The sequence below is a fragment of the Anastrepha ludens genome, chromosome X (assembly GCF_028408465.1).
Source record: "Anastrepha ludens isolate Willacy chromosome X, idAnaLude1.1, whole genome shotgun sequence".
Lineage (NCBI taxonomy): Eukaryota > Metazoa > Arthropoda > Insecta > Diptera > Tephritidae > Anastrepha > Anastrepha ludens.
In genome coordinates, this window is record NC_071503.1 from 81,738,584 (window position 1) to 82,892,016 (window position 1,153,433).

At 38.7% G+C, this 1,153,433-nt stretch overlaps 13 protein-coding genes and 1 long non-coding RNA gene across 14 annotated transcripts; 6 read left to right on the top strand and 8 right to left on the bottom strand.

Annotated features, from left to right (window-relative positions):
- Positions 1 to 18,428: 18,428 nt before the first annotated feature.
- On the bottom strand, positions 18,429 to 75,069 carry LOC128870278 (uncharacterized). Its single transcript, XM_054112879.1, has 3 exons — positions 65,778 to 75,069; positions 62,965 to 63,096; positions 18,429 to 18,644 (listed from the first exon to the last, which is right to left on the bottom strand). Exons 1-3 carry the CDS (start codon positions 74,541 to 74,543, stop codon positions 18,597 to 18,599), a joined length of 8,946 nt encoding a protein of 2,981 aa, XP_053968854.1. The 5' UTR covers positions 74,544 to 75,069; the 3' UTR covers positions 18,429 to 18,596.
- Positions 75,070 to 146,926: 71,857 nt separating this feature from the next.
- LOC128869324 (uncharacterized) lies at positions 146,927 to 147,454 on the top strand. The gene is made up of 3 exons (XR_008455264.1): positions 146,927 to 147,103; positions 147,165 to 147,318; positions 147,379 to 147,454. It is a non-coding gene; the product is annotated as an uncharacterized LOC128869324 (long non-coding RNA).
- An 11,140-nt stretch (positions 147,455 to 158,594) lies between these two features.
- LOC128870279 (uncharacterized) lies at positions 158,595 to 162,209 on the top strand. Its single transcript, XM_054112880.1, has 2 exons — positions 158,595 to 159,021; positions 161,797 to 162,209. Exons 1-2 carry the CDS (start codon positions 158,595 to 158,597, stop codon positions 162,207 to 162,209), a joined length of 840 nt encoding a protein of 279 aa, XP_053968855.1.
- A 25,235-nt stretch (positions 162,210 to 187,444) lies between these two features.
- Positions 187,445 to 189,757, top strand: LOC128869245 (E3 SUMO-protein ligase ZBED1-like). The gene is made up of 3 exons (XM_054111779.1): positions 187,445 to 187,628; positions 187,702 to 189,314; positions 189,379 to 189,757. Exons 1-3 carry the CDS (start codon positions 187,595 to 187,597, stop codon positions 189,568 to 189,570), a joined length of 1,839 nt encoding a protein of 612 aa, XP_053967754.1. The 5' UTR covers positions 187,445 to 187,594; the 3' UTR covers positions 189,571 to 189,757.
- A 105,413-nt stretch (positions 189,758 to 295,170) lies between these two features.
- Positions 295,171 to 310,931, top strand: LOC128870280 (mucin-2-like). Its single transcript, XM_054112882.1, has 2 exons — positions 295,171 to 295,968; positions 303,435 to 310,931. Exons 1-2 carry the CDS (start codon positions 295,963 to 295,965, stop codon positions 310,929 to 310,931), a joined length of 7,503 nt encoding a protein of 2,500 aa, XP_053968857.1. The 5' UTR covers positions 295,171 to 295,962.
- Positions 310,932 to 351,619: 40,688 nt separating this feature from the next.
- On the top strand, positions 351,620 to 938,218 carry LOC128869190 (uncharacterized). Its single transcript, XM_054111701.1, has 22 exons — positions 351,620 to 352,246; positions 446,398 to 455,237; positions 457,919 to 458,050; positions 550,560 to 550,634; positions 554,099 to 554,318; positions 572,836 to 572,956; positions 659,372 to 659,478; positions 716,705 to 716,846; positions 780,011 to 780,335; positions 788,951 to 789,223; positions 836,748 to 836,906; positions 836,986 to 837,111; positions 837,174 to 837,341; positions 857,099 to 857,380; positions 857,445 to 857,666; positions 857,745 to 857,911; positions 860,289 to 860,574; positions 860,672 to 861,029; positions 921,742 to 921,840; positions 922,910 to 923,072; positions 923,146 to 923,272; positions 937,502 to 938,218. Exons 2-22 carry the CDS (start codon positions 446,472 to 446,474, stop codon positions 937,661 to 937,663), a joined length of 12,480 nt encoding a protein of 4,159 aa, XP_053967676.1. The 5' UTR covers positions 351,620 to 352,246; positions 446,398 to 446,471; the 3' UTR covers positions 937,664 to 938,218.
- Positions 363,216 to 368,325, bottom strand: LOC128870281 (uncharacterized). The gene is made up of 4 exons (XM_054112883.1): positions 367,395 to 368,325; positions 367,268 to 367,337; positions 364,919 to 367,201; positions 363,216 to 363,774 (listed from the first exon to the last, which is right to left on the bottom strand). The coding sequence occupies exons 1-4, from the start codon at positions 368,323 to 368,325 to the stop codon at positions 363,216 to 363,218; spliced, it is 3,843 nt and encodes a 1,280-aa protein (XP_053968858.1).
- Positions 390,929 to 396,040, bottom strand: LOC128870282 (uncharacterized). Its single transcript, XM_054112884.1, has 3 exons — positions 392,449 to 396,040; positions 391,572 to 392,007; positions 390,929 to 391,487 (listed from the first exon to the last, which is right to left on the bottom strand). The coding sequence occupies exons 1-3, from the start codon at positions 396,038 to 396,040 to the stop codon at positions 390,929 to 390,931; spliced, it is 4,587 nt and encodes a 1,528-aa protein (XP_053968859.1).
- LOC128870283 (uncharacterized) lies at positions 397,848 to 402,959 on the bottom strand. Its single transcript, XM_054112885.1, has 3 exons — positions 399,368 to 402,959; positions 398,491 to 398,926; positions 397,848 to 398,406 (listed from the first exon to the last, which is right to left on the bottom strand). The coding sequence occupies exons 1-3, from the start codon at positions 402,957 to 402,959 to the stop codon at positions 397,848 to 397,850; spliced, it is 4,587 nt and encodes a 1,528-aa protein (XP_053968860.1).
- LOC128870284 (uncharacterized) lies at positions 407,520 to 409,850 on the bottom strand. The gene is made up of 3 exons (XM_054112886.1): positions 408,920 to 409,850; positions 408,793 to 408,862; positions 407,520 to 408,726 (listed from the first exon to the last, which is right to left on the bottom strand). The coding sequence occupies exons 1-3, from the start codon at positions 409,848 to 409,850 to the stop codon at positions 407,520 to 407,522; spliced, it is 2,208 nt and encodes a 735-aa protein (XP_053968861.1).
- Positions 938,219 to 955,658: 17,440 nt separating the features above from the next.
- On the bottom strand, positions 955,659 to 956,315 carry LOC128870285 (uncharacterized). Its single transcript, XM_054112887.1, has one exon. The coding sequence runs from the start codon at positions 956,313 to 956,315 to the stop codon at positions 955,659 to 955,661; it is 657 nt and encodes a 218-aa protein (XP_053968862.1).
- Positions 956,316 to 1,094,422: 138,107 nt separating this feature from the next.
- On the bottom strand, positions 1,094,423 to 1,095,255 carry LOC128870286 (ATP-dependent DNA helicase PIF4-like). The gene is made up of 2 exons (XM_054112889.1): positions 1,095,185 to 1,095,255; positions 1,094,423 to 1,095,113 (listed from the first exon to the last, which is right to left on the bottom strand). Exons 1-2 carry the CDS (start codon positions 1,095,253 to 1,095,255, stop codon positions 1,094,423 to 1,094,425), a joined length of 762 nt encoding a protein of 253 aa, XP_053968864.1.
- Positions 1,095,256 to 1,114,222: 18,967 nt separating this feature from the next.
- On the top strand, positions 1,114,223 to 1,115,399 carry LOC128870287 (uncharacterized). The gene is made up of 6 exons (XM_054112890.1): positions 1,114,223 to 1,114,230; positions 1,114,333 to 1,114,540; positions 1,114,601 to 1,114,789; positions 1,114,847 to 1,115,071; positions 1,115,141 to 1,115,203; positions 1,115,265 to 1,115,399. Exons 1-6 carry the CDS (start codon positions 1,114,223 to 1,114,225, stop codon positions 1,115,397 to 1,115,399), a joined length of 828 nt encoding a protein of 275 aa, XP_053968865.1.
- Positions 1,115,400 to 1,115,470: 71 nt separating this feature from the next.
- Positions 1,115,471 to 1,117,315, bottom strand: LOC128869341 (putative nuclease HARBI1). Its single transcript, XM_054111877.1, has 4 exons — positions 1,116,852 to 1,117,315; positions 1,116,648 to 1,116,794; positions 1,116,259 to 1,116,403; positions 1,115,471 to 1,116,185 (listed from the first exon to the last, which is right to left on the bottom strand). Exons 1-4 carry the CDS (start codon positions 1,117,077 to 1,117,079, stop codon positions 1,115,815 to 1,115,817), a joined length of 891 nt encoding a protein of 296 aa, XP_053967852.1. The 5' UTR covers positions 1,117,080 to 1,117,315; the 3' UTR covers positions 1,115,471 to 1,115,814.
- Between the last annotated feature and the right edge of the window lie 36,118 nt (positions 1,117,316 to 1,153,433).

Below are 1,153,433 nucleotides of genomic sequence, written 5' to 3' on the forward strand. Positions count from 1 at the left end.
AGGGCTGCCATGAGTCCTCCAGGTTTAGACGAGTACTCACGAAGAGTTCCGCTCCCTTGGGGTACCTAAGAGACGAATCGGGGCGTTGGGCGATGAGCGGCGAGGAGTCACTGAAGTTACTTCTCGACGCCCATTTTCCGACGAGCCCAGCACCTAGCAGCACCGGCCTGGATAGCATTTCAACTTGCATTCCGGACCGGGGCTGGTTGCTGGATAAGCGTCGCCTGGCTTGGGCCATTGACTCCTTTAGGCCCTTCAAGTCTCCTGGTCCTGACGGCATCATTCCTGCCCAACTACAGAAATCTGTGGAGGTATCATGACGTTGGTTGAGCCCCATCTATGCGAGCTGCGTAGCCAGGGGCTACATACCAAGATCATGGAGGGTTGTGAGGGTTGTCTTTATATCCAAGGCAGGTAAGAGCTCGCACGTCTCCCCTAAGGACTTCAGACCAATTAGTCTCTCATCTTTCTTACTGAAAACCCTTGAGAGACTGATTGACCTGCACATAAGAAGCGAAATTCCTCGGGGTCGACTGTTGCATACTCAACATGCTTATTGCAAGGGTAGATCGGTGGAATCTGCCCTACATACAATCGCGGAAGAAATCGAAGAGTCTCTTCTTCAAAAGGAGTTTGCGGTAGGCGCCTTCCTCGACATTGAGGGGGCTTTTAACAACGTCCTTCCGGAGGCAATTACCAGGTCTCTAGGTAAACTAGGGGTCGAAACCGACGTTATAAGACTTATCCACAAAATGCTTAGCGACAGAACTGTCACGGCAGAGTGGGGCGGTATCTCCATCCACCGGCAGGTGAGTAGAGGCACTCCGCAAGGTGGGGTTCTCTCACCATTCCTCTGGGTTGTTGTTCTAAATGATCTGTTGGAGGAGCTGGTGAAGGGAGGCTGCAGGGTAATTGCCTACGCGGATGACGTGGCACTAATTGTTAGAGGAAAATTTTTGGATACTCTGTACAACTTGATGTAGGGATATCTGAATGCAGTTGTTAGATGGGCAACGGATTGTGGCCTGTCGGTGAATCCTCTTAAGACGGAGCTCGTCCTATTTACGAGGAAATATAAAATACCCAGAGCTCAACTTCCCTCACTAGGGGGCGCTCCTCTGATGCTTTCTGACAAGGTGAAGTACCTTGGTATTATTCTTGACAGCAAGCTTACATGGAAGCCCAATATTGAGGAAAGGGTGAGGAAGGCAACAATCGCCTTGTATGGGTGCAAGGGCGCAATTGGCAAAAGATGGGGCCTCTCGCCTCGAGTTGTTTTCTGGCTGTATAATACCATTGTAAAGCCTATCTTGTTATATGGAGTCATAGTCTGGTGGAACTCACTAGAGAAGACGACATTGGTGAAGAAGCTGGAAAGAGTTCAGAGGTCGGCACTCATTGGAATCAGTGGGGCGCTTCGAACGACTCCTACTCTGGCGCTCAACGCAATGTTAAATGAGGTACCCGTAGATATCGCAGGCAGAACTGCCGCTGCACGTACCGCAATCAGACTGAGGGGCTGGAGCTATAAGCTCAATCTCCCTTATGGGCACTCAAGCATCCTTAGAAACTTTGAGTTCATCCCTCTGTCAACAGACCAGTGTATACCCTCATTTAGTTCAACCGGAACATTCACCACTCACATCCCGTCAAGGGAAGAGTGGACGGGGGGCTACACTTGGGGGCAGGGCCTGGTGAACTTGTTCACGGATGGATCGAAGTTGGAAGGAAAGGTTGGCGGAGGAGTCTTTTGCGAAGGGCTCCCCATCAGACTAAAATTCAGGTTACCGGACCACTGCAGTGTGTTCCAGGCAGAGGTAGCCGCAATCAAGGAGGCAGCTGATTGGCTGTTCAAATGCGTACTAACAGTCAAGAAGGTAAATATTTACTCCGATAGCCAAGCGGCAATAAGGGCCCGCAGGCCTATGACGGTGCATTCGGAATTGGTCAAGGAATGCTTGACCTCACTTTCGACTGCGTCCGAATTCTTTGACATCAGCCTCATCTGGGTTCCCGGTCACAGCGACATTGCGGGAAACTGTGAGGCGGATGAGCTGGCTAGACAAGGGACATGTGAGGTGATTTCCCCGCGGAGGGAGAAAATTGGAATCCCCCTGACTACCTGCGGTCTGCTCCTGGAAAGATGGGCATCGCGCAAACTCAGCGAGCGCTGGGAAAATGCACAAACGTGCAAAGTCGCGAAATCCTTCTGGCCACGTGTGGACCGAAGGCGCTCGGGTGAGCTTCTGAGGCTGACAAAATATCAGCTCTCCAATCTAGTGGGTTCTCTCACAGGACACAATGCGCGAGGAATGCATGCTGTGGGACTTGGAATCATCTCGAGTCCTTTCTGTGCTGGATGTATGGAGGATGAGGTGGAATCATCTCAGCACCTTCTCCTTAGCTGCCCTGCCCTGGCGGGGCTAAGATTCAGGCATCTTGGCTCTTACTTCTTTGCCACGCCTGCTGAGATAGCTGGCGCTGACATTAAAAATCTGATGAGTTTCATCAGCAGCATTAAGCGGTTGACGCAAACATAGTCATCGTTCATAATCCGCACGCTCCCATCACCACCTCTCCCCGCCCTCTCCCTGCACCTCATCGGTCCTTCCCCTCTCCTCACTTCCTTGACAATGGTATCACAAAGGACGAATCTCTCTTCGTCCAAGTGTGCCCACTCCCTGGGCAACCATACTAACCTAACCTAACCTAACCTAACCTAGTGTAGGCAAGACATGGAGCTGAGGCTGTTCCATATGTGACCGTGTTTAGCTGATATGTGCGCAGTTCTAAATCTGGAGAAGCTTGCCAAAGAATGTAGTTATATTTACGATCATTATTATTCAACAATACTTGGCTGTACAGCTTTGTGATGTCTGCAGTTATAGCGTATCGAAATAAACGAAATCGTAACAACAGTATGTGGCGGCCGCTGTAGCCGAATGGGTTGGTGCGTAACGACCATTCGGAATTCACAGAGAGAACGTAGGTTCCAATCTCGGTGAAACACCAAAATTAAGAAAAACATTTTTCTAATAGCGGTCGCCCCTCGGCAGGCAATGGTAAGCCTCCAAGTGTATTTCTGCCATGAAAAAGCTCCTCATAAAAATATCTGCCGTTCGGAGTTGGCTTGAAATTGTAGGTACCTCTATTTGTGGAACAACATCAAGACGCACACCACAAATAGGAGGAGGAGCTCGGCCAAACACCCAAAAAGGGTGTACGCGCCAATTATATATATATATATATATATATATAACAACAGTATGTAAAGTTCTTGTTGAATTGTTGATCCAACTAATAACAAATCATTTAATGATTTTTGCGAAGTCGTCTTACATGAAGCATCGAACACGACGCGAAGATTTGTTGATTCGCTGCTTGGTTTCAGAACATAATGATGTGGTATAAAAATAAAAATATGAGGTTCGTCCATATTGGGGTTTGTCACAACAGACATGTGACCGAGACTTTCGTATTCGGCCATAAACAAATTATATTGCGAAGGAATATCTGGTGATTTCATAAGACGTCTCTCGATTGACATGAATCGGCGGCGTGCAGATTCAAAGGAGTTTCCTAAACACGTAGGACTATCTTTAAAGGTCTACTCACTATTAAACGTCCTGCAACATCCTAATGAGTGGTGGTTAAGAAATGGTCTTCGCAAATAATATATTCAGGCTGAATCAGTTTAGCTGGTGTGTCGACAGCTTCAAGCTTCAAAAGATGCTGTATGTTTTCGTCAATTAAGTCCTCACGCTGTTGCTGATATCAACCAGAAATGATCCAACCGAGGAATGTCTGTAGCAATGTTGGTAAACTGGATCCTAACCGAATTCGACCAACTGCAAGAGTTTTGAAAAATACTTCTGTTGCAAGTAAGAGATCAATACACTGTGGTTTGAAAAATTCTTCGTCTGCCAAAATTGTGTTGCGTGGAAATTTCCATGTTGAAATGTCGATTTGAGCATCTGGTTGGTAGGCGATGTGCGTTGTTATGCCGAATTGTAGTGACAGTTTGAAGTTCGATTTCCGTGACTTAACGGTTCTAGTTGTGCATGCCTTAATATTCGTCAATGAATTTTCAATGCTACGTAAGCCAACATGATACCTTTCGCGACCGAGACGAAGTTTTTGGGTGAAATCGTCCGTGATAAAATTCACTTGTTAGCATGAGTCAAACAAAACCCTGCCGAGTTTGTAGGAGCCTGTTGCGTCTTTGACCAATACTATTACCGTTGCGAGTATTACTTGCCCATTTTCCAACGTTCCCATATACGAATGCACTACTTGTGAAGAATGAGCTTCGGTATACGTCTTAAGTCTACCAAAGGGTTTTTTCCAATAACAGGTGTTATTTTGAATAGCCCACTATTTCGGTAAATGTCACTGTTGAAGCTGTCATTTTTTTATTTGTTTTTTTGACAAGTAGAAACTACGCCATTATTAAAAATGGAACGATACACTTTTAAACAACGCATTGAAATTATTAAAATTCAGAAACGGTTCGTAAAACTCGTAACGCACCTTTTTGGACCACAATACACAAATTGGTAAAAAATTTCGAGCTGTTGGGACAAGTTAGTGATGTGAAGAATAAAACCCGTCCACGTCGCTAAAGAACAGTCGAAAATATTGCTGTTGTAGCCGAAAGTGTTGAAAAAAACCCTCGACGTTCTTTGGAATTAGGCATTCCACAAACGTCATTACACCGTATTTTGCATAAAGATTTGGGCCTTGAGGCTAATGAAGTCCAGTTAACACAAGAACTCAAACCGGCCGTTCATCAACAACGTTGTGTGTTTGCTGATTGGGTCGTTGAAATGCATGAAAATGATCCGGAATTCCATCGAAAAATCATCTTGAGTGATGAGGCCCATTTCCACCTCAGTGGGTTCGTCAATAAGCAAAATTGTCGAGTATGGGGCTCAGAAAACCCAAGAGTTATTGTTGAAAAGCCTCTCTATCCTGAATATGTGACTGTTTGGTGCGGTTTGTAATCCGGCGGAGTCATTGGACATTACTTTTTCGAAAATGAAGCTGGAGCAACAGTTACGCTAAATGGATTGCGTCATCGAGAGATGATTCACGATTTTTTATGGCCGGAATGGGATGGTATTGATCTGTACAACGTTGATTTTCAACAAGACGGCGCTACGTGCCATACAAGCAACGAAACCATTGATATTTTACGGGAATAACACCTATTATTGGAAAACCCTTATTAGCATTCGGTGGTTGCCAAACGGGTAGAGCAGAACACGAAGTTTGCGTTATGGATGTTGGTTGCTGTGTCGACGAAATGGCTTGAGATGAATTGCCATGATGTAACATCGTGTGATGGAATTTGTTGCAAGTGCGCCAGCGATGTTTTTGATGGACATTGAACCAACCTATGACCAGGTAGGTCAGTTGATACCCAGGCCATACCTTTTTGTTGTGTCGAAGTGCTGATTTGAGGTCATCTCCTTAAATTGTGGACGACCTATAAGTTAAGTTTGGAGCTGGAGCAGAGAACACAACTCGAATTCGTTACAGCAAATGATGATTGTTTATTATGATTCCCCCCATGATTGTGCTTGTCAGATTCTGACTTACGTTTCATTGACGAATCAGATGAATGTAAAAATTTCCAATGTCGTTCTAAAACCTGAGCACATTTGGACCAAATTGGAAGCGATTTGTAGTCGAGTGACTCATTCCATTTATTGCGAGTCTGGTAGTCACATCTGCCTACGACGATGGCTTGCGCAATTTCAGAACTTGAACCCAGTGATTCCAACGAACTAAAGATGGCGGATGCCTTACCTACTACGCTTCTCAACTGCTGAGCGTTCAATTTGTCATCGAAACGATTCCTTCTAAAAATATCAAAATGGGATTATCACATCGTTCCTTGAGTCTATCCAATGCCGTTGGGTAGTTATCCCTAGTTACTTGAAAGGCTTTAATACTTTCTAGAGCTGAGCCTTTCTGCAGATAAAAGGTAATTAAAACGTTCTATATTCGATAATCCAGATTCACGTGAGATTATTTGAGTAAAGGACGTTATACAATTTTTATACTCAGCATAGTCTCCGTTGAAGGCAAGCAGCGACCACTTCGGGAGATGCGACGTCTTGCCGACTGCTGATGATGAAGCCGCTCAGTGTAATTCACCGTAACATTTCCATCCTCCCCAAGTTGTTCTTGTATTTTAAGTTTTACAGCTACCTAGCTGTGTTCTAATTCGGCTCGACCATTGTCGGAAGGATCCAAATCCTCGACGTCGGCTTGCTCGGAAAGTGCTTGTTGAAATGGGACTCCAAAATTCCTAAACGACATTGAAGTTGAGCGTGCGATGATTTGTCTTCTGTATCTCTAATTGCCTCCGCTATAGTATTGATACGGGATATGTTTCGCTTAATGTTGGATCGCTTGTGCTTATATTCCTCTAATGACATGGTGCATTGCAACGTGGCTTACGATTTAATTGATTGTTCAAGTATCTGCTGGGTATGCTTATGTTAGCAATGACGTAGGCAGCACAACAACGAAGATAGTGAAATGAGAGCAGAGCAAAGTTAGCTTGGACGTAGGCGGTTTTGAGTAACAGGATCCAAGAGATATTAACAGCACGGTGGATGAACTACACCCTTTCGAAATGTGCTGGCTAAATCCAAACTTGAGCAATGAAGTTGTACACGTACCCCACGTTGGGCGCCAAAATGTTGAAGCAAGGATTATTTTCCAAGGTTGTGCGGCCTTGGAGTGAGGGTGCACAAATGTTGACCAGAGGAGCGACAATTCTGTGGTAAGGAAGCTACAATCCTGCTGTTGAACCAAAATCCTGTGGTTCCCATTGAAATGACGACAAAATCCTGTAGCCTGAAACGAAATGAGTACAAAGCCAAAATTCTTAAGGAAACCAAAATCCTTCAGCTTCAGACGAAACGACGACAAAAAATATCAGTTATTTTTTTCAGCACTCCCAATTACGATTTACAATTTATAATATGTTTTCAAAAATGTTCCCCTTTATATACAAAAAATATTTTAATCAAAGCCTACTTCTTTTTACAGAAAATCAGAACCTACTTATTTTCACAAATAACAAATGCTGATAAGCCTTAAATTGCATAACTCACAAGTGTCATATATTGTTTCTGTTTACAATATGAGTGAATATTTGAGTATTTTAACATTCGTTGCGAATGCCATTAGGGTGATCCAATAGGTTAATAAATATATGTGCCCTTTATTTATTATTTGTTCAATGAAATTTGCCGTCCCCCAGTCGCGATATTCCAAATATTGTACTTATATATATATAATTGGCGCGTACACCCTTTTTGGGTATTTGGCCGAGCTGCTCCTCCTATTTGTGGTGTGCGTATTGATGTTGTTCCACAAATGGAGGGACCTACAGTTTCAAGCCGACTCCGAACTGCAGATATTTTTATGAGGAGCTTTTTCATTGTACTTACAAAAACAAAATACCTCCATAGGCGCAGAAGCAGCAGCATGCGCAGCGTGATGACTACTTTGCCGCGAAGCATTCTAAAATGTTCTTTAATACAACAAAAAATCTTTCATTCATAAACGTAAGCGCATATTTCTCAAGGTAAGGCTTACTCAATCATAAAACAAGCCTAAAAAAACCGCTAATATCAAGGATTCAGCCCAATAAGGAACAAATTTGTTTGCAAAATCTATCCATTTGCCGATTTGTGACCACTGTTCATATTGAGCCGCAGCAGTCTGCGCTGTTTATTCTTTGTGTACACGAGCAAACCCTTTATAACTCAACACGATTATTTGTTTATCGTGTTCTTTTCTTTATAAAAGGTAGGCCGACAATATATACCTGTACGAAATAATAAAAATAATTTTTGTTCGAGATAGTGACTCTAAATCTAAATAAATGGAGTATCATAAGTAAGTTATCGTTTAACATATAATAAATGTTTTGAAATGACCCTGTCGAAAGCTTAAAATCGTATAGATACAAATTACTCGATCCTAAACTTTAAGCTTTCTACTATGGAAGAATACTTGGATCTACTGGTGCTTTTTGTTTTATTCCCAAGGCTTACTCCAATTTAAATTTTTTAAGGCATCATGCGAGAGATTTCCAGATTTTATTCTAGAAAATCGCTTTTTAATTCTCTAGTCCGATCCAAGGTGGAATATGCTGCCATTATTCGGAATCTACTTTACGCTTTACACCCTGATAGAATTGAGAATGGACAACGACACAGTTTCGCCCACCCAATCACTTCATTTTGGTGATCCCTATCCCTGCTTGCTGATAAATCAGAAATGCCTTGCAAGTAGACGAAGCATTCAGTCTGTAATGTTTATTTTTGATGTTATTAGTGGTTCAATTGGCTGTTCATCATTACTTGAGTCGATACGTTTCAAGATACCAAATATAATATTTCGTTTACATTACCCCTGTCATGTTTTAGCAGTTAAATCTAATTATTTTTATTTTGACCAATTAATGAAATTAAATAGAAACCTGGATCTTGATTTTGCTATGTCAAGTTATTAAAAACATTAAGAACTTTCTGTAACACCTAGTCCGTAAAATTTTTGTAATCATAGACTTAATAAAGAAATGAAGTGAAATCAATGAATCAGCCGATGACATCTCAAGGCGAATCCTTTGAGTAGCCTGCTGCAATATTAAAGCATAGAACGTGATACTTGAAAGATTTCGAAAGAATGGAAGTTTTGTCAAACATATTTACTTAATTCATATCAGATCAATCGAAAGATCCCGACCATGTGCATTCGTTGACTGTGGACGCTATACTACGGAGTGGGCTCAAGCTGTAAGAGCCATATATTCTTATTCAAGTTGCAGTCCCGTCATAATGGGTCCGTTACGTCCGTTGTCTCTTAGTCGAAAGCGCCACATACACCATGCCGGAAGACACAAAGCCTGGCAACTTTCTGCTTTTGCCTTACGGCAAGTCCGGTGAAAATCTGTTTGACTTTCATTTCATCGGTAGTCTTTTTTATGTTTTCAAATTAAATACTTAAAATAAATGAACTATAATACCATAAATTCTTTCAATTCCTCTTCCGCTTCAAGAAGCATTAATTTTAGGATGTATATAAAGGGTGATCAGACTGGAGGTATTTTTTCCAATAGGGGTCTTTTGACAGATCACACGTTAGTACTACCAACTAAAAATATAATTTTTTTCAGTATTCATGGACATTTCATCACGGAAAGACTAACGCCTCAATAACGTTTACAAATCGTACAATTGCATTACGAAAATCTATGCTCTGTAAAAAGTGCCAAACATTTTGTTCAGCGATGAGGCCAAGTTTTAGCTCTGTTAATAAGCAATATTGCAGTATACGGGCTGAAATTCAACACGAAACCATTCAGGAACAGCCATTACATCCATTGTGGCGCTACTTGCCACAAAGCCCGTGAAATAATGTATTTACTGTGTCGTCCTTTCGGTGAGCAATTTATCTCTCGTCTCGGACCAGTGGATCGGGCACCAAGATCGGGTGATATCACACCTTTGGGCTTGTATTTGTTGAGGTATGTAAAGTCTAAATGCTTTGTGGATAATCCAGCTATTGCAGCATTGGAAGCCAACGATACTGAAGTTATTTACGAGATACCGACCGAAGTCTTCCAGCGAGTTATTCAAAATTGTTGTTTACGAATGGCCGAATTACGGCGCAGTGGCGGTCAACTTTTGAAAGGCATTATCTTTAAAAAATAAATGTCATTAATGGTCAAAAATAATAAAGACAGGAACATCTGTTTTTTGTTTTGTTTCTATGCGGCAATATTTTCATTGTGGCACCACGCTATGTTTTAGACTTCACGTCAGTGACGGCAATTTGACGCTGAATTTCCAGGTATATCGCGTAATTAAATTTTCGTGAGTTTGGCGTTTTCACGAGTCTCACTTTGGATTTTCAGAACTTTTTAGCGTAAAATTATATACTTATACGCGACAGATCTAGAGCCTGGATACCAGACTTCCATTCCGATCCAGAGGAAGTCCTGGATCTAATAAAGCTAGGCAACCCCGAACTACCTACCAGCAACTGGAAGGTAGCAAAGATTGGCGAAGTGGACGGCAAGAGGAGACTGGCCGTGATAATCCTCAATGATGAGGAATCTTTGGACCCACTTGCCAACAGGAAATGGAAGATCAATTACGGCTTCCAAACGCTGACTCTCCATGTCTACAGACAGGATGTAGCTAGCAAGAGCACCTCCGCAGAAAATATAACTTCATCTGCGGAAGCGAACGAGGTTGTCACAGACAACGATGAGGTGGCTTCCAACTCCCGCATGGTAGGCGAACTCTTCGAAAGGGTTACCTTAGAGGACATGGAGGGGGAATACTCCGATCTCTCTGCTATGGAGGATGAGGAGTCTCCCCCCTATGTCCGATGAAGAGAACGCAGACCAAACCGTGGTTGGCTGCCCTTCAATAACCTACAATAGCGATGGTGAAAATTGTACAAATCAATCTCCAGCACTGTAAGGCGGCCTCAGCCGCACTCATCCTCCGTCTCGCAGAAAGAGAAGAGGATATCGTGCTCATCCAAGAACTATGGGTCGTAAAAGATCGGGTTTGCGGTTTGAGCAGCAGACAGTACAAATTGGTTTATGTCACTGACAAAGGTAAACCCAGGTCGTGCATACTAGCAAAGAAATGTATTAATGTATATTTACTAGTACAATTTAGCGATGCGGATAACGTAATCAGGGCAGTGGAGTCCTGTGGAAGGACGATATGGCTTGCCTCATCTTATATGGCACACGACGCGGAGTAACCACCTCCATCACAACTTATAAGAAACGCAGTTCATGAAGCATCGAGATGTGGCACCCCATTCATATTGGGAGCAGATGCTAATGTACATCATCATGTCTGGGGCAGTTCAGACACAAACGCACGTGGTGAGTACATCTTTGAATTCATTATGTGTAACAATCTTTATATCAGTAACATAGGTGATACCCCTACTTTTTTAACAACTACGAGAAGTTAAGTTCTAGACATCACGTGTGTCAATGAACGAGGGTCCCAAATTTTAAAGGACTGGAGAGTGTCTACAGACAACTCCTTCTCAGATCATAGGTACTTAACGTACACCATTTCATTGCCAACTAAACAGTTCAAGCCGGTTATAAACCGCAGACGCACAAACTGGCGGATGTTTGAAACCACGTTATCCAGCAATCTCCCAGCAGCGACATACACAATTAACTCCGAGCCACAGCTCGACTCAGTGGTTGATGAGCTGACTTCAGCACTTCAACAAGCTGCGAAAGCAGCATGTCCTCAGAGAACAAGAATAGGAAAACCGAAACCTCCATGGTGGTCCACTGATACAGCAAACCTCAGAAGGGAATGCAGAACTATGTATAACGAAGCGAGGCGAACCAACTCGTGGGACAGATACAAAGAAGCCAGCGTAGATTTAAGTATGCTATAAGGGCAGCAAAAACGGCGTCTTGGAGAGACTTCTGTCAAAAGATAGAAAGCGTTTCGGAGACCAGTAGACTCCGGAAAGTAGTATAAACAAGCCCCAGTAACCCTAGCTACCTCATAAAAGAGAATGGCAACTGGACAACCAGCAGTGAAGAAACACTAGAATTACTAATGCAGACACACTTTCCAGGTTGTCTCTGCAAGGAAGACAGTAGAACCCACCCTATAGTTCACTACGAGAATCCCCCAATAGATTTCATAACGGAGGACAACATAAAATTTGCCATTGGCAGCTTCAAACCTTACAAATCACCGGGACCAGATGGAATTATTCCCGCTGATTTGCACACACAAAAGATATGATTGCACCTACACTCGCCTTAATTTTTGAGGCAGCGATACGTCTTAACTATATCCCCAAGAAATGGGCAGAAATAAAAGTGGTATTCATTCCCAAAGGAGGGAGAACCACACATACGAAACCGAAGGACTTCAGGCCAATAAGCCTATCATCCTTTTTGTTAAAATCTTTCGAGCGGTTGCTAGATGTGCATATCAAAGGAAGGATTAGCGACAAACTATCACCTTCCCAACATGCATACAGCAAAGGCAAATCAGTGGAAACTGCGCTCCATGAGCTAGTTCACACAGTCGAGAAATCACTTCACTACAAAGAATTTACCCTCGCTGCCTTTCTAGACATCGAGGGCGCTTTCAATAACATATATCCGGAAGCAATTACCACTTCGCTAACGGAAATGGGAGTAAGCAATACAATAGTCTCGTTTATAGAACGAATGCTAACTGGGCAAACGATAAACGCAAATTTGGGTGACACATTTGTTAAAAAATTTCCGATCAGGGGTACACTCTAAGGTGGGGTAATTTCTCCACTTCTGTGGAACCTAACTGTCAACAATCTTCTACAAGAACTGGAAAAAATTGGAGGTAAAATAATATCATATGCCGATGATATTGTAATAGCAATCTCGGGGAAACACCTTCCAACATTATGTGACCTCCAACAAAGATCTCTCAACAGACTATCACTTTGGTGTAAAAGTCGAGGACTAGAGGTAAATCCGGAAAAAACGGATCTGATACTTTTTAGTAGGAAACATAAAACACCTACTCTTCAACAAATATTCCTAGGAGGGAAACCACTTAGAGTAATAGAAAGGGCAAAATATTTAGGACTTATTCTAGATAGGAAGCTAAATTGGGGGTTCACAGTCGCAGACAGAGCACAAAAAGCTATGACCGCAATGTACTCCTGCGGAAGGCTTATTGGGAAGAAATGGGGACTGGAACCCAGAATGATACATTGGCTCTACACAGCAGTGGTTAGGCCAATTCTTTACTACGGTATAGTAATATGGTGGGATGCCCTTCAGAAGGGTGTGAACATCCAGAAACTTGACAAGGTGCAAAGACTGGCATCTGTTCTGATAACCGGCGCCATGTCAACCACACCATCGAAAGCATTATATGCGACACTAAACCTCCTTCCGGTAGATCTGCAGGCAATATATAACGCACGCAGTGCGGCAGTAAGGCTGAACACTCAAAACAAGTTGGTCAAACACGGATTATGGCCACGGTAAAATCCTGGCTGGCACTTTGGGTCTTCCCGGACTGGTGGACTACGCACTCCCGCCTATACTTACAATTACATCGTTTACGACCCTCCTACCTTCAAGGGAAGAGTGAACTGATGGCAATAATAAAAGCCGCGACCCTAATACAGTGTGATGCGATATCCGGAAATGATATCTACATTTTCACTGATAGCCAAGCGGCGATAAAATCCCTCACAAAACAGTCGACAACCTCCAAGGTAGCCATGAAATGGCACACATCTCTTAGCGAGATGGCTGAGTCATTTCACCTAAAGGTACCATGGGTTCCTGGCCATCGCGACATTGAGGGCAACTGTAGAGCCGATGAACTAGCAAGACTCGGCACTAAATTGTCTGACGTAAAGAAAGCAAACGAAAGATGGCGAAATGAAGCAAAGTGCCAAATCGCCTGTCAACTATGACCGACTCTAAGTGTTAAACGCACAGAATCTCTGCTAAGCCAAAATAAACACAGTCTTAGCACATTGATCTCAGTCATAACGGGGCACTGCCTAATAGGTAGACACGCCCAAAGGATGGGTGTGCAAACACATGACTTCTGTAGAAGTTGTCTAGATGAGGACGAGGAAGAGATAATCTCGCACCTACTGTGCCACTGCCCTGCTCTATCCAGACGCAGGTTTACTATTCTGGGTAGACAATTTTTTAATGAGCTAGAAGACCTCAGTACTATAGAAATCAGAGATATTTAAAAATTTTTGAAAAACGCATACCGGTTTTAGGAGAGATAGGGACAAGCTCCCCACGCGGCATCACAATGGGCTATGAGCCTGAGTGTGTCCCACAGGACAACCGCTTCCACTTAACCTAACCTAATACGCGACAATATTGCGTGTGGTCGTTGGGTGCGAATGTGCTGAGTTGGTCTTCTGCCAGGTCCCTCCATTTGTGGAACAACGTATATATATATATATTGTATGTATATAATTGGCGCATACACCCTGTTTGGTGTTCGGCCGAGCTCCTCCCCCTATTTGTGGTGTGCGTCTTGACGTTGTTCCACAAATGGAGGGACCTACAGTTTCAAGCCGACTCCGAACGGCAGATTTTTTTATGAGGAGCTTTTTCATGGCAGAAATACAATCGAAGGTTTACCATTGCCTGCCGAGGGGCGACCGCTATTGGAAAAATGTTTTTCTTAATTTTGGTGTTACACCGAGATTCGAACCTACGATCTCTCTGTATATATATAATCATATTTCGATCGGTCATATGCGCTGTTGCAATTGTGTTTCTAGCACCGTGTGCGGTATTTATTTATTTTGAGTATTGATATGGATCAACTTGGTGCAGATAATTTACGAGTTTAATAGGTTTCGGGTGCCATGTGTGCGTTATGATATATTTCCCACGCCTGTGGTATTGGGTTTTCGGGAATTGCTTCTTGGGTGTTGAGAAGTTATGAATTTTTTATGAAACTTCTGCACGTTGCATTTTTCATACCATTTGTTTATGATAAAATATTATTAAAATACAAAATTTTGAAAAAATCTCTTCGGATCTGTTTAGTTAAAGCTTAGAAGATACCTCATGCATTTTTTCTATCATAATTTTCTGTTGGCGTTGTATAGTAGAAATAAGCGAAATAAAAATGGGATTAGGGTTAATTGCAGAATGGGACCCATTATTGCTCTTGCAGTATTTTGCGGTGACTGCAGTTTTATTTATTGATTTATTTATATTAATAGTACAAAGTAAGACTAAGGCCTTTTAATAGTACTTCAACATTAGTATATTCTCGTACTACTAGAATGATTTTAACATGAACGTTTCTTAGTTTGAATTTATCCACCAGTTCATTAATAAATCAATCCAATATATGTAACTTAACTATAATAATAATAATACTACATAATAATAAGAAGAAGAAGATAAGGCGTTGGTAATAGGAAAAGAAAAGAGGAATTTAGAAAACAAAAAAAGTAGTAATTAGAAAATATAGCGAGAAAAGTAAGAAGAAAGTAATAATAGACTTGTGCCCTGTAGTTAATTATAGACTGTGCCCTGAGTTCCACACTTTAACAGCGTTAATGAAGAATAATCTAGATGATGCTAGGTTAGCCAATGTTGGAACGATGAATTTGTTGTGTCTGTGGGATCTTACTGGTATCAACTTCTCTGTCAGGTAGGGAGGGGACTTGAATAATGTAAGTTTGCACATAAATATGCAGTTTCTAGCAGACAAATAACTGTTAAGTCAACAGCGCAGTAGTCTTGTTCGCCAGGCAGATATATGATCATATCTACCAATCCCATATACATACATACCGCGTGGCATTATTAAATGCCACATTAAGTTTATGGCAGGATGTGGAATCAAGTTTCTGTATACTACCTCAGAGTAGGTAATGAGAGGCATAATTAGCTGGAAAACTAATTGGCGCCTCGTTTTCTCTGGCGTGAATGTTGCAGAGACTCTCAGCTTACGCAATCTAGCATAAATATTCCCCACAACCCTATTTATGTGGTCAGCACAGGTAAGTTTTGTGTTAAGAATAAACTCCAAATTGTTTACCATATCCGTAAAGGGAAGGGAACTAGTACCTATCTACAATTTTGGGATATTGTCAACATACACCACACTATTTCATATAGGTAAGACATATGACTTTGACGGGTTCAAACATAAAGAGTTATCATTAGCCCAAACAGAAATAGTAGACAAATCACTGTTTTTTTTTAAACATAGATCTTCAACGGGCCCAATACGATTGGACAAGTACAATTGTAAAGGGTGGCTAAGTTTCAAGAGCCGGTCTAGATTTCGAATAAAATACAATTTTTTTAAGAAATTATTGTCATTTCTCTTTATTATGATAATATTAGTATGGCTCAATTACGTATAAAAGAAAATATCAGCCAAAGGACCACCGCGGCCTCGGCGGCACACCTCCATCCGATGGTCCAAATTTTCGATGGCTTGAGGTTCTATGCCGTTAATGTGCCGAATTATCTCATCCTTTAGCTCTTGAATTGTTGCTGGCTTATCGACGTACACCTTTTCTTTCAAATAACCCCAAAGAAAGAAGTTCAACGGTGTCGTTGACGTTTAGGTGTGGTTCACACTCAACATCGGCCCTTGAAATTTAACCACCCTTTATATCATCAGCATACGCATGGGCATTCACATACTGAAAACGATAAGAACATCATTGACAAAAAGACCGAATAAAAGTGGACCAAGGATTGACCCTTGCGGAACACCAGTGTGTACATATCTAGACTGAGATGTTAATTTACTGGTCTTTACCTTCTGCGTTTTGCCTCCAAGGTAGCCGGCCATGAGCTTCACCTCACTGTCTTTGAAGCCGAAATAGTATTTAAGCTTCAAACATAACAATTTGTGATTCACTGAGTCAAATGCTTTAGAAAAATCAAGTAAACAAAGTAGAGTCAAGTCTCCGTTATCAAAGATAATTCCAGTATTTTAACCATTGCTGTCGAGCAACTGTGATTTTGTTTGAAGCCAGATTGTAGTGTAGAGAGTAGACAATTGTCCTGTACAAATGATGAAATTTGCGTGGCCATCAAGCTTTCGCAAACTTTGGAAATTGTGGGCAGTATGCTGATAGGTCTATAATCACCAGCATAAATAGCATCTGTCTGTTTTGCGACTGGGAAAACTATAGCCTTTTTCCATACTGCTGGGAAACATGAATTAGTCAAGCAATGGTTTCTTATATGGGTAAGGGGTCCTATTATATAATGGATGACTATACAGACAAATTTTAGCGAGATGCCATCATCGCCTAAAGCATTAGACTATATTTTGGATAAAGGTTTCAGGACATCTACCTCACTAACTGTCGTAAATTGAAACTGTTCCTTTAGAGTAGCACAAGATGAGGAATCTTTTAAAATAGGAGCACAATTTGTTTTCCTACCAACACTAATAAAGTAGTCATTAAGTTCATCCAAGGTCAATCTCACATTCGGCAGTTTCCTTGCCATGAATTTAAATTTTTTGTAGTTTGCAGCACAGCTCTCTTGTAGGAAGTGACGGACCAAGTTTTGAGTAACTGTACCAACGTTTTGTTTCTCGTATTATTGCAGTGGTTTCATTTTGGATTTCCTTGTACCGGCGCCAAAAAGCATCCGTCAAGTTTTTTCTCTACTTAGCATAAATAACATGAAACATTTACAGAACGAAGCGGAACATGCATGTTAAATAACGATGATAAGTTACGGTTGAGGAAGTCAAGTTTATTATCAACAGGACTACGAAACCAACATTCATTCCAAATTATAAAACCCACGTCTGAATACAGAGAATTAATATTCAACGATTTAAAATCTCGATACCGTAGGTCGCACCTAAATTTGTACGATTCATCACAACATCTAAAGTACAAAATATTAATTCATGGTCAGAGCTAAAATCAGCTTGGTCGAATTTAAGAATATGTGACAAGTCACATGTTATAAAATAATCAAGAAGACTAGGTTGGGAGTTATTTGCATATTCGTTGGTGTAATTCCGTTAACAACCAAAGTCCTGTTGTTGCCAACTAGCCGAATAATTTACTACTACTAGGCTCATTTTTTAAAAGGTTTACATTAAAATCACCACACAACAGGATACGCTCGTAATTTAAGACAAAGTCAGACAGGTCAACAAATAGTGTATCCAGAGGAATACTTTTGTTAGGATTGTAAACACATGCAATTAAAATTTTATTCATTCCATCAGATACTTCAGTAAATAAGTATTCATTTCCACAGTTATTCAACTTTGCTATCAGTTTAAATTTCAAACTTTCCCCACACACTCGTTCTTCCAATGTTTTCCGCAGATTCGCCACCTCAGCCGCTATTTCGCCAAACCGCTGCATTACTTTCTCTTCGGAAGTTTTCACCCGTTCGGAAGTCTCTTCGATGATACTCTTTCTCTGCAACTCGAGTTGGTCCTCTATCCGCTCAAACCAGGAGGTGGCGAGCTCCCCTTTTTTCTCCGCTTTGGTTAGAGTGCTCGCGCTGCTTTGCGGAGTGGATACCGTTTGGCGCGTAATTTTTCCTCTTGTCGTCATTTTTGCTTCTATAATTCGCAAAACTTTCTACTTTAATTTGTTTCAACTCACACAAAATTATTTTCACAGTCACAGAATTAGAATACTAAATAAGTGTTTAAAGAACCACGTATTCGCTAAAAATAAGCTGGTCACAAACGCAAGTAAATAGGAAATAACTGTAGCGCACAAAAGAACACGTCTAGTCAGTTTGCATGTATAATTATCAACTCAGTTCAGGCGATATACATAATTTTATTTTATATTTATTATTAAAAATTACAATCAAGATTATGTAATTATAGGGGGTTACTATTGACTCTCCTCCCAAAAAAGGTTTCGACTGACTTTTCTCTCGTAGTGGCATCGCATTTATTCTTGCAAGGTGGAATGAAAGCGTTCCACTTACCTGTTACAGCAACTTGTATAAGGCGTTGTTCGGTGAATTTCTATACCAAACTCCTTTTCCATCATAAAGCTTATCGTTTCTGATTTAACCAATTTTTCGTTGCCCATAACCACGGTTTCTGGAATGAGAGAGAAAAGAATGACTCAGCTGCTTTGGATTGAGTCTGCGTATTTAGAAAATTTGCCTAATGCGGTTAAAATAATTTTTTTACTCATATGAAGTACATCAATGTGCGCTATTCGACCTGGGAAGGTGGGAATAGACTTTGCCTGAATTTTTGGTTTTGCCGGTCGGTTACTTTTTAACACTCTTTTATTAGCTCGGGTTGTATGTATGTATGTATGTATGTAACGGAATCTTTGAGCTTAATTTTCACTGACTTCTAAAAAACTGATCGACTTGGAATTTTGCACACCTATCAAGGACCGATGACAATTCAATAATTTTATAAAAGTTTTCCATTATCCTTATTAGGATTGATTAGGCTAACAAAAATTATAAATGCATGCCTTAAGCTAAAATATGTGCCAACGTACTGGAAAATTTCAGAGGTAATAATGATACCAAAACCTGGCAAAAGTCCTCACGAAGTGTCATCATACCGTCCAATCTCCTTGCTACCTATAATGTCCAAACTACTCGGACCTATTTACTTCGTATCTAAATAACAGATATTTCAGGATCAAGTGCGATAGCTCTTATTCAAGCCTAAAGCGAATTAAAGCCGGGGTTCTACAAGGCTGTATCCTTGGGCTTATACTTTACGTGCTTTTCACATCTGACCTACCGGTCTCTGAGACTAGCACTATAGCTACCTTTGCTGACGATACGTGCATTTTAGCAATTGGAGATGATGAGACGCAGTCCTCTCGCAAACTTCAGGAAGATGTTAACAAAATCACCGAATGGACTACAAAGTGGCGTATAAAACTTAATGAAGCCAAGTCACTTCATGTGGATTTTACAAACAAAAAAATTCAATATAATCCTTTATATATTTCTGGCACGAAAATTCCTTACTCCATAACGGCGAAGTACTTAGGGATGGCCCTTGATGCCAAACTATGCTGGAAAGAGCACGTTAAAATAAAACACGTGGAATTAAACCTCAAAATGCAAAAATTAAACTGGCTTACTGGAAGGAGGTCTCCTCTTTTCATACAAAATAAACTTTTAATTTATAAACAAGTATTTAAACCTGTGTGGACTTATGGTATACAGCTATGGGGCTGTGCCAAACAAACTCATATCGAAAAAATACAACGATTTCAAAACAAGTTCCTAAAGAACGCAGTAAACGCGCCATGGTATGTGAGGGACACTGATTTACATCATGACCTAAAGTGTCATTAGTATCAGAAGTTGTCAAACATTACGCTGTAGCTCATGCCGAAAGACTCGAAAAACATACTAACCCGGAGGCTCGGCGACTTGCCAATTTAGATGACCACTGCCGGAAACGAAAAAAACCAAATGATCTTGTTCCAGAAATTTTGATGACTGACAAATATATGTAAATTTCTGTCAGCTGTCTTCCAGTTATATACGTATTTCCTGTAAATACTTAATAAAATATTATTACTTGATAGTTGTGAGCTAGGTGTAATAGAATAAATAAATATTTATAACGTTTCAAAAAAAAAAATCCTTATTAGGATTGCCAGGGTTAATATTTTCTTTTTTTACCTGTGGGCAAAAAGTAAGGTGAATTTGGTTGTAAAATGAAAAATCTTTTTTTATTCTTGTAAATCAATTTCATCCCCTTCAAAATAATCCTCTCTCGATGAAATACACTTATGCCAACGATTTTTCCAATCCCCGAAACATGCCAAATAGTCCATTTCCGGTATAGCCATCAGCACCTTCATCGATTCAGCTTTTATCTCCTCAATCGACTCGAAACGCGTTCCCCGGAGTGGTCTCTTGAGTTTTGGGAATAGCCAGAAGTCACACGGGCCCAAATCAGGCGAATACGGTGGTTGCGGAACGATATGCGTGAAATTTTTGGCGAAATGGTCATGAAGAACGAGTGCATTGTGAGACGGTGCATTATCGTGATGCAAAAACCAAGAGTTGTTGGCCCATAATTCTGGTCTTTTTAGACGAATTGCTTCACGTAAATGAAGCATAATGCTCAAATAATATTCCTTATTAACAGTTTGGCCAGGTGGAAGGAATTCATAGTGCACCACACCACGAAAATCGAAAAAAAACTGGCCAATGGAGTGGGGTAGCCGTTTCTCAGGCTCCCTCCATGAAATAAGTTCTTCATCCCGATTACTTCTTTATCACGGCCGATAACTGCATAGCTTTAGACTCACAGTCGATAAGAAAGGAATTAATATAAATATAACACGAATATATCGAATCATTAATTCACTGACTGCAATGATAACAATAATTTTCATTCATAATAAAAAATAGTTTAAAAAAAAAACTAAAAAACACACTTTTTTGCTAATCGAACTAAAAAGTAGAAAATAAAATATAGTTTAAAAAAACTAAAAAAACACGCTTATATTGCCTATCGAACTAAAAAGAAGAAAATAAATTTTAATGACAAAGAGACCTATAATGAAGTAATAGCAAATCGAACGATCAGTCATAGTCAACTACCTCAGAACAGAACTATAACAAAAATTAAGATACAAATAGAATAATTCAAGTTAGAGTTAAAAGCGTGGGATGCATTTTGCTTCACTTTCATAACCTTCTGTACATAGGTAGTTGCCAATAGAATGATTGTAATATTTACTATATCAAGCATCCGAGAGAATCTTATTTTGTATCTATTTACTAAAATGCATCTTGTATTATTCCCATTGTGTCTTCTTCGGTAAGGCATGCCTGTCGTAAGAGGCGACTAAAATCCGGCAGGAGAGGAATGGCCTCGGCTCGAATGGCCTCATATACCCCAAGTACCTCCAGCGGCATGGCTGAAAAGCTCATCATGATCGAGACCAGTAAGATCCTGATTACGGTATACTGGAGAATATTCTTAGATTAGGAAGTCTATGGGTTGGTAAAAGTAGTATTCTATCACCTCAGTACAGGAGGGTGACACCTTATCGAAATGGCTGATAGGATCATGCTACAATCTCCTCTGTCCCGTTAAAACTCTGGCAAGCCTTCGGGTACGTTCCGTACACGTCACCATTAAGTTGGTGGTGGAGGCTCAGTTGACAAATCCTGACTAATTCCTGTCTTGGCTCTGAACTCTATTGCCCATACAGCGTAGATTCAACCCATGCATGGCCTCCCTGCTCGCATAGATAACCATGGGGACACTTAGGGAAACTGCACTTTCGTGTAAGGATAGCGGCCTGAAGTCGGGACTCAAAAGAATTGAAAATGAACACTCAAAACAGAAAACAAACCACCGAGGAAAGAACAGATGAAGGAATCAGAGATGGCCGAAATGACAATGCGGATCCAAGAGCAGTCTTCACTAAAAGTAATTTACTGCTTAGATCTCCGCCGGCAAAAAACGCCCCAATCCTCAATGCAGTTGGAAGCGGATCAACTCGCACTGCGTTCAAAAATGTAAAAGCTGATAGCCCCGCAAACGGCAACGGGCACAGTAACACCAGCCTTCAGAGGCAGGATACCTCTAATACCACCATTGAAGCGGACACAATCAACGCAGTACACGCCCACCAGCACTCTTGCAGTGGCAGAACGGATCGTCACTCCCATTCCAGCGCATGGTAATGCAGAAACGATCTTCACAAAAGAGAGCGCGTCAATCGCGATGCGATCTCTCAATGTAAGTTGGAGATAAGGTCTATGAAGCAGGCGTTCAGATGTGGAAAGAACACTAGCAATGAAGTCAAAGCTGGAGTATCAGAAATGGCTGAGCTGCTTGATGTAACGCTGAGCTACAGACGTTCGTGGAAGGCAGCAGAAGACGCAAGGTCGCTCTTGAACTACCGTAAGAACACTGCCATTCAACAAATAACAGATACTCCCACCTCTACGATGATGAATCCGAAGCGAATGGCAACCAGCCCGGCTGCCCCTGAGAGCTGCAAGAAAGCCAGGGCAAATGGATGAAAGCTAGCATACAGTTAGTAAGAGGGGAAACCATAACAAGCCGAAGAATAAACTAGCCGAGCCAAGAAAAAGGAGCAGGCCGCGAACACAACATGCAAAACCAGAAACTGTTGTGATAAAACCCGCAGAAGGCCATAGCTATGCAGATGTGCTGAGGGACTTGCGCGCGAAGATTACGACTGATGATTCAGTCAAAGTATGGTCCGTCAGGAAAACGAAGGCTGGGGCCATACTTTTGGAGTTTGGTAGGGGAGAGAAAGTCACGCCACAGTTCATGCATCAGCTGAAAAGCATCGCTGTCTTGGGATGGGGCACACGCAAGCAAACTGCAGTGGCCCTGATTAAAGGGATACAGATGCAGAAAACCAGGGCACAAAATAAAAGACTGCAAAGCAGCCCCCAATTGCATTCACTGCGTAGACGCGAAACGCGACCACACTGACCACCTGCCAGGGTCAAGAAGATGCCCTCTAGCTAAAAAGTGATGAGAGTACTCCAGGCAAATGTGCATAAAAGTTGCACAGCAGACACCCTGCTCGAACAAAAAGCTATCGAAAGGGAGCTAGTCGCGGTCATCCTCAGCGAGCAGTACAGACGGATTGCCAAGGGAACCTGGTCCGAGAACGAAACAGGAACGGCCGCACTCTGGCTACCATGCGGTAGCGCAGTCGCTGTCACACAGCACGGAGCCGGTCGCTGCTACATATACGTTCAAAATAAATTCTTCACAATGCTAAGCTGCTATCTTACCCCCAGCGATAATGTTGAACAGTTGACAACGGAACTGGACCTTATTGAGGATAAGGTTCGGGAAATAGGTGGCCCCTTCATCGTAGCCGGAGACTTCAACGCGAAGGCTGTCGAGTGGGGTGCCCCTACTAGGAACACACGGGGCAGACATATACTAGACACGGCTGATAGACTGGGGCTTGTAGTGGCAAAAACAGGAAACGCCGCTTTTAGGAGGCCGGATAACACCCTAGTGACTGATAGCTTGGCTGGGGCAATCAACGGGTGGGAAGTTCTGGAAGAATATACTGGAAGTGACCATCAGTATTTCACATTCCGGATCAGTGCGAGAACTGACCCTACCCCAACACCTACAATAATGGGCACTCGCAAATGGAACATGGCCAGAGTGAACACTGAAGCGTTTCTAGCCCATTTTGATGCAATTCCATGCCGCAGATAAGTGGTGGAGGCATCGGCACCCCGCGCGGCGTTACGCTCAAGAAGACGACCTCTGTACTGGCGGACATAAGAAATCGCAGAGCTCAAAAGAACTTGCTTCCGTAATAGAAGATGGTACACCAAAGCGAGACGAAACAGAGAAGCAGAGGCGGAAGCTGCTGATTTCAGATATCCCCGTAAAGCACTGAAGCCAGCAATCATCGCCAGTAAGGATGCAAAATGGGAAGAACTTCCAAGGTATCTAAATAGCAACCCTTGGGGTCTGGGCTATAAAATTGTAACGGGAAGCTAAACGCCAACTTCACAGCCGTACATCTAGACAGTAATGCTATCAGCAAAAGAGAGGACAGACTGTTCCCCACGCAGCATATGCTGTGTGAGGACCGAGACCCCCAAGGAGAAGAGATGATCCCACCCATCACCGAGGAAGAGCTTTAAACCGCGGCAACAAGCCTCAAAAGAAACAAAGCTTCAGGCCTAGGTGGCATCCCAGCTGAGGCTCTCAAACTTGTGGCTGAAAGCCGACCAGATGTGATGGTCGATGCTTACAATGCATGCATTTCTCAAGGCATCTTCCCTAAGCTTTGGAAAATACAGAAACTGATGCTGATCAGTAAGGGTAAGGGTGACGCAGAGCAACCGTCCGCTTGGCGTCCGCTTTACATGCTGGACAGCGCCGGCAAATTGCTGGACAAACTCATACAGCGCAGGCTTGCAGACCTGTTCAGGCCTTAAGACTCATACGGAGTGGTCCACAAGATATGTGGCCACGTGTTGCTCCCGCCATTAGGCGGCCCCTGCCTCAACGGCCTTAGCGTCCTCAGTGCCGGCACTTCAAACTTCAAACTTCCAACGACCCATAACCCTCCTGCTCCTTTCCCAGTGCGGGGACAAACCAGCAGCTCTTGGTCCCCCGCACAGTCTGCTCCGTGTGTAAGACCAGGGTCCCTTGGAACCTGACAACAATCCAATGCAGTTCTTGCAATGGCTGCTGCCACTTTCGGAGGTGCTCTGGCCTGCGCAACACCCGTGAGTGAACACGCGACTCCGTCGCCCCCTGCTGCAGAGCTCTGCACCCGCAAGCGCCCTCTGTGACGCAGCCGTCCGTCAACGTCAGGGCACAACAATCCTTGCGAAACGCACAGAAGGCCCAACGCAGACAACACCACGCGTCCCTCACCCCCCGAGTTATACTCACACTACCGAGGAGTTTTAAACTCTTAATCTCTTGAGGGGATAGTCGACTTTATGAGCCGACATGGTATCAAGACAGGTGCGGACCAAGAGACAAAACTGCACGCTAGCTTCCCACTGATCATCAGGGACGGCTACAACGTGCACTGAAAGGATCGCGAGCGAGACCACGGTGGAGGCTTAGCGTTCATAGTCCACCATAGAGTGCAGTATCGTCTTATCGATGAAGGCATCGACCGCAGGGACAGCACCTTAGAATGTCAAGAGATAGCTGCCCGGAGCTGCCGAGCTCGAAATCTATAATATTTACATACCCCCCGTCATCTGTGCTCGGCAGGATATCACCCTGATATTGGTGTGCTCATCAAGGGTGAAACCCGATTGGTGGTATGTGAATTTAATGCGGATCACGATCTTTGGCATTCAAGCCTGCCAAATGATCGTAGGGGACAGCTATTGGCAGAGCAGATAAACGATTCGACATTCAGCACTGTAAACGACGACGCCCCCACCAGGGTAGTGGGCAATGGCTGCATCTCCCCCGACATCACAATTGCTAGCGCAGGTCTCATAAATAGCATAACCTGGCGGCCTATGCTATCGCTTGCATCAGACCACTTGCCCGTTATCATCTCGATCGAAAAACCTGCCGACTTTGTTTCCGTGGATCACCGGTCATACATCAACTTCAACAAAGCTGATTGGACCAGATTCGCGGAATTTACTGAAGACATCTTCGCCGCTCTCCCCATTCCCACCGATGTGCCCGCAGGCGAACGCGCATTCCACAATGCGATCACAGCTGCCGTGGCTCGCTTCATACCCGCTGGAAGGATCCGGCACATACGTCCCAGTTTCCCAGCTGAAGCAGCTGTTCTGGCCAACGAGCGTGATCGCCTACGCCAGGCCGATCCAGGGGATCCTCGAATAAAGGATCTCAATTCCGAGATACGGTAACTGGTAACCCAACACAAGCGGAACCAATGAGAAGAGCATTTGAAGTCCTGTAACTTCACTTCCGGTGTGCGCAAGCTCTGGTCCACCATAATGTCCCTATCGAACCCGACGAAGCAATATGACAAGGTGGATATCACCTTCAAGTCGTCAGATCCGAAGAGATGCGCGTGCTATTTTAGCAGCAATTTATTCCGCATCCTCCGGCCAACAGATCCAAACGTAGGGCCACCAGACGGCTGCACAAACTGACATACAACAGTGCGCCACTTGCCTTCTCCAGCGATAAGGTTCAGGGGGCTATCAAACACACGAAACCATCCAAAGCCATTGACCCTAAATATGCTGATGTTGCTGGGTCCATTGGGAGTAGAATATCTCTCCAAGGCTTTCAACTTGTCTATGGCCACTCTCATCATTCCTGATAAGTGGAAATTAGGGAGAGTGGTCCCACTACTGAAGCCTGGGAAACCCACCAACCAAGGGGAGTCTTATCGCCCGATAACTGTCCTTTCCCCAGTAGTGAAGACCCTTGGGGCCCTTCTACTTCCACTCTTTACGAAATACCTGACCCCAGCCTCACACTAGCATGGCTTCCGAAGAGTGCATAGCCCCACCACGGCACTCACCATCATTAACACCCAGGTAAATCGCGGCCTCAACCGAAATCAGCGTTGGATCTAAAAAAGGCTTTCGGCACTGTCAGCCACGCCACGTTACTAGTTGACATTTTACAGTCGACACTCCCGCCAGGGCTGAAGAGGTAGCCCGCGAAATACCTGAGTGGTCGTCATTCGTCGGTGATATTTCGAGACCAAACATCTAAACAAAGGAAAATAAAGGAAGGCGTACCGCAGGGTGTTGTCCTTTCACCCTTGCTTTTCAACTTCTACTATATATCTCGAAACTCCCCCAGCCACCAGAGGGAGTCTCCCTGATCTCATACGCCGACGACTGCACGATAATGGCGTCGGGCAATGACATTGATGGCCTATGCTCCAAGGTAAACGATAACCTCGTCAGCCTTTCTCGCTTCTTCACTGCGAGGAATTTACAACTCTCCCCCACTAAATCCACGGCGAGCCTTTTCCCCACCTGGATAAAGGAGGTCAAGCTACAACTCAAGGTGAAAGTTGGTGATACAGAAATTTCGACGGTTAGCAACCCCAAAATATTGAGACTCACCTTTGACAGCTTGCTCTCCTTCTCAGCGCATACAAGCGCTATTGCAACTAAAGTACAGAATCGCACAAAGGTTCTCAAGTCGCTCGCCGGCAGCACTTGGGGCAAAGACAAGGAAATGTTTCGGTCGACTTTTAAAGCAATAGGCCGACCGGTTCTAAACTATGCTGCGCCTGTCTGGTCACCTGGAACCAGTGATTCGCAGTGGACGAAGGTTCAGACCTGCCAAAACACGGCACTAAAGACCGCGACAGGATGTCTTGTGATGTCACCTATACAAAATCTACAAGATGAGGCCCTAATGCTGCCTATTAAGGAGCACAACAAATTGCTGAGTAAGCAGTTTCTGCTAGGGTGTTACCGCAGGCCTCACCCATGCAGACACCTTTTCGAGCCTGAGCCAGCTACCAGGCACATCAGGAGGCATCTCCTCAACTGCGCGGATGAGATCTCAGACAAAACCAACAGACAGCTACTGGATCGGACAGTGTACAGACAGGTCATAAACGACAATAATCGGGAGACTTTCCACCTTTTTAAGCCCCCGACTCCCGAATGCCGTTATCCGAGTCCAACCACAACCAATCGCAGACGAAGAGCTCCAACTTCCCCGAGAGTCCCGCGTAACCTTGGCACAACTACGTTCTGGATATTGTAGCAGGTTAAACTAGTACTTATCCAGAATTGACCCCGACGTACTAAACATATGTCCAGCATGTGAAGGCACCCCGCGAAATATGTGTGTCCTTAGGGAGCACATTAAAAAAATACACCCCACTCTTTATTTGGTAAAATCCAAAAGAACAATAGCATACATTATTTTAAAGTACTTATATTTATAGTTCCTTATTGCTGATGCATAATTATTTTCTACTACGGCGTCGCCAACGTTCTCACATATCAGAATACTTATTGCCAAAGTGTTATCGCAATACTTGCTAAGTGTGCCAAAGTGTTATCGGCTAAGTGTCGTTGCACTCATATTGAGTTACTTCGACAATGCATTGCGATGATACTTTGATGACCAATTAACTTCGTCTTTGTCGATTGAATGGTCAGGTGATATGTTTTCGGCGGAATGGTGGAGTGACGTAACTCGCCCTTCCCTTGATCGAAAACTCTCCTGGGTTTTTGTTATGATATTTAGTTCAATTGATTTTTGCTTTTTTAAGAAATATATGGAAAATGCAAATAACGCAATTATAATAGCTAGAATGAATGAAATTATTATCCAAGTGTTAGTTTGGGGGATTTTTTTTTTGAAATGTGAGTTCTTCTATTCTTTCCGTGTTTTTTATTTGTTTTATAATTAATTCTTGAAACGTTGGTTCTGCCTGTGTAGTGTTTATATTTGATTCTAAGTAATGTATTACATAGTGTTGCGTAAAAGATTTATTCCAATTTTTGTATGTTACGTTTGCTATACATATTTCAGAATCGTTAAATATAATGCGTTTATTTCCTTCTAAGTACAAGTGCTTCGCATCTCAATTCCTTTTATATTCTTTGCCAGTATAAGGCCTTTCTTAATTTCTATAAATTCTTCTTTATTATTGCGTATTTCCTTGCAGTTTCTTTTTATAACACATGTATTCAAAATTTTTAAGTTTCCAATATACAAGTTTTTTGAATATACATATTTGGTATTATTAATATCTAATATGTGCTCGTTTTTGAATTGTAATTCTTCGACATTTTTATTAGGGCATGGAGTTACAAATTAGTGTTTTGCTATGGTTGTATTTGTAGGAATTTTAATAGAAAATATTACATTACCTGCAGAGACCGCAACTCCTAGCTCGATATTTTCTAATTTAAAGGCGTCGATGTTGTACTTGTCTATTTCCTCGTTAGTTAGGATGTTGCTGGACATTAGGTTGAGTCTGGCAGAGGCTAAATTATTTTGAATATGCTCTATACCAGTGGTCGCCAACCTTTTCAATGTGTTGAGCTACTTTCAAGATTTTGAAATAAACAGCGAGCTACTTGCACAAGCCAACATAAATTAAATAATACACAGTTATATTCGACATACAATACATGTATTTATTTTACTAATATACGTTCTATATATAATAAACTTATGACTTATAGTGCTTACACTTATGCATAACTACATCCATGTTCACACCTATCAATCGTAACAAAATTTTTTGCAGTCATAATGGCAGATCACAAGCGACTTAACATTCTGACTCATCGATAATTTTTTTAATATTTGCAGTATAATTTGATACAGTCATTCGAATACAGTTATCCAAATGTATATCTGTAAGCCGATTGCGGTATTTATTTTTAATAAATTTCATATTGGAAAAAGAAGATTCACACAAATAAGTTGAACTGAATAACGCTTTCACTTTCAACGCAACACGACATAAAACTGAATACTTATCTTTACTTACTAAAGTCCATATACATTTTGTATTTGAACCTAAAGATTTTAAAGTCAAGTCACTTTGAAAAGCAATCAGTTCCATTTCTGTCACAGCAATGTCTTCGCCAAAGTTGTTCATAACACAAGTTGCAAACTGTTGTATATCAATGTCCATGAAGGGTGAAACAACAAATTTCGTCACTAAAGCAATTTTGCTGAAATCCTTGAAACAGTTTTTGAAGTTTTCCTTAAAGTTAGAAACTATTTCCATATGATATTTACTGTCATAGGGCTCTAATAGATTTTTGGATATCTTTTCGGAAAGAATAGGAAAATGCTTAGTATAGGTTTTGTTCCCAAAATTCAAGTTTTCAGAAATCATTTCCGCTAATTTTTTATCCCTGCCTTGAAGCTGCAAGTTAAGCTCATTTAATTTCTCTGTAATGTCCACAAGAAAACCAAAATCTCTGAGCCAAGTCGAACTTTCCAGTTCAGGAATCGGTTCATCGCGTTCTTTGAAAAATTGGAGTATAGCAGGCAGGACATCAATGAAACGTTTGAGCATTCGTCCTCTGCTTAACCATCGCACTTCAGAGTGAAGAAGTAGCTCTCCGTATTGACAGTCAATTTCATCAGCCAAGGTTTTAAATAATCTTCTTTGTAACGCTTGAGCTCTAATCTTGTTCACAATTTTCACCACCAGTTTCATAACGTTGTTCAAGTTTAGAAAATTTCCACATAATGCTTGCTGATGTATAATACAGTGGTAACTAAGAAATTGTGGAAAACTTTCATCCTTATGACATAGCGCCACAAGCCCCTTATCACAACCCACCATAGCTGGAGTACCGTCAGTTGTCAGGCCTACCATTTTTGATATTGGAATTTTCTCAGAAGAGATGAGATTTTTTAAATGAGAAAACAGCTCTAGCCCACTAGTATGTCCTTTGAGTGGAATAAACTTCAAAAGATCTTGTAAAATCACTAAAAGCCATACTGACAAATATGGCCATCTGTGAGGTGTCAACTACATCTGTTGATTCATCCAGTTGCAGTGAAAAATAAATACAGTTATCTAAGTTACTTCTTAACTGTAAAAAAATATCATTGCTCATTACTTCTACTCGCCTCATCACTGTATTAGCAGAAAGTTGCATAGATTTTATAGTAGTAATGTGTAGAGTTTAGTTCTGAGGGTAGTAAATTCTTGCTCTAAAACTTGCTTTCCTTCAATGAATCTAAATTCTTTGGCCAGATTTTCCAGAGTGTCGATTATGTCTTTAATTTCTTGTGGTTTAATTACGTGGAGGATGATGTCGGCGTCCGTAATCACTTCCACATTCCCGAGATTTATTTCTGCGAGTCCTTCATCATTCTTTATGTCTTCAACTATCATAGTCGTTAATGTTCCTCTCACCAGTGTTATTAGTAAGATTACTAATGTCAACAGCACCTGAAAATTTTGCTCGTCTTTTTATATTGCTTGGGTGAACGTTTTGGATTTGTAGATTTCTGTACTTAGTTTCGTGTTTGTGCCTAACTGTCCTGCAGTTTTTCACATATCCTTCGTTTCTGTTTTCTACGTAATCCTCCCGTCCGGCATTAATTTTCGTAATGATTTTATCTTTCTTTACTTTTGCCCTCTTGTAGATTACTTGTTTGTCGATTTTTCCTAACATTACGTCCGATGGTCTTTCTTTTATTGTTGAATGAATATTGTTGTTGTATATTTGTATACATTTATACATTTTTTCTTTTGTCGATAAGTCTGGGAATTCTAATTCCATAATTCTAAATTTCTCGCCTAATGTATTATGAAACCTTTCAATATCGGAATTACCTGTGTGGCTATTTGGCTTGGTGAAGTGAATTTCGACTTCTTCTTCTCTTAGGAATTCTTTTACGTTGATTGAATTAAATTCATTATCGGCGACCAACAGTTTTGGTTTTCCTTTTATTGTGAAAAACATACGTAATGCTTCAACTAATGTGATGCTGTTTCTGTCTTCTAGAAAAAGTGCTAGCGCGAATTTCGAAAATTTATCGATGACAGTTAAAAAAATCATGTTTTTTTATTACGTATGTGTCTATGTGTACTATTGCGTTTACATCTTTTGGTGTTTCTGTTGCTTTGAATTTTAGTTTTATTGGCTTCCTATCATATTTGGTCTGGTTACATATGTTACAATTATTAATAAATTTTTGAATAAAATGTTTCAAATTTTTGAAATATATTAATTTTTTAAGCCCTTCGTAATTTTCATTTATGCCTGAGTGGCCATTTTCGTTAAAGTGATATTTTGTTATGTATCTGAATGTTTCATCTTCGTTCCTCATGTCTTTGGCATGGTAAGAACATTTGAAAAATTTGATACTTCTATTAAATAGCTCTATAAGTTTTTGTTGCACTATGTTGAATTCTCTATCAGGTAGTTCGGAGAAGATTCCTACTTTTCCTGGCTTGATTAACCTTCGGAAGATATCTGACATAAACCCACTATATATATCATCTAAGCTAATGAATATCTTCCGTTTGCTGCCGATTATTTCTATTTCTTTGCATTTATTTTTTGTTAGAATGATTTGGGTGTAAAAGCGATTGGCTACTGTGTCTAGAATTGGAAAATGGTCATTACTTTCTTCTTCCTGCGAATGTATTGTCGCACTAGTGCTCATATTATCTACTTCGTCATCTGTATTTGTTAAATATATGTCACCTGTTTCGCTATTTATTCGACTGAGAAAATCTGCCAAGGTATTTTCTTTACCTTTTATGTATCCTATATTTATGTTATATTCCCCAAGGTTCAATATCCCCCTTTGTAAACTGGGGTTGATATCCGTTCCTTTATACTTTATTTGTAGCCACTTAAGTGGTTGGTGATCAGTCAACAAGTCGAATGATCTGCCGTAGATATATGGCCTGAAATAATTTACTGACCATACAATAGCTAAAAGTTCCTTTTCTGTTGTTGAATACTTCCTCTCATGATCGTTCAGCGTTCGACTGGCGTAGCTTATTGGGTGTCCTTCTTGCGTTAATGCTGCTCCTATAGCATGGTCGCTGGCATCAGTTGCGATTTGGAATTTTTTCTTGAAGTCCGGATACTTAAGCACCGCAATCTCTTTAATTTATAGAAGGCGTCTAAATCGTGGGTGTCGTGAACATTAATTTTTGTATCCTTTTTGAGGTACTTTGTCATAGCTTGAGCTATTTTAGCGTAATCCTTAATGAATTTACGATAATACCCCGTCGCTCCCAAAAATGATTTTATTTGCTTTGCTGTTTGCGGCAACTTAAGCTTTTGTATTGCTTCTACTTTATTAGGATTTGGTTTGACTCCATCAGTAGTCAGTATATGTCCTAAGTATTCCGTGTTGGTGGCAAAAAAAATTACATTTGTCTATTTGGATAAGTAGGTTATGTTGTCTGAGTCTATCGAAAATCTTCTTTATACTATCCATGTGTTCTTGTGCTGTTGTGCTGAATATTAATATGTCGTCTAAGTAAACAACGCAGATTTTGTTGATATAGTCTCTCAACACCGAGTTCATGAGCCTTTGGAAGGTAGCCGGAGCGTACTCGTAGTGCCCTAGAGGCGTAGAAAATGCTGTTTTTGCCCTATCTTCTTCTTTTATAAGGATCTGATGAAAGCCCTTAGTAAGATCTAGTGTTGTAAAAAACTGTGCCCTTCCTAATTTTTCCAGGATATTCTCGATATTTGGTATAGGAAATTTGTCGCTTATTGTAATATCATTTAGAGCCCGGTAGTCAATTACTATACGCCACTTTTTTTTTTGCCAGATTTGTCTATTTTTTTCGGGACGATCCACAGTGGAGAGTTATACCGTGAACAGCTTTCCCTAATGATGCCATGTTCTAACATTTCTTTCATTTGGTGATTTATCTCCTCCTCGTGGGCTTAAGGATACCGATATATTTTCGAATATACGGCTTATTTGTTGTCGTGACTATTTCAGGTCTTACTTCGTGAGTGTGTGACAATTTTTGTCCTTCTTGGAAAAAGAGGTCGGAATTTTGTTTTATGACTTTTTCTAATAGTCCCTTTACTTCGTTGTTCATGTCTTCACGTAGCAACTTTTGTATTACTGTGATGTCCATTTGAGTAAGTTCCAAGGTATGTATGTCTTCATAGTTATAAGTACGAATAAAACTAATTTTTTTGTCATGTATTTCGACGTAATCTTTTTTAAAATTGATGATTGTTTCCATTGGTTTGAGCATGTTACGTCCTAATATAGTGTCAAAATCTCTGCCTTTTAGGTTAGTCAGTTTCCAACTCATAAATTTATTTTCATTAAACTCGTTTGGCAGGGGGGTGATAATTTCGGTATTTACCTTTACACGTCCGTCTAATGTCTTGAAAATTATTGGCTTAACTAGAGTTACACGCTTAAATTTTCAAAGTTTAGATTCATCCAAGAGGGATGTACTTGAGCCGGTGTCTACTAAGCATATAATTTCGTCATTGTCAATGGTTAGTTTTATCAACGGTAAGTTGTGTTGTGGCGAAGAGAATGAAAATTTTCTTCTTCGTCGTATGTATGTTGTAGGTGGTCTATCTCCATTGGATCGGATCGATTTTGTCTATACTGTCCTGACTCTTTATTGTTACAATGGTTTTGCCTAAGCTGTCCTGATTCTCTGTTGTGAAAATGATTTTGTCAGTAAGCGTTTTGATGATAGTTACGATTAAATTGACCAGATCTGCTTTGGTTCCTTTTAACTTGTCCTGAATTAAGGTTATTGTTATCATTAAATACGGGATTTGTCGAATTAGTGTTGTGTAGTAAGTGTAACGATGACAGTCTATTCTCGTGGTATCTGTGGTTTTGTGTGAATCTATTTTCCCTGTTAGTTCTATGATCGTATTTCCTAATCATTCCTGTTTCTTCTAGTAGGTGATATGCGTCTCTGAGGCAAGTAATGTTCCTACTGTATACGATACTACTTAAATGTGGTTCAATGCCGTTTAGAAAAGTTTTTAGAATTAATTATTCATTAATTTTTGGAGAAAATTCTGTAGGTTTATTTCTGTCTTGCTCATATTCGGAATTAAACTTATCTAAAATATATTTAAGGCAATGGAAATAATCGCTTACATTTCTATACTTGGTGTTGATGGCCTGGTGATAGAGGTTGTGATATGTCTCCTTGATGCCAAAGTTTCTGATTAATTCTTCCTTTATTTGGGTCGAGTTGGGTGCTGGTCCTAGAATCCTTGTTGCATGTAAAGCTGGCCCTTGAATTTTGGTTAGGATGTGGCGATGGAATATAAATTCTTGGAGTGTTGGATTTTCGCCGAATAGTGGAAGAATAATTTCCACCTCTTTTATGAACGTCATGAGGTCATATGTATTATCGCCTCTGAATGCGGGATGCTTCTTTTATCAACTCAGATGCGGCTATCGTCAGTGTTTGTGGTTGCTGCATGGTTGCATTATTTTTGTTCTCGATTTATATAATTTATTTTTCTATACTAGTTTTGATCACAGTAGTATATATTTTTCACGTTATAAATATTGTCTTATACTGTTATATTTCATTATTTTATGCACTTTCTTTAGCAACGTTATAAATATTGTCTTATACTGTTGTATTTCACTATTTTATGCACTTTCTTTAGAAAACGTGCCTGAGGTTCCTTATAGTTCTTGGGAACCTATAAGCCGTTCGACTGCGCCAAATATGTGTGTCCTTAGGGAGCACATTAAAAAAATACGCCCCACTCTTTATTTGGTAAAATCCAAAAGAACAATCGCATACATTATTGTAAAGTACTTACATTTATAGTTCCTTATTGCTGATGCATAATTATTTTCTACTACGGCGTCGCCAACGTTCTCACATATCAGAATACTTATTGCTAAAGTGTTATCGCAATACTTGCTAAGTGTCATTGCACTCATATTGAGTTACTTCGACAATGCATTGCGATGATACTTTGATGAGTAGGGTAAATTTATGCTGACCAATTAACTTCGACTTTGTCGATTGAATGGTCAGGTGATATGTTTTCGGCGGAATGGTTGAGTGACGTAACTCGCGCGACTCTAACCACCTTTTCACATGCCCAATTAAACCCACTCAGAAGAAGGATTATCAGCAAGGCAATACGGTTTCCGGCGGGGGAAATCAACCCTTGGCGCAATAGAGGAGGTGGTAATCAGCGCTCAAGACAGACGACACTACCCGAACCGCATCACCGCTTTTGCAACGCTTGATGTACGAAACGCCCTTAACAGTATACGATGGCTAGACAGAACTACCTGAGTGAGCGTGAACTGCTGTACACCAGATGGCCAGAAAACAAAAGCGATAACGTCTGGCGCAGCTCAAGGATCTATTCTCGACCCCGATCTCTGGAATCTGAGCTACGATGAGATATTGAGCATAAAATTGCCAGAAGATACGTATCTAGTAGGATACGCGGACAATATAGCGGCGGTCATACCAGCTCGGGACACTGAGGACGCTTGAAGGAAGCTGAACCAAATCATGATATGGACGCAAATATGGTTTGAGAGCCACGGCCTGGAACTCGCCAAACATAAAACCGAAGTCATCCTTATGACAAGAGGTCACATGCCACTCGAGGCCGGCATGCAAATAAGAGACACGTCCTTAGTGACCCACAAAGTAGTGAAATACTTAGGTATTCAACTTGTCCATTGTGATCCCTATTGGACCCTCTGTAAGCGACGGCTAAGTCCTTCACTATTCGTTCGCCTTGATTCGTCTCACGATCCTCTGCTGATTTCCCCGTATAAATCTGTCCCTGAAGTGGATATGAAGTATCGGACTCGCAAATCCAACGAGCCTTTATTCCATATTTGGCGGGTTTCGATGGAAGGTATTGCGTAAATCTGTGTCCTTCCTCGGTATGGATATAATTGCACGTCGATAGTCAAACACTCAGATGGTCTGTAGAGTTGTGATAAATTTGTGTTTAGTATCGTCCAAATATCACGTATTGGTGCAACTTTGTCAACTTTGTTCTCTAGTGTTAGCGTCATCAAAACGAATGAATCGTGAAATATTCCAAAACCGATTGATTTCAATTGTTGCTCTATATAGTGGATAAGCACTTACTTTCACCATGTCCTTGGTATGGTCTACGTTTGAATTATTTGCTCCACTCGTGAGGAGAATTCCGAAGAATGCGTCCACCTCTGTAGGGGTCAAATCTTTCCACAGGTACTGTTTTTTCAGGATTTGCTTCATTATACTTCTGGTATTCCATGTTTGCTTTCCTGTTAGTGTGTCGTATAATGATATCAACCATTTCATTCGTGGCAATCAATTCGAAAGTGTCCAAGATTGACAATGTCTCCGTGCTTCGATGAGGACCACATCTCTGGCGATTTATATTTCGATCTGCAGTTTGACGTTGAATGGAAGTTGGTGTTTTATTCCATCTTGTACCGTCCTTGGCCACAAGAAAATCAAGCTCCGATTCATGTGATGTGTCCACTTCAGTAGGCTCGTCGTCATCTTCCTCTTGCTCGACTTCGCTATCACGGTCACCTGGTATCTCTTCACTGTCAGAAATTTCAGTCTGACGTTGTGACTGTTATCTCGCTAACGGAAAGCACTCTTCATCCTCACTATCTGACGTGGAACTTTCAGGGCCTGAATCATCTCCCAGTAACGCGGCCAAATACGCTGACCTCTCTACAACAGTCAACCTAATAATGAAATACTTAAAAAGATCATTCTTTTTACTTTCAGCAAGGTTGTAAATTTATACTGATTTTCTTCTCAATTAGGTTTTTGTTTGAATCATACTGATATCGTCGACTCTTCTCAACTCCTCAGCGAATACTAAATGAAATAGACTCCAAAGACGCGGTCACATTACAACCCAGGTACCTTATGACGTCCGTTCTTGACGTCATAGGGTTCGGGTAGTCGCACATCTGCCTACAATTTGTAGGGGAGCGTGGGACTACCTGAAAAGCCGGTACGTTATAAGAATAGACCTGGGAAAGTACAAAGAAAAAATATCTGAAAAATACTGTACTTGTTCAAACAGCTACAGATCTTTTATTTATACATATATTAACAAAGAAATCCGTGGGTACCACTAAATACGCATATACATACGCATTTTATATAAGGTGGGTACCCGGGTACCCCGGTTATAGAACAATGTCGAAAAAGTTGGTTATAGACAAGGGGGTTAAGCTTTACTCAATGTTCCCGATATAAATGCTATCGGTCTATCACTTTGTGATAACACTGCGCCTATGGCGAAGTGTGAAGTAACCGTTGCCAATTCAATTTTTTTGTTAAAATCTGAATAAACGAGGATGGTGGTTTCGGAAATTAATGAATTCTTAATTTTCCTAGATGAATCTTTTGCTTCATTATTTTAAAAAATCTTTTTAGTGCCAGATTTGCGCTTTGAGATTCTCCCGTCTTCCTCTTTGTTTATTCGTTCTTATGCCAATCGGAGTAATAATGTACCCTAAAAATTCTGTTTCTTTTTTAAAGAAATCGCATTTATCCAAATGAACCTTCATGTTGGCATCTTCTAATGTTGTAAATATTTTTTCTATATATTTACAATGCTCTTTTTCAGCTTTGCTAAAAATTATTATATCATCGATATAAGTACATATAGCAACGTTTGTCGATGTATCGTCTTAATCCACATATCGTCTAATGCTCGCTGAAATATGATATTTGTGGCGCATTTTTTAGCCAAAAGGTAAGCGTATATATTCGTATTTACCATTATTAATAAAAAGTGCGGTTTTCCCTTAGGAGAATCTGATGGAAACCACTTTTCAAATTTAAAACCGAGGAGTAGTTGCTATCACCTAATTGTGAAATGGTAATGTCTGAAATTTTAACTGCGTTCGATTTCCTAGGTATAATCAATTACCATACGGAATGGTTTATTTCCTGCTGAGTCTGCTTTTTTTGGCACGATCCCTTCAGGAGAGTTATATGGTGATCTGGATGGTCTTATTATGCCATCGTCCATGAGCTGTTTTACCTGGCATTGTACGTCAGTTTTCAAGGCTGCCGGATAAAGGTAAAATTTTGTATACACAGGAGTATTCGTTGTTGTTCTTATTTGGCCAACAACTTAAGTTGTGTACCTATGTAAGTTTTCCATCGGGTTCTGAGAAAACTTTGAGATGCATTGCTGCTATTTCCTCCACGTTATTCCTCTGTTTAGATGACAGTATTTTTTCGTTAATTACATTAGCCCATTGAGTGGGGAGCTGTTTAAGGTGAATTTTTCGACCATTACTTAATATCATACAATTTTCGGCTGTATGTATTATCGCTTTAAAACTTCTAAGTGTATTATTTCCCAGTATGCCATCAAATAATTTCTATTGGGACATTAACTAAAGTTTAACTTTATCTTCAATATTATTAGGTTGGCAACTAAGTAATTGCGAATTTCACTCATAGATGGCTTCAGTTGAATTTTTAGGTTTGCAGACGTAGTATCATACAAATGTACGAGGTTTGTTCAAAAAGTATAGCGAATTTTGTGTTTTTTTCAAAATTATTTATTCATTCATTAATATCTATTTTTTCCCCTTCAAAGTAATACCCATGAGATATTATGTACTTGTTACAACGTTTTCTCCAATCTTCGAAGCACTTCAAAAAATCAGTTTTTTTTTATCTTGTTCTGCTCCTCCGACATCGAACCGTCTTTATCTCGTCAATCGCAGCGTGCGGCAGCTTCCATTGAGATGATTGAGCTTTGGTTTCCACGTCATAACTATAAACCCACGATTTGTCACTACTTATGACCCTCTGGAGCAAATTCCAACATCTCATTAGCAATGTTAATGCGATGCTGCTTTTGGTCGAAATTGAGCAGTTTGGTACGAATTCTGCGGCGACTCGTCTCAGGCCCAAATCATTGAAAAAAATCGAATGGCACGAGCCAATGGACATGTCTAGGTCCTCAGCAACTTCTACAACGGTGATTCGACGATTGGCCAATACCATTTTCTTCACTTCATCCATTTTTTCGTCTGTTGTTGAAGTGCTCGGGCGTCCGGCTGGATTTTCGTCGTTCACATCTTCTCGGCCTTCTGAGAACATTTTTTGCCACCGATAAACGTTGATTTGGTCCAAAGTAGCTTCTCCGTCAACAATGCATCCGCTCACTTAATTTCGTTTTTCACACAAAACTTGATACAGGTTCTTTGATCCATCTTTTTGAATAGGTAAAAATCGAAGACGAGCCAAACACGTGCAAGCAACGCAGCTTTCAATAATTAATTGAACATTCCAAATGGCCCAACTTGTCGGCATGAGTGAGAGACATGAGTATCAACATATCGCCAAAAAAAAATCGAAATTCGAATATACGTGACCTTCGAAAATTCAAAATTCCGATACTTTTTGAACCCACCTAGTAAAACACATTTTGTTATTTGATAGTTGGCAATTCAGCTTTCAATGAGTAAAAAAAGTTTTTTAATCGGTTGCGTGGTTTTTCGTTTGGCGTTCGTTGAAAAATGGAAAATTAAAAGGAACATTTTCGTCACATTTTGCTTTTTTATTTCCGCAAAGGGAAAACCGCATAGCAAGCTTATAAAAAATTATGTGCTGTTTATGGTGACGAAGCCTTAAAAGAACGGCAGTGTCAAAATTGGTTTGCCAAATTTCATTCTGGTGATTTTTTACTCCAAGAACGAAATCAAACACCATCAAGCGCTCATATTCATCAAAATATGTTGTTGTTTACAACCATATCAAGCGGATCAAAATATGTTGTTGTTTACAACAATATCAAGTGGAAAAGATCGTGGGGTAGGCCAGTTGATCCAAATCAAACAACATCAACAGCGCATATTCATCAAAGCAAGGTTTTGTTATCAGTTTGCTGGTATTACAAAGGAATTGTCTATTTTGAGCTCTTTCCACCCAACCGAATGATCAATTCTGATGTCTGCATTGAACAACTAACGAAATTAAACAATACAGTTGAAGAAAAGTATTGTATTCCATCAAGCAAGGCCGCACACATCTTTGGCCACTCGGCAAATATTATTGGAGCTTGGTTGGGATGTTTTGCCACACCCACAATAGAGTTCTGACCTTGCACCATCTGATTACTTGTTGTTTCGATCTTTTTAAAACTCCTTGAATTGTAATTTCAATAACGATGATGATGTCAAATCGTACCTGATTCAGGAGTTTTATGAACGTGGGATTATGATGCTGCCTGAGAGATGGCAAAAGGTCACAGAATAAAGTTATTTAATTCCATGAAAAAATTGTTTTTGAATTAAAAAAAAATCCCCAATTACTTAGTTGCCAACCATAAAAAAAGTTCATAAGTATGCTCGATAATTTTTATATCTCCTGCGATTGATTTCGCGTAAAATGGAGTCTCGTTTGCCACACACTTTTTTACTAAATCAGGCTTAACATAATTCTTACTAGCACCCGTGTCTATAAGAAATTTTAAGGTTTTAATGCGGTACCAACCCTTTGTTCAAAATTAAATAAAGAATTGCAAAAGATTTTACAATTTTCACCATTTTTATACTAATAGTACGTGTGGTCGTTGGGTGCGAATGTGCTGAGTTGGTCTTCTGCCAGTAGGTGGCCTAGTTTCAAGTGGCTGTTGAGTTTACGGAATTTTAATGTGGACGTCGGGTGTGATTGTGCTGAGCTGGTCTTCTGCTAGTTGGTGGTATATACATATAATTGCGTAGCACTTTGCGGAAGCGTTTTGTTGTGAGTTGTCGAATTATGATGAGTAATCATATTTCGATCGATCATATGCGCTGGTGAAATCGTATTTCTAGCACCGTGTTGGGTATTGATTTATTTTGAGTACTGATATGGGTAAACTTGCTTCCTGAGTGCTCCAGTGCAGATCTAAAAGAAGCCGCTAATTTATTACGGCAGTCATATTACAGGCTACTAGGGTGGTGTTAGCTTATTCTAAGTTAACGTATATGTATGATATTGGTGTATGTATGTAATAGGATGCATGCAAGTATATAGTATGTAGAAATGTGAATTTTGAAGGCAATGAAATATAAAAAGTAATAAGATTATAAGTTAAAAAGGAGAACATAGAAGAGAAATACTTATTAGATAATAATTTTTCTGGCTACCTTAAATTTCTAAATCATATCTAACTAACTGTCATCTGTTTTGCGAAGAAACTCCGAAGGTTTGTGGTTTTGAAATATGTCGGTTCTGATTCGTGGCATTCAACGTGTTAAGGAAAAGGTGTTGGGTGAGTATGGTGGATAATTAACTAAGGGTGTGTGCATGTCAGAGATGCGATAAGCGATAAGATCGTCGATAAGAGCAGCGACAAAAGCATAGCGTCGGGCTTTAGTTTAGTGTAGTGTATAAAACAGAGCTGCGATAAGAGCGTTAGTTGCATTTGCAATTTAAGTTTTGAAAAGTGAAGAGCTATAATATTTATAATAATGAGTGATTCAGAGGAAGAAAATATGTTGTTGTTGACGCCTACTGCTGCATATTATCATCTGTATAATACTGTAAGGGGAAAACGTCAGTTTTCGGCGCATCCTATAAACCAAGCAAGACTAGAACTCGGAGAATTTCACCATCTCTATAATAGTTTGAGACAGGATCCAAAAAAGTTTTTCGAATATATGAGAATGACAAGCGAGACATTCGATTATATTCTGTCTCAAATTTCGGATCGACTGCAGCATAATTGGCAAAACTGCCACAACAGACCAATCTTGCAAGAGGGGCGATTTATGCTTACAATAAGGTATATACATACGAATAATTTCATTGGAGAAAAATTAACATATTCATTGGTAAATAACAAAAAAAATGAAATATTTTAACATTTAGAATATTGTGAATCTAAATCGGGTATTCATTGTTTTGTGCATTGTCATCACATCTAGCCGTGGTGTTTTCAGTGTTACATTCAATATAAATAGGTATTGATTTATTAACCAGTTCATGTGTCAGCTCTAATACTTTCATCCTGTATTCTAGTTTATGCAATGAAGTAATATTTTTCAGATGATTCAATAAACTTTTAAAAAAAGAAAGATCTTCATCATTCTCATCTTTTTTTGCTCTCTTTTCTTGCAAAAATCGAAGTTTTTCCTTTTCCATTTCAAGCAATGCATTTCCAATACCTTCTTGTGAACGCTTGACCTTTCCTGGTTTTGGGGAAGAATTTAAAGGTTGGCGTGAAAATGATGGAGCTTCAATAGAAATAGAATTTTGCATTTCACTTTCATCATCATTTAAAATTTCATCCATCAAAGAATTCTTAGATTCAACTTCAACTATCGCTGGCTAGTTGCTGGTGGATTTCCTGGCAGTAAACTGATCTTTTAAAAAGGACAGATTATGAAAATACTGCCACGAACCATTGTAATCCGCCAATTGAGCAGAACCAGATTTTGGTTTGGAAATGCTTGTCAACGTATTTCTATATTTGTCACGGAGTCCTTTCGATTTATTGCGAACTACTGGCACTACAATAATAAATAAACAATAATGCAAATTTTAAAATTTATTTTGTTAACATTTTTTTTTTAAATTTTTTTTTAAGATATTTATCAACTGGCTATTAATTAGGAGTTTATCATTTTCGTTTCGAATGGGTGCTTCAACAGTTGGACAAATTGTAAAAGAAGTTGTTAACGTTATATGGGAAGTGCTTCATCCCATCCACATGAAAGTTCCAAACGAAAGTGATTTTTTAAAAATTGCGGAGGAATACAAAAAGTTATGGGATTTCCCTAATTGCATTGGGAGTATAGACGGGAAACACATTCGTGTACAAAGCCCTGCACATTCTGGAACAATGTACTACAATTATAAAATTTTTTTTCTATTGTTTTACAAGCATTAGTGGACGCTAATTACAAGTTTATATGCATTGATGTTGGTGGTTAAGGTAAACAGAGTGATGGTGGAACATTTAGGGCTTCGAACTTATTTGTATATTTAATCGACGGAAGACTCAAAATTCCTGATGCCTGTGCGTTACCAAATTCTGACATCATTGCACCTTTTGTAATTATAGGCGATGAAGCTTATTAACTTTTACCTTATTTATTAAAACCTTATGGGAGAAACCAATTAGATGCGGACAAGGAATATTATAATGCTAGGCTGTCAAGGGCGAGAAGAACGGTTGAATGTGCTTTTGGTATAATTTATTCCAAATGGAGAATTTTAGCTACAGCCATTCAAACCAACCCAACCTTAGCTGACGTTATAATTAAGTGCATTTGCTTACTGCATTATATAATTATTGATAGAGAAGGAATTGAGCACCATTCGACTCAAAACTGGACTTCAGTACCTAGAAATATTGCATTAAACCAAACTGTTGTAGGGCGACAGAATCAAAATGCAGAAAATATTCGCAATATATTCAAACTGTACTTTTGTCAAAATCCAATTTAATAAATATGAAATAATGACACAATAACAAAAAAATAACTGTTTTAATGCGACAAACAAAAGGAAATATGTACTTGTACATGCTCAAACGAAAGTAAACGGTAAATTTTTGTTGTTACCATTATTACTAATTACTATGTATTAGAAACAGTTTTACAATAAAAAAACATGAAAACATATTATTGCACTTACTTGTTGTATTGAATTGTTTGGATATCTCTTGCCACAATTTATCCAAAATGAACCTGTTGTGGTGATTTGGATCTTTTTGATCCCAAATTGCAGGTTTTAAAAATACTGCACTTATAAAATCTTGTGTGTCCATCATCGATAATCCAGAGATTTGCAGTGGACGAAGGTTCAGACCTGCCAAAAGACTGCATTAAGTACCGCGACAGGATGTCTTCTGATGTCACCGATACAACACCTACACGATGAGGCCCTTATGCTGCATATTAAGGAGCATAACAAACTGCTCAGTAAGCAGTTTCTTCTAGGGTGTCACTTTCAACTACGCGGACGAGATCCAAGACAAAACAGAAAGACAGCTACTGGATCGGACAAACAGCCATAAACAACATTCATCGGGAGACCCTCACCCTTCTTAAGCTTCCGACCCCTGAATGCCGTTATCGGAGTCCAACCTCCACCACTCGCAGACGAAGAGCTGCAACTTCCCCGAGAGTCCCGCGTAACCTTGGCACAATTACGTTCTGAATACTGTAGCAGGTTAAACTCCTACTTATCCAGAATCGACCTCGACATACTAAACATATGTCCAGCATGTGGAGGCACTCCGCGCGACACTAACCAACTTTTCACATGCCCCATCAAATCCACTGATCTAACACCCCTCTCCCTCTGGACCAAACCCGTCGAAACAATTAGTTTCCTGGGCCTACCATTAGATGAGCTAGGCGAAGACGACCGGTAATTACACTACACTGACAGGGAATGTTACCGCAACAACGACAACAACAACAAGCAGACGGACAAACGGACTGTCGTAAAGACAAAACGAACGGGCAGTCGGACGGACCAAATGACAAAACGGACGGACACACACGAGCTGAGGAAGTTTGGAACTCGCTCGAAGACAAGCTCTTGGCCTCTAGTCAAGAACAGATAGTGGGAAAGCTGTGGGCTACAGCACGCCATCAACTCTGCATCCGCTGATACCAAGGGGTGAAAGCGTCTATACGTAAAACAGGGCCGTCCAGGTATAAGCTTTACCAGAGGTCTCTCGGTATTCTTGGCAGGATAAGCAAAAATGAGACCCAAGGTAAAGTCTTCCCAAATACGCGGCCAATATAGCAAGGTGTGAAAGGTGGTTGACGAGAACCTGGCGTTCCAAGCGACCCAGTAGGCAAAAGCCGTAAAGCGCTATCTCTCGCAGGACGAAGGTGGTTAAACTGCGAAAAAGCACAAGATGTCACCCTTGGACGCCTAAACCAGCCAAATTCGCGTTGAATAAGGTGGCACGGGATCACCTGCAAACTGCTTTGGTGAACGAACTAATAACCCGCGGTATACCTGCGTTGAAAATGTGGTGCGAAATCGAGGTACGGCTCTCTCGCATTGTCGTTGATCACGTCATGGCAAGTTCGGAGGGCCAAGTGCCAGGATTTGATTCAAGGGAGGAGGTTCGTGGATACAGGGTGATCAAATGTGACGATCAGTTCTCTTTCCACTTCCCGCAAACTGCGGTTGGTAAGATCCAGAGCGAGTGGGTAGGTAATATCAGCGTGCGAGATTCCACGGCAGTTCGTATCTGGATACCGAACATGGAGTTCAAAGCTAAGTAGCTAGTCCCATACTTGCAAGCACACAACCATTGATGGATGGCTTGAGCATCATTAAAGCCGAGGCTCCGTATGAAAATAGTTTCGGTCCTTCTCCAAATCTCTGAGGAGAGTATTGAGCCACTGGAACAAGTGGACGACTCCAGTTCGGCGTGAGGAAAGCGCTTTTGAAGTTATTTTATTCTGCGAGTCCAGAGGATGAGCAGGAGGGCGTACACATCTCACTGAAACAGGAACCCAGAATGCGGAGCACAGAGGTAAGCTGCTTCAGCGGACCCAGGGTAACCCCAGGGCATGTATTTTAGCAAAATGGTTGAGGTGAGTTCTTATATAAATATATAATTGGCGCATACCCCCTTTTTGGGTATCTGGCCGAGCTTCCTCCTATTTGTGGTGTGCGTCTTGATGTTGTTCCACAAATGAAGGGACCTACAGTTTCAAGCCGACTTTGAACGGCAGATATTTTTTATGAAGAGCTTTTTCATGGCAGAAATACACCCCAAGGTTTGCTATTGCCTGCCGAGGGGCGACCGCTACTAGAAAAAAATGTTTCTTTACTTTGGTTATTCACCGAGATTTGAACTCACGTTCTCTCTGAATTCCGAATGGTAGTCACACAACAACCCATTCGGCTACGGCTACTAACCTAGCAGTATGTAACAGGAGTAATACACCGATTTTCACCTTTCCAAGCACGAAATGCTTTAGGATTTAATAGATATAACATTATTATCTGAAAATACTTCAGTGAGAGTAACAAATTAGAGGCTTGCAAGCAAAAAGTAGTTTTCGGACCATATCTGGATCCTCTACCACGTGGATCTGGAGGTAGATCCACCCTTGCCATATCGTCATCCTTCTTCTCTTTTTAATTGGCGCAATAACCGCTTACGCGATTTTGGCCAAGTTTAACAAAGCGCGCCAGTCGTTTCTTTCTCGAGCTAACCGGCACCAATTGGACACACCAAGTGAAGCCAAATCCTTCTCCACCTGATCTTTCCAACGCAGAGGAGGCCTTCCTCTTCCTCTGCTACCACCAGCTGGTACCACATTGAATACTTTGAAAGCAGGAGCGTTTGTCTCCATTCGGACGACATGACCCAGCCAACGTAGCCGCTGGATCTTTATTCGCTGAGCTATGTCTATGTCGTCGTAAAGCTCATACAGCCCATCCTTCCATCGTCTGCGACATTCGCCGTTGCCAACGTGCAAAGGTCCAAAAATCTTTCGCAGAATCTTTCTTTCAAACACTCCAAGCGTCGCTTCATCGGATGTTGTCATCGTCCAAGCTTCTGCGCCATACGTTAGGACGGGCAATTCTAATTGGCAATTGTACAGAAAAATACGAAGACAATACAAGAAGCCAACCAGGGTCGCCAAGAAAGAGCTGGAGGGATTTCTGTTCTTTATTTTATTCCCCTAGAGGTTCTGCAAGGTTTAGCCGTATTTTGTCCAAAGATCATTCAATGGCTGCATCTACGGCAGAAGACTCTCAAGAACTTCTTTTAAATACTCATTTTCCAGGATGTTGCGCTCATGATAGCGATGTTGGGAGCGGAGCCGATATGACCCAAAGCATCTTGCCGATGCAATAGTCACAAATGAGAAGGTTGCATGAGCAATTTGATTATTTTCACCTTACAAATCTCTAGGCGCTGACGGGATCTTTCCTAAGATGTTACAGAAAACTCTCGATGGTATTCTACCATGGCTAATAGAAATTTTAAAAGCTTGGTTTATAAGGTTATATTCCAAATAGCTGGAAACATGTTAGAGTCGTCTTCATACCAAAGATAGTTAGAACGGGTCAAGAATCATTCATTTTAAATATTTTTGAATGGATTTTAGACACACACATTAGAAGCTTGGTGGAGAGTTTTAGTATATTATGTAAACTGCACAACACGCTTACCTCAAAGGCTAAACTTCGGGGCAGCACTTTACGAGGTAATCCGAACAATAGAGGGGTTCCTAGTGAGCAAACAGTATGGCAGCTTTTCTAGACATGAAGGCGCATTTAATAACGTTAGCACTGATGCTATCCAAAGAGCGTTAATAGACTTAGGGGTGGAAAATTGGATCAGCAATTGGATCATAGCTTTGCTAGCAACCAGGATCATCAAAGCTAATATGGGTAATGTCAGCATAACTAAGAGGGCCCATAGGGGCTCTCTACAGGGGGGATTATTATCTCCACTTCTTTGGTTATAAGTGATTAGCAAAACCTTAATAAAACTTAATAGAGGTATAGTAAACACGATCAGTGGGATCATTCAAAGGGTGCCAGGTGAGCTTAACTCTTAGGTCACAGGCTATGGCCGAAGTTAAAATGCTCGTGAAACAGAACCTATACTATCTATCACCAGAAATAAGGTTCCGATTTTAACCTATCAAATATTAATAGAGAATATCTTTCAATTTCAACCAGTGCAAAGTATGATACTTAGGATCAGCTGATCACCACCCGTCAACCTGTTATCCCCTGTCCCGCTACAATTCTGTTTCACAACAAGAACATCTGTTGTTGGTTTATATGCGGCAATATCCAAACAAATAGCTCCTAACAGGAGCTTTGTTTCAATTTTGTTTGGATTAGCACGTATATATGCATATGTACGATTACTTATAATAGGTGGCGCTAAAGAAATACTCCTATCAGAAAATGCTATAAATTTTGCGATTGGCCCCTAATGTCAGTTCTGTTTTGACATTTGTGTAGTAAGCACATGCGAAATACATGTTAATAAACAATGTTACGCTACACTACTCCAGAACGCGGAATATTGCTGACTATTTATTTGACCAATAATCGGTGGGTGACTTTGGCACAACGTGAATTTCGTCGCAGATTTCCTCGCCGTCCAACACCTACTGGTGAAATACTGCGACGTTTAGCCGCTCGGCTCGAAGAGACTGGCACAACACGAGATGCTGCCAGGCGTGGCAGACCCCGGAGTAGCCGTTCTGCAGAGAATATTGCTGCTGTAGCCGAGGATGTCATGGAAGCGCCGTCGACATCGACCAGACTACGTGCCACGCAAATGGGTATCAGTCGACGGTCTTTACAGCAAATTTTGGTACAGGATTTGAAGATGTTTCCGTACAAAGTCCAGACGGTGCATCAGCTGTTAGCTGTTGACCGCCAATCGCGTCTAACATACGCTCAAGCCATCCTTAATCACCACCAAGAGGAAGATGATTTTTCATCAAAAATAATCATGAGTGATGAGGCCCATTTCCATCTTAGCGGGTACGTAAATAAGCAAAATTTACGCTTCTGGGGCACTGAAAATCCGCGTGTAACCCACGAAGAGCCATCACACCCACTCAAAGTCACTGTATGGTGTGCTGTTTTCGCTGGAGGAGTCATCGGACCTTTTTTCTTCGAAGACGTCGCGGGCCAAACGGTTACTGTGAATGGTGAGCGCTACAGAGCAATGATCAACGAGTTCTTTTTGCCGCAACTTGATGAATTGGGATTGGAAAACATGTGGTTCCAACAAGACGGGGCAACGGCACACACTGCACGTGCCACAACCGATATGCTGATGCATTTTCCGGGCGCCTAATCTCCCGTTTTGGCGATTTGCACTGGCCAGCAAGATCGCCTGATTTGAACGCTCCAGACTTCTTTTTGTGGGGCTTTTTGAAGTCGCGGGTTTATGTGAACAAGCCTCAGACTCTTGCAGCTCTTAAAGACAATATCCGTCAAGAACGTGAGGACCTATCGCCGGAAGTTTTGACCAAAGTGGTAGAAAATGCCATAAAAAGGGCTCAAATGGCAATCAACTGTGGCGGCGGCCATTTATCTGACATCATATTCTCGACTTGATGTAAAAAAAATTAAAAGACCACAAGAAGAATCAAAGTTTTTCATTTTTTTTTAAATTACAGCCAAAAAACATCGCAAGGTTACTTTTGCGCCACCTTGTATGTTAACAACTTATAAGCATTACACTTAGTTAGATTAATGGACCTGCAAAGTTTAATGAAAAATTAAAAATTATTAAAAACACACACATTTGTATGTGAAAAGGTGAGAATAAGGCAAGATGTCCACCAAATCTATATGGTAAAAGACTCGATCTGAACCTGAACGCATTGCAGTAGAATGCTGATTGCCTCTAGCGAAATGTGCCAGTGACAAAAATTTTAGTTGCATTTTAGTTGTTTAAAAAGTTTAAGTGCATAATTATAATTACATGTATTTGTAATTTAGATACAATTGGCAATGGCGCGGGAACTAATAATAATCTACTGCAAAAAACACTACAGCTCCTAAAAAAAAATGAGTGTGAAAGAATTAGGATATTGAATAGTAATAAGAGTGATAACATGGGTAAAGATAAAGAAAATGATGTTGATACTTAATAAATAAAATAATCTTAACAAACCAATTTAATAATATGTTATAATAAATGTACATATACATAAAAACATATGTGTATATGTACATACATATGTATGTTATGTGTATATTGATGTCAAATGGATTCAGTAAGTAGCCAATACACTACCTACTGTTAATGCCGGGTAAGTAGCGAATACGTTGTCTACTACGATGTTGTGGCGATAATCTACAGCCGAAGTCGTCGTTAATAAAAGAGAAGTCATTACCCACTGTCTACTGAAATCCGACTACTTACTCGTACTAGAGAGTTTAAATATGTTTTTAGTCTATTACGTAAATACATATATATACATATCTGTGTTCGTGGCGAAATTTGAGAAAAGGAAATATTGTATGAATTTATTTTTTGAATGTTGAAGGCGGATACAAAACTTTTAAAAATTTAAATGTCTTGCTAAAAAAAAACAAAAACAAGTCAAGCAAGTGTGCACAAATTCTGATTACCTCTAACAATGCTTATTGAACTAGCATAAAAAATTGAAGTAAGTAATCACTAAATAGTTACTTTCTTTTCAAAATATCATTCATTCATACATTATACATTTGTATGTATGTGCTAGCACGTAAAGAAATTATTTATTTAACAGAAGTGTAATGTATAAATTAAATATGAATTACCGATATAGTTTACATTTTTTTTTCTATGAATAACAAAAAAAAAAATAAATAATTTTTCTGATTTACGGCATGTGTTATGTTAATTGAATAGTTTCGTATACCTTGAGCACCTTTTGATCCACATTTGAAAATACAGCATATTGGTATGTTTTTGGTTGAGTGGTTTTGAATTTTTATTGAACATTTTTTTTTTTTAATTCGAGATATTTAAAATCGATTCGAAAATAGAAGATCCAAGGGAGAAACATTTGTGAGTTAATATAAAAATTAAAACGAATATTGGTTTATACATATTTACATATACATATTTTTGTGTTGTTCAATTGTACACATGAGAATGAAACTTATTTATAAAAGTGCAACAACGAAGTTGCTTTTAATTGAAAATAATAATATTATAATTGTAAATATGTAAAGTTATTTAATATTTTAAAGCAGTAGGAAGATCTATGTATAAACATTATATGAACACCACACGCTTTTTACAATAAATAAACGGACCTATAATATATGACTGTGTAAGGGTATGTGGATATGTAAATAATAAATTCGTACAAATACATATGTATATACAGAAATTTATATATAAGCATATGTACATACATAAAGACAACCTACCTATATGCACAAGTGAAGAAGAAACTGGCGCAGTGAATTATATGCATGGACCTTTGAAATCCTACCTGATCGTCATTCGGTTGCCAAAGCACTAAGTCACTTACGACATAGCCTCTAAACCATTAGGATTAAAGAGAACCAAAATGCAACCACTTGAAATATTATATGGTAGAGCGTATTTCTGCCACGAAAATTACATGAAACTCATGTGTGGTGTGTAAGATCATATTAAAATGCGAATACATTATATATACATATTATATTTATTTATACATGCCAATTTCTACAGATATCCCTGTTAGCACGAGAAGGGAACGCAATTTAAACTGAAAACGTTATTCTCTTCGCTGGCAGTGGATGGAAAGGCTATACATATGGGGAAAATTGACAAATATACCATAAAGTCCTCAAGGTCTATATGGTCAAGACCAAGGCGTATCTATACAAGGTGGTGTGATGAGAAGAGTTTATTTCTTCTTCTTCATTTCGCCTTTAATTTAGAAATGCCAGTAAAACGAAATTACGTAAAGTTGCTGTGTTGTGAATGTGCGACAAACTATTTGTCATTAGTTCCATTCTTCTATTCGCTTTCCCTTGACATTTCTATTTTAAAAAATGTTGTTGACCGAATGCCATCACCTTGAACAGATTCGCCTTTGCCAAGACTGAATTAGACCACAATTCGGGTTATTCAGTCATCACTAAGCACTCGGCTGTAGACAATGTACGAATCAATCTGTCAGCTGAGATTACCTGATTCTAATTCAACATTCGATATTCGACAGAGCACTTTCGGATGCAACCCCTTAAATAAACAAACACATCGGAATTAAGCGTGTTCAAAGCGAAATGCATAATAATGATTATTGAATAAAATATTTTAGATATCTTTCCGATATTCATTTTCTTCGTACGCCTTCCTGCAGCCAATAATTTTATGGAGGAGATATCTTGCAAATAGGATTATGCAGTGGTTGTAGAAGAAGTACCTCAAATCCTTCGGATCACCCTTTTTTACTGGTATTTAGGTAGCAGATGTAGAATTTTCGTCCTTCTTCGAGGTAGAAGCATCGCTACCTCAACTGCATCATATAAGCACTATTAGGTGTGTGCGATTGTGTAACGCTTTGACAGCATAACCGGCATTGTCTCAATAATAAAATAACAATGCGTTGCACGTTGGCTTCCAAATCATCAATCTTAGGTTGCAAACACAGTGCACGCTGAGGCGAAGACGAAGATGAAGACGAAGCTGAAGACGAAAAACAGTGCAGACCAAATCGTATGAATTCGCTCGCTCGTACGCATAGTGCGCACTGTGACGACGAAACGCAAGCAATCAGCTTCAAACGCTGCTGTACTGAATTTGAAGACGAATCGCTTGCTAGTTACCGTGGTTTTTGTTTGTTTGTTCTGTCTATGCTTTGGCACGTTAATTAAGTTAAGACAGTCGATAAACAAGTAACTAAATGAGAAGTAATAACACTGTGTGACAAAAAAAAAAAAATTAAATAAACTTTTATGGAGACCTAGCACAACTTATGGCTATAGAAAAACTAAACAAAACGGTATAGGAGAAATTTCCAATACACCCCCAAAATCTCATTTTATGGCCATAAAACCGTTTTTCAGTAGGTTGATGTGAAGAATCACTTCTAACTTCGCGAATTTCCATCCGATTTCGAATTTGTTTTTTTAATTCGAAAGAACAAAAACAAGCCCTTTTGACAGTGTGTTGATAATTTTTCTGAAATGACAGCTGACGAGACTCTAGACGGAAGTATTTGGAATTTTTTTATTTTTTCTCTATTTTTTCAACTTTGACATAATTTTTACGATATTATCCGATATTGAGTATTTTTTTTAGTACACTACTGTTATAGTAAATTTAATTTTGCGTCGAATGAGCAACATTTGACTGTAATTGAATTAAAATTAATAGAGTTGTGTGAGTTTTAAGATTTAATTTTTTTTTTACTAATTTGGTATGTAGGCATCGAAGCATGAAAATGATAACAAGTGTCATTATAAACACATAATATTTATTGGAGTATTGTGCAGTGCAGCACTGTACGGTGTGGTACGGTGCAGTACACAACGGAACTGGTTCCAAACTTAAAAATGCATTGGAAACGGCCCTTTGGAGTTTAGTATGGTACGGTACATTTGTCATTCTCTTCATCAGTTTTGAATACTTCTCTGTAAGAAATTCGATCATCATCATTCATCTGACGTCGTCATCAACTAAATTCCATCGTTTAAATCGAGAAGCGAGCGTTTCTTTGTCTTCCCGATAGAAGTAAATCACGAGAAAGATCCTGAAAATCTGAATTTGATACAATGTCGTTCTGAAGACTTAGAACCAGACGGAAAGTACTCTTCATCATCGGGTTTATTGTTATCAGTTTGATCATCATCAGCAATGAGTTGAACTTCCTTCAGTTCCTGCAGTTGAGTCAATCATATCGTCCAAGACTACGGGGTTCTTAACAGTTGCAACATCAGCATACTTTATGTGCTTTCGAGTTTTATAATGATGACCGTTTACGTCCGTTTTATAAAAATAACAATCATCTGGTTTATGATAAGGCTGATGATGCCACATCATCCGAGAATATTGAGAAATTCGACTTTTCTGGCAACGTTTTGATTTATGTCTCTTGAATTTCAATGAAACAAACAATACAACTTTGACGTTTTAATAAGGTTAAATTATAATAACAAACTTCTTTTGTTAATCAATTTACAGTGTGAACTTTGGTACACTTGGGAGATTTTCCATATTTCTATTGAAAAAAAAATGTGCTATAATATGTCAGATATTTTCGTAAGTTCTAACCAGTTCTGTTGTATGCAGTACAATGTACTCTTATGTATACATATATACTCCAATAAATATTACGTATCTATAATCACGCATCAAAACACGTCCTTATTCCCATTTAGCGTAAGTTATACCTACATACCAAATTAGTAAAAAAAAAAAAAAAATCTTAAAACTCACACAACTCAATTTTTTTTTTTTTTTTTTTTTTTTTTTTTTTTTTTTTTTTTTTTTATTACAAACATAGATACAATATAAAATACATAACAATGTTTGTTGGCACTGCAACTAGTTACAGATAAACTAACGAGCAGTACAATTTTGGTAACATAAATAAAATTTTGTGAAGAGATTTTCATAGTCCCTTCCTTAAGTTAACAGCCATCATGCCAGATCATGTGGTTTAATTCGATGCAGTCGTCGAGTTAGGCCTGAGGTGTTGAGCAGATTGCTAGCTTCCTCGTTCACGTGCCTTTGAAGCCTATGGGAGTGGGCTTCTGCTTGTTTTTTAATTTCTTCAGCGACCGTAGGGATATTAAGGTCACGATGAATATCCTTATTGCGAACGAACCAAGGTGCGTTGAGAATATCTCGAAGGATTTTATTCTGGAGTCGTTGAAGTATATTTATATTACTTTGACTGGCGCAACCCCATAATTGCGCGCCATAGGACCACACTGGTTTTATAATTTGTTTATATATCGCTATTTTGTTTATATGGATAGCTTTGATCTTCGTCCAATTAGCCATTTAATTTGTATTACCTTCAGATGGATTTCATGCCGTTTAAGTTTTATATGCTCCTTCCATCGAAGCTTAGCATCAAGCGTCATGCCAAGGTATTTTGCAGTGTTTGCATGTGGTATTGCGGCACCTAGCAGCATTATTGGATAATGATTCACTTTTTTGTTGATGAAGTTTACATGTATTGACTTGGTATTGTTCAATTTTATGCGCCAAGTTTTCGTCCATTCTTCAATAGCGTTTGTTGCAATTTGAAGTTTGGTTGCAGCTTCTTCAGCACTTTTTCCAATTGCTAGGATGGCAGTGTCGTCGGCGAAAGTGGCGATCAAGCTATTCGAGGGTATCGGCAAGTCTCTGGTGTATAAAAGGTATAAGAGCGGACCAAGAATGCTTCCTTGCGGCACACCAGCATTTATTTCTTCAAGGTCAGAGTATTCATTTCCTTGTTTAACGCGAAAGTAGCGTTCACTCAGATACGACTTTAGGAGGGCGCAAAAACCGCTTGGAAGGCAGGTATTTAGTTTGTTATTTAAACCGTCATGCCAAACCTTGTCGAAAGCTTGTGCGACGTCCAAGAATACTGCTGAACACACGTTATTCTGTTCAAAAGAGTTTTCAATTTCGGCTGTGATTCTATGCACCTGATCGATGGTTGAGTGCTTACACCGAAAGCCAAATTGATGCGAAGGTAACAAATCTTTAGAGTCGATAATTGGCGTCAACCGATTGAGGATGAGCTTTTCAAATAGCTTACCAATTTGAGGCAGCAACGAGATTGGTCTGTACGAGGAAACAAGATGTAGATCTTTTCCCGGTTTCGGAATCATTATCATTTCCGCAACTTTCCACAGGGTTGGAACATAGTGAAGCTGAATTGAATGATTAAATAACTTTACTAATTTAACCAAACTTATGTAGGGTAACTTTTTTAAAACCTCAGCTGTAATTAAATCGAATCCGGGCGCTTTTTTATCTTTTAGTTGTTTTATTTCCCTTTTGAGTTCTTTTATAGTAATGAATGAAATAGGAGTGTTTTCATCTACAGTATGAGTATACAAATTGTCAGATTGATTTTCGTTGGGTTGGAAAGTTTCTGTTAAGTGTTTTGCAAAAGCTACTGCCTTGTCTTTGTCACTTTTTGCCCATGTATTATTATCTCTTTTGATTGGAGGAACATGACAATTTGGTCTTTTCAAATATTTAGTACACTTCCAAAGTGAGTAGTCACCTTTTTTATCAGATCTCAAGCTTGAAAGGTATTGATTTATTGATTCATTTTTAATACAATTTATTTCATTATTTAATTCTTGTGATGCTTTGTTGAGCTTGGTTTTGTCACTAGGGGAACGAGTATGTTGCCATTTTCGCCGTAATTTTCTTTTGTTTGTGATGAGCTGCTTAATTTCTTTGAGGTAGTTAGCTCCATTTGTTACCCTTTTGAAATTGGGTGTACTCATCCAGGCAGCTTTCTGGATTTCTTGGACAAACCTTTGAACTTCTTCTTCTAGTTGATCTTTGGTGGTTACTAAGAAGTCATTTTGTTGAATGTTTTGAAGAATTTTTGCAAAGGATTTCCAGTCAGTATTTTTATTATTGAGCGTCGGTTTACTTTCTTTCTCGATTATTGCTTCACTGATAGTTAAGAATATTGGTGAATGATCAGAATTGAGATCAGAACCTTCGGCTATTTGAATAAAATTCGTTGACAGTTTTTTTACAATGAAAAAGTCGATCAGGTCCGGAGTTTTATTGACATCAGTTGGCCAATATGTTGGTTTCGCCGTAGAAATGAAGTCACATCCAGTTTCTCGCGCTGCTTTGTACAACTCACGTCCTTTCACTGTGGTTAAACGTGATCCCCAATAAACATTTTTTGCGTTAAAATCTCCACCAATTACGAACTTAAATTTGTGCATGTTGATGAGTTTCTTGTATTCTTCTGAAGATATATTGTATCTTGGTGGACAATATATGGCAGTGATTGAAAGTGGTTGGTTTTTTGTTTGGATTGTTACAGTTGTGGCTTGGAATATTTCTGTACTTAAATTGAAATCTTCGTACTGCTCAATATTTTTCTTAATAATTACGGCACTACCACCCCTTGGACAGTTGCTTGGGTGTGTAGTGTGGTAGATATTATAATGCTTGAATTCAATGTGCGATTGTTTGGTAAAGTGCGTTTCAGAAATAAGACAGACGTCAATATGTTCTAATTCTAATAAAATTTGTAATTCATTTTTGTGATTTTTTAAGCCGTTCGCATTCCATGCCATAATTCTCAGCATATCAGTCATTGTGTTTGTTACCTTTGGACAGTATTTGTTTTTCAAGATCATTTAACCGTTTATGGAGGCTTTTGTTGAAATCTTCTTGATTATTCAATTTGAGAAGTATTTGGGCAAGAATCTGGTCATTGTTTGTTATTTTGTTTGATATCGCAATCTTCTTATCTTCTTTGAGAATTTCAGCAAAAGATGGTTTTTTTGTTTTCACAGCATTTATTTTAGTAACTTTATTTATAGTATCGATAACTTTATTACTATGATTTGGCATTTGTTGTTTATTCCTGTTCTTATCACGGATTTTTTGCAATTCTTTCGCGACTATACATCCCCTGTAATTAGCGGGATGGTTTTCCCCGCAGTTGCAACACTTTGGGTTTTGGTCTGACGGTTTTTTACATTCAAATGTACTATGTTTTCCACTGCACTTTACACATCTTGGAGTTTTGTTACAGTAGTTCTTGGTATGACCAAATGCTTGACAACTTTTGCATTGGGGAATCAGATTTGATGCTTTGACAGGTTCAATAACAACGATTGAGTGGAGGACATGGTTTATTTTGTAAATCTTGTTGATATCTTCACTGGGATCAAAAGTAACCATAAACATATTTAAAGGTTCTTTACTTTTCCATTTTAGCTTGTTCACAGCATTTAAAACGTTAAAGCCTTGATCATTTAGGTCAGCTATAATTGCTTCAGGTTCACAAGTGTGATGCAGGTTTTTTATCATCACTTTAATTGGTCGCGTTTGCTTATTTTGGTACGAAAACCAGGATATTTCTGATTCTGTTAGCATTTTAGTTACTGACCTATAGTCGTCACTGTGTGTAACATTTATTTTGTATATATCATTGTTTAATAATTTTAGAGTGAATGGGTTTTTAATCAAATTTTCTATTGCGATACTTAGTTTTTGATAGTTAGTGATATTTGATACCATGATAGGCGGATTACTCTATTAATTTTAATTCAATTACAGTCAAATGTTGTTCATTCGACGCAAAATTAAATTTACTATAACAATAGTGTACTAAAAAAAATCCTCAATATCGGATAATATCGTAAAAATTATGTCAAAGTTGAAAAAATAGAGAAAAAATAAAAAAATTCCAAATACTTCCGTCTAGAGTCTCGTCAGCTGTCATTTCAGAAAAATTATCAACACACTGTCAAAAGGGCTTGTTTTTGTTCTTTCGAATTAAAAAAACAAATTCGAAATCGGATGGAAATTCGCGAAGTTAGAAGTGATTCTTCACATCAACCTACTGAAAAACGGTTTTATGGCCATAAAATGAGATTTTGGGGGTGTATTGGAAATTTCTCCTATACCATTTTGTTTAGTTTTTCTATAACCATAAGTTGTGCTAGGTCTCCATAAAAGTTTATTTAATTTTTTTTTTTTTGTCACACAGTGTAATCAATAAAAGGCATATATGTAACTAAATATATTTCAAAATTATTTTTTACCTTAACGTCACAATTAGCCTTTCAGCACATATAATTGGCGTTTTATTAAAATTAGTCCAATTTTTAATACTAACTGGCTCAATTTTAATTAGAATATAATCAAATGTGCTAATTGTCATTCTGGTATATTCCACAAATTTCTTTTCATCGTGGCGCAGCTCATCATACAAATGATGAAACTCACCAAATGCTTCTCTTCCCAAATTTATAGGGTGTACTTTTTTATTTACTTTTATACGTTTTAATTAAAAATATAAGCTTTGCTCAATCAGCAGGTCATCATCTGATGAGGAATCCATTGCGACTAACATAACAAATGCGCAACCAATTCGTCTTTCACTGTGCAACCTATTCGCTTACTCGCAACGCAAGCAATTTCTCTTCAGCTTCGTCTTCATCTTCGTCTTCGTCTCAGCGTGCACTATGTTTGCAGCCTTAGCTGGTTTATCTGCTTAGACTAGTGATCTGATATGTTTATACACAACGTAATCAAATAGAGGAAAATTGTTATACAAGGCCCAGGCGGCCAAATTACTCGTATATACCTACATATAATCCTATTTCCACATTTCTGAGGATTTTTTGGTCGCAAAAAGTTCGTTTCATGCGCTGTGTGGAATTTTGGACCTTTGGTATTCGCATATGTATAAATAAATTACAATTGATGGCAACGTGAGCTTCACTTTAAGTGAATGAACAAGTTTGGCTTCGGTTTCTACCTGTAGTGAAAGAATATTTTTGTTTATTTGTTTTTAGTTATTTGTACGAAACCGCCCTAATGTCCTGAATCAGAAGTCTAATGGGTTTAAACCGTACCTCTGCGCGATTATTTGATGGATTGTGTAATATTGCGCCTTTTATTCGTAGTGTGCGTCTTGATGTTGTTCCACAAATGAAGGGACCTACAGTTTTAACCCAACTCCGAACGGCAAATGGTTTTTCTGTGAAGATCTTTTTCATGGCAGAAACAGAGCTTTGCCACTGACTGTCGAGGGACAACTGCTATTAGAAAGAACTTTTTCTATCATTTGGTGTTTCATGCAGGGAGATTCGATCCTGTGCACTTGCGAATGTTGGTTGTGCACCAGTCTATTTAGCTACAGCGGTATAGGGACTCGACAAATGGATTGTTGTTGTTGTAGCAGTATACTTATACCTTTCAGTGTAGTGTAGATCACCGGTCGTCTTCGTCTAGCTCATCTTACTGTTTCGACAGGTTGGATCCAGAGGGAAAGGAGTGTTAGATGAGTGGGTGTGATATGGCATGTGAAAAGGTGATTAGTGCGGAGCTCCTTCACATGCTGGGCATAAGTTTAATACGTCGGGGTCAATACTGGATAAGTAGGAGTTTAACCTGTTACAGTATCCAGAACGTAATTGTGCGTGTTGTGCGTGTTGTCCTACTTCGCAGGCAGCATCTGTGCCTTATCGTGTAGATGTTGTAGTGGGGACATCAGGAGGCAACCCGTCATCCACTGCGTATTACTAGTTCCAGGCGACCAGAGAGGCGCAGCGTAGTTTAGAACCGGCCGACCAATTACCTTAAATGTAGATAGCAACATTTTTTTGTCTTTGCCCGAAGAGCTGCTGTCAAGCAATTTGAGGACCTTGTTGCCATTTTAGACTTTAGAGGCAATAGCTATTGGGTGCGAAGAAAAGGAGAGCAAACTTTCGAAGATAACTCCCAATATTTTGGGGTTGGTAATAGTCGGTATTGGTGTGTCGTCGGCTGTTACCTTAAGTTGCCGCTTGACTTCCTTTGTCCAGGAGCTGAAAAGGGTCGCCGTAAACTTCGTGGGGAAAAGCTGTAGGTTCCTCGTTGTGAAGAAGCGAGAAAGACGGGGGAGATATACGCTCACTTTGGCGGGCAGGCCATCAATGTCAATACCCGATTATCGTGCAGTCGTCGGCGTAAGAGACCAGGGAGATTCCCTCTGGTAACTGGGGGAGCTTCGAGATATAGAAGTTGAAAAGAGGAAAGGACAATACACTGCGGAACTCCTTGCTTTATCTTCCTCTGATTAGAGATTATATTACCGACGAATGTCGACCACGCACGTGTTATTAAGAAGGGATTGCGCTATCGAGAGATGAATAACAATTTTTTATGCCACACAAGCAACGAAACCATTGATTTTTTACGCGAAAAGTTTCCTGACCGTGTTATCTCTCGAAGAGGTGATCATAATTGGCCACCGAGATCTTGTGATTTAACACCTTGTGAATTTTTTCTTTGGGGCCACGTGAAAGATAAGGTCTACGCCAACAGCCCCGGGTCGATTCAAGACCTTAAAGAAGGAATTCGTGAGGCTATCGAGGTCATAGGGCAGCCAGCGCTCTAGGACAGTCCTCTCGCAGGGGCGATTTTGGTTAAGCCCACGGTTGATCTGCGTGAGTGCTGTGGTGGTACTGTGGACTCTTCGGAAGTCATGCTTATGTGTGGCTGGGGTCAGATGTTCCGTATAGAGTGGGAGTAGGGGGGCTTCAAGAGTCTTCACTACAGTTGAAAGGAGAGTTATCGGCCGATAAGGATCCCTTTAGTTGACCGGTTTCCCAGATTTCAGTAGAGTGACCATTCTCCCTACTTGTCAGGAATTACGAGAGTGGCCATGGACGTATTGAAAACTCTTGTGAGGTACTCTACTTCCAATGGACCCAGCTTTTTCAACATCAGCATGTTTTGTCCGACAAGGCCAATGACTTTAGAAGATTTCATATGGTTGATGGCCCGCTAAACTTTATCGCTGGTAATTAAGGGGGAGCTAGCATGCAGTTTTGTCTCTTGGATCGCAACTATCTCATCTATCTTGCTCATGAGTCCGTTGAAGCTCCATGGGAGTATAGTCGTAAGGCGGGGTGTGAGGGACGCGTGTGTTTGTCTGCGCTGGTTCTGCTGTGCATTCCGCAGTTGTTGTTGCAGTTTGATGTTTACGGGCGGCCGCGTCACAGGGGGCGGTTGCGGGTGCAGAGCTCTGCAGCAGGAGGCAACGTAGTCGCGTGTCCAATCACGTGTGGTGCGCAGGCCAGAGCACTTCCGAAAGCGGCACCAGTCATTGCAAGAATTGCACTTGACTGATGTCAGGCTCCGTGGAACCCTGGTCTGACACACGGAACAGACTATGCGAGGGGCCAAGAGCTGCTTGTTTGTCCCCGCACGAGGATTGGAACAGGATGGTTGTGGGTCAGAGAGGGTGTCGCGTTGCACCGATGGGCTCCGAACCATTAGGGTTTGATTTGTGGCGGCCGTTTGCAGTGCCGGAACATTTAACGTGTGGACCACTCCCTGTGTATCTTAAGGCCTGAGCAGGTCTTAAGATGGCACCCATCGGTGCACTAATTACCCCTAACTGAGTTGGAGTTCGGGTGGAACCGTATGTGGCAGACCCAGCAGTAGAATACCTCTCGTCCAGGATTGGGTTCGATACCATCCCTGAACAGAAGTATTTGAAGCAAACTTGCTGCAAGGGATTGCTCCTGTGACGAAAAATCCGAGTCATTCCGGTAACGTAGCGTCTTCCATGGGAATGTCGACGAATGGCGATGATGCCGCTACAAATTTATACCAGACAATACATTGGCTCTCCGCGGGTACATTGGCTTTTCGACAACAATTATTAATAAAAAAAGAATAGAATTCAATAAAATTGTTCTACAGCGCCAGGGTAGAGGTAATAAAAAATAAAACCTCAGAAATTAACTTCTTGTTCCATAAAATCGTATAACGAGCATTTCAGAAACTTAACCTTGTGAATCACTAAGTAATGTGATATTGTGCCAGGGTTCAATTAAGAATATCTTCCTTATTTCAACTTGACTAAGAAATGTCCATTAATATATACATAGTATTATTGACACCTAAAAGAAGTTTCACTAAATGTCGAGGCAACAAATTTTATTTTGTCGCATAGTGCAATGTTCGGTAATTTCGATCTCTAGGTGCACCAAAGCCGTGCAGATGAAATAACTCCTAGCTGATATATCCCACACTTGTTTAAGTGTAAAGCAACTGAAACGGAGATACTGTGAATATTTTTAACGGAAAAAGGCTGCTAGTATCTATGCACATATGCATGTATACCATCATTTTATACATAATTAAAAGTATGCCTTAAATACTGTATGCGTATTTTGGTAAAAAGAAAATATTTGCATTTATGTATGTACATAAGTATTTGTTACAATAAGGTACATGATTAAATTGATATTTTCAACAGGTTCATATGTATGTATGTATAATTACTTTTACATATACATATAAGTGCGCATACTCTAACTACTTACAAGTTCAGATACAAGCGGTATTGATTTTCGGCGTGGTCGAATATCCGGCATGCTGTCGATATTACTGTAGAACGGGTTATCTCCAGGATGCCCACTGCCCCGTATACCAATATCTCCAGAGCCATTGCCATTCTGCATGGAAAGACATAAATGTGTGAATTGGGTTTGAGCCCGTTGGTCTTTATTTAAAGCTTATGTTATATGAATAATTTGAAATAAATTTTATATAAGTATTCTATAAAAACTTTTTCTAGGCTAATAATAATAATTAGAATATATAAAACGAAAAGCTTTTCATACTTCAATAATGATTAAACCTTTTACTTGGGCTACTATATTATTAAAAAACAAGAGGCGTGGACACTTCTGTTATGTGTTGTAACATGTTAAATGGAGTGATCTACAGTTTTAAGCCGACCCCGAACGGCAAATGGTTTTTATGATGAGCTTTTTTATGGTAGAAATACACTCGGAGGTCTGCCAGTGCCTGCCGAGGGGCGACCACTATTAGAAAAAACTTTTTCTATCATTTAGCTGTTTCATGCACGGAGATTCGAATCTATGGACCATTCTGACCATTATTCCACCAACCATTATTCTTAAATAATAACTTAAAATTCAACTTTCTTAGGCTTTAATTTACTTCCAGCTTAACGAACGCTAATATGTGTCGTACGTTTTATTGTTACCCTACGGTTTTATGTTGCTTCCAAAAAGCCTGGAAGAATTAGTACCGCTTACCGGTACCAACCAGTTTTTAAATCTCTGAAGTATTCGTAGCTGCATTCTCCATCTGTATAACTTACACCCCCACAGAGAAAGTAAAGAGTGGGTTACCAGAGACTAGGATAACTCTCAGCTAGAAGAATATCTTCATATCGACAAGCAGAGCTCCAAATGAAATCGGAACTTTTCAATCAGTCAATTGAAGCCGAATTTGAAACCGTTTTTTAAGTGAATTGTGTTATTTGCTTATTATTTCGTCCGACATATTAGTATTCAATTCTGAACTGGCCAATGACATAATTTATTGAAAGTGTATGCCGCTTATATTACACTCAGACTCTTATCGTCAGCTGCCACTAGAGTTACATCCTCCGAGCTAATTAGCATTACTTATCGTTCATTCGCCGTGTCAATTCTATAATATTATATAAACCCCTTGGATACGAGTTTATTTGAAAAATTATTTGCATTAGGAACGGATTTAATTTTTGGTAGCTTGGAGTAGTATGTACAAGCAATACATTTTACGTAAGAATTCATGTATTTCTAAATTATGTAAAAGGTGCGCCATCTTTTATGTCGGTAATGTAAACGCGGAATAACATTGTTATTTACCAACCGATCGACTTCAGCACACATGTTTTTGATACATCAGTTCAGTACAATTTCAACCATGGATCACTTTATACCAAAACAAGCGAAATCGACGCTATAAAACCCAAAATGCTTGACAAGGTGATGACAAATGCAGAAAAAAGATCGCAGTTTGTGATTGCTAATAAAGGTGGCCATTTGATTGATATTCTTTTCAAAGAATAGTTTTACTAAATTGTAAGTAACCAAACCAAATAAAAATACCTTACTTATACAAATCAGTTTTTTTTTTTAAGTTATTCAATGTTTTCATGCCGACATAAAAGATGGCGCCCCCTGTTTGTGACATATGTAGGATTTAGATGACTTCAGGTAATTAGAATTGTAAATCAGAAATAAATTGATAAAAACAAAACACGTCACCCGCGGCAAACAAGTGCGTGACGTGTCTCAAACGACAAATGAACCCAAGAGGCTAATAACGGGGACCGTGGCTTACGCTTAGAACTTTCCAAACCCTTAGACCACCGAGTGCTCACTACATACGATTTCCCTTAGTTAGGATTAGGGAAAAGGGTTTTCCAATAACAGGTGTTATTGGTGAATGGACTGCGCTATCGAGAGATGATTAACGATTTTTATGTCCGGAACTGGATGGTATTGAGCTGGATAACGTTTATTTTCAACAAGACGGCGCTATGTGCGACACAACTAACGAAACCATTGATCTTTTACGGGAAACGTTTCCGGATCGTGTTATCTCTCGAAGAGGTGATCACAATTGGCCACCGAGATCTTGTGATTTAACACCTTGTGACTTTTTCCTTTGGGGCCACGTGAAAGAGAAGGTCTACGCCAACAGCCCAGGGTCGATTCAAGACTTCAAAGATGGAATTCGTGAGGCTATCGAGGACATAGGGCAGCTACTTGGCAATTCGGTTATGGAAACTTTCATGAAAAGGATATTGTCCTGTAAGCGTGGTCGTGCTGGTCATTTGCCTGATGTTACCTTCCACTATTAACGACATACCTTCCTCTTTATAATGAAATAAACATTCGATCATTTATATCAAAAAATACCATTTTTCTTTGCCTATCCCTTTAGTACAAAATACATAAAATTAGAAGCGTACAATATTTCAGCAGCTTGCAGCTATGTTTTGCACACCCGGAATGCAGAAATTTCCTGCGAAAGTTAAGTAAGAAGGAAAGTTAAATTGACTTCTTTGTTGGGCTCTGCGATGCCCGTGAATGGCGTGGAATTAAAAAACAAAGCGCAAAGAACCCTATTTTTGTACTTTTGCTCCGAAACAGGATGCTGATGTTACTTTTTTCTACCATTCTATTGTAATTAATGCCTGATGCATGTGAAATAATGAGATAATAACCGAATTAGGCCATAAATATTGCTTTGGGTTATAGTTATAAATGTGAAATTCGCTTAGGAGTTTTGGGTAAAGATTTTATTTAGGTGCTATAGAATTAATTCTTACCTTTTCCCGATCTTTTGTGAGCTCATCGTCTTTAATTTTTTCCTGATTATTTTGCTCTTCTATTTTACGTTCTTTAAGAGTTTTCAAAAGCTTCCATTTGCTACTTCCAAGTACAGCTGCGTTAGTTACTTGAGAACCTTCAACACTAGAATCATGACTTAGGAATCGTATGGAAAGTTTCGCTTGTTGTTTTTGTACTTCTCTTTCTTTTTCTGCTTGGATCAAATCGAGTTCGGTATTGTTATTTGCTGGGGCCGAGATATTTTTAAAGTCAATCTGAGCAGAGATAGGAATATTGGTTTCTCTAGCTTTCAATTGCGTGTTTTCGGTAACTATTTCTGTTCTTTCCTGATTATCTCTAAATGCTTGGTAGCTTGGTGCAGTCTTAAATATTCGCTGGTCGCCTTCCAATTCCTCACTTAATTCAGCTGGTGTATCTGGACCAAGTGTGGCACCGGATGACATACTCAGATTTTTCGACTCTTCATCATCGAGATTTTCATCAGCTGCAACAACACCGTTATCAATTGATGATTGCATAGTTTGAATTAATTGTAATTCCCTTTTTATGGGTTCACTATGGAACTCGGGTTCATGTGGCATAACCTGTGTCACATACACACGTTTTTGCTTATCACTGCTACTGCTACCACGTCTTGGAGCAGATTTTGTTTTCTCTTTATAACGCTTCGTAGCGCTGGCAGCATCCTCTTCCGATGAATACGAGGAGCTTGTGGAATGATGCAGTTCTTGGCTAGCTTCATTGTCAAAACAACTGTCGTTCGTACGACGGCGGTCTCGTCGTTTTCGAAAACGTTTATGGGGCCCTATACGTTCACTCCCTATTAGATTATGTGTCTGCTGTGTAAACTGACGCTGCTGATGCTGCTGGCATTTCTCAAAATCCTGCGGAACAGGGTCTTCGATGCTCTTTATGGCATGAAATGTTGTAGTCTCTTCCAAAGCATCGCTGCTGGCAGCATCCACACAGGCATATTCCTCCGCATCAGCATCAGAAGAATTGAGTTGCAACTCGTCTCCTTTGGTATCCTGCCAAGCACTATGTATATCCGCCACTTTAGTTATTCTTTCGGAAGTACTTATGCTTGATTTTGTCGAGCTGCGTCCATGTGAATGTTGGGGTTTCGTTGTAGCTTTTATCGCTGTCTCCAGCTTAGCGTCATCTATTGCTGGTAGCTGTTTGACAACATATTTCAATTCTTTCAAAACTTCGGACATTACTTGTTTCACGTTCTCGTCTGCTGCATATTCATCAGATAAGAAATCGCGTTCTCTATCATCATGATATCCAGTTGTACTGCTTATCGCCAATTGATCGATTTGAGAGAACAGTTGGGCGTTGTCAACTGAGTGATTTGCTTCAAACGTTACGGGTTCGATTTCAGCTTTGCGTTGCTGTTCCAATTCTTCCAACTGCCGCAATTCATAACAAAAGTATTCATCATCGGTGTCGATGCTATCTTCGGTACTTTGACGACGCGATGACGACAAAGTGCGATACGAATGTTGACTACGGTTGTCGTCTTCTTCATGTAGTGCTGCTTCTGGTACATCTAGTGATTGTTGTGTTGAAAGGCTGCGCTGACCATGTCCATTCAACTTATATTCCATGTCAGGCATTGTGTTCATATTGGTGTCTTCGAAGTCATTATTAATTTTTGTTATAAATAAATATGGTGCTTTATTGCATTCTGAAGAGATTATGGATACTGGCTGCATTTGTGGTTGCACGGTCATACCTCTGCCGCTGTAATCACATTCTTCATTATCTACACAAATGGAAGCACTTTTATATAACATCATAGGTTTTGGTAGAAGGCGAGAATCCGGCACTGGTTCTTTAGTAGTAGCAGGTGTGAATGTTGTATCGCTTGTTTCTTTCAGCACTTTGCCTTGATCTTGCTGCTGACGTCTAATGTCGCTCATAACAGGAAAGATATTACTTCTATCATTGGTCATAGTTTGATCCAAATGTAATGCTAGCGGCGACTGCGAAGCAGTAACTTCTTTTTCTATATTACTTGTTGCTGATTCTTTAGGATTTAATTGGCATATTTGAGGGAACATACTCATAGCTATTGCATCAATGTCCCCATCAATTTCGTTCTCTTGGTGGCGACCTTGCTCTTCGCCATTAGCACTAATACCAATAAATTCACCAATTTCTCCAAAAGAAGGGACGTCTTCTTCGTAGTCTTGTTCTCGGTCATCTTTTCCGGAGTGGATTTTTTTCCTGAGCAATTTCACATTCAGTTCTTCTTGTTGTAGCTGTTTCTGTTGCAGTAGTTTTATGTGTTGTTTATGGCGTTTTGGTAACAGCGTTTTATATTCATCGAACGCTTGTACCCTATGCTCACCAAAAGTACGTTCTTCGGTTGCAACCGCACTTAATTCTTCAAGTTCATTCGCTATCGAGTCTTCGTTGTCCGATGATGTGAAACTAGGTAAATCTGCCTCGGTGTCTGATACATTGGCCACCGCCACCGCCATCTCAACACCACTCCTACCATGGGTCACAAACTTGCGCCGCCGGTAAGTTCTTGCTTTCTGCATGAAATTGTTCACAGTTACGGAAAATTTTGAGCGTGTCTTGTGGCCTTTGCCGACCATTGCCTTCTTAATGCTGGTACCACCAGCTAAACCAGTGTCAGCAGTTGCGGATGATGTAGATGTGCTAACAACCGCGCGTGCGCCCGGATGTGTAGCACGCTGCATCAGCTGCAAAGGCAACTTGTGAAAGCGTTTCGAAAAGTCAAAGCTGCCTCCCAAATGCTTAATTCCACGCTGCTGGCCGCCAGTTGACATCGTTGAAGCCGTCATCTTATATACCATGAACTCTGACACATCTCGTCCATTAGATTTGATGTGTGAATTTGGCATTTTGGGAGTGATGTGACCGGCAACAGAAGGATAAGAGCCAGCTTGGCCACGAACTTTAATTTTATTACCGTGCATTTCATTATCATATCCAGTGGGTAAAGACCGCGAGCGGCTGTATGTCGGTGACCGTTTCAGTTTAAAGCTTTCCGGGAGAAAATTGGTGAGTCTATTCCAAACTTTAGGAGGCTTATGGAAAATAGATTGCCTAGCAACAGCACTGCTGTTCACAGAGGTACTCAAAGTGGATATACCACCATCCAACCCAATTGCGGCAGCAGATGCCGAGGATACCATTATACCATGTGCTGTCGCACCATCTCGCGGTGTAACACTAAAATAAGCGGTATTTGGATCTATAAACATAGGCAATTCTGTATCGATGCTTTGATTTGAATTGGACGGCATTCGTTGCAATGCATATGCGAGAGTACCAGTTAAATTATTTCTTTCTTGCATTTGATGATTGTATAGTTCATGAGTGGCAACTGATGCTGGACGATGTGTTTGCAACCAGTGCTGTTGCTGGTGCTGTGGTGCCTTTCGTGGTGGTTCAATTGGCGATGACAACGTATCTGCATAACCAAGGACATTTACACATCTAGAAGCGAGATAGTGCTGCCGCTGCTGCAATTGTTGATGCTGGAATTGCCGACGATATTCAAAGTTATTTTTGCCCAAATAATCCAAATTTTTACTGCTGTTATAATCAGTAATCCCATTAAATGTTGGATAATATACCAGACGGTCTGTAAGATGTTGTTTACGTGTTTGCGACTCACGCAATGCGATCCTATCAATTTCAGTTTCTTCGTACGAACTTGTAGAAGAATTTCTACTACCTGTAGACGTCGGTTCATAGACGGGTGTGCGCAAGAGGTCAGGAATACGGCGGTTTGAGTCCACAGATCTACTGGTAGTTGATGATATATTTGGCTGTTGTTTTTGTGTTTGTTGCTGATTATCCCATTCAAGCATTTCATCCACAGTTCGAATGTTGTCATCCAAGGTATCTTCTTTCAATATATTAAAAATAGATTTGTTTTCGTATACCGAACATATGGGCATGTTCTTTGATAATTCACGAATATAATTCAGATTCTCTTCGCTAAGCATATAATCTTTTTCGGTTTGTTGAGGTGGGCGCTTCTGTTGTTGTTTGTGTAGTTCAGGTTGTTGCTTTTGCTGGTAACTTTGATGTTGGAACTGTGACGTTAGCAGCTGTTGCAAATGACTTTGCTGTTTGATTTTATCGAGAGTGTTGGAGAACGTGGCAATAGTTGAGTTGATTATGGTCGGTATGATGGAACAAGTAGTTTGTATGGTAATGGCATGTGTAGTGGTCACCAATTTTTTGTCAGAATTTTCAACATTTAAATGTACATCAGTGATATTTATACCTAAATCAAGGCTACCATCAAGATCCGTAATTAAGCCAGAATTGTCTAAGTTTAAGTTTTTGCTGTTATTCATTGAAATGGTTTTAGACATTAAGAGCTGCATATCCATATTAATACCTTGATAACTGTTAAGGAATGGATTGCATATATCAGAAATACTAACAACGGCGCTACTCCCGCAATACAGAGGCGAATTCGGTGATTTTTCCCAACTGGATAGACCGCTCATAGATGAAAGTCCGGAGTCAGATTTGGTCTGTTTTGGTGAGCCCCCAGCATGATGAATCTGCAGATGTGCACTGCCATATCCCGCCATTTGTGTCTGTTGATGAAATGGATTCAGGGCTGGCATCGATGATATTGAAATGTCAACAGCAGCGACTTCATCCTCACTTAGCTTATGCGGCACGTCAGATTGGGCATCATTCGGTGCTGGCGGTGGGGGACTTTGCTTACCTCCAACTCCAGCTAATAGAATACCATCAATATCCATAGCCAAAACATCTTGATATGCATTAGTTTTATGTTGATGGTCGGGATTCTGCAAATGTAGTAGGAAGAGCATACTGTTGTGCCGTTCCAAGCTACGCTTCAGTGACTTAATGTACTCGTCATTGCTGTAAAGATTTGTGGCAGAAGTAGCTCGACCAACTGGTTGGGAAATACGGTTTTCTCGGGCTTTGTTATTCATATTACTAGATGATGTTCTCAAAATCATCCGTTCAAACTCTGCATCCATGTCAACCAAATAATTATCTGTATTTAAATAACTGGTATATGGCTGATGTAAGTCTGTACTAGAATTACCGTCCACACCTTTGTTACCGCTACCCGCATTTTTGGTGGGGTCATGAAATTTTTTAAGGTGCATTTCATGTTCCTGTGTTTCCAATATTTTAAGTTGTTCGTCTAAATTGGAATTGTTGCGTAATAACTGCGCACTATAATCGAAATGTGCATTATTATTGGTCCTACTTTTAACACTCATATGATTTTCCAATGGGATTCTACTTTCCAAAAGCTTATCTTTTTTATCCGTTATGTGAGTAAAGTCTGTGTCCTCAGCATTGTAATCTAGTGGTATTTTAGATTGTTTCATTGCTCCTCTTTTTGTTTTTAAATATTTTTTCGGAGTTTTATTTGCAGTTTCAATTTTATCGCAGGTGAGTTCGCCAGCTGCTTGCATCAATGTCAACTCTGCGTCGGTCAGGTACTTTCGCTTGTAATCATCAAATGAATTTCCGACCAATTTTTTCAGCGTGTCAATGTTTCTTTCTAATTTTTTCATTACTACTTCGAATTTGCGGTGCTTGTCATTACCGAAAGCACGCATTTCTTCGGCAATTGTGACGGGATTTAATAGCAGAAGTAAAAGATTATTATTGACTTGGTAGATATTTTCGAAAAAAGCAATATCATTTTTAACCAATTGTCTTAGTTTAAGAATTTGCGCAGCACTCAATACTTGCAAATCTTGAATTTTATTTATCTCCATAAGCAATATCTCGCCAGTACTATCGAGAACCACAGTTTTATCCTCATTTAATTGGGAAAAGAAATAATCTTGTCCGTCAAATTGGGTGCCGATAACGTTATACTCTTCTTCAGATGAAGAACCAGTTGAGCGTCGATCACCTATATTGGGAGGACCAGTTGCATTGGCGCTGCTAAAGAAACCGTTAGAATATTTTGGCGTTTTTTTATTTATATTTTCATCCACAGCAGTTTGCGCTAATGCACTTTTCAAATTGTTCAGCATTTCCATTTCATCCTTGTAATGTTTTTTCTTTTTTTGCTTCTTGGTCTCTTTAATCTTGTTCGTTACTGATTTTGTTGTTGCTGGTTCTGCAGCTGTAGTAGTTAAATTTGTGGTTATTGTTGTTGGTATTAGTTGTGAAGAGGCTGAAGCGGCAATATCCATCATACCACCAATTCCACATACGATCCCCTCAGGTGCCTCTTCATTATCCTCGCGGATCATATCCAGCGTGGAATTCGTATGCGCACCCAATACGCCTAATATATGTTCGTGTGTCGCTTCCGATTGCTGCAACAACCGCTCAACATTTGAAATTTCCGTAGTCAGACTATTATCGCGATACGCTTCATTAAGTTTTTTGTAAAATTCTTCGTTCATTTCACTGTTGTTCCCAATATTGAGGAGAGTTCTGTTGCATGTCCCACCCGTATCCTCTATGGGCACGACCAGTTGCCCGCCCTCGCCATGTTTAGAGGCCGCTTGCCGAAAAAACTTAACTTGTTCAACAAAATCACTCAATGGCATATCAATGTCATTTATATTGTCGACAGACACACTACCTTCGTTGTTTTCATATAAATTTGACGCCATTTCATCAGATACATCGCTAAATATTTGCGGTCTGATATGTGCCAATGAGTGTGCCTTTTGTAGTGTCGCATCTGCCACTTTACGAGTCGTGCCAAAAATCCCCCCGTACACAAATGGTAAACTCAGCACACTGCCTGATGCTGTTTGTTGTAAGGCTGCATTAATTCCAGTTGTATAATGTTGTAGGCGGTCACTACACGCATTATTGTCACAGGGTACGAGCTTCTCCAGAATTTGCCGGCTATTCCGAAATTGTTGCAGTAATTCGCTTTTAGCATCATTTGCCTGCATTTGTTGCTGCTCATAAAGCAGTACTTCTGAATCCGAGTAAAGTTTGTTCTTGGCTAGTTTAGCTGCAGTTATTGCAGCAGCCACTTGATGGCATTTTCTTTGCTGAACATTACTTAACGGTGAAAGTGATCCACTGAGTTCGTCATGCTTAACAAGTTTTGACAGTACATGATTAACGCCATCGCCCACATCAAAACAATCGGATAACTGTAAATTTTCTTGCCTACCAAGTGAATACATCATATTGGCGGGTTTTGTTTCTTTAAAATGAACGCTATCAGCGACAATAGCGCCTTCGTCGTACGTTAAGCTCGTCTGCTGTTGCAGTACCTTACCGAGTGCATCCAGTTCGCTGTCCATGCGTACAGCATCCAATGCGTCTAAGGTGTCGTTTTTTAACTCCTGCAATAGATTATTATAATGTTTCGATGTACCTTCCATGGTAATATCATGCAATAGAGCAGCGGCTGAATTATTCAATAAAATGGCTTGCTGTTCGGCTTCAACTAAATTTGACATCAACAAATGCTCATCACGCAGAAGATAGTCAAAAAGGGGCCGCTGTTGATCGACCGCATCGTTGTCAATAAAGTCTAAATGTGTCTCATACTCAGCACCATGTTGGTGGTTTTGATTGAGTTGTTGTTGCTGCTGATGTTCTTTCTTCAATGCTATCAAACCCATTAAATTGCTGACAACTGATTGCTGCTCAGTCGATATTTTCTCCAGTTTCTCCAAACGGGCCCAAATCTTACCATACTCTCCGGACAGTAAGTCCAAAGCACGCCAAGCAAACTTCAACTCTGTTTCCAATAAACTAATGCGCGTAGCTATTTTTTCCATGTAGTCGGATATTATGTAATCGGAGTGTTGTTGCGAGTTATATAATTGACAGAGCCGTTGCTCGCTGGTGATTGAAGCCATGCTACCTGCATATGGATTAGCAGCAGTCGTTGTCAAAGAGTTGCTGGCGTTCATTTCGTTCAAAGAATTGGCATCAACATTATAAGCACTAACCCCGCCAGCGCCAATGATACCAACACTACCAACGTCACTTTCGCTTTCAAAGCTATCGGGTTCACCAATGCTGTTGATATTGTGATTTTTGTTTTCATGTAAAGCGTCACCATCACAGCTGATGTTTTTGTTATTGATATTATTGAAATGACCGATTACTTTTATTTCATGATTATAACTATAGTTATGGTTGGTATTAATTACACTAACATCATTACGTTGTTGTTGCTGCGGCTTATTTGCTAATAATACCTTTTGTAATGGCTGCCGTCTTTGTTGTTGCTTACGTAGCCTTGACTGCAAGTTAGCAGAGACTTCTAAAATCTGTTGATTTGTATACTTTTGTTTTAATACATTTTTAGAGTCCACATTTCCATATTGTATTGACTGTTCTAATTGTTCTTTCTCTTGTTGAGACACAGAGTTTGAATCCTGGTCATTCGATGATATCGTACCAATCATATCCGCTGCCATATGATCTGTCAGAGCATTGTTAAACGTCTTATGGTTATGACGCTCCCGTTGGTATTGCTGTTGCTGGCTCTGCTGCTCCTGCTCCTGTTCCAGATATTGTTTATTCGTTGGAAGCTGTTGAAAGTGTTGTATTTGCTGTTTTTTGAGTAAACTTATTGATGTGGTTTCATACTGTTGCAGCTTCTTATCCTGTTTTTTTTTTTCATGTGACTGTTTATTTTGTTCGTGGCGCTGAAACTTTAACTGATTTTTGTAATGACCGTCATTACCATCGATGCTCATAACATCGAGCGTATATTTATGTTGCGGTTTTAGTGATGAAGCCGTAAGCGGCATAATGGTAACGTTTTTTAAATAATTTCAATTAAAAAATAATTGTTGATTTTCAATAATGTTTGAAGGCAGCGGACCTTAGGGACATAAGTATGTACAAGTCAGTACAAGTAGATTTCGTAAATGTTCTGTTCAAAATCATAATACATGTAAACATATACCTATGCATATACCTTACATCGGGTGTTTTTTAAGCGCTATAACAGCAATATTGTTGGAATACATTTTTTTGTTATAATCTGGTAGATAATTTCATGGCATACATTTTTTTAGTCCATTCGATCAATCTTTGAGTGCTTTTTACAATAAATTTGGCCGTATGGCATCAAGAGTAGCTTCAATATTGTAATAAATTGAGAAAAATATGGACCGATGATGCCGCCAATGTTCAAAGAACTTCGCGAACAGATTTATCTTTTTTTCGAAAAAAAAATCGAAGAAGTTTTTTTACATTATCAATTATTTTTTTTGATTTTGCCTTACCGCGATGCCCAAACATACACTGCCATGCCTTACCAAAGAAGCTGAATATGTACGTAAGCGCGTATGCTTAGAAATAAAAATTAGATGCTGTAATAATAATAATAAGTTATAATAATAAATAAATAAAATGAATTGAGCTTATTTCAACCGTATTTGATCTAGTCTGATAATTCAAATGAAGACTGGAATTTGCTCGAAAACTAAACATGCATCAAAATATTATTTCATTTAACTGTATTTCGCAGAAATAAAACTTCAGCAGTTGTAAAATGTATTGTGGTTGATTTATTGGTTTACTTGAATAGAGGTTTACTAGAATAGAGTTAGCCTACATTATACATCAGGCTAATATATATATTTATATATATAATATAGAGTTATGATCGAACAATATGTGATATATATTACTACAGCTTATCATTGTTTTTTTTTGTTGTTCAGAGTTTAAGTTTTTTAAGGCTATATGAGACATATCAATACCAATAGGACACAAAGAAGAACCTCGGTTCTTTCTGTTTTAGAAAGGTTGGCTGACCATGGAAGTAAAATGCGCCCATTAGCAGAGGACTTTGATGTGTCGCATGAAAGGGAAATGAAAAATTAGCTTTGAATAAGTACCGGCTCAATATTTGATGTATTAAATTCTGTGGCCATAGAGTCATTTTGCTTACTGATTTTGAAACCGTTAATCGAACAAGTTTCGTTTGTTAATATAGCTTTGGAAGATCTGGGCTAGTGGTCCCATGTGTATTATTATTAATATTCCGTTATAGATATAAAATTGTAATACTCCTTTTAATGAAGTTAGTTTTATTTAATCATGTAAATATAAAAGAATTTTAATTTTCATTGGAAATGGTGACCATTTGCTTTTACACACACAAGCTTTCAAATTAGGTCATTCAGCTATTGCAGCACGCACGGTTTCCTTGGATATTGGCTTCGCTGCTTGAACCAAAGATTGTTTGAGATTCTCCAAATTTCTTTGAAGTCTTCGACAGGCCACGTTCTCAAATACCTGACCATAAAATGTAGTCCTATGGATTCATATCTGGGCTTCCAGATGGACAATCTTCTGCGGAATTCTGCCTAAAGAACTGGAGCAGAATCTTGCTGGAAGATCCAACGCTCTCCGCTAAAGAGAGTACTGCTCAACTGCTTCACCACGCCTTCTAAGACATCCTCCTGGTACACTTTTGCCCCGGTCTTAACCCCTTTTTCGTAGAAATGAAGAGATGAAACGCCTTTACAAGACACTCCCAACAAATCATTATGGAGACGGGATGGTGCCCATGCTGAACCCTGTATCTTTAGAAGTTTAAGCATAGATTTTGTCGTTTTGCATATTACAAACTTCTTCAACAGTGAACATTTTCTCATCTGTGAAAATAATATTTTCTATGGCCGTTCACCGCGTGCCACCTGCTTGTATCTGTCGAGTTTAGCTTTCTTTAACTGCGTTGTCAAAAGATGACCCGGGGAGGGACGGAAGGCTTTCTGCGAATTCTTTCTCGAACGGCTTCTTAGGGCTGTACTGGACGACCACTTCTTTTTCTGTCTGTCACTTCAGACGCTTGAGAAAAACGATTGATGGTGCGGTAAACAAACATTCTCGAAATATTAAGTTTTTTCAGCAATTTGTAAATTCCACTTGCACTTTTACCCCACCTATGTAATGCAATCACTGCAATACGATTTTCCTTAGCTCCCCACACCATTGTTAACAAACGAAGTCTCCCACGAAACTGAGTATAATTGATGAGTAGACAATGCATACGAACAAAGGCAAAATGAACGGAACCGAACAGAATTTATGGCAAGACTAATATATATTATGGATATGGACTTCTTTTCCTCAAACTAATATACATTGGGTTGGGAAACAAGTTCATAGCACTTTTATATTTTCTTTTATTTTGCAACGATTTGTTTGCTGTTTGGCCAAGGGTATTTATTCGATATAACTCTTTCTACTCTACAAAACTATGTTAATTGTATGTTTGATCTATTTTATTTTTGATTAGCTGTGAGACTTAGAAATTGAATACCCAGGAGGTAAAAATCTAAATTTACCGAAACCTGCCCTTCTTTACTTTTCATCGAAGTCAAAAAGCTGCCGTAGCAGCCCGGGTCATTGCCTGGAGTATGAAGAAGATATCATAGGCGAGTATACAGCACGGAAATGGTTTTCAAAGTTCAAAACTGGCAACTTTGACGTCAATTACACCTACCGCAGCGGAAGGCCCTCTGAATTCGATGAAGAACGTCTCAAATCCCTTTTGAAGGAGGACGGTCGCCAAGCCAGTCGTGAATTGGCGGAAAAAATGAACTGCGATCATAATACGATTTTCAATCTCCTTCATTCCTCACTAGCTCAACAAAAAAAAATTAAGTCGCCTTCAAATTGCTTCTCAGCATCTCGGCCGCCATCGAGCAACACGCGGTCCTAAACAGCGCTTTTTGCACCGAATCGTCACGGGAGATGAGAAATGGTGCCTATCGGTCAATATGAAGCAAAGAAAAGACGGGGAGGCTCCAGCAGATACGGCAAAGTCGAGAGTCAAGCCAGATCTCCATTCAAAGAAGATCATGATATGTGTTTGTTGGAACTGGGAGGGCATGGTGCACCGGGAAATGCTCGAAAAGAATGTCACGGTCAACAAGGAGCATGCATTGCCCAGATACACCGCGTGAATGAGGGCATTCGACGTCAAAAATCTGATCGACATGGCCAAACCATACTCCTTCACGACAACGTCAGGCCTCCTGTTGCACAAGCCGTCAAAACCGCCCTCCAAGAGGTCGAGTGGGAGGTACTTCAGCACCCGCCATATTCTTTGAGTTTTGAAAAACCGTAATCATTAGTGACAAAAGCTTGCTAGCCATTATTTTGAATCGGATGGTCGTCATATGGTATGGCGGATATCAAAAGTCTTCGGTAAGCACGGTGGAGGTTCTGTCATAGTTCATGTGAGCTCAGGTAATCAGAATACTAGTTTTTATAGAATGCACGATTGACAAGTATCTTTATTCCTCCATTCTGAAGGAAAATTTACATTGAGGTGCAGAAATAAGTGAATATACCAAGGAGGGTGTTTTTATTTCAACACGATAACGGTCTCAAACATACTATATTAAAATGTGGATACTTTTCAACAAAAAACATTTGCCAACACCTTCCTAAAGTCATGACATAAAACCTTTCGAGAATTTTTGGACCTCTCTCGGTGATAAAGTGACGGAACATAAAATTTCTTCTAAAAGTGGCGCTTACATCCCTTTGAGTGTTTGGCCGAGCTCCTCCTCACATTTTTGTTGTGCGTCTTAATGTTGTTCTACAAATGGAGGGACCTATAGTTTTAAGCCGACTCCGAGCGGCAAATGGTTTTTTTGTGAGGATCTTTTTCATGGCAGAAATACACTCGGAGGCTTGCCACTGACTGACTGATAACTGCTATTAGAGACAATTTTTCTATCATTTGGTGTTTCATGCAGGGAGGTTCGAACCTACTTACTCCGTATGGTAGTTACGCACCAACCCATTCTGCTACGGCGGCCACCGTAGTTATCATACTAAATATTAAATAACTTGCACATATAATTTATTACAAATAGCATATTAATAATTAATTAATTCCAATTAATGAATAATATTCAAATCAGCGTATATAATACCAACAATCGAAAACCTTGTTGGGTATACCATTGAATATAAACTAGATAATAGGCATACTGAGCATTACAGAGTTCATTAATGCAAAATATTGTCCATTGTTATCCGTTACTTGCGTCCATTTATCAGAAAATATGAGATAATCCATGATGTCAGTAAGTTTAAAATTAAAAAGAAAACGAACTCGGCGGGCAGCCAACTAAATTAGAATGTGCAATGTCTGATAAGCCCGACCGGGTGGGGTAGCACCTTAAATATGACACGCTACACGCTTTTTTAAGACGTTTGCTATGTAAATGAATCCATAAATATAAATGTTTGATTTTATCTATATCCGCCTCTTCTATCCTAAGTTCAAATCAAGTTCATTTGAGTAATAAAAAAAAATTACAGTAAATTGAAATACATATTTAGTTAGTAATAAACAACAACAAATAAGACTACCTGCGCTACTGGGTGAATTTGTTCACGGGTTATTTATTTTATCTTGATAGTTCGCAAGGTATGTCAGTGCTTACCAGTGTGGTGCGGCTTCTTAATGCAACGCATTAGTGCATGTATGTAAATAGCATGCATCCAGTGGAAGCTATCAATTTACCATTTCGAAAGTTCTTCGAGGTCCCCTATCAGGTTGGGTTATTACAATTTTCCCGCGGTAACAGATGCCTATTGTAAGAGGCGACCATTGAGTAAGAATATTAAAAGAAGACTCACAATCTTGAACAAAAATTATTTTGTATGGGGGTGCCAGTACTGGCACTTCATTTCCACTCAAATATGTTGTGTGTCTTTTTTGTGAGGTAAGAAGGATGAAATGAAAAAGACAGGCAAATTATCGTTTCGAGTTATTGAGACGTGCAATGATGGTTTTGCTCATATACTCGTACAGAGCAAAAATAAAGAGCAAAACTCATTAATTCATAAAACGAGAGTACCACATCTACCCTCACGTATCTAAATCGTCTATATTTTCGAAGGAGACAAAAATATTTGGTGAACCGTGAATTTTTGTTATGGCGAGTGCCCGGAGCTCCGCATACATGATTGTTTCAACTGCCGTGTGTCAAGTGCGTGCAGAAGCTTACAACAATATATAAAAAAAAACTCCGGTAGCTTACAAAAAGCTTGCGTCTTCGTCATTTTGTCAATAGTACAAATTTCGAAGTCATTCCTTTTTGTTCTATCATAGTAGAAAAATATTTAATTAATATATACCTTTACTTATGCGATTCTCCAACAAATAAAAAATGGTCAAAATAATTAAAATAGCCATGAAGTTGTTATTATGATATTTTCCTGTGCACCAGGCCTGGCATTTGTTCTAAGCGATCAAAAATCCAAAATTTTTCCTACTTCACAAAAGTTAGACGCACAGCATGTTTTAATGGGAATAGGATTACAGATTTGGCATGGGGTGGTAGTACTGACACCGGCCGAACAAAATAATTTTTGTTCGAGATTGTGACTTTATGTTATTATCATACTTGCTCAATTCTAAGAAAAACACAATGCAAAGGTTGCATTTTATGTATTAAGCCATTTGCTTAACAAGTTTCTTTAGGCTCATTAAGGAATTTAAAGGCTCCAAAATTCACGCTATGCTACGTTTTTATCTAAATAAAATGTCTCACTATAATTCCTCTGACTTCGATCACTGTATTACTAAATAGATTTCACAAATTAGTAATCTTTGTTTCATCTTTCTCAATTATTTTAAAAAAATAGTAATCTTTTATTTTTAATGAGCAATTATTAAACTGAATTATATAATTTCCATTCACTATGGTTTGCTTTTCATTACAGGTATGTTGGACTGTTACATATATTGTATTCTTAATAACTATTGTTTTTATGACTATTGATATTATTTAAAATTTTATGTTTTTTATTAGTTTACAATTTTCTCCTATTACACAGTGTGTGCTACCCGTGTGGAGCGCATCCTGGAGGAGACGGGGGTTGCTATCGCAATCTCCTCTCCTTCAGAGTCTGAGAAACGTTTCCCTTCTTCGGAGGACCTGAGTTGTGAGGTCTTTTCGTGGCTGCACGACCTCCCAAAGAAGCCGGGAAATCGAAGAGCGTGGCAAGGAGGAAGAGAAGAAAGCGGCGGGCAAGGCTCATGCGGGAGAAATCCTCATGTGGCTCTGCCGGCCCTTCTGCGTCTGTGTCCTCCAAAAGACCTCAGTCAGCGGAAGTGACACCCACGGAAGCTACCGAATCCTCGGTGGGCACGGGCACTCCCAAGTTGTCTCGCTCTCGAGGTAACTGGAGAAAGACAGTGGTTGAAAGCAGCACACCTCCCTGCCCTGCCGTTGCCGCCAATGGCCGAGCCACGACCCCCCAAGGTACGAGCGCGGTCTTGGCGCCAGTCAATGTGGCGGGAAAAGGTTCTGCTGAGCCACGTCCCTATCGGCGCCTCCACAAAAAGTCCAGCACAGCTGTCTGCCCGGCGAAATCTTCGTCAGTGGAGGATCGGGAGCTGGACCTTCGCCCAAGCACATCTAAGGGTGCGGCCAAGCCATCCTATAGCGAGAAGGCTGCTGGCCCACTGTGGCTGGGATTGGAAACTGGGGCCTGACCATCAGCTGACGGATGCAGAAATCAAATACTGCAAAATTCAACTGATGCGTCAGGTTATTGCCTCCGGTCCTGAAGACAACGCGAAGGGCTATGAGACAAAGGACGGCACGATAAAGGTGACGTGCGCGTCTCTGGCCAACTTCGAGTGGATCAGGACCGTGGTCAATAACGTGCTCCAATGGGGACCACTCGCTTCGCAGTCTACAGCGAGGAGAGTGTACCCCTCAGGAAGGCCATTTGCTGGATTCCGGATCCAGACCTGTCTACGGCGGATGTCCTATCCTGTCTACGTGCCCAGAATCCGGGCATCAACACGAGGCTTTGGCGAGTCCTCTCGTACACCAAGAGCAAAAACCGGGAAGGAAAGGAAGGGGCTGCTCTTGTGGTGCGAGTGGATGAGGCCAGTGTTGATGTCATGGGCTCAGGGTACGGGAACCGTCTGAGTCTCTTCTTTGGGACGGTCAGCTTCCATGTCTTTCCCAAATGATTGGATCGGACGGTTCCTGTAGCTACCGTCCCTTGACGGTGTCACAAATTAACTTGCATTTCCAAAGCCGCTACTGCACTACTAAGTAGAAGGCTTTCCCAGCTGCACACATTACCCCACATAACAGCAATGCAAGAGCCCTGGGTCTTTAGGGGCCGTCTCTGTGGCTTAAGAGCGCTGAAAGGGGCCACGTTATTATATGACAGGAGTTCCAGTACACATAGGACCGGTCTTATAGTATCATCCCATCTCACTGTGACGGGACTTAAGCAATTCTGTTGCCAAGACCTGGTAGCGGCTGAGGTGTGTTACAGAGTTAGACGCGGATGGTCGAAGTTTGAGATTGCATCTGCTTATTTTCCTTACGATGCTCTGGAAAGGCCATCACCCGCGAAGGCCACTAGTCTCGTGAGGTTGTGTGAGCGGCGCAGTCTGGGCCCCATCCTATGTTGCGATGCTAATGCCCAGCATACAATCTGGGGCAGCAGCAAGTGCAATGGACGGGGCTCTCGACTATTCGAATATATCGCGTCCTCTTGCCTAGACATACATACCAAGGGCTCACAGCCAACGTTTGTAACAGCTAGAAAGCAGGAGGTGATTGATCTAACCCTATCAAACTCAAAACTTGGGTGGTCAATCAAGAACTGGAGAGTCCTTGCCGAAGACGCGTGCTCGGATCACAGGTACATTGAGTTTCAGTGTGGCGAGGAAGCACAAATGCCATTGCCTTCTAGAAACCCCAGAAGAACAGACTGGCAGAAGTTTAGGGAGGCGTTGCGGGACCTTGACGTTGCGCCCCCAACACTTCGAAAAGAACAGGTCATTGAGGCGGCTGTTGAGAAACTCAACGCTGCCCTAACTGAATGTTTTGAGTCAGCCTGTCCAATTCGACCTCTCCCTAGCCGGACTCCCGTTCCTAGGTGGGATCGAGAGCTCCAGATGTTGAGGCGTGAGTCGAGAAAACTTCTAAACCGGGCCCTCAAGACTAACCTTGCTGAGGACTGAGAGCGATACCGTGATGCTCAGAAGAACGACAAGAGGCTTATTCGAGAGTCGAAAAGAGCCTCATTTAGGGAATTCTGCAGCGGTATTGAAACTGTGAGTGACACGGCAAAATTTGTTAGGATCCTGAAAAGGGACCCAACTGCAAAGCTGGGGTCACTTAGGAAATCTGATGGCTCCTTCACGGAGCGGCAAAGTGAGACACTCAGCTTGCTGATAGAATCTCACTTTCCTGGTAATCAGATAAGCGGCAGCCGGCAACAGCCCTTATTGATAGAGGCAGTTGTCAGAGCTGTTACACCTTTTGGCGGCTCCAAGTCGCCTGGACCAGATGGCATATATCCTGTCATGCTGAAGGAAGGTGCAGATTTCGGCTTACATACCACGCTCTTGGAGGATGGTGAGGGTCGCTTTCATCCCAAGGGTTGGAAAAGACGACTACACCAGCCCCAAAAGCTTTAGGTTGCAAACACAGTGCACGCTGAGACGAAGATGAAGACGAAAAACAGTGCAGAACAAATCGTATGAATTCGCTCGCTCGTACGCATAAAGCGCGCTGTGACGAAGACGAAGATGAAGACGAAACGCAAGCAATCAGCTTCAAACGCTGCTGTACTGAATTTGAAGCCGAATCGCTTGCTAGTTACCGTGGTTTTTGTTTGTTTGTTCTGTCTATGCTTTGGCACTTTAATTAAGTAAAGACAGTCGATAAACAAGTATTTAAATGAGAAGTAATAATCAATAAAAGGCATATAACTAAATATATTTTAAATTATTTTTTACCTTAACGTCACAATTAGCCTTTCAGCACATATAATTGGCGTTTTATTAAAATTAGTTCAATTTTTAATAATAAGGGGCTCAATTTTAATTAGAATATAATCAAATGTGCTAATTGTCATTCTGGTATATTCCACAAATTTCTTTTCATCGTGGCGCAGCTCATCATACAAATGATGAAATTCACCAAATGCTTCTCTTCCCAAATTTATAGGGTGTACTTTTTTATTTACTTTTATACGTTTTAATTTAAAATATAAGCTTTTCTCAATCAGCAGGTCATCATCTGATGAGGAATCCATTGCGACTAACATAACAAAAGCGCAACCAATTCGTCTTGCACTGTGCAACCTATTCGCTTACTCGCAACGCAAGCAATTTCTCTTCAGCTTCGTCTTCGTCTCAGCGTGCACTATGTTTGCAGCCTTAGACCCATCCGCATGACCTCTTTCATGCTGAAAAATCTCGAACGAATGGTGGAACTGCACATACGTCAGAAGTCTCTGAAGGCTCACCCTCTGTCTCTATTTCAGCATGCCTATCAGAGTGGAAAATCCTGCGAGTCGGCACTGCAAAACCTTGTTGCTAAGGTAGAGCTGGCCATCGACAGGAGGGACTACGCTATGGGCATCTTTTTAGACATAGAGGGGGCGTTTGATAATGCCACTTTTGACAGTATGTGTAACTCTGCTAGTAGGCACGGCGTAGACCGGGTGCTAGTAAATTGGATTCGTTCGATGGTGGCCCAAGGAATCGTTTCGGTGCGAGCAGAGGAAGATCTGCTGGAGTCATCTGGGGTTTATAGAGGTTGCCCCAAGGCGGTGTGCTGTCTCCATTGCTCTGGTGCATGGTAATCGATCCTCTACTCACCACCTTAAACGATTCGGGAGTCTACGCCCAAGCATATGCGGACGATGTTGCTTGTTTGGTAACAGGCCCTTCGCTTATGAACATCTGCAGGAAAGTGCAGAAAACTCTGGATCGGATTGACACTTGGTGCTGTGCGAATGGGCTATCGGCAAATCCCGCCAAGACTAGTATTGTCCTCTTTACCAGAAGGAGGAGGCTTGATGGACTCGTTCTGCCAAAGCTAAAAGGGGTCACAATCCAGCTATCCAAGGAAATTAAATATCTTGGAGTAATCCTCGATAGTAAGCTCCTATGGAAATCACACGTTGAAACAAAGGCATCCAAAGCACTGACAGCTTTCTGGCAGTGCAAAGGTGTCTTTGGGAAAACGTGGGGTCTCTCTCCTAGCAAGATCCTATGGATCTACACCGCTATGGTAAGACCTATTATCACCTATGCATCAGTGGTCTGTATGAGTAGACTCTCTCTAGTGGGAGTCAGGAGGACCTTATCGAGACTACAACGCACTGGGACCATCTATTGCATCGGATCTTTTCCGACTACTTCAGGCCCGGCACTAGATGCTCTGATTGGTTTACCACCACTTGATGCTTTCATCCAAGGAGAGGCCTTGAAGGCCATCTGCAGACTGAAACACAGCGGAAACTGGTACGGCCCTTGTACGGCATTGGAACACAGAAAAGGCATGGGCATCGATCCAACGATTCTCTCCATGCCCATTGACTCCATGACATCAAGAGTCGCCCTTGAAAAGAGATACAGTGTAGTGCTACCAGAGGCTCAGTCCTGGGAAGGCTCAGAAAATGAGCCCGACAAACACTGTTTTCGCATTTTTACGGATGGCTCCACGACCGAGCATGGCTCCGGCTCTGGAGTCTACGTGGAATCCACCGGGACAAAACTGCACTTTGCTCTTGGAATGCATGCATCTGTGTTTCAAGCGGAGATGTATGCAGTTCAAGAAGCGATGAACTTTGTTGTGGAAAAACGATGGAGAGGCAGATCTATATGTGTCTGCAGCGACAGCGAAGCTGGGCTTATGGCCTTAAACAACCCTCCAACCACATCAGGGGTAGTCAAGTCATATAAATTCAGGCTGAACTATGTCGGTAGACATAATATCCTGATGCTAACATTGGTCCCGGGACACGTGGGTATCGCGGGTAACGAGACCTCTGACTCCTTAAGCCAAAGAAGTTGGCCTCAGAGCCCGTTTTACCACTCCCCTCTGCGGCCATCACAGCCACGGTTAGCAAATGGGTAACTACCACCCACAAGCGAGCTTGGCAGGCTGAGAGAGGCTGCAGATGGACAAAACTGATGTTACCTGTCATGTCCGATCGACTGTCGCAAACCCTTCTGTCATTAAGCAGAGGGGAGTGCAGATGGCTGATTGGACTGATGACGGGCCACTTTCTATGGGCAAAGCACAAAGAAAGGTTGGCCTTCTCAGACAGTGTACTCTGCCCAGCTTGTGAAGCGGACGATGGGACGGTGGACCACTTCCTGTGCGTCTGCCCCGCCTTCGCTCGAGTCAGGTTTGAGGTTTTTGGTACTGATGTGTTAAGAAGCGGCCATCTTGGCTCCTTGGCACCACAAGATCTACTCAGATTTCTTCGGAGATCAGGTAGATTTAAAGAAAATTAAAAGGGAATCCAAGTGTAGTAGTAGTACAATGGACTCAATTAATGTCTGAGTGCTGCACTTGCTAGTTATCCCGACAAAAAAAAAAAAAAACAGTGTGTGCTAAGCTTTAATTGTCCAAATGATTTGGCTTCTTCAAATCTATAGTTAATACTTTCATAGCTAAATATTTTTTCTATTTTGGAATCAATTTCATTACGTTTATTATTGGGTATTGGTATTATATTTCTTATATTTACGGGTATAAATGATTTAGGCATTTTTATACCAAATATTAAGTATGTATTATTGAAAATTGCTGTGCCTAGTTTAATATGTTTTAAATGTTTTAACTTATTGTAGTCTATTTCATATATTAAGATTTCTTTACTCGTTAAAATATTTGGATGAATTAATCCATATTTAGCTGAAACAATATTATGTTGAATATTTTCAATTTTACTTTTTAACAATTGTATTTTCATTAGTTGCTGTAAATACATATTTTCTTCGTGTTCTTTATCAATATATTTATTTATGGAGTTCAGGCCTTTCTCTATTTCGTGCCTATTACTCCTTACAATTAGTCTCAGTTGATTGATAGCTGAATCAAAATAATCATTAACTTGAATTTGTTGGTGAACTGACTCGTTCGTTCGTAAAAGGTGGTTATGAATGTCCTGTCTGTCATACTCGTCCATTGTACCGAATAACCATTTAGTCATGCTTCCTACGGCATTCATTAATCCTCGTTTTTGTCTATTACTTTTTGGTATCATAGTTAATACTTTATTTCTAACTTCTAATAGTTCTTGTTGAAGTATGTCTTTATGTATAGTTCTCATTAACATTATGTTGTCTGTCATTTCGTTTACTATATTCTCTAAGTTTTCTACATCTCCTTGACTTTTTCCTGAAGTCCTAACTGAATGTATGTGAATCCTGTTTGGTCTTTTAACTCATTTGTGGTCAGTTCTCCTTTAATTATCGGTGTCGAGGTCATTATCAGTATGAGTATGGTCATTATCGTATTGACTCTTAAATTGGCAACTCGCTTGTAAATTTCATGAGGCTCTGTGTCTGGTTTGTACCTCAATTTTAGAGTGTCCTTAATGAGTTTCCAATTGTCCGGTTCGGGGATGTTAATAATTGCATTTTTAGCTTCGCCTTGGATGGTTTTGTAATATTGTATATTGTTCTCACTGCTTCTTTTTTTTTGTCCTTCATCTTCGAGCGTTGATATTAAGTATTCTACGCTACTAAAAAATGAGTTTATGGTTATATCTCCTTGTCCTGTGAATGCTGGAAGGTGGTTGTTGTTTTTCAATATTCTTTCTAGTCTGTTTTGATGCTGTTGCTGTCTTTGTTGTAAATCTATGTAGGCCAATCTTAATTGCCCAAGTTGCTGGTCCCTTCTTGCAAGCTGCTCTACCAGATCTACAGGGGCCATTTCTTGCTGGGCCTGCTGCATTCTTCTCTTGTCAAATTCTCTCTGCCTGGCTTGCCGAATTTTAGTGTTTTTCTTGTGGCTGTTTACAAGAAACTTTTCACTTTCCTTTGTGGCTTTCACTCAGATTTTCACTTGAGTGTTTGCTGCACCTTTTCAATTGCTTATCGCTTAGTGGTTAGTACACGGATTTTCTTTCCTGTGTGTTCACTGCACTTTATCTTTTGTGGTGTTCAATTTTCTTTGTACTGAATAAGTGTTCACTTCACTTTATCTTTTGTGGTGTTCAATTTTCTTTGTACTGAATAAATGTTCACTGCACTTTTCTGTTCAGTTATACGTTACGTATGTTAAGTTATACCCTGGAGGGTCCGGTCAACTCCTGAGTTGGCTACGGATTCGCAGGATTACTTTTGGGTGTTATAAAATTTTTTAGTTTTTTCACTGCCCGTATTTTGGTATCACTGGATCCTTTTATTTCTTAAAGGATCCTACCGACTGCTCCAATTTTATAATTTTCTCAAGCGGGAAATTTAAAAAAAAAGAATAACTTTTGCCTTGAAGGGCTTCTCAACAACTGATTTATTACTTGTTCAATCATTACATTCAGACTTAAACTAATGTACATATGTAATTGCTTATTTGGTATTTAATATTTATTTTAATTTTACAAAATTATTGGTAATGTCTTGTTCAGCATTTCCTTTCTTATATTTTGTTAAGTAAGTTAAATTGTTGCAAAACAGGAAATGCGTTTCAAATTACTTTTATTTATTGTTTATTATTTTAGTTACAAATTCATCAATTTCGTCTGTCTTAAAATATGAGCTTGTCTTTGGAATTGAATATGTAACTCGCGCGTACATCTCTGCTTACATACATAATAATTATCGTAATTTCTAGATTTGGCAACTCAAATTTTCCAACTACTTCTGTCTCGCCCAGTATGCATTTCCGTAGATGGTGTTGTTATAGCCAAGTACATTAGTGAGCCAACTAGATTCTGGAATGGCAGTTTGCTTGCAGAATGACGTTCTTCTTCGATTTTCAGAGACATTGCTTTAGACAGATTTATGCTTGCGTTTAGAGGTGTGGCGACTTGCTTACATTCTTCCATGTTAAATCTTTTCAGTAATTGAGGTACATATTTCGATTGACACATTGTAATAGTTTTGGTTTTTATACATTGATTAAATTCAGGTCCGAGGCAAAACTTTACCGGGGCTATATACTTCATTTCGAAAGCAGATGCAAGTTCATTTTTTATTTGTTCTAACTTTTGCTTGCTGTTCGACGCTAACATATATGGCAATAAGTGCAATAGTGCCTGTGTTTTTGTACGTATATGTATAGACACAGATTACATTTCCATGCTGTCATGTTCATATTTCGTAGTTTCTGTCAAGCATTTGGTACCACAATCTACCCAACTGATTTAGGCAATATATTGCTTTTTTTTAATAAACAGGCGTTGTCTTTCGTGTATTGAGATGCTTCAGTTTCGTTCAATATCTCAGGCAAATCGTTGGCAAAGTCATGTATATTTCGATTTTTATAGTTTCGTTTAAATATGCACTTGCAAAATCGCGTTGGTAGACCTCTAAACCCATTTCTGCTGAAAAAGCCATTCGTGTTTAGCCTAGCGACAGGTGCAAAGGTTTCATTGTAGTCAATTCCAGCCCTTTGAATGAATCCTTTTGCTACCAGTCTAGCTTTTCTGGAGTCAACGCTGCCATCTGTTTTGTATTTATTTCAAAAAGCGCATTTAGATTTGATCTTTTTCCCAGCCGGTCGATCCACGACTTCCCAAGTATTATTTTACATGAGCGTTCGGTATTCTTTTATCATGGCTCTCTTCCATTCGGTTGCTTCAGGACTTGAGAAGGCTTATGTTCTCCTTTCTGGGGCGATGCTGTGGGTTAATGCTGTACTGTGAAGTTCATCTTCGAGCACCGCTTCCGGATCGCTGGTGGAATTTTCTCCACTTGTTGACATTTCAAAAATTGGTACCATATTGTATTCTAACCATAGTGTACCGCGCGACGTGACCTTAAGTTTCTTTCGGCGACCTCTACCTCGTTTAAGAGCTCGTGGCGCTTGGACGCCCAAATCTCGAGGTTGTGGTTGTTGGTTTTCGGAAAAATTTGCCGGTGCCTTTCCTTTCGTTTGTTCCAACTGCGAATGTATTTCGGTGTCTTTCGTTAAAAATTCTTCGTGTGCGTCTTTATTCTGCTGCGGGAGAAACACAACGTTTCTACTTCGATGTATTTTTCTGGCTATGGAATCCCACAGGCGGTAACCCTTCTGTCGCAATAACTTACAAATAAGCATTTTATGAACTTCGATTTGAATTTAAACTTGCAGTTTTGTCTAACATGTGTGCTGTAAATAGCCGACATGTGGAGTCCTCCCTATCCATCTTTTGTAGGGAACTTTACCATTTAAACTTCGCGATAGACAGCGATTGCGTAAATAGTTTACAGTATTGATTGCTTTTAGCCAATACGCTGGACGAAGTCCCGATTTTATGAGCCTGCATCTGGCCATTTCTACCATGGTTCGGTTTATCCGTTCGGATACTCCATTCTGCTGTGGAATATATTCGATGGTAAACTCTTGTCGTATACCTTCAGCTTTGAGGAAATTTCTCATAGCACTGCTAGTTTTTCAGTGCCATTATCACTCCACAGACATTTTATTTTCTAATCAGATTGATTTTTCATTAAACGTTTATACATATTCTTTGAATTTTTCTAAAATTTCGCTTTTTTATTTTAGAAATTAAATTTCCCGCCATCGAGTCTTGTCATCAATGAATGTGAGAAAGTAACGTCAGCCAGCAAAAGGCTGTACTAACTCTAAAACATCCATGGCTTTGCAAGTCGACTTCTGAAATGGTTTCTGTGTCCGCTTTCCTGAATGCAAGGACTGCATGCAGTAAAGATTGTTTTCGTGTTTGCATTTATTCCTATAACTTTTTTCTTTTTAATAATTGCCGTTAAATCTTTTTTGTTTAAGTGGCCAAAAGCTTCGTAATACAGATTCTCTTTTCGCTCTGCAACGAAGATTCTTGCGCCTGTTGAAGCATTTTTTATAATAGCTTTGCAGAGCACGTTAATGTATAGAGAAGTCTTACTGGCTACGAATAGTGTGAATTGTCAAAAATGAAGTGTGGTGAGGTGAAACTTTTAACAGAGCTGATTACAGCGAGTTCTCTCTTCAGTATATTGGTTCTGCACAATTTTTGGCTTCTGTAGGAAATCAAATTGACAAATGGCCGACGACATTTTGCAAGGCATTAGAATATGTATTTCTATGTTCCCTTAATAAACGAAATTGTATTAAATTTATATTTTCAAACAATCTTAAATCTACAATCAAAGATACATATATTTGAATTATAAGCGCTAACATTTAAAATCGAAGTAACTTTAATGCTCGTTGCCTTAATTCAAAAAGAAGAATTTACGCAATACATTGTAAAACGGCCTCACATTTCTGTGAATTTAAAACTTTATACAAATTTGATAAAATTGTTGCTAGTTTTTGTGTTGAAACTAATTTTGGACAAGAATGTATACAGCGTACGAGTGCTTTGGTATACTGCTACGCATATACAGGGTGCGCCATCTTTTATGTCGGTATGAAAACATTGAATAACTTAAAAAAAAAATGATTTGTATAAGTGAGGTATTTTTATTTGGTTTGGTTATTTACAATTTAGTAAAACTATTTTTTGAAAAGAATATCAATCAAATGGCCACCTTTATTAGCAATCACAAACTGCGATCTTCTTTCTGCGTTTGTCATCACCTTGTCAAGCATTTTGGGTTTTATAGCGTCGATTTTAGCACGAATGTTTGCCCTGAGCTGAGAGTTAGAACAATAGAACGACTATTTTCGATGCATAGCATCATTATTTCAGCGCGTTGTTTTGGTGTAAAACGGTCCATGGTTGAAATTGTACTGAATTGAAGTATCGAAAACGTGTATTTTGAAGTCTATCTGTTTGTAAATGACTAAGTCATTCAGCGTTTACATAACGACATAACAGATTGCGCACCCTGTATAAATGTTTATATTATGTTACTTACTACTGCGGGCAAAAAGTAAGGTGAATTTATTTGACAAAGTTCGCGGGATTAAAATTTCGCTCTAGTTATTTTCTTTCATGAGTTGACAGCACTGTTAATAACATCTGGGCCAACTTTCATGTGAATGTCATTATCAGTAATATATTTACGCTTGTGTTTACCTAACGACCAAGAGTGCATATTTCGATTTTTACAATGTCTGATTTGATTGAGCAGAGAAGTGTCATCAAATTTTGTTTGCAGAATGAAATTTCGGCTGCGGAAACGTTTAGCATGCAGAAGACATTTGGTGATTCGACCATGTCGCAGAAAAATGTTTATAAGTGGTACAAAGACTTTAAAGAGGGTCGAGAACGTGTTGATGACTTGGAGCGCTCCGGACAACCATCGACGTCAACAGATGACCAACACGTCAATAAAGTGAAGGAGTTAGTGCTCAAAAATCGTCGGTTGACTGTTAAAGACCTTACTGATATGATCGGAATATCAGAAGGATCTGTGAAAACTATTTAGAAAGACCATTTGGGCCTACGAAAAGTCAAATCTCGTTTGGTACCGAAAACTCTCAATTTCTTGGAAAAAAGTCGTCTCGTTGATGTGTGTGAAACAATGCTTTCAGACTATCAGGACAAGCTCAAATGCATCATTACGGGAGATGAGACTTGGATTTATGCTTACGACCTGAAACAATCGACCAATCAAGCGAATATCGTGCTAAAGGCGAGGCCAGACCGAAAAGAGCACGTCAAAGTCGTTCAAAAATAAAGGTCATGATGACAGTTTTTTTCGATTTTCGTGGTGTGGTGCACTATGAATTCCTTCCACCTGGCCAAACTGTTAATAAGGAATATTATTTGAGCGTTATGCTTCATTTATGTGAAGCAATTCGTCTAAAAAGACCAGAATTGTGGGCCAACAACTCTTGGTTTTTGCATCACGATAATTCACCGTCTCACACTGCACTCGTTCTTCGTGACCAATTCCACGCATATCGTTCCGCAACCACCGTATTCGCCTGAATTGGCTCCGTGTGACATCTGGTTATTGCCAAGACTCAAGAGACCACTCCGGGGAACGCGTTTCGAGTCGATTGAGGAGATAAAAGCTGAATCGAAGAAGGTGCTGATGGCTATACAAGAAATGGACTATTTGGCATGTTTCGGGGATTGGAAAAATCGTTGGCATAAGTGTATTTCATCGAGAGGGGATTATTTTGAAGGGGATGAAATTGGTTTACAAGAATAAATAAAGATTTTTTATTTTACAACCAAATTCACCTTCCTTTTTGCCCACAGTAATATATGTGTGCAAAAGTTCAATTGCATATTGAACTCTTATAGTGTTACATATCTATGTATGTACAAACATAATATATGTACTGCAGCAACTATGACTTATCTCACGACTCTTCGCCTTATCATATCTACATGCAATCATTAGGGAGTAAACACCCAAATGATCGAATTCCATATAACATATGCTGAAATAATTCGCTTTTGCATATGCATAAACATATTTGTATGTATGTGCGTATGCAAACTTGATACCCTAGCCTATTTACGTACATATTTTTATTCTGAACTCCCAGCAAAATAATGCTTATTAATATACACATATGCATGTGCATACAACCGTACACACGGGCCACTCACCTTATTACTCTAAATGCGTATGTCGTCCAAAGCTAAAATTCTACGCCTAGCATCTACAAGAGCAAAAGGCATTAATATGCGCAGTCGTAGCGGCTATGATTCTAGTTGCCATGGCGCTGAACAGTCTAAAATACTCACGGCGGCGCTGAATAGTTTCAACTATTGTACAGCGCAACAAAAAAATGCATGGATAAGTTCGAACTCATATTTCTATGACCAAAGTACTTTGATTCATAAAACGAGCCGCCCATATGCCAATTTTTCTCAATGAAGGCAAAAATTTACATCTAAGGTGAACATATCAAATCAAAATAGTCAATACTGAATATTTCCTAAAGAAATATTTCCCAATATTTGGTGAATCTTGAATTTTTGTCTTGTCGAGTGGCAGCGGCTCCGTAGATACATATGTATGCATCAATATATGTATGTAAATATGTCTTCTAAATGCTCGACAACCGCAGCTGCTTGTTCGTTAAGTGCCCGTATGAGCGTTCAGTGAAATGCAGAAGGCAGCAACAAGTAGCTTATACAAAAGTTCTGTCCCGGACAACGATATCTGAATGATAGCTTTACGAAAATAGAATAGTGGAAATCAAATCGAATACCGGCTGTAATGTTACACTTAATGAAACGTTGTATGTACCGGACCTCCGAACAAATTGGTTGTTCGTGCCAAAAATGACTCAGCATGGTCTTGAAGTGACGGAGATAAAGCTCAGAGAACATTAATGTATAAGGAAGTATCAATGACGGGAACGCATGGAATTTTGAGGCGTACTCGTTTTACTATTTTTCACCAAAAGTTAACAGAAATATACGCAACTGATCAAATTAACCAGCAGTTGAGCAAAATTCGTTTGTAAGTAAGAAGAAAGAATGTTAACGCTATAGGCTAGCTACAGGCACTTATCATAAAAAAGAAATATGCTAAGTTCAATAGTGACTTAGAAAGAAAAAATCATCCAAAAACATATGCATATATACATGTATTATGTCTGTCTAAGGCATCTTCTGTTAAAATTTTGTTGAATTCCTTAAACCAAATCATATGATGGCATATGTAAATTTAAATGCGTGAATTTATATACATAGACTTCTAGACCTTAGGACTTCTCAAGAAATCCAGCGCACATTCATAAGCACAGCATTGCACCAAAAATTATGAATTATGAAGTGCCAACAAAATTGCTTGAAAATCTGCGGATTTCAGAGTAAGTGTGGTGCACTTTTCATCAATTAGAGAACTACATATGTAAAGTAATATACTAATTAACTAAAGGGTGTTTTTTTTAGAGGTTAGGTTTTCAAGTTGGCAGTACTTTTTTCGTAGATGGTCTTTTTGACAGCTGTCACTTAATTTATGCTCAGTTTGGTTTGCCATTTCATAATGAATAGACTTACACCTGAACAACGTTTGCAAATCGTGCAAATTTATTACGAAAATAATGGTTCGGTTCGCGCGACGCATCGCGCGCTGCGTCCAATATTCGGTCGACATAATCGTCCATCAGAGTCACTAATTCGATTAACCATGGATCGGTTTCGCACCACGTTTGCTCTAGTGGATAATACGCATCCTCAGAGACGTCGTACAGTGCACACCGAAGACGCTATTGCTGCTGTGGAGCAGAGTGTCGAAGAAGACCCGAAGGAAGGATCTTGGTTTGCGGGCTTACAAAATCCAACTCGTGCAAGAATTGAAGCCGAACGACCATCAAGCGCGTCGCACGTTCGGTGAATGGGCCCAAAACGAGATGGCCACCGATCCCGATTTCCACAAGAAAATTTTGTTCAGCGATGAAGCTCACTTTTGGTTGAATGGGTATGTCAATAAGCAAAATTGTCGCACTTGGAGTGAACATAATCCACAAGCCATTGCTGAGACGCCGTTACATCCTCAAAAAGTCACTGTTTGGTGTGCTCTATGGGCAGAGGGAATCATTGGTCCATATTTCTTTAAAAATGAAGCCGGCCATAATGTTACAGTCAATGGAGAGCGCTATAGAGCCATGATTAATGACTTTTTCGTACCTGAATTGGACGATGTTGATGTGGACGACCTTTGGTTCCAACAAGACGGCGTTACATGCCATACAGCCAACGCAACAATCGATTTATTAAAGGAAACTTTTGGTGAGCACATTATCTCGCGCCGTGGACCTGTGGCGTGGCCTCCAAGATCGTGCGATATAACACCGCTGGAGTATTTCTTGTGGTGCTATGTGAAGTCGCTTGTCTACGCAGATAAGCCCGAGACGATTGACGTCTTGGAAGAGAATATTCGGCGCGTTATTGCTGACATACGGCCCCAATTGCTGCAAAAAGTGGTCGAAAATTGGGCATCTCGGCTGGGATTTATTCGAGCCAGCCGCGGCGGCCACTTGCCCGAAATCATTTTTAAAACATAATGGCAAACCCTTATCTTTATAATAAAGCTAAATTCTTGGCCATAACATTAAATTATATACGTTTTATTTCATCTTGAAAACCTAACCTCTAAAAAAAACACCCTTTATTTACCTACTATCAAATAAAATAATTGTTTCGAAATTTTCTCCTGGTACCGAAATGTCTGGGACAAAACTTTTTTATAAGCTACTTGTTGCTGTCGTCTGCATTTTACTGTACGCTCATACGGGCACTTGACGAAGAAGCAGCTGCGGTTTTTGAACATTTAGAAGACATATTTACATACATATATTAATTGAAATAGAAACAAAAAGCCGAAACAAAGCTTCAAAGAAATTTATTATAAATACAGAAATTTAACCGAAAAATAAATTGGTGAATATTGAAAAGCAAATTTTGTAAATTTTAAAACGAAGAAAGGGTGAAAGTAAGAATCGCAGACTTTAATTTATTATTAAAAAGGAAAAAACATTTATTGTCAAAACTAAAGCTGAAATACGGCTTCACGGGAATTTATTACTCGAAAAATGTCAAACCCAAGCAATCTGGTACGACCAGCTAGGCTAAGCACAAATAACACAGCCAATCCAAATCCTCAGGACCCATCCGACTCCAACAACCCTCCAACCCAAAGGCAAATAAATTTTTCAGAACTAAGAGAACTAGTTTCACAGATAACCTTAGAAGTCCTTAGCAGTCAAGCACCAACAATTGTGCAGGCCGCACTCAATCCCAACGCGAATTTTGTTAACATGGTAAACCAAACAATAGAAACACATCATCTACATAGTTTAGGCGACCTCGACAGAATTCCCGATGTTGTTAAATGCTTAAGGGAATTTTCAGGCAGACCAAGGGAGTTTAACTCTTGGAGGAAGAGCGTGGAAAGAATACTCAGCAAAGTACTATGGAATCCTAAACATAATTAGGAACAAAATCGTAGGAAACGCTGATATCGCGTTAGAGTCCTACAATACGCCGTTAGACTGGACAGCCATCGCCAAATGCCTTACACTGCATTACGCAGATAAGAGGGATGTGTCAACATTGGAATATCAGATGACAGGACTCGTTCAAGGCAACTCTACAGTACAACAATTCTATCAGGCAGTGTACTCTCATTTATCCCTTATCCTCAACAAATTAGGTAGTCTGGACACAGGAAAAGAAGCCTTAAGCTTACTTAGCGAGACTTATCGAGGAAAGGCCCTTGATACGTTTATCAGAGGTCTCAACGGAGATTTACCGAGACTGCTAGGTATGAGAGAGCCTGCGGACCTTCCGCAAGCTCTACATTTGTGTCTCAAACTAGAGAATCAGAAATTTCGAACTCATTATGCTCAAAATCAAAACGACTTACCACTAAGGAAGCAGTCTTACTATTCACCACCACCTTTGCCACAGAGAGGCCCCAATAATCAAAGACAAAGACAGACTTTTTACCCCCAATTAGCTCACGTACCTAGATTCCAAAATAACCCAAGATTTTTTAATTACGAGCAAGTACCAACAAATAGCAACCAGCCAAGACAACCCCCACCTAGACACATAGGTCAAACCACTACCACCGCCAGAGCCGATGGATATCGACCGAAGCATCCGCTCCCAATAAATAAATTATGCGAACAGACCTCAGGCAAATCAATTCCTGGGAAAAAGACCAACCCAACCATCCTCTCAAAGGAATATCCAGCCTAACAAAACCCAACGCGTATTTCACATTGACGCAGGCAGCGAAGACACTTACGAAGGAAATGACGATTACGACCAGACATTTACAGAATACGTCGATTCCATAGAATCGGAAAACAGGGAAGAAGAATTGGTATTAAGCGACGTACATTTTTTAGGATAACCAGCTCTTCGCTACCATACTTCGAATGTAGAACGAAGAGCGGAGAAGTGTTAAAATTTTTGGTGGACACAGGCTCCAGTAAAAACTATGTCCAAACGAGGTTAGTAAAAAAAGAAATACCTAACGACACCCCATTCTTCGTAAAATCAGTTGCAGGAGACATAAAAATTCAATCGCATAGTTATGTTAACTTATTCAATTTAGACGACAAGCTCAAATTTTACGTCATGCCTACCCTAAAATCTTTCCATGCAATACTGGGAAACGACAGCTTGAGAGACCTGAATGCAGTCATTTTTACTGACAAAAACCTCATGGTTATCCGCGACAAAATCAAAAGTCAACTTAAGCAACTTAGTAGCCAAAGTATAAACTCTATCGGACTACAAGACAAGCACTTGACTGATTACCAAATGGAAACTGTAGACACTTTAGTAAAGCAATTTCCGGATCTCTTTTCGGAACCCGACGAAAAACTAACTTACACGACAAAAGTCACTGGAGAAATACGAACTACTACGGACACTCCTGTTTACAGTAAATTTTACCCATATCCAGCTTCGCTTAAAAGTGAGGTAGAAAAACAAATCAGTAAACTTCTAAGTGATGGAATAATACGACCTTCACGATCGCCGTATAATTCCCCAATTTGGATTGTGAATAAGAAACCAGATTCACAGGGGAATAAGCAGTATAGAATGGTGATCGACTATAGAAAGCTAAATTCACTGACAATACCAGACAGATATCCTATCCCAGAGATAGCAGACGTCCTGTCTCAGCTAGGCATTAGCAAGGTATTCTCAGTGCTCGATCTCAAAAGTGGATTCCATCAAATTCCACTTAGAGCCTCGGACGTAGAGAAAACCTCATTTTCCATAAACAATGGAAAATACGAGTTTACCCGTCTGCCATTTGGCTTGAAGAACGCACCCGCGGTATTCCAGCGTGCGTTAGACGACATCCTTCATGATTTTATTGGAAAGATATGTTACGTCTATATAGACGACATCATCAGTGTTTTCAAAACTTTGGAAAACGCCAATATGAAGGTACAACTCGACAAGTGCCATTTCTTCAAAAAAGAAGTGGAATTTTTGGGGTTCGTAATATCACAAACCGGCATAAAAACTAATCCAAAGAAAGTCGAGGCGATAGTTAATTTTCCTGTACCAAAAACTTTGAAAAACTTAAAATCGTTCCTTGGCCTCTCCGGCTACTATCGTCGGTTCATAAGAGACTACGCTAAATTGGCCAAACCTTTAACAACAATGCTAAGAGGCGAAGAAGGCCATGTGTCAAAACGTCAATCCTCTAAAATTGCGATAAACCTCGATAGCGCAGCAAACGAGGCTTTTAACAAAATAAAAAACTCCCTAGTCTCAAAAGACATTTTACTATCCTACCCTGACTACGACAAAGAATTCGAACTCACCACGGACGCATCGGATTTCGCGCTTGGAGCTGTCCTTTCCCAAAAGGATAAGCCCATAACCTTTATTTCTCGGACATTGAGTAAAGCAGAGGAGCATTACGCGGCAAATGAGAAGGAGATGCTCGTCATCATCTGGGCCCTAAACTCTCTTCGAAATTACTTGTATGGCTCCGCCAAAGTAAAGATCTATACAGACCATCAACCGCTTACTTATGCGCTCAGCCATAAGAACAATAACAGCAAAATGAAGCGCTGGAAGGCTATACTCGAGGAGTATAACTATGAGCTTCATTACAAGCCAGGAAAAAGTAATGTTGTGGCTGACGCCCTGTCAAGAATTCCATTAGAATCGGGAGTCCATACTATGTCAGAAATGACTAAAAGTGACAGCAGTTCAGGACAAAACCTTATCTGCAGCGTCGAAACCCCATTGAACGTCTTCAAGAACCAAATAATTCTAAACATAGATCCAACATCGGCATATGAATTCCAAATCGTTTTTCCTACAATTCACCGGCATACTATTACAGAAAATGAGTTCACCTCCAAGAAACTCGTTTCACTTTTAAAAAAAATTTAAATCCGTCGGTGATAAACGGCATCAAAGCTCCAGAGTCCCTGATGGGAAAGATTCAAAAGATTTTCCCAGATAATTTCGCAGAGTATAAAGTTAGGTTTACACAAATATTAGTAGAAGATATTAAAAATGAAAAGCAGCAGGAGGGAATTATTATAGAAACACACATAAGAGCACATCGCAACGCTAAGGAAAACAAAGTACAAATTCTGGAAAAGTATTATTTTCCCAGCATGAATAAAAAAATTAATAGAATCGTAAAACAATGCTCAATCTGCAAACTTAACAAGTACGACCAGCAACCAATAAGACCAGAACTGAGAAAAACCCCCATACCTACCTTTCCGGGTCAAATACTTCACATAGATATCTATAGAACTGAAAACAAACTGGTATTAACGGCAATCGATAAGTTCTCGAAATATGCCTAAGGACGAATTATAAACTCTAGAGCCATAGAAGACATTAAAGAACCCCTTCGAGAAATCCTCTTCCTATTCGGAGTACCGGAAATGATAATATTCGATAATGAAAAATCCTTTAATTCCGCAGCAATCAAATTCATGCTAAAAGATCAATTAGGTATACAAATATTCACATCGCCGCCATATACGAGCTCTGTGAATGGCCAGGTGGAACGGTTCCATTCCAGTCTTACAGAGATCATGCGCTGTCTCAAAGCTGAAGGCACTTACAAAATATTTTCTGAACTCTTAGAAAGAGCGTTATATGAATACAATTTTACAATTCATAGCACAACAAGAAAGAAGCCTTTAGACTTATTTTTCGGACGAAAAATTAATACTGATCCGAAAATACTCGAGAAAGTACGACAGACTAACGTACAGAGACTCATAGACAAACAAAATAATGACGTAGATAACCACAATAAAAATCGCCAACCATCTCGAAAATATAACCAGGGAGATATCATATATGTTAGAATAAATAAACGTTTAGGAACGGGGCTTACCCCGAAATTTAAAAAAGAAATTGTGAAAGAGGACAAGTCAACAACTGTCCTCACAGAAACAGGAAAAATTGTTCACAAGAGCAATATCAGAAGCTAAATATCCATTAATCTTTTATAGATCACTCTTCATCACCAGCATATTGGCAAACGAACTGCAAATAACAAACTATACTCTATCGCACCTGGTCACAATTAACAATGGACAAGCAAAAATACAAGACGGGACATTTAAAATAATTCATGTTATAAGACTTGACCAATACGCATCATTCCTGAACAACATACGAACTTTCATGGAGGAAAACATCCCAAAAAGCAATTCCTTTTTCCCACTATTAAACCTTGAATTATCCCAAATTACCAATATCCTCAACTCAATAGAACCAATCCATAAATTCCGGAACAAAAGATCCATTAATATGCTTGGTACGGCCTGGAAGTATATTGCTGGGACACCGGACCATGACGATTTCGAGATGGTCAAAGACATTATAGATAAAAATAACATAAATAACAATAAGCAAGTTTTGATAAATCAAGCATTTAGCGACAGAATAAACAACTTGACAACAATAACGAATATGTTAAGTAACGCTATTAGAAAAGATGAAATTGCATTCCATTTACAAACAAAAATTAGATTAGTTAAAGATGAACTGAAAGACGTTAAAAACGCAATACAGTGGGCAAAAAACAATGTAATAAATTCAAGCCTACTAGATAAAAAAGAAATCGATGTAACTCTTTGCAAGCTTAGAGAAGAAAACATTTTATTTACTTCAACAGAAGAAGCCCTTAGCTTTGCCGATATTGATATTTTGTATAACGGTACTACTCTACTGTATGTTGTTAAAATCCCGCTCACAAGCAGGGAGAATTATGTTAATATTATTTTGAAACCCGTAAAGAAGGGAAATAAAATAATTAAATTGAAATACGATGAAATTTTAAGAAACGAGGAAAAAATATTTGGATAACTTGAGAATTGTAATCAAATTAATAGAATTAAATTATGTACAATAAGAAAAGTCAATTGACTGACATTTCCAATGAACTTTGCATCCCCGCGCTCCTTAATGGTTTAAGCTCATCATGTTCAATTTCTGATGGGTACCATATTTCAACAATAGACAAAATTTCAACTGGCATATTACTTTTAAACGACTTTGACGGCACGGTCAATAATAACCCGCTTAATGGCACATTCCTACTAAAATTTTCGAATTCAACTGTAAAGATAAATAACCAATTGTACAGAAATTGGGAAACACCCCCTATGGAGGTTGCTCCACCAATAGTCCAACCATCGCCTATAGAAAAAGAATTCGTGAAAATACTTTCATTGGAGATGCTAAGTCAATTACACGTTAATAACACGGAGAAAATTAAATTGCTCAAGTCGGACTCCACGTTTAATAAATACATAAATATTTTCTTATTTGCTATCATAACAATTTGCCTAATTTTTCTGAGGTTTTCCTTTAAAAAAAAGAGGGAAGTTATTTATTTTTCAAACAACTATTCCGAGTCTAGAACAACCGCGACCCCCGGTAAAGCCTCCATTAAGTCGAAACTCACAAGTCAAAATTAACGACCTTCCGTACTTTTAACGATGAGGACAATCGTTCTTAAGGGAGAAGAGTTATATTTTGTGTTATATTTTGCCTAACGTACAATCATACAATCACCTTTTCCCAATTAATTCACTCAGAAGTAGCGCAAACCCTCAAGCGGAAGCGTTTACTGTTTCACAATATCGTTGTCAATTCTTTTTGCAATAAAATTCTTACTAATTCAAACTTGGGAAAATAAATAATGCTTACGTAGCAAACTCACTCAGCAGTAGCGCAAACCCTCAAAGCGGAAGCGTTTACTGTTTCAGAATTTCGTTGTCAATTCTTTTGCAATAAAATTCTTACTAATTCAAACTTGGGAAAGTAAATAATGCTTACGAAGCGTCTGGCTTGAGCAACGCCTTCCTGTAGAATTAAGTTATTCGTAGGTGTAGAGTTAAGTAATTTTTGTAAAGTTTCAGAGTTTAATTCGGACAGCTAATAAAGGCGCACGCACCGCACCTAGTAAATTACCGTGTTTTTATTTTTTTAAGGTTTTCCGCATTGTTAAGCAGGTTAAGCATTGTTTTGCTTAAAATAGAAACATCTACGTACATACATACATTGTCCCAACGTATGTATTCATATATACATACATACACATGTACATATATGTAAACGCTTACCCTACAAGACTGTGCTGAGTACTTTCGGCAAAAATTCCAACACATTTACAAATATTTTATTAGTCTCTAATACATGCGCATTGACAAATTGAAAAATATTGTCGAATGAGCAGAAGAGATCACTAAATGTGAAACTCTTTTTCTCGTGAGAGCGCTGTTGAAATGCTCATTTCTTATACCATTCGTCAGTAATGCCACAACGGGAGAAATGTTGATTGGGTATTTTCAAAACTAAAATTTGTAATTTTCAGTTTCCTCATTTTCATTGATGTAGATACATATAAGTATGAAAAAATAAGCACACTCAGTATAAAATACATAAATAAGCAAAACATACAAAAAATCAGACTTAAATGAAATATTCAAAATTGAAACACAAAAGCTATGAATACGAAAAACCTTTGTTGAGCTTCCAATATTTTTTGGTAGCTATATGGTCACTATTGCGAAAGAAAAACTAGGTTTTTTAACACTTTATATTTTACAATTTAATTTAATGCGTGGCCGTGTTAACAAAAAGTTGAACTGCTAATGTCAATTCGCGAATATATGCACATATGTAACTGCATTAGACTAGCGAAAAAAGAGGCAATGTTATGTAGACATATGTTATGCTAAGAAAATGCCTGCGTATACTTTGTATGTTTGTGTGTCGTTAAGCAAAAGAGAATATAGTAAGGAATGTATAAAAATAATAAATAATACAACATAACATTTTAAGGTGACCAGCTTATGGCAGAAATTATAAATACACTGTGGAACAAATTCAGGCTAGCAAAAATTAGGTCCATTCTGAGAGTGGCGGGTGAAAATAGAGGCGAAATTAGAAGACCCGTATCGCGCCGTTTGTTTATGTTAGTTCGAATTTTTTTTTAATCGGCCTTCGAAGTTTGCAGTCAAATGCCGATTTTCAGTATATTGTTTATATGGTTTTTTGGCTATAACTCGTCGACTAATTGATATTTTTTCAATCTGTAAAAGCCAAATTATTGCTAGAGACCTGTGCAACAATTACAATTTTTGAAAAAATTGATTTCGAAAATTTTTGTGGTACTTATGAAGCAAAATGTTGGAAAAATTATTTTTTTTTTATGTTTTTTGAAAATATTTTCAACAAAACTAAGTCTTTTTTGCATTTTGTGTGGTCTATAATATGCTTCTCAGTTTCTTAAATAAATGTAATTTGAAAAGAAAATTACGGCATTAAATACTTTGGCAGCTACTTAGACGAAAGTCACAAAATGTTCGAAAAATTAACGTTTTCCTTATTATTTCTTAATATCTGGCAAGCAACTCATTGTTTTTCGCTTTTTTTTTTATCTAAAATATAGTTTTCAATCCATCACATAAATATCATGGAAAAAAATATAGTATCAGTCGAAAATTTGTGCGATATACACGCATTCATTACATAAAACTAATGTAAAAAAACCCAAAATAAAACTTATGTAGCAGTGTCAAGTGTCCAATTACCATTACCGCACTCAAAATTCGTTCCAGTACCAACATACCGAAGTACTGATCTTCAAACAGGTATCAGTACTACAACCACCGCTGCTACACCCATGGATTTCTCCTCAGAATTCAACCCTGGTGAAGGTACATCCTATAAAACATCAAAGGACCCAATCCTAATAACACAAAACCAATTAGATGGAATTGTTGCAAATTTGTGTTTGACTCAGAAAAAATCAGAACGACTGGCTTCATTTTTGAAAGGAAATAATTTTCTGACGAAAGGTACAAAAGTAACAGCATATCGAAAACGCCAAAAAGAGTTACAAAAGTTCTTCAATGTCAATGATGCAAAAAATTTCGCTTATAGCAACGATATTGAAAAGTTAATGGAGGCGATAGGGTTAACCTATAAAAAAGATGATTGGCGTCTCTTTATCGATAGTTCACTAATCAGCTTAAAAGTTGTGCTTTTGCACAAGACAAATAGAATGCCTTCTGTTCCGATTGCGTATAGCACTGACACTAGTGAAACTTTCGACAAATTGAAAGACATTCTGGAAGTAGTCAAATATAACGAACACCAATGGCGCATTTGCTGCGACCTCAAAGTAGTTTCCTTGATTACAGGCTTAACAGCATCTGGCCGTCCAAAATATCCGTGTTTTTTGTGCGATTGGGATTCACGATACGGAGAAGGTATTAAAGGAAGAAACCAGTACAAATAACATAACTGGAGTAGTCGAATTGGGCGAAAATGGCCTAATGACAATAGGCTACACGAAAGTCTTGTTCCTGAAATGAAAATTTTGTTGCCGTTGCTCCACATTAAACTTGGCATTGCTAAAAATTTTTTGAAATGTATCGCAAAAAGACCAGCAGTATTTAACCGCTTGAAAGACATTTTCCCAAGACTAAGTAAGGTCAAAATTCAGGAAGGGGTTGTTAATGGTCCCGACATACGGAAACTAATGAGTCGTCAAGATTTTGAGCAAGTTCTGACAGACCGAGAATTAAATGCATGGCTCGCATTGAAAGCAGTCATCAAAGGACTTTTGGGTAAAGAACGCGAAGAAAACTACAGGCAATCTGTTGCAAACATGTTGGCAGCTTTCGCTGAAATTGGGGTTAATATGTCATACAAAATTCATCTCTTGCATCAGCATCTTGAAAAACTCGCTCAACAGTTGCCAACTGAATCTGATGAGCAAGGCGAACGTCATCACCAAACTGCGCTTCCATTTGAAATAAGGTAACTATAGAGTGTGCATATTTTGAATTCCTAGATTTTTCTAATATCTTGGTCAGAGTGCACAATTTAAACATGTTAACGATTGAAAACTATTTTCGTTTCAGGTACAGAGGAAAGAAATCTCCAGATGCGATACTCGCTGAAATTTGTAGGTGGTATAAAAACACCTTTGAAGAAGAGGAAGACGAGGAAACAGAGGAAGAAGGGGAAGACACAGATGAAAATCCAGAATATCTGTTGGACGAAATAATCGATCTCTCTGATGATGATGACGATGACCAAGACATTAGAGAGAGCAGTGATGTTGATCCACAGCCGCCTGCTAAACGGCAGCTGGCCAAATTATTAATTTAATTTATTTTATTTTTCTACTTAAAACTTTTCATTATTAACATTTCAAAATTATATTTTTTTCCATATTTTTATATTTTCTTTTTCTATGTTTGTTCAAAACCAACACTGAACAAAATTGGTAAATAAAAAATGAGAAATAAATTAATATTAAGCTCAAAAAACGCTAGTTTTGTATTATGACTGTATGCCTAAAGCGCAAATTATCGACTAAGACAATTTTTTTTTACATGAAATTCAATAAAGAAACTGAGAAGCATATTATAGACCACAAAAAAAGTAAAAAACACTTAGTTTTGTGGAAAATATTTTCAAAAAACATGAAAAAAAAATAATTTTTCCAACATTTTGCCTCATAAGTACCATAAAAATTTTCGAAATCAATTTTTTCAAAAATTGTAATTGTTGCACAGGTCTCTAGCAATAATTTGGCTTTTACAGATTGAAAAAATATCAATTAGTCGACGAGTTATAGCCGAAAAACCATATAAACAATATACTGAAAATCGGCATTTGACTGCAAACTTCGAAGGCCGATTAAAAAAAAATTCGAACTAACATAAACAAACGGCGCGATACGGGTCTTCTAATTTCGCCTCTATTTTCACCCGCCACTCTCAGAATGGACCTAATTTTTGCTAGCCTGAATTTGTTCCACAGTGATATTGGCTATAATTAAGAAATTAGTTTGTAGATTGTGGATCGAGATTAGCTGCTGCTCCGAACATCCTCCCCCCCGTTGAAAGGTCAGGGCTTTCAACAGAACCATTTACAGGAAGGACGCACAGCTTATTGATAGCTCTACGTATAATGCCAGTAGGTGTGCGCAAGACGGCTACTCGTGAAACATCGTCAGTTCCAGTGATGAGTTCGACTACCCGTGCCAAAGGCCACTTTAGTGGAGCCGTGTTTTCCTCTTTGATGCACACAATGTCGTTGACCTGGATGCTAGGCTGAGGCATTCGCCATTTAACCCGCTGCTGGAGAATAGTCAGATATTCTTGACTCCAACGCTTCGATAAAATTTGTCGAATGTAGGATACGCGTTGCCATTGATTGAGCCGGTTATAATTCAGTGACGTAAGATTAGGCTCAGGGAAAGCGGTTGGTGGGCCACCAATCAAAAAGTGACCTGGCGTAAGCACATAAATATCTTCTGGATTCTCTGAAAGTAGAACAAGAGGTCGCGAATTTATTATAGCTGTTATTTGACATACCAAAGTACGCAATTCGTCAAATCCTAAAATTGAGGACAAAACTGAACGATATAGATGCTGCTTGGCTGTTTTAACCGCTGCCTCCCATAGGCCTCCAAAATGCGGCGAACGAGGCGGTATGAAGCGCCGAGCGTAGCGACGAAGCATTTGAGAGCGCCTAAAAAGGCGTCAGTAGAAAGATCTTTTACTAGTTCTATCCAAATTGTCTTTGTTGAAAAGCAGTTGAAGACACTCAAGTAACATTTTTGTGGAGATTTGTTGCGTATTTCAGACTTATAATAAAATGGGCCACAATAATCTACCCCAGGTATCATAAAAGCGCGTGTAGCCTGAATGCGCTCTTTAGGTAGGTTAGCCATGATGTGCTCGAGAAGACGCGGTCTTGATCTACACTACATATGATACACATTCGTATGGCTCGGGCAGTAGTTTTCCTTCCTCCTATGGGCCAAAACTGCATGCGAAGAGAAACAAGAAAAGACTGCGATGGGGCTTGAGGCGTGAACAAACTTATTGTTTTTCAAAACCACATACTCGGACCACAACTGCGCCCTTTGAACGATGCGAATCAACAATTGAGTACCGTGGTGAATATCCTCAAACGTGAGTTGCGAAGTTCTTGGGGAGATTCTGCTTGTTATAAACTTGTTTACATATCCAAAAATACATTGTATCTTGCCAAACGAATTTATGTACTTAAAGGATAGTGTTAAGTCGGTTCGATCATTTGCCAAGAGCAACACCCTTTGTCGAAGTTCTATAATTTGAGTTTTAGGTGCGCAAAATTGGGGCCCATTGTTGTCAACCTCTCGCAAAATCGAAAGCCCGTGCATCCAAAGTGGTGATTGTGAAAGTGCCGTTGGTGAGGCTCCCTTCGACAAAATGTCAGCAGGGTTTAATTCTGTAGGAATGTAATGCCATTGCATACCCTCTTTAAGTTGCTGTATCGCGCTTACCCGGTTAGCAACAAACACATTAAATTTAGATGGCTCTTCACGCAGCCATGAAAGCAAAATCGATGAATCCGACTAACAGTGAAAGCGGCCGGCGAAAAGTTCCATTTTGAATATCCCATTTACTAATTCCGCAAGCAAGGCAGCAGCGCAGAGTTCCAGTTTGGTTACCGTAAGTATCTTCAATGGAGCGACGCGAGCTTTGGAGCACAGTAGATGCACTTGCGCGCGTTCATCCATTATCGAACGAATGTAGATACAAGCACCGTACGCTTCGATGCTTGCATCACAAAATGCATGCATTTCGACGGTGGCTCCAGGCTGCAGTACATACCGAGGGAATGATAAATGCTGCTCGACGAACTCGTTGCGAAATGCAGATCAAGCAGTGTTCAGTGAGTGCGGTAAGCTCTCATCCCACTCCAGCTTATCCCTCCACATGCGCTGTAAAAGAATTTTTCCTCTGGTCCAAGTGGGACCAATGAGTCCAAGCGGATCATAACAACGAGCTAACGTAGATAACGCCGATCGCTTGGAGTTCTTGCAAAATTCAGGTTGCGACGTAAACGAAAATAGCAGATTGTCATCAAACGGCTTCCAGATCAAACCCAATGCCTTGGTGATGTCGCTGCCGTCATTAAACTTAAGCAAGTCTTGTTTATGAGTATCAGGAATATTACGAAGAACATCTGGACTATTGGAACACCATTTCCTTAGCTGGAATTTTCTTAGAGCGAGAATATTCGTTGTTTGTCGTTTAATTTCTTCTACTTCTTCCAAAGTATCGCCCCCACTTATCAAGTCGTCCACGTAAAAGTCTCAAATGATGGTTTGCGAACCAAGTGGGTAAACTGTGGATTCATCCGACGCAAGTTGGTGCATTGAACGAATCGCTAGGAACGCTGCAGATTTAGTTCCATATGTTACGGTGTCTAGAATATTGAAAAGTTTGGGCTGAATTGTTGGTCCAGTCATGAGTAAATCATTAAGTGATAAACCTGAGGTTGTAGCTGCAGAACCGTCAAAAACAACTCTTAATTTTGTTTTAGTACTTTCGTTTTTAATGACGCAATGATGCGGCAGAAAGTATTTGCACTCATGGATAACAGAATTTGGAACTAACGACATGTGACTGAGGTCACGATACTCTTTCATGAATGCACAATATTTTGCCTTGAGGATTACGTACGAGTTTTCTTTCTAGGTTTAGAAATCGGCGTCGAGCTTGTGAGTATGACTCACCTAACGAATCGAATCTAGACTTAGCTTTGTTGACAGGCGAACCGAATATGCGCCTGAGGCTCAACGAATGAAATTTTGCTTGAAATGCAACTCACAGTCAAGCTCCTCTTCAGAATTTTTAGAAATCGGTTCAACGACATGATCGATCTCCCAAAACTGCCGGACTAAATCATCCAGCCGATCATCAATACTGATATATGTAGTTTTCATCAATAATAGCATTCGATTCAGAAGTAGTGCAAGGTGCTCGACACTGAGTAGTTGGTGAAATGGATAACCGATCAAAATGTAACAGTGTATGATGCTTCGCTTGACAGCTGCGACAGGGTCCCGATTTGCAGTCACCCATCTGATGACCTTTTTTCAAACAGTTAAGACATAGGTTGAGCTTTTTAGCTTCTTTCTGGCGTAGATTTGGCGACAAATTGGCTTAGCGTTGACAACGGTAAATTAGATGTTCGGGGGATTCGCAAAATACGCAACTACCTACTGAACTATTCGAAGCAACAAAAGATTTTCTTGGATTCGTACTCACGCTTTTGATGACTTTTACTGGAATGCTAGCTTGTGTCTGCAATGCATATTCGACGTTTTCGAGTGTACGACAGCGTTTTTCTAGAAATCCAGCTAGTTGGTTCCAAGAGGGTAGGTCTTTGCTTGTCGAATTCTCCTCCCATTTAGCTCGAGTCACCATGTCTAACTTTTTCACTATCAACTGAACGAGGATGCTATCGGATATTTGTTCTTTTGAGCCGATAGATTGTAGAGCGCGCATGTGCGCGATTGCCTTGTCTGTCAATGTCCGCAGCGTATATACGGACGCATCCACCTTGTCCAACTGAAAGTTAAGACGTTTATTACCAAATCGTTTTTGCAAAAGTTCTAATGCGATTTTGTAGTTAGTGTCGTTTATCTCGAGTGATCCCACGGTGTCCAGCGCAGCACCACTAAGGCAAGACCGCAAATGTTGAAGCTTGTCCACTTGGGTCAGTTCACTGTCTTTGTCGATTGCGGATGTGAACATTGCGTAAAAATTTGTTCACTCCGTGTAAGCCCCACTAAATTTGGGCAACGTTAGTAGTGGCACACGCGAACGATTTGCGTTTACAATAATAGACTGTGTTTCGGCGGTGTTCATCCGAAAAGTTGAGCAATGTTGTGAAGTACTGCGCTTCCCAATCTCTCGTTGCAGAGTGGCTCTGAGATTGACTAGCGTGGTATCGAATTTGTTCCTCCAAACTTGTGTGGGTGACCGAGAAACTGGATTTCAGCTCCACCAATAATTCCAGTATTGCGTTGAGAGCATATTCATCCTTACTGTGCAGCTTATCAGGATCCAAGTCGGTTGCTATACTTTCAAGGCGATTAAGTATAGCTTTCGATTTCATCTTCAGAAACGTCACTTGGCCCATAGGCGGACCCATAGTCGGCCCATTGGTTGGCCAACATCACACATATCTTCTCTTGCTGGGGTACCAGTAGCCGGGCTGAATGGCATGGTGAACAAATTAGTTAACTATAACGCTGCGCGACACGTATAAGAATAAAAAATAGTTTAAAAAAACTAAAAAACACGCTTTTATTGCTAATCGAACTAAAAAGTAGAAAATAAATTTTAATGACAAAGAGACCTATAATGAAGTAATAGCAAATCGAACGATCAGTCATAGTCAACTACCTCAGAACAGAATTATAACAAAAATTAAGATACAAATAGAATAATTCAAATTAGAGTTAAAAGCGTGGGATGCTTGATATAGTAAATTTTACAATCATTCTATTGGCAACTACCTATGTACAGAGGGTTATGAAAGTGAAGCAAAATGCATCCCACGCTTTTAACTCTAATTTGAATTATTCTATTTGTATCTTAATTTTTGTTATAATTCTGTTCTGAGGTAGTTGACTATGACTGATCGTTCGATTTGCTATTACTTCATTATAGGTCTCTTTGTCATTAAAATTTATTTTCTACTTTTTAGTTCGATTAGCAATAAAAGCGTGTTTTTTAGTTTTTTTAAACTATTTTTTATTTTCTACTTTTTAGTTCGATTAGCAAAAAAGCGTGTTTTTTAGTTTCTTTAAACTATTTTTTGTTTATTATGAATGGAAATTATTGTTATCATTGCAGTCAGTGAATAAATGATTCGATATATTCGTGTTATATTTAATTCCTTTCTTATCGACTGTGAATCTAAAGCTATGCAGTTATCGGCCGTGATAAAGAAGTAATCGGGATGAAGAACTTATTTCGTGGAGGGAGCCTGAGAAACTGATTTACAAGAATAAAAAAAGATTTTTTCATTTTACAACCAAATTCACCTTACTTTTTGCCCACAGGTAAAAAAAGAAAATATTAATCCTGGCAATCCTAATAAGGATAATGGAAAACTTTTATCAAATTATTGCATTGTCATCGGTCCTTGATAGGTGTGCAAAATTTCAAGTCGATCAGATGTTTAGAAGCCAGTGAAAATTAAGCTCAAAGATTCCGTTACATACATACATACATACATACATACATACAACCCGACCTAATAAAAGTGTGTTAAAAAAAAGATTCAAAGATTCAAATTCACCTTACTTTTTGCCCACAGGTAAAAACAGAAAATATTAATCCTGGCAATCCCAATAAGGATAATGGAAAACTTTTATCAAATTATTGCATTGTCATCGGTCCTTGATAGGTGTGCAAAATTTCAAGTCGATCAGATGTTTAGAAGCCAGTGAAAATTAAGCTCAAAGATTCCGTTACATACATACATACATACATACATACATACATACATACATACAACCCGACCTAATAAAAGTGTGTTAAAAAAAGACAATGTTATACAGTAAAAATAAATGCACCGTATCTAACTGGCAGGATCAACCGTTTTACAAAATCTCGCCCACGGTTGATAAGTTCATTGCACTATTTTACAGGTTCTATTTACTGTCTTATGTACTCCGCACTAAGTACACAAAAAAAAATGCTCAAAAGCGCAACGGGAATATATGCAACTTTAAATTATTTAATTTAAATTATTATATTAACACAAAAAAAGACACGGCTATCACTTCGGGGTCACCAAATGTTGAGCTTCCAATATTTTTTATGTTCACTATTGCGAAAGAAAAACTAGGTTTTTTTAACACTTTATATTTTACAATTTAATTTAATGCGTGGCCGTGTTTACAAAAAGTTGAACTGCTAATGTCAATTCGCGAATATATGCACATATATATACCTATATGTGCATATGTAACTGCATTAGACTAGCGAAAAGAGAAGTAATGTTATGTAAGTTAAACTTTTTAATAGTGTTAAGATTAAAAAAAATTAATTTTAGGGGAGCTATGCTCCTTTATTGAGTTGCATTAAAAACTTAATACTTATTTCTACCCAACTTATATCTAAATGTAGCCGCTGCCGCTCGATGACTTTCTTTGCTGCTCTCGTTGTTCCCACGGGCGGAGTTGTTTACTTCAACGTGACCACCTTCTTCGTTGTCCGTTCTCACAGGTGATATTCAACGTGACCAAATATTTCCGAATGTGGGAATTGCACTTGTAGGTGCAATACGTTGGCTTTGCGTAAGGGTGTCCTATGGCCAGACGTATCGTCAGCAGTTTTTGAAAATGCGCGATCGATAGAATTTGGTGCTTGGCTCTGCACGCGCTGCAACGTCAGCGGTTTTGTTTGTAGATTTATGTATTGTGTTATGCTAACAAGCCCCCCTTTTAAGTTCGAACGTCCGCGTTTGAGGTTTTGTTGAAAATTTGATTGAGGCCTTCCACCGCTGTCTCTGTCAACTCAATGGATCGATTCTGCTTGGCCTTCTCGAGTGTTAATCTTGACTTTGTCAGGAGTATGATGATGACTATTAGTACTGTCACTAGGCTGATATTCGTGGCGTAATTAAAGTAGTTGATTGATTTTGTGGAGATTATTTGTTTTGTGTTATTGAGGTTTAGCTGCTTTAGCATTTGTAATGATAAGGTTTCTTCGCTTTTATTTGTTTCTGAAGATGTCTGAAGTATAGCGGGTAAGGGCTTGTGTGACGATCTTTCTGCAGTAGAAAAATGTTTCTTGTTGATTGTAATTGTAGCGTTGCTGTAGTGAATTATGAATGTACCGTTAACGGATGTGGGCTCTTCATTAATTAAGATTTCTCCTCTAAAATCGTTTAAAAATATGATGCCTGGTGATAGTTCCTCGAATTCTGGAATGTGTTCGCTGTTGGCCACTGTGCAATTTGGCAACCGGCTACTTGATAGATTTCTTATACAATATTCATTACTTAAGTCTAATACATTGTTTTTTGAACATATTTGGAGTGCGTTGTACTGTTTACAATTTCCTAATATTCCGTAAAGAGTGTTTTCGCAATTAAGGATTGATTTGAAATTAATTTTATTTAATTTATTATTTTTCTTGGCGGCTCTAATGTCTATTGTTTTACAAATTTCGGATTCTACTGTGGGTAAACTTATAATGTAGATTATTGTTTTGCCATTGGTTGCTATTTTAATCTCTGAAAATTCGAGAGCTTCCTCTAAGCTTATAAATGGGATATTGTCTTTATCAAATATTTGTTTAGCAATATCTATTTCTTCACTTGACATAATATAAGAGTTGACTATATTAGCTTTTGCCCAGTGTATTGCGTATGCAATATTTACAATTTCTTCCTTCAAAATTTCCAGTTTATATTTTAGTTCTAAAAATGATTAAATTTCTTTGCTTTTATCATTTTGCAAGGCTTTTATGACATGATTTGTAATGTTTGTAATTTCGTTAACTTTTTCTATGGTGAGTTTGTTAATTTGGTTGTTATTATTTTCTAAGACGTTGTTTAATTTATTTAAAACTATTTCGTGATCTTCGTGGTCTGGATTTCCTGCGATCCATTTCCACGCACTGCCTATAAAGTTAATAGATCTTTTTGACCTGCCTTCTATGTTAAGATTTCTGAGATGAGCCTTTATTTGGGATATAAGGAGGGTTATGAAAGGATAGTTTGGGTTCTTGTAGAGTTCTTCTGATTGTATTGTCAGTTCAATGTGTTCCAAAATTTCATTATATTTGTCAGTATCGATTTGGTGTATTATTCTGAATGTTCCAGTCTGCAGTTTGGCTGTCCCTCTTTCTATCGTAACTAGTTGAGAATTAGAGTAATCAAGAATCTGCACCTCTGGGAGGCACAGTGGTAGAAGTCTGAAAAAAAAATACTTTAGTTAATTCCTTATTCTACTTTTGTGTATGATTTGTCCTTTTTCGGTTATAACTGTGCTAGTCCTGTCTTCCTTAACTACTTCCTTACTATATAACTTACTTAACTTAGTTCCTAATCTTCTATTCTTTTTCACGCAAATTACTTGTCCTGGTAGGTAAGATTTTGCGGTTTGTTTCCTCTTATTGTGATACTCAATGTCTTTGCTTTGTTTTTGTGCTAGCTTGAGTAAGTTTTCGTGTCTCGTCTTTTCCATATCCTCTGGTTTAAATGCGACATTTCTTCCAAAAAACAAGTCGACTGGTCTTTTTCGTGTCACTGAATGGATTGTATGGTTATATTCGGACACTGCTCTTTCCAACAGTTCTTCGAAATTTCGATGACTTCCGTTTTCTTTAATGCAGCGCATTATTTCACTTACGGTGGAATGGAATCTTTCAACTTGACCGTTGGCCTGGCTTTTATATGGTGGAGTAGTATAGACTTCTATTTCCAGCTCGTCTTTCAACATGAATTGGATTGACGTGGAATTCAGAGATGGTTCATTGTCCATCACTATTATTTTGGGAACTCCGAAGCAAAACACTATGTCCCTTAAGGGTCTCCTAACGTCTTCGGTAGCTCTACCGTTCAAAATTTTTGTTACTGCAAATTTAATAAATTTATCTAAAGCAGTCATAACCTTTTTTCCTTCAGTTAGAAAAATATCTACGTGAATAGTGTGCCCCGGAAAGGTAGGTAATGGGGTTGCAGCCAATTTTGGCTGATTGGGGTGTCTTTCATATTTATTTTCCTTACAGACCGGGAAATAGTTATTTTCTAAAATTTGCGTTTTGTTTTCCATTGCGTTTCTATGGGCTCTTAAATGTTCTTTCAGGATAACTTCTTCTTGCTCTTGTTCGTTTACGATGTCTTGGACAAGCTTTTGTGTGTACCGACACTTAAAGTTGCTGAAATGATCTGGATAAATTTTTTGGATTATTCCCATTGTTCCTTCGTCCGTATATATTCCGTTAATCACTGATGGATTCAAATATCTTTTGAAGTACGCTATGATAATTTGCTCGTTAAACTGTGGTTCCTCGATTATATGACGGTGAATAGTTGGAAAAACAATTTTGAATTGGTAGGACGCTGTGTCGGCCTGTTTGAAAAAAAATTGGTTTTTAAAGACATTTATAGGCACTTCCGCACAGGGTATCAAATTATGACTTGAGCTTTCATCACTGTGAATGGTCGGTGTAAGTGTGTTGACTTGGTTTGATATTCTTGAAAGTGCATCGGCCACTACGTTTGATTTTCCGGGTCTATAAGCCATTTCATGGTTATATTCCTCTAGTATTGCCTTTTATGACTAAGGGCGTACGTCAAAGGTTGGTGATCAGTAATTATTTTTACTTTTTTTGAACCGTAAAGGTTACTCCTCAAGGTATTTAGTCACCAAATTATGGCCAGCATTTCCTTCTCATTGGTGGCATAATTCTCTTCGGTCTTATTGAGTGTCCTTGAGATGAATGTTATCGGACGATTGTCTTGTGACAGGACTGCACCGATGGCGAAATGAGATGCGTCCGTTGTGAGTTCGAAGTCCCTATCAAAATTTGGATGAACCAGAGTAATATCTCTTGATACCAAAGTGGATTTTATCTTGTTGAATGCTTCGATAGCGTCTTTGTCAAGTTCTATATCTATTTTCCTAGATTGTCGTTTTAAGACATTGCCGGCTTCGCCTCGGAGTGCGGTCAGGGGCTTAGCTATATGGGAATAATTCCTTATGAATCTCCTGTAGTATCCGGACATTCCTAAAAAGGACCTTAGTTCTTTTAAGTTACGGGGAATCGGAAATTGTGCTACAGCTTCTACCTTTTTGGGGTTTGTTTTTATTCCTGCGGGAGTAATGACGTATCCTAGGAATTCAACGTCTTCTTTTGCAAATTCGCACTTATCCAACTGTACTTTCATGTTAGCTTGTTCCAATGTTCTAAATACTAACTCGATATTGTTGAGATGCTCTTCTTCGGTTTTCCCGAATATAATCACGTCGTCGATGTAAACATAGCACCTGATGCCAATGTGTTGTCGGAGGATATCGTCCAAAGCTCTTTGGAATGTCGACGGAGCATTCTTTAGTCCGAATGGCAGTCGCAGAAATTCATATTTCACGTTATTCACGGAAAATGCTGTCTTTTCTATGTCGGACTCTCGAAGTGGTATCTGATGAAACCCGCTTTTAAGGTCGATAACCGTAAATAGTTTATGATTTCCGAGGTTAGCTAGGACCTCGTTAATTTCTGGTATAGGGTATTTGTCGGGAATGGTGATTGCATTGAGTTTCCGATAATCGATCACCATTCAGTATTTCTTTTTTCCGGATGCATCTGTCTTTTTGTCAACGATCCAAACGGGTGAGTTGTAAGGGGATTTTGATCTTCTAATTATACCATCATCAAGAAGTTCTTCTATTTGCCGTTCGATCTCTTCCTTAAACGCCATTGGGTAAGGATAAGGTTTGGAATAGACGGGTGTGTCACTTGTGGTGCGAATTTCACCTTTTACGATTGTGGTGTAAGTGAGTTTCTGGTCAGGATCGGAGAAAAGGATGGGACATCTGTTAATTTTGTTGCTTATTTTGGCCTGCATTTCAGCAGGAAGATATGGGATATTTATTCCCACATTATTAACCTCTTGCGAAAGTCTTTGTTGTAGTGGAACGACTATGTCTGTAAAGATTGTCATCATATTTTTATCCGTGTGTATGGTTGCTTTCATTTGCTTGAGAGTATCGTTCCCTATTATCCCGTGAAAGGAATTTAATGTTGGTAAAATATAAAATTTAGTTTTGCCTACGTTGTGGCCGAAAATGTCCACGTATGTGTGGTGTGTAATTTCTATATTTCCTGCGACCGACTTAACCTTGAAGGGTTGTTCGTTAGGAATCGGGTTCCTTATTCTAGAAGATTGGATATAGTTTTTATTGGAACCGGTGTCTATTAGGAAGTCTAGAGCATCTCCACTCCTAGCGGTGAATTCATAATATGGGAGTGAAGATGGCGTTAATCTAAAAAATGAATTGTATCGCATTCGATATATTCGTTTTCGTCATATTCCTGTCTATCCTCTGCCATAAAGTTAATGTTTTTCTCCACTGGTCTTTCTTGTTGTCCTTCGTAAGTGTTTCTAAATATTTGATTTGGATCTGCCTATATTTGGTAATTGTTTGCATCTGGAGCTACCGTATCGGTGTGGTAGGTTCTTTGCAATTTTTTAGGTGGGGTACTTGTTGGGTCGAGAGGGTACGCTTTGGTGCGAAGTTATTTTGGTTATTAACAGATCTGTTCTGGTAGTTTACTTGTCTTGAGTGTAAAGATCTATCCACGTCCATAGGGACAGGTGGTTTTGGTGGTAAATTGGGCCTATTAGCTTGGCTTGCTTGATAATTATATCCTATTCCATTTGTTCGGAATCCTTGATCGTACTGGGAATAGTTATATCTGTTCGGTTGAGTATATGATCGGTGAGGGCGAAAAGTTTGTGGTGCGAACGAGTTCTGTGGATATTTACTTGGTTGCCGATTGGTTGTTTGTTGCATTGGTGCCAAATTCATCCTGGGCGTTGAGAAATAGGTTAATTCGGGATAGAAAGGTCGGTTGTTATAGTGGTTCGTAGTATGCCGAGGAGGACGTGGTGGCGTGTTATTGAATGATCTATTCACAGTATGCGCGTGGTTCATGCGGAAGGACATGTTGTCCAATTTCTGACACAAGTGCAGTGCCTGTGGTAAAGTGTTTGGTTCGCGAATACTGAGGAGCCTAGGTAAATCTCAGTTAAGTCCGCGGATGAAAGTGTCAAGAGCTTTATCTCTGTATGAGTTTGTCATGGCTCTAATGGACTCGTCGCTCAAGTCTAGACAAGATATTTTGTCCAGGATCAAGGATAGGTGTTGGTACACTTTTTGATAGAATGTTGGTATGTCGTCATGTCGTTGCGCTAAAGTGGTCATTTGGTATTCCCGGGTACCAATGTCTCTTCTGTCTGAGTAGTGCATCATCAGACATTTGCGTATCTGTGTCCAGTCCAGTGGAGTGCTGTAAGATTCTAAGGCGGTATCGGCATCGCCAATAATTTTGTGCCATATGGTATGTAAGATGGCAAAGTACCTAGGTGTGTCTTTCAACTCCTCGTAGGCTTTAAAAATCCTATCTACGCTTTTTCGCCAGGAGCTGAATTCTCCTGGTCGTCCGGAGAATTCCCTAAGACATTTTACCATGTCCGGGATTCTGTCTAATTCGTTCACATTTCGCGCGTTCAGCGATATATTATAGTTTGGCTCACTAAAATCCCTAATATTTGGAGTACTCATATTTTTGAGTACTTCTCTCACAATTCTTTCGATACCAGGATAGTTAGAGGTTGACGGGTTGTCTGGGTTAGAAAATTCATACTCTATCCTGAGCTGATTTAATTGCTCTACTAATTCGTCTGCGGTCCCTGGCATTTTCTATTCTGTTTGTTTTTTAACTCCAAGTAAAATTGATCACTCAAGTATTATTTAGTGCAAATCCTACGAAATATTTTATCAAACTTTTTAACTTCACTAATTAAGAATCTATTTTTTTCTTTTCTCAGAATTTTACAAAATATTCTTTTCACTCTTTAATTCTTTAAAAATATCAATTTTCTTATTTTCCTCAAATTTTACAAAATATATATTTTTTCCCCACTCTTTAATTCTGTAAAAATATCGATTTTTTCCTTTTTCTCAAATTTTACAAAATATTTTTTGTGTCACTCTTTGATTCCTTAAAAATATCAATTTTCTTCTTTTCCTCAGATTTTATAAAATATATATATATTTTTTTTTCACTTTTTTAAAATATCAATTTTTTTCTCAAATTTTACGAAAATATTTTTCTTTTTTCACTCTTTAATTCTTTAAAAATATTAATTTTTTATTTTCCTCAAAGTTTACAAAATATTTTTTTTTTCACTCTTTAACCTTCCTACGGCCTTCAAATTAACTGACGCGGACGGACTTCGGGTCAAATTTGACCCAATACTATATTTTCAAGGTTTATACTTGGTTTTTGATTATTTTTACTGTTAGGTGTTTTTCCATTAAATGGGTATCTTAAATAAAAATGAAAATCCAAATATATTTATTCCATTACCATATTTTTTTATTAATATATTTATGAAAATTTTTATTTTATTTTTATGTGAATAATACAAACTTTAACAAAAACGTTTATTCAATAACAAAAAGATATTCATGAATAACGAAAACTTTAAACAAAAAGTGTATTTAATAATGAAAGAAAAAAGAAATAAATTATTTCAGACAGTTTGTACACAAAGTAATAGTTTTAGAATGTTGTTCACATATATATTTATTACAAATGTCGCAAACTAATCCTGTTTTGTTATCAGTTTTTGGGCATAGTTGACATCGACTTCTTTCAGTTATTTTCTTTTTCGACGTGTTTCCAAATTGACCTGATGATGATGGTTGTGCATCCAGTTGAGAATCCTTTCGTATTTTTTTGGCAATTTCAAGTGACAAATGTGCTCGTGGTATAGTTTGTCGCGTTTTTATATAGGGTGTTACGAGCTGCATACCAAGGTTTTCCAAGTAAAAACGGCGCTTTGTAAGACAGCCCTCTTTCCAGGTGTGGTTGGCGGATTTGAATAAAACGAAAGCGTTATAAGCTGAAATGTCGATTATGTTACTAAAAACTACTTGAGGCCACCGTTTTGTGATTTGTTTGCAAGTGTAACCGCTTACAGCTTTGTCCAATGTGTCTACACCACCTTTACATTTATTGTAGTCCAGTATTATTTCTGGCTTTTTATCCCGACGATTACTAATTTTTGAATCATGGTTTAGAGTGCTAAGTAGAATCACAGCTCTATTCTTCTTAGGTATGTACGAAACGAGAGTTGTTTGTTCGGTAAAAGAGAAGATTGATGAATTTAGTGGTCTTCTTTTTATGTTCACTAAGTCTGGTGGTAGTTCGGGCTTGTTTTTGCGTATTGTTCCTACTATCGTAATACGTTTTGATTTGATAAACGCCTTGATTTTTTTCGGGGGTTTTCCCGATTGTCTTGCCGGTGTAAGGTTGGATGTTCCAAACATAGCTCGTTGGTGAATCACAAAGTACCCAAAATTTGATTCCATACTTTGCAGGCTTTGCTGGCATGTACTGGCGGAATGGACATCTTCCTCTGAAAGCTACTAATTGTTCATCGATGGTCACGTTTTCCGTTGGATTGTAAAGCTTAGGTAATATCTCAACCCATTGATTCCCCAAATCACGTATAGGAGCAAATTTATCCAACGATCTTCGTTCACTTCAAGTTTCCCTGTTGTTGAACCTAATCACTCTCGATGTTTTTTTGAAAGTCTTCAAAGGCATAGTTGTAGCGAATATTGGTCTTCCGGTTTCAGGGTTCCAAAGACTTTCACAGCTTTCGTTATTTGATCGAAAAACGCCAGCTAATATTAGCAATCCAATAAATGCAAATAGTTCGATGTTTTCAATATCCAGCCATTCTTCACCGTATATTCGTTTTCCCTCAATGTTTGTGTAGGCCAATATCGTACGTATCAAAGGAGGTGGAAAAAATAGTTCAAAGTTCAAAGTTTGACCATTTTTTGACATCTTTCAGAAGGCACAAGAGAATTTTCGCCATCACTAAAATCATTGCATTGAGTTTGCGATAATCGATCATCATTCAGTATTTCTTTTTTCCGGATGCATCTGTCTTTTTGTCAACGATCCAAACGGGTGAGTTGTAAGGGGATTTTGATCTTCTAATAATACCATCATCAAGAAGTTCTTCTATTTGCCGTTCGATCTCTTCCTTAAACGCCATTGGGTAAGGATAAGGTTTGGAATAGACGGGTGTGTCACTTGTGGTGCGAATTTCACCTTTTACGATTGTGGTGTAAGTGAGTTTCTGGTCAGGATCGGAGAAAAGGATGGGACATCTGTTAATTTTGTTGCTTATTTTGGCCTGCATTTCAGCAGGAAGATATGGGATATTTATTCCCACATTATTAACCTCTTGCGAAAGTCTTTGTTGTAGTGGAACGACTATGTCTGTAAAGATTGTCATCATATTTTTATCCGTGTGTATGGTTGCTTTCATTTGCTTGAGAGTATCGTTCCCTATTATCCCGTGAAAGGAATTTAATGTTGGTAAAATATAAAATTTAGTTTTGCCTACGTTGTGGCCGAAAATGTCCACGTATGTGTGGTGTGTAATTTCTATATTTCCTGCGACCGACTTAACCTTGAAGGGTTGTTCGTTAGGAATCGGGTTCCTTATTCTAGAGGATTGGATATAGTTTTTATTGGAACCGGTGTCTATTAGGAAGTCTAGAGCATCTCCACTCCTAGCGGTGAATTCATAATATGGGAGTGAAGATGGCGTTAATCTAAAAAATGAATTGTATCGCATTCGATATATTCGTTTTCGTCATATTCCTGTCTATCCTCTGCCATAAAGTTAATGTTTTTCTCCACTGGTCTTTCTTGTTGTCCTTCGTAAGTGTTTCTAAATATTTGATTTGGATCTGCCTATATTTGGTAATTGTTTGCATCTGGAGCTACCGTATCGGTGTGGTAGGTTCTTTGCAATTTTTTAGGTGGGGTACTTGTTGGGTCGAGAGGGTACGCTTTGGTGCGAAGTTATTTTGGTTATTAACAGATCTGTTCTGGTAGTTTACTTGTCTTGAGTGTAAAGATCTATCCACGTCCATAGGGACAGGTGGTTTTGGTGGTAAATTGGGCCTATTAGCTTGGCTTGCTTGATAATTATATCCTATTCCATTTGTTCGGAATCCTTGATCGTACTGGGAATAGTTATATCTGTTCGGTTGAGTATATGATCGGTGAGGGCGAAAAGTTTGTGGTGCGAACGAGTTCTGTGGATATTTACTTGGTTGCCGATTGGTTGTTTGTTGCATTGGTGCCAAATTCATCCTGGGCGTTGAGAAATAGGTTAATTCGGGATAGAAAGGTCGGTTGTTATAGTGGTTCGTAGTATGCCGAGGAGGACGTGGTGGCGTGTTATTGAATGATCTATTCACAGTATGCGCGTGGTTCATGCGGAAGGACATGTTGTCCAATTTCTGACACAAGTGCAGTGCCTGTGGTAAAGTGTTTGGTTCGCGAATACTGAGGAGCCTAGGTAAATCTCAGTTAAGTCCGCGGATGAAAGTGTCAAGAGCTTTATCTCTGTATGAGTTTGTCATGGCTCTAATGGACTCGTCGCTCAAGTCTAGACAAGATATTTTGTCCAGGATCAAGGATAGGTGTTGGTACACTTTTTGATAGAATGTTGGTATGTCGTCATGTCGTTGCGCTAAAGTGGTCATTTGGTATTCCCGGGTACCAATGTCTCTTTTGTCTGAGTAGTGCATCATCAGACATTTGCGTATCTGTGTCCAGTCCAGTGGAGTGCTGTAAGATTCTAAGGCGGTATCGGCATCGCCAATAATTTTGTGCCATATGGTATGTAAGATGGCAAAGTACCTAGGTGTGTCTTTCAACTCCTCGTAGGCTTTAAAAATCCTATCTACGCTTTTTCGCCAGGAGCTGAATTCTCCTGGTCGTCCGGAGAATTCCCTAAGACATTTTACCATGTCCGGGATTCTGTCTAATTCGTTCACATTTCGCGCGTTCAGCGATATATTATAGTTTGGCTCACTAAAATCCCTAATATTTGGAGTACTCATATTTTTGAGTACTTCTCTCACAATTCTTTCGATACCAGGATAGTTAGAGGTTGACGGGTTGTCTGGGTTAGAAAATCCATACTCTATCCTGAGCTGATTTAATTGCTCTACTAATTCGTCTGCGGTCCCTGGCATTTTCTATTCTGTTTGTTTTTTAACTCCAAGTAAAATTGATCACTCAAGTATTATTTAGTGCAAATCCTACGAAATATTTTATCAAACTTTTTAACTTCACTAATTAAGAATCAATTTTTTTCTTTTCTCAGAGTTTTACAAAATATTCTTTTCACTCTTTAATTCTTTAAAAATATCAATTTTCTTATTTTCCTCAAATTTTACAAAATATATATTTTTTCCCCACTCTTTAATTCTGTAAAAATATCGATTTTTTCCTTTTTCTCAAATTTTACAAAATATTTTTTGTGTCACTCTTTGATTCCTTAAAAATATCAATTTTCTTCTTTTCCTCAGATTTTATAAAATATATATATATTTTTTTTTCACTTTTTAAAAATATCAATTTTTTTCTCAAATTTTACGAAAATATTTTTCTTTTTTCACTCTTTAATTCTTTAAAAATATTAATTTTTTATTTTCCTCAAAGTTTACAAAATATTTTTTTTTTCACTCTTTAACCTTCCTACGGCCTTCAAATTAACTGACGCGGACGGACTTCGGGTCAAATTTGACCCAATACTATATTTTCAAGGTTTATACTTGGTTTTTGATTATTTTTACTGTTAGGTGTTTTTCCATTAAATGGGTATCTTAAATAAAAATGAAAATCCAAATATATTTATTCCATTACCATATTTTTTTATTAATATATTTATGAAAATTTTTATTTTATTTTTATGTGAATAATACAAACTTTAACAAAAACGTTTATTCAATAACAAAAAGATATTCATGAATAACGAAAACTTTAAACAAAAAGTGTATTTAATAATGAAAGAAAAAAGAAATAAATTATTTCAGACAGTTTGTACACAAAGTAATAGTTTTAGAATGTTGTTCACATATATATTTATTACAAATGTCGCAAACTAATCCTGTTTTGTTATCAGTTTTTGGGCATAGTTGACATCGACTTCTTTCAGTTATTTTCTTTTTCGACGTGTTTCCAAATTGACCTGATGATGATGGTTGTGCATCCAGTTGAGAATCCTTTCGTATTTTTTTGGCAATTTCAAGTGACAAATGTGATCGTGGTATAGTTTGTCGCGTTTTTATATAGGGTGTTACGAGCTGCATACCAAGGTTTTCCAAGTAAAAACGGCGCTTTGTAAGACAGCCCTCTTTCCAGGTGTGGTTGGCGGATTTGAATAAAACGAAAGCGTTATAAGCTGAAATGTCGATTATGTTACTAAAAACTACTTGAGGCCACCGTTTTGTGATTTGTTTGCAAGTGTAACCGCTTACAGCTTTGTCCAATGTGTCTACACCACCTTTACATTTATTGTAGTCCAGTATTATTTCTGGCTTTTTATCCCGACGATTACTAATTTTTGAATCATGGTTTAGAGTGCTAAGTAGAATCACAGCTCTATTCTTCTTAGGTATGTACGAAACGAGAGTTGTTTGTTCGGTAAAAGAGAAGATTGATGAATTTAGTGGTCTTCTTTTTATGTTCACTAAGTCTGGTGGTAGTTCGGGCTTGTTTTTGCGTATTGTTCCTACTATCGTAATACGTTTTGATTTGATAAACGCCTTGATTTTTTTCGGGGGTTTTCCCGATTGTCTTGCCGGTGTAAGGTTGGATGTTCCAAACATAGCTCGTTGGTGAATCACAAAGTACCCAAAATTTGATTCCATACTTTGCAGGCTTTGCTGGCATGTACTGGCGGAATGGACATCTTCCTCTGAAAGCTACTAATTGTTCATCGATGGTCACGTTTTCCGTTGGATTGTAAAGCTTAGGTAATATCTCAACCCATTGATTCCCCAAATCACGTATAGGAGCAAATTTATCCAACGATCTTCGTTCACTTCAAGTTTCCCTGTTGTTGAACCTAATCACTCTCGATGTTTTTTTGAAAGTCTTCAAAGGCATAGTTGTAGCGAATATTGGTCTTCCGGTTTCAGGGTTCCAAAGACTTTCACAGCTTTCGTTATTTGATCGAAAAACGCCAGCTAATATTAGCAATCCAATAAATGCAAATAGTTCGATGTTTTCAATATCCAGCCATTCTTCACCGTATATTCGTTTTCCCCCAATGTTTGTGTAGGCCAATATCGTACGTATCAAAGGAGGTGGAAAAAATAGTTCAAAGTTCAAAGTTTGACCATTTTTTGACATCTTTCAGAAGGCACAAGAGAATTTTCGCCATCACTAAAATCATTGCATTGAGTTTGCGATAATCGATCATCATTCAGTATTTCTTTTTTCCGGATGCATCTGTCTTTTTGTCAACGATCCAAACGGGTGAGTTGTAAGGGGATTTTGATCTTCTAATAATACCATCATCAAGAAGTTCTTCTATTTGCCGTTCGATCTCTTCCTTAAACGCCATTGGGTAAGGATAAGGTTTGGAATAGACGGGTGTGTCACTTGTGGTGCGAATTTCACCTTTTACGATTGTGGTGTAAGTGAGTTTCTGGTCAGGATCGGAGAAAAGGATGGGACATCTGTTAATTTTGTTGCTTATTTTGGCCTGCATTTCAGCAGGAAGATATGGGATATTTATTCCCACATTATTAACCTCTTGCGAAAGTCTTTGTTGTAGTGGAACGACTATGTCTGTAAAGATTGTCATCATATTTTTATCCGTGTGTATGGTTGCTTTCATTTGCTTGAGAGTATCGTTCCCTATTATCCCGTGAAAGGAATTTAATGTTGGTAAAATATAAAATTTAGTTTTGCCTACGTTGTGGCCGAAAATGTCCACGTATGTGTGGTGTGTAATTTCTATATTTCCTGCGACCGACTTAACCTTGAAGGGTTGTTCGTTAGGAATCGGGTTCCTTATTCTAGAAGATTGGATATAGTTTTTATTGGAACCGGTGTCTATTAGGAAGTCTAGAGCATCTCCACTCCTAGCGGTGAATTCATAATATGGGAGTGAAGATGGCGTTAATCTAAAAAATGAATTGTATCGCATTCGATATATTCGTTTTCGTCATATTCCTGTCTATCCTCTGCCATAAAGTTAATGTTTTTCTCCACTGGTCTTTCTTGTTGTCCTTCGTAAGTGTTTCTAAATATTTGATTTGGATCTGCCTATATTTGGTAATTGTTTGCATCTGGAGCTACCGTATCGGTGTGGTAGGTTCTTTGCAATTTTTTAGGTGGGGTACTTGTTGGGTCGAGAGGGTACGCTTTGGTGCGAAGTTATTTTGGTTATTAACAGATCTGTTCTGGTAGTTTACTTGTCTTGAGTGTAAAGATCTATCCACGTCCATAGGGACAGGTGGTTTTGGTGGTAAATTGGGCCTATTAGCTTGGCTTGCTTGATAATTATATCCTATTCCATTTGTTCGGAATCCTTGATCGTACTGGGAATAGTTATATCTGTTCGGTTGAGTATATGATCGGTGAGGGCGAAAAGTTTGTGGTGCGAACGAGTTCTGTGGATATTTACTTGGTTGCCGATTGGTTGTTTGTTGCATTGGTGCCAAATTCATCCTGGGCGTTGAGAAATAGGTTAATTCGGGATAGAAAGGTCGGTTGTTATAGTGGTTCGTAGTATGCCGAGGAGGACGTGGTGGCGTGTTATTGAATGATCTATTCACAGTATGCGCGTGGTTCATGCGGAAGGACATGTTGTCCAATTTCTGACACAAGTGCAGTGCCTGTGGTAAAGTGTTTGGTTCGCGAATACTGAGGAGCCTAGGTAAATCTCTGTTAAGTCCGCGGATGAAAGTGTCAAGAGCTTTATCTCTGTATGAGTTTGTCATGGCTCTAATGGACTCGTCGCTCAAGTCTAGACAAGATATTTTGTCCAGGATCAAGGATAGGTGTTGGTACACTTTTTGATAGAATGTTGGTATGTCGTCATGTCGTTGCGCTAAAGTGGTCATTTGGTATTCCCGGGTACCAATGTCTCTTTTGTCTGAGTAGTGCATCATCAGACATTTGCGTATCTGTGTCCAGTCCAGTGGAGTGCTGTAAGATTCTAAGGCGGTATCGGCATCGCCAATAATTTTGTGCCATATGGTATGTAAGATGGCAAAGTACCTAGGTGTGTCTTTCAACTCCTCGTAGGCTTTAAAAATCCTATCTACGCTTTTTCGCCAGGAGCTGAATTCTCCTGGTCGTCCGGAGAATTCCCTAAGACATTTTACCATGTCCGGGATTCTGTCTAATTCGTTCACATTTCGCGCGTTCAGCGATATATTATAGTTTGGCTCACTAAAATCCCTAATATTTGGAGTACTCATATTTTTGAGTACTTCTCTCACAATTCTTTCGATACCAGGATAGTTAGAGGTTGACGGGTTGTCTGGGTTAGAAAATCCATACTCTATCCTGAGCTGATTTAATTGCTCTACTAATTCGTCTGCGGTCCCTGGCATTTTCTATTCTGTTTGTTTTTTAACTCCAAGTAAAATTGATCACTCAAGTATTATTTAGTGCAAATCCTACGAAATATTTTATCAAACTTTTTAACTTCACTAATTAAGAATCAACTTTTTTCTTTTCTCAGAGTTTTACAAAATATTCTTTTCACTCTTTAATTCTTTAAAAATATCAATTTTCTTATTTTCCTCAAATTTTACAAAATATATATTTTTTCCCCACTCTTTAATTCTGTAAAAATATCGATTTTTTCCTTTTTCTCAAATTTTACAAAATATTTTTTGTGTCACTCTTTGATTCCTTAAAAATATCAATTTTCTTCTTTTCCTCAGATTTTATAATATAAAATATATATATATTTTTTTTTCACTTTTTAAAAATATCAATTTTTTTCTCAAATTTTACGAAAATATTTTTCTTTTTTCACTCTTTAATTCTTTAAAAATATTAATTTTTTATTTTCCTCAAAGTTTACAAAATATTTTTTTTTTCACTCTTTAACCTTCCTACGGCCTTCAAATTAACTGACGCGGACGGACTTCGGGTCAAATTTGACCCAATACTATATTTTCAAGGTTTATACTTGGTTTTTGATTATTTTTACTGTTAGGTGTTTTTCCATTAAATGGGTATCTTAAATAAAAATGAAAATCCAAATATATTTATTCCATTACCATATTTTTTTATTAATATATTTATGAAAATTTTTATTTTATTTTTATGTGAATAATACAAACTTTAACAAAAACGTTTATTCAATAACAAAAAGATATTCATGAATAACGAAAACTTTAAACAAAAAGTGTATTTAATAATGAAAGAAAAAAGAAATAAATTATTTCAGACAGTTTGTACACAAAGTAATAGTTTTAGAATGTTGTTCACATATATATTTATTACAAATGTCGCAAACTAATCCTGTTTTGTTATCAGTTTTTGGGCATAGTTGACATCGACTTCTTTCAGTTATTTTCTTTTTCGACGTGTTTCCAAATTGACCTGATGATGATGGTTGTGCATCCAGTTGAGAATCCTTTCGTATTTTTTTGGCAATTTCAAGTGACAAATGTGCTCGTGGTATAGTTTGTCGCGTTTTTATATAGGGTGTTACGAGCTGCATACCAAGGTTTTCCAAGTAAAAACGGCGCTTTGTAAGACAGCCCTCTTTCCAGGTGTGGTTGGCGGATTTGAATAAAACGAAAGCGTTATAAGCTGAAATGTCGATTATGTTACTAAAAACTACTTGGGCCACCGTTTTGTGATTTGTTTGCAAGTGTAACCGCTTACAGCTTTGTCCAATGTGTCTACACCACCTTTACATTTATTGTAGTCCAGTATTATTTCTGGCTTTTTATCCCGACGATTACTAATTTTTGAATCATGGTTTAGAGTGCTAAGTAGAATCACAGCTCTATTCTTCTTAGGTATGTACGAAACGAGAGTTGTTTGTTCGGTAAAAGAGAAGATTGATGAATTTAGTGGTCTTCTTTTTATGTTCACTAAGTCTGGTGGTAGTTCGGGCTTGTTTTTGCGTATTGTTCCTACTATCGTAATACGTTTTGATTTGATAAACGCCTTGATTTTTTTCGGGGGGTTTTCCGATTGTCTTGCCAGTGTAAGGTTGGATGTTCCAAACATAGCTCGTTGGTGAATCACAAAGTACCCAAAATTTGATTCCATACTTTGCAGGCTTTGCTGGCATGTACTGGCGGAATGGACATCTTCCTCTGAAAGCTACTAATTGTTCATCGATGGTCACGTTTTCCGTTGGATTGTAAAGCTTAGGTAATATCTCAACCCATTGATTCCCCAAATCACGTATAGGAGCAAATTTATCCAACGATCTTCGTTCACTTCAAGTTTCCCTGTTGTTGAACCTAATCACTCTCGATGTTTTTTTGAAAGTCTTCAAAGGCATAGTTGTAGCTAATATTGGTCTTCCGGTTTCAGGGTTCCAAAGACTTTCACAGCTTTCGTTATTTGATCGAAAAACGCCAGCTAATATTAGCAATCCAATAAATGCAAATAGTTCGATGTTTTCAATATCCAGCCATTCTTCACCGTATATTCGTTTTCCCCCAATGTTTGTGTAGGCCAATATCGTACGTATCAAAGGAGGTGGAAAAAATAGTTCAAAGTTCAAAGTTTGACCATTTTTTGACATCTTTCAGAAGGCACAAGAGAATTTTCGCCATCACTAAAATCATTGCATTGAGTTTGCGATAATCGATCATCATTCAGTATTTCTTTTTTCCGGATGCATCTGTCTTTTTGTCAACGATCCAAACGGGTGAGTTGTAAGGGGATTTTGATCTTCTAATAATACCATCATCAAGAAGTTCTTCTATTTGCCGTTCGATCTCTTCCTTAAACGCCATTGGGTAAGGATAAGGTTTGGAATAGACGGGTGTGTCACTTGTGGTGCGAATTTCACCTTTTACGATTGTGGTGTAAGTGAGTTTCTGGTCAGGATCGGAGAAAAGGATGGGACATCTGTTAATTTTGTTGCTTATTTTGGCCTGCATTTCAGCAGGAAGATATGGGATATTTATTCCCACATTATTAACCTCTTGCGAAAGTCTTTGTTGTAGTGGAACGACTATGTCTGTAAAGATTGTCATCATATTTTTATCCGTGTGTATGGTTGCTTTCATTTGCTTGAGAGTATCGTTCCCTATTATCCCGTGAAAGGAATTTAATGTTGGTAAAATATAAAATTTAGTTTTGCCTACGTTGTGGCCGAAAATGTCCACGTATGTGTGGTGTGTAATTTCTATATTTCCTGCGACCGACTTAACCTTGAAGGGTTGTTCGTTAGGAATCGGGTTCCTTATTCTAGAGGATTGGATATAGTTTTTATTGGAACCGGTGTCTATTAGGAAGTCTAGAGCATCTCCACTCCTAGCGGTGAATTCATAATATGGGAGTGAAGATGGCGTTAATCTAAAAAATGAATTGTATCGCATTCGATATATTCGTTTTCGTCATATTCCTGTCTATCCTCTGCCATAAAGTTAATGTTTTTCTCCACTGGTCTTTCTTGTTGTCCTTCGTAAGTGTTTCTAAATATTTGATTTGGATCTGCCTATATTTGGTAATTGTTTGCATCTGGAGCTACCGTATCGGTGTGGTAGGTTCTTTGCAATTTTTTAGGTGGGGTACTTGTTGGGTCGAGAGGGTACGCTTTGGTGCGAAGTTATTTTGGTTATTAACAGATCTGTTCTGGTAGTTTACTTGTCTTGAGTGTAAAGATCTATCCACGTCCATAGGGACAGGTGGTTTTGGTGGTAAATTGGGCCTATTAGCTTGGCTTGCTTGATAATTATATCCTATTCCATTTGTTCGGAATCCTTGATCGTACTGGGAATAGTTATATCTGTTCGGTTGAGTATATGATCGGTGAGGGCGAAAAGTTTGTGGTGCGAACGAGTTCTGTGGATATTTACTTGGTTGCCGATTGGTTGTTTGTTGCATTGGTGCCAAATTCATCCTGGGCGTTGAGAAATAGGTTAATTCGGGATAGAAAGGTCGGTTGTTATAGTGGTTCGTAGTATGCCGAGGAGGACGTGGTGGCGTGTTATTGAATGATCTATTCACAGTATGCGCGTGGTTCATGCGGAAGGACATGTTGTCCAATTTCTGACACAAGTGCAGTGCCTGTGGTAAAGTGTTTGGTTCGCGAATACTGAGGAGCCTAGGTAAATCTCTGTTAAGTCCGCGGATGAAAGTGTCAAGAGCTTTATCTCTGTATGAGTTTGTCATGGCTCTAATGGACTCGTCGCTCAAGTCTAGACAAGATATTTTGTCCAGGATCAAGGATAGGTGTTGGTACACTTTTTGATAGAATGTTGGTATGTCGTCATGTCGTTGCGCTAAAGTGGTCATTTGGTATTCCCGGGTACCAATGTCTCTTTTGTCTGAGTAGTGCATCATCAGACATTTGCGTATCTGTGTCCAGTCCAGTGGAGTGCTGTAAGATTCTAAGGCGGTATCGGCATCGCCAATAATTTTGTGCCATATGGTATGTAAGATGGCAAAGTACCTAGGTGTGTCTTTCAACTCCTCGTAGGCTTTAAAAATCCTATCTACGCTTTTTCGCCAGGAGCTGAATTCTCCTGGTCGTCCGGAGAATTCCCTAAGACATTTTACCATGTCCGGGATTCTGTCTAATTCGTTCACATTTCGCGCGTTCAGCGATATATTATAGTTTGGCTCACTAAAATCCCTAATATTTGGAGTACTCATATTTTTGAGTACTTCTCTCACAATTCTTTCGATACCAGGATAGTTAGAGGTTGACGGGTTGTCTGGGTTAGAAAATCCATACTCTATCCTGAGCTGATTTAATTGCTCTACTAATTCGTCTGCGGTCCCTGGCATTTTCTATTCTGTTTGTTTTTTAACTCCAAGTAAAATTGATCACTCAAGTATTATTTAGTGCAAATCCTACGAAATATTTTATCAAACTTTTTAACTTCACTAATTAAGAATCAACTTTTTTCTTTTCTCAGAGTTTTACAAAATATTCTTTTCACTCTTTAATTCTTTAAAAATATCAATTTTCTTATTTTCCTCAAATTTTACAAAATATATATTTTTTCCCCACTCTTTAATTCTGTAAAAATATCGATTTTTTCCTTTTTCTCAAATTTTACAAAATATTTTTTGTGTCACTCTTTGATTCCTTAAAAATATCAATTTTCTTCTTTTCCTCAGATTTTATAATATAAAATATATATATATTTTTTTTTTCACTTTTTAAAAATATCAATTTTTTTCTCAAATTTTACGAAAATATTTTTCTTTTTTCACTCTTTAATTCTTTAAAAATATTAATTTTTTATTTTCCTCAAAGTTTACAAAATATTTTTTTTTTCACTCTTTAACCTTCCTACGGCCTTCAAATTAACTGACGCGGACGGACTTCGGGTCAAATTTGACCCAATACTATATTTTCAAGGTTTATACTTGGTTTTTGATTATTTTTACTGTTAGGTGTTTTTCCATTAAATGGGTATCTTAAATAAAAATGAAAATCCAAATATATTTATTCCATTACCATATTTTTTTATTAATATATTTATGAAAATTTTTATTTTATTTTTATGTGAATAATACAAACTTTAACAAAAACGTTTATTCAATAACAAAAAGATATTCATGAATAACGAAAACTTTAAACAAAAAGTGTATTTAATAATGAAAGAAAAAAGAAATAAATTATTTCAGACAGTTTGTACACAAAGTAATAGTTTTAGAATGTTGTTCACATATATATTTATTACAAATGTCGCAAACTAATCCTGTTTTGTTATCAGTTTTTGGGCATAGTTGACATCGACTTCTTTCAGTTATTTTCTTTTTCGACGTGTTTCCAAATTGACCTGATGATGATGGTTGTGCATCCAGTTGAGAATCCTTTCGTATTTTTTTGGCAATTTCAAGTGACAAATGTGATCGTGGTATAGTTTGTCGCGTTTTTATATAGGGTGTTACGAGCTGCATACCAAGGTTTTCCAAGTAAAAACGGCGCTTTGTAAGACAGCCCTCTTTCCAGGTGTGGTTGGCGGATTTGAATAAAACGAAAGCGTTATAAGCTGAAATGTCGATTATGTTACTAAAAACTACTTGAGGCCACCGTTTTGTGATTTGTTTGCAAGTGTAACCGCTTACAGCTTTGTCCAATGTGTCTACACCACCTTTACATTTATTGTAGTCCAGTATTATTTCTGGCTTTTTATCCCGACGATTACTAATTTTTGAATCATGGTTTAGAGTGCTAAGTAGAATCACAGCTCTATTCTTCTTAGGTATGTACGAAACGAGAGTTGTTTGTTCGGTAAAAGAGAAGATTGATGAATTTAGTGGTCTTCTTTTTATGTTCACTAAGTCTGGTGGTAGTTCGGGCTTGTTTTTGCGTATTGTTCCTACTATCGTAATACGTTTTGATTTGATAAACGCCTTGATTTTTTTCGGGGGTTTTCCCGATTGTCTTGCCGGTGTAAGGTTGGATGTTCCAAACATAGCTCGTTGGTGAATCACAAAGTACCCAAAATTTGATTCCATACTTTGCAGGCTTTGCTGGCATGTACTGGCGGAATGGACATCTTCCTCTGAAAGCTACTAATTGTTCATCGATGGTCACGTTTTCCGTTGGATTGTAAAGCTTAGGTAATATCTCAACCCATTGATTCCCCAAATCACGTATAGGAGCAAATTTATCCAACGATCTTCGTTCACTTCGAGTTTCCCTGTTGTTGAACCTAATCACTCTCGATGTTTTTTTGAAAGTCTTCAAAGGCATAGTTGTAGCGAATATTGGTCTTCCGGTTTCAGGGTTCCAAAGACTTTCACAACTTTCGTTATTTGATCGAAAAACGCCAGCTAATATTAGCAATCCAATAAATGCAAATAGTTCGATGTTTTCAATATCCAGCCATTCTTCACCGTATATTCGTTTTCCCTCAATGTTTGTGTAGGCCAATATCGTACGTATCAAAGGAGGTGGAAAAAATAGTTCAAAGCTAGAAATTTTCGGTAATTCGTGAGCACGAGTAACGCGTTAGTCCAGGAATCAAGCTGATAACATTTTCTCTTGAAGCTCTTCCGGCACTTGTTACAAGAGGGGTTTTTGAAAAGTTTATTTGACCATTTTTTGACATCTTTCAGAAGGCACAAGAGAATTTTCGTCATCACTAAAATCACTGTCGGAAGAATCTGCAACCTTAACATGATCTTCGAATTCAGTACATGATTCCTCATCATCCGAAAACGCAGCCAAAGAGAATTCACTTTCACTATCACTCATCGTTACGAAATAAATAGTCGAATAACCAAACAAAGTACGTGCTTTTAAATTTATGTTTACTGTGAACTCAATAAAAGCAGATTAAATAATACAATGCAACCGCTGAGCCGACAATTTGCAATTAGCAATTAAATTTAATTCAAATAACGTCTGATTTATATTGTACGTTGGGTCAAATTTGACCCGAGGGTCGTAGATGTATAAAAATTTCTACGCGACAGAGCCTAAATTTTTCTTTTTAATAAATTAGAAAAAGTCACGAAACATCAAGTCCTGAAAAAATTTGGTTCTTGAAAAAACTTAATTTTTTTCCTGAAATGGGTCAAAAATGACCCGAAGACAGTAGGAAGGTTAATTCTTTAAGAAATTCAAATTTTCACTAATTTTTACTTTTTTTCACAATATTTTTTATAATTAAGAAATATCTTAAAAGTAGTCTTACATTAAAGTCCAGTGCTGCATGTGGATGTTGTTGGGCGCTTTGGTATTTTCCTTTTCCTTTTGTACTGGGGTCCTTCGGCGTCACTGTTGTTCCACTTCGTGTCACGCTATTTGTCGTTTTTTCTTCACTTTGTTTTTTTCTAGTTTATCACTCACGACGTTTCGCGTAGCCGTACTTTTTGACTTTCGGGCTTTGAGTACTTTGCGCGACTAATGTGTTTTAAGTCTTTAGACTTAAATTAAAACACTAAATTTAATTTTTATTTTTCACGGTTTTATTCTTTAAACAAATTCAACCTTCTTGGTTGCTGTGAATCTACAGACTGACTTTTTACAATTTCCTTAATTCTAATAACACCTGTTTTGCGCTCACTTTATGCAGTACCTTATGCTTATTGAGAGCATAACTGCATTGAGCGAAAAACGTGTCGGTGTAATATTGCATACTAAGCAAATCTTTTGGTGGGAACCTTTATTTGTGAAATCTTAGTATCTTAGCATTTAAATAGTTTGGTGTATGATTCCAATTTCATTAAATGTAAGACAATACTGTCACAACTCAAAAAAGAGAAATAAATAGATAGGGTGGTGGAGTGATGGTACGTAACTCCTCCCCCCTTTGTCAAAAGATTCTCCTGGATCTTATAGTTTGTTATTTTTTAAGCCGTATTTCTCTTTAATGGCTTCCAGTTCCACATCCTCAGATTTGTTTTCAATTTTATTGATAATCTTAATTTTATTATTATTTTTTCTTAAATACAATATCACAATAATTATAACAATGCTTACAAAAAAGAAAGTGCTTATTGCATAAGAAACATTTCTGTGATATTTTAATTCTTTTATTTCTTTAATATTTTCAAAATTTTCCAATACAATTTTTTTGAAGTTAATTTCTTTTTCAAACGTGTTATTTTCGTTGTTTACTGGAATGTAATATTTCTCTTTTACAATTTCTATTTTATTTTGAAGAACGTACTCTTTTATTGTTATTTTACAGTTGTATACAGATATTAAATAATTTTTGTTAAGTGTGATTTTTCGGTCGTCACAATTTTGTAAAACAGTTTCATTTATTGCATTCTTAACAATTATAGTTTCATCGTCTATAGCTAGGATCTCGAATTCGATGTTATACTTCAACATACAGTTTTGATAATATACACAGTTTTGAGTTTTTTTCAAATTTTTCAAATCTGTCTCTTCTTCATAAGAATATACGTTATTTGCTATTTCGACAACATGTTCAATATCAGTATTTATTTCCATGAACTCTTTGTTTGGTATTGGCACTATAGCTTTTACATAGATTTTAATAAAATTTGTTGGTATTTTAATGGCAATAATTAACTTAGATTTTTCGTATTTCATTATACCTAATTTTAGTAATTTTAGCTTATAAAAATCAATATTGTAACGTTCTATTTCATTGGCCGTCAATATACTAGGGTGTAAAATCTTATGCCTAGCAGCTGATATGTTATCTTGAATTTGATTAAGCCTATTTTCCAAGTATCTGATTTTTTGCATTTGGTCTAAGTATAGCAAATATCTTACAATTTCGCTGTTCCTGGTTTTAATTTCGTTAAAAGCTGCCTGGATTCTTTTTCTGTCTTCTTCTATATTATTTTTTAGTAGGTTTAAAGTGTCATTAAAGTGTAGGTTTATCTGAATTTGTTTATTAACTGTTTCAATAACGTTGAGATTATTTTCGTCCGTAACTTTTAAATGCTGTAAAATTTCTTGACGGTCATCGTCGTCCATTGTGCCAAATAGCCATTTATGAGTTGTCCCGACAATATTTAAAAGTCCTCTTTTTTGTTTAAAATTCACTGGCGAAGGTGTAATTGATTTAACTTTGTCTTTAAGTATTTCTATTTCTTTGAGTAATAAATCCTTATGGAGAATATCTAAATTTTTAATATTGGATTCTATTTGTGAAATTATTATATTTATTTCGGTTAAATCTATTAAATGTATTGCGGTAATTGTTTCATTTATTACTTCCACTTCTCTTAATTTAATTTGAGTGTAACCTGTTTCTTCCAATATTTTGTTGACTTGTAATGTCCCTTGAGTCCCTGTTACCAATATCGCTATCACCAGTACGAATGTTGCCACCTGAAAATTTGTTTGGCCTTTTAATATTGGATGTATGAATATTTTGCAATTTCCTTTTTATAAATTTGGGTTCTTCTTTATGCCTCAAACTTTTGTAATTTTTTATAAATCCTTCCAGTCGATTCTCTGAATAGTTTTCCCGTTTTTGGTTTTGTTTAAAAATTGTGGTTAACTTTGATCTTTCAATTCGATTTTTTATTAATTTGTGATCAACTTTGTAATTTTGAACTTCTTGTGGAGTAGTTTTTATTGTACTATGGAAAGAATTGTTACAAAATTTTATGGCCTTCTGCATTTGAGTTATAACTGGGAGTTTTTCCTCTAGGTTTAATATTCGAATGCGTTCTGTTAGAGTGTTATTAAGTCTCTCAATATCAGCATTTCCTGTATGACTGTTTGGTTTAGTTACGTGAAACTCAATTCCTTCCCTAGTTAAAAAATCTCTAACATTTTTGGAATTAAACTCATTGTCAAACACAAACTTTTCAATGGAACCCTTAATTGATAAAAATTCGTTTATTTTGCCAATAATAGTTTGATTATTCCTATCGGGTAGGTAAAAAGCCACAGCATGTTTTGAAAATTTGTCAAGAAAAATTATAAAAGAGTGTTTACTATTAACATAAGTATCGACATGTACAATTTTATTAGTAGAAGTAGGAGTCTCGGTTAAATGGAATTTATTTTTAATTGGATTTCAATCATATTTTCCTCCAGAGCATATGTCACAGTTATTTATAATTTCATGTATTTTTATTTTTAATTGAGGATGATAAACCTTGTGCTTCATGCCCTCGTAAGTTACTAATATTCCAGAATGCCCAGTTTCGTACTTATGAAACAGAGATATTTGCTTTCTTAACTCGCTTTCATCCTGGATGTCCTGTGCTAAAAAGCTACATCTTACAAATGATAACCGTTCACTACTTAAGAAATTGTTAATTAAAATTTGCTGTAATTTGTTGTATTCATGGTCATTAATTTGGGAAAATATCGCCACTTTTCCTTTATCAAAATTTCTTTGGACTATATTAATGCGGCTAGTCTGCTAATTTATTCTCTTTGCCAGCAATGTAATCAATTTTTGCGTCGTATTCCCCTAATTGAACTAGCCATCTCTGTAATCTCGGGCTTATATCTTTACCCGAGTTTTTGACTTGCAACCACTTTAGTGGTTGATGATCGGTTTGGAGATCAAATTCTCTTCCAAAAAGATAAGGTCTATAGTATTTGACTCCCCACACTATTGCCAATAACTCTTTTTCAATGGTGGAATAATTTTTTTCGTGATTATTTAGTGTTCGCGATGCGAATGAAACAGGATGACCATCTTGGGTCAAAACCGCACCAATAGCAAAATTGCTGGCATCAGTGATAAGCTTAAAGCGCTTATTAAAATTTGGATATTTTAAAATAGCCGGATTTGTTATTATATCCTTTAGTTTTTCAAAAGCTATAATATAATTTGGGTCTCTTATGTTGATTTTAGCATTTTTCTTTAAATATGCGACTACTTTAGAATAGTCTTTTATAAATTTTCGGTAGAAACCTGTTATTCCTAAAAATGATTTAATCTGCTTTTTGTGTTGTCGGAAGCTTCAATTTTTGAATTACTTCGACCTTAGCTGGATTTAGCTTAACACCTTTAGGTGTAAGTATATGACCTAAAAATTCGGTTTCCTTCTTTAAGAAGCTACATTTATCAATTTGAATTTTAAGTCCTGCTGTTTTCAAAGTTTGAAATATTTTTGTAATATTTTGTATATGTTCTGATAAAGAAGTACTGAATATTAAGATGTCGTCTAAATAGACAACACAAATTTTATTTATATACTGACGAAGGACTGAATTCATAAGTCGCTGGAAAGTCGAAGTGGCATTTTTAAGCCCAAATGGCATTCTTATGAATTCGTAATGGCCAAAAGGTGTAGAAAAGGCAGTTTTTTTTCTGTCATTTTCATCTACAACAATTTGATGAAAACCTTTGGCAAGATCAATAGAAGAGAAGTATTGAGCTTTGCCCAATTTATCAAGAATTCCTTCCATATTGGGAATTGGAAATTTATCATTAACAGTAATTTCATTTAGCTTCCGATAATCTACAACAATTCGCCATTTTTGGATGCCAGAATTGTCGATCTTCTTTGGCACTACCCATAAAGGACTATTATAAGGTGAATTGCTTTCCTTAATTATGTTTTGCTCTAACATTTCTTTGATTTGTTTCTTTATTTCTTCTTCGTGAATTTGGGGGTACCTATAAATTTTTGAATAAACAGCTCTATCAGTTGATGTAATTATTTCATGTTTAATTTCGTGGGTTGCAGAAAGTTTATCACCCTCTTTATAAAATAAATCCTTGAAGCTGTGCAATAACTTCGTTATCAATTGGGTTTCTTCCGAATTTAGATGTCTCAGATTCAATTTTTCTAGGTCGCTGTGTTCAAGTGAGCAAATTTCTACACTATTGTATGGATTGTAATTTCTAAACGGTATATGTTTATCTAGTATAGTAATAAATTTATTCTCTACACCAATCTTAGCTTTAAGAGCGATGAGAAAATTTTGACCTATTATTGCTGAATAAAATTTGCTATGGAAATCAATAACCTTCCAAGAGAAGGTACCTGAGATATTAAATTCTCTAGGTATTGGGGTAACTAATTTGTGTGTCACTTGATTTATTCCGTTTATGGTTCTGTAAAAAAGGGGTGAATTGAGTTGTTGAGTGGGAAAAGTATTCCCAAGGACATTAGGTTTAGTTATGCTTGTTTCTGATCCGGTGTCTATGAGATATCTAATTTTACAATTTCCAATTGTTACTAATATTATGGGTAATTTTGTGGAGAAGCCGTCATATAAAAATTTACGTCCTCCTCTTCTTTTAAATTACCAATATCCATTGGCTCTGGTTCTTGTTGATACGCATTAGTTTGGCGTTGTTGCCTACTATGATAAGATTTTCTAGTTTGAGAAGAATTTGGTTGATTGTACTGAAATAATTTACTGGAATTTAATTGCTGTGTTGAATTTCTGCTGTAATTTTCAACTGGAAAATTATTGATTAATTTGTATTGTGACCTGTGGTAAGGGTCTGAATTCTGCCAGTTGAAATTTCGGGTTTGAATGCTACTATTCGGTTTAAAGTTGCCATTTTGGAAGTTATTATTTGGCTTGGATTTTTGCCAATTTGTGTTTTGAAAACAATTATTAGTATTCCAATTATTGCTATGAAAACTATTACTTGGCTTTAATGATTGCCAATTCTTGTTTGTTTTTCGTTCACTTTGTATATTAATTCTATGGTTAAATGCAATGGCCCTTGTGTCATCTAATAGTTTCAATTTGGTATATTTTGTAATTATCTCATTCAAAGTCGCATTTTCACTTAAATGAGCCCTAATTGGTCCGTCAATTTTTTCTAATAATATGTCTACCAGGTCCCTGTCTACATTTTCTGGTCGGTAGATACCAGGTTTTAATGGGTCAGACAAGTATATATCATTAATATGAAATTTGGAATTTTCAAAAATATTAAATAGTTCTCTTAAATTTCTTACTTTTATTGTCCGGCACAAGTTGAAGACTTCTCCGTAGGTCGTCTTTGGGCTGCATTCTTGTTGAATTTTCCCCTTCATTTCCTCCCACGAAGCAAAAGAGAATATAGTAAGGAATGTATAATAAAAAATAGTTTAAAAAAACTAAAAAACACGCTTTTATTGCTAATCGAACTAAAAAGTAGAAAATAAATTTTAATGACAAAGAGACCTATAATGAAGTAATAGCAAATCGAACGATCAGTCATAGTCAACTACCTCAGAACAGAATTATAACAAAAATTAAGATACAAATAGAATAATTCAAATTAGAGTTAAAAGCGTGGGATGCTTGATATAGTAAATTTTACAATCATTCTATTGGCAACTACCTATGTACAGAGGGTTATGAAAGTGAAGCAAAATGCATCCCACGCTTTTAACTCTAATTTGAATTATTCTATTTGTATCTTAATTTTTGTTATAATTCTGTTCTGAGGTAGTTGACTATGACTGATCGTTCGATTTGCTATTACTTCATTATAGGTCTCTTTGTCATTAAAATTTATTTTCTACTTTTTAGTTCGATTAGCAATAAAAGCGTGTTTTTTAGTTTTTTTAAACTATTTTTTATTTTCTACTTTTTAGTTCGATTAGCAAAAAAGCGTGTTTTTTAGTTTCTTTAAACTATTTTTTGTTTATTATGAATGGAAATTATTGTTATCATTGCAGTCAGTGAATAAATGATTCGATATATTCGTGTTATATTTAATTCCTTTCTTATCGACTGTGAGTCTAAAGCTATGCAGTTATCGGCCGTGATAAAGAAGTAATCGGGATGAAGAACTTATTTCGTGGAGGGAGCCTGAGAAACTGATTTACAAGAATAAAAAAAGATTTTTTCATTTTACAACCAAATTCACCTTACTTTTTGCCCACAGGTAAAAACAGAAAATATTAATCCTGGCAATCCTAATAAGGACAATGGAAAACTTTTATCAAATTATTGCATTGTCATCGGTCCTTGATAGGTGTGCAAAATTTCAAGTCGATCAGATGTTTAGAAGCCAGTGAAAATTAAGCTCAAAGATTCCGTTACATACATACGTACATACATACATACATATATACATACATACATACATACATACATACAACCCGACCTAATAAAAGTGTGTTAAAAAAAAGATTCAAAGATTCAAATTCACCTTACTTTTTGCCCACAGGTAAAAACAGAAAATATTAATCCTGGCAATCCCAATAAGGATAATGGAAAACTTTTATCAAATTATTGCATTGTCATCGGTCCTTGATAGGTGTGCAAAATTTCAAGTCGATCAGATGTTTAGAAGCCAGTGAAAATTAAGCTCAAAGATTCCGTTACATACATACATACATACATACATACATACATACATACATACATACATACAACCCGACCTAATAAAAGTGTGTTAAAAATAATAAATAATATAACATAACATTTTAAGGTGACCAGCTTATGGCAGAAATTATAAATATTGGCTATAATTAAGAAATTAGTTTGTAGATTGTGGAACGAGATTAGCTGCTGCTCCGAACAACCTTATTATAAAGAAAAACATAAAATATTTCAATTTTTATTTTTGGCATAAAATGCGAATTACAAAGAAAGCAGTAAAAAATATAACGATTAACGAAGATAACCTTTAAGAAATTATAATTTAAAAATAGTTAACAAACGAATATTTCCAAAGTAGCTCAACAGCTAATTTAATTCATTTACCTATGATTTTAAACCATAAAACCATACATATTTACATACAAAAACCAGCACCCAGTTTTCAATAGAATTACATGTATTCAGGAAAGTGTGATTGAATTTGACAGTGCTCTCATAAAAAGTATATTATAACCCAAAAAACATATTATATAATATTTTAAAACAATTAATTGTATTTTTTACATTTAAATCGCGAAATTTTTCCTTTAACGTAAAACCGAACTGTTTTCGTCAATTATTTTTGGTCCGCTATTTCTGGCAGCACGCCTTTTCGACTATCAGCTGTTCCCAAGAATTGGCAGTACTAAAAAGTATTGAACGAAATTTCTAGGCGCGCTTTCAAACAAAAAGCGCGTCTAGTTATCTATGATTGTAAAAATTTTCCTTGTGAAATATTGCCGCAGTGAGATAATTGAAAGTGAATTGTGAATAAATCGTGTGTGAATCAGGTATGTATGTGTACCCAAATTCTAACCAAATGTTATTTGATCGTGGTTTCATAAGCATTTTGGTAAAAAAAGCATTTTTAACGTTCTACGTTACCGGATTTATATCCGGCCAAGGACTGTCACTTCAGCAGTATTCCACGTATATGTATGGAGAATGCTTATGCTGCTACAACAAAAACAACAATAACGTGTGAAGTTGCAGTTTTGTGCCTGCTCTGAAGGAATTGTGATATTTTGTTCAAAATAGTGAAAATTGCGATAAAATAATATTTTCATAAAAAGTAAAAAGTAATAAATATAATAATATAAAAATAATAATAATAATGATATAATAACATAGAAATAACAAAAACTTTCTTTTTTTCAGAAGAATATACATGGAATAAAAGCGGCAATTTGTCATCAATGAAAATATAAGCTGAACTCTAAATAAGGTATTGTAAATTACTAACATAAACTTTAGTATATAGTGAAGTACTAACTAACAAAAATTTTCTTTTTTCAGATCATACATGAAATAAAAGCGGCAATTTGTCTACAATCAAAATATAAGTTGAAAGTTGACGAGCGCTCTCCACCAAAAAGCCATGTGTCGTCATCTAAAGGCAGACACGCGGCAATAATAGCTGAATAAAACGCTATCCAGAAATGCCAGAACCAAATATTGCCGAAACTGGATAGCGTCGGGACCCGTCCACTGGGCGTTGCTGGCCAAGTAGCTGATATACAAAGTGCCATTTTCGATAAGGTAATAACAGACTTTCACCATATGTACTACATATATATTTCGTTTGTAACATCGAAATTTTCCATTTCAGGTGCCGGAACGTGGTGAGGTGCAAGGTAAGCTGTTGCGCGAATGCAAAGTGCTGACAGCTAGGGTTCAACAGTCTGTCAGTCGCATCACCGGGGACGGGGAAAGCGAGGAGGCCATGGAACTTGCTGCTATGATTCCCGTTTTATCGGTGGAGCAAGTGCAGGCTGGATGGGGATGGTTCCATGTGTAGAAGTCCACGCAAGTGGGGAAAGTTACTCATCGCCATTCACTTGGGAGTGGCCAGCACGACTCTTCTACATATGGTTCAAGCAGCTCACAACGGCCGGGATTAGCCCACGTATCCTCTGGGTAGCTTCCGAACACCCGTTCGGGAGTGAGCTAACGTGAGAAGGCGAAACATTCCAGGATAGCTGGTTGTGCGCTGGGTTTGGGACCCGCCACTTAAAAATCCCCCCCAATGAAAATAATTGCAAAGCCTCGGATGAGAACTGCCTTTACTGATGACGACCCCTGCAAACGAAATAAGGAATATGATTTGAGGGCATGCACCTGGAATGTCCGGTCCCTTAATGGGGAAGGTGCCTCTGCCCGGCTGGTTGATGTCTTCGTGAGAGTAAAGGCTGACATCACTGCCATCCAAGAGATGCGATGGACGGGGCAAGGTAAGAAAACCATAGGACCTTGCGACGTCTACTACAGCTGCCATGTAAAGGAGCGCAAATTCGGTGTCGGATTTGTTGTGGGAGAGAGACTTCGTCGCCAAGTACTGTCGTTCTCTCCGGTGGACGAGCGTCTCGCAATAATCCGCATCAAAGCGCGATTTTTTAACATCTCTCTAATTTGCGCCCACGCCCCGACGGAAGAGAAGGACGATGCGACCAAAGATTCCTTCTATGAGCGCTTGGAACGTTCCTATGAGCGCTGCCCCCGCCACGACATAAAAATCGTGCTTGGCGACTTCAACGCCAGGGTGGGCAAAGAGGGAATTTTTGGTCCCACAGTCGGAAAATTCAGCCTGCACAACGAAACATCCGGTAACGGACAGAGGCTGATCGACTTCGCCGGGGCCCGAAACATGGTAGTCTGCAGCACCAGATTCCAGCATAAAAAGATACACCAAGCTACCTGGCTGCCTCCTGATCGGAAAACGCGAAACCAGATCGAACATGTTGTGATAGATGGAAGACACGCTTCTAGTGTATTAGATGTACGTACGATCCGAGGAGCCAACATCGACTCGGATCATTACCTTGTTGTAGCCAAGCTGCGCACACGCCTCTGTGCAGCAAAAAACGTACATCTACCTAAGCAAAGAATGTTCGACATCGAAAAGCTGCAATCACAACAGACAGCCAGAAGATTCGCCACTCGACTCTCACTCCTGCTCTCGGAGAGCACTGCCCAACAAACCGGCATGCGCGAGCAATGGAGCAACATTTCTCGTTCCCTACGTACCGCCGCCGAAGAAGAAATCGGATTCCGGCCAGCCCGAAAAGACAATTGGTACGACGAGGAATGTCATGCTGCCGCAGAAAGAAAGGATGCCGCCTATAGAGCCACACTGCGATCGGGCGCAACGCGAGCCATGTGGGATCGCTACAGAGAGCTGAAAAAGGAAGAGAGACGTATTATCCGACAGAAGAAACGAGAGGCCGAAATACGTGAGAGCGAGGAGCTTGAGATGCTGGCCAATAGGAACAACGCCCGAAAATTTTACAGAAAGTTCGGCGGCTTACAGAAGGTTTTAAGACCGGGGCGTTGTCCTGTAAGAACAAAGACGGCGATCTGGTGACTGACGTACAGAGCAATCTTAAATTATGGAGGGAACACTTCTCGAACCTGTTAAACGGTGACAGCTGCGCATATCATAGAGAATGTGAAGATCCCTATACCCCAATCGTTGACGACGGAATTGTCGTTCCGTTACTCGACCATGACGAGGTGAGAATAGCGATAACGCGGCTAAAGAACAACAAAGCCGCGGGCGCCGACGGACTGCCGGCTGAGCTATTCAAACATGGCGGCGAGGAGCTGGTAAGGTGTATGCATCAGCTCCTATGCAGAATATGGTCGGATGAAAGCATGCCTGCCGATTGGAATTTAAGCGTGCTCTGCCCAATCCATAAGAAGGGCGATCCTGCAATTTGTGCCAATTACCGCGGGATTAGTCTTCTAAATATCGCCTATAAGGTTCTAGCGAGCGTATTGTGTGAAAGGCTGAAGCCCACCGTCAACCAACAGATTGGACCTTATCAGTGTGGCTTCAGACCTGGAAAGTCTACCATCCACCAAATATTCACAATACGCCAAATCTTGGAAAAGACCCATGAAAGGAGAATCGACACACACATCTTTTCGTCGACTTCAAAGCAGCATTCGACAGTACGGAAAGGAGTTACCTGTATGCCGCTATGTCTGAATTTGGTATTCCCGCAAAACTAATACGGCTATGTAAAATGACGTTGCTCAACACCAGCAGCGCCGTCAGAATTGGGAAGGACCTCTCCGAGCCGTTTGATACCAAACGAGGTTTCAGACAGGGTGACTCGCTGTCGTGTGACTTCTTTAACCTGATGTTGGAGAGCATCGTACGATCCGCAGAACTTAATCGCTCAGGCACAATTTTTTATAAGAGCGTACAATTGCTGGCGTATGCCGATGATATTGACATCATCGGCCTTAACAACCGCGCTGTTAGTTCTGCCTTCTCCAAACTGGATAAAGAGGCAAAGCGAATAGGTTTGGTGGTGAACGAGGACAAAACGAAGTACCTCCTGTCTTCAAACAAACAGTCGGCGCACTCGCGTATCGGCACCCACGTCACTGTTGACAGTTATAATTTTGAGGTTGTAAAAAACTTCGTGTATTTAGGAACCAGCATTAACACCGATAACAATGTCAGCCTTGAAATCCAACGTAGAATCTCTCTTGCCAACAAGTGCTACTTTGGACTAAGTAGGCAATTGAGCAGTAAAGTCCTCTCTCGACGAACAAAACTAACACTCTACAAGACTCTCATCATGCCCGTCCTAACGTATGGCGCAGAAGCTTGGACGATGACAACATCCGATGAAGCGACGCTTGGAGTGTTCGAGAGAAAGATTCTGCGTAAGATTTTTGGACCTTTGCACGTTGGCAACGGCGAATATCGTAGACGGTGGAACGATGAGCTGTATGAGCTTTACGACGACATAGACATAGCGCAGCGAATAAAGATCCAGCGGCTTCGTTGGCTGGGTCATGTCGTCCGAATGGATACAAACGCTCCGGCTTTGAAAGTATTCGATGCGGTACCAGCTGGTGGTAGCAGAGGAAGAGGAAGGCCTCCTCTGCGTTGGAAAGATCAGGTGGAGAAGGACTTGGCTTCACTTGGTGTGTCCAATTGGCGCCGGTTAGCACGAGAAAGAAACGACTGGCGCGCTTTGTTAATCTCGGCCAAAATCGCGTAAGCGGTTATCGCGCCAATTAAGAAGAAGAAGAAGTGCAGGCTGTTGAAGCCAAGCTGAAAAATAAAGCTTACACCGACGCAATGGTAACATAATAAAATGAATGCTAGTATAATTTGAAAATAACACTGTTTCTTCCATATGTAGATTGGCCTTCAGGCAGGATCAAAAGGCACGAAAGGAACGGTTGACGGGATTATGCGCTATATATTCACAGATGGCGCTATGTACAGCTTTAACTTAGAAAGAAGAGCAGACAAGATTCCACTTCATAGACTTAAGGCGGTTGAACTTATATTTGGTAAGTACATAGCAAAAAGAAGAGTACCTACGAGTTGCTAACAATTATTTCACTTATTAGACCTCTTTTCAGAAAAAGCAAAAGAAGATATCCAAGGCGCTATTAGAAAATATGTTAGTTTAAGTCACAATAGATGCAACCAAAACAAATTTGTTAGTAGAAAAACTTTAAATCTGTAATTATATAATATAAAATTGGAAAATTCTTAGTTTGTAAACAATAAATAAAAAAAATATATATATTATTAGAATAAATTTAAATATGTAAGTATATAATATAAAATTTTAAAATACTTCGTTTGTAACCAATAAATGAATATAACAATATAAATATAATTTTGTTTGTGCTGATGAGTTTGTGATGACAACAATGAGGAGTTTAGGCCATTTGTGCTGACGAGTTTGTCATGACAAAAATGAGAAGTTTAGGCCATTTGTGCTGATGAGTTTTTGATGACAACAATGAGGAGTTAAGGCCATTTGTGCTGATAAGTTTGTTATGACAAAAATGAGGAGCTCAGTTGTCAGCAGTTATTACATTGTGAGAAAAAAAATGATTAGTTTCTTTGCCTTTAGAGCAGGGGTGGGCAAATACTTTAAAGAGCGGGCCAAAATGAAATTTTCAAAATGTCTCCCGGGCCGGAGGACTATACCGCATATGCTTTGCACAAGCGGATGTTTTGGATGGAGTTTTTTCCCTGCCAATTTTTTTTTGACAAAAACACTAAGTATCATTTCAATTTGAATAAAATATGTCACGTAATTTTTAAAGAAATATTTTTATAAATAAATGCCTATTAGATAAACCAGTCAATGAAACATTTTATTTTGTTACTTATTTATGTCTTAATGATACAAATTATTTTATATTGACACATAGTTATTACAATTTAACATTTATATTGCATTTCGTAAATATAATAGTAAATAGAATTCAAAAAAGAAAAGAAAAACATCAAACGGTAAAATAAATATTTAAAGTTAATGCGAAACGTGAAATCTCGAATGTTCATCTGACATTATTTCTTCAAAATTGGGTTCCAAATCACTTGCAGCAATCCTTAATACCGAGTGTAGATTTTCGTCAGTAATTTGTGATCGATATTTATTTTTCGTGGAAACCATTAAAGAAAAAGTTCTTTCACAAATATATGTCGAACCAAATAAAACAAGGTATTTTTGAACATAGTTCAAAAAATGTTTGAAATGTTCATCATTCAAAGCGCCATAGAAAGCACTCAATTCGTTTGAGTGAAAATTTTCTTTTAGTAAAATATTTGATTGTAAGTCAATTAGTTCTAGTTGAATTTCAACAGGGGCTTCTTGCACATCGAAATTGAAAGGTTGGCTAATTAATGATAAAGGTTTTTCAATAGCTTTGAAATCTTGAAATCTTCTTTGGAATTCAGAATGCAGGTCTTGTGTTATTGTACTATATTTAAAAAAATCTGTATTTTTCAATGATTCTCGCCGTGCTTGCAATGAGGGGAAATGATTTAATAATTTATTATTAAAGTTTTCAGCAAATAAACTTAGTTTTGTCATAAATGCTTTGACGTTTGAGTGCATATTGAAAGCGAATTGTTTTTTCCCTTGTAGATTTATATTTAGTTCATTCAAATATTTTACGACATCTACTAAAAATGAGAAATCGTTTAGCCAAGCTCTATTTTGCAATTCAGGAAAATCATGTAGTTTTTCTTTTATCGACAAGAAGGATACTATTTCATCAAGCAAATATTGAAATCTGTCCAAAACTTTACCAATGCTAAGCCATCTCACTTCAGTGTAATAAGGAATTTCATAGAAGTCACTTTCAATTTCTTTCAAAAATTCAACAAACTGTCGATGGTTTACGGCACGTCCTCGAATAAAATTCACAACTTTGGTCACAACAGTAACGACGTGATTCAGTTTTAAAACCTTTCTGCATAGCACTTCTTGATGAATAATGCAGTGCAAAAATAATATATCGTGTTCTGGTTGTAACTTTTTTACTTTGTCGCGAATTCGTTTAAGTAAGCCTACATTTTTCCCTGTTAAACTAGGACAACCATCCGTAGTGACGCTTACTATTTTATTCCAAGTTAAACTTACTTTAACTAAACACTCTTCAAGAGCGAGAAAAAAGTCTTCACCAGTAGTTGTATCTTTCATTGGATGCACACTAAGAAGTTCCTCGCTAATTTCGCATTTCTTGTTAATGCCGCGAATAAATATTAATAATTGACTTTTATCAGTAATATCGCAGGACTCATCTAAAGCCAGGGAACAATAGGTAAAATCAGCAATTTTTGTTCTTAGCTGATCAAGTAAGTTTCCTGAAATATTTTCAATCCGTCGTACTATTGTTCTTCTTGAAAGGCTTACATTTTCAAAAATATGTTTATACATAACTTAGCAATTTTGTGTGCGACAACATAACTTGCTTTGTTTGGTAAATATATTTTCTTGCTTATTCAAGTTTTTTGCCAAGTTTTCTGCTACAGTTTGAAGTTCTTTTAATGAATGTGATGCATATTTTGGATGTTTTGTTGTAAAGTGCCTGTTTAAATTGTATTCTTTAAAAACAGCAATTGTTTCCTGACAAACTAAACAAATTGCTTTCTTATTTATGTTTGTAAAAAGATATTTTACCGTCCAAGCTTCATTGAAGTTTCTGCATTCCAAATCAACTTTTCTTTTTTTAGATTGACTCATTTTACAAAGGTCTACAAACCTATAATTTAATTAATACAATAAAATAAAACCAATGTTTTAAAATTTTACTTACGAAAAGTCCACTTTTTGAATTTTATATTTGCAAACTAATATTAGACTCGAACAAAAAAGAGTATGCGATCAGTACTAAATCAAAATTAACAATACACGTGGTGCGACCTGTCGTTCCTCGAAAAGTGAGAGGAGTGCAGCGTATGCCATAGATAACTAGATGTGAAACTTATTCATTTTGAGAGAGAGCGCGCCCATGAGGACGTTTCAAAACTTGGCAGCATTCACACATTATGGGATTTTGAACAGCTGATAGGCGAAATGGCAGACTGCCAGAAGAAACGCGCCAAAAATAACAGACGAAAACGGTTCGTTTTTGCTTAATGGAGAAATGACGTGTTGAAATGTTTATAATTATTGGTCTTAAAATTAATTCAATTGAAATGTAATAATTTGAATTTAAGTGAGTTTGTAGAGTCCAAAGCTCGTTATATCCTTTTCGACTTCTACTTTTAATTAGTCTTGTGTACATAATGTAATTTTATTGAAAACTGTGTGTTGGTTTATGTAAATTTATATATACGTAAATATTCTATGGTTGAAAAGCGTCCACACTAGTGTAGTTAGCCGACCGCCCATTTTATTAAGACTATTATATATACAGTACGCACACTAATAATGCTGATGTCAACAAAATCTCATAAAAGAGTTTAAAAAAATTTATGTGCGGAATTTTTCAACGGGCCGGATAAAATTAGCAAGAGGGCCGGATCCGGCCCGCGGGCCGGCTTTTGCCCACCCCTGCTTTAGAGCATAGTAGATATATTTGTCAGTTATAAGAAATTGCTATTGGTAAAAGAGAGTCGCACCAACGAGGGGAAACTATCAGAACTTTCCCATGGCTAGAATAAAAATGGGTAGTTGGATGAGGATAGTCATAATGATAATATGAGTGCTTATATGATAGTCAGCTGTCTTGTAGGGTTACGGTTTAGATGAGTTTTTTTGCATATGTTAGGAATATGTTTGCATATGTTTGTACATTTGCTCTTGAATTTTTTAAATGTAGATATGACAATGAGCTGTGTTATGAGGCAGGTCAAGATTTTTTTCTGTCCACATGAATATGGATGGTAGATGTTATACATATGTATTCAACACTTTGTAGTAAATGAATATACATAATAATTTAAAAAGTACAACAGATTGTTGAATACTAACCCTTGATGTAAATGAATGGTTTACAAAGTTAATTTTTATGTGGATATTTTGAAACAATTTTGATAATACACTTAATATCAATACAACTTAGTTCATTAGATACTTAAAATTTCACATTCATGCATGCATATACTTAGAATTAATTTATTCATCTCACAAGAAATAATCTATTTGCGCATGCAAAATGCCGTCTTCAAATAAGCATGAAAGAAAAGTGTACAGTCTTTATTTTGCCTAACACCATTTTACATTTCAATGCAAACACTTCATCTAATTCTGTTCACTACGCTCCGCTATGTTAACTCTCTTCTGTTAACTTTTCCAAGGCTGTGGTGAAATAATAAAAATGTCTTCGCCGCGTTTTGTTAGCGTTTGACATTTAACCTGCTGATTAGTTCCTGAGTCTTCTCTATGAGTTTGCGTTCTCTGCGTTGAGTACGGCTCAGTGTGGTGAGTTTCACAACGAAGTGGTTTACGAGTAATGGAGGAGGTGAATTCGCTTACGCGTTGCTGGAAAACACCGAGATCACTCGAACGCGCCACCACACAACGCGTTATCAAGTCTGCTACTGATGGCGCTCACAGTCACCAACGTACACGCAGGCCCGTGTCAGCTGATACTATAAAACTAATGGGAACCCCATGTAAATGCATTTTCACTACGTTCCGTTCCGTAGTATCCTACATTTTATCATAGAATTTTCGATAGTTCCGTAGAATCGTATCAGCTGAATACTCTCTCACCAAACAGTTCATTTCGAAATCATTTACAAACAAAACTTAGAAAAATTTAAATTTTTATCAAAGTAAAATAAAAACAATGTTGAATAATGTTAATTATAGATAAATTAACTATTTGCATTTGTTGGTTTTTGGCTTTGGTTTGTTATACAATTAAAAATTGTAACTGATAACGAGGATGTGTGAAACAGTGTGTATGGAAAAATTTCAATAAGTAAACTCAAGAAAGATTCAAGTTATGTATGCTATCATATTCTATTAAGCGAAGTAAAAAAGCCTCATTTAATCAGCTCTGCGACGAGGCAGACAAAAATATATGGGGTACTTATACAGAGAGGCGGGCGCCTTAGCCGAATGGATTGGTGCGTGACTACTATTCGGAATCCAGAGAGAACGTGGGTTCGAATCTCGGCGAAACACCTAAAAGAAGAAAAAGTTTTTTCCAATAGCTCGCGCCCCTCCGCAGGCAATGGCAAACCTCCGATCGTATTTCGGCCATGAAAAAGCTCTTTATAAAATATATCTGCCGTTCGGAACATTGTGGAACAGCGTCAAGACGCACGCCACAAATAGGAGGAGGAGTTCGCCAAACACCCAGAAAGGCTGTACATATATACATATAAACTTATATAGAGTAGTGATGTCAAAAATTGCTAAGGCACCGCAAGTAAAATCCCCAACTTGCTAATTAAATAGTTCGGGCCCTGTTTCCTTACCGCAAAGCAGACAACATGTCATACATGCAAGCATCTAGAAATGACATCGAAAATATAACAGGTGAATAAGTTGTGCAAGCAAAAATGATTGGATATTGCAAAGCTTCCTGCCTGGATGGTATTCCGAACATAGCATTAAAAACAGCCATCCCAGAAAATCAAGAGCTATGGTGCTGCAGTTGTGTTTTGAGCAAAGTGTCCCGAACATTTGGAAGAGTCGAAGACTTGTGCTGCTCCTGAAGCCAGGGAAGCCACCAGGTATACTAGGATCCTACCGTCCTTTATGCCTGCTTAACACGATGGGCAAACTTTTGGAACGGCTTATTAACAATAAAAAACAGTACCAGTATTGTTTCCGTAAACAAAGGTCTACTACAGCGGCAATACAAAAGATAGTCAAAATTACTAAAGACGCGATCGCAGGCTAGCGTTGGAAAGGTGGCGATAAACTATACTGTGCAGTCGTGCCTTCAACTCAGCAGACTGGGGACAAATTCTTATCGCACTTAAAAAGCTAGCTGTTCCAGCCTACATACATTTACAATATGATCAGAAACCATCGGAACAATCGAGTCTTGGAATTGACATAGAATATGATAAAGAAGTATGAGGTTACAGCAGGGGTGCCGCAGGGCTCAGTTCTAGGTCCCACGCTATAGAATATTATGTACGACGAAATGTATCGACTACCATTCCGTACAGATGTACATACATATCATAGGCTTTGCGAATGACATTGCTCTGGTAAGTGTAGCCAAACTGGTGAGCGATCATGAAAAGTGAGAAGGCTATACCCTTACTAAAATAGCAGGAACGTTGGGGAAAACTCCACAAAAAAATTGCTAAATCGAAGCTATGGTGAGCTTAACTTCCACCTAACGCAATTCCTGACAGGTCATGTTTGCTACCATAAGTATCTGCATCGCCTTAGAATACGTGTAGGAGGTTTAGTTTGGGTTAAAGTCTCACACTGACTGGGAGGGGCTTTCGATGCTTCCCTCTCGTAAAGGAAAATATTTTCATGCATACATTTGTATGTACGCAAAAATGTAGCATATTTGATGCTTTGGCAAATTTTTGATTTACTTTTTTATTTTTTGGAAGATTTTCATTTAAAATATTTTATAGTTATTTTACTCACATATTTATGTGTGTCACGTAAAAGTGAATAATTGTATACCTACCATACATAACCATTAGACGACCTATGCTCCAACTAAGAGTTACAGGATCTTATAACTTATGTAGGTGTTATTTTGATATTCAAAGAAAAATTCTATTTTTTTAATATAAATGAACGATTCCGGTTCAACGGCTACACCGATTTCCACGTTTGGTGGCTCAAATTAAAACTTATTCAATTTAGAGGGCCTTCAGCAAGCGTTTTTTGTTAGAAAAAAAATATTTTCCAATGTTTTTTTTTAACGGTAAAACAAACAAAAAGAGGCAAAAAACGTTTTTTTTTCAAAGGGTCCGCATTTTTTTAAAATGGGTTTCTTAAAAATCGGAAATTCATAAGGCCCTCCAAATTTCATCTACTTTAAGATTTGTTTTTGGTTTTTTCGTTTCAGATCACTTGGCAGGGCTGTAGAGTGGGACTATCCACCGCCGCGCACGACCATTGTCAGTGAGTGCTGGAGCTGTCATTTTGTATTATTTTTGCTGGAAAAATGTTTGCAAACTTTTTAAAATATGAACAAATAAATGCCACAAAAGTTTTTTGAAAAAATACGTATGAACTCTCAAAAAAAATCATTAAAATACGTACATTTTCGGACGTTTGGACTAGAACCTCACCTTAATAGTGGAAAATAACATCAGGCAAATGACCACCACAACACGCTTACAGGACAATATTCTTTTCACGATATTTTCCATACCCGAATTGCAAAGTGGCTGCCCCATGTCCTCGATAGCCTCACGAATTCCATCTTTGAGGTCTTGAATCGACCATGGGCCGTTGGCGTAGACCTTCTCTTTCACGTGGTCTCAAAGAAAAAATTCACAAGGTGTTAAATCACAAAATCTCGGTGACCAATTGTGATCACCTCTTCGAGAGATAACAGGGTCCGGAAACTTTTCTCGTAAAAGATCAATGGTTGTGCTGCTTGTGTGGCACGTAACGCCGTCTTGATGAAAATAAACGCTATCCAGATCAATACCATCCGATTCCGGCAAGAAAAAACCGTTAATCGTCTCTAGATATCGCAATCCATTCACCTGTAACACCTGTTATTGGAAAATCCTTCACTTACAGTTCGTCAATGTTAGTTTATGGTTAGAGGGGGTGGACAGGCCCAACTGGGGTGGTTTCCTTCCGATATAAACAAAACTGCGTTAGGATTAAAGTACGAGTATATGCAACTTTTAACGGATTGGCAATGAAGAGTATCTGACGTAGAGCCTAGTGTTCAAACGCCTCCCGACGATTTACTTAACGGTAGTACCGGGAGGGTATCGGTAAACTGACGGTAGGAGGTTTAGTTTAGGTTACTTGACGGGGTAAAGACTTTCGATGGTTCCTCCTACCAAAAAAAAAACAAATAAAATCGTTGTAGCAATGATAACCTCTACCTATTGTAACCTACCCAAAAAAAAAAAAAAACAAATAAAATCGTTATAGCAATGATAACCTCTACCTATTGTAACACAAAATAGCAAGGTCCGCCATTGTAGATCCCTCAATAATCAAACGGTTTAGCAGGACTGCAGCGATGCGAGGGAATATTGCCTATTAGTTGGATGAGTGTTGTGTGGTTCTGCCTGAAGTATCATCTGTGAATATATTGCTTAACAGCTGATCGAGCTCCTGTTATTCAATAACGCTATCATAAAAATTTAAGAGTTGTTCGGGTGTATCCATGTGAAGTGGATTCATGAACGTGTGGAATTAACAGCTCACTCAGTGCTCCTTCTTGCAGGCAAGTAATTAGAGATCGCTCACGCGCAGAAAGAAATCGTGCACTCTGTAGTCGCCCATTTAGTCGAATGATAACATCTTCGTCAATAATTGGATTCAACTGGAGTTGTTGAGTCGGAGAGTGTCATGCGAAGACAAGACAAATGAAAATTAAAAAGGTTTATGTTGAATATGCCAGTACACTTGCTGCAATGCTTCGCCTACAGCATGGGGCTGTTTCATGAGTTTTTTCATCGCCAACGTTATGAACCATTGCATAAATGCGTTAGCTGACAACAATTTCTTAAGGTTTGAATACTTAAAGAGTAGTGTGGCGAAAAGTGATGGAGGTTGATTTGATAGCATTGTAGCCAACGAGATAACAGTTTTTTCAGATTGGCCCAATGAGAGGCTGTGGGGCCATTGACCCGATTGACAATGCAGCCATAGTGGTCCGTTTCATCAAATAGAAAGATCCATCAGTTTCGACAGCATACATCTCCGAAATGGGGGTCTGCAGGGTTGCTTGTCATTGGCACATACATATGTCTAAGAATCAACTGATGTAAGTGCCTGAATTTTACATATACGATTACTTATATTAGTATTGTTTGAATTTTTCAGGATGTGTTCGGATTCAGTTGAGCACTGTTTTTGAATCACACCAACAATATGTTTGAAGAGATGGTAGGTGGAGTGTGGCCGAAAGCTTGTTCACAAACTGAGCCGCCAGAACCGCACCGTTTAGTTCCAACCATGAAATGGTTATTTTCTTTGAGGTGGCGATTTTTGTCTCTGTCGATTCGGACGTCTGAAAATACGTGCGATTGGTAATATTTGTACTTGGGTTCTATACCGAGCCACCTTGGTATTATTAAACGTTCAATTTCATTTAACTTCCCTTTAAGACTTATGTCTGATTGTTTTGTTAATGGACACAAGCTAACCCTATATGTTAAAGAAGAAGAATCACACAGCCAAAAAATATAAAGAGGGAAATTCATGCGAAAATAAAACTCCCAAGGACATGTCACATAACGAAAAGATACTAAGTTTGTTTAAGGATCCAAATAATGACATTTTCAAGTTTATTTCCAGATTCTCCTTAATTAGGCGAGACATCTTGCAACGTAGTTTGGTGCCGAAAAAGATAGAGACGCTTCAGGCCTGTTAAGCCAGATTCTGGCAAACTATTCTAATAGAATAGTGTAATAATATTAGAATAGAATAAATTAGTATAATATTGAATTTAAATAATGAAAATGTATTCAAGCTTAATATTAAGTTATTTTATATTTTTGATTTATAAGCATATACAATAGTATACTTTACTGTTTCTCGCTGTCGCTATTTCTTTACCTGTTTCTATTTACTTCCGAGCATTGACTCTATTTCTACAGCTATACATTCCGTTCTTCCTATTTCTATTTACTTAACTGCATACTCTCTCTAACTCTCCACATACTGTTCTTCCATTTCCGCTATCTCTTTTATCTTAGTTTTAGGCCTAATGTAAGGACAGAACATGGAAAATAAAGCCACTTTTTGCATTGTAATCGGACGTGTACGGTGTTATCCTTTGAATTCGAATCCACAGGCAATTAATTTCGCGCTTCCCTAAGTAAAGTGTTTTAAAAAATTAATATCATTATTATTATATTAATTAATATTTTCACAAAACAGTGAAGAATTTTCATGGCGCCCGAGCAGGGACAGTAGTGCGAAAGTGGTACAAAACAAAGTGATAGTCTCAAAAGAACACAAGTTGGCAATTTGTGCACGCAAAATATTTAATAACTAATAACTAAATTAAATAACCAACCAAATAACTAAAAAAAATATTGCCTGCGCGGTCCGTTTACAAGAAAAAACAAAAGTCGTATCGCAAACAAAAAAAAATAACAAAACAGACAAACAGACAACTAAACTAATATACACATGTATATATGCATATATAAAAACTAGCAGTAACTGAAAAAGTGCAGTGACAGTGAGCCCCCAAAAAACAAAACAAAAAAAAATTGTTTGAAAGTGCAATAAAATAATTATACACATAAATATAAATAAAATAAAATATTTATATTCAAAAAAGTTAAAAAAAAACATATAGAACATCGTTACGAAGGGGAGTGAAACTGTGGAGCTATACGTCATATTCACCTGTTCACCAACTGTTCACCACCAATATCCACCGTTACATAGGACATCGAGGGAGGAATGACCTGCAACTGCGTGGACTGCCAAAGGGAAGTTGAAGCTGGAAACAAACCAGTCCACGATAAACAGGTATTGAGTGCGAAAAATTGAAGCTAGAAATCGGCTTTGTGATTGACCGAGATTATTACAGTTGCTTATAATCGTCTCACAGTACAAGGGCTTCAATTATTGGCATCTCGTGTATCCACTTCTTATATGCAAATAAACTTATATACTTATATATATACATATCTATATACATATCTATATTCATATACATATGCTGCCTATGAAGTGAAGGATACAGTGGGACCCGAGGTAGAGGAACTTGTTTGTCACCAAATAATTTGCGAGTACTATTTTTTGGTTTATTTTCGGGATTTTTTCAAAAACTCAAACGAAATTGCGGTTTCTTAATCAGCCGCAATTTTTTCAAAAAAAAAAAATTTGTTTTCGACAATACAAATTTGGTTTGAGCAAAGACTCAATTGTTCGCTGCTTATTTTCGTCTCGTTTTCGTCGGTTCTGGTCAAGTTTCAGCTATTATATATTTCAGTATTTATCGCTTTCGTTTTCGTTTTCGTGCTGAAAAACTTCCAGAACCGTTTTCATTTTGCAAAAGCCACAGGCTAAAGCAGCGAACCTTAATCTCAAAACATGAGTAAACCAAAGTCGGCTATTTCAAGTCTCCCTCCAAGTAAGGAGATGATGGACTTAAAGTCTTTAAAGCGCCAGAGAACTGTTGCAAAAACCAGCATAGGGCACGTATATACGGGTCTCCTTGAAAAGACCATGTCGCTAGATCCAATCGAATTGGAGTGCCGACTCGACATATTGAACTGCGAACACAGCGAAAAACTCATGAAATGTCAGTCGAAAATTGAGGAAATCGACGAAGAAGACATTGCCCGTGGAGAGTTAGAGGACTTAATTGTAGAAACAAAGCCCATTCTGGCGAGAAATAAATCGTCAATTGCCGAAACATCTTTTATTGCACCTCACTGCTCGCGACTACCAAAAATGTCGTTACCTAAGTTCAAAGGAGAATACTCCGAGTTTAAAAGCTTTATGAGTCTATTTGAGAGTTTCGTGCACAATGATCTCACAACCCCGGATATTGAAAAATTTAATCATTTAGTATCATGTCTATCCGGTGAAGCCTTAGGCACAGTGAAGTCCTTCCAAATGTCGGAAGAAAATTATCCAAAGGCGTTGGAAAGTTTGAGAAAGGTTTATGACCATAAATGCCTGATATTTTTTAATACAGTGTCTAAACTTTTTGAATTGTCAAAAACCCAAAGGTCTTCTGCGTCGTCTTTGCGATCAATGATTGATACAGTGTCTGCAGTATATGACTCCCTTTTATCGCTGGGTGACGATAAGCTTATTTCAAATGCGATGTTGATTCACATAGTCATGTCGAAGGTTGATCCCACTACTCGGTCAAAGGCCAAATAATGAAGATACGCGGCAGAAAACAAAAAATCAACAACTGCGACACTCAAAGACAACATTTATCGCGACAAATTCCAAACTGCCGACTTGCCTTCACTGTGGCTCCAAGGACCATTATTTGACAGCTTGTCCAAAATTTCAAGCGCTTACTGCACTTAAAAGATTTGAATTTGCAAAATCTATTTCCCTGTGCATAAATTGCTTGCGCAAGGGACATACACTCTCAAAGTGCAAAGCAGATCGCTGTGGTGTATGCAACCGTTCGCATCACACCATGTTGCATCAATATCCGATCTCCTTTGAGACCGAGCCGCAACCTTCGACGTCACAGGCGTGCATATTAGCAGCCTGCCTGACCGAGTCATGTTAGCTACAGCCGTAGTTAATGTAAAGGCCAGCTCCGGTGTTTACGTGCAAGCGCGAGCTCTACTTGACTCCGGTTCTCAAGTCAACTTTATGACCGAAGAGCTTATGCAGAAATTGCGAATCCGAAAAGAAAAATTCGCTCTAAATATAGTTGGAATTGGCAATTCAAAATGAAAGGGTCCAAGGTAAAATTAAAACCTATATAAAATCGAGGATCAACAATTTTGAGTTTTCGGCGGACTTTTGGGTAATGCGTTCGATATCAGTCAATCATCCAGATCGGACTGTAAACACAAATGGCTGGAAAATCCCACAAAATATTGAACTAGCTGACCCAAGTTTCTACAAATGTCAGAAAATAGACATACTTTTAGGAGCTGAAACATTCTTTGATCTGTTATCGGTGGGTCAGATCAGAACCAGCCCAGGGCAGCCAACGCTGCAAAAAACTGTGTTAGGCTGGATAATTTCAGGCAAGTTTGCCACAAATAATAGCTCCAGTGTCCAAGTAAGTAACACATTATGTCAATTTGAAGAAAGCGTTGCTAGCATTGATACTACAATCCGAAAATTCAGGGAATTGGAAGAAATACCTGCACAAGTAAATTCCACACGACTGACTCCAGAGCAGGCAAAATGTGAGGAATTTTTTTTTAAAACCACACAGGTTTTACCATGCGGAAGGCTTCAAGTCAGACTGCCTTTCAAAACCGACCGTAAATTACTCGGTCATTCGTATGAAACCGCAGCTCGGCGGTTTCAGGCGCTGGAGAGATGGACGCTGAAAGATCCAGTACTTCGTAAAATGTACCTGGACTTCATGCAAGAGTATCTCGAATTGGGGCATATGAGTCCAACAAATAATCGACTCCCGAGTGAGCCACACTATTTCATTCCGCACCAGTGTGTGTTAAGATCGCAGAGCACAACTACCAAGTTGCGCGTAGTTTTTGATGCTTCGAGTCGCACATCAACACAAGTTGCGTTGAATGAAACCTTGATGGTCGGACAGATCGTTCAAGAGGAGCTTTTTTCGACCCTCCTCCACTTCCGATTGCACAAATATGCCATGACTGCCGACATCACGAAGATGTATCGTCAAATATTGGTGCACATAGATGACAGGAACTTCCAGCTCATAGTGTGGAGACAGGATCCATCGGAGCATTTGCAAATTTTTCGATTAAACACCATTTCTCGCCACACGGTGTCTGCAAATGCTAAGCGACAAAAATAAAGCCAAATATCCACTCGGTTCCAAAGTCATTCGGAGTGACTTTTACGTCGACGACCTATTAACAGGATCCGACAGTATAGAAAGCATCACCCAGATACAACAGGAAGTAAATACAATTTTAGAATCGGCAGGCCTGAAATAGACAAGGGGGTTTCCTATCTCTCTCCAGAACAAGAAGCACTAGAGAAGAAGATGAACGCAATTACGTTAACCGCAATCAATGCCACAAGAAATCCACTTCTCGAAATAATTGACAGGTTCTCATATCACAGAAAAGTACTTCGGATTTTAGCTTATACACTCAGATGGCTTCGAAAAATACGAGAGCGAATGGCAGAATCTGAAATAATACCCACGGCAAAGGAATTACAATTGAGTTTCCTTAAAATTGTCGAAATAATTCAACATTTTGAATTTAGCGATGAAATTAATAAATTATCGAAAAATAACGTACTTCCCTCAAGTTTGCAGAAATTAACTCCATTTCTGCATGAACACTCGGAATCATCATTATCGTTTAAATTGATTCGAGTAGGTGGCCGTTTATTAAACGCGCCAATCCCCTATGATGCTAAGTTCCCTTTGCTATTACGCAAATACTCGCACTTTGTGAAAGCATACATCCGGTTCCTACATTTTCGTAATCACCATGCCGGTCCAAAGGCATTGGTAGCGCTTCTGCGAGAAAAAATATGGCTGACAAATGCTCGAGAAGCCTGTAGTCGAACTGTAAGAGAATGCATTCACTGTTTTCGTTATAAGCCAAAATTACAAGGTCAGATCATGGGCAATCTACCCGCCGATCGATTTCGCGCCCAACGGCCCTTCACAATATGTGGGGTAGATTACTGCGGGCCCATTCACATAACCTTAAAAATTCGCGGTCGCCCTCCCGTGAAAATGAATATTGCCATTTTCGTGTGTTTCGCTTCAAAGGCGGTTCATCTAGAACTGATTTAACTGCTGATAAATTAATTTTCGCTCTCAAAAGGTTCATTGGGCGCCGAGGGATGCCAGCCAAAATATACTGCGACAACGCGACGAACTTTGTGGGAGCAGAGAGGAAGCTGAGGGAGCTCCGGGAAGGCTTTCTGAGACAGAAAGAGGAGATTCTCCAATACGCCGCCGACGAAGGATTCATCTTCGCCTTCATACCTCCGAGGGCACCCCACTTCGGCGGCCTGTGGGAAGCAGCAGTGAAGTCGGCCAAACATCTGCTGGTGCGCGCCGTAGGCAATGCGTTGTTAACCGCCGAAGAAACCGCAACGCTTCTCGTCGAAGTAGAAGCGGTACTGAACTCCCGACCGGTCGCACCACTCAGCAACGACCCCAACGACGGCAAGCGCTAACACCGGCGCATCTACTAATCGGTTGCCCCTTGCGAGCTTTGCCACCGGAGAAGGTATGCGTCAACCTCAGCCGCTGCTTAGAGAGATGGCAGCTTGTTTGCTCTCTCAAGCAACAATTTTGGCGCGCGTGGTCGAAGAGCTACCTTCTAGAGCTTCAGCAGCGCAACAAATGGGTGCACCCGCAGCATTGGGTGCTCGGTCGAGTAACCGCAACTATTCCCGGAGCGGACGGCAAAATTCGAGTCGCAGACATTGCTACTAGGTCGGGGGAAGTACAACGCCCTATCCACAAACTCGCCGTGCTGCCGGTGGAAAACAAGAATTGAATGCTGTTGGATTCCTTCAAGGTTGCCGGTGTTAAGCCAGATTCTGGCAAACTATTCTAATAGAATAATATTAGAATAGAATAAATTAATATAATATTGCATTTAAATAATGAAAATGTATTCAAGCTTAATATTAAGTTATTTTATATTGTTTATTTATAAGTAGGTATATAGTATACTTTACTGTTTCTCGCTGTCGCTATTTCTTTACCTGTTTCTATTTACTTCCGAGCATTGACTATATTTCTACAGCTATACTTTCCGTTCTTCCTATTTCTATTTACTTAACTGCATACTTTCTCTAACTCTCCACATACTGTTCTTCCATTTCCGCTATTTCTTTTATCTTAGTTTTAGGCCTAATATAAGGACAGAACATGGAAAATAAAGTGACTTTTTGAATTGTAATCGGACGTGTACGGTGTTATCCTTTGAACTCGAATCCACAGGCAATCAATTTCGCGCTTCCCTAAGTAAAGTGTTTTTAAAAATTAATATCATTATTATTATATTAATTAATATCTTCACAAAACAGTGAAGAATTTTCAAGGCCTTAATGTCAATCTTTGACTCTCTTGGCTTTTTGGCACACTATCCCATAGGGTTTAAAATACTATTGTACTACAGGAGGTATAGGGCTCGTGCATCAACTGGGATAGTCCGCTCTCAAATCAGCTTTACAATCAGTGGAAGACGTTGACCTCTGTTACAATTCCACGAGGTTATTCTCCACTTCTTCAAATTTCTGAATGTCATCAACTTCGCAAGTTCGAGGATGCTAACAAGTACAATTACGCTCCTATTTCATATTATGAATACTGCCTGAATATTGTCTATTTACTGAATATCGTGATAGCTGCGCTATAAGAGCAAATCCATGTTCGGTTCTGGTGGACGGACTCAAAAACTGTGCTAAAGTGGCTTCATATGGACCTTATAAAGTTTAAGCAGTATGGTATGCGAGGTGAAGGGGAAGTGCTCGAGCCGACCAATTCCACCAATTCGCGTTGAGTTAACTAAAAATTGAACGCTACTGACATGACGACGAAATTCAGGCAACAAAGTTCTGACTCCTGGCTGTATGGGCCGAAATTCTTATCACTCAATCAAATTGTGAGGTCCTTGGACCAGTGGAGCACACTGAGTTGCAATACTGCACCCTGCATACAACGTATACATGTTTATACATATATAATTCATCAAGGAATAAAAACGTATATATAACGAAGAGCATTACTCCGGTAAAAACATTGAAAGTGACAGCAAAGTAATATCTTTAAATACTCAGAAAGTTTGGCAAACTTTGAGCGACCTTTTATCTACGTTGGTATAAATTTGTTAGGACCAATTTATGTTGCAATTGGAAGACGCCGAAAAAAAGGTGGGGCGTAATCTTTACCTGTTTCATTCTGCTAGCGGTGCGCTTTGAAGTCGCACATAGTTTAGCCGTTAACTCTAGCATTATTCAAAATTTCATGGCAAGGGGCGAGGTCTACACAGATAATGGTACACATTTCAAAGCAGCAGTAAAGGCTCTATGTGCAGACTCTAATAGCTTTCAAAAATGGAGAACAAGTTGCGAAGATGTCGTTTCGCGATTCAACCCACCAGGGGCTCCAAATAGGGGCGGGGTCTGGGAAAGATTGGTCCATTCGGTTAAATCCGTGGTTAATGATATCTGTCCTTCATCCAAATTCACAGATTAAATGCTCAAAACTTCCTTATGTGAAGTTGTACTTATAATCAATTCTCGACCTTTCACCGTCACATTTGTATCCTTCGACAGCGCAAATGACGATGCACTCACTTCGACCCACCCGGCGCCGCCGACGGACGTAAGCCAGTTTTCAACAAAAAACTTAATTTACAACAACAATAGTACGCAGTTTAGGAGTTCGCTAACAAGTTTTGGCAACGATGGCTGCAGGGATATACTCCAATCCTCCAATGTAGGGAAAAATGGTTTAGCAAACGTGCACCAGTTGCAGTTGGAGACGTCGCTGTTGCCAGTTGTGTCTAATACACTGATTATTGTAAATAGGCTGATACCGTCGTTCGATAATACGCGCATAATTAAGCGCAGTGTAATTGACACCCAACGAAAATACGTAACCAAAACACAATTCGTGTGAAGCACATTGTCAGCAATATACGAATAAGAAATAAGACTTTTAGTGCGATAAGAATAAGAAAATTTTGGTCTGTTTGATCGCGCACGCGATATATTTAAGGTTCCGTTCGTAAAAGTTTACGCAAATGGGGAGAGCCTTTGATCGCCATCCACCTGGGAGTGAGCGGTACAATTCTTCTACGTACGGTTCAAGCAGTTCACAACTTCCGGGCTTCCCCAAGTATCTTCTGGGAAGCTTTCGCAAACCCGGTTGAGAACAAGCTAAAGTGGGAAGGCGAAACAGATATGATATCATGTGAGGTTTCAGACAGGGTGACTCAGTGCCGTATGACTTTTGTAATTTGATGTTGGTAGCCCACCATTTCGCCTATCAGCCAAGGGACTAGCAGTGCTTCCAAGTACTCCAACGAGCACGCTTTCACATAAAATCAGGGAGCTTCATATTTTGTTATCTATGGTCTGAACAACGATTGATTGAATGAGCGTAAGGATATGTGTGAAATGAGTAAGAAAAACTCTGCTGCTGAATACCCTATGACGTGGTAGCCGTAGTTAGGTTGGGTTGGTATTGTTGCCCAGCGACTGGGCACACTTGGTCGAAGAAAGATTCTTCCTTTGTGATATCATAATTAAGGGGGTGTGGTGAGAGAGAAAGACCGATGGGATGCAGGGAGAGGGCGGGGTAAAGTGGTGCTGGGATGCTTAGGAGCGTGCGGATTACGAACGATTACTTTGCTTGCGTCAACCGCTTTACGCTGCTGATGAAATTCATCAGCTTTTTAATGTCAACGCCAGCTATATAAGCTGGCGTGGCAAAGAAGTCGGAGCCGATATGCCTGGATCTTAGCCCCGCCAGAGCAGGGCAGCTAAGGAGAAGGTGCTGAGCTGATTCCACCTCATCCTCCATACATCCAGCGCAAAAAGGACTCGAGGAGATTCCAAGTCTCACAGCATGCATTCCTCGCGCATTGTGTCCTGTGAGAGAACGACATTTTGTCAGCCTCAGGAGCTCGCCCGAGCGCCTCCAGTCCACACGGCCAGAAGGATTTCGCGACCTTACACGTTTGTGTACTTGCCCAGCGCTCGCTGAGTTGGTGCGATGCCCATCTTTCCAGGAGCAGACCGCAGGTAGTCAGGGGGATCCCAATTCTCTCCCTTCGCGGGGAAATCTCCCCACATGCCCCTTGTCTGGCCAGCTCATCCGCCTCACAGTTTCCCGCAATGTCGCTGTGACCAGGAACCCAGATGAGACTGATGTCAAAGAATTCAGACGCAGTCGAAAGCGAGGTCAAGCATTCCTTGACCAATTCCGAATGCACCGTCATAGACCTGCGGGCCCTTATTGCCGCTTGGCTGTCGGAATAAATATTTACTTTCTTGACTGTTAGTACGCATTTGAGCAGCCAATCAGCTGCCTCCTTGATTGCGGCTACCTCTGCCTGAAACACACTGCAGTGGTCCGGTAACCTGAATTTGAGTCTGATGGGGAGCTCCTCGCAAAAGGCTCCTCCGCCAACCTTTCCTTCCAACTTCCGTGAATAAGTTCACCAGGCTCTGCCCACAAGTGTAAACCTCCGTCCACTCTTCCCTTGACGGAATATAAGTGGATAAGGTTCCGGTTGGACTAAACGGGGGTATACACTGATCCGTTGACAGAGGGTTGAACTCGAAGTTTCTTAGGATACTTGAGTGCCCATAAGGGAGGTTGAGCTTATAGCTCCAGCCTCTCAGTCTGATTATTGTACGTGTAGCGGCAAATCTGCCTGCGATGTCTACGGGCACCACATTTAACATTGCGTTGAGCGCCAGAGTAGGAGTCGTTCGAAGCGCCCCACTGATTCCAATGAGTGCCGACCTCTGAACTCTCTCCAGCTTATGCAAAAATGTCGTCTTCTCTAGTGAGTTCCACCAGACTACGACTCCATATAACAAGATAGATTTTACAGTAGTATTATATAGCCAGAAAAGAACTCTAGGCGAAAGGCCCTACCTTTTGCCAATTGCGCCCTTGCACCCATACAAGGCGATTGTTGCGTTCCTCATTCTTTCCTCAATATTGGGCCTCCCTTCCATCTTTGCTGTCAAGGATAATACCTAGGTACTTCACCTTGTCAGAAAGCATCAGAGGAGGGCCCCCTAGTGAGCTCTGGGTATTTTATGTTTCCTCGTAAATAGGACGAGCTCCGTCTTAAGAAGATTCACCAACAGGCCTCAATTCGTTGCTCATCTAACAACTACGTTCAGATCCGCGTAGACAGCCACCCTGCAGCCCCCTTTCACCAGCTCCTCCAGCAAGTCATTTACGACAACAACCCAGAGGAAAGGAGAGAACACCACCTTGCGGAGTGCCCCTACTCACCGCGACAGTTCTGTCGCCAAGCATTTTATAGGTAATCTGATCAGGTCGGTTTCGACCCCCAGTTTACCCAGAGACCTGGTGATTGCCTCAGGGAGGACGTTGTGAAAAGTCCTCTCGATGTCGAGGAAGGCGCCCACCGCAAGCTCCTTCTGAGAAAGAGACTCCTCAATCTCTTTCACAACTGTGTGCAGTGCAGATTCCACCGATCGTAGTTACTTTCACAAATTCGGATGGCTAAAACTTGCAATCTATCATCCCTGCGTGTGAAACAAAATTCGCATACAACTCGCGGTTTTATGTAGTACATCTACGTTCTATCAATGTTTCTACTTTTTTATTTCTCACAGTTGAGCACATAAGCGGCATTGACTGCCGAACAGTTCTACTCATTCAACATTATAGTTTCGATAAGTTTGGCATACAATTTTTTCATTTGAAACATTGATATTGTCATAATCGGCCTTAACAACCACGCTGTTAGTTCTACCTTTTCTAACATGGATAAAAAAGTAAAAAAAGTGGGTGTGGTGGTGAACGGAGACAGAACGAAGTACCTTCAGTCATCAAACAATCGGCGCACTCGCATATCGTCACCCATGTCATTGTTAACTTTATGATTTTGTAGTAGTAAGAGAACTCGTTTGCTTAGGAACTAAAGGGTTTTCCAATAACAGGTGTTATCTATCGCCATCTAGAGATGATTAACGATTTTTTATGTCCGGAATCGGATGGTATTGATCTGGACAACGTTTATTTTTAACAAGACGGCGCGACGTGCCACACACGCAACGAAACCATTGATCTCTTACGGGGAAAGTTTCCGGACCGTGTTATCTCTCGAAGAGGTGATCACAATTGGTCACCAAGATTTTGTGATTTAACACCTTGTGACTTTTTTCTTTGAGGCCACGTGTAAGAGAATGTCTATGCCAACAGCCCATGGTCGATTCAAAACCTCAAAGATGGAATTCGTGAGGTTATCGAGGGCATGGGGCAGCCACTTTGCAATTCGGTTATGGAAAATTTCATGCAAAGGATATTGTCCTGTAAGCGTGGTGGTGGTGGTCATTTTCCTGATGTAATTTTCCACTATTAATGACATACCTTCCCCTTTATAATGAAATAAACATCCGATCATTTATATTAAAAAATAGCATTTTTCTTTGAATATCAAAATAACACCTCTTATTGGAAAACCCTTTTGCATTAACACTGATAATAATGTCAGCCTTAAAATCCAACGGTAAATCTCTCTTGCCAACAAGTGCTACTTTAGTAAAGTGATAAATTAATTTATTAAAGTCCTTCCTCCATGAACAAAACTAAGACTTTATGAGTTAGAGTAATAAGGTTAATAACGGCACGTTCGCACTAATTTCTGCTCGCACTTTTAAAATAAAAATCACAGCTGCTGTCTAAATGCTCTGCTTATATGCAGCGCACTCTCATTACCGCTCGAAATTTCACCTGAACCCAACCCCGTGGTGTCAAAAAAATCAGTTGGTAGTTTGGCTGCTACTGAGCTTATGCGACTAATGCATGTTTTATCGGACGAGAAGCTGCAGAACATTGCTACAAAAAGTGATCTTTCTGCGGTTACGACGAAGTTGCGAAACGAGTAAATGAATTAACTGAAGAAAACAAAGCGCTTAAAGAAGAAATATGCCAAATTAAAAAGGAGAAGGATATTGGTCGGGCTGAATTCCAAAGAGGAGTGGAGAAGAGTTCTTCGCCTCTAACTTCAATCACGAAACTGTTCTTTGAAAAATTTGGCATTGGAGCAGCAGCTATTTCTAATGTGAATGTGCTTTACGAGAAGGATGCGAGGCGAGCCAGCAAAGTGGAGTTCTCATCAGAAACTACAGTGAAGGAGGTTTTCAGGAACATTCGTAAGCTTTCGGATTTAAATATATCTGTCGACAACGATTTAAGCAGTGATAAAAGATTGGAGAAGCAAGTTTCCTTTCATCTTAAACACACTTTATTAGCAGCAAATCCAAAGCACAAAATTCAAATATTAGGGAAAAACTGAAAATAGGCAACAACTGGTTCAAATGGGGCAACGATGTAAAATTAATTTGTGGCAAAAAATTAAGGGTTAAAGTTCTAAATTTAGATGAAAACAATCTGGTAAGTTTAGATATCAACCTAATAAGTACTTTAGCCAAAATTAGAGCGAAAAATCCTAAATAAGAAAACTAAGTAGTTTTCATATGAGCTCAAAAGATTCTAATGAAAATATAATGTACGAGGTGTGTTCAAAAAGTATCGTGAATTTTGAGTTTTTTTCAAAAATTAAATATTTCTTCATTAATATATATTTGTCCCTTAAAAGTAGTCCCCATGAGATATTATGCACTTGTGCCAACATTTTTTCCAATCTTCGAAGCACTTAAAAAGATCAATTTTTTATCTTGTTCAGCTCCTCCTTCTATGACGTCTTTATCTCGTCTATCGTAGCGTAGCGTCGTCCTTTCATGGGCCTCTTCAGTTTCGGGAGCAATAAAAAGTCACAGGGGGCCAGATCTGGGGAATACGGTAGCGCAAAAGCAACGATGTGTGAGCAGAGGCGTTATCCTGACGCAAGAGCCAATTTTTGTTCTTCCACAAATCCGGGCGTTTCTGGCGGATCTCTTCGCGCAAACTGCACATTAATTGCAGATAATATTCCTTATTGGCCGGTTTACCCTGTGACAAGAACTCATAATGCACAACGCCGCTGCAGTCGAAGAAAACGGTAAGCAAACCTTGTACATTCGACCGAACTTGGTGCGCTTTTTTCGTTCTTGGTTCGTGCGGCAGCTTCCATTGAGATGATTGAGCTTTCGTTTCCACGTCATAACCACAAACCCACGATTCGTCACTAGTTATGACGCTCTGGAGCAAATTTGGGTCGTCGCGGGCAGAATCCAACATTGGCTCCTTAAACCATCTGAAACCATCACTGGCGATCGTTACCGACTGCAGCTAATGCTTTTGAATGGAGCTTTCAAAGGTAAGCGGCAGGAATGGGACGGTGGACATGACAAACTAATTTCTGCATGAAAACGCCAGGCCACACATTGCTAAATCGGTCCAGAAATATTTAGAGGGACTGTATTTTGAAATCTTGCTCGTCGTATTTCCTAGGCATTGCACCTTCGGATTACCATCTGTTCCGATCAACGCACTCAGCCTTTATTGGACAGCAGTTCACTTTTTACGAGAGCATCGCCAACTGGCTCAATGAATGGATTAATTTAAAAGAACTCGAATTTTTCGTCATAGGAATCCTTATGCTGGAGTAAAGTTCTAACTCCCATACTTCAAATAATATCATGTTTTGTCTAAATAATTCGTAACTTTGGCTAAGAAAGGATGGAAACTTATTCCCATACCCAATAAAAGAAAACAACTATTGGTAACAAAAGAGCATATATATATATACATATATAATTGGCGCGTACACCCTTTTTGGCTGTTTGGCCGAGCTCCTCCTCCTATTTGTGGTGTGCGTCTTAATGTTGTTCCACAAATGGTAGGACCTACAGTTTCAAGCCGACTCCGAACGGCAGATATTTTTTATGAGGAGCTTTTTCATGGCGGAGAGCTTGGCCACCTCTAATTGTTATTAATGTTTCAAATTAAAAAAAAAATTGCATGCCCAATTTGGTGCAACTATAAAAAAAGTTCTTTGTCAGATTATAAATAATGGTTCCTATAGAACAGTGGTCGCCAACCCGTCGATCGCGAGCTACCGGTAGCTCTCAAAGGCAATTATGGTAGCTCGCGCTGCTCACGTTGCAAAAAATCCAAAAGTCTGAAAATCATACCAGTATTAGCAAATTTCAGAAATTTTCATAATAAATAGATAAACAGCGGCAACTCTGCGGTAAGCGATTTCGCGCCGACAAACACGACGCGAAGTCGCGTCTCCGTTCTAGGATCGGCTGGAACCGATTAGCGTGTTCGAGAATTTTTTGGCTTTATATGTACGCAATGCACGTCGACATTGCGCTCAGTTTAATACTGAACGGCATTATCAACGTTCTGCGTGCAGCGGTTGGGTTAGAGTTCGAAACATTATGGCGAGCAGTAGTAAGAAGGCGAAGATATACCATTTCCATTCGGAATGGGAAGAACAATACTTCTTCACAGAAGTTAAAGGCAAAAGTGTTTGTTTGTTATGTAATACATCTGTGTCAGTTCCTAAAAAAGGAAATATTGAGAGGCATCATAAAACTGTACATTCGAATTTTGAGAAGGCATTCCCGTTAAATTCTGCCACCAGAAAGGAAAAACTGAAACATTTAAAAATCCAGTTAATTGGACAACAGTCAATATTTTTGAAAACAATCGACAAAAATAAGGCTGCAACTGAAGCATCTTATCGTGTTTCCCAGATAATTGCACAAAAGGGAAATCCTTATGAAGACGGGGAAATCATAAAACAAGCATTTTTGGAAGCTGCAGATTCTTTATTCGCCAACTTTAGAAATAAAGACGAAATAGTGTCTGCTATAAAATCTATGCAACTTTCTGCTAATACAGTGATGAGGCGAGTAGAAGTAATGAGCAATGATATTTTTTTACAGTTAAGAAGTAACTTAGATAACTGTATTTATTTTTCACTGCAACTGGATGAATCAACAGATGTAGTTGACACCTCACAGATGGCCATATTTGTCAGGATGGCTTTTAGTGATTTTACAATTAAAGAAGATCTTTTCAAGTTTATTCCACTCAAAGGACATACTACTGGGCTAGAGCTGTTTTCTCATTTACAAAATCTCATCTCTTCTCAGAAAATTCCAATATCAAAAATGGTAGGCCTGACAACTGACGGTGCTCCCGCTATGGTGGGTTGTGATAAGAGGCTCGTGGCGCTATGTCATAAGGATGAAAGTTTTCCACAATTTCTTAGTTACCACTGTATTATACATCAGCAAGCATTATGTGGAAATTTTCTAAACTTGAACAACGTTATGAAACTGGTGGTGAAAATTGTGAACAAGATTAGAGCTCAAGCGTTACAAAGAAGATTATTTAAAGCCTTGGCTGATGAAATTGACTGTCAATACGGAGAGCTACTTCTTCCCTCTGAAGTGCGATGGTTAAGCAGAGGACGAGTGCTCAAACGTTTCAATGATGTCCTGCCTGCTATACTCCAATTTTTCAAAGAACGCGATGAACCGATTCCTGAACTGGAAAATTCGACTTCGCTCAGAGATTTTGGTTTTCTTGTGGACATTACAGAGAAATTAAATGAGCTTAACTTGCAGCTTCAAGGCAGGGATAAAGAATTAGCGGAAATGATTTCTGATATAAATACATTTATTACAAAACTTGAATTTTGGGAACAAAACCTAAAAAACCGCGATACTAAGCATTTTCCTATTCTTTCCGAAAAGATAACCAAAAATCTATTAGAGCCCTATGACAGTAAATATCATATGGAAATAGTTTCTAACTTGAAGAAAAACTTTAAAAATCGTTTCAAGGATTTCAGCAAAATTGCTTTAGTGACGCAATTTGTTGTTTCACGCTTCATGGACATTGATATACAACAGTTTGCAACTTGTGTTATGAACAACTTTGGCGAAGACATTGCTGTGACAAAAATGGAACTGATTGCTTTTCAAAGTGACTTGACTTTAAAATCTTTAGGTTCAAATACAAAATGTAGGTATATGGACTTTAGTAAGTAAAGATAAGTATTCAGTTTTATGTCGTGTTGCGTTGAAAGTGAAACCGTTATTCAGTTCAACTTATTTGTGTGAATCTTCTTTTTCCAATATGAAATTTATTAAAAATAAATACCGCAATCGGCTTACAGATATACATTTGGATAACTGTATTCGAATGACTGTATCAAATTATACTGCAAATATTAAAAAAATTATCGATGAGTCAGAATGTCAACCTTCTCATTAAATATGCTCTTTTTATATGTCCATAATTTATTTATATAATAATATACAATACTATTACTGTTTTGTTGTTTTTTTAAGTCGCTTGTGATTTGCTATTATGACTACAAAAAATTTTGTTACGATTGATAGGTGTGAACATGGATGTAGTTATGCATAAGTATAAGCACTATAAGTCATAAGTTTATTACATAGCGTTTTTCAATAGGTGCGCTTCAACTTTTTTCCGATAGGGAGGGCGAAAGACGCAATATTTTTTTATTTTTCGCTTGTCATTTGTAAACTTCATTCGTATACATTTCATCATGGAACGCTACACACTTGAGCAACGCTTGCAAATCATTGAATTTTATTATAAAAATGCGTGTTCTGTTAAGAAAGTTTAAAGTCGAAAAATCATCTTCAGTGATGAAGATCACTTTTGGCTCAATGGCTTTGTCAACAAGCAAAATATGCGTTACTGGGCAGAAAGCAATCCACACGTGATTCATGAGGCACCGTTGCATCACGAAAAAATCACTGTTTGGTGCGGTTTACATGCCGGCGGCGTAATTGGCCCATATTTTTTCGTTGACGTGAACAATCGCCACGTTACTGTGAATGGAAATCGATACCGCGACATGATAAACGATTATTTTTGGACGCAATTGAATGGTATGGACTTAGACGACATGTGGTTTCAACAGGACGGAGCCACACAGCACACGCTATAATTGATTTGTTGAAGAGTAAGTTCGATGAGCGCATTATTTCCAGAAATGGACCGGTCGAATGGCCGCTGCGCTCGTGTGATTTGACGCCTCTAGACTATTTTCTTTGGGGTTATGTGAAGTCATTGGTCTACAGTAACAAGCCGGCGACGATTTGTGAGCTCAGAGCCAATATTGAACGCGAAATTGCTGGAATTTCGGCCGATTTATGCAAAAGAGTGGTCGAAAATTGGGTTCAACGATTGGACTTCGTAAAACGTGCACGCGGTGGTCATGCAAAAGAAATCGAATTTCATACTTAAATGTATATGTTCAAACTCGATAATAAAAAAAAAATTAGTTAAAAAAGTCAAACCGTTTGTGTTTTATTCAAAAAAAAAGTTGAAGCGCTCTTACTTAAAAACGCTTTATATAGAACGTATATTAGTAAAATAAATACATGTATTGTATGTCGAATATAACTGTGTATTATTTAATTTACGTTGGCTTGTGCAAGTAGCTCGCTGTTTATTTCAAAATCTTGAAAGTAGCTCAACACATTGAAAAGGTTAGCGACCACTGCTATAGAATAACTACCATCGAAGCTCTTAATTATCGCTCTATTATAAAATTGCTAACTGACGAAAATATTCCTTGTTTCAGTTATGAAGACAAACAAAACGTAAATGATATAAAAACTTAAAGTCTAAAAGCAGTTAGTGCAATTTTCTGTTCACATCTGATCCATCTGATCAATCATTTGACTACTGATTGCCACAACGCGCGAGAATTGTGTAAAGCTATGCAACGTGCAGGCTGTAAACCGACTTACTGACCATCCGGATTTCTTTGATTTTTTTCGTCTACAAAAACATTCAGATCGCCCATCTCTCTGCTACTGAAGGTTTTGACTTCAGCTCGGATCATTCACTGGTACACCTGATAATATATCAAGATGCAACACAAAACCAAAGAGCAACAAAGCTATTCAATGCTCTCACCGACCGGGAATATTTTCAACTTCATCTGGAGCAACTTGACAAATATAACTACATCGCTACTAGCGATGATATTATCAGAAACCAGAAACACGGTGACTAAGGAAATGCTTGCAGCAAACCAGACCTGCATAAATTAAACTTACAAAATACAGTTATACACGGCGATCGAGCTATTTAAAAATGATACATTCCATCGATTTCTGTCTGTGCTCACGGCTGATAAAAAAACAGAATATTCCTTGTGGAAAGCGACTAAATTTTTCAATAGACCAATTCAACACAACGCTTCTGTAGAAATTGACGAGAAAAACTGGGAATATCTGTTACCAGTAATGTTGAAGCTTTTTGAAAAAAAACTTTTAAAACGTCTACAACCAGTCACGTCTGATTCGCATTCACCAATTTGATTTCAGAAAAAATCATCCAACGCCCGATAAAATACACAGAGTTATAAGCACCATACAAAGCGCTATGGAAAAGAAAAGAAAAAAGTGTGTTCAACCGTTCTTCTTGATGTATCGCAAACTTTCGACAACGTATGGCATGAAGGGCTCCTCCAAAAGCTCAAGTCCATACTGCCAACACAATACAGCGAAATGCTCTCGTCATATCTTAATGATAGGTACTTTGCATAAAACACGAAAATGCATATGCGTCTTTAAAAAATAGAATCGCAGGCATTCCGCAAGGAACCTTTTTTGGTTTTCTGCTATATCTCCTCTATACCCACGATCTACCGTTGGAAAATCAGCAAATAACTGCAACATTTACGGATGACATTGCTATACTTGCAGTCGATAACACTATCGAAAACTCAACGAATAAGCTACAAGAACCTGTTAACTCTATTAATCCATGGGCTAACAAATGGAGAATAAAGCTAAAAAAGCAAGTCACTAAATATTGTCTCAATCTTCTTCATTGGTAGGCGCTCAAGCTTATCAATAAGCAACAAATTACTTATTTACAAACAAATACTAAGAGCAATTTGGACTTACGGTATACGATACCTCTATCCAAGGTTTGCAAAGCAAAATCTTGCGAGCATAGTAAACGCGCCATACTACTATACATACTTTATATCATCGTGATTTTGGCATACCAACTGTGACTGAAGTAATGAAGCAATTTGCCATAGCTGAATTCGGCTGAATTCGATTTAAACGCACAATGGTAGCATGGAGAGCGCGGAGCGATTATATTGCAAAATGTTATCTTAAAACAAGTTGAATTATCAAATGAAAATCATATTCGCAATATCTCAGCGATACAGCATTAGCAATTCCCTCAAATACATTGCCTTTTGTATGTCGTTTGACTATAGTGTCTTCTAGTGAGTGGAATATTATAGCCACTAGTCGGCCTTCGTAGCGCAAGTGAGATGTTCCGCAGTTGTTATTATTGTACCAGTATACCACATCATGCTAGGTATGGTAAAGTCACTGGTCGTCATTGTCTGCCCCTTTTTAGCATAGGCCCAAGAAATATGCAGTTTCGACGGGGTCGGTCTAAAAGGAAAGGAGTGTTGGATGAGTAGGGCGGAGCAGTCAATGCCGCTTATGTGCTCAACTGTGAGAAATAAAAAAGTAGAAACATTGATAGAACGTATATTTACTACATAAAACTGCGAGTTGTATGTGAATTTTGCTTCCCACGCAGGGATGATAGATTGCAAGTTTTGGGGATCCGAATTTGTCATGTCATAGGGTATTGAGCAGCAGAATTTTTCCATAGATCATAGACAATAAGATGCGAACCTCTTTCATTTTGAGTGTGAGCTCGTTTCAAAACTTGGTAGCATTCACACATTATGGGCTGATGAACAGCTGATAGGCGAAATGGCAGCCTGCCAGAAAAAACGCGCCGAAAATAAGCAAATAACTGCACGAAAACAGTTCGTTTTAGCTTAATGGAAAAATGCCGCGATTGAAATATTTATAATTATTTGTCTTAAAGTTAATTCAATTGAAACATAAAATCTAAATTGAAGTGAGTTTTTAAAATTTTTCAAAGCCTCTTATATCATTCTACTTCTACTTTTAATAAGTCTTGTGTACATATGCATATGAATACGTTTTACTCGAACATACATGGAATTTTATTGAAAAGTGTGTTCATGTCTGTAAATTTGTATATACGTAAATATTTTATGGGTGAAAAGCGTAGGTAAGGGAAATGATTTTCAGTTTTAGATATTTTTCAAAGATTAAAGGTTATCTGCTTTAACTTTTTTTGTTCGTTGTTTCAGCATTTTTGTTGTTACCCACTTTTTGTGTTCTATTAAAAAATCGCAATACTTTATGTAATATATTTATTTACAACTTGTGCTTTTTGTACTCATTGCTTTATTATTATTATATTAGTTTTGTATTTAAATTTTGAATAATTCATTTACATATACATTTTTCAAATGTTTGCTTATTTATGTGCATATTTCATATGCATTGTGCTTATTTTTATTATATGTAGGTGTATACGGGTGATATAAGGCTACTGGTCAACCGCACACTAAATACTAACCTCAATAGTGGTGTGGAAACTAAAAATTCCCAAGTTTTGTTTAAAAAACACATATTCAATGTTCCTTCCGGTGTGGTATTATTGACGAATGTTATAAAAAATTCACATTTTTCGGCGCTCTCACGAGAAACAGAGTTTCGCATCTAGTCATCTATGTCATAGATGGCAATATGTGAAACTCTCTCATTTTATGCGAGAGTGCTCCCTGGAACTCGTTTGAGTACTTGGCAACGCTGCTAATCCCATGGCTAATGAACAGATGATAGACAGAATGGGGAGCTGCCAAAAATAAGGCGTCAAAAATAACTCAGAAAAACAATTCGTTTTTACGTTAATGGAAAGGTATCGCGTTTTACATATTTATAAATTTTATTTAAAAAAAAATTCAATTCAAATGATATAATTTAAATAAAAATTTGTTTTTAGAATTTTCACAAAGCCTTATTCTTTTAGGCTTCTGCTTATAATTCATCTTGTGTACAGATGTGCATTATGGCATGTTTCTTATAAAAGCACCGTCAAATTCAATCAGACTTTGCAGAATACATACATTTTTTACATATGCAATACTATTGAAGACTGGGTGTTTAAATATGGATATACTGGGCTTCTTCAAATATGTACATATGTGCATATTTGATACTTTGCCTTAAAAGCGTAGATAATTGAATTGAATTTTAATTCTGACTCTTTGGTTTAAGATATTTTAGAAATATATTTTTGTTAACTATCTTTAAATTATAAAATAAAAGGTTATCCATCGTTATTTTTATTTTGCTTCAGTTTATTAATTTTGTTGTTCATCATCAAGGCGCACACCACAAATAGGAGGAGAAGCTCGGCCAAACACCCAAAAATGGTGTACGCGCTAACTATATATTGAATATATATATAGCGTTTTTCAATAGGTGCGCTTCAACTTTTTTCCGATAGGGAGGGCGAACGACGCAATATTTTTTTATTTTTCGCTTGTCATTTGTAAACTTCATTCGTATACATTTCATCATGGAACGCTACACACTTGAGCAACGCTTGCAAATCATTGAATTTTATTATAAAAATGCGTGTTCTGTTAAGAAAGTTTAAAGTCGAAAAATCATCTTCAGTGATGAAGCTCACTTTTGGCTCAATGGCTTTGTCAACAAGCAAAATATGCGTTACTGGGCAGAAAGCAATCCACACGTGATTCATGAGGCACCGATGCATCAAAATCACTGTTTGGTGCGGTTTACATGCCGGCGGCGTAATTGGCCCATATTTTTTCGTTGACGAGATCGCCACGTTACTGTGAATGGAAATCGATACCGCGACATGATAAACGATTATTTTTGGACGCAATTGAATGGTATGGACTTAGACGACATGTGGTTTCAACAGGACGGAGCCACAAGCCACACAGCACACGCTATAATTGATTTGTTGAAGAGTAAGTTCGATGAGCGCATTATTTCCAGAAATGGACCGGTCGAATGGTCGCTGCGCTCGTGTGATTTGACGCCTCTAGACTATTTTCTTTGGGGTTATGTGAAGTCATTGGTCTACAGTAACAAGCCGGCGACGATTTGTGAGCTCAGAGCCAATATTGAACGCGAAATTGCTGGAATTTCGGCCGATTTATGCAAAAGAGTGGTCGAAAATTGGGTTCAACGATTGGACTTCGTAAAACGTGCACGCGGTGGTCATGTAAAAGAAATCGAATTTCATACTTAAATGTATATGTTCAAACTCGATAATAAAAAAAAAATTAGTTAAAAAAGTCAAACCGTTTGTGTTTTATTCAAAAAAAAAGTTGAAGCGCTCTTACTTAAAAACGCTTTATATAGAACGTATATTAGTAAAATAAATACATGTATTGTATGTCGAATATAACTGTGTATTATTTAATTTACGTTGGCTTGTGCAAGTAGCTCGCTGTTTATTTCAAAATCTTGAAAGTAGCTCAACACATTGAAAAGGTTAGCGACCACTGCTATAGAATAACTACCATCGAAGCTCTTAATTATCGCTCTATTATAAAATTGCTAACTGACGAAAATATTCCTTGTTTCAGTTATGAAGACAAACAAAACGTAAATGATATAAAAACTTAAAGTCTAAAAGCAGTTAGTGCAATTTTCTGTTCACATCTGATCCATCTGATCAATCATTTGACTACTGATTGCCACAACGCGCGAGAATTGTGTAAAGCTATGCAACGTGCAGGCTGTAAACCGACTTACTGACCATCCGGATTTCTTTGATTTTTTTCGTCTACAAAAACATTCAGATCGCCCATCTCTCTGCTACTGAAGGTTTTGACTTCAGCTCGGATCATTCACTGGTACACCTGATAATATATCAAGATGCAACACAAAACCAAAGAGCAACAAAGCTATTCAATGCTCTCACCGACCGGGAATATTTTCAACTTCATCTGGAGCAACTTGACAAATATAACTACATCGCTACTAGCGATGATATTATCAGAAACCAGAAACACGGTGACTAAGGAAATGCTTGCAGCAAACCAGACCTGCATAAATTAAACTTACAAAATACAGTTATACACGGCGATCGAGCTATTTAAAAATGATACATTCCATCGATTTCTGTCTGTGCTCACGGCTGATAAAAAAACAGAATATTCCTTGTGGAAAGCGACTAAATTTTTCAATAGACCAATTCAACACAACGCTTCTGTAGAAATTGACGAGAAAAACTGGGAATATCTGTTACCAGTAATGTTGAAGCTTTTTGAAAAAAAACTTTTAAAACGTCTACAACCAGTCACGTCTGATTCGCATTCACCAATTTGATTTCAGAAAAAATCATCCAACGCCCGATAAAATACACAGAGTTATAAGCACCATACAAAGCGCTATGGAAAAGAAAAGAAAAAAGTGTGTTCAACCGTTCTTCTTGATGTATCGCAAACTTTCGACAACGTATGGCATGAAGGGCTCCTCCAAAAGCTCAAGTCCATACTGCCAACACAATACAGCGAAATGCTCTCGTCATATCTTAATGATAGGTACTTTGCATAAAACACGAAAATGCATATGCGTCTTTAAAAAATAGAATCGCAGGCATTCCGCAAGGAACCTTTTTTGGTTTTCTGCTATATCTCCTCTATACCCACGATCTACCGTTGGAAAATCAGCAAATAACTGCAACATTTACGGATGACATTGCTATACTTGCAGTCGATAACACTATCGAAAACTCAACGAATAAGCTACAAGAACCTGTTAACTCTATTAATCCATGGGCTAACAAATGGAGAATAAAGCTAAAAAAGCAAGTCACTAAATATTGTCTCAATCTTCTTCATTGGTAGGCGCTCAAGCTTATCAATAAGCAACAAATTACTTATTTACAAACAAATACTAAGAGCAATTTGGACTTACGGTATACGATACCTCTATCCAAGGTTTGCAAAGCAAAATCTTGCGAGCATAGTAAACGCGCCATACTACTATACATACTTTATATCATCGTGATTTTGGCATACCAACTGTGACTGAAGTAATGAAGCAATTTGCCATAGCTGAATTCGGCTGAATTCGATTTAAACGCACAATGGTAGCATGGAGAGCGCGGAGCGATTATATTGCAAAATGTTATCTTAAAACAAGTTGAATTATCAAATGAAAATCATATTCGCAATATCTCAGCGATACAGCATTAGCAATTCCCTCAAATACATTGCCTTTTGTATGTCGTTTGACTATAGTGTCTTCTAGTGAGTGGAATATTATAGCCACTAGTCGGCCTTCGTAGCGCAAGTGAGATGTTCCGCAGTTGTTATTATTGTACCAGTATACCACATCATGCTAGGTATGGTAAAGTCACTGGTCGTCATTGTCTGCCCCTTTTTAGCATAGGCCCAAGAAATATGCAGTTTCGACGGGGTCGGTCTAAAAGGAAAGGAGTGTTGGATGAGTAGGGCGGAGCAGTCAATGCCGCTTATGTGCTCAACTGTGAGAAATAAAAAAGTAGAAACATTGATAGAACGTATATTTACTACATAAAACTGCGAGTTGTATGTGAATTTTGCTTCCCACGCAGGGATGATAGATTGCAAGTTTTGGGGATCCGAATTTGTCATGTCATAGGGTATTGAGCAGCAGAATTTTTCCATAGATCATAGACAATAAGATGCGAACCTCTTTCATTTTGAGTGTGAGCTCGTTTCAAAACTTGGTAGCATTCACACATTATGGGCTGATGAACAGCTGATAGGCGAAATGGCAGCCTGCCAGAAAAAACGCGCCGAAAATAAGCAAATAACTGCACGAAAACAGTTCGTTTTAGCTTAATGGAAAAATGCCGCGATTGAAATATTTATAATTATTTGTCTTAAAGTTAATTCAATTGAAACATAAAATCTAAATTGAAGTGAGTTTTTAAAATTTTTCAAAGCCTCTTATATCATTCTACTGATGCTTTCCATTTCAATTCAACCGGGCTATTCGGGTCATGTTCTTCGATTTCGATGTAACTTAAATATGTTGCTCTCTGGTCGAAATAATGAGACACGTATTTTTTTGTTCGCCCGAAAAAATTTTTTTTCAAGAGTTATCGGCAATTTTGTTTTTCGCCTCAAACTCGATTTTTTTAATTATATAAGAAAAAATTTTTTTTAAATGCCCATAACTTAGTCAAAAATGAACCGATTTTAATAATTCTGGGTTCAAAATGATCGTAATTACTTGCACAAGCGACTTCATGTAGAAACAATTGCAAAAAAGTAGTTGAAAATTTTTTATTTAGCAAAAAAGAAAAAAAATTTAAATTTTTTCAAAATTCAATATTTCAAAAAGTGTATTTTTTTTTTTTTTATAACTTTTTCCAAATCAAAAAAACATCTCAAACTTTAATTGAGCTGCATGCCTAGTAGCTAAAATGAGTTGTTTTTGAGTAATGAATTTTTGAGTAAACACCTTGTTTCGCACTTTTTGTTTTTTGCAAAATAAAAAATTTTCAACTACTTTTTTGCAACTATTTCTAAATGAAGTCGCTTGTGTAAGTAATTACGATTATTTTGAACCCAGAATCATTCAAATCGGCTTATTTTTGACTAAGTTATGAGCAATTAAAAAAAATTTTCTTATATAGATTCTTTCCATTTCAATTCAAAAGGGCTATTCGGGACATGTTCTTCGATTTCGATGTAACTCAAATATGTTGCTCTCTGGTCAAAATAATGAGACACGTATTTTTTTGTTCGCCCGAAAAAAATTTTTTTCAAGAGTTATCGGCAATTTTGTTTTTCGCCTCAAACTCGATTTTTTTTAATTATATAAGAAACAATTTTTTTTAAATGCCCATAACTTAGTCAAAAATGAACCGATTTTAATAGTTTTGGGTTCAAAATGATCGTCATTACTTACACGAGTGATTTCATGTAGAAATAGTTGCAAAAAAGTAGTTGAAAATTTTTTATTTTGCAAAAAACAAAAAGTGCGAAACAGGGTGTTTACTCAAAAATTCATTACTCAAAAACAACTCATTTTAGCTACTAGGCATGCAGCTCAATTAAAGTTTGAGATGTTTTTTTGATTTGGAAAAAGTTATAAAAAAAAAAAAAATACACTTTTTGAAATACTGAATTTTGAAAAAATTTCAATTTTTTTTCTTTTTTGCTAAATAAAAAATTTTCAACTACTTTTTTGCAATTGTTTCTACATGAAGTCGCTTGTGCAAGTAATTACGATCATTTTGAACCCAGAATTATTAAAATCGGTTCATTTTTGACTAAGTTATGGGCATTTAAAAAAAATTTTTTCTTATATAATTAAAAAAATCGAGTTTGAGGCGAAAAACAAAATTGCCGATAACTCTTGAAAAAAAATTTTTTCGGGCGAACAAAAAAATACGTGTCTCATTATTTCGACCAGAGAGCAACATATTTAAGTTACATCGAAATCGAAGAACATGACCCGAATAGCCCGGTTGAATTGAAATGGAAAGCATCTACTTCTACTTTTAATAAGTCTTGTGTACATATGCATATGAATACGTTTTACTCGAACATACATGGAATTTTATTGAAAAGTGTGTTCATGTCTGTAAATTTGTATATACGTAAATATTTTATGGGTGAAAAGCGTAGGTAAGGGAAATGATTTTCAGTTTTAGATATTTTTCAAAGATTAAAGGTTATCTGCTTTAACTTTTTTTGTTCGTTGTTTCAGCATTTTTGTTGTTACCCACTTTTTGTGTTCTATTAAAAAATCGCAATACTTTATGTAATATATTTATTTACAACTTGTGCTTTTTGTACTCATTGCTTTATTATTATTATATTAGTTTTGTATTTAAATTTTGAATAATTCATTTACATATACATTTTTCAAATGTTTGCTTATTTATGTGCATATTTCATATGCATTGTGCTTATTTTTATTATATGTAGGTGTATACGGGTGATATAAGGCTACTGGTCAACCGCACACTAAATACTAACCTCAATAGTGGTGTGGAAACTAAAAATTCCCAAGTTTTGTTTAAAAAACACATATTCAATGTTCCTTCCGGTGTGGTATTATTGACGAATGTTATAAAAAATTCACATTTTTCGGCGCTCTCACGAGAAACAGAGTTTCGCATCTAGTCATCTATGTCATAGATGGCAATATGTGAAACTCTCTCATTTTATGCGAGAGTGCTCCCTGGAACTCGTTTGAGTACTTGGCAACGCTGCTAATCCCATGGCTAATGAACAGATGATAGACAGAATGGGGAGCTGCCAAAAATAAGGCGTCAAAAATAACTCAGAAAAACAATTCGTTTTTACGTTAATGGAAAGGTATCGCGTTTTACATATTTATAAATTTTATTTAAAAAAAAATTCAATTCAAATGATATAATTTAAATAAAAATTTGTTTTTAGAATTTTCACAAAGCCTTATTCTTTTAGGCTTCTGCTTATAATTCATCTTGTGTACAGATGTGCATTATGGCATGTTTCTTATAAAAGCACCGTCAAATTCAATCAGACTTTGCAGAATACATACATTTTTTACATATGCAATACTATTGAAGACTGGGTGTTTAAATATGGATATACTGGGCTTCTTCAAATATGTACATATGTGCATATTTGATACTTTGCCTTAAAAGCGTAGATAATTGAATTGAATTTTAATTCTGACTCTTTGGTTTAAGATATTTTAGAAATATATTTTTGTTAACTATCTTTAAATTATAAAATAAAAGGTTATCCATCGTTATTTTTATTTTGCTTCAGTTTATTAATTTTGTTGTTCATCATCAAGGCGCACACCACAAATAGGAGGAGAAGCTCGGCCAAACACCCAAAAATGGTGTACGCGCTAACTATATATTGAATATATATATAGCGTTTTTCAATAGGTGCGCTTCAACTTTTTTCCGATAGGGAGGGCGAACGACGCAATATTTTTTTATTTTTCGCTTGTCATTTGTAAACTTCATTCGTATACATTTCATCATGGAACGCTACACACTTGAGCAACGCTTGCAAATCATTGAATTTTATTATAAAAATGCGTGTTCTGTTAAGAAAGTTTAAAGTCGAAAAATCATCTTCAGTGATGAAGCTCACTTTTGGCTCAATGGCTTTGTCAACAAGCAAAATATGCGTTACTGGGCAGAAAGCAATCCACACGTGATTCATGAGGCACCGATGCATCAAAATCACTGTTTGGTGCGGTTTACATGCCGGCGGCGTAATTGGCCCATATTTTTTCGTTGACGAGATCGCCACGTTACTGTGAATGGAAATCGATACCGCGACATGATAAACGATTATTTTTGGACGCAATTGAATGGTATGGACTTAGACGACATGTGGTTTCAACAGGACGGAGCCACAAGCCACACAGCACACGCTATAATTGATTTGTTGAAGAGTAAGTTCGATGAGCGCATTATTTCCAGAAATGGACCGGTCGAATGGTCGCTGCGCTCGTGTGATTTGACGCCTCTAGACTATTTTCTTTGGGGTTATGTGAAGTCATTGGTCTACAGTAACAAGCCGGCGACGATTTGTGAGCTCAGAGCCAATATTGAACGCGAAATTGCTGGAATTTCGGCCGATTTATGCAAAAGAGTGGTCGAAAATTGGGTTCAACGATTGGACTTCGTAAAACGTGCACGCGGTGGTCATGTAAAAGAAATCGAATTTCATACTTAAATGTATATGTTCAAACTCGATAATAAAAAAAAAATTAGTTAAAAAAGTCAAACCGTTTGTGTTTTATTCAAAAAAAAAGTTGAAGCGCTCTTACTGAAAAACGCTTTATATGTATATATTGTTCCCCAAATGGAGGGCCCTACGGTGTCAAGCCGACTCCGAACGACAGATATTTTTTTATTAGGAGCTTTTTCTAAATATAAAATACATAAAAAAGCAAAAAATTCAAAAATTAAGATTTAAATGAAATTATCTTATATTGAAACACAAAAGTACATACATAAAATACCAATTGTTTAATCTATATGTTATATATAAAAACTCAGCCGTTTTTCGCGTTGTGATGAATTTTACGGAGAATGGCTCAACCGATTTTAACCAAACTTTGCCACATTGAAGAGACACATGTGGAAAAAGTTTGTGTTTCAAAATTTTAAGAATCGGATGCCAGGGTCTGGAGAAATAAGCCAAAACGTGGACCCGGGTAACCCTAGGATGTGTTTGTACAATATGGGTAGCAAATGGAAGCTGTTGATGATTTCTATAGTATAGAGTATTTTTCATACCGTTCCGTGACTAGGGTCTCGAGATATAGGCCAAAACGTGGACCCGGGTAACCCTAGGATGTGTTTGTACAATATGGATATCAAATGGAAACTGCTGGCGAATGCTTTAGTACAGAGTATCTTTCATGCCGCTCCGTGACTGGGGTCTCGAGATATAGGTCAAAACGTAGACCCGGGTAACCTTTGGTTGTGTATGTACAATATGGGTATCAAATGAAAGCTGTTGATAAGTGCTTTAATACGGGGTAATTTTCATACCTATTGATGACTAGGGTCTCGAAATATATGCCAAAACGTGGACCCGCCGTGTCTTTGCACAGAATTAAACCAAACTTACACACATTGTTAAGTAAGTATTGAAAATGGGTTTCGTAAATTTTGGTTGTAATTCGGAACACCGGCAACGCGTACAGCTTTCTTTTGAACCAGCCATAATGTCGTTTACTTTTTTAATGCTTGGGGCGGAGCTGAACTGTCAAATTGATAGTGTGAGTTACAATGGGTAAAAATTTCTTTCTGATTTGGACGCCATAAGGAGAAGACGTAAGTGCAGAGTGTAAACATTTTTTGTGAATTTTTTTGGAGTGGATTTTGGAACAGTGAATAATTTCTTACGAAATTTGAGAATTTTATGTGAAATCCGAGTGTTCAAATGAAATTAAGTTTTGTGGATTTATTTTTTCGATTCATATGCGATAAGCTACGATACACCATGAGTGGAAAAAATGGTAAAAAAAAAATGAAAAAACAAAAGAAATTGTTAAAGGATGCAAAAGAAGAGCACGAAAAATGCGTAACTTTGATGAAAAAATTAATAGTTTTATCATGCAAATTTTCAACAATTTGCAGAAGAAAAATTATGATTTAAGAAAATCACAACAAAATAAAATAATCCTGATCATGTGGACTTGGGCTTTTAAGCACATATGCATCGAAAATATAATCCACAAAACTGAAAAAAAACATGTTTTAAAATCTCAGAATACCATAACATAAGTCATGTTTATTACAGTACAAATGCCAAGACAATCACGTAATCATATTGGTCGTTCCTCAAATAATAATAGGCGCATGAGAAATGCCCGGAATAACGCGACATCAGAAGAACGTCAAGAACAAAATGAAGTAGTCAAACATTTGATGAATAATGTTATCCAAGCTACTATTTTAATTGGCAAATTCTAGAATGAAGTCGTTCTAATACCAAAAATTCCAATGATTCCACCTGAATTGCCATTTGAATTCAAGCGTTTGCAACTGCCCATTCGTTTAGCATTTGCAATAACTATTAATAAATCACAAGGGCAAACTTTAGAAATATGCGGGATGAATTTAGAAGAACCAGTATTCACCCATGGTCAACTATACGTTGGCTGTTCACGTGTTGGGAAGCCAACAACATTACATATTTACTCAAAAACAAATAGAAAAACAAAAAATATTGTTTATGCCAAAGCGCTTGAATAAAGAATAAAGAAATAAATAATATGAAAACCATATCTTTTCTGTTCTAAACCATATCTATTCTAGTTTAGTGTGCCCAGTAGAGCTGTGCGAAACATCGATGTAGTATCGATACATCGATGTTTCTCCTTTCGTAAAAAACATCGATGTTTTTTCTCCGATGTTCGATGTTTTTGCCAGTTTTTCCATCACTGAGAAAAAAACGCAGTAAAAGCTAGAGCGTTATTTTTGGAGTTATTGGTGTTGGCAGGCAGTGGTTATAATGCATAAATATCTTAGAGCTTCAAATGGGCAAGGTATGTACATATATATATTAACTGATGCCTTCTTTACAAGTTAACCTCTGTGTTTTGTCTCATTTGCATGTAGGTTGTAGTGCGGCAACCATTGAAGAAAAAGAGCAAGAGGAAGAGCCGCAAGCCAAAAAGGCGCGATATGGTCAGTCCAATGTGTGGAATTTTTTTAATAAGTCCTCGGATGGCAAGACTGCCAAATGTTTAAAATGTGGTAAAATTTATCAAACCAGCGGAAACACCACCAACATGGCGGGACATTTAAAGCGGGTACACCCAACGTTAACGGTGAGTGAGTTACCAAAGGCTTCAGGACATATGGCGGCTTATTTGGATAAAAAATATGAAGCCTCATCGAAACGGAAGAGAGATTTGGACAGCGCATTGTTAAATTTCATTTGCTCCGATTTACGTCCATTTTACATTGTAGAAAACGAGGGATTTAAGCAATTTGTAAGTGCTTTGGATCCCCGATACGAATTGCCTTCACGATCAACATTGCTTTCAACATGTTATAATAATTTATTCATGAACATGAGAATGCAACTGAAAAGCATTTTGCAAGAAGTGGAATATTGCGCTGTGACATCCGACTGTTGGACATCTCGAGCCAACGAGGCTTATTTGACCGTAACTTGCCATTTTATAGATCCAGAATTTAAACTTCGCACAGCAGTACTTTCGACTAGTAAGTTACAGAATGAGAAAAATCATTCTGCAGAAAACATTGCGAACTCTCTATGTGCAGTGCTAATTGAATGGGAAGTTATGGACAAAGTTGCAGCCATTGTTACCGATAGCGCAAGAACAATGATAAAAGCATGTGAGATATTGCAAAAAAGACATGTGCCATGCTTTGCGCATGTTATTAATTTAATAGTTCAACAATGCCTGAATCAAGAGAAAATAAAAGTTATTATGGGGAAATGCAAAAGTATTGTGGGATTTTTTAAGAAAAGCACAGTAGCTTACGCCAAGTTTAAAGAAGCTCAAAATACAGAGAAGCCATACAGTTTAAAGCAAGAATGTCCTACAAGATGGAATAGCGCATTTCATATGATTGAAAGAATTCTTAAAACAAATGATGCTATAAGCAGTGTTCTTCTTTCAACCCCAAAGGGACTTGCCCCGTTTTCGGCTGACGAAATTTTAATTTTAAAAGACATAAAAATTTTATTGCAACCTTTTGAATGTGCAACATTGCAAACTTCTTCGCGAACGTTGGTCACGGTATCATTAATAATTCCTATAACTTGCGGACTTCTGCATAATTTGCAATTGTTAAAAAATGACCTAAAAACAGTTGAAGGTCGCGAAAGCTGCAATTGCTTATTGGAGGGCATATCGTCCAGACTACTGCAATATGAAATTCGCAATGTTCCTCGAGTGGCAACTTTGCTAGATCCTCGGTTTAAAAAAGAAGCGTTTCACTCACCATTTAACATCACTGAGGCTCAAAAACTCTTGGAAAACGAGCTTTCTTTTTTCAACGCACAGAAGTCTCGCCCTTGCGACGAACCACGCCTGCCAACATCAACCTCCACATCGCAGACATCCCTTTTTCAATTTTTGGAAAAAAACAAAAGTTTGAAACATAAAACTAATACAGTGGATTCCATATTGTCAATTCGTCAATATTTTAATCTAGACAATTTGGAATCAAACTCCAACCCTTTAGATTATTGGAAGGTTGTATTTTACTTGTCAATTCCAGCGTTTAAATATGTGTATTAATTAAATTTTATTATTACAGATCTCATCAGATAAATCATTTCAGCATTGCTGCAAAAAATATTTCTGCGTTCCAGCAACTTCGACAGAAAGCGAACGTATCTTCAGTAAGGCTGGAATCGTTGTAAGCGAAAAAAGAAGTTCGCTTCAGTTTAAACATGTTGGCATGCTACTTTTTATCAATCGGAACAAGTGGATCTCTGAACAGCAATGATTGTTTTATAGTTTTAAGTTTGAAAAAGATTGAATAATGCTTTATAGTATTAAGTTTGAAAGATTTAATTTCTGTTTTATAGTATTAAGTTTAAAAGATTAAATTTCTGTTTTATAGTATTAAGTTGAATGATTGAACTTCTGTTTTATAGTTTTAAGTTTGGAAAAAGGATGTTATCCTTAATAAAGATATATATATTATATAGAGAATCAAAAAATGTACTATATTACTTCGATGTAGTATCGATACATCGATGTTTTTTTCTGAAAAACATCGAAACATCGATGTGGTCAAACATCGATGTTTCAACAGCTCTAGTGCCCAGCGAAGCGGGCCGGGTTTGCTAGTATAACATAAAAAGTGAACAACAAAAATAAAAAACTGAAGCAAAATAAAAATAACGATGGATAACCTTTTATTTTATAATTTAAAGATAGTTAACAAAAGTATATTTGAAAAATATCTTAAACCAAAGAGTCAGAATTAAAATATATATATATATACAATATATATGTATATATAGTTAGCGCGTACACCATTTTTGGTGTTACCAACTTTAGACCGCTCGGGGCGCGGAAGCATTTTGCCGAAAGTAAACGCGAAAAAAGAAAATCAGTAATGGATTTCAAACGTAATGGCGTCATTGGATTATATTTGGCTGGAAAATCACAACCAGCGATTGTTCGTGAGCTCGATCACCTTAAAGTAAACAAAATTTTTCTTCATCGCACCCTTACTCCTTACAATGATACTGGTAGCATCGCGAAACATCATGGAGGTGGTTATCAAAAGACTGCAACGTCACGTGAAATGGTTCCAAAAGTGTAGAAGGGACTTGAGCGAAATCCCCGACTAAGTGCCAATCAAATGGGGAAAGAACTGAAAATATCTGACCGTAGCATCCACCGCATACTGAAAAATTACCTTAAAGTCAAGCCTTATAAGATCCAAAAGGCGCTTGAACTCACCAAAGGAGCAACAAGTCAGATTTGAGACAACGAAGGAGTTGCTTCGCTTGGCCGAATGCGGTAAATTTCCGAACATTGTGTTTTCTGACGAGAAAATTTTTCAAATTGAGCAATACGTAAACTCCCAAAACGATGAGGTTTATTTAACCGACCGTTCATACGAGAATTTGAGTCATTAATTGGCCACCAGGAAGCAGCACCCGCCACAGGTAATGGTTTGGGCCGCTGTAACCGCAGATGGATGCTCTCGAATCGTTTTCATCGGAGGTTACTTTGTAGCCATGGGCAGACAAATATTTCGGTGGCAGACCATGGACGTTCCATTAGGACTCGGCACCGTCTGGCAAAGCTCGAGTGAACCAAGAATGGCTACAAACAACGTTCCGAACTTCATAAAGTCCACACATTGGCTCTGAAATTCACCAGACGCGAATCCGATGGATTATTCTCTTTGGGTCATTTTGGAGAGCAGGGTCCGAAATAATAGATTCACCAAACTCGAGGCGCTGAAAAAAGCTATTTTCCGCATTATTGACAATATTCTTATAGAAAATACATATTTTGACAGCGCTCTCACGAGAAAAACCGTTTCGCATCTAGACATCTATGGTTCAGACGGCAACGAAGCAGGACTGCGTTGATTTTTTCTGTTTTCTAAGATAAATGGAGATTAGTTTAACTAGAAACCCGAGATGCTAGTATGGTACAATTTTGTAAAATTATGTTTGTGTGTAACAATAAAAATAAAATCTAGAAACCCGAGATGCTAGTATGGTAAAATTTTGTAAAATTATGTTTGTGTGTAACAATAAAATAAAGGAGGCTAGATAATAATACCGCTTGCCGTTCGCTATACGACAGCCTCTTATTTGCACTCACTGTCCTTATATAATTATGCAATATTATCTTAAGGCGAGTGGATACTATTTATTGGAAGTAAGGTATGTGAAATTTCATAAAAATCATTAAAATTACAGAATTCTATTTTTCGCTCATTATAGAAAAAAGGAGTTTCTAAGGTCGGAACAAAGCATGGACTTTCGACTCCTTTATTCTTATCCTTGGTGTGTCTTTGTCCACCTCCCTTCGTGAGCCGTTCCAATTGTTACTTTACATAGTTTTGTAAACATAAATAAATTTTCAATCAAGCAAAATTAGTTTCTCTACTTTGTGAAAACGTATTGAAGTTAAGCCGAAAAAGCAATTGGACAAAAAAAATATATATATATTTAAGTACACCCACTTTTAAATAAAATTTTAGATCTTGGGGATAACTTCTTTGGACGACTGATAGGGCGCTAGCTCGACGTAGAGTTTAAGAAAAACAGTCAAAAAAAACAAACAAGCAATCTTTAAAAATTACATAAACACTTAAAAGTAATCTGTCGTTGCGTTTTGTATTGCTATTCGAGCTTCTAAGTTATTCTATATTCCTAGTTCGAGATTACTCCTTTGTTTTTTGCAATGCCGAAAAAAATTTTAATTTAACAATTTTCATACTATTTAATAGGTAAAATGCCTTGCTCCTGTAGGAAAAAGGTTGAAAGGTCTCAGCCAAGAGTGCAGTGCGCGAAATGCAACTAATTTTTTCATACGCAATGTGTTGGTATTCTACCGGCTGATTTGGAATTTCTAATGAACTCAGACAAGAGTTTTTTCTGTAATGTTTGTGCTGCCGCTCGGCGTAAATCCATCCATTCACAACTAGTTCTTGTGTCGTAAAATCTAACTCTTTGAATCTAAAGTGTGTTGGTTTTCTTAACCAACGTGATAATGCTAGTGAAAGCACCAATAAGCAAAAAGTTATTTTGGGATCTTTGTACAGTTTAATTGTTTCCTAACAGTAAACTATTGATTAAAACTGAAAATATGCACTCAAATCTTCTTTTTATGGAGCGTAATCTGCTTGAAAAAGATGTGATTTCCGTACTCGCTGCTGAAGTTAATAACCTACGCTCTTACATTAGTTCTGCTATTGAGAAGTTCGGTAGTGATACTGTTTCGCTAATTTCTCATGTCGCTCATTCTTCGCCCATCGCTGATAATAATTGGCCAGCCACCTGCTTCAAGTGCTTCTAATAATGACTACAGGCCTATGTATTTTAGCCCACGCAACACAAAGATTGCACTTTAAAAATTTCACGTAATCATTTTCGATGCAAACACAACGCTTTGTAAAAGAAAGTTGCTGAAACTCACGTTAAACTTCATTTAAGTTCTCTGTCTTAAAAGGTCCATTAAAATTTTAAATGTGGATTCTGAACCAGTTTTAATCAACTCCAAAAGTTTTAAAAAACATTACATACACAATACATTTACATATGTCATCAGCCAGTTAAGACAGCGCTGAAAAACTCGTCCTAACAAAGTAGGATTTTGCAAAGCTGTAATTTCTTATCCACCTTATTCAAGTAAATTTTAAAAATTGGTAGCCCTGCCAGGTATCAATGTGTAATGTATCGTATTACTATTTGTGGTAAGTTGGTAAGTATTTTGGTAATTGTGAGGATATTGACTCTATTAACAAAGCGAGTAACATAAGGGTTGGAAAAATGAATCTGAGTGGTGAATGTACATGGTTATTAAAAGAAAGAGAACAAGCAGAGGCGGTGAGTACATATTTACTCTTCTTTTGCAATTTCCACTTGCTATGGTTTAAGAGGAGAAAGGTTCAATTCCTTTTTCCTCTATTCAGGCCAAATTACACATATGTATGTAATTCTCGTGTGGGTCTATTTGCTGCAATAGCACTATACAAACCGTTGGCAACCACCTGAACGTTCATTTACGATAGGCTTTTTGAAATCATCCCAAATATCTTAAACCTAAAAAAAGTAGCGACTTCAAAGATTAATATGATAAATCGGCTACGCTTTAACAAAATGGAGTCAAAGTAAAATTAGTGAGAACTGTTTGAAAAATAAAGCACAACGTACCCAAAGAAGTGCTTATGCGTACGAGAAAAAAGGTTAGTGGCGAAGTCACTCACGAAAAAATAAAAACATTGAAATAAACAAGTATTTTATTTTATAATTTGTCTTAAGGTCAAGATATGCAAAGTGCAATTTACATGGTGAAAGATGTGAAAATAAATGATAGGGTAATATAACAATTACCGATGGAATCGATTTCCAAAATAATCTCCATAGTCTAACTAACGGGGCGATTGGTATCGGCAACCAGCCAAAAGTAAAGTGAAGAATTTTATTGTCGCCTAAAAATATGCAGTGCAAACACTAAAATTAGACACGCGAATAGTGATATATTGCCAGTAAAGCATTTGGATAAAAACTACCAAGCTTGCGACTTTGGAGCAATTCAACAACTGTCGCAGAGGCGGATGAGTGTTTTTTCCTTTGAATATGGATTGTTTTTTCGGGTCGCAAAAGTCAATAATTCAAAATACGTATCTAAAATTTTAAGAAAATTTGAGATTGAATTGCGAATATTAAATCACTGCAAACATAAATGTGTACAGAAAAATAAAACTGTGTTAGTATAGTTATTGTTGCCCTATCAAGCGATGTAAAACCGAATGTGTGCTAGTGTCAATGTCAATCCGCTAGTGCATGCATTCATGCATATTCGGTGCATACCTTGGTATTTAAGTGCCCCTGCAGGGAAAACCTGTGCTTCAATTGTTACAAACGTACGTACATTGCGATTGTACTAAACAAAACAATATATGTGTGTGGTACGTCAGGGCAAAATCGATTTATTTTATTGTAAACATTAAATATGTATCATTCAGCGACAAGCAGTTTCTAAAATCATATAGGGTGAGTTCATTTTCAGATAGTCATATCGACCAGCGTCCTTCTCGATGTTGGGGCAAGCCTTTCAAATGGTTAATACTTTCATAAACTGAAATATTATTTTTTTGGAAAAGATAGAAGTCACGCTGCCAAATCAGTTGAAACGAATAGTAATTGCAGTTTATAAGAGGACTTTAGTAAAAAAATCGATCGTGAGTGCCGATCGTTAAGTTAACGTATGTATATAGTTAACCTGCTTGGTTTGCGGTTACCCAAATATTTGATAAAAAAACCGACGAATCGATGATTTTTCTCATTAAATTTGGACTCAATAAATTGCAGAGAATGTTTCTGCTGATCTTCGGTGAAGTCAGATTCTTTGTATAGTTTTGATAAAATCTGCAAATTACAAAATTCGATTGTCCAATATGTTACGTTTAATTTGTATAATAATGTCACAGCCGTTTTTAAATCAGTGTATTTTATCAATTTAAACATTTCAGTAATAGTTTTACCAATCTACCATATACTGTAATTTTGCTTATTGACATAGCCATTAAACTAAAAATGTTAATCTTATGTTTTCATACGACATTAATATTTTCATGAAGTCAATATTTCGAACATATTCGAAATTTTTGTAAGCTTTGCAGTAATTGGTAAATCAATTTCAAAATAAAGCAGTGTTTCATATAAAATTTGTCATGTTTTTTTATACTCAAACATGCCATCATGGGAGGATTTATTAATTTTAAAGTGGCGGATCACAAAACGAATATTCTCTAGAAAAAAAGAAAAAATATTTTTCATATATTATTCAACTTATTAAATAATAACAATCATTGGCTGCTAATGCCTTCGGCTATTGATTTAGTTAACAATGCAGATAAAGATATAATTGGTTTGTATTATTAATTAGGAACTTAATAATATATCTGGGTCTATCGGGTGTACTAGAGACTAGCTTCATACTCGGCGGCCGTAGTCGAATGGGTTGCGGCATGGCTACCTTTCGAGTGCATAGGTTCAAAGCCTTGGGTGCAAAACACCAATTGATAGAAAATGGCGAACCTCCGAGTGTATTTCTGCCATGAAAAAGCTCCTCATAAAAAAATATCTGGCGGAACAGGTGCCATAAGTTGATTTAAAATGAGTGAAATCGTTTATGGTAGGGCATTTTTTTACTTTTTATCTATATGCTGGCATGAAGAAACGCATTCAAACAAAAGCTTATTTTTTTAATATAAAATCACATATCATACACACCGCCATGTTATTTGATACCTTTTCTAGAAAGTCCGGTAAACCAGGTTCCACTAAGATGGCGCTTATAAGAAAAGTGGGAAAGGTCCTAGTGCGCCTTCTAGCAGCTGCGTGATAAGGTGCCTCTAGGCGTGCCTATTGATTGGTAACACAAAGGGTTAGCAACTAAGTAATTGCGCATAGATGGCTTCAGTTGTATTTTTAGGTTTGCAGACATAGTACAAATATAAAACACATTTTGTTAATTGATAGTTGGCAATTCAGCTGTCAATGAGTAAAAAAAGTTTTTTGATCGGTTGCGTAGTTTTCGTTTGGCGTTCGTTGAAAAATAGAAAATCAAAAGGAACATTTTCGTCATATTTTGTTTTTTTTTTATTTCCGGAAAGGGAAAACCGCATCGCAAGCTCATAAAAAATTATGTGCTGTGTGTGTAAATAAATTACATTCCGAAAAAAGCATATTTGTCATTTATTTAGAGTGTACTCCATTTATTCACATAAATAAAATATATTTTTATTCAAGATTTTTATACTTCGAAATAAAAATATACAAAACCAAAAATTTCTTCTCCAAACGAATAAACGTACAAAATTGGATGCCCTTGAAATACTATTAAAAGCTGCCGTATCAGCATTTAGTGTATAATCCTTTGGCCTTTATTGCAGTACTTAAATATCTTGGCAAAATGTCTTGCTCCGAAAACTTTATTTTGTAGTTTTCTGGGCAACTTCTCTCAAACGTTCTCAATTATATTGAAATCAGGCGATTGAGCGAAGGTTGGAATAGTTTAGGGCAGTTGTAGAAGAGTCACATCTTGGCTTTCTTGGTTGCCTGATAGAAAACAAACTTGTGCAATACCTAACCGTTCGGAATTATTTGAGTAGTATGCTTTTTTTCGAACAAAATTAATTTACCTTTTCGAAAATTTGTTCTAAAGTTTTACGCTGAGTATGTGCGATGAAGCATTTCAATCACTGTACCATATATTACATTTTTGCGTACGCGAGAATGAATATATGTACATATGAATTCACCGCATTTGCTACGCTGCGTCGCATCCTCCGTACTCCGTGCTAAACGCTGGCTGAGATGGTCACTGGGTTTGCTTGAGATACCTCCCCAGAAAAAAGTCCATAAGTAAGAGAGGGCTACTTGGGTGGCCAGGATATGTCACCTACATGGCTTATCAGATGGTTAGGGAAAAAATCACGCAGTATCGCCATGGTCTCTCTGGCCGTGTGCGGTGTGGCTTCATCTTACTGATACGATGTGTGTGTACTGAAGGAAGGATGTTTTCTAATTATTGGCAGAAAATAATCTTTAAGCATGCACTGATAGGAGATGATAAGAAATTGCTTACCTTCGTACCAAGTACCATTTACTTAGGGGTTGACTAGGGACTTTTTTTTTAGTAGGAGGAAAGCATCGAGAGTCTATAGCCACTATGACCGTCAGTGTAGGACTTTAACCCAGCGTGCTATACTGCATAATACTACATAATGCTCGCCATTTTGCAGTTTATCGCATATTTGCATCGGAAGGTTTACTTCTGTGGATTGCTCGCCAAAAACCCTGCAAAGGTCTTATCTTTCGGCGTCGATACGCGAACACCGGAATAGCATATGCCTTGCACTCTCTGATCTCAGGGCAGACCGAGCAAAAGGGGTCGTTTTCCAAATTAAAGCGGTGTAGATACTCTTTAAAACATCTGTGGCGACGAGATTTCATGCCAACCAATTTTGATTATCTGCGTTCCGACTACATTTTTGGCTGATGGAAGCTGTTTGTGTGCCATTGCAGGCCGCCTTCCTGCTGTGAAAAGCTAATTCGTTCGGCTTGTTAGCTGACTAGTGACTGTTGATGTTTTAATAGAGGATTCAGTCCGTTAGGTGACCAATTTTGCTTATTTACACTTCCTCTTACTTACACTATTTTCGCGTACTTTTATATAGGGTACTATGTGTTGATTACTTATTGTCTGTATGAGCAAAGACGTCAATGTGCGCCTTTATGACTCGTCGTGGTGATCTGCCTTTGTCCTTTTCATACGTCATACTGCATTTTTGTCATATGTATTTCACAAAAATGAGTCACACAACATCTTGGAGTGGAAATGTAAGATCAGTAGAGGCAAATCATCGTGACGTATCAACTGTTACCGATATCACCTAAATTTTTAGCCGGCAGCACAACCGCATTGTCGTGGACGATGATAATAGTTTTCGTTCCCTCTGGAATCCTAACACGGAAAACACAGTCGTACATTATATTTCATTACAATGGTATTTATCTCAGGCAAGTGGCGGCCGCCGTAGCCGAATGGGTTGGTGCGTGATTACCATTCGGAATTCACAGAGGGAACGTTGGTTCGAATCTCGGTGAAACAACAAAATTAAGAAAAACTTTTTTCTAATAGCGGTCGCCCCTCGGCAGGCAATGGCAAACCTCCGAGTGTATTTCTGCCATGAAAAAGCTTCTCATAGAAATATCTGCCGTTCGGAGTCGGCTTGAAACTGTAGGTTCCTCCATTTGTGGAACAACACCAAGACGCACACCACAAATAGGAGGAGGAGCTCGGCCAAACACCCTAAAAGGGTGTACGCGCGTAAGTGGAGACACCAATTCGTTTCAGTGCGCTTAATATGTGCGCTAAAATGCAAGGTAAATACATACATTTCGCACGGGGCAAGGCAAAACAAAAACCTCGCGACTTCTGCCATGTAAAGCACCGCAAATTCGGTGTTGGATTTGTTGTAGGGAGAGACTTCGTCGCCAAGTACTGTCGTTCATATAAGGCTCAATCTATAAGGAGGGTAATTCTGCAATCTGTTTCAATTACCGCTTCTAGCGAGCATACTGTGTGAAAGGCTGAAGCCCACCATCAACCTGATTGGACCTTGTCTTTTGTATGGTTTTATACCTGGCAAGTCCACCTTCGACCAGATATTCACAATACGCCAAGTCCTGGAAAAACCCATGAAAGGAGATTCGGCACACACGATCTATTCGTCGATTTTCAAGCTGTATTCGGCAGTAAGAAAAGAAGTTGCCTGAATGCCACAAAGTCTGAATTTGGTATCCCCTTAAAACTAATTTGGCTATGCAAAATTATGTTGCTCCATACTTGCAGCCCCGTCAGAATTGGGAAGGACATCTTCATGTTTTTTGATACCGAACGAGGTTTCAGACAGGGTGACTCGCTGCCGTGTGACTTCTTTAACCTGATGCTGGAAACGATTGTGCGAGCCACAGAACTTAACTGCTCAGTCACAATTTTTATAAGAGCGCACAATTGTTGGCGTATGCCAAGGATATTGACATCATCGGCTTTAACAACCGCCCGAATGAGTCTGGTGGTGAACGGGGACAAAACGAAGTACGCCCTGCTATCAAACAAACAGTCTGCGCATTTGCGTATCGGCGAGTCACTGTTGACATCTTTGAATCAGCATTAACATCTATAACAATGTCAGCCTGGAAATCCAACGGAGAATATCTAGTAAAGTAGTAGTATTAAAGTCCTCTCTCGTCGAACAAAACTAACACTCTATAAAGCTCTCATCGTTCCCAAATAAAGCGAATAAAGATCGAGTGGCTTCGTTGGCTGGATCATGTCGTCCTTTGTCGGAATTTAGCTAACGGCTACAGCTGATTCCATTCGTTAAAAATTACCATACTGTTTAGAAGGTTGCCTCTCCCTCTAGCCCTTTGAAATTTTGTTTTTGCCTTACGAAGCATGGAAATTCTCTCATTCTACCAGTATACAGAATTGTGCGATTTAAATGAATTTTCATACTCTTCATTACGTCATCAATGACCATCTTCAAAACAGTCTCCATGAAGGTGTCAATCGAAGCGGTGGGTGGTATAGTGTCTATAGATATACTTTTTAATTTGAGGCAGATAATTTTGGTTTCCCAAACCCGTAGCACCAGATAGCTGATTTTCCGCTGATGTCCGAGGATGTAAGACTCGCTGAATATAGCTACGTCAACATAAGCTCTAAGACGGTTTGATTTAGGAGGTCTTGGAAAACTTCGCAATGCTTTAAGTTTTGTTGTAAAGTCATTGCTTCCCCGATTTCTGGAAGTGTGGCACAGGTCGAGGCGTTTAAAGTTGGGGTTGAATTTTTTCATGTAAGGGACAAACCATCCAACCTATACGTATTTTCCGATACTGATTAGTTTTATCGAACAGTCTGCAGGCTTTACGCAATGATCAAATGTTGGACGCCTCTAAGCTTTCACCTCGCTATGGCCCACAACTTCATCGCGTGTATCGTCCTCGCTAACAATAGCATGTTGAAATTCTCATAAATTTTTAGTATTCGTGTCGAACGAAGAGCTGAACTCTGAAACATTGCTGAAAATTTGCGTAGTGAGCGTATTACGTCGGCGAATTTGTCCATTTCGCTCATATAATTTTGGAGCGTTCGTCTATAGTCTGGTCGGGAAAGGTCTGGTTTGCGTTATTCAATTCTCTGTCCTTGAAGTTTTTGTTACCATATACTTGATTAAATTTGCCAATTTGCGGATGGGTTGGGTCATTAAAATTATTATTTTATGGGCTGTACAAGCCTTATTTTACTTGGCGTATCAATATTATTCCAAAATTGCCAGTTACACTAAATTTCTATTAAATACTCTTTTAGTCTTTATTTTACTTTTTTTTGTGTTTGTCAATGTTTCAAATCTTTGCCTCATCTTTGCCCTTACCCAATCTTTAAATTTGTTGTCTCACTTTCTTTTGAATTTTTAAACATTAACAATACTATTCACAATTTTAAATCTTAATTTCGTTTCTGTGAATTTTTTCACAGACTTATTTCTACTTTTCAAAATTTCAATTTCTTTTGGAAAAGTTTCACGGTTTACAAGTTTAAATTTAAATTTATTTTTTTCTTCCGTTCTCGGCAATTAAAGTTTAAAATCAAAATTTAATTTTTTTTTTTTACAAATTTTAGAATTTTAAGAACTTCTACACTTAACTAGGTTCAAAACTGTAGTAAAAAAGAGGTTAGAAGAGATTCCTATCTATCAAATCACTCTCACAAAACGTCCTGCCTCATAAAATTTAGTAAAAAAATTGAACCTTGTTTGTTTGTTAACAGTAATAGAAGCCCAGAAGCCAGTGTAGGTCTAGCTCATCTAAAGGTAGGACCAGGAAACATGCTGTTTCGACGGGTTGGGTCCCGAGGGAGAGGGGTGTTAGATGAGTCGCATACGCATACGCGTTGGTAACGCTGATGTCGAAGGACGCGTGTGCATGGCGGACGCTTTGTGTCTCTTCAAGGAGAAGGCTGTCGTAGGCAAACTGCCCGATCCACATCTCTTCACTGTTGCAACTTTGACTGGCCACGATTGTATTTCAGCTGGTGATGGTTAATCCATTGCCATCAATCGTGTGGCACATAAGGCTGGACATGCACGTTTGCTGCAAGAGACCGGTCAATCTTTCGGTGAACCGTTCGAGGTATCCGTGTTGCGTCCAGATGATTTCGACTTTAACAAAGGTAAAGTGATTGGCGAAAACGTCGTACAGGCCAATAATGCACCTTCGACACGCACGCCAAGAGGTCATCAGATTCCAGCCGCTTTTCTCATTCAAACTACTGGTTTGGACAAACATGGCGTCGATTCGAAGTTTCCGATCAAATATACACACATTGGCATCGCTGGTAGTGCTTGTGTATTTCCAGAGATGCCACTGGGGCACCGATTGTAGCATTGGCAAAAACCCATTTGGATACTTAATTGTCCGCCTGCTAGGCTCAGCCGTGTTCTTTCCAAAGACCATTCAATGGCTTCATGGGTCAAGAAACCTTATGGCACTTGGACTGCTACGGCAAAAGAATCGCTAGAACTTCTGCTAAACACCAATTTTCCGGGATGCAGCGCCCACGAAAGTGGGAGGGGAAATATTAGGTCGAGCCAATAATGCAAATGGCATCTTGCAAATGAAATAATTACCAAAGAAAAAGTTTCATGGGCAATCAAATCCTTTCCACCTTTTAAATCTCCGGGGCCAGACGGGATCATTCTAAAGATGTCACAAGAAACCCTGGACTGTATCCCGCATGACCATATTCCAGATAGTTGCAAGGCCGTCTTCATTCCAAAATAGGTAGGAGGGGCATGAATCATAGAAGGACTTCAGGCCAATCGGTCTTCAGTCTTTCTTGTCAAAAACCTTTAAAAGACTTTTGGATATACAGTTAGTAATATAAATAAGTATACAGGAGCCTGATTTATGGAATTGTTTGACGCTAACGCTTTCCTTAATATGTAATCAAAATATTTTACACATGGTAATTGTGTTCTGGGATAAGCTTTCATATGCGCCTTAATTTAGCTGTAAATATTAGGTACCGTTATCCACGCTTCGCTTTGTCTGTGATGCCAGCCAAATTTTTGTCACAAAAGTAAGTATACAACAAACGACTGTTCAGTTACCATAACATTTATTTTTACGCATTGATTAAAAAAGTTAAAACTATTAAATGGAAATAATTAAAGTGAGTATAAAAATTTATGGAAGTACGTTTTGTATTAATTTTTGCGATATTTGTAGTAATGGCACCAAGAAAGAAAGAGCTTTCTGATGATTTAAAAAAAACTGATTATAAAATATCACAAGGAACATAAATCATTGCGAGAAATCGGTCGTTTGATAGATAGGAGTTTTGCTACAGTTCAAAAGACTGTGAATAAATATAAAAGTGCGGGAAGCACCACTAATAAAGAGCGTTGTGGGCGTCCGCCGCTCTTAAGTCCCAGAGAAAAAAGCTTAGTCGTACGGAAAATCAGGACAAGCCCCAAAACAGGTGCCCCTAAATTGAAATCTGAAGTTGAAAATGAGCCTGGAAAACAATTTAACACCAAACTATTCGCAGGGTTTTGGGAGCAATGTTATTATGGGAGCAATGTTAGGAAAAACCCCTTCGTGAGTAGTGTCAATTGGAGTAAACGGATTTCATTCGCAAAAGATCATGAAAAATATGACCAAACGTTTTGGAACCAAGTCATATTTCCTGATGAGTGTTAGTTCAGTATCTGTGGATCTGATGACCGTGAAAAAGTTTGGAGAAAAGTTAACGCGGAATTGGATCCAAACAATATGACCGGCACTGTGAAGCATGTAGGGGGCTCTGTGATGGTTTGGGGGTGTATGGCTGCAAACAGGGTTGGAAACTTGGTATTTATCGAAAATATTATGGACCGATATGGTTATTTAAATATTTTGAAAAATAATTTGAAAGAAAGCGCTACGAAATTAGGCCTTGGAGGTACGTTTTTTCTTCCCCAAGCACACATCCAACATTGTACGAGAGTAGCTGTTATACAATGTGCGGAAACAGCTGAAAACACCGCCACAGTCCCCGGACACCAACCTAATCGAACATTTATGGGAACATTTAAAGCGACAAATACGTAAACATCCGATTAGAAATAAGGAACAACTAAAAAACGTCCTTCAAGAGGAATGGAATAAAATACCACCAGCTGTAACTGAAAACTTGGTGAAATCAATGCCATCACGACTTAAAGCGATTGTAAAGTCTAATAGTTAACCTACCAAATACTAGGATTTAATTTTATATTAATAATGTTTTTGATTTCATAAATTAATAATATGATGAACTGTATACTTACTTTTGAGACATGAATTTTTATAAAGTTTAATATAAAAAGCTAAAATTTTGTTCCTTTTTAAAATTTTGTCATTATTTGGATTAAATATGATTTTTGTATTTCATTCATGTAAATAAAACACAATTTTGTTATAACTTAGGTTGTTTGAAGGAATCGATTGGGGGAAAATTGAAAACGTTTCCGGTGTATACTTACTTTTGTTACTAACTGTACATCTCAGAAGCTCTTGGGAGTATAATATTATCTCCACTTCTTTGGCTATGTGTGATCAGCAAAATTTTAATACAACTTAAAAGAGGCGGGGTGAAAGCGGTGGCGTAAGTTGATTATGTGGTGCTAATGGTGTTAGGACTGTGTCCCAATACGATCAGTCGAATCATCCAAAGAGCGTTAGGCGAGCTTAACTCTTGGGCCACAGGATATGGCCTAAGTTTAAACCCGCGTAAAACAGAGCTCGTGCTTTTTACCACCAGATACAAGATACCAACTTTTACCCTACCAAATATCAACGGACAAACTCTTTCCCTTTCACCCAGTGCAAAGTACTTAGGGGTAATTCTGGACTCCAAACTTAGCTGGAACTGCAATTAGGTCAAATGAAGCAGGTCACTCGAAAGGAAAAAAAAAAACGTATGGTCACGGAAGTCTATTATTGCGACAAACTCAATTAAGCTCGGAGAGGACTGATTACATGAGGCCAACGGTAGCTTTGAACAGGAATTTTGCCATCTAAAGGGGAATGGAATAAAACTAACACTAAACAACTTCGACACAGTCTATACAGATGGCAGTAAAATGGATTGTGGTGTGGGAGCTGGTATATATTCTCATACACTAGGAATTGAAAAATCACTGCACCTCCCTAATACCAGCAGTGTCTTCCAGGTGGAAGTGCTGGCAATTGGAGAAGCTTGTAGACTTCTAATCGCAGATTTCGCTTTTAAGAGCAATATCGCTATTCTTTCGGATAGCCAAGCTGCAATCCAGGCACTGGATTCGGCTACAACAACCTCTAAAGTGATGGAACAAAGTGGGAATAGCCTTACCACCTTGAGTGAAAACCATAAAGTAACCTTAATTTGGGTCCCAAGACACCGGAACATTGAAGGCAATGAAAAAGCAGATGAACTGGAAAAAGGGGGATCTGCCATGAATAACGCTCTTGCAGAACCGGTATCCACACCATTAGGTGCAGTCGAGAATACAATTTCCCTAAAATGCCTTCGAATCGCGAATTGTAGATGGAGAGACCAGACGAAATGCAAAATTAGCACAACGTTATGGCCCATCCACAACTTCAAGCAATCGTCGACATTGATAAACATGAAACGACGGGACAAGCTGCCAAATTTGCATCCCCCCATAACACATACTGTCATAGTTGGAAGGACAGAAGCGAAGGGGACCCTGGGCAAACTGCTGTTCGAGAGTCTCGAACAACTTTCTGGCTTAGACGTCAAAAACCTAATAAGGTTCCAAAATGGCCCAGACTGGATATAATCTTGCAGCAAAATGGTGCGGCGCGCTAGTTGGATTCTGGATGTATCACCCATCTAGTCAACCAACACTTAAACTAAATACGTTATATGCAATATCTTTTCACGACTCCTGCACTGTCGTTCTCCTTCCTCAAATGAGGGTAAGATTCTTCGATTTTTGCTGCAGCTGTAGCTTGTTCTCCCTACTTACGGTGAGTTTTTATAAAGGTATCCGCTGTTGTATATTGTCTCTACTTATGGTGGTTATAACACGAAAAACAACAATTTTTTGTGTCGGAAGACCATTATTTATTAAATTGTAGCTTATAACTAACTAACAGCTACTGACTACTAAATACTATCGTATTTTTTACTAATATATGTACTTGTAGGCTTAAACTACCTGTGCCAGCAGTTTGTGGAATTTCGCAATGTTCCACTTCCGCAACTCGTGACAATATAAGTAGATTTCCTGGCTTGGTCAATATTGCTGATCTAGTATATGGCATGTTGGTTAAAACTTATTGATTCTTCTTAATATTATTGTATTTGTTTATGTCAACTAATGTTGGTAACATTATTGGCGTTAACTTATATTTTACATCTTGATAAAAAAAAGGCATGTATGCTTATATTTAAAGGTACAGCTCATTTTGATGTACACATCTCTCTGTTTACATATTTCATTGTCAATCTAATTTGAAATGTGTATGTACCTATTCACACTTATCTATCCGCCGCCGCATGGGGAAAAGATTTTTAGAGGTATACTAGCTAGCAGACCGTTATTCGGCTCTGAGCAAATTTGACAGATATGCCGACGTCATTCGTTTTGTGTTTCTATAAGCTAAAGCCACAGTTCCCTTCAACAATTTTTTTATCTTACCGCCGCCGTCGTGTGGTGAAACTTTTAACAGAGCTGATTACAACACATTTTTGTCGCCTTCACAGAATCATACCCATTCGTAGTCTCGTATAGTGTCTTGCACGGGGAACAGTGTTTCTACTACATTACGCAGTGTAGCTTGGCATGTTGTTGAAAGTGGCTTAAAGACTTTAAGTTTTTTCATGACAAGCCTGTTCCCGGAGCTGGTTTTCTTGGAAACTGTCCTTACCCCTAGATCGTTGGTAGGCTCGCCTTGCTCTTTTACATTCGCTGCGCAATTCTGCAATGTCTGCCGTTCACCATGCTTCCGTTAGGTGTTTCATGGTTTGCATAGTCTTTTCAGATGCATCCCCTGTGAGAGTTACATCTGCCAGCAAGATTTCAATAACCTCAGCCTCCATTGTTTTGACTATGTACCTCGTGTCGTAGGTATTTGGGAACATTTGTTCGCCGTGCTTCCTTATTTCACAAATTATTGCGAGGCGATCGCTTCGAGTGTAATGCTGGCTGACGAACCATTTCATGTAGCGAACAACACTAGAACTCTCGAAGGTAAGGTCAATTATAGATCCCGTTCCCGCTTTAAGATACGTCTGTTGATTTCCTGTGTTCTTGCGAATGCTTCTAGAGGAACTTGACCTCTAGCGTTTGTCCGTGAGCATCCCCAGTTAACAGCCCAAGCGTTCAAATCACCAGCTCCGATGACAGGTCTATGCTTCTTTACATCCTGGGGTAGGATGCCTGTTGCTTCCAGCAGTGTTAAGCTAGGAGGTAGATAGCAGCTGTAAATGTATGTAGGTTCAACGCGCGCACGTACAAATCCTCAGGCTGCATTCGCGCTCATCAGTTGGGATCTATTTGTTCAACAGTTCCAGATCGTACCAGCCTATTGTGTCAGAGACTCAGCCGTTGCCTTTTGTGTGCTTTAGCAACATCTATTTTATGTTCCCGTATAGTCTGTTCGAGTAGGTCCTGAGCGCTTTCACAGTGGTTAAGATTTAGTTGTAAGGCCTTCACTTCTGCCGAATTCCTTTAAGAGCTCTTAGATATTGAGGGCACTTGCTGCTGGTCATCGCATATGCTGTATCGCTTGCACTTTTCTTCTTGCACATTATACAGCTTGTTTTTTGTGTGCAGTTTTTGGCCTGGTGATCCTTATTGCCACATTGGAAGCAGGTGTTACTAAGGTCAGCTAAGCTTTCACAGCTTACTGCCACATGCCTATATTCCATGCATTTAAATCATCTTTTTGGCATAGATTTCCGGAGTTACTTTTCGCGTCGCCGTTTGTGTTCCTCCCAAAGCTTTTCGTAGACCGTAAATGGCTGAGATAGGTACCTCAAGCTCTTGGAATTGGCTTGCTACCGCCTCGTGAACTCTTTCCTTTGTCGTGATTTCATCAAAGTCACGAATTTCCTCCTGCCTCAGCTCCGTAAGTGCCCTGACATCTACAGTTTTTCCTAGGGCCGCCTTAACAGCTTCATAAACCTTCGAGGTATTTGGGTCGGATGGTTTTTCCAGCAGCAGCAGTAACTCCCCTTTGGCTGTTTTTTGACTCCTTGTATGTTATTACTAAGCTCCTTAAGACTTGGCTCTGCCTTAACGCGCTTCAAAATTTTGGCATATGAGATGCTACCAGCGCTACGATAGTGTCCTTACGTGGTGATCTTCTCCGTCTTCGATTGCTTCTGGCGTCGTTATTTTCCGCTTTCTTATCGCATCGTTTGAGAGTATTCTGTGTAGAACCCATTTTGGTTCTTCTCAGATTTAACCACTCCCCATTTTTCTGTTCTTGCTTGCTCGTTCGTTGTAACCGGAGTATTCCTCAAGACTTCAATGTATGCTTAATCAGAGGTAATGTTTGGGTACCTTTGTCTTGAATAGCAAATATCGCTGCATTCGTCCCTCTTGGGGCCTCGGGGTAAGAACAGACCTTCCTAGTTTTTTATGGAGGTCCGTTATATTCGCGATCAAGTCCCGCATAGGTTAATTGATGTTTTGCTTCGGAAGCTCCATCATTCCTGCAAACTCCTTAACTTTATCGCCGATTGTTTGATAAATTTCTTCAGTCGTCATCGCCTTCACGAAACCGAAGTGCTGCATACACGGTGACGCCGATCTGGTTCTTCCCGTATCTGGTGGCGAGTGCGCCAACCTTGAGCTCCTTTGAAATGGGTTTCTAAGGAGTTCACCGCATCTATTAGTGCCATCTGCAATAGCTGATGTGATTTTTGCTGTTATTTCAGCCTCTTCTGTAATTTGTAGTTTTGTGTTGTTCGTATTAGTATTCATGTTGTATAGGCCCCAACTTCTAAGTCGTGATCCATATTCATCATAGCTATCATAGTTACGTGAAAGTACCTGAACACCATCAATAATGTGATGAATATCACACTTAAAACGGTACACCAATGGACACCTAGGGATAAACGCGGAAAAAATGGACACAGTACTTTCTACCAGGAAGTGCAAGGTCCCGGCGTGAAACCTTCCAAAGCTAGGCAACAACGAACTACTTCTCAGAGATCATACGAGGCACCTCGGAGTTATACTATGTATACAGTAAATTGCTGTGGAAGCACAATGTTGAGGAAGGGATGAAAAAAACCAGTAATGCGTTGTACGCCTGTAAAAGAATGCTGGGAGTTACTTGGGGACTATCACCCTCTCTGGTGCATTGGTGCTACACGGCAGTAGTTAGACCGATATTGCTATATGGGGTCCTAGTATGGTGGACTGCGACAAGCAAACTGGCATGCCTAATGCCATTGGAAAGGATTCAGCGACTCGCTGCTCTGTGCATAACAGGAGCGATGAAAACCACTCCAACGGCGGCGCTGGAAATGATACTCAGCATGCCACCTATTGACCTTATGGTCGAAAACCTGGCAGCGAAATACGCAGGAGGTTAGTTACTGCTGGAGTATTCACCTGTAGAACCTTCGGACACAGCTCAATAGGAAAGTGGAGTTCATGTTGCACAGACTACATGACTCCGTATTTTAATTGGGAGAGAAGGTTTCGTACTACAATTGAAGAGGAGGGATGGCGCAATGGCATGAAGCCTGGCCAATGGACCTTTCACATCTATACAGACGGCTCTAAATTTTTAAACGGAGTGGGAGTGTGCACTTACTGCTCAAAGCTAGGGATAAGGCAGCCTATCAAGCTGCCAGATCATAGCAGCATTTTCCAAGCGGAAATTAGCTACACAAGAGCAAGAAAGAACTCAACAATTAAAATATACGTGGATAGTCAAGCAGCAACAAAAGCAATAAGCTCATATTGTATTAAGTCCAAAAATGTTCAACGGAGCAGGGAAGCCATAGAAAGGCCAGCCGCAAACAGTAGGCAGCATATCTATTGGGTTCCTGGTCACAAAGGCATTATCGGGAACGAAATAGTAGATGAGATAGCAAAAAGTGCTGTTAGACTACCATTTGAACAGGAGAGCGACAAACCAAAACCGCTAAATACTATATACAACGAAATGGACGACCACGTGAAAAATAGAGTGGAAGCTAGGTGGACTAATTTCACCACATGCAAAACAGCAAAAGTTATTTGTAGAATTAACGACAAAAAACTGACTCAATTCGAACTGGCTCTCTCGCGAAAGGACTGTAGAACTATTATAGGTATGCTAACAGGTCATAATCTATGTGCAGCCAGCACATGCGTACAATATAGGTATTGCTAACAGGAAATGCAGAGAGGAGGTTAAGGAAACTTTAGAACACATTCTGTGCGTCTGTCGAGCATTATTAAAAACGCGTTTAAAATGCCTGGAAGCCTCATTGTTTGGGGGTCTGGAGGACGTTTTAAAAGCGGATCTCCCAGCTCTGCTTTGATTCGCCAAAAGCGCTCACATCCTACATGATGTCTACTTTCAGTATTCATAGAGGTCGGTCTACATCTGGTATCGCTAGGGACCAAAAGGTCTATGCGTGGCTTATTGCGAACCAGGCTAACCTAACCTAACCATCATGCCTACACATGATGAGGGGGACACCTATATCTAAGAGGCGGTGTCTTCTTGCCTCTGTCACAAGTCATCCGATTCATGCTGGCTTGTTTAGCACATCCTGGGCTCCTTATCAGTACAACAAAAACTTATCATCAAAAAATTCATTGATAAATTCGAGCTCATAGTTCTAAGAGCAAAGTACTTTCATTCATAAAACGAGCCGCCCATATGCCAATTTTTCTCAAATATGACAAAAATTTACATCTAAGATTGAACATATCAAATCAAAATAGTCAATACTGGAAAATTTCTTACAGAAATATTAAGTGCGCAACTAAGTTCTCACTGTTTGTCAATAGACCCCGCCGGCAGTGTGTGCTAGTCGATTCTTATATAACCTAAACGTCATTTACCAAGCTTAGACATATGGTAAACAAACTGCTTCGACACATTAGCGATTTTGTTTTGGTAGCATATACTTTTGGTTTTGTGACATCGGTGGCTACGTCAATAAGCTAAATTGTCGGATTTGGGGCTCAGAAAATCCACACGTTACTGTAGAGAAGCAAGTGCATCCACAACGAGTCACTGTTTGGTGCGATTTTTGGTCTGGTGGCATCATCGGGCCATTTTTTTTTTCGAAAATAAGCGAGGAGCCGCTGTTACAGTAAAAGGCGAGCGTTACCGTGACATGCTCAACGAGTTGTTTCCAAAAATTGAAGAGGATGACATGAACGACATTTGGTTTCAACAGGACGGTGCAACTTGTCACACTGCCAAAGTTACTCTCCAACTTTCGGCTACCGTTTTTGAATTCCGATATTAATTGGCCGCCTCGGAGCTGTGATTTAAGCCCGTTGGACTATTTTTTGTGGGGAGCCGTTTAAGAAAAATGCTATGCGAATCATCCAGAGACGATTGATGCTTTAAAACACGAAATCGAAGTTACCATTCATGAAATTGGAGCCCAAACAATCAAAAATATGCTTAAAAATTGGGTTGATCGAATGGCCTACTGTAAAGCCAGTCGAGGCAGTCATTTGAACGATATTATTTTACATTCATAAATGACAATGTTTAATCTTCAAAATAAAAAAGAAGTTTGAAAAAATATTGATTCGTTTTTTTTTATAGCCGATTCAAAAAGCAAATTTTACATGGCTCACCCTATACAAAAAGTTTATGGAGATGCTGCTTTAAGTGAAACAACGTGCCGAGAGTGGTTCCGTCGCTTCAAAGACGGTAATTTTAATGTCGACGACCGTCCGCGTGAAGGAATGCCAAAAACCTTCGAAGAGGCTGAGTTGGAGGCGTTGCTCAATGAGGATCCGTGTCAAACGCAAGAAGAGCTTGCTTAAGTATTAGGAGTTACCCTCCAATCCATTTCCAAGCGATTGCATACTTTAGAAATAATTCAGAAACAGGGCACTTGGGTTCCTTACGAGTTAAAACCAAGGGATGTTGAACGTTGTTTTTTCGCCTGTGAACAACTGCTCCAGCGGCAAAAAAGGAAGGGTGTTCTTCATCGCATCGTGACGGGTGATGAAAAATGGATTCATTACAGAAATCCAAGGAAAAGATAGTCATGGGGACTGCCCGGTCATGCTTCTACGTCGTCGCCTCGGTCGAATATTCACGCTGCGAGGGTTATGCTATGTATTTGGTGGGACTAAATTGGTGTTATTTATTATGAACTGTTAAAACCATGCGAAACCATCACTGGTGATCGGTATCGACTTAAATTGATGTGATTGCAATACGCCGCAGAGGCATGAAAAAGTTATTTTACAGCATGACAACGCTCGGCCTCCCGTTGCCAAACCCGTTGAAACCTACCTGGAAATACTGAAATGGGCTATCCTACCCCACCCGCCATATTCTCTAGATATTGCGCCGTCCGATTATCACCTGTTCCGATCGACGACACATGGTCTAGCTGACCAGCAGTTCCATTCATATGAAGACATCGGAAAATGGCCGTGGATAGCCTCAAAAGATGAACAGTTTTACCGCAACGGTATACGAGATCTATCAGAAAGATGGGAAAAAGTAGTAGCCAACGATGGGCAATACTTTCAATGATTCACTTGGAAACTTTGTTTAGAATAAAGTTGTATTTTATCAAACAAATAGCGAAAACTTAGTTGCATACCTAATATTTACCAATATTTGGTAAATCGCGAATTTTTGTCATGTCGTATGGTCGCGACTCCGTATACAGTCTGTGTCAGAAGAAAAGAACTGGTTTTTTTCTTGTAACTTCAAGATATATTTCGTTCTCCTTTTGGCTGCGTAATAGTCGCACTCAAGGGCTTTGACGCTCTTGTTAACTCAGGTTAGTGTCATTCGAAACTTTCCCGAAACTTTAACGCAACCAAACAAATATGAGTGAGAAGTACGCGAAGCGTTTCGAGGCGGTATTTTTATGCACGCATTCGAAAGGGCCGAAATTATCTTACGCCGCGGCTGCAAAAGTGATTTAAAAATTAAAAAAGTTTGTTGTGATGTGGAATCAGCGGCTTGAAGCGAGTGACTACGCTAAGCAATTACAATTCTCGCTAAAAAGAGGATAGATGTGAGCATCAACACCATCGAATGACGACTTAAAGAGGCGAACATATCCTACCATCCCACATCATCAAAACCACCGTGCGTCAAGTTCGCAAAATCTTGTCCTCTTTGTCGACGAGCTACCCAGAAAAGCTGGTTGAAGGCATGCCGAGAAGATGTCAGAATATACTCGACAACGCTGGACACAACACGACTTATTGAGAAATTGCGACTCGTAGTTTTGTAAAAACGTTCATGTAAAAAAAATTTTAAATATATATCTTTTATACTTCATGAATAATCACGGTTCCTTTTTTCTGACACAGACTGTATATGTTTGCACTAGGAGTGGGACTATTTTCGAATAATATTCGAATAAACATTATTCGAATAAAACGAATAATACTATTCGTTTCAAATAATTCGAATAGTTTACTATTCGAATACCTCACTATTCGAATACCTTACTATTCGAATACCTCACTATATATTCATTTATATCAGGGAGAAAATGCTTTTAAAAATATAAAAATTACATTGGCCCTTCTCATGGTGCTAATCAGTTTTTCTCGATTTTTGAACATTGTGATTTTTTGATTTCATGTTTCAATTAGCTAATATGATAAGATTTCTTTGGTATTGTTCTTGATAAAACATCGACAGTTATACATACTTATATGTATGTGCATAACTAAATGTGCATAAAAACATCAGAGCGTTTCTAAAAAACTATTTGGTTTTCCCTCGTAACAATTCTTGTGTTTAGACGCCTTAATATTAATATTAGGGTGGCCCGCACCGCACTTTTCAATTTCACATATGTATAAATTGTATGGAGAAATATGATTTCACATTTTCTATGTCCGCATCGGTTTTAACATTCTCGGTAACGGATCGAAATAATGGTTTTCTCTCAAACGATAAATATGGAGCCTTAAAATCTTCTTTTGCTTAATCTACAGATTTAGAAGTTATTCAAGGCCAATAATAGGATAGAATTATATACTTATTTATATACACATGCAGATTGCTTTGAAATTGGATTGATGCGCAAATGCATGTGTGTATGTATCTATGTATGTATGTATGTATCTATGTATGTATGTAATTTCAAAAAATTACGCTATAGAAGAAATTAAATAAAAATATCACTTACTTTTTGTTGCTAATGTGTGTACAACAGATACATGACAACAACAACAGATACATGACATGTGTATGTATGTATATGTACATGTACCTACCCTGCTGAGTGGTCAATAGTAGGTAGATATTTCTTTGTATATTTAGTTATAAGACACTATTTGTAATAAATAATTATCATAGTAAATGGTTTTTGAAGTATTTATGTACGTATGCTTTTGCTAAAGGCAAAATACCTTAACGCTCTTCCTTTTAAAGTAAACAATTTTTTTTAATTCGATAATAAAATATACATTATTTATTTCTCTTAAAAAGAAGTCTGAAATAGATTACGTATTTCAGTGTCACATGAAGTTTATTTTCTTATTAATAAAAAAATAATAATAATAAAAATAATAATAAAAACACTCATTAACGATCTAAATCCTTCATTTTTAACAAAGGATGTCGGCAGAATACCCATTGTTAACATTTTCGTTAACGCCTGGGTAATTAGTTCTTGGCGGTCTTGGGTAATACTTGTGGAACTGCTGGTTGAAGTACTAACCCGTGACTGCCGCTTCCGGTTTGGAGGCAAAATTTCTTCTGAATCACCTGTAGCACGGCTGCTCGAAGGTTCCGGTTGATTATCAACTCCATAACTGCGTTTATGCTTAAAGTTATAATGGTTCCATAAACAAGTGGTGGATCCCATACGTTTCAGCATATCACCACAATAATTGCAGGAGGCCTCACCGGTATTTTCCACGATTGTAAAATGTTGCCAAACTTTGCTTCTGGGCATTATTATTATTTTTTTTATTTGTCTTGATTGATGATTAGATTGGCTGAACGTTCTTGCTTGAGGTTCTTGATTGTTAATGAGTGATCTAAGCGCGGGATTTAAAAAAATACAAAGGAAATATGTATACATAAGCGATCGAAATTCCCCCAACTAAACTCAACCCAAAGAAAAGTTTACCTGAAATGTCCATCTATATATTTCTCATCGCCAGTTACCTAAGCGTATGCATGGTCGTAGGACTGTCTGCACTCGTTTATCGGGCTTAGGTCAGTCAGTAGCAGGTAGAGTAAATGAATATATGTATGTGCATATAATAGTACTGCGAAAAGCAAAAAAACCTAAAAGAAAATAATTTTATGCCTCAAGCAAGAGTAGTCCGCTAATCTAAGTAAATATTTACCAAAATATGAAACAGAAACAAAGCGCCGACACAATAAAAAGTAGGTAGTATTTTCATTTAACACGTTCCCTGTCCGCTGAGCCACATATGGTTCAGTAAACGTGCGCCTGATAAGCACTAATACGTTCCTGAGCCATATGTGCGTCAGGGGGTATATGAACCACATGTGTTTCATGAACGTGCAGAAGCAAAAATGTCCCTCTACGCTCATGTACCATATAGTTATGTTTCAGGTAGAAATACCCTACATCCGTTTTTTTTTTAATTATTATTATTACTAAAGCTATCCTATGACTACAAAAAAACAAATTATTCAAAAAACCCTGTTGGACTTGTTGGTCAATTTTGCATTTTTGTATTGCGACAGGGAACGTGTTAATATAAGCCTTTGCGTGGTTTTTGAATTTGCATACATAGGTACATGCACTTGTACAGAAACCGATTAGTAGTCTAAGTAAATATTTGCCAAAAATATTCGAATAGTGAAGTATTCAAATATTAAGGCATTTGAATAGTGAGGTCGTATTCGAATAGTAAGGTATTCGAATAGTAAGGTATTCGAATAGTAAGGTATTCGAATAGTGAGGTATTCTAATAGTAAGGTATTCGAATAGTGAGGTATTCGAATAGTGAGGTATTCGAATAGCATTATTCGAATAAACGAATAAAAAATTCGAATAAATACTATTCGAATTACGAATACCTCTCGAATAAAAGATTTTATTATTCGAATAATTTTTATTCGAATAGTCCCACCCCTAGTTTGCACCCATATATGTATGTAAATATGTCTTCTAAATGCTCGACAGCCGCAGCTGTTGTGCGCCAAGTGCCCGCACGAGCGTACAGTAAAATGCAGAAGACAGCAACAAGTAGCTTATAGAAAAGTTCTGTTCCGGAAATTTTGTTACTAGAGAAAATTTCGAATAAAATATTTTTTATTCTCTGATAATAGGAAAAAAATTAATTAGTATGCTACTTTACATATGGGGGTCTCCAATTAATTAAAAGTGCACAAGCATATATGTATATAACTGGAAAGTTAGAAACTTACTCTGAAATTAGAGTGCAACTTATTTGGAGGGAGCTGTACATACATTCAACCTTCGGATGAAGCCCAAAGTGCCAAATATTTAATATTGAGGCTTCTCTGAACTGTGCAGCGAAGTTCATAACAACAGGGACGAAAGCCGCAAATTGTTGAACTAACATTTTTCAGTCAATATGAATTTTTTATTTCTAAATTTTGTGGATGCTTCATAATTCATAATTTTTGGCACAATACTGTGCCTATGAATGTGCGCTGGTTTGCTTGGACATTTTTTGCGAATCGTAATATTTTTATTGTGTCAAGGGCACGCAGCCGCATACATATGTAGTATATGTATTCGCATATTTGAATTTGCATATGTCTTCTTCCTAAATGCCTGGTAATGAAGCAATTCTCTATGAAGGATTTTATTTGGTTGAAGGGAATTCAACAAACTTTTAACAGAAGATGCCTTAGACAGACATAATATATGTATATATTTTTGGATGATTTGCTCTTTCTAAGTCACTATTGAACTTAGCATATTTTTTTTTGTATGACAAGTGCCAGTAGCTAGCCTACAGCGTTAACATTCTTTCTTCTTACCTACAACTAATTTTGCTGAACTACTGTTTAATTGTTTAACTGTATATTTCTGTTAACTTTTGGTGAAAAATATGTCTGTGGGGAACCACGCGCGCAAAACGAGTACCCCTCAAAATTCCATGCGTTCCCGTCATTGAGACTTCTCTATACACTAACGTTTTCTGCTTGATGTCCTAACATGCATATGTATATACATACATGTAACTTCTAAGCCTTGTAACTACAAAAACAAAATACATTCATAAGCGCAGTCGAAATGGCATGATAGTCGCGGTAGAACTCAAGAGTCTGAAATGTTTTATATTATGACAAATATTGGTCATTTATAAAAGCAGGCGCATATTTATCGAAGGAAAGTGCGTTCATTCATAAAATGAGAGCACCACGTTTTCCGCACGTTTCTTAGCCATCCACATATAAATTTTTCTCGAGAGAGATAAAAATTCTAAGTCTACAATTGAAATCACTGACGGCCATTTGAAAATTGATAATCTCGCAATATACAGGGTGCGGCACTCGAAGTGTAACCCAAAAAGAGGCCATATATTTTATTTATTTATTTATTTGAATTAATATGTAATACTGAAACTATTTTAGAACGAGTACTAATTGCCAGGGCCTACAACTCGATAGTTAGATAAAAGAGGCTGTGTTATTATTGGCAAATCATATTATTTAAGTTACAATCTTTCAAAAAATTATTTGCTGTAGAAATAGTAGCCAGTAGAGCAGAAGGTTTGCTGGATCCGAAGTGATTTTTCCTGAAATTTCCTAAGGTGCGACAATCGTTTAAAAGATGGTCAGCAGCGTTATTACCACAATATGGGCATTATTGTTGGGTACATCCTGTAAGGAGGTGTTGGTGTGTGAGTTTGGTATGTCCAATTCTGAGTCGGGCGAACTGGCTTGAGAAATATCTATCATTCTGCCAGTTTAATAGAGTCAATATGTGTTTTTATATGCGTATGTATGTAAATCATTTTCTGAAGAAACTGGAAACAACGGGTTTGTTGCTGGCATAAGTCGGGCTGTTTCGTCGGCTCGCTCGTTGCCTCGGATGCCTTATGGCCCGGTACCCACATATTGTTGATATTTTTTATGTTACGAATACAAAGGTCTCTTATTTTTTGCTACTACTATAAATATTGTAAGGCGGCCGTTGTAGACGAATGGGTTGGTGCGTGACTACCATTCGGAATTCAGAGAGAACGTATGTTCGAATCTTGGTGAAAGATCAAAATAACGAAGAAAAGTTTTTTCTAATAGCGGTCGCCCCTCGACAGGCTATGACAAACCTCTGAGTGTATTTCTGCCATGAAAAAACTCCTCATAAAAAATATCTGCCGTTCGGAGTCGGCTTGAAACTGTAGGTCTCTAGGAGGAGGAGCTCGGCCAAACACCCAAAAAGGGTGTACGCGACAATTATATATAAAGGTTGTCAAAAAAGTCTTGCGGTATTTTTATTGAATTTTCAATTGTTCATAAAATTGGTTATAATAATGCGATTTAAGTCAAATATGCGCCGTTTTGTTCGATGACGAGCTCCCAACGAGATGCCAACTTCATAATGCCCCTCTTATAGAAGCTCGCTTCCCTATTGTCAAAAAACTCGGAGAGCCAATTTTCACAGGACTCTCTTGTGGACAACTTCCGACTACCAAGCTCGTCCGCCATGGACAGAAATAGGTGGTAATCACTTAGTGCGAGATCCGGACTATACGGTGGATGCAAAAGAACCTCCCATCCGAGCTCCCGGAGCTTCTGGCGCGTCACCAAAGATGTGTGTGGCCTGGCGTTGTCCTGATGGAAGACAATTCGGCCTCTGTTGATCAAAGATGGCCTCTTCTGCATGAGTGCTGCATTCAAGCGGTCCAGTTGTTGGCAGTACAGGTCCGAATTGAGCGTTTAGCCATAGGGGAGCAGCTCATAGTGGATGATTCCCTGCCAATCCCACCAAACACACAGAAGAACCTTCCTGGCCGTCAATCCAGGCTTGGCCACCGTCTGGGCAACTTCACCGCTTTTCGACCACGACCGTTTGCGCTTCACGTTGTCGTAAGTGATCCACTTTTCATCGCCAGTCACCATCTGCTTCAATTCTGCGATTTTATTGCAATTTTCGACGACAGGCCTTCCGGACCGTGGCGCATATTCGATCACCTCTGCACCAGAACGAAAACGTTGAAACTATCGTTGTGCGGTGGAAATGGAAACTTATGGACCCGATATAAACTGCACAAATTTTATTGGCAGCATGAGATGCATTTTTGCCTTTATCGTAGTAGTACTGTAAAATATGCCGTATTTTCTCTTTATTTTGCTCCATGTTTGCGACGCTATAATTCACGAACGACTAAAAGCAAACAACAATTAATCAAACACGTGTTAGCACGTGAAAAGAGCTTTCCAAAAAGCTCTAACGTGAACCGATGCGACGAATACAACTAGAACTACGCGCTTGCAAAGACAAGCTTGCGGAAATACCGCCAGACTTTTTTGACAACCTTTATAATATATAATATACATGTATAAATGTTTTGTATGGCTTTAATGGACGACATGCTATGCGTACACATAAGAAATTTCCCGTTATTACACTGTGTGAAATCCCCTAATTTGTATATGGCTATTGTTTCTGGTGTGAACACCGAGCAGTGTTCAGGTAACTGGCCACCAGAAATGAACAATCCTGGTTGGTTAACTACAGCGAACGTGGTGTTAGTTTGCACTTCATTATGTACCACATAAGCTGTTTGGCCAACATTTTTTCCAAAGTCTTACTGATGCAAGAAATTAAAGAGATCGGTCGGTAACTATTGGTGTCAAGTAGAGCTTTATTAGGCTTTAGTATAGGTAGAACAACGGCTGACTTCCACACATGGGGGTAAACTCCGTTTAGCAAAAGTTAAAGTTTTTCGCATAAGTTAATGCAAATCTTAGTTCAATCAATGTTAATTCAGTTTCCAAGTGCGTTGCTTCTCGGGATTCATGACTTAGTCTATATACATATACTGGAAATAATTTCATCCGTTTTGAAGCAATATTCTGTTGAAAAATTGTTGTTTGCTAAATTTGTAGATCAGGTATTGGCAAAAGCTTCAGCTTTAATATTTGCGGATGTTAGGTTAGGTTATGGTGGTAGTTTGCACGACTAACTCACTTAGACCTTACAGGTCCGTTGTGATACCACTGTGCTACACGGGAACCTCATTTATCTTTCTCGTGGAACCATTTTGTGGCTCTTATGAAACGTAGTATTGATGCCAACCCCACACCATACAGATCTGTAAGAGAATTAAAAAAGTATTTACCTAGACAACCTGCTCTGATTTTAGCTAGGGCTGGACAATCGCAAAGGAAATGCTCGACTGTTTCTACCTCTTTCTCATCTTGCAACTTCTGCAATATTCATGGGAGAAAACTCCTAGTTTCCAGGAATGCCTGCCAAATAGCCAGAGACCGGTTAAACAAGCCACGGCCTTCGAGATATTGTCTCTTGAGAAACTAAGCAATTCCTTTGTTCTTTTCTTGTTTATTTGCGGTCATAGTAGCCTAGCTGTTAGACATTCCATGACCTATTGGCCTCTTGGATAGTGTGGTTTTTTATTATTAGCTTACTCGAGGCCATGGGTATTCCAATGGTACTTTTATCACTGAGCAGTTGGAGAGCAGTACCTTTTCTGGCTAGCTCATTAGCTTTACAGTTCCCCTCAATATTTCTATGTCCCAGAACCCAATAAGGCTGACCTTGAATTAGTAAAGCCGCATTCATTGATTTGATGATCGCCTGGCTATCCGAGAATATATTTATATTCGTTTTTGTTACGGCGTGCGTATTTAGATATGTAGCCACTTCTTTTATAGCTAGTACCTCTGCCTGATAAACGCTGCAGTAGTCTGGCAGTCGAACGGATAGTTCCAGTCCTAATTCCTTCGAGAAAACTCCACAGCCAACCTTATCGTCTAGCTTGGAACCATCTGTATAAAAGTTTAATTCCCCCCTTCTCTATGGTCTTGGTGTCTGTCACTCCCTTCTTGACGGTATACTCGTCTTGAAGAGCCTTTCAAAGGTGAGTCTAGGGATCGAGTAGTCTATTTTTCGTTTGAGACTATTCAGAGAGTGCAAAATAGAAGCGTGGCCAAACCACCGGTCTTTCCATAGCGCTATAATTTTGAGTCTGAGCGCCGAGGCGGCGGCCTCATGATTTAGGGCAGGTAAATTGATTAGCACTTCCAGCGCTTTGTTTGGGGTAGTCCTTAAAGCGCCAGAGATGCATAAAACAGCTGTTCTTTGGACCTTACTCATGATTTTAGCGTAAGTCGCCTTTTGAGCAGATGGCCATTATGATTGGCCTAACTACAGAAGTATAGAGCCAGAGCGTAATACGAGGTGTTAGTCCCCATTTGATACCAACCGCTTTTTTGCAAGTATATAATGCAACGCTGGCCTTCTTTACTCTTTCCTCAGAAAGGAATAATTGTGTTTCATGGATTTAATAGGGGTATTCGGTGTACCGGTTAATGTTTTTATATCTGCCCATATCTTGCTAAGTGTGGAGGCGAGTGTAATTTTCGACGTAAATTCTTCTAGGCTTTTTTTCTGGCTTCTTTTACGGATTTTTTTTAAATTGCGTTAGCTCTTTTATATATATATAGATATATATAATTGGCATGCACCCCCTTTTTGGGAGTTTGGCCGAGCTCCTCCTAATATTTGTGGTGTGCGTCTTGATGTTGTTCCACAAATGGAGGGACCTACAGTTTCAAGCCAACTCCGAACGGCAGATATTTTTATGAGGAGCTTTTTCATGGCAGAAATACACTCGGAGGTTTGCCATTGCCTGCCGAGGGGCGACCGGTATTAGAAAAATGCTCTTTTATATTCAACCAAATTCGCGATGGTCATACAAAGTTTGTAGCTGTGCCAAAGTCGTTGTTTCTTTTGTCTTAACCAATTTAATGTCCACTAGTGGACGAAGCGCTTGCCAGAGCTTGGCTTGCTCTCAGGTATGGCTATGTTAGCATCTATTCTAATGGCCTTGGTAGTTTTCGCAGATTCGCGGCTAGCATTGGAGGTCGGCCAACTTTGAAAGCATTTATTACATTCACTTTGATATAAATCCCAATTGGCATAAACAAGTTTGAAATTCGAAATATGTTTTTAGTTATGAAGGTGCTTTGCAGTGTTAATGTAGTTAGAACTGTGTGTGATCACTTGCGTATAGCGAGTCACTGACATTCCAGCTACAACTTGGACCGATCTGGGATGAAACAAATGTTCGATCCATGTGCATAAATGTATTGTGCGTAATGAAGTGCGTTGCAGATCCATCATTTTCTTCACAGAAAACTAGGTTTTCGATTTTAGCCCCTCTTCTATTGGTGGTACTGGAGCCCCAGAGAGGACTCCAGGCGTTGAAATCTCCTGTTATTATTAACTGAGAATTTACTTGAGATATGTATGATATTAATTCTTCACTCGAGAGGTTTTGAATCGATGGTAGATAAATATTTATTAATGTGAGCTTTGAGTTTAAGTAGATTTCTAATGCTATGAATGCAAATTAGAATATACATATGGCGATTAATTTGAGGGATGTGAGGCCTTATCAGGATGCCAATTCCTTGCTTTGACGACTGAGTACTCGGTAAATTCGAGAAGTAACAAATATATGTACATAGATTCTTGGGATAACTGTATGTGAGGTGGATGTGAGAAATGGAATATGTGATTCTTGTATGTATATATAAAACATCTGAATTTTGGGCATTCAAAAGCAAACATAGCTCATAAAAATTATTATGTTAGCCTTTCATATTCCATTGAACTATTTTAAGAGACATATAAAAGGTAAGATAAGGGAAAGAAAAATGAGCGTTAAATAGGTGTTCATGTTGTTTTTATTATTTAAGAGTGTTAGTATCATCGGATATGCTCAATTGATGCGTAATTGAATTGTTGGGTCTAACTGTTTCCGGAGCGTGTAATCGTGCAAGATTAGAGAGAGAAGTTAACGGTGCCGTATTTGATGGGCGATAGGTGGGAATTTGTTGAAGAGTTGTTTTTTGCGTGTGAAATGAGATTTAAATGAGAATTCAAAGAATAGCGCGTAGGGGCTTGAATTTCGTATAGAGTTTCTGGTTTTTGTTCTCTTTTTCATTGATTTCATTCATACTTGCTGCGACTGCTGAGTAGCTTATTGGGGGAAGTTCATTTGTTGTTGTTTGCTTTCTGTAGATATTAAATGCTCCACGCAAAGTGCATTTATTGTTTATTTTAATACGTAATATATCTCTTTGCTGCTGAAATTTGTTGCATTGTAGGGAGCATCGATGTTCTTTGGCGCAATCGCCGCATTTAACGCGCGAACATTTTGTGGTAGTGTGATGGGATACTGCAGTTTACATATGTATATCGGTGGGTTCCTGAAATGTTTTATTGTATGGCCAAACATTTAACAAGACTTGCACCTCATCGGGTTGGGAACATATTCACGTATTTTTACGTTACGCCAGGATATATTTATTTTGCTTGGTAAGTTGAACAACTCCTGTTGGTTTGGTTACCTCATCCACGGTGTTTGTAAATTCGTAAACTGACCCCACATGATTAAATTTGAGTTCTTCAACGGTTTCGTTTTCAGAAATATTATTGAGACAGAGGGCGAGAATGGCACCTTTCACATAGTTAAGCTGATGATGTAATTTGTAAGCAATTTGGCAAATACCTGCTAGATTATTGGCCTTTATAAATCTTTCTGCTATTGACTTCGTTTTTACCAATAAGAGGAAAAATTTGAGATTGATATAATTTCTATACTGATAGCATTAAGCACTTTCTGAACTGCGAAGCACGAGTATACGGAAAGAGGTTTGATGGAGTCGGTCGATGCAACAACTACAAATTTCGGTCCTTATTTGTGAATTGTAATATTATTTGTAATAGTTGGTAATTCAGGAAAATCACTTCGAAGTTTTAAAATACATTTTTTCTTTTTGGTTTTCGGGCTTTCAGATATTAGGGAGAAACGACTTTCCCCTAAATCGGGGGGCCCGGGGGCCAACACTGCGACACCTGTGATATCGTAAAATAAAGTGAATAGGTGCAGGAATGTAAGAAGCAGAAACTAAAAGGAAGAATGACAATTCGCTGTTTAACTGAGCTACTGGCGCACAGAGAACTACTACCGTCTGGACGGTGCGAGTGATTCAAAATTGAAATTCGAATAGGTCGAGCCAAGGAGCACCAAGAGATATGGTGGCTCCTAAACCACTCAGGCTAAAAAAAAGCCATTTAGCCAGTCATTGTATTTAGAGCTTTGGAAAGAGGGTAGATAGTCACGCAGGGAAGGAGAAAAGTATCAGGGAAAGAGATAGGAAAGAATAGAGACAGAGGCAAAGGTAGATAGTCCTGTGAGAATTTTCCAGATCCTTTGGCAAATCTGTAAATATCCTCCAGTTTTAGAGAACGAATATTAGTCATTCTCCCGACATCGGAACCCAAACCTCGTAGCCTTGCTCTAGCAAAGGCAGGACACTCACAGAGAAAGTGCTCAGTGCTATCCGCCTTCACCAAGCAAGACAGGCACTTGGGTCTCCCATTCGGTCCTCAATGATTCCAATCGTGGTCATATGCCGAACGGCTTTCCTTCCAAGTTTTAGTAGAAGGTTTGACAGTTTTCTGTTCGGACTTGTCACAAAACACTTTGCAGTTCTGCAGCTTTCTAGACCAGACCATCGCACTTTATGTAAATTGCCTACATAATCGCTGTTCCACGGCAAAAGTACAAGCCTGTTTTGTCTTGCGACTGAATTAAGCTTCTTCTTACATTCTTGAACAATCTTTGAGGTTTGCTTCGCGTTCTTCAGGGCCTACAGTGCAGCCTGACTGTCACTGAAAACTCCAATCTGTTTCCCGCTCCATCTTTTCTCGATTATCCATTCAGCTACTTTCAGGAGGGCAAAAGCTTCCGTTTGCAAAATAGTTGCCATTTCCCCCATAGCATAGTGATACTTATTACTATCGTTTAAGTACCATTCAGCTGCAGACAATATTTCATTCTTGAACCCACCGGTAAAGAGAATATCCGTCAAACCTCCTTGAATGCATTCCGGATTGCTCCATGGCTCACGCAGTAGAAATCTGACATCAAATTTGCTTCCAAATTAAACTATGGATGTCAGGTCGTCTTTGAGTGCCAAAAACAGTAGATACTGCTCAGATAGGAACTTACAAATTTCTCTGTGTCCCGAAGTTCCGGCTTGGTGACAGAAACAATATTTATGGATCCTACACATTGCTTTTATTGTTTCCTGTTGTATCTTCAGATCCAAGGGTAGCAAATCAAGCATTGCCTTAAGGGCATCGCCAGAGGTTGTACTCATGGCACCCGTAATGCATTAAAACACAATTCTTTGCAGCCTGTATAGTTCTCGGAGTGTGGACTTAACCATGCTAAATCGTCACCAGACCACAGAGGCTTAACTGATGATTGGTCTGAAGAGTGCTCTGTATATCCATAGGACCACAGCAGGTTTCAGACCCCAGGTTTTACCAAAGGCTCTGCGGCATTGCAGAAAAGTCCTTAATGTGAGATTCACCTTCAGTGAAACGTGTGTCTCCCAAGTCAGCTTCTTATCCAAGATTACTCCAAGATATTTAACTTCAGCGGAAAGACTAAATGTCACACCTTTCAGTGTTGGAAGACTGAGTCCATCCAATCTCCGTTTTCTCGGGAACAAGACTATGGTAGTTTTGTTCGGATTGACGGAAAGACCTTGTCTCATGCACCGGTCATCGATTTAGGGATTTATCCGATGTTAGCGCACAGACATCGTCCGCATATGCTTGCACATGAAAAACGAGTTCCTGCATATTCGTTAATAGAGATTCTACTGCCAAGCACCACAGCAGCGCAGAAAGAACACCCCTTATGGGACATCCTTGGTTGGCCCTGACGGGGATTAGTTCGTCACTGTTCTCACCAGCGGTTAACAGCCTCTCAGAGAGCATGGAATATACATCTACTTTACAATGGTTTGCCATTCGGCAGAGAAACATATTGTATCGAAGGTGGTATTGTCAAAAGCCCCTCAATGTCCACGAACACGTCCATTGTGTACTCGTCAGCTTCCAGACCAGCTTCAATCTTGCAAACAAGATCGCATAAGCCTTATTCACATGATTTTCCACTCTGGTAAGCTCTGGAATAGTCATCTTTTTCTGGTTTCGGAATAAATACTACTCTTACGCGTCGCCATTGGAATGGTATATGACCAAGTGCAAGAAAGGCTGTGAAGGAATATAAGAATAGATTCTTATCGATTCTTTTGCTACTATCCGACTAGCAATATACCAGCTATATCTAGAGGTTCGACCGTCGCTACCGTTATTGTTCATGCCACTCTCTACTTCAGAGAGTGTTCTACTACCACGAAAATGGGTTTCGAGTAGATCATTAAACGTTTCCAATTTGGAACTGGTGTATAAACCATCACATTTTCGAATGAAATCCAGCCTTACGGAGCGGTTTAGATGAAAGACCTTACAAAGCCTCGCTGTTACCTTAATACGGAAATTTTTATAGATTTCGAGTTTGGCTCTTTGTGTAAGTCGATGATTGGTCCAGTCGTCTTCCGTTTGGGTTTGTAAGGTCTCATTAAGAAGTTCCTGGGCCGTACACGAAGCTTCGGCAGTTCAGGATTCTACAAAGGCACCGCTTTCCTCTGTCTACTTTGCCTGAGTGGGCACAGTTTCTCAAAGCAATTGATTAAAGTACCTTCTAATTTCTCAGTAGCATCTTCAACTATTTCTATTAATTAGAATTTTTTCAGGTTTGGTAACCGCTCTGTTACACGATCAACATACCCAGCCACGTTTCGGGATTCCTACCGGAAGGTATTTATATTGTATCAATTCCCAGTCGGAATTCGAATTCCAAAACTCACCATCGGTTGATTTGATTTCCATCTGACCTATTGGTAAGTGTTAAATCAATCACCTCTTGTCTCCTTTTGGTCACAAAAGTTGGTTTGTTACCAGTATTTTGAATGACCAAGTCAGATGACAGGATAAAATCCAGTAACTTGAGACCTCTGGAGTTGCATTTGCTGCTTCTCCATACTATGTTCTGTGAATTTGCATCACAGCCCTCTATTAGCGCCAGATTATTGGATTCTGCATACTTCACTTCTTCTCTGTAGAGTCGTAGGCTAGGTAGGCCGAGACTATGATAGCTTCGACACTGTTTCCACTCTTCGAGTACTTTATTTTTGCAACAACGATATCTCCGGAGCATAGCTCATCGCGTGTTCGATCACCATCGGCATGATAATACATGCTCGCGGTCTTACATTCCCTTCACAATGAAATATTTGCCCCCATGACATAGCACCTAGACCACAGATACGTTTGTGACATACCCATGGTTCTTGTATTAGTATTATGTGTGGTTTGTTTGCTGATGTAGGTGAGGACGGCACTCTTACTTCGATTTCAGTACCATGAGAGACCCAAGATTGATACCCAGTACCAGATCGGAACCCGCCTCCGAAATGGCAGCGGATTTCTGCCTGGTGCACGAGTATACTTTCCAGAGAGTTGTGTCCAGATCTTTGTTTTGAAAACGGATGCGGGAGGTTGTCCGCCATCTCCACATACTCCACAACTTGTTCAGTTGCTTCGGATCGTTTCGACGACGCTGTATCTTTCACACCCACTCGGCTCCTCCGGGTGTCAGTTCCGGTCATAAGGGGATGTGGGGCTCAGGCCTGCACATCCGATGCCCGAGTCGTCGATTGCTCAACGGGAGGATTTCCGAAAAGTGGGTTACCTCGTGCAGATATGTCCTTCATTAGCCTCCACATTCAAGAAAAGAAATGCACTTTATTCCTTCTGCCAGGTTGTCGGTACGGTAATCTCCGCATAGTACTTGGGTGGCCAACAATTCCGTCACTCCGCGGATGGGTGGATACTCAATTCATAGACGGAGTTGCCCTCTTAGCTCGTGGTATGTTAGTCTCCATAACAAGGGGTTAATCACTACTAAAGCCTCATCCCCACGGCAAGGAGACCGACACGATAAAAGTTGCGAGTGATAGTCGGAGACTCGCCATGAATTTATTTTGGAAAATTACTCTTATTCAATTCAAAGTAAAAAATGTGTGAAAATAATACAAAATTAAGAATCAATTTACTTTTGCTCGATATGACTACCTTTTGCCTTGACTATGGCCTTGAGACGTTCCAGAAACGAATCGTAAGCTGCCCGATTGTGGCTTGCAGGTATTTTGGTCCACTCGCGGACAATGGCTTTTTTCGGCGCCTCGAGACTGGTGATCTTTCAGTTCGGACCTTGCTCTCCAAAATGACCTAAAGAGAATTATCCATCGGATTCGCGTCTGGGGAATTTGAGAGCCATTGTGTGGGCGTGACGAAGTTCGGAACATCGTTTTTTAGCCATTCTTGGTTCAGTCGAAGTTTGTGAGTCCCGTTGAAATGTCAATGGTCTGCCACCGAAATGTTTGTCTGCCCATGGCTTCGAAGCAACCTCCAGAATACGTTACCGATAATATTTCGCATTGACCTTGACGCCATGCGGGATGAAAACGATTGGAAAGCGTATACCTGCGACTACAGCGGCCCAAAACATTACCTGTGGCGGAAGTTGTTTCCTGGGGGCCAACCCATGACTCGAATTCGCATATGAACGGTCGGTCAAATAAACCCCATCCTTCTGGGAGTTAACGAATTGCTCAATTTGAAAAATTCTCTCGTCAGAAAACACAATGTTCGGAACTTGACCGCATTCGACCAAGCGAAGCAACTCCTTCGTTCTCTCAAGCCTGACTTGTTGTTCCTTTGGTGTGAGTTCAAGCGCCTTTTGGATCTTGTAAGGCTTGACTTTGAGATAATTTTTCAGTATGCAGTGGAAGTTACGGTCAGATATTTTCAGTTCTTTCCCCATTTGATTGGCACTTCGTCGGGTATTTGTTGTTGTTGTAGCAATAACTTTGCCCTGCCAGTTGTAATCACCGGTCGTCTTCATCTTGCTCATCTAACGGTAGGCCCAGGAAACTAACTGTTTTGACAGATTGGGGGTAGAGGGAGAGGAGTGTTAGATGAGTGGGTTTGATGGGCCATGTGAAAAGGTGGCTAGTGTCATCTCAGGTGCCTTTACATGCCGGATATATGTTTAGTATGTCGGGGCCAATTCTGGATAAGTAGGAGTTTAACCTGCTACTGTATCCAGAACGTAGTTGTTCCAAGGTAACGCGGGACTCTCGGGGAAGTTGGAGCTCCTCAAGAGACTGGACTACTGGGGAAAGGAGAGTTATCGGACGATAAGACTCCCCGTTGTCGGTGGGTTTCCCAGGCTTCTGTAGTGAGACCACTCTCCCTAATTTCCACGTATCAGGAATGATGAGAGTGACCATAGACAAATTGAAGACCTTGGTGAGATATTCTATTCCCAATGGACCCAGCGTTTTCAGCATCAGATGTTTAGTCCATCAGGGCCAATGGATTTGGATGGCGTCATGTGATTGATGGCCCCTTGAACGTCATCGCTGGAGAAAGCAAGAGGCGCACTGTTGTATGTCAGTTTGTGCAGCCATTTGGTGGCACAACGTTTGGATCTGTCGGCTGGAGGATGAAGAATAAATTGCCGGCTAGCTCGCGCATCTCTTCGGATCCGACGAAGTACAACCGTTGAAGGTGATATCCACCTTGCCGTTGTGCTCCGTCGGGTTCGACAGGGACCTTACGGTGGGCCAGAGCTTGCTCACGCCAGAGGTGAAGTTGCAGGAATACAGATACTCTTCACATTTGCTCCGCTTATGTTGGGTTAGCAGCTGCCGGATATCCGAATTGAGATCCTTTATGCGAGGATCCCCTAGATTACGTTCGTTCGCCAGAACAGCTTGTTTTGCTGGGAAATTGGGACGTGTGTCCTGAATCTTTCCAGCTGGTATGAAGCGAGCTGCGGTGGCTGTGATCACCTTGCGGAATGCGCGTTCGCCTTCGCGCACATCGGTGGGAGTGGGGAGAGCGGCGAAGATGTCTTCAGGAAATCAGGTCCAATCAGCTTTGGTGAAGTATATACATGATCGGTGACAAAGTCGGCAGGTTTCTCGATCGAGACGATAATGGGCAAGTGGTCTGTTACAAGCGATAGCATAGGTCGCCAGGTTCTGCTATTTATCAGACCTGCGCTAGCAATTGTGATGTTAGGCTAGCTGCAGCAATTGCGCACCACCCTAGTGGGGGCGTCGTCATTTACAGTGCTGAATGTCGAATCGTCTATCTGCTCTGCTAATAGCTGTCCCCTCCGATCATTCGGCAGGCTTGAGTGCCAAAGATCATGATGCGCATTAACATCAACTACTACCAATCGGTTTTCACCCCTGATGAGCGCACCAATATCAGGGTGATATCCTGCCGGACAGCAGGCGACAGGGGGTGTATATATAGTAAATATTTTGAGCTCGGCATCGCCTGACTGGACAGCTATCCCTTGACATTCTAAGGTGCTGTCCCTGCGGTCGATGCCTTCATGATGAGACGATACTGCACTGTATGGTGGACTATGAACGCTGGGCCCACACCGTTGTCTCGCTCGTAATCCTTTCTGTGCACGCTGTAGCCGCCCCTGGTAATCAAGGGGGAGTTTTGTCTCTTGGACCGCAGCTATCTTGATACCATGTCGACTCATGAAGTCGACTATCTCGTCTATCTTACTCGTAAGTCCGTTGCAGTTAAATTTTAATAGTCTGAAACTCCTCGGGAGTATGTTCGTAACTCGGGGGGTGAGGAACGCGTGGTGTTGTCGGCGTTGGCCCTGCTGTGCGTTCCGCAAAAGTTGTTGTGGCCTGATGTTGACGGGCGGCAGCACCACAGGGGGTGGTTGAATTGCAATGGACTGTTGTCAGGTTCCGAGAAACTCTGGTCTGACACACGGAACAGACTGTGCTGCGTGCCGTTAAGGTATAGTGAGTGGCGGTAGTTTGACGTACCGGCATTGAGGACGGTATAGCCGTTGAGGCAGAGGCCGCCTGATGGCGAGGGCAACATGTGGTCACATACTTTGTGGACCACTCCCTGTGAGTCTTAAGGCCTGAACAGCCAAATATAATGCCATCACACTATTACGTTTGAATTCGCGTTTACTCTCGGCAAAATTCTTTCGCGAGCTTGTAAACAATACTCTGTACTGTGATTTAGCCAACTAACAGACTGATGATGCTGTAGAATTGTCTCGAATCGGCATCAACTGCTGCAACGCTTTCTTTTGTTCTTTGTAATTTATAAGTGCACAATTCTTGTTAGTGAGATTATGGGGACATCCCGCAACATTTGTGAAACTAGGAACAAAACAACTGTAATAGGGGCACAGTCTTAGAAAGATTCGCCCCTCCTACACATACTTAAGTCGTGGCCAATCTGCAACTGACTTAATTATTTCTTCGTATGTCTTGACGCTTTCGGTTGCCACCTTATGTCTTATATACGCGACTTCTGGCTTAAACAATGCACGTTATTGCGGATTTAATCGTATTCCCGCGTAAGCAATACGCCGAAGGACTCTTCCAAATTTCTCATAATAATGAAGCCATCCAGATAGACTAAACATATTTTTTTAGGGGAGTCCCCTTACCACACGCTCCATCAGGCGTTCAAAAGTTTCTGGAGCATTGCATGATCCGAATGGCATCACAGAGAACTGCCACAACCCATCTCCTATACTGAAGGTTACCTTCTCACTATTACAATCCTCAAATTCCACTTGCCAGTAACTACTTTTTAAATTAAGCGTGAAAAACTATTTCGCTTCGGATAAAGTGTCGAGAGTTTCATCTATTCGTGCTAATGGGTAGCTGTCCTTTTTTGTCACTTCATTTAGCTTTCTATAATCTGCACAATACCGGCTGCTCCCATCTTTCTTTTTACCCAGTACACGCACTGAGTTTCACGGAAGTGCAAGTGGAAATCGTCATGGAACTTTCACCTTTCCTCTCTTTTTTTTCACCCTTACTGTGATCCGGGGGTTATTTCCCGTTGGTATCTGTGTTTTTTCCACTATTATATTTGCCCTCTCTTCAACAGCTTTTATCGCCCACACTTCGTCTGCACTACAGCCATCTTCCACATTAGCCCCTATGACTGCTTCAGGTTTTGGCGAAATGCGTTAACGTTCACTTATGAACCTCTCTGGACTGTGCACTACGTTCATGCCCGGTATGGGGAGTATCTCCATATTCTGACACGACGGCAGCAGTAGAAATTTGTAAATAACTGACAAAGCTACAAAAGCAACTTCGCAAACTACCTCTCCCGAAATGGAAACATTCCTTCCTGTTGTGTAGCTTCGCGTAAGTGAGACAACCAGAGCAGCGAATTTATCCAATAATTGCTGTATTATCAGAGAATGTTAATGCAATGAGAAGGTGCAAATGTTACTGTGAGCTTTTTTTAGTACAATTGAGATTTGAAAGATTTGTAATAAGGAAATTTAGCACACCGAGTTTATAGACACCTCACTGACTTTTCCCCCACACAAAAATTAGAAACACCACACATCTTTCACCTCAACACACAACACATTTCTCACCTCGACATTAAACCAATTAAATTTTTACTATTTTCGTATTTTTGAAATTATAAGCGAATACGTAAAATTTATTACATAATTTTTTTTTTCAATTACATTATAAAAAAAAAAAACGAATTAAAAAAAAAAAAAATTTATAAAAAAAGTTTGCGCCGGGAATTGAAATCGAGTCTAACATGTGGCGAGGAAAAATAGGCGGTGCGTTTATTTCTTCGACTGCTTATTTTTTTACCATTTTGTTATTTTTGAAATGATAAGCGGATACATAAAATTTATTACACATTTTTTTACGATTACATTAAAAAAAAAAAAATTTTAAAACGAAAAAAAACAAATGTCCGCCGAGAATTGATGGCGAGTCACGTGGGGAGGATAAATACGCAGAGCGTTTATTTCTGCGCCTGCGTTGTGAACACAAGGTTTGCGATGTCTACGTAGATATGTATGTGTGCGCGCGACGCGAATAAGTTTTAATAAATTCTGAAAGTAATTCATGAAGTTTTTCATTACATACATTCATAAATGAACGTATACTCTATATGTACATAAATGATGGTATATGACAATATACATATATTAATATGTATGTACATGTTTAAAATCAATCAACACTTATTTTATATTATATGTCAATTTATAGTTTATGTATTCGGCAGCATTTACATACATATGTATGTATGTACATTTGTATATGAAAAACAATAATGCACAAGTGTAAGAACATCATCTTCCTTTCATACATATGTACATATGCATGTATACCCAATAACCTTGACTTATGTATGTACACATGTCACAGCACATCACATTCTTACAAGAAATCAAATACACATACGCACTAGTGAACGAGTTTCTTCCTAACAAGTGCAAAAACAATTCTGCTCTATGTATGTATATACACCCACTTTATGTTCTAGCATATATACATACATATATACCTACTTGCCTTCTAAACTTCCTACAAAATAATTGCATTCATATGTTACTACATCCATGCACGTTCATACATTCATACATATATGCGCGAGCACAGCGCTCCCTTCTTGCTTCCGTGTACTTTTGTCTTTCACCAGTCGATATTCCTAATATTGTACTTACAAAAACACAATACTTTGATAGACGCAAAAGCAACAGCAAGCGCAACGCGATGGCCGCTTTGTCACCACACATTCTAAAATGTTCTAGAACACAACAAAAACACATACCTCACATGCGCATGTCGCCCGAAGCTAAAATCTAAGCCTAGCGATTACAAAAACAAAATACATTCGTAGACGCAGTCGCAGCGGCCATGATTCTATCAGCGACGGCGCTGAACAATTTAGAACAAAAGCAAAAAGTTCATTCATAAGTTCGAGCTCATATTTCAATTTCATTCATAAAACGAGCCGCCCATATGCCAATTTTCGCGACCATTCGAAAATAGTCAATATTGGAATATTTCGCATGGAATTATTTGCCAATATTTGATAAATCTTGAATTTTTGTCATGTCGAGTGGCCGCGGCTCCGTATGTATGTATGCACCCTTATATGTATGTAAATATGTCTTCTAACTGTTCGACAGTCGCGAGTTAATGCGACTTAGATTCCTTGAACAATTCCAGCGAATCACACATTTCTATCCGCAAAGCCGCATATATGTGCCCTATGATCGAAAAGTACCGGGAATGTTTAAATTAAACAAAACAGAGTTAAATTTAAAGTAAATTTATATTATCTCCTTCAAAATAGGATCCGTCTGAAGCAACACACATGTGCCAACGTTTAACCCAGTCCTCCAAACAGCTCCGGTAGGCCGACATGGCCTTCAGCTCCTTCGTCGTACTGTCTTTGATCTCTTTGGTCGGTGCGATGGCGCGTTATCATCACGCAAAATCCAAGAATTGTTTCCTCACATTTCCGGCCGTTTGCAACATACAGCATCTCTCAAAGGCTTCAAAACGGATAAATAATATTCTTTATTGACTGTCTGGCCCGATGGAAGGTACTCATGGTGGACTATGCCTTGGCAATCGAAGAAAACAGTCAACATCACCTTCCCGGTTCTTTTTGCTCATAGGGTATACATGTCCCATCTTTTCACTGACGGACAAGAAGACGGTCGCAGTTGTTGTTTTTTATATGCATACATTTTGCGTTCGTTGAAGGTTTGTATATATTTATATACATATGCGTGCATGCGCGTTTGGCTTTCTGGATGGATATTAGAATATTTTCTCATCAATATGTGTATGTAAGTAGTTCAGATTTGACTGAAGAGATTAAATAATATACATACATACATATATGAATGCATATTCATATGCATTGCCTTTATGGCTGTTTTACATACAAATCAATTCAAAAGAAGTATGAATAATGTTATATAGAAAATAAATTTCTAAATAACAGGTATTAGAAAAACCTGAATACACTATTTTAAATCAATTCTAATTAAACCAATTACAAAAAATTAAATAAAAATATCGAACAAATAAAAGTGTGTACAGGAATTGAACCTGAGTCAAATATGGGACGATGTACTGCATACAAAACACGTCTTTCACGATTGTGCTAATCTACAATTACTTATGAAATTTCTAAATCACTCATTTATTCAATTCGCAGTTTTATATGCACATATTCTGCGTTAGTTGAAAGTTTGTATGCGTAATTATATGCATATGTATCTGTGTATGCGCGTTTGGCTTTCTAGACGGATATTAGAATGATATTTTCTCATCAATATAATTTGGATTTGACGAAAGAGATTAAAGACGTATGCACATATTTTCTGTTTTGATTGATTTATATAAAAATCAGGTCATATCCAGTATGAACTATTTTATACCGAAAAGAAATTTCCATTTATGAAATACAAAAAAAACAGTATTTTAAAGAAATTTTAATTAAAATAAACTCAAAAATTTTAATAAACTTTCCTGGTTTGAATTGTAAAAAAAATGTGCAAGAAAAAAAATATGGCTTCAGGACTTGAACCTGAATTAAATACGTGCCAAAAAACAAAGCGAATAATTCCGCCGACTTTAGCTTCTGCACCACAAATTAACAGCCGCGAAGGCCGCTATCTTAATCGCAAATTTATTCGCTTCGCTGTGGGCATGAAATAAGTCGATTTCCTTAGTAGTGTGCCGAAAAATCTTATGAAATTCCTCAGTAGTTTGGTAAACGCAGAAAAATTCTGAATTCCTGTCCTAGCGTGGTAAGTAAATATAGAAACCCTCCACTCGTGTCACTCGCGTGGTAAATATCTGCAATTCCCCACTCGTGAGGAAAGTTGAATTTGAAATTACCTTATTCTGAATCTACAAATTAGAACTCGAAAAAAGCTCATTTAACATTTGCTCCTTCTCATTGCATTAACATTCTCTGGTATTATTTACTCAACCACATTTAAATACTTCGGCAACACTAAAACTCTTAATATGATGGATTGATGTCTGACGCTTTAAAGGTATTGAATATATGACCAAAAAGTTTGCAAGTAAGTTACAACTGTCTGAGGTATTTGTGGCAAAAGATCAGTTTTATTCAACTGATTTCGAGATGCCTTTCACCTTGCTCTTAGAGTTGAAATATCGAAAAAGAACAAGTATTAGCAGTAGACCACCTGATTTTATTTCTCTATTGAAAGTAAAACGAATCGAATTTGGAATTTTCGCTGCAAAAATTATACACGTTTTAACAACGTTTAAGAAAGAAACAATTTATTTGTTTGGCATATTATGTACCATTCCAGTCGACTACATTCTTAAAAACCATCTCAAAGGGTCGGTTATGTTATCCGAAAACTTTTCGAATTTCATGAAATGTATCTTTTACAGATCCACCAACTTCATGGTGAATTTTTATTACTTTAGGACATTTTACGACCCAATCTGAATTCATGGGTAAAAAAGTGTAAACAAATGCAAAAGACTGTCATGATATTAGACTTTACCCTTAATATATTGAAAGAAGTTTTTTGTCAAAAATCTACGGAACTCATTTGTCCGAAAACCCGATCACCGTACACAGACAAGGAGACTCAAGTGGATTTTTATGTGAATAGGGAACTTTTTCATTTTATTGGGAAACATTTGAAAAATCATATATTTCAAAACAAACAATTGGCTGAACTGTCTCCTTTAAAGAACCTTTATTACAACATTTATTATGAATAAAATCACATGAAATATACTTTTATTCTAAGCTATTTTCATCTATAAAGGGTTTGATTGAAAAGTAAAGAGCCTTTTTTTTAAGCAGTTTTATTAACCCTTTTGGCTTATACAACTAATATTCTTCAAAATAGGACCCTTGAGCGTCAATACGCCGCTAGTAGCGGCCCTTCCACTGCAGGAAACTCTTTTTAAACTCATCCGCCGGAATCGCGTTCAATTCGGCTGTCACAGCTTACTGGATCGCCTCGATGGAGTCGAAACGCCTCCCCTTCAGCTTTCTGTTCAGGCGCGGGAACAAGAAGAAGTCCGGAGGGGACAGGTCTGGGCTGTCGGGAGGGTGGGGAAGCACCGGAACCCCCATCTTGGCCAATGCAGGGGTGCAGAGGAAGGCGGTGTCCGCCGGTTCACATCTTCGTCTGTTTGCGTCGTCGAAGGCTTTTCAGATCGCTGTTCGTCTTCGACGTCCTCCCGGCCTTCCTTGAACGACTTGTGCCACCGTTTTACCTGGGCACTGAACAGGGATTGATCCCCGTAAGCCTTGAGTAGCCCAATGGTTTCGGTACTCGTTTTGTTTAGCTTTACGTAAAATTTGATCGAGTAACGTTGCTCCAACGATCGCTGCATTTTCGCCACTGCAAAATCCTAACACACTTTTAAAACAGCTCTCACGCGCGAAGCGATGTTGACTGCACCGCTGTTGCCAGCGAACTGGGACCGGTTTCTAGTGGAAAGGGAAGGTCCAACGATCATTTTCCCCCACCAGCCGATTCGGTTGATTGTTTGGCTGACGCTCCGCGCAGGAAGGCTCATTACTTTTCAATCAAACCCTGTATATTCATGCGTCTTGAGGTTTTCCACATATGGACGGACTTACAGTTCCACGCCACCTCCCAACGGCAGATGGTATGAAGAGCTTCTTTATGGCCGAAATATACCTGGAGGTTTGTCATTGCCCGGAGTTTCGAACCCGGGCACTTTGGAATAGTACTCACGCACCAACTTTTCGGCTAAGGCAGTCGCCATTTTCATCTAAGTATATCAAAAATTAATACACTCTCCCATTCATAGAAGAACTATCAATGTTTTTAAAAGCCATTTTCTTTCGTTTTTTTTTTTGCATTTACTCTCTAAAAAATAGCTGGTTTTATGTGCTGCATGAACTCACGATGGAAATAATAATGAGGTGGCGCCTATAGTGATACCTTTACTTTGCTCTCAGCAAATTCGACAATATCAGCTGATTTTCGTGAAGTTATCCTAGTCCAATTGGAGAGCACTGTGACCAAATTGCGATTTTTGTAACTTCATTTAGCATTTTTTGGTTGTCTCACTCGGAGTTTTAATTATTTCTTCCTGACATTTTTCTTGCCTCTTCTAATTAAATTGTGATGTTAATATTTGATTATGTAAAATATATATACTTTTTTTTAATTTGTTCAATAATTGGTTGGTTGGTTAGAGTGGTGATTCATCCAGAATCGAACTAGCGCTTGTGATAAACTATTACCCCACCTCTATTAAGTTTTATTAAGATTTTGCTAATCACACATAACCAAAGAAGTAGAGAAAATACTTCCCCCTGTGGAGTGCCCCTGTTGGTTATGTTGATATTGTGGCAACTCCTGGTAGTAATCGCAACAATCGATTTTGATTTTTAACGAACGACAGCGGTTCATATTGTGCTCCCGTTATTTTTCCAATTCCGTTAATTTTTGCATTCCGACAAGGCTTTTCTTTCAGCGTGGTAAAAAAGAAAAAGTTCTTAATTAGTTATTAAATTGTGCACTTATGTTTTGAACATTAATAAAAGTTTTGTAATAAAAAAGGTAACGTGTTACCATTTACGCACCAAAATTGGTGTCCTTGCATTAGAACATTTTATTAAAAACACGTTAGTTGGTCGGGAATGTAAACAAAATGCCTAACTACGAGGAGCTCCCACAAAGATTAAGTCGGTTAAAATTCAATTAAACTAGGCATTGGCAGTCAGTGCACAACAATCGGCAGATCAAATCAATTCATTTACATCAAGCCAAATAGCATCGATCTCGGAAATCAAATTCACGCAGTTTTACGAAACGAGCCGGAGCTTTGGTTTGTCATCGTAGAGTCACACTTTGAGGCTCGAAAAATAACCTCAAACAAGTCAAAGTACTTGCACACAGTTGCAAACTTATCAAGCAAATCTTCTAGAGCCATTTTGCGATGACGAGTATGACAAATTAAAGCAACAACTCATATCAACTTACTCCAAGTCTGCGACTATTAAATTTGAGAAGTTTATTTCAAACGAACCGCTAGGTGATATAAAGCCATCTCAGGCACTACACAAAAGAAAGTCACTCGCTCCGAAAGATGTTGGAGACGATTTCATCAAGAACTTTTGTTTAAAAAAATTGGCACAAACAACGAGAACAGTTCTGGACGCATCAAAAGACAGGCCAGATGATTAAGCTCAAATAGCGGACCGTCTGTGGGAATTCTCTGACAAAGTGTATATTTCCAGTGTGGAAAAAGCTCCTCCGTTGGAAAGGACGCTGGAAGCAATACAACAAAAATTGGACAAATGATTCACACGACTGAATGCAATCGAAACGCAAAACCGTACGACACGTCGGGAAGTAATACCACGTCGACTGCGTGGACGGTCATCCAGTACCAAACGAAAAATAAAGGAACGATGACAATGATTTGTGTTAATATCACCAAAAATTAGGGGGTCGCGCCAAAAAATGCCGCTCACCTTGCTTAGTCAACCTACAATCAAAAAACTAATTCGTGCCATTTCAACTCAGGCGCCGACCTATGCACGTCTTCAAAGCGCCTGTTCATACTTGATTTACCATCTGAACATGATTTCCTAATCGACTCAATCCTAAAACCAACTCACCATATGAAGGAACTCATACGCAGCAACTACAACAAAACCAATACTGAGGAGTACGCACATTACTACGCCGCAAACGGATCGCCGATACAAACATATGGTAAACGGTTGCTGCGCATATGCCTTGACCTGAGGCGCGAGTTTTCATGGAATTTCACTATAGCAGATTGCTGCACGTCAATAACACAGGCCTGCGGAATCTCGCTTTTTTACAGTTTCTATCTCGCTTTTTCAGTTTCGCCCTTTAGAGGGGCGTTAGAGAGTTAGAAAGGTTGAATTTGCATATCTAAAAGTCTCCAATTCCCAATAGAATAACTTTTTTTATATTAATCGTAGTAGTACTTTGCGATGCCGTTGTGGAAAATGAAAAAAAATTTTACCTTGCTCAAAAAAGAATTTAAAAAATGGCCAAAATCTGCATTTTTTGACTACTTAACCTCAAATTGCCATAAATCCTGACTTGCTGGAGCATTTTCAAGGTCATATTCGTTTTCAGCATAAAAAACCTTCAGAAAACACCCATAGCCGTTTTAGAAACTGTACCTCGCAGGACTGTGTAATCGGTGCAGACTTCTAAAACGAATATGGTTTGCTTGTAGACATCAAACGTGAACGTTTAATCGATCCATTGATTCCAAATACGAAGTAGTTATTTCGATTCCACCTGGGGTAACTACGATCGATGCGACTAACAAATTTTCATTTCTTTTATCTGAGTTTAAGGAATTACTTGTTGATAAACCCTCTTTGCGAGTTAAAGAACGAGCCAATGTAACGCAATTCATCGAAACTACTGACCACCGGTCACAGCAAAAACAAGACGATAAACTAAAGATTGCTAAAAAGGAATTCAACGAACTTCTCCGACTGGGTATCTGCAGACCTTCAAAGCCCAACTACGCCTCGCCGCTACATATGGCACCAAAAACTAATAGAGACTGGCGTCCATGCGGTGACTATCGGCAGTTGAATTCACCTACAAAAGCCGATAAATATCAAATTCCCCACTTGCAAGATTTTGCAAATATCCTGCACGGAATATTCAGCTGCATCGACTTACGCAAAACTTATCATCAAGTCCTAATCGAAGAGTCGCATATTCCAAAAACGGCCTTTTTCACCCCATTCGGCTTATTTGAATATGTTTTTATGTCATTCGGATTGCGAAATGCGTCACAAACATATTAACGATTAATTGACGAAGTACTACGGGGAATCGATTATACTTTTGCGTACATAGATGACATTTTTATCGCATTCGAATCTTATGAACTCCACGTCGAACACATTCGAAACGTGTTCAAGCGCTTGTGTGATTATGAGCTTCGGATCAACGCTGTACAGCGTACATTTGCTGCTAGCAAAATAACATTTTTAGGTCATGAAGTTACAGCTGAGGGAGTTAATCCGCTACATGAAAATGTGGAAAAAATATTGTCCTTCAAAGAACCGACTATCGCGAAAGATTTAAAACGATTCATGTTAATGATTAATTTCTACCGTCATTTTATTACAAATGCAGTTGAAACGCAATAACGGTTACGAGTTTGAATTAAGAATAATAAAGAAAACGATAAAACACCTCTCTCGTGGACTGAAGATGCAAGACATGCATTCAAACAATGCAAGGAGCAGTTAGCAAATGCTTCGTTATTGGTTCACCCAACGACAAACGCTAAGCTAATTCAATAAAATACATCGAGCACCTAATGGACAGGTGCGACTTTACTGCGATCACAAGCCTCTGTCATTTGCATTCACTAAATTTAGTGAAAAAATTATTCCACCTCGTGCAGAACAATTAAGTTATATCAGTGAATTCACAAATACCATTCGCCACGCTCCAGGAAAGAACAACGTAGTTCCGGATTTTCTCTCAAGAATCGACTCTATTGAACTAAGATACATACATTTTGAAGAAATGCCCGTCGAACAAGAATACGAAAGCTAAAGTTCCTTGCCACACACGATCCTCAATCGAACATTACGACACCATGTGATCGCTTTCAACATATCAACATCGTTTTTGTTGGGACACTACCCGAATCGAAAAGCTTTACATATTCACTTAACTGCATCGATAGGGCAACCCGCTGGCTGGAGGCGTTTCCCATTACGAACATTTCTGCCGAAACGATTGCGGACACCTTGTTATCAGGGTGGATCTGTCGCTTTGACGTACCTAAGCGCATTACAACGGACCAATGCCGTCAATTCGAGTCCATTTTATTTAAAGAACTAAACAAGTTGCTCGGAGTGAAGCATATCAGAACGACGCCTTACAATTCAAAAGCTAATGGAATAATTTAATGCTGGCATGATTCGCTGCAGGCGGCATTAAAAGTGAAGTTAACAGACTGTGATCGGATCACTGAATTACCTCTTATTTTTCTTCGCTCTGTTGTCAAAGACGATATTAATGCATCTTCAGCTGAGCTTGTTGGAAAAACACCAGGACAGTTTTTCAATGACCATATCATCAAAACGAGCGACAATGATATTATCACTTCATTAAAACAATCATAATACAAAGTGAAGCCTCTTGAAACATCATTTCATGATTCGCCGTCAATTTTCATACATCCAGAGCTGCCGAAAGCAAGATTTGTTTTCGTCCGTATTGGCGGCCACCGTAGCCGAATGGGTTGGTGCGTGATTACCATTCGGAATTCACAGAGAGAACGCTGGTTCGAATCTCGGTGAAAGCAAAGTTAATAAAAACATTTTTCTAATAGCGGTCGCCCCTCGGCAGGCAATGGCAAACCTCCGAGTGTATTTCTGCCATGAAAAAGCTTCTCATAAAAATATCTGCCGTTCGGAGTCGGCTTGAAACTGTAGGTCCCTCCATTTGTGGAACAACATCAAGACGCACACCTCAAATAGGAGGAGGAGCTCGGCCAAACACCCAAAAAGGGTGTACGCGCCAATTATATATATATATATATTGGCAGTCATAAAACACCATTCAACGGCCCATTTAAAGTTTTAGAACACGGAGCTAAACACTTTAAGGTAAACATCAACAGCCAACATAAAATTGTTTCAATTGATCGCCTTAAACCAGCGTTTGTCGAGAACTTAATCGACAACTCAGAGAATCAATTAGCAATTTTTAAACCTATTATAATCGAAACACAGCCAAACAAATCTACAAGATCGGGTCGTCAAATCAAACTCCCTGGTCGAACGACAGCGATTCATATTGTACTCCCGTTATTTTTGCCATTCAGTTAATTTTTGCATTCCGCCAAGACTTTTCATTCAGCGTGGTAAAAAAGATAAAAGTTCTTCATTAGTTATAAAATTGGGCACTTAAAAGAAATATGTTATCATTTACGCACCAAAATATTACCCATATTAGTTTTGATAATCCTGGTTTCTAGCATAGATATGACCCAGTTACTAATGCAATTGCCCACCTCTAAGTCTATCAACGCCTGTTGGATCGCATCTGTACTAACATTGTTAAAGGCACCTTCTATATCCAAGAATGCCGCAATGGTATATGTTTGTTCTCTAGAGAGCCCTCTATTGTTCGAATTACATCGTGAAGCGCTGTAGATTGCCTTTAAGGTATGCGTGTTGTGCAGTTGATATACCAGAGCACTCCAAAGAGCTTCTGAGGTGTATATGCAAAAGTCTTTCAAAAGTTTTTAACAGGAAAGACGAAAGACTGATTGGCCTGAAGTCCTTCGCTGATTCATGTCCCCTCCTACCTACTTTTGGTATGAAGACGACCTTGACAAGTTTCCAACTATATGGAGTATGGCCTAAGTTTAAACACGCCTTAAAAATTTCCTCTAGCCATGGTAGGATTCAATCCAGAGTTGCCTGTAACATATTGACATATCTGACCCCGGAGATTTAAAAGGTGAGAAAGATTTGATTGCTCATGCAACTTTCTCTGTGGTAATTATTTCAGTTGCAAGATGCTGTGGATTATATTGGCGCCGCCTAATATTTCGCATCCCACTTTCGTGGGCGCTCCATCCCGGAAAATGGGTGTTTAGCAGAAGTTCTAGTGATTCTTCGGCCGTAGCAGTCCAAGTACCATTAGGTTTCTTGACCCAAGAAGTCATTGAATGGTCTTTCGAAAGAACACAGCTGAGCCTAGCACAATCCCTGGTGGTTTCGATTGACGAACAAAATTCCCTTCAGCTCTCTTTCCTGGCGGCAATGATTGTCTTCTTGTACTGTCTCCGATTTCTCTATATAATTCCCAATTTCCAATCGAGTAGCTGAGGTTAGACGTTGATCTAGATATTTCCCTTAGTTTTAAGAGCTCACTGCTCAACCAAGGAGGGTGAGTTTTTTTACTAAATTTTATGGGGCAGGACGTTTTGTAGGCTCTACTAAATGCCTTTTCCAGTGTTATAACCCTACACTCAAGGCTTTCCGTGAAAGTGATTCGATGGATAGGAATCTCTCCTAACCTGTTTTTTACTTCATTTTTGAACCTCTTCCAGTTGGTTCTTAAGGATTTCGGTAGGGGTGGATCTACCTTAATATCCAAATCGTAGAGGATCCAACTGTGATCCGAAAAGGGCCTTTTATTGGATACCCTCCAATTAGCTACCCTTATTGAGTTGTAAAGTAATATGAACACTTCCCCCCATCCTCACTCAAGTCTATTTAGTTTTACCTTTTTTATCATCTGGTCACATTATCGGCTATTTTGTTTATTGTTGTTGTTGGTGATTACTCGTATGTTTTTGTGCGTGTGTTAGGCAGGTCACAGACGAGATGAAAATCGAAACAATCAGTTCAAACTTATTTCGCCCCACGGTGTGGATTTGTTGACGATTTTAGTTTCACGTTGCTTGTTACTGAATGAACATGGAACGCGAAAAAAAATTATTGCCATGTATGGTATTTATTTGTGCGTAAACAGAAGGGATGAAAATAAGAGAAAAAAACGTTGTACAATTAGGGTGCAGGACTGGTTTAAAAGACGAGATTAGTATTCGCATATACATTTTTTTCCACACCTTCTATATTAGCGTTTTTGTCTACTTCTTCATATTTTCCAATAAAATTTGCCACGATTTTAATTCCACATTTCTGTCCCTATATTTACCGCTAATATTTTTCCACATGATGGCTGGCTTTTGAACAAATCTTTAACCTTCGGTAGACACACCCTTTTTTTACGTAATCGACACAATGGGGTAAACTTCTCCCCAATTCATAAACTTTTTTCTACAAACCGAAGTTAAAGTTTTTATTTAGACTGTTGTTTTGTAAGTATTAAGATAAAATAAATTTAAAATGAGTTGCTTAATTTAATTTATTCAAAGATATGAGGTAATATAATAACATGCTTGGATTTTATTCACATAAAGAAAATTTTCATCAGAAATAGGTTATGCGTTTTAAGAGAAAAAAGTTATGTATCGGAAAACTAACTTGGACTTTTGAAAACTATATAAACTTAAAATGAAGTAGATCCTTTCCATTTCAATTGAACCGGGCTACTCGGAACATGTTCTTCGATTTCGATGTAACTGAAATATGTTTCTCTCTGGTCAAAATAACGAGACACGTATTTTTTGGTTTGCCCGAAAAAAAATTTTTTCAAGATTTATCGGAAATTTTGTATTTCGGCTTAAAATCGATGTTTTTAATTATATAAGAATTTTGTTTTTAATTGCTCAGAACTTATTAAAAAATGAACCGATTTTTATGATTCTGGGTTCAAAATGATCGTAATTACTTGCTCGAGCGACTTCATGTACAAACAGTACCAAAAACATAGTTGAACATTTTTTTATTTTGCGAAAAAACAAGAAGTGCGAAATTTTTTCGAAATTCAATATTTCAAAAAGTGTATTTTTTTTTTAACTTTTACCAAATCAAGAGGACACCTCAAACTTCAATTGAGCGGAATGCCCAGTAGCTAAAATGAGTTGTTTTTGAGTAATGAATTTTTAAGTAAAAAACCTGTTTCGCACGTTTTGTTTCTTGCAAAATAATAAAATTTCAACTATTTTTTTGCTTTTTTTTTTTGTTTGCCCGAAAAAATTTTTTTTCAATATTTATCGGCAATTTTGTTTTTCGGCTCGAAATCGATTTTTTTAGTTATATAAGAAATTTGTTTTTTAATTGCTCATAACTTAGTCAAAAATGAACCGATTTTAATGATTCTGGGTTCAAATGTTCGCCATTACTTGCACGAGCGGTTTCATGTACTCGTTTCCGGCAGTTTAAAGAAGACCGAAATGCTGGCTGATTTAGAGAAAACCTCCGCTCCCACTCCAGATTTCATTATGGATCCGTCAGTGAAAACAGAGGTACCTATATCCGTGCCGACTCTCCCTCAAAACACAGTTTCGGAATGGAGAGATCAGTGTGAAGAACAGAGAAGGAAGGGAACAACTGCTTCAAGATGCGACTATGTCCTACAGGAAATTGTCTCCAGAAGCCCAGCTCCTTCAACCTGATAGCGCTCTGAGCAGCAATGGATTTACCCTGCAGATCCACAGGAAGTAAGTGCAGAATAACTTTGAGCGCAGCAGTAGGGCATGTTCTACAAGCACCTGTGATGCCCTTACATGCAGTTCTCCTCACTCTCTCTAGTTTAGTGGTGTTGTAGCCCTTCTGGAGAGCTACCCACCAAACTAGGCAACCGTATGTCAAAATTGACAGAACCACTAAGTTGTACATCCAAAGTACGACACGTGGCTTCAGACCCCATTTTTTGCCGAACATTGATTTACAGGCGTAGAAGGTTATATTGGTCTTCTTAACTCGATTTTCTATGTGCAGCTTCCAGTGGAGCTTGGGGTCAAATATTACACCAAGATACTTGACTTCCGATGAAAGGGTAAGACTCTGGCTATTGTCTTGGAAGTTTAAAAGGCGGAGGCTTGTATTTCATGGTGAATAGCATTAACTCCGTTTTGTCAGAGTTGATTCTGAGATCGTAACTGGCGCCCCAACTACTGAGTGTAGCCAGTGCACCTTCCAAAATTTCAGCCATTACTAATGGAAAGGGTCCTGAGACCATTAGGACCAAGTCATCGGCATATGCTACCACCTTTATTCCTCCCCTGTTTAGGGGAGTTAAAGCTTCATCCATAGCTACTAGCCAAAGGAGAGGTGAGAGGACGCCGATCTTCGGTGTACCTCTATGTACGAACCTAGTGATTCTAGCCCCCCCTACCACATCATTTAATTGCTAACCTCCTAGCAGGGACGAGATCCAGAGGTAGATAGGTCTTTCTACACGAAACCTATTTAGAGCAGTGACAATTGGCTCAGCCGCAATATTATTAAATTCGCCCTCTATGTCTATAAAGGCCGGCAAAGTGAGTTGTTTTCCTTCCAGAGATTTTTCAACAGTCCCTACTACCTCATGTAAGGCTGTCTCGGTAGATTTCCCTTTTAGGTAAGCGTGTTGGGCTGGAGAAAGCCTGGTTTCCAAGTGCTCTCGAATGTGATAGTCGATTACCTTTTCGAACACCTTGAGAATAAAGGAGGCAAGACTTATGGGCCTGAAGTCCTTGGCCAAGACGTGATCCCTCCTTCCTACTTAGGGATGAAGTCCATCTTGGTTTTCTTCCAGCTTGCAGGGACGTGGTTTAGCGAGATACACGCCAAAAATATCTTATGAAGAGCGGAAACCACCAAGGTCTTAGTCTTTTGAAGCATTACTGGCATGATGCCATCGATACCTAGAGATTTGAAAGGGGAAAAGCTATCGAGTGCCCAGTTTATTCTGTTGACGGACAGGACAGATGTCAGGGACATCGCAGGTGACCCCTACTGCCGATTTGTGCCTTCGTTACAGACTGGAGCAATATAATTTTCCGGGAAATGGGCATCAACAAGGATTTTTAGGGATTCGCCTGCAGATTCAGCCCACTCCCCATTCTCTCGTTTGACAAGAGTATTACAGGAGTAGGACCACCCTGCTGAGTCTGGCCGAGTCTTTTACAGATTCAATGGATTCGCAGTACTCTTTCCAAGAGTTGCGCTTCGCATCTCTGATGGCTTTCTTATACTCTTTCAGAATTACTCTTTAATCTTGGAAGTTCCTTATTTGATAACATTTATTGAAGACTTTCGTAACCTTCTCTTTCAAGTCGGTCAGCGTCTTACTCCACCAGGGAGGAAAGTCTTTCTTGCTAAATGAAACTGGACAGGTGTCTGACGATCATACTGGATAGCCGCCCCTCAATAATGATATCTGGCCACTTCACTGTAAGCTGTCCTCGCAGCCGCTGCTGCCACACTGGTTGAAGGGCCCTCAGCCCCCTGGGCTGAAGAGCATTTGCTCTTTTTGGCTTCGCGTCTACTCACAACCTGTGAGCGGTTCCGCTTGGCCGAGCTCCGTGCCGATTTAGGATGCTAATGTGGTTGTTGTTGTGGCTGATTAAGCTTCGCTGCGGTCGCGGATGCACACTCTTTGATCGCGCTTTACACTTAGCACGGTCCTCGATGTCTAGCTCGTGCCCTTGACCGGCTTGTTCATACTTGGCAACCTTTGCTGGAATGAATTTCGCCCTCAGGTAACGCGCCTGAGCAAGGCCTCTAATGATTTTTTGTTTTTCCTTTTGGTGACCTTCGCAGTGGTCACCGGGGCATCATTGTCAGGGGTTACCTTGGCAGCCTTACCAGAGGCCCCATGGAAACCTTTCCAGAGGCCGCCTTGACTACCCCGCCAGGGGTCGTCTTGGAGGCGGACTGAAGTCGGCTTGGCTTGAGAAGCGGGGTGCTGTATCGCGCACCCATCATCGTACTTGGCTCGACAATCTTGTCCTGGCTGGAGGCCACTAGATCCTCCTCGGAGAGCGTGCCCAGCACACTCTCAGTTTTATTTACTCCTTCTTTTCCTTTATATGCGTTAGAATCCTTTTGCTTTTTGGTCCCACGAGTAGGCACGGAAGGGGTGGTCCGCCACGGCAGAGCCGGCATGCCGCGCTAAGGCACTTGATACAACCGACCTTGCCTGGGCATCGGAGGGGACCGTTAAAGACTGGTTATTAAGACAGTACCAGCCATGCAGCTCTCGGCACGAGTACATCGACACCTTAGCTTAAAGTGCTGGCAAGGTTATACCGCCTTGCCACCGGTCGACAGAGCCTCGTTAGCGAAAACAGGGAGTACCAAGTCCAGGACATCAAGTCTTGGACAGTGGGTAGAGGTTGCCATTTGGAGAGGAGTGGCTATATTGTACGTATCACTTTCCTATCTAACCCTCCAAAAATTGCCGATAAATCTTGAAAAAAAATTTTTTCGGTCGAAAAAAAATAGGTGTCTCATTATTTTGACCAGAGAGCAACATATTTGAGTTACATCGAAATCGAAGAACTTGTCCCGAATAGCCCGGTTGAATTGAAATGGAAAACATCAGTAGTAAGAACACAAGAAAAGAGCAAATTTATAAAGCTTAGTTAGTTAATTATTAGTTAGTTGCATTATATGGTTTTGTATTAGTACGAGTATGAACCATATTTCTGTATAAATTTAATTAAAATTAAAAAATAAATAGTCAAAAGTTGTCAAAGTTAGGTGTACATTTTCCTTTGACGCTGACAGTATGTACGTATATATAATATTATTTTATATATTTAGCTTAGTTTTGTCAAACGTGCATTTTTTTCTTTTTAATTCAATTTCTATAAAGAGCGATTATCATTTAGAGCAATAATGGCAATGTGGTCTAGAAGTCGGCCTTTTAAAAAAAGTGAGGTGGAAAACATCGTATCTGATTTGGATGATGAATCCAATTCATTTTTAACACGATTATAGTGTCCTAGGCTACTCAATATATGGTTTGCTCTTTCCTTTGACGTTGACTGAATAAGTAAAGGGTTTTCCAATAAGAGTGTTCGTAAAAGATCAATGGTTGCGTTGTTTGTGTGGCACGTAGCGCCGTCTTATTGAAAATAAACGTTGTCCAGATCAACACCATCCACTTTCGGCCATAAAAACTTGTTAATCATTTCTCGTCTCTATAGGGCAATCCATTCACCGGTACTGGGGTGAATTTCACCTCATCACCAACTACTGAGGACTTACTGCATAAATTCAAATAGTAAATTCGGCGTTGCTAAAATACAGTTAACGGTATATTTTCAGAAATTACAAATAAACAAACTTCAGACCATAAAAAATTTTGTGGGGTGACTCACAACCCAGTCTGTGGGAAAACTTTAGTATAATGTATATCGCTTTGAAAAAAAAGGTTAAAAAAGTGGGATAGTGGGGTGTATCCCCATCTTAAAACTGAAAACCGAACCTGCCGGAGGCTTATAGTTTTTAAGTTATTTAATGTTAAAGTTCTCTAATTTAGCGAAAAGTTGGTGTTGCCATACACCTGAAATAAAAACGAAGTTCGTATGCAGGGATGTTCAGTGGAAGGTTCATTATAAAACTGCAGTACTTTTTGCTGTAATATTAACTTAAGAAATAGTTTTGAAAACAAAAACATACAACTCATTCAAACTTAAAAACAATGATATTATGCGTATCACAAAAAATAATAAAGTAATTAAAATTAAATTGAATTAATTAACACAGTATTTTTGCGTAGAACTCCTTATCGCGTGGGCGGCCTTCGGCCGCGCTTCAAAAAAATAACCCTCATCAGTCCAACTCCGGCTACGCAATCCACAGTATTTTTGCGTAGAACTCCTTTCCGTGTTAAAACCATTGAACCCAAAAGTAAAACATCATATGCGTGTATGTAGTAAGGAGGCACAATAACCCCCATCCCCATCATTAACTAAACTTAAATACTTAATTTTTGTTTATATTTTTGTTTCATTTGCAGGCATCCGGCAACACCATACTATTGTCATTCCAATCTTCTTCTTGTTCGCGTTTAAAATTGGAAAGTGACTGTATGGACAAATGGATTTGCATTTAATTTTAATAAAAATAATTCGAATATAAGGATAAAAATAAGTAAAAACACGCGTGTGAGTGATGTTTGGTGAATTTTAGTGAAGTGTTAAAAAATATATAGTGAAATGGGGAAAATATAGTGAAGTTCCAAAGGGCATTTTGAAGGCAAATAATTATGAAATTATTATTTCCCGAATAATTTGGAGTTATAAAGAGTGTTCCTTAACACCTCACTAACATCTCCAACAAGTTTCATTAATAAACACATAATAGTTAGCCAAAAATTGCCCAATATACATTATTCTAAATTCCATCCCAGTCTGTTTTCCAAAGGTTAACTTTGCTATTATTATTTTTAGAATCCTATTTTAGGCGACTTTATTCATCAATTCCACTTCAGCCATCAATTGTTATGAAATTTGTATGTTTTTATACATAGTTTAGTTTCACAATAATTCCTCAGAGTTTCCTCACTGTATTGCAAAATAAAGGCACTACTAATAGCATCATAACTTGCTTTATTTAAATCCAACACTTATTCGTTTTACTTTACGTGTACACATTCACACGTTTAACTTAGGACTAAATACCCTACACGCTTGCAGCTTTGCTTATAAATAGCTTTATTGACGTAAAATGGTTACAAATTTAATATTCAAAATATTGTCCATCGCTTACTACTACTTTTTCCCATCTTTCTGGCAATTCACGGATTCCCTTTGTGAAAAATTCGGTCGGTTTTGCCGCAATCCACGAATCGATCCATTTTTTGACTTCATCGTAATTACGGAAGTGCTGGTCAGCCAGGCCATGTTGCATCGATCGGAAGAGATAGTAATCGGATGGCGCAAGGTCTGGACTATACAGCGGGTGGGGTAGGACATCCCATTTGAGCGTTTCTAAGTATGTTTTGACCACTTGTGCAACATGTGGCCGAGCATTGTCATGTTGCAAAATAACTTTGTCGTGTCTATCGGCGTATTGCGGCCGTTTTTCTCGCAGTGCTCGGCTCAAACGCATAAATTGTCGTCGGTAGACATCCCCCGTAATCGTTTCATTCGGTTTCAGTAGCTCATAATACACAACACCCAGCTGGTCCCACCAGATACACAGCATAACCTTCAGGCCATGAATATTCTGCGCCGACGTCGATGTTGAAGCATGGCCAGGGTATCCATACGTTGCCCGACGTTTTGGATTGTCGTAATGGACCCACTTTTCATCGCCAGTCACAATTCGATGCAAAAAACCCTTTCTTTTGTGCCGTTGAAGCAGTTGTTCGCATGCCATAAAACGGCGTTCAACGTCTCTTGGCTTCAATTCATACGGCACCCAATGGCCTACCTTTCGGATCATTCCCATGGCTTTTAAACGTTTGGAAATGGTTGATTGATCAACTCCCAAAGTTTTTGCAACCTCTTCTTGCGTTTGAGCCGGATCTTGATCGAGCAATTCCTCCAATTCGGTATCCATGAACTTTGGCGGCGCACCCTCGCGTTCTTCGTCTTCCAAGCCAAAATCACCACTTTTAAAGCGTGCAAACCACTTCTGGCACGTTCGCTCAGATAGAGCATGCTCACCATAAACTTCCACCAAGATACGATGACTTTCGGCTGCTTTTTTCTTCATATTAAAATAATGAAGAAGAATTCCCCGCAAAAACACATTATTTGGCACGAAATTCGACATTTTCAAGTGTGGTAAAAATATTGTTGTTTACGCTTCAAATAAAAAACTTATACTGACGTTTGTGCCTTACGACAGTAGCTCTCCAATGAATGTTTGGAAATGTGGATCGATGGAATAATAATCAAGTTACGCCATCTGTTGTAAAACCGCACGAACTTATTCATAGTCCTATATATTGAACTTTGGTGTTTTCCCACAATATTATTCTGGACTCCATTTTAATCGATTAATTTCTCTACGTTCGATCACTGGATTGGGAAAGTCACAAATTAATAGCAACACATTTGCTTGCTTTAGCGAATCCCTCGTAAAGTACTTTTGGTTTATTCGCTTACAAGTTCATCTTCCAACTGAATACCCTTTGCGCATGGACCCATGCTCATCTACATGTGCTTAATAATTAGCGTAATTTCTGGATCTAGCAGCTCGTATCTTCTGGCGCGTTATTCTAGCAGCTTACTAAACCCTGTTTCGTCTTCGTCTAACTCATCTAACGGTAGACCCAGAAAGCGTGCTCTGTCTCACTTTCTGCTGTCATCATTAAGGCTTATTCAAGTTTTTGTTTTCGCATCTCATTTCCTATTGTTGCCTGTCGGTTCGCGAAACTTCACCGTTTATAACGCTGCCCGCCGCTTAAGTCTGTTCTACTACTTTGACTTTTTCCTGTCCAGTTTTGCATTACTGTATACGATACACCACATCATTTAATCTTTAAACCACCTTGTAGGGACTTTCTCAAAGCCCTTGCAATTTTGGAGAAATTCAGCACGGTCAAATCGATCCTTCATCTTGTTACTCATAAGCTTGCATGTCATACTGCACTGTTTCCCATTCACTACTTTTGTCCTTTGCTGGAGGAGCACCTCTTCTGAACAATAAATGAAACAAATGTAATCTTCCACGACTTCCCTGCTTTGGAACTTTCACTGATATGCACTTATTATCTGCAACTTACCCAGTAAAACCGCTGCCTAATGTTCTTCAGCGTTTAGTTATACCCAGTTCACCTCCACTTGTCCTATTGGGGAATTCCTCTAGCACAGATACAATTCTGGACTTAGGAACTATAACAAGATCACGGGAATGATTTCCATCTCCACTTTTCCATACGCGATGCAGAACTCCATCAATACTTTTAAGACTAGTCCACTGTACCCAATGCGGCTTAGCCACATTTTATTTTCAGATGGTATCTCTCCAGCGTCTTTCGCTTCCATGACCTTTCCCAGGACAGCATCATTCAATTGACCTCTTCTTATGGCACTCGGTTCCCACTCATCATCGAGTTGCAACTGCATTAGTCTGATATAAACTATCCTTTGAGATCTCTTGACTTTGGAACAGTGCTTACACTCTATAGAACAACGTCGCCGAGATAAGGCATCAGTATTTCCATATTATTCCCTTTTTCGAAGCTCGATCTCGATGTCGTAATTTTGCAACCTTTCATTCCACCGTGCAATTTGTCCTTCCGGATGCTTCAACTGGAATAACGATGCTGCATGGCCTGTTCTTAACTTGAATCGTTGACAGTACAACTATTTCTGGAAATGTTTTAGATACTCAACCACAGCTAACAGTTCTCGTTTGGTCACACAGTAATTAATTTGCGGCTTTGCGAGGACTCTGCTATAGTATGCGATCACTTTTTCTTGCCCATTGATGATCTGTGGAGTACAGCAACCTATTCCGTATGCGCTAGAATTTGTATCCACAACGAACTTTTCCCCCCCGACCGGATGCGCTAACGTCGTTGCCGTACAAAGAAGCTCTTTCAGTTCCTGGAACGCTTCCTTCTGTTCTTTGTGCCACACAAACGCGCAATTCCTCTTAGTGAAGCCTGCCCGTCTTGATGCCCTCGGTTATCACCTAAATATCCAAGATGCGTGAATTTTGTTTTAAACAAGATACACTTTTTCGGATTCAATCGTAATCCCGCCGAGTCGTTGCCCTGAAAGACTTCTTCCAAATTTTTCAGATGGTTGCTAAAATGTTTACCCATGAAGACGGTGCCATCGAGATATACTTAACACGTTTTACAGTAGAATCCCCTCAGCTCATGATACATCAGGCGCTCAAGATTGCTGGTGCGTTACATAATCCGGAAGGCATCACAAAAAACTGCCACAACCCATCTGCTATTCTGAAGGCTGTCTTCTCTCGATCGCAATCCTCAATTTCCACCTGCCAATAACCACTTTTTAAATTAAGCGTGGTTTCGCGCCAGAAGAGGTGTTCGGAGTGTCATCTATTCATGTAATAGGTAGCTGTCGTTTTTCGTCAATTCATTAAACTTTCTATAAATCCAATCTTTCTTTTTAACGGGGGAAACCGGTGAGCTTCGCGGGCTTATTGATGGCTCAATAACCCCATTTTGCTGCAAATACTGGATTGTCCGATTTGCTTCTTCGCGTCTTGCTATTGGAATTCGGCTAATTGACTTTGCATCTCCTGTATCTATTTGATGTTTAACGATGCCAGTGCTTCTATACTTTCCACAATCACCGTTGAGTGGGTAGCAGCATTTCTCCAGCAATCTCTTACATTTCGTCCACTGTAGCCCTCTTACTTCCTGCCCCCAAGCACTCATGAAATCGGGGATGCTTCTTCCTGGTTCCTGGAATTTCTCCCTTTCCTGTTGTGATCCATCGCAATTTACCATGGCTTCTGTAGCCCGACATTTAGCAATAACATATCTTTTATCTAACTGGTGACCTGAAATCAATTAGGACCTTCACTGGAACCTTCGTGATCATGTTTGCCGTTTTTTCGGCACATTCTCTGACCTACACTTCGATGTGGAACATTCAGTTATGGGAACCGATTCTCGCCCTTTAGAGCTGGCTCGTTTTCATTTAAAGGCTGCTGTGTATCGGGAGCGCCATTGTCGATTTCAGCACTTCGTTTCATTCCACCTGGGTTCATCTTCGGTTGGCTATACCACTGCAACTGCGGGCCATATGTCACTTTCAATCCGTTTCCTGTGTCATCACAAAATACACTGTTCCAGCAAGCGTCCTCTTCGGTGTTAAGTATGCTGCCTGTTGCGTATCCGGATGTCGTATACCTCTTATCAATGATTGGCACTTCACCTTCTCAACGAAGACTGCTTTTCTTTCGCATACGCCAAATAAGCCAACCGCTCAATCTCTGTTACGTATTCCTCCAAGCTCTCAACTCCAAGCTGGAACATTTGTTACCTTTGGTCACTCTCTATTGCTGCCATCAGATTCTCGTAGTTATCCCGATCGACTTCTGGAACTGTCTGCAGTACTTCGGTGGCGGAACCTTTGCGCGAGACAACCAATGTAGCAACTTTGTCTGCAGTACTCCAATGATTTGTTGTTGCTATTGTTTCGAATTGCACCTACCTCAGCCTCAATCGTTTCCAGTTGCGACGTCGTATGTGCATGCGCAGCTTCTAACTTGGATATACATACGTGCATCCTACTTTTCCATTTGTGCATCTATTTTCGACGATAACTCGGAATTTGTGGCATTTGAGACGACATTTGTGATAATGCAGCCATAATCACTTTCATGTCTATACATGGTGAAGGTACTGGAAGCTCTGCCTTCTCTTCCATTTTGGTCGATGTTTCCTCAGCTTCTAACTTGAACAAATATTTATCTACATCAATGCCCTCTGCCTCCATAGCGTCGAGTAGCCGTGATTGTAACTCTGCCTTGTTTCCAGTAGTTATCAAGCCACGCTATTCCAGCTTTTTCTTAAGGTGCTTAATCTGAAGTTCGCTTAACTTTGCCATTTTCATGATCCTGTTCTTGGGACTTTATTCAACAATCACACTTCTGACACCATTTATTGCGACTTTTGTTACCTTAAAATCCAAATAAATCTCTCCCAACAGTTTCTCTGAGTTCGATCACTAGATTGTCAAATAAAACTCAGAAATTAAGTACTTGCTTTAGTGAATCACTTTATTACTTTGAGGTTATTCTCTTACGCGTGTGACTTAAGACTGAATACTCCAGGTGCATGCACCTCTGCTTATATACAGGGGCTTAGTAACTATAGTAATTCCTAGATCTGGCAGCTGGTATCTTCTAGCGAGTTGTGTCTCGAAATTGAAACTTTCTAAAATTTCAAAAGCACAGAGCACATAAATTTGAAACACAGACGGATTTGGTATCTCCTAAAAGACACAGACTAAAAAGCTCTAGAATATAAAGGGGTAGATAATTAGTTCAGGAGGAAAGGAGAGAAATAATAGAGGGAAAAAGATAGAATAGAATAAAGAGATAAAGGCAGTTAAACAAAAAAAGAAAATTAAAAAAACTTAAAAAAATTCGTAGCTTTGCTCTAGAAAAACTGGACACTCATAGAGAAAATACTCAGTGCTGTCCACCTACTGTAAGCAAGACAGACAAATCGGGACCTCAATGATTCAGTGATTCCTATAGTGATCATATGCCATGGCCCCATGGATTGTGTACTGCAATAATACAGACCATCAACCGAACGACCTTTTTTCCAAGTTTTAGGCTCTTTGAGCCTGTCTCAAAGCACCTTGCAGTTCTGTAGCGTTCTAGACCAACACCATCACTCTCTATGTAAATTGCATACATAATCGCTGATCCAATTCATGATTTTTGCGGAACTAACTCCGACGATTGGCTCTAATCCCTGTGGGGTAATCGCTGATCCGCAGTTGTCCAATTCATCGGCATATACATACGTACAAGCCTTGTTTTCCACTCTCCAGAGCCTTTAGGGCAGCTTGAATGTCACTAAAGACTCCAACCCGTTTCCCGCTCCATCTCCTCTGAATTATATATTCTGGAACTTTCAGAATGGCAAACATTTCTGTTTGGAAAACAATCGCCATTCCTCTCATAGTAACGATACTTATTACTATCGTTTAAGTTCCATCCGGCTCCCGAACCTGTTTCATTCTTGCACCCACCGGTAAAGGAAATATTTGATTAATTTGACGGTAAATTTCCTTCTGAATGAAACTATGGGTATAATGTCGTCTTTAGGTGCCAAAAACAGTGTATACTCTTCAGATAGCATCTTAAGGACTTCTTTATGTCTCGAAGATTCTGTTGTTTCCAGTTGTACCTTAAAATTCAATGGGAACAAATCAAGCATAACATTTAAGACATCGGCGGAGGATGTACTCATGGCACCCATAATGCATAAACATATACTTTTCGCAGCCCGTTTTATTTTTTCTGAGAGATTCGCCGGTGCAGAGATTCCCTTCCAGTTATTAGCTGGTTTTGACACAAAATCCACGATATTTTCTCAACTTAAAATTTTGAAGATCTCGTGGTCAATATCTTTTTCCCTCTCCGTACAGATTGGGCAATTTTGTGCTCTCATGACCAAATATATGGAAGTGTTTTCTAAATACCCCATGTCGAAATTTGGTTAGGGGGTTTGTTTCTAGCCACGTCGTAAGGATAGGTATTAGCTCATGCGTCCATCTACCCTTGGGTGACCCGTTCCACTTGTCCAACCAATGGGTGATCGAACGGCGCCTTCCCTCTGCTACAATTTCGTTACGCCTTGGTCTACCGTTTTATTTGGATAGCTTTATATATACTGACTAAATTTCTTTTGCCAGAATGTCTATCGGGAGTAATCCTGCAATGACGAAGGATGCGTCATCGGAAATATCGCAGACATTTCGCAAAGCACTTAGCCGATAGACGGTTATTAGTTGTTTGCCTACTTATTTATATTCAATGCATCAGCTCAGATCGGTGCCACGTACAAAAGGGAAGAGCTAACAACTCTACTTTGTAATATTTTTTTGTTATGGCTGGGGTCTCCGTTGTTTGGCATTATTCGTGCTAGACAAGTCTGTACCAAACCGGTCCTAGGTGCATTTTAAAGTTTAAACGACTATCAATCATAACCCCTGAGTATTCAATAGCGGGTTTTGAGTTACAGTTCCAAAATTTACTTTCATAAATTCTACTGACATCCTACTACTTATAAGAACAGCATCAGTTTTGTGTTTTGATAGTTCCAATTTCATGGACGTCAACCAAGCCTTGATCTTACCTACTGATTCGCTGGCGATCCCTTCAATATCTTGAATGAGTTTTGCCACTATAACCAATGCGATATCACTCGCGAATTTAATGACTTTGATTCTATTCAGTCTAAGAACACCGTCATGCAGAAGGCTCCATAGTATATACCTATAGTATGTATATATAGGGTGGGCCATGTAAAATTTGCTCTTTGAATCAGCTAAAAAAAAACTAATCAATATTTTTTCAAACTTTTTCTTTATTTTGAAAATTGAACATTGTCATTTATGAATGAAAACTTTGCACGAAAGAGCAGAGGATTCTGGACAATATCGATGACTTGTGCATGAGTCAAGGTCTTTCCGTCAATCCGAAGAAAACCCCCATAGTGTTTTCCACGAGAAAACGGAAATCGGATGGACTTAGTCTTCCAACACTGAAAGGTGTGACACTTGGTCTTTCCGCTGAAGTTAAATATCTAGGAGTAATCTTGGCGGCCGCCGTAGCCGAATGGGTTGGTGCGTGACTACCATTCGGAATTCAGAGAGCGTGGGTTTGAATCTCAAATTTCGCAGGCAATAACAAACCTCCGAGTGTATTTCTGCCAAGAAAAAGCTCCTCATAAAAAATATATGCCTTTCGGATTCGGCTTTAAGCTGTACCATTTGTGTACCAAGATCAAGACGCACACCCCAAATAGGAGGAGGAGCTCGGCTAAACAGCCAAAAAGGGTGTAAGCGACAATTATTTATATATATATATAAATTATTTATATATATGTATATATATATATATATATATATATATATACATATAATGGGATAAGAAGCTGACTTGGGAGACACACGGTTCACTGAAGATGAATAGCGCATTAAGGATTTTTCAGCAATGCCGCAGAGCCTTTAGTAAAACCTGGGGTCTGAAACCTGCAGTGGTCCTATGGATAAACACAGCGCTTATCAGACCAATCATTACCTACGCCTCTGTGGTCTGGTGGCGACGGACTATGGTTAAGTCCACACTCCTTGAACTATACCGGCTGCAAAGAAGTGTATGCTTATGCATTACGGATTCCATGAGTACAACCTCCGGCGATGCTCTAAATGGTATGCTTGATTTGCTCCTCTAGGATCTTAAGATATAACAGAAAGCAATAGAAGCAATGCGTAGGATCCATAAATATGGTTTCTGGCAAGCAGATGGAACTTGGGGACATAGAGAAATCCTTAAGATGCTATCTGAACAGTATCCATTGTTTTTGGCACATAAAGACGACCTGATACCCGTAGTTTCATTTGGAAGGAAATTCGATGTCAAATTTGCGTGTGCAATGGAGCAATCCAGAATGCACTCAGGGAGGTTTGACGGCACTGAAGGCCCCTAGGGAACCCGATGCAAACCTCAAAGATTGTTCAAGAATGTAATAAGAAGCTTAATTCTGTCGCAAGACAGAACAGCCTTGTACCTATATGGGTTCCAGAACACTGCCGTGGAAGGAAACGAAATTGCCGATGAACTGGCCAATCGTCGATCAGCGGTTCCCCACAGGGGCCAGAGCAAATAATTGGACTTAACTTGGTGGAAATCAGGAATTGGATCAGCAATTACGAATGCAGTTTACATAAAGTACGTTGGTCCGGTCTAGAACGCTGCAAAACTGCAAAGTGTTTTGTGACAAGTCCTAACAGAAAACTGTCATACTTTCTACAAAAACTTGGAAGGAAAGACGTTCGGTTGATGGTCGATATTATAACAGGACATAACCCATGGGGTTAGCATATTACCACCTTTGCAATCATTGAGGACCCGATTTACCTGTCTTGTTTGGAGGAGGCGGATAACACTGAGCACTTTCTCCGTGAGTGTTCTGCCTTTGCTAGAGCAAGGCTACGAGTTTTGGGTTCCGATGTCGGGAGAATGAGTAATATTCGTTCTCTAAAACTGGAGGATATTTACAGACTTGCCAAAGAATCTGGAAAATTCTCACAGGACTATCTACCTTTGTCTCTGTCTCTATTCTTTTCAACCTTTTTCTCTGATACTTTTCTCATTCCCTCCTTGACTATCTACCCTCTTTCCTGAGCTCTAAATATAATGGGCTTTTTATCCTAAGTGTTTTAGGAACCACCAACTCTCTCCTTGGTTCAAGCTTTTTAAATTTCAATTTTCAAGAGCTCCAATCTCTGATGTTTCCAGGGCCTTCCTTCAAGCATGCCTTGTGCAACCTGCGAGCACTTCAGATGTCGTCTTCATAGCTGCTTTCATCGCCATATTTGGTAAGCCATCTGGAGCGGAAGCTTTGTTATTAGAGATGCGATTTGCTGCCGAAAGACTTGCTATGTGGTTACATCTAGGACTTTGTGCCAATACACAGGTTGATCTTGGAAAAGTGTGACTTCCTTCTGTTGCGGAAAAAGTGTGGCTACCAGTGACCATAGTAGTGTGGGGCACATCGGCTGCGGTGCTCTCGAACTATTGATCTTGCTCATGACAGTTTTGTTACGTAGTCCCCAGGGGCCAACATTCACACTCTCACGAAGCTCTCTGAAACATTGGTTTTTGCTGTCCTGTATTGCTTCTTTCAGTGCTGATTTTTGGTTTTTGTATTCCGTACGTGCCATATCTGAAGTTTGGGTGCCGGACGCTCTCTTCAGCTTCCTTTGAGCATGGCTACCGTCACTTGTAGCTGCCACGATTTTCTCGATCGACCTCCCGTCCGGTCTTCTATGCAGCCTAAGCATGGTTGCATCACATGCTTTTTCGTTAACGTTGTTATTTAGCCATATGATGGTGAATACCTAGGAATCATAGGCTTGTTTTTTCCAACTTTTTTGTTTTACATAATTTATACGGCAGGCATACTTTTCCCATAAACCGGTATATTGATAATGATTGTTTTATGGTAATTGTGCGTATAAATAAAGTTGATGATCAATTCTGCGCTGCGAGCAATGTTGCTCTGTGCGAAGGTTAGGAGCACATTGGAGCCGCCTCTTTCTGTTTGAAAGGTGCAATGACCAGGAACGCTCAGCAACACGAGGTTTATCAATGACATGCTCTCAAGTAGCAATTTTCCACGTCCTAAGGTATGCGCTTTTTCTTAATTTTGGTGTTTCACCACGATTCGAACCTACGTTCCCTCTGTGAATTCCGAATGGTAGTCACCCACCAACCCGTTTGGCTACGGTGGTCGATAGACGGGGGTAGACACAGTGCAGCGAATTAAGATCCAGCGGCTTCGTCGGCTGGGTCATGCTATCCGAATGGATATAAACATTCCAGCTCTGAAAGTATTCGATGCGGTAGCAGAGAAAGAGAGAAGATCTCCTCTCCGTTGGAAAGATCACTGGCTTTTTAAAGCCTCTGTAAAAAATACCAATATGACTTACACATCAAAATGTTCTGAGTGCGTTTATAGTAAAAAACGTTAAGCTTTCCAATGGAAACGTCAGATGACGCGTGCCAACATGAGAACTGCCCAGGGCCAGAAACATAAATAGAAACCCTCGTATACATTATCACCTTCGTCTTCTACAATACCTATAGGTTGAGTGGCTTTATAAATCATATGTGTACAAAATGCAGTTGTTGATTTTCCTTGCTGTGATACCAGATAAACTTGCATTTTGAAAATAAAAGTATTTGTCAAAGCTTTTGGTTCTGGAAAATATGTATCTTGGAAACGTTTGCTTGACTGCGTTAAAATGCCTAATATTGAAATGCTTATTTGCATGACTAAACTTCGAATTGAATTTTTTGGCCCAATTGACGCACTTTCGCTCAATGCAAATGGAAAATAATATTATAATTTTAGCGAATTTTATTATTTTATTGTGAGCGGTTTCTTCAATTTCTTTGTATAGTTTTCTAATCTTGAAGAATATCTTTGTCTAGAAGAACAATTTCGTTACCTAAATATGGCAAGTATTACTGGTTTGGATTGGTCTGGATTTTTAATATATTTTTGTACTAAGTTATTTGTTATAAGTTACCCATCTCCAGGGAAGGAAGTTCAATGAAACCACGAGTGCTTTTGTTTTAACAACGCATATCCATTCAAGAGATTTACTCAGGTAACACCTAAGCCACTGCCATTCTGAATCGCAATATCTTCCACTTCATGTTGTAATTTGGGCATACACGGCCAAAAATATTTTCGCGTTCGTCATATGCCACGCCTTCTAGCTCAACCTCAGGAGTAAAAATTATTATGTATATTGAACATTAGCCTATGAAAATTGTACGAAATTAAGTATGTCTATATATATAAAATTCAAATTTTGTATGTATCTATAGATCGACTTGCGTCCTGAACGCATAAACCGATCGTAACCAAATTTGAAACACGAACTGGATACCTTACCGGGATGGTCATAGGCTAAAAAATATTTTGATATATATAGGGGGCGTGGCACCTCCCATACAAATGGAGTTTTTAACAGTCCGTATTTCTGAAAGTATTTACGTTAGACCACTGAAATTTGGTAAGGGGTTATATGACATTAATCCTTACCACATCCACAAAAACTGCGTATAACTAAAGACGAGGCGTGGCACCTCCCATGCAAATGGATTTTTTAACAGTCCGTATTTCTGGAAGTATTTACGTCAGACTACTGAAATTTGGTAAGGGGTTATATGACATTAATCCTTTCTACATCCAGAAAACTGCGTATAACGAAAAAGGGGGCGTGGCACCTCCCATACAACTGGATTTTTAAAAGTCCGTATTTCTGGAAGTATTTACGTTAGACTACTGAGATTTGGTAAGGGGTTATATGGCATTAATCCTTACCACATCCACAAAAACTGCGTACAACTAAAAAGGGGGAGTGGCACCTCCCATACAAATGGAATTTTCACCAGTCCGTATTTCTGGAAGTATTTACGTTAGACTACTGAAATTTGGTAAGGGCTTATATGACATTAATCCTTACCACATCCAGAAAAACTGGGTATAACGAAAAAGGGGGCATGGCACCTCCCATACAACTGGAATTTTTTATAGTCCATATCTCTGGAAGTATTTAGGCTAGACCAATGAAATTTGGGAAGGGGTTATATGAGGTTAATTCCTAACACCTCCAAGAAAACTGAGAAAAACGAAAAAGGGGGCTTGGCACGTCCCATATAAATGCAATTTTTCATTGTCCATATCTCCGGAAGTATTTGGGCTAGACAACTGAAATTCGGTAAGAGATTATATATGGTTAATACCTAACACCTGCATGAAAACTGGTGATAGTTAGAAATGGGGCGTGACACCTCCTGTACAAATGGGATTTTTCATACTGCATATTACTGGACGCATTTATGGTAGAATACCAAAAATTGGTAAAAAGTTTAATGATGTTAGTATTTAGTAATCCTAGAAAAAATATGAGCTTAGAGAAAAATGGGGGTTAGACCAATTGATATAGGAACGAATTTATATTATCAACGATAGAGGTATTGATGAATTGAATGCAATCTCTTATTGGGAAAGCTTACCGCCGCAGATGAAGTGAATGCCTGCTTAAAATCGTCATACCTATGGGACTACGTTCAAAAATTGACTCTTTCTACAAATATGAGAGCACATTTGGGAGGAGATGCTTCAGCAGAAGTTTTTTCTGAACAACTATTTACAATAGGCAATGGAAAAATACCAGTTTCTTTACCACCAAATTTAATTTCTTTTCCTCCAGGTTTTTGTCAACTTATGTTATCAGTCGATGCTTTGATAGAAAGGGTATTTCCAAATATTTCAGCCAATCACACAAACTATAGATGGCTTCGAGAAAGGGCAATTTTGGCACCTAAGAATGACGATGTAAATGTCATTAATTCCAAAATTGAAGAAATACTACCAGGAACTGTCACAACTTATCATTCCATTGACACAGTCGTCGAAGAATCCCAGGCTGTTCATTATCCCGTTGAGTTTCTTAACTCCTTGAACCCATCAGGAATTCCTCCTCATCGACTGATGCTTAAAAAGGGGGTCATGATAATTATGCTGCGTAATTTGGATCCTCCACGTTTATGCAATGGCACAAGGCTAATCATCACGAAACTTTTACCGAATGTTATAGAAGCTATGGTTTTATCAGGAAATTTTGAAAACCACAAAGTTTTCATACCAAGAATTCCAACGATACCGACGGATATGCCTTTCAATTTTAAACGCCTCCAATTTCCTATTAGACTGGCTTTCGCAATGTCCATAAATAAAGCTCAGGGACAATCATTAGCTGTAGCAGGAGTCAATCTAACCAACTCATGTTTTACCCATGGCCAATTATATGTAGCCTGCTCCAGAGTTGGCGCACCGAAAAGCCTTTTTATTTATACTCAAAATAATATAACAAAAAATGTCGTATATCCGATCGTTTTAAATAATACCTAAACTGGCTGAAAAAAGTTAAAGTTGTTTTATTTATATTACATTGCATACTTTTTGATAGAAATGTGGGGTGAAACCCACGGGTATAAGCTAGTAATATATATTTGTTAAAAATATAATTATTTACCTATGCTTTCCAGATCAGGGCTGTTATTGACTTCTATGTTGATATGGTTGCGTGGAAATATATATGTACTTATATACCCGTATACGATTTGTTGTAAAAAAATGAGCAACTGTTCCTGAGCTAGGTGATTTGTTAAAAAGTACTCTATGTTACATCATTTCATTAAAATTTTCTTGCAATTGTATAGAAATTCACCCGAAAGTGAAATTCAGAACTCGTCCTAATATGCATTTTACCTGTTAGAGGTAGCATTAAACCTTTCCAATAATTTCAGATTTATGTTATATTTCTAATATATTTCTTATTTTTTACCATTTCCGTCATTTAGTATGCCAGTTTCAGTCACTTAGATGACCCAAGTTTGGTGCTCTTCTTGTATGTAGCTTTTTTGGCTTTGTGCTGCAGTGACGTTCAAGTAACGGGTTACAGTTTTGTGTATAATGTAAAGTTTTTGTGGTATGTATGATAGCAGCTCCAAATTAATATTTTCTTCTTTTTTGCCAGTCGGTTTGCGAAACTTCATCGTTTCCAACACTGCCCATCGCTTAAGTCTGATCGTCTCGATTAGACACAAAATCCTTCTATCTAAATGAAGCCAATCTTTCCAGATGCACTACTTTAACTTTTCACTGCCCAGTTTTGCATTGCTGTATGCGATACACCACATCATTGATCTTTCTAAGCACCCCTTATGGACCTCCCCAGGATGCCTGCAATTTTGGAGAAATTCTTTTCTCCCTTTGTGGATTATAAAGAAGTACCAAACTACCTTCGCTAAATCCCTTCAGTTTACAGCACGCTCAAATCGATACTTCATCTTATTACTCATTAGCTGGGCATGTTACTCATTAGCTTCCATGCCATCTGGTACCGTTTCCCAGTGACTACCTTCGCCTATTGCAGAAACGGCATCATTTCCCACCGCTAAATCACCCGGAAGCCTTCCAAGGATGGTCCTTGCGGGTCATGGGCCAGTGGTTTCATGTACAACTGAGAGATAGGCCAACAGGAACATTTGGATGTGTTTGTCCCAATTTCATTGGCACTTTCCAGCTACCTTTCTCATTTTTTTATGGGCATTATGGTAGCCCGCTACCCTCAAGTGGCCCTTTGAAACCAGGACAAGCCTGTTGTTTCGTCGAACTCGCCACCCCACGGGACAACCACCAAGCATTACATCGTGGGTGGGAAAGGCGAATTAGTCTTCGGTCCTTCGTCGTAGTCTTTCTAGGGTCCTTAGGTTCTTCATAGTTTCTGCTATGAAATTGCATGCTGCCGTCCATTTTTCCCTGCTTTGTAGCATGGATTGCACGAATGAATCTGGGTCGTGGTTTCCTGCAAATATGCTGTGAAGCTTCAATCTAAAACCATAAAAACGCTTACATTCGAAGAATACGTGGTGGTCGTTTTCTGTCGCGTTTATCCCACAGTTTTCCCAAGTGGGATCCGATTCGTGTTTGAACCGATTGAGGTATGCCTTGAAGCAACCATACCCGGTTAAAAATTGCGTCAGATAGAAATCCACTTCTCCGTGTTTTCTTTCGAGCCAGCTTCGGAGGTCTGGAATGCAGCGATGTGTCCAGCGGCCCTTCGCTTTGTTATTCCATTTTTGCTGCCAAGTTTGGGTGCTAGTATCCCGTGCTAAGATGCGTTGTGTTTCACTCTCAGCTAATATTGCAGCTTCGTTTGCCAATATCTCTACTGGATGCATTCCAGCGATAACCTGCGCTGCATGAAACAGTTTTAAAGCCGGAACAGACTTGAAGCGCACATATATGATACGCTGCCTTTATACCGCGAAAGTAAGAAGAATGTTGCGTAGCCATATGGGGCACCGTATACTATTTGGTTCTTCACCACGTCTGCTAGAAGTTGGCGTCGACATTGTTTTGGCCCGCGGGCGTTTAGCATTATATACAGTTGCTGATGCTTTTTTGGTCGCATACTCCAGGTGTGTTATAAAAGATAACCTCCCGTCTATCATTACTCCCAGATATTTTTCTACTGCTACTGTCGTGATGCTGTGATTGCCACCTTGTATAGTTGCCGCTTTTACTTTTTTCCGGCTCGATATGAGAACGGACTCCGTTTTTTGTTCGGCGAGTTGAAGGCCGCTTTGCACCAGCCACAAATTAATGGACGCTATGGTTTGATTAGCTTTTTCGCAGATGTCGCTTAGCTTCTTAGCCGTATTAACTACTGCGATATCGTCCGCAAACCTGATAGTGTTAGCACCATTCTTTATATTGAGGCGCAGAACACCATCGTACATGATGTTCCAGAGCAGTGGTCCAAGCACAGAACCTTGAGGACCCCGCCTGAAACCTTGTAACTCTTTCTTCCTAATGCTGTGTCGTAATCCAGTACGCGTTCTTCGAAGTAGCTTCGTATCATTGCTCCCAGGTAAGGAAATACTCCGATCTTGTCCAGTGCGTACAAGATTTTGGCCCAGTTTGCGGGTTTGAATCCATTTCTTACATCGAAGGTTACGACTAAGCAATACTCTTTGGCACCTTCGAGTCATCCGATACCATCGCCTGTTGTGCAATTTTTTCTGGTTGTCAGATATTCCCCTGGCGGAATCGATCTCGTTCTCGAGGCGGTTGTAGATTATTCTCTCCAGTAATTTACCTTCCGAGTTGGGTAGCCAAATCGGTCTGAAGCTAGACGGTTCCATGGAGGCTTGCTGGTTTTGGGCACTACAACCAGCCTTTGTCCCTTCCATATCGATGAGAACGTTTCCTCCGGAAGGCATGTATTAAATAAGTGTACGAGATTCGATGTAGCTTGGGAAAATATTTTCGAGTAGCCAAGTTGGTAACGACGATGTGGCATCAAAATGGTGCGGAAGCGCTAGTTGGATTCTGGAAGAATCACCACTTAAACCAACCAACGATCCTATTCACAGCTTGAAGAACTTCGTCAGCTGAGATTCTTGGAAACTGATGTTCGGTTGGTCTCGAGATTAAAGAAACCAACTTCCTTTGTTAGGGGAAAAGTGTGTTTACGACTTCATTCAAGAATATCGGGCATGTTGGTATGGATTCCTTAGTGGATTCAGCTTCTGGGTCACCACCTTGTATGCTGTCCCCTAAGGATTGTTTTCAGCATCATCGCAGAGGTCATGGAAGCTTTTACGCTTGCTTTACTTTATTGCTGTCTTGAGTTGACGTCGCGCAGCTTTGTACGTTTCTCTGGCTTCTAGGAAGTTAGGTCTACCTCTTGCCCGTTGGAAGCTTTTCTAGCCCTTCCTGAAAGAGTGAATACTTGCGAGACATTGACGCATCGTAGGCTTTACGAATATCACCATTAATTTTGGTTGTCATGTCGCTTGCACATCCCGTATTTTCGCTTGATGGCAACATTTATTTATTTTCTTTTATTTCGTTTAAGTCAATGTCACATATTATTGCTGAGTGATAACTTTGAGTATAGCACTCATTAAGCTTCAACTTAGTCTCTCTGTAGATGTTAGCGCTGACGAAAAGATGTCTATTATTGAACCAAATCCCTTTCTGAAGGTATGTTCCTCGCCGCTGTTTAGTAAAACAATATCCAGACATGCCAATGCTTCAAGGAGTGCTTTGCCCTTTTGCGTAGTCCACTGTGAGCCCCACTCCATAGCTCATGCATTGAAATCGCCTGCAATAATATATTGCTGTCCTGACATTGAATCCTTGGCGATTTTTCGTTCTATCTCCTCAAACTCGTCAATAGGGCTGCTTGGAGGTATGTAGCAGCTATATATAAATATATCTGAGATCTTGCTGCAAACAAACCTTTTTTCTTTTACCGCCGGTAACATGATCAGTGCGGTTGGTACGTCTTCTTTCACATAATAAACACTTTGGAGTACTTGTACATGTTTTGGCTACATTTTCTTCCCCTCCGCATTTAAAGCACACTCCTTGGAGATTGGTTTCGCTGCACTATGGGAAATAGTAGAACAACGGCATATCAAAAATGATTTTTACAAATGTCGCTATTGTCACCTTTTTTTATTTTTTCCCCATAGTTTTAAGGATCGTAAAAAAATTATTAATAAATTATATGAAACTAATTTTGTATCATTCGGCAATCTTTGTTATTTTTTGAAACGTCCAGGTGAAGCCACTTCACCTTACTACATTTAAAGCGATTTTAAGGTCATACTTTGTAGGAGTAAATATAAAGTGTTACATATTTTCGGAAAGCTTATTTTTCGCAGATTATTAAAAATGTAATATATCTTCAAATTTGTTTTAAAATTAGTACAAAAAGCAGTTTCAAATAACATACATAAGTTAAAAAAAAGGTTTTTAAGTTTATCGAAATTTTCAACAGTTACCCACGTCTCCCCACGTTTAAAAATTAAGTGGGATTTGAAACTTTATTATTAATAAAAAATTTTATAAAAATTGGCTGCGGATTTTTGCGATTTTCAAAGTTATTGATAAAACTGTAAGAAGTCAAAACAAGAAAATCCAATTTCAATTGCGATTGCCGAGGCAATCTATTAACCGTTTTATCTTTTGAGTTGTCTTACTGCGTGACACGAAATTAGTGAAATTCTTTGGAACCTGTGACTTCCTGAAACCGAAAACTTTTTATACGCGCTCCTTGTGTCATGTAAACATAAAATTATTTGTACATTCGTAGCACGTTAAATGCAACAAATTTAATAAAATGACTTGTTTCAAGTGTGAAATAATAATAAATTATATTGAAGGAGGAAAAACTTTTAATGGTTTATCAAGTGTTCTGAAAAATCATTACAAAGTCTCTGAAGACAACATATGTCTTATCATCAGTGATATTCAAAAACATATAATTCCATCTTTTAATAAAAGATGGATGGAAGTATCCTGTAAAAAAGATATATTAAAAAAAACAGTAATGGGTTGTATTCCGAATTTTCAGTTATTTTACCGAAAGACAATACACCCGTTTCTGGAAGACATGGAAGACCGTGCTTATCCTATACAGACTCATCAGAATCCAGCAAGAAAAGAAAAAACTGACGCAAATTTGTTCATCTCTTCTATGGTGCCTATTAAATTGATTAACAAACTAACAGAGGGTGTGGTGTGGGAAAATCCTTCATCTGTTTGATTTTGTCGTCCAATATCTATTGAATTTAGCAAAGAAACCACAGGAAAAAACTAAAGCTGTTGTGGATGAGATAAAGTGTCAAATAAATTCTTTAAAACCAACATTTATTATTAAAGACGACAAGAAAGTGAAAGTAAAGCATAAACTCTTTCTAACAATGATAGATGGCAAAGTAGCTCAAGTATTGACGGACACTTCATCAGCTTCCACATGTACAATATTTGGTGCTACTCCACGTAAAATGAACGATCTAACTAAAGTGATTGCTAGGCCTGAAAATGAAGGTTCTTATCAATATGGACTATCTACATTACGTGCGAGGATTCGTTGCGTGGAAATGTTACTACATATTTCCTACAATCTTTCCTTCCAAACATGGTCTGCTCACAGTGAAGAAAATAAACTTCTAAAGCAAGAGAAAAAAATCTTGGTACAAAAACGATTTCGTGATGAGCTAGGATTGATAATCGACAAACCCCGACAAGGAAGTGGCAATACCAATGACGGTAATACTGTTGAAGATTTTTTTACAATGCTAGCTGTTCAGCTGAAATAACTGGAGTCGACATAGATTCTTTCATCTGCTCAGATCTATATGAGTAATTATAAATGGTATTATATGCCATTTTCGGTCCACAAAATTTTAATGCATGGAGAAAGTAATATAAAAAATGTTGCAGTTCTTCCTATTGCTCAACTTTCTGAAGACGCACAAGAGTCCCGTAATAAGGATTATAAAAAATTTCGTTTACATCATGCTCGGAAATGCTCTCGATTAGCTACATATGAGGACGTACTCCACACTCTTCTTTATACACCTTATCCATTTATAACAAGTTAAAAAACCCCTATAAAAGAATTGTAAAGGAACTTGGAGAGGAAACCCAGGATTTACTAAACATTAATTAATTTGTTTTTAATCCTTATTTCCCGAAAGTATTGTATATATGTAAGTAGTTAAAAGAAATGTTTGTGAACAGAAAGTGTTATAACTTTTATAATGTTTATTATTTCTATTCCTTTAATACGCATTGTAATGTATTACTTCTTCTTACTGATTTTTATACTTGCTTTACTTAGTTGTTTGACAATAATTTTAATATTTTGTTTTGTTATGAGTTATAAGTTTATTTTTACATATTTTAAGACGTTTAGCTATTTAAAATGGAATAAAATAATTTTAAATTTGATAATTTTTAAGTTTAACTTTTTTTCACACGGTATTTAAATATAAATGGCGGCCGCCGTAGCCGGATGGGTTGCTGCGTGATTACCATTCGGAATTCACAGAGAGGTCGTTGGTTCGAATCTCGGTGAAAGCAAAATTAATAAAAACATTTTTCTAATAGCGGTCGCCCCTCGGCAGGCAATGGCAAGCCTTCGAGTGTATTTCTGCCATGAAAAAGCTCCTCATAAAAATATCTGCCGTTCGGAGTCGGCTTGAAACTGTAAGTCCCTCCATTTGTGGAACAACATCAAGTTGAACACCACAAATAGGAGGAGGAGCTCGGCCAAACACCTAACAGAAGTGCACGCGCCAATTATTTATTTTTTTTTATGTAAATATAAATGATGTTAAAATATATTTTATTTAAATCTTTACACATTTTTTTGTATTTGTGCAAATTTTCGCAACTTAAATTTTAGAAATGTAGCAATTATCGATTTTTGGTCCGTAAAACTCCTCGATTTTCCATAGTGCGCTGGTGCAATTTCTTGATATGTGCCCGAATTCTAGGCATTTAAAGCAGTGTCTAGGTTGAATTTTCTAACGAATGCGGCATATTACTTAGCCAATGTGAACTTTATCCCCTTCTAATAACTTTTTGGCGGCCTCAGAAGGTAGTGAAACAACTGCCATTTGCACACCGCCAAATGCTTTTACCTCTGCGTTGGGCCTACGTTGAAGATGAGGAGCTGGGAGTTAAGTGCTACGCGAACCTCTTTAGGCGTAGTTACTTCATCAACGTCATGAATCTGAAGAAGTGATTCTTCAGTTAACAATTTAAACTCCGACTTTCCTGAGAGAGCCAGACCCCCCGCTGCTTGTAGTTTCGCCGTGTTCACGTCAGATTGCTTAGTCAACTGGAACAGTAGATCGTCATTCGTAGTTTTGCGGATTTTTTGAACCATCGTCCCTTTAAGATAATCCTAATTTTTTGTGTCTTCAAAATCTCAGCGTAAGAACATTCGGTCGTGCTTCTGACAATCACGGCTTCGGAGCAAGCAGGCTTACTCCTTGTCCGCTACCGTTTATTTACCGTTATACATGCCCCCCTTGTTGCTTTGTTCTCCTCCATATTTGCCATGGCTGTCTTTTGTGAGACACTGACAATAAATTTAGGAACTTCCTTCCCCTTTCTAGACGGTCCTTGTGTTGATAGTACCTCACATGGAGCTCGTACATTGGTTCGCTTTGTCGCTTGCTGTGCAGTTCTTCCAAGAGATGGAGTCGTCTGTGAATACTTCGGATCTTTTGTATGAGGCTTAGTTTTTCCGATTTCATCCGTTACCTGATCGAAGGAAATTGCAATCGCCTTCATTAAATCTCTGAGATGATGGTTTATGGAGCGTTTGTCACTGCCGATAATATCTCTCAGATCATTTATAAAATGACCGAGGTACAGGAAAGCATTTTCTTCATTTTCCCTTTTTACTTCAGCCGTCACTGGGTCCGTGACACCCAGAGCGGGCGCAGTATTTGAAGTTGAGCGCTCAGGAATATGTGATAAACGCGGTCGTCACTCAAACGGATTCAAAATATCATCTGCAACGTGTTCTAAACCGATTACCGATGGAGTACTTTCCATTTTGGGGAAGCTTATCCACCCATTACTGTGTTCGCAGCGGCACCTTTCGTTCAGCCAAGACACCTGATAGTTTGGACACACACCTCCAAAAGTAGATAACTGAATTGTTGAATACTAAGCTGCTTCGTGGATCACGCGTAATATTTTAAAATGCTTCAAATCGTCTTTTATGTTTTTTATTTTTTTTTTTAAGCATTACTTTCTTTATGTGTCCCAGGTAACGTGAACGTTCTTTTGCCAAAACGAATCACTACACTTTCGCACTATTCGCGGATAAAAATCTTCGCTTAAATTGACCGTTGACACACCCAATTCCATGACATTTTCTTCACTCTGTCTTTCGCAAGTGCTCTTGAATATTTGCGATTGAATCTTTCGACCATTCCATCTGATTGTGGGTGCAAGGGTGTTGTACGTATTTTCTTCTCTCTCCAACAAGCAACACATATCTTTGAATATTGTGGACTCGAAGTTCCATCCTTGGTCGGAATGCAACTCAGTAGGTATTCCAAACCGAGTAATTCTGCACAAATACATGATTTTGGTCTCTTGATTTGGTAGAGCGTACACTTCTGGTAGTAGTACATAACAACGTTCACATATTTTTTGCTGGAATCACTTGTTGGAAACGGACCCGTAACATCCATGACCACTCGCTCAAATGGTGTACCTGCGTTGTATTGCTATAATCTTCCATGGCTTTTCTCCTTTGAACCTTTTGCTGCAATTCTGGTTTTAGGAACTATAATCAGATCCGGTAATAATTTTCATCTTCACTTTCCCATATGTGATGAAGAACCCCATCAATTATTTTAAGACTATTCTACTGTAACCAATACGGCTCAGCTACAGGAGTTTCTTTCGCCATTTCATTTTAAGATGGCCTCTCTCCAACGTCTTTCGCTTCCATGATCTTTCCCAGGCCAACATCATTCAAGTGACTTCCTTTTACTGCACTTGGTTCCCAGTCATTATCGGCTCGGAACTGCATAAACTGATATAAACTATCTCTTCAGATATCTTGACTTTGGAGCAATGCCTAGATTCTATGGCACAAGGTCGCCAAGGTAGTGCATCAGCATTTCCATGTTTTCCCCTTTTCGATGTTCGATCTCGAAATTGTACTTTTGCAGCCTTTCGTTCCACCGTGCAATTTATTCTCCCGGATGCTTGATCGGGAGTGGCCAACTAATGCTACGTGATCTGTTCTTAACTGGAAGCGTTGAGTGTACAAGTGTTTGTGGAAATGTTTTACGCACTAAACCTCAGCTAGCAATTCTCGTCTAGTCACGCAATAATTAATCTGCTGCTCTCCGAGGACTGTGCATACTACAGCACGCGATCACTTTTTCTAGCCCACTAATGATCTGTGACAGTACTCCACCTATTCCGTATGCCCCTGAATCCGCAACTTTACTGCCGCGACCGGATACGCTAACGCAGGCACAAGAGCAAAGAAGCTCTTCGTGCACAGTTATTGCGCGTGGCCAATCCTTTACGGGTTTTATTTTCTCCTCGTTCGTCATGTTGCCCTCGGTTGTCACCTTATGTCCAAGATACGTGACTTCTATTCAATCGCAATCCCGTGGAGTCGTTTCGCTGAATGGCTTCTTCCAAATTTTTCATATAATGACTAAATTTTTACCCATGCTGATGATGTCATCCAGATGCACCAAATGCGTTTTCCAGTGGAATACTCTCAACTCATGTTCCTTCAGGCTCTCAAAGGTTGCTGGTGCGTTGCATTAGCTCAAAGGTATCAGAGAAAACTGCCACCACCTATCTCCTATGCTGAATGCTGTTTTACTCACGATCGCAATCCGCAATTTCCACCTGCCAATAACCACTTTTTAAATTAAGCGTGGTTTTGCGCCAGAAGAGGTGTTCGGAGTGTCATCTATTCATGTAATAGGAAGCTGTCATTTTTCGTCACTTCATTAAATTTTCTATAAATCCAATCTTTCTTTTTAAAGGGAAAAACCGGTGAGCTCCACAGGCTTACTGATGCCTCAATAACCCCATTTTGCTGCATATCCTGGATTGTCTTATTTGCTTATTCGCGCCTTGTTGGTGAAACTCGACGGTGAACTTGGCGAACTGGATTTGCATCTCCTGTATCTATTCGATGTTGAATGATGGCAGTTCTTCCAGACTTCCCACAATCGCCGTATTTCTCCAGCAGTCTCTTAGCTTTCGTCTGCTCTAGCCCGCTTACTTCCTGCAACCGTACAGTCCGACAGCAGCTCTTTTATCCCAATAACAGCTCTTTTATCTAAAATAACTGGTGACTTGAAATCAATTAGGACCGTAACTGGAACCCCCGTGATCATGTTCATAGTCTTCTTAGCATATTTTACGGCCTACACATTAGCCCATATGCCGAATCCGTTGACGGTGACTTATGATTACTTTTCTATATTATGCACTTGGCTCGCAACAGGTGCTCAGGAATATCTCCATATTCTGACACAACAGAACCCTTTTACTAAAATCCAAGGTGAATCCGTGCAGCATCATGAAATCTACTCCAATTATTACTTTATCCGTGATTTCAGCCAGTAAAAATGTGTGAGCTATCGTAGTGAAATCGTATCTCTCTCGCTTGTAGCTGTCTGGAGCTTGTAGTCAACCAATAGTTCCACATTACCGTTTACCAAATCTGCTAAGATCTTGAGTTCGTTGCACCTGTGTCCAAATAATATTCTAGTTGGATTTACAATACTTTCGAACCGCATTAAAATTGAGACTGCATTTTACATGTTCGAAGATTGTTTATGTCGCAACTAGTTCCAGGACTTTCTTTTTTGTTGAATGATACTTTCATTTCAGCTTTAAACCTTACATCAATCCGTACATTTATTTCTGTACTTTAAAGTACTTTTAAGGTAACATGAGATTTTTATTTCACCCACATTTTACAAGCCGTCTCCATCTCCAACTGGTGGTCCCAAATTAATGCATTTCTCAACAATAGTGTCACTGAAGCATCCAGTTTGGTGAGGGTTTATGGAGTCACCTGGCCAATCGCGGTTTTCCCCATTTTCTTCACCAATTTAGTTTCCTAACTTTGGTTTGTTACTATTAACTAAATCAAAGAATTTCAAACTTTAAATCGGCTATAAAAACAAAAAAAATTAATATTACTTCAAACTTTTTTTTTATTTTGAAGATTGAACATTGTCATTTATGAATTAAAAATAATATCGTTCAAATAACTGGCACGACTGGCTTTACAGTAGGCCATTCGATCAATCTAATTTTTAAGCACATTTTCGATTGTTTGGGCTCCAATTTCATGAATGGCAACTTCGATTTCGTGTTTTAAAGCATCAATCGTCTCTGGATGGTTCGCATAGCATTTGTCCTTAACGGCTCCCTACAAAAAATAGTCCAACGGGCTTAAATCACAGCTCCGAGGTGGCCAATTGATATCGGAATTTCGGCTGAAGGACCTCCCATTCAAGGTCTTGCGGTGCGGCGTTGGCGACTTGTGCAGCATGGGACCTGATGTCGTCATGAAGGAGTATGGTTTGGCCATATCAATCAGGTTCTTTCAGTCGTATAGCCTCATTCACGAGGTGTAGCTTGACAATGTTGTCATTGTTGACGTGGTATTCTTTTTAAGCATTCCCCAGTGTACCATGACCTCCCAGTCCCACCGAATACATATCATGATCTTCTTTGGATGAAGATCCGGCTTGACTCTCGGCTATAGATTATCTGCTGGAGCCACCCACTCCTATCTTTGCTTCATATTGATGTGTATGCACCATTTCTCATCTCCTGTGACGATACAAAAAGCATTGCTTATGACCGCGAGTTGCTCGATGGTGGGCGAGATCTTGAGAATCAATTTGATGGGGACTTTCTTTGTTTTTTTCGTTGAGCTCGAGAAGGACCGAGGCTCCCAATTTTTCAGTAAATCCTATTGAATGAAGATGATGGACAATCGGTTTATTATCGCAGTTCAAGTTTTCGCCAATTCACGACTGGTTTCGTGATCTAAGCCTCGAAACGAATAAAAAATTAAATAAAATGTTTCTAGCTCATCTGCTATCTCATTACCCGCATGTTCCCATGACCGGGGACCCATATCAGAGTAATTTCAAGCCAATAACTAAGCAGATTTCAATATCGTATCTTCCAATCACCTTCCCTTTGCTCCATTCGGCTCGGTGGAAAACGTACCGTAAAGTCTTTCTTGAAGTTAAGGTCGGGGACTGTCTAGTCTGATTTGTTTTTGGGCAATGAGGGTCCCTATAGGAGGATCTTGCTGTGACTGTACGATCTTCTTGTCCAGCTTCTTATGCCTCTGAGTCTCACGGCGCTGCAAGTAGCAATTGTTTTTGTATGTAAGTCTAATGGTAATAGATGGCGCTTCAGTTGGACTGGTGCTAGGCGCTCCTGTAGTTAAGATACACGCTGTTCTTTGTATGTAGTTCAGCTTAGTTTGGTTGTATTTCTTTTCTTTTGCGGGCCACCGGACTAGTGCCTGTGTATGACCAATTGGATAGTTTTGGTTGGAAACCCCATTTTTCACCCAACATTCTCTTACACGTGTAAAGTGCTATATTCGCTTTCTTTGCCTTGTACTCTACTTTAGACCTCTGGCTGAGTTTAGGCTCTAAGATACCACTTAAGTATTTCATCTGCTGGGTTAGCATAAGACTAACTCCGTTTAATTTTGGGGGATTAAAGTTAGGTATCTTGGTTCTCTTAGTGAATAGCATCAGTTCAGTTTCGCTCGGGTTTACACTTAAACCACAATCTGTGACACCATGGGTGAGTAATGCCAGAGCTACTTCCATAATCTTACTGATTATGGTTGGAAATATTCCTGAAACTATTAGCACTATGTCATTCGCCTTAGCCACTGCTTTAATTTCCGTTCGGTTGAATTCGGTAAGGATATTGTTGACAACTAATAACCCCCCTGAGAGGTTCCCCTGTTAACAGAGTTTTTTACCGTGCCGATGATTATTCTAGTTTTTAGCATGTTCTCTATCCATTCGTTGAGACCTATGTCTGCGCCTCAATTATGAATCTTGTGCTAATATTGTCAAAAGCCCCCTCTATGTTGAGAAAAGCGACTAGTGAGTATTGTTTGTATTCTATGCTCCTCTCAATCGTACCTACAACCTCATGAAGAGCTGTCTCTATAGATTTTGCCTTGGGGTAGACAAGTAAGGATGTTGAAATTTTTTTTTTGTAATCTTCTCTCTGAGATATACATCCAACAATCGCTCGAGAGTTTTGAGGATAAAGGAGTATAAACTGATGAGTGTGAAATCTTTCGCTGTATCATGATTGTCTGTATCGTCTAATTGCTTTGGGAATAAAAATCACCTTAACCCTCCTCCGGCTTTTTGGAATATGCATAGGACTTTTTTTGAAAAAGACCTCCAGCAACGGAATCGTCGCTTCTCGTGTGATCCACAGCAGGGAATATCTTATCTGAGCCGACTGCTTTGTATGGCTCAAAGTTTTTCATCGCCCATAGAATTCTATCTTGGGATACGATGTGGTTGATTGTATTGGATGACAGGTTGGACGTTTGAATACTGTTACTATTTTTCTGAATATATTCTGTGTTACCTGGGAAATGTGTAGATATTCTAATGTATCGGCCGAGGATTTTATTTATTCCCCGCTTACCTAGTCTGGCCGTATCTTTGGTTGACTTGTTGGCACTACAAAAATCTGATTTTGATAGCTTTCTTGTATTTCCTAAGGCAGTCTTTGTAGGGCTTGAAGTACTTGTGCTGGTAGCAAATGTTGAAGATATTTCTTGTCACTTTCCTTAATTGAATTAAATCTTAATTCCACCAGGTGGGATCAGTTGTTTTGCCATATGTGGCAGGACATGAAGCTTCAAGCCCTTTCGTCAACGAGTTGAAGTTTCTGGCGTTTGCGACGCAGCTCATCAACAGTTTGTCCGTGTTGTTCAATGTCTGTTTTAAATATTTTCAGTTTGTCCTTTCTCAGACCAAACCGCATTCTGTTGTCAAATTTTCTGAATACTGGTAAGAACTCATCATTAATCTGTAGAACGAATTACATGCCGCTTTTTTGCGGCTTTTCTGCCATCATGATTGCTCAGTCGCCCATCGGCATCGCAGGGTACTTAAGGTACTTTAGCACAACTGCACCGTTAAAGTCCATCACTGGTAGCCAAATGCGAGCACGAAGAGGGCAAGGTGTGAACCTAGCCGGAATGAGTTTATGCTTTAAGCCTTCCAGAGAGTTGCTGATCTCAGTAACGCACTTCTCCAAGACAATCCTTGACGAGTCGACGTCGCACTTGATTACCCTACAGTCTCAAAAAAGGGAGAGCACTGCCCGATGTCTAGCACGAGCTTGGACAGTTCGGCCTCCCCCTGCCCCACTTCTGCAGGACTACTCTGCTTCAGTTAGTGTTTTCATCGATCAGTGCATACAGGTGGATATCCTTAACCATCTAGCTAAATGGGCGTTGTTTTGTTGTTTCCTCGATGCTCTTGGACACCTTAGGTCTCTCCGGTGCCTGATCGACCACGTCCTGTGACCTATTTCGTTTCGCCGCATTGCCTTTTTTGTTGTTGTCCGTTTTAGGTTTTTTTGTATATGAAGTCCTCATACTCCTTGACCACCTGTTGGTATTTTACTTTATCAGTCGCATCGCACTTGTCAGTCACTCCACCGAGTTCATTCTACATAGCAATTTTGTTTAAAATGAACCGCGCCTTCATATAGCGAGACTTCATGAAAGCGTTCTCTGACTTGGGTTTTTTGCGGCTTGGCTCTCTCTCAGAGTGCCGTCTACCGCCTTTTGTGATGTTGTTGGTAGAATGGTTTGTTATTGGTGCTTGTTTAGTAAGGGAGTACTGTGGCTGGCACTTCCCTTACTCTTTACTGACTTAGCCGTATCTTGGCTGGAAGCCAACAGGTTATCTTCCTCGGAGGAGGGTATTGCGTCGCAGCGCGGCATGCATTTTTTTGGGGTTTTCTTTGATAGTTGACATCATCTGGTATCTACGGTTACTTCGCCTCCGTCAAACTCCATAACCTACGAGTATAAAGGGGAAGTAATGGGGTCCCCCGCGGCCCCTTACCGTGGTAAGGCCTCAGTTACTCTAGAAGGCGGCCAGTTATTCGAGAGCGAAGCTCCATTCGCGATGCGCATGTTTTAACTCCCTACACCATTCAGTGCTCGGCCCGATTCCAAGCACATATTGGCTTGCGAATATGTTTGTGCAATACTCTCCGTACAGATGATTGGACGAACGCCCCACGTCCGTTTCTCGAATGGGTGGCCAACCAATCGCTATACGGAACTTCCCTCTTAGTTCATGGAGGGTTAAATTCCTGAAGAGAAAGGGTGGTTGATGGTGGACTTCAGCCTTTCACACAATACGCTCGCTAGAACCATGTAGGCGATCTTTAGACGACTAATCCGAGCACACTCGAATTCCAATCAGCAGGCATGCTTTCATCCGACCATATTTTGCATAGAAGCTGATACAGCTCTTGGCCGCCATGTTTGAATAGCTTAGCCAGCAGTCCGTCTGCTCCCGCTGGACTTCATCAGGGTCGGTTAGTTGAACGACAGTCCCGTCGTCAACGATTGGGGTATCGGGATCTTCATATTCTCTGTGACATGCGTATCTGTCACTGTATAACAAGTTCGAGAAGTATGGCCTCCATAATTTAAGCACGCTCTGGATGTCAATCACCAGATCGCCGTCTTTGTTCTTACAAGAAAACGACCTGGTTTTAAAAGTTTCTGTAAGCCGCCGAATTTTCTGCTAGAATTTCCGGACATTTTTCCTATTGGCCAACATCTCAAGCTCCTCGTACTCACGTATTAAAACACGAAAGTCTCTTTGTACCATTGCTTTGAAAATAACAAAACTACCGCCAGGCGAAATATATTAAGTATTCGCATAAACATTTTTTTCAACACTTTCTATATTAGCGTTTATGTCAATTTCTTCATATTTTCGAATAAAATTTGCCACGATTTTATATCACATTTCTGTTCTTATATTTACCGCTCTTATTTTTCCACAATGATGGCTGGGTTTTGAATAAATCTTTAATTTATTTTATTGTTTGACGTAAACGACACTCTGGGCTAAAGTTCACCCCAATTTACAAACTTTTTTCTACAAACCGAAGTTAAAGTTTTTATTTAGACCTTTGAACCTTTAAATTTAAAATGAATTGCTTAATTTAATTTATTCAAAGATATGAGGTAATATAATAACATGCTTGGATTTTATTCACATAAAGAAACTTTTTGTCAGAAATATGATTTGCCTTTTAAGAAAACACAGAAAATTTGTCGGAAAACTAACTTGAACTTTAGAAAACTCTACAAACAAAAATAAAGTGGTAAGAACACCAGAAAACATCAATTTCATAGAAATTATTGTAGTTAGTGAATTATTAGTTAAATAGTTGCATTATATGGTTTTTGTATTGGTAAAAAATATACTTTTGTATAAAATTAATTAAAATTAAAAAATAAGTAAATAAGTGGTCAAATCAGTATGTGTTGTATTACTATTTAACGTTCGTAAATAACTAAATAAATAAAATAACAATATGTGGTGTACACTTTCCTTACGTATATATTATATATTTAGCTTAGTTTTGTCAAATGCGAATTTTTATCTTTGTTAATTCCATTTCGATGTCATGCCATGACGATGTTAGCGGTGTAGGCTTCTCAATATATGGTTTACACTTTCCTTTACAAAAAAAGTACTCGAACTACATAGTGGGGCAAATTTCGCCAAATCGGTTTGTGGATCAGCATAAATTCGATGCGTACCAACTGCTGTGCATGCATTCGAAGAGTAAAATCGGGCTTACTAAAAGCAGCTAACGGTATATTTCCAGATTTTATAAATAAGCAAACTACAACCTCAAATGGGTTACTCGCACCTCAGCGTGTCTTCCGAAGGTTAAGTTCCTCAATAGATATCTTGATTAATGTTACAATTTGTCCGCTCAGGTGCACACCTCGAAATTTCTTTTGAAATATAGAATGTGTGAAAAATACAAAAGTTTATATGCGAATACTCATCTCGCCTTTTAAACCATTCCTTCATCCAAATGGAGGGACCTTTTTTCCTCTGCCTTTCCTTTAAGGCACAAATAAATGGGATACATTGCAGTCCTTTTTTCCGCATTCCTTGTCCACTCAGCAACGAACAACGCGAAACTAAAATCGTCAAAAAAATTAAAGCGAATTAAGTACTCAAGATGGTGTCTTCTCAAAACAATTATTTTAGTTTTGCCGATTTTGACAAATTTCCTTTCCAATACAAAAAAAAAGAAAAATAAGAGCACTTGCAGTTTTGTGAAAATTTATTGAATGTTTTGGCGATTGAAAAGTTTAGACTAAACGAACTAAGCGTGTGTTAAATTGTGAAACGACAAATTAATATAAGCGGCTTTTGTTGCATTTTTATGCGGAAGTCGGCGTGACAAGGAATTGTGTGTGAGTGTATGATTGTCTTGTGCTTGATAGTTTCTATTGCTTTTCATACTCTTCCTCTTCGCAAACAAGTAATTCCACTTCCTCTTGTTTGTTTATCCATGGAGCCTGACGACACAGCGGATTCGAAAGGTGCAGCCTAGGATTCTATCACCCTTGAACAAATGCACACGTGTCTGGCGAAATGAGTTTCAATCAAGGCTCATTCATTGAAGGTAGTGGTACAAGACCAGCAACGCTTTGTACATAGGAATATCACGACAAAAGAAAGTAGAAAAGAAAAATAAAAGGACGAACTATATTCCGCAGCCGACATGAAGTTGGAGCTAGAAGCATACGACGATAGTGCGAAGGGAACGGCTTTTCGTCATTTAATTTTATGCTAAGTAGATGGACATGGCGAAAGTAAAAAATACAAATCAGCTGATTTACCAAAACCGCCATTAATAGATTCGCCTTGGTTTCAACCGATTTGTTTCCCGTCTGTGGCTGCTTTATTTGGGTGTGACATTTCTTTGTATTTTTTTCCAAGTTTGTTCTTCTTCCAGTAGTCAAATCTCTCCTTCGCAACTGCAGCGTTAATTAGTTTCTGATATAGCAAAAAACAATCAAATGCCCATTTAAAAAAAAAGAAAGTACCAATTTTTATTAAATTATTTAAAGAATTTTTTATGCGTGACAAATTGTATTTAAAATGTCCGTTTAATTTAATATATGTGTTATAGTTTTTACAATAGACTGTATCGAAAAACAGAGTTTTAAAAATCTATCCTTAATGATCGCAATCTTATTTCTGTCACTATTGGCCTTTCGCCATATATTAAGTAGTACTCTTTAAATATCTGTAGATAACAGTCTTATTTAAAAATATGTCGATATTAAAGCTTTCTGAAATACCTTTCAAAATCGGGCCAGCCAATCTCACATTATACGCTCATCTACAAACAGCATTTAATTGAGAAAAATAAGTTAATAAATAAATATTATAATTGTTAGTGTTGAAACACAGAAGCTACTACTGGGACAACGCAGCACATGAGCGGTGCAGTCACAGAACCATAGCAGTGCACTGAGTGCATTATACTTAGCGGTAGGTCAGTTTCTTGGAGGATGGTTCCATGTGTAGAAGTCCACGCAAGTGGGGAAAGTTACTGATCTCCATTCACTTGGGAATGGCCAGGACGATTCTTCTGCATATGGTTCAAGCAGCTCACAACGGCCGGGATTAGCCCACGTATCCTCTGGGTAGCTTCCGAACACCCGTTCGGGAGTGAGCTAACGTGAGAAGGCGAAACATTCCAGGATAGCTGGTTGTGCGTTGGGTTTGGGACCCGCCACTTAAAAATCCCCCCGAATGAAAAGTTTGAAAAAGCCTCGGATGAGACCTCCCTATCCTGATGACGACCCCTGCAAACGAAATAAGGAATATGATTTGAGGGCATGCACCTGGAATGTCCGGTCCCTTAATGGGGAAGGTGCCTCTGCCCGGCTGGTTGATGTCCTCGTGAGAGTAAAGGCTGACATCACTGCCATCCAAGAGATGCGATGGACGGGACAAGGTAAGAAAACCATAGGACCTTGCGACGTCTACTACAGCTGCCATGTAAAGGAGCGCAAATTCGGTGTCGGATTTGTTGTGGGAGAGAGACTTCGTCGCCAAGTACTGTCGTTCACTCCGGGAGACGAGCGTCTCGCAACAATCCGCATCAAAGCGCGATTTTTTAACATATCGCTAATTTGCGCCCACGCCCCGACGGAAGAGAAGGACGATGCGACCAAAGATTCTTTCTATGAGCGCCTGGAACGCTCCTATGAGCGCTGCCCCCGCCACGACATAAAAATCGTGCTTGGCGACTTCAACGCCAGGGTGGGCAAGGAGGGAATTTTTTGTCCCACAGTCGGAAAATTCAGCCTGCACAACGAAACATCCGGTAACGGACAGAGGCTGACGAGTTCGCCGGGGCCCGAAACATGGTAGTCTGCAGCACCAGATTCCAGCATAAAAAGATACACCAACCTACCTGGCTCTCTCCTGATCGAAAAACGCGAAACCAGATCGATCATGTTGTGATAGATGGAAGACACGCTTCTAGTGTATTAGATGTACGTACGATCCGAGGACCCAACATCGACTCGGATCATTACCTTGTTGCAGCCAAAGTGCGCACCCGCCTCTGTGCACCAGAAAACGTACATCTACCTACGCAAAGAATGTTCGACATCGAAAAGCTGCAAACACAACAGACAGCCGGAGGATTCGCCACTCGACTCTCACTCCTGCTCTCGGAGAGCACTGCCCAACAAACCGGCATGCGCGAGCAATGGAGCAACATTTCGCGGTCTCTACGTACCGCCGCCGAAGAAGAAATCGGATTCCGGCGAGCCCGAAAAAACAGTTGGTACGACGAGGAATGTCACGCTGCGGCAGAAAGAAAGGATGCCGCCTATAGAGCCACACTGCGATCGGGCGCAACGCGAGCCATGTGGGATCGCTACAAAGAGCTGAAAAAGGAAGAGAGACGTATTATCCGAAAGAAGAAACGAGAGGCCGAAATACGTGAGTGCGAAGAGCTTGAGATGCTGGCCAACAGGAACAACGCCCGAAAATTCTACCAGAAAGTTCGGCGGCTTACAGAAGGTTTTAAGACCGGGGCGTTTTCCTGTAAGAACAAAGACGGCGAACTGGTGACTGACGTACAGAGCAATCTTAAATTATGGAGGGAACACTTCTCGAACTTATTAAACAGTGACAGCTGCGCATGTCACCGAGAAAGTGAAGATCCCGATACCCCAATCGTTGACGACGGAATTGTCGTTCCGCTACCCGATCATGACGAGGTGAGAATAGCGATAACGCGGCTAAAGAACAACAAAGCCGCGGGCGCCGACGGACTGCCGGGTGCGCTATTCAAACATGGCGACGAGGAGCTGGTAAGGTGCATGCATCAGCTTCTATGCAGAATATGGTCGGATGAAAGCATGCCTGCCGATTGGAATTTAAGTGTGCTCTGCCCAATCCATAAGAAAGGCGATCCTGCAATTTGTGCCAATTACCGCGGGATTAGTTTTCTAAATATCGCCTATAAGGTTCTGGCAAGCGTATTGTGTGAAAGGCTGAAGCCCACCGTCAACCAACTGATTGGACCTTATCAGTGTGGCTTCAGACCTGGAAAGTCTACCATCGACCAAATATTCTCAATACGCCAAATCTTGGAAAAGACCCATGAAAGGAGAATCGACACACACCATCTTTTCGTCGACTTCAAAGCTGCATTCGACAGTACGGAAAGGAGTTACCTGTATGCCGCGATGTCTGAATTTGGTATTCCCGCAAAACTAATACGGCTATGTAAAATGACGTTGCTCAACACCAGCAGCGCCGTCAGAATTGGGAAGGACCTCTCCGAGCCGTTTGATACCAAACGAGGTTTCAGACAGGGTGACTCGCTGTCGTGTGACTTCTTTAACCTGATGTTGGAGAGCATCGTACGATCCGCAGAACTTAATCGCTCAGGCACAATTTTTTATAAGAGCGTACAATTGCTGGCGTATGCCGATGATATTGACATCATCGGCCTTAACAACCGCGCTGTTAGTTCTGCCTTCTCCAAACTGGACAAAGAGGCAAAGCGAATGGGTCTGGTGGTGAACAGTCGGCGCACTCGCGTATCGGCACCCACGCCACTGTAGAGAGTTATAATTTCGAGGTTGTAAAAGACTTCGTCTATTTAAGAACCAGCATTAACACCGATAACAATGTCAGCCTTGAAATCCAACGTAGAATCTCTCTTGCCAACAAGTGCTACTTTGGACTAAGTGGGCAACTGAGCAGTTAAGTCCTCTTTCGACGAACAAAACTAACACTCTACAAGACTCTCATCATGCCCGTCCTAACGTATGGCGCAGAAGCTTGGACGATGACAACATCCGATGAAGCGACGCTTGGAGTGTTCGAGAGAAAGATTCTGCGTAAGATTTTTGGACCTTTGCACGTTGGCAGTGGCGAATATCGCAGGCGATGGAACGATGAGCTGTATGAGCTTTACGACGACATAGACATAGCGCAGCGAATAAAGATCCAGCGGCTACGTTGGCTGGGTCATGTCGTCCGAATGGATACAAACGCTCCGGCTTTGAAAGTATTCGATGCGGTACCAGCTGGTGGTAGCAGAGGAAGAGGGCGGCCTCCTCTGCGTTGGAAAGATCAGGTGGAGAAGGACTTGGCTTCACTTGGTGTGTCCAACTGGCGCCGGTTAGCACGAGAAAGAAACGACTGGCGCGCTTTGCTAAACCCAGCCAAAATCGCGTAAGCGGTTATAGCGCCAACTAAGAAGAAGAAGAGGTCAGTTTCTTTGTTCGATTAGATGTCCTGTTAATCAGGAGCCAATACAAAAGTGCGTGCATAAAAAATGTAATTTCGGCACGACAAATATCATGTCACCACTCGTAGTAGCTGCAGCGAAAAAACGCATCACCATATATCTCCATTTTGCTTTTCTTTTTCGTCACTCACCATTCTTCGTCATAGCCTACCTTCTGCTAATAGTTCTTAGACATATTCATTCCTCGATTGACCGCTCGACGCACCTGTGCGTTACAATTAATTGTAAAGATTTTTATAAATTAAAACTAAATAGCAATAAATTCTTAATAAATTTTCAAATACTAAGAGCTACAAAAACGCTTCTAGCTCCAACATAAAACTGGTCCTTCTAGCCGGATGTAATTTCATAACATATAATTTTCGTATTTTTTTCGTCTCAAGTCACGGCAGAATGATAGAAACCGATCATGATAATGCAAAGATCTCTGCAACGTGAAGAAAATCTTAGCATCGTTCCCATAAAAATGGAACAACGACAATCGGTTATCACTCGGCTCAATTTGTTAAAAACTAAAACAATCCATCAGGACGACCATTCGCTCACAGATGTAGAGACAAGGCTAGCCCTGTCAGAGCGTCACTATAACGCCCTGGATGAACTGCAGTCGCAAATAGAATTTTTAGACGAGACTCAATTTGAAGTGACATTCGCTCCTGGTGGATAATACTTACTATGAAGTCAAGGCGGCATATGCAGAGAGGCTCGTCTTATTGCGGACTAACGGAATAGAAGTGCCGTTTAGCAGTACAGTTGCCCAACAGTCAGCGCCATCATCGCGGATGTAGTTCAATTTGTCCAAATTGCAGCTGCCATCCTTCAATGGATCACATCGAGAATGGCTAGATTTTCGTAGTGTGTTCTCCGTGATGGTGGACAAAAACTCAGCACTGTCAGATGGCGAAAAGTTCCAATACTTGCGCTCGAGTGTAACAGGATGTGCTGCGAGCCTGGTTCAATCACTAGAAGTTACCAGCTTGAATTACAAAAGGGCAATGGAACTATTTCAAGCTCGCTACGACCACAAAAAAAACATTTACCAGTCTCATTTGCACCATATTTTCGAGATTCAGCTGAAGTGGGAAGAGGAGATAGCAGCAAGGTGGGACCGGAAATCATCATCAACGGCAATCCAGCTTCCAACATGGGATGACTTAGCCGCCACCTCATCGGTATCATCGACGCCACCACCGAGTCCACCAAGATGACGCATCAGAAACGTGCCAACTCATCGTCATCATCAATGTCAAAGCCTCAACCACAATCAAAACAGCTATCATTCATCGCCACCAAACAGCAAAAATGCTCCTTATGGGATAAACCGGTTTTTTACAACGCCTTCAAATGTTCGCCATTTATGAAACTTTCACCTTTCCAGCGCTATGATGCCGTAAAGAAGAAAAATCGGTGTTTAAATTGCTTGGGCCAAAACCACACATCCAAGCAGTGGGTATCGGCGCATAGATGTCAAGTATGTCGGGTGAGTCATCACACGCTGTTGTACAGAAATTCTCCAAGTTCTGCCAATGAGCAATCATCGACATCGTCATTGACACCTCCACCAACTAACATGCGTTCAACGTCGGCCCCAACAGCACTTCAGGTATGTAACGGTAGCCAAGAAGTATTACCAGCTACAGCCATAGTTCAGCTCCGTAGTCCTTCGGGTGTTTTAGTACCTCCGCGAGCACTTCTCGATTCTGCCTCACAACTGCACTTCTTTACCGAACGCATGGCGCAGCTGCTTCGTTTGAAACCGGAAAAGGTTCCGTTGGAAATTAGTGGAATAGGTTTCTGCGGAGCTAGGTCTCAAGGTAGAGATGCGCTCTCAACATACAGGTTATTCGACAACAATGGATGCGGTTATTATGACCACAACAACCCCGCCCCAACCACGTACACCGTTAAACACATCATTATGGAATATCCCAAATAATATCACCTCGGCCGATAAAACATTCAACGCCCCATGCCCAGTGGATTTGCTGATGGGAGCAAACATTCTTTACAATTAATTGTTGGTTGGACAGATCAGCTTAGGCGAAAATAAGCCAGTCAAAAAACTAAAGTTGGATGGGTGGTAGCCGGAGTTACAAGCCACCCACTGTTATCGTTTGCTACGTTGGTTTCATCATACACCACATCTATTACGAGTGACTGCATGTTATCGAATTCACGGTCAGCACAACTTGCAACCAACGCAACTAATATGTCGTCACCAATATGGCACATCGAACATTATCCGGACCAAACACAATCTAGCCTAACTATTGATGAAAGAGAATGCGAAAAATATTTCGAAAATATCTCACAGAAATAAGTATATAGTATGTGCAAAGTTTTTTATATCGATATCTTTCTTGATAGTAACGGTACATTTTTGTTTGGTATGCCAAAGCCTGTATTTGCAGTCCAATTTAACTATTCGCTTTCAAAATTCTTGTTTAGTCATTATTCTTAGTACCGTTATTACAAATTTGTGTTGCGAGATTTGGTTTTCATATGAAATAAGTATATGTGCAATCAGAGGTCAGTATTGATTTGGCAACCATAGAGAGCATATTATCAAAAAATTGTGTATTATTTGCATAGGTATCATAAAGACAAATGTAATTAAAATAGATTAATTCTTTTGAACATAGAATAATTGAATTATTGATGGGTTAATCTGTAGAATGCCACGTGGAAGCTATTTATCCAGTAAAGAGCTTGGTCTGATGAAAAGGCTAAGCGAAAGTGGCAAAAGTATTCATGAAATTACTGCTAAAGTAAATCGGCATAGGAATACCATTAGCAACTTTCTTAAAAATCCAGAAACATATGGTCAACTCAAACGAAGTGGCAGGCCAGCTAACATCGATAGCAGATGAGCGAAAAATTCGTCGTATGGCTGCTCAAAAAGAAATGTCTTACAAGGAAATCAAACACCATTTAAGTCCTAAGGTCACCGATAGACGAATATATCAAATGTTGTTCGAGGACGGAACTCTTTAATATTGCGGAAGCCGGTACCAAGACTATTTGCTCGCCACATTAAGGCTTGTTTAGCATTTGCCGGAAAATATAAATTGTGGACTAACGAATTCCGAAACGATAAATTTTCGGACGAAAAAAAGTGCAACTTAGATGGTCCAGATGGTTGCCAGAAATATTGGCGAGACCTTAGGCAACCACGGCAAACGCGCCATAAGCGGAACTACAGTGGTGGGTCTTTGAGGATTTGGACCGCTTTCGGACATGGTGGAAACTCTCCAATTTGTTCAAAACCAACGCAGAATTATGTGTTGAAATATTAGAGGATGTTATCAGGAAACAACATACAGACAACGCCTCAATCTATACGGCTCGTTTAACTAGGGCCTCCCTATCGTCAAGAAAAATTTCAGTTCTGGATTGGCCAGCACTAAGTCCCGATTTAAACCCGATTGAGGACCTCTGGGGAATATTTTCGGCCAGTATTTATAAAAATGGTCGGCAGTTTGAGACAATCAAAGACCTGAAAGTAGCTTTAGTGGCAGAGTGGGATAAAATAGGTGATTTCACTCATCAAAACTTGACAGACTCTATGCCTAAACGTATAAATGATGTCCTTTCTCAAAATGGAAAACATATTAGTTATTAGAAAATCTAAAGTTATAGAAACGTTGAAGAAAAGTGTAAAGAAAGGCCAATGCATATATACTTATTTCATATAAAGTTATTTGAATTTCTTTTTTAGTTTAATAAGTTCAGTCATGTTGAATTTTTTTGTTTTATTTGTTTTAAATATATATTAAAATTATTGGTTGAACCTTTTTCCTCCTTCTTTATAGTTTTTCATATGTAAATACCCTTGCACATATACCTATTTCCGTGAGGTACTACAAAAAGATGCCCCACTACCAACAAATTCATCGTACGCCTGCCGTTTAAGGAAACACCTCAGTCTTTGGGTACTTCTTATCGGCACTACTATCTGCGAAATTTCGTGTTGCCCCTACGAAAGAAGTAGGTCTGCTTCTACTAGAGCTCAGCGCTGCAGTGCCCCTGCCAGAGTTGCTTGAGTTCGTGTGTAAGAAAATCCACCCTGGGAATGTTCAATGCTGGACCGATTCGATGATTACGTTGGCCTGGATAAAGGGAGATCCATCAAGATGGACAACTTTTGTCAGCAATGGAGTAACCAATATTACAATTGCTCATTCAGCACTATCAGTGGCACCAGGTCCCAGCGAATCAAATGCAGCTGACATACTCTCACTTAGAACGAAAGCTGACAAACGAAACATCCTTTGGTTTCATGGCCCGCATTTTTTTACCTATCAGCGACAACAATATACCTCAATATTGCTTTGCTAACAAATCCAAGAACAGATATCATCAGCGAGAATGAATTTGTCACGAGTTACAATAATCTTCCTCGAATAATGTGTTATGTGTGACGATTTGCAGATGCATCACGTGGAGTTCGCACCAACAAAAATAGTATCATCGCATCGGAAATAAAGGATGCTCTTCTCACCATTTGTCGCATAGTCCAAAGTAGCAAATTCTTCGTTGAATTATCCAAGCTTCAAACTGACCGCCTCGTTCATCGGAAGTCGCCGTTGTCCCAACTATCACCATTCCTCTGCCATGGAATCATCAGAGTTGGAGGTCGCCTAAAAAACTCTTCACCCACCTTCAATGAAAAACATCCTATCGTATTGCCAAAATCGCATCCTTTTGTTCACAGACTTATCATGCATTTCCATCAACAACATCTTCACGAGAAAGATTTTGGGTCACCAACGCCAGAAACACTATCAAGCGTGTATTACTCAAATGTATAGTTTGCTACCGGTTTCGTCTCACCAAAGCAATGTTGTTCCATCTCCGCCATTTGAGAAAACCGGAGTGGATTGTTGCGGCCCGTTGCTTATCACACAGCGAATACGAAGTAGACTTCCTATTAAGGTCTATCAGAGATCAGTATTGATTTGGCAACCATAGAGAGCATATTATCAAAAAATTGTGTATTATTTGCATAGGTATCATAAAGGCAAATGTAATTAAAATAGATTAATTCTTTTGAACATAGAATAATTGAATTATTGATGGGTTAATCTGTAGAATGCCACGTGGAAGCTATTTATCCAGTAAAGAGCTTGGTCTGATGAAAAGGCTAAGCGAAAGTGGCAAAAGTATTCATGAAATTACTGCTAAAGTAAATCGGCATAGGAATACCATTAGCAACTTTCTTAAAAATCCAGAAACATATGGTCAACTCAAACGAAGTGGCAGGCCAGCTAACATCGATAGCAGATGAGCGAAAAATTCGTCGTATGGCTGCTCAAAAAGAAATGTCTTACAAGGAAATCAAACACCATTTAAGTCCTAAGGTCACCGATAGACGAATACATCAAATGTTGTTCGAGGACGGAACTCTTTAATATTGCGGAAGCCGGTACCAAGACTATTTGCTCGCCACATTAAGGCTTGTTTAGCATTTGCCGGAAAATATAAATTGTGGACTAACGAATTCCGAAACGATAAATTTTCGGACGAAAAAAGTGCAACTTAGATGGTCCAGATGGTTGCCAGAAATATTGGCGAGACCTTAGGCAACCACGGCAAACGCGCCATAAGCGGAACTACAGTGGTGGGTCTTTGAGGATTTGGACCGCTTTCGGACATGGTGGAAACTCTCCAATTTGTTCAAAACTAACGCAGAATTATGTGTTGAAATATTAGAGGATGTTATCAGGAAACAACATACAGACAACGCCTCAATCTATACGGCTCGTTTAACTAGGGCCTCCCTATCGTCAAGAAAAATTTCAGTTCTGGATTGGCCAGCACTAAGTCCCGATTTAAACCCAATTGAGGACCTCTGGGGAATATTTTCGGCCAGTATTTATAAAAATGGTCGGCAGTTTGAGACAATCAAAGACCTGAAAGTAGCTTTAGTGGCAGAGTGGGATAAAATAGGTGATTTCACTCATCAAAACTTGACAGACTCTATGCCTAAACGTATAAATGATGTCCTTTCTCAAAATGGAAAACATATTAGTTATTAGAAAATCTAAAGTTATAGAAACGTTGAAGAAAAGTGTAAAGAAAGGCCAATGCATATATACTTATTTCATATAAAGTTATTTGAATTTCTTTTTTAGTTTAATAAGTTCAGTCATGTTGAATTTTTTTGTTTTATTTGTTTTAAATATATATTAAAATTATTGGTTGAACCTTTTTCCTCCTTCTTTATAGTTTTTCATATGTAAATACCCTTGCACATATACCTATTTCCGTGAGGTACTACAAAAAGATGCCCCACTACCAACAAATTCATCGTACGCCTGCCGTTTAAGGAAACACCTCAGTCTTTGGGTACTTCTTATCGGCACTACTATCTGCGAAATCTCGTGTTGCCCCTACGAAAGAAGTAGGTCTGCTTCTACTAGAGCTCAGCGCTGCAGTGCCCCTGCCAGAGTTGCTTGAGTTCGTGTGTAAGAAAATCCACCCTGGGAATGTTCAATGCTGGACCGATTCGATGATTACGTTGGCCTGGATAAAGGGAGATCCATCAAGATGGACAACTTTTGTCAGCAATGGAGTAACCAATATTACAATTGCTCATTCAGCACTATCAGTGGCACCAGGTCCCAGCGAATCAAATGCAGCTGACATACTCTCACTTAGAACGAAAGCTGACAAACGAAACATCCTTTGGTTTCATGGCCCGCATTTTTTTACCTATCAGCGACAACAATATACCTCAATATTGCTTTGCTAACAAATCCAAGAACAGATATCATCAGCGAGAATGAATTTGTCACGAGTTACAATAATCTTCCTCGAATAATGTGTTATGTGTGACGATTTGCAGATGCATCACGTGGAGTTCGTACCAACAAAAATAGTATCATCGCATCGGAAATAAAGGATGCTCTTCTCACCATTTGTCGCATAGTCCAAAGTAGCAAATTCTTCGTTGAATTATCCAAGCTTCAAACTGACCGCCTCGTTCATCGGAAGTCGCCGTTGTCCCAACTATCACCATTCCTCTGCCATGGAATCATCAGAGTTGGAGGTCGCCTAAAAAACTCTTCACCCACCTTCAATGAAAAACATCCTATCGTATTGCCAAAATCGCATCCTTTTGTTCACAGACTTATCATGCATTTCCATCAACAACATCTTCACGAGAAAGATTTTGGGTCACCAACGCCAGAAACACTATCAAGCGTGTATTACTCAAATGTATAGTTTGCTACCGGTTTCGTCTCATCAAAGCAATGTTGTTCCATCTCCGCCATTTGAGAAAACCGGAGTGGATTGTTGCGGCCCGTTGCTTATCACACAGCGAATACGAAGTAGACTTCCTATTAAGGTCTACATTGCTATTTCTATATGTTTCAGCACCAAAGCAGTTCACCTTGAATTAGTACCTGATCTAACGACAGATGCATTCATAGCTGCTCTGAGACGTTTAATGGCTCGGAGTGGCAAATGTCGTATCGTATATTCAGATAATGCCATATGTATATTTCCTCGGCGCGAGCCGCGAGCTAAGAGAACTCCTCCATCAAAATACGTCGCAACATCATGCAGATAGTGTTCAGGCGACATGCTGCACAGACGGCATCGAATGGAAATTTATACCTCCAAGTTCGCTACATTTCGGTACCCTCTGGGAGAGTGCAGTAAAGTAAGCCAGGAGTTATCTTCGTAGAGCCGTGGATGTCCACATTCTTACATTCGACGAGCTTCACACAATCTGTTGCCAAATTGAAGCAATGATTAATAGCAATCCACTGATGCCCATGTCGAGCTCGCCAGATGATCTTGGCCCCTTAACTCCAGCACATCTTATTATCGGTTGATCACTATCGTCCATACCTGAACAATCGCTAGCCTCAGTAACCACTGGTACACTAAAAAGGTACCAACTAATGCAATGGATCCAACAACAATTTTTGACGCGATGGAGTAAGGACTATCTCCAAGAATTACAGTGCCGAAAAAGGTGGAAGTCTCCAACGCCAAATATACAAGAGAGCGACTTAGTACTGCTACAGGAAGACAACACTCCACCATTCAAATGGCCCATGGGTCGCATCTTAGATGCCATCGAAGGCTCTGACGGAAAGGTCAGAGTAGTCATCATAAAAACCGCAGAGAGCACTCACAAGCGAGCCATGACACGGGTAGCTAAACTGCCAATATCTCAATGGAATTAGGAAGGGCTCTGAAGCATCGCTTCTCAAGGAGCGTGGATGTTGAAACACATAAATCCTTTTTAGGATAACGCAGCACAGAAATTACCACTGGGACAACGCAGCACATTAGCGGTGCAGTCACAGAACCATAGCAGTGCACTGAGTGCATTATACTTAGCGGTAGGTCAGTTTCTTTGTTCGATTAGATGTCCTGTTAATCAGGAGCCAATACAAAAGTGCGTGCATAAAAAATGTAATTTCGGCACGACAAACATTACGCCACCACTCGTAGTTGCTGCAGCGAAAAATCACATCATCATATATCACCATTTTGCTTTTCGTTTTCGTCACTCACCATTCTTCGTCATCGCCTACCTTCTGCTAATAGTTCTTAGACATATTCACTCCTCGATTAACCGCTCAACGCACCTGTGCGTTACAATTAATTGTAAAGACTTTTATAAATTAAAAATAAAATTATAAATTAAAAATAAAAATTAGTTCTTAATAAAGTTTTTAATATTCAGAGCTAAAAAACGCTTCTAGCTCCAACAGTTAGGTCTTTGAAAACTTGTATTGTGCTTAAAAAACTAAGAAACCAATTTTTATACCACCTCCGAAAGAAGAAGCTTTGATGTTTCATGCTTTTAATGAGCATTGAACCTGGGATCAACTCAATGCACAAAACTATTTTTACCTATCGCCATCGCCTATCTTTTTCTGCACCAAATTGTTTGCCCAGTAAATTTCTCACCCCCGATTATACCAAAAAAAATCTTCTTCTTCTTCTTGATTGAAGCAAAATGAAGCTAAATCCTTCTCCACCTGATTTTTCTAACCCATAGGAGGCCTTCTCCTTCCTCTGCCACCAACAGCTGGTACCGCTTCGAATACTTTCAGAGCTGGAGCGTTTGTATCCATTCATATGACATGACCCAGCCAACGAAGCCTCTGGATCTTTATTCACTGCACTATGTATGTCGCCGTAACGCTAGCCTACGATATTCGCCATCACCAACGTGCCAAGGTCCAAAAACCTTCCGCAGAATCTTTCTCTCAAAAATTTCAAGGAACGCCTCATCGGATATTATCACCGTCCTTCTGTGCCATTCGTTAGGACGATATTAAATACAATCATGACAGCCAAGACAAGAGCGTTCGTCTTTCAAACCTGTGAGTTTATCTAAATAGCTGCCTGCCGGACAGAGGTCATACCAAACTGTTGGGCCAATTGCGCCTCGCAAAGTTTATAAGTAAGCCTGTAAATTGTGTATGCGTCGCGGCACTATTACTATTTACGTTATTTGTTTACATGATTTTGGCAATATTTATGCGAATAGCAAATGTTTTTTGAAAATAAACACAAACATTTATAATGTACTTAACCACAAATTTTCGATGATAAAATTGAATTAATTTAATTGCTTTTTATTTTCAGCGCTGACTTAAAAAAAGTGGAATACAAAGTTTATATATGTTATATTGATTAAATGTTTAATAAAAACGAAGAGAATACATACATAAAGAATTTATTCAATTTCGCTCTGGAGCAGAATGTAATAAATGTAATTGGAGTCACTTGCCAAACGGAAACGAATTATAAAGAGTAACAAGTAATTAAAAACTTAAATGAATAAACGTATTCACAATGTACCAATACACTGCACTGGACGTGAAAGAGCTATTACATCCAAACTTATTACTGAACATAGCCGAGTTAAGAAAACTAAAATCAACAGTAATAACCAAGAAGAATAAAAAATTAAGAAGACGCACAACAACAATCACTACCAAAATAAAATTTAGAGCAAAATCTAAGAATCTCATTAACAGTGTTTGTCTCATCTTCAATTCAACTTCGACACAATATCTGTTATCTTCTTTAAAACGTTTCAAAACTAAAGCGGATTTAACTGGTAGCAAGCGTCATACGATAATAATAAGCAAACCATTATAACCTTGCAGTTTCTATGCAATATTTATTAATATATAACAAAATAAAAACACCAATCAGTTTCCTACGGTGACTGGGACTGAAAATTGGCGCGTTCGCATATAAAAAATATAACAAAGTAGTACGTACCTACATATATGGTACAACTATCTACATGTAAAATTAAGCATATATGTATGTAAAATGTATATTTAGTAGACAACTAATGGATTATACCTTTTAATAAGTGCATACATTTATACACATGTATTTGTTTAAATAATGTAAACGCCCTGCGAAAGGCTTAACAAAATGACGGTAAGTGAATAATTGTTATAAAGTATTGTTCGTACATATGTATACCAATATAGACTGTCTATCTACAAATTTGAAAAATACCCACCTAAAAAGTTGGCCCTTTTAACAGTGCCTGCGCAATTTACCAATGACGCATAAATATCGCCTTTAAATTCAGGGATTGTTCTTGGGTTATTGATATGTACGATTTTTTTCGACAAAATCTAAGGAAATCCTACCGTGTGATGTGATGGTCAATTCAAATCACCATGGCGCCAGATTACGACATTTTCGAACCGTTTCAGCAAAGCTCTCATAATTTCGATAGATATTCACAATTTTTTGGGTTGGTACGTCAGTATAATTCAATGTTCACATATTGTATTTCATTTCATTTGTTTAAATATCTGGTTACAGAACCTTACAGACTAGGGGTACAAAATAAAGATAATACTAAAAGATAAACTTTAAGAGTAGTAGTTATAGATTTCATTTTATTTCGATTCAATTAGTCTACGGCCGGTATATCTTATTGACTAGAGATATACAATTTTACTCCAAACAGAATCACCATCCACTACGAAGTTTAACTTGAAATTCATAGAATCAGTGATTGGAAAAATAAACGAGCAAAATTCATACAGATTGGAATTCTTTTGGGAACAAAAATAGATACATATTTCCAAAAAGCTTTGGGGATTTCTTTACGTTCAGTTTCAAATTTGCAAATAAATTGATCATATTGAAAATTAAACTAATTCATATAATAAATATATTTATCTCTTAAAATAAAATTATTGCATTGAGCTTTAATATATAAGATAACTTGGACTTTCTAACTCTTGCTATGACCTTTTAACTTTGAAAGGCTTCTACTATACTATGGTAATTTGTGCACTGGAAAGACTAAAAGATTCTTCGAAAAAACATCATGAATCTTGTAAAGAAAGGCTTCAAAACAGTCAGTTAAAATGACTGGAGTCCCTATTTAAATCCGAAAAGGCAGGCGATAATAAACATTATCAAAATTATAAGAAATTCATTTATCATTACTCTTTATGACGATCAGAACACCATCCGCCTTTAGGTGCCTAGTCTTTAAAGCATCCCTATCTTTACGATAAACCACAAAACCGATTTGAGCTATGATTCAATAAAAAACATAAGGCATCACACCTGGTGACATCAAGTGCAGCAGCTGCTTCGAGCTCTCCTCTGACCATTCTCCCGCAAAGATTGAGCTTCATAACGCCCTTACCGACACACCCGCTCAATGTTACCTCCAAAATAACAAAACTGACTGGAATCACTTTCGATATCTAGTACCATCAACGATAAATTTAAAACTCCCACTAAAAACTGAAATTGATATTGCTGAAGCTGTTGAACACTTAAACTGCTGCTTATAACAAGCTGCTTGGATTCGACCCCGCCTATCTCTTTTCCAAAAAAGGCACTATAAATTTCTCCCAGGAAAAGGAAAACTACGAGAAAAACGGATTGCAAGAAAAAGTGGCAGCAAACTAGACACCCGTCAGATAAAAAAAATTTAATACTTTCACAAGGCAACTTAAAGAAGCTCTTCTAAGCATTCCCATGGCAGCCGGTTCTACATTACCGTAATGACTCGGGTTTTTCCCGACCAAGGGCTGCCGCCCCAGTATACTAGCCCTGTCTAGTGAACCGTATATCACCCCACCCCTTACGTCACAGGAGCAAATCATCGCAGCAATCCTGCTCCAAATGCTTCTCCTCAGGGCTGGAATCGAATCCAACCCTAGGCTAGAAGTATTCTATTGCTGCGTCTGCCGCAAACGGCCTCACCCGAACTCCACCTCGGTTAGGTGTAACAAGTGCAACGGGTGGAGCCACTTTAAGACCTGTTCAGACCTTAAGTCACACAGGAAGTGGTCCACACGGTATGTGGCCACGTGTTGCTCCCGTCAACAGGCGTCTGATGCCTCCACGGCTACTACACCTCCTAATAGGCTGGCACTACCAACCGCCACCACAACCCACACCTCCACGGTGAGGAGCCTATCAGAGCAACACAACTCCCCTTCCTTCCTGCTCCAACCCCAGTGCGAGGACAAACCAACAGCTCCTGGTCCCCCGCACAGTCTGTTCCGTGTGTCAGACCGTAATACCTCGGAATCTGGTATCAGTCCATTGCAATTCTAGCAAGCTTCTCCAATTTAACTGCAACGGACTCACGAGTAAAGTCGACGAGATAGTTGACTTTATGAGCCGGCACAGTATTAAAATAGCTGCGGTCCAAGAAACCAAGCTGCACGCTAGGTTATCTCTGATCACAAGGGATGGCTATAACGTGCACAGACACGATCGCGAGCGAGACAATGGTGGTGGCCTAACGTTTATAGTCCACCACACAGTGCAGTATCGACTCATCCATGAGAGGATAGGTGCGCTCATCAGAGGTGAAAACCGATTCGTTGTAGGTGACTTCAATGCGCATCACGATCTTTGGCATTCAAGGCTGCCAAATGATCGTAGGGGACAGCAACCTGCAGAGCAGATAGACGATTCGACATTCAGCACTGTGAACGACGACGCCCCCACCAGGGTAGTGGGCAATTGCAGCAGCTCGCCTGACCTAACAATAGCTAGCGCAGGTCTGATAAATATAATAACGTGGCGACCTATGCTATCGTTTGCATCAGACCACTTGCCCATTATCGTCTCGATTGAGAGACCTGCCGACTTTGTTTCCGCGAATCACCGGTCCTATTTTAACTTTAAAAAAGCTAGTTGGGCCGGCTTCACAGAATTCACCGAGGGCACCTTCGCCGCTCTTCCCATCCCCACTGATGTGCGCGTAGACGAACGCGCATTCCGCAAGGGGTTCACAGCTGCTGCGGCTCGCTTCATTCCAGCTGGAAGTTTTAAGGACATTCGTCCCCATTTCCCAGCCGAAGCAGCCAGCTTAGCAAACGAGCGTGACCAACTACGCCAGGCCGATCCCGGGGATCCCCGCATAAGGGATCTCCATTTGGAGTTCCGGCAACTGGTAAATCAACATAAGCGGACCAAATGGGTTGAGCACCTGAAGACCTGCAACCTCACCCCTGGGGTGAGTAAGCTCTGATCCACCGTTAGGTCCCTGTTGAATCCGACGAAGCACAACGACAAGGTGGCTATCACCTTCAAAGGTTGCACTTCGTCGGACCCGAAGAGATGCGCGAGCTGTTTTAGCCGGCTCTTCATACAGCCTCCTCCGGTCGACAGAACAAAACGTCGTGCTACCAGAGGGCTGCACAAGCTGACGAACGACAGTGCGCCACTTACTTTCTCCGGTGATGAGGTTCAGGGGCCATCAACAAATCGAAATCATCAAAAGCCATTGGCCCTGACGGATTAAACGCGCTGATGCTGAAGCATCTGGGACCTCTGGGAGTAGGATTCCTTACAAGGGTCTTCAATCTGTCCCTGGCCACTCTCACCATCCCTGATAAGTGGAAAGCAGGGAGAGTGGTCCCACTACTGAAACATGGGAAACCCGCCAACCAAGGGGAATCTTATCGGCCGATAACTCTCCTTTCCCCAGTATTGAAGACACTTGAAGCCAGACGAATGCATAGCACTACCACTGCACTCACCGCCATAAATGCCCAGATTAACCGCGGGCTTAACCAAAACCGCCCCTGCGAGAGGACTGTCCTAGTAGCGTTGGACCTGAAGAAGGCTTTCGATACAGTCAGCCATTACACGCTACTAGATGATATTTATCAGTCGACACTCTCGCCAGGGCTGAAGAGGTGGTCCGCAAACTACCTGAGCGGTCGGCAATCGTCATTGATTTTTCGAGATCAAACATCAAAGCAGAGGAAGATTAAGCAAGGTGTACCGCAGGGTGCTGTCCTTTCTTCCTTGCTGTTCAACTTCTACATCTCGAAGCCCCCCAACCACCAGCGGGAGTTTCCCTGATCTCATACGCTGACGACTGCACGATAATGGCGTCGGGCAATGACATTGATGGCCTGTGTTCCAAAGTGAACAACTACCTCACCGACCTTTCTCCTTTTTCACTGCGAGGAATCTTCAACTTTCCCCCACCAATCCACGGCGACCCTCTTTACCACCTGGACAAAGGAGGTCAAGCTGTGCCTTAAGGTAAAAGTCGACGACACACCAATGCCGACGGTAAATAACCCCAAAATTTTGGGTGTAACCTTTGACAGCTTGCTCTCCTTCTCTGCGCACACAACCGCAATTGCCACTCAAATCGCTGGCCGGCAGCACTTGGGGCAAAGACAAAGAACTGTTCCTTTCGACATTTAAGGCAATTGGTCGGCCGGTTCTAAACTATGCTGCGCCTGTATGGTCGCCTGGAACTAGTGATACGCAGTGGACAAAGCTAGAGACATGTCAAAATACCGCCATTCGGACAGCGACCGGTTGCCTCCTGATGTCTCCCATTCAACACCTACATAACGAGGCACAAATGATCCCAGTAGTGGAGCACAACAAACTGCTCAGCAAGCAGTTCCTGCTTGGATGTTACCGCAGGTTTCACCCCTGCAGACACCTGCTTGAACCTGAGCCGCCTCCCAGGCACGTCAGGAGACACCTCTTAGACTACGCTGACGAAATCCAGGACAAAACCGCAAGTCAATAAACGACATCCACCGGGAGACCGTCACCACCTTCATGAACTCCCCACCTGTGAATGCCGTAATCGGAGTCCAACCACCACCTATTGCAGACGAAGAGCTCCAGCTTCCCCGTGAGACTCGTGTAACACTGGCACAACTACGTTCTGGATACTGTAGCAGGTTAAACTCCTACTTATCCAGAATCGACCCCGACATTCCAAACACATGTTCGGCATGTGAAGGTACCCCGCACGACACTAACCACCTCTTCACATGCCCCCTCAAACCGACTCATCTAACACCCCTCTCCCTCTGGACCCAACCTGTCGAAACAGCATGTTTCCTGGGCCTACCCCTAGATGAGCTAGACGAAGACGACCGGTGATATGCCTACACTGACAGGGCTACCAATGCTGTTAAAACAACAACAACAAGCTCTTTTAATGAACGAAGTACACAATTTAATCACTATCTCCGTAGTCTAAGCGCTACAGCAGATTCTGAGTATTCGCTCTGGAAGGCTGCTAGAAATATATAAAAGACCTATAATCCGGATACCCGCCGTTCGAATGGAAAATAATGAATGGGCTAAAAGCGACTCCAAAAGAGCAGCGACATTTTCCCGGCACTTAAAAAGAGCCTCCTCACTCAATAACCTCTTCACTCTTCAGGGAGCGTAATGGGACCAATATTGTACCTACTCTTCACATATGACTTACCCGAAACTGCAGAAGTAACTATAAGCACATTTGCTTATGATACTGCTTTACTAGCAAGTGACACTTTCCCGCAAGCACTTTCTCTAAACTACAAAAGGTACTCGACAAAATCAACCTATGGCTCAAAAAAAGGAGAATAAAGTCCAATGTCCAAGTCAACTTCAATCTTAAGCGAGACACTTGCCCACCCGTCAAACTCAACGATATGGAAATTCCACAAAGCAATGAAACCAAATATGTAGGGAAACATCTAGAGGGAAAATTAACGTGGAAAACACATATATTCTCAAAAAGAAAAGCCCTTGGTGTTAAAATCAGAGATCTTCACTGGCTTTTAAATCGTCATTCCCAAGTTTCTGTCGAAAGCAAATTGCTCTTATACTCAGCAGTCCTGAAACCAGTGTGGACATACGGTATTCAACTTTGGGGCCAAACCCCAATATCGAACTTTTACAACGATTTCAGTCAAAAACATTAAGAATGATCACCAACTCCCCCTTCTATATTACAAACTCGCAAATACACCGTGACCTCCAAATATCCACTGTTAGGCAAGAAATAGAGAAATATGCAAGATCCCACTATCTCAGGCTCTTAGCTCACTCTAACTCCTTAATAACCGAAATGATAGCAAATCCCATTGCTTTCACCCGACTCAAAAGAAAATCCACCACAGATCTCCTCTTTTAGTGGGAAAAAATGAAATGGGTTGTACCACTGGGTGCATCCCATAAACGACTGAAATGCTCTAGCTGCTAGTTTAAGTTATTATACAAATATTGCTTAATGTATATATGTATACAGCTTGCAAAAAAAAAGTGTTAAAAAAAACAAAATAAATAAAAAACGTAAATGTCACTTCAACACGAGAAGTTCCTAAAAATATATATTTGGCTTAGATCCGCTTTCTGGACATATTTTGAAAACATGTTCTTATAGATTTATTCCAGATTTTATTAGCTACATGTTTAGTTCTGTATTTGGTTTAACAAAACAAGAAACGAATTGACGAACGAAACTCGAAGTTTAAAATTTATACTACGCAAATTGTCTACAGAGGCATCTTTTTTAATCGATTTATAACACACAAAACGTTTACTTTGAATGCGAGAATGTCGAGAAACATATTTACAGATTACATCCTCTTCAGTTACTAACGGATTGAAAAAAATACATACCTATAACCATGACTTTACAGTGGCTGCTTCAAACTAGAAATGACAGCTGTCAAACAAAAATGCAAAGTGGCTCTAAATTATCAGATATGATAGTAAGTAAAATGTAATTTGAGCTACCTGTTAATTTTTGGAATCAAACCAACTGATAGACAATGAGAGCTATGGCTTGTGACACCAGAAGGATGGACGAAAATTTAGTCGTAACACATAAAAAGTGCACGTGGTTGTTGTCCGATCTCAATAAGGTGGGAAGCACTACGTATATTAAGTTTAGAGAAGTTGTTTTAAGTCGTTATCGAATACTAAAAATGGGCATGACTCCGTTCATGTTTAAAAATTTTACTAGCGTCTTATTTCTTTTCCTCATTTAAAACCAACCTACCTTGAGCAAGGAGTAATATGTATGTATTTCCTCGAGCTATCATTCGCATGGACGGACGACAGACTGGCTAAATTGACTCTTCTCATCGCGAGTATAAATATCAAGGGCTAACAGCTAAAGCTGCTATTCAATACTGAGATATGGTCTGGGTAGGTACTACCAAAGTTTGGAAACTCTGAAATACCACTATTTCTTAAACCCTTCCAACTCTGATCTTTTCAAATCCATATGTAAAGATAGTCACATCTAATAATCTTGACAAATTATGGTCAAAAAGTTAGAAAGTACTACTCCATTAGATAATTTGCCAAATTTTTTGTCCTCATCCAGCACAATAATGAGGACTAAATATAAATTGTAAAGGTCAAATGGGCCAGCCTACTATTAGTATAAAGAACTATAAGGATATGATTATATACCCTATTTGTGGGGTGCGTCTTGATGTTGTTCCACAAATGGAGGGACCTACAGTTTTAAGCCGACTCCGAATGCCAGTTAATTGTCTATCTATCAATGTACACATTTATTTAGAAATATTTTTTTTGTATCTTATGATTTATACTCTCAAGTAATTTTCTCTATTGTTTCATTTCAGTCTCATTCACAAATAAACTATGATTATAACAATGAAAACGATGCCTTATCCTGCAATAGCCGACCAATTAGTAGCACTTTACGTAGAGAAAATAAAAATAATCAATTTAAAAATCACGTTGATATATATGACAGCTACGGCAATACAAATATCTATGGCACCACTAACGGATCCACTGCACCCATTAACGCAGTACTGCACCAGAAATCTAACAAAACTGGCAGTGAAATGAGCGCAGATGGAAGTGATGGTAACCGGGCGTATAGAAATACCTACAACTGCGGCATCAATGCCTTAATATTAACAGAATCTGCAACAACAACCATCAAATCTTCAGAATCTACCGCAGCTGGAAGCGAGTACAGCCAGCTGCATGCCGGCAGTGGTTATGCTCATAATGATAATGTTAATTATCAGTGTCACACGTATAATAGCTATGCTACTGATACTTATAAGAACGTTGGCGGTAACAGCCGCGGTTACAGCTGTAATGTTGATCCCATCTGCAGAACCATGTACGTTAGTGCTTCAATAGCTGGTAATACAGGTGAATTTAACGAAGGCAGTAGTGGTGGCAGCACCACGTATACGGCCTGGGAGAATACTATGCGTAATGGAGAACATGTCAGTGACAGGCGATATTCAGCGTTAAGTAGTACAAAAATGTTGCCACGCTTACCGACGAAGCCAAACAAAAGCATGCTCGATGGTATGTACGAGTATACGGGTGGACTGAAGGTGCAGCAGCAACGTAATGATGTTAAGCAATCACTAGCAATGTCATCTGCGTTGCAGTCACAAACAGCAGTAGCGGCACGGACTCCGCAATGTCGCATGCACTCGCAAATGCAAGTGTTAACACAAGGCTACGGTGCATTGCGTTTGACTGAATTGGCCGAACCTGCTACTTGTACGACTGATAGCTCTCGAGGTGATGTTGGCCTTGATGAGCAACACTTAAATGGAATGTCATCATTGCGTTTACTGCCTCAGCTTCACAGTCACCAGTCACCACATGTGAATGTATTGAAAAGACAGATATTTGAAGGTGGTAACGCTACGGCAATAACAACCACACCGACAACAACAACTGAGCTCCAAGATACCGATTGCAACACATACGACAATACGACAATAAAAAAAAACTATTACGCTAATTGTGACGGAAATGGAAGTAAGCGTAGCGAACGATGTGGCGAAATGCTCTCCTATTCCGCTGGATTTGACAATTCAAAATCGGTTTACTATGCGTCAACAGTGCAACGGCGACATACATCGATGTCGCCACTTGATTTGCGGGAATTTGACGACTACAGTAATTCATATAATAACGCATATAGTAACACCGACAATTTATCGACTTGTAGTGACACGCCAGCATATACAGCAACACAAGCCCAAAAGCAGCAGTTGCAGCAACAGCGCAAATATGCGATATTGATGGCAATGACTACGGCATCGGTGATAGCGTCAGGTGAAACGCGTACACCAGTGAAGCGTATTACCGAACGCACAGCGACAACTCTCACCGATCGAACGACGCTACATAAAAAGGTCCTGCCGCCAACCACAGCGGGTAAAGTGGCCGACGAGTATCATTATATTGGCATGGAAACCGACTTGTGGGAGTGGAAGAATGAAAGAATATGTAGTAATAGAGCGCCTCCAAAATCTTTAACAGCAAATATCGCGCACGATAAAGATCAGACCGATATTATAGTCGATAAATTAACAATCACAGAAGCGAGATCAACGGCAATATCGGAGGTGGCCTCTGTTGCGATGACAAGTAATCTTACGCTGACGGAAGCCGCAACAACATCACCAACTAGCGCAATCACAACAAGTGAGGTTGTATCACCAACGGCACTCGTCCAGCCGACTACTGCTAGAAAATTGCCAAAGCGTCTACCAACGCCACAATACAATAGTGACAAAAACAACGGCAGAAGGAAAGCAAATGGCGTAAGTAAGAAGCTTCCAAAATTGCCAATAGAAATAATTGTGTCGGGCGACAGCAGCAACACGACAGCTGATATGTCAAATAAAAAAATAGAGCAAGCAGTTACGCCTATAATAGCAACAACAATAGGAACAAAAACTTCAATAAAACCGTTATCAACATCATCGGCTGTATCAAGTACATTGCCTTCATTAGCTGCAAACACCCACTCGAAATCATTAACATGCATAACATCAACATATGTATCATCATATTCACCTTCATATTTGTCATATTTATCAGATGCAACAACTACCATAGCTAGTGCAGCAGTAAAAACACCAAAAAAATATAATGAATACCTTCCATCAAGCAAGACTTATACATTGATTTTAAATGAGGAAGCATTAGGTACTACGCCAACGACAACAATAGTTACCGCATCCGTACCAACGACAATGGTATCAAGCTTTGCAAAACCATCTAATCGTTTAAACGTTACTAGCTCTGACAATGATATTACTTTATCAGTTGTACTAACAACTGGTACAGTAACGGTGACTACAACGGAAACGTCGTACAGTCCAGGTTATAGTAAAAACAGTAGTTACCTCACCACCTATAACAACAACAATATAAGCGATAGAACTTCTGTTGGATACCACATGAACAATTCGAATAATAACAATATCCTTACATCGCTAAGCATCGCGGCACCCATAATTTCCTCAGAGAAAAAAACATCAATAACAACAATAGCACCGACGTACTCAGAATCATTGATTACATCAGAACTTCCATTTTATTTGACCTCCTCAAATATCAGCAGCAGCACCAGTACTAGTATAGTTGCGGATTCGTATGCAAATATTTCACAACCGACATCTTTGCCCCCATTGTACTCGCCTTCCATATCAATGCCATGGTATACATGTACATTATTGCCAGATGTATTACCGACAGTATCAGTTATTACAACGACTTCAAGGCCACAAGCAGAAGTAACAACATCACCAATGGCATCAACAATTGCTTTCATATCATCCGAACAAAGTGGCATTCTGACAAGCTCTAAATTTAGTCATAGTTGTAGTGATAGTTGTGGTAACATCATGAGCATTAGTAATGCACATAGACTTTCATCGGCGAAAACAAATACTTCTAGTAGCGTTATTGGTAATTGCATGAGTACCATTTTTGATGAATACCTTAAGCGGAATGTCGACAGCTATCATAGTTTTATATCATCAACGACGCCAACAGCGATTGCAACGGTAGAAGGCACTGCAACTGTAATTGCAACCGCGGCTGCAACTGCTACAAATAGAACAACCACAACCATCACATCATTATTGTCATTAGCGAGCCTCATTCCTGCGACGAATACTGTAGTAACAACTGCATGTGCCTCATTAGGGTCATCAACTTTTACATCAGAAAAAAAATTAGCATCGTCTACGAGTATAGTATTGTCATCCACTGAAAGTTTAAGCCCCACATGTGTCTTACTGAAATCAGCCAAAACAACAGAAATCATGAAAGAAGCAGAAGACCATGAGAGACCCTTAGCAATAACAACAAGCATATCCACATCAAATTATTTTGGAAATGATTCTTTTAGTTCAATCACAGCCCCGACAACAATAAGTAGCAGTAATAGTAAAGGTAATAATAACAGTAATAATAGTAGTGGCCAATTGCTCACAACAAGTATTGAACCAGCAAAAAAAGTCTCAATCTCAGCCACAACATCAACTAAAACGGCTTTCACCACTACACCAACATCATATTCGGATTATTTGACACAATACCAATTACCAGTAGCAACAGTTGCAACAAAACCATTGTCAGGTATTGCCTACGACGATTATAGCATAAATAATAATACTGATATTGACAATGACATCAAAAGAGAATTGCCTGCATATATAACCGATTTTCTAAACTGTGATAGAACAAAGTCGAATATAGGTGACACCGAATATGATACATCGTTATTCAGTTATAATTATAACAATTTCAATTTATATACGACATCCACCACAGATATAACACCCATAAACATAAAGTCGACAACTGAAGACAGCTCAGCAGCAAGCACGCCCCCCACGCTGGTTACAGCAACAGAAAAAGTCCCAACGACTATCAGCTCAACCGTTGGAGTTGAAAAATTAAGCGACGCCTTGCCAGGAGCAACAGCAGGCTTTGCAATCAATAGTGATGTATTTTCCATTCCCTACACCTTAGAGAGCACAATATTTGCTGGTGATAAAAAATGTGTTGATATGACTTCGACAACGTCCATGGAACCATCAGTAACAACACTGTCACTCGCCTCTGCATTTGATGACAATTTTTACGATAGTTACAACGTAGACTGGACTGATCTGACTGTACCTGTTGCTGAGGAAAGTGTAGCAGCTACGTCGCCAGTTACAGCAGACAGTTCGTCTTATCAACACAATGATAATGCCGTGATAACATCAGCATTGCTCAGTACTTCAATCGAAACAGCAACATCGGCTATATCAACAGTAGCAACACCAGGTAGCATTGGTACCGGTGGTGGCCGTATACAAGATGGTTATTTTCGCCCAACGTTGTCAATAACAAATACAGATATATTTATGAAAAATTCAATGACGACGAAAATAACATCAACAGCAACAGAAATAGCGACAACAACGTCTGCTTCATTTGGTGTTACCGGCAAAGCCACAAGTGTGTTTGATGGCATTTCCAAAGGCCTAAAAGGCGGTCTGGATGGTGTGCTTAGCGGTGTTGTAGCCACAACCGATATTAATGCCAAAAAACAATCACAACAACCACCAAAGAAGAGTGGCTTTGGATTCGGGATTGCTTCAAAGTTTGTGCCGAGCGTCGGTGGTTTACTTGCCGGTGCTACGGCTGCGGTCCAACAGACTGGAGTTGCAAAGGCAGGAAAAAGCACAGATACTGTAAACTTAGCAGCAACATTAACGGTGGCAACAAAGTTTGTAGACACAGGGGGTATATTATCTACTGCAAAAACTCCAACAGAAACCCCCCTTGCTAAATTGTATACTGGAAATGAGGTACTCGAAGACTGTAGCAGTAGCAAAAATAGTTATGACTTCTCTACTGGCAGTGCTAATTTGAATAAATTTAGTGATCCTTCGTGTACGAATAACACCGTTCAATTAGAAACCACTTCGTACGATGTGAGCGGTAATGCCATGTACGGTCAACAATCTCACGATATGATGCCGAATACAATGCACATGATGGGTGACAGCAGCGTCGGCAGTGGTGACGACACCATCTACCTGCAGCATCAGCAACCGCAGTTATCCGCTAAAGAGGTGGCAAGTGATAGAATAGAAGTTCAATTTAAGCACCACACATATGACGATGGCTATGAAGCTGGCGATGTGGCGAACAAAAATGCAGCCGTGGATGATGAGTATGGCTACCCTGAGTATAATGAGTACGCGGCAAAGCTAGTAGCTGGTGATGATATTTATAATGTCATTTATGCTGAGCAAATAGCCAATGAAATACACATTGTTGGGGCCGATGGCAGTGTGGTAAGCACGACAGCTTTATTTAACGATAACACGATGACAACATATTACCATCCGCCACAACAAATTAACAATGAGCATGGGCGTGAGCAGCAGCAAGGCACAAAATTTCCGAGCTCTACATCCTCAGCGAAGAAGGCCACATCATCACTGTTGCCGTCACTGACGAATTTCGCTGCACATATACAGACCCAACCCCAACCTAAAAGTGGCTTTAGTAATAATGAAATGGCCCAGTTGTCACCACCAACAACAGCTACGGCTGCTAAGCCTGCTGGTGGTGGTGGAGGTGCAGCCGGTGGCATGTTTGGTTCGTTCCTGGGCAAAGCAGCTGCAGCGGTACAATCGGCTACCCAAGTTGTCAATCAAGCTACTACGGTCGTGCAACAAAAGGCGGCTACATCTTCAAGAGTAATAACAGTGACAACATCTACAGGCATATTGCCAACGACAGCAACGGTCGTGGCTGCGGTCACAGAGGGTTATACGCTCATGCACAATAACGATTACAATATGCACCAGCTACGAGAACAACAAAAATTGCTATCGCACCAAAACTCATTGTCAAGCCAATACTCCAATACCACAGCAAATGGCGATGATTATGAAAATAGAAATTTGTATCATTACAATGATAATGCAGTTACTATTGACACGGTAACAACAACTGCGGTAGATACTGTATCACAACAGTATGCCAATTACTATTTAAATGGTAATCAAAGCCAACCGCAAGAACATCAAAGTGGTAAATTGTTGCCGGCGGTGCCACCAGCTGGATCCACCGGTAAAAAGCTGCCCACCATCAATACCAGTAAGTCAGGCTTTTTGATAAAACAGCAGCCAACCGAAATCTACGACGACGATCTAATTGCTGACGATATGAACCATGTCAATGGGCACGCCCTAATCGATATTAGTGATAAACATGATGAATTGCTCGATGACGATGAAATCGTCAACGAGTTGAATGATAATAAATTGGATATTGTTGATAACGGTGAATTGGATCGGTACATCGTTGATGATCGTATTGGCGACGAAACGAGTTATAAACAGCAAAGCTTACGACAAAAACAGCCGAATTATGACATCGATAGTGAGGAGGCTAATTACTACATGGATCCCCAGCTGCAAACGACACCGTCGGATACGCAGCAAAAACTTTCGCAACATCATCAGCGACGATTGATTGCCAATAGTTATTATGAACATAACAATGGTGGTTATGATTATCGAGAGGATTATTTTAATGAGGAAGATGAGTATAAATATTTGGAGAAGGAGCAAGAGCTGCTTTACAAGCAACAGAAAAAGCAAAAATTACCGAAACAAAAACAACAGCAACACAGTTATCAGCTTGATGATACTAGTGATATTTATTTAGAGGAGAACTACCAAAGCGAAGACAGTGGCAATTATCTAGATGAAAGCTCGAGCGGAAGTGTTGTTGGTGCGGCGGCAAATGCTAAAACAAATAAGCAAACACTTGGCCCTGCTAAACAGCAGGATGTTGTAGAAAATGCTACAGTATCGAATAGTTTACATACAATACATTCCTCAACGGTTGTGATTGCTGATAACGCCAGTGGAGTCGGGGCTTCACACCCTCATCATATAAAAAAGCAGGATAGTATAATAATGGAAGAGGATGAAGATGATATAATGATCACCGAAGTTGGTGTAAGCAATAATGCGATAAGTAAGGTTCAACAGTCGTCGCTTGGTCGAACGCCGAGTCAAGATTCAATGATCGCAAATGAAGATGATATAATGTCTGAATTGCCATCCTTGTCCGTCACAGTCAATAGAAACGTGCTCATGCGTGGTGAAACCGAAGAGGTGGTGAGCGGACATATGCACATGGTACGGAAACCGGAGGTCACAGCAAAACAGCGGTGGCATTGGGCTTACAACAAAATCATAATGCAATTAAATGTAAGTAATAACAAATATTATAATATACCCCTTCTGTTGACTTCAAACATCTGACAATTTAGATATATTTCCATGAAAGATAAATATTTAAAAGAGAAATATAATAACTGCAAAACTCCAGTATAATTTATTTTTTAAGCATTCAGTAATATTTTTATTTATTAAGGATGCGGTAAAGAGGTGAAAATAACAAATGAGGATTGTATAATATTGAAATTCATACCGGTCCGTCCACCTACATTATATCAATTGAGTTTCTCGCTCTAGTAGAGCACTGGGTTATTATAACTTTGTTAACTGTGTAATACTAGTTCGTTACGGGCTCACAGAATCGAGATGCATATTCCGTAATGGTAAGAAGAATCCGACTGTGAATCGCATTATTCTGGCAAAAATGTAGATAAAATAAATAAATAAATAATTGGCGCGTACATTTAGATAACTCAACGAAAAAAAAATACCTGTCTAACGGTTAGACGCGATAGAAGTGAAATCTTCCGTAAAACAAACTGAGAGAGAATGAGCAGCATTAGGAGCGGGATAATTATAGGTTCATTATAATATTGCTATAAAGTTCATATTTTATTTTCTTCATTTTATTATTATCCATCCTCAATGTCTTCAATTTCAACAAATGATACGAGTGGCTTATGATAGCTAAAATATGATACAAATGCTTTGGTTTCGATGTTGTCAACATATCTTTGAAATACCGCGTCAATTGTTGTTTTTGATCGTGTTGTCGATTCAGTGCGATTGTTACACATTTTTAAATTGTATGTTGTATTGAGAAAGTCAATTAAAGGAACCGCTGTGTCCAATGCAAAATTTACGTTAAAATCGCCACTTAAAATCATTGGAACTTTATCGTAATCTTTTCTAAGTATCCGCGATACTTCTGGTGTATACTTTATTAAATTTTCGTGAATGAATTCCGTAATGCTATTTATTGATTTTTTTTCTGTCGATATTCACGACACTTTTCTGCACTATTTTTCGCCATAATTGCGGTAAATATTTAAAAATGAAAGTATTTACGAATATAAAAATACGGACGCAATACAGCACACGCGGTTGCTATTATGAGCGTCGGAACGCGTATATTACACAGACGTGCTAACATAGCCACAAACATTCGTAGGACGCTTGGTCTAAGCAAGTATTAGGTAGTGTAGTATAGGTATACATAATGCCTTCTCGCTCACCGTGGCTCCGTAATACGCAGGCGCGCTCACATACGTATTAGCATACATACAAACATACATACGTATGATGCTTGAACTAAACACCAAAGCAAGTAATAGGCAGTGTAGTATACATACTACAATACTCACTATACTAGCGTGGCTCGCCAGTACGCAGCCACACACATATACGTATATCAACAGATAACGCTTCGTAGCCAAGAGTGTCGCTTTTTCGTTTCATCGAGTTTCAAATCTCTCCCAACGATTCTAAAGAAGTTTTCACTTCAAAAACGTAAACAATCATTGATATAAAGTCAGGGCTGGGTCTTTCAATACAATAGTTATTACTAAGTACGATCGAGATAGTTTTGATACATTTCTGCATGTATATAAGATATATATACTAGTAGACTGGTTGTCCTGCTACACGCCACCTTCGCATTTTTTATATATCACCTTTTTATCTCGTTTCACTATTGGATATTTGAAAAATTTGAAATATGTAGGATAGATAGGCAGGTCACATTCGTCGTAGATATTGCTTCGACGTTTCAATTGATATCGAATTTATAAAATGCTGTGATTATTATTCATTATGATATAAAAAAATTGTTTGAGATTTCGGTTTGAACATCACCCATGAGGATGATAACATTGGATGGTATCAGTGAATCACATTTCCGTTGATGGCGCTTTACTGTGATCCTATTGTTCAAGGTGGAACTAGAGAAACACTTTGGTTAACAAAAACTTTTAGTTAACTCGACTTTTACGACGATTCGACTATTTACCCACGCTTGAGCATGCAACGTATTTGGCCATGAATTTTCTATGTCCAAATCATAAATTGGCATTGTTTGCAATTGTATTAAAATTGCGAATGCCAATAAATTACGAATGAATATGTGGTAACAAAGATTTCCCCCTTTGACTTTGCCGTTCAAAATGGTGTTCCCTTTAATGGCCAACCGCATATTGTTGCATAATTCAATGGTTTAGATTACGAAGCAGAAAGTTTCTGCATTAAAAAGCTCCTTATTAAAAATATCTGCCATTCGGAGTAGGCTTAAAACTGCAGGTCCCTCCATTTGTGGAACAACAACAGAACGCGCGCCACAAATAGGACGAAGAGCTCGGCCAAACACCCAAAAAAGGGTGTAAGCGCTAATTATATATATGTATATTGACTTTTGAAATGTGGGTCGACAATTCAAGTCCCGGCACTGCCATCTTCCAGTTTGGACCCATCTGTAAACCATAACTGCGCGCTCTGTTTTAAAGATATTTCATTATTTCTCCACGCTGAACGAGTACTGATGACCACTTTAGAATCCTTGTTGAATTCTAGTTTTATTTTCATCTTGTCACAGTGTCCGAGAATTACTTTCTTGGTTAGCGATAATAGCGAGATAACTATGGTTTGACAGCTGAGAATCGCAAACTGTGTTGAAATTTCTGTTCAGTAAGGTTTGAATCGTTTACCACCAAAACAATGCTTCCAAATTGTGGAAATTGAATTTGAAAATATTAATAATATTAAAAAATTAAATTAAAATTAATAAATTTATTAAATTTACTGAAATAATTGTTTTTAGGGTGCTTTTTTAAGAACTGGAGGATTTAAAATGATAATACTAACAAAGTTTAACTCTCCAGCTGTTAAAAAAGCACCCGATAGATGCGAAACTCCCGAACTGCTGCCGAAACGTGAGTTTTTTATAACTTTAGCTGAGTGCTGCCGCACCTGAAGAAATATTGATTGGATATTTTTCAATTTCCACACATCAGTTGAATTATACAAAGGGATTCTTATAGAAGTAATTTAATCGTTCGTGAGTATAACTGGCGAATTCAAATATTATTCAAAGAACGAGTGGATCTTCTAATAGATATACCGAAGCATGGTTCAAGTAGTAGTAACGATAGCTATACCGCTGAACTGACATTCATTTTGACTTCGCAACGACAAACGGACAACGAATTCATGCTCAGCAACCCCAAAAACGTTCATTTCAATTTTTTGAAATTTTTCCTGTGATTATTCTATGCTTGACTTTGAAAAAAACTAGTTTTGAAGTTTTTAGATACATACCGTGGTCCATTACCATTGATTAAAACTACAATAAAAAATGTCAAAACGGACAACGAATTCGGACTCAGCAACTCCAAAAACGTTCATATTAATTTTTTGTTTTTTTTTCGGTGCATATTCTATGTTTGACTTTGAAACCAAACTGGTTTTTAAGTTTTTAGATATGTACCGTGATGCATTACCATTGATTAAAACTACAAAAAAAATGCCAAATCAAATTTGAATACATACAATTTTTTGTTTTTAAAGTTTTTCTGAATTTTTCATAGAATCACCCCTCTTCAAGGGTGTATTTTAATATAATAAAAAACATTAAAATTTCGGTCTATGCAATCTCTTCAAAAATAATTTACGATAATTTAAATAAAAAAATTACTAAAATCGGTAAAAAAAATTTTCTAAAACAAAGTTGTTGTTTGTAAAGTTTGTAAGAATTTTTCATAAAAATACTCCTATTGATATAATACAAAAAAACATTGAAATTCGGACCTAGAAATTTCTTCGAAAATCATTTACGAGAATTAAAAAAAAATTATTAATATCGTCAAAAATTGCCGTCTCTAGAATTTTTTAACAAAATTTTTCGAAAAATCGCCATTGAGCCCTGGCTCGTTGGCGGCTTGGGCATCGTATGTGCAGACAGTGGATGGTAAGCTATCCAATATGACTCAGACTGGCATGTAGGGCCTCGAAGTAATCAAACTACTGGTGAATGACGGCACATAGATTCGATTCACTTGAGTGAAGAGGGCGTACTATCGTTAAAGAAATCTGGAAAAAGCTAGGTTGTGAAAGATGTGGTTATGCTAGATGCCCATTTTCCCCAAGAACACTAATATCCAAGTGGAACCAAAATCAGTTAAACCTGGGGCGAGCCAGGAGCGTGCCAGTACGTAGAAGCATTATATTATATTAGTGGTCCTCAAACCGACGAAGAGGTGATCACAAAGCAGTTGAAGGGGAGGAGACGAAATGAAAGGAAAACTAAGGCTATACCTGTATAGCTGTATCTAAAATGAAAGTTGGGAAGCGTGACAGGACAAGCTATGATCAGCGGTCTGTGCGGGTAGAAAGAAAAAGTAATATGGAAAAGAAGAGGAAAGTTTCAGGACCGGAATAGCACATGTCTGTACACTGTATTAACTGCCTGCATAAGATTGTTGAAGCACCCCGAGCGTCGGATGAAACTCAGTAATTTGCCTCTTTCGCAAGAATAGTTTTAGAGGCAATGATTGTTGAGATACATTCAGACAAAGGAAAAAGTTCTTTGTCTAAAGGGCAAAAATACTTGCTCGCCATCTACCTATGGAAGGCCTTTGGTGAGTGGAAAGATGAACTGTAATTCATTGTTATAATGAGTTTTTCTGAAAAACTAAAAGTTCGTCCTAACCAGAAAGTCAGATAATTAATGTGGGTTTCGATTTTTTTCTGTTTGATCGAGTTAAAAAACCACTACCAGTAACGCGTTTTAACAGCCGAAAGGAAGGAAGTAATGGAGAAATCGAAAACGGCTCTGATGACTACACCGAAAATAGAGTACCTTAAATGCTTTGAGAGCTGCTTCAAATACTGGCATAAGAAATAAACTTGTATTTTGAATTGACTTAATTTTTTTTTCTTGATATTGTACAATTGTACTTTCCAAACATACAGAACTCATTTATATCAGATAAACAATAATTTTTTTTCATTCTCCTCATTCTTCAAAAAAGATTTTCAAAGGGGAAAATAGTGAAACTGCGTACATCAAACTGGCTGTCATGTTAGTATTATAACACGATGATTTACATGAGACATTTGAAGTTAAAAACATACTTCATGTTTTTCGTTATGCTCAACTACATATGTACATATGTTCATTAGGAAAATCATTCTCGCGCAAGTCCATGAATATGATTTTCTCACTGTTTAAATTTTTGTCATGAACTTATTCCCCGTCGTATCGCTTGGGCTTTAGGAGAAACAGTAGCTGTGTTAAACGTTTATGTGTTTTTCTAAACTTCATTTTTGTTTTATTACGCAAGTTTTTTATTTTTAAATTTATTAGGACACACACTTTTGCCTACTGTTTATCAAACAAAAACAAAAAGAGCTCTGCTGGTAAACCTACAAACAAGCGCACTTGCTCTCGGGCAACGTGGGTGTCGAATGGGTTAAAGTACTAAGATGAAACGAATATATGGCAATTGTTGCAGCTTTTCGTTGTTTCTTTGAAACAAAATTATCTTCTGAACAATTTTGAGCCATTAGTAAAAGATTAAAACACTAATACATTATGATAACTCTGCCTGGATAAGGATTGTAACTCCTCCGTTCCTTAACTCCATATTTACCTATTAAAAAGAACTTAGCTGATATATGTACTATAACAAAGGTACACTTTGAGTAATCAAAGATCGCCTTTTTGCTAATTATACATTTATTTGTGATACCGTTAAGTCTTAATTTACATTTCTGTTAGAAAATACTGTAATTGATATCCATGCCACATTTCTTTAATTATACATAGGAACATATTTGTCTTTTCTTAATTATTACATATACCTCCATTTGGAAGACCATTGATGTAACAACTTAGACCATTAAGGAATTAAGGTTTTTTGCAAATTTTGACTGAAGAGAGTGTTTGTGTATTCTTCTTTGTGGAAGAATAGAGCGAAAAAACAGCCCAGACCGCTGAAATTGTGAATGGTAGTTTGGTGCGGATACTAATTCTAATTCTAATTTTGGTTTCGTCGATTCTGTTCACCGATCACCTTCGTCTAACTCATCAAACGGTTGACCCGGAAAGCGTGCTTTGTATCGCTATCTGCTGTCACCATTAAGGCTAATTCATTATTTCGTTTTGGCATCTCGTTCGCTGTTGTTGCCAGTCGGTCCGCGAATCTTCACCGTTCGCCACACAGCCCTCCGCTTAAGTCTGATCGTCTCGATTAGATACCAAATCCTTCGATCCAAATAGAGCTCATATTTCCAGATGCATTACTTCGACTTTTACCTGTTCAGTTTTGCATTACTGTATACGATACACCAAATCATTCAATCTTTTAATCAAGTTGTGTAGACCATCACAGGACGCTTGCAGTTTTGTGAGAAGTCCCTTCATTTCTTTATGGATTGTACAGAAGTACCAAACTACCTTTACTGAATCCTTCGGAGTTCACACATTTGTTGGTCGTGGCCAATTTTTTACTGCTTTTATTTTCTCCTCGTCCATCTTGACGCCTTCGGTTGTCACCTTATGTCGAAGATATGTGACTTCTGTTTTAAACAGGGAAACTTCTTCGGATTCAATCGTAGCTCCGCGGAGACGATGTGCTGAGGACTTCTTCCAAAATGTTCGGACGGTCGCTAAAATGTTGGCCCATGATGATGACGTTATCTAGATGCACCAAACACGTTTTCCAATAGAATCCTCTCAGCATATGCTCTATCAGGTGCTCAAAGGTTACTGGTGCGTTATATAATCCGAAAAGCATAACAGAAAACTGCCACAACCCACCTGCTATTCTGAAAGTTGTCTTCTCACCATCGCAGTCCTCAATTTCCACCTGCCAGTAACATATGTTTAAATCAAGCATGGAAATCATTTCGCGCCGGATAAAGGGTCGAGAGTAGCTGTCTTCTTTCGTGACTTCATTCAGCTTTCTATAATCTGCACAAAATCGGGTGCTTCCATCTTTCCTTTTAACCTATAAGCCCCCAATAACAGGTCTTTTAGCCAAAATAACTAGTTACCTAAAATTATTTAGGACCCTTGCTGGAACTTTCGTGTATTTTTCCGTCTTCACTTCTGTCCTTCCCACGATTATGTTTTCCGTCTCTTTAGCCGTTTCTATGACGTACACTTCAGTCGCCCCACAGCCTCCTTCCACATTAGCCCATATGACTGTTGACGGTGTCTTATAGTTATCTTTCGTGACTGTGCATTTGGCTCATATCCGGTGCTCAGCGGTATCTCCATATTGTGACGCGACCGAACCCTTTTACCAAAATCCAATTATTACTTCATCCGTGATTTCAGTCAGTAAAAATGTGTACACTAGTGACAAAGCTCCAATAACGACTTCACAAACTATCTTTCCGCAAATCGCAGCTCTCCTACCAACCAGTGGTTCCCCATTGCCAATTACCAAATCTTACCGGATGATCGATTTCGTTGCACCTGTGTCGGCCTGGGATCGGCCATTTACAGTTCCTCTTAGCGTCATGTGGTTCCTTTTCCGTTCAATTTGCGAGGCAGAGATTCCGGGGCTTTCAGTTGTGGGAACCAGTTCTCGACTCAGAACTGGTTCATTTTAGTTCAGCGCCTGCAGTACTTCGGCGGCGGAGCCCTGTTGATGTTATTTCGAATTGGAGCTTAAAGATTGGGAATGGTAAAGTGCCATCGAAGGATGGTGCTTTTACTTATCGACCATTGGTTAACATATTCGAACGATCTGGTTGTAGTTCACAGAGGCGAACTTTACTGCATCTACCTGAGCTTCAACGTTTTCAGTTGCGACGTTGTATGAGCATGCTTCGAATTTGGATATACGCGTATCCGGTTTCTTGGGCTTTTATTCAAAAATGCCAGTTCTGACATCAATTGTTACGTATTTTCTTTGCTTTAAAATCCAAATAAATCGCTCATAATAATTCCTCTGAGTTCGATCACAAGAATGTCAAATAAATGTCACAAATAAATAGCATTACACTTGATTTAAATTATTTTCAACACTTTACAATTTCACGTTCACCTTAAGACTGAATATTTCTATTAATTTTCGTTTATTCGCTTAAAAGTTTAATCCCAATTGAATACCCTATGCGCATGCACCTCAGCATATTTACATGTGCTTTATAACTATCGTAATTTCTAGATCTGGCAGCTCGTATCTTCTGGCGAATTCTGTTGTTGTAGCAGCTTACTAAACCCTGTCTACGCGATGCGGTCACCTGTCGTCTTCGTCTAACTCATCTAACGGTAGACCCAAAAAGCGTGCTTTGTCTCGCTCTCTGCTGCCGCCATCACGGCTAATTCATGTTTTTGTTTTCGCATCTCGTTCGCTATTGTTGCCAGTGGGTTCGCGAAACTTCAGCGTTAACAAAAATATTATTTGGAAAAAAATAAAAATATTATTAGAATGTTATTCTGGTTTCTATTGACAAACGCATACCTATGCACGCTGTCACCTTGCTCTGCCTTTTGCGTTGCCGCCAAAGTCCATCTGCCACTGGGTCACTTTTCAAAAAAACATGTCCACAAAATTTTACAATTTTCGAAATGCGGTGTTGGCAAAATTTTTTGCAATTCAAAAAAACTTTATTTAATTAAGGTTTACAAAAATGAATTAAAAAATTTGGTAGCTCTCGCTGCCCTGCTGTCTGTTCGCGTACTGCCCTTTTTCCTACATGCCTTTCGATTTCCTTTGTTTCTCCCGTTTTCTTCTTTTTTCATCGACCAATCACCGATCGACACGTATTCAATGTTGCTTTTGAGCCACAGTGGGATCTATCCTGACCGTGCTGCCAGACTGTTCTTAACACTCCCCCCTGGTATATCCTGCCGATTAGGATGTACCGAGCTTTTCAGATCTAGAACGTCTATTTTAGCAGCAGGTCTTTCATAGATTCCACAGATTGTCTGGAGAGTAGCGCTTCGAACTCTTCCGTCGGCACTCGTTCGCACGCCAATTACCTTACCCTTGGGCCAAGAGTTCTCCTAGTGATGGTGGGCAAATATTCGGTGACCCAACGTCGCCGGAACGCGTCCGCAAGGTTTTGTGATGTTCGCCAGTTACGACGCATTAGGACGCCCTCAGTAACTGGTTCTGCAATCGGCTTAACACCATTGGAGCTGCCTAATAGGAAGTGTTTGGGTGTTAGTGTCTCTTCTTCTTCGTGGTCAATAGGAATATAAGTCAACGGTCGCGAGTTAACTGTCATCTCCACCTCCATTAAAGCAGCACGAAGAATCTCGTCATTTGGACAGTTAGATGTCAATATCTGTTGTAGGACGTCCTTGACTGAGCGAACTAGCCGCTCCCATGCTCCGCCCATGTGTGGAGACGCGGGTGGTATGAAATGATAGTTGGTTGCGGCCGAAGTGAAGGTTCTCGTCAATCGATTTTGGTCTACGAGCGTAAAAACAGATTTCAGTTCCCTTTGAAATGTGTACCGTTGTCACTCCATATCTCCAATGGGCTCCCTCTACGCGCCATAAAATTACGTACGGCCAAAATGCAGGAGTCTGTAGAAAGCGAATATGCCACTTCGAGATGCACCGCTCTGGTTGTCAGACAGGTGAATAATACCCCATATCTCTTTTCGGTGCTCCTTTTAACCGTGACCAGAAGTGGGCCAAAGTAGTCAACCCCTACATAGGAAAATGGACGACAAAATTGTGCGATGCGGGCTGTAGGTAAGCAAGCCATTCTACGTGGACGTGGTTGAGTGCTTCTGTTTTTGCATACCTGACAGCTGCGTCGAATTCGATTATCTGCGATGCGAAGTTTTAAAATCCAAAAGTGTTGCCGAATTTCATTGACGACTGTCTCCGAGTTCACATGATGATATTTAACATGAAAGTGATTTATAATTAAGTGCGTAATGTGATGATTGCTCGGCAGCAAAACTTGGTCTGTGCGCCCTATTATTTTAACTCGGCCATTTATTCGCAAAACACCATTGTCATCCAGATAGGGTGATAATTTGAATATTTTGCTAGATTTGTCAACGGCCTTCCCAACCGATAAAGATATTATTGAATCATTGAAAACGTCTTGCTGGGCTTTCCTCCAAAGAAAGTTTTCTGCTTTACGAAAATCGTCGGTAGTGGCAACGCTACGTAAGACTTGATTATCTCGCACTACGCTTAACCAAATACGAGCGCAGTACAAGGTCGTGGCGGTTGCTCGGAGGAGACGGTCCCATGTAGAAAATCTCTCAGGTTTGGGCACCATAAGAAGTTGTTCTGAAATTCTACAATGAGCTCCAATAAACTGAGGACGGAGTTCTTCTGTTGAAATACTTTGCGGTCCGTTAGACACGGGCCATTCGTCACACGGAAGATATAAAAAAGATGGTCCACTAAACCATCGGCTATCGTTAGAAAAATCTGGATCACCATTCCATTTGGTGGCTTCGTCAGCAACGTTTGCTGCAGTCGGCACCCAGCGCCACTCACTGACGTCGGTAAGTTCTAGAATTTCACTAACTCGGAAAGCCACAAACTGTTTGTAGCGGCGATGATCAGCATACAGCCAGGCTAATACCGTTCGTGAATCTGACCAGTATACGGAGCTATCAAGGTGGATAGAATGCGACTCGATGATATGCTTAGCAAGGCGAGCTCCCAACAGTGCTGCATTTAGTTCCAGGCGAGGTATGGACAATCATTTAAGCGGAGTCACTCTGGTTTTACTGGCGATCATCATACAGTCGATTGAATTACCATGTGAGTATCGTAGGTAGCATACAGCTGCAGAGCTACTTTCGCTTGCATCTACAAAGGTATGTAGCTCTATTTTAGGTGTATCGTCAAATTTGATTCGCGCATAAGAGCGTGGAATCCTTAGGTTTTCTATTTTTGGAATAAGCTTAATCCACCGCGGCCATTTCGCAAATTGGTCATCTGGAATTGGGTCGTCCCAGTCGCATCCAGCTCGCCATATTTCCTGCAAGATAACTTTGGCGTATACAACGTAGAAACCTATCAGCCCAATTGGGTCGTATATAGTCATAACCAAGCTCAAAACTTCGCGCTTTGTAGGTCGCCGCTGAGAAAGTAAAAGATCAGAATTCTTATATTTGGATGATACACGAAAGGCGAAGTGGTCACTAGAGGTAACCCACCACATGCCTAGTACTTTCCCAGTTGGCTGCTCGTTCTCAAAATCAAGGTATAGTGCATCAGTGGAGCTGCCATTTAGGGCGGTTAACACACGACTTGAATTCGATAAAAAATTTCTTATGTGAAAACCTCCCATCGCATGTACGTGACGCACATCTCTCCCTAACTTAATAGCTTTTTCTTCAGTATCCACGCTAACTAACATATCGTCGACGTAGTGTTTTTCTATTATGCACTGCGAAGCACCAGGGAACTCTTCACGAAATTCGGCTGCATTTTTGTTCTTGACATATTGAGCGCAGCTGGGCGAACATGTGGCCCCAAAGGTCATAACCGTCATCACGAATGTAGTTGGCTCGTTGGCATTCTGTTTATACCAAAGAAAACGCATGAAATTTTGATCTTGTTCCCGGACTTGAACTTGGTGAAACATCTCAGCAATATCGGCCGTCATGGCAATTCGCTTTTGTCGAAATTTAAACAACACCGACAACAATGGGGTCGTTAGGTCTGGGCCTTTAAGCAACATGGTATTCAAGGATATACCTTCAACCTTCGCGGCTGCGTCCCAGACTAAGCGCACCTTGCTTGGTTTGTTGGGGTTAATTACCGCAAAAACCGGTAGATACCAGTATCTTTCAACGGCGCTGTCGACTGGTGTCATACGTCTAGCGTCCCCCTTTTGAATATAATCATCAATTTTTTACTGAAGCACCTCAGTCAAGTTAGGGTCGCGTTGCATCTTCTTCAGCAAACACTTCGCTCGAAATAAGGCCATTGGTAGGTTATTGGGTAGCTGCATTTTAGGATGCTTCCACAATAAGCTGGTTCGTTATCGATTGCCAACTCGCACAGTGTGTTGTTGTAGCTGCACTATAGCAAGTTCGTCCTCTTTAGACATTAACGCAGAAGATTTGGCTGACACGCCTAAATTATCGAGGCAAATGTACGACTTAGTAATTTTAACGAGTTCAGCCTGTATGGAGCAGTCGCAAATGTGAAAGACAGGGTGCGCCGCATCATGGTTTGTACTTGATGCTTGTCCTTTCAATGTCCATCCGAGTTTGGACTTCTCTGCTATTGGCTCATTTTCACGGCCATATAAAGATTTGATTGGAGAACCAAGCGCAGCGTTTTGTAAACCAATCAATAGTTGTGGTACCGCATTTGAATAGGACTCCAGAGGCAATCTTTTCAAATATTGAAATTTGGACTGCAGCTTAGCAGCGTTAATTGATTGAAGAGGCAGGTCAAGCTTTTTGACTGTGTGAACGCCTTTAAGCTCGAATTTCTTATAACCGTTTTTAGCTGATATGGCTAAGTCGACAACGACAGACTCGTCCTCATAACGATGTGTATCACCAGTCCAGCGCAGGCACAGTGGTTGTGGTGTGCCCTTTATATTTAGTTTATTCAGCAGCTCTTCGTCGATAAGGGTGAGCGACGAGCCATCGTCTATGAAAGCGTATGTTAATACACTCCGTTCGCTTGAGTGTAGAACTACGGGAAGGACACGGAAAATGGTACTGCCTTGGCCCACATTGTGCATGTTAACGTTGACAGCCCGCATTGTAGTTACGCCCTTGCCATTGTTTGGAGCGTCTTTAGCAACTAACTCTGCGTTGTGCAAGAGAGGATGGTGATTCCGGGTACAACTATTAACATTGCAAGGTGCAGTGGATTTGCAGCCAGCTGCAGAATGGCCCTTCAAGCATCGGTGACAAAGTTTCAACTTGCAAACAATTCCCCATTTTTGACTACGTGTCATTCCCTTAAAGGGGACACATTTAGGGACATCACTGCAATTTTCTTCACAAACGATACATCTTACCGCATTAAAATGATAATTAATTGCGCCCCGTTTGCGCACCTTTGTTGACTCCTTTGGCACGATAACAGAGTTGGCGCCTTGTGCTAGTAGGAAAAGCCAATCACTGAAATGTTGTCAATTACAGATCGGTAAACTTTGCTTATGCATTCCTCAATAAGCTGTTAGTAGCCCAGGCAATTTCGAAACCAGCTTCTGTTCGAGATCGGGATTATTCAAATGGCTGGTCAGGCCTGACGCAGACATTGTTGCGCAGATGTTCTGCACTTCTACGGCGAAGTCGACGATCGGTTCCAGCTGACTCTCTGATGGTGATGGAAGCTCATAAATTTGTCGCTGTAGAACGCTGATAATTAATTCTGGTCGTCCAAATCGCATTTGAAGGGTAGCAATAATTTGGGGCACGCAAGAGGAATGCAACAATAAATTTTTAACTGCATTCCGTGCTGGCCCTTCCAATGCCTGCCGCAGTCTTATAAGATTCTCATCGTCCGAGAAGCAATCTGGTCTCTACTCAAGCGTCGAGAAGTCGAGGCACCGAAAGATAAACTATTTACGTGCCGGTTGCGGTTGTGGCGGAGAATATCCTCGATTGAGTGTCGAATACCTGTGTACTTGCTGTTCGAGTGACTGTATTCTGTCTAATAGACCTTGAAGAACAGATGCTGTTAGACCCCCTCCTGGCTGCTGGGCATTTGATCGCTGGCATGGCGTGCGCTGTATTAGGCGCGGAGGGAGTTCCATATACAATACCAGCATTCAGATTTTCGCGATGCGCCACCGAGGCTTGTTGCGGGGCAGCTGCACTATTAGCGGCGCACGTTTCCAGCATCAGCCAATTGTTGCCCGGAGCGATCAAATTGGATGCAACGGTCGCCGCGGTGTGGTTAGCGGCGGCACTGGAACTAGGCGCAACGGCGAGATTAGCCGGCGCAGCGGTCACATCGGCTGTGTTCGAAGACAATGTAATAGCCTGCGACATCGGAATTTTTTGTACGTACTTTGTGGGCAGAACAAATTTTTTAACTTGTTGGAAAAATTTTTTGCAATTCAAAAAAACTTTATTTAATTAAGGTTTACAAAAATGAATTAAAAAATTTGGTAGCTCTCGCTGCCCTGCTGTCTGTTCGCGTACTGCCCTTTTTCCTACACGCCTTTCGATTTCTTTTGTTTCTCCCGTTTTCTTCTTTTTTCATCGACCAATCACCGATCGACACGTATTCAATGTTGCTTTTGAGCCACAGTGGGATCTATCCTGACCGTGCTGCCAGACAGTTCGTAACATGCGGTATAATATAATCTTGTTAAATCATGTGAATCGTTTTTTACGAGCTCAAATGACCGAAGTTATAAACGTTTCTTAAAATACCCTTTTCCATAATTCGAGGTACAACGAGCACTTTTATGCCCTTTAATTGCTTAAATAAAACTCTGTTTTTCAAAACATAGTCAGCGTAAGGCTTATGTTCGAGGACTGCAATTGTTGCCTTTCAGATGTTCATCATTTACGCTTTATGGATTCGTTGGAAAGCAAGTAATGTATGTATAAACGATTTTTGAGTGCTGTTGACATACTGGATTCTTGTATACAATACAATAGAAACGAGATTTGCGACGAAACTTTTCGCCTCCTTGCCGCAAACACGACAATCTATCTTCGCTGAGAGCGTGTTGGCTCCGGTTGATTGGTTGACTACAATATTCCAAGGGATAGTAATTGGTTTGTTGAAAAATGATTCCATAGCCAAAGTAGTGAATTGAGAAATAACAGCTGGATTATTCATTACCAAGGACCAATGTGTTCGATAAAATCGTCAAAAAATTTCGTCTCGCATCACTTTTTCTGAGCACATCAATTTCCTTGCAAATACAAAACGTTGCCAATGCCATGACATGTTGCAAAAGAATGCAAAGATCCATTGACTTCTTGGCCGTTTTGATGTAAAATGTGTGACCAGTTGATTTATGCAATCGATGCCAGCTTTTTGTACATTATAACAAATAATGGGTGTTTCTTTTGCTTCGCCTTTACAATCTATGCTATAATGAATGATGGAAAGTAAATTAATCCCTCTCTTCTTTTTTGGTGAATAGCTGCTGATTGTAACAAGGTGTCAACATTTTGAATCGACGATGAAACATTGCTGCTCGAAAAATGGGCAAGCACCCGAATACAACAAAACTCCCGCTTTCGGCATATTATTGTGTGTTATATTCATGATCAAAAGAATACTAATAAATGTATCTAGCTCAGTGCTAGTCAGATCAATACAAAATCTTTGTGTGGCATTGGATGTGCTTCCCTCCATTTTTGAATGGCTTCACTTGCATATCGATTTGTTTCCAAAAAGATAATGAATGAAATACTGGATGTACCTCTATAAAAACAAAATTTCGAAGTCGTATAATATTGTGTTGTCGAACGCGGATTGCTGCATATGGCTCATCTTTCTTCCTTTTTGTTCCATCGCTGCCGTGGAAAAATTAATCGTCAGTTCTGACGCAACCGTCGACTCATTTCTGCTTTATAATAGTTATCTTCATCTATACTTCCACGACTTCAGTCACCAAAGCCGAAGAAAGTTGGTTATAATAATCAACACTCCACGTGACCTTGTGTTGTAAATGAACTCCACTTCATCCATTATGATGCTTTATTTTGCGCGTAAATAACTTCTTATTTGGCACTAACGTGTTAAATGTGTAACATTTACTTGCTGACTGCTGAAATAGAAGCGACACAGGATATATGTATACGAGGTCTGTTAAAAAAATAAGGTCAATTTTCAAATTTCGCGGGCTACATGCATTCGACTTTTGATTATTATTACTTTTATGATGGCACACTCTTCTCGAAGATATGTTTACGGTTTTAGCAATATAGCATGTTGAGTTTGTTTGTGAGAGGCATAAATAAGACAAGTGTTTTGCAAATACCGGTTTATATATGTGCACGAAAATGTTGGAGAAAGCAGGCAGAATAGTCTAAATGGATCATACATATGTATAGGGTTCCAGAGGGGCCCAACATTCATTAACATTTTAAATCTTTTTTTTGTCCTGTTCGAGGATCTGAGGATAAAAGGTTATATCCATAAATCGATAGAGATTTAAACTTTACAAAGCTACCTGGAAGCTCAAGTCGTTAGCTATAATAGAAATATGTCCAAAGTCGAAAAAGGGCAGGCTAGACCCGGGTGCTCAACGGATCAATGAGCAAAGTCTTCTGATCTAGATAAACAGAAAATGTCCCAATAGTAATTGAAGACAGTTTAATGCAATAGTATGGTAGGGAGGTAGGTAGGTGAAATGGTTGAAGTGCCTGCCTGGCACTCTTCAAGTATCACTAGAGCGCCGTTTTGATACCATTATGAGACCTCCAACAGGAAGATATCTATAGGCAGCCAGAGCTGTTGATATAATTGAGAAAATGTATGGGATTAAGTTGGCCCAGGCTGTCGACGAAAAGAGTATCCAATGTCTTTAATTGTCTAGTTGCCAAACCCGGGCATTCACAGAGAAAGTGTTCAACAGTCCCTTTCACTGAAAGGCCGCTACAGCTCCTGTAATGGGGGTTAAATGGTAACCTTAGCTTTTACGCGTGTATGCCGATCGTCCAGTGACCGGTAAACGCAGCTACGTTTTTGGAAATTGAATGACGAGTCATCCGCATATTGTACCCCTTGGCCCCAGAGTTTTCGAAATAGCACATGAATAAACAGAGCTCCTTCTTTTCTGCGCTTTCCTGCGCTGAGATAAATTGGCTGATTTAGAGAAAACCCCTGCTCCGACTCCTGATTCCATCTTGGAACCGTCAGTGAAGATAGAGGTGCAAGCATCAGTGCAGATTTTCCTGCCTATTTGGAAAGATTGCCCTAACACGACCCTCAAACTCCAGTTTGCGGATAGAGAGATCTGTTTGAAGTTCGGAGAAATACGATGTTAACTGCCCAAAAAGGCTACGATTACCCTTGAGAGATTACCTCCAGATGCCAACTTCCTTTGACTTGATTGCATTTTGAGCTGCAATTCCATAACGTAAAAACCGATGGGAAGTAAGTGCAAAACGACATTCAGGGCAGTACTGGGGCAAGGTGTACATGCTCCCGTGATGCCAATGCATGCAGTTCTTTGCACCCTCCCCAGTTTAGTGATATTATAGCTCTTCCGAAGAACTTCCCACCAAACCAGGCATCCATACGTTAAAATTGGCAAAACCACTACGTTGTACATCCACAGCACGAAGAATGGCTTGAGTCCCCATTTTTTACCGAATATATATTTAGAAGGAGGCTATACTGGCCTTCTTCACCCAATTTTTAATGTGTACCTTCCAAGGGCGCCTGGAGTCAAGCGTCACTCCAAGATACTTAACTTCCCATCAAAGCGGGAGAACGTGATTGTTTAATTTGGGAAGTCGAAAGGGTGGAGGTTAATATTTTTTGGTAAATAGCACCTGCTCCGTTTTGTCCGAGTTCACTTGGATGCCGCAAGTGGTAGCTCAGCGACTGAGTACAGCCAGTCCAAAATCACAGCTATGACTGAGGCAAACGGTCCGGATATCATTAGGACCAAGTCATCGCCGTTTGCTACTACCTTAACCTCACCCTTATTTAACCTTTTCAGAACTTCATCAATAGCAACTACCCAAAGTAAAGCAACTACCTCTGTGGCGCCCCTTGTCCACAAATCTAGTGATTTTAGCCCCTCTTGCCACCGAATTGACTTCCCTGCAGCCAAGTAGGGGCGAGACCCAAAAACAGATAGGTCTTTCTACCTCTAGTCTATAAAACGCAGTGACTATTGACCCCTCCTAGAATGTATAAAGAGCATCGTCTATATTTATGAAGGCGGCCAAAATTAATTGTTTGCCCTGAAGAGATTTTTCCACAGCCCCTAGGACCTCGTGTAAGGCTGATTCCGTGGATTTCCCTTTCAGGTAAGCATGTTGGGCTGGAGACAATGTGGACTCGATGTGCTCACGGATATGATAATCAATCAATCTATCAAACACCTCTAGGATAAATGAGGTAAGACTTATAGGCCTAAATTCCTTGGCCGAGTCGATAATGTCACGTGTGGTAATAGCGATTCCGGAAAGCGATTATTTACCAGGATAGTCAAAGATACATCCCACTCACCAACCTCCCTTTTTACAAGAGTTGTGCAGGAGTCGTTCCTCGAAAGGATCTTACTTAGCCTGGGAGAATCCTTCACGGATTCAACGGATTTACAGTACTCCTTCCAGAAGTTGCGTTTCGCATATTTAATGGCTTTTTTTTATTCATTCGCAATTACACGGTAATTTTGAAAGTTTGTTAGCATTCGTTAAAAACCCTCCCAACCATCTTTTTCAAATCGGTCAGCGTCTTTCTCCACCTGATAGAATCGCTGCAAGTGTTCCACCTGCTTGTCCAGTTGATCAGTGGATGAGTAGGTAAAAATTCGCCTGTTCCATTTATTATTGTAAACCCTATTGAACAGAGACCAGTCGTACTTTAAAGGTTCCTGTGGGGAGATATGGTTTCCCGTGAGAAATTGATTTCGAAAAGGACCAACCTGTGATCCTAAAAGGAGTTTCTATGAGAAACCTTCCAATTATCAACCGTAATGGCAGACGAATTAGTCGAAAGAGTGATATGAAGAACTTCCTCCCAACCGCCTGATGTTACCGATGCAGGAAATTTAAACGTGGGGTGTTTCCCTTGTTCCAAATAAGAAGATTACGGCTAATAATGAAATAAAAAAGAGACTCACCTTGACCATTTATCTCGCTGCTTCCCCAAATGGTATGTCTCGCATCATATGTCGCAGCAGATGAGGATGGCCTCTTTATTAAATGTAGGTGAGTCCACCAAACGCCCCACTTCCTCAGAAGGTGCTGCATTTTTGTGAGCCATGTATGCAGAAACCAAATAGTAGCAACGGCCACAAGATGCTTCTACACGGACCACTGTAACACTTCCACTGATCTGAAATGAGAAGTCAGAAAGGCATTTATAGTATTCCTTACCAGGATACAAGGCAGAGGCTTACCTTCCAACTGGACATAAGAAAGATCGTAGTGTCTGCTCTGAAGGCCCATGGTCTTAGACTGCCTAACCTAGGGCTCTTGGACTAGGCCTCCCTCCTGAGGATGACACAGAGGTTATCGGTGGCTAAACATTGTTCCGTGGTGGAACAAACGCTGTTCCGTGCGGATGTGTTTTTATTTTGATCCCAAGTTTTTATTTTGATTGCCGTGTTTAAACTGTTTATTTTCTTTACATTTGTATATGCAGTTGTGAGATAATGACTCTTTATCATTTTCTAAGTAAAATCTTCACCATGCCGTGTCTATGTGGGCAAAAGGTGGAGCGTTCTCACCAAAGAATTCATTGTGTGAAGTGCAATGTTTTATTTCATATTGCCTGCTTAAATATTTTACCAGATTACACCGAATTTTTGCGAAGCCATTCTATTGCAAAGTTTGTGCTGCTGAACGTCGTCGTTCTAGATGACAGTGTCGTTATTATTTTTGCAGTTCGGAGGTGTTTTTGTGTTTTCCAAGTTTTGCTTAGCAATACTGATTCAATCATGGATCAATTATACAGGGTGGGCCAAATAAGACCTACTAATGTTAAACACAAATAACTTTTGCAATAATCATTTATTTTGGTTAATTGTTTTTATACATTGAATATATTTTATGAAAATTATGTATGAAATATTACATCAGACAAATGTCCACCATTTTTCTCGATACAAAGATTGTCTCTTTTTTACGCGTTATCCATTACACCACATAATATTTCTGGTTGAAGGCTCAGTATTTCGTCTCGAATATTTTGCTTCAGCTCTCTAATAGTCTCTGGTTTATTAAGATACAATTTGTCTTTTAAATACCTCATAAAAAGAAGTCGGGCGCAGTCAAATCTGGCGAACGATGTGGCCAAGGGAAATCTGAATTTTTGAAAATCAGACGTTCGCCAAAAATTTCACGCAGCAGGTCCATAGTTTACCTAGCAGTATGCGCAGTTGCTCCATCTTGTTGAAACCACAAATTAGGATACTGCTCCGCCATTGGCCGCAAAAAGTTTTAAATCAATGTTCTGTAAGAAGCTCCTGAAATCGATTCCCGCGTTTCATCCTCATTATCGAAGAAATATGGACCGACAACTCTAGTGGCCATAACACCGCACCAAAGAGTACCTTTAGATGGGTGCAACTGATTTTGGTGTGTTGCCCTTGGATTTGCAGAGCCCCAAAATCTACCATTTAAATGGAAATGCGCTTCAACCGACATATGCCGATATTTACGCTGCGTTAAAACAATTGATGGTTGACAAGAATAGAAAAACTCGATAATTTTAAGGCGTTGTGTTGTACTGTTCCATAATAAATCTCCAACAATTCAATTATAACCCACAAAACGAGAAAAAAAAATATGTCAAAAAATAAAAAAGTTATTTGTGCTTAACATTAGTAGGTTTTATTTGGCCCACCCTGTATTTATGTAGTAAGAGCACCTCAAGTAATTGTTCATTATATTTAGTAGCATCATATATCCCTCCAAGGAGTAGTTTTGATATTTATAGATCTCATATCGATAATATATCATCAATGGTCCGTAATCAACTAGCAAATACAGAGTGCGCCATCTTTCGTGTCGGTATGTAAACGCTAAATGACTTTGTCATTTACCAACCGATCGACTTCAACATACATGTTTTCGATACGTCAATTCAGTACAATTTCAACCATGGATCGCTTTACACCGAAATGCTTGACAAGTTGATGACAAACGCAGAAAAAAGATCGCAGCTTGTGATTGCTAATAAAGATGGTCATTTGATTGATATTGTATTCAAAAAATAGTTTTAATAAATTGTAAATTTGTAAACGGAGCCCGCCGTAGCCGAATGGGTTGGTGCGTGATTAACATTCGGAATTCACAGAGAGATCGTTGGTTCGAATCTCGGTGAAAGCAAAATTAATAAAAAACATTTTTCTAATAGCGGTCGCCCCTCGGCAGGCAATGGCGAACCTCCGAGTGTTTTTCTGCCATGAAAAAGCTCCTCATAAAAATATCTGCCGTTCGGAGTCGGCTTCAAGACGCACACCACAAATAGGAGGAGGAGCTCGGCCAAACACCTAACAGAAGTGTACGCGCCAATTATTTATTTTTTTATTTAAATAACCAAACCAAATAAAAATACCTCACTTATACAAATCAGTTTTTTTTTTCAAAGTTATTTATTGGGTTCATACCAACATAAAAGATGTCGCACCCAGTAATCATTTATGTGTATTTGGGGTTATTAATCTTCCAAATATTATCTGGTCGAATAACTTATCTAAACTGGATCTTTTACCAACGAAAGTTAATTCGAAGATCGATTCTTATGTCGTTGATAATATTTTGAAGCCTTAATTTAGTGCAAATTAATTGTTTTGAAAATAAATTAAATAGAATATTAGACCTCTTTTTTGTTAGTGACAATGTCTCAATCCATTTTCACCAACAGACAAGCCCCATATCTCTTTGGTACTTAAATTAAATTTTTATGAGTTTTATGAGTAATACTTACATAAAATCTAAGAAATCTAGTTCTGGCGTTCCATCTGCTGTTTTTCTAGATGATAAATTAACGACCACACCTTCTTTAGTGGTAAATCTGTTTGTTGATTTTCTTAAAGCTAATTTTGCAAGTGAAGAATCTGGTTCACACTGGGTCTGTCCTGTGGATGCTACCTCGTTTCTTAACTACGGCTGTTTGAACCTGTCATTGGAAGATGCTGAGAAAAGTATTTTAGAGCTAAAACCCTCCACAAAAATAAATGCTGATGGCCTCTCAGTTGCTCTTTTCAAATATTATTCAACTCTTGCTTTGCCTCTTAAGTTAGTTTTTAATAAATCGTTTGACTCTGGTGTCTCTATCGACAACTGGAAAACGAGAGTTGTGACTCCAATTTTTAAAAGTGGAAAAAAATGATGTCCGTAATTACACACCAATCTCGAAGCTCTCGTCAGTCTCTAAATTATTTGAGAATATTGTCAAAGAAAAAATGTATTTTGCCATTAAAAATATCATATCACCATGTCAACATGATTTTGTGGCAGGTAGGTCTACAGTTTCCAATTTGGAAGTTTTCACTGAATACTGTATTGCGGCTTTCTTAGCAGGGCATCAAGTCGACTGTATCTATACTGATTTTTCAAAAGCGCTCAATAAGGTATCGCATATAATTTTAATACAATAGATAAACTCCTATTTTTGGGCTTTCACTCAGTTTTCTTAGTTGCGATCTTACTTAAGTAATAGTACTCTTAAGTTGCTATTTACGGCATTTGTTCTATCCACATTAGAATATGCCGCGTTTATGTGGATACCTTACCACCAATTCTCTATTGACGGAATGAATGAGTTCAAAAAGTTTTTCTTAAGTATGCTCTTTCTTCGCTTAATTTCTCTGATCCTGTTCCATCATAAACATCTCATATATACATATATATATATATATAATTAGCGCGTACACCCTTTTTCGGTGTTTGGCCGGGCTCCTCCTCCTATTTGCGGTGTGCGCCTTGATGTTGTTCCACAAATGGTGGGACCTACAGTTTCAAGCCGACTCCGAACGGCAGATATTTTTGTGAGGAGCTTTTTCATGGCATAAATATACTCGGAGGTTTGCCATTGCCTGCCGAGGGGCGACCGCTGTTAGAAAAATGGTTTTATTAATTTTGGTGTTTTCACCGAGATTCGAACCAGCGTTCTCTCTGTGAATTCTGAATGGTAGTCACGCACCAACCCATTCTGCTACGGCGGCCGCCTCTATTACTTCTAATTAATCTCAAATGGCTAGAAACCAGAAGATCGATTTCGTCGCTGTCTTTTTTGCTTAATATTATCAGGGGGAAATTGACTGTTGCTCTCTTCTAGAAATGATTAACTTTTCGATCCGGACCAGGTCTTTAGTTAATAAATATCCGTACCATTTGTATAGGTTCTGAACAAATTATGCCTGCAATGCTCCTATTGCTCGCTCTCTTCATGAACCCACTGAGATCCCGAATTATATTGAATTCGATTTTACACTATCTAAGTTATGTTTTTCTGCTCAATTAAACTGCCTATTGTAATTTAATTTTTTAATAACGATATTTTTATAGTATTAAGTGAGTAAAAAAAATTTTAATTTAACTTAATTTTCTTTTTTGTTAAATTTATTTTTGTAGTAAGTAGTCAGTAAGAGTCCCATTCCGACCATGGAGCTCTTGGCTTCGAGCACTGCGTCAGTCGTAGACGGCCGTAGTTCTTCGAGCTGATTAGCTGCTTCCCAGCCCGGAAGGAAATGGTCCGTCACGGCAGAGCCCGCATACCGTGGTAAGCTACCGACCTTGCCTGGGCATCGGAGGGCACCGTTCGCGATTGGTTATTTAGGCACTACCAGTCATGCAGCTCTCGGAACGGGTATCTCAACACCTTAGCTTGAAGTGTTGACAAGATTATACCGCCTTAACTCGGTCGACAGTGCCTTGTTTTGGTTGGGCTCCAAAAGAATATGCATACAAGCAGATTGAGTTTCTGTTATGTTAAAACCACTTGCACGTGGGACCAAACCCCAAATGCGGAATGACACACAGCCACGACAAGCGAATGTAAAATTATCAGATCTCAGACTCATGAGCATATTCTGTTGCACTGTTAGGTACTTTCGCTCAGTCTATTTTCGTTGAGTTACCTCATAACTAACAGGCTAAGGTGTGGTATTTAGTCGCCTCTAACGACAGGCATCCGATACCTCTGGCAAATTCAAACCCCTTAACCCGCGGGGGTAAGCGAAACTTACTTTAAGTATTGAGCAATAAATGTAGTATTGTTTGGGAGGTTGAATTAGTTTTAAAGGTGACACACAGATGGCGCTATTTATCACTTTATCGCGTTGGCAATACTGAATATATATTCATGACAAAGCCCCATCCTTAGGCTTTGTTTATCAGTATCTGTCATTTCGCTGAAGTATAAACAACGCAGTGTTTTCGTGCTCCGAGTATGTCAACTTTCGTGCCGTCGAAACGCAATTTGCGGGAAGCTTTGCTTTTCTGCTTCAATTTGAAAAAAAAATACAGCCCAAGCCCGTGAATTGCTGCAGGAGGCCTACCCAGACCATACTCCGTCGATTTCAACATGTGAGTACTGGTTTCGACGATTCAAAAGTGGTGATTTTCACACCGAAGACAAGGAGCGTCTTGGCCAGCCCAAAAAGTTCGAGGACGCGGAATTGGGGGAATTGGTAAACGAGGACTCGTGCCAAACCCAAGAAGAGCTTGCTGAATCATTGGGCGTTGATAAATCAACCGTTTGCAAGCGTCTAAAAGCGATGGGAATGATCCAAAAGCAAGGACATTGGGTCCCGTACGAGTTGAAGCTGCGCGACGTCGAACGGCGATTTTTTACGTGCGAATTGCTGATCGAGCGACAAAATCGGAAGGGTTTTTTGCATCGGGTGGTGACTGGCGACGAAAAATGGATCCACTACGATAACCCAAAACGCAAAAAATCATGGGGTTTGCCCGGTCACGCATCAACGTCGACGGCCAAGCAGAATATTCACGGCAAGAAAATCATGCTCTGCATTTGGTGGGATCAGGTCGGCGTCGTATATTTTGAGCTGCTCCAACCGGGCGAAACAATCACGGGGGATCGTTACCGACTGCAATTGATGCGTTTAAGCCGGGCATTGAAAGAAAAACGGCCGGAAACGGTAAAAAGGCACGACAAGGTTATTTTGCAACATGACAACGCTCGGCCGCATGTTGCTCAACCTGTCAAAAAATACCTTGGAACGCTTGGCTGGGAAGTGTTACCCCACCCGCCGTATAGTCCAGATATAGCTCCCTCCGATTATCATTTGTTCCGGCATATGAGTCTCGATTTGGCGGACCAGCGGTTCTCCTCGTACGAGGCTACCAAAATATGGGTTGAGTCATGGATAGCCAAGCAGCGGCCAGAATTTTGGAGAAACGGCATCCGGAAATTGCCCGAAAGATGGGCGAAAGTTGTAGCTAGCGATGGCCAATACTTCGAATAAAATATTTTGTACCGTTTTTTCACAATAAAGCCCCAAATCTTCGAAAAAAACCTTTAAAACTAGTTCAACCTCCATAATACAACAATTATGTATTTATATTATATTATTGTATTATGTATTTATATGTATATTGTATTTGTATTCTAGAAAATAAACAACGGTAGCAAATATTAAATTATTGTATAAATAAGAGATAACATGATAAATGCACAATCCTGTTCAAAAGCCAAAATCTGGCTCTGTAATAAACGTGAAAGATATATTTGTTTAAAAACGCTCGAGCGCGACAACAAAATAAATATTTAAATAAGAAAACCGATCCATATAAAAATAAGTTTGCCAACTCATTGCGCCACTATACACCCCCATCCCATTACACCTCCCCTGCCATGCTTCACAGTTGGTATAAGATTTTCTTTTTCGAGCGCAGTAGCGCTCTTACGCCACACTAGTTTTCTTCCTTTAATGCCAAATATGCAATATTTGCTTTCATCCGAAAAAAGAACTCGTTTCCAAAATTCTGGAGGCTTGTTAACATATTCGATGCAAAATCCATGCGTTTCTGTTAATATTGTGCATGTACGGTTTTCTACGTGCTACACGTAAGTATTTTACGTACAGTATCGTCGTGCTCATGCTTGCCAAAGGAATTTGAAATGTTTTTACATATTTGAGAAGCCGTAATTCGAGGATTATTTTTCACTGATTGCAATATGGTTCGTTTTTCACGTACGGTCAGCTTCCTAGGTCGACCAGAACGAGGCTTTGACACAATTGAACCAGTTGTATTGTATGTTTGCACAACATACTGCACAGAAGAGTGGCTTCTTCCTATGATTTTCCCAATTTCGTGTAAAAATTTGCCTTCATATCTAAGTTTTAGTATAATTTTTTTCTCGCCAACTTTAACTTCTTTAAAATAACTTAAAAGTAATGTAGTCACAGCAAAATTAATCACAAACTAAACTAAAACCATTATTGGGTATGAATATGCCACTACATACTGCTGGGTATCCCTGTTTTCATATGTACAGTTAGTAACATAAATAAGTATACAGGAATTGTTTGACGCTAACGCTTTCCTTAATATGTAATCAAAATATTTTACACATGGTAATTGTGTACTGGGATAAGCTTTCATATGCGCCTTAATTTAGCTGTAGCTATTAAAAGGAAATAATTAAAGTGAGTATAAAAATTTAGAGAAGTACGTTTGGTATTAATTTTTGCGACATTTTTAGTAATGGCACCAAGAGACCGCCGTAACCGAATAGGTTGGTGCGTGACTACCATTCGGAATTCACAGAGAGAACGTCGGTTCGAATCCCGATGAAACACCAAAATTAAGAAAAACATTTTCCTAATAGCGGTCGCCCCTCGGGAGGCAATGGCAAACCTCTGAGTGTATTTCTGCCATGAAAAAGCTCCTCATAAAAATATCTGCCGTTCGGAGTCGGCTTAAAACTGTAGGTCCCTCCATTTGTGGAACAACAGCAAGACGCACACCACAAATAGGAGGAGAATCTCGGCCAAACACCCAAAAAGGTTGTACGCGCCAATTATATATACATAGGATACCAAGAGGAAAAAAAGAGGTGATTTAAAAAAACTAATTATAAAATATCACAAGGAAGATAAATCATTGCGAGAAATCGGTCGTTTAATAGATACGAGTTTTGCTACAGTTCCAAATATTGTGAATAAATATAAAAGTGCGGGAAGCACAACTAATAAAGAGCGTTGTGGGCGTCCGCCGCTCTTAAGTCCCAGAGAAAAAAGCTTAGTCGTACGGAAAATCAGGACAAGCCCCAAAACAGGTGCCCCTAAATTGAAATCTGAAGTTGAAAATGAGCCTGGAAAACAATTTAGCACCCAAACTATTCGCCGGGTTTTGCATGGGCGCAATGTTTGAAAAAACCCCTTCGTGAGTAGTGCCAATCGGAGTAAACTGATTTCATTCGCAAAAGATCATGAAAAATATGACCAAACGTTTTCAAACCAAGTCATATTTTCTGATGAGTGTAAGTTCAGTATCTGTGGATCTGATGGCCGTGAAAAAGTTTGGAGAAAAGTAAACGCGGAATTGGATCCAAACAATATGACCGGCACTGTGAAGCATGGAGGTATGATGGTTTGGGGATGTATGGCTGCGAACAGGGTTGGAAACTTGGTATTTATCCAAAATATTATGGACCGATATGGTTATTTAACTATTTAAAAAAATTATTTAAAATAAAGCGCTACAAAATTAGGTCTTGGAGGAACGTTTATCTTCCAGCAGGATAATGACTCTAAGCACACATCCAACATTGAACGAGAGTGGCTGTTATACAATGTGCGAAAACAGCTGAAAACACCGCCATAGTCCCCGGATTTTAAGCGGCAAATACATTAACGTCCAATTGGAAATAAGGAACAACTGAAAAACGTGTAGAACCGTAAACTGAGTCAGCGATTGTAAATGGGGCTTCAATGTATTCATATGCTTGTAAAATAGTAAAATATACTCCTAGTAATATAGTGAAGAATAACACAGGCCTGCGAAATTTAACTTTTTTCAGTTTCTAGAATGGCTGTACTTGTTTCTTGTAGTTTTTTATGCGCTGAAAACGAATCTGACCTTCAGAATGCTCCATCATGTCAGGATTTTTGGTAAATGAAGCCTGAAAGGTCAAAAAATGGCCATTTTAGCCATTTTTGATAATTTTTTTTTGGGATAGAAAATTTTTTTTTCAATTTTCGACGAAAAGGTCGCATAGTACAACTCTTTAGCTTTAAAACCCATTTTTTTAAATTATTGTACGATTTTTTAAAAAAAAGTTATGACATTTTGAAATTAACAGTTTCAGTTACGCCAATAGACGTTATACCCAACGTATACGTAACTGAAACTGTTAATTTCAAAATGTCATAACTTTTTTTTAAAAAATCGTACAATAATTTAAAAAAATGGGTTTTAAAGCTAAAGAGTTGTACTATGCAACCTTTTCGTCGAAAATTGAAAAAAAAAAAATTTCTATCCCAAAAAAAATTATCAAAAATGGCTAAAATGGCCATTTTTTGACCTTTTAGGCTTCATTTACCAAAAATCCTGACGTGATGGAGCATTTTGAAGGTCAGATTCGTTTTCAGCGCATAAAAAACTACAAGAAACAAGTACAGCCATTCTAGAAACTCACCCTCGCAGGACTGTGTAATCCTTGTGTGGCTTGAGAATGATTACCTTCATAAAGGTGAATGGAATAAAATACCACCAGCTGTAATTGAAAACTTGGTGAAATCAATGCCATCACGACTTAAAGCGATTGTAAAGACTAATGGTTATCCTTCCAAATACTAGGATTTGATTTTAATTATGTTTTTGATTTCACAAATTAATAATATGATGAACTGTATACTTACTTTTGAGACATGAATTTTTATAAAGCTTAATATAAAAAGCTATAATGTTGATCCTTTTTAAAATTTTGTATTTCATTCATGTCAATAAAATACAATTTTGTTATAACTTAGGTTGTTTGAAGGAATCGATTGGGGGAAAATTGAAAACGTGTCCAGTGTATACTTACTTCTGTTATTAACTGTATGTAGGGAAACTTTTTCTGCTTCGTTGAAGTGAAGTTTTTTATTTTTGTTTTGTAAAATTTAATTTTTAAAGATGTACTAATTAAAAAATGTATAGAAGTTGTAGAAAAATTACTGACTAAACACTTTTCATAAAAGTTTGAAATGTTTTAGTTTTTTTTACAATGAATTTTTTAATATGTTGCTTTCATTTCTTTGTGTACGGATACTTTTTCTGGCAAGTGTATGAATATTGTTGCAATAGCGAAGTTTCGCGAACCGACCGAAAACAATAGCGAACGAGAGGCTAAAGCAAAATATGAGTTATGTAGCTCTTGGGTCACACTTTCTGAGTCTACAGTTAGATGAGTTAGACGAATACGACAGGTGACTAGTAACCTGCTGCTAAAACAGAACTCGCCAGAAGATACGAGCTGTCAGAGTTAGAAATTATTAGAGATATTAAGCACATGTACGCATATAAACCGAGATGCGTTCGTACAGTATGGTATTTTCTGAGCATATTAAGTATTATTGGAATGCTTCAGCAAAAAATTTTTTGAAAATTGTTGTTCAATGCCAAATATTTTTACCCGGGCTTAGGCTAGGTTAAATGGCTGCCCTTGCTTAGGGGCCACTTGGACAAATATTCAAAAATTCGTCCGTTGTGATACCATACAGGGGAAAAGAGAAGGAAGGGAAGAAGGGACTGTGAGATTAGGGGATGATGACCATGCACTTACGACGGCGCCGACGGTGGCTAATTTACGTTCGTTATTAGCCGCATAAAGCTACTGATGTACTTGACCAATTGCTTGATATTTAAACCCGCTATATTCGCAGTTGTAGCGAAAAAGTGAGATCCCAGATGGGTAAATCTTTGCCAGACGAGAGCAGGACAGCTGAGAAGAAGGTGCTGAGATGATTCCACTTCATCCTCCAGACAGCTTCTGTAGAAGGACTTGAGGCAATCCCAAGTCTCACCTCATGGACCCCTAACGCACAATGTCCGGTAAGGATACCCCCCAAATTCGAGAGCTGCGGCTTTGTTAGCCTTCGGAGTGATCTACGCGTGGCCTGAAGGATCTCGTGACTTTGCACATTTGCGCACTAGCCCAGCGCTCGCTGAGTTGACGCGAGGCGCATCTTTCCAGGAACAGACTACAGGTTCTCAAGGGAACCCCAATCCTCTCATTCTGCGACGAAACAGTCTACAAAGTTCTCTGTCTAGCCAGCTCATCAGCCCAGCAGTTTCCCTCTATGCCGCTGTGACCGGGAACCCAAATGAGCCTGATATCGAAGTGTTGGGATGCAATCGAGTGAGAAACCAGACATTCCTCGACCAATTTCGAACACACAAACAACGATCCCAAGGCCCCAATTGCCGCATGCCTGTTGGAGTAAATATATACTTCCTTAACGATAATTACCGAAGTGAGCAACCAATCCACTGCTTCTTTAATTGCGGCTACCTCCGCTTGTAGCACACTACAATGGTCCGGAAGCCTGAATATGAGCTTGAGTGTCCGTAGCTTAAGTCTAGCTTATGGCCCGAACTCCTTAATTTGATTGCGCGGCGTGCAGCGGTAGTTTTTCGTACAATGTTCACGGGATAACGTTAAGCGCCAGAGTAGGAGTGGTACGGGCCCCTCCACTGATTCCAGGGTAGACCTTTGTACCCTCTCCAGCTTCTTAACTGATGCCATCCTTTCTAGCGAGTTCCACCAGACAAGGACTCAGTATATCAAGATTGGTTTTATAATCGTGTTATAAGTCAAAAAGTGGCATCAGACGAGAGACCCAATCTTTTGCCGATAGTGCCCCTGCAACCATACAAGGTGGCTGCTGCCTTTCTAATTTTCTCCTCAATGTTCGGCTTCTACGTTAGACCTCTGTCAAGGATAAGTCCAAGGTACTTCACCCTGTCAGAGCGCACCAACGGAGAACAACTCTAGATATCTTTTATTTCCTCGTAATAAGACGAGCTCCGTCTGCAGAGCATTTATAACCCTGCATCAATTCCGTGAGAGTATCTAAACACTTATGTGCCTCTGAAAATAAGTGCCACGTCATCCGCGTAAGCAATCACCTTGCAGCCCCTTCTCTCCAGCTCCTCCAGCAAGTTGTTAAGTTCGACAATCCAGAGTAGTGGCGAGAGAACACCGCCTAAGGGAGCGCCTCTGTTTACTTGCCGGTGGAGAGAGGTACCACTCCACTCTGCCGCGACCGTTCTATCGGAAAGCATTCTGGGGATAAGCCTAATAAGTTTGATTGAGACTCCAGTATGTATGTTGAGCATACGATAAACGCCCCCGTGGAATTTCACATCTTATGTGCAGATCAATCAGCCTCTCAAGAGCTTTCAGCAGAAGCGAGGAGAGACTGATTGGTCTAATATCCTTAGGGGCTGCATGTGAGATAATACCTGCCTTGGGTATGAAAGTAGCTCTCACAGCCCTCCAAGATCTGGGTATGTAGCTTCTATCTGTGCCGCTGGCTTTGATAGGGAGAAGCCAACAACATGATACCTCAGCGGATCTCTGCAGTTGAGCAGGTATAATGGCATCGGGTCCAGGTAACTTGAAGGACTTGAAAGATTCAATCGCCGAAACCATGCGTCGCTTATTCAGCCAGCGGCTTTGGGTGTGTGGCGTGCTACTTACACTATCCCAGCCGATATTGCCCGAGTCCGGATTTGTCGGAAAATGGGCGTGGTCCAACACCTCGAGCCGTCTCTCAGATACCCATAGGTTTGGAACTGCTCGAGAGAATACGTCTGAAACTCGCGGACTCATGACACCTTCCACGCTTTCGCAGAATCGCCTCCATGAGTCACACTTCGCATTCTTAATTTAGGACTTGTAGATTCCTAGTCCCATTTTGTACAGCTCCCATCCCGAGGGAGACATAATTATTCTGGCTCTATTAAAGAGCCGCCTACATGAAGCCATAATTTCCTTGAGTTCGGCTATCCACCAATGCGGGTTTTCTCTTTTAGGTGGCGGTCTTAGCTGGGTGGGCATTTAGCAGAATCAGCGCTTGCCGAAAAGGTACCTCGGACTTCTCGGACTTCTCCGCCTTAACCACCTTCCGGCCGCTATTCAAGACTCGAACGTATAGTCGTCTCTAAGTGATCCCACGGTTATCTGTGCCAAAGTAGGGAGGCCGTGCTAGTTTTGCGACGAGTTTGGAACATACTCCGAGGCCCGTCAGGGCTTTATCGGGACGGGGGCAGTAGCCTACCAGCCATTTCTACTGAGTTTTACCCCTACGTACTCAGGTGGCAGAATGCCGCAACCACCAGCTCAGGGATCAACGATCAAATCCGGATAATAAAAGCGTAGCCAAAGTGAATGCAGGATCATCACCATTCAGGTTTGAAGGACGTTAAGGCCGCAGATCAATTGGCATTACCCAGGGTGCACCACGGTGAGGCGATCTGCCCTACACCACTTTTACCCGGGCTTACGTGGACGTCTTATTACATACTATAAAAGTATTCCCACTGCTGTAGAAGGTTCGCATGATTTTCAAACTTAACTCTTAACTCATCTGAGTCAATAGACTACACTGTTACGAATTTTGTTACGCTAAAATCCAAATAAAATCTCTCACAATAATTCCTCTGAGTTCGAACACTTGATTGTCAAATAAAAGTCACAAACTAACACTTACAACTGAATAAATATTTATATGAATACTTTATTACTTATCGCTTACATGTTTAACTTACGACTGAATACCCCATGCGCATGCACCGCCGTTTATAAACATGTGCTTAAAAATTATTGTAATTTTTTGATTTGAAGCTCATATCATCTGGCGAGTTTTGGAAAAAATTGGGTATAAAGGTTTTGTGTAATAAACCATTGGCTGATATTATAAATGGAATTGTTCGAACACTTTTTTGTTTCCATGCGCGTTTTATTTCTTGTGTAAGTTCAATGTAAAGGGTGATTTTTTAGCTATTATCTTTTTAAACAGTTGGTTTAAACATCTGACGCACGTTTCGTGTTTTGTTTCACTGTCAAACATCTTCAGTTTGGTTTATAATTTAACCTTAAGTCTTACAAACGAACAACGCTTGCAAATCATTGAATTTTATTATAAAAATTCGTGTTCTGTGAAGAAAGTTTATCGCGCACTTCTTCCATTTTATGGTCAGTTTAATCGACCCACTGAAGCGGCTATTCGAGCAATTGTGACTAAATTTAAAACCAAATTTACATTATTGGACATCAAACCACCAACACGCTTACGTAGAGTGCGAACTGAAGAAAATATTGCAGCTGTATCGGCCATCAATTATCGATTCGTCGCCGTTCGCAACAATTGGGCCTCGGGGACCATTTGAAGCGCAGTCGCGGTCAACATTTGCATAAAATAATCTTCAAAGATTAAATTAGAAGGACTGTACTATCGATTTAAATAAAAATTTCAAGCATTTTTCTGAATTTTACGTGTGTTTTTTCGAAAAACTTTCTATAGCTCTTAAAAAACCACCCCTTTTTTCTCTATTTTGTCTGTATATTTCCTGTGTATATTTGCATCACTTGGGGTGCTAATTTCAATAATGAAGGTGGTTTTATTGGATTTGTTAATAAATGTTATATCTGGTCTATTGTTAATTGTGGTTTTGTCTGTATGTATTGCTATGTCACAGTATATTTCATTTTCTATTATATTGCATGGTGTGTATTTATAAAATGGTTCCTCGTTTTCCAGCAGTTGTAATTTGTTTGCTATCTTTTGGTGTTGAATTTTTTCGACTGTACCTATATTATGCCTTTCTGTGTAATCAGTATTGGCAAGTACAAGACATCCTGTGATTATGTGGTATATCGTTTCTGCGTGTATTTGGCATCTGCGGAATTTATCATCTGAGACGTTGGGATCTTTCAAAATGTATTTTTGGTAATTTTTTGTGAGGATAACATGATCATGAATGGCGATCGCAAATCCTCTAGTTTGAGGATAAAGTTCTCCTTTTTGTAGCCGGGTGTAGCTGTTCTTCTGGTCAATATTTTTGTCCCGCATTATGCGTAAGAGTCTACCGTGTAGCTCTTTCTGTGCCCACATTGCTTTTTTTCGTCTATTGTTGTACATGTTATTATATGGCCTGTGTGGTGAAGGTTTAGTGGGAAAAAGTCTGCTATAGCTATTGCTGTATGTAGGTTCGATTTTTGGTTTGCGAAAAATTGTTTGAGATTATTTATTTCATTGTTGTGCAGATTGTGAATGTTTATAACGCCTCTTCCTCCTTCTGTTCTTGGTATTGTAATTCATTGTATGCATGATTTTGGATGTAGCTTTCTATATCTTGTCATCTGTTCTAGGTATTGTAATTCATTGTATGCATGATTTTGGATGTAGCTTTCTATATCTTGTCATCTGTTCTAGTTGCTATTTCTACGTTGTTGAGATCTGTGTTAGACCAACATATGATCCCAAATGAGTATGATAGTATGGGTATGGCATATGTATTTATAATTATGATACGATATTTGGAATTCAAATATGTTTTAAGGATTTATTTGAGGCGTTTTTCATATTGTGTTGCGAGTTTTTTTTAATAGTTGTGTGGTCTAGTTTGATGCTTTGTTGCAAACCCTAATATTTATATGTTCCTTTTTCTTGTAAATTGTCCATGGTTTGATTACCAATTTTTTCTGTTTGTGGTTCTACCCATCTTCCTCTATCCACGTGTTGTGCTTTACATTATTTATTCCGAATTGCATTGTTGAAAATTCTTCTGTGATATTAAGAAGGTTCTTTAACTGGGCCTGTGTCGACGCATATAGTTTAACGTCATCCATATGTAGTAAATTCTTTATTCTGTGTTTTGTAGCTTTTTCGTGTTTAATATTAAATCCATATGTTGTGTTGTTAAGTGTGTTAGACAATGGAGAGCCTCCCTGGAATATGGCTTTTCGTGTTGTTCTATAATGGTTAACTTTTGGTACCCAAAAATTCTGAATATTGTCTACTCCGGGACATTTCCAGTTGTGTGTTTTATTGATTATTTCGGTTAGTTGTTCTGTTGATACTTCTAATATATGTTATTTTTATGTTGTAGATATTTCCGCCTCTTTTCTTCCTCATGCATCCAATGTGCTGTGTTGTCTGCTGAGTTGGTGTTGACCACGTTTCCTTCCAATAAAGAGTGATTTCTTCCTCCGTTGGTGGATTTATATCAGCAGCAGTTATTTTATTTATATGCTTATAGAAAATCTTTTCCTTACTTATGAACAGCTTATTGTCTATTTTTCTTTGATTTGACTCTTTGTATCTTGCAAGTCTAGCAGCATATACTTTGAGTTTTTGTTTTTGGGTGTCAAAATTTTATTCTATTGGTTTCTTGTTTTTTCCAAAATTTTTTCAATTAAATTTTTTAAAACACCTTTGGATTGGTACGTATGTATATTTCTCAAATTTGTTAAAGTATTAAACTAAGACATAACCATAGGGATTGCCGTTTTTTGTATAAGTGAAAGAATTTTCAGAATCGGTTTTGTAGTTCCGCAGATTACCCGGGAAATACAAACAATCAAATCTTCCCCTTTATCTAATAGTATTCATATATAAGGTAGGTAAGTTTAAGAAGCACGATGTTGTATATCTACTTTTCGCCCTGACGCTCAGTGCCAAATCCTGCACAAACTTCCCCTCTATAAATTCGTTTAGTTCTAGTACAGAAATGTGGATAGATATAGTGGGAAACTAGCTTTTTCAGGTACTTTCCCAACTTTTCACTGCAGGGTATGTTTACCATGATTATGGTTAAACGACGATCTATTTGAATGCTCCGCTGTTTTGGTCATACAAGTACATCGTGGCGGCGGCAAGTTCAGCTGTCGCACTTTGTTAATATGGGACCGCATACCGCGGTAACATTGATGGTAACCTTATTGTATCGAATTTAATTGAGCTTGATAAAAATAGTGCTACACACACCCGCACAATCAGAAGCATATAAACTCAAACACAATGGAGTTGATCCATTGGAACTATTTAATCGCCTTAGGGTGCCGTAATAATACTTCATTCATAGATTATATTGGCCAAAGCACATTCGCATGTTATGTATGTATGTAAATATTTGTGTACGCCCACTGATATTGCCGAATGTTGGATGACATTTAGTCGGTTTAACCAGTTAAACAAGCAGAAGTATTGCTCAAACTGTTGCTCGCCCCAACATATAATATTTGAATGTTTCACTTTCTGTATCAGTTTTATAGTAATCGCAAACCGATTGAGTCAAACTCTAAAGAATATGGCGACCAAAATGAGATGATTTGCAAAGAAGTGGCAAACTTCACAGAAGATTCTAGACCTAAAAATGCACGTGAAAATATACCAATCATGCCAGTGCTAATACTAACTTCCGCGGAACGAACACGAAAATTTAGCGTCTTATTAAAACACCAGCGGTTTAACACATTCTCAGATATATTGACTGTAAGTACAAGTGCATACATAAATCACATCACAATGAAATAGGAGTAAATCAATAGTAGCCCATGAAGAGGCTCGTGAATTTGACTGAGAACAGTATAGATTACGCGTATTTAAGTCGAAGACGCCATGCCGGATGCGCAAAAATTTGCAACTTTCTACTTTTGCCGTACGGCAAGTGCTGCGAACATGACAACTTCAACGTCACATTAAATATGTATACATATTTATACTGTACTCTAATATATAATACTAATAATATGTAAAATGTATATATATACAAAACAGATATTATATATATACATATATAATGTAAATTAAGTAGCTTAAATAAGAAAGCGTGTTAAAATCTTGTGTAGTTCAGCTTCAAATAAAGCTGAACATATTGCGGTGTGATAGTCGCTAACTTCCCGTTTTGACGAAAGTTTAACAAGTTGCGCCTAGAGAGCTAATAATTGATTTGCTTTGAAAGGCATACTATATTAGAGGAAAAACTTGAACTCACAAAAAAAATTAAGTTCCGCCTATTTGTCTCGAAAACTACTATATCACAAGAATTAAATTTAATAGTTCTACACTTTCAACTTCCGGTTACTTAATATATGTATAGAATATATTTAATCAGCGAGTACACCCTTTTTGGGTGTTTGGCCGAGCTCCTCCCTCCTATTTGTAGTGTGCATCTTGATGTTGTTCCACAAATGGAGGGACCTACAGTTTTAAGCCGACTCCGAACGGCAGATATTTTTATGAGAAGCTCTTTCATGGCAGAAATACACTCGGAGGTTTGCCATTGCCTGCCGAGGGGCGACCGCTATCAGAAAATTATTGTTCTTTAATTTTGGTGTTTCACCGATATTTTAACCTACGTTCTCTCTGTGAATTCCGAATGGTCGTCACGCACCAACCCATTCGGCTACGGCGGCCGGTTAATTTAGCTAAATTATATTTTGGCGGCCGCCGTAGCCGAATGGGTTGGTGCTTGATTACCAGTCGGAATTCAGAGAGAGAAAGTCGGATCGAATCTCGGCGAAAGATCAAAATTAAGAAAAAGTTTTTTCTAATACGAGTGTATTTCTGCCATGGAAAAGCTCTTCATAAAAAAATATCTGCCGTTCGGAGTCGGCTTAAAACTGTAGGTCCCTCCATTTGTGGAACAACATCAAAATGCACACTACAAATAGGAGGGAGGAGCTCGGCCAACCACCCAAAAAGGGTGCACTCGCCAATTGCATATGGTATATATATGTATATATTTAAGAACTTTTCGACTTATCCACAAGAAGTGAAAATTACAGCATATATAACCAATGACAGTACAAAATATCTTGGTCTGGATTGAGCAGTGAACAACGCACAGTAGGAAATTTAAGCTGGATATTATCTTAAAAAATATATAAATAATGAGATTTTGATCTAAATATGTGGATTTGAGTTTTTGGACATGATATTGAATTTGATTGTCCAACCATCGACAGGCTAAGGCTTTTTCAGACTTAACTTTTTTGATTTAACATATTTTTTAAAAGTTTCACTTTTAGCTACTCTAAAACTACCTTTATTAACTTCAGCTCAATGAAAATGTAAGTTCTTTTTACAAAGTGTTTGAATAAGGTTATGTGGACTTACATTCAAGCTCTTCTATTCTAAATGAGACGTTTCAGGATTTGCACACACTTCGAAGCATTTTTCTGTTAGCAAGCTTAATATAATACATGATGATAATAAAAGATCTGATGATAACAGTAATGCGTTCATCAGGACCTACATAGTTATTTCTCTCGACATTTTTTCAGTATAGTATTCTCTGAAATTTCTGAGGTCCTTGTTGAGTGTTCTTAGGCATTTCCAGTATTACCAAATTTTTTAAAAAGTTGAATCTTGTTGTTGTATGCATAATCTTTCCATACCAACACAGATTTGTCGCCGGTAGGTCGACAGTTTCAATTAATGAATATGGTTTCGAGTTTTTTTTCGTCTAGCTTTGAATTCGACTGAATTTACACATTCTTCTCATAGGCGTTCAACAAAGTAGCATATAAAATCTTAAGTAATAAACACCTGTTTGTTTGGGCTTCAATTCAGCCTTTCTGCTTTGGATTAGCTCCTATTTGTATTGCTAAAATGGATGGATTGACATCGACCCCTTTTGTTGCTTCCTCTGAGGTACCCCAAGGCAGAGTCCATGGCCCGCCTCTTCTCATACTTTTTACAAATGATATCAGTAATTGTTCTTCCTTTGCGTAATTCCTACTTTACGCAAATGACTTAAAGATATTTGCGACAGTTAAAAGCTACCAAGGCGTAATGCCTCTAAATTCTCTGATCTACATACCTACAAAGCTTCTCTTTGCATAATTTTTTAGACCACGTTTTGTGACAATCAATTTGTCACTAATAGGATAAAAAGTATTCAAAAATTGTTTTTGAATCCGCCCTCGCATTGGTGCATCCGTGACGTATCGTCTATTACTCATAAACCTTAAATCTATTGACCTAAGGGCTTATCATAAGCTTTTTTTTTTTTACTTATAAAACTATCATTCCCGTAATTTTTCATCCGTATTTTTTAGAACGAGTTAGATTTAGCTTACTCCCGTTCTATGGAGATAATAGGAGAATTAACTCCTCATTTAATGCTCCGATTGCTCGAACTATTTGTGAATTTGATGTTGGCATACACACTGTCTTAGTCATACATACAAGATCGGCTTTTTTAATTTCTCTAATTCCGCCTATTACTTTTTGAAATTATTTCATGCAATTAGTTTTAAGTTACTTTCGTAATCTGTACGGTTTCAAATTCTTAGACTTAATAAATAAGTTTCTCTGCAGTTTGGAATGTGTTCTGCTTAAAAGCTTCGATATTTAGTTTTTATCTCTATCTCTTAATCTCTAACTCTTAATCTACTAACAAGCTCTTATTTACTATTGTGAACCTGTCAAACAGTGTAAAGAGTACGCTTTCACGTTTGCAACAATTGGCATCAAAATTGAATGGCCTGTTAAAGCCAAGCTCTAGCTTAAAACCAGTTTTTATCTCGTTAAAACTAGATTCTAGCCAAAATGGACAGAACAGGAAAAATTTACTCTGCAATATGAAGAAATGTGAAGGCTTTAATCAGTTCCCTGCCACCAGCTGCATATTTTCAGAAGTATGTATATATAAATATGCATATGTATATGGTATATCCTTTTAGACCTTTTGGCCGAGCTCCTTCTCCTGATTGTTGTGTGCGTCTGTATGTTCTTCCACAAAAGCTTTTTCATGACAAAAATACACTCGGAGGTTTTCCATTGTCTGTGGAGGAGCGACAATAATCTAATAAACTTTTTCTATCAATTGGGGTTTCGTGCACTTGGTTTCGAACCTGAGCACTTCCGAATGGTAGTCACGCACCAACTTATTCAGCTTCGGCGGCCGCTATATGTATATATTTATATATATATGTCTATGTATGCATATAAAATTTATATATACATCGCTTTTTATATATTTTCGTTTTATTGGTCCACACTTATTCTTCTTCTTGGCTGGCGCGATAACCGTTCAAGAATTTTGGACTTTCAGTTAGACTCAACAAGTGAAGCCAATGAAAATGGAGCCTTATTCTTCCTCTTCTACCCCCATACCACTGGTACCGCGTCGAATACTTTCAGAGCCTCAGCTTTTTTGTCCATCCCGATGACATTACCTAGCCAACGAAGCCGTTACATCTTTATTCACTGCGCTATGTCACCGTAAAGCTCATACAGATCATTGTCCCATCACCTGCGAAACTCGCTCTCGCCAACGTGTAAAGATCCAAAAACGTAAAAAAGATCCAAGTGACATAAATCTGTACCTTTAAAAACAACAAGAATTGCTTTGAAATTGTTAACCTGCGCTCTAATAAACAACCAAAGAATTTTTTATAAATGTTTCTATTCAAAACAATAATAATAATAAAAAATTAAAGCAAATGTCCCAAAATTAATTATAAATGCGCCAAGGAAACAGGATAATTCGCAAATTATTTAGCCAACTACGTGAAGCGGGAACATAGCATTAGATATCGCTCACGGTCTATCATTTTTATAAAAAAATGTGTCAATATCAAAACTTTCAAAATGAGGTTAGTTCCAGCTAGATCCATAGAATCTTCCAGTGTGCAACGATGCGGTTTCAACTGATAAACGGCTCTTATTTTAAATACGTACATGCCCCGAATGTATTTTTCAATTTCAATTATTATTTTATAAATATATAGTTCAGTCCATAACAAAGACCGTAATAATCAAAGCTTCAGACTTTGTACAAGACTTATAAAAAATCTACAAATTTTAATCAAAGTTTCAGATTTTGAATCAAAATTTAAAAAAATATTGAGTACGCAGTTTTGTTGCCTATTTAATTTTAGACCAACAAAGACTGAAGCCGTTCAAAGTTTTCGTTGATTTTGAATAATTTTTCCCCTAGAGAAAAATTGCGAAAATTCAACGGCATTTTTAGCCACTTGCACTTAATTGTACTAAAATTCAATGGGCTCTAAAACTGCATACCTGGTCCAAAAATTCTCAATTTCCATAATATTTGCACAAAGTTTGAAAAAAAAAGAACGGATTGTATGGTTTTTGTTGTAATTTAAACTTTTATAAAAAATGTATAGATACCAATTAAACCAAAGAAAAATAGCCAAACCTGGACTAATGTCGTACACCTCTTTAATTGAACATGAGTGTGTATACATATGTATGGTGCACTTGGTATGGAAGCTGACCGAAATCGAATACCAACCACGTTCACTTCCCATATAAAGGTCGCGTTCAAAAAAAATTTTAAATATCTTTACAAAGTGTCACTAAATCAAAATAGGTATGGCAACTCTGTAATCTTATCACAGAAACGACAGATGAATGAACCGACGAATGAACAAATGAATATGAATCGTGTGCTCACATAATGAACAACAGCCATATGCACCCCTGCCAAATGGAATAAGCCAAGTAACCAACACTAGGCCAAGGCAGTGCAGTAAATAATAGTCTAGGTATATCCAAAGTTAGGTCGAGCTAGTCAATGACCATGCAGTAAGCAATGCATTCATGCAAAAATTTGCTACTGTGGTTGTTAACTACATTCAAAAATATCGTTGCATACTTTCGGCTGCTATAATAAACCTGTATATTGTGTTCGCTGTCTGACGTGTAGTGATTGATTTAAGACTAAAAGTGAACATTGAAAATACTGCCGAGCCTATTAATACCAAAACTTAATTCGTCGATTTGTAAGAAAACGCAGCTGGAAGGAATTTTGTTTATAATTGACGCGTGGAAGTTTCAATTGATGTCGTAAGCTCAACTATAAAGGCATAATTGTGTTTTCCAACGGATATATACACTCGGGTGTTTTTTAATAAGTTTGATAGAAAAATTTAGAAGGAAATGTATTAAAAAGTGAATGAACAAAAAATATGCAAAGGAAACCACATTCATGTATACTTAGAGCAAGCTGAAAAATGTGAGCAAATAGAGGGAGAGGGAGGAAGGAAGTGCGGCTAATGTGTGCAATGCAATTACTGCTTGAAAGCTCATAAAAATTCTCGACTCAAAACAAAAAAAACCAAATAGGATTCGCGGTATTTTGACCAAAATAAAATAAGCCATGCACGGATACACACGGCAATGTACTCGGTCGGATAAAACTACGCACGCGCTCATTTCGGGAATTGAAATACCGAAATGAATATAAAAAACATACAAAAGTGTCACGTATAAACAGAGCTGCCATGTCTTGTCTAACAAATGTTGATTTATGTTTTAAAACTTAGCTGAATTACTGCATTTTAAAATTCTTGCTATTGTCTTTGGTTATACAAAAATATAAGATTTCGTTTAAAACTCTTTTAAATGAATATTTTACTATCTGACAGATTATTGAAATCAAAATCTTTTCAATTACTTCACTATCTTCTTATAGGGTTAAAGCTAAGTCAAATACTAGTAGATGAAGAAATAAAACTTCATTAGGCGTATAAATAGATTTCTATTTTTTGAAGTTTGATGCTTTATTGTGGACAAAGGGTTACACACTTCTCTATCTCCATTTTTCTGGTAGTATGCGGACTATGCGGGAACCCAATTCTCGAACAATAGCTGGGTTATACGCCAGGCAATATCTGGGTTATATAACTTCATTTTAGTCTTGCCAGTACGTTTTAACGACCTGAATGGAATGTGGTCAAGCGTTATAGAGCTGGAAAATAATTTTATCCTGCCCTTCTTGCTATTGTAACTTTTTCCCCTCAATGACGGTTGAAATTGCCTAGACCTTCCGGTAAAGATCTTTTTTGATGGTTTGACCAGGTTCCAATGATATACCACTGCGAGTTGGTTTTACGAAATACACAGCATGAGTCGAAACATCAATCAAGTCATAAATGCTTGTTTTACTTGTCGATGGCAACTTGTGATATAATATAAGTAGTAATGGAACCTGTTTTACCACTATAACAAATTTTTGCAACTGGCGCTCGATGTTTCATTTTTGAACTTACTTTGAAACCTTGGAAATACCAAAAAAAACTCTGTTTTTGCCTAAATAAATCTGTGATTGTTTTGTCTAATACGGACTTTTATCCAGTAATTCCACTAATTCTTCGTTTTGGAGCTTACTGCTCTTGTAGCGTTGAAACTATTCGTAACACGTTGTTTCAATATCAGAAGCTTCACCCCAAGTTAACACAATCACTTTATGAACTTCTTTTGAATTGAAGGCAGAAAGTAAAACTTTCCATAAAATTACGGTTATTTTGATATGGGATGACACTGCTTACAACTCTAAAATATAATGATAACGAGTTGTTTACACACGCTTAAGCTTACGACAATCGTTGAACGCTGACGTCATCAATGGCGAAATCGATGATTTCTTTTAGTACACCCAATAATTATATGTTTGGGAAACTTTTGTTGTTTTGTGTTAAAGAGATGTCTAAATCTTTATCGCTTTACTAAAGTTCTTAAAACCCCACTTTACGTTCATTAATGACAAAAAACGTCAAACTTACCTTATGATGCTATAGGGTGACCAGATAAGAACGAAAAGAAAACAAATTTAAATAAAACAACAACGGTGTTTTGAAATTATATTTATGCCATTATGTATGGAATATCACACATTCAATTGGTCGCTTCGGCTTAGCTTGTAATGTTTCAAGCGATGAACTAATTACGTATGTATTCGTTACTCAGTAAATATTTGCTCCTGGAAGTTCAAAAAAATGTAATATTCATTTAATTAAAAAATAAAAAGAAAATGTATATTATTTAATAAGTTTTATAGATTAATATGGATGTTTCAAACGACTTGGTTTTTTTATTGAATGTGAAAATACCATACATGACAATTTTCCCAGAGTCTGCACTCACTTACTTTTTAACCGGAAAAGGCTTTATATTATTTAAATTAATTTAAAACATTAAATTACGTTTATTGGACATATTTTATTAAACTTATTGGGCATCTTCCAATAAAATGTTCCACGCCTTCTTTTTCATTTAAATTGCAAAGTGTATAATTATTACTATATACGTACATTTAATTTCAAAAGATTGTATTTTGCTTGTATCTGAGTTCGACCACTAGACTGTAAAAAAAAGTTACAAATTAATGCAACACACTTGCTTGCTTTAGTGAATCACTTTATTACTTTTCCTTTATTCACTTACACGTATATGTGCATGCACATCTGCTTATATACGTTTGCTTAATAACTATCGTGATTTCTAGATCTAGCAGTTCGTATCTTCTGTTGAGTTCTGACTCGCTATTTGCTGTCGCCATCAAGATGAATACGTGTCTGTTTTGGCACCTCACTCGCTCGCTGTTATAGCCAGTTAGTTCGCGACGTTTCACCGTTCGCAACCCTGCCCGCCGCTTAAATCTGATTGGGCACCAAGTCCTTTGACTCAAATGGAGCTCATCTTTCCAGATACACTACTTTGATTTTCTCTGTCCAGTTTTACTTTGCTGTATACGATACACCACATCATTAAATTTTTTAACCGCCTTGTATGGACTTTCTCAAGGCCCTTGCAATTTTGGAGAAATCTCTTTCATTCTTCACGGACTATAAAGGAGTACTAAACTACCTTCGCTGAATCCTTCGGAGTTCCGAGCACGGTCAAATCGATCCTTCATCTTGTTACTCATTAGCTTCCATGTGATCCTGCACTGTTTCCCACTCACTATTTTCGTCCTTTGCAGGAGGGGCATCTCTTCTGAACAATAAATCCCCCGGACTACCTTTCGCAAGTGCTCTTGAATATTTGCGGTTGAGTCTTTCCACCAATCCATCCGATTGTGGGAGCGAGTGTGTTGTACGTGTTTTTTTAATTATTTGAATTCTTTGAATACTGCGAATTCTAAGTTCCTTCCTTGTTCTGAATGCAACTTAATTTACTGAAATAGTCCATAACAACAAGCACATATTTGTGGTCGGAATCAGTTGTTGGAAACGGGCCCGCAGTATTTAAGGCCACTCGTTCAAATGGTAAATCTGCGTTGTATTGCTGTAATCTTCCACGACTTCCCTGCTTGAAACTTTCGCTGATATTCACTTATTATCTGCAACTTACCCAGGAAAACCGCTGCTTAATCTTTTCCAGCGTTTAGTTATACATGACTTTCCATGACTTTCCCAGGACAGCATCATTCAATTGACCTCTTCTTATGGCACTTGGTTCCCACTCATCATTGAGTTGGGACTGCATTAGTCTGATATAAACTATACGACGAGATATCTGAAGCTCTTGACTTTGGAACAGTGCTTACACTCCATAGCACAAGGTCGCCAAGATAGTGCATCAGTATTTCCATATTGTTTCCCTGATATAAACTATACGACGAGAGATCTGAAGCTCTTAACTTTGGAACAGTGCTTACACTCCATAGCACAAGGTCGCCGAGATAGTGCATCAGTATTTCCATATTGTTTCCCTTTTCGATGTTCTATCTCGATGTCGTATTTTTTCAACTTTTCCATCCACCGTGCAATTTGTCCTTCCGGATGATTGAACTGGTTCAATGCTTCCAGGTCTATTCTTAGTAGGAATCGTTAACCGTACAAGTATTTGAGGAAATGTTTTACATACTCAACCACAGCTAACAGTTCTCGTCTGGTCACGCAGTAATTAATCTGCGGCTTTGCGAGGCCTCTGCTATAGTATGCGATCACTTGTTCTAGCCCATTCATTATCTGTGATAGTACGCGCTAGCATCTGTACCCGCAACGAACTTTTCATCCGCGATCGGATACGCTAACATATGTGCAGTACAATGGTTGGAACGCTTCTTCCTGTTTTTTTTTTGTGCCACACAAACGCGCAATTCTTTCTTAAGCTGCTGAACCATGAGTTCGTTCAACTTTGTCATTTTCACGATCCCGTTCTTGGAACTTGGAATTTAACACTTCTACACCATATGTTACGAATATGCTTACGTTAAAATTCAAATAAATCTCTTACAATAACTCCTTTGAGTTCGATCACTAGATTGCCAAATGAAAGTCCCAAATTAATGGCAACACTCTTATTTACTTTATTAATCTATTACTTTGCGTTTATTCGCTTAGACCCGATTTACACGAGGAGACATCTGGAAGGGAGACACTGGAAATTCTCTTTTCATGTCTCATTCGCGGCCACACGGGCAAAATTGTTTTCGGCAACATTTTGACATTTAATGCTTTAGCATCGTCTGGTTCGGGTGTATTCTCGCACGCGCTTACATGTAAAGCGGAAAACGTTCGTCAACAATTTCTTAAATATATGAATGAAAAATGCAAACTGGTTAAATAATAAATAATTTGTTGTTTTTTTATTTAAATATAATTATAAATTGTTGTACTTGAATGAAAAAAATTAAATTAAAAATACTTCATACATAAATAATTAACTTAAAATTAACTTGAGTATCTAGAAATGCGGGGAAAATTAGAATTCAACATAAAAATGCCCCATAATATATTTTAAATTATACCTAATATACTTTACTAGCAAAAATAATCGTGCATTTCCCAAGCAGTGTTCGGATGTTTGTCATCTTTGTTATCTTCCGTTTGCTTGAAAACCAACACATAACTCAGAACCTTCTCCCACAAAAGAAGAAAACAAATGAAGCAACTGTCAAAAATTGCTTTAAGATTGGAAATACGAATAAGAAGAGCAAAGCGTGTCGCCAGTACAGGAGACAAATTCCCTTCTCTCTTCCGCGGCCGTCCTTCACCCCCGAACAAAATGTTTCCCTTCCAGATGTCTCCTCGTGTAAATGGGCACTTACAAGTTCAACTTCCCACTGAATATGCGCCTATGCGCATTCACTTTCGCTTATATACATGTGCTTAATAACTATCGTAATTTCTAGATCAGGCAGCTCGTATCTTCTGGCTAGTTCCGCTAGTTGTAGCAATTTACTAAATCCTGTTTGTACGATGTACTTACCTGTCGTCTTCGTCTAACTCATCTTACGGTAGACCCAGAAGAGCACACTTTCTCGAAATTTTGCTGTCGCCATCAAGACTAATTCATATTTTTGTTTTGGCATCTCGTTCGCTTTTGTTGCCAGTCGGTCCGCGAAACTTCTTTGTTCGCATCAGTTTAATGTTTTAACGAGTATTCATCATCCAGTTTAACTATGTAGTGAAGTACTTCCATCTTTGAAAAGTTCCATTTGGACTGAAAGACGATTTTAATTTCGTGGAATGGTCTAGCGAAATCTTGATGCATTCTTTTCCAGTGTGTATTTGGTATCTCCCAGGAGTGCAGCGGTGCTTTCGTATTGTTGTTTTGAATAAGGACGCGGGACTCGCATGATCGCAGAGATTTTTCAATCTCTTTATCAATTCCCTTCCGAAAGCAAAATCTTCTGGTGAAATGCTTAATTTTTGTGAAGGTTAGACAATTGCCGTGTGATTCTTTAAGTACTCTGGATTGGAAGTTTATGTATTTAGAGCATGTAAGTGCCATCCTCGTTTCCATTAATCAGTTGTGGAACTATTTAGAAAATTAGGTGTTGCTTGGAAATTTCAAATATAGACAGTAAACAGAGTTGAATTATCGTTTTGTGAATTAATATGTCTGTAGAAGGCTTTCCTTGACTTTGCGGTCCTCGATTTTAGACAATGATTTTGAAGTTTTATTGAACTATATGGCATGTCTGAGAGCTTGGAAGCTAGAAAAATTTTTTAAGCAATGAACAAATGTGAACAAAATACAAGACTTGCTCATTCATTAGTAGATTAAAGTACACTGCACCCGAAAATCAAATTTATTTTTTCCTACCTTTTATATTTTCGATGAAATTAAGACTAAAATGAAGAATGAATGCAAGTTAAGTACTTATTTATTTAACACTATTTCTAGCACAAGTTTATACCTTGTTCGACCAAAAGGTCTGCATACATAAAAATGTAATATTCATTATAAAAAATAACAATAATAAAAGAACTCGAAAAAAATATTTCCTTATTCAATACCACACTTTTTACATTTGAATGGTTGCTCAACTAAGCACCTTCCGCATGTATCATACATATATTTCTTACACTGAGACCGAATTCTAGTGGCTTTTACATGAGACTGTTGAAAATGTCGCATATTTGTTGTTCAATCATGACTAAATTTATACTCAGTTGCAAGTTCTTCTCCGAACTGGGAAAAAAATCTCTCCGTGAAATATTTTCACTTGTCGATTCCTTGTATTGAACCCAAGGCGAATTTATTACAGGTGACAGCAATCACATATAAGTAAAACCCTACATGTATTTGTTGTTGCGTTTGGTGCAAGCATCATGTCAAAATCAGCAAGCAAATGTAAACATACGAATGTAAACATACCAATACATACAAACAAAGCATAACATTTTGACGTAAGCCATACCTACGGCGAAAAATTCAGCTGGGAGAATGCTGTCACCTTATTAAATCCACCTTGTATTGAACCCAAGTGTTTATTCCGATCAATTCGGGGATATTGTAAAATACGTGCATAGACCATCTATGCGACTTACATATTACATATATGTTTGACCATTTGGTCAGTCATATCGGCCCCAAATTTTATGCTGTTGTAAAATTTAACTTGCGAAAACCCGCCCGTTCCGGTGGTCGTCTTTAAAAAAATCTAGATTAATTAATTAAATTAAGCCGAAAAATACTGTGTGTTTTTTATAAAAACTCTCGCGCATGAAAAATAATGAAAGAAGTTTTGAATAGTAGTAGCAATTAAAAAACGTTTGATGTGATTTACTTTATTACTTTTTTTATTGTAATGCTCTTTGGTATACAATATTCTTCGTTTTTCCATGCTTTGTTGAATAAATGAACAATACCGATGGCTTACCAACTCTTGAGCATGAAAAATAAAGTTGGTCATGGGAAAAACATGGGTATTCTAAATCAATACCACAAATTGATAAAGTTTGGGCTTGTGACTTATTAATAGTAATCGCGAATGCAAGGCGAACAGGAAATTGAAGACATTTGAATTCAAACGGCATATCCGATGGTATCATTGTTACTCGCGGTATTAAAATGTCTTCACCAGAGTATTTTCCATTCAAAATTGTTGCTTCAATGACGTTATTCATCAATGTCTTAACTGTTAATCGAGTGCCATTACATAGTCGTGGTTGATTTATGTTTCTCAACATAATAATCGGTGCTCCTATTTTCAAGTTTAGCATGTGCATAGATGCGCTCCCCTTTACACATAAACAACAACATAAATCGTATGATACATACACTTCGTCGTGTACGAAAAAGCGGAGAAGGAGAAGAGAACTGTTCTCTTCCCCTCCGCTTTAACCCAGCTATGTGTTCAGGTGCAAATGACTTTTTTGCGTGAAGTCTGATATAAAATAAGTTCTATTTACTCTTCTTAAATTTATATAAACTTTTAAAGGCGAAATAAAAAAACTGACATATATTTGCTTCAACCGTATATTTGTGAGTGGTCTTCCTCTTCCTCATCCTCATCCTCTTCCTCTTCCTCTTCCTGTAGCTATTCCTTTTCCTCTTCCATCTCCAGCTCCATCTCCTTTCTTTATCCCGGAAACGGGCAGTAAAAATTACTTCACTTAAAAGCTTTCATGAACAGCTTCCATCTGATACCCATATTGTACAAACACATCCAAGGGTACCTTGGTCCACCTTTTCGGCTATATCTCGAGACCCTGGTCACTCAGAGGTCTAAAAAATACCCTGTATTAAAGCACTCATCAGTAGCTTTGATTTGATACCCACAATGTAAAAACACATCCCATCCTAGGGTTACCCGGGTCCTCGTTTTGGCCTTCGGCAGCGCCACCTGGTGGCGAGTGGAATCAATAAGCATATTGTACTAACCTTCACCGTGGAAAAATATATATATATACCAAATTTCATAATAATCGGCCCAGACACACACGACCGAAATGTGTTTAATTCTAATGAATGCTATGTGCGGTACAAAAAATACGTGCGGCAAATAGCAAAAACACACTCACTTAACCGACGCACTAAACACACACGCGTTATCGGATTTCAACCAAGCTTCACAGAAACCTTTGCCAAAGCAGCACTAATAATGTGTGAAACTTTCATTGTTTTCCTTATACGCGTTGCTGAGATTACCCCGGACAAATGCACACTTTTTTTCGGCTTAATTTTTATATATATAGATTGTTTCAGGAGAGATGCATTGCTACTGTCCACTTGTACAGGTTTATGTCTCGAACTTAGTAAAAGTACTTTTTTGACATAGCTATAAATGCCTCTAATTTATCTCGAGGTAAACTTATTTCCCCAAAACTCTTCGTGCTTCCAATTCCACACATCTTATAACGTTTTCAATAATATGTTTGTCAAATAATAAATGAAATGCTGTGCTTATCTTAAGCTTCATAGTATTTCGGCATGGCCTGTTGGACTAGATACATCTTTGAAAATAGTATTTGTGAAAAGGTTGCCTCCCAGGAGACGAACCTCGTGCGATTTTTTTCTAACTGTACCATAAACAGCAATTTCAATATTCTCCTGTTCATTATTTTCTTCACTGTCGTCTTCAGAATCAGTCAGCAACCTCATTCTTTTTCGTCTTCTACTTGCACTCAAAATATCTTCCTATTTTTCTTCAGTGTTTGGCGAGTAATTGTCATATTCATTATTAACAATTCAATGGTCACATTCGAAAAATTCATCCAAGTGGTCCTCCCTTTCAGATTGTGAGCCTTCATCAATCTGAGAACATTTGTCACTTATGTTATTAATTTCTTGCAATACCTCCTTGATTGTTGTTTTTCTAGATGTCCTTAGAAGCAGATAGGAATTAGAATAAATAAAAAGTGTTACCATATTACAAACAATTTTACTATTTATATAGTATACTTGAAATAGACAATTTCAAAAAATTATGTACGATTGTATATGTACTTGAATTGATGTGACTGCGAAGTAAATACCAGAACTCCAAAACTGCGTATTTCTCTATTTTCTATTAAATCTGAAATGGGAATGCCCTAAAAAAATCGTTAAGGTGTCAAAAGACACCCCTTGGTAAGAATAGGTATACCATGTACATATATTTAGATCCAAGATGCCCTGAAGGAAAATGATACCGCCAAATAAATTTTACAACTAGTTATTATATGAAAAGTCATCACATTAATCGCAAAGAAATTATTAAACTTACAAAATAATTTCAAATTAATATTTTAAAAGGTGTTTTTTGACAAATGTGGTAGAAATAGTGTTAAATAAAAATAAATATTGATAGTCACAGTTAACATAATGGTATGGAAGCAATAAATTTTTGATACACTTTGTTCGCCATAAGTTAAATTTGACAGTTCTAGAAAGTCTCGTAATTGTCACTGCGTTAGATAGACTAGAGGTGGAAAGACCTATCTGTCTCTGGATCTCGTCCCTGTTTGGCTGCAGGGAAGTTAATACGATGGCAAGAGGGGCTAAAGCCACTAGATTCGTTCACAGGGGGACGCCGCAGGGTGGTGTCCTTTCGCTATTGACGAAGTTCTGATAATGCTAAATAAGGGTGGGGTTAAGGTAGTAGCATACGCCGATGACTTTGTCTTAATGATATCGGGACCGTTTACCTCAGTCACGGCTGTGATTTTGGACTGGCTGTACTCAGTCGCTGGGCTACCACTTGCGGCCTCCGAACCAACTCTGACAAAACGGAGCAGGTGCTATTTACCAGAAAATATAAACGTCCACCGTTTCGACTTCGCAAATTAAACAATCACGTTCTCCCGCTTTTATCGGAACTTAGGTATTTTGGAGTGATACTTGACTCCAAACACCATTGGAAGCTACACATTGAGAATCGAGTAAAGAAGGCGAGTATAACCTTCTACTCCTGTTGTTTATCATCGGAGGGCGACGCAGGTGCGAGGTTTAAAATGTGGGGCCTCCACGGTCGCTCCGATGATTTTTTTTTTTTTAAAGAAAAAGAAAAGAAGCATGTTAGTCTCTAGTTATTATCATTTTTTTATTAATATTTGGATATACATATGTGTCTACGAATGTATCGACATGTATGATGACACGATTAATGCATGTATTAATATACTAATATGTATATGTAAGTATAATATGATAATGTATGATGACCCGGAATTATCCTTACCTCTGTCGACTGGAACGTGCTGATCCTTGTTGTGCTAAAATCGCAGTGAAATTGAATTTTAAAATTAAAGCGAAAGTAACCTCACCGAACATCGTTTAACACAGTAAACGTTTTAACTGTTCGGTGGGGAAATGCCGAGGTTAACGGTCTTAACGTTGCAGACTTTAGGGTGTGGCCTAAACATGCCGGCTCCCTTGCGACAAGCAATAAGTGTGCTAGGACGGAGGTGTCAGCCAACGTTCGGTTTGTTGATTGTGAGACACCTGAGGCCGCCGGTGACGTCTGAAAGGTTGCTGTAAAGATATTGTACAGACAAACTCGTTTGTTTGTCCGGCGGCAATGCTGAGAAAAACGTTATAATTCAACGAACTCCAAAAGTGTACTGTTTTATTTTGCATATAGGCTTGCTTATATATATACACACATACTTAATTCTAAAGGTTCTAATTCTAGTTTGGTCCCCTTTAATCACCTGATGTTCAAGGTTGCGGGAAAGCAATGCAGGGGCGGATCAAATGATGCGGTCAAAGGGGCGCTCATAATATGACCAATCATGTGCAGGAGCGGATCAAAGGATGCGGGCAAAAAAGGGCGCATATAATGTGACCAAACATCCCGGGCCCGTTGAAATGTATTTCAAGCAGGTAGTACAGCTATTTTATGAACTGGTCGGCGTAAGATTCCTCTTGAAGTTTTAACATCGACGACTCTAATGCGATTATCACTGCCAGCAATGCACTTGATGATACGTCCCATAGTCCATCGCTGCGGAGGTGCGTTCTCGTCTTGGATAATCACTAGCAATCCTTCCAATACATTAGGATTACCACTCGTCCATTTGGTCCGCGCTTGCAAGCTGTTTATATATTCATGTGACCATCTTCGCCAAAACGATTGTTTGATCGCAACAGTGCGAGCCCATTTGCTAATATGATCAATGTTGGTGCCCATTTCCTCTCGCTCTGGGATTGCTTTAAGAGAGCTACCTATTAAAAAATGGCCTGGAGTCAGGGCTTCAAGGTCGTTCGGGTCTGATGACAAAGGTGAAATTGGCCGTGAATTTAGTATTGCTTCGATAGAAATCATCACTGTGTTCAGTTCCTCAAAGGTAAGGCGACCATTCGCCATACTGCGGTTCAAAAGACCCTTTGCTGACTTCACAGCGGCCTCCCATAGGCCTCCAAAATGCGGAGCCCTAGGGGGAATAAAGTGGAAATTTATATACTGATTAGTACAATAATTTATAATTGACTCTTGATGTTTTTGATGAAATAAAAACATCTTCAACTCTTGAAGTTTTCTGCTGGCACCTACAAAATTAGTCGCGTTGTCGCAGTATATATCAGTTGGTAATCCTCGCCTGCCGATCATGCGCTTCAGTGCGGCCAGAAATGCATCTGTTGACAAGTCAGATACTATTTCTATGTGCACTGCCTTCGTTGAGAAGCACACAAATATGGCTATATAAGTTTTGTATGGTCCTTTGCCTCGAATGCGCAGGTATGTTTCAATTGGTCCGCAAAAGTCTATACCACACCGTGCGAACGGTCTTGATGGCGTAAGACGTGATACAGGAAGGTTGCCCATCGTCTGCTGAAATAATTTCGGCTTATATCTTACACAATGTATGCAAGATCTCACAATGCGACGTGCCACATCTCTTGCATTTATGACCCAGAATTGAAGACGTAGTAATGCCACCAGTGCTTTAGCACCTGCATGGTAATGAGTGATGTGTAAATGTCGAATATAGAGCTCCACGAAGTGACATTTTCCTGGCAATAAGATAGGGTGTTTCTGAAAATCTGCTAGCTCAAGACGCCCACCCACTAGTAGTAGACGAAAGCCACCATGAATCTGCAGAAACGGGTTGAGAAATTTAAGTTGCCCAGAAATTGTTTTGTTTTGGTTGATCAGCCGTATTTCGTCAGCGAAGTGCTGTTGTTGCACATTCCAAACAATGCACCACAGCGCTTGCTTCAAATCTTGAGGCGACAGAGTTCCTTTGTCTAGGTGAGTTTCAAGCGGCCTGCTTGTTAATTTATGAAAACGAAATAGCCAGGCTACAACTCGTAAGCAATGATTGTATGTACTGTTTCTCTCAAGCACCTTCAAAATGTAGTTTTCTTCGATGACTGCTTTAAAAGCTGACTTACGTTTTTCTCGAGAAACTTCTTCCATATCGAGTTGGCCACATTGATTGCTGGGCCAGTTTTCGGATTCAAGTTGTAAGAATGATGGTCCTGAAAACCAAATTGAACTGCTTAGTTCAAGTGCAGTACAGCCTCGTGACACGATATCAGCCGGGTTGCACTTTGTTGGGACATCCGCCAACTTACATCTGCTGTGAGATCTTGAATCTCTGAAACTCGATTACCGACGAATGTTGATAGGGTAGCTGAGTGCAGTTCAAGCCAATGTAGCACAATTTGTGAATCAGTCCACAGAAACACAGTGGTGTTGGCGTTGAATAGAGGTTTAATTTTGGTAGTAGACGTGCTAACAGCAAGGCGCCACACAACTCGAGTTTAGGTAACGATTGCTTCTTAATTGGAGCTACACGCGACTTGGCAGTCAAAAGGGTGACAGTAGGTTTGCCTTCTGTTGATTTCGAGCGAAGATAAATAGCACAGCCATAGGCTCGAATAGACGAATCACAAAACCCATGAATTTGTAAAGAGTTGTGATTTGTTGATCCAGAATACCTTGGAACTGAGAGCGTACTCAGATGCGCTATGTCCTTGAGAAATCGTTCCCAAGCCGTTTGTAGGTTCTGCGGCACAGACTTGTCACAATTCAGCTTCAAAAGCCATATTTCTTGTAATATGATCTTTGCAGTAATAATAACCGGAGCGAGAAGTCCCAAAGGATCGAAAAGCGCTGATGCAATAGATAAGATTGATCTCTTAGTTCCACGTGCATTCACAGGTTGTTTCGACTGAAAAGAGAATAAGAAAATATCTCGTATTTGGTCCCATCGTATACCTAAAGTGCTCGTTGTAAAACTTTCGTCGATATTTAAATCTTTCATGGTGTCATCTTCTCGAAATTTATAGTGGTTTGAATGCCACTTCGCCAAGGGGAAACAACCACGCCTTAGTATCTCCGTTACTTCGTATTTGATTTGCGATAGCTCTGCCAGGGTATCGGCACCGCATAAAAGATCATCAACGTAGAATGACGTTTTAATTGTGCTGGCACCGAGAGCATAATCCGATTCGTATGCATCAGCAATGTAGTTGAGGCTCTGTACAGCGAGATAAGGCGCGGACGCCGTACCATATGTTACCGTGTTTAACTGGTAAGTGCGTATTTCATCGTGAGGCGTACTTCTCCATAAGATGTATTGGAATTTGCGATCGTTTCTATCCACCAAAATTTGTCTATACATCTTTACGATATCAGCAGTAAGTGTGTAACGATATAATCGAAACCGTAGTAGCAAGATGTATAGATCGTTCTGCAGAGTAGGCCCAACAGCAAGAATATCGTTGAGTGATCTTTGGGTTGTACTCTTGCAGGAGGCATCGAATACTACCCTGAGCTTAGTTGTTGTGCTAGTTGGCTTCAGGACATAATGATGAGGCACATAGTAATGTGGATTATCGAAATCCACCTTTTTAACGATGCTCATATGCCCAAGGCGGGAATACTCTTCCATAAATGCGATGTATCGTTGGTGAAGGTCAGGACAGCGCGTTATACGCCGCTCCTGAGCAATAAATCTTCGAAGTGCAGTTGCGTATGACTGGCCAAGACAATGAGGGGCCTCTTTAAACGGTAGCTTGACAACAACTCTCCCCTCGGCGTTTCTCTGCACGGTTTGCAAGTAACTTTGTTCACAATTCCTTTGCTCAGTGGTCCACATGTCTGCCTTTGATGGTTCATCCAGCTTCCAGAGGCGTTGCAAATTGGCATCCACTGATTCTTCAACCGAAAGTAGGCAAATTGATGATGAATTTTCTGTAGGTCGTTGATATCGGCCAGAGACGACCCAACCTAATAAAGTCTTCTGTAGTGACGGTAACCCAGGTGCTAACTTTATTTGCCCAATAGACAGAATGTCGAAAAAGATTTCTGTGCCGATGAGTAGGTCTACACGTGTTGGCTTAAAGAAATTTTCGTCGGTGAGTTCAATGTTAGCCGGCAAGTTCCAAGATGTGATATTAAATTCAGCCTCTGGTTGATAAGCGATTTGCGAGGTAACATGGAACGATAATGGTGTCTCATAGTCACACATTCGTGATTTGACAATGGCTGATGTCTTGTATTTAATATTTGTTACCGAGTCCCCAATGCTCTGGATTTCAACGTGGTGCCTTTCTCTTGGGAGGCGCAATTTTCGGGAAAACTCCTCGGTAATAAATTTTACTTGGGAGCAGGAGTCGAGTAGCGCTCTACCGAATTGAAAACAGCCAGACGCATCTCGGATGAGCACCACTGCAGTTGCTAGTATGACTTGGTCTTGTGGCGATTTTTCTTGATGTGTGTGCGTAGCTGCAGTACTTACAGGTTGCGTTGGTTGCTCAAGTGATGATGTAGAAAGCGATACTGACTGCATTTTGTTTGAAGTAGGAGCACGATGAAGTAGGCTGTGATGAGAACGAGCACAATGTTTACATCTGAATGCGGACGAGCAATGTGCTAGTTGGTGTTTATTAGACAAACAATTTAGGCACAGACCTAACCTTTTAACCTCTTTGAAGCGGTCAGCAATCTCCAGTTGCTTGAAGCGAGAGCAACTGCCAATTAAGTGGTCTGAATTAGAACATAATGCGCAAGAGTGATTTGTACATGAAAACGAATAGCCCTTACGTGGCGGCTTATTCCTGTTTTCCTGTTTATAGCTGGATATACCAGAATCACCAAACGAGAGGGAGCCCGATGCTGACTCTAAAAACTGACAGCGTCGTTCAAGAACCTTTGCGCACTGTTCCCAAGATGGTAGCGATGTGAAGTCTAACGACTCCTTCCACTTTTTTTGCGTTTCTTCATCAACCTTGTCCATTACAAGGTGAATGAGCAGTAAATGCGAAATGTTTTTATCAGAGCCGATTGACAACAGCGAACTATAAAGTGCAGACACGTTGTCGACCAAACTTTGTAACTGAGAAGCACCGCCTTTTGCAGCAGAAGGTAGCTCGAATAACGACTTGATGGTTTCCATGAAGATGAGCGTGCTATTGTCGTAACGGGATTTTAATCTGTCTAATGCCTTTGAGTAGTTCTCGCTGGTGATTTGGAACGCCTTCACAGTCTCCAAGGCCTGCCCTTGTAAACAATTGAGGAGATGGTTAAACTTCTCAATATTAGACAGCGATGACTCATTTTCGATGACGTGCATGAATGATGCGATGAAATTTTTATATTCCGAGTACCTTCCACAGAATACGGGTAGCTTTAATGCTGGTATTTTTGAATGCGAAACAGGAATTGCTGCTGATGATTCAGGGATCGTTGAATTGTGTTCATCTTCACCGAGCTGCATTTGGATGTTTGAACGGATGGTGACGTAGAGGTCTTCCAGGTCACCCCTACCATTGTCTTCTGGATCGAGCTTCTCGATTTGCGTTTGATAGCCCAACCCCTGCTTAAAATAGGAATCTAAAATTCCGAGTCGACACTTGAGTTCAATGGGCGAAAGTATTTTTCCAGTTTTACTTTCGCTTGCCTCCACTATTGTCCTTATGCGGGACATGTTTTTCCGGGTTAGTAAGCGCTGCTGCTTGACTTCTTCCAGCGACATGATTCACCAAACAAATTTTGCGAAAAGGTATAGATGTGTGATTTGCGAAATGACAAGATGATGAAAATGCTGAGCCGAAAAATATTTGGTGGTTGGTGAATCACTGCAGTAAAACTTAAGTTTTATGCGAAACAGCAGAAGTTGATAATAATCCTCGGTTGCGAAAAAATGTAATTGCTGAATTTATTCCGTTATCAGCGATTGCCACTAAAAATTAAGACACACTATATGTATGCCCCACGTTGGGCGCCAGAAAATGTACAGACAAACTCGTTTGTTTGTCCGGCGGCAATGCTGAGAAAAACGTTATAATTCAACGAACTCCAAAAGTGTACTGTTTTATTTTGCATATAGGCTTGCTTATATATATACACACATACTTAATTCTAAAGGTTCTAATTCTAGTTTGGTCCCCTTTAATCACCTGATGTTCAAGGTTGGTTCCCTTCATGATGGAAAGAATAATGAGATGGCGCCTATCGTGGTCCCGTTACTTTGCTCTCAGCGAATTTGACAACGAGTTACGTGATTTTAGCTCCAGTATGGCCAGATTACCATTTTCATAACTTGATTTTGCATTTTTTTTTTTTGTTATTTAGTCTGAGAGTTTTAGTTCTTTCTTCATGACATTTTTCTAGCCTGTTCTAATTAAAAGTGATGTTTATAATTTTGTAAAATATAAATTTTTTTTAAATTAGTTCAATAATTCACTTAGTTTTATTTAGCTTTACTTTTTTTAACATCTGGTGGCATTGCCCGCGATTGCAGGTGTTGTTGGTGTTCTTCTGCTTTCGGCAGTCAAATCTCTCTCTCGCTACTGCAGTATTGCCTACCTTTGGATATAAAAACGAACTAAAATTCCTATTCAAAGAAAATATATTAACACAACAAATTTTTATTGAATCATTTAAAGAATTTTGTATGCGTGACAAATTGTCTTTAGAATGTGCGTTTTTTTTAATAAATGTGTTATGCTTATGTACAATTTAATTTATAAGTTATTTTTGTCAAGCGAAACTCTTTTGTTAAGGGAACGACTTATTTGCTATATTTGAGGTTATGTAACTAGATAAGGTACTCTTTTTGTAAAAATGTCAGTATGGTTTCTTTAGTATTTTCTGGTAATTTGTTGCTTATTTTTATAATGAATACACCTCTTGATGCCCTATGTCCCACTAAGGATTGATGGCCGGAAGAAACGATTACACCTCTATGGTTTTAATCCGCATTCAGTAAATTCAAACGCCTTTTAAAATGTGTAAAAAGTTTTCAATCTTAAGAAGAGTTGAGAGAGGGACGTTTAATATTCTTCCATAACCTTAAAAGGAGCAAAAAATGAAATTCACATTTTCAAAATATCAAATTTTATAAAAACCAACTAATTTTCATTAGCACTAAAATCTTCTCAGAGTGGCCTTTTTTAACCTTCTTTTGTATAATAATACAGTTTTTTTTAAAGCCAAAGTTTCGGTAGCTTTAAATTAAAAAAAAGAAACAAACACGAAACTTCAAAATTTTCGCATTTTCGGTATAAAAAAGCACTAAATTTATTGTGAAGAGCAAATGGTTGGCAATACTGCACAACTCAGCAAACTTGACGTCACGTACTCTCTGATGGGCGCAATCTTCTTTCTATCATTCTTGGGTTCCCTTTAATCACCTGATGTTCAAGGTTGCGGGAAAGCAATGCAGGGGCGGATCAAATGATGCGGTCAAAGGGGCGCTCATAATATGACCAATCATGTGCAGGAGCGGATCAAAGGATGCGGGCAAAAAAGGGCGCATATAATGTGACCAAACATCCCGGGCCCGTTGAAATGTATTTCAAGCAGGTAGTACAGCTATTTTATGAACTGGTCGGCGTAAGATTCCTCTTGAAGTTTTAACATCGACGACTCTAATGCGATTATCACTGCCAGCAATGCACTTGATGATACGTCCCATAGTCCATCGCTGCGGAGGTGCGTTCTCGTCTTGGATAATCACTAGCAAACCTTCCAATACATTAGGATTACCACTCGTCCATTTGGTCCGCGCTTGCAAGCTGTTTATATATTCATGTGACCATCTTCGCCAAAACGATTGTTTGATCGCAACAGTGCGAGCCCATTTGCTAATATGATCAATGTTGGTGCCCATTTCCTCTCGCTCTGGGATTGCTTTAAGAGAGCTACCTATTAAAAAATGGCCTGGAGTCAGGGCTTCAAGGTCGTTCGGGTCTGATGACAAAGGTGAAATTGGCCGTGAATTTAGTATTGCTTCGATAGAAATCATCACTGTGTTCAGTTCCTCAAAGGTAAGGCGACCATTCGCCATACTGCGGTTCAAAAGACCCTTTGCTGACTTCACAGCGGCCTCCCATAGGCCTCCAAAATGCGGAGCCCTAGGGGGAATAAAGTGGAAATTTATATACTGATTAGTACAATAATTTATAATTGACTCTTGATGTTTTTGATGAAATAAAAACATCTTCAACTCTTGAAGTTTTCTGCTGGCACCTACAAAATTAGTCGCGTTGTCGCAGTATATATCAGTTGGTAATCCTCGCCTGCCGATCATGCGCTTCAGTGCGGCCAGAAATGCATCAGTTGACAAGTCAGATACTATTTCTATGTGCACTGCCTTCGTTGAGAAGCACACAAATATGGCTATATAAGTTTTGTATGGTCCTTTGCCTCGAATGCGCAGGTATGTTTCAATTGGTCCGCAAAAGTCTATACCACACCGTGCGAACGGTCTTGATGGCGTAAGACGTGATACAGGAAGGTTGCCCATCGTCTGCTGAAATAATTTCGGCTTATATCTTACACAATGTATGCAAGATCTCACAATCCGACGTGCCACATCTCTTGCATTTATGACCCAGAATTGAAGACGTAGTAATGCCACCAGTGCTTTAGCACCTGCATGGTAATGAGTGATGTGTAAATGTCGAATATAGAGCTCCACGAAGTGACATTTTCCTGGCAATAAGATAGGGTGTTTCTGAAAATCTGCTAGCTCAAGACGCCCACCCACTAGTAGTAGACGAAAGCCACCATGAATCTGCAGAAACGGGTTGAGAAATTTAAGTTGCCCAGAAATTGTTTTGTTTTGGTTGATCAGCCGTATTTCGTCAGCGAAGTGCTGTTGTTGCACATTCCAAACAATGCACCACAGAGCTTGCTTCAAATCTTGAGGCGACAGAGTTCCTTTGTCTAGGTGAGTTTCAAGCGGCCTGCTTGTTAATTTATGAAAACGAAATAGCCAGGCTACAACTCGTAAGCAATGATTGTATGTACTGTTTCTCTCAAGCACCTTCAAAATGTAGTTTTCTTCGATGACTGCTTTAAAAGCTGACTTACGTTTTTCTCGAGAAACTTCTTCCATATCGAGTTGGCCACATTGATTGCTGGGCCAGTTTTCGGATTCAAGTTGTAAGGATGATGGTCCTGAAAACCAAATTGAACTGCTTAGTTCAAGTGCAGTACAGCCTCGTGACACGATATCAGCCGGGTTGCACTTTGTTGGGACATGCCGCCAATTTACATCTGCTGTGAGATCTTGAATCTCGGAAACTCGATTACCGACGAATGTTGATACGGTAGCTGAGTGCAGTTCAAGCCAATGTAGCACAATTTGTGAATCAGTCCACAGAAACGTTGGTGTTGGCGTTGAATAGAGGTTTAATTTTGGTAGTAGACGTGCTAACAGCAAGGCGCCACACAACTCGAGTTTAGGTAACGATTGCTTCTTAATTGGAGCTACACGCGACTTGGCAGTCAAAAGGGTGACAGTAGGTTTGCCTTCTGTTGATTTCGAGCGAAGGTAAATAGCACAGCCATAGGCTCGAATAGACGAATCACAAAACCCATGAATTTGTAAAGAGTTGTGATTTGTTGATCCAGAATACCTTGGAACTGAGAGCGTACTCAGATGCGCTATGTCCTTGAGAAATCGTTCCCAAGCCGTTTGTAGGTTCTGCGGCACAGACTCGTCCCAATTCAGCTTCAAAAGCCATATTTCTTGTAATATGATCTTTGCAGTAATAATAACCGGAGCGAGAAGCCCCAAAGGATCGAAAAGCGCTGATGCAATAGATAAGATTGATCTCTTAGTTCCACGTGCATTCACAGGTTGTTTCGATTGAAAAGAGAATAAGAAAATATCTCGTATTTGGTCCCATTGTATACCTAAAGTGCTCGTTGTAAAACTTTCGTCGACATTTAAATCTTTCATGGTGTCATCTTCTCGAAATTTATGGTGGTTTGAATGCCACTTCGCCAAGGGGAAACAACCACGCCTTAGTATCTCCGTGACTTCGTATTTGATTTGCGATAGCTCTGCCAGGGTATCGGCACCGCATAAAAGATCATCAACGTAGAATGACGTTTTAATTGTGCTGGCACCGAGAGCATAATCCGATTCGTATGCATCAGCAATGTAGTTGAGGCTCTGTACAGCGAGATAAGGCGCGGACGCCGTACCATATGTTACCGTGTTTAACTGGTAAGTGCGTATTTCATCGTGAGGCGTACTTCTCCATAAGATGTATTGGAATTTGCGATCGTTTCTATCCACCAAAATTTGTCTATACATCTTTACGATATCAGCAGTAAGTGTGTAACGATATAATCGAAACCGTAGTAGCAAGATGTATAGATCGTTCTGCAGAGTAGGCCCAACAGCAAGAATATCGTTGAGTGATCTTTGGGTTGTACTCTTGCAGGAGGCATCGAATACTACCCTGAGCTTAGTTGTTGTGCTAGTTGGCTTCAGGACATAATGATGAGGCACATAGTAATGTGGATTATCGAAATCCACCTTTTTAACGATGCTCATATGCCCAAGGCGGGAATACTCTTCCATAAATGCGATGTATCGTTGGTGAAGGTCAGGACAGCGCGTTATACGCCGCTCCTGAGCAATAAATCTTCGAAGTGCAGTTGCGTATGACTGGCCAAGACAATGAGGGGCCTCTTTAAACGGTAGCTTGACAACAACTCTCCCCTCGGCGTTTCTCTGCACGGTTTGCAAGTAACTTTGTTCACAATTCCTTTGCTCAGTGGTCCACATGTCTGCCTTTGATGGTTCATCCAGCTTCCAGAGGCGTTGCAAATTGGCATCCACTGATTCTTCAACCGAAAGTAGGCAAATTGATGATGAATTTTCTGTAGGTCGTTGATATCGGCCAGAGACGACCCAACCTAATAAAGTCTTCTGTAGTGACGGTAACCCAGGTGCTAACTTTATTTGCCCAATAGACAGAATGTCGAAAAAGATTTCTGTGCCGATGAGTAGGTCTACACGTGTTGGCTTAAAGAAATTTTCGTCGGTGAGTTCAATGTTAGCCGGCAAGTTCCAAGATGTGATATTAAATTCAGCCTCTGGTTGATAAGCGATTTGCGAGGTAACATGGAACGATAATGGTGTCTCATAGTCACACATTCGTGATTTGACAATGGCTGATGTCTTGTATTTAATATTTGTTACCGAGTCCCCAATGCTCTGGATTTCAACGTGGTGCCTTTCACTTGGGAGGCGCAATTTTCGGGAAAACTCCTCGGTAATAAATTTTACTTGGGAGCAGGAGTCGAGTAGCGCTCTACCGAATTGAAAACAGCCAGACGCATCTCGGATGAGCACCACTGCAGTTGCTAGTATGACTTGGTCTTGTGGCGATTTTTCTTGATGTGTGTGCGTAGCTGCAGTACTTACAGGTTGCGTTGGTTGCTCAAGTGATGATGTAGAAAGCGAGACTGACTGCATTTTGTTTGAAGTAGGAGCACGATGAAGTAGGCTGTGATGAGAACGAGCACAATGTTTACATCTGAATGCGGACGAGCAATGTGCTAGTTGGTGTTTATTAAACAAACAATTTAGGCACAGACCTAACCTTTTAACCTCTTTGAAGCGGTCAGCAATCTCCAGTTGCTTGAAGCGAGAGCAACTGCCAATTAAGTGGTCTGAATTAGAGCATAATGCGCAAGAGCGATTTGTACATGAAAACGAATAGCCCTTACGTGGCGGCTTATTCCTGTTTTCCTGTTTGTAGCTGGATTTACCAGAATCACCAAACGAGAGGGAGCCCGATGCTGACTCTAAAAACTGACAGCGTCGTTCAAGAACCTTTGCGCACTGTTCCCAAGATGGTAGCGATGTGAAGTCTAACGACTCCTTCCACTTTTTTTGCGTTTCTTCATCAACCTTGTCCATTACAAGGTGAATGAGCAGTAAATGCGAAATGTTTTTATCAGAGCCGATTGACAACAGCGAACTATAAAGTGCAGACACGTTGTCGACCAAACTTTGTAACTGAGAAGCACCGCCTTTTGCAGCAGAAGGTAGCTCGAATAACGACTTGATGGTTTCCATGAAGATGAGCGTGCTATTGTCGTAACGGGATTTTAATCTGTCTAATGCCTTTGAGTAGTTCTCGCTGGTGATTTGGAACGCCTTCACAGTCTCCAAGGCCTGCCCTTGTAAACAATTGAGGAGATGGTTAAACTTCTCAATATTAGACAGCGATGACTCATTTTCGATGACGTGCATGAATGATGCGATGAAATTTTTATATTCCGAGTACCTTCCACAGAATACGGGTAGCTTTAATGCTGGTATTTTTGAATGCGAAACAGGAATTGCTGCTGATGATTCAGGGATCGTTGAATTGTGTTCATCTTCACCGAGCTGCATTTGGATGTTTGAACGGATGGTGACGTAGAGGTCTTCCAGGTCACCCCTACCATTGTCTTCTGGATCGAGCTTCTCGATTTGCGTTTGATAGCCCAACCCCTGCTTAAAATAGGAATCTAAAATTCCGAGTCGACACTTGAGTTCAATGGGCGAAAGTATTTTTCCAGTTTTACTTTCGCTTGTCTCCACTATTGTCCTTATGCGGGACATGTTTTTCCGGGTTAGTAAGCGCTGCTGCTTGACTTCTTCCAGCGACATGATTCACCAAACAAATTTTGCGAAAAGGTATAGATGTGTGATTTGCGAAATGACAAGATGATGAAAATGCTGAGCCGAAAAATATTTGGTGGTTGGTGAATCACTGCAGTAAAACTTAAGTTTTATGCGAAACAGCAGAAGTTGATAATAATCCTCGGTTGCGAAAAAATGTAATTGCTGAATTTATTCCGTTATCAGCGATTGCCACTAAAAATTAAGACACACTATATGTATGCCCCACGTTGGGCGCCAGAAAATGTACAGACAAACTCGTTTGTTTGTCCGGCGGCAATGCTGAGAAAAACGTTATAATTCAACGAACTCCAAAAGTGTACTGTTTTATTTTGCATATAGGCTTGCTTATATATATACACACATACTTAATTCTAAAGGTTCTAATTCTAGTTTGGTCCCCTTTAATCACCTGATGTTCAAGGTTGGTTCCCTTCATGATGGAAAGAATAATGAGATGGCGCCTATCGTGGTCCCGTTACTTTGCTCTCAGCGAATTTGACAACGAGTTACGTGATTTTAGCTCCAGTATGGCCAGATTACCATTTTCATAACTTGATTTTGCATTTTTTTTTTTTGTTATTTAGTCTGAGAGTTTTAGTTCTTTCTTCATGACATTTTTCTAGCCTGTTCTAATTAAAAGTGATGTTTATAATTTTGTAAAATATAAATTTTTTTTAAATTAGTTCAATAATTCACTTAGTTTTATTTAGCTTTACTTTTTTTAACATCTGGTGGCATTGCCCGCGATTGCAGGTGTTGTTGGTGTTCTTCTGCTTTCGGCAGTCAAATCTCTCTCTCGCTACTGCAGTATTGCCTACCTTTGGATATAAAAACGAACTAAAATTCCTATTCAAAGAAAATATATTAACACAACAAATTTTTATTGAATCATTTAAAGAATTTTGTATGCGTGACAAATTGTCTTTAGAATGTGCGTTTTTTTTAATAAATGTGTTATGCTTATGTACAATTTAATTTATAAGTTATTTTTGTCAAGCGAAACTCTTTTGTTAAGGGAACGACTTATTTGCTATATTTGAGGTTATGTAACTAGATAAGGTACTCTTTTTGTAAAAATGTCAGTATGGTTTCTTTAGTATTTTCTGGTAATTTGTTGCTTATTTTTATAATGAATACACCTCTTGATGCCCTATGTCCCACTAAGGATTGATGGCCGGAAGAAACGATTACACCTCTATGGTTTTAATCCGCATTCAGTAAATTCAAACGCCTTTTAAAATGTGTAAAAAGTTTTCAATCTTAAGAAGAGTTGAGAGAGGGACGTTTAATATTCTTCCATAACCTTAAAAGGAGCAAAAAATGAAATTCACATTTTCAAAATATCAAATTTTATAAAAACCAACTAATTTTCATTAGCACTAAAATCTTCTCAGAGTGGCCTTTTTTAACCTTCTTTTGTATAATAATACAGTTTTTTTTAAAGCCAAAGTTTCGGTAGCTTTAAATTAAAAAAAAGAAACAAACACGAAACTTCAAAATTTTCGCATTTTCGGTATAAAAAAGCACTAAATTTATTGTGAAGAGCAAATGGTTGGCAATACTGCACAACTCAGCAAACTTGACGTCACGTACTCTCTGATGGGCGCAATCTTCTTTCTATCATTCTTGGGTTCCCTTTAATCACCTGATGTTCAAGGTTGCGGGAAAGCAATGCAGGGGCGGATCAAATGATGCGGTCAAAGGGGCGCTCATAATATGACCAATCATGTGCAGGAGCGGATCAAAGGATGCGGGCAAAAAAGGGCGCATATAATGTGACCAAACATCCCGGGCCCGTTGAAATGTATTTCAAGCAGGTAGTACAGCTATTTTATGAACTGGTCGGCGTAAGATTCCTCTTGAAGTTTTAACATCGACGACTCTAATGCGATTATCACTGCCAGCAATGCACTCCATCGCTGCGGAGGTGCGTTCTCGTCTTGGATAATCACTAGCAATCCTTCCAATACATTAGGATTACCACTCGTCCATTTGGTCCGCGCTTGCAAGCTGTTTATATATTCATGTGACCATCTTCGCCAAAACGATTGTTTGATCGCAACAGTGCGAGCCCATTTGCTAATATGATCAATGTTGGTGCCCATTTCCTCTCGCTCTGGGATTGCTTTAAGAGAGCTACCTATTAAAAAATGGCCTGGAGTCAGGGCTTCAAGGTCGTTCGGGTCTGATGACAAAGGTGAAATTGGCCGTGAATTTAGTATTGCTTCGATAGAAATCATCACTGTGTTCAGTTCCTCAAAGGTAAGGCGACCATTCGCCATACTGCGGTTCAAAAGACCCTTTGCTGACTTCACAGCGGCCTCCCATAGGCCTCCAAAATGCGGAGCCCTAGGGGGAATAAAGTGGAAATTTATATACTGATTAGTACAATAATTTATAATTGACTCTTGATGTTTTTGATGAAATAAAAACATCTTCAACTCTTGAAGTTTTCTGCTGGCACCTACAAAATTAGTCGCGTTGTCGCAGTATATATCAGTTGGTAATCCTCGCCTGCCGATCATGCGCTTCAGTGCGGCCAGAAATGCATCTGTTGACAAGTCAGATACTATTTCTATGTGCACTGCCTTCGTTGAGAAGCACACAAATATGGCTATATAAGTTTTGTATGGTCCTTTGCCTCGAATGCGCAGGTATGTTTCAATTGGTCCGCAAAAGTCTATACCACACCGTGCGAACGGTCTTGATGGCGTAAGACGTGATACAGGAAGGTTGCCCATCGTCTGCTGAAATAATTTCGGCTTATATCTTACACAATGTATGCAAGATCTCACAATGCGACGTGCCACATCTCTTGCATTTATGACCCAGAATTGAAGACGTAGTAATGCCACCAGTGCTTTAGCACCTGCATGGTAATGAGTGATGTGTAAATGTCGAATATAGAGCTCCACGAAGTGACATTTTCCTGGCAATAAGATAGGGTGTTTCTGAAAATCTGCTAGCTCAAGACGCCCACCCTCTAGTAGTAGACGAAAGCCACCATGAATCTGCAGAAACGGGTTGAGAAATTTAAGTTGCCCAGAAATTGTTTTGTTTTGGTTGATCAGCCGTATTTCGTCAGCGAAGTGCTGTTGTTGCACATTCCAAACAATGCACCACAGAGCTTGCTTCAAATCTTGAGGCGACAGAGTTCCTTTGTCTAGGTGAGTTTCAAGCGGCCTGCTTGTTAATTTATGAAAACGAAATAGCCAGGCTACAACTCGTAAGCAATGATTGTATGTACTGTTTCTCTCAAGCACCTTCAAAATGTAGTTTTCTTCGATGACTGCTTTAAAAGCTGACTTACGTTTTTCTCGAGAAACTTCTTCCATATCGAGTTGGCCACATTGATTGCTGGGCCAGTTTTCGGATTCAAGTTGTAAGAATGATGGTCCTGAAAACCAAATTGAACTGCTTAGTTCAAGTGCAGTACAGCCTCGTGACACGATATCAGCCGGGTTGCACTTTGTTGGGACATGCCGCCAACTTACATCTGCTGTGAGATCTTGAATCTCTGAAACTCGATTACCGACGAATGTTGATAGGGTAGCTGAGTGCAGTTCAAGCCAATGTAGCACAATTTGTGAATCAGTCCACAGAAACGTTGGTGTTGGCGTTGAATAGAGGTTTAATTTTGGTAGTAGACGTGCTAACAGCAAGGCGCCACACAACTCGAGTTTAGGTAACGATTGCTTCTTAATTGGAGCTACACGCGACTTGGCAGTCAAAAGGGTGACAGTAGGTTTGCCTTCTGTTGATTTCGAGCGAAGGTAAATAGCACAGCCATAGGCTCGAATAGACGAATCACAAAACCCATGAATTTGTAAAGAGTTGTGATTTGTTGATCCAGAATACCTTGGAACTGAGAGCGTACTCAGATGCGCTATGTCCTTGAGAAATCGTTCCCAAGCCGTTTGTAGGTTCTGCGGCACAGGCTCGTCCCAATTCAGCTTCAAAAGCCATATTTCTTGTAATATGATCTTTGCAGTAATAATAACCGGAGCGAGAAGTCCCAAAGGATCGAAAAGCGCTGATGCAATAGATAAGATTGATCTCTTAGTTCCACGTGCATTCACAGGTTGTTTCGACTGAAAGGAGAATAAGAAAATATCTCGTATTTGGTCCCATTGTATACCTAAAGTGCTCGTTGTAAAACTTTCGTCGATATTTAAATCTTTCATGGTGTCATCTTCTCGAAATTTATAGTGGTTTGAATGCCACTTCGCCAAGGGGAAACAACCACGCCTTAGTATCTCCGTGACTTCGTATTTGATTTGCGATAGCTCTGCCAGGGTATCGGCACCGCATAAAAGATCATCAACGTAGAATGACGTTTTAATTGTGCTGGCACCGAGAGCATAATCCGATTCGTATGCATCAGCAATGTAGTTGAGGCTCTGTACAGCGAGATAAGGCGCGGACGCCGTACCATATGTTACCGTGTTTAACTGGTAAGTGCGTATTTCATCGTGAGGCGTACTTCTCCATAAGATGTATTGGAATTTGCGATCGTTTCTATCCACCAAAATTTGTCTATACATCTTTACGATATCAGCAGTAAGTGTGTAACGATATAATCGAAACCGTAGTAGCAAGATGTATAGATCGTTCTGCAGAGTAGGCCCAACAGCAAGAATATCGTTGAGTGATCTTTGGGTTGTACTCTTGCAGGAGGCATCGAATACTACCCTGAGCTTAGTTGTTGTGCTAGTTGGCTTCAGGACATAATGATGAGGCACATAGTAATGTGGATTATCGAAATCCACCTTTTTAACGATGCTCATATGCCCAAGGCGGGAATACTCTTCCATAAATGCGATGTATCGTTGGTGAAGGTCAGGACAGCGCGTTATACGCCGCTCCTGAGCAATAAATCTTCGAAGTGCAGTTGCGTATGACTGGCCAAGACAATGAGGGGCCTCTTTAAACGGTAGCTTGACAACAACTCTCCCCTCGGCGTTTCTCTGCACGGTTTGCAAGTAACTTTGTTCACAATTCCTTTGCTCAGTGGTCCACATGTCTGCCTTTGATGGTTCATCCAGCTTCCAGAGGCGTTGCAAATTGGCATCCACTGATTCTTCAACCGAAAGTAGGCAAATTGATGATGAATTTTCTGTAGGTCGTTGATATCGGCCAGAGACGACCCAACCTAATAAAGTCTTCTGTAGTGACGGTAACCCAGGTGCTAACTTTATTTGCCCAATAGACAGAATGTCGAAAAAGATTTCTGTGCCGATGAGTAGGTCTACACGTGTTGGCTTAAAGAAATTTTCGTCGGTGAGTTCAATGTTAGCCGGCAAGTTCCAAGATGTGATATTAAATTCAGCCTCTGGTTGATAAGCGATTTGCGAGGTAACATGGAACGATAATGGTGTCTCATAGTCACACATTCGTGATTTGACAATGGCTGATGTCTTGTATTTAATATTTGTTACCGAGTCCCCAATGCTCTGGATTTCAACGTGGTGCCTTTCACTTGGGAGGCGCAATTTTCGGGAAAACTCCTCGGTAATAAATTTTACTTGGGAGCAGGAGTCGAGTAGCGCTCTACCGAATTGAAAACAGCCAGACGCATCTCGGATGAGCACCACTGCAGTTGCTAGTATGACTTGGTCTTGTGGCGATTTTTCTTGATGTGTGTGCGTAGCTGCAGTACTTACAGGTTGCGTTGGTTGCTCAAGTGATGATGTAGAAAGCGATACTGACTGCATTTTGTTTGAAGTAGGAGCACGATGAAGTAGGCTGTGATGAGAACGAGCACAATGTTTACATCTGAATGCGGACGAGCAATGTGCTAGTTGGTGTTTATTAGACAAACAATTTAGGCACAGACCTAACCTTTTAACCTCTTTGAAGCGGTCAGCAATCTCCAGTTGCTTGAAGCGAGAGCAACTGCCAATTAAGTGGTCTGAATTAGAACATAATGCGCAAGAGCGATTTGTACATGAAAACGAATAGCCCTTACGTGGCGGCTTATTCCTGTTTTCCTGTTTGTAGCTGGATTTACCAGAATCACCAAACGAGAGGGAGCCCGATGCTGACTCTAAAAACTGACAGCGTCGTTCAAGAACCTTTGCGCACTGTTCCCAAGATGGTAGCGATGTGAAGTCTAACGACTCCTTCCACTTTTTTTGCGTTTCTTCATCAACCTTGTCCATTACAAGGTGAATGAGCAGTAAATGCGAAATGTTTTTATCAGAGCCGATTGACAACAGCGAACTATAAAGTGCAGACACGTTGTCGACCAAACTTTGTAACTGAGAAGCACCGCCTTTTGCAGCAGAAGGTAGCTCGAATAACGACTTGATGGTTTCCATGAAGATGAGCGTGCTATTGTCGTAACGGGACTTTAATCTGTCTAATGCCTTTGAGTAGTTCTCGCTGGTGATTTGGAACGCCTTCACAGTCTCCAAGGCCTGCCCTTGTAAACAATTGAGGAGATGGTTAAACTTCTCAATATTAGACAGCGATGACTCATTTTCGATGACGTGCATGAATGATGCGATGAAATTTTTATATTCCGAGTACCTTCCACAGAATACGGGTAGCTTTAATGCTGGTATTTTTGAATGCGAAACAGGAATTGCTGCTGATGATTCAGGGATCGTTGAATTGTGTTCATCTTCACCGAGCTGCATTTGGATGTTTGAACGGATGGTGACGTAGAGGTCTTCCAGGTCACCCCTACCATTGTCTTCTGGATCGAGCTTCTCGATTTGCGTTTGATAGCCCAACCCCTGCTTAAAATAGGAATCTAAAATTCCGAGTCGACACTTGAGTTCAATGGGCGAAAGTATTTTTCCAGTTTTACTTTCGCTTGTCTCCACTATTGTCCTTATGCGGGACATGTTTTTCCGGGTTAGTAAGCGCTGCTGCTTGACTTCTTCCAGCGACATGATTCACCAAACAAATTTTGCGAAAAGGTATAGATGTGTGATTTGCGAAATGACAAGATGATGAAAATGCTGAGCCGAAAAATATTTGGTGGTTGGTGAATCACTGCAGTAAAACTTAAGTTTTATGCGAAACAGCAGAAGTTGATAATAATCCTCGGTTGCGAAAAAATGTAATTGCTGAATTTATTCCGTTATCAGCGATTGCCACTAAAAATTAAGACACACTATATGTATGCCCCACGTTGGGCGCCAGAAAATGTACAGACAAACTCGTTTGTTTGTCCGGCGGCAATGCTGAGAAAAACGTTATAATTCAACGAACTCCAAAAGTGTACTGTTTTATTTTGCATATAGGCTTGCTTATATATATACACACATACTTAATTCTAAAGGTTCTAATTCTAGTTTGGTCCCCTTTAATCACCTGATGTTCAAGGTTGGTTCCCTTCATGATGGAAAGAATAATGAGATGGCGCCTATCGTGGTCCCGTTACTTTGCTCTCAGCGAATTTGACAACGAGTTACGTGATTTTAGCTCCAGTATGGCCAGATTACCATTTTCATAACTTGATTTTGCATTTTTTTTTTTTGTTATTTAGTCTGAGAGTTTTAGTTCTTTCTTCATGACATTTTTCTAGCCTGTTCTAATTAAAAGTGATGTTTATAATTTTGTAAAATATAAATTTTTTTTAAATTAGTTCAATAATTCACTTAGTTTTATTTAGCTTTACTTTTTTTAACATCTGGTGGCATTGCCCGCGATTGCAGGTGTTGTTGGTGTTCTTCTGCTTTCGGCAGTCAAATCTCTCTCTCGCTACTGCAGTATTGCCTACCTTTGGATATAAAAACGAACTAAAATTCCTATTCAAAGAAAATATATTAACACAACAAATTTTTATTGAATCATTTAAAGAATTTTGTATGCGTGACAAATTGTCTTTAGAATGTGCGTTTTTTCTAATAAATGTGTTATGCTTATGTACAATTTAATTTATAAGTTATTTTTGTCAAGCGAAACTCTTTTGTTAAGGGAACGACTTATTTGCTATATTTGAGGTTATGTAACTAGATAAGGTACTCTTTTTGTAAAAATGTCAGTATGGTTTCTTTAGTATTTTCTGGTAATTTGTTGCTTATTTTTATAATGAATACACCTCTTGATGCCCTATGTCCCACTAAGGATTGATGGCCGGAAGAAACGATTACACCTCTATGGTTTTAATCCGCATTCAGTAAATTCAAACGCCTTTTAAAATGTGTAAAAAGTTTTCAATCTTAAGAAGAGTTGAGAGAGGGACGTTTAATATTCTTCCATAACCTTAAAAGGAGCAAAAAATGAAATTCACATTTTCAAAATATCAAATTTTATAAAAACCAACTAATTTTCATTAGCACTAAAATCTTCTCAGAGTGGCCTTTTTTAACCTTCTTTTGTATAATATACAGTTTTTTTTAAAGCCAAAGTTTCGGTAGCTTTAAATTAAAAAAAAGAAACAAACACGAAACTTCAAAATTTTCGCATTTTCGGTATAAAAAAGCACTAAATTTATTGTGAAGAGCAAATGGTTGGCAATACTGCACAACTAAGCAAACTTGACGTCACGTACTCTCTGATGGGCGCAATCTTCTTTCTATCATTCTTGGGTTCCCTTTAATCACCTGATGTTCAAGGTTGCGGGAAAGCAATGCAGGGGCGGATCAAATGATGCGGTCAAAGGGGCGCTCATAATATGACCAATCATGTGCAGGAGCGGATCAAAGGATGCGGGCAAAAAAGGGCGCATATAATGTGACCAAACATCCCGGGCCCGTTGAAATGTATTTCAAGCAGGTAGTACAGCTATTTTATGAACTGGTCGGCGTAAGATTCCTCTTGAAGTTTTAACATCGACGACTCTAATGCGATTATCACTGCCAGCAATGCACTTGATGATACGTCCCATAGTCCATCGCTGCGGAGGTGCGTTCTCGTCTTGGATAATCACTAGCAATCCTTCCAATACATTAGGATTACCACTCGTCCATTTGGTCCGCGCTTGCAAGCTGTTTATATATTCATGTGACCATCTTCGCCAAAACGATTGTTTGATCGCAACAGTGCGAGCCCATTTGCTAATATGATCAATGTTGGTGCCCATTTCCTCTCGCTCTGGGATTGCTTTAAGAGAGCTACCTATTAAAAAATGGCCTGGAGTCAGGGCTTCAAGGTCGTTCGGGTCTGATGACAAAGGTGAAATTGGCCGTGAATTTAGTATTGCTTCGATAGAAATCATCACTGTGTTCAGTTCCTCAAAGGTAAGGCGACCATTCGCCATACTGCGGTTCAAAAGACCCTTTGCTGACTTCACAGCGGCCTCCCATAGGCCTCCAAAATGCGGAGCCCTAGGGGGAATAAAGTGGAAATTTATATACTGATTAGTACAATAATTTATAATTGACTCTTGATGTTTTTGATGAAATAAAAACATCTTCAACTCTTGAAGTTTTCTGCTGGCACCTACAAAATTAGTCGCGTTGTCGCAGTATATATCAGTTGGTAATCCTCGCCTGCCGATCATGCGCTTCAGTGCGGCCAGAAATGCATCTGTTGACAAGTCAGATACTATTTCTATGTGCACTGCCTTCGTTGAGAAGCACACAAATATGGCTATATAAGTTTTGTATGGTCCTTTGCCTCGAATGCGCAGGTATGTTTCAATTGGTCCGCAAAAGTCTATACCACACCGTGCGAACGGTCTTGATGGCGTAAGACGTGATACAGGAAGGTTGCCCATCGTCTGCTGAAATAATTTCGGCTTATATCTTACACAATGTATGCAAGATCTCACAATGCGACGTGCCACATCTCTTGCATTTATGACCCAGAATTGAAGACGTAGTAATGCCACCAGTGCTTTAGCACCTGCATGGTAATGAGTGATGTGTAAATGTCGAATATAGAGCTCCACGAAGTGACATTTTCCTGGCAATAAGATAGGGTGTTTCTGAAAATCTGCTAGCTCAAGACGCCCACCCTCTAGTAGTAGACGAAAGCCACCATGAATCTGCAGAAACGGGTTGAGAAATTTAAGTTGCCCAGAAATTGTTTTGTTTTGGTTGATCAGCCGTATTTCGTCAGCGAAGTGCTGTTGTTGCACATTCCAAACAATGCACCACAGAGCTTGCTTCAAATCTTGAGGCGACAGAGTTCCTTTGTCTAGGTGAGTTTCAAGCGGCCTGCTTGTTAATTTATGAAAACGAAATAGCCAGGCTACAACTCGTAAGCAATGATTGTATGTACTGTTTCTCTCAAGCACCTTCAAAATGTAGTTTTCTTCGATGACTGCTTTAAAAGCTGACTTACGTTTTTCTCGAGAAACTTCTTCCATATCGAGTTGGCCACATTGATTGCTGGGCCAGTTTTCGGATTCAAGTTGTAAGAATGATGGTCCTGAAAACCAAATTGAACTGCTTAGTTCAAGTGCAGTACAGCCTCGTGACACGATATCAGCCGGGTTGCACTTTGTTGGGACATGCCGCCAACTTACATCTGCTGTGAGATCTTGAATCTCTGAAACTCGATTACCGACGAATGTTGATAGGGTAGCTGAGTGCAGTTCAAGCCAATGTAGCACAATTTGTGAATCAGTCCACAGAAACGTTGGTGTTGGCGTTGAATAGAGGTTTAATTTTGGTAGTAGACGTGCTAACAGCAAGGCGCCACACAACTCGAGTTTAGGTAACGATTGCTTCTTAATTGGAGCTACACGCGACTTGGCAGTCAAAAGGGTGACAGTAGGTTTGCCTTCTGTTGATTTCGAGCGAAGGTAAATAGCACAGCCATAGGCTCGAATAGACGAATCACAAAACCCATGAATTTGTAAAGAGTTGTGATTTGTTGATCCAGAATACCTTGGAACTGAGAGCGTACTCAGATGCGCTATGTCCTTGAGAAATCGTTCCCAAGCCGTTTGTAGGTTCTGCGGCACAGGCTCGTCCCAATTCAGCTTCAAAAGCCATATTTCTTGTAATATGATCTTTGCAGTAATAATAACCGGAGCGAGAAGTCCCAAAGGATCGAAAAGCGCTGATGCAATAGATAAGATTGATCTCTTAGTTCCACGTGCATTCACAGGTTGTTTCGACTGAAAAGAGAATAAGAAAATATCTCGTATTTGGTCCCATTGTATACCTAAAGTGCTCGTTGTAAAACTTTCGTCGATATTTAAATCTTTCATGGTGTCATCTTCTCGAAATTTATAGTGGTTTGAATGCCACTTCGCCAAGGGGAAACAACCACGCCTTAGTATCTCCGTGACTTCGTATTTGATTTGCGATAGCTCTGCCAGGGTATCGGCACCGCATAAAAGATCATCAACGTAGAATGACGTTTTAATTGTGCTGGCACCGAGAGCATAATCCGATTCGTATGCATCAGCAATGTAGTTGAGGCTCTGTACAGCGAGATAAGGCGCGGACGCCGTACCATATGTTACCGTGTTTAACTGGTAAGTGCGTATTTCATCGTGAGGCGTACTTCTCCATAAGATGTATTGGAATTTGCGATCGTTTCTATCCACCAAAATTTGTCTATACATCTTTACGATATCAGCAGTAAGTGTGTAACGATATAATCGAAACCGTAGTAGCAAGATGTATAGATCGTTCTGCAGAGTAGGCCCAACAGCAAGAATATCGTTGAGTGATCTTTGGGTTGTACTCTTGCAGGAGGCATCGAATACTACCCTGAGCTTAGTTGTTGTGCTAGTTGGCTTCAGGACATAATGATGAGGCACATAGTAATGTGGATTATCGAAATCCACCTTTTTAACGATGCTCATATGCCCAAGGCGGGAATACTCTTCCATAAATGCGATGTATCGTTGGTGAAGGTCAGGACAGCGCGTTATACGCCGCTCCTGAGCAATAAATCTTCGAAGTGCAGTTGCGTATGACTGGCCAAGACAATGAGGGGCCTCTTTAAACGGTAGCTTGACAACAACTCTCCCCTCGGCGTTTCTCTGCACGGTTTGCAAGTAACTTTGTTCACAATTCCTTTGCTCAGTGGTCCACATGTCTGCCTTTGATGGTTCATCCAGCTTCCAGAGGCGTTGCAAATTGGCATCCACTGATTCTTCAACCGAAAGTAGGCAAATTGATGATGAATTTTCTGTAGGTCGTTGATATCGGCCAGAGACGACCCAACCTAATAAAGTCTTCTGTAGTGACGGTAACCCAGGTGCTAACTTTATTTGCCCAATAGACAGAATGTCGAAAAAGATTTCTGTGCCGATGAGTAGGTCTACACGTGTTGGCTTAAAGAAATTTTCGTCGGTGAGTTCAATGTTAGCCGGCAAGTTCCAAGATGTGATATTAAATTCAGCCTCTGGTTGATAAGCGATTTGCGAGGTAACATGGAACGATAATGGTGTCTCATAGTCACACATTCGTGATTTGACAATGGCTGATGTCTTGTATTTAATATTTGTTACCGAGTCCCCAATGCTCTGGATTTCAACGTGGTGCCTTTCACTTGGGAGGCGCAATTTTCGGGAAAACTCCTCGGTAATAAATTTTACTTGGGAGCAGGAGTCGAGTAGCGCTCTACCGAATTGAAAACAGCCAGACGCATCTCGGATGAGCACCACTGCAGTTGCTAGTATGACTTGGTCTTGTGGCGATTTTTCTTGATGTGTGTGCGTAGCTGCAGTACTTACAGGTTGCGTTGGTTGCTCAAGTGATGATGTAGAAAGCGATACTGACTGCATTTTGTTTGAAGTAGGAGCACGATGAAGTAGGCTGTGATGAGAACGAGCACAATGTTTACATCTGAATGCGGACGAGCAATGTGCTAGTTGGTGTTTATTAGACAAACAATTTAGGCACAGACCTAACCTTTTAACCTCTTTGAAGCGGTCAGCAATCTCCAGTTGCTTGAAGCGAGAGCAACTGCCAATTAAGTGGTCTGAATTAGAACATAATGCGCAAGAGCGATTTGTACATGAAAACGAATAGCCCTTACGTGGCGGCTTATTCCTGTTTTCCTGTTTGTAGCTGGATTTACCAGAATCACCAAACGAGAGGGAGCCCGATGCTGACTCTAAAAACTGACAGCGTCGTTCAAGAACCTTTGCGCACTGTTCCCAAGATGGTAGCGATGTGAAGTCTAACGACTCCTTCCACTTTTTTTGCGTTTCTTCATCAACCTTGTCCATTACAAGGTGAATGAGCAGTAAATGCGAAATGTTTTTATCAGAGCCGATTGACAACAGCGAACTATAAAGTGCAGACACGTTGTCGACCAAACTTTGTAACTGAGAAGCACCGCCTTTTGCAGCAGAAGGTAGCTCGAATAACGACTTGATGGTTTCCATGAAGATGAGCGTGCTATTGTCGTAACGGGACTTTAATCTGTCTAATGCCTTTGAGTAGTTCTCGCTGGTGATTTGGAACGCCTTCACAGTCTCCAAGGCCTGCCCTTGTAAACAATTGAGGAGATGGTTAAACTTCTCAATATTAGACAGCGATGACTCATTTTCGATGACGTACATGAATGATGCGATGAAATTTTTATATTCCGAGTACCTTCCACAGAATACGGGTAGCTTTAATGCTGGTATTTTTGAATGCGAAACAGGAATTGCTGCTGATGATTCAGGGATCGTTGAATTGTGTTCATCTTCACCGAGCTGCATTTGGATGTTTGAACGGATGGTGACGTAGAGGTCTTCCAGGTCACCCCTACCATTGTCTTCTGGATCGAGCTTCTCGATTTGCGTTTGATAGCCCAACCCCTGCTTAAAATAGGAATCTAAAATTCCGAGTCGACACTTGAGTTCAATGGGCGAAAGTATTTTTCCAGTTTTACTTTCGCTTGTCTCCACTATTGTCCTTATGCGGGACATGTTTTTCCGGGTTAGTAAGCGCTGCTGCTTGACTTCTTCCAGCGACATGATTCACCAAACAAATTTTGCGAAAAGGTATAGATGTGTGATTTGCGAAATGACAAGATGATGAAAATGCTGAGCCGAAAAATATTTGGTGGTTGGTGAATCACTGCAGTAAAACTTAAGTTTTATGCGAAACAGCAGAAGTTGATAATAATCCTCGGTTGCGAAAAAATGTAATTGCTGAATTTATTCCGTTATCAGCGATTGCCACTAAAAATTAAGACACACTATATGTATGCCCCACGTTGGGCGCCAGAAAATGTACAGACAAACTCGTTTGTTTGTCCGGCGGCAATGCTGAGAAAAACGTTATAATTCAACGAACTCCAAAAGTGTACTGTTTTATTTTGCATATAGGCTTGCTTATATATATACACACATACTTAATTCTAAAGGTTCTAATTCTAGTTTGGTCCCCTTTAATCACCTGATGTTCAAGGTTGGTTCCCTTCATGATGGAAAGAATAATGAGATGGCGCCTATCGTGGTCCCGTTACTTTGCTCTCAGCGAATTTGACAACGAGTTACGTGATTTTAGCTCCAGTATGGCCAGATTACCATTTTCATAACTTGATTTTGCATTTTTTTTTTTTGTTATTTAGTCTGAGAGTTTTAGTTCTTTCTTCATGACATTTTTCTAGCCTGTTCTAATTAAAAGTGATGTTTATAATTTTGTAAAATATAAATTTTTTTTAAATTAGTTCAATAATTCACTTAGTTTTATTTAGCTTTACTTTTTTTAACATCTGGTGGCATTGCCCGCGATTGCAGGTGTTGTTGGTGTTCTTCTGCTTTCGGCAGTCAAATCTCTCTCTCGCTACTGCAGTATTGCCTACCTTTGGATATAAAAACGAACTAAAATTCCTATTCAAAGAAAATATATTAACACAACAAATTTTTATTGAATCATTTAAAGAATTTTGTATGCGTGACAAATTGTCTTTAGAATGTGCGTTTTTTCTAATAAATGTGTTATGCTTATGTACAATTTAATTTATAAGTTATTTTTGTCAAGCGAAACTCTTTTGTTAAGGGAACGACTTATTTGCTATATTTGAGGTTATGTAACTAGATAAGGTACTCTTTTTGTAAAAATGTCAGTATGGTTTCTTTAGTATTTTCTGGTAATTTGTTGCTTATTTTTATAATGAATACACCTCTTGATGCCCTATGTCCCACTAAGGATTGATGGCCGGAAGAAACGATTACACCTCTATGGTTTTAATCCGCATTCAGTAAATTCAAACGCCTTTTAAAATGTGTAAAAAGTTTTCAATCTTAAGAAGAGTTGAGAGAGGGACGTTTAATATTCTTCCATAACCTTAAAAGGAGCAAAAAATGAAATTCACATTTTCAAAATATCAAATTTTATAAAAACCAACTAATTTTCATTAGCACTAAAATCTTCTCAGAGTGGCCTTTTTTAACCTTCTTTTGTATAATAATACAGTTTTTTTTAAAGCCAAAGTTTCGGTAGCTTTAAATTAAAAAAAAGAAACAAACACGAAACTTCAAAATTTTCGCATTTTCGGTATAAAAAAGCACTAAATTTATTGTGAAGAGCAAATGGTTGGCAATACTGCACAACTAAGCAAACTTGACGTCACGTACTCTCTGATGGGCGCAATCTTCTTTCTATCATTCTTGGGTTCCCTTTAATCACCTGATGTTCAAGGTTGCGGGAAAGCAATGCAGGGGCGGATCAAATGATGCGGTCAAAGGGGCGCTCATAATATGACCAATCATGTGCAGGAGCGGATCAAAGGATGCGGGCAAAAAAGGGCGCATATAATGTGACCAAACATCCCGGGCCCGTTGAAATGTATTTCAAGCAGGTAGTACAGCTATTTTATGAACTGGTCGGCGTAAGATTCCTCTTGAAGTTTTAACATCGACGACTCTAATGCGATTATCACTGCCAGCAATGCACTTGATGATACGTCCCATAGTCCATCGCTGCGGAGGTGCGTTCTCGTCTTGGATAATCACTAGCAATCCTTCCAATACATTAGGATTACCACTCGTCCATTTGGTCCGCGCTTGCAAGCTGTTTATATATTCATGTGACCATCTTCGCCAAAACGATTGTTTGATCGCAACAGTGCGAGCCCATTTGCTAATATGATCAATGTTGGTGCCCATTTCCTCTCGCTCTGGGATTGCTTTAAGAGAGCTACCTATTAAAAAATGGCCTGGAGTCAGGGCTTCAAGGTCGTTCGGGTCTGATGACAAAGGTGAAATTGGCCGTGAATTTAGTATTGCTTCGATAGAAATCATCACTGTGTTCAGTTCCTCAAAGGTAAGGCGACCATTCGCCATACTGCGGTTCAAAAGACCCTTTGCTGACTTCACAGCGGCCTCCCATAGGCCTCCAAAATGCGGAGCCCTAGGGGGAATAAAGTGGAAATTTATATACTGATTAGTACAATAATTTATAATTGACTCTTGATGTTTTTGATGAAATAAAAACATCTTCAACTCTTGAAGTTTTCTGCTGGCACCTACAAAATTAGTCGCGTTGTCGCAGTATATATCAGTTGGTAATCCTCGCCTGCCGATCATGCGCTTCAGTGCGGCCAGAAATGCATCTGTTGACAAGTCAGATACTATTTCTATGTGCACTGCCTTCGTTGAGAAGCACACAAATATGGCTATATAAGTTTTGTATGGTCCTTTGCCTCGAATGCGCAGGTATGTTTCAATTGGTCCGCAAAAGTCTATACCACACCGTGCGAACGGTCTTGATGGCGTAAGACGTGATACAGGAAGGTTGCCCATCGTCTGCTGAAATAATTTCGGCTTATATCTTACACAATGTATGCAAGATCTCACAATCCGACGTGCCACATCTCTTGCATTTATGACCCAGAATTGAAGACGTAGTAATGCCACCAGTGCTTTAGCACCTGCATGGTAATGAGTGATGTGTAAATGTCGAATATAGAGCTCCACGAAGTGACATTTTCCTGGCAATAAGATAGGGTGTTTCTGAAAATCTGCTAGCTCAAGACGCCCACCCACTAGTAGTAGACGAAAGCCACCATGAATCTGCAGAAACGGGTTGAGAAATTTAAGTTGCCCAGAAATTGTTTTGTTTTGGTTGATCAGCCGTATTTCGTCAGCGAAGTGCTGTTGTTGCACATTCCAAACAATGCACCACAGCGCTTGCTTCAAATCTTGAGGCGACAGAGTTCCTTTGTCTAGGTGAGTTTCAAGCGGCCTGCTTGTTAATTTATGAAAACGAAATAGCCAGGCTACAACTCGTAAGCAATGATTGTATGTACTGTTTCTCTCAAGCACCTTCAAAATGTAGTTTTCTTCGATGACTGCTTTAAAAGCTGACTTACGTTTTTCTCGAGAAACTTCTTCCATATCGAGTTGGCCACATTGATTGCTGGGCCAGTTTTCGGATTCAAGTTGTAAGAATGATGGTCCTGAAAACCAAATTGAACTGCTTAGTTCAAGTGCAGTACAGCCTCGTGACACGATATCAGCCGGGTTGCACTTTGTTGGGACATGCCGCCAACTTACATCTGCTGTGAGATCTTGAATCTCTGAAACTCGATTACCGACGAATGTTGATAGGGTAGCTGAGTGCAGTTCAAGCCAATGTAGCACAATTTGTGAATCAGTCCACAGAAACGTTGGTGTTGGCGTTGAATAGAGGTTTAATTTTGGTAGTAGACGTGCTAACAGCAAGGCGCCACACAACTCGAGTTTAGGTAACGATTGCTTCTTAATTGGAGCTACACGCGACTTGGCAGTCAAAAGGGTGACAGTAGGTTTGCCTTCTGTTGATTTCGAGCGAAGGTAAATAGCACAGCCATAGGCTCGAATAGACGAATCACAAAACCCATGAATTTGTAAAGAGTTGTGATTTGTTGATCCAGAATACCTTGGAACTGAGAGCGTACTCAGATGCGCTATGTCCTTGAGAAATCGTTCCCAAGCCGTTTGTAGGTTCTGCGGCACAGACTCGTCCCAATTCAGCTTCAAAAGCCATATTTCTTGTAATATGATCTTTGCAGTAATAATAACCGGAGCGAGAAGTCCCAAAGGATCGAAAAGCGCTGATGCAATAGATAAGATTGATCTCTTAGTTCCACGTGCATTCACAGGTTGTTTCGACTGAAAAGAGAATAAGAAAATATCTCGTATTTGGTCCCATTGTATACCTAAAGTGCTCGTTGTAAAACTTTCGTCGATATTTAAATCTTTCATGGTGTCATCTTCTCGAAATTTATAGTGGTTTGAATGCCACTTCGCCAAGGGGAAACAACCACGCCTTAGTATCTCCGTGACTTCGTATTTGATTTGCGATAGCTCTGCCAGGGTATCGGCACCGCATAAAAGATCATCAACGTAGAATGACGTTTTAATTGTGCTGGCACCGAGAGCATAATCCGATTCGTATGCATCAGCAATGTAGTTGAGGCTCTGTACAGCGAGATAAGGCGCGGACGCCGTACCATATGTTACCGTGTTTAACTGGTAAGTGCGTATTTCATCGTGAGGCGTACTTCTCCATAAGATGTATTGGAATTTGCGATCGTTTCTATCCACCAAAATTTGTCTATACATCTTTACGATATCAGCAGTAAGTGTGTAACGATATAATCGAAACCGTAGTAGCAAGATGTATAGATCGTTCTGCAAAGTAGGCCCAACAGCAAGAATATCGTTGAGTGATCTTTGGGTTGTACTCTTGCAGGAGGCATCGAATACTACCCTGCTTAGCTTAGTTGTTGTGCTAGTTGGCTTCAGGACATAATGATGAGGCACATAGTAATGTGGATTATCGAAATCCACCTTTTTAACGATGCTCATATGCCCAAGGCGGGAATACTCTTCCATAAATGCGATGTATCGTTGGTGAAGGTCAGGACAGCGCGTTATACGCCGCTCCTGAGCAATAAATCTTCGAAGTGCAGTTGCGTATGACTGGCCAAGACAATGAGGGGCCTCTTTAAACGGTAGCTTGACAACAACTCTCCCCTCGGCGTTTCTCTGCACGGTTTGCAAGTAACTTTGTTCACAATTCCTTTGCTCAGTGGTCCACATGTCTGCGTTTGATGGTTCATCCAGCTTCCAGAGGCGTTGCAAATTGGCATCCACTGATTCTTCAACCGAAAGTAGGCAAATTGATGATGAATTTTCTGTAGGTCGTTGATATCGGCCAGAGACGACCCAACCTAATAAAGTCTTCTGTAGTGACGGTAACCCAGGTGCTAACTTTATTTGCCCAATAGACAGAATGTCGAAAAAGATTTCTGTGCCGATGAGTAGGTCTACACGTGTTGGCTTAAAGAAATTTTCGTCGGTGAGTTCAATGTTAGCCGGCAAGTTCCAAGATGTGATATTAAATTCAGCCTCTGGTTGATAAGCGATTTGCGAGGTAACATGGAACGATAATGGTGTCTCATAGTCACACATTCGTGATTTGACAATGGCTGATGTCTTGTATTTAATATTTGTTACCGAGTCCCCAATGCTCTGGATTTCAACGTGGTGCCTTTCTCTTGGGAGGCGCAATTTTCGGGAAAACTCCTCGGTAATAAATTTTACTTGGGAGCAGGAGTCGAGTAGCGCTCTACCGAATTGAAAACAGCCAGACGCATCTCGGATGAGCACCACTGCAGTTGCTAGTATGACTTGGTCTTGTGGCGATTTTTCTTGATGTGTGTGCGTAGCTGCAGTACTTACAGGTTGCGTTGGTTGCTCAAGTGATGATGTAGAAAGCGATACTGACTGCATTTTGTTTGAAGTAGGAGCACGATGAAGTAGGCTGTGATGAGAACGAGCACAATGTTTACATCTGAATGCGGACGAGCAATGTGCTAGTTGGTGTTTATTAGACAAACAATTTAGGCACAGACCTAACCTTTTAACCTCTTTGAAGCGGTCAGCAATCTCCAGTTGCTTGAAGCGAGAGCAACTGCCAATTAAGTGGTCTGAATTAGAACATAATGCGCAAGAGCGATTTGTACATGAAAACGAATAGCCCTTACGTGGCGGCTTATTCCTGTTTTCCTGTTTGTAGCTGGATTTACCAGAATCACCAAACGAGAGGGAGCCCGATGCTGACTCTAAAAACTGACAGCGTCGTTCAAGAACCTTTGCGCACTGTTCCCAAGATGGTAGCGATGTGAAGTCTAACGACTCCTTCCACTTTTTTTGCGTTTCTTCATCAACCTTGTCCATTACAAGGTGAATGAGCAGTAAATGCGAAATGTTTTTATCAGAGCCGATTGACAACAGCGAACTATAAAGTGCAGACACGTTGTCGACCAAACTTTGTAACTGAGAAGCACCGCCTTTTGCAGCAGAAGGTAGCTCGAATAACGACTTGATGGTTTCCATGAAGATGAGCGTGCTATTGTCGTAACGGGATTTTAATCTGTCTAATGCCTTTGAGTAGTTCTCGCTGGTGATTTGGAACGCCTTCACAGTCTCCAAGGCCTGCCCTTTTAAACAATTGAGGAGATGGTTAAACTTCTCAATATTAGACAGCGATGACTCATTTTCGATGACGTGCATGAATGATGCAATGAAATTTTTATATTCCGAGTACCTTCCACAGAATACGGGTAGCTTTAATGCTGGTATTTTTGAATGCGAAACAGGAATTGCTGCTGATGATTCAGGGATCGTTGAATTGTGTTCATCTTCACCGAGCTGCATTTGGATGTTTGAACGGATGGTGACGTAGAGGTCTTCCAGGTCACCCCTACCATTGTCTTCTGGATCGAGCTTCTCGATTTGCGTTTGATAGCCCAACCCCTGCTTAAAATAGGAATCTAAAATTCCGAGTCGACACTTGAGTTCAATGGGTGAAAGTATTTTTCCAGTTTTACTTTCGCTTGTCTCCACTATTGTCCTTATGCGGGACATGTTTTTCCGGGTTAGTAAGCGCTGCTGCTTGACTTCTTCCAGCGACATGATTCACCAAACAAATTTTGCGAAAAGGTATAGATGTGTGATTTGCGAAATGACAAGATGATGAAAATGCTGAGCCGAAAAATATTTGGTGGTTGGTGAATCACTGCAGTAAAACTTAAGTTTTATGCGAAACAGCAGAAGTTGATAATAATCCTCGGTTGCGAAAAAATGTAATTGCTGAATTTATTCCGTTATCAGCGATTGCCACTAAAAATTAAGGCACACTATATGTATGCCCCACGTTGGGCGCCAGAAAATGTACAGACAAACTCGTTTGTTTGTCCGGCGGCAATGCTGAGAAAAACGTTATAATTCAACGAACTCCAAAAGTGTACTGTTTTATTTTGCATATAGGCTTGCTTATATATATACACACATACTTAATTCTAAAGGTTCTAATTCTAGTTTGGTCCCCTTTAATCACCTGATGTTCAAGGTTGGTTCCCTTCATGATGGAAAGAATAATGAGATGGCGCCTATCGTGGTCCCGTTACTTTGCTCTCAGCGAATTTGACAACGAGTTACGTGATTTTAGCTCCAGTATGGCCAGATTACCATTTTCATAACTTGATTTTGCATTTTTTTTTTTTGTTATTTAGTCTGAGAGTTTTAGTTCTTTCTTCATGACATTTTTCTAGCCTGTTCTAATTAAAAGTGATGTTTATAATTTTGTAAAATATAAATTTTTTTTAAATTAGTTCAATAATTCACTTAGTTTTATTTAGCTTTACTTTTTTTAACATCTGGTGGCATTGCCCGCGATTGCAGGTGTTGTTGGTGTTCTTCTGCTTTCGGCAGTCAAATCTCTCTCTCGCTACTGCAGTATTGCCTACCTTTGGATATAAAAACGAACTAAAATTCCTATTCAAAGAAAATATATTAACACAACAAATTTTTATTGAATCATTTAAAGAATTTTGTATGCGTGACAAATTGTCTTTAGAATGTGCGTTTTTTCTAATAAATGTGTTATGCTTATGTACAATTTAATTTATAAGTTATTTTTGTCAAGCGAAACTCTTTTGTTAAGGGAACGACTTATTTGCTATATTTGAGGTTATGTAACTAGATAAGGTACTCTTTTTGTAAAAATGTCAGTATGGTTTCTTTAGTATTTTCTGGTAATTTGTTGCTTATTTTTATAATGAATACACCTCTTGATGCCCTATGTCCCACTAAGGATTGATGGCCGGAAGAAACGATTACACCTCTATGGTTTTAATCCGCATTCAGTAAATTCAAACGCCTTTTAAAATGTGTAAAAAGTTTTCAATCTTAAGAAGAGTTGAGAGAGGGACGTTTAATATTCTTCCATAACCTTAAAAGGAGCAAAAAATGAAATTCACATTTTCAAAATATCAAATTTTATAAAAACCAACTAATTTTCATTAGCACTAAAATCTTCTCAGAGTGGCCTTTTTTAACCTTCTTTTGTATAATAATACAGTTTTTTTTAAAGCCAAAGTTTCGGTAGCTTTAAATTAAAAAAAAGAAACAAACACGAAACTTCAAAATTTTCGCATTTTCGGTATAAAAAAGCACTAAATTTATTGTGAAGAGCAAATGGTTGGCAATACTGCACAACTAAGCAAACTTGACGTCACGTACTCTCTGATGGGCGCAATCTTCTTTCTATCATTCTTGGGTTCCCTTTAATCACCTGATGTTCAAGGTTGCGGGAAAGCAATGCAGGGGCGGATCAAATGATGCGGTCAAAGGGGCGCTCATAATATGACCAATCATGTGCAGGAGCGGATCAAAGGCGCATATAATGTGACCAAACATCCCGGGCCCGTTGAAATGTATTTCAAGCAGGTAGTACAGCTATTTTATGAACTGGTCGGCGTAAGATTCCTCTTGAAGTTTTAACATCGACGACTCTAATGCGATTATCACTGCCAGCAATGCACTTGATGATACGTCCCATAGTCCATCGCTGCGGAGGTGCGTTCTCGTCTTGGATAATCACTAGCAATCCTTCCAATACATTAGGATTACCACTCGTCCATTTGGTCCGCGCTTGCAAGCTGTTTATATATTCATGTGACCATCTTCGCCAAAACGATTGTTTGATCGCAACAGTGCGAGCCCATTTGCTAATATGATCAATGTTGGTGCCCATTTCCTCTCGCTCTGGGATTGCTTTAAGAGAGCTACCTATTAAAAAATGGCCTGGAGTCAGGGCTTCAAGGTCGTTCGGGTCTGATGACAAAGGTGAAATTGGCCGTGAATTTAGTATTGCTTCGATAGAAATCATCACTGTGTTCAGTTCCTCAAAGGTAAGGCGACCATTCGCCATACTGCGGTTCAAAAGACCCTTTGCTGACTTCACAGCGGCCTCCCATAGGCCTCCAAAATGCGGAGCCCTAGGGGGAATAAAGTGGAAATTTATATACTGATTAGTACAATAATTTATAATTGACTCTTGATGTTTTTGATGAAATAAAAACATCTTCAACTCTTGAAGTTTTCTGCTGGCACCTACAAAATTAGTCGCGTTGTCGCAGTATATATCAGTTGGTAATCCTCGCCTGCCGATCATGCGCTTCAGTGCGGCCAGAAATGCATCTGTTGACAAGTCAGATACTATTTCTATGTGCACTGCCTTCGTTGAGAAGCACACAAATATGGCTATATAAGTTTTGTATGGTCCTTTGCCTCGAATGCGCAGGTATGTTTCAATTGGTCCGCAAAAGTCTATACCACACCGTGCGAACGGTCTTGATGGCGTAAGACGTGATACAGGAAGGTTGCCCATCGTCTGCTGAAATAATTTCGGCTTATATCTTACACAATGTATGCAAGATCTCACAATCCGACGTGCCACATCTCTTGCATTTATGACCCAGAATTGAAGACGTAGTAATGCCACCAGTGCTTTAGCACCTGCATGGTAATGAGTGATGTGTAAATGTCGAATATAGAGCTCCACGAAGTGACATTTTCCTGGCAATAAGATAGGGTGTTTCTGAAAATCTGCTAGCTCAAGACGCCCACCCACTAGTAGTAGACGAAAGCCACCATGAATCTGCAGAAACGGGTTGAGAAATTTAAGTTGCCCAGAAATTGTTTTGTTTTGGTTGATCAGCCGTATTTCGTCAGCGAAGTGCTGTTGTTGCACATTCCAAACAATGCACCACAGCGCTTGCTTCAAATCTTGAGGCGACAGAGTTCCTTTGTCTAGGTGAGTTTCAAGCGGCCTGCTTGTTAATTTATGAAAACGAAATAGCCAGGCTACAACTCGTAAGCAATGATTGTATGTACTGTTTCTCTCAAGCACCTTCAAAATGTAGTTTTCTTCGATGACTGCTTTAAAAGCTGACTTACGTTTTTCTCGAGAAACTTCTTCCATATCGAGTTGGCCACATTGATTGCTGGGCCAGTTTTCGGATTCAAGTTGTAAGAATGATGGTCCTGAAAACCAAATTGAACTGCTTAGTTCAAGTGCAGTACAGCCTCGTGACACGATATCAGCCGGGTTGCACTTTGTTGGGACATGCCGCCAACTTACATCTGCTGTGAGATCTTGAATCTCTGAAACTCGATTACCGACGAATGTTGATAGGGTAGCTGAGTGCAGTTCAAGCCAATGTAGCACAATTTGTGAATCAGTCCACAGAAACGTTGGTGTTGGCGTTGAATAGAGGTTTAATTTTGGTAGTAGACGTGCTAACAGCAAGGCGCCACACAACTCGAGTTTAGGTAACGATTGCTTCTTAATTGGAGCTACACGCGACTTGGCAGTCAAAAGGGTGACAGTAGGTTTGCCTTCTGTTGATTTCGAGCGAAGGTAAATAGCACAGCCATAGGCTCGAATAGACGAATCACAAAACCCATGAATTTGTAAAGAGTTGTGATTTGTTGATCCAGAATACCTTGGAACTGAGAGCGTACTCAGATGCGCTATGTCCTTGAGAAATCGTTCCCAAGCCGTTTGTAGGTTCTGCGGCACAGACTCGTCCCAATTCAGCTTCAAAAGCCATATTTCTTGTAATATGATCTTTGCAGTAATAATAACCGGAGCGAGAAGTCCCAAAGGATCGAAAAGCGCTGATGCAATAGATAAGATTGATCTCTTAGTTCCACGTGCATTCACAGGTTGTTTCGACTGAAAAGAGAATAAGAAAATATCTCGTATTTGGTCCCATTGTATACCTAAAGTGCTCGTTGTAAAACTTTCGTCGATATTTAAATCTTTCATGGTGTCATCTTCTCGAAATTTATAGTGGTTTGAATGCCACTTCGCCAAGGGGAAACAACCACGCCTTAGTATCTCCGTGACTTCGTATTTGATTTGCGATAGCTCTGCCAGGGTATCGGCACCGCATAAAAGATCATCAACGTAGAATGACGTTTTAATTGTGCTGGCACCGAGAGCATAATCCGATTCGTATGCATCAGCAATGTAGTTGAGGCTCTGTACAGCGAGATAAGGCGCGGACGCCGTACCATATGTTACCGTGTTTAACTGGTAAGTGCGTATTTCATCGTGAGGCGTACTTCTCCATAAGATGTATTGGAATTTGCGATCGTTTCTATCCACCAAAATTTGTCTATACATCTTTACGATATCAGCAGTAAGTGTGTAACGATATAATCGAAACCGTAGTAGCAAGATGTATAGATCGTTCTGCAAAGTAGGCCCAACAGCAAGAATATCGTTGAGTGATCTTTGGGTTGTACTCTTGCAGGAGGCATCGAATACTACCCTGCTTAGCTTAGTTGTTGTGCTAGTTGGCTTCAGGACATAATGATGAGGCACATAGTAATGTGGATTATCGAAATCCACCTTTTTAACGATGCTCATATGCCCAAGGCGGGAATACTCTTCCATAAATGCGATGTATCGTTGGTGAAGGTCAGGACAGCGCGTTATACGCCGCTCCTGAGCAATAAATCTTCGAAGTGCAGTTGCGTATGACTGGCCAAGACAATGAGGGGCCTCTTTAAACGGTAGCTTGACAACAACTCTCCCCTCGGCGTTTCTCTGCACGGTTTGCAAGTAACTTTGTTCACAATTCCTTTGCTCAGTGGTCCACATGTCTGCCTTTGATGGTTCATCCAGCTTCCAGAGGCGTTGCAAATTGGCATCCACTGATTCTTCAACCGAAAGTAGGCAAATTGATGATGAATTTTCTGTAGGTCGTTGATATCGGCCAGAGACGACCCAACCTAATAAAGTCTTCTGTAGTGACGGTAACCCAGGTGCTAACTTTATTTGCCCAATAGACAGAATGTCGAAAAAGATTTCTGTGCCGATGAGTAGGTCTACACGTGTTGGCTTAAAGAAATTTTCGTCGGTGAGTTCAATGTTAGCCGGCAAGTTCCAAGATGTGATATTAAATTCAGCCTCTGGTTGATAAGCGATTTGCGAGGTAACATGGAACGATAATGGTGTCTCATAGTCACACATTCGTGATTTGACAATGGCTGATGTCTTGTATTTAATATTTGTTACCGAGTCCCCAATGCTCTGGATTTCAACGTGGTGCCTTTCTCTTGGGAGGCGCAATTTTCGGGAAAACTCCTCGGTAATAAATTTTACTTGGGAGCAGGAGTCGAGTAGCGCTCTACCGAATTGAAAACAGCCAGACGCATCTCGGATGAGCACCACTGCAGTTGCTAGTATGACTTGGTCTTGTGGCGATTTTTCTTGATGTGTGTGCGTAGCTGCAGTACTTACAGGTTGCGTTGGTTGCTCAAGTGATGATGTAGAAAGCGATACTGACTGCATTTTGTTTGAAGTAGGAGCACGATGAAGTAGGCTGTGATGAGAACGAGCACAATGTTTACATCTGAATGCGGACGAGCAATGTGCTAGTTGGTGTTTATTAGACAAACAATTTAGGCACAGACCTAACCTTTTAACCTCTTTGAAGCGGTCAGCAATCTCCAGTTGCTTGAAGCGAGAGCAACTGCCAATTAAGTGGTCTGAATTAGAACATAATGCGCAAGAGCGATTTGTACATGAAAACGAATAGCCCTTACGTGGCGGCTTATTCCTGTTTTCCTGTTTGTAGCTGGATTTACCAGAATCACCAAACGAGAGGGAGCCCGATGCTGACTCTAAAAACTGACAGCGTCGTTCAAGAACCTTTGCGCACTGTTCCCAAGATGGTAGCGATGTGAAGTCTAACGACTCCTTCCACTTTTTTTGCGTTTCTTCATCAACCTTGTCCATTACAAGGTGAATGAGCAGTAAATGCGAAATGTTTTTATCAGAGCCGATTGACAACAGCGAACTATAAAGTGCAGACACGTTGTCGACCAAACTTTGTAACTGAGAAGCACCGCCTTTTGCAGCAGAAGGTAGCTCGAATAACGACTTGATGGTTTCCATGAAGATGAGCGTGCTATTGTCGTAACGGGATTTTAATCTGTCTAATGCCTTTGAGTAGTTCTCGCTGGTGATTTGGAACGCCTTCACAGTCTCCAAGGCCTGCCCTTTTAAACAATTGAGGAGATGGTTAAACTTCTCAATATTAGACAGCGATGACTCATTTTCGATGACGTGCATGAATGATGCAATGAAATTTTTATATTCCGAGTACCTTCCACAGAATACGGGTAGCTTTAATGCTGGTATTTTTGAATGCGAAACAGGAATTGCTGCTGATGATTCAGGGATCGTTGAATTGTGTTCATCTTCACCGAGCTGCATTTGGATGTTTGAACGGATGGTGACGTAGAGGTCTTCCAGGTCACCCCTACCATTGTCTTCTGGATCGAGCTTCTCGATTTGCGTTTGATAGCTCAACCCCTGCTTAAAATAGGAATCTAAAATTCCGAGTCGACACTTGAGTTCAATGGGCGAAAGTATTTTTCCAGTTTTACTTTCGCTTGTCTCCACTATTGTCCTTATGCGGGACATGTTTTTCCGGGTTAGTAAGCGCTGCTGCTTGACTTCTTCCAGCGACATGATTCACCAAACAAATTTTGCGAAAAGGTATAGATGTGTGATTTGCGAAATGACAAGATGATGAAAATGCTGAGCCGAAAAATATTTGGTGGTTGGTGAATCACTGCTGTAAAAGTTAAGTTTTATGCGAAACAGCAGAAGTTGATAATAATCCTCGGTTGCGAAAAAATGTAATTGCTGAATTTATTCCGTTATCAGCGATTGCCACTAAAAATTAAGGCACACTATATGTATGCCCCACGTTGGGCGCCAGAAAATGTACAGACAAACTCGTTTGTTTGTCCGGCGGCAATGCTGAGAAAAACGTTATAATTCAACGAACTCCAAAAGTGTACTGTTTTATTTTGCATATAGGCTTGCTTATATATATACACACATACTTAATTCTAAAGGTTCTAATTCTAGTTTGGTCCCCTTTAATCCCTTCATGATGGAAAGAATAATGAGATGGCGCCTATCGTGGTCCCGTTACTTTGCTCTCAGCGAATTTGACAACATGTTACGTGATTTTAGCTCCAGTATGGCCAGATTACCATTTTCATAACTTGATTTTGCATTTTTTTTTTTGTTATTTAGTCTGAGAGTTTTAGTTCTTTCTTCATGACATTTTTCTAGCCTGTTCTAATTAAAAGTGATGTTTATAATTTTGTAAAATATAAATTTTTTTTAAATTAGTTCAATAATTCACTTAGTTTTATTTAGCTTTACTTTTTTTAACATCTGGTGGCATTGCCCGCGATTGCAGGTGTTGTTGGTGTTCTTCTGCTTTCGGCAGTCAAATCTCTCTCTCGCTACTGCAGTATTGCCTACCTTTGGATATAAAAACGAACTAAAATTCCTATTCAAAGAAAATAACACAACAAATTTTTATTGAATCATTTAAAGAATTTTGTATGCGTGACAAATTGTCTTTAGAATGTGCGTTTTTTTTAATAAATGTGTTATGCTTATGTACAATTTAATTTATAAGTTATTTTTGTCAAGCGAAACTCTTTTGTTAAGGGAACGACTTATTTGCTATATTTGAGGTTATGTAACTAGATAAGGTACTCTTTTTGTAAAAATGTCAGTATGGTTTCTTTAGTATTTTCTGGTAATTTGTTGCTTATTTTTATAATGAATACACCTCTTGATGCCCTATGTCCCACTAAGGATTGATGGCCGGAAGAAACGATTACACCTCTATGGTTTTAATCCGCATTCAGTAAATTCAAACGCCTTTTAAAATGTGTAAAAAGTTTTCAATCTTAAGAAGAGTTGAGAGAGGGACGTTTAATATTCTTCCATAACCTTAAAAGGAGCAAAAAATGAAATTCACATTTTCAAAATATCAAATTTTATAAAAACCAACTAATTTTCATTAGCACTAAAATCTTCTCAGAGTGGCCTTTTTTAACCTTCTTTTGTATAATAATACAGTTTTTTTTAAAGCCAAAGTTTCGGTAGCTTTAAATTAAAAAAAAGAAACAAACACGAAACTTCAAAATTTTCGCATTTTCGGTATAAAAAAGCACTAAATTTATTGTGAAGAGCAAATGGTTGGCAATACTGCACAACTCAGCAAACTTGACGTCACGTACTCTCTGATGGGCGCAATCTTCTTTCTATCATTCTTGGGTTCCCTTTAATCACCTGATGTTCAAGGTTGCGGGAAAGCAATGCAGGGGCGGATCAAATGATGCGGTCAAAGGGGCGCTCATAATATGACCAATCATGTGCAGGAGCGGATCAAAGGATGCGGGCAAAAAAGGGCGCATATAATGTGACCAAACATCCCGGGCCCGTTGAAATGTATTTCAAGCAGGTAGTACAGCTATTTTATGAACTGGTCGGCGTAAGATTCCTCTTGAAGTTTTAACATCGACGACTCTAATGCGATTATCACTGCCAGCAATGCACTTGATGATACGTCCCATAGTCCATCGCTGCGGAGGTGCGTTCTCGTCTTGGATAATCACTAGCAATCCTTCCAATACATTAGGATTACCACTCGTCCATTTGGTCCGCGCTTGCAAGCTGTTTATATATTCATGTGACCATCTTCGCCAAAACGATTGTTTGATCGCAACAGTGCGAGCCCATTTGCTAATATGATCAATGTTGGTGCCCATTTCCTCTCGCTCTGGGATTGCTTTAAGAGAGCTACCTATTAAAAAATGGCCTGGAGTCAGGGCTTCAAGGTCGTTCGGGTCTGATGACAAAGGTGAAATTGGCCGTGAATTTAGTATTGCTTCGATAGAAATCATCACTGTGTTCAGTTCCTCAAAGGTAAGGCGACCATTCGCCATACTGCGGTTCAAAAGACCCTTTGCTGACTTCACAGCGGCCTCCCATAGGCCTCCAAAATGCGGAGCCCTAGGGGGAATAAAGTGGAAATTTATATACTGATTAGTACAATAATTTATAATTGACTCTTGATGTTTTTGATGAAATAAAAACATCTTCAACTCTTGAAGTTTTCTGCTGGCACCTACAAAATTAGTCGCGTTGTCGCAGTATATATCAGTTGGTAATCCTCGCCTGCCGATCATGCGCTTCAGTGCGGCCAGAAATGCATCTGTTGACAAGTCAGATACTATTTCTATGTGCACTGCCTTCGTTGAGAAGCACACAAATATGGCTATATAAGTTTTGTATGGTCCTTTGCCTCGAATGCGCAGGTATGTTTCAATTGGTCCGCAAAAGTCTATACCACACCGTGCGAACGGTCTTGATGGCGTAAGACGTGATACAGGAAGGTTGCCCATCGTCTGCTGAAATAATTTCGGCTTATATCTTACACAATGTATGCAAGATCTCACAATGCGACGTGCCACATCTCTTGCATTTATGACCCAGAATTGAAGACGTAGTAATGCCACCAGTGCTTTAGCACCTGCATGGTAATGAGTGATGTGTAAATGTCGAATATAGAGCTCCACGAAGTGACATTTTCCTGGCAATAAGATAGGGTGTTTCTGAAAATCTGCTAGCTCAAGACGCCCACCCACTAGTAGTAGACGAAAGCCACCATGAATCTGCAGAAACGGGTTGAGAAATTTAAGTTGCCCAGAAATTGTTTTGTTTTGGTTGATCAGCCGTATTTCGTCAGCGAAGTGCTGTTGTTGCACATTCCAAACAATGCACCACAGCGCTTGCTTCAAATCTTGAGGCGACAGAGTTCCTTTGTCTAGGTGAGTTTCAAGCGGCCTGCTTGTTAATTTATGAAAACGAAATAGCCAGGCTACAACTCGTAAGCAATGATTGTATGTACTGTTTCTCTCAAGCACCTTCAAAATGTAGTTTTCTTCGATGACTGCTTTAAAAGCTGACTTACGTTTTTCTCGAGAAACTTCTTCCATATCGAGTTGGCCACATTGATTGCTGGGCCAGTTTTCGGATTCAAGTTGTAAGAATGATGGTCCTGAAAACCAAATTGAACTGCTTAGTTCAAGTGCAGTACAGCCTCGTGACACGATATCAGCCGGGTTGCACTTTGTTGGGACATGCCGCCAACTTACATCTGCTGTGAGATCTTGAATCTCTGAAACTCGATTACCGACGAATGTTGATAGGGTAGCTGAGTGCAGTTCAAGCCAATGTAGCACAATTTGTGAATCAGTCCACAGAAACGTTGGTGTTGGCGTTGAATAGAGGTTTAATTTTGGTAGTAGACGTGCTAACAGCAAGGCGCCACACAACTCGAGTTTAGGTAACGATTGCTTCTTAATTGGAGCTACACGCGACTTGGCAGTCAAAAGGGTGACAGTAGGTTTGCCTTCTGTTGATTTCGAGCGAAGGTAAATAGCACAGCCATAGGCTCGAATAGACGAATCACAAAACCCATGAATTTGTAAAGAGTTGTGATTTGTTGATCCAGAATACCTTGGAACTGAGAGCGTACTCAGATGCGCTATGTCCTTGAGAAATCGTTCCCAAGCCGTTTGTAGGTTCTGCGGCACAGACTCGTCCCAATTCAGCTTCAAAAGCCATATTTCTTGTAATATGATCTTTGCAGTAATAATAACCGGAGCGAGAAGTCCCAAAGGATCGAAAAGCGCTGATGCAATAGATAAGATTGATCTCTTAGTTCCACGTGCATTCACAGGTTGTTTCGACTGAAAAGAGAATAAGAAAATATCTCGTATTTGGTCCCATTGTATACCTAAAGTGCTCGTTGTAAAACTTTCGTCGATATTTAAATCTTTCATGGTGTCATCTTCTCGAAATTTATAGTGGTTTGAATGCCACTTCGCCAAGGGGAAACAACCACGCCTTAGTATCTCCGTGACTTCGTATTTGATTTGCGATAGCTCTGCCAGGGTATCGGCACCGCATAAAAGATCATCAACGTAGAATGACGTTTTAATTGTGCTGGCACCGAGAGCATAATCCGATTCGTATGCATCAGCAATGTAGTTGAGGCTCTGTACAGCGAGATAAGGCGCGGACGCCGTACCATATGTTACCGTGTTTAACTGGTAAGTGCGTATTTCATCGTGAGGCGTACTTCTCCATAAGATGTATTGGAATTTGCGATCGTTTCTATCCACCAAAATTTGTCTATACATCTTTACGATATCAGCAGTAAGTGTGTAACGATATAATCGAAACCGTAGTAGCAAGATGCAGAGTAGGCCCAACAGCAAGAAAATCGTTGAGTGATCTTTGGGTTGTACTCTTGCAGGAGGCATCGAATACTACCCTGAGCTTAGTTGTTGTGCTAGTTGGCTTCAGGACATAATGATGAGGCACATAGTAATGTGGATTATCGAAATCCACCTTTTTAACGATGCTCATATGCCCAAGGCGGGAATACTCTTCCATAAATGCGATGTATCGTTGGTGAAGGTCAGGACAGCGCGTTATACGCCGCTCCTGAGCAATAAATCTTCGAAGTGCAGTTGCGTATGACTGGCCAAGACAATGAGGGGCCTCTTTAAACGGTAGCTTGACAACAACTCTCCCCTCGGCGTTTCTCTGCACGGTTTGCAAGTAACTTTGTTCACAATTCCTTTGCTCAGTGGTCCACATGTCTGCCTTTGATGGTTCATCCAGCTTCCAGAGGCGTTGCAAATTGGCATCCACTGATTCTTCAACCGAAAGTAGGCAAATTGATGATGAATTTTCTGTAGGTCGTTGATATCGGCCAGAGACGACCCAACCTAATAAAGTCTTCTGTAGTGACGGTAACCCAGGTGCTAACTTTATTTGCCCAATAGACAGAATGTCGAAAAAGATTTCTGTGCCGATGAGTAGGTCTACACGTGTTGGCTTAAAGAAATTTTCGTCGGTGAGTTCAATGTTAGCCGGCAAGTTCCAAGATGTGATATTAAATTCAGCCTCTGGTTGATAAGCGATTTGCGAGGTAACATGGAACGATAATGGTGTCTCATAGTCACACATTCGAGATTTGACAGTGGCTGATGTCTTGTATTTAATATTTGTTACCGAGTCCCCAATGCTCTGGATTTCAACGTGGTGCCTTTCTCTTGGGAGGCGCAATTTTCGGGAAAACTCCTCGGTAATAAATTTTACTTGGGAGCAGGAGTCGAGTAGCGCTCTACCGAATTGAAAACAGCCAGACGCATCTCGGATGAGCACCACTGCAGTTGCTAGTATGACTTGGTCTTGTGGCGATTTTTCTTGATGTGTGTGCGTAGCTGCAGTACTTACAGGTTGCGTTGGTTGCTCAAGTGATGATGTAGAAAGCGATACTGACTGCATTTTGTTTGAAGTAGGAGCACGATGAAGTAGGCTGTGATGAGAACGAGCACAATGTTTACATCTGAATGCGGACGAGCAATGTGCTAGTTGGTGTTTATTAGACAAACAATTTAGGCACAGACCTAACCTTTTAACCTCTTTGAAGCGGTCAGCAATCTCCAGTTGCTTGAAGCGAGAGCAACTGCCAATTAAGTGGTCTGAATTAGAACATAATGCGCAAGAGTGATTTGTACATGAAAACGAATAGCCCTTACGTGGCGGCTTATTCCTGTTTTCCTGTTTGTAGCTGGATTTACCAGAATCACCAAACGAGAGGGAGCCCGATGCTGACTCTAAAAACTGACAGCGTCGTTCAAGAACCTTTGCGCACTGTTCCCAAGATGGTAGCGATGTGAAGTCTAACGACTCCTTCCACTTTTTTTGCGTTTCTTCATCAACCTTGTCCATTACAAGGTGAATGAGCAGTAAATGCGAAATGTTTTTATCAGAGCCGATTGACAACAGCGAACTATAAAGTGCAGACACGTTGTCGACCAAACTTTGTAACTGAGAAGCACCGCCTTTTGCAGCAGAAGGCAGCTCGAATAACGACTTGATGGTTTCCATGAAGATGAGCGTGCTATTGTCGTAACGGGACTTTAATCTGTCTAATGCCTTTGAGTAGTTCTCGCTGGTGATTTGGAACGCCTTCACAGTCTCCAAGGCCTGCCCTTGTAAACAATTGAGGAGATGGTTAAACTTCTCAATATTAGACAGCGATGACTCATTTTCGATGACGTGCATGAATGATGCGATGAAATTTTTATATTCCGAGTACCTTCCACAGAATATGGGTAGCTTTAATGCTGGTATTTTTGAATGCGAAACAGGAATTGCTGCTGATGATTCAGGGAACGTTGAATTGTGTTCATCTTCACCGAGCTGCATTTGGATGTTTGAACGGATGGTGACGTAGAGGTCTTCCAGGTCACCCCTACCATTGTCTTCTGGATCGAGCTTCTCGATTTGCGTTTGATAGCCCAACCCCTGCTTAAAATAGGAATCTAAAATTCCGAGTCGACACTTGAGTTCAATGGGTGAAAGTATTTTTCCAGTTTTACTTTCGCTTGTCTCCACTATTGTCCTTATGCGGGACATGTTTTTCCGGGTTAGTAAGCGCTGCTGCTTGACTTCTTCCAGCGACATGATTCACCAAACAAATTTTGCGAAAAGGTATAGATGTGTGATTTGCGAAATGACAAGATGATGAAAATGCTGAGCCGAAAAATATTTGGTGGTTGGTGAATCACTGCAGTAAAACTTAAGTTTTATGCGAAACAGCAGAAGTTGATAATAATCCTCGGTTGCGAAAAAATGTAATTGCTGAATTTATTCCGTTATCAGCGATTGCCACTAAAAATTAAGACACACTATATGTATGCCCCACGTTGGGCGCCAGAAAATGTACAGACAAACTCGTTTGTTTGTCCGGCGGCAATGCTGAGAAAAACGTTATAATTCAACGAACTCCAAAAGTGTACTGTTTTATTTTGCATATAGGCTTGCTTATATATATACACACATACTTAATTCTAAAGGTTCTAATTCTAGTTTGGTCCCCTTTAATCACCTGATGTTCAAGGTTGGTTCCCTTTAATCACCTGATGTTCAAGGTTGCGGGAAAGCAATGCAGGGGCGGATCAAATGATGCGGTCAAAGGGGCGCTCATAATATGACCAATCATGTGCAGGAGCGGATCAAAGGATGCGGGCAAAAAAGGGTGCATATAATGTGACAAAACAGATATAGATGGACCTAATGTGGATATATTTATTGCACACAAAAAGGGAGTAAAATTTGTTATGTTTCGTAAATTTTTAAAGCAATTCATTCCCAGATAAGTTCAATACAATGTTGTGGTTAAAATGTATGTTACTTCATTCCAATGGTCAGACCCCGGACAGTTCCCAGCCAAATATGGATCTCTGTGCCATTATGGTATGCTGTAGGGTAGCGATGGGGGTGGTGATTAGCATTTTTCCTCAGCATATTGTAGTGCGCCATTATTTTTATCTGTAAAGATATTATTACGTTGTAGGTCGTAGGTGTTGATTTTGATTCTGTTTCTTCTGAGTAAGGTGGAAGTAGAACCAGCTCGACCAGTGGTCCGGCCACCTAACCCTTTTGTGATGTCCGTACTTGGTTGTCGGATCCGGGATGTAGTTTTACCATTTGTCCCATCCTCCATTCGTTTGGTGGTAGGTCGCCCTCCTTAATGATGACAAGGTCACCTACCTTGACATTAGGTTTTTGATGTTTCCACTTTGTGTGTTTTTGCATTTCGATGAGGAATTCCCTTTTCCAACGTTTGCAAAAGGTTTGATGTAGGGCCTTTAATTTCTGCCACCGATTCACTGGTGGTCTGACTGTTTCGGCTCGACCAGTTAGTATCCACCCGAATACAGTCTCTTGGGCAAGAAGTGTACTTAGGACATTTTTCTTCAAGCCGCTTCAAATCATTTGGGGATAAATGTCTCCGCCAAGGACAAGGTCCACAGGTGCATTGACGAAGAACCTCTTATCCGACAACGGGAGATCTGGAAATTCTTGTCTTGATGTTGCACTTGATAGGCAAGTAGGCAGATTTTCAGGCAATTGTGGCAAAATTAGCGCAATTGCGTCCATTTTTATGCAAGGGTCGATAGGCGACCACAGTTGGATTGAGCACGCTTGTCTTACTTTCGCAGATATTGAATTCTTGATGCCCGAGACTTGGGCATGCAAGCGTTTAGATGGCAGGTTGATTCTACGTTTGAGTCGTTCAGTGATGAACGAACACCAAGAACCAGAATTGATCAATGCTCGTGCTGCAAATTTTTTATTATTATGATATATGTTTGCAATGGCCGTTCCTAATAAAACCCCTTTGTTCGTTTTGGAATAGCACGATTTTAAGTTATGTATTCTGCTATCCTTTGGCCTATTGGAATAGTGCCGTTTTAGGGATGTTGAGGTCATCAGCGAGATCTCTGGTTTGCATAAGAGCTTTTGCTGTGGGTTGAACTGCCGGTATGTGAAGGAGCGTATTGTGTCTTGAGTGACACGTACTGCAATTATATGAGCTCGTGCATCTTGACACCGTAGGTTCTGATGATAAGCAGTTCAAGCAACAGTTGTTGCTTTTGAAGCACGCGATTCTATCTGTAACCGTTAATTTGCGGAACTTTGGACAACTTTGCAATTTGTGGTCACATAATTTGCACATAAGCTTGGCGACACTTACTTGAAAGTTGCTCAACCTTTTCGGTGTAGTTTCCGCTGACCGTTGTAATTTTGCGCCTTGGGCGCTTTATAGGCCTTAATCCCTTTTAAGCCTGACACGGAAAGATATCTGTCCATGTCCGTCCACTTTATAATTTCAGATTTATTCTCTATCGTTTGTTCCCAAAGCGATAGAGTACTTTCTGGCAATTTCGTGGAGCATAAGAACGCAATAATTGCAGCCCAGTTTGATATTTATATCAATCTGGTGATTTTGTAGGGATGAGATGCAATTTTTAATATCTCTCTGCAGCTTTTTAATCGAACTGCCACATTCAGTTTCGATTGCCTGCAGATTCAAGAGGATCTTTAGCTGCGTATTAACCAGAATCCTCTCGCAAAGGTTTCCCGTTGAAAAACCGTCGAAAGGGAGCGAGTACTTCCTCACTATGTCTCTGGCTTCACCCTGCATTTTCTGGTTGAGGTGGAATAGCTTTTCGACCGGGGTAAGGCGCTTATTTAAAATATAAACGGCCGTGAATATATCGCGGAATGTTGGCCAAGATACGTAGTCACTTTTGTATCACACGGTGGAAGGTCAAATTTGCGCGGTATTAAAGAAATTGCTCCTTCACGAAATGGAGACGAATTTAAGACGAGACCTTTATATAGTATATTTATTATTAAAACATTATATATTATGTGCATTCGCGCCTTTAGTTTATTTAGATTGAAATAACTGCCGCGCGCACTTATAATTTTATTGTCTGTTTGCGGACAGAGGGAATCGTTGACCTCTTTTGTATTATTTTTTTTTTCACCAAAAAAAAAAGTGTGTGCAATAAAGTCCACGTACCTTGGTAGTGCTGGAACAGTGCTGGTCGAGCTGGAACAGAAAATTCTTTGTCCACTACTTTTTCTTTTGGGAGTTTGGTTGGTGATTCCGTTGCCTTGGTTGAGTTGCTTTGGTGAGAGAGTGGTGGTTGGTGCTTGGTACTGGTGTAGGTGTTCTGGTTTAAAAATTGCTTGTGAATTTATTTTATCGACCATGTTTATCATCGGAAGGCATCGCAGTTGCACGGTCGCTCCGATGATATTTTTTTAAAGAAAAAAGGGGAGAAGCGTGTCAGTCTCGAGTTATTATAATTTTTTTTATTAATAGTTGGATGTACATATGTATCTATAAATGGACCTATATGCTATATGATACAATATGACACGGTTTATGTTTGTATTAATATACTTATATGTATATGTATGTATGAAATTATACAATATATGGTAATCCGGAATTATCCTTACCTCTGTCGGCTGACATGTCCTGATCCCTGATGTACTAGAATCGCAGTGAAATTAAATTAAAAAGTTGAGACGAAAGTAACCTCGCCGAACAGTGTTTAACACAGTAAAAATTTTAACTGTTCGGCGGGAAAATGCCGAGGTTAACGGTCTTAAAGTTGCAGCGACTGGAACCGGTGGTTTGCAACAGTCGAAACGGTAGGCGTAATTAACATTAGGGTGGCTAAACATTTATAAGACCTTAGGGTGTGGCAAATCTATAGTATATTCGGTAAAAAAGCCACTGGTCGTACTGTGGATGTACAACGTAGTGGTTTTGCCAATTTTAACGTATGGACGCCTTGTTTGGTAGAAAGGATGCAAAGAACTGCATTGACATCACCGGAGCATGTAAACCTGGCCCCAGTGCTGCCCTGAAGGCAGTTTTGCACTTACTTCCCATCGACTAGTGTTTTATAAGCAGAAGTCTTTGTGATCCTGCAGGCATGCAAAATACTTAGGGAACGCGGGAGCGGGGGAGATATTAACATTTTCTCTGATAAACAAGCTCTGACGACGCCATGGTGCAGAACGAAATTAGTAAACTCAGGGCAGGTAACATTTATCTGATCTGGGTTCCAGGACATAGGAACATGGAGGGATATGAAATTGCTGATGAGCTTGCCAGGAAGGGGACTGAATTGGCGTCAGGAACCTCCTACATGGTCATCGGCATCCCCCTGACAGTTGTTAAAAGGGAACTGCACAAATTATTTCTTAGGAAATCGCAGAAAAATGGAGCTCCATTTCTTCATGTGCTATTTCGAAAACTCTTTGGCCCAAGTACAATAGACGAAGTACTCAGAAAGTCCTTTGGACTCATTGCCATTTAATTTCCAAACTCGTAGCTGCGTACCGGTCACTGGACGATCGGCACACACGCGGAAATGCTAGGGTTACCATTTAACCCCCATCACAGCGTTGGACCTTTCAGTGAAAGAGACTATTGAGCACTTTCTCTGTAAATGCCTGAGTTTGGCAGCAAGACGATTAAGGTCACTGGGTGCTCCTTTCTTCGATAGCCTGGGACAGTGCGCCAACCTAAATCCCATCAATCTTCTACATTATATCAACAGTTCTGGTTGGCTGTAGATATCTGCCTGTTGGAGGCTTCACAATGGTATCAAAACGGCGCTTTAGTGCTACTTGAGTAGTGCCGGACTTACCCTTCAACCATTTCGCTTCTTACGTACCCAAAGCATCGTAAATACTTCTGAGGTTTGTGGCCGTTATTAAAAAAATTGTTTTTTTTTTATACTTCTTATGCAAGCTAACTGTGGTTGTGATTATACTAGTAAATATGATATTAAATTTATATTGCAATGTTCCCGCGCACTCTACTCATCTATTTGTGAGTAGCCTCCAGACCTTTCTCTGAAAAATGGATTGTGATAATGGATTCGTAGAAGCATAAAATGTAAAACAGTCACAAATATTAGCCAATTAGTAAATCGCAAAACTTGGTCACCTCGCTTCCATGAAGAAAAGTGGTTATTTTGAGGAAGTCTTTGAGTGCGTCGATGTGAATAAACATTCCACATGAAAGTATTCGCAATGTACTTGAAAAATTCTGAATGAAGTCTTCGTTTATGTCAGCAATTTCGGCATTTGAAAAAAAAATCGAGAATTGTTTCTGTCAATTATTGTTTTGACTTGATATAAGGCGTTTTTCAATGGTGCGCTTCAACTTTTTTCCGATAGGGAGGGCGAACGACGCAATATGTTTTATTTTTCGCTCGTCATTTGTAAACTTCATTAGTATACATTTCATCATGGAACGCTACACACTTGAGCAACGATTGCAAATCGTGCAAAGTTTTTATGAAAATAATCGTTCTGTTGCTGCTACTTTAAGAGCATTACGGCCATTTTACGGTCCATTTAACAAGCCATCCCGTTCGACAATCGACCGTCTAGTCAACAAGCAAAATATGCGTTACTGGGCAGAAAGAAATCCACACGTGATTCATGAGGCACCGTTGCATCCCGAAAAAATCACTGTTTGGTGCGGTTTACATGCCGGCGGCGTAATTGGCCCATATTTTTTCGTTGACGAGAACGATCGCCACGTTACTGTGAATGGAAATCGATACCGCGATATGATAAACGATTATTTTTGGCCGCAATTGAATGGTATGGACTTGGACGACATGTGGTTTCAACAGGACGGGGCCACAAGCCACACAGCACACGCTACAATTGATTTAATGAAGAGTAAGTTCGATGAGCGCATTATTTTCAGAAATGGACCGGTCGAATGGCCGCCGCGCTTGTGTGATTTCACGCCTCTAGACTATTTTCTTTGGGGTTATGTGAAGTCATTGGTCTACAGTAACAAGCCGGCGACGATTTGTGAGCTCAGAGCCAATATTGAACGCGAAATTGCTGGAATTTCGGTCGATTTATGCAAAAGAGTGGTCGAAAATTGGGTTCAACGATTGGACTTCGTAAAACGTGCACGCGGTGGTCATGCAAAAGAAATCGAATTTCATACTTAAATGTATATGTTCAAACTCGATAATAAAAAAAAATTAGTTAAAAAAGTCAAACCGTTTGTGTTTTATTCAAAAAAAAAGTTGAAGCGCTCTTACTGAAAAACGCTGTACTATCAAGCCTAATTTACTTTTAAAGTCGCTTCGAATCCATGTTTTGTTTTATGAAAATACATTTTTCTGTTCTTTTTGTACTTGCCAGCATCCAAAAGGTGACGGTATGCAATGTGAAGTAAAGACACAAAACATCGGATCCATGCATGCAATGCATATTTATAATTATCATCTTTTGGTAGTTTTGCAAAATTAATCATGTTCGTTTCCGTCAGTGTTGCCAATTTAGCGACTTTGTCGCTAGAATTGACGACTTTTGCTTGAGTCCTTGCGACAAAAAAAAAAGATTTGACGATAAAAATGATTTAGCGACTTATCTGGCGACTTTTGGAGAGCAAATCAAAACCGTTTTAGGCAATAGATACTTTTCTGTCAACTTGATTAACCGTGAATGCTCTTTACCTTTCAATCCGTCGCCATTTTTTTTAAATGAAAATTTTCGAAATTCCGTACATACAACGATAACTACATTTATACAAATTAACAAGCAATTTCAATTTTTAAGTCCAGATGATCCGTTTTTGAGTAATCGATGCGACCATGGAGGAGGAAATGCTCCACGAGATTGTTTATAACTTTTTTTATAAATTAATATTTGCCCATAAAATTTAGGATGACAGTCTTTAATGGAGACTTAATAAAATAAAAACATCCGATCCACAAATTCCTTAATTATTTTTCAGCAGATAAATGTCCATACTTTTTATTTATGGAATCTTTAGTATTATTTTTAATTTCAGCTCAAGGTCGCCGAGATAGTACATTAGCATTTCCATGCTGTTCCCCTTTTCGATATTTCATCTCGAAGTCGTAATTTTGCAACCTTTCGGCCCACCGTGCAATTTGTCCTTCCGGATTCTTGAACTGGAGTAACCAACCATCTCAATGCTACATGGTATGTTCTTAACTTGTACTCAACCACAGCTAACAGTTCTCGTAATTAATCTGCGGCTTTGCGAGGACTCTGCTATAGTATGCGATTACTTTTTCTAGCCCTTTGATTATCTGTGACAATGCTACTCGCTAGAATTTGTATCCACAACGAACTTTTCTCCAATTGCTGGAATGCTTCCTCCTGTTCCTTGAGTCCCACAAACGCGAAACTCTTTTTAGTGAGATTGGGGAGACTCCGGACAAAACGACGAAAATACATGTACAGTCCTAGAAAAGTTCGCACTTCGCGCACATTTCTTAGTCGTGGCCAATTTTTTAATGCTTTTATTTTCTCCTCGTTCATCTTGATACCCTCGGTTGACACCTCATGTCCAAGATATGTGTCCATGTCCACTTCTTTGGATTCAATCGTGATCACGCGGAGGCGATGCGCTGAAGAACTTCTTCCAAATTTTTCAGATGGTTCAGGCGCTCAAAGGTTGCTGGTGTTTTACATAATCTGAAAAACATCACAGCTGCCAGTCTCCTATTCTGAAGGCTGTTTTCTCACGTTCGTAATCCTCAATTTCCAAGTGCCAGTAACCAATTTTTAAATCAAGAGTGGAAAACTATTTCGCGATAGATAATGTGTCCATATTATTATTTATTCGAGGTAAAGCTACTCTTTACTACTCCTTTCTTGTGACTTCAATAAGCTTTGTATAAGCCGCACGAAATCGGGTGCTTCCACCTTTCTTCTTAATCAGCACAACCGGTGAGCTCTTCGGGCTTATAGATGGCGCAATAACTCCACTTGGCTGAATATTCTAGAATATCTGATTTGCTTCTTCGCGCGTTGATAGCGGAACTTGGTGAATTGGTTTTGCTTCTCCTGTATCTATTCGATGATTCACGGTGGCAGACTTTCGAAAATTGCCGTTGAATAGGTTGCCATTAGTCTCCAGCAATCTCGAGCCTTTTTATTTCGTGCAACCAAGTCTTTATGAAATCGGAGGTTTATCTTCCTGCTTTCCGGAATTCTTTCCTCTCCTGTTATGGTCCACCGCAGTCTATTTTGGCTTCTACATCCCGACATTTTCCAATAACATCTCTTCCATATTTGACCCACACTTTCCTCGTCCCACAGCCTCCTCTACATTAGCCCATATGACTGCTTCAGATTTTGGAGGAATCCGTTGACGAAGACTTAGGGTTTACTTTCTAGGTTCTCTAATTGGCTGATACCCGGTGTTCAGCGGTATCTCCATATTCTAAGACAACAGAACCCTTTTACCCACATCCGAGGTAAATCCGTGCAGGAGCATGAAATCTACTCCAATTATTACTTTATCCGTGATTTCAGCCAGTAAAAATGTGTGAACTACTGATAAAGCTCCAATAACAACTTCGCAAACTATCTTTCCAGAAATCCACATTATCGTGTATCAAATCTGACCGGATGATCGAGCTCGTTGCACGTCTGTCCTGTGATCGACCATTTACAGTTCCCCTTATCGCCAAGTTGTTGCTTTTCCGCCCGATACAGAGACGGTCGGGCTTTCAATTGTGGAACAAATTCTCGCTCTTTAGAGCTGCTGTATATCGGGAGCACCAATACCAGTATCGGCGATACACTTCCTTCCACCTGGGTTCGTCTTCGCAGCCCCTAGAGAGCACAAAATTGAGCAAACCTCATCCCGTAGAGCACAATTGCGTTCGTTTAGTTACATATTTATGCAATACATCGGTTCGTGTGTGTTTGTGTTGCTTGTATCGACCCAATGCTGCCATTGATATTTTTGCATACACACTTTTTCACACATCCGCGTTATCAGTTATAATTTTTCATTGTTTAATAAACCAAAGCCAAACCAACAAAAGCACGGATCTGCAGGAATTTTTAAAGATCCTGCGATAAAATCTTCGATACCAAGAAACGGAAGGGAACTAATTTTTCATTTACATGGGGTTCTCATTAGTTTGATTGTAACAGGTGACAGGGGACTGCGTTTACGTCGTGACTGTTTGCAGCATTATTCATGATTTTGTTTTGGCATCTCGTTTGCTCGCTATTGTTGCCAGTCGGTTCGCCTAACTTCTAGATTCACAACAATGATATACATACGTCAGTATGAAATAACGAAATATCCAAGACGTAGGTAATTCCGCTGAATTTTTTAAAATCCTTTGCCTAAGGCGGAAATTGGCACGGTTGATACAGACACGCGTGTTATTAATGAAGGCACAGTTAGGACCAAAAATGTCACCCTGAAGCACACCAAAGGAGGCAACAATTGATCCTTATTCATTATTTATTTAAAAAAAAAGAGATACATAAAAAGTCTTACGCAAACATTAGGTTTTCATTGAAATACAAATTACCCGAAATAATATACTACCTTAAGGGGTTATACGCAGTTATGACTTTCAAAAAAATCGATTTTTTTTTATTGCATTTTTATAATGTACATATATTCAAAAGTATACGCACGAAATTTTAAGTAGATCTAAGCAATACTTTCGGAGTTAAACCTAAATATGTAGAGATGCCTCGGCACGTTTTAAGGTAGGTATTGAAACTTTAAACGTGTTTTTTTCAAAACGGCATTTTTCAAGTCGGTGTACACGATATCTCGAAAACAGCTTGTTTGATCGGTCAACCGTTTTAACTCAATCTTTAAAGATACATTTTCTAGTAATTAATCGTTCCTTTTGTAAATCTGATACTTATTTTCCATTTTATAATCAATTTACGGCCAAATTTTAACGTAAAAATCGAAATCATTTCTTTTAAAAGCTGCCAATTTGTGAAAATTCACTATTTTGATTAGCCGAACGATTAATTACTAGATAATCTAATATACTAACAAAATTTGTTTGGTTTTTTGATTTCAGATAATCCAATCCTGAGTTACGATGTACACCGTAAATCGTCTTTTTTTAAAGAAGGTTCGAGAAATCGCCTGCAGCGCGCTCTATAATCAACATTTTCATAAATAAAAAATTTTGTTACGTTCTTGAAGGATGCTTTTATAACCGCCAAAAATTTTCAAATTAAAATATTCTGAAGTTTCTTCAGGATAAATCCTTGACAACCCGTCTTTTATTTGCTTCATAACTGCGTATAACCCCTTAAGAGGAAATTCTTATCTAATGATCAATCATTATTATGTAAACACAAAGAAGGGAATGCGCATATAAAATTTGCTTTTTGAATCCGCTATAAAAAAAAACTTATCAATAATTTTTAAAACTTTTCTTTTTATTTTGAAGATTGAACATTGCGATTTATGAATGAAAAATAATATCGTTCAAATGACTACCACGACTGGCTTTACAGTAGGCCTTTCGATCAACCCAATTTTTGAGCACATTTTCGATTGTTTGGGCACCAAATTCCAGAATGGCAACTTCGATTTCGTGTTTTAAAGCATCAATCGTCTCTGGATGGTTCGCATAGCATTTGTCCTTAACGGCTCCCCACAAAAAAATAGTCCAACGGGCTTAAATCACAGCTCCGAGGCGGCCAATTGGTATCAGAATTTCGGCTGATTATTCGGTTTTCAAAAACGGTAGCCAAAAGTTCGAGTGTAACTTTGGCAGTGTGACAAGTTGCACCATCCTGTTGAAACCAAGTGTCGTCCATGTCATCCTCTTCAATTTTTGGAAACAAGTCGTTGAGCATGTCACGGTAACGCTCGCCATTTACTGTATTTGCGGCTCCTCGCTCATTTTCGAAAAAAAATGGCCCGATGATGCCGCCAGACCAAAAATCGCACCAAACAGTGACTCGTTGTGGATGCACTTGCTTCTCTACAGTAACGTGTGGATTTTCTGAGCCTCAAATCCGACAATTTTGCTTATTGACGTAGCCACCGATGTGAAAATCAGAAAAGAAGAAGAAGACTCACCACTTTGGAAATAGGTTTTCAATATTTCTCAATTTTGTTCAAGCGTATAGCGTCCCATTTCGTAAATGTCAAACCTTTAAGTAAATTATGAACACATTTGACATGTCATTTGTGTTACCATTCTCAAAAAAATAGGTGGCTCAAAAAGCAAACGCTATATGGCCTATCCTGTACATACTAACATACAGCTAGAGTATGCATATACACAACAATGGGTGGGCAGGTTTAAAAGGCGAGATGAGTGTTCGCACATACATAAATTTTTGACGTGATAACATTATCGTTATCTTGCTCATGCGGCGTTACCTTGCTTGAACTGCAAGCGAGACCGCGGAACGAACGAAAAGAGGCACAATCGGCCCCCGCGTTCGGCAACGTTCGACATCTGGCTATCTCCTACTTGAGTGAGCATATATATGTATTTATATGCGCATATGTACAATATATAAATTCACATATTTGTATTTGCATATGCCTTCTTCCTGTGTGCATGGTAATGAACCATTTCTCTATGAGGATTATTAATTTGATTTACTTGAAGAATTTAAAATGAAACCAATTGTATCATCGTCATCCTTACTGAATTTATAATTATTGACGACTAGTTGTTAATAATACGTTGTTTTAATGTTTTTATTATTAGTTTATAGAATAGAATAGGACTATGATAGGAACAGGAGGAAATGAATGGGAGTATCTCGAGTGTAATGTGTCTTGAAAAAGTCAAATCGACGATGGTGCCTCTTAGTGTTGTTGACTTATTAACGTCTAATGCACAATCGAAATTGAACATATCTTTCATGAATTTGATAAATGTTTCGTAATTTTTCGCGTTTGTGTAAATTTAACCCGATCAATTCCATTGCGATTCCATTTACCTCCGTCTCTATATCCATACAAAGTATCTATCAAACAAATAAAATTAAAATTTTCTTTTGAAAAAATGCAACCATTCCATCAGTTTTTTCCTTCGTCGTCGTCACGTTAAACTATCGTTAGTAACCCGACTTTATAGACAACCTTTGTTTTTCACACTTCTATATTCGCGTTTTTGCCTACTTCTTTATTTTTTTCAATAAAATTTGCCACGATTTTAGTTTCATATGTATATATCGCTCTTAATTTTCCACAATGATGGCTGACTTTTGAACAAATCTATAAGTTCCTCAATAAATGTTTCGCTTAATGCTGCCATTTGTTTACTCTTGTGCACACTCCTTTTTTATATTATATAATACTCTACGGCTTGAATATGTATTCAGTAAATTCAGAGGCTTTTTAAAATTTATAAAAAGGCTAAAACTATCGACAAATGGCCAGGGACATCAGTTTGGGAAATTAATAGAAAGGGAAAAGCCCTGTATTATATAAGTAGATTATAGGACTTATCAAGAAAGATGCAAAGATAACTGAACTGCCAGAAAAGTCGGCTATCATGAAATAATTGCTAGGAAGAAGATATTTTTCCGCCTAATAAATAGGTAAAATGCACTGCTTTCGCAAATGAGCAAATACACACCCCTCAAGTATTTTGAAAAATGATTTTTTTTCGCATGAAATTAAGTTTTGCATTTTTGGTAGAATAAATAAACAATTAAAAATTGTGTGAGGAAAGCGGGTGCAGCCCACGCCTGGCGGGGTGATTTAATAATGGATAAGTTTGTTTATTTAGATATTTTAAAACAAAATATAAAGCAAGGCACTAAGATGCTGGGGTTATCAAACGATAACTGCTTTCAACAAGGCAACAGTTTTGAAATGTATAATATATCACGAATCTGGCATCACCTGTATTATACAGACTAAATGTCAATTCATTAAATCACAACTTTTTCACTTCCTGTTTAATCGAATATACGAGAACATATACTAGAAAGACTCTGCATTTCAATACGTATTTTCAATAGGTTATGGTCTCAGTACGATTACACTGCGCCTGGATAGTGCCCATTTTACCACAACTGGGAATATAAGCCTCAAAGAAAAAATTTGGCAACAGAAGAAGTAAACGGAAAATACAACACTAAAAACGAGTTTTTCGACAATTAATACTTAACGTCTGAATAAAGGAAATTTTGATACCTGGAAAATACAGGTTGAGGTCATCTTAATAAAAAATGAGAAGTGAAAATACGGGAATGGCAGCTGTGTAGAACCAAAAGCGAGATCTGAAGCAGTGAACAAATGGGTAGATAGCGATGCCAAAGCAAAGTCAGATTTCTGGTCTGTCAGTCTGTCCAAGCGAATTACCGCAAACTAAGCATTGTCGTACTTCGAAGGATATTTGGGATAAGTTTCATACGGTATATCAATCTTGCGGACCTGCACGTCAGGCGATGTTTCTCAAATCGCGAATATTGCACAAAATTTCACTCCGTGATGATACGCACGAGCATTTACGACAACTTTTTGACATTGTAGATCGGCTAGTAGAAATGGATACGGTCGTCATAGATGAACTCTTGACCATCCAGCTATTGTGCAGTACAGGGTTGCCCATATTCGACGGACCCGACGGATTTTGATGGCTCTTTGGGCAAATTCCAATCGACGAGGGCTTGTCCGCAGGCAACAATCTTTGCGTCAATTGAATCTTATACGGGAATAAATGCAAATCAATGCGGATAATTCGTTGTAAAGTGGCCCGAGCAATGCCCAACTGCTGAGAACGGCGATTTTGGGATGTCCTTGGCGACGCCTTGGTCGGTTTTGATTTGGCCTCTTTGGATTAAAAAGAGCATCACCAGTCGAAAACCTTTCGTACAAACGATTATTGGTGTTCTTAGAAGGCGCAATTTTCACATTATTTAATTTTTTATACGCACGTTGAGTTTTCATAATTGACTTCTTTTGTTGAATGTAAATTTCAACAATTTGGGAGCGCTTGCGTGGCGTATACTGTTCTATGTCATTAAGCGATCTGACGTCTCTGTCAAAAGATACAGGGTTGCCAGATGGGGCCGTCAAATATTGGCAACCTTGTAGTCCTAACGAATACGAAACGTTTAGAATTCCAATTGAGATACTACCGAAACTTGAAATGCTCCAAGTGAAGTTATTAGAGAACTTCGAAGTACGAAAATGAAATGAAGTAGCGAACCCCGACGTATTGCGCAGAAGCGTGGACGATGACAATATCCGATGAAGCGTCGCTTGAAGTATTAGAGTGAAAGACTCTGCAGAAGATTTTTGGACCTTTGTACGTTGGCGACGGCGAGTATCGCAGGCGATAGGACGATGACATGTATGAGCTTTACGACGGCATAGGAATAGCGCAACGACTAAAGATCCAGCGGCTACGTTGGCTTGGTCATGTCGTCCGAATGTATACAAAAGTATTCGATGCGGTACCAGCTAGTGGTACGGTTAGCACGAGAAAGAAACGACTGGCGCTTCGTTAAACTCGGCCAAAATCGCGTAAGCGGTTATCGCGCCAATTAAGAAGAAGAAGAAGCAAATCCCGAATGCGTATTGCAAGCGAACAAAAGTAACTTAAATAGGAGCGTAGCTCGACAACCAAATATAACAAAGGAAGATCAACAGACACAATCTTTCAAGTACGCTTGTCACACATTTTCCTCATGATAGGCCACAGAGTAAGGGATTGTAAATCCAAAAATTTCAATTCCAAAAAGCCACAACAGAGGCAAGAACAAAGCCGTCGTGCAAAGTTGAAGAGATCGTTTTAGGTGCAAACAGCGTAGATATGAGTGGCATATGATTAAAGGGCATCGTCGCACTTGTGTGCGTTGCGTGAAAATTTTCAATTTTTTGAAACCTTAGATGTCAAAACGTTAGCGTTAGCGTATGTATGTATAGAGAAGTCTCACGGGCTTCGAATAGTGTGAATTGTCAAAAATGATGTCTAAACGTCGTCGTGGTGTGAAGAAACTTTTAACAGAGCTGAATACAGTGAATTCTCTCTTTAGTATGTTGGCCCTGCACAGTTTTTGGCTTCTGTAAGAAATCAAATTCACGAATGGCCAACGTCATTTTGCAAGGCATTTGATTATGCGTTTCTATGATCCCTTGATAATTAAAAAAGAAAAATGTAAATAAAATACAAAAACGAACTCACATTTTGGTGCGTTCGTTTTATTACATTTTAAATTTTATACAAATTTGGTGAAAACTGTTGCAACTTTTTTGTGATGAAATTAGTTTTAGACGAGAACGCATGGAGCGTACAAGTTTTTTCAAAAATATATAATATTACTTGTGTTTGTACAAAAGATCAATTGCATCTTTAATTGCATAGTGTTACACACATTTATATGCCCTGCAGCAACCATGACCTACCTCACGACGCATCGCCTTATCATATCTAGTCAAATCAAAATAGTCAATACTGGAATATTTCCAACAAAAATATTTCCCAATATTTGGTGAATCTTGAATTTTTACTAGTCGAATGGCCGCCGCTCCGTACATATATATGCATCAATATAATATATGTATGTAAATATGTCTTCTAAATGTTCAAAAACCGCAGCTGCTTCTTCGTCAAGTGCCCGTATGAGCGTACAGTAAAATGCAGACGACAGCAACAAGTAGCTTATAAAAAAGTTTTGTCCCAGACATTTCGGTACCAGGAGAAATTTTCGAAACAATTATTGTATTTGATAGTAGGTAAATAAAGGGTGTTTTTTTTAGAGGTTAGGTTTTCAAGATGAAATAAAACGTATATAATTTAATGTTATGGCCAAGAATTTAGCTTTATTATAAAGATAAGGGTTTGCCATTATGTTTTAAAAATGATTTCGGGCAAGTGGCCGCCGCGGCTGGCTCGAATAAATCCCAGCCGAGATGCCCAATTTTCGACCACTTTTTGCAGCAATTGGGGCCGTATGTCAGCAATAACGCGCCGAATATTCTCTTCCAAGACGTCAATCGTCTCGGGCTTATCTGCGTAGACAAGCGACTTCACATAGCACCACAAGAAATACTCCAGCGGTGTTATATCGCACGATCTTGGAGGCCACGCCACAGGTCCACGGCGCGAGATAATGTGCTCACCAAAAGTTTCCTTTAATAAATCGATTGTTGCGTTGGCTGTATGGCATGTAACGCCGTCTTGTTGGAACCAAAGGTCGTCCACATCAACATCGTCCAATTCAGGTACGAAAAAGTCATTAATCATGGCTCTATAGCGCTCTCCATTGACTGTAACATTATGACCGGCTTCATTTTTAAAGAAATATGGACCAATGATTCCCTCTGCCCATAGAGCACACCAAACAGTGACTTTTTGAGGATGTAACGGCGTCTCAGCAATGGCTTGTGGATTATGTTCACTCCAAGTGCGACAATTTTGCTTATTGACATACCCATTCAACCAAAAGTGAGCTTCATCGCTGAACAAAATTTTCTTGTGAAAATCGGGATCGGTGGCCATCTCGTTTTGGGCCCATTCACCGAACGTGCGACGCGCTTGATGGTCGTTCGGCTTCAATTCTTGCACGAGTTGGATTTTGTAAGCCCGCAAACCAAGATCCTTCCTTCGGGTCTTCTTCGATACTCTGCTCCACAGCAGCAATAGCGTCTTCGGTGTGCACTGTACGACGTCTCTGAGGATGCGTATTATCCACTAGAGCAAACGTGGTGCGAAACCGATCCATGGTTAATCGAATTAGTGACTCTGATGGACGATTATGTCGACCGAATATTGGACGCAGCGCGCGATGCGTCGCGCGAACCGAACCATTATTTTCGTAATAAATTTGCACGATTTGCAAACGTTGTTCAGGTGTAAGTCTATTCATTATGAAATGGCAAACCAAACTGAGCATAAATTAAGTGACAGCTGTCAAAAAGACCATCTACGAAAAAAGTACTGCCAACTTGAAAACCTAAACTCTAAAAAAAACACCCTTTAGTTAATTAGTATATTACTTTACATATGTAGTTCTCTAATTGATGAAAAGTGCACCACACTTACTCTGAAATCCGCAGATTTTCAAGCAATTTTGTTGGCACTTCATAATTCATAATTTTTGGTGCAATGCTGTGCTTATGAATGTGCGCTGGATTTCTTGAGAAGTCCTAAGGTCTAGAAGTCTATGTATATAAATTCACGCATTTAAATTTACATATGCCATCATATGATTTGGTTTAAGGAATTCAACAAAATTTTAACAGAAGATGCCTTAGACAGACATAATACATGTATATATGCATATGTTTTTGGATGATTTTTTCTTTCTAAGTCACTATTGAACTTAGCATATTTCTTTTTTATGATAAGTGCCTGTAGCTAGCCTATAGCGTTAACATTCTTTCTTCTTACTTACAAACGAATTTTGCTCAACTGCTGGTTAATTTGATCAGTTGCGTATATTTCTGTTAACTTTTGGTGAAAAATAGTAAAACGAGTACGCCTCAAAATTCCATGCGTTCCCGTCATTGATACTTCCTTATACATTAATGTTCTCTGAGCTTTATCTCCGTCACTTCAAGACCATGCTGAGTCATTTTTGGCACGAACAACCAATTTGTTCGGAGGTCCGGTACATACAACGTTTCATTAAGTGTAACATTACAGCCGGTATTCGATTTGATTTCCACTATTCTATTTTCGTAAAGCTATCATTCAGATATCGTTGTCCGGGACAGAACTTTTGTATAAGCTACTTGTTGCTGCCTTCTGCATTTCACTGAACGCTCATACGGGCACTTAACGAACAAGCAGCTGCGGTTGTCGAGCATTTAGAAGACATATTTACATACATATATTGATGCATACATATGTATCTACGGAGCCGCTGCCACTCGACAAGACAAAAATTCAAGATTCACCAAATATTGGGAAATATTTCTTTAGGAAATATTCAGTATTGACTATTTTGATTTGATATGTTCACCTTAGATGTAAATTTTTGCCTTCATTGAGAAAAATTGGCATATGGGCGGCTCGTTTTATGAATCAAAGTACTTTGGTCATAGAAATATGAGTTCGAACTTATCCATGCATTTTTTTGTTGCGCTGTACAATAGTTGAAACTATTCAGCGCCGCCGTGAGTATTTTAGACTGTTCAGCGCCATGGCAACTAGAATCATAGCCGCTACGACTGCGCATATTAATGCCTTTTGCTCTTGTAGATGCTAGGCGTAGAATTTTAGCTTTGGACGACATACGCATTTAGAGTAATAAGGTGAGTGGCCCGTGTGTACGGTTGTATGCACATGCATATGTGTATATTAATAAGCATTATTTTGCTGGGAGTTCAGAATAAAAATATGTACGTAAATAGGCTAGGGTATCAAGTTTGCATACGCACATACATACAAATATGTTTATGCATATGCAAAAGCGAATTATTTCAGCATATGTTATATGGAATTCGATCATTTGGGTGTTTACTCCCTAATGATTGCATGTAGATATGATAAGGCGAAGAGTCGTGAGATAAGTCATAGTTGCTGCAGTACATATATTATGTTTGTACATACATAGATATGTAACACTATAAGAGTTCAATATGCAATTGAACTTTTGCACACATATATTACTGTGGGCAAAAAGGAAGGTGAATTTGGTTGTAAAATAAAAAATCTTTATTTATTCTTGTAAACCAATTTCATCCCCTTCAAAATAATCCCCTCTCGATGAAATACACTTATGCCAACGATTTTTCCAATCCCCGAAACATGCCAAATAGTCCATTTCTTGTATAGCCATCAGCACCTTCTTCGATTCAGCTTTTATCTCCTCAATCGACTCGAAACGCGTTCCCCGGAGTGGTCTCTTGAGTCTTGGCAATAACCAGATGTCACACGGAGCCAATTCAGGCGAATACGGTGGTTGCGGAACGATATGCGTGGAATTGGTCACGAAGAACGAGTGCAGTGTGAGACGGTGAATTATCGTGATGCAAAAACCAAGAGTTGTTGGCCCACAATTCTGGTCTTTTTAGACGAATTGCTTCACATAAATGAAGCATAACGCTCAAATAATATTCCTTATTAACAGTTTGGCCAGGTGGAAGGAATTCATAGTGCACCACACCACGAAAATCGAAAAAAACTGTCATCATGACCTTTATTTTTGAACGACTTTGACGTGCTCTTTTCGGTCTGGCCTCGCCTTTAGCACGATATTCGCTTGATTGGTCGATTGTTTCAGGTCGTAAGCATAAATCCAAGTCTCATCTCCCGTAATGATGCATTTGAGCTTGTCCTGATAGTCTGAAAGCATTGTTTCACACACATCAACGAGACGACTTTTTTCCAAGAAATTGAGAGTTTTCGGTACCAAACGAGATTTGACTTTTCGTAGGCCCAAATGGTCTTTCTAAATAGTTTTCACAGATCCTTCTGATATTCCGATCATATCAGTAAGGTCTTTAACAGTCAACCGACGATTTTTGAGCACTAACTCCTTCACTTTATTGACGTGTTGGTCATCTGTTGACGTCGATGGTTGTCCGGAGCGCTCCAAGTCATCAACACGTTCTCGACCCTCTTTAAAGTCTTTGTACCACTTATAAACATTTTTCTGCGACATGGTCGAATCACCAAATGTCTTCTGCATGCTAAACGTTTCCGCAGCCGAAATTTCATTCTGCAAACAAAATTTGATGACACTTCTCTGCTCAATCAAATCAGACATTGTAAAAATCGAAATATGCACTCTTGGTCGTTAGGTAAACACAAGCGTAAATATATTACTGATAATGACATTCACATGAAAGTTGGCCCAGATGTTATTAACAGTGCTGTCAACTCATGAAAGAAAATAACTAGAGCGAAATTTTAATCCCGCGAACTTTGTCAAATAAATTCACCTTACTTTTTGCCCGCAGTAGTAAGTAACATAATATAAACATTTATACAGGGTGCGCAATCTGTTATGTCGTTATGTAAACGCTGAATGACTTAGTCATTTACAAACAGATAGACTTCAAAATACACGTTTTCGATACTTCAATTCAGTACAATTTCAACCATGGACCGTTTTACACCAAAACAACGCGCTGAAATAATGATGCTATGCATCGAAAATAGTCGTTCTATTGTTCTAACTCTCAGCTCAGGGCAAACATTCGTGCTAAAATCGACGCTATAAAACCCAAAATGCTTGACAAGGTGATGACAAACGCAGAAAAAAGATCGCAGTTTGTGATTGCTAATAAAGGTGGCCATTTGATTGATATTCTTTTCAAAAAATAGTTTTACTAAATTGTAAATAACCAAACCAAATAAAAATACCTCACTTATACAAATCATTTTTTTTTTAAGTTATTCAATGTTTTCATACCGACATAAAAGATGGCGCACCCTGTATATGCGTAGCAGTATACCAAAGCACTCGTACGCTGTATACATTCTTGTCCAAAATTAGTTTCAACACAAAAACTAGCAACAATTTTATCAAATTTGTATAAAGTTTTAAATTCACAGAAATGTGAGGCCGTTTTACAATGTATTGCGTAAATTCTTCTTTTTGAATTAAGGCAACGAGCATTAAAGTTACTTCGATTTTAAATGTTAGCGCTTATAATTCAAATATATGTATCTTTGATTGTAGATTTAAGATTGTTTGAAAATATAAATTTAATACAATTTCGTTTATTAAGGGAACATAGAAATACATATTCTAATGCCTTGCAAAATGTCGTCGGCCATTTGTCAATTTGATTTCCTACAGAAGCCAAAAATTGTGCAGAGCCAATATACTAAAGAGAGAACTCGCTGTAATCATCTCTGTTAAAAGTTTCACCTCACCACACTTCATTTTTGACAATTCACACTATTCGTAGCCAGTAAGACTTCTCTATACATTAACGTGCTCTGCAAAGCTATATAAAAAATGCTTCAACAGGCGCAAGAATCTTCGTTGCAGAGCGAAAAGAGAATCTGTATTACGAAGCTTTTGGCCACTTAAACAAAAAAGATTTAACGGCAATTATTAAAAAGAAAAAAGTTATAGGAATAAATGCAAACACGAAAACAATCTTTACTGCATGCAGTCCTTGCATTCAGGAAAGCGGACACAGAAACCATTTCAGAAGTCGACTTGCAAAGCCATGGATGTTTTAGAGTTAGTACAGCCTTTTGCTGGCTGACGTTACTTTCTCACATTCATTGATGACAAGACTCGATGGCGGGAAATTTAATTTCTAAAATAAAAAAGCGAAATTTTAGAAAAATTCAAAGAATATGTATAAACGTTTAATGAAAAATCAATCTGATTAGAAAATAAAATGTCTGTGGAGTGATAATGGCACTGAAAAACTAGCAGTGCTATGAGAAATTTCCTCAAAGCTGAAGGTATACGACAAGAGTTTACCATCGAATATATTCCACAGCAGAATGGAGTATCCGAACGGATAAACCGAACCATGGTAGAAATGGCCAGATGCAGGCTCATAAAATCGGGACTTCGTCCAGCGTATTGGCTAAAAGCAATCAATACTGTAAACTATTTACGCAATCGCTGTCTATCGCGAAGTTTAAATGGTAAAGTTCCCTACAAAAGATGGATAGGGAGGACTCCACATGTCGGCTATTTACAGCACACATGTTAGACAAAACTGCAAGTTTAAATTCAAATCGAAGTTCATAAAATGCTTATTTGTAAGTTATTGCGACAGAAGGGTTACCGCCTGTGGGATTCCATAGCCAGAAAAATACATCGAAGTAGAAACGTTGTGTTTCTCCCGCAGCAGAATAAAGACGCACACGAAGAATTTTTAACGAAAGACACCGAAATACATTCGCAGTTGGAACAAACGAAAGGAAAGGCACCGGCAAATTTTTCCGAAAACCAACAACCACAACCTCGAGATTTGGGCGTCCAAGCGCCACGAGCTCTTAAACGAGGTAGAGGTCGCCGAAAGAAACTTAAGGTCACGTCGCGCGGTACACTATGGTTAGAATACAATATGGTACCAATTTTTGAAATGTCAACAAGTGGAGAAAATTCCACCAGCGATCCGGAAGCGGTGCTCGAAGATGAACTTCACAGTACAGCATTAACCCACAGCATCGCCCCAGAAAGGAGAACATAAGCCTTCTCAAGTCCTGAAGCAACCGAATGGAAGAGAGCCATGATAAAAGAATACCGAACGCTCATGTAAAATAATACTTGGGAAGTCGTGGATCGACCGGCTGGGAAAAAGATCAAATCTAAATGCGCTTTTTGAAATAAATACAAAACAGATGGCAGCGTTGACTCCAGAAAAGCTAGACTGGTAGCAAAAGGATTCATTCAAAGGGCTGGAATTGACTACAATGAAACCTTTGCACCTGTCGCTAGGCTAAACACGAATGGCTTTTTCAGCAGAAATGGGTTTAGAGGTCTACCAACGCGATTTTGCAAGTGCATATTTAAACGAAACTATAAAAATCGAAATATACATGACTTTGCCAACGATTTGCCTGAGATATTGAACGAAACTGAAGCATCTCAATACACGAAAGACAACGCCTGTTTATTAAAAAAAAGCAATATATTGCCTAAATCAGTTGGGTAGATTGTGGTACCAAATGCTTGACAGAAACTACGAAATATGAACATGACAGCATGGAAATGTAATCTGTGTCTATACATATACGTACAAAAACACAGGCACTATTGCACTTATTGCCATATATGTTAGCGTCGAACAGCAAGCAAAAGTTAGAACAAATAAAAAATGAACTTGCATCTGCTTTCGAAATGAAGTATATAGCCCCGGTAAAGTTTTGCCTCGGACCTGAATTTAATCAATGTATAAAAACCAAAACTATTACAATGTGTCAATCGAAATATGTACCTCAATTACTGAAAAGATTTAACATGGAAGAATGTAAGCAAGTCGCCACACCTCTAAACGCAAGCATAAATCTGTCTAAAGCAATGTCTCTGAAAATCGAAGAAGAACGTCATTCTGCAAGCAAACTGCCATTCCAGAATCTAGTTGGCTCACTAATGTACTTGGCTATAACAACACCATCTACGGAAATGCATACTGGGCGAGACAGAAGTAGTTGGAAAATTTGAGTTGCCAAATCTAGAAATTACGATAATTATTATGTATGTAAGCAGAGATGTACGCGCGAATTACATATTCAATTCCAAAGACAAGCTCATATTTTAAGACAGACGAAATTGATGAATTTGTAACTAAAATAATAAACAATAAATAAAAGTAATTTGAAACGCATTTCCTGTTTTGCAACAATTTAACTTACTTAACAAAATATAAGAAAGGAAATGCTGAACAAGACATTACCAATAATTTTGTAAAATTAAAATAAATATTAAATACCAAATAAGCAATTACATATGTACATTAGTTTAAGTCTGAATGTAATGATTGAACAAGTAATAAATCAGTTGTTGAGAAGCCCTTCAAGGCAAAAGTTATTCTTTTTTTTTAAATTTCCCGCTTGAGAAAATTATAAAATTGGAGCAGTCGGTAGGATCCTTTAAGAAATAAAAGGATCCAGTGATACCAAAATACGGGCAGTGAAAAAACTAAAAAATTTTATAACACCCAAAAGTAATCCTGCGAATCCGTAGCCAACTCAGGAGTTGACCGGACCCTCCAGGGTATAACTTAACATACGTAACGTATAACTGAACAGAAAAGTGCAGTGAACATTTATTCAGTACAAAGAAAATTGAACACCACAAAAGATAAAGTGAAGTGAACACTTATTCAGTACAAAGAAAATTGAACACCACAAAAGATAAAGTGCAGTGAACACACAGGAAAGAAAATCCGTGTACTAACCACTAAGCGATAAGCAATTGAAAAGGTGCAGCAAACACTCAAGTGAAAATCTGAGTGAAAGCCACAAAGGAAAGTGAAAAGTTTCTTGTAAACAGCCACAAGAAAAACACTAAAATTCGGCAAGCCAGGCAGAGAGAATTTGACAAGAGAAGAATGCAGCAGGCCCAGCAAGAAATGGCCCCTGTAGATCTGGTAGAGCAGCTTGCAAGAAGGGACCAGCAACTTGGGCAATTAAGATTGGCCTACATAGATTTACAACAAAGACAGCAACAGCATCAAAACAGACTAGAAAGAATATTGAAAAACAACAACCACCTTCCAGCATTCACAGGACAAGGAGATATAACCATAAACTCATTTTTTAGTAGCGTAGAATACTTAATATCAACGCTCGAAGATGAAGGACAAAAAAAAAGAAGCAGTGAGAACAATATACAATATTACAAAACCATCCAAGGCGAAGCTAAAAATGCAATTATTAACATCCCCGAACCGGACAATTGGAAACTCATTAAGGACACTCTAAAATTGAGGTACAAACCAGACACAGAGCCTCATGAAATTTACAAGCGAGTTGCCAATTTACGAGTCAATACGATAATGACCATACTCATACTGATAATGACCTCGACACCGATAATTAAAGGAGAACTGACCACAAATGAGTTAAAAGACCAAACAGGATTCACATACATTCAGTTAGGACTTCAGGAAAAAGTCAAGGAGATGTAGAAAACTTAGAGAATATAGTAAACGAAATGACAGACAACATAATGTTAATGAGAACTATACATAAAGACATACTTCAACAAGAACTATTAGAAGTTAGAAATAAAGTATTAACTATGATACCAAAAAGTAATAGACAAAAACGAGGATTAATGAATGCCGTAGGAAGCATGACTAAATGGTTATTCGGTACAATGGACGAGTATGACAGACAGGACATTCATAACCACCTTTTACGAACGAACGAGTCAGTTCACCAACAAATTCAAGTTAATGATTATTTTGATTCAGCTATCAATCAACTGAGACTAATTGTAAGGAGTAATAGGCACGAAATAGAGAAAGGCCTGAACTCCATAAATAACATAAATATATTGATAAAGAACACGAAGAAAATATGTATTTACAGCAACTAATGAAAATACAATTGTTAAAAAGTAAAATTGAAAATATTCAACATAATATTGTTTCAGCTAAATATGGATTAATTCATCCAAATATTTTAACGAGTAAAGAAATCTTAATATATGAAATAGACTACAATAAGTTAAAACATTTAAAACATATTAAACTAGGCACAGCAATTTTCAATAATACATACTTAATATTTGGTATAAAAATGCCTAAATCATTTATACCCGTAAATATAAGAAATATAATACCAATACCCAATAATAAACGTAATGAAATTGATTCCAAAATAGAAAAAATATTTAGCTATGAAAGTATTAACTATAGATTTGAAGAAGCCAAATCATTTGGACAATTAAAGCTTAGCACACACTGTTTTTTTTTTTTTTTGTCGGGATAACTAGCAAGTGCAGCACTCAGACATTAATTGAGTCCATTGTACTACTACTACACTTGGATTCCCTTTTAATTTTCTTTAAATCTACCTGATCTCCGAAGAAATCTGAGTAGATCTTGTGGTGCCAAGGAGCCAAGATGGCCGCTTCTTAACACATCAGTACCAAAAACCTCAAACCTGACTCGAGCGAAGGCGGGGCAGACGCACAGGAAGTGGTCCACCGTCCCATCGTCCGCTTCACAAGCTGGGCAGAGTACACTGTCTGAGAAGGCCAACCTTTCTTTGTGCTTTGCCCATAGAAAGTGGCCCGTCATCAGTCCAATCAGCCATCTGCACTCCCCTCTGCTTAATGACAGAAGGGTTTGCGACAGTCGATCGGACATGACAGGTAACATCAGTTTTGTCCATCTGCAGCCTCTCTCAGCCTGCCAAGCTCGCTTGTGGGTGGTAGTTACCCATTTGCTAACCGTGGCTGTGATGGCCGCAGAGGGGAGTGGTAAAACGGGCTCTGAGGCCAACTTCTTTGGCTTAAGGAGTCAGAGGTCTCGTTACCCGCGATACCCACGTGTCCCGGGACCAATGTTAGCATCAGGATATTATGTCTACCGACATAGTTCAGCCTGAATTTATAGGACTTGACTACCCCTGATGTGGTTGGAGGGCTGTTTAAGGCCATAAGCCCAGCTTCGCTGTCGCTGCAGACACATATAGATCTGCCTCTCCATCGTTTTTCCACAACAAAGTTCATCGCTTCTTGAACTGCATACATCTCCGCTTGAAACACAGATGCATGCATTCCAAGAGCAAAGTGCAGTTTTGTCCCGGTGGATTCCACGTAGACTCCAGAGCCGGAGCCATGCTCGGTCGTGGAGCCATCCGTAAAAATGCGAAAACAGTGTTTGTCGGGCTCATTTTCTGAGCCTTCCCAGGACTGAGCCTCTGGTAGCACTACACTGTATCTCTTTTCAAGGGCGACTCTTGATGTCATGGAGTCAATGGGCATGGAGAGAATCGTTGGATCGATGCCCATGCCTTTTCTGTGTTCCAATGCCGTACAAGGGCCGTACCAGTTTCCGCTGTGTTTCAGTCTGCAGATGGCCTTCAAGGCCTCTCCTTGGATGAAAGCATCAAGTGGTGGTAAACCAATCAGAGCATCTAGTGCCGGGCCTGAAGTAGTCGGAAAAGATCCGATGCAATAGATGGTCCCAGTGCGTTGTAGTCTCGATAAGGTCCTCCTGACTCCCACTAGAGAGAGTCTACTCATACAGACCACTGATGCATAGGTGATAATAGGTCTTACCATAGCGGTGTAGATCCATAGGATCTTGCTAGGAGAGAGACCCCACGTTTTCCCAAAGACACCTTTGCACTGCCAGAAAGCTGTCAGTGCTTTGGATGCCTTTGTTTCAACGTGTGATTTCCATAGGAGCTTACTATCGAGGATTACTCCAAGATATTTAATTTCCTTGGATAGCTGGATTGTGACCCCTTTTAGCTTTGGCAGAACGAGTCCATCAAGCCTCCTCCTTCTGGTAAAGAGGACAATACTAGTCTTGGCGGGATTTGCCGATAGCCCATTCGCACAGCACCAAGTGTCAATCCGATCCAGAGTTTTCTGCACTTTCCTGCAGATGTTCATAAGCGAAGGGCCTGTTACCAAACAAGCAACATCGTCCGCATATGCTTGGGCGTAGACTCCCGAATCGTTTAAGGTGGTGAGTAGAGGATCGATTACCATGCACCAGAGCAATGGAGACAGCACACCGCCTTGGGGCAACCTCTATAAACCCCAGATGACTCCAGCAGATCTTCCTCTGCTCGCACCGAAACGATTCCTTGGGCCACCATCGAACGAATCCAATTTACTAGCACCCGGTCTACGCCGTGCCTACTAGCAGAGTTACACATACTGTCAAAAGTGGCATTATCAGACGCCCCCTCTATGTCTAAAAAGATGCCCATAGCGTAGTCCCTCCTGTCGATGGCCAGCTCTACCTTAGCAACAAGGTTTTGCAGTGCCGACTCGCAGGATTTTCCACTCTGATAGGCATGCTGAAATAGAGACAGAGGGTGAGCCTTCAGAGACTTCTGACGTATGTGCAGTTCCACCATTCGTTCGAGATTTTTCAGCATGAAAGAGGTCATGCGGATGGGTCTAAGGCTGCAAACATAGTGCACGCTGAGACGAAGACGAAGCTGAAGAGAAATTGCTTGCGTTGCGAGTAAGCGAATAGGTTGCACAGTGCAAGACGAATTGGTTGCGCTTTTGTTATGTTAGTCGCAATGGATTCCTCATCAGATGATGACCTGCTGATTGAGAAAAGCTTATATTTTAAATTAAAACGTATAAAAGTAAATAAAAAAGTACACCCTATAAATTTGGGAAGAGAAGCATTTGGTGAATTTCATCATTTGTATGATGAGCTGCGCCACGATGAAAAGAAATTTGTGGAATATACCAGAATGACAATTAGCACATTTGATTATATTCTAATTAAAATTGAGCCCCTTATTATTAAAAATTGAACTAATTTTAATAAAACGCCAATTATATGTGCTGAAAGGCTAATTGTGACGTTAAGGTAAAAAATAATTTAAAATATATTTAGTTATATGCCTTTTATTGATTATTACTTCTCATTTAATTACTTGTTTATCGACTGTCTTTACTTAATTAAAGTGCCAAAGCATAGACAGAACAAACAAACAAAAACCACGGTAACTAGCAAGCGATTCGGCTTCAAATTCAGTACAGCAGCGTTTGAAGCTGATTGCTTGCGTTTCGTCTTCATCTTCGTCTTCGTCACAGCGCGCTTTATGCGTACGAGCGAGCGAATTCATACGATTTGTTCTGCACTGTTTTTCGTCTTCATCTTCGTCTCAGCGTGCACTGTGTTTGCAACCTAAAGCTTTTGGGGCTGGTGTAGTCGTCTTTTCCAACCCTTGGGATGAAAGCGACCCTCACCATCCTCCAAGAGCGTGGTATGTAAGCCGAAATCTGCACCTTCCTTCAGCATGACAGGATATATGCCATCTGGTCCAGGCGACTTGGAGCCGCCAAAAGGTGTAACAGCTCTGACAACTGCCTCTATCAATAAGGGCTGTTGCCGGCTGCCGCTTATCTGATTACCAGGAAAGTGAGATTCTATCAGCAAGCTGAGTGTCTCACTTTGCCGCTCCGTGAAGGAGCCATCAGATTTCCTAAGTGACCCCAGCTTTGCAGTTGGGTCCCTTTTCAGGATCCTAACAAATTTTGCCGTGTCACTCACAGTTTCAATACCGCTGCAGAATTCCCTAAATGAGGCTCTTTTCGACTCTCGAATAAGCCTCTTGTCGTTCTTCTGAGCATCACGGTATCGCTCTCAGTCCTCAGCAAGGTTAGTCTTGAGGGCCCGGTTTAGAAGTTTTCTCGACTCACGCCTCAACATCTGGAGCTCTCGATCCCACCTAGGAACGGGAGTCCGGCTAGGGAGAGGTCGAATTGGACAGGCTGACTCAAAACGATCAGTTAGGGCAGCGTTGAGTTTCTCAACAGCCGCCTCAATGACCTGTTCTTTTCGAAGTGTTGGGGGCGCAACGTCAAGGTCCCGCAACGCCTCCCTAAACTTCTGCCAGTCTGTTCTTCTGGGGTTTCTAGAAGGCAATGGCATTTGTGCTTCCTCGCCACACTGAAACTCAATGTACCTGTGATCCGAGCACGCGTCTTCGGCAAGGACTCTCCAGTTCTTGATAGACCACCCAAGTTTTGAGTTTGATAGGGTTAGATCAATCACCTCCTGCTTTCTAGCTGTTACAAACGTTGGCTGTGAGCCCTTGGTATGTATGTCTAGGCAAGAGGACGCGATATATTCGAATAGTCGAGAGCCCCGTCCATTGCACTTGCTGCTGCCCCAGATTGTATGCTGGGCATTAGCATCGCAACATAGGATGGGGCCCAGACTGCGCCGCTCACACAACCTCACGAGACTAGTGGCCTTCGCGGGTGATGGCCTTTCCAGAGCATCGTAAGGAAAATAAGCAGATGCAATCTCAAACTTCGACCATCCGCGTCTAACTCTGTAACACACCTCAGCCGCTACCAGGTCTTGGCAACAGAATTGCTTAAGTCCCGTCACAGTGAGATGGGATGATACTATAAGACCGGTCCTATGTGTACTGGAACTCCTGTCATATAATAACGTGGCCCCTTTCAGCGCTCTTAAGCCACAGAGATGGCCCCTAAAGACCCAGGGCTCTTGCATTGCTGTTATGTGGGGTAATGTGTGCAGCTGGGAAAGCCTTCTACTTAGTAGTGCAGTAGCGGCTTTGGAAATGCAAGTTAATTTGTGACACCGTCAAGGGACGGTAGCTACAGGAACCGTCCGATCCAATCATTTGGGAAAGACATGGAAGCTGACCGTCCCAAAGAAGAGACTCAGACGGTTCCCGTACCCTGAGCCCATGACATCAACACTGGCCTCATCCACTCGCACCACAAGAGCAGCCCCTTCCTTTCCTTCCCGGTTTTTGCTCTTGGTGTACGAGAGGACTCGCCAAAGCCTCGTGTTGATGCCCGGATTCTGGGCACGTAGACAGGATAGGACATCCGCCGTAGACAGGTCTGGATCCGGAATCCAGCAAATGGCCTTCCTGAGGGGTACACTCTCCTCGCTGTAGACTGCGAAGCGAGTGGTCCCCATTGGAGCACGTTATTGACCACGGTCCTGATCCACTCGAAGTTGGCCAGAGACGCGCACGTCACCTTTATCGTGCCGTCCTTTGTCTCATAGCCCTTCGCGTTGTCTTCAGGACCGGAGGCAATAACCTGACGCATCAGTTGAATTTTGCAGTATTTGATTTCTGCATCCGTCAGCTGATGGTCAGGCCCCAGTTTCCAATCCCAGCCACAGTGGGCCAGCAGCCTTCTCGCTATAGGATGGCTTGGCCGCACCCTTAGATGTGCTTGAGCGAAGGTCCAGCTCCCGATCCTCCACTGACGAAGATTTCGCCGGGCAGACAGCTGTGCTGGACTTTTTGTGGAGGCGCCGATAGGGACGTGGCTCAGCAGAACCTTTTCCCGCCACATTGACTGGCGCCAAGACCGCGCTCGTACCTTGGGGGGTCGTGGCTCGGCCATTGGCGGCAACGGCAGGGCAGGGAGGTGTGCTGCTTTCAACCACTGTCTTTCTCCAGTTACCTCGAGAGCGAGACAACTTGGGAGTGCCCGTGCCCACCGAGGATTCGGTAGCTTCCGTGGGTGTCACTTCCGCTGACTGAGGTCTTTTGGAGGACACAGACGCAGAAGGGCCGGCAGAGCCACATGAGGATTTCTCCCGCATGAGCCTTGCCCGCCGCTTTCTTCTCTTCCTCCTTGCCACGCTCTTCGATTTCCCGGCTTCTTTGGGAGGTCGTGCAGCCACGAAAAGACCTCACAACTCAGGTCCTCCGAAGAAGGGAAACGTTTCTCAGACTCTGAAGGAGAGGAGATTGCGATAGCAACCCCCGTCTCCTCCAGGATGCGCTCCACACGGGTAGCACACACTGTGTAATAGGAGAAAATTGTAAACTAATAAAAAACATAAAATTTTAAATAATATCAATAGTCATAAAAACAATAGTTATTAAGAATACAATATATGTAACAGTCCAACATACCTGTAATGAAAAGCAAACCATAGTGAATGGAAATTATATAATTCAGTTTAATAATTGCTCATTAAAAATAAAAGATTACTATTTTTTTAAAATAATTGAGAAAGATGAAACAAAGATTACTAATTTGTGAAATCTATTTAGTAATACAGTGATCGAAGTCAGAGGAATTATAGTGAGACATTTTATTTAGATAAAAACGTAGCATAGCGTGAATTTTGGAGCCTTTAAATTCCTTAATGAGCCTAAAGAAACTTGTTAAGCAAATGGCTTAATACATAAAATGCAACCTTTGCATTGTGTTTTTCTTAGAATTGAGCAAGTATGATAATAACATAAAGTCACAATCTCGAACAAAAATTATTTTGTTCGGCCGGTGTCAGTACTACCACCCCATGCCAAATCTGTAATCCTATTCCCATTAAAACATGCTGTGCGTCTAACTTTTGTGAAGTAGGAAAAATTTTGGATTTTTGATCGCTTAGAACAAATGCCAGGCCTGGTGCACAGGAAAATATCATAATAACAACTTCATGGCTATTTTAATTATTTTGACCATTTTTTATTTGTTGGAGAATCGCATAAGTAAAGGTATATATTAATTAAATATTTTTCTACTATGATAGAACAAAAAGGAATGACTTCGAAATTTGTACTATTGACAAAATGACGAAGACGCAAGCTTTTTGTAAGCTACCGGAGTTTTTTTTTATATATTGTTGTAAGCTTCTGCACGCACTTGACACACGGCAGTTGAAACAATCATGTATGCGGAGCTCCGGGCACTCGCCATAACAAAAATTCACGGTTCACCAAATATTTTTGTCTCCTTCGAAAATATAGACGATTTAGATACGTGAGGGTAGATGTGGTACTCTCGTTTTATGAATTAATGAGTTTTGCTCTTTATTTTTGCTCTGTACGAGTATATGAGCAAAACCATCATTGCACGTCTCAATAACTCGAAACGATAATTTGCCTGTCTTTTTCATTTCATCCTTCTTACCTCACAAAAAAGACACACAACATATTTGAGTGGAAATGAAGTGCCAGTACTGGCACCCCCATACAAAATAATTTTTGTTCAAGATTGTGAGTCTTCTTTTAATATTCTTACTCAATGGTCGCCTCTTACAATAGGCATCTGTTACCGCGGGAAAATTGTAATAACCCAACCTGATAGGGGACCTCGAAGAACTTTCGAAATGGTAAATTGATAGCTTCCACTGGATGCATGCTATTTACATACATGCACTAATGCGTTGCATTAAGAAGCCGCACCACACTGGTAAGCACTGACATACCTTGCGAACTATCAAGATAAAATAAATAACCCGTGAACAAATTCACCCAGTAGCGCAGGTAGTCTTATTTGTTGTTGTTTATTACTAACTAAATATGTATTTCAATTTACTGTAATTTTTTTTTATTACTCAAATGAACTTGATTTGAACTTAGGATAGAAGAGGCGGATATAGATAAAATCAAACATTTATATTTATGGATTCATTTACATAGCAAACGTCTTAAAAAAGCGTGTAGCGTGTCATATTTAAGGTGCTACCCCACCCGGTCGGGCTTATCAGACATTGCACATTCTAATTTAGTTGGCTGCCCGCCGAGTTCGTTTTCTTTTTAATTTTAAACTTACTGACATCATGGATTATCTCATATTTTCTGATAAATGGACGCAAGTAACGGATAACAATGGACAATATTTTGCATTAATGAACTCTGTAATGCTCAGTATGCCTATTATCTAGTTTATATTCAATGGTATACCCAACAAGGTTTTCGATTGTTGGTATTATATACGCTGATTTGAATATTATTCATTAATTGGAATTAATTAATTATTAATATGCTATTTGTAATAAATTATATGTGCAAGTTATTTAATATTTAGTATGATAACTACGGTGGCCGCCGTAGCAGAATGGGTTGGTGCGTAACTACCATTCGGAGTAAGTAGGTTCGAACCTCCCTGCATGAAACACCAAATGATAGAAAAATTGTCTCTAATAGCAGTTATCAGTCAGTCAGTGGCAAGCCTCCGAGTGTATTTCTGCCATGAAAAAGATCCTCACAAAAAAACCATTTGCCGCTCGGAGTCGGCTTAAAACTATAGGTCCCTCCATTTGTAGAACAACATTAAGACGCACAACAAAAATGTGAGGAGGAGCTCGGCCAAACACTCAAAGGGATGTAAGCGCCACTTTTAGAAGAAATTTTATGTTCCGTCACTTTATCACCGAGAGAGGTCCAAAAATTCTCGAAAGGTTTTATGTCATGACTTTAGGAAGGTGTTGGCAAATGTTTTTTGTTGAAAAGTATCCACATTTTAATATAGTATGTTTGAGACCGTTATCGTGTTGAAATAAAAACACCCTCCTTGGTATATTCACTTATTTCTGCACCTCAATGTAAATTTTCCTTCAGAATGGAGGAATAAAGATACTTGTCAATCGTGCATTCTATAAAAACTAGTATTCTGATTACCTGAGCTCACATGAACTATGACAGAACCTCCACCGTGCTTACCGAAGACTTTTGATATCCGCCATACCATATGACGACCATCCGATTCAAAATAATGGCTAGCAAGCTTTTGTCACTAATGATTACGGTTTTTCAAAACTCAAAGAATATGGCGGGTGCTGAAGTACCTCCCACTCGACCTCTTGGAGGGCGGTTTTGACGGCTTGTGCAACAGGAGGCCTGACGTTGTCGTGAAGGAGTATGGTTTGGCCATGTCGATCAGATTTTTGACGTCGAATGCCCTCATTCACGCGGTGTATCTGGGCAATGCATGCTCCTTGTTGACCGTGACATTCTTTTCGAGCATTTCCCGGTGCACCATGCCCTCCCAGTTCCACCAAACACATATCATGATCTTCTTTGAATGGAGATCTGGCTTGACTCTCGACTTTGCCGTATCTGCTGGAGCCTCCCCGTCTTTTCTTTGCTTCATATTGACCGATAGGCACCATTTCTCATCTCCCGTGACGATTCGGTGCAAAAAGCGCTGTTTAGGACCGCGTGTTGCTCGATGGCGGCCGAGATGCTGAGAAGCAATTTGAAGGCGACTTATTTTTTTTTTGTTGAGCTAGTGAGGAATGAAGGAGATTGAAAATCGTATTATGATCGCAGTTCATTTTTTCCGCCAATTCACGACTGGCTTGGCGACCGTCCTCCTTCAAAAGGGATTTGAGACGTTCTTCATCGAATTCAGAGGGCCTTCCGCTGCGGTAGGTGTAATTGACGTCAAAGTTGCCAGTTTTGAACTTTGAAAACCATTTCCGTGCTGTATACTCGCCTATGATATCTTCTTCATACTCCAGGCAATGACCCGGGCTGCTACGGCAGCTTTTTGACTTCGATGAAAAGTAAAGAAGGGCAGGTTTCGGTAAATTTAGATTTTTACCTCCTGGGTATTCAATTTCTAAGTCTCACAGCTAATCAAAAATAAAATAGATCAAACATACAATTAACATAGTTTTGTAGAGTAGAAAGAGTTATATCGAATAAATACCCTTGGCCAAACAGCAAACAAATCGTTGCAAAATAAAAGAAAATATAAAAGTGCTATGAACTTGTTTCCCAACCCAATGTATATTAGTTTGAGGAAAAGAAGTCCATATCCATAATATATATTAGTCTTGCCATAAATTCTGTTCGGTTCCGTTCATTTTGCCTTTGTTCGTATGCATTGTCTACTCATCAATTATACTCAGTTTCGTGGGAGACTTCGTTTGTTAACAATGGTGTGGGGAGCTAAGGAAAATCGTATTGCATTACATAGGTGGGGTAAAAGTGCAAGTGGAATTTACAAATTGCTGAAAAAACTTAATATTTCGAGAATGTTTGTTTACCGCACCATCAATCGTTTTTCTCAAGCGTCTGAAGTGACAGACAGAAAAAGAAGTGGTCGTCCAGTACAGCCCTAAGAAGCCGTTCGAGAAAGAATTCGCAGAAAGCCTTCCGTCCCTCCCCGGGTCATCTTTTGACAACGCAGTTAAAGAAAGCTAAACTCGACAGATACAAGCAGGTGGCACGCGGTGAACGGCCATAGAAAATATTATTTTCACAGATGAGAAAATGTTCACTGTTGAAGAAGTTTGTAATATGCAAAACGACAAAATCTATGCTTAAACTTCTAAAGATACAGGGTTCAGCATGGGCACCATCCCGTCTCCATAATGATTTGTTGGGAGTGTCTTGTAAAGGCGTTTCATCTCTTCATTTCTACGAAAAAGGGGTTAAGACCGGGGCAAAAGTGTACCAGGAGGATGTCTTAGAAGGCGTGGTGAAGCAGTTGAGCAGTACTCTCTTTAGCGGAGAGCGTTGGATCTTCCAGCAAGATTCTGCTCCAGTTCTTTAGGCAGAATTCCGCAGAAGATTGTCCATCTGGAAGCCCAGATATGAATCCATAGGACTACATTTTATGGTCAGGTATTTGAGAACATGGCCTGTCGAAGACTTCAAAGAAATTTGGAGAATCTCAAACAATCTTTGGTTCAAGCAGCGAAGCCAATATCCAAGGAAACCGTGCGTGCTGCAATAGCTGAATGACCTAATTTGAAAGCTTGTGTGTGTAAAAGCAAATGGTCACCATTTCCAATGAAAATTAAAATTCTTTTATATTTACATGATTAAATAAAACTAACTTCATTAAAAGGAGTATTACAATTTTATATCTATAACGGAATATTAATAATAATACACATGGGACCACTAGCCCAGATCTTCCAAAGCTATATTAACAAACGAAACTTGTTCGATTAACGGTTTCAAAATCAGTAAGCAAAATGACTCTATGGCCACAGAATTTAATACATCAAATATTGAGCCGGTACTTATTCAAAGCTAATTTTTCATTTCCCTTTCATGCGACACATCAAAGTCCTCTGCTAATGGGCGCATTTTACTTCCATGGTCAGCCAACCTTTCTAAAACAGAAAGAACCGAGGTTCTTCTTTGTGTCCCATTGGTATTGATATGTCTCATATAGCCTTAAAAAACTTAAACTCTGAACAACAAAAAAAAACAATGATAAGCTGTAGTAATATATATCACATATTGTTCGATCATAACTCTATATTATATATATAAATATATATATTAGCCTGATGTATAATGTAGGCTAACTCTATTCTAGTAAACCTCTATTCAAGTAAACCAATAAATCAACCACAATACATTTTACAACTGCTGAAGTTTTATTTCTGCGAAATACAGTTAAATGAAATAATATTTTGATGCATGTTTAGTTTTCGAGCAAATTCCAGTCTTCATTTGAATTATCAGACTAGATCAAATACGGTTGAAATAAGCTCAATTCATTTTATTTATTTATTATTATAACTTATTATTATTATTACAGCATCTAATTTTTATTTCTAAGCATACGCGCTTACGTACATATTCAGCTTCTTTGGTAAGGCATGGCAGTGTATGTTTGGGCATCGCGGTAAGGCAAAATCAAAAAAAATAATTGATAATGTAAAAAAACTTCTTCGATTTTTTTTTCGAAAAAAAGATAAATCTGTTCGCGAAGTTCTTTGAACATTGGCGGCATCATCGGTCCATATTTTTCTCAATTTATTACAATATTGAAGCTACTCTTGATGCCATACGGCCAAATTTATTGTAAAAAGCACTCAAAGATTGATCGAATGGACTAAAAAAATGTATGCCATGAAATTATCTACCAGATTATAACAAAAAAATGTATTCCAACAATATTGCTGTTATAGCGCTTAAAAAACACCCGATGTAAGGTATATGCATAGGTATATGTTTACATGTATTATGATTTTGAACAGAACATTTACGAAATCTACTTGTACTGACTTGTACATACTTATGTCCCTAAGGTCCGCTGCCTTCAAACATTATTGAAAATCAACAATTATTTTTTAATTGAAATTATTTAAAAAACGTTACCATTATGCCGCTTACGGCTTCATCACTAAAACCGCAACATAAATATACGCTCGATGTTATGAGCATCGATGGTAATGACGGTCATTACAAAAATCAGCTAAAGTTTCAGCGCCACGAACAAAATAAACAGTCACATGAAAAAAAAAAACAGGATAAGAAGCTGCAACAGTATGAAACCACATCAATAAGTTTACTCAAAAAACAGCAAATACAACACTTTCAACAGCTTCCAACAAATAAACAATATCTGGAACAGGAGCAGGAGCAGCAGAGCCAGCAACAGCAATACCAACGGGAGCGTCATAACCATAAGACGTTTAACAATGCTCTGACAGATCATATGGCAGCGGATATGATTGGTACGATATCATCGAATGACCAGGATTCAAACTCTGTGTCTCAACAAGAGAAAGAACAATTAGAACAGTCAATACAATATGGAAATGTGGACTCTAAAAATGTATTAAAACAAAAGTATACAAATCAACAGATTTTAGAAGTCTCTGCTAACTTGCAGTCAAGGCTACGTAAGCAACAACAAAGACGGCAGCCATTACAAAAGGTATTATTAGCAAATAAGCCGCAGCAACAACAACGTAATGATGTTAGTGTAATTAATACCAACCATAACTATAGTTATAATCATGAAATAAAAGTAATCGGTCATTTCAATAATATCAATAACAAAAACATCAGCTGTGATGGTGACGCTTTACATGAAAACAAAAATCACAATATCAACAGCATTGGTGAACCCGATAGCTTTGAAAGCGAAAGTGACGTTGGTAGTGTTGGTATCATTGGCGCTGGCGGGGTTAGTGCTTATAATGTTGATGCCAATTCTTTGAACGAAATGAACGCCAGCAACTCTTTGACAACGACTGCTGCTAATCCATATGCAGGTAGCATGGCTTCAATCACCAGCGAGCAACGGCTCTGTCAATTATATAACTCGCAACAACACTCCGATTACATAATATCCGACTACATGGAAAAAATAGCTACGCGCATTAGTTTATTGGAAACAGAGTTGAAGTTTGCTTGGCGTGCTTTGGACTTACTGTCCGGAGAGTATGGTAAGATTTGGGCCCGTTTGGAGAAACTGGAGAAAATATCGACTGAGCAGCAATCAGTTGTCAGCAATTTAATGGGTTTGATAGCATTGAAGAAAGAACATCAGCAGCAACAACAACTCAATCAAAACCACCAACATGGTGCTGAGTATGAGACACATTTAGACTTTATTGACAACGATGCGGTCGATCAACAGCGGCCCCTTTTTGACTATCTTCTGCGTGATGAGCATTTGTTGATGTCAAATTTAGTTGAAGCCGAACAGCAAGCCATTTTATTGAATAATTCAGCCGCTGCTCTATTGCATGATATTACCATGGAAGGTACATCGAAACATTATAATAATCTATTGCAGGAGTTAAAAAACGACACCTTAGACGCATTGGATGCTGTACGCATGGACAGCGAACTGGATGCACTCGGTAAGGTACTGCAACAGCAGACGAGCTTAACGTACGACGAAGGCGCTATTGTCGCTGATAGCGTTCATTTTAAAGAAACAAAACCCGCCAATATGATGTATTCACTTGGTAGGCAAGAAAATTTACAGTTATCCGATTGTTTTGATGTGGGCGATGGCGTTAATCATGTACTGTCAAAACTTGTTAAGCATGACGAACTCAGTGGATCACTTTCACCGTTAAGTAATGTTCAGCAAAGAAAATGCCATCAAGTGGCTGCTGCAATAACTGCAGCTAAACTAGCCAAGAACAAACTTTACTCGGATTCAGAAGTACTGCTTTATGAGCAGCAACAAATGCAGGCAAATGATGCTAAAAGCGAATTACTGCAACAATTTCGGAATAGCCGGCAAATTCTGGAGAAGCTCGTACCCTGTGACAATAATGCGTGTAGTGACCGCCTACAACATTATACAACTGGAATTAATGCAGCCTTACAACAAACAGCATCAGGCAGTGTGCTGAGTTTACCATTTGTGTACGGGGGGATTTTTGGCACGACTCGTAAAGTGGCAGATGCGACACTACAAAAGGCACACTCATTGGCACATATCAGACCGCAAATATTTAGCGATGTATCTGATGAAATGGCGTCAAATTTATATGAAAACAACGAAGGTAGTGTGTCTGTCGACAATATAAATGACATTGATATGCCATTGAGTGATTTTGTTGAACAAGTTAAGTTTTTTCGGCAAGCGGCCTCTAAACATGGCGAGGGCGGGCAACTGGTCGTGCCCATAGAGGATACGGGTGGGACATGCAACAGAACTCTCCTCAATATTGGGAACAACAGTGAAATGAACGAAGAATTTTACAAAAAACTTAATGAAGCGTATCGCGATAATAGTCTGACTACGGAAATTTCAAATGTTGAGCGGTTGTTGCAGCAATCGGAAGCGACACACGAACATATATTAGGCGTATTGGGTGCGCATACGAATTCCACGCTGGATATGATCCGCGAGGATAATGAAGAGGCACCTGAGGGGATCGTATGTGGAATTGGTGGTATGATGGATATTGCCGCTTCAGCCTCTTCACAACTAATACCAACAACAATAACCACAAATTTAACTACTACAGCTGCAGAACCAGCAACAACAAAATCAGTAACGAACAAGATTAAAGAGACCAAGAAGCAAAAAAAGAAAAAACATTACAAGGATGAAATGGAAATGCTGAACAATTTGAAAAGTGCATTAGCGCAAACTGCTGTGGATGAAAATATAAATAAAAAAACGCCAAAATATTCTAACGGTTTCTTTAGCAGCGCCAATGCAACTGGTCCTCCCAATATAGGTGATCGACGCTCAACTGCTTCTTCATCTGAAGAAGAGTATAACGTTATCGGCACCCAATTTGACAGACAAGATTATTTCTTTTCCCAATTAAATGAGGATAAAACTGTGGTTCTCGATAGTACTGGCGAGATATTGCTTATGGAGATAAATAAAATTCAAGATTTGCAAGTATTGAGTGCTGCGCAAATTCTTAAACTAAGACAATTGGTTAAAAATGATATTGCTTTTTTCGAAAATATCTACCAAGTCAATAATAATCTTTTACTTCTGCTATTAAATCCCGTCACAATTGCCGAAGAAATGCGTGCTTTCGGTAATGACAAGCACCGCAAATTCGAAGTAGTAATGAAAAAATTAGAAAGAAACATTGACACGCTGAAAAAATTGGTCGGAAATTCATTTGATGATTACAAGCGAAAGTACCTGACCGACGCAGAGTTGACATTGATGCAAGCAGCTGGCGAACTCACCTGCGATAAAATTGAAACTGCAAATAAAACTCCGAAAAAATATTTAAAAACAAAAAGAGGAGCAATGAAACAATCTAAAATACCACTAGATTACAATGCTGAGGACACAGACTTTACTCACATAACGGATAAAAAAGATAAGCTTTTGGAAAGTAGAATCCCATTGGAAAATCATATGAGTGTTAAAAGTAGGACCAATAATAATGCACATTTCGATTATAGTGCGCAGTTATTACGCAACAATTCCAATTTAGACGAACAACTTAAAATATTGGAAACACAGGAACATGAAATGCACCTTAAAAAATTTCATGACCCCACCAAAAATGCGGGTAGCGGTAACAAAGGTGTGGACGGTAATTCTAGTACAGACTTACATCAGCCATATACCAGTTATTTAAATACAGATAATTATTTGGTTGACATGGATGCAGAGTTTGAACGGATGATTTTGAGAACATCATCTAGTAATATGAATAACAAAGCCCGAGAAAACCGTATTTCCCAACCAGTTGGTCGAGCTACTTCTGCCACAAATCTTTACAGCAATGACGAGTACATTAAGTCACTGAAGCGTAGCTTGGAACGGCACAACAGTATGCTCTTCCTACTACATTTGCAGAATCCCGACCATCAACATAAAACTAATGCATATCAAGATGTTTTGGCTATGGATATTGATGGTATTCTATTAGCTGGAGTTGGAGGTAAGCAAAGTCCCCCACCGCCAGCACCGAATGATGCCCAATCTGACGTGCCGCATAAGCTAAGTGAGGATGAAGTCGCTGCTGTTGACATTTCAATATCATCGATGCCAGCCCTGAATCCATTTCATCAACAGACACAAATGGCGGGATATGGCAGTGCACATCTGCAGATTCATCATGCTGGGGGCTCACCAAAACAGACCAAATCTGACTCCGGACTTTCATCTATGAGCGGTCTATCCAGTTGGGAAAAATCACCGAATTCGCCTCTGTATTGCGGGAGTAGCGCCGTTGTTAGTATTTCTGATATATGCAATCCATTCCTTAACAGTTATCAAGGTATTAATATGGATATGCAGCTCTTAATGTCTAAAACCATTTCAATGAATAACAGCAAAAACTTAAACTTAGACAATTCTGGCTTAATTACGGATCTTGATGGTAGCCTTGATTTAGGTATAAATATCACTGATGTACATTTAAATGTTGAAAATTCTGACAAAAAATTGGTGACCACTACACATGCCATTACCATACAAACTACTTGTTCCATCATACCGACCATAATCAACTCAACTATTGCCACGTTCTCCAACACTCTCGATAAAATCAAACAGCAAAGTCATTTGCAACAGCTGCTAACGTCACAGTTCCAACATCAAAGTTACCAGCAAAAGCAACAACCTGAACTACACAAACAACAACAGAAGCGCCCACCTCAACAAACCGAAAAAGATTATATGCTTAGCGAAGAGAATCTGAATTATATTCGTGAATTATCAAAGAACATGCCCATATGTTCGGTATACGAGAACAAATCTATTTTTAATATATTGAAAGAAGATACCTTGGATGACAACATTCGAACTGTGGATGAAATGCTTGAATGGGATAATCAGCAACAAACACAAAAACAACAGCCAAATATATCATCAACTACCAGTAGATCTGTGGACTCAAACCGCCGTATTCCTGACCTCTTGCGCACACCCGTCTATGAACTGACGTCTACAGGTAGTAGAAATTCTTCTACAAGTTCGTACGAAGAAACTGAAATTGATAGGATCGCATTGCGTGAGTCGCAAACACGTAAACAACATCTTACAGACCGTCTGGTATATTATCCAACATTTAATGGGATTACTGATTATAACAGCAGTAAAAATTTGGATTATTTGGGCAAAAATAACTTTGAATATCGTCGGCAATTCCAGCATCAACAATTGCAGCAGCGGCAGCACTATCTCGCTTCTAGATGTGTAAATGTCCTTGGTTATGCAGATACGTTGTCATCGCCAATTGAACCACCACGAAAGGCACCACAGCACCAGCAACAGCACTGGTTGCAAACACATCGTCCAGCATCAGTTGCCACTCATGAACTATACAATCATCAAATGCAAGAAAGAAATAATTTAACTGGTACTCTCGCATATGCATTGCAACGAATGCCGTCCAATTCAAATCAAAGCATCGATACAGAATTGCCTATGTTTATAGATCCAAATACCGCTTATTTTAGTGTTACACCGCGAGATGGTGCGACAGCACATGGTATAATGGTATCCTCGGCATCTGCTGCCGCAATTGGGTTGGATGGTGGTATATCCACTTTGAGTACCTCTGTGAACAGCAGTGCTGTTGCTAGGCAATCTATTTTCCATAAGCCTCCTAAAGTTTGGAATAGACTCACCAATTTTCTCCCGGAAAGCTTTAAACTGAAACGGTCACCGACATACAGCCGCTCGCGGTCTTTACCCACTGGATATGATAATGAAATGCACGGTAATAAAATTAAAGTTCGTGGCCAAGCTGGCTCTTATCCTTCTGTTGCCGGTCACATCACTCCCAAAATGCCAAATTCACACATCAAATCTAATGGACGAGATGTGTCAGAGTTCATGGTATATAAGATGACGGCTTCAACGATGTCAACTGGCGGCCAGCAGCGTGGAATTAAGCATTTGGGAGGCAGCTTTGACTTTTCGAAACGCTTTCACAAGTTGCCTTTGCAGCTGATGCAGCGTGCTACACATCCGGGCGCACGCGCGGTTGTTAGCACATCTACATCATCCGCAACTGCTGACACTGGTTTAGCTGGTGGTACCAGCATTAAGAAGGCAATGGTCGGCAAAGGCCACAAGACACGCTCAAAATTTTCCGTAACTGTGAACAATTTCATGCAGAAAGCAAGAACTTACCGGCGGCGCAAGTTTGTGACCCATGGTAGGAGTGGTGTTGAGATGGCGGTGGCGGTGGCCAATGTATCAGACACCGAGGCAGATTTACCTAGTTTCACATCATCGGACAACGAAGACTCGATAGCGAATGAACTTGAAGAATTAAGTGCGGTTGCAACCGAAGAACGTACTTTTGGTGAGCATAGGGTACAAGCGTTCGATGAATATAAAACGCTGTTACCAAAACGCCATAAACAACACATAAAACTGCTGCAACAGAAACAGCTACAACAAGAAGAACTGAATGTGAAATTGCTCAGGAAAAAAATCCACTCCGGAAAAGATGACCGAGAACAAGACTACGAAGAAGACGTCCCTTCTTTTGGAGAAATTGGTGAATTTATTGGTATTAGTGCTAATGGCGAAGAGCAAGGTCGCCACCAAGAGAACGAAATTGATGGGGACATTGATGCAATAGCTATGAGTATGTTCCCTCAAATATGCCAATTAAATCCTAAAGAATCAGCAACAAGTAATATAGAAAAAGAAGTTACTGCTTCGCAGTCGCCGCTAGCATTACATTTGGATCAAACTATGACCAATGATAGAAGTAATATCTTTCCTGTTATGAGCGACATTAGACGTCAGCAGCAAGATCAAGGCAAAGTGCTAAAAGAAACAAGCGATACAACATTCACACCTGCTACTACTAAAGAACCAGTGCCGGATTCTCGCCTTCTACCAAAACCTATGATGTTATATAAAAGTGCTTCCATTTGTGTAGATAATGAAGAATGTGATTACAGCGGCAGAGGTATGACCGTGCAACCACAAATGCAGCCAGTATCCATAATCTCTTCAGAATGCAATAAAGCACCATATTTATTTATAACAAAAATTAATAATGACTTCGAAGACACCAATATGAACACAATGCCTGACATGGAATATAAGTTGAATGGACATGGTCAGCGCAGCCTTTCAACACAACAATCACTAGATGTACCAGAAGCAGCACTACATGAAGAAGACGACAACCGTAGTCAACATTCGTATCGCACTTTGTCGTCATCGCGTCGTCAAAGTACCGAAGATAGCATCGACACCGATGATGAATACTTTTGTTATGAATTGCGGCAGTTGGAAGAATTGGAACAGCAACGCAAAGCTGAAATCGAACCCGTAACGTTTGAAGCAAATCACTCAGTTGACAACGCCCAACTGTTCTCTCAAATCGATCAATTGGCGATAAGCAGTACAACTGGATATCATGATGATAGAGAACGCGATTTCTTATCTGATGAATATGCAGCAGACGAGAACGTGAAACAAGTAATGTCCGAAGTTTTGAAAGAATTGAAATATGTTGTCAAACAGCTACCAGCAATAGATGACGCTAAGCTGGAGACAGCGATAAAAGCTACAACGAAACCCCAACATTCACATGGACGCAGCTCGACAAAATCAAGCATAAGTACTTCCGAAAGAATAACTAAAGTGGCGGATATACATAGTGCTTGGCAGGATACCAAAGGAGACGAGTTGCAACTCAATTCTTCTGATGCTGATGCGGAGGAATATGCCTGTGTGGATGCTGCCAGCAGCGATGCTTTGGAAGAGACTACAACATTTCATGCCATAAAGAGCATCGAAGACCCTGTTCCGCAGGATTTTGAGAAATGCCAGCAGCATCAGCAGCGTCAGTTTACACAGCAGACACATAATCTAATAGGGAGTGAACGTATAGGGCCCCATAAACGTTTTCGAAAACGACGAGACCGCCGTCGTACGAACGACAGTTGTTTTGACAATGAAGCTAGCCAAGAACTGCATCATTCCACAAGCTCCTCGTATTCATCGGAAGAGGATGCTGCCAGCGCTACGAAGCGTTATAAAGAGAAAACAAAATCTGCTCCAAGACGTGGTAGCAGTAGCAGTGATAAGCAAAAACGTGTGTATGTGACACAGGTTATGCCACATGAACCCGAGTTCCATAGTGAACCCATAAAAAGGGAATTACAATTAATTCAAACTATGCAATCATCAATTGATAACGGTGTTGTTGCAGCTGATGAAAATCTCGATGATGAAGAGTCGAAAAATCTGAGTATGTCATCCGGTGCCACACTTGGTCCAGATACACCAGCTGAATTAAGTGAGGAATTGGAAGGCGACCAGCGAATATTTAAGACTGCACCAAGCTACCAAGCATTTAGAGATAATCAGGAAAGAACAGAAATAGTTACCGAAAACACGCAATTGAAAGCTAGAGAAACCAATATTCCTATCTCTGCTCAGATTGACTTTAAAAATATCTCGGCCCCAGCAAATAACAATACCGAACTCGATTTGATCCAAGCAGAAAAAGAAAGAGAAGTACAAAAACAACAAGCGAAACTTTCCATACGATTCCTAAGTCATGATTCTAGTGTTGAAGGTTCTCAAGTAACTAACGCAGCTGTACTTGGAAGTAGCAAATGGAAGCTTTTGAAAACTCTTAAAGAACGTAAAATAGAAGAGCAAAATAATCAGGAAAAAATTAAAGACGATGAGCTCACAAAAGATCGGGAAAAGGTAAGAATTAATTCTATAGCACCTAAATAAAATCTTTACCCAAAACTCCTAAGCGAATTTCACATTTATAACTATAACCCAAAGCAATATTTATGGCCTAATTCGGTTATTATCTCATTATTTCACATGCATCAGGCATTAATTACAATAGAATGGTAGAAAAAAGTAACATCAGCATCCTGTTTCGGAGCAAAAGTACAAAAATAGGGTTCTTTGCGCTTTGTTTTTTAATTCCACGCCATTCACGGGCATCGCAGAGCCCAACAAAGAAGTCAATTTAACTTTCCTTCTTACTTAACTTTCGCAGGAAATTTCTGCATTCCGGGTGTGCAAAACATAGCTGCAAGCTGCTGAAATATTGTACGCTTCTAATTTTATGTATTTTGTACTAAAGGGATAGGCAAAGAAAAATGGTATTTTTTGATATAAATGATCGAATGTTTATTTCATTATAAAGAGGAAGGTATGTCGTTAATAGTGGAAGGTAACATCAGGCAAATGACCAGCACGACCACGCTTACAGGACAATATCCTTTTCATGAAAGTTTCCATAACCGAATTGCCAAGTAGCTGCCCTATGTCCTCGATAGCCTCACGAATTCCATCTTTGAAGTCTTGAATCGACCCTGGGCTGTTGGCGTAGACCTTCTCTTTCACGTGGCCCCAAAGGAAAAAGTCACAAGGTGTTAAATCACAAGATCTCGGTGGCCAATTGTGATCACCTCTTCGAGAGATAACACGATCCGGAAACGTTTCCCGTAAAAGATCAATGGTTTCGTTAGTTGTGTCGCACATAGCGCCGTCTTGTTGAAAATAAACGTTATCCAGCTCAATACCATCCAGTTCCGGACATAAAAATCGTTAATCATCTCTCGATAGCGCAGTCCATTCACCAATAACACCTGTTATTGGAAAACCCTTTTCCCTAATCCTAACTAAGGGAAATCGTATGTAGTGAGCACTCGGTGGTCTAAGGGTTTGGAAAGTTCTAAGCGTAAGCCACGGTCCCCGTTATTAGCCTCTTGGGTTCATTTGTCGTTTGAGACACGTCACGCACTTGTTTGCCGCGGGTGACGTGTTTTGTTTTTATCAATTTATTTCTGATTTACAATTCTAATTACCTGAAGTCATCTAAATCCTACATATGTCACAAACAGGGGGCGCCATCTTTTATGTCGGCATGAAAACATTGAATAACTTAAAAAAAAAAACTGATTTGTATAAGTAAGGTATTTTTATTTGGTTTGGTTACTTACAATTTAGTAAAACTATTCTTTGAAAAGAATATCAATCAAATGGCCACCTTTATTAGCAATCACAAACTGCGATCTTTTTTCTGCATTTGTCATCACCTTGTCAAGCATTTTGGGTTTTATAGCGTCGATTTCGCTTGTTTTGGTATAAAGTGATCCATGGTTGAAATTGTACTGAACTGATGTATCAAAAACATGTGTGCTGAAGTCGATCGGTTGGTAAATAACAATGTTATTCCGCGTTTACATTACCGACATAAAAGATGGCGCACCTTTTACATAATTTAGAAATACATGAATTCTTACGTAAAATGTATTGCTTGTACATACTACTCCAAGCTACCAAAAATTAAATCCGTTCCTAATGCAAATAATTTTTCAAATAAACTCGTATCCAAGGGGTTTATATAATATTATAGAATTGACACGGCGAATGAACGATAAGTAATGCTAATTAGCTCGGAGGATGTAACTCTAGTGGCAGCTGACGATAAGAGTCTGAGTGTAATATAAGCGGCATACACTTTCCATAAATTATGTCATTGGCCAGTTCAGAATTGAATACTAATATGTCGGACGAAATAATAAGCAAATAACACAATTCACTTAAAAAACGGTTTCAAATTCGGCTTCAATTGACTGATTGAAAAGTTCCGATTTCATTTGGAGCTCTGCTTGTCGATATGAAGATATTCTTCTAGCTGAGAGTTATCCTAGTCTCTGGTAACCCACTCTTTACTTTCTCTGTGGGGGTGTAAGTTATACAGATGGAGAATGCAGCTACGAATACTTCAGAGATTTAAAAACTGGTTGGTACCGGTAAGCGGTACTAATTCTTCCAGGCTTTTTGGAAGCAACATAAAACCGTAGGGTAACAATAAAACGTACGACACATATTAGCGTTCGTTAAGCTGGAAGTAAATTAAAGCCTAAGAAAGTTGAATTTTAAGTTATTATTTAAGAATAATGGTTGGTGGAATAATGGTCAGAATGGTCCATAGATTCGAATCTCCGTGCATGAAACAGCTAAATGATAGAAAAAGTTTTTTCTAATAGTGGTCGCCCCTCGGCAGGCACTGGCAGACCTCCGAGTGTATTTCTACCATAAAAAAGCTCATCATAAAAACCATTTGCCGTTCGGGGTCGGCTTAAAACTGTAGATCACTCCATTTAACATGTTACAACACATAACAGAAGTGTCCACGCCTCTTGTTTTTTAATAATATAGTAGCCCAAGTAAAAGGTTTAATCATTATTGAAGTATGAAAAGCTTTTCGTTTTATATATTCTAATTATTATTATTAGCCTAGAAAAAGTTTTTATAGAATACTTATATAAAATTTATTTCAAATTATTCATATAACATAAGCTTTAAATAAAGACCAACGGGCTCAAACCCAATTCACACATTTATGTCTTTCCATGCAGAATGGCAATGGCTCTGGAGATATTGGTATACGGGGCAGTGGGCATCCTGGAGATAACCCGTTCTACAGTAATATCGACAGCATGCCGGATATTCGACCACGCCGAAAATCAATACCGCTTGTATCTGAACTTGTAAGTAGTTAGAGTATGCGCACTTATATGTATATGTAAAAGTAATTATACATACATACATATGAACCTGTTGAAAATATCAATTTAATCATGTACCTTATTGTAACAAATACTTATGTACATACATAAATGCAAATATTTTCTTTTTACCAAAATACGCATACAGTATTTAAGGCATACTTTTAATTATGTATAAAATGATGGTATACATGCATATGTGCATAGATACTAGCAGCCTTTTTCCGTTAAAAATATTCACAGTATCTCCGTTTCAGTTGCTTTACACTTAAACAAGTGTGGGATATATCAGCTAGGAGTTATTTCATCTGCACGGCTTTGGTGCACCTAGAGATCGAAATTACCGAACATTGCACTATGCGACAAAATAAAATTTGTTGCCTCGACATTTAGTGAAACTTCTTTTAGGTGTCAATAATACTATGTATATATTAATGGACATTTCTTAGTCAAGTTGAAATAAGGAAGATATTCTTAATTGAACCCTGGCACAATATCACATTACTTAGTGATTCACAAGGTTAAGTTTCTGAAATGCTCGTTATACGATTTTATGGAACAAGGAGTTAATTTCTGAGGTTTTATTTTTTATTACCTCTACCCTGGCGCTGTAGAACAATTTTATTGAATTCTATTCTTTTTTTATTAATAATTGTTGTCGAAAAGCCAATGTACCCGCGGAGAGCCAATGTATTGTCTGGTATAAATTTGTGGCGGCATCATCGCCATTCGTCGACATTCCCATGGAAGACGCTACGTTACCGGAATGACTCGGATTTTTCGTCACAGGAGCAATCCCTTGCAGCAAGTTTGCTTCAAATACTTCTGTTCAGGGATGGTATCGAACCCAATCCTGGACGAGAGGTATTCTACTGCTGGGTCTGCCACATACGGTTCCACCCGAACTCCAACTCAGTTAGGGGTAATTAGTGCACCGATGGGTGCCATCTTAAGACCTGCTCAGGCCTTAAGACACACAGGGAGTGGTCCACACGTTAAATGTTCCGGCACTGCAAACGGCCGCCACAAATCAAACCCTAATGGTTCGGAGCCCATCGGTGCAACGCGACACCCTCTCTGACCCACAACCATCCTGTTCCAATCCTCGTGCGGGGACAAACAAGCAGCTCTTGGCCCCTCGCATAGTCTGTTCCGTGTGTCAGACCAGGGTTCCACGGAGCCTGACATCAGTCAAGTGCAATTCTTGCAATGACTGGTGCCGCTTTCGGAAGTGCTCTGGCCTGCGCACCACACGTGATTGGACACGCGACTACGTTGCCTCCTGCTGCAGAGCTCTGCACCCGCAACCGCCCCCTGTGACGCGGCCGCCCGTAAACATCAAACTGCAACAACAACTGCGGAATGCACAGCAGAACCAGCGCAGACAAACACACGCGTCCCTCACACCCCGCCTTACGACTATACTCCCATGGAGCTTCAACGGACTCATGAGCAAGATAGATGAGATAGTTGCGATCCAAGAGACAAAACTGCATGCTAGCTCCCCCTTAATTACCAGCGATAAAGTTTAGCGGGCCATCAACCATATGAAATCTTCTAAAGTCATTGGCCTTGTCGGACAAAACATGCTGATGTTGAAAAAGCTGGGTCCATTGGAAGTAGAGTACCTCACAAGAGTTTTCAATACGTCCATGGCCACTCTCGTAATTCCTGACAAGTAGGGAGAATGGTCACTCTACTGAAATCTGGGAAACCGGTCAACTAAAGGGATCCTTATCGGCCGATAACTCTCCTTTCAACTGTAGTGAAGACTCTTGAAGCCCCCCTACTCCCACTCTATACGGAACATCTGACCCCAGCCACACATAAGCATGACTTCCGAAGAGTCCACAGTACCACCACAGCACTCACGCAGATCAACCGTGGGCTTAACCAAAATCGCCCCTGCGAGAGGACTGTCCTAGAGCGCTGGCTGCCCTATGACCTCGATAGCCTCACGAATTCCTTCTTTAAGGTCTTGAATCGACCCGGGGCTGTTGGCGTAGACCTTATCTTTCACGTGGCCCCAAAGAAAAAATTCACAAGGTGTTAAATCACAAGATCTCGGTGGCCAATTATGATCACCTCTTCGAGAGATAACACGGTCAGCAAACTTTTCGCGTAAACAATCAATGGTTTCGTTGCTTGTGTGGCATAAAAAATTGTTATTCATCTCTCGATAGCGCAATCCCTTCTTAATAACACGTGCGTGGTCGACATTCGTCGGTAATATAATCTCTAATCAGAGGAAGATAAAGCAAGGAGTTCCGCAGTGTATTGTCCTTTCCTCTTTTCAACTTCTATATCTCGAAGCTCCCCCAGTTACCAGAGGGAATCTCCCTGGTCTCTTACGCCGACGACTGCACGATAATCGGGTATTGACATTGATGGCCTGCCCGCCAAAGTGAGCGTATATCTCCCCCGTCTTTCTCGCTTCTTCACAACGAGGAACCTACAGCTTTTCCCCACGAAGTTTACGGCGACCCTTTTCAGCTCCTGGACAAAGGAAGTCAAGCGGCAACTTAAGGTAACAGCCGACGACACACCAATACCGACTATTACCAACCCCAAAATATTGGGAGTTATCTTCGAAAGTTTGCTCTCCTTTTCTTCGCACCCAATAGCTATTGCCTCTAAAGTCTAAAATGGCAACAAGGTCCTCAAATTGCTTGACAGCAGCTCTTCGGGCAAAGACAAAAAAATGTTGCTATCTACATTTAAGGTAATTGGTCGGCCGGTTCTAAACTACGCTGCGCCTCTCTGGTCGCCTGGAACTAGTAATACGCAGTGGATGACGGGTTGCCTCCTGATGTCCCCACTACAACATCTACACGATAAGGCACAGATGCTGCCTGCGAAGTAGGACAACACGCACAACACGCACAATTACGTTCTGGATACTGTAACAGGTTAAACTCCTACTTATCCAGTATTGACCCCGACGTATTAAACTTATGCCCAGCATGTGAAGGAGCTCCGCACTAATCACCTTTTCACATGCCATATCACACCCACTCATCTAACACTCCTTTCCCTCTGGATCCAACCTGTCGAAACAGTAAGATGAGCTAGACGAAGACGACCGGTGATCTACACTACACTGAAAGGTATAAGTATACTGCTACAACAACAACAATCCATTTGTCGAGTCCCTATACCGCTGTAGCTAAATAGACTGGTGCACAACCAACATTCGCAAGTGCACAGGATCGAATCTCCCTGCATGAAACACCAAATGATAGAAAAAGTTCTTTCTAATAGCAGTTGTCCCTCGACAGTCAGTGGCAAAGCTCTGTTTCTGCCATGAAAAAGATCTTCACAGAAAAACCATTTGCCGTTCGGAGTTGGGTTAAAACTGTAGGTCCCTTCATTTGTGGAACAACATCAAGACGCACACTACGAATAAAAGGCGCAATATTACACAATCCATCAAATAATCGCGCAGAGGTACGGTTTAAACCCATTAGACTTCTGATTCAGGACATTAGGGCGGTTTCGTACAAATAACTAAAAACAAATAAACAAAAATATTCTTTCACTACAGGTAGAAACCGAAGCCAAACTTGTTCATTCACTTAAAGTGAAGCTCACGTTGCCATCAATTGTAATTTATTTATACATATGCGAATACCAAAGGTCCAAAATTCCACACAGCGCATGAAACGAACTTTTTGCGACCAAAAAATCCTCAGAAATGTGGAAATAGGATTATATGTAGGTATATACGAGTAATTTGGCCGCCTGGGCCTTGTATAACAATTTTCCTCTATTTGATTACGTTGTGTATAAACATATCAGATCACTAGTCTAAGCAGATAAACCAGCTAAGGCTGCAAACATAGTGCACGCTGAGACGAAGACGAAGATGAAGACGAAGCTGAAGAGAAATTGCTTGCGTTGCGAGTAAGCGAATAGGTTGCACAGTGAAAGACGAATTGGTTGCGCATTTGTTATGTTAGTCGCAATGGATTCCTCATCAGATGATGACCTGCTGATTGAGCAAAGCTTATATTTTTAATTAAAACGTATAAAAGTAAATAAAAAAGTACACCCTATAAATTTGGGAAGAGAAGCATTTGGTGAGTTTCATCATTTGTATGATGAGCTGCGCCACGATGAAAAGAAATTTGTGGAATATACCAGAATGACAATTAGCACATTTGATTATATTCTAATTAAAATTGAGCCAGTTAGTATTAAAAATTGGACTAATTTTAATAAAACGCCAATTATATGTGCTGAAAGGCTAATTGTGACGTTAAGGTAAAAAATAATTTTGAAATATATTTAGTTACATATATGCCTTTTATTGATTACACTGTGTGACAAAAAAAAAAAAATTAAATAAACTTTTATGGAGACCTAGCACAACTTATGGTTATAGAAAAACTAAACAAAATGGTATAGGAGAAATTTCCAATACACCCCCAAAATCTCATTTTATGGCCATAAAACCGTTTTTCAGTAGGTTGATGTGAAGAATCACTTCTAACTTCGCGAATTTCCATCCGATTTCGAATTTGTTTTTTTAATTCGAAAGAACAAAAACAAGCCCTTTTGACAGTGTGTTGATAATTTTTCTGAAATGACAGCTGACGAGACTCTAGACGGAAGTATTTGGAATTTTTTTATTTTTTCTCTATTTTTTCAACTTTGACATAATTTTTACGATATTATCCGATATTGAGGATTTTTTTTAGTACACTATTGTTATAGTAAATTTAATTTTGCGTCGAATGAACAACATTTGACTGTAATTGAATTAAAATTAATAGAGTAATCCGCCTATCATGGTATCAAATATCACTAACTATCAAAAACTAAGTATCGCAATAGAAAATTTGATTAAAAACCCATTCACTCTAAAATTATTAAACAATGATATATACAAAATAAATGTTACACACAGTGACGACTATAGGTCAGTAACTAAAATGCTAACAGAATCAGAAATATCCTGGTTTTCGTACCAAAATAAGCAAACGCGACCAATTAAAGTGATGATAAAAAACCTGCATCACACTTGTGAACCTGAAGCAATTATAGCTGACCTAAATGATCAAGGCTTTAACGTTTTAAATGCTGTGAACAAGCTAAAATGGAAAAGTAAAGAACCTTTAAATATGTTTATGGTTACTTTTGATCCCAGTGAAGATATCAACAAGATTTACAAAATAAACCATGTCCTCCACTCAATCGTTGTTATTGAACCTGTCAAAGCATCAAATCTGATTCCCCAATGCAAAAGTTGTCAAGCATTTGGTCATACCAAGAACTACTGTAACAAAACTCCAAGATGTGTAAAGTGCAGTGGAAAACATAGTACATTTGAATGTAAAAAACCGTCAGACCAAAACCCAAAGTGTTGCAACTGCGGGGAAAACCATCCCGCTAATTACAGGGGATGTATAGTCGCGAAAGAATTGCAAAAAATCCGTGATAAGAACAGGAATAAACAACAAATGCCAAATCATAGTAATAAAGTTATCGATACTATAAATAAAGTTACTAAAATAAATGCTGTGAAAACAAAAAAACCATCTTTTGCTGAAATTCTCAAAGAAGATAAGAAGATTGCGATATCAAACAAAATAACAAACAATGACCAGATTCTTGCCCAAATACTTCTCAAATTGAATAATCAAGAAGATTTCAACAAAAGCCTCCATAAACGGTTAAATGATCTTGAAAAACAAATACTGTCCAAAGGTAACAAACACAATGACTGATATGCTGAGAATTATGGCATGGAATGCGAACGGCTTAAAAAATCACAAAAATGAATTACAAATTTTATTAGAATTAGAACATATTGACGTCTGTCTTATTTCTGAAACGCACTTTACCAAACAATCGCACATTGAATTCAAGCATTATAATATCTACCACACTACACACCCAAGCAACTGTCCAAGGGGTGGTAGTGCCGTAATTATTAAGAAAAATATTGAGCAGTACGAAGATTTCAATTTAAGTACAGAAATATTCCAAGCCACAACTGTAACAATCCAAACAAAAAACCAACCACTTTCAATCACTGCCATATATTGTCCACCAAGATACAATATATCTTCAGAAGAATACAAGAAACTCATCAACATGCACAAATTTAAGTTCGTAATTGGTGGAGATTTTAACGCAAAAAATGTTTATTGGGGATCACGTTTAACCACAGTGAAAGGACGTGAGTTGTACAAAGCAGCGCGAGAAACTGGATGTGACTTCATTTCTACGGCGAAACCAACATATTGGCCAACTGATGTCAATAAAACTCCGGACCTGATCGACTTTTTCATTGTAAAAAAACTGTCAACGAATTTTATTCAAATAGCCGAAGGTTCTGATCTCAATTCTGATCATTCACCAATATTCTTAACTATCAGTGAAGCAATAATCGAGAAAGAAAGTAAACCGACGCTCAATAATAAAAATACTGACTGGAAATCCTTTGCAAAAATTCTTCAAAACATTCAACAAAATGACTTCTTAGTAACCACCAAAGATCAACTAGAAGAAGAAGTTCAAAGGTTTGTCCAAGAAATCCAGAAAGCTGCCTGGATGAGTACACCCAATTTCAAAAGGGTAACAAATGGAGCTAACTACCCCAAAGAAATTAAGCAGCTCATCACAAACAAAAGAAAATTACGGCGAAAATGGCAACATACTCGTTCCCCTAGTGACAAAACCAAGCTCAACAAAGCATCACAAGAATTAAATAATGAAATAAATTGTATTAAAAATGAATCAATAAATCAATACCTTTCAAGCTTGAGATCTGATAAAAAAGGTGACTACTCACTTTGGAAGTGTACTAAATATTTGAAAAGACCAAATTGTCATGTTCCTCCAATCAAAAGAGATAATAATACATGGGCAAAAAGTGACAAAGACAAGGCAGTAGCTTTTGCAAAACACTTAACAGAAACTTTCCAACCCAACGAAAATCAATCTGACAATTTGTATACTCATACTGTAGATGAAAACACTCCTATTTCATTCATTACTATAAAAGAACTCAAAAGGGAAATAAAACAACTAAAAGATAAAAAAGCGCCCGGATTCGATTTAATTACAGCTGAGGTTTTAAAAAAGTTACCCTACATAAGTTTGGTTAAATTAGTAAAGTTATTTAATCATTCAATTCAGCTTCACTATGTTCCAACCCTGTGGAAAGTTGCGGAAATGATAATGATTCCGAAACCGGGAAAAGATCTACATCTTGTTTCCTCGTACAGACCAATCTCGTTGCTGCCTCAAATTGGTAAGCTATTTGAAAAGCTCATCCTCAATCGGTTGACGCCAATTATCGACTCTAAAGATTTGTTACCTTCGCATCAATTTGGCTTTCGGTGTAAGCACTCAACCATCGATCAGGTGCATAGAATCACAGCCGAAATTGAAAACTCTTTTGAACAGAATAACGTGTGTTCAGCAGTATTCTTGGACGTCGCACAAGCTTTCGACAAGGTTTGGCATGACGGTTTAAATAACAAACTAAATACCTGCCTTCCAAGCGGTTTTTGCGCCCTCCTAAAGTCGTATCTGAGTGAACGCTACTTTCGCGTTAAACAAGGAAATGAATACTCTGACCTTGAAGAAATAAATGCTGGTGTGCCGCAAGGAAGCATTCTTGGTCCGCTCTTATACCTTTTATACACCAGAGACTTGCCGATACCCTCGAATAGCTTGATCGCCACTTTCGCCGACGACACTGCCATCCTAGCAATTGGAAAAAGTGCTGAAGAAGCTGCAACCAAACTTCAAATTGCAACAAACGCTATTGAAGAATGGACGAAAACTTGGCGCATAAAATTGAACAATACCAAGTCAATACATGTAAACTTCATCAACAAAAAAGTGAATCATTATCCAATAATGCTGCTAGGTGCCGCAATACCACATGCAAACACTGCAAAATACCTTGGCATGACGCTTGATGCTAAGCTTCGATGGAAGGAGCATATAAAACTTAAACGGCATGAAATCCATCTGAAGGTAATACAAATTAAATGGCTAATTGGACGAAGATCAAAGCTATCCATATAAACAAAATAGCGATATATAAACAAATTATAAAACCAGTGTGGTCCTATGGCGCGCAATTATGGGGTTGCGCCAGTCAAAGTAATATAAATATACTTCAACGACTCCAGAATAAAATCCTTCGAGATATTCTCAACGCACCTTGGTTCGTTCGCAATAAGGATATTCATCGTGACCTTAATATCCCTACGGTCGCTGAAGAAATTAAAAAACAAGCAGAAGCCCACTCCCATAGGCTTCAAAGGCACGTGAACGAGGAAGCTAGCAATCTGCTCAACACCTCAGGCCTAACTCGACGACTGCATCGAATTAAACCACATGATCTGGCATGATGGCTGTTAACTTAAGGAAGGGACTATGAAAATCTCTTCACAAAATTTTATTTATGTTACCAAAATTGTACTGCTCGTTAGTTTATCTGTAACTAGTTGCAGTGCCAACAAACATTGTTATGTATTTTATATTGTATCTATGTTTGTAATAAAAAAAAAAAAAAAAAAAAAAAAAAAAAAAAAAAAAAAAAAAAATTGAGTTGTGTGAGTTTTAAGATTTTTTTTTTTTTTTACTAATTTGGTATGTAGGTATAACTTACGCTAAATGGGAATAAGGACGTGTTTTGATGCGTGATTATAGATACGTAATATTTATTGGAGTATATATGTATACATAAGAGTACATTGTACTGCATACAACAGAACTGGTTAGAACTTACGAAAATATCTGACATATTATAGCACATTTTTTTTTCAATAGAAATATGGAAAATCTCCCAAGTGTACCAAAGTTCACACTGTAAATTGATTAACAAAAGAAGTTTGTTATTATAATTTAACCTTATTAAAACGTCAAAGTTGTATTGTTTGTTTCATTGAAATTCAAGAGACATAAATCAAAACGTTGCCAGAAAAGTCGAATTTCTCAATATTCTCGGATGATGTGGCATCATCAGCCTTATCATAAACCAGATGATTGTTATTTTTATAAAACGGACGTAAACGGTCATCATTATAAAACTCGAAAGCACATAAAGTATGCTGATGTTGCAACTGTTAAGAACCCCGTAGTCTTGGACGATATGATTGACTCAACTGCAGGAACTGAAGGAAGTTCAACTCATTGCTGATGATGATCAAACTGATAACAATAAACCCGATGATGAAGAGTACTTTCCGTCTGGTTCTAAGTCTTCAGAACGACATTGTATCAAATTCAGATTTTCAGGATCTTTCTCGTGATTTACTTCTATCGGGAAGACAAAGAAACGCTCGCTTCTCGATTTAAACGATGGAATTTAGTTGATGACGACGTCAGATGAATGATGATGATCGAATTTCTTACAGAGAAGTATTCAAAACTGATGAAGAGAATGACAAATGTACCGTACCATACTAAACTCCAAAGGGCCGTTTCCAATGCATTTTTAAGTTTGGAACCAGTTCCGTTGTGTACTGCACCGTACCACACCGTACAGTGCTGCACTGCACAATACTCCAATAAATATTATGTGTTTATAATGACACTTGTTATCATTTTCATGCTTCGATGCCTACATACCAAATTAGTAAAAAAAAAATTAAATCTTAAAACTCACACAACTCTATTAATTTTAATTCAATTACAGTCAAATGTTGCTCATTCGACGCAAAATTAAATTTACTATAACAGTAGTGTACTAAAAAAAATACTCAATATCGGATAATATCGTAAAAATTATGTCAAAGTTGAAAAAATAGAGAAAAAATAAAAAAATTCCAAATACTTCCGTCTAGAGTCTCGTCAGCTGTCATTTCAGAAAAATTATCAACACACTGTCAAAAGGGCTTGTTTTTGTTCTTTCGAATTAAAAAAACAAATTCGAAATCGGATGGAAATTCGCGAAGTTAGAAGTGATTCTTCACATCAACCTACTGAAAAACGGTTTTATGGCCATAAAATGAGATTTTGGGGGTGTATTGGAAATTTCTCCTATACCGTTTTGTTTAGTTTTTCTATAGCCATAAGTTGTGCTAGGTCTCCATAAAAGTTTATTTAATTTTTTTTTTTTTGTCACACAGTGTTATTACTTCTCATTTAGTTACTTGTTTATCGACTGTCTTAACTTAATTAACGTGCCAAAGCATAGACAGAACAAACAAACAAAAACCACGGTAACTAGCAAGCGATTCGTCTTCAAATTCAGTACAGCAGCGTTTGAAGCTGATTGCTTGCGTTTCGTCGTCACAGTGCGCACTATGCGTACGAGCGAGCGAATTCATACGATTTGGTCTGCACTGTTTTTCGTCTTCAGCTTCGTCTTCATCTTCGTCTTCGCCTCAGCGTGCACTGTGTTTGCAACCTAAGATTGATGATTTGGAAGCCAACGTGCAACGCATTGTTATTTTATTATTGAGACAATGCCGGTTATGCTGTCAAAGCGTTACACAATCGCACACACCTAATAGTGCTTATATGATGCAGTTGAGGTAGCGATGCTTCTACCTCGAAGAAGGACGAAAATTCTACATCTGCTACCTAAATACCAGTAAAAAAGGGTGATCCGAAGGATTTGAGGTACTTCTTCTACAACCACTGCATAATCCTATTTGCAAGATATCTCCTCCATAAAATTATTGGCTGCAGGAAGGCGTACGAAGAAAATGAATATCGGAAAGATATCTAAAATATTTTATTCAATAATCATTATTATGCATTTCGCTTTGAACACGCTTAATTCCGATGTGTTTGTTTATTTAAGGGGTTGCATCCGAAAGTGCTCTGTCGAATATCGAATGTTGAATTAGAATCAGGTAATCTCAGCTGACAGATTGATTCGTACATTGTCTACAGCCGAGTGCTTAGTGATGACTGAATAACCCGAATTGTGGTCTAATTCAGTCTTGGCAAAGGCGAATCTGTTCAAGGTGATGGCATTCGGTCAACAACATTTTTTAAAATAGAAATGTCAAGGGAAAGCGAATAGAAGAATGGAACTAATGACAAATAGTTTGTCGCACATTCACAACACAGCAACTTTACGTAATTTCGTTTTACTGGCATTTCTAAATTAAAGGCGAAATGAAGAAGAAGAAATAAACTCTTCTCATCACACCACCTTGTATAGATACGCCTTGGTCTTGACCATATAGACCTTGAGGACTTTATGGTATATTTGTCAATTTTCCCCATATGTATAGCCTTTCCATCCACTGCCAGCGAAGAGAATAACGTTTTCAGTTTAAATTGCGTTCCCTTCTCGTGCTAACAGGGATATCTGTAGAAATTGGCATGTATAAATAAATATAATATGTATATATAATGTATTCGCATTTTAATATGATCTTACACACCACACATGAGTTTCATGTAATTTTCGTGGCAGAAATACGCTCTACCATATAATATTTCAAGTGGTTGCATTTTGGTTCTCTTTAATCCTAATGGTTTAGAGGCTATGTCGTAAGTGACTTAGTGCTTTGGCAACCGAATGACGATCAGGTAGGATTTCAAAGGTCCATGCATATAATTCACTGCGCCAGTTTCTTCTTCACTTGTGCATATAGGTAGGTTGTCTTTATGTATGTACATATGCTTATATATAAATTTCTGTATATACATATGTATTTGTACGAATTTATTATTTACATATCCACATACCCTTACACAGTCATATATTATAGGTCCGTTTATTTATTGTAAAAAGCGTGTGGTGTTCATATAATGTTTATACATAGATCTTCCTACTGCTTTAAAATATTAAATAACTTTACATATTTACAATTATAATATTATTTTCAATTAAAAGCAACTTCGTTGTTGCACTTTTATAAATAAGTTTCATTCTCATGTGTACAATTGAACAACACAAAAATATGTATATGTAAATATGTATAAACCAATATTCGTTTTAATTTTTATATTAACTCACAAATGTTTCTCCCTTGGATCTTCTATTTTCGAATCGATTTTAAATATCTCGAATTAAAAAAAAAAAATGTTCAATAAAAATTCAAAACCACTCAACCAAAAACATACCAATATGCTGTATTTTCAAATGTGGATCAAAAGGTGCTCAAGGTATACGAAACTATTCAATTAACATAACACATGCCGTAAATCAGAAAAATTATTTATTTTTTTTTTTGTTATTCATAGAAAAAAAAATGTAAACTATATCGGTAATTCATATTTAATTTATACATTACACTTCTGTTAAATAAATAATTTCTTTACGTGCTAGCACATACATACAAATGTATAATGTATGAATGAATGATATTTTGAAAAGAAAGTAACTATTTAGTGATTACTTACTTCAATTTTTTATGCTAGTTCAATAAGCATTGTTAGAGGTAATCAGAATTTGTGCACACTTGCTTGACTTGTTTTTGTTTTTTTTTAGCAAGACATTTAAATTTTTAAAAGTTTTGTATCCGCCTTCAACATTCAAAAAATAAATTCATACAATATTTCCTTTTCTCAAATTTCGCCACGAACACAGATATGTATATATATGTATTTACGTAATAGACTAAAAACATATTTAAACTCTCTAGTACGAGTAAGTAGTCGGATTTCAGTAGACAGTGGGTAATGACTTCTCTTTTATTAACGACGACTTCGGCTGTAGATTATCGCCACAACATCGTAGTAGACAACGTATTCGCTACTTACCCGGCATAAACAGTAGGTAGTGTATTGGCTACTTACTGAATCCATTTGACATCAATATACACATAACATACATATGTATGTACATATACACATATGTTTTTATGTATATGTACATTTATTATAACATATTATTAAATTGGTTTGTTAAGATTATTTTATTTATTAAGTATCAACATCATTTTCTTTATCTTTACCCATGTTATCACTCTTATTACTATTCAATATCCTAATTCTTTCACACTCATTTTTTTTTAGGAGCTGTAGTGTTTTTTGCAGTAGATTATTATTAGTTCCCGCGCCATTGCCAATTGTATCTAAATTACAAATACATGTAATTATAATTATGCACTTAAACTTTTTAAACAACTAAAATGCAACTAAAATTTTTGTCACTGGCACATTTCGCTAGAGGCAATCAGCATTCTACTGCAATGCGTTCAGGTTCAGATCGAGTCTTTTACCATATAGATTTGGTGGACATCTTGCCTTATTCTCACCTTTTCACATACAAATGTGTGTGTTTTTAATAATTTTTAATTTTTCATTAAACTTTGCAGGTCCATTAATCTAACTAAGTGTAATGCTTATAAGTTGTTAACATAATATACAAGGTGGCGCAAAAGTAACCTTGCGATGTTTTTTGGCTGTAATTTAAAAAAAAATGAAAAACTTTGATTCTTCTTGTGGTCTTTTAATTTTTTTTACATCAAGTCGAGAATATGATGTCATATAAATGGCCGCCGCCACAGTTGATTGCCATTTGAGCCCTTTTTATGGCATTTTCTACCACTTTGGTCAAAACTTCCGGCGATAGGTCCTCACGTTCTTGACGGATATTGTCTTTAAGAGCTGCAAGAGTCTGAGGCTTGTTCACATAAACCCGCGACTTCAAAAAGCCCCACAAAAAGAAGTCTGGAGCGTTCAAATCAGGCGATCTTGCTGGCCAGTGCAAATCGCCAAAACGGGAGATTAGGCGCCCGGAAAATGCATCAGCATATCGGTTGTGGCACGTGCAGTGTGTGCCGTTGCCCCGTCTTGTTGGAACCACATGTTTTCCAATCCCAATTCATCAAGTTGCGGCAAAAAGAACTCGTTGATCATTGCTCTGTAGCGCTCACCATTCACAGTAACCGTTTGGCCCGCGACGTCTTCGAAGAAAAAAGGTCCGATGACTCCTCCAGCGAAAACAGCACACCATACAGTGACTTTGAGTGGGTGTGATGGCTCTTCGTAGGTTACACGCGGATTTTCAGTGCCCCAGAAGCGTAAATTTTGCTTATTTACGTACCCGCTAAGATGGAAATGGGCCTCATCACTCATGATTATTTTTGATGAAAAATCATCTTCCTCTTGGTGGTGATTAAGGATGGCTTGAGCGTATGTTAGACGCGATTGGCGGTCAACAGCTAACAGCTGATGCACCGTCTGGACTTTGTACGGAAACATCTTCAAATCCTGTACCAAAATTTGCTGTAAAGACCGTCGACTGATACCCATTTGCGTGGCACGTAGTCTGGTCGATGTCGACGGCGCTTCCATGACATCCTCGGCTACAGCAGCAATATTCTCTGCAGAACGGCTACTCCGGGGTCTGCCACGCCTGGCAGCATCTCGTGTTGTGCCAGTCTCTTCGAGCCGAGCGGCTAAACGTCGCAGTATTTCACCAGTAGGTGTTGGACGGCGAGGAAATCTGCGACGAAATTCACGTTGTGCCAAAGTCACCCACCGATTATTGGTCAAATAAATAGTCAGCAATATTCCGCGTTCTGGAGTAGTGTAGCGTAACATTGTTTATTAACGTGTATTTCGCATGTGCTTACTACTCAAATGTCAAAACAGAACTGACATTAGGGGCCAATCGCAAAATTTATAGCATTTTCTGATAGGAGTATTTCTTTAGCGCCACCTATTATAAGTAATCGTACATATGCATATATACGTGCTAATCCAAACAAAATTGAAACAAAGCTCCTGTTAGGAGCTATTTGTTTGGATATTGCCTCATATAAACCAACAACAGATGTTCTTGTTGTGAAACAGAATTGTAGCGGGACAGGGGATAACAGGTTGACGGGTGGTGATCAGCTGATCCTAAGTATCATACTTTGCACTGGTTGAAATTGAAAGATATTCTCTATTAATATTTGATAGGTTAAAATCGGAACCTTATTTCTGGTGATAGATAGTATAGGTTCTGTTTCACGAGCATTTTAACTTCGGCCATAGCCTGTGGCCTAAGAGTTAAGCTCACCTGGCACCCTTTGAATGATCCCACTGATCGTGTTTACTATACCTCTATTAAGTTTTATTAAGGTTTTGCTAATCACTTATAACCAAAGAAGTGGAGATAATAATCCCCCCTGTAGAGAGCCCCTATGGGCCCTCTTAGTTATGCTGACATTACCCATATTAGCTTTGATGATCCTGGTTGCTAGCAAAGCTATGATCCAATTGCTGATCCAATTTTCCACCCCTAAGTCTATTAACGCTCTTTGGATAGCATCAGTGCTAACGTTATTAAATGCGCCTTCATGTCTAGAAAAGCTGCCATACTGTTTGCTCACTAGGAACCCCTCTATTGTTCGGATTACCTCGTAAAGTGCTGCCCCGAAGTTTAGCCTTTGAGGTAAGCGTGTTGTGCAGTTTACATAATATACTAAAACTCTCCACCAAGCTTCTAATGTGTGTGTCTAAAATCCATTCAAAAATATTTAAAATGAATGATTCTTGACCCGTTCTAACTATCTTTGGTATGAAGACGACTCTAACATGTTTCCAGCTATTTGGAATATAACCTTATAAACCAAGCTTTTAAAATTTCTATTAGCCATGGTAGAATACCATCGAGAGTTTTCTGTAACATCTTAGGAAAGATCCCGTCAGCGCCTAGAGATTTGTAAGGTGAAAATAATCAAATTGCTCATGCAACCTTCTCATTTGTGACTATTGCATCGGCAAGATGCTTTGGGTCATATCGGCTCCGCTCCCAACATCGCTATCATGAGCGCAACATCCTGGAAAATGAGTATTTAAAAGAAGTTCTTGAGAGTCTTCTGCCGTAGATGCAGCCATTGAATGATCTTTGGACAAAATACGGCTAAACCTTGCAGAACCTCTAGGGGAATAAAATAAAGAACAGAAATCCCTCCAGCTCTTTCTTGGCGACCCTGGTTGGCTTCTTGTATTGTCTTCGTATTTTTCTGTACAATTGCCAATTAGAATTGCCCGTCCTAACGTATGGCGCAGAAGCTTGGACGATGACAACATCCGATGAAGCGACGCTTGGAGTGTTTGAAAGAAAGATTCTGCGAAAGATTTTTGGACCTTTGCACGTTGGCAACGGCGAATGTCGCAGACGATGGAAGGATGGGCTGTATGAGCTTTACGACGACATAGACATAGCTCAGCGAATAAAGATCCAGCGGCTACGTTGGCTGGGTCATGTCGTCCGAATGGATACAAACGCTCCTGCTTTCAAAGTATTCAATGTGGTACCAGCTGGTGGTAGCAGAGGAAGAGGAAGGCCTCCTCTGCGTTGGAAAGATCAGGTGGAGAAGGATTTGGCTTCACTTGGTGTGTCCAATTGGTGCCGGTTAGCTCGAGAAAGAAACGACTGGCGCGCTTTGTTAAACTTGGCCAAAATCGCGTAAGCGGTTATTGCGCCAATTAAAAAGAGAAGAAGGATGACGATATGGCAAGGGTGGATCTACCTCCAGATCCACGTGGTAGAGGATCCAGATATGGTCCGAAAACTACTTTTTGCTTGCAAGCCTCTAATTTGTTACTCTCACTGAAGTATTTTCAGATAATAATGTTATATCTATTAAATCCTAAAGCATTTCGTGCTTGGAAAGGTGAAAATCGGTGTATTACTCCTGTTACATACTGCTAGGTTAGTAGCCGTAGCCGAATGGGTTGTTGTGTGACTACCATTCGGAATTCAGAGAGAACGTGAGTTCAAATCTCGGTGAATAACCAAAGTAAAGAAACATTTTTTTCTAGTAGCGGTCGCCCCTCGGCAGGCAATAGCAAACCTTGGGGTGTATTTCTGCCATGAAAAAGCTCTTCATAAAAAATATCTGCCGTTCAAAGTCGGCTTGAAACTGTAGGTCCCTTCATTTGTGGAACAACATCAAGACGCACACCACAAATAGGAGGAAGCTCGGCCAGATACCCAAAAAGGGGGTATGCGCCAATTATATATTTATATAAGAACTCACCTCAACCATTTTGCTAAAATACATGCCCTGGGGTTACCCTGGGTCCGCTGAAGCAGCTTACCTCTGTGTTCCGCATTCTGGGTTCCTGTTTCAGTGAGATGTGTACGCCCTCCTGCTCATCCTCTGGACTCGCAGAATAAAATAACTTCAAAAGCGCTTTCCTCACGCCGAACTGGAGTCGTCCACTTGTTCCAGTGGCTCAATACTCTCCTCAGAGATTTGGAGAAGGACCGAAACTATTTTCATACGGAGCCTCGGCTTTAATGATGCTCAAGCCATCCATCAATGGTTGTGTGCTTGCAAGTATGGGACTAGCTACTTAGCTTTGAACTCCATGTTCGGTATCCAGATACGAACTGCCGTGGAATCTCGCACGCTGATATTACCTACCCACTCGCTCTGGATCTTACCAACCGCAGTTTGCGGGAAGTGGAAAGAGAACTGATCGTCACATTTGATCACCCTGTATCCACGAACCTCCTCCCTTGAATCAAATCCTGGCACTTGGCCCTCCGAACATGCCATGACGTGATCAACGACAATGCGAGAGAGCCGTACCTCGATTTCGCACCACATTTTCAACGCAGGTATACCGCGGGTTATTAGTTCGTTCACCAAAGCAGTTTGCAGGTGATCCCGTGCCACCTTATTCAACGCGAATTTGGCTGGTTTAGGCGTCCAAGGGTGACATCTTGTGCTTTTTCGCAGTTTAACCACCTTCGTCCTGCGAGAGATAGCGCTTTACGGCTTTTGCCTACTGGGTCGCTTGGAACGCCAGGTTCTCGTCAACCACCTTTCACACCTTGCTATATTGGCCGCGTATTTGGGAAGACTTTACCTTGGGTCTCATTTTTGCTTATCCTGCCAAGAATACCGAGAGACCTCTGGTAAAGCTTATACCTGGACGGCCCTGTTTTACGTATAGACGCTTTCACCCCTTGGTATCAGCGGATGCAGAGTTGATGGCGTGCTGTAGCCCACAGCTTTCCCACTATCTGTTCTTGACTAGAGGCCAAGAGCTTGTCTTCGAGCGAGTTCCAAACTTCCTCAGCTCGTGTGTGTCCGTCCGTTTTGTCATTTGGTCCGTCCGACTGCCCGTTCGTTTTGTCTTTACGACAGTCCGTTTGTCCGTCTGCTTGTTGTTGTTGTCGTTGTTGCGGTAACATTCCCTGTCAGTGTAGTGTAATTACCGGTCGTCTTCGCCTAGCTCATCTAATGGTAGGCCCAGGAAACTAATTGTTTCGACGGGTTTGGTCCAGAGGGAGAGGGGTGTTAGATCAGTGGATTTGATGGGGCATGTGAAAAGTTGGTTAGTGTTGCGCGGAGTGCCTCCACATGCTGGACATATGTTTAGTATGTCGAGGTCGATTCTGGATAAGTAGGAGTTTAACCTGCTACAGTATTCAGAACGTAATTGTGCCAAGGTTACGCGGGACTCTCGGGGAAGTTGCAGCTCTTCGTCTGCGAGTGGTGGAGGTTGGACTCCGATAACGGCATTCAGGGGTCGGAAGCTTAAGAAGGGTGAGGGTCTCCCGATGAATGTTGTTTATGGCTGTTTGTCCGATCCAGTAGCTGTCTTTCTGTTTTGTCTTGGATCTCGTCCGCGTAGTTGAAAGTGACACCCTAGAAGAAACTGCTTACTGAGCAGTTTGTTATGCTCCTTAATATGCAGCATAAGGGCCTCATCGTGTAGGTGTTGTATCGGTGACATCAGAAGACATCCTGTCGCGGTACTTAATGCAGTCTTTTGGCAGGTCTGAACCTTCGTCCACTGCAAATCTCTGGTTTCAGGCCACCAGACATGTGCAGCATAGTTTAGAACCGGACGGCCTGTTATTTGAAAGTCGACAGCAACATTTCCTTGTCTTTGCCCCAAGTGCTGCCGGCAAGCGACTTGAGGACCCTGTTGCGATTATGCACTTTAGTTACAATAGCAGCTGTATTCGCTGAGAAGGAGAGCAAGCTGTCAAAGGTAACTCCCAATATTTTGGGGTTGTTAACCGTCGGAATTTGTGTGTCATCGACTTTTACCTTGATTTGTAGCTTGACCTCCTTTGTCCAGGTGGCGAAAAGGTCGCCGTGGATTTAGTGGGGGAGAGTTGTAAGCTCCTCGCATTGAAGGAGCGAGAAAGGCTGGCCAGGTAGTCGTTCACCTTGGAGCATAGGCCATCAATGTCATTGCCGGACGCTATTATCGTGCAGTCGTCGGCGTATGAGACCATAGAAACTCCCTCTGGTGGCTGGGGGAGTTTCGAAATATACTATAGACATTCAAAAGCAAGGGTGAAAGGACACCACCCTGCGGTACTCATGAGGGGCGTCAGCAAGCATCTAAGCTCTCAAAATATCGGCGACGAATGACGACCACTCAGCTATTTCGCGGCCCACCTCTTCAGCCCTGGCGGGAATGTCGACTGTAAAATGGCATCTAGTAGCGTGGCGTGGATGGCTGTATCGAAAGCCTTTTTTAAATCCAACGCTACTAAGACAGTCCGCTCGCAGGGGCGGTTTTTGTTGAGGCCGCGATATACCTGGGTGTGAATGACGGTGAGTGCCGCGGTGGTGCTATGCACTCTTCGGAAACCATGATGGTGTGAGGCTGGGGTCTATGTTTCGTAAACAGTGGGAGTAGAGGGGCCTCAAGAGTCTTCACTACTGGGGAAAGGAGAGTTATCGGGCGATAAGACTCCCCTTGGCTGGCGGGTTTCCCAAGCTTCAGTAGTGGGACCACTCTCCCTAATTTTCACTCATTAGGAAGAGTGAAATTAGGGAGAGTGGTCCCACTCTCCGACCTGATCTCCGAAGAAATCTGAGTAGATCTTGTGGTGCCAAAGAGCCAAGATGGTCGCTTCTTAACACATCAATACCAAAGACCTCAAACCTGATTCGAGCGAAGGCGGGGCAGACGCACAGGAAGTGGTCCACTGTCCCATCCTCCGCTTCACAAGCTGGGCAGAGTACATTGTCTGAGACACCCAACCTTTCCATTTGCTTCGCCCACAGAAAGTGGTCCGTCATCAGTCCAACCAGCCGTCTGGACCCTCCTCTGCTTAATAACAGAAGGGTTTGCGACAGTCGATCGGATGTGACAGGTAACATCAGTTTAGTCCATCTGCAGCCTCTCTCAGCCTGCCAAGCTCACTTGTGGGTGGTAGTTACCCATTTGCTAACCGTGGCTGTAATGACCGCAAAAGGGAGTGCCAAAACGGGCTCTGGGCCAAAGAAGTTGGCGTCAGAGCCCATCTTAGCTAAGGAGTCAGAGGTCTTGTTACCCACGATACCCACGTGTCCCGGGACCCATGTTAGCAGCAGGCTATTATGTCTACCGACATAGTTCAGCCTGGATTTACAGGACTGGACTACCCCTGAGGTGGTTGCGGGGCTGTCCAAGGCCATAATCGCAGCTTGGCTGTCTCTGCAGACACATATAGATCTGCCCCTCCATCGGTTTTCCACAACAAAGTTCATCACTTCTTGAACTGCATACACCTCCGCTTGAAATACAGATGCATGCATTCCACGAGCAAGGTGCAGTTTTGTCCCGGTGGATTCCACGTAGACCCCAGAGCCGGAACCATGCTCGGTCCTGGAGCCATCCGTAAAACAGCGAAACAATTACATCATCTAATGCCGGGCCTGAGGCAGTCGAAAAAGCTCCGGTGCAATAGATGGCCACAGTGCCTTGTAGTCTCGATAAGGTCCTCCTGACTCCCACGAGAGAGAGCCTACTAATCCAGACCACTGATGCATAGGTGATAATAGGTCTTATCATAGCCGTGTATATCCATAGGACCTTGCTAGGAGAAAAACCCCACGTTTTCCCAAAGACACCCTTGCACTGCCAGAAAGCTGTTAGTGCTTCGGATGTCTTTGTTTCAACGTGCAATTTGCATAGAAGCTTTCTGTCGAGGATTTTTCCAAGATATTTAATTTCCTTGGATAGCTGGATTGTGACTCCTTTTAGCTTAGGCAGAACGAGTCCATCAAGCTTCCTTCTTCTGGTGAAGAGGACAATCCCAGTCTTGGCGGGATTTGCCGATAGCCCATTTGCACAGCACCAAGTGTCAATCAGATCCAAAGTTTTCTGCACTTTCCGTCAGATGTTCATAAGCGAAGGGCCTGTTACCAAACAAGCAACATCGTCCGCATATGCTTGTGCGTAGACTCCCGAATCGTTTAAGGTGGCGATTCCACCACGGAACGGGTGTCCGGTTAGGGAGAGGTCAAATTGGACAGGCTAACTCAAAGCATTCAGTTAGGGCAGCGTTGAGTTTCTCAACAGCCACCTCAATGGCTTGTTCTTTTCGAAGTCTTGGTGGCGTAACGTCAACAGATTGTATGCTGGACATTAGCAACAGAACGTCACGAGACTAGGGGCCTTACCGGGTGGTGGCCTTTCCAGAGCATCGTAAGGAAAATAAGCAGATGCAATTATAAACTTCGACCATCCGCGTCTACCTCTGTAACACACCTCAGCCGCTACTAGATCGTGCTAACAGAATTGCTCAAAACCGTCACAGTGAAATGGCATGATACTATAAGACCGGTCCTAGGTCTACTCCAACTACTGTCATATAATAACGTGGCCCCTTTCAACGTGCTTAAGCCACAGAGGCGGCTTCTTTAGACCCAGGGCTCTTGCACTGTTGTTACGTGGGGTAATGTTTGCAGCTGGGTAAGCCTTCTTCTTAGTAGTGCATTAGGGGCTTTGGAATGCTGCAAGTTAATTTGGAGCCAATCATCTGAGAAAGACGTGGAAACTGACCGTCCCAATGAAGAGACTCAGACGATTCCCGTACCGTGAGCCCATGACATCACCAGTGGCTTCATCCACTCGCACCACAAGAGCAGCCCCTTCCTTTTCTTCCCGGTTTTTGCCCTTGGTGTACGAGAGGACTCGTCAAAGCCTCTTGCTGTTGGGCGGATTCTGGGCACGTAGACAGGATAGGACATCCGCCGTAGACAGGTCTGGATCCGGAATCCAGCAAATGGCCTTCCTGAGGGGTACACTCTCCTCGCTGTAGACTGCGAAGCGAGTGGTCTCCATGGGGTGCACGTTATTGACCACGGTCCTGATCCACTCGAAGTTGGCCATAGACGCGCACGTCACCTTTATCGTGCCGTCCTTTGTCTCATAGCCCTTCGCGTTGGCTTCAGGACCGGAGGCAATAACTTGACGCATCAGTCGACTTTTGCAGTATTTGATTTCTGCATCCGTCAGCTGATGGTCAGGCCCCAGCTTACGAATCACAGCCACATGTCGTGGGCCAGCAGCCTTCTCGCTATAGGATGGCTTGGCCGCACCCTTAGATGTACTTGGGTGAAGGTCCAGCTCCCGATCCTCCACTGACGAAGATTTCACCGGGCAGACAACTGTGATGGACTTTTTGTCGAGGTGCCGATAGTGACTTGGCAGAGCAGGACCTTTTCCCACAACATTGACTGGCGACAAGACCGCGCTCGTACCTTGGGGGGGGGTCGATCCTCGGCCCTTGGCGGCATCTGCCAGGCAGGGAGGTGTACTGCTTTCAACCACCGTCCTTCTCCGCTTACCTCGAGAGCGAGACAGCTTGGGAGCGCCCTTGCCCACCGAGGATTCGGTAGCATCCGTGGGTGTCACTTCCGCTGACCGAGATCTTTTGGAAGACACAGACGCAGAAGGGCCGGCAGAGCCACATGAGGATTTCTCCCGCATGAGCCTAGCCCGTTGCTTTCTTCTCTCCCTCCTTGCCACGCTCCTCGATTTCCCGGCGTTTTTGGGAGGTCGTGCAGCCACCGAAGATACCTCACAACTCAGGCCCTCCAAAACAGGGAAATGTTTTTCAGACTCTGAAGGAGAGGAGATTGCGATAGCAACCCCCGTCTCCTCCAGGATGCGTTCTCGCTCGTAGAGCTGAGAGACTTGTGTAATGTTTGGGGCCTCAGAATCCATACCCCTGCCGCTGAAGCGGGTGGATTGCCACTTGTGTGGATTCTACCTGGAGTAATATCCTCTGTGTTGTCCATTACCAAGGATGGTTTTTATTCGGGACTTCTCCCTAGACAGTTTGGTTCGCGGCTGGCGCCCTGATTCTATGCCAACTTTGAGTCATCACACGAGTGTTGAACCCGCCCCGTCAGGGAAGGCCACTCGTGTGATGTCAGGGCTTCCCTTTCCACCACCTGGGACTCGCCGGATGGGAGATCAGGCAACTCCACACGGACCTGTGTGGTTCGCGGAGGATACTTATTCTCCTACACCCCAGAGGCCTAATATTTTGTTGTGTAAAAAGAGATATTAATTTAGTTTAGATTACATTCAGTTTTATATGTAATTTTACATAGTAAAAAACACCACCAAGAAAAATTTGCGCTATAGAAAATTGTTTTTCTTTAAACAATTGTCATGTGCGCCGGACTTACGGTACGGCAAATGTAGAAAGTTGCCAACTCTGTGCTTTCTACTCAACAACAAACATTCATACATATGTATGTATAAACATATGTGTATAGTATGTACATATAATCATTTAAATAAAAAATGATAATCAATAAAGATAAATAACGTTAAAATATGAAAAACAAGAGAAGTAATGCAATTCACATGTGTTCGGTGAGCGAAAATAATACTAACTATACACAATAGGGCCTTATTTCTCACACTGCATGTGAATCACTGTTTGTTTTCTACATATATATTAATTGGCCGCGTGCTCACATTAATCTTGTGTTTAAACGTTTTGCTAAGAAAAATTCGCGCGCGAATTCGCGCTAATACTGGGACATAGAAAATCTTCTAATTTTGCATGAAATTGAAACTGTAGTATTGAAACTATAAGATTCGATGTTCTTTAAAGAGCGGACTAAAGAGTCTAGAGTCAAAACATAATGTCCAATTTAACGTGGGAATGTACAAGATTCGATGTTGATTTACATGTAAGTATTGTTGCCAGCTAGATAAAGTTTTTTATTCGATATTGAATCAGGCTGAAATATGGTCATAACGAAAGAGACCTAAAATTTGGGGTCCAAGTCAAACACGATAAGAAGGTTAGCCATCTTTATTCTTATCTTGCCTCACCAAAAAAAAAAGACGATCAGCCCGACTCTGAATAAAAACTCACCGGGATGAAATTTTTTCCACCTTCCCTTTCCTCTTATCACAAAGGAACTTCGGAAAAGGGAAATTATGTTTTGGAAAGTAAATAGATACAACAATAATACTTGCACATATTATTAGTATCATATTAAGAGCATGAATGATTCACAAATTTTTATTTTTTTCTGTATGAGTTTCTCACCCTCTGTCTCTATTTCAGCATGCCTATCAGAGTGGAAATTCGGCCGGCGAGTCGGCACTGCAAAACCTTGTTGCTAGGGTAGAGCTAGCCATCGACAGGAGGGACTACGCTATGGGCATCTTTTTAGACATAGAGGGGGCGTTTGATAATGCCACTTTTGACAGTATGTGTAACTCTGCTAGTAGGCACGGCGTAGACCGGGTGCTAGTAAATTGGGTTCATTCGATGCTGGCCCAAAAAATCGATTCGGTGCGAGCAGAGGAAGATCTGCTGGTGTCATCTGGGGTTAATAGAGGTTGCCCCCAAGGCGGCGGTGTGCTGTCTCCATTGCTCTGGTGCATGGTAATCGATCCTCTACTCACTCAGTTGTGGGGAGACTCAGAAAATGAGCCCGGCAAACACTGTTTTCGCACTTTCACGGATGGCTACAGGACCGAAAATGATGGAGAGGCAGATCTATATGTGTCTGCAGCGACAGCCAAGCTGGGCTTATGGCCTTAGATAGCCCTCCAACCACATCAGGGGTAATGAAGTCCTGTAAATCCAGGCTGAACTATGTCGGTAGACATAATAGCCTGATACTAACATGGGTCCCGGGACACGTGGGTATCGCGGGTAACGAGACCTCTGACTCCTTAGCTAAGATGGGCTCTGAGGCCAACTTCTTTGGCCCAGAGCCCGCTTTGCCACTCCCTTCTGCGGCCATTATGGCCACAGTTAGCAAATGGGTAACTGCCACCCACAAGCGAGCTTGGCAGGCTGAGAGAGGCTGCAGATGGACAAAACTGATGTTACCTGTCATGTCCGATCGGCTGTCGCAGACCCTTCTGTCATTATGCAGAGGGGAGTGCAGACGGCTGGTTGGACTGATGACGGACCACTTTCTGTGGGCAAAGCACATGGAAAGGTTGGGCATCTCAGACAATGTACTCTGCCCAGCTTGTGAAGCGGAGGATGAGACGGCGGACCACTTCCTGTGTGTCTGCCCCGCCTTCGCTTTAATCAGGTTTGAGGTCTTTGGCACTGATGTGTTAAGAAGCGATCATCTTGGCTCCTTGGCACCACAAGATCTACTCAGATTTCTTCGGAGATCAGGTAGATTTAAAGGGAATCCAAGTGTAGTACAATGGACTCAATTAATGTCTGAGTGCTGCACTTGCTAGTTGTCCCGACAAAAACAAAAAAAAAAAAAAAAAAAAAAAAGTGAGTTGCTTAGTACAAAAAAAGTGCATTAAGGGGTAACACCACTGTAGAAATTTCAAAAATTTTTTTTTTTTTTATAAGCTTAAAAAATTCTTTGAACCTTTTAAAATACAGAACAAAAAGTTTTATACGTTACCGAAGTTTATTTCATAAATATTTTAAGCTTTTAACCAAGCATTAGTGACTGCTACCTAACGATTTCTCCAAATTCCCAAACTTTAAACGCGTTTTTCTCAAAACACGTTTTCTGAAATTGGCACGCAGCATAACTCAAACAATTTTAAATATTTTTAATCAGGTTTTTCACTACGTCTGTATAATAACCTTCTTAAGAGAAGAGCGTAGGGGATTTTCGATAGATTAATTTAAACGATTGTTATAATTATTTAAGTGCCGTTTTTTAGTCCAAAATAGAGTATTTTCCTTCAAATGCTTGCTAATTCCACAAAAATAAATATTTTTTAAATCCCCTACGTGTTTCTCTAGCTATTCTTATCTAGATTAAGAAAAAAAAATTTCCTTGTTCTAGATTAAAATTTGCACCCTCTGTGCTGCGTGCCGCGGAGTTCCTTCAAGAGAAACCACATTACAAAAAAGTCTCCAATGCCGCCATTTTGTAAAATTTTTCGATCAAACTTTGTAGTTTTGTATTTTATTATATAAGTAATAACTTCCCAAATCAGAGTGATTGTTTTCCTTTTCTTTCTACACAAAAAAATTCTTTAAAAATCGTGTTTATTTTACGCGTGTAGAGTGGTGTTACCCCTTAATAAAAAAGAAAAATTTTAATCAATTAACTTTTTTGTCAATTTTTTATTAAAATTATTTGAAGTTCTCGAAAATTTTTGCTCCTTTTCAACTGATTATATAAGCCAGTGGTCGCCAACCTTTTCAATGTGCTGAGCTACTTTCAAGATTTTGAAATAAACAGCGAGCTACTTGCACAAGCCAACATAAATTAAATAATACACAGTTATATTCGACATACAATACATGTATTTATTTTACTAATATACGTTCTATATATAATAAACTTATGACTTATAGTGCTTATACTTATGCATAACTACATCCATGTTCACACCTATCAATCGTAACAAAATTTTTTGCAGTCATAATGGCAAATCACAAGCGACTTAAAAAACAACAAAACAGTAATAGTACATTATTATATAAATAAAATATGGGCAGATAAAAAGAGAATATTTAATGAGAAGGTTGACATTCTGGCTCATCGATAATTTTTTTAATATTTGCAGTATAATTTGATACAGTCATTCGAATACAGTTATCCAAATGTATATCTGTAAGCCGATTGCGGTATTTAATTTTAATAAATTTCATATTGGAAAAAGAAGATTCACACAAATAAGTTGAACTGAATAATGCTTTCAATTTCAACGCAACACGACATAAAACTGAATACTTATCTTTACTTACTAAAGTCCATATACATTTTGTATTTGAACCTAAAGATTTTAAAGTCAAGTCTCTTTGAAAAGCAATCAGTTCCATTTCTGTCACAGTAATGTCTTCGCCAAAGTTGTTCATAACACAAGTTGCAAACTGTTGTATATCAATGTCCATGAAGGGTGAAACAACAAATTGCGTCACTAAAGCAATTTTGCTGAAATCTTTAAAACAATTTTTGAAGTTTTCCTTCAAGTTAGAAACTATTTCCATATGATATTTACTGTCATAGGGCTCTAATAGATTTTTGGATATCTTTTCGGAAAGAATAGGAAAATGCTTAGTATCGCGGTTTTTTAGGTTTTGTTCCCAAAATTCAAGTTTTGTAATAAATGCATTTATATCAGAAATCATTTCCGCTAATTATTTATCCCTGCCTTGAAGCTGCAAGTTAAGCTCATTTAATTTCTCTGTAATGTCCACAAGAAAACCAAAATCTCTGAGCCAAGTCGAATTTTCCAGTTCAGGAATCGGTTCATCGCGTTCTTTGAAAAATTGGAGTATAGCAGGCAGGACATCATTGAAACGTTTGAGCACTCGTCCTCTGCTTAAGCATCGCACTTCAGAGTGAAGAAGTAGCTCTCCGTATTGACAGTCAATTTCATAAGCCAAGGTTTTAAATAATCTTCTTTGTAACGCTTGAGCTCTAATCTTGTTCACAATTTTCACCACCAGTTTCATAACGTTGTTCAAGTTTAGAAAATTTCCACATAATGCTTGCTGATGTATAAACAGTGGTAACTAAGAAATTGTGGAAAACTTTCATCCTTATGACATAGCGCCACGAGCCCCTTATCACAACCCACCATAGCTGGAGCACCGTCAGTTGTCAGGCCTACCATTTTTGATATTGGAATTTTCTCAGAAGAGATGAGATTTTGTAAAAGAGAAAACAGCTCTAGCACAGTAGTATGTCCTTTGAGTGGAATAAACTTGAAAAGATCTTCTTTAATTGTAAAATCACTAAAAGCCATCCTGACAAATATGGCCATCTGTGAGGTGTCAACTACATCTGTTGGTTCATCCAGTTGCAGTGAAAAATAAATACAGTTATCTAAGTCACTTCTTAACTGTAAAAAAATATCATTGCTCATTACTTGTACTCGCCTCATCACTGTATTAGCAGAAAGTTGCATAGATTTTATAGCAGACACTATTTGGTCTTTATTTCTAAAGTTGGCGAGTAAAGAATCTGCAGCTTCCAAAAATGCTTGTTTTATGATTTCCCCGTCTTCATAAAGTTTTTTCTTTTGTGCAATTATCTGGGAACCACGATAAGATGCTTCAGTTGCAGCCTTATTTTTGTCGATTGTTTTCAAAAATATTGACTGTTGTCCAATTAACTGGATTTTTAAATGTTTCAGTTTTTCTTTTCTGGTGGCAGAATTTAACGGGAATGCCTTCTCAAAATTCGAATGTACAGCTTTATGATGCCTCTCAATATTTCCTTTTTTAGGAACTGACACTGATGTATTACATAACAAACAAACACTTTTGCCTTTAACTTCTGCGGGTTTCCCAAGCTTCAGTAGTGGGACCACTCTCCCTAATTTTCACTCATTAGGAATGATGAGAGTGGCCATAGACAAATTGAAGACCTTGGTGAGATATCTTACTCCCAATGGACCCAGCGTTTTAAGCATCAGCATGTTTAGTCTGTCTGGGCCATTGGCTTTGGATGGTTTCACGTGATTGATGGCCCCTTGAACCTCATCGCTAGAGGAAGCAAGTGGCGCACTGTTGTATGTCAGCTTGTGCAGCCGTCTGGTAGCACTACGTTTAGATCCGACGGCCGGAGGATGCAGAATAAATTGCCGGCTAAAATAGCTCACGCATCTCTTCGGATCCGACGAAGCACGACCGTTGAAGGTGATATCCACCTTGTCGTTGTGCTTCGTTGGGTTTAACAAGGACCTTACGGTGGATCAGAGCCTACTCACACCAGAGGTGAAGTTGCAGGACTTCAGATGCTCTTCCCACTTGTTCCGCTGCCAGCGTTACAATCTGAGGCGGCCTGATATCAGGAGGGCTCCGTAAGGAGACAGCCCAATTTTATCCCCCGTCAGCCAAACCCACTCATTAGGCACGAGTCACGTTACACCTAGGATTGAGGGAATTTTTTTAACGAAGCTTACGTGTTCGGCCTGTGTGGTTCTTGTGTTTTTTTTTATTTTATTTTGTCTGGGCAACTAGCAAGTGCAGCACTCAGACATTAATTAAGTTCATTGTACTATACTTGGATTCCCTTTTAATTTTCTTTAAACCGACCTGATCTCCGAAGAAATCTGAGTAGATCTTGTGGTGCCAAAGAGCCAAGATGGTCGCTTCTTAACACATCAATACCAAAGACCTCAAACCTGATTCGAGCGAAGGCGGGGCAGACGCACAGGAAGTGGTCCACTGTCCCATCCTCCGCTTCACAAGCTGGGCAGAGTACATTGTCTGAGACACCCAACCTTTCCATGTGCTTCGCCCACAGAAAGTGGTCCGTCATCAGTCCAACCAGCCGTCTGGACCCTCCTCTGCTTAATAACAGAAGGGTTTGCGACAGTCGATCGGATGTGACAGGTAACATCAGTTTAGTCCATCTGCAGCCTCTCTCAGTCTGCCAAGCTCACTTGTGGGTGGTAGTTACCCATTTGCTAACCGTGGCTGTAATGACCGCAAAAGGGAGTGCCAAAACGGGCTCTGGGCCAAAGAAGTTGGCGTCAGAGCCCATCTTAGCTAAGGAGTCAGAGGTCTTGTTACCCACGATACCCACGTGTCCCGGGACCCATGTTAGCAGCAGGCTATTATGTCTACCGACATAGTTCAGCCTAGATTTACAGGACTGGACTACCCCTGAGGTGGTTGCGGGGCTGTCCAAGGCCATAATCGCAGCTTGGCTGTCTCTGCAGACACATATAGATCTGCCCCTCCATCGGTTTTCCACAACAAAGTTCATCACTTCTTGAACTGCATACACCTCCGCTTGAAATACAGATGCATGCATTCCACGAGCAAGGTGCAGTTTTGTCCCGGTGGATTCCACGTAGACCCCAGAGCCGGAACCATGCTCGGTCCTGGAGCCATCCGTAAAACAGCGAAACAATTACATCATCTAATGCCGGGCCTGAGGCAGTCGAAAAAGCTCCGGTGCAATAGATGGCCACAGTGCCTTGTAGTCTCGATAAGGTCCTCCTGACTCCCACGAGAGAGAGCCTACTAATCCAGACCACTGATGCATAGGTGATAATAGGTCTTATCATAGCCGTGTATATCCATAGGACCTTGCTAGGAGAAAAACCCCACGTTTTCCCAAAGACACCCTTGCACTGCCAGAAAGCTGTTAGTGCTTCGGATGTCTTTGTTTCAACGTGCAATTTGCATAGAAGCTTTCTGTCGAGGATTTTTCCAAGATATTTAATTTCCTTGGATAGCTGGATTGTGACTCCTTTTAGCTTAGGCAGAACGAGTCCATCAAGCTTCCTTCTTCTGGTGAAGAGGACAATCCCAGTCTTGGCGGGATTTGCCGATAGCCCATTTGCACAGCACCAAGTGTCAATCAGATCCAAAGTTTTCTGCACTTTCCGTCAGATGTTCATAAGCGAAGGGCCTGTTACCAAACAAGCAACATCGTCCGCATATGCTTGTGCGTAGACTCCCGAATCGTTTAAGGTGGCGATTCCACCACGGAACGGGTGTCCGGTTAGGGAGAGGTCAAATTGGACAGGCTAACTCAAAGCATTCAGTTAGGGCAGCGTTGAGTTTCTCAACAGCCACCTCAATGGCTTGTTCTTTTCGAAGTCTTGGTGGCGTAACGTCAACAGATTGTATGCTGGACATTAGCAACAGAACGTCACGAGACTAGGGGCCTTACCGGGTGGTGGCCTTTCCAGAGCATCGTAAGGAAAATAAGCAGATGCAATTATAAACTTCGACCATCCGCGTCTACCTCTGTAACACACCTCAGCCGCTACTAGATCGTGCTAACAGAATTGCTCAAAACCGTCACAGTGAAATGGCATGATACTATAAGACCAGTCCTAGGTCTACTCCAACTACTGTCATATAATAACGTGGCCCCTTTCAACGTGCTTAAGCCACAGAGGCGGCTTCTTTAGACCCAGGGCTCTTGCACTGTTGTTACGTGGGGTAATGTTTGCAGCTGGGTAAGCCTTCTTCTTAGTAGTGCATTAGGGGCTTTGGAATGCTGCAAGTTAATTTGGAGCCAATCATCTGAGAAAGACGTGGAAACTGACCGTCCCAATGAAGAGACTCAGACGATTCCCGTACCGTGAGCCCATGACATCACCAGTGGCTTCATCCCCTCGCACCACAAGAGCAGCCCCTTCCTTTTCTTCCCGGTTTTTGCCCTTGGTGTACGAGAGGACTCGTCAAAGCCTCTTGCTGTTGGGCGGATTCTGGGCACGTAGACAGGATAGGACATCCGCCGTAGACAGGTCTGGATCCGGAATCCAGCAAATGGCCTTCCTGAGGGGTACACTCTCCTCGCTGTAGACTGCGAAGCGAGTGGTCTCCATGGGGTGCACGTTATTGACCACGGTCCTGATCCACTCGAAGTTGGCCATAGACGCGCACGTCACCTTTATCGTGCCGTCCTTTGTCTCATAGCCCTTCGCGTTGGCTTCAGGACCGGAGGCAATAACTTGACGCATCAGTCGACTTTTGCAGTATTTGATTTCTGCATCCGTCAGCTGATGGTCAGGCCCCAGCTTACGAATCACAGCCACATGTCGTGGGCCAGCAGCCTTCTCGCTATAGGATGGCTTGGCCGCACCCTTAGATGTACTTGGGTGAAGGTCCAGCTCCCGATCCTCCACTGACGAAGATTTCACCGGGCAGACAACTGTGATGGACTTTTTGTCGAGGTGCCGATAGTGACTTGGCAGAGCAGGACCTTTTCCCACAACATTGACTGGCGACAAGACCGCGCTCGTACCTTGGGGGGGGGTCGATCCTCGGCCCTTGGCGGCATCTGCCAGGCAGGGAGGTGTACTGCTTTCAACCACCGTCCTTCTCCGCTTACCTCGAGAGCGAGACAGCTTGGGAGCGCCCTTGCCCACCGAGGATTCGGTAGCATCCGTGGGTGTCACTTCCGCTGACCGAGGTCTTTTGGAAGACACAGACGCAGAAGGGCCGGCAGAGCCACATGAGGATTTCTCCCGCATGAGCCTTGCCCGTTGCTTTCTTCTCTCCCTCCTTGCCACGCTCTTCGATTTCCCGGCGTTTTTGGGAGGTCGTGCAGCCACCGAAGATACCTCACAACTCAGGCCCTCCAAAACAGGGAAATGTTTTTCAGACTCTGAAGGAGAGGAGATTGCGATAGCAACCCCCGTCTCCTCCAGGATGCGTTCTCGCTCGTAGAGCTGAGAGACTTGTGTAATGTTTGGGGCCTCAGAATCCATACCCCTGCCGCTGAAGCGGGTGGATTGCCACTTGTGTGGATTCTACCTGGAGTAATATCCTCTGTGTTGTCCATTACCAAGGATGGTTTTTATTCGGGACTTCTCCCTAGACAGTTTGGTTCGCGGCTGGCGCCCTGATTCTATGCCAACTTTGAGTCATCACACGAGTGTTGAACCCGCCCCGTCAGGGAAGGCCACTCGTGTGATGTCAGGGCTTCCCTTTCCACCACCTGGGACTCGCCGGATGGGAGATCAGGCAACTCCACACGGACCTGTGTGGTTCGCGGAGGATACTTATTCTCCTACACCCCAGAGGCCTAATATTTTGTTGTGTAAAAAGAGATATTAATTTAGTTTAGATTACATTCAGTTTTATATGTAATTTTACATAGTAAAAAACACCACCAAGAAAAATTTGCGCTATAGAAAATTGTTTTTCTTTAAACAATTGTCATGTGCGCCGGACTTACGGTACGGCAAATGTAGAAAGTTGCCAACTCTGCGCTTTCTACTCAACAACAAACATTCATACATATGTATGTATAAACATATGTGTATAGTATGTACATATAATCATTTAAATAAAAAATGATAATCAATAAAGATAAATAACGTTAAAATATGAAAAACAAGAGAAGTAATGCAATTCACATGTGTTCGGTGAGCGAAAATAATACTAACTATACACAATAGGGCCTTATTTCTCACACTGCATGTGAATCACTGTTTGTTTTCTACATATATATTAATTGGCCGCGTGCTCACATTAATCTTGTGTTTAAACGTTTTGCTAAGAAAAATTCGTGCGCGAATTCGCGCTAATACTGGGACATAAAAAATCTTCTAATTTTGCATGAAATTGAAACTGTAGTATTGAAACTATAAGATTCGATGTTCTTTAAAGAGCGGACTAAAGAGTCTAGAGTCAAAACATAATTTCCAATTTAACGTGGGAATGTACAAGATTCGATGTTGATTTACATGTAAGTATTGTTGCCAGCTAGATAAAGTTTTTTATTCGATATTGAATCAGGCTGAAATATGGTCATAACGAAAGAGACCTAAAATTTGGGGTCCAAGTCAAACACGATAAGAAGGTTAGCCATCTTTATTCTTATCTTGCCTCACCAAAAAAAAAAAGACGATCAGCCCGACTCTGAATAAAAACTCACCGGGATGAAATTTTTTCCACCTTCCCTTTCCTCTTATCACAAAGGAACTTCGGAAAAGGGAAATTATGTTTTGGAAAGTAAATAGATACAACAATAATACTTGCACATATTATTAGTATCATATTAAGAGCATGAATGATTCACAAATTTTTATTTTTTTCTGTATGAGTTTCTCACCCTCTGTCTCTATTTCAGCATGCCTATCAGAGTGGAAATTCGGCCGGCGAGTCGGCACTGCAAAACCTTGTTGCTAGGGTAGAGCTAGCCATCGACAGGAGGGACTACGCTATGGGCATCTTTTTAGACATAGAGGGGGCGTTTGATAATGCCACTTTTGACAGTATGTGTAACTCTGCTAGTAGGCACGGCGTAGACCGGGTGCTAGTAAATTGGGTTCATTCGATGCTGGCCCAAAAAATCGTTTCGGTGCGAGCAGAGGAAGATCTGCTGGTGTCATCTGGGGTTAATAGAGGTTGCCCCCAAGGCGGCGGTGTGCTGTCTCCATTGCTCTGGTGCATGGTAATCGATCCTCTACTCACTCAGTTGTGGGGAGACTCAGAAAATGAGCCCGGCAAACACTGTTTTCGCACTTTCACGGATGGCTACAGGACCGAAAATGATGGAGAGGCAGATCTATATGTGTCTGCAGCGACAGCCAAGCTGGGCTTATGGCCTTAGATAGCCCTCCAACCACATCAGGGGTAATGAAGTCCTGTAAATCCAGGCTGAACTATGTCGGTAGACATAATAGCCTGATACTAACATGGGTCCCGGGACACGTGGGTATCGCGGGTAACGAGACCTCTGACTCCTTAGCTAAGATGGGCTCTGAGGCCAACTTCTTTGGCCCAGAGCCCGCTTTGCCACTCCCTTCTGCGGCCATTATGGCCACAGTTAGCAAATGGGTAACTGCCACCCACAAGCGAGCTTGGCAGGCTGAGAGAGGCTGCAGATGGACAAAACTGATGTTACCTGTCATGTCCGATCGGCTGTCGCAGACCCTTCTGTCATTATGCAGAGGGGAGTGCAGACGGCTGGTTGGACTGATGACGGACCACTTTCTGTGGGCAAAGCACATGGAAAGGTTGGGCATCTCAGACAATGTACTCTGCCCAGCTTGTGAAGCGGAGGATGAGACGGCGGACCACTTCCTGTGTGTCTGCCCCGCCTTCGCTTTAATCAGGTTTGAGGTCTTTGGCACTGATGTGTTAAGAAGCGATCATCTTGGCTCCTTGGCACCACAAGATCTACTCAGATTTCTTCGGAGATCAGGTAGATTTAAAGGGAATCCAAGTGTAGTACAATGGACTCAATTAATGTCTGAGTGCTGCACTTGCTAGTTGTCCCGACAAAAACAAAAAAAAAAAAAAAAAAAAAAAGTGAGTTGCTTAGTACAAAAAAAGTGCATTAAGGGGTAACACCACTGTAGAAATTTCAAAAATTTTTTTTTTTTTTATAAGCTTAAAAAATTCTTTGAACCTTTTAAAATACAGAACAAAAAGTTTTATACGTTACCGAAGTTTATTTCATAAATATTTTAAGCTTTTAACCAAGCATTAGTGACTGCTACCTAACGATTTCTCCAAATTCCCAAACTTTAAACGCGTTTTCTGAAATTGGCACGCAGCATAACTCAAACAATTTTAAATATTTTTAATCAGGTTTTTCACTACGTCTGTATAATAACCTTCTTAAGAGAAGAGCGTAGGGGATTTTCGATAGATTAATTTAAACGATTGTTATAATTATTTAAGTGCCGTTTTTTAGTCCAAAATAGAGTATTTTCCTTCAAATGCTTGCTAATTCCACAAAAATAAATATTTTTTAAATCCCCTACGTGTTTCTCTAGCTATTCTTATCTAGATTAAGAAAAAAAAATTTCCTTGTTCTAGATTAAAATTTGCACCCTCTGTGCTGCGTGCCGCGGAGTTCCTTCAAGAGAAACCACATTACAAAAAAGTCTCCAATGCCGCCATTTTGTAAAATTTTTCGATCAAACTTTGTAGTTTTGTATTTTAGTATATAAGTAATAACTTCCCAAATCAGAGTGATTGTTTTCCTTTTCTTTCTACACAAAAAAATTCTTTAAAAATCGTGTTTATTTTACGCGTGTAGAGTGGTGTTACCCCTTAATAAAAAAGAAAAATTTTAATCAATTAACTTTTTTGTCAATTTTTTATTAAAATTATTTGAAGTTCTCGAAAATTTTTGCTCCTTTTCAACTGATTATATTAGCCAGTGGTCGCCAACCTTTTCAATGTGCTGAGCTACTTTCAAGATTTTGAAATAAACAGCGAGCTACTTGCACAAGCCAACATAAATTAAATAATACACAGTTATATTCGACATACAATACATGTATTTATTTTACTAATATACGTTCTATATATAATAAACTTATGACTTATAGAGCTTATACTTATGCATAACTACATCCATGTTCACACCTATCAATCGTAACAAAATTTTTTGCAGTCATAATGGCAAATCACAAGCGACTTAAAAAACAACAAAACAGTAATAGTACATTATTATATAAATAAAATATGGGCAGATAAAAAGAGAATATTTAATGAGAAGGTTGACATTCTGGCTCATCGATAATTTTTTTAATATTTGCAGTATAATTTGATACAGTCATTCGAATACAGTTATCCAAATGTATATCTGTAAGCCGATTGCGGTATTTAATTTTAATAAATTTCATATTGGAAAAAGAAGATTCACACAAATAAGTTGAACTGAATAATGCTTTCAATTTCAACGCAACACGACATAAAACTGAATACTTATCTTTACTTACTAAAGTCCATATACATTTTGTATTTGAACCTAAAGATTTTAAAGTCAAGTCTCTTTGAAAAGCAATCAGTTCCATTTCTGTCACAGTAATGTCTTCGCCAAAGTTGTTCATAACACAAGTTGCAAACTGTTGTATATCAATGTCCATGAAGGGTGAAACAACAAATTGCGTCACTAAAGCAATTTTGCTGAAATCTTTAAAACAATTTTTGAAGTTTTCCTTCAAGTTAGAAACTATTTCCATATGATATTTACTGTCATAGGGCTCTAATAGATTTTTGGATATCTTTTCGGAAAGAATAGGAAAATGCTTAGTATCGCGGTTTTTTAGGTTTTGTTCCCAAAATTCAAGTTTTGTAATAAATGCATTTATATCAGAAATCATTTCCGCTAATTATTTATCCCTGCCTTGAAGCTGCAAGTTAAGCTCATTTAATTTCTCTGTAATGTCCACAAGAAAACCAAAATCTCTGAGCCAAGTCGAATTTTCCAGTTCAGGAATCGGTTCATCGCGTTCTTTGAAAAATTGGAGTATAGCAGGCAGGACATCATTGAAACGTTTGAGCACTCGTCCTCTGCTTAAGCATCGCACTTCAGAGTGAAGAAGTAGCTCTCCGTATTGACAGTCAATTTCATAAGCCAAGGTTTTAAATAATCTTCTTTGTAACGCTTGAGCTCTAATCTTGTTCACAATTTTCACCACCAGTTTCATAACGTTGTTCAAGTTTAGAAAATTTCCACATAATGCTTGCTGATGTATAAACAGTGGTAACTAAGAAATTGTGGAAAACTTTCATCCTTATGACATAGCGCCACGAGCCCCTTATCACAACCCACCATAGCTGGAGCACCGTCAGTTGTCAGGCCTACCATTTTTGATATTGGAATTTTCTCAGAAGAGATGAGATTTTGTAAAAGAGAAAACAGCTCTAGCACAGTAGTATGTCCTTTGAGTGGAATAAACTTGAAAAGATCTTCTTTAATTGTAAAATCACTAAAAGCCATCCTGACAAATATGGCCATCTGTGAGGTGTCAACTACATCTGTTGGTTCATCCAGTTGCAGTGAAAAATAAATACAGTTATCTAAGTCACTTCTTAACTGTAAAAAAATATCATTGCTCATTACTTCTACTCGCCTCATCACTGTATTAGCAGAAAGTTGCATAGATTTTATAGCAGACACTATTTGGTCTTTATTTCTAAAGTTGGCGAGTAAAGAATCTGCAGCTTCCAAAAATGCTTGTTTTATGATTTCCCCGTCTTCATAAAGTTTTTTCTTTTGTGCAATTATCTGGGAACCACGATAAGATGCTTCAGTTGCAGCCTTATTTTTGTCGATTGTTTTCAAAAATATTGACTGTTGTCCAATTAACTGGATTTTTAAATGTTTCAGTTTTTCTTTTCTGGTGGCAGAATTTAACGGGAATGCCTTCTCAAAATTCGAATGTACAGCTTTATGATGCCTCTCAATATTTCCTTTTTTAGGAACTGACACTGATGTATTACATAACAAACAAACACTTTTGCCTTTAACTTCTGCGGGTTTCCCAAGCTTCAGTAGTGGGACCACTCTCCCTAATTTTCACTCATTAGGAATGATGAGAGTGGCCATAGACAAATTGAAGACCTTGGTGAGATATCTTACTCCCAATGGACCCAGCGTTTTAAGCATCAGCATGTTTAGTCTGTCTGGGCCATTGGCTTTGGATGGTTTCACGTGATTGATGGCCCCTTGAACCTCATCGCTAGAGGAAGCAAGTGGCGCACTGTTGTATGTCAGCTTGTGCAGCCGTCTGGTAGCACTACGTTTAGATCCGACGGCCGGAGGATGCAGAATAAATTGCCGGCTAAAATAGCTCACGCATCTCTTCGGATCCGACGAAGCACGACCGTTGAAGGTGATATCCACCTTGTCGTTGTGCTTCGTTGGGTTTAACAAGGACCTTACGGTGGATCAGAGCCTACTCACACCAGAGGTGAAGTTGCAGGACTTCAGATGCTCTTCCCACTTGTTCCGCTGCCAGCGTTACAATCTGAGGCGGCCTGATATCAGGAGGGCTCCGTAAGGAGACAGCCCAATTTTATCCCCCGTCAGCCAAACCCACTCATTAGGCACGAGTCACGTTACACCTAGGATTGAGGGAATTTTTTTAACGAAGCTTACGTGTTCGGCCTGTGTGGTTCTTGTGTTTTTTTTTATTTTATTTTGTCTGGGCAACTAGCAAGTGCAGCACTCAGACATTAATTAAGTTCATTGTACTATACTTGGATTCCCTTTTAATTTTCTTTAAACCGACCTGATCTCCGAAGAAATCTGAGTAGATCTTGTGGTGCCAAAGAGCCAAGATGGTCGCTTCTTAACACATCAATACCAAAGACCTCAAACCTGATTCGAGCGAAGGCGGGGCAGACGCACAGGAAGTGGTCCACTGTCCCATCCTCCGCTTCACAAGCTGGGCAGAGTACATTGTCTGAGACACCCAACCTTTCCATGTGCTTCGCCCACAGAAAGTGGTCCGTCATCAGTCCAACCAGCCGTCTGGACCCTCCTCTGCTTAATAACAGAAGGGTTTGCGACAGTCGATCGGATGTGACAGGTAACATCAGTTTAGTCCATCTGCAGCCTCTCTCAGTCTGCCAAGCTCACTTGTGGGTGGTAGTTACCCATTTGCTAACCGTGGCTGTAATGACCGCAAAAGGGAGTGCCAAAACGGGCTCTGGGCCAAAGAAGTTGGCGTCAGAGCCCATCTTAGCTAAGGAGTCAGAGGTCTTGTTACCCACGATACCCACGTGTCCCGGGACCCATGTTAGCAGCAGGCTATTATGTCTACCGACATAGTTCAGCCTGGATTTACAGGACTGGACTACCCCTGAGGTGGTTGCGGGGCTGTCCAAGGCCATAATCGCAGCTTGGCTGTCTCTGCAGACACATATAGATCTGCCCCTCCATCGGTTTTCCACAACAAAGTTCATCACTTCTTGAACTGCATACACCTCCGCTTGAAATACAGATGCATGCATTCCACGAGCAAGGTGCAGTTTTGTCCCGGTGGATTCCACGTAGACCCCAGAGCCGGAACCATGCTCGGTCCTGGAGCCATCCGTAAAACAGCGAAACAATTACATCATCTAATGCCGGGCCTGAGGCAGTCGAAAAAGCTCCGGTGCAATAGATGGCCACAGTGCCTTGTAGTCTCGATAAGGTCCTCCTGACTCCCACGAGAGAGAGCCTACTAATCCAGACCACTGATGCATAGGTGATAATAGGTCTTATCATAGCCGTGTATATCCATAGGACCTTGCTAGGAGAAAAACCCCACGTTTTCCCAAAGACACCCTTGCACTGCCAGAAAGCTGTTAGTGCTTCGGATGTCTTTGTTTCAACGTGCAATTTGCATAGAAGCTTTCTGTCGAGGATTTTTCCAAGATATTTAATTTCCTTGGATAGCTGGATTGTGACTCCTTTTAGCTTAGGCAGAACGAGTCCATCAAGCTTCCTTCTTCTGGTGAAGAGGACAATCCCAGTCTTGGCGGGATTTGCCGATAGCCCATTTGCACAGCACCAAGTGTCAATCAGATCCAAAGTTTTCTGCACTTTCCGTCAGATGTTCATAAGCGAAGGGCCTGTTACCAAACAAGCAACATCGTCCGCATATGCTTGTGCGTAGACTCCCGAATCGTTTAAGGTGGCGATTCCACCACGGAACGGGTGTCCGGTTAGGGAGAGGTCAAATTGGACAGGCTAACTCAAAGCATTCAGTTAGGGCAGCGTTGAGTTTCTCAACAGCCACCTCAATGGCTTGTTCTTTTCGAAGTCTTGGTGGCGTAACGTCAACAGATTGTATGCTGGACATTAGCAACAGAACGTCACGAGACTAGGGGCCTTACCGGGTGGTGGCCTTTCCAGAGCATCGTAAGGAAAATAAGCAGATGCAATTATAAACTTCGACCATCCGCGTCTACCTCTGTAACACACCTCAGCCGCTACTAGATCGTGCTAACAGAATTGCTCAAAACCGTCACAGTGAAATGGCATGATACTATAAGACCAGTCCTAGGTCTACTCCAACTACTGTCATATAATAACGTGGCCCCTTTCAACGTGCTTAAGCCACAGAGGCGGCTTCTTTAGACCCAGGGCTCTTGCACTGTTGTTACGTGGGGTAATGTTTGCAGCTGGGTAAGCCTTCTTCTTAGTAGTGCATTAGGGGCTTTGGAATGCTGCAAGTTAATTTGGAGCCAATCATCTGAGAAAGACGTGGAAACTGACCGTCCCAATGAAGAGACTCAGACGATTCCCGTACCGTGAGCCCATGACATCACCAGTGGCTTCATCCACTCGCACCACAAGAGCAGCCCCTTCCTTTTCTTCCCGGTTTTTGCCCTTGGTGTACGAGAGGACTCGTCAAAGCCTCTTGCTGTTGGGCGGATTCTGGGCACGTAGACAGGATAGGACATCCGCCGTAGACAGGTCTGGATCCGGAATCCAGCAAATGGCCTTCCTGAGGGGTACACTCTCCTCGCTGTAGACTGCGAAGCGAGTGGTCTCCATGGGGTGCACGTTATTGACCACGGTCCTGATCCACTCGAAGTTGGCCATAGACGCGCACGTCACCTTTATCGTGCCGTCCTTTGTCTCATAGCCCTTCGCGTTGGCTTCAGGACCGGAGGCAATAACTTGACGCATCAGTCGACTTTTGCAGTATTTGATTTCTGCATCCGTCAGCTGATGGTCAGGCCCCAGCTTACGAATCACAGCCACATGTCGTGGGCCAGCAGCCTTCTCGCTATAGGATGGCTTGGCCGCACCCTTAGATGTACTTGGGTGAAGGTCCAGCTCCCGATCCTCCACTGACGAAGATTTCACCGGGCAGACAACTGTGATGGACTTTTTGTCGAGGTGCCGATAGTGACTTGGCAGAGCAGGACCTTTTCCCACAACATTGACTGGCGACAAGACCGCGCTCGTACCTTGGGGGGGGGTCGATCCTCGGCCCTTGGCGGCATCTGCCAGGCAGGGAGGTGTACTGCTTTCAACCACCGTCCTTCTCCGCTTACCTCGAGAGCGAGACAGCTTGGGAGCGCCCTTGCCCACCGAGGATTCGGTAGCATCCGTGGGTGTCACTTCCGCTGACCGAGGTCTTTTGGAAGACACAGACGCAGAAGGGCCGGCAGAGCCACATGAGGATTTCTCCCGCATGAGCCTTGCCCGTTGCTTTCTTCTCTCCCTCCTTGCCACGCTCTTCGATTTCCCGGCGTTTTTGGGAGGTCGTGCAGCCACCGAAGATACCTCACAACTCAGGCCCTCCAAAACAGGGAAATGTTTTTCAGACTCTGAAGGAGAGGAGATTGCGATAGCAACCCCCGTCTCCTCCAGGATGCGTTCCCGCTCGTAGAGCTGAGAGACTTGTGTAATGTTTGGGGCCTCAGAATCCATACCCCTGCCGCTGAAGCGGGTGGATTGCCACTTGTGTGGATTCTACCTGGAGTAATATCCTCTGTGTTGTCCATTACCAAGGATGGTTTTTATTCGGGACTTCTCCCTAGACAGTTTGGTTCGCGGCTGGCGCCCTGATTCTATGCCAACTTTGAGTCATCACACGAGTGTTGAACCCGCCCCGTCAGGGAAGGCCACTCGTGTGATGTCAGGGCTTCCCTTTCCACCACCTGGGACTCGCCGGATGGGAGATCAGGCAACTCCACACGGACCTGTGTGGTTCGCGGAGGATACTTATTCTCCTACACCCCAGAGGCCTAATATTTTGTTGTGTAAAAAGAGATATTAATTTAGTTTAGATTACATTCAGTTTTATATGTAATTTTACATAGTAAAAAACACCACCAAGAAAAATTTGCGCTATAGAAAATTGTTTTTCTTTAAACAATTGTCATGTGCGCCGGACTTACGGTACGGCAAATGTAGAAAGTTGCCAACTCTGCGCTTTCTACTCAACAACAAACATTCATACATATGTATGTATAAACATATGTGTATAGTATGTACATATAATCATTTAAATAAAAAATGATAATCAATAAAGATAAATAACGTTAAAATATGAAAAACAAGAGAAGTAATGCAATTCACATGTGTTCGGTGAGCGAAAATAATACTAACTATACACAATAGGGCCTTATTTCTCACACTGCATGTGAATCACTGTTTGTTTTCTACATATATATTAATTGGCCGCGTGCTCACATTAATCTTGTGTTTAAACGTTTTGCTAAGAAAAATTCGTGCGCGAATTCGCGCTAATACTGGGACATAAAAAATCTTCTAATTTTGCATGAAATTGAAACTGTAGTATTGAAACTATAAGATTCGATGTTCTTTAAAGAGCGGACTAAAGAGTCTAGAGTCAAAACATAATTTCCAATTTAACGTGGGAATGTACAAGATTCGATGTTGATTTACATGTAAGTATTGTTGCCAGCTAGATAAAGTTTTTTATTCGATATTGAATCAGGCTGAAATATGGTCATAACGAAAGAGACCTAAAATTTGGGGTCCAAGTCAAACACGATAAGAAGGTTAGCCATCTTTATTCTTATCTTGCCTCACCAAAAAAAAAAAGACGATCAGCCCGACTCTGAATAAAAACTCACCGGGATGAAATTTTTTCCACCTTCCCTTTCCTCTTATCACAAAGGAACTTCGGAAAAGGGAAATTATGTTTTGGAAAGTAAATAGATACAACAATAATACTTGCACATATTATTAGTATCATATTAAGAGCATGAATGATTCACAAATTTTTATTTTTTTCTGTATGAGTTTCTCACCCTCTGTCTCTATTTCAGCATGCCTATCAGAGTGGAAATTCGGCCGGCGAGTCGGCACTGCAAAACCTTGTTGCTAGGGTAGAGCTAGCCATCGACAGGAGGGACTACGCTATGGGCATCTTTTTAGACATAGAGGGGGCGTTTGATAATGCCACTTTTGACAGTATGTGTAACTCTGCTAGTAGGCACGGCGTAGACCGGGTGCTAGTAAATTGGGTTCATTCGATGCTGGCCCAAAAAATCGTTTCGGTGCGAGCAGAGGAAGATCTGCTGGTGTCATCTGGGGTTAATAGAGGTTGCCCCCAAGGCGGCGGTGTGCTGTCTCCATTGCTCTGGTGCATGGTAATCGATCCTCTACTCACTCAGTTGTGGGGAGACTCAGAAAATGAGCCCGGCAAACACTGTTTTCGCACTTTCACGGATGGCTACAGGACCGAAAATGATGGAGAGGCAGATCTATATGTGTCTGCAGCGACAGCCAAGCTGGGCTTATGGCCTTAGATAGCCCTCCAACCACATCAGGGGTAATGAAGTCCTGTAAATCCAGGCTGAACTATGTCGGTAGACATAATAGCCTGATACTAACATGGGTCCCGGGACACGTGGGTATCGCGGGTAACGAGACCTCTGACTCCTTAGCTAAGATGGGCTCTGAGGCCAACTTCTTTGGCCCAGAGCCCGCTTTTCCACTCCCTTCTGCGGCCATTATGGCCACAGTTAGCAAATGGGTAACTGCCACCCACAAGCGAGCTTGGCAGGCTGAGAGAGGCTGCAGATGGACAAAACTGATGTTACCTGTCATGTCCGATCGGCTGTCGCAGACCCTTCTGTCATTATGCAGAGGGGAGTGCAGACGGCTGGTTGGACTGATGACGGACCACTTTCTGTGGGCAAAGCACATGGAAAGGTTGGTCATCTCAGACAATGTACTCTGCCCAGCTTGTGAAGCGGAGGATGAGACGGCGGACCACTTCCTGTGTGTCTGCCCCGCCTTCGCTTTAATCAGGTTTGAGGTCTTTGGCACTGATGTGTTAAGAAGCGATCATCTTGGCTCCTTGGCACCACAAGATCTACTCAGATTTCTTCGGAGATCAGGTAGATTTAAAGGGAATCCAAGTGTAGTACAATGGACTCAATTAATGTCTGAGTGCTGCACTTGCTAGTTGTCCCGACAAAAACAAAAAAAAAAAAAAAAAAAAAAAGTGAGTTGCTTAGTACAAAAAAAGTGCATTAAGGGGTAACACCACTGTAGAAATTTCAAAAATTTTTTTTTTTTTTATAAGCTTAAAAAATTCTTTGAACCTTTTAAAATACAGAACAAAAAGTTTTATACGTTACCGAAGTTTATTTCATAAATATTTTAAGCTTTTAACCAAGCATTAGTGACTGCTACCTAACGATTTCTCCAAATTCCCAAACTTTAAACGCGTTTTCTGAAATTGGCACGCAGCATAACTCAAACAATTTTAAATATTTTTAATCAGGTTTTTCACTACGTCTGTATAATAACCTTCTTAAGAGAAGAGCGTAGGGGATTTTCGATAGATTAATTTAAACGATTGTTATAATTATTTAAGTGCCGTTTTTTAGTCCAAAATAGAGTATTTTCCTTCAAATGCTTGCTAATTCCACAAAAATAAATATTTTTTAAATCCCCTACGTGTTTCTCTAGCTATTCTTATCTAGATTAAGAAAAAAAAATTTCCTTGTTCTAGATTAAAATTTGCACCCTCTGTGCTGCGTGCCGCGGAGTTCCTTCAAGAGAAACCACATTACAAAAAAGTCTCCAATGCCGCCATTTTGTAAAATTTTTCGATCAAACTTTGTAGTTTTGTATTTTAGTATATAAGTAATAACTTCCCAAATCAGAGTGATTGTTTTCCTTTTCTTTCTACACAAAAAAATTCTTTAAAAATCGTGTTTATTTTACGCGTGTAGAGTGGTGTTACCCCTTAATAAAAAAGAAAAATTTTAATCAATTAACTTTTTTGTCAATTTTTTATTAAAATTATTTGAAGTTCTCGAAAATTTTTGCTCCTTTTCAACTGATTATATTAGCCAGTGGTCGCCAACCTTTTCAATGTGCTGAGCTACTTTCAAGATTTTGAAATAAACAGCGAGCTACTTGCACAAGCCAACATAAATTAAATAATACACAGTTATATTCGACATACAATACATGTATTTATTTTACTAATATACGTTCTATATATAATAAACTTATGACTTATAGAGCTTATACTTATGCATAACTACATCCATGTTCACACCTATCAATCGTAACAAAATTTTTTGCAGTCATAATGGCAAATCACAAGCGACTTAAAAAACAACAAAACAGTAATAGTACATTATTATATAAATAAAATATGGGCAGATAAAAAGAGAATATTTAATGAGAAGGTTGACATTCTGGCTCATCGATAATTTTTTTAATATTTGCAGTATAATTTGATACAGTCATTCGAATACAGTTATCCAAATGTATATCTGTAAGCCGATTGCGGTATTTAATTTTAATAAATTTCATATTGGAAAAAGAAGATTCACACAAATAAGTTGAACTGAATAATGCTTTCAATTTCAACGCAACACGACATAAAACTGAATACTTATCTTTACTTACTAAAGTCCATATACATTTTGTATTTGAACCTAAAGATTTTAAAGTCAAGTCTCTTTGAAAAGCAATCAGTTCCATTTCTGTCACAGTAATGTCTTCGCCAAAGTTGTTCATAACACAAGTTGCAAACTGTTGTATATCAATGTCCATGAAGGGTGAAACAACAAATTGCGTCACTAAAGCAATTTTGCTGAAATCTTTAAAACAATTTTTGAAGTTTTCCTTCAAGTTAGAAACTATTTCCATATGATATTTACTGTCATAGGGCTCTAATAGATTTTTGGATATCTTTTCGGAAAGAATAGGAAAATGCTTAGTATCGCGGTTTTTTAGGTTTTGTTCCCAAAATTCAAGTTTTGTAATAAATGCATTTATATCAGAAATCATTTCCGCTAATTATTTATCCCTGCCTTGAAGCTGCAAGTTAAGCTCATTTAATTTCTCTGTAATGTCCACAAGAAAACCAAAATCTCTGAGCCAAGTCGAATTTTCCAGTTCAGGAATCGGTTCATCGCGTTCTTTGAAAAATTGGAGTATAGCAGGCAGGACATCATTGAAACGTTTGAGCACTCGTCCTCTGCTTAAGCATCGCACTTCAGAGTGAAGAAGTAGCTCTCCGTATTGACAGTCAATTTCATAAGCCAAGGTTTTAAATAATCTTCTTTGTAACGCTTGAGCTCTAATCTTGTTCACAATTTTCACCACCAGTTTCATAACGTTGTTCAAGTTTAGAAAATTTCCACATAATGCTTGCTGATGTATAAACAGTGGTAACTAAGAAATTGTGGAAAACTTTCATCCTTATGACATAGCGCCACGAGCCCCTTATCACAACCCACCATAGCTGGAGCACCGTCAGTTGTCAGGCCTACCATTTTTGATATTGGAATTTTCTCAGAAGAGATGAGATTTTGTAAAAGAGAAAACAGCTCTAGCACAGTAGTATGTCCTTTGAGTGGAATAAACTTGAAAAGATCTTCTTTAATTGTAAAATCACTAAAAGCCATCCTGACAAATATGGCCATCTGTGAGGTGTCAACTACATCTGTTGGTTCATCCAGTTGCAGTGAAAAATAAATACAGTTATCTAAGTCACTTCTTAACTGTAAAAAAATATCATTGCTCATTACTTCTACTCGCCTCATCACTGTATTAGCAGAAAGTTGCATAGATTTTATAGCAGACACTATTTGGTCTTTATTTCTAAAGTTGGCGAGTAAAGAATCTGCAGCTTCCAAAAATGCTTGTTTTATGATTTCCCCGTCTTCATAAAGTTTTTTCTTTTGTGCAATTATCTGGGAACCACGATAAGATGCTTCAGTTGCAGCCTTATTTTTGTCGATTGTTTTCAAAAATATTGACTGTTGTCCAATTAACTGGATTTTTAAATGTTTCAGTTTTTCTTTTCTGGTGGCAGAATTTAACGGGAATGCCTTCTCAAAATTCGAATGTACAGCTTTATGATGTCTCTCAATATTTCCTTTTTTAGGAACTGACACAGATGTATTACATAACAAACAAACACTTTTGCCTTTAACTTCTGTGAAGATGTATTGTTCTTCCCATTCCGAATAGAAATGGTATGTCTTCGCCTTCTTACTACTGCTTGCCATAATGTTTCGAACTCTAACCCAACCGCTGCACGCAGAACGTTGATAATGCCGTTCAGTATTAAACTGAGTGCAATGTCGACGTGCATTGCGTACATATAAAGCCAAAAAATTCTCGAACACGCTAATCGGTTCCAGCCGATCCTAGAACGGAGACGCGACTTCGCGTCGTGTTTGTCGGTGCGAAATCGCTTACCGCAGTGTTGCCGCTGTTTATCTATTTATTATGAAAATTTCTGAAATTTGCTAATACTGGTATGATTTTCAGACTTTTGGATTTTTTGCAACGTGAGCAGCGCGAGCTACCATAATTGCCTTTGCGAGCTACCGGTAGCTCGCGATCGACGGGTTGGCGACCACTGATATAAGCGATGACGCTGAGGCATAATTGAGGTTATATGCCGTTAATGTGCCAAATTATCTCATCCTTTAGCTCTTGAATTGTTGCTGGCTTATCGACGTACACCTTTTCTTCCAAATAACCCCAAAGAAAGAAGTCCAACGGTGTCGTTGTGGTTTGGGTGTGGTTCACATTCAACATCGGCCCTTGAAATTTAACCACCCTTTATAAGTAGAGTTGTGTCTTTCGTGAACTATTTAGTTCATAAAACTAGTTCGTTCAAGTGAGTGTACGAACTTGGTCACAATTTCAGGTGAACGATTAGTTCGAAGATGCTGTTCGATAAAGTTAGTATTACAATATTTAAAAAAATTACAATAGTTATAAAGAACTTTAAAAAAACCCTGGCATTTCTTATTAATTGGTGCTCGCTCTATCAAGATTATTTATTAATATACTCTTAAAATGCGTTAGCGGTTGCTTTAAGATTTCGGTGAAACGAAAAAAATAAATAAACGAATGACTTGCAAGTATTACTTATTTAAGGCCAGCTACATTTGTTGATTTATTGGCAATTTGAATAGGCGCATAACGTTGAAGCATCCTTTCACAATTTGTTATATGCCGAATGCACCATTCTTGATCCGAGGTTTAAGGTCAAGGGATTTCAGATTTCTATTAAATTCCTTAAAAAACTCACTTGGGTATATATGTGCTTGTTCCTCAAAAGGCTGAAAAAACAGAATTTCCCCTTCACAAATCAAAAAAACGAACGTTTGGGATGAATATGGACATGTGTAAAATATTACAAAGCCCCAAAGTAAGACGGTTAATTTTTAAACTATCCATATTTGCAACGCACAAAAAATCCTCTGATCTAAATGATCGGATGTTTATTTCATTATAAAGAGGAAGGTATGCCGTTAATAGTGGAAAATAACATCAGGCAAATTACCACCACGATTACGCTTACAGGACAATATCCTTTTCATGAAATTTTGTAAAACCGAATTGCAACGTGGCGGCCCTATGTCCTCGATAGCCTTAGCTATTAGTGTAGACCTTCTCTTTCACGTGGCCCAAAAAAAATTCGTCACAAGGTGTTAAATCACAAGATCTTGGTGGCCAATTGTGATCACCTCTTCGAGAGATAACACGGTCCGGAAACCTTTCCCGTAAAAGATCAATGGCAAACCTCCTAGTGAAAAAAAGCTCCTCATAAAAATATTGCTTCTCGGATTCGGCTTGAAACTATAGGTCCCTCCATTTGTACAACAACATCAAGACGCACACCACAAATAGGAGGAGGAGCTCGGTCAAACACCCAAAAAGGGTGTATGCGCCAATATTATAAATATGTATATATATGTATAAACAAGACTGGCGTCATAAAAATGTTTTTGATGGCGCCATCTTTTTAATGAGTAAGTGCGTTAGAAGTTACATCCCTAGCTGACTTGCAGTGAAAGATTGGTGACATTCGGTTCAGTGGAACCGTATAAAGTGTCAGTTTGTTTGTGTCATCGGTACAGAAATGAGTTTCGAACGAAGAGCTAATATCAAATTTTGTTTTAAAATCGGTAAAACGTTTGACGAAACATTTTATTTGATGAAAAAAGTTTGTGGCGAGGATTGTCCATCTCGTGCCAGAACTCATGAGTGGCTTACACTTTTCAGAGATGGTTGTGAGGACATAAATGATAACAAACATGCGGATCGAAAGACCTCATTAAAGAGGCGAGAATAGACGAGAGCTTCCTTTACAACATTATAACTGGTGATGAAACGTGGCATTTCCAACATGAACCTGAAACTAACTGTCAAAGTGCCGAACGGAAGGCTCTAGACGAGCTACCACCCAAAAAATCGCGTTTGGAGAAGCCAGAAATCAGCCCGATGCCTTTTTACGATTGCAAGGGAATTGTCCATAAGGAGTTCGTGCCAACGGGCCAAACCGTCTATGCAATTTTCTATCTTGGCGATTTGAAGCGTTTGTTGCATCGCATTCGTCGAATTCGTCCTGAATACCGCAAAGGAGAAAGCTGGCGCTTATTGCATGATAATGCACCATCTCATCGATCCACTCTTGTGACTGAGTTTTTGACTAGAAATCTCATTTTAGCCATCAATCACTCACCGTATTCGCTGAGCCACTGTGACTTCTACCTATTCGGTAAATTGCATTTGGCCATGAAAGGAAAATGGCGTCCGTAAAAGTTATCCAAAAGGCTTGTACTGACATCCTGAAGGACATTCCGTTCAATGACCTGAAACACTCCTTCGAAAAGCTTTTAGATCACGCAAAACACTGTTTCGAGGCCAGAAAAAATAAACTCGAAGTTATCAGAACAAAGCTGCTGTCGTTTCTATTTTAACTCAGTCTTGTTTATTTTGGACTTCACCTTGTGTATCATATTATACATACATTGACAGTCGGATCTAATCTTTAGAACAGCGTCAAACAGCTTTGTAAAGTTCCTTCCGGTTTGTGTTATTATTGGCGAAGCAATCAAGTTAGCCTTGAAAATAAAGGTATTATTTACCGAGTCATCGACTAACACTCGCTTCGTTCGGACTCGTTCCCAAAGCACTCGTGCTGATAATAAAAATGATATTTTTGAACTCACGTATAAAATCAAATATCTTTCTTTTCTCTTGAACGTACAATAATCTACAATCAATTAGTGTAGTATTTATCAATGAACCCCCCTTGTGAAGAACAGGTTTAGTGTATTGCAAGTCTGCGACACGCTGGCCAGCTCCAAAACAAAAGAAAATAGTTCAACTTATTTATAGGGGTTTTCAGTAAGAGCGCTTCAACTTTTGAACTTTTTTGAATAAAACACAAACGGTTTGACTTTTTTAACTAATTTTTTTTTTATTATCGAGTTTGAACATATACATTTAAGTATGAAATTCGATTTCTTTTGCATGACCACCGCGTGCACGTTTTACGAAGTCCAATCGTTGTACCCAATTTTCGACCACTCTTTTGCATAAATCGGCCGAAATTCCAGCAATTTCGCGTTCAATATTGGCTCTGAGCTCACAAATCGTCGCCGGCTTGTTACTGTAAACCAATGACTTCACATAACCCCAAAACGGGACGGCTTGTTAAATGGACCGTAAAATGGTCGTAATGCTCTTAAAGTAGCAGCAACAGAACGATTATTTTCATAAAAAATTTGCACGATTTGCAATCGTTGCTCAAGTGTGTAGCGTTCCATGATGAAATGTACACTAATGAAGTTTACAAATGACAAGCGAAAAATAAAAAATATTGCGTCGATCGCCCTCCCTATCGGAAAAAAGTTGAAGCGCACCTATTGAATAACCCTATAGATTTCCCTGAATTGCCAGCCATATATGTCAACCACCTCCATCCCAAATTTATTGACATAAAATCGGCGGAAAATGATAAGCCAGTAGCTAATTTTAGTGTATTCGCAAAAAAAAAGGCATTGGACTTGATCAGCACTTAGGTGCAATCGGTAAATATGCTTCGTGATGGCAACCTTCTCGTTTTAACTAAAAATCATGGCTTGTGCAAATTTTCAATCTCTCTAAAGGCACAATATATGATGAAAATCTAATTCCAACTCCAGAATCAGAAATATTAGAAGATTTGAAAAGCCAGGGTGTAGTTGGCGTATATAAATTCGCAAAGAAAACTAATAACAAATCAAGGGATCTATTTTGCTTACATTTAACCTTTATACGGTACAACATCAATCGCATGCAACAACAATCCCATTTGCTCGGTCTGTAATCTTCCCCCACACGCTCCTTCCAACTGCACTCGCACTATGTGTGCCAACTGTCTGGGGCCGCACCCTTCTTCCGCCAACTCATGTCCAATATGCGAACAACAAAAAGAGATTTTTAGAATTAAAACGCTGAATAAGTGCAGTGTGTTTCAAGCACGACGCACATTTAAGCAAAATAACCGTCTCAATTGTCAAATTCCTTACGCCAACAGTAACACAAAATTCTAATTTAAACAACAAAGAAACTATTAATGTAAACTACAAAACCAGTTCTGTCCCCCTCCTTTCCTTCCCACTAATCTATCCCTACCCAACACTAATCACACTCCAACTACAGATTTTTAACGTACGCCTGACTCACACTCTTCACTAGTACACAACAACACTTATACTAACGCTATTGAAAACACTGATTCTAATTCTATTCATCAGCACAGTTCAGAAACCTGTTCTAATCAAACCTCAATCAACAATAACCAACAAATAAATACTGCTTCTTTATACATAATTCGCTTTCACATAATAAAGGTATTTACAACACTGTATTGTTAAATACATCTCCACCAATAACCAACAAATAAATACTGCTTCGTTATACATAATTCGCTTTCACATAATAAAGGTATTTACAACACTGTATTGTTAAATACATCTCCACCACATTTCTCATTTAATCCGCTTTCTCATAGTTTCTCTCAACTTACCGAAGATTAACTAACAACTCTAAATGCACATTCTGAAGACCTCACTCAAAACTCAACTTCAATCAACTCTTAACTCACTACTCTGAGTACATTAATTGTACTTTTTGAATTAGTGTATTAGCTAATTTTTGTTCCAATAAAATTGATGCTGAACATTCTACAATGGAATATTCATGGCTTTTATAATAACTAATTTAATTCAGAATTATTAATAAAAACTGCAAATACGGCTCAACTCCATTATTACCGGCCGCCGTAGCCGAATGGGTTGGTGCGTGATTACCATTCGGAATTCACAGAGAGAACGTTGGTTCGAATCTCGGTGAAACGAAAATTAATAAAAAACATTTTTCTAATAGCGGTCGCCCCTCGGCAGGCAATGGCAAACCATACACTCGGAGGTTCTGCCATGAAAAAGCTCCTCATAAAAATATCTGCCGTTCGGAGTCGGCTTGAAACTGTAGGTCCCTCCATTTGTGGAACAACATCAAGACGCACACCTCAAATAGGAGGAGGAGCTCGGTCAAACACCCAAAAAGGGTGTACGCGCCAATTATATATATAATATAATGAACATTTTCACAACTTTAGTTATAACACTACCATTAAGCAGGGTACAGCTTTGTTGATAAACGAAAGCATTCCATATAATCTTATTAACTTCAATTCAAACCTATGGCCCAGTGATAATAGCTGGTGATCTGAATGCTTAGAGCTGGGGCTCACCAAACCATAACACAAAAGGCATAGTCATTGAAGATTTTATGTTATCATCTCCACCTCTCCGTTCTTAATGATGGATCGCCCACTCACCACAGTTGTTCCTACCATTACGATTTACTAAACAGTGACAATTTCCCTACCATAACTTCTGTCATAGTAGAACTCTATACTCTTCATCGTACTATTCCACTGTTCAACACAAACCGGTCTAATTGGCCACTATTTCAGAATAAAATTCTAGACTTATCTATTTTATTCCCCCTAATTTTAATATTAACTGCGAAGCTGCTCTCATGAAAAAGATACTACGCACAGCAGCCAACGAATACATTCCCTGTACCACTCACAAAAAATTTATCAGAACGGTTCCATGGTGGTCACCCCAGTTAAAATCTTTAAGAAACGCTAAACAGAGTGCTTGGAGAGCCCAAAGAAAAACCCTTACAAAGAACTGGTCCTCTATTTCTAACGATATAAATTTCTCTTCAGCTTTCCGTTCAGCTAAAAACACAATTCTTTGCCAATCTCCAAACTTTATTTCCAATCAAAAATCCAATATGATCGACTCTCCTTTCCTACTTACGGAATTAGAAAGCTGTCTGAAGTCATTTACCGGAACTACCCCAGGCCATAACAAAATTTCCTACCCAATATTAGTTAATTTGCCAACTGTCTTGAAAAAGCGTCTTCCTAATCTTTTCAACAATATTTTTGGTATAGGTGTTATTTCACACTACTTTAAAACGGCTACTATGATTTCAGTAAAAAAACCAAATAAAGATGCTTATCAGCCAGATTCCTATCGCCCCATATCTCTGATCCCCTACATAAGTAAACTACAAGAAAAAATAGTTTCCAAAAGGCTAATTTGTTTTTAACTTCTACAAAGTTACTTTCTCCTAATCAATTCGTTTTCAGGCCAGGCTCAAGCAAAATCTTTCATCTTAATAAGCTACTTGAATTTAAAATATGCCCTAAAATGTATAATTACATTAAATCTTTTCTAACGGCACGGTTCATATGTAACCGAGTAAACAATATACAATCTTCTTTCTAATGGTATACCGCAGGGCTCTCACTTTCAACAACATTATTCTTGATTGCATTCGACGACCTCAGTAAAATACCTCGCACCCAAAAGGATATCAACCACTGCTTCTATGCAGACGATTTATACCTCACATGCAACAGCAGAGACTCGAAAGATACACTTATGCACTTTACAAAAGTTTTATCATCGATAATCAACTGGTCGGATAACTCTGGAGCAAAACTGTCACTTGAAGAGGCATCTACACATGTATCGGACACATTTTTGTGACCCATCTCAATAAACTTGAACAATTTTTCAGTACAAAATATTGATCATCTTAAAATACTAAGCATAATTTTTAATTCTAAACATAATTTTAAGGAACATTGTAGTTATTTAAGAAGTCTAGCTACCAGACTTAAAATTCTAAAATATCTTTGCTCTAACAAAAGGAAGATACATACCAATACCCTCCTGTACCAATATAGCCCAACTCACCTTAATTTCAAAAAATTGACTATGGGCTCGCAATTTAGGGCAATTGTGCAAAATTACACTTATCTCGCGGCAAAGGTCCTTATCAAGCAGCTATTAGTCAAGTCTCAGAGCGTTCAGGACCATAAACATCGAAAATTTCCTGGTGGAAAGTAGCCTCCTCACTATTGAAGATCGGAGACTTTCTCGAGTAAAGATGTGGGCAAATTATTCTCACCCTTACAAGTCACACAACCCTAACAGAACTGCTTTCAGACTCCCAACCACTACAACCACAGCCATGTACAAATGCTTTATTCGCTTTAGGTAAGGCCACACTAATCGAACACGCGGTCATTTGTTAAACAAGGACCCTCAACCAACATGTACATTTTGCCGCAGTGTTTGCTTAACTGTTCCCCATATTCTCAAAGATTGCCCCCTCCTTGCAAAATCCAGAACTATTTCTTTTTCCAATCTCAACGCCTTAAAACTATTAACATTCCCACAAGAGAAAAATATTAAACTAATATTTGAGTTTTGTAAAAATAATATTCATAATTTATTATAATCTTTCCTACAATTTATACACCTTCTAAGCCGAGAGGCCTTATAGCTAGTGCTTAATTAATTATAATTTTAGTTGTAATTAATCTAAATAAATACAATACATAATTAAATAATATTATTTATGAATTTAAAAGTTTAGCAAACAAAGGTTTTAGTCGCGTGATACTTGCAAAAACGTTAACTGCCTTGTAAGCAGTGCCCGAGAACGCTGGTTTTATGGCCATGTTTTTTTCCGCCAGTATTTTGTCCAACAGAAGTTGTTGGATGGAGTCCATTTGTTCGGTCGTCAGTACCGTATTAGGGTAGTCCCTAGCAAGTACTGCCAACCTGACTCCTGTTGTTACATCTTTATATGTGGCAGTGGGCTGCCACTTTTTGGCTCTTAGAGCTGCGTCTTTCGATGTGGACGGACCATCTTTAGGCCGCTTTTGGCTGTTGCCTCGGGTGGTGTGTCTTCAACCGACCTTAGTTGTTTTGGCCCCGTCGTTTTTCTTCCGGTGTTTTTAGTAGGCATGGGCTCCAGCGTCTTAGTATATGCTTCTTCTCTGGTTAGCTCGACTAGATCACCCATTGGCCAATCATCCCTTGGCGTACGCTGTTCCAGCTTGGATTGGGGATTTATACTTACCCAAGGAAGTTTACTCTTCCCGCCCGACTATATTAGCCAGGACCTCAACAGAGACATGACGGTGCTGGGGTATCCTGTTTCCAGTGGCCACCACGGGGAGGAATAGTCCGACAGTCTTGCAGTTACAGCACAAAGTCCACGAAGGCCTCTGCGTTGTTCCTCCTACAAAGACTGCCAGCAATGACCACCTTCTTATGAAGTTTAAGGGAATCGTAATATTTTTTTTTGCTGTGGCGGCCGCCGTAGCCGAATGGGTTGGTGCGTGATTACCATTCGGAATTCACAGAGAGGTCGTTGGTTCGAATCTCGGTGAAAGCAAAATTAATAAAAACATTTTTCTAATAGCGGTCGCCCCTCTGCAGGCAATGGCAAACCTCCGAGTGTATTTCTGCCATGAAAAAGCTCCTCATAGAAATATCTGCCGTTCGGAGTCGGCTTGAAACTGTAGGTCCCCCCATTTGTGGAACAACATCAAGACGCACAAAACAAATAGGAGGAGGAGCTTGGCCAAACACCTAACAGAAGTGTACGCGCCAATTATATTATTTTTTTTTTTTTAAGAGCACTCACATCCACACAGCATATATACATATATTCTTATATGTATGAATATATTTTCGCATATGTATATATATTCACATATTTAAATTTGCATATGCCATCTTTCTGTGTGCCTGGTAATGAAGAGTATTCTATAGATGATTTTGATTTGTCTGAAATTTTACAGAAGATGCCTTATTTTCTAAGTCACTATTGAACTGAGCATATGTATTTGTTTTCTATGATAAAGTGCCGGTAGCTAGCCTACAGCGTTAACATTCTTTCTTCCTTCATGCAAACGAATTTCACTCAACTGCTGTTTAATTTGACCAGTTGAGTATATTTCTCTTAACTTTTCGTGGAAAATATGTCTGTGGTGAACTCCGCGCGCAAAACCAGTACCCCTCAAAGTTCCATGGGTTCCTGTCATTGAGACTTCTCTATACATTAACGTTCTCTGTGGTTAGTAATAATGAAAAAAACCAAAAACACCCAAAATTTTCCACCAAAATAATTTCTATGAAGAAAATCCTCGCAAAGCAGAATTGACAGTTGATTGTCAGTCTTGCAGGTAATCGGCCATATGTGAACGGGTATATTAATATGGTGGATTTATAGGTGATTAAAGCATATGTGAACGTATTATTAGATTACAATACAAGCATGGACCGTAGATATATTACATATAGAAGGAATGGACAGATTAAATGTCAAATGCTAACAAAATGCGGCTAAAATTTTTTTTATTATTTCCACACGACTGGGGAAAAGTTAGCATACGAGAGTTAACATAGCTGGGCGTAGTCAACAGAATTAAATACAGAGTTTGCATTGAAATGTTAAATTCCATGATTTGATGTTAGGCAAAATCATATAAGAACAGAACCTACATTTCTTTCATGCTTATTTGCCGTCGGCATTTTGCATGCGCTAATGAATTATTTCTTGTGAGATGAGTAAATTATTTCTAAGTATATGTATAAGTTTGCATGTGTGATTGTTAAATTTGAAGCATCTAATTAGCTAAATTGTTATACTATTAAGTGTATTCTCAAAATGATTTCAAATTATCCACATATACATAAATAACTTTCATACATTTCTACATGGAATAATTAGGGAGTAAATATTCGAATGATCGAAAACCTGCCTAACATATGCTAATGCATATACTTATATAAGTTTTTAATTCGAAAATCGAATTTTGTTTTTTAAAAAGGGTCGGAGCTAATGCACCGCTTTATTGAATTCCAGATTAAGACTAAAAGTTTATTTTTACAGTTCTATTAATTATAATAAGTTTTACAGTCTTAATGCAAGTATTGCATTTTTATTCTTTGGATAAATTTACAATCTTAATGCAAGTATTGCATTTTTTATTCTTTGGAAAAATTTACAATCTTAATACAAGTATTGCATTTTTTATTCTTTGGAAAGAATTGCTCAATTAGTGCCTGCAGGTCATTGTTCTGTTATTTGCATTTCCGACACGCTTTAGAAATAAATTGCTTACCTAATGTTTACGACTTGTTTGTGTTATTAAATTAAAAATTAAGTAAAAAGTTGCGAAAGCAAAGGAAAAAGAGAAAATAAATGTAGCGCGTGTTAACTTATGCATACATATGTATATGTTTGTGCGTATGCATCCTTGATGTCAAGTGTGCATACGCACATACAAATATGTACATGCATATGCAAAAGAGAATTGTTTTAGCATTTGTTAGGCAGGAATTCAATCATTCGGGTATTTATTCCCTAAATACTGTATGTAAATATTACAAGGCGATGTCACCTGAGGTAGGCCATTGTTGCTTCGGTGCATTCATATGTGTGCAACACTATAATTATTAAAAATGCAATTGAACATAGTTTTCGCATATATTCCAACACGTTACTCTTAATTTATCTTTTATTTGTTTCAAATTTCAAAGTTTTATACTATCTAGAAAATGCATACATATATTATTCCCTGTAAATTTAATAAAATTTTGTTTGCCAAAAGCACAAACAAATGCATATTCAAATGCCGTCGGCTATTTGATTTCATAAAGAAACCAAAAACTGCGCAGAGCCTTACTACTTATAGAGAATTCACTGTAATCAGCTCTGTTAAGAACTTCCTCGCTGTCGAGTTGAGCGAGGTGAAAAAGTTTCCGCGGTTACACTTCATTTTTGACAATTCACACTATTCGTAGCTCGTGCTGAAGGTGCAGTCCTGGCCCGTGCCTAATTTAATCTCTGAGAATTCGCTCTCAGAGAGAAAAATATCAAAAGAAATACATGAACACAAAACCAGTAACAATTTGCAAGTTAAACAGCTGATTACATTTTTGGCGTAAAAAATTACATATCGAGCTTAGTATCACTTGTTCCCCAGGAGCATTTCATAAGTGTGAGTCAGGTAAGAAACTGGGAATAAGTTTTACATATGGACATGTAAGCATACAATATATTTGTAGACCCGAATTTCCGAGAGAAAGTCATACAACAAATGCCTGGTGAAACTTCGTACAAGACGGTACCTCTTTATGAACACACCACCGAAAGAGATGAAGCAGTATATGGATGAGAAAAAGGTGTCCGATGCTCAAAAAATAGCAGAATGGAAAGCCCAGATAGAAAGGGAGAAAGTCGATATTTTGAAGCGCTGGTCGATTTCCTCAAAAAGAAAATATATGTATGTACACATATGTATTTGAAGTGATATGAATATGAGAGACTAAGAATTAATTACTACTCTGCCTTATAATTTTAATTAAGACAATGTTGAATTCGTTATTTATTTTTGTTATAAATTGTTCTAGTTTTTTTTTTTTTAATTTCTTTTTTAATAAATATTGGTTTTCTAATTGAATTCAGAAATTTTTTAGTTGTATAGTTATATACGATATAAAGTGATTTTTTTAATAAACTTTTCGATTTAAATGGTTTTTCGTAATTTTTGATTTTATCATTCACAAATTTTGGTGATGTGATTGTATTTCATGACATATGTGATATCTCACTTCATTTCCTTTGAAAACTTCACCATGGGTTGTAATTTTATCAGATGTGTCCGCAGGCATCTCGGAAATAAACTCCAAATCATCTTCTTGCAATATTGTGCAAGACACAGCAAGCCCAACAAAATGGCAAATTTCGGAAGCTTCAGCAACGGAGACAAGGGGCTCCGTCTCAGAAGTACATGCCCCAGCATCATTGGCCGATTCCTATTTAATATTGCATATGACTACAAACAAATTTTCTAAATATCTAATCTAATATTCTAAATTTTATCTAAAATATATTTACTTACATTCTCTATTTTAATCACCATTTTTATTTAAATTTACAATTCGCAAAGTTTAATTATTGTATGTTTACTTTGCGATCAGCTGTTTTTCTCACTTGCAAATTCTTACAAGTAAAAATTTATGCAGTAAAAACTTGCAACTTCCCTTAAAAGGAAATGTCATTTTGCTCTCTCACTTTCCTCTACTAAAGTTTTTTCGTACATGAACACCAAAACTTAATAATTTGTAACAATTGTTACAAACTATTTGCTTCATGACAAGACCTAATAATTTAAAAGTACAACATACTGTTGAATAGTAACCCTTGATGTAAATGAATGGTATACAAAGTTAATTAAGTTAATTTATTACGTGGATATTTTTAAATAATTTTTATAATACTCTTAATACCAATACAATTTAGCTAATTAGATACTTAAAACTTCACTTTCATGCATGCAAACTTACTTACTTGGAAATATGTAGTTTAATCATCTCACAAGAAATATATCACTTGCGCATGCAAAATGCCGACGGCAAATAAGCATGAAAGAAAAATGTACAAGTTGGCTGTTATTTTATTTTGCCAACACGAAATCATGCCATTTTACATTTCAATGCAAACGCTAAATTTAATTCTGTTGACTACGCTCCGCTATGTTAACTCTGCCATGAAAAAGCTCCTCATAAAAATATCTCCCGTTCGGAATCGGCTTGAAACTGTAGGTCCCTCCATTTGTGGAACAACATCAAGACGCACACCACAAATAGGAGGAGGAGCTCGGTCAAACACCCAAAAAGGGTGCACGACTATATATATATAGGAATATTTGGCGTCATGAGCCTTCTCTATAAATTTACATCCTCTGCCACCAACATACAAACTGGACACACTTAAAAAAGTTAGTTGAGGACTCACCACCGCGGAAGGTTCTACTAAAAATTAATTCTGACATAGACCCTGCATTGGAGCTTTTCAATAAGTACATTCAGAATACTGTGTGGACTGCTACTCCGGAAAGAAGGTTTAACGATCCAAATTTAAACTTCGATGATTAAAAATATCTATTACTTCACGATAAACGCAAGCTTCGACAAAAATGGCAGAAGAATAGAAACAAACACGACAAAAAAATTTTAACAAACTTACAAAATAACTAAAATCCGTACTAAGAGAAGTAAAGAATTCTGATTTTCACGAGTAATTATCATATTCGTCACCAGTGCAAGATACGGACTACGTGGAAGGCAACGGGACAAATATCACAAATATCCTACATTGTACCTGTAAAAACATCCAACGGAGCATGGACAAAAACCGATAAGGAAAATGCTCTTGAGTTCGCCAAGCAACTTTCAAATGCCTTGGCACATTTTCCCAAACACGGAAGAAGACCACCTAAAACACAAACCTCAACATCGTTCAAAATGGATAAAGCATGAAAAGAATACCGACTTGCGGATACAAGTTCATCACTTTAATATTTAATGCGATGATAAAGAAAGATTACTTTCTCATTCAGTGGAAAGCTGCGCATGTTACTCTCATACCCAAGCGAAGGAAAACTCTGAATATGGTATCTTCTTAAGAAGTGGCACAAGGGCCTATTATATAACATTAAAACGAGCCTGCCACATAGTTACTCCTCTTCTTCTTAATTGGCCCGATAACCGCTTACCAGATTTTGGCCGAGTTTAACAAAGCGCGCCAGTCGTTTCTTTCTCGTGCTAACCGGCGCCAGTTGGACACACCAAGTGAAGCCAAGTCCTTCTCCAGCTGATCTTTCCAACGCAGAGGAGGCCTTCCTCTTCCTCTGCTACCACCAGCTGGTACCGCATCGAATACTTTCAAAGCCAGAGCGTTTGTATCCATTCGGACGACACGACCCAGCCAGTGTAGCCGCTGGATCTTTATTCGCTGCGCTATGTCTATGTCGTCGTAAAGCTCATACAGCTCATCGTTCCATCGTCTGCGATATTCGCCGTTGCCAAAGTGCAAAGGTCCAGAATCTTTCTCTCAAACACTCCAAGCGTCGCTTCATCGGATGTTGTCATCGTCCAAGCTTCTGTGCCATATGTTAGGACGGGCATGATGAGAGCCTTTTAGAGTGTTAGTTTTGTTCGTCGAGAGAGTACTTTACTGCTCAGTTGCCTACTTAGTCCGAAGTAGCACTTGTTGGCAAGAGAGATTCTATGTTGGATTTCAAGGCTGACATTGTTATCGGTGTTAATGCTGGTTCCTAAATAAACGAAGTCTTTTACAAACGCGAAATTTTAACTGTCTACTGTGACGTGGATGCCGATACGCGAGTGCGCCGACTTTTTGTTTGATGATAGGAGGTACTTCGTTTTGTCCTCGTTCACCACCAGACACCATTCGCTTTGCCTCTTTATCCAGTTTGGAGAAGGCAGAACTAATAGCGCGGTTGTTAAGGCCAATGATGTCAATATCATCGGCATACGCCAACAATTGTACGCTCTTATAAAATATTGTGCCTGAGCGATTAAGTTCTGCGGCTCGTACGATGCTCTCCAACATCAGGTTAAAGAAGTCTCACGACAGCGAGTCACCCTGTCGGAAACCTCGTTTGGTATCAAACGGCTCGGAAAGGTCCTTCCCAATTCTGACGGTGCTGCTGGTGTTGAGCAACGTCATCTTGTATAGCCGTATTAGTTTTGTGGGGATACCAAATTCAGACATCGCGGCATACAAGTAACTCCTTTCCGTACTGTCGAATGCAGCTTTGAAATCGACGAAAAGATGGTGTGTGTCGATTCTCCTTTCATGGGTATTTTTCAAGATTTGGCGTATTGTAAATATTTGGTCGATGGTAGACTTTCCAGGTCTAAAGCCACACTGATAAGGTCCAATCAGTTGGTTGACGGTGGGTTTCAGCCTTTCACACAATACGCTCGCTAGAACCTTATAGGCGATATTTAGAAGACTAATACCGCGGTAATTGGCACAGATTGCAGGATCACCCTTCTTATGGATTGGGCAGAGCACACTTAAATTCCAATCGGCAGGCATGCTTTAATCCGACCATATTTTGCATAGAAGCTGATGCATGCACCTTACCAGCTCCTCGCCGCCATGATTAAATAGCTCAGCCGGTAGTCCGTCGGCGCCCGCGGCTTTGTTGTTCTTTAGCCGTGATATTGCTATTCTCACCTCGTCATGGTCGGGTAACGGAACGACAATTCCGTCGTCAACGATTGGGGTATCGGGATCTTCACATTCTCTGTGACATGCGCAGCTGTCACTGTTTAACAGGTTCGAAAAGTGTTCCCTCCATAATTTCAGATTGCTCTGTACGTCAGTCACCAGTTCGCCTTCTTTGTTCTTACAGGAAAACGCCCCGGTCTTAAAACCTTCTGCAAGCCGCCGAACTTTCTGGTAGAATTTTCGGGCGTTGTTCCTATTGGCCAGCATCTCAAGCTCTTCGCACTCACGTATTTCGGCCTCTCGTTTCTTCTTTCGGATAATACGTCTCTCTTCCTTTTTTAGCTGTCTGTAGCGATCCCAAATGTCTCGCGTTGCACCTGATCCCACATACATAGTCACTACACACTCTCAAAATCATATCTTCAGAACAGGCATTTTCTTGTCAGAGTAAACGACGAAATCACTGACCTCAATCCAATAAAAGTAGGTCTATCACAGGGAAACGTCATAGGACCTGTATTATACAGATGATACAGTTGTAATGGCTAAGAGTAATCATACCTCAGCTGCTTTTTTTAAATTACAAAGAATCCTCGATCTGCCCTGTTTGAAATAATTACATATAAAAGCAAACGAAAGCAAATTCATGCAACTTACTTTCACTCTTCGCAACGGATCTTGCTCTCCTGTAACTTTAAACAACACCTAAATTCCCCAGACAGATAATGCTAAATACTTAGGTATTGTGCTAGACAGACGTCTTACATGGCGATCTCACATATTTTTATAGCGGAAATAACTCGGTCTTAAACTACGCTCATTGTATTGATTAGTCGGGCTGAAATCGGTGTTGTCACCAGACAATAAAGGTCTTATATACCAAGCAATACTCAAACCAATATAGACCTACGGAGTTCAAATATGGGGCTCAGCTTCAAAACCAAACTTGAAAATCCTGCAGAGATTTCAGTCTAAGGTGCTGCGCATGTGTGCCAATGCGCCTTGGTTTTTAAGCAATACGGTTTTACACCGCGACCTGAAAGTTTCAACAATATACACAGAAATCGACAATATACAAATTCGGCCACTCATGCACTAGGTTAGGTTAGGTTGAAGCGGTTGTCCTGTGGGACACACTCAGGCTCATAGCCCATTGTGATGCCGCGTGGGGAGCTTGCCCCTATCTCTCCTAAAACCAGTGTGTGTTTTTCAAAAATTTTAAAATATCTCTGATTTCTATAGAACTGAGGTCTTCTAACTCATTAAATTGTCTACCCAGAATAGTAAACCTGCGTCTGGATAGAGCAGGGCAGTGGCACAGTAGGTGCGAGATTGTCTCTTCCTCGTCCTCATCTAGACAACTTCTACAGAAGTCATGTGTTTGCACACCCATCCTTTGGGCGTATCTACCTATTAGGCAGTGCCCCGTTATGACTGAGATCAATGTGCTAAGACTGTGTTTTTTTTTGCTTAGCAGAGATTCTGTGCGTTTAACACTTAGAGTCGGCCATAGTTGACAGGCGATTTGGCAGGTTGCTTCATTTCGCCATCTTTCGTTTGCTTTCTTTACAATTTCTTCAAGAATGTGTAGCTTACATGTTTGTAAGGGTATCCCTATGTCATTATCTATGTGCTCGTCAGACAATTTAGTGCCGAGTCTAGCTAGTTCATCGGCTCTACAGTTACCCTCAATGTCGCGATGGCCAGGAACCCATGTTACCTTTAGGTGAAATGACTCAGCCATCTCGTTAAGAGATGTGCGGCATTTCATGGCTACCTTGAAGGTTGTCGACTGTTTTGTGAGAGATTTTATCGCCGCTTGGCTATCAGTGAAAATGTAGATATCATTTCCGGATATCGCATCACACTGTATCAGTGTCGCGGCTTTTATTATTGCGATCAGTTCAGCCTGAAAGACACTACAGTAGTCGGGGAGCCGAAAACTGAAGGAGATCCCCAGATGTTCAGAATATACACCTCCGCCCACCCTGCGCTCGAGCCTTGAGCCATCTGTGTAAACATGGATGGACTCGCCCTGTCTCACGTCGTCCCGTTCCCACTCTTCCCTTGAGGGTAGGAGGGTCGTAAACGATGTAATGGCAAGTATAGGCGGGAGTGCATAGTCCACCAGTCCGGGAAGCCCCAAAGTGCCAGCCAGGATTTTACCGTGGCCATAATCCGTGTTTGACCACTTGTTTAGAGTGTTCAGCCTTATTGCCGCACTGCGTGCGTTATATATTGCCTGCAGATCTACCGGAAGGAGGTTTAATGTCGCATATAATGCTTTCGATGGTGTGGTTGACATGGCGCCGGTTATCAGAACAGATGCTAGTCTTTGCACCTTGTCAAGTTTCTTGATGTCCACACCCTTCTGAAGGGCATCCCACCATAATACAATACCGTAGTAGAGAATTGGCCTAACCACTGCTGTGTAGAGCCAATGTATCTGGGTTCTTCTCAATAAGCCTTCCGCAGGAGTACATTGCGGTCATAGCTTTACGTGCTCTGTCTGCGACTGTGAGCCCCCAATTTAGCTTTCTATCCAGTATAAGTCCTAGATATTTTGCCCTTTCTATTACTCTTAGTGGTTTCCCTCCTAGGAATATTTGTTAAAGAGCAGGTGTTTTGTGTTTCCTACTAAAAAGTATCAGATCCGTTTTTTCCGGATTTACCTCTAGTCCTCGACTTTTACACCAAAGTGATAGTCTGTTGAGAGATCTTTGTTGGAGGTACATAATGTTGGAAAGTGTTTCCCCGAGATTGCTGTTACAATATCATCGGCATAAGTTATTATTTTACCTCCAATTTTTTCCAGTTCTTGTAGAAGATTATTGACAGTTAGGTTCCACAGAATTGGAGAAATTACCCCACCTTGGGGTGTACCCCTGATCGGAAATTTTTTAAACAAATGTGTCACCCAAATTTGCGCTAATCGTTCGCCCAGTTAGCATTCGTTCTTTAAACTGAGTTGCCTTTGCTGTATGCATGTTGGGAAGGTGATAGTTTGTCGCTAGTCCTTCCTTTGATATGCACATCTAGCAACCGCTCTAAAGATTTTAACAAAAAGGACGATAGGCCTGAAGTCCTTCGGTTTCGGATGTGTGGTTTTCCATCCTTTGGGAATGAATACCACTTTTACTTCTGCCCATTTCTTGGGGATATAGTTAAGACGTATCGCTGCCTCAAAAATTAAGGCGAGTGTAGGTGCAATCATATCTTTTGTGGGTTGCAAATCAGCGGGAATGATTCCATCAGGTCCCGGTGATTTGTAAGGTTTGAAGCTCTTCTTCTTCTTAATTGGCGCTATAACCGCTTACGCGATTTTGGCCGAGTTTAACAAAGCGCGCCAGTCGTTTCTTTCTCGTGCTAACCGGCGCCAGTTGGACACACCAAGTGAAGCCAAGTCCTTCTCCAGCTGATCTTTCCAACGCAGAGGAGGCCGCCCTCTTCCTCTGCTACCACCAGCTGGTACCGCATCGAATACTTTCAAAGCCAGAGCGTTTGTATCCATTCGGACGACATGACCCAGCCAACGTAGCCGCTGGATCTTTATTCGCTGCGCTATGTCTATGTCGTCGTAAAGCTCATACAGCTCATCGTTCCATCGTCTGCGATATTCGCCGTTGCCAAAGTGCAAATTTCCAAAAATCTTACGCAGAATCTTTCTCTCGAACACTCCAAGCGTCGCTTCATTGGATGTTGCCATCGTCCAAGCTTCTGTGCCATACGTTAGGACGGGCATGATGAGAGTCTTGTAGAGTGTTAGCTTTGTTCGTCGAGAGAGGACTTTACTGCTCAGTTGCCTACCTAGTCCAAAGTAGCACTTGTTGGCAAGAGAGATTCTATGTTGGATTTCAAGGCTGACGTTGTTATCGGTGTTAATGCTGGTTCCTAAATAGACGAAGTCTTTTACAACCTCGAAATTATAATTGTCTGCAGTGTCGTGGGTTCCGATACGCGAGTGCGCCGACTGTTTGTTTGAAGACAGGAGGTACTTCGTTTTGTCCTCGTTCACCACCAGACCCATTCGCTTTGCCTCTTTATCCAGTTTGGAGAAGGCAGAACTAATAGCGCGGTTGTTAAGGCCAGTGATGTCAATATCATCGGCATACGCCAACAATTGTACGCTCTTATAAAATATTGTGCCTGAGCGATTAAGTTCTGCGGCTCGTACGATGCTCTCCAACATCAGGTTAAAGAAGTCACACGACAGCGAGTCACCCTGTCTGAAACCTCGTTTGGTATCAAACGGCTCGGAGAGGTCCTTCCCAATTCTGACGGTGCTGCTGGTGTTGAGCAACGTCATCTTACATAGCCGTATTAGTTTTGCGGGGATACCAAATTCAGACATCGCGGCATACAGGTAACTCCTTTCCGTACTGTCGAATGCAGCTTTGAAATCGACGAAAAGATGGTGTGTGTCGATTCTCCTTTCATGGGTCTTTTCCAAGATTTGGCGTATTGAGAATATTTGGTCGATGGTGGACTTTCCAGGTCTGAGGCCTCACTGATAAGGCCCAATCAGTTGGTTGACGATGGGCTTCAGCCTTTCACACAATACGCTCGCTAGAACCTTATAGGCGATATTTAGAAGACTAATCCCGCGGTAATTGGCACAAATTGCAGGATCGCCCTTCTTATGGAGGGTAGTGATCCGAGTCGATGTTGGGTCCTCGGATCGTATGTACATCTAATGCACTAGAAGCGTGTCTTCCATCTATCACAACATGATCGATCTGGTTTCGTGTTTTTAGATCAGGAGACAGCCAGGTGGCTTGGTGAATCTTCTTATGCTGGAATCTGGTGCTACAGACTACCATGTTTCGGGCCCCGGTGAAGTCGATCAGCCTCTGTCCGTTGCCGGATGTTTCGTTGTGCAGGCTTAATTTTCCGACTATGGGACCAAAAATTCCCTCCTTGCCCACCCTGGCGTTGAAGTCGCTAAGCACGATTTTTATGTCGTGGCGGGGGCAGCGCTCATAGGAGCGTTCCAGGCGCTCATAGAAAGAATCTTTGGTCGCATCGTCCTTCTCTTCCGTCGGGGCGTGGGCGCAAATTAGCGATATGTTGAAAAAACGGGCTTTGATGCGGATTGTTGCGAGACGCTCGTCCACCGGAGTGAACGACAGTACTTGGCGACGAAGTCTCTCTCCCACAACAAATCCGACACCGAATTTGCGCTCCTTTACATAGCAGCTGTAGTAGACGTCGCAAGGTCCTATGGTTTTCTTTCCTTGCCCCGTCCATCGCATCTCTTGGATGGCAGTGATGTCAGCCTTTACTCTTACGAGGACATCAACCAGCCGGGCAGAGGCACCTTTCCCATTAAGGGACCGGATATTCCAGGTGCATGCCCTCAAATCATAATCCTTAGTTCGTTTGCAGGGGTCGTCATCAGTATAGTGAGGTCTCATCCGAGGCTTTTTTACACTTTTCATTGGGGGCGATTTTTAAGTGGCGGGTCCCAAACCCAACGCACAACCAGCTATCCTGGATTGTTTCGCCTTCTCACGTTAGCTCACTCCCGAACGGATGTTCGGAAGCTACCCAGAGGATACGTGGGCTAATCCCGGCCGTTGTGAGCTGCTTGAACCATATGCAGAAGAATCGTCCTGGCCATTCCCAAGTGAATGGCGATCAGTAACTTTCCCCTCTTGCGTGGACTTCTACACATGGAACCATCCTCCAAGGTTTGAAGCTGCTAATGGCAAATTTTATGTTGTCCTCCGTTATGAAATATATTGGGGGATTCTCGTAGTGAACTAAAGGGTGGGTTCTACTGTCTTCATTGCAGAGACATCCTGGAAAGTGCGTCTGCATTAGTAATTCCAGTGTTTCTTCACTGCTGGTTGTCCATCACATGATTCGGAACTTAAATGGTTACTTCTATATTCCTTGATTGTGGAAAAAACTTAAGTGGTCGTACTTTTACACCAGTTGGCTAAAGTGCTGAATTTAGTAGTGTCGTAATGCGTTGAAGAAATTCCTAGTTTGAATTAACTTTTTGCTTTTATCTGTTTTTTTCGACCAAAAGCTATTTGTCACAATCCATGCACGGGCATACTCTGCTTTAAGAGAAACAATTTCATCAAGAACGGTTTGGAAAAATGTTTTCAGTTTTTTTATTACTTCGCCGTTCAGAAAGAGGCACCTTAGGCAGTTGTTGTAGCGGCGGAATATTAACGTATTAACGAGTATTAACGTTTATTTGCCTAGTTAGTTGATGTAGATATTTCTCCACTAACGGAGGGAGAAGGAGAGCGGATAAGTTTTCGGCGAGCGGCCGCACATATTTTGACAAAAAACTTATTCTAAATCATATGGCAACACACCAACACAATACAAATGAGAAACACTCGTTACATTTGCTATACTGAACTTAAGCTTGGTTACGATCAACCTTTTGTCCGCAGACTCAAGGCATTTTATACATATAACTTAGTACAAGGTATTTTGAAAAATTTCAAATCAGAGAGTCACTATCTCGAGCAAATTAAATTGTAAAGATTGGCTAATTAAATGTCTCTTGTAGAGCGAAAAAACTTTAAAACAAAGAGCGCAGCAAAAATCACGTCTACACACGAACAAGTGTCAAACCCGTGTGATGTACAATAAAATGAATGAAATTGTGTAACAAGTTTCTTGTTAAACAATGCTTAGATTAATGTTATGAATTCCACTGGGAATTCTTACTCAATGCCCTTTTTAAATTATAACTATATAGATATAATACTGAATGTTTTTGTTAAATGACAGATTCCGCATTTGTTTTCATTCGGGTGACATCACCAGACTTACTATGCCTATGTCGGCGTAAAACTCATGCAGTTCATTGTTCCAAAGTTCAAAAGTCCAACAATTCTCAGCAGAATCTTTCCCACAAACACTCCAAATGACGCTTCACCGGATGTTGCCATCGTCCACGCTTCTGCGCCATCCGTTAGGACGGGCATAATGAGAGACTTGTAGAGTGTTTGTTTTATTCGTCTAGAGAAGACTTTACTACACAATTGCTTACTTAATCCAAAGTTGCACTTGTTGGAAAGAGAGATTCTCCGTTGGATTTCAAGGGTGACATTGTTATCAATGTAAATGCTGGTTCCTAAGTAAACCACCTGGTCAAAACTCATACAGTGACAGATACATAACTCATAACTGTCAACAGCGACGTGTGTGCTGATATGCGAGTGTGCCGACTGTTTGTTTGATGACAGGAGGTACTTCGTTTTGTCCTCGTTCACCACCAGATCCAATCGCTTTGCTTCTTTATCATGATTGAAAAAGCTTAATGTTAAGAGAACTAACACCTCGGTTGTTAAGGCAGATGATATCAATATCATCGGCATACACCGACAATTTCACGTTCTTGCAAAAACTGTACCTGAGCGATTAAGTTCTGCGGCTTGCACGATCTTCTCCAACATCAGTTTAAAGAAGTCACACGACACCGAGTTACCCTATGTGAAACGTCTTTGGCATCAAACGACTCGGAGAGATGCTTCTCAATTCTGATTGCGCTGATGGTATTGAGCAACGTCATTTTGCATAGCCGTATTAGTTTTATGGGGATACCAAATTCGTGCACAGTACTATGATGCTTTAAATTTGAAAGATAGATGGTATGTGTCGATTCTCTTTTCATGGGTCTTTCCTAAGATTTGGTGTACTGTGAATATCTGGTCGATGGTGGATTTTCCAGGTCTAAGCCCACACTGATAAGGTCCAGCCAGTTGGTTGATGGTGGTGGGCTTCAGCCGTTCACACAATGCGCTCGCTGGGAACTTATTTGCGACATTTAGAATACTAATACCGCGGTAATTGGCCCAACTTGCAGTATCGCCATTCTTGTATATTGGGCAGAGCATACTTAAATTCCAGTCAGCAGGCATGCTTTCCTCCGACCATATTTTGCATACAAGCTGATACATGTACCTTACAAGCTTCTCGCCGCCATGTTTGAATAGCTCAGCCAGCAGCATCCTTTTTTTCACGGCAGCATCACTTTCCTCGTCGTACCAATTGTTTTTTCGGGCTCGCCGAAAACCAATTTCTTCTGTGGCGGCGGTTCGTAAATAACGCGGAATGTTGTTCCATTGCTCGGGCATACCGGATTGTTGTGTTAGATATCCGTTTTTAGAACCATTGCAGGCGCTCATAAAAGGAATCTTTGGCGCTTCGTCCTTTTCTTCCATCGTGGGTGAAAATGAGCGAAAATCTCGATTTGATGCAGATTATAGCGAGACGCTCGATCGAATGTCCTTCGACATTTCCGAATTTGCGCTCCTTTACATGGCAGTTGTAGTAGATGTCGGAAGGTCCAATATTCTTCTTCTTTTACCCCGTCCATCGCATCTCTTGAATGGCAGTGATGTCCGCCTTTGCTCTCACGAGGACATCAACCAACCGATCCACCGAATACTATGATCTCGGATAACGGAAAGTTCGAAACTGCAGGTATCATATAAAGACGCCACCAAAATCAAATAAGGGTAACAGCAGTTTGAAAGGAGACAACTCTATTAATTTTGACTCGGTAGCAGCGGATGAAATGACAGTTGGTGAAAACCAAAATTCTACCAGTCGTCTACGCGTGGGTCAATATCCAGAGCAAACGACCGAACTAAAGCAAGGGGCACCCCACTTCGTCGGTAGGGGCGAAGAAGGGCTAGAACTGTTAGATTAAGTCATTCTAGTTATAATTAAGATTACTAACCTTTTGTATACATTTTTCTCTATTTTAAATGATTTTTGTTAACCGGAATGCTCGGAAAGACGAGAAGGGAGATCTTGCAAAGACTGACCTCCAATAAATTACCAGGAATTTATTGAAATCTGGTAACCCTAATCACACTATCAGTTGATCACACATTCCTTTATATCTTCCTTTTTCGTTTCCTACATAGTCACCGTTTTCTTGATAATTGGAAGTAAAATAAACCTTTGCATTTATTGAAACCTGACAACATTCCGTTTTAATTGGCCCATAAATTGGATGTCTTATGGCTAAAATTTACTCGAGCAAAGAGTACTAGGTGGCCGTCCACGAATCGGCTTCGCCTTCTCACTTTAGCTCGCTCTCAAAGGGATGTTTGGCAGCTACCCAGAGGATATTTGGTCGCAGCCCGAAAGTTGTGAACTGCTTAAACTGTATGCAGAAGAATCGTCCTGGCCACTTCCAAGTGAATGACAATTAGGGGCTTTCCCTAACTCCAACCACTATCTTGTTTCAGCTAAGCTACGCATGCGACTACGCAATCCGAGCACTGAACAATCTAGTGCACAGCGAAAACTGGACGTCGATAAGCTGCAATCAGATCGGATAGCTGAGACATGCAACGCTCAACTCCCTGAGTTGCTCCTCCAACCTTACTCCCGATTTGGAGACGGCAGCGCTCTCTGGCCGCACATCTCCCGCTCCTTGCGCACTGCCGCTGAACGAACAAGTGGTTACAAGCGCCCGACACAAAATAACCAAATGCATGTCCAGGAGTACCGCTAGGCTGCTCTGCAGTCGGCTGCAACACGAGCCGTGCGTGAAAACTATCGGGAAAGAAAAAAAGAAGGGAGACGTCTTTTCAAAAAAACGCGAGCGAGAAAGGCGTGAGCAAGAGGTACTCGAAGTGTACCGGGACAGGTATGATGCCAAAAAAATCAGTAGTCAAGCATCCGACCGAAAATGACAAGCCCAGAGTATCTTCTTGTAGAGATGAAAATAGAAATCTTGTTACTGATACGAAGCTGACACTGAGATTATGGAGGGAACTTTTCTCTAAATTACTGGCTGGTGATAGTGCTATAACACTGCCGCTAGGGAAACAAACCCAGTGCCGCCTATTGAAGACTCCAGATTGGATATTCCCCCATCTAGCTAAGACGAGGTTATTGTCGCTGTTCAGCGACTGAAGAACAATAAATCAGCTGGAGCAGGCCTCTCAGTGGAGCTGTTCAAGGCCAGCGGCAATGAGCTGAATGGGTGATGTATGATCACCTTATGAGTAAAGTTTGGCTGGTAGAAATCATGCCCAATGATTGGAATCTCAGTGTCCTTTTATGTGTGTTGAAGAAAGGCGACCCTACTATATGCGTCAACCACCGTGAGATCAGTTTATCGTCATCTCATATAAGGTTCTGTCGAGCGTACTGTGCGTGAAAGACTAAAACCATATGCCAGCTCACTGATTGGACCCTATCAAAATCCTATTAGACCTGGAAAGTCCATCTTCGATCAGGTCTTCACACTACGCCAAATCCTGGAAAAAAAGCCATGAAGAAGATAACAACAAAACTCATGCTCTCTTTGTTGTTTATAAGTCTGCTTTCGATAGTCCGATAAAGGATCGCCTATATTTGACAGCGTCTGAGTTCGGTATTCCCACAGAACTGCCTCGACTTTGCAAAATGACATTGAGCAACACATCAAGCTCTATCAAAGTAAGAAAAGGCCTCTCCTTTCCATAATCCACTATGGTGCGACATTTTCAATGTCCTCATAAAAGGGGTATTACGGAGAGCCGGTTTTCCTCGAAATTACACTATTTTCGCCAAAAGTGTGCAGCTCCTTGCATATGCTGATTACATTGACATAATAGGGAACTACAAGTGAGATGTTACCGCAGCATTTTCCGCTATCGAAAGAGAGTCAATTAGAGTGGGTCTGGCGGTTAACGAGGGCAAGACGAAGTATATGCTACCCACTAGAAAAGATACACGGCGTTTTGTATTCAGCATTTCAGCAAACAGCTGTAAATATCTTGGCGCCGACGTCAGAACAACAAGCGATGCCAGCATGGAGATAAACGAATCATGCTTGCTAATAGGTGTTACTAAGATCTCAGTAAGAAAATGCGTAATAGAGATCTCTCTCACCCGACAAAACTAACACTCTACACGACTCTAACTTGGTCTGTGATACTCTGAGGCGTTGAAGCATGGGTTGTGTCGCAGACTAATGCAGCAGCTCTTCGGGTATTCGAGAGAAAGACACTTCGAAAAATCTTAGGTATTCTTAGAGTATTAATTTATTCAATAAATTTTACGGTTCGATAATAAATACACAATTTTCTCATTTGAAATACACTTTAATATTTAGTATAGTGTTGCAATCGCGAAGTTTCGCAAACCGACTGGCAACAATAGCGAAGTTCCAAAACAAAAACATGAATTAACCTTGATGTCGACAGGCGACTACATCGGAAAGACGGAGTTAAGTTAGCTGCTAAAGCAACAGAACTCGCCAGAATATACGACCTGCCAGATTTAGAAATTACGATTGTTATTAACCACATGTAAAAAGTTTTTCCTAATAGCGGTCACCTCTCGGCAGGCAAAGGCAAACCTCCGAGTGTATTTTTGCTCCTTATACAAACATGTCTGCCATTCGGAGTTGGCTTAAAAGTGTAGGTCCCTCCATTTGTTGAATAACGTCAAGACGTAAGCCATAAATAGGAAGAGAAGCTCGGCCAAACACCCAGAAAGGAGGGTGAAAGCGCAATTATACGAGTATATGTATCTACATATATAAGAAGAGTTGCATGCGCATAGTATATTCACTAGGAAATTGAACATGAAAGCGAATAAACGAAAAGTATTAGAACGATTCAGTCTTAAGTTGAAACGTGTATATTTAAAGTAAAGGGTTGGAAATAACGTGCAGTCAGTATTGCCAATAATTTCTGATTTTAATCCACAATCTTGTGATAAAAACCAGAAGAGTTATTGTAAGATATTTACTTGAATTTTGTAAGAAAATTCGTAACGGTTGGTGTCGGAAGTGGGATTGCAAGACGAACCCAGGAGGAAGAAAGCAAAGCGCTGAAAAAGACAATAGCGCACAAAATACACAGCAGGAGGTAAACTAAAACGAATCTGCTCTAAGGGGCGAGAACTGATTCCCATAAATAAATGTCTCTACCTCGCAAATTGGATTGGCAAAGCAAACACTTGACGATAAGGGAAACTGTAAATGGTCGATCCCAGTTACTTACACTGGACACAGACTCAACGAACTCAATCATCCGGTCGGATCTGGTAAATGGCAATGTGGAACCATAGGTTGGCTACAAGCTCCAGATAGCTACAGGAAAAAGAGGGCTACGATTTCCGGGAAAGTAGTTTGCGAAGTCGTTATTGGAACTTTGTCATTGGTGCACACTTTTCTACTGGCTGAAATCACGGGTGAACTTTAATTCGCATAGATTTCATGCTGCTGCATGAATTTACCTTGGCTTTGGGTAAAATGGTTCTGTCGTGTCAGAATATGGAGATACCCCTGAGCTCCGGGTGTGAACCAAGTCCCTCTAAGTCACTGTCAACAGATTCCGCCAAAATCTAAAGTGGTCATATGGGCTAATATGGACAGAAGCTGTGGGACAGGCGAAGTGTGGGTCATAGAAGCTGCTAAGGAGACAGCACACATAATCGTGAGAAAGACACTAGTGATGACGGAAAAAGGCAAAAGCGTTCCAGGAAGGGTCCTAAGTAATTTCAAGTCACCAGTTATTTTTGGCAAAAGGACAGCTACCCATTACCTCGAATAGATGACACTCTGGACACTTTATCTACCGCGAAATGGTTTTCCACGCTTGATTAAAAAATTGTTTACTGGCAGGTAAAAATTGAGGATAGCGATCGTGAGAAAACAGTCTTCAGAATAGGACACGGGTTGTGGCAGTTTCCCGTAATGGCCTTGGGATTTCGTAACGCACGAGAAACCTTTGATGGAGCATGTGCTAAAGATACTACATTGGAAAACGTGTTTGGTCTATCTGTCCGAAGAAGTGTGCATTGTTTTAAACATAAGGTGATATCCGAGGGCATCAATGCAATCAGTAAAAGATTGACTACGACCAAGAAATGTTCACAAAGTACGAAGTGTCCTAGGACTGTGCACTTTTGGATTTCTTCCAGGGTTCGCAAATGTTGCCCGGAGTATCCACAATCTTACTAAGAAGTATTGCTCGTTTATGTGGCACAAAGAACAGGTGGAAGCGTTCCAGCAATTCAAAGAGCTTCTTTATACTGCACATACTTATGTTAGCGTATCCGGTCGCGGAAAAAAAGTTCGTTACGGGTACAGATGCTAAAGCATACGTAACAGGTGGAATACTATCACAGATCGTCAATGGACTAGAACAAGTGATCGCATACTATAGAAGAGTCCTCGCAAAGCAGCAGATTAATTACTGCGTGACCAGACGAGAACTGTTAGCTGTGGTTAAGTATGTAAAACATTTCCTTGTACACTTACTTGTACGGTCAACGATTCCAGTTAAGAACAGACCATCCACCATTAACATAGCTACTCTAGTTTAAGCATCCGGAAGGACATATTGCACGGTGGATCGAAAGGCTGCAAAATTACGACTTCCGGATAAAGCATCGAAAAGGGAAACAGCACAGAAATGCTGATGCACTATTTCGGCGACCTCGTGCTATAGAGTGTAAGCGTTGTCGCTTACATCGTCGAAAGATCTGAAGGGATACTTGATATCAGACTAATGCAGTTGCAACCCGATGCTGAGTGCGAACCAAGTACAATAAGAAGAAGTCAATTGAATGATGCTGGCCTAGGAAAGTTTATGGAAGTCCTGTCGGTAAGGCGTAATGGGTACAGTGAAGTAGTCTTAATATAATTAATGAAGTTCTTCTTTGCGTATGGGAAAGTGAAGGTGGAAATCCTCCTCGTTATCTCATTATAGTTTCTAAGTCCAAAATTGCGTCTGTGTTAGGAAGAATTTCCACAAAGTCGGGGTCATCTGGGTATCACAAAAACACTTTAAAAGATTAAGCAACGGTTTGACTGGGTAAGTTGCGGATCATCAGAAGTCGAATGGATTCGAAATTATGCGGTGTGTATGTCAGCAAAAAGCCCAAAGGATGGCAGTCGTGGAAGATTACAGCAATACAACGCAGGTTCACCATTTGAGCGAGTGGCCTTAAATGTTGCGGGCCCGTTTTCAGCAAGTGATTCCGACAACAAATGTCTGCTTGTTGTTATGAACTACTTCCGTAAGTTGAGTTACATTCAGACCAAGAAAGGAAGCTCGAATTCGCAGTATTCAAAGAAGTATGTTGCTTGCTGGAAATTAAGAAAACACATACAACACCCTGGTACCCTCAATCAGATGGAATGGTCGAAGGATTGAACTTGCCCTCTAGAAGAGCAGTTGCGAAAGGTAGTTGGAAAGTGCCCATGGAATTGAGACAAACACGTTGTTCCTGTTGGCCTATCACTCAACTGCACATAAAACTACTGGCTAATCGGCTGCTAGGACCGTTTTTGGAAGCGATCTAAGGCTTCCGGGTGATTTATCGTTCGAAAGAGGAGCCCCTCCTGAAATGGAGACCCCTCAATTGGGAGCTCTACAAGATGGCATGAAAGAATTACACCTTCATGTAGGGCAGCATACCCAGCTAAAGAGTAACAAGATGGAGAACAGATTTGGCCATGAAGTGAACTCCGAAGGGTTCAGCGAAGGTAGTTTGGTACTTCTTATAATCCATAAAGACAGAAAGAGATTTCTCCAAAACTGCCTGTGAATGTCCATACAAGGGGATGAAAAGAATGAATGATGTAGTACTATATCGTATACAGCAATGTAAAACTGGACAGGGTAAAGTCAAAGTAGTGCATCTGGAAAGGTTTGCTCTATTTACACCGAATGATTTGGTGTCTAATTGGGACGACCAGACTTAAGCGGAGGGCGGTGTAGCAATCGCAAACCGACTTGCAAAAATAGCGAGCGAATGAAATGCCAAAACTAAAACATGAATTAGCCTTGATGGCGACAGCAGAAAACGAGAAAGAGCACGATTTCTGAGTCTACAGTTAGATAAGTTAGACGAAGACGTAGAAACGGTGTCTAGTAAGCTGCTACAACAATAGAACTCGCCAGACAATACGAACTGCAAGATCTAGAAATTAAGAAAGTTATTAGATACATTTAGTTAGAAGTTGAACTTGTAAGCGAATAAATGAAAAGTTGTAGAGTAATTTTGTCTTAAGGTGAACGTGTACATGTAAAATAAAGTGTTGGAAATAAAGTAAAGTAAGTGTGTTGCCATTAATTGTTGGCTTTTATCTGACAATCTAGTGATGGTAAGAAAATTAGTAATAATAGTCTTCCTGAACATCAATACTGTTGTTCCAACGATGAACTCCAATTTATGAATTCCATCCCTGAAGTGAGAATCTGGAATCTAGAAGAAAGAAGAATAATTTTTTCTTTTCACTTTCAAACTAAGTCTTTTTTCACGAATGTTTTCCTTCAGCGGGTCTAAAAGGTTACAATAAAATTCAGAATTTACTGTTTACCAATTTACAAGTAATCCACAAACGTAATTTCTTTCGCATTCCAAAAAACTGATGCTTACACCATCTTGGCCGCTTTCTGGGCTCGAACTCCTTTCGAAGCCAAAGAACCATGTTCATACCACATTCTTATTTGGTTTTAGGATCATAGTGATGCTCTAAATATTGCTCAGAAAGTCAAATTCGAATGTTGTTGTTCCATTGTTAGCTAATGCGCCACACATTGTGCACACAGCTTTCTGAAATCCAACACTTCAGTTAAAATATTAACTTCTTTGCCCGAAGCGATGCCTAGGGCTTCTACTAAATCTCTTTCAGTCACTCGACGATTTTTCAATGCGATATCATGTATTTATTCTACGATTTCAGGTGGTGTTGCGGTGTTCGGACGTTTTTGGCGTGGATCGACTTCAAGGCTTGTCCGACCACGTTTAAACTCAGCAACCCATTTTTCTACTGTAATATTCAACATTGCCCTCCGCTTAGGTCTGTTCGTCCCGATTAGACACCAAATCTTTCGACCCGAATAGCGCCAATCTCTCCTGGGGAATCACTCTCCCTTTCCCTTGTCCCACAGCCTCTTTCCACCTGAGTTTGTCTTCGATTGACTGGGTGGTTCTTATGGTTGCTCGGTCTTGAGGTTAAAATCAACTTCGACACCTAGTCGAATGCGTTTGGCAGGTGGCGCAGATTCTTTTTCTTCACAAGCGGCGCTAGTGTCGTTCTTCGCTAACTTAATGGAGCTGCTACTCTCTGCATGATCGGCATCGTCATCATTCTATAGCTCATCAACGGCATTGGCATCGTCTTCATAAATGCTACCTGTACCTCAGCAATTGCCGTTGGTTTCATAGATGGCATCCGATGATTTTGATTTCGCTTACAAAAGGATGATATAAAGTAGTATGTAGATTCATTGCTTTCAAATTTGTTGCATGCATTGTCCGAGTTGTCGGATTTTAATTCAGATTTGGCGGCTTTAGACTCATTTTTATCCATTTTCAGTTAACTTCATATTTCGTTGCTATTTAGACTCTTTTGATTTCATTTTGACGGTTTTTGACGGTGGTACCTTCCATTTTGTTAGCTTTCGTGACGTCTGCTTTCTCAACATTATTTTTGTTTGCATTGTCGAGTTGAGTTTTCGTCCTCAGGAAATTCGGTGCCTTTGTAAATCTTTTCTCCATCAATTTCATCAGATTCCTCTTCGTTTCCAGTTGGGACGTCATATGATTCTTTTCTGCTTCTACAATGGGCTCCTCATATATTATAACGCCATCTGGGTTGTCAATAACGTAATAGCATTCCCTTAATAACTTCTGATTGATCTTCAAGTGTGTCCGCAGTTTTCTTTTCGTCTTTCTAATAAACTACGTCCTCGTCAGTTTCCACTTTATAATGCTCAAGATGGTTTTCCCCCAGCTGCACATTTATCTGTGACAACAACTCTGTGGGTACTTATGACATCTGTGCTGAGATTTTTGCCCACTGCAATGACAATTGCAACCATAATGCAGCCATAATCTCGCTCCAGTCTATTTCTGGAGACGATTCTAGATTCTTTACTTTGGTCGACGACTCGTCAGCTTCAATCTAGAACACATATTGGTTAACATCGACTCCCTCCGCCTCCATAGCCTCGAGGACCGTGCTTGTAACTCTGCCTTGTTTCCAGTAGTTAGCAAGCCACGTGTTCCAACTCTTTCTTAAGATGCTGAATCTTGAATCTTCACTTAGCTTTGCTATTTTCACTATCCTGTTCCGGGAACTTTATTCAACAATCCCACTTCTGACACGAATTATTATGAATCTCGTTACGTTAAAATTCAAATAAACTTCTTGCAATAATTCCTCTGAGTTCGATTACTGGATTGTCAAATAAAAGTTACAACTTAATGGCAACACCACTTGCTTCAGTGAATCACTTTATTTACTTCACGTTTACTTGTTTACACGTTTATCTTAAGACCCTATGCGCCTGCACCTCTGCTTATATACATGTCCTTAATAACTATCGGGATTTCTAGACGCAGCTCGTAACTTCTGTCGAGTTGTGTCCCACCATCTGCTATCGCCATCAAGGCGAATTCATGTTTTTGTTTTGGCATCTCGTTCGCTCGCTATTGTTGCCAGTCGGTTTTCAAAGTTACCCCTTCGCTAATTGTACTAAATGATGGCGAAAAGTCCTTATACACTTTCAACATTCGTTCATAAATATTCTTTGCTTTAAAGCTTTCCAAAAATAAAAATTCAATCACTGCACGATCATATGATTTTTTCTAATGTAGAAACCGCTGTGACATGTCGATACTAAATGGCTTTTACACCAAGAATGAATTGACAAATTGAAATGAAGAGTATACAAACATAACAAAATAAAACTTAGGCTAGTAGCCACACCCTTATTAAACAACTTAGTACATATATTCCTTTACCCGGCTTCAAACTATATTAAGAGAGTGAAACATTGCTAATATATATTAATTATTACTTTGAAAAGTACCTTGTATTTGTACGAGTATGTTTATATGTGATCTGCATGTTCCTAAATCACATAGTTTTTAAATACAATTATGATACTTTAAGATTTGCTTTATTAAAAAAGTTGCCGATGCAAACTTTCTTGGCAGCAAACTTTTCCACTTTCCTTATGGCGTTATGGTTTGGCCAATATGTTACAGCAGCTGATTGCTGGGGCTGTGGTTTAGCCTATAGCGTCGCTATAATCCCTTTTGTATCCTACATGTGACAAATACTTTTCTGAACATACTATGACAATTCATTTACGAGCTACATGGCTTGTAACGCAAGTTAATCACAATTGTTGTAAATGCCGAGTGTACAAATTGAAAATAAAGCGTACCATATCGAAATGAAAATGTGGAATTAACTGAGTGAATACACTTTTAACTTTTATAGGTAATTAGATTTAAAAAGGACTCGAGTCCATATACTTATATATGGATCGGGAATAATGTTGAAGAATATTAGTGTTTCCTCGACAAAAGTTATTTCATGTTTTTTTCACGCAGAAATATGGGCTTATCTTTTGACGCACATTTCTTGTACCCTTTGGCGACCAATTTAAAAGACGTGCGCTGCCCACTTGTTGCACTGTGCCCATTTGTTCCTCGAGACCAAGAGTCGCAAGCAAGTTATATAAATTGCTTTCATTACTTTTCTACCATCCCTGCGGCTTGCCCTTTGTCGTTCAACCATCGAAATTTATTGGGCCTCCAGCAGCTTTGACCTCATATAATCTGTTTATTCTATTAGAAATGACGCTGCTCAGCTGATGAGAATTGTAAAATGTAAAGATTGTAACAACCTGAAATCCGGATTCCATTGATTTTAGGCCTGAGCTTGCGAAATCTCTTTGTTATTTCATAAAAAAAGGCGACTAGATGTATAGAGACCCTTCTTCTTTTGTAATTAAAAATTTTAATATTCCCAGCAGACACGAAACACTTTTATTAATTCATTCATTTATTTTTTTATTTTAAGAATATATGCTACTTAATGATTTTGAATATGTGCAATATGTGCAACCCTTCAATACCAATTTCATATATAAATACATATATGTTAAAGCTCATGTCTATTCAGACAAGCCTGCTTCAATTATCGCATTGGAAGACAACATTAAAGCATTTATATGTGAGATACCGGCCGAAACATTGGAAAGAGTATGTCAAAATTGGACTAAGCGGATGGACCATTTGAAGCGCAGTCGCGGTCAACATTTGCATGAAATAATCTTCAAACATTAAATTATATGGACTGTACTATCGATTAAAAAAAAAATTTCATGCATTTTTCTGAATTTTACGTTTGATTTTTTGAGAAACTTTCCTATAGCTCTTAAAAAATCACCCTTTATAAATGTAGGTTACTCTAATATTTAGCGAACTTTGATCACACATAAACTAGAACTAGTCCCTGGTATCGCCAAGAGATTGTAGCGAGGCATACAATTTTACTCTGCACGCGGCGTTGTTTCCGTTTCAAAGTTAAATTGCAGTACTATTGCATACGTATGTACAGAACATACATAGGTATGTATATAGGTGTCGAAGCTAAGAGACACGGCTGTTTGAGTTTGATAAGTGAACTGGAACTGTTCCACTTTTATTGATGCACATATTTCATTATATCAACAGGAGTAATGTTAATATCAGAGTATTGTACAATATTATATATGAATCGTATCACTTCAATAAGTATGTATATACATTGATATAAGAAGTATGGATTAGTTGAAACCAATTTTAGATTTCTTTAGAAAGCAGTATGCACATATACGAATGAAGTTAATGTATAGGATGGGCCATGCAAAATTTGCTTTTTGAATCTGTTAGCAACGCAGTTTTGGTTATAGTATGTATTGGCAGCACTGTTTTGGTTGTGGCCTGTGTTGGCAGCACAGCTGGGTGATAGAACGTGCTAGCAGCTGAGTAATTGAAATCGGAAAACCATTTCGACCTGGTGACACATTCGACGGTTCAAAAGTAGATTTGCAGCCAGAGCGAACAATGGATACGCTAGCGTCCAGCATCACTGAATTCGTTTATGACCCTGAATTTAACCTCACTTTTGAAACGTGGTACGCTCGCTACGAAGATTTGTTCTTGGTAGATGCCAATAAGCTCGATGAAGCAGCAAAGGTCAGACCCCTATTAAGAAAACTAAGCACTAGTGTCCACAGCAAATACGTTGACTATATCTTACCTAGACGCTCAAGAGAATTTGACTTCGCCAGTACTGTAGACAAATTAAAGCAATTATTTGGAAATCAAAAATCTCAATTCAGTATGAGGTACAACTGCCTTCAAATGAAAAAATCATCACACATGGATTTTAGAACATACGCAGCGGAGGTAAATAAACAGTGTGAAAGTTTCAAATTAAGTACAATAACATAACGTTGGATCAATTCAAATGCTTAATATTCGTAATGGGACTTAAAGACGGATCAGACTTCGATATAAGAACCCGAATGTTAACTAAATTGGACACAGAAGCCGACACAATTAATCTTGACGCACTATCAAGAGAATGACAACGAATAAAAAATTTAAAATTGGACACAACACTGGTAGAAAAGAAAAATTACGAATGGCAGGTAAACAAATTGCTTGCAAATGAGCAAAAATTAAAGAAGCCGAAAACACCTTGTTGGTTTTGTGGAGCCATGCACTACGTACGTGATTGCACTTACAAAAATAATAGCTGTGAGAAATGTCACAAAATGGGACACAAAGAAGGATATTGCAAAATAAAATGAAGATCGACAGCAAAACAAAGCACCTGCAACAAAGGTCAAAATAAAGGTTACAACAAAGGGAAAACAAACACTCAACATTTGCGAACGAACAGTATATACCAAGCAAACAGTATCACAATAATGTCCCAACGTAAATATGTGAATGTGAAAATCAACAACGTGGAAGTCAAGCTCCAGTTTGATACAGGGTCCGACATCACAATAATTTCGAAAGCTAGTTTCAAGAAATTAGGTTTGGCAAACACCAAGGAAGTTACGCATTTCGCGAGAAGTGCAACTGGTGAGTTACCCCTGTACACAAAATTTGTGAGCAAAGTGGTGCTGAACGGAATAACAAAACTCCTGACGTGTTTTGTCACTACAATCAATCTTAATGTGTTTGGTTTGGATTGGATATCTGCATTTCAACTCGAGGATATGCCTCTCAGTACTATTTGTAATCATATTTCGTCGAAAAAACAGGCAAGTATCGTTCCAATACAAAAAACTTACGATAAATCACTACTTAACGATTTTTATCCAGCACTTTTCGACAAACAACTAGGCCTCTGTAATAAAACTAAAGCGCATTTAGTTGTAAAGGCTAATTGTCAACCTGTTTTCCGTCCAAAGCGAGTCGTCGCTTACGCAATTCAACACCTAGTTGAATCAGAATTACAAAGACTGCAAGATCTAAACGTAATTTCTCCAGTTAATTACTCAAATTGGGATGCGCCAATTGTGGTAATAAAAAAGCCAAATGGCAGCATACGCCTATGCGCTGACTTTTCGACAGGTCTAAACGATGCTTTGCAAACTTATCAATATCCTCTGCCTCTACCTGAAGACATTTTCGCTAAACTTAGCAATGCCACAGTTTTCAGTCATATCGATTTATCTGACGCATTTCTCCAAGTAGAAGTTGACGATTCTTCCAAAGAGCTTCTCACAATAAACACCCATATGGGTCAATTCAGATATAATCGCATGGTATTCAGCGTTAAGACATTTCCAGCAATTTTCCAACAGATAATGGACCAAATGCTGGCAGGTTTAAACAACACGGCGGCATACATCGACGATATTTTTGTTTCGGGTAAGAACCAAGCAGACCACGACGCAAATTTGCGCGAAGTCTTACTTCGTATACAGCAATACGGTTTCAAATTAAAAGTAGACAAATGTAAATTTTCTTAACACGAAATGGCCTACTTAGGGTACATTCTCAATAAAGACGGCATTAGTCCAGATCCGAAGCACATCGATGCAATCAAATATATGCCAGAACCGACCAATCAATCAGAATTAAGATCATTTTTGGGTGCGATAAATTTTTATGGGAAATTTATTAACCACATGCGAGATTTTCGAGGTCCATTAGACGAGCTGCTACAAAAGAATAAAACGTGACGTTGGACAAACGTTCAGCAAACATGTTTTGATAGCCTAAAAGATATTTTATCATCAAAGCTTCTACTAACACACTATGACCCAACAAAAGGTATAATAGTGGCAGCCGATGCATCTAACTTTGGTCGAAAATTTAAACTACAAACTGATCACAAGCCTCTACTTGCCATATTCGGTAATAAGGCGGGAATCAGTGCACACCAAGCAAATAAACTTCAGCGATGGGCAGTTAAATTGTTTGCATACGATTTCGTATTAAAATTTATATCAACAAATAGTTTTGGTTACGCTGACGTTTTGTCACGCTTGATAAGCAATACACTCAACCCGTCAGAAGATTATGTTATTGCATTAATTGAATTTGAATCTGAAATAAAGCAAATTTTAGATGAATCGATTAACAAGTTGCCGATTACAAGTAAAATGGTCAGATACGAAACAGCGAAGGACCTTATACTTTCAAACATTGTTAGATATATAACTGAAGGGTGGCCAATCAAATGTGCCAATATTGAATACTAGCCGTATTTTAACCGGAAAGACAGCATAAGTATAGTCGAAGGTTGTTTAATGTTCGGTCGACGAATTATAATACCAACAATTTTCCAAAGGCGTATACTTAAAGCAATTCATCGTGGTCATCCAGGAATACAGTATACTAAAGCCATTGCGCGCAACTACGTGTATTGGTCGAACATCGACGCTGACATTGAAAATATGGTCAAAACCTGTCCGAACTGCATCGCAGCGGCCAAAATGCCAACGAAGACTAGTTTACATCCCTGGCCAAGGCCTTTCGGACCATGGGAGCGACTTCATATTGATTACGCTGGTCCAATTGATTCGTATTATTATCTTGTAGTTATCGACGCGTTTTCAAAATGGCTAGAAGTAATTCGAACAAAGTCGATTACAGCTGCGCTAACGATTTTTAGTTTGAATGAGATTTTTGCTAGATTTGGATTGCCGAAAACAATAGTATCTGATAGTGGCACTCAATTTACCAGTCACCAATTCCAGCAATTTGTAGCAGAGCACGGCATTCAACACATTCGCAGCAGTCCTTACCATCCCATGTTCAACGGTCAAGCTGAGAGGTTTGTGGATACTTTCAAACGGGCACTAAAAAAGTTGAACGGGGGTATCTGCACAAAAGCTTATAGTATTTTTACAAGTTTACAGATCCACACCAAATAAGCAGCAATAAACAACTAAAAATGAAAAATCAGTTTAATAGAAAGCACGGTGCTAAGCAAAAGCATTATGAGATCCAAGACGTTGTTTTCATAGGCGTGCACAAAAGCAAAGACAGTTTCAAATGGATGAAAGGAACGGTGGTTGAACGCATGGGGAAAGTTTTGTACAACATACGATTGCAGAACGGTAAGATTATTCGATGTCATGCGAATCAAATGCGAAAATGTTTTGAAGGAAGCTCATCAGTGATGGAAAACGAAGTTGTATGCAATGACAAAATACTGGCGGAAGCGTTTCAATTATATGAAATCGCACCACAGCACGTTTTAAACCATAATCCTACACCAGCTAATAATCCAAACGAGGCGTTGGAACAGTTGGAACAGGTACCATTACCATCGCAATCTGAGATTGGAACAACTAACAATGGGCAGACACGCGATAACGATATGCAAAGCATGGGGACTGGAAACCAAACCACATCAGTGCAACCGTATGTACGACCGCAACGTATTCGTAAACCAGTTGACCGTTTTAAACCAACTTGAGAAAAACTTATCCGATAAATATACTAAAAAAAAGGAGGTGTGTTGGCAACGCAATTTTGGTTATAGTGTGTGTTGGCAACACTGTTTTGGTTATGGCCTGTGTTGGCAGCGCAGCTGGCTGATTGAAACCGGAAAACCATTTCGACCTTAATTAAATAAAATAATTAAAAACCGAAAAGGAAGTTTTTTTTGCTTACAAGATCCGGAAATCCAACAGAATCGGCTATAAAAAAAACTAATCAATATTTTTTCAAAATTTTTTATTTTGAAGATTGAATATTCTCATTTATGAATGAAAAATAATATCGTTCAAATGACTGCCACGACTGGCTTTACAGTAGGCCATTCGATCAACCCAATTTTTAAGCACATTTTCGATTGTTTGGGCTCTAATTTCATGAATGGCAACTTCGATTTCGTGTTTTAAAGCATCAATCGTCTCTGGATGGTTCGCATAGCATTTGTCTTTAACGGCTTCCCACAAAAAATAATCCAACGTACTTAAATCACAGCTCCGAGGCGGCCAATTGATATCGGAATTTCGGCTGATTATTCGGTTTTCAAAAACGGTAGCCAAAAGTTCGAGTGTAACTTTGGCAGTGTGACAAGTTGCACCGTCCTGTTGAAATCAAATGTCGTCCATGTCATCCTCTTCAATTTTTGGAAACAACTCGTTGTTCAAAAAGCAAACGCTATATGGCCCACCCTGTAGTAGAAATGGAAGCAGAAACCCATCTACACGATATGTTGTATATAGGTTAGATAAGGTTAGTGAGGTTGCTTGTTTAAGACAAGACACTCGGTGGCCCTAAGGCCCATTGTGATATCGGCATCTCTTTTCCTTCCCCTAAGTTGCTTAAACCACTTAGAATTTTTTTATGAAAGTAACTAATCCCTCCAGTGAGACATTTTGCAAATTTCCCAGGTCCTCAAATGAATAATCGCCAAGATGTTGGACACGGCTTTTTTGAAGTGCAGAACATTCACAGAGGATGTTTTGCACCGACTCAATTTCTGCTTTATATTCACAGATCATGCAGAAGTCATGGGGAGGTACACCCATTCTACTGGCTAGGATGCTAATAGTGCAGTGACCCGTTTGGTAATATGGTAGTTTTAGTTTTCTTGTAGAGAGGTTAGGAAAGTCGAGCCCAATTGTATAGTTTTCTGCTGCTTACGTTTTAACCCTTTACGATCGACAAATTTCTCTGATGGGAGTACCAGCTAGTCGGAGCAAATTTAGGTTTTCGGAGTTATTTCCCCCTTAGTGATTTAAAGCAAATATGTATATAGATATTAGAAAACACAGAATTCGTTGATTGTGTATAATAGTAATTACTTACTGTAAGCGTATATATATGGCGTTATAAGTGAAAAAATTTCCTCTTAATGACACCTTGTCTCGACTGCAAAGGGTTGAATGTATTTTCAAGAAGAACGCAATGAACAATTTGAGTTGCGGTAGTATCACATACATATGTATTGTGCATATCTGTGGACATGTGACAAAACAGTAATAGTCCGGGAGCCAGGGGTCGATTTTGGACTACGTTTTTATACCCTTAAATTCTTGACTATACTTGTGATTTAGCTCTCATGAATAACGAAAGTGAACGTCAGCGGGCGTACCCGCGGTGGGTGTGATTGCGGGAGCGTACGAAACGTGTCGAAAATAAATTTCTACCAACTCATTTTATACCGGCAGAAATTATTTTCAAGTATTGTTAACATTTAGTAGAATAAAAAAAATAGTCAGCTGCGCCGTAGGTCAGCTGAACGCAATGATACACTCTTGCTTCGGCTGACGGTCTTCCCACCACTATAAACGCAGCTGACTATTATTATTATATTTTCATATGTGTCGAAAATTATGTAAAAAAATTTCAATCGGTATAAGTAGTTTTACTTTTTAATTTATTTTACAAGTTCGCCTATTCAGCTGACTATTTTCCCCGCGCAGCTGACTATTTTTTTTCATTCTACTCAATGTCAACAATACACAGAAAAAATTTCAGCCGGTATTAATTGAGTTGTTATAGTTCGGCCGCCGTACCCGAATGGGTTGGTGCGCGACTACCATTCGGAGTTCACAGAGAGAACGTCGGTTCGAATCTCGGTGAAAATACCAAAATTAAGAAAAATATTTTTCTAATAGCGGTCGCCCCTCGGCAGGCAATGGCAAACCTCCGAGTGTATTTCTGCCATGAAAAAGCTCCTCATAAAATATCTGCCGTTCGGAGTTGGCTTGAAACTGTAGGTCCCTCCATATGTGAAACAACATCAAGGCGCACAACACAAATACGAGGAGGAGCTCGGCCAAATACCCAAAAAGGGTGTACGCGCCAATTATATATATATATTATATATGGTTGTTATAAGTTTTTTTTTCGACACGTTTCGAAGCATCCCACGCACGTACCCATCGCTATTGTACTACAGTATTAAAATCAATCGGCATGAAATGATGACGCTCTTTCATGGAAATGTTAATGTTTTAATCCAAATGTTACTAAAAAGGATTTTAGGCTAAGGCTAAGTAATCGGCTGATTAATCGATTAAACACTCAGTTATTTAAAAGTGATTTGCCGACTTTAGTCGTCTTGTCGTGAGTCCACAAATACGTAGTTCTAGATTTTGATCGTACTTGCCCAAATATATGTCATACATGTATGTATATGTAGTTATCTTCTCACATTATTCAGTTGAACAATTTGATTGCATGAATTCACATACATATATAGAACTTTTAGACGTTTCCCTCATAACTATGTTCATCAATTTTTTTCTTCTTACTCATAACACTAACTATATCTTATAATATACTAACTGGATATATTAGTATAATAACTGTATAAAAATAGCTATTTTGAACGTATAAATTATGATGTTCCTAATTTGGCTTTTTACATACATACTTCTTTTTACAATGTTCAATTAAAGACTGTAGACTATTACTACATCTAGGATAAATAGTGAATGTTGTTATTTACTCCCGACATCTTCTACGACTAAATTTTATTTAGTTTTAAGTCGCTCTTGCTTGCATTTATATAATAAGGCCTCTTATATTCGCTGTTTCTCCACTCGCTTTCTCTATGCTCGATTAACTTGACGAAAAATTAGCATGCGAAAGCAACAACAAAGTTATCGAGTAAGATTCGCCGCTAGCGAGTATGATTATTGCTCATTAGACTGTGCCTTACAAGCACATGCAATTTAAGGCAACTCTATTCCCGCCTTGCCGGTATATGTTCATTTATTCGCCACTTGCTAACGCTTGGCGAAAAGAAGAGACCTATAATAACACAAAACATGCACACAATAACTTTCGGTTTGTTACGAGGCAAGGCACTGTTAGAAGCAACACCGGACGAAAATCTCTCTTGGCGCAAGCTCGAAGCTGATTGAATTTAAATGAGCAGCGCAAGTTAATAAAGCGAGAAGTAAGACAACGCAGCAGTATTGCAATTTAAAAGTATGTAATAGGGTTGAAAAACAAATATAAAAATATAATTATTACAGGCTTGTAAAACGCGGAATGCTCATTTGGTATTAAAAATGTCAGCATTATTTTTTTTCATTCGAAAAACGCAGAAAGTAAAGTGGAATGTTAATGTACATATGTACATATTTTCCATTTCTGCTACTTATATATGTAAATATGTACATGATATTCTACGTACTTTTTACGTCGTCCCAAAGATGTTCTATTGAACTTAATTCGGATTCGAAGATGCCCAGACCAAAATGCCTACGAAAAACTTTTTTGCAACACGATAATTGTGTTTCGGATTATTGTCTTGTTGCAATTTCCAAATCACCGGTAAATTCTCTTCCGCATCAGGTAGCATTATCATCCATTTTACCTTCAATACGTCCATATTACCTTGAATACGATGAATTGGCCTGACACCATTTCACGAAAAGCAGCTCCACACCATTATTGAGCCTACCCCATGTTTTATGATTGGTGAAACGAACTTGGCGTCGAATGCTGCACGTTTTGCCCGACGCACGTTCTTCCTACCAACTTCGGCATTCTCGTTGCGATGCTGTTACTAATGGCTTCGTCCGTGCCAGTCGAACAAGACGTTCTGCTTCTGCCAATGACTTTTTCCGGTGAACAAACATTCATCGATGGATGTTAGCAGCACTCTTCCCAGGATCCTATTTTTACAATCTAACAATCATCCTATCAATCTAGCTAGTATAGTAGTGTTCCGCGCATTCTTCTGGCATTTTTCTGGAAACGTTTTCTTCTGTTTTGCTGCCATCGTTTTGAAACATTTAATTGTGTTGAAATATCATTATAGGATACTCTGGTCTTTTGATTGCTTTTCGAACAGTTGGAGTTCAGTTCTTCACTTTCGACATTATTGCATCGTTTCAACTAAAATAAAGTGCTGTAAGAATACTCCAGTTACTTTATTTTTTACTTACTTTCCAGTTACAATATAAAACAGAAAACAATTCACAAAATTTTGGACGAACACCGAATCGTTCTTAAGTATATTTCTCACAAAAATATCAGAGCTCATACTAAAATAAATTTGAACCCTTTAAGAGAAATAAATAAACGAAAGCATTACAATTAAATTGATCAGGCCCATATATGGCATGTACAGGGTGGGCCATATAGCGTTTGCTTTTTGAACCACCTATTTTTTTTAAAAATGATAACACAAATGACATGTCAAATGTGTTCATAATTTACTTAAAGGTTTGACATTTACGAAAAGGAACGCTTTACGCTTGAACAAAATTGGGAAATATTGAAAACCTATTTGCAAAGTGGTGAGTCTTCTTCTTTTTTCTGATGAAGCTCATTTTCACATCGGTGGCTACGTCAATAAGCAAAATTGTCGGATTTGGGGCTCAGAAAATCCTGTAGAGAAGCAAATGCATCCACAACGAGTCACTGTTTGGTGCGGTTTTTGGTCTGGCGGCATCATCGGGCCATTTTTTTTCGAAAATGGGCTCAATGGGCTCATGCTCAACGAGTTGTTTCCAAAAATTGAAGAGGATGACATGGACGACATTTGGTTTCAACAGGACGGTGCAACTTGTCACACTGCCAAAGTTACACTCGAACTTTTGGCTACCGTTTTTGAAAACGGAATAATCAGCCGAAATTCCGATATCAATTGGCCGCCTCGGAGCTGTGATTTAAGCCCGTTGGATTATTTTTTGTGGGGAGACGTTAAGGACAAATGCTATGCGAACCATCCAGAGACGATTGATGCTTTAAAACACGAAATCGAAGTTGCCATTCATGAAATTGGAGCCCAAACAATCGAAAATGTGCTTAAAAATTGGGTTGATCGAATGGCCTACCGTAAAGCCAGTCGTGGCAGTCATTTGAACGATATTATTTTTCATTCATAAATGGGAATATTCAATCTTCAAAATAAAAAAAAAAGTTTGAAAAAATATTGATTGGTGTTTTTTTTATAGCCGATTCAAAAAGCAAATTTTACGTGGCCCACCCTATATAATATATAAGTGACGCGTGCGTTCAGTGTTATGTATGCGCCCAAGCTTTTCTTCGAATTTGTGATGTGCGTCTTATTCCAATCTGAAAAAATGTGTGGTGTGCGTCTTAAGCTACGGCAACACGCTCATGCATTTGCAGTCCAGCAGCTCATATGTGTGCGTGTCGGGTGCATGACGTTTGTCCGCGAAAAAATCTAAAATTTTTGATTTTCATCATGCAAAAGCCGAAAACAAGTATGTGTGACACGAAAAAAGTACGTATATCACCCGACACGCACACATATAAGCTACTGAACAGCAAATGCGTGAGCGTGTCGCCGTAGCTTTATTGCAATCGAGCAATAGCCGCAGTTTAAAAAAACACTTTTTTTCATGATGTTCACAATTGGCCTTCCCCGAAAAACTGAATGACAGCCACGCATAAACTCACTCGCAGTGGCTATAAATTGTACAAGTACGCTAGTTAGCTTTTGGTGAAATAATTGTTTCATCTCTTTAGATTTCCCCTACAGAGTAATTCAAAATGTGAGACCATTTTCATATATTATTGAAAAAAACACAAAAGATTATTATTTAAAATAAAACAATGATTTGTAGATTTTTGTTATTTTGTATGCTCTGTGGTTTATAAATTTCGTAATTTGTATTTCGTTACTGTTCATTAAAATCTTTATATAATCAATATAACTAACTATTTTTAAAGTATTGAAAGCTAATGATTTGTATATACTTATGTAACACTCTCTTTAATAACTCAACGCCAACGATAACAAAATGTTGCAGACTATGGCTGCCACGAAGCGCAATGCCGGATTAACGTCAGCTGTACCTCGAGCAACATTGAATGACGAAGAACTGGTATGTTTTCTTACACTAATATATATATGCTATATATTTATATTCACAAATATACGATACTCACATTATCAGCATGTAAAGAGCAAAATCAACACCTAATTGAAGTATAGAGTCTGTCTAATGGAAGTGTGAAAAACTTATAGTTCGGTTATAAAAAAATATAATTGAATAGACGTATCCTTTTCGCAATAAGCGTTATAAATTTGTTAGTTTTGTTAGAAATTTAGAAAGCGTACGGTGTTTTTTTTTTAAATAAGTCCCTCGTATGAAAAACGAGTTGAAGTAGTGTTCCTATGTACACACTTTAATGCCCTACAAATCTCACGTGCATCTGCAGCAAAATATTTGAAGAAGTCGAAGAGGTTCATAAATCATAGCTGGCCACTAAATTGAACTACCACAAATTTGTTTGTGGTAATTAAAAGAAAGGGTTTTATCATCACTAAATCTTCAGTTTCTCAGTGTTTTGCATTTATTATTTAGTGCACTATGTCCAACTATGTCATAAGTAAGCAGTATACCGAAGTTAAAAACGTTTACGGCTTCCCGGACACAAAACAAAAACACCATTTCAAAGCAAGATCAGAAGATCATTGATTTGTTTGAAACAAAGCAGAAGTTATCGTTGCGTGAAGCAGAACCAGATTTAATAAAAAGTGGTGTTTATGTATCCAAAGATGCGATTCGAGGGCTTTACGTACAGAAGACCTCAAATTCCGGAGCACATAGGAAAAACCGCTAGTCTCATTATCACACATTTAGAAAATACTTGCATGGACTAAGGCAAATTCAGACGGACGAATAGTTGCACACGCCGGCCCTGGTGTACTGCTTATAATCGACAACTTCAACGAACTGTTATTTCAGTTTACTGCCAATTTGAATGCAGTTTTGATTAATAAAATTTAAAAAAAGGATTATTACTGTCAGCTGCGAATATGTTTGGAAGAACTAGATGGCTTTGAATTTTGCAAGAAAACAACCATCCCAAGCATCGAAGCCAAAGGTGTGAACAGTGAAACCAGCAAAATGGGATTGCAATGTTGGATTGGCCCTCTCAAAATGTTAGGGCTATAGTTTGGCGAAAGATCAAATAAATGTATAATTTTTTTTTTAGCTCCTAGTGGAGCATAGGGCAATAACTACTCCAGAACGCAATCGGATACAATTTCGCGCAATGACCCTCAGTTAGCTCCATGATATCATACGCCGAGCGTTCCCATTTTGGATTCCGTTGATCTTCGCCAGGTTATACGAGGTCTTTTAACTGCACGTCCTACTTGTTGTAACGGACTCCATCGTGACGCTTGCTCAAACGAAAAAAAAGATGGATGGTCGAACAGTTATCAAGACAAATTCGGTTGATTTGGAGCCTATTGCCTCCAATCAGCGCAAAAATTAATACAAAGTATGACTCGGAGATGTGAGCCATTATAGCTAAGGGATACATTTTATTGAATATGCTACGTATAATAAATATTATTGTATAAACACATGCAATGTAGTTTTTAGTCGAATTAGTAAACAAAATTCTAAGATACATTTTTCTATACGTTTCTATTGGACAGAATGCATGTGCATATATTAAATGCCTCGATAGAGATGACAATTGAAGACAGGAATTAGTTATTTGCAACTTAATTTTAACCCAACTAAATAAGCCCAAGTTTTGGGTTTGACAGAATTATCAACTGTTTCCACGGCGTGTTTGATAGAATTTGTAGTTATACTGAAATGTTTCATTCTTGTGTATGTACTTAATATCGAAACTCTGGCAGCAAATCAAATTTTCTCGATATTGACAACCTGCAAAACATTTTTGCCATGTTTCAATAAGAATACAATAACAAAAGAAAAAAATCACGTAAATGAACACTATTATCACCATTAAAATATTAAAAAACATTCAAACCGAACACAAAGACGCTGTGAAAGATGGATTTGAAACGAGTTTGGGTTATAATATTTATATGGGATTGGACACGTGTTTTGGTTGATGTCTTAAATACACCAGTAGCTGCAAACCCAAAAGAAAACTACTGTGGATACGTTGCATAAGGCACAACTGTCAAGCGTTAGCAAAACTGAACGGTCATAACTCTTATTTAGATTGTACAGTTTTGATACTTTTTTGTGTCTTGAATAGTAATTTTAACTAATGGTGAAAATGAATTACAAATTCACTAACACTAACACGTTTAAAAATTCTCACATTCTGCACGAGTCTGCAAATATGCGCCCTTTTTGCAAAAAAGTTTTTATAGTTCCAGAACCAATGACAGAATTTTCTTTTTTCTTTTCGCCCTATTTATCCACTAAGCAAATAAAATCACAGGCACCCAAAGCACTGCCAAAACAAGAATTACTGCAGTGTTGATCAGTGTTACAGCAAAATATGAAATTCAAAACTTTCTGTATTGTTTTTATTGTTTTCCTTTCCTTTTAAAACGAAGCTACTTGAGTCGGCAATACAAATCCCAATACCAATATATTTTATTCTAAGTTTAGAAAGAAGAACATATGTATTTGAAAGAGGAATAGTTAGGCTGCAAAGTAGACCGACTGAAAGATCTATTGTGCCCACTCCGTGTATTCTGAGTATTTCTCTGAGCCCAACTTCCTCAATAAATTGCTGCTTATTCATCAGTGTTGGGCACGATGCCAACACATGCTTGGCGGTTTCATTTTCCTAAATACAGGACCTGCAGTATATTGTCACTTTAGTAAGATGATATTTCAAGCTATACCAAGATGTCCAAGCTACCTATCATTGATTTTGATTGCTATAAGCCCGGTATATTATCCCAGTATGATTTTCTTTGTATTTTCCCTACTTTCTGAATAAGATAGCAGAAGTTACCCTTTCCTAGGCCCTGGGCCATTGAGAAACTGCTCCTTTCCTGTTCCTTGAAACCCATAGGATACATACCTGTTTGTTCTGGCTACGAGATTCAGCTTATCAAAAGATTCCAGTATCAATTTCGATGTAGCCTGAAAAGAGTTGAGAGTCTGATTGCTGCCTGACTATTAGTAAGGATAACTATACTTCTTCTGTTATAGTTGCGCTCGAGGATAAAGTGAATGCATCTTTCTATTGCATAGACTTTTGAATAAAATGTAATTGTGTTCATACCTACCGCTTCCGACTATCTTATTCCCGAGCCGCAGACACCTGATAACTTTCGTAAGTCTTTATTACCAAATTCCGTATTGAAGCGTTTGACTAAACTGAACATCGGTAGCATCAGGTCCTATGACATTGAGATCTCAGTGGTTAGTTCAGCAAGAATAGAATGTAGAGTTGAATGTGGAACAATAATTTCCCACTTCGTCCGCAGCGTCATTTTTGACCACTTTTGGTTAAAGCTGGTATACCACTTTATTTAAATTTTGTTTTAAACTTCGCGTTAAAATTTTACTTAATCACTTTTTCATAGTTGTCTTTGATTGTCGTTCTATACTAGAAAATGCACGTCTACAAGAAGGCTCTACAAGCGCTTATATACCCAATTTCCTCGACAACACCCCATAATTTCGTGCTATGGACAGCGACATCACCAACGTATTGTTACGAATGTGAGGGACTATTGTGGGGCATCGCCCGACAAGGAGTTCGCTGTACAGAATGTGGTGTCAAGTGTCATGAAAAATGCAAAGACCTTCTAAATGCTGATTGTCTCCAAAGTGAGTATATACACAAACATAATTTTAATAACATCTTGTAAAATAATACATATAATTGGCTTTGGAAGCTTTTTGCTTTCAGTGCTAAGAATCGGTACCCTGCATAGAGATAATAAAGCTGTCTCGTTTTAAGATGGTTGCTTAAATTATATTATTGAACTTTTGGTAAAATAACTTATTTCACTTCAACTGGTTTCGCGATTAGATAAATAAATATTGATTCTACATAGAAATATTATTATTCTAAGCCGTTTTTAAACTTCAGCTGGAGATAAATAATTAAGCTATTGTGTTTTTTCAAAATGTCATATATATTAATGTCCTATTAATACATGCTCGAAATACAATTTTTTGTTTTACAGGGTCCGACCCTCGAAGCGTAACCAATTAATAAGGACATACAATACATTTAGTTTGGAAAATTACTTTTATTCAATTCAAAGTAAAAAATGTGTAAAAATAATACAAAATTAAGAATAAATTTACTTTTGCTCGATATGACCACCTTTTGCCTTGACTATGGCCGTGAGACCGTCCAGAAACGAATAGCAAGCTGTCCGATTGTGACTTGCAGATATTTTGCCCGACTCGCGGACAATGGCTTTTTCAGCGTCTCGAGACTGGTGAATCTTTTAGTTCAAACCTTGCTCTCCAAAATTCTACAAAGAAAATAATCCATCGGATTCGCGTCTGGTTTATTCGAGAGCCATTGTGTGAACGTTACAAAGTTCGGAACGTTGTTTTTTAGCCATTCTGGGTTCACTCGAGCTTTGTGAGACGGTGCCGAGTCCTGTTGAAACGTCCATGATTTGCAACCGAAATGTTTGTCGGCTCACGTCTTCAAAGCAACCTCCTTCTCCTCCTATTTGCGGTGAACGTCTTGATGTTGTTCCACAAATGGAGGGACCTACAGTTTCAAGCCGACTCCGAACGGCAGATATTTTTATGAGGAGTTTTTTCATGGCAGAAATACACTAGTAGGTTTGCCATAGTCTGCCGAGACGCGACCGCTATTAGAAAAATGTGTTTTTTCTTAATTTTGTTGTTTCACCGAGATTCGAACCTACGTTCTCTCTGTGAATTCCGAATGGTAGTCACGAACCAACCCATTCGGCTACGGCGACCGCCAGAATACTTTCCCGATAATATTTCGCATTTACCTTCACGCCAGAGAGCGCTTATCCCCGGTTACAGCGGCCCAACCAAATTCTCGTATAAATGGTCGGTCAAATAAACCCTATCGTTTAGGGAGTTTACGAATTGCTCAGTTTGAAAATTGTCTCGTCAGAAAACACATTGTTCGGAAATTGATCGCTTTCGGCCAAGCGAAGCAACTCCTTCGCTCTCTCAAGTCTGATTTGTTGCTGCTTAGGTATGAGACCATGCGTCTTTTGGATCTTGTAAGGCTTGGCTTTGGAATCATTTTTCAGTATGCGGCGGATGCTACGGACAGATATTTTGAGTTATTATCTAGTATCATTGTAACAAGTAAAGGTGCTGCAATAGCTATGTATGTTTTCAGAGTTACAGTTTTCGGTATTGGTTGCATGCTACGTTAGAGATGTGTTTCGCGAGGTGTGTCGTGCCACCCTTTTGCGCGTACACCCTTTTTGGGTGTTCGGCCGAGCTCTTCCTCGTATTTGTGGTGTGCACCTTGATGTCGTTCCACTTAGAAGCGTGGCCAAACCACCGGTCTTTCAATAGCGCCATACTTTTGAGTCTGAGCGTCGAGGCGGCAGCCACGGGTTTCCCTACCACATTAAGTGCAGGTAAATTGATTAGCACTTCTAGTGCTTTGTTTGGGGTGTTCCTCAAGCGCCAGAGATGCATAAAAAAGCTGTTCTTTGGGCCTTACTCATGATTTTAGCGTAACTCGCCTTTTGAGCAGATGACCACCATACCACAATTCCATATATTAAAATTGGCGTAACTACAGAAGTATAGAACCAATGTATAACACGAGGTGTTAGCCCCCATTTAACACCGACCGCTTTTTTGCAAGTATATAATCCAAAGTTGGCCTTTTTTACTCTTTTCTCAATATTAGGTTTCCAAAGGAATAGGCACACCCTTAAAAACTAGCGGGGAGGTTATAGGGAGCCTATGTTTCTTTGTAAAGAGGATTATTTCCGTTTTTGCGGGATTGAGTGAGTTTACTGCCAAAATCCAAAGAAGAGGGGAGAGGACTCCGCCTTGCGGTTTGCCTCTGCAGACCTGTCTGCTTAGAGCAGGCAATGCTGCCTAATTTAGCAGTTACCTTTCTTTTGACGAGTATGGCTTCTATCAGGGCAACAACATGTGGTTCAACTCTAAAATCTTCTAATGAATTTACTATAGTGTTTGCATTTATGTTGTTGAAGGCGCCTTCTATATCTACGAAAGCAACCAATGCAAGCTCTTTGTCTAATAAACTTTTTTCCACCAAGCCGACCAGTGAGTGTAAGGCGGTTTCTGTAGAGTTCCCTTTAGTATTGGCATGTTGCGCCGAGGAGAGCCTATTTAAAGGCACAACGCCCGTAAATATTCCTCCATTATTCTCTTTACGATCTTGATTTGAAAATACGTTAGATTAATGGGTCTGAAGTCTTTGGGGTTAGTGTGTGAGGACCTATCTGCCTTGGGTATGAAGGAGACATTTGTCTCCCTCCAGCCTAGCGGAATGGGGTCCATGTTAAGACAACTTCTAATGATAATTTTGATAAACCGTAAGATGATGTCCCGTGATTGTTGTAGTTCAGCAGGTTAGATGCCGTCTAGTCCTGGCGATTTATAAGGGCCAAAAGTGTTAATAGCCCATTCGATCCTTGCGTTTATAACTAAAAGACTTCCTAGGTCGGATTTCCTTTTATTATTGGAGGAGTCGTTTTGTTTCACTGGTTTGTTTCCTGGGAAGTGTGTATCTAGGAGAAAACCTAACGATTCCTCATTTGACGTCGTCCATGCATTCCCGTGACCTTGTAGATAGCCTAGGTTGCATGACGTCTTTGAGAGAATTTTTCTTAATCTGGCCGCTTCTGAAGTTTCTTCAATTCCTTTGCAATGATTTTGTCAAGATTCACGCTGGGCAGTTCTGACTGCCTTTTTATAATTTTTCAATTCAACCTTATAGGCTTGCCAGTCCTCTAACACATTCGTAGCCTTGGCCAGATTAAATAATGTTCTATGGGGTTCTCGCAGCGAGGTTAGATGCTTGTTCCACCAAGGTGGTTTAGACTTCCCTCTGAGTTGAACAACCGGACAGCTAGCTGTTAAGGAGCTGTTCATTGCTTTAGTTACCTGATTAACCAGTTTATAAAGCTCCCCACATGTATTGCGGTCTTTGGGGGCTCTCTTTGGCAGTAAAGCTTTTAATTTTTTATTGTAAGCTCCCCAGTCAGTTTTCCTTATATTTCTGAAGTGACTACCTTGAGGAGACCTAGTGTCGATTTCAAGTTAGATATACCGATGGTCTGAGAACGAATTTTCGTTTGAAACTCGCCATCTTTTAATGTGGCTAGAAAACAGGCCGGAAGCCAGGGATATGTCCAGAGCGTACCCTAAATTCAAATATATTAACTAATTTTATTTTCTAGAACATAGTCAAGTAGTGACTCCCCTCTAGCATTAGTGTCGCTGCTCCCCCACAGAATGTTGTGAGCATTTATGTCGCAGGAGACAACCAAGTCTTTGTTTTTCCGGACTGCCTCTGACACCAGCGTTCGAACTTCAACCGGCGGGGCATCTCTATCGTAGCGCATATAGGCGGAGGCTGCCAAAAACCGGTTTTCCCGAGCTCGTTGCTTGCCGCCACCATGTCGCCGCTACTGAGCTGTGGAAGCAAGAAAATGTTTACATTATTTTTTGCAAGGATGCAGTTATGAATCTTACATGTGTGTTGTACGGCAATCAGTTTAAAGACCTTCACTCCAAGACCGCAAATCTTATTGCCGTATATCCACGGCTCTTGGTTGAGAGCTATGTCAAGTCCGACGGCAGCCAAGCGAAAGGAAAGGTGCGCGGATGCAAGTTTCGAGTGGTGGAGATTAATTTGGATCATCTTCATGCAAATCTGTATGTTTCTCTCTACGATCGTGACCTCGACGTCCTCCTCCGAGATCTCCTCACCTTCAGTGTCAGCGAGGAGATCCTCTTCGTTAAAATGCGGCCCCACACCGGTCAGCCCCTCCGAGTCGGTTGAGCATTTGCTGTTGGGCAACCCTTCTGCAGTATCGCTGCGCAAGCTGGCCTTGTCACTCTCCTCACCTTAGTCCAAAGCTGGCTCGTCGCTGCGATAGATTCGAATGGTTGCGTCAACCAACCCGAGCTTCACGACGTGGTTTTTCTGCTCCAGAGGGGCGGGCGATTCTCTAATGAGGATGAGCATCACCTCTCGCCTACCTTCTACTGGCTCTTCTATTCTACCTACCTTCCAATTATGGGTTGGCAGGTCTCTATTGCAAGATCTGAACATCTCCTAAATTTTATCTGGCTCTGCCGGCTTGGCCGGAATCCAAACTCGAGCTCGAGGCCTATTAAGAATTTCCTCTTTGCCTGACCGCTTCGAGTTTTGCTCCCGGCCAAACCTCTCCTACCTTACTTACGGCCAACCTGTAGAGCGTGGTTGACCTAGTATCTTCGCAAGCGATGAGTTTAGCTCTAACCTGATACCAGCCTGCGTCATGACAAAGGAGAAGAGGTCCGGGGTGTTCCTCTAGGACCTGGAGGCACACTTCGGCGATAGCCTCCTCAAGCCACCTCCATTTTTCCTTAGAAATGACTCCTTCCTCTTCTCCCTTGCCAATGATGGCCAGTACTCACCGCCGCCCTTTACAACCTCACTAAAGGTTGGATATTTGTAACCACCTACCTTTGGTTTTTGGCGACCCTTACTATTGTCTACTCTGCAGTCCCTTGTCTTTTGGGAGTAGCATCCGCCGGTTTTCCCGAATCGAATATTACTCCCTTTGCCCACTCTAGCGATTTAGTCTGGTCTTCGGTTAGCAGTTGTATTGCTACTTGTCCTAGTCTAAATAAGACCCAACTGGCCGCCGTCTCCTCGTAATAGTTTTGCTTGGAGGGTCGGACATGTTTAGCCGGTCCCCCTGTCCTACGCTTGTAAACTGCCTACACGTACTAGGTCCTTCTATGGCAACCTGCTGGTTAAACCTAGAAGCAGGTGCCGACCCCCGCCCTCTATAAGCGGTTGAGGTGAGCTAGGGCTGCTTGCCTTATACATAGTTGACCCTTCAGCTCCTGCTATCGACCGACTTGAGGCCGGTTTACCCAAACATCCTCGCCCCCTTCAGTACTCGTACTGGGACCAGCCCTTACGCTTAGGCCACCTCTGGCTCCTAATAGCGACGGTCTGACCACTACCTTGTTCTCAGCTGTGACAGTGGTCGGAGTCACCTTTTTTGGTTTTTTGGGAGGTCCGACCTCCTTGTAAGAAATATGTTTCTGGATCAAACTCATTTTTGGTCCCACGAGTGTCGGACAAGAGAAGTCCGGCTGTGCAGAGGTCCGTGTGTACAGGTAAGGCTAGATAGAACCGGAGGTCGCCAGGTATCCGGATCACTCCGTTCGCGACTGCGATATTTTTGGACTGGGTCCCCAGCCAGGCTGAACCTCGGCACGGGTCGTATAACACCTTGTTCCGACCCAGAGCAGAGCTTGGTCATCGTCCAAAAAGCAGCCCGAACCAAGGGAGTTTCGTGCATTCGCTCAATACTGGGATGTATTCAAGCGACCACGCTACCATCCATTGATAAGGTCTGATTAATGATACGACTAAGTCTCCGCACCACGGCAAGGTGTCTGCCTTCGCGGAGGAGGAGTGACAGTAAATCGTCTGCCGATGACGCTTTATCTGGCCATCATTTGATGACTGACGTGTACTAATTCCAATGGAGTTAATGACAATTGACATAAAACCTCTTTTGTAGGTGAATTAATGTTAATTAAAAAAATAAATTGTTGACCCCTTAAAAATGAATTAATGTAATAAAAATGTGTTAATGTCAGAAATATTACTACCCATCTAAGCCAACAGGAAAAGAAACGACATTAATAAGCCTTTTAATAGCGGTAATAACCAATTATTATTAACATACATAGGTATGTACATATATAAGAATCGCGAACAAGCAATCCATCTAAGAATTTTAAATTCCATTCGATTAAATGCAATTCATTATTGAAAAATTGTGTCATGTCCTGCAATAAGGTTTGCGCTCGAATTGGTTTGCGCCCCAACACTCGCCGGCCGCGGACGGGGTACAAATCGGAACAATGGGTTCACGATTTCAGTTTTACATAGTTCGTTGGTGAGTGACCATAGAACGCGGAAAAAAAATTATTGCAATGTGCGAGTACGGTATTTATGATATTTGTTCGTGAAAAGAAGGGAGGAGAGGACGAAGAAAAAAAGTGGTTCAACTCTGTTGCAGGAGTAGTGTAAAAGGCGAAATGAGTTTTCGCATTTAAATCTATATTTTTTTTCACACTTTCTATATTTCAAAAGAAATGTCGAAGTGTGCACATGAGTGGACAAATTGTAATATTAAGCAAAACATTTATTGAGGAGCATATATGTATATTACATAGATTTGTTCAAAAGTAAGCTGTCATTGTGGAAAAATAAGAGCGATATACATATAAGAACAGAAATGTGAAATTAAAAACGTGGCACATTTTATTAGAAACTTTATAGAAGTAGGCAAAAACGCTAACATAGAGAGTGTGAAAAAAATGAACACTCATCTCGTCTTTTAAACCAGTACGGCACCCAAATTGAGCAACCTTTTTCCTCTTCCTCTCCTGACTTCTTTTCACACACAAATAATACGTTTTCCGTCTGTGGGCTGCTTAACACACGCAATAACACAAATAATCACCAACACCAACAATAATCGCAATTGCCGATAGTGTGACCAGATGATAAAAAATGTATAACTCAATAGAACTAAAACTAAATAGAAAGTGAATTATTGAATAAATTTAAAAAAAATGTATATTACATAACCATAAACATAACATTTCAATTAGAACAGGCTAGAAAAATGTCAGGAAGAAAGAACTAATATATGATTGATTCATTTGGAGACCTTATCACCAATTTGCTATCATGAGAATAAAACGGGTACAAAGAATATTTAACACTAAAATCTTTAACATTTTCTGCCACTTATTCCTCCCGCTTGTTATTAATTGGATTAAAGTCGTTTTGGTGCAGAAGCATCGTTAGATTTTACAATAACTAAAATTCAATTTTCTTCTTTCTTCATTTATTTCACTTATATAATTGTATTCTTTTTAGTCAACTTGTAGTTTAGTTTTAAATAAAACATTTGTTATTCTATTAATACACTGTTTATAAGTCAATAGTCAGTAAGAACTTTTATTTACTATGACTAAATTATAAAATGAAAATAAATAAAAACTACTAGGATTCAAAACAAAAAATGGTAATGTGGTCACACTGATCACTAATTGTGCTATGTAACGGGACAGGCACCATGCATGATGGAAATAATAATGAGATGGCGCCTATCTTGGCACCATTACTTTCCCTCAGCGAATTTGACAATGAGTCCTATTAGCATCAGTATGGCCTGATTACCATTTTCGTAACTTGATTTAGCATTTGTTTTTGTTATTTAGTCTAGGAGTTTTAGTTCTTTCTTTATGACATTTTTCTAGCCTGTTCTAATTAAAAGTAATGTTTATAATTTTGTAAAACATACATTTTTTAAAAATTAGTTCAATTAACATCTGGTCGCATTACGCGCGATTGCGGTTATTGTTGGTGTTCTTCTCTTTTCAGCAGTCAAATCTTTTTCTCGCTACTGCCGTGTTGCCTAGCTTTGGATATAAAAACGCACTTAAATGCCCATTTAAAGAAAATAAAATACCAAATCTTTACTGAATTACTTAAAGAACTTTGAATGCGTGACAAATTGTCTTTAAAATGTGCATTTTTTATATAAATGTGTTATGGTTATGTACAATTTAATTTGTGAGTTTTTTTGTTAATAGAAACTCTTTTGTTAAGAGAACGATTTCTTTGCTATATTTCAGGTTATGTAACAAGATAAAGTAATTTTGTTTGTAAAAATGCCGTTATAGTTTCTTCAGTAGTATTTTGGTGCTTATTTTTACTACGAATACACCTCTATGCCCTATGTCCCACTAAGGATTGAGGACCGGAAGAAACGATTACACCACTATGGTTTTAATTCGCATTCAGTAAATTCAAACGCTTTTTAAAGTTTGTAAAAAGGTTTTCAATGGTAAGAAGAGTTGAGATAGGGGCATTTAATATTCTTGCATAACCTTAAAAGGAGCAAAAAATTAGATTTACACTTTCAAAATGTCAAATTTTATTAGAACCAACAAATTTTCATTAACGCTAAAGCCTTCTCAGAGTGACCTTTTTAATAATTAAGTTTTTCTTTTATTTATAGTTTCGGTAGCTTTAAATTAAAAATAAGAAACAAATACCAACTTAAAAATTTTCGCATTTTGATAGATAAAAAGCACTAATTTATTGCGAACACTCCACACTGGACAACTCATCAAATGTGACGTCACGCACTTTCTGATGGGCGCGATCTTGTTTCTATCATTCTGGGGCAGCATGTCATTATTCTCTACGTCGTGTATACAATGCATTTATAAATTCACCGATGCTTTGGAATCTTCTTCTCGAATGACTTCTAAAAATCGAAAACAAAGGTCATGCTTTTCTAACTTCTTCGCAAATTCAGAATTAAACCCTTCCTATGAGTTGGTTGCTCGCACTTTCTCGTTAGTAAAATCTGAGGGTAATATACATATGTATGTGCAATTAAAAAAAATATGAACGTACAGCTGAAGATGATTAAAGTGCTTCAAAGGCTACTAAATGATTCAAGCAATTAATACTTTTCGCTCATTAAAACACTCATGCAAAACATTTTTTTTAAATCGAGACCATTTCTTGAGTTATGCTCATCATTGGCAGGCTTCAAAATTTTCGATACCAACGTTGAGAAACCTTATTTGAACGAAATACATTACTGGTCTTTGGACATTTTACGCATTACACAGTAACGCTGGCAATAACGAAATCAGCAACTTTACAGATTTGCACTTAAGAAAATGGTCTTCAGTGCGCTCCTGAGCACTATTTCTGAGTCGGTTAGAAAAGAGATAGCCTTGAAATCACATACGTTTTTATCGATGAATTGCAACACATTAGGAAGAGGCATTATATTTATCTTGAAAATTTCGTTTAAATTAATTATTGTCTCAAAAATTCTTAAAAACAGTTCTTTTTGCACCGGTAAGACCGAAACGGTTCGTTAAATATCAGGTCTCACTAAATTTTTGGTGATAGTGCAATTTTTTTGATTCACTATCATTAAAGGTTTAGTGATGATAAAACTTTTTCACTATCACTAAACCTTATTTTTCACCTTCACCAAATTTTCAGTGATAATGAATTTCTTATTCACCAAGATAATAGTAGTGCGAAAATCGCCAACCCTGCTGTAAAGGAAATAAAATTTATTTAGGTCTATTGTATTAATATATCATTGTGATTCAGTCATATTGTAGATAGCAATCATATTGTAATTATACAAATTAGCAAAACAAGTGTGATTTTGAACATCTTTTAAATTGTGTATTAATGTCAGTACCTTAAAAATACTATTCTTTTTCACCAAGATAATAGTAGTGCGAAAATCGCCAACCCTGCTGTAAAGGAAATAAAATTTATTTAGGTCTATTGTATTATCTTTGTGATTCTGTTCTCCGAAGTGTACTGCTGACAATGACATTATTTCTAAAATTATTTTGTTATTAACATACTTTTGGCTGTGTGCTAATGTCCTTAACATAAATTCCCTTGCAAAAGTGAACTTATACCAACTGTCATTAATTTCATTTTTAAATCGAGACCATTTCTTGAGTTATGCTCATCATTGGCAGGCTTCAAAATTTTCGATACCAATGTTGAGAAACCTTATTTGAACGAAATACATTACTGGTCTTTGGACTTTTTACGCATTACACAGTAACGCTGGCAATAACGAAATCAGCAACTTTACAGATTTGCACTTAAGAAAATGGTCTTCAGTGCGCTCCTGAGCACTATTTCTGAGTCGGTTAGAAAAGAGATAGCCTTGAAATCACATACGTTTTTATCGATGAATTGCAACACATTAGGAAGAGGCATTATATTTATCTTGAAAATTTCGTTTAAATTAATTATTGTCTCAAAAATTCTTAAAAACAGTTCTTTTTGCACCGGTAAGACCGAAACGGTTCGTTAAATATCAGGTCTCACTAAATTTTTGGTGATAGTGCAATTTTTTTGATTCACTATCATTAAAGGTTTAGTGATGATAAAACTTTTTCACTATCACTAAACCTTATTTTTCACCTTCACCAAATTTTCAGTGATAATGAATTTCTTATTCACCAAGATAATAGTAGTGCGAAAATCGCCAACCCTGCTGTAAAGGAAATAAAATTTATTTAGGTCTATTGTATTATCATTGTGATTCAGTCATATTGTAGATAGCAATCATATTGTAATTATACAAATTAGCAAAACAAGTGTGATTTTGAACATCTTTTAAATTGTGTATTAATGTCAGTACCTTAAAAATACTATTCTTATTCACCAAGATAATAGTAGTGCGAAAATCGCCAACCCTGCTATAAAGGAAATAAAATTTATTTAGGTCTATTGTATTATCTTTGTGATTCTGTTCTCCGAAGTGTACTGCTGACAATGACATTATTTCTAAAATTATTTTGTTATTAACATACTTTTGGCTGTGTGCTAATGTCCTTAACATAAATTCCCTTGCAAAAGTGAACTTATACCAATTGTCATTAATTTCATTGACATTATTACACACCACTTTTTGTTCGTACAATGCCTGCGACGTTTGAAAATGTAACGATATCTAATGACCCGGCTACATAATTGTATTTGGTCTGATCACGCTTGATATTGGCGTTAAAGATATATAAGTCGGGGTCCCGTTTTCTGAAAACTGGCGGCTTAACGCCTATTCAGAAAAATTGCACTTGAACCATTTATTGGTGGCGGCATTTGCTTTGCACCATTCACGTCGTCACCCGATTTATCACGTCCCGCGGGCTTGATGTTGAATTTTTCATGTCTTCTTGCTCTTTGCCTTTTTGCCTGTATGCTGCTTTCGGGACTTTTTTCGGTATTATTATTATTGTTATTATGAGAGGACTTAGCGATCTGAAAGATCTATTGTGCCTCCTTCAAGTATTCAGTTTTATTTCCTCATATGGTAAAATATGTTAACCTGGTTGCAAAAACATTTACCATACATGTACGGGGAGTGCTGCTTAAGTGACTGTCCTTGGCCGGATATATAGCAAATCCGGGTCGTTCCAGTAACGTAAAGACGAACCTGAATGTTTGTGCCGCTTATACATCAGTGTTGAGCACGATACTAGTACGATATATGGCGGTTTCATTTGCCTCGCTAAAATTATTTTTATTTAATTACATACAATCTGTAAATCGGTTTCAGTTAAGGCCATATCTCAAAATTGTAAATTGTTCCAGTATGATCGTTTTTATTTTATCTTTTCTCTACTTTCTGAATAACAGAGGAGAAGTTACCCTTTCCAAGGCTACAAAATGGCTCTGGACCTATAAATGGGAGGACTCCCCTTTCATGGTTAATTTATCTGCCATTTCGCTCCCAATAATTCCCTTGTTATGACCTAAGATATCAAGTCATTTCAGCACCAATTCTGATATAACCTGGAAAGAGTTAAGGCTCTTGATTGCTGCCTGACTATTAGTAAGGATAACTATAATTCTTCTGTTATAAAGGGGTTTTCAATTGGCGCGGGTCGATTTTGGCGCCCGGTGGCAGCCATTTTGTTTTGGTGACATCTGTCAAATCTTTTGTTTATTATTCAGTTGTTTATGCCAAATCATCATGGCAAGTTACACGATTGAACAGCACGTTCAAATGATAAAACTTTATTATCAAAATGGGGGTTCATTAACGCAAACGTTGCGCGCATTGCGCCCATTTTTCGGTAGACGTGGTGGCCCTTCCAATTTCTTATGGCCCATGTTGAACCACATGGACCTAGACGACATGTGGTTCCAGCAGGACGGCGCTACGTGCCACACAGCAAACGCCATTTTATTCCATTTCAACATCTACCCGCCCTTATTGAAAAACCCTTTAGTTGCGTTCACAGTTAAAGTAAGCGCTTGTTTCTATTGCGTAGACTTTCGATTAAAATATAATTGTATTTTTGCCTAACGCTTTCAAGTACCTGCAGTGTATCATTTGATCATGTTCTGATTTATGTTGTTGGGTTTAGATAACCCTTCCCCAGTTTTTTATTGCCTATTTCAGCCTTAAAGCATTTGACAAAACTGGTAAGGTCAAGGTAAGCTAAGCGCCTTAATGTTTGCCCAGTTTATTTCATTTATTTGGAGTCTAAAATACAAGTACTGTTACCGATTATTGGCAAACATATCGACAGAGTTCTTCTTGCGGAGTGTAGCGCAGCAATGTTTATATTCAGCAGCTGTATAGTTCACCAGTGTCGAATATTGACATTCGACACCATTTGCAAAAATTATAACACCTTCCGGTAGAGTGATCAACCTTGCTTAATGCCACATGTATAATATAATGTTGTTGAGTTTTCCATGTCTTTTTGAACGTTATACTGCTGCCTTTGTGACTTCTTTTCAGTATGTAACGGGTGATTTTTTAGCTATTATCTTTTTAAACAGTTGGTTTAAACAGCTGACGCACGTCTCGTGTTTTGTTTCACTGTCCAACATCTTCAGTTTGGTCTATAATTTAACCATGAATCGTCTTACAAACGAACAACGCTTGCAAACCATTGAATTTTATTATAAAAATGCGTGTTCTGTTAAGAAAGTTTATCGCGCGCTTTTTCCATTTTATGGTGAGTTTAATCGACCCACTGAAGCGGCTATTCGAGCTATTGTGACTAAACTTAGAACCAAATTTACATTATTGGGCATCAAACCACCACCACGCTTACGTAGAGTGCGAACTGAAGAAAATATTGCAGCTGTATCGGCCAGTGTTAAATGATGACTATCAATTATCGATTCGTCGCCATTCGCAGCAATTGGGCCTCTGTTACTCAACAACGTGGAAAATTTTGCGAAAGGATTTAGGTGTGAAGCCTTTCAAAATACAGCTGGTGCAAGAATTGAAGCCGAAGCAGCTACCGCAACGCAGAATTTTTGGTGAATGGGCTCTTGGAAAGTTGGCCAAAGATCCACTTTTTATCGAAAAATTGTGTTCAGCGACGAAGCTCATTTTTGGATCAATGGGTACGTAAATAAGCAGAATTGACGATTTTGGAGTGAAGATCAGCCACAATAATTGCAAGAGCTACCAATGTATCCAGAAAAGATCACAGTTTGGTGCGATTTATGGGCTGGAGGTATCATTGGACCGTACTTCTTTAAAGATGCTGCGAATCGTAAGGCAACTGTGAATGGTGAGCGCTACCGTGAAATGACATCCAACTTTTTTTTGTCCAAAATGCAAGAGCTTGACTTGCATGACATGTGGTTTCAGCAAGACGGTGCCACATGCCACACAGCACGCGTAACAATGGACTTGTTAAGAGGGGAGTTCGGTGAACATTTTATTTCACGTTCGGGACCTGTCAATTGGCCACCCAGATCGTGCGATATAACGCCTTTAGATTATTTTTTGTGTGGCTATGTTAATGCTCGTGTCTATTCAGACAAGCCTGCTTCAATTAACGCATTGGAAGACAACATTAAAGCATTTATATGTGAGATACCGGCCGAAATATTGGAAAGAGTATGCCAAAAAATTGGACTAAGCGGTTGCATGAAATAATCTTCAAATATTAAATTATATGGACTGTACTATCGGTTTAAATAAAAATTTCATGCATTTTTCTGAATTTTACGTGTGTTTTTTTGAAAAACTTTCCTATAACTCTTAAAAAATCACTCTTTAGAATGTAAAGTCAAGAAAAAACTAAAAGTTGAAGTGTTTTAATACCATAGAGTAATAATAAAAAGTATGCCAAGTAACAATGACTTGGCAGTTACACAACATTTTTTTTCATTCTGTCTCTTTGATAAAATGACTGGCTCGCAAACTTTGTATTATTGGTAAAAGCCATTGGCCGAATGTTTGTGAATATTCAATGAATGGCCTGATGAATATTGTGATTTTTATATTAAATACAATTATAAAAATGAAGCGGCGAGTGTTAAATTGTGAAAGGACGAAATATAATATCTCTAAATCCATTTTTTTTGCTGTCTTGCCAATGACGCGTGCCAAGAAAGTGTGTATGTGTGTATAACTTCTTGTGTTCGGCAGTTTCCACTTGATTTCGCTTGGTTTTCCTCTTCACAAGCAGGTACTGACGTTACGGGAAAGTGAGTAGGCGCAATCCTGTATTCTATATTCATAGATAATAGCCAAATGAATTGAGTAACATAGGTGGCGCCTTAGCAAAACAGTTACTTTATTTTTCGCGATTTTGACGAGTCTGACGTCAGGTCAGTTTCCAATATAAAGAAACGAATAAAACAACCAAAAGGAGGAGAAATTACATGTTCGTAAAAATTTAGTGAATGGCTTGGTAATATTGTGATTTGTAAGATTTAAACTAACAAACTAATGAATCAAAGTGCCGTGTGTTAAATTATTAAAGCACAAATTAAAATAAAGCCCCAAATGCAGTTTGTTTGCGTTTTTTGCGGAAGACGCCGGCAAGAAAGTGTGTGTATGTGCGTATAATTTCTTGTGTTTTGTTGTTTCCATTGCTTCGCCTACTCTTTCTCTTCACAAACAAGTAATGCACCTTCCTTTTGTTGTGTTTATTCATGGACTCTTACGATGCGCCGAATTCGGAAGGCAAAATCTTGTATTCTACCATTTTACACAAGTTTCCACAGTTACACGTTTAAGATTAAATACGAGATGTCATAATAATAACCACATAAATCTGCTGATCGAACCAACATATGGGCAACACTGTAATTGACTAAAGGTGGTCTGCCATAGTGTCGTAGTCATATCCGTAACCGTACAGACCAATTGAACTTTGGTTTTTCGCTATACCCATAAACAGTTGATTGTTCAATTGCTACATTGTGGTATAAATACCATTGTATTAGTTCTTTAGTTCCTGCTCTTTTAAAATAATCAAATATATGTCAATGTATGTAAGTACATATCATCTGTTTGGATTTGATAAACCTAAAGCCTGCGCTATGCGGTCTCCGTTTGCATTGTGTCGCATGAGTTCATTTGCATGCGATCAGCGTCTGCATGTTGTCCGCTCTTGATTTTTCTATTAACGGAAAAGACGGTCCATTTTCAAAACAGATCAACTCCAACATTCTACCATGTGCATAATATTGGCACTCTCGGCGAGCGAGATTGTTTTCCCAACAATCCGGCATATCCAAAATTCACTGAACGCATCGAAAGTAACAATACACATCCTGCAAGCCTAAAGGTTAAGGTAATGTTCACTAATGTCCGGCACAACTTACGTTGTAGAACTGTGAAACCATTTAGTTCTATTGTAATGTTTTCTATAGAATTACAATATGGACCACAAAATGTTGACTTTATGTAAACAGGATGATCTCTGTCTTCACTCAGAAGATGAGGTTTTTCTATCTATCCCTTTCCGACCGTGTACGCACAATTGTGCGTGTAAGTTTGAATCCTAATATTTCCGAAAATATCTGCGCTAGTGCAATTTAACCGGATATACACAATTGTGCGAGCTATTTTCTTAATAAAAACACAACGAACAGTTATTGGTGTCCGTTATTTTTCGCGGATTTCGCTATTTTGATGTTGCATTTCAATCATTTGCAAAAATGAATCGAAAGGGTAAGTTAGAAAAATGATTTAAATTGTGTAAACCGAGAAATTTTTATTTAAAAAATTTGTTATCATAATAATAACAAAAGAAGTTTTAATTAAAAAGTGAAATTAAGTGTATTTTTGTGACGTTAATTAATGTACAGCCAGTTTAGTTTGAAGTGACACAATTGTGCGTGTTAGGACTTGTTTAACGAAATATTTGTTTTTTTTTCAATCAGAGCAATTGACTGAAGACGAAATATTGGGTGCACTATTCGACTCGGATTTGGAGGACTTTAGTAGCGATGATGATCTTCGAGATGCTACTTGGGAGTTACCTGGCGCGCCCAGTGAATCTGCAAATGATGAAAGTGACGAAGGTACTGAGGAACCACCAAATGAAAACAGCAATCGCCGCGAAATTTGGAGGAAGAGACCATTTCAAATAAATCTGGAAGAGAGTGCTTCCATTTCTGTGGAAGTTAACATAGATGTAGAGTCCCCTAAATACTATTTTTATAAATATTTTAATGACGACTTTTTCAAACGCGTTGCGGAATACACAAACAGATACCATATGTTTTCGAAAGGAAAACCAATGGGGACTACAATTGGTGAAATAAAGAATTTCTTTGGCATAAATATTGCGATGGGCTGCATACGTTATCCAAGATTGCGCATGTACTGGGAGACCAAAACGAGGCTTCCAATTGTTGCTGATACAATATCCCGTGATCGCTTTTTTCTTTTGCGAATGTGCCTCCATGTTATGGACGAAAATGAAGTGACAGAAGCAGGAAAACCATCAAATGTTTTTTGGAGGATTAATCCATTAATTGAAGCTATAAGATCGGCATGTCGGAGCATTCCTAGAAAGCCAAGAGATAATTATTCCATAGATGAGCAAATGATCCCATTTACTGGTCGTTGCCCCGTGAGACAAAGCCTTCCTAACAAACCTAGAGGAGTGGGATTAAAGAACGAAATATTAACGACATCTGAAGGGCTGGTACACGATTTTGAAATCTACCAAGGAAAGACGACACCACTTTCCAATACGAATTTAGGCGTAGGTCCAGCCTTCGTTTTACGTTTGGTTGAAACACTTCCAGAAGGTTCAAAAGTTTTTTTTGACCGATACTTTACGACAATACCACTCCTTCAGGCTTTACTAAACCGTGGTATTTATGCTACAGGGACTATAATGAGGAACAGAATAAAAAACATCCACCTTACCAATGAAAGGCAAATGAAAAGGGGTGATATGGAAGAATTTTGTCATAGCAAGGATAATATTGTCGTGGTCCAGTGGAAGGATTCCAAAGCGGTAATCTTGGTATCATCAGCTTATGGTTGCGGGCCCGTTTCCAATGTAAAACGCTGGGAAAAAAGGAAAAGAGGTTTGCTGAAGTACCGGCTCCAAGGATAGTGCGAGAATACAACAAGTCTATGGGAGGTTTAGATATATGTGATCAAGTAATGGAGGCATACCGTTCGCTTTTCAAAACTCGTAAGTGGACGTTGTAAGTTTTCATTCAGTTTACATGCTGCAACTCTTTGCTACCGTACAGAGAACCTTGCAAAATAAATTTGAAATCTCGAGCGGATTCTCATGACTTACTAAGTTTTAGATTAGCATTAGCTGAGCAACTGATAGCTGTTACGAAAAGGCCACGTGAAGAGTATATCTCCGATACCGAAGAAGAAGAAACTCCAAGTGCATCTAAAAAATATCGACCATCTGAACAGCCATGCATTGATAAGAGGCTTAATAGGTACAATCATATACCAGAGGAGCATAATTTGTCATCAGCAAGATGTTGCAGGCGTGTTGGTTGTAAATCCCGCACACGTTTATTTTGTACCAAATGTAAAGTTTATTTGTGTTTAAATAAAAGACAAAATTGTTTTGCGAAATATCATACAGAAAAATTATAAAAGTGCCTAATAAAAATAAAATAAACGTGCATTTGTATTTATTTATAGATTTTTATTTGTATTCAGGCCGAAACGCAACAATTGTGCGTATCCTGGAAATAAAGGATACAGAGAAGATTCGGCGAAATAACCCTGTGGAGTCCGGTCAGAATCCTCTTTGTGGTTTAAGTATAATTCTAAGTCTATTACTGAGATCAATCAGATCTTTGAATCTCTGAAAAGAAATATTGGCCATGAATATTTCTGGTGCCCACACTCACCGAGGTAAATGTACGTTCCGTACAAAAATACAAAAATATGAATGGCAAAATTGTGTCGATACAACCAAACTGATGTACTGTGTAAATATGTAACCAAACGAAAGCAGCTGTTTTTTACCGGCACAAGTATTGCTCAATTTTGTGTGTCTCGCGGCAGACAGACAGGGACTACGATAACATCGGTGAGTGTGGGCACCATTCCAATGTTCCAAACCACTTTATTTGCTTTTTCTAAAAAAATTCAGGTTCGCACTACAACATAATGTAGTACTTTAGAGAATTTCAAGGATTGGAAATTTTCTTTATAAAGAAGTTACTCTACGCCACTCAATCTTCTTATTTATAAATATAAAAGAATGCTAAAAAAATACAAACAAATCTCAATCAATATTCCTCATTTGCCTTTCGTTTTTGTACGAATAGGAGCTGCAGAAAAGAGCTCAAAACATGGAGCAGAAGACAAGGCCAATTCGATTATAACAGCTATGAAGGATCGCATGAAGCAGCGCGAGCGGGAAAAACCAGAAATCTTTGAATTAATACGGTAAGTTTCATAGGTCTAGTGTATTCACTCGCTTGTTCATACATCCGTTCGTGTTGAAAACGCCTACAGAAAAGAGAAGAATTGCAACCGAAAGGTGAAACGAGGACACCAAGAATTAAAAACTGATGAAAGCATAAATTTTGAATAAAAGTTATTTAGTGAGGCTCATTTATTGCTAGTTTTCATCTCGTTTCAGTTAATAGTTTAAGCTTTTTGTTTCAACCGGTATACAAATAAGTATCTAAATCCATCCGATCTATTGAAAACAATTTTATATACTCTTATGTGTATCAGATTTGAGGATATCACTCCCGTAAAGTTATATAGTAGAATACTCGATTTTAATAGGGTTTATTTTTAAAAATGTTGGTAAAGATTTTTAAAATTAATCAATCAAAGAAACGTCATGTGAATAAATGGCGTATATGAGTACATTCATTTATAGCCCATATGGCAATAATATGTAGATAGACATTTTAATATCTGCCATCGGGTGGATCGGAAAGTCAGTTGACTTTCTCACTTGGCATGTACCCTTTTTAGTACCACAATCACAATTATTAGTCAAACAATTATGCAAAAATATATTTTACTCAACATTTTTTTTCTTAAATTGCTTTATACATACATAAAACCTACCACAGGATGAAAAAATATTTTTTATTTATATATTTAACATGGCACCCCCAAATTTTTAGGAATACGTAACCTAGATCATGATGTTCTTCGTTAAACTTGACTTGCCAAAAATGGTCATATATTAGTTTAAAAAATGTATTTATACTTTTTAACTTATAATGATTTACCATCTCATTGAACTATTCGTCACCTCGCCAACCCTGTTATGTTCAAAGGAAATTTGATAATATTTTTACTCAGCTTACCACCAACTGAAACCCACTTTGACTTTGATGCTTTCTGTGCGACTTATGTGCATTGTCTAAGAAGGCTATGAGGAGCCTTAAAATTCTATTTACATCCAAATAGGAGGAATGAAAATGTCCAGCAATGATGGTAGAACAACCTAGATTACTTATGTAATCTGTAAAAGGTATGCAACCTCCTGCACTGCATATAACCTGGGCTCGGGAACAATCACTCAAACCCAATTAGGAACGAAAATGTTTCAGTTTCTTCTTTAATTATTTTTTATAAAAAATGTATACATGAATAAATCTCGGAAACAAACCTTGCGTTCGAAGCCGCGGGCTATACATATATAAATATGAATTTAAGTACAAATCTCTTTATTTCAATTTTGTTTTTAATTATTAGTTGTATTAACCACTAACTGCCGTGGCGGAATGGGTTGGTACGTGAGAACCATTCGGAATTCAGAGAGAACGAAGGTTCAAATCTCAGTGAAACACCAAAATTAAGAAAAAGTTTTTTTATAATAGCGGTTGCCTCTCGGCATACAATGGCAATCATCCGAGTGTATTTCTGCCATGAAAAAGCTCCTCATAAAAAATAACTGCCGTTCGGAGTCGGCTTGAAACTATAAGTACCTCCATTTGTGGAACAGCATTAAGACGCACGCCCCAGATAGAAGGAGGAGCTCGGCCAAATACTATAATATTAAATTATCGTTAATAAATGAAAAAGCGGAGCTCTAGATTAAAATTTAAGCTACGCAATGTATGGTTGTAGCTTCGTTATTTAAAGTACCACCTTGATCAAACAGTTTCCGGAATATATTCAGAAAATTCAAAACACTACTTTATTCCTCAAAAGTGATATGATCGTTTTCAAGGTTGTCAGCTTCAATTTGATCCAACTCTCGAAACATTTCAGGAACTCTATTTTCGGTATAGGCATCAGAGCCGCCTTGGCTTTTATTTCACTTTATTGGTTCTTCCATCAGTTTTCGATGTCGACATGGTAGGCCATCCTCGATGGACTCACGATCTCTTCTGAAGGTTTCATACCACAGCTGTTTTCTTTAGAGTATCATTAATTCAATAAAAATATTAATATATTAATTCAATAAAAATCGTTGTTGAAAATTCAAATGCATTTTGAAAATTGTAAAAAATCGAAAACACGAGCAAAGGTAGATTTGCTCAAGACGGCTTAACTTTTACAAATGTCAAGCAATGGCGGTAAAATTTTGACACATGTTAGTCAGATGTTAATCACAGATGTGCCAAAAACAGAACTCAAATCAGTTGACTTAGAGTGCCACCTAACGCTTGCTTCGGGAAATTTTTGATTACGGGGATATACCTCAACCTTTTTAATCCGTATGCCTTTAGAATACGCTTTTTAGTAGGTTGATGAGGATAGTGGACCTGAATTAATATCCCATATTGAGCGTAACCGAATGGGTTGGTGCGTGACTACCATTCGGAGTTCACAGAGAGAACGTAGGTTCGAATCTCGGTGAAACACCAAAATTAAGAAAAACATTTTTCTAATAGCGATCGCCCCTCGGCAGGAAATGGCAAACCTCCGAGTATATTTCTGCCATGAAAAAGCTCCTCATAAAAATATGTGCCGTTCGGAGTCGGCTTTAAACGGTAGGTCCCTTCATTTGTGGAACAACATCAAGACGCAAACCACAAATAGGAGGAGGAGCTTGGCCAAACACCCAAAAAGGGTGTACGCGCCAATTATATATATATATTGAGCATAATTTAGGGTATTTATTGAATAAGTATGTGTTCCATCAATGTTGGGAGTGGACAAAAGTCGCTTGTGGGTGACTGCTTTGAATAGTCACTTTAGTATTTTTGTGTTGTATTTTTTAAATGACACAACTTCACGTAGGTTCTTGTCGCCTGGACTGGATAAAAGGCTTTTCACTCGTTGCTACTTACATACATATGTATAAGTTTGCGATCAATACACTTTGATACGATCGCTTAAATTTATCCCCTTTATAAGGATCAGTTAAACACGGGCTTATAGTTATGTTTATTTTATTTCCCTTGTTAGTACAAGGGCAGCCGGTCACAGCGGAAGAGTTGTTACAACTGATTTACATGAAGGCGACGTTACCGTCTAAATACCTGCACTTCTACCACTAACACTAGTTACTGCACGTTATTAGCCGAGTGACTTCTGCTGCAATATTTCCGCTTATTATGTTATGCTCGTTTTGTTGTTGTCACGAGCAAGACTGAAAATATTCAATCAGCATTATTGGTATAAGTGAAGTTGTTATTTGTCTCCACGCGCAAAGCTATAGACGCGTTGTCAGCGAAATCGTTGGGAAAGGTATTTTGGCCGGATGAGTGTTTACCCGTGTTAATTTGTATTTTGACCGGATGGGTGTTTACCTGTGTTAACTACTCCCCCTCTTGAAGTGAAGGCGTCCTCGGCTTCCCTTATGACCTTATTCAGTGTTACCTTATTTTTTCGTCGTTTCTCCAAAAAAATTGCTATGCTCGTAAGTGTAGCCAGTAGGATTAAGAGTAGGGCGCTTCCTGGCTGTATGGAACGGATATCAATAAGGTTACGTAGGTGCGCTATGTGTTTGAGGTTCTTTATGTTTATTCTCTGTAGGTATGGGAGTGATAATAAATCGATGTGCTCGGTGAAGTTAACATGTTGCGCAGGTACAGCTTCGGGATGTGAATGTATTACCTCGTTCCAGTTACTGTAAGTGGTGGTATTTATCATAATATCACCTTTGAAGGTTATTAAAAAGGTTCCTTTGGTCAATATTGTCACGTTATCACTCTGTATTATCGCCGGGTGGTCGTTGATTAAGATTATGCCATCATCGATTTCTTCAATAGCGAACACATGATCAGCGGATTTGGACTTGCATTCTGTGTGGTATTGGTTAAGTAGTTGTCTTACACAAGGACTTTCTTTCAAAGGTTGGCAGAAGTTTGCTATTACAGCCTCTTTGCATTTACAGAGTGAAATATATTCTTTCTGGCATTCGGCTGCAAGGTGTGTCTCCAAAGAGATAATCCTTCCTTCATGAACAACGGGCAGTAACCTTACACTATTACAAATTCTAGCTATTTTTGGGAATTTTATAACGAAATAAATAAACTGTGTATTTTGATATATTTTAACTTATACTGTTCATGGATGATTACCTTTCCTGTCGTTATCGGAATGTAGTGGGAGCTGGTGTAGTTAAATATTTTTGCGTTAGTCCAATGGTCCTTTGTCAAGAGTAAAGTCACCCTAAGAAAGAAAAAAGAATTTTCAGTTCTTCAAATTGGTTTTGTGAACTTTGCGTCCGTCGATCAATACAAGGTACCCATATCTCTTTGGATTATTTTTTCAGTGTAAAGCTTAGTGGACTTGTTACCTATTCTCTTATTAGTTTTTACAAAAAAATTTTCCCCTGGTTTGTATTGCATTGTTTGTCTTTTTATATTGTTTCTCTGTAAGTCTGTTTTTTGGGTATGTATGAGTCTGTTTTTTATTTCATTTACGAGTTCGTTCGGTGTTGCATGAATGAAATCTATAGGCTTCCTGTTTGTTACAGAATGGATGGTGCGGTTGTACTTAGCCGTTGCTAGCAGAATTAGTTCCGTCGGGTCAGAGATGCAAGTCTCAAGCTTTTGACAGCGTGCAATTTCAGTAAGCGTGCTGTGGAACCTCTCTACCTGGCCGTTAGTCGTACTGTGTGCGGGTGGTGTGGTGTAGATTGTGACTCCGAAGTGGTTTTTTAGAATTGATCTGATAGTTTCTAAATTTAGTGACCTTTCGTTGTCGCAGACAAGCACTTTAGTATTTTTGTAAAAATTTAGAAGTTCATAAATTGGTTCTTTAATATCTACTATGGTCCTAGATTTGATTGGAAAAACTATTGCGAACTTGGAGAATTTATCTATTGTTGTGAGAAAATGTGTCTTGTCCGTTGAATAAATATCAACGTGAAGTGTTTCTCCTGGGTAAGAAGGTATGGGAGTTGATCCAATTTCGGGCTTGGGGGGATGTCGCTGATATTTTGCTTCGAGGCATACTTTGCAATTTGAGACTATTTCTTTTAAGAGGCCAGGAAAGTAATAATTTTCGAGAATTTGTTGATCGTTTTCGCGTAGGGATCTATGTGCGCGGTTGTGTTCGGTTTGGAGGATTTTCCGCTGATCTTCCTTATTAAAAACGTCGATAACCTGCTTTGCGGTCTGACGGAATTTTACGGCTGGAAAAGCTGTGATAAGTTCGTTTTGGACTTGCGCCACAATGGGTAGTTCACACAGCAATCTATTAACAACCTTCGGGTTAACACACTGTTTTAAAGGTTTCATTAAGTCACCTAAGTTATTAAGAGAAACTCTGTGCCTCACTCGTGTCCTAAAAATAATAGTCGTGCTAACTGGTAATGTCTTCTCTTCTTCCAGAATAATTTGGGTTTGGAAGCAGTTAATCGGGTTTTTCACTGTGGGTATCGTTTGAGTCAATGATAACTCACTGTTAGCGACCATGCTTCCCGAGTCTAGATCGTGACCTAGTGTGTTTATGTGTTGCCGTGAGAGTGCATCAGCAACAAAATTTTCCTTGCCTGGTTTGTAATGGAACGTTGGCGCGTATTCCTCCACAAAGGCGCGTCACCTTTTCATCTTTGCATTTGGATTTTTGTCGGATAAAGCAAAGGTGAGCGGTTGGTGGTCCGTGAAGATGTTCAGGCGTTTTACGCCGTACAAATAATTACGAAGTTTTTGTAGGGCCCAAACAATCGCTAAGAGTTCTCTTTCGTTGGTTGCGTAGATTTCTTCTGTAGGAGAAAGGGTTCTTGAGATCATTGTGATAGGTCTGCCATTTTGGGACAAAACGGCGCCTATGGCGTGTGAAGAGGCGTCAGTTGTTAAGTCAAATGGTTGCTTGTAGTCGGGATAAAGGAGAAGTACATCCTCCGATGCAAGAATATTTTTAACTTTTCTAAACGCGTTGAGTGCTTCTTCGTCTAACTTTATTTCTATTTTCCGGGATTGGTTAGCGCCAATGTTCCCATTTTCCCCACGTAGGTATTTTGTTAGGGGTTTGGTAACCGAAGCGTAGTCCTTTACAAACCGTCTGTAATAGCCAGCTAATCCCAAAAAGGATCGTAGAGCTCTTAGTGATTTGGGAGTGGCAAAGTCCAAAATGTCCTTGACTTTATCAGGGCATGTCCTGATACCTTTTTTGGATACTGTAAAACCTAGAATCTCGACACTTTCCTGAAAGAATCTAGACTTGTCGGCGGATACTCGCATGTTAGCAGAGTAGAGTTTGTTCAATACTTGGTCGATGTCCTTTAAGTGTTGTTCAGCGCTTTCTGAAAAAATGATGACATCATCTACGTAGACGTGGCATATTTTTCCGATTTCTGCCCTAAGTACATCGTCAATGGCCCTCTGAAAAATGCTGGGAGCATTTTTTAGTCCAAAGGGAAGTCTGCAGAATTCGTACTTGCCGTTATTGACCGAAAATGCCGTTTTTTCTCGATCCCTTTCAGCCAGTTTAATCTGGTGAAAACCAGACTTAAGGTCTATCGTTGAAAAAAACCTAGTCTTTCCCATATTTGACAAAATTACAGACGTGTCAGGAATCGGGTATTTGTCACTCACTGTTTTTAAATTTAGCTTCCTAAAGTCAATAACGAGTCTTGACTTTCTATTACCATCTTCATCGATGCCCTTCTTACTTACTACCCAAATTGGATTGTTGTAAGGAGAACGGGACGGTCTTATTATACCATCTTGTAACAAATTCGCTATTTCTTCATTGACGAATTCGGCTGAAGCTATAGGATATGGGTAGCTTCTAGAGTAAACGGGAAGATCGTCGGTGGTCCTTATTGTTCCTACAATGTCAGTGTTATATGGAAGTGCTTCGTTAGGGTCCGCGAAGACTCTAGCGTGTCGTTTTAATAATGTAGGAATTCCTAATTCGTGCTTTGGCATTTCGACCTCTATTTCTATTAGTTTATTAACGTCAGGACAATACAAAAGTTTTTCCTGTCCACCGTCGTAATCTAAAAGCCCACTCATCAAATCAATTTTACCATTCACTTCTTTAAGTAGGTCGAAACCTATAATGCCGTCAAAGGTGTTAAGACTGGGTAGGATGAAAAATTTGGTGTTTCTATTAAAAATGTTTATAGTACAATATTTATCAATCATCGTGGTGCCATGGATTGATTTCACCGCAAAGGTGTGACTCACGGGTTTAACTCTCTTTAGGTCCTTTTGCGGTTTTACATAGCTCTTTGCGGCACCGGTGTCGATAAGGAATTTTATGCCTCTTCCCCTGATTGTCCGCTCGACATAGGACGAAATCCCCGTCCTAAAAAATTCACGTCGTCCTTTGGTTCATCTTGACACTCAACTGGTTTCCACTCTTCGTATCCTTCATTATGGTAGTAATTGTCATAATATGCATCATCGCCATATTCTCCCTCGAGTTCGTCCTGTTCCTGGACAAGATTGTTTATACGTTGTACCTTCTGAATTGGCTGTTGGTCACTCCCGTGTGACCTTTTCTCTAGCCTTTCTCTGGGTAGAGGAGGAGTCGGTCCCTGTTGTCTAAAGGTCTGGGTGGTGTTTTGGTTGAGCAAGCTACCTGGATTTCCGGAGTTGCCAATATTTGGACGATGTGCCCTTGGATAGGCTCCTTGACGGAACCTCTCATTATTACCATTCATTGGTTGGGGTATATTCTGCCCGAACCTTGAGAGGGATGGATCTACTTCCATTGGTACAATCGGTTGTGTCTGAGTTTGTCGTTGTTGGTCAGGTTGAATCCTTTAGTACTGTGGGAAATACGAGTAGCGATTGTGACCTTGAATTGTTTGCCTATTAAAGGACTGAGCGAACATGGATCGAGCTTGATTTGATTCGAGCTCCTGTGCTAAGGCCAACGCAGAGGGGAGATCATTTGGCCTTGAGGAAAAGAGTATATCGCACAGAGGACGATTGAGTCTTGAAATGAAAACGCGGAGAGCTTCCTCGCGGTATTTACTATTCAGTGATTCTATTAAGGTGGTGTTCCCGCCATGGGTCATGATCGTCTTGTTTATTATGGGGGTCAATTTCCTCTCGACCTCATCGTAAAATCCTACTACTGACGCTTTACCCTGTCTTGAGGTAGATAGCTCCTGCTCCATTAGATGAATAGTTCTTTTGTCGGCGTATGCGAAGTCTAACCACGCGATAATTGCTTTGAAATTCAGGACTGTGTTGAAGGATTCCTTATTATACCTACCGCCTGGTAATGCTTGGAGCTTCCCTGGAATTGCTCGAATACCTTATATGCAGTGTGCGCCGCTTGTCTCCAGGAGACATAACGGGTAGGATCGCCCTTGAATTCTGGCATGGTCTTTACTAAGTCTAAGGATTCGTCACATGTAACATTTGGTCCAATTGTAACTGGCTCATACTGAACCACTTGTGTTGGGATCTCAATTCTAGCCAGTCTATTTGTGAGTTCGTTTACGCGATTCTGAAATTCCCGTCTGGAATGTTCAGTTGCAGTCCGGATTGCCGTATTCAGGAGAGTTTGAAGAGTTTGCGCGTCCATTGTTTTTAAAGTAAATCTACCCTGATTTCAGAGTTCCTATACTGACTAAAATTTCTAATTGGAAATCTCTATATCTCTATTAGATTTAAGAATCTGAGCTTTTCAGTGTTTATTTATGCTTTACAATTTAAAATTATATTATTATGTATTAATTATGCTTTATTATTTAAAATGCGGCTGCTAAGTTTCTACTTACAAATATAAAAATAAGTCCATATTAAGATGCTGAGTCCTTGTTTAGATGGATGGTTGTTGGATTGCCCCTCGCTGGCAACGCCTCTGCGTGGCGTGCAAAGCCTTAAATGTTTCACTTGATTTTCACCTTTGTGTTACTCCTTCTAGTATTTTGATTATTTTGTAGCGTTTTTATTTATTTTTGCGGCACACTATGATGGCATCTGTTTAATGTCTTTGTAGCGTTCTTAATTATTTACTTATTGTGGCACTATTTTATTCTTGTTATTTATTTATATTATTTACCACGGTACTCTTATGGTGGTACTTGTATAATGTCTTTGTTTCGATTTAACGTTCTTAATTGCTGCACTTTTTATTATTATTGGCACTCCTATGGTGGCACTTCTTTAATGTCTTTGTTTCGATTTAGCGTTCTTAGTTGTTGCACTTTTTTTATACTTATTGGCACTGCTATGGTGGCACTTGTATAATGTATTTGTTTCGATTTAGCTTTCTTAATTGTTTTTTAAACAATTTTTAAAACTTTTAAGTTTTTTATTAGGAGGTGGGTCCGAACCCACGGCCAAATTCGCGTCCTTTTATAAGGATTTTATTTGTTTGGCCCCACGTTGGGCGCCAGTTTGCGATCAGTACACTTTGATACGATCGCTTAAATTTATCCCCTTTATAAGGGTCAGTTAAACACGGGTTCATAGTTATGTTTATTTTATTTCCCTTGTTAGTACAAGGGCAGCCGGTCACAGCGGAAGAGTTGTTACAATTGATTTACATGAAGGCGACGTTACCGTCTAAATACCTGCACTTCTACAACTAACTCTAGTTACTGCACGTTATTAGCCGCGTGACTTCTGCTGCAATATTTCCGCTTATTATGTTGTGCTCGGCGGCCGCCGTAGCCGAATGGGTTGGTGCGTGATTACCATTCGGAATTCACAGAGAGGTCGTTGGTTCGAATCTCGGTGAAAGCAAAATTAATAAAAACATTTTTCTAATAGCGGTCGCCCCTCGGCAGGCAATGGCAAACCTCCGAGTGTATTTCTGCCATGAAAAAGCTCCTCATAAAAATATCTGCCGTTCGGAGTCGGCTTGAAACTGTAGGCCCCTCCATTTGTGGAACAACATCAAGACGCACACCACAAATAGGAGGAGGAGCTCGGGCAAACACCTAACAGAAGTGTACGCGCCAATTATTTATTTTATTTTTTATGTTGTGCTCGTTTTGTTGTTGTCATGAGCAAGACTGAAAATATTCAATCAGCATTATTGGTATAAGTGAAGTTGTTATTTGTCTCCACGCGCAAAGCTATAGACGCGTTGTCAGCGAAATCGTTGGGAAAGGTATTTTGGCCGGATGAGTGTTTACCCGTGTTAATTTGTATTTTGACCGGATGGGTGTTTACCTGTGTTAACTTATATTTAAGAATGCGGAGGACCTTATTTGATTCGTTTTTATATATTTCCCGATTGTTAAATTAGCATTAAAAATATATAAACTTTTCGTTTTCTTTTCTCGGAATATTCATAGAATTGCGTGACTTTTCCCCAAAATGTTGCACTCTGGCTATGCAAATGTGTGGAAATTCCTACAGTCCAATAAAAGTGTATTTATATATATTTATGTATGTATATGTACATTCGTTAGTTCTTCGAAATAGAAATGGAAGCTTCCTTATTTATTTACTAAATGTAGATCGTACGTTAAGACTCGCCTTAAGTTTAACATTTGTAAAGATAACATTGTTAGATAGAACGTTTATTTGTGTGTTGTGTTTAGATATATTGATCAGTTTTTGTTTTTTTAAGATATTCTATAACTCTATGAATATTCTCTAAAGTAGAAGCGGTGATTGATGTTAGGTGGTTATGGAAGCTAATTGTTCTATTTTATTTTATTCAATACATCTGTGTACTTTTGATAAAACAACTTAAATCGAGTTGGCACTTTTTTGGTCAGCCACTGGAAATTTGTTTTTGTTATTCTTTTCTCATTTAAAAAATATGTAATATTTTCGCAGGAAGTGTCAATATTTCCATAATGTTCCCATATGGAATAGGGATTAAAATTGCATTCGCAGAGCTATGTTTTTATGTAGAGTTTTTTGTTTTCATTTTATTTTACAAAAAAATGTCAAGTTAAATCGGGACGAAATAAGTACGTGTTACAAATGTTAATATATTAGGTTATAGGTATACAGTTTATAGAAAATGGGTGGTGGAATTGTGATCTGAATTTGCCATTCATTTTAAAATACAAACATACCAATCCGAGTAGGTACATTAACCCTCCGTTAGACACCTTTTTCAAAACCTTCGTGCATTTGTGTGGGAATAATATGTGGAAAATACGCCACTTTTATAATTCATTTTTAAGTATCGCAGGTATAAACTTGTATGTTATTTTAAGATTCTTACCATTTTCATTAGTTTTGGCGTGCATTTAGCTACCTACAGACGCCAAAATAATCGCTGAAAATATTTAGGTTTGTGAAAAAATTAATTTTTTTTTTTGTTCATTATTTTGACTCATTTCGAAGAAAAAAAGATGATTACAATGAAATTTATGGTAGAATATGAAATGATTTTTTTTGATTCGGTGGAAAGCAAACAAAACATGTGTAAAAGACGACAATCTCTCTTCACTGAGAGTGTATCGGCTCCGGTTCGTTGGTTGGCTATAATATTCCCAGGGAAGGTAATTGGTTTGTTGAAAAATGATTTCATAGCCAAAAGAGTAATGATTTGAGAAATAACGGGGTGATTATTCATGCGATTTTCGATGTTTGCAGGGACCAATGTGTTCAATCACGTCGTCAAAAAATTTCGTATGGTATCACTTTTTCTGATGACATCAACTTCCTTGCAAATACAAAACGTTGCCAATGTCATGACATCCAACATGTTGCAAAAGAAAGAAAAGGTCCATCAACTTGTTGGCCGTTTTGATGTGAAATGTGAGACCATTTTATTAATGTAATCGATGCCAGCTTTGTGTGCATTATAACGAATTAAGGCGATGGTTTCTTGCCTCGCCTTCCCATCTTTGGTATAATAAACGGTGGAAAGTAAATTAACCCATCTATTCTTTTTTGGTACATAACTGCTGGTTATAAAAGGTTTTCATGAAAACCAAACAATGACGAAAGCTCTGGGCGAGAATTGCCCTTTTTCATTTCTGGTGGAATGCAGCATTTGTTGATCGTATGGTGACAACTAATGCAAGTTCTGTAACGCATAGCTCTATTCACACATTTTCCCCTTGACGAATTCACGCTCTTCTTTGCAACGGAGATTTTGTTTGGGTGTCTCATGCTCTCCATGGAATTTGATGGAATATATTGTGTAAATTTAGTTCGGCCTCGATATGGATAAAGTTGTTCGTCAATGAAAATATTGTCATGCGGATCATAATAATCCTTGAGGTTGTCATTTAAATATGGGCAAAGCATCCGAACCCCACAAAACTTCCGCTTTCTGCATATTATTGTGTGTTACACCCATTGCCAAAAGAGTACTAATAAATATATCAAGCTGTGCTAGTCAGATCAATCCGAACTCTTGGTTTTGTATCTGGATGTGCTTCATTCCAGTTTTGAATGGTCTCACTTGCATATCGATTTGTTTCCGAAATTGTACTGAATGAAATATTGGATTTAAAATATTTCTTGAATACCTCATGCGTAGCCGTCGACTCATTCAATAAATCGTCCTCGACTTCTTCATCGCTGTCAAGTAATTCATTTGGCTCGATTATTTATTCCTACTCAATATCGGATGTTTCTTTCTCAGGCAAATAATCATCATCTCGATCATCATCGCCCCCCACCAAATGGATCCACTTCATAAACATTTATATTCATCTGGACTTCCGCGGCGAATATCAGTCTCCAAAGCCGAAGAAAGTCGGTTATAATAGTCAACACTCAGATTTCTTCCACGTGATCTTTTGTTGTAAATGAACTCCTCTTCATCGCAGATTAGATGTTTTATTTTGCGCGTATAAACTTCTTATTTGGCATTAACGAGTTAAGTATTCACTGTTTACCTCCTAACTGACTGAGAAATAGAAACGACGCAGATTATTGTATACAGCCAGTACACAAAAAAGTGTATATATGTGCAGGTAACCTAAATGACCGTAAATCTAAATACAGATGTACCATAAAGAGGTAGAATAGCCAAAATGCGTTATATTTCCATACATTTGTGTAGAAGGTGTCCAACCGAAGGTGTAACTTCTTAATTCCTTTTTTTAGTCCTATTTGCGGATTCATTTTAAAAGGTTATATCCATAAATATGTAGATAGAAAATGAAATTTTAGGAAGCTATCTGGAAGCTCAAGTCGTTAGTTATAATAGAAATAATTTATATTCACGGCCAAAGTAGAAAAATATCTGGCCAGGCTCGGGTGCCAAACGGAGGTTTAAGTGACAGACATACGGGAACTACAAATTTAGAAAACTAATTTTCGTACAATGGATCTTTCGTTTTGTACGAAATGTGTCTCAATTTTAGCGATTACGACTCGTTCTACATAGGTTAGATAAATAACATGAATCAGAGAAGTAAAAAAAACTAATAATAGTTGTTTGCTTATTTTCAAATCTCTTTAAAGGTAAAATATTTTAACGTAGCAAACATTGGGGATAAAAGTCTAGGCAATATATTTCAAAATCCGGCAAATTTTAGTTGAACTCCAAGGGCACACACATATTTCTAAGCATTATTTGGCTATAGTTAAGAAAATTAGATGAAAATAAAATAAAACTATATGCATAACTATGAAGGTATATATGTATGTATATGTATATGTATATGTAGCTATAATTGGCACTCAAACCCTTTATTAGAAGTTTGGCCGAGCTCCTTCTCCTATTTGTGGTGTGCGTTTGACGTTTCTCAAAAATAGTAAATATATATATATAAATATATATTGACTATTTTTTGAACGATTTATTATTTATATGTATCTATAATTTGGAATGGCGCTATATCGCATTCTATGCCAAATCATATATCATATGTAAATATATGTATGTACATATACGTGTATATAAATTAGCATCGGTAAACGTGTATCCGTTCAAACCTCTATTCCCACCAATATTGCTAATGATGGGTCTACAGGTTTGCGTACCTGTACCAACAGCGTAAGCGCTAAAATTGTCTAAAATTACACCAGCGAACGCAAATCCGACCAAACTGTATTCCCCCTAATAATTCTGAGGACGCATCTACAGGTTTGCGTATGAAAACAACAGCGTAAGCGGTAAATTGTATTCACAAGTCACACGGACAATAATGTGAAGCAACAGGTAGGTAAATTTAGTATTCAGGTATTTAGTCAAAGTTGTTGAATTTAATAAGCAAAATTGTTGATTTGGGGCTCAGAAAATCCACACGTTACTGTAAAGAAGCAAATGCATCCACAACGAGTCACTGTTTGGTGCGGTTTTTGGTCTGGCGGCATCATCGGGCCAGTTTTTTCGAAAATGAGCGAGGAGCCGCGGTTACAGTAAATGGCGAGCGTTACCGTGACATGCTCAACGAGTTGTTTCCAAAAATTGAAGAGGATGACATGGACGATATTTGGTTTCAACAGTACGGTGCAACTTGTCACACTGCCAAAGTTACACTCGAACTTTTGGCTACCGTTTTTGAAAACCGAACAATCAGCCGAAATTCCGATATCAATTGGCCGCCTTGGAGCTGTGATTTAAGCCCCTTCTCAATACCGGGACAGAAATTCCAGACCTGCATAGACGAACAGACAAATAGACTGTCGAGAGAACATATTAGGTCGTTCAATATGAGGCGGTCACATAACAGCCAAAAATATCTTGTGGTGATCTTTAGATCTGAGATTTAATGGCGATGCTGCTTATTGTTTCTCCTGGAGGCAAGCGGTGCCTACTGCCTATAAAGCGTTTGAAAGGCACAAAGGCAGCTCGAAGCACTTTCAGGCGGTAGTCATCATTAGGAATAAAGTGATAAGGGTAGCGGAAAGCGTCATATCGTCCTTCAATACGGTCCTTAATTACCATGCAATTATTTCAAGGCTATATTTCACCTACTCTAACAAAAGACTTATCCATTTGATAGAGCAGGAATTGTCCACCTTGAAGCAGGGTAAATTACCAATAATAAGGTTCTACGATGAAGTCGAAAGGAAGTTAACCATCATAATTAATAGAACCATTATGATTCATGGAAAAAATGCTACTCAAATAGAGTCATGCAACAAAAAGTAGCGCGAGGACGCTCTTCGCATTTTTATTTCAGGACTCAATCGTCCGTTGTGTAACAGTAAAACAATAACTGACAACTAACCGATTCCGGACACTTCTTTAATTTTGGCTAACATGGGAAATGCCATTTTTTCCACGATCGACCTCTAGTCTGGCTTTCATCAAATTAAGCTAGTGGAAAAGAATCGTGAAAAAACGTCATTTCGATAATGACAAAATTAATTTTACAGGCTTTCCTTTGTCTTAAAAATGTGCCTCGCATTTATCAGAGAACATTTGATGCAAGCTTAGGCAAGAAATCGGTAAAATATATCCCGTCTACACAAGCAATGTGCTGAACAACATCTGAAGGATAATCGATATGTCGAGTGTCCGCCGACAAGACTAAATTTTTCTTGGGTGGAGAAAACGGAAATGTCGCTGCTATCCAATCTCGGAAAATATAAGTAATCTTGGACGAGAAAGCACTTAGTGCATTTAATAAAATTAAAAGGATTATTGTATCAGAAGATGTATTGCTCCTTTACTTTGACTGCAAACAACCATCCGACTTGACCATGGACGTTTTTTCACATGCGTGAACCTTTTCTTTAACATATGAAATTTTTTCAACCAATGAGAGATTGCTCTTGGCGACAGTATGGGCCCTACAAAAACTCCACATCTATCTGTACGGCGTAAAACGCTTGAACATATACACTGCCCACCAATCACTTACCTTTGCTTTGTCCGACAAAAATCCAAATGCAGATGAAAAGGTGGCACGGTTTCGTGGAAGGGTACACTCTCCCGGCTACATATAATATAAATGCACTGGATCACGAGATGGTTTCAGAAAGCATAGCTTGTAACAGTGAGGAGTCACCAAACACGACCCACAGTAGGAAATCCAAAATGAACTAACCACAGCTTTCTCAGCAGGAAAGTTCCGCCACACCTTAAAGTAGGTTATCGTCGTGTTTAACAAGGAAGATCAACGCGAATACTCCAAACCGAACGAAATCGAGCACATAGGTATCTTCCTGAAAACTAACAACAAGTCCTGGAGAGCTATTATTTTCCAGATTTATGAAAAATCCTAAAAGAAATAATTTCGAACTGCAAAATATGTCATCAGGCAAAATACCCCGAGTCCCGGAATAGGATTAAGTCCTATACCTTCGTAACCAGGAGAAATTATTCACGCTGATATTTACTCAACCAACAAAACACAGCAATAGATAATTTTCCAAATTCGCAACAGTTTTTCCAATAAAATCTAGAACCCTAGTATGGTAGATATTAAGGAACCTATCTATGAACTTTTAAATTTCTACATGAATACTATGGTGTTGGTTTGCGAATTGGTCATTGAATTCTGAAACTAAAAAAAAATCAATTCGAAAAGTCATTTTGGTGTCAAAATCTAACCACATCACCTGCGCACAGTACGATTAACGGTAGGTGGAGAGGTTCGCAGCACTCTTATGGAGATTACGCGCTGTCAATAGCTTGAAACATGCATTTTCGGCACGGTCGAGTTAATCCTTACTGCAACAACCAAATACAATGACTCCACTCATTCTGTAACGAATAAGAAACCCCACAGATTTACAGGGGTAACGCAAAAAGACAAACACTGCAACACAAACTACGGAATATAGCTTATGTAAAAAATAATAGGAGGATAGGTAATCTAAGTCCTCTTCTCCCTTAGGGTAACCGTAATTTTAATAGGTCATTGGGCTAATGTGAAGATACTTAACTATACCAGGTCCAAAAACTTCAATTTCACAAAACGAAATTCTAAACAATAGCTAAAGAAACAGACAAGATATTAGGGCAATTTTCACAATCCGACGCCAAACAACTTCTTCAAAATGACGGGAACGAAATACTAAGACTATGGGAAGCGGTAAAAATACACCATTGACATATCTGAGGTATTAATATTTTTGGGGATGCATTAAAATACATAGTCCCAATAGAGGCAAACGAGCAACAGGCAACCGTCAATTCTGCTATGCAAACATAAATTAATGAATTGACAATGACAATTAATAAGCTCTTGAGAAGGGCAAAACAGATATAAATAGATAGGGAAAATCTCTTTTCTTTAGCCACCATCTGAAATAGAGCGGTGAAATTGGAACTGGAAACCATTATAGCATCAGTAACTCAAAAAAATTGAATGTTATCGATCCTGCCCTGCTTAACGGTATGAAGGTAAAACAATTGCTAGCATTCTACAAACACTAGCATAAGTGACTTACTTTCTGTTTCTAAAATTAAGATATTCCAACACATGAATTTCATTTACTTTGATATTAAATATCCAAAAATAGCTAGAATTTGTAATAATGTAAGGTTACTGCCCGTTATCCAGAAAGGGAAGATTCTTTCTCTAGAGGCGAATATTGTAGCATAATGCAGCAAGGAATACATTCCGCTATACAATTGCAAAGAAGCAATGGCAAGTTTTTGCTAACCCCTTAAGGAGAGTCTCTGTTTAAGAAAACTATTCAACCAGCACTTCGCAGAATGCAAGTCGTAATCCGCTGATAATGTTGCCGTCAATTAGAAAATTGATAATGACATAATCCTAGTTAACAAATCAGCGTTAATACAAGGCTGGTATTTAACGAAGTTGGCGAGCGGAACTTTCCTTATAACCTTCAAAGGCGATACTCGTATTACTATCAACAACACTACTTTCAGTAACTGGAATGAGCTGATACGTATTACTATCAACAACACTACTTTCAGTAACTGGATTGAGCTGGTTCGATTACACCCGGAAGCTGTATCTGCGCTACATATTAACTTCCCTGGACATATCGATTTGCTTTACTCTCGTACCTGCTGAGAATAAATGTAAAGTACATGAAGCGCATAACACACCTGCGGAATCTCATCGACACCGGCTATTTACAATCAGGAAGCGCTCTACTCCTGATTATATTAGTCATCGCTACAAGTATAGCCATCTTTGTAAGGCAACGACGGAAAAATAAATTAATACTGAATAAAACTATAAAAGAAGTCGAGGGCAAACGCGCAAAACTCTATTCCCACCAACATTGCTGACGACGCATCTGCAGGCTTGCTCGTGACAACATACGCTGTTATAAAAATTGTCCACAGTTAACACCACTAAATGTGTAATCCGGCCAAATTGTAACAGCTGCACTAACTACCAATTCCAGTCCATATAATTTAATGTTTGAAGATTATTTCATGCAAATGTTCACCGCGACTGCGCTTCAAATGGTCCATCCGCTTAGTCCAATTTTGGCATACTCTTTCCAATGTTTCGGCCGGTATCTCACATATAAATGCTTTAATGTTGTCTTCCAATGCGTTAATTGAAGCAGGCTTGTCTGAATAGGCATGAGCTTTAACATAGCCGCACAAAAAATTATCTAAAGGCGTTATATCTCACGATCTGTGTGGCCAATTGACAGGTCCCGAACGTGAAATAAAATGTTCACCGAACTCGCCTCTCAACAAGTCCGTTGTTACACGTGCTGTGTGACATGTGGCACCATCTTGCTGAAACCACATGTCATGCAAGTCAAGCTTTTGGGCAAAAGAAAGTTGGATATCATTTCACGGTAGCGCTCACCATTCACAGTTACGTTACGATTCGCAGCATCTTTGAAGAAGTATGGTCCAATAATACCTCCAGCCATAGCTCCTGCAATTCTTCTGGCTGATCCTCACTCCAAAATCGACAATTCTGCTTATTTACGTACCCATTGATCCAAAAATGAGCTTCGTCGCTGAACACAATTCTTCGATAAAAAAGTGGATCTTCGGCCAACTTTCCAAGAGCCATTCACCAAAAATTCTGCATTGCGGTAGGTCGTTCGGCTTCAATTCTTGCACCAGCTGTATTTTGAAAGGCTTCACACCTAAATCCTTTTGCAAAATTTTCCACGTTGTTGAGTAACAGAGGCCCAATTGCTGCGAACGGCGACGAATCGATAATTGATAGTCATCATTAACACTGGCCGATACAGCTGCGATATTTTCTTCAGTTCGCACTCTACGTAAGCGTGTTGGTAGTTTGATGTCCAATAATGTAAATTTGGTTGTAAATTTAGTCACAATAGCTCGAATAGCCGCTTCAGTGGGTCGATTAAACTCACCATAAAATGGAAGGAGCGCGCGATAAACTTTTTTAACAGAACACGCATTTTTATAATAAAAGCGTAGCGTTGTTCGTTTATAAGACGATTCATGGTTAAATTATAGACCAAACTGAAGATGTTTGACTGTGAAACAAAACACGAGACGTGCGTCAGCTGTTTAAACCAACTGTTTAAAAAGATAATAGCTAAAAAATAACCCGTATTTACAAATGATATATAACGTGATGTATGATATATGATTTGACATAGAATGTGTTACAGCGCCATATTCCATATTATAGATAGATGCAAATAAAAAGTCGTATAAGAAATAGCTAAGATATTAATTCTAATAGATATCACACATTTATGGATTTTTTTCACATAAAAAGGTAGCGGGTTCAGGAATTATTAAAAAAAAATTAAGTTGCATTCAACCTACAAACTACAGCATATGAACATATGGTTACATACGGTTATATTTTCAGTGTAACACCGCAAAACTCCATACCAAATTCGTCTAACAAAACAAAAACGAACACTGTTCAAATAACAGCTGTGGGTGTAGTAGTAGCGCAACAGAAGAGAGAGTAGAAGCGCAACAGAAAAGAGAGAAGAATCAATCCCTGATTTTTATAAACTAATGGAATTTGTGGCACCTCTTTTCCAGCGCTGCCAAGGTACATATGTTTATTTATATCAGTTCTTTCATCTATTCGCCACTTTCTAACGGTTGGCGAAACAAAGAGGCCATTTTATGAGGAACTTTTGCATGACAGAATTACACTCGGAGGTTTGCCATTGTCTGTCGAGGGAGGACCGCTATTAGAAAAAGTCGTTTCATGATTTGGTGGGCACTAGTGAATGGTAGTCACGCGCCAATCCATTTGGCTACGACAACTGTATATTTATATATAGTATAGGTATATGTAACCCGTAATCATGATTTTTTTTTATAATATAATAATATAACAATCGTTCGGGAATAAAATATTTTTAAACTATTGTACCTACAATTTCATTTATCACTAAAGAAATCTGGAACATGCCATATGTATTAATATTTAATCCCAATGACAGGGTCAGGCAGCTAATATATTATATTAGTGAGGAAAGATTTATTTAATTTTATCAATCGCGAATGTTTTCTGTCGATCATATATTTTAGAATAATGTTTTTGACTCGGGATAAAAGAGTAAAAGAAAAAAGCGAAACGATATTGTTCATGAGAAACATCTTCTTTCTGTTTTTGAAGGAGGCTTAAATCCAAATGTCAGAAACATCTCAAAGGTGTCGTTACACCGATGGTATGTGGGGCACGCTTCCCCTAATACTATAAAAATGCTCCCACCTCGGCTAGTTCTACCCTGAGACCACCGCAAAAGTATAACGTCTGGGTAGAGCCGCGTTAATGTCCGAAAACAAAATAAGTACCTATGTCCAGGCTTCTCTCCTGCAGACATATGACGACTATACGCCGTCGATGGTCTTAATTACTCCCACTTATGGCTTATTGCGCACATATCTCGTATGAGCGTATTGGAGGATGGTTGATGACCTGTGATGGCTTGTTCGAGAATAGCTCGGTTCTCTTTGAAGCGGTCGCAATAAAAAATCACGTGTTCTGCGTTTTTGTCAGTATTCAGGCAGCTTAGACGGAAAAGGCTGTCTGCCAGCTTAAAACGGTGCTGGTATTCCCGAAAACAGCCATGTCCACTGAGCAACTACGAAAGGTGATAGTCGGTGTCTCCATGATTTCTTACTAGCTATTATACAGATTGCATCATTAGACACCGTTCTGTATGCGCAAGGTACCCGCAGCGCGCCTTGCCTGTATATCTGGGTGACTTCCCGTAGATTGGATTTTTTTCCTCCAGCCCAGATAGGTGCTGCATTAAGAACTATGGAGTCAGCAACTAATTACAGTAGTCGCCTACGATTTCCCTGGGGCCCTCCTATATTAGAGAGGAGTCGTGTCAGGGCACCATTGACAAAAACCGCCTTAGAACTTGCATTTATTAAATCCTGCCTGAAATGTTTGTGTAGATCCAGAGCCTAAGATATTTGATCGCCTTTTTCGAGATAATTCGGTGGCTACCTATCATTAGCTCAAAGGACTTTCATCCTCCAGCACTTATTAGAACTGCTTCGGTTTTGTGACCTATTAATTCTAACTTAGCCTCGTTGAGTCATCGAGGCTTTTTGTGCTATTGCTACGCTACCACCATTCTTATTGCATCGACCGTAGGTCTAGCTTTCCGGAATTCGAATGAGTTCCTTTCCTTTCGAGTACCTTTCCTACTGTGTAATACATAGGGGTCGGTATGACAAAGGTAGGTCGGGTTGTTTACCTGGTTTAAGCAAGAGGACTAGACGTTGAGTTTTGGGAACTTTTCCTCGGCAAGGCATGCTGTATACAGGTCCGAAAAAACGGTCGGAGTTGACCGTATTGCTTCCTTTAGCGCTATATTGGAGATCCCGTCAGGATCAGGGGGTTTGCTGTCCTTTATCCTCGTTTTCCTTACGTTCCGTGGGAAGCAAATTCTGTGGAGATTTCAACCTTCTCTTCTTCGGGTCTGGCGATATTTCTGTTCCGTGATCTAATATACGACTAGCTTCAGTTCTCTCTCTATTTGCGGAGACAGTATATATGTATATATAATTGGTACTTACACCCTTTTTGGGTGTTTAGCTGAGCTCCTCCTCCTATTTTTTGCGTACGTATTGATAATTTTTGCACAAATGGAGTCACCTACAGTTTTAAGTTTTCTCCGAACGGCAAACGGTTTTTCATGAGGAGCTTTTTCATGGCAGAAATACACTCGGAGGTTTGCCATTGCCAGCCAAAGGGCAACCGCTATTAGAAAAAAAACTTTTTCTTCATTTTGGTGTTTCACGGAGATTCGAACCCTCGTTATCCAAATGGTAGTCACGCACCAACCCATTGGGCTACGGCGGCCGCCTTTTTCAGCCACCGTTATTTCCCTTGTTTGCGCTGATGTAGACATAATACTGGTGGTGCGCTCATCGATTTTCAGCTGTATGATTACTCCGTATGTGCACATTTTATAATACTACAAATTTTTTAAGTGTCGCTATGAACATTTCGGCGGGATTCAACGTACTGTAACAGACCGTCGATATCCTTTCCCATGCGCTCGATCAATTTCGCTAACATCCCTGTTTTCTGGGGAGTCCTGCTTATGACAGAGCTCCTACTAAAGGGGAATTTCGGCCTTATCCGCAGTGTAACTGCTATTATTGCTGTTTTGTTTTTTCAACTATTGAATAAGGCTTGTCCATGCTAATAAGGACCAAACTTACAGCCGCTATTGTCGCCTGTGTACGTAGCTCTCGTAAGTTCTATGGTAATCCACAGACCTCGATCTGGGACTAATGGGGACTAATCTCAACCCAGCCCATTTAGTCAATTACGATTACGCGCCTTGTGAGCTCTTTAAGACCTTCTAGGTTTTAATAGGGTGGAGAAACAGAGAACCCTTCTGTAAGCCGTTTCAAAAAGATTTCACTCCGCTTACTCAGATTACAGAGGCTCACTGCTCCACTGTAATCGGAATCTGCTTCCACTCCAGTATGCCATAATAAGGATCTTACTGGAATTAGGCCTGATGGCTCGCAGGCCGCGCCATTTTGTTGTAATCAGCGTAACGTAGAGAACAGACGCTGAACAGGATAACCGCTCATTCTGAATCAGACGCTCCTCGATTTTTCGTCGTTTTTTTTCTTGAGTATTTGCATTGAAAAAAATAATATTTCACTTGAATTCTATATTTGAAATTTAGTAAGTTTATCGTCAGACAACACGAGTATCAAAGCAGTTTTGGTCGAGAATATCTAACCCTCATTAAAAACACGTTCCACTAGGTGTTTAATTATTTCTCTACATATGGGAGTTTGTAAATGAGAGCTACCAATTTTTACTGGTATCATCGCCCACATGTTTGCATGTTTGGGTTAAGCAGTAGGAGGATGGCCGTGTCTGTTCGTCGAAAATAACTTCTTTGTTTAATTGCAAACTCTTAAAAAAGTCTAATTCTCTTTTCTATTCAGAATAAACCTTTAAAACTATTTTCGGTGCTGGCTCATAAGTAGCATAGGTTTACCTGTTGCTCCATTGGTAAGTAGTGTCTTCCAATACCTTTACAGCCAGCTTTAAAAGTTTAACGGAGGTACTTCTTTGAAACAAAGCAGCGTAGAGTGCTTTGAAATGCCAAATGCCTAATCAGAGCTGCCGTCCCTGCAATGGTATGTTTGGCGACTAAAAAACTCCCCCTCGTTTCGAACTGTCGCCCATCTTGAAACCGCTTTCGCATTACTTCAGAGTGACGTTCCATCGTCCTCATTACAAAGGTCTATTCCTATGCGCTTGTGGCCGGGCCCCGAAAGCAATGATGATCTCTCACGTTTCTTCGCTAATTAACATCTTGTCGATTACATTTTCAGTGCCGTCCATCTGCCACGTGTTTCGTTACCAAAGCCTTAGCATTTCATCTCTTATTTCTTTCTCTAACGCCCATAACTTTTACCTTTCAAAAGCTAGTCAATCTATCACACAAAGCTAATAAATCGGACACAACTCTCAGGGCTGCCGTTTGCCTTTAGCGTTTACCCACAGTTCAGCATGGTAGCCATCATTATTTTCTTTTTTTTTTTTAGGTGTCGCCGTGTCCCCCTATGTTTGCCATCAATCTCCTGAGTACGGATACCTTCTTAGAAGCTTTGTCTGCTGAGTGTTTTTTATTTGGGTCCGGTAAGCACGTCTATGGCCCAGTCTTATGTCTAGTTAGTTTCCATGCTAACTATTAACTGGATATGCTTCTTGGTTAGAAGTATTAGCTCCGTTTTGTCTGTGTCTAATTTGAGGCCACGTGAATCTAGCCACGTTTGTGTCCGTATCATGACTTGGTTAAGTTTTCTACGGGCTTCTTCAAGGTTTCCTTCTGTGATGACTGCAGCGATCGTCTGCGTATCCGATTAGAAATGTACTATTGGTCATTTCTATATTGAATATCTCGTCATAACTAATGTTCCCCGAGTCGGAACCGAGAAATGATCCTTATTCCGCTCCGGATGTGAAGTTTATACAACCAAGAGGGTACTGGATTGGATAGACGAGTTTGCGGCCTCGCAGTTAATTACTTATTATGCGCTGTATGTATGCCGGAATTTTGAACCTAAGCTCTAAGACGGCTAATATGTTCGCCAATCTCACGCTATTGAAACCGTTCCTTACATCTAAGTTGGCAAGAAGGGCTATGCTTCTGGATTGAATACTGCCCTATTGCGCTACTCCTACGCTGTTTATGACAGTGTCGATTCCCTCTATTGAAGACTTTCCGCGTCTGAAGCCGTGCTGTCTTGCTGATAGTCCTCCGGCGTTATCTACGGCTGCGGCCAGTCGAGACCTGATCAGTCTTTGGATCTTGCCTGCAGTGTCGAGTATACATAATAGCCATATCGGCTGATGGGAGGTTCGGTTCCCTTTCCACTTACTTATTAGCACGAGCTGCTGCTTTTTCAGATTTCTGGGAAAGTTCATCCTTTAGACAGGCGTTGTACATATCTAATAAGATTTGTGGTCGCTTTTTTGCGATCTTCTTGAGGACTTCTGCCGGCACTTCATCCGGTTCTAGTGCCGGTTTTTTTTTTTGAGCTTACTGGCTAGAGTTTCTCTCTGATGAATATTGGATGCTCTTTTGTCACGTTTATTTGACGCTCAATGCGTCAGATATTGGTAAAAGTTATTTTACAATGGAGTCCAATGCCAAGCGAGCTTAGTGCGGGTGTAGGTATTCTGGCTCCCAGCTTCTTCACAACAATCTTGTACCCAAGTCCGAAGTTCCTTATATTCGCTCTGGGTGTTACCTTATGTTCTACTTTGAACGAAATATATTGGTGCTCGCTGCCTGTGAAGTCTTCGAGGACCTTTAATGTCTTTGCTAGTCCAGTAATGCGATGAGCGTGATATCTGATGTTGTTTCTTCGCAACCGGGCCTTCTAAATGTGGTTACTCCTCCTGGGTTCAGGATCGTCAATCCGACCCTGGTCGCCATATCCAAAACCCTTCTGCTCTTGAATTCGTATATGGCATACCCCACTCAATTGCTTTGGAGTTGAAATCTCCGGCAACGATTACCGATCCCCCGATTTCGCGAGCCATATCCTCAATGTCACCTAGTTTGTTTCGGAATTCTTCGATATTATCGCAGAGCGATTGTAGGATAGTGTGGTTTGTAGGATGCCCGCCCATATTTCCGCTCCCTTTTTATATTGTGCTTACCCCGTTTTCTGCCGGGAGTCAGAGTGCCGGAGTACCGATTTGGTCCTCTAATCAGTTGCCGGTATTTGTTTGTTTGGATTGCTTCCTGATTATAAGAACGTACGAGTTCTTTTCTGCTATCATTTGCGATACTTGCTGTGATGCTGTGATGACTTTTAGTATATTCATTTTACGTTATGGCTCTTATATACCGCGCATCTTCCCGATCTCGGTATATGATCAGTCGAGCTGCATTAGAAGCCGCAATCTCCACAGGCTGTACAGTTTTCTTAAAAGTAATCCCCGTGGCTATCTGTGCAAATGCAGGGAGACCACCCGGGACTTGACCCGAGACCTTATGGGAGCTTGGATTCAGGACCAGAATCATACACTAGTCAGCAGTTGTCTCAACTAAACCCGTAACACCAACTTAGTGGTGATGTTGCATCGCACGTGCTTGAAGACCTGGCAGGGTTTCAACGAGATGCAGGCGATTGTATCATTAACCTATCAGCTATTTAGATGAGGTGTCACCCTCCTGTACTGAGGTGAAGGAATACTACTTTCACCAGCCCTTAGAATGTTTAATCCGAATAATTTTGTATGCTCCTTGATTATTGAAATCAAATTCCATTCCGATCGTGTGGGAAAATTTACTTTAAACTCTATTCTAAAGTCTAGGGTAATGGTAGTAAAACCCGATGAGTTGCTAGTAAATCCTTGGCGGTCTAAAATAACACTATCAGCATTCTAAAAACCATTTTCGTTGTTCCTGTTAGTCGTAGTGGTAAGTCTATTGGTAACGTATTGGTATTGGTGACATTAAATGCCTCTGCTAGACATGATTTAATAGCTCCATGTATTCCTGTGTAGGTTCCTCGTTGTACACTTGGTAGGTTTGGAAAGGTGGCTGTTTAACGACACGCTTAGGCCTACTATAGACTTACTATGATACCACTAAGGGTGATTTAAGAACGTATTATAATGGGTTATTCAATAGGTGCGCTTCAACTTTTTCCGATAGGGAGGGCGAATGACGCAATATTTTTTATTTTTCGCTTGTCATTTGTAAACTTCATTAGTATACATTTCATCATGGAACCCTACACACTTGAGCAATGATTGCAAATCGTGCAAATTTTTTATGAAAATAATCGTTCTGTTGCTGCTACTTTAAGAGCATTACGGCCATTTTACGGTCCATTTAACAAGCCGTCCCGTTTTGGGGTTATGTGAAGTCATTGGTCTACAGTGGTCATGCAAAAGAAATCGAATTTCATACTTAAATGTATATGTTCAAACTCGATAATAAAAACCAAATTAGTTAAAAAAGTCAAACCGTTTGTGTTTTATTCAAAAAAGTTGAAAAGTTGAAGCGCTCTTACTGAAAAACCCTATACTTTGAGATTTTTAGACCTCTGTTATACTGTCAAGGAAGGCGAATCTGAGAATGGAGAGTCCTTTTTTGCCTAGAAAATGATTCACTGTTTCTTCTTCATCGGCCTCCTGGCAGCTACTGTAGTAGACGCAATGAGAAATCCCTAGTCTGTGGGCATGCCTGCCAATTGTGAGTGCTCCCACTAAGTTTCTTACGTCTTTTCCATTTAATCTCCATAACAGCGTGCTGCGGCTGAGATCCAACTTTTGCCAAGTTAGCCTGCATGTAATGTAAAGGGGAGACTGACTCCAACAGGTATTAGCTAGATCGATGGCATGTCTATTAAGAGTTTGCAAGTCGCTAATGGTATTGGTGTATTTGCTTTATCTGTTTGGATGTTGTATCCACCCTAGCAAGCTCACCCGCTTTGCAATTCCCGGATATTTCACTATGTCCGGCACTCACAAAAGACTAGTATTAAAATAATGAGTCAATTCACAAAGTAAATTACAGCAGTCTAATACTGGTTTAGACGTGTGTCTGAGAGAGCTTAACGATTTCAAAGCAACAAGACTATCCGAATATATCGTGATGTCGCCAACAGATAGTGGTGAACTTTTAAGCGGAAAGATACTATGATGCCAAGCTTTCTGAGTATACCCCTCCACCCACCTGCTCATTGATTAGAGCCTTCCGTATAGATGCTTACATAATTGTTGCAATCCACAATACTCTCACCTCAATCTTGCCTTGTTGGCAACTTAATGTTGTAAGATTTATTACCCATAAATTCCCCAGACTTACAATAGTCTGTGGAGTTGGGTGTGACAGGGAGGTCACCAAGTATTATTGAATGTCCTTTACTACACTTTCTTATCCTACCATAACTTCATTTACAAGTTAAGTCAGCTATAGATATGAAATTATAATACTTTTTTTAATGAAGTTAGACTTATTTAATCATGTAACTATTGAAACAAACTTTACATTTTCTTTCGAAATGGTCGCTATTTGCTTTTACACGGGTCTTCAAACGATTAGGCCATTGGATATTGACGTCGCTGCTCGAACCAAATATTGTTTGAGACTCTCCGAATTTCTATGAGGTATTCGACAGGCCATATTCTCCATGTCCAATGGATTCAGATCTGGACTTCCAGATGGCCAATCTGCTTTTCAGCCACTGCTGGGTGATTTTTTTCTTATGGACTGGAGTGAATTTTTGCTGGAAAATTCAAGGCTCTCCATTGAAGAAAGTTCTGCTCAACTGCCTCCCTTCTAAGACATCCTCTTGGTACTCTTTTGCCCCAGTTTTAACCCCTTTTTCGTAGAAATGAAAAGATGAGACGCCTTTACAAGACACTCCCCACCACACCATTGCAGAGGCTGGATGGTGGCCACGCTGAATCCTTGGAACAACATATTTTGCTTCTTTAGGGATGGAAGGCTTTCTGCGAATTCTTTCTCGAAAGGCTTTTATGGCTGCACTGGTTCTAACCTCGCGAGGCCGATCACTTCGTTTTCTTTCTGTCTCTTCAGACATTTGGGGAAAACAACTGATTCTGCGGTAAACAAACAATCTCGAAGTATTAAGTTTTTTCATCAATTAGTTAATCCCACTTGCACTTTTACCGCACTTATGTAATGTAATCACAGTAATGTGATTTTCCTTAGCTGCCTCTTCAATGCTAACAAGCGAAATTTGTCACGAAACTGAGCATAAATTATGAGTAGACAATGCATATACAAAAGCAAAAATAACGGAACTTTTTTCTGCGAATTTGTTCTCGCCGTATGCCCTGTAAAATTTGTCACAGAATTTATTCCAGGACTAAGTATTTAAGAGGGAGCTTCCCCTGTGTTTTAGGGCCGATTTGGCGTCTAGTTGTTTGCCATAGAAGTTTAATGCTTCAATGGGAGCTGTTTTAAGAGCGCCGCTATTTCCAAGGCTTGTCGCTCTTTGAATGCGACCTAATATATTAACAGCATATATCTTTTCAAATACAGGCCACCATGCCAATATTCTGTAAGTTGGAACCGGTCTGTGGCTTTCCTTGCTCTGACCTCTACGTTACGTTTCAAGCTGAGATTTCTATCTAGTGTTATCCCTAGTGTTTAGCTTTATCAGTTAGCGACAGGGTTTTGCATCTCAGAGTCGGTGTTCTGATAATTGGTATTCTCTGTTTCCTAGTGAATGGCATTAATTCTGTTTTCCCGGCATTGACCCCTTAGGATGCAGGATCTTGCTCAAAGATCTGATGAATTCAATATGCATTGTATTATTTCACTTAGCGTGTTTGGAAATTTGCACCTAATTGTAATACCAACATCGTCTGCACATGCAACCACGTGTATCTACTTCTCTTCTAAGCTTTGTAGCAGGTAATTTATTGATAGTACCCAGAGGAGAGCAGATAATACTCCCAGCATTGGGGTACCCCTCGAGACTTCTTTAACTCCAAGACCCCTCAGGGCGAGTTTACAAACCTGATTACAAGCATTTGTTTAATAAAATTCACAAGTGTCCCTGAGAAACTTAGATCCGATAACGCGCTACATTTTTTTTTGGTTGATTGTTGTTAAAGGCTCCCTCAATACCTAGGAAGGCTGCTAATGAGAACTCCTATTTCTGTTACAAGATACTTTAACGCAGTCTCTGTAGACTTGCCCTTAAAGTAAGCAAGAGAAAAAAATGTTCAACCATTCCATGATGTGTTCAATTATGTGTTATATCTGCTTTTTAAATGGCGCGATAACCGCTTACGCGATTTTGACCGAGTTTAACAAAGCGCGCCAGTCATTTCTTTTTCGTGCAAACCGGTGCCAATTGGACACACCAAGTGAAACCAGGTCCTTCTCCACCTGATCTTTCCAACGCAGAGGAGGCCTTTCTCTTCCTCTGCTACCACCAGGTGGTACCACATCGAATACTTTTAGAGCCGCTGGATCTTTATTCGCTGGGATATGTCTATGTCGTCGTAAAGCTCATACAACTCATCGTTCCATCGCCTGCGATATTCGCCGTTGCCAACGTGCAAAAGTCCAAAAATCTTACGCAGGATCTTTCTCTCAAACACTCCAAGCGTCGCTTCATCGGATGTTGTCATCGTCCAAGCTTCTGCGCCATACGTTAGAACGGGCATGATGAGAGCCTTGTAGAGTGTTAGTTTTGTTGACTTTGCTGCTCAGTTGCCTACTTAGTTCAAAGTAGCACTTGTTGGCTAGAGAGGTTCTGCTTAGGATTTCAAGGCTGACATAGTTATCGGTGTTAATGCAGGTACCTAAATACATGAAGTCCTTTACAACCTCGAAATCATAACTGTCAACAGTGACATGGGTGCCGTAACGCGACTGTGCCGACTGTTTGTTTGATGACAGGAGGTACTTCGTTTTGTCCTTGTTCACCACCAGACCCATTCGCTTTGCCTCTTTATCCAGTTTGAGAAGGCAGAACTGGGTTGTTGTTAAGGCTGATGATGTCGACTCATCGGCATACGCCAACAATTGTACGCTCTTATAAAATATTGTGCCTGAGCGATTAAGTTCTGCGGCTGATACGATGCTCTCCAACATCAGGTTAAAGAAGTCACACTACAGCGAGTCACCCTGTCTGAAACCTCGTTTGGTATCAAACGGCTCGGAGAGGTCCTCCCCAATTCTGTCGGCGCTGATGGTGTTGAGCACCGTCATCTCGGTGGTCGGTCGATCGTCGGTCGATTCTCCTTACATGGGCCTTTTCAAAGATTTGGCGTATTGTAAATATATGATGGTAGACTTTCCAGGTCTAAAGCCACACTGATAAGGTCCACTCAGTTGGTTGACGGCGGGCTTCAGCCTTTCACACAATACGCTCACTAGAACCTTATAGGCGATATTTATTATACTAGCCCCGCGGCAATTGGCACAGATTGCACGATCGCCCTTCTTATGGATTGGGCAGATTAAATTCCAATCGGCAGGCATGCTTTCATCCGACCATATTTTGCATAGGAGCTGGTGCATGCATCTTAGCAGCTCCTCGCTGCCATGTTTGAATAGCTCAGCTGGCAGTCCGTCGACGGCTTTGTTGTTCTTTAGACGCGTTATCGCTATTCTCACCTCTGTGGCATGCGCCACTGGCACTATTTAATAGATTCGAGAAGTGTTCCCTCCATAATTTAAGAATTTACTGGATGTCAGTCACCAGATCGCCGTCTTTGTTCTTACAGGAAAACGCCCCGGTCTTGAAACCTTCTGTAAGCCGCCGAATTTCCGGGCGTTGTTCCTATTGGCCAGCATCTCAAACTCTTCGCACTCAGGTATTTCGGCCACTGGTTTCCTCTGTCGGATAATGCTTCTCCCTTCTTTTCTTAGCTCTCTGTAGCGATCCCACATGGCTCCCGTTGCGCCCGATCGCAGCGTGGCTCTGTAGGCAGCATTTTTTCTTTCGGCGGCAGCATGACATTCCTCGTCGTATCCGACATCTTCTTCGGCGGCGGTACGTAATGAGAAATATTGCTCCATTGTTCGTGGATGCCGGTTTGTTGGGCAGTATTCTCTGAGAGCAGGAGTGAGAGTCGAGTGACGAATCTTTTGGCCGTCTGTTGTGATTGTAGCCTTTTGCTGATGAACATTCTTTGCGTAGGTAGATGCACGTTTTTTGCTGCCCAGAAGCGTGTACGCAGTTTGGCTGCAGCAAGGCAGTGAACGGAGTCGATGTTGGGTCCTCGGATCGTATGTGCATCTAAAACACTGGAAGCGTGTCAGAGGATACTTGGGCTAATCCCGGGAGTTGTGAGCTGAAGAATGCAGAAGAATCGTCCTAGCCACTCCCAAGTGAATGGCGATGAGTAACTTTCCCCATTTGCGTGGACTTCTACATATGGAACCATCCTGATGTGTTATATATATATATATAATTGGCGCGTACACTTCTGTTAGGTGTTTGGCCGAGTTCCTCCTCCTATTTGCGGTGTGCGTCTTGATGTTGTTCCACTAATGGAGGGACCTACAGTTTCAAGCCGACTCCGAGCGGCAGATATTTTTTATGAGGAGCTTTCCCATGGCAGAAATACACTCGGAGGTTTGCCATTGCCTGCCAAGAGCCGACCGCTTTTAGAATAAAGTTTTTCTTAATTTTGGGGTTTCACCGAGATTCGAACGTACGTTCTCTCTGTGAATTCCGAATAGTAGGCAGGAACCAACCCATTCGGCTACGGCGGCCGCCTTGCTGTCATATGGAGCAATTAGGCTTGAAAAATATCGTCTGGTCTGTGATACTATATTTGCGATTACGGACTCAGGGCATGTGTTGCCCAGTATGTTTTCAACCAAGTCCGCTGCTGAAATAGGAAAATGAGAATTCATTAAAAGCTCTAGTTATTCTTCGCTGGATTTCATCCAGCTTTTATCCGGTCTCTGAAGATATCCTATCGATGTTTGGGACCAGCAAAAATTTTACATAGCAGTAAAAATTACATAAAATTTTACATTTCCGTATTATCCTCAATGTCATTGTAAGACCTTCACGATTGTCTTTTCGCCTTTCTTAATTCTTTTTTGTAAATTTTGTATTGCTCAAAGTAACTACTCAAGTCTATTACATAGTTTTCACCATTTAATTTTCAAGGTCCGAAAGTTTGCTGACTACCAAGGGGGTTGCTTTTTACTTCTGTATACTTTATCTAAAACTTCCTGTCTATTTCTAGTTATGGTTATTACCTGTGTTAGATAGCAACAAACGTTCACATCTCCACCGATTATAGGCCCATGCTTGTCCTTCTAGCTCTCTTTACCAACTCTCTTGTCAGTATGGATGGTAATGGTTCCGGGTCGTCGTGCGCAAAGTAAAAAGACGCCCGCCGGAGACTGCTACCGCTGGTGTCCCACCTGACGGACCTACTAGCCGAAATCTGAATCAAAAATACATTAAGATGTATTTTAGTCATAATATGTGCTTTTCTCCTACCCACATAGTTTGCAGTGTAAAGCTTTTGTAGCGGAGTCATCAATCCGCACACTTTTCCTGCACACACCGAGGGCTGCTAAATGAGGACCAAATCTGGCTGGTCTTCTGCCAGTTTATTCAAGAGCGCAGCCGAGACTGCCTTGAAGTAGTAAAGGTTTATTTGTATAAGGCGGAAAATCAATAATGGTCAGATCGATGTCTTCTTGTGGATCCGTGTTTTCACCTAGAAGCTTTCGATTGCTATGCGTCACTCCGTCAAACAGCGTTTTCACTGCTGCCAATTCCGAAATGGATGACAAATAGCCGTCTTTCCTGGCTATCACGCATTCCCGTTCCGACTCGTTGAACGATTCGGTTACGTCTGGTCCTGCTGCCGCTGGGATGAAATCTACAGCTTCAATGTCTGCTTTGGATGCTTTTATATTTACTTTCCGAAGCCATAACGCACTGGACCGTCACTTTTCGCCAGCGGCCCCAGCGATTCCTTGTTGAGCAGGAGTAGTATCTGCATTGTGGCGCGTTTCGCTGCCGTTAACGTGCTCGGCTCATTAGCATCCTCAATCATTACCAGCTTACAGTCTCTTACAGGAAGTTCAGGCTTACAGACCTTGAATATCGCCATGATCTACGCGGGATCTTTGGGCTTCAACCGCCAGTATAGCACCAGGATATAGCTCACCTACCTTGGAGATAGTAGCCTTGTACAGCTGCTCTGAATCTCATGCTACAATTTTAGTCTATCCTTGGTACCATCCTGCATCTTCACAAGATGGCGGGGGACCAGGGTTACCAGCCATCCCCTCAAAGACAACTTTTGCCAGAGCCATTCCAGTGAGCCCACTTTCCTTCGGAGTTGCCTTTGGCCATAACACCGATTGTAATACGGCTTTTTACGACGTCTGCGAATCTTTTTCTCGGTGCGACATCATGTGTTTTGACTTTCTTCGCTGACCGCTTTTGCTCTTCAACGGATCATTGCCTCTTTGAGGCTGTCGTTTTCTGAAAGTCAGCTCGGAAGTCTGGTATGACTTTCGCCTAGTTGATTGATTCTTTTAGCTCAGTAGTCAACTCGTTCTTAGTTGGAGTCTCTGCATGTACAAACTTCAATATTCTGACCGCTCTGCGCTTTTGCTGGCCATTTTACAGTAGGCCATTTTCTGCGTCTAGCATCTATCGCCCGGTTAGACGGAGAACCGGACTCCTTATATTATTTATATTATCATTATAAATATATCATAAGGAATCCCACGAGTGGAGGAGAAAGAACATCGACCCGGGCAAAGCATACCCGAGAAAGGCTAGATTAGTACGGAAGGTCGACAGGTATACCGTAAGTTCCGTTAACGACTCGAGTTTTTTTATTTTATAGAGGGGCCCTAGTCTGACAGGTCCTCAGCACATCGTATAACACTTTAATCCAGGGCTCTACCTCATACCATGGTGAGAAATTGAGTTAATGCTCAATACCAACAGGCTGAAATCTGTATTTTAGTCGCTTCTTACGACAGGCACGAGCACAAAATACAATGAGGCCGAAGTGCAAACCTTGGAAAGAATCTAATCTACGACAGGCATACCTTACTACGGGAAAATTCTAAACACCTAAACTGGTGGGGTGTGTTAGCTGCCTAACGTTTTGCTGTACTAATACTCCATTGGCCTTACTAAGGCGGTATACATCCAAAGTGCGAGTTTAGTCTTTAAACCCCTACTTCTACTCATACCCTTTTGCAAGTATAATAACCTACATAAGCTTTTTCTACCCGCTTTTCTACATTGTGCCTGCAGTTAAGCTTCGGATCGAGCACTACTCCTAGATATGTGGCTCTGTCTGTAAGCGGATTTTCAACTCCATTGATTGCTGGTAGTCTAAATTGATGAATATTGCTTTTAGTTGTAAGCAACATTAGTTGTGTTTTGCTTGGCTTAACCTTCAGGCCACTGCTCGCAGCCCATCTCCGTTCCTTTCCCCAAAGCTCCTTCTAGTATTTCGCTAATCGTAGAAATAAATAAACCTGTTGTTAGAATCACGACGTCATTTTCGTATGCTACAACTTTCCCTTCCCCTCTGTCGAGTCACACTAAAACACGGTTGAAAGCTAGGATCCATAAAAGAGGAGACAGGATCCCACCCTGTATTGTACTTCTGCTTAACGGATGCGTCTCCGTTTGGTGCAAGAATAATTTTGTTCTGAAGAACATATCGGATCCAGTTACTTACGCAGTCATTGACTCCGATAGTTACTGACGAATCGATTATGGTTTCTAGTATGCCCAATTACTTCATGAAGGGCTGTTTCCTTTTCATACATTCTTCCAAAAAAAGTGCCGGAAATTCTATAAAACGCAAAATAATTGTTTAAGGTGGTAGTAGTCTGGTCAAATACTCATTTTTTATAGATATTTTTTAAGATTTTTTTAAGAAAATAAAATGCGATCGGGTTGATTTTATAGTATGTTATTATTGACATCAAAATAGTATACAAACACAATTTTTTTTACGTATTTTTTTGTAGTAGAGTGGCACCGAAGTAAGCGTCTTAAAAAAAAATAGGTGGCTTGTCAACAGAATTTTGGCTCTTCAGGACATCTAAAACGTAGCATTGTAGCACCTGCCAGACTGACAAGCCTACAGAATAATAATTAGTTCAACTTTTTCGTTTCAGATATCCTGAAGAGCCAAAATCCCGCTTACTTTAGTGCCACACTGCTCTTCTTCTTCTAAATTGGCGCGATAACCGCTTACGCGATTTTGGCCGAGTTTAACAAAGCGCGCCAGTCATTTCTTTCTCGTGCAAACCGGTGCCAATTGGACACACCAAGGAAGCCAAGTCCTTCTCCACCTGATCTTTCCAACGCAGAGGAGGCCTTCCTCTTCCTCTGCTACCACCAGCTGGTACCGCATCGAATACTTTCAAAGCCGGAGCGTTTGTATCCATTCGGACGACATGACCCTGCCAACGTAGCCGCTGGATCTTTATTCGCTGGGATATGTCTATATCGTCGTAAAGCTCATACAACTCATCGTTCCATCGCCTGCGATATTCGCTATTGCCAACGTGCAAAAGTCCAAAAATCTTACGCAGAATCTTTCTCTCAAACACTCCGAGCGTCGCTTCATCGGATGTTGTCATCTTCCAAGCTTCTGCGCCATACGTTAGGAGAGCGTCAAGAGAGCACTTTACTGCTCAGTTGCCTACTTAGTCCAAAGTAGCACTTGTTGGCAAGAGATATTCCACGTTGGATTTCAAGGCTACCATTGTTTTCGGTGTTAATGCAGGTTCCTAAATATACGAAGTATTTTACAACCTCGAAATTATAACTGTTAACAGTGACGTGGGTGCCGATACGCGAGTGCGCCGACTGTTTGGTTGAAGACAAGAAGTACTTTGTTTTGTCCTCGTTCACCACCAGACCCATTCGCTTTGCCTCTTTATCCAGTTTGGAGAAGGCAGAACTAACAGCGCAGTTGTTAAGGCCGATGACGTCAATATCACAGTGGTGCCACACTACTACAAGAAAAAAAGTGTTTTTGTATACTATTTGATGTTACTAATAACATATTATACAATCAAAACGATTGGAATTTATTTTCCTAAAAAAAATCCTTAGAAATATCTATAAAAAATGAGTATTTGACCTACCTTAATCATCAAATTTTATTTTGTCGCCTTCAAAATGGGATTCATTCGAAGCAATACACATATGCCAACGATTTGGTCAAAAAAGTATTCAGAATATGAGCCTTGTGAGACGGTGCGTTATCATGGTGCAAGATCCATTAGTTTTCTTTCCACAAATTGGGCCGACCGATTTTGTCGTCGTTTTAGGGTTTCGGCTCATGTATATAGCGCCATTCAGCCGCCTGTTGACTGGTTCGCATGTCAAACTCATATACCCTGTTATGATGCGCTGGATAAGCATTGGGTCCAAATTTACTTGCTCAAGCATGTCTTCAGCTACCTTCTTTCGATGAGTGTTTTGAAAGAAATTCAACTCTTCTGGAACGAGTCGAGCAGCCACGTGTCTCAAGCCCAATTGATGGTGTAAAATGTTGCAAATATTCGTGAGAGACGCTAAGGTCACGAGCTATCATCCTCAAAATTGCAGTGATGGTTTTCCAGCACCATTTCCTAGACTTTGTCTACATTTTCATCCGTTGAAGACGTTGATGGGCGACCAGATCGGGGTAAATCTTCCACGACTTCTCGGCCACGAGTAGCCGCTGCTAGAAGAAAACAAAGAACCATTTCTAACGTTATATCATTCAAAAGCACACTCCGTCATGACCGCCACTTGAGGTTAATATTACGAAACTTCATTACACATACATATGAATTAGGTTTTATTTAGAATCATGGGTCATTCCAGTGCCATGTGATTATATTCCATTAGTGAGATAAATGTGTGAGTTTGGTAAAATCGTTTTAGTTTTTAGTTTAAATACATATAGATACCAATAATACTAAAACATCTTCTAAATAGAAAATATTAGAAAATTTGAGGTTACATATTTTTCTACAACACCTTCCAATTTCCGCCATACGGCATGAGGGATGACCTTTTGTTAGCGATAATTTGGCTAGATGTACTTGTTTTGTTATTATTATTGTTATGTAAATTAGGTTATAAAACTTGAATATTCAAGCAAAAATAGTTATTTAGTAGAATGCAAAATTAACTGCAGCTGCTTTTAGCAATGTAAAATTAGAATAAGTCGGCATTTATCATTATTTTTACCACGAGGCGGGTCCCATTTTTATCGATTATTATTATTATCTCTATTAGATATCACTTGATATTATTATTATTATTATTTTTATCTAATTAGCACAACAACCCAACGAAAAATATTATATAATAATTTCTTAAAATGTTGGGTAGGTATAGCAAATTTCTTAATGTATGTAATATATGTATTTAAACATAACCGTACATGCTTCGGAATATTAAAAGAAATGTTTATCAAGTCGTTGCAAAGTTCAAATGTATACTACTACTACTATATTCATAAAAAAAAACTACCACTATGTATCTATCATTTAACATCTTGAACTTTAACATCTATAACAACTACTATCACTCCACGATTTGTACGCATGCGTAGGGCGGTATTCGGCGTAGAAGAGAAAAGTCACACAGGTCACATGAAAGCAGTTAAACAAAGCGTTTTGGATGGTACTAGCAAATGGTCGGCAAAAATTGCAATAACAGGTTTGCATCTTTTAACTATGCATAAATTCTAAATTAATTTGGTGTCTTATTTTACGCACATATTTATATACTAAAAAAATGTAAATATACAAATACAAATATATATATGAATTCATATTACCCTCAACAACAACACAAGCAATAAGCATAATATATGTAGATAAAGCCAATGACTGATGCTCCTGGAGTCACAAACAACGTAGTACAAAGGCACCATATACAGCAATATTTTATAAACGTTTTCTACCACAAATAATCGAATATCTTTTAGTCAAAACAAATATAATACTATACTATAAACGTTTTTTACCACATATAATCGAATATCTTTTAGTCAAAACAAATAGAATACTAATATTTTAAATTAACTTGCTGTACAAAAACTTCTTAACTACATTTGTTTCTTTCGATGTTGATATATCATATGTATATACATATGTACGTATAGGTATGTTGTGTATTAACCAATCAGCACATAAACTAGAATAGTTATAAAAACAAGTATGTATGTGTGCGCTACTTTGTATCACTTTAAATGTCTGTACCTGCAAGTGTGATACGTATTCGTGTGCAGTGTATTCTACTTACAAATGTACTTGCATAATAAAAATCTATGTATATATAGTACAAATGAACAATTAACCAATATGGGTATATGTGTATAAACCTTAATTTTTGTGTATATAAACATTTTTCATACCTACATACATATGCAATTGCTCACGCATAGTTACATCCTTACATGTAAACTACTTCAATTTTCAATACAAATACATATACAATATTGAACATATTTCATATGTACATATATACGTACATATAAGCAGTCAATATGAATAAATATCGTAGTTTTATATTTATACTCACACATACATATATATGTACAGGGTGGGCCATATAGCGTTTGCTTTTTGAACCTCCTGTTTTTTTGAGAATGGTAACACAAATGACATGTCAAATGTGTTCATAATTTACTTAAAGGTTTGACATTTACTAAACCTATTTCCAAAGTGAAGAAGAGCATTTTTACCGAAAAATCATCTTTTCTGATGAAGCTCATTTTCACATCGGTGGCTACGTCAATAAGCAAAATTTTCGGATTTGGGGCTCAGAAAATCTACACGTTACTGTAGAGAAGCAAATGCATCCACAACGAGTCTCTGTTTGGTGCGGTTTTTGGTCTGGCGGCATCATCGGGCCATTTTTTTTCGAAAATGAGCGAGGAGCCGCAAATACAGTAAATGGCGAGCGTTACCGTGACATGCTCAACGAGTTGTTTCCAAAAATTGAAGAGGATGACATGGACGACATTTGGTTTCAACAGGATGGTGCAACTTGTCACACTGCCAAAGTTACACTCGAACGTTTTGCTACCGTTTTTGAAAACCGAATAATCAGCCGAAATTCCGATATCAATCCGTTGGACTATTTTTTGTGCGGAGCCGTTAAAGACAAATGCTATGCGAACCATCCAGAGACGATTGATGCTTTAAAACACGAAATCGAAGTTGCCATTCATGAACTTGGAGCCCAAACAATCGAAAATGTGCTTAAAAATTGGGTTGATCGAATGGCCTACTGTAAAGCCAGTCGTGGCAGTCATTTGAACAATATTATTTTTCAGTCATAAATGACAATGTTCAATCTTTAAAATAAAAGTTTGAAAAAATATTGATTAGTTTTTTTTATAGCCGATTCAAAAAGCAAATTTTACATGGCCCATCCTATATGTATATTCATGCGCATATTGGTTAGGGCATGGAAAATTAACTTAAGAAGTTGAGAAAAGTACAAATATTACCTTAAAATCCCGTAAGGGTATATAGAAGTGCTTATAATAAATAAAAACTAGCTTAATAGTCATATCCAACTTTTCGTAAAAAAATAACCCAAACAGAACTAATGTAAACGAATTTCTTTATTTTGTGCAATACCTTAAATTGGTAGGCGAAGTGGTATACTTATCTACGCTCAAAAGTATCTGCAATCATTTTGTAAGTAATAGCATAGAGTCACAATTTCGAAGTTTGACAAATTTTGTGAAATTTGACAAAAGTGAAGTATAAAGCATTGAATAAGTAATACGATAGAGTCACAATCACTCAAATTTTGACAAACGGGCATCTCGACGAGCTGTAGAGGCGAGCAACAATGCTGATATACACAAAAGGAATGCGGCACGAAGCAAGTGTGTTGTCGATTTGTCTTTAACCAAGCACTGAGCAAGCGTACGGTAAACGTACGTATGTACATATGTATATACATACAGATGTGCACACATATATTTAGGCATACATTTGTATGTACGCACAAATGTAGTATATTCCATGCTAGGCCAAAATTTGATTAGCCTAGTTTTGATTTTTGAATGATTTGTTTATAAAATATTTTATAGTTGTTTTATTTAAATATTTATTTCGCATAAAAGTAGATAGTTTTATACCTACCATACATTACCATTAGAAGTCCTATGCTCCAACTAGGAGGATCTTATCTATCAAGAAATCAAATATTTGGCTTAATATTGACTTACATATACATATATGTATGTATGTTGTACATACATGTACATTTGTATAAAGGTTAATAAAAATATGTGACCTTTATTTATTACTTATTCAATGAAATTTACAGTCCCCCAGTTGATATTCCAAATATTGTACTTACAAAAACCAAATACTTTCATAGGCGCAGAAGCAGCATTCTAAAATGTTCTTCAATACTACAAAAACTATTTCATTCATAAACGCAAGCGAATATTTCTCAAAGCGAGGCCACCCTCATCTTCTCTCACGCGCCTGAAATGTCCATAAGTCTACTTTTCTTGAGGAAGCTAAAAATTTTTGGTGATTTTTGTATTGGGAAGTACCGGCATCTTCGCATATACACATGGGGGCATATCCATATGTATGTAAATATGGCTTCTAAATGCGCGACAGAATGGCGACAGTCGTAGCGAATGGTGGATGTTTAGCTGCTGTGTGTCAAGTGCGATTTACATATACAATAAACTCACACACATACATTAAGAATTATCCAATTGACGAATTTATAGCAAAAACAGAGAAAAGATAATGTTTTGAATGCTATTTATCGGTCGCAATTCAAAGAATTGCAACTGTTTCAAAAATTAACGTCAAGAAGACAAAAGAAAATAATAAATTTTAACAAATACAGTAGATTCTGTTTTTATGCGGTATATACATACATACGTTCCGCAAGAAACAGCATAAAAAAAGCTACCAGTTCTATAGTAAAACTATAGATACGTTTCAAAAGTGCTAAGAACCGCATAAATCTGAAATAATGCAATAAAATCTCATAAAAAAGGGTACTAGGGTACAAAAGAAAATAATAAATTTTAACAAATACAGTAGATTCTGTTTTTATGCGGTATATACATACATACGTTCCGCAACAAACAGCATAAAAAAAGCTACCAGTTCTATAGTAAAACTATAGATACGTTTCAAAAGTGCTAAGAACCGCTTAAATCTGAAATAATTAAATAAAATCGCATTAACAAAAAATTGTATTTTTGAAAATGATATCTTTATTTAAGAAACGTCAGAATCGAAAAATAAATTTACGTACATCTTCAGAAATAGAATCAGACAATACCCGCATGATGCGCATTCGTTTAGGATTTGGCGTAAAATCACTTCCGTCACTTGAGGAAATATGCACGTCTGGTCTGGATGGTGATGCAGGCGGCTCCATACTTGTAGGGTTAGTATTTTTGATATAATCTGTGATGAGTTTTTGCTTAGCTGGTTTAGAATCTTGTTTATATGTACAATTTCCGATAGGTCGACATACATTTTTTAATTAAAAAAAAACCGCACTATTTCAAAACAGCATAAAAACAGAATCTACTGTATTTGTCAAATTCGCATTTATTGCATTTCCGATAACGAAAATGCAATATTCCAAGAATTGCAACCGTTTCAAAAATGAACTTAAAAAGAAAAGAAGAAAATAAGAAATTCTAAAATTCGCATTCATTGCATTTCCGTTCCCATTACAGGCCGCCGTAGCCGAATTGGTTAATCGTGATTACCATACGGAATTCACAGAGAGAACGTTGGTTCGAATCTCGGTGAGACCAAAATTAATAAAAACATTTTTCTAATAGCGGTGGGCCCTCGGCAGGCAATGGCAAACCTCCGAGTGTATTTCTGCCATGAAAAAGCTCCTCATAAAAATATCTGCCGTTCGGAGTCGGCTTGAAACTGTAGGTCCCTCCATTTGTGGAACAACATCAAGACGCACACCACAAATAGGAGGAGGAGCTCGGCCAAACACCCAAAAAGGGTGTACGCGCCAATTATATATTATATATATATTTATCGGTCGTAATTCCAAGAATTGCCATTTCGAAAATGCAATGCTGAATTACCCTATAAAAGCACAAAATGTGAATAGTTTTAAGGCAGTCTTGTTTCTCCGGTTAAATCGAATTTAATAAATAAATAAAAGAAAAACCTTAAATTTTGTTTTTTTTTTGTCGCAAAATAAGGAAACGGCAACTGAAGTTGCGCGCAGAATCATACACTAATGATGTAAAAAAAGCCGCCATTTGCTCAAAACAAGTTTACGTATTCGACATTAATTAAAGACTTGCTTGTCTTTGGAAAATATATAAAAATTTATTTTTATGAATTTACTTTTAGGGTAGTTCTTAACACTATGTTAATACTGGACTGACTGCCAACATATTTGACCGTCGTATTTATACTAATACCTCATTTTACTGTTTTAAGTAGTTTCTTTGTTTGCTGTTTAGGAAAAACATGTTTATCTCTTGTTATTCTTAAAATACATATGTTTATCTTTTGTTATTCTTAAAATACATATTTTTATCTTTTGTTCAGCCCTGCATGATTATACTTAGAATTTACTTAACTATTTTTATTTATTACGTGAATAAAATCATTCCTTAACTCATTTCGTACTACTAATAATTTCAAATCCATTCGTTTTTGTTCTTTCATAGTAGATAAATACTTCATTAAGATATATCTTCATGTATGGGTCAGCTGTCCGATCAAACTAATGAGAACCCCATGTAAATGAAAAACTCCTTCCTTCCGTATCGTAGATTTTATTTCACGATTTTTTAAAAATCCCGTAATACCGACTCAGCTAATTGCTCTCTCACCACACAGTGTTGCCAAGCAGTACATTTCGAAACCATTTACAAGTTAGAAAAATGATAATTTTTGTTAAAATAGCTTAAAAATACTGTTGAATAATGTTAATTATAGATAAATGAACTATTTGAATTTGTTGGTTTTTGGCTTTGGTTTATTAAACAATGAAAAATTGTATCTGATAACGCGGATGTGTGAAAAAGTGTGTAAGCAAAAATATCAATGGCAACATTGTGTAGATACAACCAAACACATACACACACAAACCGATGTATTGTGTAAATATGTAATTAAAAGAACGCAGTTGTTTCGGGGGTGAGTTTTTGTACACGGTAAGGGACTGAGGTAAGGGACTGCGTACGGTGTTCACTGTTTTCAGCATAATGCTCAAATTCGTTGTTGAAAGCAAAATGCATATGTAAGTATACATATACATATGTATGTATGCACTGCAGCAAAAAAAGCAGCTATCTGGTTTTAAAGTAAATTTCTAACTTCACGGCTATATTACTTATTTCGTACATTTTTTATTAATTTGATAATACGTTTTTTCTCTACCAACTCTTTGCACTCGAGCGGCATCGATACTGCGCCAGGCCAATGTGATTTGAAGTCTTAAATCGAGCGACACTGCTACGGCACTATGGTCTTAGCTAAAAAGGCACTGCGGAAAATTTCGTATTACTGTGATACGTGCCCTGATAAGGCTAGGATGCATTTTGGCTATTATTTCACTAAATATCACACCAAAACTAATTACAGAGTGTAATATTTATCAAAGTTTGTTGTTTTCGACATATGAATCAATAAACTGGTGAAAGTTTATTATTTTATACGCTTGTTTGTTTATAAATGTTATTAAAGTAAAATATTTACCACATTGGATTAACGAATATTTTAAAATGCTTAACGGCAAAACGGCCATCGCGCTGCGCCTGCCGCTACTTCTGGTATTTTGTTTTTGTAAGTGCAATATTTGGAATATCGGCTGGAAGACAACAAATTGCACTGAATAAGAAATGAATAAAGGGTATGCATATTTTTATTAATATTTATAGATAAATACAAATATGCATGTACACGGTACATGCGGTATAGTACAAATATATATGTATGTACATAAATATACAGTTTGTCAAGAATATCTTTACAGAGTGACGAAAAATTTAAAATTTTAGGTTTGATCGAGAATTCCAACAACAAATAAAAAAGCAAACAAACAATTTATACACACATTCCATTACTGTACTTGTCTACGACTATTAGGCGCCAACAGTTATTAATTAAACACACTCATTTGGGTATTTTTGCAAATGGTATGGAATGTGAGAGGGGTAAGAAATTATTTAGTTATAAAGTGATTGTCTTCAGTGCTACAAGTGATCTCAGATTTGAATAAAAAAATGCCAGGAAAACGAGTTTCAAAAAATATTATTCAATTAGTGTATTTCAATCACTACAAAGGCAAATCAGCCAGAGAAATCGCCGATATGTTCTCCCTAAAAATTAGAACTGTATATAATATAATAAACCGGGCTGAAAATGAAGAAAGACTCGAGTCAAATCAGACTCAGATCAAAAAAAGTTGCACAGCGAATTGAACGTAAAATTATTAAATTATTAAATCTTATTTATGCAGGTCCTGGTTACTGTATAACTGCACCAAAGTTATTGATACTCCCGCCGAAAGGCCCAACATTAACCCAATCGAAAATATGTGGGTTCAATTAAAAATAAAAATAGGAAAAAGATCGCCAGCTAATAAAACTGAATTTATAAGATTCATCAGAGAAGAGAGGGGAAAAGTAGCATTGGAATATGATATTCCGAAACTAATTAAATCAACTAAATAATTTCTTACCCCTTTCACATTCCATACCAATTGCAAAATAACCCAAATGAATGAAAATCGCGGAAAAAAACTGCATTTTTTGTTGTTTTTATCAGTTATGCAAAGATTTCTTTGACACTTTTTAAATAGAGTAAACATCTTTTTTTGTTGTTGTTTTTGTAATGTGTGTGTTTTTTTTAATAACTAATGGCGCCTAATAGTCGAACACAAGTACAGTAATGGAATGTAGTCCAGTCAAAAGAGACAAAAAAAATAGGCAACTAAGTAATTTTAGGAGTATGCGAGTTTATGGTTTTATTATGTAAAACCCATCACTGTGAACTTAAATTTGAGTTTTCGGGGTCGGGGGATGTGTCCCGCGGCCGCTATCTTGGAAATAAGGGTGCTACTGGTTTTTTGCGTTTATCTCGTGAATTCCGAAAGTTACGAACATTTTGTAAGATACTTTTTTGTAGACAATAATAATCGATTTTCAGGTGTAGGAAAATTTCGAAACATGAAAATTTCAAAATGCGATATCTCTGCGAAAACAAATGATATTTGAGCAAACAAAACGCCATTTGAAAAAAGAAGGCTTGTATTTAAAGATGTCATCCGTTAATTTTGGTGAAAGAAAACATCTGCAAGGCTACATAACCTCAAATATGGGCAAAAATGGGGTTTTTTGCACTTTTAGGTTAGGATATCTCGAAAACCAGAGCAGCTAGAGCAATTCTGAGGCCAGATTTGGATTCAGCGCATCATAAACCTTCGGAAATATATAGTCTGGTTTCTGGGTCTGAATGTTGGTTAAATTTTGTCGGCCTGTGTAATCATGTACGGGCTTCGCTAATGTATTGGTTGCTCCGCTTAGCAGCTCAAAATCATACGACTAAATAAAGATAGCGGAAAAAACTTATAGACAAAAATGTTCACAAAAGAATGCTCTATAAAAAAGCTCTGAAGTATATTTTCCATAAAATCTATAAAAAAGAAGTTAATTCGCTTTAAAACAATTCATCCCTTAATTTTTCGCGTAATTTTGTTTATAACTTTTTTATTATTAATTTTACAATAAAAAGTTTTGAATGAAAGTTGTAGATAATATTATTGTCTACAAAAAAGTATCTTACAAAATGTTCGTAACTTTCAGAATTCACGAGATAAACGCAAAACACCAGTAGCACCCTTATTTCCAAGATGGCGGCCGCGGGACACAACCCCCGACCCCGAAAACTCAAACTTAAGTTCACAGTGATGGGCTTTACATAATAAAACCATAAACTCGCATACTCCTAAAATTACTAAGTTAAATCTTCTTTTGACTGGACTAATGTGTGTATAAATTTTTTGTTTGCTTTTTTATTTGTTGTTGGAATTCTCGATCAAAGCTAGAATTTAAAATTTTTTTTTCACTATACAAAGATATTGTTGACAAACTGTATAGCATCCTCTAACTCCTAGTTGGAGCATAGGGTGTTTAATCGTAATGTATGGTAGGTATAAAATTATCGTTTTATATGTGTCATATATATTTAAATAAAATAACTATAAAATATCTTATATAAAAATCCTACAAAAATAAAAAACAGGCAAATCAAAATTTTGCCATAGCATCAAATATGCTTCATTTGTGCGTATATACAACTATATGTAGGAATATAAGTACATCTGTTTCTACATATGCTTGCTCAGCGCTTAGTCAAAGACAAATCGACAACGAACTTGCTTCGTGTCGCATTTTTTTTGTTCAAATGAGTAAATACATCGTTCTCGCCAAGGCGAATTTATTACAGGTGACAGCAAACACATATAAGTAAAACCCTACATGTATTTGTTGTTGCGTTTGGTCCAACCATCACGTCAAAATCAGCAAGCAAATGTAAACATACGAATGTAAACATACCAATACATACAAACAACGCATATCATTTTGACGTAAGCCATACCTCGGTGAAAAATTCAGCTGGGTGAATGCTGTCACCTTAATAAATCCACCTTGGTTCTCGCCAATTCGATATGCATGTCACGATGTTTTCCCTTCCTCTTCTTTTCAGCCGATCGACTGCATCAATATGCCCGTTTGCCAAAAACTTCGTGATTGTGACTCTATCTTATTACTTACTGAATTACTAAGCTGGAGTTTGTCAGGTTAGTGTAAATAAAAAATGGACTAAAGGTTTTTAAAAATAAAGTTCTGGGAGTATTTATATACTAGGTTGTCGAATAAGTTTTGCGGTTCGATAAGAAAAACACAATTTTATGGTTTGAAATTCAGTTTATTACTCACTATAGGCTCCCTGAACATCAATGCACTTGTTCCAACCATCAATTCCAATTTATGAACTCCATCCCTGAAGTGAGAATCTGGAAGGTATGCCAAATATGCTTCCACACCTGTTATGACCGCATCATTTAATGAAAAACGGTTTCCATTTATTAATTTTTTAATTCGAACTTTAATTTAGCAACATTTAGCTGAGAAAGTCGCATTCGAATGTGTTTTTGTTACAGTGTTAACGAATGTGGCACCCATTGGGTACACAGCTTTCTGAGACCCAATAATTGAGTCAAAATATTGCTTACTCTGTCCTATGTGATACTCAACTTATTGAGCATTCTGATAATTTACCATAAATGTTTTAAACATCTGTTTCCGTGTTCACGGAATAAACACATTATAGTTAGGGCCTCACACTAGTCAACATTTGATCAAACAACACTAAAAACAATAGTTCTTTCAAATTATGCCCGTTCACAATGTAATTAATTTAATTTCATAAGAACTTAATCTGAATTAAAACGAACCAGGTTTGAGTCCGTTGAAGTTGAAGAAGAATATGTACGGTATTATGTATAAAAATGTTTACATATTTTTTTGTCCGAAACTTCCTGTATGTTATAAAAAATTTGCATTTTCGTCTAGCACAACTGAAAAAACTTACGGATTTGTTGTACACCTTTATAAGGATTTATGAGTACTGTAGTGGAGCGGCCATTACTGGCAGGGTTTGAGCATTTTTGCACTTCCAGTAAATTACAATACCGCTATATTTTTAGCTAAAGTTAAAGTAAGGATTTCATTACCACTGAAAATTTAGTAATAGTGAAAAAAATTACATTATCACCAAACATTTAGTGAAAGCTGATAATCAACTAACCGCTTTGGTGAAGTCAGGGCTTAGCGGTACAAAAAGTACTGATTTTAAGCATTTTTGAGGCAACAATTAATTTAAACTAAATTATGATTTATTCGTATCACCAAAGGTTTAGTTGTAATGCATTTTTTCTTCCACTTTTACTGAATATTTAGTGACGTTTCTTTAACCTCTGAAGATTTAGTGATAGTGAGATTCGTGTTTTAACTACCACTGAAGGGATAGTGATAGTGAAACGCTTATTATACAATATGTGCGCTATACCCGACCCTGGTTACTGTTTAGCTGAAGCATATTTTGCGAGAGTTGCGATCAAGGTATTACAACACTTTATAATATGTTCACATATAAGTAGGTGATCTACTTTTTCGTGCGTAACTCCCTATCCGTAATTAAAAAGCGAGATTTCCCATACAAAATTTCTCTCCCAAAATCTGAGATTATAAAATAATCCTAGATAATAACCATACTTTTTGACATACAACCACGTGTTTTCTGTGTAATAGATCATTATTTTTACGCATATAAAGAAAAACGTCAAAGTAAAAACTAAATAAAATGGATGACGGTAAAGAGAACAGGTTTGTAGACATAATTCTAATAAAATGTTTGTTAGATTTTATTAATTATGCATTCATATAACAGAGCGATCAATAAGCGCTTTGGCCTCTTATTACTCATTATAAAATGTAATATCGTTGAAAAATCTTCACTGGTTTGAGAAGATAAACTAGGTATTGTATTATATTAAATTTTTTAAAAAACACTTTGTAAGGGTAGAAGCGCGAAATAAAACGTATATTGCCTGTAACGCCGCGTAATTAAAAAAGGAACACCGCACTCGTCCGATTACAATTTCAAAAGTGGAGTTTATTACACATGTACTGTCCTTATATTAAGCCTAAAACTAAGATACGAGAAATAGCGGAAATGGAAGAACAGTAAGTGGAGAGTTAGAGAGAGTTTGCAGTTAAGTAAACAGAAATAGGAAGAACGGAAAGTAGGTATAGTTGTAGAATAAAGTCAATGTTCGGAAGTAAATAGAAATAGCGACAGCGAGAAACAGTAAAGTATACTACATACCTACTTATAAATAAACAATATAAAATAACTTAATATTAAGCTTTAATACAATTTCAATTTTTAAACAATTTTTAAACAATATAAAATAAACTTAATATTAAGCTTTAATACAATTTCAATTTTTAAATTCAATATTATTTAATTTATTCTATTCTAATGGTTTGCCAGAATCTGGCTTAACACCGGCCACCTTGAAGGAATCCAACAGCCATCAATTCTTGTTTTCCACCGGCAGCACGGCGAGTTTGTGAATAGGGCGTCGTACTTCACCCGACCTAGTGGTGATGTCTGCGACTCGAATTTTGCCGTCCGCTCCGGGAATGGTTGCGGTTACTCGACCGAGCACCCAATGCTGCGGTGGTACGTTGTCTTCGTGGACGACGACGAGTTGGCCTGGTTGGACGTTGGGCTGCGGGTGCACCCATTTGTTGCGCTGCTGAAGCTCCAGAAGGTAGCTCTTCGACCACGCGCGCCAAAATTGTTGATTGAGAGAACAAACAAGCTGCCATCTCTCTAAGCAGCGGCTGAGGTTGACGGGTACCTTCTCCGGTGGCAAAGCTCGCAAGGGGCAACCGATTAGTAGATGCGCCGGAGCGCCTCGCCGTCGTTGGGGTCGTTGCTGAGTGGTGCGAGCGGTCGGGAATTCAGGACCGCTTCTACTTCGACGAGAAGCGTTGCGCTTTCTTCGGCGGTTAACAGCGCGTTGCCTACGGCGCGCACCAGCAGATGTTTGGCCGACTTCACTGCTGCTTCCCACAGGCCGCCGAAGTGGGGTGCCCTCGGAGGTATGAAGGCGAAGATGAATCCTTCGTCGGCGGCGTATTGGAGAATCTCCTCTTTCTGTGCCAGAAAGGCTTCCCGGAGCTCCCTCAGCTTCCTCTCTGCTCCCACGAAGTTCGTCGCGTTGTCGCAGTATATTTTGGCTGGCATCCCTCGGCGCCCAATGAACCTTTGAAGCGAAACACACGAAAATGGCAATATACATTTTCACTTGAGGGCGACCGCGAATTTTTAAGGTTATGTGAATGGGCCCGCAGTAATCTACCCCACATATTGTGAAAGGCCGTTGGGCGCGTAATCGATCGGCGGGTAGATTGCCCATGATCTGACCTTGTAATTTTGGCTTATAACGAAAACAGTGAATACATTCTCTTACAGTTCGACTACAGGCTTCTCGAGCATTTACCAGCCATATTTTTTCTCGCAGAAGCGCTACCAATGCCTTTGGACCGGCATGGTGATTACGAAAATGTAGGAACCGGATGTATGCTTTCACAAAGTGCGAGTCTTTGCGTAATAGCAAAGGGAACTTAGCATCATAGGGGATTGGCGCGTTTAATAAACGGCCACCTACTCGAATCAATTTAAACGATAATGATGATTCCGAGTGTTCATGCAGAAATGGAGTTAATTTCTGCAAACTTGAGGGAAGTACGTTATTTTTCGATAATTTATTAATTTCATCGCTAAATTCAAAATGTTGAATTATTTCGACAATTTTAAGGAAACTCAATTGTAATTCCTTTGCCGTGGGTATTATTTCAGATTCTGCTTTTCGCTCTCGTATTTTTCGAAGCCATCTGAGTATATAAGCGAAAATCCGAAGCACTTTTCTGTGAGATGAGAACCTGTCAATTATTTCGAGAAGTGGATTTGTTGTGGCATTGATTGCGGTTAACGTAATTGCGTTCTTCTTCTTCTCGAGTGCTTCTTGTTCTGGAGAGAGACTGAAGTTAACATTTTTTGGCCATGTAGCAGGGTCTTCTAGGAGGAACTGTGGACCACTAAACCATATTGAATTACCCAATTCGTCCACGTTACAACCCCGAGACACTTGATCCGCTGGATTTTGTTTTGTGGGCACATGACGCCACGACACATTCTGGGTCCACTCTTGGATCTCGGACACTCTATTTGCGACGAAAGTTTGCAACGACGATGGATGCGTTTTAATCCAATGCAGAACTATTTCGGAGTCTGTCCAGAAAATTGTTTGTTCTATTGGTCGACTCAACATTGGTGAAATTCTTGACCATAATTTGGCAAGAAGATGGGCTGCCGAGAGCTCTAAACGCGGAAGAGATTTAGTCTTCAGCGGAGCTGCTCAAGACTTTGAAGTAAGCAGCGTGCATTTCGTACCACTAGCGGATTGGCTACGTATATATACGCAGCAGCCATACGCTCTTATTGAAGCGTCGGAAAAGCCATGAATTTGGCAGCTGGCACTCGACTCTGTATTTACATACCGAGGAATGCTAATTGATGGAAGCTGCAACAAATTGGCTTTAAAGTTTTGCCAGCTAGTGTCAAGCCGCAATGGAATCGGCTCATCCCAGTCTAGCTTTTGAATCCAAAGCTCTTGTAATAAGATTTTAGCTTTGGTAACTAGCGGGGCTCATAAACCAAGAGGGTCAAAGAGGCGAGCGGAAACGGATAAAATATTACGTTTAGTTGCTCGCAGCTCGCTAAAATTATCTTCCAGAATGAAGCGAAAAATGTCATCTTTCGGCTGCCAGTGGATTCCCAGCGTTTTGGTGGAGTCGGTTTCGCTGAGCTGCAATAATTTTTGGAGACTCTCACTATTCGATGAGCTTGTATGATTGGAAAACCACTTTGCTAATTTCAGGCCTGCCGATTCTAAAATTATATTTACTTCCTGTTGTATCTGGGTGAGGCTTTCTATACTGTCGGATCCTGTTAACAGGTCGTCGACGTAAAAGTCATTCCGAATGACTTTGGAACCGAGTGGATATTTGGCTTTATTTTTGTCGCTTAGCATTTGCAGACACCGTGTGGCGAGAAATGGTGCAGGCGCTGTGCCGTATGTTACGGTGTTTAATCGAAAAATTTGCAAATGCTCCGATGGATCCTGTCTCCACACTATGAGCTGGAAGTTCCTGTCGTCTTCGTGCACCAATATTTGACGATACATCTTCGTGATGTCAGCAGTCATGGCATATTTGTGCAATCGGAAGCGAAGGAGGGTCGAAAAAAGCTCCTCTTGAACGATCGGTCCGACCATCAAGGTTTCATTCAACGCAACTTGTGTTGATGTGCGACTCGAAGCATCAAAAACTACGCGCAACTTGGTAGTTGTGCTCTGCGGTCTTAACACACACTGGTGCGGAATGAAATAGTGCGGCTCACTCGGGAGTCGATTATTTGTTGGACTCATATGCCCCAATTCGAGATACTCTTGCATGAAGTCCAGGTACATTTTACGAAGTACTGGATCTTTCAGCGTCCTTCTCTCCAGCGCCTGAAACCGCCGAGCTGCGGTTTCATACGAATGACCGAGTAATTTACGGTCGGTTTTGAAAGGCAGTCTGACTTGAAGCCTTCCACATGGTAAAACCTGTGTGGTTTTCGAAAAAAATTCCTCACATTTTGCCTGCTCTGGAGTCAGTCGTGTGGAATTTATTTGTGCAGGTATTTCTCCCAATTCCCAGAATTTTCGGATTGTAGTATCAATACTAGCAACGCTTTCTTCAAATTGACATAATGTGCTACTTACTTGGGCACTGGAGCTATTATTTGTGGCATACTTGCCTGAAATTATCCAGCCTAACACAGTTTTTTGCAGCGTTGGCTGCCTTGGGCTGGTTCTGATCTGACCCACCGATAACAGATCAAAGAATATTTCAGCTCCTAAAAGTATGTCTATTTTCTGACACTTGTAGAAACTTGGGTCAGCTAGTTCAATATTTTGTGGGATTTTCCAGCCATTTGTGTTTACAGTCCGATCTGGATGATTGACTGATATCGAACGCATTACCCAAAAGTCCGCCGAAAATTCAAAATTGTTGATCCTCGATTTTATATAAGTTTTAAGCTTGCCTTGGACCTTTTTATTTGAATTGCCAATTCCAACTATATTTAGAGCGAATTTTTCCTTACGGATTCGCAATTTCTGCATATAAAAAGTGGATACAAGAGATGCCAACAATTGAAGCCCTTATACTGTGAGACGATTATTAGCAACTGTAATAATCTCGGTCAATCACAAAGCCAATTTCTAGCTTCAATTTTTCGCACTCAATACCTGCTCGGGCGCCATGAAAAATCTTCACTGGTTTGAGAAGATAAACTAGGTATTGTATTATATTAAATTTTTTAAAAAACACTTTGTAAGGGTAGAAGCGCGAAATAAAACGTATATTGCCTGTTTATCGTGGACTGGTTTGTTTCCAGCTTGAACTTCCCTTTGGCAGGCCACGCAGTTGCAGGTCATTCCTCTCTCGATGTTAACGGTGTAACGGTGGATATTGGTGGTGAACAGTTGGTGAACCGGTGAATATTACAGCTATAGTTTCACTCCCCTTCGTTGGCGATGTTCTATATGTTTTTTTTTTTTTTTTTTTTTTTTTTAACTTTCTTGGTTATAAATATTTTATTTTGTTTATATGTTAAACAATTTTTTTTTTTTCAAATAATTTTAGCTTTTTGTTTGATAGATATATTAATTTTTTTTTTGTTTTGTTTTTTGGGGGCTCACTGTCACTGTGCACTTTTTTAGTTACTGCACTTCCAAGTCACTGCACTGGTTTTTGTATATGCATATACATATGTATGTGCATATATTAGTTTAGCTGTTCGTTTTGTTAATTTGCGAGACGACTTTTGTTTTTGTTATCAACGGACCGCGCAGGCAATATTCTTTTGGTTTATTCGGCTTATTTAGTTTAATTATTAAATATTTTCGGTTCAGCTTACACAAATCACCAACTTGTAATATTTTGTCACTATTAATGTATTTTATTTAAATAACTTCCGATTTTAGTTCACAAATTATGTACACAAATTATTGTTTATTTCTCGAATCTCGCACTCATGTCCCTGCTCGGGCGCCATGAAAAATCTTCACTGGTTTGAGAAGATAAACTAGGTATTGTATTATATTAAATTTTTTAAAAAACCCTTTGTAAGGGTAGAAGCGCGAAATAAAACGTATATTGCCTGTAACGCCGCGTAATTAAAAAAGGAACACCGCACTCGTCCGATTACAATTTCAAAAGTGGAGTTTATTACACATGTACTGTCCTTATATTAAGCCTAAAACTAAGATACGAGAAATAGCGGAAATGGAAGAACAGTAAGTGGAGAGTTAGAGAGAGTTTGCAGTTAAGTAAACAGAAATAGGAAGAACGGAAAGTAGGTATAGTTGTAGAATAAAGTCAATGTTCGGAAGTAAATAGAAATAGCGACAGCGAGAAACAGTAAAGTATACTACATACCTACTTATAAATAAACAATATAAAATAACTTAATATTAAGCTTTAATACAATTTCAATTTTTAAACAATTTTTAAACAATATAAAATAAACTTAATATTAAGCTTTAATACAATTTCAATTTTTAAATTCAATATTATTTAATTTATTCTATTCTAATGGTTTGCCAGAATCTGGCTTAACAATCGTTTTAAACTGTTTATTATTAGCAGCCAAATGCGCAATTAAATTCGCTATTCCTTCTCCTTGTCTTTTCTTCATATCGTTGGTAATAATTAAACAAGGCAAAAACACCGAAATATTCCACCAATATAATTTCTATGAAGAAAAACCTTTCACAACAGTATTGACAGCTAATTGTCAATTTTGCAGGTAATCTGCCATATGTGAACGGGTAGATTCATTTTGTGGATTTATTGGTAATTAATGCATATGTGAACGTACTTTTATTTTAAATTTTTTATCTTATACGTAATTACGGGAGTGAGCAGTGTAAAATGTGCAAGTTGAATAGGGAACTGATGCTTCATTGCGACCTAGAAAGTTGCTGAAACTACAATACAAAAACTTCTTTTAATTAAATATGCTAAAACATTCGATTTCCGTTATTATAATTACGATTATAATAAAGAATCGTGCAATCTGTACAATTTTTGGTTTTTAATTTAAATTTGTTTTTGAAGCACTTTATTTAGATATCTTGATTATTTTGATAACTTACAACTTGGGGCAGATATTTTATGCAACCTATTCAAGTTTAAGCTTATGGGTTGATTGAGCTGCCTATCGTTTGGAAGTAGCATTCCAATAGCATTGAGGTGTTATCCGCTTGAGTATTTATAATTAGGTTTACTAAATTAAAATGCATATAATTAAAAAACATCAACGTAATTATAGGTACATACATATGTACGTACGCACGTTATTATTACTCAGTCGTATACATATGCATTCATATACCAAGTATAACACCGTGCGACAAAAATCACCATGTTTTGTTATCCAGGTAAAATGTAATATGCACGTGAAACTATAGATTTTATAAAGTAATGCTTTATACCCAGTTTTCATTTTCGCATCAATTTAATTTTTGAAGGGACTTGAAATATCCAGCTGTAAAAAAATGTCTGCTTATTTTTCGCCTTTGAAAAATGCATCCTTGACTTTCCTTGAAATGAATGAAAAGTTTTGAAAGAAACATACTTACACACATAATTGTTAACGGTTTAAGTAATACATTTGTATCGCAACCTCGTTCATCTGCTGTTTTGCTATTTGCTGTTTTATTATTATTATGGGGACTAAGAACTGCGACATGTAAGATCTATTGTTCCCCTTCAAGAATTCAGAGTATTGTTTTATTGTATTGAGTTTTATTTCCTCTTCTTGCAACACATGTTTACCCGTTCCACTTATGCATCAGTGCGAGGCACTTGCTGTTTCATAAAAATTAAAATAAAAAAATAGTTGAACTTTCCTCCTATTAAATAAAGTACTCGCATGCGCAACGGGGTATCTACCCTTGCCTACGTTTCCCCTCACGAATAGATAAATTTTACTGTGGCACGATTATCTTACAGTTTGCTTTCATTGCGTACTGGCAGATCTAAAAGCTATTGTTGTATGATACTTCGGATAGAGGGAGAATGATAACGGCTGAGGTTTACATACATAGTTAGGTGGATTGTGCAAAAGTCGGATTTGCTGAATAGCACCGATCACGAGCATTGGAAATTAACAAGGAAAGTTTCCTATGCCAATGCTCGAGTCTTGCGAACACGAAATATCGGATCCTGAAGATGTTTGTAAAACGGGTTGACGTAGTGGGATTTCTACACATATAAGTTGCTGGAATGTGAAAGAGGAGGAGACCAAACAGAAGCTCCTCCGTCACTCTTCAGGCTTAAAGCCTCAACAAATTCACAGATATTTACAGGGTGGCCCATATAGCGTTTGCTTTTTTAGCCACCTATTTTTTTGAGAATGGTAACACAAATCACATGTCAAATGTGTTCATAATTTACTTAAAGGTTTGACATTTACGAAATGGGACGCTATACGCTTGAACAAAATTGAGAAATATTGAAAACCTATTTCCAAAGTGGTGAGTCTTCTACTCAAACTGTGAGAAATTTGAAAAAAAATCCAAAAAAATATTTGCCAACACGACAGATTGTGGATGAATTTGTTAATCGTGTTCGTGAAAGTGGATCGTTAATGGATAAAACAACACGTGAATGTGCACCTACAGTGCGTACACCTGACAACATTGCTGCTGTAGCCGAAAATGTGCGTGTACATCCAACAACCTCAACTCGTCATCGTTCTCAAGAATTGAACATTTCACGCACTTCTTTGAGGAGAATTTTGCATAAAGACAAATGGTGCAAAAACTGAAGCCTAATGACCAGCGTTTTCGGTTCGCTCAATGGGCAGAAAATCGTTTGGCCGAAGATGAGCATTTTTACCGAAAAATCATCTTTTCTGATGAAGCTCATTTTCACATCGGTGGCTACGTCAATAAGCAAAATTGTCGGATTTGGGGCTCAGAAAATCCACACGTTACTGCAGAGAAGCAAATGCATTCCCAACGAGTCACTGTTTGGTGCAGTTTTTGGTCTGGTGGCATCATCGGGCCATTTTTTTCGAAAATGAGCGAGGAGCCGCAAATACAGTAAATGGCGAGCGTTACCGTGACATGCTCAACGAGTTGTTTCCAAAAATTGAAGAGGATGACATGGACGACATTTAGTTTCAACAGGATGGTGCAACTTGTCACACTGCCAAAGTTACACTCGAACTTTTGGCTACCGTTTTTGAAAACCGAATAATCAGCCGAAATTCTGATACCAATTGGCCGCCTCGGAACTGTGATTTAAGGCCGTTGGACTATTTTTTGTGGGGAGCTGTTAAGGACAAATGCTATGCGAACCATCCAGAGACGATTGATGCTTTAAAACACGAAATCGAAGTTGCCATTCATGAAATTGGAGCCCAAACAATCGAAAATGTGCTTAAAAATTGGGTTGATCGAATGGCCTACTGTAAAGCCAGTCGTGGCAGTCATTTGAACGATATTATTTTTAATTCATAAATGGAAATGTTCAATCTTCAAAATAAAAAAAAAAGTTTGAAAAAATATTGATAAGTTTTTTTTTATAGCCGATTCAAAAAGCAAACTTTACATGGCCCACCCTTTATTTGATAAGCTCTATGATTTCAGTTCCATGTAGATCGGCATTCACAGGAAATTCATTCTGAGCACTAAAAATTTTAAGAAATATAGCCATTAATTTGCTATTGCGTAGATACTTCTTCTGTGTAGTTAATAGAAAATAGATATACAGACATTTTTATTCAATTGTATTTTGGCATTTTGAATGAGTACTGCATGCCATAGATAACTAGATGTGAAACTTATTCATTTTGAGAGAGAGCGCACCCATGACAGAGAACGTTAAATATAGAGAATTCTCACGAGCTACGAATAGTGTGAATTGTCAAAAATGAAGTCTAACCGCCGCCGGGGTGTGGTGAAACTTTTAACAGAGATGTTTACAGCGATTTCTCCTTTAGCATATTGGCCCTGCACAGTTTTTGGCTTCTGTAGGAAATCAAATTGACGAGTGCCGACGGCATTTTGCAAGGCATTTGCTTGTGCATTTTTATGTTCCCTTGATAAACGAAAATTTATTCAATTTGTATTTTCAAACAAAGGTGATGAAGAAAAAATGATTGAACATTTATTATAGGCGCCAACATTTCAAATCAAAGTAACTTGAATATTTTGATTTAATTTAAAAAATACATTATAAAACGACTTCTCACATTTTGGTATGTGCGTTTTAGTACATTTAAAGCTAAACAAATTTGATGAACATTTTTAATAATTTTTTGAGTCGAAATTAATTCATAGCATTTGGTATATCGACATATGTATTTACATTTGAATATGCATTTATTTGTTCCTTTGGCAAACCAAATTTTTTTCAATTTACATTTTATTACAGGGAATAATAATATACATACATTTGTATGTATGCATTTTCTAGATAGTATAAAACTTTAAAATAAATAAAGGAAAACTTCAAAGAAACGTATTTGCATATATGGGACAACTAAGTTCAATTTCATCTTTATTAAATATAGTGTTGCACGCATATGTGTGCACTGAAGCAACATGACCTACCTCACGAGCATCGCCTTATCATATTTCATGCAATAATTAGGGTGTAAATATTCGAATGATCGAATTCCTGCAAATGCTAAAACAACTTCTTCTGCATATGCATCGACGTGTGTGCTTGTGCGTATATGCACACTTGATCCCTAACTATACCTATCTATATATATATCAAATGATCAAATCAATAAATTCTGTATACAAAACGCTTCATTACCAGGCACACAGGAAGATGGCATATGCAAATATAAATATGTGAATTGAATTCAAGCAAATCAATGCTTATTAATATACACATATGCATGTACATACAACCGCACACACAGGGCACTCACTTTATTCCTCAAAATGCGTATGTCGTTCAAAGCTAAAATTCTATGCCTAGCGACTACAAGAACAAAATGCAGTCATAGACGCAGGCGTAGCGGCCATCATTCTAGATGCCATAGCGCTGAATAGTCGCGGCGGCGCCGAACAGTTTCAACTATTGTTCTGTACAACAAAAGCTCATCATCAAAAAATTCATTGATAAATTCGAGCTCATACTTCTAAGAGCAAGCACTTTCATTCATATAACGAGCCGCCCATATGCCAATTTTCTGGACAATTCGAAAATAGTCAATATTGGAATATTTCGCGAAGAATTATTTGCCAATATTTGATAAATCTTGAATTTTTGTCAAGTCGAGTACCCGCGGCATCGTACATATGTATGCAAAAATATATGTATGTGTATATGTACAACGCTGTGCCTATGAATGTGCGCTGCGCCTTTGAATGCGCGCTGGATTTCTTGAGAAGTTTTACCGTTTTATCTTGAGCTGTGGCTGGTGAGCACACATACACACAGCATATACTTATGCGCAAATGTATATAAATTCACAAATTTACATTTGCATACGCCATCTTCCTGTGCGCCTGGTAATGAAGCGTTTTCTATAGAGGATTTTGACTCAACAAAGTTTTACAGACACCAGACAGACATAACATATGTACATATATAATTTTGGATGATTTGGAAAAATTCAAATATATAGGTCATACTAGCAAATCCGGCCCGCTTCGCTGGGCACACTAAAATAGAATAGATATGGTTTAGAACAGAAAAGATATGGTTTTCATATTATTTATTTCTTTATTCTCATACTATTTATTTATTTATTCAATACCACGTTTTGGTCTCTATCTCGAGACCCTAGTCACGGAGCGGCATGAAAAATACTCTGAACTAAAGCATTCACCAACAGCTTCCATTTGATACCCATATTGAACATACACATCCGAAGGTTACCTGAGTCCACGTTTTGACCTATATCTCGAGACCCCTGTCACGGAATGAAAAATACTCTGAACTAAAGCATTCACCAACAGCTTCAATTTGATATCCATATTGTACAAACACATTCTAGGCTCCATGTTTTGGTCTCTATCTCGAGACCCTAGTCACGGAGCGGCATGAAAAATACTCTGAACTAAAGCATTCACTAACAGCTTCCATTTGATACCCATATTGTACATACACATCCGAAGGTTACCCGGGTCCACGTTTTGACCTATATCTCGAGACCCTAGTCACGGAGCGGCATGAAAAATACACTGCACTAAAGCATTCACCAACAGCTTCCAATTGATATCCATATTGTACAAACACATTCTAAGGTCCACGTGTTGGTCTCTATCTCGAGGCCCTAGTCATGGAGCGGCATGAAAACTACTCTGTACTAAAGCTTTCACCAACAGCTTCCATTTTATACCCATATTGTACATACACATCCGAAGGTTACCCGGGTCCCCGTGTTGGTCTCTATCTCGAGGCCCTAGACACGGAGCGGCATGAAAACTACTCTGTACTAAAGCTTTCACCAACAGCTTCCATTTGATACCCATATTGTACATACACATCCGAAGGTTACCCGGGTCCACGTTTTGACCTATCTCTCGAGACCCTAGTCACGGAGCGGCATGAAAAATACTCTGTACTAAAGCATTCACCAACAGCTTCGAATTGATATCCATATTGTACAAACACATTCTAGGGTCCACGTGTTGGTCTCTATCTCGAGGCCCTAGTCACGGAGCGGCATGAAAAATACTCTGAACTAAAGCATTCACCAACAGCTTCCAATTGATATCCATATTGTACAAACACATTCTAGGGTCCACGTGTTGGTCTCTATCTCGAGGCCCTAGTCACGGAGCGGCATGAAAAATACTCTGAACTAAAGCATTCACCAACAGCTTCCAATTGATATCCATATTGTACAAACACATTCTAAGGTCCACGTGTTGGTCTCTATCTCGAGGCCCTAGTCACGGAGCGGCATGAAAAATACTCTGAACTAAAGCATTCACCAACAGCTTCCATTTGATACCCATATTGTATATACACATCCGAAGGTTACCCGGGTCCACGTTTTGACCTATATCTCGAGACCCCAGTCACGGAGCGGCATGAGAAATACTCTGTACTAAAGCATTCACCAACAACTTCCAATTGATATCCATATTGTACAAACACATTCTAGGGTCCACGTGTTGGTCTCTATCTCGGGACCCTAGTCACGGAGCGGCATGAAAAATACTCTGAACTAAAGCATTCACCAACAGCTTCCATTTGATACCCATATTGTATATACACATCCGAAGGTTACCCGGGCCCACGTTTTGACCTATATCTCGAGACCCCAGTCTCGGAGCGGCATGAAAAATACTCTGTACTAAAGCATTCACCAACAGCTTCAATTTGATATTCATATTGTACAAACACATTCTAGGGTCCACGTTTTGGTCTCTATCTCGAGACCCTAGTCACGGAGCGGCATGAAAAATACTCTGAACTAAAGCATTCACTAACAGCTTTCATTTAACACCCATATTGTATATACACATCCGAAGGTTACCCGGGTCCACGTTTTGACCATTTTCCCGGCAATTATTCGAATTTTTCTCACCTTTTAAACCTTCCCTAGACCTCCACGAATAATTCAAGACCAAGATAAGATAAATCCGTTCAGCCATTCTCGAGTTATAAGCGAACATAGGGACAGATTTTCACATTTATATATATAGATTAAAAAGCTACCTAACATTCTTTGCTTCTAATCACCAACAAATTCTTATCGACTGCTGCTAAATTTACATAATTCAGCCCCTTACTGTTAACTTTTGGTGAAAAATGCGGCTGTGGTGTACCTCGCGCGCAAAACGAGTACCCTTGAAAAGTGCTGCCTTTTCAGTCATTGAGACTTCTCTATACATTAACGTTCTCTGCCCATGAGGACGTTTCAAAACTTGGCAGCACTCACACATTATGGGATTTTGAACAGCTGATAGGCGAAATGGCAGACTGCCAGAAGAAACGCGCCAAAAATAACAGACGAAAACAGTTCGTTTTTGCTTAATGGAGAAATGACGTGTTGAAATGTTTATAATTATTTGTCTTAAAATTAATTCAATTGAAATGCAATTATTTGAATTTAAGTGAGTTTGTAGAATCCAAAGCTCGTTATATCCTTTTCGACTTCTACTTTTAAATAGTCTTAGGTACATAATGTAATTTTATTGAAAACTGTGTGTTGGTTTATGTAAATTTGTATATACGTAAATATTCTATGGTTGAAAGCGTAGGTAAGGGAACTGAATTTGTGTTTGAGATATTTTACAAAAATTAAAGGTAATCTGCTTTAACTTATTCTATTCGTTGTTTGAGAATTTGTTTTTTTTGTTACCCAATTTCTGTGTTATATTAAAAAATCGCAATAAGTTATGTTTTTAATTATAACTTATGTTTTTCGCGTTCATTACTTTATTATTATTAAATTACTTTGGTATTTCAGTTTTAAATAATTTCATTTACATATAAATTTTAAAATTTTTTGCTTATTTATGTACATATTTCATACGGATTGTGCTTATTTTTAGTATATGTAGGTGTTTACGAGTGATATAAGGCTATTGGGCAACCGCACACTAAATACTAACCTCAATGGTGGTGTGGAAACTAAAAATTCCAGACCTTTGGTTCAAAAATACCCAATTCATGTTTCTACCGGTGTGGCAATATTGGAAAATGTTATAAAAAATGCACATTTTTCAGCGCTCTCACGAGAAAAAGAGTTTCACATCTAGTCATCTATGCTGCATGCCATTTGGAAGACGTGTTTACTTATGCAGTTGAGTCTGCGTTTATTCCAATGTTCTTAAGAAGCTATTTATTTTTAATTTTCCGAGATACATACATACATATATGCGCGGGGATAGGGGAAAAATTAATATTATATTTATTCATTTGGTTTCTTAACTTGTCGGTTTTAGTCGGTAATTTTTTTTTCAACACAAAATAAAATCCTTTTTGTAAATAAGTTATGGGCTCAATTGATTCAGTAATTTAAATTCACGTCAGACATTTAATTTAGTTTATTTAACTTCATAATATTTGCAAATATTTGTACAATTAGTATTGCCTTATTTCGGCTTGTAAAAGTATTTATTTTCAAACATTTTATTTTCTTGGTGGCAACTTATGTTTTTTTTGTTTTCGTTAAGAAATAGAATATTGGGTGATTCATATAATGGGTTTTCACGAGATGGGTTCCCACTAGAAATCTTAACAGAAGGTCAGTATCATATCCCCGCGGAATGAAATGAATCAATGCTTGTAAAACGTTGAGAAACTAATGGATATTTCGAATTCTATTATGCTTGGTTTTTTTTTGTCACAAAATGCTTTTTAATTTATTAAACCGTTAGACTTTTTTGTGAGGTGCGAGTTACGTCCTTAAAGTGAATACCGAGCAAGCTTTTCGTGAGATACAGCCAACACCAAGGTCTTGGAAAACCGAGTAACGGGATGCGCTACTTCGTACGTATACAGGACCCAAAACACATTTTTCTACTATGACGTTATTTTTGTAATGAGTTGCTATATATGTTAACATATCCAATGAATCAGGGAACACTCCAATGCTCTTTGTCATGCAAGTCAAAATGCCAATACCTCCAAGCTTATGAAAGCTGCCCCATTGGCATTCTGGCTCTATAGTTTATGAATATGTTGTGGCAGTACCAGCAGGGCTTTACCTTAAAAAGGCTAGTCGTTCTTTTCCTTGCAATATCGATTATATATGTATATATATATATACAGGGTGAACGATATGAAGTGTTACCTACACATACAGTTATGGTGTTTAACTGTTTTGTGTGAAATTAGTTTTTATTGATTTCAAAGACAAAATTGTTCAAAAATGATTACAATTTTAACATATAACATAACATGATTTGTTAACCATTATTGGTTCACACGAGCTTTATGAGACGGTGCCGAGTCCTGTTGGAACGTCCATGATCTACGACCGAAATGTTTGCGTGTCCACGGCTCCAAAGCAGCTTCTAAAACATTTTCCCGATAATAAGTCGCATTCACTTTGACACCAGGCTCGATAAAAATGATTGGAGAGCGCCCATCAGCGGTCACTGCGGCCCAAGCCATTACCTGCGATGGGAAATTGCTTCGAGTAGCCATACGTAGGCTCAGATTCTCGTATGAGCGTTCGGTCAAGTAAACACGATCGTTTTGAGTGTTTATGAACTGCTCAATTGGGAAATTTGTTTCATTAGAAAACACAATGTTAGGAAATTCGCCCCCTTTGTGCAAGCGCAACAACTCCTTTGCTCTTTTGCACCGAACTTTTTTGCTGGGTTGAAAGATCGTGTGCTTTATGGAACTTGTAAGCCTTGACCTTGAGCTCATTTTTCAATATGCGTCGAATGCTGTCTTGCGATATTTTCAGTTCTTTGGCCATTTTTCTTCCACTTCGACGTGGATTTCGTTCAAGTCGAGCCTTCACTTTCCGAACCATTTTTGGTGTTGTTGCGGTTTTTTTTGGTCCACCTCCATAGCGTCTTGCAGTGCTACCAGTATCATTGTAACGTTTTATAGAGCGATACACAAACATTTTATTCACTTTGAGGTGACTGAGCTCACGAATAATGGCTGGCTGGTTGTGATTTTCCAGCCAAATATAACGCAACCACACTATTACGTTTGAATTCCATCACAGAAAAAAAAATTCAACAAAACTGAGACGCAAAAGCTTTTGATGGCTTATAAACAATATATTGAACTTCCATTAGTACAATCTTGACGTTGATGTCATGAGCTGTTCTACAGATACAAGCAGTGTGAAGTTGGTAACACTTCATATCGTTCACCGTGTATATGATTGGCGCTTACACCATTGCTTTTTGCAAATGTGTCACTAGTGCTTTTAACCTCTGATTACAACACTAAATTGTGTTATGGGAAAGGCCATGGCACACTTGGTGCGTAAAGTCTAAGAAGTTGCATATTTAAAGGTTTCTTTTATTTTGGCATTTTAAATTTGGTAGTCAATGTATAAATAATCTTTAGTGAAAAATTATCAAACGGATATAAATAATTTCTTCTTATCGAAATAATTAAATGCTTTGCTACGACAAAAGTGTGATAATCCAAGTTTTAAGTGAACAAGGGAAGTCTCAGGCTACGATTTTTTTCCGTTCCTACAGGTATTTCAAGGGGTTACCGAGGAATACCGTCCAGTTATTTTGTTACCTTGGTCAGCACAGTCTCCACATCTAAAGCCCCTGCATGCCCCTGAGGATTGCTGCTGTTTCAAAGCAAAGCGTAAACCTACTAAATATTGTTGTGAACGGTGGAGTTTCGCGAACCGACTGGCAACAATAGCGAACGAGATGCCAAAACAAAGGCTTGGATTAGCCTTGATGGCGACAGCAGATTGCGTCACAGAGCACGCTTTCTGGGTCTACCGTAAGATGAATTAGTCTTCGAAGCTGGCGCAACAACAGAACTCTCCAGAAGATACGAGCTGCCAGTACTAGAAATTGCAATACGTGTTAAGCACAAGTATAAGTTAATGGAACGTGCTAACTTCCCCAACTTATTAAGTAAGGATTATTAAAACCACTACTGCATGTTTTCCTCATTATCACCTTTAAATACTCACAATGATTTTACGCGCTCGCATTGATGAAAGTTCATTCAGAAAATAGAAAGAGCGACAACAACAAGAGTAGAATGAGAACGAAGCTGTAACTACAACTATATGAATGATCTTCATTGATTGCAAAGGAAAATTGCTGGAATGGAAAAGGGTTTGCACACGGCACGCTAAAGCGGTAGATAAATTCCTGGAAAATGTTTTTTATGATTGGTATTTGATGGAATTAGCAAAAACATATTTTCGATTAACGGTTAGCAAAATTGGATAGGCTTAGCTTAAGTAAAATATTGTAAAAGAAGAACAGAAGAAGATCGGCTTTGAAAGTGATCGTGTCGTAAAATAAAATAAAATGATCAAATAAATAGAATTGTTTAATTGGCGCCCAACGTGGGGCCTGTCGCAAAAAATCTTCAACCGTAAGAGGACTACATAAAAGTACAGTCCCAAATCGAGAAACAGCCGGCAGGATAAGGACCTCACTTGCTGAAGGATATAAAAATTAAACGGACCAGAACTTTGCATGAGATCAACTCCTAGAATTATCAAAAAGAATTTTTGTAAGTAATTATTCAAGATTATTTCTTGTTGTGATTTTTTTGTGATGTGATTTGGATTTCAATTTGAAAATAAATTTTTGATATTAAATGTAAATTTGAACTACAAAGTGATTTTACCAATCAATTGTGGAAGAAACAAATAACTAGATACGCTTTTTGAATACTAATGCTTTTTGTAATTTTCGAAAAACTTTTGTTTAAGTTGTAATTTGAATACTTAAAAAATATTGTACCTAAGTAACATTTTTAGTTATATTATTTTTCTTTTTCGTTTATGTGCTCAGAATCTTGTAAAATTGCGTAACTTTTCTAAAAAATTTTTTTTTCATTGACCCACACATATCGTTTAAAGCGATAAGGTTTTGGTGCTTTAAAAGGAATTAACAGTAAGTATAAAGGAAATAAGCTAAAATGAGTGTTACACGTGAACAAGTGTTAGAAATAGTAAGGAATTGTTATGAGGAGGCTAGGAACGGATTTTCAGAGGAAATTAATCGCCTCTCCGAAGCTCTCAATCGTTTAGCTCCACCCAGCGTAGAAACTTATTTGCCGGTCGCCATTGATCCTAGTGTTAGTTCAGATGATACGAGCTTAGATTTAATAAAGTATCTTCCGGAATTCAAGGGCGATACTTCTGCATACCCTGCTTGGCGATCTGCGGCTCATTTCGCTATGAATTACTATAAGCCAAATTACTATAATTCCAAATTCAAAATTATTATGTAGCTATGGGAATATTCAGAAACAAAATAACAGAATCTGCTAACACATCTCTTTCATCTTTCAACACAGTGCTTAGTTTTAAAGCTATAATCGCAAAATTAGATCAAACCTATGCCGACAAAAGACCGCTTTACGTGTTAGAAAATGAAATGAGTATTTTGAGACAGGGTAATTTACAAATAACGGAGTATTTCGATAAAGTTGACAAGTTGACAAGCAATTGACGCATATTATTAATAAGCAAATCATGTCACATAGCGGAAATTCCCAGGTTATCAATGCCCTTAACGATAGGGCAAGAGAAAATGCACTTCTTGTATTTATTTCGGGTCTTCGTAGGCCATTATGTGACATACTTTTTTCCACTAGGCCAAAGGATCTCCCCACTGCCCTTGCAGTTGCCCAAGAGCTTGAAACCAGCCATAAGAGGTATGACTTTGCCAGCACATTTGCTGCGGGAACGTTGATAAAGCCGAATATCTCAGTTACTCCTCAATATCGGCAGCCATTTCATTCTAATCAACAAAATTTTCGCGCTTATTCTAATAATAAGCCAACGTCAATGGAAGTTGATCGTAGTTTCCCTTCTTCTCGACAACAAGCTAATCTGCCAACCAATAACGGTTTCCAAAAACAATTTAACTCAAACAATTTCACAAATGTTTCACGCCCCCAACACAATTCAAACTCTTTTCAGCCTGTGGCTTTTAAACGTAATCGCGAGCAACCATATTCTAATGATCACCTTTTCCCAAAGTGCAAAAAATGATGGTAATTTTACAGATGAAATTAACCTTTTAAACTAAATTCGCTCCTGCCATTTGTTAATAAGAAAGCAACAAACGGACAGGAGCTACGCATTTTAATAATAGGACTATGAATAAGTTCGTGCGGTTTTTTTCGAAATTTGAAACTTTATTGACGTAAAATGGTTACAAATTTAATATTCAAAATATTGTCCATCGCTTACTACTACTTTTTCCCATCTTTCTGGCAATTCACGGATTCCCTTTGTGAAAAATTCGGTCGGTTTTGCCGCAATCCACGAATCGATCCATTTTTTGACTTCATCGTAATTACGGAAGTGCTGGTCAGCCAGGCCATGTTGCATCGATCGGAAGAGATAGTAATCGGATGGCGCAAGGTCTGGACTATACGGCGGGTGGGGTAGGACATCCCATTTGAGCGTTTCTAAGTATGTTTTGACCACTTGTGCAACATGTGGCCGAGCATTGTCATGTTGCAAAATAACTTTGTCGTGTCTATCGGCGTATTGCGGCCGTTTTTCTCGCAGTGCTCGGCTCAAACGCATCAATTGTCGTCGGTAGACATCCCCCGTAATCGTTTCATTCGGTTTCAGTAGCTCATAATACACAACACCCAGCTGGTCCCACCAGATACACAGCATAACCTTCAGGCCATGAATATTCTGCGCCGACGTCGATGTTGAAGCATGGCCAGGGTATCCATACGTTGCCCGACGTTTTGGATTGTCGTAATGGACCCACTTTTCATCGCCAGTCACAATTCGATGCAAAAAACCCTTTCTTTTGTGCCGTTGAAGCAGTTGTTCGCATGCCATAAAACGGCGTTCAACGTCTCTTGGCTTCAATTCATACGGCACCCAATGGCCTACCTTTCGGATCATTCCCATGGCTTTTAAACGTTTGGAAATGGTTGATTGATCAACTCCCAAAGTTTTTGCAACCTCTTCTTGCGTTTGAGCCGGATCTTGATCGAGCAATTCCTCCAATTCGGTATCCATGAACTTTGGCGGCGCACCCTCGCGTTCTTCGTCTTCCAAGCCAAAATCACCACTTTTAAAGCGTGCAAACCACTTCTGGCACGTTCGCTCAGATAGAGCATGCTCACCATAAACTTCCACCAAGATACGATGACTTTCGGCTGCTTTTTTCTTCATATTAAAATAATGAAGAAGAATTCCCCGCAAAAACACATTATTTGGCACGAAATTCGACATTTTCAAGTGTGGTAAAAATATTGTTGTTTACGCTTCAAATAAAAAACTTATACTGACGTTTGTGCCTTACGACAGTAGCTCTCCAATGAATGTTTGGAAATGTGGATCGATGGAATAATAATCAAGTTACGCCATCTGTTGTAAAACCGCACGAACTTATAAATAGACCTATTAGATACCGGTACCTCCAAAAATTATATCAAAAACTTTGAATTTCTGAAAGGCGTAAAAAATATGGATAAGCCATTTAACCTAAAATCTATTAATGGTGTTAACGTTATTAATAAAAAGAGTCTAGTAAATATTTTAGATAATACGACAACTTTTTATTTGCTCGAGAATTTATAAACATTCGATGGTATCGTTGGATACGACTTTAAAAAAAAAATCAACGCAAGCATTGACATAGAAAAAGAGTATTTGTTGTACCACAACGGGCAGACAAGACTTGAGCATCTTCCTTGCAGTCAAGTGAATTTGATAACAATAGAAGACTCTGTTCCAGTTAGTATTGAAAACGAGTTCAATGATATGATTAATATCAACATTAATGCGTTTGCCGAGGTAAATAGGTCATTGCCCTATCACACCAAAGTACAGGGCAGAATTCGTATAACCACAATTGAGCCAATTTATACCAAAAGTTATCCCTACCCTGTTCTCGCTGCAGAATTTATAAATTCTGAAATATCGACTCTCCTAAAGGATGGAATAATCCGCAAATCGTTTTCCGCTTACAACTCTCCCGTTCATGTAGTTTCCAAAAAAGGACTAGATGAAAATGGTAGAGGAAAATTACGAATGGTGATAGACTTTAGAAAAATAAATGAATACCCAATTTCGGATAGGTATCCTATCCCCGACACATCAGTAATTTTGGCGAACTTAGGAAAGTCGAAATATTACACTACTCTTGACCTTAAATCTGGATTTCACCAGATTCTTTTGTGTGAAGAGGATCGACCAAAACAGCTTTCAGTGTCAACAATGGAAAGTATGAGTTCTGCCGCCTTCCGTTTGGCCTAAAAAATGGCCCTAGCATTTTTCAACGAGCCATCGATGATGTTCTTCGTGAATACATAGGAAAATGTTGTCATGTTTACATGGATGACATTATCATTTTTTCACCGAATGAACAAACACATTTAGAACACATAAATACGATTTTGCAAGGTTTAGAAAAGGCAGGAATCAGGGTGTCATCGGAAAAATCCAGATTTTTTAAAACTGAGGTTGAATTTCTGGGATTCTTAATTTCACGAAATGGCATTCGGACATGCTCTAGTAAAGTAAATGACATCCTCAATTATAAAACTCCAAATACTCTCCGAGCATTACGTTCATTCCTCGGGTTAGCGGGGTACTATCGAAGATTTGCGAAGGACTACGCCGGCATTGTAAAACCGCTTACAAAATTTCTTAAGAGTGAAAATGGGAATGTTGGCGCGAATAAGTCCAAAAGTGTTTCTATAACTTTTGACTCCGAGGCTATAAATGCATTTCAAAAAATAAAAAAAATATTGGCATCGGAGGATGTTCTCCTCCAACTACAGTAAACCATTTGAACTTACCACAGATGCATCTTCGAGCGCCTTAGGAGCAGTTGTATCACAAAATGATAGGCCTATTACTATGATTTCTCGTACGTTATCTAGTACAGAACAAAACTACGCTACCAACGAACGAGAGCTCCTTGCGATTGTGTGGGCATTAAAAAGTTTGCGCCATTATTTGTACGGTGTTACTAAAATTAACATTTTTACTGATCATCAGCCACTAATTTTTGCTATGTCGGATAAAAATCCAAACACAAAAATGAAAAGATGGCGCGCTTTCATCGAAGAATTCTTACCGAACCTACACCATAAGCCAGGCAAGGACAATAAAGTAGCCGATGCATTGTCCAGGCAATACATCCACAGCCTGAGTCAATCAAATGAAGTTGAAACCGTTCATAGTGAGAAGTCTTTTAGCAAAGTAATTAAAACAATCAAATACCCTGTCAACCAATTCAAAAACCAGTTAGTGATATCTACTGTAAGTCTGACCACTTCAGCAAAATAACAAAAATCCTTTTCCAAAGATTACGACGACATATCATTTGTTTTGACACCATCGAAAGGCTAATCGAATGTCTGAAAGATGTTATAAATCCAACAGTTACAAACGGCCTGCACTGTGAACTTGAAGTCCTAGCCAAAATCCAGAATGACCTAACAAAGCATTTCGCCGGGACAAAATTTGTTCACACCGAAAAGTTTGTGATCGATTTAGTCAATAAAAACGATCAATTAGAAACGATAGCCACAGAGCATAACAGGGCTCATAGGTGTCTCCATGAAAATTTTCAACAGATTTCGAATGAATATTTTTTTCCAAATATGAGAAAAATGTTAAAGTCTTTAATTTCCAACTGCAAAATTTGTATGGAAAACAAATACCAGAGGAAGCCACCTAACCCGGAGATAGGGAAAACCCCGATACCAAATTACCCTGGGGAAATACTCCACATCGACATATTTATTACAGGAAAACAATAATTTTTAAGTTGTATTGACAAATTTTCTAAGTTTGCCATTGTCAAGCCAATAGCTTCACGTTCTACCATCGACATTAAGGATGCTATGCTAGAAATACTTTTAACATTTAAAAATACAAAAATCATAGTGTCTGATAATGAAAAGGCCTTCCATTCTAACTTAATAAAAACAATTCTAAGGGACAATTTTTCAATTGAACAATTTTTCATCCCTACACTTCATAGCGAGAGTAATGGACAGGTCGAAAGGTTCCAGTCCACACTGCTAGAGATAGCTCGTTGTATCAAGGAACAACAACAAATATCTGAGACTAATGACCTAATCTTAATAGCTACACATAAGTACAATAATAGTATCCATTCAACTATTAAATCTAAACCCGTTGATGTTTTTCACAGCCCATCGATAGATACACTAGAAATTATTAAAAACGAATAAATGTTAGCCCAAGAAAAAACTTTAGAAAAATTTAATAGAAGAAAAGCACTAAAACCTATCAGCCTGATGAAAAGGTGTTTCTTAGACGAAATAGAAGATTGGGAAATAAATTTGACAAAGTGTTTGTGGATAAGGTAATTGAAAAAGATTTAGGAACTACTGTTTTGATAGATGGCACTAGAATTCACAAAAGCAATTTACGTTAAAAAATTATACAGAAATTTATTGTTGCCTCGATGAAAGGGGACTATCTGAGAAAGGCTAAGCAAGTGATTGATTTCGAAGCAAAACCAACAAGCATTTAAACTTGAATATTTACCATTATGGTTTAATACCTATGTTGTTTAAGCTAGCGCAGCGTGGCTTGTTAACTACAGGAAGTAAGGCAGAGTTGCAATTACGGCTACTCGAGGCAATGGAGGCAGATGGCGTCGAAGATGTCTTCCAGCTAGAAGCTGAAGAGTCATCGACTAACATGGAAGATAAGGTAGAACCCCTCAGGACCTTCACTAGGTATAGACATGGGAGTGATTATGACTGCATTATCGAAAATGTCATCGCACATGGAATTGAAACAAATGTCATCGCATGTGTCACAAATGTTATCCGAGTTATCGTCAAAGATAAATGTGCAGCTGGAGAAATAGAATACGCGTATATCTAAGCTACAAAACACATATGGCGTCGCCACTAGAAACGATGAATCTGAGGTAGATGCAGTAATTGTGAATTGCAATTGAGTCGTCCGAATATGTTAACCAGAGGTCCGAAAGTAAAAGCACCACCGATATTTAAGCTCCAGTTTCAAACAGCAGCAACAACAAATCACTGGAGTACTGCAGACAAAGTTTAGCTTTAAGCTTTAATGGGTATCCCCCTTAAGGGTTCTACCGCTGAGGTACTATAGGCAGTTACAGAAGTCGATCCCGGTAACTTCGAGAGTCTGATAGCAAGAAGAGAGAAACAATACGGGGGTGACTACAGGTGACAAATGTTCCAAATGGATCTGACGCATCGCTATCGAAAGAAACAGCAGAATTCGTTTAGAAGATGAAGTGACAGGCATTCTTAAAAGGTATAGGCAATCCAGACACGAAACGGGCAATATACTCAACACCGAAGGGTACGTTGCTGAGACAGGGTCATTTGCGCTGTCAAAGGAAACAGTAGTTTCTTGAGCGAGCCAGTGCACAAGGTCCATTGGGTTGAAATTGAAGAGCCTAGCTCGATGGAGGAAACATTGACGAAAGTAATAAGGGAGTCCTTTCCTCAATTTACTTGAAGGAGCTCAGATTTAAAGTGCTACAACTACAGTTAGACCGGGTATATGGCCCGAGATTGAACTATACCATGCAGCCAACCAAAGACGAGCTTAGGTGGAAGGAAGTGAAGCGTTGAAATTGACAACAGCGCTCCAGATACACAGCAGCCGTTAAACTAAAACGAACCAACTTTAAAGGGCGAGAACTGTTTTCAACAACTGAATGCCCCACAGTCTCTGTCTCGCAAACTGAACGGGAAAGCAACAACTTGACGATAAGGGGAACTGGAAATGGCCGATCCCAGGTACTTACACTGCACACAGACCCAACAAACTCAATCATCCGGTCGGATCTGGTAAATGGTAATGTGGAACCACTGGTTGGCTACAAGCTTCAGACAGCTACAGGACAGAAAGCTACGGAGCTCTGTCAGTGGTTTACACACTTTTACTGGCTAAAATTACGGGTGAAATTTTAATTCGCATAGATTTCATGCTGCTGCACGGATATCGTGTCAGAATATGGAGATATCCCTGAGCACCGGGTGCGAGCCAAAAGTAACCATAAGTCACCGTCAACAGATTCTGCCAAAATCTGAAGTAGTCATATGGGCTAATATGGACAGAGGCTGTGGGAGAAGCGAAGTGTGGGTTATAGAAGCTGCTAAGGAGAGAGCAGACATAATCGTGGGAAAGACATTACTGATGACGGAAAAATACAAGAGCGTTCTAGTAAAGGTCCTAAATAATTTCAAGTCACCAGTTATTTTTGGCAAAAGGAACTGTTATAGGGAAATGCTGGGCTGTAGAAGCCATAGTAAACTGCGATGGACCACAACAGGAAGGGCAAGAATTCCAGGAAGCAAGAAGAAAAACCTTCGATTTCATAAACACTTGGTTGCAAGAAATAAAAAGGCTAGACATACAGGAGAAGCAAAACCAATTCGCCAAGTTCCACCTCGAATTCCGCTATCAACGCGCGAAGAAGCAAATCAGATATTCCCGAATCTTCAGCAAAGTGGAGTTATTGCGCCATCTATAAGCCCGTAGAGCTCACCGGTTGTGCTGATTAAGAAGAAAGCTGGAAGCCCCCGATTTCATGTGAAAAAGGACAGCTACCCATTACCTCGGATAGATAATACTCTAGACACTTTATCTACCGCGAAATGGTTTTCCAACCTTGATTTAAAAACTGGTCACTGGCACTTGGAAATTGAGGATTGCGAACGCGAGAAAACGGTTTTGAGAATAGGAGACTGGTTGTAGCTGTTTTCTGTAAAGCCTTTCGGATTATGTAGGTGAGGATAGGTTGAAGCAATTGTGCTGTGGACACACTCAGTCTCAGAGCCGCATGGGAAGCTTTCCCTATCTCCCTAAAACCAGTGTGTGCTTTTCAAAAATTTTCGAATATCTCCGATTTCTGCAGAACTGCCTAGATGTGAAATCTCCGTCTGGATAGAGCAGTACAATGGCACAGATTGTCTCTTCCTCTTGCTCAGCAAGAATCTACAGAAGTCATGTGCTTGCACACCCATCCTTTGGGCGTACCTACCTATTAGGCAGTGCCCCGTTAGAGATTCTATGCATTAGCATTGAGAGTCGGCCACAGTTGACGGCCGATTTTGCATGTGGTTTCATTACGCCACCTTTCGTTCGCTTTCCTTACGATTTCTTCAAGGATGTTTTAACGGTATGCCTATGCCATTTTCTATGTACTCGGTCAATGTGGTGCCGAGTCTCGCCAGTTCATCGACTCTGCAGTTACCCTCAATGTCGTAATGACCAGGAACGCACCCATATTACTCTTAAGCGAAATGACTTAGCCATCTCATTAAGAGACGTGCGGCATTTCATGGCTAACTTGGAGGTTGTCGACTGTTTTGTGAGGGATTTTATCGCCGCCTGGCTGTCAGTGAAAATGTAGATGTTCATTCCAAATATCGCATCACACTGTACCAGAGTCTCGGCTTTCATTATTGCCTCTGCCACTAATACGACTGCCATCACGCCACTAATACGACTAAGAAGAGATGCTTGTCCCTGAACCTTGACAATTCTTTTGATGTTCACATCCTTTTCGAGGGCATTCTACCATATTACAATACCATAGTAGAGAATAGACCTAACCACTGCTGTGTACAGCCAGTGTATCATTCTGGGTTCCAATCCTCATTTCTTTCAAATTAGCCTTCCGCAAGAGTACAACACCATAATAAATTTGCTACTATATCTGCGACTGTGAGCCCCCAATTTTGCTTCCTAGTCAATAGAATTCCTAGATATTTTGCCTTTTCTGTTACTCTGAATGGTTTCCCTCCTAGGAATATTTGTTTAAGAGCAGATATTTTATGTTTCCTGCTAAACAGTATCGGATCCATTTTTCCGGATTTATTTCAAGTGCTCGACTTTTACACCAAAGTGATAGTCTTTTGAGAGATCTGTGTTGAAGATCACATACTGTTGAAAGGTGTTCGCGCAGGATTGCTATTGCAATATCATCGGTATATGAGATTACTTTCCCTCCCATTTTTTCAAGTTCTTGAAGAAGACTATTGACAGTTAAGTTCCACAGAAGTGGAGAGATTTCCCCACCTTGGGATGTACCCTGATCGGAAATTTCTTAGCGGATGTGTCATTCAAATGCGCGCTCTCCCCTAGTTAGCATTCGTTCTATAAACGAGATTAGCGCACTTTTTACTCCCACTTCCGTTAGAGAAGTTGTAGTTGCTTCCGGATATATTATTATATATAATATATTATATATTATTATTATTGAAGGTACCCTCGATATATGGAAAGGCAGCGAGGGTGTATTCCTTATAGTGAAGTGATTTCTCAACTATGCCAACTAGCGCGTAGTGCGTTGACTAAGACTTTTAACAGAAAGGATGATAGGCTTATCGGTCTGAAGTCCTTCTGTTTCGTATGTGTTGTTTTCCGTCCTTTAGGAATGAATACCACTTTTATTTCTGTCCATTACCTGGAGATATAATTAAGTCGTATCGCCGCCTCGAAAAATAAAGCGACTATAGATGCGATCATATCTCTTATATGTTGGAGATTAGCGGGAATGATTCCATCTGGCCACGGCGATTGAACCTGAACGGTTTGAACCTGCCAATGGAAACTTTTATGTTATCCTCCGGGGCATTCCCGTTGTGAACTATAGGTTGAGTTCTGCTGTCTTCGTTGCAGAGACAACCTGGAAAGTGTGTCTGCATTAAAGCTTCTATTGTTTTTTCGCTGCTAGTTGTTCAATTGTCATTCTCTTTTCTGATGTAGCTAAGGTTGCAGGGGTTCTTTGCTTTCCGGAGTCTACTGGTCTCCGAAACACTTTCTCTCTTTTAACAGAAGTCTCTCCAAGACGCTATTTTGCTGCGCTTGATGTGGCTCGGATTATGTAACGCACCAAAAACCTTTGAGTGCCTGATACAGGATGTGCTAAGGGGACTACAGGAAAACGTGTATGGTCTATCTGGATGACGACATAATCAAGTCCTTCAGCGCATCGAATCCGCGGGATTACGATTGAGTCCGAAGAAATGTGACAACCGAGGGTATCAAGACGAATGTGGAGAAAATAGAAGTAGTAAAGATTGGCCACGACCAAGAAATGTTCACGAGGTGCGAAGTTTCCTAAGACTGTGCATAATTACCGTCGTTTTGTTTCAGGACTTGCAAATGTTGTCCGGAGTCTCCTTAATCTCACTAAGAAACAGGTGTGGCACAAACAATAGGAGGAAGCGTTCCAGCAATTGAAAGAGCTTCTTTGTACCGCACATATGTTTTTAAGCATACTGTAGCATAATATAGCAGACGAGAACTGTTAGCTGTATGTATGTAAAACATTTCGTCAAATACTTGTACGATCAACGATTCCAGTTAAAAACATACCATGTAGCCTTGACATCGTTATTATAGTTCAAGTATCCGGAAGGACAAATTGAACGGTGCATCATAAGGCTGCAAAATTACGACGATATGGAGCTTCGAAAGGAGGAACAACATGGAAATACTGGTGCACTATCTCGGCGATCTTGTGCTATAGAGTGTAAGCCATGATTCAAAATTGAGAGATCTTATGGGATAGATCGTGAATGTCAGACTAATTCAGTTTCAACGCGATGATGAGTGCGAACCAAGTGCAATAAGAAGAAGTCAATTGATTGATACTGACCTGGGAGAGATCGCTGGAGAGAGACCATCTAAAAGGGAAATAGCGAAAGTAAGTTCTGTGGCTGAGGAGTGTTGGGTACAGTAGAATAGTTTTAAAATAATTGATGGAGTTCCATATCGCGTATGGGAAAGTGAAGATGAAAATCATTCCCGTCATCTGGGAGAAAATTAAGTAGCTGTTTTACTGGGTAAATTGTAGAGAAGCAGTATACCAATGGATTCGAAATTGCACGGAGCGTTTGGCAGGAAAGGTCTAAAGGAGAGAATCATGGAAGACTACAGCAATGGTTCACCATTGGGGGAACGGCCATGGATGTTGCTGGCCCATTTCTAATAAATGATTCCGGAAACAAAATATGTGCGCGTTGTTATGGACTACTTCAGTAAGTGGCCAAAAGTGTACGCTCTGCCAAACCAAGAGGTCAAAGCCATTGCTAAGAATTGGGTGATTCGGCGTGGAGTACCTATTAAGTTGCATTCAGATCAAGGAAGGATCTTCGAATTTGCAGGATTCAAAGAAATGTGTTGTTTTAGTTGGGGAGGATTAAGAAAACACATACAACAGCTTTGCACTCCAAATCAGTTGGAATGTGGGAAAGATTGAACCGCACTCTGGAGGAGCTCTTACGAAAAGTAGTTGGAAAGCTCCAACGAAATTTGGGCAAACACATCCAAGTGGTCCTGTTGGCGTATCGCTCGGCTGTATATGAAACGTCTGCTAAGACAATACTTGGAAGCGATTTAAGGCTTCCGAGTGATTTATCGTTCCGAAGAGGTGCCGCTCGTGCAATGGACGAAGGTAGTCATGGGAAAGCACTGCAGGACGACATCAAAGGATTTCTCCAACACTGCAAGGGCCTTGCGAAAGTCCAGAGATTGAATGATGTGGCGTATTGTATACAGCAATGCCAAACTGGGCAATGAAAAGTCAAAGTATGAATGAAAGGATTTGGTGTCTAATTGGGACGATCAGACTTAAGCGGAACGGTGAAGTTTCGCGAACCGACTGGCAACAATAGTGAACGAGATGCCAAAACAAAAACCAGAATTAACCGTATTGGCCATATAAGATAGCGCTTTCTGGGTCTACCGTTAGATGAGTGAGACGAAGACTTAGAGACGGGGTTTGGCTAGCCTCTTCGCCAACAGCAGGAGAACCCGCCAAGTGTGAGATTAAGTGTGTTGCCATTAGTTTGTCACTTTTATTTGACAATCTAGTGATCAAACTTAGAGGAGTTTTATTAGGAGATTTATTTGAATTTTAACGGGTTTAGTAACAAAATATTATTGCTTCACTTCTTAAAACGAAAAGCTCAACAACTAATGGGGTTGCTGATACTTTTAGCTAAGGTTCTATATGTACAGTCCCGTTCACTTGATTAGCAATAATTTTTATGGATTAAAGCAACCGTATTTGATAAAGTAGTCCAAGGTTTTTTGATAATTCAAGTGAAAACTGTACTTTGCTCGAAAATAAACATGCACCAACATATTATTCTAACGGTATTTTGCAGCAGTAAAGCTTCCGCGGTTATAATATTGTGCTTGATGCATTGGTGTAATATTGTGCTTGATGTATTGGTGCACTCAGCTATGGTGGCGTCCGTATAAATAGGTTGGTTCAAATAGAAATGTGTTTTTATAAACGAGTGAACAAAACTCATTATGTTGCGGTATATAATAACGTTATTGGATTTCCCATTATCTACGGAACGCGATTTCATTCACGTCAATTCAATTTTACATCATAAAAAGTGGCTATGTAACTGAATTATTGTTTCCAGTAACATTTTGAAAAAAAAAAACCGAAAAACAGTATTATATTAACTTGTTCTGGATGAAATGGAGCCTCATCCAAAAGTTACTTTTATAATCACACAGTTTGACCCTCACTAATTTAAAAATAAATTTGCAATATTTTTGGAAGTAGCTGCCAGTGTCAACAATATAATATATATATTAAACAGATGCTGCTTTTGGCCCATCCTGTGTTTTTTATCTAATATTGTACATAGCGGTCGTACGACAAATAAGTGCCTGCCAAGGGGCGACCGCTTTTTAGAAAAATGTTTTTCTTAATTTGGTGTTTCACCGAGATTTGATCCTTAGATGAATAAAAAAATTATTTTCATATATAGTATAGTATATGTACTAAATATTTTTTTTTAAGTCAGGCCCATTTCGTGAGATCCAGATATAACAGCAAAACTCTTATCTCTATGTCTGCAATTTCATTAATTTGCTGTAGGAAAGGTTTACCGAATGAGCGAAGTCTTGTTCTGGCTAAAGCTGGAGATTCGCATAAATAGTGGAAAAGACTTTCTTTCACCCCCTCCGCCTAACAGCTTCTGCAAGTGGCATTGAAGGGAAGGTTGGGTCTGGCTGCACGATCCCCTGCCTTCTTGTGATCTGTAAGGGTAGCAGTAATACGTGAAGTGCTTGAGCGAGAGCATCCTAACAGGTAATTCGTTCTCTGGATGTTGTACGACGGCCATGTTTTTCTTGATGTAGTACATGTAGTTAATTGCTTCAACCTTATTTTGGCTAAAGCATAGTTGCGTGACGCAATGGATGTCTTTATTGTATTAAATGGAGTAGTGACTGCAACCGCCTCTGTTATGTCTAATGTCGAACCTTTTCTTGCTAGCTCGCCTACTTTCTCATTACCCTCTATATTCTTTTGTCCGGGAACCCATATCAGAGTAATTTGAAGCCAATGACCAAGCACTTTTAGTGCCTCTCGGCATTGTGAAACTAGTTTGGATGAAATGGAATGGGACTCTAATTCCTTGATAGCTGCTTGACGGTCTGAATACATAGTTACTCTTGCACCAATTTCTTTGTAGTGTTTCAGTGATTTGCAAGCTTCCCTGATTGTTAATAGTTCTGCATGGAACACGATGGCGTAGTCAGTCGGTTGAGCGGTTCCGAATAGAGGCTAGCTTCGACACCACAGTTCATCATAGAAACATCAGTGTAGATTTCGACATCAAATGTACCAATCACTTTCGCTTTCTTCCATTCGCCTCTCGCTGGAAAGCGAACCGTAAAGTCTTTCTTGAAGTTGAGGTCAAGGATTGTGAAGTCTGATTTGTTTTTGAGCAGTGAAAGTCACTCTAGAAAAATCTTGCTGTAACCGTACAATCTTGTTATACAGCTTCCTATATCTCTGAGTCTTACCGCGCTCCAAGCGGCGATTGTTTTTATGTATGGCATAAGTCGAGTGGTAACAGATGTGTTAGCATGTTAAGCGCTTCAGTAGGACTGGTGCTAAGCGCTCCTATGGTTAAGATCTTTGTATCTTGTTTAACTTGGTTTGGTTGTACTTCTTTTCCATAGCGGGCCACCAGACTAGTGCCGCATATGTTACTATCGGTGTTACAATGGCTGTGTAGGACGAATTAGATAATTTCGATTGAAGACCCCATTTTCTTCCCAGGATTCTCTTACACACGTAAAGTGCTATATTACCTTTCTTCGCCCTGTATTCTACATTGGGTCTCCAGCTGAGTTTGGCGTCAAGGATGATTTCTAAGCATTTTGCTTGTTGGGTTAGCGTTAGACTAACTTCCGTTAATTTTGGTATCTTGGTTTTCTTAGTGAATAGCATCAGTTCTGTTTTGCTCGAACTTACCCCTAAACCGCAGTCTGTGGCCCAATTGCTGAGTTACCTCAAAGCTCCTTCCATAATCTGGCTGATTATTATGAGAAACATTCCGGAAACCATAATTACTATGTCATCCGGTCGAACTTGGAAAGTATCTATATTGTTCACATCTTATAAGCACAACAGATGGGATAAAATTACCTCCGTAGAATTCCCCTGTTGACAGAGCGTTTGGCTGTGCTACGGCTCTAATCTCTCCCGTGATTATTCGAGTTTTAAGCATGTTGTTTATCCAATCCTTGAGACCTATGCCCGTCCCTAACGTGTTAGAGGCTCAGTAAAGGAGCTTGTATTAACGTTGTTGAAGACACCCTGTCGATAAAGGCGAAAAGTGAGTATTGTTTGTATTCTATGCTTCTCTCTATCGTACTTATAACTTCATGAAGAGCTGTATCTGTAGATATTCCTTGGAGATAGGTACCTGTATGTTGGGATTTTTAAATTCTAGTGTTTGTGATCTTCTCTCTAAGATATGCATGAAGCCTTCGTTCAAGAGTTTTGAAGATAAAAGACTATAGACTAAGTCTTTCGCTGTGTCATGACTACGTCTACAATTTTGGGAATAAAAATCACCTTAACCTTTCTCCAACTTATTGGAATATGCCCTAGCATAAGACTTTTTTTGAAAAATATCTCTAGCCATGGAATCGTCATTTCTCGAGTATTCCACACAATACTTTAAAGTTCTGAAAACTGCAAACTTAACTGTAATACTTGCAATTGAGTAAAGTATGGAACGAGCTTGTTTCATCGGACTTACGTTATAATCTGTCCAACAAGAATGGGGGGGAAATTTGTATTTTAAAGCTTAAATAATTTTTTTTTTTAAGTTTTAAAACACAGTAAGCAAATAAATAAGCACAAAAGTTTTAATATCATTCCGTGGGAGATGCAAGTTGCAGATGTCAAAAAGTTAATTTAAATGAATTTCCTTTAACACATAAGGATCCCTCTTGCAGTTTTTTTTCAATATATTTTATTGTTTCAATTATCTTAACATTAAATTACTCTTAATAATCAATCTCGTGCGACCTTCTCTAAAACCAATATTATTTAACAGTTCCGCATTAACTTTATTTGTTTAACAGCAAAATGTAGCCACAATTAATAATTACTTTTGTTTTCATGCTAAATTTGAAAGAAATTTCCCAAAAATACACCTGCTTTCCAAAAAAGCAAGAACCTATTGCGTACAATAACTAAAATCAATTAACTGTTTGTGCACACGGCAGTTTTAAGTGACGAATAAATTAGAAAATTCTTTGGATATATACATATATATTGTATTATATATTAAATATATTATATATTATATATAATATATTATATATGTATTATATATAATATATAATATAATATATTATATATTATACAATATATTATATTTATATTACATATTGTATATTATATATATATATTATTGTATATTATATATTACATACTTTATTATATATGTATAATTGGTGCTACCCTTTATTGTGTGTTTGCCCGAGCTCCTACTCATACTTGAGGTGTGCGTCGTAAGTTTCCACCGAAACTTACTGTTGTGTTTGCTACCGTTAGCGTATTTAAACGCAATGCAAGTATCATAATCCAAACTCATTTTTCGCATTGTGTTTGTCTTCGGTTTGCATGTATTTTAATATTAATAGAGTTCATTAACGCGATTTTTACCCTTTTGTTATTGCATTCCTATCGAAGCATGGCAACAATGTTTCCAGCTTATCAATATTGAGACTATTTGGTTAGCTACCGACGTCTAAAAACTCTTTTTCTTCTTAATTGGTGCGATAACCGCTTAGGCGATCTTAGCCGAGTTTAGCAAAGTGTGCCAGTCGTTTCTTTCGCGTGCTAACCGGCGCCAGTTGAACACACCAATTGAATCCAAGTCCTTCTCCACCTGATCTTTGGAACGTAAAGGAGGCCCTGTTCTTCCTCTCACCAGCCGGTACCGCATGGAGTACTTTCAGAGCCAGAGCGTTTGTATCCATTCGGACGACATGACCCGGCCAACATAGCCGCTGGATCTTTATTCGCTGCGCTACGTCTATGTCGTCGTAAAGCTCATACAGCTCATCGTTCCATCTATATTCGCCGTTACCAGCGTGCAAAGGTCCAAAAATCTTACGCAGAATCTTTCTCTCAAACACTCCAAGCGTCGCTTTATCGGATGTTGTCATCGTCACTGGTTCTGCGCCATACGCTAGAACGGGCATGATGAGAGCTTTTTAGAAAGTTAGTTTTGTTCGTCGAGAGAGGACTTTACTACTCAATTGTCTACTTAGTCCAAAGTAGCACTCGTTGGCAAGAGAAGTTGTTTTCTGTGTTAATGCTGGTTCCTAAATATACGAAGTATTTTACAACCCCGAAATAATAACTGTCAACAGTGGCGTGGGTGCCGATACGTGAGTGTGTCGACTGTTTGTTCGATGACAAGAGGTACTTCGTTTTGTCCCCGTACACCACCAGACCCATTCGTTTTGCCTCTTTATCCAGTTTGGAGAAGGCAGAACTAACAGCGCGGTTGTTAAGACCGATGATGTCAATATCGTCGGCATACGCCAACAATTGTATGATTTTATAAAAAATTGTGGCTGGGCGGTTAGATTCCGCGGCTGGTACGATTCTCTCCAACATCAGGTTTTAGAAGTCACACGACAGCGAGTCACCCTGTCTGAAACCGCGATTGATATCAAACGGCTCGGAGAGGTTCTTCTCAATTCTGACGGCGCTGCTCGTATTGAGCAACGGCATCTTGCATAGCTTTATTAGTTTGCTGGGGATACCAAATTCAGACATCGCGGCATACAAGAGCCTCCTTTTCGTACTGTCGAATGCAGCTTTGAAATCGACGAAAAGGTGTTGTGTTTCGATTCTCTTTTCATGTGTTATTTCAAAGATTTGGCGTATTGTAAATATTTGGTCGATGTTAGACTTTCCAGGTCTAAAACCAGACTGATAAGCTCCAATCAGTTGGTTGACGGTGGGCTTGAACCTTTCACACAATACGCTCGCTAGCGGTTCTAGGCGATATTTATTATACTAATCCCGCGTTGATTGGCACAGATTGCAAGATCACCCTTCCTATGGATTGGGCAGAGCACACTTAAATTCCAATCGTCTGGTATGCTTTCATCCGACCATATTTTGTATAGAAGCTGATGCATGCATCTTAGCAGCTCCTCGCTGCCATGTTTCAATGGCTCAGCCAGCAGTCCGCCAGTTCCCGCGGCTTTGTTGTTCTTTAGCCGCGTTATCGCTATTCTCACCTCGTCATGGTCGGGTAGCGGATCGACAGTTCCGTCTTCAACGATTGGGGTATCGGGATCTTCGCATTCTCTGTAACATACGCAGCTGTCACTATTTAACAAGATCGAGAGTTCGAATGTTCATTCCATAATTTAAGTACCCTGTGGATGTCAGTCACCAGATCACCGTCTTTGTTCTTACAAGAAAACGCCCCGGTCTTCAAACGTTCTCTAAACCGCCGAACTTTCTAGCAGAATTTTCGGGCGTTGCTCCTATTGGGCAGCATCTCAAGCTTCTAATACTCACGTATTTCGGCCCTTTTTCGCTTCATTCTTATATTACGTCTCGCTTCCACGCTTATTTTCTTTATTTTTCTTTCTTTCTGCGGCAGCGTGACATTCTTCGTCGTACCAACTGTTTTTTCGGGCTCGCCGGGATTCGATTACTTCTTCGGCGGCGGTACATAGAGAACGAGAAATGTTGCTCCATTGTTCGTGCATGCCGGTTTGTTGGGCACTACTCTCTGAGAACAGGAGTGAGAGTCGAGTGGCGAATCTTCTGGCTGTATGTTGTGATTGCAGCTTTTCGCTTGTGAACATTCTTTGCGTAGGTAGATGCACGTTTTTTGCTGCACAGGAGCGTGTGCACAGTTTCGCTGCAATAAGGTAGTGAACCGAGTCGATGTTGGGTCCTCGGGACATACGTACATCTAATACACTAGAAGCGTGTACTCCATCTATCACAACAGGATCGATCTGGTCTCGTGTTTTTCGATCAGGAGTCAGCCAGGTAGCTTGGGGCCCCGGCGAAGTCAATCAACCTCTGTCCGTTACCAGATGTTTCGTTGGCACAGGCACCCTTCCCACTAAAGGACGTCTAAAAACTATACGTATATATACACAATATACACAAGAATTAAACAAACATATTACACTATAAACACGACTTCCATCAAATACAAAATTGCATTTGCAAGCCCAAGGTTTGTCTTTGGTGGAAACGTGTTATTGGCTTTCAAAGCGTTAGCTCACGAGTTATTTGAATACATATGTACAGTTTGAAAATGAAATAGAGAGAAAAAATGAAGCGCATTATCAAGAATTTTAAAAACTGAGCTTTTGCCGCTAACAAACAGCTGTGTTTTACGAATGTATATAAGCTGATAATCTGCCATGAAACAAGATAAAAAATATATACCGTTCGGAGTCGATTTAAAACTGTTGGTCCCTTCATGTGTGGAACAACATCAAGACGCACACCACAAATTGGAAAAGGAGTACAGCCAAACACCCGCAAAGGGTTGAAGCGCCTATTCTATATATAATATTTATATAATATTTATAAGCTGATTTAGTAAATTTAAGGTGGTCTCAAATAGATGCATTACTAAAGGTGCGTAGAAAAATTTACGATTTGCGTAGGTATATATGCAGTATTCGTTGGCTTATGGCGTAGTGTACCGTGTCATACCAGCTGCTTTTTATCGTGACCGCATCAAATACGACCTTACACCGCGCCGGTGGTGCCGCACCTGTTTGAGAGCAACTTTATTCAGGTTCTGTTTTAAATAAATAAATAAACCAATGATTCTTTCTATTATTTATGTTAGTATACCAAACGCAATGATAGATTCGTTTGTATTAAAATAATCTCATAAATTATGGGTATTTCTCATTTCTAATTAAGATAAATCTTCTTTCACCTTCGGTTGCATTGTGTATCTCCATAGTTCAGGTTTTTAATAATTTTCCACAAAAAAAAGTTCATAAGAGCTGAAAACCGTAACTTTCCTTCTTCATTCGCGAAAAAAGTCCAACCCACGAGCTGTTGGCGCAATAATAAATTTAACTTTATCTTTCAGCTCAGTCAAGTAAATTAAAACCATGTAACTACATTCTTTTTTGTTAAAGCCAAACTTTTCACATTTTTTTATTTTCAAACTTTTTATATGTCTTAATTCTTATTCGAAAGCTACATAAAGGAATTTGAACCACCCTCAAATATCTATATTAAGATCTAAGCCGCATAAATGATTTTATACGTTAGATAAAATTTATTATGCATCAGCTGCTTGAATAGCTAAATAATGAAACGAGATAATAAAGTAAAATAAATATATTTTCTACATAACTATTTTTGCGTGCTCTTGATATTTGTTTTACATGAGTTTTTCAACATATTCTTGGGTTTATATCAATTAAGGTTTAAATCAATTAAAAAGTGCTTTACATTTTAGTTAAATATCAACAATGGAGGATGTCAACAAATATTTAATTTTTTTATACTAGTTATTTAAAAAATTCCAATTCTTTTTTTAAATACTTATGATTTTTAAAGGATGACATTTGGTGTGGATCCAGATACACACATAGATTCATTAGAACAAGCCGAGGGTGCAACTGTTGAGGGAACATCAAAATGGTCATGCAAGTTGACAATTACAGGTACACATAAATCCAAATATAGACATATTGTATTTATTTAAAAGTATCAAAAACTGGTTATAAAAAGGAAAATATCCAACTTAATCTGAAATTTGAAGCACTTAGTTGAACCCAAAAATCGAGTTTCTGTGGTATCATTGCAACTAAACTACCCACTAACCTAACCTATAAACCACATTTTTACCAATCACTCGAAGACCACTTTAAAATCATCAAGTCAGTTTCCTTAAAAAATATCCAACAGATTTCCATTTAACATATTAGGTACGAATCCAAATATACATTCTTTACCATACATTTTCCAGGTGTTATTCTTAAACTATTCATTAAAGTAATTTTCACATACGCTTTTTAATGTATTGATTAATAATTGTGTCCGAAACTTTTCTTTAATCACATATTAGCCACCAAAGCTTATTATCGATATTTCTCACCACACAACTATCTTGCCCCGTTTGTGATATCAGCCTTTCTCTCGCACTCACTATCTATCTTTCTCTATCTCTTTATTTATCTGTCCCATGCAGAGTTTTTGCGAAGACAAATCCTTAAACAATAAAAAGCATAAGCAGCGTTCATACATATCTAGATATATTTGTAAACGTATCATGCTTTCAAGTCGTACATACCGAAGAGGATCGCTACTTCGCACAATATAAAGGGTTTTTCAATAAGGGCGGGTAGATGTTGAAATTGAATAAAATGGCTTTTTCTGTGTGGCACGTAGCGCCGTCCTGCTGGAACCACATGTCGTCTAAGTCCATATGGTTCAATATGGGCCATAAGAAATTGGAAGGGCCACCACGTCTACCGGAAAATGGGCGCAATGCGCGCAACGTTTGCGTTAATGAACACTCATTTTGATAATAAAGTCTTATCATTTGAACGTGCTGTTCAATCGTGTAACTTGCCATGATGATTTGGCATAAACAAAAGATTTGACAGAAGTCACCAAAACAAAATGGCTGCCACATGGCGCCAAAATCGACCCGCGCCAATTGAAAAACCGTTTACTATAAGCACCTTGCGATATGAGTGATTGAATCATAAGGCCTCTTCTATTCGCCACTTCTCTGCTCGTTATCTTTCTGCTCGGTTTACTTGACGAAAAATTTACACGTGAAAGCAGAAACAAAGTTACCGAGCAGGAGCCGCAGCTAGCGAGTATGGTTATACCTTATAAAACTGGTATAATTCACTATTTTAGAAACAAATGTCATTTTAGGCAGCTTTATTCTAGTGCTGCCAAGATTTGTTTATTTCTACCAGTTGCTTCATCTATTCGCTACTCGCTAACGCTTCGCGAAAGGAAGAGGCCCACATTACGTGCGTATATATGTATGTACATACATGCCCATCACTTAGTACAGGGTGGCAGAATTTGGAACTAAAAGCTTAATTATAAAATAACGTTTACCAAGAAGGCAAGTGCAGATTTTATTTCTTTTAAATTATTTCAGCTACGTCGGCTACACTTTAGGAATCTGGCCTCCGTACTTCGTGCCACTCGCTGGAGAAGTGATGTATGGATTCTATTAACCTCGCGAACGATATTTTCTTTTAGTGCGCTAGGTTTGTTTCACATATTTTAATTTTTATACTCTCAGAGAAAAAAGTCCATAGAGGTGCGATCGGACGACCTGGTGGTCAGGATGTGTTACCGAAACGGCTTATTAGTTATTAGAGTTATTTCCTTTAGGTGACCCATACCGCCAATTTTGCTTACATACACTTCCATTTAAATGAAAATAAGATTCCTCACTCTAAAATATTGTGTTTACCGTACGAAATCGCTTCAACATTGTCCGGCAGAAGTTTTTAAGCAAATTCAAAGCTCTCGATGTTCGTCTGGGCTCCGGCCGTAGGTTGTTTGCCAACGAACTTGTTGTCCGGAGCACCTATGAATGAATCAAATCTTCATTTAAAGTAGTTCCACACGTATTTTTGCCGTTCGATTACGAACGCACGTTATTCATCCATCCATAAATGACTAGATTCGAAACTCGTTTTCTCGTGAGAGCGCTGAAAAATGTACATTATTTATAACATTCGTCAGTAATGCCACATCGGAAGAAATATTTAACAGGTAGTTTTTAAACAAAATTTTTAGTTTCCACGCCACCATTGAGGTTAGTATTTAGTGCACCCGTATATAACCTATGAGCAGAAAGTACCTGGAATGCTTAAGTAAAACAAAACAGAGTTAAATTTCAGGCAAATTTATTTTATTTCTTTCAAAATATGACCCGTCTGAAGCAACACACATGTGCCAGTCCTCCTTAAGCTCCTTCATCGCATTCTCTTTGATCTCCTCTATCGACTTAAATCTCCTTTCACGAAGTGGTAACTTCAACTTGGGAAACGAAAAGAAGTCGCACGGGGCCATATTAGGTGAATACGGTGCTTGCACGATGGTATTTACTTGATGTTTGGTCAAACAACCCAGCACAATTTGGGTTCGGTGCGATGGCACGTTATCATCACGCAAAATTCAAGAATTGTTTGCTCACATTTCCGGCCGGCCAGGCAGACACTTATGATCCGATGGCGCTAAAAAATGCCAGATGAGTGTCTTACAGTCCTACCAACATAAGACAAAAATATTGATCGGTTCCCAGGTGCGCGATTCGTTTAAATTAAATATTCCCGGTACTTTTTGATCATAGGGTATCTATATTACATATAATAAAAATAAGCAGAAACAGTATAAATAAGCAAAAGATTCAAAAATTGATATTTAAATGAAATTATTCAAAATTGAAATAAACATATAATATAATAATAATAAAGTAATGAACCCGAAAAACATAAGTATAAATAAAAAGAAGAAAGTGGGTAGCAAAAAATAAAATGCCGAAACAATGAACAGAATATGTTGAGGCAGATAACCTTTAATTTTTTATAACTTAAAAATAGTTAACAAAAGTATGTTTGTAAAATATCTCAAATTCAAATTCAATTCCCGTAATTATGCTTTTCAACCATGAAATATTTGCGTATATAAAAATTAAAAAAAAAAATAAATAAATAATTGGCGCGTACACTTCTTATAGGTGATTGGCCGAGCTCCTCCTCCTATTTGTGGTGTGCGTCTTGATGTTGTTCCACAAATGGAGGGACCTACAGTTTTTTATTAATTTTGCTTTCACCGAGATTCGAACCAACGACCTCTCTGTGAATTCCGAATGGTAATCACTCACCAACCCATTCGGCTACGGCGGCCGCTCATAATCGTATATAAAAATTAGCAGACATAAACCAACACTCTGCATTTAATAAAATTAATTATATGTAAAAGATACATATATGCACACAAGATGAACTAAAAGTAGAAGCCGAAATGTATCTAATAGTCTTAGGAAAATTCTAAAAACTCACTTTAATTTTAATTATTATGTTTCAATTCAATTCATATTAAGACAAATAATTATAAATATTTCAATCGCGGCATTTTTCCATCAAGCAAAAACGTTATGTTTTCGTTAGTTTCACCTATCAGCTGTTGATCATCCCATGAAGTGTGAATGCTGCCAAGTTTTGAAACGAGCTCCTGGGCGCGCTCTCACTCGAAATGAAAAATTCGCATTTTATTACTTATGCACCCATCCAGTGCCATAGATAATAATATGCGAAACTCTTTCATTTTGAGAGAGACCGCGCCCATGAGCTCGTTATAAAACTTGGCAGCATTCACACATTATGGGATTTTGAACAGCTGATAGGCGAAATGGCAGGCTGCCAGAGAAAACGCGCCAAAAATAACTAACGAAAGCAGTTCGTTTTTGCTTAATGGAGAAATTACGCGATGGAAATGTTTATAATTATTTGTCTTAAAATTAATTTAATTGAAACATAATTTAATTTGAAGGTAGTCTGTAGAATTTTCCAAAGCATTTTATATTCTTTTCGGCCTTTACTTTGAATTCCTCTTGGGTACATATATTATATGTATACATTTTACATAGATACATGTAATTTTATAGAAAACTGTGTGTTGGCTTATGTCTGTAAATCTGTAAATACATATTTTATGGTTGAAAAGCGTAATTAAGGGAATTAAATTAGAGTTTGAAATATTTTGCGAACATACTTAATTATTATTTAACTATTTTTTGGTAGTAAAAACTAACAGGTTATCTGTTTTAGCTTTATTCTTATATTAAAAAATTGCAATATTTCATGTATTTATTTATACATTTTCGAGATCATTACTTTATTATTATTATAAAGCAATTGCATATCAATTTAAGATAATTCCATTTAAAAATTTTTGATTTTTTAACTTATTTGTGTATTTCATGCTGATTGTGCTTATTTGTATATTATTATATGTGGGAGTATACGGGTGATATAAGGCAGAGAACGTTAAATATAGAGAATTCTCAGGAGCTACGAATAGTGTGAATTGTCAAAAATGAAGTCTAACCGCCGCCGGGGTGTGGTGAAACTTTTAACAGAGATGTTTAACAGCGATTTCTCCTTTAGCATATTGGCCCTGCACAGTTTTTGGCTTCTGTAGGAAATCAAATTGACGAATAGCCGACGGCATTTTGCAAAGTATTTGCTTGTGCATTTTTATGTTCCCTTGATAAACGAAAATTTATTCAATTTGTATTTTCAAACAAAGATGATGAAGAAAAATGATTGAATATTTATTATACGCGCCAACATTTCAAATCAAAGTAACTTGAATATTTTGATTTAATTTAAAAAAATACTTTATAAAACGACCTCTCACATCTTGGTATGTGCGTTTTAGTAAATTTGATGAAAATTTTTACTAATTTTTTGAGTCGAAATTAATTCATAGCATACAAGAGTTTTGGTATATCGACATATGTATTTACATTTGAATATGCATTTATTTGTTCCTTTGGCAAACCAAATTTTTTTACTTTAAAATAAATAAAGGAAAACTTCAAAGAAACGTATTTGCATATATGGGACAACTAAGTTCAATTGCATCTTTATTAAATATAGTGTTGCACGCATATGTGTGCACTGAAGCAACATGACCTACCTCACGAGCATCGCCTATATTTCATGTAAGTAACCTAATGATCAAATTCCTGCCTCACAAATGCTAAAACAAATTTCTTTTGAATATTCATGTACATATTTGTATGTGCGTATGTACACTTGGTGCCCATATCCTTCAAACAAATCAAAAAATTCTGCATACAAAACGCTTCATTACCAGGCACACAGGAAGATGGCATATGCAAATATAAATATTCGAATTGAATTCAAGCAAAACATTGCTTATTAATATACACATATGCATGTGCATACAACCGCACACACAGGGCACTCACTTTATTCCTCAAAATGCGTATGTCGTTCAAAGCTAAAATTCTATGCCTAGCGACTACAAGAACAAAATGCAGTCATATGGCCTCTGGTGACGCTCCAGCATGCTTGTCCAGCAGGCTTATATGTGTGCGTGTCGGGTGACACTCGTACTTGCTTCGTGTCACACATACTTGTTGTCGGCTTTTGAATGATGAAAATCAAAAATTTTAGATATTAGCGTCAAGCACCCGACACACACACATATAAGCCTGCTGGACAAGCATGCTGGAGCGTGACCAGAGGCCAATAGACGCAGGCGTAGCGGCCATCATTCTAGTTGCCATAGCGCTGAACAGTCGCGGCGGCGCCGAACAGTTTCAACTATTGTACTGTTCAACAAAAACTCATCATAAAAAAACGCAAGTACTTTCATTCATAAAACGAGCCGCCCATATGCCAATTTTCTCGACAATTCGAAAATAGTCAATATTGGAATATTTCGCGTAGAATTATTTGCCAATATTTGATAAATCTTGAATTTTTGTCAAGCCGAGCGCCCGCGGCATCGTACATATGTATGCATCAATATATGTACGTAAATATGTGTATATGTACAATGCTGTGCCAATGAATGAGCGCTGCGTCTATAAATGCGAGCTGGATTTCTTGAGAAGTTTTACCGTTTTATCTTGAGCTGTCGCTAGTGAGCCTACATACACACAGCATATACATATGCGCAAATGTATATAAATTCACAAATTTACATTTGCATATGCCATCTTCCTGTGCGCCTGGTAATGAAGCGTTTTCTATAGAGGATTTTGATCCAGTTGAAGGGAATTCAACAAAGTTTTGCAGACACCAGACAGACAGACATAACATATGTATATAATTTTGGTTGATTTGGAAAATTCAAATATATAGGTCATATCAAAAAGCTACCTAACATTCTATGCTTCTAATCACCAACAAATCCTTATCGACTGCTGCTAAATTTACATAATTCAGCCCCTTACTGTTAACTTTGGTGAAAAATGTGGCTGTGGTGTATCCCGTGCGCAAAACGAGTACCCCTCGAAATTCCACACGTTCCTGTCATTGAGACTTCTCTATACATTAACGTTCTCTGTATAAGGCTACTGGTTAATCGCGCACTATATACTAACCTCAATGGTGGTGTGGAAACTAAAAATTCCCAGTTTTTGTTTAAAAAATACCCATTCAAAGTTTCTTCTGGTGTGGCACTACTAACGAATGTTATTAAAAATGACACATTTTTCAGAGCTTTCACGAGAAAATGAGTTTCGCAACTAGTCATCTATGCCCACTGCGACATCGTGTCAATAGTCACCGACGTGCCGTAGTCCCTTACCGCAGCTCCTAGAGAGTACAAAACAAAAAAACAAAACTCATCACTGCGTTCTTTTAGTTACATATTTACACAATACATCGGTTTCTGTCCGTATGTGTTTGGTTGTAGGCATGATGGAAAGAATAATGAGATGGCGCCTATCGTGGGCCCGTTACTTTGCGCTCAGCGAATTTGACAACTAGTTACGTGATTTTAGCTCCAGTATGGCCAGATTACCATTTTCGTAACTTGATTTAGCATTTTTTTTTTGTTATTTAGTCTCGGAGTTCTAGTTCTTTCTTCATGACATTTTTCTAGCTGTTCTAATTAAAATGTCATGTTTATAATTTTGTAAAATATACATTTTTTAATAAATGTTTAAATAATTCACTCAGTTTTATTTAGCTTTACTTTTTTTAACATCTGTTGACATTGCCCGCGATTGCAGGTGTTGTTGGTGTTCTTCTGCTTTCGGCAGTCAAATCTCTCTTTCGCTACTGCAGTGTTGCCTAGCTTTGGATATAAAAACGCTCTAAAATGCCCATTCAAAGAAAATAACCCAACAAATTTTTATTGAATCACTTAAAGAACTTTGTATGCGTGACAAATTGTCTTAAAAATGTGCGATTTTTTAAATAAATGTGTTATGTTTATGTACAATTTAATTTATGAGGTTTTTTTGTTAAGCGAGACTCTTTTGTTAAGGGAACGACTTTTTTGCTATATTTGAAGTTATGTAACTAGATAAGGTACTCTTTTTGTAAAAATGTCAGTATGGTTTCTTTAGTATTTTCTTGTTTATTTTTACAATGAATATAACTCTTAATGTCCTATGTCTCACGAAGGATTGATGACCGGAAGAAACGATTACACCTCTATGGTTTTAATTCGCATTCAATAAATTCAAAGGCTTTTTAAAATGTGTAAAAAGGTTTTCAATTTTAAGAAGAGTTGAGAGAGTGGCATTTAATATTTTTTCATAACCTCAAATGGAGCCAAAAATTAAATTTGCACTTTCAAATTATCAAATTTTATAAGAGTAAAAAAATTTTCAATAGCACTAAAATCTTCTCAGAGTGACCTTTTTTAACCTTTTTTTTGTTGAATAATATAGTTTGTTTTTTAACTTAAAGTTTCGGTAGCTTTAACTTAAAAAAAAGAAACGAACACGAAACTTTAAAATTTTTGCATTTTGGGTATAAAAAAGCACTAAATTTATTGCGAAGAGCAAATGGTTGGCAATACTGCACAACTCAGCAAACGTGACGTCACGTACGCTCTGATGGACGCAATCTTCTTTCTATCATTCTTGGGTTGTAGGTACACAATGTTGCCATTGATATTTTTACTTACACACTTTTTCACACATCCGCGTTATCAGTTACAATTTGTCATTGTTTAATAAACCAAAGCCAAAACCCAACAAATTCAAATTGTTCATTTATCTATAATTAACATTATTCAACATTGTTTTTAAGTTATTTTAAAAAAAATTAAAATTTTTCCAAGTTTATTTTGTAAATGATTTCAAAATGTACTGTTTGGCAACACTGTATAGTGAGAGAGCAATCCTGAGAGGAATTTTCAAAAATCCAGCTATAAAAGCTACGATACTGCGGATACGGAAGGAAAGTAATTTTTCATTTACATGGGGCTCTCATTAGTTTGATGGCGATATGGGTATTAGATGAATAGTTAGTTCTCACTATATCTTCATGGAATGAGAGTGAGTTCGAAGAGGACGTTGGGGAACATTAAATATGATTCGTTCTAACAAATACGAATAATCAACTGCAGTGCTAATGATTTTAAATGAAAGGCTTGGGATAAACCTCAGATTTTCAATAGATCTAAGGTTTATGAGTAATGGGCGAGATGGTACGAGGGCGAATTTAAGAAGCATTTTTTCAACTTTATTGGTGCAAACTAATTGGCTGGTCTCCATATAAAAACAGCAAATTCAAGATGTGGATACGAACCAGAGAATTTAGACGCATGACGCCTTACTAAATTTAGCATGGAGTATGACTTCGATACTATATGACTGATATGCCTAGTTAAAGAGAACCTGCTATCAAAATTTACTCCAAGATCTTCAATTTCACTTACGCTCTTAACCTTTAACTTGCGACGTGGTAGTAAATTTTACACTCTCTTTTTTTTTGTTCTCTTAACTGCTCTCTATTTGAATTTTATAACCTCATATTCTCAGTACCTCATAGTTTAGCACGCTTTTATTATCAGTTTTATCTCGCTTATCGGAAGGAAGAGTAACGCGGAGAAATTAGACCGTCGGTGTAAAATTTACCACACTTTGTCGTAAGTGTAATATTTGCATGGACAATGTTTTACTACCACATCTTAGTTAACGTAAGTAATTCATAGAAAAAAAATTACTACACCTCTACGTTAGCGTTATATTTTAATTAAAAAAATGTTTACCACTAGTCTTTTTATAAATTAGCTGTTCACTTTTTAGTATTTTCTTAGGTAAACTTCCAATTATTAGTAAATAATGGCAAGTTCAAAAAATATAACCACAGAAGATATTACCAGACTATTAATGGAAGATGATGAGGTTTACGGTGACGAAATTTATGATGATGAAAGCGAATTTGATGATGAGGTCGTCGATACAAATTTTTTCCCTGAAATATGCAGTGATGGTGACTTAAACTCAGAAACGGATAACGATGAAGAAATGGGAACATCTTTTACAGAAGAAGTCGACAATTTGGGATCTGAAGGTGCTTTTTACGGAAAAAATCGTTTTAAATGGTCGGCACAAGAACCCCAGCGTTTTAGTAGGACTCCCTTGCATAATATCATAAGATTACCAACTTCAGTGGGTGCTTCACATAGCCAAGATGTTTTCCAATATTGGTCTCGGATTTTTGATGAAGATATCGAGAACAAAATCATTGAACACACCAACCGTAAATAAGCAGCAAAATTTGAGTCTACGAATGCAATTGAATCGAAACCTTTGGATAAAATTAAATTGAGGGCATTTTTAGGTCTATTACTTTATTCTGCTGTTTTTAAATTTAATAGAGAATACACAGAACTTATTTTTTCAACTGATGGAACAGGCAGAGACATATTCAAGGCCACTATGTCTAGCTTCGATTTCTCACCATACTTTCGTGCTTACGCTTTGATAATTCTTCTAATCGAAAAGAAAGGCTGTCACACGACCCACTATCAGCAATTTCAGGACTTTTCAATAAATTTATTGAGAATTGTAAAAAGAGTTACTCCATTGGCACTCACGCTTGTATCGACGAAATGTTAGTGCCATTTCGAGGCAGATGTAAGTTTAAACTTTATATGCCACAGAAACCCGCAAAATATGGTATAAAAATAATGGCTTTAACAGATGCTCGCACACACTATCTTTCAAAGGCCTACATTTATTATGGAAAAAACTCAGATGGTATAAACCTTACAAATTCCGAAAAAAAACTTGCAGTGTCTAGTAAATCGGTATTAAGATTATACAATTCTATAGAAGGAAGTAACAGAAATATAACTGCAGACAATTGGTTCTCATCAATTCAATTAGTAAACTTATTAAAAGAACGAAAATTTACTTATTTGGGTACTCTAAGAAAAAATATAAAAGAAATTCCTGCAGAATTTTTACCAAACAAAAGTAGACCAGTCGAAAGTTCTATGTATGGGTTTAAAAAAGATATTACACTTTTATCTTATGTTCCAAGAAAAAATCGTTCAGTGATTTTAGTTTCTTCGATGCATCATCACAAAGCAATTGATCCAATAACAAATAAGCCAGAAATGATTGCCGATTACAACAACACGAAAGGTGGAGTCGATGAGCTCGATAAGAAGTGTTCTATTTACTCGAGTAGTCGTCGTACACGACGTTGGCCTTTAGCTGTATTTTACAGGCTGGTAGATATACCTAAGTACAGTTAATGCATATACAGTACAATCGTGATAGTCCGACATTTCTTAATCCGACACGTTCGGTAATCCGACAACCTCATAACGTCTATGGATGAAATTGGCATTATTTTATTTTGATCAATCGTAGCAGAGCAGCAGAGGGGAATTGTGTTTTGTTTCCCGGTCACAACGTATTTGTCATTAAATTTGAACGCCGCCAGTTCTCTCGCGATTTCTGACGGTGTTGATGTGATTTTTTTCTGTCATTTCGTGTCATTAAATGGAACCTTCGGTAGTCCGGAATATTTGATAATCCGACAACGAGTCGGTCCCGTATGTGTCGGACTATCACGATTGGACTGTATTTTGAATCAATCTTCTCGTAATTTCCGTGAAATTTCTGGAGACAATTTTTTAAAAGATCTTGCTAGAAACTTAATTGTTCCACATTTACAAAGTCGAGAACACAACAAAAGGATAACTCGCTCTTTACGGGATATTATTCATACGATATTGGGTTCTGATTCTCTTCCAGAGCCTGTAATTACATTAAAGGAAAAACCTGAGTCGAGCAAACTATGTTACATTTGTCCTAATAAATTAAAAAGAAAAACAATACACACGTGCCTAGAATGTAAAAAACCAATGTGTATGGGTTGTAGCAAACGCTTGTGTATTAACTGTACTAATACTGAATATGACGAGTGACATAAAAATTTAACCAATATACTCATTGTTATTTTTTTTAAGTATTGAGGACTCGAAGCGTGTATTATTTTATAAAAATGTTTATATATTGGCTGTGAAAAAATGCCATTTAATTTATCCTTACGTTTTTTTTTTACTTTTTTATAAACTTTTTAAGAGTGCCTCTATATTTTCGTTGTGTAAAAAAGGCTGTTGAAATCAAATAAATATTTTTTACTGAACAACAAAAACTTTTGCATTTTTCTTTTAAATTACAGTAGCTGAAATTAATTTAGATCGGCCTATATAGTTATTTAGTAAAATTTATTACCACCTCTACATATACGTTGAAAGATTTCACCTCATCAGTTGAAGGTTTAATACACAATTCAATTAACCGTAACTTGAAGACAAACTGCTAAAAAATCTTTGAGGAAATCATTTGAAAAAATTTGCTCCAATTCAAAGAAAGTTGCGACTCCAAGTATCATAAGACAATACTGTCTATATCTTTCTAATGGTTAATCACATCCAATTATGGAAAATACTTTCTAGCCTTCCGCATAAAGTAGGAATTTCGCAAATGAAAAAAAAAAAGTACAAGAAGCATGAAAAGAGGTGGGCCAAGAACACTGCCTTGTCGTACTCAAAAGGAAGCAACAAAAGGGATTGATGCCTTTCCATCTATTGCAGCAACAAAAATAGGCAGAAATGCCGAATGAAAGCCCAAACAAGCAAGATTATTACTTAAGATTATATTGACACTTTGTCCGTGTAAATGTAATCGATTTAAAAGCCAGCTGAAAAAGACTTGAAACAAGATTCGCTAAATACGGCGAGATAGGAAACTGTCCATCTATCGGTGACAAACAGCGTGTTCAAGGATCGTTGAAACGTTCAGAAGCTTGGTCTGTAATTTCGAACATCGTTCTTATTGCCATTTTAAAGAATAGGGGTTATGAGCAGTTATGGGAGGTGTCGCAATAGTGAACAAAACTATTTTATTTTATCTATTTTCTGACGGAGGTTTCAATGATCGAATACTTAAATACCTCTTATAAAACTTTAATTTCGCGGTAGGGTATCTCCTTTCGCTAGTTCTTAAATTGTGCTTGATTCGGAATTAGTTATTGTTCCCCCTGCAGTTTATTTACGACAGTTTCTCACTAAATAGAATTCATCTCAAAATGAATTTATTAAAAAAGGCAGTTCAAAACAACACATACAGAGAAACCCTCAACAGAGAATAGCCTAACGAAGGCAAAAATACGCCAACAACTAAAATAATTTTAAGAAAATAAAAGCTTTAAAGAAAAATCAGTACACAAATATTCAATTCATTTTAAACCATTTTATTGGTTTTATTTATTTCGAAAAAATTGTGACATTACAAAGTTTAGTTTCGATTCGATGTTAATTGAAGTGCTGTGGGATACACAATATTTCTTGTTTTCCATCTGGTGCGTAGACGAATAAATCAGAAGGTTTTCCGACACGTGAGCAAGTCACATAGAGCTGTCCATGTGAGAAGCATGGATTCTCCAAATTTAATCCCCACACTTGTAATGATTGTCCTCGTGCTTTGTTAATAGTCATTGCGAAAGCGAGTCGCACCGGGAACTGTAACATTTGAAGTCGAATGGCATATCTGTCGGGATCATTGGGATACGTGGCAACAGTACGTCTTCACCTTTGAATTTTCCAATCAAAATTGTTACCTCGATAACATTGTTCATCATTTTCTTGACGGAGAGTCTGGTTCCGTTGCAATGCCGTTGTGGATTTATGTTTCGAAGAAGAATGATAGGTACGCCAATTTTCAATGTAAGGACGTGAGGCGGCATGCCTGGCAAATCAAGCGAATTCAAGAATTCAGTTGGACAGTTGAAAACATCGTCCTGATTCTCCACAGTATCGATGGACTTATATGTTGTCGGTTCACTGGGTATTCCATGTTGAATGGTGAAGTTGATGGTATTGACATCGAGGTCTTTGCCTGCTAATATAGCACGCGTACTGAGCCACTGTTGGTTTTTGAAGTTTTGTGCAATGTTTGGGAAAACGTTTTGCACCAATTCGTCGATGATTTCTGTGATCTTGCAGAACTTTGCTGGCAGGGTGATACATAGTGTAGGTTCATCAATTTCCATTCGCCCATTTCCAATATAATATAATTGTTTTGCAAAATTTCCAGCCGATGCATCCCGTTGTAGTTGTTTTTAAAGTCAATTTCTGTAAATGACATCATAGAACTGATGATTTAAGACATGCATTAAGTTCATCACCGGGTGTTGAACATGGTATAATGGGCAGTGTTTGTCGAAAATCACCAGACAAAAAAATGAGTCCGCCACCGAAGATCCGTCTGTTTCCTCTCAAATCTCGCAGTGTACGATCAAGCGCTTCTAATGCTTTCTTGTGAGACATTGTACATTCATCCCATATGATAATTTGACTTGTTTGGAGTACTTTTCCCATTCCAGAGTTTTTGCTGATGTTGCATGTTTGTGCCTCAGTGTTTTGCAAATTCATCGGCAGTTTTAATGCTGAATGCGCTGTTCGGCCCCCATCCAAAAAAGTTGGCGCAATTCCAAATGGTGCTATAGCCAGTGAAAGAAGAAAAGTCTTGCCTGTACCACCGGGCGCATCTATGAAAAATAGTCTACCGCATTGTTCTGTGATTGCACGCATAATTCTGTCAAACGCAATGCGTTGTTCGGGAATCAACTGCGGAAGATTTGTTCTAACGAATGCCCCCAGTTCGTCAGAATAATAGTGTGTTTCTCGTTACAAATCACGATCGAAAAGGTTGTTTGCAGGTCGGTTTGAAGCAGGCATTTCCAGTTGCACCAGTGCCTTGTTAGCGATAGCCAAACATATGTCTTTAATCAAATCTATGTAACATCTACGAACATGTCTTGTTCGTTTCCTCTGTAAAAATATATGGTCATACTAATTTTTATGACAATCGGTTGAACGGGGCAGAAGTTGCTACTCTGCAGCGCCACCTGGTGGCGAGTGGTATCAATGAGCATATTCTACAAACTGTCTCCGTGGAAAAGTACATATATAATATATACCAGTTTTTATAATAATCGGTCCAGTAGTTTTTGAGTTCATCGAAGACATACAGACAAACATTCATTTTTATATGATATACAGGGTGAACGATATGAAGTGTTACCAACTTCACTCCGCTTGTATCTGTAAAACAGCTCATGACATCAACGTCATTGTTCTAATGGCAGTTCAATATATTGTTTATAAGCCATCAAAAGCTTTTGCGTCTCAGTTTTGTTGAATTTTTTTTTCTGTGATGGAATTCAAACGCAATAGTGTGATTGCGTTATATTTGGCTGGAAAATCACAACCAGCCATTGTTCGTGAGCTCAGTCACCTCAAAGTGAATAAAATTTTTGATATGATACTGGTAGCATTGCAAAACGCTATGAAGGTGGACCAAAAAAAACCGCAACAACGCCAGAAATGGTTCGGAAAGTGAAGGCTCGACTTGCACGAAATCCACATCGAAGTGGAAGAAAAATGGCCAAAGAACTGAAAATATCGCAAGACAGCATTCGACGCATTTTGAAAAATGAGCTCAAGGTCAAGGCTTATGGTCAATGGTTTGAGCCGCAATGACCGCTGATGGACGCTCTCCAATCGTTTTTATCGAGCCTGGTGTCAAAGTGAATGCGACTTATTATCGGGAAAATGTTTTAGAAGCTGCTTTAGAGCCGTGGACACGCAAACATTTCGGTCGTAGGCCATGGACGTTCCAACAGGACTCGGCACCGTCTCATAAAACTCGTGTGAACCAAGAATGGTTAAAAGATCATGTTTCACACTTAATTTCGTCCACACAATGGCTTTCGAATTCGCCAGACGCAAATCCGTTCGACTATTCCATCTGGTCCATCTTGGAGAGCAAGGTGAGGACTAAAAAATATGCCAGTATGGATGCGCTGAAAAAAGCGATTATATCAGAATGGGCCAAAATACCTCAAGATCATATTCGTGCAGCATGCAACTCATTTTTTGACCTTTTGAAGGCTATAGTCAAGGCAAAAGGTGGTCATATCGAGCTAAAGTGAATATATGTTAAAATTGTAATCATTTTGAGCAATTTTGTCTTTGAAAACAATAAAAACTAATCTCTCACAAAACAGTTATGGTGTTTTGAATAGGTAACACTTCATATCGTTCACCCTGTATAAAGAAGAAGATTTACTTTTGTCACCTTCGAACTAACTCCTAGATATATATTTGTCAAAACAGGTACCGCGATTTCAATTTAAAGAAAAGGCCACAAGGAGGGCTGGATCTAGTGAATGCGGTGGCTGATCAATTATATTTATTGAATTTTTTTGCATGAAAGACGTTCACATTCATTACATTGTTCAACAGTGGATACTCAACACGAACAAATGATAATAATTATGAAATAGTTTTGAAGAAGTATAAACAGTTTGGCCGAAAGTGCAATTAATTTAAAGAAAGTATCATGTATAAATCGTCTTCAAATAAAATTTCTGCTCTAACACTTTTAGAGTAGAATAAAACGATGAAATTTAGTGTGGCAGATTTTAACCCTCTAATTTCTACTTAAATGGGAATTTGTGACCTGTTCTCAAAACAGCTATAATGGAAGGTCTATAATGAATGCTACAGAAAAAGCAATCAGAGGGTTAAAATGTTCAACGAAAATCTTCAGCAGACATTTCACGGGGGTTGTAGAAGCGCCGTACGGGTTATGATAAGTCCGCAAGAAATCTTAGATACAGGTAATATTTACACATTACAATTATAAGCATTAGAGCGGGTCGATTTGTGTGGAACGTACTGCCCATGGTGAATTTTATTTTTTATACAAAGAAATTTATATTCAGTTACATTAAGTTAATGAGCCAGCCATGGGGGCAAAAACTTTAAATAGAGGTTCTGGAAGACTAATACATTGGTTTGGACAAATAGTAATAGCTAAGTTCCGCTTTTAATTTTTTTACATACTCACCTTAAGTCAAAATATCTAAAAATTCTGACGTGATTCTTTTGTTATTTTTATACTTGCTAATACATGGATGCATTGCCACGTAAAGGAAATACAACCAATTAGAAAAATACTAAGTAAATCCATTTTTATTAATTTCTTATCTTAAACCAGGGGATAAGCAACATTTTAAGCTTTCCCATTTGGGGCATACCAAAATATAGACTAAGCTAGAAATAGTTGGTGATGGGAAAAACAAGGATTTTAAACAAACTTATTTAAAGATTTATTTTTTATCAGTAGGTATCATTGGAATACACATTTTCAGTATTTTTTCTCCTTTCCAAAGATTTTAAACACCCGTGACCCATGATAGTTCTATATTTCTCAGCTCAAAACTATAAGTAGAAATAATAAAGGAGATTGTCTTCTGCTTTCTGCACTTTTTTACGAAATCCATTATGTTAATGCGTGATAAAAATCTTACCAACCGGTTACTACAGGTTAAAGGTTAAGTTTTGTAATACTAACTCTACAAGTAGTAACTCACTTCACTCTCAGCAATCTTCGTAGCTCTCACGTTTTTAGCTGTTTTGGACAAAATAGACTTCCGGTTTTTAAAAGTACAAAGCCGAGCTTGTATAACGAAATAAAAAGGATTTTTACAGCTATTTTTTATATTAAAACAAGTAAAACGAGAAAATAGTATGATTTTTAAAATTCAAATGACGTCTCATGTCAATGAATTCTGAATGGTTTGTAGAATATTGAAGAAAAATCTAGCAAAATATAGAAAAATTAACCCTTTTAAAGAGGTGCTAACCATCTTCAAAAATATTGTATTTAGTTTTTAAAAAAGAGCAACCCTGCAACCCGAATATATATTCGAAATAAGGTTTTACAAACCTCTTTCCTGTGACAACCGCAATGTTATATTTCATTTCTCTTATTATTTTAAATCGAACTTAATTTATCCAATCTTTTTAATATTTGATTGAATTCATTAATTTCATTTAACTTAACTATTAACTACTTAAATTGTAGAAATGCTTTTAAAGAAGTAGCCGATTTTTTAATCCAGCCTATCATCATTGCAAATTTCATGTAAAGCCGTGCAGTCAAAAACGGAATTTTTTACCTCTAAAATGTGCCGAGTATGGTTGGCATTAAGCCACGCATAGACCTTTTGGTCGCTGGCGATACCAGATGGAGACCAACCTCTATGAATTCTGAAAGTAGACATCATGTAAGATGTCACACGCTTTTAGCGTATCGAAGCAGAGCTGGGAGATCCGCTTTTGAGACGTCCTCCAGATGCTTAAACAGTGGGGCCACCGGGCATTTTAAACGCGTTTTTAATAATGTCGGACAGAAGGTGTTTCCTCAATATCCTCTCGGCATTTCCCTCGTTTGTCCGTCCTATTTTGTACGCATGTGCCGCCAATAGATAACACAGGTCTGCAAAAAAAAGGGTTCGGAATGTTCTATAAAAGTGTAGTGTCATTTCCGAAGTAATTTTTTGGGTAGAATCCGAATTCGGGGCTTAAATTGCTCTATCACGTCAGGACTTTGAGATATCCTAACCTAAAAGTGCAAAAAACGCTGTTTTTGCCCTTTTTTGAGGTTATGTAGCTACGAAGATTTTGCTCTTCATAAAATAGTAGACATGGTATTTTAAATTATAAGTCTTCCTCTTTTAAATGCCGTTAAGTTTGCTCAAATATCTTAATTTTTCACTGAGATATCGCATTTTGAAGTCTCCATGTTTTTTGAAGTGAAAACTTCTTTAGAACCGTTGGGAGTGATTTGAGACTCGATGAAACGAAAAAGCGACACTACGAAGCGTTATATGTTGATATACGTATATGTGTGTGGCTGCGTACTGCTGAGCCACGCTAGTATAGTGAGTATTGTAGTATGTAAACTACACTGCCTATTACTTGCTTTGGTGTTTAGTTCAAGCGTCATACGTATGTATGTTTGTATGTATGCTAGTACGTATGTGTGCGCGCCTGCGTATTACGGAGCCACGGTGAGCGAGAAGGCATTATGTATACCTATACTACACTACCTAATACTTGCTTAGACCAAGCGTCCTACGAATGTTTGTGTGTATGTTAGTACGTCTGTGTAATATACGCGTTACGACGCTCATAATAGCAACCGCGTGTGCTGTATTGCGTCCGTATTTTCATATTCGTAAATATTTTCATTTTTAAATATTTACCGCAATTGCAGGCGGTGTTGCAACATACCGCAATCAAAATGACGGTGCTCGTATTGTAACTCCACAGATAGATCTGAATGCACAGCAACTGGAATCACTGTCTGTTCAGCTCTCTAAAGTGGGAGAAATATGTGCATGCGAAACCAGATTGGAAAAACAGTTTTAATTGTGGCAATTTATATTTCACCGAATCAATCAATAAATAGTATCACGGAATTCATTCTCGAAAATTTAATAAAGTATACACCAGAAGTATCGCGGATACTTAGAAAAGAGTACGATAAAGTTCCAATGAATCCAATCGCACTGAAACGACAACACGATCAAAAACAACAATTGACGCGGTATTTCAAAGATATGTTAACAACATCGAAACCAAAGCATTTGTATCATATTTTAGCTGTCATAAGCCACTCGTATCATTTGTTGAAATTGAAAACATTGAGGATGAATAATAATAAAATGAAGAAAATAAAATATGAACTTTATAGCAATATTATAATGAACCTATAATTATCCCGCTCCTAATGCTGCTTTCGTCTCATTCTCTCTCAGTTTGTTTTACGGAAGGTTTCACTTCTATCGCGTCTAACCGTTAGACTGGTATTTTTTTTTTGTGCGACTATGTAATCGACCGTATCACGTCTCATGTTATCTCAATGGATTTTCGAATATCGAAAAATTCACAAGCATGGAAACTTCAAAATGCGATATCTCAGTGAAAAATAAAGATATTGAGGTAAGCCCAACGGCATTTAAAAGAAAAAGACTTATACTTTAAAATACTATGTTTACTTTTTTATGAAGAGCAAAATCTGCGTAGCTACATAACCTCAAAAATGGGCAAAAACAGCGGTTTTGCACTTTTAGGTTAGGATATCTCGAAATCCTGACGTGATAGAGCAATTTAAGCCCCGGATTCGGATTCTACGCAAAAAATTACTTCGAAAATGACCCTACACTTTCCTAGAACAAAATGTTGTTGACCTGTGTTATTACCTTTCAGCACACCTATGATAGTTCTACAGTCTTTTCGCGAGAGCGTAAGTACGTCAGTTTTTTGTCGTTAGTTCTACACATAACTTTTGCTATTTTGCATGTGGTCAGATTAGTCCACCTAGCTTCCACTCTGTTTTCATGTAGTCGTCCATTTCGTTGAATATAGTATTTAGCGGTTGTGGTATGTCGCTCTCTTGTTCAAATGGTAGTCTAACAGTACTTTTTGCTATCTCATCTACTATTTCGTTCCCCATAATGTCTTTGTGACCAGGAACCCAATAGATATGCAGCCTACTGTTTGCGGCTAGCCTTTCTATGGCTTCCCTGCTCCGTTGAACATTTTTGGACTGAATATAGTATGAGCTTCCTGCTTATATTGCTGCTTGACTGCCCACATATATATTAATTCCTCTTCCGCCTGGAAAATAGTGCTCATGTCTGGCAGCTTGATAGGCTGCTTAATCCCTACTTTTGAGCAATAAATGCCCGCTCACACTCCGTCTTAAGTTTTAGGGTCCTCTGTGTAGATGTGAAAAGTTCTATGGCCAGGCTTCATGTCTTTGTGCCATCCCTCCTCTTCAATTGTTGTACAAAACCTTCTGAATACTCCAGCAGCCACTAACCTTCCCGCGGATTTCGCTACAGATTTTCTGCCATAAGGTCAGTTGTTCGAGTGGTTTTCAGCGCTTCTGTTATGTCTAAGTATGTCGGTTTTCTTGTCGCAGTCTACCATACTAAGGTGCCATATAGCAATATCGGTCTAGCTACTGCCGTATAGCACCAATGCATAGACGGTGATAGACTCCAAGTAACGCCTAGCATTCTTTCACGTGCGGACAGCGCATTACAGGTCTTTTTCACCCTTTTTATCCGAGTATTACTCCGAGGTACCTCGCATGATCCTCGAGAAGTAGTTCGTTGTTGCCTAGCCTCGGGAGGTTCCACGCCGAGACCTTATACTTCCTGGTAAAAAGTATAATGTCCATTTTTCCGCGTTTATCCCTAGCCCTACGCGAGATGTCCATTGGTGTACAGTTTTAAGTGTGTTGCACCACATTACTGATGGTGTCCAGGTATTTTCCCTTCACTACTATAGCTATGTCATCTGCATATGCCACTAGTTTTGGGGGCCCTCCGTCAAATTTCTTGAGCAGTTCATTTACTACAAGTAACCATAATAGCGGCGATAGTACCCCACCTTGTCTCCAGCGCAACCCGCTTACCTGAAAGGGAAATCCACGGAATCAGCCTTACACGAGGTCGTAAGACCTATGGAAAAATCTCTGGAAGGCAAACGATTCAATTTGGCGGCCTTCATAGATATAGAGAGTGCTTTTAATAACATCACGGCGGAGCCAATTGTCACTGCGGTAGATAGACTAGAGGTGGAAAGACCTATCTGTCTCTAGATCTCGTCGCTGCTTGGCGGCAGGGAAGTTAATGCGGTCGCTAGAGGGGCTAAAGCCACTAGATTTGTTCACAGGGAGACGCCGCAGTGTGGTGTGCTTTCGCCCCTACTTTGGCTAGTTGCTATTGACGAAGTTCTGATAACGCTAAATAAGGGAGGGGTTAAAGTAGTAGGAAACGGCGATGACTTGGTCCTAATGATATCGGGACCGTTTCCCTCAGTCATAGCTGTGATTTTGGACTGGCTATACTCAGTCGCTGGGCCATCACTTGCGGCCTCCGAGTCAACTCTGACAAAATGGAACTGGTGCTATTTACCAGAAAATATAAACCTCCACCCTTTCGACTTCCCAAATTAAACAACCACGTTCTCCCGCTTTCATCGGAAGTTAGGCATCTTGGAGTGATACTTTACTCCAAGCTACAGTGTAAGCTACAAATTGAAAATCGAATAAAGAAGGCCAGTATAGCCCTCTATACCTGCAAATATATGTCGGTAAAAAATGGACACCCAAGCCACAGGTCGTGCTGTGGATGTACAACGTTGTGGTTTTGCCAATTTTAACGTATGGATGCCTGGTTTGGTGGGAAGCTCTTCGGAAAGGCTATAATATCACTAACTGGGGAGGGAGCAAAGGCCTGCATGTAAAACTTGCCCCAGTGCTGCTCTGAATGTCGTTTTGCACTTACTTCCCATCGACTTTTACGTTATTTCCATCGCAGCTAAAAGTGAAATCAAGTTAAAGGAAGTTGGCCTCTGGAAGGAATCTCTCAAGGTTCTTAGTAGCATTTTCGGGCAGTTCACTGACGGTTCCAAGATGGAATCGGGAGTCGGAGCAAGTGTTTTCTCTAAATCAGCCAATTTATCTATTTCCTTTAAGCTGGCGCTGGAGCGAGGGAGATATTAATATGTTCTTTAATAGTCTGTGTTGACATGGTACAGAACGAAACTAGTAAACTCCTGTAAGGAGGAGATCAAATCTCTTGGGTGTGCAGGTAACATTTCTCTGATCTTGGTTCCAGGACATAGGAAAATAGAGGGAAATGAAATTACTGATGAGCTTGCCATGAAGGGGACTGAATTGGCGTCAGAGACCTCCTACACGGTCATCAGCATCCCCCTGATAGTTGTTAAAGTGGAACTGTACAAATTATTTTTCAGGAAAGCGCAGAAAAGATGGAGCTCCATTTCTTCATGTGCTATTTTGAAAACCCTTTGGCCCCAATACGATACACGAAGGACTCAGAAAGTCCTTTGGACACCTCGCGAAAAAGCTAGGGTACCATTGCAGAAACTGTGCCTTTCAGAGAAGGAGCCTGTAGATGTCCGGTGGTGACAGCTAGCGGACTAAGGCAACTAGGCGCTCTTTTCTTCGATAGCCTGGGGCAGTACGCCAACCTAAATCCAACCAATCTCCTCCATTATATCAACATCACTGGCTGACTGTGGATATCTGCCTGTGGAGGTCTCATAATGGTATCTAAACGGCGCTTTAGTGCTACTTGAGGAGTGCCAGACCTGCCTACCTACCTACCCCACCTTGCGGAGTACCTCTGCATGCATATTTGGTAGCCCTTATCGTTCCACTCCGCATTTATCTTCCTGATAGCTAGTAGCTGCTGTATCCATAGATAAACCGCGGGTTGCACATTAAGTGACTCTATGCTATTTAAAATAGCATCTTTCGTCATGTTGAGAAAGGCCCCTGATATATCTAGAAATACGCTTAGAGTATACTCCTTATATTCGAACACCTTTTCTATGCTTAGTACAAGTGAGTGAAGTGCAGTTTCAGTAGATCTGCCTTTAGTGTAAGCATGCTGAGCCTTGGATAATTCGTCCGACCCAATTGTGTATGTGTCTAGAATCTTCGCTAACATTTTCAGGAGAAATTTGGTCAGACTAATGGGACTGTACTCCTTCGAGTAGAGAGGGTTGCTTTTTCCTGCTTTTGGAATAAACACAACTCTCGCTTCTCTGCACAATACAGGAACATAGCTGAACCTCATAGCATCCCATGAATATCGTTCTTAACCATGGTACCACAAGATGGCTGACCTTTTGTAGCACGACTGGAAAGATTCCATCCAGTCCTGGCGATTTCAATGGGTCAAAACTTTGTATAGCCCATTCTATCTTGTTTGTCGTAATTACGTTCTTCGGGATGTCGTGCTTAATATCTCTTCTAGGTTCGAGATCTGTAGTGTCCGCATACCCTGGAAAATGTGTATTGTTCTTGGCATAATCCGTTGGATAACAGTTTCCTAAGTCTAGCCACTTCGTTAGTGCCTTCCATACTGCTACAAAAGTCTTTCCACTTTCTACTTTTAGTAGATCTTTGTACTCCTTCCAACAGAACTCATTGTCAGCAACTTTGGTACTTCTTCCGCGTGTGGCATAAAGCAAGGCCCAAAGAGTAACGTCTCATCTTTGCACCCCTCCAGCGCCACCACTGTACGATCATCTGAAGAGAGATTATGATCAATATAAGAATATATACTTTTTTTAACCATTATCGCTGTTCTTACCTTATTGCTGGCAATCGGGACGTAGGTGTTGTAGTTATGTGACTTGAGACGGACTGGAGCCGCATCGTAGCCGACTCCCTCTATGTTGACCAGGAGCTCGGCTGGAGATTGTGGAGATTTATCTAGGAACCTTCAGCATCTGGCTTCAGTATCTTCCTCCATCTCACCCTCCTCCACTTCCTGTATATTGAGGGAAGCTTCCAAGATCTCTTCTTCACCGAGACCCATTTCCATCTCCCCCGCAGCGAGCGTGTTGCGATTGTCGTCTGTCGGGTTGCGTTTTTTGAGCCGAAGGTACACGCCACTAACTCCCCATGCCATCGTGCGTAAGGCAGGTCTTCTGCCGGCGTGTTGATCTGGAGAATGTAATCCTGGCCTCCATCAGAAGTTGCTGGTTTTGCCACGCTCAATACTTTCCAGACGTCCGTCGGCACGTCCGTGTTTTATCTCTGTACTAGTCGCACTGCATTTCCCGGTTTTACCAATCGCGGAATAAAAACCTTTGCCTACGGTATTGAGGGTATGCAGCTACGGTCAAAATTTTCAATTGATGCCCCCTCATACAGGCCTTGAAGCGTTTTTACTGCTTCCTTTAACCATGTGAGCGTAAGGCCATCCTTGCATTTTATAATTTTGACGCCGCTGAACTACCCAGCTCCGTCAAATGCTGGCATGGTTGCGTTCGGCTCTGCGTCCATTTTCGTAAATAAGGTTTCCTTTGGCAATTTCACTGGCTATTGCCGCTGCTTTCGACGTCGTAGATCTTTTCTCGTCGCCGTTTTTCGGTTTACCCATCTCGTGCCTATGCTTCTGCTTTTTCGATGACACTGAGGCCTCACTATTCGCAGAACGCTGTCTCTTGATAGCTACTTCTTCTTCAATTTTGTTCGCATACTTCGGAATGGAGGCTGCGAACATTGGTTCTGCTGCGTAGAAGGCCTGGCCATTTTTGATCTCCTCTTTGGACCCGGAGAACGCAGAAGAGCCTCTTCCTCAGCTGTGTTTGTGCTCCCGACGCTTTCGGGGTCCGACCCTTCGTGGACAACGGCATCTCCGTGATGAAGAGCGTTATGCATGTGTTTGGAAGTAGCATTGCGACCACTGTAATCTGCTCCCGTTACAATTGAAGTTTTGTCGCTTAAGTGAGTGCTCAGATTCATATTTTTTGTACGACCACCTGTTCGACGAAGCGAGTGCAGTGGTCTACGGATATAATTACGATTAAATTGATAAAGAGAAGCTAATTAAATCTGAGTCCCGTGGGTTTTCTCACAGGTCACTATGCGCAAGGAATGCATGTTTCGAGACTTGGAATTACCTCGAGGCTTCTTGGCGCTTACTTCTTTGCTACATCTGCTGATATAGCTGGCGTTGACATTAAGAAACTTGGCCAATCGAACTTTGAACGGATGATGTTAAATTCGTAGGGTATGCACAAGACTGCAAGGCATACAGGCTTAATGATGTTCGTACGAAATCTATTATCATGGCAAGAGACGTTAAATTTTTTTAGCAGACCTTTATAAAAGATAAATTAATAAATAATTGGTCTGCTAGATGTTTGCCCTAGCTATTTCTCGTATTTTTGGCATTCGTCTTGATGTTGTTTAACAAATGGAGAGACCTACAGTTTTAAGCCGAGTCCAAACGATATTTTTATGAAGAGGTTTTTCAGGCGTAGTACACGTCTTAAATGCATTACATTGGAAAAATGCTGCAGAATCGGAAATATCAACATTAATGAGTAATAAAACATGGAATTTAGTAGACCCACCTGAGATCAAAAATGTTACAGGTTTTTGCAACAAAGAGTAAGACTGATGGAAGTGTTGAGAAGTATTAAGCACGTCTAGTTGCTCAAGGTTGTTCTCAACGAGAAAATATAGATTATTTTTATACATATTCTGTCGTTTGAAAAAAATCGATTTATGGCTCAAAGCAGGTGGGCAGAGATTGGTTTTAAAATATAAACGATACCATAATGGAAATGGCATTTTATCGGTGAAAGTCAGACTGTTGCGGTTTTTATAAAACTACTCTAAAGGATATCAACATAGTAGTACTAGTAGTTCAAGAGAATCAGTTATGCATATGTATTTTAAACAAATTTAATGAAATCGTCCAAGCCGTAGACAGAGGTCCAATACAGCACTACCTTGTAATGCAGATCGAAAGAGGCGGAAGTCGGGGTGAAATTAATACGGTATGCCAGATTGTAAACCGAGAGTGCACTCTCTTGTTTCCAGTCTTTTTTCAATTATGCTAACGCACTCACGCAGAGCCGATTTGCAGGATTTCCTACTTTGATAAGCATGTTGTCTGACGTTGAGAGGGTTTCAACTTGGAATCCTCGTCCTAATGTGCTTCTCCACAATTGTGGAACATAAGCGTGCACAAGACATGCCGTAAAGATTCTTTTCAAAGCCTTTATTAGCTGTTCTCCGCCTCGCTTGAACATGATTGGGTAAATGCCATCGGGTCCTGGGGACTTAAAGTTTTCGAATTACGAGAAGGCGAACCTAATCGTTTCCTCGTTAACTATCCTGGATGCAATAAACCAATCACTTCTGCTGGTAATTATATTGACATGATCAGATTGATCGATGGAGCTTTGACCAACAATATTCCTGGAGCCAGGGAAATGTGTTGAAAAGAGAGCATCGTACACTTCTGATTTTGAGTCTGTATAAGTACCATATGGTTTGAGCAGTGAGCCCAGCCTAGCCGTCCGGTCTATTTGGAGGGATTTGCATAACCTCGCTGAACTCTTCAGTTCCTCCAGTTTACTGCAGAAGGTTCTATAAGAGTCCAACTCAGATGATTTAATTTCCTTTTTATATTCCTTCCTCAGCTTTCGGTAGGCAATCCAATCTTCTTCCAACTGAGTTTTAAGAGCTCTGTTAAGAAGTTTCCTGGAAGTTGTCCAGAGTTCCGAGAGTTCGTCGTTCCACCAAGGGACTGTTTTACCCTCTCTTCTCCTACGTTCCGGGCACACCTTGTTATAACACTCGATCAAAATTCGCCCCAATGAGTTTGTGGCTTCTTCAATCGCAGTTATTGTCCGGAGTTTGGGAACATCACGGATTTCTTCTTTAGTGAGATCCTCATATCGTATCCAATCCGCTTTTCGAGGATTCCGGCCTGCTGGGGTCGAGGTTGTCTCGGTCGCAAGCCTGAACTCTATATTACGATGGTCCGACAGGGAATCTTTATCGAGTACTTTCCAACCAGTGATACGATCTGATATTTTATCGTTAGATAATGTCATATCAATCCCTTCCTGCCTTCTGCTGATCACAAAAGTTGGACTGGTGCCAACGTTCTGTATGACCAAGCGAGATGATAGAATGAAGTCCATGAGTTTATGCCCCCTGAAGTTACATTTTGTGCTACCCCAGAGTGTGTTCGGTGAATTTGCGTGACACCCCACAATTAGACCTAATCCCATAGCCGAGACGACAATTGTCTCTACTTCTTTCCCTTCTAATCGGTACTTTATTTTGACGACAACTCAGTCTTTACAGCATAATTGTATTAACAAAGTGCAATCAACCGCTTTCGGCATAATAATACACGCACGAGGACGGACCTCTCCCTCTTTATAAAGGATAGACCCCCACTTTATATTTCCCAAGCCCTGTATTTCTTCTTTAGACACCCACGGTTCTTGAATTAATATTATGTGAGGATTTGTGTGCAGTTTCGTTTGACTTCGGCATAAAAGGCGTAGCCGATATGCTATCACTCCATATTATAAAACAAAGTCGCTTTTTCTGTCCCTATGTCCCCTTGAATGCTTAAATCTTTAAAACTACGCAACGGATTTTGATGCGGTTTTTTTTAAGGATAGATTAATTGAAGAGGAAGGTTTATATCAATATAATGTGAAGAAATATATAAAGGGGGCGTGGCAATCGGTCGAAATGTGGCAAAAAAACATAATTTTTTTGTTTTCACGGTCATAAATCATAAACGAATCAACCAATTGAAATGAAACTTTCTTGATGTTTAACTTTGAAATATTTACTTTCGTTCTGCATCAAAAAAAAAATTGATTTATTTGTTATTTAACCAAAATTGTTTAAACAAAAGCAGCTCTTTTTCCAAAAAAAGCTGTTTGTGTGTTTGTTCGCTGTCAACCGAATGAAGCAACAGGCGTTAAGCGATAATCTCACCACACCTCATTAATGTTGAATTACATCGTATGGTGACGTATGTATGTATTTATTTACGAATCGCTCGCATTATTTCATTTCGGACGTATGTACATATGTATGTATGTATGTATGTACTGAATTCCATGTAATTATATGTACATACAATTTTACAGCGAAATAAACCGCTATTTTCACGTTCTATATTAGTAAATTGCACATAATTAAAATACAGTTTTTGAATAGTTTTTATTGATTCGGAGTACGTTAAGTTTGCTATCGATTCCATACAATAACATTTTTTGTCATTTACTTTTTACGACAACTAATAGCTTATTTTCGAAGCGATTTCAGCAAATGGGTACAACATTAATCCTTATCCAATTAAATACCTTAAATACATTGTTGTTTTCATATAGATCTATGTATATGGCTCTTTACAGCATATAATTAAAAACAATATTTTTCAAGATATTACAACAGTAATTAGTAATTGAGATCTACCGGAAAAATTGCGTTAGCTGTTGCGTCATCCGGCATTGCCGCTACTCTTTTGGAAAGAGTCTTTTGGAAAGAGGCCGAACCACACACTCTACAATGAAGCACCCGCTGAAAATCGCCACCGATGATGATAACAGCGTCTGTAGTGTTTCTAGACAGAGCAATACAGGAAAATTGATGCGTGACTGCTCATTAATAGTCTGGGACGAAGCTACCATGTCAAACAAGACGTCTGTGGAAGCACTGGATAGGACAATGCGCGATTTGCGCAACAAAAATGCACCTATGGGTGGATGTACAATTCTGTTCTCAGGAGATTTCCGTCAAATCCTACCAGTTGTGACTCGAGGAACACGTGCTGACGAAATAAATGCTTCGCTGAAAAGATCCCACCTTTGGTCGTATGTCAATAAATTAGAGCTTAAAACTAATATGAGGATTAGGTCATCTTCACGTGAGAACAGGTTATTTCCAGAGATGCTGCTAAAAGTTGGCAATCTAGAATTAACACAAAGTGAGGGAAGGATTAACCTAGAAAACCTTTGTGTTTTGATAGACAACATCCAAGAGTTAGTCAACAATGTCTATCCTGACATTGATAACATATGTTATAAGACAATATCTTAGTTTAAAGAAATAGCTATTCTGTCACCAACTAATGAACAAGTAGATAAAGTAAATAACTTGATTATTTCAAAGATTGATGCGCCGACGAAAATATACTACTCGGTCGATACTGTTCTCGATTTGGAAGAAGCCGTTCATTTTCCTACAGAATTTCTAAATTCTTTGAACCCACCTAAACTTTGCAATGGCACGCGTTTGATGGTAAAATCACTGAAAACTTTCATAATAGAGTGCACAATACTCACAGGATGTGTTACCGGAGAAGATGTATTGATTCCCCGAATCTCTCCGATACCATCGGATCTACCATTCCAATTTAAACGCTTACAATTTCCGGTAAAGACATCTTTTGCAATGACCATTAATAAATCTCAGGGTCAAACCTTCAACGTTGCAGGCTTAGATTTGAGCGTTGACTGTTTTTCACATGGACAACTGTATGTCGCTCTTTCAAGAGTAACCTCTAGAGAAAACATGTTTGTATTGTCTAATGACAAGAAAGCTATGAACGTTGTATATAAAGACATTCTGTAATATATTAATTGTTGTAAAAATAAAATAAATACATATGTAAAAATGCAAAAAGTAAATATGTAAAAGTGTATGAATTTAGATATTCCAAAGATAGCAGGAAATCTTCATGCTATAAAGAAAAGGGAATTGTTTTACTCCAAATTTAACGCGTGCGGGCCACGGGCAGTAATGAGTAAGCCAAAACTACTGGATCGATTTTAATCATTTTTTCAGTGAGCGACATAGGGTATATATTTTATAACCGTGCGAAGCCGGGCGGGTTGCTAGTATATATATATAATTGGCGCGTACATCCTTTTTGGGTGTTTGGCCGAGCTCCTCCTCCTATTTGTGGCGTGCGTCTTGATGTTGTTCCACAAATGGAGGGACCTACAGTTTTAAGCCGACTCCGAACGGCAGATATTTTTATGAGGAGCTTTTTCATGGCCATTACCGGCCGAGGGGCGACCGCTATTAGAAATTTTTTTTTCTTAATTCTGGTGTTTCACCGAGATTTGAACCTACGTCTCTGGGAATTCCGAATGGTAGTCACGCACCAACCCGATATGCTATACTGCAAGTTAATTTGCGTATATTTGACGTCGTATGAACAGCCATAATTCCAACCTTACACTTTTCTTATATCTGAGTCGAGGACGGTAACTAGTATACGTCAAATATAGGCGCATTCCATACCTCGACCGTATGACCTTCAACGATTCTGGATCCACACCAAGAACCAAGTGGGAACAGTTTCCATATTTAGGATCCGTCCCCGCTTTGGTATAGTGGTATGATCTCCAGTGCTTCGTATCAAGACCCTCGTTCAGGACATGAGTTCTAGAGATGATCGCATGCGGCTCCCTTGGAGGCCCAAGGATCAGCATGCTCACCCTCACCAGTTTTTGAATATTGTTCGTTTGCCGAATGACGAACTTACATCCTTCAAACGCTGGCATCGCAGCCACAGTTTTGGTCAGCCATTCGAGCGATTGAGTGTTTGAGCATTGCACCTTGAAAATACCTTGCTCAACTCTCAGTCGCTCGAATCCAGGTACATCTTTCGATTTGCCTATCGCCTCTTCGACTTGACTGTCGACAAAATCCAATTGGGACAATTGGATATGCCCATCGCCATAGATCTCCACACCATGGCGCTGGCTGCTGCCGCAGCATAGTTACCTCCAACGGACAATAGTGGATCACTAGGCGGACCCGGTTTCGCGCTCGCTACTGCTCTCTTGGCCCCCGCGGCACTCGTTCCACTGGATTCGTTGGTTCTACTGCCAGGTACTTGATTGCTGCAAGACGCTCCTCCTGCAGTCACTACAACCTGTTGTCTAAGGTGGCTTACTTCGGATTCCGGTTTATTACCCTTCCTCCTTTTCTTCTTCCTCGTGCTAACAGGTGCGCTCACCGTTGTTTCATCTGTCAAGGTGGCCAGATCAGATGAGTCATTATCAAATCTATATTATTTCTCTTGCCAGATTCGGCGACAGGAATGGACGAAGACAGATGAGCCGCAAATCCAGCTCGAGTGGCAGTTGGCATAGCTACATTAGCCGTAGTCACGACTTCTTCGAGTTCGTCTACCTTTGCCGCTTCTTCTGTCTATTAGACAGATTTTCTCCTGAAGCTGGCATCTGTTCCGTGGCCATGGGTGCGCTGGTACTTTCTGAGCGTAAACTCTGAGTAACCATATCCCCAATATTCGCCGAAACTGGATAGGAACCAATTTCGTTTTCTCAGTCGTGATGACACGACAGGCAGGGGTTACCTGCGTCACAAACACGTGAGCGTCCTCCGAATTGCCTCCCGAATCAGACGCTTTCTTTGTAGCCGTTAGTGCAGTGGCACTTTTCGGATTTGCACCCGTCAGAACACTGAGACGTAAATGAGCTAGCGCAGCCTCCCCAGGATCAGCTAAAGTGTTTGAAGGGGTCACCTGCATATCCATTGCTTTCACTGGTTCCACTGAGCCAAGCTCATTTTCGCCCAGTTACAGGCTCTTTATAGAGCTACGTATTGAGCCTGACGAGGATGCACCGTCCAATAGGTGTCCATCCTCAAGCAGTAGCTTGCTTCCTCTAGGGCCCTGATTTTCAACCCTGGTCGTCGTGGTGGTGAATGAGTTTTGGGCCTGCACATCCGATGCCCAAGCCGCTGGAGAACCAGCGGGAGGATTGCCGCAAGTGTGGGTACCGTGCAAAATAGTTCTGGTTTGAACTAATTTCCGTTTGGTGGCCCTATTAACACTCTTCAAGGGAGCCACTGTTGAAGAAGAACCCGTTATCGACAGTTCAGGTCTATATCCGTAGTGTTCTGTTTTGACTCCGCAATCACTCTATTTGTCAACCGACAGCAAGGGATCTTACTGAGTTAAGTAGCAGGGTTACCTCGCGCAGGATGTGATTCTTCATCACACACTAACGGTCTTGGCTTATCAGAGGCTATGGGGTTGGAGTAACCCTCTGTATTGCGCATATCTACGCCCTGTGCCGTCCTCATAGAAGTCATGGTCAGTCCTAAGAAAGACTCATACAGTGAGAACAAACACTTAAGGGGTTATACGCAGTTATGAAGCAAATAAAAGACGGGTTGTCAAGGATTTATCCTGAAGAAACTTCATAATATTTTAATTTGAAAATTTTTGGCGGTTATAAAAGCATCCTTCAAGAACGTAACAAAATTTTTTATTTATGAAAATGTTGATTATAGAGCGCGCTGCAGGCGATTTCTCGAACCTCCTTTAAAAAAAGGCGATTTACGGTGTACATCGTAACTCAGGATTGGATTATCTGAAATCAAAAAACCAAACAAATTTTGTTAATATGTTAGATTATCTAGTAATTAATCGTTCGGCTAATCAAAATAGTGAATTTTCACAAATTGGCAGCTTTTAAAAGAAATGATTTCGATTTTTACGTTAAAATTTGGCCGTAAATTGATTATAAAATGGAAAATAAGTATCAGATTTACAAAAGGAACGATTAATTACTAGAAAATGTATCTTTAAAGATTGAGTTAAAACGGTTGACCGAAACAAGCCGTTTTCGAGATATCGTGTACACCGACTTGAAAAATGCCGTTTTGAAAAAAACACGTTTAAAGTTTCAATACCTACCTTAAAACGTGCCGAGGCATCTGTACATATTTAGATATAACTCCGAAAGTATTGCTTAGATCTACTTCAAATTTCGTGCGTATACTTTTGAATATATGTACATTACAAAAATGCAATAAAAAAATCGATTTTTTTGAAAGTCATAACTGCGTATAACCCCTTAACCCCCTGCTGACAACCAACGTCGAGACGTCACTGGCAGAAAAGTTGTAGTTGGGTCATGCTCTCATACATTTACAACGAGCAGCCTATGCGTAAGCGAAGAAAGACAAGGAAGTGTTGTTCCGAGTGCGAGAAGCCCGTTTGTGATGAGCACTCAGTAAGGAACAATAAATGTTTACATTCTGATCAGTAATTTTGAATTACGCTAAAGATTAATCATTAAGATTTAATTATTTATGTGTATTTCTCTATTTATTACTTTTATTCTTTACTTTTATTAATTTTTCACGTATTACGGACTGTGCCAATAGTGCAATGTCGATGTTTTTTTTCGTAACAATCACAATGCAAAATGTAATAAATATTATTTTATACAGTATATTTATTCAATAAACAATTTAAAAAGAATATGATTTATAATTTATTACTAATAATACTTATTTACTTTTTATTTGTATAAATAAAGATATTTTCAGGACATAATGCATGAATTTCGTGTTTTCTGTATAGGGGTACCCGGGTACTCGGGTGGCTTTTACATTTACTATTTTTCAAATGCAAAAATCTCAAAAACGTCAACAAAATTTTCAAAATACATATGTTAAATGCATATTTCGATAGAAAGTAAGTCAAGTCATGGGGATCCATGAGGAGGTTGGCCTATCTCTCATAGGACAAATGTTATTCAACAAAATGTACGCCGAGGGGCACCCGGGTGCCCGGGTGGCAAAACAAGAGTTACACTCGGCCAAAATCGCGTTAGCGGTTATCGCCGCAATTAAGAATAAGAAGAATCCCTTTCAATTGTTTGCCACAACTGCGCTGGAGGACTTCGGTCGGTGTCTCGTGAAGAACTTTAGTAATGTTGACTTTCAATGCCTCAATCGAGCTGGTTTATCCACTAAGAATTTATGCCTTAGATACCCCCACAAATAAAAATCCAAAGGTGGAATATCACAGGATCCTGGAGGCCAATCCACTGGTGCGAGCCGAGAGAGGCGCAGTTAACCCATTGTTTCACGGACTGTATGGCAATTAGCGCCATCTTGTTGGCAACAAATGTTGTGAAGAATATGGGCTTCAATTTCCAGCATCAAAAAGTTGTTTTAATGGCGCGATAGTTATCGCCATTCAGTGTTATATTGGCGCCAGCCAGGCCTTTTAAGAAATATGGGCGAATGATTCCTCCGCACCCAATGGTTGTAATGAATTGGATGTAATGGTTTTTCTTGAATGGCTCCGGGTTGCTCGTCAGTCCAAATACGGCAATTTTGCTTATTGACATAGTCATTAGACAAAAATGGGCATAATTGTTGAACAAATATATACTATAGTACTGATAATATTATACAATAATATATAGTATTGTACAGTAATTTTCTTGCTATATTTTGTAAAATATCTAATATCTTTTCTTCACTATATAAGAGAACTATAAAAATTACTTAAAATAATTACATAAATAAAAAATGGTGGAGCTTCGACCTAGCATGGTGGACGTGGTAGAAACTGAAATTTTCCAAGAAAAAGTGGTAGACTTACCACTTTATTTGTAAAAGTCCGAGCTTTGGTGTGATTACGTGCGAAACGGGCAGGCAGAATTCTGCCGCCGATTACCCGGTGACGTAGAAGCTGAAGTTACTCTCACAATTTTGCTTCGGATGACCAAACATTGTAACCAATGATTCTTGACTTTAAATCAAAGTGAATGACACATGGTGTGACATCGCTATAGTAGCCGATCAGTTTCGTTATTCTTGCCATTTGTCGATTGGAATGTCAAAGTGCCTTGCGTTTTGGTTGTTGCCTTAGTTGTTTGTTTACATTACCATTGAAAGAAATTACATGTAAATGTTGTTGTTGCACTAGCGAACCCACTTTCTATGAATTTTCCTTGGCTTAAATCATTTAGAGACACATCCTTTTTAACTAGCTTATAATATCAGGTAAACCATTAATATCATACTAGCAATGTTGAAGTGTTTGACGGCGTAGAAGTTACAGGATCTGTATAAGAATTTTGAATGCATATGCAACAACAACGATGTGATCCTGGTCGGGTTTAATTTATGATGCGTCCTATTCTTTTTGTTTTTGTCACAGCACAGCATTTTGTTTTTGCGTTTTATGCAGAAATTTTTAATGATCTGCCACTAATCATAAGTAAGTGCGGCAAATTCTCACGACGTCGAACCGTGGCCGGAACGATCCGGATTTATACCCGGCCAAGGACTGTAAGTCAAACATTTATGGGGATGTTTATGCTAACAACAACACTAACGAACAATTTATCTGAAAACTGTATTGGGACGATTTGTTGCTTCAGATGGGTTATATTTTGAAGAGATAAAATAAATTTGCCTGAAATTTAGCTCCGTTTTGTTTAACTTAAACATTTACGATACTTTCTGATCATAGGGTATTACTTACATGCCTTTTATCTTCTATTAATGTTTAATCTTCGAGGCTGTCATGTTCCGAACAATAAATGTTGTGAAGAATACAGCCCCATACAATGTATTTATTTTTACTACCAAAAAACATTTTTTATTGTATATCAGGGCTGTCAATAAACATCGAATGATCCGGATCATTGCCGTGGAAATTTATCGTGATACTGAGCTGAATAACCCAAGAAAAACACGCTAAATATTACTGTGCTGACAGTGGGCTTGAAAGGAGAGATATGGAACCACCTAATTTGTATTACATCATTTTAAAAGCATTACAACCATGAACGAATTGTAAGAGGCTACGATACTTTGCGACCGCCATTTGAAAATAAAAAAGAAGAATGCAAAGGTGACGCCCATCTCATACCGCTACCCCACTCTCAGTGAATTCCAGAGAGTCAGCTGTGTGTGTGACGTCAGTTAGTTAAATTTATTCGAGTGTTATTCGTGAAATTTCTTTTATATTATTCGTATTCTAAAATTTCTGCAACAATGTGATGCCACACAAAAATTATTCGTCTCTGATAAGAACAATCTTGAATTCTATCGATCTTGGGCTTTGGGATATTGTTAAATTCAGTTACATTAACGCAAGTGTCAGGTCCATAATGGCTAATCACTGGCACGTTATCCAATACGTTTTTTTATTAAGTACAAGCAAAGTGAAATAATATATATATATATATATATAATTGGCGCGTACACCCTTTTTGGGTGTTTGGCCGAGCTCCTCCTCCTATTTGTGGTGTGCGTCTTGATGTTATTCCACAAATGGATGGACCTACAATTTTAAGCCTACTCCGAACGGCAGATATTTTTATGAGGAGTTTTTTCATGACAGAAATACACTCGGAGGTTTGCCATTGCCTGCCGAGGGGCGACCGCTATTAGAAAAATGTTATTCTCAATTTGTTATTTCACCGAGATTCGAACCTGTGTTCTCTCTGTGAATTACGAATGGTAGTCACGCACCAACCCATTCGTCTACGGCGGCCGCCAAGTGAAATAATATATCATAGCTCATATACTGCAAGAGTGTCATAATCCCAAAAACGAAAATTTTGAGAAAAATACGAATACTGAACCTTGTGGTTCCTCAAATATCGGCAAATCCTCAGACATCATTTAACCCATAGTTGTGTGTTGCTTGCTGTTTGTTAAAAAGCTCTCAAACGAATTCAGTTCAACCCCTTTGAAGTCAAATTTGCTTTAAAAGGGTTTGATTGAAAAGTAATGAGCCTTCCCGCGCGGAGGCGGACCTTCCCTTTCCACTAGAAACCGGTCCCAATTCGCTAGCAACAGCGGTGCAGTCAACATCGCTCCACGCGTGAAAGCTGTTTTAAAAGTATGTTAGGATTTTGCAGTGGCGAAAATGCAGCGATCGTTGGAGCAACGTTACTCGATCAAATTTTGCGTAAAGCTAAACAAGAAGCACTGTAAACGCGGCATTTTACAAAGTAGTGCTCCTTAGGCTGAAAAACCGCGTCGCCCGGGTTCGGCCCGACCTCGTCAACAATTAGACCCTTCATTACGACAATGTGCCGGCGCACATCGCCTTCCTCTGCACCTCTGCATTTGCCAATATGGGGGTTCCGGTGCTTCCTCACCTTCACTACAGCCCAGACCTGTCCCCTTCGGACTTCTTCTTGTTCCCGAAGGGGAAGCGTTTCGACTCCATCGAAGCGATCCAAAAAACTGTGACAGCCGAATTGAACGCGATTCCGGCGGATGAGTTTAAAAAATGTTTTCTGCAGTGGAAGGACCACTACCAGCGGTGTATTGACGCTCAAGGGTCCTATTTTGAAGAATATTAGTTGTATAAGCCAAAAGGTTTAATAAAACTGCTTAAAAAAAATAAGGCTCATTACTTTTCAATCAAACCCTGTATAGCGTTTTTGGCTCTCATGTTTTCTTTCCATTGGGATATAACCCAATTAAGAGCCATTTAGCATGAATGCTGCTGACTGATTTTTGATTGAATTGAATTTGAATTTGAAAAGGTCGAGCCAAGGAGCACCAGGAGATTTGGTGGCTCCTAAAACACTCAGGCTGAAGAGCCCATTGTATTTAAAGCTCTGGAAAGGGGGTAGATAGTTAAGGAGGGAAGTGTCAGAGAAAGAGATAGGAAAGAATAGAGACAGAAATAGAGATAGTTAGTCCTGTGAGAATTTTCCAGATGCTTTGGCAAATCTGTAAATATCCTCCACTTTTAGACAACGATTATTACTCATTCTCACGATATCGGAACCCAAAATTCGTAGCCTTGCTCCAGCGAAGTCAGGACACTCACAGAGAAAATGCTCAGTTCTATCCGCCTCCTCCAAGCAAAACACGCACATTGAGTCCTCAATGAATCCAATGGTGGTCATATGCTGATCCCATGGGTGGTGTCCTGTAATGATACCGAACGTCTTTCCTTCCAAGTGATAGTAGAAAGTTTGACAGTTTTCTGTTCGGACTTGTCACAAAACGCTTTGCAGTTCTGCAGTGTTCTAGACCGGACCATCGCTCTTTATGTAAATTCCATACATAATCGCTGATCCAATTCATGATTCCTGCGGTACTGATTCCGGTGGGGGAACTACTGATCCACGGATGGCCCATTCATCGGCAAGTTCGTTTCCTTGAACACCGCAGTGGCCTGGGACCCGTATTACTACAAGCCTGTTCTCTCTTGAGACAGAATTCTTGAACAATCTTCTAGGTTTTCTTCGCGTTCTCCAGGGCCTTCAGTGCAGCCTGATTGTCACTCACGCAATGGAAATGTGACATCAAATTTCCTTCCAAATGAAACTATGGGTATCAGTTCGTCTTTAGATGCCCATAAACACCATATTTATGGAGTCTACACATTGCTTCCTGTTGTATCTTAAGATCCAAGAAAAGCAAATCAAACATAGCATTTAGAGGATCGTCGGAGGTTGTACTCATGGCGCCCGTAATGCATAAACATACACTTCTTTACAACCTGTATAGTCCCCGGAGTGGGGACCTAGTCATGGTCCGTCGCCACCAGACCACAGAGGCGTAAGTGATGATTGGTCTGATAAGTGCTGTGTATATCCATAGGAGCACAGCAGGTTCCAGACCTCAGATTTTACCAAGGGCTCTGCGGCATTGCTAAAAAATCCTTAATTCGCGATTCACCTTCAGTGAAACTTGTGTTTCCCAGGTCAGCTTCTTATCCAAGATTACTCCTAGATATTTAACTTCATCGGAAAGACCAAGTGTCATACCTCAGTGTTGGAAGACTCAGTCCATCCAATTTTCGTTTTATGGTGAACAAGACTATAGTGGTTTTGTTCGGATTGATGGAAAGACCTTGTCTTGCGCACCAATCATCGGTTTTGTCCAGAACCCTCCGCGCTTTTGTGCAAAGCCTCCTTAGGTATTTATCCGATGTTAGCGCACAGACATCGTCCGCATATGCTTGGACATGAAAACCGAGTGACTGCATCCCCGCTAGTAGAGAGTCTACTACCAATCACCACTACAGCGGAGAAAGAACACCTCCTTGGGTACATCCTTGCTTGGCCCTGGCGGTGATTAGTTCGTCACTGTTCTCACCAGCGGTTAACAGCCTCTCAGAGAGCATGGAATATACATCTAGTTTACAATGGTTTGATTAACTCCATGTCGTTCGGCAGAGAAACATATTGAGCCAAAGGTGGTATTATCAAAATCCCCCTCAATGTCCACGAACACGACCATTGTGTACTCGTCAGCTTTCAGCCAGGCTTTAGTCTTGCTAACAAGATCGTGTAAGACTGATTCAAATGATTTTCTACTCTGGTAAGCGTGTTCATTTCTACTAACTTCTCGGCAATACGCCTATTCGAATATGTTTCTCAACCACTCGTTCTAGACTTTTCAAAACGAACGATGTCAAATTGATTGGTCTAAAACTTTTTGCTGGGGAATAGTCGTATTTTCCTGGTTTCAGAATGAATACTACTCTTACGCGTCGCCATTGGGATGGTATATGACCAAGTGCAAGACAGGCTGTCAAGATCCTTTTCAGGGCCTCAATCAGCCTGGCTCCTCCTTTCTGAAGCATTTTTGGATATATTCTGTCAGGTCCAGGGGTTTTAAAGTTTTCAAAGAAATATAAGAATAGATTCTTTTGTCCCTATCCGACTAGCAATGCACCAGCTGTACCTTGAGGTTCCACCATCGCTACCGTTATTGTCAATGCCACTCTCTGCTTCAGAGAGTGTTCTACTACCCGGAAAATTAGTTTCGAGTAGAGTAGTAAATGTTTCCGATTTGGAACTGGTGTATGAACCATCAGATTTTAAAATGGAATGCAGCCTTACTGAGCGGTTTAGATGAAGGACCTTAAAAAGTCTCGCTGTTTTCCTAATTTTTTCGACGTTACTGCAGAAATTTCTATAGGACTCGAGCTTGGCTTTCCTTACTTTTTTCTTATATTCTCTCTGTATAAGTCCATGATTGGTCCAGTCCTCTTCCGTTTCGGTTTTTAAGGCCTTGCTAAGAAGTTTCGACAGTTCAGAGTTCCACCAAGGAACAGCTTTTCCCTGTCTACTTTGCCAGAGTGGGCACAATTCCTCAAGGCAATTTATTAAAAACCTTCTAATTTCTCAGTAGCATCTTCAATCATTTCTATAGCTCTGAGCTTTTTCAGGTTTGGTAATCGGGTGGCCGCCGTAGCCGAATGGGTTGGTGCGAAACTGCCATTCGGAATTCACAGAGAGAACGTTGGTTCGAATTTCGGTGAAACTCCAAAATTAAGAAAAACAGTTTTGTAATAGCGGTCACCCCTCGGCAGTCAATGGCAAACCTCCGAGTGTATTTCTGCCATTATAAAGCTCGTGATAAAAAATATGTGCCGTTCGGAGTCGGCTTGAAACAGTAGGTTCCTTCATTTTGTGGAACAACATCAAGACGCACGCCACAAATAGAAGGAAGAGCTCGGTCAAGCACCCAAAAAGGGTGTACGCGCCAATAACAAGCTCAGCATGCCTGTCTCAGTCCACATTACGAGGATTCCTACCGGAATTTATTGATATTGCATCAGTTCCTAGTCGCAATTCGATAAGAGGATGATTAGAAAGAGGGTCCTCTTCCAAAACTCGCCATTGGTTGAATTGATTTCCCACTGACCTATTGGTAAGTGTTAAATCAATCACCTCTTGTCTCCTTTTGGTCACAAAAGTTGGTTTGTTACCAGTGGTTTGAATGACCAAATCAGCTGACAGGATATAATCCAGTAACTTGAGACCTCTGGCGTTGCATTTGCTGCTTCTCCATACATTGTTCTCTTAGCTCCCTCGAATGAGGTAGCTGTAAAGAGTGGTAGGATAGGTAGGCCGAAACTATGATAGCTTCCACACTTTTCCCCCTCTTCCAGTACTTTATTTTTGCAACAACGATATCTCTGGAGCATAGCTCTTTCAACATCGTGTGTTCGATCAACCTTGGCATGATAATATAATACATGCTCGCGGTCTCACACTACCTTCGCAATGAAGTATTTGTCTTCGCAACATAGCACCTAGTCCACAGATAGACTTGGGACATACCCATGGTTCTTGTATTGGTATTATGTGTGGGTTTGTTTGCAGTTTTGCATGTCTGCGGCACAGGAAAGCCAAAGACGCTTTGCTATGCTGCAAAGTTTTTTTTTTGTTTTTTATAATAGTAAGAGCAATTACCTAAGTCTTTTGCTGAGTTGTAAGCCTCTAATTTTATTTCATTTAGTTGTGTTCATTCAAAATCATACCATATATTTTTTAATTTACTATTAACTTCTTTCACGTACGTCAATTGTTGCATGCAATTATGCAAACAAGAATTTATGTACGCCAGCATGTCATCTATTTCTAGTTGCAAATTATTGAGAAGTCATAGCTTCTAAGCAAAATAATAAGGTTGTCGCAACTATATTGTTCCCAGGAAACTAATTTTGACCCGCTTTGAGGGATATTAAATTATATTAATAGGACATGTTGCAAAATAACTTTGTCGTGTCTATCGGCGTATTGCGGCCGTTTTTCTCGCAGTGCTCGGCTCAAACGCATCAATTGTCGTCGGTAGACATCCCCCGTAATCGTTTCATTCGGTTTCAGTAGCTCATAATACACAACACCCAGCTGGTCCCACCAGATACACAGCATAACCTTCAGGCCATGAATATTCTGCGCCGACGTCGATGTTGAAGCATGGCCAGGGTATCCATACGTTGCCCGACGTTTTGGATTGTCGTAATGGACCCACTTTTCATCGCCAGTCACAATTCGATGCAAAAAACCCTTTCTTTTGTGCCGTTGAAGCAGTTGTTCGCATGCCATAAAACGGCGTTCAACGTCTCTTGGCTTCAATTCATACGGCACCCAATGGCCTACCTTTCGGATCATTCCCATGGCTTTTAAACGTTTGGAAATGGTTGATTGATCAACTCCCAAAGTTTTTGCAACCTCTTCTTGCGTTTGAGCCGGATCTTGATCGAGCAATTCCTCCAATTCGGTATCCATGAACTTTGGCGGCACACCCTCGCGTTCTTCGTCTTCCAAGCCAAAATCACCACTTTTAAAGCGTGCAAACCACTTCTGGCACGTTCGCTCAGATAGAGCATGCTCACCATAAACTTCCACCAAGATACGATGACTTTCGGCTGCTTTTTTCTTCATATTAAAATAATGAAGAAGAATTCCCCGCAAAAACACATTATTTGGCACGAAATTCGACATTTTCAAGTGTGGTAAAAATATTGTTGTTTACGCTTCAAATAAAAAACTTATACTGACGTTTGTGCCTTACGACAGTAGCTCTCCAATGAATGTTTGGAAATGTGGATCGATGGAATAATAATCAAGTTACGCACGAACTTATTCATAGTCCTATTAATATAATATTAATATTAAACATTATGGTTTTATGATTGGACATTCTGTGTTGGTCAAAGCTTTTACACACAATATGTTTATCATTTGAAAACAGTAAATCAATCTTTGTCTCAGAGAGCTCAAAATCAATAAGTAGGTGCATGCAATTAGAGCTAAACAACTCAGTCAATTTCGTATTGTATGCGGACTCATTGTTCATATTAATATTAAAGTTGCCAACAATTACGTTGTTAGTTGTTGTGTAACATATTGCGTTAATGATTGTTTCTATATATTTAATAAACTCTGGGTCACTTCTACTTGGAGAGTAATAGACAACTCTTATTTGCTACTTAATCTCAATATTATTATGTCGTCGAGACTGTTTTCGTCACTTCTTCACGAAACACGTTATCAATCGCTCTCTCGAAAGGGAGTTAGCTTCCGCAACTGGTTAAGGTCTGTCTTGGGAGCTTCGATGCCTTTCACTTATGTAAAAATAGCTATGCATTTTAAAAACTGGATTGGTTCTGAGCCTGCATTGTATTTTATTAATTTGTATGATATTTTAGATCTATCATCGCATTTATCACCATAATCAGATCAGAAGTCCATAATCCCGTCAAACATTTTATAACCGGGCAAAAAGATAAACGTACTTTTTTCCGCAAATCCTGATGAAAATTGTTCTTAATGTTATTGAAACAATGGATGGATTTCACCAAGAATGGACTTTTTACTGGCATTATTCCCGTTAGTTCTTTTAGGGGACGAACATAGCTATTTGAGGCACCAGTATCAATTAAAAGTTTTATGGTCGTCCTCCTAGGACAACAATATCATTTATGATTAAGTTCTACCTCTTATGTAAGCGCTAAGACTACAATCAAGTTGGCTGAGCGAGCTGAGGCCGCAGAGATTTTCTAGTACTAGATATGACTACTCTTAATGCATCCATTCTGTATTTTTCATTGAGTGATGGCACTTTCACAAGTTTAAACTGTCTTATTCATCAGTATTATTAATTTACATTCTGCTTCCCCGTAGCTTTGCAGCAGTATAATATTTCCCTGTCGCAGGGTAGACAACTCCTTTTGTGTATACTACACTGGTCACATATCACATACGTAACGATAAACGAGTTATCATAGCCGTAAAACTGAGTTCACTGCTGAATTATGTTAAAACCATGTCCGCTGTGCTTCTTATTTTATTTCTTATTAAGGCTACATTTTCGTAGTGTCTCGAACTACCGTCATACTCTCTGAAACTTCAATAGCAGGTTTCCCTCGAATTCCGTAGTAATTTGTAATTATCACTTTCCACCAATTTCCTGCACAAACTGTATTTATTGAAATCTCTGTTACTAATTATTTTTAATCCATTAAACGCCCGATATTTTCTTCCAAATTGTAGCCACTAATATTTATAAATTCTCATGCTACAATTTGTTGAATAAAATTGTACATCTGTTATAATTGTACGAGGTACCATAAATATGCAAAATTGTATGTTTCACCACAACTCCATAAATTTTTTTTTGCGTCAATGAGCAATTTACTCACATGAGCAAATTACTTGCAAATCTATGCTAACGTGGAAATACAATTATCTGATATATTGGTAGTGGCGCACTTCTCCATCTCCATTTTACATAACTGAATTGCAAAGTGGATGTCCTATGTCCTCGATAGTCTCACGAATTTCATATTTGAGGTCTTGAATCGATCCTGGGCTGTTGGCGTAGGCGTTCTCTTTCACGTGGCAGCAAAGAAAAATGTCACAAGATGTTAAATCACAAGATCTCGGTGGCCAATTGTGATCACCTCTTCGACAGATAACACGGCCGGGAAACTCTTCCCGTAAAAGATCGATGGTTTCGTTGCTTGTGCGGCACGTAACGCCGTCTTGTTGAAAATAAACGTTGTCCAGATCAATACCATCCAATTCCGGCCATAAAAAATCGTTAATCATCTCTCCTGTTTAACACCTAACATCTCTTATTGGAAAACCCTTTTTAAAAACTCGTACAAAATATTTGTATATTTTTTATTTAGCCCGCCTTTCGGTACGCATTGTTTGAGCTTATCATTTGAGCTTAATTAATACAATGTTTCTTACTTAACTCTAACCCTGAGCGCATTTCTCATATATCATTCTAGGCGGATGTTTGCAATACAATGTATGGTGTTACAATGTCAAAGAACTAATTGTTTATGCAATTAGTTGGATGGCTTACACAATTTGAGCTGTTTTTGCTATTATTAGCTTACTCGTCTAAGCTAAAAAACATGATATCTTCCTAAATGTGCTTATGTATACGTAAAATTACTTCGAAATCGTTTTTAATTCGCTCTATGCAGTTCAGAAGATCTGAAAATTGCGTTCCATACAAGTCCATCCGCCTGATTGCTTGCTTATAAGTGTAAGTGTTCCCTATGTATTTATACCAATTTCGAACTAAGCACTTATTCGAACGCGTGAGAGCTTTTCATCTTCGGCGACTCCACGCAGAACTGGGGTCTCTATTTTTTTATTTTTACACACTTTTCAGTAAAGCTCTTTTTCCATTCCATTTATGTAGGATTTAAAGGGTTAAAACATATCACAATTTTTTTACGACGTTTTATACAGGGTACTTTCGATAAATTGATTGCACTTCCGGTCAAAATGTTAAAACTTCAACCCCCCCTTATAAAAAAACCCGACCATTTGGACTAGTACTGTTTTCTAGTAAGACATTCTCTTTCATAATTATTATCGTTTATTCTTGTTAAGCACATTTTTGAAAAATTGTGGGGCAGGTTTATTTATGATACGACACAACAACAAAACAACTCTACAACAACATCCGAGAATAAATTGCGTAATACATATGATCAACATTATTTTAAAGCACGCATTCCCAGTTTGCATTTACTTTGTCTTATTTGCCATTAACGATGACAATTAGTAATTAGCCACCGATTGTCGCTAAACATATGGTAGTCTTTAAAGAATCGATTGATTGTTAAAACTTCATCGAGGCCTATGTCTGATAGTAATGTTGAACGAGTACGAGGCGGATATAGGAAATTAGAAGTGACCCAGGTTTAATCAACGGAAATTGAATACATACGATATGTACAGGGCGTCCGGTAGGAAAATTGGGTTTTAAATTTAAAGTTTCTCAATAACCGCTGAGCGACTTTGTGGGGAGGGGACCGCGTTAACTTACTTATCCGTGCGGGTTACTTAGTGGCGATGTCGCGGTGGACGGGTGAATAACGTGGGTTCGCAATCGAAGAGTATGTGTGTAACTGCTCGTCGTAGATTTTGTTCAATTTAAAATATTCCATGTATGCGTTATGCCCGAAATGAATATTTGATTCATTAATCGGTTCGAAGGTTTCGGGAAACAAGTTCAGTAGCAAACAAGCCACTATTAAAACATTCACAGTCACTTCACGGTCTCAAAGTGACTGTTTAATGTGCACTGTCAAACAGTGGAATAATTGGACTATTTTGTTTTTTGAAAATCGTCGATGGCAAGCAGTTCCTGTGGGCGGTGTCTCTTATCGGTGTATGCTTAACGCTTATTCCTGCCAATAATGAGGGAACATCCTTCCTTCAGTACACACATGGTTTCAGCGAGATGCAGCCACGCTGCACACGACCAGAGAGATCTTAACGATACAGCGTGATCTCTTCCCTAACAACCTGGTAAGCGCTGACATGTCCTCCCCACCCAGGTTGCCCGATCTTACTTCTATGGACCTTTTTCTATCCATAAAAAACCCGCACTCTTCATCCTTGTAATAGTTATTAACAGTTATTAACTTTTATAATCAGTAGGTAATAATTTTTTAAATTAGCTTTTAATTCCTAATTCTGCCACCGAATCAATTGTTACCAGACACAAAATTTAGAATCGTTTTGTACTAGAGTAAAACTAAAACCACAATATGTGCAAGGCAAAAGACTGCAAACAAAACGATTGCTGTTTCGCTCCTTGATCGTCATTGGTAGATTCTTCATTTTCACTCGAAAAATACGTACTGTATTGACCAAAACTAAGGCAACCCCATAACAGAATTTCTAATAATGCCAATAATAGTATTTTGTACTAAGCCCATTATTTACCAGGCATTATGTTGTACCAGGCTTTCTTAACAGCTTCAAAGCGTCCTTTGTTATACATTTTTCTCTGTTAATTTTCATATTCACAATGTCCCATAAGTTATCAATCGGAATAAGATCGGAATTGAATAATACCGAATTATTAAGAAAAATATGCAACATTTCACGTGGTTTTTATGGAATTATTTTGCATTATTAGAAATCCTGTAAGGGGGGTGTTTTAGTTTTGGCCAATACTGTATGTATGTGTATACTAAGCTATTGAGCTCCATACAAAATAAGGTCATAGCAAATATATAGGGGAATGAGACATGCAAATTCTTTTTTCTGTGCTGTTAGTTTGCAGTTAGTTCGAAATAGAAATATAACGAGAGCTTTTCCAATGAAAGGAAAACAATTCCTTTTATCTTAAGTGCTGGGAATTTAAAGCGGCACTTAAAAACTGTTCACCTTTTATTGTTAATTGTTAGTATGGTATTTTTTGTTTTAATCATTTTTGCTGCTTATTTTGTTTATTTGGCAGAAATGTAAGAGTTTCGGCAGAGAGAAGGTTCCGAAAATATAAATAATTTTTATATTGCATTTATCTTCAGCAATTTTAAAGAGTTAATCTATTCAAAATACCATAGAAGTCAACACAATAATAAATCCATTAGAATTGATTTTAAAAGGCCCAGTTTATAAATCCTGAATCGCCAAATAACTTCTTAGTTATGGCTTCCGTGAAACATCAAAAATACGAGACTATCCGGTTTGACTAAATTTATATTGAGCCTTCTAGCCTTTAGTTTACTAGAACTGCGGAAACCTGCAGCATCGCTGGAAGTATTCTTTACTATTATATAATATAATCAAATTGTGTATCGCCTAATTTTTTTAGGTTGAAATTAAATTTTTATAAAATCTTATTTAATTACTCTATAAGGTATGGTAATATTTATTTACTTTGCTTTCTCTTCGCATAATCATATACGGTAAAATCGATACATACAGATAAGAGTGCAGAAGTATGGTACTTCTAGAATTTTAAATCAACTGAACCTATTTATAAATGAAGAAAACATGGCCGCTTATGCTTGTAAATTTAACTGCTTTAAATGCTAATTTGTTACTGAATTTGACTATAGAAAAAACTTGCTAATAAAACTGCTATATTAAAAGTCACTACTAGCCTGGAAAAATATATACGTATATTCGTAATATATATGTACATATGTTCTAAATATGGAATGAATGTGTGTTTGTGAAAATGATATACGTACATTAACATATAAGTATATTATATGACCTTATGTTCTTACATACATTAATTTTAGCTATTACATACCACTCACATACCGATCATATGCAAAAAGCAATAACTTATGTTTACTTGTCCATAACTTGCAGTATCAGCATATACATATACAGCATACGTTTCACGATGCATTTAGAAATTTAAAGCACAAAACTTTTATAGCTTAAAAAATATTTTTATTTCAAAATCGAGGACGGCAGTCTTTCAGGAATTGAAATGCTAAGTTTGTCGGGAACGTAAGAGAATTTTTTTTCTTTTCAAAAATATCGCATTAATTTTTATACTAAAATTTTGTACATTTTATTTTTTTCTTTATTGAAGAATAAACTGTATGTGCCACAATTCAGAATTCTCATTGAATTATTTATCAAATCAATTCGAAACAAAAACCACAATTTAGATAGGTAGAAGTAAAATCGGCTGTTTCGGATATAGTAAACAGCAGGACTTTTTAAAACTAAGAACAATGAAGGGTTTTTTTCTGAAAACTAATTTATTTTATTCAAAAGCATATCGATTTAATATTTTAGATCGAAGGCGAGTGTCGCCGTGTATCCACATGGAGCGTGACTAGCATTCAACACCAAATTATACAAAAGGCTTTTTCTTGTAGCGGTCCCCCCTCAGCAGGCAATGGCAAACCATTGAGTTTCTATAATGAAAAAAACTATTCATAAAACCCCTCTGCGTTCGAAGACGGTGTAAAATTGTAGTTCTCTCCATTTGGGGAACAACATCAAGACGCATAACCTTATAGCCCAGGACGTGGTCACCAATTATATGTGTATATATGTATATATAAATATATAATACATATACACATCCGTTGAAAAGAACTTAACAACGAAACCCAGTTCTCTCCATTTGAGACTTTTTCCAATAAAATCACATTAATGTTTTTCATATTAAGTTTTATATTATGAATTTAAAATGTTTTTAATCTGTAAAAACGAAAAACATAAATTTCTTTACTTCATCTACAAAAGTTAGTACAAGCAAAATTCCTTTAAGAATTATATTGGATTTAAGTCGGAAGTCGAAGATGCCCACTCCAAAACAGTGATCAAATTGTCTTCGACAAACTTTTTTGCCACACAAAAAGTGTATGACTAGTATAATAGTGGTTCGCGCATTTTTTTTTCAGGGAAGGTTTTCTCCTGTTCTATACTCAAAAAAATGTGTCAACGTATAATTATGTTGAAATATCATTGTAGGATAACCCTGTCTTTTGCAACCCTATGATTGCTTTTCGAAGAGCTGGGGTGCAACTTTTCCCTTCCGACATTATTGAATCGTTTCAACTAAGGTAAAGTACTGTTAGAATACTCCAGTTACTTTATTTTTTACTTACTTTCCAGTTACAATATAAAACAGAAAACAATTCACAAAATTTTGGAAGAACACCGATTCGTTCTTAAGTATATTTCTCACAAAAATATCAGAGCTCATACTAAAATAAATCTGAACCCTTTAAGAGAAATAGATAAATGAGCGCATTACAATGAATGTGATTGACATTTTGGTAAATATTTAATCAAGTTTAAAGCAAAACTTCGCCTACGCATCATGAAAATTTAGCCACTTTTTAGGGTTTACATTTTTCAAAATTTTTTGTGTTGGCATCGGTAAGCAGTAACTACGGGAGTAGAGAGAAAAGGAGTGTGTCTTCCATGGTCTCACAGGTGTGGACTACTGGACTACTCAGTAGCTCTAAAACAAATTCTAAACGTGTTCTCGATGGACCCAGCTGCAAAATACTCTATGAAGAATTCGGCGTTGAAAATACGAACGATAGGGTAATTAGCATAACAGCCATTCGGTCACAGCAATACACGACGATTGAATGGCAGTTCAGACTACGACGCTCCCCAGGCCCTCAGTAAAAATTAAGCGAGACGGATGAAGAAAAAACTTCTGTTGAGTCCTCACGCTTACAATTTCCTCCTGGACAGATTTTAAAGTGGCTGAAAGAGTAAGTGGACCTTAAACAGTCGAGCAAGGTCCTAAAAAGTAGCGTCATTTTCTAAAACGAAATCTACTCAGCAATCAAAGTACCTGGGTTAACAGCGAAGATAACTACTTTAAACTCTACACTACCTACTTTGTAGACATTCAGGCAATACTTACCAATTCGCTTTACAGAAGTGCAGATCCGAAATGTACGAACTTCGCACTAATAGACTAGTCACTAACTATTATGCTCTGGATCACAAAGAAACCGCGCAAGCCTATCATCGTGCAGGTTAGGTTTAATGACTGTCCTTGCGAGTGGCGGAGTTGGACAAAAATTCAGTATTTGTCCGTTGTGATACCATACAGAGGGAGGAGTAATGTGATATGAAGGGGCATCATCCATAAAATCTCTAGGTGACACGAAAAACAAGTTTTTCTTAAATCATGCTAATATAATTATCTTTTCGACATTACCAATTGCCCTTATATGGTCTTACCAGAAATATATATTTTTAAAAAGTCCTGCTATGGAACGCATATTTTATTTACTTCCAGAAAAGGAGCATGTGTTTAAGGATATGGATCATGACTTTGGAAGAAAAACAGGCAACATATATTACTCTAATAAAGCAATCAAGGAAATTTAAGATCATATTGGGGGATTTGTTAGTAATAATTTTATTTTGTATTGTCTAACATACATAAATAGGTAGGTAGGTATTTTCAAATCTTTTGGTATGAAATCGTGATCATTTCTTTTTATGCATTGTAAAATGTTATGTATATGCTGATATGCAGTTTAAAAGTACTTAAGGTTTTCTACAGAGGTATTGTTGTAACAATGTTGAATTGGCTGTTAATATCATCCCTTTTATATGAAGCATACTTGTACGAGTACGTTTTATTGGTTAGTTTTCCTTTCATTTAATTTCTTTTGGAAATATCATTAAACAAAAATTCAAATATTAAATATTACTTGGTTAATTTTCTTTTGTGTTTGCTACAAAATTCCAAAATTAAAAAGGATTTTTACAGCAATAAATGAAAACTTTATTCAGTTGAAAATGATAAAAAGCATTCTTCAAGAGAATGCTCCCGTTTTTTTCTCTTCTTCTTTCTTCCTTGAAATCCTGAACGTTCAACAAATGAACAAAAACGTAGAAAATGCAGTAAAAAATTATACGTGGCTCACTTCGTTTCTTATCAAATCGAATTTATAGCCCAAAATGTTATTTTAATATAATATTTGTTTATTATTTAATGCTAAGCGAAAATATTGACAAAACATACATATTTATATTGTGCATGTGTGACAAAATTATGGTTTAACTTAAGTTCTCGAACTACAATACCCTTCCTGTCATATTTTCAGAAATTTTCTTTTACAGGGATCATTTAACTCCCCTCAGCCCAACAAAGGGAAGTCCGTTGGGCCCGTTTTTCCTTGAGTAAAAAATGCAAAATGTCGAAAAAAATACCTCCCGAAAACAAAGCGGTAATGAAGAATACAGACAAGAAAGGCTTAACAAGTAGTAATGGTAGTCTGGCCCATATATTCCTCTTAGGGGTTTGGCCGATTTTTTGCTCAGATTTGTTCACAATTTCATTTGAACACAAAAAACGTTAGGTAGATTGTCATGGTAGCAGCACACTCAGAAATTTGCCATTTCTTGTCGAGGTCGGCCGCTGTTAGAAAACTCTTCTTTATATTGTCTGATGCTCCATGTTCACAATGGGAATCGAAACTAATTTTCTCGTACAAGCACAGTCAATTATGGTGGCCGCAGGCGTCGAAATTGGAAGCTTTATATATACATATATATTCGAGAGGTTTTTTTTTTGTTTTTGATGAAAAAGATTAACCTACTAAAAAGTTAGAATATTTATACATATGTATATAGTTTTGTGTGTTTTTTAAACAGATTTCATCCAAACACAGTATCTCTGCCCTTATTTATTTCGAGCATTTTGACAAAAAAATATCACTTTTCAGGCAGTTAGTTTGCATATAAGCCTTATATAATAATTAGGAGTGTAGCTTTTTTAACCAATGCGCACTAAACTCTCAAGCTATCATTAATTCCGTCGGAGATCCCGACGTGGCCACGACGGAAAACTCTGTCATCAATTCCGACATTATAGCGAAACTCTGCGATTCCGAATGAAAATAGCTTCAACTGTTTTTCCTTGCCTGGGGAATACAAAAAATAAATAAAAATATTTAAAGCGTATTTCTAAATTGTATATTATAAAGGGTAAGGAAAGTTATTTATTGGCAAATGATGCATAATTTTCCAGCTATTTTTTCAATAAGTCTCGACCATCATAACACCACGGTCAATACGAGAGGTTGATTAATTAATAAGCGGACGGAAGAACCATAATGAATTAAAATAAACTTATTTATAAAATTAAGAGAATTAAAATAAATTATGTATATACATTTATTTAAAGGAAATAATCTAAAAGTAATTTATGTTCATATCGCCTCTACTAGAATTCGTACAATACTGACTACGAGGCCTACATTCAGATTGGACCAAGAATTTAATCATCAATATCGATTTTTTTATAAGGACTTTTGCATTTAGCTTTTTTCCCGAGTGACGGGACCTTCGGTCACGTTCATAGTGCATAATAGGGCTGTTAATCTCAGATGGAGGGAGGATGGTTTGAAGAATTGAAAAAAATGTTTTTGCCAGAAACTCTTCGAATACTTTAAAATTAGATCTCTAGATAATTTTAGTTTATTTCAGGATAGGTAGCCGGTGTAAACGAAGCAGCCGACCGTCTAGTCGCTAATGTCGTAACCCTAATGAGACCAGCATTTATCCTGAAAGACAATCCGAAAAATGTCTAACTCACAGAGTGCTCATACTTAATGAGGAATTTTCTCACTAATAGTATTATCAAAAATATGTAATACAGGATATAGCGGGTTTTACTATCGGTATCTACTCGTTTAGATTGGATAAAATCAGTCTAAAGGCTCCTTTAGTTACCTAAGCTACCAAGCCGTTAATTAGTGAGTCATTTGTTGCAAAACGCGTGAGTCACTATTCCATTCAAAATACTAAGCCACTTTTGATTACATGAGAAAATTACGGCATATGAAATAGCCTGCGTATATGTGGTATAAACCGGGGAACAATTTCGTTATTTAATACCCTGATACTAATCAAATAACTTCATATTTGTATGTACAATCTGTCTAATGGAAATGTGACCGGTGAAATTAAAACTTAGTGTTCTGTTATAAAAAAATTTAAATGCTGCTAAATAAACATATCCTATTTCGCAATGCGCATGGTGCAATTTATTGGTTTTTTGGGAAATTTAAAAGCGTACGTTGTTTTCACAAACTGATTTCCGCATATGAAAAACGATTTTAAGCAGTGTTTCCATGTACCATACACACTCTAATGCCCTACAAATCTCACGTGCATCTGCAGTAAAATATTTGAAGAAGTCGAAGACGTTCATAAATAAATGAGTGCAACGGTATACCGAAGTTAAACACGTTGACGACTGCCCCGAACGAGACCACAATTTCCAAAGCAAGATCTGAAGATCATTGATTTGCTTGTGACAAAGCCGAACTTATTGTTGCGTCAAGCTGAAGCGGTTTTAGAGAAAAGTGATGTTAATGTATCCAAAGACACGATTCGAGGACGTTTATGTGCAGAAGACCTAAAATTCCGCAACACATTGAATAAACATTGAAAAAAGGCATGCATGAACCAAGACAATTTCATCGTCAACGAACTGTTGAGCATCCAGTTACGGCTTATGCTTGGGACTCTTTTTTCAGCTTTGATGAAGGAGATTTACCAAAAATGATTATTACCGTTAGTTGCGAAGATGTTTAGAAGAACTAGCCCACCTTGGATTTTACAAGAAGACAACGAAAAACTAATGAGTTTCATCAGCAATTCGAAGCGTTCGGTCGTCTCCGTTATTTATGGTAAATGTTACTAATCGTCGTGGCATCGAATTTACAAGTGGCTGAAGGACACTAAGGACGATTTTTACCCATTCCTATAGGAGAACCACCGTGGAAGTTTCAGGAGTGACGCTTTCGTCGTAGCTTGCGAATACGTCTCCAATACTTCCCATAACCTCCATGGCCCCATCGAGATTAAATTTTTTTTTCACCGCTAAAAATTATGGACTGCCATTCATCATCCCAGAACTTATGATTGTAGGCGAATTCAAGTTTATTTCTTTATGGTGTGGTGGAAATTTCGGTTAAGCTAGTCTATTTTGATAGAGGTATTTAAAATTCGAATCTTCACTCAAAGTTTACTGTATTCTTCTCTTCGTAACATTGGGAGAAAGTTTACGTTTAATTTGATTAGGGCTGGTATTTATGTTTTGGCAGCTAACCGTCTTATCTCTCTGTTAGACCTGCCGGAAATCTTAGGCGATGGACCAGTTCTCTTAAATTTTCCATATTAATCCGGATTTTTCAAAAAAATCAAGACCTTTTTTATTTCTATTTACTTTTAGCGCTATTTACCAATTCACTATAAGCTAGAATACTATCTCGCTCCTCGCAAGAAAGCTGCGTTCTTCTTTGTGTAGGATTCCACATGAAAATTATTTAAGACTTTCATTAGACTTCTCAACTTACCTTAAGGAATCTTTTAAATTGTGAATTGTGTATAAAAATATCACGTAATTACCATATAAAGAAATAAAATCTTAACGAAAGCACTTGTCCCTTATAATATTTCCTTCAAGAAACTCAAAGTCAAAGCAACGTTCAAACGTAACGGAACTTGAGGCAAAACACAAAATAATTTAAAACTACTACTAGTTCGCTCACACATTTATATACATACGTTATAAGGCAATTCAAGAAGATATTATTCAGCTATTTTAGAAGAAAAATGATGAAGTTGGTTTGTCCCATATGTCTATTTCGCTTAGCTATTGCTTATAATAAATATTGCAAGCCCATACAATGCAATTTGTTAAAATCGAATTAGTCAAATAGTTTCCAAGTTATGGCGGTCGCGCTTCTATTAGACAGACTGCATGTACATATATTAACATATATTTATTTATATGATGCATTCCATTTCAATTCAACCAGGCTATTCGGGAAATGTTCTTCTTATGTTGTCCATGGTCAAAATAATAAGCACGTATTTTTTTGTTTGCCCGAAAAATCGATTTTTTTAGTTATATAAGAAATTAATTGCTCATAACTTAGTCAAAAATGAACCGATTTTAATGATTCTGGGTTTGAAATGTTCGTTATTACTTGCACGAGCGATTTCATGTACAAACAACACCAAAAAGTAGTTGAAAATGTATTATTTTGCAAAAGACAAAAAGTGCGAAACAGGGTTTTTACTCAAAATTTCATTACTCAAAAACAACCGATTTTAGCTACTGGCCATTCAACTCAATTGAAGTTTTTGAAATATTGAATTTCGAAAAAATTTCCCACTTCTCTGTTTTGCAAAATAAAAAATTGTCAACTATTTTTTTCCTATTGTTTGTACAGTCGCTCGTGCAAGTAATTACGATCATTTTGAACCCAGAATCTTGAAAAAAAAATTTTCGGGCAAACAAAAAAATACGTGTTTCATTATTTTGATTAGAGAGCAACATATTTCAGTTACATCGAAATCGAAGAACATGTCCCGAATAGCCCGGTTGAATTGAAATGGAAAGCATCATATTAACATATGAAAGTTATCCGGATTTATTTGTAAGTACAGTGGGCCAAATAAGACCTACTACTACTACGCAGCAGGTCCATAGTTCGCCTAACAGTATGCGCAGTTGCTCCATCTTGTTGAAACCACAAATTAGGATACTGCTCCGCCATTGGCCGCAAAACGTTTTGAATCAATGTTCTGTAAGAAGCTCCTGAAATCGATTCCGGCGTTTCATCCTCATTTTCGAAGAAATATGGACCGACAACTCTAATGGCCTAACACCGCGCCAAACAGCACGTTTAAATGGGTGCAACTGATGTTGGTGTGTTGCCCTAGGATTTTCAGAGCCCCACAATCTACAGTTTTGTTTGTTGACATAACCATTTAAATGGAAATGCGCTGCATCCGACATCAAAACATTATTTAAAAAATCAATTTGTGTGGCTAATTGTGTAAAACGAATAGCGTATTGTAGTCGTTGTTGGTGGTCTTGCGGTAGGGTTCCATAATAAATTTCCAACAATTCAATTATAACCTATATTACAAAGAGAGAAAAATAAATATGTCAAAAAATTAAAAAGTTATTTGTGCTTAACATTAGTAGGTCTTATTTGGAGCACCCTGTACCATAGCTTTGAAGGTTTAGAGATTTCGGCACAGCCGAATTTAGTTAAATTTTTGTGATGTTGCTCAACTATTTGTAAATATATTTTTATTGGGCACTTTTAATTAAAAACCCCTGATTTGTCTTAACACTTTTAACTAATTGCGCTAATTATTAATACAATACAACAACATATGTGAATTTTGACAAAGTAACTCAATGCAATTTCGAAACAACTTTTTTTGAGATGAATACTACAGCCATAACTGTGAATAGTTAATAGCTTAATTAATGCATAAAATCCGCCAGTTTTGTGCTTAATGCTTCTATCCATGTTCCTTTAAGACAAATTACCTAAAGTTCGCAGATATTTATCGCGTGGAATTGAAAAGATATAAACAATTTGAGCAGATAGACTTATATGAATATGATGCATTACTCTAAGTATATATAAAAATTTAATAAATACGCTTTAAAATATTCCAGTGCTATACTAGTGAATGTTAAACTCTGAATTTTTTTCTACGGTATTTTGTGTAATCGCTTGCAACATTTTTCCATTAATTTTAACATAAAAAATTGGATTAGATCAGTAATTAATAACAATACACCGCGCATAATTTAATTTTTTATTGACTGACAACGAAATTTTTGAAAATAAATATTAAAATAATAATAAAAAAAACAAATTATGTACCTTCGTGACAAAATCGGCACTTACAGCTGAATTTTGATATTTGTTCGCATTCACGGCGATAACATTCGCATTCAAGCTAGTTTTTTATGCAAGCTTAGCCTGGTTTTTCACCTACTCTAAGTTACACGTCCAATATTTTAGTCTTTAACTTAGTTTAAGAATTCAACCAAACTTACCCAGAAAATTGGGGCTTGTTCATACGAGTATTCGCCCTCCAGCCATATATAAAGTTTTAAAAATACAATTACAAAAGTTTTCTTATGTTCGTTTTTTTTAATTGTTAAATTTTGTTAGTTTTGGATTCTTGATTAACTCCACTTCGAACACTCAATTGGCTCCTAGTCATTAACCATAACACACAACTACCCTACTAATAGTAATTGAAAATAAGCTTTACAAATTCGCTAAAACAAAATTAGCAAACTTAAAGTGAATTTAAATGAAATATAAACAATAGGAGTTATGTTAAGTACGGTGGTTAACTTAATAACAGTGAAGTGAAATTTAATATGCCTTCGTTTAATTTTGTTTACTTTTCGCACATACGTATTTATCTTCCAATTATATTATATTATTGTTGTGTTTCCTGTCACTCACAGTACTAATATTTTGACCGCACCTAGACATGCCCACCTCAAAACTTTTTCAAACATCTTTAATCTACTTCTCATTTTTTCGCATATGAACATGATAAAGGCAAATTATAAACTTGTACATTTGTTTATATACACATGTATGTTTGTACACTAATTGCATGCCCTTTTAGTGAAATGCGTATGCATATACATATATGAAGGTATGCCACAAGGTATGTACATATGTACAAGCGGACATTTTCCCCTATATTTTGCGTCTCCTTTTTTCCGCTTACCCTTCTCCAGCACAATCACAAATTATTTTTTTCCCCAAAACTCCAAACTCACTTATTTATACATACATATATTTATTAATACTAATGTTTATAGTTGGGCATTACATTACATACCTACCTACAAAACATACGTACAAACAAATTTGTTTTTCGATATTTGATAATGAAACGAAAATGTGTATCCACAAGATATAATTGCAAAAAAAGATTTAAATTAAAAAACACGTATATGTAATTCTACAGTGATTTGTGCTCAAGGCCTGATAGCGAAGGATAAAAGCGGTACCAGTGATCCCTATGTGACGGTGCAAGTTAGCAAGGTGAAAAAGCGTACACGTACAATGCCACAGGAGTTAAATCCTGTGTGGAACGAGAAGTTTCACTTGTGAGTACTTAATTGTCTGTCTGACTGTTTAACTGCTTGTATGTCAGTCTATTAGTTTGTATGTTCCGTATGCCTGTATTTATTTATTCAATTCGTTTATGTCATAAATTATTAAACGCTTCCAACTAAATACCCATATGTATATGCTTTTATTTCATTTTATATACCTAGTTATTACTAACAATCACTTCTTGATATTTTTTGTCACACACTATATCTATCGTTCTTTTGAACACTTTTATAAATCATATACATACATACATATGTATATTCGCACCATATATGTAAGTAAATGAAGCATGCAGAAAGAGCGAGTAAATGGCATATGTGTTTTAAAACAAGATCGTAAAGTAAGTTTGATAACTAATGCTGGAGTTTATGATCCAGTATTATGGGCATATCCAGGATTGGATGAAGATGTTTGCCTTGTTTTTTGTACATAGGGATAGACTTCTAGAAAGACGAAAGATGTGGAAGCGTAGATTTTACGTCTTAATCATTATGTATGTACAGTACCTCGATGTTTAGCAAATTTCTCTGGTCAACATATTCCTTCAACCAACAGCCGAGGCGCCACGTAATTGCACACTCAATTAAGTGTGCCCCACTACTCTTATCTGATAAATGATGTGTATTTATTAACAAAATACATAAATTGAATGATTACCTTCTTAGATCTAAATCAAATGTTTTATACTATCATTATGTGCTCTTAATAAAAATAGAGTAGGGCTTTCATGGGGTATGTTTTGCTTGTAACTTCCTCGTTGCCAAGATCGTTGCCAAAGATACGAAGGACATTATTTTACTTTCGATTGAAACCAATGTAAAATTCCCCCCGAATGTGCAAATTCCATGGAGAATGTATAAAGTGATAGAAGGTCTCATTTAAATATTTTTGAAAGTAGCATGTTAAAGGTTGACTGATAATACAAGTAGTAGTACAAAATAAAAAAATGAACAGGTATAATTTCTTTATTCTAAGCAAACCGTCACTGAATTCATTCTAAATCATTATTTATTCGATTCGTTTATGTCATAAATTGTCACTGTGGAGGCAATTCAAGCGGCTCTCAGTCGTCCCTGGAGATATGAGATTGTGGTGGTTATATAAGAAAAAATCAACGCAGCCACTGTTCATGTTAATTTTTTGCCGTCTGAACCAAGAATGATAGAATTGGCTTAAAAACGAAAAAGGCTGCATTTGGAAGTATTTTTATAACTCGTGTTGTAACAATTGAACACGCGGGACTTTTTTTCATCACATAGTTTGTCGAATTTAAAAGTCACATATCTTGAAATTAAAATATAATATTAAGAAGCCATTCACTGAATATTTACAAAGAAGTAATTTCTGTACCTTTTGTTTGTTTTGCTTATTTGTTTTATATTATTCTAACTCATGATGTCAGACACGAAAAATAAAGTAGAGGCTTTCAGAAGGCGCCGCCTCTAGCTTGCACAACTTTCGTCAGTGATGCCACAATAGGGGAAACATTTGTAAGATATAAAAAAAAAACAAATTGGGATTTTCAGTTTCGGCGCCACTATTGAGTTATGCAAGTAGCGCGTTTCCGAAGTTAACATTTGATTTTCGGTTATCCAGTAAGCCTATAACACCCATATACATGCAGCAATTGAAAAATATGATACTTAAGCACAATACCTGGTTATCTCCATTTAAGACTTTTTCAAATTAAATCTAATTTTTTTTGAAACGTTATAAATAAATAGTAACATTTCGTGTTATTACACCTAGTTATGTAACTAACAAGCAATTTAAGTTTGTGAATTTATGAATCTACTTCTTAATAACCACTAGGTCCAGTGGTTTCGTCCTCTTCAGCCTCCTAGTATATATTGCTTCATCGCAAACAGATGAGGCTTCAGCATTGATGTGTTGCTCAATCCTATTGGTATGCTTGACAGCGTAGAGATTTATCATTTCATTGACTGTATGCAATTGTAGGTCTCTATGTAGGTCGTCATTCCGTATATACCAGGGGGCTTTTACGATGTCCCGGATTACCTTGTTTTGAAAACGTTGAATGATTTCTTTCAGTTGAGCTCCATAAGTTCACACTGGCCTAAGGATTTGTTTGTAAATTAACAATTTATTTTCAATGCGTAATTTAGACGTCCTGCTGATAAGACAGTACAAGGTTCTATATTTTAAATTGAGTTCAGCGACTTTGGTTTTGACATGTTCCTTCCACCTGAGCTTAGTGTCTAATGTCATGCCCAAGTACTTTGCTGTACAAGCATACGGAACGTTTGCGGAAAATATTTTAATGGGTTTGTAGATAACTTTTTTGTTTGTAAAGTTTACGTGTACCGATTTAGTGTCGTTAAGTTTAATATTCCACAAACTAGTCCAGTTTGTTATTACAGTAATCGATTCCTGTAGCTTCGCAGTAGATTCATCCACGTTTTCGCCAACAGCGAGCATGCACGTATCGTCCGCAAACGTCACTATTTTGCAGGATTTAGGAACAGGCAAATCGGAAGTATACAACAATTACAATACAGGTCCAAGTATGCTGCCTTGCAGAACGCCTGCATGATTTTTCTAATCAGTCAATGTTTTACGCGAAAATATCGATCTTCAATATAAGAAGTCAATAAGTCAGTAAATTGCATCGGAAGTAACATCTTAAGCTTATAGATCAGCCTCTCATGCCAGACTTTATCAAAAGCCTGAGCTACATCTAGGAAAATCGCAGAGCAGATGTTATTTTTTTCCAGAGACTCTTCTATTGTGTGAACTATTCGATGAACTTGGTCTTTCGTCGAGTGTTTTTCTCTGAAGCCAAATTGATGTTTTGGAATTAGTTGCTTGAGTGAAATTATTTCTTTTAGGCGCAAGACAAATAGTTTCTCGCAAAGTTTTCCCATGAGTGGTAGTAATGAAATTGGGCGATATGAGGCTGCCTCGTTTGCATTTTTTCCTGCTTTAGGGATCATTATGCTACATTTCAGGCTGATGCACGCATTTATAATCGTTGTTAGCTTAATTAATGCCTTGTATGTTAGGTTTTTAAGAACAGCCGAAGTTATAAAGTCAAAACCGGGACTCTTCTTTCGTTTCAATTTAGATATTAGTAATGATGTAAATAGTTCAATTTCACAAATTTCTTGAACCGCTGGAGGTGGGGTGAAGCTATCATATCTTTCGTGGGGTTGAAATATCTTTTCAAGATGTTCTGCAAAGACCTCGGCTTTCTCAATGTCGCTTTATGCCCAAACTTGGGAAATATTTATTTTTTTGATTGGAAGATTGGGGATAATTGGCTTTTTTAAATTTGCTGTAGTTTTCCAGTGATGAATATAGGCGAGTGATCTGAATTTAGATCCAAGCCATCTTCAACTGATATCATATTGCTCGGAATTTTTCTGAGGATAAAAAAGTCGATCAGGTCGGGATATTTATCAGGATCAGTTGGCCAGTATGTTGGTTTACCTGTAGATACTACTCGACAACCTACATAGATCTTCAGCTGCTTTCCAGAGTTCACGACCCTTGGTAGTTGTTAAGCGCGAGCCCGACTTAACTTGCTTGGCGTTAAAATCGCCACCAATGACGAACCTTTCTTTGTGTCTATTAAGAAGTTGTTTGTATTCTTCTACTTTAATGTTATGCCTTGGCGGGCTATATAACGCTGTCACAAAGAGATCCGTTCCAAGCAAATTGATGCAAATTGATGAGGCTTGAAATTCTGATGAGCAGATTTTGTCTCCTTCATGGTGTTCAATAGCTTTCTTAATTATGACTGCGCTACCTCCTCTGGCATTATTAAGGGGATGATTAGAGCAGTATGTACTGTAGCTTTGAACAGGGTAAACGATTGGGAAGTTAAGTGCGTTTCAAATATTAAACATATATCAATATTCTCTTTGTTCAATAACAGTTCAAGCTCGTGTTTGTGCTTCAAGAGACCGTTTGCGTTCCAAGCCATAATTTTAATATGACTTTTATTCGTCATATACAACATTTACAGCCTTTTCAAGTTTTACAATGCGGCTAAGCAAGGGTGTGGAAAAAACCCGAACAATTGCCTAAATCATACAGACCAATTAGTCTCAGCTCATTTTTCCTCAAAACAATGGAAAAGATAATTGATCAGTATATTAGGGAAAACAATCTAGCTGAATTTCCACTGCATCGACTTCAATTTGCCTATCAATAGGGAAAATCCACTGAGACTGCAATACACAGTCTGGTAACAGTTATTGAAAAGGCTATTGAGTCCAAACAGATAGCTCTATGTGCATTTATTGACATATCAGGAGCTTTTGATAACACCTCCTATGAGGCAATCTATAATGCCCTATACCTAAAGGAGATACCTGAACCCATTACTAGATGGATAATATTCATGCTGAAATCTAGGTCGATCAGCACCGAACTAGGAGGAACAATCAAATCTATTAAAGCCACTAGAGGTTGCCCTCAAGGTGACGTACTTTCTCCTATTTTGTGGACTCTAGTCATAGATGAACTTCTCCACAAACTGAATAACCTAGGATTTCACACTCAGGGTTACGCTGATGACCTAGTAGTTTATGTATTAGGCTGGCATGAGGAAACCATTTCGGATCGCATGCAGCAAGCCCTTACAATAATAAACAAATGATGCACGGAAAAAGGGCTCTCCATCAACCCATCCAAAACAACACTTGTACCGTTTACTAGGAGAAGGAACATAAATCTCAAATGCCCGACCCTTAATGGAACAACACTTGAACTCTCGACAGAAGCGAACTATCTTGGCGTCAGTCTTGACAAAACGCTTACGTGGAATTCCCATATTGAGAGAGTTACTTCAAAAGCCACAAGGGCATTCTTTGCCTGTACAAGGCTTTTTGGTAAGACATGGGGACTAAACCCTAGAGTGACCTTCTGGACATTCACCACAGTTGTGAAACCCATAGTCACTTATGCATCCTTAGCATGGTGGCCCAAGGTCAAGCAAAGAAAGGCAGCAAACGAATTAAGCAAACTTCATCGCCTGGTATGTGTTGGTATTACAGGGGCTTTGAAAACATGTCCCACGGATGCATTGGGTGTGCTCCTGAACATACCACCGCTTCCAATTATAATTGAAAGGGAAGCTCGCTCGAGTGCCTTAAAATTAAAAGGTATATCTGAACTTAAAAGTGGGGATATGAAAGGACATTTAAAGATCTTAGAAGACTTCCTACATAGTCCCATTCTTCATAGGGATGATATACTATCACCCAAACCAATACTCTTCAGGAACTTCCAAGTTATAATCAATGAACGAACAGACTGGAGAACTAACTCTATCACTTTCAAACCTGGCTCTCAGCTATGGTTTACTGATGGGTCCAAATTGGAAAATGGTAGAACAGGGGCAGGAATCAATGGGCCCAAATTCAAAAAATCGCTTCCGATGGGATCCTACCCAACAATATTCCAGGCAGAAATACATGCCATTGAAATATTATATGTGTGAGAGAATGCCTTAGAAGGAAAATGAGAGGTACTCACATCTACATACTTTCAGATAGCCAAGCGGCTCTAAAAGGACTTCTATCAACAACTGTCACCTCTAAGTTGGTAAATGATTGTCTTAACCTTCTCAACACGTTAGGGAACCTCAACATAGTAACACTAGGCTGGATTCCGGGACGTGAAGGACATGGGGGAAATGAAATGGCTGACGACCTTGCAAAACAAGGAGCAAATATGCAACTTACTGGTCCTGAGCCTTTCTGTGGACTGACAAAAGGCCACATTAATGAATTCCCTAGGAAATGGGAAGAAAGAAAACTTGCCGCACACTGGCTAAACTGTGCCGGTCAGCGTCAAGCCAAACTATTCCTAAGTCCCAACAAAGGAATATCTGACAAACTTCTCTCACTAAACAGAGTAGATCTGCGTCTTTTAACAGGATACCTTACAGGTCACTGCAGCCTGAGGTACCATCTAAATAATATTGGTCTATCCGAGACCAATGTCTGCCGCTTTTGCGAAATGGACATAGAAAGCTCAGAACATGTGTTTTGTGAATGTCCTGCGTTGGGCAGACAGAGACTTCACCACCTCGGTGGTATCGTAGTATCTCCAAGCAATCTTTGGAACAACAAACCCAAAACTGTGCTAAAATTTCTAAAAAGCCTAAAACTCTAGTGTTACAAAATAGGCCTTTCACAATAGATCAGCTCTGGTCGCAGTGCGTAATGGCCTTCTAATAATAAATAAAGGGTGTATTAAAAGAAGTTTGTTCGTTTAGTTCGAACAATATTTGGTATAAAATATCGTCATTCTTCGGTTCAGTTGACTTTTCTGCAACAATTGCAGCGAAGGTTTTACCGTTCTCAACACGCGAATCACGCACTGGTTTTTGTAGTTTTTTAACTTCTGGCTCTTTTTCACCGGCAGTTCTTTTGTTACGTTGTTTTTGCAATCCTTTAGCAACTTGGCAACCTCTATAGCTCACTGGTGGATTCTGCCCACAGTTACCGCACTTGGGCAGCTCGTTGCCCTTTTTAGTGCAATCAATTGTTTTATGGTCACCTGCGATTTTGACGCATTTTGGCGGTTTACAGCAATAATTTTTCGTGTGCATGTATCCTTGGCAGGTTTTGCACTGTGGGATTAATTTTGGAGGTTCAATCTTTATGATTGTTTTAAGAATTTGTTTTATTTCGTAAATCTTTTTTATGTCTTCTGTAGCATCGAAGCACAGAGTGAACATATTTAAAGGTTGCTTAGTCTTCCATTTCAATTTTTTGAATGCGCGTATAGCTTTCAGGCCTTGCATTTAAAGATCTTAAACAATTTCTTCGGGTTGTCATGTGTGATGCAGGTTTTTGGCTATTACGCTGCGAGAGTTTGCTTGTAATTGATCTATAGTCCGTGCTATCGTACACATTTACTTTTATTTGGTCTTTGCCAATTAGCCGTAGGGAATAATTTTCTTTTGCACTGTCTTTAAGTAATGTTTGGATATTTTGCTGACATAACTCCGTGCCAGAAAGTATAATTGGGGGAGGTTTCAGTTCGTGTTTTTTATTATTTTTGATCTGATCGGTAACAACAAGTTCTGGAGACGATTCAATTTTTCTTTTCTTGTTGGTTTTTTTGGTTCTATTGACTAACCAAACAGCTTCTTTTTCTAACTCCTCTTCATCTGTGTAAAATTCATTTTGTTGTTAGCAGTTATGTCACTACTTTTCATTTTTATTTTTATGCTAGTTAATTCATTTTTTAGTTGAAAATTTTCTTCTTTTAGGGATCAACATAAATTTTCCATTTCTTTAAATTTTATTATCAATTCGCTCATATCGTAATTTTTTCCACCTCCAGGAGGTGGTGTGTTGAGCGCCATCTATTGGGTAATAGCGCAAACACTGTTGTACTTTAGGATATGTGGCAGCGCTCAATTCTCCCGGTATTTTGGCAGAAGAGAACAGTGATGACACACAATAGTTGCACTGAGGATAACGTGAAAACAAAACACAATGCTCTCACTCTCAGCAGCACTTTGCACTTTTGTTTGTGTAGGTTTCTTATTTTGAACCACCAGTTATTAAAGTTTAAAGCCTTAGCTATGGTTTTCTAAATATTTAGCTTGTTGTCATCAGGTTAACTTGTCAAGCTATTCAATTGTCGCTGCTTTAAGGTTTTGGGGACGTCCCTATGCACTTTTAGCAGTACGGTGGGCTGTTTTCCACACCTATGATCACGTTTTTTAGGCACCTAAAAAAACACGTCTTCACTTGCCAAATTAAATCATATGTTGCATATTAAGTTATATACTAATTTATAAATTTAAAATGTCAGTATCAGTCTTTTTGATTAAGAAAAACAGACGTTTTTTACTGCATGTACAAAAACTGATACAATGCAAAATTCCTTTGACAAAAATACTTAAGAACGAAGCAAAACGATAGTCAAATCATAAAAACTGAAAACGAGAGCGAAAAGTATACCTTAATATATTGTTGAAAATCCGTTTTGCCTTATTACTGTTTCATAGCGCTTTTGCACTGAATTATCAAACCTCTACAACGTTTAACAGCAATGGATTCCCATGCTGCCTTGATCTTTTCAAATACTTACTTACTTACTTAGGTGGCCATAACAACTCGTTACCGAGTTACGGCCGACCTCACTAGCTCTCTCCAGGACCCTCTGCTCCGCGCGCGCCTTCTCCAATTCTGTATACCAAGCGAGCATAGGGTTTCCTCCACTTGGTCTTTCCACCGGAGCAATGGTCTCCCTCTGCGTCGGCTCCCTTGGACTTCGCCCTCGAACACCTTCTTTGCTGGAGCTTCTTCATCCATACGCACGAGATGCCCTAGCCAACGCAGGCACTGGATGGCGATGCGTTGAACTATGTCAGTGTCGGCGTAGAGCTCATACAGCTCGTGGTTCATTCTTGAACGGTAGTCTTCGCCAACGCGCACAGGACCGAAGATCTTACGAAGAACTTTTCTCTCGAACACCCCAAGAGCGGCTGCATCGCTTTGTGACACTACGGTATGATGAGCGTCTTGTAAAGTGTTAGTTTGGCCATGCGAGAGAGGGCTCGACTACTCAATTGCTTACTTAGCCCATAGTAACACCTATTAGCAAGAGTGATTCTCCGTTTGATCTCCAGTCTGATATCGTTGTTGCTGTTAACGGCGGTGCCAAGATATATAAATTCTGGCACAACTTCGAAAGTATAGTTGTCCGCAATGACGTGCGTTCCCACACGCCGTGTGTTCCGCGTTGTAGACAGCATATACTTCGTTTTACCCTCGTTCACCGCCAGACCCATTCGTGATGATTCCTTTTCGATAGCAGAAAACACAGCCGTGACATCTCGCTTACAGCGGCCCATAATGTCAATGTCATCGGCGTACGCAAGGAGCTGGACACATTTGTAGAAAATAGTGCCATACGATGCACACTAGCTTTTCGGAGCACCCCTTCCATCACGAAGTTGAAGAGGTTGAATGACAGTGGATCGGCTTGTCTGAAACCTCGAACGGTACTGAATGGCTCGGAGAGGTTATTTCCTACCTTGACGGAGCTGGTTGTGTTGCTCAACGTCATTCTGCAAAGCCGTATGAGCTTCGCTGGTATACCGAACTCAGACATGGTGGCGTACAGGCAATCCCTTATCGGGCTATCGAACGCAGCTTTATAGTCGACAAAGAGGTGATGGGTGCCGACTTGCTTTTGATGGGTCTTTTCCAGGATTTGGCGTAATGTGAAAATCTGGTCGATGGTGGACTTACCACTTCTGAAGCCGCACTGATAACTGATCCAAATTTGTGTAATTCTACGTACTTTTTACGTCGTCCCAAAGATGTTCTATTGGACTTAATTCGGATTCGAAGATGCCCAGACCAAAATGCCTACGAAAACCTTTTTTGCAACACGAGAATTGTGTTTCGGATTATTGTCTTGTTGCAATTTCCAAATCACCGGTAAATTCTTTTCCGCATCAGGTAGCATTATCATCCATTTTACCTTCAATACGTCCATATTACCTTGAATACGATGAACCTGACACCATTTCACGAAAAGCAGCTCCACACCATTATTGAGCCTATCCATGTTTTATGATTGGTGAATCGAACTTGGCGTCGAATGCTGCACGTTTTGCCCGACGCACGTTCTTCCTACCAACTGGGCTACTATTTACTTTCGTTTCATCACTCAATAGAATATGAAGCCACTGATGTTGAGTGCAGGATATGTGCGCTCGAGCAAACTCAATTCGGCATTATCGTTGCGATGCTGTTACTAATGGCTTCGTCCGTGCCAGTCCAACAAGACGTCTTGCTTCTGCCAATGACTTTTTCCGGTGAACAAACATTCATCGATGGATGTTAGCAGCACTCTTCCCAGGATCCTATTTTTAAAATCTAACAATCATCCGATCAATCTAGCTAGTATAGTAGTGTTCCGCGCATTCTTCTGGCATTTTTCTGGAAACGTTTTCTTCTGTTTTGCTGCCATCGTTTTGAAACGTTTAATTGTGTTGAAATATCATTATGGGATACTCTGGTCTTTTGATTGCTTTTCGAACAGTTGGAGTTCAGTTCTTCCCTTTCGACATTATTGCATCGTTTCAACTAAAATAAAGTACTGTAAGAATACTCCAGTTACTTTATTTTTTACTTACTTTCCAGTTACAATATAAAACAGAAAACAATTCACAAAATTTTGGACGAACACCGAATCGTTCTTAAGTATATTTCTCACAAAAATATCAGAGCTCATACTAAAATAAATTTGAACCCTTTAAGAGAAATAAATAAACGAAAGCATTACAATTAAATTGATCAGGCCCATATATGGCATGTACAGGGTGGGCCATATAGCGTTTGCTTTTTGAACCACCTATTTTTTTTTTAAATGATAACACAAATGACATGTCAAATGTGTTCATAATTTACTTAAAGGTTTGACATTTACGAAAAGGAACGCTTTGCGCTTGAACAAAATTGGGAAATATTGAAAACCTATTTGCAAAGTGGTGAGTCTTCTTCTTTTTTCTGATGAAGCTCATTTTCACATCGGTGGCTACATCAATAAGCAAAATTGTCGGATTTGGGGCTCAGAAAATCTACACGTTACTGTAGAGAAGCAAATGCATCCACAACGAGTCTCTGTTTGGTGCGGTTTTTGGTCTGGCGGCATCATCGGGCCATTTTTTTTCGAAAATGGGCGAGGAGCCGCAGTTACAGTAAATGGCGAGCGTTACCGTGACATGCTCAACGACTTGTTTCCAAAAATTGAAGAGGATGACATGGACGACATTTGGTTTCAACAGGATGGTGCAACTTGTCACACTGCCAAAGTTACACTCGAACTTTTGGCTACTGTTTTTGAAAACCGAATAATCAGCCGAAATTCCGATATCAATTGGCCGCCTTGGAGCTGTGATTTAAGCCCGTTGGATTATTTTTTGTGGGGAGCCGTTAAGGACAAATGCTATGCGAACCATCCAGAGACGATTGATGCTTTAAAACACGAAATCGAAGTTGCCATTCATGAAATTGGAGCCCAAACAATCGAAAATGTGCTCAAAAATTGGGTTGATCGAAAGGCCTACTGTAAAGCCAGTCGTGGTAGTCATTTGAACGATATTATTTTTCATTCATAAATCACAATGTTCAATCTTCAAAATAAAAAAAAAAAGTTTGTAAAAATATTGATTAGTTTTTTTTTTTATAGCCGATTCAAGAAGCAAGATTTACATGGCCCACCCTATATATAGAATATCTCAAGAATGAGTTTTGACATAGAAAATAAATTCAATTTTTCGGTTTCAATAGAAAAAAATAGCACACTGTGTTTATCTTTGACTTCTTTTTTATACTTATTCATATTTATTCACAACATTTAAAGGGAATTAATACAAAAAAGCTTCAAATTCATTAGAAAAACAAAAACTAAAGCAACAAAAACATATTATATAACACACTATTTCGACACTGTCAATAAACTATTTTCACAAACTCTAAAAAAGGCTTTTTTTATACAATACATAATGTGATTACGTAATTATTTGATTAATTTAATATTTGGTATGATAACCTATGCCGGTTAGTACGAGAAAGAAACGACTGGCGCGCTTTGTTAAACTCGGACGAAATCGCGAAAGCGGTTATCGCGCCAATTAAGAAGAAGTAGATGATAACCGTTAGCTTCAATGGCATTTCGCAGGCGCTTTTTCATTGAATGGGCCAATTTTTTATATTGTATACGTTCGTTCCTCCATTATTGCAGTCTTTATTTATTTATTTTAATAATCTACAATACAAATTACCCTACAGACTAGACACAAATGTAAAGAAAAGCAAATCAAATTTGACAACTAAAATATTAGCAATCAATATAAATACAATATTAAGTGACTAAATTTAATTTTTTTACAAAATTAGATCTGGATAATGTAAAAAAAGCAGACTGGTATTACGTAGTGAATTATAGTCTGGAAGTGCGCGAGCAATGGGTGCATTACTCACAAATTTAGTCTTAAAGTTTTCCACATGAAAAGGGTAAAAAGACTTATTTGGGGAACATTAAAGCTTATCCGCTCAAGCAGATCTGGACAGTCGACGATGACATTAACAACACTGAAATAAACGAAAGTGAAAGGTCTGTCCTTCTCTTTTCAAAAGATTCTAGATTAATTAGTTTTAGCCTAGAATTATAGGATGGAACAGGCCACTCAAATCGGAGTGAACGTAATGCCTTCTTAAGAAAATTTTAACGCGTTCTGCTCTATTAATCGAGAGTTGGTCGTAAGGTTTCCAAATGATAAGAGCGTACTCTAGGTGAGAACGAACAAGAGACGAAAGGATCAGAAAATTCAGTTGTATTGCGACGGATGAAGCCTATAACCGAATACGATTTTGAAAGAATAAAATTAATGTAGCCATTGAAGGAAAATTTCGTATCGAATAATACTCCAAAATCCTTAAACTCTGTCACACTTTGTAGTACATCATTTGAAATGGTGTAGGATGTGCTAAAAATGCACTGACGCCTCGAAAATGTTAAAGGAAATTTTTTTTTAATAATTAATCACAGGCGCGATCTTTTGCACCAACGATGAAGATTGTTCAAGTCGAGTTGAAACTTCTGAGCATCCACTGAGTCCTTAACAGATGAGAAGATTTTTAAATCATCGGCGAAGAGCAAGAAATTAGAAAAAGTAAAAAATTTGCTTATAGCATTGATAAGATGCTCCCTTAGGGGAATCCTGAAGTAGCAACAAAGTGGTTCGATAAAACTCCATCAATTTTTACCGCACACCGTCTGTCCCTCAAATATGACTTAAGTCATTGAAGAAAGGTGAAGTGAAAGTTGAAGCAAGCCAACTTGTTTACTAAAATCTCGTGCTACACTTTGTCAAATACCTTAGAGAAGTCATTGTAGACGCAATCAACTTGGAGCCCTTTAGAAATCGATGAAATACAATATTCGTTAACAGCAAGACTAGTAACCAAATCATGATTGTTTGTGTATAGTGATTATAAACTTCCAATCATTTAAAAAGTGCCTGTAGATAAAGATTTATGAAAAATAATCCCTAGAGGAATTACTAACGCTGGACAATTCTTAAGCAAAATAGCTGAAAGACGATCAGCATCTGCATGTGACGACGGATTGAGAGAAAGTAAATGTCATCAGATGAGTGGTGCAGATTGCCAAAATTTAGAGATGAGGATGTCTCGGATGAAAAGTCTGGGGATACCTCAACAACTGAGGCATAATTAGACATAAAAAAGTCCGCAAATAACTTATCTACTTCAGCAGGTGTACTTGCAAATTTATTATCCAACATCATTGAAGCAGGTATACTCGAGCTCGACTTTTAGATTTTACAAAATTCCAAAATGACTTCGGATTAGATTCGATGTTCCGCTCAGTATTAAGTATATAGGTTTAGAAAAGCAGATCATCTAAGGTCTTAAATTTCTTTTGAAAATGTTTGTATTTTGCAAAAAAAATTGACTACTTGTTGCTTTAAATTTCTTGAGGAATTTATTTTTAAGAGTTTTTTATTTCTTGATTTGCTTATTATGCCACAGTGACTTATAACAGCGATTCTTTTTTATGGGAATATTATTAATGTAAAGTTCATGCATTATTTAAATTGAAATAATAACAGGATGCATAATTAAAAGTAGTTTCATCAATACACAATAAAGGTAAAAACTCATAAGAATTTAGCATATCTAAAGGGACATGATGAATACCAGCATCAAATATTGAAGAAATACACTTTGATATGCAATAATTAATATTATCACTTATAAAGAATAGATCTAGTATTTTACTTAACTTATCAAAAATTTTGTTAATTTGAGTAAGATTCATGCTTAGGAGACAATCTACAAAGTAAGATTCTAAATCCGTAGTGACATTGCTAGGTGAGAGACCCGTGTTTGCAGAATTTTTACACCTTATCATGTTGCATAAATTAAAATCACCTAATACGCAAAGATTATCATCATATAAATTATCTACAACCAGAGCAGTGATATTGTTCACACGCGCCTTATATACCACTGCTATTAGGCGGGACATACCAGGTGATCAAATATAAACAGCCATGTGATTTAGAGACCTTGATGCAGATGCGCGATACCTTCTTTTGAAGGAAATTAGAACGCCATCTCCTCTTAAGCTACCAGTTTTAACATCATGACGGTCTTTACGAAAAACGTTGTACAGATTTGAGTCAAAGAATTCGTAATCGTTAAACTTCGAGGTTAATCACGTCTCAACAATAACAATATGTCATAAGCCTCTTCAGTACAAAACTGATGCTATATAGTGCATATAGATTAAGTCCTTAAACCTGAAATGTTGTGATAATATAGATTTAGCCCATTATGAATCATAGTAACTTTACTAGGGTCATTTAACCTCAAATTGGTCGCGATTGGATAGTTTGTTTTTGAAAAAATCTGAACGGCCTTATCCTAACGTTAGCTGGCCAGTTAGTAATTTATCAATGTTGTCCGATGAAACGCCTAGTTTAAAATTGACTCGTTTATGCTTGTTTTTGTCCACTGGGTTGTCTAAGGGGTTGTGTTTCTTCATCAGCGGAAAGCATAAGAGAGAGTTCTTGTCAATGTTTGCACACTTCTCTACGTAGCTTTTAATATCGTCTGATCGTCCATTTATTGTGAACGGCGACACTCAATTCGGTGTTATCACTTGAGCATAAGAGAAAGCATAAGAGAGAGTTCTTGTCAATGTTTGCACACTTCTCTACGTAGCTTTTAATATCGTCTGCTCGTCCATTTATTGTGAACGGCGACACTCAATTCGGTGTTATCACTTGAGCCAACAGCAACCATTGTTTTCTTCAGCGTTTTATTTCTAACCTCAGTCCAAGCAGAAAATTTGACTACTTCAATAGCATTAAGAGATGATGGTTGGAGAGTGGGCGACGCAGAAGAGAAAACGACGTCAACAGCAGCAGTAGCAACAGTAGTCGAGATATTAACAACAGCATGTGCATTATCATCATGATGGAAAGAATAATGAGATGGCGCCTATCGTTGTACCGTTACTTTGCTCTCAGAAAATTTGACAATGAGTGTCGTCGTATTAGCACCAGTTGATTTGTCATTTTTTTTGTTATTTAGACTCGAAGTTTTACTTCTTTCTTCATGACATTTTTCTAGCCGGTTCTAATTAAAATGTAAGGTTTATAATTTTGTGAAAAAAACATATTTTAAAAATTAGTTCAATAATTCACTCAGTTTTATTTAGATTTATTTTCTTTTTAACATCTGGTCGCACTGGTTGTTAGTGTTCTTCTCCTTTCAGTAGTCAAATCTCTCTCTCGCTACTACAGTGTTGCCTAGCTTTGGATATAAAAACGCACTAAAATGCCCATTTAAAGAAAATAAAATACCAAATTTTTATTGAATTACTACAATTTGTATGTGTGACAAATTGTCTTTAAAATCAGCGTTTTTTTTAAATAAATGTGTTATGGTTATGTACAATTTAGTTTATGAGTTTTTTTGTTAGGAGAAACTGTTTCGCTAAGAGAACTACTTTTTTGCTATATTTCAGGTTATGTAACAAGATAAGGTACTCTTTTTGTAAAAATGGCTTTATGGGTTTTTTCAGCATTTTCTGGTATTTTGTTGCTTATTTTTACTATGAATACACCTCTTAATGCCCTATGTCCCACTTAGGATTGAGGACCGGAAGAAACGATTACAACTCTAGGGTTTTAATTCGCATTCAGTAAATTCAAACGCTTTTTAAAATGTGTAAAACAGTTTTCAATGTTAAGAATAGTTGAGAGAAGAAGATTTAATATCCTAACATAACCTTAAAACAAAGAATAAATTAAATTTTCACTTTCAAAATATCAAATTTTATTTAACGTATATAAATTTTCATTAACACTAAAATCTTTTCAGAGTAACCTTTTTAAAATTCTTTTGCTTAATAATACAGTTTCGGTAGCTTTAAATTAAAAACAAAAAGAAACAAACACCAAACTTAAAAAATTTCGCATTTTGGGTGTAAACACAAAAATTATTACGAAGAGCAAATGGTTGGCAACACTGCACAACTCAGCTGATGCTACGTCACGCACTCTCTGATGGGCGCAATCTAGTTTCTATCATTCTTGCATTATCATCGGCTAAAGAATTGACAGCACAAAGAAGAAGGGAATCATCTTTATTTAAAGAGCACCCAATGGGAGAGCGATTGTCAGATGTTTGAGTAATTGCAGAAACAACTCCAGCAATGCGAAACTACCATTCAGAACTAAGAGAGAACGTAGGTTCAAATCTCGGTGAAATACCAAAATGAAGAAAAAGTTTTATTCTAATAGCGATCGCCCCTCGGCAGGCAATGGCAAACCTCCGAATGTATTTCTGCCATGAAAAAGCTCCTCATAGAAATATCTGCCGTTCGGAGTCGGCTTAAAACTGTAGGTCCCTTCATTTGTAAAACAACATCAAGGCGCACGCTACAAATAGGAGTAGGAGCTCGACCAAACACCCAAAAAGGATGTACGCGCCAATTATATGTATCAGGTCAGTCCATAAGTTCGTGCTTTTTTTAAAGGTGACCCCATCTCTAGGGGTCGGTTCTGGTGTTTCATCTTTATCTAACCATTGGCGTTTGCGAACAGAGTTATTGTAAAGGACCCACCTTTCATCACCAGTAACGAAACGGTTCAAAAAACTTTCATTTTCAAGCCGTTGCAGCAGCTGAGAACACACATTCACTCACTGCTGAAGGTTGGCGACGGAAAGTCTATGCGGAACCCATTTTTCTAGCTTCGAAACCTTTCCCAACTGAAGTAGGTGCCTGTGAACTGTTCCATGCGATGAATTTAATCTCTGAGCTAGCATATCGACTGTCAAATTTGGCTCAGCTTCCACGAGTTCGAGCAAGGCGTCGGAGTTAAAGACTTCAGGACGACCAGCGTGCGGGGCATCCTCCACGTCGCAGTTACCACTTCGGAATTTCGAAAACCACTTTTGCGCAGTCCTTACACTCACGGTATCCTCTCCGTGAACAGTGTTTATTTCTGTAGGAGCAGTTGTTGCATTTTTACCAATTTTATAAAAAAATACCAAATATGCCTCTTATACGCGTTCGAATATTCCATTTTATTTTTTAACAACACGTGCTTCTATCCGCGATTAAAATCACTTGTTCAATGCACAACATATCAAAGTAAATATAAATAGCTCCGTTATATTCCGCGAATAATTTTTTGTATGGAAAAATCCAAGGCGAATTTATTACAGGTGACAGCAAACACATATAAGTAAAACCCTACATGTATTTGTTGATGCGTTTGGTCCAACCATCACGTCAAAATCAGCAAGCAAATGTAAACATACCAATACATACAAACAAAGCATATCATTTTGACGTAAGCCATACCTACGGTGAAAAATTCAGCTGGGTGAATGCTGTCACCTTAATAAATCCACCTTGGAAAAATCGTACAAAAGTGAAATTATGGGTAAAATGCGCACGAACTTATAGACTGACCTGATATATAAAGGGTTTTCCAATAACAAGTGTTATGAATGAATTGATGTCTCTATCGAAAGATGATTAACGATATTTTATGCCCGGAATTGGATGGTATTGATCTGGAAAACGTTTATTTTCCACACAAGCAACGAAACCATTGATATTTTACGGGAAAAGGTTCCGGACCGTGTTATCTATCAAAGAGGTGATCACAATTGGACACAGAGATCTTGTGATTTAACACCTTGTGACCTTTTGCTTTGGGGCCACGCGAAAGAGAAAGCCACTTTGCAATTCGGTAATGGAAAGTTTCATGAAGAGGATATTGTCCTGTAAGCGTGGTCGTAGTGGTCATTTGCCTGATGTTATTTTCCACTATTAACGGCATACCTTACTTTTTATAATGAAATAAACATCCGATCATTTATATTAAAAAATAGCTTTTTTCTTTGAATATAAAAATAACATCTCTTATTGGAAAACCCTTTATATATATGTATATATAATATATATATGTTCCCGGAAACCATCTTTAATAACGGCGCTTGATGAAGCAGCCGTTGGGACAAGAACGGCCTGTAAATGTGAACCATAGCGAGGAAACGTGTCAGGCCTTTAACTAATGTAGGCAGCTTAATTTTAGTAATTGCCTCCACGCAAGCGTCGAAAAACCAAATCAAGACCTTTACGATGATCCTCTTGAGAATCTGAAGCTACACAGATGACATCCACTAATGTTTGGAAAAAAAGATTCTCTAGTGCCGGGCTAAATTCAAATGAATCAAAAACAAGATTTAAGCTTTTCATGGGACCATGTACGAGGGAAGATAAGGGACGCGAATAGGAACAAAAAATCGTATGGGAGGGGAGAGGTAAAATGGTTCCTTTCGGAGGTAGCGGGAAACTTGGTAATTTTACATAATATAGATACTTTTTATTGGTGTAGATTCTATGAAGGTTATATGTATCTCTAATGATACCTAATGTCTTACCGAAATAGTTGATAATGTTTTGAATTTTTACCAAGCGATTTCGAATATTACGTCGAAAGAGATTCCAACAAATACTGTCCTTTATTCATTTCTTTATTTTTTTATTTGTTTCTTGGCATATAGTAGATAAAAGCTCATCACCAATAAAGAGCGATGTTAAATTTCCTGGAAATATTTTCATATGAAAATCCTGTTGATTTCTTGGCATATCAAATTCTGGCCAAACAAAATTTTGGCAACTTCTTCTTCAGAATCACTTGAATCTGGTAATTGTATTGTATTATAGTACTCTTTGTCTAGGTGTGGGACAAATTTAATCCGAAAACTCTTCTTAAGTACTTTCCTGTCTGAAATGCTATCCTCAAAGTTATCTTCTGAATATGCAATAATAAGTACAATCCTGTACAATTTTAGTTGAAAAATAGGAATCTAATTTTATCTCATTCGAAATTAATGTATGCACACGGGGGTGTTGTGAAGTTTGATGAAATATTAACACACGGTAGGTAATGTGTTAAGACTCTTAGAAACGTTTGCGCAGCGTTGCGCAATCCAAAGGTCATATGTGTAAATTCGTATAAGCCGAATGATGTTGTACTGTCTTCTGGGTGAATCCTGATATGGTGGATGGCTCTCAGCAAATCGATTTTCGAAAATATAACTTTACCTGCAAGTATGTGTGCAAAGTCGTGCAGGAAGGGCAATGGGTACTTGTAGGGTACTGTAACTGAATTTAGGGCGCGATAGTCGCCCCATGGCCCTCAGGACCAATCAGTCTTGCGGACCATATGCAGTGGGCTTGCCCAATTACTGGTGGATGGTCTGCATATTCGCAGTTTCATCTAAAACTTAAATTCAGCTCGCGCGACGGCCACTCAAAGCGGAGCCGGCTGCACGCTTCATCTCATTGAAAAGGTCGCTTGGACGACGATCGCTTAATGCCATTTTAATGCCAATGCCGCATCAATAATAGAGCGTAGTTCCGTTAATTTTAGCTGTGGTATGCTTGCAGCGACAATGTTGAGTTTTGCATAATCTGAGACTTCGAACCAGAATTCAAGTGAATAGAAATATGCTCCAATATTACTTTCCGACAATATTGGAAGTGGGATGTGTGGAACCCATAAAGTAGGCAGAATCAATTCTTCTCATGAAAATCCAGTTGGCGGTTCTAAAGGGTGTTTTTTTAGAGGTTAGGTTTTCAAGTTGGCACTACTTTTTTCGTAGATGGTCTTTTTGACAGCTGTCACTTGATTTATGCTCAGTTTGGTTTGCCATTTCATAATGAATAGACTTACACCTGAACAACGTTTGCAAATCGTGCAAATTTATTACGAAAATAATGGTTCGGTTCGCGCGACGCATCGCGCGCTGCGTCCAATATTCGGTCGACATAATCGTCCATCAGAGTCACTAATTCGATTAACCATGGTTCGGTTTCGCACCACGTTTGCTCTAGTGGATAATACGCATTCTCAGAGACGTCGTAGAGTGCGCACCGAAGACGCTATTGCTGCTGTGGAGCAGAGTATCGAAGAAGACCCGAATGAGTCCATCCGCCATCGCGCGCAGCAATTGGAGGTGTGCCCATCCACTTTATGGAAGATTTTGCGGAAGGATCTTGGTTTGCGGGCTTACAAAATCCAACTCGTGCAAGAATTGAAGCCGAACGACCATCAAGCGCGTCGCACGTTCGGTGAATGGGCCCAAAACGAGATGGCCACCGATCCCGATTTTCACAAGAAAATTTTGTTCAGCGATGAAGCTCACTTTTGGTTGAATGGGTATGTCAATAAGCAAAATTGTTGCATTTGGAGCGAACATAATCCACAAGCCATTGCTGAGACGCCGTTACATCCTCAAAAAGTCACTGTTTGGTGTGCTCTATGGGCAGAGGGAATCATTGGTCCATATTTCTTTAAAAATGAAGCCGGCCATAATGTTACAGTCAATGGAGAGCGCTATAGAGCCATGATTAATGACTTTTTCGTGCCTGAATTGGACGATGTTGATGTAGACGACCTTTGGTTCCAACAAGACGGCGCTACATGCCATACAGCCAACGCAACAATCGATTTATTGAAGGAAACTTTTGGTGAGCGCATTATTTCGCGCCGTGGACCTGTGGCGTGGCCTCCAAGATCGTGCGACATAACACCGCTGGACTATTTCTTGTGGGACTACGTGAAGTCGCTTGTCTACGCAGATAAGCCCGAGACGATTAACGTCTTGGAAGAGAATATTCGGCGCGTTATTGCTGACATACGGCCCCAATTGCTGCAAAAAGTGGTCGAAAATTGGGCCTCTCGGCTGGAATTTATTCGAGCCAGCCGCGGCGGCTACTTGCTCGAAATCATTTTTAAAACATAATGGCAAACCCTTATCTTTATAATAAAGCTAAATTCTTGGCTATAACATTAAATTATATACGTTTTATTTCATCTTGTAAACCTAACCTCTAAAAAAAACACCCTTTAGTGTATCGCCTAAAGACAACTTACCCCCTGGGGTCACCAAATTGTGCATGCTTCATAAAATAAAAACGAAGTGTTCACTCGTACGGCTCGATCCAGAAATAACGAAACCGAAAATTATTTTGTTTATTAGCTCGAATGCAAAGCAAATGAATGCGGAGTTCAAAGCAAATAAAAAGTCACACATGGTTGCATTTCAAAGGATATAATTTAAGAACGAAACAAGATTGCGCCCATCAGAAAGTGCTTGATGTCACACTAGCCTAAATGTGCAGTGTGGCCAACCCTTTGCTCATCGCTTTTTTAGTGCTTTTTTATAACCAAAATGCGAACATTCTTGACTTTGGCGTAAAAAAAATTTGTATAATTATATAATTGAAAATCTATTCATTCGTATGAAATTTGATGCTTTGAAAGTTCAAGTTTCATTTTTTGCTCCTTTTAAGGTTATGCATATTGGATCGATCTACTTCTCTCAACACTTGTTAACATTTAAAACCTTTTTATAAATTTTAAATTTTTTGAATATACTGAATACCAGGTAAAACTGTAGAGATGTAATTATATTTAGTAAACACAAACAAAAACAATACCAGATAATACTGGAGAAACTATAATCACTATAACCTCAAATATAGCAAGAAAGTATTTTGCGCCCGGTTTTCGAAGAGATTCACTTAACATAGGGATGAATTTTTAAAAATTTTTTCAGACAATTTGTCATGCATGCAAAGTAATTAATAAGTATGTAATTCAATACAAATTTGGTATTTTCTTTTCTTTAAATGGGCTTTTTAGTGCTTTTTTATATCCAAAACTAGGCAACACTGCATTTGCGAGGGAGAGATGTAACCTCTCAAAGGAGAAAAAGAAGAACAAATTTCGAAAAAAAAGTAAATAAAGCGAACAAATATCACACACAAATAAACCAGGCCACAGAAGAGTTACAAATCGAAACAATTGATTGAAACTTATTTCGTCGCACAAGTGTGGATTTGCTGACGGTTTCAGTTTCACGTTGTGCGTTACTGAGTGAAAATGTAACGCGGTAAAAAATTATTGCCATGTATGTATATGATAGTACTTATTTGCGCGAGAAAAAGAGGAAAAGGCTAGGAATATGAGGAAGACAGAAGTAAAACTCCGAGGCTCGAGAAAAAAAAGGCAAGTCAAATTACGAAAATGGTATCTCGTCACTCTGATCATCAATTAGGCCAGCGTGGCGTCACGAAAATCAGCTGATATTGTGAAATTCGCTGAGAGCAAAGTAACGGGACCACGTTAGGCGCTACCTCATTATTCTCTCCAATGTGTATATTGGCGCTTACACCACTTATTGAGTGTTTGGCCGAGATCCTCCTTCAATTTGTAGTGCGTACTTGAAGCTTTTCGACAAATGTGGTCCCTCCATTTAATATTGTATAAGATAATTAATATAATAATGGGTAAACAATTTTTTTTAACAACAAACAGCTAAAGCAAAATCAAAATAAAAATAACGATTAAGGAAGACAACCTTTATTTTTTTTGTAACTTAATGTGGTTAACAAAAGTATGTTTATAAAATATATCAAGCTTAAGAGAAAACACAAGAAACATACTATGTATGTAACAATGTTTATTGAAGGTATTTAACAATGTTTATTGAATTATGATGTTTATTGAAGGTATTTAACAATGTTTATCGAATTATGATGTTTATTGAAGGTATTTAACAATGTTTATCGAATTATAATGTAGACCACGCCACTTCACGACTTTTCTCTACTTCGGCGACTTAACGACTTCTCTCTACTTCGGCGACTTAACGACTGCTGATGCCAACGACGAACAATGATGCCACCTCCTTACACTCGGTCATCCTGATCATCATCTGACCCGGATGATAAAACTTGTGCGTCTTCTATGTATTTCCACAGCTTCATGTTGTCTGCACTTGTAGATGTTTGTCCTGGCCCCCCGAAATCTGCTGCCTTTTCAACCTTGTATCTGCCATTCTGTTTAACTTCTACAATTTTATATAAATTTGCTGCTCAACTTCTTGCCCGCCACAAATTGTGTCTGTCTAATCGCTACCAAATCAAACTTTTGGTACCCAGTATGAGGTTTGCGTCTTTTGTCAAAGTTCTTCTTATATACTGCTTGTGCCTTCTGAATAGCTTCTTTCGCTTCCATCCTAACCTTATGCCGCTCATCTGCAAATACAGTTAAAATTTCTTCTTCAATCGCTCTTACCACGTCCGGCCGTGTCTCGCTTCGAATTTTTACTCCAAAGAGTACTTCGAACGGTGTGTACTTAGTTGCCGAATGAACGTGTGAGTTAATTGCTCTCTGCACCTGTCCTATGTACTTGTACCATTTGCTTGGTTCCGTTGCTGACAGCTTTGATAAAACTGAGAGGATAACTCGATTTACTCTTTCGATTTGTCCATTGCCTCTTGGAACGCCAGTGGTTGTCTCAACATGCTCAACATTACGTGCAGCGCAAAATTCTTTAAATAATTTTGAAGTGAATGCTGGGCCCTTATCGCTTATAATCCTTTGTGGGCTGCCAAAAATATCCACCCACGTGGTCAAATGTTTCACTGCGTCTTCGGCGTCTGTCGACTTTGTTGCAAATAACCAAGTGAACTTGGTAAAACCCTCAATCAAGGCAAAAATATATTTGTAACATTTCGCTGTTGTATCTAATGGGCCTAGGTGATCAGTATGAATTGTACACAATGGTGCATCGCCTTTATTTATGATATGCAAAAAATCATGTTGCTTCCCCATTTTACGACCTTATGTTCTAAATGTGGGATAAAGTAGTCTTGTTCAATTGCGTGCATAGTTTTCTGCACACCCATATGCCCGACACCATGCGCTTTATCAATAATTTCTTTCTCCATTCTCTTTGGCACCGCTAAAACGTCACGCCCACTTAATTGTTTGTAGATCAATTCATCTTTAATAACAAAATTTCTATACGCTTTCTCTTTTAGAATTTCTGCTACAGCTTTCAAATGTTCATCGCTTTGTTGGGCTTTTACTATTCGTGCTCGAATTTCAGATGTAACAACAAAAACTGGATAGCGACATAGCGAGTCCACGTGTTTCATTCTGTTCCCAGTTCGGTGTTCGGTTTTAAAATTGAAATCTTGCAAATACATTAACCATTGAGCAACTTCGCGTGGAACGTCTTTTTTCGTTGTCGTCTGCTTGAACGCTGAGCAATCCATGACTAAAACGAACTCAATACCTAGTAAGTAATGTCGCAGTCTTTTTGTTGCCAAATAAGCAGCTTTTACTTCTAAAACATAGCTATGCAACTTTTCTTCGTGTGGCGTAGTCTTTCTGCTCCAATAATACACTGGATGCCACTTACCGTCCTGTAGCTGTAAGAGTACACCGCCAAAACCATATTTAGAAGCATCAACGTGAAGCTGAGTCTTTGCCGTTTGCTTAAAAATCTTTAGGACCGGCTCTTCTACCAATATTGCTTTCAACATAGCTACTGCTGCCAGTTCTTCGTGTGCAATCTTGAATTCTGTATCTTTTTTAAGAAGAGTCAACGGCTTCGCTATCAACGCATAATCTTGGACGAACTTCCTAAAATAACATGTCAAACCAAGAAAAGCTTGTACACTTCTTAAGTTGTTTGGTGTAGGAAAATTTTTTACTGCCTTCAATTTTTCATGGCCAGGCCAGACTTTGCCATCCTGTATGGTATGACCAAGAAAATTTATGTGATTTTGTAAAAATTGGCACTTCGACCACTTGATTTCTAAACCGTACAATTGTGCACGCTGCAAAACCCCTTGCATATTTGCTAGACACGCTTCTGCTGTTTTCCCAAACACAACTATATTGTCTACATACAACTCCATTATACCCTCGTTGCGCAGGCCCTGAAAGATTATGTTCAGAAAGCGCACAAAAACAGCTGGCGAATTGCAAAATCCAAAAGGTGCTTTATTAAACTCAAATACGCCCTGCTTTGTTATGAACGCTGTGTATTTTTTGCTATGTTCTTCTACCGGCACGTGAAAAAAGCCATTCTTGAGGTCCATAACCGTGAAGAATTTGGCACTTTGCATTTTTTCTAAAACATCTTCTACAATTGGTACTGGAAAGCGACGTTTTAAAACGAGACAATTCAATTTTCGATAATCAATGCACATTCTGAACGTGCCATCTTTTTTTTTCGCCAATACTACTTTGCTTACGACATCGGAAACAGACTCCCGAATAACACCCTCTTGTAACCAATCTTCAATTTGCTGCTTTACCACCGCGTTTTCCATTGCCGACAATCGACTGGGGTTTTCTCTAAAACATATTTTGTCATTACTGGGAATAATTTTCAAATGTACAGGGCATTTTTCAGTTGCATTGTTTGGCGAATAGTTCATTACCATTTGATTTACTATATTCTTGTATTTATGCGGCACATCAATTTCGTCCACGCCTTGAACATTAAAAACTGCTGCTATACTGGTGTCTACGCCTTTCTCTGTAAATGTATACCCGGTCGCATTCACCGTCAACGTGAATTTTTCTATTAGGTCGAATCCAATTAGTGCATCGAACATTATATTATTGTCGTCTACCACTAGGATTGTATGCTGCTTTTCAAGCCATCTACTTCAATAGTACTAGAAAACATGCCTCGAACGTCGGTATTTTTGTTACCTAAACCATATAACTTTATGCTGTTTGCTTTTAGAGGGTATTGCTGAAATAATCTTTTGTAAGTGCTATACCGCATGAGCGTGACATCTGCACCAGTATCCCAGAGAACATTGATGTATAGAGAAGTCTTAATGACAGGAAAGTGTTCATTTTCGAGGGGTACTCGTCTCGCGAAGACAATTTCACCATAGACACATTTTTCAACAAAAATTAACAGTGAGGGGCTGAATTATGTAAATTTAGCAGCAGACGATAAGAATTTCTTGGGATTAGAAGCAAAGAATGTTAGGTAGCTTTTTAATATGACCTATATATTTGAATTTCTCCAAATCATCCAAAATTATATACATATGTTATGTCTGTCTGTCTGATGTCTGTCCCTTCAACTGAATCAAAATCCTCTATAGAAAACGCTTCATTACCAGGCGCACAGGAAGATGGCATATGCAAATGTAAATTTGTGAATTTATATACATTTGCGCATATGTATATGCTGTGTGTATGTATTCTCGCCAGCCACAGCTCAAGATAAAACGGTAAAGCCTCTCAAGAAATCCAGCGCGCATTCAAAGGCGCAGCGCACATTCATAGGCACAGCATTGTAATATACATATACACATATTTACGTACATATATTGATGCATACATATGTACGAAGCCGCGGGCACTCGACTTGACAAAAATTCAAGATTTATCAAATATTGGCAAATAATTCTACGCGAAATATTCCAATATTGACTATTTCGAATTGTCGAGAAAATTGGCATATGGGCGGCTCGTTTTATGAATGAAAGTACTTGCTCTTAGAACTATGAGCTCGAATTTATCAATGAATCTTTTGATGATGAGTTTTTGTTGCACAGTACAATAGTTGAAATTGTTCGGCGCCGCCGCGACTATTCAGCGCTATGGCATCTAGAATGATGGCCGCTACGCCTGCGTCTATGACTGCATTTTGTTCTTGTAGTCGCTAGGCATAGAATTTTAGCTTTGAACGACATACGCATTTTGAGGAATAAAGTGAGTGCCCTGTGTGTGCGGTTGTATGTACATGCATATGTGTATATTAATAAGCATTGATTTGCTTGAATTCAATTCACATATTTATATTTGCATATGCCATCTTCCTGTGTGCCTGGTAATGAAGCGTTTTGTATACAGAATTTATTGATTTGATCATTTGATATATATATAGATAGGTATAGTTAGGGATCAAGTGTGCATATACGCACATGCACACACGTCGATGCATATGCAGAAGAAGTTGTTTTAGCATTTGCAGGAATTCGATCATTCGAATATTTACACCCTAATTATTGCATGAAATATGATAAGGCGATGCTCGTGAGGTAGGTCATGTTGCTTCAGTGCACACATATGCGTGCAACACTATATTTAATAAAGATGCAATTGAACTTAGTTGTCCCATATATGCAAATACGTTTCTTTGAAGTTTTCCTTCATTTATTTTAAAGTTTTATACTATCTAGAAAATGCATACATACAAATGTATGTATATTATTATTCCCTGTAATAAAATGTAAATTGAAAAAAATTTGGTTTGCCAAAGGAACAAAAAATGCATATTCAAATGCACATAAATATGATAAGGCAATGCGTCGTGAGATAGGTCATTGTTGCTGCAGTGGGTGTGCAGATACATTTGTAACACTATAAGAATTGAAGATGCAATTGAACTTTTGCACAAATATAACTAACAAAATATATGTATATATACATATGTATATTGATATATGTACATATACATATATTCATCAATATACCAATATGCTCTTTGAATTCTTGTCTAAAATTAATTTCGACTCGAAAAATTAGTAAAAATTTTCATCAAATTTACTAAAACGCACACAACAATATGTGAGGTCGTTTTATAATGTATTTTGTTTAAATTCTTCTTTTAAAATTAAAGCAACAAACATTAAAGTTACTTTGATTTTAAATGTTGGATTTTAAATCTTTAAATATAAATTGAATAAATTTTCGTTTATCAAGGGAACATAAAAATGCACAGGCAAATGCCTTGCAAAATGCCGTCGGCATTCGTCAATTTGATTTCATACAGAAACCAAAAACTGAGCAGAGCCAATGTACTTGTACATAATTCACTGTAATCAGCTCTGTTAAGAACTTCCCCGCTGTCGAGTTAAGCGAGGTGAAATAGTGTTCGCGGTTTCACTTCATTTTTGACAATTCACACTATTCGTAGCTCGTGAGAATTCTCTATATTTAACGTTCTCTGAGTATCCACAAGACAATTCACACTGTTCCCACCTATTCTCATTTGCTTCAACCTCTTTGAAACTAAGTTGACGTTTTGTTTTGCGCAGTTTTTCGCAATGTGACCATTTCCATTTGAAACATTTCGTTTCCTCTCTACACTCTGATCTCACATGTCTAGTCGATCCATAGTTATAGCAGTGCTGCTTACGTTCATTCATTCTATTTGTTTCCCATGCTTGCGTGTTGTGCCTACGCGCAGTTGCTGCCGCTGCGCCGCTACCAAACTTCCTTTCGCTGCTTACGGTGCGTTCTTTGCTGCTGTTCATCGTTTCGATAATTTCATATTGTTCCAGTAACTCTTTGTACGTTTTTGAATTTAACAGAAGAATTTTCAACTCGTTCCGCATTTTTAACCCTTGGATGATGTACCGGATAACTGACGCTTCTTCTACGCTTCCCATTGCTGCTACTTTTCGCATGTTTAGAATATACTCATGAATGTTCTCCGAATCTTTTATTCTTCTATCCCTAAGTTGTTGGTGGACTTCAGCACTACTAAGCTGTTTGTCAAATTCAGATATAAGCGCTTCGCGTAAATCATTATAATTTGATACTGTAACCGTCTCTAGGAATAGTTTTGCTGTACCTTTCATTTTGTTTCTTGCGTTTACATATTTCTGTTTTTCGTTTAGCTCGTATGCTGCTGCATTGTCCTCGAAATTCTTTAACCACAACTTTACAGGTATACTTACTCCATCGTAATCGGGGACAATTTTTGCGAAGCTCTCAATTGAAACTGAATTTCTTGAATCGCTGCAAAGCTTTTCTGTCAACATACGTAAAAGTTCAACATTTAAGCCTTCTCCTTCTATACCGCCTGAGTTTTGGTTATTTAATGCCATTTCGATATTAATGCGTTCACTCTTAGCTTGAGTTATTTCTTCGTTTTCAATTCCCGTTGATTTTTCTCGTTCAATTTCTACTGCATTTACTTCTTTTCCAGATCTTAGAAACATAGTTCACTATAACACATTATAGCATCTTTTTTAGAGTGTTCAAAGGTTGAGCCCCCATGTAACAATGTTTATTGAAGGTATTTAACAATGTTTATTGAATTATGATGTTTATTGAAGGTATTTAACAATGTTTATCGAATTATGATGCTTATTGAAGGTATTTAACAATGTTTATCGAATTATAATGTAGACCACGCCACTTCACGACTTTTCTCTACTTCGGCGACTTAACGACTTCTCTCTACTTCGGCGACTTAACGACTGCTCTCTACTTCGGCGACTTAACGACTGCTGATGCCAACGACGAACAATGATGCCACCTCCTTACATGTATGTATGTACACAAGATTAAGTAAAAGTAAAAGCCGAAGAGCATGCAAACCGCTTTGTGAAAATTCTAAAAACAAACTTTAGTTTCATTTATTACGTTTCAATTTAAAAAAAATTTTATAAATATGTAAGTCGCGACAATTTTCCATTAACATAAAAAGGAACTGTTTTTGTAAGTTATTTTTGGCGCCTAATTTTTTGCAGCCTGACATTTCGTCTAACATCTGTTATCAGCCCAAAGATTGTTACTCAAACGAGTTCCTGGGTGCGCTCTTACATTAAACTAGGAAGTTTCACATCTAATCATCTATGGTCTGAACAATGATTGATTGGAAAAATACGTGCGAAATGAGCGGCATAATTCTGTCGCCGAGACCCCTATTACGTGCTAGCCCTTGCTACTCTCACAATTTTGTTTCGGATGGCAAAACCTTGTAGTATATCACTCTTGCTTGTTCTCTATCATCCTTGAGTTCCACTAGCATACACAACTGATACAAATATTAAGTTTCAAATCACAGCATACAAGTTGTACAAAAAAAATATTGCAACCGATTAATATTATGATTATATATTTAAGAATTTATTAGGAATTGAATATTGGCATATTCGAAGAGTCTTTCCTAGATGAAGTGAGGCAAAATACAAAAAGAAACGTCACATAAATATTATAAAAAATAGTATTGTACAATTTCTATATTAGTTTTTTTGTTGCTTTTTTCAATTTTTAGTGATACTTATTGAAAAGAATAATTGACATCTAAATTAATTACTGTTTTAAAGAGAGTTGGGAATCATTTCCCTGTACACGAATGAAGCTTTAATTATCACAACATGCATACAAACTCTGCATATCCTGATTTAAAGTATGTCTTTTCAAATTTTTTTTATGCCGAATTAAGTGAGGGACAAAAAACGATAGATTTAAGGCAGTTCTATTCCCGCGTTGCCAACATATGTTCATTTATACCAGTTGCTCGATTTCAAATTTTTTTTATGCCGAATTCAGTGAGGGACAAAAAACGATAGATTTAAGGCAGTTCAATTCCCGCGTTGCCAACATATGTTCATTTATACCAGTTGCTCTATCTATTCCCTGCTCGCTATCTCAATGCTCGATTAACTTAATGAAAAATTTGCATGCGAAAACAATAGCAAAGTTGTCGAACAAGATTCGCCGCTAGTGAGCATGGTTGTACCTCATTAGACTGGTATTACAAAAATATGTAATTTACAGCAGCTCTATTCACGCGTTGCCAAAATTTGTTCATTTATACCAGTTGATTATCCCACATGACATTGTCGACACGAGTCGACAGGTAGGGCTACTCGATGTTTCCCTGAAATCTATCCAGTCACGTGGACAATTAATAGCTTTTCCCCCTTTAAATCTCCTGGTTCTGACGATATCTTTCCTGTGATGCTTCAGAACACAAGTACCTCGGTGGTTCCTGTCCTGCAATAAATCTACTTGGCGTGTATCCCTCTTAAGCACGGGTTGTTTTCATACCTAAGGCAGGGAGGAGGGGTTATGACTCGGCCAAGGACTTTAGGCATATAAGGCTTACCTCATTTATCCTAAAGGTGTCCGAAAAATTGATTGATTATCATGTCCGAGAGCACATCTAAATTATCTCTCCAAATTCTCTCCAGCGCAAAATGCTTACCTGAAAGGGAAATCCACGGAATCAGCCTTACACGTGGTCGTAAAGACTGTAGAATATCTAGAAGGCAAACAATTAACTTTGGCCGTTAATAACATCACGGCGGACCCAATTGTCACTGCGTTAGATAGACTAGAGGGGGGAAAGACCTATCTGTCTCTGGATCTCGTCGCTGCTTGGCGGCAGGGAAGTTAATGCGGTCGCTAGAGGAGCTAAAGTCACTAGATTTGTTCACAGGGAGACGCCGCAGTGTGGTGTGCTTTCGCCCCTACTTTGGCTAGTTGCTATTGACGAAGTTCTGATAACGCTAAATAAGGGGGGGTTAAAGTAGTAGGAAACGCCGATGACTTGGTCCTAATGATATCGGGACCGTTTCCCTCAGTCATAGCTGTGATTTTGGACTGGCTATACTCAGTCGCTGGGCCATCACTTGCGGCCTCCGAGTCAACTCTGACAAAATGGAACTGGTGCTATTTACCAGAAAATATAAACCTCCACCCTTTCGACTTCCCAAATTAAACAACCACGTTCTCCCGCTTTCATCGGAAGTTAGGCATCTTGGAGTGATACTTTACTCCAAGCTACAGTGTAAGCTACAAATTGAAAATCGAATAAAGAAAGCCAGTATAGCCCTCTATACCTGCAAATATATGTCGGTAAAAAATGGACACCCAAGCCACAGGTCGTGCTGTGGATGAACAACGTTGTGGTTTTGCCAATTTTAACGTATGGATGCCTGGTTTGGTGGGAAGCTCTTCGGAAAGGCTATAATATCACTAACTGGGGAGGGAGCAAAGGCCTGCATGTAAAACTTGCCCCAGTGCTGCTCTGAATGTCGTTTTGCACTTACTTCCCATCGACTTTTACGTTATTTCCATCACAGCTCAAAGTGCAATCAGTTTAAAGGAGGTTGGCCTTTGGAAGCAATATCTCAAGGGACATGGTAGCATTTTCGGCCAGTTAACACCGTATTTCTCCGAGCTTCGAACAGCTCTCCATCCGCAAATTAGAGTTTGTACAGTATGAGTTTATACAATACAGTACAATATACGAAGGACTCAGAAAGTATTTGTGGACTCCTCGCCATTCAATTTTCAAACTCGTAGCTGTGTTTACCAGTCACGGGACGATCGGCACACACGCGGAAAAGCAGTGTGATCATTTAAGCCCGATTGCAGAAGCAATGGGGAACTTTCAGAGAAAGAGACTGTTGAGCATTGTGTTTGTAATTGTCCGGGCTTGGCAGCTAGGCTATATAGGTCACTGGGTGTTCCTTTCTTCGACAGCCTGGGACAGTGCGCCAACCTAAGTCCTATCAATATTCTCCATCATATCAACAGTTCTGGCTGACTGAAGATATTTGCCTGTTGGAGGTCTCATAATGGTATCAAAACGGCGCTTCAGTGCTACTTGAGAAGTGCCAGACTGGCACTTCAACGATTTTACCTACCTACCAGTTGATTCATCTATTCACCACTTGCTAACGCTTGGCGAAAATAAGATGGCAACGTGAATTTCCATAGATTGCTTACGCCGAATAAAGCTGGCAACACGAATTTGTATAGCAGTTTGAGCTGTTACCAAGGTGGATTTAATAAGGTGACAGCATTCACCCAGCTGAATTTTTCGCCGTAGGTATGGCTTACGTCAAAATGATATGCTTTGTTTGTATGTATTGGTATGTTTACATTCGTATGTTTACATTTGCTTGCTGATTTTGACATGATGCTTGCACCAAACGCAACAACAAATACATGTAGGGTTTTACTTATATGTGTTTGCTGTCACCTGTAATAAATTCGCCTTGGCTGTTACTGTTTGTCGTCATTCTGTATTTTTCTCTGCTTATGCGTTAGATGAGACCTTCTGTTTTATAAAGTGCGTTATTGGACAAATGTTGGCTTTCGCAATGAATAAAAATGCTGTAAGGAAGGAAGGTCAGTGCTTCCATAGCTATATTCTTTTTGCATCCAACCTGTAAAAGAGCATCAGGCACTTCAGCGAATTACATGGAAAGCGACAACACAAAATATTCTACTTGAGTCATGTAACCGGTTTGAGTTGAAAGCGTGTAACTAGTTATATGAGACCCCATTAGTAGTGCTGTAAGTAAAAAAAGGTGACTATTGTGTATGTTTTGGAAAGTTCCAGCTAAATACACAAAAGGCCGAGCTGAATAGTTGATTTATTTTGACTTCCCTCGATTTGATGGTTTCGCTTATTTGTTTGTTTGTGATTGACACTCAAGCTACCAAATTGCAAAAACAAAGTACATGCAAAAAAGAAAACATGGAAATCTTGCCTTTGTGCTACTGTATCACCTTGTATGCATTTAATTACCTACAGTGCCGGAATTACACAAAATGCCGCCCTGTGCACCATGCAAAATGCCGCCCTAATTTTTTAAATTTGTGTGTGCGTGTTTGTATTGTAGTACAGAAAATCGTCGACTACACAATAAACAAGTGTAACAAACAAATTTATTGTTGAGCAAAATTTGTATTGTTTAATTATAAATTAAGTGCTAAGAAAATGTAATAAATAGCATAAAATATAGTAGCACATCTTAATAGAATCCAATTGAACCTATAGAACAGCATACTTACTTAAACATATTATCAATCTTTATTAGATGAGCAAAAAAAAAGGAATGACTGCTTTTATGAGATCAACTTTTACCCATCACCTTTAATGCGAACACGTCTGACTTTTCGTACTTCAAACTGGTGTATTAAATTGTCACAATTCAAGCGTTCAAGTAAATCAGACTCAATGCACAGTAGAGTCAGACTATTCAGACGGTTTTCAGACATTGTTGAACGCAAATAATTTTTCACTCTATCCAGACATGAAAATGAACATTCTGCGCTGCAGTTTTTGACGCTAATGTGTTAAATATTCGATATGCTATCTCCACATTTGGAAACTCAGTGTATAACTCGGTCGTCCGCAGAAGTTTCAGAAGGTCAGATGGCGAGTTACGTTCTATTTTTCGTTCAGAACAGTACACGTGAAAGTGAATCATTTCGTCAGTGAATGAAATCTCAAGGTCTGAAGTATAAGCTTTTCTCAAATATTCCGATCTTTCACGAAGCTCTTTGAAATTCAAACCTCCAAAATCAGTAATCACTCAAAATTTCTCGTATATCTTTTCATATGCTTGGTTTCTCTTTCTCAATTCTGAATCAACGTTGTTTAGTATGATATTGAAGGTATTTACTCGAAAATTATCGCTTCCTGTCAACTGAACTTCCCCATCTCTTGATTCGACAGCTTGTAACTTTCTTCTTCTTTTTCTCGAAACAGTCGCCTGGTATTCTTGACTCTCTGATATGTTCAACACTTCTTTTTCATAAACTTCAAATAGCATTCGTGAATCTGCTACTACTTTTATCAGCCCACGATAGTCATTAATTACATCAGTAATATTGATTTCAACTTTCTGTAATCTTCTACTAACAGTGTGGAATCGTGAAAGTAAAAAATGCCAAAGAATGTGCATGAATGTTATCTCAAGTCTATCTAGTTGAATCCTCAGTCCTCTAGCTTCTTGTCTCGTTATAGCATTCTCAGTTACATCTTCCTCGAATAAGATCAGAGTTTCAATGATTTTGCCATAGTGTTCATAGAGTATTTTTAGCGCATCATGACGAGCCGACCATCTTGTTACTGACAAAGATTTCAATACGACTGACTCCGACAGTCTGCTATATCAAGGTCCAAAAATTCTAAAGCAGATGTTGCGGCTATTAAAAAATCTTCAGCTTTGTGTCCAGTGTTGTCAATAAACCTTAGAAACCTTTCTTTTTGTACGTATCTGAGGACAAATGTCAGTTGATCAACGTGTGATATATCCGGTGTTGAGTCTACAATTACACCAAAATACTTGGCTGTTTTGATTTCTTTAACTATAATAGATAATACTTCATCTACCAACAATTGTATAAACTCTTCATAGATGGTTTTTGACAGATAGCTTGTACTTCGCGATCCTTTGTTGCCATATCTTCTTATATGTTCTTCTAAAAATGGATCAAATAATGCCAGAAATTCAATGAGCATCAGAAAATTGCCATTATTTGGTGAGCCAAATTTTTCATTACTTCCCCGCAATGGAAGCCCACGTGAGGTTAGAGCTTTCATAGCAGCAACAACTCTTTTTAATGCGTTTTTCCAATAAGTGATTTCGTTGCCAAATTGGATCATTAAATCGTTATCTATTCTTTTTTTGATGCTCGATCTTTCCTTGAGGATCGTCATATTTTTTATGCGATTTTTCGAATTCACATGCTCTGCTACACGAACTCCTCCATGCCTCCAATCGTTGAAACCTGCCTTTCCATTAAACGAACAGTCTGCATCAAACAGAAGACAGGGAACGCAATAAACAGACTTCTTACTTGCTGAATAACTAAGCCAAGGGCGTTGGACTTTTTCACCATTGAGCAGTTTTCTCTCGAATAATGTTTCCGTCAACTTGCGAGCCTTTCCATCGCTATAAACTCTTTCTGTGATAGAAAAATCGAGGTTTTTGTTCTGACTGCATCCATTTTCCGCTACGTAATCTCTGATAAAGTCACTAATTATCCAGGTTCCTGGATCATCATTCATGATTTTCTCGTTCGACTTGATATCTGTTGTTTCGTCGCTTGTAGCTAAATTTTTAATTTCTTCTTTCTCTTTTGTAGAAGCTAGAAAACAAGAAGTCGTACTGAGAACATCAACATCATTATTCGTTGTCGGAAGTGCGCCCATATCATCAGGTTGAAATAGTGCTATGTTACTTAACAATTTAACAGTCACATCGTTGTCATCTGCAAACGAAGAATTAAAGCAATCATTCAACAGCTGTACTCGCTGTACGCGAGTTGTGAAAATACATATGTATGTATTTTACTCTGGACATGCAATTAATATTAATCCTTATGAGACGTACCTTTGTTCTCTAAGACTAAACAATCTTTTTCCGGACCAGCTTTCTCTTCTGTACCATGTTTTTTCGTGAAATAATTATGTAATTTTGGAGTCTTGTTCAAAACTTCCTTCTCCTTATTATTTTTCTCGCGAGCACGCTTTTTATATGCGTGCCCACTCAGCCTTTGGCGCCCGTCACTCATATTTTCCGTACATATAGAATTATTATCTCCGGAAGAATCAAAAACAATCCAGATTAATTGGAAAAACGTTAAATATATCAAGATGGTATGTTGACTTAATAGCGAATAAACAGCACAGCTGATCACAGCTGACAGTAGCTTGCTATAGAATGAGAGGGGTTGCAAACAGCGTTTGAATTGAATTGAAACTTTAGCGCCGGGCCTAATTTAAAACTGAGCGTAACAATGTTTAAAAATGAATCAGTTTATTTTAGCTAACATAAGTTCGCTGCAGTTCAATATTAAACCTCGTTCACATTTTACAACATCTCGTTCAGAGGAGATAATTTTATCATATGTTGTGATATGAACAGTTAGAAACTAATCCGAGATCAGCTTCTTATTTTCTCCATAAACGTTTTCCCTGAGGTGGGCCCTAATACCCGCCGCTCCTCGAGTATAATTTTTTTTTGTTTTTTTAATTTTCTTCTCCAAATTTTGCCGCCCTTGTAGAATCTGCCGCCCTGTGCGCTGACACCGTTGGCACTTAGTGTAAATCCGCCACTGATTACCTAACCATTAATAACGAGAATATTTCTATAACTATGAAGCACTAGCAAACCCGGAAAAATCAGGAAAAAAGAAGATTGTTTTTAAATTTCAAATCAACGCATATGAATAAACAATCGTCTTTTTCCCTGATCATCCATGAATTTTTCGTTTCAATTTATATGTTTTATTAAGCATTGGAGCTTTTTTAACCATTCTCCATTTATATTTTTCAAAAAAAAAACGAAAAAAATTTTTTTTACCACGAACACATAATTTCATTCGGATTTCACATTAAATTCTCAAATTTCGTAAGAAATTATTCACTGTTCCAAAATCCACTCCAAAAAAATTCACAAACAATTTTTACATGTTGCACTTACATTTTTTCCTTATGGCATCCAAATCAGAAAGAAATATTGACACATTGTAACTCACACTGTCAATTTGACAGTTCAGTTCCGCCCCAAGCGTTAAAAAAGTAAGCGACATTATGGCTGGTTCAAAAGAACGCTGTACCCGTTGCCAGTGCTCCGAATTACAACCAAACTTTACGAAACCCATTTTCAATACTTACTTAACAATGTGCGTAAGTTTGGTTTAATTCGGTGCAAAGACACGGCGGGTCCACGTTTTGGCATATATTTCCAGACCCTAGTCATCAATAGGTATGAAAATTACCCCGTATTAAAGCACTTATCAACAGCTTTCATTTGATACCCATATTGTACATACACAACCAAAGGTTACCCGGGTCCACGGATTGACCTATATCTCGAGACCCCAGTCACGGAGCGGCATGAAAAATACTCTGTACTAAAGCATTCACCAACAGCTTCCATTTGATACCCATATTGTACATACACATCCGAAGGTTACCCGGGTCCACGTTTTGACCTATATCTCGAGACCCTATCTACCAATAGGTATTTAAACTATACGGAAATCATCTTCAATACCTACTTAACAATTTGTGTAAGTTTGGTTTAATTCGGTTCAAAGACACGGCGGGTCCACCTTTTGGCATATATTTCGAGACCCTAGTCATCAATAGGTATGAAAATTACCCCGTATTAAAGCACTTATCAACAGCTTTCATTTGATATCCATATTGCACAAACACATTCTAGGGTCCACGTTTTGGTCTCTATCTCGAGACCCTAGTCACGGAGCGGATGGAAATACTCTGATCTAAAGCATTCACCAACAGCTTCCATTTGATACCCATATTGTACATACACATCCGAAGGTTACCCGGGTCCACGTTTTGACCTATATCTCGAGACGCTATCTACCAATAGGTATCTAAACTATACGGGAACCATCTTCAATACCTCCTTAACAATGTGTGTAAGTTTGGTTTAATTCGGTGCAAAGACACGGCGGGTCCACGTTTTGGCATATATTTCCAGACCCTAGTCATCAATAGGTATGAAAATTACCCCGTATTAAAGCACTTATCAACAGCTTTCATTTGATACCCATATTGTACATACACAACCAAAGGTTACCCGGGTCCACGTTTTGACCTATATCTCGAGACCCCAGTCACGGAGCGGCATGAAAAATACTCTGTACTAAAGCATTCACCAACAGCTTCCATTTGATATCCATATTGTACAAACACATTCTAGGGTCCACGTTTTGGTCTCTATCTCGAGACCCTAGTCACGGAGCGGCATGAAAAATACTCTGAACTAAAGCATTCACCAACAGATTCCATTTGATACCCATATTGTACATACACATCCGAAGGTTACCCGGGTCCACGTTTTGACCTATATCTCGAGACCCTGTCTACCAATAGGTATCCAAACTATACGGAAACCATCTTCAATACCTCCTTAACAATGTGTGTAAGTTTGGTTTAATTCGGTGCAAAAACACGGCGGGTCCACGTTTTGGCATATATTTCCAGACCCTAGTCATCAATAGGTATGAAAATTACCCCGTATTAAAGCACTTATCAACAGCTTTCATTTGATACCCATATTGTACATACACAACCAAAGGTTACCCGGGTCCACGTTTTGACCTATATCTCGAGACCCCAGTCACGGAGCGGCATGAAAAATACTCTGTACTAAAGCATTCACCAACAGCTTCAATTTGATATCCATATTGTACAAACACATTCTTGGGTCCACGTTTTGGTCTCTATCTCGAGACCCTAATCACGGAGCGGCATGAAAAATACTCTGGACTAAAGCATTCACCAACAGCTTCCATTTGATACCCATATTGTACATACACATCCGAAGGTTACCCGGGTCCACGTTTTGACCTATATCTCGAGCCCTATTTCCAAAATAAAATATAATCCATGTTACTCGTGGATGATGTAGCTTTCGAATGGTGAAAGAATTTTTAAAATCGGTCCAGTAGTTTTTGAGCCTATTCATTACAACCAAACAAACAAAGTTTTCCTCTTTATAATATTAGTGTAGATAATCAAAATTTATAATGTGAGTATTTATAATTACATATGTATGTATGTATATATTGTTTTCAAATACAATATTAAAACAAAAACCATGACGGAAATTAAAACAAAGTTTTTTAAATAAAATTTTGTTTTAGTTCAAAGCAACAAGATCGAAATATGGTAAATTATTTACAGTTCAGAGCATCTGCATAGCCTCTATATACATATGTACATATATCTTATGTCACTAAAATACGGAAGTTAAAAATCGATTTTAAAATCTGAAAGTTGTATTCAAACGCATTGTGGCATCTTCGAAAAGCAGGTTTTTTGACTTTGGACACAGATGTTGAACGTGTATTTGCAATTTCGAGTACATGAACATACAATATGTACATGTACTAGAGTCACAGTATGTGCTATATGGCGTTCTAAGTTATGCAGCTTTTTGAAATTGTGTGTGTAGTGCAGCGAAGTTACAGTTCGAAATGCTACTTTACCATCTTTTCAATTCTCTTAAATTTTTTTGTGCTCAGAGTCGTTGTTCAGGATGAATGACTTCACTTGACTACGAGCCCCAGCTTAAGTATGTAGATCACTTTACCCGATTGGTTTTTCAAAATTTCTGTTAAAAAATGTTTAAACGTGAAGTTTAACATTTTTAGTTCATAAGGGCTTGACGCGCTTGAATAGAGAAATAAAATTAATTATCGGGAATAAGAATTTCGTATATGATTTATGTATTAAAAGTTTTAGCGATACTGAATTCACAAGATGTAGATCTTTAAGTATCCAGGGAATCTCTAGGTTTTGCGGGTGTGTTGGGTACACATGAGAGTTTATACATATGTATGTATAAGTAAAGGGTGATTTTTTAAGAGCTTTGGAAAGTTTTTCAAAAAAACACACGTAAAATTCAGAAAAATTTATGAAATTTTTATTTAAATCGATAGTACAGTCCATATAATTTAATGTTTGAAGATTATTTCATGCAAATGTTGACCGCGGCTGCGACGGCCGGTATCTCACATATAAATGTTTTAGTGTTGTCTTCCAATGCGTTAATTGAAGCAGGCTTGTCTGAATAGACATGAGCTTTACCATAGCCCCACAAAAAATAATCTAGAGACGTTATATCGCACGATCTGGGTGGCCAATTGACAGGTCCCGAACGTGAAATAAAATGCTCACCGAACTCGCCTCTCAACAAGTCCATTGTTACGGTGCTGTGTGGCATGTGGCACCGTCTTGCTGAAACCACATGTCATGCAAGTCAAGCTCTTGCATTTTGGGCAAAAAAAAGTTGGATATCATTTCACGGTAGCGCTCCCCATTCACAGTTACGTTACGATTCGCAGCATCTTTGAAGAAGTACGGCCCAATGATACCTCCAGCCCATAAATCGCACCAAACTCTGACTTTTTCTGAATACATTGGTAGCTCTTGCAATTCTTCTGGCTGATCTTCACTTCAAAATCGACAATTCTGCTTATTTACGTACCCATTGATCCAAAAATGAGCTTCGTCGCTGAACACAATTTTTCGATAAAGAGTGGATCTTTGGCCAACTTTCCAGGAGCCCATTCACCAAAAATTCTGCGTTGCGGTAGCTCCTTCGGCTTCAATTCTTGCACCAGCTGTATTTTGAAAGGCTTCACACCTAAATCCTTTCGCAAAATTTTCCACGTTGTTGAGTAACAGAGGCGATATTTTCTTCAGTTCGCACTCTACGTAAGCGTGTTGGTGGTTTGATGTCCAATAATGTAAATTTGGTTGTAAATTTAGTCACAATAGCTCGAATAGCCGCTTCAGTGGGTCGATTAAACTGATCAAAAAATGGAAGAAGCGGGTGATAAACTTTCTTAACTGAACACGCATTTTTATAATAAAATTCAATGATTTGCAAGCGCTGTTCGTTTGTAAGACTTAAGGTTAAATTATAAACTAAACTGAAGATCAGTGAAACAAAACAGGAAACGTGCGTCAGCTGTTTAAACCAACTGTTATATTGATTCTTCGCTGATTGCCGCTGCAAAAGTAATTTTACACATATTATGAGGAAATTATTAGTTCATCTAAATATATATTATATACTAACGTACATAGGGAAGCATGAAAACTGGGCAAACCTGTTTTAAAACCCCGAAATCCAGAATTGAATACCAGACTCGTTTTCAAATTCCTATGACTAGAATACGTCCATGCTTCGCCCAACGACAAGATTACATATTGAAACACTTCCTACTTTCGGCCTTCATTTCTGTTCTATGGTTTTTGATATGCACTTGATAAACTCCATTACCTGCATTTACATTTGTTACTATGTATGCATATTAAACATTGTACATACATACATACATACATATATGCCTAGATCATTGTTATGTGTGTATTGTGTGCAGGATTAAAACTTTAAACTTTAATTTACTATTTGCCCAATGAAGAAACTATTATTCAAATGCAATGTAATAGTGGACACAATAAAAAATATATTCATAAGTATATTTAGCTCAAACTTTGGACAACTTTTTCAAATTTTACATTTCTGGTACACTTCTAAATGTATGAACGACCATGCACTATTAATTCAATTATACATTGATTGTTTTTGTTCTTATAGCAACATATATGTAGCTATGTTTTTTGCCCCCCCATGCAAAAAATAAAGCTACATACATATGTACATACATAATAAAGATGTATCCTTTTGTACATTGTACATACTTCTAAGTATTGTTTATATTAACACCGTCGCCGAATATCGCCGGTCGGACTTGAAGCCAGCCGCTTGATAGGGTTTTCGTGTTAAGGTGCTTATGCTGAAAACAGTGACCGACGTACGCAGTCCCGCAGCTCCTAACGAGCACAAAACTGAGCAAAACTCATCCCGTAGAGAACAACAGCGTTCTTTTAGTTACATATTTACACAATACATCAGTTTGTGTGTGGTTGTATCTACACAATGTTGCCATTGATAATTTTGCTTACACACTTTTTTACACATCCGCGTTATCAGTTACAATTTTTCATTGTTTAATAAACCAAAGCCAAAAACCAACATATGCAAATAGTTCATTTATCTATAATTAACATTATTCAACAGTGTTTTTAAGTTATTTTAATAAAAATTATAATTTTTCTAACTTTATTTTGTAAATGATTTCGAAATGTTCTGCTTGGCAACACTGAGTGGTGAGAGAGAAATCAGCTGACAGGGTTCTACGGAAATTTTTAAAAATCCTGAGATAAAATATACGATACTACGATACGGAAGGAAGTAATTTTTCATTTACATGGGGCTCTTAATAGTTTGATCGTATCAGCTGACAGGGGACTGCGTTTACGTCGGTGACTGTTTCCAGCATTACACACACTATCGTTACCGTAGATCCTGTCTGTTTGTCATGAGATACACAAAAGTGAGCACAACTTGTGCCCATGAAACACATCTGCTTTGTTTGGTAATATATTCACACAATACATCGGTTTATGTTTGGTTGTATCGACACAATGTTGCCATTCATATTTTTGTATACATATTATACTTTAACACACATCCGCATTATCAGTTAAAATTTTTCATGGTATAATAAACCAAAGCCAAAAACTAACTAATTCAAGTTGTTCATTCATCTATAATTAACATTATCAAACACCGTTTATCAATTGTTTTCATAAAAATTTAAATTTTTATAAGTTTATTTTGCTCAAAATGTACTGCTTGGAAACACTGTGTGGTGAGAGACCAATCAGCTGACATGGTTTCACGGAACAATAAAAAATTTTAATTTTGTACAAGGGCACGAATCAAAAACCAAAGCCCATTGTATCCTTTTCGGTTTCTACTTTTAATTCGTCTTGTGTACATACATATATGAACTGGGTGTTTGTGTATGTATGTTTATAAATTTGTGTATTTCAATTTTGAATAATTTCATTTACATATGAATTTTTGACTTTTTTGCTTATTTATGTACATATTTCACATGGATTGTGCATATTTTTATTATAGGTAGGTGTTTATGGGTTAAATAAGCCTACTGAGCAACCGGGCACTAAATACTAACCACAATGGTGGTGTAGAAACTGAAAACTCACAATTTTTGGTTAAAAAAAACCCATTCAATGTATATTCCGGTATGGCATTACTGTCGAATGTTGTAAAAAATGCATATTTTTAAAGCACTCTCACAAGAAAAAGAGTTTCGCATCAAGACATCTATGAAATACACGATGATAAGTTTTCATTTACATGGCGCTTTCATAAGTTTGATCGTGTCAGCTGATATGGAACGTACGTTTGCGTCGGTGAGTGTGGGCACCAGTACATTCCTTCCCTATAATGTCCTTCCTTTTCTGATGTGTCCAGCCGAAATTTTGAAAATTAATATCTCTTAGAATGTGGAATTTGTTTTGCTTTTCGAAATAAACAACTTGCTTGTTTACAGTTAATTCAGCACACGTACATATATTGCCCGTCATTGTCATCTAGAGCAAATAACAAGTCGCTGTGCATTGTACGTCTTTCCAGAGCAAAAGGTTAATATTTTATAAAATTCAAGACCTCATTTTGAAAAAACTCCACTAGGTTTAATTCCTCAATCCGCTATTTCAAGTTTATAGCCCGAAAAGCATTCGCAGCTGTTTGAAGTAATTTATCATTAATTTGACTTATTTAACCTAGTAAACGTTACACTAAAAATTATTGTATTTGCTGTTATTATTGCTTATATCTCTAAACTTTATTACCTCTTACTTACACAATTGTTGTTTAGAGAAATTAAGTGATTTAGTTATTTTCGTTTGAACGCAAAGTGTTCTAAATGGCGAGTGAATACATCGTGTGTATTTTTAGCTGGATGAGAAATATCGATATCGATAACTATGGTTTGACATCTGAGAATGGCAAGCTATGTTGACGTCTCAGTGCAGTAAGGTTTGGCAAGTCAACATGAATCGTTTAACGCCAGAACAACGCTTCCAAATTATGGAAAGCTTGCTTTAAAAAAAATAAATATGTTCGCGAAGTTCATGAGCACTGGTAGCATCATCGGCCTTTAATGAGGAAGGCGCTGCCGTTAGGGTGAATGGCGACAGCTATCGAGCCATGCTCATTGAATTTTTGTTTCCAAAAATAAATCAGCTAAACATCTGCTTCCTACAAGACAGTTCAGCTTGCCACACCAATCTGGAAATAGTAGTCGAAAATTGAACTGATAAAATTAACCATGTAACTCGCAGCCGCGGTGGACTCGTACCCGATAGGTGCTCGATAGGCAGACTTAGAGGGATACCTAAAATACAAAGTGTTTCAAAAATGTTACATGCTGCAGAAAAAAATTATAATCGCAGTTATTCTTGCTAACAATTCCCGGTAATAGGAGTATTTGCTTTGACAATCAATGAATCACAAAGTCAGACGCTTCAAATAGCAGATTGTATCTATCGGAATACGAAGCTTTCTCAAGAGTTATAGGTTTGGTGATATTTATGTTGTCTTTACATTAAAGAAATTTCCAACCAAAAATATGATGAGAATGATGATATCTTTATAATTTCAAACATTGTTTTCAAAGCAGTATTGTAAGGTTTCAAACAAAATTAGGAGGTAAATATGATTACTGATTTTTATATAATTAAAAAAGAAACCCTTTGAATGTAACAATACAAACTTGACAAACACCTACATATGTATTTATAAAAGTACTATCTCAACCAAAAGAAGTATTACGATTTCATATTTTTAACTTGTTCATTATTATTACTTAGTATTGCCATAAATTCTTTGACGAATTTTACGGCGAAAAGAAATTCGCAGAAAAAAGAACCTGTATTTTGCTTTTGTTCATATGCCATGTCTACTCATAGTTTATACTCAGTCTAGTTTCCAATGTCGCTTGTTAACAGTAGAGTGGGGAGCTAAGGAAAATCGCATTGCAGTGATCACATTACATAAGTGTGGTAAAAGTACAAGTGAGATTTGAAACTTAATGTTTCAAGAGTATTTGTTTACCGCACGATTAATCGTTCATCCCAACCGTTTGAAGTGACAGGCAGAAAAAAGTGGTCGTCCTCGCGTGGTTCGAACTAGTGCAGCCATAAAAGCCTTTCGAGAAAGAATTCGCATAAATCCCCTTACAAAGCAGAAAACCGTGCCTAGGGAAATGAATGTATCGACCAGATCCATGTCAAGACTAATAAGAGATGATCTCCACATGAAAGTCTTCCGTCCCTCAACTGGTCATCTTTTGACAACGTGCTTGAATAAAATTAGACTCGACACGTGCAAGCAGCTTCTTCGGTGGCACGCCGACAACGGGCCTGAAAATATTCTTTTCACAGATGAGAAAATATTCACTGTTGAAGGAGCTTTTTAATAAGCAAAACTACAAAATCTATGCTTAAACTTCTAAAGACGGAAACAATGTTTTTCCAAGGGTTCGTGGCCAACTGAACCAACCTCCGTAATGGTTTGGTGGGGTGTGTCTTGTAAATACGTTACATCTCTTCATTTCTGTGAAGAAGGAGTTAAGACCGGGACAAAAGTGTACCAGGAGGATGTCTTAGAAGGCGTGGTGAAGCAGTTGAGAAGGTCTCTATTCAATGGAGAGTGTTGGACCTTCCAGCAAGATTACGCTCCAGCCCAGAAAGCAAAAACCACCCAGCAGTGGCTAAAACAATCTTTAATTCGAGCGGCGACGTCAATATCCATGGAAACCGTGCGTGCGGCAATAGATGAATGGCCTAATCGTTTGAAGACTTGGTATATGGTATGTATGTAAAAGAAAATGGTGACCACGTCGAATAAAAATTATTTTTTTTTTTATATTTATCAGGTCAGTCCAAAAGTTCGTGCTTTTTTAAAGGTGGTTTTAAAATTAATAAAAAAGATGTTATTTAGTAATCAATATCAATAATCCGTCATTATTTACAATGTCTTCCCAACGCTTAGGCAAATTTTTAATTCCCTGCTCGAAAAATTGTTTGTCCTTGGAGCCAAAATACGCTTCGATATCCCTTTCTATAGCTTTGGAATTGAAGTCCACGGAAAAGGTGATAATCACAAGGTGCAATATCCGGAGAGTATGGTGGATGCGGCATGAGTTCCCATCCGAGCTCGTTGTCGTGGTGAAACAAAACTTTTCGTCTACAGTCCTTACACTCACGGTATCCTCTCCGTGAACAGTGTTTATCTCTGTAGGAGCAGTTGTTGCATTTTTACCACTTTTATAAAAATATACCAAATATGCCTCTTATACGCGTTCGAAGATTCCATTTTATTTTTTAACAACACGTGCTTCTATCCCCGATTAAAATCACTTGTTGAATGCACAATATATCAAAGAAAATATGAATAGTTCCGTTATATTTCGCGTATAATTTTTTGTATGCAAAAATCGTACAAAAGTGAAATTATGGTAAAATACGCACGAGTTTATGGACTGACCTGATACATGACTAAATAAAACTAACTTCATTAAAAGAAGTATTATAATTTCATATCTTTAACGGACTTAACTTGTAGCAGACCTTATGCCAGGACTAGAATAGTAACCCACAATCAAGCACACCGGATAAACAGTGGTTTCCTTAGCTAAAGGACCTTTATGGAAGCAGACATGTGTATGTACATACTCTGTTAAGCGCTCAACAACTTTTTGGGCTCCGCTTCAGAGGAGAATTTTCGGCCGTGTAGGGCAAGTTGCAGTAGTATTTTCTCCGAAATCGAAATGTTTAAATAATTCTAGTCAGTAATCATCATTTAAAAATTTTGAAGCATTTTGAGTACTGAAAGGAACAGCAGAAAATGTCAACCGGATAAATTATTAAATGTTGCATACTTTAAGTCAAACAAAATTTATCATCAACATATTGCTACAATCACAAAGTTTCGCGAACCGACTGCCAACAATAGCGAACGAGAGGTCAAAACAAAAACATGAATTAGCCTAGATGGCGACAGCAGATAGCGAGACAGTGCACTCTGGGTCTACCGCTACGTGAGTTAGACGAAGACGACAGGTGACTAGTAAGCTGTTGCTCCAACAGAACTCGCCAGAAGATACGAACTGCCAGATCTAGAAATTACGATAGTTATTAAGCAGATGTATATAAGCCAAAGTGGATTCGTATGGGGTATTCAGTTGGAAGTGAAACTTGTGAGCGAATAAACGAAAAGTAATAGATACATTTAGTAGTAAAGTGTTTGAAATAAGGTAAAGCAAGTGTGCATTAATTCTTGTGTTTTATTCAACAATCCAGAGTTATTGTAAAAGATTTATTTGAATTTTATCGTAAGAAATTCGTAACAATACCTTTTGTCAGCTGGAAGAGCGGCATATCCAAAAAATTTTGCATACTTACATAGGTAGAATGTAAGGAATGTGAGTCGAATTTAGTAGTCAAGGAAGATTGCACTGCATTTTACACCGATGGATCCAGGATGGATTACAATAACTATCAGAAGCACGTATTTTTACGGATAGTCAAGCAGCCATCTTATTGAAGCAGTCACCAAAAACCAACTCAAAAATTGTCAAAGAAGAATTAAATGCCTTAGCACGCATGACAGACATTACTCTCATCTGGGTACCTTGCCATAGGAACATAGAAGGAAATGAGAAAGTTGATGAGCTGGCAAGACAGGGGGCTTCCTCTAATGTATCCGAAGTGATAGAAGTGGGGCACCCGAAGCGAGATCTTTTTTTGCAATTCCAGAAGCAAGCTGTTGACAGATAGACCAACACCGATATCTGCATAGTAGGCTAGAGTACAACAAGTTGAGAATTGACGAGCTGTTACGAAAACCAAGAACAGACATCTTTAGAATTACGTCAACTATAACCGGCCATTGGCCTATCGGGGACCATGCTAGGAAGATGGGAGGGCCATATAACATGTAGAAGCAGCAATCAAGAGGGTTCTAGGGAGACAGTCTTCCAGTATCTGTGTGAGTGCCCATGTTTCAGGCTTCTGCGACATAGAATACTGGGGAAATTCTCAATGAAGACCTTGGCAGAAATTGCAGGAAGGAAAATAGATGACATAGGCAGATTTATAGTCAAATCAAGATGGTTTGACTAAATAACGTCAATGGTTCTGCTAGTGGTGTACCAAAATGGTACATTTTGTGCTAATTGAGTCTGAGGCGTGTCACCCAGACAGCACCTCAACTAACCAACAAAGTAAATAGAAATAGCCACCAACTCTTCTTTTATGCTGTGTAAAAAATTCATGAAGCTGCGAGTGTTGCCTTTTATATTTTGTATCCAATAACGAAAACACACTAAATTAATAATGAAAAGCGTTTCATTGTTTTTCAAAATATTATCCGCTTTACCCAATTTTCACAGCACTGTTGCCACTCAGAAGTGGATACCTCCAAAACTAGCTGTTTAAAGGCTTCTAAATCAATTCAGCTTAAGCATTGAAAAATGTTCTAAATCAAGTATGTAAGGCGAATGACAAACTAATTCGTGAGAGTTGCTTTTCCTTAATTTTCCGAAAACTTTTGGCAAAGAAATGATAGTGTACCACTCAGAATTGACTGTTTTAAGTTCCTCTAGTAGTACGAGTGCGACATGAGCAGGTTTTCCGAAAAAACAGGCAACCATTTACTTTGAGGTGCTTTTTCCGAACAACTTTTACTGGATTAAGCTCCTGGAACACCCCTTAGTTCCGGCTTATATGCAAAGTTCCAAGATTTGTTACCTGATACAATGTCCTAAATATGCTTCAAACCATCGCCGCTAAATTTCTTCAACATTTCTTTACACGAATTGACACGAGCCTTTTTTGGGGAACTTGTCGACCTCTTCTTAACCACCAAATGTTTATGCAATATCGAATATATTTCGGTCCCACTAATGCTAAAGAAAATGCCTCTATCATGCGATATGTCATATAACGAATCTGGCATTATCAATTGACGCACAGTATCATTTGTTTCTCGGACAAGAAACGTGTTTGACGACCTTCCCGAAATTCATCTTGGAAGGATCGACAGCCACGTTGAAACTTATTATACCAGTGTTTCAGAGTGGCTACCTCGAAAATCATAATAAATCGTTGTACGAAAATTTTCACGAGTTAACTCCATTTTTGGGCGAGATGAATTTTGCAAGTCAATTAAAAACGCTCGTAAGTGAAAACATTATGTTTTTTTTGTGGTGGGTAAGGAGGGTTGAGGGTTGGCGGCCGCCGTAACCGAATGGGTTGGAGCGTGATTAACATTCGGATTTCAGAAAGAGAACGTTGGTTCGAATCTCGGTGAAAGGCCAAAATGCAGGAAAAGTTTTTTCCGTTCAGCTGCCAATGTTGCTTATTTTCGTTGTGGCGTGTTGGGGTACCTGAGATCGACTCAAGGATGGAGCTTGTGTGCGCTGCCACTCTGTTGGTTCGTCGTTGGCTCGCTGCCAAGGAAGCTGAATTACTTTCAACTGCTTTGTTTGTCGCCGGTGTGTTACTTGTAGCGGCTGCTGGTTGCGGTGGATTTCTACTGATAACAGAACTCCTCCTAAAGACTGCAGCTCCTCCTTCATCCACAGCATTGTTGTCGTTTTCTTCATTGCGTTTTGTTTTCTTATATTCATATTTGCCCATGCTTTATGGGCCCAAACTCACAGCCGCTATCTTTGCACGTGTATCTAGTTTCCGTAAGTCATATGGTTATCTATGGGACAGGGAGGTCATACTAGGGTTGACACTAGTCCTTATGGGTACCAGTGCTCAGAGCCAGACTTCAAGCCGGAGCTATTAGGGAGTAGTCTCAGCCCAACCTACATGCTCACTTAAGACCACGCGCTTTGAGCGCTTTGTGAGACCTGCCAGGTTTTAATAGGGCGGAGAAACCATAAGCCCTTCTGTAAGTCATTTCAGTTAGATTTCACTCTGCCTACTCAGATTACAGAGGTTTACTGCTCCAGCCCGATCACAATTTGCTTCCGATCGAGTATGCCATAATCAGGATCTTACTGGAATCAATCCTGATGGCCCGTAGGCCGTACTGTCATATTATCACCAGCCGCTCCTAACACGGAGAAAAGTCGCTGACCAGGTAGACGCCCACTATGAGTCAGACGCCCCTGAATTTTTTTTTTTGCGTTTGCCATGCCGTTACATGGTGAAGGGGACACTTATTTGTGAAAATCGGTGTGGAGTTGCCTTTGACACAGAAACCTCACCGGAACAGCTGGCTTTTATACCTTTTATACCGTGCCCTCCGTCTCTGCCGCTCTTTGTCGGGTAGCTTACAGCCCAGCTTAGTCGTCCGATCCCTAGGGAGCGTAGACCTCCGTGAAAGTGAAAACATTATATGTAAGTTTATGCTAAAATATACCAAACTACTGACCAATCACCTACAAGGCCCATCTTTAGAAGCGATTTAAAGCTTCCGAGTGATTTAGCGTTTGGAAGAGATGGCGCTCCGGCAATGAACGAAGGTTGTCGTGAGGCAACATAGACAGCTAATGAGTAGATGAGAATAAGATGGAAGATAGATTTGGACGTGCTGGTTGAACTCTAAAGGATTCGGGGAAGGTAATTTGGTACTTATTTATAATCCGCAAAGAAAAAAAAGGACTTCTTCAAAACTGCAAGCATCCTGGTAAAGTCCCCATAAGGTAAAAAAAGCTTGAATGATGTGGTGTGTCGTATACAGCAAATCAAAACTAGGCGGAAGAAAGTCAAAATCGTGAAAGCAAAACATTCATTCGCCTTGACATCAGATGACAAGGCAGAAGTTGCCAGAAAATTGGAGTTGCCGTATCTAGAACTTACGATATCATTGAGCACATGTACATGAGTAGAAGTGCATACGCACAAATATTCAACTTGAAGTTGAACGTGTATACGTAGAAAGCGATATCAAGTGATTATGAATTGAAATTAAATATAGCATGCAAGTTGTGTTGCCATGAGTGTATGAATTTTGTTTAGCAACCCAGTGATTGAACTCAGAGTAATTGTGCAGAAGGAATTGTTTTAGAAAAACATAACAATATGATTATTTTGTTCTTATACACTAATATCACTTACTGCGCATTTAAAATTAGGCACCGCTGTTTGTTATCGCAAATAGCAGTAAATGCGTGTGCATCATTTTGACTGTGATTACATGTTTGCATATAACTTACTTTTTGTTTTTGTTACGTGTGGACATACGATTATTATCTTATTATTCTCTCCAAAATACATGAATATATGAAATTAAATAAAAACAATTTTGGATGTGGAATATGGAATATGTTTGCTAGATTTTAGCTTAATATTGCCATTAATTATCCACCACCGTATTCATTTTTGTTCGAGTTATCGAGGATAAACGGATAAACTGAACAAAGTTATAATTGTGGGGATAGGTTAGGTTAGGTTAGGTTAGGTTAGCCTGGTTGGCAATAAGCCGCGCATAGACCTTTTGGTCCCTAGCGATACCAGATGGAGACCGACCTCTATGAATACCTGAAGTAGACATCATGTAGGATGTCAGCGCTTTTGGCGAATCTAAGTAGGGCTGGGAGCTCCGCTTTTGAGACGTCTTCCAGACCCTCAAACAGTGGGGCTCCCAGGCATTTTTGTCGCGTTTTTAATAATGCCGGACAAGCGCACAGAAGGTGTTCTAAAGTCTCCTCAACATCCTCTCTGCATTTTCTACATTTGTCCTTGTTAGCAATCCCTATCTTGTACGCATATGCAGCCAATAGATTGTGGTCTGTAAGCATACCTATGATAGTTCTGCATTCCTTTCGCGAGAGCGTAAGTACGAATGGAGTCAGTTTTTTGTCGTTAGTTCTACACATGACTTTTGCTGTTTTGCATGTGGTCAAGTTAGTCCACCTAGCTTCCACTTGCCTTTTCATGTGGTCGTCCATTTCGTTGTATATTGTGTTAAGCGGTTTTGGTATGTCGTTCTCTTGTTCAAATGGTAGCCTCACAGCACTTTTTGCTATCTCATCTACTATTTCGTTCCCATAATGCCTTTGTGACCAGGTACCCAGTAGATATGCAGCATATTGTTTCCGGCTAGCCTTTCTATGGCCTCCCTGCTCCGTCGAACATTTTTGGACTTAATACAATATGAGCTTATTGCTCTTATTGCTGCTTGACTGTCCACGTATATATTAATTGTTGAGTTCTTTCTTGTTCTAGAGTAGGCTAGCTCCGCGGCCTTCCCCACAGCAAAAACTTCCGCTTGGAAAATACTGCTGTGGTCTGGCAGCTTGATAGACTGCCTTATTCCTAGCTTCGAGCAGTAAATACCCGCTCCCACTCCGTCTGGAGTTTTCAAGCCGTCTGTATAGATGTGAAAAGTTCTATGGCCAGGCTTCATGCCTTTGTGCCATCCCTCCTCTTCAATTGTAGTGCGAAACCTTCTCTTCCAATTAAAGTACGGAGTCATTTAGTCCGTGCCACCTGAGCTCCACTTTCCTATTGAGCTGTGACCGAAGGTTCTGCAGGTGAATACCCCCGCAGCCATTAGCCTCCTCGCGGATTTCGCTGCCAGGTTTTCTGCCATGAGGTCAATAGGTGGCATGCTGAGTATCATTTCCAGCGCCGCCGTTGGAGTGGTCTTCATCGCTCCTGTTATGCACAGAGCAGCGAGTCGTTGAATCCTTTCCAGCGGCATTAAGTATGTCAGTTTTTTTGTCGCAGTCCACCATACTAAGGTTCCGTACAGCAATATCGGTCTGACTACTGCTGTGTAGCACCAATGCATCAGGGAAGGTGATAGACCCCAAGTAACGCCCAGCATTCTTTTACATGCGTACAATGCATTACTGGCCTTCTTCACCCTCTCCTCAACGTTGTGCTTCCACAGCAATTTACTGTCCAGTATTACTCCGAGGTACCTCGCATAGTCTTTGAGAAGTAGTTCGTTGTTGCCTAGCTTCGGTAGGATCCACGCCGGAACTTTGTACTTCCTGGTAAAAAGTACCATGTCCGTTTTTCCGGCGTGTATCCCTAGCCCTACGCGAGATGCCCATTGGTGTATCGTTTTGAGAGTGTTGTTCATCACATTACTGACGGTGTCCAGGTACTTTCCCATAACTACTATAGCTATGTCATCGGCATATGCCACTAGTTTATGTGCCCCTCCGTCAAGTTTCTAAAGAATTTCATTTGCTACAAGTAACCATAATAGCGGTGATAGTCCCCCTCCTTGCGGAGTACCTCTGCATGCATATTTGGTGACGCTCGCATCGTTCCACTCCGCTTTTATCTTTCTGCTAGCTAATAGCTGCCTTATCCATAGATAAACCGCGGGTTGCACATTAAGTGACTCTATGCTATTTAAAATAGCATCTTTTGTCACGTTGTTAAAGGCTCCTGATATATCTAGAAATACTCCTAGAGCATACTCCTTATATTCTAACGCCTTTTCTATGTTTAGTATAAGTGAGTGAAGTGCAGTTTCAGTGGATCTGCCTTTAGTGTAAGCATGCTGCGCCTTGGATAATTCGTCCGGCGCAATTGTGTCTCTAATGTATGTATCTAAAATCTTCTCTAACGTTTTCAGAAGAAATAAGCTCAGACTAATGACCCTGTATTCCTTTGAGTATAGAGGGTTGCTTTTTCCCGCTTTTGGAATAAACACAACTCTCGCTTCTCTCCACAATACAGGAACGTAGCTGAACCTCAGGCATCCCCTTAATATCGTTCTTAACCATGGTACCACAAGATGGCTTACCTTTTGGAGCATGGCTGGGAAGATTCCATCCAGTCCTGGCGATTTATATGGGTCGAAACTTTGTATAGCCCATTCTATTTTGTTGTTTGTAATTACGTTCGTCGGGATTTCGTGCACAATATCTCCTCTAGGTTCGAGATCTGCAGTGTCCGCACACCCTGGAAAGTGTGTACTGACTAGGTCTTCTAGAGAGTCCTCACAGCTGTCAGTCCACTCCCCGTTAGTTTGTGGGGGATAGGTGCGCACTAATTAAAAATATTAATATCGGTTGACGTAAATTGCATTAAAACGATAAAGGGTATTTTAAAAGTGACGCCCAGATGTCAGTAGTGAATAACTCCTAGATGATATGTTTTTTATCTCATCTCGTAACATTTGTCAAGTAGACACATATACAATTCATGCTATAGAATAACTCGTTAAAATTATTGATATAAATATACACATATATATATTCTTTAGTTTTAGTAGTCAGTCTGAAATCATAACTTCTTGACATCTTGAAATAAAATAAAGTAAAATATAATAAAATAAAATAACATGATACATTAACATTTTAAAGGACGCCGCATTCGGTTACGTATTTTTATAAAACTTTAAAATTGTAGATTCAATATTCAAATTTTCAGGTACAAAATAATTAGTTTTCGCGAAAAAATACGAGTATAACAAGTACTCGCATTCTCAAAAACCCGTTTTGAGATTTAAAAAATCGTTCTCTTCAATTCCCGTAGCTTTTTATTCGCAAATTTGACTCTTCTCTGTTATAGAAGCTGTAAGCTAAATTTTTATAAAGAATTTATCAAAAGACGCTACTTGATGTTTTTTTAATTAAAACATGTAAAACTTTAGAAATTGTCGAGAGTTTAAAGATTGACCGATAATTACTTGCTTCATTCTTATTACTACTTTTAAAAATTAGGGATAGTCATCGATGAAAATTCCAGAAGATAATGACTTATTTAAGAATATTTTTAGTGTTGAAATAACTGCCGGACCATCTTTAGAAAAATTACAGAAAGCCCATTGATTTTAAACCTAAAATTCCATGTTCGACTTCGACATCATCATCTGCAAGAGTAAGGTGCAGAAAATTCTGAGTTGAAGATTGATTTAAAGACCGATCTAAAAAGCGATAAGAATCCGAATCAGTATCATGCTGAACACAATTACTTATAGATTGCAATAATCTGCGAAAAGAGGGACTGCTTTTAATGACGTTTTAACAGATTTACTACCAAACCAATACCGGATGCAACACTACTACAGGATTTGTTATATTTAATGTAGCGCCGAAAAGTCTTAGAACTATATTCAATACTCTTATCAACACTTAGAATGTAATTATTACAAAGAAACTTATTTAAGCAATTGAAATTTTTCAGATACTGTGTATAAATGTTATAGGTTAGGTTAAGTTGACCTATTGATCCTTAGTTTTTTGTAGTAGACATCTTGTTATACGTCTGCGTCTTTTGCGAATCTAAGTAAACTTTGGAGCTCTATTCCCGAGAGGTACTCTAACTTCTCATATTGTAAAGCACTTAAGAATTTTAATCTGGTTGTAGCTAATGCAGGGCAGCGACATAGAAGGTGTTCTAGCGTTTCCTTCTCTTCTAGTTCATTGCAAAATCTGCAGCTATCGTTGTTTGTCTCTCTATGGCTTCCCTGCTTCTTAGAACATTTTTAGATGAAATTTCATGTGAGTTTATTGCTTTTATCACAGCTGGGCTCTCAACGTATATATTCATTTTGGAGTTGCTTGATGCCTTTGCCTTGCTATTTCCGCAGCCTTATCTACAGCAAAAACTTCTGCTTGAAAGATACTATGGTCAGGAAGCTTAAATGGCTGCCTAATGCCAAGCTCTGCGCAGTAGATCCCTGCGCCTACTCCGTCTAACATTTTCGAACCATCAGTAAATATATTAAGAGTAATTGGGTTAGGTTTCATTCCTTTTTTCCATCCCTCTTCTTCAATTTTTGTGTTAGAATTTCTTCTCCCAATTGCATCTCGGAGTCATATACTCCCCTTGGACCCTATAACTAATGCCTATTGAGCTACGTCCGAATGATTTGCAGGTAAATTCGCCTGTCGCGCTGAGTCTTACGGCGGATTTAGCTGCTAGGCATTCCGCCGCAATATCAATCGGTGACAAGTTGAGTATTCTTTCAAGCGCTGCCGTTGAAGTAGTTCTCAATGCACCTGTTATGCAGAATGCACCAAAACGTTGAATACTTTCCATAGGCTTTTTAGATGTCGATCTTCTTAGTGCAGTCCACCACACCAGAGCGCCGTATAGTAATATTGCCTTTATTATAGCTCAGCAGCACCAACACATTATAGCAGGAGATGGACCCCATGTAACTCCCAGCGTCTTTTTGCATGCGTATAGTGCGATACTGGCCTTTTTCTTCCTCTCTAACATATTGTGCTTCCATGATAGTTTACTATCCAGAATTATTCCACGGTACTTTGTGTGGTTTTTAAGAGTTAGTTCCACGTCGTTTAGCTTCGGGGGCTACCAATAGGGGATCTTGTACCTTCTAGTAAAAAGTATCATATCCGTTTTATTTGCACCGTTGTCCATTGGTGCACTGCTGCGAGTGTATTATTCATTATGTCACTCACGGTGTTTAGGTATTTGCCTGTCACTACTATGGCTATGTCATCTGCATATAGGTACTACTAGTTTCGATGAGGGCGGTGCCCTGTGTTGTACCCTCGCATGATACTTTAGTGAGTTTAGCTTCGTTCCATTCCGCCCTTATTATTCTACAACCTAACAGGTTTTTTATACATGAAGTTGGTTTTGTAATCGTTGTGTTTAAACCCCTTAAAATGGCTTCTCTCGACACATAGTTGAATGCACCCCTAATGTCTAGAAGTACTCCTAAAGCATATTCCTCGTACTTTAGAGCTTTCTCTATAACTAACACTAGTGAGTGTAACGCAGTATCTGCGGATCTGCCCTTAGTATATGCGTGTTGTGCCTTAGACATAAAGTCTGATATCCTATTTTCTCTGATGTGTGCGTCAAGGAATTTCTCAAGCGTTTTCAGAAGAAGTGAGGTCAAACTAATGGGCCTATATTCCTTTGAGAGTATCGGGTTGTTCTTATCCGCTTTCGGTATAAGCACAACCCTTGCTTCTCTCCAGATAACAGGTATATACATAGTTAAGGCTTAGGCTCCTTCACGGGGTTGGATGCCTGCCCCAGCTCACCCTCCTTCACTTCTTGCAGATTTAGGGCGGTTTCGAGGATGTCTTCTATGCCGAGATTCTTTTCCACCTCTCCAGTTTCCAGCGTGTTTTGATTAATGTCTGTTGGGCTGCGTTTTTTGAGGCGAAGGTACACGCTACCAATACCCCCACGCCATTTCCCCAAACCTTGCATATAAGATGTTCTCCGCTGTTTTATTAATTTAGATGATGTAGTTTTAGTCTCCATCAGCACTTGCTGATTTAGCCACCTTCAACACCTTTCAATCATCGGTAGTAACATCCCTATTTTGTCATTGCAGGAGTTTTAAGGCATACTCTGGATGGACCATGCGTGGTACCAGCACCTTAGCTTTCGGTATCGTTGGTTCGCAACTCCGATCCACGATTTCAAGAGATGCCCTTTCCTATAGGCCTAGACGTTTTTTCACCGTTTCCTTAACCCATATGAGAGTCGGATCGTCTTTACACTTTATTATTTTGACACCGCTGAACCAACCTGCTCCATCAAATGTAGGCATTGTTGCGCTCGGATCAGCGTCAATTTTTGCGAGTAATTTCATCTCAACTACCTTCCATTGCTCCTGCGTCATTCGTCCCAACGGGTTACTGCGATCAGTAAGCGCCACGGTCAAGTGCTGCTTTAGATGTGGATGGTTTTATACTGCCTCTGGCTGAGTGCTTCGCGATTAGCTTTACAGCGTCGCCTTTGCACTTTCCCCCTAGCCCATGCCAGTCTTTCCGCTTCTGCTTGCGTCAGATTGGCCATGCCGCCAAGTCACTGCTTTGTATCGCGACTTAGCTTTCATCCCCTCCTTACTGGGCTTTACTCTAGGTTTTTTCGTACTGTCCGAAATGGCACCATCGAGTTTTACCGGAGAGCTAAGTAAATCATCTTCTTCTGCTGTATTTACGCTAGCTGTGCTTTCCAGGTCCGTGTTTACTTGAACTATGGCACCCGCACGTATAGCGATTTTGTTTTTTCTGTTTGTGTTGGCAGTATCAATACAGCAACTATAACCTGCTCCCGTTATAGTAGAGGTGTGGCCGCTGGCGACACAGCTTCAGTCTTCACAGCCTTTTCTCCCACCGACGTTTGGGTTAATATCCTAACCCGTGTGTTTTCCTCGTCTACCTCCATGTGAGTTTTTATCTCAGGGATCTCAAACCCATACCGTTTTATTCCTAGCCGCCAGGAACCTCATTAGCAATGATCTTTGTATAAGCCATATAGGGATAGTCACCGCGGTGAGGAAAGAGAGGTCATACATCGATCTTAGCTAGACATCACCTGTCCACATTGCAATCAGGTAGACCTGGTTAAACCTAACCTCATGCAATGCAGCCAGTGATGCCCATTGCCCAGTCGGCGCCCACGGGGAGGGACTAGCTACGAGGCTTTTCGCCAACCTATAAATGTTATAAGACATCCTTAATTTTTTTAAACTCTTTAAACATCTTGTTTCGCAGACTTGTAAGTTTTCGTAGTTTATTATTGTACCACGGACGTTTATAAGGCCTTTTTCGAATGAAAGGAATATTTTGTGAACAAATTTCGAAAACCATAGATTTAAATTTTGAAGAAGAAGCCATCCCAGTTAATATTTAACAGCATGCCACTCAATCGGAATTCACGCAATTTTTCCAACAAGCTTACTTATTGGAAGCGAATTCATGAAACCTTAAGAAGTAATGACCTTACGACCATATCTACAGAAATGCTATGCTACGCTACAGTAATGCTTAATAGGACTGAGAAATACTAGCATTAATATTTTCGCTGACAAAAATGAGATTAAGAATTCTGTTAAACTTGTTTACAAAGCAATTTAGTTCTACTAAATTAATGCTGCGCAGATTAATAATGTAATAAAACTTCCAGTATAGAGGTATTATTGTATCCATTACAAAAAAAAAACAATATTATCTGCATGTGCTTTATAAAAATCAAGATTACAATAATTTACGAGTATATATATTTAGTTGATCCAAAGGAGGGGCAGAACTGCTGAGCATGATTTGAGCTGGTTGTAGTCTCCGATGAACTAAAATTAGAACACCACCACCTAAAGAGCAATTAGTTCTCTTAGAGTCACAGTCCTTGCGAAAGATGTTAAATAGGTTTGAATTAAAGTTACGGCGGCCGTTCCTTACTACTAAAAAAGAAATATTAACACTCTTCGTCTGACTCTCAACATTAGGCTGTATATTCTCGCAGATGTTCTATTACTGTTCTTTGCAGCGTTTTCTCGGAAACAATTAACTTACGCAGTAAGAAGAATAATTGCCCAAGTCAATTCATCAATTCGAAGCTTACTCTGCAGCGAGTGAATTTCCAACTCAATAGATTCAAAAAATAAATAAAATGAATAATTGGCCCGTACACTTCTGTTAGGTGTTTGACCGAGCTTCTCTCCCGATTACCTATTCGATTACGGCGGCCGCCGCTGAAGAAATTTAGTTTTGCCTATTAAGCGCTCTTTATCCTCATGCAGTGCATTGATCACGGCACACTATCAGCTCTAAGAACAGCAATCTCATTTACCATTGACTGCAATGTTGCTTGTTGTTGTTGAGCAAATGAGATTCCCGTAGATAAATTAATGTTTTCGAGTAAATTCAAAAATTCAACATCTTTTGGCAAAATGTTAATGTATTCCAAATAAAGAAGGTCTTTACATATACTCGTAGTACATAGGTATGTATAAAAAACTGTACTTTGGATGCGATCACTCCACTGTTTGGCCACATACGCAACGCATTGTGTTAAAATATAATATTATGATGAGTTTAATACAGAGTCACTATCTATGTTTTATACGATCCCTTCCAAACGATATTAGGCCTCTTCTTTTCGCCAAGCTTTAGCAAGTGGCGAATAGATGAAGCAACTGGTATAAGTAAACATATCTTGGCAGCGCTGGAATAGAGCTGCCTAAAATTTGTTTCTAAAATGGTGAGTTATACCAGTTTTATGAGGTATAATCACACTCGTTAGCGGCCAATCTCGCTCGATAGCTTTGTTGTTGCTTTCACATGAAAAATTTTTGTCAAGTTAGCCGAGCAGAGAAGCGGCGAATAGAAGAGGCCTATTATAAGATATTGCCACAGGAAATATAAGTGTGATTATGCAAGAAAAATTAGAATTGTTTATCGAACACTATATTGGGCTGCCGTGCTTGCAGAAAACATACAAGGTTGTTAGAATTACAAGATTAGTTCTTTAACTATGGTGAAAACAAAAATGTTGGGGGAACTTCGGCTATCACGTCACTTGGGAGTTCGGCAGCCGAATTCTGCACGATCATTTCACATGTATTCACATACTCCTCCAGTCAGTCGTTGTTCAGACGGCAACGAAGTGTCACTGGTTGATTGTTTTCATATGTCATCTACACAATCTCAGTTTTTTTTGTAAACACATACCAAGTACGTCAGCGCATCAGCTGATTCTGTCAAGTTCGCTTTTTATTATGCTTAGCACCAACATTATGACTGCTTTACTCAAATGCCTAATGCAGGAGAGGTCTCAATGGGAGGGTACTCGTCTTGTATAGCCAGTTCCCCGTAAACGAAATTCTCACCAAAAGTTAACAGAAAAAGTCTGAATTCCCTAAATTTAGCAGAAGTATAGTAAAATTCATAAGTCATAAGGAACAAAGAATGTTAACGCTGTAGGCTAGCTACAGGTGATTTATTTTTAGCATTTATTTTTTAAGTATGATATCCGACACATGTCTTCCGTGGCTACATTTTCCTGTCGATTATTCAATTTTTGACGACTTTTTCCAATACATCTGGACATATGGCGCCAATATTGCAATAAATCGATTGTTAAGCACGCTGTATGATAAGTTGCGCCGTCTTCTTGTAACCAAATGTCGAATCAAAAATTCAGTCAGGTTGGCTCGATAGCCCTCGCCATTCACCTAATAAAACGGTTGGCCTATTTTTGGACGATTTGTTCTTTCTAATAATAATTGAGTTTAGAATACTTGTTTCTTTAAGATATTTTTATATTTTATTGAATAAGTAACGAAATGTGAAATAATGCAAAAAGAAAAATTTGCAAATGAAATGCAAATTAAATAGAAAAAAATCAGATATATCGAGTGTTCTTTTTAGCTGCATGAGAGTGGCAAATGCGTAACAACTGATTTATTAGTATATTCATGCCACCATTGATTCCACATGGGCAGATTGATTGGAAGAAATATTCGAAGTATTCAAAGTAAAGTATAATAAAAGAAATCGTTACAACAATATTTCCGCTCTGTATAATCATTTTGAGTTCCCAAGCAATTGAACTTTTGCTTAAATGTCCCATATACCATATAATAATAGGTTTCTTTTAATTTTTTTTTCATATAGTTTAAATTTCAAAATTTTAGTATAAATCCATATCACTGTTATAAAATGTGGATGAATAAAATTTCGTTTTTAAAAGGAGCATATCACACAATCTTATCGCCAGCCGAAATTTGCACGATAATTTCACACATATCCACACACTAGTCCAATCAGTCTTTGTTCAGATAACAACGAGGTGTTGTCATTAGTTGGTTGTTTTCGTATATCACTAACACAATCTCAGTTTTTTCTTAAACAAACCGCTTCGTGACCCAAGTGACGTCAGCCCATCAGCTGATCCTGCCGAATTCGCTCAGAGCCGAATAACGGTATACCACGTAGCACACCTCTAAAAAACCGTGTTATGTACCTTTACCCTTCTCTGTATAATAGATCTGTCACAGTTTAACGCATTTGACTTACGTAACGTGTAACACGTACTACAATGAAAGTATTGGCGCTTATAAACGAAAAAATACAGAGGTTTTTGTCGTGAAAGCAAATATTATATTTTGTTGTTTGTAAATAGGTTTTTATTGGTTCTGAAATATATTATAAAATAAATGCTTATTGAAGCGAAAGAAGGTTTTCATAGAATTAATGCTAGTCGTAGACGGTGGCTGCGACCACACCTTTGAAATCGGACTCACTTGCTGTACGTCAAAAGTACAAAGTTGCTAGTTTTTGTTGGTATCACAATGGGTCACTATTTCTAGCCCAAGTTTCCGGAGCAATTTGGCCTAATCTATAAGCAAAAGTTGAATATGAACAGTACCAAAGAAAGATTATAATACTCCATGAACCAATTACGCCAAATCGCATGATAAAAAAAACCGTTTATTTGTAATTCGCTTTGAGAAAGAGGTTACGTTACTTCATGGTTTTTGTGTTTATCGTTTTGCTCACATCCGATTGTTTGCTTGAGAACTTATAGTGATCTATTGTGTGATTTTGACAAACTCAAAATTAAGTAGTGGGTGCACTTTTGTGGTCAAAGAGTTGTTTTGTTTTCTCGTTCGCTACTGCTATATTTTATTTATCCCTTTATTTCATGGCGGCTAGGTCTATCATTCGGCACGGCGCGGTCGTGAACCACCAAATGATAGAAACGGTTTTTTCTAGTAGCCGTCGCACCTTAACAGCAATGGCAAAGGCTTGAAAAGCTCTGCAATGAAAAAACTTCTCATAAAAACCCCTCTGTCGGAGGTGGTGTAAAATTGCAGTTCCCCCCATTTGTGGAACTACGTCAAGAATTAATCCATAAATTGGAGGAAAATCTCGGCCAAACATCTAGCTAAGGATGTGTGGGCCTACTATACTATTAATATATTTTTTTTATCTCCCCTGCACATCAATTTTTATTTACAAGCAAAACTCTATTTACTCTCAAAAGCGTGACGTCACGGCCAGAAAAATTGGTTTTTTCTCTTCATACTACGTGATATTGTCTAATTGGATCATGATAATACTATAAATAATAATATGCGTAGAACATTGAATGAAATTTCAAGGTAATATTGTTCTCCTTTTTATGTTATTTGATTCAATATGCAATACAAAAATCCACATACAAATGCCTTTATGTCTCCTTCTTGTTGTTATATGTATATGTATATTACCAGCTTTTTGTAGAATGTTTAATGGTACAATATTTTACAGTATATATAAAGATAATGATAGTTATATTCTCTTTACCCAATATATATATGTATATATATTACAAATGAAAGTGAAGTATTAATTAAAACAACCTAACTCTGCTTCTATATTCACCCTAATGCGTCGCTAAATCTCCCATATATTCTCACTAAATTACATCCATTGTATCACTAAACGTATTATTGGCAATCGTTAACCTCATATATACCTTAACAAAATAAATACGACCCAAAAAACTGTTTCCATATTCGAAAAACGGCCAACAACTTTTAGCGAATGTCACAATTCTTCGGACCGGATAAAGGTTCGCGTTTGGGATGAAGACAACGATTTGAAATCGAAATTGCGACAAAAGTTAACTCGGGAATCGGATGATTTTTTGGGTCAGACCATCATCGAAGTGCGCACACTTTCTGGAGAAATGGACGTCTGGTACAATTTGGAGAAGCGTACCGACAAATCAGCGGTGTCTGGAGCCATACGCCTGCATATCTCTGTCGAAATAAAAGGCGAGGAGAAGGTCGCTCCGTACCATGTTCAGTACACATGTTTACATGAAAATCTGTTTCACTATTTGTGCGAAGAAAACGGTGGCATGGTAAGTATTCAACTACTATTGAATTATGTAATACTGCAATGGAATATTATATTGCGAAAATATCAAAAAATGGCGGATTTTCATTCCTTTCATAGTTTGAAAACATAGCCTTCGAAATTTATTTTATATTGGAAGGGTTAAGGTTGGTGTCTCAAAGGAGCACATTTAGAAATGGAATATGCTTAGAGAGGTAAGAAAGGATACGGAGTGGAAAACATATTGCGTTCGCTAACCTAATGATTTTAGATTGTTTAGAAAATCGCACAGCGCCGAAGATACATTTTCCAAACAGCTTAAATCCAAAATTGTCGATAATGTAAGAAACAGGATGTTGTCCAAAAACGTGGTGTCATATCGATCATATACCAGTGCATGTGAGCTCGCAGAGGTAACAATTCAACAAAAAATAATAAGGTTGATACAGTTAAAATGATCCAGCTTAGGTTAAATATTCGACAACTTACTATCATTTCGAAAGTAATTCCATTATACTTCATTCATAGGAACCCTTGTCTCTATTGGCAAAAAAATGGTGCAGTCGATTTTTACAAGTTTTTTTACAAATTTTTCTTGAAGGAAATTTTACACCAATAAAATAATTCGCCCCAACGAAGTGAGCGGCTTTTCTGGTGAGTCCCTTTGAATGTGCATGGCCTGAAGTTCCTATTGACTATAGCTGATCAATCTTTAGCAATTATTTCCTCCATACGGTGCCAGTATTAATCTGAATCAAGCATATGTCTCTAGAGGTGCAGCTCATAGAGGATTTTTCGTTACTAATCCTTCCAACGGCGGCTGCCGTAGCCGAATGGGTTGGTGCGTGACTACCATTCGGATTTCACAGAGAGAACGTACATAAATGCGAATCTCGGTGAAACACCAAAATTAAGAAAAACATTTTTTAATAGCGGTCGCCCCTCGGCAGTCAATGGCAAACCTCCGAGTGTATTTCTGCCATGAAAAAGCTCCTCATAAAAATATCTGCCGTTCGGAGTCGGCTTGAAACTGTAGGTCCCTCCATTTGTGGAACAACATCAAGACGCACACCACAAATAGGAGGAGGAGCTCGGCCAAACAAACAAAAAAGGATGTAGGCGGCAATTGGGTAAGTAAAACAAAGAGCCACCACAATCACTCAATTTTGTGGCAAACGGTCATATCGATTCGGTCGATCGGGTGAAAAGAAGAGAAAGTCGTACAAGCCAGCAACTTTGCTTGATCAAGCGTATAGTAAACGACATACCTATATTCATTCATTTTTATCTATGTACAAAAGCAACATACATATGTACGAGTACATTTAGTATATGCAGACATAAATTTGTTCTTCACAATATTGATTTCGCTTTGTCCAAATGAATAAAGTAGGGGAAAATGGGCAGTTGTGAGACACAGGGAGTTGTGAGACATTGTTACTTTTCGGCATTATTCATTTGTTTACATTCTATTTTAAGTGTCATCAAGTGTTCTCGATGCGATCTCTCTTTTCAGCTAGCATTGGTCATATTTACACGCATTCGACGCGTGTCTCCAGTTACTGTGTTTTGGAACTTCTCTGTAAGTTTTTTTCATCATTTGTTTTGCGATACATTCGATCAGTTGTTGACAACAAATGTGGGGAGTTGTGAGACACCATTTTTTTCGACGTTTTAACGGATCTTTCATAAGTACCTCGCAATATTCATGCATTGTTTGTATATATATCATGAAATTTTTGGTTAAATTTGAGTTTTTATTGTTTTAAGTTAAGCAGAAACAATTCCATTCATTGCAATGTACGCGATCGAGCTGTGCACCTAAAGCGCGCCAATTTACGAACTGGTTATTATACATGTTCTCACTGCGAATCATCAGATTGATGGCATTGCATTTTTTATACACTTTTCTATAACAATTGTCTTTTCTTTTTTATTTTTCATCTTAATAAAGAACTAACAACTAAAATAAGTCATTTTTATTGACTTAAACCATGGTGTCTCACAACTCCCCACATTTTTGTATTTGGTATTATATTTTATATGATTATATACAATTTTAATTTTAAGGAAAATTGTAGTTTTGTTAAATAGGCCATACCAATAGCTTCCAGTATTCATTGACTAAAGATTCCATCGTTGAGATATGCAGAATATTAAGATTTTGAGTAATACGGGTCCAAAAACAAAACCCGTCTCAAAACTCCCCATTCTCCCTTATTTATTTTTGCAGGATTTTTATTTATTTTATTTATATTTTATACCAAATAGTGCCTTCTATTATTTAAGTAAAGTTCTTCTTCTTGTTAATTGGCGCTATAACCGCTTACGTGATTTTGGCCGAGTTTAGCAAAGCGCGCCAGTCGTTTCTTTCTCGTGCTAACCGGCGCCAGTTGGACACACGAAGTGAAGCCAAGTCCTTCTCCACTTGATCTTTCCAACGCAGAGGAGGCCGCCCTCTTCCTCTGCTACCACCAGCTGGTACCGCATCGAATACTTTCAAAGCCGGAGCGTTGGTATCCATTCGGACGACATGACCCAGCCAACGTGGCCGCTGGATCTTTATTCGCTGAGCTATGTCTATGTCGTCGTAAAGCTCATACAGCTCATCGTTCCATCGTCTGCGATATTCGCCATTGCCAACGTGCAAAGGTCCAAAAATCTTACGCAGAATCTTTCTCTCGAACACTCCAAGCGTCGCTTCATCGGATGTTGTCATCGTCCAAGCTTCTGCGCCATACGTTAGGACGGGCATGATGAGAGTCTTGTAGAGTGTTAGTTTTGTTCGTCGAGAGAGGACTTTACTGCTCGGTTGCCTACTAAGTCCAAAGTAGCACTTGTTGGCAAGAGAGATTCTACGTTGGATTTCAAGGCTGACATTGTTATCGGTGTTAATGCTGGTTCTAAAATAGACGAAGTCTTCACAACCTCGAAATTATAACTGTCAACAGTGACGTGGGTGCCGATACGCGAGTGCGCCGACTGTTTGTTTGAAGACAGGAGGTACTTCGTTTTGTCCTCGTTCACCACCAGACCCATTCGCTTTGCCTCTTTGTCCAGTTTGGAGAAGGCAGAACTAACAGCGCGGTTGTTAAGGCCGATGATGTCAATATCATCGGCATACGCCAGCAATTGTACGCTCTTATAAAAAATTGTGCCTGAGCGATTAAGTTCTGCGGGTCGTACGATGCTCTCCAACATCAGGTTAAAGAAGTGACACGACAGCGAGTCACCCTGTCTGAAACCTCGTTTGGTATCAAACGGCTCGGAAAGGTCCTTCCCAATTCTGACGGCGCTGCTGGTGTTGAGCAACGTCATCTTACATAGCCGTATTAGTTTTGTGGGGATACCAAATTCCGACATCGCGGCATACAGGTAACTCCTTTCCGTACTGTCGAATGCAGATTTGAAGTCGACGAAAAGATGGTGTGTGTCGATTATCCTTTCATGGGTCTTTTCCAAGATTTGGCGTATTGAGAATATTTGGTCGATGGTAGACTTTCCAGGTCTGAAGCCACACTGATAAGGTCCAATCAGTTGGTTGACGGTGGGCTTCAGCCTTTCACACAATACGCTCGCTAGCGGTTCTAGGCGATATTTAGAAGACTAATCCCGCGGTAATTGGCACAAATTGCAGGATCGCCCTTCTTATGGATTGGGCAGAGCACACTTAAATTCCAATCGGCAGGCATGCTTTCATCCGACCATATTTTGCATAGAAGCTGATGCATGCACCTTACCAGCTCCTCGCCGCCATGTTTGAATAGCTCACCCGGCAGTCCGTCGGCGCCCGCGGCTTTGTTGTTCTTTAGCCGCGTTATCGCTATTCTCACCTCGTCATGATCGGGTAGCGGAACGACAATTCCGTCGTCAACGATTGGGGTATCGGGATCTTCACTTTCTCGGTGACATGCGCAGCTTTCACTGTTTAATAAGTTCGAGAAGTGTTCCCTCCATAATTTAAGATTGCTCTGTACATCAGTCACCAGTTCGCCGTCTTTGTTCTTACAGGAAAACGCCCCGGTCTTAAAATCTTCTGTAAGCCGCCGAACTTTCTGGTAGAATTTTCGGGCGTTGTTCCTGTTGGCCAGCATCTCAAGCTCTTCGCACTCACGTATTTCGGCCTCTCGTTTCTTTTTTCGGATAATACGTCTCTCTTCCTTTTTCAGCTCTCTGTAGCGATCCCACATGGCTCGCGTTGCGCCCGATCGCAGCGTGGCTCTATAGGCGGCATCCTTTCTTTCTGCGGCAGCGTGACATTCCTCGTCGTACCAATTGTTTTTTCGGGCTCGCCGGAATCCGATTTCTTCTTCGGCGGCGGTACGTAGAGAACGAAAAATGTTGCTCCATTGTTCGTGGATGCCGGTTTGGTGGGCAGTACTCTCTGAGAGCAGGAGTGAGAGTCGAGTGGCGAATCTTCTGGCTGTCTGTTGTGATTGCAGCTTTTCGATGTCGAACATTCTTTGCGTAGGTAGATGCACGTTTTTTGCTGCACAGAGGCGTGTGCGCAGTTTGGCTGCAACAAGGTAGTGATCGGAGTCGATGTTGGGTCCTCGGACCGTACGTACATCTAATACACTGGAAATGTGTCTTCCATCTACCACAACATGATCGAACTGGCTTCGCCTTTTTCTACCAGGGGACAGCCTGGTAGCTTAGTGGATCTTTTTATGCTGGAATCTGGTGCTGCAGACTACCATGTTTCGGGCCCCGGCGAAGTCGATCAGCCTCTGTCCGTTACCGGATGTTTCGTTGTGCAGGCTGAATTTTCCGACTGTGGGACCAAAAATTCCCTCCTTGCCCACCCTGGCGTTGAAGTCGCCAAGCACGATTTTTATGTCGTGGCGGGGGCAGCGCTCATAGGAGCGTTCCAGGCGCTCATAGAAAGAATCTTTGGTCGCATCGTCCTTCTCTTCCGTCGGGGCGTGGGCGCAAATTAGCGATATGTTAAAAAAACGGGCTTTGATGCGGATTGTTGCGAGACGCTCGTCCACCGGAGTGAAGGACAGTACTTGGCGACGAAGTCTCTCTCCCACAACAAATCCGACACCGAGTTTGCGCTCCTTTACATGGCAGCTGTAGTAGACGTCGCAAGGTCCTATGGTTTTCTTACCTTGTCCCGTCCATCGCATCTCTTGGATGGCAGTGATGTCAGCCTTTACGCTCACGAGGACATCAACCAGCCGGGCAGAGGCACCTTCCCCATTAAGGGACCGGACATTCCAGGTGCATGCCCTCAAATCATATTCCTTATTTCGTTTGAAGGGGTCGTCATCAGTATAGGGAGGTCTCATCCGAGGCTTTTTCAAACTTTTCATTGCGGGGGGTTTTTAAGTGCCGGGTCCCAAACCCAACGCACAACTAGCTATCCTGGAATGTTTCGCCTTCTCACGTTAGCTCACTCCCGAACGGGTGTTCGAAAGCTACCCAGAGGATACGTGGGCTAATCCCGGCCGTTGTGAGCTGCTTGAACCATATGCAGAAGAATCGTCCTGGCCATTCCCAAGTGAATGGCGATCAGTAACTTTCCCCACTTGCGTGGACTTCTACACATGGAACCATCCTCCAAGTTACATTTTATTTTAATACTTATGCCATAAATATATATAAGTACATACATTCATGCTATTTATTTATGTACTTATTTATATTTACCCATAAATTACCCATATATTTATCCATTTGTGGAACAACATCAAGACGCACACCACAAATAGGAGGAGGAGCTCGGCCAAACACCTAACAGAAGTGTACGCGCCAATTATTTATTTTTTTTAAATGTTGGAAGAAATTTATCTTGTATCTTAAAAAAAAACAAACTAATCATCAAACACAAATTAGAGCTTTAAGGGCACCTGAGTCTGGCCAGACCTTTTTCAAATTTTGTCGTGAACTTAAAATATTTCTATTATAGCTAACGACTTGAGCATCCCAGGTAGTTTCCTAAAATTTAATTTTCCGCCGACTTATGGATATAACCTTTTAAGACGGTTCCTCCAACAGGACGAAAAAAGGGATTTAAAAAGTTACACCGTCGGTTGAGCACCTCGGTTCAAGCTAGTTGGCACCATACGATCCAACAAACGCAGCATTCCACCAGAAATCAAAAAGGACAATTCTCGCCCAGTGATTTCGTCATTGCTTGGTTTTCACGAAACCCTTGTTATAATCAGCAGCTATGTACCAAAAAACAATAGATGGGTTAATTTACTTTCCTTTATGTAACTTTCAGGTATTTTGACCCACTCACGCACAATGGCTTTTCTCAGCTCCTCAAGACTGGTGAATCTTTTGGTTCGGACCTTGCTCTCCAAAATGGCCCAAATAGAATAATCCATCGGATTCGCATCTGGTGAATTTGAAAGTCATTGTGTGGATGTTATGAAGTTCGGAACGTTGTTTTTTAGCCATTCTGGGTTCACTCGAGCTTTGTGAGATGGTGCCTCGTCCTGTTGAAACGTCCATTTCGTCCACCGAAATGTTATCTGCCCACGGCTTCAAAGCCACCTCCAGCATGCTTTTCCGGTAATATTTCGCCTTTACCTTGACACCAGACACGATGAAAATGATTGGAGAGCGTCCATCTGCGGTTACCCTATCGCTTTGGGAGTTTCCGAATTGCTAATTTGAACTATTTTCTCGTCAGAAAACACAATGTTCGGAAATTGACCGCTTTCGGCCAAGCGAAGCAACTCCTTCGCTCTCTCAAGTCTAACTTGTTGCTGCTTTGGTGTGAGATCATGCGCCTTTTGGATCTTGTAAGACTTGACTTTGAGATCATTTCTCAGTATGTGGAGGATGCTACGGTCAGATATTTTCAGTTCTTTCGCCATTTGATTGGTACTTCGTCAAGGATTTTGCTCAAGTCGCTTCTTTACTTTTTGAACTATAGTAGTATACGTGACGTTGTAGTCTTTTGATGACCACCTCCATGACTTATCGCCATGCTACCAGTATCATTGTAACGAGTAATTGTGCGATTAACAAAAACATTATTTATTGTACTTTAAAGTGCTCGCGCTCACGAACAATCGCTGGTTGTGATTTTTCAGCCAAATATTATATAATGCCATCACACTATTACGTTTGAACTCCATTACTGATTTTCTTTTTTCGCGTTTACTCTCGGCAAAATGCTTCTGCGCGCTTGTAAACAATACTCTGTACTGTCATTTAGCCAACTAACAGAGTGGTCTGAAGTTGGTTACACTTCGAGTGCCAGACCCTGTATACATACATATGTATATATAATATTTTCAGCGATTATTTTTGCTTCTGTAGGTAACTCAATGCATATCAAAAGCAAAGAAAAAGGTAAGCAATTAAATATATACCTGCGATACTTAAAAATTAATTATAAATGTGGCGTATTTCCCACACATTTCCATACAAATTCCTGTAAATGCATTGACAGAGGGTTAGGGATATATTTGAAATGAGGTGCCAGAATTCTGCTGCCGAATCCCTAATGATGGAGCAGCCGAAGTTACTTTCACAATTTTCCTTCGGATGGCCAAACCTTGTAATCTATCATCCTTGGTTATAGCATTAATAAGATGTAAGACATGCTTATATTTGATTGTACAAACCATTTTGCTGTATATCTCTATTTACATATTTGATTTTTATGATATTCGGCCGCCGTGACGTGACTACCATTCGGAAGTGTGTAGGTTCGAATCTCCGTTCGGGAAACATCAAAATTAAAAAGTTTTATCTGAAAAGCGGCCGCCCCTCGGTAGGCAATGGTAAATCTCCTAGCGTCTTTCTGTCATGAAAAAGCGCCTTATAAAAAATATATACCATGCGTAGTCGGTTTAAAACTGTAGGTTCCTCCATTCGTGGAGCAACGTCAAGACGCACACCACAAATATGAGGAGGAGCTCGGCCAAGCACCCAAAAAGGGTGTAAGCGCCAATTTATATACTATATATAATATGAATATTAAATGCCTAAAAAGGTTTTTTAATATCTACTACTAACATCAAATTTTTTTTTCGCGATAAAATTTAAAAAAAATATTTGCAATTCAAAACTAGTTCTCAATTTAATAAGAAAATTTCTTACAACACTAGGTTTTCATAGAAACATTATTCGGAAAATCAACTGAAGATCATTCTTATGTGAAATTAAAATAAACACGGAGATATGTACATAAACTATTATGCTTACAAGTAAAGACATCGTTGCTCGCCTTACAGCTCGCCGTGATGATTTGCCTTTCCTCTCCTTTTCAGCCGACCGACCGAATCCATATGACCATTTGCTACAAATTCAGTGATTGTGACTATATTTTATTACTTACTCAGTGATTCCACTAAGCTGCCAAATTTTGTTTATAGATTTCGACATTGTATGGACTAAAAATAAAAACGAAATACTTGTTATTTTTGCTGTATTGTTACCACCTGTCTAATGTGCCTTGGGCGCCACCATTGTATCAAGGCAAGAATGGCCGTGTAGCAAACAATTTTAAGGGAGTAGCACTTGCCTATAATCAAATACTGTCTGTGTGGTGTTTAGGTTATTAGAAATAGGACTTTTGTAAGGGGTTTTAAGCTCTGAACTTGGCATCTATTCGTAGCTTTTTGGACTATCAGAGAAAATATCGCCAACAAATTACAGTTTAATATTTTTTAGGTAAAATTGCCCCAACAAAAAGGTGACGACGCTTGGAAACTATATTTTGATGAAATACCGGAGGAGATCGTCGATGAGTTCGCGATGCGCTATGGTATTGAAAACATTTACCAGGCAATGACACATTTTCATTGCCTATCCACTAAGTATTTATGTCCTGGAGTTCCAGCTGTGATGAGTACGTTATTAGCGAATATAAATGCTTATTACGCGCACACGACTGCATCATCGGCCGTATCTGCTAGTGATCGCTTCGCCGCAAGTAATTTCGGGGTAAGTATAGATATCTTTTATAAAACCTAGTACAGTTTTTCAGATTTGCCGGGTTATTCTGCGGCGTAAGCGCACACTTTGCATAATTAATTTTTACATAATAATTTGTAAAGCTACGCAAATTTTCATTAATTTAAAGCAAAACAAAATTTTGCTTAGAGTTCGCAAGCACATGAAGAAATTCCATCCCTATTTGCGTTTTTGGCAAAAAGTGTGATTTATTAATGATTCAAAGTTTAATATATTGTTTGAAACTTCGCAAACCGACTGACATCAATAGCAAGTGAACGAGATATTTATACAAAAATATGAATTCGCCAGCAGATCTAGAGACAGAACTATCCAGGAGAAGCGAGCTGCCGTATCTAGAAATTACGATAGTTATTAAGCACATGTACAAGTAAAGGTATGGATATAGGCGTAAATATGATATGTTAAAACTGGTGTCTAATATTACAGAAATGCTGTGCTTTTAAACCGAACTAAGAGTTTTTCTTTTCAAACTTTTGCATTCAATATTGCACTCAACCCCAATCCTTTACTATGAGCTTGCGAATACTTTTTGTCGAAGCAACAACATATCTATTTAGCAACAGCTCATTTTTTCTATTTATTTATTTATTTGCATATTTATTCTATGAAACAATAATTTCTTACAGGCTAATTAACAATTATATTATACTTAAATTAGGGCATCGTATTCAGAATATCAGTAAAAATTTATTCAGGCAAAGAAAAATTGAGATCGATAGATGTTGAAATTTGGTTAAATTCGCAAATAGTCCTTCCAATAGGTGCTTTACGTGCGTAATTCATTCTAGCATTATCTGTACATATACCTCCGCGAATAATGCAAAAAATAAAAGTTAAAGATAATATTGGATCCCAGAAACCCAATGAACGTGAGGTAGATTTTAAAAACACCGTCTGCATGCGCTCTATTCTAATATATCAAAGGAACTAGTGAAAAGGACGCCAGATTATTGCAGCGATCAAAAGGACTGCTTTATACAGTTTTATGGTGTACAGATCGATAAATTCAGTACTATTACGTTGCACAAAAGCAAGCATATCATATGCCTTTGAAACGACAAAATTAATATGACTGATAACGCCCAGCTCCTTAAATTCTAGGATTGCAAGAAGCTGTACTGGGTTCTTAATAAACTTCGTGATTTTGCAAAAGAAATATGCACTCATTTTATAATATTTAAAGAAAGGTGTGATCTCAGGCACCAAGGATATAATTTATCTAGTTCAGATTGGAGTTTCATCATATCTGCTACTCATCTAGCAGTGGGCGGTTTCTTAACCTAAATTCTAATACTCGAAAGGCATTAAGTAAATGTCTGATATCGATATCAACGGCATACGCCAACAATTGTACGCTCTTATAAAATATTGTGCCTGAGCGATCAAGTTCTGCGGCTCGTACAATGCTGTCCAACATCAGGTTAAAGAAGTCACACGACAGCGAGTCACCCTGTCTGAAACCTCGTTTGGTATCAAACGGCTCGGAGAGGCCCTTCCCAATTCTGACGGCGCTTCTGGTGTTGAGCAACGTCATCTTGCATAGCCGTATTAGTTTTGTGGGGATACCAAATTCAGACATCGCGGCATACAAGTAACTCCTTTCCGCACTGTCGAATACAGGTTTGAAATCGACGAAAAGATGGTGTGTGTCGATTCGCCTTTCGTGGGTCTTTTCCAAGATTTGGCGTATTGTAAATATTTCATCGATGGTAGACCTCCCAGGTCTAAAACCACACTGACAAGGTCAATTAGTTGGTTGACGGTGGGCTTCAGCCTTTCACATAATACGCTCGCTAGCGGTTCTAGGTGATATTTAGTAGACTAATCCCGCGGTAATTGGCACAGATTGCAGGATCGCCCTTCTTATGGATTGGGCAGAGCACACTTAAATTCCAATCGGTAAGCATGCTTTCATCCAACCACATTTTGCATAGAAGCTGATGCATGCACGAGCGGACAGTCCGTCGGCCCCGTGGCTTTGTTGTTCTTTAGCCGCGTTATCGCTATTCTCACCTCGTCATGATCGGGTAGCGGAACGACAATTCCGTCGTGGACGATTAGGGTATCGGGATCTTCACATTCTCTGTGACATGCGCAGCTGTCACTGTTTAACAGGTTGGAGAAGTGTTCCCTCCATAATATAAGATTGCTCTGGATGTCAGTCATCAGTTCGCTGTCTTTGTTCCTACAGGAAAACGCCCCGGTCTTAAAACCATCTGTAAGCCGCCGAACTTTCTGATAGAATTTTTGGACTTTGTTCCTATTGGGCAGCATCTCAAGCTCCTTGGACTCACGTATTTCGGCCTCGCGTTTCTTCTTTCGGATAATACCTCTCTCTTCCTTTTCTAGCTCTCTGTAGCGATCCCACATAGCTCGCGTTGAGCCCGATCGCAGCGTGGCTCTATAGGCGGCATCCTTTCTTTCTGCGGCAGCGTGATATTCCTCGTCGTACCAACTGTTTTTTCGGGCTCGCCGGAATTCGATTTCTTCTTCAGCGGCGGTACCTAGAGAACGAGAAATGTTGCTCCATTGTTCGTGCATGCTGGTTTGTTGGGCAGTGATCTCTGAGAGCAAGAGTGAGAATCGAGTGGCGAATCTTCTGGCTGTCTGTTGTGATTGCAGCTTTTCGATTTTGAACATTCTTTGCGTAGATAGATGTATGTTTTTTGCTGCACAGAGGCGTGCGCGCAGTTTGGCTGCAACAAGGTAGTGATCGGAGTCGATGTTGGGTCCTCGGACCGTACGTACATCTAATACACTGGAAATGTGTCTTCCATCTACCACAACATGATCGAACTGGCTTCGCCTTTTTCTACCAGGGGACAGCCTGGTAGCTTAGTGGATCTTTTTATGCTGGAATCTGGTGCTGCAGACTACCATGTTTCGGGCCTCGGCGAACTCGATCAGCCTCTGTCCGTTACCGGATGTTTCGTTGTGCAGGCTGAATTTTTTTTTAAGTTGCGGGTCCCAGCCAGCTATCGTGGAGTGCTTCGTCTTCTCACGTTAGCTCACGCCCGAACGTGGGCTAATCCCGGTCGTTGTGAGCTGCTTGAGCCATATGCAGAAGAAACGTCCTGGCCACTCCCAAGTGAATGGTGATCAGTAACTTTCCCCACTGCGTAAACCATGTAAAGGAGCGCAAATTCGGTGTTGGATTTGTTGTGTGAAAGAGACTTCGTCGCCAAGTACTGTCGTTCACTACAGTGGAAGAGCGTCTCGGAATAATCCGCAGCAAATCGAGATTCTTCAATATCTCACTAATTTGCGGCCACGCCCCGACGGAAGAAAAGGATTATGCGCGCAAAGATTCCTCCTATGAGCGCCTTACACGGTTATATGAGTGCTGTCCCCGCCACGGCATAAAAATCGTGCTTGCCGACTTGAATGCCAGAGTGGGCCAGGAGGGAATTTTTGGCCTCACAGTCGGAGAATTCAGCCTGTCCAACGAAACACCCGGTAGCGGAAAGAGGGTGATCGATTTCGCCGGGGTCCGAAACATGGTAGTCTGTAGCACCAGATTCCAGCATAAAAAGATCCGCCTCGCTACGTGGCTGTCTCCTGATCGAAAAACGCGAAACCAGATCGATCATGTTGTGATAGTGTGTTAGATTTTATTATTTAGTGTTTTAGATGGACGTACGATCCGAGGACCCAAAATCAACTTGGTTCACTACTTTGTTGCAGCCAAACTGCGCACACGCCTCAGTACAGCAAAAAACGTACATCTACCTACGCAAAGAATGTTCGTAAGATTCGCCACTCGACTCTCACTCCTGCTCTCAGAGAGTAATACCCAACAATCCTGAATACACGAGCAATGGAGCAACATTTCTCGTTCTCTACGTACCGCTCCGAATAAGAAATTGGATTCCGGCAAGCCCGAAAAAACAGTTGGTACGACGATGTCACGCTGCCGCAGAAAGAAAGGATGCTGACTACAGGGCCACGCTGTGATCGGGCGCAACTCGAGCCTTGTGGGACCACTACCGAGAGCTAGGAAAGGGAGCGTGACACTGGCCAGTAGGAACAACGCCCGAAAATTCTGCTAGAAATTTCGTCGGTTTAGAGAAGGTTTTAAGACCGGGGCGTTTTCCTGTAAGAGCAATGACGGTGATGTGGTGACTAACATCCAGAGGGTACTTAAATTATGGAATGAACACTTCTCGATCTTGTTAAATAGTGACAGAAAACGTGAAGATTCGGATACCCCAATCGTTGACGACGGATCTGCCCGTCCGCTACTCGACCATGACGAGGTGAGACTAGCCATAAAGCGGCTAAAGAACTACAAAGCCGCGGGAACTAGCGGACTGCCATCTGAGCTATTCAAACATGGCAGCGAGGAGCTGCTAAGATGTATGCATCAGCTTCTATGGAAAATACGGTCGGATGAAAGCATGCCTGCCGATTGGAATTTAAGTGTGCTCTGCCCAATCCATAGGAAGGGTGATCTTGCAATCTGTGCCAATTACCGCGGGATTAGTCTACTAAATATCGCCTAGAACCGCTAGCGAGCGTATTGTGTGAAAGACTCAAGCCCACCGTCAACCAACTGATTGGACCTTATCAGTGTGGTTTTAGACCTGGAAAGTCTAACATCGACCAAATCTTTACAATACGCCAAATCTTGGAAAAGACGGATGAAAGGAGAGTCGACACACACCATCATTTCGTCGATTTCAAAGCTGCATTCGACAGTACGAAAAGGAGTTTCTGTATGCCGCGATGTCTGAATTTGGTATATCCGCAAAACTAATAAAGCTATACAAGATGACGTTGGTTAATACGAGCAGCACCGTCAGAATTGGGAAGGACCTCTCGGAGCCCTTTGATACCAATCGAGGTTGCAGAAGGGTGACTCGCTGTCGTGTGACTTCTAAAACCTGATGTTGGAGAGAATCGTACCAGCCGCAGAATCTAACCGCCCAGGCACAATTTTTTATAAAATCGTACCATTGTTGGCGTATGCCGATGATATTGACATCATCGGTCTTAACAATCACGCTGTTAGTTCTGCCTTCTCCAAACTGGATAAGGAGGAAGATCAAGGCCTCCTCTGCGTTGAAAAGGTCAGGGGCGAAGGACTTGGCTTCACTTGGTGTGTCTAATTGGCGCCGGTTAGAACGAGAAAGAAACGACTAGCGCGCTTTGTTAACCTCGACCAAAATCTAGTAAGGGGTTATCGCGCCAATTAAGAAGAAGAAGATTGTGTTAAGCCACTGCTGGGTGGTTTTTGCTTTATGGGCTGGAGTGGAATATTGATGGAAGATCCAACGCGCTCCATTGATGAGAGTAGTGCTCAACTGCCTCACCACGCCTTCTAAGACGTTCTCCTGGTACACTTTTGTCTCGGTCTTACACCTTCAAAAGACAATCTCAACCAAACCAATACGAAGACTAGATGGTGGTCAAAATGCACCCTTGGAGCAACATTTTTTGCGTCTTTGTTTGAGCGTAGGCTTTTGTTAAAAACGATTGTTAACGATAAGTTTTTTGAGCAATTTTTAAATCTCAGTGTGCACTTTTAACACACTTTTGCAATGCAATGCTATTTTCTTTAGCTCCCCACTCCATTGTTAGCAAGAGAAATTTTGCCGCAAAACTGAGAATATTTTATGAGTAGACATTGATCAATAGCAAAATTAACGGAACTTTTTTCTGCAAATTTGTTTCCGTTGTATGCAATGTAAAATTTGTCACATAATTTATGGCAGGACTAAGTCTAACTCCCATGGCCAGCAAAATAAGCTTAGGTTTCATACACATCCCCTAGTAAGTAATTTTTCGCCACAGACCCCTCAGCCTATGGTATTTAAGCGATCACACGAGCTATCTTTCTCAATCAGACCCGTTTTAATAAAATGCAAACAAATTAACTTTATGCCCGAAAAAGAAGTTTTCAGGGAAAGCGGAAAGTGTAATGATGATTATGGCGATAGTTGGGGAAATTACGCTGAAATCTATAACGCTGATTATGATATTTATAACTACAGTCACAATGAAATCGATATCGAACAACTAGAAGAATTTAATTGTTTTAAACTGGAGTCGTAAAGAGTAAAGGGGTTTTTAATTAAGAGGTGTTATTTTGATATTCAAAGAAACATGCTATTTTTTAATATAGGTAAATGGCAAAACAAAATCACTAATGTGTCGAAGCAGTTTATTTACCATATGTCTCAGCTTGGTTTATGACGTTTAGTTTATGTTAGAATCTACTAGCAGACACTGCTGGCGGAAACTATTGACAAAAAGCGGGAACTTAGTTGATATTGAAGAAAATGATTAAAAATATAGCTCCAAGCTCTAAAATTTGTCTGGAAAATAAATAAACCAAACCTCCCAGGTGAAATTCTCCACCTAACCATATTGATCACCAGCAAACAATATTTTTTACATACGTTGACAAATTCTCCAAGGTAAACTATTGACATCAAGGATGTCCTTCTAGAAATGTTATTAAAATTTAACAACTCCAAAACTATGGTATCTGACAACTAGAACGATTTTCACTCCAACTCAATTAGGGCCCTCCTAAGAAACAATTTCGCCATTGATCAGTTCTTTGTACCAACGCTGCCCAGCGGAAGTAATGGGAAGTCGAAAGGCTTCACTCTACCTTGTAAGAAATAGCATTAAATATGTGAAACTGCAGAACAGATTTTACTTTCGACTAATATATAAACAAACGGTTGGGTAACAAATTTGACAAAATATTTATTCAAAAAGGTTGTTGAAAGGAACCTTGATATTGCAATAATGTTTCAAGGAAAAATATACATAAAAGTAACCTACGATAATTTTTCAAAATGATTTTTTGAAAGAGTTACGTTAAAAAACTACTTCGAACCATTTAAATAATAATAAAAAGTTGAAACTGACAGTTTGCTTTTGCATTCAATATTGCAGCCAAACTCAGTCCTTTACAATGAGCTTGTGAGTACTTTTTGTCGAAGCAACAACATAACTATATTTTGACGCGTAGAATTGCATTAAGGCAATTCTTAAAAAAAAACACGCAAACATCACAGTACATAAAACTTCCGCCAAAACCTTCAGCTACCAAATCAACAACAGTCCTGGTTCACGTAAATGTGAATAAAGCGACCAGCATCGCAGTAATCGAAAATAAAAACATCAAGCAAAGGTGCATGCACATAGGGTATTCAGTCTTAAGGTGAACGTGTACAAGTAAAGTACAGGATAGCCAATATTCGACGCACCCATCTGGTAACACTATCTTTTGACAAAGACGTTAGATCGCTTAATGACATACCGCATTGAAAGCGTCAGTCCTAGCAGATTTTTACCATGGAACAGTACACGCCACGCAAGCGCTCTCAAATTGTTGAAATTTACATTCAACAAAAGAAGTCAATTGTGAAAACTCAACGGTCGTATAAAAAATTAAATAATGTGAAAAGTGCGCCTTCTAAGAACACCATTAAACGTTTGTACGAAAGGTACGTCGAATGAAATGGGCCTAAAAAACACATGGGTCCGTCGAATATGGGCAACCCAGCAGTTAAGAGTTGGAAATACAGTAACGTAAATGGTGTTGCCATTACTTTGCGACTTTTATTTGACAGTCCAGTGATCGAACTCAGAGGAATTATTGTGAGAGATTTATTTACATTTAAATTAACAAGTAATGTCAGAAGTGAGATTGTTGAGTAAAGTCCGAAAACAGGATGGTAAAAATGGCAAAGTTGAGCGAACTCAAGCTTCAACATCTTAAGAAAGAGCTGGAACAGCGTGGCTTATTAACTACTGGGAACAGAGGACATCGATATAGATGAATATGTGTTCCAGCAAGAAGCTGAGGAATCATCGACCAAAATGGAAGAGAAGGCAGATTTTCCAGTGCCTTTACCAGGTATAGACATGAGAGTGATTATTTACTTTATTGCTGCAATATCGGAAATTTTATCGCCTATGGAATCGAAAATGTCTTCGCAAATGTCAACACAGTCATCAAAAATGTCATCGCCGTCTTTGCAAACGGAATCGTAAATATCAAAAATCTCAGTACAGGTGTCACAAATGGAGTTGGCGTCGCTGATGAATGCGTAGCTGAAAAACAGGATACACATTCATCCAAGTTAGAAGCGGAGAATACCCCTATAATGTCGCAATTGGAAACGATTAAGGCTGAGGTGGATGCAGTGAAGACTCGTCTCTTTGAGTTACCATTGAATAGTCCGAATATGTTAACCAGTGGTCCCAAGGTCCATCCTTCGATATTCAAGCTCCATTCCTGATATTCAAACTCCAATTTGAAACAATACCAACAACAAATCACTGGAGTATTACAGACAAAGTCGCTGCATTGGTTGTCTCGCTTAAGGTTTTCGTTGAAGTACTGCAGGCAGTTCCAGAAGCCGATCGGGGTAACTATGAAAGTCGGAAAGCAGCAAGAGAAAGAAATTAGGAGAGTGATCACAGGCAACTAATATTTCAGACGGAACTGACGAATGGCTACCAGAGGACAAATAACTGGGTATTTTGCGCTAACAAAGGAAACAACAGCTCTCTTAAGCAAACTAGTGTACAAAGTCCATCGGGTTGAGGTCAAAGAGTCTACCTCTCTGGGAAAAACAAAAAGGAGGATAATGCGCGAGTTCTCTTCTCAAATGCCTTGACTCTGCAGCTCGAGTATAAAGTGTTACAACTGTGGTAAGACCGCACATGCAGCCAATCAATGCAGGTGGAAGGAAGCGAAGCGCCAATACTGGCAAACAGCAGGTGTTAAACTAAAGCAAACCAACTCTAAGGGGCGAGAACTGGTTTCCACAACTGAATGCCCCACAGTCTCTGTCTCGCAAATTGAACGATAAAGCAACAACTTGACGATAAGGGGAACTGTAAATGATCGATCTCAGGTCGAGTTCGATAATCTGGTCAGATTTGGTAAATGGTAATATAGAACCACTGATTGGCTGCAAAGTGCAGACAGCTACAAGAGAGTAAGGGAGCTACGATTTCCGGAAAGATGTCGAAAGATTACGAAGTCGTTATTGGACCTTTATCAGTAGTTAAGTCATTTTTACTGGCTGAAATCACGAATGAAGTAACAATTGAAGTATATTTCATGCTGCTGCATGGATTTACCTTGGATTTGGGTAAAAGGGTTCTGTCGTCTCAGAATATGGAGATACCGCTGAGCACGGGGTATTAGCCAAGTGCAGACCACAGAAAGGTAACCCTATATCACCGTCAACGGATTCCACCAAAACCTGAAGTAGTCATATAGGCTAATGTGGAAGGAAGCTGTGTGACGACAATATTTATTTTTGATATAGCAATAGCAAAAAATTTAACTTTTTATTTATTTTTGACATTTTTTGTTCTGATTCAGTTCAATTAATAAAGCAACTTTTATCTCATACTTCAGAAGCTGTCCATGAGATATGCAATAAAGAGATATGGTTTTAGGCTAACCAGAGCGGCAGAAATTGGAGGTACTTTTTCCAATAAAGGTTTTTTCACAGATGACGCGTAACTACTGTCAAACTAAATACCTAATTTTTTTTTCAATATTCATGGGCATTTCATTATGAAAAGACTCACACCTCAACAACGTTTACAAATCGCTCTGTGAAGAGTGTTCATCGCGCGCTCAGGCCAACTTATGTTATTTAGCCTTGAAGCAGATTTTTGGCTGAATGACTACGTCAATAAGTAAAATTTCCGCATTTGGGCTGAGGAGCAACCTGAATCCATTCAAGAACAGCCATTGAAAAAAACTGGTTCGTGCGGCCTGTGGGTTGCAGGAATCATCAACCCATATTTTTTCAAAGACGAGGCTGGCACCAATATAACAGTAAATTGCGAACGCTATCGCGCTATAATAAACGATTTTTTATGCCGGAAACTAAAGCCCTTGACCTTTACAACACTTGGTTCCAACAAGACGCTACTTGCCATACAGCCCGTGAAACAATGGGTTTACTGCGCCGCCGTTTCGGTGAACAATATATATCTTGCCTCGGTGATCTTGAGATATCACATTTGGTAAAAAATAGATGTAAAGTCTAAATGCTTAGTGGATAAACCAGCTTCAATTGAGGCATTGGAAACAAACATTACTAAAGTTATTCACGACATACCGACTAAGGTCGTCCAGCGAGTCATTCTAAATTGACATTATTGGCCTTAACAACCACGCTGTTAGTTCTGCATTTTCAAAGCTGGAGAGAGAAGCAAATCGAATTGGTCTGGGAATGAAGACCAAGTACGTCCTGCTGTAAAAAACCTGTCTGCGGACTAGCTAGTTGGCATCCATTTCATGTTGACAGTTCTGAATTTGAAGTAGGGAGAGACTTCGTTTATTTACACGTTCGCACGCTCAAGTTAAAACAGATTACTTTTTGCACATGCACTTATACTTATATGCTTATATACCCTGCCATAAATTCTGTGGAAAATTTTACAATGCATACGGCGAAAACAAATTCGCAGAAAAATGTTCTGTTATTTTTGCTTTTGTTCGTATGCATTGTCTACTCATAAATTATACTCAGTTTCGTGGCAAATTTCGTTTGTTAACAATGCACTGGGGAGCTAAGGAAAATCGCATTGCCGTGATTGGATTACATAAGTGTGGCAGAAATCTCCTTAGAAAACAGGAAATGAATGTATCGACCAGATCCATGCCCACACTAACCAGCGATAATCTTCACATGAAAATCTTCCGTCGCTCAACTGGTTATCTTTTGACAACGGGCTTGAAGAAAATTAGACTTGACAGATGCAAGCAGCTTCTTGAGAGAACATTTTGACTGTAGCGGATGTTTCTAATAAGCAAACGATAAAATCTATGCTAAAACTTCTAAAGACGCAAAAAATGTTGTTATAAAGGTCCAGCCTCCGCAATGGTTTGGTGGGTAGTGTCTTGTAAAGACGTTACTTTTTTTAATTTCTGCGAAAAAGGGGTTAAGACCGGGGTATAATTGTACCAGGAGGATGTCATGGAAGGCGTGGGGAAGCAGTTGAGCAGTAATCTCTTCATTGGAGAGTTTTGGATCTTCCAGCAAGATTCCGCTCCAGTCCATAAGGCAAAAACCACCCAGCAGTGGCTAAAAAAGAATATTCCTGGGTTCATTGCCGCAGACGGTTGGCCGTCTGGAACTCCAGACCTGATTCCATTGAACTACAGCTTGTGGTCAGAACTAGAGCACATGGCCTGCCGAAGTCCTCACAGAAATTTGGAGAGTCTCAAAGAACCTTTGGTTCGAGTAGCGATGTGAATATCCATGGAAACCGTGCGTGCTGCAATAACTGAATGGCCGAATCCTTTGAAGACTTGTGTAAAAGCAAATGGTGGCCATTTCGAATGAAAATTTAAAGGTTGTTTTAATAGTTACATGGTTAAAAAAAAGTAACTTCAGTAAAAAAAATTATTATATTTTCATATCTATAACGGACTTAACTTGTAACAGAACTTAATAACTATCTGAACTTCTAAATGTGGCAAGGCGTATTTTGCGGCAAAAGGTGAATTCATTTTTTTGCTTTATTATCTCATTCACTTGGTTTTGTTCCACAGAATTTTAAATACTGTTTTTATGCGCGAGTGCCAAATGAAACCAAAAGCAAAAAGCGTGAGGGAAATTAGAAAACATGTGGCCAACTGTATATATAGATATATGTGTCTGCGAGCTAGTAGCCCTGCAACTAATAGATAGTGTTACGTGGAATGTGGCATCGCCATACCCGAATTGCAGCGTCGGCCGAAGAAGATATCTGCTGACAAATCGAGGAGAGTCGCGCAGAACGTAAACGGAGACGGTCGCAAACACAAGATAAATATAATATATATACGAGTACATATTAGTTTTATACTTTTAAATTAAATCAATTAATTACAGCCGGTAAATACGAGCCGGTAAAAACCAACTTTGATGTAAATGTGATTACAAATGACTAATTATTTGGTAGATTCGGGGAGTAGTTGCACTCTTGTGAAAAGAAGCGTTGCAAGAGGGTTCGACATAGCTACTCGGTGCTCAATTACATTAAATGGTTTTGGTGTAGGCAAAAAGATAATTTGTTAAGTGAGAATATTCTGTTAGGAACTTGTGCAAACACGGAAGCATCATATCCGACGCAGGTGATGGATGAACATTTCGCCCAGCTAGCAGGTAATAAATATTTTTCCATATTAGGCCTACGAATGGGGTATTACTAAATAGAGCTCGACGAACATTCAAAGCATTTTACGGGATTTGTTACCAACGAAGGCCAATACGAGTTCAATAGAATGCCTTTGGGTTGGTCAACGCTCCGGCTGTGTTCCAAGCAGTAATGAATAGATTGGTCGCCGAAATGAAACCGGGGGAAGTCTTGGCATATTTAGATGAGTCGCACTATTAAGGAATGTCTACAGCGTCTCGAGAACCTTTTGGTTCTTCTAAAAAAGAAGCGAGAACGGTGTAACGCCTAGAAACCGCAAGGTATTAGCATCCAGAATTCTGAAGTACTGACGAATATCACAGATTTGAGACGAATCTTGGGTCTCACGGGCTTTTTCAGAAAACTTGTTCCTGATTACTCCTTGGTAACAAAGCCATTAAATAGACTTTTACGCAAATTCGAACAAAATAATTTTCGTTTGCCCTGGGCTACAGCGGACGGCGTTTGCAAGAATTATCAAACTTTTGACAACCACTCCAGTGTTGGCACTCTACGACCAATCCGCGCAGAATGGGGTTGACACCGACGCTAGCAGTGTCAACCGCATTCTGCCTAAGATTTCTCTATGGTGATTGAAAATATCAGAATTCGACTTCGAAGCAATACATCGTTCCGGTAGCAGACTTGCTCATGTAGATACAATGAGTAGAGGACCTGATAAGCCCGCTGAAAATGTGGAACATGCTGGTTCTATATTCGAAATAACGTCCGACGTCTACGATTGGCTTTATACCATGCAGATCCAAGATATAAAACTACGTGAAGTCATCAGCATACTGATAGGCAATTATTTCCGTAGCCAAAATCATCGCCTTTATCGTCAAGAAGACGATGGACTCAAATTTGTCGTCCCTACGTAAGCACGATGTCGCTTTGCCCAACTATGCCATGACAAAATGGGTCACCACGCATCAGTGGCGGACTAAGAGAAGGGCGGAGGGGGCGGTACGCCCCGGGTGTCTGGTCTTGGGGGGCCTCCAAATGGCTGCAAGTTCCCTTGATTAAATAGTAATTAAAGCGCTTTATACATTAACGTATAACGTAATAAATACACGACGCAAAATGATTGTGAATAGTGCTGACATCGAGCAGATCGACAGCATGTAATACAGGACGTCGGACCAGCCTATTTACGGTCGTTTTGCATCGTGTATTTTATTTCGTAATCATATTTAGTCATATAAAGGTACTTTAGTATTAGTTAGAAATACTGTTTTTTTTGTTGGGGAATATGAACAAAAGAGTTTTAATACTGATGAGTTGTGCATTTGAAGAAACAGTAAGTACTATCCTGTTATAAGTAGCTAGCTTAGCGGAGCTTAATTACTAATATTGGGATATGTATTCATATCTTTTTTAGTGAAAAGAATTGACCCATCTGGCTCTCAAAAAAGGAAGCTAAAAAAAGCAAAGACTGAACAGGCCAAAGAGCTTGCTGGAACTTTATCTGAATACCTATTAGATAGTAAAAGAAATAAAGATGCCGTCGGCGAACAAATTCATCAAACTGTTGAATCAGTCCCCAATATACAAATAAATTATGCTGAGATTAATAAAACAGGTGAAACGTCTTGTGACGTAAGCGACAATGAAGAACAGGACGAATAAAATGATGAGACAGAAAACAAACTGAGAAAGAGAATACTGTTTCAAATTTCTGGTTATCCAATGATTGTGCAGACTGGCCAATACCACTGCCAGATCAAATTAGAAGTTTAATAGTCGAAAGGGGTAGCGAAGTATTTCAAAACAAGGACGGACCTTTTGAATCTATAGAAAGTCCAGGTGAAAACACTAAGGGAACACATCGTTGTTTAACTTCCTCTTGGTTTTATTCATGTTTAAACGAAACTAAATATTTAAAGAAATGGATACTACCATATATTCACCATCATCAAAGAAATTATACTGTTCTTGCTGTCGGTTATTTGCATTGGAGGGAGGCAAAAGTGTAAGTAAATTTGTCAATGGTGGAAAATAAATCCAAAGGTTTCACATCATGAATCATCCAATAAACATTTATCAAGTTTAGAAAAATGGAATTCATTAACTATGGGCTTGAAACTTAATAAAACCATTGATAAAGATAACTTGAAAATAATTAACAGAGAAACTCAGTAGTGGAGAGACATTTTACATCCACTTTTAGATGTATCACTATTTTTATCCAACAAAGTCTTGCTTTTCGAGGCCATCGTAAAGGGATTTCTTCTGAAAACAGGGGAAATTTTCTAGAATTGGTACGCCTGTAATCAAAATATGATCCAGTGTTGAAAGAGCATTGCCTTAAACTTGAAGCTACCGCTGGTGGGTCAAAACAAGTTCCCAGTTATTTGTCGAAAGGTATACAAAATTAATTTATTCAATGTTTGGGTGAACATGTGAGGTGAGCAATTATTGCAGATAAATATAAAAAACGCCAAGTATTACGGAATCCTTTTTGAAAGCACCCCTGATGAAAGTAATACAGAGCAAATGAGCCAAATCATTAGATACGTTCATAGAGAGAATGACATAGTGGAGGTACGAGAATCTTTCTTGGGTTTCATTTTGATGTCTGGAAAAACTGCTGAGGATATGTCGAAAGATATTCAGGAACAGCAAGAAAGAGATGGACTTGATAATTCGTTGTGCAGGGTTCAAGTTTACGACAATGCAGCATCAATGTCAGATATTCACGGAGGTGTGCAACGGAAAATCCGAGAAGTCATTCCAAAAGCGCTTTTCAGTCCTTGTTCAAATCATTCTTTAAATCTTTGCGGAGTCCACGCATTTTCATGCGTTCCTTCTAGTGTCACGTGTTTTGGTTGAGAAATTATATTAATTTTTTTCGGCATCTACGAAGAGATGGGAGTTGCTTAATGAGAAAACAGAAAAAAAGTTAAAACGTTTATCTGATATCCGCTGGAGCGGCCATTACGAGTCAGTAAAAGTAGTCAAAGAAAAAGTAGAGGCAATAGTTAATGTTCTCGAAAATTTACACGATCCTTCACAAGCAAATTTAGATACAAGATCAGGAGCAAGCTTGCTACTGCCGGTTATTTGCGATTTTACCTTTTTGACCTATGTACAATTTTGGCTCTCTATACTGGGGGAACTTAGTTTGGTTCACAAATATTTACAGTCCCCAAAAATTACTCTGGATATAGGACTTATCAAAAGAAAACCCCTTGATTAATATTTAGTGACCGAACGAATCGCAGTTGTAGAAAATGCTGAAATTTATGGCACTAAAAAATGCGATGATATGAATATTAACATCGAGAGACGAGGAAAAACTATGGCGTGTGAACTAGCTCGTGATGCTGAATTATCGATTCAAGATGAAATACGGCGGTCAATTTTTGAATGCATGGAACGATTTATACAGGAATTGTCGCAACGATAAAAGGCTATCAAACAAATAAACAACATTTTCCAAATAATTGAAACAAATTTCATGATGGAAGCTTCAGATGACGCTCTGGCTGTAGCACTGGATAATCTGGCAGAAATTTACAATAAATTCGACAAAGAGCAGGTTTTACAAGAAATAAGATACCGCAGGCAAATCCGTGCTACCGATACGAGTGCAGACGTTGCATCTAAATGGACAGCCCAAGAAGTCCTACAATTCATAATAACAGGAGACTTTACTTGCCTTGTATATCGCTTATACTTCAGTATTTCTTAACCATTTGCATTTCAAATGTATCATGCGAGCGAAGTTTTTCTAAATTGAAACTAATTAAAAATTACCTTCGAGCTACAAGGAATCATGAGCGACTCGTCAATCTGTCTGTGCTTTCGATTGAAAGAAAAGCTTCAAAAGAAATTGATTTCGCTGCAGTGAAGAGTTCAGTAAAATGAAGACACGAAAACATAATATTTAATATAAGTACAAGGTTTATGTTACCTACATAATAATAGGACTATGAATAAGTTCGTGCGGTTTTACAACAGATGGCGTAACTTGATTATTATTCCATCGATCCACATTTCCAAACATTCATTGGAGAGCTACTGTCGTAAGGCACAAACGTCAGTATAAGTTTTTTATTTGAAGCGTAAACAACAATATTTTTACCACACTTGAAAATGTCGAATTTCGTGCCAAATAATGTGTTTTTGCGGGGAATTCTTCTTCATTATTTTAATATGAAGAAAAAAGCAGCCGAAAGTCATCGTATCTTGGTGGAAGTTTATGGTGAGCATGCTCTATCTGAGCGAACGTGCCAGAAGTGGTTTGCACGCTTTAAAAGTGGTGATTTTGGCTTGGAAGACGAAGAACGCGAGGGTGCGCCGCCAAAGTTCATGGATACCGAATTGGAGGAATTGCTCGATCAAGATCCGGCTCAAACGCAAGAAGAGGTTGCAAAAACTTTGGGAGTTGATCAATCAACCATTTCCAAACGTTTAAAAGCCATGGGAATGATCCGAAAGGTAGGCCATTGGGTGCCGTATGAATTGAAGCCAAGAGACGTTGAACGCCGTTTTATGGCATGCGAACAACTGCTTCAACGGCACAAAAGAAAGGGTTTTTTGCATCGAATTGTGACTGGCGATGAAAAGTGGGTCCATTACGACAATCCAAAACGTCGGGCAACGTATGGATACCCTGGCCATGCTTCAACATCGACGTCGGCGCAGAATATTCATGGCCTGAAGGTTATGCTGTGTATCTGGTGGGACCAGCTGGGTGTTGTGTATTATGAGCTACTGAAACCGAATGAAACGATTACGGGGGATGTCTACCGACGACAATTGATGCGTTTGAGCCGAGCACTGCGAGAAAAACGGCCGCAATACGCCGATAGACACGACAAAGTTATTTTGCAACATGACAATGCTCGGCCACATGTTGCACAAGTGGTCAAAACATACTTAGAAACGCTCAAATGGGATGTCCTACCCCACCCGCCGTATAGTCCAGACCTTGCGCCATCCGATTACTATCTCTTCCGATCGATGCAACATGGCCTGGCTGACCAGCACTTCCGTAATTACGATGAAGTCAAAAAATGGATCGATTCGTGGATTGCGGCAAAACCGACCGAATTTTTCACAAAGGGAATCCGTGAATTGCCAGAAAGATGGGAAAAAGTAGTAGTAAGCGATGGACAATATTTTGAATATTAAATTTGTAACCATTTTACGTCAATAGTTTCAAATTTCGAAAAAAACCGCACGAACTTATTCATAGTCCTATTATTATATATACATATGTCTTATGCCTTCATTTTTACATTCTTACATACTTGCATATCATAAAATATATGTAAATAAATATATTATTTCCTAATTCTATTGCATGCTTTTTGAAAAATTATACTTACCTATTTTATTATTCCAACTGTTTATTGAAGTCTAATTCATACTCGAACGTCAATTATAAGATCTGAATCAAATAAACATAATTATTTAAAAATACTTAGGCAGACATATTTGAAATTAATCAAAATCTTTTTGCACTAAAAAGGGCCTCATTCAATTATGCCGCCCTGGGCCTCTGACTAGGTTAGTCCGCCACTGCCACGCATTAGAGAAGACTTTTGTTCGTGTTCGCAAAATATTCTGGTTCCCGTAAATACGTAAATATATTAAAAATTATATCGCGGCGTATATTGTATGCTGTTATCGGAAAGCAAAATCCGGTAGAACCGATACCTTTCCGAGTGATTCACATTGATCACCTCGGTCCGTTTGTTCGTAGTAAGAAGGGAAATTGTTACGTATTGCAATTTCTGATGCGAACAATTCATGTTTTAAATGCATTAAATGACATGACCGGTTATTTCGGGATGCCGGTTAAAGTAATCACCGATCGTGGGACCGCCTTTACGTGAAAAACATTTAGTTATTATTGGCAGCAAAATTTATTTTTAATTTGCCCGATATTTTACACAGTCAGTTAGTGGCCGCCGTACTCGACGACGTAAGCGAAACCGCTGAGAAAATTCCGATAGACGAAAAACATAATCTAGCTTCTGACAATATCGAGCGCGATGGAAGAAGCGTTTGACAAAAAACATTTTTTTTGTCTATTATATCGTGAAGATGATTTAGTCGCTATTCAGAACGAAGCAATCACTACTGGTGAGTCGCGAAAATTAGAGCCGAAGTATCGTGGTCCGTATCGTATCGCAAAGGCTTTAAATAACGATCGGTATCTAATAGAGGATATACCGACGAATGCTTTTAGTATGTATAAGTATGTAACATAAGTTTTCAATATAACTTCGCGAACCGACGGCAACACACACCGAGCGAAGGAGATACTAAAACAAAAACGTGAATTCGCCTTGACAAAACAGAACAAGGAGAGACGGAAGTTGCCGGAACATACGAGTTGCCAAATCTAGAAATTACGAGAGTAAGTTCCGATTTACACACGGAGACATCTGGAAGGGAGACCCTGGAAATTCTCTTTTCATGTTTCATTCGCGGGCAAAGTTGTCTTCGGCAACATTCGTTGCTTTTGACGTTTACTTCTGGTTGAGGTATATTCTACAACCCGCTAACATGCAAAGAGGAGAAGTTCGTCAACAGTTTAAGAGAATTGAACATAAACATTCCCCATAAGAGTTTTAAATCATGCTTATTTTACTAGCAAAATTTATCCTGCATATCCGAAGCAGCGCTCTAATGCTTGCCACCCTTGGTTTCTTTAATTCGGTTGAAAACCAACTCAGAACTCAGAACTTTCTACCACAAAGAGGAAAACGAATGAAGCTACTGTCAAAAATTGTTTTGGAACCAACTTTAAGACTGGAAATACACTCCTCTCTCTGTCCGTCCTTCTCCAACGAACAAAATGTTTCCCTTTCAAATGTTTCCCTGCGTAAATGCTTACATATATATATATATATATGAGCTGAGGTGCACGCGCATAGGGTATTCGTAGGTTAAGCGTTTAAAATAAATGATGGTACATTTTCCTTCATCTTTAATTCAAAGGATTCGGGTTCAAAAGTATTATTGTAAAATGCAAAGAATAACTAAAACTTCAGTACGCACAAAATATTATTATTTCAAATCAAAAATGTACTTATCAAAATTCATTTGAAATCATTTCCCTATACATGAGATAGCAGGATAAATATTTATACAAAGCTCTATAATCACAGCCATTTAAGATATTTATAATATTAGATAGACGTTAGACGCCTTCTCACTAAAATGCTCTAAACGAAAACTTTTATAAATTGGGCAGATGCATATTACGTGTTGGATGTTTTCGGGATTACCTTAGTTAGAAACTGTACAGGCTATTCTTAAAAGGCCTCTCATTTAGGTTAAGAAGACTTCCTCTTGTAGAAAAAATTAAGCTAATAGCGTCTGCAGAAAAATCATCACCGAAATATTGAATATCTCTAAGTGATAAATTAGCATACAAATCGTTTCTCGTGATTCTGAAATCGTGATTCTGATTTAACAGCAGAGTTCAGAAAAGTCGAAAGTTTTTATTCTTATTGTCTAAAAACGAAGGTATTAACGCAGGCAAAGGCTCAGAAGTAAAAGCAGTAGCTTAGCGAGATGTCCTTCCACTTTTTACCCATGAGCAGACTGTACTGTATTTGGCACCAAAAAATTAATTTTTCAATAAAGAAACATAAAAGCATCTCAACTGAGTCGTATTCGTCGACCTTCTAAGCTTACACCCTATAAAACATGATCGACTTTGAGCACGCATCATGAATTTTTAAGTTACTTCAATTGCCGATTCGAGGACTATTAACACATATATTGAAAGCAAGTAGCATTGACAGCTTGATCTGGTGACTGACATCCAGAGCACACTTACATTATGGAGGGACCTGATAAATAGTGATAGCTGCGCATTGAAAATAGCGATAACGCGGCTAAAGAACAACAGAGCCACGGGAGCCGACGGACTGTCGGCTGGTGCATGCATCAGCTTTTATGCAAAATGTGGTCGGATGAAAGCATGCTTACCGATTGGAATTTAAGTGTGCTCTGCCCAATCCATAAGAAGGATGATCCTGCAATCTGTGCCAATATCGCCTATAAGATTTTAGCGAGCGTATTGTGTGAAAGGCTGAAGCCCACCGTCAACCAATGATTGGACCTTATCAGTGTGGTTTTAGACCTGGAAAGTCTACCATTGACCAAATATTTACAATACGCCAAATCTTGGAAAAGACCCATGAAAGGAGAATCGACACACACCATCTTTTCAAGCTGCATTCGACAGTACGAAAAGGAGTTACCTGTATGCCGAAATGTTTGAATTTGGTATCCCCGCAAAACTAATAAAGCTATACAAGATGACGTTGCTCAATACGAGCAGTGCCGTCAGAATTGGGAAGGTCCTCTCCGAACCGTTTGATACCAAATGAGGTTTCAGACAGGGCGGCTCACTGTCGTGTGACTTCTTTAACCTGATGTTGGAGAGGATCGTACGACCCGCAGATCTTAATCGCTCAGGCACAATATTTTATAAGAGCGTACAATTGTTGGCGTATGCCTATGATATTGACATCATCAGCCTTAACGTCCGCGCTGTTCATTTTTCCTTTTCCAAACTTTATAAAGAGGCAAAGCGAATGAGTCTGGTGGTGAACGAAGACAAAACGAAGTACCTTCTGTTATCAAACAAACGTTCGGCCCAATTTGGTGTCGGCTCCCACGTCACTGTTGACAGTTATGATTTCGAGGTTGTAAAAGACTTTTATTTAGGAACCAGCATTAACACCGATAATAAAGACGAAGAATCACTCTTACCAACAAGTGCTACTTTGGAATAAGTAAAGTCCTGTTTTAACGAACAAAACTAACACTCTGCAAGGCTCTCATCATGCCCGGCCTAACGCATGTTGCAGAAGCGTTGACGGTGACAATATCCGATGAAGCGGACCTTGAAGTGTTTGAGAGAAAGATTCTACGGAAGATTTTTGGACCTTTTCACGTTGGCAACGTCGAATATCGCAGGCGATGGAACGTTGAGTTATATGAGCTTTACGGCGACATAGACGTAGCGCAGCGAATAAACGGGTATAAACGGCTCTGAAAGTACTTGATGCGGTACCAGCTGGTGAGAGGAAGAGGAAGGCCTCCTTTACGTTGGAAAGATCAGTGTTTCCCATGAGAGAGTTTGTATGTAAGCAGCACGCCCAAATATTTATAATCGTTAACAATCTGAATATTCTTTTCGCCGAACTTCCAGTTATAAGAAGAAGGAATTGTGCTCCACTAAATACCATGCATTTCGACTTGGGCAACTTTAATTTAAGGACCCATTGAATGCTATAATGGCGTTTCGCATGGATCATATTCTGCAATTCATTCGGAGACTCAGAAAAAAACACTAAGTCATCGGCGTACATTAACAATTTGATACGAAGAATAGCCACCAGGTAGGAAATCGTTTAAATCATATAAATACAGAAAGAACATGGTTGAGGCAACCTTGTCTCACCCCTCGATTTGCGAAAAAAGGGGGAGAAAGTTCGTCATGGAGCCAAAGATGATTTGAACTGTCTTGAGATTTCTATCATATCGGTCGAGAGGCCATAAGATGCTAGTTTATAAAAGACATACTTCTTATCGTATCAAAGACACTTTAAAAGTCAACAAAGAAGGCGAAAGTTTTCGTTTTTGCTTTGAAACTCAAATGCATAATAGACGACCGATTGAAAAGGTTTTGATTATTATAAAATATCACTTGCGAAAACCAGCTTGAAATTCCCTAATGATTTTGTTCAAACCAACCAAGCCTTAATGTGTGTTAACAGAAGCACAGTAAATATTTTATACAGAGCGTCAAGCAGAGAGATTCTTCTATAATCTTTCGAGACCGGGATCAACTTTTTTAAATAGACAAACCATCACCGCCTTTCGGAATGAGGTGGGAACTTTTTTCCTTAAGTAGATAATATTGAACGTTCTTAATATCTGAAACAAGAAACTTACTGGTGCAGATTTATAAGACTCATAGCTAATCTAAACCAGGATTATTATTTGTTGCTTTCTTAACTCCAAGAAGGATCTCACTAAGGAGAAAATCCGTGATGTTCCCAAACTCCGAACAATAACTGCGATTGAAGAAGCCACAAACTGATTGGGGCGAATTTTGATCGAGTGTTATAACAAGGTGTGCCCGGAATGTGGGAGAAGAGAGGGTAAGACAGTCCCTTGGTGGAACACCGAACTCTCGGAACTCTGGAAAACTTCCAGAGCCCTTAACACTCAGTTGGAAGAATATTGGATTGCCTACCGAAAGCGGAGGCGAGGTTATGCAAAGCCCTCCAAGAGACCGGACGGCTAGGCTGGACTCACTGCTCAAACCAGATGGTACTTATACGGACTCAAAATCAGAAGTGTACGATGCTCTCTTTTCAACACATTTCCCTGGCTCCAGCAATGTTGTTGGTCAAAGCTCTATCGATAAATCTGATCATGTCAATATAATTACCAGCAGACGGGAATGGTTTATTGCATCCAGGATAGTTAACGATAAGGTTCGCCTTCTCGTCATTCGAAAACTGCCAGGCCCCGATGGCATTTACCCAATCATGTTCAAGCGGGGCGGAGAACAACTAATTAAGGCTTTGAAATTAATCTTTACGGCATGTCTTGCGCATGCTTATGTTCTACAATTGTGGTGTTTGGTGAAAGTAGTATTTGTCATAAAGCCAGGCAAGGACGGCTACGCTTTACCAAAAGGTTTCAGACATATAAATCGGACATCTTTTATGCTTAAAGGTTTGAAACATATGGTGGAGAAGCACATTAGGACGAGGGTTCAGACAACATGCTTATCAAAGTTGGAATTCTTGAGAATCGGCTCTGCAGAGAGTACACTCTTGGTGTGTTGGTGGACATTGAAGGTGCTTTCGACAATGTGCTCTTCTATCAGAAGGTATGGAGTAGAAGAAATTGTTGTCAGATGGATCCACTCTATGCTATCAAAAAGACTGCTTACCATGGATAGAGAGAGCGATGAAGGAGCCAGGGTTGAAGTTAAGAAGGGTCCTCCACAAAGCGGTGTACTCTCTCCCCTACATTGGTGCTTCGTGGTGGGCTCTCTCCTTAATGATCTGCAGGAATTGTCTTTTGAGGTTAAATATTTAGGAGTAGTCCTAGACAGTAAACTTACCTGGAAGAAGCACGTCGAGCAGAAGGTCTCTCGAATGCTAAAAGTCTTCTGGCAGTGTAAGAGAATCTTTGGCAAGACTTGGGATCTAATACCGGCGATAGTACACTGGTTGTACATCACCCTGATTAGACCCATTTTTGCATACGCCTCCGTAGTATGGTGGAAAGCCACAATGGTTAATTCTAGAGTAAACCCCCTAAACAGGCTACAGAGAAGTGTGTGCTTGGGTATCACAAGTGCCATGAGTACGACATCTGGTGATGCCCTTAATGCTATACTGAACTTGCAACCTTCATCTTCAAATTCGAGAGGAAGTTATGTAGGTGGCGTACAGGCTCTAGTTAAACGGAGTCTGGGGTAATGAAGTAAGCACTGGCCACTTTCAGATACCACCAGTTGTCGGAGCGGTGCACACTGTACTCGATGCCGGTGGACAATCGAGTGCCTGTCGTCAGCTGCGGTAGGAAGTATTATGCTTTGATCCCACATAGAGATCAATGGTTAAGTCCAGAGAACTTATTAACGGGATATCAGCACACTTTCTTCACGGACGGATCCAAAACCAGTGATGGAAGCGGATCTGGATTGTACTTAGACGAAGACACTAAGTACTCCCATCCCACAGGACAGATGGCCACGGTATTCCTTACGGAAGTGGCGGAGCAACAGTATTGGAATTTGTAGTGACAGTCAAGCTGCACTGAAAGCCCTTGCTAACTCACGCTGCTCTTCGAAGTTGGTCGGTGAAAGTAAGACAACACTGAACAGTGTTGCAAAACACAACAAAGTTAGTCGTATTTGGGTGCCTGGACATCGTATTATTACAGGGAATGAGTTAGCTGATAAATTGGCAAATGAAGGCTCTGCAAGTATGCCACTAGGCCCTGAACCCTTTCCAAGTGTCAATTCCGCATCGATTCAACTATGGATTGAGGACTTGAAGAGGTCTACCCTCAGAGGTCGTTGGTCTGAGTTGAACTCGAACAGAGTAGCCAAGTGCTTTGTGAAAGAACCAAACAGGAAAACAGCGACCTTTCTCCTAAAACTCAGTAGAAAGGACTTGAGAGTACTGGTGGGTATAATCGCAGGGCACAACGCCTGTGGTCAGCATATGGCTATCATGGGGGTCGTATACAGCCCGATATGTCTATCCTGTCTTGTCACTGGGAGCATTTTCTCTGTAGCAGTCCTGCATTTTCCAGAATCAGACTTAGGATATTGGGTTGCAATATACTAAGTATGGATAAAGTTCATGCTCTTCATCTTCCGGATCTCTTAAAATTCATCAATGAATCGAAGAGATTTGTGGAAGAGTGACCTCAAACTAATTTATCCATCTTACCATCCACTTTTTATCTTCCCTATCTCTATTCTTTCTACTGAAATCTATCCAAGCGTTGTACAATGGTCTACTGACTGAGTGCTTGCACTTGTCCAACCCCTCACAAATCTAATCTAATCTCTAAGTCCAAGTAAAACTTCGTGCATTTCAAAAGGAGCAATTAGGAAAGGGTCTGAAAAGGCTGGCGTACGCAGAAAGTCCATTATCCTGGCGGAATAGAAGTGATTAAAAATGGTCGTAAAAATCAGATAGAGTAGTAGATTTATGTACAATACCTTCGACGAAACTTTTTTCAAAGAATTTGTAAGACGCCACCACTCACTGCTATTTTTGGCTGTATTCAAGCATTCGATCTGGCTGCAGTATCACTCTAACTTATTTTGACTACATAACTTCAAGTAAGAGGATCGGCTTTTAATATATAGTACTCGATCGGATTACAGATTAATCTCTTAACCTACAGTGATGGGCATAGCCTGCGTACGATGGTCAGGTGAAACGTAAATATTACGGGCATAGCCCGCTTACGGTGACCGGACCAGAAGTGAATATTACTGGATGGAAAAAAACTGCACGAACTAAACCGTAGGTTAAGGGGTTAAATGTTCATAAAAGTTAAGGGAGTGCAGCATATTATTTCGAGCGTGATAACACTGGCAATCAAACCACTAATTCTTAGAATTGAATGCTTTTTTACATAACATTTTATCTGCCGCAGATTTTATCTTCGGTGTTATTTCGCAAACAGTTTCGTTCACTCTAACGTCTGAGCTAGCACAACTGAGGTTTGAAGTTACCTTTAAGAAATCGTAGTAATATTTGTAAGCGAGGTTTGGATACCATTTTAACTTCGGAGGAAACAAATTTGTTTCTTCGCGAGGCGTTGACGACAGCTTGACAAGTTCGAAGGTTATCGGCATGGGGTCCGAAAAGACTTTGATGTGGACTAGGAAATCCCGAACAGAAGATAATAAGCCGAAAGAACATATACCATAACAGAGTTACCTACGCCACCACAGAAAGTATATTCTCCCTTTGCTTCTCCAGGGACTCTACAATTTAGAACAGCACCACCCACTTCGTTAATTAGATTTAAAAGTTGTTTACCTTTTGACGTGATAACGTCTTATAATTCGATTTAACAGGCTGCACGCACGAAAAAATGTGTCGTTACCTTGCTCATTAGTGTTACCTTACTCATTAGTGTTACCTTGCTCATTAGGGTTACCTTGCTCATATGTAGTTACTTTGCTCATTGCCGTTACCTTGCTCATTTGTCGTTACCTTGCTCATTGCATTGAATGAACTGCAAGCGAAAGCACGGAACGAACGACAAAGCAAACGAACGGCAACGTTCGACATCTTGCTCTCTCCTACTTAAGTGAGCGTATATATGTATGTATATGCGCATATGTACATATATAAATTCACGTATTTGTATTTGCATATGCCTTCTTATTGATTGTTATTAATTTGATTCACTTGAAGAATTTAAAATAAAACCAAGTTTGTTAATAATACCTGTTGTTTTAATGTTATTATTATTAATTTTTTTATTATATATGAAGGAAAAAATGTATGGTAATATTTACCATATACCTTATAAGATATGTTGTCTATACTAATATTATAAAGAGGAAAACTTTGTTTGTTTGTACTGAAGAGGCTCAAAAACTACTGGACCGATTTTAAAAATTCTTTCACCATTCGAAAGCTACATCCTCCACGAGTAACATGGATTATATTTTATTTTGGAAATAGGGCTCGAGATATAGGTCAAAACGTGGACCCGGGTAACCTTCGGATGTGTATGTACAATATGGCTATCAAATGGAAGCTGTTGGTGAATGCTTTAGTCCAGAGTATTTTTCATGCCGCTCCGTGACTAGGGTCTCGAGATAGAGACAAAAACGTGGACCCTAGAATGTGTTTGTACAATATGGATATCAAATTGAAGCTGTTGGTGAATGCTTTAGTACAGAGTATTTTTCATGCCGCTCCGTGACTGGGGTCTCGAGATATAGGTCAAAACGTGGACCCGGGTAACCTTTGGCTGTGTATGTACAATATGGGTATCAAATGAAAGCTGTTGATAAGTGCTTTAATACTGGGTAATTTTCATACCTATTGATGACTAGGGTCTGGAAATATATGCCAAAACGTGGACCCACCGTGTCTTTGCACCGAATCAAACCAAACTTACACACATTGTTAAGAAGGTTTTGAAGATGGTTTCCGTATAGTTTGGATACCTATTGGTAGACAGGGTCTCGAGATATAGGTCAAAACGTGGACCCGGGTAACCTTCGGATGTGTATGTACAATGTGGGTATCAAATGGAAGCTGTTGGTGAGTGCTTTAGTTCAGAGTATTTCCATCCGCTCCGTGACTAGGGTCTCGAGATAGAGACCAAAACGTGGACCCTAGAATGTGTTTGTACAATATGGATATCAAATGAAAGCTGTTGATAAGTGCTTTAATACGGGGTAATTTTCATACCTATTGATGACTAGGGTTCGAAATACATGCCAAAACGTGGACCCGCCGTGTCTTTGAACCGAATTAAACCAAACTTACACACATTGTTAAGTAGGTATTGAAGATGATTTCCGTATATATTAGTTTGAATGCCTATTGGTAGATAGGGTCTCAAGATATAGGTCAAAACGTGGACCCGGGTAACCTTCGGACGTGTATGTACAATATGGGTATCAAATGAAAGCTGTTGGTGAATGCTTTAGTACAGAGTATTTTTCATGCCGCTCCGTGACTGGAGTCTCGAGATATTGGTCAAAACGTGGACCCGGGTAACCTTTGGTTGTGTATGTACAATATGGGTATCAAATGAAAGCTGTTGATAAGTGCTTTAATACGGGGTAATTTGTTATGTTATGTTATGTTATGTTATGTTATGTTATGTTATGTTATGTTATGTTATGTTATGTTATGTTATGTTATATTATGTTATGTTATGTTATGTTATGTTATGTTATGTTATGTTATGTTATGTTATGTTATGTTATGTTATGTTATGTTATGTTATGTTATGTTATGTTATGTTATGTTATGTTATGTTATGTTATGTTATGTTATGTTATGTTATGTTATGTTATATTATGTTATGTTATGTTATGTTATGTTATGTTATGTTACGTTATGTTATGTTAAGTTATGTTATGTTATGTTATGTTATGTTATGTTATGTTATGTTGTGTTATGTTGTGTTATGTTATGTTATGTTATGTTATGTTATGTATATTATGTTATGTTAATGTTAACTCATTCTCTATATCCATACAAAATATCTATCAAACAAATAAAATTAAAATTTTCTTTTGAAAAATGCAACCATTCAATCAGTATTTTCTTATGACGTTATCACGTTAAACTATCGTCAGTAAACCGACTTTACAGACAACCTCTTTTTTTTGATATATGATAGAGTCTTTTGATTTTCTGTGAGGCGAAAATTGGGGAAGAACTTCGAAACAATGACTTTTTACAGTCTGCTCCAGCCTAATATATGCATTGAAATTACCCATTATGAAGAATGATGAAATACGTAACATCGATAACAACTCCTGAAACTTGGTAAAATCGTTATTCCATCTTGTGCAATTTATTTATTATATCTTAAATCATAATCTTTAAAATGGTGAAAAAAGATTGAAGTACCGTGTTTAACAACATGAGTTTCAAATAACAATATTACATCAAATTACTTTAAAAATTCAGAAAACTTTAATATCCTGTTTAAATTTATTTATTTCTTTAAGTCTATGAATTACAATCCTTACATACTATGATACAAAAGTTGCTTAGATTAAAGTAATGATATATTACATGTATTTAAAAACAACTATAACATAGAATTCAAGAGATTCAAAAAGCTTCTCTTCAAAGCGAAAAATCGAGAGCAAGGTCATTATGAACGGTATTAAATTCCCGTAAAGCACTAGTAATGGTAGCATTACTGTCCTACTTAATTTTAAAGTTTCCTCCATCAAAAAGGTAGAAGTTCCTAAGAGATCCCTGGGGAACATTGAATCGAATTCTTTCCAACAAGTAGGACAATCAGTTACTCTAGAAATAATATTATTAGTAAAAGGTAGACACAGTGTAGACCTACGAATTTCTAAGGACTTGAGACTTATAACCATGAGAGGAGCAGAATATGGCATGAGATCAATAAAATTAAGAGACCGAAGGGCATATTTGAGAAATATTTTTTTGCACACGCTCGATTCCATTGATAGCTTGCTGACTACATGGTCTCCAAATAAAAACAGCATGTTCTAAATGAGACCTAACAAATGATATATATAATAACTTAAGCGGACGAAACCCAGCATCGAGAAAGATTTCGAAGTAATGTAATTTATATGGTTATTAAAAGAAAATATTATGAAAGCGCCAAGGTCCTTAAACTCGCTAACACACTGCAGATATGTCGAGATACTGTACTTAGTGTACAAAAGGGTAGATGTTTTCGAGTAAGATATTTGAAAGCACTAGATAAGTTCAGCGAAAGACGTTAATTCTGGAACTACAAGTAAAGCGTATTCATACCGGCTTGCAGTTTAGTGGCATCCTCTTGAGTCTTGATCGCTTAGAAGATCTTAGGGTCATCCGCATAAAGCCAAAATTTAGCATATGAGAAACAACTTTTGATGTCACTAATAAATAACACAAATAAAAGCGGTCCCCAGAGTCGCAAACTATTTCACTAAGTATATGAACGTATTTTCGCGAAAATCGGTACTAAAACAAAACAGAAAGTGTATAAGCAAAACTAGTGAGAATTCAACTAAACAATTAGTGAATAAACACACTTGAATTATATTACCAATATCGAACAAGTGAATTGGCAATTTGTTAAATAAGAAATACCTACTTACTCCCAACTCAAAATGAATCAGCCACCGGACAATAAATAAATTTACTTCCCAATTTACCCTCACTCAAATGGGGCAAAAAAAAAACAATCGAACTTTACATCAAACGAACCAGTATACCTACTTATGTCTAGGTCCAATAATACAGACTATTTAAACAATACGTCACCATTACTGATACAAAAAGCAATAAACTCAACTTGCGGCGAAGTAAAAAAATTAGAAGCGGCCAAATTTTAATCAAAATAAAAGACGGCTCACAAGCTAACAAACTGACGACGATAACAGAGCTTTCAAATACAATCATCGTTGAAATTACTCCACGCAAGACGCTTAATTATTCAAAAGGTGTAATATATTGCAACGAGCTACGATCAATACCCGAGAGTGAAATCCTAGAAGAACTGAAAGCCCAAAACGTGTGCGAAGTGAAGAAAATTCTTAAAAAAGTGATGACCTTATTGAAACAGGCTTAACCCTAGTAAGAAACGCTATTGACTACCCCTTAAAAGATAAGGATACGTCTAAATGACCTATCATTTTTTTGTGTCAATTAAGGGTGGAATAAAAATAAAAATTACTAAGTTTTTAATTGAGATCATTTATTTCATTTATTTTCAGTCAAATAAAGTAAACGAAAAAATAAAATAGTACATAACGTAAAATAAATAATAAAATTCATTTTGTCTTACAAAACGCAACAAAAATTAGGCAATCTTCACATAAGGACACAAATTGATTTCTTAAATCTAAGTGAATGGAAATTGTTTTAACTTCATTTGCACAACAATACATCGAATAATCATTCAAAATAAAAAAAAGCTAAAATCAAACAAGTTTATATGCACGTGTTGCAAACTTGATTTTGGTGCTCTCCACACAGCGGTGTTTTACATACGACGCATACCTTCTTAGAAATGCGTCTTATTTTTGACGGACAGAAACCACAGTATTTTCTTTTTTTTGGTTCTTGTTGATCTGCACTGCCTTCTCGATCACTGTTGGTATCATCTGGATAGACGTCTGGAACACCACTGCTTCTTCTAGCGCTGTCGGTTGAGTTTTGTATGGCAACTTGAATGCTGCTGCGCAAAGTTTTTGACAGTGAAGGAATTTCAAGTCTTTTTTTCATCCATGGTGTTGTTAACGATGAGGTAAGTGCCTTCATATAATCTTTACGGCTCAATGGCTTTTTATTGATACTCATTATGTTATGGCAATATATGATATTCGAATTAATGAATGCTATATTTAAGATGCCATAAAAATCTGTCATCGGCCATCTATTAGTTTTTCACGAACACGCCATCACGGAACACATTTGATCAAATGTATCTACCCCGCCTTTATTTTGTCATAATACAATATTATATTCCGCTTTCCTGTTGCATTATCAATAGTACCTTTCTCATTATTAGATGACAGTAAATAAACCGTTTTTGATGGCTTAGGTTTATATGAAAGGAGTGTTAATGGGCCGTCATAGCAAAACTTCGAAGTTCCAACAGATCGTGTTGGTGAATTTTTCTTATCTTCAGGTATTTCACGTTTGTTTGATCTTATGGTGCCAACAAGAGTTAATTTGTATGGGGATCGACGTGAACCAATTATCACATGATATATTTCTGCATGTACCATGAATTGCGATTCCAAAACCAAAAAGTAACACTAAAGATAATGGTACGTCTTTTCCACGTATGTTATGATCATAACTCAGAAAAAAACAAACTCACCTCGAAAAAACAACCACCACCAAGCAACTGCAGCTACTGACTGAGCAAACTGAGCGTGTGAAGTTTCTCCGATAACAAACAAGACATTAAGAGCGTAAGAGAAAAAATGAGTACGTCATTTCGACGTGCGTTATCTTACTAGGGTTAATCATATTAACATTTGCGACAACTACTTTACCAACAAAAATACATATCGGTTATATAAAAACAACAGTTCGCCCACATATCCCCCCACCAATGCTATGAAAATTTTTTTTAAATTCAATCACGTCGCTAAATTCTGCAAAAGTTCAAAGTCCTGCCATAACTCTGCAAGCAATTACCATATAAATGACGAAAACAATAAGAAATGTAATAGTCCTACGAAATGCGGCAATTGTGATGCGAACGGGCTAACATATACTAATCACACCACTCGCAAGAAAGAAATCCAAGCAATTATGATCACCTCACAAGTCGACAACAAAGCTGCACGAGCTATATGTATATAGGGTCCAAGGCATCAAAACTATTGATTGATTTAAAATCCATCAATTGCACGACTCTTATAAACCAAAAATTCTTAATCCACGTTTTACTTACTACCTAATTTAATTACGTTCGATGGTATAATTGGATACGACTTCCTTAAAGAACTTGAGACAAATATTGCTACACCATATCAAATCACTTTTTCGAGATATGGTTACCAGAAACATAAACGCATTTGCTGATCTAAATAAATCTATGTAAATAATCACTAATGTTATAGCAAGGACTCGTTCTCAGATAAATGACCCGATTTTTAGCAAGGCTATCCGTATCCGTTTTCCGTTTTACAGTTCATTAAAAGCAGAAATTAAAAATCTTCTCAGAGATGGTATCATAAGACAGCCTTTTTCTCCGTATAACCCGTTTCACGTGCTATCTAACAAAAGGCTTAGATGAAAGAGCTAATCCACAAATACGTTTGGTAATTGACTATAGAAAAATTAATGAAAAAACTATATCTGATCGGTATCCAATACCGGATACAGCAGTAGTCTTTAGCAGCAGTAATCAATCAGCAAATTTAGGAAGTACAAAATATTTTACCACCTTAGATTTAAAATCGGGTTTCCATCAAATTGTCATGTGTGAGGAGGATAGCGTTAATAAAGGAAAATATAAATTCTGTTGATTTTCCTTTGGCTCAAAGAATGCGCCAAGTATTTTTCAAAGAGCGATTGACGTTAACTTTATGTCCGAAAAAGAAGTTTTCGGTGAAATCGGAAAGTGTAATGATGATTATGGCGATAGTTAGGGAAATTGCGCTGAAAGCTATAACGCTGATAATGATACTTATAACTACAGTCACAATGAAGTCGATACCGAACAACTAAAAGAATTTAATTGTTTTAAACTGGAGTCGCTACTACCGCTTATAACTAAAACCTCCAAAAGCGGTGAGAGCTACGCATTCTAATCTTCACCGGCATTCCCAAGAACTAAAGGGGTTTTTTAATAAGACATCTTATTTTGATATTCAAAAAAACATGTTTTTTTTTAATATAAATGGCAAATGACCACCACGACCACGCTTACAGGACATTATCCTTTCCATGAAATTTTCCATAACCGAATTGCAAAGTGCCTGCCTTATGTCCTCGGTAGCCTCACGAATTTCATCTTTGAAGTCTTGAATCGACCCTGGGCTCTTGGCGTAGACCTTCTCTTTCACGCGGCCCCAAAAAAAAAGTCACAAGGTGTTAAATCACAAGATCTCGGTGGCCTCTTCGAGAGATAACACGGTCGGGAAACTTTTCCCGCAAAAGATCAATGGTTTCGTTGCTTGTGTGACACGTAGCGCCGTCGTTAAAAATAAGCGTTGTCCGGATCAATACCATCCAATTCCGGCCATAAAAATCGTTAATCATCACTCGATAGCGCAATCCTGTAACACATGTAACACCTGTTATTGGAAAACCCTTTACAAAGAACGACATACACACAACAACTATACATTTGCAGAAGTCACCAGTAAACATATATCTAAATAAACAACACTTAACTCACAATCGGAACATCAAAACTCACCATACTTTAAGCCCCCACTCACAGTACAGCTAACAAAACCACGAACAAAGCCAACCACACCAACTACCACTTCTCTCACTCAAAATAACATGAAAAGGAAAGTCATGCAATATTCAGATGTAATGAGCGAATCAGAGACAGATTACAGGTTAGAATCCACATCTACATCAAAGCAGAAGGTAAAAGTCCTACCAAAAAACACATCGAAACGATTAAAATCACAGATAAAAAAAACTTAACAAAAAAGTAACACAAACCCACCACAACTAATCACAACGTCAATTACTTTAATATTCCAAAAACATGAACTACTTACACATACTTATCTTTAATTTACTTACACCTTAAATAAATACTTATTAAACCTTTATTTAGTTAATTCAAAACAAAAGCACGAACATGTATCTATTCTACTGATATATTACACCTTCACTACACTACAACGAACTACAAATATAGGGTTGTTCAATAGGTGCGCTTCAACTTTTTTTCGATAGGGAGGGCGAACGACGCAATATTTTTTATTTTTCGCTTGTCATTTGTAAACTTCATTAGTATACATTTCATCATGGAACCCTACATACTTGAGCAACGATTGCAAATCGTGCAAATTTTTTATGAAAATAATCGTTCTGTTGCTGCTACTTTAAGAGCATTACGGCCATTTTACGGTCCATTTAACAAGCCGTCCCGTTTTGGGGTTATGTGAAGGTGAAGTCATTGGTCTACAGTAACAAGCCGGCGACGATTTGTGAGCTCAGAGCCAATATTGAACGCGAAATTGCTGGAATTTCGGCCGATTTATGCAAAAGAGTGGTCGAAAATTGGGTTCAACGATTGGACTTCGTAAAACGTGCACGCGGTGGTCATGCAAAAGAAATCGAATTTCATACTTAAATGTACATGTTCAAACTCGATAATAAAAAAAAAATTAGTTAAAAAAGTCAAACCGTTTGTGTTTTATTCAAAAAAGTTCAAAAGTTGAAACGCTCTTACTGAAAAACCCTATATTACTCACACAAATCAGACCACACGTAATTACCCTGCAAGAGACACACATCCAAAACTCGATACCAGTACCAACGCCTATTAATTATAATATATACACATCCACAAACCCCTGCAAGTCTTTAACCACACCACTATCACTTTTGATGTAATTAGTATACAAATACAGTCCGTACTCAAATTAACAATTAGTTCCATCTACCTTTCACCAAACTAAAACTTCAATACCAAAAACCTTCAAGATATATTTGACAGCTTGTCGTCACCCAAACTGGGGATCCCCCAAAAGCAACAGCAGAGGTAACAAGTTCTTTAAATTTATTAGTCAATCAGGACTAATTCTTTTGGATGATGGCTATCCAAACCACTTTACAACACACCATATATTCACTCATGATGATTTAACCAAAGCCACACCTTCCATAGTCCTACAAAGTAAGTGGCAAGTAGAATTCTGCCTTTTCGCCGCGACCACTTCCCAATAATCACAACCATATTTACCAACCAATCAAACACCATAATAAAATCAAACCCAGGTTTAACCTTAATAAAGCTAATTGGGAAAAATTCAGCACCCTAGCGAATATACTACCATATGTCAATATAAACCACACAGCAATAATACAAATAAAGAGGGGACCACGCTAAACAAAATCATACTCCAAAGCGCAAATGAAGCAAGTCCTCAAACGAACTACAATACGAAAAAATGTACCTCTGGGTGGAACAAAGAACTCGAAAGATTGAAAAAAGATAGAAATAGTTTTTGGAATAAAGTAAAAAATAAAAAATAAAACATAATAAACTACAAAAGAGCGAACGCTCTATTTAAGAGAGAACTTACATTATCCAAGAACAAGGCAATGCATAAATTATCAAGCCACATTCACCCCCACACACCCACTGGACACTTATGGCCCACTATACATCGATATTGCGGCTAAAAACCACACCTCCCCATACACAGTATAGGCCTACAAGATCCAGTCCAAACTACCACAACCAATAAACTTACAATAGCCAACTCATTTGGAAAATACTGGGCGAATGAAGCCAGCAACAATAACTTTACACGATCATTTTTAGACTACAAATACTCCTCCTTAATAGCAATCAACAAGAAAAAACTGCGCTCCAAATAGAAAGTTATATAACTCCAATAGAACTCTCTATAGCTTTGTCAAAACTTAAGGGCCGCATCCCAGGCATCGATAGAATTTCTTACCCCATGATAAAAAAACTTATCAGCGGCCATAAAAACCCGTTTATTTTGTCTTTATAACAACATTTTGAGCGATCAAATTCCTCAAATGTACAAAAACGGACCGATACCGTTATCCCTATATATCCCTATATATAAACCAAACCAAGACAAATCCTCCATCAAATCCTACCGCCCTATTTGTTTAATTCCGATTTGCGCAAAATTATTAGACAAAGTTGTAGCTAACCGACTATGGTGGATTGTTTCGTGCAAAAAACTACTACGTAGCCAGCAAATCGGCTTTAGAAAGAATAAATCAGTGTCTGATTATCTATTTTATCTAGACCATCAGATCACGTCCTCCCTATTCCAAAAAAGCACTTGCCAATCATTTACTAAAGCGTATGGTAAAATCGAAGTACACACCATTCTAGACCACCTTTTTGAATGAAAATAGGCCCCAAAATATTAAACTACATCAAAAATTTTATGACAAACAGAAAAACTAAAATAAGAAAGATTCTCACTCCTCCAAAACATACCCACTCCAAAATGGGATAGCCCAAGGATCCCCAATTTCAGTCATACTATTCCTGATAGCATACAACAAACTCAGCAACATTATATCACTCTCCTAAAAAATGAATAAACTGGAAAATACAAACATAAATCTCAACGAAATTCACAATGATATTTTGAGCTGGTGCAATTACTCAGGTGCAGATACACATATGCAGGAAAAACACTAACATCCAAATATCACATCCATTTTACAATAAACAACGCCGAAAACTTAAATATACCTATTAGGTATCGAATTTAATAAAAGATATAAATGTTTAAACATAATAAAATGTCTTTCAAGCCCAAAACTCAACGCAAACATTAGTTCAATCATTGCCGCTGAGGGAGTTTGACACATTAAAACTATGCAAAAACCTAATCGTTAATGACCAGTCAACACTTTCCATACTAACACACAAAATAATAATTTCTAAACGAAAACACAAAATTCAATCAACACCCAATCACATTATAGAAAAATTCCTGGAATTAGATATGTCCATTAATAATAAACCAAAGACCATCACCCGCCTCCCTGAATGGCAACTACCTTCCAATACCAAAGGTACAGCACTCCAACAGTGGAAAAAAGACAATACGCCTTCAACATTATTTCGAAAACTCTTCTCAGAATTGACCAACAAACTAATAAAAATAAATTCCAAAAAACCAAACAAGCTTCAGCGTTATATGTATACGGAGAATATGCTAGCCAAACACCTGGAAAATTTGCAATTTGTTCCGATTCCTTCGCCTTATTAGAAATGGTAAAAAAATGTAAACCAAAATAGTTATTATACCGATTACATAAGAAACTGCTTATTAAAATTCAAAAATAAAATCAAACTTAGATGGATACCAGGACACGCGTAAATCAAGGGAACGAACATGCAGGTTTAGCAGCAAAAGAAGCACAGAACCGCCCCTAACTATGTCTCCAAACCTCCTGCACACATATTTTAAAAGTCATATAACAGAAATATTCAAAAATGAACAACACTCCAGATTCGAACAAATAACAAGTTGGTACAAATTTGTTAACCTAATGTAGCAAGCAATCAATAAACACACATTATTTAATTGAATGGAAATAACAGAAATAATTAGACTATGGCTCGGACCCACACGACTAGCACACGAATATCGAATAAAAAAAGAAGTGAATATCTGCAAATACTCCCAATATCAAACACATCCTAGACGACTGTACACATTTCACAAATCACAGAAAATCACTGAACAACACAAAACCTACAGATCTACATTTAAACGACTCTACAGACAACATTATCAAACTTATAAGCTATTTAAAATATTGTAATATCCTAAACGAAATTTAACTAACACTCTACAGACAGTATATTAACTTAAGGCCACAGTAGCCATGGCTATAAGCTTATTGTATTTTATAGTTAACTGTAAATACAATTGTCAATAAAAAAAACAAAAAAATAAACAAAGCGGTCCCTAGACACTTCCTTTCGGAACCCCAGAGGTGGCAGTAAAAGGAGTAGATGAAATGCCATCAATTGTTACAACACAATGTCTACTGTTCAAATAAGAGTTTATCCATTGCAGAAATACAAAATGAAAGGAAAAACAAGCTAATTTTTTAATTAAGATTCTGTGAGAAACTTTGTCGAAGGCTTTCGAAAAGTCAGTGTAAATACAGTCGACATGGAAACCAGCCGACAAAGAATGAATGCATATGCTAAAGAATGAGGCATAAGCTAAGTCAGAAGAAATGTCGGACGGAAGATCCAGTTCCTCGTTAAAAAATTAGATTTAAAAAACTCAGCAAATAAATATGCCGCTTATTCTTATCATAATATATATATTATAGAGAGATTTAAATCGTTGAAATCCTTTAACGTTTGCTTATATTTAACGAAATACAAATGATTCTTAGCAGAATTAAGCTTCTTAACCCTTTCGACACCAACTTTTTTCCTGTGGAACGAAATTTTTATTTAATTGTAATCCTTTTGTATTTGTTTACTAGCGAAAACCCGCCCGTTCCGGTGGTCGTCTTTGAAAAAATCTAGATTAATTAATTATGAATAGTAATGAAAGAAGTTTTGAATAGTAATATCAATTAAAAAACGTTTGATGTGATTTACTTTATTACTTTTTTTATTGTAATGCTCTTTGGTATACAATATTCTTCGTTTTTCCATGCGTTGTTGAATAAATGAGCAAAACCATGAGAAAGACATGGGTATTCTAAATCAATACCACAAATTGATAAAGTTTGGCCTTGTGACTTATTATTAGTAATCGCGAATACAAGGCGAACAGGAAATTGAAGACGTTTGAATTCAAACGGCATATCCGATGGTATCATTGGTATTCGTGGTATTAAAACGTCTTCACCAGAGTATTTTCCATTCAAAATTGTTGCTTCAATGACGTTATTCATCAATCTCTTAACTGTTAATCGAGTGCCATTACATAGTCGTGGTTGATTTATGTTTCTCAACATAATAATCGGTGCTCCTATTTTCAAGTTTAGCATGTGTGGCGGTAATCCAGGTAAATCAAGGGAATTCAAAAATTCAGTGGGATAATTTACAATATCATCTTGATTTGTACCAGTATTAACGGATCGATATTTTTGCTCTGGACTTGGTATGTTAGCCAAAATAGCCGCATTCATTTCATTCACATCTTTATTTTTGCCAGCCATGATGGCTCGTTCACTAAGCCAATCATGGTTTTTGTAATTTTGAAGCAAATTTTGGGAAAATACTTTGAATTAACTGTTCTTTCGTTTGACTTATTTGACAAAAGTTTGGTTGTAAAGTTATTAAGCCAGTTAAATTATCGACAGGAACTTTGCCATTTCCAATATCCAATAATTGCTCTGAAAATTCAGCAGCTGATGGATCATTTTGCATAAGAACACGTACATTTGTAGTTAGTTTGAGTGTTTGAACATGTCTCCACAAATATGATGATTTCAAACATGCAGCCAATTCATCTGTTACAGTTGCTCGAGGAATAACAGGCAGTGTTTGTCTAAAATCACCTGCCAGCAGCACTAAGGCACGACCAAACATTTCATTTTTACTACGTAAATCTCGTAATGTCCTATCAAGCGCTTCCAGTGACTTTTTATGTGCCATCGTACACTAATCCCATACAATTACGTGTGCGAAAAAGCGGAGAAGGAGAAGAGAACTGTTCTATTCCCCTCCGCTTTAACCCAGCTATGTGTTCAGATCCAAATGACTTTTTTGCGTGAAGTCTGATATAAAATAAGTTCTATTTACTCTTCTTAAATTTATATAAACTTTTCCAGGCGAAGTAAAAAAACTGACATATATTTGCTTCAACCGTATATTTGTGAGTACACAGGTAATACGTAAATATATGAATGATATAGGTAATATCTCATATTAGCATAACCTTTCTGCAAAAAATTAAGGAAACGATCACCAATCACGCCGGCAATGATACAATGAATTTTTCACTATAACTGACTTCAGATTAACGTTTATATACTAAGCGTATATGTAACATTTTAAAATTTTTTTAGAATTTTTTTTTTAATTTTTAATAATAAGTGGTCTTCCTCTTTCTCTTCCTCTTCCTGTAGCTATTCCTTTTCCTCTTTCATCTCCAGCTCCATCTCCTTTCTTTATCCCGGAAACGGGCAGTAAAAATTACTTCACTTAAAAGCTTTCATCAACAGCTTCCATCTGATACCCATATTGTACCAACACATCCAAGGGTACCTTGGTCCACCTTTTCGGCTATATCTCGAGACCCTGGTCACTCAGAGATCTAAATAATACTCTGTATTAAAGCACTCATCAGTAGCTTTGATTTGATACCCACAATGTAAAAACACCTCCTAGGGTTACCCGGGTCCTCGTTTTGGCCTTCGGCAGCGCCACCTGGTGGCGAGTGGAATCAATAAGCATATTATACTAACCTTCACCGTGGAAATATATATATATATACCAAATTTCATAATAATCGGCCCAAACACACACGACCAAAATGTATTCAATTCTAATAAATGCTATGTGCGGTACAAAAAATACGTGCGGCAAATATATAGTAAAAACACACTCACTTAACCGACGCACCGCACACACACGCGCTATCGGATTTCAATCTAACTTCACAGAAACCTTTGCCAAAGAAACACCAACAATGTGTGAAACTTTCATTCTTTTCCTTACACGCGTTGCTGAGATTACCCCGGACAAACGCACTCTTTTTTTCGGCTTAATTTTTATATATATAGAAGAAGCAATACCCCAAAATCTTGAGTCGTCACGCCCCACGGTTTGAGCGCTGCCGAAAGTTGCTTGTGAGCAACGGAATGTTATCCAAGCAAAGTTTAGTCAAAATTGACTTAAAGGCAGAAAAACTACTACAGGCGCCAAGTTCCGCAAATAAATTATCCCAATTAATGTCAAGTAATAAGTGATTGAAATTGGCAAAATCGCATAATGAATAATTAAATGTTAACCTGGCATCAGACGTAACAGTGACAAAAAAGTATAAGTCGAATTTGACAACTAACGGTAAATGATGCTTTTCTTTAAGGGTTATGGGATACAAACATTCATTGATCTTGTAGTTTATGATAACACTTACAAATATAAGGTCCAATGTTATTTTCAGAGAATTAACAAAACTATTAATTTGAAACAAATTAAGACTAAGAATATTATCAATAAGATAATGCAGTAACATTATTTGGTGCGAGAATAAAGTTAAAGACACTAGTACACATATTCAACTGACTTACTTATGCAGACGCAGATATGATCCAAAAGAGAGTCACCGGGGACCCAAAAATGCGCTTAAGTGATACTTGGCAACAATTAGAACGCCATCCCCACGCAAGCAACCTGTATTTGCAGCATCCCTGTCTTTGCGAAAAACGTTAAATAAATTCAGGTCGAAGAATTTATTGTCGTAGAAACTTGTATTTAACCAGGTCCCAACAAGAAGGAAGATGTCGTAATCTAACTGCGCTCTAAGGGAATGCACAGACTCAGCCTTTGTCCGCATGTCGGATAAGTTCTGAAAGTAGAACTTAAGACTGCCACTAGAAAAATTCGAATATGTTATTATGGCGGTGGTGGCTGCTGCGAATCCTTTTGAAAAAACCGTTACATTTGTAGGCCAGATTTCTGAGCTCAACAACTTTTCATACGAGGGATGGTCGTTAATGAAACATCCTTTTTAATCAATTTTAAGCAGGAAAGCATATTTTTACTTAAACCTGTATGCTTAGAAACATAATCTTTAATATCATTTTCGTATATGGCGGGAGAGAAAGATGCCAAGTGTAACCATTTGTATTTGAACGCAACATCCAAATCCTTAAAATATGTGTATGTGGACTAATTACGGTGAATAGCAGCAGTCACATTTACGCCAACATCAGCACAAGCAGCAGTAGTAGATGAGAGAGCAGCAGAGGAGACAACAACTGTTGGTGCGGCAGCACTTGAACAAGCATTAGATCAGGATGTGAAATTATTAGCGGCGACGGACGAAGAAATAGCAGCATGATAACGGTGGGCGGGTATGTTTAACTGCAATTACTTCTTTAGCTGCAGCATTACCACCACCAAACTTCTCAAAAGCAACAGTAATGTATGAGCGTAGGTTATTAACCTCGGCTGTGAGTAAGCATATCATATTATCTTTCACAAACAGATTTGGCTGCATAGAAAGAATGATATAGAGCATGCCCCACTGCTGCCCTTAACGTCATTCTGCACTTACTTCCAGTTGATCTTCGCGTTCAATCAACTGCGGCTCAGAGCGCTATCAGGTTGAAGAAGGTTGGCCTCTGGAGGCAATCTCTTGCAGGACATGGTAGCATTTTGAGGCAAAACTGGGTTTTGAGCGTTGTGCTAGGGCAATATTTCCAAACAGGCTGGATTAGAAGAAGGTGAGAGTCTGGACGGGCATGTGTCTCTCTGTTTTCACCGACGGATCCAAGATGGAATTCAGAGCAGGAGCGGGGCTTTTCTCAAGATAAGCCATGATTTTAGTCTTCTTTAAACCTCCGAAAATAGTTGTATTTTCAAGCAGAGGTCTTGGCAATCTTGCAGGCAGGCAGGATGCTAAGGGATCGCTGTTGGGAGGGAAACATAAATATCTTTTGCGATAGTCAGGATGCGATTAAGGATCGGTCGTCGCTCTCTTCTGGTCAACTCCTGCAAGAAGGAGATCAAACGTATCGAATGTGCAGGAAACATTTCTCTTATCTGGGTTCTAGAGCATAGGAATATAGAGGGAAACGAAATTGCCGATGATCTTGCCCTCATCTCAGAAATTGGTGTCTCCTTGACCGTTGTTAAAGGGAAAGCTGTTTAATTTTTGTCTTAATAAAGCGTAGACAAATGGAGTTCTATCTTAGCGTATGCTGTCTCAAAATCGCTTTGGCCTCGGTACCACAGAAGCAGGATGCTCAAAGTACTAGGGATCCTCCGCCATTTAATCTCCAAACTCGTAGCCATGGTCACCGGTCACTGGGTGTTCGGAACTCATGTGGAAAAGCTTGGAGTTCCATACAGCCCCCATTGTAGAAGTTGTAAGGATCTATCAGAGAAAGAGACTGATGAATACTTTCCTTGCAAATGTCCGGGTTTGGTGGAGAAGCGTTTGAGGTTCCTTAGTATGTCCTTAGGGGATAGCCTGAGATAGCTCTCCAGCTTAGATCCCGTTTCTCGCTTCCGCTACATCAGCAGCAATGGAGAGGTTGTGAAATTTTTCGCAGGTAGTGGTTTACATTATGATATCAAAACTGGAAGCTGAGGAATTATGGACCAAAATGGAAGAGAAGGGAGTGAATCTATGACATACATCAGATATAGATTTGAATGTGATGATGACTGCAATATCAGAAATGTCGTCGCGAATGTCATCGCAGATGTCACATATATCGGCGCAATTATCATCGGAAACTTCATTTCAAATATCGCCGAGAATAACATCGCGGTCGTCGTAAGTGGCAACGGAAGTGTCATCGCAGATATCACAAGTCTCAGCACAGATGCACCAAATATCAGTGGGGTTGTCGGCACAGATGAATTCGTAGCTGGAAAAGCAGGATATGCGTATATCCTAGTTCTAAGTATAGAAGGTACATCTAACGTCACAACTGGAAACGATTGAGGCTGAGGTGGGTGCAGCGAAAACTCGCCTCTGTGAACTGCAATATTCAATTGTCCAAATCCAAATATTTTAAATAGTGGTCCCAAGGTGCAACATCCATCTCTCGACGGCACTATACCATTCCCTATATTTAAGCTCCAGTTCGGCAGCCGCAGTAGCCGAATGAGATGGTGTGTGACTATCATTCGTATATTCGAATCTGCGTGCACGAAAAAGCAAATGATAGAAAAAGAAAATAAGAAAAGAACCTCCGAGTGCCATTTGCCATGAAAAAACTCAGCACAAAATGAAAATAAACCATTTGCCGTTCGGAGTCGGCTTAAAACTATAGGTCCTCCCATTTGTGAAGGAGGAGCTCGTACAAACACCTAACAGAAGTGTACGCATCAATTACTTATTATTTTTAATTCGATCAACTCAAATCAGTAGAGTACTGCAGACAAAGTTGCTGCATTGGTTGTACCGCTCAAGAGTTTCGCCGGCGAAGTATTTGCAGGCAGTTCCAGAAGCCCCTTATTGGCTATGGCGTACTATGGCGAATAGTTGTCAAAGGACAAATGATACCTTGTAGGAATACGCGACAGATTTTGAGCGTTTAGTTTGGCCTGAGCAAAGAACACAACAGATTTCGTGGAAAGGATAAAGAGCCAAACATTCATAAGAGGTATACGGCATCCGGATACGTAACGGGCAGCATATTTAACACCGAAGGAAACATTTGATGAACATGGTATTTTGCACTGACACAGTAAACAGTGCGCAAAGTCCATCTGGTTGAAGTTGGAAAGCGAATCTGGAAGAAACAAAAAGGATAATAATATGCGAGTCCTCCTCTCAAATGTCACGATTTAGCAGTTCGAGTATAAAGGAAGGAGGTTGTGGGACAGATGAAGTGTAGGTTATACAATCTGCTGAGGAGTCGGCGAATATAAACGTGGAAAGAACACTAGTAAAGACAGGAAAAGACACAAGGGTTTCAGTAGGGGTACTCAATGATTTCAAGTCACGCTTTACTCTGGATAATTGCTGTAATAGGGTAATATCGGGTTGTAGAAGCCACAATAAACTGCAATTGACCACAACAGGTAAGGGAAGAGTTCCAGAAATCAGGAAGAAACCCCTTTGATGTCATAAGGACATGGTTGCAAGAAGTAAGAGGCCTAGAGAGAAGAAAATCTCAGAGACTGCTGGAGAACTACGGCTACATATTCAACGGTGATTGTGGAAATCCTGGAATAAATGATTTCGTGAAACAGCGACCAGTTGTGCTGGTTAAGGAAATAAATGGAAGTACCCGATTTTGTGGGGACTATATTGTGGCAAGCTTAATGAAGTCTCGAAAAAGCACAGCTACCCAATACCTCGAATAGCTAACACCCTGGATACTTTATCCGGAGCGAAATGACTTCCACGCTTAATTTAAAAAGTGTTTACTGGCAGGTAGGAATTGAGAATTGCGATAGTGAGAATACAGTCTTCAGCGTAGGAGATGGGGTGTGGCAGTTTTCCTGTGATGCCTTTCGGATTCTGTTATGCACCAGCAACCTTTGGGCGCCTTATGGAGCATGCCCTACGGGACTGCATTGGAAAACGTGTATGGTCTTTGTGCATCGCACAGACGGGTGTTAGTCAGCAGCTGCAACAACAAAACTTGCCAGAAGATACGAAATGGTAGACCTAGAAAATACGATAGTTATCTTCTTCTTAATTGGCGCGATAACCGCTTACGCGATTTTGGCCGAGTTCCACAAAGCGCGCCAGTCGCTTCTTTCTCGTGCTAACCGCCACCAGCTGGACACACCAAGTGAGGCCAAGACCTTATCCACCTGATCTTTCTTTGCGTTGGCCTTCCTCTGACCAGCTGGTACCGCATCGAATACTTTCGAAGCCGGAGCGTTTGTATCCATTCGGACGACATGACCCAGCCAGCGTAGCCGCTGGATCTTTATTCGCTGCGGTATGTCTATTTCGTCGTACAGCTCATCGTTCCATCGGGTGCGATATTCGCCGTTGTCAACGTGCAAAGGTCAAAAAATCTTGCGCAGAATCTTTCTCCCAAACACTCTAAACGTCGCTTCATCGGATGTTGTCATCGTCCACGTTTCTGCGCCATACGTAAGGATGGGCATGATGACAGGCTTTTGTTAGTTTACGATAGTTATATGTCTAATACAATATATACGCAGAGATTCATGCGCATAAGGTATTCAGGAAGTTGCACTTATAAGCGAATTAACGAAAAGTTATAGAGTGATTCGGCGCCCGTCGTAGCCGAATGGTTCGAATCTCCGTGAAACAGTAATATGAATAAAAAGTTTTTTCTAATAGCGGCCCCCTCTTTGCAGGCAATGGCAAGCCTCCGAGTGTATTTCTATCATGAAAAAGCTTTTCATAAAAAAGATCCTCTGTTCAGAGTCGGCCTTAAACTGTAGGGTCGTCCACTTGTGAAAGAACATCCAGACGAACGCCTCGGCCAAAAACCCAAAAGAGGGGTAAGCGCCATTTATATATATATATATACAATATATACGAGGTGTCTTCAAAAAGTGTCGCAAATTTTGAATTTTCGCAGGTTACGTATATTCGAATTTCGATTTTTTCGGCTCGTCTTCGATTTTTACCTATTCAAAAAGATGGATCAAAGAGCCTGTATCAAATTTTGTGTGAAAAACCAAATTAAGTGCGCGGATGCATTCCGAATGTGACTGTGTATCGATTGGCTTGTGCCATTTGATTTTTTCGAATGATTTGGCATGAGATGGGTCGCCGTAAAATTCGTACCAAAACTGCTCAATTTCGGCCAAAAGCAGCTTCGCATGAGCATTGCTAATGAGATGTTGGACTCTGTCCACGACGACCCAAATTTGCTCCAGGGAGTCATAACTGGTGACGAATCGTGAGTTAATCGTTATTACGTGGAAACCAAAACGCAATCATCGCAATGGATGCTGCCACACGAACCAAGACCGAAAAAAGCGCGAAAGTTCGGTCGAATGTACAAGTTTTGCTTACCGTTTTCTTCGATTGCAGGAGCGTTGTGCATCATGAGTTCTTGCCACAGGGTAAAACGGTCAATAAGGAATATTATCTGCGAGTTATGTGCAATTTGTTCGAAGCAATCCGCCAGAAACGCCCGGATTTGTGGAAGAACAAAAATTGGCTCTTGCAATCACGATAACGCCCCTGCTCACACATCGTTGCTTGTGCACGACTTTTTGGCCAAAAACAACACATTTATGATGACACAGCCACCGTATTGCCTAGATCTGTCCCCCTGTGACTTTTTCTTGTTCCCGAAACTGAAGAGGCGTATGAAAGGACGACGCTACGCTACGATTAACGAGATAAAGACGGCATCGAAGAAGAAGCTGATCAAGATAAAAAAATTATTTTTTTAATTGCTTCGAAGATTGGAGAAAACGTTGGCACAAGTGCATAATATCTCATGGGGATTGCTTCGAAGGGGACAAAATAGATATTAATGAATAAGTAAATAATATTTGAAAAAAACAAAATTCGCCATACATTTTGAACACACCTCGTATATATATATATATAATAGAGTGATTTAGTCTTAAGGTGGGCGTGTGCATGTAAGGTAAAGTAAAGAAAATAAAATAAAGCATGTGGTGTTGCCATTGATTTGTGACCTTTATTTGACAGTCCAGTGTTCGAAATCAGAGCAATTATTGTGAGAGATTTATTTAAATGTTAACGTAACAAAATTTTGTAACAATATGGTATATTATTATATTATTTTGTATATTTGGCAGCAATGAAAGGGCAAACGTTTAGAGAAAAAAAAAATGCTGCACATGGTCCGAAAATGTAGTATCAACTGTCTAGCATGGTGGTTGGAAATTGTGGAACGCAAAATTAGGAAAAACCGGGAACCTAACGCTGCTATATTGTGATTAAAAGAAGGTTTTAAATTAAATTGTATCAACACAATTTTCAATAAACTTTTGTGCACATTTGTCCGCATAAATGTGCAGCTATAGAAAGCTTATGACTAGTTCGGTTAAAGAGCTACGTAAGAGCTAGAAAGGCCTGTGACAACCACATGCTCGTATATGGCCTCAAGATGCGTCCATGATCAATAGTTTTGAAGATCTCGATAATTTATATACTACTTATCGATAATTTTTTATTCAATTTTTTATATTATTACATATTCTAGATTTATTACGAATGCCATTAATAATAGTTCAATTATTTAAATTAAATGAGTTACTCTTCTCATAGAAAGAGAAATTCGTTAAGTTATTGGATCAGCTGCACAATTCGCTACGCATTGACCTCTCCATGTATCGCAACAATTTTCCTGCATCCAGTCAAGAAAAACTAATGGATCTTAAGTCAACTGTTGACTTATTGACCAGTATCACATTTTTTCGCATGAAGGTAACTATATATTTTTAACTATTTCATTGAAATGTTTAAAAATAAGGTCACCTTAAATTTGTATATGAATTTACTTTAGGTGCAAGAACTGTCTAGCCCTCCACGAGCGAGTACAGTGGTCAAGGATTGCGTAAAAGCTTGTCTTAGATCCACCTATCAATTCCTCTTCGAAAATTGTTATGAACTCTATAATAGGGAATTTCAGGTAAAATAGTTTTTCATTGCTAATTGCTTTATTAACCAACAATAAAATATTATAAATTAAAGGTGGATCCAAACGAAGCAAAACGTGACTCTGACGACCACGGCCCTAAGTTGGATAATGTTGATTTTTGGCATAAGTTAATCGCACTAATTGTCTCCGTTATCGACGAGGATAAAAACAGCTATGGCAACGTACTGAATCAATTCCCACAAGAATTGAATATAGGACAGGTATGTACAGAATAGTAATAATAGTAAGCCTTGGAAAAAACGCGTCGGAAAAATTCCAAAAATGCAATAAATATTACAAATTAAGTAATAAAAACATTAATATTAAATATTTTTTAATTCTTATTAAATTATAGATTTTACATATATTTCCGATATTCTCTTTTTCGGAAATTTAAATTTCATCCACACCATACCATCAATTAACATATCGTGCACAAAACTTCTATCGATTCTTATTGTTGTTGTAGCAGTTTACTAAGCCCTGCCGGTGCTGTTTAGTCACCGATTGCCATTGTCTAACTCATCTAACGGTAGGCCCAGGATGTTGTTCGACAAATGGAGGGACCTACAGTCCGAACGGCAGATATGATTTTTATGAGGAGCCTTTTTCATGGTAGAAATACACACGGATGTTTGCCATTGCCTGCCGAAGGGCGACCGCTATTAGAAAAACATTCTTTCTTAAATTTGGTGTTTCACAAAGTCTCGAACCTACGTTCTCGCCGAATTACGAATGGTAGTCACGCACCAACAATTCGGCTACGGCGGCCTCCTACTGTATAACATATTGGAACCATATTAGATAATTTAGTGTTTACACATTGTAACTGTACATATTATAATTATAATATAATAAAATTATACGATTTGTTAACTCTGCCCGGGTGAATGTCCTTGCAAGGTCTTCAGTAGATTGGTCGGCTTTATGTTACCAAATGTGATTTCCCTGTTTAGGTGTAAAGAAGGCATTCGTCCAGTATATGAATGACGAACAGGTTGGCTGAATTACAATGTTCCATTGGTTTGTCGGAATTTTTCAGGAGGTGGGAGTATGTTCTTAAGGTGTGGCTATTATAGGGCGCACGAACTTTTTAAGGTCTTCACTAGAGCAAGCTGGAGAGTATTTTGACATACCGGTGGGATTTTGATCTTTTTAGTGATAGTTGTAGTTTGTCCACTCTCTAGCAATCGACGAGTAAACAGTTTTTTTTCACTAAGTTGCGTATGTCTATTTTAGTGAAGTGCGGATATAGTATTTTTGGTTCCCTTCCTGCTTCTTTAGGGCGTTCATCTGCAAATGCATTGCCTTTTATACTAGCTTGACCAGGGATCCACATGATTTTGATTATGGTTCTTTGTTGGTGTAAAATTTCCTTTATACGATTGATCAACTCCATATTATGGTTAGTGTTCAATAATGCGTCAATTGTCGACTTACTATCGCTGCATATTATAAACTTCTCTGTTTGTGAGGCAAAAAGAACTGCTTCATGTAGCGCAGGCTGTAATTAGAGATCAGTACTGTGGTAAAGCACCTACAGTTATTGGGACACCTTGATCATTTGTCACTGCAAACGTTGTGTGGGTGTCTGATTTTGATCCATCAGTGTAGATGATTTTCCAACTCTGGTTTGTACGCCTCAATTGCGTCGTTAAACAGCTGAACGTATTGTTTAGTGTTGGTTTTTGATTTTCGATGTTTGTAGAGACTATCTACCATTGAGGATTTTAGCGTCAGCCACTGCGGATGAAAGCTCTCTTTTATTAGTTGCGGTGTTGATATTGTGTCGCGTTGGTTAATAAATGATTGCTGATGGCTTGTTTGTTGCATGTTGTGGTGCTTTCAATACATCAAACATGAGTTTGTTTTTACAATGAAGGTTTTTTTTTAGTAAGCATCATTCTGTTGTGTGCTGATCTGTGGTGTATGTCTGCTAGGTTAGGTCTGCTTCGGTTAACACTGCTTTAATTGGAGATGTAGGAAAGGCGGGAATACATCTTCTTGCAGCTGTAAGGTAAGGTGCTTGAAGTAGCGCGAGGTGTGTTTTAGCACAATGTCCTTAAATTGCAGAACCAAAGTCAATTTTAGAAAACATCATAGCTTTTACAATGTTGATATGACAATGTTTTGAAGTAAAATATTTTATAATATTAAGTCTAGTAAGTAAGCTTATTCTAAGATGTTTGCAATGGTCTTTATAAGTGAGTTTTTTATCAAAAATTATACCAATATTCTTAATGAGTTAGTGTGTGGAATTTGTATACTATTAAGGGAGAGGTAAAGGAAGGTACACTTTCTCTTCCTGCATATGTGGAAGGTTGCACTTTTACTTGCGGAAATTCTGGTCCCTGATGTTTTAGACCAATCGGTAATATCAGTTAGGATACTAGTAAAGACAGCCTTAACTTGGGTCAAATCTTTCAATGCTGAGAAAATTAAAACATCGTCAGCGTAAATTAAATGGTCTATATGTGGATTTGAGGATAGTAAGTAGCTAAGCTGATTAAACGCTATAATAAAAAGTGTCGCCGAGAGAGGAGATCGTTGAGGTATACCATTGTGAAGGAGGTAGGTGTTGGGGTTGTCATTGATCGCACTTGCAGAGAGTTTTCGGTTAGAAAGGAATGCTTTGATAAAACTATACATTTTATTCCCAATGCTCCATATCTTTAGTTCCTGTAGTACTAGGTGGGCTCTAATTCTATCAAAAGCTCTACAAAGTCGAGACTAAGAATGGATAAGTGGTTTTTGGCAGATAATGCTTTTAAGGCGCAGTGTTCAAAGTAGAGCAATATATCGATAACAGCCAAACCCGGTTGAAAGCCGAATTGGTTGGGACTTATTAATCCTTTGGGCTTGCCATAGCACACGTTCCTCTTGGAAACAATTTTTTCAAGTACTTGTGACGTTCAGGGAATTAGGTTTTGGGATAGGGACGACCGTGGCGTTTTTCCAGTTTTGGGGAAATACGCCTTGGTCTAGTATTATATAGAATTGTAAGCCGGGATTTCAATGTATTTTTTCTGAACCGGGTGTTTTTCCAGTCATATTGGAAATTGCCAAACTCTTCTATTGTGATTGGTGATTCAATTAATGTAGCATCTGGGCATGGTTTGGGATTGTGATACGAATGAGAGATAAACTGTTTTGAGAGAGTAGTGAAATTTGTGTGGAAGTTGGAGCTGTCTGAATTGTTTGACCATGTAGACGCAAAGTTCTCCGCAATGTCTTGAGAATTATAGATAGGACCTTGTGCAGAGTGAATAAAGTCGATTCCATTCCGTTTGTTTCCTCCTGAGAGGGCTTTTATATCGCACAATATATTTTGGGGGCTTGAAGTGGGACTTATGCTAGATGTGAGTTTTTTAAAAGATTGATTTTTTGCAGATTTTAACTCTCTTCTGAAGTTTGCGTTAGCTTTTTTGTAGTTTATTAAATTCACTGTTGATCTATTGTGTTTAAACGCGACCCAAAGTGATTGCTTTGATGATAATTGTTTCTTAAAACAGCTAGCAAATTCGTCCAATACGGAAGTTTAGTGTCGAATTTTCTAGTGTTTAATTGGGGTATATGGTAGCTATGTGGGCAGCGGACCTCACTATCTTTTTTATTATACAAGCCTCTACATTTACATTTTTGGATATGGTTTTTGCACTTGAGAACAGTATTTAGGCCAATCAGCTTTTTCTGTGAGAAATTTTGATATCGGTTTGATGGTATAGGTATGTGTTAGGGGTGGTGAGGGTAGTTATAATGGGGAAATGGTCGCTATTGTGGAGATCGTCTAAGGTGCGGGAAGAGAGTTTGGGGGCCATAGATGCTGAAGAAAGGGCAATATCTACGTGAGTGAAGGAATTGTGGGTGGAAAAGTGGGTTGGAGATCCATCATTGAGGACAACGAGGTTTTTCGATGGTATAACGTCTTCAATTGTCTGGCACCTGTTATTTGAGGCTGAAGATCCCCAAAGTGGGCTCCAGGCATTGCAATCACCTACAATTATTCCGGGTGTAGAGAGTGTACTTATTATGTGTATAAGTTCTACGACACTGAATTTATGATGAGGAGGAACTTAAAACGTGGCTACCGATAGCTTGAAGCCTATGTCAATTTCATTGGCAATGATGGAAATATTAGAGAAGATGGGGATTTTCTTGTGGATTATAGATTTTTTTACCAAACGGGCAATGACTTGTTTAGCTGATTGATTTTGAGGAAGGTTATGAATGTAAGAAAGGAATGTATAAAGTTTTGTTTGCTGGGAGTTGAGTTTCCTGTAGTGTGATAATGTGTGGTGAAAATTGGTTGATGAGTTGATTTAGATGTATATAGTTCTTGAATAGACCTTTTAAATTCCCCTGAAGAATTCGCATGTGTGTTGGATGTCTGAGGGTGAAGAGGTAGCGGGTGGGTTGTTGAGGTGAGACAATAGGTTTGAAATGAGTGGAATTGTTGTTGCGAAGTCAATAGATCTTGCTGTAGCGTGGTCAAAGGTAGTGGGAAAGAGTCATCGACTGCAGTTGTTTCTGTGGGAGGCTGTGTTTAATTTGTTGTATTCAATGCAGCAGTTTCGTTTTCTTTTGCTTTGTTGTTCATATATTTTATTATTGCATTTCATGGAGAAGGAGAGGATAGAGAACTTTGTGCATCAGGTTGGGTATTTTGTTTGATATTTACGTTTTCTTTGTTAGTTCAATTGTTAGTTATGCAGTTATGCTGGCGAATGAGGCTGATGCAGAGGTGAAAGTTGGTGGTATATGCGCTTTGTGAATATTGACTGTTTCACGAAATGAACATTTATTGTCAGTTTACATCTGGCTTGCATTTTGCTTTGTTGTTCATATATTTTATTATTGCATTTCATGGAGAAGGAGAGGATAGAGAACTTTGTGCATCAGGTTGGGTATTTTGTTTGATATTTACGTTTTCTTTGTTAGTTCAATTGTTATTTATGCAGTTATGCTGGCGAATGAGGTTGATGCAGAGGTGAAAGTTGGTGGTATATGCGCTTTGTGAATATTGACTGTTTCACGAAATGAACATTTATTGTCAGTTTACATGTTTATTATACTTTTCATTTGCACGAATTTTGGGCACAATTTACTTTTACAGTTTACACACAGTTACGAGTGCGGGTGCATGGTTAAGGGTTATGAGGTGGAAGCGGGCATGTATCGCAAACAGGGGGCTTATTGCAGCGTTTTTTTGTGTAGCCAAGAAATTCACAGTTCTTACACCTCATGGGGTTTGGGTAGTATGGTCTCACTTTGGTCGTGTACCACAAAACATCAATTTTTTCCGGAAGGTAATAGCGGTCAAAAATTTGAAAGACTACGCCACTTGGAGTTGGATGACCATTTACAATTTTGGGAAACTTATAAATTTCTACGACACCCTGTTCTTTTAAGTTTTCTATTATTTCATTTTCTGCTACTTCATTTAAGCATGGAGCGTAAATTGTGCCTTTTGTGGAACTTAAACTCTTGTGCAGTTCAATTTTCACGTTACGAATTCCGAAAAGCTGTTTAGTTGTTGTAAACTTTTTAGCGATAGCACCATTTTTCACAACAATTAGTAAATTTCCGCCTCTAAGCTCAGTTATTTTATTATCTTAACTAATGTTTTTCAATGCTTTATGAACAGCGAAGCCAGAAAACTTGTTCATAGGTTTGCTTACATTAGCTGAACTTACCACTATATATTTAGGGCTTTCTTTTGTTGTTGTCGGTAAAGTGCGGAAGGGTTCGTCTGTGGTTATTTGAAAGTTTTTATTTTTTCTTTTGGGTTGGGGACTAGAGGATAATAGGGCGATCTTATTATTCTCTGCTGGGGTCCCCCAGGGGGACATTTTTACGAGTTTTTTATTTATTTAATGGGTTAGAAAATATGAACACTTTTTATGCGAAAAATAAAGAAAAGAAGCGAGTGTGTATGTATGTGTGTCACTAATTTTAAAACTTGTATAGGAGCACAACCGTATACGTCTAGTGGCAGTCGATGACTCCCTTGCAGGGTTATTTCTTATTATGCACGGTGTTTTTAATTCTCATACCTTGCAAATATTTGTTTAAATTTTGGGGATTTCGTGAAATATTTCTGCTTTAATTATTGAAATACTGCCCTCTTTATGCTTTGAAAAAGTTACTATTGCACAAAAATACGGGAGCGTTTATTAACTAATTTCCCCGCTGTTAAATGTCAACGCGTGTTCTTACTTCTTTTCAAATGCAAATACATTCATCAATATTTTCACTTTCCAATTTTTAACGAGAATAACAATTCATTGAAATTGACAACAGTATTATGTTGCCAGTTGCGGCCGCCGTAGCCGAATGGGTTGGTGCGTGATTACCATTCGGAATTCACAGAGAGGTCGTTGGTTCGAACCTCAGTGAAAGCAAAATTAATAAAAACATTTTTCTAATAGCGGTCGCCCCTCGGCAGGCAATGGCAAACCTCCGAGTGTATTTCTGCCATGAAAAAGCTCCTCATAAAAATATCTGCCGTTCGGAGTCGGCTTGAAACTGTAGGTCCCTCCATTTTGTGGAACAACATCAAGACGCACACCACAAATAGGAGGAGGAGCTCGGCCAAACACCTAACAGAAGTGTACGCGCCAATTATTTATTTATTTATTATGTTGCCAGATGCCTGCAAATAAAAACAAAATACGAACAAAAATTAAGTATTTCAGTTCAGTGCTGATGATGGGGATGGGGGTTATCTAGGAAGCAGGAAGATACTACACACATACATATGATGTATATTTTTTTTAAGCAATATTACTGTGGATAGCGTAGCCGTAGTTAGACTGATGAGGTTTTTTTAACCGCGGCCGAAGGCACCTATGTGGAAAAGGGTTCTACATAAAAATTCTACAAATTTACAAACACCCAACACCCCAAAACACCCAAACAAATTCGAACGTCTTTGTAAAACCCTACCTGTATACGACCTTAGTTCTGTTTTGAGATGTCTGGTAACACTAACCTTTTGCTAAATTACAAATTTTAACAACACAACGTTTAGCTTCAAGAAGATGCGGTTTCCAGTTTTAGTTTCATTTCATCAATTTTTGCTCTTAATTGCAAAACAGTTAGTTTCAAAATTTCATCAATTTTTGCTCTTAATTGCAAAACAGTTCGGGAGAACTTAGGTATATTTTAGCCGCTTTTTCATGAGTGCCCATAAAGGCTTGATGGGACTAAAATCGGTGCCAGTCCATGAAATCAGTGTTGTTCGTCTGGGTGCCCCATCGCAGACAATCCAACTGGTATCTTATAAATTTACTACAGCTATTTCGCGTTGTCAACAGTTAATTGTAAAATTGTATCATAGGCTACATGTCAAACGCCAAAGTTGAATAAAATGCTTTATTCGCAACTAGGTAACATAGTGCGGAAAATACAGTGTATCCAAATAAAGGACTATATCATCAGAAAGAGAAAGAACTAGTCCAGGTAACACAATGAGCAATAAAACAAAGCAATCAAAGCAAAGCAATTACTATCTTGCTGCGCCTTCCTTCCACAAACTACTCTATGTGCTTTTCAATATTGGACCAGGATGAAACCTGTTATAATACCCTTCCGATTTTCGTAGTTTTAGTAAGAAACGTTGCAACCCTTAAAAAATTGAATTTAAATGAATAAATAAATAAATAATAAATAAATTTTTGTGTCAAAATATTGTACGATCTAAGACTACAAGGTATGCATTTTTCATCATCTGTTGATGATATCCGCCAAAATCTAGGACATAAGGTTGTATATATTATATATGCACTACCACTTTTTCACAACAGAATTCAGACAGACAAAATAAAAATTGCCCAAAAATAAAAATTTAAGCGCCAAGAAAAAGGGATAAGTTCCACAGTGCACTAGATGTCAACGATACAGGCATACGAAGCACTTCTCTTCCAAGTTACAGATACTGGTAACCATCTCACGGCTGATTAACCTTGAGGCATAAAGGCATCTCAAAAAAAGTCAAATGTGTGCACGGTGATGGTAACCCTCCTGCCAACTATTTACAAGAGCTGTGCTGTTTACAAGGAGATGCAACACAAGTCATACCACACGATGCGGAGAAAAGATTTGCCAATAAGTGCTAACAACTAGTACCTCAAAACTCCATATCCTATGCAGCGGCTGTTAAACACAATCTACCTGCGCCACAACCAGTTTTATCAAATACGTAGCAACCCTCCCAAGGAGCAAAACGAATTATCAGAATTGAAAAGTCTGTTAAAATCATTGATGAAGCAAATGAACACTGTTCTTAGCCTATTCACATCCTTGCTGGCAATTTAATCAAAATGAGTACATAGTACCCAAAAACTTGCAACATGGGATGTCGATGGGCTTATACAACATAACCATGAAATTCAGCTATTCCTAGCAAACAAAAATATATATACTTATATAATGCTAATATCTGATACACACTTAACTGATAAGTGTTACCTAAAAATTTCTAAGTATACTATATACCATACGAATCACCCTGCTGGTACTGACCGAGATGACACTGCAGTTAGTATCAAAAGTGATGTTGGACATGCAGCTCACGGTAATATTGTAAACTTAAACTCGCAATCGACCGCTATAGCAGTTAAGGACCAAAATGGTCCTTTGCTAATCACATCGACTTATTGTCCTCCTAGCCATAAATAAGTAACTTCGAATTTGAAGCATATTCTCAAACACTTAGGTCAAGATTCATAGTAGACGGAGACTACCTATAATATCTACTAAATATCAGAAATGAGGCATCTTATTACATATAGAGGTAGCCATGCAAATGTGCAATCTTATGAATGTACGAGGTGTGTTAAAAAAATAAGGTGAGTTTTCATTTTTCTCAAAAAATATTTATTTATTCATGAATTTCTATTTAATCTCCTTTAAAGTAGTCCCCCTCAAATATTATACACTTGTGCCGGCTTTTTTCCAATCCTCGAAGCAGTTCTGATATGTTCTTCTTGGTATGTTCTTGAGCTCTCTCCCGATTTGGTTTTTATCTCCTCAACGCAAAACGCCGTCCTTTCAAGGGTCTCTTCAATCTTGGGAACAGGAAAAAGTCGCAGGGGGTCAAATCTGGTGAATACGGTGGCTGAGACATGATAGCGGTTTTTTTTGTTGGCTAAATAATCTCTCACAAGCAAAGATGAGTGAGCAGGTGCGTTATCATGATTGAAAAGCCATGAATTTTTTTCCACAATTCCGATCGTTTTTTTCGTATTGCTTGACGACAACGCCGCATAGCTTCAAGGTAATACTGCTCTTACCTTGTGGTTAGAACTCTTGATACTCTACGCCATGGTAATCGAAGAAAACAGTGAGCAAAACCTTGATACTCGATCGAAGTTGGCATGCGTTTTTTGGTTTTGGTTCTCCTGGACTCTTTCATTGGGACGATTGAGCCATGATTTGTAACCAATTATGTCCCTTTTAAGCAAACCTGGATCATCGTTGACGTTATTCAACAATTTTGGAACGAACTTCGCTGCCACACGCTTCATGCCTAGAATTTCCGAAAAGATTTCTTGGCCAACCGATAGGCCGATATCCTCAGCAACTTCTCTCGTTGTGATTCGACGATTCGCCATAACAAATTTCTTCACTTTCTCAACATTTTCATCGGTTGTTGATGTGCTGGGGCGTCTAGAGCGAGCGTCATCATTCACATCTTCTCGACCTTCTGTGAAAAGCTTGCACCACTTATAAACATTTTTTTGACTCAGAGTACGCCCACCGTATGCCACTGCCAACATTTCAAGTGTTTTTCAGCACTTAATTCCATTTTTTACACACAATTTGATGCAACTTCTTTGACTCATTTTTTTCCATAGCGGAAAATCGCCGAACGCGCAAAATAATATACTTGTTTTATTTATGCCTCTCACAAACAAACGAGACATAAAAAAATAATAATCGAAAGTCGAATAAACGTATCACGCAAAATTTTAAAATTCACCTTATTCTTTTAACACACCACACAGGGAGTCCCTCTTACTGATCAAGTGATCCGAAGGAAAAATTGCACGTCATTGACTTCTGTGTGAGCAAGTGTGTATCAAAACAACATGTCATTGGACATATCGCTCATTGGACTATTAACCACTGCTTCTCACCGTAAATTCAAGCTCCTGGCTCAATGCAGGCTTTGCATACCTTTGTTTGCTCTGGTTTACTATGGAAATTTCTATGGGCAAATGGCTCTTCTGAACGCTATCAGAATAATAAATGAAAACGAAGTGACGAGTGAAATTGAAATGTCAAAGGCCGAAAAATCGCTGCCAAATACAGCACTGCGCTATTCGAAACTTTAAAACGCTTCAAGTGAGTGAAACAAAGGCGCCATTCGGCCGGGTTTTTTGACAGCTGTCGAAGCAAAACAAGCAAAGAAAGCGTGCGTAAATCTTTAGATTTTACGATTGCGCTTCGCCAGCGTAAGTGATTTTCTCTTGTATGTTTGTTTCTCCATTTGTTTGTTAACCGTATGAGTCCGAAACAGCGCAATCGCGCTGTTGTAAATATTATAAAGTAATAAATAATTGACACGTACACTTCTGTTAGGCGTTTGGCCGAGCTTCTCCTCCTATTTGTGGGGTGCGTCTTGATGTTGTTCCACAAATTAGTGGACTTACAGTTTTAAGCCGATTCCGAACAGCAAATGGTTTTTTTTTATGAGGGGCTTTTTCATGGCAGAAATACATGCGGAGGTTTGCTATTGCCTGCAAATAGTACATTTTACAACAAGTAACATAAAATAATACTGTAGCATACACACATTTTGAATACTGCTATCATAATTTCTAAATTTGGCAACTCGTATATTCTGGCGACTTCTGTCTCGCCTTGTTCTCCCTCGTCATCTGGTGTTTAGGCGAATTTATGTTTTCGTTTTAGTATCTCATTCGCTCAGTTTTTGTTGCCAGTCGGTTCGCGAATTTTCGTGTTTAGCTACAATATATTATATATTCTATGTGGCTGTTCAACTTAAACTTTTTATCAATAATTACACTAAGATATTTTATATTGTCGACTTTTTCAATAATTTTATTGTTTATTTCTATTTCTTCTTCACTTGACATGATTATTTCCATCCATTTTATTTTCCATTCTCCCGCATTTTAACCGCTCGAATATATTTATGTGCCGTCAGCATGCAATATTGATTTACAAATTTTTAGAAGAAAACAGATTCTTGAGGGACACACGTATTAGAATTCAAGTATTCCGAAATAGCATTATTTATTTTAGTTCTTTGTGTTTGCTCATCTAAGTATGTTTTGAACCAATTAAGCACTATATTCTTTATTCCTTATTTCTCAAGTTATTGTACCTATAATATTATTATATATTGCATTTATCGGTCTATAGTTTCAAACGTGCACTTAAAATCTAGAAAAAAGCCGTCACTTTCTTATTTTCTGTGGTTTTTCACTCATTCACAACATAAAGGGGGATTTTTTAAGAGCTATAGGAAAGTTTTTCAAACAAACACACGTAAAATTTAGAAAAATTCATGAAATTTGTATTTAAATCGATTGTGCAGTCCATATAATTTAAAGTTTGAAGATTATTTCATGCAAATGTTGACCGCGACTACGCATCAAATGGTCCAACCGCTTAGTCCAGTTTTGGCAACTCTTTCCAATGTTTCGTCCGGTATCTCACATATAAATGCTTTAATGTTGTCTTCCAATGCGTTAATTGAAGCAGGCTTGTCTGAATAGACATGAGCTTTAACATAGCCACACAAAAAATAATCTAAAGGCGTCATATCGCAAAGTCTGGGTGGCCAATTGACAGGTCCCGAACGTGAAATAAAATGTTCACCGAACTCGCCTCTCAACAAGTACATTGTTACGCGTGCTGTGTGGCATGTGGCACCGTCCTGCTGAAACCACAGGTCACGAAAGTCAAGCTCTTGCATTTTGGGCAAAAAAAAGTTGGATATCATTTCACGGTAGCGCTCACCATTCACAGTTACGTTACGATTCGCAACATCTTTGAAGAAGTACGGTCCAATGATACCTCAAGCCCATAAATCGCACCAAACTGTGACCTTTTCTGGACACATTGGTAGCTCTTGCAATTCTTCTGGCTGATCTTCACTCCAAAATCGACAATTCTGCCATTTACGTACCCATTGATCCAAAAATGAGCTTCGTCGCTGAACACAATTTTTCGACTTTAAACTTAAACTTAAAATTCAATGATTTGCAAGCGTTGTTTGTTTCTAAGACGATTCATGGTTAAATTATAGGCCAAACTGAAGATGTTTGGCAGTGAAACAAAACACAAAACGTGCGTCAGCTGTTTAAACCAACTGTTTAAAAAGATAATAGCTCAAAAATCAACCTTTAGTTGACAGGAGTTTCACATGCATGATTTTTTCTGAATTCTGATTGATATTACGCTTCCTTTCTTTATTTCAAAAATTTTATTAATGTTCAAAACATAAGTGCACAATTTAATAACTAATTAAGAACTTTTACCTTTAATAGCCACGCTGAAAGAATGTCTTTGCGGAATGAAAAAAATAACGGAATGGCAAAAATAACGGGGGCACAATATGAACCGCTGTCGTTCGTTAAACATAAAAATCGATTATTGCGATTACTACCTGGAGTTGCCACAAGACTCCCCCGCTAATTACACAATCGAGTAGGAAGTTTAATTCGACGACCCGATTTGATTGACTGTACCTCGATTGTAACTAGGTTATGAAATAGCTAATTGATTGCCTGCGTTGTCGATTAAGTTATCAACAAACGCTAATTTAAGGCGATCAGTTGAAACAATTTTATATTCGCCGTGGATGTTTACATTAAAGTGTTTAGCTCCGTGTTCTAAAACTTTAAATGGGCCGTTGAATGGCCCGTCTTTGACAGCAGAGCGTAACCCAAGTAAAATAAGAGGTAATTCAGTGATCCAATCACAGTCTGTTAACTTCAGCGAACGATGCCAGCATTCAATTATTCTATTAGCTTTTGGATTGTAAGGCGTCGTTCTGATATGCTTCACTCCGAGCAACTTGTTTAGTTCTTTGAATAAAATGGATTCGAATTGACGGCCTTGGTCCGTTGTAATGCGCTTATGTACGCCAAAGCGAGAGATCCACCCTGATAACAAGGTGTTCGCAACCGTTTCGGCAGAAATGTTCGTAATGGGAAACGCTTCAGGCCAGCGGGTTGCCCTATCGATGCAGTTACGTAAATATGTAAAGCTTTTCGATTCGGGTAGTGACCCAACAAAAACGATTTTGATATGTTCAAAGCGATCACATGATGTCATAATGTTCGATTGGCGATCGGGTGTGGCAATAAACTTTAGCTTTCGTTTTCTTGTTCGACGCCCATTTCTTCAAAATGTATGTCCTTAGTTCAATAGAGTCGATTTTTGAGAGCAAATCCGGAACTACGTTGTTCTTTCCTGGAGCGTGGCGAATGGTAATTGTGAATTCACTGATATAAATTAATTGTGAATGCAAATGACAGAGTCTTGTGATCGCAGTAAACTTCACAGTCGCACCCGTCCAGTAGGTGCTCGAAGTATTTTATTGAATTAACTTAGCGTTTGTCGCTGGGTGAACCAATCAGGAAGCATTTGCTAAGTGCTCCTTGTATTGTAAGATTCTGATGCGATAAAAATGTCATCTATGTACGCAAAAGCATATCGATTCCGCAAAGTACTTTGACAATTAATCGTTGAAATGTTTGTGACGCATTTCGCAATCCGAATGACATAAAAGCATACTCAAATAAGGCGAATGGGGTAATGATAGCCGTTTTTGGAATATTCGACTCTTCGATTGAGGCATCTCCATCCAAAGCATATGCGTAGCAACCGTTTACCATATGTTTGAACCGCCGATTCGTTTGCGATATATTTAGCAATGTGTGTACTCCTCTGTATTGATTTTGTTGTAGTTGCTGCGTATGAGTTCCCTCATACGGTGAGTTGGTTTTAGGATTGAGTAATCAGCGACGAGAGTCGATTAGGAAATCATGCTCAGATAGTAGATCGTGTATGAACAGGCGCCTTCAAGACATGCATAGTGTCGACGCCTGAGTTGACAACGCACGAATTAGTTTTTTGATTGTAGGTTGAATGAGAAAGGTGAACGGCATTTTTTGGGGCGATCTCCTAATTTTGGTGATACCAACACAAATCATTGTCATCGTTCCTTTATTTTTCGTTCCGCTTGGTACTAGGTGAGCGGTGTCTACGGTTTTGCGTTTCGATTGCACTCAGTCGTGTGCATAAAATGTCCAATTTTCGTTGTATTGCTTTCAGCGCCCTTTCCAACGGAGGAGTTTTTTTTGCAGACTGGAGATATATACTTTGTCAGAGACTTTCCCCATACGGTCGGCAATTTGAGTTAAATCATCTACTCTGTTTGCGGCAATTTTTTTAACCATAAGTTCTTGATGAAATCGTCTCCCAAATCTTTCGAAGCGAGTGACTTTATTTTGTGGAGTGTCTGAGAAAGCTTCATATCACCTAGTGGTTTATTTGAAATGAACTTCTCAAATTTAATAGTCGCAGACCCATAGTAAATTGATATGAGTTGTAGTTGGTTTAATTTGTCATACTTGTCATCGCAGAATGGCATTAGAAGCAATTCGCTTACTTGCAATGCGACTTTGCTTGATAAGTTTGCAACTGTGTGCACATACTTCGACTTGTTTGAGGTTATTTTTCGTGCCTCACAGTGTGACTCTACCTCGGGGTCCCCAATTTTGGTACGTGAATGATAACACGTTTCCTTTTTTTATTTCAAAAGTTTTATTAATGTTCAAATCATAATTGTATAATATAATAACTAATTAAAAACTTTTATCTTGAATTACCACGCTGAAAGAATGCCTTGCCGGAATGAAAAAATATTGGAATGGCAAAAATAACGGGAGCGCAATAGGAACCTCTGAAGATGCGAATGAGTGGATAACGTATGGCCAATTCTAAGGCGAACAAAAGTTTTGATTTTGTCACACGCTGAAAGCGGCGAATATAACGGTTTGTTACCTCAAGAATTAGAGTTCCTGTAATGATGTTGGTAGTTACTCCAATTGTTACGAAAAATTGAAAGCATATGCTGTTTTGCTAACTTCTTGACATCTTGGCCATTAAAATAATGTAATGGCGCTTTAGCACCTGATCTTCAAACTCGTTTCCTGAAGTTCCAACATGTCCAGGTACCCACATAATTTTTATTCATTTTCTGTGTTGATAGAGAATGTCACGAGTTTTTAAAATCATATATGACGAGTTGGACCTGTTAAAAAGAGCTTTGATCGTTGATTTACTATTAGTACATATAATGAAGTTTGTTTACTCTTTGGAGGCAAATAGTACTGCTTCGAGCAATGCAGAACTCCGACGGTAATAGTTGCCGCAGCTCGATTGCTTTGTTATAGTATTGCCTATATTCGATTGAGCTGGTGGACTGTTTTGAAATTTTAAGTAAATCTATCTCGGATCTCTGGCCAACCAGCTTCCACAAGAACGAGTTAAATAGGTGGGAAATGCACGAATGCTTCTTCTGGTGGCAGTGGAATAAGGTGATTGTAATAAGTTTGAGATGAGTTTTTGCGCAATGTCCATAAATGGCGAGTCCAAAGTCAATTTTCCCAATATTAAGGATTTGGTTACATTTATAAGAGTATTTGTATGGACTAATAAATATTTAGACGATAATCACTTAATAATATTTAATCTTGTAAACAAGCTATTTCTAACATAAGAACAGTGTTGTTTACATGTAAGTTTTTTTGTCGAAAATTACTCCTAGAATTTTTAAAGGATCAGTTTGTGGGATAATGGTATTTAAAAGGGAGACCTTCCTTCAACCTTCAACGTGTGCATTTGTGTTTTCGGCAAATGTGGAATGAGCAACATTTGCTAGCCGACATTATAACTCCTGATGAGATTAACCAATTACGTAAATCCTGTAAAATATGATACTTGCATAAGTATTTTTCCTTGGGCGAGATCTTTTATCTTGGTAAATATTATATTAGCTCACTATCAACATAGACAATATTATTAATGTGGGAATAGGCTGATATAAACGAACTTATTTTAGGGAGGGCTATCTTAAACAAAGTTACCAAAAGTGGGACCCTTGTGGGATACCATTAGCAAGAGGGAATATATCGGAACAGTAGTTGTCAATCCAAACAAAAAATTTACCATTGGACAGAAATGACTTTATGAGATTTAACAGCTTTTTCCCGATTTTCCAAGACTTGGACTCGGTAAGAATAATATGGCTGCCTATTATATTGTAAGCCTTATCAAAGTCCAAGGGTATCCTGTTGCATAAGCGGAAGAAGAGGGGGTCCATAACACATAATCCTTTTTGAAAAGCGGTTTGATAGGAGTTCGATAAATTGTTTTTATCAGCGACCGGGCCCTCTGATGTTTGTATCAAGGAGATATGTTTGCGTCGACCAGAGGAAGTAAGATCTTTTATATTCGACCAAATATTTTTTGTACTACAAGAAGGTGTAAGATCTTGAAATGCTGTTTCTTTGATGCCTTGAGCTCTCGTCTAAATAAAGAATTCTTCCTCTTCTTCTTAATTGGCGCGATAACCGCTTCGCGATTTTGGCCGAGTTAAACAAATCGCGAAAGTCATTGGACACACTAAGTGAAGCCAAGTCCTTCTCCACCTAATCTTTCCAACGCAGAGGAGACCCTCCTCCTCCTCTGCTACCCCGGACGACATGACCCAGCCAACGTTGCCGCTGGATCTTTATTCTCTGCGCTATGTCTATGTCGTCGTAAATCTCATACAGCTCATCGTTCCATCACCTGCGATATTCGCCGTTGCCAAAGTGCAAAGGTCTAAATATCTTACGTAGAATCTTTCTCTCAAACACTCCAAGCGTCGCTTCATCGGATGTTGTCATCGTCCAATCTTCTGCGCCATACGTTAGGATGGGCATGATGAGAGTCTTGTAGAGCGTTAGTTTTGTTCGTCGAGAGAGGACTTTACTACTCAGTTGCTTACTTAGTCCAAAGTAGCACTTATTGGCAAGAGAGACTCTACGTTGGATTTCAAGGCTGACATTGTTATCGGTGTTAATGCTGGTTCCTAAATAAACGAAGTCTTTTACAACTTCGAAATAATAACTGTCTACACTGACGTGGGTGCCGATACGCGAGTGCGCCGACTGTTTGTTTGAAGACGTTTTGTCCTCGTTCTCCACCAGACCCATTCACTTAGCTTCTTTATCCAGTTTGGAGAAGGCAGAACTAACAGCGCGGTTGTTAAGGCCGATGATATCGATATCATCGGCATACGCCAAAAATTGTACGCTCTTATAAAATATTGTGCCTGAGCGATTAAGTTCTGTGACTCGTACGTTGCTCTCCAACATCACACGACAGCGAGTCACCCTGTCTGAAACCTCGTTTGGTATCAAACGGCTCGGAGAAGTCCTTCCCAATTCTGATGGCGGTGCTGGTGTTGAGCAACGTCATCTGTATTAGTGCCCAGCCGTATTAGTTTTGCGGGGATACCCAATTCAGACATCGCGGCACACAAGTAACTCCTTTTCGTACTGTCGAATGCAGCTTTGAGGTCGACGAATGGATGGTGTGTGTCGATTCTCCTTTCATGAGTCTTTTCCAATATTTGTCGTATTGTAAATATTTGGTCGATGGTAGATTTTCTAGGTCTAAAGCCACACTGATAAGGTCCAATCAGTTGGTTGACGGTGGGCTTGAGCCTTTCACACAATACGCTCGCTAGCGGTTCTAGGCGATATTTAGAAGACTAATCCCGCGATAATTGGCACAAATTGCAGGATCACCCTTCTTATGGATTGGGCAGAGACACTTAAATTCCAATCGGCAGGCATGTTTTTAATCCGACCATATTTTGCATAGGAGCTGGTGCACGCAATTTACCAGCTCCTCGCCGCCATGTTTGAATAGCTCAGCCGGCAGTCCGTCGGCACCCGTGGCTTTGTTGTTCTTTAGCCGCGTTATTGCTATTCTCACCTCGTCATGATCGGGTAGCGGAACGACAATTCCGTCGCCAACTATTAGGGCATCGGGATCTTTACATTCTCTGTGACATGCGCAGCTGTCACAGTTTAACAGGTTCGAGAAGTGTTCCCCCCATAATTTAAGATTGCTCTGTACGTCAGTCACCAGATCGCCATCTTTGTTCTTAAAGGAAAACGCCCTGGTCTTAAAATCTTCTGTAAGCCGCCGAACTTTCTGGTAGAATTTTTGGACGTTCTTCCCATCGGCTAGCATCTCAAGCTCCTTGGACTCAACTATTTCGGCCTCTCATTTCTTCTTTCGGATAATACGTCTCTCTTCCTCCTTTAACTCTCTGTACCGATCCCACATGGCTCGCTTTGCGCCCGATGGCAACGTGGCTCTATAGGCAGCATCCTTTCTTTCTGCGGCAGCGTGATATTCCTCGTCCTACCAACTGTTTTTTTCGTGCTCGCCGGCGTCCGATTTCTTCTTCGGCGGCAATACGTAGGGAACGACAAATGTTGCTCCATTGTTCATGCATGTCGGTTTGTTGGGCATTACACTCTGAGAGCAGGAGTGAGAGTCGAGTGGCGAATCTTCTGGCTGTCTGTTGTGATTGCAGCTTTTCGCTTGTGAACATTCTTTGCGTAGGTAGATGCACGTTTTCTGCTGCACAGAGGCGTGTGCGCAGTTTGGCTGCAACAAGGTAGTGATCGGAGTCGATGTTGGGTCCTCGGATCGTACGTACATCTAATACACTAGAAGTGTGTCTTCCATCTATCACAACATGATCGATCTGGTTTCGCGTTTTTCGCTCAGGAGACAGCCAGGTAGCTAGGTGTATCTTTTTATGATGGAATCTCGTGCTGCAGACTACCATGTTTCGGGCCCCGGCGAAGTCGATCAGCCTGTATCCGTTACCGGATGTTTCGTTGTGTAGGCTGAATTTTACAACTGTGGGACCAAAAATTCCCTCCTTGCCCACCCTGGCGTTGAAGTATCCAAGCACGATTTTTATGTCGTGGCGGGGGCTGCGCTCATAGGAAAGTTCCAAGCGCTCATAAAAGGAGTCTTTAGTCTCCTCGTCCTTCTCCTCCGTCGGGGTGTGGGCGCAAATTAGCGAAATGTTAAAAGTGGCGGGTCCCAAACACAGCGCACAACCAGCTATACTGGAATGTTGGGAGTTACATATTAGCACTTGGCAAATCACAAAATTATATGGTACCGCGGTCCCGTATCAGTCGGCTTTTTGCAACGAGTGAATTTATAAAATTAGTCCATTTACAAACACATACATAAAGCGTTATCAATTTAGAGGTATCGAATTTTAAATTGAAATAAAACAACGAAAATTCAAATTAATTGGGGAACCTTTTTTATTTGTTTATAGAACCATTCATGGCATTTCTTTTTTAAATTAATCCCTTTGAATTGTTAACCGCACTTGTGCCGTAATTCGGTCATTTGAATGACTCTCTGGAGGGCTTCGTCCGGTATCTCGTCAATAACTTTACTAATGGTGGTATTCAATACCTCATTCGAAGCTGGATGATCCACCAATCATTTAGATTTTACATACCCCCACAAATAATAGTCCAAAGGTGTGATATCACACGATCTTGGTGGCCAATCTACTGGTCCGAGACGAGAGATAAATTGCTCACCGAAACGACGTCGCAGTAAATACATTGTTTCACTGGCTACATAGCAAGTAGCGCCGTCTTGTTGAAACCTGCTTGCTGTGTTAAATAAATTGATTTAAATGCAAATGATTAAATTTATATACCTTTGTACAGAAGCTGCATAAGTGTTAAGAAGAGTTCATTAATAAAATTCCTTCAAGATATTGATAAAATGATGTTTCTGTGAAATTATTTATAATATGTAGTCATGGTTTAAGTGTACGCCAACTATTAACGAATTCAAAAGTAAGCCTCTGGATTAATTTTATCCTAAAAAGCTCTCAGCAGCGACGATGTGGGGTCTATTCGCGGTCGATATGAAGTATGCATTGGAAGAGCATGAACAACATCGCCTTTGCAAATCGTCAGCATATATGAATCTACATTTTCGGGTAAAATGGCTTTACAGTAATTATGTGAAGGAGGTCCCACCATACAAGGGAGCTGTTCCTGAATATCCCGCCTGGTTCGAGCCGTTTGTCATGCAATGGTTAAATGAAAACGACGACGTGTCGTTAGAATATCTACATGGTGCGTTCAATCGTGATAAGAAAGATGGGGTGAATATATGAAATGTGTATTTCTATATACAATTAAATATATAACTGACTTTTTTACATACAGTTCCAAAAGAGCAGCGAGCATGCCTTATTTTCAAACTCAGTAGTTGATGTATTTACTCAATTGACGCAGTGTTTCGATGTTGTTAGCAAACTCGAGTGTCCGGATCCAGAAATCTGGAAGCGTTACATGAGACGTTTTGCTAAAACAATCGTAAAAGTTCTGATCGCGTACGCTGATATCGTCAAAAGAGAATTCCCTGAGCATATGAAAGATGAAAGAATTGTATGTATAATATTTTCAACTTGACCAATTAAATAAATGTGTAAGTATGTACCTCGTTTTTTTTATTATTCTCAACAGGCGTGCATACTTATGAACAATATACAACAACTGAGAGTTCAATTGGAGAAAATGTTTGAATCAATGGGCGGTGATAAGCTGGAGGAAGACGCTGCAAATATTTTAAAAGAATTACAACAAAATCTTAACTCAGCATTGGATGACTTAGCATCACAATTTGCTGTTAGGTATAATAAGAAATCAATTTGATGGCAGCAAAAAATTTACGACGTGCAAATCGGGATCAACCGATAACGTTGTATAAAATTTTATATTTTTTGACATACATAGCAAGTGGTGTGGGTAGTTGAAACAAATATTTTCTAATATCTCTTGAGAGTAAAATACTTTCTAACATTTTCTAGTTTTTACGAGTATTTTCCGTACAGAAATGCAAATAGCAAGCAAATCTCTTGAAGCATAGTATTAGGTTGGGGAATAAGTTCGTAGCGTTTTTACCGAAGACTTTAATTTAAACAAAAAAAATAATAATTATATCAATAAGTTAATTATTTTGTTAGAAGACAAGGCCCTTCATATGGTTTGACAGTGAGCGGAAGAGATGGTAATCGGTCAGTGCAAGGGCCGGAGAATACGGTGGGTGTTGAAGGACCTCCCATTCGAGCTCTTGCAGTGCGGCTTTGACGACTTGTGCAACAAGGGGCCTGGCGTTGTCTTAAATGAGTATGGTTTGACCATGTCGATCAGGTCTTTTCAGTCAGGTCTCATTCACGCGGCGAAGCTGGGCAATGTAAAGCTTCTTGTTGACCGTGGCTTTCTTTACGAGCATTTCGCAGGGCGCCATGCCCTCCCAGTCCCACCAAACACATATCATGATCTTCTTTGGATGAAGATCCGGCTTGCCTCGCCTATTGATGTATAGACACTTTCCCTTATCGCTCGGGACGATTCGGTACTAAAAGCGCTGTTTGTAGCCGTGTGTTGCTCGATGGGGGGGGCGAGATGCTGAGAAGCAATTTGAAGGCGACTTTCTCTGTATTTTTCGTTGAGTTCCTTAGGCCCCCAGGCTCCTAATTTTTCCTTAAATCCCATTGAATGAAGGTGATTCAGAATCGTTGTATGATCGCCGCTCATTTTGCCCGCCAATTCACGACTGGTTTGGCGACCGTTCTCCTTCAAAATTCAGAAGGCCTTCCATTGCAAGACGTGTCATTGACGTCAAAGTTGCCATTTTAGAACTTTCAATAGCTTCAGGAATTTCCCGAACCCAGCCTCTAACATATACATACTTTGTTTTGTTCGCAGCCCTGCTTGGTGTGGCATGGATTCACCGAAACGAAGCTCTATTTAGTTGAATTATAGTAAAGGGTTTTCTAATAAGAGGTGTTATTTTAATATTCAAAGAAAAATGCTATTTTTTAATATAAATGCTCGGATGTTTATTTCATTATAAAGAGGAAGGTATGCCGTTAATAGTGGAAAATAACATTAGGCAAATGACCACCACGACCACGCTTACAGGACAATATCCTTTTCAGAAAATTTTACATAACCGATTTGCAAAGTGGCTGCCCTATGACCTCGATAGCCTCACGAATTCCCTCTTTGAGGTATTGAATTGACCCTGGGCTCTTGGCGTAGACCTTCTCTTTCACATGGCCCCAAAGAAAAAAGTCACAAGGTGTTAAATCACAAGATCTCGGTGGCCTATTGTGATCACCTCTTCGAGAGATAACACGGTCCGGAAACGTTTCCCGTAAATGAATGATCAATGGTTTCATTGCTTGTGTGGCACGAAGTGCCATCTTGTTGAAAATAAACGTTGCCCAGATCAATACCATCCAATTCCGGCCATAAAAAAACGTTAATCATCTCTCGATAGCGCAATCCTATTCAATATTATTTGAAAACCCTCTGTAAATATCTTCCCTTTTTTATGTTGCATGAACCGAGATCTACTCTTAGCGTATTTCAGCTAAGTGAGCATACATTTCCAACATATTGTCAAATGCCATTTGTCGAGGATGAGTTCTTTTCTTTCAATTCTCGGGCTGTTTTCTTTGGCTATCATTTATTGAGGTGCATGCCTATCCAGTACTAATGTCTTTATACAATACAAACAAGATTCACCTTTTTTCCAACCGATCGAGGAATGTATCTGAAGAACGGTGAAATGTCCACTAGACAGGTCACCAAATACAGAAATAATCAAGATTGTGGGTCTTGACTATCGCGCTTTGAAAATACTCGTAATTGCAAAGTGAAATTAATATTCAAATTTATAATATGTCCACTGGCGGAGTCGGGGCACTTCATCAACATACCTATATGGCTGGTAGGTTGTGCTGGCTGTTGGCTGGTGACTTGTTGCTTGTTACTTATGCCAACTAGTCTTTTATAATATCACCTAAAGAAACTTTAGCTTTCCCTTTTCCTTCTTCTTCTTTTTGATTGATTTGAGTGTGATAACCGTTTAAGCCACTTAGGCCGAATTTAACAAATCCTGCTAGTCATTTCTTTCTCGTGCTAACAAGCACCTGTTAGACACACCAAGTGAAGCTAAGAAGTGATAAAATATGCTTATTATTCTAACCTTTTCGACAGCCTCGAACCACGTATAACACAGTCAGTACGAGAACTAGGAGATCTGCTGCTCTCTATAAAAGGTGGCGGTAATATTAATTCCAATCAAGCGGCGCAGAGGAATGCGGTTGCTGTTGAAGCTGATGAAGTACTTCGGCCACTAATGGATTTGTTGGATGGATCACTAACCCTTTATGCTCAATCCTGTGAGAAGACCGTTCTCAAACGGTTACTCAAAGAGCTATGGAAAATTGTTATGCGTATTCTAGAAAAGACTATCGTATTACCTCCAATGACTGATAAAACTGTAAGTGAAGAAAGGAAACTATATACTTATTTTTATATATACAAGCATATTATTTATTTCATTCTTTACTTCTTTGGTCGTTTATTCCCCTTAACAGATGATGTTTAAACATCTAACGGATAATGCTAAGAATCTTGCATCGAATGCCAAAATCGAAGACATGGGTAGACTATTCAAAAGTCATATGGCCGGTAAGCAAGATGTGAAGAGCGCTCTTAGTGGTGTAATGGACATATCCAAAGAAGTGGAAAAGAATTTATCACCTAAACAATGTGCTGTACTTGATGTAGCTTTAGATACCATAAAGCAATATTTCCATGCTGGTGGTAATGGGCTAAAAAAGACGTTCCTCGAAAAATCATCAGAGCTGCAAAGTTTACGATACGCCTTAAGTTTATACACACAAATGACGGATACGCTTATTAAGACTTTTATTTCGAGTCAAGTACATGAAAGTAAGTATGTTTCTTACGAAGTAGAACTTTATAAATATGCATATATTCATGAATACTATGCAGTGTTGCCGGGAACGACGTCCCAGATACTTAAGATTTAGGTCAACTCTGATCAATTTGATTATGTAGCATGATCTCCAAAACTTAACTGTTTTCGAGATATTCGATTTTAAAGATTACAAGCAAAATACTTTTTTGCTTATCTGTACGACCACTTTCTTTTAAATGTTAGTTCGAGGGTCCGATTTTTTTCGGTTTTTAATTACTTAATAAAATTCATCTATAAAATTTGAATGAAGTTTTGAAGTAAAGATTTTTCCCTCAGCGTTTCCTATTTCACATCGGCAAAAAAACTGTTTGTGTGAAAACTATTCTGCAAAATATTTAAAAAACTAGTAAGTATTGTTATGGCCGCCGCTGTAGCCGGACGGATTGGCGCGAGATAAGTTTAAGTGCAAGTCGCGGCTTAAAAAAAACCAATTTGCGTCTTTATTTGTGTCAACGATATACTATACAATTCTTTAATGAGTTCTTACAACTTACATTTATAGTGATCTTATGCCTACGTCATCGAAAAAATACTTATTGGCAATAGTTGATTCACTTGTACAATAATTATTGTACCAATTATAATTGGTGAATCAACGAAATATTTCTTATTACTAATATTACATTTCTTGGCAATAGTTTAATTAGTGAATCAACGAAATATTTCTTATTGCACTTCTTTCATTGCAAGCTAATTGGCATATCACTTGTGAAATGAAGTGGTGCAATGACACTTATTTGGTTGGGTGTCGTGTTACGACGACCAGTCAACTTCAATTTTTGGAGTGGCTGCTGTCTTCTACGAGTATCTGATTCTATAGCTTTCTGAATATTTTGGAAAGTTTTGTTAAAGTTATCGTTGATTTTAATATTCTTATTTATAGTGTCTATGGCAATATGGTTGTTCGTATCAATAACTTTGAGATGCTCTTGTATATTTTATCTATCATCGTCGTCCATAGCCCCATAGAGCCATTTCATTGTTGTACCGAATATGTTAATTAGTCCTCTTTTTTGTTTATGTGGCAGTAATGTGTAAAGTTTAGTTCGTAGTGTCGCAAATTCCTGTGTAAGAATTTGTTCTTTTTTCGGTCAGTGTAGAATCCATCGCTAAATTTTCTAGTTCGTCAATAATATTTTCTATTTCCTTTGGTCTAATTATGTGGAGAACGATATCGAAATCGGTAATTACCTGTACGTTTTCAAGTTTTATTTCGCCAAATCCGTCTTCACTTTTAATGTCTTAATTTATTATTGTTGCGTTCGTTCCTGTTGTTACCTGCTGGTAATTTCACTTCCTATCGTATTTAACAATAGATTCGTAAATCATTCGTATATGCGTTTGTGGGGCATTACCTGTAATTGCATGTACGCACTGTACAACGCGTTGATACAACAATCGCAGCGTGTGTGTGGGGCATAAGGATTGTTGATACAAAAAGGCTGCGAGTATACGTTGTTTTAGTATTTTTGTTCCTCGCGTTCGTGTAGGTTGATAGTAGTTGGTGGAAGTTTGATTGTATTGGATAGCAGTTGGTTCTTTGGTTTTTGCTATTTAGCTAAAAGAGACATTTCTATCATTTATTAATATTTAATTGTATAATAAATATTTGCCTGTACATACACTTCAAAATCTGCCTATAATAATAAATAAAAATATAAATTGGAAAAACCCAAATTGGTGACCCCGAACAAAGAGCATTTTCATAAAAAAGTGTTTTCCGAGAAAATTGTGGACATTTCTAATACGGCGAGCGTGCATCAACCATAACCTAAATTTCACCTGCACCTGCATACTAACATAACCGCACATTCCACCACGTGTAACCAACGCTTGTGGTATTACACCACAGTTCGGAATTTAACGGCGAAATTTAATACAAACATTGGAAAGGGGCTTGTATTGATGCAACGCGGTTGGTAGGAATTACCTTCCGCATTTAACTCAAAATTCTATGCAACCATACAAACAATTGTACTATTAATGCAACTTTAAAACGTAATTCAACGTGCAAATACAACATTTTGGATGCAGTATTTTTTCGAATGAGAATATCATCAAACAACGAGAAGCCTTATCTACGACCAAGAGAGCAAATACCAATCGAGGTTTTGGAAGCCATTCAAGGGAACCTACAATCAATATTTACCAGAATGATCCAAGGAGACTGCACACCTGGAACCTCTTCAGGAGCCTCTCAACGGCAACTACAACAAGAATTTCGCGAAAATGTGAGTACCTTCACCGATCAGCCTTTACAAAGTAGTCATATTGCGGTTAAACCACCCGTTTTCTTGAAAAGTAGCCCTCATACATTTTTCATTCAAATAGGGGCGTCTTTTCGACGCGCTAACATTTCTCGCGATGATACAAAATACGACCACGTGGTCGGCGCATTAGACGCGCAAATTCTCGAACTGGTCAGCGATTTTCTTCGCAATCCTCCCGAAACGGACAAATACGAGTGTCTCAAAAGTAGAATTATCGCGGAATTCGCGGACTCCGAATCGAAAAAAATTCGAAAGTTACTTAATGACGTTGAGCTTGGTGACCGTAAACCATCTCAGCTTTTGCGCCACATGCGTGACCTGGCCGGAAGCTCAGTTTCGGAAACAATTTTAAAAGCCTGGTGGATTGAAAGATTGCCTGTTACACATCGAGCTTGCTTGATAATTGGTGATGAAGATTTAGATATATGCGCCAAACGCGCCGATACGATCATGGACTTTGTTGGATCCACATCCTCACAAGTCATGGCAGTGAAAGCTGGTGCCAGTACACCACATAAAAATGAACAATTTGAGGAAATCCTCAACAATATTAAAGCTTTGACACAGACAGTTGCTAATTTGGCAACCCAGTTGACCACTCCCGGTGATCATTCACGGTCACGATCACGAAGTGGCAACAAGCAGGATGCACGTTCAAGCTCCGGCGACAACGGTAATGCCAAACCGTTTTGCCGATACCACTACAAGTTCGGTGGCGCAGCACTCAAATGTGTTCCCCCGTGCAAATTTTATGATAAAAGACCGGAAAACTAAATGCCGCTTCCTTAGGGGCGACAGACGAAGCGGAAGTCATGACCAGTCGTCGATTGTTCATTACAGACAAAAACACCTGCAGGAATTTTCTCATTGACACCGGCTCCGATATCTCAATTACCGCGTATTTTCGGTAACGAATCGGCCGGCCCGTCCTCATATCGTTTATTTGCCGCAAACGGCACTCCCATTAAGACTTTCGGCCAACATCAGCTTAGCCTGAACATTGGCCTCAGGAGCAATTTCACGTGGCCATTCATAATTGCCGATGTAGATAAGCCAATCATCGGCATAGACTTTTTAAATTACTACGGTCTCATTACTGATGTCAAAAAGCGCAAAATTATTGACGAAAAAACCCAACTGGTGGTTAAATGCAATTCCATTATGACTCCATATGAACGTTTATCCACCATCAATGTGCAGTCCAAGCAATAGTGCATGGGCTAGTCCATTACACATGGTTCCCAAAAAAGATGGGCGCTGGCGATTTTGCGGTGACTATCGGCGTCTCAATGCCATTACAGTACCAGATCGCTATCCCTTGCCTCATATCCATGACTTTACACAAAAGTTTGCTGGATGCAAAATTTTCTCGATCATCAATTTGGTTAGTGCTTACAACCAAATTCCAATTGATAGGTCTGACAAGGAAAAAACGGCCATAATCACCCCATTTGGCCTATATGAATTTAACGTCATGACATTCGGTCTCAGAAATGCTTCGCAAACATTCCAAAGGTTCATAAATAAGCTGTTCATGAATTTGGATTTCGTTTTCGTCTACATAGACGATATTTGCGTGGCTTTGGTTAACGAAACCGAACACCGGAAGCATCTTCCCATAGTTTTCGAGAGATTAAGCGCTTACAATTTGAAGATTAATCTCGCCAAATGCACCCTCGGCCAGCCCGAAATAGTTTTTCTCGGCCACACGATTACGGCAGATGGCGTCGCGCCTCCTAAGGCCAAAACCGATGCCATTTCTCAGTTCAAAATACCGACAGTAGCTCATGAATTCCGCCGATTCTTGGCACTCCTCAATTATTCTCGTCGTTTTTTGGCTAATGCTGCTTATACGCAAGGAAAACTACAATCTCTCATTGTCGGAAATACAAAAAATGGCAGAACGCCATTGATCTGGACTGAAGAGGCGTCCGAGGCGTTTGAACAATGCTAGTCTGATCTGGCTAAGGCCACACTGCTGGCACATCCTTTGCCGAATGCCCAACTGATTTTAAATGTTGATGCCAGCAATTTTTCGGTTGGTGCAGTTTTACAACAGCGAGTGGGTAATGATTTACAACCCCTAAGTTTTTTTTTCAAACGAATGTCTGATACCCAAAAGAAATACAGTACCTACGATCGTGAATTATTGGCAATCTACTTGGCTGTCAAGCATAATAAATACATGATCGAGGGTCGTGAATGCATCATTCTCACCGACCACAAGCCCATTACGTTTGCTTTCAAGCAAAAACCGGAAAAAGCTTCGCCCAGACAGTTAAGGCATCTTGACTTGATTGGCCAATATTGCGCAGACATCCGGTGCATATCGGGCAAAGATAACGTTGTGGCAGACGCTCTATCAAGACTCGAATCCATTTCCAAAAGCGAAATTGGCCATCGTGATATCGCTCAGTTGCAAAGCAATGATGAGGAGCTGACATCATTGTTGAGTCCAGATTCCAACACTCATATCAAGCTTCACAAAATCACGATTCATGATTCTGATTTACCCCTATTTTGCGACATTTCCCAGGAGAGGGTTCGCCCTTTCATTCACCCAGCTTTACGAAAACAAATTTTCAATCTGGTACACAATGTTTGTCATCCCGGCAAACATGCTACCAGCAAGCTTATCACAGAACGCAATTTCTGGCCAGACATGAAAAAAGACGCCACGCGTTGGACAAGTCAATGTCTCGATTGCCAAAAAAGTAAAATTTCTCGACATAGTCGAGCAACTCTTGCTGAGTTTAAAATTCCTGATTCCAGATTTCACCATGTCAACATCGATTTGATTGGTCCTCTGCCGGTCTCAAATGGTTTCCGTTGTTGTCTCACTTGCATTAACAGATTCCCCCGATGGCCCACGCCCATTCCACTGCAGGATATATCGGCGGAGGCTGTCGCAAATGCTCTCTTAAACGGATTGATCTCTCACTATGGGGTTCCACGCGTTATCACAACGGATCAAGGTAGGCAGTTTGAATCCGCTTTGTTCAGGGAACTATCAAAAATTCTTCGATTCAAACACAATCACACGACTGTGTATCATCCACAAGCGAATGGCATGATCGAACGTTTTCACCGAACGCTTAAAGCTGCGATCATGTGCAAAAACGATGCCACGTGGTCCAATTCACTTCCTCTCATTATGCTTGGCCTCCGCCCTTCACACAAGCCAGATTTAAACGCTTCGCCACCCGAGCTCTTTTACGGTACAACCTTGCGTCTCCCCGGTGATTTTTTTCAGTATTCCAAAGAACTTGAGTATTCGACCGAATTCGTGAGCGGGTTGAGGAGTACCATTGAGCAGTTACGTCCGATCGCGTCGTCCAACCATGCAAATATTAAAAGCTACATTCAGAGTGGCCTTGCCAACTGCACTCACGTTTTCTTACGCGACGATTCGCAAATCGTTAAAACGTCCCTATGACGGGCCTTACAAAATCATTAAACGTGGGGATAAGACCCTTGACATTGTCATTCGAGGCAGATCGGTGACGGTAACCACAGATAGAGTCAAGGCTGCGTGCTTAGACTCAAATTTTGTTGACCAAAATTTACCTCCTAGTATTAATAGAAATCAAGAGGCTCAACCAACAATTACTCCTAAGCAAAATGTACAGCCATTAGATTTAAGTTATTGTACAAAAAAACAACCTATTAGTAATAAGAATGGGGATGCCACACATCCATTGTAAGACCACAGCGCTTCGTTTCTTTTGTATCGTGATCGGTTGATCACTGGTGGGGGAGTGATGTGGGGCATTGCCTGTAATTGCATGTACGCACTGTACAACGCGTTGATAAAGCGTGTTTTTTTTAGAGGTTAGGTTTTCAAGATGAAATAAAACGTATATAATTTAATGTTATGGCCAAGAATTTAGCTTTATTATAAAGATAAGGGTTCGCCATTATGTTTTAAAAATGATTTCGGGCAAGTGGCCGCCGCGGCCTTCTCTTCCAAGACGTCAATCGTCTCGGGCTTATCTGCGTAGACAAGCGACTTCACATAGCCCCACAAGAAATAGTCCAGCGGTGTTATATCGCACGATCTTAGAGGCCACGCCAAAGGTCCACGGCGCGAGATAATGCGCTCACCAAAAGTTTCCTTCAATAAATCGATTGTTGCGTTGGCTGTATGGCATGTAGCGCCGTCTTGTTGGAACCAAAGGTCGTCCAATTCAGGCACGAAAAAGTCATTAATCATGGCTCTATAGCGCTCTCCATTGACTGTAACATTATGGCCGGCTTCATTTTTAAAGAAATATGGACCAATGATTCCCTCTGCCCATAGAGCACACCAAACACTGACTTTTTGAGCATGTAACGGCGTCTCAGCAATGGCTTGTGGATTATGTCCACTCCAAATGCGACAATTTTGCTTATTGACATACCCATTCAACCAAAAGTGAGCTTCATCGCTGAAAAAAAAAACTTCAAAGAAACATATTTGCATACATACATACATATATGGGACAACTAAGTTCTATTGCATCTTTAATAAATATAGTGTTGCACGCATATGTATGCACTGAAGCAACATGACCTACCTCACGAGCATCGCCTTATCATATTTCATGCAATAATTAGGGAGTAAATATTCGAATGATCGAATTCCTGCAAATGCTAAAACAACTTCTTCTGCATATGCATCGACGTATATGCACACTTGATGCCCTGACTATATATGTATATATGTACGTTCAATTGATCAAATAAAAAAATTCTGTATACAAAACGCTTCATTACCAGGCACACAGGAAGATGGCATATGCAAATATAAATATGTGAATTGAATTCAAGCAAAACAATGCTTATTAATATACACATATGCATGTACATACAACCGCACACACAGGACACTCACTTTATTCCTCAAAATGCGTATGTCGTTCAAAGCTAAAATTCTATGCCTAGCGACTACAAGAACAGAATGCAGTCATAGACGCAGGCGTAGCGGCCACCATTCTAGTTGCCATAGCGCTGAACAGTCGCGGCGGTGCCGAACAGTTTCAACTATTGTACTGTGCAACAAAAACTCATCAAAAAATTCATTGATAAATTCGAGCTCATAGTTCTAAGAGCAAGTACTTTCATTCATAAAACGAGCTGCCCATATGCCAATTTTCGCGACCATTCGAAAATAGTCAATATTGGAATATTTCGCGTGGAATTATTTGCCAATATTTTATAAATCTTAAATTTTTGTCATGTCGAGTGGCCGCGGCTCCGTATGTATGTATGCACCCTTATATGTACATATGTAAATATGTCTTCTAACTGTGCGACAGTCGCGAGTTAATGCGACTTCCAGCGAATCACACATTGCTGTCCGCAAAGCCGCATATATGTACCTTATGATCAGAAAGTACCGGGAATGTTTAAATTAAACAAAACTGAGTTAAATTTAAGGCAAATTTATATTATCTCCTTCAAAATATGACCCGTCTGAAGCAACATACATGTGCCAACGTTTAACCCAGTCCTCCAAACACTCCCGGCCGATTTGTATTCTCTTTGATCAGTGCGATGGCGCGTTATCATCATGCAAAAACTGAGAATTGTTTGCTCACATTTCCGGGGGTTTCCAACACACAGCATCTCTCTAAGGTTTCAAAACGGATAAATAATATTCTCTATTTTGAATGTTTGGCCCGATGGAAGGTACTCATGGTGGACTATGCCTTGGCAATCGAAGGAAACAGTCAATATCACCTTCCCGGTTCTTTTTGCTTATAGGGTATACATATCCCATCTTTTCACTGACGGACAAGAAGACGGTCGCAGTTGCTGTTTTTTATATGCATACATTTTGCGTTCGTGGAAGGTTTGTATATATTTGTATACATATGCGTGTATGCGCGTTTGGCTTTCTGGATGCATCCATGGATATTAGAATATTTTCTCATCAATATGTGTATGTAAGTATTCAGATTTGACTGAAGAGATTAAATATAGGAATGCATATTCATATGATTCCCTTTATGGCTGTTTTACATATAAATTAATTCAAAAGAAGTATGAATAATGTTATATAGAAAATAAATTTCTAAATAACAGGTATTAGAAAAACCTGAATACACTATTTTAAATCAATTCTAATTAAATCAAATATAAAAAATGAAATAAAAATATCGAGCAAAAAACTGTGTATAGGATTTGAACCTGAGTCAAACCTGAGACTATGTACCGCATACACAACACGTCTTTCACGATTGCGCTAATTTACAATTATTAATGAAGTTATCTAAATCACTCATTTATTCGATTCGCACTTTTATATGCACATATTCTGCGTTAGTTGAAAGTTTAAACATATGTTAGTTACAATATGTTTGTGCAAAAGTTCAATTGCTCTTCAATTCTTATAGAGTTACATATGTACGTGCACACGCACTGGATCAACAATGGCCCATCTCCCGACGTACCACCTTATCACATTTACATTTGAATATGCATTCATTTGCTCCTTTGCAAAGGAAATTTTTTTCAATTTAGATTTATTACATGGAATAATATATGTATGCATTTTATAGATAGTATAAAACTTTGAAATTTTAAATAAATAAAAAAAAACTTCAAAGAAACGTATGTATTTGCATATATATATTTGTTATTTTTGGACAAAAATAAAATATGCATTGTTATACATTTGTTTGAAATAAAATTGACCGACTGCATTTTGTAAGGCATTTGAGGCATTACTTTTTAATTTCTGTTCTGTAATTATTCATCCACATCCTATTGCAGGAGGTATACAAGCATGGTTTGTATACAAGTTTTGATATCCCAAATAAATAAAAGAATAATTTTAACAAACCCAAGATATCGTGCATATTTACATATTTTATAGGATAAAAAAGAATATTCGTATGTTACCGTAAGTATGTATATTCGGATCAGTAACAAAATCTGTTTAAACTGTTTCTTATTACATACACTAGCAACCCGCCCAGCTTCGCACGGGTATAAAATATATACCCTATGTCACTCACTGAAAAAATGATTAAAATCGATCCAGTAGTTTTGGCTTATTCATTATTGCCCGTGGCCCGCACGCGTTAAATTTGGAGTAAAACAATTCTCCTTTCTTTATAGCATGAAGATTTCCTGCTATCTTTGGGATATCTAAATTCATACCCTACATTTTTGCATATTAACTTTTTGCATTTTTACATATGTATTTATTTTATTTTTACAACAATTACTATATTACAGAATGTCTTTATATACAACGTTCATAGCCTTCTTGTCATTAGACAATACAAACATGTTTTCTCTAGAGGTTACTCTTGAAAGAGCGACATACAGTTGGTCATGTGAAAAACAGTCAACACTCAAATCTAAGCCTGCAACGTTGAAGGTTTGACCCTGAGATTTATTAATGGTCATTGCAAAAGATGTCTTTACCGGAAATTGTAAGCGTTTAAATTGGAATGGTAGATCCGATGGTATCAGAGGGATTCGGGGAATCAATACATCTTCTCCGGTACCACATCCTGTGAGTATTGTGCACTCTATTATGAAAGTTTTCAGTGATTTTACCATCAAACGCGTGCCATTGCAAAGTTTAGGTGGACTTAGGTTTCTTAATAAAATAACAGGACAACCTATTTTCAGCTCCATTTTGTGAGGAGGGAGTCCAGACGGTTTCAAAGAATTTAGGAATTCTGTAGGAAATTGAACAGCTTCTTCCAAATCGAGAACAGTATCGACCGAGTAGTATATTTTCGTCGGCGCATCAATCTTTGAAATAATCAAGTTATTTACTTTATCTACTTGTTCGTTAGTTGGTGACAGAATAGCTCTTTCTTTAAACCAAGATATTGTCTTATAACTTATGTTATCAATGTCTGGATAGACATTGTTGACTAACTCTTGGATGTTGTCTATCAAAACACAAAGGTTTTCTAGGTTAATCCTTCCCTCACTTTGTGTTAATTCTCCATTGCCAACTTTTAGCAGCATCTCTGGAAATAGCCTGTTCTCACGTGAAGATGACGAAATCCTCATATTAGTTTTAAGCTCTAATTTATTGACATACGACTAAAGGTGGGATCTTTTTAGCGAAGCATTTATTTCGTCAGCACGTGTTCCTCGAGTCACAACTGGTAGGATTTGACGGAAATCTCCTGAGAACAGAATTGTACATCCACCCATAGGTGCATTTTTGTTGCGCAAATCGCGCATTGTCCTATCCAGTGCTTCCACAGACGTCTTGTTTGACATGGTAGCTTCGTCCCAGACTATTAATGAGCAGTCACGCATCAATTTTCCTATATTGCTCTGTCTAGAAACACTACAGACGCTGTTATCATCATCGGTGGCGATTTTCAGCGGGTGCTTCATTGTAGAGTGTGTGGTTCGGCCTCTTTCCAAAAGACTCTTTCCAAAAGAGTAGCGGCAGTTGCTTGACGCAACAGCTAACGCAATTTTTCCGGTAGATCTCAATTACTAATTACTGTTGTAATATCTTGAAAAATATTGTTTTTAATTATATGCTGTAAAGAGCCATATACATAGATCTATATGAAAACAACAATGTATTTAAGGTATTTAATTGGATAAGGATTAATGTTGTACCCATTTGCTGAAATCGCTTGAAAAATAGCTATTCGTTGTCGTAAAAAGTAAATGACAAAAAATGTTATTGTATGGAATTGATAGCAAACTAAACGCGCTCCGAATCAATAAAAACTATTCAAAAACTGTATTTTAATTATGTGCGATTTACTAATATAGAACCTGAAAATAGCGTTTTATTTCGCTGTAAAATTGTATGTATGTACATATAATTACATGGAATTCAGTACATACATAGATACATATGTACATATGTCCGAAATGAAATAATGCGAGCGATTCGTAAATACATACATACATACGTCACCATACGATGTAATTCAACATTAATGAGGTGTGGTGAGATTATCGCTTAACGCCTGTTGCAGAGAACGTTAATGTATAGAGAAGTCTCAATGACAGGAACGTATGGAATTTTCAGGGGTACTCATTTTGCGCACGAGATACACCACAGCCACATTTTTCACCAAAGTTAACAGTAAGGGGCTGAATTATGTAAATTTAGCAGCAGTCGATAAGAATTTGTTGGTGATTAGAAGCAAAAATGCTAGGTAGCTTTTTAATATGACCTATATATTTGAATTTTTCCAAATCATCCAAAATTATATACATACATATGTTATGTCTGTCTGTCTGGTGTCTGTAAAACTTTGTTGAATTCCCTTCAACTGAATCAAAATCCTCTATAGAAAACGCTTCATTACCAGGCGCACAGGAAGATAGCATAAGCAAATGTAAATTTGTGAATTTATATACATTTGCTCATATGTATATGCTGTGTGTATGTATGCTCACCAGCCACAGCTTAAAATAAAACGGTACAACTTCTCAAGAAATCCAGCGCGCATTCAAAGGCGCAGCGCACATTCATAGGCACAGCATTGTATGCACAGTGACCTTGACATGTTTACAGGCACCTACAAATGCTCTGATTTCAGAGTAAGTTTCTAACTTTGCAGATATATGCATAGGTTTTGTGCACTTTTTATCAATTCAATTACATACGTAAAGTAATCTACTTATTAACTATTTGCCTACTATCAGTTAACATAAAATAATTGTTTCCAAATTTTCTCTTAGCATTAAAATGTTCGAATCAGACATTTTTTTTAAGCTGCTTGTTTTCTTCTGCAACTTACTGTATGCTCATGCGCGCACTTGACGCGCAGCAGCTGCGGCTGTCGAGCATTTAGAAAGACATATTTACATACATATATTGATGCATACATATGTACGAAGCCGCGGGCACTCGACTTGACAAAAATTGAAGATTTATCAAATATTGGCAAATAATTCTACGCGAAATATTCCAATATTGACTATTTTCGAATTGTCGAGAAAATTGGCATATGGGCGGCTCGTTTTATGAATGAAAGTACTTGCTCTTAGAACTATGAGCTCGTATTTATCAATGAATTTTTTGATGATGAGTTTTTGTTGCACAGTACAATAGTTGAAGCTGTTCGGCGCCGCCGCGACTGTTCAGCGCTATGGCAACTAGAATGATGGCCGCTACGCCTGCGTCTATGACTGCATTTTGTTCTTGTAGTCGCTAGGCATAGAATTTTAGCTTTGAACGAATAAAGTGAGTGCCCTGTGTGTGCGGTTGTATGCACATGCATATGTGTATATTAATAAGCATTGTTTTGCTTGAATTCTATTCACATATTTATATTTGCATATGCCATCTTCCTGTGTGCCTGGTAATGAAGCGTTTTGTATACAGAATTTTTTGATTTGTTTGAAGGGATAGGGCACCAAGTGTACATACGCACATACAAATATGTACATGAATATTCAAAAGAAATTTGTTTTAGCATTTGTGAGGCAGGAATTTGATCATTAGGTTATTTACGTGAAATATAAAGCGATGCTCGTGAGGTAGGTCATGTTACTTCAGTGCACACATATGCGTGCAACACTATATTTATTAAAGATGCAATTGAACTTAGTTGACCCATATATGCAAATACGTTTCTTTGAAGTTTTCCTTTATTTATTTTAAAGTTTTATACTATCTAGAAAATGCATACATACAAATGTATGTATATTATTATTCCCTGTAAAAAAATGTAAATTGAAAAAAATTTGGTTTGCCAAAGGAACAAATAAATGCATATTCAAATGTAAATACAATACATATGTCGATATACGAAAACACTTGTATGCTATGAATTAATTTCGACTCAAATTATTAGTAAAAATTTTCATCAAATTTGTTTAGTTTTAAATTTACTAAAACGCACATACCAAAATGTGAGAGGTCGTTTTATAATGTATTTTTTTTTAAATTAAATCAAAATATTATAGTTACTTTGATTTGAAATGTTGGCGCATATAATAAACATTCAATCATTTTTTCACCTTTGTTTGAAAATACAAATTGAATAAATTTTCGTTTATCAAGGGAACATAAAAATGCACAAGCAAATACTTTGCAAAATACCGTCGGCTATTCGTCAATTTGATTTCCTACAGAAGCCAAAAACTGTGCAGGCCAATATGCTAAAGGAGAAATCGCTGTAAAACATCTCTGTTAAAAGTTTCACCACACCCCGGCGGCGGTTAGACTTCATTTTTGACAATTCACACTATTCGTAGCTCGTGAGAATTCTCTATATTTAACGTTCTCTGCCTGTTGCTTCATTCGGTTGACAGCGAACAAACACACAAACAGCTTTTTTTCGAAAACAGCTGCTTTTGTTTAAACAAGTTTGGTTAAATAACAAATAAATCAATTATTTTTTTTGATGCAGAACGAAAGTAAATATTTCAAAGTTAAACTTCAAGAAAGTTTCATTTTAATTGGTTCCTTCGTTTATGATTTATGGCCGTGAAAACAAAAAAAATATGTTTTTTTGCCACATTTTGACCGATTGCCACGCCCCCTTTATATATTTCTTCACATTATATAGATATATACCTTCCTCTTCAATCAATCTATCTTTAAAAAAAACCGCATCAAAATCCGTTGCGTAGTTTTAAAGATTTAAGCGTATAAGGGGACATAGGGACAGAAAAAGCGACTTTGTTTTATAATATGTAGTGATATGTATGTACATATACATATACATACACGAGTAAGAAACAATTAAGAATTGCTGTCTAATGCTGAAAACGGTGAAGCCCGTAAACGTAATTCCGACTCAGCGACTCGATCAAACTAATGAGAACCCCATGTAAACGAAAAGTTCCTTCCTTCCGTATCGTAGTACCGTAGATTTTATTTCAGGATTATTAAAAAAATTTCGTAATTCCGACCCAGCTGATTGCTCTCTAACCACACAGTGTTGCCAAGCAGCACATTTCGAAATCATTTACAAAATAAACTTAGAAAAATGATAATTTTTGTTAAAATAGCTTAAAAATACTGTTGAATAATGTAATTATAGATAAATGAACTATTTGCATTTGTTGGTTTTTGGCTTTGGTTTATTAAACAATGAAAAATTGTAACTGATAACGCGGATGTGTGAAAAAGTGTGTAAACAAAAATATCAATGGCAACATTGTGTAGATACAACCCAACACATACACACACAAACCGATGTATTCTGCAGATACGACCAAACACATAAAAACACGAACCGATGTATTGTGTAAATACGTAATTAAAAGAACGCAGTTGTTCTCGGGGGTGCTCACGTTGCAAAAAATCCAAAAGTCTGAAAATCATACCAGTATTAGCAAATTTCAGAAATTTGCATTATAAATAGATAAACAGCGGCAACACTGCGGTAAGCGATTTCGCACCGACAAACACGACGCGAAGTCGCGTCTCCATTCTAGGATCGGCTGGAACCGGTTAGCGTGTTCGAGAATTTTTAGACTTTATATATACGCAATGCACGTCGACATTGCGCTCAGTTAAATACTGAACGGCATTATCAACGTTCTGCGTGCAGCGGTTGGGTTAGAGTTCGAAACATTATGGCAAGCAGTAGTAAGAAGGCGAAGACATACCATTTCCATTCGGAATGGGAAGAACAATACTTCTTCACAGAAGTTAAAGGCAAAAGTGTTTGTTTGTTATGTAATACATCAGTGTCAGTTCCTAAAAAAGGAAATATTGAGAGGCATCATAAAACTGTACATTCGAATTTTGAGAAGGCATTCCCGTTAAATTCTGCCACCAGAAAAGAAAAACTGAAACATTTAAAAATCCAGTTAATTGGACAACAGTCAATATTTTTGAAAACAATCGACAAAAATAAGGCTGCAACTGAAGCATCTTATCGTGTTTCCCAGATAATTGCACAAAAGAAAAAACCTTATGAAGACGGGGAAATCATAAAACAAGCATTTTTGGAAGCTGCAGATTCTTTATTCGCCAACTTTAGAAATAAAGACGAAATAGTGTCTGCTATAAAATCTATGCAACTTTCTGCTAATACAGTGATGAGGCGAGTAGAAGTAATGAGCAATGATATTTTTTTACAGTTAAGAAGTGACTTAGATAACTGTGTTTATTTTTCACTGCAACTGTATGAATCAACAGATGTAGTTGACACATCTCAGATGGCCATATTTGTCAGGATGGCTTTTAGTGATTTTAGAATTAAAGAAGGTCTTTTGAAGTTTATTCCACTCAAAGGACATACTATTGGGCTAGAGCTGTTTTCTCATTTAAAAAATCTCATCTCTTCTGAGAAAATTCCAATATCAAAAATGGTAGGAGTGACAACTGACGGTGCTCCAGCTATGGTGGGTTGTGATAAGGGGCTCGTGGCGCTATGTCATAAGGATGAAAGTTTTCCACAATTTCTTAGTTACCACTGTATTATATATCAGCAAGCATTATGTGGAAATTTTCTAAACTTGAACAACGTTATGAAACTGGTGGTGAAAATTGTGAACAAGATTAGAGCTCAAGCGTTACAAAGAAGATTATTTAAAACCTTGGCTGATGAAATTGACTGTCAATACGGAGAGCTACTTCTTCACTCTGAAGTGCGATGGTTAAGCAGAGGACGAGTGCTCAAACGTTTCAATGATGTCCTGCCTGCTATACTTCAATTTTTCAAAGAACGCGATGAACCGATTCCTGAACTGGAAAATTCGACTTGGCTCAGAGATTTTGGTTTTCTTGTGGACATTACAGAGAAGTTAAATGAGCTTAACTTGCAGCTTCAAGGCAGGGATAAAGAATTAGCGGAAATGATTTCTGATTTAAATGCATTTATTACAAAACTTGAATTTTGGGAACAAAACCTAAAAAACCGCGATACTAAGCATTTTCCTATTCTTTCCGAAAAGATATCCAAAAATCTATTAGAGCCCTATGACAGTAAATATCATATGGAAATAGTTTCTAACTTGAAGGAAAACTTCAAAAATTGTTTCAAGGATTTCAGCAAAAGTGCTTTAGTGACGAAATTTGTTGTTTCACCCTTCTTGGACATTGATATACCACAGTTTGCAACAGAAATGGAACTGATTGCTTTTCAAAGTGACTTGACTTTAAAATCTTTAGGTTCAAATACAAAATGTATATGAACTTTAGTAAGTAAAGATAAGTATTCAGTTTTATGTCGTGTTGCGTTGAAAGTGAAAGCGTTATTCAGTTCAACTTATTTGTGTGAATTTTCTTTTTCCAATATGAAATTTATTAAAAATAAATACCGCAATCGGCTTACAGATATACATTTGGATAACTGTATTCGAATGACTGTATCAAATTATACTGCAAATATTAAAAAAATTATCGATGAGTCAGAATGTCAACCTTCTCATTAAATATGCTCTTTATCTGCCCATATTTTATTTATATAATAATGTACTATTACTGTTTTGTTGTTTTTTTTAAGTCGCTTGTGATTTCCCATTATGACTGCAAAAAATTTTGTTACGATTGATAGGTGTGAACATGGATGTAGTTATGCATAAGTATAAGCACTATAAGTCATAAGTTTATTATATATAGAACGTATATTAGTAAAATAAATACATGTATTGTATGTCGAATATAACTGTGTATTATTTAATTTATGTTGGCTTGTGCAAGTAGCTCGCTGTTTATTTCAAAATCTTCAAAGTAGCTCAAAACTTTTAAAAGGTTGGCAACCACTGCTGTAAGGGATTCCGTGCGGTCTTCACTGTTTTCAGCATAACAAATGCAAAAGCAATTCTCAGTAAGTGTGCACACTTGATGCCCTATTTTATGTATGTATGTCCGTACATACATATACATACATTCTCGACTCCTAGCAAAACTATGCTTATTAGTATACACATATGTATGTACGTACAACAGCACACACAAAACACTGGCTTTATGCCTCTGCACGCGTATGTTTCCAAAGCTAAAATTATAAGCTTAGCGACTGCAAGAACAAAATACATTCATAGGCGCAGTCGTAGCGGTCATGATTTTTTTAGTCGCAACGACGCTGAAAAATCCAAAATATTCTATAACACTAAGTTCGAGCTCATATGCTCATATGCCCATATGACAATTTTCTCGTCAATTCGAAAATAGTCAATATTGTAATATTTCGCGTTGAATTATTTGCCAATATTTGGTAAATCTTGAATTTTTGTCAAGTCGAGTGGCTGCGGCTCCGTACATATGTATGCATCAATATATGTATGTAAATATGTATGTCTTCTAAATTCTCGACAGCAATAAATATTTTTTCTCTGGCAAGTGCTCGCAGCCACATATGTATGCAAGTATGTCTTTTTTTTTTTTTTTTGGAGGTGGCAAAAAGCATTGAAAGCCGAAAAGTGAGAGACTTGTCTTTCGACTCACCCACTAGAAACCCCACCCCAGCTCCGTTTCCCTCCCGCGGGACGACCGTTAGGTAATACTTCACGGGAGGGGGAGCGGCCTATTGCCTCTTCATGAAAATCTGCGCTGATGTTCAGCACGTCGCAGTTTGGTATTTACTTATCGTTAAGTATTAATTCTGGGAGGGGAGCGACCTGTTGCCTCTACCTGAAAATCTACGCTGCTGTTCAGCGTGACGCAATTTGGTGATTCCTAATACCGTTAAGTATTACTAGGTACTACTTCACGGGAGGGGGTGTGGCCTATTGCCTCTACGTAACACTCTGCGCTGTTGTTCATTGCGACGCAGCTTGGTAATTACTATCCTTGCCATGTTACTGACAGCGGACCAATGTTCTTCTGAGTCAAGCATGATGTCTACTAGGTTGCTAACCATTATTGGCTTCCCCACCCTATCACTCAATTCTACTCTTTCCAGCTCGAAACGAGGGCAGACAAAGAGAACATGTTCTGCATCTTCAACAATACTGTCGCAAAAGGTGCAGTACGGGTCATCTTCGTGCTTAAATCTATGCAGATAAGCCTTAAAGCATCCATGCCCACTAAGTACTTGGGTCAGGTAGAAATCTATCTGACCATGCTTTCGATTTGTCCATCTTGTGATATTCCGGATCAATCGATATGTCCATCGTCCGTTCATGGAGTTCTTCCATTCCTCCTACCAAGTACGGATGCTTCGCTCCCGTTCAGTCCTTCGGTTAGTCAGCTGTGGATCCGCTCGATGTTTTTTCATTTCGGCGAATTCTAGTGCAGTCAGCTTAACTGGTAGCATACCCGCGAGGACTAATACAGCATCTTCCGATACTGTGCGGAATGCACAGCACACCCTGAGGGCCCATAACCGGTATACCGATTTAATGCCTTTCATGTATGTGCTGCAGTTAGTTGCTTCGACTCAGGCTGGTACCGCATATAGCAAGATAGATGATACCACACTGCTAAGCAATTTCCTAGAAGCCTGCCTAGGTCCTCTCGTAGAGCGTGTTTTACGAAAGCCATATTGGTGCGGCGATAACCCTCCGGCACTATCGATGGAAGATTCCAGGCGATTTACAATAAGCCTCTCTAGTATTTTCCCTGCTGTGTCCAGTAAGCATAGTGGGCGGTATCCTGAGGGATCTTCCGCCGGCTTAGACCCTTTTGGTATTAGCACTAGCTTTTGTAGTTTCCACTCTTTCGGGAAAGTGCATTCTTCTAAGCAGGAGTTGTAAACGTCCACAAAGATTTCTGTATGCTTTTGGATTGCCAACTTAAGGGCTTCATTCGGGATCGCATCGGGCCCGGGTGCCTTATTGCCTTTGATCTGTTGGCAAATGTGCAAAATTTCGTCAGCGTTGGCCAGGCATCGATTTCCATCGTCTTCCATACAGCTGGCAGCGTTGGCTGCGATGCCTTGCTGTTGGGGGAACAATATTTTGACCACGTTGCGCAGAATAACCGGGCACGTCGTGGGCAGCGGTTTGAAGGCTTTTGTTTTTTTCATCACTAGCTGGTATGCAAATCCCCATGGATTGCTGTCAGCATCCTCGCATAGTTTTTGGAAGCACTGGCGTTTGCTGCTCTTAATTGCATTTTTTAGCGTTTTCCTTTTTTGTTTAAATATGAGTCTGTTCCTTTCAAAGTTGGTCGTACCTCTCGACCGCTGGTATGTTCTTCTTGCTCTATTGCATTCTTCGCGTGCTGCAGAGATTTCTTCCGTCCACCAGTAAACGGGCTCTCTGTGGTTTTTATTAGGCCTTGTTTTACTCATAGCTGCATCACATGCTTTAGTGAGTTGCCTCATGACTTGGTTAGTTTTTTCAGCCGCATTTCCAGTAGGTGTAAAATTTGCCATCATTATCTCGAACACTTTCGGGTCCAAAGTTCCAACCCGGTATCTGACCTCGTGCGAGTTAGATGACTTCGGCCTATCATGTTTGCCTTTATCGCAAAGTATTGCAAAGTGATCACTACCAGTGTAATACTGGCTAAGGGACCATCTCGTACTACTCACGAGGCTAGAGCTAACAAATGTCAGGTCGATTATTGACCCTTTCCCTGCTCTTTGGAATGTTTGCTGGTTTCCGGTATTCATAAGCGCTATGTCAAGCATAGCGAACGCTTCTAAAAGGGCTTTACCTCTAGGGGTGGTTCGAGGGCATCCCCAGTTCACTGCCCAAGCGTTAAAGTCGCCAGCTACAATGACCGGACTATGGTCTTTAATGTCATGTGCAAGTTCTTCCAGTGCGTGTATGGCTTCCGCTAGGGTTAAGCTAGGTGGAACATAGCAGCTGTAGACAAACAGTTTACCAACACGGGCTCGTACATAGCCACGTGTTGCGTTTATATTCGTCATTCGTGACCTAATCATTCCACAATTCCATATAGCCGATTTGCCTGTTGTGTCGGATACCCAATCATTCCCATTTCCGTATTTATAGGGTTCGCTGAGTATTGCAATATCTATTTTGTGCTCTCGTACAGACTGTTCGAGCAGGCTTTGAGCCTTCTCGCAGTGATTTAAATTCAGTTGGAGAAACTTCATTTATGTCGCATTTCTTTGAGTGCTCTTTGATATAAAGGGCACTTGTTGCTAGTCATCGCGTGTGCGGTGTCGCTTATTTGTTTCTTTTTGCAAATTAAGCAACTTGCTGTTTGGGTACAACTCTTCGCCTGGTGATCTTTACTGCCGCATTTAAAGCAGGACTTGGTGAAGTCGTCCGTGCTTTTGCATCTCGCTGCGACATGCCCGTACTCCATGCACTTGAAGCACCTTTTCGGGTCAAGTTTTTCTCTAATACGGCAGATAACTAGGCCAATCCGTATTTTGCCTGCTGCTGTAAGCTTAGTGGCGATCTCTGGTGTAACTTTAAGGGTCGCCGTTTGCGTCCCACCATAAGCTTTTCGCAAGTTAGCAACTGCAGACAAAGGCACATTTAGATTCCTGAATTGGCTAGTTATAGCTTCATGGACTTCGTCTTTCGTCGTGATTTCGTCGAGATCACGAATTTCGATTTGGCGTAGTTCAGTTAGTGTCCTTACTTCAACTACATCTCCTAAGGCAGCTTTAACTGCTTCGTTGATCTTCTGAGTGTTTGGATCAGATGATCGCTCAAGCACCAGTAGCAAATCCCCATTTGCAGTTTTCTTGACACCATATACTTTCGAGTTAAGCTCCTGTAAACATGGCTCTGTTTTCACACGTTTCAGGATGTCAGCGTATGAGACATTGCCAACGCTTTTCACAACGATTGCGTCTTTACGGGGCGGTCTCTGTCGCCTGCGATTTCCCTTCGTGTTTGCTTCGTCTCTTTGTTTCCCGTCTATTTTTGGACTTTTATTGTTGTTTTCTTTACGGTTTTGCTTATTTATTACCGTGTTCCATCCTTCGGAGCTGGTTTGCTCTTTGGTTGATACCGGCGTTGCCTTCAGTGTTCCCTCGCGGTCACTTTTGTTTTTTTTTGCCGGGCTTTTCCGTGCAGCGACTGAGTCTATATATCTCTTTGGCGTACCATCCGTGACGCGCTTTATGAGAGGCGATGTTTGCGTGCATTCATTTTTTCCTTCGGGAACCACACTTTTTGACCCCTTTAGCATCCTTATTCTAGAAGTCAGAATCGATCTTTCTAACTTCTTATGGAGCTCAGAAATGCTCGAAACCAGATCACGCATTGGCTGGTTAATGTTACGCTTTGGGAGTTCCATCATCTCCGTTAGCTCTTTAATTTTGGCACTGATGCTGCGGTTGAGCTTTTCTGTTGTGGCCTCCTTTGCGACACTGCTATACTGCATGCATGGTGACGCAGATCGGGTTCTTCCAATCAACGGAGGCGAATGAGCCAATCTCGAGCTCCTTTGAAAGGGGTTTTTTACCAGCTCCCCACTGCTGTTACTGCCGTCTGCAGTCTCCTTTGGCAAATCCAATGATGGATTGATTGCTGCTATTTTAGCTTCTTCTAAGATATTTATATTCATATTTTGGTTGCTTAAATTCATGGTTGTTGGACCCCAACTCGTAAGCCGTTATCCCTATCCCGGTGCGTAGTCACTTATTCATGATTCCATGGTTATCTTTGCAAGCAGGGAGGCCATGCGAGGGTTGACGAAGGCTCCTTATGAGAGCCTAAGTTCAGAGCCGAATCAGTGCTAACTAATAGGTCTATTTATAAGTTCGTGCGGTTTTACAACAGATGGCGTAACTTGATTATTATTCCATCGATCCACATTTCCAAACATTCATTGGAGAGCTACTGTCGTAAGGCACAAACGTCAGTATAAGTTTTTTATTTGAAGCGTAAACAACAATATTTTTACCACACTTGAAAATGTCGAATTTCGTGCCAAATAATGTTTTTTTGCGGGGAACTCTTCTTCATTATTTTAATATGAAGAAAAAAGCAGCCGAAAGTCATCGTATCTTGGTGGAAGTTTATGGTGAGCATGCTCTATCTGAGCGAACGTGCCAGAAGTGGTTTGCACGCTTTAAAAGTGGTGATTTTGGCTTGGAAGACGAAGAACGCGAGGGTGCGCCGCCAAAGTTCATGGATACCGAATTGGAGGAATTGCTCGATCAAGATCCGGCTCAAACGCAAGAAGAGGTTGCAAAAACTTTGGGAGTTGATCAATCAACCATTTCCAAACGTTTAAAAGCCATGGGAATGATCCGAAAGGTAGGCCATTGGGTGCCGTATGAATTGAAGCCAAGAGACGTTGAACGCCGTTTTATGGCATGCGAACAACTGCTTCAACGGCACAAAAGAAAGGGTTTTTTGCATCGAATTGTGACTGGCGATGAAAAGTGGGTCCATTACGACAATCCAAAACGTCGGGCAACGTATGGATACCCTGGCCATGCTTCAACATCGACGTCGGCGCAGAATATTCATGGCCTGAAGGTTATGCTGTGTATCTGGTGGGACCAGCTGGGTGTTGTGTATTATGAGCTACTGAAACCGAATGAAACGATTACGGGGGATGTCTACCGACGACAATTGATGCGTTTGAGCCGAGCACTGCGAGAAAAACGGCCGCAATACGCCGATAGACACGACAAAGTTATTTTGCAACATGACAATGCTCGGCCACATGTTGCACAAGTGGTCAAAACATACTTAGAAACGCTCAAATGGGATGTCCTACCCCACCCGCCGTATAGTCCAGACCTTGCGCCATCCGATTACTATCTCTTCCGATCGATGCAACATGGCCTGGCTGACCAGCACTTCCGTAATTACGATGAAGTCAAAAAATGGATCGATTCGTGGATTGCGGCAAAACCGACCGAATTTTTCACAAAGGGAATCCGTGAATTGCCGCACGAACTTATTCATAGTCCTATTAGTTTTTTTAATTTTAATTTTTTTAATTTTATTCACAAGTAATTTAAGTACTCTTATATGTATATGTATATATATTACAATACTATAAATAATAGGTATTTACATTTACCGAAATGAAGAAAAAATATATAAAATGAAATTACCTGATTTTTAAAACACAATCCATCATGATTAAGAAAAAATTGTAGTGCTTTAAAAATCTAGGCTCGGGTGCTACCTGAAAGAGAAGACAAAATAAAAAAGAAACCTGTAAAATAAACTAAAAAATAGAAAAAACCTGAAACGGAAAATACGAAAAAAAAGTTTTCTAACGCATCTTGATTTATTTTCGCGGTGAAAATAAATTTCAGGGAGCTTTGCTCGATAAAAAGTTCCTCGCATAATTTTTGCTTCGCTAAAATCGTTATACGGAAACCTACGATGCACTTCACGCGAGTTACATATACAAACAGTTACATTGATTTCAAAGCCAATCTACCTGATAAATTCGAAGAATTTTTAAATAAAATTGACAATAGCAGTAACCAAATATAAATTTCCGGCACATGTCGCAATTCATAAAATTTCCAGAGAATAAACAATTTTTTATTAAAACATAATCAGCAATTTTTAGCAAGTAAGCAAATATAATATGTACACATATGAACCTTATGTGAATTAATAAAATCTGTATATGTTGCACTTCCGCTCCCATACCGTAAATGCAATACTAAATAATATTAAAAAATTAATTTACAATATTATTTTTCGGTCGCAATTCTGAGAATTGCAACCGTTTCAAAAAGTAACTTAAAGAAGAATTAAGAAAATAATAAATTTTAACAAATATTGTAAAATTCGCATTTATTGCATTTCCGTTCCCATTACGAAAATGCAATGTTGAATTACCCTATAAAAACACAAATGTAAATAGTTTTAAGTCAGTCTTGTTCCTCCCGTTCATCGGAGTAGTTGCGGAGTTTAATAAATAAACAAAATAAACGGAAACAACTTTAGTTTTTTTTTAACGCGAGTTAACGGCTAAAACGTAAATGGCGCAGTCGGTAGGATCCTGACGAGATAAAAAGGATTCAGTGATACGCACAATACGTTAACTGAAATAGAAAAAATAGTGTAGTGAACATTTATGATACTTGAACACCACTAAAATAGAAAAAATAGTGTGGTGTACATTTATGCTACTTGAACACCACTAAAATATATAAAAAAAAAACAAAAACAAATAGTGCAGTGAACATTTATGATATTTGAACACCACCAAAATAAAAAAATAATATTTTATAGTGCAGTGAATATTTACAACAATAGACACCACTATATTTTTGTCTCAAAGTGTATTCCAAGAGGCAACAATCCTTTGACAAACGGAGAAGAATGGAAGAACAGGCTCACATTGCATCCGTCAGCGTGGCCGAAGAACTGGCCAGAAAGGATCAACAATTAGAACGCTTACGCCAAGCATACTTAGACCTACAACAACAAACACACCAGTTACAGCAACAACAGCAGAACCTGGAACAACACCATATACAAGACAACAGTAGAAGAGACAACATTTTGAAAACAATAAATCACTTGCCAACTTTTACCGGTACAGGAGAAGTAACGGTAAGCAGTTTCTTCAGCAGTATTGAGTTCTTGCTATCAACTATACAAGATGAAAATATTAAGAAGGAAGCCACAAGAACAATATTTTACAAAATAGTCCAGGGGCAGGCGAAAGATACCATCATAAACATTCCCAACCCGGACAACTGGCAACAGATCAAGGAGACGTTAAAACTGAGGTATAGGCCAAGCGTAGAGCCACATCAACTATACAGAATGATAGCCAATTTAAAGGTGAATTCAGTGAGTGAGTTAGTAATTGAAGTGCAAAACATTAAATATAAGTCAGATGAACTAACGGTATATTATCACAATGATCATTATATTGATTTGTCGAATATAGATAGTTTACTTGTAAACACAGTTAAAGAAATGACACAAGGGACTCTATTAGATAAAATCTACGAAGAACGAAATATTAATGATATATTAAAAATATTGACCAAAAGGAGATTCGAAAACACATGCATTAGGCCAGAATACAGGAAATTTAAGACTAATGACGACAGGATATTTAGGCAAAATCGACCTCAAAACAAGAATATGTACATTTAATAACAATAACAACCAGGGACACTATCAACAAAATTATGTAGGACAAAGTTATTTTAGACAGAATACTGAACAGGCACGAAATAATAATAATGATAATTATAATAATTCAGGACGATTTAGAATTCAAAATAGTAGGGATAATAACCCATCAGGCAACTTCCAGCGTTTCGGGCAGGTAGGACACCCTAGGCCAAATTTCAACCAAAATAGATGGAATCAACCTAGGCAAAACCTAAACGAGCCCATGGACGTTGATAATATAGAACGTTATGGTATACACAATATCCAGAGGGTCGGGCAGGTAGGACACCCTAGACCATGTTTCAGCCAAAATCGCTTGGAACAACCTAGGCAAAACCTAAACGCACCCATTGAATCCAGAAATGATGTACAAAACTATAAGTTAAATGAAGTAATAGAAAATTCTGAACTAAAAGAATGTAAATGCGACGGAGGTCAATTTAAACAAACCCCAAATAATCAAAACCATTTTTTTTGGGAACAACCTCAGACTACTTACCCCACGTAAAGTTAACAATTAATAATAAAGAATATAATGCTCTAATAGATACCGGTGCAAACATAAGTTTAATAGACAATGATATGAAAGAATTTAAGAAAATATTACTTACAAAACCAATTGAAGATAATATTTTGAAATATGAAGATGATGACAGTTCCAATAGCATAAACCTAATTTCGCTCGATGGGGAAGAAGACAACGTAAGCATGGCAACAGTACATTCAGCAGAGGAGAATTTGGGTGATCATTTTGCGATTAAGGAAGAGATAGTGAACAAGTATAGAACTCAGATTATACTTCCAAATAATAAAACAGAAGAGTTTAGAGAGATACACGGAAAAACGATAATTTTTATTGCAGTGTGTGATTTTGAACAAATGGGAGAAATTTTTAGAAGATATATTTTGAAAGAAAAAATTGGAATATTTTCGGAACTAACCGACCACAGCTATAACATAGTACAAGAAAAACTGATTAGTATGTATTCGAATGACAACAAACTTCAATTCACTAAGTGTACAAAAAGAGCACAAGACATTGAAACAGAGGTTGAAGCCATAAAACAAATCTCCTTTTACCATGTTAGAGAAAGTTTACATTCCGGTATTTTAGAAACATACAATCAAATAAAAAATAAAATCTATTACCCTAAGTTACTGGAATTGGTTCACTTGGTTCTAAATCAATGTGCAATTTGCCAAGAAGTCAAGTACGATAGGAAATCCATAAAACAAAAATTAAGTTTCTCAGAAACATCAGTAAAGAAAAATGAAATTATACACATAGATACGTATGTCATGAAAGGAAACCATTTTTTAACAGTTATAGATAAATTCTCAAAGTTCGGAGCAGCGTACCACTTGAATGATAGAAATCATATTACCATTGTTGAACAGTTAGAAGAACATTTTGCTAAATTAGGGAAACCAAGAAAAATAATAGCAGATATCGAATTTAAGGCCGCGAGAATAGGAGAATTTTCGGATACTGAAAATGTAGAGCTTCATTTAACAAAACCTAATAAAATGGACAACAATGTCTCCGTACGTATACTACCACTGGAGATATAATACGAAAACACGTATTTCCATTTGGAGCACAATCCCTTAACCATAAAAAATAAACATTTATTCCCAATTTTGTTTTCGCGTTGACCTTCCCCATGGTCTACAAACCCATCGATAACATCTTTAGCTTTATTATAGCTCAAGTCCGATTTGACGATGGTTTCATTGAATAATAGAACGCTTATGCGTTCGGTGTCGGACATAGTTGAAAAAATTGTCTCTAAATTATTTCAGACATTGGCATCGAACCCCGGAACAACATATTTGATGGGGCGCCAACGCGAAGGGGATGACTTATGGGGCAAAGCAAAACCTAGATCGTCACGCATAAACTTATATGCTTTGGAGGACATATAATTGATGTTTTGGGCCAATGTCTTTTCCTCCTCGCTATAACGATTTTTTTGGCCACTGACGATCATTCATGCGAAAGTTATAGCATCACTGCTTGAAGTTTCTTCCGCAAGTACTGCACGACTACACAAATATTTATATTTTTGCTGTAACTTCTCATTCTCTGCTTCTACCTCCTCAATTCTTTTCTTTAATTTTATTTCATTGCTCCGATAAAAACTAACAGCCTGAGCAAGTCGTTCGCGACTGCTAGTGATTTCTAAGTCCTCACAGATGTTTTTGTTTTTGGGAACCTGCCTTGTTTCCTCTAGCATGGAATATTTTACGAATTCTTCTAATGTAAGATCGTTTCCTACACCTACTGTACGATTTACGTATACTTTAGTAACGGACGGGCAAACCCAATCAGAGCCAGTACTAGGTGAGCGACTTCTACTATCTGGCTGTAATCATAAAGATGGCACAGCCCCATCTAAAACTTTAAAACGAGTTACTTGCTCTGGACCAAAGTGGCGCTTACAAACATATAGCCTGTCAGTATCTGCCGGTTGCACGTTGCAAGCCAGGGCCCAACTATTTCGGGATTTGCAAATTCTCCCTCCACTTTGCTACTTCCACGGGATCCTTCGGGAACGAAAACAGTCGTTTTTCGTCCTGTGAGCAACCGCGTACGCCACACAACCTATCGTTGCTCATTTTTGTACAAAATTTAAATTTATTTATTGTCACAAATTTTAATTTTTTACGACACACCGCGGTTTTAAAAAAAACGCTTAATTACTACCGCACTTTAAATACACGAAACCCGAAATGTCCGTTTTTGTTCAACTTAAACGCTTTTAAAGCCCGAATAAACTTTCGCCCTTTGAAATTTGCAGGTTTGTGCAACTAAATAAAAAAGCAATGAGTCGCTTTCGAAATTTCACAAAACTGAAATCCCGTTAACTTTTTGCGATTGACATTTATTATTCTGGCGCAATTTTCCAAATTCCAAAGGGCGAAATAAATCACAAAAAAAGCACCTGTAATGTCAAATACATTACGCCCCTCACACAAACTTTTCTAATAATATCTTACATTGCTAATTGCTGTTAATAATACTCACTTGCTGTTGAATTTTACGAATTGCCTTTTCCGCTGTTAACTTTTGGTGAAAAATGTGTCTGTGGGGAAAAAGTCTTCGCGAGACGAGTACTCCACGAAATTCCATACGTTCCTGTCATTGAAACTTCTCTATTCATTAATGTTCTCTGCATATCACTTGTGAAATGAAGTGGTGCAAAGACTCTTATTTGGTTGGGTGTCGTGTTACGACGACCAGTCAACTTCAATTTTTGGAGTGGAATGGCCGGGTGGCGTAACTCGCGTGACCACCATTAGGAGGTGTACAGGTTCGAAACCCGCTATGCGAACGAAACACCAATTGATAACAAAGATTTTTTGAAAGCGTTTGTTTCTTGACAGACAATGGCAAATCTCCGAGTGTATTTATGCCATAAAACTGCTCCTCATAAAAACTAATTTGCCGTTCGGAGGCGGTGGCGGTTTGTGGAAAACATCAAGACCCAATCCCACAAATAGGAGCAGGAGCTCGGCCAAAGACCTCAAAAGAGTATAAGTGGCAGTATATACATATATAGATATATTTGGTGAGCAACTAAGTTCTCGCTGTTTGTCAATAAATGCCGCCAGCAGTGTGTGCTAGTCGATTCTCACATAACCTAAACATCATAAACCAAGCTTAGACATATTGCAAACAAACTGCTTCAACACAATAGTGATCTTGTTTTGGTATCATATACTTTTAGTTTTGGTGAAAATGTCTGATTTTCTGTTGATTGGAGGCATTGCTCACTGAGAATCCATGCCAAACGCAAGTAGAGCTTGCTTCAGGATTAGGAGTTTGGGTATGATTCAGAAACAGAGAACTTGGGTTCCTTATGAGTTAAAACCAAGGCATGTTGAACGTCGATTTGTCGCCTGTGAACAACTGCTCCAGCGGCAAAAAAAGGAAGGGTTTTCTTCATCGCATCGTGACGGGTAGTGAAAAATGGATTCATTACAGTAATCCAAAGAAAAGAAAGTCATGGGTACTGCCCGGTTATGCTTCTACGTCGCCGCCTCGGCCGAATATTCACGCTGCGAAGGTTATGCTATGTATATGGTGAGATCAAGTTGGTGTTATTTATTATGAACTGTTAAAACCAAGCAAAAGCATCACTCGGTATCGACTTCATTGGATCGGTATCGACTTGAATTGATGCGATTGAGCCGAGCACTGCGCGAGAAGCGGCCGCAATACGCGGAGAGGCATGACAACGCTCGGCCTCACCTAGTCAAACCCGTTGAAACCTACCTGGAAACACTGAAATGGGATATCCTTCCCCACCCGCTATATTCTCCAGATATTGCGCCGTCCAATTATGACCTGTTCCGATCGATGGCACATGGTCTAGCTGACCAGCAGTTCCATTCATATGAAGTGATAAAAAAATGGCTTGATCCGTGGATAGCCTCAAACGATGAACAGTTTTACCGCGACGGTATACGATAACCATACTTTTAACCATTTTTCAGAATACAGTTGTACTTTTATCATAAAAAAACAGCGAGAACTTAGTTGCACACCTAATATGTATATACTAGGGCGGGTCGATTTAAAAATCGCTCATTGCTCTGTGAAAATCGTATTCTAGGGATCAAAATAAGAAACTTTGCCGAAGGAACCATACCTCTAAAACGAATTCTGATGTCCCCCAATTTGGGTCGAATTTAGAGTGCTCCAATCGAGTCCAAATGTATGACCGACCCCCACTAACTTTGGACGGCCGATCCACCCATGCTAGTGGCACACCCCCTGGAACTCCCCTGGGGGGTTCCCCATACAATCATTTCAAAATATCACCATTTTTGGCATTTACATGAGAAAAGAAACTAAAAAGTTCGACCCAAATTGGGGGACATCAGAGTTCGTTTCAGAGGTATGGTTCCTTCGGCAAAGTTTCTTATTTTGATCCCTAGAATATGATTTTCACAGAGCAATGGGCTATTTTTTTCCCCCCCAGAAAAGACACTAAAAGTTCGACCCAAATTGGGGGACATCAGAATTCATTTTAGAGGTATGGTTCCTTCGGCAAAGTTTCTTATTTTGATCCCTAGAATATGATTTTCATAGAGCAATGGGCGATTTTTTTGCCTCCCCACAAATCGATCCGGCCTAGTAAGGCGTTTTTCAATAGGTGCGCTTCAACTTTTTTCCGATAGGGAGGGCGAACGACGCAATATTTTTTATTTTTTGCTTGTCATTTGTAAACTTCATTAGTATACATTTCATCATGGAACCCTACACACTTGAGCAACGATTGAAAATCGTGCAAATTTTTTATGAAAATAATCGTTCTGTTGCTGCTACTTTAAGAGCATTACGGCCATTTTACGGTCCATTTAACAAGCCGTCCCGTTTTGGGGTTATGTGAAGGTGAAGTCATTGGTCTACAGTAACAAGCCGGCGACGATTTGTGAGCTCAGAGCCAATATTGAACGCGAAATTGCTGGAATTTCGGCCGATTTATGCAAAAGAGTGGTCGAAAATTGGGTTCAACGATTGGACTTCGTAAAACGTGCACGCGGTGGTCATGCAAAAGAAATCGAATTTCATACTTAAATGTATATGTTCAAACTCAATAATAAAAAAAAATTAGTTAAAAAAGTCAAACCGTTTGTGTTTTATTCAAAAAAACAGTTCAAGCGCTCTTACTGAAAAACGCTTTATATACATACATATATACGAGTACTTAGTCTTGCCATTAATTCGGTGACAAATTTTAAAATGCATACGGCGAGAATGAATCCGAAGAAAAAAGTTCCATTACTTTTTCCTTTCGTTCGTATGCATTGTCTACTCATAATACATATATACTCAGTTTCGTGGCAAATTTCGCTTGTTAACATTGGAGTGGGGAGCTAAGGAAAATTGCATTGCAGTGATTGCATTACATAAGTGTGGTAAAAGTACAAGTGGGATTTACGAATTGCTGAATTCAATTTCCGAATTGAAATTCAATCGTTTTTCCCAAACGTCTGAAGTGAAAGACAGAAAAAAAGTAGTTATCCTCGCGTGGTTCGAGGCAGTGCAACCTTAAACGTCGTTCGAGAAAGAGTTTGCAGAAATCATCTTAGATAGCAGAAAATTATGTCCAGGGAGAAAAACTTCCGTCACTCAAGTGATCACCTTTTGACGATGTGTTTGATGAAAGTTTGACTTGACAGAAGCAAGCATCCTCTTCGGTGACATACGGTCAACGGCCATTAAAATATTCTTTTCACAGATGAGAAAATATTCACTGTTGAAGGAGCTTTTTAATAAGCAAAATGACAAAATCTATGCTAAAACTTCTAAAGACGCAAGAAATGTTGTCCCAAGGGTTCAGCCTGGCCACCATCCAGCCACCGTAATGGTTTGGTGGTGAGTGTCTTGTAAAGGTGCTACCTCTTTTCACATCTTCGAAAAAGGAGTTAAGACCGGGGAAAAAGTGTACCAGGAGGACGTTTTAGAAGGTGAGGTGAAGCAGTTGAGCAGTATTTTCTTCAATGGACAGCGTTGGATCTTCCAGCAAGATTTCGCTCCAGCCCTTAAGGCAAAATCCACCCAGTAGTGGCTAAAAAACAATATTCATGGGTTCATAGCCGCAGAAGACTGGCTGTCTGGAAGTCCAAACATGAATCTCTTGGACTACAGTTTGTGGTCAGAATTGGAGAACAACGCCTGTCGAAGACCTCACAGAAATTTGGAGAGTCTCAAACAATATTTGGTTCGAGCAAATGGTCACCATTCCGATTGGGAATTAAAATTTTTAATTTTTACATAGTTAAATAAAATTAACTTCATTAAAAAAGTATTATAATTTCACATCTATAATGGATTTAACTTGTAACAGAACTTATGTTAGGATCAAATATATAATCGACGCTTACACCCTTTTGGGGTGTTTGATTCAGCTACTCTCCCTGTTTGTGGTGTGCATATTTATTTTGTTCCACAATTTGAGGGACCTCAAGTTTTAAGTCGACTCCAAACGGCAGATATTTTTATGAGGAGCTTTTTCATGACAGAAACACACTCGGAGGTTTGCCATTGCCTACCGAGGGTCAACTCTAAAAAAATACCCCCAGTTCGCGCCCCCGATTGGTCCTTCGTAATTGAACAAAATAAAACTCAGTTAATTATACAATTAAGTTACCATTTATTTGCACTACCAAATATAGAACGAATACAATGAAATTCTTATTTCTATTTCTTACCGCCTAACAGGCTTATTTCTTATTTGTTTATTGCTAACACTGCACTTCTCACGAATTATATTTTGAGTAAATTGCTTGCGTGTCAATTACTTACACGTTGCAGGTGCATTGGCTCCACTTGATTATGCGCGTGTTTTGGAAGGGTGGTGTCAGCATATTTACAATAGTAGGTGTATTTGGACACTATGTTAACTACCCCGGCTTTAAGCCGTTAAGATTCTCGGTTTGGGTGGTCGGTTGATCCTGGTCTATTTCGTGGTATAGCCTCGAAAGTTGATTGTAGATGTAAGTTTTTTCCAGATGATGTAATATGTGACTGCCAGGATTGCCATGGCAATGGTATCTATGAATAAGGAGAACTGGAAATTCTGATCCAATTGTTTTGAGCAGTGGATATTCCTCATGTTAAGTGAATGTGTTCGACATTTATTTTTAAGCCTTCGTTAATAATATTTACTAGGTCAGGCGGCAGGGTTTGTACTACGCGTGCTGATCTGCTAGTGAATGTTTGATTTTCTACCATAACTGTTTCATTATTTTTTTTAATTGGCGCGAGCCAAGTCCTTCTCTACCTCAACTTTCCTCCTTGTTATCGGTGTTTATGCTGGTTCCTAAATAAACGAAGTATTTTAAAACCTCGAAAACTGTCAACAGTAACGTAGGTGCCGATACGCGAGTGCGCTGACTGTTTGTTTGAATACAGGAGGTACTTGGGTTTGTCCTCGTTCACCACCAGACCCATTCGCTTTGCTTTTTTATCCAGTTTGGAAAGGGTAGAATTAACAGCGGGGTTGTTAAGGTCGATGATGGCAATATCATCGGCATACGCCAACGATTGTTCGCTCTTATAAAAATGTGTACCTGAGCGATTACGTTAATTTTTTAGTATTTAGTTTGCAAACCGTAGTGACGTATAAGTCGAAGTGCTCCAGTAAATCATCGAAAAGTCTTCTTGCAATACGCCGAAAGACGTAAACTATTTACCAGGGAAATAGAAGGCCCCACGACGCTCCTGCGGACGCGGTACTGCAACCCTGAAATTTTCATATTTGGTAAAGTTTATTAGGTTTTATTCTGCTACACAAGTCTCAATTACGTAAGAGTTTGTCGAAAAAACGATACATAAAATCGCTCAATACAATTAAATCATGGCCAAAAGCGAAAACAAAGGTTAAGTTGCTATAGCTTTGACGACCGCCAATAATATTAACAAATGCCAAAATAAGTCATCAACACCTTCAAAAGACACTTAAAGATAATACAAGTAACGATTTTTTTATTAAAGTAATCGGGAAAGATATGTATAAAATGAACGTTCGAAATAGTAGCGATTATAAATTTGAGAAGAATTGTTACACTTTTTACCGATTTAATGTTACCATGGCATTCTTACGAAGACAAGCAAACAAGACAATTAAGAGTAGTGTTCAACGACCTCCATCACTCTTATCAGGAAGAAGATTACATTGCGGACTTGAAAAGTCCAGGTGTAAAAACTACAAATGCATATCAAAAGCTGAAATGAAAAAGTAAAGAGTCTCTAAACATGTTTACATTGTTTTTGAACCAGATGAAGATAATAAAAAGATTTATGAAATTAAAAAAATACTGAAAACCAACCATTTGTACAATTGAACAACTTAAATCTTCGAAACTAATCCTCCGCCAAAATGCGTTAAATGCGCTGGTTATCATGCAGCAATAGAATGCAAAAAGCTAGATAAAGAACTACCAAAATGCTGCAATTGTGGACAAAATCATCCAGCTAACTACAGCGGGCGTCAAGTTGCCGAAGAGTTACAAACACTTCGTTATAAAAACTTCGTCAAACGCAGAGAAGAAACTTGTTAAAAGCCGACCTAATTCACACTTGGAGCATCAACATTACCAAAAGTAGCAGCAGAATATCACATAGCATAACAATTCTAGAAGACGGCTTAGATCTTAACTCCATCTTAACTTGCCAGTATGCATGAAACCAAAATCACTGAAAACAATTCATATCTCTCAAGCAAACTCACAAATTCAGAATTTGTTAAAAGCAAATTGGTCGTCTAGAGAAATACTTCAAACAAAATCAGTATTGTCGACGAAAGTGAATAGGAAACAGCTAAGCTGACAACACAGAAAAATCAAAATAGATGACATACAATCACGTTGAATTAAACAAGTTTACCAAAGTGGGGAAATTCAAGATACAAGAGCACCAAAATAAAATATTAAATACGAAACTGCAAAACTTATTTGAGCAGAAAACTTCGGATTACTCGCTCTAGAAAACTATCGCTTGCATGAAACGACCAGTCTCTAACAATCCCCTAATCAAACATCTGAATGATAATCAAGCATTGGCAAACAGCGATCTGGATAAGGCACAACATCTTTTAACAACATGAAAAGGAAAGCAGTTTCTTGCCTGCTCCCACTGTCCAAGAATCTCCTGAAGTTGAAAATTTTACCATTGATGATGTTGCCAAGGAAATTTCAAACGTACCTAAAATTAAAGAAAAGTCTAGGATATGACTTAATCAAAGCCGGTCTTCTAAAAAATTTATCATCTAAAGCTTTAATAAAACTAACTTCAAAATGAATGCATGCTTGAAATTCAAATAAATACCAATGCAGTGGAAGATTTCTGAATTTAAAGTGATTCCAAAGCTGGGAAATTTTCCAAACGCCTAAAGCAAATAATAGAATACAAGCAGCTACAACCTTCTCAACGATTTGGTTTTCTAGTGAAACATTCCCCGATTGATCAAGTACATTGCTTTGTATACACCAGTGAAGAAGCTATAGAAAACAACCAAGTTTGTTCAACTATATGATGTAGCTCAGACATTCGATAAAGTGTGGAATGTTGGTCTGATCTGCAAACTAAAAACTACGCTGCCATACCAATACACCGAGTTACTCAAATCTTATATTACTGATAGGTATTTTAGATTAAAACAAAGTCAGGTTTACTCAACGAAATCGAGGCGGATGTACCTCAAGGAAGCATTCTTGGGCCAGGATTATCATATATTTATTCTACACAGCAGACTATCCAGATTTTACAAGCAGAGTAGCTACGTTTGCTGATGATACAAGTATACTAACTGTTGGCGACAATGAGCACGATTCAAACAGACATTTACAAGCATCGGTGGATGAAACCTGAATATTAAACTAAACACAAGCAAGAAGATTACTTATGTATATTCCGGTGAAAATATCCTCTGTTACAGTGCCCTATAGTAATACATCTAAATACTTGGGAATGACATTGAACACGAGCCTAAAATGGAAGGAACACGTCAAAATAAAATCTAACGACATTGACATAAAATTAAAAAAGCTTAAATAGTTGACTGGCATAAACTCTAAACTGTCAATGCAAAAAAATTACTTATTTACAACGAAGTTTTAAAGCCAGTATGGGCATACGGCGTTCAATTTTGGCTATGTACCATGCTGCATCAAGCATCGAAATCATTAAACCCGAACAAAATAAGGCTCTGAGGCATGATCAATGCTCCTTGGTATATAACGAATACCGATCTGCACAGCGATCTGTTCCTCAGAAAGGTTGTAAACACTATATCTATCTTTGCTACAAAACATGAAAAAAGGCTGGAAGAGCACATACACAAAAAGACTAAGACGAAGAACCAAGCCTCGAGACTTAGTTATGTTGTAATTAATTATACCGAAAAATATTACTTGTTACCTTGGCTAGGCTATTTTTTAATAAATTTAAATACAAAAAAATTCTAGGATAACATACGCTCTATTGAGAAACCTGGAGTAGTCTCTCGCTTGCAATTGTCCTAGAAAGTTTATCATGAGTTTTATTGTGTCGTCAATCATCTCTGTGACTCTGTTATAATTTGGTTCAAAGTGGCATTTCACGTCGCCGCCTCTTACGAGTCTAGCGAGGCATCTATCTTCAGGAAGTTTTATTAGTTATTTAGGTGAGTAGATTGTTGAATTACCGATAAAAGGGCAATTTTCGTTTAGGTCCAACGTTTCCTCTACATTTACCAGAATCATCTCATAACTTGGCTCGACCTGTTGACCTCTTATAACACCAGTTCGTGTTTTAGTTTTTCGTTGATGCGGTACTGGTGGTTGTTGTTGATTACCACATAGTTCATTCTTCACAAAAAGTCGTTCCAGTCAGCTGCATCTGGGGATCCGCCGATCCACTTCAATGCTAAACCAATCCAATCGATTCAGCCCGTTACTCTTGGCCTACTCATAAGTAGCTGATCTAAACGAAGCTTTATTTGATTCATGTGGAATTGCAGCATAGCGCTCACAGCTTCGTTTCTGATATCGTGCCGTGTTCATTCGCTCAATTTCTTCAATGCAATGTTGAAATAGTCCACTACATAGACTGATCTGAAGTGTCCATTCAGGATCCACCCATGCCTATGTCCGTTCGTCACCAGTGGAGTATCGTAGTTGTACACATTAAGACCACTTACGCCCGTTATAAAAAGCTACCTGTCTTATCATGATTTTGAAAAAATTGGAAATATTTCAGATTATTTTTGGCTAATCGAAAGGTTATTGCGCAAGGTTTACTGAATATTATTAATTTATTTATTAAATTTTATTCTTTCTATTTATTAAATATTATTTTTAATTATTTGATTTAATTATTTTTATTTATTGTATTTTCACCAACGGAAAGGGTATTATAATTGAATAACAATTTAGATTTTCCTTAACTATTTGCTAGTAATTATTTCACTTATTTTGTATGGTTACTGAGCAGGATTTACATATTATAATTTTTACATTTGCCTTTCTAACTATTGTTTTTTATTTAAGTATTTCTAAGATATATAATATTTCCGTCCCCAATTTTGAAAAGTTAATTACTGGCAATTCCGCAAGATCCGAGAATTCATTATATAATATATATATATATATATAATTGGCGCGTACACCCTTTTTTGGGTGTTTGGCCGAGCTCCTCCTCCTATTTGTGGTGTGCGTCTTGATGTTGTTTCACAAATGGAGGGACCTACAGTTTCAAGCCGACTCCGAACGGCAAATATTTTTTATGAGGAGCTTTTTCATAGCAGAAAACACTCGGAGGTTTGCCATTGCCTGCCGAGGGGCGGCCGCTATTAGAAAAATAATTCATTACTCATTAAAAAAATGTATTTTATAAAGGGTAGTTAAGTTTCAAGGGCCGATTTTGATTTTGAATTAAATGCAATTTTTTTAGGAAATCATTGTCATTTCTCTTTATAGTAATAATATTGGCATGGTTCAATTACGCATGGAATAAAATATTGGCCAAATAGCTGCCCGGCACACCTCCATCCGATGGTCAAAATTTTCGATGACGCTGAGGCATATTTGAGGTTCTACGCCGTTAATGTGCCAAATTATCTCATCCTTTAGCTCTTGAATTGTTGCTGGCTTATCGACATACATACACCCTTTCTTTCAAATAACCCCAAAGAAAGAAGTCCAACGGTGTCAAATCACATGCTCTCGCGGCAAATTTACATCGCCGCGACGTGAGATTATTGTGTCATCAAATTTTTCGCGCAAAAGAGCCATTGTTTCGTTAGCTGTGTGACAAAAAGGTTGAAACCACATATCGTTCACATCCATATCTTCCAATTCGGGCCATAAAAAGCTCGTTATCATCTCTTGGATAGCGAACACTATTCAAAATAACTGCCTGACCGGTCTCATTTTGGAAAAAATACCCAATGATGCCGTGGGCCCATAAACCGCACCAAACAGTCACTCTCTGTGGGTGCATTGGTTTTTCGGCAATCACTCTTGGATTATCATTGCTACAGAGTGAATTGTTGTTTTATAACGATAAACCATGATATAAACCAGTTCCTTTGAGCTAGTGTTCCTAATTTCCGGTGGAGGCATCGATAAATTTGGATAATCGTTGAATGGAATTTTTCGATCTCACCATTCACTTTACTTCTGTGAATTGAGGTCTAATATAATATAATGCTATCCCCAGCCCTCTTATATCGTTGCCTACAAATGGAGTCATGAACCTTCTTTCAATATCGGTTACCATTGGTTTGGGAGTTGTGAAATAATGAATAAGTTTGACTAGCTTAGCACAAAGGGTGACCGATTTTTTACGTGGAAAAATTTCGCGAAAATGTATTACATCTATGAAAGAAAATTTTCTCCTTGAAATTTGCTGCAAATATACTTCTTATGCAAGCCCTATGCGGTTCCCTGGAATTTTTACTCCATTTATAACATAGGGGTTGAGATTTTCCTCCAATGCTTCAATTAAGTTGGGCTTCTTGATTTAAGCTAACCTGATATAGTGACGGGGGAAACCTGGTGAGGATTTTCTACACATGTCATGTTATGCCTTCTGAGGATATTAACTGTTTACGAAAAACATTCAAAGGACATTCTATGTAAGGAATAGAGTCCGACGCGATCCTGTTCCGCACTGTGAACAGTTCCCGATTCGCTTCCAGCTTCTATATTTAACGATGCTGTTAAATGGGTCACCTGACATGGTATTCTTGATAGAGTGTCTGTATCAGCGTTTGATTTACTTAGAGTGTAAATTAATTCGTGGCTGTATTCTTCGATTCTGGCCTTCCATTCCTTCAACTTTGCGTTGTAATTCCTACTTCCCAACGCGAAAGTGAGAGGTTGGTGGTCAGTGAAAATCCTGTTTTTCTTTGCATCGTAGAGCTAAGATCTTATTTTTCCCCTCCTGGCAATGGAATCCCCTACAGATGCTGCTTTAAATAGGTTTTTACCGGTATTATCTTTAGTCGCTATGTCCTGTCTAATGAAGTTCTTGTTTGCACTAGTGTCGACTATGAAATCTAGCACGGATAACTAGGGCTGGCTGTATGTATGCCTTTGAACGTGTCTATCGTAATTGTTTAATTATGTGATAATACAATAGATGCCTTACTTTATGTACAGCTTTTCTTAAAACGGTATGTTCAGCGTCATCTAAAATTTCAGCAATAATTATATAAATGGTTTTCCAATAACAGGTGTTATTTGTGAATGGATTGCGCTATCGAGAGATGATTAACGACTTTTTATGGCCGGAATTGGATGGTATTGATCTAGACAACGCTTATTTTCAACAAGACGGCGCCACGTGCCACACAAGCAACGAAACCATTGATCTTTTACGGGGAAAGTTTCCGGACCGTGTTATCTCTCGAAGGGGTGATCACAATTGGCAACCGAGATCTTGGAATTCGTGAGGCTATCGATCATTTATATTAAAAAATATAATTTTTCTTTGAATACCAAAATAACACCTCTTATTAGATAACCCTATATTTAAATTTCTAAATGGTAGTTTCTAATAGACCGCAATGTAGTCTGATTATTTTTCTCAGCTTGAGGGGCTATAGATAAAAGTTCTACAATTTTTGGGCATAACTACCCAAATAGTCTTCTAAGGCTTACAGCCTTACTTAACACGTTCCCTGTCCCAATACAAAAATGCAAAATTGACCGACAAGTCCAATATTTCACAACGTAAACATGTCATATAATCGGTTCTCGTCAATATTACGTTGCTGGCATTTTGTTGATAATGAAGCTCCGAGGGATCAGAACGAACCTCTATACAAAATAAAACCACTTTTGGACCTTGTTATCAATAACTGGAAGAGCTTACTAACACCTGGTGAATGTATCGTCATTGACGAGTCGATGATGCCGTTTAGAGGCAGGATATCTTTCCGTCAATACAACCCACCAAGAGCTCATAAATACGGCTTGAAAATCTATAAACTGTGCACAGAAGAGGGGTTTGTCTGGAATTATGATATTTGCATAGGGCGTGACCCCGAGATTGCTGATTTGGATAAGCCTGGGAGTGTCGTAATAAGAAATAATTAAAAATAATTTGTGATTTCTCCGCAAAATAAAAATATTTTTTCGTATGTCCCGGCGTTTTTCTTTACTTTATTATCGTACCAGCACGTCCAGTGCAGAAACTGTACAGTTCCGTTACGTCCAGTCGAATAATTTGCTTTAGAAGTTTCATATACCCCCTGACACACATATGGCTCAGGAACGTATCAGTGCTTGTCAGGCGCACGTTTCCTGAACCATATGTGGCTCAGCGGACAGGGAACGTGTTAAGCGAAACACCGAGACTACTTGCGGTTTTGTAGTGTATTCATCAATACCAAATTTTTATTCTTTTATCGTATAATCATCAACTACGGAATCATCGTTAGTCTTCTTATTGTCACTGAACTTAGCGAGAACGTGATATTTTTCATCTAATGAATTTTCATTTGACATAGGTAAATATAACTTTTCCCGTGCACCATGTTCAATACTTTCCAGAGCATCATTAAATAATTCATTTCATTGAGGATTAGGCGACCTAAATATATAGTTTGAAAATTGGTCGCAATGAAGGAGTTGCTTGTTTGCAACCATCAGTATCTAATGTTTGAGCTCTAGATACTACTACAGTTATTGCATTCACTCGTTAATTTAATGAAATTTTTTTAGAAAAATTTAAAGCCACCCCCATACATATGTGGGGAATGCTGCTGAAGAGACAGTCCTTGGCCGGATATATCATAAATCCGGGTCGTTCCGGTAACGTAGAATGCCGTGGGAACGTACTTTCTGGAGTGCGTGGACAATCCTATTTAGTTCGTTCACTTGTATAATCAAGACGTCCATTATTATTATTATAATTTTATTTTATTTTACTTTATTTATCGAGACACAGGATACGCATTCTCACGTATAGCAGGATAATTATTTTTTTGTCGATAGTATAATTTTAGAATAGTTATATTTTCGTTTGGAACACGGCTCTTTTGTATATGTACATGTATGGCAATTTTTAAATATTTATCTTTTAGCTTGGCCCACGGCTCTTTTTTAACACACTTTTATTAGGTCGGGTTGTATGTATGTATGTATGTATGTATGTAACGGAATGTTTGAGCTTAATTTTCACTGGGTTCTAAAAATCTGATAGACTTGGAATTTTGCACACCTATCAAGGACCGATGACAATGCAATAATTTTATAAAAGTTTTCCATTATCCTTATTAGGATTGCCAGGATTAATATTTTCTTTTTTTACCTGTGGGCAAAAAGTAAGGTGAATTTGGTTATAAAATGAAAAATCTTTATTTATTCTTGTAAATCAATTTCATCCCCTTCAAAATAATCCTCTCTCGATGAAATACACTTATGCCAACGATTTTTCCAATCCCCTAAACATGCCAAGTAGTCCATTTCCGGTATAGCCATCAGCACATTCTTCGATTCAGCTTTTATCTCCTCAATCGACTCGAAACGCGTTCCCCGGAGTGGTCTCTTGAGTTTTGGGAATAGCCAGAAGTCACACGGAGCCAAATCAGGCGAATGCGGTGGTTGCGGAACGATATGCGTGGAATTTTTGGCGAAATGGTCACGAAGAACGAGTGCAGTGTGAGACGGTGCATTATCGTGATGCAAAAACCAAGAGTTGTTGGCCCATAATTCTGGTCTTTTTAGATGAATTGCTTCACGTAAACGACGCATAACGCTCAAGTAATATTCCTTATTAACAGTTTGACCAGGTGGAAGGAATTCATAGTGCACCACACCACGAAAATCGAAAAAAACTGGCCAATGGAGTGGGGTAGCCGTTTCTCAGGCTCCCTCCACGAAATAAGTTCTTCATCCCGATTACTTCTTTATCACGGCCGATAACTGCATAGCTTTAGACTCACAGTCGATAAGAAAGGAATTATAACAAAAATTAAGATACAAATAGAGTAATTCAAATTAGAGTTAAAAGCGTGGGATACATTTTGCTTCACTTTCATAACCTTCTGTACATAGGTAGTTGCCAATAGAATGATTGTAATATTTACTATATCAAGCATCCCACGCTTTTAACTCTAATTTGAATTACTCTATTTGTATCTTAATTTTTGTTATAATTCTGTTCTGAGGTAGTTGACTATGACTGATCGTTCGATTTGCTATTACTTCATTATAGGTGTCTTTTTTTCATTAAAATTTATTTTATACTTTTTAGTTCGATTGGCAATAAAAGCGTGTTTTTTAGTTTTTTTAAACTATTTTTTATTTATAATATAGACAACTTTTTTGGCTCTTTACTCTTTTTTGTATCAAATTATTATTATTATTATGATTTTTTTTTGAATGTCCGTTCTTACGCTTTGACAGTTTCCTGCCAAAAATGTGAAAGGAACCGTTGACGTTTCACGTGTATTAGCCTTTAATTGGTTTAAAATTTGGTCAAGGAAGGACTGTGTTATCCTTTTTAGTCGTCAACAATCAGATTGAAAGCAACCAACTATGGCACAACTTGCTTCACAGCATGATGTTTGCCCTAACGCAATTTCCAGTGTGTTGTTATGTGTAACCTGGTAATATCCCTATAGCCAAGGAATGGTTGCCGTGTTCTTATGTAAACGACAACCTGCACCCAAATAGGGCGTACCAGGACTTTTTTGGCGACTATTGCAGGATCGCAAAGCATGATAACCAATTGACTATCGGAGTGGTGAGTTCCGGCCTACGTTTTAAGGAGTCGCGGATTTACCCAGCCAACATGATTGTTGGAGGACATTCGATTAGCTTTTCCGAGTGTCCACTGACCTAAGATCATCAGCGGTTCGCAATGTACAAATTGCAGCCGTTAGTATATGAATACTCGACCATACATAATTACATACTTAACAGGATCATATACACAGAACCATCCATACATAGCAGCTGCACTGGCTGCGCTCTTGCTGTCGTGATAACATACCGCTACACTCAGCGACGCTCTTCGTTTCACCTGATTACATTCTCTTCCCTTATCACTCTGTGATTGTGATAATTGCATGGCAGCGGTACCAGAGATGCTCTTAGTGAGAAGCCAAACTTACACTTTGTCAATTGCATTACATGGGTCATTTACCCACTAGGACAGCGCTATCAATAAAATTACAAGTTAAAACATTCGTGTTTATTCAAGTAATTTCGATTGTTAGTAAACACAAGAGGAAATGCCCACTCTGCTCATCTAAGGTATCCGGCGCTGTGTCGGATGGCTTCGCGGAGAGTGAAAGAAAAGAAGAGATCATCTTTAAGGACAATAAATGAACTTTGTTTGAATTTGTTTTTAAATTTGAACATTTTCTTTAATTTTATTCTTTGTAATTAGGCATTATTTCGTAATGTTTTGTTTAGCCTCAAGTAAATTTTAATTTACGTGTTCTTATCCTCTGGAGTGCCTGGAGTTCAGAGCAGAGGAGCATCCCGTAGGATTCGAAGGATTAAGGAAATGTTATAAACCGGAGGGTTCCCCTGTAGGTGGTGAATCGCGTGTTTGGTTTATTTTTTTATATGGCTGATCGAGCCTTGATGTTATCATCTGCTTTTCTTTATTTTAATTTTTTTTTCACTTCACTTCATTTGTTTATTGCACCAGCCACGGCACCAAACCTTGTACCACAATCCTTCTTACCACATTTAAGGAGATCCTTTCCTTAAATAACCCCATAACTAAGACGGTTTTCCAAAAACCCATATTTTTATGTGGGTGCCTGCTCGGTTGCCAGGACAACTCTAAAAAATATAAAAGTTGGGGGTCGCCCTGCAGTCCCGATTGGTATTTTCTAAGGGAAAAGAATAAAACTCAATTAATTATATCAAGTTACCATTTAATTCCGCTTGCAAATCTAGAACGAATGCAATGAAATTCTGATTAATATTCCTTACCGCCTAACAGGCTTATTTCTTATATGTTTATTGATTACACTGCGCTTGCCACAAATTCTATTTTGAGTAAATTGCCTTCTCGTTATGAAAATTCATTTGGTGCAAATTACATATACGAGTAAATTGCAGGTGCATTGTCTGCTCCTGATTATGCGCATGTTATGAAAGGGCGGTGTCGGCATTACTTATAATAGTGAGTGTATTTAGATACCGTGTTAACTTGAGTATAAGTATATTTTAAGCTATTCAAAAAGGCATAATATTCATAGAATAATATAATTGAATAGAGTCAGGTGGCGGTCCAACGTAACGAAACATCTATTCCAAACACTATCTATTTATATTAGGACCTGGTCTAATTTAAACGACCGAAACAAGTCGGTAGACATTTTTTGGGCGATCAGGAAACCCTATATTGCATACCCCACTGTCTTTTAATCGTTCTTTTTAAAGGGTTCATCTTGCCAGAAATATTGTGTAATCATTTATTGTCTCGATTGAGGTGTCGTCCAGTCTAATGAATTGGCTGCTAGCATTTCCTCTTTTCAGCAATATTGGCAAGCAACCATTTTGTTCTAGTTGGCTAGGAGAGCTCCAAATCACATATGGTAGATGAGCACATATCACGTATCGTAGACTGCCTTCCGAAAGTACCTAGAGAAGTAGCGTGCCATTTGACTTGTCATACTCAATTATATATATAAAGGGTGATTTTTTAGCTTTTTAAAAATCTTCAGTTTAACCATGAATCGTCTTACAAACGAACAACGCTTGCAAATTATTGAATTTTATTATGAAAATGCGTGTTCTGTTAAGAAAGTTTATCGCGCGCTTCTTCCATTTTATGGTGAGTTGAATCGACCCACTGAAGCGGCTATTCGAGCTATTGTGACTAAACTTAGAACCAAATTTACATTATTGGGCATCAAACCGCCACCACGCTTACGTAGAGTGCGAATTGAAGAAAATATCGCACCTTTATCGGCCAGTGTTAATTATGACCATCAATTATCGATTTGTCGCCGTTCGCAGCAATTGGGCCTCTGTTACTCAACAACGTGGAAAATTTTGCGAAAGGATTTAGGTGCGAAGCCTTTCAAAATACAGCTGGTGCAAGAATTGAATCCGAACGACCTACCGCAACGATGAATTTTTGGTGAATGGGCTCTTGGAAAGTTGGCCGAAGATCCACTTTTTTATCGAAAAATTGTGTTCAGCGACGAAGCTCATTTTTGGATCAATGGGTACGTAAATAAGCAGAATTGTCGATTTTGGAGTGAAGATCAGCCAGAAGAATTGCAAGAGTTACCAATGTATCCAGAAAAAGTCACAATTTGGTGCGGTTATGGGCTGGAGGTATCAGTGGGCCGTACTTCTTCAAAGATGCCGCGAATCGTAACGTAACTGTGAATGGTGCGCGCCACCGTAAAATGATATCCAACTTTCTTTTGCCTAAAATGCAAGAGCTTGACTTTCATGACATGTGGTTTCAGCAAGACGGTGCCACATGCCACACAGCACGCGTAACAATGGACTTGTTGAGAGGCGAGTTCGGTGAACATTTTATTTCACGTTCGGGACCTGTCAATTGGCCACCCAGATTGTGCGATATGACGCCTTTAGATTATTTTTTGTGGGGCTATGTTAAAGCTCATGTCTATTCAGACAAGCCTGCTTCAATTAACGCATTGGAAGACAACATTAAAGCATTTATATGTGTGATACCGGCCGAAACATTGGAAGGAGTATGCCAAAACTGGATTAAGCGAATGGACCATTTCAAGCATTAAATTATGTGGACTGTACTATCGATTTAAATAAAAATTTCATGAATTTTTCTGAATTTTACGTGTTTTTTTTTAATTTTCCTATAGCTCTTGTCCGAGCTCCTTCTCCTATTTGATGTGGTTCCAAAAATGGAGGGACCAACAGTTTCAAGCCGATTCTGAACGGCAAATATTTTTAATGACGAGCTTTTTCGTGGCATAAATACACTCGGAGGTTTGCCATTGCCTGCCGAGGGGCGACCCCTATTAGAAAAAACTTGTTTTCTTAATTTTGGTATTTCACCGAGATTCGAACCAACGTGCTCTTTGAACTCCGAATAGTAGTGACGCACCAAGCCATTCGTCTACGGCGGCCGAATTAACTCGATTACCCCGGTTATATTCCAGTATAGTAGTGTTTCTATCTCCAAGAGCATTTGGTTTAACTCGTCCGCATAGAGCAAGTTGGTGTTAAGAATACCGCGCCCCGCCAGTTGATATGTCCGGACCTTCTCGTTTAGTTCTTCGTGCAGAAGGAGGATGCTATGATGTTAGCTTTGTTCGAATGTCCCTTGCCACTGAATTTATAGCCGCGAATATCTTCTCGTTGACCTTGTATTGGGGAATACTGTTCTCAATGACCTAGTTCTGATTTTGGAAAAGGTTGTTCCAGTGTGTTACATCAGGTGAGCCTACCAGCGATTTTGATGCTGAACTTATCTTGTCAATGACGCAGGTGGCTCTAGTTTCGCCTGTGCCATTTCTTCAATGCATTCAAGCGGGTAGTCAAATCCGCCAATTGCATCGTGGTTGTAACATTTTATTGTAGGTTAATGGCGTGAATCCGTTTGTACGACCCGTCTACAATCCAACCATCGCCACTCTGGATCATCACTACTGGGTCTTGCCTCTGATTCTATAAATAGCTAGTATCTTCGTTTTTCCCCCTGCTTTGTTTGCTCTTGGTCAGCATGTTTCTGCTTATCAGTTTTCTATTGGTATTCAGTTTTGCTACATGTTCTTGGATCTTCTACTATTTTATTTGAATTTCTTTTTTCTATTCTATTTTGTTATTTAATTTCATTTTGTGTTATTTGATTTTTTGTTTTACTTCACCTTATTTCATTAATTTTTGTTCTCGATTGGGGGCAAGCTTGTTTTCAGTTTATTTACCATAGTTTGTGAATTGCAAGCAAAATATTGTTACGAATTTTCTTACGATAAAATTCAAATAAATCTCTTACAATAACTCTGAGTTCGATTGCCGGATTGTTGAATAAAACAAAACACAACTTCGTCTAACTCATCTAGCGGTAGACGCAGAAAGCGTGCACTGTCTCGCTATCTGCTGTCGCCATCAAGGCTAATTCATGTTTTTGTTTTGGCCTCTCATTCGCAATATAAATTTCTTCATTTCTTTTGCAATTTTTCGATACTTGTGCGCCTCACGCAATAAATTCAATGCATTTATTCTTTGCAAAATTTGTTTTTTTTTGTGACAATATTCCACTAACTTTTCACGAACTGGCAATGAGTGACCCTGTTATTCGATTTTGGGTGTGAAGTAGCCATTTTTCAAATTCGATGACGTCACAATCCACTAAGGCACGATTTGCTCTACTTACAAGCCCGCTCTTGTTTCCTGGCGTCTGTCGTTAGATTGAAGGCCTTCCAGAAAGTGAGGAATGGATGGAGCTCAAGAAGTTGTTGACACTTCTTTGACAGTTCACCGTTTGCGTCTAAAAATTATGTTTTCTGTAGATTAACTTTGAGATCTGCTGTCAGGAGTCTCATCAGAATCGGTTCGATGTCCTTTAGATGAATGGCATCTTCCTTACTGACTAGGTAGAGAGCGGTCCGCGCGCTCCTGTACCTCATACTTTAAAAACTGCTCGTGTTATAACTCAAAAAGTTATCGACCGATTTGTTTGAAGTTTGGTGAGGCCTTTTTGTACATTACTATCGGAAGGGGGTTAAAAAATGTCAATAAAATTGCCCTAAATTCTGACTTTTTCTTTCAAAGGTTTATTTTATAATTAATTTAATACTTGTTTTTTAATTTTATAAGTTCATCCTTTTCGTTAATATGTTATAAAAAAAACCAATCGATAGATTAAGAGTAATAAATAAAGCAGTTTGGGACCTCGCACCCGAAATAATCCTTTCTTTTGATGAGAAGCTACGGGGAAAATTTTGCTTTCTGGATTTAAACAAAAAGAACACGTGTCGACGGCCAATTGAAGTTACACTGCAGCATTTTACACTGTATTCAAACTTCCATTCGCCTACAGTTTCAAGCCGACTCCGTGTTTTAGAGGAAATATTTTTATATGCACTGTTTGCGCAAGTGTATTAAGAGAAACATGTTCACATTACAAGCAACAAAAGCAATATCATTAGTATAAGGCAAGAAAGCAGTAGACAAAGTGTTCCCTAACTAAGAGTTAAGAAATGCAGAAACTTTAGTGTTCTGCCATGTTGTATCAAAATACCGCGCGGTACACACCTTATGCTGCAAACAGTCACCGTCGTAAACGCAGTCCCCTGTCAGCTGTTACGATCAAACTAATGAGAGCCACATGTAAATGAAAAATTACTTCCCTTCCGTATCGTAGTATTGTAGATTTTATCTAAGGATTTTTGGAAATTCCCGCAGAACCGTGACAGCTGATTGCTCTCTCACAACACAGGGTTGCCAAACAGTACATTTCGAAACCATTTAGAAAATAAACTTGGAAAAATTTTAGTTTTGTTAAAATAACTTAAAAACAATGTTGAATAATGTTATTTATAGATAAATGAACTATTTGCATTTGTTGGTTTTTGGCTTTGGTATATTAAACAATGAAAAATTGTAATTGATAACGCGGATTTGTGAAAAAGTGTGTAAGCAAAAATATCAATGGCAACATTGTGTAGATGCAACCAAACACATACGGACACAAACCGATGTATTGTGTAAATATGTAACTAAAAGAACGCAGTTGTTCTCTACGGGATGAGTTTTGATCAATTTTGTGCTCGTTAGGGGCTGCGGTAAGGGTCTACGATACGTCGGTCACTGTTTGCAGCATTATGCTGCTTTTTCCCACATCCGCGTTAACAGTTACAATTTAAAAACTTATTTTTCATTGTTTAATAAAGCAAAGCCAAAAACCAACAAATGCAAATAGTTCCTTTATCTATAATTAACCTAATTCAACATTGTTTTTAAGTTATTTTAACAAAAATTTAAATTTTTCGAAGTTTTTTTTGTAATTGATTTCGAAATGTACTGTTTGGCAACCCTGTGTTGTGAGAGAGCAATCCTGAGAGGAATTTTCAAAACTCCTCCCATAAAATCTGCGATACTACGATACGGAAGGGAAGTAATTTTTCATTCACATGGAGTTCTCATTAGTTTAATCGTAACAGAAAGGAGTAGGCAAAGTGTTCCATAACTAAGAATTAAGTAATGTAAAAACTTTAGAGTGTTTTGCATTTTATATCAAAATACCGCGCGGTACACAACTTATGCTGCAAACAGTCACCGTCGTAAACGCAGTCCCCGGTAAGCTGTCTTCTTATTTTTCTGTTCTTCCACCTGCTGATTGGGACCAATAAATGGATTTTCACCGGCATACATGCTTGTGCATGGCATTCAGAAATGGAGTTTTTGTTTGCGCCGGTGTCCACCAAAAACTCATGAGTGCCTTGATTTTGCTTACTATACTCTAAATATTGTATAACGAGCACGAGAGCCCCCTTGTAAAATTTATTTGTTCAACGGTACTATGTTACTTGGTTTTGCCCAGAATAACTTAGGTTTACGGCAATATAATCGCTGCTGGCACTTGAATAGTATTGATTTGCCAAATGTTGAAATTCTTCTTCTTCTTAATTGGCGCTATAACCGCTTACGCGATTTTGGCCGAGCTTAACAAATCGAATACTTTCAGAGCCAGAGCGTTTGTATCCATTTGGACGACATGACCCAGCCAGCGTAGCCGCAGGATTTTTGTTCACTGCGCTATGTCTATGCCGTAGTAAAGCTCATACAGCTCATCGATCCATCGCTTGCGATATTCGCGGTTGCCAAAGTGCAAAGGTCAAAAAATCTTACGCAGAATCTTTTTCTCAAACACTCCAAGCGTCGCTTCATCGGTTGTTGTCATCGTCCAAGCTTCTGCGCCATACGTTAGGACGGGCATGATGAGAGTCTTGTAAAGGGTTAGTTTTGTTCGTCGAGAGAGGACTTTACTGCTCAGTTGCCTACTTAGTCCAAAGTAGCACTTGTTAGCAAGAGAGATTCTACGTTGGATTTCAAGGCTGACATTGTTATCGGTGTTAATGCTGGTTCCTAAATAAACGAAGTCTTTTACAACTTCGAAATAATAACTGTCTACAGTGACGTGGGTGCCGATACGCGAGTGCGCCGAGTGTTTGTCTGAAGACAGGAAGTACTTCGTTTTGTCCTCGTTCACCACCAGACCCATTCGCCTTGCCTCTTTATCCAGTTTGAAGAAGGCAGAATGAACAGCGCGAATGTTAAGGGCGATGATGTCAATATCATCGGCATACGCCAACAATTGTACGCTCTTATACAATATTGTGCTTGAGCAATTAAGTTCTGCGGCTCGTACGATGCTCTCGAACATCAGGTTAAGGAAGTCAAACGACAGCAAGTCACCCTGTCTGAAACCTCGTTTGGTATCAAACGGCTAGGAGATGTCCTTCCCAATTCTGATGGCGGTGCTGGTGTTGAACAGCGTCATCGTGCATAGCCGTATTAGTTTTGAGGGGATACCCAATTCAGACATCGCGGCACACAAGTAACTCCTTTTCGTACTGTCGAATGCAGCTTTGAGGTCGACGAATGGATGGTGTGTCGATTCTCCTTTCATGAGTCTTTTCCAATATTTGTCGTATTGTAAATATTTGGTCGATGGTAGATTTTGTAGGTCTAAAGCCACACTGATAAGGTCCAATAAGTTGGTTGACGGTGGGCTTGAGCCTTTCACACAATACGCTCGCTAGCGGTTCTAGGCGATATTTTGAAGACTAATCCCGCGGTAATTGGCACAGATTGCAGGATCGCCCTTCTTATGGATTGGGCAGAGCACACTTAAATTCCAATCGGCAGGCATGCTTTCATCCGACCATATTTTGCATACAAGCTGATACATGTACCTTACAAGCTCCTCGCCGCCATATTTGAATAGCTCAGCCGGCAGTCCGTCGTAGCGGAACGACAATTCCGTCGTGGACGATTGGGGTATCGGGATCTTCACATTCTCTGTGACATGCGCAGCTGTTCTTACAGGAAAACGCCCCGACCGAACTTTCTGGTAGACTTTTCAGGCGTTGTTCCTATCGGTCAGCATCTCAAGCTCCTCGCACTCACGTATTTCGGCCTCTCGTTTCTTCTTTCGGATAATACGTCTACCTTCCTTTTCTAGCTCTCTGTAGCGATCCCACATAGCGCGCGTTGGGCCCGATCGCAGCGTGGCTCTATAGGCGGCATCCTTTCTTTCTGCGGCAGCGTGATATTCCTCGTCGTACCAACTGTTGTTTCGGGCTCGCCGGAATCCGATTTCTTCTTCAGCGGAGGGACCTAGAGAACGAGAAATGTTGCTCCATTGTTCGTGCATGCCGGTTTGTTGGGCAGTACTCTCTGAGAGCAAGAGTGAGAGTCGAGTGGCGAATCTTCTGGCTGCCTGCTGTGATTGCAGCTTTTCGCTTGTGAACATTCTTTGCGTAGGTAGATGTACGTGTTTTGCTGCACAGAGGCGTGTGCGCAGTTTGGCTGCAACAAGGTAGTGATCCGAGTCGATGTTGGGACCTCGGATCAATCTAATGGAGTGTCTTCCATCTATGACAACATGATCGATCTGGTTTCGTGTTTTTCGATCAGGAGACAGCTAGGCAGCTTGGTGTATCTTCTTATGCTGGAATCTGGTGCTGCAGATGTTTCGGAATCTTTGGTCGCATCGTCCTTCTCTTCCGTCGGGGCGTGGGCGCAAATTAGCGATATGTTAAAAAAACGGGCTTTGATGCGGATTGTTGCGAGGCGCTCGTCCACCGGAGTGAACGACAGTACTTGGCGACGAAATCTCTCTCCCACAACAAATCCAACACCGAATTTGCGCTCCTTTGCATGGCAGCTGTAGTACACGTCACAAGGTCCTAAAGTTTTTTTGCCTTGTCCCGTCCATCGCATCTTTTGAATGCCAGTGATGTCAGCCTTTACTCTCACGAGGACATCAACCAGCCGGGCACCTTCCCCATTAACCCTAGAACACACCCAGAAAATACCACGTAAACACACACCCGGGATACGTTTGTACCCGGGACCTTATTTTGCGTTTTTTTTAATGCTTATTCAACCGATTTCTATAATTTTTTTTTTTTGAAATGTATATTTTAATATATAACAAGTATTTTGTCTTTTGTTTCACTGGTTCCAGCGATATGGGCAAATAAAGTCAGGACATGCAACAGTGGATTTTTGTTTTTGTTGTTGTCCTGATAAATGCAAAACAAAATAATATAATTTATAATAATATACTTGTAGAGTAACAACGAATACACATTTTGGTTTTTATTTCATTGAAATATTCTACCTGGTTCAAAAGATATGTGCAAAAAGGTCGCGCAAGGTATGGGTACGTAGGTAGCAAATACACTGGTATAACTGGTTTTTGTATTTTATATGCAGCTGCAAGGGTTGTTTTCACACGAGGTGTTGTTATAAATGCTGCCTGTTGATATTTTCATTATTGTTTTGGTGCTCAAAAGTGTAAGAAGTGAAAATATAAGTGAAAATAAATATAACTGAAACTATAAATAACTGGATACGAAATGACTTCAAGAAGAAACGAATATTTATCAAGTGCAGCATATTGAAGGTAAAAAATGTAAAATAAGCAACAATGTAAACATATACTAATTTTTTTTATTATGCAGGCTAACTGAGGAACAATCTTTATTTGATGAAATTTGTGACGATGACGCTCCCTATAACTTTGACTCAGAAGATGAAGAAGAAATTCAATTCAATGACATTGAAATTGCTGATGACGATGCTGAAGTTTCGCAAAGTGCCGCAGAAGTATTACCTGATTATGCGGACTATGAGGATGATGAAGAAGACGATGAAGAAGAAGAAGTAGAAGAAAATAATGAATTACCTGCTAGTGGCGAAAAATTTGTTGCACGTGATGGTACTCAGTGGATGAAAGAACCAAATGTAAGTCGTCAGGTACTCAGACAAAATATTATAAGAGAACGTTCTGGACCAGCTAGATGCACTGAAATGTTGTCAATAGAGCAAACATTCAAATGTCTCATGAACGTTGAAATGGCTGATATAATTATGCGCCACACAAATAAGTTAGCAAAAGAAACTTATAATGCTTACAACAATGCGCATCCAAACACAACTCCTAAGTCATGGACGCCTGTGTCAATAACAGAGCTGTATGCATTTTTTGGCATACTTATTATGACTGGTGCGAACCATAGCAATGGAGAACATGTTCGAGATTTATGGAGCGTCAAAAACTATCCTTTATATCGCGCCACAATGGGAGTCAACCGTTTCTGTTCGATATTGCGGTTCCTAAGGTTTGACGATAAAAACACTCGTGCAACACGCTTACTAACTGATAAAGCAGCACCGATCAGTGAGTTGTGGGCGATGATGAACAATAATCTTGCTGCACATTACAAGCCCAGCTCATGCTTGACGATTGATGGACAATTATTTCCTTACCGTGGACGCACACGGTTTACGCAGTACATACCGTCAAAACCTGCTAAATATGGTGTCAAGGTTTGGTGGATTTGCGATGCCACAAATGCATATCCACTGCATGGACAAATATATACTGGCCAAGCAGAAACTGGTAGGGAAACGAGCCAAGGCGAACGAGTGGTGAAGGATTTGTCTGCCAAATACCAAGGAAGTGGCCGAAACATTACAATGGACAATTTTTTTACGACCTTGCCAGAACTGCTTCTCACCTGGAAACTCACGATCGTTGGAACTTTGCGCAAAAACAAATCATATATTCCTCAAGAAATGAAGCAGAACAAAAACAGGGCAATTGGTTCAACGACATTTGGCTTCAAAAATAATGTGACAATGTGCTCTTATGTTCCCAAAAAAAATAAAGCAGTAATTTTGCTTTCGACCATGCATAATGATGCTGAAATATCTGACAGTGGGAAACCTGAAATAATTCAATATTATAATCGTACCAAAGGTGGTGTTGATCGAATGGACCAAATGTTTGCGGAATATCCAACACAAAGACAAACAAAACGATGGCCACTAGCGATGTTCTTCAACATGTTGGACATTACAGCTCTTGCAGCCTACATTGTCTACGATTTGAATAACCCTATGTTGCCTTGGAGAACAAACAACAAGCGTAAGCAGATCCTGCGCAGCTTGGCTGAAGCATTGTGTATGCCCATTATTGAAGCCAGAGCCATAAATCGTCAAGTGACGCGAAATTTTTCGACTAAAATTGCTATTGAAGCATATTTCAACCGACCGCTGGAATCAATGGTGTCAACAGCAGTATCAACATCTGCCGCAGCGCGCACGCCAAAACCTGTGTCCGGATCTTGCTATTTATGTTACGCACAAGAGGAAAAACGCCGTAGAAAAACCAGAAAGCTGTGCGCCAAATGTAAGAAGCCAATGTGTCTTGAACATTCGGTCACATCAACAAATTGCTCTATTTGCCATGATTTTCCTTAGATATAAGATGCATTTTTATAATTTTTATAATAAAAGTCAATAATATAATGTGTGAAATGAAAATTTTTAATTTTTCAAATAAAAAAAGAATATAAAAATGTTTTTTTTTGATTAATATGAGGATTTTTACTATTGGGGTACAAACGTATCCCGGGTGTGTGTTTACGTATATAATGTGTTTGGAAGGCTGTAGCTCCTGAACCAATGGTCCGATCTGGTTCAAATTTTGAATTTGAACTCAAAACTAAATAATCTTCCTAGATCCGAAGTTAGCGGTATAGAGGTATAGCGGTTCAAAAGTTACAACACTTCAAAGTTGAAGTGGATACATTTGTACCCGGGTGTGTTTTCTAGGGTTAAGGGACCGGACATTCCAGGTGCATGCCCTTAATGCTTATTTCGTTTGCAGTATTCATCATCGATATAGCGAGGGGGGGATTTTTAAGTGGCGGGTCCCAAACCCAGCGCACAACCAGATATCCTGGAATGTTTCGCCTTCTCCAGTTAGCTCACTCCCAAACGAGTGTTCGGAAGCTACCCAGAAGATACGTGGGTTAATCCCGGATGTTGTGAGCTGCTTGAACCATATGCAGGAGAATCGTCTTGGCTACTCCCAAGTGAATGGCGATCAGTAACTTTCCCCACTTGCGTGGACTTCTACATATGGAACCATCCTCCAAAGGTTGAAATGCATTTCTGAAAACTCTAGCATTTGAATTTGCTACTTGTGTTGACGATATACGCCATGCCAAGATTAATATTCATGAATGCTAAGCATGCCGAATAGGCTTCGGAGACCGATTTTGGCCTTTGCACCAATAGCAGTGTCGGAAGTTACCCGTTCAACACCTTTATAAATACATCCAGTGCCCTTCTACCACGTGTTTCTGTTAAGGTTAGGATCTTCTCCATGTGGCCAATATTTTTCACTGCTAATTGTGTTAATCATTAGCAAGACCCCTTTTCATGATCAGTCATCTGATTCAGTTTCTGATCTGAGGTTTCTATGTCTCAGAAGTCAGCATAGTGTAAAGACAAAATTTCCTTTATCTTTTCAAAATGTTGTGTGACACCAAATCTACAGCCACCGCACCTCGAACCTTATACCTAATGTACCGTAAAATGCTTCACGGCTTGTGTTTCTCTATTTTGTACTTCTCTAGTATTTGCTCAGTCTTCAAGTATGAGTCACAGCCCATCCTGATCAGCAACTCTTCGACTTGTGTAAGTACCTATGGATACTGAGCCAACCTCATGTACCCTACCTTCTAGCCGCACTATATTATCAGCAAGCTCTTGAACTATTGAACTATCCCTAGCTTCAACAGACTTCAAGCTAGCCTCAAAAAATTTTATTTTGTGGAAGATAGTTGTTGTTGTTATTGTAGCAGTAATAGAAGCCCCAAAAGCGTAGGGTATACCACCGGTCCTCTTCGTCTGGCTCATCTAAAGGTAGGCCCAAGAAACATGCTGTTCGGTTAGGTCCAAAGGGAGAGGGGCGTTCGATGAGTAGGTTTTAAAGGGCATGTGAAAATGTGGTTAGTGTCGTGCGGGTTGCCTTCACATGCCGCATATGCTTGGTATGTCGGGGTCAATTCTGGATAAGTAGGAGTTTTACCTGCTACAATATCCAGAACGTAATTGTGCTGGTGTTACGCAGGTCTCACGAGGAAACTGGAGCTCTTCATCTGCTATAGGTGGTGGTTGGACTCCGATTACGGCATTCAGTGGGCGGGAGCTTATGAAGGTGGTAACCGTCTCCCGGTGAATGTCGCTTAATGTCCTTTTAAACATTGTCTGGTCCAGTATATGTCTGTTAGTTTTGTCCTGGATCTCGTCGGCGTAGTTTAGTAGGTGTCTCCTGACGTGCCTGTGAGGCGGCTCTGGCTCAAGCAGGTGTCTGCAAGGGTGAAACCTGTGGTAGCACCCTAACAGGAACTGCTTGCTGAGTCGTCTGTTATGCTCCTTCACAGGTAGCATATGGGACTAGTCATGAAGGTATTGTATTGGGGACATCAGGAGGCAACCCGTGGCTGTCGGAATGACAGTGTTTTGTCATGTCCGGAGCTTTATCCGGAGGTGAGTACAGTGGTGGTACTATGCACTCGTGGGAAACCATGCTAATGTGGGGCTGGGGCCAGATATTTCGTGAAGAGTGGGAGTAGGAGGACTTCAAGTGTATTCACTATTGGGGAAAGGAGAGTTATCGGACTATTAGATTCCCCTTCGCTGGCGGGTTTCCCAGGCACCAGCCATTGCAAAAATTGTATTTGACTGATGCCAGGTTCCAAGGTATTCTGGTCTGATACACGGAACCGACTGTGCGGGGGAGCTGCTGGTTTGTCCCCGCACTGGGGTTGGAGTACTAAGGCAGGGGATGGGTTGTGTTGGGGGATTTCTGTTGCCGTTGAGGAATCAGAGACCTGCTGGCGGGAGCAACACGTGGCCACATACCGTATGGACCACTCCCTATGTGACTTAAGGCCTGAACAGGTCTTAAGGTGGCTTCACCCGTTGCACTTATTAAACCTAATCGAGGTGGAGTTCAGGTGTAGCCGTTTATGGCATACGCAGCAATAGAATACCTCTGGCCCAGGGTTGCATTCGATACTAGCCTTTAGGAAAAAAATATTTGGACCAAGATTGCTGCGGGGAATTGCTTCTGTGACGTACGATGTGGGTTGATATACTGTTCACTAGACAGGACTAGTATGGTTGGGAAAAACCCGAGTCATTCCGGTAACGGAGAACCGGCTGCCATGGGAATGTTCTGGAAGATAGTCGTTGGCCTCTGTTAAGGAATTCTTTATCTTAAGCAAATCGGAACAAATTTTGAAAGAAGGAAGGAATCACTTACAATATTATTGCAGGAATCATTTATTTTTTACTGCCACCAGTATTACTACAGGGATTTTTCTTCAACAAATTCTTTCACTAATCCTTGAAAAGCCCTTTCAAAATTGTTACTGGGTGTTTTTGTTATATTTTCTTTATTTATTTCACTGTCCTCTAGATGTTTCACTATTACAGTTTATTGTTTAGAGAATTCCACGATCCTTTAGAAATTTCTCACTGCTTTTTTTAAATTTCACTGTTCCTTACGAAAGTTTGTTGTTGCCACATGTGGCAAACATCTTTAAACTCTAAGTGACTTAATGCAGACCGCTCTTAATAAGCTACCTAGATGGGCTTTAAATATTTAATTGGGTGTGAACTCTCAGAAAAGAAAATTAGTGCTGTTTCCGAGAAAATCTAAAATTCCACAATTTGTGAAGCCATCATTAAGTGGTGTAAGTCTAAACGTAGGAGACAGCACCAAATATTTAGCTGTAATTCTCGACAACAAACTAAATTGGAACATTAATGTAGAGGACAGGATAAGAAAATCTATTGTAGCTGTATTTTCATAGGACCTTCCTCCGAAGAAGACTCACTAGCTGTGTAGGACCATTATGACTAGACAAATATTAGAAACAGGCTTCAGAAAGTTCAACGTAAGGCGCTTCTGAGACACATAGAGGCGCTCTTAGAACCACACCCCCTGATGCTCTGAATACTATTTTCTTCTTACCTTCCGGAGACTTATTTGGCAGAACAATGCAGCTAAAACTGCTGCTTGGATTGTCGGAACTAATCAATGACGATATTTAGGTGTTGGGTACTCCGCAGTATTTTAGTAGGTTATTTAGTAAGGGAGCTCCAGTTAGATGTGATTGGGTTGACAATATACCTGGTCGGAAAAATTGCTTACGCTTCTTTACTGATAGCTCAAAATTTAATGATAAAGTTGGTTACTGTAAGAATCCGAAAGTAAGCGTTTCTTAATTTAGGGATTAAATTTCTTGGTGAGGTTGTCACTAACTCCATCATTGCTCGTAAGCGCCGGGCATTTCTAAACGAGATCCCGCAATATTTCCACATCCATTTGATATGGGTGCCAGAGCATATTAACTTACCAGGGCATTATAAAACAGCCAAACTAGCGCCTCCCTACAAACAGCGTGGTACAAGTGACATTGTCACTTCAGCCAGCACGAGATGGGTTGATAGTCTGACATGTAACGCTACAAAAAAAATTTGGCCAACATGAGACGTCAGCGAAAGGCGCTACTTAATCGGTCAAGGAAAAACGTCTCTATGTTAGTTGCTTTGATCACAGGTCATTGTCTCCTATGTCGACATGTTCAAAGATTGAACGTACCTCATTTTGACTATTGCAGAAGCTGCAAGAATAAGGGGGAGGAATCGTTCTTGAATGATACTGATGATCTTAGGGATATAAGTGTAGCCAGATCAGTGGGGTTGCACTTTAAACAAAATGGTTTAACGAGCAGGTTAACAGATACTGTGGTATCACAATGGATTGGCAACGGTTTAAGTGAGTTGGTTTAAAGACCGATTGCCACTTCTACCCACCTAGGAAAGTTTCACTGCTTCTCAGGAAGGAAACCTCGCCATTACTATAAAATAAATAAATAAACAAATAAATACAAGTTCACTGAACAAATCACCCTGCCGCATGCTATTCAGGCACTAGTTAACAATAGTCCTGATAAATAAATGGACTTTTGGCGGTTCCAACTGTTCGCCGCCTCCAGTTATGACCCTCTGGAGCAAATTTGGGTCGTCGTGGACAGAGTCCAACATCTCATTAGCAATGTTCATGCGATGCTGCTTTTGGTCGAAATTGAGCAGTTTTCGTACGAATTTTGCGGCGACCCGTCTCATGCCCAAATCATTAAAAAAAATCAAATGGCACAAGCCAATCGATATCTCTAGATCCTCAGCTCTAACGGTGATTCGACTATTGGCCGATACCCTTTTCTTCACTTCATCAATTTTTTCGTCTGTTGTTGAAGTGCTCGGGCGCCCGGCACGCTTTTCGTCATTCACATCTTCTCGGCCTTCTGATAACATTTTGTACCACCGATAAACGTTGCTTTGGTCCAAAGTAGCTTCTCCGTATGACACAGTCAACATTCGGAATGCATCCGCGCACTTAATTTTGTTTTTCACACAAAATTTGATACAGGTTCTTTGATCCATCTTTTTGAATAGGTAAAAATCGAAGACGAGCCGAAACACGTGCAAGCAAAGCAGCTGTCAACAATTTACTGAACATTCAAAATGGTCGAACTTGTCGGTATGAGTGAGAGACATGAGTACCAACATATCGCCACAAAGAAATCGAAATTCGAATATACGTAACCTGCGAAAATTCAAAATTCGCGATACTTTTTGAACACACCTCGTACGTGCAAGGTATTTAAAAGCTAGCTTATGTATATTAATCAATAAGTTCCGTTCTCACCGTGCGTCTGGTCGCACTGGACGTTTGTGTGTTGTCTCAGAGAAACTCCAACTCGTGTGAATACCTCAGTGCCTTGGGTCACCTGCCTGGCATCGTGAACAGTTATGATTGTTGTGGGAATATCCCTCAAATTAATTCCCTAAATAATAATGTCATACTTAAGGACATACTAAAGGACGAATTTCTCGGTAACCCTTTATATTTAGGTATGCACTATATCATAAACAAAATTAATGGTTAAATGCTAGACGGTATAACCATGTCTGGTTGAACGTGGTATACCGGAGGCTGCTCCGAAGTGTCTAGATTGAAATGTAAAATTCTTCGGAAATTCTTTTCTAGTGACGGTTGCCTTTTGGCAGACAATGACACAGCTACTCGTCTCATAAATTAGTATAATATCTGCCATTTGGAGACGGCATGGAACTATAAAAAATAGAAAACAATAGAAAAGCCTTTCGCGCCAGGCAATAACAAATCTTCGGATGTACTTCTTCTACATGTTTTTCTTCGTAGGGTATCCGAGACCAGCCGGTTATTATTATTAAACGAAAAAAATTACAAAAAATACACATTAAACTAAAGCAAACAAAAAAAATACATTCAAAATAAGTAAAACAATAATTTTGCACTGGTTTCTTCTATAAAGTTTTTTCCTTTATTGTTTTCCTCATAATTATTACCGTCCTTAATAAGTACTTACTCCTCTCAAATAAAATTTTTCGATTCCAGTTGATCCAGAAAATCAGGAAGAAAGCGTCGGTGAAATATCAGTACAAATTGACCTGTTCTCGCATCCCGGTACTGGCGAGCATAAAGTTAATGTTAAAGGTACATAATAATCCCGGTTTTATTTGATCCACAACTTTGCTTCGAGTGTTTTCGAGTGGTACTTTTTCCCATCTTCCGGGTTGCGCGCGATTTTGAACACGGTTTGCTACGCTGGCCAAATACTAGTCAAAAGGAGCAATGCGTGGATAGACTATCAGTGAGATAAGACCTTGCATTTAAGTATTACTAAGAATGTATTTCCCCCTTTTGCCACATGAAGCCAAGCGTTATCATGCTGAATGGTACCTGTATCCTTTGTGTTGGTTTCACCTGGTTTTAATAGTACATAACACATCAAGCTGCTCCCACCGAAATACAGAGTACCAGTTCTTTCGTTCTAATAGCATTCGTACCACTCACAACTAGTTGCTTCACTAATTATAGCTAAAAATCAAAACTTCTCACGAGATTTGGCACGAATACTAAAAAGTGCCTGTTTCTGAGAATAATTTTGTCAGGAAACAAACGTTGGAGAGAGGATATGTTCACATATTGAACATACATATGTATGTCCAAACTTACTGGCGCTTAAGCTACAACTTCACATCAGTGCTTTCAAGCTTTGTCGCTTATGCCACAAAAGATAAATTAGTGAATTTGTGTGAAAACACCTCTACAACCGAAATTCGAAAAAGTTCAGAACGTCTGAAAGTAGCCAAAGGCATATGCCAAAGTTTATACAAAGTTTTGCATAAAATTGGGGCAATCAAATGAATAGAAATGTTTGTTATTAACCTAGCATGCATTTGAAAAAAGTCTACAATAAACAAATTAAAATTGCTTAAAATAAGAAGTTTTCTTCTCATCGGTCTCATAATTTTTAGTCGTTCTGAGAATTAGGAACTTCGTTGGTGGAAGTGTTTCAATATAGTTGCACTAATCTATATTTTGAGGCACAGGCAGCAACGCCTGAAAGGACTGGTTAGGAGTTTTGGGTTTACCATTGAAACTACCTATCGAAAATGGCGGAAGCAAAGTTGTACACCTAATAATAGTACTTTTTTTTTTAGTTACTTAATTATTAGGCGAATAAAAACTTCGTTATTTTCATATTTCTTCACAATTGCAGTAGTTGCAGCGAATGATCTCAAATGGCAAATTGCTTCGGGCATGTTTCGCCCGTTTATTGAAATTAATTTAATAGGACCTCATTTACAGGATAGGAAGCGCAAATTCGCTACAAAATCAAAATCCAACAACTGGTCACCAAAGTACAATGAAACCTTTAATTTGTAAGTCATATTCTTTTATTTTCACTTTAATACATATATTTATATTAATTGGTTTTTCCTTTGGAATTCGTAGCACAATCGGCAACGAAGAGCAGCTGGAGTTTTTCGAATTACATATCTGTGTAAAGGACTATTGCTTTGCTAGAGAAGATCGCCTAGTAGGTGTTGCTGTCATACCCCTCAAAGATATATCGGAGAAGGTAAAAAATTAAACTAAAGATATGTTTACTATATAAGACGTGTAATTGTATATTGAAGACCAAACCTAAAGCTGCTATAGAAAAGTTAAGTTCGCGTGAAACAACCTCCTCACTTCTGTGAACAAACTATTAAAAGCCGTATTTTTGTTTTTGGTGCGCCGGAAAAAGTTTGAATATAATAATAGAGCAATATAATGAACCTGAATGAAATTTTCATTTTCTGTGAAGATATTTCGAGCAAAGTACTGCAGAGAACGTTAATGTATAGAGAAGTCTCAATGGCAGGAACGTATGGAATTTCGAGGGGTACTCGTCTCGCGAAGACAATTTCACCACAGATACATTTTTCAACAAAAATTAACAGTAAGGGGCTGAATTATGTAAATTTAGCAGCAGTCGATAAGAACTTGTTGGTGATTTGAAGCAAAGAATGTTAGGTAGCTTTTTAATATGACCTATATATTTGAATGTTTCCAAATCATCCAAAATTATATACATATGTTATGTCTGTCTGTCTGGTGTCTCTAAAACTTTGTTGAATCCCCTTCAACTGAATCGAAATCCTCTATAGAAAACGCTTCATTACCAGGCGTACAGGAAGATGGCATATGCAAATGTAAATTTGTGAATTTATATACATTTGCGCATATGTATATGCTGTGTGTATGCATGATGCAAAGAATAATGAGATGGCGCCCATCGTGGTCCCGTTACTTTGCGCTCAGCGAATTTGACAACTAGTTACGTGATTTTAGCTCCAGTATGGCCAGATTACCTATTTCGTAACTTGGTTTAGCATTTTTTTTTTGTTATTTTTATTATTTTTTGTCTCGGAGTTTCAGTTCATTCCACATGACATTTTTCTAGCCTATTCTAATTAAAAGAAATGTTTATAATTTTGTAAAATATGCATTTTTTAATAATTATTTAAATAATTCACTCAGTTTTATCTAGCTTTACTTTTTTTTAACATCTGGTGGCATTGCCCGCGATTGCCGGTGTTGTTGGTGTTCTTCTGCTTTCGGCAGTCAAATCTCTCTCTCGCTACTGCAGAGTTGCCTAGCTTTGGATATAAAAACGCACTAAATGCCCATTTAAAGAAAATAAAACACGAAATTTTTATTGTGTTACTTAAAGAACTTTGTATGAGTGACAAATTGTCTGTAGAATGTGCGTTTTTTTTAAATAAATGTGTTATGCTTATGTACAATTTAATTTATGAGTTTTTTTTGTTAAGCGAGACTCTTTTTTTAAGGGAACGACTTTTTTGCTATATTTACTAGATAAGGTACTCTTTTTGTAAAAATGTCAGTATGGTTTCTTTAGTATTTTCTGGTATTTTGTTGCTTATTTTTACTATGAATACACCTCTTGATGCTCTATGTCTCACTAAGGATTGATGACCGGAAGAAACGATTACACCTCTATGGTTTTAATTCGCATTCAATAAATTCAAAGGCTTTTTAAAATGTGTAAAAAGGTTTTCAATCTTAAGAAGAGTTGAGAGCGGGGCATTTAATATTTTTGCATAGCCTTAAATGGAGCCAAAAATTAAATTTGCACTTTCAAATTATCAAATTTTATAGGAGTAAAAAAATTTTCATTAGCACTAAAATCTTCTCAGAGTGGCCTTTTTTAAGCTTCTTTTGTATAATAATACAGTTTTTTTTAACCTAAAGTTTCGCTAGCCTTAAATTAAAAACAAAAAGAAACAAACACCACACTTAAAAATTGTCGCATTTTCGGTATAAAAAAGCACTAAATTTATTGCGAAGAGCAAATGGTTGGCAATACTGCACAACTCTGCAAACGTGACGTCACGTACGCTCTGATGGGCGCAATCTTCTTTCTATCATTCTTGGTGTGTATGTATGCTCAGCAGCCACAGCTCAAAATAAAACGGTAAAACTTCTCAAGAAATCCAGCGCGCATTCATAGGCGCAGCGCACATTCATAGGCACGGCATTGTACATATACACATATTTACATACATATATTGATGCATACATATGTACGAAGCCGCGGGCACTCGACTTGACAAAAATTCAAGATTTATCAAATAATTCTACGCGAAATATTCCAATATTGACTATTTTCGAATTGTCGAGAAAATTGACATTTGGGCAGCTCGTTTTATGAATGAAAGTACTTGCTCTTAGAACTATGAGCTCGAATTTATCAATGAATTTTTTGATGATGAGTTTTTGTTGCACAGTACAATAGTTGAAACTGTTCGGCACCGCCGCGACTGTTCAGCGCTATGACAACTAGAATGGTGGCCGCTACGCCTGCGTCTATGACTGCATTTTGTTCTTGTAGTCGCTAGGCATAGAATTTTAGCTTTGAACGACATACGCATTTTGAGGAATAAAGTGAGTGTCCTGTGTGTGCGGTTGTATGTACATGCATATGTGTATATTAATAAGCATTGTTTTGCTTGAATTCAATTCACATATTTATATTTGCATATGCCATCTTCCTGTGTGCCTGGTAACGAAGCGTTTTGTATACAGAATTTTTTTATTTGATCAATTGAACGTACATATATACATATATAGTCAGGGCATCAAGTGTGCATATACGCACATGCAAATACGTCGATGCATATGCAGAAGAAATTGTTTTAGCATTTGCAGGAATTCGATCATTCGAATATTTACTCCCTAATTATTGCATGAAATATAAGGCGATGCGCGTGAGGTAGGTCATGTTGCTTCAGTGCATACATATGCGTGCAACACTATATTTAATAAAGATGCAATTGAACTTAGTTGTCCCATATATGTATGTATGTATGCAAATATGTTTCTTTGAAGTTTTCTTTTATTTATTTTAAATTGCAAAGTTTTGTACTATCTATAAAATGCATACATATATGAATTATTCCTTGTAATATATATACATATGTACAAATGTAAATTTAAAAAAATTTCGTTTGGCAAAGGAACAAAAAATGCATATTCAAATGTACATAAATATGATAAGGCAATGCGTCGTGAGATAGGTCATTGTTGCTGCAGTGCTAACAAAATATATGTATATATACATACATATATTGATATACATATATATTCATCAATATACCAATATGCTCTTTGAATTCTTGTCTAAAATTAATTTCGACTCGAAAAATTAGTAAAAATTTTCATCACATTTAATAAAACGCACACAACAAAATGTGAGCATTAAAGTTACTTTGATTTTAAATGTCGGATTTTAAATATTTATTTATTTGGTTGTATTTGTTTGAAAATATAAATTCAATAAATTTTCGTTTATCAAGGGAACATAAAGATGCACAAGCAAATGCCTTGCAAAAAGCCGTCGGCATTCGCCAATTTGATTTCATACAGAAACCAAAAACTGAGCAGAGCCAATGTACTTGCACATAATTCACTGTAATCAGCTCTGTTAAGAACTTCCCCGCTGTCGAGTTGAGCGAGGTGAAAAAGTGTTCGCGGTTTCACTTCATTTTTGACAATTCACACTATTCGTAGCTCGTGAGAATTCTCTATATTTAACGTTCTCTGCAAATACGTACATGAATATTCAAAAGAAATTTATTTTAGCATTTGTGAGGCAGGAATTTGATCATTAGGTTATTTACATGAAATATAAGGCGATGCTCGTGAGGTAGGTCATGTTGCTTCAGTGCACACATATGCGTGCAACACTATATTTAATAAAGCTGCAATTGAACTTAGTTGTCCCATATATGCATATACGTTTCTTTGAAGTTTTCCTTTATTTATTTTAAAGTTTTATACTATCTAGAAAATGCATACATATAAATGTATGTATATTATTATTCCCTGTAATAAAATGTAAATTGAAAAAAATTTGGTTTGCCAAAGGAACAAATAAATGCATATTCAAATGTAAATACATATGTCGATATACCAAAACACTTTATGCTATGAATTAATTTCGACTCAAAAAATTAGTAAAATTTTCATCAAATTTCATATAATAAATATTCAACCATTTTTTTTTCTTCATCACCTTTGTTTGAAAATACAAATTGAATAAATTTTCGTTTATCAAGGGAACATGAAAATGCACAAGCAAATACTTGGCAAAATGCCGTCGGCAAGTCGTCAATTTGATTTACTACAGAAGCCAAAAACTGTGCAGGGCCAATATGCTAAAGGAGAAATCGCTGTAAACATCTCTGTTAAAAGTTTCACCACACCCCGGCGGCGGTTAGATTTCATTTTGGACAATTCACACTATTCGTAGCTCGTGAGAATTCTCTATATTTAACGTTCTCTGGTACTGCTTCGAAAAATAGAAGCGTTGTAGGAGAAGGGTGTATTATATATAATATTAAAGGTGTAACATCAAAATAAAACACGACAATCTCGTTATTTAATAACTCCACCTCGAGTGTACTTGGTCTTACCATAAATTCTGTGACAAATTTTACCATGCATTCGGCGAGAACAAATTCGCAGAAAAAAGTTCCGTTATTTTTGCTTTTATTCATAGGCATTGTCTACTCATAAATTATACTCAGTTTCGTGGCAAATGTCGCTTTTTAACAATGGAGTGGGGAGGTAAGGAAAATCGTATTCCAGTGATTGCATTATATAAGTGTGACATAGTGCATGGGAGATGTACGAATTGTTGAAAAAACTTTGTATTTCGAAAATGTTTGTTTACCGCACGATCAATCGTTTTTCCCAAATTTCTGAAGTGATGGACAGAAAAGGAAGTGCTTGCCCTCGCGTGTTTCGAACCAGTGTAGCCATAAACATCGTTCGAGAAAGAGGTTGCAGAAAACCCCTTAGAGAGCAGAATATCCGTGTAGTATTCATGGTTGTCGAGTATAGCCTAGCATTTTCTTCATGCTTTGAATCAGCTTTTCTGCATAGTTCATCGGCAAACAGGACTAGATTTTGAGAACTTGACGCACGAGTTGCTTTAAATCATGGATTGGCCTTCCGGCAAGATGCTTTTTCATAGTTGCCCACACATTTTCAATGAAGTTGGCGTCTGGAGACTGAAAAGGTCAGTCGCATACTGTGACGCCATTTTCTTGTTTTGTTGTTTTTCAAAGTGTTTTTCTGAGAGCAGTGGTTTTGATGATGTGGGACGTCAGGATAAGTTCGCCTCCTTCAGTTGACGTTCGATGGTGTTGATACTCACATCTTCAAGCTGCGCTCGGAAAAGTCATTAACATTTTTGTACGCTTTATACCGCTGATTCCACATAACAACAAAATATTTTTATTTTTTAATTAATTTTGCGCGCGTAAGATAATTTCGGCCCTTTCAAATGCGTGCATAAAAATACCGCCTCAAAACGCTTCGCGTACTTCTCACTCATTTTTGTTTGGTTGCGTTTACGGGAAAGTTTCGAGCGACACTAACCTGCGTCGTAGCCCTTGAATGGCACTTTTATGCAGCAAACAGCAGAACAATATATATCTTGAAGTTACAAGAAAAAAACCGGTTATTTTCTTCTGACACAGACTGTAACTTGTAACAGAACTAATGTCAAGACTAAGTGCAATTATATCTTCGCCTTAAATATTTTGTAAGGATTTGGAGTAATTGTTGCTGTATGTGTCTCAGTTCTTAGTGAATATTTTCACCACATAAACATAATTCGACCGGCGTAGCTGAATATGTTGTGCCATGGTTCGAATCTCCGTGCATGCAACAATAAAATGATGGAAAACGCTTTTTTTATAATAGTGTAATAGTAACATATTTACACAAAAATCATGTTCACAGTATGCAAAATATATACATTCATAAAAAAGGAAACAATTATATCATTTGTATAAGAACCAATTCTGAACGTTTGAAATATTTTCGAGGCAGTGAATCCTTTGTTTCTGCAAAATTACAGATTTCTTCCTATTTACAGTATTTGGATCGATGTAAATGAGTATGTGCTTTTGACAAATCAGCAAATGTCGACACCAAAACGAGAGTAAAAATTTTTTATAACAGTTATCTCTGACAAACTTTCGAATGTGTCTCTGTCATGAAAAATCTCAACACCATATGTTGTTCGGATGCAAAGATGATACATTACTAGGTTTGGACAACCGCTATTGGAAAAAAATCTGTACATCTTTTCACCATTGTTTGCACCAAGTTTACGCGAAATTTACTAATTTACCACAAAATAAAATTTAAGATAAATATGAATACTTACAATACCCCAGTATCGGGTGGGCTCCAAATTCAAAACGAAGACTTAATAAATAAAATCAAAAATCTAGAAAACATGTATAGCGTATTGTTTAACGCTTATTGGTAAACGACATAACTGCGCTCAAACGTGAAAACGAAAAATTAAAATCATGATGAACTTGCTGGAGAAACCCACTAGGTACTTTAAAAGACAAGTCTAAGTAAAAGCCGAAAGGCTAGTTCCTCACCACCGGTTCCTTAAAACCTTTTCAGTGGCGGAAACGACTTTAAAAAATTACATACATATAAAAAACAAGTTGTTTGTAAAGATTATAAATAGTGGTTTATATAGAGTATCTACCTTTAACACTCCTGACTATCGCTCTGTTACAATATATCTAAGCAAAGAAAATATTCCTTGGTTAAGAAGACCTAACAAATAAGGCCAATAAAAGCAATAGTGAAATACCCTCATAAATCATGTGATCAATTCGTAAATGATATCAAAAATCAATGGGTAAAAGCAGTTAAGGCAATCAACAAACTTACTCGTAAATGGTCCAAATAGTCCAAAGAACCGCTTGAAAATTTTCTATTGACATTTAATCCATCTGAAGATTGAAAAAAAAGTATGAAAAAAAGCCATTCTTAACACAATTGTTAAAATCGATAAAATCCAATCCAATCCGATCTAATAAAATCTTCTCATTTAATTCCTCAGTGCGAAAATTATCAGTCCTTTGGTCATACCAAAATACAGTAATCTAAGCACAAATAGCGAAAACACTCGAAATGTTACCCTAGAAAAGTTAGATGTATTGTCGTTGAGCTTATCAAAACTGAACAAACAGGAAGAGGTCTTCAGAGCTTTTGCACTACGCTTGGGCGCATCGGAGCCCAACATGTAGCTTTTAGATTATTACTAAATATCTTAAACTTATTTTATGGAATGCAAATGGTTTATCCAAGCACAAAATTGAGCTAGAAGCACTATTTTAATAAAAAAATACAATGAAACAGCATTTAGATGAGGAAATTCGCACAAAGCAAATCCAGGTTAGATCCGTTTCTATTAAAACTTTAAAATAGCCACTTGCGTTAATTGCTCTCAACAATCCACCCAGTCACCAGATGAAATCGGAATACTATTTGGTCCTTTTAAATCGTTTTCAAGGTCGCTCTATTAACGGTGGCGACTTTAACGCGAATTAGCATGAGGCTCAAGGCTCATTACGACAGAGCGATGAGAATGGCATAAAGCTCTGCAGCGCACAGGCAACTTTATGTAGTAAATTGACTACCGACCATCCAGATTCAATTGATTTTTTCGCCTACAAAAACACTCATTTTTTCGCCTACAAAAACACTCATAGTACGGGATCCGGCTGCAGATTTGGTGTAGTCATCGAGTACATGCTGAAATCCACATTTTTACCCACATATATGATTAGGAGAATAAAAATTCACCACGGTGCCAGTAGAAATGTGGCCGAAAGTATTTTTAATTAAATTATTGTTAATTGATTTTGCGGGAAAAATTTAATTAACCAAGTTTTGAGATAAAATATCGTTCGGTTTACTGCAATAGGTGTAAAGACTTAAAAAAACCGTAGTTGCCGTTGCGCGCTTGGCCGCACCTCTCCGCAGCCAGGTATAAACAGGTATGATTTCGATATATTTATACATCCATAACGTATATTGATCTGTTATAGATCAAAATATAGCTAGTTTTTTTCTCATTATTATGATATACGGCAACCTAATTAAATCTGGCCGGAAGTTAGGGTTGCTAGCAGTTAAAGATGGGAAAAATTGAAGGTTGAGTGAGAGGAAGCTAGCGCGTAACATCACTAGTCTAACAAGAATAGCGATTGCCAGCTGTACGACATTTTAAGGCTAAGAATAAGAAAATAAGAATAATAGTTTTTAACGAAAAATACTTCGAAATTAGCACTGTATAATTTATATTATAACTATAACTTGTATTTTTTTGTATTAAATTGAAATTTTACTTACTGTAAGTGTTTTGCAAAAATTTTCAAATTCTTCTTTATCTTTTTGTTTTAAAACTGTAATTTTTTTATGGCACTCTGTATGATATCCAAAATCCTCGGTAGATTCAAAACACTTACAGTAAGTAAAATTTCAATTTAATACAAAAAAATACAGGTTATAGTTATAATATAAATTATACAGTGCTAATTTCGAAGTATTTTTCGTTAAAAACTATTATTCTTATTTTCTTTTTCTTAGCTTTAAAATGTCGTACAGCTGGCAATCGCTATCTTTGTTAGACTAGTGATGTTACGCGCTAGCTTCCTCTCACTCAACCTTCAATTTTTCCCATCTTTAACTGCTAGCAACCCTAACTTGCGGCCAGATTTAATTAGGTTGCCGTGTATCATAATAATGAGAAAAAAATTAGCTATATTTTGATCTATAACAGATCAATATACGTTATGGATGTATAAATATATCGAAATCATACCTGTTTATACCTGGCTGCGGAGAGATGCGGCCAAGCGCGCAACGGCAACTACGGTTTTTTTAAGTCTTTACACCTATTGCAGTAAACCGAATGATATTTTATCTCAAAACTTGGTTAATTAAATTTTTCCCGCAAAATCAATTAACAATAATTTAATTAAAAATACTTTCGGCCACATTTCTACTGGCACCGTGGTGAATTTTTATTCTCCTAATCATAAATGTGGGTAAAAATGTAGATTTCAGCATGTACTCGATGACTACACCAAATCTGCAGCCGGATCTTAGACTATCAGACAACCCATTTCTGTTAGTGAAGGTTTTGATTTGAACTCGGCCAACGCGCAACAGTACACCCACACTAAAACGGGTTTCTGATGAAAAAAAATATCCACCCTTAATCAAAAACATAGTAGCGGAAAAACGGGAACGAGGGAAACGCTGGCTGCAAACCACATCTTCAGAAGTTGAAACAAAATTGGACTTAAAAACTGAACAGCTTCACTCAGCGATCAAAACACTTAAAAATGATGCATTCAATCGATTTCTGGGATGTCTGGGCTCACAGCTAATAAAATCACAGAATATTCTTTGTGGAAAGCTTCTAAATTTCTCAATGGACTGTTAAAATTGACTAGAGAGACTTGACTAAGATAAGCGAGCACTGATGAAGTAGAACCTACTGGAAACCGCGCTGAGCGCGATGAATATATCCAGTTACACCAAAAGAAGTTGGCAGCGAAATAAACGAAATGGTGCTTTAAACGTCCCCTCGATTTTATTTAATCACAGCTGAAGACAGTTACAGTTAAGCCTGGTAAATCACCCAACGAAGTGTCATATATATTCATATATGTAAAAAAATTCGAAAAAATGCTTTTAAAACGTCTAAAATCAGTCATTGAAAATAAATGCCTGATTCTCATTCACCTATTTGGTTTCAGAAAAACTCAATGTCGTAAGCACCGTAGAAAGTGCAAGGGAAAAGAAAAGAAACGTGTTCAAGCTTTTTTCTAAATGCATCGCAAACTTTTGGAAAGTATGGCCCGAAAGGCTTCTCCCAAAAAATTAAAGTCCATGCTGTAAATGCGCAATATTATGCGAGCTGCTCTCGTCATATCCTATGATAGTTGAAAATTTGAAATTTGCCAATTCATCGGCAATTTCTTTTCCTTGAACTCCGGAGTGTCCTGGAACCCATATAAGTACAAGCCTGTTCTGTTTTGAGAAAGAATTCTTGAAAAATCTTCTTGGTTTTCTTCGCATTCTCCAGGGCCTTCAGTGCAGCCTGACTGTCACTTATAACTCCAATCTGTTTCCCGCTCCATCTCCTCTCGATTATGCATTCGGCTACTTTCAGGATGGCAAAATTTTCCGTTTGGAGAACTGTTGCCATTTCCCCCCCATAGCATAGTGTTACTATTACTGTCGTTTAAGTACCCTCCGGCTCCAGACCCTATTGCATTCTTGGACCCATCGGTAAAGAAAATATCCATTAAACTTCCCTATATGAACTCTGAATTGCTCCACTGCTCACGCAACGGAAATCTGACATCAAATTTCCTTCCAAATGAAACTTTGGGTATCAGGTCGTCTTTAGGTGCCAAAAACAGTGGATACTGCTCAGATAGCAAATTAAAGATTTCTCTGTATCCCAAGGTCTTCGTGCCTGAAACCGTATTTATGGAGTCTACGCATTGCTTTTATTGCTTCCTGTTGTATCTTAAGATCCAATGGGAGCAAATCAAGCATAGCATTTAGAGCATCACCAGAGGTTGTATTCATGGCACTCGTAATGCATTAACATACTCGTCTTTGCAGCCTGTATAGTTCCCGGATCGTGGACTTAACCATGCTCCGTCGCCACAAGACCACAGAGGCGTAAGTGATGATTGGTCTGATAAGAGGTCTGCACTTTCGTGCCAAGCCTTTTTAGGGATTTATCCAATATTAGCGAACAGACATCGTCCGCATATGCTTGGACATGAAAACCGAGTTCCTGCATCTCCGATAGAAGAGAGTCTACGACCAAGAGAAAGAACACCCCCTTGGGGACATCCTTGGTTGGTCCTGACGGTGATTAGTTCGTCACTGTTCTCACCAGCGGTTAACAGCCTCTCAGAGAGCATTGAATATATCCATTTTACAAGGGTTTGATTAACTCCATGTCGTTGGGCAGAAGAACATATTGAGCCGAAAGTGGCATTATCAAAATCCCCCTCAATGTCCACGAATACTACCATTGTGTATTCGTCAGCTTCCAGCCCGGCATCATTCTTGCTAACAAGATCGTGTAAGGCTGATTCACATGATTTTCTACTCTGGTAAGTGTGTTGATTTCTACTAAGTGAACTTCTCGGCAATACCCCCACTCGAATATGTTTCTCCACCACTCGTTCTAGACTTTTCAACACGAACAATGCCACACTGATTGGTCTAAAACATTTTGCTCGGGAATAGTCGTCTTTTCCTGGCTTCGAAATAAATATTACTCTTACGCGTCGCCCTTGGGATGGTATATAACCAAGTGCAAGACAGGCTGCGAAGATCCTTTTCAAGGGCTCAATCAGCATGTCTCCCCCTTTTTTAAGCATTGCTGGATATATTTCGTCAGGTCCAGGGGATTTTCGAGTAGAGCATTAAACGTTTCCGATTTGGAAATGATGTATGAAAGATCAGGTTTTCAAATGGAATCCAGCCTTACTGAGCGGTCCAGATTAAGGACCTTACAAAATCTCGCTATTTCCCTCATTTCTTTGACATTACTGCAGAAATTTCTATAGGATTCAAGTTAGGTTTTCCTCCTTAGTCTGTGTAAGTCAATGATTAGCCCAGTCCTCTTCTGTTTGGGTCTTTAAGGTCTCATTAAGAAGTTTTCTGGATTGTACACGCCGCTTCGATGGTTTAGGGTTCCATCAAGGAACCGCTTTCCGCTGTCTACTTTGCCTGAGTGGGCACAGTTCTTCAAAGCAATTGATTAAAGTATTATTTTCTATTTATTTGAGTTTTTTTAGGTTTGGCAATCGCTCTGTTACAAGCTCATCATACCTGTCCCAGTCGACATTTCGAGAATTCCTACCGGAAGGTATTGATATTGTATCACATCTCAGTCGGATTTCGATAAGATGATGATCAGAGAGAGAGTCCTCTTCCAAAACTCGCCATCGGTTGATTTGATTTCTAACTGACCTATTGGTAAGTGTTAAATCAATCACCTCTTGTCTCCTTTTGGTCACAAAAGTTGGTTTGTTACCAGTATCTTGAGACCTCTGGGGTTGCGTGTGAGGAGTTCCGTTGAACTACAGGAAGGACCCGAATCCAGACACTCGCTCGTACCAGCCTTTCGTTGCTACTCTCAACAAGAATGAACCTGCTGTTTTCGCCAGCTGAAATTTTCGCTATCTCTTTTTCCAGCCATTCTCGGGAAAAAGCATTGGAACAGTGCACCTTTACGATGCCGTCCACCCTCGAATTCGGTGCGTCTTTCCACTCACCGATAGCTCCCCAAAGATAGCTGTCAAGAAAGTCTTGTTGCCCTTTGGACAGTAGACCGTCTTGTTTGTCGGTATGTATCTCTACCGTCATTGCCTTTGCTGCCATTCTCGCGAATGATTCGTTGGTATAGACCTCGTTTCGTTTTCGCCTATTGATAGTTACTTTTGCGTAAAACACTAAAATGCATATGCTTCGCTAAAAAATATAAACGAAGGATAAAACCTCATTGATAGGCGCTCAAACTTATCAATCCGCAACAAATTGCTTATTTACAAACACTAAGACCAGTTTCGACTTACAGTATACAATTCTGGTAATACGCTAGCCAAAAGAACATCACCTCTATACAACGTCTGCAAAACAAAATTCGGCGGTACATAGTAAATGTGAATGAAACGTGTTCTCGATGTTACTTTAAAATTTTACCGTAGTTGTAATAGACCCCTAACTTCAAATAGTCCTGGAAAAACTGGAGCAGATGCATCAATTCTGCGAGGTCATCAGATATATTTTTGGATATAAGCTTATTTATTAAAGAAAAGTCCCTTCAATAAATATCCTGATAGAAGTATAACCCCACAAATCGCCCAAAAGAGTTTATTTGTTGTCTTACAAAAGTTGATTAGGGGGCACCGCCTTAAATGTGAAAATTTTGCTTATTATTCATTCCTAGTATAAATCTTAACGTTATGAAAAGTTAAAAAATACTAATATAAATATGTATTTCTTGTTAAATTAACTGTTGGCTTAAAAAAAGGTATTAGAAGAAGGAATATCTTCGTTCTAATTTTTAATATATAAGTTACAAATTCGATCCACACCAAATTTAAATACCCGCGCAAATTACCTGTAATAATTTTTTATTTTGGGCCGGCCCTTGGGTCGGGAATCAAATAAACTCACAAGCAATGAGAGTAAATGAGGTAAGCGAGGTGGAGTGGCAATGAGTGTAAATGGTGTGGAGAACAATACGTGCGCCAAGTTTCGGCGATTTTTATTAATCGTAATCGAGATACACGCATTAACCCAAAAGTGAGCGTGGCACTGCCCATGGCTCGTGTTGTACTTCTTTTCTGGGTCCATCATTTTTACCAAATGACAGTAATTTTACGCTAACCATAGCAAAAATCTCACTTTTTTTCTTTTTTGGAAACAAAAAAAAAATCATGTGGGAGATGGGCGGTGCCATGAACCAATTCCGTCCATGTTCAATGCCAAAGTACCTTGAACAAACAGTAATTAATATGTGTACCAAGTTTCGTTAGAAACTATATTACCTATATCTATTTCAATTCCTTTATGCTGTTAAATACAACCGTCAATACAACCGTTTTCTGACAAAGTACGTACGGGTAGAAAAAATATAATTTTATGATGATTTATTGTCATATTATTTATTTTATGGGTAAATGATTTTGTGCTTGTTTAGCACAAAATTAAAAGAAACAATACTGGATGACAGAAGTTTCTGAAATCTACAAATTCCGTGACTATCATTTAAAGCCCACGTATATAAGTATATATATAATATATAATTGGCGCGTTCACCCTTTTTTGGTTATTTGGCCAAGCTCCTCCTCTTATTTGTGGTGTGCGTCTTAATGTTGTTCCACAAATGGAGGGACCTACAGTTTCAAGCCGACTCCGAACGGTAGATATTTTTATGAGGAGCTTTTTCATGGCAGAAATACACTCGGAGGTTTGCCATTGCCTGCCGAGGGGCGACCACTATTAGAAAAATGTTTTTTCTTAATTTTGGTGTTTCACCGAGATTGAAACCAACGTTCTCTTTGTGAATTCCGAATGGTAATCACGCACCAACCCATTCGGCTACGGCGGCTGCGTTTATAAGTATACCTACAACGCAATATATGCGGCTAGTCAGGCTTATATGATTTAATAAACTTATCCAACTATTTAGTAGTACATACTTTACCAAAGCAACTTTTATTTCTCGCTCATAAAGCACTCATAAATCCTTTACTATATTTTTAAGTCTAATTAATCATAGTAAGAAATAAAATTATAAACATAAGAGATTTTATCGATGGTAGTTGTTATTATTAATTTGTTGTCAATAACGTTGTTTTTGTCCTTTTAGGGTTCGGTAGCCTGTTGGCTACCCTTACAACGTCGTATACAAATGGACGAGACGGGCTGGACTATTTTACGTATTTTATCACAACGTAATAATGATGAGGTGGCCAAGGAGTTTGTCAAACTTAAATCGGAAATACGCCAAGAACCTATAATGGGTACATAACTTGGCGAAGTAATTACTATAACTACTATAACGGAAAGCTTCAAAATAACATAAAAAAGTTAGTAAATTTAATTCAAGAAGTATGCTGTAGAAATCACAATTAATGTAAAAATGTAATAAGATATACATACATTTAATATATTGTAATAATATTGGAAATAAATAGTAACAATATTAATTCCAGAATATAATTAATAGTAAAAATAATAAAAAATACACAGTTATTTATATCACCACATGGTTATCAGTATTACTATTCAATTTATAAAATTCAAAGAAATAAAAACATCCACTTACTGCGGCATCTAATCCTATTAACCAAATAATAACTCCTATTGTAACTATTATAAATATGTTTTAAAAGTGTACAATTAAATCAAACTATTCCATTCTCATTAAAACATTTTCTTATATGTGCATACTGCATTACATATATATGTATGTATGTGTGCATTTGCTAAAAATTCATATGCACAATATTGCCGATTAATAATTAAGAACAAAAAATAACGATGTAAATATCCATATATAGTAAACAAAAGACGAAACCCAAAATAAAACAAATCATTGATAAAATCACTTTGGTTATACATATAATATGTACATATTACTAGGTTAATTATTTCAAAGGTACCAATTACCAATGACTGCAATCAATAAATTGATTGCACTTCATCAGGGCCGTAGAGAGCATATCCGGGCCCCGGGGGAAAGTCCACAGGTTCGAAACTCCGGACATGAAACAATAAATACTAGAAAAAGTTTTTTCCATCGAAAACCTCGGAGTATATTTCTGCCTTGAAAAAATTTTTCAAAAGATGGAATTCACGGATTATCGAGACAGGAGTGCATTGATCAACTTAGTTCGACTTTTTTCGTTGAAACACCCCACTTAACCACTATGAAACGGTGGTGCAATGACTTCCAAAGTGGCCGTCGGTCCTTGTAAGATGAATTTCGTGAAGCCTTCCAACACGCATCTTTGAGCATTGGTCGGACTAACATACTTGTACATTCAATAATGCATGTGGTCATCAAGATTATTTGCTCTCGTTGGATACCGCATAATTTGACAATTACCCAAAAAAAGGCCTCGTGTCGATTGGTGTAAAGAAATCTTTAAGAAATTCTGCCGCGGTAGTTCACAGTATGTCTACCACATCGGAACAGGTGACAAATCTTAGACCGGAAACCAAACAGCAATCGACAGTATGGGTGTTCCAGGAGCTTAATCCAACAAAAGGTATTCGCGAAAGAAGCAAATGGTCGCCTGTTTTTTCGGAAAATCTGGTCATGTCGTAACTGTATCATTAGATAAACTTAAAATAGTTACTTCTGAATAGTATACAATCATTTGATTGCCAGAAGTTTTCAAAGAATTAAGGAAAACCAACCGCCGAAGTTGAATCATCCTTTACCAAAACATTTCGTGCTCTCACGTATCGGCTCACACAAGAGAGTTTTTGACCACTCAAAAAATCAAATTAATTAGTCATCCACCTTTCAGGCCTGATTGGACACCTAATAATTTCTTTTTGTTCCCGAACATTAAAAATGAAATGTGGGGACAACGTTTTTCAACACCTGAAGAAACAGTCTAAGCCTTTAAACAGCTCTCTTCTTTAGACTGATGTTGGAAAAGATTATTTAAGCTGTAGAACTGAGCTCAAGCACCATTTATTATAAGAACTTAAAATAAATTGAAAAGCATAAGGAACTGAAAAGCGTAAAAAAGTAAAGCGAATGGGTCTGGTGCGGAAAGAGGACAAGACGAAATATTATCATGCAAATACGTATCGGTATCCACGGCACTGTTGACAGTTATAATTTTGAAGTATGTATCTTTTTTCATTTTACGTGTTCTCTAAGCTGTCAAACTTTGTTTACCCTTTACTATTTGGTTGTCTAGAGAGATGGCAAGAGTACCCCAGGCACACTTCAAGTAGCACCTACGTGCCGTTTTGATTTGTCTAGAGAGAGAGCAAAAACAAAATACTAGTCCTTATTTTTCTTGCTCTATTGCTCCTGCCTTATTGGCGTGGAATATCGCAGTCAATAGCACGATAAACTGTATGAGCTTTACAGAGGCCATAAGAATACATACTACCTAGCCAAACGGGCGCCGTGTGAATGTTGGTGCGAATTTATTTCATTTGGATGATTAATCTCAAAAATTTGTATATTACTTTTACTCGAAAAAAATTAGCCCAAAAACAAATTTTAAGGTTACATATAGGTATAACGATTTGTACGGACCTAAATATTATAATATATTATATCGTTTTTGAATATTACATGAAATGTCGCAAAAATTGTCAGGCTGGCGCAAAATTAAGAAAACTGAAAGAGATTTTGGCGGTATTTTATTAAAAATATTTCTCTTCAGAGATACATACCAGATCGATCATGTTGTGATAGATGGAAGACACGCTTCTAGTGTATTATATTAGATGTACGTACGATCCGAGGAGCCAACATCGACTCGGATCATTACCTTGTTGCAGCCAAATTGCGCACACGCCTCTGTGCAGCAAAAAACGTACATCTACCAACGCAAAGAATGTTCGACATCGAAAAGCTGCAATCACAACAGACAGCCAGAAGATTCGCCACTCGACTCTCACTCCTGCTCGGAGAGCACTGCCCAACACACCGGCATGCGCGAGCAATGGAGCAACATTTCTCGTTCCCTACGTACCGCCGCCGAAGAAGAAATCGGATTCCGGCGAGCCCGAAAAAACAATTGGTACGACGAGGAATGTCATGCTGCCGCCGAAAGAAAAGATGCCGCCTATAGAGCCACGCTGCGATCGGGCGCAACGCGAGCCATGTGGGATCGCTACAGAGAGCTGAAAAAGGAAGAGAGACGTATTATCCGACAGAAGAAACGAGAGGCCGAAATACGTGAGTGCGAGGAGCTTGAGATGCTGGCCAATAGGAACAACGCCCGAAAATTCTACCAGAAAGTTCGGCGGCTTACAGAAGGTTTTAAGACCGGGGCGTTTTCCTGTAAGAACAAAGACGGTGATCTGGTGACTGACGTACAGAGCAATCTTAAATTATGGAGGGAACACTTCTCGAACCTGTTAAACTGTGACAGCTGCGCATGTCATAGAGAAAGTGAAGATCCCGATACTCCAATCGTTGACGACGGAAATATCGTTCCGTTACCCGACCATGACGAGGTGAGAATAGCAATATCACGGCTAAAGAACAACAAAGCCGCGGGCGCCGACGGACTGCCGGCTGAGCTATTCAAACATGGCGGCGAGGAGCTGGTAAGGTGCATGCATCAGCTCCTATGCAAAATATGGTCGGATGAAAGCATGCCTGCCGATTGGAATTTAAGTGTGCTCTGCCCAATCCATAAGAAGGGCGATCCTGCAATTTGTGCCAATTACCGCGGGATTAGTCTTCTAAATATCGCCTATAAGGTTCTAGCGAGCGTATTGTGTGAAAGGCTGAAGCTTACCGTCAACCAACTGATTGGACCTTATCAGTGTGGCTTCAGACCTGGAAAGTCTACCATCGACCAAATATTCACAATACGCCAAATCTTGGAAAAGACCCATGAAAGGAGAATCGACACACATCATCTTTTTGTCGACTTCAAAGCTGCATTCGACAGTACGGAAAGGAGTTACCTGTATGCCGCTATGTCTGAATTGGGTATCCCCACAAAACTAATACGGCTATGTAAGATGACGTTGCTCAACACCAGCAGCGCCGTCAGAATTGGGAAGGACCTCTCCGAGCCGTTTGATACCAAACGAGGTTTCAGACAGGGTGACTCGCTGTCGTGTGACTTCTTTAACCTGATGTTGGAGAGCATCGTACGAGCCGCAGAACTTAATCGCTCAGGCACAATATTTTATAAGAGCGTACAATTGTTGGCGTATGCCGATGATATTGATATCATCGGCCTTAACAACCGCGCTGTTAGTTCTGCCTTCTCCAAACTGGATAAAGAGGCAAAGCGAATGGGTTTGGTGGTGAACGAGGACAAAACGAAGTACCTCCTGTCTTCAAACAAACAGTCGGCGCACTCGCGTATCGGCACTCACGTCACTGTAGACAGTTATAATTTCGAGGTTGTAAAAGACTTCGTTTATTTAGGAACCAGCATTAACACCGATAACAATGTCAGCCTTGAAATCCAACGTAGAATCTCTCTTGCCAACAAGTGCTACTTTGGACTAAGTAGGCAACTGAGCAGTAAAGTCCTCTCTCGACGAACAAAACTAACACTCTACAAGACTCTCATCATGCCCGTCCTAACGTATGGCGCAGAAGCGTGGACGATGACAACATCCGATGAAGCGACGCTTGGAGTGTTCGAGAGAAAGATTCTGCGTAAGATTTTTGGACCTTTGCACGTTGGCAACGGCGAATATCGCAGGCGATGGAACGATGAGCTGTATGAGCTTTACGGCGACATAGACATAGCGCAGCGAATAAAGATCCAGCGGCTTCGTTGGCTGGGTCATGTCGTCCGAATGGATACAAACGCTCCGGCTTTGAAAGTATTCGATGCGGTACCAGCTGGTGGTAGCAGAGGAAGGGGGCGGCCTCCTCTGCGTTGGAAAGATCAGGTGGAGAAGGACTTGGCTTCACTTGGTGTGTCCAACTGGCGCCGGTTAGCACGAGAAAGAAACGACTGGCGCGCTTTGTTAAGCTCGGCCAAAATCGCGTAAGCGGTTATCGCGCCAATTAAGAAGAAGATACATACATACTGTTGCGAACGGGTAATTTTTCTAGCCGACTGGCAACAATAGCGAGCGAATGAGATGCAAAAGCAAAAACATCAATTTGCCTTGATAGCGACAGCAGATGGCGGGACAGAACTCGCCAGAAGATACGAGCTGCCAGATCTAGAAATAACGATAGTTATTCATAGTAAGGTATTCAGTCCTAAGGTGAACGTGTACATACATGTAAAGTAAAGCAGTTGTGTTGCCATTACTTTGTGATGTTTACTTGACAATCCAGTGACCGAACTTAGAGGAATTATTGTGAGAGATTTATTTGGATTTTAACGTAACGAAATTCGTAACAATACGCTGTAAGTGAGCATACTCGTATCAAGCAACTTGTTTTAGGATGGCGGTCGTCGATCCTTGGATGTCCTCTATATCTCCAAAAGAAAATAAGACATACGTATCTGATTCAGACTTATATACAGAACGCCCTTTTTGACGACAACGTCCAACACTGAACCGACTCCACATTATTGTGCAACATCGCTAATGTCCATTTTCACGGTAGTGTAATCGAACACAAAATATAATATAGAGATAGAGTCCAGCATTAACATTTTGGACCATTTCCATATAACGCAAGGAAGATGTCGGCTCATTTTTATAAATTCGCGCCCAACTTCAACATGTTATTCATTCAAAGCACATCTTCTAAAACTTCCCGACCATCTTTAAATATAAATCAAAACACCACATTAAAAAACATATACTCGTATGCTTGCCACATAACATTACCGCTAATAAGTTGCTATGAGCTCGCTCTTTGTACATATACTGTATAGGAGAAACCTACTGGTGTAGATTTACATATATAACTCATAGCTAATCCGATCCAGGATTATTATTTTTTGCTTTCGTAAGCCCAAGTAACATTTCGTGCATTTCAAAAGGAGCTATTAGGGAAAGGTCTGAAAGGGCTGGCATGCGCAGAGAGTTCATTATCCTGGCGGAATAGAAGTGATTAAAAATGGTCGTAAAAATCAGATAGAGTAGGAGATTTATGTACCTTGGACGAAAAATTTTTCATGGAATTTGCAAGACTCCACCACTCACTGGTATTTTTGGCTGTATTCAAGCATTCGAACTGGCTGCAGTATCACTCTAACTTATTTTGACTACATAACTTGAAGTAAGAGGATCGGCTTTTAATATATACATACATAGTACTCGATCGGATTACAGATTAACCTCTTTACCTAAAATAATGGGCACAGCCCGCGTACGGTGATCGGACCAGAAGTGAATATTACTGGCTGGAAAAAAATCCATCCATCTTAAATCATAATATTTAAAATGGTGAAAAAAGGTTCATGTAACGTCTTTAACAACATGAGTTTCAAATAAGAATATTACAGCAAATAACTCTAAAAATCCAGAAAACTTTAATTTCCTGTTTAAATATATTTATTTATTTAAGTCTATGAATTACAATCCTTACATTTGCTTATATTAAAGTACTGATATATTACATGTATTTAAAAACAACTATAACATAGAATTGAACAGATTTAAAAAAGCTACTCTTGAAAGCGAAAAATCGAGAGCAAGATCATTATGAACGGTATTTAATTCCCGTAAAGCACGAGTAATGGAAGCATTACTGGTATACTTTTTGTTTTTTTTGAATTTTATAAATGTTTACATAACAATAAAAGTATTATATAACTGATAGAAGTGCAGCGGTAGCAACGGAGACTTTCGGCTGGTAGGTTTATTATGGCTCGATTAGATCCGACGAAGTAGATCAGTGTCTTTGAGATAGTGATATAATATAGTTATGTTGACTTCGGTTGGGTGTATTAATATTTCAAGGGGGTCGATATTACGTAAGTGATGATGTTTAGCCGATGCAAGATTAGGGCATGAAGACCGAAGGTGATTTATACTCAGAGTGGAGTAGCAAAAAGGGCATAGGTTGGGTGGAACGCCTTGAAGTATATGGAAGTGTGTAAGTATTGTGTGGCCTAGCCGAAGGCGTGTGTATGGTGTCACTATATTCGTTGGGATTGACTCCCTAAAACCTGGTTTTACACGCTTAGGATTAATTAATTAAGGAGTACGGATGGTTATAGTTACTCCACTCGCGTAGGAGATCACTTTGCCTTTGGTGTTTTATGAGACTGTAAATGTCATGTTTCAAGATGATATTGGTTGTAGGGGGGATTCTCATTTGTTTTGGAATTTGGTCAGCATGTGCATTACCATTAATATCTGCGGGGCCAGGAATCCACATAATTTTGATTTTTTGTCTACCAAACCACGGTGAGCCTCTTATAAAATCAATTATGTAGTTAGAGTTGTTGAAGTTCTGGATGGCCGAAAGCACGATAAGCTATCAGTGCACACTATGAATTTGCCCTTGTTTTGGATTGCGTACAAAAAAGGGTTAAAAATTGCAACTGCTTTTGCTGTAAAAATAGAGCAAAATGGGAATAAGAGCCCATATGTGATTATTTCGTTTTGCTCTTCAACGACAGCATATGAATCTGTCCGTTAGACCCGTCGGTATAGATTAGTTTCCTGCCATGGATCTGTAATTCGCTGCGATTTGAATGGTGAATGGTTGACGGTATCTCTGGAATACGCTTTCAAAGAGTAGCAAACTGTACATCTTTTAGAAGTGCGTTGTTCGATGTTGTTATAAGCTTAGCGTAGAGTTGCAGTCTTCTGCGTTATCTGCGATAGAAGTTAGTCCAGTTTCCGCAAAAATATTCTTCATAGGAGTTGTTGGAAATACTCGTAGAGATTTTCTCTGAGCTGTATGGTAGAGAGCCGAGAGTAGCTTCAATTTATTTTGAGCATTATGTCCGTAGATCTCCAAGCCGTACTGATAACTTGATGTGATAAGAGCCTTTGTAGCGTTTATCAACAATGCCGAACCGATAAATGAGCGTCTTGTGGACAGGTACTTAATAACTTCTAATTTAGAGCTTAGTTTATTTCTAATATAATGGCAGTGTTTGGTAAAAGTGTACTTTTTATCTAATATTAAACCTAAGAACTTAAGGCTATTTGTACAGTTTATATTAATGCTGTAAAAAGTAAAGAAGATCACAGATAAAGGTGATCCTTGAGAGCCCCATTTTGGAGGGGAAAGGTGGATGAATAGGAATTGGATATGGAAACGTTAATTTTCCGATTGGATAGGAATGATTTTATAAAATTGTACATTTTTGGTCCAAATTCCCAGGGATATATGATTTTTATTTGATAATGCGTTTGAAATGTAGAAATCTAAATGAAGAAGAGAGTCAATGGTTCCATGACCTCTTTTAAATCCGACTGGGCTGTAATGAATAAAACCTTTTGTATTGGCGTACTAGGAAAGTCTAGCAGCAATAATATTTTCTAATAACTTGCCTAACTGCAAATATCTAGAGGAGGTTTTCCAGCTTTAAGAATGGGGGTAACAGAGCTAGTTTTCCAACCTTGGGGGTAAATACAAACGGTAAAGGTGCGGTTGTATAATTGGAGAAGACGGGAAATCATGGACGGTGGAAGTTGCTTGATCATGGGGTAGGAAATTCTATCTCTACCCGGGGTTTGCCTCTTACTAACGACAGAGAGGAAGAAAATTCAAGGTATATAATGTCTGCTTCTAGGTACTCGGCAGCTTTTGAAAGAGGCAACCGTAATGAACAGCCAGAGCTTGGTTGGTTGGTTGGTTAAAGTGGTGATTCTTCCAGAGTCCAACTAGCGCTTCCGCGCCATTTTGTTGCCACATCCTCGTTATCAACTTGTTTAACGGTTATTTACAGCATAACTATATCCAGTCTGTGCGGTTAAGGAACCTTATTAGGTTGTTAACGTCTAAGCCAGATAGTTGTTCGAGATTCTCGAACAGCGGTTGGCCCAGGATTAACATTCTGTCCTTCCATAGGGCCGGGCATTCACAGAGGAAATGGAATATTGTCTCCTTTTTCTCCGGTTGTTTGCAACTGTGACAGTATGTGTTGTGAGGGATACCCATCTTGGCTGCTTGTTCTCCGATAGACCAAAAGCCTCCAGGCATCCCGTCGTTTCATTCTTATTAATGCCGATGATTGCTTGAGGTTGTAGGTGGGCCATAACCTTCTGATAATTTTGCATTTCGTCTGAACTTTCTGACTTTCTTGACTGCACCTAATGGTGTGAATACCGATTCTGCAAGAGCTTTATTAATGGCAGATCCCCTCTTGCCAGTTCATCTGCTTTTTCGATACCTTCAATGTTCCGATGTCCCGGGACCCAGATTAAGGTAACTTTATGCTTTACACTCAAGGTTGGGAGGCTATTTCTACTTTGTTCAACCACTTTAAAGGTTGTTGTTGCCGAACCCAGTGCCTGGATTGCAGCTTGGCTATCCGAGAGAATAGCGATATTACCCATAAAAGAGAAATCTGCGATTAGGAGCCTGCAGGCTTCCCCAATTGCCAGTACTTCCGCCTGGAAGACATTGCTGGTATTAGGGAGACGCACAGGTTTCTCAATTTTAAGTCTGTGAGAATATATACCAGCTCCAACACCGCAGCCCATTTTACTTCCATCCCTATAGACTGTAGTGCCGAAGTTGTTTAGAGAGAATCCCTTATTCCTTTCTTTCTTAGATGGAAAGAGAGTGGCAAAATTCCTTTTTTTCTCTCCAGCGACCCACTTCATTTAACCTAAATGCGCTCATGGTTGCCGTCTTCTTAATACCTATGTAGGTCAATTGGAATAACGTGTGTCAGTGCATTGAGAGCCTCTCTAGGACATGATCTGATTGCACCGACCGTTATTGCACAGGCTTGTTCTTTGTATTCTGCCGAGCAGTTTGGTATTGTACTCTCTCCCTTGAGCCTTCCACCAAACTACCGAACCATGCGATAAAATAGGTCGTATAACCGTCTTATACAGCCATAATGTATGCTTAGGTTGAAGACCCGATCTTCTTCCTAGCATACGTTTACAGGCATATAAAGCAATTTCTGCCTTCCTTACCCGTTCTTCAACATTTAATTTCCAGCTTAGTTTGGAGTCCAGAATTACCCCTAAGTACTTTGCGCTGGGTGATAGTGAGAGAGTTTGTCCGTTAATATTTGGTAGGGTAAAAGTTGGTACCTTATATCCTACCTCCGTCAAGTTTTGTTAAGATTTTGCTGATCACACATAGCCAAAGAAGTGGAGATAATACTCCCCCTTGTGGAGTGCCCCCGTGGACCTTCTTGGTTATGCTGATATTACCCATATTAGCTTTGATGATCCTGGTTTCTAGTATAGAGATGACCCAATTACTGATGCAATTGTCCACCTCTAAGTCTATCAATGCCCGTTGGATCGCATTTGTACTAACATTGTTAAAGGCGCCTTCTATATCCAAGAATGCCGCCATGGTATAATGTTTGTTCTCTAGAGAGCCCTCTATTGTTCGGATTACCTTGGGAAGCGCTGTCTCCGTAAATTTTCCTTTAAGATACGCATGTTGTGCAGTAGATATACCGGAGCTCTCCAAAGAATTTCTAAGATATATATCCAAAAGTCTTTCAAAGGTTTTTAACAGGAAAGACGAAAGACTGATTGGCCTATAGTCCTTCGCTGTCTCATGTCCCCTCCTGCCTATTTTTGGAATGAAGGCGACCTTGACTAGTTTCCAACTATCTGGAATATGACCTAGGTTTAAACACGCTTTAAAGATTTTCTCTAGCCATAGTAGGATACAGTCCAAGGTTTCCTGTAACATCTTTGAAATGATGTCATCTGGCCCCGGAGATTTAAAAGGTGAAAAAGATTTAATAGCCCATGCAACTCTCTCCTTTGTAATTATTTCTTTTGCAAGATGCTGTGGATTAAATTGGCTCCGCCTGATACTTCCCCTCCCACTTTCGTGGACGCTGCACCCCGGGAAATGCGTGTTTAGCAGAAGTTCTAGCGATTCTTCTGTCGTAGCTGTCCAAGTACCATCAGGCTTCTTGACCCAAGAAGCCATTGAATGATCTTTGGACAGAACACGGCTAAACCTGGCAGAATCCCTGGTGGATTCGATTGACGAACAAAATTCGCTCCAGCTCTCTTTCTTGGCGGCCCTAATTGCCTTCTTGTACTGTCTCCGACTCTCTTTGTACAATTGCCAATTTCCTGTCGAGTAGCTGAGGTTAAACGTTGATCTAATTAGATTTTGCCCTTAGTTTTGAGAGCTCACTGCTCCCCCAGGAAGAAGGGTTTTTTCGCTAAATTTTATGGGGCAGGACGTTTTGTAGGCCCTACTAAATGCCTTCTCCAGTGTTGTGACCCTACTCTCAAGGTTTTCGGTGAGTGTGATTTTGTGGATGGGAATCTCTCCTATCCTTTTATTGACTATGTTTCTGAACCTTTTCCAGTTGGTTCTTAGTGGATTTCTATACGGTAAGGGCGGATCAACATTAAGATCCGGGTCGTACAGGATCTAGCTGTGATCCGAAAAATACCTTTTGTCAGAGACCCTCCAATTGTCTAACTTTACTGAGCTGTTTTCAAACATTAGGGTAACATCGATTACTTCCTCCCATCCCCTGAAGTACTCCGTACTTGGAAAGGTGAAAGTGGGCGTGTTACCCCTGTTACATACCGACAAGTTAGTGTTAATTATGAAATCATAAAGAGACTCACCTCGGTCGTTTGTTTCGGAGTTTCCCATAGAGCATGCCTTGCATTGGCATCGCATCCGAGAAGCAGGGTTTTGCTCGGGTTTTCCTGCACAAGTTTACGACCAACGCAACCAGTATTGAATTGTAGTAATGCGCAAAGTTTAACAACACATGGGATAATGTCAATACAGGATAAGGTAGGGATTTTGATCCCATAAAAGATCTTACATCAGCACAACAATTCATGATCCGAATCGAGCAGTTACGTGGTGCATACAATTGGCGTGAGGATTTAGTTCTCGTAACAATTCAACACAAATTAAAGGGTATAGCAAAGCGATGGTTGGATTCCCAAGTTGTATTTAATAGTTGGGAACAATTCGTTAGTGCGTTTGAAAGGGATTTCCCGGTCAAATGCAATGCAGCTGAAACGCACAAAACACTATTAAAACGAAAGCGTAAAAATGGAGAGGACTACGTTGAATACTTTTACGCGATGCTAACAAAGGGTCAGTAGTGCTAACAAGGTAGACTCGATGACAACTCGATCAATTCACATATCATAAGCGGTCTCAACGAGGTGGCACTAACCAGAATCTTAGCAACGATGAATTTTTCGACGTGTAGTGAACTACTAATGGCACTAAAGAATTTGACAGCTATTACTGGAACTACAGCGGCAGCTCCACTTTATAATAATCCACAGGTAAAAACGGAAGGTCAAAGTAACAGTAAGGCAATGGGACCGAAGTGCTTTAACTGCAACGAGTACGGGCACATTGCAAAGAAATGCCCACGACCACAACGTAAGCAGCGGTGCACGATCTGCTCCAAGGTGGGACATGAAGCAAAACTTTGTACGAATAAGCCCACTGTAGTAAAAATTGTGGAACCAAACGACAACGTTGAAGCACCTCCTATAACAAAAATAGTGGTGTTGAATGGAAAGAATTTTGAGGCGTTCGTAGATACAGGCAGTGTTAGTTCATTGATTACGGCTAAGGCAGCAGAGGGTATGACAAGTTGCGAAGCAAGTAAACGATTCATCGGATTCGGAGTGTCAGAAGCTCAGGTTACGCGTAAGGTGAAAGTAAATGCTCTGATAGACGACAAACCCGTTCCAATTACGCAATATATTGTTAACGACTGCATGTTATCCTCGGACATATTACTGGGTCGTGATGTTTTGCAGAACAGCTTGTATCGTATGGTAATTAATAGCGGCGTTTTGCACATAGACGAAGTCAGTAGCGAAGCTTTCAACATACCCAACAGCTTAAATAAGGAGGGACGCGAAAAGTTACTGAATCTTTTAGATACTTTCCGTTCAAGTTATGATGAAGACATAGGTGAAATCGGGAAATGTAACAGCGCTAAGATGAGTATTGAAGTGACAACTACGAAGCCAATCATTGGTAAACGATATCAGGTACCATTTTCTCAACGACCGATATTATCAGAAATTTTAAAGAAATTACTAGATAACGACATTATCCGACCAAGCGAGTCCCCTCATGCGGCATCAGTGTTATTGGTCAAAAAGGCAAACGGAGAGAATCGAATATGCGGCCGTGTGCACTTGCCACAGAAAAAATATTAGGATCCACAAAAAATGTCCAAGGTATCGAGCGCGCACTCACAGGCACAGCATTGTGCTGTTGTAATGAACGGTCTGCTTCCCTTTAACCAAATCAAAATCATTGATAGAGAATTGATTCATTACCAAGCACACAGGAAGATGGCATACGCAAATTTAAATATGTGAATTTATATACATATGCGCATATGTATATGCTGTGTGTATGTATGTGCACTTTCCACAGCAAAAAATTACGGTAAAACTTCTAAAGAAATCCAGCGCGCATTCATAGGCACAGCATTGTATGTACAGTAGGGTGTCCCAGGCTACAAGGGGGAATTTTTTTTTCGGAATTTCAATACGCATACCCTTTATTTTTTTTCCATTTGACTCTAAAAACTTAAATATAAAATATTATTGAGATCGGATGTCATTAACCCGTGCCGACTTGATGTCAAACTTTAAGTTTAAAAGTTAGTATGAAAGCTGTAGGCTCACAATAGAGAAAAGTTTAATTGAATTTTTAGATTAATTAAATAAATAAAAATAAAACACATATTTCGTATTTATTTTCTTTTTATTATAAAAGGGGCATCAATCATCGAATTTTCTTTTCAAAGTTCGCTTTTCACAGTCGGGATATACCTGCCTGTGTTCTTGTACGCAACTTAATAAAAATTGTTTTTGCTCCTCTTGAACAGTGATCAAACCATGGAAGTCTTGCATTAACATAACCGCTCTTTCTGCCGTATAATTAACTACTTTCAGTCCTAGCAGCTTCTTTTTAGCCTGTAGAAACGAATCATCATTTGACCACGAAGAGGGGCAATTGTTCAGAAAACTGTCGGCAATCTAGAGTCGATTAAACAGGAACTTGCTTTTGACAGAGACGAAGTCATCAATGTTTCTCTCTGAAATTAAAACAGATAGATCAGTTGTCAATTACACCTATAAGCAACCTTAGTCGTAGAACAAAATCAAAGCTTAATTAACGTACCAAAAAGTGGGCCACAGAGTTCTTCTTTGGATGCAATGTAACGTTTATTGTGGGCTGTTGGGTTTTCTCTAGTTAAGTTTGCAATCATTTTTACTTTAGTTTCTAGGTCGACATCATCATCAAATAAAGCCAGAATAGATATTTCATCTGTCAAATATCACAAATGCTGGCAAAAGGTCTGCAAAGCTGCTTTTGAAATGCTTTTGTCTATTGTTTCGTAATTTTCCATGGCCTTCAAAAAACACAAATCCTGATACGGCGCCTTTACTGCTAAAATACATTGGAGCCAGGGTTTTGCGTAGGATGTCACGATGAACAGACATACGTCCAACGAGCTGCCTTATCCTTGTTTGAAATTCTGAATTGAGAGCTAAGTAACGATATTTTTAATGAATAAATGGCTCTCGCCATCCATCGAGCCTGGTGCATAGCACCTTGAGGCCGAATCTTATATTTCTTCTCTGAATCTCCGCCAAGAAATATAATTGAAAGCTCAATTAATTCGCGATAGTCATCTCTAACGATTTCCTTGGTTAATTCAGTTTTGTACAATTCTAGCAGCTTGTCAATTTCCGAAACATTAAAACAATTTCCGAAACAGCTTTGTTTTTTCTCGGGATCGATATTTTTCCAGTTTTCTCGAAATTTCTTGAATAATGGGATGTCTGAGCTTGTAGTTACTTGACTGATTTTCTCTTCAAACACGCCTTTAAGGTACTTGACCACCTTGGAAAGCTAAAAAGTACAACATATTCAATAATTTTTTTTTCATGTTCTGTATAATATATTAAAATAAATTTTTTTTTTAATTTTTATTTAGAGCTTATATAATACAAAAAAAAATTGATTTATTAAAATTTCTTTTTTTAACATATATCCAGGAGGCGCCAAAGTCGAGGCCTGAAGAAAATCATGTCTTGCGGCGGACAGTTAATCTTAGAAATGGTAATTCTAAAACAAAAGAGAGAAACAAAATTTTCAAAAGGAAGGTTCCTTGCGTAAGAATTTACCACAAACTGACAAAAAAAAAAATAATAAAAAAATGGCGGATGTTTGAAAAAAAGTTAAGAAAACACCCCTGTTTTTCACAATGTTATGCTTAAAAAGCAATACTTTATTAACTTTTTTTTTGCAAAATGTGGTAAATTGGCATACAAAACATCTTAACAAATAAAACAAGACCAAAATCATTAAAATCGGCTAAGCAGTTTCGGAGATAAAGTGTCCGCGATTCGAAAAAAAGTAATTTCTGGAAAAACGCGTTTAAAGTTAAAACTTGCTATTTTCTTTCAGCTGAGTCAGCAAGTAATGAGTGCAGGATGCGCCTGCACATTTTCACTGATTTCACTTTGTTAGAATTCGAATTTGAAAAAACAGTTTCAGGTGATGATTTTTAAAAGTATAAGGATTGAAAAAATGTAAAAAAAAAAAATTTAATTTTTTGAAACTTATAAGGTGGTCAAGTACCTTAAGTACTAATTCGCAAACGTGCTGACGGCAAGCAAAAATGAGCACTTCTCTACCCAGTTTTTGTTCGAGAAGCACACATGCTCCATTTAGGCGGCTTATGTTAGAAGCAGTAGTATCACAACAGAGAATCTGCGCTTTGTCTTCAAGGTTCCAGTTCGTAATAGCATCCCAAACTGCGTCTGCCTGTTCCCTTCCTGTCGAGCTATCCAATTTAGGAACAGCAATAATTTGTTCTTTATTATCGTACGTATTAACTACCGGTAGGCGTTCTTCTTTACTTTTACGTGAATCTAGAGCTGGCAAAAGTTTTCCGATTTTGAAAATCAATTTTTATAGCTTCAGCCCGTTCTTTTCGCATTTCCGTACGAACTCTATGGATAGAGGACTCGCTTATAGGGAATTCATCCGTATTGTACCCCAGAGCCTCAATTGTAGCTTCAATTATAAAGACAGAATCCCTCACACTTAACTGACACCTGTCTAATGCGGCAACTAACTTGGGAGTTATGATATTTTTCCGCATAGAAGTTTTATCGAGCTGAGAGGAGGGTTCTCTTGCGCTGGGCCTATTTTCTTCTAATTCTATTATTTCAGAATCAGAAGATGACTTTTCTAGTGGTGGTTCGTAAGATGATGTTGATGGTGCTAAGGATGAAAAATTTTTAGCACGTCGCTTTTCCTCCTCGATGATTCTAAGGCGCGTCCTTTCCTCTTTTTTTGTTAGTTTTTTGTCCACTCCGGCTAAGTGACCGGGCCGACCTGGTTCTCTTTGGCGCTGCAAGAAGATCTTATCTTCATTTATTTTAATCGATTGAAGAGCATCGGCATGTGCGATGTCAAACAAATTGTTTAAGTTTGAAACAAACTCCTGTCGACGCTGTTCAAACACTTCTTGAGTTTTTTTCGCATTTTTTTGCAATTCTCTCCAAACTTGGTATAAGTTAACTAGTTTCTTAACACAGTTAGATATTGATCTGGTCGGTATACGTGCCTTTTTCCAATAAATAATACACTGACGAATTGTGAGATTTGCACTTTCATTGACACTTAAGTTCACTTCACGAATATTATAGAACAAAACTGCCAGTACTTGCCCGTTAGAGGGAAGTTTAGAACCGGTAATTGATGTTGTACGTCCCCTATTAAAAATATCTCCTTCTTAGAACTTCGTAACTCCACTGACATGTTGACTACACGAAAAAAACGCGATTACTAATAAAACAAACAAATAATTACACGCAATGAATCCGACAGTTCGCGCGCGCCGTTCTATACAAGTACCGTTAGGTTTCCGCGCAACTCGGCACGGGTTGCCGTGATTCTAAATAGACGAAACTTTATTTTTAGATGTTTTGAGACCATTCAAACAAAATAAGAGGGTATGCGTTAAAAAAAAGCACTTTAATTTTTTTGGGACACTCTAATGTACAGTAACCATCAAATTATACAGGAACCTTCAAATACTCTAATTTCAGAGTAAGCTTCTACCTTGCAGATATATACATATGTTTTTGTGCCCTTTTTATCAATTGAAGAACTACAGGGTGGGCCAAATAAGACCTACTAATGTTAAACAAAAAAAGCTTTTGCAAAAATCATTTATTTTGGTTAATTGTTTTTATACATTGAATCTATTTGATGGAAATTATGTATGAAATATTACATCAGACAAATGACCACCATTTTTCTCGATACAAAGATTGACTCTTTTTAACGCGTTTTCCATTACACCACATAATGTTTCTGGTTGAAGGCTCAATATTTCGGCTCGAATATTTTGGTTCAGCTGTCTAATAGTCTCTGGTTTATTAAAATACACTTTGTCTTCTAAATATCCCCATAAAAAGACAAAGGCCTCCTCAGACGGTGCTGGTCTTTCGTGTGCCATGTATATAAAGGCAAGCGTTATTCTGACTCCGTCAGTGGCTTCCACCTCAACAGCCATCACATCCTGTGAACTATATAATGGAATTAAAAATGTGTTTAAGTGTTTTTTAGCTACAATACATGTTCTGGGATTACCTTCTATCCGTTTATAGTAGATATTGTAGGTTTTCCCAGTGAACCCTTTTACCTCGGTGCTCCACACCCAGGGTTCCTGAATTAATGCGATGTCCACGTCCTCCTCCGCCAGGAAAACGGTTAGGTTGTCCGTTGCAGACTGTGAATGTTGCAGATTAATTTGGACAACCTTTAAACCCATGTTTATTGGTTTCCTTTTTCGGACTCGGTGTCATCTAGCTGCATGCCAGTCAGCAGTTCGTTGGCACCATCGACCTCATCCTGCTCCTCTTCCGGGTTCGCAGAACGGAATATCTTCAGCTGGATCTTCCTAATGCCAAACCGAAGTTTTTTTCCCACTTTCTCCAGTGGTTCCAGACTCTCTTCTGTAATTAGAAGGAGGAAAGACCTGCTGTGCCTTTGCGGAGCCTCCGCTTTGATGATCGACCAATCGGTCATCGGCACCGAGCAATTATGCGCCTGAAGGTAGGGGACTAGTTGATTGGCTTCAAACTCCATGTTTGGTACCCAGATGCGAGCCCTCGGCCTTCGTGGAATCTCGCTAGCCGGAATTAGCTTGAGTTTCAAGCCTTCCCAGCTGTTCTGGATTTTACCAATCACGTTTGTCAGAAAATACAGTGAGAGTTTGGTCATCGCATTTAATGACACGGTAACCGCGGACTACCTCCACCGAATCGAAACCTGGTGTTTGGCCCTCCGAGTTCGCCATGACATGGTCAACGACTATGCGAGACAACCGTGCCTCAATCTCTGACCATTTATCAAGCACTGGTTTTCCGCGGTTAGAGGTTTCGTCTACCAATGCCATTTGGAGATGGTCCCGTGCCACCTCACGAAATCGCTTGATAGGTTTGGAGGCAACTGCACCTTGATCCGATATCTTGTGCTTCTTTGTTACCTTCCCAGTTTCGTCATGCGAGCGGTTTCGTTTTTTGGCATCTGTCCTGTTGGCGGTTTGAAATGCCAAGTATTCGTCAACCACCTTTTGACATCTTGCCTTGTCGGTCTCATCTTTGGGATGAACTTTAGCTTCGGTCTCGTTTTTTCGAATCCTGCCAAGAATAGCGAGATACCTCTGGTAAAGTTTATACCTCCAGGGACCTTTATTACCACGCTTTTGCCCTATGGCTTTAGCGGATGTTATTGGTTGATTTATAGTTGTTGGCGTACTGTGGCCCACAGCTTTGCCCTCAACTGTTTCTTGGCTGGAGGCCAAGAGCTCATCCTCTGAGGATGACCTAGTCATCCTCAGTTCGTCCTTGCTCGTACGTCTTGTCCAATTGTCTGACTGTTTTTTAAGTGCGTCCGTCACTTCCTCCTGTCTGTCTGTTTGCTTTTCCTGTAGTTCTGTCCGCGTGTTTGGTTTTTATCAGTCTGTGCTGTCGATGCGTCAGTATGTTTTCCTGTCATTTTGTCCGTTTGTTCCGTCTTTTTTTTCCGTCATCCGAATTTTTAATTTTTTGTTTCAACATTTCATCTGGTTCGTACGGTCACCTGCCCCGCCAAGGGAGCAGCGCATGTCGCCATGCGCGGTGACCAAAGAGGATAAAGGGGAAATATCCGGTCGACCATGGCAGCGCCCCATACCATGGCAAGGCCACCGTTACAACCTGAGGCGGCCTGATAGGAGGGCTCCGTACGAAAACAGCCTTATTTAGTCCCCCGGCTGCCAAACCCACCTAATAGGCACGGGCCGCATCACTCCTTGGGTTGAGGGAGTTTTTTGAACGAAGTTTACGTTCTCGACCTGTGTGGTTCGCCGGAGACCTACTCTCCTACCTTCCATATCTGGGAGGCGTTCCCCTATCCACCACCTGGGGACGCGCCCTATAGGGATAACAGGTTCCCCCAAGGGGGCCAGAGCTTAGTTGCAGTTGTTTAGCGGCTGTAATTTCGGGCTGAAAGCTGGCGTCAGAAGAAGTTGAAGAGAAATGGATGGCAAACTCTTGGGCTATTTCCTGAGGGAATAGAAAAGTGCCACGGGGGGAATCAAGAGCAGAAATTGTGGAAGAGGGTGGTATCCCTGTCAATCCTTTTATATCAGCCCATATTTTTTTAGTATTCGATGAAGAGTTGATGCTGTTTATAAATTTTCGAAAACATTTGCCGAAAAATAGCATTTGCCGTTTTGTACTGAATCAAGGTTAAGGATGATCGCAGGCGTTTGTAATCATACCATGCTTTTTGATTTTCTTTCCTTAGAGTTGAAATTTGATCGCTCCACCACAATGGGGACTGTTTGGTAGGCTTCATGGATGTTAATGAAAATTGGACGTGATCTGTTACCGATTTCGCAAGCATTTCTGAATTCTGGAATCTGCAATATCCTTAATTCTTGGCCGGAAGAGGGTGCGGGAAGTGTTAAGTTGGATTTTTGTGACTATTGGGAAATGATCGCTGTTATGTAAATTATCTGTAAGATTCCAGGTAGAGCTAGTAGAAGGGTAGATGAACAGAGAGTGAGGTCAATATGGGTAAATGTTTTGTGCGTAGAAAAATGAGTAGGCGAACCGTCATTAAGGACAGTTAGGTTTGAAGAAAGAACTGAGTCTTCAATTATTCGACCCCTTCCGTTTGCATAATTCGACCCCCAAAAAGCTGCTAAGATAAATAGGTGTGTTGATGTTGGAAAGAGGTTATTGAAGTCATTTGCTGTAAAGTGTAGGTCAGGAGGGGCGTATGCACAGATGATCGTAATTGTGTTGGGATAAAGTATTTTTAATGATAGGGAATAGATAAGGGATGGTATTTATGCGGAATATTTTTTTGTTCATAATAGCGACACCCTTTTCGTATTTTGAAGTAGGTTGTGGCAATAACAAATGTAAGCCTTGGGGGCACGAGGAACGGACTTCTATGGAAGATGGGTTTCATTTAGAAGAATAATTGAAGTGTTGTAGGTTTTAATAAGCATTTCGAAATCAATATAATTAGTACTAATACGAACTAACATAAGAATGCGAAAGGAGGGAGAAAAAAAATAAAAGAGGTTGTGTTTGTTGTAATGTTATTAAGAGCTAGATATGTCCATGGATGTATTATCAGTATGCGGTGTGTTGGGAGGGAGTATAAGATCAGATGAGTCGGCTGTTGAGTTGGAAGAATTAATAATTGAGCAATGAGAAGATATAGTGTTTGTAAAACGTGAGAGAATTTTTGCTATATTGTTATCGGAGTCTTGAGAGATATCATAGTTGGTTTCAAGAATGATAGAAAGAAGATTGCGCCCATCAGAGCGTACATGACGTCACGTTTGCTGAGTTGTGCAGTATTGCCAACCATTTGCTCTTCGCAATAAATTTAGTGCTTTTTTATACCGAAAATGCGAAAATTTTGAAGTTTCGTGTTTGTTTCTTTTTTTTAATTTAAAGCTACCGAAACTTTAGGTTAAAAAACAAACTATATTATTAAACAAAAAAAGGTTAAAAAATGTCACTCTGAGAAGATTTTAGTGCTAATGAAAATTTTTTTACTCTTATAAAATTTGATAATTTGAAAGTTCAAATTTAATTTTTGGTTCCATTTAAGGTTATGCAAAAATATTAAATGCAACTCTTCCTAAGATTGAAAACCTTTTTACACATTCTAAAAAGCCTTTGAATTTATTGAATGCGAATTAAAACCATAGAGGTGTAATCTTTTCTTCCGGTCATCAATCCTTAGTGAGACATAGGACATTAAGAGTTATATTCATTGTAAAAATAAACAAGAAAATACCAGAAAATACTAAAGAAACCATACTGACATTTTTACAAAAAGAGTACCTTATCTAGTAAATATAGCAAAAAAGTCGTTCCCTTAAAAAAAGAGTCTCGCTTAACAAAAAAAACTCATAAATTAAATTGTACATAAGCATAACACATTTATTTAAAAAAAACGCACATTCTACAGACAATTTGTCACTCATACAAAGTTCTTTAAGTAACACAATAAAAATTTCGTGTTTTATTTTCTTTAAATGGGCATTTAGTGCGTTTTTATATCCAAAGCTAGGCAACTCTGCAGTAGCGAGAGAGAGATTTGACTGCCGAAAGCAGAAGAACACCAACAACACCGGCAATCGCGGGCAATGCCACCAGATGTTAAAAAAAAGTAAAGCTAAATAAAACTGAGTGAATTATTTAAATAATTATTAAAAAACGTATATTTTACAAAATTATAAACATGACATTTTAATTAGAACAGCTAGAAAAATGTCATGAAGAAAGAACTAAAACTCCGAGACTAAATAAGAAAAAAAAAAAGCTAAATCAAGTTACGAAAATGGTAATCTGGCCATACTGGAGCTAAAATCACGTAACTAGTTGTCAAATTCGCTGAGCGCAAAGTAACGGGACCACGATAGGCGCCATCTCATTATTCTTTCCATCATGAGTTGGTTTTAGGTAGATTTTCTGTGTTTGTTTCGTTAGTTGATGTATGATTGTAAGGAGAGAATAGAGAAGATGGATGGAAGTTAAAGTTTTGAGACATGGGGAGAGTTGTATTGTTGTTGGTAGAATTGAAAGTTAAATCGATATTTGTGTTAATTCCATTAGCGAATTCCGTATAAGTATTGTTTATTTTTTTGTGAAGTTGTTTGTGAGAATTGAATTGTTGTTGGTAGATGTGGAAGCTAAATCAATATTTGTGTTAACTACATTAGAAAAGTCAAAATTAATGGTAGTTTGCATTGTGAAGTTATTGTTTGTAGGAATTGTAATGTTAGTGTTGTTTTTTGTTGGTGCTACGTTAGAAATTGTATTGTTCGAGTTGTTTTCTGTTGCTGCATTTTTCGAGTGTTTTATTTTAAGAATTTCTTTACTTTGTTGGAATTTGCGTCAAATATTAGAGTGGAATGGGTGATCGCCCGCGCAATTAGCGCACAATATTCTACTCGTAGTGCATTCGCTTTGGTCATGTGGCGGCAACTTAAATTTTTTCCGATAATTTATATTTATCAAAAGACAAAAGAATGCACCCAGTAGGGTTTGATACACCGTTTGTTGTTTTTACAAATTTATATATAGAGCTAACTCCATGTGGCTTAAGTCCTTCGATAATATCATCATCTGTCACATTCGAAAGAAATGGCGCAAATGGCACACTCCTGGTACGGATTTAGCAGCGAGAAATTTTACCGCAATTTTAATGTTTCTGACGAGTAATAGCAATATATTATATATAGCTTATTGTTAATTTCCTTGCCTATGGCTAAAATATGATACTTTTGTGTGCAGCGAAGCATGAAAGAGCACTCAGCGGTTTATTATCATCCAAAGAATTAATTGTGATGTATTTTGGATCATCTTTTTTGACGGTAGGTAGTTCTGGGTAGATTTCGAGTTTGGTTGATTCAGTTTGCTGTCTGCTGCTCGAAGAAAGCAGGGCAAAGCTGTTATCTCCGAGATTTGTGGCCCCAGGGGGCATCGTGACGTGTTTTTATTCACAAGACTACAACTGTTAACGCAGCTTAGTTGAACAAGTGTATGTAGTAATGTAGTGAAAAAGAGAATGCAAAACTAGTTTAACCCTAGTAAGATAACGCTATTGTCTACCCCTAAAAAGATAAGGACACGACTAAATGACGTATCATCTTTTTGTGTCAATTAAGAGCGGAATAAAAATAAAAATGACTAAGTTTTTAATTGAGATCATTTATTTCATTTATTTTCAGTCAAATAAAGTAAACAAAAACATAAAATAGTACAAAACGTAAAATAAATAATAAAATTCATTTTGTCTTACAAAACGTAACAAAAATTAGGCAGTCTTCACATAAGGACACAAATTGATTTCTTAAATCTAAATGAATGGAAATTTTTTAACTTCATTTGCACAACAATACATCGAATAATCATTCAAAATAAAAAAGGCTAAAACCGAACAAGTTTATATGCACGTGTTGCAAACTTGACTTTGGTGATCTCCACACAGCGGTGTTTTACGTACGACGCATACCATCTTACAAATGCGTCTTATTTTTGACGGACAGAAACCACAGTATTTTCTTTTTTTTTGGTTCTTGTTGATGTGCACTGCCTTCTCGATCACTGTTGGTATCATCTTGATAGACGTCTGGAACACCACTGCTTCTTCCAGCGCTGTCGGTTGAGTTTTGTATGGCAACTTGAATGCTGCTGCGCAAAGTTTTTAACAGTCAAGGAATTTCAAGTCTTTCATCCATGGTGTTGTTAACGATGAGGTAAGTGCCTTCATATAATCTTTACGGCTCAATGGCTTTTTATTGATACTCATTATATTATGGCAATATATGATATTCGAATTATTGAATGCTATATTTAACATGCCATGAAAAACTGCCATGGGCCATCTATTAGTTTTTCACGAACACGACATCACGGAACACATTTGATCAAATGTATCTACCCCGCCTTTATTTTGGTTATAATACAGTGCACTCGCGGTAACTCGAATAGCCGCTAAGTCGAACGACGTGCTAACTCGAACACATTTTTTTCCCTATTGACTAGTTTGTAACTCGAACAATATTAAAGCTCTATAACTCGAACAAAAAAACAAATTTATTTGTACACACATTCTTTTCAAACATGTACATTTTGTACATACATACATATGTAATAGTATATGTATATAAATTATATGTATACTAGTGTATTGTCCATATGAATATTTCGACGTTAATATCCCGTTAGTTTTCTGGGAACAACATCTTGCATTGACCAAATTGCTTTAAATTTGTCATTTGTAGTGTATCAGTGCATGTGAGTAATGGATCGTAAAAGGTTGAAGTGTTTAACATTAAAAGAGAGGGCTGAAGTCCTTAACAAAATTAAACGTGGATGTAGTGTTACTTCTCTAGCGAAGGAATATGGGGTAGCCAAGTCCACCATAAGTCTTATAAAAAAGAAAGACGAGGCAATTTTAAAAGCAGTAAACAACACGTTTTTGGGGCTTGGGAAGAGGAGAACTTTAAAAGCTTCTGAGTTTCCTAAAATGAAAGCCGCTTTATACAAATGGTTTCTGTCCCAAAGAAAAAAGAATTACCCAATAAGTGGACTCATCTTGAAAGAACATAACATGAAAAACATAATTTACAGGTCGAATTTTCGCTTTATGATGTTAGCAAATGGAATGATGGTGCCGAATTTACCGACACAGAAGTAATAATTGAAACTAGTGATTCTGAGTCTGAGTTTAACAACACAACTGAGACATGTGAGCGGATATCATCTGAGGAGGCAGTTAGCTCTATCAATAAGGTAATTCAGTGGGCCACAACTGAACAAGTAAGCCCCGCAAAGGTTAACACTCTTCAATTGCTGCGTGAAAAAGTCATATTCAACATTGCTGCAGGCAAGAAAAGACAAACACACATTACAACTTTCTTTTCGGCCTAACTTTTCTGTAAAAACTGACTTTTTTGTGTTACTGACACAAAGACTGCCAAATATTTGATGAAAAATATTGAAACGAATTAATTATTTTAAACATATTCATGTTCATATCCATATGTAAATAAATAAATAAATTTAATTGAAAAAAATCGATATCGATGACTGTTTTTTTAACATAGCACACTCAATTGATAAGTCGAACAAATTCGATAAATCGAACAGCTCCTGTTTTAATTAGTTCGAGTTATCGCGAGTGCACTGTACAATATTATATTCCGCTTTCCTGTTGCATAATCAATAGTACCTTTCTCATTATTAGGTGAAACAGAGTCATCACATAACTGCTCTAATAGACTACTCATTTGTGAGTCATCTAATATACATGTAGGTGATATATCACTACATATTATAAAACAAAGTCGCTTTTTCTGTCCCTATGTCCCCTTGAATGCTTAAATCTTTAAAACTACGCAACGGATTTTGATGCGGTTTTTTTTAAAGATAGATTGAATGGAGAGGAAGGTTTATATCAATATAATGTGAAGAAATATATAAAGGGGGCGTAGCAATCGGTCAAAATGTGACAAAAAAACATAATTTTTTTGTTTCCACGGCCATAAATCATAAACGAATCAACCAATTAAAATGAAACTTTCTTGAAGTTTAACTTTGAAATATTTACTTTCGTTCTGCATCAAAAAAAATAATTGATTTATTTGTTATTTAACCAAAATTGTTTAAACAAAAGCAGCTGTTTTCGAAAAAAAGCTGTTAGTGTGTTTGTTCGCTGTCAACCGAATGAAGCAACAGGCGTTAAGCGATAATCTCACCACACCTCATTAATGTTGAATTACATCGTATGGTGACGTATGTATGTATGTATTTACGAATCGCTCACATTATTTCATTTCGGACGTATGTACATATGTATGTATGTATGTACTGAATTCCATGTAATTATATGTACATACAATTTTACAGCGAAATAAACCGCTATTTTCACGTTCTATATTAGTAAATCGCAATAATTAAAATACAGTTTTTGAATAGTTTTTATTAATTCGGAGTGCGTTAAGTTTGCTATCGATTCCATACAATATTATTGTCATTTACTTTTACTTTTACGACAACTAATAGCTTATTTTCGAAGCGATTTCAACAAATCCTTATCCAATTAAATACCTTAAATACATTGTTGTTTTAATATAGATCTGTGTACATATATGGCTCTTTACAGCATATAATTGAAAATAATATTTTTCAAGATATTACATCCGTAATTAGTAATTGAGATCTACCGGAAAAATTGCGTTAGCTGTTGCGTCATCCGGCATTGCCGCTACTCTTTTGGAAGGAGGCCGAACCGCACACTCTACAATCAAGCTCCCGCTGAAAATCACCACCGATCATGATAACAGCGTCTGTAGTGTTTCTAAACAGAGCAATACAGGAAAATTGAAGAGTGACTGCTCATTAATAGCCTGGGAAGAAGCTACCATGTGAAACAAGACGTCTGTGGAAGCACTGGATAGCACAATGCGCGATTTGCGCAACGAAAATTCACCTATGGGTGGATGTACAATTCTGTTCTCAGGAGATTTCCGTCAAATCCTACCAGTTGTGACTCGAGGAACACGTGCTGACGAAATAAATGCTTCGCTAAAAAGATCCCACCTTTGGTCGCATGTCAATAAATTAGAGCTTAAAACTAATATGAGGGTTTCGTCATCTTCACGTGAGAACAGGCTATTTCCAGAGATGCTGCTAAAAGTTGGCAATGGAGAATTAACACAAAGTGAGGGAAGGATTAACCTAGAAAATCTTTGTGTTTTGATAGACAACATCCAAGATTTAGTCAACAATGTCTATCCAGACATTGATAACATAAGTTATAAGACAATATCTTGGTTTAAAGAAAGAGCTATTCTGTCACCAACTAACGAACAAGTAGATAAAGTAAATAACTTGATTATTTCAAAGATTGATGCGCCGACGAAAATATACTACTCGGTCGATACTGTTCTCGATTTGGAAGAAGCTGTTCAATTTCCTACAGAATTCCTAAATTCTTTGAAACCGTCTGGACTCCCTCCTCACAAAATGGAGCTGAAAATAGGTTGTCCTGTTATTTTATTAAGAAACCTAAGTCCACCTAAACTTTGCAATGGCACGCGTTTGATGGTAAAATCACTGAAAACTTTCATAATAGAGTGCACAATACTCACAGGATGTGGTACCGGAGAAGATGTATTGATTCCCCGAATCCCTCTGATACCATCGGATCTACCACTCCAATTTAAACGCTTACAATTTCCGGTAAAGACATCTTTTGCAATGACCATTAATAAATCTCAGGGTCAAACCTTCAACGTTGCAGGCTTAGATTTGAGTGTTGACTGTTTTTCACATGGCCAACTGTATGTCGCTCTTTCAAGAGTAACCTCTAGAGAAAACATGTTTGTATTGTCTAATGACAAGAAGGCTATGAACGTTGTATATAAAGACATTCTGTAATATTGTAATTGTTGTAAAAATAAAATAAATACATATGTAAAAATGCAAAAAGTTAATATGCAAAAATGTAGGGTATGAATTTAGATATTCCAAAGATAGCAGGAAATCTTCATTCTATAAAGAAAGGGGAATTGTTTTACTCCAAAAACGCGTGCGGGCCACGGGCAGTAATGAATAAGCCAAAACTACTGGATCGATTTTAATCATTTTTTCAGTGAGTGACATAGGGTATATATTTTATACCCGGGCAAAGCCGGGCGGGTTGCTAGTTTTCAATAAATCAAACCTAAACAAAAACAAAAATAGAACGCTAAGATAGTGAAACGAAACCCAAGAAGTGCTAATAAATTATATAAACAATATGCAATTCCAAAACCAAAAAGTAACACAAAAGATAATGGTACGTCTTTTCGACGTATGTTATGATCATAACTCAGAAAAAAACAAACTAACCACGAAAAAACAACCACCACCAAACCACTGCAGCTACTGACTGAGCAAACTGAGCGTGTGAGGTTTCTCCGACAACAAACAAGAGATTGAGAGCGTAAGAGAAAAAATGAGTACATCATTTCGACGCATGATGCAAAGAATAATGAGATGGCGCCCATCGTGGTCCCGTTACTTTGCGCTCAGCGAATTTGACAACTAGTTACGTGATTTTAGCTCCAGTATGGCCAGATTACCATTTTCGTAACTTGATTTAGCATTTTTTTTTTTGTTATTTTTATTATTTTTTGTCTCGGAGTTTTAGTTCATTCCACATGACATTTTTCTAGCCTATTCTAATTAAAAGTAATGTTTATAATTTTGTAAAATATACGTTTTTTAATAATTATTTAAATAATTCACTCAGTTTTATTTAGCTTTACTTTTTTTTAACATCTGGTGGCATTGCCCGCGATTGCCGGTGTTGTTGGTGTTCTTCTGCTTTCGGCAGTCAAATCTCTCTCTCGCTACTGCAGAGCTGCCTAGCTTTGGATATAAAAACGCACTAAATGCCCATTTAAAGAAAATAAAACACGAAATTTTTATTGTGTTACTTAAAAAACTTTGTATGCGTGACAAATTGTCTGTAGAATGTGCGTTTTTTTTTAATAAATGTGTTATGCTTATGTACAATTTAATTTATGAGTTTTTTTTTGTTAAGCGAGACTTTTTTATTAAGGGAACGATTTTTTTGCTATATTTGAAGTTATGTAACTAGATAAGGTACTCTTTTTGTAAAAATGTCAGTATGGTTTCTTTAGTATTTTCTGGTATTTTGTGGCTTATTTTTACTATGAATACACCTCTTGATGCTCTATGTCTCACTAAGGATTGATGACCGGAAGAAACGATTACACCTCTATGGTTTTAATTCGCACTCAATAAATTCAAAGGCTTTTTAAAATATGTAAAAAGGATTTCAATCTTAAGAAGAGTTGAGAGCGGGGCATTTAATATTTTTGCATAGCCTTAAATGGAGCCAAAAATTAAATTTGCACTTTCAAATTATCAAATTTTATAGGAGTAAAAAATTTTTCATTAGCACTAAAATCTTCTCAGAGTGGCCTTTTTTAAACTTCTTTTGTATAATAATACAGTTTTTTTTTAACCTAAAGTTTCGCTAGCCTTAAATTAAAAACAAAAAGAAACAAACACCAAACTTAAAAATTGTCGCATTTTCGGTATAAAAAAGCACTAAATTTATTGCGAAGAGCAAATGGCTGGCAATACTGCACAACTCAGCAAACGTGACGTCACGTACGCTCTGATGGGCGCAATCTTGTTTCTATCATTCTTGGTGTGGTTGGCTTTGTTGGTGGTTTTGTTGGCTGTACTGCGAGTGGGTGATTAAAGTGTGGTGAGTTTTGATGTTCTGATTGTGAGTTGAGTGTTGTTTGTTTAGAAGTATGTTGACTGGTGACTTCTGCAAATGTATAGTTGTTGTGTGGATGTCGTTCTTTGTAAATAGCTCGTGCAGTTTTGTTGTCGACTTGTGAGGTGATCTTAATTGTTTGGATTTCTTTCTCGCGTATAAATATGGGACATTTTTTGTCGAGAGTGGTGTGATTAGTACATGTTAGTCCGTTCGCATCGCAATTGCCGCATTTCGTAGGATTATTACATTTGTCTTGGTTTTCGTCGTTAATATGGTAATTGATTGCACAGTTATGGCAGGACTTTGGACTTTTGCAGAATTTTGCTACGTGATTAAATTTGAAACAATTTTTGCATCGCATTGGTGGGGGGATGTATGGGCGAACTGTTGTTTTAATATAACCGATGGGTATTTTCGTTGGCAATGTTGTTGTGGCAAATGTTAATATAATTAATCCTGTTTCAATCAGGTCATTGTTCACTTTTTTGAGTATTTTTTTCACCTCGCATACATTTTGGGGTTTTAGTTCATCGAGGATTTCACTTTCGGGTATTGATCGTAGTTCGTTACAATATATTACGCCTTTCGAATAATTAAGTGTCTTGTGTGGTGTAATCTCAACAATGATTGTGTTAGAAAGCGCTGTTAGTGTCGTTAATTTGTTCGCTTGTGAGCCGTTTTTGGTTTTGATCAAAATTTGGCCGCTAATAATTTTTTTGCAATATTCAACTTCGCCGCAAGTTGAGTTGATTGCTTTTTGAATCAAAAAAGGTGATATATTCTTTAAATTGTCTGAGTTATTGGGTCTGAACATGAGTAGGTATACCGGTTCGTTCGATGTAAAGTTTGATTGCTTTGTTTTGTCCCATTTGAGTGCAGGTAAATTGGGAGGTAAATTTACTTTATTGTCCGGTGGCTTATTCATTTTGAGTGAGGGATAAGAAGGTAATTCTTTTTTTTTTTTTTTTTTTTTTTTTTTTTTTTTTTTTTTTTTTTTTGACTATAAGACTTTGCGCGTTTTGCTTTAATATCGATTTTCGCGTTCGTATGCTTGGGGCAGTAGTTTGCGACTGTGTTTTTAATTATAGTGAGCCTAAGAACAGTTATTTTGCGTGACTCAATACGCAGGCTGGCATGATTTACTTTTGTTCGAAACCGTATTGTATACATCAAAAGGATATATGACAGACGATGAAATTGTCTTCATTCACATAATATGTTATAACTTCTACAATTTTTCGTCGATTCAGACAAACTTAGGCTTCAAATGTAGATGAGAAAATTGTCTTTCAGAAAACTTATCTTACGCCGATATAAAAAAATTTTTTTGTTCCCGAAAAAAGTTAATAAACTTTGATAATTTAGTACAAAACGACAAAAATGCCTTTTTTTTACTTTCACCACCTGTTTTGCGAATACTACGGCATCCATTGACACGAATTATATATTGCCATGTAGGTAATATGTGTGCCTTTCGAAATTTATGCACTTCAAAGAAATGGCGCGCACTGTTTTCGAGATTGCAGGTAATACCTGCACTATTGCCAAAAAAACAGGCTTTTTGGGAATATCTCGGAAAGCGCTCTTTGAAAAAAAAAAATAAAACTCATTTTTGGTTTCAGCGACCTCAAATTTGTTTAAAAAACGCCTTTTGGTCGAGGACCATTTTTGAAAGTGAAAAATTGTAAACTAGTGTTATTCAATCGTTGACCAGTCAATAGAGCGCATCGTCACTTTGTTTAAAGGCAGAGCCCAATTTGTAGTTATTACATCATATTTGAAGAATTTTCGCAAAGTCAATATTTTTAATATGAAGCGTCGTATTACTTTCTTTCTCGATTCTTGATTCACTAATACAATAGTTAAAAATATTGGTGAATGATAAAAATTGCGATCAGAACCTGCGGCTATTTGAATCAAATTAGTTGACAGTTTTTTTACAATGAAAAAGTCGATCAGGTCTGGAGTTTTGTAGACATCAGTTGGCCAATATGTTAGTTTCGTCACATCCAGTTTCTCGCGCTGCTTTGTACAACTCACGTCCTTTCACTGTGGTGTGGTATTGGGGGTCACAATAAACATTTTTTGCGTTAAAATCTTCACCAAATACGAACTTAAATTTGTGCAATTTGTGGGTGTCTTGTATTCGTCTGAGGATATATTGTATCTTGGTGGGCAATATATAGCAGTGATTGGAAGTGGTTGGTTTTTTGTTTTAGTTGCTACATTTGTGGCTTGGTATGTTTCTGTACTTAGTCCTTTGAATACTGCGGGGATATATAAGTCAGCTTTAAACGCGCTGGGATGGGATTAAACCATAGGTTGTAGTCAGCACTTCACAACATGTGCTTCGGTTAACATAACCTAACTAATTTGTTCTTGATTTACGATCATAAGTTTAAGAGTGTTCTTCGTTCATACACTGTAAGCAATATTGAAAGTTTTCTTTACGTGTTTTAGTGAAAATTTTTTTCTGCTTCTCATTACGAAAGGAAAAGGTAAATTGCAGTTCACATACACATACAAAAGAATAAATTGATCAGTATGCATATTTACCTTGTTTTGTTGCATTGGGACATGTACATCCCTGCAGTGCCGTAGTGTGGGATGTAATTGTCCCAGCAGTTTTCTATCAAACGAATTTAGTTTTTTTTCTGAAATAATTTTAGGATGAATTGAACACTGACTAACGAAGAAATTGAGGACGAGCTTGATAATTCATCTGATATGGAGGGGGATCCTTACCAAGATAGAGACCATAGCAAAGACACAGATTATAAAGTCTCTGGTGCCTCCATATCTTCTGAAGTAGATAGCACGGATTCTTCAGATGATGAAGATATACAGATGCATGAAAATGTACAAACGGTAAATGAAGATAGTGATTACAACTCTGAAGATATAAATTTCACTGATACAGCTCCTGCACAATCAAATAGCAATAGTAAGTTTATTTGGCACGGCGGTATTGACAATTTTTCCCCAAACATGTTACTGCCTCAATGACGAAATTCAAAGAGAAGTCCCATCCGAAACAGTATCTCCCTCTAAAACCTCTCAAAAGAGGATTCAAACTTTGACAAGATGCGATGCAGAAACCAGGTATATTTATGACACAAACATATATTTTGGACGGGAAACTGAAGTTACTGATGGAATTTTGGCAGAGCGTGTGGTTCTAAAATTGGCAGAAACAATTATGAGTTCAAACCTTGCTTTGTGTTTTGACCATTTTTTCACTTCAACACTTCTTCACTTGACACTATAAAATTTCTTGATATAGGAACGTTTATATCAAACCGTAAAAATACACCTAAGTTTCAAACTAAACTAAAAGAAAGAGGTGAATGTGAAATAGCGTATGTGATGAAAGGATATTAGCAATCTAGTGGAAAGACACAAAAGACGTGCTACTTATGAGCAACTGCCACAATGCCACCATTGATACCACAGTTCGAAAAATGAAAGATGGTACTGCTAAAAATATTGAATGTCCTGAAGCTATGATTTTCTACAACAAATATATGGGTGGCGTAGATCATGCAGATCAAATGATGATACGATTTAGATAAAAGAAGTGCGAAATGGTGGAAGAAAGTATTTTTAGATTGCTAATGATCAGTGTTTATAATTCGTATATTTTGTATCAAGAAGTCACTCGCGAAAAAAGTCCATTTATCGATTTCATAGTACAGTTTAGCTGAATAGTATATTAGATAAGTCAAGAACATTCAGAATCTTTGTACAAACGAACCAGAAGACAGGGTAGGATTTCAAAGAATGTCAAAGTTTTCGCAAGTGTTGGAGATCATCTTCCAGTTCAAAAAGGCGGCCGAAACAGATGCGTGAGGTGCCAGTCTAGGAAAATTGAAAAAACGGACTAAAATCATTTTCCAACAATGTCAAGTAGCTTTATGTATTGATTACACAATTCCATACATAATGTACAATAACACTTTCGATAAAAATAAATATTTTTTACTCTTGAATACCTAAATTTGTGTTCTGATTATTTACTGCTGGGATATATTTATCCCATAATTAAACTACTGCTGGGACATATGTGTCCCAAGGCATTTTTTCAAAAACTATATTTTCTAAAATTCTAAAATTATGTAAATATGTTCCTTTACTTATTTAAAGCACATTTAGTTGAATTACACAGAAATATCTTCACTGGCCAAAACTCGTATTGAAAGTGTTAAACTGAAATCTTCATAGTGCTCAATGATACCCTTGGATCGATTTTGTTTTTCGAGATAACTTAATCGTTTTTTGTTGAAATCGTTCTGATTGTTCAATTTGTGTAGTATTTGGGCGAGAATCTGATCATTGTTTGTTGTTATATTATCTTCTTTGAGAATTTCAGCAATAAATGGTTTTCTTGTTTTCTCAGCATTGGTTTGAGTAAATTTATTTAAAGTATGGATAATCTTATTATTTCGATTTGGCAATCGTTGCTTATCACGATTTTTTTGCAATTCCTTCGCGACTATACATCTCATGTAATTAGCGAGATATTTTTCTCCGCAGGTTCAACATTTTGGATTTTGGTCTGACGGTTTTTTACATTCAGATGTGCTATGATTTCCACTGCACTTTACACATTTTGGAGTTTTGTTACAGTAGTTCTTAGTATGACCAAATGCTTGACAACTATTACATTGGGGAATCAGATTTGAGACTTTAACGGGTTCAATAACAACAATTGAGTGGAAAACATGGTTTATTTTGTAAATCTTGTAGATAAGTATATTCACTTGAATCAAAAGTATCCATAAACATATTTAAAGGTTCTTTACTTTTCCATTTTAGCTTGGTGGCGGTATTTAAAGCATTAAAGCTTTGATCACTTAGGTCAGTTATAACTGCTTCAATTTGAAAAATGTGGTGGAAGTTTTTTATCACCATTTTAATTGGTCGCGTTTGCTTATTTTTGTACGAAAACCAGAATATTTCTGACTCTGTTAGCATTTTAGTTACTGACTTAAAGTCGTCACTGTGTGTAATGTTTACAATATTTTATAAATATCATTGTTTAAAAATTACTATAAAATAATAGGTTTTTAGCCAATTTTTTTATTGCGATACTTAATTTCTAGTAGTTAGTGTGATTTGATAACATGATGGGCGGAGGACGAGGTTCATATTTTTGGTTGCCATTTTTCGCGGCGGAGATTTCAAACACGGGGGGATCGTTTACAGTGTGTACATCGGATATTAGATATACAGGAAATCTCTCAGCTTTCTATTTCTTTTTTGGTCTTTTATTTTTCTTTAAATCCAATCGGTTTCTAGAACTAATTCCTTTTCGGCGGCGGAGTGCGAACATTTAACATTATTATTTATTTGAGTTTAATCAATCTCGGCTATTAGACATCTCCTACGCCTATGCAATTGCTATTCCTGAAATATTTAAAAATAATAAAATAATTAATAGTATGGTCGACTTTTGTATGTCTTCTACAAGCTATTGACAGTCACACTTCTTCAACTTTTTTATTACATATATGCTTAAGCACTAATCCAGTGGAAGATATAATTATTGAAATTATGTTTACTTCCCTCGCTTATATCCGTTTTAGTTCTATGGCCAAAGCTGCATACTTTAATATTTTAGTAAAGTTTGTGCTTTGGATGTTGCGATTAAGAGGCACCGATATATCAAATACTTCGATTGTTTTATTTTTCTTGTAGAAGAAGATGATGTCAGGTTTGTTGGCAACTGTGGTTTGATCTGTGGATATAAATCTGTCCCATTACAGTTTAAAATTTGCATTTTCCATTTTTGCCATTGGTTCATATTTAAAATACAAGAATGTAAGAGACCGCGTTTTATCGCAAGTTGTTGGTGAAGGATCTTTGCTATATTGTTAATATATGTCTCACGAAATATTCAGGTGGGGCAAATACGCTATTTCCGGAAATTACATGGTGAATTCTTTCACTGAAAATGTCGCAACTTCGGCACCTATCTTCTATTACCTCGCCATGTATCGGCCTTCGGAAATTTTTTGTAGGAATACCTCGGTCTTGGATAGCGATTGCGAAGCCTTCTATTTCAGAAAATAATTTTCCTCTTATTAACCATCACATAAATTTAATACAAGAACCGTGGATGTCCAAAGGACAAATACAGGGCATGGGAGATATGAAGCGGGGGTCTCTCCTTTATAAAGAGGGAGAGGTTCGTCCGCGTACGTGTATTATTATGCCGAAAACGGTCGATTGCATTTAGATAAGACTATTCTGTTGTAAAGACTTAGCTGCAGCTAAGATAAAGTATCGAGAGTTAAAGAGGTAGAGACAATCGTTGTATCGACCTATTTTCCCTACGACTCTATTATCTCTTCCCCCACGAGGGAGGCTATAGAAGTCGTAAAATACACTGAATCCATGGGATTAGGCCTAATTGTGGGGTGCGATGTAAATTCACAGGACTCACTCTGAGGTAGATCAAAATGTAACTTGGGCATCATTCTGTCATCTCGCTTAGTTATACACACCGCTATCTCCAGCCCGACTTTCTTAACCAACAGGAGAGAAGTGATTGATATAACATTAGCAAACTACAAAATATCACATCATATCACTGGTTGGAAAGTACTCGATAAAGGTACTCGAAAGTACTCGAAAAGCGGTTTGGTCACGATATGATGATCTCATTAAAGAGTTAATCCTCGACGTTCCCAATCTCCGGACAATAACTGCCATCAGTTCAGAGAAGAGTTCAGCAAGCTCGTGCAAGGTCCTCCAAAGGACCGGGCGGCTAAGTTTAACTCACTGCTCAAACCTGTTGGTACTTATACTAACTCAAAGTCAGATGTGAACGATGTTCTTTTTTTAAACATATTTCCCCCAGAACCCGATGGGATGTACCCAATCATGCTCAAGCGGGGCGGAGAACAACTAATGAAGATTCTGAAAAGAATCTTTACGGCACGTCTTGCGCACGCTTATGTTCCATAATCGTGGCGTTTGGTGAAAGTTTCGTTTGTCTCAAACCAGGCAAGGACATCTATGCCTTACCACAATGTTTCAGACCTATAAATCTTATATCGTTTATCCTTATAAGTCTGGAACGTATGGTCGAGAAGCACATTGGGACGAGGGTTCTAACATAAGTTGCTACCCTCTCAATGTCAGACATCATGATTACCAAAGTGGAAAATCTTGTGAATCGGTTCTACACGAGTGCATCAGCATCGTCGAAATACGGTTGGTAAACAAGAGAGTTCACTCTTAGTGTGTGTGTGGACATTGGAGGAGCTTTTGACAATGCTATCTTTGATTCTATGTGCTCTTCTATCAGAAGGCATGAAGTAGAAGAAATCATTGTCAGATGGATTCACTCTAGGCTATCCAAGAGACTGCTTATCACAGATGGAGGGAGTGATGAAGGAGACAAGGTGGAGGCTAAGAAAGGCTGCCCACAAGGAGGTATACTCTCTTCCCTACTTTGGTGCTTTATTATGGACTCTCTTTTTAACAATCTGCAGGAAATTGGATACGCCCAAGCTTATGCGGATGATGTGTCCGTACTAATCTCAGGACCGTCACTACTAGCTATATGCAATAAAATGCAGGTAGCCCTACACAAGATTGGTCATTGTTGCGAATTGCATGGTCTTTCGGTGAATCCTATAAAAAGTACCTTTGTAATTTTCACTATGAAACGCAATGCGGAAGGTTTGTTGCTACCCATCTTGAAAGGAGTAACACTGCAACTCTCTTCAGATGTCAAATACCTAGGGCACGTCGAGCAGAAGGTCTCTCTAACACTAAAAGTCTTCCGGCAGTGTAAGAGAATCTTTGGGAAGACATGGGGTACAAGACCGGCAATAGTATACTGGTTTTATATCACCTTGATTAGAAGAAACCGGAAGGAAGCAATGAAAGCGGCGAACAGACTCAAGAAGAAAACACTGGCCACTGTCAGATTTGCCACCAGTTGTAGGAGCCGTGCACAGTGTTCTCGATGCCAGCGGACAATCGGGTGCCTTACGTTGGCTGCGGTAGGAGGTATGACATTTTGATCCCAGATAGAGATCAATGGTTAAATCCAGAGAACCTATTAACAGCATTTCAGCACACTTTCTACACCGACGGATACCAAACCAGCGATAGTAGCGGATCTGGATGGTACTTAGGCGAAGGAACAGATGGCTACGGTATTCTAAACGGAAGTCTATGCCATCTTAAATGTAGCATATCAGCTAATTGAGAAAAAGTGGCGGGGTAGTAGTATTGGAATTAGTGAAATTCAAGTTGCACTGAGAGCCCTTGCTAACCCACGTTGCTCTTCGAAATTGGTCGGTAAATGTAAGACAAAACACAACAAAGTTTATCTTATTTGGATGCCTGGACACTACGGTATTACAGGGAAGGAGTTGACTGATAAACTGGCTGATGAAGGTTCTGCCAGGCCACCACTGGGCCCTGAACCCTTCTTTCCTTCCTGCAAAGTAGCTAAGTGCTTTATGAAAAAACCAAACAGTCACCTTTCTCCTAAAACTGGTAGGTGTAATCACAAAGAACAACGCCTGTGGTCAGAATATGACTACCATGGGAATCATCGATGACCCAATATACCTGTCTTGTCGCGGAAACGAGGACACTGCAGAGCACTTTCCCTGCAGCTGTCCGGCATTCTCTAGAATCAGACTTAGGCTATTGCAGTGCGATGTCCTGAGTATGGATAAAGCTCATACTCGTGAGTCCAAAATATTCGCAGAAGAAAGACCACCAACCAATTTGCCCGTCTTACCATCCATATTGTATCTATCCTGTCTCTCTATTTCACTGTAATCTATCCGGGTGTAGTACAATAGTCTTCCTGACTGGGTGCATCGACTTCTCCAGCCCCCAACAAATCTAATCTTAATCTAATCTAATCTAACCATAAATTGGATGATCCATTTCATTTTAAGGTTATGGGGTTGAGCACTGTTTGCCTTCCATGCTGCAATTATTTCTCCTGGGGATTTAACCCCCTCAGGTACTGAGAAATCCAGCTCCATTTGAGCGGGGTAAGGCCATTATCTGCCATAGCGATAGCGTTAAATAAATGAGACTCGCTGCTAAGAAAATAAGAACGTAGCTTTGACGTTTGCGAAAAGTGTACACGTGCTATATTAATTATGCCTCTCCCACCAACGTTTCGAGAGAGCGATCATCTTTCCACGGCGCTTTGAGGGTAGTGGTTCCGGAACTTAGCAAATGTGGTGCGTATAAGCTCCACTTTTTTATTACCAAATAAGTAAGTCACAAAAGGAATGGCACAGGTATTAATTGCTTTGCATTTATTTGCACTATTCAGACTCGTTTTTAATACAGCTTTGAAACATGCCTCAAATATGTTAATGAGGCTTTGCTTTACTAGCGTGTGGTTGATTCTTTAAGTTGCAGAAGTCCTAAATATTTATAAGATTCGCTGCCATGTAAGTTGTCTATAATATCTGCTGCGGAATTTTCCTCGGTTTCATCAAGCTGACCTCTAATCAGATGTATTATTTTGCACTTATCTATTCCAAACTCCATTCCCACGTCATCACTAAAAGCTTTAGTGGCATCTATCAGCTCATAAAGCGTTTGCTTTTTGTTTTCCGAAAGTTTTAATCATTGAGTAAGTAGTAAGATAGAGTCACAATCACTTAATTTTTGGCAAACGGTCATATGGACGCGGTAGGTCGCGTTAGAAAAACAGTAAGAGCGAACCATTGAAACAAGTTCAAGACGCAAAAAATGATATCTTTGCTCGTATACACAAAAACAAATCGACACAAAGCAAATGCAATGCCGATTTGTCTTGGCCTAAGCAATCATACATACATACAAGGTGAAGTCCAAAATAAACAAGACTAAAGTCAGAAAAATGTTTTTGATGTCGTCATCTTTTTAATGGGCTAGTGCGTTGGAAGTTACATCCCTAGCTGACTTCCAGGGAAGGCTTGGTGACATTCGGTCAAGTGGAAGCGAAGTTATTGCGTCTCAAGTGTCAGAATGTTTGGGTCATCGGTACAAAAATAAGTTGCGAACAAAGAGCTAATATCAAATTTTGTTTTCAAATCGGTTAATCGTTAACCTAAACATTTGAATTGATAAAAAAAAGTTTGTGGCGATGATTGTATATCTCGAGCTAGAGTTCATGAGTGGTTTACACGTTTCAGAGATGGTTGTGAGGACATAAATGACAATGAACATACCAGACGCCCAAAATCAGTAACCACTGAATACTCCATCGAAATTGTTGTAAATTTATCAAAAATGAACCAAAATCATCGTGTAAAATTCATGGAATCGGTCTGATCATTTGGGCAAACGAAAGGTTTTTGCACGTTTCATTCCGCACAAGTTGACTTAGGACCAAAAATTGCTCAGAATTCAACATTCTAAAGACTCCATTAAAGAGGCGAGGAAAGACGAGAACGTCCTTTACAACATTGTTACTGGTGATGAAACGTGATGTTTCCAACATGAACATGACTACAACAACAACTCCAACTCTGCTGTCTGCCCGGCGAAAATTTCGTAAAGGGAGGATGACGAGCTGAACCTTCGCCCGAGCACATCCAATGGTGTGGTCAAGCCATCTTATAGGGAGAAGGCTGCTCAGGAAGGCGATCTGATGGATTTCGGATTCCGATCTGTCAACAACGGATGTCCTGTCCTACCTACGAAGGGTAGTAACCAGGAAGGAAAGGAAGGGGCTTTTCTTGTGGTGTGAATGGATGAGGCCAGTGTTGATATCATGGTCTCTCGATGAGTAGCTCAAACTGTGGTTCCTGTAATTACTGTCCCTTGAGGGTGACACAGATTAACTTGCAGCATTCAACAGTGAGAGAACTCTGGGCCTTAGGGCCACCTCTGTGGCTTCAGCGCGTTGAAAGGGGCCGCGGTATTGTAGGAGTTTGAGTAGACCTTGGATCGGTCTTATAGTATCATCTCATCTCACTGTGACGGGTCTTGAGCAATTCTGTTGCCAAGACCTAGTATCGGCTGAGGTGTGTTGTAAGGGTAAAAGTAGATGGCTGAGGTTTGTGATTTCATCTGGTTATTTTCCTTACGAAGCCCTGGAAGCGCCACCATCTGGGAAGACCACTAGCCTCGCGACATTCTGTGAGCGGCGCAGTCTGGTCTCATTCTCCCCTGCGATACTAATAAAGAACATACAATCTGGAGCAGCAGCAAATGCAATGAGCGGGCTCTTGGCTGTTCGAGTTTATCGTTCCTCTTGTCTAAACATACACAACAAGCACACACAGCATACGTTTGTTACTGCTAGAAGGCAGGAGGTGATTGATCTGACCTTATCAAATTCAAAACTTGGGTGGTCAATCAGGAACTGGAGAATCCTTCCAGCAGATTCATGCTCGGACCACAGGTATATTGAGTTTCAGTGTGGCGAAGAGGTACAAATACCATTGCCCTCTAGAAACCCCAGAAAAACCGACTGGCAGAAGTTTAGTGGGATGTTGCGTTGCTTTGACGTGAGGCCACCAAGACTTCGGAAAGAACAGGGTATTGAAGTGGCTGTTGAGAAACTCAGCGCTACCTTACTTGAATGTTTTGAATCAGCCTGTCCAATTCGACCTCTCCTTGATCAGACTTCCGTCCCGTGATAGAACCGAGAGCTCCAAGCATTAAGCGGTGGGTTGAGAAAATTTCTAAACCGGGTCCTCAAGACTAATTTTGCTTAAGACTGGGAGCGATACCGTCATGTTCAGAGGAATAACAAGAAGCTGATTCGGGAGTTGAATAGGGCTTCGTTTGGAGTGTTATGCAGCGGTATTTAATCTCTAAGTGACACGGCGAAATTGGTTATGATCCTGAAAGGGGATCCAACCGCCAAGCTAGGGCCACTTAGGAAATCTAGTGGCTTCTTCACGGAGAAGCAAAGTGAGACACTCAGCTTGATAATGGACACTCACTTTCCAAGTAATCAGATAAGCATTGGCCGGCAACAGCCTTTAACGAAAGAGGGTGGAGATCTGTGGTGAATGAGGCCGCCATTCGATATGACATCGAATCTTTTGGCGGCTAAAAGTCCCCCGGACCAGATGGCATTTATCCTGCAAGGTTGAATAAAGGCAAAGGGCAGCCCTGCAATCCTATATACCACGCTCTTGGAGGATGGTGAGGGTCGCCATCATCCCTAAGGTAGGCAGAGTTGACTACACTAGCCCTAAAGGCCTTAGACACATCAGAATGACCTCTTTCATGCGTCAGGAATCGCTGAATGTTCAGCCACTCTCTCCATTTCAGCATACCTATCAAAGCGAAAAATCCTGCGAGTCCTTGTTAGGGAAAAGCAGGCCATCGCCAGGAGGGACTATGTTATGAGCAAACTTTTTAGATATAGAGGGGGCTTTTGAAAATGCCACTTTGGACGGTATATGCACCTCTGCCAATAGACGTGTCGTAGATCGGGTGCTAGTGAGTTGGATTCGTTCAATGCGGGCGGAGGAGGATCTGCTTGTGTCATCTTGAGTTAATAGAGGCTGTTCCCAAGGTAGTGTGCTGTCGCCATTGTTCTGGTGCACAGTGATTTACTCACCTCTTTAAATGATGCTGGAGTCTGCACACAAGCATATGCGGACGACGTTGCCTATTTGTTAACGGGCCTTTCGCTTATGAACATCTGTAGAAAAGTGAAGAAAACTCTGGATACGATTGACACTTGATGCTGTGGTAATGGGCTGTCGGCACAACCCACCAAAACTGGCCTTGTCCTTTTTACCAGATGGAGGAAGCTTGATGGACTCGTTCTGCCCAAGCAAAAAGGAGTAACAATTCAGCTTTCAAAAGGAATCAAATGTCTTGTAGTAATTCCAATAGCAATCTTCTGTGGAAGTCACACGTTGAAACATCCAAAGCACTGACAGCTTTCTGCCGGTGCAAGGGTGCCTTTAGGAAAACGTGGGGTCGTTCTCATAGCAAGATCCTATGGATCTACACGCCTACGGCAAGACCTATTATCACCTATGCATCAGTGGTATGGATGAGCAGACTCTCTCTCGTGGGAGTCAGGAGGACCTTATCAGGACTACAACGCACTGTGACCATCAAGCTCGACTTTAGAAGCTTTCATCCAAGGAGAGGCCTTCAAGGTCATCTTCAGACTTAAACACAATGGGAACTGGTACGGCCCCTCTCCAGCATTGGGCAACAGAGAAAGCATGGACTTCGATCCAATGATTCTCTCCATGCCCCTTGACTGCATGCCATCAAAAGCCATACTTGAAAAGAGATGTGTGGTGCTGCCAGAGGCTCAAATGTGGTCAAACTCTGAAACACTGTTTTCACATTTTCACGGATGGCTCCAGCACGGCTTCGGCTCTGGTGTCTATGTGGAATCCAGTGGGATAAAACTGCACTTTGTTCTGGGAATGCATGCATCTGTGTTTCAAGCGGAGGCATATGCTGTTCAAGAAGCGATGAACTTTGTTGGGGAAAACAAATAGAGGGGCAGATCTATATGTGTCTACAGCGACAGCCAAGCTGCGCTCATGGCCCCATCAGGGGTAATCGAGTCCTGTAAATCCAGGCTGAGCTATGTCGGTAGACATAATAACCTGATGCTCACATGGGTCGCGGGACTCGTGGATATCGTAGGTAACGAGACCTCTAACTCTTTAGCTAGGATGGGCTCTGAGGCCAACGTCTTTGGCCCGGAGCCCGTTTTGCTACTCCCTTCTGCAGCCATCAAAGCCACGGTTAGCAAATGAGCTACAAACGATCTTGGCAGTCTGGGAGAGGATGCAGAGGCCACTTTCTGTGGGCGAAGTACATGGAAGAGGTAGGCATCTCAGACAGTGTACTCTGCCTAGCTCGTGCAGAGGAGGATGAGACGGCGGACCACTTCCTGTGCGTCTGTCTCGCCTTTGCCAGAATCAGGCTTAAGGTATTTGGCGCTGATGTGCCAAGAAGCGATGACCTTGGCCCCTTGGAACCATAAGATCTACTCAGATTCCCGCGGAGGTCCGGTAGATTTAAAAAAAATTAAAAAGGAATCCGAGTGCAGTACAATGGACTTAATTGTGTCTGAGTGCTGTACTTGCTAGTTGGACCGAAAAAAAAACAAGCGTCAAAGTGCCGAATAGAAGGCCTCAGTCGAGCCACCCCTCAAAAATCGCATGGGTGCTCACACGTAATTACGATTCCAAGTGAATTGTCCACAAGGAGTTCGTGCCAACGGGTCAAGCCATCAATGCAATTTTCTATCTCGGCGTTTTGAAACGTTTGTTGCATCGCATTCGTTGTATTCGCCCTGAATACCGCAAAGGAGGAAGCTGGCGCTTATTGCATGATAATACATCAACTCATCGATCCATTCTTCTGACTGATTTTTTAACTAACTATCAAACACTCACCGTATTCGACTGATATGGTTCCCTGTGCCTTCTACCTATTCTGAAAATTGCATTGGCCATGAAAGAAGAACGTTTTGCGTCCGACATACTGAAGGATGTTCCGGTCAATGACCTGAAACACTCTTTCGAAAATCTTTTAAATCTCACAAATAGTATATTGAGGCCCCCTCTGGAATAAATACCTCGAAGTTATCAGAACAAAGCTCCTGCCTTTCTAATTTAGCTCAGTCTTGTTTATTTTGGACTTCAGCACAAATTTTTCTGCTATATTTTAATTTTTATCTAAATAATTGTATGTCACATTTATAAAACAAATATTACATATTGCACATCTTAATACTTTTGGAAAACTTATGATCAAACGAATTCTTGTATTTGCAAATGGGATCGTGCATATGTATATACCTATGGACATTTGCAGATGGTGTACAATGATGTTGCCTATACAAATTAATTAAAATAATAAAAGAAAATACACGGATGTATGAGATGGTTTGGCCACTCCGTTGACCTACTCGGGTTCTATTTAAATAGATATTTTCAATAGAAATCCTTAGTGTTTCCCAGCTGCCACCACGAGGAGGTCGAGTTGGGACTTGGCAGCGCTTTTATTATATACTATTTTATATTTTATTATAATATGCTACATTATGAAATATTTTAATATATTTCTTACGGGCTTCACATTTATGTTTTCAAAAAGTACTGTCTAAGCACTGTGCAAGCGTACGGTAAACGTACTAGTATGTACACATCACTTGGGTGTCCGGGCTCTTTATTGAGCCACTGTATATTTTTATATAAAACTAGCTGATCTGGCTTGTTCAACCCTAGAGGCAATAAAAAAGCAGATTTATGATTTTATTAAGTAAATTTTTTTATTAATCAAGTATTTCATGAAGCTGTAATAGATTGTACTCTTCAGTTAAGCACCTTGTGGTACACGACATTTTTGTTTTATTATCAGGTGCAAGAACAAACAACGCAGATGGTTTTCCGACCCGTGAACATGCCACATAAGATTGACCATGTGAGAAACATTGATTTTCTAGACTCAGACCACAAACTTTCAAGGATTGGCCTTGTGATTTGTTAATGGCCACGGCGAATGTAAGACGGATCGGAAATTGAAGTCTTTTAAACTCAAACGGACGATCGGTTGGCATCATCGGGATCCTCGGAATGAGAACTTCTTCACCTTCGAACTTTCCTTTGAGTATCGTCGCGTAAATCACATTGTTCATCAATTTATTTAGCACCAAGCGCGTACCGTTGTAAAGTTTTGGTGGGCTTATGTTTCGAAGCATGATTACTACGGAGCCAACTTTTAGGCGTAAATTGTGCGGTGGTAAGCCAGGCACATCCAAGGAGTTTAAAAATTCAATTGGATAGTTGGTGGCTTCATCTTCATTTGTTACATAGTCAATGGATTTAAATGAATGCATTGTTCCAATGATACCATTTTGAATTATGTAGTCATCTACATCTTTATTCTGAGCCGCTAAATTGCTCGCTCACTCAAGCATCCTTTATTTTTGTAGTTATTAATGATGTTTGGGAATACTTCATTGATAAGTTCGTCTTTCGATGAGACAAAGATACAGAAATTCTGAAGAAATGAAATCAATCCGCTCGATTCGTCGTGCTTCTAATGCACGTTTATGCGCCATTGTCCATTCGTCCCAGATGATGATTTTCGATGCTGATAAAACTTTGGCCATTGCTGAGTTTTTGAAATGAAAATGAAAACATGTTGGTTCTTCAATTTTTTGAAGGTTTAACGGAAATTTTAATGCTGAATAAGCCGTCCGGCTTCCTTCTAATAATGTGGCTGCTATTCCAGAAAAAGCAACTGCAAGCGCAATGTTGGATCTTGAACGAACAGTGGCTAAAATTACTGACATGAGGAATGTCTTACCAGTTCCACCAGGGGCATCAAGGAAATATGAACCACCATTTCCATCATCAATTGCCTTCATTAATGTATCATAAACTTCTTTTTGTTGGCGATTCAACAGTGGTACATTCGTTTGAACTACTAAATCTAATTCCTGGTGATCATATTCACGTTCCCGTTCCAACTCTCGATTAAATGCGTCATTCATTTCACGATTTGGCGTTGGCATTCCTAACCTGATTAATAAACTACCGCACATAAGGTAACACATGTCTTCGATCAAGAGTAAAGCCCGATTATGTATCTCCTCATTCATCTCAAGATCCGGATTTCTGGAACTGACACGAATTTGATGTAAAATATCTTCTGACATATTATCCTCGTTTGTATGCCATAGGTTAGATGGGTTCGATGGAAAGTATGTCGAAATGATGATAGCAAATAATGTGCGTATCTGACTTGGAGATGCAGAGATAATGGCTTCAACGATTGTCGTATCTCAATGGGTATCGCTTTCTAGTAAATTGAGTTCTTCACATGCAGCACGATATGTTGGGAATATTGTACCATTAACACTCCGTAGTGACTCAAATGACGTTGGCCCACGTACATTTACCAGCAACAACCACAAATAGAAAATTAATATTATCAAATTTTCTACTTAACCACTGACAAAATTACGTTTAGCTGTCATTTTCGTTTTGTTATTCCATATCAGATGCGTTTTTGTTATACCACATTTTATAGTGACTTCGCGGTAACGCGTTCGAATGGGATAAAAAATTTCCTATGTCCGTCTCCTGGTTCTAAGCTACCTCTCCACCAATTTTCAGCCAAATCGGTTCAGCTGTTCTCGAGTTATAAATAGTGTAACTAACATGACTTTCTTTTATATATATAGATATTTTATTTAAATATTTATGTCGCATGAAAGTGGATAATTTTATGCCTGCCATACATTACCATTAAATGTCTTATGCTCTTCTATGGAGGATTTTATTTATCAAGAGATCAAAGATTTGGTTTATATACATATGTTCACCTACATACATATTCGAATTTATCTAAAGGGTTTCCAATAACAGGTGTTATTTTGAATAGCCCGCTATTTCGGTAGATGTCACTTTTGAACCTGTCATTTTTTGATATTTGACAAGTAGAAACTACGCCATTAATAAAAATGGAACGATACACGCTTAAACACTATAAAAATGGTGAAAATTTGGCAGAGACGGTTCGTAAAACTCGCACATATTTGGGTCATCGTGAAGCACCTTGTCGGACGACAATGCAGAAATTGGTGAAAAAATTCGAGCTGTTGGGACAAGTTAGTGATGTGAAGAATAAAACCCGTGCACGTCGCTCAAGAACAGCCGAAAAGCATACCACAAACGTCATTAAAACGAATTTTTCACAAGGATTCGGGTCTTGAGGCTTATAAAGTCCAGTTAATACAAGAACACAACCCGGCCGAATATCAACAACGTCGTGTCTTTGCTGATTGGGTCGCATGCATGAAAATGATCCGAAATTCCATCGAAAAACCAACTTGAGTCATGAGGCCCATTTCCACCTCCGTGGGTTCGTCAACAAGCAAAATTGCCGGATCTGGGGCTCATATCCAAGAGTTATTGTTGAAAAGCCTCTCTATCCTCAACTTGTGACTGTTTTGTACGGTTTATGGTCCGGCGGAGTCATTGGACCTTACCTTTTCGATAATGAAGCTGGAGCAACAGTTACGGTGAATGGATTGCGCTATCGAGAGATGATTAACGATTTTTTATGGCCGGTATTGGACGGTATTGATCTGGACAACGTTTATTTTCAACAAGACGGCGCTAAGTGCCACACAAGCAACGAAACCATTGATATTTTACGGGAACAACGCCTATTATTGGAAAACCCTTTCTAAAAGTTTATAAAATATAAGCCCTTTATTTATTATTTAATGAAATTTGCCGTCCCCCAATCGATATTCTAAATATTGTACTTACAGAAACAAAATACTTTCACAGGCGCAGAATCAACATTCTAAAATGTTCTTTAATACAACAAAAATATTTAATTCATAAGCGTAAGCGTATATTTCTCAAAGCAAGGCTCGATCATTCATAAAACGAGTCCACCGCATCTTCACGCGCCTGAGCTGTCCAGTAGCCTATTTTTCTAGAGGAAGACACAAATATTTGGTGAACCGCCATTTTTTGTCGTGGCAAGTGTGTGTGTGACTTTGTGTGAAGTGCGCGCAGAAGCATACACTATGATGTAAAGAAAAGCCGCCGTTAACTTAAAACAAGTTTACGTCTTCGACATTTCATACTATTGAAAATTTAAAATCCATTCCTTTTTGTTCTCTTATAGAAGATAAATACTTAATTAAAATATCTTTACGTATAGGATTATCCAATTAACCCTAGAACACACACCCAGAAAATACCACGTAAACACACACCCGGGATACGTTTGTACCCGGGACCTTATTTTGCGGTTTTTTTAATGCTTATTCAACCGATTTCTATGATTTTTTTTTTGAAATGTATATTTTAATATATAACAAGTATTTTGTCTTTTGTTTCATTCGAATATTCCTACTGGTTCCAGCGATATGGGCAAATAAAGTCAGGACATGCAACAGTGGATTTTTGTTTTTGTTGTTGTCCTGATAAATGCAAAACAAAATAATATAGTTTATAATAATATACTTGTAGAGTAACAACGAATACACATTTTGGTTTTTATTTCATTGAAATATTCTACCTGGTTCAAAAGATATGTGCAAAAAGGTCGCGCAAGGTATGGGTACGTAGGTAGCAAATACACTGGTATAACTGGTTTTTGTATTTTATATGCAGCTGCAAGGGTTGTTTTCACACGAGGTGTTGTTATAAATGCTGCCTGTTGATATTTTCATTATTGTTTTGGTGCTCAAAAGTGTAAGAAGTGAAAATATAAGTGAAAATAAATATAACTGAAACTATAAATAACAGGATACGAAATGACTTCAAGAAGAAACGAATATTTATCAAGTGTAGCATATAGGTAAAAAATGTAAAATAAGCAACAATGTAAACATATACTAATTTTTTTTATTATGCAGGCTAACTGAGGAACAGCGAGAATCATATATACAATCTTTATTTGATGAAATTTGTGACGATGACGCTCCCTATGACTTTGACTCAGAAGATGAAGACGAAATTCAATTCAATGACATTGAAATTGCTGATGACGATGCTGAAGTTTCGCAAAGTGCCGCAGAAGTATTACCTGATTATGCGGACTATGAGGATGATGAAGAAGACGATGAAGAAGAAGAAGTAGAAGAAAATAATGAATTACCTGCTCAGTGGATGAAAGAACCAAATGTAAGTCGTCAGGTACTCAGACAAAATATTATAAGAGAACGTTCTGGACCAGCTAGATGCACTGAAATGTTGTCAATAGAGCAAACATTCAAATGTTTCATGAACGTTGAAATGGCTGATATAATTATGCGCCACACAAATAAGTTAGCAAAAGAAACTTATAATGCTTACAACAATGCGCATCCAAACACAACTCCTAAGTCATGGACGCCTGTGTCAATAACAGAGCTGTATGCATTTTTTGGCATACTTATTATGACTGGTGCGAACCATAGCAATGGAGAACATGTTCGAGATTTATGGAGCGTCAAAAACTATCCTTTATATCGCGCCACAATGGGAGTCAACCGTTTCTGTTCGATATTGCGGTTCCTAAGGTTTGACGATAAAAACACTCGTGCAACACGCTTACTAACTGATAAAGCAGCACCGATCAGTGAGTTGTGGGCGATGATGAACAATAATCTTGCTGCACATTACAAGCCCAGCTCATGCTTGACGATTGATGGACAATTATTTCCTTACCGTGGACGCACACGGTTTACGCAGTACATACCGTCAAAACCTGCTAAATATGGTGTCAAGGTTTGGTGGATTTGCGATGCCACAAATGCATATCCACTGCATGGACAAATATATACTGGCCAAGCAGAAACTGGTAGGGAAACGAGCCAAGGCGAACGAGTGGTGAAGGATTTGTCTGCCAAATACCAAGGAAGTGGCCGAAACATTACAATGGACAATTTTTTTACGACCTTGCCAGAACTGCTTCTCACCTGGAAACTCACGATCGTTGGAACTTTGCGCAAAAACAAATCATATATTCCTCAAGAAATGAAGCAGAACAAAAACAGGACAATTGGTTCAACGACATTTGGCTTCAAAAATAATGTGACAATGTGCTCTTATGTTCCCAAAAAAAATAAAGCAGTAATTTTGCTTTCGACCATGCATAATGATGCTGAAATATCTGACAGTGGGAAACCTGAAATAATTCAATATTATAATCGTACCAAAGGTGGTGTTGATCGAATGGACCAAATGTTTGCGGAATATCCAACACAAAGACAAACAAAACGATGGCCACTAACGATGTTCTTCAACATGTTGGACATTACAGCTCTTGCAGCCTACATTGTCTACGATTTGAATAACCCTATGTTGCCTTGGAGAACAAACAACAAGCGTAAGCAGATCCTGCGCAGCTTGGCTGAAGCATTGTGTATGCCCATTATTGAAGCCAGAGCCATAAATCGTCAAGTGACGCGAAATTTTTCGACTAAAATTGCTATTGAAGCATATTTCAACCGACCGCTGGAATCAATGGTGTCAACAGCAGTATCAACATCTGCCGCAGCGCGCAAGCCAAAACCTGTGTCCGGATCTTGCTATTTATGTTACGCACAAGAGGAAAAACGCCGTAGAAAAATCAGAAAGCTGTGCGCCAAATGTAAGAAGCCAATGTGTCTTGAACATTCGGTCACATCAACAAATTGCTCTATTTGCCATAATTTTCCTTAGATATAAGATGCATTTTTATAATTTTTATAATAAAAGTCAATAATATAATGTGTGAAATGAAAATTTTTAATTTTTCAAATAAAAAAATTATATAAAAAATGTTTTTTTTTTGATTATTATGAGGATTTTTACTATTGGGGTACAAACGTATCCCGGGTGTGTGTTTACGTATATAATGTGTTTGGAAGGCTGTAGCTCCTGAACCAATGGTCCGATCTGGTTCAAATTTTGAATTTGAACTCAGAACTAAATAATCTTCCTAGATCCGAAGTTAGCGGTATAGAGGCATAGCGGTTCAAAAGTTACAACACTTCAAAGTTGAGGTGGATACATTTGTACCCGGGTGTGTGTTCTAGGGTTAACAAAAAATTTACGAAATATGTCATATAGCCGTGAAGTTATAAATTTACTTTGAAACAAGATTGTACCTTTTTTTAAGCATAATTTTTAGCGAATCGCCTGCTACTTTTCATTGCGACCGCCGCAGAACTTGCTTGGCTGCGTCGCACAGTGTCTTCTCAGCGGGTACAAATAAAAATATTATTATCCGAAATATAGACGTATTTGAATTATTGAAATGCTTCAGAAAAACATTTTAAAATTGTTTTAGCATTTGTTAGGCAGGCATTTGATCATTACGATATTTACTCCCTAATTATTGCATGAAATATGATAAGGCGATGCTCGTGAGGTAGGTCATGTTGCTACATATGCGTGCAACACTATATTTATTAAAGATGCAATAGAACTTAGTTGTCCCATATACATCTATGCAAATACGTTTATTTGAAGATTTCTTTTATTTATTTTAAATTTCAAAGTTTCATACTATCTATAAAATGCATACATATATATATTCCCTGTAATAAATGTAAACTGAAAAAAATTTCTTTTGGCAAAGGAACTATCGTGAGATAGGTCATTGTTGCTGCAGTGCGTGTGCGCTTACATATGTAACACCATAAGAATCGAAGATGCAATTGAACTTTTGCACAAACATAAGTAACATAATATGTATATGTATATATACATCAATATACCAATATGGTCTTTCAATTCTTGTCTAAAATTAATTTCGACTCGAAAAATTAGTAAAAATTTTCATCAAATTTGTGTGGAGTTTTAAATTTACTAAAACGCACACAACAAAATGTGGGGTCGTTTTATAAGGTATTTTGTTTCAATTCTTCTTTTTAAATTAAATCAACAAACATTAAAGTTAAAAATGTTGGCGCACAAATTTGAAATCTTTATTTGCAGTGTATTTGTTTGAAAATATAAATTGAATAAATTTTCTTTTATCAAGGGAACATAGAAATGCACAAGCAAATCCCTTGCAAAATGCCGTCGGCATTATCGGCTGTAATCAGCTCTGTTAAGAAGTTCCTCGCTGTCGAGTTGAGCGAGGTGAAAAAGTCTTCGCGGTTGCACTTCATTTTTGACAATTTACACTATTCGTAGCTCGTTAGACTTCTCTATACATAAACGTTCTCTGGTACTCGTTTCGCGAATACTAATCACCACAGACACATTTTTCATCAAAATTTAAAAGTAAGGGTGTTTGTTGGTGATTAGAAGCAAAGAATGTTATGTAGCTTTTCAATATGACCTAAGTATATATTTTTATTTTTTCCTAATCATCCAAAATTATATACATATATTATTTCTGGTGTCAGTAAAACTTTGTTGAATTCCCTGAATCAAAATCCTCTATAGAAAACATTTCATTCCCAGCCACACAGGAAGATGGCATATGCAAATTTAAATTTGTGAATTTATATATATATGCGGCCGCGTACACTTGCCACAGAAAAAATATCGCAAAAAATGTCCAAGCATTGTGCTGTTGTTATGAACAGCACTGAACAATCCACATATTATATGTTCTGTCTATGTTGATCAACCAAATTAAAATCTTTTATAAAGAATTGATTCATTACCAGGCACACAGGAAGATGGCATATGCAAATTTAAATTTGTGAATTTATATACATGTACATGTGCATGTATATGTATATGATGTGTTTATGTACATATGTGCCCTTGCCACAGCAAATAATATTACGGTAAAACTTCTCAAGAAATCCAGCGAGCATTCATAGGCACAGCATTGTATGTACAGTAACCTTCAAATATGTACAATAACTTTCAAATACTCTGATTTCAGAGTAAGTTTCTAACCTTGCAGATATATGCACATGCTTTTGTGCACTTTTCATCAATTGAAGAACTGCATACATACGTAAAGTAATATACTAATTAACTATTAACCTACTATCAGACAACATAAAATAATAGTTTCGAAATTTTCTCCTAGTATTCAAATGTCCGACACAGAACTGTTTTATAAGCTAAATACGTATGTTGTTTTCTGCAACTTACTGTATGCTCATGCGAGTTAAGTATATAAAACCAAGCACTAACACTTACATTAGGAACGACCCTATAGATGAATTTATTGCAAATATAATTACCAATTACCAATAAATAAAGAAAAAGCGTAATATTAAACCCATTTCCGATTCGTTTAAAGAAATTATGATTAAATCAAAACTATTTTTCGGTCGCAATTCCAAGAATTGCAACCGTCCCAATTTAATATAAAAGAATTAACTTCATTAATAAATAAAAGTTCAGTGCTTGAAGAAAATGTAACAACTAACTAACTTTTCACTAAGAAAGCAATTTGCAATCAATATTGTCAAATCGGCATTTCCGTTCGCAAACGAAAATGCAATATTCCAGAGAAAAAACATTTTTTTATTAAAACAGAATCAGCAATTTTATTAAACCAATGTAATTTAGCAAGTAAGAAAAACAGATTTGTAAAATATACCGAGTAAGCAAATATGTATAGTACACATATGTAAGCTTTGATTGATAAGTGAACTTATGTTAGATATACAAGACAATACATAAAAGAAAGTCATGTTAGTTACACTATTTATAACTCGAGAATGGCTGAACCGATTTGGCTGAAAATTGATAGAGAGGTAGCTTAGAACCAGGTGACGGACATAGGGTACTTTTTATCCCTTTCGAACGCGTAGATTTAGTAATTCAAACGAATGTACCACTGTTGAATCGCTAACAAAAAGAAGTTTATGATACATTAATGAAGGCAATTGATGATGGAAATGGTGGTTCATATTTCCTTGATGCCCCTGGTGGAACTGGTAAGACATTCCTCATGTCAGTAATTTTAGCCACTGTTCGTTTCTGGAATAGCAGCCACATTGTTAGAAGGATGCCGTACGGCTCATTCAGCATTAAAATTTCCGTTAAATCTTCAAAAAATTTAAGGACCAAAATGTAATATTTCAAAAACTCAGCAATGGCCAAAGTTTTATCAGCATCGAAAATCGTCATCTGGGACGAATGCACAATGGCGCATAAACGTGCATTAGAAGCACTAAACCGAACATTGGAAGATAAACGCCATGACTCGAGATGTTTTGGAGGCGCAATGATTTTACTGTCTGGCTACTTCCGCCAAACACTGCCAGTAATTCCAAGATCAACGGCTGCTAACGAAATAAACACTTGCCTCAAATCATCGAATCTATGGCGCTATGTGAAGAAACTTCAGCTGACAACAAACATGAGAGTTGCATTACTTAATGATACATCTACTGAATAATTCTCTAAGCAATTACTGACTATCGGTAATGGTCGAGTTCCTGTCGACGAATCGAGCGCATTGATTTCATTTCCTCAGAATTTCTGTAACGTTGTCTCATCGAAAGACGAACTTATCAATGAAGTATTCCCAAACATCATTATTAACTGCAAAAATAATGAATGGTAGAGTGAGCGAGCAATTTAGCGGCTCAGAACAAAGATGTAGATGAGCGAAACTACATAATTCAAAATGATATCATTGGAACAATGCATTCATTCAAATCCATTGACTATGTAACAAATGAAGATGAAGCCACCAACTATCCAATTGAATTTTTGAACTCCTGGCTTACCACCGCACAATTTACGCCTAAAAGTTGGCTCCGTAGTAATCATGCTTCGAAACATAAGCCCAAGATCGTGCGATATAACACCGCTGGACTATTTCTTGTGGGGCTATGTAAAGGCGCTTGTCTACGCAGATAAGCCCGAGACGATTAACGTCTTGGAAGAGAATATTCGGCGCGTTATTGCTGACATACGGCCCCAATTGCTGCAAAAAGTGGTCGAAAATTGGGCCTCTCGGCTGGAATTTATTCGAGCCAGCCGCGGCGGCTACTTGCTCGAAATCATTTTTAAAACATAATGGCAAACCCTTATCTTTATAATAAAGCTAAATTCTTGGCCATAACATTAAATTATATACGTTTTATTTCATCTTGAAAACCTAACCTCTAAAAAAAACACCCTTTATTAAAGCTTCATTGAAATAATTGATTAATAAAAAAATTCACTCAATAAAATCAAAAATCTGCTTTTTTATTGCCTCTAGGGCGAAACAAAGTTAGCCGGGTCAGCTAGTTAAATAAAAGTCAGACGAACTGATAGTGTACTATAGAGGTGACCATTACATTGACCTGAGCAACATGGACAGTTTATTAATAAATACTGTAAAAGAAATGACTCAAGGAGTTTTATTAGATAAAATTTATAGTGAAGGGAATTTAAATAATATTTTGAAAATAATTGCAAGTAGAAGACTTGAATATGATTGTATCAGACCAGAGTATAGGAGGTTTAGATCGAAAGAAGATAAACCGGCAAATATATGGAATAATAGAAATCAGGAGAAAGGTCAACGATTTAATAATCCATCGAATAAATATCGAAATAGGAATCAAAATTTAGGCAATAGATTTGTTAATCAGTTTCAAGGAGGACAATGGGACAGAAATCCGTACTATCAGAACGTTACAAAACATAATTATTCAGGAAACCCTAGACAGGACTCGGGCCAATATCGCCAGAACCCATTTAGGCAAAGTCAGGCCGAACCAATGGAAATTGATAGCATTGAATCTAATATGAGTAGATTTTAATTGGCAGGACACCCTAACGAGCAGATTGGCAAAAATCGCTTAATCTCAGATAGGCAAAGCCAGGAAAGAACTCAACTAAGAAATAAAAGAGGTGAAGAAGTAAACAATTGTACTTTTTTTTATGAAACGTCCTCAGAATGCTTACCGAAAATAGCAATAATGATTAACAATAAGAATTATAGTGCATTGATAGATACCGGAGCAAGATTTAGTTTAATTAATAGTGAAATACAAGATTTCCCAAAGTATAAATTAAAAGACCCAATATTATTTTCTAACATTTCTTAATGCCAAAATAAATGTTGAAGAGAAAAAGATAATTTAAAATCGGAAGGAAATAAAATTTTTAAATAATCCTTACAATTTTAACCAAGTTTATGCCCTTGAACCCACCAATTTTAATTTGGACAGATTAAAACTAGATCACCTTAATACAGAAGAATATGGGTTTGAAATTGATTACTTTGGAGGGAAAGAAAACAGGATAGCTGATTTTTTAAGTCGATTAGGAAATGGTGAAGATTCTGTTTGCGAAGAAACGAAGGATAAAGATAGCGGTATTTTGGGTTTATATAATATTGAAGAAGATGATACAATGGCAACCATACATTCTGCGGAACAGGAGTTAGGTGACTATTTCTCAACTAAAGAGGAAATAGTGAATAATTACAAGACTCAGATCATCATAACAAACCACAAAACAGAAGAACTCAAAGTACTACATGGAAAAAGGATAATATTTATTGCTGAGAGAGATTATGAGGAAATGGGAAACATATTTAGGAAATATATTACGAAAGGAAAAATAGGGATTTATGCAGAAGTTTCGGACCACAGCTATAATAAAGTACAAGAGAAACTTATAGAAATGTGTTCCAATGACACCCAGGCAAACTTTACTAAATGAACAAGAAGGGCCCAGGACATTGAAACCGAAGTAGAGGCAATAAAACAAATATCGTTGTACCATGTGCAAGAAAGTATGCACTCGGGCATACAAGAAACTTATAACCAAATAAAAAATAAAATTTATTTTCCAAAATTGATGGAACTAATCCATTTAGTAATTAACCAATGTGATGTATGTAAGGAAGTTAAATATGACAGAAAACCAATCAAGCAAAAATTCAAACTATCCGAAACACCGACAGATAAAAATCAAATAATTAACATAGATACTTTTGTTGTGAAAAATTTTCGTTTTTTAACCTTAATAGATAAATTTTCAAAATTTGGAGCAGTTTACCCACTGAATGACAGAAGATCATTTCGCGAAATTTGGAAAACCAATTAAAATTATAGCTGATAATGAATTCAAAGCAGAACGAATTAAAGAATTTTTGAGCCAAGAAGGAATTCAACTACACTTAACAAAGCCTAATAGTCATACAGGTAACGCGGATGTGGAAAGCATGCATAATACACTGGCAGAAAAGTTTAGAATAATATATAAATCAGAAGGAAACGTGCCAATAAAACAACTTATACAAAAGGCGATACGCAATTATAATGGTAGATATCATTCTACAATCAAAAGAACTCCTTGGGATGTTCAGAATGGTAAAACAGATATAATAAAAATAAAGCAAAATATTGAAAAAACAAAAAGGAAAGTCATAGACAAACTCAACATGAATAGGAAAAGCTATAGCGAAAAGAGAAAAGAAGACTATATAAGAAACTATAAAGCGACTAGACATAAAGAATTACCAAAATTTAGAAAACTCAATCTGGATAATATACACCAATGTAATATTAAAAAACCATTAAAATTTGCAGATACTCACTATGATATTAGTACTGACATGGATAGGACATAGTGACACCACGATAATTTTAACGGAACTGACGGACCAAACAGGATTTGTTGACATACAAATAAGAGACCAGGACATAGTTAAGGACAGTGATATAGCACTCCATATAATTGACGTTAAACAAAAAGAAGATATTATTAATGAACTGAGAGAAAATATTATACAAGTAAAGACAATTAACAAAAATGTATTACAAACAGAATTATTAGAAGCGAGAAATAAGTTAATGACATTAATACCAATAGAAAAAAGTCATAAGAGAGGACTTGTAAACGCAATAGGTACTGTAGCAAAATGGACATTTGGCCCAATGGACGATGACGACAGACAGAAAATTCAACAACATTTAACACAAACGAACGAAATGTTGTATCAACAAATACACAGAAAATGAACATTTTAATTTGGCAATGAAACAAATAAGAAATATTGTACAAGATGATAGGAAAGAAATTGAAAAAGGACTTAATAGTATAAATAAATTCATAGACGAAGAATATCAACAACATATGTACTTTCAACAGATGACAAACATCCAGTTAATAAAAAGTAAAATAGAACAAATCCAAGACAATGTAGTCGCAGCCAAATACAGTCTAGTTCACCCAAATATTCTAACAAATCAGGAAATTACCAATTAGGAATAGCAACTTTTAATAATACCTATTTAATACTTAGCATTAAAATTCCAAAATCATTCATATAAATAAAAATAAGAACAATTGTACCACTACCAAATAAGAATCCAAAAGAAATATAAGAGAAATAGAGGAAGTTTTTACTTATAAAGATAAAATTATGAAATTTGAAGAAAATAAACATTTCAGACAACGAAAACCAAGCACTCATTGTATAATAATGATAAATTGTAAATAATATAGGGTTTTTCAGTAAGAGCGCTTCAACTTTTGAACTTTTTTGAATAAAACACAAACGGTTTGACTTTTTTAACTAATTTTTTTTTTATTATCGAGTTTGAACATATATATTTAAGTATGAAACTCGATTTCTTTTGCATGACCACCGCGTGCACGTTTTACGAAGTCCAATCGTTGAACCCAATTTTCGACCACTCTTTTGCATAAATCGGCCGAAATTCCAGCAATTTCGCGTTCAATATTGGCTCTGAGCTCACAAATCGTCGCCGTCTTGTTACTGTAGACCAATGACTTCACCTTCACATAACCCCAAAACGGGACGGCTTGTTAAATGGACCGTAAAATGGCCGTAATGCTCTTAAAGTAGCAGCAACAGAACGATTATTTTCATAAAAAATTTGCACGATTTGCAATCGTTGCTCAAGTGTGTAGCGTTCCATGATGAAATGTATACTACTGAAGTTTACAAATGACAAGCGAAAAATAAAAATTATTGCGTCGTTCGCCCTCCCTATCGGCAAAAAGTTGAAGCGCACCTATTGAACAACCCTATATTTCCTTCGAATCTTTGAATCCAATTAGAGTAATAATAATCATTAATTTTTATTGAACAATTGTTAAATTGGACTGCGTAATTTCCAGTGTCATTCATGTTACATGTGTTGTTTACAAATAAATTGAATGCATTTTTAACTAGGACTGTTTTTCTCGTCCAGTGTTACAATATAATTTCTAATTCTTTACTCAAAAGGTAAATAAAAAAAAAATTAGTTAAAAAAGTCAAACCGTTTGTGTTTTATTCAAAAGTCCATATGAGATGGCAATATGACAATATAAAGAATTTTACAGAAAAACTTACATTCGAACAAATAGATGAAGAGGATAAAATGAATTTCAAAAATATATCGAAGTTGAAAATTCACAACAAAATCATATACGGGTGTAACATCCTTCTAATTTTAACAGTAATATTAATAATTGTCATTTGGAGAACAAAACTAAAATAAATCTAAACTCTAATCTAAAGGAGGGAGAAGTTAAGTATATAAAACCATACATTAGGAACGACCCTATAGATGAATTTATTGCAAATATAATTAGCAATTACCAATAAATGAAGAAACAGCGTAATATTAAACCCATTTCCGATTCGTTTAAAGAAATTATGATTAAATCAAAACTATTTTTCGGTCGCAGTTCCAAGAATTGCAACCGTCCCAATTTAATGTAAAAGAATTAACTTCATTAATAAATAAAAGCACTGAATGAAGAAAATGTAACAAAGTATACTTTTCTAACTAACTTTTCACTAAGAAAGCAATTTGCAATAAATATTGTCAAATCGGCATTTCCGTTCCCAAACGAAAATGCAATATTCCAGAGAATAAACAATTTTTTATTAAAACAGAATCAGCAATTTTATTAAACCAATGTAATTTAGCAAGTAAGAAAAACAGATTTGTAAAATATACCGAGTAAGCAAATATGTGCACATATGTATGTAAGCTTTGATTGAACCTTAAGTGAAATAATTAAGTCAAAGTCTTGTTCCTCCCATTCGGTCAAGAAGTTGTCAAGCTTCAATAAAATAAATAAAAAACCAATTTAGTTTTTTTTTAATAAAAACCACGACGCGGAAACGCACAGCAGCTGCGGTTGTCGAGCATTTAGAAAGACATATTTACGGAGCCGCGGACACCCGACTTGACAAAAACTGAATATTTACCAAATATTGGCAAATAATTCCACCCGAAATATTCCAATATTGACTTTTTTCGAACTGTCGAGAATCGTTTTATGAATAAAAGGACTTTGCTCTTAGATCTATGTATGTATGAGCTCGAATTTATCAATGAACTTTTTGATGATGAGTTTTTGTTGTACAGTACAATAGTTGAAACTGTTCGGCGTCACCGCGACTATTTCAGACTGTTCAGCACTATGGCAACTAGAATGATGGCCGCTACGGCTGCGCCAATTAATGCAATTTGTTCTTGTAGTCGCTAGGCATAGAATTTTAGCTTTGGATGACATACGCATTTACAGGAATAAAGTGAGTGGCCCGTGTGTGCGGTTGTATGTACATGCATTTGTATGTGTGGTATACTAATAAGGATTGCTTTGCTGGAAGTTCAAAATACAAATATGTACGTACATAGGCTAGGGTATCAAGTGGACATAAGCACATGCAAATATGTGTGTATGTAGCTGCATATGCAGAAGATAATTGTTTTAGCATTTGTTAGGTAGGAATTCGATCATTCGGATATTTACTCCCTAACTATTGCGGCCGCCGTAGCCGAATGGGTTGGTGCGTGACTATCATTCGGAATTCACAGAGAGAACGTCGGTTCGAATCTCGGTGAAACAATAAAATGAAGCAAAAAAAAAACATTTTTCTAATAGCGGTCGCCCCTCGGCAGTCAATGGCGAACCTCCGAGTGTATTTCTGCCATGCAAAAGCTCCTCATAAAATATCTACCGTTCGAAGTCGGCTTGAAACTGTAGGTCCCTCCATTTGTGTAACAACATCAAGACGCACGCCTCAAATTGGAGGATGAGCTCGGCCAAACATCCAAAAAGGGTGTACGCGCCAATTATATACAATATATATATATATATATATATATATATATATTGTATTATTGCATGAAATATTATGATAAGGCGATGCTCGTGTTTAAGTTCTTGTTTTTTAAATTAAATTAACAAACATTAAAGTTAGTTTGATTTTAAATGTTGGTGCATAATTTCCAATCTTTTTATATATTGTATTTGTTTGAAAATATAAATTGAATAAATTTTCGTTTATCAAGGGCACATAGAAATGTTCAAGCAAATTCATTGCAAAATGCCGTCGGCATTCGTCAATTTGATTTCATACAGAAACCAAATACTGAGCAGAGCCAATGTATCAGGTCAGTCCATAAGTTCGTGCGTTTGTTAAAGGTGGTTTTAAAATTAATACAAAAGATGTTTGAAGTATTTATTAATCATCCATAATTAATTATCGTTTCGTTTGGTTCCAGAAGTTCTTAATAAACAGCATCCACCAAATAGACAGGAGAATCTTCTTGGGATGAAGGTCATCTCTAGGGGTCGGTTCTGGTGTTTCGTCTCTATCTAACCAAAACTTTCTCTGTCTCTATCTCACCAAACTCTCTGCTGAAGGTTGGCGACGGAAAGTCTATGCGGAACCCATTTTCCCAGCTTTGAAACCTTTCCCAACTGAACCAGGTGCCTGTGAACTGTTCCATGCCATGACTTTAACCTCTGAGCTATCATATCGACTTTTAAATTTGGCTCAGCTTCCACGAGTTCGAGCAAGGCGTCGGAGTTGGTCAGGACGACCAGCGCGCGGGGTATCCTCAACGTCGCAGTTACCACTTCGGAATTTTGAAAACCACTTTTGCGCAGTTACACTCACAGTATCCTCTCCGTGAACAGCGTTTATTTCTGCAGCAGCAGTTGTTGCCATTTTTACCACTTTTATAAAAAAAAATACAAAATATGCCTCTTATACGCGTTCGAAGATTAAATTTTTTTTTAACAGCACGTGCTGCTATGCGCGATTAAAATCACTTTGCTGAATGCACAATATATCAAAGAAAATATAAATAGTTCCGTTATGTATCGCGAATAATTTTTGGTATGGAAAAATTCTACAAAAGTGAAATTATGGGTGAAATACACACGAACTTATGGACTGACCTGACTTGTACATAATTCACTCTAATCAGCTCTGTGAAGAAGTTCCCCGCTGTCGAGTTGAGCGAGGTGAAAGAGTCTTCGTGGCTTCACTTCATTTTTCACAATTCACACTATTCGTAGCTCGTGAGACTTCTCTATACATTAACGTTTTCTGGAAGAAGAGTATGCGGAAGCAATAGGAACTACCAATTACAAGAAGTTATGCGCGCACACACACCCTTTCATGCTATGGCATCTTCCGTATAAAAACGCAAAAAAAACTACATTTGGAGGCATTATATTAATTTGTGCTTTGACAGTTTAACACGCGCCACTTCGTTTTCATTAGTTTGTGTAATTTAAACCTTACAAATCTCAATATTGCCCAACCATTCACTGAATTTTCACAAACAAGTAATTTCTCCTCGTTTTGTTTGTGTTGGCAAGGAACCCGAGGTCAGACTTGTCAAAATCTCGAGAAATAAAGTAAATGATTTGGAAAGGCGCCACCATCGGTACTCAATTTGCTCTGCTAATTAATAGTCTTGTAAGGTAAAAAAAAGCGGCCGCCGTAGCCGAATGGGTTGGTGCGTGACTACCATTCGCAATTCACAGAGAGAACGTCGGTGCGAATCTCGATGAAACACCAAAATTAAGAAAAACATTTTTCTAATAGCGGTCGCCCCTCGGCAGGCAATGGCAAACCTCCGAGTGTATTTCTGCCATGAAAGAGCGCCTAATAAAAATATTTGCCGTTCGGAGTCGGCTTAAAACTGTAGGTAAACATCAAGATGCACACCACAAATAGGAGGAGGAGCTCGGCCAAACACCCAAACAGGGTGTACGCGCCAATTATATATGTATATAAAGTAAAAAAAGAGAATATTCAGGCATGTTCTGCAAATCGTTTTCGGGCAATATTTTCGCATTTTCCGTTTGCAAATCGTTTGACATTTTCCTGTAAATCGATCCGTTTCCGAAAATCAGCAAATCGTTTTGTCACCCTGTTCGGGAAATCGAAATCGTTAAAATTTAAATTAAAGTTAAATTTTCGGCAACTGAAACGTTAGCGGTTTGTGGCATTCTTATAAACTGTTTGCTGAAATAAATTGATCAAAATGTAAATATTTATTCAAAATAACTGCATATACTTATGTAAATAAAAGTGTTTATTTAAAATATTTACAACTTATTCAAAAATTTTAGGGGAAAACACAAGAACTTCAAGCAAGAGCTAAGTTTAGTCGAGTTTATGGAATCTCATCCAGATTTGGCGAAGCATTTTTCGAAGGGCGACAGAGTTGCTGTTGAGGAAAAGTGGAAAGAGCTAACGACGCTGCTAAATGCAGAAGGGCCGCCCCAAAAAGATGTTAATGGATGGAAAAAAGTAAGTATTTAGTCAAATATGAAAATAAATATTTTTGAGTTGTCTTTTTCAAGATATGGTCTGACTGGAAGGGGTGCATTCGGAAAAAGGTTGCCCATAACAATCTAGAACCGAGGGCAACGGGAGGTGGCCCTTTAATAAGCATGTACTGACGAGCAACGAAGTATGTGTTGCCAGAACTTGTGGAATTTTTGCAGCCGTTGAGGACATAAACCATTCTACAAGCTTTGGGACAGAAGAAAATAATAGCGCTATCGAATCTGAGGAAGACCGTCCCCAAACAAGTAGGAAAGCGGTGGCTACCCCGAGAGTAGCAAAAAGGCCACGAGTGTCAACGCAGGACAGCCTTCAGACGTGTATGGCAACGCAATCTACTTGTATGGAGAAAATATCCACCACTTTAGATAACATTTGCGAGAACCAACAAAAGATTGCAAAATCGCAGGAAGATGAAAGGGAAGAGATTCGACGACTTTGTCGTGCTGTTGAGAAACAAAATGAATTGCTGGCAGAGCAAAATCGCTTGAAGACTCAAAGTATAGAGCAAAAGCAAAGACATTACCTCAAAATGGAGCAGTTGCAACATGAAACAGTTAAAATTAAAATGCTTGAGATAGAGACTAAAAAATAAATATAAAAGAATCTTATTGAACTGTTATGTATATATTTACTTTTAATATGAATAAATTTTATGTTTCATAATATTAAATTTCTAGCAATAGAGTCTCTTATATTTCTGCCAACACTATATAAACTACTGTTTTCCTCATTTTCAGCAATTTCCTTATCAATTGAATTGTTTTCTAATACGCTTTCTGTTTCAATGTCATCTATTTGGTTACTCCTACATATGTTATATAGTGCGCAATAAACATTTATTATCTTCACTACCTTTTGCGGCGTATATGGCAGGGTAGTTTTCAAACAACGAAACCGACTTTTTAATACTCCTATATCACGCTCAACGATGTTACGTGCTTTTGCATGCTGCTGGTTAAATCTGTGTTCTGCTGATCTTGGGTCTGGGTTTCTATATGGAGTCAGTAGAAATGTCTCTATACCAAAACCAAAATCTCCCAGTAGCCAAGACGCTCGGTCGCCAGCTTCATACTGCGATAGGTAATAGTGTTTTGCACTGCTCATGCTAAATACGAAAGCGTCATGGCTTGCACCAGGCCGAGTTGCATCTAATGCTCTTATTATCATATCAAAATCGCAAATGTGTAAAATAAAAGGCAGTAAATTTTAAATTTTAGAAACACAATTTAAATTCATTCTTACAATCATTGCGTTTATGCTTAAAAAACCTTTTCGGTTAAAAAATAGATGCTCGTTCTTAAAAGGTTTAATCAGAGCCACATGTGTTCCATCAATATACCCTATTACTCCTGGAATACCGAATTTTTCTACAAAATGAAGTCTTGATTTTCTAGAATCCTCTTCAGACATTTTCAGCTTAATCCACTTAGGACAAAGAACATTTTCATAAGCATTGATCATTTCGGATAATATTTTTGAAACTGTGCTTCTACCCATAGCAATATCTGTATACTTTCCGACGGAACGTCGATAAGAACCTTCTGCGAAAAACCTAAGACTTGCTGCCAGCTTTAGTAAAATAGGTATGGACGTTTCTTTGACAAAAGGTTTTACTTCATTGAGCGCTTCTAAAAAAGCGTACTTGTTTAGGCGATAGTTGTAAACAAATCTAAAGTAGAAAAACTTAATGAATGCAACAAAGTATAACCTTTTCTAATCTTACGTAGAATCCGGTGCACTGAGAGGATTTGAATGGTCTCTTAAACGCCGCCTATCTATTCTACTTTGGTAATCTTGCTCCTGTTCGTTTAACACATAAGCTGCCATAAAAAACATGATCATTTTTTTAATTAAATCCGTTTATTTTGAAATTATTTCGTATTTTATGCCAACGAATTCTTTTGTCATTTGGTTTGTTTAGTTGTCAAAGAGAAATGAGCTGTTTCGAACTTAAATTCGAATTTAAATGAAATCGGACGAATTACAGAACACCCAAAACAAAATCGTACGAATTGCCATTTCGGATCCGAATTGAAATCGCGCGATTTTCAGAACATGCCTAATTGTTTATAGGCTACTGGAAAGTACTTAGAAAATTCCAGCTAAACGTCAAACCGCTGGATACATACATAAAACCGAGACGCACCCATACTAGGTGATAGTAGTAGGTTAGTGATCGGTTTTCCATTTTTCTTGCTATTTCAATGACAGATATATCTACTTGTTCCTTTTTTTTCGCTTGTTTGTTTAAATTGTGATTGATATTTTGTCTTTCAAACCACCAAATTTCAAAAACGAAAAAACGTGCCACAAAGAAAACACCCAAATTTTGTTTTCATATTACAGCTATGACATTGTATGGATTCGTCTTAAATAAAATGAAACTTCCATCTGCTGGATACACACATAAAACGAAACAAAATGGAACAGCATTACGATAATGTAAAATATAAAAGATTTCGGGTGTTTTTGCAAGTCGGATGCAAAAAACTGCAGCAAATGTTTTGTTTTATTTTTTTTTGTCCGCGGCTTTGCTCCCGTTCTCCTTTTTGTTAATGGACTTCTTAAAATTAAGGCAGAAATTGTTGCTTACGAAATTTAGGTGCCATGTTGAGAGCCATGGAGTAAATTAGAAGATGTTTACTATGTACTATACCAGAGAATGTTAATGCAATGAGAAGGTGCAAATGTTACTGTGAGCTTTTTTTAGTACAATTGAGATTTGAAAGATTTGTAATAAGGTCATTTAGCACACCGAGTTTATAGACACCTCACTGACTTTTGCCCACACAAAAATTAGAAACACCACACATCTTTCACCTCAACACACAACACATTTCTCACCTCGACATTAAACCAATTAAATTTGTACTATTTTCGTATTTTTGAAATAATAAGCGAATACGTAAAATTTATTAGATAATTTTTTTTTTTCAATTACATTAAAAAAAAAAAAAACGATTTTAAAAAATAAAATTTATAAAAAAAAGTTTGCACCGGGAATTGAACTCGAGTCTAACATGTGGCGAGGAAAAATAGGCGGTGCGTTTATTTCTTCGAATGCTTATTTTTTGACCATTTTGTTACTTTTGAAATGATAAGCGGATACATAAAATGTATTACAAATTTTTTTACGATTACATTAAAAAAAAAAATTTAAAAACGAAAAAAAAAATGTGTGCCGAGAATTGATGGCGAGTCACGTGGGGGGGGATAAATACGCAGAGCGTTTATTTCTGCGCCTGCGTTGTGAACCAAGGTTTTGTGCATGCGCGCGACGCGAATTAATTTTAATAAAGTTCTGAAAGTAATTCATGAAGTTTTTCATTACACACATATGTACATAAATGAACGTATACTTTATATGTAAATAAATGATGGTATATGAAATATACATAAGTACATAATATGTACGTACATGTCAATATGAGGTATTTGCATTCAGAAAAAAAGAACGGTTTAAGATAAATCAACACTTATTTTATATTGTATGTCAATTTATAGTTTATGTATTCGACAGCATTTACATACATATGTATGTATGTACATTTGTATATGAAAAACAATAATGCACAAGCGCAAGAACATCCTATCACATATGCAAGTATGCCCAAATAACCTTGACTTATGTATGTACACATGTTATACCACATCACATTCTTACAAGAAATCAAATACACATGCGCACTAGTGAACGAGTTTCTTCCTAACAAGTGCAAAAACAATTCTGCTCTATGTATGCATATATACCGACTTTATGTCCTAGCATATATACATACATACATATATACCTACTTGCCTTCTAAACTTCCTACAAAATAATTGCATTCATATGTTACTACATCCATGCACGTTCATACATTCATGCATATATGCGCGAGCACAGCGCTCCCTTCTTGCTTCCGTGTACTTTTGTCTTTCACCAGTCGATATTCCTAATATTATACTTACAAAAACACAATACTTTGATAGACGCAAAAGCAACAGCAAGCGCAATGCGATGGCCGCTTTGCCACCACACATTCTAAAATGTTCTAGAACACAACAAAAACACATACCTCACATGCGCATGTCGCCCAAAGCTAAAATCTAAGCCTAGCGACTACAAAAATAAAATATGTACATTCGTAGACGCAGTCGCAGCGGCCATGATTCTATCAGCGACGGCGCTGAACAATTTAGAACAAAAACAAAAAGTTCATTCATAAGTTCGAGCTCATTTTTCAATTTCATTCATAAAACGAGCCTTCCATATGCCAATTTTCGCGACCATTCGAAAATAGTCAATATTGGAATATTTCGCGTGGAATTATTTGCCAATATTTGATAAATCTTAAATTTTTGTCATGTCGAGTGGCCGCGGCTCCGTATGTATGTATGCACCCTTATATGTATGTAAATATGTCTTCTAACTGTGCGACAGTCGCGAGTTAATGCGACTTCCAGCGAATCACACATTGCTGTCCGCAAAGCCGCATATATGTACCTTATGATCAGAAAGTACCGGGAATGTTTAAATTAAACAAAACAGAGTTAAATTTAAGGCAAATTTATATTATCTCCTTCAAAATTTGACCCGTCTGAAGCAACACACATGTGCCAACGTTTAACCCAGTCCTCCAAACACCCCCGGCAGGCCGATTTGTATTCTCTTTGATCAGTGCGATGGCGCGTTATCATTATGCAAAATCTGAGGATTGGTTGCTCACATTTCCGGCGGTTTGCAACACACAGCATCTCTCTAAGGTTTCAAAACGGATAAATAATATTCTCTATTGACTGTCTGGCCCGATGGAAAGTACTCATGGTGGACTATGCCTTGGCAATCGAAGGAAGCAGTCAACATCACCTTCCCGGTTCTTTTTGCTCATAGGGTATACATATCCCATGTGTCAAGTGTGCGCAGAAGCTTGTGTTCTGGGTTTGTTAGAATGGTGGTAGTTTGTAAATATATTTATACACATACACTTAGCCCACAAAGTCTGCGTTCACCTCACTAAATATTATATGTTATATTAATATACAGCACTTATGTATTTTACAAAACAATGCTTTTCGTTTATTTATTCTCTACATATTCAGTTGCAAAACTGTGAAAAAATTGTTCAGATTCGTGCATGCATATGCGAGATAACGGCATTTGAATGTCGCGACAACTAAATACAACCGCCAAAAAGTCTGCGTTCAGTTTATTTGTTTAAATGATACCGTTAGTTTTAAGAATGCTTCTTGCTTTTTATTGCGCAGTTTTTATTATTTGCATATTAGTCAGTTGTTTAACGCACCCAATGCTGCATCTTGTTTACGGAAAGGATTAATTTTTAAGCATGGAGTCAAAAGGAAAAGAAATTAGTGTTGGAGAAAGAAAAATAATTATCAAATTATGGAAAGAAGGAAAATCCTTTCGAAAAATAGGCCAAACTGTTGGAAGAACGTATTCCTCTGTACAACGCGTTATAAATAATTTTAAAGCAACTGGGATTTTAACATCTAAGCCGAGAAATGGTCGTCCAAAAAAATTATCTTTTCGAGAAGAACGCAAAATAATATGCATGGCGAAGACAAATCCGCGAACTACGTCCACAAAAATTGTTGAAAACGTGCAACAGACGTTCAATAAAAAAATTTGTGCGGAAACTGCAAGAAAAATTTTACATAAAGCTGGGTATCATGGTAGGGTAGCCCGTAAAAAACCATACATTTCACATGTCAATCGGCGTAAACGTATTGAGTTCGCTAACGCCTATATAAATAAGTCTCCAGAGTTCTGGAAACAAGTTATATTTTCAGATGAAAGTAAGTATTGCATTTTCGGCATTAAAGGACGTCAAATTGTTTGGCGGAAACCAGGAACAGCGCTGGAAAAACAAAACCTTGTAGGCACTGTCAAGCATGGTGGTGGTGGCATTATGGTGTGGGGTTGTATGGCAGCTGCTGGTGTGGGTAAACTGAGCTTTATTGAATCCACAATGGATAGGTGGGGGTATCTTAATATTTTAAAACAAAATTTAAAGCAAAGTGCAGAAAATCTTGGATTGTCATCAACGTTTTGGTTTCAACAAGACAATGACCCAAAGCACACAGCGGAGGTTGTACGACTTTGGCTATTGTATAATGCTCCAAGACAGCTTAAAACGCCCCCCCAATCACCCGACCTCAACCCCATAGAGCACCTTTGGGATTTACTAGAGAAAAAAATACGACAGCATGTAATAACAAGTAAAGAGTCCTTACGAAATGTTCTGCAGACAGAATGGGAGAAAATTACAACAGAAGAGACAGAGAAGTTGGTATATTCGATGCCAAACCGATTGGCGGAAGTTTTAAAACTACGGGGCTACCCAACTAGATATTAATTTTCTTTTTAAGATAATATTTTTCATATTTTTCATACTTGATGTAAAACTGAACGCAGACTTTTTGGTTATTTATTTCTTTTGTTATGGCACTTATGTCACGTTATATCAATATCGAGAAGATTAATATAATTATTGTTTCTGTTATTTAAACTTAAGAAAATAAGGAATAAACTTATGGCAATAATTTGATTTGAATTATAGATTTATGTTTTATTTTCACATTACACGCAAAAAGTCTAAGGTGAACGCAGACTTTGTGGGCTAAGTGTATGTAAGTATGCGCGTTAGGCTGGATGGATATTAGAATATTTTCTCATCAATATGTGTATGTAAGTAGTTCAGATTTGACTGAAGAGATTAAATATAGGAATGCATATTCATATGATTGGCTTTATGGCTGTTTTACATATAAATTAATTCAAATGAAGTATGAATAATGTTATATAGAAAATAAATTTCTAAATAACAGGTACAGTCTAATCTTGGTAATTCGGACACTTGATAATTCGGACAGCGCGGTAATCCGGACACCAAAACGTTTTCTATTGAAGTCTCTGTAATCCGGACACCACGTATTCATGTACCTCTAAAATTCGGACACTTTTTTATTTTCCAGTGAATATGCTGAAATAAAAAGGAATTCCGTTATTTTTTATTTTATTTTATAAAGGGGACTCCCCTGCTAACTACTTTGCGTGAATAGTGCGTTTAAGTGCTCGTCAGGCTCCTAGTTCATATTCATAAGCATATTTGCGTAACGTGTAGTTCAGTAGCTAATTTCAAACATTAACTCCATAATTTCTTTAACTGTGGACTGTATAAATTTAACTATGGCACCAGCAGCTAAGAAAAAACATACGTTTTTAACGATAGACCAGAAAAAAGAAGTTCTTAAGAAACTAAGTGAAGGATAGTCAATTCGACAGCTAGCTGCGCAATACAATGTAGGTAAATCTACAATTTCGGGCATAAAATCAAGTGGATTAAAGATTGATAGGTAAGAAACGAAAACATTTTGTAAGAAGAGTTTACACTCCTTTGATTATATTTTGCAGTTACATTGCTAGAACAGAATGTGGCCTTGGAAAGCATAAAACTATGCGACCTGCGGAGTTTGAAAAGATGGAAGACCACTTGTATAAATAGTTTGTAAACGCAAGACGAAACAATGCACCGATTTCCTCGGAAATCATCAAAGAAAAAGCTAAACAATTCTGTTCCCAAATTTACGGACAAAGTCTGGAATTTGTGGCTGGTAATGGTTGGTTTAGTAATTTTCGCTCCCGATATGGAATTAAATTCTTAAAAATATCTGGCGAAAAACTTTCCAATGATTCTACTGCTGTGCAACCCTTTATTGAAAAATTGCGAAAGAAAATTGCAGGAATGGGCATTACGTATGATCAGGTTTATAATGCAGATGAGACTGCTTTGTTTTGGAGAAAACTTGCAGAAAAAAACCTTGCATTGCATAATGAAAAATCCGCACCCGGGCGCAAAATTGGAAAAGAAAGAGTAACACTTCCAGTTTGCTGTAATGCAACCGGAGAACATAAACTTCCATTATTCATGATAGGGAAAGCCAAAAACCCCAGAGCGTTTAAAAAAGTAAACCTTCCGCTTGGGTACTCCCATACCAAAAATGCTTGGATGACAGAGCAAATCTTTAAAAATTGGTTTGAAAACTCATTCGTTAAAGAAGTAAAGCGTTACTTAAAGGAAAAGAATTTACCAGCCAAAGCCATTTTACTGCTAGACAATGCAACTTGCCATCCCCAATCACTGTCGGATGCCGATAAGGACATATATGTTATGTTTTTGCCACCAAACTGCACGGCTCTTATACAGCCAATGGACCAAAATGCTATCCGAATTTTAAAGACAAACTATCGGAAGAGTTTTTTGTCTCTACTTTTGTCCAGCCCAACGAGCAATCTCCCGGAATCTTTAAAAAACTTTACATTAAAAGATGTGGCTTTTTTATCGTCTAATGCTTGGAAAAATGTGGGTGAACGCGTGCTCAGAAAATGTTTTAACAAAATTCTTTATGACGAAGAATGGGACTCAGATGATGATTTGCCTCTTGCGATGCTACGGCCCAGCAGCTCAACTAAAATAATTGATCTTCTTGTTGAAATATATTATCCCCTGATGTATATAATGATAACGAGATTACTGAGTGGTTGAATGACGACACTGATTTCGATATCAACGAGATTGAGAAAGAAGATAACGAGAACAGCCGTCTTGACGAAAATGAAAGTCAAGATCGTAAAATTTCGCACTCTCAAGCTATTGTCGCATTTGATAGTTGTATTTAATATGCAGAGGAACAGGAATTTTCATCCGGAGACATTTTAAAACTTGTGAGTCTCAGAGATATTGCCTTCAGAAAGAGAAATGAAACAAAATTGCGGCAAACGAATATATTGAATTATTTTACGGTCGAATAAAAACTAATATATGTACATATAACTCATTGAATATTAATCAATTTAAGATTAGATAAAAGTTTATTTCATTTAATTACTGATCTACTGATTTCTATTAAATTTTTTACCCACTCGATAATCCGGAAAATTCGATATTTCGGACAACCTCTGGTATTTAATTGTCCGAATTATCGAGATTATACTGTATTAGCAAAACCTGAATACACTATTTTAAATCAATTCTAATTAAACCAAATATAAAAAATGAAATAAAAATATCGAACAAAAAACTGTGCACAGGATTTGAACCTGAGTCAAATATGAGGCGATGTACTGCATACACGACACGTCTTTCACGTTTGCGCTAATCTACAATTATTAATGATCTTTTCTAAATCACTCATTTATTCGATTCGTACTTTTATATGCACATATTCTGCGTTAGTTGAAAGTTTGTATGCGTAATTATATGCATATGTATGCGTTTGGCTTTCTGGACGGATATTAGAATGATATTTTCTCATCAATATAATTTGGATTTGATGAAATAGATTATAGATATATGTACATATTTTCTGTTTTGATTGATTTATATAAAAGTCAGGTCATATCCAGTATGAACTATTTTATACCGAAAAGAAATTTCCATTTATAAAATACAAAAAAACAGTATTTTAAAGAAATTTTAATTAAAATAAACTCAAAAATTTTACCAAACTTTCCTGGTTTGAATTGTAAAAAAAAAATGTGCAAGAAAAAAAATATGACTTCAGGACTTGAACCTGAATTATATACGTGCCAAAAAACAAAACGAATAATTCCGCCGACTTTAGCTTCTGCACCACAAACTAACTGCCGCGAGGCCTTCTTAATCGCAAATTTATTCGCTTCGATTTCCTTAGTAGTGTGCCGAAAAATCTTATGAACTTCCTCAGTAGTATGGTAAACGCAGAAAAAATCTGAATTTCTGTCCTAGCGTGGTAAGTAAATATAGAAACCCTCCACTCGCGTCACTCGCGTGGTAAATATCTGCAATTCGCCACTCGTGAGCAAAGTTGAATTTGAAATGACCTTATTATGAATCTACAAATTAGAACTCGAAAAAAGCTCGTTTAACATTTGCTCCTTCTCATTGCATTAACATTCTCTGACTATACAAACTGAAGGAGCACATGGCTGAGCTTTCAAATTCAAACCGAAGGGCTTCCTTCTAACAAACTTTTGGCGTAATTTACATAATTTGTCAAAAGATGATATATAAAGGGTGATTTTTTAAGAGCTATAGGAAAGTTTTTCAAAGAAAAAATTCAGAAAAATTCATGAAATTTTTATTTAAATCGATAGTACAGGTAATATAATTTAATGTTTGAAGATTATTTCATGCAAATGTTGACCGCGACTGCGCTTCAAATGGTCCATCCGCTTAGTCCAATTTTGGCACACTCTTTCCAATGTTTCGGTCGGTATCTCACATATAAATGCTTTAATTTTGTCTTCCAATGCGTTAATTGCAGCAGGCTTGTCTGAATAGACATGAGCTTTAACATAGCCCCACAAAAGTAATCTAAAGGCGTTATACCAGAGAATGTTAATGCAATGAGAAGGTGCAAATGTTACTGTGAGCTTTTTTTAGTACAATTGAGATTTGAAAGATTTGTAATAAGGTCATTTAGCACACCGAGTTTATAGACACCTCACTGACTTTTGCCCACACAAAAATTAGAAACACCACACATCTTTCACCTCAACACACAACACATTTCTCACCTCGACATTAAACCAATTAAATTTTTGCTATTTTCGTATTTTTGAAATAATAAGCGAATACGTAAAATTGATTACATAATTTTTTTTTTCAATTACATTAAAAAAAAAACGATTTAAAAAAAAAATTTATAAAAAAAAGTTTGCGCCGGGAATTGAACTCGAGTCTAACATGTGGCGAGGAAAAATAGGCGGTGCGTTTATTTCTTCGAATGCTTATTTTTTGACCATTTTGTTACTTTTGAAATGATAAGCGGATTCGTAAAATGTATTACAAATTTTTTTACGATTACATTAAAAACAAAAAAACGATTTAAAAAACAAAAAATTTATAAAAAAAAGTTTGCACCGGGAATTGAACTCGAGTCTAACATGTGGCGAGGAAAATTAGGCGGTGCGTTTATTTCTTCGACTGCTTATTTTTTTTACCATTTTGTTACTTTTGAAATGATAAGCGGATACATAAAATTTATTACAAATTTTTTTACGATTACATTAAAAAAAAAAAATTTAAAAACGAAAAAAAAAATTTGCGCCGAGAATTGATGGCGAGTCACGTGGGGAGGATAAATACGCAGAGCGTTTATTTCTGCGCCTGCGTTGTGAACCAAGGTTTTGTGCATGCGCGCGACGCGAATTAATTTTAATAAAGTTCTGAAAGTAATTCATGAAGTTTTTCATTACACACATATGTACATAAATGAACGCATACTTTATATGTAAATAAATGATGGTATATGAAATATACATAAGTACATAATATGTGTGTACATGTCAATAGGAGGTAATTGCATTCAGAAAAAAAGAACGATTTAAGGTAAATCAACACTTATTTTATATTGTATATTATGTCAATTTATAGTTTATGTATTCGACAGCATTTACATACATATGTATGTATGTACATTTGTATATGAAAAACAATAATGCACAAGCGCAAGAACATCATATCACATATGCAAGTATGCCCAAATAACCTTGACTTATGTATGTACACATGTCATACCACATCACATTCTTACAAGAAATCAAATACACATGCGCACTAGTGAACGAGTTTCTTCCTAACAAGTGCAAAAACAATTCTGCTCTATGTATGCATATATACCGACTTTATGTCCTAGCATATATACATACATACATATATACCTACTTGCCTTCTAAACTTCCTACAAAATAATTGCATTCATATGTTACTACATCCATGCACGTTCATACATTCATGCATATATGCGCGAGCACAGCGCTCCCTTCTTGCTTCCGTGTACTTTTGTCTTTCACCAGTCGATATTCCTAATATTATACTTACAAAAACACAATACTTTGATAGACGCAAAAGCAACAGCAAGCGCAATGCGATGGCCGCTTTGCCACCACACATTCTAAAATGTTCTAGAACACAACAAAAACACATACCTCACATGCGCATGTCGCCCAAAGCTAAAATCTAAGCCTAGCGACTACAAAAATAAAATATGTACATTCGTAGACGCAGTCGCAGCGGCCATGATTCTATCAGCGACGGCGCTGAACAATTTAGAACAAAAACAAAAAGTTCATTCATAAGTTCGAGCTCATTTTTCAATTTCATTCATAAAACGAGCCTTCCATATGCCAATTTTCGCGACCATTCGAAAATAGTCAATATTGGAATATTTCGCGTGGAATTATTTGCCAATATTTGATAAATCTTAAATTTTTGTCATGTCGAGTGGCCGCGGCTCCGTATGTATGTATGCACCCTTATATGTATGTAAATATGTCTTCTAACTGTGCGACAGTCGCGAGTTAATGCGACTTCCAGCGAATCACACATTGCTGTCCGCAAAGCCGCATATATGTACCTTATGATCAGAAAGTACCGGGAATGTTTAAATTAAACAAAACAGAGTTAAATTTAAGGCAAATTTATATTATCTCCTTCAAAATTTGACCCGTCTGAAGCAACACACATGTGCCAACGTTTAACCCAGTCCTCCAAACACCCCCGGCAGGCCGATTTGTATTCTCTTTGATCAGTGCGATGGCGCGTTATCATTATGCAAAATCTGAGGATTGGTTGCTCACATTTCCGGCGGTTTGCAACACACAGCATCTCTCTAAGGTTTCAAAACGGATAAATAATATTCTCTATTGACTGTCTGGCCCGATGGAAAGTACTCATGGTGGACTATGCCTTGGCAATCGAAGGAAGCAGTCAACATCACCTTCCCGGTTCTTTTTGCTCATAGGGTATACATATCCCATGTGTCAAGTGTGCGCAGAAGCTTGTGTTCTGGGTTTGTTAGAATGGTGGTAGTTTGTAAATATATTTATACACATATGTAAGTATGCGCGTTAGGCTGGATGGATATTAGAATATTTTCTCATCAATATGTGTATGTAAGTAGTTCAGATTTGACTGAAGAGATTAAATATAGGAATGCATATTCATATGATTGGCTTTATGGCTGTTTTACATATAAATTAATTCAAATGAAGTATGAATAATGTTATATAGAAAATAAATTTCTAAATAACAGGTACAGTCTAATCTTGGTAATTCGGACACTTGATAATTCGGACAGCGCGGTAATCCGGACACCAAAACGTTTTCTATTGAAGTCTCTGTAATCCGGACACCACGTATTCATGTACCTCTAAAATTCGGACACTTTTTTATTTTCCAGTGAATATGCTGAAATAAAAAGGAATTCCGTTATTTTTTATTTTATTTTATAAAGGGGACTCCCCTGCTAACTACTTTGCGTGAATAGTGCGTTTAAGTGCTCGTCAGGCTCCTAGTTCATATTCATAAGCATATTTGCGTAACGTGTAGTTCAGTAGCTAATTTCAAACATTAACTCCATAATTTCTTTAACTGTGGACTGTATAAATTTAACTATGGCACCAGCAGCTAAGAAAAAACATACGTTTTTAACGATAGACCAGAAAAAAGAAGTTCTTAAGAAACTAAGTGAAGGACAGTCAATTCGACAGCTAGCTGCGCAATACAATGTAGGTAAATCTACAATTTCGGGCATAAAATCAAGTGGATTAAAGATTGATAGGTAAGAAACGAAAACATTTTGTAAGAAGAGTTTACACTCCTTTGATTATATTTTGCAGTTACATTGCTAGAACAGAATGTGGCCTTGGAAAGCATAAAACTATGCGACCTGCGGAGTTTGAAAAGATGGAAGACCACTTGTATAAATAGTTTGTAAACGCAAGACGAAACAATGCACCGATTTCCTCGGAAATCATCAAAGAAAAAGCTAAACAATTCTGTTCCCAAATTTACGGACAAAGTCTGGAATTTGTGGCTGGTAATGGTTGGTTTAGTAATTTTCGCTCCCGATATGGAATTAAATTCTTAAAAATATCTGGCGAAAAACTTTCCAATGATTCTACTGCTGTGCAACCCTTTATTGAAAAATTGCGAAAGAAAATTGCAGGAATGGGCATTACGTATGATCAGGTTTATAATGCAGATGAGACTGCTTTGTTTTGGAGAAAACTTGCAGAAAAAAACCTTGCATTGCATAATGAAAAATCCGCACCCGGGCGCAAAATTGGAAAAGAAAGAGTAACACTTCCAGTTTGCTGTAATGCAACCGGAGAACATAAACTTCCATTATTCATGATAGGGAAAGCCAAAAACCCCAGAGCGTTTAAAAAAGTAAACCTTCCGCTTGGGTACTCCCATACCAAAAATGCTTGGATGACAGAGCAAATCTTTAAAAATTGGTTTGAAAACTCATTCGTTAAAGAAGTAAAGCGTTACTTAAAGGAAAAGAATTTACCAGCCAAAGCCATTTTACTGCTAGACAATGCAACTTGCCATCCCCAATCACTGTCGGATGCCGATAAGGACATATATGTTATGTTTTTGCCACCAAACTGCACGGCTCTTATACAGCCAATGGACCAAAATGCTATCCGAATTTTAAAGACAAACTATCGGAAGAGTTTTTTGTCTCTACTTTTGTCCAGCCCAACGAGCAATCTCCCGGAATCTTTAAAAAACTTTACATTAAAAGATGTGGCTTTTTTATCGTCTAATGCTTGGAAAAATGTGGGTGAACGCGTGCTCAGAAAATGTTTTAACAAAATTCTTTATGACGAAGAATGGGACTCAGATGATGATTTGCCTCTTGCGATGCTACGGCCCAGCAGCTCAACTAAAATAATTGATCTTCTTGTTGAAATATATTATCCCCTGATGTATATAATGATAACGAGATTACTGAGTGGTTGAATGACGACACTGATTTCGATATCAACGAGATTGAGAAAGAAGATAACGAGAACAGCCGTCTTGACGAAAATGAAAGTCAAGATCGTAAAATTTCGCACTCTCAAGCTATTGTCGCATTTGATAGTTGTATTAAATATGCAGAGGAACAGGAATTTTCATCCGGAGACATTTTAAAACTTGTGAGTCTCAGAGATATTGCCTTCAGAAAGAGAAATGAAACAAAATTGCGGCAAACGAATATATTGAATTATTTTACGGTCGAATAAAAACTAATATATGTACATATAACTCATTGAATATTAATCAATTTAAGATTAGATAAAAGTTTATTTCATTTAATTACTGATCTACTGATTTCTATTAAATTTTTTACCCACTCGATAATCCGGAAAATTCGATATTTCGGACAACCTCTGGTATTTAATTGTCCGAATTATCGAGATTATACTGTATTAGCAAAACCTGAATACACTATTTTAAATCAATTCTAATTAAACCAAATATAAAAAATGAAATAAAAATATCGAACAAAAAACTGTGCACAGGATTTGAACCTGAGTCAAATATGAGGCGATGTACTGCATACACGACACGTCTTTCACGTTTGCGCTAATCTACAATTATTAATGATCTTTTCTAAATCACTCATTTATTCGATTCGTACTTTTATATGCACATATTCTGCGTTAGTTGAAAGTTTGTATGCGTAATTATATGCATATGTATGCGTTTGGCTTTCTGGACGGATATTAGAATGATATTTTCTCATCAATATAATTTGGATTTGATGAAATAGATTATAGATATATGTACATATTTTCTGTTTTGATTGATTTATATAAAAGTCAGGTCATATCCAGTATGAACTATTTTATACCGAAAAGAAATTTCCATTTATAAAATACAAAAAAACAGTATTTTAAAGAAATTTTAATTAAAATAAACTCAAAAATTTTACCAAACTTTCCTGGTTTGAATTGTAAAAAAAAAATGTGCAAGAAAAAAAATATGACTTCAGGACTTGAACCTGAATTATATACGTGCCAAAAAACAAAACGAATAATTCCGCCGACTTTAGCTTCTGCACCACAAACTAACTGCCGCGAGGCCTTCTTAATCGCAAATTTATTCGCTTCGATTTCCTTAGTAGTGTGCCGAAAAATCTTATGAACTTCCTCAGTAGTATGGTAAACGCAGAAAAAATCTGAATTTCTGTCCTAGCGTGGTAAGTAAATATAGAAACCCTCCACTCGCGTCACTCGCGTGGTAAATATCTGCAATTCGCCACTCGTGAGCAAAGTTGAATTTGAAATGACCTTATTATGAATCTACAAATTAGAACTCGAAAAAAGCTCGTTTAACATTTGCTCCTTCTCATTGCATTAACATTCTCTGACTATACAAACTGAAGGAGCACATGGCTGAGCTTTCAAATTCAAACCGAAGGGCTTCCTTCTAACAAACTTTTGGCGTAATTTACATAATTTGTCAAAAGATGATATATAAAGGGTGATTTTTTAAGAGCTATAGGAAAGTTTTTCAAAGAAAAAATTCAGAAAAATTCATGAAATTTTTATTTAAATCGATAGTACAGGTAATATAATTTAATGTTTGAAGATTATTTCATGCAAATGTTGACCGCGACTGCGCTTCAAATGGTCCATCCGCTTAGTCCAATTTTGGCACACTCTTTCCAATGTTTCGGTCGGTATCTCACATATAAATGCTTTAATTTTGTCTTCCAATGCGTTAATTGCAGCAGGCTTGTCTGAATAGACATGAGCTTTAACATAGCCCCACAAAAGTAATCTAAAGGCGTTATACCAGAGAATGTTAATGCAATGAGAAGGTGCAAATGTTACTGTGAGCTTTTTTTAGTACAATTGAGATTTGAAAGATTTGTAATAAGGTCATTTAGCACACCGAGTTTATAGACACCTCACTGACTTTTGCCCACACAAAAATTAGAAACACCACACATCTTTCACCTCAACACACAACACATTTCTCACCTCGACATTAAACCAATTAAATTTGTACTATTTTCGTATTTTTGAAATAATAAGCGAATACGTAAAATTTATTAGATAATTTTTTTTTTTCAATTACATTAAAAAAAAAAAAAACGATTTTAAAAAATAAAATTTATAAAAAAAAGTTTGCACCGGGAATTGAACTCGAGTCTAACATGTGGCGAGGAAAAATAGGCGGTGCGTTTATTTCTTCGAATGCTTATTTTTTGACCATTTTGTTACTTTTGAAATGATAAGCGGATACATAAAATGTATTACAAATTTTTTTACGATTACATTAAAAAAAAAAATTTAAAAACGAAAAAAAAAATGTGTGCCGAGAATTGATGGCGAGTCACGTGGGGGGGATAAATACGCAGAGCGTTTATTTCTGCGCCTGCGTTGTGAACCAAGGTTTTGTGCATGCGCGCGACGCGAATTAATTTTAATAAAGTTCTGAAAGTAATTCATGAAGTTTTTCATTACACACATATGTACATAAATGAACGTATACTTTATATGTAAATAAATGATGGTATATGAAATATACATAAGTACATAATATGTACGTACATGTCAATATGAGGTATTTGCATTCAGAAAAAAAGAACGGTTTAAGATAAATCAACACTTATTTTATATTGTATGTCAATTTATAGTTTATGTATTCGACAGCATTTACATACATATGTATGTATGTACATTTGTATATGAAAAACAATAATGCACAAGCGCAAGAACATCCTATCACATATGCAAGTATGCCCAAATAACCTTGACTTATGTATGTACACATGTTATACCACATCACATTCTTACAAGAAATCAAATACACATGCGCACTAGTGAACGAGTTTCTTCCTAACAAGTGCAAAAACAATTCTGCTCTATGTATGCATATATACCGACTTTATGTCCTAGCATATATACATACATATATATATACCTACTTGCCTTCTAAACTTCCTACAAAATAATTGTATTCATATGTTACAACATCCATGCACGTTCATACATTCAAGCAAACATATATGTACATATGCGCGAGCATAGCGCTCCCTTCTTGCTTCCGTGTACTTTTGTCTTTCACCAGTCGATATTCCTAATATTGTACTTACAAAAACACAATACTTTGATAGACGCAAAAGCAACAGCAAGCACAACGCGATGGCCGCTTTGCCACCACACATTCTAAAATGTTCTAGAACACAACAAAAACACATACATACCTCACATGCGCATGTCGCCCAAAGCTAAAGTCTAAGCCTAGCGACTACAAAAACAAAATACATTCGTAGACGCAGTCGCAGCGGCCATGATTCTATCAGCGACGGCGCTGAAAAATTTAGAACAAAAACAAAAAGTTCATTCATAAGTTCGAGCTCATATTTCAATTTCATTCATAAAACGACCCGCCCTATGCCAATTTTCGCTACCATTCGAAAATAGTCAATATTGGAATATTTCGCGTGGAATTATTTGCCAATATTTGATAAATCTTAAATTTTTGTCATGTCGAGTGGCCGCGGCTCCGTATGTATGTATGCACCCTTATATGTATGTAAATATGTCTTCTAACTGTGCGACAGTCGCGAGTTAATGCGACTTCCAGCGAATCACACATTGCTGTCCGCAAAGCCGCATATATGTACCTTATGATCAGAAAGTACCGGGAATGTTTAAATTAAACAAAACAGAGTTAAATTTAAGGCAAATTTATATTATCTCCTTCAAAATTTGACCCGTCTGAAGCAACACACATGTGCCAACGTTTAACCCAGTCCTCCAAACACCCCCGGCAGGCCGATTTGTATTCTCTTTGATCAGTGCGATGGCGCGTTATCATCATGCAAAATCTGAGGATTGGTTGCTCACATTTCCGGCGGTTTGCAACACACAGCATCTCTGTAAGGTTTCAAAACGGATAAATAATATTCTCTATTGACTGTCTGGCCCGATGGAAGGTACTCATGGTGGACTATGCCTTGGCAATCGAAGGAAGCAGTCAACATCACCTTCCCGGTTCTTTTTGCTCATAGGGTATACATATCCCATGTGTCAAGTGTGCGCAGAAGCTTGTGTTCTGGGTTTGTTAGAATGGTGGTAGTTTGTACATATATTTATACACATATGTGAGTATGCGCGTTAGGCTTCCTGGATGGATATTAGAATATTTTCTCATCAATATGTGTATGTAAGTAGTTCAGATTTGACTGAAGAGATTAAATATAGGAATGCATATTCATATGATTGGCTTTATGGCTGTTTTACATATAAATTAATTCAAATGAAGTATGAATAATGTTATATAGAAAATAAATTTCTAAATAACAGGTATTAGAAAAACCTGAATACACTATTTTAAATCAATTCTAATTAAACCAAATATAAAAAATGAAATAAAAATATCGAACAAAAAACTGTGCACAGGATTTGAACCTGAGTCAAATATGAGACTATGTACTGCATACACGACACGTCTTTCACGATTGCGCTAATCTACAATTATTAATAATCTTTTCTAAATCACTCATTTATTCGATTCGTACTTTTATATGCACATATTCTGCGTTAGTTGAAAGTTTGTATGCGTAATTATATGAATATGCATGTGTGTATGCGCGTTTGGCTTTCTGGACGGATATTAGAATGATATTTTCTCATCAATATAATTTGGATTTGATGAAATAGATTATAGATATATGTACATATTTTCTGTTTTGATTGATTTATATAAAAGTCAGGTCATATCCAGTATGAACTATTTTATACCGAAAAGAAATTTCCATTTATAAAATACAAAAAAAAAACAGTATTTTAAAGAAATTTTAATTAAAATAAACTCATAAATTTTACCAAACTTTCCTGGTTTGAATTTAAAAAAAAAAAATGTGCAAGAAAAAAAATATGACTTCAGGACTTGAACCTGAATTATATACGTGCCAAAAAACAAAACGAATAATTCCGCCGACTTTAGCTTCTGCACCACAAAGTAACTGCCGCGCGGCCTTCTTAATCGCAAATTTATTCGCTTCGATTTCCTTAGTAGTGTGCCGAAAAATTTTATGAACTTCCTCAGTAGTCTGGTAAACGCAGAAAATATCTGAATTCTTGTCCTAGCGTGGTAAGTAAATATAGAAACCCTCCACTCGCATGGTAAATATCTGCAATTCGCCACTCGTGAGCAAAGTTGAATTTGAAATGACCTTATTATGAATCTACAAATTAGAACTCGAAAAAAGCTCATTTAACATTTGCACCTTCTCATTGCATTAACATTCTCTGGTTATACCGCACAATCTGGGTGGCCAATTGACAGGTCCCGAACGTGAAATAAAATGTTCACCGAACTCGCCTCTCAACAAGTCTTGCTGAAACCACATGTCATGCAAGTCAAGCTCTTGCATTTTGGCCAAAAAAAAAATTGGATATCATTTCACGTTAGCGCTCACCAGTCACAGTTACGTTGCTATTCGCAACATCTTTGAAGAAGTGCGGTCCAATGATACCTCCAGCCCATAAACCGCACCAAACTGTGACCTTTTCTGGATACATTGGTAGCTCTTATTCTGCTTATTTACGTGTACCCATTTATCTAAAAATGAGCTTCGTCGCTAAACACAATTTTTCGATAAAAAAAGTGGATCTTCAGCCAACTCTGCATTGCGGTAGGTCGTTCGGCTTCAATTCTTGCACCAGCTGTATTTCGAAAGGCTTCACACCTAAGTCCTTTCGCAAAATTTTCCACGTTCTTGAGTAACAGAGGCCCAATTGCTGTGAACGGCGACGAATCGATAACTGATGGTCATCATTAACACTGGCCGATACAGCTGCGATATTTTCTTCAATTCGCAATCATCCAAGACATTTATTTCTTAGGGATAATCCCTTTCAAATGTTGGTCACAGCTGCAGGGTAATTCGGCTATCCGTAAACACGAATTTTTAATGACTGAAGGGCTTCCGTAGGTATCTTATGAATAACTTTAGTAATGTTGGTTTCCTCAATCAATGCTGGATTATCCAATAACATTTAGATTTTACATACCCCCCACAAATAAAAGTCCAAAGTGTGATATCATACGATCTTGGTGGCAAATCCACTGGTCCGAAACGAGAGATAAATTGCTCACCGAAACGGCGACGCAGTAAACCCATTGTTTCACTGGTTGTTTTGCAAGCAGCGCCGTCCTGTTGGAACCAGATGTTGTGGAGTTCATGTTGCTCTTCAGCCCAAATACGGCATTTTTGCTTTTTGATGTAGCCGTTAACCCTAAAATAGGCCTAACCGGTAGGACGGTTATGTACACCGTAACTTGGCCTGAACGCCTTAACCCTACATAGCTAACGTTATAGAACTAACTTAATAAGCTAACCATTCGACTTTTTGACGAACATATTTTAATATGATTTTATATTTAACTACTAAAAGGTATTGAAACTTTTATTTATTTATTTTTGGTTTATACGATATAAATAAATAAAGTAATCAATAGAGAAATAATTATATTTATTTATCAATAATGTACAAATTATAGTATTAATGAGACCTACAATTTATTGAGATCAATTAGGCGTTTAGCTTCTTAAACCAAAAAAAAAAAAAAAATAAAATAAACTAACCTTTTCTTCTTATAAAATTAATAACTTTACAACATATAGAGAGAAAATCAATAATAGGAACTTAGATTTTTTGGCACAAGTTGGGCAAAAATCAATGTTATTTTCACCACATATAGGAATGTTGCAACTGCTGCAATTGTTCTTCGTCATGCGCCATTTTTTATAGGAGCACACACCACAGCTCTTTCTTTTCTTTGCTGTTGTATCTCCAGACGTCATAGAACTTCTACTGTCCGATGGAACAGATGCGTGGTCAATTGGATCTTCAGTGTCTTGTTAAGTATTCAGCACATCTCGTATTAGGTCCTTTATTTTTCGTGTCATCGTTGGTGTTTCGAGCCTATGTTTTAGCCATGGTTCTACAAATTGTTCATGTAGCTTCTTCGGGATAAAGGCTTTCCTCCAGATGCCAAAATATTATGGCAATAGATTATGTAAGAGTTTATACCACATATATTCAGCATTCCGTAAAACATGCACATGGGCCATCGGTTAGTTTTACGATTGCATGACATATTTGAACACATCTGGTCAAAGGTGTCTACCCCACCTTTTGTTGAGTTATAAAACTTAATGATGTTTGGTTTATTGTTCGTTGGATTCACAGTTCCTTCCTCGTCACATGAGGACACCAAATGAACCATCTTGCTCGGCTTGGGTTTATATGATAAAAGAGTAAGTGGCCCATCATAGCAAAACATGGAAGTTCCGACTCTTCTAGCTCTATTGTTCTTCATCGCCTCTGGTATTTCTTTTTTATTTGCCCACAAAGTTCCGACAATAGTTAACTTGTAAGGTTGCTGTAGTAAACTTTTGGCTAATGGGATAGACGTAAACCAATTGTCAGTGGTTACATTTCTATTTGATCCATGAATGCTGCGAGTAATCTCCTTGACAACATATTCTCCGAGGGGTAATCCTCCTGTATTAGTTCCCTTTCCGAGATATGGCATGGCATCAATCATATAACGAGTACCACTCTCACACATCATTTCAATTTTGAGGCCATACTTCGCCGGCTTATTGGGGATATACATTTTAAATTTGCAGCGCCCTCGGAATGCCAGCAGTTGCTCATCAATAGTTACATTGGTACTAGCAATATAGTTTTCTCGGCGCTGCACCATGAGAATATCCCATATTTTTCGTATTGGTGTGAGTACATCAGACTGGATGGTTTGAGTTCTTAGATCACGATCATCAAATCTAATGCACCTTACAAGGAAATCAAACCTTTCACGACTCATACAAGATACATAGCGAGTTCCGCAAAATTCTGTACTAAATAATTCATCGCTTGTGACATGATTATCCTTAAGGGCAGCTGCCAATATAAATATACCAAAAAGAGCTTTCAGTTCTTCCTTGCAAACATTTTTTTGAGTTGAACTTTCAGGCTTATAGGTTTGTTTCCTAATGGCAATTTCAACATTGGTCCATTTTAAGATTTCGTCACAAATTTCGTCAATCAGAAAAGATTCAAACAATCCTAGGGATTCTGTAATATTTTTCACTGATCTGGTTGGCCCTCTTGCCATACGGACAATATTTATAACTGAAGTTCGCGATGATGTCTGTCCTTTTCTAGTTGACCAAATATGACGATTTTTGCCTCGTAAGCTATTTTGAGATAAGATAATAATATGACTGGATGCTGCTGATGAACCTTCGTGTTGTCGATTATCGGGTGGATTGGTGTTGGATGGATTTTCATTTGGCCCTTCAACGTCTGAAGATGAAGAACCGTGTTCAGAGTCTTCGTTCAAGGGTTTGTCTTGGTAGTCGCTTTCCACATCATCCAATGATAAATTATCCTCCGTCTCAGTGCCAGAAAAATCGTCACACTCTTCATTTTCGAGTGCCGCAACTATATCATCATCTGTGATTGTTGGCCTCACCGCCATGGTTAACTAGAACGTATTAAAACAATATTAAATGTAAGACATAATTTAGTACTAAGTAGATGCAAAAGTTACACAAAAGCTAAACATTCGACAAAATGACGACTACGAGCTAGGTAAATTAAAAACCAAAGTACTTACCGTATGCGCACAAGTGCCTCGCGTCGCAGCTCGGCGGTCACTGAGTTGGCTCAAAACATTAAATGCGTAAGCTAATCGGTGTTAGAGGGAGATAGGAAAATGTTGCTAGTAGTCGTCATTTTGACGAACGTTAGCTTTCTAGGGTTAAGAACACTTTTTACAAAGCGTCGATTTTCGTAATACATAGATATGTACGATTTGTAAACGTTGTTGAGGTGTAAGTTTTTCCATGATGAAATGTCAATGAATACTGATGTATTTAGATTGCCAGTAGTCACGCGTGATATGTCATTTGGTACTTTCTGCTATCTAATCACACTTTATATGTATGTAGATACATATTATTTTGGTGAAAATATTATTTTTGCGCACTACTAACATGTCGGTTAGGCTCAATTATTTCTGTGATTTTATCGACATTATCGACATTTTTGATTGATATCAAAAATGTTTGAACAGTATCGGAAAAAGAATACATTCGCGCTAAGGCATGCCTGTCGAAAAGAGGTGACTAAAATGTGGCAGGAGAGGAAGGGACAGGACTGCTCCTCAGGATCCAGATGACGGTATACTTGAAAATATTTAAGATCAGATAGCACTGGCCAACGAAATTGTAACTTTTGTCTGATGATTGAGGTTTATCACTTGATGTTTACTAATTCGACGCCGCTGATTCTAAATATACCCTCAATTAATTTGTGACTGTGACTTTGCTTTCGTTAATTATTCATTGCTTTTTAATACTCGTTTGCTGAAAAATTATAAAAAAAGGTTTTATTGTTATAATTTGGCATTGCATCATCACGACGAGTTTGTGTAAATGATCCGAATCAAATTTGTTCCATTTGCGAAGAGTATATATTTAAAGATTCCGATTAAATGCGACACCGTGTGTAATTGAGGCTTGCAAAAAATACTTTGGTCACCTGATGGAAAGGAAAAATAAGCCTTGGATTCCTCAAGAGGCATGCAAAATATGTTTGTGGACAAATAAGAAAAGGAATAGATTTAGGTATGAAACTATTATAGTCTGGAAGGAACCCGTGAACCACCACGACGCCTGCTATTTTCGTTTGGTTAACATAACTGAAATTAACCGGAAAAATCGAGCTAAATGGGAATGTCATTGCATATGGTCAGCATATAGACATGTTTTATGTAAAATATCACCTGAACCTCAAGCTGGTCCATCACAGGAGGAGCATATGCATTTAAAGGCGAATATTGACTGTAGACATAGTGACTTTAAATGTTACCTGGAAACGCCAAGACTATTCAACCAAGATGGTTTAATGAGCTTTCAGGAGATTTGGATCTATCAAAGTCTGCTTCTGAACTTTTCGCTTCTAAGCTAAAGAAAAAACTCATCAAAGCTGAGTCTAAAGTGCGTTCTCTTGCACAATGGGAAGGAATTTGGATTTGGTTTAAGTATTTTTCAACTTAAAAACTAAATAAAATATGATAATCTCTAAATATTAGAGTTTTTTTATAAAAAGACTTGTGTGCCATATATTTTTAACAAGAACTGATATTGAAATTGCAGTTACAAATTTGAAATCCTCATACAAAATTGCACTAAGATCATGTGTCATAGCACAATCATCAGACATGCTGTTGTGCAGTGTAGTCTGTGGGCAATCTCCTCCGTCCCGTTAAAACACTGGCAAGCCTTCGGGTACGTTCCTCACACGTCACCACTAAGTTGGTGGTGAGGGCTCAATTGAGGAAGCCTCACTTGTTCCTGTCCGGGCTCTGAACTCTATTGTCCCTTACATGGCCTCCTTGGGGCATGGGACACTTTAGGAAACTGCACTTTAGTGTCAGGATAGCTGTCTAAAGTAGGGACTAAAAAGAACTGAAATCAAAAGCAAACAACCGAGGAAAAAATAGAAGAAGGGAGCAGAGATGGATCCATGAGCATCCTTTAAAAAAAGAAGCCTACTGCTAAGATCGCCGCCGTAAACGAACACACCCATTCTGAATGCAGCTGGAAGCGGGCCAGTCCTGACTACTTTCAAAAATGTCATAGGTGTTAGCCCCCGCAAACGCCTAGGGCACACCAACATCAGCATACAGAGGAAGGATGCCTCCAGTACTAGCATTAGAGGGCTACAACGAGCGCAGTATGTGCCAACCAGCACTCTTGCACCCGCAGAACAGCTCGTCGCTCTCATCACATGAAATGGCAATACAGTAAGGATCACGACAAAAGAGAGCGCGTTAATCGACGCAATTGAAATGTCCCTTCGGCTTGAACTTATTAAAAAAATGAAGAGGATGGAGCAAGATGTGATCTCCCAATGCAAGCCGGTGATAAAATCTATGCATTCAAATGTCAAAAGAACATCAGCAACGAAGCCAAAGTTGGAGTATCCAAATTGGCTGAGCTGCTCGATGTAACCCTGAACTACAGACGTTCGTGGAAGGCGGTAGAAGACGGAAGGGCACTCTGGAATTCCCGTAAGAACATTATCACTCAGACAACAGCAGATACCCCACCTCTGCGATGGCAAACCCGAAGCGAAAGGCAACCAGTCCGGCTGCCCCTGAGAGCTGTAAGAAAGCCAGGGCAAATGGACCCAGCGGAAACAAAACAGGATTCCGTGAGAAAACGGATGAGGGCTGCCGAACAGTTACTAAAAAAACTCGGAGGATAAGGAACAAGCCGCGAACACAACACGTAAAGCCAGAAGCTGTTGTGATAATACCCGCAGGACGTCATAGTTATGCAGATGTGCTGAAGGACTTGGCCGCGAAGATTACGGCTGATGAGTCAGAAAAAACGAAGACTGAGGTCATGCTTTTGGAGTTTGGTAGGGGAGAAAAGGTCGCGCCAGACTTTGTGCATGAAATGGACGGCGGTGTTAAAGCCGAGCACTGCAATTGAGATACGCGATCTCGACCCATTGACAGCCAAGGCGGAGGTGGAAACAGCAGTCCGGAAACTGCTCACCAACCAAGAGAAAGTACATGCCTTTCTCACGCTATCTGCAGATGGTGCCGCGATGCTCATCAAGATCAGTGATATAAAAATCGGCTGGATACGAGCCAAGATGCGAGAATGCGGAAAAATTAAGAGATGCTATCGCTGCCTTGGGATAGGGTACACACAAGCAAACTGCACTGACCCTGATAGAAGGGATACGTATATAAGATATGAAAAATTAGAGCATAAGAGAAGAGCCGGCCGCTGTTACACATATGTTCGAAATAATCGCTGAGCTGTTATATTACACCCAGCGACGGTATGGAACAGCTTAGAACGTAGGTGGACCTTATTGACGATAAGGCTCGTGAAATAGGTGGTCCCTTCATCGTCCCTACTATGAACACATGGGAAAGGTACATACTAGACAGTGGAAATAAACGCCTCTACTTTCAGAATACCGGGATGTGAACACACCACGCCGGATATCACACTAGTGGCCTGATTGCCTGGCTGAGACAACCAAAGTATATCACTTCCGGGTTACTGCGACAACAGACACTACCCAAACACTAAAAACAAGGGGCACTCGCAAATGGAACATGGCTAAAGTGAACACAAAAGCATTCCTAGCTCACTTGATTGCTAATTTAACCCCGCACATTATTGGTTACGTTGGTTCCCTTGCAAGCGCGATTATGCATCGCATGGTCAAAAGCTTCGCTCAAGAAGACGACCTGTGTACTGGTGGACTGTAGAAATCGAAGAGCTCAGACCAACCTGCTTCCGTAATAGAAGAAGGTACACCAGAAACAGGCAAAACAGAGCAGCAGAATTGGAAGCCGATAATTTCAGGTAATCGTCAAAGGAGCTGAAACAAGCAATCATCGCTAGTAAGAAGGCAAAATGAAAAGAACTTCGAAGTGATCTTAATAGCAAATAGTGCTTTAAATTTGTAACGGGGAAGCTAAACGCAAACGCAACAGCCCCATATCTAGAGAGTGATGCGATCGGCAAAATATGGGAAAGACTGTTTTCTACACACCTTATGCTGTGAGAGGACCGAGACCCCCAGGATGATGAGATGCTCCCTGAGGAAGAGCTTAAAACCGCTTAAAGAAACCTGAAAAGGAACAAAGCAACAGACACAGGCGGCATCCCAGCTGAAGCTCTTAAACTTGTGGCTGAAAGCCGACCAGACGGGATGCTTAATGTTTAAAATGCATGCATTGCTCAAAGCATCTTCCCCGAGCTGTGGAAATAACAAAAGCTAACGCTGATCAGTGAGGGTAAAGGCGTTCCAGCCCATCCGTCAGCCTGGCATCCGCTTTGCATGCTGGACAGCGCCGGGAAATTGTTAGAAAAACGAATACAGCGAAGACTTGCAGAGTCTGTTAAGAGTGCAGGAGGATTGTCCGACTGCAGACCGCACTCAATGCAGACGCCACAACCCAAACCGTATCACCGTCCTGGTCTGAATGTACGAAACGCATTTAACAGCTTCTGATGGATAGACATTTTAAAGGCGCTACGAGAAAGGTACTGCATACATGCTAAGGATTCTCTCGAGCTACCTGAGTGAGCCTGAAGTGCTGCTGCTAAGACTGAAATCATCCTGATGACTCGAGGTCCCGTGCCACTCTAGGTCAGCATGCAAGTCTGCGATACGTCCCTAGTGACCCAAAAAGTAGTGAAATTCCAAGGTATTCTACTTGATTGCAGGCTTAATTTGGCTTTTGATGATTTGATTTTGTTGATGTCCACCTGACCCTCATCACCAGGAAAAGGAAGTGGTGCACTGTTGTTCGTGGGTTTGTGCAGCGGTCTGTTAGCACCACGCTTGGAACTGACGGCCGGAGGATGCAATATGAATTGCCGTCTAAAGTAGCTCACTCATCTCTTCGGATCCGAGGAATTGCAATCGTTGAAGGTGATACCTACCTTGTCGTTGTGCTTCGTCAGATTCGACAGGGATCTTATGGTGGGCCAGAACTTACTTACACCAGTGGTGAAGTTACAGGTACTCAGGTGATCTACTCATTCGGTCCGCTTGTGTTGGATGACCAGTTGGCGATTCTCCAAATTGAGATCCCTTATTCGATGATCCCCGGGATCGACCTGGCGTAAGTGGTCACGCTCGTTTGCTAAAACAGCTACTTCAGCTGGGAAATTAGGACATAAGGCCGGATATTTCCAGCAGGAAAGAAGCGAGCCGCAGCAGCAGTGAGGCCCTTGCGGATCGTGATGCGCAGCAATATCAGGGTGATATCCTGCCTGGCAGCGGGTCTCAGATGGTATATATATTTTATAAATTCCGAGCTCGGCAGCGTCTGACCGGAGAGCTATACCTTGACATTCTGAAATGCTGTCCCTGCGGCCGATGCCTTTGTCGATCAAGCGATACAGGACATTAGGCTATGAACGCTAGGCCACCATCATTGTCTCACTCGCGATCTTGTCTGTGCACGTTATAGCCATCCCTGGTTATCAGGGAAGAGCTATTGTGACTCGCAGCTATTGGGATTTCGTGTCAGCTCTTAAAGTCGATGATCTCATTAGTCTTTCTCGTAAGTCCGTTACAGTTGAATTGAAGGAGCTTAAAGCTCCTCGGGAGGACTGTCGTAACTCGGGGTGTGAGGGACGCATGCGGTTGTCTGCGTTGGACCTGCTTTGCGCTCCGCTATTGCTGTTGTGGCCTGATGGTGGTAGGCGGCAGCGCCTCAGCGGGGTGTTACGGGTGCAGAGCTTTACAGCAGGGGCAACGGTGTTACGTTTCCCCTCACGGGAGGTGCGCAGCCCAGAGCACTTCCATTGCAGTAATTGCATTTGACTGATGTCAAGTTCCGAGTTACTCTGGTCTGACACACGGAACAGATTGTGCGGAGGACCATTAGCTGCTGGTTTGCCACCGCACTGGGTTTGGAGCAAGAGGGCTGGGGTTGGGGGAGTTGTGTTGCGCCGATAAACTAACGGTTGTTGTCCGATTTTTGGCGGCGGTTGGTAGTGCCGGCACATTAGAGGATGTGGTAGCCGTTGAGGCAGTAGACGTCTGGCGGCGGTAGCAACACGTGGCCACATACCGTGTGGACCACTCTCTATGTGACTTAAGGCCTGAACCGGTCTTAAGGTGTTTCACCCGTTGCATTGCTACACCTAACTGAGGTGGAGTTCTGGTGAAGCCACTTAGCAGCCTTGAGTAGAAGTATTTGGAGCAAAATTGCTGCACAGGATTGGTAATGTGACGATAGAAGAGGGGTGAGATAATAGACAGAGCTAGTTTACTGGACCCTTGATCGGGAAAAACCCGAGTCACTCCGGTAGCTTAGAATCCGGCAGCCATGGGAATGTAGTGAAACCGTCTCGAGGTTGCCTGTATAGCCTCTGTATTTCGATGGATGCAGTCGAGTGAGAAATCAGGCATTATCCGACTAATTTCGAATGCATAAACAACGAGGCCCTAATTGCCGCCTAGCTGTTGGAGTAGATAATAATTACAGAACCAATTCACTGCTTCTTTAACCCCTTCCGATAAATTGACGAGCTTTGCTCGTCATTGGTTTTTCATGCCACTACACTCGTCGTGCATACTGTTAAATATGATAATTAATTTAGGTTAACATTTCTAGTGTACTGAATTTGGCAACACCTTTTTTATTTGTGGAAATATCACAGATCCCTATCACATATTGTTTACCGTTAAAATTTTTGGTACAAGTCACGGGCAAATTGTTGTTAGTCTGTAAGATTTCTGTCTTAAAAAGTTGAGGTGAGCATCGGTTAAAATATATTTCTGTAAAGGAAAGACGTGTTTTATATACCATAATGGATATGAGTTTTACAGATTATGAAGGTCAAGGTGATTGGAGCGATTATGAATAATCCGAAGAAATAAGTGTACCTGATACTGAAAGCGAAAACTTGCTAAGCCACTAATTAGTGATGAAGATAAAATGGTAGCCCAAATTTGAATTTGATGGGAAACTCTTCGCAGAATACTCCCCATCTTCTGTCCTGCTTCGAGCCATCCGTAAACATGTTTGCCATGCCCTGTCTCTAAACCTTTGGATTCTCTCCAGCTTCTTAACTGGTGTCGTCCTTTGTAGGTAGTTCCACCAGACAAGGATCTCGAAGCATGTCGGTGTTCTCTCTGAATCCGGAAAATAAAGAATGTCTCTCAATCTCTTTTTTACGGATGGTCACACTCCGCTGTCCGAGCGGTAGTAGAATACGTTCCACGTAATTCGCTAAGTTTCCTATTGTTCTTTTAAAGGTCGGATGCAAAAAGAACGCAGGTATTATTGACTATTTTTAAATAACTAAATGCTTCTATTTTTACGTATATTAAAATTTTATATCTGATCATTTACTTTTTGGAAGGAGAAACTGTAATCAAATTCTTATTTCTGAGCGTGCAAATACACTGTGAATGACTGTGTATCGTAATACATACAATATATACATATATATATTACAATTTAGGTGCATATTGTGAAGTATAGATTCGAATCTGCTATGCTTTATCTTTCTGTCAGCAGTTTTTGAATGTAATGCTCCCTGATATAAGTAATGCTCCTAAAATTGCTACATCTTCGTATGAATATTAGCGATGTAGGTATTTCTCTGACCAGCATAAATAATTGTTTGCTATACAATGTGCTCAATAACATCTATATGGCTTCTACGTTTATAATTTTCTTCGTATGGTTTGAACCAATTGTCGAAGCACTTTTGCCGCTCTGAGTGAGGTACCTCCAAAACATGCATTCTGAATGCCGCAACCGCTTCTTCAGGTGTCGAAAAACGTTGACCTCTCAGTTTGTTTTTTACGTACGGGAATAAAAAGAAGTCATTCGGTGCCAAGTCAAGACTATACGGCGGATGACCCATTAATTCGATGTTTTGGGTGCTCAAAAATGCAGTTGTTTGAGCCGATGTGTGAGAGCTCGCATTGTCCTGGTGAAGAGGGATCCGTCTTTGGCGATTGGTTTTCCTAATTTCTTGGAAGACAACTGGCAAACAAATGGTTGTGTACCACTCAGAATTTACTGTTCTGCGTTGTTCTAGTGCTACCGTTGTGACATGTCCAGTATTTCCGAAAAAACAGGCGACCATTTGCTTGGAAGTGCTTAGTGCGCACAACTTTTGTTGGAATGACTCATCTTGAAACACCCATACAGTCGACTGCTGTTTACTTTCGGGCTCATACGTGTTTCGAAGCCCCGCGATCGTATTTTTTGAGCATTTCCTTCGCCCAATCGACACGAGCCTGTTTTTGAGCGATTGACAAATTGTGTGGGATCCAACGTGAACAAATTTTTTTGACAGTCAAATGTTTATGCAATATTGAATGTATGCTGGTCCCACTAATGCCTAAGATTGTCTCAATCTCACGATAGGTCACATGACGATCGTGCAATATCAGTTCGCGCACAGCATCAATGGTTTTCGGAACAACAACTGATTTTGGACGACCTTCACGAAATTCGTCTTGGAGTGAACTACGACCACGATTGAATTCACCATACCATCGATAAACACTGGTCCTTGATGGAGCTTCATCGCCAAAAAATGAATTAAGTTCATCCATGCCATGTAGCTGAGTTAATCCACGTCGAAAGTTGTAAAAAATAATCGCACGAAAATGTTCACGATTTAATTCCATTTTTGGACCGAGATGAATCTTTAAGTTACTGTAAACAACACAAATAGCGCTGGTATTTCAAAACGTTCTGAGTACGTAAAAGCCAAAAAATGTCAAACTTTGCGATATAGCTGACAGTTGCCAGATTGCAGCACCAGGGTTGCCAAATCCCGACATATAAAAGGCACCCCTCGTATAAACATGCATACATACATATACCCTGGTGCAATTTTCATAGTATAATATACATACATATGTTCTATGCCAAACCATATACATACATATACAATTTCGCGCAGTTTTCAAACAAAAAGAACAAATCTTTATGTAAAGATGCATACAAATCAAATGTACGAATCTATTCTGTACGCAAGCAAATGTACTTTGCTTGAACTGCAAGCGAGAACGCGGAACGAACGACAAAGAGCACAATCGGCCCCCGCGTTCGGCAAGTTCGACATCTGGCTGTCTCCTACTTGAGTGAGCATATATACGTATGTATATGCGCATATGTATATAAATTCACATATTTGTATTTGCATATGCCTTCTTCCTGTGTGCATGGTAATGAACCATTTCTCTGTTGAGAATAGGACGATGATAGGAAAAGTAGGAAATGAAAGGGGGCGTTTCGAGTGTAATGTGTCTTAAAAAAGGCAAATCGATGATGTTGCCTCTTAGTGTTGTTGACTTATTAACGTCTGATGCACAATCGAAATTGAAGATATCTTTCATGAATTTGATAAATGTTTCGTCATTTTTCACGTTTGTGTAAATGTAACTTGACCTATTCCATTGCGATTCCATTTACCTCCTTCTCTATATCGATACAAAATATCTATCAAACAAATAAAATTAAAATTTTGTTTTGAAAATTGCAACCATTACATCAGTATTTTCTTATCACGTTGTCACGTTAAACTATCGTCAGTAAACCGACTTTACAGACAACCTCTTTTTTTGTAATTTAGTCTCGGAGTTCTAGTTTTTTCTTCATGCCACTTTTCTAGCCTGTTCTAATTAAAATGTTATGCTTATAATTTTGTAAAACATATATTTTTTTAAATTAGTTCAATAATTCACTCAGTTTTCTTTGTTTTTTTTTTTAACATCTGGTCACATTGCCCGCGATTGCGGTTATTGTTTGTGTTCTTCTCCTTCCAGCAGTCACACCTCTCTCTCGCTACTGCAGTGTTGCCTAGCTTTGGATATAAAAACGCATTAAAATTCCCATTTAAAGAAAAAAAATATCATTTTTTTAATGACTTAAAGAACTTTGTATGCGAGACATATGGTCTTTAAAATGTGCGTTTTTTAAATAAATAAGTTATGGTCATGTACAATATAATTTATGAGTTTTTTGTTAAGAGAAGCCCTTTTGTTAGGAGAACCACTTTTTTGCTATATTTAAGGATATGTAACAAGATAAGGCACTCCTTTTGTAAAAATGTCGTTATGGTTTCTTCAGTATTTTCTGGTAATTTTTTGCTTGTTTTTATGATACTATGAATATACGTCTTGATGCCCTATGTCCTGAGGATTGAGGACCGGAAGAAACGATTACACCTCTATAGTTTTAACTCGCATTAAGTAAATTCAAATGGTTCAAAAGGTTTTCAATGTTAAGAAGAGTTAAAAGAAGCAGATTTAATATTCTTGCATAACCTTGAAAGGAGCAAAAAATTAAATTTGCACTTTCAAAATATCAAATTTAATAAGATTCAACTAATTTTCATTAGCACTAAAATCTTCTCAGACTGACCTTTTTTAACCGTCTTTTGTTTAATAACGTAGTTTGTTTTTAACGTACAGTTTCGGCAGCTTTAAAATAAAACACCAAACTTAAAAACTTTCCCATTTTGGATGTAAAAAAGTACTAAATTTATTGCGAAGAGCAAATGGTTGGTAACACTGCGCAACTCAGCTAATGTGACGTCGCGCAATGCCTGATGAGCGCAATATTGTTTATATAATTCTTGTGTGCCGTGTACTTCACATTAAATTGGTGTCTCTACGTAAATAATGCTTCCATTGTCTGTGCTTTGACCCTTGTTCTCCAGAAGAGACGCAATTTCACTTACCGTCAATATGTAAAAAGCAAAAAACGGAACAGCTCAGAGCCTGGTACGTGAAGCCGATATGTCGGACTTCACGACTAAGAACCACCATAAATTATTGAGTAACTTATGTATATACTAAGAAAAACGTCTTATTTAAGTTTCTGTTCCAAATATGCAAACAAATAAAAAATAGTTTAAAAAAACTAGAAAACACGCTTTTATTGCTAATCGAACTAAAAAGCAGAAAATAAATTTTAATGGCAAAGTGACCTATAATTAAGTAATAGCAAATCAAAGGATCAGTCATAATCAACTACCTCAGAACAGAATTATAACAAAAATTAAGATACAAATAGAGTAATTCAAATTAGAGTTAAAAGCGTGGGATGCTTGATATAGTAAATATTACAATCATTCTATTGTCAACTACCTATGTACAGAGGGTTATGAAAGTGAAGCAAAATGCATCCCACGCTTTTAACTCTAATTTGAATTACTCTATTTGTACCTTAATTTTTGTTATAATTCTGTTCTGAGGTAGTTGACTATGACTGATCCTTCGATTTGCTATTACTTCATTATAGGTCCCTTTGTCATTAAAATTTATTTTCTACTTTTTAGTTCGATTAGCAATAAAAGCGTGTTTTCTAGTTTTTTTATACTATTTTTTATTTTCTACTTTTTAGTTCGATTAGCAATAAAAGCGTATTTTTAAGTTTTTTTTAACTATTTTTTATTTTTAGTATATGTAGGTGTTTACGAGTAATATACAATACTATTACACAACCGCACACTAAATACTAACCTCAATGGTGGTGTGGAAACTAAAAATTCTCAATTTTTGTTTAAAAAAATACCCAATTCATGTTTCTACCGGTATGGCAATATTGGCAAATGATATAAAAAATGCACATTTTTCAGCGCTCTCACGAGAAAAGGAGTTTTCCATCTAGTCATCTATGTTGTGTGTTCCGAGTCGATCAGATTTTTAGAAGCCAGTGAAAATTAAGCTCAAAGATTCCGTTACAGTCATTCATACATACAACCCGAGCTAGTAAAAGTGTGTTAAAAAAACAAAAACTTAATCCTGGCAATCCTAATAAGGATAATGGAAAATTTATCTCACATGTCTCACACTACACTCGTTCTTCGTGACTATTTCGCCAAAAATTCCACGCATATCGTTCCGCAACCGCCGTATTCGCCTGATTTGGCTCCGTGTGACTTCTGGCTATTCCCAAAACTCAAGAGACCACTACCGGAAATGGACGATTTGGCATGTTTCGGGGATTGGAAAAATCGTTGGCATAAGTGTATTTCATCGAGAGGGCATTATTTTGAAGGGGATGAAATTGATTTACAAGAATAAATAAAGATTTTTCATTTTACAACCAAATTCACCTTACTTTTTGCCCACAGGTAAAAAAGAAAATATTAATCCTGGCAATCCCAATAAGGATAATGGTAAATTTTTATCAAATTATTGCATTGTCATCGGTCCTTGATAGGTGTGCAAAATTTCAAGTCGATCAGATGTTTAGAAGCCAGTGAAAATTAAGCTCAAAGATTCCGTTACATACATACATACATACATACAACCCGACCTAATAAAAGTGTGTTAAAAAGCCGAAGAAAATCCGCCGCACTGAAAATAACAACTAAACTTAAAATAATTTGAAATTTATAAACAAACAAATTCCCATTTATGGAACAACATCAAGACGCATACCACAAATAAAAGGAGGAGCTCGGCCAAACAGCCAAAAATGTGTAAGCGCCAATTATGGTCCCAAACATAATATATAATATTTGATATGCATATATATATACATATATATATATATATATATATATATATAATTGTAGTTAACTGATGTTCGGTGCATTTCAACAATACTGTCATAATGAGTAATAATACACTCTAAATGAAATTTAACTAAATCTAAATTACAAATACCTTTTCACGAATCATGTCACACCACAAAAAAGCTCACTTTTTAAGTAAGTTCAGTAACCATCACACAACGATGATTGTAGCACAACTAAAATATGTCCCTCTTGTGGTTAAAAATGGCGGCCTCGGTAGTCTAGCGTAAGTGCACTAGCCTGCCATTCCGAGGTTCAGGGTTCGAATCCCTCATAAAGCACGGTCCGCGCACTTTTCCAAACTAACCTACTTTCCCTGTTTCTAAAGAAAAAAAATCTCATTCCTCAAAACCCAAAAACTTGTCCTTTCCATCCTTACTCCCGCACAATAGTCAGCGCATTATTTGCATTGTGGCAGCTAAAACAAAGAAAAACATACTGCTACACATATTGCATCAGTGGCGCCAGCAAGAGGAAGCGGGCAGCCGCGGTAATAGCGCAAACACACCACTTTAGCGAAATCCTCAACCATCTGTCCGATCCTTGTGCCAGAAAGATGTGACACACAGATGGCGTTCCAAACAGTAAGAAGGCGTTGTTTCTAAGCAACGACAGGTGGGCATTCCCACCAATTAGGACTGATAGCGGCAGGCTAATCACCTACTCTGTCAGAAATCAAATAGATTGACGAAACCAACCGAAGACAAATCTTGTCGAGGCCCTATGCACCCGAGAGGAGTGAACAAGGAAAAAAATGATTAAAAAAAATTGTTACATTCTAAATGAACAAGGGCATATTCTAAATTTTTTGTTGTTAAATTTTCCATTTTAAACTGCAAATTCCAAACCGACAGAAGGACAGCAGTGCACAAAATACCACATTAAAAAACATACTATATGTTTTCATGATGGATAATTTTTCGCCTGTCACAATTTCTGCAGCACAAAATGAACGTCTCCTAATACCTCCCTTTCTCAATTTTTTTGTGATGGATAATTTTGGGTTATTAACTAACGCCTACTGCAAAACTTTAAAATAAGTATTATCAGTTTTTGTGTTATTAACTCGAAAATAACGTTTTTTGAGTTATGACAGTCTTTTAGTAAATGAGCGATATGTTGGTGAAATTTTAAGCATCTAATAGTCTAATAGCACGTTTACATATTACGAGGTTAACTCACTAAGCCAGGTCTTAACCTACCAGGTTATCCACACAAAAGATAACCTCGTTTCAAAGTAGAACCTCAAGTTAACCTGGTGGAGTAGCCGAGTTGTATTGTAAAAAAAGTACGGAAAAATGCAGCTCTACTTAGTTCTATTGTGAATGCACCAAAAATTGTCACACTGGTTGTTAACAATTGGATGAGAGAAGGACGGAAACATGGAATCGTAAGTAAATTTCTGAAATAAAATGAGTTAAAGCAAATCCAAACTATTTATTGTGATTGCAGATGTGTGAAAAAACGGAAATTAAGTGGTATGCATGTGCCGAAAAAATGGTGTTAGAGTTGTGGGAGACCGAGCGCACGATTTCAGATGCGCGAGGAAGAACAGCCCCATTTTCATGGAGATGGAAGCCGAAATGAGTAAAGGCAAGAAGGCGTTTTCCGGGGAGATAAAATCGAAATTTATTATATAATTTCCCATTTTCTATTGTTTTTTACTTCTTTAATTAATAGTGCCGGACAATGAAGACAATGAATGACAATCCACTGTTTGCATCGGAGGCATCAATGAGCTCCAGAACATCGCTGCCATCTCCAGTACCAGCAACTCCGACTGAACCTATAATAAATAAAACAATGAATCAGAAAGCGATTCTTAACCGCTTGGAGCGTTGGACTGCATGTCTAGAAAAAGGTTTGGCCGAAATCAAAGAAATACAGGCCACAATGATGGATATTACGAAGAAGGCGTTGACTGTATGTAGATGAAAACAGGAATACTATTATGGAGGAAATGAAGGAGTACTGGAACCAATGTTACACCCAGTTTTTAAAGAAAATTTGAAGAAACATATTTGTTTCATTTATTCCTTCGTTAACGAGAAATGAATTACAATACTTACATAAAAACGTTGCAATAGCATTTCTTATGTTTTCAGCATCATTGTTAAAATCGTACATGGCCTCTGCATGCTTCGGTTGTTGCAGATTGCGACTCCTCTCATACTCAGTTTGCTTTTGAAGCCATATCTCATCCATTTGGTCGTTGAAGGAGTTCAAAAAATTTTGCAAAACACATGCGGTTTTTATGATCAAAGGAGCGTTTTTCATATCATTGTCGATTCCCTTTCCGATTCATCTGAAGCGGGCTTTCAGATGCCTAAAAGCATTTTCTACTACCCTGCGGCATTTGGAGATCTGCTGGTTGAATGATCAATGCTAAACGGGTAGGGTTTCATGCAAGTTTCCCAGAATCTGAGGGCCGAATCACCTATGACGCCCACAAGAACTTTAACGCCAGAAATTATTCTGCTTTTCGCTTTGAAGATGTAGTTCTGTAAAGCGTTTTTCATCTTGCAATTTTGGAATACCACCCCTTATAATTGTAGTAGTACAGTCCTTTGTCAGACCTTCTGGACTTCAATATGATAGCCCTCTATATCTCCAAAGCATTGGGAAAAACCTACGGCCTCAAAGCCTTTCATGCTCTCGTCCACTTTTTCGCCATTAACGATATTTCCACTCAAATAAACAGGAGCAAGAACTTTCCACACCTCACAGCAGAATGATTGCAATATGTTGCATACACTCGCCTTAGAAACACCAAAGAGACGTCCTACTGTCTCATACTCTGCGAAGATCGAGACGTATATAAGGCGATGGCAACTCTCTTCTCCAGTCGCATACAGTTCCTAAAGAAAGTCTCTCGCTTGGCGATACCCTTCACCTTTTCGCACAAGATTTGGAAAGTAGCCTGAGTCATTCAAAACGCCTTTTCAAAGACAGTGTCATTCATCAAGGGAACATCTTGTTCGTAAAAAGTGCCGTGTCTAGCCTGAAGAGTGTGTTTTACTTAAAGGTAGGAACTACAATACTTTATGTCTATCATCTTTACTTACGTATGTCCAAGTACTTCTCGGACTCACTACTTTCTATAAAGCTAATGTTGACCAAACTACAACTTGAGAATGGTGAAAGATTATCAGCTGTTTATGCATTTCGAACTTTTGTTGACATTTTTGCAACGCAAATTTTAGTTGAATAGATTGCAAGTCCGGAGTAATCAAATTCTTTTCCTTCTCTTCCTGACTTACAACAAACAATAGAACGGCTATTCTGAGTTTGGTATTCATCGCATCCATATGTGTTTGTTTTAGAATCTGCCTCAGTTAAAATATTGAATTTTCTCACAGGGCTTCTTCCATCTTCACCACAAAAGCAATAGAAACAAGCTTACAAACTAACCAGATATCTAATGTTTACATTCAACGGCTGCTTGACTCTGACGTCATTAGGTTATGATGGATATCAAAGTGTAAACACTATAGATTATCTTTTTGGGTTAACTCTGAGATGACCTTAACCTCGTAATATATAAACGTGCTTTAAGTATCTAAAACGCTACAGTCTGCGTTATTCGGGGTTGCCGATTAATTCTGATTAAAATTGTAGTTTTACAGACGGTTGTTATCCGGATTAGTAAACATTTGATTTCCTTATTGGATAGTTTTATCAGTTAAACATAGACCGCAGCCAACAAATACGCGTATTAGCTGCTCTGATACTAAGAAATAACTAAATGGGGTTTCACTGTCAAACATCTTCAGTTTGGTCTATAGTTTAACCATGAATCGTCTTATAAACGAACAACGCTTGCAAATCATTGAATTTTATTATAAAAATGCGTGTTCTGTTAAGAAAGTTTATTGCGCGCTTCTTCCATTTTATGCTCAGTTTAATCGACACACTGAAGGGGCTGTTCCAGCTATTGTGACTAAATTATGAACCAAATTTACATTATTGGACATCAAACCCCCAACACGCTTACGTAGAGTGCGAACTGAAGAAAATATCGCAGCTGTATCGGCCAGTGTTATTGATGACCATCGATTATCGATTCGTCCCCGTGCGCAGCAATTGCGCCTCTGTTACTCAACAACGTTGGAAAATTTTCCGCAAGGATTTAGATGTGAAGCCTTTCAAAATACAGCTGGTGCAAGAATTGAAGCCGAACGACCTACCTCAACGCAGAATTTTTGGTGAATGGGCTCTTGGAAAGTTGGCCAAAGATCCACTTTTTATCGAAAAATTGTGTTCAGCGATGAAGTTCATTTTTGGATCAATGGGTACGTAAATAAGCAGAATTGTCGATTTTGGAGTGAAGATCAGCCAGAAGAATTGCAAGAGCTACTAATGTATCCAGATAAGATCACAGTTTGGTTCGGTTTATGGGCTGGAGGTATCATTGGACCGTACTTCTTCAAAGATGCTGCGAATCGTAACGTAACTGTGAATGGTGAGCGCTACCGTGAAATGATATCCAACTTTTTTTTGCCCGAAATGCAAGAGCTTGACTTGCATGACATGTGGTTTCAACAAGACGGTGCCACATACCACACAGTACGCGTAACAATAGACTTGTTGAGAGGCGAGTTCGGTGAACATTTTATTTCACGTTCGGGACCTGTCAATTGGCCACCCAGATCGTGCGATATAACGTCTTTAGATTATTTTTTGTGGGGCTATGTTAAAGCTCATGTCCATTCAATTACGCCTTGCAAGGCATCATTAAAGCATTTATATGTGAGATACCGGCCGAAACATTGGAAAAAGTATGCCAAAATTGGACTAAGCGGATGGACCATTTGAAGCGCAGTCGCGGTCAACATTTGTATGAAATAATCTTCAAACATTAAATTATATAGACTGTACTATCGATGCACCGCCGTAGCCGAATGGGTTGGTGCGTGATTACCATTCGGAATTCACAGAGAGAACGTTGGTTCGAATCTCCAGTCAATCATTTTTAAATTAGATGTCTGACAGTGAAACAAAATACGAAACGTGCGTCAGCTGTTTAAACCAACTGTTTGAAAAGATAAAAGCTAAAAAATCACCCTTTAGAAGATATATTTACATAAATATGTGGGTGTAAACATCCATACGGGGCCGCGACCATTCGGCATACCAAAAATTCACGATTCAACAAATATTGGCAAATATTTCTGTTAGAAATATTCCAGTATTGACTATTTTGATTTGATTTCTTCAATCTTAGAAGTAAATTTTTGTCATCGTTGAGAAAAATTGGCATATGGGCTACTCGTTTTATGATTGAAAGTACTTTGCTCATAGAAATATGAGCTCGAATTGGTTTTCGTTGTGCTGTACAATATTTGATACGGTTCAGCGCCATGGAACCAGAATCATGGCCGCTACGGCTGCGCCTATGAATGTATTTTGTTCTTGTAGTCGCTAGACATAGAATTTCAGCTTTGGACGACATTCGCATTTAGAGGAATAAAGTACCTTGCTTGTGCGGTTATATGTACATACATGGAAGTTTAGTATACAAATATGTACATACATAGTCTAGGGCATCAAGTGTGTTTACGCACGTACAAATATGTACATGCATATGCAAAAGATAACTGTTTTAGCATTTGTTAGGCCGGAATTCGATTATTCGTGTATTTACTCCCTAATTATTGCATATAAATATGATGAGGCGATGCCTCGTTGTAATTCCATACAGAAGAAGAGCCACTGTAGTCTGCTCTGTTAAGAACTTCCCCGCGGTCGAGTTAGGCGTACGCCCTGTTTTGGGTGCTTGGCCGAGCTCCTTCTCCTATTTGTGGTGTGCGTCTTGATGTTGTTCCACAAATAGAGGGACCTTCAGTTTCAAGCCGACGCCGAACGACAGATATTTTTATGAGGAGCTTTTTCTTGGCAGAAATACACTCGGAGGTTTGCCATTGCCTGCCGAGGGGCGACCGCTATGAGAAAAATGTTTTTCTTAATTCTGGTGTTTTCACCGAGATTCGAACCAACGTTTTCTCACGCTCCAACCCATTCGGCTACGGGGGGTTGTTGCACTTAATTCCCGAGATAATTCTGAATTAAGTCGTTAATCCCGATTAACGCCACCTTCTTTCTAGGCTATAATTAGCTATGTTCGCACTCTTACATTCTGTCAAAGAAGTACCGGAAGTTTCCTACGCACATTCTCTCCCAAATGTTGGATAACTTCCAAATAATATTCTTTATTTACCCTAGAACCAATGGGAACGAACTCCAAGTGCACAACACCATGATAATCAAAGAAAACGAGTAGCATGACTTTCACTTTTGACCGAGTTTGACGTGGATGGCGCCATTTAGCCCCCTATTGACTGGTTTATATGTCAAACTCATATACGTACGACTCATACCTTTTTATGATGTGCTGGATAAACGTTGGGTACGAATTCACTTGCTCAAGCATGTCTTCAGCCGCCTTCTTCCGATGAATTTTTTGAAAGAATTTCAACTCTCTTGGAACGAGTCCAGAAGCTACGCGTCTCATGCCAAATTCATGGTGTATCATGCTGCGAATTGATTCGCGAGACACGCTAAGCACACGAGCTATCTTCCTCAAACTTAAATGGTGGTTTTCCAGCACCATTTTCTTGACTTTTTCGACGTTTTCATCCGTTGAAGACGTTGATAGGCGACCAGATCGGGACAAATTTTCTACGACTTCTCGGCCCTCAGCAAAAGCATTATACCACTCGTAGATCCGTGTTTTTGATGAAGCACACTCGCCAGAGGCTTTCTGCAACATTTTCAACCCGTTTAAAACACAAAATTTAAGACAAACTCTTTGTTTGATATTTTCATCGATAGCGAAAACCGCAGAGCACACCTGCGGTTGACTGACATAATTAAATGTTAAAAACAAGCTAATTGACAGATCACGTTCAAACTCTGTTATACCAACATTCCAGCGAAAAAAAAAATTAGATATATGCGTAACGCCCGCTTTTTAAATGAACGATTCCCAATATTTTTTTGACAGAATTTATTAACCCTTTCAGGTCGAATTCGCCATTCATGAACATACAATTTCAAAAACTCAGTCTTATAGTAAATGTGAAAAAGCTCAAAGAAGTGATTTAGAGAGAAAAATAAAGCCTCCTCAAATTTTGAAAATTTCAAAATAAATAAACTACAAATATTCTTACTGACTAACACGATAATCCAGTTTGAAAGATTTTGAAGATATTGCTAAAATAATACTGAGAGTAATAGATTAAAAAAAGTTTTTTACAAAAAAAATTAAGCGTAACAGAATTCGAAATTTCAGTTAGTTTTCGAAGCAACCGCGCTACAGGAGCATAAATTGCATAATTCATACTAAAGCTCTTGATGTGAAAAGAATAATACGAGCGAAAAGTCTTGCTTTGAATAGGGAACTGAATAGCCCGCAGAAAGGAATTGCCAATGCCATTTATCTTGTCAAACACAAACGAGTGAGAGAGACGATAGTGCTTCTGTTTTAGGACTTTAGGTTAATTAAAAGGAGACAAATTTATTTGTATCTGTATTTAAGCCGAGGATGAATGACAGACGTGTATTTTACGAATTTTATTACGATAAATTTCAAATAAATCTCTTACAATAACTGTCTGCGTTCGATTACTTGATAGTTGAATAAAACACAAAAATTAATGGTAAGATACTTGCTTTACTTTTTTTCCAACACTTTATTTCTAAATGTATTCCTTTAGCTTAAGACTGAATAACTTTATTACTTTTCGTTTATTCGCTCACAAGTTTAATTTCCAACTGGATACCCCATGCCCATGCTCCTCGACTTGTATACATGTGCTTAATAAATATCGTAATTTCTAGAACTGCCAGCTTGTATTTTCTGGCGAGTTCTGTTGTAGCAGCAGCTTACTAGTTACCTGTCGTCTTCGCCTAACTCATATAGCGGTAGACCCAGAAATCACGCACTGTCTCGCTATCTGCTATAGTCATCAAGGCTAATTCATGTTTTTGCTTTGACCTCTCGTTCGCTAGTGTTGCCAGTCGGTTCGCGAAACTTCGCGATCATAACAATATATAAGTATGACCGGAAAAGAGCCTAAAACTCTTTTAAAGACAATTATTTATGTAAATAAACACATATGTACATACACCTCCTGTTTTCATTTTAATCAAAAAAATTTTAAATCGTTATATTTTCACTTAAAAACTAATTATAAATAATATTTTGAAGAAAAGTCTACGTTTATACTTTACGAAAATACGAGAAACAAGTTTTTTCGCGAGCAATGCGCGGGTGATGAACGGTCGGCTTCCATTTACGGGGCGGTAAAAGCTTTGGTGGGGGAGGTATCGAAGGGAGCTAAGCTTAAATCGCTGGACGAAAAGGATCTGCCACTACGTCTGACATAACTCTAAACCCACCGCTCCGGAGGAAATCATCCGATAATTTAACCCGAAACTTTCCACAGACAACCGGAAATTGATTGAAATGGATCGGCAAGTGCTGATTCTGCTAAGTGCGGATAGGCCCATGGTAAAGGAAACTCGCTTGAAAATGGACGTTGAATCCGTTATGTCCGAAAGTGGTAGTGCTAGCGGGGTGTCTTCAGTATCGGCCAACTGCTTGACAGAGCGGAGGAGGAGAGGTTTCTGGCCTCTGATAGTGAGTTGACCTTGGGTTGATAGAGAGGATTATCGAAAATGAATATTCTTCAGATAAATCTTCAGCCCTCTAAGGCAGCCTCCACCAATTTAGTACCCCACCTTGAGTAAGGTGGAGCCAACATAGTACTGATCTCAGACTATATGGCGCGCGACGAGGTGCAGCCACCTCCCTTGCTGCCAAGAGAGGCCCTAAAATCATCACCCGTATCGACGCGAACTCCCACCGCATTTCTTGGGGAAGTACGAACATTCATACAGAAGGCGGGTCACTTTTTTATTTTATTCTAGGTGAAGACTAGGGGTAATATTTGTAATAGGCGTAAGAATGACACTTTCATTACTGGGGTCGGGAAGTAGGTCCTTGACCTCTTTCTGGCCTCTTCCTCACTGATGTACCGAAATATCCAAAATTGAAAGAAACTAGACTGAGTGGATCCTCGTTCAGGAACCTTAGGAGTACGGAGCAACCGCTATTACGGAATGGAACTTACATTACAGAAATCGGCCAGATCGGCCGCGAGAAGTTGCAGATCTTTCGGAGGACGTATTTTAGGAGACATTCACCACTACGTGTAGCAAGGCCGTCGAGAGCTCTTGTCCTCTAAGACCGCCACCTAATAAGAAAAAGTCGCCTTGGTGGACCACTGAACTCTCTAAGTTAGTGCTTCGGCTTTTTAATAGAGTAAAAAGGATTAAGTGTCCCTCGGGATGGGAACTATATAGAGTTGTATTAATAATCTACAAGTCCGAAATTAGAAAAGCGAAGCGGGACTCAGGGAGAGGATTCTGCGAAAGCGAGGAAGGCTGTCATGAGTCTACGATGTTCAGACGCATTCTAACTGTTGTCATCAGATTAACGTATGATAGATATCTGCCACCGGAGGGCAGCAAATGTTAAACTGATTTCTGGAAATAGATAGAGTGATTTAAGGGCTTACTCCACCCCTGTCACGGGTTGGCCCAGTATTGCAGTATCACTGGGAATCCTCCGCGAAAGTAGGCATCTTGTCATGGAGCGAGAGATTAGTGGAATCATTGGCCAGACGTTACCAGTGGATGGTAGTGTGGTCGTTTAACTACATTTCAGTATTGAGCCACAGGTGCGAGCAAGGTAGCAAGGTAGGAGGTAGCGGAGGGCGAGGAGGCTTGGGAAATTCGGTCGATAGTAAGATCTCACCTGCTTGAAGGTTTAACCGACAGGCTACCATAGAAGGGCCTAGTATCTCTAGGTGGGCTATTACCGTACGGAGAACTGACTAAACATGCCCGTCCAATAAGGTTATATGTAGACTTGGAGAGATAGCAGCAGATCAGCTCACCGAAGAAGAGGCCAAATGACGGGAATGGGCAAAGCACGTAGTATTTGACTTGGGAAAACCGACGGGTGCCACTCCTAAAAGGTAACGATCTGCAGAATAAGCGGTGGAAGGGGTCGCCAAAGAACAAAATGTAAGTGGCAATCAACACATGGGCTTCGTACTTGAATACTAGCAAAAGATAATTTAAAGATCTTCTTGCTTCCACAGCTTAACAGCGGAGACTTCGTGGCGGCAAGCATGGAGCTGGGCAAAAAGAGCTTTTGAGTAGCCTCCACTTATATGGCCGGCAAAAAGGACGCCCTGCCAGACGAGGTGAGGGCGCTTGTTAAGGACGCAACCAAATCGAAAAAGCACCTGGTTGTCTCCTGCGACGCAAATGCTCACAATAAATTGTGAGAGGGTAGCAACACTAACGTTATAGGTGAGTCATTACTTGACTCTATTCTAGAAAACAAAATTAGTGTTTTGAATTTAGGCTCAGAGCCGACAGAGAGATTGTTTTGGATACCACCTTGGCTTCTGATTTGTTGTATAACCATGTTAAGAGATGGTGAGTTTTAAACGAAAATTCGTTCTCAGACCATAGGTATATTGAATTTGAAATTGATCTTAGATCTCCTCAAGGGGGTAAGTTCAGGAATATACGGAAAGCCGACTGGGGAGTTTACAAATATAAATAAAGAGCTTAACTGCCAAAGATAGACCCCGCTACATGTGGAGAGCTGGATGAATTGGTTTATCAGGTAACTACAGCTCCTTAACAGCTAGTTGATCGACTCAGAGGGAAATATAAACCACCTTGGTGAACCAAGCAACTAACCTTGCTATGAGAATCTTCTAAAACTTTATTTAACCTGGTGAAGGCCACGAAAAGGTCATAAGATTGGCAAGCCGGTAAGGCTGAATTGAAAAGTCGAGAAAAGGCAGTAAGAAATGCTCTGGGTGAATCCTAGCAAAATTACTGCAAAGGAATTGAAGAAACTTCAGAAGCGGCCAGATTAAGAAAAATTATTTCAAAGACGTCCTCCAACCTAAGTTATCTACAGGGTCAAGGAAATACATGGACTACGCCAAATGAGGCATCTTAAGGTCTTCTCCCGGGCACACACGTTCCAGGAAACAAACCGATGAAATCCAACCTAGAAAGTCTTCTAGTTACAAACGCAAAGACTGATTGGGCTATTTACACTTTTGGTCCTTATAAATAACCAGGACTGAACGATATCTATCCTGCTGAACTACAGCAATCACGGGATATTGTCTCACTTAGGCTTGAGATAGACAAAAGTCTCCTTCATACCCAGTGCAGGTAGGTCCTCACAGACTAGTCCCAAAGACTACAGACACCATTAGTCTTACGTCTTTTCTCCTCAAGATTGTAGAGAGGATAGCGGATGAATATATATGGGGCGTTGTACCAATAAATAGGTTCTCCTCGGCGCAAAATGCCTATACCAAGGAAAAATCCACAGAAACCACCTTACACACGCTCGTCGAGTTGGTGGAAAAGAGTTCATCAAACAAAGAGTTTATCTTGGTTGCTTTCGTAGACATAGAAGACGCCTTCAAAAATATAAATGCAAACTCTTTAGTAGATGCTTTAGAAGATTTTGGAGTTCAACCACACGGCTAAATTAGGCAGCACGACTCTAAGTCGGCAGGTCTGCAGAACCACACCTCAAGGTGGTGTCCACTCCCCTCTTCTTTGGATTTTGACGGTAAAAACTCTATTGCTGACCTTGAAGAGATAATGTAGCAATTGCTGTTAAAGGCAAATATCCTAACACCCTTATGGGTATTCTGCGCTCTAATATAACCACACTTAGAAGCTGAACTGCGAGTAGGGGACTCGGTATAAGCCCTGCCTTTACAAAGAAACACAGGCTTCCTATAATCTCCCCTCTAGTTTTTAAGGGTCTGGAGACTCCTGTGAGGGAGAATTTCGAGTACTAAGGACTCATATTAGATAGGAAACTCACGTGGAAAGCTAATATTGAGGATATAATAGTACACCAGTGATAAAAAGACTAGATACAGAGTACCGTGGTATACTAAGGAACTGAAAAAACATAAAAACTTGAGACATAAATATTTCCAAATGTTGGATATCATGCTCCAGTATTCCTTCTGTTGTCTACTATAATGAAACTCAAGCATGTTCTTCTATAGATGCAGCTAACCTTTTTGCAGATTTCTTCAGCTCAAATTTGAAGTAGACTCGGATTTGATTCATGAGTTCGCCTTGAACATAAATTCCTCAGACAATATTGGTTCGTTAACTTTAATGCTTTCTGATGTTGAAGATGGAATTCGCTAGCTCAAAACTTTATAATTTTTCTTAATGACATTTCCATTTGTTTTAATAACGCAAATTTTCTTTTGTATACTGACGATTTAGTACAGTATTGATGCGAGTATATTGGTGATCGCAAGTACAACGGACACTATAAATCTTGAGTCTGATTTAGATATCGTCGTTGCTTGATGTCAAAGAAATATGTTAGATTTAAATATTAGCAAGTATTTTTATGTTTATTATTCTAAATCTTATATCCTGGTTCTAGTTTATCCAATTGAAGTCAAATTATTTACCTTACCTTACTCTAAACTCTCTTTTCAAAGACATTTCAATTACACCATTGAAAATTCATGGAGTTATGCAACCCCTGCGCAGGTTTGCGATGCCCTAAAACACTACCGATGGGGTAGCATAATCACGCTTTGACTTATTTAAATGTAGGTCATTTGACTTGATGCGGCTCAACGTTGACGCCAGAACCCTCAGGAACTCTTCGAAGTTTTCAGCAAATCCTAAAACATCATCAAATCAGTTTAACACGTTCGGCACTCCTTTTAGGACTGTATCCATTTTTCCTTGTCAAATAGGTGGGATATTTACTGCTCTGTATACTGCACAAGTTGGTCTCACCAATCGATGGGTAGCCGTATTCAATGTCAATGCGTGCGTGAAGTCATCATTAATTGTAAGATGCGTCTATGTGTCGATTATGTCTAAGTCATAAAATATTTTAGCGTTTTTCATTTTATTAAACAAATCTTTCAATTTTGGAATCGAATGTTCGTCAAGAGCCATCCTCGGGTTAACAGTGTGGGCTTATATTTGCCGGTTATGCAAATGTATCCATTAACTACGAATGAGTACATGTGTTGTTGAAGCCCATTCAGAATGTTCCACTCTCTTATGTAACCCGCGTGCTAGTGCAAAAATTGGTTTTGCTCCCGCCTTGAGCTTTATTTTTGTAGGATGCCCGATCAACTTACGCGCTGTCGTACTGAAAGCTTATTCAAAGTTTGCAGTGAGATATTGAGCAGCTCTCATTGGCATCTCAGGAGCAACGCACCCCTTCGATGCAGTGTACTCCATGGCCAGTGTAGCTTGTAAATCGTATGCCAGTATTTAACAACTTAAAATTCGCTGTATCCAGTTTCATACGGATTTGTCTTCCATCGATGTTCATATGAACCATTTTCATCTACTGTTTTACACGCATTTAGCTGCTGAATTGGTTCGAGTACATCCTCTAAAATCTGATCCAATTTTGGTTTGCATACTTTGTCAAAATGTCCACTTTTCCACACGCAAAGCACTTAGAATTACTGAACTTGTCTTTAGCGCTAATTCGAGTGTATGCCCAATTTTGTATGGCTCAGCAAAATTTTGCGGTAACCTCATCCCAAATACGACGTGATTCCACATTATACAACAACTGCTCCTCCAACATTCTATCTAAGAATTCGCCATATTTGCAGCGCCGTTTTTCAAACGAAGTGCAAACATAGAAATTAACTCTCCCTTCTCCATATTACTCGGTCTAAATTTAATTCTTTCAGCGTACATATGTCACGAACCCTCAAAATGGCGAATCAAAATGGTTTTTCTTTCGTTGTAGTTAAGCGAATCAGGTGTTTTCACCTCATTGATTGAAGTAATGACATAGAGACACAATCTCGACCAAAAATTATTTTGTATGAAGGCTGTCCGTACTGGCATCCCATTTCCACGCAACAGCGACCAATGATGGCTTTGTTCCTATACACAAAGAGGAAATGACGCAGAGTGCTGCGGCTCAATATAAACAGTGGGCAAAAATGGACAAATGGATGAATTTTGCTAAAATTTTGTTCCTTAGTGTTCTAGATTACGCTGAATCCTTGATATTCGGGTTTGGTTTTTCATAGCACTCTTATTTTAAAGTAAATTTATAACTTCGCGTCTATAATATTTTACATGTTTCGTGAACAATATATTTTATTAATGAGATAATCCCAAATATGCAGATATATCTTAATTAAGTACTGATCGTCTATGAAAGAACAAAAAGGAATGGATTTGAAATTTTTAATAGTAAGACATATCGAAGGCGCAAACTTGTTTAAAGCTGATGGCACCCAGCAGCTAAAACAATCAACATTCGCTACGACTGTCGCCATTCTTTCGGGCACTTAGAAAACATATTTACATACATATAACATATAAGTATATACGAAGATGTGGGCACTTGTCATGATAAAAACTGAAGGTTCACCAAATATTTTTGTCTTCCTAAAGAAAAATAGGTTTTATGAATCAACTGGCCTTGATTTGAGAAATATGCGCTAGTTAATAATATACACTCACTGTATCCGTGATAACGTATCACATTCCATAGAAATTAAGTAGTAAACAGATATAACAATGAGGCGATAAGTTAATCCTTGATAACGTATCACATTCATTGTTATGAAGTCATCACAAAGAAACCAAGCCTAAAGCGATAACAAAAAATTAAAAAGTAAACAGAAATAACAATGAGGAGATAAGTTAATCCTTGATAACGTATCACATTCATTGTTATGAAGTCATTATAAATAGATCTATAGATAGGGATACAACCGCTGTGTAGAATATAACTCAATGTACACTTTTGATACGAATAAAAAATATATTTTTATTATTACATTAAAGGTACATACAAATTTTCTGTACTTTTATTCGGTTTCTTTGGGTCCAATTTTTTCTTAATATTTCGAACGCTGGACTGCGAAACATTTAGTAACTCAGTTATTTGACGCTGGGTAAAAAAACTTAGCACTTACCTAGTATTGTAGATTTATATTTCTTAAAAACCACACCCCCAAAAAGAAGCTTGCACTTTGAAATTTGAACAGACACTGTCACTAACGTCTGTCAAATACAACACAATAGAAAGAAGAAAAACATGAGTAATTCCAGATCACGTACAGTGTTGTCAGATGTTTACGCAATGATTCAAAACCAAAAATATTATAACTACTACCTTATAACATATGTTTGTTATCGCTAGATCTTTTTATATTATTTAAGAAAATCCTGATACAGAGGAAAGTCCAAAAAAATCCTAGATAAAAAGGATATAATTTAAAGGAATAAAAAACTCTATAAAAATTAATTCCACTGGTTTTGAAAAAGTAAACCATAGAGGAACAAATTCCAATCTGGACAAGAAAAGGAACAAGAGAAATTCTGTTTTCGATCTCCAGAGGTTATTGGAACCAAATATGCAGCAACAAATTGATACACTTACTCAGCAACTAGGCCAACTAGCCGCTGAAATCCGGCAGTCAACGAATCCTACGGGAGTACACATTGAACAATATCAACCAGCACAACGTGGAATAACACTAGCTTCGCAAATAAGCACACAGATATTTAAAGAAATATCGCCATTTGATGGAAATGCAGATGAGTATGGACCATGGAGAAGTGTTATAAACGATTTTTTGAAACCTTTGGAGCCTTTTGTAAATTCCAAAGAATATTATGATAACAAAGCTCATTAATACGATATACAAAACTAAAAGGATCTGCGTTATGTTTTTTAAAAGATCATAAGAATCCATTAAATCTCAAAGCAATATTAAATCGACTCTACTACAATTATGCAGATTCCAAGAGTTACATTAGCATAATGGGAGAAATGAAAAAATGCAGACAAGGAAAAACATCCTTATCCGAATTTCACAGCAGAATTAGTCAATTAATGAATCAAGCTGAGATTGATTATCCAAATAGCTATGAAGGTATTCAGAAAAATACTAAAGAAATTGCGAGAATATAGTTCAAAAACGGATTACGAGACAAATTCACCCGGCATACCCTCTACCAGTACAGATCTACAGACCTGGAAACAGCATATGCTATTGCCGTAGACATCGAATACCAAAACAAAATAATGAAGAAGAAACACCAATGTATAACCAACGTGTAGAAAGAAGAGAATATAATACATATGAACCAGCAGTCTAATACGCCAGAAGAAATGTAGATGGCGGTCCACCAGAACCTACGGATGTGGATAGATCTTATACGAATTACAGATATGAAAATACTAATCACAGCAACTACAACAATCCCCAAAGAAATACCTATAATCAACAACAAAATTATAGAAATAATTTTGATCGACAAAGAGCAGGACTACAACCAATGAACTTCCAGAGCAGAACCAACCAAGAGGGATCATCAACCCTCATCGAGGAACTTCAATCCTAATAAAATTCAAAGGATAAATCAGGTGACGGACAATAATGACCAGGACTCATAAGAGGTAAACTTAGATGATAAAGAATATGAACTACAGGGAACTTTTTTAGAAGAACAAATAACTTGCCATGTCTTCAAGTTATTTTGAATAAAACTAAATACAATGTTTTAATAGACACAAATATAGAAATTAGATAAGGAAAAAAATTTTTTGTTAAACCGTTTGAAAGTAGAACTCTGAATGGTTCGAATCAAATAAAATGTGCAAAAAAGATTTTTTTGCTAGGATATGAATTATTATTCTATGAAATAAAAGGATTAAAAGAGTTTGATATGATTTTAGGAGAGGAGTCCTTAAGAACAATGAATGCTAGAATAGATTTCTCCTAATATAAATTAAAATAATTATAATTAATTATACAATCGACCACTTAAAATATAAAAAAGAAATTGGAGAAATAATGAAGAAGATCCTATTTGGACTAAACAATATCCTTATCCAATGCAGATAATGATTTTATAAATAAAGAAATTGATAAAATGTTAAAAGAAAAAAGTATACAACCAAGTAAGAGTCCCTATAATTCACCCCTATGGACGGTACCCAAGAAAAGACAAGATGAATTAGGAAGACCAAAAAGAAGAATGGTAATATTTAGATTTTCAAAAAGGAAATAATGAAACGATAACTGATAGATATCCAATTCCTGCTGTAAATATGACAATTCAAAATTTAGGAAAGGCTAAAGTATTCACTACGTTAGATTTAGAATCGGGTTTCGACCAGATTAAATTAAAGGAAGGTGATAGAGAAAACAGCATTCAGTATAAATGGAGCAAAATATGAATTTTTAAGAATGCCATTCGGACTAAAAAATGTACCTTCAATTTTCCAACGATGCGTTGACGATATCCTTCGTCCCTATATAGGAAAATTCGCATATGCTTATATTGATGATGTACTCATATTATCCCCCACACCCGAGGAACAGATAGAGCATACCCGCATTATAATCACTGCACTCAGAAATTCTAACATGAAAATATTAAATGAAAAGTCTCATTTCTTTAAACAAAGTATAGAATATTTAAGACACATAATAAAACATGAAAGAGTAACTGTGGACCCTTCAAAAATTGAAACTATAAAAAGTTACCCTAATCCAAATTTGAAAGAACTTCGACCTTTTCTAGGATTAACAGGTTATTATAGGAAATTTATTGGAGATGCTTTCCATTTCAATTCAACCGGGCTATTCGGGTCATGTTCTTCGATTTCGATGTAACTCAAATATGTTGCTCTCTGGTCAATTTTATCGGCAATTTTGTTTTTCGGCTCAAAATCGATTTTTTTGAATACTATAACAAAATTTTCTTTTTAAATGCTCATAACTTAGTCAAAAATGAATCGGGGGTTCTGGGTTCAAAATAATCGTCATTACTTGCACGAGCGACGTTTTTTGCAAAATAAAGTTTTTTTTTTTAATACGTGTCTCATTATTTTGACCAGAGAGCAACATATTTGAGTTACACCGAAATTGAAGAACATGTCCCGATCCCGCATAGCCCGGTTGAATTGAAGTGGAAAGCATCTATTACACTAGTTTACACCAGAAATGGTCCTCGACCAAAAAGCGTTTTTTAAACTAATTTGAGGTCGCTAAAACCAAAAATGAATTTTTTTTTTTTTTCAAAGAACGGTTTCCGAGATATTCCCAAAAAACCTGTTTTTTGGGCAATAGTTCAGTTATTACATACAATCTCGAAAATAGTGCGCGCCATTTCTTTGAAGTGCATAAATTTCGAAAGGCATACATATGACCACATGGCATTATAATATTGCTATGAAGTTCATATTTTATTTTCTTCATTTTATTATTATTCATCCTCAATGTTTTCAATTTCAACAAATGATACGAGTGGCTTATGATAGCTAAAATATGATACAAATGCTTTGGTTTCGATGTTGTCAACATATCTTTGAAATACCGCGTCAATTGTTGTTTTTCTTATTTTGATCCCTAGAATATGATTTTCACAGAGCAATGGGCGATTGTTTTGCCTCCCCACAAAAGACACTAAAAGTTCGACCCAAATTGGGGGACATCACAATTCGCTTTAGAGGTATGGTTCCTTCGGCAAAGTTTCTTATTTTGATCCCTAGAATACGATTTTCACAGAGCAATGAGCGATTTTTAAATGCTTGATATAGTAAATATTACAATCATTCTATTGGCAACTACCTATGTCCAGAGGGTTATGAAAGTGAAGCAAAATGCATCCCACGCTTTTAACTCCAATTTGAATTATTCTATTTGTATCTTAATTTTTGTTATAGTTCTGTTCTGAAGTAGTTGACTATGACTGGTCGCTCGATTTGCTATTACTTCATTATAGGTCTCTTTGTCATTAAAATTTATTTTCTACTTTTTAGTTCGATTAGCAATAAAAGCGTGTTTTTTAGTTTCTTTTAAACTATTTTTTATTATATATGTATTAAACTATGTTGATGTAAATTTTTATTAAAAAATATTGAAAATCGACAAATTTATGTAAATAAACGTAACGAGTTAAAAAAAATGACGCCATCTGGTGGCAGCGATACATCTGAAATCAAAAAACCAAAAATTTTATTAATCTACACAATAGTGGCTATCGTTGTACGTAGCCGTTTTTTTTTTTTTGACAAAATGGTACTGATTTGAATTTCGATGTGTGTTTTTCACCATTTTTTTTTTGATTTTCAACAGGCCCAAAATTTTTAAAATCGGCTACGTACAACGATAGCCATGCGATAACAAAAATTTTGAAAAAAAGAAAATTAAAATCGGCTCATTAGTTTTCGAGAAACCATTGCCACCGTATCAAAAAAAGTCGTTTCGAGATAAACGCGTTTGAAATAAAGCATCGTATCGTAAGCGCTTCGGGGCTGAACCGACGGGCGCTCATTTAAGTGCACATAGAATCGGGAATATAGCGAACTTCGCTTTAAAATTTTTACCACATTTTCTTGAGTAGTTATACTAACAATTTATGCAAAAAACAATCGATTTTTGTGAATTTTCACATTGGCGTTCCCCCTTAATAGAAGAATATGGAGCTAAGATAATTTACAAACCTGGTACCCAAAATGTGGTAGCTGACGCTCTAAGTCGTCAACAAATTAATCAATTATCCGCTGATAATGATTCGATACATTCACAAAACAGTTCTCCCTATGAACAAATAAAAATAATAAATAAATCAGTAAACCATTTTAGTAATCAAATAATTATCGAACCAGGAGGAAATAAAACATATATTTGATAACTTACGACACACAATTTACTTCACAGCAATTGAAATGCTAAAACATAATCTAAAAGAGGTCATACAACTAAACAAAGTAAATGCAATCTTCACGACAGCGGAAATATTATTCTTAAGAGAAAAGCCGATCTTAGAAGAATTTCCCGCCGTAAAATTCATTATAACGAACTCAATAGTCGAAGATATATCAGACACTGATAGACGTACTAGTATTGTAGAAGAAATAATTAACCGAGCTTATAAAAACTTTAAAAATAATACAAGAGCAATAAATGAGAAATATTGTTAATTATACTATTAATAATATTGGTCCAATATAATAGAAATGACTGAAGCTCAAGCAAAAATATGGGAGATATGTAAAACCTGTAAATACGACAGACGCCCAAGTAAAATACCTTTTGAAAAAACACCAATACCAACAATACATGAATACATTAATGTATATATGTACAATTGATAAATACTCAAAATACTGTTTCCCGAGACAAATACAAACAAAAAAAGATATACATATATAGACAACTAGACAAAATACTCTCACAATTCGGAATTCATAGAGAGAACGTCGGTTCGAATCTCGGTGAAAACACAAAAATTAAGAAAAACATTTTTCTAATAGCGGTCGCCCCTCGGCAGGCAAAGGCAAACCTCCGAGTGTATTTCTGCGATGAAAAAGCTCCTCATAAAAAATATCTGCCGTTCGGAATCCGCTTAAAACTGTAGGTGCCTCCATTTGTGGAACAACATCAAGACGCACACCACAAATAGGAGGAGGAGCTCGGCCAAACACCGAAAAAGGGTGTATAAGTATATATGGTGGATGCGGCATAAGCTCCAATGCGAGCTCGTTCATCTTGCCTAAAGTTTGCCCTGCTGTATGAGGTCTTGCGTTGTCGTGGTGAAACAAAACTTTGCGTCTATTCACTAAAGACGGTCGATTTTTTTAAGTGCCTCATTCTGGTTTGATAGCTGATGGGAATAATAATCAGCAGTTATCAATCGTTTGGTTCCAGAAGTTCATAATAAACAATACCGGCCATATCCCAACAAATAGAAAGGAGAATCGTCTTGGGGTGAAGGCCATCTCTAGGGGTCGGTTCTGGTGTTTCATCTTTATCTCACCATTGGCGTTTGCGAACAGGATTATTGTAAAGGACACATTTTTCATTCACTCTGCTGAATGTTGGCGACGGAAAGTCTATGCGGAACCCATTTTCCCAGCTTTGAAACCTTTCCCAACTGAACCAGGTGCCTGTGAACTGTTCCATGCGATGAATTTAACCTCTGAGCTATCATATCGACTGTTAAATTTGGCTCAGCTTCCACGAGTTCGAGCAAGGCGTTGAAGTTAAAAACTTCAGGACGATAAGCGCGCGGGGCATCCTGCACGGCACAGTTACCACTTCGGAATTTGGAAAACCACTTTTGCGCAGTTACACTCACGGTATCCTCTCCGTGAACAGTGTTTATTTCTGCAGCAGCAGTTGTTGCATTTTTACCACTTTTATAGAAAAAATACAAAATATGCCTCTTATACGAGTTCGAAGATTCCATTTTAATTTTTGAAAAACACGTGCTTCTATCCGCGATTTAAATCACTTGTTGATTGCACAATATATCAAAGAAAATATAAGTAGTTCCGTTATATTCCGTAAATAATTTTTGGTATGGAAAAATTGTACAAAAGTGAAATTATGGGTAAAATACGCACGAACTTATGGGCTGGCCATTAAGATAGGACGGTTGCATAGAACCATCACAGAAATAACAAATTCATTAGCAAAACAACACAAATCAAAACAAGAGGATATAATATTTGAAGCTGTAAAACAATATAATAAAACTATACATTCAACCACAGGATATAAACCCGAGAACGTGTTTTTTAATCAACAGGGTTATCCTGATATAGAAGAAAAATTAAAAATTGAACAGGTCAAAATTCTCAATTCACAACAAGGAAACTTTACAGACATCACTTATCAAGAAGGAGATATCATATACACTAAGACCCACTGTAGGGATAAATCAAAGAATAAATTTCGATAAAATATTGTGAAAACTGACAACCGAAGAACTATTACGACAATTAGGAATAAAATAGTACATGACGATAATATACGAATAACTTAAAAATTAAAACCTTTACAATCATATTATTAATAATAAAAATACATGCATCAATTACATATAAGATAACTAATTTAGAAAATAGGTATTATGTTTTAATTGAATCCTTGGATCCAACATATAGGTATATTTACTAAATACAATTATTTACACCACATATCAAATATAACTCGAATACTAGAGCCATACGAGAGCATAATAAAGAACGGATATAATTTAGAACAGAATCTTGAAATAAAGATATTAATGAACAATTTTTTAGGCACAGGATTAAAATGGATGATAGGAACGCCAGACCACCACGATATGATAGAAGTACAAACTTGAATTGATTATCTATTGGAAAACAATAACAAACAGATAATAATAAATAATCAATTTAAGAAAACATTAAAAAACTTAATATAAAAGAACTATCTGAAATTACTAAATAATAACAGAAGTTTATAATGAACTAAATAATATAATTACCTCAATTAATTTAGCAAAAAATAATAAAATAAAAAAATAGTAAACGATGTAAGAAGTATTATACAGCAGAAAAAACATTAAATATTTTAAAATATTCAGATATACATGTCAACCAATATGAAAATAACATAATTCTGATGCATAAATACCCAATAGTAGATAAGAAATGTACAGGATATGAAATAGCTACTCTATATTCATATAAAGGAGAAATATTAATGGACAAAAGAATCGCAAAATGTAAAACTAAGTTTATTATATTAGAATAAAAAATTGTAAAAAATTAATCTCTCAAATAATATGTGAACAAAATTCAGAAGATTCTTGCACAACTCAAATATTGGATAAAAGAAATGCTGAATGTAAATTTATAAAGGAAAATAATATACCGATAGAGATATTTGAAAAAGGAAATATTCTAGTAACGGGAAAGCATATAGTAGAAGGAATTGAAATATAAGGTATACAACTTATTCAATTTAACGAAAATATAACAATAGATAATATAATTTACAAAAATCAAGCCAAAATCCTATCTAGAATTATACATGAACGAATTGTTAGAATCAGAATTAATATACAAATTTAATAATATAGAAGTATTATCTACAATATTTATACCTATTGAACAGCATCCTGTAAAATATACATTAATAATTATCATACTATAATAACAATCACTTGTATAGGATTAGTATTCCTAACACTAAAAATAATCAAGATCAGGAACGAAATGGCAATGACAAGAGTAACCGAAAGCATACAAAGAAGTTATGAAGCAGAAATTTTAAGATTGCAAAGATTGTGAATCGAGGGCGATACATTTTTAAGGAGGAGGGGAGTTAATAGTATACACTCACTGTATCCATGATAACGTATCACATTCCATAGAAATTATGTAGTAAACAGAAATAACAATGAGGCGATAAGTTAATCCTTGATAACGTATCACATTCATTGTTATGAAGTCATCACAAAGAAACCAAGCCTAAAGCGATAAAAATAATTTAAGTACAGGGTGGCTGATGAAAGCCGCTACCAAAAAAAATTGAATAACTTTTTTTCTTTTTAAGTTATCTGTTCCATTTTTGTTTTAATTTGCAGATTGATCTTTAAAATTTATTAAAATGGATAACTGGGACACGCAAACAAGAATTTGGATAGTCCGCCGCTATCACGCACTGGAGTCCGTAGTTTTGGTACAGAGAGAGTACAGGCGGATGTTTAGCGGCGATCCCCCGAGCAGATGGACCATAATGAGACTGGTGAATAATTTTGCTGAGCAAGGAACAGTCGCAAGAAGGCCTTATCATCGAAACCCACCAGTTCGGACGGAGGAAACGATCGCTGCTGTAGCTGCAGCTATACAAAGCAATCCAAGGGTTTCAACAAGAAGCTTATCTGCTCAACTTGGTGTCAGCCGACAGTCTTTGCAAACAATAATGCACAAAGATTTAGACTTATTTCCCTACAAAATTCAAATGGTTAACAAACTGAATGCAGCAGATTTGCCGATTCGCTTGGAATTTTGCCAGAAGATCCTGCAAATGGTGGAAGAAGACCAAAACATGTTAAACTGCCTTTTCATGTCTGATGAGGCCCATTTCGATTTAAACGGCAATGTGAACAAACAAAATTGTCGAATATGGAGTACTTCTAACCCACAGATACTCCACTAGACGGAATTGCATCCTCTTCGCGTGACAGTGTGGTGTGCGGTTTCTTCACGCTGTATTGTCGGGCCTTATTTTTTTGAAGAAAATGGTCACACCGTTACGGTTACTGGAGACCGTTATTTGAAAATGCTGAAAGAATTTTTCTATCCCGAACTACGCCGAAAGTGAATTCGTTTCAACTCTGTGTGGTTTCAACAAGATGGGGCAACGTCTCACATAGCCCAGACTGTTATGACAGAGTTGCGACGAAAATTTCCCAATAAACTGATTTCAAGAAACTCCGAATTTCGTTGGCCCCCCAGGTCGCCTGACCTTACTGCACCTGACTTTTTCTTGTGGGGTTTATGTAAACAAGAAGTTTATAAAACAAAGCCAACAAATTTGGATGAACAATCCATTCGGGCAACAATTGCGGCTATTCCTGTCGCAACTCTCAAAGTAGCAATGAACAACTTTTTACTAAGATGCCGCACTTGTGTCAACGAGCATGGGGGGCATTTAAATTCAATTATTTTTAAAACTACTTAAGCTATATTACATTTAATAAAATGTAATGACCTTCAACTTGAAAAAAAATAAATGAATTCCATACACTAAAAAAAAGGTTATTTGAGTTTCTTAATGTAGCAAAATTTATCAGCCACCCTGTAGTAAACAGAAATAACAGTGAGGCGATAAGTTAATCCTAGATAACGTATCACATTCATTGCTATGAAGTCATTATAAATAGATCTATCCTTTAACCGTAGATCGTTCTTTGTATCAAAAATGATACATTTCATATTTTAGAAGCCAATGAATTCGTCCACGTTGGCAACACTTACCTCAACTTTTATGACTTTGTTTGTTCCGTTGATATAAGCATTTTAAACTGAGTTTCAAATTTTGAAATCAAGTAGGTCGCGAGAAAAACGAAAACTTCATAGTTCTACTTATTGTATCATATTTGATACATATGAAATTTTTAATGATTTTTCGTGCGAATAGTTTTAGTTTCATCCTTGTTTTGACATTATTCGGACGTTTTTTTGTGAATAAGTGATTGTTAGTGAAGTTTGGTTCAAAAATGTCGCGTCCGCAATACTTAACTTTAGAGGAGCTGGTGAATTAAGTTCTGGATAACAGTTCAAACGATGAATCTGAAAATGGAAATTTTTCCAATTCAGAAACTGAGGCGGAGGACTATGTGTTTGAAAATGAGTCAAATGAAAGTTTTTTTATCAGATATTTCTGAGAATATTGGTCTCAACTTTGATATTGATCTGTTATATACTGCAAAAGATGGTACCATATGGAATCCAGAGCCATACACCATCGGTCGTTCAAGGGCGGAAAACGTCATTAGTTTGAGACCAGGCTACTAACTGTGCTTTTTTATATTACGATTTTTCAATTTACATACTGACTTACTTCTTTTAGGAGCAACAAGAAACGCATCTAGCCGAGTTGGAAACATCCGAGATTCCATGCTATTATTTTTCCCTACATCGATTACGAAAATAATAATTGAAAATTCGAATAAGTATGGGAAAGAATTGCATGGAGATAAACATTTAGAAATTGATGAAGATCTACTTCTAGCTTTTCTGGCTGTTTTGATATTGGCTGGTGTATATAAGTACGTTAATACATATATTCAAAAACTAAAATATCATAAATAAAAAACTTTTTTTTTGGAATACTTATATAGATCTAAAAATTAAGCTTTGCATGATTTATTCGATACTACATATGGACGACCTATATTTCGCACAATTATGATCGAAAAAACATTTTTATATGTATTGAAAGTTATACGCTTTGATGACGTACTTAGTCGACGAGAGAGAAGAAGTGAAGATAAATTTGCACCAATTCGCGATCTTTGGGAACGGTGGGTAAAACTACTCCCTACGTTCTATAATCCTCATGATTGCATCACAGTAGACGAACAATTATTGGGTTTTCACGGCCGCTGTAAGTTTCGCCAGTACATTCCGTCGAAACCCGAGAAGTACGGTATAAAGTTTTGGTTGGCCGTTGATGCCGAAACATGTTATGTTTGGAAAATACAGCCTTATTTGGGAAAAGGAATTACTGGAGTTCCAGAGCTTGTTTCGTAAAGAGCCATAAAAACAAATGCACAATTGTTATGAGCATAATGCACCACGACGCGAATGTTCTAAGTAACTCAAAAAAATTGCCAGAATTAATTTCCTTTTATAACTCGACGAAAGGAGGAGTTGATACGGTGAACAAAATGTTAACCTGTTACAGTTGCAAGCGAAAAAACAATCGTTGGACTATGGCAGTTTTTTCCAATATGATTGACATCTCAGCATTAAACTCATATATTATATATAATGAAATAGATCCACACTGGAAGTCTACAAGGAAGCACACAAAACGCAAATGTTTTCTTCATGAACTTGCCATTTCATTAGCTAAACCTTATGTTGAAAAACAATCCCAAAGTACTCAAAATGGCATGCTTTCGTCGATTTTCTTTACTGGCGTCGTCAACAGTGCAGACGAGAACGAAGCTGGATCATCAAAAAAGGCTAAAATGGAAAGTTTAGAAAAAAAGAATCGAGCAAGATGTTGTATGTGTTATAGTTCCGGAGAAAATAAAAACAAATGGATCTCTTTATATTGCAGCAAATGCAAAAAACCTTATTGTAAAGACAAACATATGGAAAATATTTGTACAAAATGCGTCAATAAAGCTTAATTTTATAACTATCTCAAAATCTAGTTAAAAACACATTGGTTTGTTTAATTTTTAATAATAATTCAGTATGTATCAAAAAAGATACACGGTATAGAATTGTGAAGTTTTTTGTAGGGCTGATCTGCGGTTAAGAAATCGACAGTCGGGATACAACCGCTGTGTAGAATATAACTCAATGTACACTTTTGATACGAATAAAAAATATATTTTTATTAATACATTAAAGGCACATATTTAATTCGCTTGTGTTTGTGAATGAAATAGTTTTTGTTGTATTAAAGAACGTTTTAGAATGCTTGACAGCAAAGCGCCCATCGCGCTGCGCCTATGAAGGTATTTTGATGTTGTAAGTACAATATTTAGAATATCGACTGAGGGAACGAAAATTTCATTGAATAAATAATGAACAAATGTACATGTATGTATATAAGTATATAAAATTCCCTAACTGCTAGTTGCAGCATAAGACGTTTAATTGTAAGCATAAAATGATCTACTTTTATGCGACGTAAGTATTTCAATGAAATAGAAGAAAGAAAGGTGAAGCAAATAACACAGCCACTTCTCTCGTAACGACAACCTCCATCCCTGTTCTGGACTTGGTAACCCCTGTTTTTGCTAACGAAGCTCTAAGCTAAGATGTTGAAGTACCCGTGCCGAAAGCTGTATGACTGGTAGTGCCTAAATAATTAGTCTCTAACGCTTCCCTCCGATGCCCAGGCAAGATCAGTTGTATTAAGCGCCTTGCAACAGTAACGCGGCTCTGCAGTAGCGGACCATCAAGTTTCGTGCCTGCTAGAGGGACCAAACAGCGAAGGAAGAATTAATAAATAAATAAACAAAAAACCCAACACTTCTCTTCTCAAACCAAGCCGTCTTCAAGCAGCCTCCACAACGACCTCTGAAAAAGTAGTTTCCAAGGCAGCCTCTGGTATGGCTGCCAAGGCAACCTCTGGGAAGGATACCCCGGCAACCATAGTACAAGTAGTCAAAAGGAAGAAGAAAAAGCAGCCCGGTGTCGTACTCAAGACGCGTTAGCTGAGAGCCAATTTCATTCTCCCTAAGATTGTCAAAATCGAATCGATGCAAAGCGCGAGGCCGCGGTTAAGGAGTACTAAGCCGCGTTTACATCTAAGCTTTATTATTTAATACAAACATAGATACACTATAAAATACATAACAATGTTTGTTGACACTGCAACTATAGCGTTTTTCAATAGGTGCGCTTCAACTTTTTTCCGATAGGGAGGGCGAACGACGCAATATTTTTTTATTTTTCGCTTGTCATTTGTAAACTTCATTAGTAAACATTTCATCATGGAACGCTACACACTTGAGCAACGCTTGCAAATCATTGAATTTTATTATAAAAATGCGTGTTCTGTTAAGAAAGTTTAAAGTCGAAAAATCATCTTCAGTGATAAAGCTCACTTTTGGCTCAATGGCTTTGTCAACAAGCAAAATATGCGTTACTGGGCAGAAAGTAATCCACACGTGATTCATGAGGCACCGTTGCATATTTTTTCGTTGACGAGAACGATCGCCACGTTACTGTGAATGGAAATCGATACCGCGACATGATAAACGATTATTTTTGGCCGCAATTGAATGGTATGGACTTAGACGACATGTGGTTTCAACAGGACGGGGCCACAAGCCACACAGCACACGCTACAATTGATTTGTTGAAGAGTAAGTTCGATGAGCGCATTATTTCCAGAAATGGACCGGTCGAATGGCCGCCGCGCTCGTGTGATTTGACGCCTCTAGACTATTTTCTTTGGGGTTATGTGAAGTCATTGCTCTACAGTAACAAGACGGCGACGATTTGTGAGCTCAGAGCCAATATTGAACGCGAAATTGCTGGAATTTCGGCCGATTTATGCAAAAGAGTGGTCGAAAATTGGGTTCAACGATTGGACTTCGTAAAACGTGCACGCGGTGGTCATGCAAAAGAAATCGAATTTTATACTTAAATGTATATGTTCAAACTCGATAATAAAAAAAAAATTAGTTAAAAAAGTCAAACCGTTTGTGTTTTATTAAAAAAAAAAAGTTGAAGTGCTCTTACGGAAAAACGCTTTAGTTACACATAAGCTAACGAGCAGTACAATTTTGATAACATAAAAAGGATTTTGTGAAGAGATTTTCAAAGTCCCTTTCTTAAGTTAACGGACATCATGTCAGATCATGTGGTTTGATTCGATGGAATCACCGGGTTAGGCTTGAGGTGGTGAAGAGTTTAGTAGCTTCCTCCTTCACGTGCCTTTGGAGGTCACGATGAATATCCTTATTGCGAACGAACCAGGGAGAGTTGAGAATATCTCGAACGATTTTATTCTGGAATCGTTGAATATTTATATTACTTTGAATGGCGCAACTGCATAGTTGCGCGCCTTAGGAAAACACAGGCTTTATAGTTTGTTTACATGTATATACATAGATATTTTGTTATAAAGGGCTTTCCAATAACAGGTGTTATCTATCGCTATCGAGAGATGACGAACGATTTTATATAGCCGGAATTGGAGGGTATTGATCTGGACAACGTTTACTTTCAACAAGACGGCGCTACGTGCCACACAAGCAACGAAACCTTTGATCTTTTACGGGAAAAGTTTCCCGACCGTGTTATCTGTCGAAGAGGTGATCACAATTGGCCACCGAGATCTTGGGATTTAACACCTTGTGACTTTTTTCTTTGGGGACACGTGAAAGAGAAGTTCTACTTCAACAGCCCAGATTATTGTCCTGTAAGCGTCGTCGTGGTGGTCTTTTTCCTGATGTTATTTTCCACTATTAACGGCATACCTTCCCCTTTATAATGAAATAAAAATCCGATCATTTATATTAAAAGTAGCATTTTTCTTTGAATATCAAAATAACACCTCTTATTGGAAACCCGTTTATATAGTTAGATAGCTTTGATCTTCGTACAATTAGCCATTTCATTTTTATTATCTTCAGATGGATTTCATGCCGTTTAAGTTTAACATGCTCCTTTCATCGAGGCTTAGCATCATGCGTTATGCCAAGGTATTTTGCATTATTTGCATGTAGTATTTCGGAACCTAGTAGTATTATTGGATGCTGATTAACTTTTTTGTTAGTGAAGTTTACACGAACTGACGTGGTATTGTTCAATTTTATGCGCCAAATCTTCGTCTATTCCTCAATAGCCTTTGTTGCAATTTCAAGTGTGGGTGCGGCTTCCAATAGCTAGGGTGCTTGTGCCGTCTGGAAAAGTATCAATCAAGCTATTCGGGGGTATCGGCAAGCCTCTGATATATAAAAGGTATATGAGCGGACCAAGAATGCTTCCTTGTGGTAACCAGCGTTTCATTCTTCAAGGTTAGAGCATTCATTTCCATGTTTAAAACGAAAGTTGCGTTCGCTCAGATACGACTCTAGAAGGGCGCAAAAATCATTTGGAAGGCAGGTATTTAGTTTGTTATTTATTAAGTGGAGATATAAGTGGAGATGGGTTGTATGATTAAAAAACCTTATTAATTTAACCAAACTTATATAATTAATAACTGTAATTAATTCGAATCCGGGCGCTTTTTTACCTTTTAGTTGTTTTATTTCTCTTTTGAGTCTTTTTATAGAATTTAATGAAACAGTAAGAGTATAAAAATTTTCTCATTGATTTTCGTTGAGTTAGAAAGTTTTTGTTAAGTGCAAAAGCTATTGCCGTGCCCTTGTCACTTTTTGCCCATGTATTTTTATCTTTTTGATTGGAGGATCAAGACAGTTTGGTTTTTTAAATATTTAGTAAACTTCCAAAGGGAGTTTTAATCAGGTCGTAAGCTTGAAATGTGATGCTTTATTAAGTTTTGTTTTGTCACTGAGTAATTTCATTTTCACCGTAATTTTCTTTTGTTTATGATGAGCTGCTTAATTTCTTTGGGGTAGTTAGCTCTAGTTGTTTTCCTTTTGAAATTGGGTGCACTCATCCATGCGGCTCTCCGAATTTCTTGGACAAACCTTTGAACTTATTCCTCTAATTGATCTTTGGTGGTTACCAAGAAATCATTTTGTTGAATATGTTGTAATATATGAATATTCAACATTATAACAATAATGTATTTAATGTGATTTTGATACCCCTGGCGCCATCTCTCGGGAATTACATGCGAGCGCGCACCAGTACACATTGTACAGCAGAGACTATGATGAAGTTATAACAACAAATATAATTATCATACATGACTTCGTGACAATAAAGATTATTTAATCGTTGACCAGTCAATAGAGCGCATCGTCACATTGTTTAAAGGCAGAGCCCAATTTGTAGTTATTACATCATGGTAGCAGAGCAAGGTTCGAGAAAACGCGGAAAATCAGGTGAATGGGAAAAATAGTGCCGAATTCGGAAAAAGAAAAAAATTAGAACACGGATGTTGGGAAAATTGTGTGGAAATAATCCGTGCAAGAAGCTGATGCACTTGGATTAAAAGTGAGTACACGAAGATAGATAAATCCACTGACCACTTAGTTGAGGAAATAAAAAAAGAAGATTTCGAGTTAAGCAGAGAAAACCGGAATTTTTTGAGAAAAAGTTTTTTGAAAATTTTGAAGAGAACTCTGATCTTGAAGACTATAATCGAAAATAATTGGAAAATTCAGGAAGAAGAAGAAATGGCTAGGCAAGCAAAAATTGACGACGTGAGTATTCCAGTGTTTGATGGGGCAAATTTTTCGAGCTGGAAGTTTCGACTTTTAAACATTTTGGAGTATAAGGAGTACCAAGGTCCAGCAAAAAGGGAAAAGACCGCCGCCGACGATGAAGGTACGTGGAAGAAAAGCGACCTAAAAGCCAAAAAACCTTAAAATTAAGCGAGGACAAATCAGTACAAGTAATATTTACGACAAGAACAGAGATTATTGCTATTCCGATTAAGCTCAACAATAAAAATATACAAATTGAAACATCTACAAAATATCTTGGAATCCATCTGGACTCAAAATTAACTTGGAAAGATCATATAAAAAAAAAAAATAAAACAAATAAAGGAAAAATTTCGACAATTGCATTGGTTAATAGGCAGAAATTCTAAGCTCAATATTTCCAACAAACTTTTAATATACAAGGCGGTCATTAAACCAATCGAGACCTACGGACTTCAAGTGTGGGGAACTGCAAAAAGAACTCACATAAACAAAGTACAGCGACAACAATCAAAAATCTTACGTATAATAACAATGTCCGATAGGTACACAAAAAATGATGACATCCATAGTACGTTCAATATATATTACCATTAATCGACGAAGAAATAAAAGCGATATCAACAAAGTATATAGAGAAATAAACCAGCACAAAAATAGAGAAGTCAATACACTCTCACAACTTGAAAGAAGAACTTTACGACGTCTGAAGAGAAACCGACCAATTGACCTATTAAATTAAATATTAATTCTCGTATGCTAAAATAACTGTTCTATATAAAATGTAATTGTTTTCCTAAAATGTAATCGCTCTATTCGTCCTGGCACTGGCCATGATTAAATATATTTAGTAATTTTCCTAACTAATTGTTAAAAAATGTACTAAATGTCAGTATGACAGATGTATGATTAATGTATTGTAGAAATAACAAAATAACAAAAAAAAAAAAAAAAGCCAAGACAATCGTGATAAGCGCTCTGTCGGACAGACAGTTAGAGTACAAATTAATTATCACTACATTGATTACTTTAAAAAAATAATTTTTTTCCGGAGCAACTCCGCTTTCCCGGAGCAACTCCGCCTTTATTTCAACACTGTAAATTATCAACTAAACTTTACAAAATTTCTTAAAGCTAATTTAACCTATGCATTCCCTCAATCACCTGTTATGCCGCGTGACCATATTCGCGGAATTTCACTTGTTGCCGTTCACACGGTTTATTACAGACATAGCGTCAGCGAAAAGATCGAGCAACTGAGGTGGATCAACTTTCAGCGGAAACGCGTGTAGTGAATGAACTTTAAATATAAGTAGCGTTAACTCCTCCCTTCTTAAAAACGATTGTCCTCGATCGTCTTATTAGAAATAGGGTAGGTCATGTAGTCGAAGATTTGAATAACTAACGACGTTTCCTAGTTGGTTATTATTTGTGTTAATTGATGCATCTGGGAGATTCGGTAAGGTGCTGGTCCTTAGGTCGACTAATTTGAATGGTTCCGTTGGTACTTCTTGGATGATTATTTTTGATGTGGGTTTTATCCAAAATTTGAAGGTTATTATTATTGCTGTGAAGATTATTGCTAGTCCTAGCATTGCGCTCTTATTTATTGTCAAATCTGTTCTTAACAGATTTATCTTTTTCGTGTTGTTAATATGTAGCTCGTTGAGGGCTTCTAATGATAAAATGTTGATGCGTTCCCTTTCTAGCGGTGTTGGCTGTATGATCGCTGGTTCTGCTGTCAACGTAGACATTTCGATATTGGTGAAAGTTTCGTTATTGATGCTCAATGATGTGTTGTGAAACTTGATTAGATAAGTACCAGTAATTGTTCGCTGCTCTTTTTCCGTTTTTAGTGTTCCATTGAAGTCGTTTAGTAAGATTATCCCAGGCTGTATTTCCTCGATTGTTGGTACGTGTTGGTTATTGCTTATTGTGCAAAATGATTTTCTACTATTTAGTATTTGAGGGATGCAGGTGCTGTTACTAATATTAATTATGTTATTTCTCTCACAAATTTTTATTTCATTGTATTTCATCCATTTATTCTTAATTCCATATATTTCATTTTTGTTCTTTAGTATTTCTTCGAAATCAAGTTTAGTAATTTCTTTATTTCTCTTAACTGGTCTTATTATAATATTCTTATAAGTAATATTGTTTGTTAGTGGTATTTTTACCAAATATAAAATTCTTGACTCCTTAGTTATTACGTTAACTTTTGCATATTCTAATGCTTCTTCAACTGATGCGAATGGCATTCTTTCTTCTTTTAATTTCATGATTGCTATCTCAATTTCTTTTTTATTCAACAATATTGTATTCATAATTCCAATTTTAGCCCATTGAATGGCGTACTTAATGTTTACTAATTCTTCTTTAATAATTCTTATTTTACTTTCCAGATTCAGAGTTATTTCACTTATTACATAATTGTCTTTTCTTATCGAATTAGTAGTTGATTTCCTAATGTTGTTAAGTTGTTAATTCTTTCATTGAAAACTTCATTAATTATTACTTGATCATTATTATTTTCCTTTAGTTTGTTTAGATCATTATTCAAAATATCAAAATCTTCGCGGTCAGGAGTACCAGCAATGTACTTCCATGCCGTACCTAATGCATTAATAGCTCTCTTATTTCTAAATTCCATTTTTGGTTTTATGTTCGAAAGTATTACTAAGGATATGTCTATCTGAGACTTAAGGATGGGGTAGAAAAGGTTGTTAGCGGGAATATTCTTGTTAAGGTAGGCTAGTACGTCTTTTAAAAAATTGTCGTATTGGTCCAGGTCAATATGGTGTACTATCTTGAATGTCCCTTCTTGTATTTTAGCTTGTCCGTCATTGATCGTTATTAAATGATTTTTAGAGTAGTCTAGTATTTCCATTTCTGTTAAGCTAGTGGTCGTCATGATTAGTATGGTTAGTATTAGTAGGATGTCCTTGTTGTCTGTCATATTGTTTCTATAGAAATCAGAAAATTGTTAGTTTTTGTTATAAGGATTATAATTATAACTATTTTGTTTTATGTAAATTTTTATTATTGCCTAATTAATCCTTTATGAATTGTTCTGCCTGATTGAGTGATAACTGTACTATTTTTGTTTTCTTTTACCGTTTCTTCTTTGTATCTACATGAAAGTTTGTTTCCTATTCTTTTGTTGGTTTTTACAAATATAATATCTCCTGGGTTATAGTCTTTAAAAACTTGTCTATTTTTATTGTGATAGTTAAGATCCTTTACTTGTTTTGCTTTCAATCTATTAATATTTTCATTTCTATCTTTTTGTAATTCCAAAGGATTTGTTGATACTCTTCTTCCGAAGAATAACTCGATTGGTTTTTGGTTGGTAGTGGAATGAATTGTGTAGTTGTATTTGTACATGGATTTTTCTAATAAGTCTTGAAATGAGGTATGGATTTTCTCGGCTTTTATGCATCTCATGATTTCTCCTATAGTTGAATGGAATCTTTCTATTTGTCCATTGACAGTACTGGTGTAAGGGGGTGCTCTGAAAACTGCTATATTAAATTGATCTTCTATCAAATGAGTTATTGGGTGTGATCCCAAAGATTTTTCGTTATCAATGACTATTTTTTCGGGGATTCCGTAGTTTAAAAGGATTTCTCTCAAGGGTTGTATTATATCTTGGGTTGCTCTAGAATTGACTATTTTTGCTTGGGCATACTTCGAGAATTTATCTATGGCTGTTAGTATTACTTTTTTGTGAGTATGATAAATGTCGAGGTGAACTATTTGTCCTGGATATTGAGGAATAGGAGTTGATTGTAATAGTGGTTTCGTAGGATGTCGTTCGTATTTCTGTTCCTTGCATATTTTACACTGTTTAACGATTCTATCAATTTTCGCTTGCATTTGTGGGAAGTAAAAGTTTCTTAGAATTTGTGCTTTATTTTCGCGACCATTTCTGTGAGCGCGTTTGTGTTCTTTAATTATTTCATTATTCTGTTCTGTTTCATTAGGTAAATCTTTCACTATGTTTCTTGCGAATCTTACTCTGCAGTTGCTAAAATAAATTGGGTAAATCTCTTGGATTTTTCCTAAGGTGTTCTCGTCAGTATGAAGGCCATTAATAACTGATGGGTTTAGATATCTTTTCAGAAGATTTATTAAGTTTTGTTGGTTGAATTCGGTTTCAGTAATGATATGCCTATGATAAGTTGGAAATATAATTTGAAATTGATAAGATGACGTTTCTTCTATTTTAAGAAAAATTTGATTCTTGAACACATTTATTGGTTCTTGGGCTATTGGTATCAAATGATGCGAGGAACTAATGTCGCTGTGGATAGTTTCGCTTAGTGAATTATTGTCATTTTCAGAATTTGTTAGATGGTTGATTTGGGGTAGTCTGGAGAGGGCATCTGCTACGACGTTTGCCTTTCCTGGTTTGTAGTATAATTCATAATTATACTCTTCAAGGATGGTCTTCCATCGCTTCATTTTATTGTTATTATTCTTATTGCTGAGGGCGTAAGTTAAAGGCTGATGGTCCGTAAAGATTTGAACTTTTCGTGACCCATAGAGATAATTACGTAAATTGTTTAGTGACCAGATGATGGCTAACATCTCTTTCTCGTTGGTAGCGTAGTGCTCTTCTGTTTCGCTTAATGTACGAGATATGAAAACGATGGGCCTGTCATTTTGAGATAGGACTGCTCCTATTGCATAGTTAAATGCATCTGTGGTTAGTTGGAAGGGTTTTGTAAAATCGGGATAGTTTAGTATTATATCTTCTGTAGTCAAAGAAAGTTTGATTTTGTCGAATGCAATTAAGGCTTCTTCATTTAATGTGATTTGAATATTTTTGGATCGATTTTTGGACACACGTCCATCCTCCCCTCTTAAAAGGGCCGTCAGGGGTTTCGCAAGCTTCGCATAGTCCCTGATGAAGCGGCGATAAAACCCAGACAGACCTAAAATGATCTTAAGTCTTTCAGGGTTTTGGGGCTGGAAAATTTATTATTGACTCTACTTTTTTGGGGTTTGTTTTGAGACCGTTTTCCGAAATAATAAAACCTAAAAATTCTACTTCTGTCTTTAAGAATTCACATTTGTCAAGCTGAATTTTTAAATTTGCTTGTTTCAAGGTATCAAAAATTGTTTTAATATCATTAAAATGGGTTTCTTGGTCTTTACTGAATATCACAACGTCATCGATGTAAACATAACATCGTTTCCCTATGTGATCCCTTAAAATGTCGTCAAGAGCTCTTTGGAAAATAGAAGGAGCATTCTTGAGACCGAAAGGTAATCGGGTGAATTCATATTTCCCATTATTCACCGAAAAAGCTGTCTTCTCTATATCTGATTCTTTTAAAGGAATCTGATGGAAGCCGCTCTTTACATCGAGTACTGAAAAGAATTTATTCTTTCCAAGTTCTGAAAGTACTCCATTTATTTCGGGTATTGGATATTTATCTGCTATTGTTACTGAGTTTAGTTTCCTATAGTCTATCACCATTCGGTATTTTTTCTCTCCTGACGCATCTAATTTTTTTGGTACTACCCATACAGGCGAGTTATATGGAGACCTAGATGGTCGAATAATACCGTCGCGGAGATATTCCTCAATTTGTTTTTCGACATGGTCTTTGAGACACATCGGATAGGGATAGTTTTTTGTATATACTGGGGTTCCTGATGTTGTTTTGATTTCACCTTTTACATTGGTTGTAAACGTCAGTTTTTCGTCTGGATCGCTAAATAAAGATTTGTAGTTTTCTGTTAATTTTCTCACCATTGAGTTTTGGATTGGGGTCAAATGCTCTGACCGTATATTGATTGAATTCACATCTTGTGAAATCTGTTGCTTTAGTTTTATTCTTAAACAGTTTTTAATAGTCATATAATTGTCTTTGGTGTGTATTACTGCGTCTAGTTCCTTTAATGAGTCGTTCCCTATTATAGCGTGGAATGATTTTAACGTTGGTAGAATGAAGAATTTTATATTGGATTCCTTTAATCCGAAGATGTTTGCAAAAGTATGGTGTGTGACATCAATATGTCCTCCTACGGAATTAGCTTTAAAGGGAGTTTCGTTTTTAATTGGTTTTTTTGCTAGTCGGGGTTGCACATAGTTCTTATTAGAACCTGTGTCTATCAGAATTTTTATGACCTCACCATCGCCTGTCTTGCTCTCTATGTAGGGCAATGAAGAGGCATTCATTCTAAAAAATGAATATCTGTTAGGTCCATATTTTTAAATTGGTTGTTGAAATCTGAAGGAAAGTCGTCTTCTGTTATGTTATAGTTTCTAATCGAGTCAAGGTATTCAGGTAATGTTGGTTCGGATTCAGGACTAAAGTCCTCATACTGTTCCGTTTCTATGTTGAAGTTGCGTTGACGTTTTTCCTGCGTTTGTGGTTGTGTTGTTGGTGGTCTTTTTCCTTGAAATGCCTGGTTTGGTGGTGGCCGATTCATGTAGTTGACTCTCTTTGTCTGCATGGTCTGGTCGATGTCCATTGGTGTAGGTTTTTGCTGTGGTTTCGGTCCGAAAGGTCGCGGTGGTGCAAATTGTGGATTGTAATTATTGTTATCGGTTTGATTAAAATAGGGTGGCTTTTGAGAGCTATAATTTCTGAAAGCATTTGTTATAGGCTATGGCATGTGGGCCAATTGAGGGAAGAATACGGTAGGTTTCTGAAATGGCTGAGGAGTAAACTTGCGTTGTGGTACCGGTGGTGGTTGATTTTGGAATCTTTTTGTAAAATTTTGATTGTTGCACGCATGATTGGTGCGAAAACTTTGGTTCTCCAGCTTGAGACATAAGTGGAGCGCTTGTGGCAGGTCCACTGGTTCTCTCATAGCTAGTAAGCGTGGTAGATCTCCTCTGAGACCACGTACAAATGTATCCAGGGCTTTGTCCCTGTAGGTTTGAGTTAAAAGATTTGTTGCGTCATTAGATAGTTCCATACACCCTATTTTGTTTAGGATGAGGGACAAATTTTTATATACCATCTGATAATAATCCTGTACAGTGTGGTGTCCTTGCACAAGAGTCGTCATTTGGTACTCTAGAGTAGGAATATCGCGTTTGTCCGCGTAATGAAGTGTGAGACACTTCGAGATAGATTTCCAATTTAGTGGAGTGTTATAGGACTCCAGTACGGCGTCAGCTTCGCCGATAATTTTATTTCTGATAACACTGAGGATCCCATAATATTTTGGTGTACCTATTGACTGTTCGTAAATTTTAAGTATACGCTCTACTGATTTCCTCCACGAGTTAAATTCTTCTTGTTTTCCTGAGAATTCTCTAATTGATCTTACTATATCCGGTATTTTATCGAGTTCGCCTAAATTGTTACGGTGTTCCGGATTTATTATTTGATCTGTTCCTACTAAGTCACTGTTCGTATTCCTTATCGCGTTATTCACAATGTTCGTAATTAGTTCACTCAGTCCTGGTATGTTGATAGCATTGTTAGGATTAGGAGGGATTGGTGCATTAAGGATAGGAGGTCTAATTAAATTATTTGGGTTACTCATTTTGAATGTCAAGAGATAATTTAAATTTGGTTCAAATTTATTAGTTTTATAAAATTTAATTTAGCTAAAGTCCCTTGTTTCAAATTTGCACTTTACAAAATATTTAACTCTTTAATTGGCTCATAAAAATACTTTACAAAATACTTAGCTCTTATTCACTATTATTTTTTATATTTAATTTCTTAATTTATTAATTCACTATTAATTTCTTCAATTTAATTATTCTCTCATGGATTTTCCTTGGATAATAAAACTATTTTCCACTTCGTAACTAAATTTAACAATCGGGCTTTTAAAATTTAACTCTACTTTTTTTCAATTATTTTCACACAATTTCCACAATTTCTGGTTTTCTTATTTCTAAATTAATTTTAAATAGTTACCGCCGTTGCCTACACAGAGTCTGTAGGGGGTCCTTTTTGCCTATTTCAGCTACTGGGGGTCTATCAGTACTCCTTCTCGCGAGGTTGTCTGCGAACTGGTCTACAGACGTGGTTGTACCTTGTCCTTTACAGGAGTTGTTGTGGTTTATTGGAGTTTTCGGCACATTTGTGGTGCGCGGCGAGCTGCTTGAGGTCGTCTTGGCACTTAAAAATTGAAGCTATTTGAGGTGCGGCGAGCTGCTTAAGGTCGTCTTAAGCACGCAAAAATCAAAGTCCTTGTAATTATTTGAGGCGCGGCGAGCTACTTGAGGTCGTCTTATGCACGCAAAAATTTTGACTTGCTTGTCCTTTTTACAAATACTCGCGCCGAATTCCTCCTACCACGTTGGGCGCCAATTAATTATCACTACATTGATTACTTTAAAAAAATAATTTTTTTCCGGAGCAACTCCGCTTTCCCGGAGCAACTCCGCCTTTATTTCAACACTGTAAATTATCAACTAAACTTTACAAAATTTCTTAAAGCTAATTTAACCTATGCATTCCCTCAATCACCTGTTATGCCGCGTGACCATATTCGCGGAATTTCACTTGTTGCCGTTCACACGGTTTATTACAGACATAGCGTCAGCGAAAAGATCGAGCAACTGAGGTGGATCAACTTTCAGCGGAAACGCGTGTAGTGAATGAACTTTAAATATAAGTAGCGTTAACTTACATAAGTGAGTGCACATCGACTTACACAATGATGTCGAAATTAGAAAAAATGTACTCAATGCAGTCAACTTCACTACAAACAAGAGGTCAAAATTAGAAGAAGTGAAATTGAGGAATTACAGCAATGTTGACGAATTTCTCGTTGACTTCGAAAAGGCATGCAGCGAGTTGAAATCAGAAGAAGAAAAAATGCGGTACCTGATAAAAGCGTTACCACCTAACTACAGCTACATAGGAGACTTCATCGACCTGGTGCCTGAAGAGTCAAGGACTGTCGAATTTGTGATGTCCAAAATTAAGGAAAAAAACTTGAACAAAAGTGATTGTGAAAAAAAGACCAATGTGAGCAATTATAGTGCAAATACAAAAGGAGAATGCTTCCAGTGTGGAAAACCTGGGCATTGTCAACGAGACTGCTGGCACAAACCGCAAGGCAGCTACGGACGAGGATCTCAACACAGCCAGGGCAGAGGAGCCCAATCAAACCCCAGAGGGCATCGTGGTACACCGAGAGGCAGAGGCGCGTCGCAACGAGGTTACGGTCGCGGCAGAGGCCAAGGACATCAGGCGGCAACATCCACCAGCGAGCAGCACCAGGAGCTGTCTTCTGAGGCGTGGGCAACGCAAGTGGTGAAAGTGAATGTGAATGATGTTGTGAAAGATGTGTGTGAGAATAAAAATGAAATTGAATGGTTGTTGGATAGTGGTTGCACAGACAACATCATCAACAATTTTTTTTTTTTTTTTTTTATTATTAGTATTTTCATTGCAACTAATATAGTATAACATTACATATATATACTAACGAGCAATTTTTGTGGAGTTTTGTTACAACAAATAATTTGAGTTAATCCTCAGCAAAATACAATTCATACTTTTAACTGATTTTTATTTATTAATTAGTTTAAATCTAGAGGTTTTTTACGTTTGAGCCTTCGTTTCCATTTTGTATTATCGTTAAGAATCGAGGCTTCATTGTTCACATGCTTGCTTAGTCGCTCTGCGTGCGACTTTGCAAATTTCTTTATGGTTGCCGTAACCGAATCAATATTGAGGTCACGTTCTAGATCTTGCGTCCTAATATACCATGGAGCACAAACTGCATGCTTGAGTGCCTTAGTCTGAAATCTTTGTATGTGCGCTGTGTTACTATAGCTGGTGCAACCCCATAGCTGAATCCCATAGGTCCAGATTGGTTTGAGAATTTGTTTGTAAAGCAGTATCTTGTTGGGTGCGGATAACGCTGATTGCTTACCCATTAGCCAATGCATATTTTGGAATTTTAGGTCCAGTTCTTCTCTTTTCTTTTTCACGTGCGCACTCCACCTAAGATTCGTGTCGAGCGTCATACCTAGATACTTTGCTGTATTAGAGTATGGTACTTTAATGCTGTTTATGTATATTGGCAGGTAGTTGGTCTTTTTGTTTGTAAAGTTGATGTGTACAGTTTAATGTGCCATTTATCTGTCCAATTGTATATTTTATTGATAGCAAGCTGCAGTTGTGCAGTAGACTCTATTTCTGTCTTTCCGACGGTTAATATTGCAGTATCATCAGCAAATGTTGCTATAAAGCAATTTCTGCTGTTTGGCAGGTCGTGAGTGAAAAGTAGATAGAGAAGAGGTCCAAGCACACTTCCTTGCGGCACACCAGCTTTTATCTCTTTCAGTTCAGAGAACTCATCTTCGTACCTGACGCGAAAATAGCGCTCAGACAGGTAGGTTTTTAAGATATTAAAACATTTTGTTGGCAGTACATTCTTTATTTTCCACAGCAGGCCAGCATGACATACTTTATCGAATGCTTTAGAGACATCGAGAAATACAGCCGAACAGACATTTTTTTCTTCAAATGTGTTCTCGATGATACGAGTTAATCTGTGAATTTGGTCAATAGTTGAGTGGCGCGCGCGAAATCCAAATTGGTGTGTTGGTATTATTTGTTTATTTTCTATGATATTGTTCAGGCGCTTTATCAAACATTTTTCCAACAGTTTTGACAAGATGGGCAACAGTGAAATCGGTCGATATGATGCTACATCATTTGGAGGCTTTCCTGGTTTTAGAATCATGATGACATCAGCTATTTTCCAATAGATTGGAAAGTATTGCAGCTTAAAGCAAGCATTCATTATGTTTGTTAGCTTAGTAATGATGTTTCGTGGAACTTGTTTGAGGACTTCGGCAGTTATTAAATCAAACCCTGGAGATTTCTTCGACTTCAACTTTTTTATCTCGGCGCACATCTCATCTTCAGTTATGGGTACTATATCGCCATAATTATCATTGGCTATGCCATCATTATTTAGTATTGGTGATGTGTCGCTATTGGGTGTAAAGATTTTTGCTAGATAATCTGAAAATATGTTTGCTTTTTCTATGTTGGTTTTCGCCCATCCATTATTGCCTACTTTGATTGGTGGATTATGGTTAGCTGGCTGTTTAAGCTTTTTGGTGCATTTCCATAGTGAGTAGTTTGTGTCTCTTTTATTATTTAATTGCTGTGCGTAGTTTGTAAATGATTGATTTTTGTATTCTTTAATTTTATGGCTGAGATCTTTCGCTGCTTTGTTCAAAGCTGCTTTATCAACAGGTGATCTTGTTTGATGCCACCTACGCCGCATTTTTCGCTTCTTTAGCACCATTTCTTTTATATCTTTTGTGTATTTGTGGCCAGCGGAAATTTTCATTAAAGGAGGTGTGCTCGACCAAGCAGAGTGTTGTATTTCTCTCGTCAGTTTTAAAACTTCGTCATCTATCTTTGTTGTTGATTCCATTGGAAACGTATTGTCTTCAGATTCTTCTAACATTTTGCGGAAATAATCCCAGTCGGTAAATTGACTAGTTAATTTGAGAACTGGATCACGTAACACTACCGTTTCGCTGAGAGTTAGATAGATTGGCGAGTGATCTGAATTCATGTCTAGCCCATTTTCAATATTAAGATAAGCACTGGAGACTTTTCCTGTGATGAAGAAATCGATAAGGTCCGGATTTTTTTGTGGATCAGATGGCCAATACGTTGGCATCCATGAAGATGCAGTGTTACAGTTTGTTTGTTGAAGCGCTTTGAAGAGCTCCCTTCCTTTAGTGGTTGTTAGCCTAGATCCCCAATGGATATGTTTGGCATTAAAATCACCGCCCATAATGAATTTTGTTTTATGACGCTCAATAAGATGGACATATTGATCGTATTTGATTTGGTGCCTTGGAGGACTATAAACAGCTGTCAATGCTAGATCACCTCCAGCATTAATTGTGATGGTGGTGGCTTGGAATTCATTGGAGCTGACTTTTTCTTGTTCGTAGTGTTTAATATTGCTTCTAATAATTACGGCACTTCCGCCTCGGGCACTGTTGCTTGGGTGAATAGTGTGGTAAGTTTCAAAGTTTTTGATCTTGAAAAAAGTTTGATTAGTGAAATGCGTCTCAGCAATTAAGCAAATGTCGATTTTTTCTGAATTGAGAATCATTTCCAATTCTTGCTGGTGCTTTGGGAGACCGTTCGCGTTCCATAACATTATTTTTAAAAAATTAGGCATGTGTAATTGACTGATAAATTTTAAATTCAAGATTTTGCAACCTTTGCTCCAGTGATTTGTTAAATTCTTGTTGTTCTGTTAGTTTTTGCAATATTTTTTAAAGTATATTTTCTTCATGTGTAGTGACATTTTCGTTAGTTTTTGCCACTTGTGAATAGGTTGGTAGATTGCTTGGGGCTGGAATTGGTATTGGTTTATGCGATATTGATTTTGTACTAGCTTCATCTTTATTTTTCTCTCTTCCTTTAGTTTGGCTTTCACCCTCAGTGTTATTTTTCCGCTGTCCAATTTTTTTGTCGCGAATTTTTTGTAGTTCTTTGGCTACTATGCAGCCTCTGTAGCTAGCAGGGTGTGCTTCTCCACAGTTGCAGCATTTTGGCAGCTGCTCCTTTGATTTTGTGCATTCGATTGTTTTGTGCTTCTGCGCACATTTGACACAGCGTGGCTGCTTGCCGCAATAATTTTGAGTATGTCCGTAGGACTGACATGACTTACATTGAGGAATTAATGTTGTTTGTTTAATCGCTTCAATTTTGACAACCGCATGTAAGATTGTTTTTATTTCAAATATCTTTTTAATATCTTCAATTGATTCGAATGTGAGTAGAAACATATCTAGTGGCTCCTTTGTTTTCCATTTTAGCTTTTTAACTGCATTAGTGATTTTTAGGCCTTGTTTTTTAAGATCTTGTATGATATCAGTAGGATCGCACGAATGATGAAGATTTTTTGCTATAACTTTTATTGGTCTTGTTTGCTTGTTTTCATAAGTGTACCAAGAGATATTTTGTGTTGATAGCGACTTTGTAGTCTTTCTATAATCATCTGGATCAAATGTATATTATTTATTTTATAGATCTTATTGTTCAGAAGTTTAATAGAGAACGGTTTGCTAGACCCGTTTTTTACAATGTTGAACAGTTTTTGGTACTCACATTCAGCTGTTACCATAATTGGTGGCGGACGTGGGGCTTTTTTATCATCTTTTGGTGTTTTATTGTTGGCAATTACTGTATTCAAGTTTGAAGTTGAGCCTATTTGTTCAGGTGAATTGACAGCTTTTCGTTTTTTAGATGGACGCTTTTTTAAGATCCAGTCCGTCTCTCGATCTAGCTCTTCTTCATCGGTTTCGTATTGAGGTGGTGTTTTATTTTGCTGTGCACTGTGGGTTTTACTAGTGACTGCAGTTTGAGCTTTTAATTTAGCGTTTTCTATTTTTAGCTGTTGCAGCTCATTTTTTAATTCAGCACAAATTTGTTGCATATTTTGTAGTTGTTTCGATAATATTTTAATATCTTCTTTCTCTGTATTTTCATGTTTTTTTAATAGATTTCCTCCTATAGATGGTGTATTAATAGTGGCTCGATTTTTGAACGAATTTCCACCGCCCGGTGGAGGTGTTCTTTGCAAATTCTTTTTTTTTTTTATTTTTTTTTATTTATTTTTTTTTTTTTTTTAAATGGCAACCCTACTCGATTTGGCGTCGATAATGCAGGTAGTATTAAGATTTCTATGTCAGTGCATAGGTGGCGCGCCGCACAGTATTTAATTTTGATAAACAAGTACAGCTGGAGGCCGCTCTCCTCTCTCTGCCGCAATTGTTTCAGTTTTTTTTTTGTTTTTTTTCTTTGTTTTGCTTACTTATCTATTTGTTTACTTATCAATTTGTTTGAAGTGATTTTGCTGATGTCCAAGACGGGTATCCAATCGCTGGTACCTAGTCACGGTAACTTTTGGTTTAATTTGACACTATAAAATTGTTTAAATAGATAATTTATTTAGAGCACAAGTTCGACACGTCCACTCTCGGCAACTGTTGTTTTCACTCACATCATCAACAATGAAGAATCTTTTTCTAAGTATATTGATTTAAAAAATCCTATTGAAGTAAGATTTCCAGATGGAAAAAATTTAAAAGCAACAAAAATAAGAACAGTTAACACATTATTCAAAAATTATTATAATCAAGTAGAAGTTGAACTAAAAAATGTATACTTTGTTAATGGCATTCGAAAGAATTTGTTGAGTTCTTCTAAAATAACTGAAAGTAGTACAATTGTTTCAAGAGGTCAAAATGCAAAAATTTATAATAATGATAGAAAGTTGATAGCTGTTGCTAATAAAATAGATGAATTATATATATTATAATGAAAAGTTTTATGCACAAAAAAGAAGAGAATGAGATTTATGCAAATGTAGTTAAACTAATATAAAAGATAAAGAAAAATGTCATAGAGCGCTAGGCCATGTAAATTTTCAATATTTAAACAAATTAGTAAATGACAAATTAGTAGAAGGATTGCCTGAAAAATTGGAAAATAATATAATGAAATGTGCAAATTGTATACAAAGCAAAATGGCTAATGTACCGTTCGAAAATAAGCGAACTAATACTTCTGAATTTTTAGAATTAATTCATACCGATTTAAATTTATAGATGATTATAGTAAATGCGCGAAAATTTACTGTATCAAAAGTAAAGATGAAACTGCAGAATGTTTCAAAGAATTTGTGAATTTAGTCGAAAATAAATTCAATAAAAGAATAAAAAGATGTAGATGTGACAATGGTAGAGAATACGTAAACAAAGAAATTGAACAATTTACGAAAAATAAGGGAATTGAATTATTACCATGTCCACCATATGTTCATGAATTAAATGGAGTCGCGGAAAGATATAACAGATCTGCAATGGATATTGGTAGATATCTATCAAGAGAAGCAAAAATAAATCACAGGTTTTGGCCTGAATTAATGAAAACAGTCGCTTATTTGAAAAATCGTGCAATAGCCAATACTGAAGAAAACAAAACCCCATATGAAATATTTTTTGGTAAAAAGCCTAATGTAAAACATTTGAAAATTTATGGAAGCAGAGTTTTTGTCAGATTACCCGAAACTTTGAGAAAAAATAAGTGGGATGATAAAGCAAAATTGGGTGTACTCGTAGGTTACAATGATAATAGTTACAGAGTCTTAGTAAATAATAAAATAATTAATGCCAGACACGTTCAAGTAGTTGAAGAGGGCACAGAATTAATTTGTTTAGAAAAAAATAATAATAATGATGACAGAAATTTTGATGATGAAAATGTTGTAAATTTGAATCTAGATAATGATCTGAATGAAATAAATGAAGATAATGAAGATGGTTTTGATAATGCTATTGATAATGATACTGAAGTAAATAACGAATCAAATGTTTTACAAAATAACAATAAGAAAATAGTTGAAAGAAGAGCGTCAGAGAGAAAAAGAAATCTTGTGAATAGATTTGGTAACCCTGTAATACACCATATTTATGTAAACTATGTAAACGCAACGGACCTAATACATTTGAGAAGGCGATCAACTCCCAAGAATCCCGAGAATGGAAAAAGGCCATGAATTCAGAGATAGAAAGTTTAAATAAAAATAAAACATGGATAGTAGTTGAAAGACCTAAAGATAAGAAAATTATAGTTGTGAAATGGATTTATAAAAAGAAAATTGATAATACTTATAAAGCAAGATTAGTCGTAAGAGGTTTTCAAGAAAAATGTTTATTCGCCAGTCGGCAAAATGCAAACTTTGAAAATTTTATTAAGCTATTGTTGTTCACATAATTTATTCATAGATCAAATGGATGTTGAGACAGCTTTTCTTAATGGTACTGTTAAATCTGAAGTTTATATTAATCAACCTAGAGGCTATGAAACAGATAAAAATAAAGTATGCAAATTACAAAAAGCGTTGCATGGTCTGAGAGAAAGTCCATGAGTGTTTTCATCAACATGTATATACAGGGTGGCTGATGAATTTTGCTACATTAAGAAACTCAAATAACTTTTTTTTTAGAGTATGGAATTCATTTATTTTTTTTCAAGTTGAAGGTCATTAAATTTTATTAAATGTAGCTTAAGTAGTTTTAAAAATAATTTAATTTAAATGCCCCCCATGCTCGTTGACACAAGTGCGGCATCTTAATAAAAAGTTGTTCATTGCTACTTTGAGAGTTGCGACAGGAATAGCCGCAATTGTTGCCCGAATGGATGTTCATCCAAATTTGTTGGCTTTGTTTTATAAACTTCTTGTTTACATAAACCCCACAAGAAAAAGTCAGGTGCAGTAAGGTCAGGCGACCTGGGGGGCCAACGAAATTCGGAGTTTCTTGAAATCAGTTTATTGGGAAATTTTCGTCGCAACTCTGTCATAACAGTCTGGGCTATGTGAGACGTTGCCCCATCTTGTTGAAACCACACAGAGTTGAAACGAATTCACTTTCGGCGTAGTTCGGGATAGAAAAATTCTTTCAGCATTTTCAAATAACGGTCTCCAGTAACCGTAACGGTGTGACCATTTTCTTCAAAAAAATAAGGCCCGACAATACAGCGTGAAGAAACCGCACACCACACTGTCACGCGAAGAGTATGCAATTCCGTCTCGTGGAGTATCTGTGGGTTAGAAGTACTCCATATTCGGCAATTTTGTTTGTTCACATTGCCGTTTAAATCGAAATGGGCCTCATCAGACATGAAAAGGCAGTTTAACATGTTTTGGTCTTCTTCCACCATTTGCAGGATCTTCTGGCAAAATTCCAAGCGAATCGGCAAGTCTGCTGCATTCAGTTTGTTAACCATTTGAATTTTGTAGGGAAATAAGTCTAAATCTTTGTGCATTATTGTTTGCAAAGACTGTCGGCTGACACCAAGTTGAGCAGATAAGCTTCTTGTTGAAACCCTTGGATTGCTTTGTATAGCTGCAGCTACAGCAGCGATCGTTTCCTCCGTCCGAACTGGTGGGTTTCGATGATAAGGCCTTCTTGCGACTGTTCCTTGCTCAGCAAAATTATTCACCAGTCTCATTATGGTCCATCTGCTCGGGGGATCGCCGCTAAACATCCGCCTGTACTCTCTCTGTACCAAAACTACGGACTCCAGTGCGTGATAGCGGCGGACTATCCAAATTCTTGTTTGCGTGTCCCAGTTATCCATTTTAATAAATTTTAAAGATCAATCTTCAAATTAAAACAAAAATGGAACAGATAACTTAAAAAGAAAAAAAGTTAATCAATTTTTTTTGGTAGCGGCTTTCATCAGCCACCCTGTAGAAAAAATTAATTTTGTCAGGGGGGGGGGGGGTTCAAATTTTATTTACACGCGTTCTTATGGAGCCGATTTTTTTGACGACAGCACAACTTCAAGCGGCAAAACTGCAAATTGACATTGTCGCCGAATTAAATCGATTTCTAATTTTGCCGACGACAACTGACAAAGCAAGTGTTGCTACTTAAGTAGGAACTGTGACATTTTATAAATTTCTTTATAAATCTCATAGTACTTAATCACAGAAGCATGAAATAATAATTTATGCTCTATTTATCGTTTCTGGTACAATTGCAATCTCGATTCTTAAATCACCGCAATATTTTATCAAATTTCTTTCTTTTTCCCCACAAAATGCAAATTTTCGAGGAAGAGTCCTGCGCTCAACTATTCCAACCATACTGTTCAATTTTGCACGACGATTCCCGTGAAATCTGGGTGAACGAAGTACAACTTTCGCGGAAGCTCATTGCCGGAAAGGAAATAAAAAACTCACTTGAAGCACTCGATATTTGTAATGAAGATGCGTTTCCAAATGTTAACCAGATGCTTCGCGTGATGGCAGTTTTGCCTGTGACAACAGCGACGAATGAACGATCCTTCTCAACTTTGCGACGACTGAAAACGTATTTGAGATCAACAATGTCTGAAGATCGCCTGAACGGCTTAGCCTCACTCAATGTACATCGCGATGTCAAAATCGATCCGCAAATAATTTTGAAAGAGTTTTTTTCAGTACCTCGATGAGTTGATTTATTACATACCTAAATGTAGCTAATTATTACTTTTGACAATAAAATTTCTGTACTCTAAAAATTTTTTTTTCTTTTTTCATTGATTACGTAACTTGAGTTAAAACCACCCCCTCGGAAATTTTCTGCGCACGGGCCTGGTTTGTATGTAAATAACACAGGCAAAGATCCAATATACATTTTAGTTTTCATAGATGATCTTTTGATTTGCTGTAAAGATAAAAAGAAAATTGATAAAATTAAAGCAAGTTTAATGCAAAGATTTTCAATGAAAGATTTAGGTAAAATTAATAATTATATAGGAATCGACATAAATTATAGTGATGACTGAAAAACAATGACATTAAGTCAAACAAGATATATTAAATCTTTGGCTGTAAAGTACAATTTGGAAAATTCAAAATTATATGATACTCCAATGGAAAGTAATTTAAAATTAGATCAAGCGAGTGAAATCGATGAGAGAGTAAAGTACAGAAATTTAATTGGTGAATTATTGTACATTAGTACAGGCACAAGGCCAGATATTGCTTACAGCGTTAATTACTTAAGTAGATATAGTTATATTCAAACGCATTTTAAATATTCTTTAAGAGTATTAAAATATTTATACAAGACTAAAGATAGAAAATTAACGTATTCAGATAAAAATACAAAAGATGAACATTTAGACTGTATGGTTGATTCAGATTATGCAGGAGATAATGTAGATCGAAAATCTACAACGGGATTCGTAATAAGATTATTTGGTAATTTCATTCATTGGAAAACACGTAAACAAAACACAGTAACTAAATGTTCAACTTTTGCAGAGTATACCGCTATGTCGGAAGCAGTAACAGAAGTTTTATTTTTGAGAAATTTGTTGAATGAATCATTTAATTTCAATACAGACAAACGTATAAAAATATATGAAGATAATTCAGGCGCAGTAGCAATCGCAAAATTTGGAAATTTCACAAAAAACTCGAAGCACATTGAAGTGCAGTATCATTATATTATATTAATAAAAATTATGAAAATGGCGTGATTGATATTGTAAAAATCGATTCTGAACGTAATTTAGCAGTTATATTAACAAAGAGTTTAAACAGAATTAAATTTATGAAAAATAGAAAAGAGCTAAAGTTGATTTGAGTTATTGCAGACTAAAACATTAATTGTGAACCTTAGAGTACAAAGCAACAATGAAATGATATGCGTAAAATTTGAAAATAGAATTATTTGATGTAAAGTAAGAATGAATGCTATGTAAAATGTTGAAAATTCAAGGAGGCGTGTTGTAATATATGAATATTCAACATTATAACAATAATGTATTTAATGTGATTTTGATACCCCTGGCGCCATCTCTCGGGAATTACAGAGAATGTTAATGCAATGAGAAGGTGCAAATGTTACTGTGAGCTTTTTTTAGTACAATTGAGATTTGAAAGATTTGAAGTAAGGGAATTTAGCACACCGAGTTTATAGACACCTCACTGACTTTTCCCCACTCGAAAATTAGAAACACCACACATCTTTCACCTCAACACACAACACATTTCTCACCTCGACATTAAACCAATTAAATTTTTACTACTTTCGTATTTTTGAAATAATAAGCGAATACGTAAAATTTATTACATCATTTTTTTTTTCAATTACATAAAAAAAAAACGAACTTAAAAAAAAAAAAATTTATAAAAAAAAGTTTGCACCGGGAATTGAAATCGAGTCTAACATGTGGCGAGGAAAAATAGGCGGTGCTTTTATTTCTTCGACTGCTTATTTTTTTACCATTTTGTTACTTTTGAAATGATATGCGGATACATAAAATTTATTACAAATTTTTTTACGATTACATTAAAAAAAAAAATTTAAAAACGAAAAAAAAAATTTGCGCCGAGAATTGATGGCGAATCACGTGGGGAGGATAAATACGCAGATCGTTTATTTCTGCGCCTGCGTTGTGAACCAAGGTTTTGTGCATGCGCGCGACGCGAATAAATTTTAATACAGTTCTGAAAGTAATTCATGAAGTTTTTCATTACATACATACATAAATGAACGTATACTTTATAAGTACATAAATGATGGTATATGACAATATAAGTACATAATATGTATGTATATGCGCGAGCACAGCGCTGCCTTCTTGATTCCGTGTACTTTTGTCTTTCACCAGTCGATATTCCTAATATTGTACTTACAAAAACACAATACTTTAATAGACGCAAATGCAACAGCAAGCGCAACGCGATGGCCGCTTTGCCACCACACATTCTAAAATGTTCTAGAACACAACAAAAACACATACCTCACATACGCATGTCGCCCGAAGCTAAAATCTAAGCCTAGCGACTACAAAAACAAAATACATTCGTTAGAACAAAAACAAAAAGTTCATTCATAAGTTCGAGCTCATATTTCAATTTCATTCATAAAACGAGCCGCCCATATGCCAATTTTCGCGACCATTCGAAAATAGTCAATATTGGAATATTTCGCGTGGATTTATTTGCCAATATTTGATAAATCTTGAATTTTTGTCATGTCGAGTGGCCGCGGCTCCGTATGTATGTATGCACCCTTATATGTATGTAAATATGTCTTCTAACTGTTCGACAGTCGCGAGTTAATGCGACTTAGATTCCTTGAACAAATCCAGCGAATCACACATTTCTGTTCGCAAAGCCGCATATATGTACCCTATGATCAAAAAGTACCGGGAATGTTTAAATAAAACATAACAGAGTTGAATTTCAGGCAAATTTATATTATCTCCTTCAAAATATGACCCGTCTGAAGCAACACACATGTGCCAACGTTTAACCCAGTCCTCGAAACACCCCCGGCAGGCCGACATGGCCTTCAGCTCCTTCGTCGTATTCTCTTTGATCTTTTTGATCGGTGCGATGGCATGTTATCATCTCGCAAAATCCAAGAATTGTTTGCTCACATTTCCAGCCGTTTGCAACATACAGCATCTCTCAAAGGCTTCAAAACGGATAAATAATATTCTTTATTGACTATCTGGCCCGATGGAAGGTACTCATGGTGCACGACGCCTTGGTAATCGAAGAAAACAGTCAACATCACCTTCCCGGTTCTTTTTGCTCATAGGGTATACATATCCCATCTTTTCACTGACGGACAAGAAGACGGTCGCAGTTGTTGTTTTTTGTATTCATACATTTTGCGTTCGTTGAAGGTTTGTATATATTTATATGCATATGCGTGTATGCGGGTTTGGCTTTCTGGATGCATCCATGGATATTAGAATATTTTCTCATCAATATGTGTATGTAAGTAGTTCAGATTTGACTGAAGAGATTAAATATAGGAATGCATATTCAAATGATTGCCTTTATGGCTGTTTTACATATAAATTCAAAAAGAGTATGAATAATGTTGTATAGAAAATAAATTTCTAAATAACAGGTATTAGAAAAACCTGAATACACTATTTTAAATCAATTCTAATTAAACCAAATACAAAAAATTAAATAAAAATATCGAGCAAAGAAAAGTGTGTACAGGACTTGAACCTGAGTCAATGATGAGACTATGTGCTGCATACACATCACGTCTTTCACGATTGCGCTAAACTATAATTACTAATGAACTTTTCTAAATCACTCATTTATTCGATTCGCAGTTTTATATGCACATATTCTGCGTTAGTTGAAAGTTTGTATGCGTAATTATATGCATATGTATGTGTGTATGCGCGTTTGGCTTTCTGGACGGATATTAGAATGATATTTTCTCATCAATATAATTTGGATTTGATGAAAGAGATTAAAGACATATGTACATATTTTCTGTTTTGATTGATTTATATAAAAATCAGGTCATATCCAGTATGAACTATTTTATACCGAAAAGAAATTTCCATTTATGAAATAAAAAAAAAACAGTATTTTAAAGAAATTTTTATTAAAATAAACTCAAAAATTTTACCAAACTTTCCTGGTTTGAATTGTAAAAAAAAATGTGCAAGAAAAAAAATATGACTTCAGGACTTGAACCTGAATTAAATACGTGCCAAAAAACAAAACTAATAATTCCGCCGATTTTAGCTTCTGCACCACAAACTAACTGCCGCGAGGCCTTGTTAATCGCAAATTTATTCGCTTCGCTGTGGGCATGAAATAAGTCGATTTCCTTAGTAGTGTGCCGAAAAATCTTATGAAATTCCTCAGTAGTTTGGTAAACGCAGAAAAAATCTGAATTGCTGTCCTAGCGTGGTAGGTAAATATAGAAACCCTCCACTCGCGTGGTAAATATCTGCAATTCCCCACTCGTGAGGAAAGTTGAATTTAAAATTACTTTATTATGAATCTACAAATTAGAACTCGAAAAAAGCTCATTTAACATTTGCTCCTTCTCATTGCATTAACATTCTCTGCCAGTACACATTGTACAGCAGAGACTATGATGTAGTTATAACAACAAATATAATTATCATACCTGACTTTGTGACAATAAAGATTACACTAGTTTTCACCAAAAATGGTCCTCGACCAAAAGGCGTTTTTTAAACTAATTTGAGGTCGCTGAAACCAAAAATGAATTTTATTTTTTTTTTCTTCAAAGAACGGTTTCCGAGATATTCCCAAAAAACCTGTTTTTTGGGCAATAGTTCAGTTATTACCTGCAATCTCGAAAACAGTGCGCGCCATTTCTTTGAAGTGCATAAATTTCGAAAGGCACACATATAACCTACATGGCAATATATAATTCGTGTCAATGGAAGTCGTAGTTTTCGCAAAACAGCTGTTGAAAGTTGAAAAAAAAGGCATTTTAACGATTTTTACTAAATTATCAAAGTTTATTAACTTTTTTCTGGAACAAAAAAATTTTTTATATCGACATAAGATAGGTTTTCTAAGCCTAAGGTTGTCTGAATCGACGAAAAGTTGTAGAAGTTATGACCCATAAAGTCAACACGTGTGATTTTGCAGCTTTCGACTTGGCTATGTTTGAGGTCGAAAATACGTTTTTTCTCTCGAACTTCTTCTTTTATGTTGCTCGGGATCTTCACGAAGTTGCATCCAGCAGTAGTCGCTCATCATTCCTTGATCCCAAAAGCCCTCATAACGCTTTTCAATCGTAGCAATATCTTGATGAAATCGCTCGCATTGTTCATCACTTTCAGCCCCCAAATTCGGAGGAAAAAAATCCAAATGACTGTGAAGTAGGTGCATTTTTAACGACATGCGAGCCCCTGTTAATAAAAACAAAGTTAGTTGTAAATTTTCCAATAATTTTCCTATCAGTTTATATGATAAATGTATTTTGGAGTATGTACGTTTTACAATACTAACCAATAGTTTTAAAGTATTTCATTATTGTATGCATCAATTAACGGTCGTTGTTGCTCCTGTTGTTTCCCAAGAATCCATGAACAACTTTTTGGAAAGCTTTCCAATGTTTAGTTCGGAACTGTCAAGGCATTGTTGAAATTCTGTGTCCGTAAACAATTTCTTTATCTGTGGACCGACGAATATACCCGCTTTGATTTTCTCTGTTGATAATCTTGGGAACTTGGTTTTCAAGTATTTAAGGGCTGTGTTTTCCGGTTTTTTTGTCAAAGCTTTCACAAAATTCTTCATTAGCCCAAGTTTTATATGCAAAGGGGGGAAAATAATTTTTTTTCTCAACAAGTGCTTTTTTGGTAACGTTGTTTTTTCCCACGACATGCTCCATACGCTTCGGCCAAACTTGTTGAGTGAAATGTTTGTCATCCGCTCTGCTATCCCAAAGACACAAAAAACAACTGTATTTGGTATAGCCACCCTGCAGACCAGTCAGTAGAGCGAAAACTTTCAAGTCACAGCATATTTTCCAGTTATACGAACTGTAGTCAATTAATTGAAGTAGCTCTTTCATTGTCTCATAAGTTTCTTTGACATTCGTAGAATGAGCAACGGGGATCGATGGGTTCTTGTTGCCTTTGTGCAGTAAGAGAGCCTTAACACTATACTTGCTACCATCAATGAATAGACGCCACTCATTTGGATCATGAGTTTCTCCAAGTGCCGCAAACAACTTATTAACATTATTGCTGTAGCAAAAATTTTCTGTTTTTGAGAAATACTGTTCGAAATTTTTATTGCGGTTTCGGTAATACGTTACGTTAGTACCTGATTTCAATTAACCGCGTTACTGTAAACGTGAAGCTAGGAGTTCTGATTTTTCTTTCGATAAGTTGAGATCACGACATAAATCGTTTAATGCTCTCTGATTAATTCGCTCTGCCTTCTGACTCGATGAGCTTGGGGAACTGCCGACACTCGAAGTCGAAGCTGTTATTCCTTGAGAACTGAGGGACTCTGCTTTTGGTGTTGGTGGTTCACGTTTTGGATATTGGGTAGAATGTGGTGCGGTTTTTGTCACTGATGACACTTCGGGATACGTAGCTTTGCTATATTTTCCTCCTCGAAGTTTAGTCAGGCAAAAATAGCAATCACTCACATGATCAATAGGATTCCTCCACTCAAATGGCTTACCAAAAGATAAGTATGACCGTGAGCCTTTGGTAAATTCGTTCAAACGTGCAGAACATGTAGTGCAGACAGAGTTTGGAGTCCACGTTTTGTCCATATCTTTTGCTCGTAAACCAAAATATTGCTCGTAAGCTGCTAATAAATGCGTGGATAGCTTTTTTCGAGCACTTTCTGTGAAGATATATAAACCACAAATAAAACAGAATTTATCTGGTGCGTGCTTGCACATTTCAGTATATTTTCTTATAACACAGATATAAACAAAGAAAAACAAAGTAAGTTCTGCTCTAGTGCAAGGCGCAATCTCAACTGCCCGACCGCCTGACGGACTTACGAAAGTAGCCTGTATAATTTCATCATCTCATTATTCTATTGCTCTCTTTCTTTCACTTATGTATTCCGCGCCTTACGACCAGACCTTACTCGACAACAGAGTCCGTCTCTTTTCCTCTGTCGTCGTGCACAAATTTATACTTGCAGAAATATGGCGCCACCGAAAATTGTATACAGACGTACAATGGTCATACCTACAAGGTCATACCTCTTATTTAGCTAGAATTGGTACAATGGACAATTAGCTGGAATTGGTACAATGCGCAAATAAGCCTATTCTGCGACATATATATATATATATATATATACTAGTATTACCCAGTGGGCTTCGCACCACCATACATAAAATGATTTTTTTATATCGCAAGAAATTTTTCTTATTAAGTTTTCTTTATAGAACTCGTAAAATGTTTAAACAGTTGAATTAGTTGATTTTTTTCATTCAACATACTTTCTAAAGATGTCACAATAACCTTTTCTGTACTTTTTTAAAATTTGATTGTGGTGGTCACCTATATACATGTAAGGTGAAAGAGCCGATAAAAACTTGTAATTAAACTTTGATTCCTTAATTTCCATTTCAATTTTTTACGCTAAATAAATTATGCCAAAATAAATAAAGTTAAAAATGTTTTTCCAGTTCCTCCTGGAGCATTAAATTTTTAGTATATTTTCGTCCCAAATGACTTGCAATTCGATAAAAAATTGATTGCTAAAAAGATTTGATTTGTGAACACAATAACGTACAAAATAAAATGAAATAATTTTTATTTTTATTTTGGAAAAAGAAAAGCAACGTTTAATTTAATACAATTGTATACACAACATTTTTTGTTATATTTTGTGGTGCATAAATAAACAAATTTTTTGGCGCTCCAACTCTCGAACATGCAAGGTACAGTTGACCGTGGGAAAAGCAAGCTTCCTCTAAATTAACTCCACACACCTTGAATTAAATTTGGCATCAATTTCTTCACTGAAAGTCTCGTCCCATTACAAAGTTTTGGTGCATTAAGATTTCGGAGAAGTATAATCGATGAACCAACTTTCAAATTCAAATTATCCGGTGGCATGCCTGGTGGTTCCAAAGAATTTAAAAATTCGACCGGATAATTGACTGCGTCTTCATTATTCATAGCAGTATCAATGGATTTATACGTTACCGAATCACCTGGCAATTTTTCCTGGATGTGGAAATTGATTTCATTGACATTGATATTTTTTGGTGCTAAAATTGCACGTTTTCGTAACCAATCATGGTTATTGTAATTTTGAACAATATTTGGGAAAACGCGATCAATGAGTTCTTGTTTTGATGATACAATTATGCAAAAATTATTCGGTAACATGATAAACCCATTTTGATCACTTGCAATTTTTCCATCGCCAATCTTCAGCAATTGCTTTGAAAACTCACTCTGCTGATGAATCATTTTGAAGACGCACACGCACATTGATCGTCATCGAAAGCCTTTGTCCGAGTGCCCACAAAAATGAACTTTTCAAACATGCTTTAATTTCATCAGCTGGTGTTGATCTCAGAATAACAGACAACGTTTGACGAAAATCCCCAGATAACAATATTAATGCACCTCCAAACAGCTGTTGACTCTGTCTCAAATCTTGCAATGTTCGACTTAAGGCTTCCAAAGATTTTTTATGGGCCATTGGACATTCGTCCCATAAAATAATCGGTGTTTGTTGCAAGACTTTAGCCATTTCAGAACTCCTTGAAATATTGCATGTTGGTGTTTCAATTGCTTGCATGTTCAATGGCAATTTCAATGCGAAATGTGCTGTGTGGCCGCCATCAAGTAATGTAGCTGCAATACCGGAAGAAGCAAGTGCCAATGCGATTTTTCGTTCCGACCGAATCGTTGCCAATATCAATGAAATCAAAAATGTTTTTCCAGTGCCGCCAGGTGCATCCAAAAAATACAATCCATCAGTGTTGTTATTGACAGCTTGCATCACTTTGTCATATGCATCTTTTTGTTGATCATTTAATTGTGGAGTATACGTTTGTACGAGCGCACACAATTCATCACGATCGAATTGCTGTTCGCGTTGCAATTCTCGTTCAAATAAATCGGTTGAGTCAATCCTAATTGCCCTAATGCTTTATTTGCAATAGTAAGGCACAAATCTTCGATCATTATCAAGGCTTCATTATACATTTCCAATGTCAGCAGCAATGCAGGATCATTGGAACGATGTTGAAGTCGAATCAAAATGTCTTCAGCCATGAAATCTTTGTATTTATTCCACAATTCCAGTGGATTTGATGGAAAACATGTTGATATTATGATCGCAAATAACATACGAGTTTGATTTGGTGGAGATAAATTGATGCATCACGAAGCGTAGCATCGCAAAGTCGCAAGTAAAAACATTCAATATTGGCTGGACTAACTGTATAAATGCGTCCCAAAGCATCTGTTCGAAAAATACCTGGATAACCATCAACAGATGTGCCTTGTTTGCGACGTTGAAATTTTTTTGTTGATGCATTTCATGTGAAATAGTGTGGCACTTCCGAATATAGCAAAGTCCTGGCAAATTTATCCGTTTAACAAAACTGGAAATAAGCTGTCAGTGTAGTTGCTCGTGGCTCTACTGCTCTTTGTTCGGCATGTGCAGCAGTGAAGTAAACACGTTGGCCGTTTTCAAGATGAACTGCCAAATCTACAACAACCGGATGTCTGTCATGAATTGGAAACGATAAAATACGCCATACAGCTTCATTCGTACTAATATATTGCAAAATTTCATCATGACAATCTTCAGGAGCCACTCCGAAAACAGCCATATCGCTGCCTTTATTCACATATATTTGATTGATTTTACAGAATTGCAATATTCTACATTTATGTGAGCGTTGAACATTTTTGACAGTATCGGTGAGTACGGAACTATCCACCGATTATCGATTTCAACGTCTTGATTTTGAAGTTTAATTACAGTTGATTTACCGTTGTCTTCAGTTGATCGTCGACGATACTGTGGATATCCATCATCTCCGGTAATTGTTTCAGCAATCAATTGTTTTGGAAAACGTTTCGAACATTTGCTATTAATCATCAATTTAGATTAATATCACCACAGGGACCGTGAATCAAATTTTTCGTGACAACTTCGAATAATCCTGGGTCGATGGTTTGATCTGGAATTTCGGCCGATATGAAAGTATCAATCATATCAGGTGTTATTTTGTGTACCATCCAAATCAAGATATGTACGTGGGGTAAGCCCCTTTTTTGCCATTCTATGGTATACATAAAGCACCGCACTTCTCCAAATACACGGAGTTTGACAATCAGATCCATTAATTTTTTCAATTTTTGTTGAAATACACGGGCCGTTATGTCATGCCGATCTTTTGACACCTGACCATCAAATAAACAATCAGACACATCGACCCAGTTCGGATTGCATGTAAATGTGATGAATAGATCCGGTCGGCCATAATTTTGTACATATGTCATCGCATCTTGCGTATATTCATGCATATGACGTGGGCTACCAACATATGATGATGGTAAAATTGTTAAACGGCCGATATCATTCACATTTGCATCATTGATTATTGCGTCACGCAAATGTATGTATTCCTCTGATCTCAATCGGGCTTGATTGTGACGGATGAAATTGAATCGCTCACTTTCAATTTTGGCGTACATATCGACAATATATTGATGCGAAAGTTGATTGCATCGCAAAATACAATTGTTTTCTTGAGAGCGAATCATCAATCGATACGAATAAAAATTCATCGCACTGACAGTTTTCGTTGATTTTTGACCTGCATTGCAAAAATTAATTAGCTTATGAAAACTAATATATTTAAAAATCATATTTAAACAAAAATAATGTTTATGTACCAGTTGTTGGATTTATCATTGGTATGTTGATATGAGACCCATCGTCTCCTCTCCAAAACAAAATGGGGTATTGCAATGCATCATAACAGCGATGGAGTTCTGAAATACGTTGTAATTACTCATTTCTACGATACAAAACAATATCTCGTGGCCGAAACTGTTCACCAACCACAACAATGGCTACTTCATCAATCGTTGGTACATTGAATCGTCTGGCGTGCTCCCCAATTGGTGTTTTATCGGCTTTTATTATGATTTGGGGCCATCGGTGGGCATCAGATCGAGTGCCACTTTGAACAATTTCTCCAATTCATTGTGGTGATGGAACATTGTTTGCAATTCATTCACGATTGATCTTCTCGTATTCGTCGAAATTGCACAGCGCTGATCTAATTCACGATTCTCATCACCAATAAAATATATTTGCAAAAATTGATGGTCACCATCTGGGAATGGTAGCAAAGACCCAGCTCTATGGTATATTTGACCTTGAATCTGTAAATTTCGAGAAATATACGTAGATAACGGATCTGAATTTTTAAAAACATCGAACACAGGGACGGCACATAAATTAAATATGATATTGTTTATTCCAAACGAAGTAATAACCTTAAACGTCGGCTTAAATCCATTTCTCATAATATTTGTAGCTCCAAAAGATGTCATTTGAAAGCATGAATTATATTTTTTAATGTTTAAGAGGAAATGCTTCGACGTTGGTGAATTGTCAAAAACCAATGAATGCAAAGGTTCTGGTGGAAGTTCTAGCACCGGCAATTTGACTTTCCCACCAACACAGCACATACCAGGCGTTTCGTTTCTGAATTTAATTGCTTTGCAATGTATACATTCTATATTCATTTGGCCAATGTAGGCATGCATGCTGTAATCAATGGTGGCATCGTAATTGAAAGCCGGGCGTTCCATTTGACGTATATCACAAACGGACGTACGCCCACGACGGTTTCTTGGTGCTTCACTATTAACCGACTGATTTCTCCGTCTCTGTCGTTGTGTTTCCACTTCATTTCGTCGAACACGATCTTCTTCACTTTGTTATCTTCGATATATCACAATCGCACTACACTCAGGTGACAACTTCCAAATTTAAATGCTATTGGACCTCAAATGGGCGCTTAAAATCGCGGATCAGATACTCAGACTTCCTTCCTGTTCAACACATGGCCTGGGGCGTTTCCCATTGCGAACATTTCTGCCGAAACGATTGCGAAGACTTTATTATTAGGGTGGATCTCTCGTTTCGACGTACCAAAGCGCATTACAACGCACCAAAGTCCTCAAATCGAATCCGTGTTATTGAAACAATTAAATTGGTTGCCCGGAATGAAGAATCTGAGCACAACTCCTAACAACGTAAAAGCTAATGGTATAATTGAACGCTGGCGTCGTTCACCGAAGTCTGCATTAAAAGTTAAGTTTACAGAGTGTGATTGGATCACTGAATCACCTCTTATTTTACATTAGTTATGCTCTGTTGTCAAAGACGATCTTAAAGTATTTCCAGCCGTACTTGTTTTTGGAATAACACTCACACAACTAGGGCAGTTTTTCTTCGACCCTATCATAAGAACGGGTGACAATGACTTTATCACGGCACTAAAACAATAGTTAAATAAATTGTTTTCCAATAACAGGTGTTATTTTCAATGTGATTGCGCTATCGAGAGATAATTAACAATTTTTTATGACCGGAATAGGATGGTATTGATCTTGACATCGTTTATTTTCAACAAGACGGCGCTACGTGCCACACAAGCAACGAAACCATTGATCTTTTACGGGAAAAGTTTCCGGACCGTATTATCTCTCGAAGAAGTGATCACAATTGCCCACCGAGATCTTGTGATTTAACACCCAATTTTTTCTTTGGAGCTACGTGAAAGAGAACACCTACGCCAACAGCCCAAGGTCGATTTAAGACCTCAAAGATGGATTTCCTGAGGCTATCGAGGACATAGGGCAGCCACTTTGCAATTCCGTTATGGAAAATTTCATGAAAAGGATATTGTCCTGAAAGCGTGGTCGTGATGGTCAGTTGCCTGATGTTATTTTCCACAATCAACGGCATACTTTCCTCGTTATAATGAAATAAACATCCGAATATTTATTTTAAAAAATAGCATTGAAGTCTCGTAAGACTTTTTTTTCATGATTCCCGTCAGTTATTATAGAAGTTAACACGTGCTATCGCGTTCATGGGAAACATTATGTTCCCATATAAAAGGCTGACGCTTTTCGCTTACATACAAATTGCTGACGCTTTCTCCGTGAAGGTGCGTTAAATGTTAAAAATAAAAAACCAAAATATTGAAGAAACAATTTACCTACAGCAATAATAATAAAATCAAGCTACCGAAGTAAACAGTAATTACAAAAATAACAATATCGACTTCATTTGCTAATGCATTTGCTACCAAATAAAATAAGCTTGACTTTAGGTTTAGAATGTAGTCTATTGTCAGACTCTAATTATGCGCATGCATCTAATCAACAACCTGTGAAACTGTTTAAATAAAATTTGTAAAATTGTAACTGTGAAACTGTTTGAATAAAAATTATAAAATCGAAACAGTTTCACAGTCGCAAAATAAAGATTTGTTGAATGAAACTATAAAATTGGGATTATTCAATCGTCTTTCCACGGATTTCGATACGATCAAAACAGAGCTTGTAGTTTTGCAAGATCGGGTTTGTCGAATCAAACTTCCTACTCGATTTTGTCATGATTGGGAGTCATATGGCGATTCCTAACAGGTGGTCATCGTAACAATCGATTTTTTCCATTCCTTTATGAACGTGAGCGGTTAGTTTCATGCTTCCGTTATTTTTCAGTCGACCACATTTTTCCCCACGCGTGGATTTTAAAATCGATCTTCAATAAACATGGGTTATGTTAGCATTTGTACACCCAAATTGCACTCCTGTATTGTAATCTATATATATAAAATTCAAATTATGTATGTATCTATAGATCGACTTGCGTCCTAAACGCATAAACCGATCGTAACCAAATTTGAAACACGAACTGGATACTTTACCGGGATGGTCATAGGCTAAAAAATATTTTGATATATATAGGGGGCGTGGCACCTCCCATACAAATGGGGTTTTTAACAGTCCGTATTTCTGAAAGTATTTACGTTATACTACTGAAATTTGGTAAGGGGTTATATGACATTAATCCTTACCACATCCACAAAAACTGCGTATAACTAAAAAGGGGGCGTGGCACCTCCCATGCAAATGGATTTTTTAACAGTCCGTATTTCTGGAAGTATTTACGTTAAACTACTGAAATTTGGTAAGGGGTTATATGACATTAATCCTTTCCACATCCACAAAAACTGCGTATAACTAAAGAGGGGGTGTGGCACCTCCCATACAACTGGAATTTTTAACAGTCCGTATTTCTGGAAGTATTTACGTTAGACTACTGAAATTTGGTAAGCGGTTATATGACATTAATCCTTACCACATCCAGAAAAACTGCGTATAACGAAAAAGGGGCGTGGCACCTCCCATGCAAATGCATTTTTTAACAGTCCGTATTTCTGGAAGTATTTACGTTAGACTACTGAAATTTGGTAAGGGGTTATATGACATTAATCCTTACTACATCCAGAAAAACTGCGTATAACGAAAAAGGGGGCTTGGCACCTCCCATACAACTGGAATTTTTAACAGTCCGTATTTCTGGAAGTATTTACGTTAGACTACTGAAATTTGGTAAGGGGTTATATGACATTAATCCTTACCACATCCACAAAAACTGCGTATAACTAAAAAGGGGGAGTGGCACCTCCCATACAAATGGAATTTTTAACAGTCCGTATTTCTGGAAGTATTTACGTAAGACTACTGAAATTTGGTAAGGGGTTATATGACATTAATCCTTACCACATCCAGAAAAACTGCGTATAACGAAAAAGGGGGCATGGCACCTCCCATACAACTGGAATTTTTTATAGTCCATATCTCTGGAAGTATTTAGGCTAGACCAATGAAATTTGGGAAGGGGTTATATGAGGTTAATTCCTAACACCTCCAAGAAAACTGAGAAAAACGAAAAAGGGGGCTTGGCACGTCCCATATAAATGCAATTTTTCATTGTCCATATCTCCGGAAGTATTTGGGCTAGACAACTGAAATTCGGTAAGAGATTATATAAGGTTAATACCAAACACCTGCATGAAAACTGGTGATAGTTAGAAATGGGGCGTGACACCTCCTGTACAAATGGGATTTTTCATACTGCATATTACTGGACGCATTTATGGTAGAATACCAAAAATTGGTAAAAAGTTTAATGAAGTTAGTATTTAGTACTCCTAGAAAAAATATGAGCTTAGAGAAAAATGGGGGTTAGACCATTTGATATAGAAACGAATTTATATTATCAACGATAGAGGTATTGATGAAGTGAATGCATTCTCTTATTGGGAAAGCTTACCGCCGCAGATGAAGTGAATGCCTGCTTAAAATCGTCATACCTATGGGACTACGTTCAAAAATTGACTCTTTCTACAAATATGAGAGCACATTTGGGAGGAGATGCTTCAGCAGAAATTTTTCTGAACAACTACTTACAATAGGCAATGGAAAAATACCAGTTTCTTTACCACCAAATTTAATTTCTTTTCCTCCAGGTTTTTGTCAACTTATGTTATCAGTCGATGCTTTGATAGAAAGGGTATTTCCAAATATTTCAGCCAATCACACAAACTATAGATGGCTTCGAGAAAGGGCAATTTTGGCACCTAAGAATGACGATGTAAATGTCATTAATTCCAAAATTCAAGAAATACTACCAGGAACTGTCACAACTTATCATTCCATTGACACAGTCGTCGAAGAATCCCAGGCTGTTCATTATCCCGTTGAGTTTCTTAACTCCTTGGACCCATCAGGAATTCCTCCTCATCAACTGATGCTTAAAAAGGTGGCCATGATAATTATGCTGCGTAATTTGGATCCTCCACGTTTATGCAATGGCACAAGGCTAATCATCACGAAACTTTTACCGAATGTTATAGAAGCTATGGTTTTATGAGGAAATTTTGAAAACCACAAAGTTTTCATACCAAGAATTCCAATGATACCGACGGATCATACCTTTCAATTTTAAAAGCCTCCAATTTCCTATTAGACTGGCTTTCGCAATGTCCATAAATAAAGCTCAGGGACAACCATTAGCTGTAGCAGGAGTCAATCTAACCAACTCATGTTTTACCCATGGCCAATTATATGTAGCCTGCTCCAGAGTTGGCGCACCGAAAAACCTTTTTATTTATACTCAAAATAATATAACAAAAAATGTCGTATATCCGATCGTTTTAAATAATACCTAAACTGACTTAAAAAAGTTAAAGTTGTTTTATTTACATTGCATACTTTTTGATAGAAATGTGGGGTGAAACCCACGGGTATAAGCTAGTACATTTATAAAAACTTTAAAATTATAGTAATAACCATGTTATTTTTTTTATTGCCCTGTTTAGTCTTGCAGCGATTGGCGAAACTAAACGTCGGCAGCATTATGTCTCTTGGCAATGTGCATCTCAGGGGTTAGTTCAGCAAGAATATCACACTTCCTGCAATTTTGATGAACGACTGACCCAATGGTGGCTTTGGAACATTCCGGCTCCACATACATGTTAAAATCATATGTTCCTCTCCGTTATATTTATTTATAAAAGGATGAAATGAGTTTATGCGAATACTATGTAATTTGTTGTTGTTGTGGACGCCGTAGGCGAATCTGTTGGTACGTGACTACCATTCGGAAGACGTAGGCTCGAAACTCCGTGAAATACTAAGATAAAAAAAGATTTTTCTAATAGCGTTTAGCTTAAGTCTGAAGCAGTCTATTCCGGTATTCGCTTACAAGTTCATCTTTCATCTGAATACACTATGCGCAGGCCCTCTGCCCACATACATGTGCTTAATAACTATCGTAATTTCTAGATCTGGCAGCTCGTATCTTCTGGCAAGTTCTGCTATTCTAGGAGCTTCTTAACCCCATTTGTGCGATGTAGTCATCTGTCGTATTCATCTAACTGATCTATCGGTTAACCCATCGAACGGTAGACGCTATCTGTTGTCGCCATCAAGGATAATTCATATTTTTGTTTTGGTCTCTCGTTCGCTAATGTTGCCAGTCGATTTTCCCCTGTCCAGTACTGGATAGTTGGCATGACGGCCGCCGTAGCCAAATGGGTTGGTGCATTAGTACCATTCGGAATTCAGGGAGAACGTAGGTTCGAAAGACCAAAATGAAATATAAGTTTTTTCTAATAGTGATCGCCCCTCGGCAGGCAAAAAACCGACGAGTGTATTTCAGCTTTAAAAAAGCTTCTCATAAAAACCATTTGCCGTTCGGAGTTGGCTTTGTGAAAGGCACGCCACAAATAGGAGGACGAGCTCGGCCAAACACGCAAAAGGGGTGTACGCGCCAATTATATATATATTATATGTATATAGTTCTGCATAGCTGTATACGATACACTACATCATTTAATCTTTCAATCACCTTGTAGGGACCTTGCAGTTTTGGAGAAATCGCTTTCTACATATATTGATTATAATCGCTGAATCCTTCGGAGTTCACAGCATGGTCAAATCTTTCGTAATTTTTCGGCCTTTCGATCCATCGTGCAATTTGTCTTTCCGGATGCTGAACTAAAGTGATCATCTCAATGCTGCATGATCTGTTCTTAACTGGAAATGTTGACCATACAAATATTTGTGGAAATGTTTTACGCATTCAACCACAGATAATAGTTCTCGTCTGGTCGCGCAGTAATTCATCTCCGGCTTTCCGAGCACTCTACTATAGAATGCGATCACTTCTCCGTATTTGCTAGCACCTGTATCCACAGCGAACTTTTCTCCCGCGACGGGATACGCTAACATGGGTGGAGTACAAAGAAGTTATTTCAATTGCTCGAACGTTTCCTTCTGTTCTTTGTGCCACACAAACGCGCAGTTCTTTTTAGTGAGATTGTGGAGACTTGGGCAACATTTGCGAGTCCTGGAACAAAACGACGGTAACATATGCACAGTCATAGCAAACTTCGAACTTTGTGCACATTTCATGGTCGTTTCCAATATTTTACTGTTTCTATTTTCCCCTCGTCCGTCTTGATGAACTCGGTTGTCCTCTTATGTCTAATATACCTGACTTCTGTTTTGAACAAGGCACATTTCTTCGGAATCAATCGTTATACCGCGGAGGCGATACGCTGAAGGACTTCTTCCAAATTTTTTAAATGGTCGCTAAATGTTTATCCACTATGATGATGTCATCCAGATAGATCAAACACGTTTTCCAGTGGAGTCTCCTCAGCACATGCTCCATCCGGCGCTCAAAGGTTACTAGTGTGTTACATAAGCTGAAAGGCATCACAGAAAACTGCCATAACCCATTTTCTTTGCTGAAGGAAATCTTCTCACTATCTCAATCATCGATTTCCACCTGCTTGTTACGCCAAATGGTGTTTAGTTATTTTTTTAGAAATAATTTATCAATGTAATTTAATTATCACACAATAATAAGTGTTATTATCGAACATGAATTGTTATCTATTTTTCAATTTTACGAATATTACATAATATATAATTGCATTTTAAAATGCATAATACATATTCACATACAGGCCGTTAGTTAAGTTTAAGCTAAGAAATACTATATATACTACATGAAATAGAGAATAAAGAAATCACTTGTAAAGTATAACCGAACGTGCTAGGGATTCCGATTAAACGAAAGTAGTTACAGGCAACTGTTGTTTCGAGCACTCCCTAAAATTAAAATGCCAAATCTAAAAAAATATTTAATATTCTCAAAAGCACTTAAGAATTTTCACACTTTTCAAATCAAGCGTGGAAATCTATTTTGCACCAGATAAAGTATCAAAACGGTCATCTATTTGTTGTAATGCGTGACTTCATTCAGTTTTCTGTAATCTACACCACAGTGTCTTCACTAGTGTTCTTCCCACGATTATGTATGCCGCCTCCTTAGCAGCTTCTATGATCAACACTTCGCCTGTCCCAAAACCTCCTTCCACATTAGCTCATATGACTGCTTCAGAATTTAATGGAATCCATTGACGATGACTTAGGGTTACCTTTCTGGGCCGTACACTTGGCTCATACCCGGAGTCATATTCTGACATGGATGAACCCTTTTACCTAAATCCAACGTAAATCCCTGCAGCAGTATGAAATCTTCACCAATTATTACTTCATTCGTGATTTCGGCCAGTAAAAATGTGGGAACTACAGACAAAGCTCCAATAACGACTTCGCAAACTACCTCTCCGGAAATCGTAGCTCTCTCTCCTGTAGCTGTTTGGAGCTTGTAGCCAACCAGTGGTTCCACATCACCATTTACCAAATCTGACCAGATGGTAGAGTTCGTTACACCTGTATTTAGGATACGGAACTAAGATCGACCATTTACAGCTCCCCTTATCGTCAAGTTGTTGCTTTTCCGTCCAATTTGCGAAAAAGAGACTGCGGGGTATTGAGTTGGGGGAATCAGTTCTCGCCCCTCAGAGCTGGTTTGGTTTATAATAGTTTAACGCCTGCGTGAATCGGAAGTGCCATTGTCAGTTTCTGCGCTTCGCCTTCCCGCTCCTGGTTTTGTCTTCGGTTGGCTGCGAGGTATACTGCAATTGCGGGCCATATGTCCGATCTTACCACAGTTGTAACACTTTAAGTCCGAGCTTCTTCGTGCAAACTGAGGAAAAGACTCCCTTATTACTTTGCTCATGGTTTCCTCCATCGAGATAGGCTCTTCAAGATCAACCCTATGGACTTTGTGCACTGGTTTGCTCAAGAGATATGCTGTTTCTTGTGATAGCGCAAATGACACTGTTTCTGCTAAAGTCCCCTTTGGTCTTAAGTATGCTGCCTGTTTTGTGCCCGGATCTCGTACACCTCTCATAAATACCTGACACTTCACCATATCAACGAAGTCTGCTGTTTCTTTCGCCAAATGTGCCAACCGCTCAATCTCTGTCGCGTATTCCTGCAAGCTGTCATTTGTGTTCTGATAGCGGTTCATCAGTTCCATCTGGAAAATTTGTTCCGCGTGGTCACTCCCGTAACGTCTCTCTTTTGCTGCCATCAGACTTTCATAACAGCTTGCAGTGCTTCAGCGGTGGAATCCTTGCGCGAGACAACCAATGAAGCAAATTTGTCTGCAGTACTCCAGTGATTTATTGTGGCTAATGTTTCGAACTGGAGCTTAAATATCGGGAATGGTACAATGCCATCGAATGATGGTGCCTTTACTTTCGGACCACTGTTTAACATATTTGGACGATTTAGTTGTAGTTCACAGAGGCCTTCACTGCATCTACCTCAGCCTCAGTCGTTTCCAGTTGCGACGTTATATGAGCCTACACTGTTTCCACTATAAATTGGTTGAAGATGTTTGATTTTGTATTTTCTTGTGAATGTTATTATGGTTGTTGGTTTAGTTAGACCTAACCCTAACCTAATAACCTAACTGAATTATGTTACAAATAGTCTCTTAAAATATCTACATATTATTACTCTGTCGTCAGAATAGCCCCGGAATGATAAAACATTGCTGTCTAATTCCATCAAGAGTTCATCCTGTACAATATTTTTTTCGTTAAGCTACGCGATCTTGTTGATATTTCTATCTTTATCTTATATATCATATTCCCATACCACTGAGCGAGAGTATTATTAATATCTCTTCTTACCATAATATGTATCTCTTCTATTTATGGCTTCATGTGAAGAGTTATTAAAGGTGGCTTCTATATCCAAGAAGGCAAATATAGCAGTTTTCTATACTGTCTGAACATTCACAGGGAAAGTGCTCAGCAGTCTCCTTCTCTGAAAGGTCCCCACAGATTCTGCAATGGGGGTTAAATGGTAAACCTAGGTTTTCCGCATGTGAACCCATCGAATGACTGGTAAATAAAGCTACGAGGTTGGAAATAGAATAGCGTGAAGTCCCCAGGACTTTCTGGATCCTCCGTATATTGTACTGGGGCCAAAGGGTTTTCGAAATAGCTCATGAAGAAATGGAGCTCAATCTTTTCTGCGCTTTCCTCAGAAACAAGTTGTGGAATTCCTCTTTATCCCCCAGTCAGGGGGATGCCGATGCCCAGGTAGGAGGCCTCTGAGACGAATTCAGTCCCGTTCCTGGCAAGCTCATCAGCTATATAATTTCCTTCTATGTTCCTATGTCCTTGAACCCAGAGAAGAGAAATATTACCTGCACAACCAAGAGATTTCATCTCTTCTTTACAAGAGTTGGCTAATTTGAACTTGCACTAAGGCGTCTTCAAGGCTTTGGCTACCAGAAAAATTGTTAATATTTCTCTCGCTCCCACGTTCGCCTGAAAACCACTTACAGTATTGGGCAATAGATAATTTGACTGATTTAGAGAAAACCCTGCTTCGTCTCCCGATTTTATCTTGGAGCCGGCAGTGAAGACAGAGGTACCAGCTTCGGTGCAGATTTCCCCCTCGTTCAAATCCTGCCTTCTCGCAAAGTTTGTCTTGGCACGCCTTCGAACTCCAGTTTGCGAATAGAAGGAGCTTTCCCAAGTTCAGAGAGAAACGATGTTAACTGCCCAAAAATGCTACCATGTCCCTTGAGAGATTACCTCCAGAGGCCAACGCCCTTTACCCTGATTGCACTTTGAACAACGATGGAAATAACGTGAAAGTTTATTCAAAGTAAGTTCGAAACGGCTTTAAGGCAGCAGTAGGACAAGTTCTATATGCTCCAGTAATGCTAATGCCTGCATTCCTTTACCCCCTCCTAGCTTATTACAGTCGAGTCTCGATAATTTGTAGCCCACTAAATCGAAAATCGCGATAAATCGAAAAAATTCTATCACCTTGAAAAAAATTCGTCAATTTGTAAAAATTCCATACATTTCGTTAATTCGTAGTCTTTTTCACAACTCATAGAATATTAAATCTCTTATAAATTGAAATTTTGTGCTCGTAACCTCTTATAATTCGTATTGCAATTTGAAACTTTTTGTCGTTAAATTACCGTTGCATTTTGCAAACAGCTATGACGCCTTAATGTCGCTGTGCATGTTGAATTTTGCGCTTCTCACTCTGTTTTTGTTTAGTTTGTCGAGTTTTATTCTAAGAGCAACATCATTTCTTAGAAATGGCAAATAGCCGTACGCATGAGACCTTATCAATCGCGCAAAAGCAAGACATTATTTCAGCCATTGATAATGGAACAAAAAAAATTGACGTGGCAAAAGAATTTAATTTCGCTCCATCAACAATCACGTCAATTTTACATAAAAGAGAGTTTATTCTGCAAACATCATCTTATAGGAAACTGAAACGTCCCGTGTGGAGTTGCCTGAACTCCCATCGGGCACGTCCCAGGTGGTGGATAGCCCTGACATCACACGAGTGGCCTAATGGGGTGGGTTCAACACTCGTGTGATGACTCAAAGTTGGCATAGAATCAGGGTGCCATACGCAAACCAAACTGGCTAGGGAGGACTCCCGAACAAAAAACCGAAAAGGTAATGGACAACAATGGATCGATTACTCCAGGTGGAATGCACACAAGTCTCTCAGCTCTACGAGCGAAAGCGCATCCTGGAGGAGACGGGGTTGCTATCGCAATCTCTTCTCCTTCAGAGTCTGAAAAACTTTCCCCTGTTTCGAAGGACGTGAGTTCTGAGGTTTCTTCGGTGGCTGCTCGACCTCCCAAAGAAGCCGGGAAATCGAAGAGCGTGGCAAGGAGGGAGAGAAAAAAGCGGCGGGCAAGGCTCATGTGGGAGAAATCCTCATGTGGCTCTGCCGGCCCTTCTGCGTCTGTGTCTTCCAAAAAACCTCGGTCAGCGGAAGTGACACCAACGGAAGCTACCGAATCCTCGGTGGGCACGGGCGCTCCCAAGCTGTCTCGCTCTCGAGGTAAGCGGAGAAGGACGGTGGCTGAAAGCAGTACACCTCCCTGCCCTGCAGGTGCAGCCAATGGCCGAGCCACGACCCCCCAAGGTACGAGCGCCGTCTTGCGCCAGTCAATGTGGTGGGAAAAGGTTCTGCTGAGCCCAAGCACATCCAAAGGTGCGGCCAAGCCATCCTATAGCGAGAAGTATGCTGGCCCACGATCTGTGGCTGTAGACTGGGGCCTGACCATAAGCTGACGGATGCAGAAATCAAATACTGCAAAAGTCGACTGATGCGTCAGGTTATTGCCTCCCCCATTGCCCCCCATGAGGACCACTCGCTTCGCAATCTACAGCGAGAAGAGTGTACCCCTCAGGAAGGCCATCTGCTGGATTCCGGATCCAGACCTGTCTACGGCGGATGTCCTATCCTATCTACGTGCTCAGAATCCGGGCATCAGCACGAAGCTTTGGCGAGTCCTCTCGTACACCAAGAGCAAAAACCGGGAAGGAAAGGAAAGGGGCTACTCTTGTGGTGCGAGTGAATGAGGCCAGTGTTGATGTCATAGGCTCGGTACGCCTCGGTACGGATCTTTAGGAGCCGCCTCTGTGGCTTAAGCGCGTTGAAAGGGGCCACGTTATTACATGACAGGAGTTCGAGTAGACCTAAGATCGGTCTTTTAGTATCATACCATCTCACTGTGACGGGTCTTGAGCAATTCTGTTGCCAAGACTTGGTAGCGGCTGAGGTGTGTTATAGAGGTAGACGCGGATGGTCGAAGTTTGTGATTGCATCTGCTTATTCTCCTTACGATGCTCTGGAAGGCCCACCACCCAGGAAGGCCACTAGTATCGTGAGGTTCTGTGAGCGGCGCAATCTGGGCCTCATCCTATGTTGCGATAATAATGCCCAGCATACAATCTGGGGCAGCAGCAAGTGCAAATTCGAATTTATCGCTTCTTCTTGCCTAGACACACATAACAAGGGCTCACAGCCAACGTTTGTAACACCTAGCAGGCAGGAGGTGAATGATCTCACCCTATCAAACTCAAAATTTGGGTGGTCAATCAAGAACTGGAGAGTCCGTGCAGAAGATTTTTGCTCAGACCACAGGTACATTGAGTTTCAGTGTCGCGAGGAGGCACAAATACCATTGCACTCTAGAAACCCCAGAAAAACAGACTGGCAGAAGTTTAGGGGGGCGTTGCGGGACCTTGACGTCGCCACCAAGACTTCGAAAAGAACAAGCCATTGAGGCGGCTGTTGAGAAACTCAACGCTACCCTAACTGAATGTTTTGAGTCAGCCTGTCCAATTCGACCTCTCCCTAACCGGACACCCGTTCCTTGGTGGAATCGAGAGCTCCAGATGTTGAGGCGTGAATCGAGAAAACTTCTAAACCGGGCTCTCAAGACTAACCTTACAGAGGACTAGGAGCGATACCATGATGTTCAGAAGAACTATATGAGTCTCATTCGGGAATCGAAAAGAGCCTCATTTAGGGAATTCTGCAGCGGTATTGAATCTCTAAGTGACACGGCGAAATTGGTTAGGATCCTGGAAAGAGACCCAACTGCAAAGCTGGGGTCACTTAGGAAATCTGGTGGCTCCTTCACGGAGCGGTAAAGTGAGATACTCAGCTTTCTGATGGAATCTCACTTTCCTGGTAATCAGATAAGCGTCAGCCGGTAACAGCCCTTATTGATAGAGGCGGTTGTCAGAGCTGCTACACCTTCTCGGCATGACTGGTTCGTTGCCAGACCTTTGGTGAATGAGGCTGCCATTCGATTTGCCATCAAATCTTTTGGCGACTACAAGTCGCCCGGACCAGATGGCATATATCCTGCCATGTTCGTGACAGAGTTCGTGGCAGCTGCCCTGAAGAAAATCTTCTCGGCATGCCTGGCACTGGCTTACATACCATGCTCTTGGAGGATGGTGAGGGTCGCTTTCCTCCCAAAGGTTGGAAGAGACGACTACATCAGCCCCAAAAGCTTTGGACCCCTCGGCATAACCTCTTTCACGCTGAAAAGTCTCGAACGACTATGGAATTGCGCATACGTCACAAGTCGCTGAAGGCTCACCCTCTGTCTCCATTTCAGCATACCTATCAAAGTGGAAACTCCTGCGAGTCGGCACTGCAAAACCTTGTTGCTAGGGTAGAGCTGGCCATCGACAGGAGGGACTATGCTATGGGCATCTTTTTAGATATAAAGTTAGCTTTTGATAATGCCATATTCGACAGTATATGCAGCTCTACCAACAGTCATGGCGTAGATCGGGTGCTAGTATTTAGTATAGATTCGATGCTGTCCCAAAGAGTCGTCTCGATGCGAGGAGAGGAAGATCTGCTGGTGTCATCCGGTGTTAATAGAGGTTGCCCCCACGGCGGTGTTCTATCTTCATTGCTCTGGTACATGGTAATCGATCCTCTACTCACCACCTTAAACGATTCGGGAATCTACGCACAAGCGTATACGGACGATGTTGCTTGTTTGGTAACAGGCCCTTCGCTTATGAACCTCTGCAGGAAAGTGCAGAAATATTCTGGATCTGATTGACACTTGGTTCTGTGCGAATGGGCTGTTGGCGAATCCCACCAAGACTAGTATTGTCCTCTTCACCAAAAGGAGGAAGCTTGATGGACTCGTTCTGCCTAATCTAAAAGGAGTCACAATCCAGCTATCCAAGAAAATTAAATATCTTGGAGTAATCCTCGATAATAAGCTTCTATGGCAATCACACGTTGAAACAAAGACATCCAAAGCACTGACGCTTTCTGGCAGTGCAAGGGTGTCTTTGGGAAAACGTGGGGTCTTTCTCCTAGCAAGGTCCTATGGATCTACGCGGCTATGATAAGACCTTTTATCACCCATGCATCAGTGGTCTGGATGAGTAGACTCTCTCTCGTGGGAGTCTGGAGGACCTTATCGAGACTACAGCGCACTGTGGCCATCTGTTGCACCGGAGCTTTTCCGACTACTTCAGGCCCGGCACTAGATGCTCTGATTGGTTTACCACCACTTGATGCTTTCATCCAAGGAGAGGCCTTGAAGGCCATCTGCAGACTGAAACACAGCGGGAACTGGTACGGCCCTTGTACGGCATTGGAACACAGAAAAGGCATGGGCATCGATCCAACGATTCTCTCCATGCCCATTGACTCCATGACATCAAGAGTCGCCCTTGAAAAGAGATACAGTGTAGTGCTACCAGAGGCTCAGTCCTGGAAGGCTCAGAAAATGAGCCCGACAAACACTGTTTTCGCATTTTTACGGATGACTCCACGACCGAGCATGGCTCCGGCTCTGGAGTCTACGTGGAATCCACCGGGACAAAACTGCACTTTGCTCTTGGAATGCATGCATCTGTGTTTCAAGCGGAGATGTATGCAGTTCAAGAAGCGATGAACTTTGTTGTGGAAAAACGATGGAGAGGCAGATCTATATGTGTCTGCAGCGACAGCGAAGCTGCGCTTATGGCCTTAGACAGCCCTCCAACCACATCAGGGGTAGTCAAGTCCTATAAATTCAGGCTGAACTATGTCGGTAGACATAATATCCTGATGCTAACATTGGTCCCGGGACACGTGGGTATCGCGGGTAACGAGACCTCTGACTCCTTAAGCCAAAGAAGTTGGCCTCAGAGCCCGTTTTACCACTCCCCTCTGCGGCCATCACAGCCACGGTTAGCAAATGGGTAACTACCACCCACAAGCGAGCTTGGCAGGCTGAAAGAGGTTGCAGACGGACTAAACTGAAGCTGCCTGTCATGTCCGATCGACTGTCACAAACCTTTCTGTCATTAAGCAGAGGGGAGTGCAGACGGCTGGTTGGACTGATGACGGGCCACTTTCTGTGGGCGAAGCACATGGAAAGGTTGGGCATCTCAGACAGTGTACTCTTCCTAGCTTGGGAAGAGGAGGATGAGACAGCGGACCACTTCCTGTGCCCCACCTTCGCTCGAATCAGGTTTGAGGTCTTTGGCAATGATGTGTTAAGAAGCGACCATCTTGACTCCTTGGCACCACAAGATCTACTCAGATTTCTTCGGAGATCGGGTAAATTTAAAGAAAATTAAAAGGGAATCCAAGTGTAGTACAATAGACTTAATTAATGTCTGAGTGCTGCACTTGCTAGTTGTCGCGACAAAAAAAAAAAACAAAAACAAGCAAAAAAAAATACAGAAACGTCGGAAACATGCTGAAATGCATATTAAAAGAAAAAGCTTTATTTTTTGCCAGAGCTATGAACATAAAAGATTTTAAGGCAAGCAGTGATTGGCTAGATCGTTTTAAACAACGAAACAATATCATCTTAAAAAAAATGTGCGGCGAAAGTGCGTTTGTTACTGAAGGCGTTTGTTCTGACAGGAAGGAAGAGTTGAGTGACCTGATTAAAAACTACGAAGATAAGGATATATTTAATGCAGATGAAACTGGGTTGCTTTATAAGTGTCTACCAGATCGAACCTTCTGCTTTAAAAATGAAAAATGTCATGGGGGCAAGCACAGTAAGGAAAGAGTGACTTTGATATTTTGCGTAAACATGGATGGCTTGGAAAAATTAAGCCCTTGCCTATTGGGCAGTCAGCAAAACTAAGGTGCTTTAAAAACATTTCTTACTTTCCAGTGCATTATCGGCACAACAAGAAGGCCTGGATGACATCAATAATTTTTAACGAATGGCTTCAAATATTAAAAGACACCATGGCAGCTAAGAATCGAATGATATTGTTTTTTTGAGGCAACTGTACGGCGCATAGCGTAAATTCTCATCTGAGCCACGTAAAGATTGAGTTTTTGCCACCTAACACCACATCCAAGCTGCACCCCCTGACATGGGCATTATACAAGATTTTAAATCCTTACACCGCAAGGAAATGGTTATTAATCTAGTTAACAGTATTGATCAAAAGAAAAAGTTTAGTTGCACAATATGAACAGCTACACAAATTGCTTGCAAAGCTTGGAAAAATGTAAGCAGTTCGTGCATTTAAAACTGCTTCCGTGCTTGTGGTTTCAATAAAACATTAAACGATGATTATTTAGAAGATAGTCAATGAAACATGGATTATTTGTGGGAAGCTATATCTGAATACTCTGAAATTGCCGGATCTTTCGAGGAATATTTTAACGTTGACAATGACATTTCTATAACTGTAGTGCGATTCACTAACTCTTATCGATTCGACAATTGTTATTTTTCTCTTCAGTATTTGTCGATTGCACTGTCGATTGTGCTATTCACTAACTTATGTTAACTAACACTGAACAGCTGTTTTCTTCTATTTATTCAAACTGATAGAGAGTGGCATCTTTGTCAAATTAAATGTCAGAATGAGCGAATAACATGAAGAAGAGAAACAAAAAAATATAGACGCCAAACTGTTAAATGCAATTGTGAGTGTTTTTTAACAATAATATATGTACAAAGTAAGTACAATAAAATAACTGTTTATTTCAATTTATTGTTTTATTAATAATTTTTGTATTTGGCTTTAGGATTACATCGACAGCTACCAAAAGAAGCCGTGCCACATCCGAGCAGCTAAATCGCCTGCTTGACTACCTAATGGAAGTCCCGGGTCTAGCAGGATCTAGGTTCCACAGCCTCCATGGTAAGTACGAGTGCGACAAAAAGTGGAGCGAGCTAGCAGCAAAATTAAATAGTCTGGGTGGAGCAGTGAAGACGGTGAATCAATGGCAAACGGTAAGAAAATATTGTGTTATTACTTAAAAGTAGAGAGATGTTAATCATTCCCCTAAAAAGGTATGGCGGGACTTAAAAAGCCGCACCAGCATTAAAGCACGGAATCGGCGAAGGCAACAAGCTTTAACTGGGAACAGGCCAATCAGCGAGGAGCCCCTAACGGAATTCGAGAGGCGGGTGTCTGCTCTTATAGGGGAGGAGTATATGAAGGGCCACGATTCAACCCCTGAAAATATTCCACTGGAGGAGGTAAATTGCATGAAGTGTATGTTTTAAAGTGTAACTTACTGGTGTGTAAATTTGTAGGTAATCCAAATGGGTATCGAAGTGGAAGATGAAAGGGTGATTTCGGAAGCCCCGTCGCCTTTACGGACGCCACTGGCAGAGAATTTCACGCTGAGGTCAGGTAATTCCCATATCTCAGACAGGAGAACACCACGGGCGAGCTTGAAAAGAAAGCGCATGGAAGAAGACGGTAATGCTCGGAAGAAATTTTTGGAAATAGCAGAAAAACAGGCAGATGCACTAAAGGTAATTTCTTTTGAACTTAATGTAAAATAATTTTATTATGTTTTTCCATTGGTGATTGTTTTTTAATAGATGCTAGCCCAGTCGAGTATAGAAACAGTAGAAGTCGCGAAACAACAAGCAGATGCTTTAAAGGTAATTTATTTTCAACACATAAAAGTGGCATTTTATTAATCGTTCTTCCAATTTTTAATAGATCTTAGCCGAAAGCAGCTCTGCAATTGCTCAGGCTAATAAAATGATGGCGGAGGCAATAGCCGTATTGGGGAATGGATTAAGCGCTACCGCAGAAGCATTCAACAATCTAACGAATGCAATATATCGTATGTAGATTAGAAACCAATTCCGCAGTTCCTTTTTATGTGCACATATACCAAATGTTTATTTTAGTACCTGAAGTTACTTTTTATTTGAATTTTATAAGTAAACAAGCTGTGGTAATGTTAAGTAACATTAATTAAATGAATTAGAATGTATTGTTTTCGTTTTTACAAATAGACTGACCTTTGAATTTATAAACCATGTGTACATACGCTTATGCATACCTATATACATAAATAGATTTATGTGCCTGTAACCTAAAACTGTATGTAAACTGAAGTTAAAGACTGAATTGTTTTTATTGAATCTGCATGTAATTTTGTTCAATAAAAGGTTTTAACAATAAATATGAAAATGTTTTAACTTTTTATACCCGAGTGTTCACATAGATATGTATGCGGAATGATTATGAGTGAAAATAGTATTTAAGTAAAAAAATTAGCAATCAGTCGGTCTTGGATGCGCTTTGCTGTTGAGGATGGTGCATCTTGGTTTACAAAAATGTCGTTTGTTCTGGGCTCTGTGAATTCATTTTCGGTCTGGTATATTCCTTCTCTTAAACGAATATTATGTAAAACTGAGCACGCGTTAACTACTTGTCCAGTAAATCCTGGATCGTACAAGAGTGTCCTTTGTTGAGACAAGCACCGCCACGTTGCCTTAAGAACACCAAAAAGTCTCTCAACTGGGTTACGAGCTTTGCACAATGCCTCATTGTACAAGAATTTCGGAGTACCTTCCGGTTGGTTTGTTAGAGGAGTCATCAGCCAAGGCTCCAAAGGGTACCCGGAATCACCTGCAGAGAATTTTTGATTTTTAATTCCCTTATTTTTATTTAAATATATTTATTAATAGATTAAAAAGCCTACCAATCAAAAACAAGTTATGGTTTCCAATTTCAAAATTCCGTTGCATAACCATTCGCACCGCAGAGGAACTCCAAATGTATGAATCGTGCCGTGCTCCCGGAAATTTGGCATTTACGTTTAAAATTTTAAGGGTAGGATCACATATCTGTAAAACATTAAAAGGGAATCTTGATTCTTGAATACTTTACAAATTATGTTGTTATCATTTGGACATTAAGCGAATGGTAGCCGTGGTGGTTGACATACGCTTCTTCATGACGTTTCGGGGCCAAAATTGACACGTGCGTACAATCGATAGCTCCAATGGTACCTCCCACAAACGGGGAGGTTGCTGAAGCAAAAATTTCTTTTGCCGCTTGCCGCTCCACTTGGGTCATGGGAAATCTCACCTTTGCGCAAAACATGGAGCTGTTGATTGCAGCTGTTACCCGATGAATGCTACGGCTAACGGACGACTGGCTCATAGATATTCCCCATTGCTCACCTACGGGTCGTTGATAACACCCGGTTGCAAAAAATCGCAGTGCAGCTAGAACCTAGTTGTATAAGGGCAGAATTTAGAACTGAATTAGCTTGAATGTTACCAAATTTACCTGTTTTTCAGTCGAAATCGCTGTTATTCTGGAACCTCTAAGATGACTGTCAAGCTGCGAAACTACTTCCTCAGTCAAGTCTGGAGTTAAACGGAATAACTTCTGGAACTCCCCTGCATCCAAATCGAAAGGATTGTCCACATGCCGGAGCAAACTTCGATCAACTATTTGAGGGCTCACTTCCTCCTCTCCACGCGATAAATCGTAAGCCAAATACTCAAACGCCATACTCACGCTTTTTAAATAAGTTTTTTTTCATCTAATTTCACAGTTTTGATTAAAATCACTAAATCTTCTTTAACGTTTGATTTAACAACACCAAAATTATTGTCGTTTAGTTCGCGATAATCGACAGGTTAACCAAACAGCTGATTTTGTCTTGTCGATTTTCGTAATGAAATGGGTTACTGAATAGCAAAATCGTAAAAATTGTGGTTAAGGAAAGATAACAAAGCGAATATCGATAAAATGTGTTAGTGAATCGCACCACTGGTATGGTAACAGATAACGACATTTTGAAAGAAGTTTTGTATGTCAGTAATGAAAGGGACGAGGATGATGATGACGCCGATGGAGATGAAACTTTAACAGGCCATAGCGTTACTTCATCGATTAACACATTTTCTTTCAACAAATGATATTCAAGACAGTGTCTTTGATAGCCTTATTATTTTGGAAAATGAAATAGAAAAACTATAGAAATAGAAAAGAAAATAGAAAAGTGTCAAACAATCGAAAATAACAGACTTTTTTAAAAACAAATTTTATGTTATTAAAAAATTATGAATTTTATTATTATAATTTTATTTACTGTTTAATTATGATTTAATATGAAATACAATTGAATGTACTTAAATATTTTTTTAAATTAAATTTATTAAGTATAAATATGAAAATAAAAGCCTGGTCTATTTGAAATTAAATATAAAAGCCTCGTCTATTTGAATTTTTCTTTTTTGAGCCTCGTTTAATGGAAATCGCGATAGTTTGAATTTCTGTGTAAATCGAAAAAAACGGATCCCCTTGCCATTTCGAATTATCGGGACTGGACTGTAATATTATAGCCCTTCCGAAGAGCTTCCCTCCATACGTTAACATTTTCAGAACCATTACTTTGTACATCCAAAGCTCTGAAGCTTGAGTCCCCATTTTTTTCTGAACATAGATTTGCATGCCTATACTGGCCTTCTTTACCCGATTTTGAATGTGGAGGTCCCAATGAAGTTTGGAGTCAAGTATCACTCCTAGATACCTAACTTCCGAAGAAAGCAGAAGAACGTGGTTGCTCAATTTGGGAAGTCTAAAGAGTGGAGGTTTTATTTTTTCGTTAATAACACAAGCACTGTTTTGTCAGAGTTCACTCGGAGTCTGCAACTGGCAGCGACTGAATATAGCTTTTCTAAAATCACTGCCATGGCTGAGGGAAACGGTCCCAATACCATTAGGATCACGTCATCGGCGTATGCTACTACCCTTACCCCTCTCCATTCAATCGAGTTTTTCCCCCCATTGTGGTCGTCAGCATCCCACACCGGTATTGAGTATGTTAATTCAAATCGTCAGCCTATGCCAGTGGTGGTATTTGTCTGGTGTTCTTGTTGCGATGGCTCCGCCGTTTTCAGCAGCCTGCTGCGCCAGTTGCTGTTCTCCGAAGTCCACCTTCGGTCACATTCCTCTTCACGCATAATTTTTGTTCTACGCGTTGCAGCTGTACTAAAAGCACGTAATTTTTATGGCTTTTCGTACATTTTAGCCATGAGGTTAACTTGTGGTGGGAATTCACGGAAGGCCTTGAAGGAATCATTTTTTTCTTGTCGGAACTTAGGCAAATAAATAGAACATACTTTGTAGCGCGTCAGGACAGACAGGGTCAGGAACAGGGCTCGCCCACAGTGATGATCAGCTCCTCGCGTGCCTCCATATGTTAAGCAGGACCACTTCCGTTTTCTGTACTGCAAACTCTAATTTTCCTGTTATCAGCCATTTCCGTATGCGCGCAATGGCATCATTCAATTTTATTCTTAGGGTGTTGATACGTTTGTCAACGGCCACCAACGCGATATTGTCTGCGTAGCCAACGAGTGTTGCTCTTGTATGCATATTGATTCTCAGCACGCCATCGTACATAGCGCTCCACAGAGTCAGTTCCAGTACAGAACCTTGCAGTAAGCCGCTTGTCACTTCATACTGTTTAATGCGTCTTCCATGTCGTAGTCCAGGGTCCTGTTTTCAAAATAGTCGCCAATAATTTACAGTAAGTAGCTAGGGACCTGAAATTCTGACAGTGCACCCATTATGTGTACCCAGTTCGTTACAATCGCGCAGTATTTTTTACCCGACCTTCGCCTCTTACCACTTATGGTTTCGCGTGCGAAATTCATTACCAAGTCAATGGCATCCATCATCGACCGAGCTTTAGACCACACTGGTAAGGGGAGGGCCCGCCAGGCTTTTCCAGGTATTCCTGTGTTCTACTGCACATTATTTGCTCTAGCATTTTATCGATAGGATCCAACATGCACAGTGGACGGTAAGATGAGAGTTGGTCGGGGGGCTTCCCGGGTTTAGGCAAGAGTACTAACCGCTGCCTTTTCGACAAGTTGGCGAAAATACCTTCCAGGAAACAGCTGTAAAACAGCGTGGCAAATACGTGAGGTCTCATTTTGGTTGCTGCTGAGGGCAATGTTTACTATCACATACAATCCCGAGGCTTTATTGTCTACGGTTACCACGTTGAGGGTCTCCTCTGATATCACATGTCCCTAGGTCCTTTGACCGTCTTCATCACTGTCCTGTATGCTTTTCCAAAGGGTTCCTCGTCCGCGCTGTCGCGTAGCTTTTTGAAGCATTTCCATTTACTCCCCTTTACCGTTGCTTTGCATTTACCGAGTTCCGCTAGCTGCGCCTTCAGGGTCAGTTGGTTTCGACATCTCTTTACCTATCAGACACTTGACTCTAGCTGCCGCTATGTATTCGTTCCACCAATATGCAGGCTACTTTTTGGTTCTGTTGTACCTTCTGGGCATTGATACATCACACGCATTCACGGTAACTTCCTGGTAATATGGACACTTCACACTTCCTGCTGCGTGATTTTCTTCACATAGGGTGAACTTAATTTTATTAGCGCAAGTTGCAGCCATGTGACCAAGTTCCCCACACTTTCTGCACAGTCTTGTTCGGTCTGTTGAGGTGTAGGGCAGATCCCCTCCTCGTAGTGCACCCTGGATAGCGCCAAATGATCTGCGGCCATAACGGCCTTTCTGACAACTTGAAGGGTGACGACCCTTGCATTCGTCTTTGGACGTTGGATTACGATTTTTTTACGATTTGGAATTTTTCTGACCCCTGTGCTCGTGGTTGCGGTATTCTGTCACCTGAGTATGTTAGGGTGAAACTTAACGGAAATGGTTGGAGGGCTAATGCAGTGACCGCCTCGTCTCGTTAAAAACCTGGCAAGCCTCGGAGTACGTTTCAAACCCGTCACCATTGAGGTGGCGGTGTAGGTGCGGTTAAGATGATTCCCGTCTTTGCGTCCGGTCTGGCTCTGAACCCATGCCTCATGAGGGCATGCGTCAACCCTCGCATGGCCTTTCCGCCGCGGCATGGACAACCATGGGACCTCTAAGGGACGACTACACTTTACGGGCTTTGGATAGCGGCTTCGAGTGGGGACCCACTTAAAATAAAATATAAATACCAACACAACAAAACAAACACCAAAAACTTCAGGTGGTAGCGGGAACTCGGAGCCGAGTCCAGGAGGGGCAAAATCGCCTCCTCGCAAATTCTCCGGGGGTACAGCCCCGAGGGCTGAAGTTTCTAGTGGCAGTAAAATGTCGGAATCGACTAGTAAGTTAGAACACAAGGTGGACCCTGAGGGGAAGTCGGAACCAATTTCCAGCAAGGACTTGGGTGTCATAAGCGAAAGCCCGCTTATGGTAAGTAAGGGACTGCGGGCGGAACCGTCTGCGTTTCCCAATTTATCGGCACTGGATGGGGTGGCCAGTACCAGTAAGGGGTCCTCCCTCAATTTTATAGGGGCTCCGGGGTTGCCTCTTTGGGCACCCTCGGTTAAGCTTAAACGGCAGGCAGGACAAGACCAACAGTCCTTCTCTGACCTTTGTCTTGCTACTAAAATCCTGGAGCGCTATGGCGACCAAAATGTTTCTCAGCTATCTGACAATTAGGAAGGCCAAGAGGGACTCTTGGAGAAACTGCTGTGGAAGCGTGGAGGGCTGTCATCAATCTTCAAGATTTAAATGAATACTCACTAGGAGCTCGGCTCCCTTGAGATATCTAAGGGATGAATCGGGACGTTGGGCGATGAGGGATATCTGAACGTAGTTGTTCGATGGGCAGCGGACTGTGGCTTATCGGTGAATCCTCTTAAGACCGAGCTCGTCTTTTTCACGAGGAAATATAAAATACCCAGAGCTCAACTCCCCTCGTTAGGGAGCGCTCAGTTGGTGCTTTCCTACAAGGTGAAGTACCTAGGTATAATCCTTGGCAGTAAGCTAACGTGGAAGCCCAACATTGAGGAGAGAGTGAGGAAGGCACCAACCGCTTTGTATGGATGCAAGGGCGCAATTGGCAAAAGAGAAGGCCTCTCGCCTAGAGTTGTATTTTGCTTCTATAATACCATAATAAAGCCAATCTTGTTATATGGAGTCGTTGTCTGGTGGAACTCACTGGAGAGGATGACATCAGTTAAAAAGCTAGACAGAGATCAAAGGTCTGCACTCATTGGAATCAGTAGGGCGCTTCGAACTATTCCTACTCTAGCGCTTAATGTAATGTTAAATGTGGTACCTATAGACATCGCAGGCAGAATTGCCGCTGCACGTACCGCAATCAGACTGCGGGGCTTGGGCTATAAGCTCAATCTCCCATATAGGCACTCACACATCCTCAAAAACTTTGAGTTTATCCCTCGTCGACGGATTAGTATGTGCCCTAGCTTAGTCCAAGCAGAACTTTCTCCACCCATATTCCATCAAGAGAGGAGCGGACCGGGGGCAACACTTGCGGACAGGGCCTGATTAACCTGCTCACGGATGGCTCGAAGTTGGACGGTAGGGCTGTAGGAGGAGTATCAAACTCAAATTCAGGTTACCGGATCACTGCAGTGTGTTCCAAGCAGAGATGGACGCAATCAAAGAAGCAGCTGACTGGCTACTACGGTAAGTATTTACTCCGATAGCCAAGCGGCAATTAGGACCCTAAGCTCTATTATGGCACATTCGAAACTGGCCAGAGAATGTCTGGTAATTTGGGTACCTGAATCTAGTAGCAGGTCGTAATAACGAAAATCTGATGAACTTCATCAGCAGCATAAAGAGTCTAACACAAGCGCAAATTAGTCACCGTTCATAGTCCACAAATACTCATCCCTCCCCACTCCATTTCTTTTCGTCCTATCGTTTTTTTTCCTCCTCTTTTTCCCCCTCTTGCAATGGTATTACAAAGGATGAACCAAACTTCTTTCGTCCAATTGGGCCCACTCTCTGAGCAACCATTACTACCTAACCTGTTCTGTCTGTTTCTGTGTATCAAGTGGCCATACGACCGTATCACCAGCAGCGGAAAAGGCACTCCGTTGGCGAGATTTCATTCAGACGACATGCAACGCACCCGATCTTAATTATCTGCTCTTCAAATGCGGTAAGCTGATGAATGCTGCTTGTATGCCATAGTAGGCCACCTTCAGCTTTGCATTGAACGGTTATCATATGCATTTTGCTGCCACAGTTGCCGTTTCCCTCTGCACTCCTGCCTGGAATTCACAAGGTGCCGTTCCCCGTTTGCTTTGCCAGCTCAAGGAGTAACCCGCCCGTGCCTATTCTGCGGATCTTTTTTATCGTCTCCCCTAACGCCTTCAGTGCTTCGCTGGACTTAATGCTTCGCAAGATTTCTGCGAGCAATTTGCGCTTTTCGCTTGCGGTAAAGACAATTGCATTTAATTTGAGGCGTAAGGTCGTCCTTCGCTTACATTTATCGCTCACTATCGCTCCGCAAACTTATAAACAATATTTCATATGGAGTAACAATTTTTCATTCTATTGACTATCGTTCTATTACGAAACTATTAACTAAAGAAAAGATTCCCTGGTTTGGCTAAGAAAACAAACAAACTAGGCCAATAACAGTTATAGTAAGAAATCTACACCACTCATGTGACCCGGAATCAATTGTTGGCGATTTAAACTATCAAGGTCTCAAAGCAATTAGTGCTATTAATAAACTTAAATGGAAGACCAAGGACCCGCTTGATGTGTTTATTTTAACTTTTGCCTAATTCCAAGACGTGAAGGAAATTTACTAATTGGAAAACATTTAAATACAATTGTAAAGATGGAGGCAATAAAATCTTCAAACTTGATTCTTCAGTGGGGAAATGCCAATACTTCTGCCACACCAAACAATTTTGTGGAAAATTCCCACGATGTGGGAAATACGCCGGCAAACATTTAACTTCTGGATAAAATAACTTCAAAAGATCAGATACAAAATTTTTCGCAAGCTGATAAGCCAATCGCAATTACACCATCTTTAGCCACAGAAGCCGTCACGTATTCGCAAGTAACTAAAGTATCAGCCCGAAATGCTGCTTCAAAAAACTCAGACGCACTGTCGCTGAACTTATCGATATCGATAGATAAACAAGAGGAAATTTTCAAAGCTTTTGATCTTCGTTTCGGAGCTCTTGAGGATAACATGCAGTTCTTCGATTATAATTAGCTGACTCAAGCTTATCTTGTGGAATGCAAACGATTTATCCAAGCACAAAAATGAACTAAAGGCAGTACTTCATACTGATAGCTGAAACCCACTTCAATCCACAATCATATCTATATCAAATAAATCTCTTACAATAATTCCTCTGAGTTCGATCACTAGATTGCCCAATAAAATAACAAATTAATGGCAACACACTTGCTTTACTTTATTATTAACATTTTACTTTAAATGCACATCACTGCATCACTTTATTTTAACACGGAATTACATACTACATATATTACTTTTCGTTTACTCGCTTACACGTTTAACTTACTACTGAATACCCTATGCGTATGCATCTCTGCTTATATATCGTACCTGTGCTTGATAATTATCGTAATTTCTAGATCTGGCAGCTCGTATCTCCTACCAAGTTCTGCTGTTCTAGCATCTTACTAAACCCCGTCTGAGCGATGTAGTCACTTTTCGTCTTCATCTAACTCAAGTAGCGGTAGACCCAGAAAGCGTACTCTGCTCTGTTTTGCTATTTGCTGTCGCCATAAAAACTTATTCATGTTTCTGTTCTGGCATCGCATTCGTTCCCTATTGTTACCTGTCGGTTGGCGAAACTTCATCGTTCCGAACATTACCTTCCGCTTAAGTCTCTTCGATCCAAATGGAACCAATCTCTCCAGGTGAACCATGTTGACTTCCCCCTGTCCCACAGCCTCCTTCCCCCTGAGTTCGTCTTCGGTTTGCTAGGAAGTTCTTCTTGTTCATCTTCAGACTCATTTCATGCAATTTCAATTCAGTTGTTATTGCTGCTATCTTCAGACTCTTTTAATTTCATTTCGTTGGTGGTATCTTCCATTTTGTTAACTGCCGTGACGTCTGCTTTCTAAACAGTAGCCTTCATTTGCATCAGTTTTCTTCTTCTCAGATGACGCCAAGTCTTTTTCAACGCCAATCAATTTCATTAGATTCCTCTTCGTTTGCTGTTATATTACTTAATACAGTACTGCTTAGTGCTTCATTTGTTCTCTTCGTTTCCTGTTGTGTCTCCTCTGCTTCTACATTAATTGTGCCCTTTATATATCATAACATCCCTATTGCCATCTGGATTTTCAATAATAACGCCTAGGGCAAACCAATACTTCCTTAATAACGTCTGATTGATCTTCAGCAGTGTCCGCAGGTTCATCTGTCTGATGGACTTCGTCCCCGTCAGTTTTCCTTCTACGATGCTTAAGATGGTTTCTCTCCAGCAGCGCATCCATCTTCGAGAACGGCTCTGTGAACATTTGTGACCTCAGTGCTGAGATTTGTGCCAACTGCAATAAAAATTTTGATAACGCAGCCATAAACACGTTCCAGTCTAGTGACGGTTCTGTATTCTCTACTATAATCGATGACTCCTCAACTTCCAGACTTGTAGCTCTGCCTTGCGCCCAGTAGTTCACAAGCCTTACCAATTTTGTATTAAGATGCTGAATTGTAAGTTCGCTTAGCTTTGCCAATTCATGATCCGGTTCTTGGGACTTTTCTCGACAATCCCACTTCTGATACCAATTTTTATGAATTTGCTTACGTTAAAATTCAAATAAATCTCTCACAATAACTCCTCTGAATTCTATTACTAGATTGCTAAATAAAATCACAAATTAATGGCAAGACTTTAATAATAATAGCAATTTATTTAATTTCCAACACTTTAAATGCATATCTTAAGACAATCCCTCTATTACTTTTCGTTTATTCGCTTACACGTTTAACTTACCCCTGAATACCCCATCCGCTTATATACATGTGGTTATAACTAAACTTCTAAACACTAGTTTACACCAAAAATGGTCCTCGACCAAAAGGCGTTTTTTAAACTAATTTGAGGTCGCTGAAACCAAAAATGAATTCTATTTTTTTTTTTTCAAAGAACGGTTTCCGAGATATTCCCAAAAAACCTGGGCAATAGTGCAGTTATTACCTGCAATCTCGAAAACAGTGCGCGCCATTTCTTTGAAGTGCATAAATTTCGAAAGGCACACATATAACCTACATGGCAATATATAATTCGTGTCAATGGAAGTCGTAGTTTTCGCAAAACAGCTGTTGAAAGTTAAAAAAAGGCATTTTTGACGTTTTTTACTAAATTATCAAAGTTTATTAACTTTTTTCTGGAATAAAAAATTTTTTTATATCGACATAAGATGGGGTTTCTGAAAGACAATTTTGTCACCTACATTTTAAGCCTAAGGTTGTCTGAATCGACGAAAAGTTGTAGAAGTTATGACCCATAAAGTCAACACGTGTGATTTTGCAGCTTTTGACTGGCTATGTTTGAGTTCGAAAATACGCTTTTACTCTCAAACTTCTTCTTTTATGTTGCAGCAGTAGTCGCTCATCATTCCTTGATCCCAAAAGCCCTCATAACGCTTTTCAATCGTAGCAATATCTTGATGAAATCGCTCGCATTGTTCATCACTTTCAGCCCCCAAATTCGGAGGGGGCTTCGGAATTCGGAGGGAGCTTCAGAACTGTGAAGGCATTGCTGAAACTCTGTGTCCGTAAACAATTTCTTTATCTGTGGACCGACGAATATACCCGCTTTGATTTTCTCTGTTAACAATCTCGGGAGCTTGGTTTTCAAGTATTTAAGGGCTGTGTTTTCCGGTTTTTTGCCAAAGCTTTCACAAAATTCTTCATTAGCCCTCTGTCGTCGTGCACAAATTTATACTTGCAGAAATATGGCGCAACCGAAAAATATACACAGACGTACAATGGTCATACCTAGCTGTTATTTAGCTGGAATTGGTACAATGGGCAAATAAGCCTATTCTGCGACATATATATATATATATATATATTTTTTTTTATATGAAATAAATATTGTGTTTAATTATAGTGAGCCTAAGAACAGTTATTTTGCGTGACTCAATACGCAGGCTGGCATGATTTACTTCTGTTCGAAACCGTATTGTACACATCAAAGGAATTTCCAACAGACGATGAAATTGTTTTCATTCACATAATACGTTATAACTTCTACAATTTTTCGTCGATTCAGGCAAACTTAGGCTTAAAATGTAGGTGACAAAATTGTCTTTCAGAAAACCTATCTTATGTCGATATAAAAGAATGGTTGTTCCAGAAAAAAGTTAATAAACTTTGATAATTTAGTAAAAAACGTCAAAAATGCCTTTTTTTTAACTTTCAACAGTTGTTTTGCAAAAACTACGACTTCCATTGACACAAATTATATATTGCCATGTAGGTTATATGTGTGCCTTTCGAAATTTATGCACTTCAAAGATATGACGCGCACTGTTTTCGAGATTGCAGGTAATAACTGCACTATTGCCCAGGTTTTTTGGGAATATCTCGGAAACCGTTCTTTCAAAAAAAAAAATAAAATTCATTTTTGGTTTCAGCGACCTCAAATTAATCTAACAAACGCTTTTTGGTCGAGGACAATTTTTGAAAGTGAAAATTCGTAAACTAGTGTAATAGCTCTCCATAGAACTCTATAAAGCTAGGCAGCTCGCAAGTTGTAGTTTAATATCTACAGGTAACTCAACGCACTAACAAAATTCCATATCTAATTGATACCTTCATCTGTAATAGTATTCCAAAAACCCACTTAAGCGTCACCGAAGGTTTTGATCTGTGTTCTAACAATTCGGTAGTGCATCTTGCTGGATCGCAATATGCAACGCAAAATCAAAAAGGAACGGGAGTGACCAACGCTTTAAGCGATTGGAAATACTCTTAACTACATACAAGTAGAACAGCTAGCCGAACGCGACTCTATCAATACTTGTGAACAGCTCGAAGATGCAGTAAATCATTTTACGCATTAAATTCAGTTGGAAGCATGGGGTAGCACACGCACACTTAATCAAATTGCTCATGGTAAAAAATACCCACCCTTTAATAGAGACTTAATCACCAAAAAACGAAAGCTACGGAAACGTTGGCAGCAAAGCAGATCTCCGGAAACTGAAGCTAAACTGTACTTTGCAAACAAAGAGCTCCACACAGTGATCAAGGCATTCAAAAACGACGAATTCAATCGGGCAATACAACAGTGTGTTTCGATTAAAATGGATGAAAGTCACGGTACCAAAACAAGTGATCAAAAAGCGAAAATATTTTCTGAACACATTGAAGAAACCTTTTGCCCAAATCACGGCTACGACATAATCGAAGCAACAAAAAGTGTGTATGATTTAATAACCACTGAAGTGTTACGAAATCTGCCAATGAACTGCATAACTTTCTTGACCAGCTACATTAATAAATGCTTGAGCTTGAGATATGTGCAAATATACTGGAAAATCGCGAACATTATGATGATACCCAAACCTGCAAAATCCCTTAACGAAGTCTCCTCATATAGGCCAATATTGCTGTTACCAGTGATGTCAAAATTATTTAAAAAAAATACTATTGGCGCGGCTACTGTCACTTATCGAAAACAATCACTTGATTTCCTTTCATCAATTTGATTTCAGAAAAAAACACTTCATCAACTTCGATTCTGCGTTGAGGGTGTTTCCACTTACATCGCTTGTAGAGTTTCTTGAGGTATTATTCTTTCCATCTGTTAGAAAAATGTTGATGGAGGGCCTTTAATTTTTTCCAACTGTATATGACAATCAAATTAGCATATTCTAAGTTGTGTTCGGCGGCTGTTAATAATGGCATACTTGTTAAAAAGTGTCCTGGTGTTGAGGGTTCTAAATTTGTTGGGTCATCATATAAGGGGCTTAATGGGCGAGAATTCTAGAAACTTTCTATGCGGGTTATTAGAGTAGCTTGTTTCTCGAAGGTAAATGTTTGGGCTTGTGATACCATAACTAGCTATTACTTAAGTTTTTAGCGTTTTGAGAAATTCTCGGCAATCTTGGGAAGCTTCTACGACAGTTTGTTCCGTTGCCTGAGTAGAGATCGTCGGGGCATCCGCGCCTAGAAAAGAAACGTGGAAATGCGATCATTAATGCTTGGGTCGTAAGATTGCTGACTGGTTCGAGATGTATAGTTTTAGTTGTCTAGCAGATGAATATGCAGACGTAACCCTTAGTTATTAGACATGCTCTTCCAGAGTAATTTTTGATATGGACATATGGTCCGGCGAAATGAATTCCTGTGGCGGCAAATGGACGGATTAGGCTTAACCCCTTAGCAGGGAGTGTCGCTATTATTTGTGTGTGTTGTGTATTCTTATATAATATATAAATTTTGCAGTTATGGATCACCGATTTAATGAGGGTTCTTAATTTGGCATCCAAAACTCAGTGCATGAGTCGCAAAACCAGTTGATTGCCGCCCTGTAGGTTATTGAGTGGATGAATCGGGTCAGTAGCTTTGCCATTTGGGTGCTATAGGGTAACAAGATCGGATGTCTCTCGTTATCTGATAGTGGACGGAATTGCATAATCGTCCGTAAACTCGTATTATTCTGTTCGAGTCCATTGATGGGTTAAGTGTTAATAGTAAACTTTTCCTGGGTATCTGGTATTTCGGGTCAAAGCATCATATTCCTCTGGGAAATGCTTTGTTTTTTGGGTCATAATGATCAGCTTTATTCGCGTCGCTTTAAATTCACTTGGAGTTATTTCTTGCCTTAAATATTGGCTTTCGCGTCTCCTAGGTAAGTCATTTCAGTTCAGAAGTTCCATGCGAGATTGTCATGGCATTCGATATGACGCCAGTTATTAACTCCAACTTTTTTTATGATAGCGGTGACTCGGTGAGGCACGAATGTGTCCCAAGAATATGGTGGTTTGCATAACCACGATAGAACTATTGTTTAGTTCGTCCATAAATAGCTTCTATATGTGCTCTAAGCTTAATTGGGGTAGAGTAGTGTCCACAAGATTAGCTAGTAGAACGGCTCCATAGAGTTGTAACCTTGGCAGCGATATGATTTTAATTGGTGTAAATCTTGTGTACGAAACTACTTCGGCCTCGATAGTGACTCGAATATAAAGGGTTGCACCATAAGCTTTCTCGAAGGCATCGGAAAACCCATGAAATTCAACGGTTGCTGATAACGAGAAATGAGTCCATAAGGATATTTCAATATCATTAGCCTTTTCGGGTCTTTTACGAAATTAAACCATCGGTCTTTTACGAAATTAAACCATCCGTCCCAGTCGGATTTATCAAGCCATATTTGTTGCTTGATACTTTTTGCCGTTACTGGACTGCGCCAATCGATAATACTTCGTGTTTGTTGTAGTTGGGTTTAATCTCGATTGGGTTGACAAGAAAGAAAAATTAACATTTTTTGGAGTTCCATCGAATACCGAGGGTTTTGGTATTGTCGAACTCGGGTAAACTCAGTGATTTCTTGTCTAATTTGTGTTCCTGAGGAAGTTCTGTTACTATTTTTTGGTCATTTGAGGTACATTTGCGTAAGGCAAATTCAGCGGACTCTAGGGCAGAAATTAATTAATATCTAGCTCTTTTAGCAGTTGATAGGGCATGGGTTTCTGTCGTCTACGTATATGTCTTTTTTTTGTTTTTTGTTTTTTGAAGAATATTCGATTCTATAGGGTGCGTATCTTGGCCATCATCGGCTAACTTTAATAGATTTCGGATGGCTAAATGTGGTACGCAATTTATTCCGAACGCAACTGTTTGGAGCTCAAAGTCTTCTATTGTGTCTTCGAAAGATTTTCTGAAGAGTATTCTTTTAAAACGGTTGTGTTTCGGGTCGACAAGTATCTAGTCGATAATTGTTTTAAATATGCGCGTCAAAAACAAATCGGAAAATGATCAATTTTAAAATTAGAAGGACCTTTTGAAGAGTGGGCCCCATATGTAAAATGTCATTGAGGCTCTTTCGATTCGATGTGGGAATATATGCATTAAATACCACTCTCAATTTTGTTGCTACGCGGTCAGGTTTAATGACTATCTCTCAAAAACCGTCTCTTGGGCTAGAAACAAACCTAAAATATTTCGTTTAACTCCTCCTAGTGTAATTTTTTTTAATATAATATGTCCACGGGTATAGGTTTGTGGAATTGGGAATCTGCTAGTCTAAAGCCGAGTTTTTCAAGGCATAACTTAGGGTCGAATAGGTATTAGGGTAAATTATCCGTGATAAAAAAAATAAATAATTGGCGTGTACACTTCTGTTAGGTGTTTGGCCGAGCTCCTCCTCCTATTTGTGGTGTGCGTCTTGATGTTGTTCCACAAATGGAGGGACCTACAGTTTCAAGCCGACTCCGAACGGCAGATATTTTTATGAGGAGCTTTTTCATGGCAGAAATACACTCGGAGGTTTGCCATTGCCTGCCGAGGGGCGACCGCTATTAGAAAAATGTTTTTATTAATTTTGCCTTCACCGAGATTCGAACCAACGACCTCTCTGTGAATTCCGAATGGTAATCACGCACCAACCCATTCGGCCACGGCGTGATACTGTTTAGAATAAATGCTTGCATCGAATGGTTAAGTTGCAAGGGCCGGTGTTGAATTTGAATAAAATACAATTTTTTTAGGAAATTATTGTCATTTATCTTTACTATGATAATATTGGTATGGCTCAATTACGTATGGAACAAAATATCGGCCAAATGGCTTGCCGATTTATTTTTTGGGATTGAGTTGGTGTGGGGGTATCTGTGCTGGTATCAGAAGTCGAAATTGAGACTCTTGAACCTTCCGGAGGGGATGGGGTTCGAATGACTGAGTCTCTATGTAGTAGAATATTATGATTCCTGTTACAGTTTCGGCATTTTCCTGTTGCTTTTGCAGTCTTTGAAACAATGCGATATTGCGAAGCAGTTGTAACAATACCCGTACTTTTTGATAATACATACATACATATAAGCGTTTCGACATTCATTGCAAGGAATTTATTGTATTCACGAATGGAAGGTTGTTTTTTGCAAATTTGGCAACTGTCAATTACGATAGTTTTTTTTTTTTTTGAGAAATTAGGGTCGGATTTTTTTTTGCGATTTGGACTGTTCAGGTATAGGCATTTCTTTATGGTAGTGGAGAGGGGTCAAGTGGGTAAAAAAATCATTGAAAGTTACCCATGAGGGCATTGTGGAGTTATCTTCGAAGGGGCGTTGAAAGGCTTCTAGGGCTTCTTAGGTAATTTTGAACTACAAAGGTATATTAGGATCGGGTCCCAGCTTATTGTGTCTATCCCGAGGTTTGTTAAGTTAGTCAAAGAACTGTTAATCGTTCTTTGTATGGTTTTAATGGAGTATGGTTGTCTCTTGGGTTACTTATTGCAGATTAAAAAGGGTATTTTGTTGAGTACTCACCTGCATTGTTTTGTTTTCATATTGCTCAACTAAATTTTTTCATGCCTGTATGAAACCAACGTTCGTTAGGGGTGCGCCTCTAATTGCTTCTCGTGCTTCGCCTCGGGTCTTTTGGTTTAGACAGAAGAGTCTTTCACATTGTTTATACTTGGGTTGTAGATATAAAGGGCTGTAAACATGTATCTAAATGTAGGACATGTGGCATAATCTCCGTAAAAGATATCCGTGTCTCGTGGAGGTAGATGGACTATGCGTGCAAGTTCCATCATCGGGACCTCTGAACGTATTTCCTTAATTGTTTGGGTGGGATTCAGGTTCTTTAGAATGTTCATTCTCATTTATTGAAGCTAAACAGTTTAGATACATTTGAAAGAATTTTTTATATCTATCCATTATTTTTTTTAAACCGATATTTTCGTCGGCACTATTAGGGTCTCTGCGAAAAGAATCAAATCGTAAATAGAATCAAGTTCAACTCTTTTGATTTCCAAATCCTTGCTGGGTATTTTATTTATGAGTACTAATTGGGCTAACCGTTTATATTGACACCAAATAATTGTTAGGCGTAATGGGTTACTTTATGTTAATGTAATTGATTGATTGATTTTCTTACAGCCTAGCAGGGATGAGATCCAGAGACATATAGGTCTCTCTATCTCTAGTCTATTTAGTGCAGTGACAATTGACTCAGCCCTAACATTATTGAAAGCGTCTTATGAAGTGCTTACACATTTAGCGGAGATGGAGATAATTTGGTTTCAGCGAGCTCTCGAATGTGATAGTCGATTACTCAATCACCTTCAGTAAAAAGCAGGTAAGACTTATAGACCTGAAGTCCTTGACCAAAACGTGGCCTCTCCTTCCTGCCCTGGGAATGAAGAAAACCCTGGTTTTCTTCCAGCTATCAGGAACATGGTTTAATGCGATACACGCCAAAAAGATCTTATGAAGGACAGGAGCCAACAAGGTTTTAGTCCTCTGAAGCATCACTGCCATGATACCATCAATACCTGAAGATTTGAAAATTTTCGATTGCCCAGTTGATTCTGTTGACAGCTAGGATAGATGTCAAGAAAACCTTAGGTAGCAAAGTCTTTCACGAATTCTATTGATTCCCTAATAGCTTTGTTTGAATATCTCTGAATATCTCTGATTTGATAGCAGTCATTAAAAACTCTCCTAAATTTATTTTTTATGTCGGTCGGCATCTTACACCATAAGGGTGAAAGTTATTTTTTGCTGAATCTGTTGATCATGATTGTGGTTATCACAGGTGGGTGCGCATATAGTTTTTCGAGTTCATGATTGTAGCGTTTCCGCCACTCACCTTCATCGCATATCGCACCAAAAATTTTTCGCAGAACTCTGCTCTCGAACATCAGCAGCTTCTGTTTATCTGCATCTCTGAGTGTCCACGTTTCACTACCGCATAGCAAGATGGAAATTATTATTGAGCGATACAGTGAAATCTTTGTTTTTCTGTCTAGGCAACTCCTTAAGTGTTAACACAGCGAAAAAATAGCAGCGGTTGGCCATAAGGATTCTGTGGCCGATTTCTGCAGAAATTTGATTATGATTAATGATTACTCCAAGGTATTTCAATTCCTTCACTACTTCGAAACCATAGTCAAAGATTTTTAGTATTTCACCCACATTGTGTCTGGCAGAGTCCGATGTAGTTGAAACTAGCGCTTTAGTTTTGGCTTCGTTTGTTTCTAAACCCATACATTTTGCCGCTCTCTCAATACTTGCGAAGGCTTCTTTCAAACTCGGCAGCGAGGATTCGATTATGTCTGTGTCGTGTGAGTAAGCCAGCAATTGAACCGATTTAAACAAAATAGTTCCCTTTATTTTAGTTTCTCTAGTTTCTAGTTACACTATTATATTTAGGCAAAATTAAAATAAAAATGTCTGCCATTCTTAGGGCGTTCAAGTTGGATCCCAACTTTTAGGTCTCTTTGGTAATTAACCTTAATTACCCTAAAGTCTATCTAATCGGTAACAAAACACCCTGTATATATACTTCCAAAGTGCGCTACTTATGGAGAAATTTAGAGGACAGTAAATCATATGGAAAATGACGTGCAACAGGTAAAAGCAAATGGTTTTGTAGCTTAGTATCGCATTTAAAAATGATGATTTTGAAGAAGAATAGTTAGCTCTTATTACCACAGCAGACTTATCTGGAAAGAGTATTTCAATGAGTTAGCAAGGGTCCTGAGTCAAGCGTTGACGAACCTTTGAAATACAGGGTAGGGGTTTTTTACCTGATGTTATTTTCACAGTGACAGCTCTTTCCCGCTAGAAACCGTGATTGGAGGTCTGTATCATTTCTCTACGGAACGAAAGAAATCGGTTTACGCTTGAACAACAGTGCGTTTATTAAAAATGAGTCAAAATCATTTTTCTAACGGAGCTCATTTTCATATCGGTGGATATATTAACTTCCACATCTGGGGACCGGAAAACCCGCACGTCTCCGAAAATGAAAATGTTGCTGGAAACAGAAGCATGATAAACGACCGGGACCGGTAATTGAAGACATGAACTAGGACAAACACCGCCAACAGCACGAACAACCCATTATCAATTCATGTCCTTAAAGTTAATATCGACCAAGCCTTTCGTGTGGCTTGGCAGAAACTGTCCCCGAGGCCTTGGAAAACTGGGTTACCAGCCATCCGAGGCAACGAAATGAATGAAATCGTGTTCCGTAAAACATGCGAATCTTTGCTCTCTTGCATAAACTAGGAATGCTCGTATACTGAAAAAAAAAATTAATTTTTCGTTTGAATTTTTAAAAAGAAACCACAATCTGTACACAGCAACAAAATATATTATTATAGAAGACGGAAAAATCGTGAAAAACATCAGTAAACTGCGTTCGATTTCCAACTCTCAAAAGAAGAGTATACTTCAACAAGTACAAGATGAATTCTTCTCGAATTTAGCAAATTGTGTATGATGTTCTGAAATTCCGGAGATTCAAATGTTCAAAATTGGAAAGAAATTTTTTACTTAAAACATTACGCAAAAATGTTTACGGTGCCTTTATATAAGAATAAAAGCAATATTTCATCAGGCAATACAGCTGTGGCAAATGTTCAAACTGTGTATCTATCCCCCATGGTGAAAAGATTTTTAACAGACCGTTATTCGGCTCTGAACGAATTTGACAAAATAAGCTGATGGGCTGGCGTCACTTGGGATGTGTTAAAAAAATAAGAGATTGTGATGGTGATATACGATATGTGCAAATTTCGACTGGTGACAACATTGTCTTTGTGGTATGTATGTAAGTATTTATTTATTTGAAAGAGTAACAACTAATTAATAATTATTACACTTATAATATAACAGCGCTAGCGACCAGGGCCTTCGGCTTATTGCGAAAAGAAAAAAAAATTGTCTAATAGAATTTAAAAATATTTAAAGTTATTGGCAAATGCATGACTATGGTGCTCATGTTCATTCGTACTAACATGTGTGAGTAACATATATACGCCCATCGTATGTACGATTAACACGAACATTTATACAATGTCCAACAAGGATTGTTTACATACATATATTAAAAGTAATATATACAAGAAAAATCATGATTAAATAGGTGTCTTACACAGATAAATAAATTTATAAATGATGTTAATACTATCGATATCGCGAAGCTTCAGATCAAAACACCAAGCTCGTTTGTCACTGCGTCTCTAAAAATAAACTCCCAGTTACTTCTAAGAGGTTCACCAAATTTGTTATAGAGTTGTCTGTATTTGTTGGAGCTGGTAGAAGATTTTCGATATTTTAATAAAGTGGTTATGAAGATAGATCTTCGATCCAACCACTGCGGATGCGTTTCGATTGCTAAGAGCGTTGGTACAGAAACAATGTCGAGGTCCTTGAATAAGTTTAAAATGCGCGATATTGCTGATGGTGACTTGGACTCGTTTTTTTTTTAAGCCATTCTGATTCAACGGCTGAAAACAGCAACTTGTTTCTGCAGTGAAGCATTTTTGGGATTAGCATCATTGAGGTGCTCAGAGTTCTTTGCGAAATAGCTGACAATCCTGTTTCGGCTAAAATTACCTTTATTGGAGACGTGGGAAAAGCGCGGATACTTCTCCTGGCCGCAGCATGATATGGTCTTTGTAGGTGTTTGATATGTCTTCTGGCGCAGTGTCCGTATATTGTGAGTCCGAAATCGATTTTAGAAAGTATTATGGCTTTTGTTATTTATATTGACAAGAGTTCTAATATGTACTAGACAATATTTAGATGAGAGGTATTTTACAATATTAAGTCTAGAGAATAAGCTTAGTCTAACATATTCACAATGATTTTTGAAAGTATATCAAATATAATGCCTAATATTTTTAAACTATTAGTATGGGGGATTGGAGAGTTAAAAAGGAAAAAGGTACGGAAGACGCATTTATGTTTCCTGCAGATATGGAAAGATGTGCTTTTGTTAACAGACAGATTAGCTCCGGATATTTTTGACCAACAGTTTAAGTCCTCCAAGATATTAGAGAACGCGGCTTTAATTATAATTAGGTCTTTGATTTTCGAAAAAAGAAGGACGTCATAGGCATAAACGAAATGCTCAATTTGGGTATATGACGAAATAACCCGGATAATTATGTTGAACGCAATCGTTAATAGAATAACTGATAACGGCGACCCTTGAGGGATACCTTTGAAAAGGGGAACAATTTTTGGTTTCTGATTATTTGCACGAACAAAAAATTTGCGATTACAGAGGAAGAATTTTACGACATTGTATATTTTTTCACCAACTTTCCAACGTTTAAGTTCTTGTAATACACAATGCGCTGCTATTCTGTAATATGACTTTTCAAAGTCTAAAATAAGTATTGAGACGTGATTTTTAGATAGGGATTTAGAAGTAAAATGATCAAATAATAGAAGAGGATCTATTACGCTTACACCTTTCCGAAAAACAAATTGATGAAGGTTTATTAGATCATTCTGTTCGGCAAACCACACAAGTCGCCGAGAGATTATCTTTTTTAGTACTTTTGACAAGCAAGGTAATAGCGAAATTGGTCTATAATTTGAAATCAGAGAACTGGGTCTGTTCGGTTTTAGGATAGGTATAGTCCCAGCAGTTTTCCAATCTGAAAAGGCTATAAAAAGCTTTGGAAAATTCTACAAACTCCCTTCAATTTCAATTAATACGTTTCAAGTTAATTAATTTTAAGACTGATAACTATAAACATATCAATCGCGTAAGTTCTCCATTAAGCAAAAACGAACTGTTTTCGTTTGTTATTTTTGGCGCGTTTTCTCTGGCAGCCTGCCATTTCGCCTATCAGCTGTTCAAAACCCCACAATGTGTGAATGCTGCCAAGTTTTGAAACGAGCTCATGGGCGCGATCTCTCTCAAAATGAAAGAGTTTCTCATCTTATTATCTATGATCTGAACAACGACTGATTGGACTGAAGTGTGAATACATATGAAATCCTCGTGAAGAATTCGGCTGCCGAATCTCCCTAGTGACAGGGCAGCCGAAGTTCTCCTCACAATTTTTCACCATAGTTAAATAGCAAACCTTGTAAATCTATCATCCTTGGGAGCCGAAAAAGCATCGATAGTCTTTATGCGTTCTGATAGAGGTCATAAGTACATCTGTTGCGTTGTTCATGTGTATATAATTAAGCAATATAGTCGGCATTAAATTAAAATGAGTAATTATTAATTATAACTATAAAATATTTTTCAATAAAATCTATATTTGAAACATTTTTTACAATGTTATTTATTATAAATGAAGTACTGTTTTGAAACCATCTATCTAGGCCCATCGATAGAACAACGAAATTTTACAAATACGCTCCAGAGAACGTTAATGTATAGAGAAGTCTCAATGACAGGAACGTATGGAGTTTTGAGGGGTACTCGTCTCGCGAAGACTAATCACCACAGACACATTTTTCACCCAAAGTTAACAGTAGGGGACTGAATTACATATAATATGTAAATTTGGCAGCAGTCGATAAGAATTTGATGGAGATTAGAAGCAAAGAATGTTAGGTATCTTTTTAACATGCATTTTTTCCAAATCATCCAAAATTATATATGTACATAATTTTGTCTGTCTAAGCGTGCTCTGTAAAACTTTGATGAATTCCCTTCAACCAAACGAAAGTCCTCTAAAGAAAACGCTTCATTACCAGGCACACAGGAAGATGGCCTATGCAAATTTAATTTTGTGAATTTATATTTATATGCGCATACATATATGCTGTGTGTACGTATGTGCACGTTCCACAGCAAAAAATATTAATACTTCTCAAGAAATCCAGCGCGCATTCATAGGCACAGCATTGTATGTACAGTAACCTTCAAATATGTACAGTAACCTTCAAATACTCTGATTTCAGAGTAAGTTTCTAATCTTGCAGATATATGCATATGTTTTTGTGAACTTTTTATCAATTGAAGAACTACATACGTCAAGTAATATATGTACATACTAATTAACTATTTGCTTACGATCAGTTAACATGAAATAATTGTTTCGAAATTTTCTCCTAGTATTGAAATGTCCTACACAGAACATGCCCGCACTTAGAGCACAGCAACTGCGGTTGTCGAGCATTTAGAAAGACATATTTACATACATATATTGATGCATACATATGTACGGAGCCGCGGGCACTCGACTTGACAAATATTCAAGATTTACCAAATATTTGGCAAATAATTAACGCGAAATATTCCAATATTTATTAGTTGAAACTATTCAGCACTATAGCAACTAGAATGATGGCCGCTACGGATGCGCCTATTAGTGCATTTTGTTCTTGTAGTCGCTAGGCATAGAATTTTAGCTTTGGAGGATATTCCCATTTAGAGGAATAAAGTGAGTGCCCTGTGTGTACAGTTATATGTACATTAGGGTGTCCCAGGCTACAAGGGGGAATTTTTTTTTTTCGGAATTTCAATACGCATACCATTTATTTTTTTTCATTTGACTCTAAAAACTTAAATATAAAATATTATTGAGATCGGATGGCATTAACCCGTGCCGACTTGATGTTAAACCTTAAGTTTAAAAGTTAGTATGAAAGCTATAGGCTCACAATAGAGAAAAGTTTAATAGAATTTTTAGATTAATTAAATAAATAAAAATAAAACACATATTTCGTATTTATTTTCTTTTTATTATAAAAGGGACATCAATCATCGAATTTTCTTTTCAAAGTTTGCTTTTTACAGTTGGGATATACCTGTCTATGTCCTTGTACGCAACGTAATAAAAATTGTTTTTGCTCCTCTTGAACAGTGATCAAACACTGGAAGTCTTGCATTAACTTAACCGCTCTTTCTGCCGTATCATTAACTGCTTTCAGTTCTAGCAGCTTCTTTTTAGCCTGTAGAAACGAATCATCATTTGACCACGAAGAGGGGCAATTGTTCAGAAAACTGTCGGCAATCTAGAGTCGATTAAACAGGAACTTGCTTTTGACAGAGACGAAGTCATCAATGTTTCTCTCTGAAATTAAAACAGATAGATCAGTTGTCAATTACACCTATAAGCAACCTTAGTCGTAGAACAAAATCAAAGCTTAATTAACGTACCAAAAAGTGGGCCACAGAGTTCTTCTTTGGATGCAATGTAACGTTTATTGTGGGCTGTTGGGTTTTCTCTAGTTAAGTTTGCAATCATTTTTACTTTAGTTTCTAGGTCGACATCATCATCAAATAAAGCCAGAATAGATATTTCATCTGTCAAATATCACAAATGCTGGCAAAAGGTCTGCAAAGCTGCTTTTGAAATGCTTTTGTCTATTGTTTCGTAATTTTCCATGGCCTTCAAAACACACAAATCCTGATACGGCGCCTTTACTGCTAAAATACATTGGAGCCAGGGTTTTGCGTAGGATGTCACGATGAACAGACATACGTCTAACAGAGCTGCCTTATCCTTGTTTGAAATTCTGAATTGAGAGCTAAGTAACGATATTTTTAATGAATAAATGGCTCTCGCCATCCATCGAGCCTGGTGCATAGCACCTTGAGGCCGAATCTTATATTTCTTCTCTGAATCTCCGCCAAGAAATATAATTGAAAGCTCAATTAATTCGCGATAGTCATCTCTAACGATTTCCTTGGTTAATTCAGTTTTGTACAATTCTAGCAGCTTGTCAATTTCCGAAACATTAAAACAATTTCCGAAACAGCTTTGTTTTTTCTCGGGATCGATATTTTTCCAGTTTTCTCGAAATTTCTTGAATAATGGGATGTCTGAGCTTGTAGTTACTTGACTGATTTTCTCTTCAAACACGCCTTTAAGGTACTTGACCACCTTGGAAAGCTAAAAAGTACAACATATTCAATAATTTTTTTTTCATGTTCTGTATAATATATTAAAATAAATTTTTTTTTTAATTTTTATTTAGAGCTTATATAATACAAAAAAAAATTGATTTATTAAAATTTCTTTTTTTAACATATATCCAGGAGGCGCCAAAGTCGAGGCCTGAAGAAAATCATGTCTTGCGGCGGACAGTTAATCTTAGAAATGGTAATTCTAAAACAAAAGAGAGAAACAAAATTTTCAAAAGGAAGGTTCCTTGCGTAAGAATTTACCACAAACTGACAAAAAAAAAAATAATAAAAAAATGGCGGATGTTTGAAAAAAAGTTAAGAAAACACCCCTGTTTTTCACAATGTTATGCTTAAAAAGCAATACTTTATTAACTTTTTTTTTGCAAAATGTGGTAAATTGGCATACAAAACATCTTAACAAATAAAACAAGACCAAAATCATTAAAATCGGCTAAGCAGTTTCGGAGATAAAGTGTCCGCGATTCGAAAAAAAGTAATTTCTGGAAAAACGCGTTTAAAGTTAAAACTTGCTATTTTCTTTCAGCTGAGTCAGCAAGTAATGAGTGCAGGATGCGCCTGCACATTTTCACTGATTTCACTTTGTTAGAATTCGAATTTGAAAAAACAGTTTCAGGTGATGATTTTTAAAAGTATAAGGATTGAAAAAATGTAAAAAAAAAAAATTTAATTTTTTGAAACTTATAAGGTGGTCAAGTACCTTAAGTACTAATTCGCAAACGTGCTGACGGCAAGCAAAAATGAGCACTTCTCTACCCAGTTTTTGTTCGAGAAGCACACATGCTCCATTTAGGCGGCTTATGTTAGAAGCAGTAGTATCACAACAGAGAATCTGCGCTTTGTCTTCAAGGTTCCAGTTCGTAATAGCATCCCAAACTGCGTCTGCCTGTTCCCTTCCTGTCGAGCTATCCAATTTAGGAACAGCAATAATTTGTTCTTTATTATCGTACGTATTAACTACCGGTAGGCGTTCTTCTTTACTTTTACGTGAATCTAGAGCTGGCAAAAGTTTTCCGATTTTGAAAATCAATTTTTATAGCTTCAGCCCGTTCTTTTCGCATTTCCGTACGAACTCTATGGATAGAGGACTCGCTTATAGGGAATTCATCCGTATTGTACCCCAGAGCCTCAATTGTAGCTTCAATTATAAAGACAGAATCCCTCACACTTAACTGACACCTGTCTAATGCGGCAACTAACTTGGGAGTTATGATATTTTTCCGCATAGAAGTTTTATCGAGCTGAGAGGAGGGTTCTCTTGCGCTGGGCCTATTTTCTTCTAATTCTATTATTTCAGAATCAGAAGATGACTTTTCTAGTGGTGGTTCGTAAGATGATGTTGATGGTGCTAAGGATGAAAAATTTTTAGCACGTCGCTTTTCCTCCTCGATGATTCTAAGGCGCGTCCTTTCCTCTTTTTTTGTTAGTTTTTTGTCCACTCCGGCTAAGTGACCGGGCCGACCTGGTTCTCTGTGGCGCTGCAAGAAGAACTTATCTTCATTTATTTTAATCGATTGAAGAGCATTGGCATGTGCGATGTCAAACAAATTGTTTAAGTTTGAAACAAACTCCTGTCGACGCTGTTCAAACACTTCTTGAGTTTTTTTCGCATTTTTTTGCAATTCTCTCCAAACTTGGTATAAGTTAACTAGTTTCTTAACACAGTTAGATATTGATCTGGTCGGCATACGTGCCTTTTCCCACGAATTGTGAGATTCGCACTTTCATTGACACTTAAGTTCACTTCACGAATATTATAGAACAAAACTGCCAGTACTTGCCCGTTAGAGGGAAGTTTAGAACCGGTAATTTGATGTTTTACGTCCCCTATTAAGAATATCTCCTTCTTGGAACTTCGTAACTCCACTGACATGTTGACTGAACGAAAAACCCGCGATTACTAATAAAACAAACAAGTAATTACACGCAATCAATCCGACAGTTCGCGCGCGAAGTACTATACAAGTACCGTTAGGTTTCCGCGCAACTCGGCACGGGTTGCCGTGATTCTAAATAGACGAAACTTTATTTTTAGATGTTTTGAGACCATTCAAACAAAATAATAGGGTATGCGTTAAAAAAAAAAGCACTTTAATTTTTTTGAGACACTCTAATGTACATACATGCATATGTGTATAATAATAAGCATTGTTTTGCTGGAAGTTCAGAACACAAATATGTACGTACTTAGGCTAGGGCATCAAGTGTGTATAAGCATATAGAAATATGTAGATGCATATGCAGAAGAGAACTGTTGTAGCATTTGTTAGACAGGAATCCGATCATTCGGATATTTACTCCCTAGCTACTGCATGAAATATATATGTAAGGCGATGCTCATGAGGTAGGTCATGGTTGCTTCAGTGCATACATATGCTTACAACACTATATTTATTAAAGATGAAATAGAACTTAGTTGTCCCACATATGCAAATATGTTTCTTTGAAGTTTTCTTTTATTTATTTTAAATTTCAAAATTGTATACTATCTATAAAATGCATACATATACCTATACCATCTATAAAATGCATTTTTATATTATTCCCTGTAATAAAATGTAAATTGATAAAAATTTGAAAAATTGCCAAACGAACAAATAAATGCATATTGAAATGTATGTACAGGGTGCGCCATATAGCGTTTGCTGTTTGAACCACCTATTTTTTTGAGAATGGTAACACAAATTACATGTCAAATGTGTTCATAATTTACTTAAAGGTTTGACATTTACGAAATGGGACGCTATACGATTGAACAAAATTGGGAAATACTGAAAACCTATATGCAAAGTGGTGAGCCTTCTTCTTTTTTGTGATGAGTCACTGTTTGGTGCGGTTTTTGGTCTGGCGGCATCATCGGGCCATTTTTTTTTTTTTCGAAAATGAGCGAGGAGCCGCGGTTACAGTAAATGGCGAGCGTTACCGTGACATGCTCAACGAGTTGTTTCCAAAAATTTAAGAGGATGACATGGACGACATTTGGTTTCTGCAGGACGGTGCAACTTGTCACACTGCCAAAGTTACATTCGAACTTTTGGCTACCGTTTTTGAAAACCGAATAATCAGCCGAAATTCCAATATCAATTGGCCGCCTCGGATCTGAAATTTAAGCCCGTTGGACTATTTTTTGTGGGGGCCGTTAAAGACAAATGCTATGCGAACCATCCAGTCCCGATTGATGCTTTAAAACACGAAATCGAAGTTGCCATTCATGAAATTGGAGCCCAAACAATCGAAAATGTGCTTAAAAATTGGGTTGATCGAATGGCCTACAGTAAAGTCAGTCGTGGCAGTCATTTGAACGATATTATTTTTCATTCTTAAATGACAATGTTCAATCTTCAAAATAAAAAAAAGTTTGAAAAAATATTGATTAGTTTTTTTTATAGCCGATTCAAAAAGCAAATTTTACATGGCCCTATGTATGTATATGATAAGGCGATGCGTCGTGACTTAGGTCATGGTTGCTGCAATGCGTATGCACATACATGTGTAACACTATAAGAATTCAAGATGCAATTGAACTTTTGCACAAACATAACTAACATAATATCATATATGTGTATATTGATATACTGACATATGCCAAAACACTTGTATGCTCTATGAATTCTTGTCTAGAATTAATTTCGACTCGAAAAATTAGTAAAAAATTTCATCAAATTTGTATGAAATTTTAAATTTACTAAAACACACACAACAAAATGTCATATAATGTATTTTGTTTAAATTCTTCTTTTTAAATTAAATCAACAAACATTAAAGTTACTTTGGCGCATATAATTCAAATATATGTATTTATATATGTATTATGATTGTAAATTTAAGTTTGTTTTAAAATATAAATCGAATAAAATTACGTTTATCAAGGGAACATAAAAATGCACAAGCAAATTCCTACCAAAATGCCGTCGGCTATTCGTCAATTTGATTTCATACAGAAGCCAAAAACTGAGCAGAGCCAATGTACTTGAACATAATTCACAGTAATCAGCTCTGTTAAGAAGTTCCCCGCTGTTGAGTTGATCGAGGTGAAAATGTCTTCGCGGTTTCACTTCATTTTCATTGACAATTCAAACTATTCTTAACTCGTGAGACTTCTCTATACTTTAACGTTGTCTGGCACACCGTTCGAAGAACTCTTTTGTGTGAAAAGGAGAAGCGAGGCCCTGCCGAACGTGGTAAGAACGATTGAATAAGAAATTTTAACTGTATTTACAAATGAGCGGAAAATGGTTAGGATGGAAGCGAAAGAAGCCATTCAGAAGACACAACCAGAATATGAGAAGATCTTTGATAAAAAGCGCGGACCTCATACTGGGTACCAAAAGTTTGATTTGGTAGCGATTAGATAGACGCAATTTGTTACAGGCAAGAAGTTGAGCAGAGAATATTTATAGAACCATAAAAAATTGTAGAAGTGAACCAGAATGGCACATACAAGGTTGAAAAGGCAGCAGATTTTGACAATCGTGACAAACATATACAAGTGCAGATAACATAATGCCGTGGAAATACTTAGAAGATGCGCAGGTTTTATCATCTGGATCAGATAATGATCAGGAGGACCGAGAGTAAAAAGTGGCAACATTATCCATCGTTCAATAGTCAGCACTTGTTCAATTATCCTAACGAAGTTGTCGAAAGTCGAAAAGGTCAAGAGTAAAGTTGTAAAGTAGAAGCTGAAGTAAGAAGTCGAAGCAGGTTTCTTTTTCTATCCCTTGTTGTCACGCCGTTAAAAATAATATCTTTTGCAATCTCGGCTGGGATTTGCAATAATGTGTATTGGGCAATTTTTGGCAAACTATAATGTATTTATTAATGAAACTTGGTGGAGATGTTAGTGAAGTGTTAAGGAACACTCTTTATAACTCCAAATTATTCGGGAAATAATAATTTCGCAAATATTTGCCTTCAAAATGCCCTCGGGAGCTTCACTATAATTTGGCACATTACACTACATATATATTTTTTTACACTTTACTAAAATTAACCAAATATATAATACACTCACACAGGTGTTTTTACTTATTTTTATCCTTATATTCGAATTATTTTCATTAAAATTAAATACAAATGCATTTGTACACACAATCACTTTACAATTTTAAACGCGAATATGAAGAAGATTGGAATGAAAGGAAAAATGTGTTAATGATGGGGATGGGGGTAATTGTGCCTCCTTATTACACACACGCATATGACGTTTTAATTTTAGGTTCAATGGTTTTAACGCGAAAAGGAGTTCTACGCAACCACCCTATTTGTTTTATAGATATGATAGTTGAATTTTTGTGGAGAAAATCCGTTTATAAAAAGCATGAGGACCCGTTTGTAAAACTGATCGAAGCAATACAATACACTTATAAACCGTAATTTTTGGCTTTTAATTACTTTATTATTTTTTGTGATACGCTTAATATCATTGTTTTTAAGTTTCGATGAGTTGTATGTTTTTATGTTCAAAAATATTTCTTAATTTCAAATTACAGCAAAAAGTACTGCAGTTTTACAATCAACCCTCCACTGAACATCTCTACATACGAACTTCGTTTTTATTTCAGATGTATGGCAACACCAACTTTTCGCTAAATTACCGAACTTTAACATTAAATTACTTAAAAACTATAAGGCTCCGGAGGGGGCGGTTTTCAGTTTTAAGATGGGGTTACACCCCTCTATCCCCCCCTTTTACCTTTTTTTCAAAGCGAGAGACATTAACAATACAATGAACATTCCTACGTACATATGTGTATGTATTTATATATAGATTTCAATGAAAATACAAATATGCCGAGCTCCTCCTCCTATTTGTGGGGTGCGTCTTGATGTTGTTCCACAAATGGAGTGACCGAGAGTTTTAAGCCGACTCTGAACGGCAGATATAAATAGTTTCCTGGGCCTACCGTTAGATGAGCTAGACGAAGACGACCGGTGATTACGCTACGCTGACAGAACAAGGGTAATGCAACAACAACAACATAAAACATAAAGATGTTTTTCCTTGTTTACATTTTTTCATTTCTACCATTATGCTAATGTAACTTCTGGAGTCTGCGTAACTGTAATCAAGTCGATTCAATATTGCTTTAAGATTTAATGGAGTGCTGTGGTTTTTTAGTAAACACAATGCTGCTCCTTTTTTTTGTGTATCGTATTAGGCAAAGCACATCATAATATTCTTTAGAGTTTATAAAAGATTCTAAAGGCTTCATTAAATCAGTTATGACGCTTCTCCATGGTCCATATTCGTCCGGATTTCCATCGAATGGTGATATTTCTTTAAATATTTGTATATTTATTTGTGATGCTTGTGATATCCCAGATTGTATGGGTCCATATTGTTCAATGTGTACTCCTCTTGGATTTCTGAATTGTCTTACTTCGGCAGTTAGTGGTCTAATCTGTTGCATTAATACATCAATTTGTTGTTGCATGTTTGGTTTTAATATTCTCTGGAGGTCAAAGACGGTATTTCTTTTGTTCCTTTTCCTATCCAGATTGGAAAACTTGTGGAATTTATTTTTATAGAGTTCTTATTTTATTTTATTTTTTTTTGTTTTTTTTAGTATATCCTTTGTATCAGGATTTAAACACTTTAACATTTAGTTGAGCCCCCAGTTAAAACTGTACCCTTGATAGTATTATGAAAAAATATATTTTATTTGTATCAAACCAATGCAGTGACTTATGTACTACACAGTGGTTATACCCCGACTGTCGCTTCCTTAGAGAATAACTATATTTATAAATTATTTTTATCGCTTAAATATAGTTTATTTATGTTGACCTTATTGTTATCTCCGTTGATTCCTTTATTTCTATGGAATGCGATACGTTGCATTGTTAACTCGCCCAAAACGAGTACTCCTCAAAATTCCATGCGTTCCTGTCATGGAGACTTCTCTATACATTGAAGTTCTCTGGTAAGCGTGATAACGAATGACCAGAAAACGTTACAAACACCAGAACCTTACGGCTTGCAAGTTAAACGGGATAAGAGTAAGTTCTTAAGAGATAAAATTAGATTCTTAGGGCACGATAATGTTCCATACAACCGAAAAATATTATAGGGGTTCAAGCTTTTTTAGGATAAACGGGATATTTTAGAAAGTTCATCCAAAATTATGCAACTAAAGCTAGGTCGTTAACGCAGTTATTGAAAAAAGATGTATCATTTGTACTGGGTGGCACAGAGCCGCAAGCAGTACAAGAATTGAAGGAAGCGCTTACTCAAGACCCGGTCTTAAAAATTTTCAATCAAAACGAAAAAACTCAACTTCATGTCGATGCATCAAGGCATGGCTTTGGGGCAACATTGGTGCTGCAGCATGAGAGCAAGTGGTATCCGGTGTTGTATTGGAGCAGAAAGACGTCCCCAAAGGAAGAAAAATTCCATAGCTATTTTCTAGAAGTTAAGGCAGCATATTTAGCGACGAAACGTCTTCGTCAATATTTGATGGGTATTCGGTTTCACCTAATAACATATTGCGCAGCATTTATGCAGACGGCTGCCAGAAAAGATATGACACATGAAGTAGCTCAGCGGCTCATGTACTTACAAGGCTTTGACTTTAATATTGAGTATCGCACAGCGGATAGAATGAAACACTTGGATAGCTTAAGCCGCTATCCGGTTATGGTAATCGAGTCACAACTAAAATCAAACATTCGTAAAGCACAGCAAAATGATAAACATCTGAAGGCAGTAACTGCAGTCCTCGGACAGAAGACTTACGCTAACTATGTTTTGAAAAACCGAGATTTATTTAAATAATTAAAGGGCCTAAAACTGCTCGTTGTACCTCCAATTATGGAAAAAGAAATTATAAGAAAACGTCATAACTTCGGCCATTTGAGCACACAAAAAACGATTAACGTGATTCAACGAGATTATTTTATACCACAACTCAGAAAAAAGGTGACACAGCATATTTCGAATTGCATTGAGTGCATAGTACATAATCGAAATTTGGGAAAGCAAGGGCAACGAATCGTGAGCGGCAGAGGATCAGATTTTTTATCAAATTTGTTTAAAGATTTTTACAATGAGAATAAAATCGAGCATATTGCAATAACAACGAGGGTCCCGAGGGGAAACGAAAAAATGAACGGGTCAATAAGGTTATATTTTCCATGCTGGCAAAATTGTCAGCTAATGTCAGCTTATCCAAATGGTATAATTTTACAGCGATGGTACAAAAAGCAATTAACGCTCACGTTCATACAACAACAAAATTTACACCGGACGAAATTACGTTTGGTGTAAAAATGAGAAACGAAATGTCAACCGATATAGTTCAGTTACTTAAAAATTAAATGTTGGTTGCGTTCCAAGATGCTCGCAACAAACTAAGGGAAGAGGCTCGAATCAAAATCCAAGCCGCCTAAGGAGTGTATAAAATAAATTTCGACAAAAGGCGTAAAAGTAGTCAAGGATATCAAAAGACTGATTTAGTTGCGATAAAGTAACACAGTTATCAGATAAAAAGTTGCTAAACAAGTTCATATGACCTTATAGCGTGGCCGAAGATACAAGTAATGGGCCGCACGAGGTTGAAAAAGCAGTCGATTTCGTTGGGCTGCGCTTACTTCTACCAGCGTCAACAATATGAATCTTTGGGCGCATTATACAGCTGATTGGTTGGTGATTTGACAAGCAGACGTGAAGATGAAATGTTTATAATAAATTTTTGAACTTACACAAATAATATTTTTGCATACCTCAACATAAATTAAATATTAACCAATTACTTTTGTATCTGAATTATTAAATTAATTTGGAATTACTTGTACATTTAATTGGCGCATACACCCTTTTTGGGTGTTTGGCCGAGCTCCTCTTCCTATTTGTGTCATCTGTCTTGATGTTGTTCCACAAATGGAGGGACCTACAGTTTTAAGCCGACTTCGAACGGCAAATGGTTTTTTATGAGGAGGTTTTTCATGGCAGAAATACACTCGGAGATTTGCCATTGCCTGCTTAGGGGCGATAGAAAAAACTTTTTCTTCATTTTGGTGTCACACTGTGATTCGAACCTACGTTCTCTCCGAATTCCTAAAGGTAGTCACGCACCAACCTCTTCGGTACGGCGGGCGCCAATAAAAACTAAATAAATAGAGAATCAAATTACCAAAGAATGTATTTACATATTTTGTTCCCTTTGAAGGAAGTCGATAGCTTCCGCGATAACTCTTGCGCATCCTTACAAATGTTCAATTTCTTCCTCATTAAAAGTGGAAGTTTCCTGCTCGTCGCATGGTTCTGCTAACTTGTTTTTGCTTCTAAAATTTCGAGAGTGCCAAATAAATGAGTCTTCTGTTGACACCAAGAAATCGTGTTTTATTGACAATATATATACATACTCGTATATATTTATATTATAGATTGAACATTGTCATTTAAGAATGAAAAATAATATCGTTCAAATGACTGCCACGACTGACTTTACTGTAGGCCATTCGATCAACCCAATTTTTAAGCACATTTTCGATTGTTTGGGCTCCAATTTCATGAACGGCAACTTCGATTTAGTGTTTTAAAGCATCAATCGTCTCTGGATGGTTCGCATAGCATTTGTCCTTAACGGCCCCCACAAACAAATAGTCCAACGGGCTTAAATCACAGCTCCGAGGTGGCCAATTGATATTGGAATTTCGGCTGATTATTCGGTTTTCAAAAACGGTAGCCTAAAGTTCGAGTGTAACTTTGGCAGTGTGACAAGTTGCACCGTCCTGTTGAAACCAAATGTCGTCCATGTCATCCTCTTAAATTTTTGGAAACAACTCGTTGAGTATGTCACGGTAACGCTCGCCATTTACTGTAACCGCGGCTCACCGTTCATTTTCGAAAAAAATGGCCCGATGATGCCGCCAGACCAAGCAGGGACTCGTTGTGGATGCATTTGCTTCTCTACAGTAACGTGTGGATTTTCTGAGCCCCAAATCCGACAATTTTGCTTATTGACGTAGCCACCGATGTGAAAATCAGAAAAGAAGAAGAAGACTCACCACTTTGGAAATAGGTTTTCAATATTTCCCAATTTTGTTCAATCGTATAGCGTCCCATTTCGTACATTTCAAACCTTTAAGTAAATTATGAACACATTTGACATGTCATTTGTCATAATTTTGGACTCTTCTATCTTACGCTGGGTTGTTGTTTTTGAGCCATACCATGTTATGTCGGCATCTGTTAGCTTGTGCAGCATTGGCCTCCTCCAAGTATTCTTTGGCTGGCCGAGACCTCTGCTCACTTGCGGGTTCCAGTCCAGTGCCATTCTCGTGATGCTATCTGGTGGTTTTCTAAGCGTGTGACCTATATATACATCGCCACTTTCTGCGTTTGATTTTCTAAAGGATAGGTGTTCGACCAGAATATTTTGAAGATGATGCGAAAGCATTTGCTGAGGAAAGATTTCGACCTCTGTGTGCTTGTGATGGAGACCAGCCATGTTTCACTTCTGTGCAACAATACTGAATTCACAAATAAGCTGAATATTCGCTGTTTTGAACGATTGGAGATTTGCGAGCTAGCCCATACTGCATGCATTCGCCCGAACGCGGCCGTGATAGTGGAACCGAAGTAACAGAAACTTTCATCAAATTCTACCGGGCACTCGTCAATCATTACATCTTTGTTGTGGTTGACTCACATAGCTTTGGGCTTGCTATAACATCCTTTATTGGTTGTTTGGCCGAGCTCATCCTCCAGAACGGGAGGGACCGACAGTTTTAATCCGACTCCGAACGGCAAAAATTTTTTGTGAGCAGCTAGTTCATAACAGAAATACACTCGGAGGTTTGGCATTGCCTGCCGAGGGTCGACAGCTATTAGAAAAAAACTGTTTCTATCATTTGGAGTTTCATGCACGGAGATATGAACCTTGCACTTCTGAATGGTAGTCTCACACCATCCGATTCGGCTACGGTGGCCGATTCATACTTCCAATATTAAAAGAAAATTTTTATACGATAATGCTATTTAAACACCATAAAAAATTTGTATAAATTAGAATTGTATAATTATCACTTAATGAATTGGAATATAAAATATATCTTAAATACTAGTGATGGGGAAGTTGTATATATATCCGTATAAATGTTTATTAATATTGAAATTGTTAAGGTATTTAGACTGTTCAGCAATTCTACTGTTTATTTCTTTTTGAATGATAAAAAAAGTTGTAATCCTAAAAATTGAAAAAGAGCCGAGCTCCTCCTCCTATTTGTGGCATGCGTGTTGATGTTGTTCCTCAAATGGAGTTTCAAGCCGATTTCGAGCGGCAGATATTTTTTATGAGGAGCCTTTTTCATGGCGAAATACACTCGAAGCCTTGTCATTGCCTGCCGAGGGGCGACCACTATTAGAAAAAAACTTTTTCTTAATTTATATCCCACATATGTATGTCCGTCGCGGCTAAACTTACATCGTCCACTCGATCAGTCCGATTTTTTACGTATGGCGTGAACGATAGCTTTTGGAAACTATAATTCAGTCAGCTTGGCTCGGTAGTGCTGGCCATTCACCGTAGTGGCAGCTCCTTCCTGATTTTGGAAAAAATAAGCCCGATGATGCCTCCAGTGCTCTGTGAACTTCCCGAACAGATTTGCTTATTTTTTTTCAAAGTAAATTTCCACTATTTGGAAGCATTGTTTTGGCGCTAAATGATTCATGATGACTTGCCAATCCTTACTGAACAGAAATGTCAACACATTTTGCCATTCTCAGCTGTCAAACAATAGTTATTGATACCCATATTATCATGAAGCTAACCACCGCCGCGACAACAAATTCAAGTCAGCTGTCTGCCCGGCGAAAAATTCGTCACATCCAAGAGTGTGGCCAAGCCATCCTATAGAAAGAAGGCTGCTGGCCCACGACCTGGAGCTGTGATCGGAAAACTGGGGCGTGACCATCAGCTGACTGATGCAGAAATTAAATACTGCAAAAGCCGGCTGATGCGTTGGGTTGTTTCCTCCGGTCCTGAAGCCAACGCCAGGGACGGCACCAACTTCTTTGGCCCAGAGCCCGTTTTGCCACTCCCTTCTGCAGCCAACAAAACCACAGGTAGCAAAAGGCAGTGACCGCTGATAAGAGATATTATATGCCTTAGTTCGTGTTTCGAAAGACTTATAAGGGTTTTTGTCTGTTTCAGATTGTAGGATGGCCAGATTTGTCTGGTCGTAACGCAAGTAGTTTCTACTCGCCACCTCCGATCAGCAATGCTGTGAAATTCTCGATCAATGATCATTTTACATGTTGAGAGCGGAATGTGGATTGTGGGTAAGTTACTAACATTTGATTGCGCAGCTCCAGCTCTCGCGAGCTCATTAGCTTTGCAGTTACCTTCGAATCCACTGTGACCCGGTATCCAGATAACTTGGAGAGAGTTCTGAACACTTATCTCGTTAAGAGATAAGAGACAGGATCGAACCACATCTGAGTGGTTATAAGAGGAGCTGTGTGCTCGAACGGCCGCTTGACTGTCAGTGAAAAAGCGGATATCCTCTAGTGGTATTCTCTTTTCTAAGATAGTTTTCGCAGCATACCAGATAGCGCATACTTCCGCTTGGAATACACTACAGTAGTCGGGTAATCTAAATGATAGATTGATGTGAGGGAAATTGTAAAAGATTCCAAAGATTGCATCGATTTCGGTAAGATTTGTCTTTCGTTCTTCCCTGGTTGGGAGTGAACAGAAGAATAGCAAGGGTGGTGATGGAAGACTTACATGGTAGTCTATGTCGGAAGAGATAACAGTGTTCCTGTTCAGTATGGCCGAATGGCCAAGATCCTTTTTCCATTTCGATATGGCATTCATGCGTGTCGCTGCTATCGCTGCAATCGCTTTGCCAGCCAGATCGATAGGGAACAAGCAACGTATTTAGAGCCTTAGTAGGTGTTGTACTTAAACATCCTGTTATCAAGAGGCAGGCTGTTCTTTGGACTCGATCAATTGTGGCTACTCTACACCGTTTTTCGAGTGCTGTCCACCATACAACCACACCGTGGAAGAGTATCGGTTTGATGATCGAGGTATATATCCAATCAATGATCCGAGGTGAAAAACCTCAGGTTTTGCCTATAGCTTTCTTACAAGTATAAAGAGCTATGAAAGCTTTTTTACACCTGTTTTCAATGTTCAATTCCCAACTCAACTTCCTATCTAGAATAACTCCTAGATATTTAGCTGAATCTGA

What these genes read in the sequence shown, in the direction of transcription:
- LOC128870283 (XM_054112885.1), bottom strand. Translation starts at nt 402,959, where the DNA reads ATGTCGCTGGAAGAAGTCAAGCAGCAGCGCTTACTAACCCGGAAAAAC. An exon ending in AGAAGTTTCTCGAGAAAAAC is followed by an intron (nt 398,927 to 399,367) that starts GTAAGTCAGCTT and finishes ATTACCATGCAG; the next exon opens with GTGCTAAAGCACTGGTGGCA. An exon ending in AAACTTCAAGAGTTGAAGAT is followed by an intron (nt 398,407 to 398,490) that starts GTTTTTATTTCA and finishes TATTCCCCCTAG; the next exon opens with GGCTCCGCATTTTGGAGGCC.
- LOC128870286 (XM_054112889.1), bottom strand. Translation starts at nt 1,095,255, where the DNA reads ATGGCTGAAGACATTTTGATTCGACTTCAACATCGTTCCAATGATCCT. An exon ending in TTGCTGCTGACATTGGAAAT is followed by an intron (nt 1,095,114 to 1,095,184) that starts GTATAATGAAGC and finishes TAGGGCAATTAG; the next exon opens with GATTGACTCAACCGATTTAT.
- LOC128869341 (XM_054111877.1), bottom strand. Translation starts at nt 1,117,079, where the DNA reads ATGGCGTTTGAGTATTTGGCTTACGATTTATCGCGTGGAGAGGAGGAA. An exon ending in GCTCCATGTTTTGCGCAAAG is followed by an intron (nt 1,116,404 to 1,116,647) that starts GTGAGATTTCCC and finishes AATGTTTTACAG; the next exon opens with ATATGTGATCCTACCCTTAA. An exon ending in CCATAACTTGTTTTTGATTG is followed by an intron (nt 1,116,186 to 1,116,258) that starts GTAGGCTTTTTA and finishes AATTCTCTGCAG; the next exon opens with GTGATTCCGGGTACCCTTTG.
- LOC128870281 (XM_054112883.1), bottom strand. Translation starts at nt 368,325, where the DNA reads ATGTCGCTGGAAGAAGTCAAGCAGCAGCGCTTACTAACCCGGAAAAAC. An exon ending in AAACAGGAATAAGCCGCCAC is followed by an intron (nt 367,338 to 367,394) that starts GTAAGGGCTATT and finishes GTTCTAATTCAG; the next exon opens with ACCACTTAATTGGCAGTTGC. An exon ending in TTCAAGATCTCACAGCAGAT is followed by an intron (nt 363,775 to 364,918) that starts GTAAGTTGGCGG and finishes TATTCCCCCTAG; the next exon opens with GGCTCCGCATTTTGGAGGCC.
- LOC128870284 (XM_054112886.1), bottom strand. Translation starts at nt 409,850, where the DNA reads ATGTCGCTGGAAGAAGTCAAGCAGCAGCGCTTACTAACCCGGAAAAAC. An exon ending in AAACAGGAATAAGCCGCCAC is followed by an intron (nt 408,863 to 408,919) that starts GTAAGGGCTATT and finishes GTTCTAATTCAG; the next exon opens with ACCACTTAATTGGCAGTTGC. An exon ending in CGCTTCAAAGAGGTTAAAAG is followed by an intron (nt 408,727 to 408,792) that starts GTTAGGTCTGTG and finishes GTCCGCATTCAG; the next exon opens with ATGTAAACATTGTGCTCGTT.
- LOC128870287 (XM_054112890.1), top strand. An exon ending in CGGTGAATCAATGGCAAACG is followed by an intron (nt 1,114,541 to 1,114,600) that starts GTAAGAAAATAT and finishes TCCCCTAAAAAG; the next exon opens with GTATGGCGGGACTTAAAAAG. An exon ending in AACAAGCAGATGCTTTAAAG is followed by an intron (nt 1,115,204 to 1,115,264) that starts GTAATTTATTTT and finishes AATTTTTAATAG; the next exon opens with ATCTTAGCCGAAAGCAGCTC.
- LOC128870282 (XM_054112884.1), bottom strand. Translation starts at nt 396,040, where the DNA reads ATGTCGCTGGAAGAAGTCAAGCAGCAGCGCTTACTAACCCGGAAAAAC. An exon ending in AGAAGTTTCTCGAGAAAAAC is followed by an intron (nt 392,008 to 392,448) that starts GTAAGTCAGCTT and finishes ATTACCATGCAG; the next exon opens with GTGCTAAAGCACTGGTGGCA. An exon ending in AAACTTCAAGAGTTGAAGAT is followed by an intron (nt 391,488 to 391,571) that starts GTTTTTATTTCA and finishes TATTCCCCCTAG; the next exon opens with GGCTCCGCATTTTGGAGGCC.
- LOC128869190 (XM_054111701.1), top strand. Translation starts at nt 446,472, where the DNA reads ATGCCGCTTACGGCTTCATCACTAAAACCGCAACATAAATATACGCTC. An exon ending in ATATGAAAGATGAAAGAATT is followed by an intron (nt 857,667 to 857,744) that starts GTATGTATAATA and finishes TATTCTCAACAG; the next exon opens with GCGTGCATACTTATGAACAA. An exon ending in TCAAAGATATATCGGAGAAG is followed by an intron (nt 923,273 to 937,501) that starts GTAAAAAATTAA and finishes TTGTCCTTTTAG; the next exon opens with GGTTCGGTAGCCTGTTGGCT.
- LOC128870279 (XM_054112880.1), top strand. Translation starts at nt 158,595, where the DNA reads ATGTCGCTAGATCCAATCGAATTGGAGTGCCGACTCGACATATTGAAC. An exon ending in TTATCCAAAGGCGTTGGAAA is followed by an intron (nt 159,022 to 161,796) that starts GTTTGAGAAAGG and finishes TTCGCTTCAAAG; the next exon opens with GCGGTTCATCTAGAACTGAT.
- LOC128870285 (XM_054112887.1), bottom strand. Translation starts at nt 956,315, where the DNA reads ATGACTAGGTCATCCTCAGAGGATGAGCTCTTGGCCTCCAGCCAAGAA.
- LOC128869245 (XM_054111779.1), top strand. Translation starts at nt 187,595, where the DNA reads ATGCATAAATATCTTAGAGCTTCAAATGGGCAAG. An exon ending in TAGAGCTTCAAATGGGCAAG is followed by an intron (nt 187,629 to 187,701) that starts GTATGTACATAT and finishes ATTTGCATGTAG; the next exon opens with GTTGTAGTGCGGCAACCATT. An exon ending in ACCCTTTAGATTATTGGAAG is followed by an intron (nt 189,315 to 189,378) that starts GTTGTATTTTAC and finishes TTATTATTACAG; the next exon opens with ATCTCATCAGATAAATCATT.
- LOC128870278 (XM_054112879.1), bottom strand. Translation starts at nt 74,543, where the DNA reads ATGCCGCTTACGGCTTCATCACTAAAACCGCAACATAAATATACGCTC. An exon ending in TCACAAAAGATCGGGAAAAG is followed by an intron (nt 63,097 to 65,777) that starts GTAAGAATTAAT and finishes CTTTCCATGCAG; the next exon opens with AATGGCAATGGCTCTGGAGA. An exon ending in TACCGCTTGTATCTGAACTT is followed by an intron (nt 18,645 to 62,964) that starts GTAAGTAGTTAG and finishes CTCTCATTCCAG; the next exon opens with AAACCGTGGTTATGGGCAAC.